At 43.7% G+C, this 1143244-nt stretch overlaps 6 protein-coding genes across 16 annotated transcripts; 3 read left to right on the top strand and 3 right to left on the bottom strand.

Moving 5' to 3' along the window:
• Positions 1–12206: 12206 nt before the first annotated feature.
• Positions 12207–165140, bottom strand: PTPRN (protein tyrosine phosphatase receptor type N). 4 transcript variants are annotated; one of them, XM_033946754.1, is made up of 23 exons: positions 165020–165140; positions 144099–144149; positions 129201–129314; positions 107407–107512; positions 105630–105939; positions 101896–102256; positions 96726–96842; positions 85336–85370; positions 84146–84513; positions 83504–83590; positions 75320–75399; positions 69551–69615; positions 62730–62942; positions 61009–61218; positions 60425–60572; positions 52945–53018; positions 52640–52717; positions 50057–50176; positions 49177–49343; positions 40121–40174; positions 38680–38744; positions 16733–16806; positions 12207–13863 (listed from the first exon to the last, which is right to left on the bottom strand). In XM_033946754.1, the coding sequence occupies exons 1-23, from the start codon at positions 165102–165104 to the stop codon at positions 13792–13794; spliced, it is 3054 nt and encodes a 1017-aa protein (XP_033802645.1). In that variant the 5' UTR covers positions 165105–165140; the 3' UTR covers positions 12207–13791. The 4 variants fall into 4 exon arrangements, with proteins under 4 accessions (XP_033802645.1, XP_033802647.1, XP_033802648.1 ...); XM_033946756.1 differs by lacking the exon at positions 144099–144149 and having other exon boundaries at positions 165020–165130; XM_033946757.1 differs by lacking the exons at positions 129201–129314; positions 144099–144149; positions 165020–165140 and adding an exon at positions 106133–106257.
• A 20862-nt stretch (positions 165141–186002) lies between these two features.
• Positions 186003–227646, bottom strand: DNPEP (aspartyl aminopeptidase). Its single transcript, XM_033946359.1, has 15 exons — positions 227512–227646; positions 225104–225185; positions 220892–220980; positions 220489–220602; positions 219890–220015; positions 217842–217966; positions 215084–215177; positions 214814–214921; positions 213699–213776; positions 213151–213234; positions 212826–212986; positions 208748–208787; positions 207429–207530; positions 186665–186832; positions 186003–186198 (listed from the first exon to the last, which is right to left on the bottom strand). The coding sequence occupies exons 1-15, from the start codon at positions 227515–227517 to the stop codon at positions 186148–186150; spliced, it is 1428 nt and encodes a 475-aa protein (XP_033802250.1). The 5' UTR covers positions 227518–227646; the 3' UTR covers positions 186003–186147.
• A 62787-nt stretch (positions 227647–290433) lies between these two features.
• DES (desmin) lies at positions 290434–325262 on the top strand. Its single transcript, XM_033945570.1, has 9 exons — positions 290434–291045; positions 300574–300634; positions 301001–301096; positions 304556–304717; positions 304821–304946; positions 305569–305789; positions 306958–307001; positions 308443–308525; positions 323786–325262. Exons 1-9 carry the CDS (start codon positions 290501–290503, stop codon positions 323825–323827), a joined length of 1380 nt encoding a protein of 459 aa, XP_033801461.1. The 5' UTR covers positions 290434–290500; the 3' UTR covers positions 323828–325262.
• Positions 325263–349748: 24486 nt separating this feature from the next.
• On the top strand, positions 349749–893458 carry SPEG (striated muscle enriched protein kinase). 4 transcript variants are annotated; one of them, XM_033947132.1, is made up of 42 exons: positions 401957–402117; positions 458918–458960; positions 475198–475281; positions 481401–481791; positions 496105–497702; positions 511014–511157; positions 524871–525053; positions 550812–551026; positions 551105–551193; positions 557366–557541; positions 587329–587589; positions 598190–598348; positions 602686–602875; positions 607253–607482; positions 617635–617754; positions 618211–618315; positions 618962–619168; positions 623575–623698; positions 628135–628307; positions 636340–636452; positions 636531–636699; positions 657587–657689; positions 665465–665665; positions 682043–682103; positions 686783–686860; positions 696213–696385; positions 712782–712808; positions 713527–713679; positions 715915–715957; positions 733800–733868; positions 741097–743719; positions 744749–744901; positions 760707–760823; positions 784131–784298; positions 790017–790139; positions 800120–800284; positions 800843–801857; positions 831056–831295; positions 837756–837979; positions 856417–856492; positions 873683–873832; positions 892657–893458. In XM_033947132.1, the coding sequence occupies exons 1-42, from the start codon at positions 402085–402087 to the stop codon at positions 892874–892876; spliced, it is 10989 nt and encodes a 3662-aa protein (XP_033803023.1). In that variant the 5' UTR covers positions 401957–402084; the 3' UTR covers positions 892877–893458. The 4 variants fall into 4 exon arrangements, with proteins under 4 accessions (XP_033803022.1, XP_033803021.1, XP_033803020.1 ...); XM_033947131.1 differs by lacking the exons at positions 401957–402117; positions 458918–458960 and adding an exon at positions 349749–350436 and having other exon boundaries at positions 481401–481605; XM_033947130.1 differs by lacking the exons at positions 401957–402117; positions 458918–458960 and adding an exon at positions 349749–350436 and having other exon boundaries at positions 511044–511157.
• Positions 893459–924813: 31355 nt separating this feature from the next.
• Positions 924814–962094, top strand: GMPPA (GDP-mannose pyrophosphorylase A). Its single transcript, XM_033945390.1, has 13 exons — positions 924814–925014; positions 930054–930107; positions 934837–934934; positions 935410–935513; positions 945601–945793; positions 945973–946032; positions 946158–946288; positions 950380–950514; positions 952488–952585; positions 952662–952708; positions 960102–960194; positions 961154–961322; positions 961704–962094. Exons 2-13 carry the CDS (start codon positions 930068–930070, stop codon positions 961802–961804), a joined length of 1269 nt encoding a protein of 422 aa, XP_033801281.1. The 5' UTR covers positions 924814–925014; positions 930054–930067; the 3' UTR covers positions 961805–962094.
• A 102-nt stretch (positions 962095–962196) lies between these two features.
• Positions 962197–1078689, bottom strand: LOC117360863 (rac GTPase-activating protein 1-like). Of its 5 annotated transcripts, none has more exons than XM_033945388.1 (17): positions 1078516–1078689; positions 1073963–1074048; positions 1073606–1073808; positions 1072615–1072724; positions 1068752–1068827; positions 1046022–1046075; positions 1021168–1021251; positions 1015051–1015165; positions 1012872–1013044; positions 1006058–1006228; positions 1004071–1004169; positions 971208–971406; positions 970554–970659; positions 970324–970456; positions 963745–963868; positions 963026–963140; positions 962197–962592 (listed from the first exon to the last, which is right to left on the bottom strand). In XM_033945388.1, exons 2-17 carry the CDS (start codon positions 1074045–1074047, stop codon positions 962523–962525), a joined length of 1917 nt encoding a protein of 638 aa, XP_033801279.1. In that variant the 5' UTR covers position 1074048; positions 1078516–1078689; the 3' UTR covers positions 962197–962522. The 5 variants fall into 5 exon arrangements, with proteins under 5 accessions (XP_033801279.1, XP_033801276.1, XP_033801278.1 ...); XM_033945385.1 differs by having other exon boundaries at positions 1021150–1021251; positions 1078516–1078688; XM_033945387.1 differs by having other exon boundaries at positions 1004071–1004166; positions 1021150–1021251; positions 1078516–1078688.
• Positions 1078690–1143244: the final 64555 nt, after the last annotated feature.

The raw sequence follows: 1143244 nt of genomic DNA, 5'->3' as shown, positions 1-1143244 counted from the left end.
AAAGTTTACATTTGCCTGCTTCTGCTTCAAAGCACTACACGGACTTTCCCCTAAATATATAACTGACCTTTTCGTCTTCTCAGCCAACAGACACAAGAGAAGCTCACATTCCAACTTTGTTTCCCCCCCAGTGAGAGGTTGTAAACTGAAAAAACACCATGAACATCTTCTCTCAAACCAAGCAGCATCATGGGGTAAAGACCTAGAACAATTGCTTTCGCCCACTACTTATGAGGAATTTAGGAAACGTCTGAAAGCACACCTGTTCCTAAAGTATCTAGACAACTGATCCTCTCTTCTCTCTCCCATCTATAGCGATTAACTTGTTCTATTGATCACTCTCTCCTCAAAAATGGATTTCCTGTCCTATTAACCCTCTTTCTTCCTCCTCAATTTGTACCTTTGCTTAATCTTTGTAAACAGCATCAAACTTCACGGTATTGCGGTATATAAGCTGTTATTATTATTATTATTATCAGCTGACAGGCCTTGAGGACGTGCAAAGACTCAGGCTCTGTCCACGTGTTAATCAGGCCCTTGTCTAAGTGCTGAGTTGGAGGATGATCACGAGGCAAAAGCACGAGGTAAAGGGAGGGTGATCACGATGTATAAGCATGTACCTATCTTTGTATCCACCAACGTAAAACCATGTACCTTTGTACCCACCAATCATGAGATGTGTAACGAGGGAGTTACTATGATGTCATTAGCTTAGAAGCATAATAAAAGGGACTCGGAGCTAGCCCCTGCTAGCGCCTGCTTCCGACTCTAAGACTGCGGGTGTGTGTTTCCTTTGTGTAACATTCCTGCAGTGCTGGGACTGATTCTGATACCGCACTTGGAGTATTGTGTTCAGTTTTGGAGGCTTTATCTGGTGAAGGATATAAAAAGACTTGAGGGAGTCTAAAGGAAGGCAAGGAAAATTTTAAGGGGTTTAAAAAAAAAAGTGTGAGAAGAGACAGGAAGACCTAAATATGTATACTCTGGAGGAGAGGAGGGACAGAGGAGATATGATACAGACAGTTAAATACTTGAAAGGTATTAATATAGAACCAAATATTTTCCAGAGAAGAGAAAATGGTAAAACTAGAGGGCATAATTTGAGGTTGCAGGGAAGACGACTTAGGAGCAATGTTAGGAAATTGTTCTTCATGAAGAGGATAGTAGATATCTGGAATACCCTCCCAAGGGAAGTGGTGGAGAGGAAAACAGTAATAATAATAATTCATTTTTTTGTATGCCGCTATACCAAAAAAGGTTCAAAGCGGCTCACAACAGAAGAAAAATTCATACAGTCAGTGTAGTTAAAATAACATAATGAACAATCAATTAAAATTGGAATACATCAATTAAGAAACAAGGATGAATTTAAACAGTAACAGCTAAGATATAAACATGTCAAACAGACGTGTCTTTATTGATTTTCTAAAATCAGAATAGGAAGTAGCCTCTAACATTGGTTTTCCAAGCCACGTATTCAATTTAGCAGCCTGGAATGAAAAAATTCTGTCAAAGAACTTCTTATATTGACAGGATTTTCCAGAGGGATAATTGAATAGATTTATTGTACATGTACTTTTGTTGGAATAGTTCAAAGAAAAGTGAGAAGCAAGTAATGGAATTCAACAAAGTGTGGGATAAACATAGAGGATCTCTAATTAGAAAACAAAGGATGTAAATTAAAGAACTAAAGCCAGTTTTGGACAGACTTGCACTGTCTGTATCCCATATATGGTGATCCAGTGTAGGAAGGGCTGGGCATCAATGAGAACTCCATTAATTTGGAACACGAGGATAGGCTGGAGTGAGCTTGGACGGCAACTTCAACATTTCGAACCTAGGGCAATACCAAGTGTCTATGGCCCAGAAATATCAAAGAAGAGACAAGTTAATCATATTTTTAATGAGTATAACTAATGGGCAAACTGAATGGGACCATTCAGGTCTTTATCTGCTGTCATTTACTATGGTGCAATTGGTTAATAGGTTAATAATGGGAGTTGACAGGATGGCACATATTACCCCAACTCTGAAGCAATTACATTGGTTACCAGTTGTATTTTGGGTACAACATAAAGTTGTTTCTCTGGTCCATCAGACTATTTACCAATAAACACCATGGTACTTTCGGCAAGTTGTGGCACTCTATAGGCCAAATACTGTAGATCTTTACGATCTGAAAATCAAAAGCTATTCCAATAATGCAGGGAAATTATGCAGACACTAGAGTGATGACTTTCTGTATTGCTGATGTTAAAATGTGGAACGCTGTGGTGGGCCAATTGCGACTGTGAAAACCTGTTTCAATTTAAGACAGTTAAAAACTCGGGGCTAAATTCTCAAAAATTCACGTTAAAAACTGATGAATCACTGTTGCAGCCGTTATTGTAGCGATTTTTCTTAAAAAGCAAGACATTTTCCAAAAAAACGCTCATACAAAAGAGGTTGGCAGAGAGTAGCGAAGGTTTGCTAAATTTGCATGTGCCCAAAATGGCAGATGATATTTAATGTGAGCTAGTGCAAATTGATACATGTTTTTAAGAGGAACCCAAACTATAGGTACATGATGCAAGGTTCTAAGTTAGGAGCCACTGCCCAGGAAAAGGATCTGGGTGTCGTCATTAAGGATACTTCAAAACGCTCAGCTCAATATGCGGTGGCAGCTAAGAAAGCAAATAGAATGTTAGGAATGATCAGGAAAGGAATGGAAAACAAAGATGTGTTATAATACCCTTGGATCGCTATATGGTACGGCTTCAAAAAGATATAAAAAGGATGGAGTCGGTCCAGAGGAAGGCTACTATAATGGTATGTGGTCTTCATGATAAGGCTTACGGGGACAGACTTAAAGGTCTCAATCTGTATATTTTGAAGGAAAGGCAGGAGAGGGAAGATATAGAGGCGTTTAAATACTTATGTAATGTAAATGCGCATGAGTCGAGTCTCATTTGAAAGGAAGCTCTGGAATGAGAGGATATAGGATAAAGTTAAGAGGTGATGGACTTAGGAGTAATCTGAGGAAATACTTTTTTACAGAAAGGATGATCGATGCGTGGAACAGTCTCCCGGAAGATGTGGTGGAAACAGAGACTGTGTCTGAATTCAATAGGGCCTGGGATAGGCATATGGGATCTCTCGGAGAGAGAAAGAGATAATGGTTACTGCGGATGGGCAGACTAGATGGGCCATTTGACCATTATCTGCCGTCATGTTTCACCTTGAATACTGTGTGCAATTCTGGTCGCTTTTGTAAAAATTAGAAAAGGTATAGAGAAGGGTGACAAAAATGATTAAAGGGATGAGATGGCTTCCCTAGGAGGAAAGGTTAAAGCAGCTAGTGCTCTTCAGTTTGGAAAAGAGACGACTCGGGTGATATGATAGAGGTCTAAAATACTGAGTGGAATGAAAAGGGTAGATGTGAATCACTTGTTTACTCTTTTCAAAAATACTAGGACTAGGGGGCATGTGATGAAGCTACTAAGTAGTAGATTTAAAACAAACCAGAGAAAATAATTAAACTCTGGAAATTGTATCCAATCCAATCCTTAGGTTTATGTACCGAATCATCCCCAAGTACTGGGGCTCAACTTGATTTACATTATTGGAGAATGTGGTGAAATCAGTTAACTTAGCAGGGTTTAAAAAGAGTTTGGATAATTTCCTAAAAGAGAAGTCCATAGGCCATTATTGAGATGGCTTGGGGAAATCCACTGCTTATTCCTAGGATAAGCAGCATAAAATCTGTTTTGCTACTTGGGACCTGAGTTGGCCACTGTTAGAGACAGGATACTAGGCTTGATGGACCACGCTTATGTTCTTAACCTCCTATTCAGGTCTGTTTATAGTTCAGTATATATAGTAATTCTTGTCCAGTGTTTGATGTGCCCATCCAATATTATACACATTTCTAGCTTTGATCATGTAGTAGAAGAATGCATTTTCCATAGAATGAAGTGTGGAGGGAGGGGAGATGTTCAAAAGGAATATGAGGTCAGTAGCCACTAGGACAGACATGGGCAAACTACGGCCCACAGTCCATATCCGGCCCGTTTACTTTTTTAATCCAGCCTGATGATCACAAGCCCTACATACAGTGGTGTACCTATCATATGTGACACCCGGGACCCATCATTTTTTGACACACACCCCCATCTGTATGAAAAACATGATTTTTTTGTAACAATCCACATGTCACACATGAGTACCTAGGAAAAGGCAGCATCTTACATACTGCAGTGAGAAGTACATCAATACACCCATGGTAAAACTAAACAAGCCAGACTAGTACAGATCAATCCTGCAGTCAATCCTAACAAAAAAACATGTCTTTCGAATACACAGAAAACACCTTCGCCTAGTATGGAATATGTCATCACAAACTAACCCCTCCCTTTTTTACAAAACTGTAGTGTGGATTTTAGCTATGGAGGTAACAGCTCTGACGCTCATAGAATTCTGAGCATCAGAGCTGCTACCACCACGGCTGGCGCTAAAAAAACGCTCCACAGTTTTGTAAAAGGGGGGATAAAATAGAAATACATAGACAAAGGTTAAATTGAACCAGCAAGAAGCTGGACTCTGCATACACCATACAATGCAACATCACAGAAATAGTGACACATGTCTCCTAAAGCAATAAATAAATAAATAGAAAATTTTTGTTCTACCTTTATCTTCTCTGGTTTCATCTTCTTGTTACTCTCTTCCTGCCATCCACTGTCTGCCGTCTCTCTGCCCCTATATGGCATCTTCTCTCCTTCTATGCCCCTTCCAGAAACTGTATACCTCCCCCTTCCATCTCTCTCCTCTGGCATCTCTCTCCTCTCCTTCCCTCTCTCACACCTCTCCTCTGCAATCCCTTTCCCTTTTTCCACTCATTTTCCTTTTCAATGTATTTTCTGCGTCCATCTAGATTACGTTCTTACTACCCTCTCATCAATTTCCTTTTTTACTGTAAAGCATCACCCTTCCATACCACCCTTCCCCCGTCTCTCCCTTCACCACTCTTCCATTCCAGCAGTCCTGCTCCTTTCCCGCGATGACTGTAGCTGCCGGTCCTCCCCACTCCGACGTACTTGCTCTGGAGCAGAGTTGGCAGCCGCATACTGGAAGGTCCTGTGATGACTTGTCTGCAGGATTTGCTCCGGAAGAAGTTACATCAGAGGGGGTGGACGTGGCAGACACAGGGAGTTGTGGCAAGGTCCCGCGCTGACTGCGTCTGCTGGGTCCACCCCCTCTGATGTAACTTATTTCTTCCGAAGCAGCCAGCAGATGAGTCATCGGGGGACCTTCCTGCACCTCAGCGCGGCTGCCGACTCTGCTCCAGAGCAAGTACGTCAGAGGGGGTCCACTGGCAGCTGCGCTGAGGTACAGGTCCTATTGCACAGTAGGGCAGAACGACCTGGACCTGGCCGGCTGTGCATCCTCCCTAAGGCATGTACCCAGAGCAAACCTCCCCCCCCCTTGATATACCACTGCCTACATACCTCTTTCCAGAGCAGCATTGGGCCGTCAGCACTCTAAACAGGCTGCTTTGTGGCCTTCTCTTGTCGGGGCCTTCCATGTGCCACATTAATGATGACATCATCAGTGATGCAGCCTGTTTAAAGTGCTGCTGGCCCGTCGCTCTGGAGGGAGGTATGTAGGACTCACAGTTGGCAGGATTCAGATGGGAGGGAAGGATGATCAGAAGGGGTTCAGCTGCATGGCGGGTGCTCAAGGGTTCTGTTCCACAAGGGATGGAAGGGATAGAACGATGCTGCAGCGGGAAGGCACAAGGGGATGGGTGAGAGGGGAGGAAAGATGCTGCACATCTGGGGGAGAGAAAGGAAAGGAAGAATTGGGTGAAGGAGAGGGAGGGAGAGATGATCGTGTACATTCATGTACAATAAGCCTTACCTTTTCATGCTTTGCTAAGACGTTTACATTTAATTTATATTAGTTCACACAAACTCTCCATCCATCTGCTCTCAGTCCAATTTAAGTACCCATTGTGGCCCATAAGTCACTAGGAACAGATTTTGAATGGAGACAATAAGAGCCGGAATGGTGGCAGAAGAGACCTTATTGGTCCACTGCTTGTCAAAAATGAACGAGTGGTAGTTTCTCTTTGGGCTCATTTTCATGTCTGGAATTGCACTGGTGCATACCTGCTCTTTCTTATGGCGGCCTGTGAAAAGAGAATCGTGTATAGCTTTCCTAATGCCTACACTCACCTCTGCGGAATCGGAAAGAAGTAGGGAGATTGTGGATGCCTTTCAAGAGGCTCTGCTCAGACAAATGGTGACGGAACCCACAAGGGAAAAAGCGATATTGGATCTGGTCCTCACAAATGGAGAGAGTATCTCTAATGTTCGAGTGGGTGCTCACCTGGGTAATAGCGATCATCAAACGGTTTGGTTTGATATAACGGCTAAAGTGGAGAGCGGCCGCACGATACTTAAAGTCCTAGACTTCAAACGTACGGACTTTAATGCAATGGGAAAGTACCTGAAGAAAGAGCTGTTAGGATGGGAGGACATAAGAGAAGTGGAAAGACAGTGGTCTAAGCTGAAAGGAGCGATAAAAATGGCTACGGACCTTTATGTGAAGAAAATCAATATAAACAAGAGAAAAAGGAAGCCGATATGGTTCTCCAACCTATTGGCTGAGAAAATAAAGGCGAAAGAGTTGGCGTTCATGAAATATAAAAAAACCCAAGAAGAGGAGAGCAGAAAGGACTACAGGGTGAAACTGAAAGAAGCCAAGAGAGAGCTACGTTTGGCGAAGGCACAGGCGGAAGAACAAATGGCTAAAAATGTAAAACAGGGAGATAAAAATTTTTTCAGATATATTAGTGAAAGGAGGAAGATAAAAAATGGAATTGCTAGGCTAAAAGATGCTGGGAACAAATATGTGGAGAGTGATGAGGAGAAAGCAAATGTGCTAAACAAATACTTCTGTTCTGTGTTCACAGAAGAAAATCCTGGAGAAGGACCGAGATTGTCCGGCAAAGTTACACGAGAAAATGGAGTAGATTCTGCGCCGTTCACGGAGGAGGGTGTTTATGAGCAACTTGAAAAACTGAAGGTGGACAAAGCGATGGGACCAGACGGGATCCATCCCAGGATACTAAGGGAACTCAGAGAGGTTCTGGCGAGTCCTATTAAAGACTTGTTCAACAAATCTCTGGAGACGGGAGTGATTCCTGGGGATTGGAGGAGAGCGGATGTGGTCCCTATTCATAAAAGTGGTCACAGGGATGAAGCAGGAAACTACAGGCCGGTGAGCCTCACTTCAGTTGTTGGAAAAATAATGGAAGTGTTGCTGAAAGAAAGGATAGTGTATTTCCTTGAATCTAATGGGTTACAGGATCCGAGGCAACATGGCTTTACAAAAGGTAAATCGTGCCAAACGAACCTGATTGAATTTTTTGATTGGGTGACCAGAGAGCTGGATCGAGGACATATGCTAGATGTAATTTATTTGGATTTCAGCAAAGCCTTTGATACAGTTCCTCATAGGAGGCTGTTGAACAAACTTGAAGGGCTGAAGTTAGGACCCAAAGTGGTGAACTGGGTCAGAAACTGGCTGTCGGACAGACGCCAGAGGGTGGTAGTTAATGGAAGTCGCTCAAAGGAAGGAAAGGTGACTAGTGGAGTCTCTCAGGGTTCGGTGCTGGGGCCAATCCTGTTCAATATGTATGTAAGTGACATTGCTGAAGGGTTAGAAGGAAAAGTGTGCCTTTTTGCAGATGATACCAAGATTTGTAACAGAGTAGACACCGAAGAGGGAGTGGAAAATATGAAAAAGGATCTGCAAAAGTTAGAGGAATGGTCTAATGCCTGGCAACTAAAATTCAATGCAAAGAAATGCAGAGTAATGCATTTGGGGATTAATAATAGGAAGGAACCGTATATGCTGGGAGGAGAGAAGCTGATATGCACAGACGGGGAGAGGCACCTTGGGGTGATAGTGTCCGAAGATCTAAAGGCGATAAAACAGTGTGACAAGGCAGTGGCTGCTGCCAGAAGGATTCTGGGCTGTATAAAGAGAGGCGTAGTCAGTAGAAGGAAGAAGGTGTTGATGCCCCTGTACAGGTCATTGGTGAGGCCCCATTTGGAGTATTGTGTTCAGTTTTGGAGACCGTATCTGGCGAAAGACGTAAGAAGACTTGAGGCGGTCCAGAGGAGGGCGACGAAAATGATAGGAGGTTTGCGCCAGAAGACGTATGAGGAGAGACTGGAAGCCCTGAATATGTATACCCTAGAGGAAAGGAGAGACAGGGGAGATATGATTCAGACGTTCAAATACTTAAAGGGTATTAACGTAGAACAAAATCTTTTCCAGAGAAAGGAAAATGGTAAAACCAGAGGACATAATTTGAGGTTGAGGGGTGGTAGATTCAGGGGCAATGTTAGGAAATTCTACTTTACGGAGAGGGTGGTGGATGCCTGGAATGCGCTCCCGAGAGAGGTGGTGGAGAGTAAAACTGTGACTGAGTTCAAAGAAGCGTGGGATGAACACAGAAGATTTAGAATCAGAAAATAATATTAAAGATTGAACTAGGCCAGTTACTGGGCAGACTTGTACGGTCTGTGTCTGTGTATGGCCGTTTGGAGGAGGATGGGTAGGGGAGGGCTTCAATGGCTGGGAGGGTGTAGATGGGCTGGAGTAAGTCTTAACAGAGATTTCGGCAGTTGGAACCCAAGCACAGCACCGGGTAAAGCTTTGGATTCTCGCCCAGAAATAGCTAAGAAGAAAAAAAAAATAAATAAATAAAAATAATTTAAATTGAATCAGATTGGGCAGACTGGATGGACCATTCGGGTCTTTATCTGCCGTCATCTACTATGTTACTATGTTACTCTTTGATTGTTCTCTGTTCAGCTGTAACCAAATCTCAGAGAAGCAATTTCCGGCAAAGAAATTCTCTGTGAGGAAATGGGACAGCTTTCAAAGCTATGCAATTCTTTTGTTTGTCAATAATATTCCTTTAAAAAATTAAGTTAAGTTTCAGTGTTTGGTTTAGAGGATCATTCTAGATCAGTGGGGTCAAACTTGTGGCCCCCCAGATACTATTTTGAGGCCCTCGGTATATTTATCATCACAAAAGTAAAATAAAAGTTTTGTGATCACATGTCTCTTTAGCTATAAATGACAATATTATTATTAAGACTTAGCCAAAAGGAAAGATTTATAAACTATGCAAAATTGTCATTTCTTTAATAAGACATTAACTATTTTTTCTTCGGCCCTCTAAGTACCTACAAATCCAAAATGTGGCCCTGCAAAGGGTTTGAGTTCAAGACCACTGTTCTAGATGTGTAAGATATGTCCAGTGATGCTGTGAAATTGGACTTCCTTCATTTTTTTAAAATCCTCCATATTTAGAGGGCCTTTTACAAAGCCATGGTACCAATGCGGCCATAGTAAATGCACCAAAACCCTAGAAATTGAATTGGCTTTGGTGCATTTAACTGTGGCAACATCCCAACTGCGGCTTTGTCAAAGGGGCCCTTGAGTAGGTAACTCATGTCTTCAACTGCTCTAAGCCTAGCTTGAAAACCTTACCTGCACTGCTAGGCTGGGCAGAGGAGTTTGACAATTCAGTCTATGGTTAATGGATCTAATGAAATGTATACACAACTGCAGCTCTTAAAAGATAAAGAGTAGAGAATTGGTAGGATACCTATTAAAGATTAGCTGTGGATGGGATCTACTCTTAAAGGTGTTTGGAAAACCGCTTAGATAAACCTTGATAGGCAGTATATAATCAGGTGCTCAAGTATTTTCCCTATCTATCTACCGTACCTGGGGCGATGGAGGACTGAGTGACGTGCCCAGGGGGCTGAGGCTGTAGCTCTAACCACCGCACCACACCACACCACACACTCTTGTGTACTTCCCTAGACTACATCCCCTGCTGGTTGGGGTGAATGGCATGAGTGGTTCACATGTACAGCATGAGATCCATGGGACATAAACCATCTCTTGTGTCCTAAGTTCACATTAACTTATGCTACTGAAAAGGCAGAAAATGGGAATTGTGATGTGTTCATGTCTACACCCTTCACTCGAAATGTAACTCACCCATCCAAAAGAACCCAGAGACAGCAAGACTTGCAGCACAAACCACACAATGACTTTATTAACATCAATATAGAAAATTAAATATTTTCTCTAGAAACTTTTGTTTTCTGCATGATAGGAGCACATAAAAACTGGACATTAGGGTATGCAAAAGTGGTGTTAAGAGCCTGGCAGACTCCAGAAAACCAGACTCTCTGCACACTGCTGGTTTGGGTGATGGGTGACAGCTTGGGTATGAAGATCACTGGGTGCCCTCAGATTCACATGAGTGACAATAGACAGGACCACTTGGGGGGTGGGAGCAAAGGGTAATTGGAACCTATTATACCATCTAAAAAAAGGCTCTGCTAAAGCTGTAGTGATCTAAAAACAAAAAGAAGTGAACATTTAGGGAAGGGTAGCAATGAAACCAGATCTGTGCCCCCTCTCCCCCCATTTGCACCCTTAGTGGTCTGGGTTTTCTTTTTTTTAAAATGGCAGCAGCTGGTTTTTTAATGCTCAGATATTCAGCACTGGGTACAAAATGGCGGTTGGCACTTATGTGGATGCCAGCAATATTCAGACTGGCATGTGGATAAACTTAAGACATTAACCCTATTCTGTACAGAATGAGACGGAACCCCTTGCCTCAGCAGAAATCCTGCAGGAAGATGAAAAGTAGAACTAGGATGCTGCTGCTTAATCATATGAAAAAGAAGATTCAGATTCTGGGGTCGCAGAAGTACAGAAACTCTGTGAAGTAACGTCATCCTACAAAAAAAAATTGGGCCTAGAAAAAAAGGCAGCACTGCAAATATCACAATGGTTGCTTCTCGTATATGAAAAATACAGGGAGGGAGGCCTTTGTAAGATTGCTGCATTTCTGGATGTTTTCTTATCCCCTGTTAGCATAGAAACTACAGAGGCCTTTTTGAAAATGCCGCACAGCATTGCAAGCCCTGAGTTTAGAATGAGGCGTTCTCGTAGTTTATACATGAATCCACAGTAGCTCCAAAGCAAATCTGTAATCTGGGCTACCACATGTTGCTTAATTTGGGGAAGGAGCATAGACAGGTCACAGGCAGGGCTCCTACTTAGGAACATAATTTACAGAATGCAGTAAAGACCTTGGAGGTCCGTTCCGTCATGGCAGTTAAAGGAGGTATAGAAAGTACTGAGAAATAAATGTCCTTGCCACATTTAGACATCTGCATTTACATCAGCTCTGTGGCTTTTGTAACTGCAGGCACGCTGATACTGGGTTAAGCTAGTTCCAGATGGGCACCGTAGCCTCACACAGATAAGGAGGTTGCTCTTCCTGCATGCTGGGTATTTTGCAATGTACACATGGTAGGCGTAAAAAGTTTTGAGGATAATGAGTGCCATGCTTAGAAATTGCAGTTTAATAAAGAAACAGCAGCCATCTTCTGCATGGAAAGCATGCTGCAGAAAAGACAAACTGTACGAGGTCATGACACTTAACAGAGCAGGAGGTGGAAGAAAAGCGGCAGAGAAAATCCAGCTGCAAAGTAGAAGCCTCAGCAGAGCGATTAAGCTTGGAGTCGGAGATGGATGGCCATCAAACCATTCCTCTAGTGGCATCTGAGGCATAGGAGACCTGCCTTTGGTTGTACTGTAGACCTTACTTTCCACCCAATGTGTGGCAGCCAAAAAAGCAAACGATGCTAGGAATTCTTAGAAAAGGGATGGTATACAAGACTAAGGGCTCCTTTTACTAAGGTGCGCTAATGTTTTTAGCGCATGCTAACCACGCACTAAACGAAAAATACACAAGCTCTATGGAGGCGTTTGCGTTTAGAATGCGTGGCATTGTAGCATGCACTAAGTGTGCGCTAAAACCGCTAACACACCTTAGTAAAAGGAGCCCTAAGATATTAAGTCAATTTGAAGAGTAACCAGAGATTGTATGATATTCTGTAATACCTCTGTATCGCTTCATGGTGCGACCTCACCTGGAATATTATGTTCAATTCTGGTCTTCTTATCTCAAGAGAGATAGAGCAGCACTTGAAAAAGTTCAAAGAAGAGCGACCAAGATGATAAAGGGGATGGAACTCCTCTCGTATGAGGAAAGACATAAAAGGTTAGGGCTCTTCAGCTTGGAAAAGGGGGAGATAGGATTGAAGTCTAGAAAATCCTGAGTGGAATAGAACGGGTACAAGTTGATCGATTTTTTTACTCCATCAAAAATTACAAAAAAACTTGAAGGGAAATACTTTCAAAATCAATAGGAGATAATATTTTTTCACTCAGAGACTAGCGGAGCACACTGCCAGAGGATGGGGTAAGAGCGGCTAATATAGCTTGTTTTTAAAAAAGGTTTGGACAAGTTCCTGGAGGAAAAGTCCATAGTCTGCTATTGAGACAGACATGAGGGAAGCCCCTGCTTGCCCTGGATCAGTAGCATGGAATGTGGCTATTTGGGTTTTTGCCAGGAACTTGTGACCTGGATTGACCACTGTTGGAAGCTGGATACTGGTTTACAAAGAAATAGATGGAGAGAACTCCAACAGCCTAATATCAGATATTAAGTAGAGAATGACACAGGGACAAATTACCCCATTCCTGTAAGCTCTGCCTTAACTGCATAAGCCTCGAACACTAGGAGAGATGCAGAGCTTGAGCAGTGAATAACTGGGCAGACTAGATATAGTCCACTAGTTAGAGCAGCAGACTGAGAACCAGGGTTCAAATCTCAGCCAGACTCCTTGACCAAGTCCCGTCACCCTCCATTTCCTCAGCTAGAAATGCAGACGAAGCTCAAAGTTTTATGCTGTATATTGATGTTTGGGTTTTAGTTCTGTTTCCATTTGCATTTTAATGATGACATAGATTACTTTGAGTGGTCTATAACTATTAAAATGAAACGAAAAATAAATTTCTATATCTGTCACGACTTACTACTCATGAAAAGGCTTCAACTAAATCCCAACTAAATAAAAATAAATAATCTGACAAAAAAAATAAGACCAACTGCTACACAGCAAGAGGAGGAAACACAAAAGAAAAAGCACTAAGACAGAATGGAGAGTTGGAGATGTATCCAAAGAAGTTGAGAATGCAATGCTCGGGATGACACCTTTCATTTCCTCAAAGGCCAGCACAACTTGAGTCCCTGACAGGTGTGGGATGGCTCAACTTGCAAAGATTGTGGGATTGGCATTTGAACTGAGCTGCAAGTGGTGTGAATGTTCTATCATCCTAAGACTCCCCTGAAAGCTCTTAAGTGTTCCCATGATAAGTACTGAAATTTGTGCTATGTTTTAATAGGGCTCACTAGCCATGTGTGGCACATGCAGACATGAACATCAGAAACAGCTTTAGCATGCCTGCTATACCAGCCCTGTGTGAGTCTCCTCTCATGCAAGCTCACAGATGCCATGCATGGTACTGACGTTTGCCAAGGAAGCAATCATTTTGTGATGGGCTGGCCTAAGCCTTCAGTCATGTTGCATTTGCCACTATGTAAAGTGATGGTCAAGATCCCAAAAGTATAGGACAGTGAGGAAGGCCCCTGTATATGATATGGGAATGAAGTGGGCCAAAGCTCAGGCTTAAAGAACCAAAGAAATAGTCTGGAATACTCTTAACACTTGATTGCATCTCATGCTCTTCCCAGACCTAAGTGGGGGGAGCTGTAGAGAGCGCAGGTGCTTGACAAGACACCACAGGGTGGATGAAGCAATATGTGGGCACAGGATGAGAAGTAGGGGCCAGGAATCACTGAGGCAATGCCTTCAAGATTGCATTCACTTCTTCAGCCACAGCCGTCAGTGCAAACTCAAACTGATCCTGCAAAAACAAGGGAGAGAGGAGAAACATAATTAATATCAAAGAAAGCAAACAGGGAGACAGACAATGCTATGACACCTACAGGACCAAATTCCAATCCCACTGGTGACAACTGAAGTCCTGGAACAGTTCTATCATGGGACTCCAAAAATATGAGGTTTGGGATCATGACCTTCATATCTTTTGCACATTTCACATGGCAAGGTTGGACTACTGCAATGGAATATCTAACACAAAATGCAAGGCATTGCATTGGTTCAAAATGCTGCAGCATGGCTGGTTACGAGTACCACATGAGCTGGTTTTGAGACAGTTGCATTGGTTACCAGTGTTGTATAGAGTACAATACAACATGACATCTTGAATTCAAGCAATTTTTGTGTGTATATAGTACCATTTGGGTAGATAACTGAGAACTGAGATTGAGCAAGTAAAGGCACATTATGCTGATACCAGGGCTTCCATTTTTTCGACTACGGCTGTAAAATTGTGGAATGCTCTTGCTGGTCAGTTTCGTTTATGTTCAGATAGTTTTAGATTTAAGAAATTATTTAAGATGCAACTTTTTGTGACTGCTTTTTTAAGATATATTTCATTGGGTTTTCTGGATCACTGCTTTTCTCCATAGCTCTTTTAAATCGGCAACTTTGTATTCCTCTTTGTTTAGAAACATGATGGCAGATAAAGGCTAAATGGTCCATCCAGTCTGCCCATCCGCAGCATCCATCTCCTCCTCTCCCTAAGGGATCCCACAAACCTGATTGTAGCAGGTTTCCGGGTCTCGTTGTGTCTGTGTAGAAAGAACTGACGTTTCAGCCACTGACGTTTCTTCAGGGTATGCTGTGAGGTCTACAGTGTCTTTATATATAGTGGGTTCACGGACCTGATTGAGATAGGGCAGTCTGTTGGTCATGAAATTTGAATTTTGGCAGGAAAGTTTGAAATCCAGGATGATTGTAAGAGGCAGGGACTTGTGAGATGAGGGGAAAAGGCGTTTGTCTTCAGCCTCAGTCCTTCACTATTAAAATAGCTCATTCCTTAACTTCAGAAAGTGAATCTTCAGGAATTGCTGTAAGGTTTTGTAATTTATTCTCAAGAGTCCCATTTTCACTTAAAGGTACATTCCCTGTCTCAAATTTTTTATTCTTAGAAACCAGGAAATAGTAGGCTTTATTTATAGGTGGTATACTACCCTGAGGAAAATTCAAATTTTCTAATAAAAATTTTGTAAAGACTTCAACAGGAGACATAGCCAAAATTTTCAGACAATTTAGCACTCTGAGGTTTAATCATCTATTAAAGTTCTCTATTTGCTCAATCTTACGTGAAACAAAAACGATCTTTAATAACTGTAGAAATTGAGGCTTTCAAAGTAGTAGTCTGACTGAATTTTTTCCATCCAGTCTTGTCTTACCTTATCACTATTTAAGGAGAAATCATCCACATTAGCTATTTTCCCCACCATCAAAATCCAACTTCTTTATGGCCACAAGAAGTGTCTCTAAAGTAACTGCAGGTACTGCCGTCGACTATCCAACTCCCTCGGCATTCTCTCAAACCTGCAGTGCTCCAGCAGGCGAGGCTCCACCCGGGGTCTCTTCCTCCTCTCTCCCAGGGCTACTCAACACTCTGCGCTTCTGCTGGACAAGGAGGCGCAGAGATCATCGGAGGTGACAAGGAGATATTCTGCTCCAGGAAATTGAGCTCTCCCACGCTTGACTCCTTGGCAGAGCCTGGCCCCCAATGTTCTAGTTGGTGGGCATCTGGCATTTAAACATCTGTGGGATCATCAGCTGAATTGGGGAGGATGAAAGAACCGGCAACATCATGGCCATCATCTCACCATTCCCTTCCTCTTTGAATGCGGCATCATCAATGCAAGAAAAAAAGTCTTCCTAAAGGAACCGAAGAATTGTTTAGAGCATTCACAGCACCGTCAGAGACCATCCGCCATCTTGACTCCTCCCAGGGCCTGCCTGTCACCTCTTAACTTCATCCTATGGCCTCTCATCCCAGAGCTTCCTTTCAAATAAAAGAGATTCGCCTCATGCAAATTCATACCACATAGGTATTTAAATTTCTCTATCATATCTCCCCTTTCCTCCAAAGTATACAGATTGAGATCTTTAAGCCTGTCCCCATATGCCTTATGATGATGACCACTCACCATTTTAGTAGCCTTCCTCTGGACCAACTCCATCCTTTTGATATCTTTTTGAAAGTGCGGTTTCCAGACTTGTACACACTATTCAAAATGAGGTCTCACCAGAGTCTTATACAGGGGCATCAATACCTCCTTTTCCTTCTGGCCATACCTCTCCCTATCCACCCTAAAATCCTTCAAACTTTCACCATCACCTGCAGACATCCAGCTGGCCTGGTCTCTGCTTTTTTAATTTTTTGTTTGTTTTGCAGGAGTGACAAGTTTGGTGGGCCATCACTTCCCTGGATTTATGTCCTAGCAAAGTAGAGGTGGGGCAGTACTTCATCTGCGTGAGACACTGGAAGCCATTGGTGACACGTTAGCTAGTTCCAGCAGAGATCAAGAGCTAGATTTCTGACATTCCTATCCTGATGCATTTTCACCAGCACATTTTTGTCAGTTAATTGATTTAATTGGTTAATTGCTTTATGCATAAGTTTTACTGTATGTCTGTGTAAAGTATATGTTTCATTAAAGTACGTTTTAGTTGACCCACTTTATAAATTTAATAAAATGAATTTCATTAAAGTAATGCAGTCTAAGACCTGCAGCATTGACTTCAATGGGGAGAATCAGAAGTCCAAGTACCAGCATGCAGTGGATAAAAGCTATAAACCAGTCTCTCGCCTGAACTGGGAGCTCTATAGAGCTTTTGGTGCACTTTACCTTTGTACAAACCATTCCAGACCTTTGGTCTCGGATGTGCTCCAGGGTGGCGGCAATATCAATTTCCTTCACTCCTACAAGAACAACAAAAATATTGTGAAGGTGACTGGAAAGGCAGACACACAGAAGACACAAAGCTCACCTCTGCCAGATGTGATCATGTTCTAGTTGTCCCTCAGCATGCCATGCCTGAGCTTCCAAGACATAGGCCAGAGCAGCTGAGAGATCACTGGGCCTCACGCTGATAAGGACACTCAGGGCCCCCCAAAAATCAGTTGGCGCATTCTACAGGATGCATGTACATTTTATAGAATCGCACCAAGTGCCAGTGTTTGCATAACTTTTAGGCACACTCATATAGGCCAGCAAAAACCAGGCCTAAATGGCTGTGCCTAAGTTGTGCACAGATCAGGCATATTCTACAACAATGTGCATAGCTTTTAGGAAAGCCCACGATCCATCAATGCCCATCCTCTGACCATTCCCCCTTTTCAAATTCGCATACTAGAACTGGTGCATATTTTTCTTTATAAAATCACACTTTCTGAGTCGCACCACGAGGGGAGAGGGCCTACATTAGAGGAGCACTTCTGTTTTCCTCTGATACTATGGCTGGCCTATGAAGCTGCTTCCTGCTAGGACCAGGTATTAGAATCAGCAAAGGGAGGAGGGAACTGGCCAAGGGAGGGGTCATAGACCAAGACACCGTAATCTCTTGAGTCAGTCCTGTATATAACATAGCAACCTACGCATTGCCTTACTGGGACAGACCAAAGGTCCATCAAGCCCAGTGTCCAGTTTCCAATCCAGGCCACAAGTACCTAGCAAGCTCTCAAAACAGTAAAGCAGATTTTATGCTGCTTATCCTAAGCAGTGGATTTTCCCAAGTACATCTTAATTATGGCTGATGGACTTTTCCTTTAGAAAACAGAGTAGGTCAATATTCTCAATGGAGAAGGGTAAATAGTTTGAGTCAGGGAGCACTGGGATTGGACAGCTCAAGCTGTAGGCGGGTCTATGATGTCAGATACTGTCAAGTTCAAAATCTGACTTGAAGGTTTCCATGTTTGCTAGCCTTTTGAGCACAGAGTTAAGTGCCGATCTAAGTTTAATTCATTTGCTTCACTAACTGAAGGGAATGTAGTTTTATGTTTATAAGGTAGATCTTTTGTAATATGTCTGCTTTGATTGTATTGCAGACGCAGCATAGTGAAATGCTGGCAGGTCATCGTCGGCTTTTGGCTGATGGGCTTAACAGACTTGCTGTTTTTTTTAATGAGTGTGGCATGCTGATGGTATCTTGAACTGCAAGACATAGCGATAAGTATTGTAGATCACAGTTCTTCAACCGCCGGTCCGCAGGAAATTTTTGCCGGTCCGCACAGGGCCGGCAAGACTGACTGACTTCAACTTCCTGCCGGTCCGCGCAGGGCCGGCAAGATCAACATCTGAGGTCTGCGCTGGGACGGAGAGATCTTGGGGAGCCTCCGACAGTGGCTTTCTCCCCTCTCTGCAGCTCTCCTTTACTTCCCAGCGCAGCGATTCACGAAGGCAGCCTCGGGGCTTTTGCTGAGTCGCGGCTGCCTCTGATGATGCAACTTCCTCTTTCCTCAGAGGCGGTGCGACCCAACAAAGGACCCGAGGCTGCCTTCCTGAATCGCTGCGCTGGGAAGTAAGAAGAGCTGCTGGGAGGGGAGAAGCCACTATCAGAAGCTTCTAGGCAAGGGAAAAAAAGGGACAGCTGCTACTGCAGAGGGAGAAGGAGAAGGAGAGATGCTTCTGGGAGGGGAGGAGGGAAAGGGATCTGGGAAGCTGCTGGGCAAGGGAAAAAAAGGGACAGCTGCTACTGCAGAAGGAGAAGGAGAGATGCTTTTGGGAGGGGAGGAGGGAAAGGGATCTGGGAAGCTGCTGGGCAAGGAAAAATAAGGGACAGCTGCTACTGCAAAAGGAGAAGGAGAGATGCTTCTGGGAGGGGAGGAGGGAAAGGGATCTGGGAAGCTGCTGGGCAAGGAAAAAAAGGGACAGCTGCTACTGCAGAAGGAGAAGGAGAGATACTTCTGGGAGGGGAGGAGGGAAAGGGATCTGGGAAGCTGCTGGGCAAGGAAAAAAAGGGACAGCTGCTACTGCAGAGGGAGAAGGAGAAGGAGAGTTACTTCTGGGAGGGGAGGAGGGAAAGGAATCTGGGAAGCTGCTGGGCAAGGAAAAATAGGGACAAATGCTATTGCATAGGGAGAAGGAGAAGGAGAGATGCTTCTGGGAGGGGAGGAGGGAAAGGGATCTGGGAAGCTGCTGGGCAAGGAGAAAAAGGGACAGCTGCTACTGCAGAGAGAGAAGGAGAAGGAGAGATACTTCTGGGAGGGGAGGAGGGAAAAGAATCTGGGAAGCTGCTGGGCAAGGAAAAAAAGGGACAGCTGCTACTGCAGAGAGAGAAGGAGAAGGAGAGATGCTTCTGGGAGGGGAGGAGGGAAAGGGATCTGGGAAGCTGCTGGGCAAGGAAAAAAAGGGACAGCTGCTACTGCAGAGAGAGAAGGAGAAGGAGAGATGCTTCTGGGAGGGGAGGAGGGAAAAGGATCTGGGAAGCTGCTGGCCAAGAAAAAAAAAGGGACAGCTGCTACTGTAGAGGGAGAAGGAGAAGGAGAGATGCTTCTGGGAGGGGAGGAGGGAAAGGAATCTGGGAAGCTCCTGGGCAAGGGAAAAAAAAGGGACAGCTGCTACTGGAGAGGGAGAAGGAGAGATGCTGCTGGGAGGGGAGGAAAGGAAGAGAGTTACTGCTGGACAGGAGGAAGAGGGAAGGGAGAATGAAAAAAGGAAGGAAACAGCTGGCAGAGAGATTAGAGGAGGGGAAGGGGAGACACAGGCATGAGAAAATAGAGAGATTAATGATAGGAAGGGGTCAGCAGAAAAATAAGCAGAGGGGGACAACAATGATAGATCTGGTGTAGGAGAGATAAAAATGAAGAGAGCAGTGAAGCTGGAATGAATCATGTAAAAAGGAGAGAGGGGGCACAAGCTGGATGGAAAGGGGAGAGGGGCATAGAAAGAAGACAGATACCATATGGAAGGGGGAGAGGACAGACAGTGGATGGAAGGGGCAGATGCTGGCTTGAAGAGACAGAGAGGGCAGACGCTGGAAGGAAGAGAGTGAAAAGAAGATTGAAAGCAGAAACCAGAGACGACAAAAGGTAGAAAAAAATCATTTTATTTCTATTTTGTGATTAGAATATATCAGATTTGAAATATATATCCTGCTAGAGCTGGTGTTAGACATAACTGGGGACTGCAAAACCCAGGCAGTGCTTCTTTAGCTTCCAGCTGGCTTAGGGCGCTCTCTGACCAGGGGGCAGTTGCCCTAGTTGCACTCCCCTAAAACTATTCCTGTCATGTGTGACTGCAGTATTCTGTTAGCATGATATTTCTGTGTAGCATTCTGTAATAATTTGGCTTCTTCAGTTTTCTTGATAGTAGAGGGGATATATATGTGAAGAGGAGGGGAGACAGGGGTTTTGTTGATCCTTGCTCTGAATTATTTGTATTTATAAAATGACAATTGTACAGAATATTGTTTCTTTTTATACTTTAATAAAATACATTCAATATAAAATCATAACTGAGGCTTGTGTGGATGAGATCAGATGATTTGTGGGGACCAAGCTCGCGGAGATGGGGCAGAAACGGGGTTTTTAAATTTTAGTCCTAGTAGTTTGCCAGTCCACAAAATAATTCTTTTTTTTCTGCCGGTCCACGGGTGTAAAAAGGTTGAAGAACACTGTTGTAGATTAAGGCTTTTGTGCATACACTTCCCCCTCCCTATTTTGCGGTTTCGATATTTGCGGTTTCGATTATCCGTGTTTTTTTCCCCAGGCCCCCCCTGAGAAAAAATGGCCCTGGGATTTGGAGGGGGGTGATCAGAGGCGGAGGGAGACGATCAGAGGCGGCGGAGGGAGACAATCAGAGGCGGCAGGGGATTGATCGGAGGTGGTGTGGGGGCGACTGGAGGTGGCATGGGGGTGATTGGAGGTGGCATGGTGATGATCGGAGGTGGCGTGGGGGTGTGGACCTTACCTGGTGGTCTAGCGGTGACGTGGGGCAGTGGTGATCTTCCTACACTCCTGCTGTGAGTCTCATAAGACTATAACAGGGAGTTCCTGTGGTAGTCTCGTGAGATCACAGGAACTCAGCAGCACGGCTCTGCACGGGGCAGGAGTGTAGGAAGATTGCTCCTGCCCCGCATCATTCGCTAGACCACCAGGGTCAGAGCCGGCCAAAAGTTTTTCACGATTTTTCCCTATTCGCAGGCTGGCTCTGCCCCTAACCCCCGCGAATAGTGAAGAAGTGTATTTTATGTTAGCACTCATCCGATCGCAGTTCTAACACACTAGTGGGAAGTGATTTTATGGTCACTCCCAAGTACCTCTGTTAGGCCCCCTCCAGCTTAAGAAAGTAAGGCTGGAATGTAGTGTTTAGCTCTGAGGAAGTTTTTTTAATATAACTTTTTAAAAAGTATAAAATGATTTATTACTAAATTAAAAATTATGAAATTATAAAATTGATAGGGAGTTATAAAATTAACAAAGAAACATAAGGAGGAGGAGCTTTTTGAGCCAATGAGGTAGCTCATGAATACAGCCTGCGAGTCGGAGGCTCTTTCCTTGTGGTATCCTTTGAGCTGAATACATTATGATAGCATAACACTAGATTGAAAGTTAATCCCTTTTAATTAGGGAACAAGTGAATATATCCCTTAGGTGTTTGGAGTATTAAATAGTGGGGTTCCCCAGGGGTCTGTGCTGGGAACGCTGTTTTTTAACATATCAATGATCTAGAGATGGAAATAATTAGTGAGATAATTAAATCTGTTGATGACACAAAGTTGTTAAATCGCAAGAGGATTGTGAAAAATTGCAAGAGGACCTTGCGAGACTGGAAAACTGGGTGTCAAAATGGCAGATGACGCATGTGGGAAAGAGGAACCCGAACTATAGCTACGTGATGCTAGATTCTGTGTTAGGACTCACTGCCCAGGAAAAGGATCTAGGAGTGGCGTAGTGGTTAGAGCTACAACCTCAGCACCCTGAGGTTGTGGGTTCATATCCCACGCTGCTCCTTAAGATCCTGGGCAAGTCACTAAGTCCTCCATTACCCCGGCTTGTGAGTATCTGATTGCAAACTGCTTAGGTAACTTTGATAGATAACTTGTTGAGGATACGTTGAAGCCCTCAGCTCAATGTGTGGCAGCAGCTAAGAAAGCAAATAGAATGTTAGGAATTATCAGTTAAGGAATGGAAAACAAAGAGGAAAATGTTATAATGCCCTTGGATCACTCTATGATATAGCCATACCTTGAATACTGTGTGAAGTTCTGGTTGCCGTACCTCAAAAAAGATAAAGAGGAATTAGAAAAGGTACAGAGAAGGGCGACAAAAATGATAAAAGAGATGGGATAACTTCCCTATGAGGAAAGACTAAAGCAGCTAGTGCTCTTCAGCTTGGAGAAGAGATAGCTCGGGGGTGCTATGATAGAGGTCTATACAATACTGAGTGGAATGAAAAGGGTAGATGTGAATCGCTTGTTTACTCTTTCTAAAAATACTTGGACTAGGGGGCATGCGATGAAGCTACTAAGTAGTAGATTTAAAACTGGAGAAAATATTTCTTCACTCAACGTGTAAACTCTGAAATTTGTTGCTAGAGAATGTGGGGAAAGCAGCTAGCTTAGCAGGGTTTAAAAAAGATTTGCATAACTTCCTGAAAGCCATTGTTAAGATGGTTATGGAGAAATCCACTGCTTATTCCTAGGATAAATAGCATAACATACATTTTAGAAGGGATAACTCCGCTGCCAGTTGTGGAATGTGCTGGTGAGGAACATTGGAAGGGAGGAGTGGCTGAGATGGTAGAATGTAGGGAAGGAAATTGAGAAAATATCCATGAGAGACCATGCTGAGAACCCATTGGTCTGTTGTGATGGCCTGCCAAGCTGAAAAGAAATGGGTTAGCCGCCCTCCCACTGACAAACTATGGGTAGGCTTATGAGTTAGTAGTTGAGTAGCCGAAGATTGCTTACAGTCTCTTGCACGCTGTTTTAGGGACTAAGATGAAGACTGCAACCTTTGTAGGTTGGATCTATTGTAATGAGTGAATCTTTGGTGAGGATAATATTGTTGAGAAAATTATTGGTGGTATGCTCTACGATAAGAGAGGGTAGAGGAAAGGCGACAGTACTAGGGTAATACTTTTTAAAACAATGCAGTGAAGCTATTAAGTAGTAAATTAAAAACAAATCGGAGAAAATATTTCTTCACTCAATATAATTTGTAGAAATGAAAATAAATAAAAAGAATTCAGAAGTATTCATGAGGAAGCTGAATTTAAATAGGCAGAAGAATCATCAGCAATCTGAGATATGCAGATACTACCCTGCTGGCAGAGAGTGAGAAGGCCCTCAAGAAGTTGATCCTGAAGCTGAAAGAAGAAAGCGAGAAGATGGGACTTTACCTGAACATCAAGAAGACCAAAATCATGACTAGCGCCAACAAGAAAGTCCACATAAAAATCAACAATGAAGAAATAGAAGTGGTTGGCAACTTTGTTTTCCTTGGGTCCCTCATTATCACAGTGGCGGTTTGACAGCAGAGATCAAGCGTCGATTAGCACTAGGACGTGCAGCCATAGTGAACATGGACCAAATATGGAAGTGCAAGGGTATCTCAGTCACCATCAAAGACTGATCACTGCCATTGTGTTCCCAATCATGACATATGACTGTGAGACCAATGTTCCCTCTAATTTTTCATAGGCTGTGTGCGCAAAAAATTTCATCTGTGCGCATTTTAAAGAAAAACTAAATTTGTGTGCGCTATAAAAATGATTGCCAGAGGGCCCGGAGTTCAGTTATGGGCATTTATGGGCAGGTCTTTGAGTTTAGTCTGAATTAACGAAAATACAATGTAATTTTAGTTACACTTTATGTTAGTTACACTTTATGTAACATAAAGTCTCATTTCAATAAACAAATTATGTTTCATTGAAATGTTTCATTGAGCGCTACCTATAAATAAGGTATCATTGTACTTTATACTTAAAATTTGGAAAATAACAGCAATTTAGTTTTCAAAGTTTTTGCCTGCGATCTTTCATATTTATCCAGTCCGAATAAATTCTGTCAAGATCTATTGAGCCTCCATCTTGAAGGTGACTCTTAACACGCATCAGCATTTTCAAATGCTCTAAATGTAAATGATACCTTTGTTTAGTCTTCAAATTGTTCATTAGACTAATACCACGCTCACAATCTGAACTAGATGCTAAGAATGTGGCACCAATGTCCATCAATTTGCTAAATCTGCAAATTAATCATTCTGAAATGCAAATTTTGTCATATCTGGAAAGCTGTTTATCAGATTGCTTTTGATTTTTTCTGCAACAAGGAATTTAAAGTCATTGTATTGCTGAATAATAACACTTTCCTCTAGAAGAAATTGTTTATACTTTAAACAAAGAAACATAGAAAATGACGGCAGAAAAGGGCCACGGCCCATCTAGTCTGCCCACACCAATGACCCACCCTCTAACTATCCACCCTCTAACTATGCCCACACCAATGACCCACCCTCTAACTACTCCCATGAAGTGATCCCACATGCCAATCCCATCTTTTCTTAAAGTCTGGCACGCTGCTGGCCTCAATTACCTGTTGTGGAAGATTATTCCAGCGATCAACCACCCTTTCGGTGAAGAAATATTTTCTGGTGTCACCATGGAATTTCCCTCCCCTGATTTTCAACAGATGCCCTCTGGTTACCGTGGGTCCTTTAAGAAAAAAGAGATCTTCTTCTGCTTTGATACAGCCCGTGACATATTTGAATGTCTCAATCATGTCTCCTCTCTCTCTGTGTTCCTCAAGTGAGTATAGCTGTAACTTGACCAGCCGTTCCTCATACGGAAGGTCCTTGAGTCCTGCGACCATCCTGGTGGCCATACGCTGAACCGACTCAACTCTCAGCACATCCTTTTGGTAATGTGGTCTCCAGAATTGTACACAGTATTCTAGATGGGGTCTTACCATGGATCTGTACAGCGGCATTATCACCTCGGGCTGACGAAACTTCTACGGATACAGCCCATGATTTGTCTGGCCCTGGATGAAGCTTTCTCCACTTGATTGGCAGACTTCAAGTGGAGAAAGCTTCATCCAGGGCCAGACAAATCATGGGCTGTATCCGTAGAAATTTCCGAAGTCAAAGTCACATTGTGATATTGCTGTACAGTCAAAAGCAGACCATTCCTCAACTTCATTTTCAGAAAATCTTTCTCCCAGATGCAAACATAGGATGTTGATGAAGGTTAATATGGAATTAGTATCCACTGAAACTTTTTCTCCAGACCTCATCCTGTTGTCAAGAAGACTGTTGACTTTATCACTCCACTTAATCTTGTCGCCTAAGTATTGCATTCGAAGTTGTTCAATTTACCCTGTGCAAGCTTCCAATGATGTCAAACCACATTTTTGAAATGCCATGGTTAAGGAAGCCAGTTCTGATAAGACATCATTCAAAACTTCAAGTGTAATATGAAATTGTTCACTGTTCAGCTTCTTATAGCAGTACTTTGCAATAGGATCATTATCTTTGTCTTCAAAATATTTTAACAGGGGATCATAATTTCGAATAATTGCTTTAAGTGCAAAGTGTCTAGATAACCAGCGCACTTCATTCAGAGGTCTGAAAGCAATTGATTCACATTCAGATGCATCTGCTATTTCTTGAAATTTGCATCGTTTAGTAGAAGACCGACAGAACACCGTATACACAGTTCTCATTACAGTTTCTACTTCTTTCATCAATTTTACTTCTTTCCATGAATCAGAAAGTCCCAAATCTTCCCGATGTGCAACACAATGTTGCTGCACTAAATGTGGAATGTGTTTTCTCAGCTGTGCTGCAACACCATCTATTTTGCCCAACATAACAGAGGCACCATCAGAGGTGAACATAACAATTTTATTCAGGTCAAGTTCATGTTTCCTATAGAATTCCCTAATTGCTGTTACTATTGATGTAGCATCACATGCTTCCAACTGTAGCATCCCACCAAATGATGTCCTATACTTATTTGAATTGACTGGCCGATACTTAAAGTAGAGTATTAAGTACTTGTTGACAGAAATGTCTGTGTTTTCATCAACAGTTAACGTATGATACGTTGCTAATTTAATGTCTGCCATACGATCATCTTGCACGATGCCATTGATAATTCCAAGAAATTCAAATGCATAGTTTTTGCTTCTCCAGCTATCAGGTATACTAACATACTTCGCCATGTGCTCATTGATATCTTGAACAGAGAGCATTGAGATATTCATCTTAATGGCCAGCACAACACTGTCGACAAGAACCTTAATTTCATCAGGACTGGAACGCTTCCATTCATTAGTAATTTGCCTGTTTTCTTTTTTGGTTGGGCTTTCAAGCAACATGTTAACCAGTCCCCCTCTTAAATTTGGATTTTTACTTCTGAGTTTCCTAATACTGTCGGTATGAGATTTGCTTGATAGATGGCGTTTCAGAAAGTCCAGTTTCCAAACATCATCCCATATTTTTCCAGTAGAGAATTTTCCAGTTGCTTTGGCATCTTGACAATAACAACACACAACTCCATCGTCTTCGTCATAGGTAAATATTTCACACAGTCGAACACGCATTGTATTTCGAGATTCTGGTGTCTCCGTTCCAACAATTTCTTCAAGCCATTCAAACCTAAAAGCTGTTGCACCTCTCTTGCGTTTTACACTTTTCACCATTCACAGTTTAGACATTTTAAGAGTTATATCTGGTTGCAATTTAATAAACGAATACAGTTATAGAACCGCAGTACCACGCTGCACACTACGATTCCACGAAATAAACAATATGGCGGAACTTCAGGAAATCAAAGAATCGGAAGTGTTTCATATCCTATGGGCCATAGGCTATGGCCCTATGGGGCACGTGACGTGTCAAGTTCAACTGCTAAAGATAACGTAATCACATAAATGACTTAAAATTTATATTATAGCGCTTCAATAAATGTGATAAATGGGAAATCGGAACAGCTGGTCTTCTGCAACATTTCATTTTAGCAGTGAAAATCATTTTAGGCAAAAATTTATTTTTTTGTGCGCGCTATTTTAATTTGTGTGCGCGGGTTTGGCAAGTTGTGTGTGCGCGCACAAGTGCACAGATTAGAGGGAACAGTGTGTGAGACATGGACACTCACAAAAGCAGATAGAAGAAAAATTGACGCCTTCAAGCTGTGGTGTTGGAGAAGACTTCCATGAATCCCATGGAGAGCTAGGATCACCAACAAAGATGTTCTGAGTTGTCCCTGGAAGGCAAGATTACCAGACAGAAACTGACCTATTTTGGACATGTGATGAGGGCGAGCTCACTAGAAAAGGAGCTGCTACTCGGAATGGTCAGTGATAAAAGGAAGCAGGGAAGACCAAAGGCCTGTTGGCTAACTACATTACATTACATTAGGGATTTCTATTCTGCCATTACCTTGAGGTTCAAGGCGGATTACAAAAGAGTTAAAGAGGGTGTTTTACAAAAAGATTTCTGGTCCTTTTGGGGGGAAAAAGAGTAGAGCAGGTTGATTTGGGGGTTCGGAGGGTTAGAGGGATGAAAGAAGGAAGCTTGAGAGGTTAGGACTTTTTCAGGGATTTTTTGAAAAGTATAGTCTACCATCAAGAATGACACTGGAAAAACATCAAGCAATTCAAAGAAGCCATGGAAAACAGGGAAGTCTCCAAGGGTCGGACACAACTGAATGAATAGTAGTGGTAGTAGTATCCCCAAATAGTTTGAACAAAACTGAAACTGAGAAACAGACTGCAACTCTTTCAGAATCAGCGACTCACTTGATTTTTAAAGCAAAGATTGGATTGCTCCACTTTTGCGTCGATTGCACTGGCTAATGACCGAAGGAGCTAATTTTAAGATGATAATAGTGATATATAAATTATGATATGACTTGTTATCTGTCTTTTCCAATTTTAAAGCTTGTTCATCTGAAGTCTTTAATAAATAATTCTTTTATGCAAACGGCTCTAAACTTTCCAACTTAGCTGACAAAAATTCCTTTGTATTATGTTTTTTGCAAGCTTGTAAAGACTTTTTATTTTTAGTTGTTATTTTATTTCTATTTTGTGGCTTGATGTGAGGTTTCTGTGGACTTTTGAGATTAGTGTGGGTTGTACGTGCTGAACAGAATAGAATAGAATCATTTTGGTTATAGAAGCAGTAACTAAAACGTGAACCCTGAAAATGAAGTGTTTGTAGATGGCTCCTGGATATGCAGCACCATTGACTGTAGTCAGGAACATACAAGCTGTGAAACTTGCGGTCCTGAATTGAAAATATTTACACTGGTTCTCGCTATCCATTATTCTGGTAGAATCTAGAAGCTCAGATGCTATTTGATCTCTACTGATCTCAACTATTTTCACTAGTGGGTATATAGGCTACTCTATTGAGTCTTATATTGTGTGCTTTAGTGTATGATTCTTCGAAAATAATGAAATGCAATAAGAGCCTGTAATAAACACTCCTCCTGTTATCCTAATTAGAATGGACTATAAATTAAGACTATTAGTGAAGAAATGTGCTTGGGATGGTCGGGAGTTGGGGAGGGAGAGCTAAGGCCTGCCAGAGGCTCTCTCTTAATGCTATAGGCTGTGTCAGTAAAGTTTCTATCTCTGGAAACTAGCTAATAAGTAAGGTTTACTCTTTTAAGATTTAAACTGTCTAAATAAAGGAATCTGCAATTATCAAAGTAGAGAGCAAAATAATGTTCACTTCCCCAGAGAAATGCCCTTTCCTTTCCAATTGACATGAAGGAGGAAGAGGAATGGGGGCATAATGGGGGCATGATGAGGGCGAAGTGGAGCCTGGATCTTGCACTTGGTATGTGCTCTTTCCCGAGAGATACCGCTGAGTTTGCAGTGAGTTATCTATGAACAAATTCTTTGCAGGTTTGTGATTGAATGCTGGCCTTCTCGGATATATTTCTTGTGATTTCTTTCTTTCTTTCATTTCCTATCCCGTCTTCCCCATAGAGCTCAGCACGGGTTACAGCTTAACATACATAATATACAGTTAACAGGTTACGATTTGCACTGGATTTATCCTAATTTGACACAGTTTACAGGGCAAGATTTATCAATATAAGTTTTTATCCTAAAGTGGCACTTATCGATATTTCTTTGTAATCTGTCGGCCTTAGACAGGGGAGTTAGGTGAAGAGTTGTGTGTTTATTACTTTTCTAAAGTTGAGGAGTCCTTTAAGGGATTTGATCTGTAGGGGCTCGGTATGAAGTGGGAGTAGGAACGTCTGGTGGTTTGCAGTTGAAAGCAACAACCATTGGCCATTTTCAGGCATATCTCATAGAGGAAGCTTAGCTGTCACATAGCCGGTGCCATGTCATAGAAGGATTTGAATGCTAGCATCAGGCCCTTGAAGGTCGGTGAGCTGACGATAGAGCCTGGGAGACAGGGTTGCAGGCACAGAGGGTTTTTAGAAGTCTGATTGCCCCATTGAGTTTAAGAATGAACCAAAATTCAGCAGCTTTTCATAGATTACATTGAGTAATTCTTTCAGTACAACATGGAGTTGCTATTAAATTTGGTTTTAGAATGGTTTATGGAACATTGTGTGGTTTATATTTTGAGAAAGTTCTTAGTGCATTGATTCAGTAACTGACCAGCATTTTTGTTGGCTTTAAAGCCACTCAGTTATATAAAGTTTGAATACTTGTCATATACTTTTAGAGATCTGGTTTTTGTGATCCTTTTGGTGAATTGATTACAAGTGCACACTTATCTGCTTATGCACATATACAGAGAAACATGAAGGCAGATAAAGACCAAATGGCCCATCCTCAGCATCCACTATCTCCTCCTCTCCCTAACAGATCCCACCTGCCTGTCTCGCGCTTTCTTGAATTCAGACTCACATTCTGTCTCCACCAACTCTACTATTCCACACATCTACTCCCTTTCTATAAAAATGTATTTCCTTAGACACCTGAGCCTATCACCTCTTAACATCACCCTCTCACTCTGGAGTTTCCTTTCGACTGAAAGACTCACCTCATATGTATTTATGCCACGTAAGTATTTAAACATCTCTATCATATCTCCCCTCTCCAACCTTTCCTCCAAAGTCTACAGATTGAGATCTTAAAGTCTGTCCCCATATACCTTATCACGAAGACCACACACCATTTTAGTAGCCTTCCTCTGGACCGACTCCATCCTTTTTATATCTTTTTGAAGGTGCGGCCTCCAGAATTGTACACAATATTCTAAAGTCTTATATAGGGGCATCAATACCTCCTTTTTCCTACTGGCCATACCTCTCCCTATGCACCCTAGAATCCTTCTAGCTTTTGCCATCGCCTGTTCAACTTGTTTGGTCACCTTAAGATCATCACATACAATCACAAAAACTGTACTGTTCCCCTGGATTTTTACAGCCCAATTGCATGACTCTGTTATCCTGCATACGGCAGATCCAACTGTGGCTTCTTCAGCACAGTGAGGGGAAAGGAGCCCAGTTGTTCCCCTCACTGCATCAAGCAGAGCACAGTGGGCCCATCAAAACTTTTTCTTTGGTGGGAAGCCCTGCCCCTTTCTTGCCAGGAGCCAGCCATCTTCAGCCCTCTAAAGGGCTCTGTTACCCTGCGTGCAGCTGATCTAACTGCGGCTTCTTCGGCACAGTGAGGGGAAAGGAGCCCAGTCATTCCCCTCACTGCACCAAGCAGAGCAGAACGGAACCATTGGAAACTTTGTTCAGCGGGAAGCCCTGCACTTTTCTTGTCAGGAGCAAGCACCAAGCAGATCAATCGGAAACTTCTTTCTTTGGCGTGAAGCCCCGCCCTTTCTTCCTAGAGCCAGCCATCTTTTCCAGCCTTAAAGGGCTGCTAAGCAAGGGCCCTTGGTGCATTCCTTTCAGGCGGGCCAAGCAAGACAAGGCCCAAACCATGCCGGAACCCCTCAAGACCCCTAGCCAATCAAATACACCGAGCCCTATCTCAGCTATCACACTTATACTTCCCATAATGGCTCTCCACATCGCTGTCATCACAGGCCAGGGACGCTATGGAGACCTGACAAACCACTCTCACATAAGGCAAATGACAGTCAGAACCCCCAACCTCATAAAAATCTCAACAAATACAGAATTATCCAAAGCAAACTCCATCGCATCAGCTCTAGTAAACACCAGATTTGTTAACGGCAAAGACCTCATCCTTCTAGATGCCATAACAGACAACAGATGGGATCTCCTTCTAGTGACTGAAACATGGCTAAAAGACGACGACGGGGCCACCCAGGGTGCACTATGCCCTCAAGGCTACCAAGCACTGGCATGTTCCCGACCCCCCCAAAAAGGGGGTGGGGTTGCAGCTATCGCAAAATCCAATCTAAACCCAAGACACATAAACTCCATCTCACTAGAAGGCCTGGACGCCCTCATTTTCTCTATAGGCCATGACAATAAAACCATATTCGTATTAATCTACAGAGCACCCTCCTCCCCTATGTCTGTACTAAACGAACTAATAACAATTATAAGTGACCTCTCAGTCAACCACAAACAAATTGTCATCTTAGGAGACTTTAACTTTGCTGAATACCCAGGCATCACTGGTGCACCAAGGGAATTCACAAAGACACTGTCTGACCTAGGTTTCATCCAAATCACCTCCTCCACCCACTCCTCTGGGAACACTCTAGATCTCATCTTCATCTCCAAAGGTCTGCTACTCAACAACAAACCAACCCAGCTAACCAACACTCAGGCCCCCTGGACTGACCACCATGTAATCTCGTTCAACCTACACGTCAAGACCAAAGGGCCCACAGAAAATCCACCGTCACAAACAGCAACCACACTTGACCCAAAGTCAGTCAATCTTCATGATTTTTCCATTGGCATCTCCAAAATAGATCTACTCACAAGTTCCATGACCAACTCACTAGAGGAAAAGGAACAGGCATGGCATTCTGGCATAAAGTCACTATACGAGAAATTAGCAAGAGTCAAAAAACTCGAAACACACACAAGATCTTTCTCATCACCCTGGTTCACAGATAGCCTTAGAGAACAGAAAAGGAAAGTAAGGAAAGCGGAAAAAACTTGGTGCAAAACTCAAAATGCCAAGGACAAATCCACATGGAAAAGCCTCTTGAAAGATTACAAACTAGCAACACTCGAAACAAAAAAGGCATACTTCACAAAACTAATATCCAAAATCCCCAACAGATCAAAGGCCATCTTTTCACTGTCAAAAACCTTTTCAACTCCTCCCAAGGACCTCACCACATCCAAAAATCAAACTTAGATAGTGAATCCCTTTCAAATTTCTTCCATGACAAGATATCAAAGATGCAAGAATCCTTAGACCTAGAAGCCAAGCATCCCAAAGACTATACCAAATAATAACCTACACACGATAGACTCTCTAGACATCTTCATACCAATTTCCATTGACGTTTCCTACACCCCACAACATCAGTCCTGGACCCATGCCCATCCACCACACTTCCAGCTACCAGCGAATCCTTCCTGAACTTCATCTTACCTCTAATTAACGACGGAGTGCCTCAGGGTGCACTACTATTCCCACTCCTCTTGAACATATATGTCAAACCAGTACTTGACATCGCAGAAAAACACCAAATCAAAATACACTCATATGCAGACGACATACAGCTCTACCTTCCCCTAGGTCAGTGGTAGGCAAACTCATTAGTCAAAAGAGCCAAAGATCAGCAGTACAACGATTAAGATTTCTTTTGAGAGCCATACCCCACGCCCACTTGCGTTACGATGGCTACGTCAATCCAACTGACACCCCACTCGCCCGCACGTGGTCGAAATCGATTCGTGGCAGAGCCTAGAGAATGACACAGGGAAAAAATTTGTCTCCATCCCCGCCCCGTCTCCGCGAGCTCAGTCCCCCATTCTGATCCCTACACACAAGCCTCGAATAGTTTTATACTGAACTTATTATATTAAAGTATAAAAAGAAACAATATTCTGTACAATTTATAAATCAGCGTCTTCTCCCCACTCTCTCTTCCCCATTTCCCTTCAGCGTCCTCAGCCCACTCTCTCTCAACTTCCCTTCAGTGCATGCACATAAAAACAAGCAAGCAATTTTATATCATTTTCATTCTATTCATTCATAGAAATTAAAGTCTAAATAATGCCAGTCACATAACAAAACATGATTTTACAAAAATAATTCCCTGCAGTCAAGCCTGCAAGGATTACTAGATGTCTTTCAGCAGCTCCCTCCCTCCCTCTCCCTTACTTTCGTGGCCAAGTCAAAATGATCTATCAACAATAAAAAAATTTAAAAAAACCACAAAGCATACTGTACATAGAGAAAATGTTAATTATCATTTATATTCCACAGGGTTTTCAAAGAGGTCAAGGCAGATGACTTTATGCAATGTCACCTCAGTAACAACTATACAAAAATAGACAAATATACCCCCTCCCTTTTTACTAAACCGCAATAACGGTTTTTAGTGCAGGGAGCTGTGCTGAATGCACTGCGGTGCTCTCGATGCTCATAGGCTCCCTGCACTAAAAACCGCTATTGCGGTTTAGTAAAACGGGACCCTAGTGCAAAATATAGACAGCAGATATAAATTCTCAAAATGGACACATTTTGATCACTAAATTGAAAATAAAATCATTTTTCCTACCTTTGCTGTCTGGTGATTTCATGAGTCTCTGGTTGCGTTTCCTTCTGACTGTGCATCCTTTCTTTCATTTCTTTCTGCACTCAAGCCCAACAATTGTCCCTTTCTATTCCCTCCCTCCTTCCTTCCTATGTCCTTAGTGCCCCCGGTACCTCCTTCCTATGTCCTTAGTGCCCCTTCTTATATCTTTAGTGCCCCAGTGCCTCCTTCCCATGTACTTAGTGCCCTCAGTGCCCCTTCCTATGTCCTTAGTGCCCTCAGTGCCTCCTTCCCATGTCCTTAGGACTCCCAGTGCCTCCTTATGTCCTTAGTGCCCCCAGTGCCTCCTTCCCATGTCCTTAGTGCCCCTTCCTATGTCCTTAGTGCCCCCAGTGCCTCCTTCCCATGTCCTTAGTGCCTCCATTGCCCCTTCCAATGTCCTTAGTGCCCCCAGTTCCTCCTTCCTATACCCTCAGTGCTCCTTCCTATGTGCTTAGTGCCCTCAGCACCTCCTTCCAATGTCCTCAGTGCCCCTTCCTATGTCCTTAGTGCTCCCAGTGCCTCCTTCCTATCTCTTTAGTGCTCCTTCTTATGTCCTTAGTGCCCCTTCCTATGTCCTTAGTGCCCCCAGTGCCTCCTTCCCATGTCCTTAGTGCCCTCAGTGCCCCTTCCTATGTCCTTAGTGCCCTTTCCTATATCCTTAGTGTCCCCAGTGCCTCCTTCCCATGTCCTTAGTGCCCCTTCATATGTCCTTAGTGCACCCAGTGCCTCCTTCCTATGTCCCCTCACTGCCTTCCAGCCTTTGTTCTACCCCCTCCCCCGAAGCTAACCAGCCTACCTCCCTCCCTGCCACGCTAAAGCAAGCCTGCCTGCCTGCCTGCCTCCTTCCCTCCAGCCAGCCTGCCTGCCCCCCCCCCGGACCAGCCTCCGCTACTGCTGCCTACCGCTGCTTCAAACACTCCCCCCGGTCCGCTGCCGACTGCTGTGTGCCACAACTAAAGCAAAGGAAGGGTGCCTGCCCACAAACTTCCTCTCCGACATCAGAATTGACATCGGGAAGAAGGTTTGTGGGTCGGCGCCTGAACCTTCCTTCTCTTTAGTTGCAGCGGTCGGCGATCGGCAGCGGCAGAGTCTATGTTTCACTAAAGGTTGTTTCTATGTTACCCATACTATTAATATATTCCTGTAACCTGTTCTGGGCTCCTTTGGGAGGACGGGCTTGCATTTCTTAACATTAAAACTTAGCTGCCAAATTTCAAAGCATTCTTCAGGCTTCGCTAGGTCCTTCCTCATATTATCCACACCATCAGAGCTGTCTACTCTATTGCAGATTTTGGTATCATCCATAAAGAGGCAGTCAGCCCTTCAGCAATATCACTTACAAAAATGTTAAAAAGTACCCAAAACCCAAACCTTGAGGCACATTACAGGTAACATTCATTTCCTCAGAGCGATCTCCATTGACCACTACCCTCTGTCACCTTCAACTCAACCAGTTCTTGACCCAGTTCATCACTTTGGGCCCATACCGAGAACAATTAGTTTATCAGACGCCTCTGTGGAACACTGTCAAAGCCTTTGCTAAAATCTAACTACACCACATCTAGCATACTCCCTCTATTCAATTCTGTGGTCATCCAAAGAAATTGATCAGATTTGTCTGACAAGACCTCTAGTGAATCTCACTGCCTTGGGTCCTACAATCAATCCATTAGATTCCAAAAATGTCACTATTTTCTGTTTTAATTTACATACCACAGAGGTCAGACTTCCCAGTCTGTAATTCCCTACTTCTTCCTTACTTTCATTTTTGTGGAGAGGGACCATAAGAACATAAGAATTGCCACTGCTGGGTCATTCCAGTGGTCCATCGTGCCCAGCAGTCCACTCACGCAGCGGCCCTTAGGTCAAAGACCAATGCCCTATTTGAGTCTAGCATTACCTGCAAACATGCTGGTTCTTGAATCCCTGAAGGGTGCTTTCCCCTATAACAGCCTTTGGAAGAGCGTTCCAGATTTCTACCATTCTCTGGGTGAAGAAGAACTTCCTTATGTTTGTATGGAATCTATCCCCTTTTAACTTTAGAGAGTGCCCTCTCATTCTCTCCACCTCGGAGAGGGTGATTGCTTCCAGAACGGTGATTGCTTCCAGCTTTCCCTGAGAGCCCCGCACCCCTCCGACGTTGGAACTCAGAGCACTGCCTTAAAAGGGGCGGAGCCAACGGTGCTCAGCCATTCGGCATGCGTCGAAGGTGAGCATTAAAGGCGCTCACCTTAGCGAGAGCACCTTTGCGAAGGGCCTTAAGAAGGGGCGAGTCACTGCACAAACAGCAGAAGAACAAACGCAGCAGTCACAGAGGAAAGCCACAGCAGATGCAGAGGAAAGCCACAGCAGACACAGAGGACAGTCACAGCAGACCGGCAAGTGGGCAGGAATGGAAGCAGCAGACAGAAGCAGGAAGTTGAGCTACTCAATTTTCTTCATCATCTGCCATATGTATGACTGGAAGGTGGTCTTATGTATGCACTTGGTGAGGGGAACTGGAGAGCCTGAAGAAACAAGTCAGACTCCTGAAGGGCAGAATACTGGAACTGGAAGCACTTTGAGCAGTGGAGGAGGAGGACAGGGATGCAGAGAACGTCAAGACAGAGGAAACCATCAAGGAAGAAGTCCAGGAGTTAGAGAAGTTCATTGAGGAGGCATACAGGGAGGCTGTGGAAAATCACCAGCAACAGTGGAACTGCCGAGATATACTTACAGAGAGTGAGGACCATCTGGAGGACAACCACAAGGAAGAAATGGGTGACACAGCGGCGAGATCTGGAAACAGCGGAGGGAACCCACAAGAAGATGAGTCTGGTGCAAGCCAATGCCAGGATGAGGGAAGATGGAAGTACACAGAGAACATGGACCTACGGCTGGAGAGATATTCATACACCAGGGACACGGACCTGCGTCTAGAGAGGCAAGAGAAGATAGAGAGGACAGCAATAGTCGTGGGGGACTCTATCATCAGACAAGTCGACAGCCACATAGCGGGAGGATGACAGGATCGGCTGGTGACCTGCCTACTGGGAGCCAAGGTAGAAGACATAGTGAGCCGCATCGACAGGATCATCAAAAGCGTGGAAGAGGAAGATACGGTGGTGGTGATCCATGTGGGGACAAACAACGTTTCGATCATGTCCCCTCTCAGTCTCCTCTTTTCAAGGGAAAAGAGACCCAGTTTCTCTAGTCTCTCATTGTACAGCAACACCTCCAGTCCCTTAACCATTTTTGTTGCTCTTCTCTGGACTCTTTCGAGTAGTACTATGTCCTTTTTCATGTACGGCGAACAGTGTTGGATGCAGTATTCCAAGTGGGGGCGCAACATGGCCTGGTACAGCGGCATGATAATCTTCTCAGATCTGTTTGTGATCCCCTTCTTAATCATTCCTAGCATTCTGTTCGCCCTTTTCGCCACCGCCACACATTGGCGGACAGCTTGATTGACTTGTCTACAAGTACTCCCAAGTCTCTTTCCTGAGGGCTCTCTCTGAGTACAGCACCGGACATCCTGTTTTCATGCATATGATTTTTGTTACTGACATGCATCACCTTGCACTTATCCACGTTGAACCTCATTTGCCATTTCGCGGCCCATTCCTCGAGTGCGTTTATGTCTTGTTGTAGGTCTTCTCAATCCTTGTGTGTCCTCACTACTCTGAACAACTTTGTATCATCCGCAAATGTAATCACATCACTCGTCGTATCAATTTACAGGTCGTTTATAAATATGTTGAAGAGCACAGGCCCGAGCACCGAACCATGCAGTACTCCACTCGTGACGCTTTTCCAGTCCGAGTATTGTCCATTTACCTCCAATCTCTGTTTCCTATCTGCCAACCTGTTTTTAATCCACATGAGTATATCACTCTCGATTCCATGGCTCGAAATTTTCTGAAATAGACGTTCATGCAGGACCTTGTTGAACGCCTTCTGAAAATCCCAATATACAATATCAATTGGGTCACCCTTGTCTATCTGCCTGTTTACTCCCTCAAAGAAGTGCAGTAAGTTTGTCAAGCAAGATCTTCCTTTGCTGAAGCCTTACTGGCTGGTCTTCATCAGATTGTGTCCGTCAAGGTGATCAATGATGCATTCCTATATCAGCACTTCTACCATCTTTCCCGGTACCGAAGTCAGACTTACTGGTCTCTAGTTTCCCAAATCTCCCCTCGAACCTTTCTTGAAGATCGGCGTAACATTCGCTACTTTCCAGTCTTCCAGAATCCTTCCTGATTTGATCAACAGATTGGCTATTAGTTGAAGCAGTTCAGCTATACCCCTTTCAGTCCCTTGATTACCCTCGGGTGGACACCGTCCGGTCCTGGGGATTTATCATTTTTAAGTCTATCAATCTGCCTCCATACCTCTTCTAGACTGACCCTGTCAGTTTCCCGTCTTCATTTCCTGCAGGATAGGCAATTTTCCTGCGTATTCAGAACCCCGAAGAAACAATAATCATATCGTGAAATGTTGGCTATCGACAAAGTGGAGTTTTTGGCAAGAGAACACAGCATAACTGGAGGTTTTTGTCAGTTGTATGTTTTATTCTACCCCAGTTCCTCTATTGTTGAAGGTAGTTTGTAAACTTCTTTTAATACATAAAACATTGATTTATGCAAGTAAAAGGCTTTTAAAGAATACATGCCATGTAAGCAGTAGTGGCAAGTTATAAAGCTTTCTTTAGATATACAGTACAGCAAGTGAAAAGGCAGTTTAGTAAGAATCAAATGGGAGATTAGTGAAGAGGGGGATTTCCCGAATTATTTCTCTTGTAAAGATTTGAGTATTTCTCTACATCTACATGGTCTAGTAGTTGACATGTTCCAATTTTAATTTAGTAGATATAGCCATCACCACTACTCACTCAAGTTTCAAGTTTAGTTTTGGTTGTTATAACCCCCAGAGGCAATGCCATCTTTGAATGGCTTCATCGTGTCTATAACCTCTCTACTTCTCTCTTCCCCTTGTAATGGTTGCCTATAGACAGCAATGGTAGTGTGGCAGTAACTAGGTGTTCAGGATGTCTAGAAACCTATTTGTGCATCTATCCAGAATAAAAACGAGGCAAAAAAGAGAGATGTGCTGAAGAAAGGGTTGAGGTAAGGAGACATTTCAGTGTGGTCTCTCATATAGCCATCCTGTGAGGCCAGCAACACTTCTCACCTTTTGCCATTCGGTTTAAGACCATGTCGATTAACAAATAGGTTCCTGTCCTTCCAGCGCCTTCACTGCAAAACACAAGAAGAGGAACATGAGAAATGTGGTTTAAACAGTCTCTTGAAAATGAGCCAGTTGTACAAAGATGTCCATCAAGCGCTATGCTTTTTGCACCTTCTGAGGTCCAGAAGAGTGTTGGTAAAAACCTTGAGCATGTAGACTTAGCATGGGCTGTTGTGTCTAAGAAGGCTCCCATATCACCAGATCTTTTAATTCCTACCTCTGTTTCCAGATTTCTCCCCCTCTCACTCTGTTCAATTTTTCTTTCCCCATCCCATCTTTCTCTCTCATTCTATCTCCAAATCACTCATCTCCACTTCAGCTCCCCCATGAGTCTCATCTCCATTTCCTTGGTCAGTCCCTCAAACTTGGTCTTTCATTTATGAGAACAATAGTATGAAGCCCTCCTTCCTGTCTCCATGGCTTATGCACTTATATGCTGAGGAGGAAGAGGAGGAAAAAATGTAGCTGAAGGGGGAGGAGGAGGAGGAGAATGAAGTGACTCAAGGTGTGGGAAGTGGGGATGATGAGCAAAAGTGCAGAAGGAAGAAAATGAGATGGTATGAGTGAAAGCTAAAGAAAGAAATCAGTCTACTCTATTAGAAAGGAACTTATAAACTGGGAAAAAAAGAGACCTGCTCTCGATTCTTACAACAATCTTGAACACTACGGGCTTTCAAGTTTGCACTGCTTAATTGATGTGAAGTGAACTAAATTCTACTTGTTTAGGGTATAGGACAAAAGTCACAAGCATAAAGCACCCTAAAGTGCATTGCAAGGTCACCCACAAACATCATGCGATACCATCCTCTAGCTCCAAAACCTTTTTTATGCTTGATAAGCCCTGGTGAACTTGTGACTTTTGTCAAAAAAAAGTTCTGATGAGGGAAAGCTAACCATGATGAGAAGAGGCAGGCATGGGGCTAAGAGGAGGAGTGAAGGGAGAGCAGACATGGAGGAGTGGGGAGAGAAGATGCAGGGGCATCTTCAGAGACAGAGGTAACAAGGAAAGATCAGGAAGTGACATAACTGGGGGAGATAAATGGGATAAGGGAAGCACAGGAGGGAAAAAGGAATGAGGAGGAGCTAGAAGGAGAGGAAGAGGCGTGGCAGCAATAGTGAAAGGAGGAAGAAGAAGAACTGAAAGAGAGGGAGTGCAGAGGAACAGCAGCAGAGGAAGAAGTAGCGAGAGAAGGGAGTGAAGGGGCAGCAATACAGGAAGAGGAGGAGAAAGCTAAATGAAAGGCTGCGTGGAGACTGCCACTGTGGCTAGAGCCAGGCCTGGAGACTGAACTGGGAAGAACAAGCCGAGAAATCATGAATCTCCTGGGAGATATGGACAACTTGGTCTAGCTCCAGCAGTGAGGAAGTCTAGAACCTTCTTTACCTGCAGTGGATTATAATAGGGCAGGAACGGCCACGGTAACACTTGTTCACTTTCCTGGAAGTAAAGAAAAAAAGAGATAATGAGGTAAACTTGGAACAATCTACAGCTTGATGTAGAAGAGAGGAATCTTATAACTAACATATTCACCCAAAGGAGAACCCTAATCCTGACATGGGACTGAACACCAGAGCAATGTTCGGGGTTTTGAATTATTATAGTGCGCTATTTCTGAGGGAATGCTTTAATTTGGCAGATAAAAACCCACACAGTCCAGGCAGACAGTGGTACTTTACAAAAGGCTCTCCTGAACACGTAGCCTTTTGTAAATATGTATACGAATTCGGAGGAGTACATGTGCATTTGCCTGCACATGAAGCAGGACAGCCATTTTGCAAAATATACATGTGGGGGAAAATAAGTGGCAGGAACCAAGCAGCAGTTGTGGTTTTGCAGTTCCATAGGTACAGGACACCACTTTCCACATGTAAATGTTCCATTTTACTAGGTCAGACGTGTAGATGGCAACAATTAGATAGTGAAGCGGCAACTTTTATTTATTTAATTCCTCATGAGAGAAATCTGCGCCTCAATGGGGATTTTTTCCTCATATGCATGTAGATATTTGGTCTGCCCGAACCACACCCTCTAGACACCTCTGTGTGGTGTGTATCTACACATGTAACTAGTGGCTTTCTGAAATGGACATTTACACGTTTGTGTGATCTATGAATGTCAATGCTGCTATTTACACGAGGAAATGCTTGTAAAATACACACCACAGTGTGCAAACAATCTGGCTTTGACACACTCTAGTGCTGTATTCCTGTGGTAATGCTCTGCACATGGTAAGCTGTACTGTGTGGGTATGAGAAGGGGCTCCGCATCAGCCGGCTTCTCAATAGAGTTTTATTAAAAAAAAGGCCTGTTTCACCACCATCACAAGACCTCTGCTTTCTACAAGAGATAACATGGAAACCAACCAGCCATTCCTCACAGAACAAAGGTTACTGTGAACACTCACCACTTCCCCAGAATAGCTGAAACTAAAGCTGAGAAAGGGTATCCAGCCCCTGCCCCTCAGATGCCAGCAGGAGACAGAGCGCGTGCGTCGCATGGCGATGCGTGCAGCAGGCACACCTGCCAGTGATCACTTTTATGACTATGCAACTGACCCATGATTACTAGCTGCAAATCACAAAAATGACACTGACAGCTGAGAGAGGAAGCGTGACAAGCTGGAGAGACAACTGTTGAGATACAGTCAGAAAAATAGCCACAGAGAGAGAGAGTTGCATTTAGTCAGAGAGACAGCCATGGAGTACAGTCAAAGTCTCTGAAAGAGACAGCAGCAGGGAAGTATCTACTGAAGGACAGCTCTAGAGGCCCAGCCACAGATGTAGAATCAGAGAGTTCATATAAGAGACATGCACAGAGACAAAGCTAGAGATACATCTGTAATATCATCAGACCGCTGTCACAAGAGAGATGTCCTTGGAGCTACTAGAGGGCTCAATTCACAAAGCTTCAGCCAAAGTCCTAGCCAGTAAAAGGCCTCTTAGCTGAGAATTGCATCTGGAAAGATGTTCTGCAGCCAGAAAGATACAACCAGAACTTTCCAGCTGGAGACTCACTAATCAGTCTTTACATGCAAAGCACAACTGAGTTCAACATGCAGTAAAAATATTTAGCTATGTCACATGCAAATGAACCCAAAGCTTGTGATTATGCAAATGAATTAGTCTGCTTGCCAAATCCTGTTATTTCAGGAAAGTTCACTTTCTCTATGGGAGCATGTGCTCAAGGTCATCTTAAAGGGGACCCAAGTGTCCTGGATAAAAGGAAAGCCACCCCCACTTCCCCTGAGCAATCTTCTTCTCTATGCTGTGCAGCGGGGGCCAGTGCTTCAATATGATGTTTTCAATCGCTAAGGACAGGCAGATCTTCTGGAGTCCGATAGAACTAGTTAAAATGTGATATTGAAATAGCACCTCACTCCTGCACAGCTTGAGAAACAACATTGCTCTTCTGAGATAAGTCTGAAGAAAGCATGCCCTAAGGTCTGCAGTGTATGGAGACATATCTCGATATGTTTATGTTGAATAACATTTGCTAAAATCATTTTTAAAGTAAAAGCAATGTACAACAAATATAACTTCACATTGAGAAAATGAACTCCATAAAAATATAGGAAAGCAGATATTCACTCAAAAAGGTCGTCATCCATCTTAAACAGCAACCACAGTAGTTGTCAATCATGTTGCCAGAGAATGTGGTGAAAGCAGTTGGCTAAGCAGGATTTAAAAAATTTCCTCACAGTTCAAAATCCATGATTAAGATGGATGTGTTAAAATCCATTGCTTATATCTAGGATAAGCAGCATAAAATCTGTTTTACTCTTGGGATCTTGCAACCTGGATTGGCCACTGGGCTTGATGAACCTTTAGTCTGTTCCAGTATGGCAACTCGAATGTTCTTATTCAAGCAAAAGTGGACCTCATGACTCATGTAGATAGAATATCAGGGAAGGCCATAGAAAAAACAAAAAGGTGTCTCTTAAGTCTACTTTTGATATTTTTTTGTGACTTCTAAACGAAGAGCAAAAGGTACCGGGGCAAAGAAACAGAAGAGACTCTCTTTGGTTGAGTCCCAATAAGCCTGTTTAGGATTACGTAAGATGAGCCTCAGATTATTCAACAAGTGAAGACAACAAGTTGGTATATAAGAAATTGTGAGCCTAGCAAGATAAACTGGCTTTAGAAGTCAGAGTGAGAATTTTAAATTGGATCCTACGGTATATTCCATAGGAAGCTGAAAAGGGGAGAGACCGGAGCTAAAAACCGCATTATGGTTTTGAAATGGGGGGGGGGGGGGATTTGTAGTCTCAGAGAATCTATATCGTAATGACAGATCTTGATTTGTATATCTTGCTCGTAAATAAGCTTTCCTTATGACCACCTCTTGATAACATTGTGCTCAAAACTTCTTCCAAAGAACAGTCGCATGATTCTTGAAATCCTCTAATGCAGTGATTCCCAACCCTGTCCTGGAGGAACACCAGGCCAATCGGGTTTTCAGGCTAGCCCTAATGAATATGCATGAGAGAGATTTGCATATGATGGAAGTGATAGGCATGCAAATTTGCTTCATGCATATTCATTAGGGCTAGCCTGAAAACCCAATTGGCCTGGTGTTCCTCCAGGACAGGGTTGGGAACCACTGCTCTAATGAAGAACAAATCTTTCTCAACCGAATGAACTGGCTAATAGGAAGACTTTTCTTTAATTATTGTAGTTCTCCCCTTTTTTCCACTTGTATCCGTTTGTCTAATCGTGTATGTTTATTTTGTTAAAGTTATGTATAATTGTATTATTTGTTTTTACCCTATTTTAAAATGTATAACCACCTTGAAATAAATGATAAGGTGGTATATCAAATTTTTAATTAACTTGAAACTAGATTTAAGACCATATGGATGAAAACATCCAAAGTGGCAATAAGAATTTTGATATAAAGATACTGATGAGCACATCCAGAAACTCAATCTTGACATATGAAACTGCATTGTGAACTGACGATTAGGACCCAACATATTCAACCAATTCATAAATTCCATGAGTCGTGATTCCATGTCATTCCAAAACATTTTCTAAATGAAATAACTGAAAACCAATCTGCCATATAGAGAGTGGCTGCTGACGGGAGCCAGAACTGTGCCCATAGCCACCTCCTGTTATGTGATGGTGGTGAAACAGGCCTCTGTTTAATGTGCTTTCTCTTCATAAATCCCCTGACACCAAAATTTTCTGCTAACTGCTAGTGAAGCCTAGCACATATATTGCAGAATATTTCAGGTAGGGAAGCAACTACCCATACAATTAGTTTAAACCTTTCATGGGAAGGAAGAATAATGCAGTGAACAAAGAAAGGGAAGGGAGAAGGAGAACTCAGACTCCTCTGAGTGTCCTTCAGATCAAATTCAATTTTCTGTGTGTCTTTTTTTTTTCTCCTTAAAATCTCATGTGAAGTAACCCTCTAAACTGACACCCAGCACCCAGTTCTCCAACTGGGCTAGGAGATGTTTCTGTCTTCAGTAAACAGACCAGGGTCTGCCCATCATCATCCACAAAAATAGTGAGCATTAAAGGCTGCACAATGCCCTTACTGGGTGAAACATATAGGACTGACTTTTTTCTTTACAATCGCTCTTCATCTGCTGATCATCGGGAACAACCCACAGGTTCTGGACAGATCTGGTGAGGACACTAAGGAATCAGACGTTTACAGATCATCCAAAATGCTTCAATTAAACTCATAATGAAAGCTAAGAAATTCGACCTTGTGACACCTCTCCTTCCAGTTGCTCAGCACACAACATATAAATTAAGTCTGCTGACTCTCAAATCTCTTCTTTATAAAACTCCTGCCTTCATTCATAGATTATTGATTCCCCATACTTCTACAAGATTACTCAGGTCTAACGGCCAACATCTTTTCTGTCACAGCCCCCCAAATATGGAATTCCCTCCCTATTTATTTAAGGGAAGAACGCAATCTAGACAGATTCAAGAGCAAGTTAAAATGCTTTCTTTTTGTAATTCTTTATTCATTTTTACAACTTGCAAGTGTAAACGGAAATAACATAAGCCAGAACTCTGTACAGGGGTTCAAGGAAGGTTTGGATAGGTTCCTGGAGGATAAGGGGATAGAGGGGTACAGATAGAACTTGAGGTAGGTTATAGAAGTGGTCAGTAACCACTTCACAGGTCGCGGACCAGATGGGCCGCCGCGGGAGCAGACCGCTGGGCAGGATGGACCTCGGGTCTGACCCAGTGGAGGCAACTTCTTATGTTCTTATGTTCTTACAAACATCACTTGAATTTCTGTTACAATCATCTTAACTTTATGAAAATTATCCCCCCTCCCACCCTTACCATATCATATATAATCACGTATATCATATAATATATTCTTCTCTACTATTCCAAACGATTAGCATAAGATCAGAACCCCCCCACCCCCACCCTCTCCTTTGCACTTGTATAATTAAGGGAAAGATGCTATTTACTTGTTACAATAATCTGTTAATGGTCCCCAAAAATCCTTAAATTTATTAAAATGTCCTTTCTTTATGGCTAAAATTTTTTCCATCTTATATATATGACACAAAGAGTTCCACCAGAAATTAAAGTTTAATCTACTCCAATTCTTCCAATTAAATGTAATTTGTTGAATGGCGACTCCAGTCATTAGCAAGAGCTTATTATTTTTTGAGGATATTTGACTCTTTGCCCTCATTGACATGCCAAATAAAATAGTATCGTATGATAAGGCCACGGGATTCTCCAAACAACTATTTATTTGGCCCCATATTGATTTCCAGAAATCCAAAATAAATGGGCAATAGAATAATAGATGATCTAGTCCCAGCTTCGAGATTGCAGTGCCAACATCTATCAGACTTAGAGCTATCGAATTGATGTAAACGAACAAAGATGCATTTGACAGCTAGAAAGCTCGATTAGGAGCCTCAATTGAATCTTTTTTCGAAGCCCACTCCTATTGTTTTTTCCCCTTACTCGTCTTATCTACTATCAACAACTTGTATTTCTTTCCCCATTTTTTCCTTTTGTATTATATGTTCTGCCAAGTTAGTCATATTTATTTGGTTTGTTTCCCCCAGCAATTTGTAATTTTACTGTTTTGTACATCGCTTAGAATTTTGAATAAGCGATTAATCAAATCTATAATAAACTTGAAAGACACACTGCTGGAGAGGTAAAGCAGAGCTTTGCCGCTAAAGTCACACTATCACAGAGGTACAAACAACAATGTCCGACTGGAGCCCACAGCCCGGAATGAACAGTTGGAATGTTACAGGTAGTGACACAAACACGAAAAAATAACCAATGCATTGCAGCTGGAGCTAGAGTTAGAGACACACAACCGGCTAGAGATACAGGCAGGAAGAAGATGACAATGGCAAAACTAATCCCATTTGATGCCAGATCTCAACACAGAGAAAATCCTTTGGAAATACAGCAGGAATTTATAACTGGAGAAAAAGCCAGAGTTACAAGCTAAAGAGCTAGAAAGAGCCCACCATCATGATTCACAAGCACAAAATCAGAATAATAGGAGTAAAGTCACAGTAAATACGTGGCCAAAATTCCATGGCTAAGAGGCACAGCTGTAAGACGCCATCCAGAGACATTAAAAATGATCAGTTCAGTTAGCAAAAAAAGAAAGACAGTCAGAGGAAAACATATCAGGAAAATAAGAACAAGAACTGCCATACTTGGACAGACTAAAGGTCCATGAAGCCCAGTGTCCTGTTTCCAACAGTGGCCAACCCAGGTCCCAAGTAATAAAACAGATTTTATGCTTCTTATCCTAGGAATAAGTAGTGGATTTCCCCAAGCCATCTCAATAATGGCCTATGGACTTCTCTTTTAGCACATTATCCATACCTTTTTTAAACCCCGCTAAGCTAACTGATTTCACCACATTCTCCAGCAACAAATTCCAGAGATTACCATATATACACTTGATTATAAACTGAGATTTTTGATCCAAAAAAATGGCCCAAAAATAGGGGACTTGGTTTATATTTGAGCCACCTTTCAATGATTGTGCTTTATTCCTCCCTTCCCCACCTGATGGCCAACACTGTTATCTCTCCCCCACCCTGCCCTTGATGTCCGGCACTGTTATCCTCCACCCTCCCCCAATGAGTGGCACCATTATCCTCCACCCCCTTCCGATGACCAGCACATGATTAACATTGCTATCTCTCTCACCCCCACCCCAGATAACTGGCACTCCGCCCCAGACCAACATTGCACTTACATGCCCGATGCTCTGGAAACCATCGCTGATGCTTTGTGCTGGTGAGGTGAAGGGCCTTGAGCGTCTGCGCATGCTTCGGGATTCTCAGAGTCCAGCAAGCCTTGAGCATGTGCAGACGCTCAAGGCCCTTCACCTCACCAGTACAGAGCGAGAGCGATGGTTTCAGGAGCATTGCGCCTGTAAGTGCGATGTCGGTCTGGGGCAGGGAGGGAGCAAGTAGTGGAGGATAGGATTGCCTAAGCCACTGTTCTTTGATTTTCCAGTACTGCCGGTGGCCTCCTCTGTACTTCCTGTTTCCACTTGGGTGGAAAGGAATGGTGCAGAGGAGACCAGTGGCCAGTGCAAGATAATTTGTCCCATGCCAGTGACTTCTTTGTAGCTTTTGTGGTGAGGGGGACTTCATAACCGGGTGGAAGAACATTTAGTAGAAGCGGGGGAGGAAGAAAGAAAGATAGGAGAGATGCTGAATGGGAGGGGCAGAGAGAAGAGGAATGGGGACACATGGATGGAGGGAAGAGGAAGGAGATGGTGCATATGGAGGCAGAAAAATGGAAGAAAACTGAATATGAAAATCAGTGTCAAAGAAGGATGTAGTGCAAAAAGAGAAGGAGAGGAAAGAAACAGCAAATGCTTAAGGAGGCCTTGGAAACAGAGTTAAGAGCAAAGATGGAACAAGATGACTAGAAAACCAAAATCGCCAGATAACAAAGGGAGGACAATGGTTTTTATTTTCAATTTAGTGATTGAAATATGTCAACTTTGAACATTTACATCTGTTGTTTTATATTTTCTTCCTATTTCTCTTGTGCAGAGTCTGGCATATTAGGGTTTCATTTGTGTACAATAGTACTTTTAGTTTGTGGGTTTGTATTTGAAAAGGGGGTTTTCCCCCCCTGTTTTCTGCATGTGTGACTGAGGCCAGGTGTTCTGGTGGGGATAAAAGTCCAGAAACTTTGGTAGGAGTCGAGGCCCCAAGTAGGAAAATACTTGGCTCTCCTTCAGCTTTTTTGGACTTGAAACAGCCCCAACTGAAAAATTAATGATTACTTTTGGCATGATCCCTTACAAACGATGCTCATGTACCCAGATTTCGAACCTCAGTTTATATTTGAGTCAACCATTTTTCCTCCTTTTTTGGGGGGGAAAAGGTTACCTCGGTTTATATTTGAGTATATACAGTAATTAAACATTGTGTGAAGAAATATTTTCTACAGTTTGTTTTAAATCTACTACTTAGTAGCTTCATCGCATGTTCCCTAGGCCTAGTATTTTTGGAAAGAGTGAACAAGTGATTCACATCTACCCTTTCTATGCCTCAGCATTTTATAGACCTCTATCATATCACCCCTGAGCTGTTTCTTCTTCAAGCTGAAGAGCCATAGTCATCCCATCCCTTTTATCATTTTCGTCACTCTTCTCTGTACCTTTTCTAATACCACTTTATCTTTTTTGAGATATGGTGACCAGAATTGTGCACAGTATTTGAGGTGCAGCCATAATGACATTTTCATTCCTTTCCTGATCATTTCTTAGCCACCGCCACACATTGAACTGAGGGTTTCAACGTATCCTCATCAATGACACCTAGATCCTTTTCCTGGGCAGTGACCCAGCATCACGTAGCTATAGTCTGCTGTTGACACAGACATGGGGAAAGCCAATGCTTGCCCTGGATTGGTAACATGGAATGTTGCTACTGGCTAGATGGACCATTGATCTGACCCAGTAAGGCTAGTCTCGATGTTCTTATAATGTTGGTAGTGCTACAGGGGAATGTGTGAATCTCTTCCTAAAGGTAGAGCTGAGGAAGAAAGACTGAGGATGGGGCACAGACAATGCTTTGCAGGGGTAGAGGCCAGAGGATGTGGTGCATATGGAGAAGGAGAGGGGTTAATGGACTCAAGCAGGAGTCTAGGATCAGGGATTAGGGCTTTCTCCAAAGAGTCAGGTTTCTTTGGCCTTTCAGAAACTAAAACTTGAATTTAAAAAAATTGCAGTATATTTTCAAAGCAAGCTCTCATTTTGGTTTCAGAGCATCTGAGATTTAGGGGGGAAGTTATCAATGCGGACTACCATTAACAGCTACTTGCTAATACAGTAATTGGTGTTAACAGTAAAATAACACATCCCATATTGAAAAGCTCCCCCCTGAACACCAATTCTGGACCTCCATTCACCATCATAGTGGTCGATGGCGGATTATGTCTCACCTGCGAAAATCTAGCAGGGGTTGCGTGGTTGTGGGGATGCCTTCGGCTGGCCAGCTCAGGAAGTGGAATTGTGTCAGAGTGCGTGTCTCCTGCGACTGTACATTCTTCAGATAGAAACTGCGTACCAGGAAATCTTCACACCAGATGTGCTCCGAGACCAAGTTCACCTGCTCAACAGAAACAGCAAGAATCAGTTCCCAAGAGCTGCCATCTGGGGTCAGCCCAATGGTCCATCTATTCCAGTCTCCTCTTTTCACATTGGCCAATCCAGGTCACAAGTACCTGGCAGAAACCCAAAGAGTACCAACATTTCATGCTACTAATCCCAGGACAAGTTGATTGAGAACTTCTATACTGCTACTGATGACTGGGGAGTCAATGCAGAGTGGTTTACATGAGCTGCTGTAGAGATGCTATCAGACCGAGTTATAAAGAGCTCCTGCGAGTGGCTTCCCCTATGTCTGTCTCAGTGGCAGACTATGGACTTTTCCTCCAGGAACTTGTCCAAACCTTTCTTAAAACCAGCTACGCTATCCGCTCTTACCACAACCTCTGGCAATGTGTTCCAGAGCTTAACTATTCTCTGAGTGAAAAAATATTTCCTCCTATTGGTTTTAAAAATATTTCCCTGTAACTTCATCGAGTGTCCCCTAGTCTTTGTCATTTTTGATGGAGTTAAAAAAATCGATCCACTTGTACCCATTCTACTCCACTCTGGATTTTGTAGACTTCAATCATATCTCCCCTCGGCCGTCTCTTTTCCAAGCTGAAGAGCCCTAACCATTTTAGTCTTTCCTCATATGAGAGGTGTTCCATCCCCTTTACCATCTTGGTCGCTCTTCTTTGATCCCTTTATCTTTTTTAAGGTACCCTGACGTACCTCATAGATGTGGTAAAGAGAGGATCCTTCATCTGGCCAGTAGCGGTCACATTGCTTTACAGCATCCTCCACCAGTGGGCTCAGCATCACTATGACTGTACAGCCATTCTCCCACACCATCTGGCAACAGATAGATCAAGATATTAGCTCTAGCGTCCACAATTTTCTAAACATTAGGGGCACCCGGATTCTGTTCTAGAACACTGCCCTAACTTAGCATTGACACACCTTGCATTCTTGCACTCACAGTAACAGCAGCCATAGATCTGGCACTGTAGTTGTGTACATGTGGCAAGGGCACATGCCATACTACCGTCACCATCTTTGACTGTGCTTAGAGTTATAGTTTATTAAAATCTTAATATCACCATTACAAACATTGAACACAGCAGTGTACGATAAAAGTCAACAAACAACAACATAAAATGAAAGAAATACCATTAATACATTCACAGAGTCAAGAAGAGTGGGGAGTGAGAGGGTGAGGCAACAGACACTGAGAGGGAGGGCAAAGGTAAAGACGATGCTGAAACGGCAGCTGGACCGATGAGGCAGAGAAGCCAAATGCCAAAGTTTTAAAAACGGGGTTTTAACAAGGACTTGAATTTGGAAAATGAACTTTCAGATCTAATTGAGGGAGGGAGGTCAGCCTAAAATTTTGGGGTAGTGGAGAAGACTGCCAAAGATCTGATACTCTTGTGGTGTGCCTTCCTAGGAGATGGTCAGGGAAGAAAGATAGGAAGGGGAGCCTAGTTGGAGGGATTTATGAGCACGAGAGAGCATTTTGAATACAGAATGGAACTGAACAGGAAGGGAGAGGCTGCACTGCATAGAGGGAAATTCCCGATAGAGTACCTACATTCAGGTGCCGGGATGAATTGTTTTGTTGTCTAAGCTGATGTGTTTGTCATAACCACTTTGGTAAAAGACAGAATACAGTAGAAGTAATAAAGTATAATTGCACACACAATAATGCCAGATAAAGACCAAGATAAACTCCTAACTCTAGCTGCAAGCATCTACACCAGCTCAATGGCCACTGAAAATGTATAAATATATAGCTAACCGTAGATTTTTAATACCCACTAAACCAAAGAACAGCATAATAAGATTTTTCTTATATATTTTTTTGTGTATATAAGTCTTCAGAACTTGCCATCCACTAGCCAAACTATTCTTAGGCTTGTTTTTCTGGGTTGTATCTCTTCATCAGACTTAAATACTATTAAAAACATCTTAGCTAACTACAAAGTTTTAACAAAATTTATAGATATTTGAATTAGTACAAAGATTTGGAAGATGTTTTTATAAGATGAATTACACATATGAATTGCACAGAGCACTTTATAAGAAAAATAGTATTTAAATCTGATGAAGAGATACAAGCAAAAAAAACCAGGCCTAACACTGAAGACTTATATACACACAAAAAATGCACACTTAAATGTAGGCACTTAGAGGAACGCCATTAAAAAAAAATGCGAATAAAAACTCGCCTAAAACGGCACTTGGACGATCAAAATGACAGGTTAAAAACATAAGGATTGCCGCTGCTGGGTCAGACCAGTGGTCCATCGTGCCCGGCAGTGCCCTAACTGAGACTGGTTCAGCAGGAACTTGTCTAACTGTGTCTTGAATCCCTGGAGGGTGTTTTCCCCTATGACAGACTCCGGAAGAGCGTTTCAGAGTTCTACCACTCTCTGGGTGAAGAAGAATTTCCTTACGTTTGTACGGAATCTATCCCCTTTCAACTTTAGAGAGTGCTCTCTCGTTTTCCCTACCTTGGAGAGGGTGAACAACCTGTCTTTATCTACTAAGTCTATTCCCTTCAGTACCGTGAATGTTTCGATCATGTCCCCTCTCAGTCTCATCTTTTCAAGGGAGTAGAGGCCCAGTTTCTCTAATCTCTCGCTGTACGGCAACTCCTCCAGCCCCTTAACTATTTTAGTCACTCTTCTCTGGACCCTTTTAAATAATACCGTGTCTTTCTTCATGTACAGCGACCAGTGCTGGACGCAGTATTCCAGGTGAGGGCGTACTATGGCCTGGTACAGCGGCATGATAACCTTCTCCGATCTGTTCGTGATCCCCTTCTTAATCATTCCTAGCATTCTGTTCACCCTTTTCACCGCCGCCGCGCATTGCGCGGATGGCTTCATTGACTTGTCGACCAGTACTCCCAAGACTCAGGTTTCACCAGTCAAAGATGGTGACGGTAGTATGGCATGTTGACCACCTTAAACTCTAAGGAGGGCACCTACTAACCTTTTTGGTGATTTGAAATGTCCTATATGGCACTTCTCTTGAAATGTGTGGGAAGCCCTGACCTTTGGGCACTCATCCCTCTAATAGTGAAGGGGGAATGGTGCTCTCTACCCAACATGATGCTGTCATCCTCTGTGACACAGCTGATTTGTGATGACAGTTGCTGATATCTGAGAACCCACAAAAGTGCTAAGTGTACCTCTTGTGTATTCTTCTAGCCTTGGGGTCATTTATTTGGAAGAAAAGCAACACAGAAGCAAGCTGATAAACCCTTATTAAATATCACTGGATCATTTGAAAGATATAAGCCCAGCTCACCTGCCAGAAATCTGCAATGGTGTGAGAGAGGGGGCCCTGGGTAGCAATGTAAGCTGGCATCCGTGGGTCATGATCGATCTGAAATAGAAGAAACCAAAGAAATGAGAGTGACGTTAGCAAACACTGCAGTCACGTCTACATGAAACATGAAGGTAGCATTAAAACCCATGCCTAAGAGAGGCGTGAGAACTCTTAAGAGCCATATCCACATGTGATATGGTCTGAACTCCATCCACAACATAGGCAACATGGGAGGCCTTACAGAGGAGACTTTATCTCCACACAAATGACATGGGAGGACTTACAATGGGGCTCGCATTGATGAAATCACTTCTTGAAGGGTTGTTATCCACTTTCAGTTTAATCCTTGTATGATCATCTGAAAGAGAGTTGCACACTGCAAGATGTAACACTCTTTTACATGTAATATGAACAAGGTCTCAGTATATATACAATAAATCATTCTGAATAGTGCAGTGAAAATTAATAGCAGGAAAATCTTAGAAAGAAGCCTGCAAGCAAAGGAGGAAAATAATTTCTCCTTGGAACAACTTATGTTGCAATATCTGTATTAGTGTATCATTACTGCTTGAAAACCAGCTGAATAACATATTCCAAAATATTGATCATTTGACTATGGATATCATTAAGTCTGACAGTAGTGGCACCACATAAATCTTTTATTGATGCCTCTGTATAAGACTCTGGTGAGATCTCATTTAAAATATTGTGTACAATTCTAGAGGCTGCACCTTCAAAAATATATAAAAAGGATGGAGTCGGTCCAGAGGATGGCTACTAAAATGGTGCGTGGTCTTCGTGATAAGGCACATGGTGACAGACTTAAAGATCTCAATCTGTATACTATGGAGGAAAGGTGGAAGAGGGGAGATATGATAGAGACGTTCAAATACCTACGTGGCATAAATGTGTATGAGTCGAGTCGCTTTCATTTGAAAGGAAACTCTGCAATGAGAGGGCATAGGATGAAGTTAAGAGGTGATAGGCTCCGGAGAAATCTAGGAAATACTTTTTTATGGAAAGGGTGGTAGAAGCGTGGAACAGTCTCCCAGAAGAGGTGGTGGAGACAGAGACTGTGTCTGAATTCAAGAGGGCCTGGGATAGGCACGTGGGATCTCTCGGAGAGACAAAGAGATAATGGTTACTGCAGATGGGCAGACTAGATGGGCCATTTGGCCTTTATTTGCCATCATGTTTCTAGTCTGCTCAAGCTACCCTCCGAAGATGACTATGGCTATGTTTATTTAGACTTTAGAAACCACCATTACTGGCTTTGCAGATCAAGGCAGTGTAGAATATGGAAAGGAACTCCATAAATAGGAGGAAAAGAGACTCATACAAGAGAGACAAAAGAATATAAAAGTAGAAACGAACACCAGCAACAAAAAACAAACATTCTGTATTTGTGGCAGAAGATTCTGAACTACAACCTAAAGTAGCAAGTTTTTAATATCGCCTTAAAGATGTAAGGGTAGTTTCTGATCTACCCAGAGAGGCCAAAGAAGGACATACCTACTTCAATGACCCTATATGTACCACTGTGTCTTCCGCATGTGGGGAAACTTATTAAATGCATTGACAGAACGTCAAGTTCACCAGAACAAGCATGATATGCAGTCCTCATAAGCTAGTGCTATCATGACAGAGCCCAGGCCACAGAGCTTCCTGAACTGTGACATTTCCCACCTAAGGCCCAGTTTTTCTGTGGAGCTCACCAAATATGAATTCTCATCTCCAAAGCCCTTTAAAAACTTTTTCCTTTGCTTTGGTCATCTCAGTTTTCCAGTACCTCCTCCCCATTTCTTAAGGATTTCTATTGCTAATAAAAGTTTACTTAATTTTTGATACAATTGCGATTTGCACAATGGCTATTTTGCTCCCAATGCTCCAGAAGAAGAAGGCATCAACAGCTTCAAAATGCTTTTATCTGTACTCTTCTCCTCCACTGGCAGTTCCAGACTTCATTCCTTTCATCTAGCTGCCCCCTATGCCTGGAATAAACTACCTGAGTTGGTCCATCATGCCCCTTTCCTTACCTTGTTTAAAAGTAGGCTGAACCCCCCACCATAACCTTACTTCCCACTGCCCACTGATCACCACCCTAGCCAGCACATTAACCATCCCCTCTAACTGTATTCCCCACCTGGTATTCTGTTTGTCTGTTTAGATTGTAAGCTCTTTCGAGCAGAGACTGTCTCCTTCATCACTCTGTACAGCCCTGTGTATGTCTGATAGCCCTGATGTCTGACAGAAAAAAATTAATAGTTGTACTAGATACATATCCGTAGCTGTGCTGCATGTCAAAAGGTGACACCTGGATGGATTTGTGTCCATCAGTAGAGCAAGGAGAAGCTCTTTGGTTCATCACAGTCTGATCCAAGTGCATCAGCATAGTGGCACTGTCTCGCAAGGATCCTGAAGCTGAAGATATATCAAGAGCAGTGGCAGTTGCATTAGCTGGATATTAGGAGGGTGCTATGGGAATATATTCATAGGATGGAGGAATTTTGTTGCTCAGGCTGTTTATCTTATTAGGTGGTCAGAAACGGGTCTCCAGCTTGTGAATGGTGCAGGGCTCCAGAAAAAGGAGAGACTGGGGCGAGGAAAAGTTTGTGCAATGCCATATTCTAGGCTCACTTAGAAATGTGACTAAAGAACTTCCTCTTGTATGAGGAAAGACTAAATAGGATAGGACTTTTCAGCTTGGAAAAGAGACGGCTGAGGGGATATATGACTGGTTTACAAAATCCCAAGTTGTATAGAACGAGCCAACCAATTGAAGAAGATCACTGTTCATACCTGTACTGAAGAAAGGTGATGCCAAGGACTGTCATAACTACAGAATGATTGCATGAATTCCATATGCCAGCAAAATATCTCTGAAAATAATTCAACGAAGGCTACAATCATATGTTGAGCAAAAACTACCTGAGGTTCAGGCTGGTTTCAGAAAAGGTTGAGGAACAAGAGATTATAGTCAATGTTAGATGGATACTGGAAAAAAGCAAAAAAATACCAAAAACCTCTATACTTTTGGTTCATCGACTACAGCAAAGCTGTTAACTTTGCGGATAACGATAAACGATCACATTACACCTTACTACCACAAACTTCATTGGCTGAAAATTGAGAGTTGAATACTTTTCAAATTCAGCTGCCTCTTTTATAAAGTTCTATACAGTGTATTGCCCAACTATCTCACCAATCAATTCTCATTTTCCCAATCCAGACGATCCACTCGACTTCAATCATTCTTTGCCTTCCCTTCAACTAAAGGCTGCACCCACAAGAGATTCATCAACAGACTCCTATCCTATCAAGCAGCCTCCAAAGATCAACCTCTTACATTTATTTTAGAAAGCTCCTAAAAATGCACCTCTTCCCCAAACAGGACAACCCAGCTTAAAGTAACACTCTATTCTAGCTGTTGCTGTAAAGCTATGATCTTTACTATTTAACATTATCTCCCTCCTTATAAAACCCTGTTTAACCTCCCTCTATGTGTTTCTGTACTTTTTCGATTGTTGTAGATCACCAACTCTCTTCAGCCACTTTTCCTGTAAACCATATTGAACTGAAAGGCTTTCGCAGTATATAAATAAAGATTTATGTTATGTTATGTAAACTATGGAGAACTCTATCACAAATAGGAATACCAAAGCACATAACTCAGCTGATAAATACAGTGGCGTACCAAGGGAGGGGCAGTCTGCCCCGGGTGCATGCCCCAAGGGGGTGCACAGCTGGCCACCCACCAGGGAATAGGCTGCCACCAGGGAAATGCTGCCACTGACGCCATCGGGAACAGGCCGGCATCGAGTTCTCCCTCCCTGCTTTTCTTCCCCGCGGGGCCGACCAACTCTCGCTACCCGACGTCAATTCTGACGTCGGAGAGGACGTTCTAGGCCAGCCAATCGCAGCCTGGCTGGCCCGGAATGTCTTCTCCGATGTTAGAATTGATGTTGGGCGGCGAGAGTTGGTCGGCCCCACGGGGAAGAAAAGCAGGGAGGGAGAACTCGGCGCCGGCCTATTCCCAATGGCGGCAGTGGCAGCCTTTCCCCGGTGGCGGTGGCAGCAGCATATTTCCCAATGGCGGTGGCATGGGGGGAGGGCAGGGAGAAAGAAAGAAAGAAAGGGGGGGATAGGGAGCCAGAAAAAAAGGGGGCAGTATGAAACAAAAAAAAGAAATGGGGCACGGAGAGAGAGAAAGGCAGACATAGAGAAAGAAAGGGAGCATGGAGAGAGAAAGAAAGAAGGGGGCAGGGTGAAAGAAAGAAAGAAATGGAGCACGGAGAGAGAGAGAGAGAGAGAAAGACATACAGAAAGAAAGGGGGCATAGAGAGAGAAAGAAAGAAGGGGGCAGGTTGAAAGAAAGAAAGAAAGAAAAAAATGGGGCACGAAGGGAAAGCGAGAGAGAAAGACAGACATGGAGAAAGAAAGAAGGGGGCAGGGTGAAAGAAAGAAATTAATGGGGCACGAAGAGAGAGAGAGAAAGACAGATATACAGAAAAAAAGGGGACATGGAGAGAGAAAGAAAGAAGGGGGCAGGATGAAACAAAGAAAAAGTTGGGGGAGGGAATGAGTTCTGGAGGAGAGGAAGCATACAGGATGCTGAAAGAAGGGAAGAAATATTGGATGCACAGTCAGAAGAATAAAGTGCAACCAGAGACTGATGAAATTACCAAACAAAGGTAGGAAAAATGATTTTATTTTCAATTTATTGATCAAAATGTGTCCGTTTTGAGAATTTATATATGCTGTCTATATTTTGCACTATGGCCCTCTTTTACTAAACCGCAATAGTGGTTTTGACCGCTATCGCGGTTTAGTAAAAAGGGAGGGGGTATATTTGTCTATTTTTGTATAGTTGTTACTGAGGTGACATTGCATAAAGTCATCTGCCTTGACCTCTTTGAAAACCCGCGGAATATAAATGATAATTAACATTTTCTCTGCATACAGTGTGCTTTGTGTTTTTAAAATTTTATTGTTGGTAGATCATTTTGACTTGGCCACGAAGGCAAGGGGGAGGGAATGAGGGGAGCTGCTGAAAGACATCTAGTAATACTTGCAGGCTTGACTGTGCAGGGAATTATTTTTGTAAAATCATGTTTTGTTATGTGACTGGCATTATTTAGACTTTAATTTCTATGAATGAATAGAATGAAAATGATATAAAATTACTTGCTTGTTTTTTGTGCGTGTGCTGAAGGAAAGTGGAGAGAGAGTGGGCTGAGGACGTTGAAGGGAAATGGGGAAGAGAGAGTGGGGAGAAGACGCTGATTTATAAATTGACAATTGTACAGAATATTGTTTCCTTTTTATACTTTAATATAATAAGTTCAATATAAAACAATTCAAGGCTTGTGTGGATGGAATCTGATGGTTTGCGGGGATGGGGACCGAGCTTACGGGGATTAGTCCAATAAAATGGTATTTTCTTATTTCTCATTATTTGTTTTATTTTTATTTGTTAATTTGTTATGTATCAGATTGTTATGTATCAGTTTTTTCAAATTTACATCTACTGTCTTTATATTTTGCACAGTATTAGAGGACATGCATTACTGTTTTTGTGGTGTTGTGGTGTTGCATTGTATGCAGAGTCTGGTTTCTTGGCGGTTCAGTTTAACTTTTGTCTACATATTTCTATTTTTAGTTTGTGATTATTCCATATTGGGCGAGTGTGTATCTGTTCTGTGTCTATGAAAAGGACATGGCTTTCTGATAGCATCGACTGTACAGGATCAATTGACTGTGCAGGATCTGGCTTGTTTAGTTTTACAATGTATGTGTTGGTGTTCTAGTTCTCACTGCAGTATTTAAGATGCTGCCTTTTCCTAGGTACACTCTTGTTGTGCGATATGTGGATTGTTACTAAAAATCATATTTTTCATATAGATGGGGGTGTCAAAGAATGATGGGCCCCGGGTGTCACATATGCTAGGTATGCCACTGGATAAATAGCCTCTATGAAAATCAAGAAGCTGTAGTGAGAACAGAATATGGCAACATTGATTGGTTTTCAATCAAGCATGGCGTTAGGCAAGGATGCATCTTGTCATCTTACCTATTTAAACTTAACGGCAAAGCCATCTTCAGAACAAATTTGGAAGAAGAAAGCATTGGTTTCAAAGTTGATGGCCAAAATATAAACAACCTATGCTATGCAGATGATACAACACTTATCACCAGCAGCAAAGAAGACATGCCAAATCTACTGAGAAAAGTCAAAGCCAAAAAGTCATAAATGGGATCATAACTGAACACAAATAAGACGAAGACCATAAACTCAGAAAATGATGAAGATTACGAGCTTGAAGGTGATAGAATAGAAGTTGTAAAGGATTTCAATCTCCTGGGCTCTTTTGTAAACAAAGAAACAACTAGCAGGGAAGAAATACTCCACAAAATAGCACTTGGTCACTCTTCAATGAAGGCTCTCAGCAAAAGTATTCAAAGGCAAGGAAATAACACTCGAAACGAAGATCAGACTTGTCCATGCACTGATTTTCTCAGTGATAATTACGGATGCGAAAGCTGGACATTACTGAAACAAGACAGAAAAAAGATTGACTCATTTGAACTTTGGTGTTGGAAAAGGATTTTATGCATGCCATGGACTGCCAGAAGAACTAACAAATTGATTCTGGAAGATATCAAATCAGTTATGTCACTAGAAGCCTAAATGATGAAGTTATGATTGTCTTAATTTGGTCATTCTGTCAGAAGAGAAAGATCATTGGAGAAGAACATCGTGTTTGGGAAGATCGAAGGAACCAGGCGAAGAGAGCGACCTGAAATCAGATGGCTGGACACAATGAAAACAACTATGGGGATGACACTGGAGGACCTTACTGAACTAGCAGAAAACTGATTTATTTTTAGATCTATAATTCATCAAGTCACTACTATAGAATGGGTACAAGTGAATCTATTTTTTTTTTACTCCATCAAAAATTACAAAGACTAGGGGACATTCAAAAATACAGGAATTAAAAAATGGAACTCCCTTGTAGGCCAAATACGAAACTGTAGTCAAAAGGGCATGTTTAGAAAATTACTCAAGACGCAATTATTTGTAGATGCCTTTTTTTAGCCAATAATTTTCCTCTCTGCACAGTTGATGAATTATTCATGATTCTCATTATATAAGCTATAGTATTAGTTTGTAGATATGATTTCTGAAGATTGTTTGTTTTTGTGTCTTTTACAAAATTATGTATGTAAATTATGTAAACCATTTAGTTTTAAGCGGTATAGAAATTTTTTAAATAAAATAAATAATAAAACCAATGGGAGGAAATATTTTTTCACTCGGAGAATAGTTAAACTATGGAACGCATTGCCAGAGGATGTGGTAAGAGCGGTTAATGTAGCTGGTTTAAATAAAGACTTGTACAAGTTCCTGGAGGAAAAGTTCATAGTCTGCTATTGAGGCAAACAAAGGGGAAGCCATTGCTTGCCCTAGATCGGTAGCATGGAATGCTGCTACTCTTTGGGGATTCCACATAGAATGCTTCTACTATTTGGGGTTATGGAATCTTGCTACTCTGTGAGATTCTGAAATGTTGCTACTATTTGGGTTTCTGCCAGGTACTTGTGACCTGGATTGGCCATCGTGAGGACAGGCTACTGGGCTAGATGGACCATTAGTCTGACCCATTGTGGTGTATTTTTATGTTCTAGCGTATGGGTTCTGCTGATAAAGGCTCAGATGCTAGAATTTGGCAACAGACCTGAAGATAGGAGTTGGATACTCACATGGCACATAATCTGGATTCCGATTCTTCTTCAGGTTGCTCTCTCCCTTTGCTAAAGCACAGCTGTTGGGCTCAGCCTGGTATTGACAGAGAGCATGCCACTCTTTAGCCAGTCGATCCCTATTCCTTAAATGATCTTCCATGTACGCCTATATGAATGAATAGAACAGTATTATTCAAAGCCTCTGACTCCAGGATATCTCATCTACTCATGGTCTCTATCTTTGCTCTTTTGCTACTCCATCTACTCACTTCAGTATACTCTATCTATTCACTGCCTCTCTCGCCAATGCATTCATCTACTCTTGGCCTTGGTCTTTGGTACACACGTACTATTTCCTCATAGCCTGTATTTCTGCTTCAGCCATATTTACTCACTCATTATAAATTACACATATGAGAATATGCTGCCTGCTTGACCTAAGATAAGCTCCTTTCCTCCATAATCTTTGATACTGCTCTGCTTCCATATCCTGTTTCCTCCCCACCCCTCTCTTCCATCAGTAACTCTTCCCTCTCCCTATTTCCTTTTGCCCAGTCCCTTTCATTGTGTCTTTCCTTCCTTGACTAATCCCTGAAACTCACCAAGATCATGTGACCAGTGGAAATATCCATGTTTGACTGGACTGGCTCCTCGCACCAGGAAGGGGTGCTACTGTGGGAACTAGGACTGGCCTGGGGTAGATCACTGAACTGTGAGGAGACACTGCTGATGCGGGAATTCTCTGCTGTCGCTGCAGATGCTTCAGAGCGACTGAAGAGTGACTTTGCTGCCATGTGCTGTCTGCAGAGTTTCTGTGAGGAAGTAACAAAAAGAGTTCAACCAAGAGCCGTTGTCCTGAGACCAGATACTCCTTTGCCATAATGCTGTGCTTCCAGCAACTCCAGTACAGGAGATAAAAAGATCAAGTACTCCTTCCACACTGTAGAGGGGAAAAAGAAACCAAGTACCCCATTCATAACCCTATGGGGCTCATAATCAAAACATAAAGACATCTAAAAACCTTCTAAGTCAGCACTTGGAAATCCTAATAACCAGGACATCCAAATGCTAATTTTCAAAGCCATTTTTCCAGACACCTATTGAAACGTTTTGCCCACTGCTCATCCAGATTCTAGGGGGCATATTGGAAGGCATGTTATGGGTGGGCTTAACTTGGACATCTTGTGGCGATAATTGAACCTTCCACCAAAACATCCTGGATACTTCTAAAACAGTTCTAGCTCAGAACATCTAAGTGTCACAAAGGGACCCAAACTAGCCAGATGACCACTGGATACATGAAGGCATGACACCCCCGTCCCAAAAATCAGAATGAAAGAATATATGCCTGTCTCTAGACAGCAGTACTTAGTATGGGAAAGCCTAGAACAGCATCATGTAGGTGTCTTAAGTAACCTGGTGGGTGGAAGACCCAGGCCCATGAGCCACTCTAACCACTACATTTATGGTGGAAAGTGTGAGACCATCAAAACCCACCAAAACTCTACTCTACTGCTATATAGGTACCTCCTGCAGCCATAAGGGCTATTGGGGTAGTAGACAGTTGGGTCTAGTAAGGTTTGGGGGAGTTTTGGAGGGCTCACCATACATTATAAGCGGGTTATGGTGAGATGTACATCTGGTACCCTTTACATGAAGTTGATAGAAGTGCCTTCTAAGGGTATGTCTGTGTGGCAGGACCATCACAATGATTGCCACTCCCACATCCAAATGATCTGGATTTGAACATTTCCAACTTGACCAATTTTGTGGTTAAAAATGGGGTAAAAAGTTAGGCATCCTAAGTGTTGGACATCCTGTCGGCCAAGATGTCCAAGTAGGCGATTTTCAAAAGGAAAATATTTTTGGATGTCTAGCGGTTTGGCTTTCAAAAATAGACATTTCTATACTTCTGACTTTGGATGTCTTGCGTGAAACATCCAAGTCTGTTTCGAAAATGGCCCTCCACACCTCTAGAAATCCACACTGTACAGGAGAAAGACAGACCTATAACCCTTCCTTAGTCCAGTGCTCCTAGTGACCCTTACTGTACAGGAGAGAGATCAGATGCCCCATTCGTAACCCATTGCCCTCAGCATTGTGTACTCTACAAACCCTTCAAAATCACAAGGACCTCCAGGACCTGTTCTATTATATTGTTTGTTAGTGTCTGATGGGGAGTCCGAGTCCCTCAGTACGTGCTACTGCCCCATAGGAAAAGGGGACCCTTGGTCTTACACCTTCAGTTTCTGCATATTTTTTCCTGATGAATGGACTAAGATGGTTTCTTCTAGATCCCTTACCATTGTGTTCTGCCCCATACCTGATACTCCAAACTGGAGTCGACAGCTCCCTCGGGGACCAGTGCTGCCAGCCGCTCCTTCTCACGCTGCTTGGCATGCTGACGTAGGCAGAAGATGACAGTTGCAGCAATAACAATCCCAGCAATACAGGCCACGGCAATGAAGGTAAGCAGCACGAAACGGAAAGTGTCCCCAAAATGTGCTGAATGTGGAAACAGTTTGGCAGCATTCCTCTGCCAGGGAAGCAACAAGAAGGATTAATTCATGAGTACACACATCAGGTGCCCCCTCCCCACAATAAGAGATTTTGCATGGTGACTAAGCCCCCTCCCCAGTCCAGAAATAGTTTGCTGGGAGGAACTTAGCACAGAAATGGAGCCCCCTTCTGACATCATTCAGCGACAACTCACTCCATGGTAGGGCTGGGGAAAGACTCAGCATTGGAAATGGAGCCCTCTTCCCAACTGAGAGGCAGCTTGCTCAGTGCTGAAGCTGAGTTGAGGTTTTAAGCATTGAGCCGGAGCCCCCTCCTCAATCCAGACCTTTAGGCACAGGGCACATGAGAAGTTCAGCATCATTTCTCTCTCTGCACCCCAACCCTCCCTGGCATTACCGAGTTTCATTTTGTTGGTGGTGGCTCCCTGTCTATATGTCTGTGTTGCTCTGTGCCAGTTTGTGGCTCCTCCTGAGCTTTGGAATAACCTTCCTACCCAGCTGTGGAATCTGGGCTCCTTCCAATTATTCTGAAAACATCTGAAAACTTGGCTATTCTCAAAAATGTAAACTTGGCTGCTCTCTTCATAGGCACTAATTCTTATTGTGTATTTTTCCTTATTTTAATGTTCATGTAAACCGTGCCAAGCTTTATCTTTATAGAGAGGATGTGGTATAGAAGCGTAAGGTTTAGTTTAGTTTGTATGTTCCTTGTGCCCTGTCCCCATGTGTCCCTATGACTGTCCGATGATGGTATCTGTTTCGATTTTGAGCCCACCGGGACAGACAGGGAAAATGCTTACGTACCTGAATAAATTACTGTATACCATTCTGAGCTCCCCTGGAAGAATGGTATAGAAAATTGAATAAATAAATGCACTTCTGGATCACCTCCTGGTAGATCCCAGGTTTCAAATTCTTAAATGGCTCCCATCCAGTAATTTCCTGTCCTCTTCAGAATTTAGACCCCCTCCACCCAAGAAAATCCAAACAGCTGCCAGAAGAAATGAAGAGTTAGAAGGTAAGGCACCCCGTTACCCTCCTTCCGCAGGTGACTTGATGACAGCAGTACGTCCGGCCTTTGTCACGTCTACTTAATCTGCCAGTATGATGACCATGGACCCCAAGAGCAAAGCAACAGAGCAATGGAAAAGCACCACACCTTGAATCATAAGCTTGAATGAGCTTGAACAGGGTCTGGATTCACCACAGCAACCTGCCACTTCCTCTAAACTCAATCAAAATGAATATTTCGTTATAGGAGGGTGCAGTGCTATATCCTGGAAAGATAACAGGAAACTCTGGCAGAAAAAAAGGACAGATCTAAAGAAGCTCCCAGCACCCAAAGGTTGATGCTAGCAGACAGCAAAGCTAGTGCAGGATACACAGCCCACCGAGCCCTGCACCTTTCTAGGGGCTGAGAGACTAATTGAAAGGGAGAAAGGGCTCTTGGATTTGATATACCACCTTTCTGTGGTACAACCACAGCTATTTACATTTATATGAAGGTACTTTCATTGTCCCTAGTGGGCTCACAATCGAAGCAGTTAAGTCGCTTGCCCGAGTCACACAGAATTAAACCCAGGTTCTCAGCCCACTGCCCTTATTTTTACCCCATGCGGTCATCCTGGATTTCTCTCCATGCCACCATGAAGCTATGTCACCCACTTCCACACCACCAAATATCGCTCAGCCTCTGTCGCACCCCCATGGGGTACTCTGCTTACACTCACTGTACCATCACCAAACCTCTGTCACACTCTACACTCCCGACAAACCTCTTCCCGCTTCTATTTCATGCTCCCAGCACTATCTGCATGTGCTTCCTATGCTACCAGCCTATATGTCACCCACTCCCAGAATTCTCTGCTCCACCATCAAACTCTGTATCACATAATTCTTAATGGTGCAATGCAAACGCTTCACTTGATGTTTTACTTTCCTTTATAACTAGTAATCCTCTGTGCTTATTCTGGTCTTTCTTGAAGCCTTCTTTGGCTTTGTGTCTCCATTGTTTCCACTAGGAAGCCATCCAATGAATCCAACACCCTTTCCAGAAGGAAATATTTTCTGGTAAGGTTCTCTGAGTCCACTACCCTGGAACTTTATACCGTGACCTTTCATTCTGGACAATTTTTACTTATAAATACATATAAATTTAACATTTATTAATGACATGCAGTATTTCCAGCTCTTGGATAGACTCAAAGGGTGATGTGGCCTTGGTCAAAAATGTTTATGCACTGTTCTAGAATGCTCTCTCCTCTTATCAAGATTTATAGACACATAGAAAAATAACATATGAACTTAAGAACTGTCATACTGGGTAATTGGACCAGAAGTCTGTCAGGCCCAGTATTCTGTTTCCAACAGCGGCTACACATCAAAGTCGCGAGTACTTGGCAGTATCCAAAGAGGTAGATTCCATGCTACTGACCCCTCAGGGATTATTAGTGGCTTCCCCCAAGTCTTGTTTAACAATGATTTGAGGATTTCTCTGCCAGGATCTTGTCCAATCTTTTCTAAACACAGCTTGGCTAAATGGCTTCACCACATTCTCCAGAAACAAATCCAAGAGATTAATTATGTATTGCATGATGACATATTTTCTCCTATTTGTTGTAAGTATATTGATTAGAAACTTCATAGCATGTCCCCTGGTAAACTATCAATTTGAATTGACTCTGTCTACCCCACTCAGTATTTTATGTTTAAATGATTTTTATTGAGCCAAGATAGATATACAAATCAACCAATCCTTCTGTTAAACAGAGTTCAAATAATTTTTAAATATACAAACACCCAGCCACCTCCACCCCTGTCCGGAGTCCACTACTTAAATAACAAAGAACCAAACAATGTACTAAAAACAGTAAAACAAAGGGGAAGCACTAATATGGAGAACCACCCAATCAACAATTCAAAATCTGACTCTTGGCCACAGGAGTCATAGTGTTCCAGAAGGGTTCCCAGGTAGCAGTAAAGCAACGACCACGGGCAGAAGAGAGGTCCAGGATACTCCCACTCAGTATTTTATATACTTCTCTCTTCTGTCCCTCAGCTATCTCTTCTGTCCTAACCTCTAACTTTTCCCCATAATCATTTTCTTAAAGACCACCTCAACCTATCCAATTTGCCCATCCACACCAACCACTAAGCTCTACAATCCCTTCCTCTCCCTTAACAATCCTCTATGCTTGTCCCTTCCTTTCTTGAATTTAGAAACACTTCAAAAAAGAAACTATGAATCAAGGACCTTGTCTGATATATTCAGTGATTCCTGAACTCAAACTTACGAACAAAGACCTTTACAGGCAAATTCATTTAAGCTGCATATGAGTACACCATAAAGGACTAAAATTCAATTACCATCTATTAATCTTGATATACTGCTTAGTTTGCCACATGTAAAAACAACTAAATAAAACAGAAAACAAGACCAACTATAGAAACTCTATGAGACCCTCAGTCACACAAGAAAACAGTAACGGTACATCAGTCACATTAATATAAGCTCTGTGTAATAAAGGTCAAACAAGACAGGTGGCATTTAATATGGTCTACTCTCCCTCTTATACGAAAGAATCACCATATAGGTATCACTGGCATTATTAATCAACTATTGAGAAAAACTTGTCTGCTGCGAATGAGCGATTCGGCTGCTTCAATTCAGATTCAGCCCTCATCTCTTCCTCATATCCACCACCCTTTTGTGAAGAACTATTTCCTTAGGTTAGTCTTGAGTCTATCCCAGTGGTCTTCACTAATTCTTATGCTGGCCACCAAATATCTTCCCATGGGTGTCCATTGCTTCCAGCCTGCCTTCAAACTTTTATTGGGGGTGGGGGGTTTCCAAATGCGCTCTCTTCTTCTCTTGAGAAATGTCCTTCCAGCCACTTTCCCCTTTCTGACCTACGCTTGCATAGAGAAGCAGCGAGTATTGGGGGCCACCATTGGCTCCTGGGGCCTTGCATTGAAGACCACTGGTCTATCCCTTTTCACCGTCTTCCTCTGCCTCCTTATCCTAGAGCTTTCTTTCCTACTGAAAGGGTTTTTGATTGCCTGTCTTCATTCAATGTGTTGTGTTCGCTTGTTTTTATGCAGATGAGATTCAACTAATTGTTTCTACTTCAGTTATCACAGAGATACCTCACATTACTGGACAAAATCGCAAACTGGCTATAGGAGAATGCTTCTAAGACCATGGCTATTCTTTTTTAACTCATGCCTCATCTAATTTCCCATACCATTTCTTCCTACCATCCTGGGTAAACAAATAGCACTTGTAAACTTTGTTAAAATCCCGATAGTCGATTATCTTTTTCTCCTCATATCTCCATGTTGGCTCAGAAATCATTTTTGTTACTTTAAGGCAACTCCACTCTGTTCATTCCCTTCTTTCCATCTTCTAGTACATCTCTGTACCAATTACATCAATTACAAACTGTATAAAACACAGCCTTACAATTGCTTCATGAATATGCATGAGAGAGATTTGCATATAATGGAAGTGACAGGTATGCAAATCTCTCTCATGCATATTCATTATATAATTAATACAAAAAGTTAGATAAATACATTCACCATAGACTCTATATAATAATTTCACTTCAATACTTTATTTACCAATTCATAAATAATTCACACATAATACATTCAACAATTTCATTTACACATCCAGAGCCATTTCAGCCCTATCAAAGTAATTTCTCTTAAAAACATAAAATCTGTGAAGTGAGGTTTGTTGTGTCAATGCAAGTTCATATAACTAAAGGTGGAAATGTTCCTTTCTCAACAATACTTCAGTTACAACGGATGATTTACACATGGGGCACAGTTGAACCTAGGGGATTGAATAAGGAGGTTGAATGGCATTTATTGTGAACCAATTACAGGGGTGTATAAAAGGGAAATAGGAAGTGGTATTGGTTACGTCACTTCCTTCTGAATCAGAGTGGAGAATGGGATCCTATTTTGGACTCTCCAACCGTATGAGCTGCATGATATGTATTAGTATTATAAATCGATAAGGTAATGTGAAATTTGAGTATTTTTGATAGTATATTAGTGCTTTTTATGAGAATGGGATAGTTTAAGGTATGATATTGGGTATTATAGTTTATTGAATGCGAGTGGAACCGTGACCAGTACATGCTCCTGAAGATGCCGGTGGGCGAAACACAAAATCGTGTCAAGCTATGTGTATGAGAAATGGACATCATTTATTGTTAAAAGATCAAGTACACGTATGCAAATGGAGTGATTTATGAACTTTGCTATATGGCTGTAGTTATCGATAAGATTTGGTTGCTGCTTTTAAGAGAAATGACTATGATTGGGACTGAAATGGCTCTGGATGTGTAAATGAAATTATTGAATGTATTATGTGTGAATTATTTATGAATTGGTAGATAAAGTAGTGAAGTGAAATTATTCTATAGAGCAGGGGTGTCAAAGTCCCTCCTCGAGGGCCGTAATCCAGTCGGGTTTTCAGGATTTCCCCAATGAATATGCATTGAAAGCAGTGCATGCACATAGATCTCATGCATATTCATTGGGGAAATCCTGAAAACCCGACTGGATTCTGGCCTTCGAGGACCGACTTTGACACCTGTGCTATAGAGTCTATGGTGAATGTATTTATCTAGCTTTTTGTATTAATTATATTTTAGAAGTATAAGCTATTTAAAGTTTTTGAGAAGCCCCATTGGTGGTATATTTGCATATTCATTCGGGATATCCTGAAAACCTGACTGGCTGGTGGTCCCCCAGGTCAGGGTTGGGAATCACTGATCTAGAGTTTCCTCGTTTTCCCCCTCTTTCCCTTATTTTGAATTTTAGAAACAGAAACATGACGGCAGAGAAAGGCCAAATGGCCCATCCGCAGTAACCCTTATCTCTTCCTCTCTCTGAGAGATCCCAGGGGACCATCCAAGGCTTTCTTGAATTCCAGGAGACTCTTTCACGCATCTACCAACCTTCTGTAAATTGCTTACTTACTATTGTTATTTGCAGCATATCGAATATAGATGAAATGTGTATCTAGGGTCAGCCGCAGACTGAACTAACCCTGGGCATGAACGGCTTCCCCCATGACTGGCTGATATTCAGACTGGTGCTTGGTTAACCAGCTGGTTTGCTGTCCTAAATTTGTGCAATTATTTAACTGGTTAGTGCACTGAAAATCTCCACTGACTAAGCTAACACACTGTCCGCTGTCCTCCCCCTGCCCTAGCTGGGTAGGGGATGGTTGGTTAATGGCCATATTCAACAGAACGGACTGAATTAAGAACACAGGACCCTCGAGGACCTTTTCCATGTGGGTAATAGGCTGGGCCAAGTAGGGGATGATTGTTTAATGGCCATATTCAACAGCACTGACTGGATGTTGAGTTGCTCAGCAAGGTTTAAACCCTTTTGAATATCAACCCATTAGGGTCTTAAGGGTTTAGCTATCAATGTTACCTGATCACTAACTCATACTATTTTAGCCCAGGCCCCATTTTAGACAATGAGATCTAGTTACTAATAACCCGGTTAAAGAGTAAAATAACATACTTGATGCATGTTATTTCACTCATAGCACACCCTGGGTGAGGACAATGACAAAATCCTTCCAGGTTTTTACCTGTCCGACTCCAGTTTGTATGATTTTTAGTCCCGTCTCAGTTTCCAGATCAGCTTTCACTGCCGCTGTAGATAGAAAAAAAGACCTATTTTTTAGTGAAAACATATTTAGCGACAGCACAGTGCAAGACACCCATACACTGAGCAAGAAGCAGGGGTACCCAACCAACCTGAGCAGACAACATAACACTGGACATCTCTTACCCCAAGAGCCCAAGCTGTGACATTTCTGACTCCAAAGATGTTGTTCAGTGGGCAATAACCGGAGAGATTCTGACTTGACTGGCTCAGTGATGGGAAAACAAGTAACCTGACTTGAAATCCTATTAGTGTCACTTTGATAGATTTTGGATTTAGCTTAAAACTTCCGTAATTTTATTCTTTACAATAATTTCCACTATCTTGCCTGGAACTGAAGTCAAACTTACTGATCTGTAATTTACATAAGAACATAAGAATAGACTTACTGGGTCAGACCAATGGTCCATCAAGCCCAATAGCCCGTTATCATGGTGGTCAATCCAGCTCTCTAGTACCTAGCCAAAACCCAAGGAGTAGCAACATTCCATGCTAATGATCCAGGTCAAGCAGTGGCTTCCCCCTGTTTTCTCAATAACAGACTATGGACTTTTCCTCCAGGAATTTGTCCAAACCTTTCTTAAAACCAGCTACGCTATCCGCTCTTACCACAACCTCTGGCAATGCGTTCCAGAGCTTAACTATTCTCTGAGTGAAAAAATACTTCCTCCTATTGGTTTTAAAAGTATTTCCCTGTAACTTCAACGAGTGTCCCCTAGTCTCTGTAATTTTTGAGATTGAAAAATCGATCCACTTGTACTCAGGATTTCGTAGACTTCAATCTTTTTTTTTATAGATCTTTATTGAATTTCCAAACATTGGCAGTGCATTACAGATAATATAACATTAAAAGTTTGAATAAAATGCACCTTAACATACAATTAAAAAAGAAATAATCATTTTCCCCCTCTTTCTCTTATTATAACATGTTAACTCATATTAATTATTACCAATATTATACTTATATAGTTTAATTCCTCAAAATATCCCACCCTGGATGTGTAAGGAGATCTACAAAAGAAAAACAATCATTGTATTATTCTTATTGTTTGTTAACAAATGCAGTCAATGGGCTTCATATTTTATTAAATACATTACTAAAACCTAAGCATTCTGCGTTTATTCTTTCATACTTATATGTATTACACACAATCGCCCACCAGAATGAGTAATTAAGTCTGTCATGACATTTCCAATTTTTAGTGATCATTTGGACTGCTATTGCTGATCCTTTTCTTGGGCGCTAACCCCCAAGGTGGACACTAGCATCCGGTAACTGTGATTTGGGTTATTTTTCCCAATATGCATCACTTTGCATTTGTCCACATTAAATTTCATCTGCCACTTGAACGCCCAGTCTTCCAATTTCCTAAGATCCACTATGTAATATAGTAAGTGAATGCAGTTTACAGAATTATATGGCGCAGGACCTGCTTACATTGGAAAGTTGGTCCTCAACCTGGTAGCTAGGCTTCAATGCTAAGAAATGTAAGGTCATGCACCTCGGAAGCAGAAATCCATGCAGGACATACTTCTTGAAAGGAAAAACTTTAACTAGGACTTCAGCAGAACGAGTTTTAGGAGTAATCATCAGTGCAGACATGAAAACTGCCAATCAAGTGGAGAAGGCTTTATCTAAGGCAAGGCAGATATTGGGTTGTATCAATAGAAGTTTTGTCAGCCGAAAGCCTGAAGTTATAATGCCGTTCCTCGTATTCCAGTTTCTCCATACCTTTTACTAGCTTCGTTGCTCGTCTCTGCACTCTCTCCAGCAGTTTTATATCCTTCTTTAGGATGTGTGGTCTGACCATTGCTCTATAAAGCGGCATTATGACCCTCTCCGATCTACTCGTGATTCCCTTCTTTATCATGCCTAACATTCTGTTTGCTTTCTTAGCCGCTGCCGCACATTGTGCCGACGGTTTCCGGGTCCTATCTAACACTACGCCCAGGTCCTTTTCTTGTTCGCTCTTACCCAGAGTTGCTCCTGACATTCTATACTTGTGTTCCTTGTTCTTTCTGCCTAAATGTATTACTTTGCACTTTTCCACATTAAACTTCATCTGCCATTTCTCTGCCCATTTCTCTAACTGACACAAGTCACTCTGGAGTTCCTCGCTATCCTTCTGTGATCTGATTGCCCAGCACAGCTTTGTGTCGTCTGCAAATTTGATGATCTCACTGGACGTTCCTTCCTCTAGGTCGGGGGTCGGCAACCCGCGGCTCCAGAGCCGCATGCGGCTCTTTTCCACCTTTGCCGCGGCTCCGGTAGTGTGTCACGCAGGCATGCAGCTTACAAGTCCGGCGTCGCGGCAGGAAATAGCCATGCTGAGCAGTGAGCTCAGCACGTACACAGATGAAAGCCTTGCTTGCTGATTGGTCCGGCGGCCCCGCCCTGCCGTGCCGCCGGACCAATCAGCAAGCAAGGCTTTCATCTGTGTACGTGCTGAGCTCACTGCTCAGCATGGCTATTTCCCGCCGCGACGCCGGACTTGTAAGCTGCATGCCTGCATCGCCAGAATTTAGGTAGGCTGTTTTCATCCCCGTGGGAGTCCCGTGGGCCAGGGGGCGTCCCCGTGGGAGTCCCGTGGGTCAGGGGGGCATCCCCGTGGGAGTCCCGTGGGCCAGGGGGAACAGGGAGACAGAAAGAAAAAGTTGGGGGAGAGAATGAGGTCTGGAGGAGAGGAAACATACAGGAGGCTGAAAGAAAGGAAGATATAGTGAGATGGACACAAAGAAGGGTGATGCTGGAAAATAGGTGGAATGGTAATTCTGACAAACACAGAAGGGAAATGCTGGATCAAGGAGAGATGGGGCTCAGGTTGGATGGAATGAGGAGAAATGCCTTGTTGGCCCGGAACTTCCTCTCCTACGTCAGAATTGACGTCAGGGAGCGGAATGCTGGTCAGAGCGACGCTTCTGCAGGGAAAGCTTGGGACGGCGGTGGCTTGGGGGCTATTCCCCGATGGCGGTGGCAGCAAACCGAGTGGCTTGGGGGAGGGCACGGAGAAAGAAAGAAAGGGGGCAGACAGAGACAGAAAGAAGGGGGAACAGGGAGACAGAAAGAAAAAGTTGGGGGAGAGAATGAGGTCTGGAGGAGAGGAAACATACAGGAGACTGAAAGAAAGGAAGAAAGATTGGATGCACAGTCAGAAGAAGAAAGTGCAACCAGAGACTCATGAAATCACCAAACAGCAAAGGTAGGAAAAATGATTTTATTTTCAATTTAGTGATCAAAATGTGTCTGTTTTGAGAATTTATATCTGCTGTCTATATTTTGCACTATGGCTCCCTTTTACTAAACCGCAATATCGTTTTTTAGCGCAGGGAGCCTATGAGCTAACTGCATGATCCTGTATATAGCATTAAGATAAGAAACAATATATGCAGTGTTAGATTTGTTTTATAATGGTTTTGCGGCTCCAAGTTTTTTTTTCTTTTCGAAAACGGGTCCAAGTGGCTCTTTATGTCTTAAAGGTTGCAGACCCCTGCTCTAGGTCATTGATGAGCCTTGGGGCACACCGCTAGTCACTTTCTCCCAGTCTGAGAATTTCCCATTTATGCCCACTCTCTGCTTTCTGTTCTCCAGCCATTTGCCTATCCATCTTTGTATATCCCCCTCTATTCCATGGCTTTGTAGCTTCCTGAGAAGTCTTTCATGTGGAACCTTGTTGAACGCTTTCTGGAAGTCCAAGTATATTATGTCCACTGGTTCTCCACTATCAATTTGTTTGTTCACAGTCTCAAAAAATTGAAATAAATTTGTTAAACATGATTTCCCTTTCCTGAAACCATGTTGACTAGCTCTCATCAGGTCGTGTGTATCCAAGTGCCGGACTATGCTATCTTTAATCGGTGCTTCAACCATCTTTCCAGGGACAGATGTAAGACTCACAGGTCTGTAGTTGCCCGGTTCTCCTCTTGATCCTTTTCTGAAAATTGGCATGACATTCGCTATCTTCCAGTTGTCCGGTATCTGTCCAGTTCTAATTGACAGGCTGGCAAGTTTTTGCGGTAGTTTCAGTACATATCCCTGCAGCACTCCACTGTTTACCCTCCTCCATTGAGAGAAATGACTATTTAACCCTACCCTCTGTTTTCTATTCGATAACCAATTCCTAATCCACAACTAAACTTTGCCACCTATTCCATGACTCTTTAACTTTCTCAGGAGCCTCTCATGAGGAACTTTGTCAAAAGCTTTCTGAAAATCTAGATAAACTACATCAATCAACTTACCTTTATCCACATTTATTCACACCTTCAAAGAAGTCAAGCAAATTGGAGAGGCAAGATCTCCCTCGGCTGAACCTGTCTCATTAAATCATGTTTGTCCACGTGGTCCACAATTTTATTTTTTATAATTGTTTCCACCATTTTGCCCGGCACTGAAGTCAGGCTTGCCAGTATGTAAATTACAGAACACGTAGACAAATATGGTTTAATGGGTCAGAATCAGCATCGGTTCAGCCAAGGGAAGTCTTGCTTCACCATTTTGCTTGAACATTTTGAAGTTGCAGTTGTTCTCAATAGTGACTCGTGTGCTGGAATGCCCTACCTAAGGAATTACGGGTGGAAATGATGCCAAACAATTCAAAAGAAAGCTGAAGATACTACCATTCACTGAATACTTTTGCTGACATGTCTATACAAGCAGATGTGAAATGATTGGGGTTGGGAATGTGGGTATATTAATCAAGGTATGTTAGTGCCTAAAAGTTACTGTTACTATATTTGTTCATGGTATCTGTACACTCCTAAGGTAATTGTAACTTTGACAATTCATTGTAAACCACTTTGAATTGAATATCTATATTCATTTAAGCGGTATAGAAATGTTAATAAAGAGAAAAGGTAAAGAAAGTCACAGGTGATCCCCAGCAAATGTGAGAGACCTTGAAATGATTTACCCAGAAGAAGCGGCAAATAAAGCAGCGTCTTGCCCAAAGTTGGAAGATGTGTATCCTAAATCACTCATGGTTGTTGGTTCTGCAAAGGGACCTCCACCGAATATTGAGCCAATGGATGTGAAGACTTACCATATCAAGACATTTTGGTTACACATTCTTAATTACTTTATTAATATTTCTATAATTGTTCTTTCATATTGAAAGTGTAGATTGTGTTGTGAAGATTAGTGAAATGGCCTCATATTTTAATGCATTCTGAACTGTAGCAGAATGTGAAAAATGTACAAGTGTTTAACTACTCAACTCTCCAAAAACAAGCTCAAAGCAACAGACATTTGAGGCTCATTAGCTATTTTCTTGGACCTGGAGCCCGTACCAAGTTGTAGCTAAATGAAGGGAAGGGCATATTACTTATCCAACACCATAAGAGGCATCAGTGGGAGAAGCGGGCCTAGTGCTTTCCCTCTTTCACTACAGCGTCTGGTTTTCATACATCACGTGTTGTTATGATGGGAATGGGAACGACACAGGTGCTCATAATTTCATTCATTCCCACAAAGCTATCGGTCACAATAGCCATGTTTTCTGAAAAATATTACAGCTCTTTTGAGGTTTTCCCCTCATTAGTGTTTTATTTCACAGAGAACCCCCACCAATATGCCTCCCTGTCATACCCCCAAAATAAATGCTGAAATAACTTTGAAAAATAATGAAACAGTTTGCTTAGGGAGAGCATGTTTCTAGTCACAGCATTGAACATCCTTCACCTCACCCACACACACCTGCCTGATTGGTCACATCTGTCAGGGACAGGTTCTGGTTGTTCGGTCGGATCCGGAAGGTCAGTGCAGATCCAACAATGCTGTATGGACACACAAACAGACAGACAGATGTAAGGTTCAGAGTATGCAGTGCCTACAGCTATAACGCATTCATAGAGTGATCCAGCAGTACATAGTATTGCACTCAGGAGACTCATCAGCCAACACCATTGCACTCAGACATACTTGTGAGAACTTCAAGTCCTGTATTCCTACTATCATTCACCCAAAGACAATGCACTGCCATCAAGTTTCAAGTTTGATAAAAATGTGATTAATTGCCTATCATGGATTCTAGGCTTGACTACAAGCACTTCCGTGCAACACACAGCCAGTCTTGCCATCTCGAACACATCTGACATTTCTGGGAGCAATGCTACCTCCCAGTGTCACAGCAGAGGAACACTGCAGCACAGAATGAGTTAGAACTAGTCATATGCAGGAAAGCAGTGTGGTGACATCTTCTGTGTAAAAGGACAATGCAGTGTCATGCAGGGAGATGACAGCCATGTTTACAATGTGGGGTACACTGAGAACGGCAATGCAGTGTGGTGAAGTTTCCTGTATAGAGGAAGTCAGTTGAAGTAAGATGAAACATTTTCTGTGCAGAGAAGCAATGATTCCTGAGTGCTCTACTATGTATTGGAGTGGGATTACTTCACTGAACCACACATTTACGTCATATGGAAATGGTTTTCAACAAGTCCTTCACTGATTTTCTCATCTGTACAGGATCCTACAGCAAGTTGGAGATTTAGACTTAGGTCATCCTTTTCCTCATATGTTGCAATCAGAACAGGAATTATTAGGAAAGAGATGGTGAATAAGACCAAGCATATGTAATGCCTCTGTATTGCTCCAGGATGTGACCTTTAGTTCCGGTCACCTTATCTCAAAAAAGATATAGCGGAATTAGAAATGGTTCAAAGAAGGGCGCCACAAATGATAAAGGGGTTGGAACTCCTCTCAAATGAGGAAAGATTAAAGAGGTGGTGGCTCTTCAGCTTGGAAAAGAGACGGCTGAGAGGGGATATGATGGAGATCTTGTCTGTGCCATGTCCCTTCCCTTGTTCAAAAGTAGGCAGAAAGCGCACCTTTTTCAGAGCCTTCAACAATGTCCTCTGCTTACCACCCAAGCCAGCAGTTTAACCATCCTCACTAATTGTAACCCTGACCCTGGCATCCTGATCATCAGTCTAGATTGATTAGATTGTGACTCTGTATACCGTGGCATATGTCTGGTAGCACTCTAAAAATAATAGTAGTAGTTGTAGGTCTACAAAATGCTGAGTGGTACAGAATGGGTATGACTGAGTGAAGACTAGGGGATAGTCAACAAAATACTTTATAAAACAAACAAAAATGATTTATTTATTCCTTTTGACACCCAGTCTTCCACTCTCACAAGGTCCTCTTGCAATTTTTCACTATCCTCTTATGATTTAACTTTGTGTCATCAGCAAATTTAATTCTCTCACTAGTTATTCCCATCTCTAGATAAGAATATAAGAATATAAGAATCGCCTCTGCTGAGTCAGACCATAGGTCAATCGTGCCCAGCAGCCTGCTCCCGCGGCGGCCCTCCAGGTCAAAGACTTGTTAGTGATCTTATACATACAACATTTTGCCCTGTATAGTATCCCTTTAACCATACCCCTCAATTCCCCTTTCCTTCAGGAATTCGTCCAATCCCTTTTTGAACCCCAAAATCGTACTCTGCTCTACCACCTCCTCTGGAAGCACGTTCCAGGTGTCCATCACCCTCTGAGTGAAGAAGAACTTTCTAGCATTTGTTCTGAATCTGTCTCCCTTCAATTTCCTCGAGTGCCCTCTTGATATTGTTACCCCTGCAAGTCTGAAGAATCTGTCCCTCTCTACCTTGTCTATACCCTTCATGATCTTGTAAGTTTCTATCATGTCCCCTCTAAGTCTCCGCTTTTCCAAGGAAAAAAGCCCCAGCCTCTCCGCATATGAAAGGTTTTCCATGCCTTTTATCATTTTTGTTGCCCTTCTTTGTACCCTCTCGAGTATCGCCATATCTTTCTTGAGATACGGCGACCAGTATTGAGTGCAGTACTCCAGGTGCGGGCGCACCATCGCCCGATACAGCGGCAGGATAACTTCTTTGGTTCTGGTAGTGATACCTTTTTTGATAATGCCCAACATTCTGTTCGCCTTCTTGGAGGCTGCTGCGCATTGTGCCGCCGGCTTCATTGTTTTATCCACCACGACCCCCAAGTCCTTTTCAAGGTTGCCTTCCCCCAATGCCTTCCCCCCCATCGTGTAGTTGTACATCAGGTTTCCTTTCCCTATGTGCAAGACCTTACATTTCTCTACATTGAAGCTCATCTGCCATCTATTTGCCCAATCACTCAGCCCTTTGCAGTTCTTTACATTCCTCAACAGTTCTAACCCTACTGGAGAGTTTCATATCATCCGCGAATTTTATAACTTCGCACTTCGCCCCTGTTTCCAGGTCATTAATAAATATATTGAACAGCAGCGGTCCCAGCACTGACCCCTGTGGGACGCCACTCGTGACTCCTTTTCAGTCAGAGTAGTGTCCCTTTACTCCTACCCTCTGCTTCCTGTCCGCCAGCCAATTTCTGATCCATCTGTGCACGTCCCCTTCCACCCCGTAGTTCCACAGTTTCCTTAGTAGGCGCTCGTGGGGTACCTTGTTGAAGGCTTTTTGGAAGTCCAGATATATGATGTCTGTGGGGTCACCTTTGTCCAATTGTTTGTTTATCCCCTCAAAGAAGTGCAGTAGGTTTGTTTGGCATGATCTTCCTTTACAGAAACCATGCTGGCTGGTTCTCATCAGATTATTTCTTTCTATATGCTCACTGATACTGTCCTTGATTAGTGATTCAGCCATCTTCCCTGGCACTGAGGTTAAGCTCACCGTTCTGTAGTTCCCCGGGTCGCCTCTGGATCCTTTTTTGAAGATGGGTGTGACATTCGCTATCCTCCAGTCCTCCGGGACTACCCCTGTTTGCAAGGATAGGTTGCATATCTGTTGTAGGAACTCCGCTATTTCATCTCTGAGCTCTTTCAGTGTTCTCGGGTGGATTCCGTCTGGGCCAGGAGACTTGTCAGATTTTAATCTATCTATCTGTTTGAGTACGTCTCCGAGGCTTACCTCCACTGACGATAACTTTTCCCCTTGATCCCCCTTGAAGAATTTTTCCGGTTCCGGCATATTGGAAGTGTCCTTTTTTATGAAGACTGACGAGAAGAACGTGTTTAATCTGTCTGCCACCTCCGTTTCCTCCTTTACCACTCCCTTTATGTCTCCCTCATCCAGGGGTCCCTCGCCGGTTGTTTCCCTTTCACATATCGAAAGAATGGTTTAAAATTCCATGCCTCCTTGGCAAGTCTCTCTTCATACTCTTTTTTTGCTGTTCTTACCACGCGGTGACATTCTTTTTGATGCTTCCTGTGCTCTTTCCAATTTTCCTCGGTTTTATCCTTTTTCCAATTCCTGAATGATTTTTTCTTGTCAGCTATCACATAAGAACATAAGAACATAAGAAGTTGCCACCACTGGGTCAGACCATTGGTCCATCGCGCCCAGCGGTCCGCTCTCGCGGCGGCCCGTCAGGTCCATGACCTGTAATGTGGTTCCTGTCCGTTTCTGTAACCTACCTCTTCTTTTTTATCTGTAACCCTCAATCCCCTTTTCTTTTAGGAACTTGTCTAAACCTTCCTTGAAACCCTGCAATATGCTCTGGGCTATCACAACCTCCGGAAGCGCGTTCCATGTGTCCACCACCCTCTGGGTAAAAAAGAACCTCCTAACTTCATTGGATATCCATGCTGGGTCTTTTGTTTGATTCTTTTTGTCCCCTTTTCTAAATCTAGGTATATACAGGTTTTGCGCTTTGTTTACCGTGTCCTTGAATGTGGTCCAGGCTTGCTCCACAGACCGTGTTTTCCTGGAGCAGTTCTTGAGTTTTCTCCTTACCATTCGTTTCATGGCTTCATAATTCCCTTTCTTGAAGTTAAACGTTGTTGTTATGGTTCTCTTCCCCTTTGGCATTTCTAATTTCACTTTGAATTTGATCATGTTGTGGTCACTATTGCCTAATGGTCCCACTATTTCCACTTCTTGGGCAGGTCCTTTCAGCCCGCTGAGGATTAAATCCAGAATAGCTGTCCCTCTTGTTGTTTCCCTGACAAGCTGCTCCAGGAAGCAGTCCTGTACTGCCTCCAGAATCTCTGTTTCCTTCAAACATTTTGAAGCTCCATGGCTCCAGTCTATCCCGAGATAGTTGAAATCTCCCATAACTATGGTGTTTGCGTTTTTACCTTTTCACCTCAACTCATAGTAACATAGTAACATAGTAGATGACGGCAGATAAAGACCCGAATGGTCCATCCAGTCTGCCCAACCTGATTCAATTAAAAAAATTTTTTTATTTTTCTTCTTAGTTATTTCTGGGCAAGAATCCAAAGCTTTACCCTGTACTGTGCTTGGGTTCCAACTGCCAAAATCTCTGTTAAGACTTACTCCAGCCCATCTACACCCTCCCAGCCATTGAAGCCCTCCCCAGCCCATCCTCCACCAAACGGCCATACACAGACACAGACCATGCAAGTCTGCCCAGTAACTGGCCTTAGTTCAATATTTAATATTATTTTCTGATTCTAAATCCTCTGTGTTCATCCCACGCTTCTTTGAACTCAGTCACAGTTTTACTCTCCACCACCTCTCTCGGGAGCGCATTCCAGGCATCCACTACTCGGCTCTCAGTTCTTCGTCCTTTGCTTCTGTTTGCCCAGGTGGGTGATAGTACAGTCCCATCTTTATCTCGGTTCCCTTTCTTCCTGGTATTTTAACCCATATTGATTCCAGCTGGTCATTTGTCCCTGTTGCGTCCATTCTGGTTGAGTGAATGGTTTCCTTTATGTAAAGTGCTACTCCTCCTCCTTTCTGATGTGTCCTGTCTCTTCGGTAGAGCTTGTACCCTGGCAGTACTATGTCCCATTTGTTTTCCTCATTCCACCAAGTTTCCGTGATCGCTATGATGTCTAGGTCCTCATCTTTGGCCATGATTTCTAGTTCCCCCTTTTTGTTCTTCATTAATAAATATGTGAAAAAGCAGCGGTCCCAGCAAAGACCACTGGGGAACCCCACCATTTACCCTTTTCCATTGAGAATATCGACCATTTAAACCCATTCTCTGTTTTCTGTCTTTCAACCAGTTCTTAACCCATAATAAGACATTACCTCCTATCCCTTGACTCTCTAATTTCCTCAGATGTCTTTCATGAGGTACTTTGCCAAATGCCTTTTGAAAATCCAAATACACAATATCGACTGGTTCACATTTATCCACATATTCATTCACCTCTTCAAAGAAATGCAGTAGATTGGTGAGGCAAGATTTCCCTTGACTAAATCCATGTTGGCATTCTCTCGTTAACCATGCTTACGTATAGGGTCTGTCATTTTGTTCTTTATAATAGTCTCTACCATTTTGCCACACAGAATAAAGCCAACAAGCAAGGACAAAACCAGGTCCACGCTGAACCCCCCCTCCCCCAGTATGGTCACCAAGGGCAAAAGTAGAGGCAAGGAAAGATGCACAAAAAGCTGGCTACAGGCAGAGATCAGAATTCTAAGAACTGGGAACTGGTGTAGAGTAATTAGCAGCAGGAGCCAGGAACTGAAGAGGACATCCTGTCTATTTAACAATCAGGGCCGTCTCCTGCCAGTCCAGTTCAGAGAAGAAGTTACCTTGTGTTTTGGGCAGCAGGCTGAGACCCATAGAAGACAGATTCAAATCTCACTGTTGCTCCTTTATATCTTGGGCAAGTCACTTAACTCTTTTGTCTCAAGTAGAAACTTAGGGCTGGATTATACGAATGGCACCATTATTGGCGGCCACCGATTTCATCATACATTGGCGCCATTTGTAGAATCACGGCTATATGGAAGGTAGGCGCAGGAAATGTAGGCCAGGCTAAGTTCTGTTCAGGATGTCTTGGGAAAGGTTCAATTAATTATTGTCACAAGGTGTCCAAGTCTAAGCTCATCCAAAGCCCGCCCATAACATGCCTCCAACATGTCCCCTTTGAATTTTGGATGCCTTGCAAGACATCCAGATAGACGGTTTTGGAAATTGGCATTTGGATGTCCCAGTGATTAGGACGTCCAGTACCGGTTTATATCATTTTTTGGACGTCTTTAGTTTTTGAACATGAGCCCCAAAACCTTTTTGGCTTTGAAGTCTCATGAAATAGCAATAGGGGCAACTTTTTTCCTTAAGTAACCTTGTAAATGTCTAATCACCTTTAAAGGAAAGGATTTAATTTTTTGGAAAATTTCTTAAAAGGTTGTGAGAACTGTCTTATTTTGGTTTACATTAGGAGTTTTAGGTGTATTAAGCGATATTAAGTGGATATTATATTCTCGTTTTTCTTGACACTACAATCTTTCATACATCCCCTAGATGAGGGCTAGGAAGCAATGGTTCTTGTAATGATTTATCCTTTTCTTTTATTTGATTGGAAGAAATGAAGAATTTATCAATTTAAAAAATAATCAACTTCACTCAGAATTTTGTAGATTCCTATAATAACTTACTTCAGTCACCTTTTTTTCCAAGCTGAAGGGCCTTTCCCGATATGAGAGGAGTTCCATCCCCATAATCATCTTATTAATTTTTCTTCTCTAATTCTGCTAGATATTTTTTGAGATACAGCAACCAGAACTGCACACAATACTCAAGGTGAGGTCGTACCATGGAGTGATACAGAGGCGTTATTCTATTCTTTGTCTTATTTTCTATCCATTTCCTAATAATTCCTAGCATCCTCTTTACTTTCTTAGCCACCGCTGCCACCGCACACTGGGCAGAAGATTTCAGTACATTGTCCACGATGGCACCTAGATCTTTTTCTTGGGTGGTTACACCTAAAACGGAACCTAGCATCAAGTTACTATGAGTCAAGTGTTTATGGAGCCATTTGTGATGGGCCTTCCCACTGATGTTCACAGTTTAAATACCGACGTTGTTTCAACTTCTATATATCTATGCTGAAGCCTGTTCTTGGACTGCGAAGCTTCACCTTCACCTCAACTGGTGATCCAAGGGAAGGGAGAATCCATTCTGGGATAATCCAAAGCTGTTTTCATTGTCTTAGACTAGGAAATGTACTTGCTGGAAAAGCAAATGCGAGAACCACTAGGTAATAACCATCCTCCTGATTTTATAAGACACTTGTACTGTGCACATCCTCAGAAACCAACTGCCAAAGCTTTAGGATGTACTCATCGCAGGTAATCCATATATTCTCCAATGGATATCTTACTCAGTGAATCTGTTCATTGTGATCTTCCAGTCTGCAGTAAAATGGGAGACAGCCCCGACTGGTTGGTAGGCAGCACCTGGTTCTGCTGGTGACAATCCTGCCTGGATCTGCTCGGATGATCCAGTTCGCAGCCCTTGATTGTTTCTGCATCTTTCCTGTCCAGCATTTGTCTGCTTTTCCTGAGATGGTCTTCTCAACTTCTTGAGATGGTCTTCTACACATAGTATATTGTGCTTCCTTGCTCATCTCATCATTGTTAGTTTCAAATGCTGCCCTCTGCTTGCCAATTTATCTTCAAGACTCTGCCACACCCAACCACATTCAGCTTGGCCACTACACAAGAGGGCAGTACATGGTGAAGAAAGGTGTCACTCCCTGTGTGAAGGTATATAATGTGTTGAGGATTCCTTGGTGCAGAAAGGCAGTCTGGTAAGCCTCTTCCATATACAGCAGTGTGGCAAAGATTGAGGGCAGTGTGATACAGTGCAGTGCACCATGGAGAGAGCTATTTTCAAAGCTGTCTATGCAAGCAGTAATTTAGCTGGGTAGAATAGTTTGACTGAAATTACATGTCTAAGTCAAGAAAGGAAAATCACACAACTATACAACAGCTGGAGTAGTGCACAGGCTATATACCTCCCCCTCCCCCACTCTACAGCAAATGCAAGTCGGTTTTCAAATGAACTACATACAGAGATTCCCTTTGATAATCTGCAGATACCTTTCCCTAGAACGTTTCAAAATGGTCCCCTCGCAGTCTTGGAAGGCATGTAGTGTGCAAAAGGACCAAGTAATGCAGAGACAGGATACATCTATAATCCTCACCTGATGTTAATGAAACTGTCAGTAGAAAGGTGGATCCGTTCAGCCAGGACTTCCAGCAGTTGAACACCAGATGCCAGGCTCAGAGGTCTAAAAGAGAGAGAATTCGATATCTAGTACCAGAACAAGCATGATAGGAGCGGAATGTAACTTGCTTTGAATTACTATCAGAAAGATGTGTTAAACTCAAATCCAATCCAAGTTCAGCCTAGTCTTGCTTCTGGGCCTCAAAATGGACCTTTTTTTAAACTGAATCTTGCCCCTGTATCAGAACTTGTCCCTCTCTGCCCCTCAAATGTTCCACCCAACTTTTCGAACCCAAGCCCTCCTCATTGGCTTAATTCATGTTATTCAAGCTCATCCAACTCTACAGATACCATCCCTCACCCTACAAGCTCAGCATGCTCCCCCTGGGCTTGAATTGTATACCCCCAATCTTGGTTCTTTTCATGAGTCAAACAGCTTTCCTGTAACAAGCTTAACCTCCTCCTCTAGGTAACCCTCGTGTTCAAGCTAGGTTTCCTCCTGCTTCAGACCTCTCCAGACTTGGCTTCCTTCCTTGTCCTAACCTGGGATCTCTTGCCTCCCTCTCATTTGAGTCTTCTCTACCCCCTTCTGTCTTAAGATACAGTTTAAGATTCTCACTTATCCTCTGTGATTATGTATCCGTACTCCTCTGCAGTGTGCGAGTGAGGGTGACCTGGCTTCATATTCAGCTCCTTGCTCTCTGAGTAGCGTTTCTTCTGCAGGAAGACAGGCATGCTTGTGGCGGTTACCCCTTGTAGTGTTTGTGGAGCGACTCTGCCCCATGTCTCGGCAGTAGAAGGAGTGGTCTGGAGTTGGGCATTCTGTTCACCACTCTCTGGTGAAGTTTCCAAGGCTGCTGGCCATGCTGGCATCCTCTGCCCCACAGTACTCTGTGTTCCCATGGTATCTAACACCCCCTCGGTGACTGGATAATTGGAGGGTGGATGCAAAGTTCCTGGTCCATGCTGCATCTCGCCCTCTGAAACCTGCCAGAGTCAAGAGTGGAACAGAGGTACAAACAGAGAGGTAAGTCTGTGCCCTGCAGTACCCGCTGCTATTCCACACCGCTCTACCAATACCACCACTACCACTTTGTGTCTCTGCTTGTTAGTCCAGTAATGAGACCCCTCAAGCCACCTCACCCCTGCCCTGCCCACAACTCTTGAATGTGCATCATTCCTGCTTTGTGCCCCTACCTATTAGGCCGATAGTGAGACCCTTATATACAGCTCTGCCATTGCATCTCACCCCAGCCCTGCAACACCCCTTTACCAGTATGGAGACACCCCAACTCAGCTCATACTTACCTCCTGTCCTGCAGCACCCTCTGCTAAGGCTCCCACTGCATTCCACAACTAAACCTCCCTCACACAGCTGCCAGTGTACCTCACTGTCATCCTGGAGCTCCCCGTGTCACTTCAGGAGTGACCCCCCTTACCCCCAGATTTGCAAATATACCTCACTGTTGTCCTGTAGCTCATCCCAACCAACAGGTCTGCTATTGCACCTTTAGTCCCAGAACTAAAATTTACACACTTCTGCCATTGTACCTTACTCGTGTTCTGTAGCACCCCCTCCTATTTCAGTACTGACCCCTCCCCCACCTCATAGTCCTGCAGTGCCTTGCTGTTTGAGAATTAAATAGCACAGCTCTGCCAGTGTACCTCACTCCTGCCCCACAACACATCTTGCTTTGTTATGCCAGTGCTGAGACACTCCCACCCCCATTCAAGCTCCCTATTAAAACATTTCAACAGCTGCAATGCCAAGACATGCCACTGAAAATCTCTCCGTCCGACTGTACTCACCAATCTTGGGATCAGGTCTTCATACTTCAGCACCCCTGAGGAAGAGAAAAATAAAGAAAAAGCCCCTCATGTCAGGCTGTAGGCTACTATGACGTGGAGTTTATTACCGCCCAAACTGGCCAAAGACCACATTTCTTGCTCAATGGAATACAGCTTTTTTGCATTTGGAATCATCTTCTTGTTCTACTTAGATCAGAAGGCTTTTAAAAACATTTTTGTTTAAGAAGTTTCTATCTTCTTTGAATTTTATAAGCTGAATGAACATTTGTCATTACGCTATGTTTGACTGGGTTTGTTTCCAGTAGCTGATACTTATTCTAAGGGCTTTGGCAGAATACAAATTGAAATGTAATGTAATGTCATGAAGTTAATAACTGGTGCATGCAGTTTCACTCACCCTGCGTGCACAGAAAAGCAGCAGTTATACGTGTGACAAAAACAAAATACCGGCAAAGTGCAGTTGATGAACTCCAAACTCCCAGGTTTATTAACAGCGTAAAATAGACGACATGAGACAATAAAAAAACAAATTAATAGAAACACTTTAAAAACAGAGAATGGTGAAGTTTCTGGAATCCTGTGGATTGCAGGACCAGAGGTAACAAGGATTCACTAGAGGTAGATCTTGTCAGACAAATCTGATCAATTTCTTTGACTGGGTGACCAGAGAATTGGATAGAGCAGGCAAGATGGCGGCAAAGGCGGTTCAGTGAGAGGACGCTCTGACTAGCGCCAGACACCGTCAAAGAATAACATGGTGAAGAGGAAAGGAAAGCCGCGTTTGTTCCTAGTCGAACCGGCTCCCTCCCCGGTGTTGATACAACAGACGCTGGAGAACTTTCTCTTACTGGTTAAGCCTGAAAGTCCACGGGGAGGAGGTGAGCAGCAGACAGGAGATTTTGCCCACAGCATGGCAGAAGCCACACTGAGCCCTGAGGACTGCAAGACTCCACTTCAACCTGGAAGTGAAGCTGAGAAGTCGATGGGAAGCCCCACGGATACCAGAGAGATTGCCGACGGAAGCTTTGTTCCTGGGACATCTTTTCCTCCTTCTATTTCCCAAGAGGTGGCACAATCAGCCGGGGAAATCTGTGAAGGAGCAGTAGGAGGATGGTCGTGGGGATTGCTCCCGAGGTCAACACTGCAGATGCTGGGATTAAGAGCTCCACCAAATTGAAGAAAAGACCGGAGAAAATAACTTTGGAGGAGATATGGGAGGCTGTTACGGTTATGGAGGAAAGATTGACAGAGTGTTTTCCAACTCTCAGAGGTGGTACAAACTTTATACTAAACAAATTGGGGACTTCACTATAGAAGGGGTGAAGAAAGTTCAAACAGCTTTGGTAAAGGATAATTTGAATATTCACCAGAGAATGGAAAGACTGGAAAATTATGAGTGACATTTGAATTTAAGGTTTTTGAATTTTCCACAATCTTATATTTTACAAACAATTGAGATATTAAAGAAATACTTTAAAAAGGTCTTGAAAATCCCTGCTGAATCTATGCCCCCAATAACAAAAGCATATTATATTTCCTTGGGTAGCCCACTGGGAAAATTACCTTCATTGCAAAACCAGCAGGCCAGTTTAGATATTACTGGCTTACTGGAGAGCTCTGAATTAGAGAATGACATGGTGGCGGTTTACCCGCGGCCACCGCATTTTAGCCGCGGGTCACCCGCCGAAAACGGGGAAGAAAACTAGCAGTCGCTGCGGCGACGGGGACAAGGCCATTCACCGCCCGCGGGGCGGTGAATGGTCTTGTCCCCGCAGTGAGGCATGAAGAATCGCGCGGTCCCCGCAGCTCACACCCGCCTGCCCAATCGATTCTAGTGTTTAGCCAGCTCTCTCCCTTCTCCTCACCTTAGTTTGTAGATTTTCTTTTTCGGCGACCCGCACGCTATCAGAGAGCTGCGCACCCGCTGCTGCTCAGTTTCGATCTTCTGCTCTGACGCAACCGGAAACAGGAAGTTGCAGCAGAGCAGAAGATTGAACACTGAGCAGCCGCGCGTGCGCGGCTCTTTGGGAAAGCGTGCAAGTCGCCGAAAAAGAAAACCTATAAACTAATTTGAGGAGAAGGGAGAGAGCTGGCTAAACACTAGGATCGATTGGGCAGGCAGGTAGTGGCTGCGGGGACCGTGCGATCGCTAGTGTTCCCGGCTCAAATTGGAAGGAGGGAGTGAAAGGGAAAAGGATTCTGGGCCAAGGGGATGAAGTCGGAAAGAAAAACCCACAGCAGGAAAGAAAGGGAAGGACTGGCAGGTGAGCCAGATGCTAGAAGCAGGGGGGGGGAAGAAAGAGGGAAAAAAGCTAGATGGGGTTGAAAAGAAGAGACACACTGGTATGGAAGAGGAAGATAGGGGAAATCTGGACACAGGAAGGTAACAGAAAGAGGGGAAATTATGTGCATGGGGCATAGGGACAGAGACATAAAGGGGACATGCCATGGGGATGGTATATGGACACAGGGGGGGCAATGACAGATACATAGGGGAGATATTAGAAATGGAGAAAATAGGAGCACAGAAGCGAGATGGTTTGTGGGGATGGGACAGGGACCGAGCTCGCAGGCTCCAGTGGCTTGCACAAATTACATTGTAACGTGCCATGAAAATAAGAGGAAGGAAGGTAGATAGGCCACGCGAGAGGAGCTGAAGGGTAGTAGAAAGGAACAGATGGTAAAGGAGGGAGGGAAGGGTGGTGGTGGAAAGGAATAGAACAGACATTGAAGGAGGGTGGAGAGGAACAGACCCCCAAGGGAAATGTGGAAGACAGAGTGGGAAGAAGACAGATGCCAGACTATGCGGGAGCGGAGGGAAGAAGATGGGTGCTAGACCAATTGGGGGGGGGGGGTTAAGGGAGAGGCACAGTAACAGCAAATGGAAGACGCAGAGAGAAGACACACAGTGGATGGAAGGAATTCAATGAGAAGATGTGGAAAGCAGAAACCAGACAACAAAGGTAGAAAAAAAAATTATATTTATTTATTTATTTTTTGCTTTAGGATAAAATAGTATATTAGTTATGTTGATAAAAATTTATAAACAAAGCCCTGCCAGCTGAACATCTCTTTCTCTAGTTCAGCAGCAGGAACTTTGATTTATAAGAAAGGAATAAGCTAAATATTACAGTACTAAGGCTTATATGGATGCAGCGGGGACGGTGACGGGGCGGTGAATGGGATGGCAGTGGCGGTGACGGGGCGGTGAAAGGGATGGCGGTGACGGTGATGGGGCGGTGAAGGGAACGGCGGTGACGGGGCGGTGCAGAGGATGGTGGGCCGGTGACGGGGACAGATTTTTTCCCCGTGTCATTATCTACTCTGAATCTATTTCAAATAACAGCAACCCTAATTGCTACGTTTGCATTAGAATATGATAGGAATTGGATATTTCGAATGTATTTCAGATATAAAGATGAAAAATTTACGAATAATTCAGTTTTGATATTTCCTGATGTTTGTAAGTCCACTCAACAGAGGAGAAAGGCCTTTTTTGGCACCTCAAAGGGACTTTTTTCCTGCAGTTCCCATGTAAATGCATTGTTAAAATGGAGGAGAAATCCTTTGCATTCTTTAATTCTGAACACTTGAAAAATTTCTTGAAAGCAAGGAAACCTCCAGCCCCAATAGCTATCTCTACCCCTTCAAATATGAATTAAGTTAGAATTTAAGAGGTTTAACATCCGCTTATTGTAATCTAGTCTTTCTTGATAGTATTTTTGAATTATTTCCTGTTTAATAGAGTTATTAAATGCTAATTTTGGTTGGTATTGATTCTTATTATAATTTCTTTTAATTTTTAACTCTATTTTCATTGTCAAGATATATGCTTGTAAAAATTGAAAATATTGATAAATAAAATAAAATAAAGAATTGGATAGAGGATGTGCGCTAGATGTGGTGTACTTAGATTTTAGCAAAGCCTTTGGCAGTGTTCCACACAGACATCTAATAAATAAACTGAGTGGCCTCGGGATGGGTCCCAAAGTGACGGGCTGGGTCAAGAACTGGTTGAACAGAGGGTAGTGATCATTGGAGATTGCTCTGCGGAAAGGGATGTTACCAGTGGTGTGCCTCAAGGTTTTCTTCTTGGGCCTATTCTTTTTAACATTTTTATGTCTCACATGAAATTAATGGACATATGGAGATTGCTGCATTCCCAAGATAAAGAGTATACCTTCTACTCACCACCACATTCTACGTACTCTAGAATTGATTACTTTTTGCTTAGTTTTTCCCTAACTACAATGGTAGACTCGGCATATATACATCCTATCTCAGTTTCAGATCACGCTTCCATTATCATCACCTTTAAGGGCATTACTAAACCAATGCCTAAAGGTCTATGGAGTTTTAATTCAACTTTACTCTCTGATCCAAAATTTGTGGACAGCACTAAGACTCACATCACTGAATTTTTTGAATGAAATAAAGTATCTGATACCTCTTGGCAAAATACATGGGATGCTTTTAAGGCAGGAAGTGATCAGGCAGAGTACGGTACAGGGATTCAAACAGGGATTGGACGGATTCCTGAGGGATAAAGGGATTGTGGGATACTGAGAGAGGTGCTGGGATGTAATACAAGTATAGAAAGCTAACCAGGTAATAAGTATGGAAACCCAACCAAGTCGTGAATGTGCAAGACCGGAGGGTTAGGACTTCGATGGGAAGATAGGACTTAAATGGGAAACCAAGGTGGCAAGGGGGCCCCTTCTGGTTATTCAGACAGGTCGAGACCTGTTTGGGCCGCCGCGGGAGCGGACTGCTGGGCGGGATGGACCTGTGGTCTGACCCGGCGGAGGCACTGCTTATGTTCTTATGTTCTTATATGAGGCACCATCATAGCCTACGTTGCTAAGGCCAATAAAATGAACAGAGCTTCCATACAACAATTGGAGCAAAGAAAACAAGACCTGGAAAGGCTGCATTTGCTGGACACAACTAATCAAGATACATGCACAGCTCTTCAGAAATCAAAATATGAATATAATATGGCACTCAGCATGAAAGCAGCTAAAGAACTCTTTCTAAAATCCGCAACATACTACTCTAGTATGAACAAATGTGGGCACTTTCTGGCAAATTATCTGAAACTTTGCTCAGAAAAAACGCTGATCCCAGCTATCAAGACCTCATCAGATATGAAAGTAACATCTCCTGCTGAAATTCCATACATTTTATATGGATTTATATTCTACCGAAAGACCAGCTCAGGAACTTTTTGACCCATTTCTTCAACAATTACCACACCCTATGTTACCAAAGGTGGAAATAGACTCTCTATATGTACCAATTACGTTGTCTCAAATTGAATTTGCCTTGTTAGATATGTCAAAACATAAATCTCCAGGACCAGATGGATTGACTGTGGAATTTTATACTGCATTTTTGGATAGCCTTCTTCCCTTTTTGACAGGATATTTTTCTCATTTTGCCGACTCTGGAACAGCTGGAGGAACATTTACCAGACAAAGATCCCCTGCTGGTACAAAACTATAGACCACTTTCATTAATTAATGTCGATGCCAAAATCTACGCCAAACTATTGGTAAACCGTCTGAATAACGCCCTACCTACATAGGGACCAAAATGGATTTATGAAAGGTAGAATCTCCAGTGTTAATACTAGACTCTTTGCCAATGTGATTAACCAAGCTTCGCAATTTCCGGATCCTCTGGTGGCTATTGCGTTGGATGCGGAGAAGGCATTTGACCGTGTGGAGTGGTCCTTTCTTTTCAAAGTGATAGAATGGTTTGGTTTCCCAGCAGGCTTCATTAAAATGGTTAGAGTCTTCTACTCAAATCTTTCTACAAAGCTTTGCATCAATGATATATTTTCAGCCTCCTTCAATCTGTTAAGAGGGACAAGACAAGGATGTCTGTTATCTCCTCTACAATTTAACATAGCACTGGAGCCTCTTCTCATAGCATTGAGGACTAACCATAACATTATTGGTATACAAATGGAAGACTTAGCGATCAAACTTTCATCTTATGCTGATGATGTCTTGATATATTCCACTCTGGACTCAATTCCACATGTCCTCAGTACTATTGCTTCTTATGCTTGATTGTCGGGATACAAACTAAACAGCACAAAAACGGAAGTAATGCCCCTCAATGCTATTCCATGTGGAGATATCATTTCACAACATGGTCTTAAATACTCGCCGAACAAGCTGAAATACTTTGGAATCTTCTTTGGTAACACTATTGAGGAGACTGCCTCTTTTGTTGAAGATCATATTCTCCATATAATCAAGGCTACAGCTTTGCAATGGTCACCATTAAAGCTCTCATGGTGGGGGAGACTGGACTCTATTAAAATGGTCTTGGTTCCTAAAATCACTTATATCCTATTACCTTTCTTACTTCCGCTTATAGCCTATTTCAAGATGGAATCCTTGCTATCAAAATTTCTATGGAACAACAGAACCCCTCGCATTGCTCTCAAGAAGTTGAAGTGCACAAAAAACAACGGAGGGGTGAACTTTCCCAGCATGTATGACTATCACATTGCATTCTTGGGAAGATAGGGTTCCCAATGGTTATTAGCCCCCGGGGATCACCTGCTCCCTACCTGGTTGTGATTAGAACACAAGATCCAAGATAAAGACTTTTTACGTCTGCTATCTTTTGTATCTCCTATAGAATCTGTTCGAAGCAATGCTATTATACTCTCTACGGCAACTGCACTCAAATAAATAGATGCACTTGCAGACAATAAATGGAACTCAACTACATCCTTTTATCATATGGCTTAACCCACAAGTACAAATCCAAGCAAAACACATTGAATAGAAATCGTGGATCAAGTCTGGTATGTGGTCTATATCTCAATTATTACAAGATAATAAGTTAATGGACTTTGCTACCATAGCTGATAAATTTCATATACTTCCTACTCAATTTTTTCAATGGCTTCAATTACAAAAATCAATTAAATCTTTTATGAAAAAAGATCTCATCTCGAATGAAATCCCAACCATTTTACTTTGGTGTGCTCTGTTCAGGCTCAAACAAGGGGAAGCATCTGCCTGGTATAAATTATTAAAGAAAGATAAATTCCCCTACCCTTCTGCTCTATACGATGTGTGGTCAAAGGATCTCTCCATATCATTACCATACTCAACATGGGAATCTATTTGGCTCAATTCATTTAGTTCATTGCGAGCTGCTGTTCACAAACAAACAGTGACAGGGCGTATTGGACACCATACAAGTTATCAAAGTTATCTTCACAGAGCTCAAATTTGTGCTGGTCTTGCTCTGCCCACACTAGTACACTAGATCATATGTTATATCATTGTACTCTGTTGCACCGTTTTGGAGTGAAGTCTGGTCCACTGTTTGTCAAATATTGTCGATTCATGAACCACTATCTCTTAACATCATAGTTTTGTGTGGCTCAGTATTGCTCTCAAAATTGAATAAACATGATGATAAACTGTTGATAGCCCTCCTCTTGATAGCGGTGAAACTGATACTTTCCCACTGGAAGGATTTCACTACCTTAAATTATAACGAATGGTGGAATTCTGTCTCTCTTTATTCCAAATATGAAAAATCTGTAGCTCTGACGTTGAATACTATCTCTTCTTTTGAAAAGACTTGGGGTAAAGTTTTGGAATACTGCATAGATCATCATTTATAGTATAGTATGATCATGTTAATTGTTATTCACAGTCATCCTGGGGTATATTTTTGTCTTTTGCTTTTATGATCAGTAATCTTTCCTACCCTTATATCTGTATTTTAAATATTGCAAGAAAGTGTATGTTGTTCTTTGCTCATTGTTTTTCCTTTATTGTAATATGCTTCTTGAAAAGTTTAATAAACAATATTGAATAACAAAAAAAACCCCACATTTTTATAAATGATATTAGTGAAGGGTTGTCGGGTAAGATTTGCCTCTTTGTGGATGATACCAAAATCTGCAATAGAGTAGACACACTGGATTGTGTGAAGAAAATGAAGAAAAACCTTCAAGTGAAGCTTAAAGAATAGTCTGAAATTCATCTATGAGAATAAAAAGTCAAATTTCATCAGATAATAACAAACTTTTATTAATAATGACAGGAGTTGCCATTCAGCATATCACCAGCAATTGGAAAGATTACACCAGACTTAATTATACCTTTTGGTGGAACTCACTGTGCCATATATATAAAATGGAAAGAATAATTGCCATACAAAAAGGGAACTATAATAATTTTAAAAAGATTTGGGGGCCATTGACAACATTTTGTAATGATTAGACACCGTTTTTGCACAAAAAGTATGTTATATGAATGGAAAAGGGGGGGGATGTATAGTTATATTATTGGTTTTTCAGTATCTTTGAATATAATATATGTATAATATACTTGAATTATATTATTGGTGGAAGGGGAGGGTGGGGGAGGGACTTAAATCTATGTATTTATGATGATAATAGAAAAGATTTTCAAGTGATCTATATGAATCAATTGTTATATTATTGTACACTTGTTGTGAGATGTAAAAATGAATAAAGATTTGGGGGAAAAAAGAAATGCAAGGTCATGCATTTGGGCTGCAAAAACCCGAAAGAACGGTACAGTTTTAGGGGGTGAAGAACTTATGTGCATGACAGAAGAGCAGGACTTGGGTGTGATTGTATGTGATGATCTTAAGGTGGCCAAACAGGTTGAAAAGGTGACGGCAAAAGCTAGAAGGATGCTAGGGTGCATAGGAAGATGTATGGCCAGTAGGAAAAGGAGGTATTGATGCCTCTGTATAAGACTCTGATGAGACCTCATTTACAATATTGTGTACAATTCTGGAGGCCACACCTTCAAAAAGATATAAAAAGGATGGAGTCGGTCCAGAGGAAGGCTACTAGAATAGTATGTGATCTTCATCATAAGGTGTATGAGGACAGACTTTAAGATCTCAATCTGTATACTTTGGAGGAAAGGCAGGAGAGGGGACATATGATAGAGACATTTAAATACCTACGTAATGTAAATACGCATTAGTTGAGTCTCTTTCATCTGAAAGGAAACTGCAATGAGATGGAATAGGATGAAGTTAAGAGGTGATAGGCTCACGAGTAATCTGAGGAAATACTTTTTTACAGAAAGTGTAGTAGATGCGTGGAACAGTCTCCCGGAAGAGGTGGTGGAGACAGAGACTGTGTCTGAATTCAAGAAAGCCTGGGATAGGTACATGCGATCTCTTAGAGAGAGGAAGAGATAATGGTTACTGGATGGGCCATTTGGCCTTTATCTGCCGTCACGTTTCTAAATACAGCTGGCAATGAAGGCCAATAATCCCAGGCAAATAACAGTCTGTAAAGGGAAGTGAAAGTCTGTGTGCTGATGATTTCACTTAATCATCTGTCTATCGATGCTTCCACATATTTCCCTTTTCATATTTCTATATACATATAGTTTACACATGGTTTTCTCACTATCAACATATGCTGGGAGGTGGTCTCTCTCACATTGAATATATGTTATCACTAGCATTTTTTTAACACTTTCACTTTCCCATTTACATACATCTTCACAGGACCTCTGATAAAGACATTTCTACATGCCAAAAAACGGACCGATACATCTATTTGGTCACCTACTTGCTACATCATTTGTTTATGGAAATAATTGTCTGATATAATTTCAGATGATTAAATGAAATCAGCGGGTATTTACCTGGGACTATTGGCCTTCAGTGGCAGCTGTATTTCTTTTATTGTCTCATGTATTCTATTGTATGCTGTTAATAGACCTGGGAGTTTCGAGTTCATCAACTCCACTTTGCCGGTTTTGTTTTGTGGTTCTCCTTTGTGCTGTGGAGTATCGAGGTCCCCGTTTCATGTGACAGAAACAATATTTATGTGTATATGGAAGGAGCCCATGTGTGTTGAATGGTGCTAATGCAGGTTTACACAAGGATACCATCATGGAAAAGGGCTTTCATTTCACTCACTCTTTTTCTCAAATCCAAGATGCACAGTAACATCGTAAATGGCAGCAGATACAGACCTGCACAGTCTGTCCAGCAAAGGGGCCAGAGTTGAGTCTGGCAATCTGCACAGGTTCCACTTCTTCATAATTTAACACTGGTGTACTTTATGTCCATCTCTTGCTGCCAACTCTGGGGCACAGACCGTAGAAGTCTGTCCAACCCTGGTCCTACTTCCCAACTATTTGGGACAGTCGCTAAGCTGCAGCTCTAAGAAGGCTCTTTTTTCTTTTAATTTCATGACTTTTTACACCAAGACCATGACACAAGCAAGGTTTGTATTCCACTTCCTACCTCTGTGCCTTTCCCCACGGCGAGGCAGATGTCTATCTGGGCTTTGGCAGATTAAATTTTCCTCATCTTTACAAATGTCAAAGTGCCCAATTGGCTGAAGTGGTGCGTATTATAACACAACTTGCTCCATCCATTTAGGTTGCAAGACTTAATTTGTGTCATGCTAAACCCTATTATAAGATCTACTCATAGGGCGCTTGTTGAAATTGACTCTCAGTTGGATGTTCCTTTTGGAAAATCTAATTTGTGCCCTCTTTGGGGAAATGGGAATATTTGCATTGATGGAACGCACATTATATGGAAAGAATGGATGAAACTGGGCATATACACAATGTCAGATATATTACAATCAGATAAGTTGAAATCATTTTCAGAACTGCGTGCAAGCCATCATGTCAGTTTTTCACACAGCTTCAAGTGGTTACAACTACATCATGCAACTGTTTGTTCAAAAATCCCAGTGAAATCATCTAAACCAAGTATTTATTTCTAAAATTTCTTGCGGTTAACAAAATAGAACATTCACAATGGTTCAGAGGACAACATAAGCACATTAAAGACTACATTACCCGACTAAAAATAACAAAGAACCTGCAAGAAATGACATATCATCAGTCTTCAATGGTTCATAATTCAAGTTCCTCATTAGGCATCTCTCGCCAACATAACCTTAAAAGAAGGCCTCCACATACAGTTGGGTTTTTAACGTTTTCTTAAACTGTAACAGGTTCTCAGGATGCTGGAGAGAAGATTCTTGCAATATGTAAAGGGATTATGGGATCAGGTCATGAAGCATCAAACTGGTACAAATTATTAGTATAAATGGAACAAAAGCTAAAAATAGATGGCTTTCTGATAATCAATGGAGATTCATATTCCTCAAGTGCCAAGGGGAGACGTGAGAAGAGGTCTACAAAATCCTGAGGGGAGAGGTAAATATGGTGAGAAGAGCTGGGGCAATTCTATTTGGTCCACCGGGAACCAGGATCTCCTACACATGCTCAATAGATCAACCCAAGTTGCAACAGATGGCATCATCCTACTGTGGTTGAACTGCATCTCTCCTCTCCTGCCAGTAAGAAGTGAGACGTAAGCCAACATACCTGACCTCTGTAGGAGCTGAGCCAGAGCTGAGAGGCTCTTCAACTGTTGCTCATTCAGATCACTGAGTTTGACCCCATACTCTGCCAGTAGCCCCAGCAGAGGCTGTACAGCAACATCTGTGGACAAATAAATAAATAATAATTTTATTCTTCTATACTGCCAACAATTAAACAACTTCTAGGTGGTTTATACAGAAGAGAAGCTGGACAATCAGCAAAGTACAAAGTACTGAGAATAAAAGTACAGCATGTTATCTAAAGTATAGATAGATTAAAAATATTGTTGTTAAGAAATGAATATATCAAATAGTACAGTCTTAATCCCTTTTCGAAATGCGCTGTAAGATTGCATGGTTCAACCAGGACTGTTGTTTACTTGCTTGAAATGCTAGCATCCTGTCCAAAAAAGATCTGTATCTACAGCCAATGATCCTAGGGTAGGGAACCCATGATCATAAGTGGACAAGAGAATTACTACGCAAGCAGGGAGGCAGGAAAAGGTGCAGAAGAGGAGAAAGCAAGAGAAGGGCAAGCTCTGCACAAGACAGCGAGCATAAGCAGGGACAGGAGAACACACACACCCTATAGTCTCAACTATCCAATGGAAAAAGGGACCAACCCATTGTTGGATAAGATTATATGGAAAACAATGGTAACCCCTTAAAAATGCACAGAAAGCATACTTTATACATAAAGAATAGGCCTAGGGTTTCTGTATTTAAAATAGAAACCCTAATCAACAGAAAAATTGTATATAGCAGGCAATTTGAACACAAATAAAATAGCTATTGTACAGAGGCAACGCAAACAGAAATACAGAACCAAGCAAAGGAACCGTATTTATTGCATGTTCAGCCTCACTTGAGTTGTCTTCTACAGAAGGCAACATAAACAGAAATACAGAACTGAACAGGACATTCCAAAATGTAAAAATTGTACAGAGCTAGGGAAATGGGAACAGAAGAATTGCCGTTGCTGGTCCATCGTTTCCAGCAGTCCGCTCCGGCGGCGGCCCTTAGGTCAAAGCTCATTGCTTTGGTCTTTTCCAGTCAGTAAGAGTGTGAAAGAGCAAACGGAAACGGGAAACTTTCCACACTTTAAGTTCACAGGCAAAATAGATATAAGAATGTGAGTAAGAAAGTGCTGTGAATAGAAACGAACAAAGAGGAATAGGAGCTCATGCCAGATCAATGGTCCATTTAGCCCAGTATTCCTGTTTCCAACAGTGGCCAATCAAGGTCATAAATACCTGGTAAAAATACAGACTTATTGGGCAAAAGAATCTTACCATAGTAACATAGTAGATGACGGCAGATAAAGACCCGAATGGTCCATCCAGTCTGCCCAACCTGATTCAATTTAAATTTTTTTTTTTTTTTTAATTTTTCTTATTATCTATTTCTGGGCAAGAATCCAAAGCTTTACCCGGTACTGTGCTTGGGTTCCAACTGCCAAAATCTCTGTTAAGACTTACTCCAGCCCATCTACACCCTCCCAGCCATTGAAGCCCTCCCCTGCCCATCCTCCACCAAACGGCCATACACAGACACAGACCGTGCAAGTCTGCCAGTAACTGGCCTAGTTCAATCTTTAATATTATTTTCTGATTCTAAATCTTCTGTGTTCATCCCACGCTTCTTTGAACTCAGTCACAGTTTTACTCTCCACCACCTCTCTCGGGAGCGCACTCCAGGCATCCACTACCCTCTCCGTAAAGTAGAATTTCCTAACATTGCCCTTGAATCTACCACCCCTCAACCTCAAATTATGTCCTCTGGTTTTACCATTTTCCTTTCTCTGGAAAAGATTTTGTTCTACGTTAATACCCTTTAAGTATTTGAACGTCTGAATCATATCTCCCCTGTCTCTCCTTTCCTCTAGGGTATACATATTCAGGGCTTCCAGTCTCTCCTCATACGTCTTCTGGCGCAAGCCTCCTATCATTTTCGTCGCCCTCCTCTGGACCGCCTCAAGTCTTCTTACATCTTTCGCCAGATACGGTCTCCAAAACTGAACACAATACTCCAAGTGGGGCCTCACCAATGACCTGTACAGGGGCATCAACACCTTCTTCCTTCTACTGACTACGCCTCTCTTTATACAGCCCAGAATCCTTCTGGCAGCAGCCACTGCCTTGTCACACTGTTTTTTCGCCTTTAGATTTTTGGACACCATCACCCCAAGGTCCTTCTCCCCGTCCGTGCATATCAGCTTCTCTCCTCCCAGCATATACGGTTCCTTCCTATTATTAATCCCCAAATGCATTACTCTGCATTTCTTTGCATTGAATTTTAGTTGCCAGGCATTAGACCATTCCTCTAACTTTTGCAGATCCTTTTTCATATTTTCCACTCCCTCTTCGGTGTCTACTCTGTTACAAATCTTGGTATCATCTGCAAAAAGGCACACTTTTCCTTCTAACCCTTCAGCAATGTCACTCACAAACATATTGAACAGGACTGGCCCCATAGCTGCCTTGTTGAAAAAGCACGGTCTCTGATCAACAACGGACATGGAGTTACTAAACCAGGTTTGTATAGAAATATGTCAAAGGAGAGAGAATGCTTCCAGTGAATCAGGGAGTTAATCAATTCAAGTTTATTTAAGTTTGATATACCATTTTACTTACCAAAGCAGTGTACATTGTACAGAATTTATAATACAGTGATACCTTAGAATCTGAACGCCCCAGTACTCGAACAACTTTGAATCCGGAATCCAAACTCTGCTTTGGAATATTTGTTAATATTTTACCTTAAAATCTAGTGTATTTACTGTTAAAATTTGCGTTTGTGGGACCTAGGAACGGATTAATCCAATGGGAAAAATTGTCTTGGAACTCGAACGGGGTTCTAGAACGGATTAAGTTCGGATTCCAAGGTATCACTGTAAAAGAAAAAGTTTAAAATATAAGTAAAATGGGGAAAAGACAACATAAAATACAAGAAATAACTGATGATACAAGCTGCAAAAGGGAAATGGATGGGATCCATTTCATAGAAATAAAAGGAGGAACGACTGGGAAAGACTTGTGGCCATCGTCTGAGTCTCCTTTGCATTTAGTCCTAGCTATCTTGAAAAAGAAGAGTTTTAAGGCTCGATTTGAACTTGCTAGGATTTTTCTCCTGTCTCAAGTCACTGAATAAATAAAGCAGTCTGGAAGCTCAATTCTGCAGGCACTAGATGGAGTGAAACCTCCTACAAACTGCAACAGTTCAATCAGGACAATAACAGGATCATTTTTGAAGTCATTTCCGTGCATAAATCCCTTGGGGTAATTTTCAGTGCTGACCTATTTGAATTGTAGTTTTAAAAATCCGCCTATACCTGCACAAGGGAACGTATGGATGTACTCTTTGCATACACAGTCAGTTATACATTTATAGCAATCGAGAGCACCTAGCAGTCTTCGCTTTCCCAGATGCGTTGATAGATAGATCATTTATCTTTACATTGATACTATAGTCAAAACAGAAGTGATTCATTAAGTTAAACGCAGATATGAGTCCCTGACCTGAAGTGTTTCTTAATAGATAAATGAGACAACATGCATTTGTTGGAGAAACAAGATCTCAGCCTAAGTTTCCTATTTCCCAGCCTCTTGCTCCTAAATATTAGTTAGACAGATAGATGAACACAGAAAAGGAGAATAAAATTGCAAAAAACCAAACACAAATGATACGAAAGTCAATAACTTAAAAATTTGAACGCGACATACCGGTGGCAAAAAGGGCAAACAGAATGCTAGGAATGATAAAGAAGGGGATCACGAACAGATTGGAGAAGGTTATCATGCCGCTATACCGGGCCATGGTGCGCCCTCACCTGGAGTACTGCGTCCAACAATAGTCGCTGTACATGAAGAAGGACATGGTACTACTCGAAAGGGTCCAGAGAAGATCGACTAAGATGGTTAAGGGGCTGGAGGACTTGTCGTACAGTGAAAGATTAGAGAAACTGAGCCTCTTCTCCCTCGAGCAGAGGAGATTGAGAGGGGACATGATTGAAACATTCAAGGTACTGAAGGGAATAGACTTAGTAGATAAGGACAGGTTGTTCACCCTCTCCAAGGTAGAGAGAAAGAGAGGACACTCTCTAAAATTGAAAGGGGATAGATTCCGTATGAATGTAAGGAAGTTCTTCTTCACTCAGAGAGTGGTAAAAAACTGGAACGCTCTTCCAGAGGCTGTTATAGGGGAAAACACCCTCCAGGGATTCAAGACGAAGTTAGACAAGTTCCTGCTGAACCAGAACGTACGTAGGTAAGGCTAGACTCAGTTAGGGTGCTGGTCTTTGACCAAGGGTCGCCGCGTGAGCAGACTGCTGGGCACGATGGACCACTGCTCTGACCCATCAGCAGCAATTCTTATATTCTTATGTTCTCTGTGAAAATCAATGCGTGAGATAATATGAAGCAGGTAGCACAATGAACAATATAAATTCCATATAGTACAGTAAATATAAATATGTGAACATGCCAGTTTCTAAAGAATAAAATCAGTTTGGAAATGATTGTGCCACAGAAATGGTAATCAAGAAGCATCGCTTTTCACACAGGTATGTCAAATTTCAATTTTAAGTGATTGGCTTTCTTGCCTTTCATGTACATTCAGATATGTAACATCACTTATAATTTGTGTGTGCTTTATATCTTTATATTTTGTTTGTATCTCTTTTGTTATAATCTTTTCTGGATGATGGTGGACCCCTGACCAGGCAGACATGCCATAATAGGGCCACGTCAGGTCCTTTCTTCATAAATTTTCTGTACAGTATATGTTTTGATCCAATAAACATTGCTGAATCACATTGAACCCTCTTCTTTGAGGGATGTTTGGTTGGTCATCTCTGTTCCTTTTCACTCTATTGGATAACTACATAAAGGCTCAATGGTTGCATGCAGCAAGGGATGACCAGATGATGGACAGTGGATGGACAGATGAAGGAATAATGGCTGCATGCAGGAAAGATGACCAGATGGATGGGTAGTTGATGGCATGATGACTCGATATTGATTGACCAGATAAAAGCATGATGGCAGTATTCAGTAAGGGATAAGTAGATGACTGGATGTGTGACAGACCAATTAACAGATGAATAATGGCTAGATGGCAAGTGAGTGGGTAAAGAACGGGTGAGGATACAGCAGTTTGGTTGACAATAACTTTACCTGTGACCGAGTTGGCAGATCTATATTCCAAATTTTGGGGTTGTTCTTTCTTTCCCAAGTAACCAAGACTGTAGTCATCCAAACTATTGCGATGTTTGACAGTCTCTTCTCTACCATTGCCCTTCCAGCTGCTTCTCTCTTTGGGCAGGTACAGCGATGCTAAGCTCTGTAACAGCTGCCCATTAAAGCTCTGCTGTTGAACAGAGGAAGGAATATTGGCCCAAATTAACTTTTTGGACTCTTGAGTGCTGGTTCGGCTGGCAGTGGAAGCAGATTCTTCCATTGGATCATGTGGAATAGCAGTGAGAATAGGCTCATTGTTTGCAGAGTTCACTTGCTTGATGTACTCTGGATACCCAAACTGAAAATAGCTCAAGATTCAAAATATTTTCTTGAAAAATACACATAAATCATATGAAATGCATTTTAGTTAACTTTTATCACAAGCACAAAGATATCTGCTTGAAAATAAAAACCTTGGCGTCAATGTTATTTGAAATGTTCACATACTATGCTGTATATACTGTATATCTATGTTTATGTTTATTTAAAAACTAAACAGATGAGCTGTATTTTGAACCCTAGTCTCTATGTTATGTGGCAGGTTTCATCAATGGTAGGCTAGGCCATACCTTCAAGAGATGGGAGTCTCTGGGTTTGGACACACTAGGCCAATTAATTGAAGAGGTTCATGTAGTTGAATTCTCAGAGTTGGTGGAGGATTCTGACATCAGATTATTCCCACCACCACCAACTGGGAGACTTTGTCATGAGAAAGGTCCTCAAGGAATTGACTGCAGAGGATACTATGAGATAGCTCTGAGAGGGGTTATGTTTCAAGGAAGTGTATCTAGAATATACAAATCATTACTAACACAGGGAGCTTCTCCTATTACTGTCTTGGAGGGACAGTATCAGGTTCTATAATACAGTACTAAAAAAAGCTAGAAAATTTTTTTATGGTGACAAAATTACCAGATCCAATAATCAAAATATACTTTATTTAACATCTGGCGCTCTTTAGCTTCTAACAATAATTCATCCATACAGCCTTCCTCACCAGTAGCGGATGATCTAGCAAAATTTTTTAATGACAAGGTTGCTACTATAAGAAACTCTTTTCCATCATTGGTTTCTTTCGACTCTCTGGTGCTCAGCGACACTACTTCTACTCCAGTAGACAGATCCTGGACTACCTTCGAGTATGTATCTGAAGCTCAGGTTTCAAAACTGTGTCACAAATTAAGATCTTGTAAATCTTGTAAGTCATGGATCAATTTCCCTCATACCTATATGAGAAAATTCCCACTCAGGCTGTCTCATTATTCACCAGACTTATAAATTCTGCCTTACTGTCATGTCTATTTTCTGAAGAGATGGGTCACATTGCTCTGTCCCCACTACTGAAAAAAAGTTGACCTAGACCCTTCCTCACCATCTAGCTACCAACCCATAGTGAACATTCCTCTCCTGACCAAAATGTTAGAGTCTTACATATCTACTCAACTTTTATCATATTTAGAGAGATTTTCCATTCTGTTACCTTGCCAATATGGTTTCTCAGACCTAACTTCAGTACCGAATCTCTATTGGTCTCACTAATCTCAAAAGTTCAGCAACTACACTCTTGCAATAAGTTTGCTATTCTATTACAATTTGACCTATCCGTGGCCTTTGAAGTCGATCTACCAATTTGCTGAGATAGGTATTGATTCTACTGTCTTAGACTGGTTCTCAAAATTTTTACAATCTTTTCATATACTGTTAATATGAATGACACCAGATCATCACCCTGGAAGCCATTATGCAGAGTCCAGCAGGGATCACCTCTGTCCCCTATTCTTTTCAATATCTATATTTCCACCTTGAAGCTTTTCCATCTCTCCCCTTTGAAACAATGTATACATATGCAGATGACATCTTCATCCTTTTCGAGATAGATTCAAATCTTACTAACCTCACCAAGAATATCATAGAATGCATAACGAAACTTCAATCTTGGGCCCTTACTGTACAAATGAAGCTAAATGAGTCCAAAACAAAACTACTTTGGCTTGGCCCAAAGTTAGATCAGCTATCTCCATTCATTCCACTGCCTTCTGGACATTCACTGCAGATTGAATTCTCAAGCAAAGTTTTGGGCGTCATTATAGACTCAACACTTTCATTTACTGATCATCTTAACTCTCTAGTAACAAAATGCTTTTTTAGCCTCCATAGGTTGAGGAAAGTGAGATCCTGTTTCCTCCAACAACATTTTGCTGTTCTTGTTTAATCAATCATTCTTTTGAGGCTGGACTACTGCAACTCGGCCTATTTAAGTCTGACCAAGAAAAGTCTTCAAAGACTTCAGCAGATCCAGAATACTGCAGCTAGGCTGATCTTCGCAAAGAGCAAATTTTACCATGTTTCGCCGCTCTTGCTACAACTCCACTAGCTCTCAGTAATTTCCAGGGTCTGCTTTAAATGTGCCTGCCTAACTTTCAAGATCCTCCCTGGCATTCTTCTCCCTTTAATTCCTCTGTATTGGAATACTGCGAGACCTGACATCATCAGATCTATCCAAAAGCTCAAATTATCTTTCCCCTCACTAAAATTAAGGAATTCTCTTCACTTCAAAACTACAGAGCTTTGGAATAACTTCCCTGCCCAGCTGCACAACCTGGGCTCTTTCCAATTATTCCAAAGACACCTGAAAACCTGGCTATTTTCAAAAATGTAAATTTCTGCCTCCCCCTACCACCAATTCCCACTGTACTTCCCTTTTCATTTTTGTAAACTGTGTCGAGCTCTATATTTATAGAGAAGATGCGGTATATAAGCTTAAGGTTTAGTTTAGTCTAGCAATATGGGAACAATTCCTTGGGCAATCCAGTTGAGTTTTCTGGATTTCCCTAATGAATATGCATGAGATCTATTTGCATGCACTGCCTCCACTGTATCTCATGCATATTCATTGGAGAAATCCTGAAAATCCGACTGGATTGCGGCCCTCGTTTCCCACCCCTGCCTAAGGCAACATCCAACTTACTCCTGGGCAGGGAAAAGAGAGACAGAGATCCTATTCCCAACCAACAGAAGATGGAAGAAAGGAGAGCGAGATCTGCGTTCTAGTCAACAGAAAGTGCTGCATGCAAAGGAGGGAAGGAATACCGAGGGGTCAAGAGGAGGGTAAAAGATCTGTGTACTAACCAGCAGGAAGTGCTCCAGGTAATGGTATAGTGAGACAAATAAATTTTACATAAATTCTTCCCCTGTTTCTAAGTAGGTCATTTTCCACCACATTTGCATTCCTGAAGATTTTAGTATCTTTAGGTACACTGGATGCTGGAAGTTAAGTTGGATCTCGCCTACATAATGAGTGTGAGATATGGATGCCCAGAAAAAAGAAATTTAAGATGACAAAGTCCAGAGAGAAGGAGAGAGAAGGAAAATGTAGAAAGGAAAATTACAGGAGAAAACAGCACAGGAAACAAAGTATAGACCCATTAAACTCTTCCAACTAATTCTGGTTCCTAAAGATCCATCCACAGAAAGCAGCAACAGGGACCCTAAACACTTATTCAACTAAATTTCTCAACCTGTCTTGGGATTTATGTTCTCTTTGTGGAGGTAGAAATTATCCAGTTACATACATGCCAATCAATATTTTCAACCCTTTTTTGTATGAATAACAGCCCTAACACATTATGCATCCCCAATCTCCTTTTTTAAAAAAGTCAAATCTCATTCACCTTGTAATAGGGAAAAGGCTGCTGTACGGATTCCAACAGTTTGTTGAGGTGGTTCATGCCTGCTTGTGAGGAGGAAAGATGCTGCTGAACAAGGGAAGGAGCGAGCTGCTGTGACTGCTGTCCAGGGTACTGAAATGTCTCTCCCATCTGCTTTCCAGGATACTGGAGTCGCTGTCCAGGGTACTGAACCAGGCCACCTGTACCCATCTGGAATGTCTGTCCCAAATACTGACTCTTCTGCAAGGCACCAGTCTGGACTTGCTCATCTGGATACTGAGGTCTCTTGATAGAGGAAGGAGGATTGAATAATCTAAAACAGAAATAAACCACATGCTTATTTGGAGTGTTCATTTGTGTTTTAGAATCTAAAGAAAGTTCAACAGTAAGAACGTGATATTTACTTTCGCAGTTAGCCTGAACTTATATCGGGGGCACCCTACTTTCTGCAATGGAACACTATTTCATCCCCAACCACGATTGGTTCTCAGCAGGGAGTTACTTACAGGAGGGTTTACTTTGCTCCACGAACCAGATGAGAGCAGCAGAATAACTTGGAAGAGAGATACCTGTTCTGTGATAAAAGTGAAGCTTTTCTGCAATGCTGAAGTATAAATGGAATGATCCTGATCTGTTTAAGAAAAACTGACTGAAATTAAGATACTGAATATTTTTGATAGACCACATCAATCTTGGCATAGACAATCTTTATTTGTATCAATAAATTCACAATGATAATACAAATAAATTAACTTCAAAGCACACATAAAAAAGTCCAACTGTCTATCCCACTCCCCACTTGTTTTTCCTCTTAGTTAACATGAATTAGTAGGGGGAAGTGAAGTGGCTACTTTGTATGCACCTCATATAAAATACACAGTGAGCTCTCTTTCTTAAGTCTGTCATAGAGCCTGAGGGCAGGAAAATCCAACCTGGCTGTGTGATCCATACCCCAGAATCGATCTCTGCTTGAGCTGTGAGAAAAGCTGCCTGTGCACTGTTAAAAAGTCTGCACACATGTCCCTACATGATATGAGGTGATGAACCCTCCCCCTTTCAGCCTTCCCTCTCTCCCCTAAACCTAGCACCTCACCCCCTTTCAGATCTTTTTTTCTCTCCTCTCTACTATCAGTCTTCCGTTATTTCTCAAATTCATCCCCAACATCCTTTCCCTCTGTCTTCCTGGGAAAGTCTGCTTTTCAATTCTGAACCAAAGAGGCAGGTAATAAAAGAAAAACTTGCAACTCAACATTGGCTATTATATATTCATACAAAACCTACATTTTAATAAAGATAGGGAGCAGACAAATGATTAGAATAATGGGAGCACTGCTGCAAAAAGCTTTCACCCACACACAAAAAAATGACTGAAGAGCTTGTCAGTGACCTTTCTGGAGTATTCCATATGCATAAGTATTTGTGCTCTTTCAGATCTACTGGGCATCGTTAATCTCGTCAGTGTTTTGGCGTTTTTGTTTTAAGAATTCCATGCCATGGAAGGTCTCTATTTCTCCTTAATATGCCCACTGTGAAGGGGAGTGAGGACAGACAATGATGCACAGGACCTGCAGCCAAAAACAACTGATGCACAGCGCATGCTCCAAGGTCCACAATCAGAAAGTGACACACAGCAAATGCGCCAGGAACCTATGCTACAATCATCAGTTAGCAGCCAGTGAGAATGATACCCAGTGCGTGCTTCATCACCGAAACCAACAATCTATTTTTTCAAGAATAGATGAGATCCAATGTAATCAATGTTTGGGAAATGGGACACTACCTGTCTCCTGTGACTGGCTTCAGTGGCTGCTGTGGGTGGAGCATCAGGATCCTGTCCATTTCCTGTGAGATTATGTGCTGTGTGATATCATCCCTCCAGGATAATCCTGAAATAGACAGCCAGGAAGGGAATGGTGACAGCTACTTTCCAGTTTTCTTGGACAACAATACAATTATACACCTTCAAGTTTATAAAAGAAGTCCTCATAAGAAAACAAAAAGCAGTCTACATGTTTTAACTTCTCAGAAGTCCAGAATCCACTCACACCCCAGCCTCTGTGGGAATCCTGTGACCTCTGAGGCAATATAAAATCATACCAGGAACTTTTCACATCAGAATTAATGCTTTCCCAAGCTCAAGGCAAATAGAGAAATGCTTCTGTCAGGTTGCATTGATTAGATCCTGGAGCAAGGTGACCCTCTCCACACTGTACAAAGTGATGTGGCTTCACTCCCTTATCTTTCTCTCTTTCTACAGTGTCTATGCCTAAGATCAGACAAATCTTTGACCCAAAGCATGAACTGATTGTTGTGTCTGGCAAAACTATACATGAGAATAGAGTGGATAATGCACCGTTCATGGAAGAAAGTGTTTATGAGCAACTTGAAAAATTGAAGGTTGACAAAGCAATGGGACCAGATGGGATCCATTCTAGGATATTGAGGGAGCTCAGAAAAGTTCTGGCATCTCTTCTTGTTCAATAACTCTTTGGAGATGGGAGAGCTTCTGTGGGACTGTGACGAGTTGATGGGATCCCTCTTCACATAAGTGGTCGCAGATATGAAGCGGGAAACTACAGGCATGTAAGCCTCACTTTGGTAACTGGGAAAATAATAGAAGGGGGGGGGGAATAAACATGTTGATAAAGGTGAGCCGGTTGATAAGTGTATCTAGATTTTTAGAAAGCTTTTGATAAAGTTCCTCACGAGAGGCTCCTGAGAAAATGAAAGTGTCATGGGATAGGTGGCAAAGTTCAGTTGTGGTTAGGAATTGGTTATCGGATAGAAAACAGAGGGTAGGGTTAAATGGTCATTTTTTCTCAATGGAGGAGAGTAAACAGTGGAGTGCCACAGGGGTCTGTACTGGGACCGGTGCTATTTAACTGATTTATAAATGATCTGGAAATTGGAACGAATGAGGTGATTAAATTTTCAGATGTCACTAAACTGTTCAAAGTTGTTAAAAGGCATGCAGATTATGAAAAATTGCAGGCGGACCTTAGGAAATTGCAAGACTGGGCGTCCAAATGGCAGATGAAATTTAATGTGGACAAATGCAAAGTGATACACATTGGGAAGAATAACCTGAATCGCAGTTACTGGATGCTAAGGTCCACCTTGGGGATTAGCGCCCAAGAAAAGGATCTAGGTATCATTGTAGACAATACGATGAAACCTTCTGCCCAATGTGTGGCGGTGGCCAAAAAAGCAAACAGGATGCTAGGAATTATTTAAAAAGAGATGATTAACAAGACTAAGAATGTTATAATGCCCCTGTATCGATCCATGGTGTGACCTCATCTGGGGTTTTGTGTTCAAAAAACGCTTTTTTGGCACCACTCTGTTCGAATTACGCTTATTTGGAGAGTTGTTTAAAGACAATCATTCGGTTTTTAGTCTACATTTATTTTCTGAGATCTGTGTACACAACCGGACCCCTGAGGAAGGCGGGTTCGCTGAAACACAGACCGTGTAGGGTCTGGTAGGACTACATATGTGGACTATTATACTTGTATTCATTTGTGTTTATCTTTTGGAAGAAGTGATTAATAAATCATCTTTTAGAACATCATTTTCCACAGTTTTCTGTTTTTTATTGCATGAAAAAAATAAGACATCCCCAAAAATAAGCCCTAGAGTGTTTTTTGGACCCAAAATTAATATAAGACACTGTCTCATTTTCAGGGAAACATGGTATTTCACTAGCTCTCTAATATCCCCGAGTATCCTCTTTCTAATAAGTTATTTCCCAGTTCTTTAGCCTGTGTTTCCTAAACGGTCTGTTCTGAGTACCAAGTGCTTGATTCTCAAGAACCAACTTAAGGGAGCTTTTGTTGAAGAGCTGTTCCGTAAGAGCTCTCAAATGTAACTGTTTACTGATATCAGTGGGTTTCCTATAGGCGTTAGTAGTTACCTTCCCCTTATTTTTCTGAATAAGAAAAGCGATCTCCGATTTTACATTTGGAACATAAGTTTTAGTGGTTTGATCTTAAGTTCTTCTTCTTACCAGGCCTTTAGAAGATTGTTAAAAAAAACTTATCTGTTTGATAAATATGTATAATCTAGATAAGTTAATCATTTCTTAATGTTATATTTGATATATAATGTACCGTGTTTTGTGGTGTAAATTTGCTGTTTTTCACAGCAAGAAGAAAATCCTGGAGAAGGACTGAGATTGTCTGGCAAAGTTACACGAGAAAATGGAGTAGTTTCTGCGCCGTTCACGGAGGAGAGTGTTTATGAGCAACTTGAAAAACTGAAGGTGGACAAAGCAATGGGACCAGACGGGATCCATCCCAGGATAATAAGGGAGCTCAGAGAGGTTCTGGCGAGTCCTATTAAAGACTTGTTCAACAAATCTCTGGAGACGGGAGTGATTCCTGGGGATTGGAGGAGAGCGGATGTGGTCCCTATTCATAAAAGTGGTCACAGGGATGAAGCAGGAAACTACAGGCTGGTGAGCCTCACTTCAGTTGTTGGAAAAATAATGGAAGTGTTGCTGAAAGAAAAGATAGTGTACTTCCTTGAATCTAATGGGTTACAGGATCCGAGGCAACATGGTTTTACAAAAGGTAAATCGTGCCAAACGAACCTGATTGAATTTTTTGATTGGGTGACCAGAGAGCTGGATCGAGGACATATGCTAGATGTAATTTACTTGGATTTCAGCAAAGCCTTTGATACAGTTCTTCATAGGAGGCTGTTGAACAAACTTGAAGGGCTGAAGTTAGGACCCAAAGTGGTGAACTGGGTCAGAAACTGGCTGTCGGATAGACGCCAGAGGGTGGTGGTTAGTGGAAGTCACTCGAAGGCAGGAAAGGTGACTAGTGGAGTCCCTCAGGGTTCGGTGCTGGGGCCAATCCTGTTCAATATGTTTGTGAGTGACATTGCTGAAGGGTTAGAAGGAAAAGTGTGCCTTTTTGCAGATGATACCAAGATTTGTAACAGAGTAGACACCGAAGAGGGAGTGGAAAATATGAAAAAGGATCTGCAAAAGTTAGAGGAATGGTCTAATGCCTGGCAACTAAAATTCAATGCAAAGAAATGCAGAGTAATTCATTTGGGGATTAATAATAGGAAGGAACCGTATATGCTGGGAGGAGAGAAGCTGATATGCACGGACGGGGACAGGGACCTTGGGGTTATAGTGTCCGAAGATCTAAAGGCGAAAAAACAGTGTGACAAGGCAGTGGCTGCTGCCAGAAGGATGCTGGGCTGTATAAAGAGAGGCGTAGTCAGTAGAAGAAAGAAGGTGTTGACGCCCCTGTACAGGTCATTGGTGAGGCCCCACTTGGAGTATTGTGTTCAGTTTTGGAGACCGTATCTGGCGAAAGACGTAAGAAGACTTGAGGCGGTCCAGAGGAGGGCGACGAAAATGATAGGAGGCTTGCGCCAGAAGACGTATGAGGAGAGATTGGAAGCCCTGAATATGTATACCCTAGAGGAAAGGAGAGACAGGGGAGATATGATTCAGACGTTCAAATACTTGAAGGGTATTAACGTAGAACAAAATCTTTTCCAGAGAAAGGAAATGGTAAAACCAGAGGACATAATTTGAGGTTGAGGGGTGGTAGATTCAGGGGCAATGTTAGGAAATTCTACTTTACGGAGAGGGTAGTGGATGCCTGGAATGCGCTCCCGAGAGAGGTGGTGGAGAGGAACACGGTGACTGAGTTCAAAGAAGTGTGGGATGAACACAGAGGATCTAGGAATCAGAAAATAATATTAAAAATTGAACTAAGGCCAGTTCTGCGCAGACCTGCATGGTCTGTGTCTGTATATGGCCTTTTGGTGGAGGATGGGCTGGGGAGGGCTTCAATGGCTGAGAGGGTTTAGATGGGCTGGAGTAGGTTTTAACGGAGATTTTGGCAGTTGGAACCCAAGCACAGTACTGGGTAAAGCTTTGGATTCTTGCCCAGAAATAGCTAAGAAGAAAAAATTAAAAAAAAAAAAAATTTAAATTGAATCAGGTTGGGCAGACTGGATGGACCATTCAGGTCATTATATGCCGTCATCTACTATGTTACTATGTTACAGTTCTTCTTATTGTAAACTGCACTGAATGGTGAGATATTGTGGTATATAAATAAAATTATTATTATTATTACAGTCATTGTTTATATACCGCAAAGTTCATTGCGGTTTACAAATATTAAAAGATGGAGACATATTTCAGAATTACATCCAAAATAAATGAAATACCTAAATTAAAATTAATTCATTTTGACACGTCTTTGGAATACTCAGATCCAAGATGGCAATTGAGGCAGAAGCGTGAAGCGCAGCTCCGTGCTTCACTGGCTATATTATCTTACATAAGAACATAAGAACATAAGAACTGCCATCACCGGATCAGACCTTCGGTCCATCAAGTCCGGCGATCCGCACACGCGGAGGCCCCGCCAGGTGTACACCTGGCGTAATTTATAGTCCACCATATCTTTATATGCCTCTCTTAAGGAGATATGCATCTAGTTTGCTCTTGAAGCCTAGGACGGTCGATTCCGCAATAATCTCCTCTGGGAGGGCATTCCAGGTGTCAACCACTCTCTGAGTGAAGCAGAACTTCCTGATATTAGTCCTGAACCTGTCCCCCCTCAGCTTCATTCCATGTCCTCTAGTCCGTGTCAAATTGGACAGTGTAAATAATCTTCTCTGCTCTATTTTGTCGATTCCTTTCAGTATTTTGAAGGTCTCGATCATATCCCCACGCATTCTCCTTTTCTCAAGGGAGAACAATCCCAGTGTTATAAGTCTATCCTCATATTCCAGTCTCTCCATACCCTTCACCAGTTTTGTTGCTCGTCTCTGCACCCTCTCCAGCAGTTTTATATCCTTCTTTAGGTAGGGAGACCAATGTTGGACGCAGTATTCCAAGTGTGGTCTGACCATTGCCCTATAAAGCGGCATTATAACTTTCTCCGATCTACTCGAGATTCCTTTCTTTATCATGCCCAACATTCTATTTGCCTTCTTTGCCGCTGCCGCGCATTGTGCCGACGGCTTCAGGGTCTTATCTATCAGTACACCCAGGTCCCTTTCTTGTTCACTCTTCCCCAGAGTTGCACCTGACATTGTATACTCGTATTCCTTATTCTTATTGCCTAAATGCATTACCTTGCATTTCTCCACATTGAACTTCATCTGCCATTTCTCCGCCCATGTTTCTAACCGACACAAGTCGCTCTGGAGTTTCTCTCTATCCTCCTGCGATCTGATTGCCCGGCATAGTTTTGTATCGTCTGCAAACTTGATGATCTCACTGGATGTTCCTTCCTCCAGGTCATTGATATAAATATTAAAAAGGATCGGCCCAAGTACCGAGCCCTGGGGTACACCACTAGTCACTTTCTCCCAGTCGGAGAACTTCCCATTTATGCCCACTCTCTGCTTTCGGTTTTCCAGCCATTTGCCTATCCATCTTTGTATATCTCCCTCTATGCCATGGCTTTGTAGTTTCCTGAGAAGTCTTTCGTGTGGAACTTTGTCGAACGCTTTCTGGAAGTCCAAGTATATTATGTCCACAGGCTTCCCACTATCAATTTGCTCGTTTACGGTCTCAAAAAATTGGAGTAAATTCGTCAAACATGATTTCCCTTTCCTGAATCCATGTTGACTGGGTTTCATCAAGTCGTGTGCGTCCAAGTGCCGGACTATGCTATCCTTGATCAGTGCTTCAACCATCTTGCCGGGGACCGACGTAAGACTCACAGGCCTATAGTTGCCCGGTTCCCCTCTCGATCCTTTTTTGAAAATTGGCGTGACGTTCGCTATCCTCCAGTCGTCCGGTATCTGTCCAGTTCTGATTGTCAGGTTTGCAAGTTTGTGCAATAACTCTCCGATTTCAACCTTCAATTCCTTTAAGACTCTCGGGTGAATTCCATCCGGTCCAGGGGATTTGTCACTTTTAAGTTTGTCGATCTGATAGTATATCTGGTCTAAGTCCACTTCAACTGTGGTGAGGCTGTCCTCTATTTCTCCTGGAAACACTTTCTCTGCTTCAGGTATTGTTGAGGTGTCTTCCTTCGTAAAGACAGACGCAAAGAAGGAATTTAGTTTGTCTGCGATTTGTTTATCTTCCTTGATGTACCCTTTTCTTCCCTGGTCGTCCAGGGGTCCCACTGCCTCTTTTGCAGGTTTTTTCCCTTTCACGTATCTAAAGAAGGGCTTGAAGTTTTTGGCCTCCTGGGCTATTTTTTCCTCATAATCCTGTTTGGCATCCCTCACCGCCTTGTGACATTTCTTCTGATCATCTTTATGTTTGTTCCAGGCTTCGGTTGTCTTTATGCATTTCCATTTTTTGAAAGAGTCCTTCTTTTCTTTTATGGCTTCCTTCACCTGTATGGTAAGCCATGCCGGTTCTCTTTTGCTCTTTGTTCTCCGATCTTTGGAAATCCTCGGAATGTAGAGATCTTGTGCTTCTGTGATAGTATTTTTCAGTAGGGACCATGCCTGATCTACCGTTTCAAGTTTGTCCACCATCTTCTCTAGTCGTTTTTCTACCATGGCCCTCATGCGATCGTATTTACCCTTTTTAAAGTTTAAGGTGGTGGTTAAGGTTTTGGCATGTTTCCCTTTCCCGATGTCAAGTTTAAAGTTGATTACATTGTGATCACTCGTTCCCAGTGGAACCACGACTTCCACTTCTGTTATCGGTCCCGTGAGGCCATTTAGCTACATGTTCATTTGGACACGTTTTTGTTTTGCTTAAGAAAGCTTACGTATTCTCCCTTGCTGTTACGCAATGGGGAAAAGAAAGGGAGCCTCGCAACTGGGACCTCCGGCGGTCGGCAACTCCAGAGCTATTATACAGACGACATTGGATGCCGGAATTTCATGTCAGACTTCAGGGACGACCCAGGCTTTGGGAGGAGTGCCAATTTCATTGGCAAACCTTAGCTCTGATCAGGCTTCTTTGAACTCGATCTCAAGGCAGCCTCCTCCCCAACCTGAAGGAGGTGTTACAGCGGTGGAACAGGCAACTGAGGATCCTATGAAGGTGGTCAACTGATGAGACCCGGAGGAGAGGTGGGAGAAATGTCTCTTTAGAGACAGTTCCTCACTGAAGACAGTGCAACATCGATGTCTTCCACTCCCCAAGTTGGTGAGAACAGTTTATCTTTACCGGTTCAATTTGGGGAGTTAACTAAGCCTAACCAAGTCAATTTAGACGATCCGTGGAAGGCAATAGTGACTATGAACTCTAACCTTAAAAAGGCTTTAACTTTAGTACACTTCTCCCTCCGTATTCGCGATGATTAGGGGATTGACTAACCCGCAAATATGGAAAAACCGCAAATAACAGCTAGCAGGCTCCAGAGGGCAGAAAGACTCACATAGAGTGCCGGGATTGAGCTGAAAGGGAGAAGTGGGCAGATCGGAAGCAGCTGCAGGCTCGCACTTGAAAGCCTTACCTGCTGCACGCTGAGGCTCACTCCTGGAGGCACTGGCTCTATGCAGTGCTCCTGTTGCACCACGCTGACAACCCCTCCCTCTTTCCACTTTAAATTCCCAGCGATGAGAGGAGCCCAACTTCTGTCTCATCGCAGTCCGCACTCCAGCTGTGCTGCCATTAAACTGCTACACCAAGGCGCATACTGCCTGACCCGGAACCTAAACCCCGGACCCACAGCGCCCACCCAAGCACCGCATCCCAGTACTCCCATTGGCCAGATGGGATTTTTGGAAACCCTCTGCCTCTCCCATTGGGCAAGGGCCCCGACTGTCAAACCGGCTTTGGTGCTTCCATTTCTCAAGCTTGGTACGTGAGTTTGGGATTTGCAAAATTTTTATATCGGTGATTGGATGATTTAAAATGGGGGGCGGAGCCAGCCAATGAAAAATCATGAATAAGCGAAACCGCGAGTGCTGGATCCGCGAATACGGAGGGAGAAGTGTACGTGTTGATTGAGGTACTATTAGTACTCAGGTTAACGCACAAGGGATTATTTTAAAAGAGCAGAGTGAAACATCAAGAACAAATAAATCAAATAAAAACTTTGGAGACAGAGATTGTTAAGGAAAGACAGTCCTGTAGTTTCATGATGTATTATGTTTTCTTGGTGATGACTGTTGTTCTCTTCCTCTGATTGCCATTGTTTGCCTATTTTTACCCTGTGTTCTGCTTGTTTCTCTTGTTGACTCTCTAATAAAAATGATTTAAAAAAAAAGAAAAAATTGGAATATCTAGAAAATAATCTAAGAATATTAAACTTCCCAAAGTCATCATTAATTGCTCCATTAGCAATGATTCGGAAGTACTTAAAAGAAATTCTCTTAATTCCAGAAGAAAATTTACCTCCAATAATTAGGGCTCAGTACTTGTCTTGAGTGGGAAGAAACAGCTTGTCTCTACTTCAGGATGAGAGACAGAACAAGCCAAAAGTGACTTAAACGACAAATTTTTGGGAGGACTCACTTGAAATAATAACAGAAAGAACTACCCTTATTGTGACTTTTGCCCTAGAGTTTGATAGGGATTTAATCTTACGAACATACTTTAGTCACTTGAATGATAAGTTTCTTGGTTCCACTGTACGTGTTTTTCCTGATCTCTAAAGATACACAAAAAAGGAGAAAGGAATTTCTAAGTTATAGACCCAGAGTCTTGGCCCTGGGTGCTCAGTTTCTTTTAAAATTTCCTGTGAAATGTTGTATTTCTTTAGAGGGAAATAATTTCTTATTTTTTGAACTCAAAACAGAGTTCAAAGAAGCGTGGGATGAACACAGAGGATCTAGAATCAGAAAATAATAGTAAATATTGAAGAACTAAGGCCAGACTTGCAGGGTCTGTGTCTGTATATGGGCGTTTGGTGAAGGATGGGCTGGGAAGGGCGTCTATGGCTGGGAGGGTGTAGATGGGCTGGAGTAAGTCTTAATAGAGATTTCGGCAGTTGGAGCCCAAGCACAGTATCAGGTAGAGCTTGATTCTTGCCCAGAAATAGCTATGAAGAAAAAAATTAAAAAAAAAAATTAAATTGAATCAGGTTGGGCAGACTGGACCATTCGGGTCTTTATTAGCCGTTATCTATTTTGTATATAAGTTGGGGCATTTCCATAATAAATTTTGAACAACTGACAATAAAACTTAAACCATATTCTGGCTTCCAAAAGAAGCCACTGGACGTTTAACAAGGTGAGATTCTATCTCCCTTTCTTAGACCAAAAATCAATCGAATTGCTGTGTTTTGTAAAGTTTGCAATTTATGTAATAAGAATTTTCAACAGTCTAAGTAGATAATGTTACAATAATCTGTCAAAGACAACAATAAAGATTGCATTAATTGAAAATGGTAAAATCAATTTGAAATGTGAAATTGAGGTTTCCAAGCTATTAATCCATTTATGAAAATCAAGACGTTCAGTCGCTGTCCCTTTCCACACAATAAAAAAAATATCTATGTACCTCTTCCTCTAGGCTAATAATTGTCTATTATCTGCATGATTAGTCAAAAATCATCTCTCAGAGATAGCTAGAAACATGCCAAGGAGAGGAGAAGAGCAGTGTCGGGGTTCCCTTACTCGGTGCCGAAGAGAGGAGCAGCATCGGGCCGAGCACAGGAGGAAGCAGAAGGCAGGAGGAAGCAGAAGGCTCGGGGAAGCGGCGAGAGTTCGCTCTGCCCACCCCCACCGCATCACAGACAGCGCCGGACTCCCTCTTAAAAGGGGAGGAGCCAATGGCGCGCAGCCGTTCAGCGTGTGGCGAAGGCGAGCGGCAAAGGCGCTCGTCTTAGCGAGAGCGCCTTTGCGAAGGGCCTCAAGAAGGGCCAAGTCAATACACCCAAGAGCACCAGGGAAGGACTGAAAGGTAAGGAAGAAGCAGGCGCAGAAGAAACGAACACGCACAAGCAACAGTAAGGTAAGGTAGAGCAAAGACAGCACACACAAGAAGAAGGTAGGAAGCAGGCGCAGAAGGAAGCAGGCACTAAAGGAAGCAGGCACACAAGCAACAGTAAGGTAAGGTAGAGCAAAGACAGCACACACAAGAAGAGGGCAGGAAGCAGGCACTGAAGGAAGCAGGCACAGAAGGAACACGTAATCTTAACTGTTATCTTAAAGTAGGAACGACAATGGAAGCAGAGAGAAACCAGAAGATGAGCTTTCCAGTGTTCTGCACAGACTGTCATATGTATGACTACCTCCCCTCGGGAAGACAGTCATATGTATGCAGTCAGTGTCAGGAGCTGAAAAGCTTGAAGAAGGAAGTCAAGCGACTAGAGGACAAGATACAGGAACTAGAAGGACTCTACACCACGGAAGACCCAATCAAGACAACTGAAGACTTCATGAGTGAGAGACATATCAAGGAGGAAGTCAGGGAACTCAAAAATTCATTGAGGAAGCATACAGGAGGAGGGTGGAAGAGAACGAACTTCAGATGAAAGATGAAGTTATACCAACACCAACATGGAAGGGAGAACAAGAAGCAGACAACCTCAAAGAAAACACCCACAGAGGAATACCGCACGAGGGGGAGGAATTGGCTAGTCGATGCCCAGAAGAAGAAAGAGCGAAGCACACCAAGGACATTGACCTGAGACCAAAGCGAACATTGAAGAAGGGAAAGTCAGCGATCCTAGTGGGAGACTCGATCCTGAGGCTTGTGGACAGCCACATAGCAGGAGGAAGAGAAGATCGGCTGGTGACCTGCCTCCCAGGAGCAAGGAAATGAAGACAACAAAATACCAGGATCTAAATTGCATATATACTAATGCAAGGAGCCTAAGAAACAAAATGGGGGAATTAGAGGCCATGGCCACTGCAGAGGACATAGACCTCATTGGAATCTCTGAAACATGGTGGAATGAGGAAAACAAATGGGATACAGCACTGCCGGGCTACAAACTATATCGCCAGGATAGGTCAGGACAGAAAGGATGTGGAATAGCACTGTACATAAAAGAAAGCATACAATCGACAAGAATGGATACAGCAGAGACGACCAACAAGCTGGAATCGCTATGGGTTAAAATACCAGGAAGGAAAGGGCCTGAAATAAAGATGGGCCTATACTATCGTCCACCTGGGCAAACCGGAGATATCGATGAAGAAATGGAAGCCGAGATGAAGCGAGAATGCAAAAGCGGTAACACAGTTATTATGGGAGACTTCAACTACCCCGGGATAGACTGGAGTCTTGGAAGCTCAAGATGTGCTAAGGAGACAGAATTTCTGGAGGCTACACAAGATTCCTTTATGGAGCAGCTTGTTAGAGAACCGACGAGAGGACATGCCACTCTGGATCTAATCCTAAATGGGTTAAGGGGATCTGCAAAGGAAGTGGAAGTAGTGGGACAGTTGGGAAACAGCGATCATAATATGATCAAGTTCAAGGTTGAGATAGGAATACCAAAAGGAAAGAGAACCATAGTGACAACTTTTAACTTCAGGAAAGGAAACTACGAAGCAATGAGGGGAATGGTAAGTAAGAAACTTAGGAACATTTCCAAAAAATGGCAAACAGTAGAACATGCCTGGTCTTTTTCCAAGGACACGGTGAGCGAAGCGCAAAATCTGTATATCCCCAGATTCAGAAAGGGGTGCAAAATGAGTCAAACAAAAGACCCAGCATGGATAACTAATATAGTGAAGGAAGCGATAGGCAATAAGAAAAATTCATTCAGAAAATGGAAAAAGGACAAAACTGAGGGGAACTGGAAAGAGCACAGGAAGTATCAAAAAGAATGTCACCGTGTGGTCCGAAAAGATAAAAGAGAGTATGAAGAGAGGCTAGCCAGGGAAGCACGAAATTTCAAACCGTTCTTTAGATATGTTAAAGGTAAGCAGCCGGCTAGGGAGGAGGTGTGACCGCTGGACGACAGAGACAGGAAGGGAGTGGTGAAGGAGGAGAAAGAGGTCACGGAAAGACTTAACATGTTCTTTTCATCTGTATTTACAAACGAAGACACAACCAACATACTGGAACCTGAGCAATTCTTCAATGGAAATCAAGCAGAAAAATTAACATCCATGGAAGTGAACCTTGAAGATGTACGCAGGCAGATAGAAAAACTAAAAACTGACAAATCCCCGGGTCTGGACGGAATCCATCCAAGGGTTCTGAAGGAATTAAAGGAGGAGATAGCGGAACTACTGCTGCAAATTTGCAACCTATCCCTGAAAACAGGAGTGATCCCGGAGGATTGGAAGATAGCCAATGTTACGCCCATCTTTAAAAAGGGATCAAGAGGTGACCTGGGAAACTACAGACGAGTCTGACCTCAGTTCCGAGGAAAATGGTGGAAGCACTGATAAAAGAAAACATCGATGAACATTTTGAAAGAAACGAACTTCTGATAACCAGCCAACATGGTTTCTGCAGGGGGAGATTGTGCCTAACTAACTTATTGCACTTCTTCGAAGGAATTAACAAACAGATGGACCAAGGAGACCCCATAGACATCATATACCTAGATTTCCAAAAAGCCTTTGACAAGGTGCCTCATGAAAGTCTACTCCGGAAACTGAAGAACTATGGGGTGGATGGAGACGTACACAGATGTATCAGAAACTGGTTGGCGGGTAGGAAACAGAGGGTAGGGGTGAAGGGCCACTTCGCGGACTGGAGAAGGGTCACGAGTGGTGTTCCGCAGGGCTTGGTGCTTGGGCCACTGCTATTTAATATATTCATAAATGATCTAGAAACAGGGACGAAGTGCGAGATAATAAAATTTGCGGACGACACCAAACTATTTAGTGGAGCTCAGACTAAGGAGGACTGCGAAGAATTGCAAAGAGACTTGAACTAGGGGAATGGGCGACGAGATGGCAGATGAAGTTCAATGTTGAGAAATGTAAAGTATTGCATGTGGGAAGCAGAAACCTGAGATACAACTATACGATGGGAGGGATGTTATTGAATGAGAGTACCCAAGAAAGGGACTTGGGGGTAATGGTGGACATGACAATGAAGCCGACGGCACAGTGCGCAGCGGCCGCTAAAAGAGTGAACAGAATGCTAGGTATAATCAAGAAGGGTATTACTACCAGAACGAAAGAAGTTATCCTGCCATTGTATCGTGCAATGGTGTGTCCGCATTTGGAGTACTGCGTCCAATATTGGTCGCCGTACCTTAAGAAGGATATGGCGTTACTCAAAAGAGTTCAGAGGAGAGCGACACGTCTGATAAAAGGGATGGAAAACCTTTCATATGCTGAGAGATTGGAGAAACTGGGTCTCTTTTCCCTGGAAAAGAGGAGACTTAGAGGGGATATGATAGAGACTTACAAGATCATGAAGGGCATAGAGAGAGTAGAGAGGGACAGATTCTTCAAACTTTCAAAAAATGTAAGAACAAGAGGGCATTCGGAAAAGTTGAAATGGGATAGGTTCAAAACAAATGCCAGGAAGTTCTTCTTTACCCAACGTGTGGTGGACACCTGGAATGCGCTTCCAGAGGACGTAATAGGGCAGAGTACAGTACTGGGGTTTAAGAAAGGATTGGACAATTTCCTGCTGGAGAAGGGGTAGAAGGGTATGGATAGAGGATTACTGCACAGGTCCTGGACATGTTGGGCCGCCGCATAAGCGGGCTGCTGGGCGCAATGGACCACAGGTCTGACCCAGCGGAGGCATTGCTTATGTTCTTATGTTGATGGTGCCATTGTGCAGCTTGTGGTCGAATGTGCTTCAAAAACTTATTGTCAAAGTAAAAATAATTCTAAATGTAATTTCTGGTAATGTCATCATGAACTGCAGTGGAATTTTCCTGCAATGATCATTCTTTAGAACAGTGTATTGTAAGCAGATTCCAGGTGTGCCACAAAATGCTGGTGAGGAGGGGAGGTGCCAGTGCTTACAGGACTGGCATCTCACGGCAAGAGGCGCGTCCTGTAGTCAATCAGCCTGCCTTTCCTCCTCACTGGAACCTCTGCTCCTTCTCCTCACCTCTCATTCTGCAGCCCCCCCCCCCACCACAGATGGTAATAGGAGGCTCAGGGCTGTGGCTGGAGGGTATCCACACATGCACGGACGTCAACGTGATGATATCACATGTTTACGACACCATCGTGTCAATGTCCATGCATTTCCAGGTGCCCTCCAGTCTTGGCCCCAAGATTAGCCACATATGGGTGACTCCCTAGCCGAGGAATGTACCGACTGGACCTGCGCCTTAGCGCTTTGTGCATCCCTCGCCTGGCTGTGGAGGCCGAGCCGGGCAGGGTAATCAGGCAAAGCAGGTAAAGTTGCTATGTAACATCTTCTGTGATATTGAATGTATTGTAATTCTTCACTATTACCTGTAATTAACTCTTCTCCTGTAATGTAATACTACTGGAAATGCCCAGATATCTTCTTTATTGTAATCTGTTGCTATGTTACATCTTCGGTGATATTGAATGTATTGTAACTCTTCACTGTTACTTGTAATCTACTCTTCTCCTGTAATGTAATTCTATTGGAAATGCCCAGATATCTTCTTTATTGTAATCCGCCTAGAACCGCAAGGCACAGGCGGAATAGAAATCCCTAATGTAATGTAATGTAATTAGTGTGCCACAGCTTAAATTGTTTGCGACATAATGCTTTAGAAGAACCTCTTTGATGATGTTTAAAGTTTCTGACTGAACGATATTCATAAATAGAGACTTGACATCCATAGTTGGGAAGAATGGGTCTTAAAAATTTATCAATAAACATGTAGAACAGCTCAAAAAGAGAGTCAAAGGCGGACATAATGAGTCTTCCTGGAGATGCATTTAAAGATTATGTAAATTACTGCCAATAGCTGGTCTTCTAGGGGAGTCTACATCAAGGAAATCACATTCCTTTCTGTGATATAGTAACATAGCAAATGATGGCAGATAAAGACCTAAACTGCTCATTAGTTATTCTCATTAAAAAAAATATGTGATTAAATTAACTTCTCTTCTTTGATATTTTTGGGCAATAGACCAAAGTCCTAGGTTCCAACTGCTGAAGTTGCCATCAAAGCTCACTTCAGCCTATCCAACCATCCTGTTTGCACTACTACAAAGCTGGCCAGAAACATTCTCATGTTCCAAGTTAGTGGAGTTCCCATTGATGCCCTCCCTAGCCCATTCTACACCATATATGGTAAAGAAACCATACATTAGTTCGTTAATTGATATCATTTGTTTTCTAATTAGAGATCCTCACCAATTTTCCTCGGGAGGGCATTCCAGGCATCCACCACCTCTCTGTGAAAAAGAATTTCCTAACATTGCTCCTAAGTCTTCCTCTCTGTAACCTCAACTTATGCCCTCTAGTTTTACCATTTTTTCTTCTCTGGAAAAGATTTGGTTCTATATTAATGCCTTTCAAATATTTAAACATCTGTATCATATCTCCCCTGTCCCTCCTCTCTTCTAGGTCTTCCAGTCTCTTCTCATACTTCTTTTGATTCAAACCTCTTACCATTTTCATCGCCTTCCTCTGGACTACTGCAAGTCTTTTTATATCCTTCGCCAGATACAGCTTCCAAAACTGAACACAAATCTCCAAGTGTGGCCTCACCAATGGCCTTTACAGGGGCATCAACACCTCCTTTCTTCTTCTGGTTACTTCTCTTTCTATACAGCCTAGCATCCTTCTGGCTACAACCACCACCTTATCACACTGTTTAGATGCCTTTAGATCCTCAGAAACAATCACCCCAAAGTCCCTCTCTCCATCTGTGCTTATCAGCCTCTCACCTCCCAGCACATACGGTTCCCTCAGATTTCTACCCCTCAAATGCATCACTTTGCACTTCTTCGCATTGAATTTTAGTTGCCAGATGTTAGACCATTCTTACAACTTTTGAAGATCCTTTTTCATGTTTTCCACTCCCTCCGGGATGTCCACTCTATTACAAATCTTGGTATCCTAACCCTTCAGCAAGGTCACTCACAAATATATTGAACAGAATCGGTCCCAGCACCGATCCTTGTGGAAAGGGACAGATTCTTCAGCCTATTGGGAACTACAAGAACCAGGGGGGCACTTGGAGAAATTGAAAGGGGCAGGTTTAGAACAAATGCTAGGAAATTTTTCTTCACTCAGAGGGTGGTAGACACCTGGAATGCACTTCCAGAGGATGTGATAGGACAGAGTACATTAAGAGGATTCAAAGAGGGATTGGACAAGTTCCTGAAGGATACGGGGATTGAGGGATATAGATAGAGGTAGAGATAGGATTAGGATAGAGGTAGAGATAGGTTTATGAAAGGGTATTGAAAAAGGAACAATGGGGATTGAAAGGCTTTTAGACAAAGGATCACTTACAGGTCATGGACATGATGGGCCACCGCATGAGCGGACTGCTGGGCGCGATGGACCCCTGGTCTGGACCCAGCAGAGGCAACTTCTTATATTCTTATGTTCACTCCAGTACTCACTTTTCCCTCCTCCTAGCAAATTCCATTAACCACCATCCTCTGGTGTCTGTCCATTAACCAGTTTCTAATTCAGTTCATCACTTTGGGCCCTAACTTCAGCCAAGGCACCCCCTCATAGCGTTGTTCCACTATCCTTAACTATAGCCTCCTCCTAATCCTATTTTCAAAACTGAATCGATTTTAGATTTGATCTGCAGTGTACAGACATCTTCAACTCTTCTGTAAAATTTATGATCTTCCAGTTGTCTGTCTGTTTCTTTAATGTAAACAACGGGATACATAATATAGAAACATAGAAACATAGAAGATGACGGCAGAAAAGGGCTACAGCCCATCAAGTCTGCCCACTTTGCTTACCCACCCCCTGTCTATGCCCTAATGACCCAATTTTCTTATCTTGACCCTCGTAGGGATCCCACATGGGTATCCCATTTATTCTTAAAGTCTGGCACGCTGTCTGCCTCGATCACCTGCACTGGAAGCTTGTTCCAATGATCAACCACTCTCTCTGTGAAGAAATACTTTCTGGTGTCGCCATGAAATTTTCCGCCCCTGAGTTTGAGCGGGTGCCCTCTTGTGGCCGAGGGTCCCTTGAGAAAGAAAATATCATCTTCCACTTCGACACGTCCCGTGAGGTACTTAAATGTTTCGATCATGTCTCCCCTCTTCCTATGTTCCTCAAGAGTGTAGAGCTGCAATTTGTTCAGTCTCTCTTCGTACGAGAGACCCTTGAGCCCCGAGATCATCCTGGTGGCCGTCCGTTGAACCGATTCAATTCTGCGCACATCTTTACTGTAATGTGGCCTCCAGAATTGCACACAGTACTCCAGATGAGGTCTCACCATGGCCCTGTACAACGGCATTATGACTTCAGGCTTTCGGCTGACGAAACTTCTATTGATACAACCCAATATCTGCCTTGCCTTAGATGAAGCCTTCTCCACTTGATTGGCAGTTTTCATGTCTGCACTGATGATTACTCCTAAATCTTGTTCTGCTGAAGTCCTAGTTAAAGTTTCTCCATTCAAGAAGTACGTCCTGCATGGATTTCCGCTTCCGAGGTGCATGACCTTACATTTCTTAGCATTGAAACCTAGCTGCCAGGTTGAGGACCAACTTTCCAATGTAAGCAGGTCCTGCGCCATATAATTCTGTAAACTGCATTCACTTACTATATTACATAGTTTGGCGTCATCGGCGAATAGTGTTATTTTACCTTGAAGCCCTTGAGTCAGATCCCCTATGAATATGTTGAAAAGGAGTGGACCCAGGACCGAGCCCTGCGGCACTCCACTGGTCACCTCCGATGTTTTAGAGAGGGTACCATAAACCACCACCCTCTGAAGTCTGCCACTCAGCCAATCATTGATCCATGCAGTTAGTGTCTCTCCTAACCCCATCGATTCCATCTTGCTTAGCAGCCTGCGGTGTGGGACACTGTCAAAAGCTTTCCTGAAGTCCAGGTACACGACGTCCAAAGACTCTCCCAAGTCCAACTTTCTTGTTACCCAGTCAAAGAAGCTGATGAGATTGGATTGGCAGGACCTACCCTTGGTGAATCAATGCTGACTGGGATCCCGAAGATTCCCTTCATTCAAGATCATGTCCAATTTGCTTTTAATTAGTGTTTCCATGAGTTTGCACACTATTGATGTGAGACTCACCGGTCTATAATTCGCAGCCTCTACCCTGCAACCCTTTTTATGCAGAGGAACGACATTAGCTAATTTCCAGTCCAGGGGAACTTTCCCCTTACTTAGGGAGAGATTGAATAGCTCAGTCAACGGTTTCACCAGGACATCGCTCAATTCTCTGAGCACTCTTGGGTGCAAATTGTCTGGTCCCATGGCTTTGTTCACCTTGAGTCTTGCCAGTTCACTGTAAACTTCACCTGGTGTGAACTCAAAATTCTGAAATAATAATAATAATAATAACTTTATTCTTTTATACTGCTATAACCAAAAGTTCTAGGTGGTTTACACTAAAAAGAGCTGGACAATCAGTGAAATACAATAATACATTTGCAAAATAAAATTTCAATAATAAAACTCACTAAGTAATAAACTTATCAAACAAAGTGGTCTTAATTAATTTCCAAAAACAGCAATAGGATAACATAGTTTGCTGAATACATTTACCTAACCAAGATTGTTGCCTACTAGCTTGAAATGCTAAGAAGGTCTTATATCTACACCCATTAATTTTGGGATAAGCAAATAAGTAGAAGTTTCTAGTTTCTCTTGATGGTCTATGCAACACAAAATGAAAAAGGTAAATGACCTTGTCCCCTCCTTTATCAACACAGGGTTATAAAATTATGATCTTAACATTAGCATTCACATTCTGTCACCTGCATATATATATATATATAACATAATCAACAACCAATAAACACACTTGCACTAATTTGTGGAACAAGTATTAGGGAAGAAAAAATACTTGATAGGTTCAAAGGACTTCTAAAACGCTGGCTCTACAAAGACGCCTAAAATTCGGTTCTTCAGATTCCTCATCATTATAAAAGACAATTAATGGGTAACAATTCCCCACCCTACTGTTCCAACCCAACTTCTTTCTGTTTTTCTTTAATACATTGTAGTTGAACCTGTCCTATGTTTGTCACGTATTGTCAGAGTCTAATTTATACTATGTTCTATTGATACCCCAATTTTATAGTTGTAAATCACTTTGAAATATGATATTGTGATTGAATCAAATTTTTAAATAAACTTGAAACGTACAGCTTTATTAACGATTCACATCTCAACTCACAATTCAATCCAAATAAAACATCAAATACCCCAAAGCAGCTTCACAATTCCAGACAGCTATTTAGTGATGAAACTTGCTCCTTTTAATTTTATACTTTTAAAACATCATACAAGCATGACCTACGATAACGCCAGGTCAGGCACCCCCTCATAGCGTTGTTGCCTACGACTGCTACATTATTTATGAACTTTTCATCTCCCAGCCGCATCTGAGACCAGTGCCCCAATTTTCTGCCCTCATTCCACAGCTGCGACCTCTGTACCCTACCCCAAACCCCTGCTAACTCTCCACCCCAAAGCCTAAGTGCCACCCCAAGAACCACCAAATCCACCATAACAAACAGTGTGTGTGAAATTACAATAGGTGCCATCTCTCCTTCCCTGTTCCTCACAGACTAAAGCCCGCCAAAAGTTTCCACCAATCCCACTGTTTGTTTATTTTGCTCCACCAATAGAGAATTCTGTTACATCTCCACCTCCACTCTTCCACAGTCCTTCATAGCCTTCACTGCCCACTAGTACTGCCCGATTCAGGAAAAAAAATTTTGATTCGATTTGATTCAGCCTATTGATTTGGTTTTTCAATTTGATTCGATTTTCCTGCCCAGTTGGGTGTTTTTTTTCAAACATCCTGGTGGGTTTATTTTATAGCTTCTTCACCACCTTTGGCTTCTCCTAACCACACTGGCGCTGTGATGTAAATAAAATAAAGAAACAAAAAGGACTTTTCCTCTCTCTGTTAAATCCTAGCTCACATTTGCGGTCTAACACCAGCTCTGGCAGGATACACATTTCAAATCTGACATATTGTAATTTCAAAACAGAAAATAAAATTAGTTTTTCTACCTTTTGTTGTCTGGTCAATATTCAAATCTTGTTGGTCCCAGGCTCTGGTTGTCTTCTGATAACTTGCTTGCCAGGGTCTCCTTCTTTCTTCTTTCTCCTTGCTAACCAACCATCTGCCATCTCTGTCCTCCCTTTCCATTTCCCTTCCCTCCCCCGTAGGTCTGGCATCTTTCCTTTTTTTGGTCTCCATCCACAGATTCACCTTTTCTCAACTACCCTTTCATCCAGCATCTCTCCCTCCTTCCCACCACCTTAGGGTCCACCATCTCTCCCTTTCTTTTCCCAACTACCCTTCTATCCAGTATCTCTATCCCCCTCTCCACACCATCCCTTGTGTCTAACTTCTCCCCCTTTCTGATTCTTCCCTCCCTAAATCCCATTGTCCACCATCTCTCTCCCTCTCCTCTATTTTTAGACCCATTATTTCTTCCCCCCCAAAGTCCGGCATACGCATGTCTCTTTGAACCCGCTCTTCCCTCCCTCCATGTACTTCTACACCAAGGCCACCCTCCCCTGAAAGTCTGTCCCCCCCTGAAGACCTGTGACACCATCCCTGAAGGCCTGTTTCCCCCTTGAAGGCCTGTCCCCTCCTTGAAGGCCTGTCTCGCCCCCCCTTGAAGGCTTGTCCCCCCACTTAAAGGCCTGCCAGTCCCCCCTTGAAGGCTTGTCCCCCCCCTTGAAGGCCTGTCCCCCCCCCTTGAAGGCCTGTCCCCCCCCTTGAAGGCCTGTCCCCCCTTGAAGGCCTGCCTCCCTCCCTTCAAGGTTTGTCCCCCCTTAAAGGCCTGCATCCCACCCCTGAAGGCCTGCCTGCCTGTACCCCCTGAAGGCTTGTCCCACCCCTCACCTCAAAGGACTGCTCACATCCTCCCCCCCCCCCCCCCGGAAGGCCTGCATGTTCCCCCTGGCCTCCCACTGGTGTCCGGCTTCCCCCCGGCCTCCCCGCACCGTTTACCTTATAGGAGCAGCCTGCAGACAAGATCACGGTGCTAGCAATCTTTGCACTGCTTCGGAGCTGTTTCCTCTGCCGTGGTCCCACCCCCTCCTCTGACGTCAGAGGCAGGATCGCGGTGGATGAAAAAGCTCTGAAGCAGTGCAAAGATCGCTAGCACCGTGATCTTGTCTGCAGGCTGCTCCTATAAGGTAAACAGTGCGGGGAGGCCAGGGGGGGGAAGCGGGAGGCCAGGTGGGGAAACTGGATATCAGGGGGAGGGGGAACCGGACAGCAGCACTTCCCGACTGACCCTCCCCCCTCGCCCTCTAAAGTAGGTGTGGCAGTGGCCGGCCAGCAAGAGCAGTGCTGCCGCTCCTGCTTTAGGAGGCGAGGGGAGAGGGTTAGCCGAATCGGGAAGCCAGTTTTTTTGAGTTTTAAATCGATTTGAATCGATTCACCCAAAGTGAATTGGGCAACACTACTGCCCTCCTCACCTCCCTTTATTCCTCCCCCACCCTCAACCCATTTACACAAATTCCACCTGCAAGTACTCAGCTAATGTTATTAACACACACACCGGGTTAGTTTGGAAAACAAGAGTCATGCATCCCAGAATATTTTAAGCTAGGAATCTGACATCCATCCCTGTCAGGAGAGAGTCTGCACGGACAAAGACAGAGCTCATACCTTCTGCCAGCAGCTGATATAGCAAATCCTGTAGTCTCTGGAGAGTGCCAGGCGTGACCTCAAAGAAGGTTTTCTCTTGCAATGACCTCCCCTGACAGTGGCCAAACAAACCATCTAAAAGGAAAGCCAGAACAGCACAAAGTAAGACGATGAAATTGTGTGTGACAGAGAGGAATGAGAATTGTGCAAATCCACATGTGGTGTGTGACAGCAGGGGTGAGAATACCTGTATGTGTCTAACAGTATGATTGAAAATTCGCAGGGGGTGGTGTGTGTGTGACTTAGAGTAAGTGGCAGTATGAGCTGATATTTTCTGTGGCTTTTAGAGGGATGGCTAATTTTTAAAAGGCTGGAAAAAAGTGGTTTTCAGAAACTGTGCACCCAGTCTTTGTGCAAACATTGGAGCATTTTCACCGATGAATTCTCAACAGAGGGACAGGCCCAGAGAGGCAACACCATATGCAGCTTTGCATTTTCAAAACTAGACACATTCTGGCAAAAAAGTACATTATCCATTGTCCTTATCCATTCTCTGCCCAAAGTAGGATTGGGCAGAGAATGGATAAGGGCAATCCCTTACAGTGAGTGTTAATCCAGTGGCGTACCTGGGGGAGGAGGTGCGGGGGGGGAGGGCAGTCCGCCCCGGGTGCACGGCTTGGGGGGGTGCACAGCCGGCCAGGTCCGGGTCTTCTTGCCCTTCCTTTCCCCTGGCCGCGCTACTACGATCCTACCTCCCCCCGCCAACAAGAAGCTTTTCCGACGTCAATTATGACATCGGAGAGGATGTTCCGAGCCAGCCAGGCAGTGATTGGCTGGCCTGGAACATCCTCTCCGACGTCAGAATTGACGTCAGAAAGACTTCTTGTCGGCGGGGGGAGGTAGGTTCGTAGCGGCGTGGGACGGGGAAAGGAAGGGGAGAGGCGCTTTTTTTTTCCGCGGCAGGGAGGGTAGGATGTAGGCAGGCAAGCTGGCTGGCTTTAGCGCAGCAGCAGGGAGGGAGGAGATAGGTAGACAGGCAGGCTGGCTTTGGGGTGGCCAAAATCTAGAAGGTAGTGGGGGGGACATAAGGAGGCACTGGGGGCACTATGGACACAGGAAGGAGGCACTGGGGGCACTATGGACACGGGAAGAAGGCACTGGGGGAACTATGGACACAAAATGGAGGCACTGGGGGCCTTATGGATACAGGAAGGAGGCACTGGGGGCACTATGGACACAGGACGGAGGCACTGGGGGGCACTAAGGACACGGGAAGGGGGCACTGGGAGCCTTATGGATACAGGAAGGAGGCACTGGGGGCACTATGGACACAGGACGGAGGCACTGGGGGGCACTAAGGACATGGAAAGGAAGGAGGGAAGGAATAGAAAGGGACAATTGTTGGGCCTGAGTGCAGAAAGAAAGAAATGAAAGAAAGGATACACAGTCAATTAATAGATGTCCCCTTTTGATGAAAAAAATAAATGGTCACGTTACCTCTGACTTACTTTCTCTGCAGCAGAGTTGGCAGCCGTGCTGAGGTGCGGGAAGGTCCCGCGCTGACTCGTCTGCTGGCTCTGCTCCAGAAGAAGTAAGTTACGTCAGAGGGGGTGGACCCGGCAGACGCAGTCATTGCGGGACTTTGCCACAACTCCCTGCGTCTGCCGGGTCCACCCCCTCCGACGTAACTTACTTCTGGAGGTTTGGATCAGAGTCAGCAGACGAGTCATCGCGGGACCTTCCAGCATGCGGATGCTGAGTCCGCTCCAGAACAAGTACGTCGGAATGGGGTGGACTGGCAGCCGGCAGCTACAATCATCGTGGGACCTTGCTGCATGAACGGAGAGAAAGGAGCAGGTTTGCTGGAATGGAAGAGTAGTGGAAGGAAAGAAAGGGGGCAGGGTGGTATGGAAGGGTGGTGCTGATAGAAATGATATACAGAGAAAGGGGAGAGACATAAGGGGGAAGGATATTGGAGAGAGAGAAAGGGGGCAGATGCTGATTGAAGAGGGGTGGATGGCGAGAGAAAGGGCAGACATTGGATGGTAGTGGGGAGCCTATGCTGGATGGAAGTGCAGATGGGAGAATTAAGGGAGCAAATGCAGGAAGGAAATGGGAGGAGAGAAAGAGGGGAGCAGATGCTGGATGGAAGTGGACAGAGAGAGGAGAAGGTACTAGATGGAAAGGTTGGAGAAAGAGGGTACATGATAGGAGGGGATAAATAAAAGGAGGGCACATGATGGAGAGAAAAGGATTGAGTTAGGGAAACACTGGAGGGATGAGGGAAAGAGGTGGCAAGCTTTAGGTGGACAGTAAAAAAGGACATTGATGAGAGGGTAGTAAGAATGTAATCTAGACAGATGCAGAAAAAAAATTGAAAAGGAAAATGAGGGGGAAAAAGGGAAAGGGATTGCAGAGGAAAGGTGTGGGAGAGGGAAGGAGAGCAGAGAGATGCCAGACCAATGGGGGTGAAAGGACAGATGGAAGAGGAAGGCATACAGTTTCTGGAAGGGGCATAGAAGGAGAGAAGATGCCATATAGGGGAAGAGAGACGGCAGACAGTGGATGGAAGGAAGAGAGTTACAAGAAGATGAGGAAAGCAGAAACCACAGAAGACAAAGGTAGAAAAAAATTTTGTATTTATTTATTGCTTTAGCAGACGTGTCACTGTTTCTGTGGTGAACTGTATGCAGAGTCCAGCTTCTTACTGGTTCAATTTAACCTTTGTCTATGTATTTCTATTTTATCCCCCCTTTTTACAAAACTATGGAGTGTTTTTTAGCGCCAGCTGTGGTGGTAGCAGCTCTGATGCTCAGAATTCTATGATCGTCAGAGCTGTTACCACCGTGGCTAAAATTCACACTACAATTTTGTAAAAGGGGGAGGGGTTAGTTTGTAATGACATATTTCATACTAGGCGAAGGTGTTTTCTGTGTTCTGTGTGTTCGAAAGACATGGTATTCTGTTAGGATTGACGATGTAGGATTGATCTGTACTAGTCTGGCTTGTTTAGTTTTACAATGGGTGTATTGATGTACTGCTCACTGCAGTATGTAAGATGCTGCCTTTTCCTAGGTACTCATGTGTGACATGTGGCTTGTTACTAAAAATCATGTTTTTCTTATAGATGGGGGGAGTGCCAAAAAATGATGGGCCCCAGGTGTCACATATGTTAGGTACTAGCTATGAAAACACAGATATATTGAAAAACCAATGTATGTTAACCAACACTTTCAATTGTCGACTGCTGTAATGTTAGGACATGAAAAGATAACGTTTTGCTGAAACACAGTGGAGCAGGTGTCACCTCGCTTTTCAATCAAAAAGAAGGAAAAAGCCTCAGAAAAGGCCCTCCCACCACCACAAAACGTGGATGTCAAGGTGGTTAGACGGTAACCTCACAGGCAAAACCTTCAAAAGTCAATTGATGCGAGCAAAGAAACTTATGCTTCACACGTGTGTTAGTATAGATAGAGGAATAAAGCCACTTATCTTTAACTGATCGGCACACCGACGGAGGCCAGCGTTTCACCGACTAGCTGCATCAGGGTGTGACCCGACCAATCAGTCTTAGAAGAGCGGAAAAATCCGCTTCTGCTGAGTCCAAAAAGATGGCCACGTGGGTTCTCTTAGGGAGAGGAGGAGAGGAGGAGATAGTGGATACAGTGGATGGGCAGACTGGAAGGGCCATTTGGCTTTTATCTGCCGTCATGTTTCTAAAACTCCCCTTAGCCACTTTAACCTTTCCTCATAGGGAAGTCTTCCTGTTCCTTTTATCATTTTCATTGCCCTTCTCTATACCTTTTCTAATTCCACGTATGATGGGAAGGAATATAAAGGTAGGACAGACGAAGAAATGTTTACAGAGATTAGGAAAGCTGGAAAATATAGTATACTAATGGGTGACTTCAATTATCCACATACAAAAGAATCATTTGGATCAGTGGCGTACTAAGGGGGGGGGGGGGCGTTCCGCCCCAGGTGCATGCTCCAAGGGGGTGCACAGCTGGCCAGATCCGGAACCTCCCGCGCTGCTTCAACCGGCACTTCAGCGTGGCTACCGTACTTAGAGCAGAGTCGGCAGCCGCGCTGAAGTGAAGAAGGTCCCGCGATAACTGCGCCGTTTACCTCCTCTGTTTCGGAAGAGGTAAGTGACGTCGGGGGTGTGGGGGGGGGGGTGTGGACCGGCAGCCTCAGTCATCGCGAGATCTTGCCGCAACTAACTGCGTCTGCCGGCCCAGCCCCCTCCGAACCTCACTTAACTCTGCCATCGGAGCAGAAGCAGTCATCGCGGCATCTTTGAGATGGAGACAGAAAGGAGGTCAGGGTGGCATGAAAGGGTGTGGAGGGTGGCAAAGGGGGGTCAGGGTGTTATGGAATCATGCTGAAGGGTGACAAAGGGGGGTCAGGGTACAATGAAGTCATGCTGAAGGGTGACAAAGGAGGGTCAGGGTGGTAGGGAATCATGCTGAAGGGTGACAAAAGGGGGTCAGGATGCTATGGAATCATGCTGAAGGCTGACAAAGGGGGGTCAGGGTGGTATGGAGTCATGCTGAAGGGTGACAAAGGGGTCAGGGTGGTATGGAGTTATGCTGAAGGGTGACAAAGGGGGGTCAGGGTGGTATGGAGTCATGCTGAAGGGTGACAAAGGGGGGGGTCGGGTGGTATGGAATCATGCTGAAGGGTGACAAAGGGGGGTCAGGGTGGTATGGAATCATGGTGAAGGGTGAGAAAGGGGGTCAGGGTGGTATGGAAGCGTGGTGGATGGAGAGAAAGGGGCAGATGCTGATGGAATTGCAGGGAAAGAGACATAAGGGGGAACGATACTGCATGGAATTGGGTTGTAGGGAGAGAAAGGGGGCAGATGCTGATGGAAGTAGTGGGAAAGAGAGAGAAGGGGCAGATGATGGAAGCGGGGAGAGAGAAGAGGGCAGATGATGGAAGGAGGGGGGATGAGAGAAGGGGCAGATGATGGAAGTGGGGAGAAGGGGCAGATGATGGAAGTGCGGAGAGAGAAGAGGGCAGATGATGGAAGTGGGGAGAGAGAAGAGGGCAGATGATGGAAGGAGGGGATAAAAAAAAAGGAGGGCACATGATGGGGGAAAAGGATTGAGTTAGGGAAATACTGGAGGGGGTGAGGGAAAGAGGTGGGGAGCTGTAGGTAGACAGTAAAAAAGGAAATTGATGAGAGGGTAGCAAGAACATAATCTAGATGGATGCAGAAAATAAATTGAAAAAGGAAAATGAGGGAAGAAAGGGATTGCAGAAGAGAGGTGTGGGAGAGGGGAGAAGAAGAGAGAGATGCCAGACCAATGGGGGTGAAAGGAGAGATGGGGCATCAAAGGAGAGAAGATGCCATTTAGGGGCAGAGAGATGGCAGACAGTGGATGGAAGGAAGAGAGTAACAAGAAGATGAGGAAAGCAGAAACCACAGAAGACAAAGGTAGAAAAAAATTTCTATTTATTTATTGCTTTAGGAGACATGTGTCACTGTTTCTGTGGTGTTGCATTGTATGCAGAGTCCAGCTTCTTGCTGGTTCGATTTAACCTTTGTCTATGTATTTCTATTTTATCCCCCCTTTTACAAAACTGTGGAGCGTTTTTTAGCGCCAGTCGTGGTGGTAGCAGCTCTGATGCTCAGAATTCTATGAGCATCAGAGTTGTTACCACCGTGGCTAAAATCCACACTACAGTTTTGTAAAAGAGTGGGGGGTTAGTTTGTGATGACATATTCCATACTAGGCGAAGGTGTTTTCTGTGTTCTGTGTGTTCGAAAGACATGATTTTCTGTTAGGATTGACGGTGTAGGATTGATCTGTGCTGGTCTGGCTTGTTTAGTTTTACAATGGGTGTATTGATGTACTGCTCACTGCAATATGTAAGATGCTGCCTTTTCCTAGGTACTCATGTGTGACGTGTGGCTTGTTACTAAAAATCATGTTTTTCTTACAGATGGGGGGAGGTGTCAAAAAATGATGGGCCCCGGGTGTTACATATGCTAGGTACGCCACTGATTTGGATATCACCCAAAGCATAGCACCGCTGCCCTCAGCTAGAGCAGTAAATTAATGCAAAAGGCATATGGAAAAACATATAAAAAGCAGGGTCCAATGCACAAAAGACTTGCATTCTATCATTAGAAGAAAAAAATCCAGAGGAAATGCTGTTACTTTAGCACATAAATGAAGTGTCCAGTTCATTCAAAAATACAGTGCCTTAATACATAGTCCCAAAATTCCTAACAATCATCTGGCAGACTTAAAAATATCGCTGCTTCAGAGGAAATCTCTTGGCTTTTGTGCGTTGACTGGTGCAGTTGAAGGCGGTTTGGGCTGTTCCTCGGCACACCTGGAATTCCGCAGAACTTGCACTTCTTTACTCCCCAATATTGACTGGATAAATGTTACATCAGGGAGTGCTAGGCAGGTAAAACTTCTAGACGTCATAAATGACTGCTTCTTGGAGCAAGTGGTCCAGGAACCGACAAGAGGGGGAGCTAGTTTAGACTTAGTCCTTAGTGGAATGCAGGACATAGTACAAGAGGTAATGGTGTTGAGTCCTTTGGGAAACAGTAATCATAACATGATCAAATCTGGAGTGAAATCACTAAAAAAATCTACTTACTGTAGCAGCATTTAATTTTCAAAAGGGCGATTACAAAAATGGTTAAAAAGAAGCTATAAGGATCAGTTGCAAAGGTTAGGACTGTAAACCAGGCGTGGATGTTATTTAAAAATGCCATCCTGGAAGCCCAGTGTGTGGCACAGTGGTTAAAAGCTACAGCCTCAGCACCCTGAGGTTGTGGGTTCAAACCCATGCTGCTCCTTGTGACCCTGGGCAAGTCACTTAATCCCCCCATTGTCCCAGATACATTAGACAGATTGGGAAAAATGCTCGAATACCTGAATAAATTCATGGAAAGCATTCTGAGCTCCCCTGGGAGAATGGGATAGAAAACCGAATGAATAAATAGTGTACATTACAGGGCTTCAAAGCAGGTTTGGATAGGTTCCTAGAGGATAAGGGGATTGAGGTAGGTTATAGGAATAGTCAGGGACCATTGCACAGGTGATGGGCCTGGAGGGCCGCCGCGGGAGCGAACCGCTGGGTGGGATGGACCTCTGGTCTGACCCAGCGGAGGCAAATTCTTATGTTCTCTGATAACCAGAGCTGGTATTGTGACATCACAATGCTTCACTCCACCTATAAGAGCCAACCTCATCAGTGACGTCACAATGGCTGGATTGTCCTAGACTTGGCTCACTTTTGCTACATTTTGATTTCTAGAGCGTAACAAAGCGGGGTTATAGCTACGGCCTCTGCACCCTGAGGTTGAGGGTTCAATCCCATGCTGCTCCTCATGACCCTGGGCAAATACCCTTAATCCCCCCTTTGCCCCAGCTACATTAGAAAAACTTCAGCAACCAAGTCCTCAATACCATCGCCCCCCTAAAACTTCGCAAGAAAACCCCTCGGCCCACAAATAAATGGTTTGATGCGGATCTCTCAGCCTTAAAACGTGAAGTAAGGAAACTAGAAAGAACATGGCGTAAATCAGGGACCGACAATGACAGACTTATCTGGCGACGAAAAGTCAACGAATACAAAAAATTAATTGCCGAAAAACGCAGCAAATATTACTCCCAACTCATCAACACCCCTTCTCTAAACAGTAAAGCACTTTTCAGATTAGTCAACTCCCTTCTAGACACCGATTCATACAAACGGTCCAGCTCAGAACTCCCGCCCCCCGCAACAATCCTAGCTGACCACTTTGCCAACAAAATCCAAACTTTAAAATCATCTCTTACAACTCCCAACACCGAGACAATATTCAACCTTCCAACAATAGACACAACAAGTTCAAGGGACGACATGACCTGGAGCTCCTTTGAAAGCCCAGACTGGAGCCTTTTTCTCAAACTCTTCTCAAAATACGCCAACTCCAACTGCCTGTTAGACAACTGCCCACCTGCCATCATTAAATCCGCCCCCCCCAATTCAAAGTGGAACTCTTCAATTGGGTCACACTATGCCTGTCCACTGGTCTCTTCCCGACTGAACTCGGACACATTCTCGTATCCCCCCGCCTCAAAAACAACAAAGAACCAATCTCCTCCGCTGCTAACTATAGACCCATCGCTAGCATACCACTCTTCCAGAAACTCATGGAAGGCCTCATTAACCATGACCTCATGAACTACCTAGAAAAGTTCAACATCCTTCATGATTCTCAACCCGGCTTCCGCTCAAACCACAGCACAGAAACGGTCATAGCTGCTCTAACCAATTACCTCCTCCACCTATTCTCACTGGGCAAAAGCGCCCTCGTACTCCAATTCGACCTAAGCAGTGCTTTCGACCTGGTCGATCACGACATCATGCTCCGCTGCCTCGACTCCATCGGCATCTCCGGCCAAGTACTTAACTGGTTCTCAAGCTTCCTAACCAACCGCACTTATCAGGTCCACAGCAAAGGAACCTTCTCCCATCAATGGCGTAACTCCTGCAGAGTCCCACAAGGCTCCCCATTATCCCCCACCCTTTTCAACATTTACTTGGCCCCTCTAGCACGGATACTAGCCGACCTAAACCTTAAATCATTCATATACGCTGATGACATCACCATTATCATCCCCCTAACTTAATTCACTCAACAGACGGAACAACTCACCTCCTCTATCCTCACCAAGCTAGAACAATGGACCTCACAATTTAAACTAAAATTAAACACAGAAAATCTTCCTGGCAAGCCCTACACATAAAATAACAAACACTTCCTTGAAACTGAACGGCCTAGAATACCCCATCAACCCCACCATAAAAATACTCGGAGTCCTCCTAGATAGAAGCTTGACCTTCGAAGCCCACACCAGTGCCCAGGTCAAAAAATGCTTCTGTTCCCTCTGGAAACTTCGCACCATCAAACACCACTTCGACCACCTCTCCTTCTGTTTACTGGTCCAATCACTAATCCTAAGCATACTGGACTACTGTAATAGCATATACCTGGGAGCCTATAAAAACACCATCAAACGTCTTAGAATAGTACAAAATGCCGCTGTCTGCCTCATTTTCGGCCTCAAAAAATATGACCACGTCAGCCCCTATTACACCAAACTCCACTGGCTGCCGGTGGAGGCAAGAATCTTCTTTAAATTCGCCTGCCTCTGCTTCAAAACCTTAGCAGGCTCTTCACCAATTTACCTATCTGAGCACCTCGAAATTGCAGGCCCTTCTCGTACTCAAAATACCTACCTGTTTTCTTTTCCCTCCCTGAAGGGCTGCCTCTACAAAAAATTCCTCGACCGATCCCTAGCATTCCAAGCGGGCAAATGGAACAAATGCCTCTCAACTCTCATCTCCAATTCCCCCCCCCCCCCCTATCAAACTTTCAGGAAGTTAACTAAAACCTACCTTTTTGACAAATTCCTCTGAACGTTCTCCTCTCCTCCCTCCTCCTCCTCTGACCTCGACTCTCCCCCAGACTCTTTACCGCTGTATGTAACACTTCTATTTGTAACTCTGCTGTATGTAACTCATAGCAAACATAACTACTCCGAATATATTACCTACCTGCAAAAATTAACTTCTCCGTAAATGTATCGTCTAAAATGTAAATTTAACTTGATTGAAAAATGCATTGTCTAAAATGTTAATGTAACATTAACGAACTTGTAACTTCGCTGTAATTGTACAGTCTCTTCTTCTGTTAACCGCATAGAACTTCCATGGTAATGCGGTATACAAGAATAAAGTTATTATTATTATTATTAGATAGATTGTGAGACCTCCAGGACAGACAGGGAAAAATGCTAGAGTACCTGAATAAAATCTGAGCTCCCCTGGGAAAATGGTAGAGAAAATTGAATAAATAAAGATATATTCCACGTATCAACAAAGGTATAAAGAAGAGAAAACGAGAGCCGACATGGTTAAAAGGTGAAGTAAAAGAGGCTATTAGAACCAAAAAGCATCCTTTAAAGCAGGGGTAGGCAATTCCAGTCCTCGAGAGCTGGAGCCAGGTCAGGTTTTCAGGATATCCACAATAAATATGCATGAGATAGATTTGCATTTCAAGGAGGCAGTGCATGCAAATCCATATCATACATATTCATTGTGAATATCCTGAAAACCTGACCTCGCTCCGGCTCTCGAGGACCGGAATTGCCTACCCCTGATTTAAAGAACGGAAAAAGAATCCAAATGAAGAAAATAAGAAGAGACATAAGCACTGGCAAGTTAGATGCAAAGCATTGATAAAGAAAGCTAAGAAAGAATATGAAGAGAAATTTGCCAAAAAGACAAAAACTCAGAGCAACAACTTTTTCTGGTACATCAGAAGCAGAAACCCAGTGAGGGAATCCATTGGACCGGTGGATCATCAAGGAGCAAAAAGGGCACTCAAAGAGGATAAGGCCATAGCGGAGAGACTGAATTAATTCTTTGCTTCAGTCTTTACAGAAGAAGATGTAAGAGATCTACCTGAACCAGAAGTGGTTTTCAAGCGTAGTGATGCAGAAGAAATAAAAGAAATGTTAGTGAACATGGAAGACATACAGAGCCAAAATGAAAAGTTAAAGGATGATAAATCACCTGGACAGGATGGTACTCAAAGAACTGAACCATAAAATTGCTGATCTGCCTTTATTGATCTGCAACCTGTCACTAAAATTGTCTGTAGTACCGGAAGATTGGAGGGTGGCAAGATTACGCCAATTTTTAAAGAGAGTTCCAGGTGTGATCTGTAAAATTACAGATCAGTAAGCCTGATTCAGACAAAATAGTGGAAACTATTATTTAAAAAAATTATGGAACATGTAGACAAACATGTTTAATGGGACAGAGTCAGCACCGGTTCAGTCAAGGGAGGTCTTACCTCACCAATTTGCTTGATTTCTTTGAAGGTGTGAATAAACGTGAATAAAAGGTTGATGTAGTGTATCTAGATTTTTAGATCACTTTTGACAAAGTTCCTCATGAGAGGCTCCTGAGAAAATAAGAGAGTCATGGGACAGGAACATAGATACATAGAAACATGATGGCAGATAAAGGCCAAATAGCCCATCCAGTCGGCCCACCTGTAGAATCCACCATCTCCTCCTCTCCCTAGGAGATCTCACATGCCTATCCCACACTTTCTTAAATTCAGACACAGTCTCTGTCTCCACCACCTCTACTGAGAGACTCTTCCACGCATCACCTTAGATTACTCCGGAGCCTATCACCTCTTAACTTCATCCTAAGCCCTCTCATTGCAGAGTTTCCTTTCACTTGAAAGAGACTCAGCTCATGTGTATTTACATTACGTATCATATCTCCCCTCTCATGCATTTCCTCCAAACTATACAGATTGAGATCTCCAACTCTGTCCCCATACGCCTTATGACGAAGACCACACACCATTTTAGGAGCCTTCCTCTGGACCGACTCCATCCTTTTTATATCTTTTTGAAGGTTTGGCCTCCAGAATTGTACATAATATCCTAAATGAGGTCTCACCAGAGTCTTATACAGAGGCGTCAATACCTCCTTTTTCCTACTGGTCATACCTCTCCCTATGCAACCTAGCATCCTTCTAGCTGTGGACATTTACAGTGGCTCAGGAACCAGTGCATACGTAGGATAATCATTGATGGCATGTACAGTAAAACTTTGGATTGCGAGTTGCTTGGTGTGCGAATGTTTCGCAAGATGAGCAAAATGTTTTATAAAATTGTAATTTGATCAACGAGTGTTGCCTTGCAATACAAGTATGTATAAGCACGTCGCATCGCTGAATGCAGCACAAGCAACACAACTGAGCATAATACAAGCATGCACAGCATACGTGCAGTTTACAAGTGTGCAAAATATACATGCTATGCAGGTACGCACAATTTACGTGCAATACAAGTGCACACAATATACATGTGCCACATCAAAACTGAATGCAATACAAGTACGTACTACAGTATAGTATTTTCTATTAAAATTCTGGGGTTGTGGAACGAATCGTCTGAGTTTCCATTATTTCCTATTGGGAAATTCGCTTTGATATACGAGTGCTTTGGATTACAAGTATCCTTCTGGAATGAATTATGCTTGTAAACCAAGGTTTTACTGTATTATGTTTACAAATGTGCATATTTGAGATTCAGCCCAAACACCAGTCCAGAAAACATGTACACCACCTAAAAATACAGGTTGTTTCAACTGGGTTCATTTTATAATACATATGAAAGCACCGACTCCTACATTCCTGTAACTTTACACAAAACCGTCAGCAAACACAAAGTTACATTCAACAACATGCTGACACACACACATCTAAGAAAAACACATGTAAATCACACAAATGTTGTGCTGCCACCCCCTCCCCCCCAAATAAAAAAGAATCCCATCAGTATAAATACAGAGGGACACACTAAAATAGTGTTTCTCAACCTGTGGTACACATACCCTAGGGGGTACGCGGGCCGCCTGTTAAGGGTATGTGGGCTGCCCGCCGATTCCTCCCTGCCATCCCCTGCCCGCCCCCTGACAACTCCATTTAATTATCCCCCGTTGCTGCCGCAACTCCGGGCAGGGAAGGGCTAGGCACGTGCAACGATTGCACGCCTTCAGCCCACAAGTCTTACCCCCGATGTCAATTTTGATGTTGGAGAGAAAGTTCTGGGCCAGCCAATCGCTGCTTGGCTGGCCCGTACCTTCTCTCTGATGTCAGAATTGACGTTGGGGGGAAGGCTTGTGGGCTGTAGGCGTGTAATCGCTGATTGTGCCTGGCCCTTCTCTTCCCAGAGTTGTGGCGGTGGCGATGAATAATTAAATGGAGCTGATGGGTGGCGGGGAGCAGCGGTGGACTGGGGGAGAGGAGGAATCGGTGGCGGGTCAGCTGGGGGGCAGGCAGGCTTCAGCGCAGGTCGGCTTCGGGGGAGGGGGCATTAATAAGACAGAAGGAAGGGAGGGAGCATTAATAGGGAGGCAGTGAGGGGGAGGGGACATGAACTCTGGTCACTGAAGGAAGGGAAGGGGCATTAATAGGGAAAACAGTAAATGCTGCCCTTTTACACAAGGGAAGGAGGGAGGAAGGAGGCATTAACTTGGGACATAGGAGGGAGGGAGGTAGGGAATAGAAAGGGACAATTGTTGGGCCTGAGTGTGAGTCAGAGGGAAAGAGATGGTGCACATGGGGAAAGGAAGAGGAAAATTGGGCATAGAGTAAGGTAGAGATGCATTGGGAATAGAAGGATGAGAGAGAGAAATGTTGGATATGGTAGTGGAGAAGGAACAGAGGGATAGATTGAAGGGGATGCAAGGGAGAGGAATGTTGGGCATAGTGATGGAGGGAGAGAAGTGGAATGATGTTGGTTGAGGAATGGCATGAGGTCTGGAGGAGAGGAAGCATGCATGCATGAAGAAGAAAGAAGGAAATATTGGACGCACAGTCAGAAGGAAGTGCAACCAGAGACTCATGAAACCAGACCACAAAGGTAGGAAAAATGATTTTATTTTCAATTTAGTGATCAAAATGTGTCAGTTTTGAGAATTTATATCACCTGTATATATTTTGCACTATATTTGTCTATTTTTCTATAGTTGTTACTGAGGTGACATTGCATATTTTAAAGTCTTCTGCCTTATTCTAGCCTATTTTCGGTGTTCTATGGTTGAGATGTTTCTTTTTGGGGAGGGGTTTGTTGTGGGGTTTATAATCTAAAGTATTAGGCATATCCTGACCTCTTGCACTCTGTACTTTGCTGTATTCTTGCTTTGTATTATTAGCCTGCCTTGGTTGGGCGGGGGTTCCTGATATGGGGGTGTGATTTTGTTATTTCTTGTTTGGTTTTGCCTAATAAAGAAAAATTATACATAAAAAAATAAAGTCATCTGCCTTGAAACCCCCCCAAATATAAATGATAATTAACATTTTCTCTGCATACAGTGTGCTTTGTGTTTTTTTAAATTTTGTGGTTACCATTTTGTATTAACTAGTCTTTAAGCCCGTTACATTAACGGGTGCTAGAATAGATGTGTCTGTCTGTCTTTCTTTCTGTCTCTCTCTCTCCTTGGCCGCTGTCTGTCTTTCTGTCTCTCTCTCTCCTCGGCTGTCCACCATCACTCCTTGCCTGCTCCCCCTTTCCAGCAGTAGCGCTTTCTTTCTCTCTCTCTCCCCTTGGCTACTGTCTGTCTGTCTTTGATTCTTTCTGTCTCTCTCTCTCCTTGGCCCCTGTGTCTGTCTGTCTGTTTTTCTTTCTTTCTATCTCTCTCCTTGGCCCCTGAGTCTGTCTGTCTTTCTTTCTTTCTGTCTCTCTCCTTGGCCGCTGTCTGTCTCTCTGGCCCCTGTCTGTCTATCATTCTTTCTGTCTGTGTCTCTCCCTGGCCCCTCGTCTGTCTGTCTCTCTCTGTTGCGCCATGCCTGCCTGTCTCTCCGAAGCCCCCTTCTGTCTCCCCCCCAGAGCAAACCAAGATTCTGCCTGCTCCCCAGCACACCCCTCCCCCCAAAGCAGCCCCCTTTCCCTTTCCCCCTCCACTTCCCTATGTAGCAGTAGCAGCCGGACGCCTCACAACACCCGCACCCTGTCCGCCTCATCCAGGCCGAAGGACACCCTCCTGCTGTTGCTCTCGCCACCACCTATCACCGCCGCACGCGTTGCAAGCCACTGCACGTGCCGCAAATCTAACACAGCCACGAAGGCAAAAATCACGGAGGCAGGGATCACGCCATTGTAAGTGTGTATGCGTGCTTAGGGTTTTATTATGGAGGATAAGGTTTTATTGCATGTAAATGAAAAATGGATGGAAGAAATTGCATTACAATTAGTATTATTATTATGGGATGGAGTCAGGGGCGGATTTTGGGTGGGGGTACTCGGCTTGAAAAGGTTGAAAAACACTGCACTAAAACACTGTCACACCAGTCCCTGAAAAAGCTCTTACCTTGTACACACACCTCCTGCTGAGAGCAAAGTCTCCGGTCAAATAAGCAACCTGGAAAGAGGAGGGGAGGGAGAGAAAGAAAGAAAGAGGGAGAAGACAGAAATGGAAGAGGAGGATAGGAAAAGAAAGAAAGGGAATGAAGAGGAAATTAAAAAGAGAAAGGGAAGACAACAGGAAAAAGGAGAGATGAGAGACAAGGCACAGACAAACGGATAAAGAGGAGGAAAGGAAGAACAAAGGGAGAGAAGATGGGAGAGAAAGGAAAGAGGAACGAGGACAAAAAGAGGAAAAGGCAACAGTGAAGGAGGAAAGAAGACAGAGCAAAGAAAAGGAAAAAGTAGAAAAAGCGAGAGCAGGAGGGAGATTGGAAATGGAGGAAGTAAAGAGAAGATGGATGGGGGAGGGAAAGAGCAGAGACATGTTAGTTACTGTATGCCTAGTTTAGGTCACAAAAATAAAAGAGAATAATTAAGGAAAGCCGCAAGAGAGAAAGAAGGGCATAATCAAAAAAAGTCTAAGTCCTCTTTTGGCCTAAGGCTCTAAACGTTGAAAGTAGAAGCAGTGAAAATGTCCATTATCAAAAAAAATGTCCAAAAGGAAGGTTTTTTTTGAAAATGGCCTGACTCTATGTTCAGCTGTTTAAACGCCCAGACCACCACTATGTCTACACTTACTACATATAATGAACCCCAAAAAAGCCTAAGTCCAAAGCGCCCAATACAAGAGCTTTTAGGCGAAGAAGGAGCCAGTCCTTCGCCTAAAAGCTGGATTCTGTAACTGGTGTCTGTCAAAGAGAACACCAGTTACAGAATTCACCCCCACCCCCACCCCAGCAACGATGGCGGCAGGAGAGACGGTTCATCTCCCCTGCCGCAATAACGATCCCGAAGTGCTGTCAACCGTGGCACTTCGGATCACAATTGCGGCAGGAGAGATAGCCAATCTCTCCTGCCGAGATCCATCACTTCTCGACACGACCAGGGCAGGAGGGAGCCCAAGCCCTCCTGCCCAAAGAACCGCCACCACGCCGACGCTTCTCCTCTTTTGGCACTAATGACAGTACACCAAGTAAGAATTGTCGGTTGATCTTGTGTTATAAATCCGTTTTTCAGAAGTGCCTTGATACAATGTTGTAATTGGAACCAACAAAAGAACTGAGTTGGGAGGAGCTCATATAGTTCTGATAGGGTAGCGAAATCTGTAATCTGCTTGTCGGTTATTAACTGTGATAAGGACCATATTCCAGCTTTGATCCGGGATTTCCATCTAATATAATAAAGCCCTAGCCGCGCATGCGCACTCCCACCTGCGTGCTCCTGCTTTCTGTGAGCTATAGGTCTCTTGCAGGTAGGAGTGTGCATGCGCGCCTAGCTGTGCCAGTGGCTTGCCTACTCTCCACCTCGTGCAGTCCGAAAATAATGCCCTACAGCCCGAAGTTTATTTTAAACTTAGAACACGCCACGACGGCTCTTCCCACGAGCCACTCCTGTGACGGAGAAGGCTTCCGACACAGGCGCGATCGTGAGAGAAGCCAGCCGGCACCCTCGAACCCAAAACTGTGTCAACGGGACCGCGGGAAGGGGGGGCGGCAAGGGACTAAGGGAGCCACGGCACTATCCTGTCGGCTCCCAGACACAACCTACTCCTCCTGCGGCCCGGACAACGAACTCCACAGATGCAGTGTGGGCAAAACCAGCTCCCTGCGGCCCAGCAGAGGCCCCGCGCCAGAGTGCGTCTGCAAACTATGCAGAAGTCAGCTCCCAAATACCACCAGCACCAGACGGAAATAGATATGGTAAAGGGGAAATGGGATCTTGAATATGGTTAGATAAAAGCAAGGGAGAAGGGCTACTGCTGGACAGAGGGAGCAGGGAAAGGGTACTACTGGACAGGGGGGAGGTAAAAGCAAGGGAGAAGGGCTACTGCTGGACAGGGGGAGCATGGAAAGGGTACTACTGGACGGGGAGGAGGTAAAAGCAAGGGAGAAGGGCTATTCCTGGACAGGGGGAGTATGGAAAGGGTACTACTGGACAGGGGGGGGGGTAAAAGAAAGGGAGAAGGGCTACTGCTGGACAGGGAGAGCAGGGAAAGGGTACTACTGGACAGGGGGGAGGTAAAAGCAAGGGAGAAGGGCTACTGCTGGACAGGGGGAGCATGGAAAGGGTACTACTGGACAGGGGGGAGGTAAAAGCAAGGGAGAAGGGCAACTGCTGGACAGGGGGAGCATGGAAGGGTACTATTGGACAGGGGGGAGGTAAAAGCAAGGGAGAAGGGCTACTGCTGGACAGGGGGAGCAGGGAAAGGGTACTACTGGATGGGGGGGAGATAAAAGCAAGTGAGAAGGGCTATTGCTGGACAGGGGGAGCATGGAAAGGGTACTGCTGGACAGGGGGGAGGTAAAAGCAAGGGAGAAGGGCTACTGCTGGACAGGGGGAGCATGGAAAGGGTACTACTGGACAGGGGGGAGGTAAAAGCAAGGGAGAAGGGCTACTGCTGGACAGGGGGAGCATGGAAAGGGTACTACTGGACAGGGGGAAGAGATAAAAGCAAGTGAGAAGGGCTACTGCTGGACAGGGGGAGCATGGAAAGGGTACTGCTGGACAGGGGGAGGTAAAAGCAAGGGAGAAGGGCTACTGCTGGACAGGGAGAGCAGGGAAAGGATACTACTGGACAGGGGGGGAGGTAAAAGCAAAGGAGAAGGGCTACTGCTGGACAGGGGGAGCATGGAAAGGATACTACTGGACAGGGGGGGAGGTAAAAGCAAAGGAGAAGGGCTACTGCTGGACAGGGGGAGCATGGAAAGGATACTACTGGACAGGGGGGAGGTAAAAGCAAGGGAGAAGGGCTACTGCTGGACAGGGGGAGCATGGAAAGGGTACTACTGGACAGGGGGAAGAGATAAAAGCAAGTGAGAAGGGCTACTGCTGGACAGGGGGAGCATGGAAAGGGTACTGCTGGACAGGGGGAGGTAAAAGCAAGGGAGAAGGGCTACTGCTGGACAGGGGGAGCATGGAAAGGATACTGCTGGACAGGGGGGAGGTAAAAGCAAGGGAGAAGGGCTACTGCTGGACAGGGGGAGCATGGAAGGGTACTACTGGACAGGGGGGAGGTAAAAGCAAGTGAGAAGGGCTACTGCTGGACAGGGGGAGCATGGAAAGGGTACTACTGGACAGGGGAAGAGATAAAAGCAAGTGAGAAGGGCTACTGCTGGACAGGGGGAGCATGGAAAGGGTACTGCTGGACAGGGGGGAGGTAAAAGCAAGGGAGAAGGGCTACTGCTGGACAGGGGGAGCGTGGAAAGGATACTACTGGACAGGGGGGAAGGTAAAAGCAAAGGAGAAGGGTTACTGCTGGACAGGGGGAGCATGGAAGGGTACTACTGGACAGGGGGGAGGTAAAAGCAAGGGAGAAGGGCTACTGCTGGACAGGGGGAGCATGGAATGGGTACTACTGGACAGGGGGAGAGATAAAGGCAAGGGCGAAGGGCTACTGCTGGACAGGGAGAGCAGGGAAAGGGTACTACTGGACAGGGGGGGAGGTAAAAGCAAGGGAGAAGGGCTACTGCTGGACAGGGGGAGCATGGAAAGGGTACTACTGGACAGAAGGGGAGGTAAAAGCAAGGGAGAAGAGTTATTGCTGGACAGGGGGCACATGGAAAGGGTTCTACTGGACAGAGGGGAGGTAAAAGCAAGGGAGAAGGGCTACTGCTGGACAGGGAGAGCAGGGAAAGGGTACTACTGGACAGGGGGGGAGGTAAAAGAAAGGGAGAACGGGAGCAGGGAAAGAGTACTACTGGACAGGGATGAGGTAAAAGCAAGAGAGAAGGGCTACTGCTGGACAGTGGGAGCAGGGAAGTGGTACCGCTGGACAGGGGGATAGAAAGGAAAAAAAAGAAAGAAAAGAAAAGCCTAAGTCTGCACATATATTCTAGCACCCGTTAATCTAACGGGCTTAAAGTTCTATATATTTTCCTTGAATTATCACTATGGGATTGAGCCATATGGATGAGTGAGTAGTGGAATTCCATTTGATGTCTGTTAAGTTGTCAAATTTGCTTATGGCCGATGCTGTGGGTTTCAGAATTGGGTTTTCTGATCTATTTCTAGGAGTCTGTATATAAGAGATTAATTTCAGACAGTTTTTATTATACAGCTTTTGTTCTTATTGCAACCATGTGGGAGAACACCATCGGTCAATATCCATTATCCATTGAGAGCCTTGTCTACTTAATAAAGCAATGTGACAGTCATACATGCTGGGAAAATTCACTCCACCATTGTTTTTAGAACATTTCAATTTCTTTAAGGCAATATGTGGTACCTTATGATTCCATAAAAAGTCCGTCAACAGTGATTCAATCTTTGTGTAAGTTTGGGGAAGAAGTAAGAAGGGAAGCATAGATAAAATATAGGTAATTTTAGGAGATAAGACCATCTTGACAGAGTCCAATTTACCCCACCAAGTGAGTTTCAAGGGGGACCACTGTGACGTTATGTGTTTAATTAAATTGGGAATATGTTTTTCATTGTAAGATCTAGTTTCCTCAATAGAGTTACCAAAGTAGATACCCAAATATTTCAAACGTGAAGGTGAGTATTTGAGACCTAAATCAGAGATACTAGCTCTAGCTGAAATAGAATTTAGGGGCATGACTTCCGTTTTGGTAGTATTGAGCTTATAACCTGATAGACTTGCATAATTCTCAATGGTTTTTAATATGCATGGTATGGAATTCAAAGTGGAATATATTAGGACATCGTCAGCATATGCGGATAGTTTAATAGACAGATCTTCAGCTTGAAGTCCATTGATGTTGGGATTAGAACGCATCGCAATTAATAACGGTTCCAATGCTATATTAAATAATAAAGGTGACAGTGGACAACCTTGGCGAGTCCCTCTGGTCGGATAAAAAGCTGCTGAGAACGTGTCATTAATGTGGAGTTTGGTAGAAGGATTCGAGTATAGCACTTGTATCATTTTAATGAAGGTCTCTGGAAATCCGAACCAGCTCATAACTTTGAAAAGAAAGGACCATTCTACTCGATCAAATGCCTTTTTAGCATCTAAGGCTATGGCCAAGAGTGGGTCAGACACTCTTTGTGCTTGGAGGAGAACATGAGCAAAAAGTCTCGTGTTATCACTGTTTTTTATAAAACCATTTTGATCCGCATATATGATTTTGTTTAAAGCTGGTTCAAACGTGTGGCTAGTATTTTCACATAAATTTTTTGCATTCACATTTATTAATGAGAGTGGTCTGTAATTTTGTACTTGGAGAGGGTCCTTATCTGGTTTGGGGAGAAGGCCAAGGCTTCCGTAAATGTTTCTGTAGCTGTACCATCGATAGATGACAGAAGTATTGTGTCAGAAAGGGAAGAATATGATCTTGAAAAGCAACATAGAATTCTACTGGCAAACCATCAGGGCCCGGTGATTTGTGCTTCGCCATGGTATGAAGAGCCTATTCAACTTGTGATATTGTAATCCGACCAACCATTCTTCCAGCTTCCTCCTCTGTGAGAACAGGGTGAGGTAAATGTTGTAGAAAAGGGTCAAATAGGGCTGTGTTTGGACATTCTGTTGAATATAGGTCCTTGTAGAAAGCTTGGAATTGAGAACAAATATCTTTAGTGTTCAGTAGAATTTCCGCATTTGAGTCTTTTATGGCTGGAATTGTAGTTTTTTCCGAACGTAATTTTAAATATGAGGCAAGTTACATTACATTACATTGCATTACATTAGGGATTTCTATTCCGCCATTACCTTGCAGTTCAAGGCGGATTACAAAATAATTATCCAAGATGTATTACAACAAGAACTTACAAAAAAAAAAAAAATTGGTCATTTTCAAAAAGAGTAAGAAATGGGTAAGGTTATTTGTTTGGGGTAGTTGGCTTTAGTGAAAGGTGGAGTTTGAGACTTGCGGTATTATTTCTTTTTTCAGAGTTTTCTTGAGGAGTATGGTCTTTATTTCTTTTCTAAAAGTCTTGTAGTCGAGGGGTGCTGTCAGTAGATTGGCGATTTGGTTGTCTAGTTTGGCTGCTTGAGTGGCCAGGAGGCCATCATATAGTTTTTTCCGTTTGACCTCCTTAATTGGGGGGTATGAAAATGGGGTGTGAGTTTTCCTATGTCTGGTTGCGGTGTTGTGGATGAGGTGGTTATTCAGGTAGTTTGGACTGTCTCCGTATAAAGTCTTAAATAGTAGGCAGTAGAATTTAAATTGTATTCTTGCTGGGATCGGAAGCCAGTGCGATTGGAGATATGCTTCTGTAATGTGATCATGTTTCTTTAATGAGTAGATGAGTCTTAGTGCTGTGTTTTGGATAGTTTGTAGTTGTTTTGTTATGGTTGTAGGGCATGGGAGGTAGAGGATATTACAGTAGTCAAGTAGGCCTAGTATTAAGGACTGAACTATGAGCTGGAATTGAGTTTTCTCAAAGAATTTCCGAACTTGTCTTAAGTTTCTCATGACTAAGAATGACTTTTGTATTGTTTTATTGATTTGCGGTTGCATGGTGCAGCATCTGTTGATAGTTATTCCTAGCAGTTTTAGGGTGGTTTGTATGGGGTAGTTGATTGCGTTGATTTCAATGTTGGTTATGGTTGGTATTTTGTTGTTTTCTAGGAGGATGAATTTCATTTTATCTGGGTTCAATTTCAGTTTGTGATCTTTCATCCAGGTTGCTATTGATTTTAGTGTTTGGTATATTGTGTTCGTCATGGAGAGTTCAGGTTGATCGAAGGGTATGAGAATGGTAATGTCATCGGCATAGCTGTAGGAGGTTATGCCTTGTTTGTCCAGGTGAGAGCTGAGGGAGGCTGTATAGAGATTGAAGAGAGTCGGGGATAGAGGGGATCCTTGGGGAACTCCGCAGGGGTTTGACCAAGGTTCAGATTTTTGTTTGTCTGATTTTACTCTATAGGTTCTTGAATTAAGGAATCCTTCAAACCATGTGTATACTTTATCTGTGATATCTATTGTATTCAGGATTTGTAGTAGAATGTTATGGTCCACCAAGTCGAATGCAGCGGTAAGGTCTAGTTGTATGAGCATCATTTTTTTTCCTGTGCTGAGATGTTGTCTGGCTGTGTCCAAGAGAGATCCTAGTAGTGTTTCCGTGCTGAAGTTGTTTCTGAAGCCGGATTGTGTGGGATGGAGTATGTTACGGTTTTCTAGGCAATTGGAGAGGAATTTGGCAACTAGTCCTTCTATTATTTTGACGTAGAGTGGAATAGAGGCAATGGGTCTGTAGTTGGCTGTTTGGTCTATCGGTCCTTTGGGGTCTTTGAGGATCGGGGTGATGATGATTTCGCTGAGGTTGGTAGGGTAGTGACTGTTTATTAGCGAGATTTGTATCCAGTTTAGAAGAAGAGCGCGGAATTTTGTGCTGGATGTTTTTAGGCGATATGGTGGACAGTTGTTGAGGTCACAGGATGCATGGCTGTATTTTTTGTAGTATTTGTTGAATTCGGGCCATTGTATGTTGGGGAATTGAGACCATATTCTATCTGCTGCAGTAGAATCTCTATCTATGGGAAGAATTGTGAATTTGTTAGGATGGGTAGAGGTGTCATTGAGGGTAGCTCTTGCATTGGTAATTTTATTTTGGAAGTGTTCTGCTAATAGAGTGGCTGAGGGGGGGGGTAGTATTGTTAGTGGTCAGGTAGGGTTTGGTGTCGGTTAGGGTTTTTAGAATTTGGAATAGTTTTTTGGTGTCTTGGATTTCAGTGCCTATTAGGTTGGTGTAGTGTGCTTTTCTCTTGTAGGTGACCGCATTTATTCATAGTTGAATAGTAAGATGTAGATTTCATGAAGACCTCTTTAGAAGCCTCTCTGCTTAGAGTGAGATTATATTCAAATCTCAATTTATGTAGATCCGACTGTAGTGCAATGTTGGGTAAGTCCTGAAGATGAGCTGTTCCGCATTTCTTATTTTGTCTTCTAGTATATTCAACTCAGCTCGGTTTGATTTGTTTTTAGCAGCTACATATGCTAATATCGTTCCACAAATATAAGCTTTAAAAGCATCCCATGTGATTTGCCAGGAGGTATCAGAAGGCTTGTTCAATTCGAAATAGTCTATGATATGCTTTTTGGTGGATTCTATAAAGGCTTTATCAGAAAGTAATGATGAATTAAACTGCCACAGGCCTTTATTGTACACTGGACCCAAGTCTGTGAATTTTAACAGTATAGAGGCATGATCTGAGATCGATATGGGGTGTATTTCGGCTGAGTCCAACTTCAAATATAAGGAGTAACTAGATAGAAAATAATCAATTCTGGAGTAGGAAGAATGTGGTAGAGAATAAAAGGTATATGTACTGTCGTTTGGATGTAATAGTCTCCACATATCTAGCATTTTAGTTTGACTGTTCCAGGATTTGGTTGGCTGGTATGTGGCCTTAGATTTTCTGTCCATATTCACATCAAGGATTTGGTTAAAGTCACCCCCTAGAATACATGGAACTTCACCTGAGGCTGATATTAAATCAGTTATTGTGTGAAAGAAAGTAGGGTCATGAAAATTAGGTGCATAAATATTAATATCTGAAATTCTTGATGCAACAATAGTCAGGTCCAGCTTAATTCATCTCCCTGTAGTGTCAGTAGAATGCAAAAGGATCTTAATGTCATGTCGGCGTCTTAGCAGTATAACAACTCCATTTTTCTTACTCACAGCAGGTGAGTATACAGGTGGATAAGACCAGTTAGGAGATATCTTTTTCGATTCACTCTCTGACAAATGAGTTTCTTGGTAAAATACTATGTCTGGATGGAATTGCTCAGTGTATTGGAGTATTTTGCATGTTTTAATCGGATTATTAAATCCTTTCGCATTTAATGAAAAGCAGATAAGAGACATATTATCCTCTGATTGTGATGTACTCGGATGCAAGGATAAGCAGATGGGTATAAAAATTGAGAATATTGCAGACCTGTTGCAAATGTATCATAGAATTCATAATGTGATATACTCTGGTGCCAGAAATACACAGTTGGGTAGAGAGCAACATAAATACGGGCTACCAACCAGAATACAAATATCCACATGTGTGATGTACTCTGGTGCACCAGGAGACAGCCTGGGTAGAACCGGAGCAGCTACCCTCAGAAAAGATAAAGTGAACTCCCTTAATAGCTGATGGATTAATTATTAGAAGACATATCAGTATGACCAGTATGACATATGATCAAAAATACAGAATGTCGAGCACAGCAGCCTAACAATCTGGAAGTAACACAGAAGTGGCGTAGAAACAGGAGTTTGTGTCTTCAATAAGCTGCTATATTGTATTTGGGCATTATAGATTAGATCAGACTATCATGGCAATGAAAATGATGATATACTGCAGCTGTAACAAAACCATGACAGAAAAATAGCATCATTAAATATAGATATAGGCTTAAGGTAATTAATATAAGAAGTAGACTTAATAAAACCGTTGACAAATACAGCATAACAGAAACAATCTTTGTCACTAGCACATGTGCTGGGCAAACGAACAGCATAGAAGAGTGAAAATATAATAATAATAGTGTGCTCATGTGCAAATAGTGATGGTGCTGCCATTTGAACTCTGTAAATAAGAAGTACCGAAGGTAAACAGAAAGAATAATACACTTATATATAACATGTGAAATCGTATACTTCAGGATGCATAGGACACCTGTAAGAATGAAAATGTTAGTAAGGTGAGAAATCCACCTTCTCTCCATGGGTTAGTAGTAGAAAGAGTAGAACACAAGGTTAATTGAAACCAGCATATTTTAGGATAACTAGAAAACATCAGTTTAGAACCAGAATGTAATACAAGCTACACAGTTACACCATTTGCAGCTAAATTTACCAGAAACGGGAGCACGTTAGAAAATGAGCAACGACTCAGTGAACGATCACTCGTGAGGTTCTAAAATATGCTTGTAAAGTCAGGTTTTGTCAATAGAAGTCAATGAATTCAGCAAGGTCTGCAGGGTTGGTGTAATCCTTAGTTGAATTGTTGTAAGTGACCCGCATACGTGCAGGGTAGAGGATCCCGTGCTTGGCGCCCATCGCTGTTAATTTAGGCCTGAAGGCGAAGAGTTGTTTTCTCTACTTTGCAGATTCCTTTGATAGATCTGGAACCAAAATCAACTTATTGCCTTCAAAAGTTATAAGCGAGTAGGTTTTTGCTTTCTGTAAAATCAATTGCACGTGGGATTGTCGCAGCAGAGTGACTTCAATGGAGCGCCACGTGTTGAGGAACTCTGTATGCAGTATCAAAGACAAGCTTCGTATCTGCAGATATTTTAAGGAGCTCAGGAAGCAGCGCCGCCAAAAAAAAGAAAGTAAGATCGCAAGCCTCTCTCCCTTCCGGAAGGCCTAAAAGTCGAAAACTGTTCCTCTTCGCCCTATTTTTCACATGTTCCAGGGCCAGCTCCAGTTAAGAAATACGCTGCATCTGCTTAAAAAGTAATTTTATGGAATCTTCTGAGGTTTGCATTTTTGCCTCAATGTTTCCGTGCGCAGTTTAACGTTGCTGAATTCCTCTCTTAAAGTGGTGAGTTCACCCTTCATTTCTGTTATATCTTGTTTGGTATCCAGTAATAGATTACGGATGGAACGGAATTCCTCAATAATGGAGGCCGAGGAAACTTCTTCATTTTTGTCATCGCCATTTTTTTGCGGTGTAGAGGGTTCTGCATTTTTAGGCTTACCGGGTTTTGTGCCAGACATAATCTGGTGCTGGATAATATTTGTAAGGTCGATGAAAGAATGAATGAAATTGATGTTTTCTTGGGTTATATATATTTTAGCACTGGAGTTCAATCACCATGCGTCCATTCTAGTTGATGGTCACTAGCGCCCCCCAATTTCTACCATACATCTAAGAACATAAGAACACAAGAATAGCCTTACTGGTTCAGACCAATGGTCCATCAATCGCAGTAGTCCGTTCTCACGGTGGCCAATCCAAGTCACTAGTACCTGGCCAAAACCTAAGGTGTAGAAATATTCCATGCTACCAATCCAGGGTGGCTTCCCCATGTCTTTCTCAATTACAGACTGTGGACTTTTCCTCCAAGAATATGTCCAAACCTTTCTTAAAATCAGCTTCACTATCCGTTCTTACCACAACCTCTGACAACGCATTCCAGAGCTTAACTATTCTATGAGTGAAAAAAATTTCCTCCTATTGGTTTTAAAAGTATTTCCCTGTAACTTCATCAAGTGTCTCCTAGTCTTTGTCATTTTTGACGGAGTGAAAAATCGATCCACTTGTACCCGTTCTACTCCACTCGGGATTTTGTAGACTTCAATCCTATCTCCCCTCAGCCGTCTCTTTTCCAAGCTGAAGAGTCCTAACCGTTTCTTCCTATTTCCTCTTAGAGCAATTAAACCTATCGTGGGCATATCATAACTATAAAGACGTCAGTCCTTGGAACCTCTTAGGATATATATATCTGCCACCCCATAGAGATACCATGAACTTCACACCCCAGAATCACTGCACCCCACACACAAGAGACACCCTGAAATTCACACCGTCTGGCATATCTTTATAATCATTTATGTCCTCCACCACCTATCCATTCCCTATTATATCTTTATTTTTAATTCTTCAACTTATCTTTTATATAATAACATCCATAAATATTACTTTTAAAAACTTTTGCATTTTCTTTTTTTTAAATTTTTGTGAATCATGTGACAAAAAAACCTTCTAATACTAACTGAAAGGCAACACTTATCTTAGGAATCGGTGGATCCTTTCACCATCAAAAGCTCACAACACCCTTTGTTTATGGCGTTTCAACCCCAAATAGGTCTTCCTCAGGGCCTGTTAAATATAAGCTGCCTCTCTGAAATTTATGTAGCGTTCCTTCAATCTCAACATTCAAATGTTTATCCCATTGTTAGCAATAACTACCGAACAAACGGTTTATCCTACAATATTTGTTTATGGCTCAAAGATTTCAATGAAAAAAGAGATATCTTAAGGCTTTCTTCTATAGTAAAAACCCAAATAGTAGCAGCATTCCATGCCACCAATCCAGGGCAAGCAGTGGCATCCCCCATGTACAACTCAACAGCAGACGATGTACTTTTCCTCCAGGAACTTATCCAAACCTTTTTTAAAACCAGTTACATTAACCACTCTCAACACATTATCTGGCAACACATTCTAAAGCTTAACTATTCTGAGTGAAAAAATATTTCCTCCTATTGCTTATAAAAGTGTTACTCTGCAACTTCATATCGAGATACCCTGAAATTAATACCCCTGAATCACAGCAAACCTAAGAGACACCCTAAAATTCACACCCCAGAATAACTGTACCCCCCACAGACAAGAGATTCCTTGAAATTCATATCCTTGATTCACAGGCACCCTATAAACCAGGGCCCAAAAATTCATTCCCCTGAATCACAATCACCCCATAAACCAGAGAAGCCCTGAAATTCATACCCCTGAATCACAACCACCGCATAGACATACACGCATACATATACCATGAAATTCACACCCCAGAATGACTGCACTCCATAAACAAGAGACGCCTTGAAATTCAGCCCCCTGAATCACAATCACCCTATAGACACCCTGAAATTCACACCCCAGAATCACTGCACCCCACAGACTAAAGACACCCTGAAATTCACACCCCAGAATCACAGCACCCAACACACAAGAGATGCCCTGAAATTCATCCCCCTGAATCACAGCCACCCCATAAACCAGAGAAGCCCTGAAATTCACACCAAAGAATCACTGCACCCAACAGATAAGAGACGCCCTAAAATCTATCACCCTGACTCACAGCCACCTCATAAACCAGAGTAACCCTGAAATTCATCCCCCTAAATCACAGCCACCCCATAGACACACCCTGAAATTCACACCCCAGAAGCACTGCACCCCACAGACAAAGACAACCTGAAATTACACCCCAGAATCACTGCACCCAACAGACAAGAGACGCCCTGAAATTCATCCCCCTGAATCACAACCACCCCATAAACCATAGAAACCCTAATTTTAATTCTCCTGAATCATAGCTACCCCATAAACCAGAGAAGCCCTGAAATTAACACCAAACAATCACTGCACCCAACATATATGAGACGCCCTAAAATCCATCCCCCTGAATCACAGCCACCCCATAGAGATAACCTGAAATTCACACACCAAAATCACTGCACCCCACAGACAAAAGACACCCTGAAAATTACACCACAGAATCACTGCACCCAACAGACAAGATAAGCCCTGAAATTCATCCCCCTGAATCATAACCACCCCATAAACCATAGAAGCCCTAAAATCCATCCCCCTGAATCACAGCCACCCCATAGAGATAACCTGAAATTCATACACCAAAATCACTGCACCCCACAGACAAAAGACACCCTGAAATTCACACCCCAGAATCACAGCACCCAACACACAAGAGATGCCCTGAAATTCATCCCCCTGAATCACAGCCACCCCATAAACCAGAGTAGTCCTGAAATTCATTCCCTTGAATCACAGCCACCCAACAGAAATACCATGAAATTCACACCCCAAAATCACTGCACCCCACAGGCAAAAGACACCCTGAAATTCACACCCCAGAATCACAGCACCCAACACACAAGAGATGCCCTGAAATTCATCCCCCTGAATCACAGACACCCCATAAACCAGAGTAGCCCTGAAATTTATCCCCCTGAATCACAGCCACCCCATAAATCAGAGTAGCCCTGAAATTCATTCCCTGAATCACAGGCACCCCATAAACCAGAGTAGCCCTGAAATTCATCCCCCTGAATCACATTCACCCCATATACCAGAGAAGCCCTGAAATTCATCACACTGAATCACTAACCCAGAGACAACCCCATAGAAACAGCCCAATAGAGACATCCTGAAATTCACAATCCAGAATCACTGCCTGAAATTCATCCCCCTGAATCACAGCCACCCCATAGAGATACAATGAACTTCACACCCCAGAATCACTGCACCACACACACAAGAGATGCCCTGAAATTTATTGCCCTGAATCACAGCCACCCCATAAACCAGAGAAGCCCTGAAATTCACACCAAAGAATCACTGCTCCCAACAGATAAGAGACGCCCTAAAATCTATCGCCCTGACTCACAGCCACCTCATAAACCAGAGTAGCCCTGAAATTCATCCCCCTGAATCACAGCCACCCCATAGACACACCCTGAAATTCACACCCCAGAAACACTGCACCCCACAGTCAAAGACACCTTGAAATGACACCCCAGAATCACTGCACCCAACAGACAAGAGATGCCCTGAAATTCATCCCCCTGAATCACAAACACCCCATAAACCATAGAAACCCTAAAATCCATTCTCCTGAATCACAGCCACCCCATAAACCAGAGAAGCCCTGAAATTCATACCCCAGAATCACTGCACCCAACACACAAGAGATGCCCTGAAATTCATCCCCCTGAATCACAACCACCCCATAAACCAGAGTAGTCCTGAAATTCATTCCCCTAAATCACAGCCACCCCACAGAAATACCATGAAATTCACATCCCAGAATCACTGCACCCCACAGACAAGAGACACCCTAAATTCATCCCCCCTGAATCACAGGCACCCCATAAACCAGAGTAGCCCTGAAATTCATTTCCCTGAATCACAGCCACCCCATATACCAGAGAAGCCCTGAAATTCATCACACTGAATCACTAACCCAGAGACAGCCCAATCGAGACATCCTGAAATTCACACCCCAGAATCACTGCCTGAAATTCATCCCCCTGAATCACAGCCACCTCATAGAGATACCATGAAATTCACACTCCAGAATCACTGCACCCTACACACAAGAGACGCCCTGAAATTCATCCCCCTGAATCACAACCACCCCATAAACCATAGAAACCCTAATTTCCATTCTCCTGAATCATAGCTACCCCATAAACCAGAGAAGCCCTGAAATTAACACCAAACAATCACTGCACCCAACATATATGAGACGCCCTAAAATCCATCCCCCTGAATCACAGCCACCCCATAGAGATAACCTGAAATTCACACACCAAAATCACTGCACCCCACAAACAAAAGACACCCTGAAATTCACACCCCAGAATCACAGCACCCAACACACAAGAGATGCCCTGAAATTCATCCCTCTGAATCACAGCCACCCCATAAACCAGAGTAGTCCTGAAATTCATTCCCTTGAATCACAGCCACCCCATAAATCAGAGTAGCCCTGAAATTTATCCCCCTGAATCACAGCCACCTCATAAATCAGAGTAGCCCTGAAATTCATTTCCCTGAATCACAGGCACCCCATAAACCAGAGTAGCCCTGAAATTCATCCCCCTGAATCACATTCACCCCATATACCAGAGAAGCCCTGAAATTCATCACACTGAATCACTAACCCAGAGACAACCCCATAGAAACAGCCCAATAGAGACATCCTGAAATTCACACCCCAGAATCACTGCCTGAAATTCATCCCCCTGAATCACAGCCACCCCATAGAGATACAATGAACTTCACACCCCAGAATCACTGCACCACACACACAAGAGATGCCCTGAAATTTATCACCCTGAATCACAGCCACCCCATAAACCAGAGAAGCCCTGAAATTCACACCAAAGAATCACTGCTCCCAACAGATAAGAGACGCCCTAAAATCTATCGCCCTGACTCACAGCCACCTCATAAACCAGAGTAGCCCTGAAATTCATCCCCCTGAATCACAGCCACCCCATAGACACACCCTGAAATTCACACCCCAGAAACACTGCACCCCACAGACAAAGACACCCTGAAATGACACCCCAGAATCACTGCACCCAACAGACAAGAGATGCCCTGAAATTCATCCCCCTGAATCACAGCCACCCCATAGACACACCCTGAAATTCACACCCCAGAAACACTGCACCCCACAGACAAAGACACCCTGAAATTACACCCCAGAAACACTGCACCCCACAGACAAAGACACCCTGAAATTACACCCCAGAATCACTGCACCCAACAGACAAGAGATGCCCTGAAATTCATCCCCCTGAATCACAAACACCCCATAAACCATAGAAACCCTAAAATCCATTCTCCTGAATCACAGCCACCCCATAAACCAGAGAAGCCCTGAAATTCATACCCCAGAATCACTGCACCCAACACACAAGAGATGCCCTGAAATTCATCCCCCTGAATCACAGCTACTCCATAAACCAGAGTAGTCCTGAAATTCATTCCCCTAAATCACAGCCACCCCACAGAAATACCATGAAATTCACATCCCAGAATCACTGCACCCCACAGCCAAGAGACACCCTAAATTCATCCCCCCTGAATCACAGGCACCCCATAAACCAGAGTAGCCCTGAAATTCATTTCCCTGAATCACAGCCACTCCATATACCAGAGAAGCCCTGAAATTCATCACACTGAATCACTAACCCAGAGACAGCCCAATCGAGACATCCTGAAATTCACACCCCAGAATCACTGCCTGAAATTCATCCCCCTGAATCACAACCACCCCATAAACCATAGAAACCCTAATTTCCATTCTCCTGAATCACAGCCACCTCATAAACTAGAGAAGCCCTGAAATTCACACCCCAGAATCACTGCACCCCACAGACAAAGACACCCTGAAATTATACCCCAGAATCACTGCACCCAACAGACAAGAGACGCCCTGAAATTCATCCCCCTGAATCACAACCACCCCATAAACCATGGAAACCCTGAAATTCACACCAATCACTGCACCCAACATATATGAGACGCCCTAAAATCCATCCCCCTGAATCACAGCCACCCCACAGAGATAACCTGAAATTCACACACCAAAATCACTGCACCCCACAGACAAAAGACACCCTGAAAATTACACCACAGAATCACTGCACCCAACAGACAAGATACGCCCTGAAATTCATCCCCCTGAATCATAACCATCCCATAAACCATAGAAGCCCTAAAATCCATCCCCCTGAATCACAGCCACCCCATAGAGATAACCTGAAATTCACACACCAAAATCACTGCACCCCACAGACAAAAGACACCCTGAAATTCACACCCCAGAATCACTGCACCCCACAGACAAGAGACACCTTAAATTCATCCCCCTGAATCACAGGCACCTCATAAACCAGAGTAGCCCTGAAATTCATCCCCCTGAATCACTGCCACCCCATATACCAGAGAAGCCCTGAAATTCATCACACTGAATCACTAACCCAGAGACAACCCCATAGAGACAGCCCAATAGAGACATCCCGAAATTCACACCCCAGAATCACTGCCTGAAATTCATCTGCCTGAATCACAGCCACCCCATAGAGATACCATGAACTCCACACCCCAGAATCACTGCACCACACACACAAGAGATGCCCTGAAATTTATCCCCCTGAATCACAGCCACCCCATAGAGACATTATGAAATTCACACTCCTGAATCACAACCACCCCACAAACAAGAGACACCCGGAAATTCATACCCCTGAATCACAGCTACCCCACAAACCAGAGAAGCCCTGAAATTCATTCCCCTGAATCACAGCCACCCAAGAAAAATCCTTAAATTCACACCCCTGAATCACTGCACCCCATAGAAACACTATGAAATTCACACACCATATTCTCTGCACCCCACAGACAAGAGACACCCTGAAATTCATCTCTCTGAAACACAGCAACCCCATAAACCAGAGACCTGAAATTCATTCCACTGAATCACAGCCACCCAATAGAGACATTCTGAAAATCACACCCCAGAATCACTGTACCCCACAGAAATGAGATGCCCTAAAATCCATCCCCCTGAATCACAGGCACCCCATAGAGATACCATAAAATTCACACCACAGAATCACTGCACCCCAGATACAAGAGACACCCTGAAATCCATCCCCTTGAATCACAGCCACTCCATAGAGACACCCTGAAATTCACACCCCAGAATCACTGCATCCAAAAGACAAGAGACGCCCTAAAATCCATCCCCCTGATTCACAGCCACTCCATAGAGACATCTCAATAGAGACATCCTAAAATTCACACCCCAGAATCGCTGTCTGAAATTCATCCCCATGATTCACAGCCACCCAATAAATCGGAGAAGCCCTGATATTCATCACCCTGAATCACGGCCACCCCAGAGATACCATGAAATTCACACCCCAGAATCACTGCACCCCACACTCAAGAGATGCACTGATATTCATCCCCCTGAATCACAGCCACCCCATAAACCAGAGAAGCCCTGAAACCCATCTCCTTGAATCACAGCCACCCCATAAACCTGAGTATCCCTAAAATCCATCCTCCTGAATCACAGCCACCCCATAAACCAGAGGTGCCCTAAAATCCATTCCCCTGAATAACAGCCACCCCACAAACCTGAGTATTCCTAAAATCCATCCCCCTGAATCACAGCCACCCCATAAACCAGAGAAGCCCTGAAACCCATCTCCTTGAATCACAGCCACCCCATAAACCTGAGTATCCCTAAAATCCATCCTCCTGAATCACAGCCACCCCATAAACCAGAGGTGCCCTAAAATCCATTCCCCTGAATAACAGCCACCCCACAAACCTGAGTATTCCTAAAATCCATCCCCCTGAATCACAGCCACCCCAAAAACCAGAAAAGCCCTGAAATCCAACCTACTGAATCACAGCCACCCCATAAACCAGAGAAGCCCTGAAATCCATCCCCCTTAATCACAGCCACCCCAAAAACCAAAGAAGCCCTTAAATCCATCCCCCTGAATCACAGCCACCCCATAAACCAGAAAAGCCCTGAAATCCATCCCCCTGAATAACAGCCACCCCATAAACCAGAGAAGCCTTGAAATCCATCCCCCTGAATCACAGCCACCCCAAAAACCAAAGAAGCCCTTAAATCCATCCCCCTGAATCACAGCCACCCCATAAACCAGAGAAGCCCTTAAATCCATCCCCCTGAATCACAGCCACCCCAAAAACCAAAGAAGCCCTTAAATCCATCCCCCTGAATCACAGCCACCCCATAAACCAGAGAAGCCCTTAAATCCATCCCCCTGAATCACAGCCACCCCATAAACCAGAGAAGCCCTGAAATCCATCCCCCTGAATCACAGCCACCCCAAAAACCAAAGAAGCCCTTAAATCCATCCCCCTGAATCACAGCCACCCCATAAACCAGAGAAGCCCTTAAATCCATCCCCCTGAATCACAGCCACCCCATAAACCAGAGAAGCCCTGAAATCCATCCCCCTGAATCACAGCCACCCCATAAACCAGAGAAGCCCTGAAATCCATCCCCCTGAATCACAGCCACCCCATAAACCAGAGAAGCCCTTAAATCCATCCCCCTGAATCACAGCCACCCCATAAACCAGAAAAGCCCTGAAATCCATCCCCCTGAATCACAGCCACCCCATAAACCAGAGAAGCCCTGAAATCCATCCCCCTGAATCACAGCCACCCCAAAAACCAAAGAAGCCCTTAAATCCATCCCCCTGAATCACAGCCACCCCATAAACCAGAGAAGCCCTGAAATCCATCCCCCTTAATCACAGCCACCCCAAAAACCAAAGAAGCCCTTAAATCCATCCCCCTGAATCACAGCCACCCCATAAACCAGAAAAGCCCTGAAATCCATCCCCCTGAATCACAGCCACCCCATAAACCAGAGAAGCCTTGAAATCCATCCCCCTGAATCACAGCCACCCCAAAAACCAAAGAGGCCCTTAAATCCATCCCCCTGAATCACAGCCACCCCATAAACCAGAGAAGCCCTTAAATCCATTCCCCTGAATCACAGCCACCCCATAAACCAGAGAAGCCCTTAAATCCATCCCCCTGAATCACAGCCACCCCATAAACCAGAGAAGCCCTGAAATCCATCCCCCTGAATCACAGCCACCCCATAAACCAGAGAAGCCCTTAAATCCATCCCCCTGAATCACAGCCACCCCATAAACCAGAAAAGCCCTGAAATCCATCCCCCTGAATCACAGCCACCCCAAAAACCAAAGAAGCCCTTAAATCCATCCCCCTGAATCACAGCCACCCCATAAACCAGAGAAGCCCTGAAATCCATCCCCCTTAATCACAGCCACCCCAAAAACCAAAGAAGCCCTTAAATCCATCCCCCTGAATCACAGCCACCCCATAAACCAGAGAAGCCCTGAAATCCATCCCCCTTAATCACAGCCACCCCAAAAACCAAAGAAGCCCTTAAATCCATCCCCCTGAATCACAGCCACCCCATAAACCAGAAAAGCCCTGAAATCCATCCCCCTGAATCACAGCCACCCCATAAACCAGAGAAGCCTTGAAATCCATCCCCCTGAATCACAGCCACCCCAAAAACCAAAGAGGCCCTTAAATCCATCCCCCTGAATCACAGCCACCCCATAAACCAGAGAAGCCCTTAAATCCATTCCCCTGAATCACAGCCACCCCATAAACCAGAGAAGCCCTTAAATCCATCCCCCTGAATCACAGCCACCCCATAAACCAGAGAAGCCCTGAAATCCATCCCCCTGAATCACAGCCACCCCATAAACCAGAGAAGCCCTTAAATCCATCCCCCTGAATCACAGCCACCCCATAAACCAGAAAAGCCCTGAAATCCATCCCCCTGAATCACAGCCACCCCAAAAACCAAAGAAGCCCTTAAATCCATCCCCCTGAATCACAGCCACCCCAAAAACCAGAGACCCCCTGAAATTCACACCCCAGAATCACTGTCGCCAGAGGTGCCCTAAAATCCCCCCCCCCTGTCTCTCTTCCAGTCCATGGAGCAAAGTCGATGCCCCCGAATCTCTGCTCCCCATTGCCTGATCTCTTGCGCCCCGTCCTTCAGCTCCGAAGCCGACCCCGTCCTCTCCTGCCGAGCCCGGAGGCCGCCCAGGTCTTACCGTGTGTCCGGGTCGAGGCTCCCCCCTGCCAGGAGAGGACGAGGAGAGCGAGCCCGAGCGCCGCCCGCAGCCGCTTCAAGCGCATCCTGCAGCCTCCGCTCCGCTGCTCGCACCGATGGAGCGACAGACCGCTCCCTGCCCCCTGCCGGAGGCTGAGCGCAGCGCCCAGGCACCGCCCACGCAGAGACTCCGCCCGCTATGGAAATGACAGCGGCGGGCTCCGCCCCTGAGCCGAAACTCCAGCTCCCTTAGCCACGCCCCCTGGCGTTCCGGCCACGCTTGCAATGTAAGCTCTGCGGGGCAGGGACCCATCTCTCCCCTCTTCTGAGCCTCACTGTCTTTCTTCCATCTATTTCTCCAGGCTAGTGTTACCTTATGGCTCTAGACTCGCCGGGATCTCCAAGTCCCTCCAGTCGTGTTTTCAGGATTTCCTCCATGAATATGGATTGAAAGCATATTCATTGGGGAGATCCTGAAAACCCGACTGGATCGTGGCCCTCAAGGAGGGACTTTGACACCCCTGCTCCAGAGAAAGGAGGACAGGGTTGCTTTCAATGTCTCAATCCGTTCTCCTGTCAATTATTCTCTTTTTTTAGGCATTTTAACATTCATGCGAATGAACTCTCTGACTTTTATGCCTCCAAGCTGGAAACCTGCCCAGTAGAGCTCATATCCCCCCCCCCCCCCCCCCCCAGAGCTCGCTGCAGCCCTGCCTCTAAGCTTCTGACTTTCACATCCTCCTTCCATCAACCTGGTCCTCTGATCCTGATCTAGTCAGCACTCTCTTTCCTCCTGTTCTCCCTCATTCACTTTCCACTGCTACACTTGGTGCTGAGGCAGCAGATACTGAGTCTAGGGCTTAATTTCTCTCCCTTCATCACTTTCAAATTGTTAGCCTCACAATGCTTTAGTGATACCACGATTAGACCACTGGAACATTGTCTTCTCAAGCCTCCCTCAGCATCTTATCCACCATCTGCAGACCATCTAGAACCCAGCCAGACGAGGACCAGCCAGCACGGCTTCAGCAAAGGAAGATCTCGCTTGACGAACTTGCTGCACTTCTTCGAGGGAGTAAACAGGTGGATAGACAAGGCTGACCCGGTTGACATTGTATATTTGCATTTTCAGAAGGCGTTCAACAAGGTTCCGTATGAACGACTACTTCGAAAAATTGCGAGCCATGGAATCAAGGGTGAAATACGTGGATTAAAAACTGGCTGGTGGGTAGGAAACAGAGAGTGATGGTGAATGGACAATACTCAGTTTCAGTCTTAACAACATATGCATGTATTTGTCCCACCTATTTTTTTCAAAACCTCCTTAGTCTTCCCCCACCTGTTGACTGGCAAATACCAACAGCTCATTCACTGTAAAACAAAGATGAAAATGTTATAACGCCCTTGTATCGCTCTATGGTACGGCCACACCTCAAATACTGTTACAGTTCTGGTCAGCATATCTCAAGAAAGATATAGTGGAATTATAAAAGACACAGAGAAGGGCGACAAACATGATAAAAGGGATGGGATGACTTATCTATGACAAAAGGCTACAGCAGGTGGGGCTCTTCAGCTTGGAGAAGAGACGGCTCAGGGGTGATACAATAGAGGTCTATAAAATACTGAGTGGAGTGGAAAGGGTAGATGTGAATCACTTGTTCACCCTTTCCAAAAATATTACATTACATTAGAGATTTCTATTCCGCCATTACCATTACGGATTACAAAAGATATAAAAATGGGGGTAACAAAAGATATTAAAAAAATGGGGGTTACAATGGAAGAACAATTGTCATTTCTAGAGTTGTTAAGAGTAAGAGAGGTTAGGACTGTCTCAGGAATTTCTTGAAGAGTATAGTTTTTATTTCTTTTCTGAAAATCTTGTAGTCTGGGGTGGTTAACAGTAGGTTGGAGATTTGGTTATCTAGTTTTGCGGCTCGAGTGGCTAGGAGGCCATCGTATTGTTTTGCCTAGGGGTCATGCAATGAAGCTACTAAGTAGTAGATTTAAAACAAATCAGAGCAAATATTTCTTCACACAGTGTATAATTAAACTCTGGAATTTGTTCCTGGAGAATGTGGTGAAATCAGTTAGCTTAGCAGGGTTTTAAAAAGGCTTGCATAATTTGCCTGAAAGAGAAGTCCATAGGCCATTATCGAGATGAACTTGGGGAAATCCACTGCTTATTCCTAGGATAAGCAGCATAAAATCTGTTTTACTACTTGGGATCTAGCTAGGTATTTGGGACCCGAGTTGGCCACTGTTGGAAACAGGATCCTGGGCTAGATGGGCCATTGGTCTGACCCAGTATGACCATTCTTATCTGAGCCAAGTATAGGACAATCAAGCCATTGTGACATCACTGATGAGGTTGGCTCTTAGGCATTGGTGGACTGAGGCATTATGACATCACAATCTCAAATCTGGAATGTTGCTACTCTTTGGGCTTCTGCCAGGGACTTGGGAACCGGGTTGGCCATTGTTGGAAACAGGAGACTGGGCTTGATGGACCTTTGGTCTGTCCCAGTATGGCAGCGTTTATGTTCTTTTTCATCATAATTCACATTTGTTATATAACTTATATGTCACACAGTAACATCCTCTCCTGGTTTTACTTGGGAAAAGAACTGCACATCATCCAAATACAGTACATATATCATCTGAAAGATCTGATAATGATAATATATATAGGTTAAATAGCAAAGGTGACTAGGAAGAACAAAAGAATAGCCTTACTGGGTCAGACCAATGATCCGTCAAGCCTAGTAGCCTGTTCTCATGGTGGCCAATCCAGGTCCCTAGTACCTGGCCAAAACCCAAGGAGTAGCAATATTCCAGGCTACCAATCCAGGGCAAGCAGTGGCTTCCCCCATGTCTTTCTCAATAACAGACTATGGACTTTTCCTCCAGGAACTTGTCCAAACCTTTCTTAAAACCAGCTACACCATTCGCTCTTATCATATCCTCTGGCAACATGTTCCAGAGCTTAACTATTGTCTGAGTGAAAAAAAATTCCTCCTGTTGGTTTTAAGAGCACTTCCCTGTAACTTCATTGAGTGTCCCCTAGTCTTTGTCTAAAAATCGATCCACTTGTACCTGTTCTACTCCACTCAGGATTTTGTAGACTTCAGTCCTATCTCCCCTCAGCCGTCTCTTTTCTAAGCTGAAGATCCCTAACCGTTTTAATCTTTCCTCATACGAGAGGAGTTCCATCCCATTTACCATCTTGGTCGCTTTTCTTTGAACCTTTTCTAGCACCACTATACCACCACTATATCTTTCTTGAGATAAGGAGACCAGAACTGAACGCAATACTCCAGATGAGGTCACACCATGAAGAGATACAGGGGCATTATAACATTCTTAGTTTTGTTAACCATCCCTTTTTTAATAATGCCTAGCATCCTGTTTGCTTTTTTGGCCGCCGCCACACATTGGGCAGCAGGTATCATCGTATTGTCTATGATGACACCCAGATCCATTTCTTGGGCGCTAACCCCCAAGGTGGACCCTAGCATCCGGTAACTGTGATTCAGGTTATTCTTCCCAATGTGCATCACTTTGCATTTGCTCACATTAAATTTCATCTGCCATTTGGACGCCCAGTCTTCCAATTTCCTAAAGTCCGCCTGCAATTTTTCACAATCCACAAGTGTTTTAACAACTTTGAACAGTTTAGTGTCATCTGCAAATTTAATCACCTCACTCGTCGTTCCAATTTCCAGATCATTTATAAATAAGTTAAATAGCACTGGTCCCAGTATAGACCACTGCGGCACTCCACTGTTTACTCTCCTCCATTGAGAAAAATGACCTCTGTTTTCTATCCGATAACCAATTCCTAATCCACAACTGAACTTTGTCTCCTATCTCATGACTCTAATTTTCTCAGGAGCCTCTCCTGAGGAACTTTATCAAAAGCTTTCTGAAAATCTAGATACACTATATCAACCGGCTCACCTTTATCCACGTTTATTCACACCTTCACAGAAGTCAAACAAATTGGTGAGGCAAGATCTCCCTGAGCTGAACCCATGCTGACTCTGTCTCATTAAATCATGTTTGTCTAGCTTTTCGTTCCTTGCTTCCGGGAGCTCGATGGCTGTGTCGTAAGGTGTGTCTCCTGGCCCGGCGTTGTATCATGCAGCAGTGGACTTCCTAGAGTCCTCCGTCTTTTTGGCATTTGAGGGCTCTTCTCCATGAGTTGGTTCTTTGTGAGGCCCGGGAGGTGGGGGTTTCCCTTAAGCGGCGGCGGAGCTTTTTGCTGATCTGGGACCCATATGTCAACTCCTTGTCTCCTAGGGGGCGTGGCCTGCTCCTGAACACCTTGACTTGAAGCGGCTTTCACCTGGCCAGCTCTGGATCTCGACGTCTCTCTGCTCTGGGGTTTGGGGGGGGGGTTTGAGGGGGGGAGGGGGGTTGTAGAGGGCTGGAGGGGCTCTGCTTAGAGGGAGGGGGATGCCTAGTTGGGTTTGTCGCCCTAGGGTCATCAGAGTTCAGACCCTGGGGGGGGGAATTGGGTTTGTGCTTTTCTATGTCCGGTGTTCCACTCCCTTAGGAGGGTCGGGGGGGGGGGGTGTTGATGGGGGGTAGGTTTGGGGGGAGGCGGGACCTTGAGATGGTGGGAGATTTTCTGGGTTGGTGTTTGTGACATGCTTTGGTATGATTGTCTTGGTGTATGCAGCCGATGTATCTTTTTCTCTGAGCTGGCGGTTGTTGTTGCTGTATTCACTAATGCGTGCCTTATATTTTTTCATGTCAATAAAAAAAATTGTTACAACCTAAATCATGTTTGTCTATGTGGCCCACAATTTTATTTTTTATAATCGTTTCTACCATTTTGCCCGGCACCGAAGTGAGGCTTACCAGTCTGTAATTTTCCGGATCTCCCCTGGAGCCCTTTTTAAAAATCAGTGTAACATTGGCCACCCTCCAATCTTCAGGTACTACAGACAATTTTAGTTCCCTGGAATGTATACCATCTGGTCCAGGCGATTTATTACATTTTAGCTTGTTGATTTGGCACAGTACATCTTCCAGATTCACCAAGATTTCTTTCAGTTCCTCTGCATCATCACCCTTGAAAACCCTGTGGCACTTCCATTTGCAATGAATATCGAGATGAATCTTGAACCCCAATCTACAACTTCCATTTCTCTTTCCAAAACAGACCCAATTATGAATCAACAAGGAACCGAGCATTTTTCTGGCTTACCCCCTCCCTTTGGACTTGTCTCTCTTTAACTGATTAAAGACAGCATCTGTGAGCACATAGAAAAAAATGGGCAGCTAAAACCGAGTCAACATGGCTTCTGTAAGGGTAGGTCATGCCTCACAAACTTATTGTACTTCTTTGAGGGAGTGAACAGCCAGGTGGATAAAGGGGAATCTATAGACATCATTTACCTTGACTTCCAAAAAGCCTTCGACAAGGTGCCACACGAGAGACTGCTTAAAAAGATATGGAACCACGGGGTACAAGGGGAGGTCCACCGATGGATCAAAAACTGGCTGTCAAACAGGAAGCAGAGGGTTGGCGTAAAGGGCCACTACTCAGACTGGAAAGGGGTCACGAGCGGAGTTCCGCAGGGGTCGGTGCTGGGACCGCTCTTGTTCAATATCTACATAAATGACCTAGAGGCGGGAACTAAGTGTGAAGTCATTAAATTTGCAGATGACACCAAACTATACAGCAGGGCTCAAACCAAGGAAGACTGCGAAGATCTCCAAAAGGATCTAACGCAACTGGAAAAGTGGGCCGAAAAATGGCAGATGAGCTTCAACGTGGGGAAATGCAAGGTCATGCACGTGGGGAAAAAGAACCCGATGTTCACATACAAAATGGGGGGAACACCACTAGGGGTTAGTAACCTGGAGAGAGACCTGGGAGTGATGGTAGACGCAACACTGAAGGCATCGGCGCAATGCGCCACAGCCTCTAGGAAAGGAAACAGAATGCTGGGTATCATTAAGAAGGGTATTACGACCAGGACGAAGGAAGTTATCATGCCGCTGTACCGTGCAATGGTACGGCCGCATCTGGAGTACTGTGTCCAGTACTGGTCGCCGTACCTCAAGAAAGACATGGCGGTACTTGAGGGAGTACAAAGAAGAGCAACCAAACTGATAAAGGGAATGGAAAATCTCCCATATACCGACAGATTGAAGCAGTTGGGACTTTTCTCCCTGGAGAAGCGAAGACTTAGAGGAGACATGATAGAAACCTTCAAGATCATGAAGGGCATAGAAAAAGTAGACAGGGACAGATTTTTCAAATTAAGGGGCACCACAAGCACAAGGGGGCATTGGGGGAAATTGAAAGGGGACAGGTTTAGAACAAACGCTAGGAAGTACTTTTTCACTCAGAGGGTGGTAGATACATGGAACGCGCTTCCAGAGGCTGTTGTAGACAAGAAAACACTAAATGGTTTCAAAGAAGGTTTGGATAGATTCCTAGAAGAAAAAGGGATTGGGGGGTACAGATAGGTATAGACCATTGCTCAGGCAATGGGCCTGATGGGCCGCCGCGGGAGCGGACCGCTGAGCAGGATGGACCTATGGTCTGCCTCAGCGGAGGCAACTTCTTATGTTCTTATGTTCTTAACCCCATGTCTAGACTCTTCCTACGGTTCATTCTGATCTCTCCTAAAAAATTTTCTTTTTTACCCTTCAGGAATAGGCTTCCCTTTTGAGGGTGCCAAAGGTACCAAAAGTTTAAGTGGGTTAATCAACGTGTGGCTTTGAAGCACATTTGGGAGCATTTTTTTGGGGGGGAAACAGTGGGGGAGGATGACTGGGTGACTTTTTGGACAAGGGTCTGGAGGCCTCCCCTCTCGGCTTCAGTGGCACAATCCTTCAGGCCCTTTGGACATCCTATAAAGTGTCACAGTTGTCAAAGAGGGGGCTGGGTGTTTGTTGGTCCTGTTGCCTGGAGGCAAATAACACATGTTATTTGCCTGTTCTTGTGTGAAATTCTTTTGGAAATCAGTACAGGAAAGAGTTTTAGCTATTTTTAAATTTCATGTTCCACTAACTTACAGACTGGTTTTTCTGTGGTCTGGGGCCGTGGTTGCAGTGTTAAATAAAGCAGAGGCTAAGTTATTTGATGTATTAATGGGTTGAGCGATTCAGCAAATTTTAACCTGTTGGAAGAATAGTTCTGAACTTTCAGATTGTGCCTACTGGAATGCTGTTTGTTTAGTACGAAAGTATGAGGAAGTGGCTGCAGTAAAAGAGAAACGTTTACCCTATTTTTAAATGTATTTGGCGTTCCTTTCCTTCTTCAGGTTAATCTATTATGTTTTAAAAGTACGGTACACAGCTTGCTACCTTCGAGAGGTGAGGTGGTAATGAAATAAAATATACACATTGCATGCATGAAAGGGGATGGGATTATAATCAAAGTGGTTTACATATTATATACAGGGGCAATGGAGAATTATGAGACTTGCCCAGGGTCCCATGGAGCTGCAGTGAGAGCTGAATCCAGTGGACTGGTGGTGGTCCATGAGGTGAGGATACGCCAGACATTGAGAGGGGTTAGACCAGGGGTCCCCAAAGTCCCTCCTTGAGAGCCGAATCCAGTTGAATTTTCAGGATTTTCCCAATGAATATGCATTGAAAGCAGTGCATGCACATAGATCTCATGCATATTCATTGGGAAAATCCTGAAAACCCGACTGGATTCGGCCCTCAAGGAGGGACTTTGGGGACCCCTGGAGTTATGTAGCACACATAGTGGAAAAGAGGATTGGGCAAGGTCTTTGAGGATAGAAGACTCCCAGGCAATGAGGGGAGCTATGTACCATACAGGGTAAAGGAGAGGCCTGGAGGTGGTGAGACTCCCCGCCATTGGGTGCATTAAATAACGCCCTCATTGCTCTGACAGGGTTCTGCGCTGCATGTGGTGAGGGGCTGGACGTGACCTACAAAGCTTCAGTCATTTAAGTGTAAGCTTCTTTTTTTTTCAGATGAAAGGGGTAACTTTATCAAGTGTATTTTCCATGTTTAGAACACGGTTTACAAACAGAAACTGTGTCTTTTAGAATATAGTGAAGGAAAAAACAAGATAGAAAGGGGCAGAGTTGGAATGGAGTTGGGATATATTTGCATACTTTCTCAAATAAATAGGTACATGCTAAGTGCTCATTTTCAAGGCAGATGGGCATCTTAAAATGCCTAAAAAAAGGTCATTCTGCCAAAAAGTCCAAATCCTGATTTTGGAAAGTCTGAATTTGGATGTTTCACACTGCAGTTCTTCCAAATAACAAGTAGGTCATTTTCAGATAGGAACAAATGTCCATGTCTAAAAAGGATGTGTTTATATAGACCTGTTTCACTCACATCCAAGTAATAAAAGGTTTCTCTAATTTAGCAGCCAACTGCTGGCTGGATGAAGGCATGACCCCAGTAGTTGATGTCCCTCTCCCTCTACCCTGGAACTGGAAAAGGAAAACCAGGCTGTTTGTCAGATACAGGCATTATGGTCATTCAAAGCAAAGCAATAAGTAGGTCAAAGAAGTAGCCTAGTGCTTAGTGCAGTGGTTTTTGACCCAAGGGGCACTCAGAGAGGATAAGGCCATGGTAGAGAGACTGAATGAATTCTTTGCTTCGGTCTCTATGGAAGAAGATGTAAGAAATCTACCAGAACTGGAATGGTATTCAAGGATGATGATGCGGAGAAACTGAAAGAAATCTCATTGAATCTGGAAGATGTACTAAGCCAAATCGATAAATTAAAAAGTGATAAATCGCCAGGACCGGATGGTATACAGCCCAGGATACTAAAGGAACTCAAATATGAAATTGCTGACTTGCTGTTAGTGATCTGTAACCTGTTGCTAAAATCATCTGTAGTACCTGAAGATTGGAGGGTGGCCAATGTTAGGCTGATTTTTAAAAAGGACTCCAGGGGAGATCTGGGAAATTACAGACTGGTAAGACTGACTTCAGTACTGGACAAAATGGTGGAAACAATTATTTAAAAAAAAAAAAATTGTGGAACACGTAGACAAACATGATTTAATGAGACGGAGTCAGCATGGGTTCAGCCGAGGGAGATCTTGCCTCACAAATTTGCTTGACTTCTTTGAAGGTGTAAATAAACGTGGATAAAGGTGAGCCGGTTGATATAGTGTATCTAGATTTTCAGAAAGTTTTTGACAAAGTTCATCATGAGAGGCTCCTGAGAAAATTAAAGTGTCATGGGATAGGTGTCAAAGTTCGGTTGTGGATTAGGAATTGGTTATCGGATAGAAAACAGAGGGTAGGGTTAAATGTTCATTTTTCCCAATGGAGGAGAGTAAACAGTGGAGTGCCACAGGGGTCTGTACTGGGACCGGTGCTATTTAACTTATTTATAAATGATCTGGAAATTGGAACAAGTGAGGTGATTAAATTTGCAGATGACACTAAATTGTTCAAAGTTGTTAAAACGCATGCAGATTGTGAAAAATTGCAGGCGGACCTTAGGAAATTGGAAGAATGGGTGTCCAAATGGCAGATGAAATTTAATATGTACATATGCAAAGTGATGCACATTGGGAAGAATAACCTGAATCACAGTTACCGGATGCTAGGGTCCACCGTGGGGGTTAGTGCCCAAGAAAGGGATCTGGGTGACATTGTAGACGATGAAACCTTCTACCCAATGTGTGGTAGTGGCAGCCAAAAAAGCAAACAATGCAAGGAATTATTTTAAAAAAGGGATGGTTAACAAGACTAAAGATATTATAATGTCTCTGTATCGCTCCATGGTACAACCTCATCTGGAGTATTACATTCAATTCTGGTCTCCTTATCTTAAGAATGATATAGTGGCGCTAGAAAAGGTTCAAAAACGACCAAGATGATAAAGGGGATGGAACTCCTCTCGTATGAGGAAAGACTACAAAGGTTAGGGCTCTTCAGCTTGGAAAAGAGACAGCTGAGGTGAGATATGATTGAAGTCTACAAAATCCTAAGAGGAGTAGAACGGGTACAAGTGGATCGATTTTTTACTTCATCAAAAATTACAAAGACTGGGAATATTTTTTCACTCAGAGAATAGTTAAGCTCTGGAGCGCGTTGCCAGAGGGTGTGGTAAGAGCGGATAGCGTAGCTGGTTTTAAGAAAGGTTTGGACAAATTCCCAGAGGAAAAGTCCATAGTCTGTTATTAAGATATGGGGGAAGCCTCTGCTACTCTTTGGGTTTTGGCCAGGTGCTAGTGACCTGGATTGGCCACCATGAGAATGGGCTACTGAGCTTGATGGACCATTGGTCTGACCCAGTAAGGCTACTTCAGCTTTTTTTTTTTTTTCTTTTAAATAATTCTGAGCCTTCCAGAAAGCCACCTGCAAGCCTGAAGGCTATTGTTGAAGTGCTGTACATTCAGGTAGAGTAGACATTTTTCAGGGTCTGTTTCCCTTGGTTAACATCCACTGCATTAAGCACTAGGCAGGGACACCTGTGTGGTCGTATTTTTGAAAATGATGCCAGATGTTCATGTCCCCGATTTTTTTTTTTTTTTTTTTTGGATGGACATTTCACTTTGGAAAATGGCTATTAATTTTGGACATTTTCAGTGTGCAAATGTTCATCTCTCAGCCATAATTGAATAGGAAATCTAGATGCTTTTTGTTTGATTAAGGCTGTTAGATGGACTTTTCATTGGATGTTATGAGTGAGTAGGATGGGGGGGGGTGGACTTTTTTTAAACTTCTTTGACTCAAGTGCAGTATTCAGCTTAACATTGTGAACTGGTTGAGATAAGAATCTTAGGTTTAATTTTTCAGGTGTGGTAATCTGAATGCATAACTTTAAATGTAGCTGTTCTTGTGTTTCAGACCTTTTCAGTCATTTGTGTGCAATGTTTTCTTCTAGCATATGACATGATGAGGGGGGGGGCAGGAGGATGAGAGTGCTTGTGAGGGGGGGCAGGAGGATGAGAGTGCTTGTGAGGGGGGGGCAGGAGGATGAGAGTGCTTGTGAGGGGGGGGCAGGAGGATGAGAGTGCTTGTGAGGGGGGGGCAGGAGGATGAGAGTGCTTGTGAGGAGGGGCAGGAGGATGAGAGTGCTTGTGAGGGGGGGGGCAGGAGGATGAGAGTGCTTGTGAGGGGGGGGGGCAGGAGGATGAGAGTGCTTGTGAGGGGGGGGCAGGAGGATGAGAGTGCTTGTGAGGGGGGGGCAGGAGGATGAGAGTGCTTGTGAGGAGGGGCAGGAGGATGAGAGTGCTTGTGAGGGGGGGGGCAGGAGGATGAGAGTGCTTGTGAGGGGGGGGGGCAGGAGGATGAAAGTGCTTGTGAGGGGGGGCAGGAGGATGAGAGTGCTTGTGAGGGGGGGGGGCAGGAGGATGAGAGTGCTTGTGAGGGGGGGGCAGGAGGATGAGAGTGCTTGTACAGGCAGCCTAGAGAAAGCACTGAATCAGGCTGGACAAAATTTGACATCAAAAAGATGCCTGTTTTATAAAAAGTCTATCCAAAATGTATAACCAGAGGGAAGCACTGTATGAAGCAAAAGGGAAATTATTTTGGAGCAGACCAGTGATGTGTCCTGTCACCTTGTTAGGTCCCTAAGCCCACGTCCTCCTGCTCTGGAGTAAGACCTGAGAACAATTGCGCTCTAGAAAACTGAAGCCCCCAGCCTAGAATGAGGCCAGTCTAATGGCTCGTACAGCTGTAGGGGAAAAGAGTAAGCACTGCATTTCCCCTAGGGTTAAGGACAGATCGAGACATCCTGCTTTCAATGGAAGTAAAACCTGGATGTCTCAATTCATCTTCCTCAGTGGCACAGTAAGGGGGTGGGGGTGGTCCACCCTCGCCACCGTCACCTCTCCACTCCCACATTTAAAGAGTGGGTATGGGGGTGGGGCCCTCTGGTCCACTGATCTCAAGGGAAGTAAAACCCGGCTGTCTCACTCTATCCTTCTTTGTCTGAATCCCTAGCAGAAGGGTCTCGGCTGCTCTTGTGGCACAGCTCTGACGCCTGAGCTGCGTGCATGCACAACCCTGGCCCTGCGTCATCCTCTGGGTGAGATGAATCACTGCCCAGCATCTCTGAACAGTAAATGCCAAGGTGGTCTCACGTCACAAAGGCAGCTTCTCTCTTTAACCCTCTGCATGCCAACCGCTGAACAAGCTTGCATTTGTGGACAGTCCTGGCTCTCCCTGTGTGTCAGTCACACAAACCGGAAGAGAGAGCAGTTCTAAAGGATCCTCTACATCTATGAACATAAGAATAGCCCTACTGGGTCAGACCAATGGTCCATCAAGCTCAGTAGCCCCTTCTCACGGTGGCTGTTTTGGCCTACGTGAACTGCAAGCAATGTGGATTATGAAATGTAATACTTGGCACAGTACAGTAAAGGCTATGCACTGCCTTTTTGAAGAAATTCACCGAGTCAGACGCAGGCAAGAAACCGTTACAGCAGTAAAAGTATTCATATAACTGTACAGAATGCTTTTTACAAGGTCAACACAATAGACATTAAAACACCTTCAAAGAAATAGAGAATATTAAGTTATGGGAAATGTCTTTGATGTCAGAAAGGTGCATCAAAAGGATTCCAAACAGAACCTGAAGTCTCAGACGCTAGTCTCAGTTAGGGCGCTGGTCTTTGAGCGGACCACTGGTCTGCCCCAGTAGCGGCAATTCTTATGTTCTTATGCTAAGCAGCAGTATAGGAGAGTCTATGCACGTTTGTAAGGCTCCATCCACCCCACAGGAAAGAGCTGCAGGAGTCCCCTATCCCAGTGTATTCACTTGCAGTCCTTCAGGGCCATATTAATTAGGGGTAAAAGAGAACTCAACCCATTTGCAACTCACTGAATATACATGGAATACATTGGCATTTTGGGGAAACATTCAGGATCCTGAACTTTGAGCATGAAATGGTGAAGGGGCAGCAGGATGACAGTGTTTCCAAGGCAGCTTAGAGAAAGCAGAGGCAGAAGAACGGAAGAAAGGGTGGAAGGTGAGCAGAGAAAAAGCAGAAAGCACCAAAGGGATTTAGTCCACAGAGCATTTCTCAGCCAGTCATGTTTTCAGCATATCCCCAATGAAGATAGATTTACATGCAAATTTCACTCCTGTTTTCAAATAGTTCTTCATGCAACATGGAATTAAATTGCCAGAGAATGTGGTCAATGCTCTAACCACTACGCCACACTCTCCTCCTTACTAGCTGTGGCATATCCCAGATTTTCTGCTCAATCCAGAAAAATGATGCTTCAATTTGATACATCTGTAACGTTGAGTGCTGTGGGAGTGGGTGGTAAGGTTTTGATTTCTTGGCTAAAAGAAGATATTGTGTTAAAGGAGCCAATTCAAATTCTGATTTGGGATTGGCAGATTGTGGGATTCCACAGGGCTCATCAATTTTGCCCTTACTTTTTAATTTGTATAGGAGCCCTTTAGGGGAACGGCCAATTAGTTTAGGAATATTTGCCTTATCTTATGCAGATGATGGTTTTATTTGGAGTCCACCTTTAGAAAATTTTGAGGCTTTTAGATTTATCCAGAATGCAATGGGACCCATAATCAAAAAGCATCCTAAATTGGCACTTGGACGTCCTAATCGCCTATCACCTCTTAACTTCATCCTATGTCCTTTCACTCTGGCGTTTCCTTTCAATTGAGACATGCTGACTGTCGGATTTAAAGGACATTGGCCATTAATGCCTCAGCCCTGGAAGAAAGGCCCAGACCTGAACCCTGTCTAGTAGGATTCCTATGAATTCCGAGTGGGAAGGATTTAGAACTAGTAGCTCCAACACCTGAATGGTTTTCTACATGAAATCCTGAGCTCCTTCCTTGGATATGCTCTTGCCCAGCCATCTGTCCAGATAGAACACATGTAGCCCGAGGCTGTATGGATATGCTGTGACTACAATGAGGAATTTGGTGAAGACTGGGGGAGTGGACATGAGACCAAAAGGCAGGAGGCAATACTGTTTCCCTGCTCAAAATCTGAGAAACAGACACATCCCAGTCCCCGGAAGTGTATATAAGCTTCTTTTAAGACCAGAGAGCATTGCCAGTCATTTAGCAGAAGCATGTGAATCAGTGTGCCCAGTGAAACGATGCTGAACTTTTCTTTGATCAGTATTTGTTCATGGCCCCTAGCTCTAGGATGGAACAAAATCCACTCCCTGTACTTCTGGGCACTAGAAAGTACTTGAAATACAATCCCTTCTCAACCATATGGGCCTGTAGAAGGGAAAATTCCTCTGCAAGCACAGCCTGGTGCCAACAGCTGTAATCTGATGCTCGTGGTGTGCAATTTGGAAGACCATTACACCAGTTTAAGGCATGACTCCCCTCCCCTCCAAGGACTATTTGAAGAACCCACTGGTTGGAGCTTATAAGGGTCCATCTTGCATGGAAAAAATGTCAGCCTTCCTGCTAGTGGTAGTCCATCAGGACTGTCACTTTTATTACCGTTATGCTCTATTGGAGCAAGTCAAAAGCTTATCTCTTGTTTTGACTGGGGAGATGGCTGGGGCCTCTGCTGCCTAGGCCTCGAGCAGGGTCCCTGATAAAGTCAGTGTCCTCCTCCACCTTGTTCCCTCAAAAGATTGGCACCTTGGTAAGGGACGTCCACAAATTTTCCTGAACTGTTAAGACATGGGCTACAGTGACTCCATTTGTTCTTCCTTGTATTTTGTACTCCTGAGTTAATTTTTGTTTATTTTAATCTTTGATCAGAATGAGACTGTGATCTCTCCTAGACTGACAATTGAAGATTGGAGGGTGGCCAATGTTGCGCTGATTTTATCTCCAGGGGAGATCCGGGAAATTACCGCCGGTAAGCCTCACTTCAGTGCTGGGCAAAATGGTAGAAACGATTATAAAAATAAAATTGTGGAACACATAGACAAGCATGATTTAATGAGATGGAGTCAGCATGGGTTCAGCCGAGGGAGACCAAGGAACAAAAGAGGTGCTCAGGGACAATAAGGCCATAGAGGAAAGACTGAATGAATTCTTTGCTTCAGTCTTTATGGAAGAAGATGTAAGAGATCTACCTGAGCCGGAAATGGTTTTCAAGGGTGATGATGCGGAAGAACTGAAAGAAATCTTGGTGAATCTGAACGATGTACTGAGCCAAATCAACAAGTTAAAAAGTGATAAATCGCCAGGACCGGATGGTATACATCCCTGGGTACTAAAAGGACTCAAACATGAAATTGCTGACCTGATGTTAGTGATCTGTAACCTGTCGCTAAAATCGTCTATAGTACCTTAAGACTGGAGGGTGGACAATGTTATGCTGATTTTTAAAAAGGGCTCCAGGGGAGATCCAGGAAATTACAGACTGGTAAGCCTCACTTTGGTGCCGGGGAAATGGTAGAAACGATTATAAAAAATAAAATTGTGAACCACGTTGACAAACATGATTTAATGAGACGGAGTCAGCATGGGTTCAGCTCAGGGAGATCTTGCCTCACCAATTTGTTTGACTTCTGTGAAGGTGTGAATAAACGTGGATAAAGGTGAGCCGGTTGATATAGTGTATCTAGATTTTCAGAAAGCTTTTGATAAAGTTCCTCAGGAGAGGCCCCTGAAAAAAATTAGAGTTACGAGATAAGTGACAAAGTTCAGTTGTGGATTAGGAATTGGTTATCAGATAGAAAACAGAGGTCATTTTTCTCAATGGAGGAGAGTAAACAGTGGAGTGCCTCAGGGGTCTGAACTGGGACTGGTGCTATTTAACTTATTTATAAATGATCTGGAAATTGGAACAAGTGAGGTGATTAAATTTGCAGATGACACTAAACTGTTCAAAGTTGTTAAAACGCATGTGGATTGTGAAAAATTGCAGGCAGACCTTAGGAAATTGGAAGACTGGGTGTCCAAATGGCAGATGAAATTTAATGTGGACAAATGCAAACTGATGCACATTGGGAAGAATAACCTGAATCACAGTTACTGGATGCTAGGATCCACCTTGGGGGTTAGCGCCCAAGAAATGGATCTGGGTGTCATCGTAGACAATACGAGAAAATCTTCCGCCCAATGTGTGGCGGCGACCAAAAAAGCAAAGAGGATACTAGGAATTATTAAAAATGGGATGGTTAACCAGATTAAGAATGTTATAATGCCCCTGTATCGCTCCATGGCGTGACCTCATCTGGAGTATTGCATTCAATTCTGGTCTCCTTATCTCAAGAAAGATATAGTGGCGAAAACAAGACCACATTAGCCCATATTACAAAAAACTGCACTGGCTACCAATGGAAGCGCAAATACAGTTCAAATTTGCATGCTTCTGCTTCAAGCAAATCTGGGGCCTAGCACCTTCCTACCTGCAAACTTTACTCTACACAACCCCACACGAACAACCAGAAACAAAAATATCTTCGCCTATCCTAAAATTACTGGCTGCAAATACAAATCCTACCTTGACAGAACCTTCATGTTCCAAGCTAACAGACAACAATCCTGGCTGGGAAACTACATAAATAAAACCAGACAGACCTTCAGTGCATTCCGAAAATCTATCAAAACCACTCTGACAAATTCATCACCTAAACAGACCAATCTGCGCTCACTACGCTTTTTCCCCCTACAAACCCGAAGCAATCTTCAGGCAATTCCTACCCCTCTCACTTTCCCTCCCCCTTACAACCCTTTTCTTCTGTAACATTCCCCTCATGCATTTGTAATTCGCTGAATGTCCAGCCTTCTTTCGATGTGAACCGCCTAGAAGTCGTCTGACTATGGCGGTATAGAAAAATAGTTATTATTATTATTAGAAAAGATTCAGAGAAGAACGACCAAGATGGTAAAGGGGATGAACTCCTCTCGTATGAGGAGACTAAAACAGTTAGAGCTCTTCAGCTTGGAAAAGAGACGGCTGAGGGGAGATAGGATCGAAGTCTACAAAATCCTGAGTGAAGTAGAACAGGTACAAGTGGATCGATTTTTCGCTCTGTCAAAAATCACAAAAAGACTAGGGGACACTCGATGAAGTTACAGGGAAATACTTTTAAAACCAATAGGAGGAGATATTTTTTCACTCAGAGAATAGTTAAGCTCTGGAACGCGTTGCTAGAGGATGTGATAAGAGCGGATAGCGTAGCTGGTTTTAAGAAAGGTTTGGACAAGTTCCTGGAGGAAAAGTCCATAGTCTGTTATCATCCTGAGAATTGGCCAACAGCGACTGAGTCGATATTTGTAGTGAATCTAGCCCTTTGTGCCTTATTTCTTCATATAAATGGTTCTATTAATTTCCATTGTTAAAACTTTTTTCTTATGTTGTACCTACTTTTCTGTAACAGCATCAAACCGAAAGACATTTTGCAGTATATAAATAAATACTTATGTTATGTCAATGTGAAACTGTGGGATGCCACATCTAAAGCATCATCATTTGTTTAAGCCTAGGCTTTGATACTCCTTCTGCAGCCTTTTCTGCAAACTCTGTTCCACAAGTACATGCTTATGTAGAGGTGGTAGGACTTTATGAAGAATTCAAGGATAGAGGCCTGGTAAAACTTTCTCCCAAAGACTCGTAAAGCTCCACAATCTCACCCCAGGGGAACCGAGGCATGGGTTTTAGCTCTTAGACCTTTCTGAGAGCAGATTTGACCATCATGGAAATGGGGAGGTAACTGAAGAGAGGGTGGTGGAGTCCAAAACTGTAAACGGATTGAAAAAATGCCTGGGATAGACATAGGGGATGCTTAAACAGAAAGAATATGGAAAAACAAGGCTGTTGAGGTGTTACCTTGGGAAAGAATAGTGGGAGCCGAGGCTGAGGCCGGACAGTCTGTCTCACAAACAGTGAGAGACAAAGAAGTGTTGCCAAATCCAGCATGGTGAAACAATGGCTGATGCTGGACAGACTTATATGGGCTGTGTCCTGCCCAAGCTGAGACAGCTCCAGTGTATTGATAATTTTATTGTCACATGTTATACATGGGGGAACTATGCAGCTTGAGAAAGGGTAGGTTGAATATGGTCAGCAATAAACCATATATCACCCCCATCATATTTGGCTGCCTATATACCATGTTTACCGAAAAATAAGCCCTAGTCACTGGAAGCAGCAGCAGCAGCGCTTCCCCCCCATCTCTCCCTCCCATCTGAACCATGAGACAGAAATAAATACCTTATAACAACCGGCAGCAATCTAGACAGGCTGCTTCGCAGCCTTCTAAAGCCCAGCCGTTCCTCTGCCATGTTGCTGATGATGTCATCCACAACGCAGCAGAGGAAAGCGATAGAAGGCCACAAAGCAGCCTGACTAAATTGCTGCCCATTTGTTATAAGGTATTATTTCTGTCTCGTGGTTCGGATGAGAGGGAGACATAGGTTGGCGGGGGGAAGGGGGCGCGCTGCGGCGGTGGGGGGATAGAAAGATGCTACACGGGGGACAGGAGGGAGGGATAGGAGCTGCAAGAGTTCTGCTGCACAAGGGATGGGACGGAGGAATAGAAAGATACTGCACAAGGGGATGGGTGAGAGGGGAGGAAAGATGCTGCACATATGGGGGAGAGAAAGCAAATAGGAAGAATTGGGGTGGAGAGGAAGGGAGAGATGATCATTGTACATGAAAAAAATTAGACATCCCCGAAAATAAGACCTAGTGCCATTTTTAGGCCCCAAATTAATATAAGACAGTGTCTTATTTTTGGGCAAACACGGTAGTTGTCATTGTGGTGATTTCAGAAGCAGCAATTAAACATGAGTGACTGAGCCTACGTGGAGTGGTGGACGAGGCTCTGGTCACCTTGTTGGGCAGGCTAGATGGACTGTGGTTTTTTGTGTTTTTGATGAGAAATGTACACAGAGTACAAACGCTCACATTCACCTAGAAAATAAAATAAGGATGTCAATTACTGTGTTAATGTGTGTGATGCTTTTTTAATCTGGGAGCTTTCTGAATTCTGTACATGAAGTTCATCTGAAAGGTGAGGGGGTCTCTCATCTGCATCTACCACACTAGCACTGTCTCTGCCAACTTAGGATCGTCAAAGTCACATCCAATTTGTGTGAGGAGAGTGAAAGATTAGGTTTCTTACCTCTGCTAATCTTCCTTCTTGTAAATCTCCTCTGGAGGCTGAACTCGTGGGATCTTGAATCCTCTTTAGCCTCGGCTGCAGGGCTAATAAACTTGTTCCCTCTCCTCTAGGCTATCTTGAAGTGCAATCGGGCCCTGCGTGAGTAACCTCCGATGGCAAGGAAGATGCAGACCCCTCTCCGACCTCGACCTTACAAGATCTGCGTACCAAGGTCTTCTGGGCCAGACCGGAGCCACAAGGATCACCGGACCCCTGTGAGAGAATACCCGGCGCAGCACGTGCCCTATCATGGACCACGGGGAAAAGACGTACAGTAGTTCCCCTTCGGGCCAAGGTTAAACCAGAGCGTCAATTCCTTCTCCGCCGATCTCCCGTCGGCAGCTGAAGAAACTGATTTCACCCATGCAGCGAGGCTGCAGGAACAAACTGAGCATGACAGGAAGCTACCAGGCGATAGCCTAGAGGGGAGGGAACAAGTTTTATTAGCCCTGCAGCCGAGGCTAAAGAGGATACAAGATCCCATGAGTTCAGCCTCCAGAGGGATTGTACAAGAAGATGCTGTTGGCATCATATGAAAGGTCTCCAACATATCCTGTTTCCTGGGTGAATGTGACATTTTTTAGTCTATGCACATTTGTCATCCAAAAATACAAAAAATAAATCACAAGGTAGCAGCAGGAGTCACTGATGTACCAGATCCCAGTGTTCTGTTGGGAAACCTCAGATGTACCACAGAGTGAAGACGGTGGGGAATCACAGCTACCGCTGTCAATGGTGAAGTCGTCGTCTTCTCTAATCTACTCCATTATCCTGCTTCCTGTGCCATGGTTTCTCTTGCCTGCTGCTCTCTCCTCACCCCTGGCTTCCTTTTAAAATCAGAATAGGGTAGAACACAAGAGGGCATCCGCTTAAACTCAGGGGCGGGAAATTTCATGGGGACACCAGAAAGTATTTCTTCACCGAAAGAGTGGTTGATCATTGGAACGAGCTTCCAATACAGGTAATCGAGGCCAACAGCGTGCCAGATTTTAAGGGTAAATGGGATGCCCATGTGGGATCCTTAAGAGGGTGGAGTTAAGGATGGGTCATTAGGAGAGGGACCTCCAGGAGAGCAGACTCAGGGGGGTGGGTCTGTGAAGTGGGCAGACTTGATGGGCTATGGCCCTTATCTGCCGTCATGTTTCTATGTTTCGAACCAGTACTGCTTTACCAATTCTTCTTTCCACTGGAAAGCCATCCAGACCAGAAGCTTAAAGGGAAGGCAGTGATGGCAAAGGGTAGAGGGTGAGAAAAAGATGATGCCGAGGACATTTACCGAAGGTGTGTTCTGACACCGTGAACGTAGAACTAGGAGAGCTATGACATTAAATAGGACTAGGAGTGACTTTCCAGCCGCCTCTCCTCCCTAATTTCCTATTTGGTGCAATTGCCAGCAAGGAACATTTTCCCATCACCATCTTATCTTTTCTCTCCTCAAAAGAGGTTGGCAGTTTTCACTTGGTATTTTAAAATTGATCAGTGTTTTCATCTGCTAAATTAGTTATGGGCCTTTCTGAACATGTGCTTGCAGGGTACAGCTTTCTTCTGAAGCTACAGAAATTAGGAGAGTTCTTCTTCTGTTTAAAAATGCATGTGAGCTAGGAGCATGATTTTATGCTGTTCGAGCGTGCTGGTTCTGCACAGAGTTCTTTGTTTTAATCCACAAGTTCATTAGGACCAACCGGGACTCCTGAAGAAGACAATTGGGTTGAAACATGGACCGTGTAGGGTCCCATATGTTTCTAGAGGTTCCGGCCCTAGATGTATTTATGTGGATGATATATTTACTTCAATAAAACTATCAACTTGGACATCATCTCTCCACAAGTTCTTTGTTTCTTCTAAAAATGTAGGGAAGTAACAATAGGTCCAGAAACATTGAGAAACATTTCTTCCCCATCCCGCAAACCCTGCAAGGATTCTAATAAGAAAGTAAAGGCAGAGAGAAAAACATTTTAATAGAAGTAGAGAAGATGCCCCTGAGGGACACTCCAAACCCTTAGGATCTTTCAAAGGCTGCTTAGGAGAGCAGCACGAAACAGAGTTAGCGGTTCTTTCTGTCTTTGCATCGGTGTAGCTCACTCAGTCCACAACCAGATTACTGTTCACCACAGGGAAATGCTTGAAGAAAGCCTGCAGAGAAAGAGAAAAAGGGAAGATGTTCAGACCATCAGTGCAGCAGAAACATAGAATAAGCTGACTCCAGCTGAACCTCAATTAAGAACAGTGCATCTTACAAAGAATACAGGCATTTGGCATGGGGCAATTGAAACCAAATCCAGAATGCAGAGATCATGCCAGTTTTGAGTCACTCTTGGGACATGTTGTCTACCTTGTATGACAGCAGAGAGGCTTCACAGGGAGATGAATAGCTGGGTGGGCAGGAGTCAGAGGCCTGGATTATAATCACTAGGAATGTATTGGTAAGTGTATCAGGCATCCCAAAATAAATAAGGCACCATTCCCCCTTTTAAAAGCCCCACCAATGGGTGGGTAGGCCCAGCCCAGCCCTAGTCTATACCCTTCCCCCCAAGAATCACACAAAAGGGTTGCTAAGTGTCTGACAGGCACAGTCCTGGTAGAACCCCAGGTCCCCTACCTTGAAGAGATGGATGGTCTGTAGCACTCCAGATGTGCAGCAGGTCTCTCGGATGGAGTGCATCGCTAGCTGTGGGCAGCCCACATCCACAACTCGTAGTCCCAGCCTGGAGGCCAGGATGGGCCCAATAGTTGTGCCACAGGGCATATCATTCTTCACCATGAAATCCTGCAGGAGAGAGGGGGGCAGAGTGTGGAAGAAGTCAGAGAAAGAATGAAGGCAGAGAAATACCTTATGGCCTATTCATCCCATCTACTACCCCTTTCTTTCCCTTAGAGATTCAATGTACTTGTCCCCAACTTTCTTGAATTCAAATATTTTTTTCTTCTCCACCACCTTCACTGGAGGCCATTTCATGCATTTACCACCCTTTCTATGAAAAGGTAGTTTCTGAGATTATTTCTGATTCTAGTCCCTTTTACCTTCATACCCTCTCATTCCAGAGATTCCTTTCAAGTAACAGACTCACCTCCTGTGCATTTATGCCACATAGATATCTAAACATCTCTATCAGGGCTCTATTTTATCAAGAACATTATTTATTACTGGTACAATCCACTGAGTTGGCCCAGTTGGACTATTGTAATTCTATTTATTTGGGTATTAAACAGGGCAGCTTAGATCGTCTCCAGTTAATACAGAATACAGCGGCCAAACTTATTTTTGGAACGAGAAAGTTTGACCATGTTTCCCCATTGGCTTCCGGTCCATCATAGGATCCAGTTCAAGTGTGCATGTGTGGTTTTCAAACTCCTTTATGGAATATTTGACTCTTTGATTCCCCTTAGTGGGAATTCCTTTAGATCCTGCTATTCAAGAATTACAACAATTCACAAATTAGCACTTCCTTCTCTGAAAGGTATTAAAAGCACTGGGCAGCTTAGTAAATCTTTTACTTTAAATTGGTGAGAATTTGGAATGGCCTTCCGGATTCTTTAAGACTGGTAGATCAATTATTTCAATTCCAAAAAAGTTTAAAAATCTGGTTGTTTTCACAATAAATTTGATTCTAGCAATTTTAAGCAATTCAACATACTTTTTTCTAACTTTTTCATCCATCTAATCTAACCAATTTCTGTTTTTATCCCACAGATTTTACTTATGTTTCATTTTTTAACGAATTGTAAACCGAGTTGAGCTTAGAAATTTGATTAAGCGGTATAAATTTTTTTTAATAAACTTGAAACTCGTATATAAAATGAAGATTAGATTAGATCATATCTCCCCTCTCCCACCTTTTCTTCAAAATATACAGTAATTTTGTAACTTTTTCCTCACCTTTGCCCTTTCCTTATGTATCCAAGTTCCTCTGTATTGCCAGTTTGTTTTTTATCCCCCTTTTAAGGCTGTACATCATATTTTTTTAATGTTACTCGCTTAGTATGTAATAAGCGATTTATCAAATTTAATTAAACTTGAAACTTGAACTTGATTGAGATCTTTTAAGTCTGTCCCCATATGCCTCATGACAAAGACCAAGCACCATTTTAGGAGCCTTCCTCTGGACCGACTCCATCCTTTTTATATGTTTTTGAAGATGTGGCCTCCAGAATTGTACACAATATTCTAAATGAGGTCTCACCAAAGTCTTATAAAGGGGCATCAACCCCTTCTTTTTCCTAATGGCTATTCCTCACTCACAGAATAGTTAAGCTAAGAGCGGATAGCGTAGCTGGTTTTAAGAAAGGTTTGGACAAGTTCCTGGAGGAAAAGTCCATAGTCTGTAATTAAGACATGGGGAAAGCCTCTGCTTGCGTATGGAATATTGCTACACCTTGGGTTTTAGCCAGGTACTAGTGACCTGGATTGCCCACCGTGAGGATTGGTTACTGGGCTTGATGGACCATTGGTCTGACCCAGTAAGACTATTCTTATGTTCCTCTCCCTATGCACCCTAGCATCCTTCTAGCTTTCGCCACTGACTTCTCAATCTAGGAGGAAGAGTGTGGCACAGTGGTCAAAGCTACAGCCTTAGCGTCCCAAGGTTATGGGTTCAAACCCACGCTGCTCCTTGTGACCCTGGACAAGTCACTTAATCCCCCATTTCCCCCAAACCTCCATTGGCCAATCAGACCTTAGACTTAGTGGGGATGGGCGGATCCGCTATGCCTAAGGCCTGATTGGTCCAGGCTTCTAGAGCCTGGGCCAATCAGGCCTTAGGCTTCGGCGGGATGGGCCGGGAAGGGGCGGGCCCGCCTCATTTCGACCAGGCTTGCCTGCCGGCTGGACGTGCAAAACCCATCTCGCCGTAAGAACAGGTTTGATGGAGTGGAGGTTTGGGGGTTGTTAGCGCCGGGGGGGGGGGGGGGTGCGTCTTCGGGCAGGAGGGATTGGGCACCCTTCCTGCCAGCGATCGGACAGGCCACGGCCCGCTATACTTATCGTGGCAGAGAGATCCCTTGCCGCGATAAGTGTAGCGGGCCGTGTCTAATCTAACCCAATTCTCTAACCCGCGTCTGTAACATGGACGCCGGTTTACAGAATCAGGGTTTAGTTTAGGCCGATTCTGAATAGGACGCCTCTCCCGGGTGTCCTATACAGAATCAGGGCCTAGGTGGCTTGCGGGCCTCGCTTTCAATATAGGCGGCCTGCCTGGGGAGCATTTTTTTTAAAAAAACGTGCATCCCGATTGGCTGATTAAACAGCTGTAAGACGCCTACAGCTGCCTAAAATCGGGACGCACTTTTGGAGAATCAGGGCCTCAGTATTTATTAGACACATGGAATAGTGTCAAAGGCTTTACAAAAATCTAAATACACCACATCTAGTGCTCTCCCAGTCAAAGAAATTGACCAGATTTGTCTACAACCATGTTGTTGCTGGTCTCGCAAATTTCACAATTCTCTGTTTTAAAATCATTTCCATTAATTTACAAAGCACAGATGTCAGTCTTACTGGCCTGTAGTTCCCTACCTCTTTCACTTTTATGGAGAGGGACCACATCCGCCCTTCTCCAGTCTTCCAGTACCCACTCCTGACTCTAGAGACACAATCTCTTATCTTAGAGTTCACCTCACCATAACCAGTGCTGGACCAAGTTCTGATCCACTCAGTCATACTATGTGATGATCTTAAAGTAGCCAAACAGGTTGAAAAGGTGACGGTGAAAACTAGAAGGAAATGAATGGCCAGTAGGAAAAAGGAGGTATTGATGCTCCTGTATAAGACTCTGGTGAGATCTCATTTAAAATATTGTGTACAATTCTGGAGGTTGCACCTTCAAAAAGATATAAAAAGGATGGAGTCGGTCCAGAGGACGGTTACTAAAATGGTTGTTGGTTGGGAGTTGCCATTCAGCAAATAACATATAACTGGAAAGATTGCACAAGATTAAATTATTGTTTTTGGTGGAACTCGGTGTGTCATGTATAAAATGGAAAGAGCGCTTGCAGTTCAAAATGGATATTTTAATAAATTTAAGGATTTGGGGGGGCCATTAATAAGGTATTATAATGAATAATTGGCATTTTTCCCTACTTACTTAAAATATATTGTTTTGTGGGTGGGGGGTGGGTTTTGTGGTTTTCATTATCAAAGTGTAAAACAAATGATCTATTTTTTTTTTTCCATTATATTTTTATTTTCAAATTTTGCAAAAAGTGTACATAATAATAAAATACATTTGATATATGCATGGTATCACTTTTATATATAACACAATGTATGTCTGAATTTGATTTTCCCCTACACCCTCCCCCCACCCTTTTATTGCCTTAATATAATATTTTCAAATTTTATAAAAGTATACAACATATTGGAATACAATTGATAATTATTCAATAACATATTTATATCTACTACAATATATTCTAGATAAATTTCCCTCCCCCCACCCTTCTATTATTTTTTAATCATTTATTACCTTTTGTATCATATATTATAATATATTATATATAAATTGTTTTCCTTATCCCCCCTATATGTGTGTCATAAAAAAAAAAAAAATCTCTAATAGAAGAAAAGAAGAAAAAGTATTCTATTATTTAATCATTGCAGTATTTTGTCAATGGCCCCCATATTTTTATAAATTTATTATATGTCCCCTTTTGTACTGCTATTGTTCTTTCCATTTTAAAAACATGGCATATTGTATTCCACCAAAATGTGTAGTTTAGGTTGTTGTAATTTTTCCAATTATTAGTTATATGTTGAATGGCAACCCCTGTCATAATTAATAAAAGTTTATTATTTTCTGGTGAAATTTGACTTTTTTTTCTCATCATTGTTCCAAATAAAATTGTATCATATGATATTGCAATATGATTTTCCATTAATTTATTAATTTGTGGCCAAATTGAATTCCAAAATATTTTAATATAAGGACAATGATATAATAAATGATCTAATGTCCCTGGTTCTAGATTACAGTGCCAGCATCTATTAGACTTAGAACTGTCTAGTTTTTGTAAACGAGTAGGGGTCCAAAAAGCTCTATGTAATAAAAAGAACCATGTTTGTCTCATAGACGCTGACACTGTACATCCCATTCTCCAAGACCAAATTAGTGGCCATTGAGATGCATTAATTTGATGTCCAATCTCAATGCTCCAAATGTCTCTTAGACCATTTTTTGGTTTTTTATTTAAATATCCAGATATTAATTTATACCACAATGCGGCTTGATGTCCTAGGAAGTCTGCTTTAAAGCATAAGAACTTTAAACTATATTGATTGTTTAATGATTTCCATTCAGGGAACCCAACCTGAATGGCCTGCTTCAATTGCAACCATTTAAAACTTTGTGTTTTATTAAGACCAAATCTATGTTGCAATTGTGAAAAATCCAGCAGTTTACCTTCTGAAATAATATCATCTAGAGATCTAATTCCTGCAATAATCCAGTTCTTCCAAAGGATTTGAGCTCCGCCAATTTTGATCTTGGAGTTTATCCATATGGATTGATTAGTTGATTTATATATTGGGATGGGTGTTAATTTATCAATAAATCTCAATGTTTTCCAAGTGTCCATTATTATTTTATTTTCTCTGTATCTTTTAGGTATATTAATACTTGGTAAATGAACTAAATTTAGGGGAAACATAAGGCGCCATTCCAAATATAACCAATCTGGTGCATTATCTATAAGTTCTGGGAGGATCCAATACATACCCTGACGTAGAATATAGGCTTGATGGTACCTATAGAAATTTGGAAAATTTACCCCTCCCTCCTTAATTGATTTTTGTAAGGTTACTAAAGCTATTCTAGGTGTTTTACCAAGCCAAAGAAATTTTGTTAAAATTCTATTAAGCTTCTTATAAAAGGACCCCTGAAAATAAATAGGTATCATACTCATTTGGTAGCAAACCACAGGCAACATCATCATTTTAATAGTTTGAACTCTGCCCCACCAAGATATATGTAATGGGTTCCATTGTTCACATAACTCCGTTACTTTTTTTAATACATATTTTTCATTTTCTTTTACAGTATCTTCAATTGTTTTTTTAACTTGAATGCCTAGATATTTAAATCCTTCTTCTTTCCATATGAATGGAAAAATATCAAATAATCCTTTTACACAGTAAACATTCAAGGGTATAATTTCAGATTTATTCCAATTAATTTTATAACCTGAAAATTTGCCAAACTTATCAATTAATTCCAATAAAGAAGATAAGGTAGACTCTGGATTTTTCAAATAAAGCAAAATATCATCAGCATAAGCCGAAATTTTATATTCCATATCTGAATATGGAATTCCTTGTATCTCCCTCGTTTGCTGTATTGCTAACAATAAGGGTTCTAATACAACATCAAATAACAAAGGAGATAAAGGACAACCTTGTCTAACTCCCCTCTGCAATTGAAAACCATCAGATATCTTATTATTAATATTTAATCTTGCAATCGGGAAGCTATACAATGTTTTTACCATTTGTATAAATCCAGAACCTATACCAAACCATTCTAAAGCCTGATACATAAAATTCCATTCTACCCTATCAAATGCTTTCTCAGCATCTAATGAGACTGTAAATGCCGGTTCATCCATTTTTTTTGACAAGTTTAGCATGTGAAATAATAGTCTAGAGTTATTGGAGGAATGTCTTTTAGCAACGAAACCCGTTTGATGCATATCTATAATATGTGGGAGAGCTTTGGCTAATCTCAAAGCCAAAATTTTCGCCAATAGTTTATTATCAACATTTATCAAAGATATAGGCCTGTAGTTTGAAACCAAAGTAGGATCTTTATTTGGCTTAGGCAAAACAATTATTATTGATTCAGCCATAGTACCTTTTATATTACCTTTTATAAGTTGTGTCTGATATAATTTTAGTAAATGTGGGGAGAGGATATTTTGAAATGTTTTATAAAATTCTACTGTGTAACCATCACCACCTGGAGCGGATCCAACTCTAAGAGATCTCAATGCTGTTTCTAATTCTTTTAATGATATAGGTTCTTCTAAACTTCGTTTCATATGATCAGGAATCTTAGGTCCATTTATTAAATCTAAAAATTTTTTCCCATCTTTTTGTTTCTCCAAATAAGGTTCGGAAGAATATAGATCCTTATAAAAATTTAAAAATTGTTTTAATATTATATTTGTTTGATTTGTTATTATACCATTATCATCTTTTATTCCATTAATATTAGTTCTCCTTTTTTTTGCCTTAAGATAATTTGCTAATAATTTTCCCGCCTTATTAGAATTTCCATAATACATCGTTTGTTTGGAAAACAAATCTTTTCTTATCATTTTTGAAGTTAATTCATTATATTTACCTTTTACTTTCAAAAGAGCTTGCAAAACTTCATATTCCCATTTACTTATCAATTTAGCTTCTAATATTTTTATTTCTTTTTCTAATTCTATATATTGTTTTTTAATTTGTTTCCTAATAAAAGCTGAATATGATATGATATTACCCCTCATAGTTGCTTTAAATGCATCCCATACATTCTCTATAGATGTATCTTCCACTAAATTTATTTGAAAAAATTCATTAATTTGTGTTTTAAAATTTTCCAAAAATTTGTCATCCACAAGCAATGCATTATCAAATCTCCAAAGAGGTCTATCATTTTCTAATTGATCTAATTGTAATTCTATCCATACACCAGCGTGATCCGAAATAATTATAGGATCAATGGAAGCTTTATTCACCTGTTGCACTTTATTTGTTGAAACAAAAATATAATCTATTCTTGAAAATGATTTATGGACCTGTGAACAGAATGAATATTCCTGATCATTAAAATGAAGAATACGCCATATATCTTTCAAATCACATGACTGAACCAAATTATCTAGACCTAAAGATTTAATATTTTTACCTGGTTTTTTATCCAATAATGGATCCATTACAGCATTAAAATCTCCAGCCACCACTAAATTAGAGGCAGCCAGTGGTAATAACATATTTTGTAACTTTTTGAAAAATTCTGATTGATTCGAATTAGGGGCATATATATTAAATAACGTCAGGGTATCTTTTCCCATACCTATATCGATATGTATCCATCTACCATGTGGATCTGAATTTTTAACCTTTATATTGGCCATACATTTTTTGTTTATAAGGATTGCAACCCCTGCTTTTTTGCCCACTGCTGGAGCAAAAAAACATTCTTTTATCCATCCACCTGATAATTTCTGTGATTCCTTCATATTAAGATGGGTCTCTTGCAGACAGTAAATATCTGCATTTTGTTTTTTTAAAAATGTTAATATTTTTTTCCTTTTAATTACGTGATTCAGGCCATTGACATTTATAGAATATATTTTAAAAGACATTATATATTTTAATACTTTTCATTATCTTATTCTTCCTCTCCTCTTTCATATTTAATATCCAAAAAATTTTCTTCGTGACACACATATTTAACCCTAATGTATCTCCCTTAATTATTCTAATAAATATTCTCCTTATCCTTCCCTTTCCCACCCAATATATTGGCTGCTTACGGATACACATTGGAACTGTAATCCTAACATTCTCCCCATTCCAGGCAATCAATATTCAATTGTTTAAACAAATTTCCCTTCTATCTATCTATATTAATCTTTTATATATATTTAATCATTTTCCATAACATTTTATTAATGTATCATTTTCCTTTTAACAATATGTTAATTTGTATTTCCTTAGTATTATGATTTCAACATATAATTATTTTAAACATATATGCAGTGTATTATTTAATAATTTTCCTATATTCTGTTCTTTCTTTCATATAATTATTATTGTCTTTTCTTTGTATTGTTTTCCTCCATTTTTTCAAATATTTCGATATGTTATATTTTCTAATTTTTCATAGAGTCTTCAAAACCATCTTAATATATTATGTTAATATATCATAGGTTCTGGTTTAGAGAGAAACTCTTTTAGTTTTTCGGGATCCTCAAAATATAAGGACTTGTCTCCTGATGACACTCTCATTTTCGCCGGATAGTATAGACCATATTTAAATCCTTTTTCTTTGAGTAGAGGTCTCATGTCTAGTAGTTTTTTCCTTTTAGTTGCTGTGTTTTTGGCGAAGTCTGGTAAAAACCATAATCTTGATCCTTTATAATTTAAGTTTTTATCTTTTTTTGCAGCATTTAGTATCTCTAGTGCTTGTTGGTATCTCAACATTTTGAAAATGATTGGTCTTGGTCTGTTTTTATTTTCTAGATTTTTTATTGGGATTCTATGCGCCCTTTCAATTTCAATTGGTTGTTTCAAGTCTAATTGTAGAATTTTTGGAATTAAATTTTCAAGGAAAAGGATAGTATTTTTTCCCTCTAGATTTTCTTGTATTCCAAAGAGTTTGATGTTCTTTCTTCTTCCTCTATTCTCGTAATCCTCCAGTTGATCTTTTAATTTATTTAGTTCCAGGCTGTCGTTTTTACATCTTTTTGATTCACATTCTATATTTTCCATTTTTGATTCTAGTTCAGTTGTTCTTTTGTTGTTAACTTCCATTTGTCTATGTATATTTAAAATTTCCTCTTTCATTTCAGACATATTTGTTATAGTTTCTTTAAGCATTTGTTTGATTTGTTTTAATTCTTCCATGACTTCAGCTTTGCTTAATGTGTCTGATTCTTCGATAGGAAGTGGTATTTTGCTTGGTGTTATTTGTTCTTGTTTCTGTCTTTTTGCAGATGTACCAGCCTCATTTTTGTTTTGTCTGGTAGTTGCCATGTTGTTGTTTCTATCACAATTCTCAGTATTTACTAAGATTTTTGGAATTTTTTAAGTCCTTTCCTTCAGGTTATCAGTTTAATTTATTTGGAGAGGAGTTTCAATTGATAATATTTTCACAAATTTTTCCCTTGACACTATATAATAGGAGAAATCAGCTCCTTATCCTCAGGATTTCTCATCAAAATTTGCAGAGAAGGGCTTTTTTTTTAGATTAATAGGCACTTTTCTTCTTACCAGAATCAGTTTTTAATTTAAAGAGTTTTATCTTTTCCTTTTTTCTTTAACAGGCAGTAGTCTTTTATCAATGTAAGTAAGAATTTTTTTTTTTTTTTTTTTTTACTAATATATTTTTAATAAACTGCCTTCATTCTTTTCAGTATCTTCAGGCATTTAGTTGATCTCTCAGGGCTGATTTAATTGTTTGTCTTCATAAAAAGGAATCAGCAAAGGGCAAATTAGTCTCCTCCGTTCTCCACACTTAGGGCTCCAAATCAGCACCGGCAGGAGAATTCAAACCGTCACTTAAGTCAGTTAATAGCAGTCTCAGAACAAGATCAGCGTTTCTTCTCCTTACTGTTAGTCAACTTTCAACACGAAGGAATTGTTTAGGCACAGCAAGCACAATATTAGGCTGGTATCATTCACCATAAGTTTTTATTGTCGCTCCAGCAAACCCTCTCTTCAATCTCCTTTTGTTTCAGTGAAAAGTAAAAAGAAATTCTCCGACTCTTTGCCTTCAGGGTTCAGCGTCTGCCTCAAACCGCCGCTGCTTTGCCCCTCTCTAGCTTCCCTTCTTTTCGGTTTCTTTCAGGCACGGCAGGTCAGATATTCCTCAGACCCGTCTCACCAGCTCTGTCAGTCACTTATTTTCAATATCGCGCCGTTTCAGCGCCAAATAAAAATCGGCAGTCCTTTCTTCTGGCTCTCCTCTCACAAGCCCAATCGCAGCTACGATAGAGGAGAGCCACAACTCACTTTAATAATCTTCTTCTATTTCAATAGTCTCTTAAGCAAATGACTTTTATATTTATTTATTTATTTATTTAGCGTCTCACAATTCAATTTGCCGGTATTCCTCTCTCAGCCTTTTCTCAAGCCCTTCAGTTTCGTTAAATGTTGGCAACATTCAACTGTTTATTTTTTTAGTTATGTTAATCCACATCAGGACACAATTCTCCTCTAAAAACTGTCCCACAAGATTTGCCTTTTATTTACTCACACGTTTCACTATATCAACGCTGCAGTTCAAGTCTCATGAAACCGTTGAAGAAAAAAAACGGCACTCTGCCTTTTCAGCTCCTATTACCTCAGACTTCGCTTTAACTTCAGCAAAAAATAATATTTTCATTTATCATATGTTCCGCTTATTTAGTTTTTATTTCTTGATGAAAATTATCTAGAAGGGAATAATTTTTTTTATATTCTGTGCCTAGATGAAGGGGAGCTTAGCGATTACCCGTCCATTCGTGTTCGCGTTAAGCCACGCCCCTCTAAAACAAATGATCTAAATTATTATTATATTTGAATATAAGTTTTGGGAGGGTGGGGTGGGATATAATCTTTTTCTTGAGAAATTGTAGAGTTTCAAGTGATGTTGTATATTAAATGATGATTTTATTGTACACTTGTTGAAAGATTTAAAATGAATAAAGATTTATTAAAAAAAAAAAAAATAATAAAATGTTTTTTTGGTGTACAGGGACAGTCTTAAAAATCTCAATATGTATACTTTAGAGGAAAGGTGGGAGAGGGGAGATATGAAAGAGACATTTAAATACTTATATGACATAAATGCACAAGAGACGAGTCTCTTCATTTGAAAGGAAGCTCCAGATTAAGAGGGCATAGGATGACATTAAGAAGAGTAATCTAAGGAAATATTTTTTTTTATAGAAAGGGTAGTAGATGCGTGGAATAGTTTCCCGGAAGAGGTGGTGGAGACAGAGACTGTGGGACAGGCACGTGGGATCTCTTAGGGAGAGGAGCACATAGTGGATGCCAAAAAATACGATCATATCACGCCCTTAATGATTGACTCCCATTGGCTCCCAATCAGTCATCGTATCACCTTCAAGGTGATACTTCTAAACATAGAAACATAGAAAGATGACGGCAGAAAAGGGCTACAGCCCACCAAGTCTGCCCACTCTACTGACCCACCCCATCAAGTCTGAGTGCCTTACTAGGCCTCTGTAGGGATCCCACGTAGATGTCGCATTTATTCTTAAAGTCAACCATGCTGGTGGCCTTGGCCACCTGCTCTGGAAGCTTGTTCTAGTGACCCACCACTCTTTCCGTGAAGAAATACTTCCTGGTGTCACCCTTAAAACATTAACCTTCAATGAGCCCCAATTTATAAGCAGAATGCTAATCCCTCATAATACCTCCCGACCTCTTCGGTCGACCTCCCAGAATCTCTTAGCTATCCCTTCTTTGAAAATAGTAGGCACCAGAAGACATGATATGTTTTCCATAATGGGTCCTCAATGGTGGAACTCATTACTTTAATACATTAAAGATGAAAGGGACCTTACTCTTTTAAAAAATCCTTAAAAACTTATCTTTTTAAAGATGCTTTTAATATTTAAATTTTTAGACATGACTTAACGCTCCAGGTTTTTAATTATCTCCCCTCCTTTATGTTCTGCCCTTCTTTGTTTATTCCCTCTAAGAAAGAATTGTAACTTTTCCCTCTTTCCACCCCAATTCATGTTTGTTTTATTAGGCAGGCAGGGAGTCTAAGTAAGCCCTAAATGGATGGCCTTCATCTGACTTCTGGACGGCCTGCAGAATGCCTTTATATATCCTAAAGCTAATGGTGACAGAGAGCAGAGCCAGGACAACGTATGCAGACACGCTCACAATGCTGAACACAGTGAAGGAAAGGAGCAAGAAGAGGTTGGCCCCAAACACTATACTTGTACAGCAGGTCAACAACTGCGGATCCGGATGGGCCCCTGCAACGAGGCAGGGTGGGCGGGGCACCGGGGGTTTGATGTGTGGCTCTGGGCTCCAGTCGGGGATTTTTATGCTCAGAGGCTCAGGGCTCCTCTCAGGACTCTTCTCCGGGAGCTTCACGGCTTCTGTCAGAGAATTTCTCAGCTCCCTCTGATCTCGGGAGCTGGGCTGAGAAGGGCGAGTGGGAATGATCTCCAGTGCCTCGCCATCATCGTCTTGCTCCCAGAAGCACGGCTTGCTTTCCTCTTCCTCCCTCAAAGCAGAGCGGTTCCTTGCGTATTTTGTATTGCAGGGCCACTGCAGCTTGTCTTCCATCCTACTGCCCAGTCTGTAAGTGCGCTCCAAATGGACCTGGCCAGTGGGCAACAGCAGCTCTGCCTGCAACTAAATCTCTAATGTGGACATAAGACGTGCATCAGATAGCGTTTCGGGGAGGCCGATAAGACAAAGGTTATCCCTCGGGGGGGGGGGGGGAGGGGGGGTTATATTTGCTTCATAAGACGCACCCTTATTTCCACCCACTTTTTGGAGGAAAAAAAGTGCATCGTATGGAGTGAAAAATATGGTAAATATAAAGTTAAATAAATAATTTAGTGAGAAGACCTCAGCGTGGATTGATAAGTCAAACGAACTTAAAAAAACGTTCAATCTTACAACACTATTTATTTGATTTTCACCACAAACATGAAGATGGTGTGGTGCGCTGGGTTGTAGGATTGGATGGTTTTTACATTCGTTTGACTTATCAATCCACACTGAGGTCTTCTCACCAAGTTATTTAACTTTATATTTATCACAGTTTATTTGCTTCACAGTGACACTTTAGAACTCTTATGGGGGGGGCGTGGCTTAGCGCACACACAAAATGGTCGTGTGATCGCAGCGCTCCTCTTACCTGGGCAACCGTTGAATAAATAAAGATTTCCTTTTAAACTGTTTTCGGCTGAAAACATCGGAGAGGACAGCGGGAGCATGGCGAGCACCCGACAGAGTAAGAGTGAAACCGGAGGGGCTGTGAAAAGGCAGAAGCAGGATCAAATTACCCCGAGTAAGGTTCCGCTTCCTGCTGATGTATCAGAGGAGTTAAGCAAAGCTGAAGTTATGGGGGAACTGAGGCAAATCAAACAAATGCTGACAGAGACTGTGAGTAATATGGCAGAACTGAAGGAAGAAATCCTGAATATACACAGACAAATGGAAGTAGCTAATAAAAGAACAACAGAGTTAGAAGTTAAAATGGAGAGAAAAAGATGCAAAAATGGCAGTTTGGAAATAATTCAATTGAAAAGTCAGCTGGAAGATTACGAAAACCGTGGAAGAAGAAAGAATATAAAACTTTTTGGAATACAGGAAAATTTGGAAGGGAAAAATGCAATACAGTTTTTAGAAAATTTAATTCCTAGATTATTGCAGTTGGATTTCAAACAGCCTTTGGAAATAGAACGGGCGCACAGGATTCCAATAAAGAGTCTGGAAAATCAAGGGAGACCAAGACCATTAATATTCAAGATGTTAAGATACCAGCAAGCAATAGAAAAGATAAAAACTTAAACTATAAAGGATCCAAAATATGGTTTTTACCAGACTTTGCTAAAAATACAGCAAATATTAGGAAGAAATTCCTTGAGCTGAGATCTCAATTAAAGGAAAAAGGATATAAGTATGGGTTATATTACCCAGCAAAAATGAGGGTATCTTGTGGGGATAAATCTTTGTATTTTGTGGATCCGGAAAAACTAAAGACCTTTCTTTCAAAATCAGAACCTATGTCATTTTAGCACAATGGGTGTTGAAATGAAGGGATAAATACTAAGATTGGATTGGTGGATATTGAACAAAAAATTAAATATAAAGAACTATGGGACTTTAGTTTGTTGGAAAAAGAAGAATATGCAACAAAGAACAGGAAATAAAAATGGACAAGTGAAAAAGAAAATAAAAGAATGTAAAGAAGAAAGAAGGATAGACTGGAAAGACATTAAAGTGAAGTTATTAGACTGAAAGATGGATGGTTGGAGTAAAGAATGAACAAGAAGGATTAAAGGACTGGACAAATTAACACAAAAGGAAAAGTGAAGACTGAATAGGAAAATAAATAGATGTGAAGAAGAAGAAAGCAGGACTGATAGACTAAAAGGATATTATAAAAAAAAAAAAATGAATGACAATGGGCAGTCAAAAGTCTTTAAGAGTGGATGGATGGAGATAAGAAATAAATATGAAAGTTCAGTTTATTTAATAAGTCAGAAAAGGAGAAAGTAAAGAATGAAAGGACAATAAGGAAAAGATTGCAGAATGGACTAATGATAGAAAGGACAAGTTATATGATATTTAAATGCAAGTAAAGGAAAGGAAAATGAATAATATAAAAGAAAGATACATAAGAATTTATTGGTAGCTGAAGGAATGTAAAGATTGATGTTGTGATAATATAGTTTTAAAAAGATTGGATTTAATTTGGAGAAGAGGAAATATAAAAAGGGGGGGAAAAATTATTTTGAAAATGAAATACAAATGTTTAAATACAAATAGAGGATAAAAACTTATAAAATTGAAATTTTTTTTAACAGAAATATATGAAGAGATGGCTATTTGTTGTTGGATATTTAAAGGAGGATAGGAGAAGATGGATTAGATAATATAAGATATAGGAAAATGATACTTTTTATTAAATATATGACTATGATAGAATTTTCTTGAATGAAATAAAATGTTGGGGGAATGAATTAGAGATTGGTGAAATGATAAAAATGCATTAATGGAATGTTAGGAAATAAATATGGTTATGTGACTAAAGGTTAAATAATAGATAGAGAAATTAATTACTTTAAAATGGAAAAAGAAGAGAGATATAATTAGATATATTGTGGAGAGGTAGTGAGTTTGTCTCAATAAAGGATAAAGGGGTTATTAATAAATATTGGTTGCCTGGGGGGGAGGGGGAAGTTGGGATTACTGTCCAATGTGTGTCCTTAAGCAGTCATTATATTGGGGAGGGAGGGGTGGGAAGAAGGTGGGTATTAAAGATATTACTAGGATGATTAAGGAAAAGATTAATAAGGGATTGGGTAATTTGGAGGTAAGAATGTGTGCCATGGGGAGAAGTTTTTTAGATCTTAGTTATGGAAGAAGGGAAGAGGAAGATTATGATAAGGAGTATAAAATATATTATGTCTTTTAAGATATTTTCTATTAATGTCAATGGCCTGAATCATGTAATCAAAAGGAAAAAGGTACTATCATTTTTAAAGAAGCAAAACGCGGATGTTTATTGTCTGCAGGAGACCCATCTTAATATAAAGGAATCACAGAAACTAACGGGTGGGTGGGTGAAAGAATGTTTTTTTGCTCCAACAGAGGATAAAAAAGCAGGAGTAGCAGTTCTTATAAATAAAAAGTGTATGGCCAATTTTAAGATAGTAAATTCGGACCCACATGGAAGATGGCTACATGTTGATATAAGTATGGGAAATAATGCCCTGACGTTGTTCAATATATATGCCCCTAATTCGAATCAATCAGAATTCTTTAAAAAATTGCAGAGTATGTTGTTACCACTGGCTGCTTCTAATTTAGTGGTGGCTGGAGATTTTAATGCTGTAATGGATCCATTAATGGATAAAAAACCAGGTAAAAGTATAAAATTTTTAGGTTTAGATAATTTGGTTCAATCATGTGATTTGAAGGATATATGGCGTATTCTTCATTTTAATGATCAGGAATTTTCATTTTGTTCACAGGTTCATAAATCATTTTCAAGAATAGATTATATTTTTATTTCATCACATAAGGTGCAGCAAGTGATTAAGGCTTCCATTGATCCCATTATCATTTCGGATCATGCGGGAGTATGGATAGATTTACAATTAGATCAATTAGAAAATAGAAGACCTCTTTGGAGATTTGATAATGCATTGCTTGTGGATGAAAAATTTTTGGAAAATTTTAAAACACAAATTAGTGATTTCTTTCAAATTAATTTAGTGGAAGATACATTTATTGAAAATGTATGGGACGCTTTTAAAGCGACTATGAGAGGTCATATTATATCATATTCGGCTTTTGTTAGGAAACAGATTAAAAAACAGTATATAGAGTTAGAAAAAGAAATTAAAATACTAGAAACTAAATTGGTAAGCAAATGGGAACATGATGTATTACAAGCTCTTTTGAAAGCAAAAGGTAAATATAACGAATTAGCTTCAAAAATGATAAGAAGAGACTTGTTTTCCAAACAGACAATGTATTATGGACATTCTAATAAGGCGGGAAGATTATTGGCAAATTATCTTAAAGCAAAAAAAAGAAGAACTAACATTAATGGGATAAAAGATGATAATGGTATAATAACCAATCAAACGGATATAATTTTAAAGCAATTTCTAAAATTTTATAAGGACCTGTATTCTTCCGAGCCTTATTTGGAGAGGCAAAAAGATGGTAAAAATGTTTTAGATTTAATTATTGGACCTAAGGTTCCTGATCATATAAAACGGAGTTTAGATGAACCTATATCATTAAAAGAATTAGAAACAGCGTTGAGATCTCTTAGAGTTGGATCCGCTCCAGGTGGTGATGGTTATACAGTAGAATTTTATAAAACATTTCAAAATGTCCTTTCCCCATATTTACTAAATTTATATCAGACACAACTTATAAAAGGTGATATTAAAGGTACTATTGCTGAATCAATAGTAATTGTTTTGCCTAAGCCAAATAAAGATCCTACTTTGGTTTCGAACTACAGGCCTATATCTTTAATAAATGTGGATAATAAACTTTTGGCGAAAATTTTGGCTTTGAGATTAGCCAAAGCTCTCCCACATATTATAGATACGCACCAGACTGGGTTTGTTGCTAAAAGACATTCCTCTAATAACTCTAGATTATTGTTTCATATGTTAAATTTATCAAAAAAAATGGATGAACCGGCTTTTACAGTTTCCTTGGATGCAGAAAAAGCGTTTGATAGGGTAGAATGGAATTTTATATATCAGGCTTTAGATTGGTTTGGTATAGGTTCTGGATTTATACAAATGATAAAAACATTGTATAGCTTCCCGGTTGCAAGATTAAATATCAATAATATGTTATCTGAGGGTTTCCAATTGCAGAGGGGAGTTAGACAAGGTTGTCCTTTATCTCCTTTGTTATTTGATGTTGTATTAGAACCCTTATTGTTAGCAATACAGCAAGCAAGGGGGATACAGGGTATTCCATATTCTGATATGGAATATAAAATTTCGGCATATGCGGATGATATTCTACTTTATTTGAGGAATCCAGAGTCTACCTTAACTTGTCTATTGGAATTAATTGATATATTTGGCAAATTTTCAGGTTATAAAATTAACTGGAGTAAGTCTGAACTTATACCTTTAAATGTTCATTGTGTAAAAGGATTATTTGACGCTTTTCCGTTCATATGGAAAGAAGAAGGATTTAAATATCTTGGTATTCAAGTTAAAAATGCAATTGAGGATACAGGAAAGTAAACTGCTGGAATTTTCACAATTGCAACATAGATTTGGTCTTAGTAAAAAACAAAGTTTTAAATGGTTGCAATTGAAGCAGGCCATTCAGCTTGGGTTCCCTGAATGGAAAACATTGAATAATCAATATACCGTATTTTCACGCATATAACGCGCGCGTTATACGTGTTTTTACCTACCGCGCATACCCCTCGCGCGTTATACAAAATTTTTTTTACATAGTTCCCACCCCGCCCGCCCCCCGATTCACCCCCCCCCCCCCCAGCAGGACCGCTCGCACCCCCACCCCGAATGACCGCTCGCACGCGCTCCCACCCGCACCCGCATCCACGATTGGAGCAAGAGGGAGCCCAAGCCCTCTTGCCCAGCCGACTCCCCAACTCCCCGACAATATCGGGCCAGGAGGGAGCCCAAACCCTCCTGGCCACGGCGACCCCCTACCCCCACCCCGCACTACATTACGGGCAGGAGGGATCCCAGGCCCTCCTGCCCTCGACGCAAACCCCCCTCCCTCCAACGACCGCCCCCCCCCAAGAACCTCCGACCGCCCCCCCAGCCGACCCGCGACCCCCCTGGTCGACCCCCACGACACCCCCACCCTCCTTCCCCGTACCTTTGGTAGTTGGCCGGACAGACGGGAGCCAAACCCGCCTGTCCGGCAGGCAGCCAACGACGGAATGAGGTCGGATTGGCCCATCCGTCCCAAAGCTCCACCTACTGGTGGGGCCTAAGGTGCGTGGGCCAATCAGAATAGGCCCTGGAGCCTTAGGTCCCACCTGGGGGCGCGGCCTGAGGCACATGGGCCCAACCCGACCCAGATAGAGGGGGGCCACAGCCACGTGGTGAAAAGCACACCACCAGAAAAACAGCCTTGGTGAAAACTAAGCGGCAAGCATGCTCAGACCATTGCGCATGCTTACAGAGCTGGGAGCAGGGCAGGGCGGGCGAAAGGAGAGTCGGGACAGCGCACGGAGAGGCGGGGCAGTGCACGGAAAGTCAGGGCGGGTGAACGGAGAGTCGGGACAGCGCACAGAGAGTCGGGGCAGTGCACGGAAAGTCAGGGAGGGTGAACGGAGAGTCGGGACAGCGCACGGAGAGGCGGGGCAGTGCACGGAAAGTCAGGGAGGGTGAACGGATAGTCGGGACAGCACACGGAGAGTCGGGGCGGGCGAAAGGACAGTCGGGCTGCATGCGCGGTATACCCGTGATCGCGGTATACAAAAGTTTTTGTACATAAAATCGTGGTTTCTGCGCGCTATACCCGTGTGCGCATTTTACACGGGTGCGCGTTATCTGCGTGAAAATACGGTAGTTTAGAGTTCTTATGCTTCCAAGCAGACTTCCTAGGGCATCAAGCCGCATTGTGGTATAAATTAATATCTGGATATTTGAATAAAAAAACAAAAAATGGTCTAAGAGACATTTGGAGCATTGAGATTAAGCATCAAATTACTGCATCTCAATGGCCACTAATTTGGTCTTGGAGAATGAGATGTACAGTGTCAGCATCTATGAGACAAACTTGGTTCTTTTTATTACATAGAGCTTTTTGGACCCCTACACGTTTGCAAAAATTAGATAGTTCTAAGTCCAATAAATGCTGGCACTGTAATCTGGAACCTGGGACGTTGGATCATTTACTGTATCATTGTCCCTACATTAAAAGTTTTTGGAATGCAATTTGGCCACAAATTAATAAATTGATGGAAAATCATGTAGCAATATCATATGATACATTGTTATTTGGAATGATGATGAGAAAAAAAAGTCAAATTTCACCAGAAAATAACAAGCTTTTACTAGTCATGACAGGGGTTGCCATTCAGCATATAACCAATAACTGGAAGAATCATAGTAACCTTAATTATACATTTTGGTGGAATACAATTTGTCATATATTCAAAATGGAAAGAGTAATAGCAATACAAAGAGGGACATATCCTAAATTTATAAAAATATGGGGGCCATTGACAAAGTATTGTACTGAATGAATAATAGGATTTATCTTCTTCTTTTCTTCTTTTTCTTGTCTTCTTTATGGCACACATGGAGGGGGGGTAGTGAAAATAATTTTACATAACATGTTATAATATGGTATACAATATGTATAAGGTGATTGGAAAGTACTTGAAGGGTGGGGGGTGGGAGAGGGGATAAAAAATTTGTTCAGAATATTATGTAATAGATATAAAAGTGATATTGTGTATTCATTAGTTGTAACTCAATATTTTGTACACTTCATGTAAAATATGAAAATGAATAAAGAATTATAAAAAAAAAGAACTATTAGGCCCAGATTCTCTAAAAGTGCGTCTCTAAAAGTGCGGGTCCGCCCATCCCCACTTAATCTAAGGCCTGATTGGCCAATCAGACCTTAGACTTAGTAGGGATGGGCGGACCCGCTATTCCTAAGGCCTGATTGGTCCAGGCTTCTAGAGCCTGGGCCAATCAGACCTTAGGCTTCGGCGGGATGGGCCGGGAAGGGGCGAGCCCACCTCATTTCGACAAGGCGTGCCTGCTTGCTCGACGTGCAAGACCCATCTGTAAGAACAGGTTTGGTGGAGTGGGGGTTGTTAGTGCCGGGGGGGGGTGCGTCTTCGGGCAGGAGGGATTGGGCACCCTCTGCCAGCGACCGATATTGTCGGGGAGGGGGGTGCGTCTTCGGGCAGGAGGGTTTGGGCACCCTCCTGCCAGTGATCGGTCAGGGGGCCACTATAGAGAGATCCCTTGCCGCGATAAGTGTAGCGGGCCGTGTCTAATCTAACCCGATTCTCTAACCCGCGTCTGTAACATGGACGCCGGTTACAGAATCGGGGTTTAGTTTAGGCCGATTCTGAATAGGACACCTCTCCTGGGCGTCCTATACAGAATCAGGGCCTAGGTGTCTTGCGGGCCTCGCCTTCAATATAGGCGGCCTGCCTGGGGAGCATTTTTTTTAAAAAAACGTGCATCCCGATTGGCTGATTAGACAGCTGAAGGACGCCTACAGCTGCCTAAAATCGGGACGCACTTTTAGAGAATCTGGGCCTTATTGCCATTGTTTTGAGTTGTACTATCACTATTGGGTTTTGCTTTTCTGTTAATTCCCAGTGAAACAGAAGAGAGCTATGAGGTGCAATCCTGTGTCTATCCAGGGTTAAAGGTCGCAGAGGACAGAACGGCAAGGCCCTTACCTGCAGCGGCACCTGGACACGACTGGCGATCTCCCGAAGGACAGCTTCGCTGACAGCTGTGGAAGCATAGCGTTGGTTACTGTTCACTTTTAGCACCGGACCCTGCGACAGAAACAGGAAACTATGTGAACAATCGGCAAGCAGGTGAGAAGGGAGGTCACGGCCCCTGGGGCTCCCTCAGGACATCCCTAGTCACTTTTTCAAGGGACAAATGATGAAATGCTTTTTTCCTGCAACTGCTCCAAAACGCACATCAGTGAAAACCCAGCTCGATGCCCAACCTTTAATGGAAGCAACTAGCTAATCACACCCACAAGGACTAACACCAGCAGGACCCATTTACCCAGTCCTGCCCGGGGATTGTTCAGGCATTATATTGCTGTGTTATCCCTATCTATGTGTTTCACATCTTCCTCCCCCCATGCTGTCTAGGAAGGTGTGTTGATGTTGTACCAGTGTCTACTTTTACTGTTCTAACTGTTTTATTCTTGCTGTTCATCACCCTGGGTGAATTTCTTCAAAAGAAAGAGAAAGCCTAGTAAACAAATGTGGTGTCAGAAAGGGGATCTTAGGTGTTTTGGCTGTTTAGCCTGTATTAGTGGCACATCCGCCTTCAGGGTCAGGGGACTGGTCTTGGTGAGAGATCAACAGATCACAACTCCTTTCAACAGAGCTACTCAAAATATGCAGGTACTTTCTCGGTTCCTGGCGGGCTCACAATCGAAGTTTTTTGTAGCTGGGGCACTGGAGGTCACAAGGAGCTGGGAACTGAACCCAGTATGCCAGGATCAAAGCCCCCGGCACTAACCATTAGGCTACCCTTCCCACTAATCAGATGTCTTTCAAAGAATGAAAACAAACATTTGAATGGATTTCCTCTGCACTACGAATTAGACACTGAAGCTTTTAAGGCGACCAGCCTTGCAATACACAGTTCCTTTAGAAGATCAGATCAATGCAGAGCAGACCCGGAGGGAAAGGGTCCTTAATCCTATGGTAGCTTGGCTGTAACCAGGCCCTCAGGAGCTAAGCTGCACTGGAGAGTGCAGGGGGCAAGAGATGCAGCTGCCAGATTTTTTTCCCTCTGGAGCAAAGCTTAGCCATGTTGCCATCAACCTGGAACTTGGGAGAGTTAGGATAAAGCTTCTGTCAGAACGCCACAATGACCTGAGATGGGAGAGGATAATGGAAGAGAAAAGAGGAGGCGAGAGACCCCGTCCCTGCAGGCATCACAGTCGCTCTCCTGGTAAGACGATCAAGACGTGCTAGTCCACTATAAGAAGCCCACCAGGATGAAGCGGAGAAAGGCAGTCAGTCACCTTGTGAAAAGCTGGTCTGTGGTTCTCCTCATGCTTGTCACTAAGCAAAAGAGAGAGACACGTTTCATAATCCTAAAAACAAACAGTTTCTGACACCAATGCCCCTCAAGTGAGCTCCCACCCCCCGTAACCCCTCAAAGCTCCTCCTTCAGGACTGGTACAATGAAAGTCACAGAGGACAGAGCTGGCTCTGGGGCCAACTGCATGAGATTCCCAGTGGACCTCATTTCCATCTGCTCTTAGCCTCGCTTCATCTTTTTTCTCCAGACTTCATTCCTCCTTGGCCTCTTCTTCCTTCTCTTACCAGCTTCTCATTTACTACTGAAACTTCACCCAGTCCTTTCCACCTGTCCTCATTACTTCCCCAGACTCCTACGCCCCTTCACCCACATTCTAGTCCCCTTTTTCCACCGTGTCCTTATCCCTTCGCCTGCCTTGGCTCCTTCCTTGTCTGTCTCTTACTTCTCACCCCTTTCTTATACTGTATCCATCATCCAGTTTCACAGTTTATATAGGATTTACTATCCGCTTATCAAGTAAAGTCTAAAATTTTAGGGCAGAGTGTGTGCAAATAGGACAAGACAGTGAGGAAAGATGGGGAGGACAATCCATAGTGAAGGTCTCTGCCACCTGGCCATCAGGAAATGCTGGTCAAGAGATAACAGAGGTGAACTAAAGTGCAGACATCAGAGAAGAGTTTAAGTCTTTAGGCAGAAAAGTTTGGAGAGTGGGATCTTGGACAGAAAAAGGGCTACGAGTAGTGTCAAGAATTCGCTCGCGGAAAGAAGAGACAGTGCGACAATTCTGGCGATGGAATCTGGTGAGTTCTGGAGAGGAGTCGATGGAGTGGAATTTAAAAATGAGACTAGAAGCCAGAGAGCTGCTTCGGCATTTTGAATGATCTTTGGCTTTAATTCCCCTACAGAGGGAATTACAGTAATTGACAGTGCTGATTACTAGAGTGTGGAGAAGGACATTCAAAGCCACCATTTATAGATCATCCTGTCCTTCCCAACTTCTCCAATCCATCTCCCCTTCCCAAATTTCTGTACAGTATCACAGCCCTACTTACCCCTCACAGTCAACACCCAACCATTCTTAGAGTCCTCTAGAGCAGTGTTTTCAACCTTTTTACACCTATGGACCGGCAGAAATAAAATAATTATTCTGTGGACCGGCATCAGTCCGTGGACCGGCAGTTGAGAAAAACTGGGCTAAGTCGTGGGCCAGACCCCACCCATCTCTACCCAATCTCCACCCCAGACCCTGCCCCCATAATAGTACTAACTGCACCTTGCACGTCCCGTGCCTCATCTGAAAGCCTTCCCTCTGACGTTGCAATGTCAGAGAGAAGGCTTCCGGTTCAGGCTCAGGATGCCCGTAGGAGCCACTGCCCGTGGCTTTGTGCACTGAATCAGGAATAGGGAGCTGGCTCGAAGATAATGCCGCATCGATCGCACCATGGACTGGCGGTTGAAGAACACTGTGTTGGGCCTGTGGACCGGCAGGAAATTTCTGTGGACTGGCACTGGTCCATGGACCGGTGGTTGAAGAACACTGCTGTAGAGCCAACCCTATAGCCTCTGCCTACATCGAATCCTCACTTGTCTGAATCCCCAGGTCCCCGCTATCTGCTCTTGCCTCTTCTTTCCACCTCTCCTAAGCATATGTTGCTCTGGCCTTTCCCCTGTGTGTCTCTTCCTAGGGTCAGCCTCTGCATATCCCACTGCTTCTGCCATCATCAGCCTCCAGCCCTTCTCCCCCATTCCCCAGCCCAATTGACCTCCAACTCAGGCTCAATCTCCAACTCCAGCATTTCGACGATAGATATGGTGGCAGAGGCTTGTTCCTTTGCTCCCACCACAGGCCAGTTTGGAACAGAAGGTGCAGGAAGAGCAGAGCAGCGAGAGGAAAGGCTGAACTGGTGGGGAAAGAACAAGGGATGGATGGAATTTCCTATATGGCCTTTCTGTGCTACTGTTAAGTGACTTGAATTGAACCCAGTGCGCCTGGTTGTTTGGCCACTGCAGTAACCCTTCAGGACACAGGATCGTCTCTCCCCTTACAGAATGGAGATTCAAGGTAAGGTTCAGGGGACTCCAGAGGGTCAAGATTTGGGGCTTCTGCTCTTATAGGTGCAGGGTTATAGGCAAGAACAGCTGGTGGTGATTAAAACAGTGGGGAAGGAGACAATCTACTACAATTTATCAAAACAGGCAAAACATAAGAACAATCTATTGAGTTCAAATGTTGAAACCATTCTATCTTGCAGACTACAGAATGACACGGGGACAAATCTGTCCCTGTCCCCGCAGGAACTCAATTTCCCCCATCGGTTTTGTTGCTGTGCCTGTCCCTGCCCCATTCCTGTAAGCTTTGCCTTAACCGCACAAGCCTCGAACATTTATGATTTTAAAGTGTCTGAGGCTTGTGCAGATGAGGACGGAGCTTAGGCATTGGTGGAATGAGGCGTTATGACATCACGATCTGAGCTCTGGAATGTCGCCACTTGTGCAGAAGAGGGCTGAATAGGGTAGGAATGGGGTAGGGGACGGGAAAGTGAATTCCTGTGGGGACAGGGAAAAATTTGTCCCTGTGTCATTCTCTTTTGCAGACCTGCTTCAGGGGTACAATAGATATCTGAAGAACAATTTTCAAAATCATTAGGTACTGACTGAGAAACCACGAATAAATACACAACATACCGTAAAAACATAAGGCTGGATTAGTAATAACATATTGGAATATAAAATGTAATAGAAACTAAAACATGAATAAAATTGTTTTGCGACTTCAATGTTTAGTCATAAGAACATAAGAATTGCCGCAGCTGGGTCAGACCAGTGGTCCCAGATCGTGTCCCCTAGGTCAAAGACCAGCGCCCTAACTGAGACCAGCCCTACCTGCGTTCGTTCCGGTTCAGCAAGAACTTGTCTAGCTTCGTCTTGAATCCCTGGAGGGTGTTTCCCCCTATAATAGCCTCCGGAAGAACGTTCCAGTTTTCCACCACTCTCTGGGTGAAGAAGAACCTCCTTACGTTTGTACAGAATCTATCCCCTCTCATTCTTTCTACCTTGGAGAGGGTGAACAGTCTGTCTTTATCTGCTAAGTCTATTCCCTTCAGTATCTCGAATGTTTCGATCATGTCCGATCTCAGTCTTTCTACTTTCAACTGGTTCACCGACATCTTCCCAATCAGGTACTTACATTTCATTATAATTTCATTTGAAATATTATCTTTTGTCTTTAGTTCCTTCCCCACTGTTGCTCTGCATACTGTGGGGGTTTTGCTGAAACGTGATTAATGGCTCAGCATCTGAATCATGTAGGGTAGAGACTGGCGAGAAAGAGGGTGAGATCTAGTAGCTCAGGATGACCTGTACTGGCCACTGTTGGAAGGAGGATACTGGGCTTGATGGACCTTTGAGACAGAACTGAGGTCTTTGTTTTGTATTTGGCCAACTATAAGTTTTTGGGCAGGAGTGGTCAGTTTTCTTTAGCAAAAATTGTGTTTCCTGTCAAACTTAAAAATCCATTAAGCCAGCCCAGGAAAGCCTATGAGTTTCTGTTGTTCTCCAAACAAAAGTTCTTCATTTGATGTTTTAAGTTAGGGGAAAAGGAATAGTACCTTTTTCCAGATTGTTTACTACTTGGAAGGAGGAGACTGGGCCAAATGGACCATTGGTCTGACCCAGGATGGTTAGAGATATTAAAGGGCAAAGGGGAGGGTCACAGAGAAGAAAAGGCGATTAGAAATCATTCTGTAGATACTAAAAGCAGACAAATGAATGAGCAGCTGGGGGCACTGCGTAAACCGGTGTGGTCTGTTGCGAGACTGAGCTGGTACAGTTACCCTGAGGGTAGAGTTACCATATGGTGCCAGAAAAAGGAGTCATCCGGGTTTTTAACAGAAGTAAAACCCGGATGTCTCAATCCGTCCTCCTTTTCCTGGAGCCATATGGTAACCCTAGACTGGTGTGGCTCATAATCCTTGAGCAGCCCCTGTAGGGCCTCTCAGGCACAGCTTCGATCCTTCAAACATTCAGCGTGGAGAGGCTGCTACCAACCTAGTACTTACACGTAATTTGGGTGCACGGCATGGGCCATGTCGGCACTGATCATATAAGACTTGGCCACAGACTCCTCAAATGCTGTAAGATTCTGTGGGGTTGATGATATTCGACGAAGAATGATCTCTGTTAGCAATGACTGCGCCCCCTGCGCACTCTCAGAGCCCACCTAACAGGACAGAGGATGGATTAGCAGTATGAGAAACAAAGATCAGAGCAAAGAATGAATCAACTGCTCGGAAAAGCTAAAAATCACAAAGCAATAATGAACCTAGAGCAATCTGCCTCCCTTGCCCCAAATTCCTCTGCAGGTAAGAATGACAGTGGCTTTACCTCCTCGTTATCGTACAAGGTGATCATTCGAACGTTGGGATCTCTGGAGAGCGAATCTGGGGGGTCACAAGATCCAATCAGAGCCTGGAGATTCAGAGAACAGCCCAGTCACACCTTCGGTTTTATTCTCAGCTAAGCATCTGATGTATCACAGTGTTCTTCGTTATCCACAGATTTTCAAAATGTGGCATCTCCTCCCTCATTGAGGGATGCTCTGTAGCCCATCCACCCCCTCCATAGCACCTCCCCAGACAGGCCTCGGCACACCTTCATCAGAGAACAGGCATTTAGTGATACAATAATTACCAAAACACTGCAAAAGCAGGACTTCCAGTACTTGGGGTGACAAAGTCATTTACATGGCTTCCTATCTCTGCCACTCATGTGACCCACACACAAGCAAAGAGCAGGATGAAAGAGGGTATCCACTGCACAACCACACAGCTACAGCATCACAAGCAGCTCTCGCAGACCCAGGAGAACACGCAATAGCACTGCTGAAAGGCACGGAGGCAGTGGCAGAGCAGGGCGCTGGACATTTAGCTCACCTGAAGGGCACAGTAACAGCTGTGCAGATTATCCAGCCGCGGGCCAAAGATAAACTCTTCAAAAGCTCCGCCAAGCACCTTAGGACAGAAAAGCAGTGATCAGGATAAAAGCGTTCCTTCCTTGCAGCCACCCTCTCCAGCTTTACATTTCAGATCGCTGGACCATGGCAGAGATCCGACACCACTCCCAGAGATTTCCTTCTATTTAATAGTCCCTCCCAGCTCAATAAATACAGTCACTGCAGCGAGTCCTTCACCAGAGCTCCTTCCAGAACACTACCACTAGATGTCACTGTTGCACAACTGACTCCTTCCCAGAGGGTAGCAGAGGCATCAAATCAAAAACCACAGGCATAATTAAAGAGCTTTCCTGATTCTTCAGATTAAATGGTTTTGAAGACCAGTTTTAAAGGCTGTTAAGAGCAGCTAAATTACTGTCATATGGACAACATTTTAGGAAACAGAAGTCTGGCTTTACTGAGGGTGGGGGGGAGGTGAGAGGCGGCAAGATCCAGCACCCCACAGGATAATGTCACAGATTTGATATACTGCCTTTCTGTGGGTACAATCAAAGCTAGCACTTTTGCTGTCCCTAATGGGCCCACAATCTAAGTTATGTACCTGGGGCAACAGAGGATTAAGTGAATTGCCCAGGGTCACAGGTTCTTCAGGGGGAGGGGGATCCTGGTTACTTGCAGGGTGGGGTGAAGGGTTGGGAAAAACAGGGAGGGAAGACTGGAGGAGGGAGAGATGGAGGGAGTGTCATGCTTACTCTCAGCAGAAGGGAGGGGAAGGGAAGGAGAGGAGATGGTGTTGGAACCTGGGTGAGAGGCAAACTTAAGGGTCCTGCTCAGGAGAGGGAGGAGAGTTGGAGAGGCTCTTCTCTATTCCTAAGAGCTGCAGCTGCAGATAAGGGCTTCAGCTCCTTCACTACAGGTTAAATTGTTATGGGTGATGTTTAATCTCATTAATTGCTTTGAACAAAGGTCTTGTTCAGGAAGGAAGAGGTGGCCATAAGAACACGTGTCTGTATTGGGAGGGCAGAAGGAAATGGAATCGCTGTGAGAGTGGGGGAAACTTTTCAATGAAAAGGTCTTGGGAAGGACCCTGCTTACCGCAGGTTGGGTGTCTGCCAGACACAGCTCCATTGCCATGATTTGCTCGGGTTGGATTCCCAGCTGGGAGCAGAGCAGGCTGCTCAGCACACTCTGATGTCTCTCTGGCTGCAAACAAAGGGGCAAAGATGAGAGCACCGAGACAGGCATTTCCTGAGACCACCGTCTCCTCCTAAATCTACTTAGAATCGCCATCATGCTAACCAACGAGAGCTGGTTACTAGTCCACCCCCCCTGCCCTATCCTGGGTTCTCTCATTCTACCTCTTACCGAAGAGTTACCGACACTAGACATGTCAGTAGCATCCACATCCAGCGCTTCTCTGTCCAGTTCCTCTTGGACGGATGTGGCAAGAATGGGAAGGCTGCAAGGAGAAAAGACAAAGAAGAGATGAAGAATGCACGAGGCCACCTCCGTCTTGGCTCTGGAGCTCAAGGAGGCAGAATGGTCCTTAACATCCAAACTTCTTCTCTAGAAATGAAAGTTCATCCATCACCATCTTATCCTAAGCTCTGTAGAGACTATTCAATTTTCTAGACCGTTCTCCCAAATAAGCTCCGAACGGTTTACATGAATTTATTCAGATACTTGAGCATTTTTCCCTTTCTGTCTCGGTGGGCTCTCTATCATTAAGTGACTTATGCCCAGGAGCAACGTGGGTTTGAACCCACAACCCCAGGGTACTGAGGCTGCATCACACACACATGTCCCATGATCCTTTGGCGACTGCTACAAATGTCTTGCAGTTACTCAGTCTAACCCAGTGGTCCCAAACTCCAACCCTTTGCAGAGCCACATTTTGGATTTGTAGGTCCTTGGAGGGCCTCAGAAAAAAGAGTTAATGTCTTATTAAAGAAATGAGGTAAAACTCTTTATAGTTTATAAATCTTTCCTTTTGGCTAAGTCTTAATAATAATTTATAGCTAAAGAGACAAATGATCTAGAAACGGTTCTACTGTGATTATGATAAACATACTGAGGGCCTCAAAATAATAATAATAACTTTATTCTTGTATACCGCCATACCCAGGGAGTTCTAGGCGGTTCACATCAATTAATCCAAGTTACAAACAACAATGACGTTGAGGTTAGCAGGAGGAGGGATATACAAGTCTTTGAGGCAGGCCGCGAGTTTGAGACCACTGGTCTAACACTTCTGTCATGGTCCCATTCAGTTTCCTGCAGAGACGATGACTTTCTCGCCAGCCTGGCAACAGAGCCAGGACTTTAACCCTTCCCTCATTTCAGCAACGCTACAGGAAGACATGGGCTCAGAGGTCAAAGGCAGAAGATGAGTCACTGAAGGGAGGGTGGCATTGCAAGGGATGGCGTAGTTTCAATCTGTAGTGGAGGAGGGGTAAAGTCTCAGAGAACCGTCTGCTTCAGGGGCCAAGTATTAAATCAGGATCCAAATCCTGCTACACTTTCTGGGTTTTATCACATGATCAGTGGAGGAGGGGAGAGGGACAGGGGTTACACCATAACCGTCCTAAACATGTTTCTCCAGGTAAGAAACATTTTACTGTAAATACTATATTTAATATTCATTTTCAATCTATCAGATGGATCCAATATAAACATAACAAATGTTTCTTCTAATTCTACAAAATAAGAACATAAGAACTGCCATACTGGGACAGGCCGAAGGTCCATCAAGCCCAGTATCCTGGTGCCACTGCTTACCCTGCTACTATTTGGGTTTTTGCCAGGTACTTGCAACTTTGATTGACCACAGTGAAGACGGGATACTGGGATAGATGGACCCAGTAAGGTTATTTTTATGTCCCAAGCACCTCCCTACATCCCAATTAGTAAACCAGACTCTATGCTGCTTATCCTAGGAACAAGCAGTGGATTTCCTCAAGCCATTCTCTTTTAGGAAATGATCCAGACCATTTTTAAACCCCGCTAAGCTAACTGATTTCAGCACATTCTCCAGCAACAAATTCCAGAGTTTAATTACCCATTGTTTGTGTGAAGAAATATTTTCAATCTACTCCTTAATAACTTCTTTGCATGGGGCAGCTTAAGAGTCTATGAAGCTACGTATAATGGACCAGTTCCCTGCATTTCTGTGCCTTTATGAGTACCCGTGTTCTGCTCTCAATACATTTGGAGCTTTGCTGTTTTGCCTGCCTCTAGGTATGCAGGGAGCAGCAAAATCCCCCCTCCCACCCCACCCCCGATATGCTAGCTGTTCCTAGGTCATAGATCCAGCATCTAGAGGGCTTAATCTCTCCATGCTGAGGCAGTAAATTGCTTCTGGGTTTTTCCTCTCAGGGTAGTAATCCATAGTGACTTTTCACTTGTTGCAGCTGCTGCTAATATAGCGACCAAAGAGGTTATTGCTGGTTTTTTTTTTATTTGCTTACTTTGATTTATATCCCCTCCTCCCAGAAAGCTCAGGGTGGGTTACAGTGGGGCCAAGGTACAATACTACATGTGGAAGGGAACCTAATCGGTCTTATCATTCCCTCCAATTCCCCCACCTGATCACCTTCTTGACTAGATTGTAAGCTCTTGTGAGCAGAGACTGTCTCTTCTGTGTTTTGATGTACAGTATGTCCAGTATATGATTAGGAGTAGTAGCATGGAATGTTGCTACTCTAAGATTCTGGAATCTCGACATTCCAAATAATAGCAACAATTCCAGAATCTCAAAGAACAATAACATTCCGGAATCCGAGAGTACTGGAATCCAGACTCAAAGCCCACTTCTTTGAAGCTGCTTCAATTCCAAACTCCAACCCACCTTCTAAGCACCATCTTGTCCAGTTTGTCTGTCTTGACTAGATTGTAAGCTCTTTGGAGCAGGAACTGTGTTTTGATGTACGGTGCTGTGTATGTCTAGTAGCACTATAGAAATGACAGGAGGACATCCTCGCCTTGCCTCTTCTAGAAGAGCGCATCCCCTCCCTGTACACATTTCAGGCCTGGCTTGCTCTTTTGAGACTGCTCTATGCTAGGGACAGTCCAGCCCTCCTTCTACCCTCCCCCAGCACCCAGCCAAACCCTTGTGAGCACTTACAGGTGCTGCTCTGTGTTGGGTCCAAAGTTCTCATTAATGGTTCTCTGGAGGTGGATGGCCAAGTGAGGGATCCTGAGAATGGGACGATCCACTTTGACCAGCCGCTGCAGTAGCTTTGTTCCATCCTAAATATAAAGCAGAGAGAGGATCTGGCGATCACTTATGAAAATATCACAGACTTAGTAAAGCACATTATACAATTCATGACCATGTCACCTTCAGTTTACAAAACTGATTTTACTGAGAAAAGCAAGAATGAATTTCAGCCAGAGCTGGAAGACAAACAGGGTGAGAAATCACAAAAAGAACAGAACTCAGAGGGGCTTAAAGCAATCTGTCCTAGTAATGGAAGGAGTCCAGAGGCTTTTACCAGCAGGAGCTCATACAACCACTGCTGAGGCTGAACCTTCTTTAAGTACAGTGAGAAGAGACTTAAGGAATGAATTCATAAAATCATGCAACAGAAATCCTACAAAGAGAGAAACTTAAGAGTTTAAAGTATATGTGCTGGAGGAGAAAAGTGTTTCTGGAGTTATAATGGCTGATCATTTGGCATCCATCTTAGGCAGCTAAGATTTAATGCTAAAAAAATGCAAAGTCATATATTTAGGCTGCAAAAACGCAAAGAAATAGTACAGTTTAGGGGATGAAGAACTTTTGTGCATGAAAGAGGAGCGTGACTTGGGTGTGATGATCTTAAGGTGGCCAAACAGGTTGAAAAGGTGACGGTGAAAGCTAGAAGGAAGCTAGGTTGCCTAGGGAGAGGAATGGCCAAGACGAAAAAGGAGGAAAAAGACTTTGGTGAGACCTCATTTAGAATATTGTGTACAATTCTGGAGGCCGCACCTTCAAAAAGATATAAAAAGGATGGAGTCGGTCCAGAGGAAGGCTCCTAAAATGGTGTGTGGTCTTCGTCATAAGGCTTATGGGGACAGAGTTAAAGATCTCAATCTGTAGACTTTGGAGAGGGGAGATAATAATAATAATAATAACAGCTCATATACCGCAATACCGTGAAGTTCTATGCAGTTTACAGAAGATTAAGCAAAGGTAACAAATTGAATTGACTTTAAGAGGGGATATATGATAGAGACGTTTAAATTAATGTAAATGTGCTTGAGTTGAGTCTCTTTCATTTGAAAGAAAGTTCTGGAATGAGGAGATATAGGATGAAAGCGATAGATTTAGAAGTAACCTCAGAAAGTATTTTTTCCCGAGAAAGGGTGGTGAATGCATGGAACAGCCTCCTGGTGGAGGTGATGGAGATGAACAGTGTATCTGAATTCAAGGGAGAGGAGAAGAGAGTGGATGGCATGATTAGGCAGACTAGAAAGGCCATAAGCTCTTTTTAAAGTTTCTCTGATATTCAGAATCTATGTGAATTTGGAGGAAGGCCAAGAAGAAAATATTTCTGCATTGAGGCAGTGGTAAAGTCCTTGAAGAGCCACCAGTAAAATCACAGGATCTAAACACAGCCTGAATAAAACGAGAGGGAGGGAGCTGCAGGGTGTGCAAGTGTCACTGGAGCAGATTCAGGAAGGCTAAAGTGGAGTAGCCTAGTGGCTAGTGCAGTGGCCTGTGAACCTGGGTTTGATTCCCGCTGCAGCGCCTTGTGACTCTGGCCAAGTCACTTAAACTGCTTGGATTGTAACTGCAGAAAAGCGGCCTGTCAAATCTTATCTCCTTTTCATGCAATAGGACCCATTTGAATAGAAAATCCATATGACCTCATGTTGCATCAGTCACCCCAGGAGGAGGGAGGGAGCAGGGCTGAATCACAGGGCGCAGTGGGGGTGGAGGAGCTACTTTGCCAAATCAATACGTGGAAGGCTTCTAGGGACAGAAGGGTTAAGTGGCTTGTCCAAGGTCACAAAAAGTGGGAAAAGCAGGATTTGGTCCCTGGGCTTCACACGTACTTAACGTACTGCTTTTACAACCAAGGATCTGGATGTCTATGGGGAGGAATTCAGGGAACCGAAGCAGAGACCGGGAGAGGGTGCTACAAAGCAGGGGGTAGTTACAGGGCTGCAGGATCTTGCCATGCTTACCTTAATGATCACTCTGCCAGCGATGGTGAGATCTCGATCGAACCAAGTGTTCCAAATGCCGCCACCATAACACTCTACTCCCACCTGCACATACCCCGCCTGTCCCCTCTTCGATTTGCGCTTCACCTGCAAGAGATCCAAAGTTCACCTCGTACCTAGTTAGAGCACATTAAAACCAAGGGATTCCCATCCCACCAGCCTGTCATTTCACTGTTTGACCTGTAGAAGGCACCATAATTCTCCTGGCTCCGCTGGCCTTACAGTTAGAACGTAGCTTACTAAGATGTGGAAATAAGAGCTGTGACACACTTCCTTGAATGTGTCATACTATTAGGGAAAGGGATTGTACAACCACACTGAAAGCGGTTTACATACAGGTGGGCTGACAATCCATCTAATGTACCTGGGGCCGTGGAGGATTAAGCGACTTGCCCAGGGTCACAGGGTGTGAACCCACAACCACAGGGAGCTGTGCCACATGAGTGATGGGCCCATTCCTCATACTGCTTGCACGCGTCTACTTTTCCTTAAAGCTGTATACTTGCAGTCCTGCCCCCGACCATGCATATGTGTTGGGGGGGGGTCTGGAAGCTCCTTACCCTTAGGCAGGGACTGTCTGTATGAGCTCCAATTAAGCTGAATCCATTCCCGGGTTTATACTCTCCCCCAACAGCAAAAGCCACAATAGTGGAGTAATTTCTGGTCACGAAGTACTGAAAAAGAAGGAAATGATTATTATAATGGTTAATATCTAAACCGCATGATCCAGTGAGGGACAACTCAAGTCGATTGTACTAGAAAGAAGAAGGTGCAAGTTTCACACTGAAAAGGTTCAGGGTAACAGGAATCGAACTTCCTGTCCAGGTAGAAAATAGCAGCCAATGTGCATCCCCCTCCCCCCATTAGAGCTTTTTAAGCCTGTTGCAAGGCAACCTATGCCCCCCCCACCCCCACCCCACCAACCCTGAGAGGAACAAAGCCCATTTCCCATCATACTATTACCTTTCGGTCCGGTTTGATATCCCAGTGATCCGTCTCCTTCAGCTCCTGGAATCCAGCCTGTTGAAGGCGGCTTTTACACTCTTCCACCACTACAACAGGAAAAATGTCAGACAGCATTACAGCCCCTCATTACAACTAAAATCCAAGTTGTAAGTACCCAATCTATCCCACAGTCCATAGATCGCTCATTGTTCAGACCCAGAAATAAGATATGCCCTTCCCAAGTCTCCCCGTCTCGGAGCTGGACGAAGCCCATTACAAATCCAAGTGTGCTATAAAAAGATAAGAGCTGCTATACTGGGACAGACCAAAGGTCCATCAAGCCCAGTATCTGTTTCCAACAGTGGCCAACCCAGGTCCAAGTACCCGGCAGAAACCCAAAGAGCAGCAACACTCCAGAGCTGAGATTGTGATGTCATAATGCCTCATTCCACCAATGGCTAAGAGCCAACCTCAGCAGTGATGTCACAATGGCTTCATTGTCCTATACATAAGAACATAAGAATTGCCAACTGGGACAGACCGAAGGTCCATCAAGCCCAGTCTCCTGTTTCCAACAGTGGCCAACCCAGGTCCAAGTACCCGGCAGAAACCCAAAGAGTAGCAACATTCCAGAGCTGAGATTGTGATGTCATAATGTCTCATTCCACTAATGCCTAAGAGCCAACCTCACCAGTGATGTCACAATGGCTTGATTGTCCTAGACTTGGCTCGCATAAGAGTTGCCGGACTGGGACAGACCGAAGGTCCATCAAGCCCAGTATCTTGTTTCCAACAGTGGCCAACCCAATTACCCGGCAAGATCCCAAAAGAGTAAAACAGATTTTATGCTGCTTATCCTAAGTCCCAAGTACCTGGCAAGATGAACTGCTTTAATCGCAATGTGACAACACATTTCACAGAGTAATTGTGACCTGAGCAAAAATCCTTGTCTCCAAAATACTCTTATTAGTTCCATAGGGTATCCCTCATATTTGACGATAACCATTCCCTAGCTTTTCCTTTTCTCTCAATCATATCCTCTCTCTTTTTCCCTGGAACCCCTTTTTAAAACCTGGCATAACATTGGCCGCCCTCCAATCTTCAGATACTACAGACAATTGCAGCGACAGGTTACAGATCACTAACAGCAGGTCAGCAATTTCTTGTTTAAGTTCTTTTAGTACCTTGGGAAGCAGAAACCCAAGGTAGAACTACACAATGGGAGGGATGTTATTAAATGAGAATACCCAAGAAAAGGACTTGGGGGTAATGGTGGACAAGTCAATGAAGCCGTCGGCACAGTGCGTAGCAGCCGCTAAGAGAGCGAATAGAATGCTAGGTATAATTAAGAAGGGTATTACAACCAGAACGAAAGAAGTTATCCTGCCGTTGTATCGGGCGATGGTGCTTCCGCATCTGGAGTACTGCATCCAATATTGGTCGCCGTACCTTAAGAAGAATATGGCGTTACTCGAGAGGGTTCAGAGGAGAGCGACAAAAACCTTTCATACACTGAGAGACTGGAGAAACTGGGATTCTTTTCCCTGGAGAAGAGGAGACTTAGAGGGGATATGATAGAGACTTACAAGATCATGAAGGGCATAGAGAGAGTAGAGAGGGACAGAAAAAGAGAGAGAAAGGGAGACAGAGAGAGAGCTAGAAAGAAAGAAAGAGAGAAATGGAGAGAGATAGAGATAAAGATTGGAGAAACTGGGATTCTTTTCCCTGGAGAAGAGGAGACTTAGAGGGGATATGATAGAGACTTATAAGATCATGAAGGGCATAGAGAGAGTAGAGAGGGACAGAAAAAGAGAGAGAAAGGGAGACAGAAAGAAATATAGAGAGAGAGCTAGAAAGAAAGAAAGAGAGAGAGAAATGGAGAGAGATAGAGATAGAGAAAGATTGGAGAAACTGGGACTCTTTCCCCTGGAGAAGAGGAGACTTAGAGGGGATATGATAGAGACTTACAAGATCATGAAGGGCATAGAGAGAGTAGAGAGGGACAGAAAGAGAGAGAGATACAGAGAGAGAGAAAGGGAGAGAAACAGAGAGAGAAAGGGAAAGACACAGAAATAGAGAGAGAGAGAGAGAGAGAGATAGACAGAGAAAGATTGGAGGAACTGGGACTTTTATCCCTGGAGAAGAGGAGACTTAGAGGGGATATGATAGAGACTTATAAGATCATGAAGGGCATAGAGAGAGTAGAGAGGGACAGAAAAAGAGAGAGAAAGGGAGATAGAGAGAAATAGAGAGAGAGAGCTAGAAAGAAAGAAAGAGAGAAATGGAGAGAGATAGAGATAGAGAAAGATTGGAGAAACTGGGACTCTTTCCCCTGGAGAAGAGGAGACTTAGAGGGGATATGATAGAGACTTATAAGATCATGAAGGGCATAGAGAGAGTAGAGAGGGACAGATTCTTCAAACTTTCAAAACATAAAAGAACAAGAGAGCATTCAGAAAAGTTGAAAGGGGACAGATTCAAAACGAATGCTAGGAAGTTCTTCTTTACCCAACGTGTGGCGGACACCTGGAATGCGCTTCCAGAGGGCATAATAGGGCAGAGTACGGTACTGGGGTTCAAGAAAGAATTGGACAATTTCCTGCTGGAAAAGGGGATAGAGGGGTATAGATAGAGGATTACTGCACAGGTCCTGGACCTGTTGGGCTGCTGCGTGAGCGGACTGCTGGGCACGATGGACCTCAGGTCTGACCCAGCGGAGGCTTTGCTTATGTTCTTTTGTTCTTATGTATACCATCCGGTCCAGGCGATTTATCACTTTTTAACTTGTCGATTTAGCTTAGTACATCTCCCAGATCACCGAGATTTCTTTCAGTTCCTCCGCATCATCATCCTTGAAAACCATTTCTGGTTCAGGTAGATCTCTTACATCTTCTTCCATAAAGACCAAAACAAAGAATTCATTCAGTCTCCCCTTATCCCCCCTGAGCACCCCTTTTACTCCTTGATCATCCAACAGTTCCACAGATTCCCTCACAGGTTTTCTGCTTCTGATGTACCTAAAAAAATTGCTATGAGTTTTTTCCTCTTTTGCAAGTTTCTCTTCATATTCTCTCTTAGCTGTCTTTATCAATGCTTTGCATCTAACTTGTCTGCTATTGAGACAGACATAGGGGAAGCCACTGCTTGCCCTGGATTGGTAGCATGGAATGTTGTTACTCTTTGGGGATTCCGCATGGAATTCTGCTACAATTTGGGGCTTTGGAATCTTGCTACTCTTTGAGATTTGGGAATGTCACTACTGTTTGGGGTTCTGCCAGGTACTTGTGAACTGGATTTGCCACTGTTGGAATCCGGATACTGGGCTAGAGGGACCACTGTTGCTTCTTATTTTCTTCATTTGGTTCCTTTTACCATTCTTTGAAGGAAGGCTTGAAAAATGGTCAGTGATCTCAGTATGTATACTTTGATGAAAAGGCAGGAGAGGGGAGATACGATAGAGATGTTAAAATACCTACATGGCAAACATGCGCAAGACACGAGTCTCTTTTGATTGAAAGGAATGATGGGGCTTAGGATGAAGGTGAAAGAGGATAAATTCAGAAGGAACCTCAGAAAATACTTTATCAAGGAAAGGATGGTGAATGCTCCAAATGGCCTCCCATTGGAGATGATGGAGGTAAAAAGTGTATCTGAATTCAAATGAGCTTGGGCTAAGTAAGTTGGATTTCTAAGAGAGAAGAAGCGCTAGTAGATGGTTTGGTAAGCAGAAGTATTTTAACAGTCTCTGGCTTCTTCTCCATTCTTTTCTTAATAATGTCTAACTTTCTCTTTGCAATTATCTTGGGGTAGTAACTCTAAATGCAACCTAATGTCATATACTTGTAGCACAGATATTGCCCCAATGGCAGTGCTGACACTTCTTCTCAGAGGCAAACTTCCTGCCTTCCCTTTCTCACTATTCCGTAGTGTAAAAATTGCTTGTCTGATCTCCCTCCCAAGCAGCAGAACCAGCACCACTGAAGCCAGACTTGACCTCGTGCTCTTCTGCCAACCCCTTTACAAGACCGCCCACATCAGCCAGGCTTAGGGGCAGAGCTCTGGCTCTTAGAGAAAGGTGCATCGGGGTAGAGCCAGGAGACAGTGGTGAGCTTGCTGCTCACACCTGGAGTCAGAAGTTCAAGTTAGAGGGTCGCCTGGGGAGGTGTGGAGGAGGGAGAAAACAAGGGCAGGGGAAGCAAGAGAGCAGCACAGGGTCAGGCTCGCACATACCATGGTAGGGAGATACTCCGCGGTTCAGGAACTTCAGGAACTCCTTGGCGGCACCATAAACCGCATCCTTGGTCACAACAGCCTTTGGAACAGAACAAAACACAAATATCCACCAGGCTCCAATTCTACAATGTAAAGCAGAGACCCTTCCAGACCAGAGGCAGCCCAGACCCCAGGTGACACCGCTGTCCACCAGAGACAGCCAAGACCCTTCACCACCAGAGCAGCTGAGACCCCAGAAGAGACCCTTCCCCACCAGAGCAGCCAATATCCATCTCTACAAACGAAAGACCAGGCCAGAGGCACCCAAGACCTTTCCCCACCAGAGCAGCTGAGACCCCAGAAGAGATCCTTCCTCACCAGAGCAGCCGAGATCCCTGGCAAGAACCTTCCCCACCAGAACAGCCTAGACCTCTGATGAGATCCTTCCCCCACCAGAGGCAGGCAAGACCCTTCACCACCAGAGCAGCTGAGACCCCAGAAGAGACCCTTCCCTACCAGAGCAGCCAATATCCTTCTCTACAAATGAAAGACCCGGCCAGAGGCACCCAAGACCCTTCCCCACCAGAGCAGCTGAGACCCCAGGAGATATCCTTCCCACAAGAGCAGCCGAGTTCCCTGGCAAGAACCTTCCCCACCAGAACAGCCCAGACCTCTGATGAGATCCTTCCCCCACCAGAGGCAGGCAAGACCCTTCACCACCAGAGCAGCTGAGACCCCAGAAGAGACCCTTCCCTACCAGAGCAGCCAATATCCTTCTCTACAAATGAAAGACCCGGCCAGAGGCACCCAAGACCCTTCCCCACCAGAGCAGCTGAGACCCCAGCAGATATCCTTCCCACAAGAGCAGCCGAGTTCCCTGGTGAGATCATTCCCCACCAGAGGCAACAAACACCCTTCCCCAACAGAGGCAGCTGAGATCCCAGGTGAGATCCTTCTCTACAAGCGAAAGACCCGGCCAGGGGCACCTGAGACCCTTCCCACCAGAGGCAGCTGAGATCCCAGGTGAGATCCTTCTTTAAAAACGAAAGACCCAGCTAGAACCACCCGAGTCCCTTCCCCACCTAAGATCCCTGGTGAGATCCTTCTCTACAAGTGAAAGATCCGGCCAGAGGCACTCGAGACCCTTCCCTACTAGAGCTGCTGAGACCATTTCCTACCAGAGGCAGTTGAGATCCCAGGTGAGATCCTTCTCCACAAGCGAAAGACCCGGCCAGAGGCACCCAAGACCCTTCCCCATCAGAGCAGCTAAGACCCCAGGAGAGATCCTTCCCCACCAGAACAGCCGAGATCCCTTGTGAGATCCTTCCCTACAAGCGAAAGACCCTGCCTGAAGCAGCCAAGACCCTTCCCCACCAGAGCAGCTGAGACCCCAGGAGAGACCCTTCCTACCAGAGACAGCTGAGATCCCAGGTGAGATCCTTCTCTACAAGCGAAAGACCGGGCCAGAGCCACACGAGACCCTTCCCCACCAGAGCAGCTGAGACCTCAGGAGAGACCCTTCCCCAGCAGAGCAGCTGAGACCTCAGGAAAGACCCTTCCCCACCAGAGCAGCTGAGACCCTTCCCCACCAAAGCATCTGAGCCCTCAGGAGAGACCCTTCCCCACCAGAGCAGCTGAGACCCTTCCCCACCAGAGCAGCTGAGACCTCAGGAAAGACCCTTCCCCACCAGAGCAGCTGAGACCCTTCCCCACCAGAGCAGCTGAGACCTGAGGAAAGACCCTTCCCCACCAGAGACAGCTGAGATCCCAGGTGAGATCCTTCTCTACAAGCGAAAGACCGGGCCAGAGCCACACGAGACCCTTCCCCACCAGAGCAGCTGAGACCTCAGGAGAGACCCTTCCCCAGCAGAGCAGCTGAGACCTCAGGAAAGACCCTTCCCCACCAGAGCAGCTGAGACCCTTCCCCACCAAAGCATCTGAGCCCTCAGGAGAGACCCTTCCCCACCAGAGCAGCTGAGACCTGAGGAAAGACCCTTCCCCACCAGAGACAGCTGAGATCCCAGGTGAGATCCTTCTCTACAAGCGAAAGACCGGGCCAGAGCCACACGAGACCCTTCCCCACCAGAGCAGCTGAGACCTCAGGAAAGACCCTTCCCCACCAGAGCAGCTGAGACCCCAAGAGAGACCCTTCCCCACCAGAGCAGCTGAGACCTCAGGAGAGACCCTTCCCCACCAGAGGCAGCTGAGACCCCAGGAGAGACCCTTCCCCACCAGAGCAGCCGAGATCCCTGGTGAGATCCTTCTCTACAACCCGAGACCCTTCCCCAACTGCGGAGAAGCCCTGGTGCCATCGGAGGGCTCTTGTTAGGAGATCGCCCTGCCCCCACCCCTCATGCCGGTGGCCTTAAGCTTCCCCTCCCCCCTCGCCCTCCCCTTGGGTCGCGCGGTGTGGAAAGGACGGTCACCTGCATCCCGAGCGGCCTCCGAGTGCCCAGCCTACGACGACAAACGCGCTCAGGCCTCAACCGGCGGCGAAACGAAAGGAAAACGGAGCAAAGCAAGCTGCACCCAGAACCCGCCTCCTCTTCTCAGCTCCGCCCCTGTCCACTCCCCTCCCCTGCCGCTTCGCCCAGATCTGCTCCTTCTCCTCTCAGCTCCGCCCCTGCCGCTCCGCCCAGCTCTCCTCCTCCTTCGCTCAGTTCCGCCCCCGTCTCCTCCCCTCCAGCTTCAATACCCGCCCAGTCCCGTCAGCTCCGCCCCTGTCCACTCCCCTCCCCTGCCGCTTCGCCCAGATCTGCTCCTTCTCCTCTCAGCTCCGCCCCTTTCCACTCCCCTCCCCTGCCGCTCCGACCAGGTCTCCTCCTCCGCTCAGCTCCGCCCCTTTCCACTCCCCTCCCCTGCCGCTCCGCCCAGATCTGCTCCTTCTCCTCTCAGCTCCGCCCCTGCCGCTCCGCCCAGCTCTCCTCCTCCTTCGCTCAGTTCCGCCCCCGTCTCCTCCCCTCCAGCTTCAATACCCGCCCAGTCCCGTCAGCTCCGCCCCTGTCGCTCCGACCAGGTCTCCTCCTCCGCTCAGCTCCGCCCCTTTCCACTCCCCTTCCCTGCCGCTCCGCCCAGATCTGCTCCTTCTCCTCTCAGCTCCGCCCCTGTCCACTCCCCTCTCCTGCCGCTCCGCCCAGATCTGCTCCTTATCCTCTCAGCTCCGCCCCTGTCCACTCCCCTCTCCTGCCGCCCCGCCCAGATCTGCTCCTTCTCCTCTCAGCTCCGCCCCTGCCGCTCCGCCCAGGTCTCCTCCTCCTTCGCTCAGTTCCGCCCCCGTCTCCTCCAGCTTCAATACCCGCCCAGTCCCGTCAGCCCCGCCCCGCCGCCTCCTCCTTTCGGCCCGGGGCAGCCTGAGGCCAAATACTCCTGTGCTGGCGAACGGGTTGCGCTTAGCAGGGAACCTCTAAGGCCACTCCCGATTGTAAGCTCTCCGGAGCAGGGACTGTTTGCTAGCGCTATAGAAATGAAAGAAACCCAGCGTAAGAGATTTAGTGCTACCTTTTGATTGGACATTGAAATTCTTGATGTCCCTTTATGCTGACCACCAAAGCCTTCCTTTCCACCAGGGGTGTCAAAGTCCCTCCTTGAGGGCCGCAATCCAGTCGGGTTTTCAGGATTTCATGAGATCTATGTGCATGCACTGCTTTCAAAGCATATTCGTTGGGGAAATCCTGAAACCCCGACTGGATTGCGGCCCTCAAGGAGGGACTTTGAGATCCCTGCTTTCCACGAAGAAATCCTTTCTCAATGACACTCCCCCCTCCCCCCCAAAAAGAAGATCCCCCCTTGCCATCTCTGGGCCTTACTGGGTCAGCCCTGTAGCCCGTGCTCACAATGGCCAATCCAGGTCACTAGTACCTGGCCAAAACCCAAGGAGTCGCAATATTGCATGCTACCAATCCAGGGTAGACTCGATCAAATAAACAAAAATAGGGCAAAAAACCTCTCTAAATAATAAAGAGTGAAGTGATTAGAGAAATGATGTCTGAAGCCACTAAGGAGTAATCACTCAGGTGTTCAGAATTACATACTTTCAACTATATACAACTGTCAGAGAAATGGAGGTGATAACAGGGGAGACCCCAACACTACCACCTCACCGCCCAATCATGGCATAATCAAAAATTAGTTGTAAAACTTATTACTCTTGTAAATGCTTTAGTGCTCAAGGCTACATTTTTGTAATCTTTTTTAAAACTTATGAACGTTATGTTATTGGTCTGGACAGCAAACCTATCTTATAGCTTGCAGGTTCCAACGTGACACGTTTCGTTCCTGCCTCAGGGAACCAATAAAGAGTTTGAAAATTTTCAAAGCATATGGGCGCGAAAAAACTCAAACTAAATGCTTCTAACATGTATCAGCTTATTTGTGAACCTATGAGGACAGATTTATTTTTTCAATAAACCAGCGAGTCCCAAACCCATTGACAGGTGCTCCAGCCAATCAGGTTTTCAGGATATCCCCATTAAATATACTCCCTTCTTGGTATTCATGTCCTGAAATCCTATCTGGTCGGAGCTCCCCAAAACACCGTCAGAACAGGGGAGGCCACAGGGGCCATGGGCTCCCCAAAAAATGGTGCCCGCTCACCCAGCTCCCGGCATTGTACCTTAAATCTTTGGGCAGCCGCCACGCAGCATCAACGAGCAGGCCTTCCTTCTACTTCCGGGAACAGGCCTGCTCCTTGACGCTGCGAAGCAGCTGCCCCAAGACTTAAAACTACAGCACGGGAAGTCGGAAGTACCGCAGGATTCCGCTGGGGCCAGGGCAGAGCTTCTGGGCCCCCCCAAACAGGACAGCGTTCTGGTCCTGGTCCACGTTGCCTGTGCTGCTCAGGTCACATTTCTTATCTGGTGGCAGGATATGACATAGTTTGTTACAGCTGTTGTCTCTTCCTTCCTGCTAGTTTTGGAAAGTGTCAGTTTCTCTTTCTTCAGTCCCGCTTCTTGAAGTTTCCAGTTCGGTTTGTGACTGCCTCTTGCCGTTGTGGTCACTAATTCTGTATTTGGTGAGGGCCTGTCTGTATTCCACATGTGGCACTGAGGTGAGGGGATTTGCTAGCCTGGATGTTTGTGTGGCGATCTGTAGCTCTCTGGTTTGATCTGTGTTCCAGCCTTCTCAAATCTGTGTATTTTGGGACAATTCTGCTAAAGGTGCCCTGAAGACTTGGGGTGGAAGCCTATCCAGCTGCCCAGATTCCGTTGTGGAATACTAGCATACACGCCTAACATAGATGCAGTAGGGACACAGATACCTTCCACAAATCTATGCTACTCATGTAAGTGGGAACCCTGCCCAGGCTTCACCCAGTAGGGTTTCATCTTCCTGTCACTCACACAGCACTGACGCATCTTGCAGCCACTTCCATGGGCAAGTTTACATTTAAGGGTATACGGTCAAACTTTTTATATATGTACATGTCCCTGCTTATAGAAATGTGTCTAGAATAAGTATGGTATTGCCCTTCCTGTCTTTTCGTAAGAGGAAGTGAATCAAGGCCTAAACTTCTGTGGAACCTACCTGAAACTGTTCCTGCAATTTCTTCTACAATGGCACAGTACAACCACAAGAGGGCAGCGCTGTGTGAAGGAAGCAAAGTTGCTGCAAAACCCAGGTGTTCATTGGTGCAGAGATTTCACCAGTACTGATCCCCTCCCCAGCACCCCATTCTATTCTCCCAACACAGTTCTGCCTAGATTCCTCACTCTTATCATGCACCATCATTGCTATTAACATAGAAGCATGATGGCCCATCCAGCCTGACCATCGCAGTAACCATTATCTCTTCTTCTCTCCATGAGATCTCACATGCCTAGGGTTACCAGATGTCTGGATTTCACCTAATATGTCTTCCTTTTTGAGGACATGTCCAGGGGTATGGATGGCTTTTCAAAACCTGTCACTTTGTCCAGGTTTTGAAAAGCTTCCTCGAAATTGTGTCAGGGGAAGGACATCTGCACATATCCGAATGCAGGCAGCGGGGGTGGGGCTAGGGTGGGATCAGGGGGCAGGACTGGGGCATAATGGAGAGGGGATGGGTGGAACTATGCAGGCCTGGAGGCTGCATCTAGGGTCCAGATTTTACTAAAGTAAAATCTGGTAACCCTACACATGCCAATCCCAGGCTTTCTTGAATTCAGACATAGTCTCTGTCTCCACCACCTCTTCCAGGAAACTGTTCCACGCGTCTACCACTCTTTCTGTAAAAAAGTATTTCCTCAGATTACACCTGAGCCTATCACCTCTTCACTTCATCCTATGCTAGAGCTTCCTTTCAAATGGAAGAGGCTCAACTCATGCACATTTACACCACATAGGTATTTAAATGTCTCTACCATATCTCTCCTCTCCTGCCTTCTTCCAAAGTATACATATTGAGATCTTTAAGTGTGTCTCCATACGTCTTATGACGAAGACCATACACCATTTTAGTACCCTTCTTCTAGATCAACTCCATCCTTATACAATGGCATCCTTTTTCCTCCTTTTTCCTACTGGCCATACCTCTCCCTATGCAACCTAGCATCCTTCTAGCTTTCGCCGTTACCTTTTCAACCTCTTTGGCCACCTTAAGAGACGGAAATGAGGAACGCCAACCTAGATGTGGTGGCGATATCCGAGACCTGGCTCACGGACTCCCATGGCTGGGACATGGTCATACCGGGTTATAACTTGCTTCGCCGAGACAGGGAGGGCAAATTGGGAGGAGGGGTAGCACTATATACCAAAGATGACATTAAAGTCACCAGAATCGCAGATGTCAGGTACACAGGGGAATCCCTTTGGGTGAATCTGGCTAGGGGGAAGGACAAATGCCTGTATCTTGGTGTAGTATACAGACCCCCAAGACAGCAGGATGACCTGGATATGAAATTAATCGAGGATATAGAGAATATCACCTTGCGTGGGGACACTGTATTGTTAGGTGACTTCAATATGCCTGATGTGGACTGGACCACACTTTCCTCTGTGTCCAACAGCAGCAGAAGGCTATTAAACTCTATTCAGGGAGCACGACTCAGGCAACTGGTATTGGAGCCAACAAGGGATCGGGCAATACTGGACCTGATACTTACCAATGGAGAAAGTGTCACAGAGGTCTCGGTGGGCGACAGGTTGGCCTCCAGTGACCACGACATGGTATGGTTCAATCTCAGGAAAGGTTTCACAAAATCTAACACATTAACCAAGGTCCTCAGCTTCAAGGACGCTAACTTCGAGGGCATGGGGGATTTCATCCATCAGGCGCTGCATAACCGAGCAGAAACAGATAATGTGGAAGTATTGTGGTCAACTCTAAAAGCTACCATACTAGAAGCAACCAACCGCTTTATTAAATTTGTAAGTAAACGGCGAAGAAACAATAAGCCACAGTGGTTCTCTGCAGAGATCTCAGACCTCATAAAAGAAAAGAAAAGAGCGTTCATATCTTATAAACAATCAGGGAAGCAGGACTCTAGGGAAGACTATCTGGCCAAGTCAAGAGCAGTCAAAACAAAGGTCAAAGAGGCCAAATTTAGAATGGAGGAGAATCTAGCGAAGAACATCAAGAAGGGCAATAAACCCCTCTTCAGGTATATTAGTGATAGAAACAGAAACACAGGCGGGATAGTACGCCTTAAGAAACCAGACGGGAACTATGTAGAATCGGACTCTGAAAAGGCTGAACTATTAAATGAATACTTCTGCTCAGTCTTCACCCGTGAGGCGCCGGTATCCGGCCCTCAGCTGCAGACAAGGGATAGCTCTGCAGACCCATTTCGAAATTTCGAGTTTACACCCAGCACTGTCCACTTTGAACTATCTAATCTCAAGGTTAACAAAGCAATGGGGCCAGACAACCTACACCCCAGGGTACTCAGGGAATTAAGTGACGTCTTGGTGGAACCGCTATCCGCGCTCTTCAATCTCTCCCTTAGTACAGGTACAGTCCCATTGGACTGGAAAACGGCTAACGTCATTCCACTCCACAAAAAAGGATGCAGGACGGAGGCTGCTAACTACAGACTAGTGAGTCTCACATCAATAGTGAGCAAGCTAATGGAAATTCTAATCAAACGCCAATTGGATACGATCTTAGACGAGGAGAATCTACGAGATACACATCAACATGGATTTACTAAGGGGAGGTCCTGCCAATCTAACCTAATCAGCTTCTTTGACTGGGTGACAGGGAAGCTGGATGTTGGGGAGTCCCTAGACATCGTATACTTGGATTTCAGCAAAGCATTCGATAGCGTGCCACACCGCAGGTTGTTGAACAAGATGAGCTCTATAGGATTAGGAGACACATTGACAGCATGGGTTAGGGACTGGCTTGGAGGTAGGCTTCAGAGGGTGATGGTGAACGGCATCTCCTCCGAAAAGACGGAGGTGATCAGTGGAGTGCCGCAGGGCTTGGTCTTGGGCCCGATCCTATTCAACATCTTCATAAGGGACTTGGCTGAGGGACTTCAAGGTAAAATAGCGCTATTCGCCGATGACGCCAAACTATGCAATGTAGTAGGCAGGAACACGTCAGACCAAAGCACAGGGCCAGACGGAAACTCAATGCCTGACAGTATGGTGCACGACCTACTCCTGCTGGAGCACTGGTCCAGGACCTGGCAACTCAGTTTCAATACCGAAAAATGTAAAGTCATGCATCTGGGCAGCCAAAATCCATGCAAGACGTACACCTTTAATGGTAAAATCCTACAAAGGACTGTAGCAGAACGTGACTTAGGGGTGATCATCAGTGAGGACATGAAGACTGCCAAGCAAGTGGAGAAAGCTTCATCTAAGGCTAGACAAATCATAGGTTGTATACGTAGGGGTTTCGTCAGCCCAAAGCCCGAAGTCATTATGCCATTGTACAGATCCATGGTGAGACCCCATCTGGAGTACTGTGTACAATTTTGGAGGCCGCATTACTGCAAAGATGTGCTGAGACTTGAGTCGGTCCAGCGTATGGCCACCCGGATGGTCTCGGGGCTCAAGGATCTCCCGTATGAGGAAAGGCTGAAAAAATTGCAGCTATACTCACTCGAGGAACGCAGAGAGAGGGGGGACATGATCGAGACGTTCAAATATCTCACGGGCCGTATAGAGGTGGAGGAGGATATCTTCTTTTACAAAGGCCCCACGGCAACAAGAGGGCATCCGTGAAAAATCAGGGGCGGGAAACTACACGGTGACACCAGGAAATACTTCTTCACCGAGAGGGTGGTTGATCACTGGAATAATCTTCCACTGCAGGTGGTCGAGGCCAAGAGCGTGCCTGATTTTAAGTCAAAATGGGATCTCTTCACAGAGAAAGGTAGGGGAGGGTTATTGGGGTGGGCAGACTTGGTGGGCCGTGGCCCTTATCTGCCGTCTATTTCTATGTTTCTATGTTTCTATCATATACAATCACACCCAAGCCTGCTCTTCTGTCTTGCACATACGTTCTTTACCCCCTAAACCAGGGGTGTCAAAGTCCCTCCTCGATGGCCACAATCCAGTTGGGTTTTCAGGATTTCCCCAATGAATATGCATGAGATGTATTTGCATGCACTGCTTTCATTGTATGCTAATAGACCTCATGCATATTCATTGGGGAAATCCTGAAAACCCAACTGGACTGCGGCCCTTGAGGAGGGACTTTGACACCCCTGCCCTAAACTGTACTGTTCCCTCTGGTTTTTGCAGCCCAAAAGCATGATCTTGCATTTCTTAGCATTAATTTTTAGCTGCCAAATTTCAGACCATTCTTCAAGCTTCGCCAGGTTTTTCGTCATGTTATTCACATCATCTGGCGTATCTACTCTATTGCAGATTTTGGTATCATCCACAAAGAGACAAATCTTACCTGACAGAAAATAATTTGAAGAACATTGAGAGGGAAAAAACAATGTTAGACAGATGTAGTAGTGGAGGTGATGAAGAAGACAGGAAGCAAGAGAAAAATGACAAATGGACACAAAAACCTGTCATGAGGGTTGAGAAGACAAAGGAAAGCAGAAAGCAGAGATTGGGACCAACATGATTATAAAAATTAGAGGACTAGATGACAGAGGTAGAAAAAGAATTGTATTTTAATTTTGAATAAAGTACAAAACTTACAATTGAAAGAACATAAGAAATGCCTTCACCGGATCAGACCGAGGTCCATCAAGTCCGGCGATCCGCACACGCGGAGGCCCATTTAGGTACTCCTTTTTGGAGACCCTAAATTACCGTATCCCTCAATATGATTTGCAAGAAGGTGTGCATCAAACTTGCGCTTGAAACCCAGAACAGTAGTCTCCGCTACAACATCCTCCGGAAGAGAATTCCAAGCGCCCAACACTCGTTGTGCGATACAGTATATCATGGGAGTGAGGGTAGGGGCAGTGCAAGAAAGGATGGGGGGTGGGGTGCCATGGAGGTCAGCGATGGCTGGGATAGTTAAGATGGGCTGGAGTGAGCTCTGATATAGACTTCAGTAGATAGAACCTAAGCACACTAGCGGGCAGGGCTCTGGGTTTCTGGCCCAAAAATATCTAAGAAAAAGGACCATTTCAATTAAATGATTAATTTATGGCACATATATGGTTGGGCAGACTGGATGGACCATTCGGGTCTTTATCTGCCGTCATTTACTAGGTTACTATGGTACTCCAGAAATGTCTACTGGAATCCAGGCCCAAATCTCAGCCTGTCTATCCGACATTGCTGCCTGGATGACTCACTGCCATATAAACTGAACATGACCAGGACTTTCCTCCTAAACCCTCCTCTCCTCTTCCCCCATTCTCTGTTTCTCTCATCCTCCTTGTCTCATCTTTTACTGCTTTCTCTGCACAAATCCAACAGAACTCTAAACCCAACCTTTCCTTTCTGAGCACAATACCAAAACCTTTCTCACCTCTTGCCTAAATTACTGAAACTTGCTTCTCTCGGGTCTTCCGCTAAACCACCTCTCTCCCCTTCAATCCATTCAAAATTCTGATAGTGTCGCTATGCTCTCCTTCATTGGCTCCCTGTCCATTTCCGCATACAGTTCAAACTCTTCTTCTTAACTTCAAAGTACATTCGCTCTCTTATCTTTCCCTATACTCATCCCCAGAACACTCTTCTCCTCTGATGCCAGCTCCAGACTCCAGACATTAAGCTCTATCTCTGGCAATGTTCAAATCTAGGCTAAAAGCCCACTTTTTCCAAGGTTGCTTTTAACTCCTAACTCTTACCAGTATCTGCTTTATTGTTCCCTCTGTGAAAAATTCCCTAAGCCCTATTTGTTTTGATTAGATTTTAAGCTCCATTGAGCAGAGTCAGTCCTGGAGCTCCCCCATGCCAGTCAGGTTTTCAGGATATCCACAATGACTATGCAAGAAAGACATTTACATATAATGGAGGCAGTGTATGTAAATCAAGTTTATGCATAGTCATTGTGGATATCCTGAATACCTGACTGGCAAGGGGGAACTCCAGGACCGACTTGCGAAACACTGGTTGCTATAAAGGTTCCTTTACTCCTCCTGCTTGGTGTGTATAGGGTTACCAGACTTCTTCTTGAAAAAGCAGAGGATTCATGGCCCCGCCCCATTCTGCCCCCACACAATCCTTGCCTCTTATTCCCTGAATCCAGGCCACAACTGGAGGGCCTCTGAGCATGAGTGGATGCAATGTAATGTCTCCTTTACAGAGAGGGTGGTGGATGCCTGGAATGTGCTCCCAAGAGAGGTGGTGGAGAGTAAAACTGTGACTGAGTTAAAAAAAGCGTGGGATGAACACAGAGGATTTAGAATCAGAAAATAATATTAAATATTGAACTAAGGCCAGTACTGGGCAGACTTGCACGGTCTGTGTCTGTATATGGTCGTTTAGTGGAGGATGGGCTGGGGAGGGCTTCAATGGCTGGGAGGGTTTAGATGTGCTGGAGTAAGTCTTAATAGAGATTTCAGCAGTTGGAACCCAAGCACAGTACCGGGTAAAGCATTGGATTCTTGCCCAGAAATAGCTAAGAAGAAAAAATTAAAAAAATTAAAATTGAATCAGGTTGGGCAGACTGGATGGACCATTCGGGTCTTTATCTGCTGTCATCTACTATGTTACATCATCACATCACATCTATGCATGCTCTGAGGTCCTGCAGACGTGGCCCCGAGTTTAGGGCCTTCCACAGCCCAGATAAACTGCTGGGTTTTGAAAGTTCATCTGAGCCCTGGACAGTACTCTAAAAAGAAGACATGTCCGAGTTTTCCCAGATATCTGGTAACCCAAGACGTGTAAGGTATAGTCTAGGAGGATTCCTCCATCCCTCCTGCTAGATCAGCAAGGTATCGTCTTTGAAGATTCCTCTACTGAGGGCTACCATATGGCTCCAGAAAAAGGAGGACAGACTCTGGTGAGACCTCATTTAGAATACTGTGTACAATTCTGGAGACCTCACCTTCAAAAAGATCTAAACAAGATGGAGTTGGTCCAGAGCAAGGCTAATAAAATAATTAGTGGTCTATGTCATAAGGTATATGGAACAGACTCAAAGATCTCAATATGTATAGTTTGGAGGAAACGTGGAAGAGGGGAGATATGATAGAGACGTTTATATACCTATGTAACATAAATGCACATGAGGTGAGTGTCTTTCAAATGACAGGAAACTCCAGAATGAGAGTGCATGGGATGAAGTTAATAATAATAATAGCTTTATTTATATCCCGTCATACCTTTTCAGTTCAAGACGGTATACAACAAGAGATGCTGTATGAACAGCAAGGTAACATCAATTAGAATATGGGATATGGGTGACTGAAACTACATCAGGTGTACACCTGACTGGGCCTCCGCGTGTGCGGATCACCGGACTCGACGGACCACGGGTCTGATCCGGAGATGGCAGTTCTTATGTTCTTAGAATTGGGGAGGGGTAGAAAGACAGAAGTGTGATGAGGTAGTATAGGGTAGGAGGAAGACGAGGTAGGTGATAGGCTCAGGAGCAATCTAAGGAAGTTCTTTTTTACAGAAAGGGTGGTAGATGCATGGAATAGTCTCTCGGTAGAGGTGCTTGAGACAAAGACTTGTTTGAATTCAAGAAAGCATGGGACAGGCACATGGGATCTCTTAGGGAAAGGAGGAGATAATGGATGCTACAGATGGGTAGACTAGATGGGCCATTTGGCCTTTATCTGCCATCATGTTTCTATGTGTATGTGCTTGTCCTTGGAGAAAGCAAAGATACTTTCCTGTAGTAGGTATTCTCCGAGGACAGCAGGTATATATTCTCACAACCTGCCCACCTCCCCTAATTGGCTACTTAGCTTTGTTATTGACCTGCAGTTTCTGCAAACCAACATTGGTCAGAAAGGCACAGGCATGCATGCAGTAAAGGCATTACCTCAAAAATTTAAAGTGACATTGCACTTGGTATGTGCCCATATCAGGTTCCGTGATGTCACTTCATGTGAGAATATATACTTGCTGTCCTCAGAGAACACCTGCTACAGGTAAGTGTCATCGCTTTATTTTATGATTAATTAATTATCTTTTACTCCCCCAGACTAACATCCAGTCTGGGGTGGGAGTGCACTATATATTTTCACTGCTTAGGGCCAGGGCCAGATTAACCAATAGGCCCAGTAGGCACGTGCCTAGGACCCAAAATGGTCAGGGGGGCCTGATGAAGGAGAGCATCAACATTCTTTTTCCAAATGGCGATAGGCCCCTCCAGCATTGATCGGCAACACAGGCCCCCCTCCCCCGATCGGCAACGTGGCCCTCCCTATTGACGGAAAGTAAAACAAACAAGCAACATGGGTAAGAAAGGTAACAGGAACTGTAATTTTGCAAGTGGTGCTGCTTGCTCAAAGCTTCCCTCTGACGCAGCTTCCTGTTTCCGCCTGGGCGCGTCAGAGGGAAGCTTTGGGCAAGCAGCACTGCTTGCAAAATTACAGTTCCCATTTTCTTTATTACCCACTTTGCTTGTTTGTTTTACTTTCCATTGATGGGGGGCTGCGTTGCCGATTGGGGGAGGGGGGCCCACGTTGCCAATCGCTTTTGGGGGGGCGTCGCCATTCAAAAAAAAAAAATCAGAGTGAAAGGTGAGTGGTGAGATGGGCCTGGCGTGGAGGGTGAGAGAGAGAAGGGGGCAAGGCGGAGCAGGGCAGATGATGGATGTGGGAAGAAAGGGGCAGGGCAGGACAGATGATGGCAGTGGGGAGAAGGGAGACAGAAGGGAGCAGGGCAGATCATGGATGTGGGAAGAAAGGGGCAGGGCAGATGATGGAAGTGGGGAGAAGGGAGCAGGGTAGATCATGGATGTGGGAAGAAAGGGGCAGGGCAGGACAGATGATGGAAGTGGGGAGAAGGGAAACAGAAGGGAGCAGGGCAGATGATGGAAGTGGAGAGAAGGGAGACAGAAGGGAGCAGGGCAGATGATGGATGTGGGAAGAAAGGGGCAGGGTAGGACAGATGATGGACGTGGGGAGAACTTGTGCCCAGCCCTCACCTCCTCACCACTGCTACTACTTCCCCACATGCTGGATAGGGAGAAGAAGATAGTTAGTGAGATAGTGGAGGGGTGAAGGAAAAGGGTGGCAAGCTGTGAGTAGACACAGTGAAAAGAGGGAATCTGAGGGCTGAATAGTAAGAAATAATTTAATTTAGACAGAGGCAGAGAAGGAAGACCAGAGAAGAAAAGGAAAGGGGAGAGAGATGCCAAAGAACGGGAAGGACGCAGAGATATCTCATTCGAGTGAAGGAAATGAGAAAAGAGATGCTAAAAACCACAGGGGGGGGGAGAGAAGGAGAGACTATGAGGGGAACAGAGGGAAGGTGACAGATGCCAGATCAAGGGGGGAGGAGGCAGGAGCAGAGATAGCAGAGAGACAAATATTTTCTGGAAGGGGCAGACAGTGGATGGAAGGAAGAGAATGATGAGAAGATAAGGAAAGCAGAAACCAGACAACAAAGGTAGAAAAAATTTTCTATTTATTTATTTTTGCTTTAGGATAAGGTATTATTGTAGCTGTGTTGATATTCGTTTATTAATAGAAAATGGAAATAAGATGATACTGTTTATTGAACTAATTTTAATACATTTTTTTACTAATTCAGAGACCATAACTCCTTTCCTCAGGTCAGGACAAGGATACTGTAACAACAGTATAGTTTACTGATCTGAAGAAAGGTTTTAACCTCTGAAAGCTAAGTAAGAAATGTATTAGTCCAATAAAATGATGGGCACTAAATTTTCTTCCTGCTATGCCCCTTGCCTCCTACCCAAATGCAAAATATAAATTGGTGGGCTTCCGAAAGCCCTGCCAGCTGACGATTTCTTCCTCTAGGAAGGAAGGGGAGTTTTGTTCAGAGATGTTTGGAGGTCGCATAGAAGAAAAACTGTACACTGGCACTGGTAAAGTCATCTTTGTTTGTTTTGAATTTTAAAATAAAAGAAATAAAGTGGAAATAAAGAAGTAAATACATGGGGGCAGGGCAGGGGGGTGGGGCATGGTGTGGTAGGGCGGGGCAGGGGGCCCAGTGTACTTGTGTGCCTAGGGGCCCTTGACAAATTAATCCTGCTTAGGGCATCAGAAGGTCTTAATCTGGCCCCGCCTATCACATTGCAGTTTGATTTATCGGTAACTTTCAATACATTAGATCATGGACTTCTGCCAGTGAGTTTGGCATCTCAAGGACAATTCTGAAATGGTTTGGAGAATTTCTTTGTAACAGGTAGTAGAGGGTAAAAGCTGAGGTGATATAGAAAGCCTCTCCTAGCCAGTTATATTGCTCATATGGGCTATCTACCGATATTCAGCGCCACTTTACCAGTTAATGCAAACTAGCTATTTTATGGGCTGTGTAGGGGCAGAGTCTGCATTAATGCAGTTAAGTGCCGATACTGAGCACTTAACTACAACGTTAAGCAGACATCATTGGAGTATCCGAAACATGGTGGAATGAAGAAAACAAATGGGACATAACACTGCCAGGGTGCAAACTCTATCGCGAAGACAGGTCAGGTCAGAAAGGAGGAGCAATAGCCCTATACATAAAAGAAAGCATATACTCGACCAGAGTGGACACAGCAGCAACGATCAACAAATTGGAATCGCTATGGGTTAAAATACCGGGAAGGAAAGGGCCCTAGATAAAGATGGACCTGTACTATCATCTGCCTGGGCAAACCGAAGCTACCGATGAAGAAATGTAAGCCGAGATGAAACGAGAATGCAAAAGTGGCACACAATTATTATGGGAGACTTCAACTATCCCGGGATAGATTGGAGTCTTGGAAACTCAAAATGCGTTAGGGAGACCAGATTCCTGGAGGCTATACAGGACTGCTTCATGGATCAGCTTGTCAGAGAACCGACAAGAGGGAATGACACTCTGGATCTAATCCTTAATGGGCTAAGAGGACCTGCAAAGGAAGTGGAAATAGTGGGCCCGTTGGGAAACAGCGATCACAATATGATCAAGTTCAAAGTTGAAGTAGGAATATCGAAGGGAAAGAGAATCACAGCGACAACTTTCAACTTCAAAAAAGGAAACTATGAAGCGATGAGGGTAATGGTAAGGAAGAAACTTAGGAACAGCTCAAAGAATTGGCAGACTGTAGAGCAAGCCTGGTCTCTATTCAAGGACACGGTGAGCGAGGCGCAAAATCTGTATATCCCTAGATTCAGAAAAGGGTGCAAAAAGAGCCCAACAAAAGACCCGACGTGGATAACTAAAGAAGTGAAGAAAGCGATAGGTGATAAAAAGATTTCATTCAAGAAATGGAAAAAGGGTAAAACCGAGAACTGGAAAGAACACAGGAAGTATCAAAAAGAATGTCACCTCGTGGTTAGAAAAGCAAAAAGAGAATATGAGAAGCTAGCCAGGGAAGCACGGAATTTCAAACCGTTCTTCAGATACGTTAAAGGGAAGCAGCAGGCCAGGGAGGAGGTGGGACCGTTGGATGACAGAGATAGGAAGGGTGTGGTGAAGGAGGAGAAAGAAGTGGCAGAAAGACTAAACACGTTCTTTTCGTCAGTATTTACAAATGAGGACACATCCAACATACCGGAACCTGAACAAATCTTCAAAGGAGAACAAGCAGAAAAATTAACATCCATGGAAGTAAATCTTGAAGACGTACACAGGCAGTTAGAAAAACTAAAAACTGACAAATCACCGGGCCCGGATGGAATCTACCCTAGGGTACTGAAAGAGCTTAAGGAGGAAATAGCAGAACTACTACAACAAGTTTGTAATCTATCCCTGAAAACAGGTGTGATCCCAGAAGATTGGAAGATAGCAAACGTTACACCCATCTTTAAAAAGGGATCAAGAGGTGACCCAGGGAACTACAGACCAGTAAGTCTGACCTCGGTTCCGGGGAAAATGGCGGAAGCACTGATAAAAGATAGCATCGAGGAGCATCTAGAAAGAAATAAACTTATGACAAGAAGCCAACATGGCTTCTGCAAGGGAAGATCGTGCCTAACGAACTTATTTGAAGGAATTAACAAACGGATGGAGAAAGGGGACCCATAGACATCGTATACTTAGACTTCCAAAAAGCCTTTGACAAGGTACCTCATGAACGCCTACTTTGGAAACTGAAGACCATGGGGTGGAAGGAGACATACACAGATGGATCAGGAATTGGTTGGCGGGTAGGAAGCAGAGGGTAGGAGTGAAGGGCCACAACTCGGACTGGAGGAGGGTCACGAGTGGTGTTCCGCAGGGGTCGGTGCTTGGACCGCTGCTGTTCAATGTATTTATAAATGATCTAGAAACAGGGATGAAGTGCGAAGTAATCAAATTTGCAGACGACACCTAACTATTTAGTGGGGCTAGGACTATAGAGGAATGCGAAGATTTACAAAGGGACCTGAACAGACTTGGGGAATGGGCGACGAGATGGCAGATGAAGTTCAATGTAGAGAAATGCAAAGTCTTGCACATAGGAAACAGAAACCCGAGATACAGCTACACAATGGGAGGGCTGTTATTAAGTGAGAGTACCCAAGAAAGGGACTTGGGGGTAATAGTTGACCATCGGCACAGTGCGCAGCGGCCACTATAAAAGCGAATAGAATGCTAGTTATAATAAAGAAGAGTATTAAGTTCAAGTTTCAAGTTTATTAGGTTTTTATATACCGCCTAGAACAACCAGAACGAAAGAAGTTATCCTGCCGTTGTATCGGGCGATGGAGCGCCCGCATCTGGAGTACTGCATCCAATACTGGTCGCTGTACCTAAAGAAGGATATGGTAATACTTGAGAGGGTCCAGAAGAGAGCGACACGTTTGATAAAAGGTATGGAAAACCTTTCATATGGTGAAAGACTGGAGAAACTGGGGCTCTTTTCCATGGAGAAGTGGAGACTTAGAGGGGATATGATAGAGACTTACAAGATCATGAAGGGCATAGAGAGAGTAGAGAGGGACAGATTCTTCAAACTTTCGAAATCTGAAAGAACGAGAGGGCATTCGGCAAAATTAAAAGGGGACAGATTTAGAACCAACGCTAGGAAGTTCTTTTTCACCCAACGGGTGGTGGACACCTGGAATGCGCTTCCAGAGGGGTGATAGGACAAGGTACGGTATTGGAGTTCAAGAAGGGATTGGACAATTTTCTGAAGGAAAAGGGGATAGGAGGGTATAGATAGAGGATTACTATACAGGTCTTGGACCTGGTGGGCTGCCGCGTGAGCAGGCTGCTGGGCAGGATGGATCTCTGGTCTGACCCAGAAGAGGCACTTCTTATGTTCTTAAATGGGACCACACAAAACATAGTCCTATCTTTATCTGGTTTCACTCAGGCAGTTAAGTGCTGAAAATTGCACTTAACCACATAGGAACTAGCTGGCCATTTAAACCTGGACATCGAAGGTTAGTGCCCAGAAATGGCATGGTGTTGAATATCCAATCATAATGCCACTGGTGCCGCCAGCCAAAAAATGCAGCTTGCCACTGGCTGAATATTTACCACATTATCGTCTTGTAAGGCGCAACATGGAGTGCCACAGGGACCCCTCACTTCAGTTTTGTCAAGGACTACAGGATTTAGGGATGCAATATTAATTTCTACAGTTGGCGATTTTATGAATAAATGTGGAAAGTTGGAGCTGAATAAGAGAAACCCAGTCCTTTTGTGGCTGTGTAATTCCTGATGTGTGTAGATCCCCTTTCCTTTGTGGGTCCTGCACTGTGACGGCTGTCATTCTTGTAGTGTCATTAGAAGTTTATAATATGCTATGAATGTATATATCACAGCAGTGCAAGAACAAGGGAGTAGCAAAGCCAGCCTTGCATTGGTCTATTGGCATGCTTATGCACCTGGACAGTGACTTGATTTTATTTGGCTCTGTTTGCCCAGTTGCTACTTGCTGTGCTTGTATTGGCTACAAATTAAAAAAAACACATTATAGTGTGGACTAATAAGAGAGAATGTCTGCGGTAAGTCTGGAAGAACAAGTGCTGAGCTTTGTCCCGAAGAATGATAGAGAAAAGCCTGCTTTATATAGCTTAGGAAGAAGTGCAAAGTGGTGTTCCAGAGAAAGAGAGAGGCACTTCATGAACTTCCCAAAACGACTGCCGAACTGAGCAAAATATTTTGGCACTGAAGACAGAGTAGGACTGTGAGTGAGCGGGACGGACGGATGCCATCAGTCTGTTCTGACCTTCTGCCTGGGCTGTGCTCCAACTCAGATACACACTTCTTTGGCTGTTTAGACAAAATTAGGAAAGCGATGAAGGGAATGAAAGCAGCAAAGATGTGTTTCCAACTTTGGACAAAGGCTGCCTGCTATAGGTTGTCTGTAAAAGGAAAGAACTGATTACTGAAGACACTCAGGGAGGCAGGGATATGAATCTTTCAGAGAACAGGACCCAGAATAAGCTGCAGATCTCCTCCATCCCATTAACTGCACCTCCTCTCTTTCTAGACACAGATAACTCCTGATCCTGCATCTCCCGCATTTCCTGGGTTTGCCCATGGGTCCCCCTCCCCCATCACAGTCCCTGTGGTGCCTCCTAGTGGCTGAAAGAAGTTTGCTCTCTTGAGCTCTGTCTGCAAGTGATAGTGTGGAGCTAGGGAGATACACAGGAATAAACAGGTTTCTGCCTGGATCACCAGGGCAGTACAGAGGTTAGTAATGTAGGGTTCAGTATTCAGCCTCCTATTAGGGACATTGGAGCAACCCTCCTCTGATCCTTTTCCTCACCCCCCCCAGCCCCTATGAGACAAAATCCTCCCCTCCCAGGTCCATGCACAAACCCTCATTCACAATAGGTCCCCACTTGAGTCAGCCTAAAGTTCCTGGTGATCCAGTGAGGTTCAAGGAGGCAGGAGTGAACCACATATGCTCCTGCCCCTAGTAGCTGCCTCTCGTGACGAATTGTGGCAACTATTTTCCAAAGGCAGAGCAGGTAGAGTTCACTCCTGCCCTATCACCTCCTCTGGGCCCTCAGGGACTTTAGGTAAGCCCATGAGTGGGGGTTATAGGCTAGGAAGGGTGAATGTTACCTCATGGGGAGGTGAGAAGGATGGAGGGGGATCGATCTTATTCCAGGCTTAGGAAGATTGGAGGAGAATCAATTTATCAGCAGGGTGGGAGGGAGGTATTTATTAGGGGGGTATGATATGCTTCTAAGGGGTAGGAGGGAGGGAGGATCACAGGTGAGCTTCAAGATGTTCCAGAGGGTAAGAGATGGGGGGGGGGGGGATTAATGACACTTCAGGCCTGCATCTGGAAAAAAACCGAGCACCAGCCAATATTCAGATCGATGCTTGATTAACTATGCACAAAGTTAGTTAGTTAGCTGCCATCGACTCACATTTGACTCATAGGAACTTAAGAATAGCCTTACTGGGTCAGACCAAAGGTCCATCAAACCCAGTAGCCTGTTCTCACGGTGGCCAATCCAGGTCACTAGTACCTGGCCAAAATCCAGAGTAGCAACATTCCATGCTACCGATCCAGTGCAAGCAGTGGCTTCCCCATGTCTTTCTCAATAACAGACTATGGACTTTTCTCCAGGAAATTGTCCAAAACTTTCTTAAAACCAGTTACGCTATCCGCTCTTACTACAACCTCTGGCAACGCGTTCCAGAGCTTAACTATTCTCTGAGTGAAACAATATTTTCTACTGTTGGTTTTAAAAGTATTTCCCTGTAACTTCATTGAGTGTCCCCTCATCTTTGTAATTTTTGACAGTGTGAAAATCGATCCACTTCTACTCCACTCAGGATTTTGTATCTCCGCTCAGCCATCTCTTTTCCCACTGAAGAGCCCTAACCATTGTAGTCTTTCCTCATACGAGAGGAGCTCCATCCCCTTTATCATCTTGGTTGCTCTTCTTTGAACCTTTTCTAGTGCCGCTATATCTTTCTTGAGATAAGGAGACCAGAATTGAACGCAATACTCCAAATGAGGTCTCACCATGGAGTGATACAGGGGCATTATGACATTCTTAGTCTTGTTAACCACCCCTTTAAAAAAATAATTCCAGCATCTTATTTGCCTTTTTGGCTGCCGACGCAGCACATTGGGCGGAAATTTTCATTGTATTGTCTACAATGACACCCATATCCTTTACTTGGACCCTAACATCCGGTAACTGTGATTTGGATTATTCTTCCCAATGTGCATCACTTTGCATTTGTCCACATTAAATTTCATCTGCCACTTGGACGCCCAGTCTTCCAATTTACTAAGGTCTGCCTGCAATTTTTCACAATCCGCATGCGTTTTAACAACTTTGAACAGTTTGGTGTGATCCCTCTGATGCCACGACTCCCTCCCTACCCATGCTGAGCCACACTCTCTGCAAGACTCCTTCCCTGCACTTCAATAAAAATCAGCAAGAGGGATACTCAGTCCCTCCTCGCCAAATCCCCCTCTGAACTGACCCCCCTGCCAGACCCCCCTGAACCAACTCCTTCCATCCCCTTCCCCATTTTACCAAAAATCAGTAAGAGGGAGGGCCATTACCTCCTGCCACCAGATCCCTCCTGGTCCTCACTTGAGCCACCGCCTACACTCCCCAAATCTCCCTGTACCTCTAAATTACAATGACAGCAGGAGGGATGTCCAGTCCCTCCTGCTCGCAGGCCCACCACTCCAAAATGGCAGGGCTTCCCTTTTCCAGTCTAGGCCTGTCGTTTTTTGGGGTCAGTATTACCGAATTGATTATGGCATGTAATGTTAGGCCATCGATTGGATGGCTGGCTTTTAATATTATGTTGAAATCTATTTTATTAAACAACAGTAAGTACAACTACAATAATAACCATGGTATGCATTTTCAGCAAACACCCGCGGAGGACTGGACTCTTATGTCCTCCCCGGACCTACCTGACCCCCATCCCCAACAAAGAAAACCCTACCCCCCACCCACCCCTCCCCATCCCCCCACAGAGACATAAACACTCGTAAGCAGGGAACAGCAGAGACATCTAGAAGCACAGATTCAGAGGTGGAGTCTATTCAAGACCCGGCTACGACTCTCAGGAGGCAAAATGTTCAAATATGGAGTCCAAGTGTGAACAAAGTCTCTGCTCCGGCGTCGGGCCAAAGACCTCCCAAACGGGCCTCCCAACCCATAAGTTCATGGAGGCGATTCCTCCAATACCAGAATGAAGGTGGTTCAGGAGACAACCAACAACACAAGATACATTTCTTCCCCAAAATAAAACATTTACTAAGAAATAATTTTTCATAGGAATTGTACATGTACAAGAATGAAAAATTGGCAAACAGCATAGACTGCACGGATACAGGCACAGGGGTCCGCAACAAGCCCTGTAAAAAGGAGGCCAGCTCCGTCCAGAAGGTCTGAATCCCCTCACAACTCCAAAGACCATGAAAGTAAGAATTGATCTCCACCGAGCAGCGAATACATAACTGAGTATCAACACAACCCATATGGTAAGCCTGACTTTGGGAAGCATAGGCCCGCAGGACAGTTCGAAAATGACATTCACGGAGCTCAGCACTATGTACCAAGCCCGCAGTTCGAGTCAAGGTGTTCAACAAGAAAGTGTCCCCCAAGTCCCTACCCAAGTCCCGCTGCCATGCCTCCAAAATACCAGGGAAAACCCTAGGCGGGCAGAGAGCCAGAATCCGGCCATGCAGAGCAGATACAGAGACCCTAGTCTCAGGATCCGCAGCCAAAAAAGAACAGAGCTGGGTCCCAAAATCCCCCCGCAAGGAAGGCCCCTGAAGAGAAGCCACATAGTGACTTAGTTGGCAATAAGCAAATGGAAGGCCAATCTCAGGGACCCCCCTCCCTGCCAACTCAGCAGAAGGTAAGAGAGACCCATCATCCCGCAGAACATGCCGCAACTGTTCCACCCCCCGCGCCCTCCACCGACCAAACACGGAAGGTCCAACCCCCGGAGGGAAAGCTAAATTCCCCGCCAACGGTAGAAATACACTAGAATGAGCGTCCTGATTCCACAACCGAAGGATTTGATTCCACACTGTCCACAAGGACCGAAACAAGATACTACGCTTACAGGGTCGCGGCAATTTAGACAACGGGGCATGAAGGAGATACAAGAGATGAAGAGGATAGAAATGATCCCGCTCCAGAGAGAGATCAGTATAAAAAGAGGTACCCAACACCCAATCACTTAGATGACGAAGCAAACAAGCTTGGTTATAAACCCTGATGTCAGGCACCCCCAAACCACCCCCGTGGGCAGGCCCCACCAACAGGGACCATTTCAGTTTAGGTCTACGGCCACCCCAACAAAACCGGATCAATAGGGAGGTAAGGGAACGAATATCCCGCTGCAACAAAGAAAGGGGAAGAGTCTGAAGAACGTAAAGCCACCTCGGGAATACAACCATACGGAATAAATGAATACGCCCCAACAGAGACAACGGCAACGCCTGCCATTTGGCTAGCAACAGTTTAGTATCCGCCAGGAGTTTATCAATGTTAAGACGGTACAATTGGGTCACATCCATCGTCATCCTAATCCCCAGATATCTAAAAGAGGTGTCAGCCCAGCGCAGCGGGAAACCAGCCCCCCACGTCCGCTGAAGTTGAACCGAGGAAGCCAGCGCCTCAGATTTCGCATAATTCAAGGCGAAGCCAGAGAAATCTCCGTATTCCCGAAGACTTTCCAACAATACGGGCAAGGAATGCTGCGATTCCGTTAAAAAGACCAAGAGATCATCTGCAAACGCCGCCAGTTTAAAATGTGTATCACCCAGGACCAATCCCCGAATCTCCGCATTAGCCTGAAGCTCCCGAAGTAGAGGATCTAAAGATAGCACAAAAAGGAGCGGAGACAAGGGGCAGCCCTGTCGAGTCCCCCGGCCAATAGGAAAAAAACCCGAGCAAGTCCCGTTAACCGAAATCCGCGCCTCCGGATCACTATATAATGCCCGGATTGCACCGAAGAAGAAGGGGCCCAAACCGTACGTCCTCAGCACCGCAAAAAGGTAACCCCACCGCACCCTATCGAATGCCTTCTCCGCTTCAAAACTGATAAGCATGGCGGGGCTACCGTCCTGTCCCACCCGTTCTAGCGCTAACAAGATGCGCCGGATATTCTTAGCCACCGGCCTATCCCGCACAAACCCCACCTGAGATTCGGAAATCACCGACGGCAAAACACGCGCCAGGCGGTTAGCCAAAAGTTTAGCCAAAAGCTTCGCCTCATAATTTAACAAGGAGATAGGACGATACGATTCCGGCAAAAGAGGGTCCTTACCAGGCTTCGGGAGAACTATAATGGACGCTAGATTTACGTAGCGAGGAAGGAAGCCCTTAGCAACACTCAGATTATAAACCTCAGCCAGCACTGGCGCTACGTCCGTCACCAACAACTTATAGAACTCACTCCGAAACCCATCCGGGCCTGGCGCCTTGCCCAACGAACTGACCCCAATCGCCCCTTCCACCTCCTCTGCAGTGATAGGAAGATCTAAAACTGCAGCATCCCGCTGAGATAAACAAGGCAAATCGAGGCTGTCAAGATAAACTTGCCCATCCAAAAGCTCGGTGCCTGGATCTGTATATACCTCCGCAAAGAACTCCCGAAATAATTCACATATCTCCTCCGACCGATGATACAGCACCCCAGAGGAGCCCCGAAGAGTCGTTATGCTCTCAGGTCCCCCCCTCGGACGCGCCAAGCGGGCCAACAATCGACTGCTCTTATTCGCAAACCGAAATAAAGAAAACTTAAAGTACTCCCTCGTCCGCAGAGCCCGAAGGTGCAGCAGTTCATTCAGTTCCTGCTGGACCTCCAAAAGCTGCGCCCGAAGCTGGAGGGAGGTCGCCCTGCCATACTGGCGTCTCAATCCAGTCGCCTTCCGCTCCAAAGCCAGAATGTGCCTATGCTTCCGCTTCGCCTCCCTAGCCACATAAGAGATGACATCCCCCCGTAAGACAGCTTTAGCCGTCTCCCAGTAAAGAATGGGATCATCCCGATGCTGCTGATTATTAACCTTAAAATCACGCCAACACTGTGTCAAAAACTCGTGAAAACGGGTATCCCTATACAGGTAGCAGGGAAACCGCCAGGACCCTCTAGTGCTCAAAGAGTCTCCCCAAGTCCACCGAAATCCCACCCAAGCGTGGTCAGATATTTCAATGGGGCCCATGTCAACCCCCATTACCCGTGGCAGCAGCACTCGAGAAATGAGAAGAAAATCAATTCGTGAAAACGTCCCGTGCGCCCTGGACAAGTGGGAGTAGTCCCTCTCCAACGGGTGCAACACCCGCCACACGTCCAGCAACCCCAAGGTAGATTCCAACAGTTGGCCACCTGTATAAAGCTTAGAGGTCTCTCTACCCGACGAAGCAGAGCGATCCAGCTTCGGGTCCGGAACCTCATTAAAGTCCCCACCCACCAGCATCGGAACATCTCCAAACTGTAGGAGATGATTGCGGAGCCCCTTAAAGAACCTGGCCGAAGGATTATTAGGAGGGTAAACATTGCAAAGCAAAAGAGGCCGATTATCAAGTAACACCAATGCAGCGATATAACGCCCCTTAGGGTCGCAGAACACCCTCTGGGTGCGTATACGCAGGCCCTTACGGAACAAAATAATAACACCTCCCTTTCCCCCCACCGCGGGCGCCTCCAAATAGGAACCCACCCACCAGGTACAGAGCTTGGCATTTTCCACGGAGGATAAACGGGTCTCCTGTAGAAAGGCAATAGAGGTTTTAGAACGATTTAAACGCTGCAGTATTTTAGAACGCTTAATAGGGGAGTGAATCCCCCCTACATTCCAAGATGTTAGAGTGTATTCCAGAGTAAACCTCTCAATAGCCCAGTCACACAAGAAGAAAGAGCCAGTATGGTGCCAGAGAAGCGTCCCAGCCACCGCTTCCCCAGCTTCTCGCCCCCACTTGCCCCAAGAATCAAACCATACCCCTGCCTCCGAGTCAAACCCCTAAAACAGCGACCCCCAACCCACCCACCCCAAAATTCCACCCAATCCCCGGCCCCCGACGAGCCCCACCCCCGCCCCCCAACACCCCCCCACCCCTCCCCACAAACCCCCCTCCACCACCAACCCTCCCCCGATCTACACCCAAGATACCCCAAAAAGGGCATCACTTCCAGGAAACTAGGTACACCCTCCCACGGGATAAGGACCAGTACCCCCCAACCCACCGCCCCAAAACTCCGTAAACAGTAAGAGACAGCCACCAACATCCAAACCCCCAAGAACACGCAACCCACCCCTCCCCTCCCCGAACACCAAAGCCACTACAACAACCCTCGAAGCCCACTCACCAATCCCAACACCCAATGCTCAAACCAGGTAGAGCAGGAACAACCCAATCTAACAGAGAACAACCAGGTCAACCCCCCTCCAGCCACCCACACACCCACCAGGCAGTCCCTTTAAAAAACACAGGGACCCCACACAAGGGAATAAGAATGAAACCCTCAGTCCAAACTTAATTCACAGATCCGTCCGCCAAAAATGAGTCTCCTCAGTCCACCGCAGCTCCTGGAGGTGGGTCCTCAGGCATCATCTCTGTCACAAAACGCTGAGCGGCCTCCAAGGTGTCGAAATGATGCGTGTTACCCAGATGTGTCAGTCTCAGGCGCGCCGGGTATTGCAGAGAAAAAGCAATGTGACGCTGGATGAGACGGGTGCAGAGAGGTGAAAACTTGCGCCGGGCCTGAGAGACCTCTGCCGAATAATCCTGAAAGCAGAGAATCGGCTTGTTGTCATACGAAAGCTTCTTACCCTGCCGCAGCGCACGCAGGACCTCCATCTTGTGATGATAATTAAGGACACGGCAAATGACCACTCTAGGTCTGTCAGCATTCTCTCTCCGCTGCCCCAAGCGATGTGCCCTCTCCACTCTCAGGGGGCCCGAAGAAGATGGTAAAGACAAGGACTCAGGCAACCAGCGTTCCAATAACGCCCCCAGCTCCACTTCACGCACCGATTCAGGCAGGCCCACAAACCGAAGATTATTACGGCGGGACCTATTCTCCAGGTCATCCACCTTGGCCCGCAACGCCGCCAACGCTGTAGTGTGGGCTGACTGCTCCTGAGCAAGCTGCTGGACGTGATCCTCAGCCGCACTCACCCGCTGCTGAGTCTCCTTGACCTCTGATGTAAGAGAGGCAAAGCGCTGGTCCAATGTGTCCAGTTTATCTAGGATGCGCTGAAGTTTGTCCCCCAGAGAGCTCTCCAGGGCAGCCTGAACCTCTGCCGTGACAGCTGCAACCCAGGAAGAGTGAGGAGCCTCCGGCGACGGGGGCGCCCCGGGATCCGCCATCTTGGCCTCAGGCATCTTGCTTCGCTCCCGATCCTTCCGGACTGCCTTGGCTGCCATGATGACCCCTCCTAGGCTCCCAGCTCCTGGCACACCACCAAGAAACGTCGCAGTACCAGAAGGAAACCAGGCCCAAAATCAGTCCTGCCTTGGAAAACCACGCTGCGCACCGACAAGCAGCGACCCAGCCACACGCCTCCCGCGGCGCCATGTGACCGCCTGGAATCCCGGGATCAGCACAGCAGGGCCGCCAAAGGAATCGGGGCGCTGCTCCTCTAACGATCTCCCCAGCACAGGGAGATCCCCGCACTCAATTCCAGCCTGCAATGAGGAGCTGCACCGCGTGTCAGCAAGCAGAGTCACGGCCGCTCCCGGCGGCGTCGCCACGTGGCCCCCGGGCGTCCCGCGACCGCAACCTCAGGGCAGCGACGAAGTTTCAATTATAGGGATTTGAGTCTCACCGCGTCCTCCCCTCACTGCTCAGCGCCGCGGGAGACCCGAACCAGAAGGAGAAATGCAGGTAATATGCCTCGCCGAGGTCGGGTGCATCGGAGCTGTAGAAACACGCTGTCTACAGCTCCATGTTTCCGCCGGAAGTTCGCTGGCTTTTAATATTAATGACCTCATTTTAATAGCAATGAGGTCATTTGCATGCCCGAATTGGAGAATGTACAACTGCATGGAAAATCACGCAGTGAGTCATTTTCAACATGTGCTCAGCAAATTCCAATAGTCGAATAGTTTAGCAACCTTTGATACTCAATAAGAGTGTTTAGTGCATTTAGGCCAGGGCCAGAATCCAGTTGGGTTTTCAGGATTTCCCCAATGAATATGCATTGAAAGCAGTGCATGCAAATAGATCTCATACATATTCATTGAGGAAATCCTGAAAACCCGACTGGATTGCGGCCCTCGAGGACCGACTTTGACACCTCTGATCTAGGCCAAGGACATGAGGAGAGCCAGATAGGAAGAGACTTTTCTTCACATTGGCTCAGAAGGAGCCATTTAGTGCTATTAGATGATGGGTCACCTTACCCTGAGGGAAAAGGAATGACCACAGATAATTGCGGTCACATAAACTAGTTCCCCTGGTTCTTTTGAAACTCTGGCATTTCCTGACCTCTGTCTATTTTCTGCCTTGTTCCAAGATCCAGAACCCCAGTGTCCCTTCAACTCTGTCCCTCGAGCGGTGAATAATTCCCATACAGAGGTTGCATTTTGGGAGAGCAGCTGCAGTGTGGGTGCTAGGACAGAGCGCAGGCAGGTTCACAAAGAGTTCGGCCTAAGGCTGAGAGCCAGCAGCATTTCAGAGTCTCAACGCCGAGAGGTTGGATAGGCTGGGGCTCTTCTCTCTGGAAAAAAGGAGGCTCAGGGGAGATATGATAGAGACCTTCAAGATCATGAGGGGCATAGAGAGGGTGGATAGGGACAGATTCTTCAGGCTGAAGGGGACAACAGGTACGAGGGGGCATTCGGAGAAACTGAAGGGAGATAGGTTCAAAACAAATGCAAGGAAGTTTTTTTTCACACAAAGGGTCGTGGACACTTGGAATGCGCTACCGGAGGAAGTGATCAGGCAGAGTACGGTACAGGGATTGGATGGATTTCTGAGGGATAAAGGGATCGTGGGATACTGAGAGAGGTGCTGGGATGTAACACAAGTATAGAAAGCTAACCAGGTAATAAGTATAGAAACCAAATCAGGTCGTGCATGTGCAAGACCGGAGGGTTAGGACTTCGATGGGAAGATAGGACTTCAATGAGAAACCAAGGTGGCAAGGGAGCCCCTTCTGGTGATTCAGACAGGTCGTGACCTGTTTGGGCCGCCGCGGGAGCGGACTGCCGGGCAGGATGGACCTATGGTCTGACCCGGCGGAGGCACTGCTTATGTTCTTATGTTTATGTTCTTATGTTAACTGTTCTTTCCTATGCAGGCAGGTAGATTTTATACACTTAGTTGGTCTATGGTCACTCGTTTCAAGTTCCTGAACTGATGGTGCAATATTTGCTTGGAACAGAGAGAGAAAGGTTTATGTCTTTGGGTCTCAAGGGCAGAGAGCTCCACACACAGGAACATTGCTTGCTTTTATGATGCCCTGCTCCATTTATCTTCCTCAGACTCCTTGCTCAGTTGGGGAAATACCTTCCCTTTTACAGAGATGCTGTTGTCTCAGACAGGCAGCCCTGAAAGAGCGAAGTGGAATGTCAGCTTGCCCTGGACTCTCGGCTTCCATTGAGAACAGCCAACGCCAGCATGTAGAACCTTCCTGCATTCAGATCATTTTACTGGTATGACAAGTCCACATGTATTGGCAAATGGTTCTAATACAAAGGAAAAAAAACTAACATGGCACAGAAAGGAATGTAACACACAATTCTGGTCTGCTTTTGAAGCGACAGTTCTCTCCTTCCTCTCCTTGTAAAACTGTTAATCTGCTCCATTTAATTTCTGGTAGTTCTGCTCCTGGAACTACCCTTAGTTTGGAAGAAGAAAGATCCTTTAAGAAAACCATCAAATGTTTGAGAGTCATCCAGAATGCTGCCGTCTGCCTCATCTACGGTCTCAAAAAGTCGGATCATGTAAGCACATATTATAGAAAACTGCATTGGCTGCCGATGGAGGAAAGGATTAGTGCTGCCCGATTCACGATTCAAATCGATTCACCTATTCAAATCGATTCAATAAAAAAAAAAAAATTGGCCTCCCGATTCAATGGCCGTGCCTTCCTAAAGCAGGAACTGCAGCGCTGCCTCTTGCTGGCTGTCCGCTGCTGCTCCTGCTTAAGGGGGGAGGGTCAGTCATAAAGGCCTCCCCCAGCTTGCCCGCTCTTGCATCCACCCAGCTTGCCCGCTCTTGCATCCACCCAGCTTGCCCGCTCTTACCTCCCCCAGCTTGCCCGCTCTTGCATCCACCCAGCTTTCCCGCTCTTACCTCCTTACTGCTAATAGGGCAGCTTGCAGGCTTACTGGTGTTATAGCAATCCCTGCAGCTGCCCATGTTCCTCAGCGGCACATTCTCTCTGCTGCGATCCTGCCCTTGACGTCAGAGCAGGGGCAGGATCACAGCAGAGAGAATGTGCCGTTGAGGACCACGGGCAGTTGCAAGGATCGCTATAACACCAGTGAGCTTGCAAGCTGCCCTATTAGCGGTAAGAGGTAAGAGCAGGGAAGGTGCAGGCTGCGGGGGGAGCAGGCGTTCGTTCGCGGCGGAGAGGAGGAAAAGAGTGCCTTCGCGGCGGGGGAGCAGGCCTTCGTGGGGGGAGCTGGCATTCGCGGCAAAGAGGAGGAAAAGAGTGCTTGCGGCGTGGGGGGGAAGCAGGCCTTGGTGGGGGGGAGCTGGTATTCATGGCAGAGAGGAGGAAAAGAGTGCTTGCGGCAGGGGGAGAGCAGGCCTTGGTGGGGGGAGCTGGCATTCGCGGCAGAGAGGAGGAAAAGAGTGCTTGTGGGTGGGGGGGGGAGCAGGCCTTCGTGGAGGGGGAAGAAGAGAGAAAGTGCCTTCGTGGGGGGAGCAGGCCTTCGTGGGGGGAACAGGTCTTCGCAGCGGGGAGCAGGCCTTCAGGGCAGGGAGGCAGGGCTGTGCAGAGGGAGGAGGAGAAAGAGTTCCTTTGGCAGTGGGGAGGCAGGCCTGTGCAGAGGGAGGAGGAGGAAGGAGTAAGAGAGGGGAGGGGAGATGCCAGACCTGGGGTGAAGTGAAGGGAAGAAAGAGACCAAACCAAAAAGAGGGGGAGGTGCTGGACTAATAGGGAGAAAGGGAGAGAGAAATGCAAGACCACAAGAGGAAGGGTACAAGAGGGACAAATAGTGCTCCAAAGTAGGTGGGCAGGGTGTAGGATGGCAGGAGAGATAGTAGGAGAAAGCCTGTCCTGGGGAAGGGGATACAGGAGGTAAGGAAGAGAGAAAGAAGAAGCTGGATATGAGATAAGATGCTGGGCATGGAGGGAGCATAGGAGAGGAGAATAGGGACACAGAAGAGAGATGCTGGATGAAATGGTAGATGAGAAAAGGAGAGATGGTGAATCTGTGGATGGTGGGGTCCATCGCTGCAGCTGCGGGGGGGAGGGAAATGAAAAAAAGGAAAGATGCCAGACCTCTGGGGCAGGAAAGGAAAACAGAAGGGGAGGACAGAGATGGAAAATGGATGGTTAGCACGGAGAAAGAAGAAAGAAGGAGAGCCTGATCAGAAGACAACCAGACCAACATGGGACCAACAAGATTTGAAAAATGACCAGACAACTAAAGGTAGGAAAAATTATTTTATTTTCTATTTTGTGATTACAATATGTCAGATTTGAAATGTGTATCCTTCCAGAGCTAGTGTTGGACCGCAAACGTGAGCTAGGATTTAATAGAGAGAGGAAAAGTATTTTTTGTTTGTTTATTTTGTTTACACCACAGGACCAGTGTGGGTAGGAGAGGGCAAAGGAGGTGAAGAGGCTATAAAATAAACCCACCAGGATGTTTGGAAAAAACCACCCAATTGGGCAGGAAAAACGAATCGAATCGAATTGAAAAATCGATTCAATAGGCTGAATCGAATCGAATTGAATTTTTTTCCCCTGAATCGGGCAGCACTAGCAAGGATCATCTTCAAGTTAACATAGTAACATAGTAGATGACAGCAGACAAAGACCCGAATGGTCCATCCAGTCTGCCCAACCTGATTCAATTTAAATTTTTTTATTTTTTTTCTTAGCTATTTTTGGGCAAGAATCCAAAGCTCTACCCGGTACTGTGCTTGGGTTCCAACTGCCGAAATCTCCGTTAAAACCTACTCCAGCCCATCTACACCCTCCCAGCCACTGAAGCCCTCCCCAGCCCATCCCCCACCAAATGGCCATACACAGACACAGACCGTGCAAGTCTGCCCAGTACTGGCCTTAGTTCAATATTTAATATTATTTTCTGATTCTAAATCCTCTGTGTTCATCCCACGCTTCTTTGAACTCAGTCACAGTTTTACTCTCCACCACCTCTCTCGGGAGCGCATTCCAGGCAACCACCACCCTCTCCTTAAAGTAGAATTTCCTAACATTGCCCCTGAATCTACCACCCCTCAACCTCAAATTATGTCCTCTGGTTTTACCATTTTCCTTTCTGTGGAAAAGATTTTGTTCTACGTTAATACCCTTCAAGTATTTGAACGTCTGAATCATATCTCCCCTGTCTCTCCTTTCCTCTAGGGCAGTGTTTTTCAACCTTTTTTGGGCAAAGGCACACTTGTTTCATGAAAAAAATCACGAGGCACACCACCATTAGAGAATGTTAAAAAATTTAACTCTGTGCCTATATTGACTATATATAAAGTAATTCTCTTGAATAGGAATCAAATAAACACAAAGAAAGTATTTTATAATGCTGCCACCGCCAACAACACCGTTGGCGGCGGTGGCACTCAATGGCTACAGAGCCGCAGTTTGCCGGCCTAGGGACAACACTGGAGGGTGGCCAGCTGTGCACCCCCTTGGGACGTAAACCCGGGGTGGGGCAGACCGCCCCCCCCACCCTGGTATGCCACTATCTGTACCTCACTCCCTCCCTATGACCAAAAGTTCTCCTTTCTTCTATTCCCCGTGTACACAACCATCTCTTTCCCTCCCTTCCTCTCTCCAAAGTCCATGCCTTCTGTGTCCAAACACTCATTCCCTCCCCCACCTCAGCATCTCTTTCCCTCCCTTCCTCTCTCCCAAGTCCATTTCTTCTGTGTCCAAAAACGCATTCCCTCCCCCACCTCAGCATCTCTTTCCCTCCCTTCCTCTCTCCCAAGTCCATTTCTTCTGTGTCCAAAAACGCATTCCCTCCCCCACCTCAGCATCTCTTTCCCTCCCTTCCTCTCTCCCAAGTCCATTTCTTCTGTGTCCAAAAACCCATTCCCTCCCCCACCTCAGCATCTCTTTCCCTCCCTTCCTCTCTCCCAAGTTCATGCCTTGTGTCCAAAACGCACTCCCTCCCCCCTTTTGTGTTCCGTGTTTGCCTCCCAGCTCATCTTTGCAACTTTCTCAGCAAAACGAAGTTCAAGCCGCGAGGCTTGTCTTCTGCTTCCTGCCTGCCCTGCCGCGCACAAATAGCCGAACGGAAGTATTCTCCGACGTCAGCGCTGACGTCGGAGGGCAGGCTTTGCTTAAGCCCTCCCTCCGACGTCAGCGCTGACATCGGGGAACGCTTGCGATCGGCTATATGTTAGCTGCAGGGCAGGTAGGAACAGAAGACGAGCCTCGCGGCTCGAGATGTATTGAACTCCGCGGGTCCCCCGTCCAGCTCTCTCCTGTCCACGTGGGGCGGACCGCCCCTCTCCCTAGACTGGTGGTACTGCCCTGATGGCGGCCCTGACAGTACGGCACACCAGGCAACATCTCGCGGCACACTAGTGTGCCGCGGAACAGCGGTTGAAAAACACTGCTCTAGGGTATACATATTCAGGGCTTCCAGTCTCTCCTCATATGTCTTCTGGCGCAAGCCTCCTATCATTTTCATCGCCCTCCTCTGGACCGTTTCAAGTCTTCTTATGTCCTTCGCCAGATACGGTCTCCAAAACTGAACACAATACTCCAAGTGGGGCCTTACCAATGACCTGTACAGGGGCATCAACACCTTCTTCCTTCTACTGGCTACGCCTCTCTTTATACAGCCCAGCATCCTTCTGGCAGCAGCCACTGGCTTGTCACACTGGTTTTTCACCTTTAGATCTTCGGACACTATCACTATAAGTTTGCTTGCCTCTGTTTCAAAACCTTAACAGGTTCATCCCCAATCTACCTGTTGCACCATTTTGAATTTCTAGGCCCCACCCGCACACGTAGCGCCTACCTGTTTGCCTTCCCGTCCTTAAAGGGATGTATCTACAAGAGATTCCTTAATAGATCTCTGTCATTCCAAGCAGGCAAATGGAATAAATGTCTAACCACCCTCATTTCAAATGCACCCTCCTACCAAAACTTTAGGAAATCAATCAAAACCTATCTGCTTGATAAATTTCTCTGACTCCCTTCCTGCCTTGTATCTCTAATATGCCTCCGGATATACCTGACTACTCTTGACTTGCTAAGGCAACCTGAAAGTCTTTCTGTATCATCACTGTCTTTGTACAGTCTCTTCCTCTGTAAACCGTTCTGAACTGTTGTGGTACTGCAGTATACAAAAATAAAATTATTATTATATTAAAGGAAGAATCAGGAATGGACTGCTCAAGCCCCCACCCACCCCACCCCAGGCAGCCAGTCTCTCTATACCAGCTTAAATAGAAGCTTGAATATGGTGAAGACTTACCACCCAAACATAAAAAAATCCTCCAGATGTTTGTTTCTTCAGGCTCAGTCAATCCGTAAATGGAGAAACCTAATCAACAGTATATATATATATATATATATATATATACTCTCTTTTTGAATCACTTCTCTATTTGAACTTCAAAAGCTATTTCAAATAGATTTAATATTTCTTGTAATTCATATTTTCAAAAACGATATGTGCTCAAAGACTTGAAGACAAAAACAAGGGGTTAACCCCAAGAATCGCAAAGATAAGTGTTTTGTTACCTAAGCATTTGATTAATATGAAATAAGTTGACTGTTATGCAGCAAATGCAAACTTTTTGACGCTATTTAAACAATTCCTACTGTTGGTACAATCCCTTATCCTTGGACTAATAGACTACTGCAACATACTTTATCTCCCAAGTAAAGCGACCAAGCGATAAAACAATTACAAACTATACAAAATACAGCCCTAAAACTCATCTACTCGTTGAAAAACTATGACCACATCACAGAAGCATACCATGACTCTCACTGGCCCCCAATACAGGCAAGAGTACACTTCAAATTCTACTGCCTACTATTCAAAGCCATTAACGGAGAAAGCCCAACCTACTGGAATAACCGACTAACTCAATTCTCCTCATCCAGGCACAGGAGAACCCACTCACTTTTCACACATCTAAAAATGTCAAACGAAAAAAACTATATGACAACCTAATAGCCACCAAAGCAGCTAAACTGGACAGACAAATCACCATTCTGTTGTCATCGGCCACAGACTACAAAACCTTCAAGAAAGATACTAAAATCCTACTCTTCAAAAAATACATAAAATCTATCTAACACGACCAGTTCCTACCTAAACCCCACTTCTAATTACCCAACTAATGCTAAAATGCCTTTATTTACCCATCACTTACCACTGTAAGATCTCGACAACTCTATGGTAATTCTTATGTAACTCTTATGATATCTCTTATGCTATTCCTGTAAATTTTTATGTAAACTTTTTATGTAATCTCTGAAAATTTTTATGTAATCCGCCTTGAACCGCAAGGTATTGGCGGAATAGAAATCACTAAAGTAATGTAATGTAATATGCGATGATTGGGTGGTGAGGCGATATTCTTGGGGTTCGCTCCTTGTTTTTGCCTTCAAGTCTCTGAGCATATATCATTTTTGAAAATAGGAGTTACAAGAAATATTAAAGCTATGTGAAATAGCTTTTGAAGTCCAAATAGAGAAGTGACTCTCTTTTATTTATATATCATATTGTTTCTTCAGGCTGCCAGTCAGACTGTGTTACAGCCAGACCCTCACAGCAACTTGCACCTCTTTTGGGGAGGAGTGGGAGGAATGTAGCTGGCAACTGATAAAGTCCCAGGGACCGAAATGGATGCCAAACATCCTGCACTCAAGTTTCGGTATTGACCAGAGCGAGCACCTCTACAAGGGGAACAGTCCCCAAGCCACAAAAGTGTTAGTGCAGGCTGGCTAGTAGTGTCCCTCCCAGCTAAAGACCTCAGACACCGAGAGTCTGTGTCGCCACCCAGGCACCGAAAAGCCTTTGAAAGTGGATATCAAAATATCTGAAAATAATAAACCCAAAACAGAGCAGATCAAAAAGGCACCTTCAACTCGAATGTAGAAGGAGAAACTGAGGAGCACAGAGCAGTGTCAGAGGAGGCGGAGCTGGAAAATGTAGATGACGTCTTCTAAACAAACTCACGACTGGAAGTGAATAACCCACTAGGCCAAGACTCATTTGCCTTTTGCACTAAAAGAATGCTTATGCACCGCCATGCTGAACCACAGGTCTGACCCAGCAGCGGCAATTCTTATGTTCTTATGAGCTTTGGCTAGTTGCAAAATCTGTAGGATGAGGTACAGTAGGTATTTAGATTGTACCTAGAGCCTGCACAATTCCAGGAGCAATACGGACCAGCACCAGAACCGGAGAATTTTCTTTGTATTTTCTGCTTTATGTGCTACTTTAGAACAGGATAGTTTTCTGGGGCTGATTGATATCACATGATCTGTGCAGGGTAGTGAAGCAGTGCAGAAACACAGGTCTCAAAAAGCCAACAATCCCCTAATATTAGTTCAGCCAGAAGGACAGCTGGGAAACAGCTGGACACCTTAAGGCCACATCCACACCTGTGCATGGGTCAGATGGCTGAGGTTTTATTTTAGCTGGAGGGCTTTTTTATTAGCAGGGATAACAGCTGTGTGGACCACGCTCTTCTCCATTAATGCGCAGTCACTGCCTAATTCTGGACTCCAGCAGGCTCCAGGCTGCTGTCACAGGGTCATGTTCTAATTTTAAGGAGTCAGGTGGGACTTGAGCCAGGGAGAATGGATGCTGTGCTTCAGAAAGAAGGACCAGCAAAGATAGAAGGCAACTGACGCTATTTTTTCTTTAAAAACGCTTTCAATGTGACCCATCTTGCAGAGAGTAATCAAGATTTCTACTTGTTTGCCATGAGTAGGAGGGTATTGGATGGTGGCTGTCCTCTCATACTCTGTGACGCATTGTATAACTCTCATAAGAACATAAGAATAGCCTTACTGGGTCAGACCAATAGTCCATCTAGCCTGTTCTCATGGTGGCCAATCCAGGTCCCTAGTACCTGGCCAAAACCTAAGGAGTAGCAACATTCCATGCTACCGATCCAGGGCAAGCAGTGTCTTCCCCCATGTCTTTCTCATTAACAGACTATGGACTTTTCCTCCAGGAAATTGTCCAGACCTTTACAACCAGCTAATCTCTGTTACAGAGATGTTTGCTTGCTGGTTTTACTCCGATTCCTCTTTTGGAAAAGAGAGCACAGTTACCATGTCATAGGAAAGAGGGATACTCATGTCTTAGAAGGAAATTTATAAAAAGAGTTATACTTCAACGCATATGATCTAGCTCTGTTGGTACCCCCAATAACAAATAAACTCATTGACTGTGTCAAGGGAGAGGTACTTTCCCCAGCAATTCTGAAAAGTTGGCTCCTGTGTTTCAATATTTATGTTGGTGACGATATCAGGAACTGGGATATCACTGTTTAAGTGGAACAGACCAGAAATTATTGGTATTGAAAGAAAGACTTCACCAAAAGTAAACCTTATGAGAAGTGAATTGGGATCTACTGATCCACCCTGTCATTTGAATGTCTTTCCTACCAAAGGGCACCAGTATTTACCACTGAGGGAGTGTGTATAAGAAAGAAGCGGTTGGGCAGCTTGATCTTGGTAGTAGAAGGTGATGTGAGCAAGTGGAGCATGAAATCAAAGTAGAGGGAGGCAGTGTGCCACACTCTGTCTCTGTCCCTGCAGGGTAAGGCCACTGGCTCCCTTCTTCACTTCCTGAATCCCTCCCCTTCAATCCAAACCCTTCTGCCCACCAACCCAGCCAACAGATTAACCACTCTCCTTAACTGTATCCATGGCATCCTTTTTGTCTGTCTTGTTTGTTTAGATTGTAAGCTCTTTGGAGCAGGGACTGTCTTTGTGACTCTATGCAGCATTGGTAGTGCTATAGAAATAATTCATAGTAGTACCACAGACTTTAACAACTTGTGCTTTGATTCAAAGATTGCTCTGAACAGTGGGCTTTGAGGATGGCCTGTGTAGAGCATTAAGGGTAGCCTTCCCCCCCCCTTGAAGGCCTGCACCCCACCAAAGGCCTGTCCCCCCTGAAGGCCTACACCCCACCCCTGAAAGCCTGCCTGTCCCCCCTTGCAGGCCTGTTCCAGCACCCCCAAAGGTCTGCACCCCATCCCTGGAAGGCCTGCGTGTTCCCTCTGACCTCCCGCACATTCATTTACCTAATTTCAGCAGCCTGCAAAGAGGATGGCTTGTGCTATCGATCTCTGCAAGCTGCTATAGGCCTTGGGAGCTGTCTTCCCTCTGCCGCAGTCCTGCCCCTCCTCTGACGTCAGAGGCATCGCGGCAGAGGAAACAGCTCCAAAGGCCTATAGCAGCTTGCAGAGATCGCTAGCACAAGCCATCCTCTTTGCAGGCTGCTGAAATTAGGTAAATGGATGTGTGGGAGGCCAGGAGGAAGCCGGACACCAGCAAGAGGCCAGGGGGGAAGCCAGACACCAGCACTTCCCAACTGATCCTCCCCCCTAGCCCTCTAAAGCAGGAGCGGCAGGCCAGCAAGAGGCAGCGCTGCTGCTCCTGCTTTAGGGGGCGAGAGGGGAGGGTCAGTCACCGAATTGGGAGGCCGATTTTTTTTTTGTTTTAAATCAATTCGAATCGATTCAAATCGTGAATCGGGCAGCACTAGTGTGTACATACAAAGTTGCAACTTCATTGGAACAATTCCTTTCTGACCTCATCTGCAACTTTCTTTAAATGATTCCCGTTAGGAAAGGGGTGGGGGGAGAGGTAAGAAAAAGAGGACTTTGGATGGGGAAGAGAGGAATCCAGGGAAATAAAGGAAGAGAAAGAGAGGAGGGAAGCAGAGAAAATATAAAAATATCCACTCTTAGGGTAGGAAGCAAATAAGGGAGGATGAGACTAGAATGAATGAGAAGCCAGAGGTAGAAATAGAGATATAGACCCCTCCCCCAATTTAAGCATGAATTTCCTGTCCCCCCCCCTCAGCCAGGTAATAGCACAGATAAAGGAAAGAGCTCTCATCTGTCCTCATTCATCCTTAAAAACTGACAGTGTGCCTTGACCATTTTTGCATATTGCAAGAGATGGAAAAGGTTGAAAATCACCGAGTCCAGACTAATCAGTTCTGCCATCACTGCAGGGTTCGGATAAAGATTCTGAGCCGTTCTTTATCTGCGTCATTCATTAGGCTCAGTCAGCAGTTGCTACAGCTCAACAATTTGCTCCAGGTCCTTTATAGTCTTTTCCAATTTGTTTAGTGAAACCATGTGATGAAAAATGATTATTTTCTAGATGAACTTTTCTTGGACAAATTAGTGGCTCATCATAATTTTTTACAAACTGTTGTAAATATTTTTTGACAATGAGATTTTGCACTGTGACAATTTATCAGACACTTGTATGATTTGAGACATTATCAGATAGTCCCTTTAGATAAACATTAAGGGGCTCATAATCGAAAGAGAAAAACGTCCAAAAACCAGTCTAAGTCGTCACTTGGATGGACATTGTCAATAATGAAAACCGGGTTTGGGATGTATTTCTAAACGACCTAGGTCTTTATAGTGCCGCTCAACGGGGCGTTTCGGGAGGCGTGTCGAGGGCGGGAGTTGGGCGGGACGTGGGCTGGCTTAGACTTAGTTGTGCAGCATGTATAACCGAAAGTTTTACAACAGAGCTTAGACAGAACTTGGACGTTGTGACTTAGACCATGTGAAACGTGGTCTAAGTCACAAAAACCCACCTAAAGTCACCAGATAAGCACTTCAAACACATAACACAGACCCCCACACACTACCCCAGTGATCACCAACCCCCCCCCAACCCCATAAAAATATTAATCACACCTTTAAAATTCAGCCTCCAGACCATCATCACCTGGCAGTCTGGCATAGGAAAGCCTAGTTGTCCAGCACGGAGGAGGCTTAAGCCGTCTTGGGGGTGGGTAAGGGACCCATAGAGAGGAGGACCCATGCCCATAAGCCCCTGTAATCACTGCATTGATACTGAAACATGTGCACTCCCCTATACACCCCCAAAACCCTTTTGTACTGCCATATAAGTGGCTCCTGCAGCCATAAGGGCTATTGGGGTGGTAGATAAGTGGGTCTAGGGGATTCTGGAGGTGGTTTGGGGGGCTCATCATGACCTATAAGGGAGCTGTAGTGAGAAGAAGACACAGCACCCTTTTTGTGAAGTTCACAGCAGTGCCCTGTAAGGTACCCCACTATTTAGGTGGCATGTCTGGGTGTTCAGTCCATCACTTAGCAGACTCCTCCCACGTCCAACAGGGCTTGTTCTAGGCGTTTTTGACGGACGAAAAGTAGGATGAAAATGTGGTATAAAGATGGATGATTTAGCAACTTGGATGATCAGATCGTCAGGACGTATAGTTAACCGATTTTCGAAACAAAAAAAATTTTGTACGTGTTTTTCGAAAATGTGTCCTAGGGTTTACTTTGGACGACTTGCGACTTAGACAAAAACGGACTTAGACATTCCTTTTGATTATGCCCCTCCATGGATCAAATGGGAAACTGTACAGTAGTTTTTTTTTAAATAGACTTTTTTTTAAAACTTTTCATGTGGCAGCCTCTTATGTAAAACAAAATTTAATAGATAGATATCACTATACAGGTCCTGGACCTGATGGGCCGCCGCATGAGCGGACTGCTGGGCACGATGGACCTATGGTACTGCTTATGTTCTTAAATGATAATGTCCAATTGTACTTTTTATAGGATTGTTTCAAGCAGGGTAGTGCTAGGGTTGGTTTACTTATCAAAATCTTAAGGAGGGGAGAGTTCCTGAAAGTTAATTGATAGAGACATGAAGCTGATTACCCTTGCACATGCTATGGAATCGAACCACTTCTTGTTGCTATAAATCTCCCGGAAGCTATCCAACCACACGCATGAATAATTCAGCATTTCATCTCAGGAACTTGGAATACCTTACTTTCTAACTATTCTTTTACCTCTGCCACAAAGCTTCTGTTCTTCAAATCTTCATCTCAAAAATCTACCAACTGTGAGTAAATCTACTACATTTATTCAATAAAGTATATTTCAGAAAATTATAAGGACTTCCCAAGTGTGCGTTGGTGTGCTAAGGTTTAGCTGTCTGGAAAGTATAGCCTATGTCTGCTTAGATAGTCCTGGATGGCAGCAGAGTAGAATTCTCTCCCCAAAGGTGTTAGATCGGGAAGAGTGAGTAAAGAAAAGCACCAGGGCCTCGGAGATGGGAATGATTAAATACTTTATTGAAAGACCCGACACAGATTGCCTGCATCAGAGGTCCAAACTGTGCCACAATGTTACAGAGCCAGCCAGGTCAATGAAGTACAACTGTGAGAAGCTCTGAAGTCAGCAATATCAGATTTGTGATATCTGACCTATCCTAATGCAATCATTTGTAAGACATCTACACCCCTGTATTATTTCTAATATTCTGTAAGCCGCAATGATTCCTAGCTGATACTTGCTGGATACAAGAATCAATATGGTATATCAAATTTGTGATATCTCACTGCTGCTGACAACGAACAAAAATTCTCTTCCTCACTTCCTCCTTGCTTCTACAATCAGCTCCTGTTTGAGATCTGGAAAAGATACAGAGGAGAGCAAGACCTTTGGCTGGAGCATCCCTTTGGTGGCATCAGAAAAACGAGGTTCCACGACTTCCCTGCCCTGTATTCTGTTACTGGCTTACAAAGCTCTTATCCTAGTGTAAGAGGAAGGGTGGTGAGTTTTGGTTTCATAGGCTGGCTGTGAGAAGAATTATTTTTGGTTGAGTGTTGCTTGTCCCTGTTGCTCTGGAGTCCAAGCTTTGGCATTCAGAAAATTTAACAGGGATAATATTAGTAACTTCAACCTTCAGCAGCTGTCTTAGTCTTAATGCAGACCAAGAAGCCAAAGTTAGCATGTGACTTTAGAAGAGATGGTCTGATAATGCCCATAATTTGAATTTATGTCACTACCAACCTGCTTTTTAGGGGGAGGGAATGCAGAGTGCAGAAGTTGGGGGAACAAGCACGATTGCAAATTGGAAAAAAAGAGGGACAGTGGAAGATTCATGAATGATTAAAACCAGAGAAACTAAGCGTCCTTTGTAAGCATTATCTTCTCCATGTTGGGGCTTGTGATTTACATTAAACGATTGGAACTGTGGTAACTGGAGATTATTAACAGCTATGTCTATTTCATTGCACTTCTCATTACAGTAGGGGCTCATCTAGATCGCCTTGATAGAAAAGGTAATATAAGAATATGTGAACAGCACTTTTAATTTCTACAGTTCCTAAGATGTATCATAAGAAATTAGCACTACCACTCTCTCCAAAACACCACAGCATACATCCACTCATGATCAGCAATACTGGGTTTCCCAGATGTGCGGATAAAACTAAATTCATCTTCCTAGAAAACAAAATACCAACCATAACCAACATTGAAATCAGCACAATAACTACCCCATACAAGCCACCCTAAAATTACTAGGAATAACAATTGATAGATGCAACCGCAAATCAATAAAACAATACAAAAGTCATTCTTAGTCATGAGAAACTTAAGACAAGTTCGGAAATTCTTCGAGAAAACTCAATTCCAGCTCATAGTTCAGTCCTTAATACTAGACCTACTTGACTACTGTAATATCCTCTATCTCCCCTGCCCTGCAACAATAACAAAACAACTACAAACAATCCAAAACACAGCACTAAGACTCATCTACTCATTGAAGAAACATGACCAGGAACACACCGGAGACCATCACCAGAGACTTTGGAGCACTGGGTGAGAGGCTGAAGCGGACAGGAGCGCAGGTGGTTTTCTCATCGATCCTCCCAGTTAGAGGCAAGGGAAGAGCCAGAGATGAACGTATCCTGAGGACGAACGAGTGGCTACAGGGATGGTGCCGGGATATGAACTTCGGATTCCTAAACCATGGGGAAGCGCTACAAGGACTTCAGGGACCAGACGGACTCCATCTGACCAGTAGGGGTAAGAACGTCTTCGGACACCGACTAGCCCGCCTGCTTCACAGGGCTTTAAACTAGGTAAGTCGGGGGAGGGTACCCATTCACATATTAGTGCAGAAAGGAATTATCCTGATGAGGTGAGTCGAAACTCCGCTTCCATGTCCAAGGTAAGTACCCACATTGCAAACAGTTCTTTGGGAGTCACACCTACTCGGGTAGGATACGCTTCACAGGGACTTAGCAAACACAAGATATGGAGGGCCATGTATGTCAATGCACACAGGTTAGGTAACAAAATTCTAGAATTGAAGGCTGAAATAAGGAATGCCGACCTAGATGTGGTGGCAATATCTGAAACTTGGTTCACGGACTCACATGGGTGGGATATGGCTATACTTCATCAGGACAGAGAGAGCAGGTTAGGAGGGGGGGTAGCTCTATACATTAAAGAGGACATCAAAACCACCAGGATCACAGATGTCAAGTACACCGGGGAATCCCTCTGGGTAAACCTGGCAAGAGGCAGAGAAAAATGCCTGTATCTAGGTGTGGTATACAGACCCCCAAGACAACTGGAAGACATGGACGCAGAATTAATTGAAGACATAGAGAATATCACTCTACGAGGAGAAGCTGTACTGCTAGGGGACTTCAATATGCCTGATGCAGACTGGAACTCATTTTCAGCGACAACCAGCGTTAGCAGGAGGCTCTTAACCTCCATAAAGGGAGCACGTCTCAAACAAATGGTAACGGAGCCCACTAGGGCCCAGGCGATCCTCGACCTGGTACTCACCAACGGGGAAAGCGTCTCAGAGGTCTCAGTAGGAGATACGCTAGCCTCCAGCGACCACAACATAGTATGGTTCAACCTTAGGAAAGGCTTCCCTAGATCAAACATGAAAACAAAGGTACTCAATTTCCGGGGCACAGACTTCGCACGCATGGGAGATTTCGTCCATCAGACGCTGCAGGACCAAGCGGAGACCGATGATGTAGAAGCTAAGTGGTTAACACTGAAATCAACCATACATGAAGCAACTAGCCGCTTCATAAAATCAATAAATAAACGACAAAGAAACACCAATGGTTCACAGCGGAGATCTCGCACCTCATTAAGGAGAAGAAAAAAGCGTTTCTCTCCTACAAGCGCACGGAGAAAAGAGAGGCAAAAGTAGAATATAGGACCAGGTCTACAGCGGTCAAAATGGCAGTTAGGGAGGCAAAACTTCGAGTGGAAGAAATTCTGGCAAAAAACATTAAAAAGGGGGACAAATCCTTCTTCAGGTATATTAGTGACAGAAAAAGGAACACAGGCGGGATAGTACGCCTTAGATGACCGGACGGAAGTTACGTGGAAGCAGATTCCGATAAAGCCGAACTACTGAATGAATACTTCTGCTCAGTCTTCACCTGTGAGGTACCGGGACACGGTCCGCAGTTGAAGGCAACACAAAGCACAGAAGACCCGTTTCAGAATTTTGAGTTCACACCAGGTGAAGTTTACAGTGAACTGGCAAGACTCAAGGTGAACAAAGCCATGGGACCAGACAATTTGCACCCAAGAGTGCTCAGAGAATTGAGCGATGTCCTGGCGAAACCGTTGACTGAGCTATTCAATCTCTCCCTAAGTAAGGGGAAAGTTCCCCTGGACTGGAAATTAGCTAATGTCATTCCTCTGCATAAAAAGGGTTGCAGGGCAGAGGCTGCGAATTATAGACCGGTGAGTCTCACATCAATAGTGTGCAAACTCATGGAAACACTAATTAAAAGCAAATTGGACACGATCTTGAATGAAGGGAATCTTCGGGATACCAGTCAGCATGGATTCACCAAGGGTAGGTCCTGCCAATCCAATCTCATCAGCTTCTTTGACTGGGTAACAAGAAAGTTGGACTTGGGAGAGTCTTTGGACGTCGTGTACCTGGACTTCAGTAAAGCTTTTGACAGTGTCCCACACCGCAGGCTGCTAAGCAAGATGGAATCGATGGGGTTAGGTGAGACACTAACTGCATGGGTCAATGATTGGCTGAGTGGCAGACTTCAGAGGGTGGTGGTTAATGGTACCCTCTCTAAAACATCAGAGGTGACCAGTGGAGTGCCGCAGGGCTCGGTCCTGGGTCCACTCCTTTTCAACATATTCATAGGGGATCTGACTCAAGGGCTTCAAGGTAAAATAACACTATTCGCCGATGACGCCAAACTATGTAATATAGTAAGTGAATGCAGTTTACAGAATTATATGGCGCAGGACCTGCTTACATTGGAAAGTTGGTCCTCAACCTGGCAGCTAGGCTTCAATGCTAAGAAATGTAAGGTCATGCACCTCGGAAGCGGAAATCCATGCAGGACGTACTTCTTGAACGGAGAAACTTTAATTAGGACTTCAGCAGAACGAGATTTAGGAGTAATCATCAGTGCAGATATGAAAACTGCCAATCAAGTGGAGAAGGCTTCATCTAAGTCATAATACCGTTGTATAGGGCCATGGTGAGACCTCATCTGGAGTACTGTGTGCAATTCTGGAGGCCACATTACAGTAAAGATGTGCGCAGAATTGAATCGGTTCAACGGACGGCCACCAGGATGATCTCGGGGCTCAAGGGTCTCTCATACGAAGAGAGACTGAACAAATTGCAGCTCTACACTCTTGAGGAACGTAGGGAGAGGGGAGACATGATCGAAACATTTAAGTACCTCACGGGACGTGTCAAAGTGGAAGATGATATTTTCTTTCTCAAGGGACCCTCGGCCACAAGAGGGCACCCGCTCAAACTCAGGGGCAGAAAATTTCATGGCGACACCAGAAAGTATTTCTTCACAGAGAGAGTGGTTGATCATTGGAACAAGCTTCCAGTGCAGGTGATCGAGGCAGACAGCGTGCCAAACTTTAAGAATAAATGGGATACCCATGTGGGATCCCTACGAGGGTCAAGATAAGGAAATTGGGTCATTAGGGCATAGACAGGGGGTGGGTAAGCAGAGTGGGCAGACTTGATGGGCTGTAGCCCTTTTCTGCCGTCATCTTCTATGTTTCTATGTTTCTATGACCACATTACAGAAGCATATCTCAAATTGCACTGGCTTCCAATCCCAGCAAGAATACAATTTAAATTCTACTGTTGACTATTTAAGACTTTATACAGGGACAGTCCAAACTACCTGAATAACCGCCTCATCCACAACACCTCAACCAGACATAGGCAATCTCACACCCCATTCTCATACCCCCCAATTAAGTAGGTCAAATGTAAAAAACTATATGATGGCCTCCTGGCCACTCAAGCAGCCAAACTAGACAACCAAATTGCCAATCTACTGACGGCATCCCTAGATTACAAGACTTTTAGAAAAGAAATAAAGACCATACTCTTCAAGAAAGCCCTGAAAAAAGAAATTACACCGCAAGTTTCAAACACCACCTCTCTCTAAAGCCAACTACCCCAAACAAATAACCATACTCACTTCTTACTCTCTTTGAAAATGACCAAACTCCTTTTTTTTTTCTTTTCCTTTTTTAGTAAGTTCTTGTAATACTTCCTTGATAATTCTTTTGTAATCCGCCTTGAACTGCAAGGTAATGGCGGAATAGAAATCCTTAATGTAATGTAATATAATGTAATACTAGATAAGTACTTCTCTGTCTTCAATTGTTCAATACCAGAATCTCGGCATTGCACAAGGCCTTTTTTCAAGTTTAAATAACCACTTCAAGAGGTTTTTTTTATGCCCCGTGCAGTTTATAGTTGTATTATTGGCTGGTGGGGGAGGGGTTCTGGGGCTTTTTCCATGGCCTAGGTTCTAGTTCTCTGGTTTCTGCATATTTCCTCTGGGAAACCCAGTATTGCTTATCATTAGTGGATGTATGCTGTGGTGTGTGTTTGTTGTACGAACCTCATATACTTGTTTTGTTGGTACCAGTCAAGAAATATTTATAAGTATGCTCAGAGACGTGGAGGGGCATAATCGAAAGGGACGTCTAAGTCCGTGTACGTCCATCTCGCAAGTCGTCCAAAGTTAAAAAGAGCATAAGACACATTTTCGAAAGATATGTCTAACTTTTTTTTACTTTCGAAAATTGTCTAATTATACGTTCTGCCGATCTGATCGTCCAAGCTGCTAAATCGTCCATCTTTATACCACATTTCCGTCCAACTTTCCGTCCAAGTCCAAAACGCCTAGAACAAGCCCTGTTGTGGATGTGAGAGGGGTCTGCAAAGTGATGGACTGCACACCCAGACATGCCACCTAAATAGTGGGGTACCTTACAGGGCACTGCTATGAACTTCACAAAAAGGGTGCCATGGCTTCTCCTCACTACAGCTCCCTTATAGGTGACGGTGAGCCCCCCAAACCACCTCCACAATCCCCTAGACCAGGGATCTCAAAGTCCCTCCTTGAGGGTCGCAATCCGGTCGGGTTTTCAGGATTTCCCCAATGAATATGCATTGAAAGCAGTGCATGCACATAGATCTCATGCATATTCATTGGGGAAATCCTGAAAACCCAACTGGATTGCGGCCCTCAAGGAGGGATTTTGAGACCCCTGCCCTAGACCCACTTATCTACCACCCCAATAGCCCTTATGGCAGCAGGAGCCACTTATATGCCAGTAAAAAAGGGTTTGGGGATGTATAGGGGAGTGCACATGTTTCAGTATCAATGCAGTGATTACAGGGGCTTATGGGTATGGGTCCTTCTCTCTATGGGTCCCTAACCCACCCCCAAGACGACTTCAGCTGCCTCTGGGCTGGATGACTAGGCTTTCCTATGCCAGGTGGCCAGGTGATGATGGTCTGGAGGCTGAAATTTAAAGTTGTGAATAACATTTTTATGGAGGTGGGGGGGTTGGTGATCACTGGGGTAGTGTGTGGGGGTCTGTTTTATGTGTTTGCAGTGCTTATCTGGTGAGTTTAGGTGGGTGTTTGTGACTTACACCATGTTTTACATGGTCTAAGTCACAATGTCCAAGTTCCGTCTAGGCTCTGTTATTAAACTTTCGGTTATATATGTTGTACGACTAAGTCTAAGCCGGCCCACGTCTGGCCCAACTCACGCCCTCGACACGCCCCGTTTAGCTTTGGACGTTGAGCGGCACTATGAAGGCCTAGGTTTTTTAAAAATACGTCCAAAACCCGGTTTTATTATCGGCGCTTGGACGTTTTTGAGAAATGTTTCGTCCAAGTGCCGACTTAGGCCGGTTTTTGGACATTTTTCTCTTTCGACAGCAAAAGTGTTACCAGTTTCAGCTTTAGGCTCAAGATATAAACATTGCACACAAGGTTTTCTTAAATCTCCAAAACATGAATAATGTAAAAAAAAATATATGAAAGAGCTCTTTGTACTTAACCTAGCAATATCAGGGTTCCAACACGAACCATGTTTCGACACCTACTTCAGGGAACCCAATGCAAGGATTTAGCCAAAATGCAAACGCCAGTCTTTAAAATATATCTCTGTGAAATGAAAACATAAAAACATAAATCACACGATTTGATCATATTTTATCAATGTACATTTTTATTTCACTTCATTATTGTGATCAGGTTTCAACTATGAGACACTGCCTCTTGAAGGGTCTTTAAAAACAGCTGAATTGTTTCTATATGTCCTTATATGTGGTTTAGTGTTGGTAAGTGCTTGAAATAATAATGATGATCCAGAAATCCATTTTTAGGTGCCTTTGAAGGCATTACTGGTAATACACCAGGAGAAAACCCTCACTCATTGGCCTTTGATCTTGCATTTTGGGATGGATCACCATAAACATCGCTTCCCTCCCTTTCTCTGGTCCAGGACTTCCTTACTTCCAGTAAAAAACATAGAAATGCCATCAAAGATTGGGAATCCAAATGGCAGATGAAATTTACTAAGCTGTGGTAGAAGCTTCTACTGGGGCCCAGAGCACTAAATGTTCCAATGAAGCTATGATGTTCATAGGAATTCTATGCATGGTAGAGCAGTGTCGGAGCATGAGCCTTCAATTCTAAGCTTAAGGTGACCAAGAGCAGGTTAAGATAATTATGATAAAACTTCATGTAAATTATGGAAAACCATGTCTGATTTCTTAGAACTGAAAAGTATAGAGGTAGAGGGAAATTTCAGTGGTATGACACCCATATAACTCTGTAGAGAACTTATCCATATAAAGAGATGTCTATATTCAGCAGAGGAAAAAGCAGTGGCATGCCATAGCTAGGACTGAATGGGCCCTGGGTATAAAAATTAAGATGGGCCCTTATAATGTCATCTTTCCCAAGGCAGTAGGGAGCAGGGGGGAGGAATGATGGGAAGAAGAGGAGGAGGAAGAATCATTTAAGAGCTCCAGAAGATAGACACCAGAGGGTGGTGGTTAATGGAATTCACTCAGAGGAGGAAAAGGTGAGTAGTGGAGTGCCTCAGGGATCGGTACTGGGACCAATTCTGTTCAATATGTTTGTGAACCTCATTGCTGAAGGGTTATAAGGTAAGGTTAACCTATTTGCAGATGATATCAAGATTTGTAACAGAGTGGCCATACCTCTCCCTATGCACTCTAGCATCTTTCTAGCTTTCACCGTCACCTTTTCAACCTGTTTGGCCACCTTAAGATCATCACATACAATCACACCCAAGTTCTGCTCTTCCGTCATGCACATAAGTTCTTCAGGAGTGATTCCTGGGGATTGGAGGAGAGCGGATGTGGTCCCTATTCATAAAAGTGGTCACAGGGATGAAGCAGGAAACTACAGGCCGGTGAGCCTCACTTCAGTTATTGGAAAAATAATGGAAGTGTTGCTGAAAGAAAGGATAGTGTACTTCCTTGAATCTAATGGGTTACAGGATCCGAGGCAACATGGCTTTACAAAAGATAAATCGTGCCAAACGAACCTGATTGAATTTTTTGATTGGGTGACCAGAGAGCTGGATCGAGGACATATGCTAGATGTAATTTACTTGGATTTCAGCAAAGCCTTTGATACAGTTCCTCATAGGAGGCTGTTGAACAAACTTGAAGGGCTGAAGTTAGGACCCAAAGTGGTGAACTGGGTCAGAAACTGGCTGTCGGACAGACGCCAGAGGGTGGTGGTTAATGGAAGTCGCTCGAAGGAAGGAAAGGTGACTAGTGGAGTCCCTCAGGGTTCGGTGCTGGGGCCAATCCTGTTCAATATGTATGTAAGTGACATTGCTGAAGGGTTAGAAGGAAAAGTGTGCCTTTTTGCAGATGATACCAAGATTTGTAACAGAGTAGACACCGAAGAGGGAGTGGAAAATATGAAAAAGGATCTGCAAAAGTTAGAGGAATGGTCTAATGCCTGGCAACTAAAATTCAATGCAAAGAAATGCAGAGTAATGCATTTGGGGATTAATAATAGGAAGGAACCGTATATGCTGGGAGGAGAGAAGCTGATATGCACGGACGGGGAGAAGGACCTTGGGGTGATAGTGTCCGAAGATCTAAAGGCGAAAAAACAGTGTGACAAGGCAGTGGCTGCTGCCAGAAGGATTCTGGGCTGTATAAAGAGAGGCGTAGTCAGTAGAAGGAAGAAGGTGTTGATGCCCCTGTACAGGTCATTGGTGAGGCCCCACTTGGAGTATTGTGTTCAGTTTTGGAGACCGTATCTGGCGAAAGACGTAAGAAGACTTGAGGCGGTCCAGAGGAGGGCGACGAAAATGATAGGAGGCTTGCGCCAGAAGACGTATGAGGAGAGACTGGAAGCCCTGAATATGTATACCCTAGAGGAAAGGAGAGACAGGGGAGATATGATTCAGACGTTCAAATACTTAAAGGGTATTAACGTAGAACAAAATCTTTTCCAGAGAAAGGAAAATGGTAAAACCAGAGGACATAATTTGAGGTTGAGGGGTGGTAGATTCAGGCGCAATGTTAGGAAATTCTACTTTACGGAGAGGGTAGTGGATGCCTGGAATGCGCTCCCGAGAGAGGTGGTGGAGAGTAAAACTGTGACTGAGTTCAAAGAAGCGTGGGATGAACACAGAAGATTTAGAATCAGAAAATAATATTAAAGATTGAACTAGGCCAGTTACTGGGCAGACTTGTACGGTCTGTGTCTGTGTATGGCCGTTTGGTGGAGGATGGGCAGGGGAGGGCTTCAATGGCTGGGAGGGTGTAGATGGGCTGGAGTAAGTCTTAACAGAGATTTCGGCAGTTGGAACCCAAGCACAGTACCGGGTAAAGCTTTGGATTCTTGCCCAGAAATAGCTAAGAAGAAAAAAAAAAAAAAAAATTTAAATTGAATCAGGTTGGGCAGACTGGATGGACCATTCGGGTCTTTATCTGCCGTCATCTACTATATTACTATGTTACCCCCAAAACTGTACCGTTCACTTGGGTTTTTGTAGCCCAAATACATGACCTTGCATTTCTTAGCATTAAATTTTAGCTGCCAAATTTCAGACCATTCTTCAAGCTTCACCAGGTCTTTCTTTATGCTATTCACACCATCCTGGGTGTCTACTCTACTGCAGATTTTGGTATCATCCACAAAGAGATAAATCTTACCCAACAGCCCTTCAGCAATATCATTTATAAAAATGTTAAGAACAGGCCCAAGAACAGAACCTTGAGGCACACCACTGGTAACATCCCTTTCCTCAGAGCAATCCCCATTGATCACTATCCTCTTTCGCGTTTATTTATTAGACATTTGTGTGGAACACTGCCAAAGGCTTTGCAAAAATCTAAATACACCACATCTAGCGCACTCCCTCTATCCAATTCTCTGGTCACGAAGTCAAAGAAATTGATCAGATTTGTCTGACAAGACCTACCTCTAGTGAATCCATGTTGCCTCTGGTCCTGTAATCCACAGGATTCCAGAAATTTCACCATTCTCTGTTTTAAAAGCGTTTCCATTAATTTGCTTACCACAGAAGTCAGACTTACTGGCCTGTAATTCCCTACTTCCTACTTAAGAACATAAGAACATTTAGAGCACTGGTCTTTAACCTAGGGGCTGCCACGTGAGCTGACCCAGCAGCGGCAATTCTTATGTTAACCTCTTATTCCTTACCTTCTCTGCTACTACTTTTGAGAAACAAAGTGGCCTTCTTTTCCTATTACTTTTACTTACTTGCCTTACAAAAAGGTTTGTGCCCTTACAATCTCTCCTTTCTGTTTTGCCCACCGCATTTCCACTCCTTCCAGGCGTTCCCATCCAGACAACAATTCCTTGACGTAAACCCCTATCCTAACAAAGTTAGTTTTTTAAAAGTCTAGAACCTTTGCTTTTGAATGAGCCCTCTCTATACTCATCTTAATATTAAACCGTACCATGCAGTGATCACTGGATGCCAGATGATCACTCACTGTAACATCAGAAACACTTTCCCCATTTGTAAGCCACTAAGTCGAGTATGACCCCATCCCGTGTGGAACAGTTCTCCTTGTAGAGAATTCAGGATCTCTCTACTTCTAGAAGACCTTGCAATAAGGGTACCCCAATCAACATCCAGCATGCTAAAATCACCTGTTAGCAAGACTTCCCCTTTTTTAGATATATTCTGAATGTCTACTATTAAATCTCTATCTACTTCTGTCTGTGACGGAGGCCTGTATATCACACCAATGTAAATATATTCACCATTCCCTCTTTCCAAATTGATCCACAGTGCCTCTTCCTTGCCCTGCAGATCCCGCAATTGTGTGGCTTTAATATGATCTTTAACATATAACATTACTCCCCCTCCTTATCTTCCTACCCTGTCTTTCCTGAACAGATTATAGCCTGGTATAACTACATCCCATCATGGTTCTCTGTGAACTATATCTCTGTGATTGCCTCTATATCCAACTCCTCTTCCTCCATCACAGCTTCTAGATTCAGAATCTTGTTTCCCATACTTCAAGCATTAGTATACATACTGCTTTCCAGACATTGCCCCCTTTTCCCATCCATGTAGAGCAGTGGTCTCAAACTCAAACCCTTTGCGGGGCCACATTTTGGATTTGTAGGTACTTGGAGGGCCGCAGAAAAAATAATTAATGCCTTATTAAAGAAATGACAATTTTGCATGAGGTAAAACTCTTTATAGTTTATAAAACTTTCCTTTAACAGTTAAAAGGAAAGATATATAAATTATAAAGAGTTTTACCTCATGCAAAATTGTCATTTCTTTAATAAGACATTAACTATTTTTTTCTGCGGCCCTCCAAGTACTCTATTTTTTTCTGCAGCACTCACATTTAAAGTTCAATATCTTTTCTTTCTCAAAACTGGCACATTTCAATCACTAAATTGAAAATAAAATCATTTTCCTACCTTTGTTTGGTAATTTCATCAGTCTCTGGTTGCACTTTATTCTTCTGACTGTGCATCCAATACTTCTTCCCTTCTTTCAGCCTCCTGTATGCTTCCTCTCTTCCAGACCTCATTCCCTCCCCCAACTTTTTCTTTCTTTCTCTGTCTGTCTTTCTCTGATTCCGTGCCCCATTTTTTGCTTTGTTTCTGGTTCCCTGTCCCCCCTCCTTCTTTCTTCCTTCCTCCTTGCCCCATTTTTTGCTTTTTTTCTGGCTCCCTATCCCCACCCCACCTTCTTTCTTTCTTTCTTCCTTCCTTCCTGCCCTCCCCCATGCCACCGCCACCGCGGAATAGGCTGCTGCTGCTGCCGCTATCGGGAACAGGCCATCTCCCTGCTTCTCTTCTGCACGGGGCTGACCAACTCTCGCTGCCCGATGTCAATTCTAACCTCGGAAAGGATGTTCCGGGCAGACAGGCAGCGATTGGCTAGCCAGAACGTCCTCTCGACGTCAGAATTGACGTCGGGCCGCCAGAGTTGGTCGGCCCTGCAGGGAAGAGAACAGTGGACGGCCCCCCCCCCCTTGGTACGCCACTGGAGCAGCAGCGTGTCTGGCCGGCTCGTTCATTCAAAGCTGCGGGTGGCGGCTCCTTGCGAGATCCACGCCTGCGTCTGAAGCCTCTCTGATGTTGTGACATCAGAGAGGCTTCCGATGCAGGAGTGGATAGCACAAGGAGCCGCCAATCCGCGGCTTTGAGCGAACGAGCCGGCTGCTGCTCCAAAAGGAAGAGAATGATGGCCTCCAGACCGCAGGCCGCAAATAAAACCTGGAGAGCCACATGCGGCCCGCGGGCCGCGTGTTTGAGACCGCTGATGTAGAGGTATTCAGTTATTTGCTTTCCCGAGGGCTTATACTCACCCTGGGGCTTTGATCACCCGTCTCCATCACTTCTAGTTTAAAGCCCTCTTCAGTAGATTAGCCAGCCTGCTAGAAAAGACACTTCTTCCCTTCTTTGATAGATGCACACCATCCCTGCTCAGCAGTCCTTGGAAGATCATCCCATGGTCCAGGTAGCCAAAACTCTCTTGATGACACCATACAAGTAGCTATGCATTCATCTCCAGGATGCGAGCTTCTCTGCCCTGGCCTTTACCCTCGATAGAGAGGATGGATAAGAATACCCCTTCACACCTGTCTGCTTCACCTTCTCTCCCAGAGCCACAAAGTTGCTTTTGATACGTTTGCAGGGGTACATGGCAGTATTGTTAGTGCCAATGTGTTTGAGCAGTATCGGATAGTAGTCTTCAGGCTTGATGAGTCTCAGCAAGCTCTCTGTAACATCTTGGATTTTGGTACCAGGCAGACAGCATACCTTAAGAACATAAGAATTGCTGCTGCTGGGTCAGACCAGTGGTCCATCGTGCCCAGCAGTCCGCTCACGCGGCGGCCCTCTGGTCACAGACCAGCACCCTAACTGAGACTAGCCCTATCTGCGTATGTTCCGGTTCAGCAGGAACTTATCTAACTTTGTCTTGAATCCCTGGAGGGTGATTTCCCCTATGACAGACTCCGGAAGAGCTTTCCAGTTTTCTACCACTCTCTGGGTAAAGAAGACCTTCCTTACGTTCATATGGAATCTATCCCCTTTCAATTTTAGAGAGTGCCCTCTCGTTCTCCCTACCTTGGATAGGTTGAACAACCTGTCCTTATTTACTAAGTCTATTCCCTTCAGTACCTTGAATGTTCGATCATGTCCCCTCTCAAACTCCTCTGCTCGAGGGAGAAGAGGCCCAGTTTCTCTAATCTTTCGCTATACGGCAACTCCTCCAGCCCCTTAACCATCTTAGTCGCCCTTCTCTGGACCCTTTCGAGTAGTACCGTGTCCTTCTTCATGTACGGTGACCAGTGCTGGACGCAGTACTCCAGGTGAGGGCGCACTATGGCCCGATACAACGGCATGATAACCTTCTCCGATCTGTTCGTGATCCCCTTCTTTATCATTTCTAGTATTTTGTTCGCCCTTTTTGCCACCACCACACATTGTGTGGATAGCTTCATCGACTTATCGATTACGCCTCCTAGTGGTCACAGATCCAGTAACTTTTGGGATTTCAAGCTTTGGTCCTTCCTCTCCTTGAGATGCTCTTATCTGCTCCACTTCTAGGACAGCATACCGGTTCTTCAGTTCAAGGGTGGGGGGAGTCACAGTACCAATCTTGCAGTGTTCCGTAATCTGAGTCCAGCTGTCTTCCCTCAGCACAGCCTCTTCTTCCCCACTGTTGGAAATCTTTGATGTCTCATGAACCATTTCATTGATGTACCTCTCATTCTCATGGATGCTTTTCAGTCTTGCCACCTCCTCTCTCTCAGTTCCTTTACTTCCTTCATGAGAGAGTCAAGCTGAAGCCAGCTTGCACATGGAACCACTCCCTCTGCCTGGGTAACATTTTCTGTGGTGCAGAAGTACTTCCACCTGGAAGAATAAAGAAAGGATAGACAAAACCTACCAAAGTAATGCCCTGTTCCTGTTTGGTTGAAGAATCTATAAATCAAAAAAGCTCTGCTTTGGGGTGGGTGAGAGTGAATTAACACCAAAGCCTTTTCTCAACAGCAGTGGTCTCAAACATGCGGCCTGGGGGCCACATGAGGCCCTTGGTATGTTTATCCTAATCACAAAAGTAAAACAAAACAGTATCTTGATCATATGTCTCTTTAATTATAAATTACAATATTATGATTAAGACTTGGCCAAAAGGAAAGATTTATAAACTATAAAGAGTTTTACCTCATTTCTTGAATAAGATATTAACTATTTTTTCCTGAGGCCTTCCAAGTACCTACAAGTCCCAAAATGTGGACCTGCAAAGGGATTGAGTCGGAGACCACTGCTCAACAGCCATTTGTGCTCCCCTCTGTTATTATGCCCTGAAACGCAACCTAAAACACTAATCTAGGCTAAAGCACTGTTTTGTATTAAAAAGTACACTATTGCCTAACTGAAACACAAGTTTGCCTTTCTCAGACAGTAGTTTACAGGTTGCTGAGCCTCTGCAACCTCCCTCTTCCTGAAGGTTAGGCACTAGGCCAGCATTCGTCCCCTCAAGGGTCACCTGTGGAGTCTGATCTCTTAAAAAAGTCCTCAGAGGTGATAGGCTCAGTGGTATTCTAAGGTGGTGGAGACAAAGACTGTGTGAAAATTCAAGAAAGTGTGGGAGATGAGGAGATAGTGGATGCTGTGGATGGGCCATTTGGCCATTAGGTTTCTATGTTTCACTGGTGACCTTTCTTTCTCTTTCCCTTTCCTGTATATTCAACTGGCTTCTAGAGAAGCAGGCTGCTAATGTGTTCCTCTCATAATCTTTCTCTCTATTTTTGCTTTTTTGTTCTTATGTACTATCGACTCATGTTCGAGTCCTAGCGACTTGTTGAAAATCATCAAGATTTTGTGGCAGTGCCTTTTTAGTGGAAAATGACTTCAAGACTGCGCCAGATAAAACCCTTCAGATACAAGTTGGTAATACGTAGGGTTTGCCACATTGGGTATTTCGGGCTATAGGCTCGGTGAAGGAGTAGGAATGGTTTTGTCCAAAAGCTGAAACTTCCATTACCAGGGTGCAGCTGAAAGCACCTGTTGCCCCATCACTAAATCACTGAAAAAAGCTCCAGGGATTTCAGTTCAGTTACAGAGTTATGCAGTAAGGAAGTGTCTCTGCTCATGCATTCCTTCAATTCCCAAGCTCTATAAATAGACTGAGATCAGCCCCTGAATGTTATTCCAGCCCCGTCATCTTCTCTAGAATGTGTTGCTGGTGGCTCCCCAGTCTTTCCAGCTCTGAGGATAGAGGACAGAAGGAAGAGAATGACTCACAGGTTTCTGAGAAATTAAAGAGTCTTGTCCTAGAGGCAATCGCAGGCATTAAGAATTCCTCTGGTGATGTCCTATTTTCATAGTTACTATGGGATCAATATTCAGTGATTTTGAGGCTTATTTGAGGCTAAGCAGACATATTCAGTGGCACTTCTGGATACTGCTCTTAATATACCTGGTTAGCACCCAGACCAAAACTGGCTAGTTTGTGGATAATCCAGAGTGGAGTAATTTGAGTTAGTACCAATATTTGGCAATTAATTGGACAAATTAAGCAGATAAATAGGAGCAAATCAAAAGTGACAGAATTTCAGTTTCAGTATGGCAACACCTTATATTCATACAAGGAGAAAAGAAAGGAAGAGTCATGAGTGAACATACAGGAAGGGAGGAGAGGAAGAGACAGAAGGTCATAAGCAAATAAACAGGAAGGGAGGGGAAGAGAAAGGAAGAGTCTCAAATGAAGTAAAAAAAAGAGGACATATGACTCCGCCCCCTCCTCCCAACAGTCTTGCCCCTGCCCCGCCCCTCATATTTCACCCATTTCCTTAGTCCCATCTTCTGCACCCTTTCAAGATATGACAGTGCTAGGTAATGTTAAGATACAATAATTTAACCATTTTGCACTCAGCCCTCTTCACGAGAATATAGGAAAACAAGTCCCATTCCCTTTCTCTCTTTCCCTCCCTCCAACCCTCCCCCTGCGGGTGCTAGTCTTTCTCTCCCTCCCTCTAGCTCCACCCCCCCCCCTCCGCCGCCATGGGTGTTTTTCTCTCTCTCTTACCACAACCCCCTACCTGGGTGTTCTTCTCACTCTCCTTCCCTCCCTTCCACCCCCCTGCGGGACAGTGCTTATGTCTCTCCCCTGTCCCCTGCCTACCTCCTCACCAAAACTGAATCTTTGAGCCAGATGGCAGCAGCAGCAGCAGTCCTTATGTTCTTATTAGGATTTTCTCTTCCACTAGAATCCAACTTCAGGAACTTCTAGGTTAAAGCTCATGCTAGACCTAGACAAGAGCTTCTCAACTTCTTCAAGCCAAGTACCCCCTAAGTTTAACAAATACCAGCTGATTACACCCGCCCAAGCTCTGTCCCAGACCCGCCCAAACTCCACCCCTGACCCCACCCCCAGTACTAATTGTAATGCAATGTTTTCCATAAGAACATAAGAATTGCCATTGCTGGGTCAGACCAGTGGTCCATTGTGCCCAGCAGTCCGCTTCCGCGGCAGCCCCTAGGTCAAAGACCAGAGCCCTGAGACCAGCTCTACCTGCGTACGTTCTGGTTCAGCAGGAACTTGTCTAACTTTGTCTTGAATCCCTGGAGGGTGTTTTCCCTTATAATAGCCTCCAGAAAAGCGTTCCAGTTTTCCACCACTCTCTGGGTGAAGAAAAACTTCCTTACGTTTGTATGGAATCTAACCCCTTTTAACTTTATAGAGTGTCCTCTCGTTCTCCCTACCTTGGAGAGGGTGAACAACCTGTCGTTATCTGCTAAGTCTATTCATAAGAACATAAGCATTGCCTCTGCCGGGTCAGACCAGGGTCCATCGTGTCCAACAGTCCACTCCCACGGCGGACCCCCAGGTCCGTGACCTGTAAGTGGTCTTTACCTAAATTGTTTATTCCCTGTTCATTTAGTACCTGTACCTATACCCTTCAGCTGGAAAAGTGGGCCGAAAAGTGGCAGATGAGCTTCAACGTGGGGAAATGCAAGGTCATGCACGTGGGGAAAAAGAACCCAATGTTCACATACAAAATGGGGGGAACACCACTAGGGGTTAGTAACCTGGAGAGAGACCTGGGAGTGATGGTAGACGCAACACTGAAGGCATCGGTGCAATGCGCCACAGCCTCTAGGAAAGCAAACAGAATGCTGGGTATCATTAAGAAGGGTATTACGACCAGGACGAAGGAAGTCATCATGCCGCTGTATCGTGCAATGGTACGGCCGCATCTGGAGTACTGTGTCCAGTACTGGTCGCCGTACCTCAAAAAAGACATGGCGGTACTTGAGGGAGTACAAAGAAGAGCAACCAAACTGATAAAGGGAATGGAAAATCTCCCATATACCGACAGATTGAAGCAGTTGGGACTTTTCTCCCTGGAGAAGCGAAGACTTAGAGGAGACATGATAGAAACCTTCAAGATCCTGAAGGGCATAGAAAAAATAGACAGGGGCAGATTTTTCAAATTAAGGGGCGCCACAAGTACAAGGGGGCACTCGGAGAAATTGAAAGGGGACAGGTTTAGAACAAACGCTAGGAAGTTCTTTTTCACTCAGAGGGTGGTGGATACATGGAACGCGCTTCCAGAGGCTGTTGTAGACAAGAAAACATTAAATGGTTTCAAAGAAGGTTTGGATAGATTCCTAGAAGAAAAAGAGATTGGGGGGTATAGATAGGTATAGACCATTGCTCAGGCAATGGGCCTGATGGGCCGCCGCGGGTGCGGACCGCTGAGCAGGATGGACCTATGGTCTGCCTCAGCGGAGGCAACTTCTTATGTTCTTATGTTCTTATCCCCTTCTCCTTCAGGAAGTCATCCAGTCCTTTTTTGAAGCCCAATATTGTACTCTGCCCTATCACCTCTTCTGGGAGCGCATTCCAGGTGTCCACCACCCTCTGAGTTTTGAATCTGTCTCCTTTCAATTTTTCTGAATGCCCCCTTGTTTTTGTTGGCCCGGTTAGCCTGAAGAATCTGTTCTTCTCCACCTTCTCTATTCCTTTCATGATTTTATAAGTCTCTATCATGTCCCCTCTAAGTCTCCGCTTTTCCAGGGTAAAGTGCCCGAGGTTCTCCAACCTTTCAGTATCTTGAATGTCTCGATCATGTCCCTTCTCAGTCTCCTGTTTTCAAGGGAGAAGAGGCCCAGTTTCTCTAATCTCTCACTGTATGGCAACTCCTCCAGCCCCTTAACCATTTTAGTTGTTCTTCTCTGGACCCTTTCGAGTAGTACTGTTTCCTTCTTCATGTACGGCGATCAGTGCTGGACATAGTATTCCAGATGAGGGTGTACCATGGCCCGGTACAGTGGCATGATAACCTTCTCCAATCTGTTCGTGATCCCCTTCTTAATCATTCCTAGCATTCTGTTCGCCCTTTTCGCTGCCACCGCACATTGCGCTTTCAGCTCATCGACTTGTCGACCAGTCTCTTTCCTGGGGGGTTTCTCCAAGGGCCACTACGGACATCCTGTATTCATGTATAAGATTTTTGTTTCTGACATGCATCACCTTACACTTATCCACGTTGAACCTCATTTGCCATGTTGCGGCCCATTTCTCGAGCGTGTTTATGTCACGTTGCAGATCTTCGCAATCCTCCTGCATCTTCACTACTCTGAATAACTTAGTATCGTCTGCAAATATATAAATATGTTGAAGAGCACGGGTCCAAGCACCGAACTCTGCGGCACTCCACTGGTGACGCTTTTCCAGTCCGAGTATTGTCCATTTACCCCCACTCTCTGCTTCCTATCCGCCAGCCAGTTTTTAATCCACATGAGTATTTCATCCTCGATTCCATGGCTCGCAATTTTTCGAAGTAGTCGTTCATGCGGATCCTTGTCGAACGCCTTTGTCTATCTGCCTGTTTACTCCCTCGAAGAAGTGTAGCAAGTTCGTCAAGCAAGATCTTGCTTTGCTGAAGCCGTGCTGGCTGGTTTTCATCAGATTGCATCCATCAAGGTGCTCAATGATGTGGTCCTTTATCAGCGGATCTACCACCTTTCTCGGTACCGAGGTCAGACTCACCGGTCTGTAGTTTCCCGGATCACTCTTCGAACCTTTCTTGAAGATTGGCGTAACATTCGCCATCTTTCAGTCTTCCGGAATCCTTCCTGATTTGATCGACAGATTGGCTATTAGTTGAAGCAGTTCAGCTATAGCCCCTTTCAGTTCCTTGATTACCCTTGGATGGATGCCATCTGGTCCCGGGGATTTATCATTTTTAAGCCTATCAATATGCCTGCATACCTCTTCTAGACTGACTATCAACCCTGTCAGTTTCCCATCTTCATTTCCCGCTATAGCCTGTTGACTTCCGGTATGTTGTTTATATCCTCTTCGGTAAACACAGAAGCAAAAAATGTGTTTGGTTTGCCGGCGATGGCTTTGTCCTTCTTTAGCACTCCCTTTATTCCATGGTCCATCTATTTTTCATATACACACAATATAATCTTATTAATACATAATGGTAACCACAAAATTTAAAAAACACAAAGCACACTGTATGCAGAAAAAATGTTAATTATCTTTTATATTCATTTATTTTTCAAAGAGGTCAAGGCAGATGACTTTAAAATATGCAATGTCACCTCAGTAACAACTATAGAAAAATAGACAAATATAGTGCAAAATATAGACAGCAGATATCAATTCTCAAAACAGACACATTTTGATCACTAAATTGAAAATAATATAATTTTTCCTCTCTTTGTTGTCTGGTGATTTCATGAGTCTCTGGTTGCACTTCCTTCTGATTATGCATCCAATATTTCTTTCTGCCTCCTGCACGCATCCTCTCCTCCAGATCTCATTCCATTCCCCAACCAACATCTCTCTCTGTCCTTCCATGAGTCCAACTTTTCTTCCTCTTTCCTCCACCCCTATTGGCAACGGGATCCGGAAGGTTCGCCCCCCACATTTCGCCCCCAGCAATTCGCCCCTCACATTTCGCCCCCCACATTTCGCCCCCAGGTACATTTCGCCCCCACACATTTCGCCCCCACACATTTCGCCCCCCGGATGTTTTGCCCCCACACATTTCGCCCCCGCACATTTCGCCCCTGAGCGTTGGATTATGACCCCCATCTTCTTTCTTCCTCCCTCCCCCCCCCAACGCGGGGACCCTGTGGCACCATCAGCTCTTACTCCCTCTAACGCCGGCCCTGCAGCTCCGGACTTCCCCACACCTGCTCTTCCCCCCCCCCCCCGATCACTATTATTTTAAATGTTATGGCAGCCACGGCGCTGTATCCATCGGAGGAGACTTCTAACCTCGGCCTGCCCCGGAACTCTTCCTGCAACAGCAACTTCATGGCCGAGGTTAGAAGTCTCCTCCGATGGATACAGCGCCGTGGCTGCCATAACATTTAAAATAATAGTGATCGGGGGGGGGGGGGGGAGAGAGCAGGTGTGGGGAAGTCCGGAGCTGCAGGGCCGACATTAGAGGCAGTGAGAACAGCCAGCTGTGCACTTTGAATTTGTAGCCTGCCGTCGTGTCGGCAAAGAAATCGCCTGCGAGAGGAATAGTCTGACACTCAGGGGCGAAATGTGCGGGGGCGAAATGTGTGGGGGCGAAACATCCGGGGGGCGAAATGTGTGGGGGCGAAACTTCCGGGGGCGAAACATACCTGGGGGCGAAATGTGGGGGGCGAAATGTGAGGGGCGAATTGCTGGGGGCGAAATGTTGGGGGCGAAACTTCCACAAACCATTGGCAACATGTCTCCCACGCTCTCTCACTGTGCTCTCATTCCCTCCCTTGAGGCAAAGGATGTGGGTAAAGAGAGAGAGATCCAGGGTGCATCTCTCCCAGTCCCTCTACTGCCATATCCAACAATTCTCCATCTCTCATCCCCTGGATCATGTGCAGCATTTTTCACCACTGCCCACCAGTCCCATGCCCATTTCTCCTTTTATCACCCCTCTCCAGCACAATACCACATCTCTCCCTCCATCACTATGTCCAACATTCCTCCCCTTTGCATCCCCTTCAATCTGTCCCTCTGTTCCCTCTCCATCACCCTCTCCACCATTTCTTCCTCTCATCCATCTATTCCCCATGCAGCTCTACCTCACTCATCTCTCTCTCTATGCCCAATTTTTCTCTTTCTTCCTTTCCCCATGTGCACCATCTCTTTCCCTCTCACTCACACACTCATGCCCAACAATTCTCCCTTTCTATTCCCTCCCTCCTATGTCCCAAGTTAGTGCCCCCGTCCTCCTTCCCTTCTGTGTCTCATGTTCATGCCCCCTCCCTTCCTTCTGTGTCCTGAGTTCGTGCTCCCCTGCCTTCCAGCCTTTGTCCCAAAATCATGCCTCTCCTAGGTCCCAACGCGCTCCTCCCCCTTCTTCTTTTGTCCCAGATCATGTCCCCTCTCTCCCTTACTTGCTCGAGCCACACTCGATTCCTTCAGGGCCGTCTAGCTGGGCTGCTCCTTCTGTCTTCAGCGGCAGTTGTTGCAGGGATGCAGAGGCAGCGGTTCACATGCTGCACATAGTTGACCCACAAGCCTTCCCTCTGACCTCAGCGAGAAGGTTTCCAGGTCAGCTACGTGCAACGTGGAAGAGCCGCTGATCTGTCCTTCCAACAAGTGCCGCTGAAGGCAGGAAGGAGGTAACTGGGATCCCCTGCTGCCCCAAAGACTTTCATCTGACGTCAGGGGGGTAGGTAGGAAGGAGGGATCACTGCTGGTGGCTTTGGCAGAGAGGTAGTGGGCAGGAAGGAGGGATCCCCGACGGCAACTTCGGCGGAGGGAGGCGGGTGGGCAGGCAATATCCTCAGCGGCAGCCACTGATGCATACCCCCAACAAGCAGCTTGCATACCCCTAAGAATTCATACCCCACGCTGCTCCTTGTGACCCTGGGCAAGTCACTTAATCCCCTGTTGCCCCAGGTACATTAGATAGAGTGTGAGGGAAAAATGCTTGAGTACCTGAATGTAAACCACTTAGGCTACAAGTGGTATATAAATACTATAATAATTAAAATAAAAATATATACATGTGGGAAAGGGGGGGGGGGAAACATCCTTCTGCTTACTCTAGGTTCCAATGCCCCCTCCCTTGCCCCAACATTTCTATGCTCAGGGTTCGAGGTGTTGAGAGCCAGGCTTTATTTCTAAATGCTGCTGACTGACCCTGGCAGAGTGGGGAGAGATGAGGGAGGAGGAAGCAGAAGGGGATGTATTTATTTATTTATTTCTTCCATTTGTGCGTCGCACAAGCTCTAAGCGACATTACAGAGGAAGGGGTTAGAAGAGGGTAGGGAGGACTATGGAGGGCAGGAAGGAGTGGAGAGGAGAGAAGCATGGGGAATATTTACAGATAGGAGCAGCATCTATGTAAATGATATCTAAATGAATTAAAGGAATATGTACAAAGGAATAGAAGGGAGGAACCGTTAGAATTCAGTTAATAAAATAAAAAGAATCGGGTAAAAACACTGGAATATTTAGAAGGTAGAGCTGCCTCTTCTGGCATGTGTAGTTGGGGGAGTGAATCTCTTCAGAGTTAATAAGGCCCAATAAATAAATAGCAGAATGGACCCCTACACTCCCCTGGGGGAAGCAGCTCACAAGCAGAGCCCAAATGAACCTTCTCTGCCCCCTCCCAGATAGCACTCTCCACCATTTTATCCTCATCTGGAACACCCCCTCCCCAAAAAGGCCTTTTGTACCCAGTTTGCATTGCCTTAATGCAGCCCTGGTGATACAGAGAAAGGAGGCTGGAGAGGGTGCTTTTGGTTTTGACATCCCTGAACTATGTCACTGCCATGCTCTCCTTCCCTATTTTTCTGTCTCGGAGAAATCCCCCAGCTGTTGAAACAATCAGATGTTATGCCTGACTGAGGCTGAAGGAATTTGGGCCTGAGAAAAGCTGGAAACTAGGGGAGGGCAGAGAAGGGAGGAGGGGTGTTGGATGTCAGAATCTCTTCAAATAGCCCTTTAAAGTGCTCAGCTCTTTCTCACTTCACTCTAGCTCCGAGTCACTCAGCAGCTGCAACTCCTTCTCAGAACCAGAACCATGAGCCAGTCCTACTCATCCAGCCAACGGGTCTCCTCCTACAGCAGAACCTTTGGTGGAGGCTCTCCTTCTTTCTCCAGAACTTCATATGTGCCCAAAGGAGGTTCTGGAAGCTCCCGGTCTAGGGTCTACCAAGTCTCCAGGACCTCCACAGTCCCCACCCTGTCAAGTTTCAGGAGCACTAGAGTTGCCCCACTGAGAGCGTATGCTGGGGGGTATTCAGGGGAGGTGCTGGACTTCAGCCTGGCTGATGCCATGAACCAGGAATTCTTACAAACCAGGACCAATGAGAAGGTGGAGTTACAGGAGCTGAATGACAGATTTGCCAACTACATTGAGAAGGTGCGCTTCTTGGAGCAGCAGAACCAGATCCTGGTGGCTGAGGTGAACCGCTTGAAGGGCAAGGAACCCACCCGCATTGCTGAAATCTACGAAGATGAGATGAGAGAGCTGAGAAGGCAGGTGGACATACTGACTAACCAGAGGGCCCGGGTGGAAGTGGAGAGGGACAATCTGGTTGATGACCTTCAAAAGCTGAAACAGAGGTGAGGGGGTGTGGCAGATACCTGGACACACTCTGCTTATGCCCCATTTTTGTCGTGTCTTTCTGACTTATACCCTTTCCCCTTCCCTGTTTTCTCTTCTAATGTCCCTCTGCCTCACTCTTTGCTGTTGGTTTTCATTGCCCCCTCTTTCCCCTCACACACATATTCTCCCTCCTTCATGCCGTCTTCTTGTGACCTCTTTCTGCTTCTCCTTCTCTCCATCATTTCCTCTTTTCTTCTCTTGTTGTCAGCTTTTCCTGTCCAAAGTTCTGAATAAAATATATAGGCTGCTGCCATAGGAATTAGAGAGTGTAAAGTCTGCTCTGGGGCATGTTTTCAGCTCTTCCCCCTGTTGTAAGTTAGGAGATAGGAGTAGCTGAGTTGGTGACATGGACACCAAGGGTGAAAATCAATCACATGAGGGAACAGCAATGATCCCGGCTTCATAGGAGTGCTAATTCAGTGCTGCATCTCAGCTAATTACTAAGCAGTGGCTCTTATAAAATAGTGTGGCCTACTCCGGGGACAGAGTTATGAGGTGGCATATATTCTATATAATTCACTTGCACATGCATAGGGTTACCGGATTTTACTTTAGTAAAATCCAGCCCCCAGACCCGCCCAGTTCCACCCCCTGCTGCCTACCCAACGCGATTTAGAGGAAGCTTTTCAAAACCTAGACAAAGTGCCGGACCCCTGGACATGTCTTCCAAAAGGAGGATGTCTGGTAACCCTACATATACACAGAGTGCGTGCAGGTGAAAATTAGTGTATCTAAGTTGTTTTTAGAAACAGGTACCCCATGATAAGTAAACCCCCTAAACTCCCGGCCTACAGTGTTCTTGGAGAAGCAGAAATGGGCATCATGGCACAGTTACGAAAGAGTTGGTTGAGAGTGGTCAGGACCGACCTGGGTCTTTCATATTCTCAAAACTCAAGACCTCAGTTTCACAACTGATTGTTCAGGGCCTGTAATTCCAGCCTCCCCCCTTCTCCTGACTTTCATTCCTCGCAGCTGTTTTGTTAGTTCACTTTAAAGGTAATAAAAGAAGGCAACACCTTTTTAGTGGACCAATTTCATAACAGTTTTTGCCTTCAAAACCTTGTCCTTGTAGTGGTACCAGCAACGGGCCTAGCTGCTTCTGTGTCCCTTCCGCCTTCACAAAAAACGCACAAAATTCAGTGATCACTTTTGGGAAGTCTTGCTATCTACTCGTGTTATGAATGTTTGGGCACTTGTGTGGGACGACAAACAACTGAATATTTTGAAATGAAAAGGCCATCCTATGAGCTGGGGCGTGAATTTATGTGCCAAGACTGCGCCCAGCTTATAGGATAGTAATACTTACACGCATGATTGGCACCCGCTCCGGAAGCACCAGGTGTGTCTAAGGGGGTGGATGTGTGGGCAGAGTTTGAGTGTGTCGCTATACAATTAAGAACATAGAAACCTAAGAATAGCCTTCCATCAAGCCCAGTAACCCGTCCTCACGGTGGCCAATCCAGGTCCCTAGTACTTGGCCAAAATCCAAGGTACCGATCCAGGGCAAGCAGTGGCTTCCCCCATGTCTTCCTCAATAACAGACTATAGCAGCTTCTAGAATAGTGTCATGGCGCAGCCACTAACGCCAGCCATTGACCTGCATAACGTTTATTCTGTAAGAGAATTGGTGCTAAGCACAGCCTTTTAAATGAGCTGTCAGTTTCTGCCCTTGTCCCCTAAGTGACAGCCCCTGCTTCCTAGAGCTTACAATCTAGTTAAGGCAGACATTCACTTTTTATATGCCACCTACAAGCCATCAAAGCAGTGCACAGGTGGTATTTCTCTGTCCCTGGAGGACTCACCATCTGTTTCTACTTGAGGCCATAAAGGGTTAAGTGACTTATCCAAGCTAAAAGGGAGCAGCACTGGAATTTGAACTGAGCTCCGCTGGTTCGAAGTCTGCCATACTAACCATGAGGCTATTCACCCAGTTGCTCATCTGTCTGTCTGCCTTAACTAGATTGTAAGCTCTGAGGGGAGGGGGAGATGTCAAACCCAGGGACACCCCTCTCGCCTGTTTTAACTAGCTCTGCTGGCTCCCATCATCAATCCTGTCATCAGTGGTTGGTACCAATTCAGCTGCTTCTTCCATCCATTCCATTCTGCCGGGATATTTTTAGCTGAGTTCTGATGCCTGTTTTATTCCAGGACCAGCATATGGGCTCACTGACCAACTTGCTTTTTCTAGTACATGACAAGAGATCCAGCGCTTTCTTGGCTGAGAATTTGTGTACGTGTTACTGAAAGTCATACACAAAGAGGCTGATATTCAAATCATGGGAGGCAGCCTGGCTCTTTCTCGTGGTTGGCGGTGAACCTGGATATTCAATGATAGAGCCGTATCCAACCACCAGCATTGAATTTCCAGGTTAAATGCAGCCACCATAGACTTAGCCACCCAATTGATATTCATCGGCTGGCCGGCTAAGGCATAACGACCAAAGGAAGCAGAACCCACGGTGGGAGGCGTTAGAGCTGAAAGCAGTTTCGAACAGGCTTTTAAATGGGCCTTCAACAGTGCCAGAAATTAAGCCTGCCAAAGGGATTTGAGCCGCGTGTTCCAAGCATATGGCACAGCAAGGTAAAAGAATCCTATCATCCCTTCCCCCAAAGACCCATGACATATTTTGTAGCATAGAAGAGTTTGCCACCCCCCCCCCCCCCCCCACTGCTCAGGTGGTACCCTATACATCACATGTGTCAAACACAAGGCCTGTGGGGCGAATCTGGCCCACCTGGCCTTTTTATGTGGCCTGTGGCAATGCTCCCGTACTTCCCCTTCTCAGAGCCCAGCATGTCCTCCCTCCCGTGCCAGTCCAACATCGCCGTCATGCCAGAAAGTGATTCGGCAGTGTTTGTGGCTCCCCTTCCTGTCTTCCGTCTGTTGCGGTCCACCCGGGCAGAAACAGGAAGTTGCGCGTCTTTGGAGACAGACTGCAGCAGGTGAAAAGCAGGAGGAGGAGCCATGTACAACACTCCCGAATCATTGAGGCTGGCAGATTCCTCGGTTCGGCGGCGATATCGGACCGACGCTGGAGGGAAAGACACTTACATTGATTTATTGGGGACTGTCACACACATACATTTCCAATAAACAGGGTCATTCTATATGTTGGCAATATTTATCCATAAGGTGATGATATTCAGCCACTGTGCAGATAAATGTGTCCTTTGAGGGATGGCCACACAGAAAGCAGTCCTATATTTCCCTGGATTTGATCTGTATTTATCAGTCCTGCCCAAATGAAGAGGAGTGCTAAATAAGGAGCTTGAAATGACATGGATAAGTGTTTCTGTAGCAGCTGTGTCTGAACACTCACTCTTATAAAACCCTTTGAAGAGAGAACAGCTGGAGGTCTGGCCTAGAGCTTGAATGACAGGACAGACTGCACATTTCTCCCTCTGGGGCTCCTGGACACAGACTACAAACTGGAAAGGACTGGACTCGCTTTACTGCCCACCCCGGGTACTGTAGCCCAGGTCTCTCCTGTTTGACAAAGCTTGGGTGCCTCTCAGAGGCATGAGCCCTACTTGTGATTCAAGGCGGATTACATACGAATTGTCATGATAATACAGAATACATACCGTGGGTTACATATCAATTATCATGATAATATAGATACATAAGGCGGATTATATGAGAATTGTCATGATATTTGGAGATACATAGGTGGGTTACATGAGAATTGTCTTGATGTTAGGGGGTACATAAGGAGTGGTTGAGTCTTTTTGATTTGTTAAGGAGTAGATCATATTGTAGGTGGAGCTTGGGACAGATTTGGTTTTGTTATATAGGTTTTATGTATTTTTTTGAAGAGTAGGGTTTTTGTTTCTTTTTTGAAGGTTTTGTAGTTTGTGGTCGAAGACAGCAGATTGGTGAGCTGTCTGTCCAGTTTTGCTGCTCTGGTGGCCAGTAGATTGTCATACATTTTTCTTCATTTGACATTTTTGGTTGGTGGGTTCTCCTGTGTCTGGTAGAGGTGGATTGAGTTAGTAGGTTGTTCCAGTAGGATGGGCTGTCTCCGTTTATAGCTTTAAATAGTAGGCAGTGCTGTGCTAGATGTGGTGTATTTAGATTTTAGCAAAGCCTTTGACAGTGTTCCACACAGACGTCTAATAAATAAACTGAGTGCCCTGAGTGCCCAAAGTGATGGGCTGGGTCAGGAACTGGTTGAGTGGAAGACGATAGAGGGTAGTGATCAATGGAGATTGCTCTGAGGATAGGGATGTTACCAGTGGTGTTCCTTAAGGTTCTGTTCTTGGGCCTGTTCTTTTTAACATTTTTATAAACAATATTGCTACAAGGCTGTCGAGTAAGATTTGCCTCTTTGTGGATGACACCAAAATCTGCAATAAAGTAGACCCCTAGGATGGTGTGAATAACATGAAGAAAGACCTAGCGAAGCTTGAAGAATGGTCTGAAATTTGGCAGCTAAAATTTAATGCAAAGAAATGCAAGGTCATGCATTTGGGCTGCAAAAACCAAAGGGAACAGTACAGTTTAGGGGGTGAAGAACTTATGGGCATGACTTGGGTGTGATTGTATGTGATGATCTTAAGGTGGCCAAACAGATTGAAAAGATGACTGCGAAAGCTAGAAGGTTGCTAGGTTGCATAGTGAGAGGTATGGCCAATAGGAATAAGGTGTGTTTTTTGTGATAAGGCGTATGGGGACAAACTTAAAGATCTCAATCTGTATACTTTGGAAGAAAGGCGGGAAAGGGGAGATATGATAGACGTTTGAAAGGAAACTCTGCAATGCGAGGGTATTGGATAAAGTTAAGAGTAATCTGAGGAAATACTTTTTTACGGAAAGGGTGGTAGATGCGTGGAACAGTCTTCCGGAAGAGGTGATGGAAACAGAGACTGTGTCTGAATTCAAGAGGGCCTGGGATAGGCACGTGGGATCTCTCGGAGAGAGAAAGAGATAATGGTTATTGTGGATGGGCAGACTAGATGGGCCATTTGGCCTTTATCTGCTGTCATGTTTATATTTTGACAGCAGGATGTTTACAATATAAAACAAAACTGAAGGGCTGAGGCACCGAGCTTGTCTTATAAAGTGCAACCAAGTATGCTAATGGACAGTACCTTTCATTCAAAAAACACCCCCCAAAAGCTTTATAGTAAACTAGTCTTTAAGCCCGTTACATTAACGGGTGCTAGAATATGTGTGTGTGTGTGTGTGTGTCTGTATTTCTTTCTTTCTGTCTTTCTTTTTCCTCGGCTGTCCACCACCACCCCTTGTCTGCTCCCCCTGTCCATTCTCCCTTCCTTTTTCTTCCCCTGGGTCCACCACCACCCCTTATCCAGCAGGAGCCCTTCTCCCTTTGTTTTAACACCCCCCTGTCCAGAAGCACCTCTTCCCTGCTCCCCCTGTCCAGAAGTAGGCTTCTCTTGCTTTTTCAGCCCCCCCCGTCCAGCAGCACCTCTTTTCTGCTCCCCCTGTCCAGCAGTAGGCCTCCCTTCCTTTTTTTGCCCCCCCCCGTCCATCAGCACCTTTTCCCCTGTCCAGCAGTACCTCTTTTCTGTTCCCCCTGTCCAGCAGTAGGCCTCCCTTCCTTTTTCTGCCCCCCCTGTCCATCAGCACCTCTTCCCCTGTCCAGCAGTAGGCCTCCCTTCCTCTCTTTGCCCCCTCCCTTCCTTTTTTTGCCCCCCCCCCCGTCCATCAGCACCTTTTCCCCTGTCCAGCAGCACCTCTTTTCTGTTCCCCCTGTCCAGCAGTAGGCCTCCCTTCCTTTTTCTGCCCCCCCTGTCCAGCAGCACCTCTTTTTTGCTCACCCTGTCCAGAATTAGGCCTCCCTTCCTTTTTTTGCCCCCCATCCATCAGCACCTTTTCCCCTGTCCAGCAGTACCTCTTTTCTGTTCCCCCTGTTCAGAAGTAGGCCTCCCTTCCTTTTTTTGCCTCCCCCATCCATCAGCACCTTTTCCCCTGTCCAGCAGTACCTCTTTTTTGCTCCCCCTGTCCAGCAGTAGGTCTCCCTTCCTTTTTCCCCCGTCCATCAGCACTTTTCCCCTGTCCAGCAGCACCTCTTTTTTGCTCCCCCTGTCCAGCAGTAGGCCTCCCTTCTTTTTTTTGCCCCCCCCCTCGTCCATCTGCACCTCTTCCCCTGTCCAGCAGTACCTCTTTTCTGTTCCCCCTGTCCAGCAGTAGGCCTCCCTTCCTTTTTTTTGCACCCCCCGTCCATCAGCACCTCTTCCCATGTCCAGCAGCAACCCTTACCTCCTTTATTTTTTGTCTGCCCTCCACCGACATCTGCCTAAAGCCGCCGCGGCCTGCAGGCACCGACAGCCTCTGTGGCCTGCTCCCTCTCCCTTCTCGCCATCGCTTGCCCCCCTCCCCAGGAATCTTCGTTTCCGGCTTTGGCAGCCTCCTGTCTGCGGGCCGCCCGCCCGTCTGTGTTTCAATTCAAAGCCGCCGCCGCAGTTCCTTTCTCGATCCCCGTCTGGTGCGGTTCGAGAAAGGAGCCACGGCGGGCAGGTGAGGAGGGTGAGAAGATGCTTTTCCGGTGCGCCTGTGCCCCCCCTCCCCCTCAAAATCAGCGGCAGCAGTGAGGCGGCAATCTGGCGGTGAGGGGGGAGTTGCTCCATGTTCTGGCCTGCCTCCGTGTTCGAAAATCGAATTCAGCACGGAGGCACACCTCACGGAGCCAAGAATCACAAAACTCTAAGTGCACATGCGCGCTTAGAGTTTTATTATATAGGATTATATAGAGAGTCAGCTTTACTCTGACAGCTCAAAGCAGTCAAGCTTGAGGAAAGGGCTTCTCACTTTAACTGGGAATAGCTCCAGATGAATTCCATTCAGGTATAGCAGAGGTTTCTCTATTCCTGAAGAACTTACTATCTCATTTTGCACCTGAGGCATCAGAGGGTTAAGTGGCTTGCCCAAGATCACCAGGAGTTGCAGTGGGATTTGAACCTCTATCTGCTGTTTTATCAGTTAAGTTACTCCTCCATTCAACAAAGAGAATTTAAATGGAAGCAGAAATCCTTAGTGTACCTGAAAGCATGGCCCATACACTGGACCGCTATAGTAGCTCTCAGGCACTCAGGGCTGAAGTTGGCTCTCGTAGAGCAACTGAAAGAGTCTGGCCAGTCTAACAGCTAAAGTCCTCTACCATAGCTACACCACATCTCACACTGATGGAATAACCTGCACCTCTCTGTACAGCCCCCTCCCTTATATACCCTGTGTATCTATCACCCAAGTAAACAGCCCCTCCCTCAAATTCCCTGAGCATCTATCACCCCTATATATAGCCCTTCCCTCCTACATCCTCTGCATCCTATTACCTCTAAATACAGCCCCCTCCCCACACCTTCTGCATCCTGTGTCTGTCACCTCTAAATACAGCCCCTCCCTCACATTCCCTGAGCATCTATCACCCCTATATACAGCTCTCTCTCCTAAATCCTCTGCATCCTATTACCTCTACATACAGCCCCATCCTCACACACCCTTTGCATTTATCACCTCTTACAGCCCCTCATTCACACACCCTGTGCATCTACCACCCCTATATACAGCCCTCCCTCCTACCTCCTCTGCATCCTATTACTTCTAAATACAGCCCCCTCCCCACACCTGCATCCTGTGTGTCTGTCACCTCTAAATACAGCTCCATCCTCACACACCCTTTGCATCTATCACCCCGGTATACAGCACTTCCCTCCTACATCCTCTGCATCCTATTACCTCTAAATACAGCCCCTCCCTCACATTCCCTGATGCATGAAGAAGGGGCAGAATATCCTTCATGCATCTCGCATCACTGCTGTGGACAGCACTTTTGCCAAAGCAGTTTTCTTTGTTCCGATATCTGAAAACTTGGAAGCCCCCATTTGCTTCCTGCCCCTATAAGGGCATCCAGATGCATATAATGTGTCCTGAGACAGGGGCTCTGAGCATTGCCGGGCAGTGATATCATACAGAGCGGCGTGTGTGGCTGGTGATGATCATGACTTGACTATAATAGGAATAGAGGAAGAGACCTCCCTCATACAAAGAGACAGAAGCCTGGTCTGGCATACAGATGAAACAAGAGCAAAGATTACTTCTTCACTTTTACATTCTTTGACTCTGCATGGTATGAGTTGATTTTATGATTTGCTTGCACTAGCCATTCTTTCTCTGTGCTGTGCGATGACTCCATCTGGCAACAGGTCATTCATACTGGCTGTGGTTCTGCTTCACTTTCAGCTGCCAACACTGTCGGTCCTGCCTGCCAGTCTGCAGCCTTATCAAGCCTTTCCTAAGAGACCTCCATAGTCACTACCCAGCATTCAGCTTTCTTAAATCCTTCTTTGTTTGCAAAACATCAAACCTTCCCTGCATTATGCTCATTAAAGCAAAAATCCTCAGGTCCCAGTGCTCAAAAGCTTTTCGTGGCAGAAAGACTCAAAAGGATTCTCCATGGCTGCTACCAATTCTTGGAACAACCACCGAGAATCCGATGCAACTGCATTACAAGGAGCTCATTAGTATTTAAATGAGTTCTTCTTGTGATGAACAAAAGGGAACTCCCCCCTTTTATGGGGCAACAAATTCCGCTGTCCTCCATGAGTTGTGTGAGGTACAGCTGTGCCTATTTTTTTTAACCCAGCAGCCCATGCTCTCCCTGGAAGCCCCAATCTCCTGAGCCACTCAGCGTTCTGGGATTCCCCTGTCGCTCAAATGATCATGACTCCGGCGCCATGATCGAGCCAGAAGGAGGGAGAGCAGCAGCGGCGGCAGGAGTGAAAAGGAGCTGTGCCTAATGACGTGCTACTCGAAAGGGTCCAGAGAAGAGCGACTAAAATGGTTAAAAGGCAGGAGGAGTTGCCATACAGCGAGAGGCTAGAGAAACTGGGCTTCTTCTCCCTTGCAAAGAGGAGACTGAGAGGGGACGTGATCGAAACATTCACGGTACTGAAGGGAATAGACTTAGTAGATAAAGACAGCTGAAAAGGGATAGATTCCGTACAAACATAAGGAAGTTCTTCTTCACCCAGAGAGTGGTGGAAAACTGGAACACGCTTCCGGAGTGTGTCGTAGGGGAAAACACCCTCCAGGGATTCAAGACGAAGTAAGACTAGTTCCTGCTGAACCAGAACGTACGCAGGTAAGGCTAGACTCAGTCAGGGCACTGGTCAGTGACCTATGTGCTGCCGCATGAGTGGACTGTTGGTCTGACCCAGCAGCGGCAATTCTTATGCTCTTCTGAGCAGGCACCAGGCACAGTTCCTCCCCCTTTTATCGGGGCTGCACTGCACAAATAGCGTGCATAGAATTTGCCTGCTATTGTGCTGTGCATCACCCAAGAGAGAAAAATCGCTCTGCTTTGTGCATCAGGGCCTTAGTCTCCCCACTCTCTTCCCCAATTAGCTTCCTTCCGACTCTCCACCTGACTTTTTAAATGTACTTCCTCCCCTCTTTCTTCATTTCGTTCTTTCATGCTCATTTCTCTCATGGATGCAGTTTGGATAAATCTCTTCTCTTTCAGGCTCCAAGAGGAGATCCAGTTGAAGGAAGATGCTGAGAATAATCTCTCTGCCTTCAGAGCGGTCAGTATCTCTGCCCATCATTCCTCTCAATTCCACTGACAAGATGTATCTAGAGCTCAGGAAAAGTCCCAAAAACAAGATAAATCATGTCAAATAACAGCAGAATAATTTTGTAGTAGCAATGTGTCAGAAATCATAGCACTTAGATTTGGACACAGAATATTTGGGAAATTTTGGAAGGAAAAATGACAAAAGACATTCATGATGCCAGAGAGAAGGGCAGGGATTCTACCTGTGTAGGAGATTTAAATCACATTTCACTTTTGGGGGCATAAGGGAAACTTTCTGGGTAGAAGCTTAGAGAAGAGGAAGATTCATATAGTGACCAGTCTGAACCAATCTTTCATGCTCTTATTTCATCCCCAGGATGTAGATGCTGCCACCCTGGCCCGTATTGACCTAGAGAGGCGAATTGAATCTCTGCAGGAAGAGATTGCTTTTCTAAAGAAGATCCATGAGGAGGTACATCAGTGCTGTATTTCATGCCATCCAAAGCAATGACCGGACAGAGCCAGCAGAGTAATCACTGTAATTAAACTCTGGAATTCGTTGCCAGAGAATGTGGTAAAATCAGTTAGCATACCAGGGTTTAAAAAAGGTTTGGATAATTTCCTTAAAGAAAAGTCTATAAGCCATTATTAAGATGGGTGTGGGAAAATCTACTGTTTATTTCTAGGATAAATAGCATAAAATAAGTTTACCTTGTGGGATCTAGCTAGGTACTTATGACCTGAGTTGGCCACTGTTGGAAACAGGATACTGGGCTTGATGGAACTTTGGTCTGTTCCAGTATAGCAGCTCTTATGTTCTAAGAAACTGGAGAAAATATTTCTAAATTCAACGTGTAATTAAACTCTGGAATTCATTACCAGAAAATGTGCTAAATGCAGTTAGCTTAGCAGGATTTATAAAAGGTTTGGATAATTTCCTATAAAAAAATTCCATAAGCCGTAATTAAGATGGACTTGTGAAAATCCATTACCTATTCCTGTTTTACTCTTGTTTTATTGCCAGGTACTTATAACCTGGAAACAGAATACTGGACTTGATGGACCTTTGGTCTGTCCCACTATGGCAGTGCTTTTCTTCTTAAGAACATAAGAAGTTGCCTCCGCTGGGGCAGACCAGAGGTCCATCACGCCCAGCAGTCTGCTCCCGCGGCAGCCCATCAGGTCCATGACCTGTAAGCTGATCCTTGTCTAAAACCCTTTATTCCCCTTTATGCTTCTATCTATATCCTTTCATAATCCTATCTCTACCTCTATCTGTATCCCTCAATCTCCATATCCTTCAGGAATTTATCCAATCCTTCTTTATAACCCGGTAGTGTACTCTGTCCTCTCACAACCTCCAGAAGCGCATTCCAGGTGCCCACCATTCTCTGAGTGAAAAAGAACTTCTTAGCATTGGTTCTAAACCTGTCCCCTTTCAATTTCTTCGAGTGCCCCCTTGTTCTTGTGGTTCCCAATAGGCTGAAGAATCTGTCCCTCTCTACCTTCTCTATGCCTTTCATGATCTTGAAAGTCTCTATCATGTCTCCTCTGAGTCTCCGCTTTTCCAGGGAGAAGAGCCCCAGCCTTTCTAACCTGTCTGCATATGAAAGGTTTCCCATACCTTTTATCATTTTCGTCACTCTTCTCTGAACCCTCTCAAGTATCGCCATGTCCTTCTTAAGGTACGGTGACCAATATTGGACACAGTACTCCAGATGCGGGTGCACCATCGCACGATACAGCGGCATGATGACTTCCTTCGTCCTGGTTGTAATACCCTTCTTAATAATACCCAACATTCTTATGTATCCTCTTACTGTACCAAAGACTCTACCAGCCAGGGACTAAACCCAAGCAATCTGTAATTGTCTTAGGGATTATACAAGCTAGGGATAGATGTCAAGCTTCTTCTTAATATCTTATAGAAACATTATGGCAGATAAAGCCAAATGGCCCATCCCCATGTAGTCTGCCCTTCTGCAGCATCCACTATCTTCACCTCTCCCTATGAAACCCCACATACCTGTCCCATGCTTTCTTGAATTCAGAAACAGTCCATCCTCTCTATGGAGAGACTATTCCACCTTTTCTGTAAAAATGTATTTCCTTATATTTCTCCTGAGCCTATAACTCTTAACTTCATCCCTCTCACTCTGGTGGTGTTTCCTTTCATTTGACAGAGACTCGCCTCATGCATATTTATGCCACATAGGTATTTATATGTCTCTATCATATCTCCCCTCTCCCGCCTTTCCTCCAAAGTATACAGATTGAGATCTTTAAGTCTGTCCCCATACGCCTTATCACGAAGACCACACACCATTTTAGTAGCCTTCCTCTGGACCGACTCCATCCTTTTTATATCTTTCTGAAGGTGCAGCCTCCAGAATTGTACACAATACAAATGCATCAATACCTCCTTTTCCTACTGGCCATACCTCTCCCTATGCAACCTAGCATCCTTCTAGCTTTCGCCGTCACCTTTTCAACCTGTTTGGCCACTTTTAGATCATCACATAGAATCACACCCAAGTCCTGCTCTTCTGTCATGCACAAAAGTTCTTCATCCCCTAAACTACCGGTCCTTTGGGTTTTTGCAGCCCAAATACATGACTGCAAATTTTTGGCATTAAATCTTAGCTGCCACATTTCAGTCCATTCTTCAAGTTTCACTAGGTCCTTCCACATGTTATCCACCTCATCACGAGTATCTAGTCTAATGTAGTTTTTGTTATCATCCACAAAGAGACAAATCTTACCAGATAGCCCTTCAGCAATATCACTTACAAAAATGTTAAAAAGAATAGGCCAAAGAGCCAAACCTTGAGATACACCACTGGTAATATCCCTTTCCTCTACCACTACCACTATCCTCTGTTGCCTTCCATTCAACCAGTTCATGACCTGGTCCGTCACATAAGGGCCCATCCTGTGGACACTTAATTAATTTATTAGACGTCTGTGTAGAACAGTGAAAGGCTTTGCTAAAATCTAAATACTCCACATCTAATGTACTCCCTCTATTCAATTATCTGGTCACACAATCAAAGAAATTGGTCAGATTTGTCTGACAAGCCCTGCCTCTTCTGAATCCATGTTGCCACTGTATCCCAGAAACATCACTATTCTCTTTTAAAAGCATTTCCATTAGACTTTCCTGAGTTGCAATCTAAAATACCAATCTAGACTAAAACATTTTTTATAGAAAAACCCTAAAAGAGACTCTAAAGGCTACATTCTTTGCTAAGCTGACTTTGCTGAACTAAAAAACTAAAAGAGAAAGACAATGAACTGACCTACTGAACCTCAAATCTACCTTTCCTGAAGTCTGGATGCTCCTTAGCAGTCAGGGGAGAGTTTAGAGAACATAAGAACATAAGCATCGCCTCTGCCGAGTCAGACCACAGGTCCATCGCGCCCAGCAGTCCGCTCTCGCGGCGGCCCCCCAGATCAGTGACCTGCAAATGATCCTCTTCTGAAGACATTTTGTCCTGTATAGTACCCCCTCTATCTATATCCCTCAATCCCCTTTTCCTTCAGGAACCTGTCCAACCCCTTCTTGAAACCCGAAATCGTACTCTGCTCCACCACTCTGCTCCTCTTACATAAGAAACCACATATAGAACATACCATACAGTGTCTTATATCTCACAATTCTCTGCAAGGAATCTAAGTGGTTTAGAATAAGAATTGAATCTAGTTCTTTAAGCTACATTTTTAAGTCAGATCTTGAGGTGAAAGATAGGAGGCTGGCTATAGAGGGAAGAGGTATGTCTTTAGTTTCTTCTGGAAGTCCTAGGGATGTTGGTAGAAATCCCTCATTTCTTAAAAACCTAACATAAAATCAACCCATCTTTGAGCTTGTTCACTTGCAGAATAATTGGATTTCGACAAAGCTCTAAACAAGATCAAATCATTGTTCCCATAGGAAATCCGAGACCTACAGTCTCAGCTGCAGGAGCAGCAGATTCAAGTGGAAATGGATGTATCCAAACCAGATCTGACAGCTGCCCTGCGAGATATTCGCGCTCAGTATGAGACTATCGCGGCTAAGAACATCACCGAGGCGGAGGAGTGGTATAAATCCAAGGTACATTCCAGGAGAATAATCCCAGTAGCCACCTCAACTGCTTCTTGGAATATGTGTGTTTATGGTGATCTGACTGACACTTTCACATCCGCCTTCCCCACAGGTATCAGACCTTACACAAGCCGCAAACAAAAATAACGATGCCCTACGCCAGTCCAAGCAGGAGCTTATGGAATACCGCCACCAGATTCAGTCATATACTTGTGAGATTGACGCCTTGAAGGGAACAGTAAGTGGCGGGGGTGGGGAGCGGGTGGAGGGTGGAGGGAGCACAACAAATGTCACTGCCCTTAAACAGAAGGGCACTAAAAGTGATGCAGTTTTTAAACAGAGGGGCATAATGAGTGACACCATCCTAACAGAGGCACCATAAGGGATACAGGGAATGCACCATCCTTAAACATTATATGCAACTCTGGAGCTACCACTCATCCCTGTCCTAGCCTCCCTCAACTGTCCCAGCACCGGGTATTTTGTGCTGATGTTGGCAATATCCTCCACCAGTAGGGGGTGGTGCTTGTGTGAATATTGTGTTTTCAGTTTCTAGGGACAGGCTGGTTTCCTGGAGTTCTGCAGAGCTTGCCTGTCCCTCACTATTGAAAATGTGATAGTGAAACGGCACCCCCCCTGGCAGGACTATAGATAGAGGGAACAGTGGATGTATGGATGCAGGTGAATCATGAATTCTCAGTTCAACCGAACCACTAGATACGGGAATGTTTTTACTCCATGTGCTTGATTTTATCATAAATAACAATTTATATCAAGGAGATATGGAGGATATATGATGTAATTTGGTAGAGAAACCTTGTATGCCAGTCCATTCATCCAGTTTCCTTCTCTTCTATCAGAATGACTCCCTGATGCGCCAGATGAGGGAGCTGGAGGAGCGCTTTGCTGGAGAAGCCAATGGTTACCAGGACACCATCACTCGTTTGGAGGATGAGATTAGGAACCTGAAGGATGAGATGGCCAGGCATCTCCGCGAGTACCAGGACCTTCTCAATGTCAAGATGGCCCTAGATGTGGAGATTGCTACATACCGTAAACTGCTGGAGGGAGAGGAAAGCAGGTGAGACAGCAAATGCTCACATCTCCAACTCGTAATAGAACATCTCCAATGCCAACAACTGAGCTGTCATAAAGGATTCAGGACCTTTCCTGACAGCATCAAGTGATGGCTACTAGATGGGCACTTTGTTGCTAAAGAATAGTTTACTCATAATGCTTCCTTCTTGTGAAGAGTCTCTACACCTCATGATGCTCTGGAAGTGGATATTAGCTGTAGCTGACATCTCTTCAGCGCAGATTCTCACTCCAGTCCTCGAGACCCACCCAGCTAGTCAGGTTTTCAGGATACCCCACAATAAATATATATGAGATAAATGTCCGTGCACTGTCTCCATTGTATACAGATCTATCTTGTGCTTCAGAGTATCCTATGATGTCCCAGTGTTCTCTGGACAGGACAGAGGTTGATGAGTTTAGTGCAGAGGCTCTTAATCCAGTCCTCGAGAAACATTCAGCCAGTCAGATTTTCAGTATACCCATGATCAATATGCATAAGATACACTTCCACTGTATACAAATCTCTCTCATGCATATTTACTGCAGGTTCCTTGAAAACCTTACTGGCTAGGTTTATCCTAAGGTTGGGGATGAGAACCCCTGGTTTAGTGAAAATCCACAAAGGCATCAGCGATGCTAAGGAAAAACTGATTATACTTCTCTTGTGATGAGACAGTGATAATATGATGGACTAACCCAAAGGATCAGATGGAGGCCGAGAATGGCGAGTCCGAGGCTCTACAAGTGTATCAAGAGGAAAATCGAGTTTACAAAGCCCAGCAAGAGAGAGTTAAGATCCTGAATGCTGTCTGCAGGGTTCTTTCTTTCTCTGTTCTCCATCCACTATCTCCAGATGCCAGCAGAGAGACTTATATGCTTCTCTCTTCTGTGACTGTATACAAGATCTTCTTTTTGAAGTCTGTGATTGAGGCATGTCTTATCAATTAACAGAAGAAAGAAGGAGAGAAAGGGATAGTGGATGGCATAATTGGCCATATGGTCTTTATCTGCCTTCATTTTTCTATGTTAACAGTAGGCTCTTTTTAAATGCATCCTTTCACCAGAAGTTTCTGGTCTCTAAGTCCCCATTTAGCTGTTCTCATGAAATGATTTTGTGTATCTGCTAGGATTTGTAATCTGAAGTTTTCTTTTCTCTCTGTTTTGGGCTTTAGGATCACGCTTCCCATTCAGTCGTTTTCTGCACTAAGCTTCCGAGGTTAGTACTTCGTTGTGCTAGAAGTGATTTGGTTTGTACCATGGCCTGATAAGGGAAATTATCCACTGAAGGACTGTCACCTATTTCTCAGCTTTCATAGCTAGGAAACACTAGAATTCCTTCTGGAGAAAAGTGAAGACAGTAGCAGATTAAGCACATGGGGCTGTACCCAGACTTCATTGTAGATATTCAGGTGCATTTCTTCCTAGTAGTTCAGGTAGGAGGAGCAGAGAAATGTTGTTTTTGTGGCCTTTTCTTCCATGGTCAGACAAGGTGTTACACGTTTGGGTTCTCCTTCCCCCTTCCCCCCTGAAGCTGTGGGCTTTGCGATGGTGTGCAAAAAAAGAAAATTTTTGCAAGAAAGGGCCAAGAAATGTATTTACCAGAAGGAATAACACAGACACGAATCTTGGTTCTTAAGGTCCCCATTAAACATTCAGCACTTTGGTTTCTCTCTTCATAGCTGTGGAGAGGCTGAAAGTGACTTTACTGCACACGGATGTAAACAACTGGGACTGGAGGTTTAGCAGTAGAATTTGGAGGTGGGGGGGGGGGGGGGTGATTCCAGTATGGCAGGTGTTGTCAGTGCTATGGTGGACCTTTCAGTACAGGCTTGAGCTCAAGTGCCATCATGTCCTCCCCCTCCCAACAGGAAGTGTGCACTGGATGGGGCAGGATGCAGTAACACTTGAACACAGACCTGTACTGAAAGGCCTCTGCCATGCTAAGTGGCATTGAGTATTCAGTCCCAGAGGATGTGGAGTGGGGGTGGTAGCAGATCCGGCAGGAGGTTGGGGATAGAGAAAGGGAATAAGATGCTTGACACAGGGGGAGGATGGGAAGGGGAGATTTGGACTACAAAGGGTGAGGGGAAGTGGAGGGCCTTGAGCTGGCTCTAAGAAGATAAATATGGTTGAAGGTTCACCTAAGCCAGTTGTTCCCAATCCAATTGCTCGGGGTGACAGAAAAACAAGACATACATACATAATGGGGAGAGCTGGGGGTAGAAATACAGTTTCTAATAGGAAAGAATCTAATCTAATCTAAGGCTTGGCTTTATATACCGAGACATGATTCCAAGAAAGCTCGACTTGGTTTACAATAGTTAACTTTGTTCCATAACACACAGAACATTGATGTCTTAGTCGAATCATAAACTATGTGACGGGTTGAAGGGATTTCTAATAAGTGCCGCTTGGGGAAATCTTAGCCCTCTGTTAAGCACGCTAGATAGAATGATATTCACTGCCTGCAGTTGCTTAAGGGCTCCTCTCTGGGGCACCTCTGATGCCCAGAAATACATTCCCATAGATCATGGGAGCCAGGAATATAGCGCTGTTGTATCTGGCATGGCCCTGGCACTTCTCTCCTAGGGGCTGGTGGTGAGATTGGATTTGAATGATTAAATGTTGTGTTTCCTCTCATTCTTCTTCCTACACAGAGAGCAGTCCAGAACAGCGTGCTGCCGAGGTGCACACCAAGAAAACTGTGATGATTAAGACTATTGAAACACGTGACGGGGAGGTAAGGGCAGTGCTTCAGAGAGGCATTTGGGATTAGGGTGCTCCTCTCCCAGTGCATTCCTCATTACTGAACTGCTTCATGAAAGGTAAGATCCCTTAGGACACTCCCATGGAGGGTGGCCTATGGGATCTGGCCAATCAGAGTCTTAGGCCACTCCCAGTGCATCCCAGAATGCATTGAGAGGGAGGCTTTAGATTCTGGTTGGCCCAGGCACCTTAGGATCCTCCTATGGGAGGGTCGTTAAGTGCCTGGGCCAATCAGGGCTTTAGACCCCTCCCCGGTGCATCCCAGAATGCAACAGGAAGGGGAAGGCCTGCAATTCGGTGGAGGCGGGCCTGCTGGCCAGTGAGAGTAAGCATTCCTCCAGCCTGCCTACAAAAAAAAGATATGTGGGGAGGGGACCTGGGTGGGCTTGGGGGTGTCGGGTGGGGGCAGGTTCTGGCAGGAGGGAGTGAGAATCTCTACTGCTGATGAATGGGCAATGGTGGCAGGAGGAATTGGGCACTCCTCCTGCCATGGATATTTGGGGTGGGGGGGGGCTTCGGGGGTTCTGGCATTTTTCTGGCCTACATTTCAGGTGCTTTCACAGCCCTAGTGAGACGAGTAGTGCTGCCTAAGCTCACCTAAGGCCACTTCCAGGTGAAAGCACTTTAGAACTCAATTGAAAATTCATCTTTTTTCAAAATATTTAGCAAACTAATTTAAATCATCCTTAGGTTATGTTATTTTTAATCTTTTGTTCACCGCATTGAACTTACGGCTATGCAGTTTATAAGTAAAATGCTATGTTATGTTAAGTCTAGCCTTGGGCGAGCTTAGGCGGCCCAACACATCTCCCTAGGCTTGCAAAAATGCCTACAATGTAGGCTGCCTGCTTCGGGGTGGTTTTTAAAAAAGCATGCATCCTGATTGGCTGGTTAGACAGCGGTAGGATGCCTACTGCCACCTACAATCGGGACACCATTTATAGAATTTGCCCCTTGGTGCCTATTTGGCAATTCCACCCTTGTTTCTTTTCATCTGTTTGATGCCCTTCCTGCACAGCTCTTTTCACTGAATTGCATAACTACTTCATGAGATAACCCTGATCCAGTGGCGTACCAAGGGGGGGCGTGGGGGGCGGTCCGCCCCGGGTGCCAAGCCCTGAGGGGGTGCTCCCGATCCTGTTCCCCCCCCCCTGCGCCGGGTGTCGCGTCTCGAAACAGCCTGCAGCAAGATCGCGATGCCAGCAATCTTTGCCTGATTCGGCTGTTTCCTCCGCCACGGTCCCGCCCCTCCTCTGACGTCAGAAGAGGGGCGGGACCGTGGCGGAGGAAACAGCCGAAGCAAGCAAAGATCACTGGCATCGCGCGATCTTGCTGCAGGCTGTTTCCCCAGGGAAATGAAGCGGGGAGGCCAGGGGAATGAGCAGTGCTTCGTGGTGGTGGTGGTGGGGCCGAGCGGTCCTTTGAGGTAGTGGGGGGGGGCAGCAGGCCTTCAGGGGGACAGGTCTTCAAGGGGGACAGGCAGGCCTTCGGAGGGGGGTGACAGGCCATCGGGGGGAGTGCAGGCCTTTGGGGAGGGACAGGCCTTCAAGGGAGGGCACAGGCCTTCAAGGGGGGGACAGGCCTTCAAGGGGGGGAAAGGCAGGCAGGCCTTCAAGGGGGGGGACAGGCCTTCGAGGGGGGTGTAGGCCTTCGGGGGGATGCAAGCCTTCGGGGGGGGTGCAGGCCTTCAAGGGAGGGGGACAGGCCTTCAAGGGGAACAGGCAGGCAGGCCTTCAAGGGGGGGACAGGCCTTCAGGGGGGGTGCAGGCCTTCAGGGGGGGTGCAGGCCTTCAAGGGGGGGACAGGCCTTCAGGGGGGCAGGCCTTCAAGGGGAGCAGGCAGGCAGGCCTTCAAGGGGGGGACAGGCCTTCAGGGGAGAGGGGGCCCTGGTGTAGAAGTACACGGAGGGAAGGGGGAGGGGTTCAAAGAGACGTACATATGCTGGACTTTGGGTGGGAAGAAATAATGGGTCTGAAAATAGAGGAGAGAGAGAGAGGTGATGGACATGGGTTTTAGGGAGGGCAGGAACAGAAAGGGAGAGAAGTTGGACACAAGGGATGGTGTGGAGGGGGGATAGAGGTACTGATTAGGAGGGTAGTTGGAAAAAGAAAGGGAGAGATGGTGGACCCTGGGGTGGTGGGGAAGGAGGGAGAGCTGCTGGATGAAAGAGTAGTTAAGAAAAGGTGGATCTGTGGAGGGAGACAAAAAAAGGAAAGATGCCAGACATCCGGGGGAGGGAAGGGAAACGGAAGGGGAGGACAGAGATGGCAGATGGATGGTTAGCACGGAGAAAGAAGAAAGAAGGAGACCCTGGCAAGCAAGTTATCAGAAGACAACCAGAGCCTTGGACCAACAAGATTTGAAAAATAACCAGACAACAAAAAGGTAGAAAAACTAATTTTATTTTCTGTTTTGTGATTACAATATGTCAGATTTGAAATGTGTATCCTGCCAGAGCTGGTGTTAGACCGCAAACATGAGCTAGGATTTAACAGAGAGAGGAAAAGTCCTTTTTGTTTCTTTATTTTATTTACACCACAGCGCCAGTGTGGTTAGGAGAAGCCAAAGGGGGGTGAAAAAGCTATAAAATAAACCCACCAGGATGTTTGAAAAAAACACCCAATTGGGCAGGAAAATCGAATCGATAAACCAATTCAATAGGCTGAATTGAATCGAAATTTTTTTTTCCTGAATCAGGCAGCACTAGTTTGTGCTACTGTCTTAGACTTTAGGACCTGGGATTGGGGAGAGATGGCATCCTCAGTACTTTATAATGCAAGTGAAATGAGGATTTGGTCAGATTTTTGAAGGGTCTGTACTCTGCAGAAGAAAAATATTGTATAGGCTGGGGACATGAGACAGCAGGAAATGGGAACTTTTTCTTCCTTCTATTTTTGTGAATGGCAAGGCTGAGGATGTCAGAGAGTTCAGTTAAAATATGTGCTTTATAAGAAAATATAATAATGTGTTTTATAAAGTTTATAACATTGCTGGCCTACCCGGTGAGGTGTTCCTAGTGGTGGTGGTGGCAGCGTGTCAATGTGTTGAGAGGAAGAGGTGATCTGGGAAATTCTGCTGAGCAAACTCTGGGCCCATTTCCACCCCCCAGTTAGTCCACGCCACTCAACTGGTTCACACACTGAGTGGATCTTTGGGTGTTGTTCCTGGGTAGTTGTTTTGGGATCTCTTCCAGTGGTTTATCAGTATCTCCTTCTGGTCCAAGGAAGGAAACTTTGTTATCCTTAGCATTGACCTACAGAATATGTTTATAACAGCGCTGCTTGTTTGGCATTAGGCTATGTAGTGATCGAAAGAAAAAAACAGACCTTTGCACATTTTTGCACTATATGGTGGGTGTATGAGGAGATTCACATTTCCTGCACAGCTAAGTCCATGTGAAGTTACCTTGTGCTGTATTTGACATCTAGCAAGGTCTCTGTTTGAAAGGAAAGATCTAAACTTAAAAATGAAGTGGCCAGAAGTTATGGTAAAAGCAGATAGTGTAGCTGGTTTTAAGAAAGATTTGGACAAATTCCTGGAGGAAAAGTCCATAGTCTGTTATTAAGACATGGGGAAGATGGAATGTTGCTACTCTTTGGGTTTTGACCAGGTACTAGTGACCTGGATTGGCTACCATGAGAATGGGCTACTGGGCATAATGGACCATTGGTCTGACCCAGTTAGGCTATTCTTATGTTATGTTCTCATCTGTAGGGGCCTTTGTTTTCACTTCTTATTTTAATGTATTTTTTTTCTGGGAACTTATCAGTGTTTTTTATAATGGGAACAAAAATGGAAGAGAATTAATGTGTGTGGGATGAGGGGGTAACTAATTTCTTCAGCTAAATAATTCAATCCACCTCAACCAGACATAGGAGAACTCACGCACCATTCACACACCCTCCAACCAAAAACGTCAAAAGAAAAAAACTGTTCGACAACCTCCTAGCCATTCGAGCTGCAACACTCGACCCCCAACTCTACAACCAATTGATATCAACCACAGACTGCAAAACCTTCAAAAAGAAATAAAAACCCTTCTATTCAAAAAACACATAAAACCGAACTAACACAATCAGAACTGTCCCAAGCATCACCTGCAACTACTCCATATATACTTCTGATGTTATGACAATTCAGACATAATTTATGTTATGTTATGTTTGGAATATAAGAAAATTTTCACTGCCTGTTTCTATTATGACCATTTATTTTTCATGGTTATTACAAAAAATATTTTTTTACATGGGGGGTGTCAAAAAATTATGGGCCCCGGGTGCCACATACCCTAGGTACGCCACTGCCCTGATCCCACCATCATCTCTGGGAACCTTACACAGACTGCCGGCTGAACATTCAGATGTACTGGTTCTATTGTTACTGGTGATGGATGTGGTACTACGATACCAATTACTAATTAATTCCATTTTTGAATTGATCTCCTGTATTGCCGATGAATTTTCAGGGTCTAATACATGAACCAATTGAATATCATCTGCATAGGTGAAGATAGAGAAACCGATTGATTGTCCTAATGTAAACTACAGCTGAATGCCTCCAAGACTGAACTTTTATGGATCAGGAAAAAAAAATACCAAATACACATGCCCAACACTATTATGGGACTCCACCTTACTAACAGCAACAGATCAAGTACACAGCCTAGGAGTAACATTAGATGGCCCTGGCCGCCCACATATCTCAAGTACCTACCTCAATTTTAGAAAATCTGTAAAAAACAAATCTGTTTAATCGAATTGTAACCTAAGAATTTTTATAAACTTTCCTTTTCTTCCTTTCTGTAAGCTTGTATGTGATGTCTTTGTATTGTGACCACTTCATTGTTTGTTCAGCTCCTTACGTTGTAAACTGCCTCAAATCATCATGGCTTACTTGTGCAATCCTCCATCTTAAGTCTACTTGACTACTGCAATATCATTTACCTGGGATCTTTCAAAAAAACCACTCAAAGACTGCGAATCATCCAAAACATGGCAATCCGACTGATCTTCGGCCTACAATTATACGATGGGAGGGATGTTATTGAATGAGAGTACCCAGGAAAGGGACTTGGGGGTAATGGTGGACATGACAATGAAGCCGACAGCACAGTACGCAGCGGCCGCTAAGAGAGCAAATAGAATGCTAGGTATAATCAAGAAGGGTATCACAACCAGAACGAAAGAAGTTATCCTGCCGCTGTACCGGGCAATGGTGCGTCCGCATCTATAGTACTACGTTCAATATTGGTCACCGTACCTTAAGAAGGATATGGCGTTACTCGAGAGAGTACAGAGGAGAGCGACACGTCTGATTAACGGGATGGAAAACCTTTCATACGCTGAGAGATTGGAAAAACTGGGTCTCTTTTCCCTGGAGAAGAGAAGACTTAGAGGGGATATGATAGAGACTTACAAGATCATGAAGGGCATAGAGAGAGTAGAGAGGGACAGATTCTTCAAACTTTCAGAAAATAAAAAAACAAGAGGGCATTCAGAAAAGTTGAAAGGGGACAGATTCAAAACGAATGTTAGGAAGTTCTTCTTTACCCAACGTGTGGTGGACACCTGGAATGCGCTTCCAGAGGGCGTAATAGGGCAGAGTACAGTACTGGGGTTTAAGAAAGGATTGGACAATTTCCTGCTGGAAAAGGGGATAGAGGGGTATAGATAGAGGATTACTGCACAGGTCCTGGACCTGTTGGGCTGCTGCGTGAGCAGACTGCTGGGCACGATGAACCTCAGGTCTGACCCAGCAGAGGCATTGCTTATGTTCTTATGTTCTCCCTACTACCAAAAACTTCACTGGCTACCCTTGGAAGCAAGAGTGCAATTCAAGTTCGCCTGTTTCTGTTTCAAATCCATCCTTGGCTCGGCCCCCCTATACTTGGTACCCCATTTTATCCTAGACCGCCCATCCAAACACACTCGCAGAACCCACCTGTTTAGCTATCCTACTCTAAAGGCCTGCCGCTACAAAAGATATCTAAATAGAACTCTCGCCTTTCAAGCAGGTCATCTCAATAACTGGCTGGCCCACATCATCTCATGCGCCTCATCCTACCTAAACTTCAGGAAACTACTAAAATCTAATCTATTTACCAGATTTACAACCTAAATGCCTATATCCACTGTATGAACCCCCTTTGTTATACCTACATTTTTTTAGATTTATCCTTATGCAGATGGTCCTGACCTTCTTTACTGTACTTTTTTGCTCTGATTGTACCTTTTTTGCTCTGATTACTCCATCTTTCGCCGATTGTACAATTTTCGCTGATTGTACCATTTTCTCTGGCACCTAGTTTCTCTGATTGTACCATTGTAACCTTTCGCTGATTGCCCAGCCCTTCTTCACTGTAAACCGCCTCAAACTACTATGGCTTTGGTGGTATATAAGAAATAAATTATTATTATTATTATTAAACTCGTCGTTGATTGTCCAGCACATCTTGTTCTAAACCGCCTCGAACTTTCATGGCTTTGGCGGTATATAAGAATAAAATTATTATTATTATTATTATTAAGTAGTCTCTACCTCCTTCTACTATCTCCGCCAACTGAGAAGGATCAAACCCTATATCTCCACACCTGACCTAGCCCAACTCCTCTATGCCTATGTCCTCTCCAGGATGGATTACTGTAACTCCCTATTTAATGGAGTAGCCAAAAAAGATCTTAAGAGCCTCCAGTGGGTACAAAATGCAGCAATCCGCCTCCTACACAGCCTCAACTACCACAATCTCATCTCCCTAGTCCTGCCGTTGTATTGTGCAATGGTGTGCCTGCATCTGGAGTACTGCATCCAATATTGGTCGCCGTACCTTAAGAAGGATATGGCTATACGTGAGAGAGTTCAGAGGAGAGCGACACGTTTGATAAAAGGTATGGAAAACTTTTCATACACTGAGATTGGAGAAACTGGGGCTCTTTTCCCTGGAGAAGAGGAGACTTAGAGGGGATATGATAGAGACTTACAAGATCATGAAGGGCATGGAGACAGAAGAGAGGGACAGGTTCTTCAAACTTTCGAAAACTACAAGAAAGAGAGGGCATTCGGAAAAGTTGAAAGGGGACAGATTCAAAACCAATGCTAGGAAGTTTTTCTTCACCCAGGTGGTGGACACCTGGAATGCGCTTCCAGAGGGCGTGATAGGACAGAATACGGTATTGGGGTTCAAGAAGGGATTGGACAATTTTCTGAAGGAAAAGGGGATAGAGAGGTATAGATAGAGAATTACTACACAGGTCCTGGACCTGTTGGGCCACTGCGTGATCGGACTGCTGGGCACGATGGACCTCTGGTCTGACCCAGCAGAGGCACTGATTATATTTTTATGAGCTATTGGGAGGACGGGATAGAAATCTAAATAAATAAACAGCGGCACAAGAAAGATATTAAATAACAGGGGGGATTTTTAAATTGCTTAGATGATGATTTGTTGAAGGTAACTATTGAGTAACGGTCGTCAAGATAAGAAGTAAACCAATCCAGAATCTATTCTATTATGCCTATTGATTGCAGGCAACGCAAAAGCAAATTGTGATCAATTGTATCAAATGCTGCTGAGATTAAGATAACCGACTTATGATGGTCCAGGTGATACAGAATAGAAGTTGTCAAACCTATGAGGGAATATTCAGTTGAATAGTGTTTTCTAAAACCGGTTTGGTTGGGGTGTAGTACCTTCGTGTGCTCTACAAAATCTGAAATCTGATTGAAGACTATTTTTTCTGCGAGTTTGGCCAGAAACGGAATGTTGGATATTGGACGATAATTAGTTATATCTGATGAGCTTACTGCAAAATCCTTTATAGTTGGATAAATTGTTGCTTTCTTCCAAGCTTTGGGTACTGTGGCAGTGGACAAATATGTTTTAACCAAATTATGAATATAAGTACCGAAAATGGAAAAGAATCGCTTTAATATTAAATGGGGTATAATTTTGGATGAAGAACTTTTAAGATTCATAGTCATTATTGAGCATTGGATATCGACAAGTGTTGGAATAGAAAAACGAACATGTGGAGAAAGGAAGGTTTGCAATTACTTCATTATTAAGGGGAGTTATACTAGTAGTTTGCTGAAGAAGAGTTGATCTTATTTTTTGTATCTAATATAATAAAACGGTAAGCCACGCATGCGCACTTCCTATGCATGCGTCCGTTTTCCGTGAGCTGTAGCTAGGAAGTGCGCATACGCGGCTTACGGTCTGGCCTCACGCGAGGCATGACAAGTTCGCATGTGCGCCCTTCCCTGTTCTCCACCTGTGGAGCGGCAGCTGCCGGCCGCTAGCACCCCCTGACCTCTCCGTCGCCTCCCGGCTCCAGCGGCGTAGGCAGCACTATAAACACACTGCTTCGCGCCCTTCTCTGCCGATTTCCTCTGCTGCGTCTCTGATGACATCATCGGAGACAGATGCGGCAGAGGAAATCGCCAGTAGAAGGCCGCGAAGCAGCGTGTTTAAAGTGCTGCCTACGCGGCTGGAGCCCCGAGGTTTGTTGGCAGTGGGAGGGTCAGGAGCAGGCCGGATCGACAATGGCAGTAAAAGAAGGGGGAGGGGCCGAACGGAGCAGGGAAGAGAAGGTAAGAGAAGGGAAAGGGGGAGTGGGGGAAAATGCTGCTACTGCTTCTACACAGGAAAGGGGGGATAGGAGGGAAATTCTGTTGCTGCTGCATAGGCAAGTGGGATGGAAATGCTGCTGCACAGGGAAATGGGGATAAATGACAGACAGACAGCGGGAGGGAGGGAGACAGAAAGAAAGAAAGACACAGGGGCAGGGAGAGGGACAGAAAGACAGACAGAGAAAGGGAGCCAGAGAGAGAGTCAGCGGGAGAGGGAAAGGGAGCTGTTTTGGGGGGAGGGGTGTGCTTTGGGCAAACAACTTTGCTCTGGGGGGGGAAGACAGAAGGGACCATGGAGAGATAGGGAAAGGGGGCTGCTTTGGGGGGAGGTGTGCTGGGGACAGACAGCTTTGCTCTGGGGGGGGGGGGAAGACAGAAGAAGGCCATGGAGAGACATTTGGGGGGAGGTGGAGACAGAAGGATACAGACAGCGACCAAGGAGAGAGAGATAAAGAAACACAGACAGACAGACACATCTATTCTAGCACCCGTTAATGTAACGGGCTTAAAGACTAGTTTTTCCAATAAAGTACAGTGGTGCCTCACATAACGAACGCCTCGCACAACGAACGCTGCACACAACGAACTTCATGTCTTGATTCACACAACGAACTTCGTTTCACACAACGAACTTCGTTTCACACAACGAACTTCGTTTCACACAACGAACTTCGTTTCACACAACGAAGTCGCCCGAGCTGCCGATGTATTGCATCCTTCCGCGCAGGCACTGCAGGCAGTCGTTAGTCACTGCGCTTAACTGCCCTCTCTCACTGTATACAGTCGACCTTTTAAGATAAACTCAATATTTTTTATATATCATGGCTTCTAAAAAAAGCAGGAAGGTGATTTCTGTTGAAATGAAACGGGAAATAATTAGAAGGAGTGAATGTGGGGTAAAACAGTGTGACCTCGTCAAAGAGTTTGGCCTCAGCAAGACCACCATTTTCACCATTTTGACAAATTTATCTTTTTTTATGTCATCTTAGCATATTTTATGCTGCAGAACGAATTATTTTTTTTAACATGTATTGTTATGGGAAAACGCGTTTCACATAACGAACTTTTCGCATAACAAACTTGCTCCTGGAACGAATTAAGTTCGTTGTGTGAGGCACCACTGTAGTTTGCCAATTCGTGGGCAGATGGAGAGTTTTTTTTAAAGCGAGAGAATGATTTTTTCTTATTGTCTGCAGAAAGATTTAGCAATAGCATATAAAGTTGAAGTGTTTTTGTTTTTAAAATATGATTTGAGTAATATGCTTTCTTTGCTTTGTTAATTTTGTAATATTGTACATGTGTTTTATATTTGTTTAGGTAATAGAGTTATGTTTACACCATTTTCTTTCTAATCCACGCATTTGTTTTTTCAGTAGGGCTATTTCTGCAGTATACCATGGATTTTTACCTTTTTTAGATGAAAATTGTACGGGACTGGAAAGGGACTAGAATATCAAGTAATGATTTAATTCATTCCAAGTTGAGACCATCTCATCTATGGATAGATCAGTGCTTTCAATCTTCTTTAGGTTAAATAATGTTTGAATATCATTGGCCTGCAGTTTATTATAGTCACGGAATGAGATTGTTTTGGGGGCATTTCTCAATTAGCTTTCAGAGCTTGTTACAGTATCCCAGTCCTGACCTGAGGAAAGGAGTTATGGTCTCTGAATTAGTAAAAAATGTATTAAAATTAGTCCAATAAACAGGATCACCTTATTTCCATTTTCTATTAAACGATCATCAACACAGCTACAATAATACTTTATCCTACAGCACAAATAAATAAAACAGACTTTTTTCTACCTTTGTTATCTGATTTCTGCTTTCCTCATCTTCTCATCATTCTCTTCCTTCCATCCACTGTCTGCCCTCTCTTTGCCTCTTCCATATGGCATCTGTTCTCTTTCTATGCCTCTTCCAGAAACTGTCTGCCTCTCACTTCCATCTCTCCCTCCCCCCCCATTGGTGTGGCATCCATCTACTTCTCTCTGCTCCCCTCATGGTGTGGCATCCGTCTTCTTCCCTTCCATCTCTCCCTCCCTCCCAGCAGATTTTAGCATCTCTCGCTCTCTCTCCTTCTTTCCTCCCCTCAGATCTGGTCACTTCCTTTCAGCATCTCTCTACCCCTTCCATGTCCACCCTCTCTCGTGCCCTTTCCATCCAATGTCCGCCCTCTCTCTCTTCCATATGGCATCTTCCCTCTTTCTATGCCCTTTCAATAAACTATCTGTCCTGTGCCCCTTCTCTCCTTTGTACATAATTCATTTCAGATTTACTCCCTCTCCATTTTTTGTCTCCACCCCTTCCCCTATGTCCTGGCATCTCTCTCTTCCCTTTCCTTCTTTCCTTCCCACTCAACCCCATGGTCTGGCATCTTTCTCTTTTCCTTCTATCTTTCCCTCCCCCTCCATGCTCTGGCATCTCCTCTCCTTCCTTTTCCTCTGATCTGGCATCTATCTCCTTAGTTTCTATTCCCTCCTCCATGACCTGGCATCTTTCTGCTCTCCTTCTATCTCTCCCTCCCTTATCTGGCATTTTCTCTCCTTCCTTTCTCTTCCTCCCTCCTTCCTTGCCCCTGGTCTGGCATCTGTCTCCTTTCCTTCCCTCCCCCTCCATGGTCTTGTATCTCCTTTCCTTCCCCTCCCTCCCATGATCTTGGCATCTTTCTTCTTCTCTCCCTTCCCTGGTCTTCCTTCTCCCTCCTTTCCTCTCTCTCACTCCAATTGGGTGCAGCAGCATTTCTCCCCAATTGGGTGCAGCCCAATGCCCACAAGCGAACTGAACCTAGGCTGTGGGGCTCTAACACTGTGCGCACCAGTTTTCCTTCTTGTCCAAAACATTCCTGTTTTGGACGAGAAGCGAAGCTGGTGTGTGCAGTGTTAGAGACACCCCTCTCCCCCGCCTGGGTTCAGTTTGCTCTAACATTGTGTGCGCCAGCTTGCCTTCTCCTCTCTCCCTCTCATGATGTAACGAGAAGGGAAGTCAGAGTGTGCAGTGTTAGAGTGAACTGAACCCAGGTGGTGGGGCTTTAACACTGTATGCGCCGGCTTCCCTTCTCGTCTAAAACAGGAATGACATACTTCCTATTTCGGACGAGAAGGGAAGCCGGCGCGTGCAGTGTTAGAGCCCTGTGGCCTGGGTTCAGTTTGCTTGGGGGCGGTAGGCAAGAGGGCAGTGAGGGAGTGGAAGGGAGGGAAACTGACCTCACAAGGCAGTCGGGGGCCCCCTGCCCTCTATGCTCCCACCCTAACGCCAGCCCTGGGACCCCCCAGTTATTTCCGGGCCTGAGGCACGTGCTTACTGGGCCAACCCTTTAATCCGGCTCTGGAGAGACCACATATGCCCTTCTCCAGAACTCTGATACCACTCCCAACTCTAGAGAAACATTGAAAAGGTCAGCCAGTGAAGCCGCCAGAACATCTCTAAGGGCCCCTTTTATCAAGCTGCGCTAGAGTTTATTTTAGCATGAGCCAACGTGGTAAATGCTCTGATGCTCATAGAATTCCTATGAGCATTGGAACACTTACTCGCTAAAAACCTCTAGCACAGCTTGATAAAGGGGGGTAAGTTCCTTCAGTACCCTTGGATGTTCACCATTGTTTTGTTCACCTTTAGCTTAGCTAGTTCCTCATGAACACAGTCTTCTTAAAATCATTCAAGGTCTGCCTTACCTCCATCCCTACTTGCTTATGTCTTCTGCGGTCCTGATTCCAGTGCTTCAGCTGTGAATACAGAATAGAAATATTTGTTAAGTAATTCAGCCTTATCTTTAACTTGCTACATATTTCTCCCCTTCATCTTTGAGACACACAATGCCACTTTTGCTCTTCCTCCTATCACTAAAATAGTTAAAATATGTCTTCTCTCCCATTTTAGTGTCAGCTATTTTTTCTTCCATTTGCATCTTTGCTTTCCTGACTGCTCGACCAGCCTCTCTTAACTTTTCCAGATTCTTTTGCCTGTCTTCCTCTTTCTGCGATCTTTTGTAGTTTATGAAAGCTAACCTCTTATTCCTTACCTTTTCAGCTACTACTTTTGAGAACCAAAGCGACCTCCTTTTCCTCTTCCTTTTTTCCTCACTTTCTTCATAATAGTAAGAAATATGTACCAACAACTTCAATCTCGTAATAAGTTTGCTTTCCTACTACAATTCGATCTATCTGCGGCCTTTGATGTTGTCCACCACGATATCCTAATTTACCAACTTTCTGAGATAGGCATTGATTCCACAGTCTTAGGGTGGTTCTTGAAATTTTTACGATCCTGCTCTTACACTGTTAACATGAATGGAACCATGTCTTCTCCTTGGAGTCCGCTATGTGGTGTTCCCCAGGGATCACCTCTGTCCCCTATTCTTTTCAACATCTATATGTCTTCTTTGAAATTTTTCCATCTATCTCCCTTTGAAACTCTATTTACATATGCAGATGACATCCTTGTCCTTCTCGAGATAGATTCGAACCTCACCGAAAATATAACAGCTTGCATAACGAAACTCCAATCCTGGGCCTTCTCTGTACAAATGAAGCTGAATGAGTCCAAAACAAAATTACTCTGGCTTGGCTCAAAATTAGATCAATTACCCACACTCATTCCACTACCTTCTGGTCCCTCACTGCAGATCAAATTCTCAAGCAAAGTTTTGGGCATCATTATTGACTCTACACTTTCCTTTAATGATCATCTCAACTCTCTGGTGAAAAAATGTTTTTCAGTCTTCACATGTTGAGGAAAGTGAGATCCTGCTTCCGCCAACAACATTTTGCTGTCCTTGTACAATCAATCATTCTTTCCAGACTGGATTATTATAATTCCATCTATCTAAGTCTAACCAAGAAAAATCTTGAAAGACTTCAGCGGATCCAGAACACTGCGGCTAGCTTGATCTTCGCAAAAAGCAAATTTGACCATGTTTCCCCGCTTCTGTCAAAACTTCACTGGCTTCCGGTGATTTCTAGGATTCACTTTAAATGTACCTGCCTAATATTCAAGATCCTACATGGCATTCTTCCTCACCTAATTCCACTATCCTGGAATTCTTCAAGACCCGACACTACCAGAACCGCCCACAAACTCAAACTATCGCCTCGTTAAAAGGCGTCATGTATGCAGGTAAATTAGGGAAATCCCTTTTCTTGAAATTCATTGAGATTTGGAATAATCTCCCTGCCCTGCTACTTAACCTAGGCTCATTTCAATTATTCCAAAAGCATCTGAAAACCTGGCTTTTGTCCAAAACGTCAAGCTATCTATTTAAAATGTAAAGCTAGCTATCCTCTTCATAACCTCGAATTTCTTATTATGTCCTTCCCTCATTTATTGAATTTACCTGTAAACCGTGCCGAGCTCTATCTTTATGGAGATGTTGCAGTATACAAACTTAAGGTGTTGTTTAGTTTCTTTATAAAATGGCTTGTTGCCCTTATAATAACTACTTTCAATTTTGCCCATTGCTTTCCTACTTCTTGATGTTCCCAACCAGACAACTTCTTGACGTAATCCCCCATCTGAACAAAGTTAGTTTTTTTAAGTCTAGAACCTTCACTTTTAAATGAGCTCTCTCTACACTTGTCCTAATATTAAACCACACCATGTGGTGATCACTGGATGCCAAATGATCACTCACTATAACATCAGACATACTTTCCCCGTTTGTAAGTATTAAGTCCAGTAGGGCCCATCCCTTGTGGGTTCCATTACCAACTTCTGGAACAGTTCTTCATGTAGAGAATCCAGGATCTCCCTACTTCTAGAAGACCCCGCAATAGGGATACCCCAATTAACATCTGGCATGTTAAAATCACCTATTCCCATTTTCCAGCTATATTTTGAATGACTACTATTAAATCTCTGTCCACTTCTTCCGTCTGTGAAGGTGGCCAATATATCACACCAATGTAAACATATTTTCCATTCCCTCTTTCCAGTTTGACCCACAGTGCCTCTTCCTTGCTCTGTAGATCCTGCAATTGGGTGGCTTTAATATGATCCTTAACATCTAACGTGCAGTTGCTTATCCATTACAGGAGTTCTCCGTAGACAACAGGGAAATAGTCATACTTCCCCTCCCTCCTTCCCCTCTAAGAGTATTAAGGAGAGGGACCACTGAAGGCAGGAATCCCTGTACATTCTCAGTAAGCCAAAGGCTTACTTTTGCTATGGGAGAGCATCAACACACAGGATCGGTCTAAGGACTTCAGCAACAGGCGTGACTACATCTCCCCTTCTTTTCTTCCTAGACTGTCTTTTATGATAAGATTATAGCCCAGTATAACTATATCCCAGTCAAGATTCTCTTTTAACCTCATCTCTGTGATCTTCACTAAATCCAAATCAGCCTCTTCCATCACAGCCAATAGATCAAGAACCTTATTTCCCATACTACAGTCATGAGTATATACCGTATTCCAGACACTGTCCCTTTTCCCCATGTGTGTAAAGATATGTAATGATTCACTTAGCTGAGGGCTTATAATGATGTTTTTTGTGTTTACTTCTGATAGTCTCATGGACCACAGGTCTAGGAGTTTCCAGGTGGACTTTTGTAGATGTCTCTCTCTGTATTCATAAAATCTCTCCATTCATAACCTCTCTCCTTCTCTCCAGGTTGTCTCTGAGGCCTCTCAACAGCATCATGAGGTGTTATAAATGCAGAGTGGACAGACGGACAGATCAGCAGCAAGAAAGATGCACAGCTCAGCAGAATTTCATGATATTTCCCACCTGTTCAGAACTGCCAGCATGATTAGTTTTCTTATGTGAAAGAATGTCAGGGGCCGTGGGCAGCCACTGATTTCTACACTTTTATTATACACTGTTGCTGTTTTCTGTCAAGCACAAACCACAAATGGCTACCATTGTATCCGTACTATGATATGCACACTTGTAATACACCTTCCCTGCATTTCCTCCTCTGCTCACTCACTTCTGAACATCTATGCCTCCTGCTCCATGGGGATGTGCAGGAAAAACTGTGCACTCAGTGCTCACCGTGGAAGGGGAGAAGATCGAGGGAAGTAATATTGCTACCACCAGCTAGACACACTGCCTATCTAGTGAAATCCAAACTCTTAAGTCAAAGTTTATTTATTAAAATTGTTTTACATAAAATGCGAACACAAAGAATTTGAGAAAATGAACTATGCATATTAAATACAGACTTATCACAGTAAACATACATGAATAATCAAAGATATTTACAGCTTTGATGTATTTGATTATTCATGTTAGCTTACTGTGAAATCCAAACTCTTTAACACAATCATAGAAATTAGAGGGCTGTAGCTGTCCAAAGCCACACATTAACCTTCTGAGTGCTAGTGCTAGTGCTCCTTGATTTTAGTGTACAAAGGAAACTGAGGTTAGGAAGAGGTCATAGTGGACTGTCCTATACCAGGGCTGTCTCTACTTTGGAGTATGGCTTGGTGGTAATGAAATACGGTCTATTTACAGGCCCAATTGCTCACTGACAGTGGCCTGAAAATGTGCTTTCCAAGTAGCTGAGCCCATGAGGGACCTCAACAGCTTCTCCTGCTTTGGGAAAGGGATGTGTGCTCACTCACCCAACCTAGCACCTTCTTCCTACTGTCAGTGCATGCTACAGGGCCACCCATAGACCTATGTGATATGACCACAATGGAGCCCCTTCAACTACAAGAATTATTGAGATTGCCCATTTAGGAACTGCCAAAGGATGGCCGCACCCAAAGATCCAGCTTTCTCTGTAGGCACATGACCACCTCTAAGAGGACAACATGTGAGAATAAGCCTTAAACTCCCACAAAGTGACAGTCCTTCATCAGCCAAGCACTTGATGGGTTAATGCTCTCTGGATCAAAGGAAGGCTCGGATGGGTATCTGGTTGAACTGGTAAAGAGTAGGTACAGTACATGACGGAATCCAGGAGGGGGGGGTGTAATGAGATAGAGTAAAAGAGGAGGGTTAGAACAAAGGAGTTGGGGAGGTGAAGTGCACGCTTGACACACAATTTTCTGTTAGCGCCCAGCATGCGCAGTCTCTTGTCTTGTCTTGGCGCCTACGGAGAACGGGTGCTCTGAAAGGGTAATAAACTGAGCAGCAGCAATGGTGGCCTTCTCATTTCTTCCATCCACAGGTGGGAATTACTTGCTGGCTAAAAACCATACTATGTATAAATTACTTTCTAGTTCATTGAATCCCCCTTACCCTGCATCAAACTCCCAGTTATTCCAGTCTACAGGCTGCAGCCTTACCGAGCTAATACCACTTTGTCAATCATCAAAGCCTAATGCAAGCAGCATACTTAAAGTATGAATACAGCCCAGAGAGCTGAAGAGCAGACCTTCCCCAGAATACTTGGATTCTTGGCTACCCAGAGTGGAGCACCCCCTTCCTCTTCCACTGGGGTGTGTGATGAGGTTATGGGGCAATGGTCCACATGTGCCCAGCCATCAGCTCTGCCATTCCCCCGCCCTGCAACAAGAAGCTGGCGCCATAGGGGGTGGAGGTTGGCCCTGCCCCTACTGCCCTGCCTTGGTACACTAGAGCAATACAGATACCATATGTCGTACACAAAGCATGAACCCAGCATGGAAAGCTGAAGAGCAGCTCTTCATGAGAGTAGAGGAATATGCTGTGCTTAGTGCAGTGGCCTAAGAGCCAGGGAAACTGGGTTCAGTTCTCAGTGCAGCTCCATGTAATACTGGGCACATCACTTAGCTCAGAACTAAACAAGTAAACTGCTTGGATTATAACCAGAGAAAGGAGGTGTATGAAATCCCATTACTCTGCATTTATGTTCTCAAATACACACAGCATCATGTGGGAGTGTCTGAGGGAGAGAAAGCACAAGCACGTCCTCATACACCAGAGCAGATCTTCAGCAGAAGGTTATCCAGACATCCATTGAATCTTTGTTAAAGCCCTCTGCATAGTTCTTGCATTTCCTATCAGCCCGCAGCTGCCCTCTAACCACACATGGTCTCACATATCTGTACACCCTCTCCCCCCCCCCCCCCCCCCCGTTACATTCACTTTCTCCATTTCTCTCAGACATACCCACATACATGAGTCTTTGTTTCTACTTAATTACATTAAGTTCTTCTCAATGAATGGCAATAAAGCATTGACAATTAAAAATATAGAGAGATAACCTAGACCTAGACCTGGCAAAAAACATTAAAAAGGGGGACAAATCCTTCTTCAGGTATATTAGTGACAGAAAAAGGAACACAGGCGGGATAGTACGCCTTAGAAGACCGGACGGAAGTTACGTGGAAGCAGATTCCGATAAAGCCGAACTACTGAATGAATACTTCTGCTCAGTCTTCACCTGTGAGGCACCGGGACACGATCCGCAGTTGAAGGCAACACAAAGCACAGAAGACCCGTTTCAGAATTTTGAGTTCACACCAGGTGAAGTTTACAGTGAACTGGCAAAACTCAAGGTGAACAAAGCCATGGGACCAGACAATTTGCACCCAAGAGTGCTCAGAGAATTGAGGGATGTCCTGGCGAAACCATTGGCTGAGCTATTCAATCTCTCCCTAAGTAAGGGGAAAGTTCCCCTGGACTGGAAATTAGCTAATGTCGTTCCTCTGCATAAAAAGGGGTTGCAGGGCAGAGGCTGCGAATTATAGATCGGTGAGTCTCACATCAATAGTGTGCAAACTCATGGAAACACTAATTAAAAGCAAATTGGACACGATCTTGAATGAAGGGAATCTTCGGGATCCCAGTCAGCATGAATTCACCAAGGGTAGGTCCTGCCAATCCAATCTCATCAGCTTCTTTGACTGGGTAACAAGAAAGTTGGACTTGGGAGAGTCTTTGGACGTTGTGTACCTGGACTTCAGTAAAGCTTTTGACAGTGTCCCACACCGCAGGCTGCTAAGCAAGATGGAATCGATGGAGTTAGGAGAGACACTAACTGCATGGGTCAATGATTGGCTGAGTGGCAGACTTCAGAGGGTGGTGGTTAATGGTACCCTCTCTAAAACATCGGAGGTGACCAGTGGAGTGCCGCAGGGCTCGGTCCTGGGTCCACTCTTTTTCAACATATTCATAGGGGATCTGACTCAAGGGCTTCAAGGTAAAATAACACTATTCGCCGATGATGCCAAACTATGTAATATAGTAAGTGAATGCAGTTTACAGAATTATATGGCGCAGGACCTGCTTACATTGGAAAGTTGGTCCTCAACCTGGCAACTAGGCTTCAATGCTAAGAAATGTAAGGTCATGCACCTCGGAAGCGGAAATCCATGCAGGACGTACTTCTTGAACGGAGAAACTTTAACTAGGACTTCAGCAGAATGAGATTTAGGAGTAATCATCAGTGCAGACATGAAAACTGCCAATCAAGTGGAGAAGGCTTCATCTAAGGCAAGGTAGATATTGGGTTGTATCAATAGAAGTTTCGTCAGCCGAAAGCCTGAAGTTATAATGCCGTTGTACAGGGCCATGGTGAGACCTCATCTGGAGTACTGTGTGCAATTCTGGAGGCCACATTACAGTAAAGATGTGCGCAGAATTGAATCGGTTCAGCGGATGGCCACCAGGATGATCTCGGGGCTCAAGGGTCTCTCATACGAAGAGAGACTGAACAAATTGCAGCTCTATACTCTCGAGGAACGTAGGGAGAGGGGAGACATGATCGAAACATTTAAGTACCTCACGGGACTTGTCGAAGTGGAAGATGCTATTTTCTTTCTCAAGGGACCCTCGGCCACAAGAGGGCACCCGCTCAAACTCAGGGGCGGAAAATTTCATGGCGACACCAGAAAGTATTTCTTCACAGAGAGAGTGGTTGATCATTGGAACAAGCTTCCAGTGCAGGTGATCGAGGCAGACAGCGTGCCAGACTTTAAGAATAAATGGGATACCCATGTGGGATCCCTACGAGGGTCAAGATAAGGAAATTGGGTCATTAGGGCATAGACAGGGGGTGGGTAAGCAGAGTGGGCAGACTTGATGGGCTGTAGCCTTTTTCTGCCATCATCTTCTATGTTTCTATGTTTCTAGACAAACACATAAACAGTTATTTGCTGTCATTTGATTAGGGCAAGATCAAGTGTATTCAGTTATATCAAACACTTTAGCTTTTTTTGAAATTTCAGAATGTCAAGTTCCCATCTAATCTCAGGTGGCAGCAGATTCCTCATCTGGAGACCAAGCAACCATGATTCTGTGAATGAAGGGCCCTATTAGAACAGTAGTACATCGGAGAGGCCAATGACAGTGATAAGAACAAATGCCGAGTTCAGTAGCAGTTCTGTGCACTGTTTCGTGAAGGGTCTTGCATTCGATGCCTGGATGTGCTCTTCCACCCTCCCGTCCAACTACAGCAATGCATGTAGCAGAGGCAGCACACAAAACCCCTGAGGGAGGCTGTCCCAGTCAAGTACAATGGCAACAGCTAGTGCCCAGGTTTAAGGCCTACATCTTTTTTTAACGATAAAATCATTTTTTTATTGATGCAAAAACAAATATAATCACCAATGGCAAATTTAGGAATATAGCTAACACAAAGAATATCTAAAGTCCTGCATCAATTTCAAATTGTAACAGAAGACAAAATACAGAAATATTGACACTGCAAGAATGAAAATACAATAGTGAAAAGTACATAATATAACAACATTCCTACCCCTCCACCCCCCACAACCTCAAGAGATGTGAACAATAAAGAGATTAGGCCATGACTATACAAAAAGAATAAATAACTCTTCGACAAGCCCAACAGAGGAATAACCCAAAGGAACATTATAACACACCAGGACCCTGGATTATGAACCCCATTGAGACCCCTTCTTAGACCATTAATTTCCGGCCCTCCCAAACCCCCCTCCCCCTAGTCATGCAGTGAAAAAGAAAGAGAGAAGCATGAAAGTGTGTGTGCGTGCACCAGTCAGTAGCATCATATCAAATCCCCCCAATAGGAGGAACTGCCGCAGCCTCAAGCGATTGAGGCGAGAGCTGCACACACGATGAGGCAACAATTGTATATAGGGGCCCCATACAGAATAAAAAAAAGTTTTGATTTCCTAAAAGTCAAACGAAGGTCCCGGAATTCCCATAACAATAACTAATGAAGATGATTGCGCCAATGCCAGAAGGAAGGAGATGTCTCCTGCGTCCAATGTTGTAAGATGCACTTTTTCCCTACAATACAATATTGGCAGGCTCTTTTTCATTATCTTGCGGATATCCTCCAGCAACCACTTCAGCTACATCTCTTAGGTGTTCTTCTGGGGCAAGTTTCTCTGTTAGGGGTCTGGGGTAAGGGTCTTTGTCTATGGGTTCTCAAATCCAAAACTTTTTTAACCACATTCTCTGGCAACATCCTAATCACTGGGACATCCAAGTGCCAATAAATTGAAACCATTTTCCTGGATATCTAGAAGACATTTCATTCACTGTGCATCCAGAGTTCAACGGGGTGGGTCAAGAGGCGTGTTATGGGCGTACTTTGGGCATGCCAGACTTGGATGTTTTGCAGAGATAATCAAACCTTTCCCAAGATGTCTTGGATGGAACTTAGATGTTTGGGGCTAGACCTCTTTTAGAAGTGTCTAAGTGCCAAAAAGGTACACAAACTGACCAGATGACCACTGGAGGGATTAAGTAATGACCCCCCATATTCCCCCGTGGACATACCTGTCTCTGGAACAGCAGCATCTGATATGGAAAATCCTAGTAGAGCATCACAAAGGTGTTTTTAAGTAGCCAGGTGGATGGGCTAGTGAACCATAGAAAAGAGAAGCCAGACCCATAAGGTACTCTAACCACATGCATGGTGTTAACTATGAGCCCACCAAAACCCTACTATATTGCCATATAGGTGCCACCTACAGCTATAAGGGCTATTGGGGTGGTAGACAGGTGGAAATAGCAGGTTTTGGAGGGCTCACCATAAATTATAAGGTGGTCATGAGATGTATATTTGGCACTCTTAATGTGAAGTTCACTGCAGTGCTCTCGAAGGTGCCCTACTGCTCTGTTGCAATGTCTATGTGGCCAGTCCATTAGAATGATGGCCCTGCCAACATCCAAATGGTGCTAATTTGGACATTTTTGTGGTTGAAAATGTCCAAAATAAAGTTTGATATCCTGGCAATCTAAACGTGTTGGTGGTCATAACATCCAAATAGGTGATTAAAAAAAAAAAAATTATTTTGACATCCTGTTCGAAAATAGATGTTTCTGTTCTTCTGACTTTGGATATTTGGTGGGAAACGTCCAAGTCGGACTTAAATGTCATTTTCAAAAAATGGCCTTCCACATTATTTTTGAGATAGAGTGACCAGAAATGAAAGCAGTACTTAGGCGAGGTTACACCATGGAGTGGTCCATAATCATTCTAATCTTCTTGGTCTTATTTACCATCCCTTTCCCAATCAATCCCAGCATCTTGGCTGCTGCTGCACATTGGGGGGTAGGTTTCAGCATACTGTCTATAATGGCACCTAGATCTTTTTCTTGGGTGCTGACCCCTAAGATGGAGCTGAGCATCAGATGACTATGATTTGTATTATTCTTCTCAATGTACATCACTCTGGATCTATCACATTAAATTTCAGCTGCCACTCAGATGCCCAGTTTTTCAATTTCCTAAGGACTTCCTACAATTTTTCACAGTCCTCCTGTGTTTGAACAACTTTGAATAGTTTTGTGTTATCTGCAAATTAAATCACCTCACTTGTTCCAATTTCCAGATCATTTATAAATATGTTAAATAGCACCAGTCCCAGTATAGAATCCTGTAGCACTCAGCTGTTCAAATTTGTTAAAATGCTTGCGGATTGTGCAAAATTGTAGGCAGACCTTAGGAAATTGGAAGACTGGGCGTCCCAATGGCAGATGAAATTTAATGTGGACAAATGCAAAGTGATGCACACTGGGAAGAAAAACCTGAAGATGATAAACAGGATGGAACTCCTCTCATATGAGAAAAGACTAAACGGTTAGGGCTCTTCAGCTTGGAAAAGAGGTGCTGAGGGGAGATATCATTGAAGTCTACAAAATCCTGAGTGGAGTAGAATGGGTACAAGTGGATCGATTTTTCACTCTGTCAAAAATGACAATGACTAGGGGACACTCGATGAAGTTACAGAGAAATACTTTTAAAATCAATAGGGGGAAATATTTTTTCACTTGGAGAATAGTTAAGCTCTGGAACGCATTGCCAGAGGTTATGGAAGTGTAGCTGTTTTAAGAAAGATTTGGACAAGTTTCTGGAGGAAAAGTCCATAATCTTTTATTGAGAAAGATATGGGGGAAACCAATGTTTGCCCTGGATCGGTAGCATGAAATATTGCTACTTCTTGGGTTTTGGCCAAGTACTAGTGACCTGGATTGGCCACCGTGAGAATGGGCTACTGGGCTTGATGGACCATTGGTCTGACTAATGTCAGGAAGTTCTGCTTCACTCAGAGAGTGGTTGACACCTGGAATGCCCTCCCAGAGGAGATTATTGCGGAATCGACCGTCCTAGGCTTCAAGAGCAAACTAGATGCATATCTCCTTAAGAGAGGCATATAAGGATATGGTGGACTATAAATTACGCCAGGTGTACACCTGGCGGGGCCTCCGCGTGTGCGGATCGCCGGACTTGATGGACCGAAGGTCTGATCCGGAGATGGCAGTTCTTATGTTCTTATGAATTGACTCCCCAGTCGTAAGTAGCAGCAGAGAAGCTTCCAATAAACAATAAACAGCAATTCACATTCCTCCATTGAGAAAAATGTCCATTTAGCCCTACCCTCTGTTTTCTGTCCAGTAACCAATTCCTGATCCACAACAGAACATTGCCTCCTGTCCTATGACTCTCATTTTCTCAGAAGTCTCTCCTGAATAACTCTATTGAAAGCTTACTGAAAACGTTAACTGGCCCATCTTTATTCACATGTTTATTTACACACCTTCATGCTAGAAATGAAATCAGGCTTACTAGTCTAATTTCCCGGATCACCCCTGGAACCCTGTTTAAAAATTAATTGCCACCCTGCAATCTTCAGGTCCTACAGATGATTTTAATGATCACTAACAGCAGAATACTAATTTCATGTTCGAGTTCTTTCAGTACCCTGGGATGAATACCATCCATACCAGGTGATTTATCACTCCTTAATTTGTCAATTTGGCTCAGTATGTCTTCCAGGATCACCAATATTTCTTTCAGTTCCTTCACATCATCACCCTTAAAAATAATTTTTGGTTCAGGTAGATCTCTTAAAGATCTTCTGTAAAGATTGAAGCATAAAAACCCCCACCCCAAAACGATTCAGTCTTTCTGCTATGGCCTTCCTTCTCTCAGTGCCTCTTAGTGTATATCCTTCGGCTAAGGACTGGTACTGCAATAAGTGCCCTTAATGTAAGGCAGAAGGGATTAGAAAATAGGGAGGAAAAGTATCATCAGGCTGTCAGGAATGAAGGCTCTTGGCTCCATTGTTAAAAAAAGAGGGCACATCCTAATGAGCTGAAAATGTGGAAGAGCAGAATATTGATGAAGGAACAGTGGCAATTTCATATGGATTTTTTAAGTGGCAAAGCTGATAGATTCATTCAAACCGGAAAATGTGCAGCAAATCCACATCAAAATGGTCAGACATTCACCAGTCAAACTTCTGCCCTACATCTAAAAATTAATTTGAAAGTCTTTTCTATAGTAAACAAACATAATAGAACACTAGTCTTTAAGCCCGTTACATTAACGGGTGCTAGAATAGATGTGTGTGTCTGTCTTTCTTTCTTTCTCTCCCCTTGGCCGCTGTCTGTCTGTCTATGTTTATTTGTTTTTCTCTCCTTGGACACTGGCTGTCTCTCTGGCCCCGTGTGTGTCATTCTTTATGTCTGTGTCCTTGTGTCATTCCCCCGCCCCCCCAGAGCAAAGCTGTCTGCCCCCAGCATACCTCTTTCCCTCTCCCTAACCCCCTTGTGTCTTCCCCCTCCCCCCGCGAGCAAAGCTGTCTACCCCCAGCACACCTCTGCAACAAAAGCATCCGGGGAGCAGGGCCTGCAGCTTCTTCGGCGTCGGTGAGGAAGGAGAGGTTGGCCCAACTCTCCGCAGGGGCTTTGGGGACAGTCTTGTGTGGCTCGAAGCCCTCCTCCCAGCAGCACTCCATACTGCCTTCCTCCCGCCGCCCAGAATAGATGTCTGTATGTCTGGGTTTTTTTTATTTGTCTCTCTCTCCTTGGACGCTGTCTGTCTGTCATTATTTGTGTCTGTGTCTCTCCCTGGTCCCCTGTCTGTCCGTCTTTCTTTCTGTCTGTCTCCCTGGCCCCCCTGCTTGCCAAAGCAGCCTCCTTTCCCTCTCCCCCTGTTCTGCAATGCCTGCTCCATGGCCCCTTTCTGTTCCGCCCCCCCCCCCCATGATTGCTATCTGAACAACCCTCCCACCAAAACAGCCCCCTTTCTTGCCTGCTCCATGGCCCTTCTTTTTCCTCTTCCCCTCCCTCCAGTCACCGCTGCCATTCCTATTTAAAACGGCCTGCTGAGGTTCGCGACCGGCTGTAGCGAACCTCGCAGGCCGCTGTTCACGCGATCGCGTCAGAGGGAACGTGCTACCATGTGGAAAGCGGCCTGCGAGGTTCGCTACAGCCGGCCGCGAACCTCAGCAGGCCGTTTTAAATAGGAATGGCAGCGGTGACTGGAGGGAGGGGAAGAACAGGAGCGGTAGCGGTTGTTGCGGGAGGGGGGGAGTCGGCGATGTGCAGGCCGCTGTAAACAGGAGCGGTAGCGGCGGCAGGACCATGAGCCCTCCTCCCGCCATCCGCTGCGAGAGTCGCTCCTGTGGCCCGATGCAGCTAACTGGCGCATACGCCATTTGGCTGTGAGTTCGGGCGTGCAATGTAAGTCTGCATGTGGTTCAAGTTGTGCGCATCGTCGGTCTGGAGGAGTGGATCGAGCTGGGGCTCCCGTGCGATATTGCAAGTTCGGCTGCGTGGGAGTTTTGGTTTTGTGAGGAGCCGGCATAGTGTTTCGGGTGGGGAAGAGTCGCGGTTCCTTTTTTGTTTTGGGCCCGTGCAGGAGGAGCTGAAAACAGGGCTGGGGGCTCAGTAGGTGGTGGAAGAAGGCTGGGGAGCCGCTCGATGGATCGCAAAAAAAGGAGGAGGGGGTGAGCACTCGGAGAAGGGAGCCGTTTTCAAAGGCGCCCCCGCGGCTCCTCTCATGAGCTGCAGTTGCGTCGGAAGATGAGAGAGGAGTCGCGGTGGTGGTTTTGTGGGTCCGTAGTCAGAGAGAAGTAAAGCTGGGGAACTCGCGCATGCGCAGTCCTGCGGCCACAGACCTACAGCGCACGGAACACGCAAATAGGACTGCGCATGCGCGGCTAGCTCTTTATTATATTAGATTGGTATAAATGTGAAGCTTTTCTGCCCCCTGCTGCCCAAAGAGATAAACTGCAGTGAAATTTGCAGATTGGAGGGATGGAGGGGGTGAGTTGTCATGCTAAAAAGTACAGAACCGTGCACAAATCCAGCAGTTACATGTTATTCAGAAGGACAAGTCTGAAAACTGCTGAAGAATTAGAAGAGTTTGAAGAAAGTGATTAAAAATGGGTGGGAGGTGGGGAAGATGAAGAAGTGAGGAAAAATGAAATCTTCCACAAATATAAACGGACACTCACTTCCGAGTGGATTAACAACAGAAGACGGGCAAATTTTTATAATATATAAGTCCCAAGGGTTAATATTTAGTTGTAAAAACCCTTTATGACAGCACCTCCTGGATGTTATGCAAAAATTCTTACTGTTATTCCTTAACTTTATAATTAAATTCAATCAAACATGATCTCAGTAAGCTTCGTCACTTATCTTTATTGTGCAGTCTTACTAGCCAGCCTGACGGGACCCATTTTGCCATAAATTGGCTTTATCAAGGGTTCAGTAGCCCAAAAGAGAGAATGGACACTGTACAACAAGCCATGCTGAACCCTTGATAAATCCGATTTATGGTGAAATGGGTCCCTTCAGGCTGGCTAGTAAGACTGCACAATAAAGATAAGTGACGAAACTTACTGAGATCATGTTTGATTGAATTTAATTTTAAAGTTAAGGAATAACAGTAAGAATTTTTGTATAACATCCAGGAGGTGCTGGCATAAAGAGTTTTTACAACTAAATATTACCCCTTAGGACTTATATATTATAAAAATTTGCCTGCCTTCTGTTGTTAATCCACTCAAAAGTGAGTCTGTTTATATTTGTGGAAGATTTTTAAATTGCCCCTGTAATTATCTATATATTTTTGAAATAGAAAACTTGGATATCATCAATAAAATATTTCTAAAATTAAAAACTAATCCTATTTAGCGGAAATAGAAAAGGTTAAACCAAGATGATAAAGGGGATGAAACTCCTCTCAAATGAGAAAAGACTAAAAAGGTTAGGGCTCTTCAGCTTGGAAAAGAGACAGCTGAGGGGAGATATTATTGAAGTCTACAAAAACCTGAGTGGAGTAGAACGGGTACAAGTGGATCGATTTTTCACTTTGTCAAAAATTACAAAGACTAGGGGACACTCGATGAAGTTACAGGGAAATACTCTTAAAACCAATAGGAGGAAATATTTTTTCACTCGGAGAATAGTTAAGCTCTGGAACGCATTGCCAGAGGTTGTAGTAAGAGCGGATAGCGTAGCTGGTTTTAAGAAAGGTTTGGACAAGTTCCTGGAGGAAAAGTCCATAGTCAGCTACAGTATTGAGACAGACATGGGGAAGCCACTGCTTGCCCTGGAATTGCTAGCATGGAATGTTGCTACTCTGAGTTTTTTCCAGGTACTAGTAACCTGGATTTGCCACCAAGGATGGGCTACTGGGCTGGATGGACCATTGTTCTGACCCACTAAGGCTATTCTTCTGTTCAGAGTTGTGGAAGCTAATTTTAAAGAGCGATGGGCATATGCTGAAGTCCCTTTTTTCTTATGATGGGTTGGGAGGTATATTAATTGGGGCAATGCCATGCACTTAGGGTTAATGGTGTGTTGGCACCGACTCCATAAGTCAGCATTAGTGCGTCCTTTTACACCAAGTCAATGGCGGGCATAAGTTGGCGTACCAGCAGCAAGTGACATGCAGAATTGATTGTAGTCAATAGATCGGTGAGGACAAATGGAGATTAAACAGGTCAGCACTTGGTTTAAATGCTAACCACACTGTTTTGATTAATCCGTGATATTTAGCTGCACATGGCACCGTACACAGAGCTGGTAAGCTATTCAGATACACACACAAGATTTACAGATAATTACAGATTTATTTAATTTGATATACCACCATATTACAATAGCAATCTAAGCAGTTAACAATCAAAAGAAAAATCACATATTGACAAGAACTCCATTAAAGACCTTCCCCCTAGAGCTGACTCTAGTGTCACTGTGTAGAGAGCTGCATCCTGTCTATCCAGATGTATGTAGGAAGCTTTATCTGCCCAGGGACTGCCACTGTCTAGATAAGGCACTATTCGAATACTGCCATTAAAATCCACAGATGATGTCAGATAGCAGAAGTGTCGGAGTCCGGCAGCCAAAATCTGGACATTTCAAGTTGCATATCAGGGCCAAAGGTCAACAGAAAAATGAAGGCAGATAAAGACCATATGGCCTATCTGCAATTTAGTGGACAGAAACAAATGATGGTAAACAGTGTCAAACTCAGCTGATATACAAAGAAGTTGTCAGATTACATCCACAGTCCACACTGAAAAGAGTCTACGAGAGACATGCTTCACTCAAGCTATTAATCTCTGCTTTCCCCTGCTAAATGAGCTTGAATTTTGAAGGGTATGGGACTGCAAGGGGCACCCCGTGGCATTTTCTTCGGAGGAGCGGAGAATCGGGAATTCCTGCTAAAACCTTGAAATCAACTCGTGAAAAGGGAAAACTATTATGAAAATGGTGCAGGGCTCTCTTCCTATCGGTGAAGGACAAAGATCTGTATCGGTTCTTTCACTTCTGGCTCTCTGAGCGGCTGGGCCTAGCAGGTCGTTCCGCCGGTTTAATCTGTGAATGCACTCATTGCATCAGCCCGCAAAGAGAGGGAGATATGGGCAACAGACCTGCTATTGCCTGATGTCTGAACTGGAGTGATAAAGAGCAGATCTTGCATGCATATCGAAAAGTGGAGGCATTGGAATATGCTATTCCAGAAAAACAGCTTCTGCGGTGAGAGATGGCTTTGATTTGCACATCCTTCCACAAGAAAGGAATTCATTTTGCATTTGTATATCCTGCTAAACTTCAGGTCTGGAGGGAAGGAAAGATGACCCTGCTTCGCAGCCACAATCCTGCACAAAAATTCCTGGACGTCAATGCAACTCCCACTCAATCTTCCACTCAGTGCAGGATCAAAGGAGGCCTAGAACTCTGTGGGACGGTATTGGCCCAGCCCCTGCATGGTCCGGATTCCTTCTATGCACTCTAGGATCCTGACCATTGATTTTTGGGTCTGCATATCCTATTACATGGTACTGATTAGAAGACCTGAGGGATTTCTCTCTTCATTATACCCTTTGTGCATCCTTTGGGACAATGGGATTGGGGATGTTCAACTGTGGAGATGTGACCTTCTCTAATAACAGCTGTTATCAGCGCAGACCCTTTTGGGGTCCCTCTCCATGGACTCCCCCCTTTCTACATTCCCTCAGGCCAGTGCCTCTCCTCCTTCGATGGAGAGGTCCAATGGAGCCCACTCCATACCTGATTTGTTGCTATTTCATATGTATGGTATTATTTGGGGTTTTGGGGGCTGGGGGAGGGGAACTGGAGTGTATGTCTGGTGGAGAGTATGGAGTATGTGGTGTGCCGGGGGGGGGGGGAAATGGGAGGGAGGGATAGGATAGGATACAATTCATGATCTTTCTCGGTAATTGGGGACCATGGGGACTTATTGATTGGGTAGGCAAAGCTGGGGGACCTCCCGAATCAGTCCAAAATGAGGTTATCACTGGTTTTACCATCTTCCAGCTGGATTATGGTTAAATTTAAGGTGGCTACCTTGAATGTGGATGGTATCCATTCTCCAGTAAAAAGGAAAAAGATATTAAATTGGTTTAAAAAAACAAAAAAAAGTGGACATTGCATTCCTGCAAGAGACCCACCTTAGTAATTTGGAATATGGCACGTTATAATGTGAATGGGTGGGAGAGGTGGGTTTTTCTACCTACAATACCCGGAAGAGGGGGTTAGCTATATTAATGCACAAACAACGGCCATTTAACACCCATAAAACTCTGACGAAGGAGGAGGAAGTGACGTCAGACTGAGAGATGGCCGAGCTTGAGTATTTATGAGCTGGATCGGCTTCCCGAGAGCGGTTTAGCTGCCTTTTGGGTTTTTTCCATGCTGTTCAATGGATGGCGAATCGCAAACGACTGGACAAAGTGAAAGTTGCGAGCGGGGTAAGCGAGAAAGTCAGTGTTGGCTCTCCCGGCTCCCTGTCAGACAAGAACAAGATGGCGACACGGTCAGGGCCCGCGTGTTTGGCCTCCACTACAATAACAACGGGTTCGGAGATGTCTAAATTCCAATCTAAAATAGAAGCCTGGTTTGCGGACTTGAAAGCCTAGATAGTGGGGGTGCGAGATGATGTTAAGACAGCTCTGGCCGAACTCTGGACGGAGGTAGGGGAGCTGGGTGGCCAGCTTGCCGCATCAGAGGAGCACGTGTCCAGATTGGCAACCACGGTGGAAGAAACTCCGGCAGCAAATGAGAAAATAGCATCAAGTCTGATTGAGGTGCAGAATCAACTGGAGGACTTAGAGAACAGATCGAGACGGTGCAATTTGAGATTTAAAGGAATTCCTGATTCTGATTGTTATAAGGATTGTAAACAGGCAGTTCAAGACCTTTGTAGCATGCTTTTGGGGGCGGCGAATCCGGTGGAACCTTCCAGTATAATATTGCTAAGGGTGCACCGAAGCCTTGGCTCGACCAGATCCAATGGACCTCGAGATATTATTGCATGTTTTGGAGACTACTTGCTTAAGGAACATATTTTGCAAGAAGCCAGTTGTCAACAGCAGTTTGAATGGAATGGTGCTATAGTTGGAATCTATCAAGACCTGGCCTTGGTAACGCTGCAAAAGCGGAGAGCTTTTCGTGAAGTTACCCAGGTGCTTCGACAAGAAGGGCATCGTTATCACTGGATGTTCCCCTTTGAACTATGGATTACAGTGAATGGGAGGACCAGAAAAGTGGAAGAAGTGGCGGATGCGTGGCTGGCGCTTAAAGACTTAGGCTGTGGGGGGCTGTCAACACCAGAACCTCCTAGTCCTTCTTCGAGTGGAGTGGCAAAGCTGGCTCTGTGGCAGCTGATTATCCGAGGAGGGAAGAAGCATACCAAATCTGGCAACTGAAAAGAGCTCTCACTTGGGATATAGACTCTTATTGAGTTCCTAGCTGTTAGACAAATGGGGATAGATCTCGTATGCCTTTTAGTTCTATATTGGATGGTGTGGTTTGAATGTTGTGATGGGTGATGGGGTGGAGGTATGATGCTCTGTTGTTTTGCTTGGGGACCAGGAGTTTGGTATTGTGAGCTAAATTGTGCTGGGAAGGGATATTTTGCTACACTGGGAAAGTAGGAGGTTGGGAGTTGCTTCAGGTGGGACGTTGGGTAATTTTACATTACATTACATTAGTGATTTCTATTCCGCCTGTGCCTTGCGGTTCTAAGCGGATTACAAAATTAGAAGAAATCTGGACATTTCCAGGAAGTTTACATATCAAGTACATATCAAGTTTACATATCAGGTAAGAATAGCAATACATTCAGGTTATAGAAGAGTATTACATAATGTTGAGGGAAGAAATATTCTGGTTACAGATGGAGGTTGCTTGTTTAGGTTTTTGAATATAATTTTGGGGATATGGTTTGAAGAATTGGCTAGGAGATACTATAGGGGTGGTATTCATGTAGGAGAATGCGTGTGCGAGTAGGATGGAGGTTAGAATGATGGGAGGTGTTTTTTGAATAGAAGAGTTTTGATTTTAATTTTAGTGGGGAGGATGTTTTTGCACTGTGTTGAACTTTTTGATGATGTTAAGGGGAGTGGAGGGATGCACTACCTTCTGGGACTGACTTCATTTTTACTCTGTCTGATCCTGCTAGTGGGGGGATCAGCTTGCTAGGGGGGAGGGGGGAGGCGGGGGGGTCGGGCATGGGTGCTCCTTGGCATAGCGCACAGCATGGTGAGAATCGGGCAGATGAGAATCCTATATTGCGGGTGGGTTCATGGAGCGTGAATGGGTTGAATAGCCCAGCTAAGAGAAGTGTGGTGTTCTGGGAATTAAGAAGGATGAAGTGGGACATTGGATTGCTACAAGAAACCCACTTGAGACCTCATGATGCAGCCTTCTTACGATCTCCTTATTTTGATCAGATTTGGATGCATCAGGCAGAAGCTTCACAAAAAAAAGTGCTGTAGTGGTGAGGAAGGGGCTGGGGCTCACTATTGACCATATGTATCGAGATGGTCAGGGCCGGTGTATAGTACTCAAGGGGCTTCTTCAGGGAAGAGTGATGACCATTTATGGACCCAACAGCAACCAGGATAGCTTCTATCCTCAACTTCAGCAATGTCTACATAGTAACATAGTAGATGACAGCAGATAAAGACCCGAATGGTCCATCCAGTCTGCCCAACCTGATTCAATTTAAATTTTTTTAATTTTTTCTTCTTAACTATTTCTGGGCAAGAATCCAAAGCTTTACCCTGTACTGTGCTTGGGTTCCAACTGCCGAAATCTCTGTTAAGACTTACTCCAGCCCATCTACACCCTCCCAGCCGTTGAAGCCCTCCCCAGCCCATCCTCCACCAAATGGCCATATACAGACACAGACCATGCAAGTCTGCCCAGTAACTGGCCTAGTTCAATATTTAATATTATTTTCTGATTCTAAATCTTCTGTGTTCATCCCACGCTTCTTTGAACTCAGTCACAGTTTTACTCTCCACCACCTCTCTCGGAAGCGCATTCCAGGCATCCACCACCCTCTCCGTAAAGTAGAATTTCCTAACATTGCCTTTGAATCTACCACCCCTCAACCTCAAATTACAGGGTTTCCTCATGGGGTTGATATTTATTGGTGGAGACTTCAATGTTATCGCTGATCTTCAACTAGATCACTTTAAAGGGGGCAGAGGGACACAAACATTCCACTTGCGCTTTTCAATCTTTCATGCGGTCTCTGGGAATGGAAGATTGTTGGCACCTGCTCAATGGCACACAGCGGAATTATTCTTTCTAGTCTCATGCTCAAAAGACCTATACTCGTCTGGATGGGGTTTGGGTCCATAGGAATTTATGGGATACTATTAAGGAGGTGGATATTGGGGTGATTCAGGTGTCTGATCATGTTCCAGTGATGGTACAGAGTGTGGGAGTATTGCAGAGTGGAGGCACCCGATATTGGAGGCTTAATGAATCGTTGCTGGGAATACCAGAGGTGTTGGATGAGATTCGGAAGGAGATCAGAGACTATATGGCCCTTAATGATAATGGAGAGGTGTCCAATGGGGTACTGTAGGATGCTATGGAGTCCATGGTGAGAGGGGTGCTTATTAAATAGGGAACTAGGGTCAAGCAGAGACGTAGTCACAAATCTTTGCGCTTGTGGGAACAGCTAATTTCTTTGGAGTTGGAACATAAGCGTACGCATGATTCTAGGACCTTGGGGAACTTGCAGTTGGTTCGATTTGAACTGCGTCAACTTCAATTAGCGGATTATGAATATGCGAGAACACGACTTAAAATACATGTCTATGAACACAGCAATAAAGCTAGTGCTTCTCTATCTCGCTATATTCATATTAAGCAAGCTAAAACGGTTATTATGAGAGTAAAAGATGCTAAGGGAGAATTGCAGTTCACTGATGTTGCATTTGGTAAAACTTTTTTGCAGTATTACTTAGAATTATATGGTCGGGAGGGGTTGGGGAGTTTGGAGGAGATGCGGGGCTTTCTCAAGGATATTCCATTGCCCACCCTGACACCGGAGGATAGAAGTTTTCTTGATGAACCTATATCCCTCTCTGAGATGATGGGTGCTATTAAATTGGCAAAACTCGGCAAATCACCTGGCCTTGATGGTTATAAAGCTAAATTTTATAAACAATTTGGAGACCTCTTGGGCCCTCTTTTGGTTCGTGTGGCGAATGGTGTCAGGGAGGGCAGGGAGTTACCTGGAACTATGGGGGAGGCTGGCATCTCCTTGTTGCTGAAGCCGGGCCGAGATCAGTTGAGCTGTGGGTCTTATAGACCGATTTCTCTGCTGAATGTTGATGCTAAACTCATTGCAAAAGTTTTGGCGCTCCAGTTGGGGAAGGTACTCCCCGGTTTAATTCATCAAGATCAGGCCGGTTTTATCCAAGGTAGACGAGTTGGTGACCATATTAGACGTACTTTGCATTTGATGTGGCAGATCCAGCAGCAACACGAGCTGGCAGTATTGATGGTGGTAGATGTGGAGAAAGCATTTGATCGAGTTTCATGGGATTTCTTAAGGGAGGTTATGGAGTATATGGGCTAGGGGGGGGGGGGTCTTTCTGTGGCTGGGTCCAGGCATTCTATCGATCTTCGCGAGCTTGTCTTAGGTTAATGATAGTTATACTGATTTCTTTTCTATTGAGAGGGGGACACGGCAGGGGTGTCCCCTTTCCCCACTACTTTTTGCTATATCTAAGTACATTCAACAACATGCAGCCCTTCAGGGCATTTGATTTGCGGGATATGCGCTTTTCGCAGATGATATTTTATTACATATCACTGAACCTCATGCTTCCATCCCGCTTTTGTTATCCATTTTCGAGGCCTACGGAAAGCTATCTGGGTTTAAAATCAATCTAGATAAAGCAGAGCTTTTGAACCTTACGTTGAAGGAGGCGGATCTTAGCTAGTTCCGAGAGCGGTTTCCTTTTCGGTGGGTTAGCCGAGCATTGCGGTATTTGGGGATTCATATCCCGAGTGATCTATCTCGGCTGTATGATGCCAACTATGACCCCATATTTAGTACCATGCGAATGGACCTTCAAAGATGGCATGGGTTCTGGCTTTCTTGGTGGGGGAGAATTGCAGTGATGAAAATGAACGTTTTAACTCGATTATTATTTCTTTTCCAATCATTACCAGTGATGGTGCCGGCTGTTGCTCTTCGCAAACTGCATGGAATGATTAGAAGCTTTATTTGGCAACGGTGGCCACCATGCATCTCACAGGGGGCGATGTGGAGAGATAGGAGGATAAGGGAAGAGGGGTTCCTAATTTATTTTGGTATTTTAGTGCGGCCCAATTGTGCATGGTACTGGACTGGGAGTTGGGTACCCAGAAATGGGGGGTACAAATGGAACAGCACATGGGAGGGGGGATGCCGCTTTGAGGTATTTTGTGGTCCTCCTTGGACGACTAACCCCTTCTTGTTACATCTTCTCAGAGTATGGGATTATGCTAGGAGAGAACTCAGTGGGGGAGTGGAGGTATCTTCTATGGCCTCCATTCAGGGGGAACCTCAATTTCCAGCAGGAGCTACCAACTTAGTATTTGAGCATTGGGAACAAGTGGGACTGAGAACTTGGAGATTTTTTTTTACTCCAATTGGCATTATGTCTTTCCAGATTTTACAAACTAAATATGGGCTTCCTGTGGGTGACTATTTGGCTTATTTACAAGTGCGACATTATTTGGGATCAGGGATAAGTCCTCACCTTTAGGAGGGGGAACACCTAGAAAAATTGTGGCTTACATTACAGACGGTGCCCCGGCCTATATCTATTATGTATCAGTATTGGAGGGGAAGTGTTCTTCACGAATTTAAGTTTCAATCACAATGGGAGCGGGATTTGGGTAGGAATTTTACTTCCCGGGAATGGAGGGCTATTTGTGCTGAGGTGGGTAGGGCATCGATCTGTGCATTAGTGCAGGAAAATGCCCATAAAGTCCTCATCCGCTGGTATTATACACCTGAACGATTACATGTCATGTACCCTGCAGCATCAGATAGGTGCTGGCGTTGTCAGCGAGGTTTGGGCACCTTTTTGCACATATGGTGGGATTGCCCGGTGCTGCAGCCCTTTTGGAGAATGGTAGTAGAGGAATTGTCTTGTTTGCTGGGCATTCGGGTAGGGATTACATCCTTGGGTTGTTTACTGCGGCTCTATAATGCTAACTATTCAAAGTGGCAAACTAAGTTATTGAGATGGGTCTAGCAGCTGCTAAATGCCTGATTGCTGGTTCTTGGAAAACCGCTGGGTCACCCAGTCGGGAGGCCTGGTGCTTGAAACTGAAACAATTGGGGTATATAGAAGAGAGGATAGCTCGATATAGAGGATTTTCAGTGGGAACCTGGACATTTATTACTGATAAATTGGGGTCTTTGTAAATGATTTAAATGTATTTTCATTGATGTATGGAACTTTCAGAGGGGTTGGGGGTTGTGCTTGTCTAGGAGACCTTCATTGGGATAGCTTGCTGAATAGCGGACTAGGCCAAAGATTTCAGGCTTGCTGTCTGTTTGCGGAGTACACTTTGAAATCTATTTTATATTTTTTCTGGGGATCTTGTATGGGTTTGTTAGTTGTATTGTGTAGTGGATTTATGATCTGCAATTGTATTTTTTTTTTGTCTAATATGAAAAGTTTAATAAAACATTTTAAAATTGAAAACTCTGACGGACCCTGAGGGCAGGTATGTTATGATGCTGGGGGAAATGTGGGGGACAGATATTGTTCTTGTGCAGATTTTTCTCCACTTTGATTTCCAAAATAGCATTATATCCTGACTATAAGCTCATCTTGGGGGGGGGGACTTCAATATCATGGCTAACCCCACTGTGGACTGTAATTCAGCCAAGCGTAGCCCTAAAGAAGCATAAATTTCCTTATGGAGCAACTGGAGGTAGTAGATACTGTATATGGAAGACCTTTCACCCCCTCCGAACGTTTATGCCAGACTGGATTATCTGCTACTAGTGAAATCCTTGTTTTCTATGGTGGCGGATGTCGAAATTATGGAGGCCGTGCTTTCGGATCCCTCCCCAGTGGTAGCTGCGGAACCGATGGAGAGAGTGTGGCACTTTCCTAGGTGCCTGGATTTCCACAAATGTTTGCGAGCACAGTAGCTGGATTACTGCTGTAATAATGCCACGCTGGGGGCAGGGAGGAAGGGGTGGGATGAATGTTGTGCTTTGGAATGGAGCAATGCTAGAGGTGAGAGAGTATGGATGAGGAGTGTGCCTAGAATAGGTTTTTCTTTTGGGGTCTTAGTAAAACATAAAACTGTACCAGTCACTGTCCTTTTCTGCTTTACTCTATTCATGAGTTGGGATCTTCTGGGCCTTTCTGTTGACTCTGTATATTTTCAGGAATTACTCTGTGCTATGTTTTCCTGAGTTGTTACTGTTCCTTGCATAGTTATGAAGCTTTAATAAAGAAAAAGATGTCACCTATATCCAGAAAGTCATAGAAACAGGTCAAGGCTACCTTGCTATTATTAATCACTTTTAATGTTTGGCAATTTTTGATCATCAGGAAATTGGCCAGACTGGAGAGAAGGGTTTACTATTTGCATGAAGGGAAAGGGAACGGGGACTTGTGTTGCTTTGGCTTTTTAAAGCAATGGGTCACGAGGATTTGATCTCACAACCTCTGGGTGCAGAGCCACATCCTTTCCTTAGATACTGTCTATAGCTATAGCTGTTCATGACTAGGCCTGTGTACATAGTGTAAATAAAATGTCTATAATTTATTAGTCAACCTTGTTCAGACTCTTTTTGATTTTCCTGAGTGGAGAAGAGGGTGAACCCACTTGCTAACACCAAGCACCAAACGAGTGACTGCCTTTGGGGGTCTCCAGACACAGAGTCACCCTGAAGGTAGAGGTTGCTAGATTTTCTGGCACAAAAATCCAGACCCATGTCCTCACTTCCAGGCCCGCCCAGTTCTGCCCTGCCTGGTTCCATTTCGCCCCCCTCAACCTGTTCGCTTGATGGGGTGGCATCTGTGCATGCACTGGTATGACACGATGACATCACATGCATGCACACACGTGACCTCACTGCGTTGCCATCCCGACATCGTTGCTAGCTGGAAGCTTTTCCAAAGTGGCAGTTGGGTTTTGAAAAGCCGTCCGGACCCCTGAACATGTCCAGGAAAATATGGACGTCTAGTAACCCTGCCTGAAGGGGGCGTTGATCGAGATGTTCAAGTATCTTACGGGCCGCATCGAGGCGGAGGAAGATATCTTCTTTTTCAAGGGTCCCACGACAACAAGAGGGCATCCATTGAAAATCAGGGGCGGGAAACTACGAGGTGACACCAGGAAATTCTTTTTCACTGAAAGAGTGGTTGATCGCTGGAATAGTCTTCCACTACAGGTGATTGAGGCCAGCAGCGTGCCTGATTTTAAGGCCAAATGGGATCGGCACATGGGATCTCTTCACAGGGCAAAGGTAAGGGAAGGGACATTAAGGTGGGCAGACTGGATGGGCCGTGGACCCTTATCTGCCGTCTATTGTTTCTATGTTTCTATGTTACATAAAATGACCTTTCTACTGCTGCAAAGCTAACAATGAACAAGAATTGAGGGAAGTCTATGTAGATCTCAAAGTATTGAAGCTGTTTTTCTCTCAATCCGCTTCTTATCTTGCTTTCTCTCTCACAGTCTTTACTTTATCCCCATTAGTCTCTCTAGCACTGTCCTGCTTTCTCTATCAGTCTCCTCCTCATTTCCAGAAGTCTCTTTCAGTCTTTTCCTCATCCCCAGCTGTCTCTTGCTTTCTGTCTAGTGTTTTCCCTCTCTCAGACCCACCCCTTATTCTCAGCATTCTCCCATTTACTTAGGCATAAGAACATAAGAGCTGCCATACTGGGACAGACCGAAGGTCTGCCAAGCCCAGTATCCTGTTCCCAACAGTGGCCAACCCAGGTCCCAAGTAGTGAAACAGATTTCATGCTGCTTATCCTACATTTCCTCTCATCCCCAACACACTCTCTCTTTGTCTCGTCTCTAATCCACACTCAAATAGAGCAGTTACTCTCTCTATTAATAATTCCTCAGAAACAGAAGACACTTCCAGTTCAGCATTTCAGCATCACAAGCTGGATGATGCCCTCTTTATGCTGGGTTAGGGGTTGCTTCTCTTGTTGCACAGAGCCAGAGATAGTGGCTTCTTCCCCCAGGGCTGAAGACAAAGCCTCTTTCACTGGAAAGCCCACATGGTGGGGAAACAGGCTTCCTTCCTCTAGTGCCATGGCTAGATTCTGGGTATGCTGTGAGAAATAGGCCATGCATGTGTCACTGTCACTGCTGCCACCGGCTCCAGTGCCTCGCTTCCTCTCTGTCCCCTTGATGTACCATAATTTTAGGGTTACCTGATGGAAGGATTTCCAAAACCTGGGAATTTGTCAGGGGAGGGGGGGAGGTCTGGAATGCTTCTGAGCATGTGCAGATGTCAACATGATGACATCACGCACAAGCATATGATGATATTGGTCAACATTTGCGCATGCTTGGAGGCCCTCTAGATGCGGCTTTGAGTTTAGTGTGCTATGGTAAAAAAAAGGTTTGCGAGACACTGCTATATATGAGTCATCAGATAGGGGAAAGTTAAGAATGAAAGTTAGAATGCAACTTGTACATGAAGCTGACATATTCATGAGTTTTTGCCAGGTACTTGTGACTTGAATTGGCCTCCGTGAAGACGGGATACTGGGCTAGATATACCATTGGTCTGACCCAGTAAGAAACAGAAACATGATGGCAGATAAAGGCCAAATGGACCATCTAGTCTGCCCATCCACAGTAACCATTATTGATTTCTCTCTCTGAGAGATCCCGCATGCCTATCCCAGGCCCTCTTGAATTCACAGTCTCTGTTTCCACCACCTCTATTGGGAGACTCTTCCACACATCTACCACCCTTTCCGTAAAAAAGTATTTCCTCAGATTACTCCGGAGTCTATTATTTCTTAACTTCATCCTATGCTCTCTCATTGCAGAGTTTCCTTTCAAATGAAAGAGACTCGACTCCTGCACATTTATATTACATAGGTATTTAAACATCTCTATCATATCTCCCCTCTCCTGCCTTTCCTCCAAAGTGTACAGATTGAGATCTTTAAGTCTGTCCCTATACGCCTTATCACGAAGACCACACACCATTTTTATATCTTTTTGAAGGTGTGGCCTCCAGAATTGTACACAATATTCTAAATGAGGTTTCACCAGAGTCTTACACAGAGGCATCATTACCTCCTTTTCCTACTGGCCATACCTCTCCCTATGCAACCTAGCATCCTTCTAGCTTTCGCCATCACCTTTTCAACCTGTTTGGCCACCTTAAGATCATCACATACAATCACACCCAAGTTCCACTCCTCCATCATGCACATAAGTTCTTCACCATTCCCTTGGGCTTTTGCAGCCCAAATGCATGACCTTGCATTTCTTAGCATTAAGTTTTAGCTGCCAAATTTCAGGCCATTCTTCAAGCTTTGCAAGGTCTTTCTTCATGTTATTCACACCATCCGGCGTGTCTACTCTATTGCAGATTTTAGAATCATCTGCAGAGAGGCAAATCCTACCTAATAACCCTTCAGGTTATTCTTTTGTTCTTATGAGATCAGCAGCTGTCTCATTCTACTGGAAAGACCGCATGGCTTGTTTTCCTCTTTGGTGCTGGCACCATACAAGGGAACCTGAAGGAACTGTTAGGAGGTGCACATTGTGCCTGTGCTTAGGGCCCCCCAAAGTGCTATTCCTGCCCTGATGTTGGTACAAAGATAGAGGGAGATTGCTCAGGGTTTTCGCACTTTTCAGAGATTTCTTTAGAGTCTCCAGTATTAAAGAGAGGTTGTCTTTCTAGTCTATCATCTTCACCATGAGCTATATCCTACATCTTAAAACACAGCAGCGGCTGACTGTGGCATTTAGAGTTTGGTGCAGGGCCGGCGCAGCTGTCCCTTCGTCTGAAATTAGCTGCTGATTTATTTGTTGTTCTGAAATGTAAGAAGGTACCACTGAAGTATGTTTAGATGGTAGGGGGCATGCGTGTGGCTTCTATGAACTGTAGTGGCCCCAAGAATACTCTGCACTGTGTCACGCTTGTGATGCCATAACAAGCAAGGAACCAGGAGAGCTGCTGATCGTGTCATCATGTTAGGTCAGAGCCTAGAAAGAAAGAGGCAATAAATGATGTAGTCTTGAAATGAGCAGCCTGAGGTTCTGGAGACTTGAAAAGGATGGCTGAGCAATGTTTGACAGGCACAGCTGGTGAGCGTGTTTGAAATCTTGCCCGTGCTAGGGTGGGCAGAGCCTGCTTTCATGCTGATTGAGTCAGGGAAACCTGGAGTTAACCTGCAGCCACAATAACAAGGTCCAAACACTGGCATGAGGAATAATTGTGGGAAGGGTTGCAGAGGAGGCAACAGGACAGGTTGCTCTTCCTGAGGACCCCCCCCTCCCTCTTTTTGCCATCACAGAGCCTTTCTGGTAGGCTGCCTCTAGGACCTTAGGGAGATGGATCTACTTTGAGCTCGGTGCTATCTTTGCACAAGGAGCTGGCCAAGGAATGTGACACTTCAGAAGAGAGACAGCTGCCAGTGCCAGTTCAGAGAAGCAGGACTGGGGGGCAGACCAGAGAGCTCAGCACAGACAGAAACAGCAGGGCCACACACCAGGACACCTCCAGGACCTCCTGCCACCCTCAGCCCTATTTGGGCTTCCACTGACCAAAGAGAAATAGTCTCAGGAGCAGCAGCTGAACTGTGGTGTGCCCTGCGGAACTGCAACATCAAGGTACAGCTGCAGGATCAGAGAGCCAGTTACAAGCACAGACCCAGACTGTGGGACTTATCACCGGCCTTTGCAGCCAGCTTTTCATCTTCTACCTGCAGGAGCCATGCACAGAGCCAGAGGGCAAGCTGTGGAGACACCCCCCAGTCCTGGCATTCCCCCCAAATGTGCCAAAGTAACAACAGAACATAGGGGACCTCAGGAGGTTGCAGCGGTTGCCAAGATGGCACCTGTATTTATACGCAAGCTGAAGAATGCGGCCATAGGGACAGGCTGTGACATCAGTCTAAAGGTGACCGTGACAGGCCACCCTCAACCTGTTCTCACTTGGTATAAAAATGAGACCCTCATTAGCTCTAAGGGGCAGGAGCATGGCACATTGTGGATTCGGGATAGTAGCATGGAAGATGCAGGCGTATACACGTGTGTCGCCCATAATGAACTGGGAGAAGCCATGACCAGCGCTGTCCTCGCAATCATTGAACTGGAAGGTAAGGGATGGGGCAGGGAGATTCCCATGTGCTACTGTGGCAGCTGCCTGTGAGTAGCCTATACTTTTCCACGTTTATCTGCTTTTCCTGCACTCATGCCATTTGGAAAACCTTAGTGACCTCAATCTCCCCTGGGGCATATTGAAGGCAATTTCCACTACAGGCTGCCTAGGGTAAGAGGGCAAGCAGGGACCTAGTTCAAGCTTGCTTTTCTTTCCAAAAAAAACAACCTAGCGCAAGTGGCAGAAAACAGAAAGGTGGGATCAGTTCCACTGTTGCAAATGCCTTCTAAATTCTAGCATTTGTGTGCTCCGCCCTTGCACACACCCACCAGCATACGCTTCAGTGACTGCAATATGCCATTCGTATGTGTTCCTGCTGCCTAAGATTGGGCAGCTCCTTAGGGAATTACCCCAATTGCACCACTTCAAAGTAAATATTTTTTATTGCACATCAAATGCATGTTATAGCCCTTCTGCCTCATCATCACCTGCTGCACTATAAGGCTCTCAGTTTGGATTAGAACTGTTTAATATGACCTAGCAAACGTCAGATTTATATGAAATAATTCAGAGGAATACAAATGGGTTCCTAAGTCAGGAGAGCGGAAGTTAATCATTCTGATATGTAAGTACCTGGTAAAGGAGAGGGTGGGTTATGTGGCAGCACAATTTGGGGCTGAATGAAACACATCCTAGAATACTCAGGGACCTCAGAGAGGTTTTCATCTGTCTGCTGAAAGATCCGTCTTTGGAGATATTACGTTATGTGCAATCTTATATCTCGCCGAAATGTCGAGACACAGAATTCTGTAGATGTTGTCCCTGGAAACTACAAGCGTTGAGGAAACTAATGGAGAGGGTAGTGACAGATTGGAGGAAGCCAAACAAATCTGCTGAATTTCACTGATATGGTGATCCGAAAATTAGATTACGACTGTGCGTTCAATGTGGTTTATCTGGACTTCAGTGACACGTTTGAAAAGTTTGATAGGATTAGCAATTCATTTCTTTGACTAGTTTGTGGAAATAAAATTTCCTGGTTCATTGAATCCAAACAAAATGAGCAGGTTCCAAGCAAAAGATGATCGATTTATTGATTGATTGAGGTATTTATTTCCCTTCCTCCCCAACCTACTGCTACTAAAAATGCCCAGGGTGGGTTACACAAAAGCACTCATAAAATGTGTGATGTTTCTTGAATATACAAGTGAATGATCAGAATGAGAGCAGAATTATGTCAGATAGGGAGTTAAAAATCCTACTTTAGAAGCCAACAGATTAACTGGGCTCCAGCCTAGTGGACTGGATTAGAAATTGGATGAGTGAGACAGTCAGAGGCAGGTGCTGCACAGAAAAGTGACTAGTGCAGTGTCTGGGTTAGGGATGGGCCTTAGGACCCTCCTAGTGCATCCCAGGATGCATTGGGAAGGGGGAGGCCCACCATTTTGAAGAGGCGGACCTGCTGGATGGAGGAAGTGGGCATCCCTCCAGCAGTCCTTCAACTTAAAGGTACAGGGGGACAAGAGGTTGTTGGAGGACCCTGGCGGTCTGCCGGCAGAAGGGAATGGGCATCTCTCCTGCCGTCCTTCAGTTTAAAGATATGACGGTAGGGGTCTGTTGGGAGGTTGCCGGGAGGGGGGGGGGCAGTGGATCCTGGCAATATGATGGAGTAGGCATAACCTCTGCCAAGGCACAGGGATGTGGGGGGTGTGTGGGGGGTGTCAGGGCAGGTCCAGGCAGCGGCTACCGAGACAGAAAGGATTGGGCCTCCCTCCTGCTGATCTTGTACATAATGTGGTGGGGGCCGGGCAGTGGCAAGTGTGGAGGGATGTTGGCAAGGGTTAATCAGCTGAGCTGGCAGGATTCGGGGAGATCTGCAGCTCAGTTGATCGGGGCAGGAAGAGCAACCTCGACAGGAGGGAGGAGTTGTACCTAGCAATTACTCTTTTGAGCAAGCGCCAGGCACAGTTCCTTCCCCCCTTTACCGCACAAATAGCGTGCATATAATTTACATACTATTATGCTGAGAATCACCCGTTACGGCCATTACATCGACTCACCGGATTTTAGTGGCGAGTTTTGAGAACCTGGCTCAGTGTGGACAAGCTAAAAATTCCAGCATAACTGTTCTTGCAAACAGCCATATCACGTTAAAAGATAAGTGCTTAGTTAAGGATTCAATGCAGCTATCTTATAAATGATTTTGCCTTTTTGCACAGCTATTTTTGCACATATGATAATGCTATTTGCACTGTTCTGATAAAAAAATTATTTAATAAGTTAAAAAATTTATAAAATTGAAAAAAAGTCATTGAGTAGTAGGATTACCCACTCTGGCAATATAACGAATTAAGTTACAATAAAGAAAATTTTTTATAATTTTGAAAGAATGACAAATTAAGTTATATGAATAAAAATATGAAGGTTTTTGATCAATGAAAGATATCCACGCCACAATTCCTTATATGGATGATAGTATTATGATCCTTGGAGTGGCAATTCTGAGATCTTTTCTTCATTTGATATTATTTAATATAGAGTTTTTTTCTCTTAACCAAATTAACCTTTTGTGGATCTATATTCAAGAGTGACCAAGATGATAAAGGGGATGAAACTCCTTTCATATGAGGAAAGACTAAAGAGCTTAGGGCTCTTCAACTAGGAAAAGAGATGACTGAGGAGAGATAAAGTCCACAAAATCCTGAGTGGTGTAGAACTGGTATATTTTTATTTTATTATTTAAATTTCATTTAAGTTTCCCCAGAATTCTATAGTTTCAACAGTTCTCCCTTCTGCTTCTATTTCCTATCTCCCCTCTTTTCAACCTTTCAAAGTCCTTCAGATCATTGTAGTCTTATTAAAATGTTTATTTTCTTATTTTTCTCATCTATCTCTATTTTTACTTCTTCATTACTCTACTAATTGTCATTTTTCCAGGTACTTTAGTTAGATTGTGAGCCTTCGGGACAGTAAGGGAATTTCTAAGTACCTATATTACTTATAATTTTAATGCACCCTATTGTCTATTTTCTGTAAACCGCTTAGAATCCTAACGGAATTTAGCGGTATATAAGAAATAAATTACAATTACATTACATTACGTATAAATGAATCAATTTTTTAGTCTTTGAAAAAGTACAATTACATGGAAAGATTTTTTAAACCAATAGGAGGAAATAGTTTTTCACTCAAAGAATAGTTAAGCTCTTAAACATTTTGCCAGTAAGAGCAGTTCATGTAGCTGGTTTAAAAAAGGTTTGGCCAAGTTCCTGGAGGAAAAGTCCATAGACATGAGGGAAGTCACTGCTTGCCCTGGATCGGTGGCATGGAATGCTGCTACTATTTGGTTTTTTGCCAGGTACTTGTGACTTGGACTGGCCTCCATGAAGATGTCTGACCCAGTAAGGCTATTTTTATGTTCTTAAGTTCTACTGAATATTAAGATAAAGTTATCCATATCTCTCATCCTAATGTTACCTGAATGTATTCAGAACGATAATCTTATCTGGATAACTTTCCTGCTCAGTAGCTTTTTGAATGTAGACTTTGGAAATAAAAGTATGGAGGGAGTAAAAGGAAAAATTTGCCTTTTGGCAGATAATGCTAAGATCTGCAACGAAATGCTCCCCCCTTCCCCAGTAGACAGAATGAAAAGGGATGTAAAGTGTCACATACCAAACGACAAAAGAATACAGTACAAACGGGAGGCCTAAGGCTGAGGCTGGGAAAAGTGGCTTGTGTAACAATCCCTCCTAGGATTCAGTCTCACCCCAAAGGGTTCTCTCTGCGTACACACATTACATGTGAACCCTGTAGGGGACATTTCCACACCGATCATGACCTAATGCTCTACCCGTCTCCCATGTTATAAGAGCTCTTTTACAATAAATTCGTCCCTTAGGATACAAACAAGATGGGGTTCATCGTGTGGGCTGTCAGGTAGGAGCAGAACCTCAGGGCCGATTATCTCAAGGTATCAGTGGCCAGGGCAGGTTTTTCTATTCATTTATAAAGGTTTATTGACCAGTTTTTGACAATTACAGCGATATATGACCGTAATAAAATGCTCAAATTAACTTACAGTAATAATAGTATGATACAGTGTCAGCACAAGAAGAGTCCAACATTCATATGCACAGATGAGAAGCACAATCTACACAGAAACATCTTAACAGCCAATCAAAGGGACAGCTCTAATTCCAAACAGGTAAGTTTTGTGCAAAATGTTTGATTATCGCCGCAAGACCTGCCCTTGAGACCACCCAAAGGCTCTACTAGCTCTGAATGTACAGAGGCTGGAACTAGAGAATGATGTCCCCCGCCTCTGCCCCGTCCCGTCCCTGCAAACCATCTGATCCCATCCACACAAACCACTTCCCTTCTCTGCTCCTATTGTCGCCATTTCTAATATCTCCCCTCTGTATCTGTATTCTCCCTCCTGTGTCCGGAATTGCCCCCCCCCCCATGTATTTCCCCTTTAGGTCTCTGTCCCTATGCCCCCATGCACATCATTTCTCCATTTGTTTCTGTTATCTTCCTGTGTCCAGATTTCCCCTCTCTTCCTCTTCCACCAATGTGTCTCTCTCTTCTCCAACCCCATCTAGCTTCTTTCCCTCTTTCTGCTCCCGCTTCCAGCATCTGGCTCACCTGCCTGTCCTTCCCTTTCTCTTTCCTGCTTTAGGTTCAATATTTGTCTCCCTCTTAATCCATTTGGCTCAGCATCTCTTTCCCTTTCACTCCCTCCTTCCTACTGTGAGGGAACACGCACGGTCAAAGATCGTACGGTCCAGCAGCCCCCTCCTGCCTGATCGCCGTGTCCCACCATCTCCCTCCCTCACCCTCACCTTATGTGGCAAATTTAATTTTTCTTCTCCCAGCAGCACGCTTTCAACAAGTCGTGCACACGGGGCTGCTTCAGTTGAATCTTCTCCTCTGACGCAACTTCTGTTTCTGGTCACGTCAGAGGAGAAGATTAAAATGAAGCAGCCACTTGCGCGACTTGTTGAAAGTGTGCCGCTGGGAGAAGAAAAATTAAATTCGCCACATGAGGGGAGGGAGAGGGCTGCTGGACCGTGCGATCCGTGACCGCACGTGTTCCCTTCACTGCGGAGACAAGACCATTCACCACTCCATGGGGCAGTGAATGGCCTTGTCCCTGTCCCCATGGCGACCACTATTTTTTCACTTCCCATTTTGGCGGGTTACCTGTGGCTCCCCAAGACTCACCGCAGGTAACAGCCACCGTGTCATTCGCTAGCTGGAACAACTCGCTAGACATACAGAAAGCTGGTTTCAATTATCAACACGTGGATGTCCTGGTGATTAGGACATTGAAGTGCCAATTTAGGATGCTTTTTGGATGCCTCTGTTTTTTGGTTATGAGCCTGATACTGTGTGTATACACAGCTTTGGGACAACGGGACAGGCTTCCCCTCCTTCCTACCGTGGGTCAAGTTAGGCAAGACCTCCCTTGGCTGAAGTAATGCTGACTCTGTCCTAATAGCATGGGACATGTTAGAGAGAGGAGGAGGCAGTAGATGTGGGTGGGCAGACTGGATGGGCCATTTGTCCTTTTTCTATGAAACCATATTTACTACTACTACTACTACTACTGCTTATCACTTATATAGCACTGAAAGGCATACACAGCGCAGTACATTTTGATGGTCCTTGCTCAGAAGAGCTTACAATCTAACTTGGACAGACAGACATTCATTTTGCCTGGCACTGAAGTCAGGCATACTGGTCTGTAATTTCCCATATTACCCTGGAACCCTTTTTAAAAATTGGGATAACATTGGCCACCCTCCAATCTTCAGGTACTATGAATGATTTTAGCAACATGTTTGACTTCTTTCAGTACCCGTCCTAAATTCTTTCACCAGCACGTAAAAACATTTCTGTTCTGATTCTGCCTTCCAGCTGGGACTGTTTTGTTCTCTCTCTCAAATTTTGCCCAGATTCCTGGTTTCACCGCTGTTATTCTCTCTGAAGGCAGTTTTACACAGGCCGCTAGCTTCCATGTTGTCTATTCTCAGTGGACTTTTACATACTAGCCTCTGTTTATTACTGTGTGTTTTCCTGCGCATGACCGTGGCTTGTTACTAAGGCTCCTTGCTCAGGCATCCATTTTCTCAGCAGGGAACAGATGAGAGAAAGTTGAAGCATCATAAGGGAGCAGTGACTTAAAATGGAGTGATCGCATGTCTGAGTGCTCTTTTCCCAGCCCTCTCTCAGTCACATTCATGAAACTTTCTTTACCTGACAATTTGTCCATGAGTTGCCACAAAGAAAAGAACAAAAGCAGTTCCCAGATTGATATTAGGTTCAAAGAAATGGAGTTCTGCAGATAGCTTTGTTGAATGTGTGTTGTTATGGTATTTGAAGGCCTGCTGTTAGAACAAAAGCAGAACCTTTCTCTGGTTTTCCAGATCTTTTGAAAACACGCACCACCTGTTCTGGGAGGTTCACCACACTTCCTCTTGCAGATGTTGATCTTGAAGGAAAGTAACCATATGCTTATTGGCTACTTTTTGGAGATCTTCAGGGTAAGGTCATAACTACGTACTATATAATGTACCTTGGATAGGTGAATAAAATCATTCCAAAGTTTTATCTTCCTCGAGCAGTTTTGGTCTGTCTGGTGAAGTGAGAAACCTGATCAATGGTGGGGTGGCTTGGCTGGAATTCTGTTGGTTTGTCAAAGAGTTGATAGTCAACAACAAGCATTCAAGAGTTCACTTGGTTTCGAAATATTCACCAGAGTTACATGCTAGAAATTTAGGCTGTTTAGAGAAACGAAAAGGAAATTCTGAAGCCAGAAAAGGATGAGGTGAGTAGGCGATTAAAGAATTGTGAATGAAAGTTGCCTGGTCTTCAGAGAGCTCTGGGTCTTGGCCATATAGAAAACAAAAGCCCTGCTCCTCCCATGGAGGAAGGGAATCAATTTAAGTGACCCTTTTATTCTAAATAACATTCACCTGAAACTACTAACTTCATTAAAAATTCTCAGAGTGATCATCGACGATAAACTTTCCTACCACAATTACATATGTAGTATAGTTAAATCCTGTTTCTATAGGCTGCAAATGATCTGCTCAATTTCTAAATTTCTGGAGCCAAAATCATTAAATATATTAATAGACTCATTAATCATCGCAAAACCCTTCAGATAATTCAGAACACTGCTGTCAAACTGATCCATAATGGTAAAAAAATATGACCATGTGATACCCTTTCTGGTTAAATCTCATTGGTTTCCAATCAACCATCGAATCACTTTCAGAATTGTACTTTTAACATTCAAAACCCTTTCTACAAATGAACCACAATCCCTGTACTAAATGGTGAGACCTTGGTTAGGACCACGGCGGAACGCGACCTAGGGGTGATCATTAGTGAGGACATGAAGGTTGCCAATCAAGTGGAAAAGGCTTCCTCCAGGGCAAGACAAATGATGGGGTGTATCCGCAGAGGTTTCGTCAGCAGGAGACCTGAAGTTATGATGCCGTTGTACAAAGTCATGGTGAGGCCTCACTTGGAGTACTGTGTTCAGTTTTGGAGACCACACTACCGAAAGGACGTGCTGAGGATCGAGTCGGTTCAGCAAACGGCCACCAGGATGGTCTTGGGGCTCAAGGATCTCACGTATGAAGAAAGATTTAAAAAATTGCGGCTGTACTCACTTGAGGAAAGAAGAGAACGGGGAGATATGATTGAAACATATAAGTACATCACGGGACGCATCGAGTCAGAAGATGATAACTTCTGGCTCATGGGACCCTCGACCACCAGAGGCATCCGCTGAAAATCAGGGGAGGGAAGTTTCATGGCGACTCCAGGAAGTACTTCTTCACCGAAAGAGTAGTGGATCATTGGAACAGACTCCCACTCCAGGTGATAAAGGCCAGCAGCGTGGCGGATTTTAAGAGAAAATGGGATACTCACGTGGGATCTTTAAGGGAGTAAATTCAGGGGAGGGGATACTTGGAATGGGCAGATTTGGTGGGTTATAGCCCTTTTCTGCTGCTTTTTTCTATGTTTCTATGTTACAGTACTTCACGTTCACTTTGGTCTATTAATCAAAAGCTCATAACAGTCCCCTCTTTGAAAGTTATCGGGACACGATGACATAATATGTTCTCAGTGATGGTGCCACAGCTTTGGAATGCTATGCCACAATATTTAAGAGAGGAAAACAATTTGGTCCATTTTAAAAGTAATTTAAAAAGCTTCCTTTTTAAAGATGCTTTTAACCTTTAAATTACGTTCGGTTCTTATATAAAATTCCTTCTCTAATTGAACTTTTTTTTTTTCTTTATTTTCCCCGTCCTATTGTTTTTTTTACCATATATGTCTCTCCTCTGAACTTTAATTGTAGTTCTGTTCCCTCTCACCTTCCGTGTTAGTTGGTCTGTCTACCCCATTACTTTAAATTTTAAATTATGTGTAAAAATATGTTTATATTTTATCAATTTTTGTATCTTGCTTAGTAAAACTAAATAAGCGATTCATCAAAGTCGAATAAAACTTGAAACTTAGAATTCCAGGTTCTCTGGGCTTAGACTTAGCATGAAGAGAAAAGTCATGGTCTAAACCAGGGGTGCCCACACTTTTGGGCTTGCGAGCTACTTTTAAAATGATCAAGTCAAAATGATCTACCAACAGTAAAATAAAATAAAAAAAACCAACAACCCACAAAGCACACTGTACACAGAGAAAATGTGAATTATCATTTATATTCTGGGTTTTTTCCAAAGACGTCAAGGCAGATGACTCTATGCACTGTCACCTCAGTAACAACTAAACAAAAATAAACAAATATACCCCCTCCCTTTTAACTAAATTGCGATAGTGGTTTTTAGTGCAGGGAGCTGCGCTGAATGCCCCGCACTGCTCTTGACACTCATAGGCTCCTTGCGCTAAAAACCGCTATTGTGGTTTAATAAAAGGGGGGCCATAGTGCAAAATATAGACAGCAGATATAAATTCTCAAAACAGACACATTTTGATCACTAAATTGAAAATAAAATCATTTTTCCTACCTTTGTTGTCTGGTGATTTCATGAGCTTTTGGTTACACTTCCTTCTTCTGTAAAGCCAATATTTCTTTCTGCCTTTCTTTCTCCCCCCTGGCCCCCCTCTTTCTTTCTGCCTTTCTTTCTCTCTCCCCTTGCCCCCCTCTTTATTTCTGCCTTTCTTTCTCTCTCCCCCTGCCTGCCTGTCTTTCTTTTTTTCTCTCTCCCCCTGACCCCCTAAGCCATCATGCCGATTTCTCCACTTCCACGATTCTTTCCCTACCCCCACCCCCAGGCCAACATGCTGATCTCCCTGCTCCTTCCCCGAGCCAGGCCTGGCACGTACAAGTGCCGGGCCCACAAGACTTCACCTCCGGCGTCAATTCTAATGTTGGGGAGGAAGTTCCGGGCCAGCCAGGCAGCGATTGGCTGGCCCAGAATTTCCTCTCCGATGTTAGAATTGACGCCGGAGATGAAGTCTTGTGGGCACTGCACTTTTTCCCCCACCCACCAGCCCACCTCACATTTTGCCTCCGCCTACCAAGTAGCGGGCCGGCAAAGCGCAACCAATGAGAGGAGACTTAGCTCGCTCACCCACAAGTGAGCCCGCGCGATGGATTGAAGTCGTGTTGCTGGCTGGGTTAAGTTCGCCCTGGGGTTTGGAGACCACCTCGCTGGAGTGACTCTGTGGGGGAGCCAGTGCAGGGATGTGGTGGTTAGACAGAGTGTTGTTTCGGAAGGGAAGTGAAGTCTTGTGAGTCGGGAAAGCAGCAGGGAGAAAAAGATCGCAAAGGCAACGCGATCGACTCGCGTTGCCTTTGCAATCTACTGGTCGATCGTGATCGACCATTTGGGCACCCCTGGTCTATATGGTTATTTCACCATTATTTGTGTTATGTTATATGAATCAGGTTTTCTATTCTACCTTTATCTATTCAGCTCAAGGTCAGATCACATTACAAGAGGTTGAATCAGTTACCCAGGAACATAAGAACATAAGAAACGCCTTCGCCGGATCAGACCGAGATCCATCTAGTCCAGCGATCCGCACCCACGGCGGCCCATTTAAGTACTCCTTTTTGGAGACCCAGAATTACCGTATCCCTCAATATGATATGCAAGAAGGTGTGTATCCAACTTGTGCTTGAATCCCAGTACAGTAGTCTCCTCCACAACCTCCCCGGGGAGTGCATTCCAAGCACCCACCACGCGCTGCGCGAAACAGAACTTCCCAACATTTGTCCTGAACCTACTGCCACTCAGTTTCAGGCTATGACCTCTAGTCCGTGTCACATTTGAAAATGTTAGTAATGCTGTTTCTTGGTCCATTTTATCAAATCCTTTTAATATTTTAAAAGTCTCTATCATATCCCCCCTCAGTCTTCTCTTCTCGAGGGTAAATAGTCCCAGTTTCCTGAGTCGATCTTTGTAATCCAAATGCTCCATCCCTTTGACAAGTTTCGTGGCTCGCCTCTGCACTCTCTCCAGCAGAGTTATATCTTTCTTAAGGTATGGAGACCAGTGTTGAACACAGTATTCTAAATGCGGTCTGACCATTGTTCTGTAAAGCGGCATTATGACCTCTTCCGATCTACTCGTAATCCCCTTCTTAATTATGCCCAACATCCTGTTTGCTTTCTTTGCCGCCTCCGCACATTGCACCGATGGTTTTAAGGGTACTGTCAATCAGTACCCCCAAATCCCTTTCTTGTGTGCATTTTGCTAACTTCACCCCCATCATCATATACTCATGTTCTTTATTTTTCTTTCCTAGGTGCATCACCTTGCATTTGTTTATGTTAAAGTTCATCTGTCACTTGTTCGCCCAAGTTTCCAGCTGGTTCAGATCCTTTTGGAGGTCCTCGCAGTCCCTTTGAGTGCCAACCGCCCAACATAGTTTTGTATCATCAGCAAACTTAATTATATTGGATGATGTTTCCTCCTCCAGGTCGTTTACAGGAAATTACAATGGTCAATTTAACACGGACATTCAGTAGGGTTGCTAGCACAACTATTAAAACATTTAGACCAGTGTCTTGCAAACTTCCTGAAGCCGTGGCACACTGAACTCTGTGCCTTGGCTGGAGGGCATTTGGAAATGTGATGTCATCACATCGACGTCTGCGCATGCACAAAAGCCCTGCAGATATGGCTCTGAGACGCCAGTGGGGAGGAGAAGCACACAGAGAAGGAGAGGAGAGTGCCAGCGCTGACTGCCTACAGAATGTTTCTATCACCACGAGACGCAAGTCTTGTAGACAATCGGCTACTATTAAATCTCTATCTATGTCTTCCGTCTGTGAAGGAGGTCTGTATATCACACCAATGTAAATATATTCACCATTCCCTCTTTCCAAATTGATCCACAGTGCCTCTTCCTTGTCCTGCAGATCCTGCAATTGTGTGGCTTTAATATGTTATTTATTCCGGAACTTGGAGGCGAGGAGGATGGCAGTTTGAATGCAGAGCTCCTCTCCCTGGACAATCTGCCTGCTTTTAAATATCAGCAGCAGTGGGAGATCAATTGCTTTTACACCTAAGCAGCAACGGGACCAACCCACCAAAATCCCACAGTCCCGGTCCTGCAAAAATATGAGCTCCACCCTCCCTGCAGTTCGCTAGGAAAATCAACTGCTTTTACACCTAAGCAGCAGCAGGACCAGCCACCACTACCAAGAGCCCTTTGCCCCGATCCAGCCAGGCATGTGAGCTCCTCCCTCTGCAGTCCATTGGAGAGATCAATCTACCTGCTTTTAAATATCAGCAACAGTGGGAAATCAACTGCTTTTACACCTCAGCAGCAGCGGAACTATCCGCAACTACCAAGAGCACACAGACCCGATCCAGCCAAACAAGTAAGCTCTTCCCCCAGCATTCCGTTGGAAAAATCAATATGCTTGCTTTTAAATATTATCAGAAGTAGGAGATCAACTGCTTTTACACCTAAGCAGCCTATAATAGGAGCCCTTGCCCCGATCCAACCAGGCATGTGAGCTCCTCCCCCTATATCCCATTTAAGAGATCAATCTACCTGCTTTAAATATCAGCAGCAGTAGAAAAACAACTGCTTTTACATACAAGCAGCAGCGAGACCTACCGCAACCACCAAGAGCCCACAGACCCGATCCTGCCAGGAGTGTGAACTCCTCCCCCTGCAGTCCATTGGAGAGATCAATCTGCCTGCTTTTAAATATCAGCAGCAGTGGAGATCAACTGCTTTTACACCTAAGCAGCAACGAGACCAGCCACAACCACCGAGAGCACACAGACCCGATCCTACCAAGAGTGTGAACTCTTCCCCCCATGCAATCCGCTAAGAAGATCGACTGTCGGCTCCGGGCGGCTTTCCCGCAGAGGAGAGAATCCTGCATTCACCGTGGGCCTCATCTGGGGCAGCCTCCTTGGAGCGGCTGGGGCACGGGCAGTGTGTCTGGGAGGGAATGCATGGACGGGAGAACATCGCAGGGGAGGAGACATAGGCATCCTGGGACTGTCTGCCAAGTCTCTTCCCTGAAGAAGCCCTTTCTGGAAACGTCAATCGCTCCTCCTAAACTTACTTGCTCCACTTCATCACTGACGCTGAAACCGTGGATTGAAGACAAAGTTTTATTTTATTTTTCTTTCCAGCTTATGATTTATCTTTAATCTTATCTATTGTTTTGCCTTTTGTCTTTGTTTTGTTCTATTTCTATCATTTAAATTTCTCCATAATTCTACTGTTCAACGGCTCCCCCTTCTGCTTCTATTCCTTTCTCTCCTCTCTTCTACCTTCCAAAGTATTTAGATCAATGCTGTCTTGTTAAAATGTTTATTTTATTTTTATTTTTCCTCTAACTCTACTTTTCACTTCTCTATTACCCTCCAGGTACTTTAGTTAGATTGTGAGCCTTCGGGACAGTAAGGGAATTTTCCAAGTACCTTTCTTATTTCTAATCTTAATGTATATTTTCTGTAAACCGCTTAGAACCTAACGGATGTAGCGGTATATAAGAAATAAATTACATTACATTACATTACTCCTCCTCCTTTTCTTCCTAGCCCGGTATAACTACATCCCAGTCATGGTTCTCAATGAACCATGTCTCTGTGATCGCAACTATATCCAATTCATCTTCTTCCATCACAACTTCTAGATCCAGAATCTTGTTTCCCATACTTCTGAGCATTAGTATATCCTGCTTTCCAGACATTGTTCCCTTTTCCCATCCGTATAGAGGTATTCAGTGATTTATTTACCTGAGGGCTTATACTCATCCGGGAGCTTAGATCACCATGCCCCATCACTTCTAGTGTAAAGCCCTCTTCAAACTAGAAGTGATGGGGCAGGGTGATGAAAGCAGCACTCTGCTCCTTGTGACCCTGGGCAAGTCACTTAATGGCCCAGGTGGGAGCCCACCGGGACAGTTAAGGAAAAATGCTTAAGTACCTGAATAACTTGTAGGATTAAGAAAATGACATATGGTCAGGAGATCCTTGGAAAGAGTTAAATGAAGACAGGAAAGACTAGGAGCTACAGAATCAGAAAAATGAAATGGCCAGAAAGCAGAAGTCAAAAAAAGACTTTTCTTTTTCCATTTAGGATGAAGTAATGTGGTAGCTGTGTTAGTCCACTTTCAGGATGGAACAGTACGCTGCTGTGAACGTATTCTTAACTAGTCATAAGATGTAATAAATTAGTCCTTGTTTTCCTTTTTTGTTTTGTTACTGGGTTGTGCAGCAATTGGAATATATCTTGTTTTTTGAAACATTTACATCTGTTCTCTTTATATTGTGTCACCTATTTCTAGTTTTAGTTTGCGATTACTTATTCTGTACTAATGCGGTAACTGCTCCAACGATCCTAGAATGTGGGTCTACCTGTGTGAAAAACGCCAGGTCTTCTGTTTGAACTATTCCAGCTTGTTTACAATGTTGTTTTTTTCTAGGAAGGAATTGGTGGGACCCGTGGCATGATAGAATTGCTTTATTAGTCCAGGATGATTTTCGTGGCTATTACTTCTCAGTATGTCTGGTACAGGTGCAAGATCCATTATCCAAAATTTCCAAAACCGAAAAGCTCCGAAAACGGAAATTTTATGCGAACCAGAGGTAGTCCATTTCTCCGAAGTGACATATGCTGAAACCAATGCAGGTGCGTGTGTTTCTCCTGTTCTCGGTGAAATTCAAAAAGAGATCGTAGATTCCAGTCAGCGTGGCAATTTTACTATCTTAACATTATCATTGGTGCCAAGAATTTCGGATAAAGGATCTTGTACTGGATTTTGGATATGGGTTTAGTTCATGCCTTTTTCAACTGAAGCGCAGTGAGAGTTATATTAAGCTATAGCAGATATTTTCTTGCTTACAAATCTGTACTAAATACTTGTATACGGTATATTTTCAGAATATTACAAATATTGTTTTACTTAATAAGTTGTTTTATTTTGAAGCATATTCCGTGTGCATATTACAGAGGCACTAGGGAGTCAACTAATACAGCTGCATTAGAGCCACACCATGATGGATTCCTTCTGTTCCACTCTGCCGTATAACCTCCCTCACTGAGCGCCTATGTATCTAGCCCAAATGCCAGCATCCAGTATCTGTCTTATTACCACAAATAGGCCCTACTTAGTACCAGTTCTATATAATAATAATTATTTATTTATTATATACCGCTATACCGTGAAGTTCGAAGCGGATTACAATAAAGATACATTTGACAGTACATGGGATAGAAACGGTTTTCAATAAAGATACATTTAGCCAGTACATGGGATACAAGTGGTTTACATTAAAGATTCATTTTGTCAGTACATGGGATACAAGTGGGTTACAGTAAAGATATATTTTGTCAGTACATGGGATGCAAGTGGGTTACAATACAAGTGGTTTACTATGAAGGTGCATTTTGTCAGTGTAAGGGAAACAAGTGGGTTACCCTAAAGATACATTTAGTCAGTACATGGGTTACAATAAAGATACGTTTTGTCAGTACATGGGGTGCAGGTGGGTTACAATAAAGATACATTATGTCAGTACATGAGATTCAAGGTGGAAAGTATAATTAGTTTCGGGCCTTGGAATTAGGGGGTGAGGTGGAAGGGTCATGGCGAGGAAGAGTTGGGTATGGGAATTTAGAATTTGTTAAACAGTCGAGTTTTCAGGGATTTTCTAAAGTCTGCGTATGTAGTGGCCTCAAGTATGGGCTTTCCAAGCCATGTGTTCAGCCTTAAGTCCTGGAATTGTAGTATCAATGCATTTTGGCACAGTCACTTATGCTATGTCAATGACAGGTGTGAGTGAGCTCTGAGTGTGTGAGTGTAGTGTGTGCAGCTAGCCAACCCGCTCACGCTCCTTCCACATTACCAGCAGTTGAACAGCACCTATGCTCAGGAAGCAATTGTCTGCTTTGACTTTAGCAGACGGAAGTCCCAGAACCCTGATTCTAGGTACTGGAGGGCCCTGAAACCTGCAGTGTACCAGAACTGCCTCCTGCAGGGCATAAGCAGCCACAGGATGGACAGAGCAGACCCTAGGATTACACAAGCCAGAGGAAAGCTGTCTTCTGTTCTCTGCCTTTTAGGTTCACATCATAGGCCTGATTTTCAGACCATGGAAGGCAGCCCATGCCGGCATTAAATTTCAGGTCTATGTTAAACCACATTTTACATAGCCAGCTAAGCCAGTATTCATTGGCTGGCTAAAGATAGACCAGCTATATGTCGCTCCACATAGCCAGTGACCAAGATATTCAGAGGGATAGCTGGCTATCTCCTGCTAAATACCGGTGGCTAGCCAGCTTAGCACGATTTAGCCAGCCAGGAGCTAAGTAGTGCTGAGTATCAAGTTTCAGGTTTAATTAAATTTTGATATACTGACCATCGACATGCACCTGGCCGGTTTACAAAGCTAAAAATAATGATAAAATAAATTTTAGAAAGGGGTAGGAGGAAAAAAAATGTGAACATTAAATAGACAAATTACAAATATGAACATGAGCTGAGGGTAAAGAGGGAGGAAAGTTAATAATTACATCATTAAAATAAATTAATTAGGGGAAGAGGGGGTGTGGAATAAAACACCAGGAAAGCGGTTCGTTTAATATACTGCTGTACTGTTGAAAAAGAAGATATTTAGACGCTATGGTATATGTCTTGGAATAAGAACGCTTTTATATTTTTGTTGAGTGAATTTTCGTGGCGGAGTTGAGGTGGCATAACATTCCTTAAAGTTGGAGCTACAACGGAAAAATTAGTATTTCTGGTTTAGTAGAATTCCTTGATAGAAGGGTCTGGGGAGAGCAATAGGTGATGATGAGTCTGTCAAGAAAGGGTGGGAGGCGCAAAAGTTTGATTTTAAAGACCAGCAGTAAAGTTTTGTAAATGATACGATGGATTATGAGTAGCCAATGTGATCATATTTTCCTACTTTAAAGATGAGTTTAATTGCTGTATTTTGAATGAGCTGCAGATGACGTAGGTCTTTTGTGTTCGGGGAGCAGCCCATCTCTTCCACATTTTCTTTCTTGCACTCTTATCAGGAGAGTTGCCTCCCTCTAATCATTGTACATAGTTGTCTCTTCCTGCACTCGCTCTGGCTGCTGGGTACATATTGTAACCGGCTGCCTCAGGGCAATGAGTCCTAGGGCACCAGCGGCAAGAGAAAACTCTTGTGAGCCACTGCAGGCAACACAAGGAAAAAAAAAGGTTAGCAGAAGTGAACACCACCACACCAGGTAGGTATTGTATCAAGCAATAACTGGGTTTATTCTTCAAAACAAAATATTCAAACCAGCTTGCTTGTTTCAAGTTCAATCAGTTTCATATTGAAAAAAAAACACAATCTTGTCGGGATGTTCTAGATATAAAATAGTCCCAAAACAAATACACTGCTAAACAGTCTTTGGGTTAATGTCAGTCAGATAAAGTTCAAAAACACATAATTCCAGCTTTTCCAATGCTGCTGCTGGCTCTCCAGCTGATTAATAGTACAAACTTTCAAACATTTAAAAAAACCCAGTCTTTTGGGCTGATTTCCCTCAGCCTGTGCTAGTGCTACGGCACTAGGCCCCAGCAGTTGACTTGCTGGCCAGGGAGTGTGCTCTGTGAGGTCGTAATTTGCCAATCATAGGCCCTCAATCCCACCACAGAAAATGCAGACCATTCCCCACTGCCTGGGACTGGTAACAGCCCTTCCCCCACCCAGAGGAAAAAGGACCCCCCCAAAAAAAATCTCAAAACAAGTCTTTTAAAGTTCTTAGAGGTTCCTCCAAGCACCACACCTTCTTCAGAGCTACCACAAAAACATTTAATCAGCTTAGTTAAGCAGTGTTCAAGTAACGCATTTAGGCAATCTGAATTACTTGCCTTCAGTCCAGCAAACCTCCATTGGCAGGATTCCATTCCGTGGCTCAGCATATGGCTCTAGCTCCATGTCCTGGAAATCTTCAGGCATGAAGTTAGGTGGCTCCAAACTAGCCTCAGTCAGCTCCATACTTTCCAGCTGTTCACTGCCATTCAGAGCGCTCAACCCTGAGTCACCCTGCCTTTCCTCTTGCTGCTGCTGCTGCTTCTCCTTCTGTCTCTCTGTCTGTTCAGCTCTCTGGTGTAATAGCCTGCAGCCATGCCCCAAACCTTCAGGTGAAAAGGTTTTCCTGATGTTTCTACTTCCAGCCTGCAGGTGACTGCTAGGAACTAACCTAGAGTTGTGTGGGGGTTGGGAAACCTGCAACTCTGCTCTCCCGCTCCCTCTAGGGGTCAAAGAAGGAAAGTCATCAAAATGCTCAGTTTGGGGTTTAAATTGAGCTGTTTGTGGAGTGTCTGCTCTTGAGCTGTGCACTGCTCTGGGGACACTCCTAACAGGCATAGGCTGAATACCACAATATTGTGCGCTTAGCCTCCTAGAGGATAGCTACTTCCTTGTGCTCTCTGCACTCCACCCCCACCCCACAAACAATGTCCAGGGGAGAATTGCCTCCTGCTGTCATGAGGTTGCCAGAGAAGAGCTTTCTCTATCCCTTCTCCACCCTAAGCCCTATGGCTTTCTACAGGCAGTCCCTTCCCTGCTGGAGGTTTATTTTCTGCTCAGGAATGTACCAACTCCTCAGATTCTGGTCTTGGGTTACAGTGGCATTCTCTTGGATGGCAAAAATAGATCAGTTCCCACCCCGGATGGTGAAATGCTGCTGCCACTTGCACTTTTGTTTGGGTTCTTGTAACAGGTTCAGAGTTTTCCTCTCCAACATCAAAACCCCCCCAGCAAAGTATTCAACATTGTAGGGGCCCAATTTGTTGAACTTTAGCAAGGCTGAACCTGCTACTGGGTGACTATTTATCAAATATGGCCCTGTTTTTCTGTTCTGCTTTTCAACCCCTAGTAACTTACTCCAACAAGGCCCCACATTAGATTTCTGCACATGGCCCTATGTTCTTCCTGCAGACTGACCTTTTGCTTAGTCTGTGTGTGTGTGTGTGTGTGTGTGGGGGGGGGGGGGGTGTCAATATTTAAAGCAGTTTAATAGGGCTGGGTTGTTGACCAGTTAAATTGCTCATGTGGGACTATGCATAAGAATAGTCCTTACAGGGTCAGACCAATGGTCCATTTAGCTCAGTATCCTGTTTCCACAGTGGCCAATCCAGGTCACAAGTACTTAACATAAGAACATAAGAATTGCCGCTACTGAGTCAGACCAGTGGTCCATTGGGCCCAGCAGTCCGCTCCCGTGGCTGCTCTTAGGTCAAAGACCAGTGCTCCGAGTCTAGCCTTACCTGTGTATGTTCTGGTTCAGCAGGATCAGACCAGTGGTCCATCATGCCCAGCATCTGCTCCTGCGGCGGCCTTTGGGTCAAAGACCAGTTTCCTGAGCCTAGCCTTGCCTGCCTATGTTCTGGTTCAGCAGGAACTTGTCTAACTTTGTCTTGAATCCCTGGAGGGTGTTTTCCCCTATAATAGACTCCGGAGGAGCATTCCAGTTGTCTACCACTTTCTGGGTGAAGAAGAACTTCCTTACGCTTGTATGGAATCTATCCCCTTTCAACTTTAGAGAGTGCCCTCTCGTTCTCCCTACCTTGGAGAGGGTGAACAACCTATCTTTATCCCAATTAATAGCAACATTCTATAAGCTCAAAGAGTGGCAAGATTCTGGAACCCCAAAGAGTAGCAACATTCCAGAATCTCAAACAGTAGCAAGCATGGGCATTGGAACAGGGGAGATTTAAAAGTACAGCACTGGGAGGGAGATGGGTGGGGGGGGGGGGGAGCTGGCGAAAGGCTATGTTGCAGAATTCTGCTGGCTAGGATAGAGCCTTTGCCCCCCCCAAACAAAATGGTGTTCCGCTGCCTATGGTAGAAAGATTTCAGAACCCCAAATAGTAGCAGTATTCCATGCGCAATCCCCAAAGAGTAGTATGATTCCATGCTATCAATCCAGGGAAAGCAGTGGCTTCCCCCATAAGACCATAGTCTCAATAACAGACTATGGACTTTTTCTCCAGGAACTTGTCCAAACCTTCTTTAAAACCAGCTTCGTTAACCAATTCATGCTGCTGAATATCACCACTAACTGCTAAACTGAAAACCTAGATACTCAGACATGGCTCAGAATTGCTTATCCACCACTGACCATAAAAACCGCTAACTGATACCAGCTGAATATTTATCCCTGTGCTTATACAGAGCTTGTTCAGGCTTCCCTCCTCACTCCTTTGTGTCATTTGCTGCCATTCATTTCATGCACAACTCATGTTGAGCCTTAAACTTACTTCAAGATGACATTAGGAGCTGTGTTCACCTGAAAGTTGTCCAGTGAAGCACAAAAGTGTGGATGGTGATGACAAAAGGTGAGAGGGAGGGAGATACAGCTCCTCCATACCCTTCAATAATTTTGGGCAGTGACTTGGGTAACAAAGGCCTCCTCAAGTTCTTCTCAACTGAAGGAATGGAGTTCCCCTGTAGGACCTGACAGCAGTATACATGACCAACAATATGGGCAGACTGGATGGGCTATTTGGCCTTCATTTGCCGTTATATTTCTAAGTTTCTATTATTATTATTATTCAGAGGAATTTCTGAGCCAAACCCTTTTAGAATGCTTAAGTATAAGGACCAAAACTTGTTACTGCCATTTCAGTAGGAAGACCGCACGGGCAGGAGTGTAGGGAGATCATCATAAGATTATGGTAAAAATTCAACCTTATCAGAACAAGCCTCCTCAAGTCTGAATGTGTTCTACCTCATGTAAGAACATAAGAATAGCCTTACTGGGTCAGCCCAATGGCCAATCAAGCCCTGTAGCCCGTTCTCACGGTGGCCAATCCAGGTCCCTAGTACCTGGCCAAAACTCAAGGTGTGGCAATATTCCATGCTATCAATACAGGGCAAGCAGTGGCTTCCCCCGTGTCTTTCTCAATAACAGACTATGGACTTTTCCTCCAGGAACTTGTCCAAACCTTTCTTAAAACCAACTAAGCTATCCGCTCTTACCACATCCTCTGGCAATGCGTTCCAAAGCTTAACTATTGTTTGAGTGGTTAAAATCTGAAATAGTTTGAGACAAATTTAGAGGTTGCTTATGGTCCCACGATATCCTCATAATGCAGCTGGCTATTCATAACAATGATGTTCCCTTTGCTAGCCTCATTTGTCCTGGGACCTCTTCTTTTCTTCATCTACACTTCCTCTCTTGATGATGTAATCTCCTCCCATGGCTTCCAGTATCACCTCTATGCTGATGATTCACAAATCTACCTCTCTATACCTGAAATTTCTATAGGACTCTAGGTTTGAGTCTCAGTCTGTCTGTCTGACATTGCTACCTGGATGTTTTCCTGCCATCTAAAATGAAACTTGGCCAAGACTGAACTCCTTATCTTTCCTCCTAAACCCATATCTCCCCTTCCTCCATTCTCTATTTCAATGGATAACACTCTCATCCTCCCTGTCTCATCAACTTGCAACCTCAGTGTCTTCTTTGACTCTTTCCTTCTTTAACAAATTCAACAGACGCTAAAATCCTGGACTGCAACTTGTTTCTCACGGGTCTTTCCCCTTCTATCTGTTCAGAATTCTGCTGCATGCCTCGTATTCCACCAGTGTCATTCTGCTCACGTTACCCCTTTCCTCAAGTCACTTCACTGGCTCCCTGTCCTTTTCCACATACAATACAATTTCCTCTTATTGACCTACAAGTGTATTCACTCTGCAGCCCTCAGTATCTCTCCTGTCTCGCCCTATTCTCCACCCTGGGAACTCCATTCATCGGATAAGACTTTCTTGTCTCTACCCTTCTCCTCTATTGTCATCTTCCGACTCCGCCCCTTCTACCTTGCTGCGCCATATGCCTGGAACAACCTGCCTGACTTGATACATTGGGCTCTGTCTCTTGTGATATTCAAATCCTTGCTGAAAACCCACTTTTTTGAAGCTGCATTTATGTCCTAACCCAATCAACTTGGAAAGCATCCATATCTATTTGTCATTCCCTATCCACCTCATCATTCCCCTTGTAAGTCCCTACTTGAGTAGCATGTAAAGATTCACTTTTTTGTCCTATGTGTCTGTCATAACTAGACTATAAGCTCTTTTGAGCAGGGACTATCTCTTGCAGATATAATGTACAGCGCGGCTATAGAAATAATAAATAGTAGCAGTAGTAGTCATCTATACATCCACTACTGGCATGAAGCACCTCGTCTTATAAAAGCACCACACAATGACTTGCTTCAAGAGAAACACCTTCACAAAATGAAAAGCAGCACAAAACACAGTGAAGATGACCAAAGGTGCTCCAGATGTTTATTATCTCAAAAGACTTGACATATATATATATATATATATATATAATATAATATAATATACTGTATATTAACTAAAATAAGAACATAAGAATTGCCACTGCTGGGTCAGACCAGTGGTCCATCGTGCCCAGCAGGTCCGGTCCCGTAGTGGCCCATATGTCAAAGACCAGTGCCCTGACTGAGTCTAGCCTTACCTGGGTATGTTCTGGTTCAGCAGGAACTTGTCTAACTTTGTCTTGAATCCCTGGAGGGTGTTTCCCCCTATGACAGACTCCGGAAGAGCGTTCCAGATTTCTACCACTCTCTAGGTGAAGAAGAACTTCCTTATGTTTGTATGGAATCTATCCCCTTTCAACTTTAGAGAGTGCCCTCTCGTTCTCCCTACCTTGGAGAGGATGAACAACCTGCCCTTATCTACTAAGTCTATCCCTTTCAGTACCTTAAATGTTTCGATCATGTCCCCTCTCAGTCTCCTCTTTTCAAGGGAGAAGAGGCCCAGTTTCTCTAATCTCTCACTGTATGGCAACTTCTCCAGCCCCTTAACCATTTTAGTCGCTCTTCTCTGGACCCTGTCGAGTAATACTGTATCCTTCTTCATGTACAGCGACCAGTGCTGGATGCAGTATTCCAAGTGGGGGTGTACCATGGTCTGGTACAGCGGCATGATAACCTTCTCCGATCTCTTTGTGATCCCCTTCTTAATCATTCCTAGCATTCTTTTGGCCCTTTTTGCCACTGCCGCGCATTGTGCAGATGGCTTCATTGACTTCTTGACCAGTACTCCCAAATCTCTTTCCTGGGGGGTCTCTCCGAGTACTGCACTGGACATCCTGTATTCGGGTATAAGATTTTTGTTACCGACATGCATCACCTTACACTTATTCACATTAAACCTCATTTGCCATGTCGCACCCCATTTCTCGAGTGTGTTTATCTCACGTTGCAGGTCTTGGCAATTCTTCTGTGTCTTCAGTACTCTGAATAACTTTGTATCATCTGCAAATTGAGCAGAGTTTTGATTCTACCCTGCCCATAGGTGCAATGACATGATGATAATTGTACAAATATTTCAGATAAAATATTATTTTATTAAAATTTAACAGACAGTCCTGTTTCAAGGCATTCATTTGTACAATGGAGGAATATTACAAGTCAGAGGGTGTAAATGCAACTTCCCTGACATAATGCCCTCAAAATTCTGTTCTGCTACGTTCACTTAAATATACCTAATACATGATGACATTTTACTGCCTGCATCTAATTGGTCATGAATACTTGATACCATATAAAGCGCTTGTATGCATATTGGGGGAGTGTCATACAAGAATTCCTAAAAGTTACATTTTAATGCTAGTTTATCTAATAAAGAAAAGGTACAGAAGAAACCAGGAAAAAGTATTACAGAGGAAAAATTATCCATTCACACAGCTTTAAATCATTTCTCTTTAAGAGTCAAACTACTGCTCCCATGTTACTGAATCATTTAAGAGCATGCACTGAAAATCCTGTGTATCAGTGAAAGAAAAGGGGAGTGGCTAATCCACTCCCACAAACCCTATATTTTCCTATATGCATCCTCCAGTACAATTGTTAGAGATAATTATATTTCAATCTGAACCCTTAAATATGAAAGTTCTTACGTTATTAGTTCACTAAAATTTAATTCATCATATATGCATTTTGTATATTTGATTAGAATTACCCTGCAAAAAAGAAGAGGGAACCCCCCTCCCCTGGAATGTAATCTCCGTAGTAAGAAGAAAAGTCCATCTCCGTAGCAACCAGGTCAAAAGCCAACCCTTATCTCTCTTGCAGGTCTCTGGAGACCAGACTGAACACACATTGAAACAATGGGACTTCATAAAACTAAGCTACAGCCTGTGTGTATCTTCTCTGGCCTTCAACAAAGCTTATATATTAATTCTAATGACATGAGAGGCCTACTCCTGTTTCCAGTGACCTCAGCACAAAACACATATTTAGGTTAATATATTATCTCCTGTTTGTCTTATCTGGTTTATGTTCTGGCTTCTCCAATTGTAATTTTATCTAGCCATTTAAACCCTCCTCCTTTGCCCTTGGATAGGTCCTTATCTTATAAACAAACCCTGACTAGTAAATCCAGAGCAATGGAAGGAAAATATAATGGCTATTTTATTTTTCATGCTTGCCTATTCCACCACATAGCTGTCCATTTTTAATAGGCTGCCCCGCCCAGGTTCAAAAGAGCTTCATCAAAATTTAATCACCTCGCTCGTCGTACCAATTTCCAGGTTGTTTATAAATATGTTGAAGAGCACGGGTCCCAGCACCGAACCCTGCGACACTCCACTCGTGACGCTTTTCCAGTCCAAGTATTATCCATTTACCCCTCACTCTCTGTTTCCTATCCGCCAACCAATTTTTAATCCATGTGAGTATTTCACCCTCGATTCTATGGCTCACAATTTTTCGAAGTAGTTGTTCATGCAGGACCTTGTCAAACGCCTTCTGAAAATCCAGATATACAATGTCTACCGGGTCACCTTTGTCTAACTGCCTGTTTATTCCCTCGAAGAAGTGCAGCAAGTTCATCAAGCAAGATCTTCCTTTGCTGAAGCCAAGGTGATCAATGATGCAGTCCTTTATCAACGCCTCTACCATCTTTCCTTGTACCGAGGTCAGACTCACCAGTCTGTAGTTTCCCGGATCTCCCCTCGAACCTTTCTTGAAGATCGGCGAAACATTCGCCACTTTCCATTGTGCAACTACACCTCGTGTATTGTGTATAATTCTGGTCACAATATTTCAGAACAGATACAGTAGAATTAGACAATGAACATAGAAGGGTGACCATAATGATAAAGGGGGAGAATGACTCATAAGAACATAAGAGTAGCCATACTGGGTCAGACCAATGATCCTTCTAGCCCGGTATCCTGTTTCCATATTAGCCAATCCAGGACATAAGTACTTGGCAAAACCCTAAATAGTGACAACATTCCATGCTACCGATCCAGGGCAAGCAGTGGCTTCTCCTATGTCTCCAGGAATTTGTCCAAATCTGTTTTTAAAACCAGCTACGCTGTCCACTCTTACCACATCCTCTGGCAACATGTTCCAGAGCTTAACTATTCTCTGAGTGAAAAAATATTTCCTCCTATTGGTTTTAAAAGTATTTCCCTGTAACTTCATTGAGTGCCCCTAGTCTTTGTAATTTTTGATGGAATTAAAAAATCAATCCACTTGTACCCGTTCTATTCCACTCAGGATTTTGTAGACTTCAATCATATCTCCCATCAGCCATCTCTTTTCCAAGCTGAAGAGTTCCAACCTCTTTAGTCTTTCTACACATGAGAGGAGTTCCATCCTCTTCGTCATCTTGGTCGCTCTTCTTTGAACCTTTTTTAACTCTGCTATATCTTTTTTGAGATACAGCGACCAGAACTGAATGCAATACTTAAGGTGAAGTTTTTCACCGTGGAGTGATACAGGGGCATTATGACATTCTTAGTTTTGTTAACTATCCCTTTTCTAATAATTCCTAGCATCTGGTGTGCTTTTTTAACTGCCACTGCATATTGGACAGAAGGTTTCAGCGTATTGTCTATGATGCCACCTAGATCTTTTTCTAACATGGACCCTAGCATCTGGTAACTATGATTTGGATTATTCCTCCCAATGTGCATCACTTTGCATTTGTCCCCATTAAATTTCATCTGCCATTTGGATGCCCAGCCTTCCAATTTCCTATGGTCTGCCTGCAATTTTTACAGTCCTCATGTGTTTTAACACCTTTGAACAGTTTGGTGTCATCTGCAGATTTAATCACCTTATTTTTTGTTCCAGTTTCCAGATAATTTATAAATAAGTTAAATAGCATCAGTTCCAGTACAGATACCTGCGATAATCTGCTATTTACCCACTTCCTTTTTTTTTATTCTTTATTTAATAATTTTAATGCAATAATCAATACAGCACACAATTAATATTAAATATAATTCATAAGCTTAATAAACTAAAAAATCATGTTTCTTATAAATACTACGAATATAGCAACCCCATTCTTTGTCTCCCCTCCCCCCCCCCCACCAAAAGACCTGGTTCCATAACCACAGGAATAAGCTAATTCTTTTATAGAGCTTCTTTTTCCAATTCAATATAACTCTCCCATAAATCATTAAATTTCGCCCATTGGTTAGTTAAAAGGGCCGAAAGTCTATATTTTTCACACACTATTCCTAAACGTTCCCTCACATCTCTTAAGGTAGGTACATTTAGCGTATGCCACTGCTCAGCTAGTGTGAGTCTAGCAGCTATAAATGCCAAGTCCAAAAGTTTAGATTGAGAAAGTGTTAAACCTTCTATTCTTATTCCCAGCAATGCCCTTTCAGCATTCATCTTAAGTGGAGTCTAAATTAATCTGCTTACATACTCAAGTACTTGCTCCCAAAACTTCTGGAGCCTTTGACATTCCCACCATATATCATAAAATGTACCCCTTGCACCTCATCCTTTCCAACAAGTAGGATCACTCTGCTTGGTACATTTACTAATTAAAACCGGGGTTATTTACCCACTTCCATTGAGAAAAATGGCCATTTAATCCTATCCTCTGTTTTCTACCCATAGGCTATTATGGTACTTTGTGTGTCTAAGTGCTTTTAAAATGTGCCTCACTTTCTCCTATCCAATGACTCTTTAATTTTCTCGGGAGCCTCTTGTGAGGAACTTTGTCAAAAGCTTTTTGAAAATCTAGATACACTACATCAACCTGTATCCATGTGTTTATTCACACCATCAAAGAAGTCAAGCAAATTGGTGAGGCAAGACTTCTCTTGGCAGAACCCATACTGACTCCCATTAAACTATGTTTGTCTATGTGTTCCATAATTTTATTTTTTTTTATAATGGTTTCAACTATTTTTCCCAGCACTAAAGTCAGGCTCGCTGGTCTGTAATTTCCCAGATCACCCCTAGATCCCTTTTTAAAAATTGGTGTAACGTTAGCCACCTTCCATTCTTCAGGAACTATAGATGATTTTAACAATAGGTTACAGATCACTAACAGCAGGTCAGCAATAGCATGTTTGAGGGCTTTCAGTACCCTGGGATGCACGAGAATACTATTTGGTCCAGGTGATTTATCACTTTTTAACGTGTCGATTTGGCTCAATACAGCTTCCAGCTTCACAGAGATTTCTTTCAGTTCCACCGCATTATTACCCTTGGACAACATTTCCAGTTTAGATAGATCTCTTACATCTTTTTCTGTAAAGACTGAAGTAAAGAATTCTTTCAGTCTTTCTGCAATGGCCTTATCCTTCCTCAGTGCCAGTTTTGCTCTTTGATGATCTAACACGGCGGCCCATCAGGCCTAGTGCCTGAACAGTGGTCCCTGATTAATTTTGTAACTTACCTCTAATCCCATCCCTATAATCTACCTTTACTCTTATCTGTACCCCTCAATCCAGCTTTGGATAGGTACTTGGAAGACAAAGGGATTGAGGGGTACAGATAAGAGTAAAGGTAGATTATAGGGATGGGATTAGAGGTAAGTTACAAAATTAATCAGGGACCACTGTTCAGGCACTAGGCCTGATGGGCCGCCGCGGGAGAGGACCGCTGAGCAAGATGGACCTCTGGTTTGACTCAGCGGGGGCAACTTCTTATGTTCTTATTAACAGTTCCATGGATTCCCTCACATTCTTTCTGCTTTTGATATACCGGAAAATTGAGGAAGCATACAGGAGGAGGGTGGAAGAGAACGAACTCCAGATGAGAGATGATGCAACACCAACTTGGAAGGGGGAGCAAGAAGCAGATGACCTCAAAGAAGACACCCACAGAAGAATACCACACGAGGGGGAAGAATTGGCTAGTCGATGCCCAGAAGAAGAGAGAGCTAAGCACACCGAGGACATTGACCTGAGACCGATAAGAAAATTGAAGAAGGGAAAGTCAGCGATCCTGGTGGGAGACTCGATATTGAGGCATGTGGACAGCCACATAGCAGGAGGAAGAGAGGATCGACTGGTGACCTGCCTCCCAGGAGCGAGAACCAAGGACATCGTGGACAAAATTGGGAAGGTCCTGGAAGGAGCGGAGACGGAAGAGACCGCAGTAATGATCCACATCGGGACGAATGATGTCAGCAGGAGAGACTACAGAAGAGGCACGCTGATAGAACAGTTCAAGATTCTAGGAAGGAAACTGAAGATGAGGACCCAGAAGATAGCATTCTCAGAGATCCTACCGGTACCGAGGGCAGATGTGAAAAGGCAGGAAGAACTACAATCAATAAATGCATGGATGAGGAGATGGTGTGAGGAAGAAGGGTTCCACTTCGTGAGGAACTGGACAACGTTCTGGGGCAAGAGCAAGCTCTACAGGAGAGATGGACTGCACCTGAGCGTGGCGGGAACAAGACTTCTAGCAAACAACGTCAAGAGAGGAATAGAACAGGCTTTAAACTAAGAGAAAGGGGAAAGCCGACAGTCGACCTAGCGTCGATGATTCGGAAAAAGGTATCCCGTGAAGATACTAAGGGGAAAAAAGGCAGGGAAGAAACAAGAGACAAATTACAGGAGTCAACTAACCCAGAAGAGGAGGTTAGAAAGATTGTAGCAAAAGAGAAGACACCAAAGACTGAAGCACAGGGAAAAGAAATGAAGACGACAAAATGCCAGGATCTAAACTGCATATATACTAATGCAAGGAGTTTAAGAAACAAAATGGGGGAGCTAGAAGCCATGGCCAATGCAGAGGACATAGACATCATTGGAATCTCTGAAACGTGGTGGAATGAGGAAAACAAATGGGATACAGCACTGCCGGGGTACAAGCTCTATCGCCGGGATAGGTCAGGTCAGAAAGGAGGAGGAATAGCCCTATACGTAAAAGAAAGCATACAATCGACAAGAATGGACACAGCGGAGATGATCAACAAACTGGAATCGCTATGGGTTAAAATACCGGGTAGGAAAGGGCATGAAATAAAGATGGGCCTATACTATCGTCCACCCGGGCAAACTGGAGATAGCGATAAAGAAATGGATGCCGAGATGAAGCGAGAATGCAAAAGTGGTTACACAGTTGTTATGGGAGACTTCAACTATCCTGGGATAGACTGGAGTCTTGGAAGCTCAAGATGCGCTAGGGAGACAGAATTCCTGGAGGCTATACAAGATTGCTTCATGGAGCAGCTTGTTAGAGAACCGACGAGAGGAAATGCCACTCTGGATTTAATCCTAAATGGACTAAGGGGACCTGCAAAGGAAGTGGAAGTAGTGGGACCGTTGGGAAACAGTGATCATAATATGATCAAGTTCAAGGTTGAAGTAGGCATACCGAACGGAAAGAGAACCATAGCGACATCTTTCAACTTCAGGAAAGGAAACTATGAAGCAATGAGGGAAATGGTAAGGAAGAAACTTAGGAACACTTCCAAAAAATGGCAAACAGTAGAACATGCCTGGTCTTTTTTCAAAGACACAGTGAGCGAGGCACAAAATCTGCACATCCCCAGATTCAGAAAGGGGTGCAAAAAGGGTCGAACAAAAGACCCAGTATGGATGACTAAAATAGTGAAGGAAGCGATAGGCAATAAGAAAAATTCATTCAGGGAATGGAAAAAGGACAAAACTGAAGGGAACCAGAAGGAGCACAGGAAGTATCAAAAAGAATGTCACCGTGTGGTTCGAAAAGCCAAAAGAGAGTATGAAGAGAGGCTAGCCAGGGAGGCACGAAATTTCAAACCGTTCTTCAGATATGTTAAAGGGAAACAGCCAGCTAGGGAGGAGGTAGGACCGCTGGACGAAGGAGACAGGAAGGGAGCGGTGAAGGAGGAGAAAGAAGTCGCAGAAAGACTCAACATGTTCTTCTCGTCTGTATTTACAAACGAAGACACAACCAACATACCGGAACCTGAACAAATATTCAATGGAAATCAAGCAGAAAAATTAACATCCATGGAAGTGAGCCTTGATGATGTACACAGGCAGATAGAAAAACTTAAAACTGACAAATCCCCGGGTCCGGACGGAATCCATCCCAGGGTTCTGAAGGAATTAAAGGAGGAGATAGCGGAACTACTGCAGCAAATTTGCAACCTATCCTTGAAAACAGGCATGATCCCGGAGGATTGGAAGATAGCCAATGTCACGCCCATCTTTAAAAAGGGATCAAGAGGTGACCCGGGAAACTACAGACCAGTGAGTTTGACTTCGGTTCCGGGGAAACTGACGGAAGCACTGATTAAAGAACACATCGATGAACATCTGGAAAGAAACGAACTTTTGAAAACAACCCAACATGGTTTCTGCAGGGGGAGATCGTGCCTAACGAACTTATTGCACTTCTTCGAAGGAATTAACAAACGGATGGACAGAGGAGACCCCATAGACATCATATACCTTGATTTCCAAAAAGCCTTTGACAAGGTGCCTCACGAACGTCTACTCCGGAAACTGAAGAACCATGGAGTGGACGGAGACGTACATAGATGGATCAGAAACTGGTTGGCGGGTAGGAAACAGAGGGTAGGGGTGAAGGGCCACTACTCGGACTGGATGGGGGTCACGAGTGGTGTTCCGCAGGGCTCAGTGCTCGGGCCGCTGCTATTTAATATATTCATAAATGATCTAGAAACAGGCACGAAGTGTGAGATAATAAAATTTGCGGACGATACAAAACTATTTAGTGGAGCTGGGACTAAAGAGGAATGCGAAGAATTGCAAAGGGACTTGAACAAATTGGGGGAATGGGCGGCGAGATGGCAGATGAAGTTCAACGTTGAGAAATGTAAAGTATTGCATGTTGGAAACAGAAACCCGAGGTACAACTATACGATGGGAGGGATATTATTGAATGAGAGCAACCAAGAAAGGGACTTGGGGGTAATGGTGGACATGGCAATGAAGCCGACGGCACAGTGCGCAACAGCCGCTAAGAAAGCAAATAGAATGCTAGGCATAATCAAGAAGGGTATTACAACAAGGACAAAAGAAGTTATCCTGCCATTGTATCGGGCGATGGTGCGCCCGCATCTGGAATACTGCGTCCAATATTGGTCTCCGTACCTTAGGAAGGATATGGCGTTACTCGAGAGGGTTCAGAGGAGAGCGACACGCTTGATAAAAGGGATGGAAAACCTCTCATACGCTGAGAGATTGGAGAAACTGGGTCTCTTTTCCCTGGAGAAGAGGAGACTTAGAGGGGATATGATAGAGACTTATAAGATCATGAAGGGCATAGAGAGAGTAGAGAAGGACAGATTCTTCAAACTTTCGAAAAATAAAAGAACAAGAGGACACTTGGAAAAGTTGAAAGGGGACAGATTTAAAACGAATGCTAGGAAGTTCTTCTTTACCCAACGAGTGGTGGACACCTGGAATGCGCTTCCAGAGGGAGTAATAGGGCAGAGTACAGTACAGGGGTTTAAGAAAGGATTGGACAATTTCCTGCTGGAAAAGGGGATAGAGGGGTATAAATAGAGGATTACTGCACAGGTCCTGGACCTGTTGGGCCGCCGCGTGAGCGGACTGCTGGGCATGATGGACCTCAGGTCTGACCCAGCAGAGGCATTGCTTATGTTCTTATGTTCTTATGAAAATGCTGTGAGTTTTTCTTCATATTCTTTTTTTAGCCTTCTTTATCAATGCTTTGCATCTACGTAACTTGCCAGTGCCTAAGTGGTTTATTATTTCCTTCATTCGGATCCTTTTCCCATTCTATGAAGGATGTTATGTTTGCTCTAATAGCTTCTTTCACTTCACCTTTTAACCTTCCGGTTCTAGTTTGCTCTTCTTTCCAACTTTGTTAATAAGCAGAATATATCTGGTCTGGGCTTTCACGATGATATTTTTAAAGATTGTCTAGCAAAGTTACACGATAAAATGGAGTAGATTCTGCGCCGTTCACGGAGGAGGGTGTTTATGAGCAACTTGAAAAACTGAAGGTGGGCAAAGCGATGGGACCAGACGGGATCCATCCCAGGATACTAAGGGAGCTCAGAGAGGTTCTGGTGAGTCCTATTAAAGACTTGTTCAACAAATCTCTGGAGACGGGAGTGATTCCTGGGGATTGGAGGAGAGCGGATGTGGTCCCTATTCATAAAAGTGGTTAGCCTCACTTCAGTTGTTGGAAAAATAATGGAAGTTTTGCTGAAAGAAAGGATAGTGTACTTCCTTGAATCTAATGGGTTACAGGATCCGAGGCAACATGGCTTTACAAAAGGTAAATCGTGCCAAACGAACCTGATTGGATTTTTTGATTGGGTGACCAGAGAGCTGGATCGAGGACATATGCTAGATGTAATTTACTTGGATTTCAGCAAAGCCTTTGATACAGTTCCTCATAGGAGGCTGTTGAACAAACTTGAAGGGCTGAAGTTAGGACCCAAAGTGGTGAACTGGGTCAGAAACTGGCTGTCGGACAGACGCCAGAGGGTGGTAGTTAATGGAAGTCGCTCGAAGGAAGGAAAGGTGAGTAGTGGAGTCCCTCAGGGATCAGTGCTGGGGCCAATCCTGTTCAATATGTTTGTGAGTGACATTGCTGAAGGGATAGAAGGAAAAGTGTGCCTTTTTGCAGATGATACCAAGATTTGTAACAGAGTAGACATTGAAGAGGGAGTGGAAAAGATGAAAAAGGATCTGCAAAAATTAGAGGAATGGTCTAATGCCTGGCAACTAAAATTCAATGCAAAGAAATGCAGAGTAATGCATTTGGGGATTAATAATAGGAAGGAACCGTATATGCTGGGAGGAGAGAAGCTGATATACACGGACAGGGAGAGGGACCTTGGGGTGATAGTGTCCGAAGATCTAAAGGTGAAAAAACAGTGTGACAAGGCAGTGGCTGCTGCCAGAAGGATGCTGGGCTGTATAAAGAGAGGCGTAGTCAGTAGAAGGAAGAAGGTGTTGATGCCCCTGTACAGGTCATTGGTAAGGCCCCACTTGGAGTATTGTGTTCAATTTTGGAGACCGTATCTGGCGAAGGATGTAAGAAGACTTGAGGTGGTCCAGAGGAGAAAATGATAGGAGACTTGCGCCAGAAGACGTATGAGGAGAGACTGGAAGCCCTGAATATGTATACCCTAGAGGAAAGGAGAGACAGGAGAGATATGATTCAGACGTTCAAATACTTGAAGGGTATTAACGTAGAACAAAATCTTTTTCAGAAGAAAGGAAAATGGTAAAACCAGAGGACATAATTTGAGGTTGAGGGGTGGTAGATTCAAGAGCAATGTTAGGAAATTCTACTTTACGGAGAGGGTGGTGGATGCCTAGAATGCGCTCCCGAGAGAGGTGGTGGAGAGTAAAACTGTGACTGAGTTCAAAGAAGCGTAGGATGAACACAAAGGGTCTAGAATCAGAAAATAAGATTAAATATTGAACTAAGGTCAGTACTGGGCAGACTTGCATGGTCTGTGTCTGTATATGGCCGTTTGGTGGAGGATGGGCTGGGGAGGGCTTCAATGACTGGGAGGGTGTAGATGGGCTGGAGTAAGTCTTAACAGAGATTTCGGCAGTTGGAACCCAAGCACAGTACAGGGTAAAGCTTTGGATTCTTGCCCAGAAATAGCTAAGAAGAAAAAATTAAAAAATTTAAATTGAATCAGGTTGGGCAGACTGGATGGACCATTCGGGTCTTTATCTGCCGTCATCTACTATGTTACTATGTTACTATGCCCATGCCTGATTTAAAGTTCCAACCCTAGCTTTGAAAATCATTTTAGCTTCTTTGTAACTAATTTCTTCATTTTATTGTAGTCAGCCTTTCAAAAATTAAATGCCAGTACAGCAGATTTCTGTAGCGAAGTCACTCCAGATAGCTCAAATTTGAGCATGGTATGATCATTGCTTTCCAGTAGACCAACACCATTATTTCTTGTACTATACCCTGCACTCCATTAAGGACTAAATCTAAAGTAGCTCTCCCTCTTTTCAGTTCCTAGACTAGTTGTTCCAAAAAGCAGTCGTTTATTACATCTAGAAATTTTAACTCTCTAGCACTCCCTGATGTAACATTTATCCAGTCAATATTGGGGTAATTGAAGTCACCTATTATTATACTGTTGCCCAGTTTGCCAGCTTCCCTAATCTCTAAACATTTCTTCATCAGTTTGCTCATTCTGTTCTGGAGGGTGGTAGTACAGCCCTACCTGCATATTCCTTCCCTTCACACATGGAATTTCTATCCATATGGATTTCACTCTGCTATGAGGAGTGTTCAATAATTTATCTACCTGTGTATGAAAGAAAGTAGCAAGTGAGTTGAAACAAGTCTGTGCATGTTGTGACATGTCTCAAGGTTACTCATGCACAGTTGCGGCTCAGTGCAAGTCTAACATTCCAAGAGACAGGATGTCAGGAGAGTCCTCGTGCGAATCAAGTAAGAAACTGCTAGATTGGGAGCACCGTCAGTGATAAAATTTCTCACAAAATAAGGGAAAAAGCCAAAGGAGATCTATGAACACATGACTGCAGTTTATGGTGAGTCTGCCCCATCATTCTACAAAGTAGGAGCAAGCAGTTTAAGTGGGGTAGAGAGTGCATTGAAGATGACCCTCATACTGAATGGCCTGTAGAAGCCCTTTCCACAGAAATGTGCAAGAAAGTCGAGGATTTAATTTTGTTAGACAGACGAATTAAGGTATCCCGAATAGATGAAGAAATGGGCATCTCAGTAGGTACAGTTTGGGAAATAATTAATGAAGTTGGGCATGTCCAAGATTAGTGCAAGATGGGTTCCAAGAATGCTGATGCCATGCCAAAAGGCCACGAGTCTCCAGTGCTGTCAGGAGAACTTGGAGATGCTCCGTGAGGACCAAGTGAATTTTTTTTTTCATTGTTTGGTGACTGGAGATGAGACTTGGATTATCACAGAGATCCTGAGTCTAAAGTGGAAGCATAAGTCATCCCCCACCCCAAGAAAGTTCAAGACAGAAAAATCTACAGGTAAAGTCATGGCAACTGTCTTCTGAGATGAAGGACTTTGCTTATGGAGTTCATGCCACATAAGACAACCATAATTGGGGAGTCAATCAAGGAGAAAAGAGGAGGAAAACTCGCAGCAAGCATGCTGCTTCATCACGACAATGCATCGGTGCACAAGTCACGACAATCTCAGGCTGCCATCTGAGAATGTGGGTTTCAGCAGCTGAACCATCCACCCTATAGTCCTGACCTGGCTCCCTCAGATTATTTCCTGTTCCAAGTTTTGAACAAATCTCTCCATGGACAGCGGTTTTCAAGTGATGAAGGAAGCTGTGACGTCCTGCTTTGATGGTCAAACAGAAGAATATTTTTCAAAGGGATTAAAGTCATTGCAGGAAAAATGAATGAAGTGTATGGAGCTTTCAGGGGACTATATTGAAAAATAAAACTAAATATTTGAAAAGTCTTTTCTTTCCTACTGAGGTAGATACATTATTGAACACCCCTCGTATCTATGCCATGCAGAATGTTTATTTTGTTTGATTGAATTCTCTCTTTAATATATAGCACAACCCCCTGTCCAATTTGATCTATATACTTGTACCATGGTAACACACTGTCCCATTGGTTATCTTCCTTCTACGAGGTCTCAGAGATGCCTATTATATCTATCCTTTTACTTAATGCAATATATTCTAACTCTTCCGGCATTTGCATATAGACATTTCAAACTATGGAAATGCTAAAGTTTGGAGATGAGATGGCTGAGGGAGATATGATAGAGGTCAATAAAATCATGTGTGTGGGGGGGAAGGGTAAATGCAAATTGCTAAATGAAAAAATACAAAAACTAGGGGATATATCATGAAGTTAAGTAGTACATTTAAAACAGATTAGAGGGAAAAAAACTCTGGAATTCACTGCCAGAGGATGTGGTAAAAGCAGTTAGAGCAGCTGGGTTTAAAAAAAGGTTTGCATAAGCTATTGTTAAGGTAGACTTAGGGAAAGTAGTATGGAATCTTGTTTAGGATTCTGCCAGGTACTTGTGACCTAGTCTGGCTACTTTACTGGTCTTCATGGACCTTTGATGTGACACTAAAGACTATGACAGTTCTTACACCCTGAGCAGTAGAAGTCAATGTTGCTTCTCTTGCAGTGCCACTACATTTGTGCTCAGGAGTGGCACTCGAATTTATGGTTTTTAAAAAGTGAGTACTACTGTAGATCAAGTGATTCCTTTTGTTCTTTCCCTGTCCTCCTCACTCGCATCTCACCATAAAACAGACAAATTGGGGGTCAGTTAGGAGTGTGCAGGACTTTATTCTTCGCTTCAGAAAACATTTGTTCCCACAGAGCTTCTATCAACAGCTCATAGAGCAGAAGAGCAGTTGCTGAAGTCATGCCATGAGTGCGTGGACAGTACTAAGGTTACAGTCACAAGATAGATCAGCTTGCTATCCATGCAAACTCCCGTGGCAGCATGCCACGGCACAGAAGGGCAGATTGCTCTCTTCCTATCTGCTTAATATGACTTGGTCTATGTTAAATCTGAAGTGAAATTACCTGAACAGAGCCCACTAAGTCTAGCCATTTAGAAACCTTGTGACAGATGATGTCAACTTCTGATCTTTCAATGTCTTCTTCTGTCCTTGAAAATTGCTTCTGGATCTGAAATCTGACAGGGCGTGAAAGAGTCACTCTGAACACCATATTCAATTACTCTGGTGCTGGAAATGTGATCTGCAAAGCCAGTCAAGTCCTGGTAGAGGAGGGAAGATGTTTGCCAGCCTTAGAATATTGCATGTGGCACTCAAGGCTCTTTATAACAAGCTTGTATGCATCTCAAGTGTGTACATTTTTCTCCACATGTGACAATGCTGAGTGCGTCTTTCTATGGTTGGTCAGAGGAAATTTCTCTTTTTGTCATGTTAGGGGTTAGGATAAAGGACACTTTCTAGTTGATAAGGGGGTTAAATAGAAATTAGAATTACAACAGCATTTATATTCTGCCACATACCAAACAATATTGGATCAGTGTGGATGAACAATATCAAGCTAGTCAGATACCAGCAAATTTACTCTGCTTTTTACCAAGCTGCGGTAGAGGTTTCTATCATGGCCCGGAGCACTAAATGCTCTGACGCTCATAGAATTCCTTTGAATATCGGAGCATGTAGTGCCCCGGGCTATGCTAGGAGGTGAGAGACTGATAAGCACAGATGGAGAGAGGGACCCTGGGGTCAAATGGTCATTTAACTCAATGCAGGAGAGTGAATGTGGAGTGCTGCAAGGATATGTACTGGGACCGGTGCTATTTCACTTATTTATAAATGATCTGGAAATTGGAATGAGTGAGGTGATTAAATTTGCAGATGACACTAAACTGTTCAAACGCATGCAGATTGTGAAAAATTGCAGGCAGACCTTAGGAAATTGGAAGACTGGACATCCAAGTGGCAGTTGAAATTTAATGTGGACAAATGCAAAGTGATACACATTGGGAAGAATAACCTGAATCAGTTACCGGATGCTAGGGTCCACCTTGGGGGTTAGCGCCCAAGAAAAGGATCTGGGTGTCATTGTAGACAATACGATGAAACCTTACGCCCAATGTGCAGCGGCGGCCAAAAAAGCAAACAGGATGCTTGGAATTATTTAAAAAGGGATGGTTAACAGGACTAAGAATGTCATAATGCCCCTGTATCGCTCCATGGTGAGACCTCATTTGGAGTATTGCGTTCAATTCTGGTCTTCTTATCTCGAGAAAGATATAACAACAGTAGAAAAGGTTCAAATAAGAGAAACCAAGATGATAAAGGGGATGGAACTCCTCTCATATAAGGAAAGATTAAGGCTCGTCAGCTTGTAAAAGAGACAGCTCAGGGGAGATATGATTGAAGCCTACAAAATCCTGAGTAGAGTGGATCAATTTTTCACTCCATCAAAAATTACAAAGACTAGGGTACACTTAGAGTTACAAGGAAAAACTTTTAAAACAATAGGATAAAGAATAGTTAAGCTCTGGAACGCATTGACAGAGGTTTTAAGAAGGGTTTGGACAATTTCCTGGAGGAAAATCCCATAGTATGTTATTGAGAAAGACATGGGGGAAGCTACTGCTTGCCCTAGATCAGTAGCCTGGAATGTTGCTACTCTTTGGGTTTTGGCCAGGTACTAGTGACCTAGATTGGCCACAAAGAGAACGGGCTACTGAGCTTGATGGACCTTTTGGTCTGATCCATTAAGGCTATTCTTATGTCTGAGGATCTAAAGGTATCTAAACAGTGGATGCTAAGCTGTATAGAAAGAGGAATAACCAGCCGAAGAAGAGAAGTGTTGATGTCCCTGTATAGGTCATTGGTGAGGCCACACTTGGAGTATTGTGATCAGTTTTGGAGGTCATATCTGGGGAAGGATATAAAAAGACTTGAAGCGGTCCATTGGAAGGCAAATGGTAAGGGGTTTGAACCAAAAGAAGTACGAGAAGAGACTAAAAGACCTAAACATGTATACTCTAGAGGAGAGGAGGGACAGGGGAGATATGATACAGACATTTAAATACTTGAAAGATATTAATATAGAACCAAGTCTTTTCCAGAGAAGGGAAAATGTTATAACTAGAGGGCATAACTTGAGGTTGCAGGGAGGAAGACTTAGGAGTAATATTAAGAACATAAGAACATAAGAAGGAGCCTCCGCTGGGACAGACCAGAGGTCCATCCTGCCCAGCGGTCTGCCCACGCGGCAGCCCATCAGGCCTATCGCCTGAACAGTGGTCCCAGACTAATTTTGTAACTTATCTTTAATCCTCTAATCCTATCCTTATAACCTACCTCTACTCCTATCTGTACCCCTCAATCCCTTTGTCCTCTAGGTACCTATCCAAACCTTCTTTGAAGCCCTGTAGCGTGCTCCTGCTTATCACTTCTTCTGGTAGCGCGTTCCATGTATCCACCACCCTCTGTGTGAAAAAGAACTTCCTGACGTTTGTTCTAAACCTATCCCCTTTCAATTTCTCCGAGTGCCCCCTTGTACTTGTAGTTCCCCATAATTTGAAAAATCTGTCCCTATCTACTTTTTCTACACCCTTCATGATTTTGAAGGTTTCTATCATGTCCCCTCTAAGTCTCCGCTTTTCCAGGGAGAAAAGCCCCAGCCTTTTCAGTCTGTCAGTATATGAGAGGTCCTCCATACCCTTTATTAGCTTAGTTGCTCTTCTCTAGACTCTCTCAAGTACTGCCATGTCCTTCTTGAGGTACGGCGACCAGTACTGGACACAGTACTCCAGGTGCGGGCGAACCATTGCATGATACAGTGGCAGGATGACTTCCTTCGTCCTGGTCGTGATACCTTTCTTAATGATACCCAACATTTTGTTTGCTTTCTTTGAGGCTGCCGCACACTGTGCCGACGCCTTCAAGGTTGTGTCTACCATCACTCCCAGATCTCTTTCAAGGTTGCTCACCCCTAGTGGTGAGTTTCCCATTTTGTAAGTGAACATCGGGGTTTTTTTCCCTACATGCATGACCTTGCATTTCCCTATGTTGAAGCTCATTTGCCACTTTTTGGCCCACTCTTCCAGCGTTGTTAGATCTTTTTGGCGATCTTCGCAGTCCTCCATGTTATTTACCCTGCTGTATAGTTTGGTGTCATCCGCAAACTTAAAAACCTCACATTTGTTCCTGCCTCCAGGTCGTTAATAAATATATTGAACAGGAGCGGTCCCAGCACCGACCCCTACGGAACTCCGCTCGTGACCCATTGCCAGTCCGAGTAGTGGCCCTTTACTCTAACCCTCTGTTTCCTGTCCGCCAGCCAGTTTTTAATCCATCGGTGGACCTCCCCTTGCACCCCGTAGTTCCATAGCTTCCTTAGCAGCCTTTCGTGTGGTACCTTGTCGAAGGCTTTTTGGAAGTCAAGGTGAATGATATCTATGGATTCCCCTTTATCCACCTGGCTGTTGATCCCCTCAAAGAAGTATAATAAGTTTGTGAGGCATGACCTGCCCTTGCAGAAGCCATGCTGGCTCGACTTTAGTAGCCCATTTTCTTCGATGTGTTCCCAGATGCTGTCTTTAATCAGCGCTTCCATCATCTTACCCAGGACCGAGGTCAAGCTCACCTGCCTGTAGTTTCCTGGGTCTCCCCTTGAGCCTTTCTTGAAGATGGGCGTGAAATTTGCTAGTTTCCAGTCTTCTGGAATCTCTCCAGTTTTTAAGGATAGGTTGCATATTTGTCGAAGTGGCTCAGCTATTTCGTTCCTTAGTTCCTTGAGTACCCATGGGTGAATGCCATTCGGCCCTGGCGATTTGTCGCTCTTTAGCCTGTCTATCTGCTTGAGGACATCCACCTTGCTCACCTCCAGTTGGACCAGATTTTCATCCTGTTTTCTCTTTGCGATCTCCTCGGGTTCCGGAATGTTGGTTTTGTCCTCCCTTGTGAAGACTGACGTGAAGAACTCGTTTAACCTGTCAGCTATCTCCTTTTCCTCTTTTACCACTCCCTTTCTGTCTCCATCAAACAAGGGTCCCACTTCCTCCCTTGCCGGTTGCTTTCCCTTGACGTACCTGAAGAATGATTTGAAGTTTGTTGCTTCCCCCGCCAGTCTCTCTTCATTGTTCTTCAACCACCAATCTGCAGAAAATTCCTGCCAGTCCGCGCAGGGCCGGCGAGATCATGGGGAGCTTCCGACAGTGGCTTTATCCCCTCCCAGAAGCTCTCGGTACTTGCCAGCGCAGTGATTCACTTTGGCAGCCTTGAGACTTTTGCTGAGTCGTGATCCACCTCTGATGATGCAACTTCCTCTTTCCTCAGGGGTGGCATGACCCAGCAAAGGACCCAAGGCTGCTGAAGTGAATCGCTGCTGCAGGCAAGTACTGAGCTACTGGGAGGGAAGTGGAGGAAGCCACTGTTGGAAGCTGGGAAGCTGCTGGATAAAGGAGGAGCTGCTACTGGAGAAGGAGAGATGCTGCTGGGAGGGGAGGATGGAAAGGGAAGGGAAGAGAGTTACTGTTGGATAGGGGAAGGAGGGAAGGGAGAAGGTAGAAGGAATAAAGGAAGGAAACAGCTGGCAGGGAGATTAGAGGAGGGGAAGGGGTCAGGCTGGAATGGAGTGAGGGAATGGGAAATGAGGGAAAGGGGGAGAGACAGAAGAATGAGAAAGTTGAGAGAGATTGATGCTGGAAAGGGGGTCAGCAGAGAAATGAGAGAGGGACAAAGATGCTAGATCTGATGTAGGAGAGATAAAAATGAAGAGAGCAGTGAAGCTGGAATGAATGTGAAAAGGAGAGAGCTGGCACAGGCTGGATGGAAAGGGGAGAGGGGCATAGAAAGAATGCAGATACCATATGGAAGGTGCACATTCTGGATTGAGGAGACAGGGCAGACACTGGAAGGAAGAGAGTGAAAAGAAGATGAAAGCAGAAATCAGAGACAACAAAAGTAGAATAAAATTATTTTATTTCTATTTTGTGATTAGAATATATCAGATTTGAAATATATATTCTGCTAGAGCTGGTATTAGACATAACTGGGGACTGCAAAGCCCAGGCAGTGATTCTTTAGCTTCCAGCTGGCTTAGGGTTCTCTCTGACTAGGGGGCAATTGCCCTAGTTGCACTCCCATAATACTATTCCTGTCATGTGTGACTGTGGTATTCTGTTAGCATGATATTTCTGTGTAGCATTCTGTAATAATTTGGCTTATTCAGTTTTCTTGATAGTAGAGGGGATATATGTGAAGCGGAAGGGAGATAGGGATTTTGTTGATCCTTGCTCTGTATTATTTATATTTATAAAATGACAATTGTACAGAATATTGTTTCTTTTTATACATGAAGCTTGTGCAGGTGGGATCAGATGGTTTGCGGGGACCAAGCTCGCAGAGACAGGGTGGAAACGGATTTTTTAATTTCAGTCTTAGTAGTTTGCCGGTCCACAAAATAATTCTTTTATTTCCGTCGGCCCACTGGTGTAAAAATGTTGAAGAACACTGACCTAGGGTACTACCAGGTAGACTTTGTTCTATGGCCCAGAAATATCAAAGAAGAGACAAGTTAACGTAATCAGATATTTCTAATGAGAATAACTAATAGGCAGACTGGATGGATCATTCAGGGCTTTATCTGCTGTAATTTACTATGCTACTCTAATGCAGTATAGTAAAGGAGGACCTTACATAATAATTATCTCTTCCTTCCAAGAAAGGGATAAAAGGAGTCAAGATTTTTACTCAATCTCTGATTTTTAAGCTTTCTCAACTTTGGAATGATCTTCCACTCCTTTTAAGGAGTTCCGGTTTACTCCAAGTTTTTCGTAAATCTTTAAAAACTATTTTATTTGCTAAACATTTTGAAAATTAATCTTCCGAAACTTAGTCTTATTCTTTATGGTTTTTATTTGTTAAGTTAATTATTGTAAACTAAGACGAGTTTTCTTGGACTGATATCTCGGTATATAAAGTCAAGCATTAGATTAGATTAGAATAATTGAAAATTAACAAAATTATATCAAATATTCTTGAAACAAATGTACCTTTAAGTTTGTGAAATTTCAAATAACAAGAAATCTTTCTTAGTTCAACTGGAAGAGAATTCCAGTATTGTAGTGACTGAAAAACAAAACTAACTGAGAGGCTGATTCTATAAACAGCGCCTAGAAAAATGGTTCCTGACGTACATCAATCACACTTAGGTGGCATTTACAGAATCGTGGCTAGCAGCGCCTATGTAAAAACTGAGGCACCTGAAGCATAGGCCAGGGCTTTAAAGACCTACATTTCAGGCACCTAAGTTTTTGGAGAATTGCACTAAGTCAATCTCCGCCCATATTTCGTTTTTTAGCCCGTTGTCCCCAAAGAGCCCAGAACGGGTTACAGGCTTAACTTACCTAATTTCTGTAAAAGTTTACGATACAAGTTTTTATCCTAACTTGATACATGCTAGGGGCTAATGATAATATACAGTTTGCTGGTTAGAATTTGCTATGATGGTCCTTATGATGCAAGGTTTTCAGTACATGTTATACCTAATTTGACACACAAGGTTACAGTTATCCTTATGTGACACATACTGGATCTGGTACCAATATACATCTCTTTGTAGTCTATTGGTCAAGGGTAGGTGTTTAGGTGAAGATATGTTTTTATTGCTTTCTTAACGCTGAAGAGTCCTTCAAGGGATCTGATCTGCAGGGGCAGTCGATTCCAGTGACTCAGTTTGAAGTGGGAGTAGGACTGTCGCTTTGCAGTTAAAGGGCATGACCAGGGGGTGTTTTGAGGCGTATTTTGTCATGGGAGTGAAGGGACTGGTTTAGCACATACGGAGGAAGCTTACATTACATTACATTACATTACATTAGGGACTTCTATTCCGCCTATACCTTGCAGTTCAAGGCGGATTACAAAAGAGCTAACTGGACATTTCCAGTGAAGTTATAACAGTTTTGGGGTTTTTTGTTTTTTTTTGGTTACAAGGGAGGAGAGGTACCTGGATTAATTCTGGAAGAACTTGCATCACATAGGCCGGTGCCATGTCATGCAAGGATTTAAACACTAGCATCAGGCATTAGGTGCTGCTAAATGCCATGCGATAGGCACCTGTCTTTTATAGAATCAGATAGGTTTTTTTTAACCAACTATTGAGGTTATTAAGGGTATTTTGCCAACTAAGTTAGGCACTCTTATAGAATCAGCCCCTGAATGAATAGATTTAAATTTGACACCATTGAATGATGGCTATTGTAAAACACAAGAATCTTTTGATCTAAGGGAAGGTTAGAAGGTTTAGTTAATATAAGATTAATCATACTGCATATTTTGGAAATAACCATATAACATTTTATGACCCAAAGTGCATAATTTAAATTGACCATGTGCTTGTATTGGGAGCCAGAGTAACTCTATCATTTTTATGCCATTAATCAACTTCACTAGGTGTCCAGTTTAACTTGTAAGTGTCAAAGAGCAGTCTTAGGGCAGCAAGTGTATAACGAGTTACAGTAATCAAACTGCGACAGCACCAGTATGTGGACCATTAATTGAAAATGATCTTGATTCAAAAACTTCACATGCTAAAGCTATTGCAGTCTGAGAACTTCAAATCAATTGCTTAACTTGCTCATTCAAAATTGATAATCTAATAATATCCCCAGAACTCAGTTTTACTCTGAATAGTAATCGTTTTATTTGATAGATACTGTAACTACATAAAGATGACACCTGCAGACCATAAAGGCTATTGTTTTGGTGTACAGGTGGGCTTTGGAGGGTTCACCTTGTGCGAACCTGGGACTTTTTAATGTGCCCCTCTGATCTGCTCTGCTAAGTGTGGCCAGTTTGCTAAGAATGCTGACTGCTTGGATGGCCAATGGCTTGTTTTTGTGCGATTTTCATTTGGATGTTTTCATATTTGATGCACTAAGGGCCAACGAATTAAGATGCACTAAAGGCCAATTCGTCTAGATAGGACATTAAAAAAAAAGATTTATTGGATGTCTTTCCCAAAACCTCTAAACTTAGACTTAGATGTCCTATCGAAAATGCCCCTCTGTAGGTCCTATTCCTCAAAAATCCTGCAAACCATTGTAAAACTAATCCTCCTAGTGCAAAATTCTCCAAAATACTCAAAAAGGCAATATGGTCCACCAGATCAAATGCTGAAGGCAAGTCAAATTCAATAGAATGACTTGATAACCCTGGGACAGAAAAAATCTAGCTCATGCTAGTAAGGAATTCAAAAGCATCTCTGTACTAAAACCTTGCCTAAATCCTGATTGAGTTCTTAAAAGTAAGTCATGTTAGTCCAAGTAATCTTCTAATTGTATAACTACAAAACTCTCCATAATTTTTATAAACAACGGGATATTGGCTATAGGCTGATAATTACATACTCGAGTTGCATCTAAAGATTGGTTTTAAAATAATGTCCTCCATAATATTAGGGGACAGACCTACAGACAAAGGGCTCCTTTTATCAAGCCGCGCTAGCGGTTTAACGCGCGTAATAGCCGCGCTAGTCGCTACCGCTTCCTCTCGAGCAGGCGGTAGTTTTGGGCCAGCGCAGGGGTTAACGCGTGATGAAAAGTCACATGCATTAACCCCGCTAGCGCGGCTTAATAAAAGGAGCCCAAAGTTTCCACTATTAAAGTAAGTCAGATTTTAAAAGCTGAAGAGGTTGTTGCTAAAGAAGCCAGAGGAAGGATATCTAATTTAGAACATTTTTTATAGAGTAAATCAAACTCATTCATACTAGATTTATTGTCTATTTTACCCTATATTGTTGTAAAGATGTGGAACGATCTACCTATGGCAGTTTCAGAAATGGCTCAAAACGTTGAATGATGTAAACATTTTGTAATTTCCCTAGATATGACTAGATTACTCCATAGTATTGTTATCCCCATTGAACTTATCAAGTTATATGCAGGTTATAAGCACTGTATTGGTATTTGAACTGGAATGAGAGAAATTTTTATCCTCCGTCTATTATCGATGGCAACCTTTATGTTCTTATGATCATGTCTGGTGCTACAATCTGAGTTCAGTAGAATGAAATGCTATGGTAAACAAATGTGTTCTTAAATTAATTTTAAATTGTTTGTAAGTGGTCTCTGAGTATAAACCCGAAGTAGAGTACTAAGAAAAATAAGGCACTGTTTTCTTGTTGACTCCCAATGGATCTGCGAAGGATGGGGAAGAGCTAATCTATGATCCAATGAGCAGGGACATAGGGTTCAGTTAAACAGGATAGATAATCTGGAATCCCATCACGAAGAGCCTTGAAGGACTGATCTCTTTTTCTGCATCTACAGTACATTGGACCCCCAATCTATTTAGAATTTGGCTTAAATCTTGGCTCTTCATGATGGGATTCCAGATTATCTATCCTGTTTAACTGAACCCTATGTCCCTGCTCATTGGATCATAGATTAGTTTTGCCCCATCCTTCGCAGATCCATTTACCATGGCATTTAATGGCATGGTCATAATGCTGAACCCTGCAAAGAAAACAAGGATTGTAATATTTAAAAAGATTGGTCTACAAAAAACTGGCATAAACCTTCCTTTTGTTTTATTCCCTATATGTTTTCTTTCTACTTGATTATTGTAGTTCTTGCCCTTTTCTCTTTTGTTCCCATTTGTCTTTGGTTTTAAATGTTTTTAATAATTATTGTTTTTAATGATGCTCTGTCATCATAAATATGTTTGGTTTTGTTTTTAGTCAATACACGTTTTTATGACTTTGTACACCGCCTAGAAAGTTGATTGGACAGTATAAGAAATTTTAAATAAACTTGAAACTACAGTAGTTTATACAGGAGCTTAACATGGGCATAGTAGAAGGTAGGTAGACCTTCCCACTATATAGAAAATTACAGATATACATAAAATCCAAAATATAAAACCATGGAGATTTGCTAGGCAAAAAATTAGGTGGGAGTCAAAAATGGCCTTCAAATAATGAAAGGAACTACCTGGAGGTTATGATTTCCAAAAAATAATTGGGACAACAGATGGAGGGGTGATGTACTCTGTGACAATATTAAGAAGTAGTCAGTTTTCTATTAACTAATTAGCACCTCTGTCAAGACACAATTATAGAGGATGAAGATTAATAGTTATAGGGTCATAAGAAATACTAAAGGACTGAAAAAGATATTAAATAAAGAGGTGAGAGAATAGACCCTTGGGTAACAGCAGGGGACAATAAATAAACAGCTGATAGGCCTGATTTAGTAATTGAAGAAATGTGGTTTTGAAGACATGAAGAAAACCAATTAAAGACAGTACCTGATATACCTATTGGAGACAACCTAAACAAAAGAAGAGTGTGGTGCATCTAATCAAATGAAAGAGCTGCTGTCAAGATGACTATGAATCTCATTAATCAAAGATGTTATTATGGTTTCTGTATTGTGGCCAGTGTGAAAACCCAATTGTCTTGGGTGTAAAATGTGGGCTGATTGTGCCATAGAAAGGCAGTATATCAAAGGCCAGGATTCACTAACCTGCCTGATCCCACGAATTCAGGAAACTCTAGCATGCAGATGAGGGCGATCAGAGGAACGCTCCCATCTGCAGGCAAGGATCACACTATAGCGATCCCCGCGCATGTGTAGACCATCTGTAGATGGTCTGAGCATGTGTGGGACCTCCAGGCCGTCGGAGGTTTTTCCCCCCCTTTTTCTTCTATTAGCGCAGCCAGGGAACCTGAAAGAGCTCTAAATTCACCGAAGCTCTCGAAAAAGACAGCCATCCACTTCCTTACCTGCTTTAGCTGAATGCTTCCTTGCCTATGAAGCATCTCTCCAGCGCCAGTCTCAAATTACCCAGATGAAGTCCCTGTTCTTTCCCCCTGACGATAGGGTTTGCTTTGTTCCTCTTGTCCCTTTTAGATCCCTCAAACTGATACGCCACCTTTGAATCTCTTAGCAGAGGAGCTTTCGCTGAAATGAAGCTTTCACACCTGACTACAACTCGCCCGAGACCTCAGATTTTTGGGGGGCAATCGAGCTAATCGAGCGGGTTAAAACCACGGGCTTGCAGTGCGGAGAAGGGTGGGAGAGTTGGGGCAGGCAGGCAGGGTGTTCGGGTTTGGGGCAGGCAGGCAGGCATGTTCGGGGCTGCAGGAGGCATTCGGGGCAGCAGGAGATCGGGGCTAACAGAGCAGACAGTAGGGCTGCAGAAGGCAGGGCAGTCGCAAAGGGCTTCAGCGACTGGTCCTCAGAAGTTGCTATTTTTTGATTGGCCAGCCCAGTCGGTCTTGCAGGGTTTTGTTTAGTGAATCGTATCCCAGCCTACATTTGCATGCCATTGCCCTCATTTGCATGCGCGGATCAGAGGATGGTCAGAAGACAGGTAAGTGAATCGGGACGGGGTCGCTAAGGAGTCGCAAACCGATCAGTACACAATCGGTTTGCCCATTGTCTCTTCTTCTCTTTGGCTTTTACCTTTGAAGTTGAACATAGCCGTGCTCACTCGGAGTCTGTAAGCTTTTTATCTCAGCAAGGCAAATATTCTGAAGCATCCTCTGGTTTCACAGTTCCAAGAGGGGGGGTTAAATCCACCTCAGTCCTGACTCACAGTGTGTCTAAGTAGCACATTGACCCTCCCACACTGCTTAGAAACAAAAATCTCAAACAAAACCTTGCTCTTTAGATGACAGTCTTAAAAGTGCACAAACTTTGTGCCGAGGGCTCTGGCTCAGCAGGAGGAATGCTCTCAAAGCTTTCAGAGATTCCTCTGTGGAAATTTTTTCCTCCTTGCTCCACCTAACCTACTAAGCAAGTGAAACATTTTCTTCCTTGGCAGTCTGCCTCTGCACAGTGTGTCCTAGGATGTACCACAAGGGGGCAGGTGCTGCTATTTCCAACATAGTGATGGACAAGTAAGAGCAAGTGCATATCACATGGGTGGGCATGAGACCTCTCATCCAAGCTCTCCCTCCTCTCCACCCCTCTGTACTTTTTCAAAGCCTTCATTTCTGTGCTGTTCTCTTGAGAAAGCATTGAGTTTTTATAAATGCGGATGAACGCTTGTCTAGTCTACCCAATATCTTGTCCTCATCGGAACTTTTCAGACAGTACAACTGGATGTTTTCAACAAAGAAAAATAGCTGATCCCAGATCATGCATGTCAGTGGTAGTATGAAAATATTAAACAATAATGCTGCGCCCTGAAGCACTGGGGCACTCCACATGTCATTTGATACAGAGAAGATAAACTATTCCCTCTCATTGCACAACATTTTCTCTCCTGTCCAGGACTTCTCTCCTACCCCATCCTCTGACAAACCGGGGAGCATGAGGTTATGGTCAATTGTGCTGAACACATGATTCCCTCCCTGACAGCTGTAGGTTGTCAATCACAGAAAACAGGGCTGACTCAATTCTATAATTACCTAGCAAACCAGTATCTTCACTGAACTACAGCTTTTCGTATAACTTGAAATAGGGGGATCGACTCTGGGTGATGTTTAATTCTCTGGCTCCCTATCTTCCCACTTTGGCTTTTTCACTAGAGGTCTTATTGAAGCTCTCTGAAAGGAATAAGGATAGTCAGTTATAATTGACGCTACACAACCTTTTCCTCATCTGGATCTGATCTGACAGACATACAGCAGATCTTAGCCTACTAACCTAGGGTGAGCAACCACAGTCCTTGATGGCTACTCCCAGTGGGGTTTGCAAGACTTCCACAATGACTATGTATCAGATGCAAACAGATCTCATGCATGCTTGCTGTGGAACTGTCTTGAAAACCCAACTGGATTGTGGTGTTCAAGGCTTGGGGTTGTCCACCTCTGATTTAACCTACCTACACTAATAATGTTGACAGTTTTCTGTCCACCATTCCAGGTATTTGCAGATTTAATGTTTTTAGTTGAGCAGAAGAGGCAACTTCCAGACACATTAGTTTGCCAGGTAAAACAGTCTTCTCCAAGAACTGTATTATCTTCCTTGAGCAGTGTCTCAAGATCAAACGTACCTGAAGATCTGTTATCTATATGGAAAGTTAAAACTATGAAAATTTCGCAGATTGTTCAGATATGATGGTTATAAAAGGTACAACTTTTCATATAGGGCACCCGTCCGTGAAAAAGTAAAGGTCATTAACTGAAGCAGGAAATACAATATTTAAACATTCAGGTATTTCTACCAGTAATGATCTGGGGGGGGGGGGGGTTTGGGGGGGAAGGTGGATTTCACCTGCATGCCATTGAATAGAATTTGAAAATATGGAATTCAGCCACTGTTCAAATGAACTTTATGTAGGATAGAACGATCTTTAGTCCAATTTATTGCAGCATGATAGGATTGATCCTGCCTGCACGTCCTACACAATCAGATTATATGTAATTTCACTGAGGTTTAACGATTTATGGATTTCCGTTATCCTGTGGATGCTAATTCCAATAGCTAATGATATTGTTTTAAGGATAATGTTATTGCTACATTTGCATCCTGATTGCTGATATGTGATAGCATAGCAAAGACTATTCTATGTTTTTTGTAATCCACATTGAACCTTATTGATAAATAACATAATATAAATCCCTCTAGATTAGATTAAATTAGATTAGGCTAGATAGATAGGAGGGAGCTCCAGGATGAATTGCATAAGACTGTAGATAGGAGACAAGGGAAAAGGGTCAGTGACCATCACACAGAGAGGAAGATAAGAGGAAGCTCTGGGGTGGAGTATGTAAGACTAGAGATAAGACAAGGGGACAGGAATGTAAGACTGGAGATAAGGAGACCAGGGGAAAGGGTTAATGTGCATCACACACAGAGGCCGATGCTGTAAAGTATACTAGGCTTTGCTCACTGCTTGACTTTAATGCAGAGTTTTGAATAGACCCCAATGCACAGTACCTTTGAATCCATGCTAATGAAGTTATTAAGTCCCCAAGACCACAAGGCTGAGTTCAATACTTGAGACTATAATACAAGGTCTGAGGAGGAATAACAAGTCAGTGTTACTGAGGATTTCATGCCTGATCTCTGTCTTTACTGTGAGCATCGAAACCTGCATGTTTTCTCTGGCTTCCATAAAGGACTGCTGCAAGAGGATGCAGTAGTCATTTTGAAAAGGCTCTGCAAATGGCAGAAGTGAGGGGGCTGACCTCCTGCCCCCTGCCCCCAATGACTCACTGGACCACTAGGGGGTCTACTTGCCACGAGTAATAAAGGGTCAAGAGTAATGGATTTGATACACTGCCAAAGCACTTTACATATATTATACTGTATACAGGTCCTTTTTCTTCTCTAGTAGATTCACAATCTTACGTTTTGTACTTGGGAGGGAACGAGGGGGCATTGTTAGATGGAGGTGGAAGGAGACTGGGGATCTGATATTTAACTGGGGTGCATAGTTCTTATGTGGGCCCAGCCCACACACATTTAGTTCCCAGATATTCAGTGCCAGTTAATGGACATGGCCTGGCACTGATTACTGGGGACTAATTCAGCCAGTGACTGTATGCTTTATAAAGATACAGACCATTGCCAGCTGGTGCATGCCTGTTTTCACCCTGATCTGGTTATTTAGTTCCTGAAACAACTATTTGGCTAAATTGGGCTCTGTGTTCAAAACATTCCACTCTTCTTGTATAATATAAGTGTTTTTGGTATTTTGTACTTCTGAAATTTTTGTGGCCTGCTCACAATTTCCTTCAATGCTCAGCCATAGTGCGGGAAGAAAGTGAAAAGGGGGTGGAGGGAGGGAACTGGAGGTGGAGGCACCTTGAGGAGAGACTTCACTGTAACAAAGAGGGTTTGTGAAATGGATGTAGCAATCAAATCTTTCCCACTCCCTTAAGGGTCCAGGAGAGGGCACTTCTTTCCCTGCCCTTTACCAAACCTAGAGATTCTCAGGAAGAGGCACAAACATCCCCCCCCTATGAAAGCCTGAACTACGGAAGAGGGGTGATGTTTCCCATCCAGAGCCCAAAGGGCATCGGCTCTCTCATCATGTCCCTCAGCACATAGAAAAGCAAACAGCTAGTAAAGAAAGGCTGAAACAATAACACACCATAGGGCAGAAAAAGCACAGGCTGTCTCTCTTTAACTCACACAACACAGTAACAGAAACCAAATCACATGGCCGAAAGCACTGGCTAATCCCCAGCATCTCAGGTCTGGTCCCAGTTTTTCCTGCGTGCTGGCTCCCTCCTTGCGCATCCAGGCCATGCTGTGGGCTGCCAGTTGGTGCCCTGTCATTGTGCTTCTAGGAGGGAGGGGTGAGGAGAGTTTCGTCAGCTGGGCACACAGCATCTCCATCACTCTCTCCCCTCCCATTGTTCTCTCTCCTCCGCTCTCTGGGAGAAGCCTGCCTGTTCAAGTTGCAGAAGGTCTCAGCCGATTTCTTCCACTGGGAAGGCATTCCTGGATGTTTCCTGCCTTGTTTTCTCTCTGGAGTTGAAGAGCCTGGAGACAGATATGAAGAAGATCTGGGTCAGGAAACACTTCCAGGTAAGAGGCCCCCACCGAGCTCACATTTAGCTTTGCTGGGGCAGAATCCAAATACAGAAATGCAGCTCCCACCATCTCTGTGCCATCCTTAACTGGAGGACGAAAGCCAGTGATGTCTTTTATGTGTGCATGCATTGCATTCACTTGTGCTGGCGGGTGTGTATATGTATGCAGGGATGAATACACTGCTAAGGCTAGGGATATATGTGCTGATAGGTTGAGGGTTGTGTGTATTTATGAATGCTGGTATTTCTGTTGACATGTGTCTTTGTGAGCAGGGCTGTGTTACACTGGTGTGTGTGTGCATGCTGGTCTTTTATAAGGAATGTAAGAATGGCTGGATCTATATTCAGTGTTGTAGAACTACCTAGCTCTTGGACTGCTATTGCATTCCCTGACATTATTTGTGGTTTTGTAGGGGAAGTTTTGCCCCACTTGAGCCAGCCACATAACTCTCTAATGAAACCTTGTGCTTAGAAAAATGATTTAATTTTCTTCTATCTTAACTCAGTGACATGCCCCAGGGCTTCTTCCAGAACTGCTCAATCTTGCATCCTCTATTCAACCACTAGGGGTCCTAATTGTGCAACGAGCCTGATCTCCTCCCCCAGAGGCCTGGTTGATTTTCCTAATGGCAATGGAGAATACTGGCTTGTGCCACTTTCTTGTAATTTCCTAACAGTTTTCCATGGAATAAACCAGGAGCAGAGAATGAACTACTCAGCACCTGTAGGCAGTTTTGCAAATGTGGCAAACTACAGCTTCCTTACCCTGAATCTGGTGGTCTGTTCTATGGGGCTTTTTGGTTTCATTTCATGTTCATTTCAGGATCTGCAGAAAATAAACCAAATCAAACTATTAAGTATTGTAGGGTCTAGAAAAAGGAGGACGGATTCAGACATGGAAGTAAAAACCCAGATGTCTCAATCTGTCCTCCTTTTTCTGGAGCCATATGGCAACCCTAAAGCGTTGTGCACAGTATCTCCAAAAAGATATAGTGGAAATAGAAAAGGTTTAAAGATGATAAAGGGGCTGGAACTCCTCTCGCATGAGGTTAGGACTCTTCAGCTTGGAAAAGAGAAGGTTGAGGAGGATATGATTAAGGTCTACAAATGTGTCGAATGGGTAAGAATCAATTTTTGACCCTTTCAAAAAGTACAAAAACTTGTGACCTGGATTGGCCACTTTGGAAACAGGAGAGTGGCCCAGTATGGCTACTTTTATGTTCTTGTGCTGCCTTTCCCTTCCAAGCTCCTGTGTAGAGATGCAAGTGTTTCAGTCTGTATGTAGCTGGGACCCTCACGACGCTACATGTATTCCAGTAGGCCAAATTATTACCCCATTCTTATAAGCCAATTGCACTGGTTGTACAGTATTATCTTTAGCACAGAGATGCTAAGTGCTCTCTAGAAGAGCCATGGGCTTAATTTGCAGATAACAAGGAAGTGGAACTGTGGAGCCAAGAATGGCTTGGGTGGGCCAGGAGCAAGAGGGATTACAGTGACTCTCCAGGAAGGGAGGGGCCCTTGTCTCCAGGCTGCTCCCCCACCAATCAAACCCTGCAACTGGCAGAGAAACCAACAAGCCAAGGGTAAAAATTAAATTGCAAAAACACCAGATCCTTGTGAGATCTAAACTAAGATATCAATGATGTCTGTGGCCAAAGAACTGATTAATTCTGAGGAAAACTTTCCAAAAATAATGAAAGGGAGAGAAGGAAAAAGCCTCAAACTGACCTGCTGTATATAATTTCTTTAGCTAGCAGATTGTTATTATATATCCAGTTGATATTCAAAATGAGTTGAGTTACAGGGAGAGGCTCCTGCTGCTTAAATTGCATTCCCGACGCTTAACTAAGCAGAACTGCTGGATATTGGCTCTGACTGGCCATTCTTGAAGTGGGCTGGAGAGTTGGGTTCTGAGGGTAGAGTCAGGGAGGAGCTGACAGCTATTCAGAACCAATGGCTGCTTAGCTAAGTCACCAAATAGGAACACATAAACAGCAGTCCTAACTATGGTCATTTAGCAATGGATGTAAACTGGAATGTGCATTGGGTTCTCTCCTCCTTTCCACCCCACAAATCCAGAAATCCCACCCCCCAGGATCCCTTCTCCCTCCCACCCCTTGGAAGAACCCATTATGAAGAGGTAGCCACAACAGGCAAGAGAAAGTGGCCATCACTCTTACCCATTTCCCACTAGAATGCCAGGAATCAGGCAGGTAGGCCTATGGTGATATTGGGGTTGGAAGTAAATACCTGAACCTGGAAATGTCCAGCTCACCTCTTTTAGTAATCTGCCTAGAACTGTGAGGTTAAGGCGGAATAAAAGTCACTAATGTAATGTAAGGTGTGTGTGTGGGGGGGGGGGGGGGGGGGGAGGATTGGAAGGAAGGCTTCAAGTTCTTTTAGGGGGTGGGAGGGGGAAGAATTCAGTACCAGGCCAGATATCCTTATGCAGGTCCCAGCTGATATTCACCTGGGATTCTCATAAGTGTGTTATGTGAGTCCCCACTGAAGATTGGCTGGAACTCATATAAGACCCAGAGGCTAGCACAGGGGTGGGCAACGAGGGCCCCAATCCAGTCAGGTTTTCCCCAATGAATATATGCATGGGATTTATTTGTATACAATAGAGACAGTGCATGCAAATAGATCTCATGCATATTCATTGAGGAAATCCTGAAAACCCAACTGGATTGCCGCCCTCAAGGACCGAAGTTGTCCACCCCTGGGCTAGCACATAACGAATTCCTCCTGGATATTCAGTGCTGCTACACAGACATGGCCTGGTATTTGAATATCTAGGGCTAATTCTGACCACCATGGGCTTAATATTGACCAGTCTATTTAGTGTGATCTGCCGAGAGAGTGGTGGATCATTGGAATAGACTCCCACTACAGGTGACTGAGGACAGCAGCGTGACGGATTTTAAGAGGACATGGGATACTCACGTGGGATCTCTAAGGGAGTGAACTCTGGGGGGGGGTGGATACTTGGAATGGGCAGACTTGGTGGGCTATAGCCCTTTTCTGCCGTCATTTTCTATGTTTCTATGTTTCTATTCCAAAGCGGAATACAAATTAATCATCGTGCAAAAATATTCTGATGCCATCCTTAGTAACCTCATCACAAAATCTCCATTACCAGCACACTGTGGAGAAATACAAAACCCTATAAAAAGACAGTCCAAACCTACTTAGCAAATCTGCCCATATCCAAACAGCACCAGAGGGGCTAATTCTATAACTGTGGCATCTGTTACTCATAGGCCCCTACTTTCCTTTATAGGCGATAGACATATATATATATATATATATATATATGCTTTCAGGCACGAACATTTACGCCAGCTGTAGAGCTGGTGTGTTTGCGCCTAAATGCCAGAGATACTTATATAACTTGTAGCATTCTATAAGTCATGTGTGTGAGACTTTACAGGATTGGAGATGAGCAGACGTGGTAACAGAGAAAAAATGGGAAACTACAGGACTCTTGAAGGAATCCAATGGTGGAAAATCATGCCAGACAAATCTGATTGATTTCTTTAACTGGATGAACCGAGAACTGGATCCAAGAGATGAAGGTTTCAGAGAAGGTTCATGAATAAACGGAGTGGCTGAAGTTAGGAGCCAGAGTGGTTAGAAACATAGAAACATAGAAAAATGATGGCAGATAAGGGCCATAGCCCATCAAGTCTGCCCACTCTGTTGACCCTCCTCCTTAGTCTACTTTCCTAGAGATCCCACTCCTAATGACCCATCTCCTTAACTCTACCCTCTTAGGGATCCCACATGGGCATCCCATTTACTCTTAAAATCTTGCACGCTGTTGGCCTCGATTACCTGTACCGGAAGCTCGTTCCAATGATCAACCACTCTTTCAGTGAAGAAATACTTCCTGGTGTCGCCATGAAATTTTCCGCCCCTGAGTTTGAGCAGATGCTCTCTTGTGGCTGAGGGTCCAGGAAGGCGAGTGGTGGGGGCTGATTTGTAAGCAGCATTGCGAAATGGTTAAAAGAAAAAATGAATAATATGAGAAGTGATCCAGAGGCCAACCAAATTTCGGTTTCAATTACACAGATGGAACTGGCCTCAAATCCTTTTCCTGCCTGGTTTCAGTTTTGGTTTCAATTTCAGCCAAACTAAAAATTTGTGTTTTGTTTGTTTATTTTCGAAAATTGTTTCCCGCTTAACACCTAGGCAGGTTACAACCAACCAAACATAATCCATCAACAAACAGAAAAAAAAAAAGAAAGAAAGAGAAAACCAGTATCACACCCCCCCTTCTATTGTGAAAAACTCAGCAGCAAAACTCACTGACAAACAAATGAGCTCTGAATTGCTCAATGTTTTTACATCGTCGTAATCTACCCGGCAATGGATCCCTGGAGTGATCCCCAGTTGCTCCTGTCCATGCTGGTTCTGCTTTCAAAATGTTTGCCCCAACTACACCACTAGACTACCAGGCATTGTAAGATAATGTGGGGGAGGCATTTTCTTTTTTGCATGTAATGTGGTTGGAAGATCATAACTGCATTACTTTCTTGATAGTTTATAGGATAAATACAGAGCTTCAAATACATGCAAAAGTTTAGTAGGAATTTGTCTGTAAATTTGGGATGATAAACTCCATAGGATATGACTTCAACTGTCACTCCAAATGTGGAGTAAAGTCAGCCATTGTACTCGTAAAAGCACAGTGGCTTTTAACTTATTTTCATTAGCTGAGGTCTGTGTGTGCAGATGCTATTTTGTTTGGAAGAAAATATGGTCTTTCATTACTTAAATGATATATATTCTGACTTGGATACTATGTCATGTTATGTCTCTAAAAAATGGAGAAACCCATCAGGCGTTCCACAGGGGTCCTCTCTATCCCCACTACTCTTCAACGTCTATATATCTTCACTAGGCATGCAGCTGGCCCAACAGGGTATAAAAGTATTCAGCTACGCGGATGACTTCACAATCATTATCCCATTCAATACGTCTCCCTCCGAAATCACCCCCACAGCAACACAAGCACTAAACCTGATGGAACAATGGACCTCAGAATTTAAACTGAAACTCAATTCAGATAAAACTAAATTCTTCATAGCCTCGCCACTCTCAAATATCACGACAAAATCACTACGCATAAACAATCTTAACTACCCCATTCAACCAACAATGAAGGTTCTGGGGGTAATACTAGACCAAGGTCTAACTATGAAAGACCATGTGGACTCCCTAGTCAAAAAAGGGTTCTTCACTCTCTGGAAACTTAGGTCCATAAGAGCATACTTCGACGCTTCAGCATTCAGAATACTGGTACAATCCCTAATATTAAGCCACCTTGATTATTGTAACATCACCCACCTGGCAATTTCCCAGAAGCAAATGCAGAGACTACAACTGATACAAAATGCAGCAGTCAGGCTGATTTTCGGGCTGAAGAAGTCCGATCATATAACCCCTTCCTACCGACTCCTGCACTGGCTACCAATGGAGGCACGTACGAAGTTCAAGCTGGGATGTCTATGCTTCAAAGTACTATCAGGTCTAGCCCCTAAATACATAACAGACATCTTCTCATACCCAACCAACAGACATGAGAGAAGAATACACCTGAAATTCGTCTCCCCACCAGCCAGAGGATGCAAATATAAGAGATACCATCAACAACTTCTATCCTATCAAGCAGCCTTATGGGGCAAAGACTTAGATAAACTAATTACACACACAAACAACTATGGAGAATTCAGGAAACACCTGAAAACATACCTGTTCACAAAATACCTAGGCAACGAACAAGGACAATAACCCCCTTCGTAATCACTCCCCAAATCTGTTCTTGTAAACTGTTAACCCCAATCACTAACTTCCAACCCTGTGCAAACCGCAAGGTACTTCACGACCCTACAGTACATAAACTGTTGTTATTATCATTAATGCTGTTACTATCAGATGTACACTGCAATATTCTGTTAAGTCGCCGTCTGTACAATTTCTCTTTACTGTAAACCGCCTAGAAGTCGCAAGATTGTTGGCGGTATATAAGAATAAAGTTATTATTGTACTCGTAAAAGCACAGGGGCTTTTAACTTATTTTCATTAGCTGAGGTCTGTGTGTGCAGATGCTATTTTGTTTGGAAGAAAATATGGTCTTTCATTACTTAAATGATATATATTCTGACTTGGATACTATGTCATGTTATGTTACACTGGGCTGACATTCCACAACTATCTTAAAAGTTCTGAGGATACTATTTTGGTGATTCTAAAGTAATATAAAGAAATAAAACATACTGTGAAACCTTTTTTATTGTTTTAACTCAATGCCTTTTATGATGAGCTTTTGAAGGTAACTCTTCTTCTTCAGATCAGGAAAAGCAAATGTGGACAAATATCAGAAAAACATGAAAGTATTTTAAGGATAGAAAGAGGGAGGGGTGATTGGGTGGGCAGGAGACAGAAAGCTGGCAGAGCAGTTTTAAATAGCTTTATATTGGGAAACAAAGCCCAGATCTTGGTTAAGTCCTGTCTGGTAGGTGTCAAAATACCTTAACATTTTGATTTCAAAGGTTTTAGGTTCTTGGATTGTCTTAAAGTTCCTTTTTAGTATTCTCACCATAAAATCATTGGTACAGTGGTCAGTGTTGTCCGACAGAGGTGACATCCTGGCTGGTATTGCAATTCTTAATATGAGATCTATGTAGATTGATTCTGGTCTATAGCATTTGGCTTCTTTCACCAATGTAGCTTGCCTCTTTGCACTTTACGATGTCTACCACATTAGAAACATAGAAACATAGAAATAGACGGCAGATAAGGGCCACGGCCCATCTAGTCTGCCAACCGCAATGACCCTTCCCCACCTAACTCAGTGAATAGATCCCACGTGTCTATCCCATTTGGCCTTAAAATCAGGCACGCTGCTGGCCTCGGTGACCTGAAGTGGAAGATTATTCCAGCGGTCAACCACTCTTTCAGTGAAAAAGAATTTCCTGGTGTCACTGTGCAGTTTCCCTCCCCTGATTTTCCACGGGTGCCCCCTGGTTGCCGTGGGACCCTTTAGAAGGAAGATATCTTCTTCCACTTCGATGCGACCCGTGAGATACTTGAACGTCTCGATCATGTCTCCCCTCTCTCTGCGTTCCTCGAGTGAGTAGAGCTGTAACTTATCCAGCCTTTCCTCGTACGGGAGATCCTTGAGACCCGCGATCATCTGGGTGGCCATTCTCTGGACCGACTCTAGTCTCAGCACATCTTTTCGGTAATGCGGCCTCCAAAATTGCACACAGTACATGGTGTGGTCTCACCATGGATCTATACAATGGCATAATGACTTCAGGCTTACGGCTGACGAAACTCCTGCGTATGCAACCTATGATTTGCCTTGCTTTGGAGGAAGCTTGCTCCACTTGATTGGCAGCCTTCATGTCCTCACTGACGATCACCCCTAGGTCACGCTCTGCTTCATTTCTTGTTAGGATCTCGCCATTTAGGGTGTAAGTCTTGCAAGGATTTTGGCTGCCCAGGTGCATGACTTTGCATTTTTTGGCATTGAAGCTGAGTTGCCAGGACCTAGACCAGCGCTCCAGTAGTAGTAGGTCATGCATCATGTTGTCGGGCATTGAATTTTTGTCTGTTGTACTCTTGGCCACTACATTGCTTAGGTTGGCGTCATCAGCGAATAATGTTATTTTACCTCGGAGCCCTTCTGCCAAGTCTCATATGTAGATGTTGAACAGGATCGGGCCCAGGACGGAGCCCTGTGGCATTCCAATGATCACCTCCGTCGTTTCGGAGGGGGTGCCATTCACCACTACCCTCTGAAGCCTACCCTCAAGCCAGTTCCCAATCCATTTCGTCAACGTGTCGCCCAATCCTATAGAACTCATCTTGCTCAGCAACCTGCGGTGTGGTACGCTATCGAATGCTTTGCTGAAGTCCAGGTATACGATGTCCAGGGACTCCCCAACATCCAGCTTTCTCGTCATTAGACGATGAACATGTGAAGGATCCCTTTATGCTGAATGTTTTTCCCATATGAGTGACTGTTGGGTCCTTCGAGATGTGCTTGCATAGTTTGCAGTTCGTCACACCACGAGGATGTGTGCCATTCTCTTCTTCATGGGTTTATGTGGGGAGCTTGCTTTTCACCAATTTTTGTTTCAAATTAGGTGGTTGTTGGAAGCCAGCACAGTGGGAGCTGGGAATATTTCTTTTAGTAATTCATCTTCCTGGAGTAGTGGTTGTAGATTTCTTGCCCATTATCAGTAGCATGGAATATTGCTACTCTGTGGATTTTGGTCAGGTACTAGTGACCTGGATTGGCCACCGTGAGAACGGGCTACTGGGTTTCTTGGACCATTGGTCTGACCCAGTAAGCACAGGTGTCAAACTCAAGGCCCGCGGGGCAAATCCGGCCCTCCTGGTCATTTTATGCGGCCTGCGGTCTGATGCCCCTAGTGTTACCTTGTGGCCGGCTCCCTCCTCCTCACAGCCGTAGTGTTCATGGAGCCGCATGCAGTGGCTCCTCGCACGTCCCACACGTTGCGACATCAGAGAGAAGGCTTCCAGTTTAGGATGCATGAGGAGCCACTGCACGCGGCTCCGTGCACACTTCGGCTGTGAGGAGGAGGGAGCCAGCCACAAGGTGGTGGCATCGGACCGCGAGCCACATAAAATGATCAGGTTGGAGTCGGCCAGAAGGTTAGACACCCACCGGAGGGAGGCACAACATGGAGGGAGGGAGACAACAAAGATAGGGGGAATGATTTTATTTTCAAGTTACTGTTTGAATTGTGTCAATTGTGAGCATTTTAATCTGCTGTCTATCTTTTGCACTGCTCAGGAAGAAATACATTTGTTTCTTTTTCTCTGGGAGTTGTACTGCATGCAGAATCTTAAATCTTAGGGTGGGATTTTTTATTTTTTATTTTTTGCAATTCTTTATTGGTTTTCAATTTGCATATAAAGTGCAAAAGTTTACAAACAAGTAATATAATGAATAGCACTTACTTCCAATCAAATAATACAATACAAAACATATTCTCCCCCCCTCCCTCCCCGGATGTGTGCAAAAAACACATAGGAATTAAAAACTTAGACAATTAATCTGATTTAACGAACTCTGTTAATGGACCCCATGCGTCCCAATATTTCCGAATTCCTTTTCTTTATATTTATAACATTGACACAAAGATCTCCACCATAAGGAAAAAGTTCTTCCAATTCCTGGTGATCACTTGTATGGCAACCCCTGTCATAATTATAAGAAGTCTGCTTTTATACCTATCTAATGGATTTTTCACCTTCAACAATATTCCACATATGACCACATCGTAGGACAATGTTTTTTTTTAAATATATTAGTACTTTTAGTTTTTGGTCCCGTATTTGCATAGGGGTTATCTATGTTCTGGTGTGTTTTGTGGTTAACCATTACCATTATATTGTGTGTGTGTATATGAAAAATGAATGGAGAAATGGTGTTATAATTAGTATTATTTTGGGGGTGGGGGTCTGGCCCGCGACTTAGCCTGTGTTTTGGATTTCAGCCCCTTAATGTGATTAAGGCTATTCTTATGTTCCTAGGGCTCCTTTTACAAAGGCGTGTTAGGGCCTTAACGCGCAGAATAGCACACGCTAAAATGCCACGCGCACTAGCCGCTACTGCCTCCTCTTGAGTAGGTGGTAGTTTTTCCAGCTCTGGATTCTATGCAACTATTGTTTTTATTTACCCATTTTAACAGTTTTCTACAATCTTTTTATATCAAAAGTAAAGAAACTTGAAACTTCCAAGGGGGTCCTGACTGTGGCTTTCTTGTCCTTGCAGTGTAATAAGTTTTCTTTGGCTGTTTTAGGTATTCTTAGAGATTATTTCTGTCTCTTCCGGAGTCTGTTGTAGGGGAAAACACCCTCCAGGGTTTCAAGACTAAGCTGGGACGTAAGCTGGACTCATTTAGAGCACTGGTCTTTGACCTGAGGGCCCCCGCTTGAGCAGACTGCTGGGCAGGATGAACCACTGGTCTGACCCGGCAGCGACAACTCTTATGTTCTTAAAGAATTTCCAGGCTCTGTTAGGCATGATGAAGATGTGCAGAATCTAGATTCTCTGAGAAAGGAGCCTGTTAGTAGGGAAATAAGGGTTACCAGATGGCTCCAGAAAAAGGAGAATGGATTGAGGCATCCGGGTTTTACTCTGCTAGGTCAGACCAGAGGTCCATTGTGCCCAACAGTCCGCTCACGCGGTGGCCCATTAGGTCGAGGCTATCTATACCCTTCCATTCCCTTTTCCTTCAGGAAATCATCCAACCCCTTCTTGAACCCCAATACCGTACTCTGTCCTATCACACCCTTCCAGGCGTCCACCACCCTCTGGGTGAAGAAGAACTCCAGCCTCCTTTCTCTGGAGCCATATGGTAACTTTACGGGAAATGATATTACAATGAAATGAAGTTCACAGATTAGAAAATAATTTTAGAATATGTTGTTTTGATTTTAATTTTTCAGAGGATGTAGTCCTCGCATTCAGTAACTTCAATTGACATTTTTGTTTTTTTAATATTCTGGATTGTGCATCAGGCTGGTATTATGTCCACAGGGTACTGCAGTGGTCTCCAACTCAAACCTTTGCAGGGCCAGATTTTGGATTTGTAGGTACTTGGAGGGTCTCAGAAAAAAGAGTTAATGTCTTATTAAAGAAAATACAATTTTGCATAGTTTATAAATCTTTCCTTTTGGCTAAGTCTTAATCATGATATTGTCATTTATAGCTAAAGAGACATGATCAAGAAACTGTTTTATTTTACTTTTCTGATTATGATAAACATACCGAGGATTTCAAAATAGTACCTGGCGGGCCGCGAGTTTCAGACCACTGAGGTAGAGGAATGTCTGGACTCTTTTACCCCATTTTAGTAAGAACCTGTAGGGCTCATTTTCAAAGCAACTAGACTTACACAGTTCCATAGTAACGTATCTTAACTTTCCCCCCTTTTACAAAACCGCAAACTCTCTGGGCTGCTCATAAAACTCTGAGTGTTGGGAGCAGCATAGAGCATTCAGTGATCCGGCCTTTGCTAGAAACCACTACCGTGGTTTTGTAAAAGGTGTATATGTTGGGGGGGGAGGGGAGGGTTGTAAGTCTAGGTGCTCTGAAAATGAGCCTCTCTCTCCCGCTTGTCCTTAATTAGTTTTATAACTAGATACAAAATGGAAAATATCTCAAAGCTTGTTTCTCTTGATATTTCTGCATAAAAAGCTGGTAATCATGAGTTTTGGTTGTTTTTTTACATGTTCTCACAAAGTTCCTGTCGCAGAATTTATTTAACTAAAACATACCAGATGTTGAGAAGTCCTTATTAAAATGGCTTTCCCAGTTGTCAACCTGTGCTTCCAATTCCTGGGATTGGAGGGTAATAACCTCCTGTGGGTTTACTAGACAGCTGCTGACTGCAAGCTCTGAAAATCTCCAGTAGGCCCCATCGATTCAATTCACACAAGTGATAAGTTTCAGCCTCTAAAGCGATCTATAAAAATGAGCAGAATGGTCTAATGTTTGGCACTTAAAATTGAATGCAAAGAGTAGAAACTCAAAGGAGCTGAGAGGCTTATATGCACAGACCCAGAGAGGGACCTTAGGGTATAGGACTTAATTGACTTAAGTTGCTCTATAGTCTTCTACTGTCCAAAATGTTTTCCATTGTGAATGTTGACTTGTAACCCGTTCTGAGCTACTGGGAGGACAGGATAGAAATCGAAACAAATAAATAGTGTTTGATGATCTTAAGGTGACAAAATAATGTGACAAGGCAGTGGCTAAACCCAGGAGGCTGCATGGAGAGAGGCATAACCGATCTTCAAAAAAGGTTCGAGGGAAGATCCAGAAAACTACAGACCGCTGAGTCTGACCTCGGTACCGGGAAAGACGGTAGAGGCGCGCTGATAAAGGACCGCATCATTGATCACCTTGATGGACACAGGCTGATGAGGACCAGCCAGCACGGTTTCAGCAAAGGCAGATCTTGTTTGACAAACTTGCTGCACTTCTTCGAGGGAGTAAATAGGCAGATAGACAAGGGTGACCCGGTCGACATTGTATATCTGGATTTTCAAAAGGCGTTTGACAAGGTTCCGCATGAACGACTACTTCGGAAAACAGCGAGCCATGGAATCGAGGGTGAAATACTCACGTGGAGTAAAAACTAGCTGGAGCATAGGAAACAGAGAGTGGGGGTAAATGGACAATACTCGGACTGGAAGAACATCACTAGTGGGGTGCCACAGGGCTTGGTGCTTGGACCCGTGCTCTTCAACATCTTTATAAACAATCTGGACATAGGTACGACGAGTGAGGTGATTAAATTTGCGGATGATACAAAGTTATTCAGAGTAGTGAAGACACAAGGAGCCTCTTCTCCCTTGAAAAGAGGAGAATGAGAGGGGACATGATCGAAACATTCAAAATACTGAAGGGAATAGACTTAGCAGATAAAGACAGATTGTTCACCCTCTCCAAGGTAGAGAGAACGAGAGAACACACTCTAAAGTTAAAAGGGGATAAATTCCGTACAAACGTAAGGAAGTTCTTCTTCACCCAGAGAGTGGTAGAAAACTGGAACGCTCTTCCGGACTCTGTTATAGGGGAAAACAACCTCCAGGGATTCAAGACAAAGTTGGACAAGTTTCTGCTAAACTGGAACGTAGGTGAGGCTGGACTCATTTAGAGCACTGGTCTTTGATCTGTGGGCTGCCACGTGAGCGGACTGCTGGGTAAGATGGACCACTGGTCTGATCCAGCAGCGACAGATTACTCTGGAGCCTATCACCTCTTAACTTCATCGCCCTCGCATTGCAGAGTTTCCTTTCAAATGAAAGAGACTCAACTCATGGGCATTTACATTACGTAGGTATTTAAACGTCTCTATCATATCTCCCCTCTCCCGCCTTTCCTCCAAAGTATACAGATTGAGATCTTAAAGTCTGTCCCCATACGCCATATGATGAAGACTACATACCATTTTAGTAGCCTTCCTCTGGACCGACTCCAACCTTTTAAAATCTTTTTGAAGGTGCGGCCTCCAGAATTGTATACAATATTCTAAATGAAGTCTCACCAGAGTCTAATACAGGGGCATCAATACCTCCTTTTTCTACTGGCTATACCTCTTCCTATACAACCTAACATCCTTCTCGCTTCCGCCGTCACCTTTTCAACCTGTTTGGCCACCTTAAGATCATCACATACAATCACACCCAAGTCCCGCTCTTCCGTCATGCAGACACTGACATACAATGATAAAACATTCCCAGTGTTCAGACCAGCTTCTAAACTAGAAAACAAAGTAGCCTATATTCCTTGGCCTAGGAAGTCTGCTAGTAAGCTGAACTCCACTAGGAACAAGGTTTTGGGGAGGGAGAGGAATGAGAGAGGTTATAGAGAACTAAGGCCCAGATTCTCAAAACTTTAACCCCGTCACTAAACTGTTTTCCGGTGGTTTAGCCTGTACGCAGTTTAGCGGTGGATTATCAAAAGGGATTATCTCTGTCTTTAACGAGGTTTCTAGCAGTCTCAGACACCGACATGCAAATGGGCTCTTCAACATTGAAATGAGCTCTGTGGTGGATTCTTAAAAAATGCCGAGCCATTTTCAAAAAGCGGCATTGGCTTTTGGCAACAAAAAAACTGGCAACTGGTCCAGGGGTGTCGGACAGTGTCAGAGACTGCTAGAAAGCCCTGTGTTGGGATGCAGAGGGAGAGATGGCCATTCTTTCTACTGCATCACAACACCCCTTCCCTGCAGCGGTGGCGAACACAACCCCCCCTCCCCAGAATGATGGTGATACCCCCTTGCAGCAGGAGGGATACCCACTCTCTCTCCTACTGCACGAAACTCTCCGCAGCAGGAGAGATGCCCACTGGCCTGACTGCCCCCCCGCGGCAGATGCCCACTGACCTGACCGCCCCCCCGCAGCAGGAGAGATGCCCATTGACCTGACTGCCCCCTCCCCCCGCGGCAGGAGAGATGGCCACTGACCTGACCGCTCCCTCCCCCAGCAGCAGAGATGCCCACTCTCTCCTGCTGCACTAAACTCAAAGCCACGACCTGACCCTACCGCCCCCCCCCCCCCCCCCCCACCGCAGCAGGAGAGATGACATTTCCCTGCTGCCTCCTTTGTGCACCTAGGGACTTAGGCTAAAAGGGGACTTAGATGTTGTTTTTGATTCTGCCCTTCCACGTGGTTTTCAGCTGGATTGAGTTTGTAGATTACACATCTCTAAAATTCCATGTTGTATCCAGTAGTCCTGCAATACTACTTAGTTATATTATTTGCACAGAATTATTTTGTTAAGCCCCTCTCATTCCTTAATATGTTGCAGTTTTCGGGAGGAAGCACACTTTATTATAACTGTACTGGTAGCAGCGAGTGCTCACGCTGATATGATGATATCTTTTACAAAAAAACTATTGCCTTAAGATATTTTAGATTTGTTCTTTATTTCCTGCTTATACATGGTTTTATTTGATATTTTTGCACTCATTTTATTCAGTAATTTTAGTGAGTATATACTGTTAATTTTAATGTTCACTATCTTTTTGTAGAGTGTTTTGAGCCCTGAGGCAGGCTTATCGGCATCGAAACACGGTGCTCTGTTAGGTCTTCTGCTTTTTTCTGTGGACTAAAGTAACAATTTTTTCACATTGGGTGCTCTCCTTGGTTTGTTGGGTACCCCTTGTTCAATTTTGGAGGCCATATTTTGCTCAAGACATAAAAAGAATTTAAGTGGTTTACAGAAAGGCAACAAAAATAATATAGGCTTTCTGCCAAAAGATGTATGAGATGAATTTGAGGACCTGAATATGTATACCCTAGAGCAGGAATGGGCAACTCCAGTCTTCGACCACCATAGATAGTCCAGGTTAGGTTTTGGGGATATCTACAAGGAATATGCATACCACAGATCTGCATACAATGAAGATACTGCATGCAAACTTATCACATGCATATTCCTTGTAGATATACTGAAATCCTGACCTCTCGCGGCAGCTGAGGACTGGAGTTGCCTATCCCTGCTTTAGAAAGGTATCAATATATAAACAAGTATTTTCCAGAGATGGGAAAATGGTAGAACTAGAGAACATCAGTTGAGGTTGCAGAGTGTAGACTTAGGAGTAATACTAGGAAATATTTTAACGGAGAAGGTGGTGGATTCCTGGAATAGCCTTCTAGAGCAGTGTTCTTCAACCACTGGTCCATGGACCAGTGCTGGTCAACAGAAATTTCCTACCGGTCCACAGGGCTAACATGTGCATCAGGCCCAAAACAGCGTTCTTCAACTGCCGGTCCACGGTGCGATCGATGCGGCATTATCTTTGAGCCAGCTCTCTCTTCCTAACTGATTCAGTGCACAAAGCCACAGGCAGTGGCTCCTACGGGCATCCTGCCCCTGAACCGGAAGCCTTCTCTCTGATGTTGCAACATCAGAGGGAAGGCTTCCAGATGAGGCAAGGGATGTGCAAGGTGCAATTAGTACTATTATGGGGGCAGGGGCTGGGGTGGACATTGGGTAGAGATGGGCAGGGTCTGGCCCACGACTTAGCACAGTGTTCTTCAACTGCTGGTCCATGAACCAATGCCGGTCCACAGAATAATTTTTTTATTTCTGCCGGTCCATAGGTGTAAAAAGGTTGAAAAACACTGTTCTAGAGCACTGTTCTTAAACCGCCGGTCCGCAGGAAATTTCTGCCGGTCCGCGCAGGGCCGGCAAAATCAACGAGATATTTTCAGCTGGTCCGCGCTGGGCCGGAAAGATCATGGGGAGCCTCCGACAGTGGCTTTCTCCCCTCTCTACAGCTCTCCTTACTTACCAGTGCAGCGATTCACGAAGGCAGCCTTGGGGCTTTTGCTGAGTTGCGGCCATCTCTGATGATGCAACTTCCTCTTTCCTCAGAGGTGGCACGACCCAACAAAAGACCCAAGGCTGCCTTCCTGAATCGCTGTGCTGGTAAGTAAGGAGAGCTGCTGGGAGGGGAAAAAGCCACTGTTGGAGGCTGGGAAGCTGCTGGGCAAGGGAAAATAAAGGGACAGCTGCTACTGGACCTGGAGAGGGAGAAGGAGAGATGCTGCTGGGAGGGGAGGAGGGAAAGGAGTCTGGGAAACTTCTGGACAAGGAAAAAAAGGGACAGCTGCTACTGGACCTGGAGGGAAGGATAAGGAGAGATGCTGCTGGGAGGGCTGCCATCAGAAATTTCTGGGCCCCTTACTGAGCAATCCTATTGGGCCCCCCCACGCACCCCTTCCCCCCCGACTCCCCCTTCTTCCATGGGTCGAATACACACATACTTTTCTCTGTCGCCGCACTCTTTGACCAAAAGATTTGTAAGCCTGCAACCACGTCAAGGTAGACTCTTTCAGCAGGGCCCTAACCTAACCTAAACTAAACTAATCTATATCAATCTATTCTAAACTAACATATGTCTAATACTGAACTAATAACAAACTAACAAACATCTGCATAATAAATAACTAATAAATAATAGTGCTAGTAGCTATAATTCACTTTTGAATGTAAAATCTGAGTTAAGGATTTCTTTTGACCTTTGTAGGCCAGAAGTAGATCACAATAGCACAATATTTTTTGTAACAAGTATTAAATGTGTTTTTATAAATACTGTAAGCTTAATAAATATATCAGAAAAAAACTACATATCTGAGCGCATATCTGAACATGCACATCTGTATGATCCCATCCTCCTCAGCTTGCCTATAGCTGCATCATGCATGTTAAAAATGTACGATATGTTGATATGTGCACCTTCCTTCCTTCCCATCCATCCTCCTCAGCCTGTCCTTACACATCCACAGCTGCATGTTAATGATGATGTATATGTTATGATGATAAATAAGTGCATATGAGCACATCATTAACATGCAGCTATAGATGAATATATAATGATGTTATGAGTGTGCACCTCTTCCTTCCCATCCTCCTCAGCATGTCACATACAGCATGTTACATTACACAGACTCATAACATCATTATATATTCATGAATCAATCTGATAATCATCACCACAAGGCTGTGTGTGTTATGGGATGGAGGAAGAAAGGTGCATGGGATGGAGGAAGAAAGGTGCATGTTTAAATTGATCACTGCCTTACTAGTTCTGCAGCTCCTCGTGCTGCTCCTCTCGTCCTGTCCTCCTAGAGACGTGGTGACGTCATCCGGCCGACCCGCTCTCGCAGATTCAGTGGCAGGCAAGTGATGTGTCTCCTGATTGGCTAGGCACCCTAAGCCCAAGCCAATCGGAGTGGAGACAGGGCAAGCCTTGGTGAAGGAGTCAGGAGACGAGAGGCACGCACCGGCCATGGGCCATGGGCCAGGTAGACGGATCCACTTTTGTCCGGGGGGGGGGGGGGGGGGCTATCAGGAAATCGGCAGGGGACAAAAAAAGTATAATAGCAGTGTTTATTGTTTATTGTTGTGCACAGCAGAAGCATAATACAGGAATTTGTGCTATGCACACTGTTCTTCCACCTTTTTACACCCGTGGACTGGCAGAAAAAAAAGAATTATTTTGTGGACCGGCAAATTACTAGGACTAAAATTTAAAAACCCCGTTTCCGCCCCATCTCTGCGAGCTCGGTCCCCACAAATCATCTGATCCCATCCACACAAGCCTCAGTTATGATTTTATATTGAATGTATTTTATTAAAGTATACAAAGAAACAATATTCTGTACAATTGTCATTTTATAAATACAAATAATTCAGAGCAAGGATCAACAAAACCCCTATCTCGCCTCCCCTTCACATATATCCCCTCTACTATCAAGAAAACTGAACAAGCCAAATTATTACAGAATGCTACACAGAAATATCATGCTAACAGAATACTGCAGTCACACATGACAGGAATAGTTTTAGGGGAGTGCAACTAGGGCACCTGCCCCCTGGTCAGAGAGCGCCCTAAGCCAGCTGGAAGCTAAAGAAGCACTGCCTGGGTTTTGCAGTCCCCAGTTATGCCTAACACCAGCTCTAGCAGGATATATATTTCAAATCTGATATATTCTAATCACAAAATAGAAATAAAATTATTTTTTTCTAGCTTTTGTCGTCTCTGGTTTCTGCTGTCAATCTTCTTTTCACTCTCTTCCTTCCAGCGCCTGCCCTCTCTGTCTCTTCAGTCCAGCATCTGCCCCTTCCATCCACTGTCTGTCCTCTCCCCCTTCCATATGGTATCTGTCTTCTTTCTATGCCCCTCTCCCCTTTCCATCCAGCTTGTGCTCCCTCTCTCCTTTTTACATGATTCATTCCAGCTTCACTGCTCTCTTCATTTTTATCTCTTCTACACCAGATCTATCATCATTGTCCCTCTCTGCTTATTTTTCTGCTGATCCCTTCCTAACATCAATCTCTCTACTTTCTCATGCCTGGGTCTCCCCTTCCCCTCCTCTAATCTCTCTGCCAGCTGTTTCCTTCCTTTTTTTCATTCTCCCTTCCCTCCTCCTCCTGTCCAGCAGTAACTCTCTTCCCTTCCTCCCCTCCCAGCAGCATCTCTCCTTCTCCCTCTCCAGTAGCAGCTGTCCCTTTTTTTTCCCTTGCCCACAAGCTTCCCTCCAGGTCCAGTAGCAGCTGTCCCTTTTTTTTCCTTGCCTAGCAGCTTCCCAGATTCCTTTCCCTCCTCCCCTCCCAGCAGCATCTTTCCTTCTCCCTCTCCAGTAGCAGCTGTCCCTGTTTCCCCTTGCCCAGCAGCTTCCCAGACTCCAGTAGGGGCTTTCTCCCCTCCCAGCAGCTCTCCTTACTTCCCAGCGCAGCGATTCAGGAAGGCAGTCTCGGGTCCTTTGTTGGGTCGCGCCTCCTCTGAGGAAAGAGGAAGTTGCATCATCAGAGGCAGCCATGACTCAGCAAAAGCCCCGAGGCTGCCTTCGTGAATCGCTGCGCTGGGAAGTAAAGGAGAGCTGCAGAGAGGGGAGAAAGCCACTGTCGGAGGCTCCCCAAGATCTCTCCGGCCCAGCGCAGACTTCAGCTGTTGATCTTTCTGGCCCTGCGCGGACTGGCAGGAAATTGAAGGGAGTCAATCTTGCCAGCCCTGCGCGGACCGTTAGAAATTTCCTGCAGACCGACACCGGTCCGCGGACCGGCGGTTGAAGAACTGTGGCCTAGGACCCTGGGGGAGCCCGGGCCCCCTGTCAGCTCCGGGCCCCTGAATGCAGGACTGGTAGTACTGCCCTGATTGCGGCCCTGGGAAGAGAGTTACTGCTGGACAGGAGGAAGAGGGAAGGGAGAAGGAAAAAAAGGAAGGAAACAGCTGGCAGGGAGATTAGAGGAGGGGAAGGGGAGAGACAGGCATGAGAAAGTAGAGATTGATGATGGGAAGGGGTCAGCAGAGAAATAAGCAGAGAGGGACAACGATGCTAGATCTGGTGTAAGAGAGATAAAAATGAAGAGAGCAATGAAGCTGGAATGAATCATGTAAAAAAGAGAGAGGGGGCACAGGCTGGATGGAAAGGGGAGAGGGGCATAGAAAGAAGACAGATACCATATGGAAGGGGGAGAGGGCAGACAGTGGATGGAAGGTGCATATTCTGGATTGAGTAGACAGGGCAGACGCTGGAAGGAAGAGAGTGAAAAGAAGATGAAAGCAGAAACCAGAGACGACAAAAGATAGAAAAAAATAATTTTATTTCTATTTTGTGATTAGAATATATCAGATTTGAAATATATATCCTGCTAAAGCTGGTGTTAGACATAACTGGGGACTGCAAAGCCCAGGCAGTGATTCTTTAGCTTCCAGCTGGCTTAGGGTGCTCTCTGACCAGGGGGCAGTTGCCCTAGTTGCACTCCCCTAACACTATTCCTGTCATGTGTGACTGCAGTATTCTGTTAGCATGATATTTCTGTGTAGCATGGCTTATTCAGTTTGTAGTAGATATGTGAAGGGGATGGGAGACAGGGGTTTTGTTGATCCTTGCTCTGAATTATTTGTATTTATAAAATGACAATTGTACAGAATATTGTTTCTTTTTAAACTTTAATAAAATATATTCAATATAAAATCATAACTGAGGCTTCTGCGGATGGGATCAGATGATTTGTGGGGACTGAGTTCACGGAGATGGGGTGGAAACAGTGTTTTTAAATTTTAGTCCTAGAAGTTTGCCGGTCCACAAAAGAATTATTTTATTTCTGCCGGTCCACGGGTGTAAAAAGGTTGAAAAACACTGTTTAGAGGATATGACAGTGACGTTATTTTAAAAAGCATGGGAGGAGCATGAAAGAAAAACAAAACTTAAATGACTTCATGGATGATATGTAATGATGGGTAGATGAGTGGTTAAAGCTACAGCCTCCATACCCTGAGGTTGTGGGTTCCAAGCCCATACTGCTCCTTGTGACCCTGGGAAATTCACCTAATCCCCCATTGCCCCAGGGACATTAGATAGATTGTGAGCCCACCAGGACAGACAGGGAAAAATGCTTGAGTACCCAAATAAATTCATATAAACCATTCTGAGCTCTCTTGGGAGAACGGTATAGAAAATGTCATAAATTAGACAGCGACTCTAAATTGGGATTCTAAAGTCAGTTTAGGAAAGACAGGTCAGGATCAAGTATGTGTATTTGATATCATTTTGATATGATAAGCTCTGAGTGTGTTATATATTTCTAGATGGGAGGGAAAGTTGAAATGAGCCAAATGCAGTTAGTTAGCCATATGGTTTCAGTGCTGTTTGAATCATTAACACCACTCTGCAGACTGTTGCTTCCATGTGACAGGCAAGGTAACAACTTGCCAATTGCACTTGTTGTGATGGAAATGTTTAGTCATGAAGGAGTGTGGATGGACCTGTTAACTCCATGCTATGTAGGATACATGTGTATTACTCAGGTCCCAGAAACCTGCATGTCAATATTAGCAAAGGCCTAAACTACGAGACATCCTAGATCATTGCAACACCCCCTATTAGAAAAGTGCAACCAATTTCTATACAGTAATGATACACTCGAATAATTCTTTCTCTGGGTAATACATGCTCAACATAGGCAGACCCTCACCTAATACAGAATAATGAACCACATATTAGAAATAAATGAACAGACAAACCTGAAACAGAAAGGGAAAGAGATTCAGGAGGACAGAAGGGGGAGGGAGAGATATGGACAAAAGAAGTAAGAGAGGCAGAGATGGACATGAGATTTGTGCCGGTGGGCCAGAAGGGGTGCTGCTGGACAGTTGGAGCAGGGAAGAGGTGCTGCTGGACAGGGGGGGAGGTAAAAGGAAGGGAGAAGGTCTACTGCGGGACAGGAGGAGCAGGGAAGAGGTGCTGCTGGACAAGGGGGGAGGTAAAACGAAGGGAGAAGGACTGCTGCTGGACAGGGGGAGCAGTGAAGGGGTGCTGCTGGACACTGGAGATGTAAAACAAAGGGATAAGGGCTGCTGCTGGACAGGGGGAGCAGGGAAGGGGTGTTTCAGGACAGGGGGAGCAGGGTAGAGGTGCTGATAGACAGGGGGGAGGTAAAAGGAAGGAAGAAGATCTACTGCTGGACAGGGGGAGCAGGGAAGGGGTGTTGCTGGACAGAGGAGATGTAAAACGAAGGGAGAAGGGCTGCTGCTGGACAGGGGGAGCAGGGAAGGGGTGTTGCTGGACAGGGAGGGAGGTAAAAGGAAGGGAGAAGGGCTTCTGCTGGACAGGGGGAACAGGCAAGGGGTGCTGCTGGGTAGGGGGGAGGTAAAACAAAGGAAGAAGGGCTGCTGCTGGACAGGGGGAGCAGGGAAGGGGTGCTGCTGGACAGGGGGAGCAAGGAAGAGGTGCTGCTAGATGGGGGAGGTAAAAGGAAGGGAGAAGGCCTACTGCTGGACAGGGGGAACAGGGAAGAGGTACTGTTAGACAGTGTGGGGGGGAGGTAAAATGAAGGGAGTAGGGCTGCTGCTGGACAGGGGGAGCAGGTAAGGGGTGGTGGTGGACACCCGAGGAAAGAGAGAGACAGAAAGAAAGAAAGACAAACAAAGGAGAGAGAGAGAGAGAGAGAGAGAGACAGAAAGACAGTCACACACATCTATTCTAGCATCCGTTAATGTAAGAGGCTTAAAGACTAGTTTTAAGTAAAGCTTCCTTCTCTTTTTTAATATTCAAATTGGATTGGTCCTAGTCTCCTTTCCATTTCTTTTCTCCTTCTGTCATCTCTACATCTAGTTGACACTGAGTTTTCCTTTCATCTTTTTTTCTCTATTTCTCTCACAGGTAGAATTTACTCCTTCTTCTGCCCTTCTTTCTCCTTCCATTCTCCCTATTTTTGTACTTCTCACCTTCCTACCAACTTTCCACTATTGCCCTCGGACTCTTTCATTCCCCAGCTTTCTGTTCCTCCTCTTTCACCTACACCCTAAACCACCATTTCCACCACCTCCTTCCTAGTTCCATGACCTCACTTGCCCCAACCTCGAACCTGCTCATCATCCATTCCTAGCTTCTTCTTTGTTTCTCTTTTATCCCTATCCATCTTCGGTCTCCTTTCCATGCACTCTCACCCCTTGTACCATCCTCTGCTTCCTCTCAAACCTTGTAGATCCTTCACATCCTCTCTCTACCCCTCCTTCTATCTTCTTGCTCCTCACCTCTTCTTTCCACCTTTGCCTTTTTCCTCTTCAGTTTTGTCCTTCTTTACCTATTCTTCAATTCTCTCTTTCTTCTCATTCTCACCCTTCTTTCATGCTGACCTCCTCTCTTTTCTTTCCTCTTTCCTCTATACTGATCCTCTTCTCAATCTTTTACTTCTCTCTCCTCCATTCCTTCAATCTGACCCATTTTCACTCTTTGCCATCTTCACTCTCTCCCTCCACTTTTCACTCCCTTTGCAACTCTTTCATACCAGAGAACAATAACATGATTACAGGGATGGAACAACTCACATATGAGGAAAGCCTAAAAAGGTTAGGGCTCTTCATCTTGGAAAATAGATGGCTGAGGGGAGATATTCTGAATGGAATGGAGCAAGGAAATGTGAATTGATTTTTCACTCTTTTAAAAGACAGGGGGACATGCTATGAAGGTACAAACTAACACATTTAAAGGAAGAAAACATTATTTTCACTAAATATGTAGTTAAGCTCTGGAACTCTGGTAAAAAGCAGTTAGTTGTAGCTTTAACAAGGATTTGGACAAATTCATGAGGTTGGCAGTATGGAATCTTGTTACCTTTTGGGACTCTATGAAGTACTGGACTGGCCACTGGTGTAAACGGATACTGGGCTAGACAGATCCTTGAGGGGGGGGGGGGCATAATCAAAACTTTGAAAAGTCCAAAAACCACCCAAGTCGGCACTTGGATGTCCAAGTGCCAATATCAAAACCAACTTCCTGGACGTTCAGCAGCATTTCTAAGTCGCTGTGCATCCAGAGCTCAAAGAGGTGTGTTATCGGGCAGGCTTAGACCTGAACTTAAGACGCAGGGAGTTAGACCTAAGCTCTCCAAAGGTACCCAAACTGACAAGAAGACCACTGGAGGGTTTAAGGCATGACCCTCCCTTACTCCCCCAGTGGTCACAACCCCCTCCCACCACTCAAATAGGACATCCCCGTACCTTCGGATGACAAATCGGCAGGAGGGAAGTTCACTCACTCCTGCCTATAGGGCCTTGAACTCAGAATGATGGGAAAAGGGTCAGTTCAACACTACTTCATAGTCAAATCAAAACCCCATATGGATACCAACACCCTCCTCTGCAACACTACCAGGCTTAAATCATACACACCAACCACTCATACAACATAGAGCCACAGGGACAGAAAAAGAAAAAGAAAGAAAGGTGGAGAAAAAGCCTCAGTTCAGCTTCATCTGGCAAAAAACTCCACCCTTCACAGCAAACCCTGCACTCATATCAACAGTCTCAAGAAGATGTAGAAAAAAGCACTATGGTCACCTGCAGAGTGATGTTAAATAACACGCCAGGGCACAAAGCCCCTAAATATGAAAAAGTGAATAAATGAGCACTCTAGCACTACAGTCCAAATTCTTGTGTCGAAACCAGAGAAAAAAATATCAACCACTTAGCTGCTTCGGCGTCCAGGGTGTAACTCAGTCCAACCTCCACTTCCTGGGCCATGCAGCCACTAAACCCGACGGGGAACCCTCCGTTTCGCGTTGGTCGCTGCGTCAGGGGTTTTACTTGCACTGGTTCTCCAAGACGCATTCCAGGCCCACCATGCTGTACTGGCTCTCACAGCACTTCACAAATTAATGCTGGATGCTGAAGCAGCTAAGTGGTTGATATTTTTTTCTCTGGTTTCGACACAAGAATCTGGACTGTAGTGCTAGAGTGCTCATTTATTCACTTTTTCATATTTAGGGGCTTTGTGCCCTGGCGTGTTATTTAACATCACTCTGCAGGCAACCATAGTGCTTTTTTCTACATCTTCTTGAGACTGTTGATATGAGTGCAGGGTTTGCTGTGAAGGGTGGAGTTTTTTGCCACATGAAGCTGAACTGAGGCTTTTTTTCCACCTTTCTTTCTTTTTCCTTCCCCTATACCCCAGATTTTATTGTAACTAATCCACATTTTTTCCCCTCATGTTTTGTAGGGTTCCTATTTGTTTATTGTTTGTGTTTGTTCCCCTCCCTTAGATTTTAACCCTGGTTTTATATTTACAGTATATAAAATAAATTGAAAGTGGACTCTGTTTTTACCACATAAAACTTTCCCTTTAGTTCAATAATATTTTTATTCATTATAGCATTTATATACCACTAATAACCTAAGTGGTTTATATTCAGATACTCAAGCATTTTTCCCCTATCTGTCCTTGTGGGCTCACACTCTACCTAATGTACTTGGGGCAAATGGGGGATTAAGTGACTTACCCAGGGTCACAGGGAAAATCATGGGATTTGAACCCACAACCTCAGGGTGCTCAGGCTGTAGCTCTAACCACTATCCTACACACTCCCCTTTTAATCACAAATGTCAAACTTTCTTTTTCCCAGTCCTTTAAATATCACCCTTTTGAAGCTCCTCTGCAATAAATCAACTAGTCCATGTAGCTGTAATATTCTTTGCTTGTCAGTAGCTGTGAATTTCCATTACAAAGATTCTTGCCCTGCATCACCCCATGGTGCAAGCTCACCTTGAGTATTGCATTTAATTCTGGTCTCCTTATCTCAAAAAAGATACAGCAGAACTAGAAAAGGTTCAAAGAAGAGCAACCAAGATGATAAAGGGGATGGAATTCCTCTCGTATGAGGAAAAATAATGAGGTTAGGGCTCTTCAGCTTGGGAAAAAGACGGCTGAAGGGAGATATGATTGAAGTCTCCAAATCCTGAGTGGAGCAGAACGGGTTCAAGTGGATCGATTTTTCACAAAGACTAGGGGACACTCGATAAAGTTACAGGGAAATACTTTTACAGTACAATACAGTGTCTTATATACCGCAATTCTCTACAAGGAATCTATGCGGTTTACAAATAAGAATTAAAAAGAATTAAATCAAATTTTTGACGTTATATTTTTCAGCCCGATCTTGTGGTTGATAGAGGGAAGAGTTGAATGATAGGAGGTTGGCTATAGAGAAAAGAGATATGTCTTAAGTTTCTTCCAGAATTCAAGGCAACATAACAACATTAAAAGCATAAGAAATAAAATCATCATTAGAAACAAGATAGCAATACTAATTTGTACTACAACCTAAGAATACAAACTCTCATCAAACTTATAAAAGCAAGAACTATAGAAAGCAAGTTATAAAGAAAACACTCGCTCAAATAGCCTAGTTTTAACCATTTTCATGAACTGTAAAATACCTGACGCCTGCCTTATCTCCACCACATTGGCCGCTGAACCGCCAGCATAGCTTTGTGGTTGCCCGAAAGTTTCACCACACACAAAGATGGTACTTTCAAACACATCCTATCCGTAGACCTTAACACTCGTGATGGGCTATAAAAGTGCAGTGAAGACCTCATGACCATTCACAAGCTTAAAGATTAAGCTTCTACCACTGAACTTGTTGAGGTGATAGGAAGGATAGTTTTCAGTTCAACCATTTTTATTGACATTTTAAAGTATACAATAAACAGCAACGATGATCAATATACGAGGAAGGATAGTTTGAAGTGTTGCGATGCTTGTAAATTGAAGGAATGTGGGACTTTAATATCAGAAGTTAGTCCATCCAGGTTTTCTACATAGATCGCTATATAGGCTATTTTGAATTGGATTTGCTTTTTCATCCAGTGCAGTTGTTCTAATAGCGGACTTGCCCTCTCATACTGATTCTTTTTGAAAATGAGTCAGGCATCAGTGTTTTCTAATAGTTGTAGTCTGTTGAGTTCTTTTTCTGAAATGCCACAGTATGAGTTACAGTAGTTCAGGTGTGGTATTAGGACAAATTGTATTACTGTCCTGAAACTGGCCTGGGTAAGAAATGGTCTTATTGTCCTCAGCTGTCTTATCTTAAAGAGAGGTGATAAGCCAGATTGGGTAGATTTTACTAAACTTTTTTGCAGATATTCTAAATCTTACTGCATGTTGGATTCCTGTCCTGCCAATCTTATGTCCTGTGCACCTCCAGGATTCAAACTAAAAGTGTTAGAATGGATAACCGATTCCTTAGATAATGGCATTTTCCCTCAAGAAGAGGGCAATATATTCATCACCCCAATCATGAAAAATAATAAGGAATCAATTACCGACCGATAGCGTCCATCCCTTTTTTTGTAAAGATCATGGAGGGGCTGGTGCAAATGCAATTAACAAAATATCTGTAACATGATTCTCAATCAGGTTTCAGGTCTCACTTTAATACAGAGACGGTGTTAGCTACTCTGCTTGATCATTTGAACAGCCTTCTGAGCTTTAGCACTCCAATTTCATTTAAGTAGTGCCTTCGATCTTGTAGACCATCTTAAATTGTTGGAATCGCTAGATGCCTTGGGAATTCAGGGCAAAGTCCTTACATTGTTCAAAGGGTTTCTCGAATCATCAGGTTAGATTTAACGATACATCTTCTACTATCTGGAAAACCCCCTGCAGAGTCCCAAAGGGCTCCCCACTCTCTCCTACACTATTGACCATGTCTCCTTCTTCACTGGGCCACTCATTGAGTAACCTGGGTTTAAAGCTCTTCAGCTATGTGGATGATATCACAATAGTCACCCCATGCTGTGGAGCTTTATCCAACAGCATCCAACTTATTGAGCCAGCATTGCTTCTGATGGAGTCCTGGATGTGGGAATTTAAACTGAAATTAAATCAAGTTTCAAGTTTATTAAAATTTTGATAAAGCACTAATCATGAATTCTAAGAGGGGCATAATAAAAAAAAAAACACAACACACGTCTAAGTCCCCTTTTGGCCTAAGGCCCTAAAAGTTGAAAGTAGAAGCAGGGAAAATCTCCATTCTCAAAAAAAAAAACAATGGCCTGCCTCTACATTCAGCTGTTTAAACGCCCAGACCACCACTATGTCTAAATTTACACCATATAATCAACCTACAAAAAGCCTAAATCCCAAATGTCCAAAACAAGGGCTTTTAGGCAAAGGAGGGGACAGTCCTTTGCCTAAAAGCTGGATTCTGTAATCTGTGTCTGTCAAAAAGAACACTGGTTACAGAATCCCCCCCCCAGCAAGGATCAGGGCAGGAGGGAGCCCAAGCCCTCCTGTCCTCAGTGCCCCCCATGATTGCCCCCCTGAACTACTGATTGGCTCCCCACCCGCCTATCCCGTGACCTCCTGCTGCCCCCTCGACCCCACCCCTCACCGTACCTTCAGAAAGTTGGCCAGATGGACGGGTCCCAAGCCCATCCATCCCGCAGGCCTGTCATCCATCGAATGGTGGGCCTTAGGACCTGATTGGCCCAGGTGCCTCATACCTCGCCCACAGGTGGGGCCTGAGGTGCCTGGGCCAACCGGAATTGGCCCAGTAGCCTTAGGCCCCGTCCTGTGGACAGGGCCTTAGGCACATGAGCTGGTTTGGGCCCATGTGCCTAAGGCCCCACCCACAGGAGGGGCCTACCGCTACTGGGTCAATTCTGGTTGGCCCAGGCGCCTCAGGCCCCACCTGTGGGCGGGGTTTGAGAAGCCTGTGCCAATCAGGCCCTAAGGCCCACCATTCGACGGATAGCAGGCCTGCCAGATGGACGGGCTTGGGACCCATCCGTCCATCCAGTTTTCTGAAGGTATGGGGGGTGGGGAGGGGGGTCGAGGGGTCAGCAGGGGGGTCGGTGGGTGGGGTGACGATCGGGGGTTGGGGGCGATCATGGGGGGTGCGCTGAGGGTAGGAGGGCCTGGGATCCCTCCTGCCCATATCTTAGTGGGAGTGGGGGGTAGGGGGTTTCGCCGGAGCAGGAAGGCTTGGGCTCCCTCCTGCCCCGATCGTTGTCAGGGGTGTCAGCCTTCGCCGGGGCAGGAGGGATCGTTGTTGGGGTGGGGGTTTAGGTAGTTACCGGGGCAGGAGGGCTTAGGCTTCCTTCTGCTTCGATCATTGGTGGTGGTGGTGGTAGGCAGGTTGCCGGGGCCGCTGAGCTCATCTCGGCAGTACGATCAGCTCAGTGTCCCCTTTTTCGGCACTTATACCTGTTTTGACTTGGTCTAAGTCAAATGTATAAGTGCCGACTAGGCAACCTGCCTAAATCTTTGGTTATACCTGCTGTACAACTAAGTGTAGGTCGGCCCACCTCCCGCCCTTTCCCCTCCTCTAAAAGCGCCTCTTTTCGCTCTATGCATTTAGAGGCAGGGGAAAGGCCTAAGCTGGTTTTAGATACGTCTAAAACCAGCTTTGGTTATGGGTATTTGGACGATCAGGCTTTTTGATTGTACATAGTATGCATTTAGGCCACTTTTTAGATTATTTTTTGTTTTTATTATGAGCCCCTAAGCGTTTACAATTTGTATTATTAAAAAAATTAAAAAAAAATCAATATTAATTCAGCATCATACACACTAAGTCCAACCACTAAAATACTGGGAGTTGTTCTTGATCAATGCCTGACTATGAAGAATCAGAATGCTACAGTGGTCTAAAAAGGATATTATACTTTATGAAAATTACGCACCATTAGACCCTATTATGAGGTTGCTGCTTTTAGAATCCTTGTTCAGTCACTACTTTTGGGCCTATTGGACTATTGTAATATAGTATATCTGAAAAGCACCAAGAAAAATATGGCTAGACTGATCTTGGTGCAGAATACTGAGGAAGTTTGATCATGTGACATCTTGCTACCGTGAATTGCATTGGCTTTCAGTGGAGGCTCGGGCAATTTTTAAGTTGGGATGTTTATGTTATAAAGTAGCCTTTGGACTTTCCCCACAAAATCTTGTTGACTGGTTTGATATTTTATCGCAGAAGAATAGTAAGAAATCACTTGCTCTGTAGAACATAAGAACATAAGCCGTGTCTCTGCTGGGTCAGACCTGAGGTCCATCATGCCCAGCAGTCTGCTCATGCGGCGGCCCATCAGGTCCAGGACCTATATACTAGCCGTCTATCTATCCCCTTCTATCCCCTTTTCCTTCAGTACGAAATATCACGAACACACTCTCGCTTATGATCATGATTTCTGACTAATGTTAGTTAGATCTATTTCATAGGAACATTTTAGAAAGTTGTTGAAACCTTTCTCTTTTCTACATTTTTGATTAGATACCCTTCTATTTTCCTTCGTATAATCTTTTGTTAACCGCATTGACCTCATGGCTATGTGGTCTAGAAATCTTCTGTTATGTTATGTGTTGAAGGTTAAGTTCAAGTCTAGTGTAACTCCCAGTACTTTACTTTCTTGCCTGTGGATAGTTCTAGTTCTGTGCTCCTTTTACAAAGCCACGCCAGGGCCTTAACGTGCGGAATAGTACACACTAGCCGCTACCATCTCCTTTTGAGCAGGCGGTAGATTTTCGGCTAGCGCGTGCTATAGCATGGCTTTGTAAAAGGAGCCCTTAGTCTTTGATTTTTTTAGTTTGAGGAAGTTTCTCATCATCCATGCACTTAGATTGTTTATAATATTTTTTAAGTAACTTAGGGTATTATCAAAGGATTCTTTGGCTATGAAGATATCATCTGTGTAAGAGAAGATGTCATCCTGGATCAAGGGCAGATTATTTCCCAGAGCTCTCAAATAGATGTTCAACATCACAGGTGGCACCATTGCTGGCCTTCCATTGCAGGGATTTTTTGTCATCTTTCCACACTTCATATGTTCTAATTTTAAAAATTGTGAAAACCACACCCTGTATTCCAAGTTCATTTAATTTGAGAAGTAAGAGTGAGTGGTCCACTGCTGAGATGTCAAATTGTAGTAGTATAGATTGCTTGCCTTTGCTGAGTTGATATCTTACTTTAGATGTTGATTCAAATAATAGGGATTCAGTCTTGTGATTTGTGGAATCCATCTGTTTGCTCTATGAATTTAGCTAGTTGCCTACTAACAGAGAATTCTAATAATTAGTTTGACAGGCCATGGAATCCCTACTACTGATCTGAAATTTTCTACTTTAGTCAGGTTGAGGTTTGAGGTTTTAGGACACGATAGCTAATATTGTTTTGGGATAGAGTACGTTTTTAAGCGTGTGTTTACTACATTTGTCAACCATTGCAGAAAGTTGGGGGGGGGGGGGGAGGGGGGCATGAGTTAGCAGACTAGCTGGGCATATATCTAGGTAACAATGCTTTCTGCATATTCTCTTCTAAGTGAATTTTGACCAGCATCTGTCAGTTAGAATCCCTTCATTCTCATTATATTTGTCAGGGAATAGATCTGTGTTGTCTCCCTTTTTAACCTGCCTGGCTATTTTTTCCTCCATCCGGAGTTTGGCCTCTCTGACTGATGTTTTAACTTTCCTAGATATGTTGAAATCTAGGAAAGTTAAAACGTCAGTCAGAGAGGCCAAACTCCGGATGGAAGAAAATATAGCCAGGCAGGTTAAAAAGGGAGATAAATCCTTTTTCAAGTACGTCTGGATTTCCAAAAAATCTTTTGACAAGGTACCCCACAAGCGCCTACTAAGGAAGCTGTGGAGCCACGGGGTGGAAGGTGACGTGCACAGATGGGTCAAAAATTGGCTGGCGGACAGGAAGCAGAGGGTAGGAGTAAAGGGACACTACTCTGACTGGAAAGGGGTCACGACTAGTGGTGTCCCACAGGGATCAGTGCTGGGACCGTTGCTGTTCAATATATTCATTAATGATCTGGAAACAGGGACGAAGTGCGAAGTTATAAAATTCGCAGATGACACAAAACTCTCCAGTAGGGTCAGAACGGTTGAGGAATGCAAAGATCTACAAAGTGACCTGAACAAACTGGGTGAGTGGGCAAATAGATAGAAACATAGAAAATGATGGCAGAAAAGGGCTATAGCCCACCAAGTCTGCCCATTCCAAGTTATCCGCCCCCCTGAATTCCCTCCCTTAAAGATCCCATGGTGAGCATCCCATTTGCTCTTAAAATCTGTCACGCTGCTGGCCTCAATCACCTGCAGTGGGAGTCTGTTCCACTGATCCACCACTCTTTCGGTGAAGAAGTACTTTCTGGAGTCGCTATGAAACTTCCCTCCCCTGATTTTCAGTGGATGCCCTCTGGTGGTCGAGGGTCCCCTGAGACAGAAGATATCATCTTCTGACTCGATGCGACCCGTGATGTACTTAAACGTTTCAATCATGTCTCCCCTCTCTCTTCGTTCCTCAAGTGAGTACAGCCGCAACTTCTTTAGTCTTTCTTCATACGTGAGATCCTTTAGCTCCAAGACCATCCTGGTGGCCATTCGCTGAACCGACTCGATCCTCAGCACGTCCTTACGGTAGTGTGGTCTCCAGAATTGAACACAGTACTCCATGTGAGGCCTCACCATGTATCTGTACAGCGGCATAATGACTTCAGGTCTCCTGCTGACAAAACCTCTACGGATACAACCCATCATTTGTCTTGCCTTGGAGGAAGCCTTCTCCACTTGATTGGCAGCCTTCATGTCTTCACTAATGATCACCCCTAGATCACGTTCCGCCGTGGTCCTAACCAAGGTCTCACCATTTAGTGTATAAGTTCTGCGTGGGTTTCTCTTACCCAGGTGCATTACCTTGCATTTTTTAGCATTGAAGCCTAGCTGCCAAGTCGTTGACCATCGTTCCAGCAGCAGTAGGTCCTGTGTCATATTATCATGTAACAAGCTTTTGCTTACTATATTGCAAATTTTGGCGTCATCGGCGAACAGTGATACCTTTCCCCTAAGTCCTTGCGTCATGTCTCTTATGAATAAGTTGAATAGAATCGGGCCCAAGACTGAGCCCTGCGGCACTCCACTGAGCACGCTCGACGCTTCTGACGGGGTACCGTTCACCACCACCCTCTGTAGTCTACTGCTCAGCCAGTCCCCAACCCATGTAGTTAGAGTGTCTCCCAATCCTATTGATTTCAGCTTGTTCAATAACCTTCGGTGTGGGACGCTATCAAAGGCTTTACTGAAGTCCAAATATACCACGTCCAGTGACTCTCCAGCATCCAGTTGTCTAGTAACCCAGTCAAAAAAGCTAATAAGATTGGATTGGCAGGATCTACCCTGGGTGAACCCGTGTTGGTGGGGTGATGAGATGAGCAGATGAGCTTCAATGTAGAGAAATGTAAAGTCTTGTACACAGGGAAAGGGAACCCGATGTACAGCTATACGATGGGAAGGAAGGTATTGGGGGAAGGCAACCTTGAAAAAGACTTCGGGGTATTGGTGGATACAACGATGAAGCCAGCGGCACAATGTGCAGCGGCCTCAAAAAAGGCGAACAGAATGTTGGGCATTATCAAAAAAGGTATCACTACCAGAACGAAGGAAGTTATCCTGCCGCTGTATCGAGCGATTGTGCGCCCGCATCTGGAGTACTGCGTGCAATACTGGTCACCGCACCTTAAGAAGGATATGGTGATGCTCGAGAGGGTCCAGAGGAGAGCAACAAAAATGATTAAGGGCATGGAAAACCTTGCTAATACCGAAAGGCTGGAGAAGTTGGGGCTTTTAGCCTGGAAAATCGGAGACTTAGAGGGGACATGATTGAGACATATAAAATCATGAAAGGTAGAGAGGGACAGATTCTTCAGGCTAGCAGGGACATCAAAAACAAGAGGGCAGTCAGAAAAACTGAAAGGAGACAGATTCAAGACAAATGCTCGGAAGTACTTCTTCACTCAGAGGGTGGTGGACACCTGGAATGCGCTTCCAGGAGAGGTGATAGGACAGAGTACAATAATGGGTTCCAAAAAGGGCTTGGATGACTTCTTGAAGGAGAAAGGGATTACAGGGTATAGATAGAGGGGTACTATACAAGGTACTTCAGGATTAGGGCATAAACAATTCAGTGGTGAGAACTTACAGGTCAAGGACCTGGAGGGCCGCTGCGGGAGCGGGCTGCTGGGTGCGATGGACCCCTGGTCTGACCCAGCAGAGGCAATACTTATGTTCTTATGTCAGCGACAGGAAGAAGAACACAAGCGGTATCGGGCGCATAAAAAAACCCGACGGTAACTTTGCAGACTCGGATGCAGACAAAGCAGAACTGCTAAATAACTACTTCTGCTCAGCATTCACTTGTGAAGCACCGGGATCTGGACCTCAGCTACAGACAATGGGGAGCTTGAAGGATCCATTTCGGGACTTTGAATTTACCTCGGGCAGTGTCTACCGAGAACTGACAAAATTAAAGATCAATAAAGCTTTGGGTCCGGATAATTTACACCCCAGAGTGCTTTGAAAATTGAGAGATATCCTGGCGGAGCCGTTAGCCAAGATTTTCAATTTATCCCTTAGCAAGGGATAATCACCAACGTTATTCCTCTTCACAAAAAGGGATGCAGGTCAGAGGCTGAGAATTACAGACCGGTAAGTCTCACTTCAATAGTGTGTAAACTAATGGAGACAATGATCAAAAACAGATTAGACAAAAATTTAAGGGACCCCCACCAACATGGTTTTACGAAAGGAAGGTCTTGCCAATCCAACCTGATAAGCTTTTTTGACTGGGTAACAAAAAAGCTGGACGGGGGGAGTCTCTTGACATTGTGTACTTGGACTTTAGTAAAGCTTTTGATAGTGTTCCACACAATATGTTATTGAACAAGATGAACGCGATAGGACTAGGAGGAACGCTGACTGCATGGGTAGAAGACTGGCTTAGCGACAGACTTCAAAGGGTGATGGTAAATGGTACTCTCTCAAAATCATCAAAAGTGACCAGTGGAGTGCCGCAGGGCTCGGTCTTGGGCCCAATGCTATTTAATATCTTTGTAAGGGATCTGACTCAAGGACTTCAAGGCAAAATTGCGTTATTTGCCGACGATGCTAAACTATACAATGTTGTGGGCAGGGCAACTGAACCTAACAGCGCAACCGCGCAAAACACTATGGAACAAGACCTACTTTTGCTAGAACAATGGTCCAGTACTTGGCAACTAAACTTTAATGCCAAAAAATGTAAGGTGATGCATCTTGGCAGCGGGAATCCTTGCACTACATACACCCTAAATGGAGAAAACTTAACAAAGACTGAAGTAGAAAGGGACTTGGGAGTAATCATCCGTGAAGACATGAAGGCTGCAAATCAGGTGGAGAAAGCCTCAGCAAAGACTAGACAAATGCTTGGCTGCATCAGAAGAAGCTTTATCAGCCGAGAGCCCGAAGTTATAATGCCATTATCCAGATCCATGGTGAGACCGCACCTGGAGTACTGTGTCCAGTTTTGGAGGCCACATTACCAAAAGGATGTGAAGAGAATTGAGTCAGTTCAGAGAATGGCCACAAGGATGGTCTCAGGACTTAAAGATCTTTCATATGAAGATCGTCTGAGCAGTCTGCACTTATACTCGCTCGAGGAGTGCAGAGAAAGGGGGGACATGATAGAAACGGGCCACATCGAGGAGGAGGAGGAAATCTTCATTCTTACGGGTCCCACGGTGACAAGAGGACATCCGCTAAAACTTAGGGGAGGAAGATTTCATGGGGACACCAGGAAATACTTCTTTACCGAGAGGGTGATTGATATATGGAATGGTCTTCCACATCAGGTAGTCGAGGCTAGTAGCACGCTCGACTTCAAGAGACGATGGGACAAACATGTGGGGTCGCTACAGAGGTATGGTAGAGGATAGTTTCTCAAGGGTGGAAGGGATCATGATTGGGCAGACTTGGGCCGTCAGCCCTTTTCTGCTGTCATTCTATGTTTCTATGTGTGAATGATGAACTTACGGCTCTGATTTTTTCTTGAAAGTAATTTGCCAGATTGTCTGTCTGAATCTGGTTGTTGTGAGGCTGGACCTTCTGTTATATCTTTGGTGGAGATCAGTGAGTTATATATGCTAAAGAGACATATGGCGGAATTTTAGATTGGGCAATCAGGTTATCATAGAATGATCTTTTTGCTTCAGCTACTGCTAGTTTATATTGTTTTATTTCTTTCTTCCAGTTTGGTCTTTGTTCTTTTCTCCAGATCCTTTCTACTCTCCTTACTTCTTTTCTCATGACATTTAGCTATTCTGTGAACCATAGGTTATTTTGATGTTTCAGTCTTCTTGTTTTTCTTGGTGCAATTCTATCTAGATTTTGACAGGCTCTAATGTCTTCATTCATTGGCTCTAGTTTTTCAGCAATTTCCTTCCAGATTTCCTCTGAGAATTTTACCACATTTTTTAATATACAAGGTCTGACAATTAAGTTTGCAAACTGGCTTCTATACACTGTACAAACAACTTGGAAAGGTTTCATAACCTTGGTATATCAGTGTCTCACAGCTGTATTCATGTCATAGAAACATAGAAACATAGAAAATGACGGCAGAAAAGGGCCATAGCCCATCAAGTCTGCCCACCCCAACAACCCTCCCCTAATCTACACTCTATCACTCGTCCCCAAGCTGCCCTCCTCTATGCTACCCTCGTAGGGATTCGACGTGGGCATCCCATTTATTCTTAAAATCTTGTATGCTGCTGGCCATGATCACCTGCTCCGGGAGCTTGTTCCAATGGTCCACCACTCTTTCAGTGAAGAAGTACTTCCTGGTATCCCCATGAAATTTCCCCCCCCTGATTTTCAACGGATGTCCCCTTGTGGATGAGGGTCCTTTTAGAAGGAAAATGTTGTCTTCCACCTCTATTCGACCAGTGATGTACTTAAACGTCTCTATCATATCTCCCCTCTCCCTATGTTCCTCGAGAGAGTATAGTCGCAACTTGTGCAGCCTGTCTTCATACGAGAGATCCTTGAGCCCCAGGATCATCCTGGTGGCCATTCGCTGAACCGACTCAACTCTCAGCACATCCTTACGGTAGTGCGGTCTCCAGAATTGCACACAGTACTCCAGATGAGATCTCACCATGCTTCTGTACAGCGGCATAATGACCTCTGGCTTCCGGCTAATGAAGCCTCTACGGATACATCCCAGCATTTGTCTAGCCTTAGATGAAGCCTTCTCCACTTGATTGGCTGATTTCATGTCTCCACTAATGATTACCCCCAAATCCCGCTCTGCTGTAGTCCTGGACAAGTCCTGGACATGTCGACATGTGGCGGTGTCTTGCCGAGTGGTATTCATTATTGTTGTTGTGTGTTTTTGTGTGCCGTCACAAGAATGCCGGAGCTTGAATTAGAGCAATGGATAAACATTAAATTTCTTGTTAAATTTAGCAAGAGTGGGTATGAAATCAGGGCAGTGTACAAATGGCTTAAATGTTTTTCTGAGAGGAGAGAAAGTGTCACTGATGAAAGTTCAAGGCAGCCAATAACAAGCAGAACTGAAGAAAACATTGGAAAAATTTGTCAAATTGTGCGTCAAAACCGTTGGCTGACTGTGAGAAGCATAGCAGATTAAGTAAACATCAATAGAGAAACAGGAAAATCTGAACTGAAAATCTTCACATGAGAAAGGTGTGTGCAAAAATGGTCCTGAAGGAACCCACTGATGAACAAAAGCAAAGAAGAGTTGAAGTTTGTCAAGACCTTTTGGAGAGGCAAGACAATGTTTTGGGCCGTGTTATCACTGGTGATGAAACATGAGTGTACCAATACGACCCCGAAACAAAGCGTCAAAGTGCCCAATGGAAGTCAGCTCATTTTCCATGACAAAAAAGTTCCGCCAGTCCAATTCAAGAGTCAAAACGATGTTGCAACCTTTTTTGATATCAGACGGATTGTTTATTATGAATTTGTAAAAACTAGCAAACAAGGTTTACAATTTGGAAGTGTTGAAAAGGTTGCGTGAAAAAGTTAGATGAAAACGACTTGAACTTTTCGCCAACAACTCATGGCTCTTGCATTACAATTCACCAGCTCACAGAAAACAAATAACTATTGGAACACCCTCTCTACTCGCCTAATCTGGCCCTTAATGACATTTTTTTATTTCCACGAAGATAAAGGAAATATGGAGAGGAAGACATTTTGATGACATTCAGGACATTAAGGGTAAGATGGGCATTCCAAAAAAAGAGTTCCAAAATTGCTTTGAAGGTTGGACTAGGCGCTGGCATCAGTGCATAGCTTCTCAAGTGGAGTACTTAGAAGGTGACCATAGTGATATTCAGCAATGAGGTATGTAGCACTTTTTCTAGGATGAGTTCACAAACTTAATTGTCAGACCTCGTATTTTGTTTCTTTTGTTGTCTGTACTGTTGTTCCAGGTATTTGTAGGCATAAATTCAGGAGTTGATGATCTGACCTCCCACTCTAAATGGTCAACCAACTTGTGATTTGGTCTAAAGACAGTCCCTGGGTTAAGAAAAAGTTCCATTTTTTAAACCATTATTATGTTGAATTTTTAAGTACACAGTCTATAAAAACATTAGAGAAACAGTCCTCAAAGTAAAGAACTGTAGTTTAAATAGAAAGAAAAGATAGGTTTTCACTTACTTTCATTCTTCATTTGTCCCCACTGTTTCCTCTCCACCACCACATCCAACATTTCTCCCTCTCATCTCTCTCTTTCCTATGCATTTGTACCTCACACCTCTACCACCATGTCCAAAATTTATCTCTCCCTATGCCTAACAATTCTCATCTTCTACTCTTTTTTCATTTCCTCATGTGCACCCTCTCTCTTTCCCTCTCATTCAGACTAGAGAATGACACGGGGAAAAAATCTGTCCCCGTCCCCGGCCCACCATTACCTTCACCGCCCCGTCACCGTCACTGCCATCCCCTTCACCGCCCCGTCACTGTCACTGCCATCCCATTCACCGCCCCGTCACTGTCACTGCCATCCCCTTCACCGCCCCGTCACTGTCACTGCCATCCCCTTCACCGCCCCGTCACTGTCACTGCCATCCCCTTCACCGCCCCGTCACTGTCACTGCCATCCCATTCACCGCCCCGTCACTGTCACTGCCATCCCCTTCACCGCCCCGTCACTGTCACTGCCATCCCATTCACCGCCCCGTCACTGTCACTGCCATCCCCTTCACCGCCCCGTCACTGTCACTGCCATCCCATTCACCGCCCCGTCACTGTCACTGCCATCCCCTTCACCGCCCCGTCACTGTCACTGCCATCCCATTCACCGCCCCGTCACTGTCACTGCCATCCCATTCACCGCCCCGTCACTGTCACTGCCATCCCCTTCACCGCCCCGTCACTGTCACTGCCATCCCCTTCACCGCCCCGTCACTGTCACTGCCATCCCATTCACCGCCCCGTCACTGTCACTGCCATCCCCTTCACCGCCCCGTCACTGTCACTGCCATCCCATTCACCGCCCCGTCACTGTCACTGCCATCCCCTTCACCGCCCCGTCACTGTCACTGCCATCCCATTCACCGCCCCGTCACTGTCACTGCCATCCCATTCACCGCCCCGTCACTGTCACTGCCATCCCCTTCACCGCCCCGTCACTGTCACTGCCATCCCCTTCACCGCCCCGTCACTGTCACTGCCATCCCATTCACCGCCCCGTCACTGTCACTGCCATCCCCTTCACCGCCCCGTCACTGTCACTGCCATCCCATTCACCGCCCCGTCACTGTCACTGCCATCCCCTTCACCGCCCCGTCACTGTCACTGCCATCCCATTCACCGCCCCGTCACTGTCACTGCCATCCCATTCACCGCCCCGTCACTGTCACTGCCATCCCATTCACCGCCCCGTCACTGTCCCCGCAGCATCCATATAAGCCTCAGTACTGCAATATTTAGCTTATTCCTTCCTTATAATCAAAGTTCTGGCTGCTGAACTAGAGAAAGAGATGTTCAGCTGGCAGGGCTTTGTTTATAAATTTTTATCAACACACCTAATATACTACTTTATCCTAAAGCAAAAAAAAATAAATAAATATAATTTTTTTTTTTTCTACCTTTGTTGTCTGGTTTCTGGTTCCTCATCTTCTCATTCAATTCCTTCCATCCACTGTGTGTCTTCTCTCTGCGTCTTCAATTTGCTCTGTTACTGTGCCTCTCCCTTCACCTCCCCCCCAATTGGTATGGCAGCCATCTTCTTCCCTCCACTCCCCCATAGTCTGGCATCTGTCTTCTTCTCTTCCAGCGTCTTCTCCCCACTCTGTCTTCCACATTTCCCTTCAGGGTCTGTTCCTCTCCACCCTCCTTCAATGTCTGTTCTATTCCTTTCCACCACCACCCTTCCCTCCCTCCTTCACCATCTGTTCCTTTCTGCCACCCTTCAGCCCCTCTCATGCGGTCTATCTATCTACCTCCCTCCCTCTTACTTTCGTGGCACGTTACAATGTAATTTGTGCAAGCCGCTGGAGCCTGCGAGCTCGGGCCCCAAACAATCTCGCTTCTGTGTTCCTATTTTCCCCATTTCTAATATCTTCCCTATGTATCTGGCATTGCCCCCCCCCCCCCCGTGTCCATATACCATCCCCATGGCATGTATGTCCCCTTTATGTCTCTGTTCCTATGCCCCCATGCACATAATTTCCCCTCTGTTTCTGTTACTTTCCTGTGTCCAGATTTCCCCTCTCTTCCTCTTCCACACCAATGTGTCTCTTCTCTTCAACCCCATCTAGCTTCTTTCCCTCTTTCTTCCCCCCCCCCCACTCTTTCAAGCATCTGGCTCACCTGCCTGTCCTCCCCTTTCTTTCCTGCTGTGGGTTTCTTTCTCTCCCTCTTCATCCCCTTGACCCAGAATCTCTTTCCCTTTCACTCCCTCCTTCCTAGTGTGAGCCGGGAACATGCGCGATTGCACAGTCCAGCAGCCCCCTCCTGCCCGATTGCAGTGTTCCGTCAGCTCCCTCCCTCCACCTCACCTTAGATGCCGAGTTTTCCGGCTTTCTTTTTAACCCAGCAGCATGCGCGACTGCTCAGTTGTTCAATTTTCTCCTCTGACGCAACCGGAAACAGGAAGTTGCAGCAAAGGAGAAGATTGAACAACTCGAGCAGCAGCGCGTGCGGCTGGGTGAAAAAGAAAGCCAGAAAACTCTGCATCTAAGGTGAGGTGGAGGGAGGGAGATGGCGGAATGCTGCAATCTGACGGGTGGGGCTTCTGGACCGCGTGATCCTTGATTGCCTCACTGCAGAGACAAGACCATTCACCACTCCACAGGGCGGTGAATGGCCTTGTCCCCCATCCCCACAGCGACCACTATTTTTTTCTTTCCCTGTTTCGGCGGGTTACCCGCGGCTACTCTCGGCTAGCCGAGGGTAACAACCACCGTGTCATTCTCTAATTCAGACATCCATGCTCAACAATTCTCCCTTTCTATTCCCTCCCCCACCTCAGCATCTCTTTCCCTCATTTCCTCCATTTTTCCATCCTATGTCTCAAGTTCATGCTCCCCTCCCTCCCTCCATTCTGTATCCCAAGTTCATGCACCCTCCCTCTTTCCTTCCTTCCATCCTTTGTCCATAGTTTGTGCTCCATTCCTTCCTTCTGTGTCCCAACACAACCCTGCTTCTCACTTCCTGTGCCAACACACCCATCTTCCTCCCTTTCTGTCCCAACATGACCATCTTCCTCCTTTCTGTGTCCCAATATGACCCTTGTCATCCTTCCCTCCCTCTGTGTTGCGTCCCAAATTTGTGCGTCCCTCCCTTTCACAGGTGTTTACCTTGTCTGGCCAGCTCTCTCCTCCCAGCTTGTCTTCACAAAGCCACGACTGTGGTTCCTACACGTGGCCCAAGACTGACCCTGAAGCCTTCCCTCTAACATACCTGGGCCATCCATGGGCAGGAGCTGCTACTTGCGGCTAAGTGAAGACAAGTGCAGCTTCGAGGAGGGAGCCGGCCAGAAGTAAACACTCGCGGGAGGGAGGCACAAATTTGGGACACAGCACAGAGGGAGGAAAGAAAGGACGAGGAGGTGCATGTTGGGACACAAAAGAGAGGAAGAGGCTCATGGTGGGAGAGGAAGGGAGGAAGAGGGGCACAGGAAGGGAGAAGCAGATCCTGGTTTGTAAGTACGAGTCCGACGTAAGTCAGACGTTCTTAACCTGGGGACTGCTTGTATTTGAGTGTGATATGAAATCTAGACTGCGTCTGCCTTTGTGAATAGGGACCTGTGGGGAACTGGTGAGTTCTAGTTCTTTCATTAAGCTTTGGAAGGTATGCACTTTGGATCATCTTATATTTCTAAATGTAGGTTTAAGTCTCCTATGACTACCTGATTAGGGTTGTTAGTTGCATAATGAAAGAACAGGTTAGTGATTTTATCTTCCATTATGTTCCAGTTACTTGATGGTCTATATATTAATAGCAGTTTTATGTCTTTCCCTCCTTCTTGGTTTTTCAGGTTGCAGACCATGTATTCCAATCCACGGTCATTGCAGCTGTCTAGTTTTTGTAACAAAAAGAACGGATAGGAGGAAATATTTTTTAATTCAGAGAATAGTTAAGTTCTGGAACAAATTGCCAGAGGCTGTGGTAACAGTGGTTAACATAGATGGGCTTAAAAAGTTGCTTTGGACAAGTTCTTGAAGGAAAAGTCCATAGTCTGCTATTGAGACAGGTATTGAGCCTGGGATTGGTAGCATGCCTTGTTGCTTCTACTTGGGCTTCTGCCAGGTACTTGTGACCTGGATTGGCCACTGCTAGAAACAGGACACTGGGCTGATGGACCATTGGTCTGACCCAGGATGGCTTCTTTTTTTCTTTATTAAATTTCACAATATTCGCAAGCATAAATCTTGTTCCATATAATACAGAGAAAGAGACAATTCAAAACAAAATTTTCAACATAAACTATATAGATTTTACCTCTTCCTTAGACCACAATATAGGGGAGTGGTAATCACAATATAACGGAAGTAAGCAAAGGTATCAAACATTCAAAAGGAAAAGGCTTAATGTGCTATCAATTGCAATATTCTGACTTAAAATCCATTCCTTAATCAATCCATAATGATCTTTTTAACTTTTAGAAACTCCCTCAAATGGTCTGGAGAATAAAAAGTATATTTTATTCCCAAATACCTAACCAGGCATTTATGCTAGAAGAAACATAGCCACAAGTTTAAGCGTCTCTTCACGTAGGGAAAGAAAATCTTTTCTTCTCTTGCATAACTTTTGAAACATCTGGATATATCCAAAGTCTTTGATCTCCAAATAGTTTTGGGGAGTTTTTGCAGTATAATTTTAAGATCATGTTTAAATCTTGCTCAAAAATGAAAGACACTAAGAGAGTAGCTCTTTCAGTATCTGCAGACAAAGTTTGTTCCAAAAGAGCAGAAATATTTCCAAAATCAATCTGTTTGTCTTCTCCATCTTCTTTTCCCTCCTCTTTTTGAGGAATCTTTTTATTTGGTAAATAGTAGATTTTATTCAATGGAGGAATATTGTTAGGGGAATTTTTAAATTCTCAGTTAAATATCTTTTAAAAAGATCTGTAGGTGGAATTCCAGGTAATAGTGGAAAATTCAAGATACGGAGATTCAATCTTCAATTATAATTTTCAAATTGTTCTAATTTACGATGTATTGAGGAATTATCTTTAATCATTGCTACCTTGAATTGTTGTAACTGTTGTATATCGTCCTATGTTTGTCTAGCTTGGTCTGAAATATCTTTTTTTACTGAGTTGACAGTTTGAGTTAAATTATCAAGTTTAGAAGTAAGTTTAGAATCTCAAAAAGTATATATTTTATAAATGTATGTAGAAAATTACAATATAAAAATTAAATAATCTGAAAAAAAAAAAAAAAGGAGTAATACTTGTTATCTCTTCAGTAGTTTGAGTCAATTTAGTCTCCAGCCATTGAAGCAGTGTCCAAATGTCTCCTAAGGAAGCCTCCGTGGGAGTGGGAAAAGATCCCTTTCTCTATGCTTGATTCTTCAGCTCCACTGTCTGTACTGGCTCTGCACCCTCGCCGGGAGACCCCACAGGTCCACTTCCAGGATTACGAGTCTCCTGCAGCAAAGCCCTGGCAGTAGCTGGACACGAAGGATTGGAAGAAGCCGGAGGGGTTCACGATGTCTCAAGTCCCGAAAGGTAGAGAGGCTCTCCAATGTCTAAAACACAAATGGCTCTTCTCAAACAAGCACCAGAATCACATACCTGTGTCTTGTGGCAGAGTACCTCCCTTGGGTCATCTCTGGTACTGTCGTGTAATCCAGGCTTTTATGCCAAGGTGCTGCCAGGGCTTCTTCAGATGGATTTGGATGTTCTTGGGCTATATTTTCCATGACCTTTAGGCTATAGGGTCCTTCCTTCACTCTAGAACAGGGGTGCCCACACTTTTTGGGCTTGCAAGCTACTTTTTAAATGACCAAGTCAAAATGATCTACCAACAATAAAATAAAAACAAAAAACACAAAGCACACTGTACGCATAGAAAATGTTAATTATCATTCCTATTCCAGGGTTTTTCAAAGAGGTCAAAGTAGATGACTCTATGCACTATCACCTCAGTAACAACCATACAAAAATAGACAAATATACCCCCCTCCCTTTTTACTAAGCCACGATAGCAGTTTTTAGCGCAGGGAGCTGCGCTGAATGCCCAGCGCTGCTCTCGACATTCATAGGCTTCCTGCGCTAAAAACCTCTATTGCGGTTTAGTAAAAGGGGACCTTAGTGTAAAATATAGACAGCAGATATAAATTCAGACACATTTTGATCACTAAATTTAAAATAAAATCATTTTTCCTACCTTGTCTGGTGATTTCATGAGTCTCTGGTTGCACTTTCTTCTTCTGACTGTGCATACAATCTTTTTTCCCTTCTTTTAGCCTGTATGCTTCCTCTCCTCCAGACCTCATCCCTTCCCCAAACTTTTCCTTCCTCTTCCCTGCCCTTTCTTTCTCTCTGCCTCCCTTTCTTTTTTTCTGTTTCTCTTCTTTCCTTCTGTCTCCCTGCCTGCCCATTTTCTTTCTTTCTCCCTGCCCTCCCCCAAGCCACTGCCACTGCCATTGCCATCGGGGACCAGGACCCAAACGCCACCAATAACAGGCCCCAAGCTCTCCCTGCTTCGGCCAACCAGCATTCCTCTGCCCGACGTCAATTCTGCCGTCGGGAAGAGGAAGGCTGATCAGCCCAAGATCGTGATCAACCTATTGGGGGAAATGCTGCCGGGTCCTGCCTTCGCGGAAACAGAAAGTAGGCAGGACCCGGCAGGAAGAAGAACAAATGCTTCACTAACCTGTCTCCCGCATTAGCCCGTAGCGAACGCTTGCTTCAGGGCTCTCAACATGTGCGTGCCGGCTTCCCTTCTCCACCCCCCCCCCCGGACATAACTTCCGGTTTCGGAGGGAAGAGAAGAGAAGCCGGCACGCACACGTTAGAGCCCTGAGCATAAGTTCGATATGGGCTGAAATCTCCAAGCCGGTTTTTTTTTATGTTCAGCAGCGGCAGATGACAGCTGGGCGGACCGCCCAACTAAAAGGCCCTAGGGAGAACACTGGAGAGGAAGGCTGATCGGCCCGTAGATCAGGACGGCAACACGAGTCTATCACGGAGCCCGGGATGGGCTCCGCGATCGACTCACGTTGCCTTCCTGAGCTACTGGTTGATCGCGATCGACGCATTGGGCACCCCTGCTCTAGAAGAATGCTCACAAACTCTTAATGGCTAATAGTTTTTCCATAGCTACACACAAATGCAGTAGAAAAACTCATGCTCTGTTCAATTTCCTTTCTGTAAAAGGTTGTATAAGCAAGAAATTCCTAAATCACTCTTTAGCATCTCAGGCAGCTTCTCATGAAGAAGAATTTCGATCATTGTTGCTCACAGCTGTTTCTAATAGACATTTTAGAAAACAGCTAAAATCCTATCTTTTCTCTAAACACCTGACTAGCTGACTCATTCAAATATACGATTATGTTTGTTTATAATCTTTTGTAAACCGCGTAGAACTTTTTGGTAACGCGGTCTATAAGAATATAGAGTAAAAACAAATGACCTTTGGGGAAACAAAAGTGGTGCTTTTATTTTCTTCATTTTGCTCTTTTCCTTTCAGAAACAAGTCTTCAGCCTTTCCACAACAGTCCTTTTTCTTTTTCTGAATTTCCTTTTTAAAGCCCATAAAACTTTCTGGACCTCTGCCACTTCTCACAGGGTTCCTTCACCTCCAGTTATGTAATATACTTTGGAAGATTCATGCTGGCTTTAAATCATTTGAGATTTAATCCCCTCCCCCAGGAAGCTTGCTGGGGCAATAATACAAAACTACGATGAAGCAGACAGTCCCAGCAGCACTCCATGGCTGCTTGCATACAAAGACCATCTAGAACAGGGGTGCCCACATTTTTTGGGCTTGCAAGCTACTTTTAAAATGACCAAGTCAAAATGATCTACCAACAATAAAATTTTAAATAACAAAGCATACTGTACACAGAGAAAATGTTAATTATCATTTGTATTCGGGGTTTTTTTTTCCAGAGGTCAAGGCTAAAATATGCAATGTCACCTCAGTAACAACCATACAAAAATAGACAAATATACCCCCTCCCTTTTTTCTGAACCACGATAGCAGTTTTTAGCGCAGGGAGCTGCGCTGAATCCCCCGTGCTGCTCTCGACACTCATAGGCTCCCTGCGCTATAGCAGATATAAATTCTCAAAACGGACACATTTTGATTACTAAATTGAAGATAAAATAATTTTTCATACCTTTTGTCTGGTGATTTCATGAGTCTCTAGTTGCACTTCCTTCTTCTGTAAATCCAATATTTATTTCTTTCTGTCTTTCTTTCTTTCTGCCCCCTCCCCTTTTCTTTCTGTCTCTCTTTCTTTCTCTCTCCCCCGCCCCCTCTTTATTTCTGTCTTTCTCTCTCCCCTGCCCCCTCCCCAAGCTATTGCGCCGATTTCTCCACTTCCCCGATTCTTTTTCTTTCTCCCTCCCCCTCAGCCACCACATCGATTTCTCCTTGTTTCCCCGAGCCAGGCCTGGTGCATACAAGCACCAGGCCCACAAGCATTCGCCTCCGACATCAATTCAGATGTCCGAGAGGAAGCTTCAGGCTAGCTAGGCAGCAATTGGCTGGCCCAGAACTTCCTCTCCAACATCTGAATTGATGTCGGAGGTGAAGTCTTTTGGGGCCGGTGCTTGTACGCGCCTGGTATGGCTTGGGAAGGCAGGACAAACAAGATCGCAAAGGCAACGCGATTGACTCACGTTGCCTTTGCGATCTACTGGTTGATCGCGATCGACCATTTGGGCACCTCTGATCTACAACAAGCTTTTAAGTGCACCTTGTTGTGTTCCAGCAGAGGCTTAGCCACTCCCCATTTTTTCCTTCCTGCTCTATTCATACTAGGGCTTCTTTCAGTCTCGGCTTGCTCAGAGCAGAAAGGAAGCAGCAGGGAGTGGTGGCACTTTAGTAATTTGGCTGGCGGGGCTGACATCTCCGCCAGTAAAGATTAGGAACTTACCTTGATAATTTTTCTAGTAGAAATGCATGAGTCTTGACCCCTACTCACGAGTTTGTGTGGAAGGCATCAACCACAGTTTTTTGGCTCTGCCTCCTCTGACACTGCTCTGTGTTCCTCAGTTCATCCTTCTACATGTGAGTTGAAGATGTCATTTGCTCTGCTCTGTTTTTTCAGGTTTTATTTTTTAAATATATTTTTGACCACTTTAGAGGCTTTTTGGTACCTTTAGAACAGCTCGGGTTCTCTGAAGCAGCTCTGCCTTGGTGGAGACAGAGATGCTCTCAATTAGTGTCTGTAGCTGGGAGGGCCACCCTGCACTAACATTGGAATAGCTCAGGGACCATCCCTCTTGTATCAGCGCTTATCCCTCATGACCTGCGGTTGTTCTTGGGGCTGAGATAATTTTTGAGTCTGCCAATTCCATCCCAGACTGCCCCGGCAGTAACTAGGTAATGCTGCTGCCGTCTACCCAAATATTCAGTGGCACTCTCTGGGTAAGTGCTATGTAATGTCCCGTTTTGACTGGCCAGCAAAGAAAACAGTGGGAATGGACAATGAACAATCCACAAGCGCCAGTGGTGTGAAGTAAAATCTTGTTTATTTCAGTCTGGGATGTACAGTTTTGACTGGTCAGCAGAATCTAGGGCTTCAACTTTATTGGGCTACTTCACCAGAACAGACCATAGGCTATTCTTTCATTAGCCTTGTCTGGTGCTATTCTGGAGCAGAGCAGAGCTCCCTCCCGTGGCATCCCTTAGGTCAAAGACCAATGCCCTGAAACTAGCCTTACCTGCATATGTTCTGGTTCAGCAGGAACTTGTCTAACTTTGTCTTGAATCTTGGAGGGTGTTTTCCCCTATAACAGCCTCCGCAAGACCGTTCCAGCTCTCCACCACTCTTTGGGTGAAGAAGAACTTCCTTACGTTTGTACATAATCTATCCCCTTTCAACTTTAGAGAGTGCCCTCTCGTTCTCCCTATCTTGGAGAGGGTGAACAATCTGTCTTTATCTACTAAGTCTATTCCCTTCAGTATCTTGAATGTTTCGATCATGTCCCCTCTCAGTCTCCTCTTTTCAAGGGAGAAGAGGCCCAGTTTCTCTAATTTCTCACTGTATGGCAACTCCTCCAGCTTTTTAACCATTTTAGTCACTCTTCTCTGGACCCTTTCAAGTAGTACCACGTCCTTCTTCATGTATGGTGACCAGTGCTGGACGCAGTATTCGAGGTGAGGGCCAACCATGGCCCAGTACAGCGGCATGATAACCTTCTCCAATCTGTTTGTGATCCCCTTCTTAATCATTCCTAGCATTCTGTTCACCCTTTTCCTCCTGCACCATCCATATTCTTCTCTTTCTCCTCCTCTCAGTCCTTAGTAATTCTCACCCATCTGTGCACATGAAAGCATTTCTCCTCACGTTTCATCCCTAACCCCCTCCTCCCTTCTTCTTTTCTTGCTTTCTCATGTTCCCTGTGCTCTCTTGCCTACGTTCATGACCTTTCAATTCATCTCTTTCCCTTGACTTGGACTTGGCTGTCCCTTCAGGATTCTGCTTCAGCTGCTTCTCTCTGACACATGGGTTCCCTTTTCTCTGTAGAGCAGAGAAAATGACATCTTCAACTCACAAGTAGAAGGATGAACTGAGGAACACAGAGCAGTGATATTGGTCTGCTCTTCTAGATTTCAAACTCCTTCTCTGAGGACCATTTCATCTGTCCATTCATCCAACCACTTCTCCAGGTAGCTGTATATAGATTGATTCTGGATAAATTTATTTATTTTGTTCATTTTATATCCTGTCCTCCCCAATGAGCTCAGAATGGGTTACAAGGTTGACATAAATAGTGCATAGACAACGGATTATGAGTTTACATGTGTACGGTTATCTTAGGCTGACACACATAGAGAGTCAAGTTTAGCAGAGAATATCTGCCTGTTGTCCCTGGATAACACCTGTTACGGTAAGTAACTGTGCTATATTGCTACACCTTGGATTTTGGCCAGGCACTAGTGGCCTGGATTGGCCACAGTGAGAACGGGCTACTGGGCTTGATGGATCATTGGGCTGACCCAGTAAGGCTATTCTTATGTTCTTAACCTTGTAAGGTCTATTAATGTGGGTTGTTTGATTAATGTACACGCGGGTTCTTTATAAAGTTTCCGCACTTTCATAGTTTTGCGGGAGAAGTGATAAGAGGGCAAGTTGTAGAATGTCACATGACTAGTCAGGCAGGCAGGTCAGCTCACCTTGCAAGTAGTGATGTAATTTGCTTTTGAGATATTTAATAAATAGTGTTTAAAAAAATGAAAGTGCGGAATCTTTATGAAGATACCTCGTCTTTGTAGAAAGAGTTCCCATCATCATTCATCTGTCGAAGTGGAAGATGATATTTTCTTTCTCAAGGGACCTTCGGCAACAAGAGGGCACCCGCTCAAACTCAGGGGCGGAAAATTTCATGGCGACACCAGAAAGTATTTCTTCACAGAGAGAGTGGTTGATCATTGGAACAAGCTTCCAGTGCAGGTGATCGAGGCAGACAGCGTGCCAGACTTTAAGAATAAATGGGATACCCATGTGGGATCCCTACGAGGGTCATTAGGGCATAGACAGGGGGTGGGTAAGCAGAGTGGGCAGACTTGATGGGCTGTAGCCCTTTTCTGGCGTCATCTTCTGTTTCTATGTTTCTATTTTGGGGCAGGCTGTAACGAGCTCCATCTTTCACAGAAAGAGTCTGACCTCCAGATAGTCTCAACACCTGTCATACCATTAAAGCAAACTATCTGGTAATCAATGGATAACAGATGACCACTCAGTATAACATCAGAAACACTGGCCCCGTTTGTATGCAGATCCAGCATGGGTTCCATTGCCAACTGCTGGAATAGGTCTCCTTGTAGCGAATCCAGGATCTCCCGCAATAGGGATACCCCAATCAACATTTGGCATATTAAAATCACCTATTCGTAAAACTGCCTCTTTCATAGCTATATTTTAGATATCTTCTGTTAAATCTCTGTCCATTTCTTCCGTTTGTGAGGGAAATCTATTTACTACACCAATGTAAAAGGATTTTCTACTCCCTCTTCGCAGATTTTTATAAAAAATTATTTATTAAATTTTTCACAAAATTCACAAGAATAAATCTTGCTTTATGTAATACAGAGAAAGAAACAATTCAAAACAAATTTTCCAAAATAAACAATATAATTTTACCCCTTCCTTCGATCACTATATAGGGGAGTGGTAATCACAATATAATGGAGATAAGTTAAGGTATCAAAAACTCAAAAAAAAGAAAAGGCATAGTGCGCTATTGGTTGCAATATTCTAACTTAAAAGTCCATACCTTAATCAATCCTTAATGATTTTTTTAACTTCTAGTGATCTGGAGAATAAAAAGTATAGTTAATTCCCAAATAGCTAACCCGGCATTTACAGGGGTATACTAGAAGGAATGTAAGGAAAGAAAATCGTTTCTTCTCTCTTGAGTAACTTTTGAGACTTCTGGGTATATCCAAAGTCTTTGATCTCCAAATAACTTTGGGGAATTTTTGAAATATAATTGTAAGATCATATTTAGGTCTTGCTTAAAGATGAATGATACTAAGAGAGTAGCTCTTTCAGTATCTGCAGAGAAAGTTTGTTCCAATAAAGCAGAGATAATTCTGAAATCAATCTATTTATCTCCTCCATAATTTTTTCCCACATCTTTTTGAGGAATCTTTTTATTTGGAAGATAGTAGATTTTATTCAATGGAGGAATATTGTTAGAGGAAATTTTTTAATTCTCAGTTAAGTATCTTTTAAATAAATCTGTAGGCGGGATTCCTGGAGATAATGGAAAATTCAAGATACGAAGATTTAATCTTTATTTGTAGTTTTCAATTTGTTCTAATTTACGATGTATAGAGGAATTATCTTTAATCATTGCCACCTTAAACTGTTGCAACTGCTGTATATCTGCCTGTGTTTGTCTGGCTTGGTCTGAGAGGTCTTTTTTCACTGAGTCAACAGTTTTGGTTAAATTATCAAGCTTAAAAGTAATACTTGTTACCTCTTCAGTAGTTTTAATCATTTTAGTCTCCAGCCGTTGAAGAAGTGACCAAATGTCTCCTAAGGTTCAAGGTTTATTAACATTTGATTTATCGCTAAATCTGTTTACAAAGCGATGTACAATATAAAACATAAAATATAGATATACAAAGTTAAAACTCAATAACATTAGTTTAAGACAGGACAAACTTGAGGTGGAGGGAAAGAAAGGGAAAAGATTACATCTGTCTTAGTTAGGAAAACAAATAGGGAAAAAAACATAAGGGAAAGGGTTAGATTAAAAATTAAAATGCTAAGAAAAAATTAAAAATATTAAGAATTAAAAGCGTCTTTAAAAAGGTGTGTTTTCAAAGATTTTTTAAAAGAATGTAAATCTCTTTCGATTGCAATAAATTGTGGAAGAGAATTCCACCATTGTGGGCCCGTGACAGAGAACATATCTGCTCTTCTTGTTCCTATTGTTTTCAAGGAGGGTATGACTAATAAATTTTGGGAGGATGATCTTAAAGAGCGAATGGGATTGTACGGAATTAACATTCTTGATATAAACTGAGGCTCATTGTAAATTAAAGTTTTAAATATAAGCAGTAAAACCTTGTATAAAATACGATGGCTTATAGGAAGTCAATGAGCATCAATCAATAGTAACGTGATCAAATTTCTTTGCATTGTAAATCAATTTAATAGCGGTATTTTGAATAATTTGAAGACGTCGTTTTTCTTTTTGAGTGATGTTAATTAATAGAGAATTACAGTAATCGATCTTTGTTATGACTAAAGAATGGATGAGAATGTTACGAGATTTAGATTCCAAAAATTTAGTGATAGATCTTATTAGTCGCAGTTTGTAGAAACAAGATTTAACTATATTATTGATATGTTCATGGAAAATCAGTTTATCATCGATTATGACTCCCAAAATTTTTAGATTATGAACAATCTCTATGGGATTATTGTTTAGGATAAATGGGGATTTGAGAGTTAAGTCGTTTTTCCAATTAAAGATCATAATTTTTGTTTTATTGATATTTAACGCCAATTTATTCAAGTTTAGCCAATTATGTACTAGATCAAGTTTTTTATTTATAGACAATATGTCTTCCTGGTTTTCGGGATCAAAAGGGAACATTAATTGGATATCATCAGCGTAAGAAAAGGAGGTAAAACCAATTGATTGACAGAGACTCAACAATGGGGAGAGAAAAATGTTAAATAGAAGTGGTGATAAAATAGATCCTTGAGGGATGCCGAAGGATGTAGAGTAAGGATTGGAATATTCATTATTAGACTTAACTGAAGAGACTCGATTAGAAAGGTATGAAGTGAACCAGTCAAGGACTTGATCGCAAATGCCTATTGATTCGAGTCGACTGAGTAAAAGATCGTGATCGACTGTATCGAAAGCGGCAGATATATCCAATGAAAATAGAGCAACTGACTTATGATGATCTAGAAAATATTGGATGTTATTTGTTAAGCCGATCATGGAATATTCAGTATTATGATATTTACGGAAGCCTGTTTGGTTAGGGTGCAGAACATTTGTTGTTTCAATGAAGTCAGATACTTGGGTAAATATTACTTTTCTGTCAGTTTAGCTAAGAAAGGGATATTTGCAATGGTCGATAGTTAGTAGGGTGGTTATTGTTGATTTTATAATCTTTAAGAAGAGGCGTAATGATAGCAGTTTTCCATGATGAAGGGACTGAAGAAGTAGCCAAGCTCTTTAGAATGATTGAGTGGATAATTGGCCCTAACTGTTTGAAAAAATTTTTTATGTAAAAAGGAGGAAAAATTTCAGATCCAGAGCTTTTTAAATTCGTTTAGAAAGAAGTATTTCAATGTCTTTCAGTGATGGAATTTTAAAGGTTGAGCATTTAGCTGTGGGAACAAGTTCAGGGCGGTGTATACTGGTGGCACTACTAGTTGTATTCAGGAGAAATGTGTTCCTGATGTTATTGATTTTTAGATTGAGGGCATCGGCTATATCTTGTGCATTCAGAGAAGTTATTTTAGGAGTTGTCAAATTTTTGTTTTTATTCTGTGGTGAGATGGATTTTAATATGGTGTACAAGGTTGCGGGGTTTTTTGCTTTAGCAATTTTATCAGAGTAAAATTGAGATTTTGCCTGGTTAATTTTTGTATTGTAGGTAGCTGCCTTTTCTTTAAAATTCCGGAGGCTTATTGCAGATTTAGTGTGTCGCCTGTGGGAGCGGGATGAATTCCCTTTCTCTCTGATTGAATCTTCAGCTCTCCTGCCTGTACTGGCTCTGCGCCTTTGCCGGGAGACCCCATAGGTCCACTTCCAGGATCACAAGTCTCATGCAGTGGCTGGACACGTAGAGTTGGAAGGGGATAACGATGAAAGGTGGAGAGACTCTCCAAAACCTCTCCCCAGTGCCGGGTCACATCCTCTGGAATCTTGTGCAACCGAGGGCAAAGCCGCAAAGAAGTGGTCAACAGTTTGCTGAATGGGTGTAGAAGCAAGAGCCAGCGAAGGTTCGGCCCTAATCACCCCCTTCCACTTTGAATGTGGCATGTCCAAGGGGAAAAAATAACTGTTAAACAACAGCAAAAAAGGTAAAAAAATTAAAATGGAAAGCACCAGCAATCGTGATTTTCCTCCGTCTCTCTAGCGGTTTCACACACCGCCGCCATGTTGCCACTCCCCTCGGCCTCTCAATTCCCAGATTAATCCACAATTCCTCACCTTTACCCTGTAAGTCCTTCAATTGTTGCTTTATCTAACATATAATGCCACTTCTGTTCCCTTTTTTATATCCCCAAATTCATCTCTTAATATGCACAGAGGAAACAGGACAAAGTAGCAAATAATTCATATTTCTCTCTCATACATGTGACCACTATAGAAAACCAGACCTAGTGCAAAAAAGAGAAAAGCCTCTGAGACAGGGACTTCAGCAGATACTATCACAGCCTCACTCCCTGCCACCGACAGAAAATATAATGCAGGTGAAGAAAAAAAGGAAAGCGGCGTAAACCACCCCCCCAGCACAAAAATGAGAAGAGCCTTAGTATGTCAACAAAGAGAGTCAGAAGACACAAAGAACAACAGCACCCCTGATGCAGCTTTGGCGAAACAAGAGCCCTCTTGTTGGGTTTTTCAGGCATTGAAGACTTTTCAGCAACTTCTATTTGTTTTACTTTCTTTGTCTCTTGCATTCACACTAGCCTGTAGTGACTGTAGGTTTTTGAACTAATACTAGCATGTGGGGGCACTCCGCAATTTAAAATTAATTTGAGAAAGTATTTTTTTGTTAATTTGTTGCCAGAGAACCATTCCAAGGTTAATATTAGTGTTCATGTTCAAGAAAGGTTTGACAAATTTCTGAAGATCAGGTCCCTTCACACTTATTGTCCAGACAGGTTGAAGGGTAGCATCTCCCCATTAGGACATGTTGGATACTGGCAAGAGAGCCAGACTGTCCATTGCTAGAGTCTGGCTGCTGACCTCAACAGATCATTGGCCTGACCGGGAGAAGCAAGTGAAGAGCAAACAGATGTGGAAGAAATGAGGAAAAAACCCCAAAAGAATCTTTTGACTCATGCAGCAAAGCGCATTTATTCAAAGAAATATTTAAAGCTAGGCTTTAAAATATAAATTCAGTTTTATGCACACTGAGTCATGGGTAAATTTATGCAAATATGCTACTGAATTTTTGAAGCCTTGCTGCTGAATCCTGGCTCAGAGCTGCCACAGGGAATTGGGGGCTCTGGATTATAATCACATTAAAGGCCCTGGACCCTGCTGTCTCTAAGCATAAATGGAATCTCTTGTGATTCAGTCTCTGGCCCAGGTTGCCTTAAACCAGAGCTTGTTTGCCACCTGAAGGCTTGCATTTCCACCTCCCCTCTGAGTCATGCAGGTCCTGGGTTAACAGCATGAAATTGCCTTTTCAGATTTTAATAGCAGAGACCTCTGACAACACTGCAGTTAATGTGGTTATAAATCTTTCCCTGTCAGGAAGCCTCACCTGCTAGACGGCAGCTTGTAACAGTCTGGCTTCCGTCTGGCTGCTATAGACAAGGTCTCTGTCACTATCACAGGTACAGGGCTGTAGCTCTGGTGGTATCACCAATCCCACGTCTCCAATGGATTCTTCCAACTGCCTTATTTTACTTTCAAAACATTTCAGAGAATGGCAACTGGTCTTAGCAAGGAATATTGGGAGAAACCACATACCCGGTGGGTAGCACAGGGAGGTAGAACATAAGAATAGCCTTACTGGGTCAGACCAGTTGTCCATCAAGCCCTGTTCTTACGGTGGCCAATCCAGGTCATTAGTACCTGGCCCAAACCCTAGGTGTAGCAATATTCCATGCTACCAATCCAGGGCAAGCAGTGGCTTCCCCCATGTCTTTTTCAATAACAGACTATGGACTTTTCCTCCAGGAACTTGTCCAAACCGTTCTTAAAACCAGCCACGCTATCTGCTCGTACCACAACCTCTAGCAACGCGTTCCAGAGCTTAACTATTATCTGAGTGAAAAAAAATTTCCTCCTATTGGTTTTAAAAGTATTTCCCTGTAACTTCATCGAGTGTCCCCTAGACTTCCTGAGTAGGGCAAGGACCCAGCGGAAGATGTTGGGAAGAATCAGAAGTTCCTAGTAGGGGATAGCAAAATTCATTTAATAATACAAACACGATTCTTGGCTCAGATATATTACTGTTCAACACACAGGAGTTTGTGATTTCAGTACAGGAGCAGTAAGTGCTTTGTGTGTGACTGTGTTGGAGTGCTTCTACAAAATACCTTCTGTGTGTGTGCAGGACACATTAGGAGCTGAGTGGGTACCTTCCGTTTGCACATGCACTTATTACTCCTGGAGGAATTCTGCACAAAAGGTTTGAAAATTCTGCAAAGTTTTGTGTGGAATTTTCCGATGCTGAGGCTTGAAATTTCTTCCTGTCTTTTCCTCTCTCAGGTTCCAGCCTCCTCAGTTCCCTCCTTGGCCCTCAGAGTCTGACATCTCTCTCACTCCCTGGCTAAGAATCTCTTCTTCTCGTCTCATCCTATTTTTGGTCTTGGTACCCACTTCCACTTGCTGGTCCAGCATCCATGTCCCCTCACCCCATTTGCACTTTGAAACCCTTCCCTATGGTCTGACATCTCTCTTTCTCTCCTCTTTCTCTCTACAATCAAGCATTTCTTCCTTCTTACCCCTTTCTAGCCTGGGGTTTCTTCTCATCCTCTTTCCCTTTTACTTACTGGGCCATCATCCATGCCCCCTCCCCTCCCCTCCTCTCCCGCAGGGCCAGCCACAACACTGCCACTGCTGTTTCTTTGGGAGGCTGTAGGTATGTCAGATCTCATGGTGGGGGGAGGGGGGTTGGGGGTCAGTCAGAGAAAGAGAGGCAGAATTTTGCACGGATGGGAAATTTGGTTCAAATTCTGCACTGCACAGTTGCACAGAATTCTGCCAGGAGAAATTTACGCAGGCTGCATTAGTATCTCAGTGTGTAATCTCCTGAGTTGCTTGTATGCTTGTGCAGGATGTATTAGCTGCTTAGTATGTACCTTTTGTGTGTATGTGTTCCTGCAGGAAGCACAAGAGCTGAGTGTATAGCTTCTGAATATTTGTGTGTACACTTGCTTGCGCAGGATGCATTAATAGCTCAATGTGTGTGTGAGAAAGAAAATCAAGAGGCGGAATCAAAATGATGAAAACTTCACGGCACTCTCCACTATAAATAGTTAAGCTGTCCTGGCACGAAAAAGCCTCAGATTGCTGGTGAGCTGCAATTCTGCTTTACCTCTGCCAAAACATCACATTTAATGATGAACAATAGTGAAATGCCACAAAAACACACAAAGGCCTCGCCTCACTAGTTCAGTTGGTATTTTATGCATGCGTTGCTTCACTGCCTTCACATTGCTGTTCTTTTGCTTTCAGACACTAGGCCAAGCCTGAGCAGTGTAAACTCTCTAACCCCGTCTTCTTCTATTTGCAGAAAGGAGGGCATCCGCGGAAGTCCTTTGGACGTTTGGCTTCTGGTGCGTTGCTTTCACATGTAGCCTCTCAATAGCATCCTTTCCCTACTTCCTTATTCCACCTTCTAGTGCCTGTGAGCCTTGGGCAGTGTAAACTGTTCACTGGCTTTCAGAATAAAGCCCCCTTTATTTTTCTTTTGTTCATTCCTGGAGCAGAGGCCTATTATTAAGTAACCCAGATGTGGGGCTCAGAATGTAGATGTACCTTCATTTCCACCTGTGAAGGTCAGAGTCTGGAATGCAAATATAACCTTACCCCTCCTGCAGTATGCTGCATGTAAGACCCCCCTTTCTCAGAGCTTTCCCCATAAGTGGTAAGGGACCATACACAAGTCCAACAGTACCCTGGCAAACTTGCAGATCTCAAGATTCCTGTTCTAGGGAGCAGAATGTGCTGTGGGACACAAGGGGTCATTTACTAAACTTCAAAAAAGCCTTCTCACGTTTGTTGTCCCAAACAAATAACATTTTTCTAAAGTAAAAAAGCTGATGTTTTGACAATAGGAATTAGCAGAGACAGGTATTAGAGAACGACAATCTGAAATGTGAATTTCCTTGGACTTCTCCCAAAATCTCTGTCTCTTAGAGCTATGCTAGAAACCAGAAGCAAATTTAAAACCTATCTGGTTGGCAGACTGTTTCTCCAGGATGAGTCTCTCTGGGTCTTAGAGCTTAGAAGAACACTCTTTGGTCCTTCCTGGTGACACCTCAGCCTCTCAGTCCCTACACCTGAGTGAAAATCCTCTGTTACTGGGGAAGAAATACAGGGTGCCCTGGAGAACCAGAGCCTCTTGCTTCTCTCGACGAGGCTGATCCATCCACTGACTCAAGGAGTCACCTAAACAGATGTAGGCATCCTCTCATGTTAAGGTGAGAGTTGCCTCAAGGGCTGCAATTGATGGGGGAGGCAGAATGCCCCAAGACTTATACTAGATCACACACATCAATTTCCAAAATCATTGAAGAGCCCTAAACAAAAGTTAAGTCCAAACAAGAAGGAACTTCTGTATAAAACACCTTTTAAGCATATTATCAAGGAGTAGTTGTGCAATAATCAATCACTAGAACCAACATGCTGTGATTTCAGAAAAGTATATGTTAGGAAGTTCTTTTTCACAAGAGAGGGTGGTGGATGCCTGGAATGTCCTCCGAATGGAGGTGGTGGAGAGGAAAACAGTGACAGAATTTAAAAATGGGTGGGATGAACAAAGGATCGCCAATTAGAATATGAATGGGCAAACTTTCACATCTGAATCCCGCAAAGGAGATGGTTGGGATAGGCTGGAGTGAGCTTCAACTGCAACTCCAGTAGCTGGAACATAAGAACAGTACTGGGTGGACTTCTAAGGTTTGTGGCCCAGAAGAAACAAAAGACAATTTAGTCATGAAATTGTAATGCATGTAATTGTGGGGCAGACTGGATGGACCGTTCAGGTCTTTATCTGCCCTGTTAACTATGTATGTACACCTGTAATCTGCCTAGAAATAAATAAATATCCCCAAACTGAAGTGTATATAAAGGACAAAAAGCAAAGGAGAAAAGAGAAATACCATTGGAAATTCTCAACAGCACACTTCTTCCAAGTTCCTGGGACTGACCAAGTTCTTCTCCCTGTGTCCTCTATAATCTTCTTATGGTGTCCTCCCTCTCTTTTTTAGGTGGCCTTTTACTCCTCAAGACACATCCTACAAAATGAGTCTCCAAAAATCCAAGTTCACCCTACAGAACTAAAACCACCTCATTTAGTGTCAGTGACTCTGGCCCTTTAATAAGAAAACAGTCCCAAAACACTTCTCAGTAGAACCCCCCCACTCCCAGGAATTCCTTACAGCAACATTTCACAGTAATTTCCTGTGCGCTTGGCATCCACCAAGATTTATATTCCCTTACTGTCTGAACTGGACTTCCCAGGGGTCAAGAGGGGAGGCACCTCCTGAGGGATACTCCAAAACTTTCACAGAAGGATTTTCACAGATACCTACCCAATCATTAGGTACCTGCAAGCCAAAACAGCCAAAAACAAGGAATTTCTCAGGTCATCTTTTTTTTTTTTAGATCATATCCCTAGGTCTAACTGATCATGAATAGAGACAATTATCTGTTGTTTCTGAACAATGTTAAGCCCTGAAGGGCTCCCTCAGTTTCTCCCTATCCATGTATATTTCCCTCCAGAATGTAGAATGATGCTGCCACCAACTACTGATAGCAATGTAAGCTCATTATCTATTACCTCCACCCACCTACAACAAAAATTAGGGGCAAAGGCTCCAGAAACTTCTCATACTAACAAACAGGGGAAGATTTTGGTGTTCTGCTACACATACTTGGACTAGAAGGAGCTACCCTGTAAGGATGGGCAATAGACATCACTCACAAAAACTCAACACTTGCTGGACTTTTTCTCAGTTTACTTGATGAAGCTTGTGATGAGACTGGGTGATGTCTTGGGTTGTTTTGCCATCTAGTGGCCATTCCTAATATTGATACTGGGTCTTTTGTGTATTACTGCGGAAGTTGTTTAAATAAGGTTTTGTTGAAAGGCAGAAGCTTGCATCACAGTTTGAGAAATAGAAGCCACTAAACTGCATTCCCATAGTATGAAGGAAGTAAATAAAGAATATGCAAAAGGAGAAGATGTTAACAGTCAGGAACTTCCCTGTTCCATTCCCTAAGGATTCTAACTGGATAATGTTTCAAGTTTCATCACTGTTTGATATAACGCTCATTCTATTAGACTTTCTAAGCACATTACAAAAAGCAATACCTTTAAAAGTGGAGCTAAGGAAAGAACAGAGTGATGGGTGATATCACTGATGCGTAATCCTTCATCACAGGCATCTTTAAAGAATGTTCTAGCTGGCCCCTAATGCTAACATGAGACATGAAAGTTAGGAATAACAAGATAATCCTGGAGTATAGTGCTCCACCACATTTTGCCTCAGCCAGGTCCCACCAAACCAGGGTAAGCCAGAAGAAACTCCCTACCCCAAACTGAAGGCTCTTTTTGATGTACTGGGCTGTAACTGAAGCTTATGGTCTCCATTCTAACGGGAGCTTTCAACAATGTCCTCATGTTAGAAATCAGAAGTTCACTGGCAGCAGATTTCAAAACAGAAGAACTTGGTCAGAGGATGCAGATAGAGTACTCACCTCATACGTGTTGGAGGAAGCTGAAAAAACTGGAGTACTTTAATTTGGCTTCCCTTACTGAGAGAGCAGACAGTAGTCTTAGATGGGAAGGGCTAAGAAAAGGCTGCTTCTGAAAGCCACATTTTTGATTTCTCCCTAATGAAATTTAAAAGACTGTGCCTGCTGGTTTCCTGATGAGAGCCAAATGGTGAATTCGGTGAGGGGAATGTTTCATCCTGCCATACTGGTAGGGGTTCACCTTTCCTTACAGTAATAATGAAATTAGACCCTAGTGCAACCTTGTGCAGGTCTCTTAAGGCTGATTTTGTAACTATGATGAATTTCAGAAGAGTTTCAGCAACTGATCTTCAGCTCTTCATCACAGAAATACAGAACGGTGTAAGTCTGAAAACTGAAGCCACTGTTTTATTCCCTGGGACTGCCTACCCCAATAGAAATGCACATCTGCATGAATCTTTTAACCCTGTTCATCCTGTGGCTCTCTGTAGACTCCTCCTTACTCCCCGAGGAGTTTCTCTCACATTCATGGAAGCCTCCAGATTGTTAGCTCCCTCTCACACTGTCCATTTCAATAGTTCTGGTACAGTCTGCTCCCTTAACAGTCTTTTGATCTTTCTCTCTTTTTTGCTGCTCCGATGGAAGCGAAGTTTTCCGCTCCTGCAGAAAGCAAAGTAACGGTAGGAAGCATCTGTTTGTCTGTTTGTTTCTGTCTCTGTTTCCAGCTGTCTTTGCATCTATGATTCAAGAAACTTTGATTGGAACATTTACAGTATATATGTGTTGGAAAAGATTTCAAAAGAAGGAATTACAAGTTGCAGAATAGGTCATAACAAAGAGACTTCTGAGGTTCTGACAGGGCCGCCATCAGAAATTTCTGGGCCCTTTACTGAGCAATCCTATTGGGCCCCCCACGCACCCCTTCCCCCCCTGATCCCCCCTTCTTCCATGGGCCGAATACACACATACTTTTCTCTGTCGCCGCACTCTTTGACCAAAATATTTGTAAGCCTGCAACCACGTCAAGGTAGACTCTTTCAGCAGCTCCCCTCCCTCCCCCTTATCTTTGTGGCCAAGTCAAAATGATCTACTAACAATAAAATTTTAAAAACACAAAGCACGCTGTACGCAGAGAAAATATTAATTATCATTTATGTTCCGCGGGTTTTCAAAGAGGTCAAGGCAGATGACTTTATGCAATGTCACCTCAGTAACAACTATACAAAAATAGACAAATATTCCCCCTCCCTTTTTACTAAACCGCAATAGCGTTTTTTAGCGCAGGGACCTGCGCTGAATGTCCCACGCTGCTCTTGAAGCTCATAGGCTCCCTGCGCTAAAAAACGCTATTGCGGTTTAGTAAAAGGGGGCCATAGTGCAAAATATAGACAGCATATATAAATTCTCAAAACGGACACATTTTGATCACTAAATTGAAAATAAAATCATTTTCCTACCTTTGGTAATTTCATCAGTCTCTGGTTGCACTTTATTCTTCTGACTGTGCATCCAATATTTCTTCCCTTCTTTCAGCCTCCTGTATGCTTCCTCTCCTTCAGACCTCATTCCCTCCCCAAACTTTTTCTTTGTTTCACCCTGCCCCCTTCTTTCTTTTTCTCTCTCTCCATACCCCCTTTCATTCTGTATGTCTGTCTTTCTCTCTCTCTCCGTGCCCCATTTTTCTTTGTTTCACCCAGCCCCCTTTCTTTTTTTTTTTTTTCTGGCTCCCTGTCCCCCCCTTTCTTTCTTTCTCCTTGCCCTCCCCTATGCCACCACTATTGGGAAAATGCTGCCACCGCCACTGGGGAATAGGCTGCCACTGCCGCTATCGGGAACAGGCCGGCACCGAGTTCGCCCTGCTTCTCTTCCCCGCGGGGCCGACCAAATCTTGCCACTCGACGTCAATTCTAACGTCGGAGAGGATGTTCTGGGCCAGCCAGGCAGCGATTGGCTGGCCCAGAACGTCCTCTCCGACGTCAGAATTGACACGGGTGGCGAGAGTTGGTCGGCCCCACAGGGAAAGCAGGGAGAACTTGGCACCGGCCTGTTCCCAATGGCGGTGGTGGCACTCAAGTGGCTAAAGAGACGCAGTTTGCCAGCCTAGGGAGAACACTGGAGGGTGGCCAGCTGTGCACCCCCTTGGGGCGTAAACCCGGGGCAAACCGCCCCCACCCCCACCTTGGTATGCCACTGTCTATACCTCACTCCCTCCCTATGACCAAAAATTATCCTTTATTCTATTCCCCGTGTACACAACCATCTCTTTCCCTCCCTTCCTCTCTCCCAAGTCCTTGCCTTCTATGTCCAAAAACACATTCCCTCCCCCACCTCAGCATCTCTTTCCTTCCCTTCCTCTCTCCCAACTCCATGCCTTCTGTGTCCAAAAATGCATTCCCTCCCCCATCTCAGCATCTCTTTCCCTCCCTTCCTCTCTCCCAAGTCCATGCCTTCTGTGTCCAAAAACCCATTCCCTCCCCCACCTCCGCATCTATTTCCCTCCCTTCCTCTCTCCCAAGTCCATGCCTTCTGTGTCCAAAAACCCATTCTCTCCCCCACCTCAGCATCTCTTTCCCTCCCTTCCTCTCCCCCAAGTTCATGCCTTCTGTGTCCAAAAATGCATTCCCTCCCCCACCTCAGCATCTCTTTCCCTCCCTTCCTCTCTCCCAAGTTCATGCCTTGTGTCCAAAACGCACTCCCTCCCCCTTTTGTGTTCCTCGTTTGTCTCCCAGCCCATCTTAGCAACTTTCTCAGCAAAATGTAGCTCGAGCCGCGTAGCCTTGTCTTCTATTTCCTGCCTGTCCCGCCGCGCACACATAGCCGACCAGAAGTCTTCCCCGACTTCAGCGCTGACGTCGGGGAAGACTTCTGATCGGCTGTGTGAGCGGCAGGGCAGTCGGAGTAGAAGACGAGCCTCGCGGCTCGAGTTATATTTAACCCCGCGGGTCCCCCATCGTCCCCGTTCAGCTCTCTCCTGTGAACCCCCTTGGGGCATGCACCCGGGGCGCACCGCCCCCCCTAAGTACGCTACTGGCCCGGGCCCCCTGTCAGCTCCGGGCCCCTGAATGCAGGACTGGTAGTACTGCCCTGATGGTGGCCCTGGGTTCTGAGGCTGGCCAGTATTGTCTTGGGTCTAGATCTCCAAAGGGATTAAGCTGCTTAACAATGGAGTTGGGGTTAGGTAATAAGGTGGATGGTGGTGGTGGTGAGTCTCCTCTTGCAAGAGGTGTTCTGTAAGTTAGCTGTAAGCCTCTTGTTTTTCATATTTCTGGCTCTGAAGAGTGTTTCATCTGAAGTACATTCAACAGTCCAAATAAACCCCTTTATAAAACAGGGTAGCTAGAGGGTCACACAGTTAATTTTGGGACTATAAAAAACATTTGCTATTAAATCCAGATCTTTTGCTTAGCTCATTGGGAAGCAGGAAGCAGTAAAGTTTGTCAAGATAGGTGAACAAAGGATTAAGGTATTAGCTAGAGAAATCTGAAGTATGGGGGAGGAAGGAAGGAAATGGATATTTATTTAAAAGATTTAAAACCCACACTACCATTCAAAGTAGGGTTCAGTTTTGCACTGAAACCTTAATTAAAAATATATAAAGTGATGTCATTTTATTGGACTTAGGGGAAAATTCTCTAATATTGTTGGTAAAACCTGACTAGCTGCTGTTGTAGCCGTAAATGTAATGATTTAAAAAAGCCAAGCGATTCTCGAAAAACCGCACATGCAAATGAGGTTCGCGGAGGGTCACTGAATTTTCATGAGATGAGTCACTGGTGATAGCAATCAGCACATGCACAGAATAGACCACGGAAAGAGGCAAAAATGTGTGCATGTTACGGGAAATGCTACGTCATAGGTATGCAATGCTATTGGATGGAAGGGGAGGGAAAGTGCAAGCGTCAGATTTCAACACCCGCATATACGACACGCCTTTAATATATGCGCTCGAGGAGCGTGCTTTTGAGATCTTTTTTTCTCCAAAAACTACTATTATTTATGTTTCTAATTTATGGCTAACCTACTTAAGAGGGCTTTAAACTAGAATTGTTGGGGCAGGGTGATCAGGTAAGTAAATCACTAAATACCTCTACACCAGGGGTCTCAAAGTCCTTCCTTGAGGGCCACAATCCAGTCGGGTTTTCAGGATTTCCCCAATGAATATGCATGAGATCTATGTGCATGCACTGCTTTCAATGCATATTCGTTGGGGAAATCCTGAAAACCCGACTGGATTGTGGCCCTCAAGGAGGGACTTTGAGATCCCTGCTCTACACAAATGGGGGGAAAGCAGGATATACTAAGTAGGGAAAACAAGATTCTGGATCTAGGAACTGTGATGGTAGAAGCTGAGTTGGATTTAGGGGCAATCACAGCATTGTGGATCATGGAGAACCATGACTGGGATATAGTTGTACCAGGCAATAATCTGTTCAGGTAAGATAGGGTAGGAAGGGGAGTGGCAATATATGTTAAAGATCATATGTAGCCACACAATTGCAGAATGTACAGGGTAAGGAAGAGGCACTGTGGGACAATCTGAAAAGAGGGAATGGAAAATACATTTACATTGGTGCGATATATAGGCCTCTTTCACAGATGGAAAAAGTGGACAGAGGTTTAATAATAGACATTTAAAATATAGCTGGAAAAGGGGAAGTATTACTAATAGGTGATTTTAATGTGCCAGATGTTGATTGGAGTATCCCTATTGCAGGGTCTTCTAGAAGATGGGAGATCCTAGATTCTCTACAAGGAGAACTATTCCAGCAGTTGGTAATGGAACCCATGCGGGATGAGGCCATACTGGACTTAGTGCTTACAAATGGGGAAAATGTTTCTGACAACCAGTGATCGCTGTATGGTATTGTTTAATATTAAGACAGGTGTAGAGAGGACTCATTCAAAAGTAAAGGCTCTATACTTCTTAAAAAACTAACTGTTCAGATGGGGGATTATGTCAAGGAATTGTCTAGATGGGGACATCTAGAAGAAGTAGGAAAGCAGTGGGCAAAACTGAAAGGAGCTATTATAGGAGCAACAAACCATTTTGCAAGAAAAGTAAGAAGAAAAGAAGGCCGCTTTAGTTCTCAAAAGTAGTAGCTCAGAAGGTAAAGAAAAAGAGATTAGCTTTCATAAACAACAAAAGATTACAGAAAGAGGAAGACAGGCTAAAATATCTGGAAAAGTTAAAAGAGGCTGGTCGAATAGTTGGGAAAGCAAAGATGTCGGTAACAAAAATCATATGTACGAATACAGGATGTCCGGTGCTATACTTAGAAAGAGTCCCAGGAAAGAGACTTGGGAATACTTGTAGACAAGTCAATGAAACCATCTGCGCAATGGGTGGCTGCGGCATTGAAAAGGGCAAACATGCTGCTGTACCGGGCCGTGGTACACCCCCACCTGGAATACTGTGTCCAACACTGGTTGCCATACATGAAAAAGGACATAGTACTACTTGAAAGAGTCCAGAGAAGAGTGACAAAAATGGTTAAGGGATTAGAGGAGTTGCCGTACAATGAGAGGCTAGAGAAACTGGGCCTCTTCTCCCTTGAAAAGAGGAGACTGAGAGGGGACATGATTGAAACATTCAAGATATTGAAGGGAATTGACTTAGTAGAGAAAGAGAGATTGTTCACCCTCTCCAAGGTGAAGAGAATGAGAGGGCACTCAAAGTTAAAAGGGGATAGATTCCGTAAAAACCTAAGGAAGTTCTTCTTCACACAGAGAGTGGTAGAAATCTGGAATGCTCTTCCAGAGGCTGTTATAGGGGAAAACACCCTTCAGGGATTCAAGAAAAGGTTAGATAAGTTCCTGCTGGACCAGAACATACGCAGGTAAGGCTAGACTCAGTGGCTGGGAGGGTGTAGATGGACCGGAGTAGGTTTTAACAGAGATTTCGGCAGTTGGAACCCAAGCACAGTACCGGGTAGAGCTTTGGATTCTTGCCCAGAAATAGCTAAGAAAAAAATTAAAAAATTAAAATTGAATCAGGTTGGGCAGACTGGATGGACCATTCAGGTCTTTATCTGCTGTCATCTACTATATTACTATGTAGAGCACTGGTCTTTGACCTAGGGGCCGCCGCGTGAGTGGATTGCTGGGCACAATGGACCACTGGTCTGACCCAGCAGCGGCAATTCTTATGTTCTTATGTACATCCCTGTAATAAAAGCTTATTTGCCTTCAGGTGAGAAACCTGTGAATCTGCAGTTAATTTCAAAGCCTTCTCCTCATAAAGGGAAAACTCAGAGAAGTGGTGGGGTGGAAACAATTACACCTAAGAACACACCAGGGAAAGCTTTACTCAAAGCAGGCAGGCTAGTTAAGGAACAGCCATTGAGAACTCTAGCTGTCCCTGCAGGTGTAAATAAGCAGATGAGAGAACTGAAGCTAGGGAAGAATGGCTCCATTCTCAACCAAAGCTTCATTCCTAATACAGCATAGAAACCACAGGGCAAAAGCCTATTATATTCAGGAGGTCAAGCTAGTGGAAGAACCAAAGCTAACCAAGGACTTCTGGCAAGGGAACTTTCCAAACCCAGCTCTAAAGAAATGTCTGACCAGGATTTAACCCAAGTAGCAGGTGGGCAAGAGGTAGACCTAGTTTCTTTATCTGGAAAGAGTGATATTCAGCAAGGGTGTGACGTGTATATGAGTGAAGGGGAATGTGTTACAATAAGCTTGTTAGGAGATGAAGAAATGCAGTGGGAGCCAGGGGACTAAAACATAAGGAATGAGTGTGGTGGTGTTTGAATGTGTGTTACAGTGAGAAATACTGAAGAGTAAAGCAGTTTCAGTTCCCATAAGATTTACTGTGGGGGAAGGCAATCCATAACTCTATCCCTCTTTAATTGAAAAGCACGGCTACAGCAGTACTAAAGCCTAAAGTTAAAGCCCTAATCTTAACTGAAGCTCACCAAAGAGTTTTGTAAAACGTGAGGGATACATCCGGGCAGGCTTGCCCTCTCTCTGAGTCCAGGCAATTCTAGTAAAGGACCGGTGACCAGTTCTTTAGCAAGATTAGGAGATCTTTAATGCAAAGGCAAAATGCTGTAAGCATGTTTCAAGCATAACTAGCAAAGCCTATAATGAAATGAACAGCACCAATGCATAAAGTTTGCCAAAAATCCACCATATTTGATGGACCTAAGACTCATGGGAGTTGTAGTCAAGTTGCTGAATTGAAAGTGGAATCAAGAGCAAAAGTAATCCTGTGTTTGTAGCAACGTACCTTTCATTTGTGACAAGAAGTTTATGCTTTGTTTTGACACTGTTGTTTTGAATAAATCAGTGCATGGTGGAAGCACTGAACTGAACTTGGTTACACTTACTTCCACACCCCAGAGTTTGGGCAATAAAAGTCTTTAAGCTTTTGCACATGTGTGTTTTGCTTTTCCTTTTTGAGTTTGCAATCCACTTGGCTACTCCAGTAAACCGCTCGGCTGGTGCAGTGCTAAGGATTAGGGTCCAGCCACCTACTGTCTCTACTCCCCACCACAGTATGACTCTATGAGTACATTCTCTCCAAAGAGAACATGTTATAATGTTTGGTAAATTCATGATAGCCTGACTAACATCTGTGTCCCCCCAATCCTTCATGCCATTTATGTACCAACCAGTCATAAGATTGAGCAGGCAGAATTCCCCATACAATATGATGTAAGTGGGAAACAGGCAAAGGTAGCGCCTCATCTTATTGAAAAGAGCCTGCAATCTCTTAGTGAGTTCTTCAATCCACAGGGTAGCTAAATAATGTGTTAGCTGAATGTAACCATAAAGATCCCCAGGCCCTAAGAACTGGAAGAGATTGAAGGGATCTATCCTCACCCAATACTTGAACTATGGAATTAATTCCTTGTGCCTTCCAGCTGCGAAGGACTATAGAGGTCATGCCAGATAGAAAATCAGAATTCCCCTGCAATGGTAATAGATTTGTGGCATTAGGGTTATAATGTAAAACCCTCATCAAACAACACCAAGCTACTCTCAGAGGGCTCAATAAGGAATTATTATGAGCCATTACTGCAATTTATGTCATGGTGCACGAAGTAAACATGTAAAGTGTACAGGAAGGAAAAACGCCCATTCAAATTGTCGGGGGGTAAAGATCTAAAGAACTACGTGGCATAAATGTGCATGAGGCGAGTCTCTTTCAATTGAAAGGAAACTCCAGAATGAGAGGGCTCAGGTATAATCTAAGGAAATACTTTTTTTCAGAAAAGGTGGTAGATGTGGGAAATAGTCTCCCGGTAGAGGTGGTGGAGACAAACACTGTGTCTGAATTCAAGAAAGCATGGGATCTCTTATGGAGAGGAGAGGATAGTGGATGGGAAGACTGGATGGGCCTTTTGGCCTTTATCTGCCAACATGTATCCATCTATTCAAAGATCTCATGACAACTGTCAGATTGGATTGCTATTATATATTCTAACCATCTCCTTATTACTTCACAACCATCTTTTACAGCATCTCCTTTAGAAACACTTGCATTCCACATTGCAGGTCAGGTTAACTTGGACTTTCTTCTCATCTATCTTCCTCCTCCTGTAATGGTTTCTATATTATTTACTTTACAGTCTACCTTATCTGATCTCTAACAATCCAATTATACTAGGAGATTTTAATATCCATTTTGATGATCCACACAACTCCATCACTCAGGATCTCCTTAATAATCTTAAAGAGTTATCACTCCATCCTCTTTTTTCATCTCCAATGCACAAATGCGGTCACAATATTGACATGATTATAACTCCTCACATACCCGAATGATTTCCCTTCTGATGTGGGAGCGGAGGGATGTGACTAATATGTCTTCTCGCCAGGGCCGCCTTTTCCATACTACTTGGGAACCTTTTTGGTCTACTTTGACCCCTCTGGCTCGTAGCCGAATACTCAATTGATGCTCTTGTTTGTATTTACCCTTTTGTTTCGCTTGGTGTATTCATTTCTTTTCTCATGTTCTTTGATACATTGCATCTGAAAGAGGACCCAGGGGTGGGATTGGGGGGGGGGGGGGGTTGCTTTGGTTGGTTTTGGGGGGGGATTCTTTTGGGGTCACTTTATACTCTATTGAGCTGGATTTGTATTTTGTTGTGTTGCCTGTTGCTTTCTTGATTGCTCAATAAAAATATATTTGACCATAACTCCTCACAAACATCGAACAAACCACCCAATGGGAAACTAATCTCCAGACCTTATTAGAAAATAGTAGTTTCAAAATCTTTTACTAGAACATCTGAGCCCTGGTATAATCATAGTCATCGTTTATTAAGACAACAGCTTAGATCTTTGGAACGTAGTTTGCCTAAGAACAAAATTCTAATGAGTCTTAATCTTTACAAAAATAAGGAAACATCAAAGAAACAATATTATACTGATTGAATTACAAAAGCTAAAAAATTCAGCTACTCTCAACATTATTTTGAAAACGTTAACTACGCAACCCAACCAACTCCTGCTAATTTTACCTTGCAACCTACAGCTGAAACTATTGCAAAAACATTCAAGTCTGAAATTGAACAGATTCATGCTTCATTTAGTAGCGCATTCGACCTGGTAGATCATGATATTATACTTGAATGTCTAGATGCCATAAGGATTTCTGGCCATGTACTATATTGGTTTAAGGGTTTTCTAAAAAAAAAAAAAAAATTGCTCTTACCAAATCTTCAGTGATGAAGTTATGAACATAAGAATTGCCGCTGCTGAGTCAGACCAGTGGTCCATCGTGCCCAGCAGTCTGCTCATGCGGCGGCCCGCAGGTCAAAGACCTGTGCCCTAACCAAGACCCGCCCTACCTGCATTCGTTCTGGTTCAGCAGGAACTTGTCCAACCTTGTCTTGAATCCCTGGAGGGTGTTTTCCCCTATAACATACTCCGGAAGAGCATTCCAGTTCTCTACCACTCTCTGGGTTAAGAAGAACTTCCTTACGTTTGTATGGAATCTATCCCCTTTTAACTTTAGAGAGTGCCCTCTCGTTCGCTCTACCTCGGAGAGGGTGAACACCCTGTCTTTATCTACCGAGTCTAGTCCCTTCATTATCATGAATGTTTCGATCATATCCCCTCTCAGTCTCCTCTTTTCAAGGGAGAAGAGGCCCAGTTTCTCTAATCTCACGCTGTACGGCAACTCCTCCAGTCCCTTAACCATTTTAGTCGCTCTTCTCTGGACCCTTTCGAGTAGTACCGTGTCCTTCTTCATGTACGGTGACCAGTGCTGGATGCAGTATTCCAGGTGAGGGCGTACCATGGCCCAGTGTAGCGACATGATAACCTTTTCATTCCTCAACTTGGAGTAATACCTGTGGAGTCCCTCAGAGATTTCCATTATCCCCATCTCTTTTCAATCTTTACATGGCTTCTTTGGGTTCAGAATTATCTAAACTGAACATACAATCATATATTTATGCAGGTGATATTTCCATTGTCATACCTAAAAAATTATATTTGACCTTGTGGAAAATTGGGCCAGAAATTTTAAATTTAAGCTGAATTCTGAAAAAACTAAAGTTTTTGAATTCTCAGAAATCTAAAGCTATGCTTTTTTGTACAAAAGAAAATCAGACACTTTCTTCACCATTATCTAATACCCCAATTCAATTATCTATATAATTCTCTATATTATGGCATCAGATGTAAAAGACATTCATAATTTACAACTAGTTTAAAATACTTCTATAAAATTAATAACTGGGAAAAAGAAATTTGATCACGTCACTCCACTTTTAAAGTCTGCTCATTGGTTACCTGTTAATCATCGATTAACATATAATATTTTGCTTTTGGCCTTCAAGGCACATTCTGCACGATCAGCGCCTTTTCTCGATAATTACCTGATACCATATATACCTTCTCGTATACTTTGTTCACTTCAACAAAACATACGCTTCTACTAGAGAGTGTTTTTTTTTCGGTTAATAGTCCACAACTCTGGAATGCCTTCCCTGATCACATTAGGCCCGAAAACAATTTAGAACGTTTCAAATCTCTTTTAAAATCTTTTTTCAAATTTTCAGATGCATTTAACTAGTAGCTTCTATTCAATCGGCATAATTTTATATTTCAGGCAGGTCTCAGTGAGCATCAATATGGAATTAGAAGTGCACATTTAAAATTAAATTTAAATTGCATTTACCGTAAATTTAAATTTTATCATACTTTATCTTTTATTTGTTTATAATGTAACTTTCAATTCTCATTCTATTTTAACTTTTTTATATTAAATGTAAACCACATAGATGCATTTGCCAATGCGGTATATCAAATACTACATAAACTTGTAAACTTAGACCACTTCCTTTTTATAAGCACATAAGTGTTGTCAGATCAAAGGTTCATCAAGCCCAGTATCCTGTTTCCTACGGTGGCCAATTCAGGTCACATCTGCCTGGTAAGATCCTAAAGAGTGAAGCAAAAAGAAAACTGCAGACTAGTATGTACAAGATGCAGGCTCTGTTTATTATACCAAATATTTAATGCAGTTAAATGTTACCACCTTATTACAAACCAAGAGACCCGACAAGGTCCGTGTTTCGGAGAACACGCCTTCTTAGAAGGGGTATGATAGAGACTTACAAGATCATGAAGGGCATAGAGAAAGTGGAGAGGGACAGATTCTTCAAACTTTCAAGAACTACAAGAACGAGAGGGCATTTGGAAAAACTAAGAGGGGACAGATTCAAAACCAATGCTAGGAAGTTCTTCTTCACCCAGAGGGTGGTGGACACCTGGAATGCGCTTCCAGAGGGTGTGATAGGACAGAGTATGGTTTTGGGGTTCAAGAAGGGATTGGATGATTTCCTGAAGGAAAAGGGGATAGAAGGGTACAGATAGAGGATTACTATACAGGTCCTGGACCTGATGGGCCGCCGCGTGAGTGGACTGCTGGGCATGATGGACCTGTGGTCTGACCCAGCAGAGGCAATGCTTATGTTCTTAGGTTCAGGGGTCCATGGTTGACAAGGTTTGTAAAAAACCGCAATAAAATGGTATTTAGCGCTGCACTGCTGGCCGGTGACCTTCTTTTAAACAGGAAATTGTCTAATACCATTTTATTGTGATTTTTTACAAACCTTGTCAACCATGGACCCCTGAAGAAGGCGTGTTCTCCAAAACACGGACCGTGTCGGGTCTCTTGGTTTGTAATAAGGTGGTAACATTTAACTGCATTAAATATTTGGTATAATAAACAGAGCCTGCATCTTGTACATACTAGTCTGGCATTTTGGTTGGGTTTTATTTAATAGGATTTATCTTTATGAAGAGATTAATCCAAGGTGGAGTATTGCAGGTACAATTTAACATAAGATAAAAGTTACTATTTTTTAATAAATAAAATCAATGAGGTAAACTTTTAAACAGCAAATTAAACCTAAGAATAGGACTAACATGAAACAGTATCAGAAATGTACATATTTAATATTATGGTCTGAGTTTCTGTAACAAATGTTGTTACTTGTATAAAAATTTTTTTTGCAATAAATAAAAAAAATATATATACAGATTTAACACCATTGCAGAACAATCATATGATAGAAATACAAACAAAACCATAATAGACAGCATTGGACATTCAAATAACATACATATTAGGAGTGTGTGGTGCATTTGTTAGAGCTACAGCCTTGGCATCCTGAAGTTGTGGGTTCAAATCCTGCACTGCTCCTTGTGACCTTGGGCAAGTCACTTAATTCCCATTGCCCCAGGTACATTAGAAAGAGTGGGAGCCCACCGGGACAATTAGGGAATAATGCTGAATAATTTGTGCACATAGAATTATAGGATATGCTGAGACTAAATGATTAAAAAAAAAAAAATGATACACTTTCAACATAATGCCAATGAAACATTCAATAAGCAAATGCTAGAATATTCAAATAACATAGGGAGTTGAGGGCCAAGTGCAGATGTTTGTATCGTGTGCATGTTTGAAAGATTTCTGGGGTTGGAATTGATTCCTTTTGCTTCTGAACTAAGTTCAATTAGATATTTGTCTTTTTACATGGGTAGATGCCCAGTAAGAGTTCTGTTGTTCTATCCCCTCTTTCTGTATTATCTAGCTTTAATCTTTCCATCTTTCTCTTTCAGACTCAGAAAAGGAGGAAGAAGATGGTGTCGACCCCCAGGTAACTCGTGGAATGGATGCACATGACTCTCTCAGCACCCCTTCAGGTTAGTTGTGGGAGCCTCCACAGCTCCTCTTTCTTTGGTGCTCCAGAATATGCTGCACCCCACGAGCCTTTTACCTCACTGACCTGCACACCATGAGATCAGAACTCATTGTTCCTCCACACACCACTCCAATTCTCACCCTGTCTCAGACCAAACTGCTCCCCAACACATAACATCACCCTGCAGATCCATGAGGCTTATTTTTCACTGTTTACCAACATACCGCCCTGCCCTGCAGATCCCCAAGATCCACAGCTTGCTGCTCTCTGGCCAACGCCAGTCTCTGAGAATTACAACTTACCACTCTAGCACAGTGTTTCCCAAGTCCATCCTGCAGTCACCCCTTGCCAGTCAGGGTTTCAGGATATCCACAATGAATATGCTTGGAAAAGATTTGCATGCAATGGAGACGATGTATGCAAACCAATCTCATGCCTATTCATTGGGGATCTCCTGAAACCGTGACTGGCAAGGGGGGACTACAGGACAACAAGTAGAATATGCTAGTAGTAGAGCTCTGGCTATTTGGTGGCAGGGGTGAAGGTTTGCAATAATCTGGTTGGACAATTGAGAATGAAGAACAACATTCAGAGTTTAAAAAAATGATGACATCTCTTTTTATAGACGCTTAAGAATCATTGACTGAAGGGATAAAGTGAATAATGGATTTGTTATCTGTATATTGATTTCTTTTATTATGTGTTACATTGGTTATTTTTGTAATCTGCTTAGGTATAAGTGGAATATAAGCTTTATAAATTGCTGCCCATCCAAACATATTGCATATTCCTGAGCCTTACACTTCATACAGTGAGGCTGGACATAGAATAGCTGCATTTCTCTCAGCATGATTTGCCCTGTGCCCTTCCTTTAGATAAGTTTACTTACAGATTTCTAGAAGAATGGTGTTCTCTGCCTTTGCTCCAATACTTTGGAATAGTCTCCTCTTAAAGATTTGATGTTTGTTTCCAGATTAAGGTGTGGTTTTTTTTAACATATGGCTTATAGGGAGAATACAGGAATTTGTTAGTTCTGTTTAGTAATGTTGGCCACTTATAAGTTTAGCTCTGAAGAAGATGGGAGAAGGGTGAGAGGAGCATTTGTAAATCCACTTTTGAAGCAATGCATGAAATCAGTGTAAAATATGCATTCAAATACAGTTTTAAACCTATACCCGATTTTATTTTTGGTTTTATTTTTTTAATATTGTAATTTAAGATCCCCTCTTCCCTAATGTTTTAATGTTAATTAGCAATATATGTGATATTTGTGGATTTTATTATTTTATATTTTTATCTGATGTAAATCGTATTGAAATAAGATTTTGCGATCTAATCAAAGAATTTATTAAACTTGAAACTTAAGTTTGTTGTCAAATGCCTTCAGAGATTTTCTAGAGATATTCTTAGAAATTAAAATAAATGATACACTGCACCAGGGGTGCCCAATAGGTCGATCGCGATCCTCGCCAAGGCAAAGTGAGTCGATCACCCAGGACTCACTTTGCCTTGGCGATCTATCGGGCCGATCAGTCTTCCTCTCCCCGACGTCAATTCTGCCGTCGGAGAGGAAGTTCGGGACAGCCAATCGCTGCCTGGCTGGGCGGAATTTCCTCTCCGACGGCAGAATTGACGTCGGGGAGAGGAATGCTGGTCGGCCCGAAGCAGGGAGAGCATGGGGCGGCTTTGGGGCCTGTTATCCATTGGTGGCAGTTTGGGTCCTGTTCCCCGATGGCAGCGGCAGTGGCAGTGGCTTGGGGAAGGGCAGGGAGAAAGAAAGAAAGGGGGCAGGCAGGGAGACAGAAGGAAAGAAGAGAAACAGAAAAAAAAGGGGGGCATGAAGAGAGAAAGAAAGAAAGGTCAGGGAGAGAGGAAGAAAAAGTTGGGGGAGGGAATGAGGTGTGGAGGAGAGGAAGCATAAAGGCTGAAAGAAAGATTGGATGCACAGTCAGAAGAAGAAAGTGCAACCAGCGACTCATGAAATCACCAGACAAGGTAGGAAAAATGATTTTATTTTAAATTTAGTGATCAAAATGTGTCTGAATTTATATCTGCTGTCTATATTTTACAATATGGTTCCCTTTTACTAAACCGCAATAGTGTTTTTTAGCGCAGGGAGCCTATGAGCGTCAAGAGCAGCGCTGGGCATTCAGCGCAGCTCCCTGCACTAAAAACTGCTATTGTGGTTTAGTAAAAAGGGAGGGGGGTGGGTATTTGTCTATTTTTGTATGGTTGTTACTGAGGTGACAGTGCATAGAGTCATTTGCTTTGACCTCTTTGAAAAAACCCCGGAATAGGAACGATAATTAATAATTCTATGCGTACAGTGTTCGTTGTGTTTTTTAAAAAATTTTATTGTTGGTAGATCATTTTGACTTGGTCATTTTAAAAGTAGCTCACGAGTCAAAAAAGTGTGGGCACCCCTGCACTGCACTGTATCTTCCTAAGCTAGAGATGTCACTGTTCCCACCACCCTGCATCTTCATTAGCTTCCCAACATATAGCACCTCCCACAGCTGCACATCTCACTGCATGTGACCGCTGATAGTTTGGCTGGAACTGCTGAAGTGTTTCCTTTTAGTTGATTTAGGGTTACCATATGGCTCCAGAAAAAGGAGGACGGATTAAGACATCCAGGTTTTACTAGTAGGACAGATTGAGACATCTGAGTTTTACTTCTGTTGAAAGCAATGGAAGTAAAACCTGGATGACTCAATCTGTCCTCCTTTTTATGGAGCCATATGGTAACCCTAAGTCGATTGATCAAAATAAGTGGTCACATGACCGCTGATGTAAGCATTCTTCTGGTGAAGACCTCTTATTACAGACTGAGCTGCTTGGGGCAAGCTCTAGGGATGTGAGTTATGGTATCTGCAGGTCTTTGGGTCAATGGAGTTTTGGAGGGTAAGTCAAGGGTTGCTTTTGAATTTTGTGGAGCTAATTCGGTTAATGGCTATGGGATTTTTGATTGATTATTGTACTCCTATACCGGTGTTTAGGGTTGTATTTGATATCGTGAGTTAAGGATCTGCCACAGCAATTGCTGGAATGTTCTGTAGGCTGGGTGTTGGATCTTTGATATACATGGTTAGTATTAAGTTAGGGTTGGTGAATTGTTGGTCTGTGAGGCATAAGGAAGTTTGTATTGCTGCTATGATTGTAGATCTGTAATTACATATCTTGTTTTTGACAGGGACGTGGATTTGCAAGAGGGAGGAAGCATATTTATTACAATGTGCTCCTTTAGGGTTTGTGGTTTATTCCTGGGCTAGGTTGGTAGGGATGGGGGTATTGATATCTCACTCAGTTTTATGTATGGAGGATTCAATGGAATCGTTATTGATATTAAAGTTTCCCCCCCCCCCTTTTTCTACTTAGCATGCTTTTTGTTTTATTGCCCTCTGGCTTTATCAGAACCAGGTTGGGAGATGGTATTTCAGGTGATAGCAAACCTGATAGTCTGCTATCCTGAGACAGTTATTCTGGGAGATTTTAATATGCATGCGGATGTGGTGAGTGAAAGACGGGTACAGTGGTTCTTGTATGTTTTTAGAAGATCTTGGGTTGGTGAGGCAAGTTTTTGGACCGACACGAATGGTCATTCATTGGATTTGTTGTTTTAAGGTCATAGGAGTAGATAGAAACATAGAAATAGACGGCAGATAAGGGCCCACGGCCCATCTAGTCTGCCCACCTTAATGTCCCTCCCACTACCTTTGCCCTGTGAATAGATCCCATGTGCCGATCTCATTTGGCCTTAAAATCAGGCACGCTGCTGGCCTCAATCACCTGTAGTGGAAGACTATTCCAGCGATCAGATTAGAGGCTATCTTGTTGTTATCTAGGCCTCTCCCAAGGACAGACCATTTTGTACTTGCATTCTTCTTGCAGGGTTTACAGGGGGAAGAGAAGAGGAATTTACCCATGTCAGATATGGTTTTTAGAGATTATTCGGTAGTGGATATGGAGGCTAGACCTTCCTTGGATTCATGCCTTCTTGATAATTTTAGAGAATGTCCTTGGCGGAGCAGATAGATAGCTAGGTTAAGGGTTTAAATAGTGTGGTTGAAGAATGGGTCCCCCTGAAGGTGATTTATGGTCAACAGTGAAAGTGAAACCCTTGGGTTGCAGTTGTTGAAGCAACAACTAAGGAAGGCTGAAAGGGGTTAGAGAAAGTTTTGTGATGCTGATAGTTTTATTTACAAAAGGTGAAGCAGTCTAAGAGAATGTTTTATTAGAAGGTGGTGAGGGAGGTCCTTAATCCAGCTTGTAGGATGTATGGTCTACTGCATTCTCTTAAACTAGAGGTGGGAGTGGCTTTACTCTTTACCTGTTCTTCCATTGGAGGAGTTGGCTATTTAGGAGGAAGGGCTGTGGTTCAGTGGTTGAGCTGCTGTCTCTGTACCCAGAGGTAATGAGATCAAATCCTAGTGCTGCTCCTTGTGACCCTGGGCAAGTCACTTAATCCTCCAGTGCCCAGTGTTTTGAATGTCAGTTTTGAAATGTCAAAGCAGCAAAAAGGCAGAATACATCCCCATTCATTTTACTTTAAGAAGGAATTGAAGAGAGAGACTAGTATTTTATCCATAAGGGAGGAGCTTTGTTGGAATGAATAGAATGTGTTCGTTGTAGTAAACTTGATTATGGAAATGTTATTTATATGGGGTTGCTACTGCAAATATCTTTTTCGGAGTCTCCATACTTTGCAAAACATAGGGCTTCTTTTGTTAGAGGGATTCAACTTTATGGTTCAGTTTTGCCAACGTTTGTGCATTTTCACTGGTTGCCTTTGGAATTTTGCCCAATGTATAAATTTTTAGTCGTAATTTATAGGGATTTGTATGATCATCAGCCCTCTTATTTGGCTTCTTTGTTAAGAGAATATTCCCCAGTTAGGTCGTTATGGTCTGCAGGCTCTCAGTTGTTGATGCTGCTTCCAGCACAGAATGCCTGCTTGGTTATTACATTACATTAGTGATTTCTATTCTGCCTTTACCTTGCGGTACAAGGCGGATTACATAAGAATTGTTGTGAAAATAAGAGGTACAAATTGTTAAGATATTAAGAAGTACTTAAGGAATAGGTTGAACATTTTCTAATTTGCTAAGGAATAGTTGGAATTGCAGGAGGTGTTCGGAACATGTTTGATTGTGTTATATTGGTTTTATGTATTTTTTGAAGAGTAGGTTTTTGTTTCTTTTTTGAAGGTTTTGTAGTCTGTGGTCGAAGTCAGCAGATTGATGAGTTGTTGGTCCATTTTCGCTGCTCTGGGGGCCAGTAGGTTATCATACATTTTTCTTCGTTTGGACATTTTTGGTTGGTGGGTGTGTGGGTTCTCCTGTGTCTGGTTGAGGTGGATTGAGTAAGTCGATTGTTCCAGTAGGTAGGGCTGTCTCCGTTTATAGCCTTGAATAGTAGGCACTGGAATCGAAGTGTACTCAGACTTATCACAAGAGTGCAAGCATTTTGGGGGGAAGACTCCTGTGACAATGTGGACAAAATGCTCTTTGGTAAGTTTAAAAAAATTTAAAGACTTACCTTTTTGAAAAGGCAATTGATAGGGAACACTGAAGTGGAATCAGCCACTCTCATTCTCCTTTTTGTTAAGTGATTATAATTGGTATTGATGAGGTATTTCTTAATGTGCTGTAATTTTTCATGTATTGTTTTAGTTTTTTTGTATAAATTGTTTTATATATTGTAAACCACTGACATTATTTGAAGTGTGGTGGTGTGTCAAATAGTTTAACCTATGAAACCTCTAAGAACTGTACTTCTCAAAACCTTGACCCTTCCTGAGCTTTACACTTCAGAAATGTCCAAGTCCCTGCCCCCGCCGAATGTCAGAGCCCCTTACACATTACACTGAGAACGAGGGAGTGGTTCAGATGAGTGGCTAAATAAGGTCTGGACTGAATCATGGATGATTTGAATGAATTATTGTGTTCAAGGAATGAATGCTAGTTCGAGGGGTTAATGGAATTAAATAATGCTTAATTTTGTATCACGGTTTCTAGGATGCGAATGGATATGTTTTTTAAGGCTGTTCACTCTGTCCTGCTCTGTGCCTGAGTCTGTTCAGTTTCTTTCTGCATTTTCATATCTTGGTTCTTGTCTCAGGAGGGTCTGACACTATTGTGGGGAGCTCTCTGAACACCACTCCGAGCACACTGATTGGCACATCCCAGATGGAGGATCACTCTGACTGGTCCGGGAGTCAGCAGACCATAGTGGAGAAGGACATTTGTGAGAGTGTACCAGCTCGAGGACCTTACTTCTATTCTGCTACAGGCCGGCCACTGGATATCCTGGCCAGGAACCCAAGGCAAGCGATCCTGCTGAACACCAGTGGGGTGGAAATCAGGCACCTAGGGGTGGAACCGCTGATACGGGCATCTCGTGCTAATCTGGTGGGCACGAGCTGGGGGTCAGAGGATAATCTCTCACTGGCCAGTGATGTATATGACAGTGCATTCAGCCTGTACAGAGGCAGAGCATATTCCTTTCATATGTAAGTACCCAAATCCTTCCAAAGCACTCCTCATCCCATCACTGCCATCCTCAGCTTCAATCACTTTCCTTTTTGGCAAGAAATTATTTTTCACATTCTTAATTTATTATTCTATTTTGGCCAAAAGTGCTCTTTCAGTACTGAGATCTGATAGCCCGGATCAGTAAATGCATGAGAGGAACAGAGAGAAACAAGACACTAACGGGGAAAGGGACAAGGGAGGGGCAGAGAGCAGATAAAAAGAGAATGGGGGGTGGCAAGAGTGACAGAATTAAATCACATAAATCATGTATATTTCACATATTGAGGTCTTAAAGAAGCTTCCCATATGTATCTCAGACTGAGCAAGTGCCGCTCCCAAATTCTGCTCACTATGTGTCTCTGGCTCTTACACTCTTCTACAAAAGATCATATATTAAATCAATGAGAAAAGAAAATACTCTATTTATCTAAGCACTATTCATAAATCAAAACATGGAGGAATCATGGCATAAGCATAAGAAAGTAGATACTCTACAAGATTTTGTCTGCTGTCTTCTACATTGTTGCTTATGAATGCAAAATGTAAATTAGTCAAAACTGTTGCTTTCTAGATAACCTCATTGCCAACTGGATATAATTAATACATACAAAAATTGATTTTGGAAATATAATCTGGAATAAAATAAACAGCACAGTGAATCATTCCAAAAAAACAACATCTGCTTTACATAAGGACGGCCATACTGGGTCAGACCAATGGTCCATCTAGCCCAGTATCCTGTTTCTAACAGCGGCCAATTCAGACCACAGGTACTTGGCAGAAACCCAAAGAGTAGCAGCATTCCATGCTAGAAATCCCAGTGCAAGCAGTTCCTTCCCCCAGGTCTATCTCAATATCATAAGATGGTCAGGCCAGTGGTCCATCTAGCCCAGTATCCTGTTTCAACAGTAGTCAATCCAGGTCACAAATACCTGGCAGAAACCCAATAGTAACAACATTCCATACTAGTGATCCCAGGACAAGCAGTGGCTTTCCCCATGTCTATCTCAATGGCATAAGAACAGTCATATTGGGTCAGACCAATGGTCCATCTAGCCCAGTATCCTGTTTCTAACAGCGGCCAATTCAGACCACAGGTACTTGGCAGAAACCCAAAGAGTAGCAGCATTCCATGCTAGAAATCCCAGTGCAAGCAGTTCCTTCCCCCAGGTCTATCTCAATATCATAAGATGGTCAGGCCAGTGGTCCATCTAGCCCAGTATCCTGTTTCAACAGTAGTCAATCCAGGTCACAAATACCTGGCAGAAACCCAATAGTAACAACATTCCATACTAGTGATCCCAGGACAAGCAGTGGCTTTCCCCATGTCTATCTCAATGGCATAAGAACAGTCATATTGGGTCAGACCAATGGTCCATCTAGCCCAGTATCCTGCTTCCAACCATGGTCAATCCAGGTCACAAATACCTGGCAGAAACCCGAATAGTAGCAACATTCCAGAATCTCAAAGAGTAGCAAGATTTTGGAACCCCAAATAGTAGCATTCCATGTGGAATCCCCAAAGAGTAGCAAGATTTTGGAACCCCAAATAGTAGCATTCCATGTGGAATCCCCAAAGAGTAGCAAGATTCTATGCTAGAGGCCCAGGGCAAGCAGTGGCTTCCCCCTATGTCTATCTCAATAGCATAAGAACATAAGAATAGCTATACTGGGTCAAACCAATGGTCCATCTAGCCCAATATCCTGTTTCCATAGTGGCCAATCCAGGTCACAAGTACTTGGCAGAAACTCAAAGAGTTTGCAGATAATATTTGTATCAAGACCTCAAATACCCAAGACACTACTTAATTGATTTCATGTCCTTGCTGGAATAATAATAAAGAAGAGCACTTATCTTATAGCCCAACATTTCCTCAGGGGCTAATGCTCTCCACTTTCATGCTGTTTTGTTTGAAATTACTATGGAGGCTCTCCTTGCACCACTTCTATTTAGAACTGAAACAGTCTGCAGTGTGACTTTGTAAATAATGGGTTCACTGGCCTGATTGGGAACAGGGCAGTCCACCACTGCAGACTTCAGAGCATACCCTGAAGAAAGCCATAGCATGGTGGCTGAAACGTCAGTTTCTACCTGACAAGACGCAACAAGACCCAGAAACCTGCAACTAGCAGATATTAAGCTTTTGCACTATCTGTGAGATAGGAGCGACACTATCTCTCCCTCTTTCAAAACCTTAAGTCATCTGATAGTTAACACTATTTAACTAGCCAGGAACAGCTCTTGGCCGGCTAAATGGCACAATTCAGTGCAGAATTGATAGCTGGCTCTGTCATGCAGCTTAGCTAAGTCGAGCAGCCAAATCAGGCTGCTTAAATAGCTGGTCACTATAAACTTATCTGAATATCGGCAGAGCTGGCTAAGGTTTTAGCAGCCCAAATTGCCGGTTATCAAAATCAGCCCGGGATTGAATATCTGGGCTCAGCGCCAACCATGGAAGTCAGCCCGGCTAACTCCTGCAGTCTGAATATCAGGCCCAAAGTCTCTTAGGCAACCACCCATGCACCCGTGTCTTCTGGTATCAGTAAATTATATTACTCAGAGCTCTGGTGTCCAGGGATATGTGAGCAGTGGGATCCAGGCATGTGCACCACCTCCTCAGTACTGACAGAGACTCTCCTTAATCCTTTGCTTTCCATTTCTACAAATCACTTGCTACCTGACTTTCCTTTGACCTCCATCTCATCCATTTTGTTGGAAATGTTGTGTTCCACCAGATTAATGGTTATTTTTAAATGCGTTATTTCTTTATTTGTACTAAGTGTATACAGTATGTAAAAGACTTACAAAGAATCTACCAATCAGGGATAGAGCTCAGGCATCTTGTTATTGTTTCAGAGACTTTACTAGCTAGGAATATAACCCAGATCTTCTACCAGCCCAGGACAGAACCCAAACCCCTCAGTCATTGTGCTAGAGAATCTACCAGCCCAGGATAGTACACAAACTCTCTGGTCACTGTCCAAGATACTCTACTAGCCCAGGATAGAACCCAGATTCTTGTCACAGTCCTTGAGAATTTACCAGCAAAGTTGCTGCACCACTGAATAGGATAAACCAAGATCTCCTGCTAGTGTCCCATGGACTCTACCAGCTAGGAATAAGTCCCAGAGCCCTGTCATTGTCTCAGAGATTCTATCAGTTGGGGTGAGAAATGAGGCCTCCTATCATGGTCCCAGAGACTTTAATAGCTGAGAAAAGAAGTTGCTGTCCCAGAGACTCTACCAGTCAAGGTTATAAATCAGGCTCCTTAAACTGTCCCTTCCAGCCACAATTAGAACCCAGGGTTCTCTTACTGTCCCATAGATTTTTATTTATTTAAAAATTTAAAACCTGCCTTATCATTTTTGATACTGCAAATGGGAAAAAAAATATCAAAACAGTATAAATACATGTGGGGAAAGTATGTGAAGCATTGCTCATGGAATTCTTTCCACCCCCTCTGCATTTCACATGTGTGTATGTGGCAGTTTGAATAAAGTAGTACCCAAGTATTTTTTTGGTTGAGAATTAACAAAGAAATGAAACCAAGTATGATAATATTTTGAAAAATTAGATGTCATTATCAATAGAAGTTTACAGTTTACCCAAAGGATGCCACTCCATGGCAAGGGAAGATTAGGTTCTTACCTTGATCTTCTTTCTAGTAGAAAGGCATATGAGTCTTGAACCAGTGGGCTATTTACCTCTACTCACAAGTTTATGTAGAAGACGTCATCTACATTTTTCGCTCTGCCTCCTCTGATACTGTTGTGTGCCACTCAGTTCATACCAAAGCAGTTGAGAAGAACAACAGAGAGAAAAATAAGTTTGTTCTGACTTCAAATTAAATGATTAGCAAACATGTCAAATAACAACTGAAAAAAACAAGGTGGAACCCAACACTTCACCTACTGAATGCAATCAGCACTAACAATGATGTGACTCCCATAACTTCCAGTGTGTTAACAGTTAAAAAAAAATAATCAGAAAAGAGTCAACCACGTGGTGCCTCCCCTTGAGGAGGCTCTTCCTTGGACATTGTGGGAAACTTCTGGGTATCATCACTCTTCAGATCTTTTAACAGCAGAAAGTCAAGAAAAAAATACACAAATATGTAAGACAGTAAGCTTGCAAAAATAACATCTGACAGGCAGGCCATCAAGACTCATATGCCTTTCTACTAGAAAGAAGATTATCTAGGTAAGAACCTAATCTTCCCTTCTAGTGTACAAAGCATATGAGTCTTGAACTAGTGGGACATACCAAAGCAGTCTCTCTAGCCTAGGGCGGGGCAGATGAGCCTGCTGCTAACACAGAGGAACCAAAGGCAGTGCCTATACATGCTATCACATCCACCCTGTAGAACTTCATGAAGGTATGCAGGGTGGATCAAGTGGCCACCCTACAAATCTCCTCGAGTGGCACTGCCTAGGACTCTGCCTACAAAGAAACCAAACCACTGGTAGAGTGTGCCCTCAATGTAATCGGTGACTGCTTATCACACCCAATGTATGCAAATCCATCATGCAATAGAAGCTTTAGAGGCTGACTTCCCCAGACAGCTAGAAATTGTTAACATAAAAAGATGATCTGATATTTGAAAATCATTTGTCACTTCAAGGTAATGGAGAAAAGCTCTTCAAACATTGAGCAATGCCAAGACGCCCTTTTTCTTTTACCTCGTGGAATTGAATGCCAGGAGCCAAACTTCCTGATTCACATGGAAAGTCGAGACTACCTTCGGCAAGAAAGAGAGAACTATGCGCAAGGAGACCTTGGCTTTCATGTACCTAAGGAAGGGTTCTCTGCATGACAGAGCCTGAAACTCTGAAACCCTTCTTGCCTAGACTGCCTTAACAGAATTTATATGTTGTGACTTAGCCGATCTAAAAACAGGTATAAGTGCCCAAAAGGTATTCAAAGTGACCAGATAACCAGTGCAGGGACAAAGTACAGACCCCCCACTCACTCCCCCAGTGATCACTGACCCCTCCACACCACCTAGTAGAGCTGCACAGAAGTGGCTTATGTAGTTTGGGGGCTGGGCTAGTGAACCATAGAGAGAAGGACCCAAGCCCATAAGTCACTCTAACCACTGCATTCATGGTGAAAAATGAGCCCACCAAACCCCCCCAAATCCTATTGTACTGCCATATAGATGGCACCTGTAGCCATAAGGGCTATTAGGGTGGTAGACAGGTGAGTATAGTAGATTTGGGGAGTGTTGTGGGGTTGGGGGTGCTCATCATGACCTGCAAGGGAATTGTGGTGAGATGTTAATGTGGAACCGTTTTTGTGAAGTTCACAGCAGTGCCTTGTAAGGAGCCCCACTACTTTGTTGCAATGTCTTGGTGGCCAGTCCATCACTTTGCTGGCCCCTCCCACGTCTAAAAGGTCTTGTTCTAGGCGTTTTGACTTGGACAAATTTTTGGATGAGAATGAGGTATAAAGATGGATGACAGTCGTCTGGACGATCAAACGGCTGGATGTACAAGTAGATGATTCTCAAAAAAAAATATTTTGGACGTATTTTTCGAGAATGGACTTTGGACATGTCCGACTTTGGGCGACTAGCGACTTAGGACCAAAACAGACTTAGATGTATTTTTTGATTATGCCCCTCTATGTGTGCGGAAAATCACCTGTAATGAGGGGTGGGGGGGGGCTTTGTTCAGAAGACAATTCATTAGCACAGCTCTTCCTCCTGCCTACCTGAAAACAACAAAAACCCAGTTCCTGCTCTCCCTGCCCGAACCGGCAAGCAGGGGCTGCTTTTTTATTAATGGGCACAGCACACACACAAGAGCTGCACCTATAAAAAAACAAAATAAGCCCCTCCCCCGACAGCCCCCACCACACCAAGCCTGGTGGTCTATCCTCCCTCCAACCCTCCCAATAACCCATTCCCCCCCCCATAGCCCTGCACCACACAATCCTGGGGAAGGGGAATGGAGACTTGTATACTGATTTTTGTGACTTTGGCATTTCAAAGCTGACATTCAAAGTGGTGGGCACTGGAGGATTAAGTCATTTGCCCAGGGGCACAAGGAGCAGCAATGGGATTTGATCACACAACCTCTGGGTCCAGAGACAGCAGCTCTACCAGTGAGCCACACCTTCCCACTCACCCCTCTTCAACCTCCCCCTTTGTACCTTTTGTAGACGATCAGCAAGAGGGATGTTCACTCCCTCTCACCAGCAGGCTCGCCTCTTCAATATGGTGGACCTTCCCTTTCCCTGATTGACCCAGGCTCCTAAAATCCCTCCTATGAGGGGGTGGATTGAGATCCAGTTTTCTATGATGTGGACACAGGTTTTGACAGTGTTGAGGGTGTTGACTAATGCATCCGTTACAGGTAGTATGATCGTTCTATCATCTGCATAGGTGAAATGTTTTATTCGTGCAAGATCTAGCTGGACTTCCAAGGATTGTATTAGAAGGTTGAACACTGATGGCAAAAGTGGGGATCCTTGGGGGACCCCGCTGGGAGGATGCCAGCTGTCAGAAAGTACAACATCTTACGTACAGCATAGTGCCGAGTGTAAGGTTACCAGGCTATTTTCTTGAGCTGGTAAAAAGAAGCTCTGGGGGTTCTCTTCTCCTTGCAGAGATGCCTTCCTGAATTGTTGCTGGTAGGCTTCAGGGCTCTGCATAGGTTGCTGTTCCTGTGGAGTTAACCTCCTGGAAAGCAGTTTGACTACTGCCAATTAAGATTCCTCAAATAGGCTGTCCAAGTACTTTCTGGCCTGGGTCATCTTCCAGTACCATTTTTTTCAGATGCTTGAGAGACTGAGGCTGCTTATTCTTGTACAGCCTGTTACAATTCTACAAACTTCTGCTGCTGCAAATGGGTCAACAAGACTTGCTGTTGTTGTGGCTGCCTGCTCCTCCATCACCACTTGAATCGGTTTCTCCAGGCTGGCCATTTCTTCAGTGCTTCTTTTCACAACCAACTTCTGGCCTTAGCCTGCAACCCACCTTAGGTGTAATCAGCAGCTTAATTAAGCCTGTTAGCACTCTCTAGTAGCTTAATCCAACCTCAGCTTGTAGCTTGTTTTTTTTTTCTTGTAGTAATACAGCATATATATAAAACCAAACAATCGCCTGCTTTGCTAAATAACTGTTTTAAGTTCCCTCTCTCTCTTCAGCCAGAGCTGATCTCCTAAAGCTGTTCTAAAAAAACCTCTCTGCATTGAGGTCCCCAAATTGTTCATGTCCTAAGTCCAGCTTCTTTCTGGTAGAAGCTAGTAACCAGGCACAAACACCAAATGTAACAGACTAGCCTGTTATGGCAGGCTGGCCTGGACTTCCAGGAGAGATTAGTAGATATAAATATGTTCAGGACACAGTTTCACATGAACAAAAATTTTTCTTTTTATTATGTTTGCCTCACACAAAAATACAAAAGGTGTTGGCTTACCTCAGCCAAGCTATTTCATACATAGGCACCCTTCTGATTCCCAAGGCTCTGCCTTAGCCTATCTCTAGGGAACATAAGAACCTAAGAATAGCCTTACTGGGTCAGACCAATGGTCCATCAAGCCCAGTAGCCTGTTCTCACGGTGGCCAATCCAGGTCACTAGTACTTGGCCAAAACCCCAAAAGTAGCAACCTTCCATGCTACCGATCCAGGGCAAGCAGTGGCTTTCCTCAAGTTTCAAGTTTATTATGAAATTTGATTAATCGCCTATTCCAAATTCTAGGCGATGTACAATTGATAAAAAGATTACAATAACAGGGGAAAAAGACATAACTAACAAGGGCAGATCGCACTGAACATATTATAAAATCAGCAAATACATAATTAACAAGGACAAATTTACTGAACATATTTAATAAATCAGCATATACATATAAAGTCAAACAAAAGGAAAAGTGAGAGAAGAAATACAATCTATTTATAAAAGAAACAATTAAGGAAAAAAACAGACTATGGACTTTTCCTCCAGGAAATTGTCCAAACCTTTCTTAAAACAGCTACGCTATCCGCTCTTACCACAACCTCTGGCAATACCTTCCAGAGTTTAACTATTCTCTGAGTGAAAAAATATTTTCTCCTATTGGTTTTAAAAGTATTTCCCTGTAACTTCATTGAGTGCCCCAGCTAATCCCATCTACTATTACTCTGACAACTGGACCCAGCTTCAACATTAAGAAAACCGCAAAATTACTGGGAGTCACTTTAGATAGCTCATTAAGTTTTGAAAATCATGTTAACAACTTAGTCCGAAAATCCTTTCTTACACTACAAAAACTAAGACGGGTAAGACTACTTCTTCCAACAATACTATAGGATAATTAGTGCAGGCAATTATATTGTCACTACTAGACTACTGCAATGCTCTATTCTCAGGTATCTCTGAAATTAATGAAAAAAATCCTCCAACTGATACAAAATACTGTCGCAAAACTCATATACTACAAAACAAGATTTGACCATGTCACACCACTGCTTATAGAACTACACTGGTTACTGATAGAAAACAGAATAGAATTCAAACTATGCTGTGTAGCATTTAAAACGCTATACGGTGATGTCCCTAATAGCTTCCCCAGATTTACTGAACTATCAGGTAGATCTGCTGATGAACATAACTCTAACAACCAGACCCTATTAACTCTGAAAGATATATAATACGAGACATCGCACATTAAATCATTCAACTACCAAATAGCAAAAGTGGGGAACTCACTTCCCATCGAAATTTGTACAACCACATTATACACATTGTTTTGCAAAAATCGAAAAATTTATTTAAGAAATCCAAAGAGAACATAAGAATAACCTTACTGGGTCAGACCAATGGTCCATCAAGCCCAGTAGCCCGTTCTCACGGTGGCCAATCCAGGTCACTAGTACCTGGCCAAAACCCAAGAAGTAGCAACATTCCATGCTACCGATCTAATAATACAAGTCACTCGAAACAAAGCCAATGTTGATGATCAGCTGCCCTTTATGATATATTATCTTAGACTGTATGTATAATTTGATAACAATTCGATAACTTTATGTAGCATGTATAATTCTTTGTAACATATTTAACTCTGTTCAAAATTTATATAACAATATGTTTCCTGTAACCTGCCTTGAACTCTAATTAATGATGATTTAGCAGGATTATATAATTGCACATAACATAACACCAATAAAGCTTTTCAGGAGTAGCCCCTATACTCTGAAACTTACTTCCAGAGGGACTACCTCTAATTCAGGAAGATGGTAAAAGCTTGGCTCCTCTTCCCTCACTCTGCATATAATTTGCCATTTGCCTTGAGTTTTTCCCCTATCTTGTCCCTATTGCATTTGGCCCCTTAGCTACATAGTCAGCATTAACATCAGATCTCTGTTATTTCTAATGCTCTAATGCGTGCTTCGTAGGTGTTTCATTGGTTTTGTAGGAATATCGTATTGTATTTATGTTATTTGAATGTTCTTCCATGCTGTCTACTATGGGATCATTTGTATTGTATGCCATTTTGTGTATATTTCTGTTCTATAATGTTTTACAGTGCTGTTAAATCTCTATTTTTCTGATACTCTTTGTTAGCCTTATTATTTCCAAGTTGACCCTATTGATTGTATTTAAGCTTATGTTTGGTCATTCTAGTATTGTTATGCTGTTAACAAAATTGTAAATTTTATGTTAAACTGTACCTGCTGTGCACCACCTTGGGTGAATCTCAGTTAATAAATCCCAATAAATCAATAAGGGGCCTTATTTGAGTCCCTCCCACACGCTAAGGCCAGTTTTAGCACACTAGTCAAATGACTGATTTATACAGTTTTGTACTAATGGCCACAAGACTAGTGTGTGAAACTTTACTTCTGCCTGTTTTGTAGGGCTCATGCGCTAATTGCTTACTGCAGAAATGCTCACACTCCAACCCTCCAGATACCCACCCTCGGTGAAAGAATAAAACATATTTTTACTATGTGGTTTGCATGCACACATTGCAAAATTATCTTGGAATGCCTCAGTATGCCCTGTGGAATGTCCTTTGACAGGTGCTAATGCTTACTGTAGCTTAGTATAATTGCCAGGCCCAGAGCACTCTTGATAGCCAACTCTTAGCCCAGTATCATTTTGCCCCTTCATCAGCTCAAAAACACAGCTGGAAATCTTCCTCAAGTAACTTCTTCCAAGTATTCTATCTGAGATGACGGCTCTCTCATAAGTTGTGAGTTCATCGATTAACAGTTTCTTCTTATTCACCATCATCATGGCTTTATTAAGCTGGTCCTGCGATGTACAAGGTCAATTATTCCAAAGCAACCCTCACTTGAGCTGAGTAGATAAAATCTCCAGCTCCATCAAAATTTCATTCTTGAAAAGTTCCAGTTGGGTCAGTTGTACTTGTTTCTGTGCCAGTTGGTCTTGCAATATTCATTAGTGCTGCCCAATTCAAGGAAAAATTTTTTGATTCAATTCAGTATACTGTCGACATGACACTGTTGCTTCATTTCAGCTCCTTCAGCCTCTGCGTGGGTATGATAGTCCTGGGCCTGGCCTGTCAGCAGTCATACAAGTCAAAAACTGTGGGGAGTGAAGTAATAGAACAACTATTACATCTAAATTTCAACAAAAAAACTTAACTAAAATATGTTCAGGATTTTATCAGTTAAGCAAAACGGTTTTTCAGAAAGAACCACCTCAGATGTAAACAAGAGTCAATAAACAAAACAGCACAAACTGGCCTGAAGAATAGGGACAAAGAAGACTTTAATGGGTGTGACCCAACATGACTCATGTTTCGGCATGAAGCCTGCATCAACAGGTCTATAGTTCTTACAATCCCTTCTTACTTCAAGTATTCAGATGGTAGCAAAGTCTCCCAAAACTGTTTGCTGAATTTAACTTCAACTGCTTTTGTTATTACAATACCAGTAGCGTCTGTACTACATCAACCTTTTTGAAAAACAAAAAACCCATCTGAATATTTGAAGTATGAAGGGACTGTAAGAACTATAGACCTCTGATTCAGACTTCATGTCGAAACATGAGCGGTGTTGACTTCTTTGAAGGTGTGAATAAACATGTGGATAAAGGTGAGCCGGTTGATGTAGTGTATCTAGATTTTCAGAAAGCTTTTGATAAAGTTTCTCATGAGAGGTTCCTGAGAAAATTAAAGAGTCATGGGATAGGTGGCAAAGTTCAGTTGTGGATTAGGAACTGGTTACTGGATAGAAAACAAAGGGTAGGGTTAAATGGTCATTTTTCTCAATGGAGGAGAGTAAACAGTGGAGTGCCACAGGGGTATGTACTGGGTCCGGTGCTATTTAATTTATTTATAAATGATCTAGAAATTGAAACGACGAGTGAGGTGATTAATTTGCAGATGACACTAAACTGTTCAAAGTTGATGAAACGCATGCAGATTGTGGAAAAATGCAGGCGGACCTTAGGAAATTGGAAGAGTGGGCTTCCAAGTGGCAGATGAAATTTAATGTGGACAAATGGAAAGTGATGCACATTGGGAAGAATAACCTGAATCACAGTTACCAGATGCTAGGGTCCATTTTAGGGATTAGCGCCCAAGAAAAGGATCTGGGTATCATTGTAGACAATACGATGAAACCTTCTGCCCAATGTGCAACAGTGGCCTAAAAAGCAAATAGGATGCTAGGAATTATTAAAAAAAGAGAAGGTTAATAAAACAAAGTATGTTATAATGGTCCTGTGTTGCTCCATGGTGCAACCTCATCTGGAATATTGCATTCAATTCTGGTCTCCTTATCTCAAGAAAGATATAGTGGCACTAGAAAAGATTCAAAGATGCGACCAAAATGGTAAAGGGGATGGAACTCCTCTCGTTTGAGGAAAGATTAAAAAGGTTAGGGCTCTTCAACTTGGAAAAGAGACGACTGAGGGGAGAGTAGAGTAGAACGGGTACAAGTGGATCAATTTTTCACTCTGTCAAAAATTACAAAGACTAGGGAACACTCGATGAAGTTACAGGGAAATACTTTTAAAACAAATTGGAGGAAATATTTTTTTCACTCAGAGAATAGTTAAGCTCTGGAATGCATTGCCAGATGTTGTGGGGTAAGAGTGAATAGCATAGCTGGTTTAAAGAAAGGTTTGTTATTGAGAAAGATATGGGGAAAGTCACTGCTTGCCCTGGATTGGTAGCATGGAATGTTGCTACTCCTTGGGTTTTGGCCAGGTACTAGGGACCTGGATTGGCCACAGTGAGAATGGGCTACTGGGCTTGATGGACCATTGGTCTGACCCAGTAAGGCTATTCTTGTGTTCTAATTTGAGAAAAGGCAGCAATAATAACATAACAGTGCTCCCTAGTGTGCCAGTGCACCTGCGGTTGAGGAAAAAGACAAAGCCAGACCACTAGTAGAATCCTAGAATGAAATTACAGACAACATATACAACTATGTCTTGTAGAACATATCTGGCCCCTGTGACTTTTTGGGCTGACCCATGAATAGAGTTCTTCATCTGGCTTACAAACCTGTAAATGCATTTCCTCCTGTACTGTGCTAGCAGAGATGCACAATTCCCAAAATTTAGCAAATAATCTGAGGAAAGAGGAAACGTAGCGGCTGTATACGCAAAATATGTTGTATCCTGTCACAAAGGATAGAACCATAATCTGACCAGGGACAACACAGACCAGCATCCAAATCTGGGAATTGTTTTTCTGTAGATCATATAATTCCTCTCTAATAATACCCTACCTCTCTGTTTCTTACCTTTTCTCAAGATTTTGAGGCTGGTTTGCTAGGGGGCCTTGAGCAGGTTCAAGTGCTTAAGGCCCTGTGGGGAGCAGGGTGGAGGAGAGAAATGGTGCCTCCATTAACAGACAACCCTAGACTTTAGAAAACACATTGGTTTGGAGTGCAGGAGTCACCTAGTGGTTAGTGCAGTGATTTGGGAATCTGGGCAAGTCATTTAACCCTACATTGCCCCAAGTACAAAATAAGTACCTATATATGATATGTAAACCTAGGGAGGAAACCTGGACCTGCAGTTTGTCTGCATTTTGGAAAGCCCCTAGCTTCAGCTGCGTCTGGAGGGCCTTCAACAAGCATGTGTGGATGACATCACATACAGAAGACCCTCCAGACATGGCCTGGAGGTCAGGAAAAAAAAGAGACTTGGCTTTATGGGGCAGGGCTGGAGGCGGAACAGGGCGGGGCCATGGGTCCGGATTTGTCCATTGTTAAATATGGTAACCGCTTTGACTGTAGCCACAGAAAGGCAGTACTTCAAGTCCCATCCCCTTTCTAACATTAGTCCAGGTGATTATTAAAGAGAAAAGAGTATTTTCATGTTTAAAAGCCATTTCTGTGAGTAAAGAACAGTTTACCTGGGGAAACAGCCTGCTCTTATGTGGATCAAATTACATGTTCTCTGGACACTGCACTGACAATGCTTAGATTTGGAGAAATAATGGAAAATTACCTAAACGAAGATTAGGCACAGATCTGTGCAGACATGTTTTCCTGTAATCAATAATCAAAGCACTTTGATTCCTGGTGTAAACCTTGGAGTTTGTTTTTGATTATTACTTTGGTATAACATAGTAAGTGTAAGGCCAAGAATGTTTCTAGAATCTGATGGAGTTGGCCACCCTTGAGGTATTGGTTCCAGGGAGTCTGCTTTGGAGATGGAATTACAATCCTTGTCAAGACCCCTGCCCTTCACTCTACTCCCAACCCACCCATATCTCCCCCAGTAGCAGTGATTCAGGAAACAATCATCAGTACAGCTCCAGCAAGAGACAGCCAGAGGCCTTATTCTGTACTCCATGGAGCAGGTTCTTCCTTAGGTGATACAACCACACCATTGAACCTTATCCCTGCCATCACCTGGAGCTGGAAGTTATAGGATATAGCCTCTTCCCAGTTTGCCATTTTAGGTAGGAATTCCTTCACTTGGGCAAAACTCTTCCCACATGTCTACTACTTCACTTCTTAAGGTACTCTACTTCCAAGGCATGTTTGAGGAAAGCTGACATCTCCTCACCTTCCTCCACTAACAGCACTCTGTAAGTTTCCAGAACCATGGCAGACATGCTGTACGTACAATAGTCATGCTCAGTACTCTGTACCTTTTCATGAAAAATTAATTTCAGAATATTAATTTATTCTTTATTTTAGAAATGTAGACATGCCAGATTTCTTTTCAAACAGCTTCTGAGCTCCCCTTTTTGCCAGTCAGTAGCAATGTTAATCTCCTGACATTAAAATGTGCTTTAAGTTCCTTTCTGACTGTGAATTAAAAAGTTTTTGCAACCTGTGAAAACCTTTCATTCTCTTCCTTCTCATTACAGCAGTGTCCCAGAGGGTGGGTTTAGGAAAGACAGTACAAATGGAAGTGCATCAGATGTCTCCCGAAACAGTGTGACTACTACTCCAATCTCTAGGCCATCTACTCATCTCCCATCTTCTAGAATTGGAAAACATCCATCTCAGAGTCCTGGAGGTGTCACCCAACCAATAAGTCAAGGCCATCTTGTCCCTTCATCAACCCCATTGACACCTCGGAGAAAGGTTCTGATGCCAGTAGACTATGAAGACACAGTTCCTGAAGAGTATGAAGAAAAAGTGAAAAAGGCAAAATCATCAACACATTCTCAGACCAGTGCACAAGATTCTCGTCCTCAGACTCCCATGAGTGAGACCTCTAGCCGCATGTCCATTCTCAGACCATCCCCCAAGTTGGTCCGTTCTGGCTCCAAGATTTTTGACAAATTAAAATACCTAGAGGAAAGAAGAAAGAGCCTGGACCAGACGGACAGTCCTTTCTCTGTGCACACTTGGCTTCCTCTCAGGAAAACACGCTCCTTTGATGAACCTGAATTGGACATCCAAGGTACCCTGGAGGCCTCAAGGGAGGATCTAAGGGATGGGGTAAGATCAGAGATTGGAGGCATAAACCCCAGGAGGACATCTTTCAGACAAAAAACTGCCTCATTTGATGAACGAGGAAAGTTTGCTAGCAGAGTCTATGATATAGAAAGCAAGTTCTCTGAAGAACTTTGTCGTATCAAGAGAACTGTATCCAAGCAGCAGCTTATGAGATCCCAAGAATCTATAAAAGTATGTCCCCAGCGAGAATCTTCTCCCATAATACCAAGTGACTCATCTGGCATTCAGGCAGTAGCAACTCATAAGATTCAGAACAGCATTGTTCAACCCACACCATTGGTTCCATCAGAGAGGATCCAATCTCTGAAGGAAGACATACAGGTCCTCCGACAAGTAGCCCCTTCTAAAGCCAAAGAAGTCACAGAGAGTGGAGTTCAGAAGTATTTAACATCAGGCACAGCAGCACAGAAGCCACTGACAAGGGCCTATGACACTACAAATCTCACAGGAGAACCAAGGGAGTCCAAAAGACATCTCAAGGAAAGCAAGGGGCAGGCTCCCCGCTGGCATGGGATTACTGAAGGAATTCAAGAGAAGGGATTACCACAAGACCCATCAAGTTTCAGAAAAACACCACGCTCCTATGTGCAAGAGGATTTTTCCTCAACACATGTGTCAAAGACAACACTTTGCCCATTATCCCAGCTGACACCATTACTGCGAGTCACCACTTCAGAAATCAGACCCCCGGAAGTAACTAAACACATGGACAGAATCCCCAGTGCTGCGAGTGAGCCCATTACAGCACAGGTACAAATCCCATCTTCCATGGCCATAGCACAGCGAGGGCTGGACAGAAGAAAAGTGGCACCTGGTGATACTCAATTATTTCCGTGGACCATGGAAATGAGTAGTAAAGAGAAAGATGTGACTCTGCGAGAGGCAGAACGAAGGTTACTGAAAGTGACTGGGAAGGAAAACGTCTTATTAGCACAGGAAGAGAAGAGCATAAAGCATAAAATGAAAGGCCGTCGGATGAGGCCCACCTCCCCAGAGTTAGGTACAGTAGAGACTTCTGTGCTGCTCTGTGCATGACACCTACCCCACAGTAATGCGATTCCATTATGTAATGTCTAATGTATTATACTCGTCAATAAAGTCATCATGTTAGTCCTCTTGGATCCATAGAAAGAAAGAAAAGTCAATAAACCAAGTTGTAGATGATACCCTTTTCTTGGAATAACTTTATACCTTTTTGAGTCCTGTCCTAACATGAGACGTTTGTACATGTGCTGTGCATTGTGCAAAGGTAGTACCCACTGCTTTTTCCTGAGTCTTGCCTGGGGCTCAGAATAGATCTGCTCTTAAGTAGTCTTCATGCTTTATGTGTATCAGTGCAATGCTTCCATGGAGCTCTGATGAAGGTCTGTACTGTATTCATGCTTCATACATACGTATATCTATGTGACCTCTGCATGGGCTCTGATGAAGGTCTTGCCTTCAGCTGTCTGCACTGTATTCATGCTTTGTATTTAGCAGTGTGGTGTGGACCTGGGGCTTTGGTGGGATCAGCACAACAGTGTTCTAAGAACTTTGGAAGACTTGCAACACAATATCTTCTAAAAAAAAAAAAAAATAATAAAGACTTAGGTGGGTGGAGCAATGATTACAGCAGTCCTTAACCAATCTAGCTCTTAGTACAAGGGGCACTGTGATGTCAGAGGTGGGTAGAGGCAGAGCTATGGGAATATGGTGGTACAGAAGCCAAAGAGTAGAACTGAACAAACACATTATGTAGAACAGACATAGCTGTGCTGCTTCAGAACTTGCTGATTAATATGGAAGCAAACTGTGCAAGTACTTTGCACCATTTGGATTTTCAAGCAGATTAACAAAGGGAAACTCCCTAAGGAGCTTTCCTTTCAATATATGTGGCCACCTAGTGTTGTGGGTACTGCACTTTATATCTGTTTTGGAGCTGGTACAAAGTCTGAACCATAAATGATATGCAGGGGTTTCAGAATTAAATCTCCAAATATCATGCTGGTTTCAGCTGCCTTGGCCCCAGAGAGCTGACTCAAGGCTAGGTGGCAGATGGGACATTTCTTTTCCCAGCCTTAAAGTCATAGGGTTAACTAAGATATTTTACTAAGGAAGAAAGGTTTCTGATGGCAGGCGGTGCCTGGGGCTGAAAATGGTACACTTGTTTTTACCTGCTATTTTCCTTTTGTCTTGCTAGACCAGTTCAGATAAGTGGATCATGCTTCCCAGACAGCAGCTGAAAGTGGAAAACACTGTATAAGGGTCAGTTCGGTACTGGAAATTGTCAGTATATTTTTGTGAAAGCTAATAATGAAACCCAAACAAAAATCACTGGCTCCAGATAAAGTGTCAAATTCTACTAAACTAATCGCAGAAACATTGAAGGGACTTGGAATAAGGGAATAGACTAACAATATTCCTGGTAAGGCCCTGGACTGGTCTAGCAGGACCCAAGGAAAGGAAATTAGTAAATCTTATAAGAACAAATTTTACCTTCCTTACCCTCCTGCAAGACCAATCCAGAAAAGTGAGACAATTCCACCTTGAGGAGGACTACTCTGCCCTTCCTCCTTCCTGGCCTGAATATCCAATCTGTAGCAGTTAAGAAATAAAGATAGTGATCAACAAACCAGTGACTTACAAATGTCCAGTGGAAACACCACACTTGCTTCTGCAGGAGCTCTCATGAATGACGCTCACAAACAAGCAGGAGTTCCTAGTTATGCAACCAGTAGGCCAAACTAATTGCTTCCTTGATTCAATATACAGTAGTCTTGAAGTCCACATCTTCCTTCTATGGACTGCTGAATAAAACAAATAGGTGATTTCTGTTAAATTAATCAACTCCACATTGCAAATCAGTAGCCTGAGGACATCTAAAGCATGGAAGATCTTATGCCCATTGTGATCTTCCCTAGAAAAGTCCGGAAGACAGACAGCTTAGTGAACATGAAGTGTAGAAATCACCTTAGGCAACAAGGAAGGCATAATACAAAAAACTCAAAGAGCAGAGCTACCAGTCACTTTAGGACCAAAACCAGATCCCCCTGGGGAATCACTATCCTGCAAGACAGATGTAGCTGTTCCCTTTCTAAACCCAGGCTGCTTCCAAGAAGTCTTCTGACCACAGTAACGTGCCAGCAGTAAAACTTTCACCTTAAGAGAATTGAAGGATATACTGTACTTGAAGCCCTCCTGAAGGAATGCCAAAATTAAGAGACCATCCACCTAACATGTGACTGATTCCCACCGTTCACAGAAGGACTCAAATACCCACCAGATTTGCATGTATGCCAGTAAGGTAGAAGTTTTAATACCTTCAAAAGCATAGAAACTGCAACCACAGAGTAACCCTTTTGTGTCAATTTGTGCCTCTCAAGTGCCAAACCATAAGCCAGTGGAAGTCTGGGTCAGATATGTGAACAGGCCTTTGCTGTAAAAGCCTGAGATCCTGAGGGAACCTGAGTGAATCCCCCACTAAGAACTTCACAAGATCAGCATACCATGGACTCCTTAGCCAATCCGTAACCACCAGAATTACCAGGATGGGATGCTTCGCAGTCTGTGCAATACTTGACCAAAACACATACAGAGATTTTTTTTAGGCCACTCTTGTATTAACATCAGTGCTCCTGGACTATTGCTCCTTTCATCAACTAAAGAACTTGTGGGGCTTGGTGTTCTGCCAAAATACCATCAGATTAAAGGCTGGTTGCCCCTACCAGGACACCAGCATTTGGAAGGCATGAATCCTGGCTTCCATTTGCTTGGATCCAAAAAAAACATTATTGCTGATGAGGAAATCTGACCATATGTTTTCTATGCTTGCAATGTTTGATGCCAAGATGGCCAAGAGATGCCTCTCTGCCTACTGGCAGAGCAAGACAATCTTCAACCACACTTCTGGTGCATTCCAGTTTGTTGATGTAAGCCACTATTGTTGCATTGTCTAACATAATCCAAACATCTTCCCTCACCACCAGGGGACAGAGGGTTTCCAGTGCTGCCAAAAAGCACAGTTACTTACTGTAACAGATGTCATCCGGGGACAGCAGGCAGATATTCTCACATATACATATGGTGACATCATCCATGGAGCCCCATACGGACAGTTTGACAAGTGAACTATCACTTTAAGTTGAAAAACTTTGCAACTGCCGACACAGTGCATGCCTTCCTGCCCGATGCCAGCTCGTGCCCCTCAGTTCCATAAGCAAGCTAAGAATTCAACCAGGGGAAGTGGATGGGATGTGAGAATATCTGCCTGCTGTCCTCGTATAACACCTGTTACGGTAAGTAAATGTGCTTTATCCTAGGACAAGCAGCCAGCATATCCCCACATATGGGACTCCCTAGCTTACTGTAATGGGATGGAGGGAGAGTTGACCAAATAAGAGAATAAAAATTATAATACTGGTTGGCCGAAGAAACCATTGCGGCCAGAATTCCAGAGAATAGAGAGAAATGAATGTGTGAACTGAGGACCAAGTAGCTGCTTTGTAGCTTTCAGCAATGGAAGTGGAAAGCAACTAAAGCTGCATAGCCCAGATCCCATGAGTTGTTATTTCCAAATTGCAGCCCATTCTGAGCATAGCAAAAAGAAATACAGGCCGCAAGCCATGTGGAAATAGTTCTTTTGGTGGCAGACTGGCTCAATTTGTTAGCAAGAAAAGAGGTGACCAGTTGAAACGAGGCTTTATAAGAATGAGACCTTTGTAAGTAATAAGCTAAGGCTCATTTACAATAGAAGGTATGAAGAGCTGTCTGGCAGAATGAGAAATAGGTTTCAGAAAGAAAACTGGTGACACAATGGATTAATGGAAATGAAAATCCGAGACTACATCTGGAAAAGTGTGGAAAAACACCTTATCATGGTAAAAAAACGAAAAAGGTGTGTCTGACACCAAGGTGTGAAACTGTCACAGAAGTAAGTCAGAAGTGGAGAAAATTCCACTTCCTAAGAGAGGACGTTAAGAAGATCATTGGCCATTGGTTGAAAAGGAGGCTGTAGCAAACTGGAGAGAAGCACAGTCAGATTCCAAACCAGTAGAGAAGGTTTGACAAATGCTTTCATAAACTGTGAACAAGAAGATGAATAGTCAGAACTTTAACAGTAAAATAAACATGGAAAACACTAAAAACCATGAGGTAAAGTCTAACTGGAATGATTTTAACAGCAATCAAAAAATCCCCAGATAAAAGTCAAGAGAGGTGGGTAGCACTGCAAAATTACCAACTTCCCACCACATGAAGGGTTTAATAGAAATGTAATAGTTAAAGCTAAAGGTGCTCCAGGCTTAACCTGTTGTAGCCGGCCTGTTTCTCAAGCCCCGCTGTGCACAAATGAGTTGGATAAATGGAAAGAATATTCCAACACTGAAGATATGGAGGATGATAAAGCATCTTGATGATGAATACCATACTACGCAGAAAACCATATTTTGTTGAGAACACTGCCATGTAGAAAGAGCAGAAGATCAGTGTCAGATGAGACAACTGTAGAATGGGATGTACAAGATACTTCGACTCTGCATGAGAAGAGATGGCAAGATCTAGAAGGGAAAAACTCGGCTACCCTATCTGTAACTCTGGTGCTACTACAACCAGGCCTTGATGACCACTCTGGAAGAGGATGCAAGATCAAAGGCAGGACTCTATATTAATAATGGTGCTGCACTATCAGAAATCTGAGTAATTTCCAGATGTTCAGAAGCACTGGAATATGAGAAGAAAACTTATTTCCCGATCTAGGGAGCATAGTTAGTCATTGCGACCTGAGAGGGAATATAAAGTTATGCGAGGGAACATATGAAACTTGTTTTTCCCTTAGAAGAAATTTTGTCAGAGTCCCCTTTTGGAATGAGGAAATACTGGAAGTAAAAACCCCGGTTCCTCAGAAAAGGTGAAAACTCTTCTTTGAGAAGAAGAAATACCAGCCCCCAAATAAGAAGAGTCAATTTGAAAAGAGACTCTCTTGGAGATCTGGAGGCATAATAATTAAGTGAAAAGAAAAAGATTTGGGTGGGGTTTTTATTTTTTTTTTAAGTAGTGGCCTCATCCTCCGCTACAGCCACTCCCAAACCTCCGGGTATTTAGAATAAAAAAAGACGATGAAGTAAAAGTGTGGCAAATGTTCATTAAGGAACAGATGTAGGGGAAAAAACTTAAAGCAGCACTGAGAAAACAGTATTTTGTGCCCTGTTGGTGGGCTTAGTATTTGGTTTGGCAAGATTTTCAATCTTTTCCACATTTGCAAAGGGCTATATTTTAAACGTCCTGGATCCCTGTGGAAGGCGTGTTCAGCCGAAACACAGCCTGTGTTGGGTCCTTTAATGACAAATGTGGACAGCGTTTTTAATAAGGATTTACTGAATAAAAGAAGGTCCAAGAACATTGTGTTTCTACAGTTTCGTTTGTTTGGACTTGCTTTTCTTTTCCTGTGGAAATTTGGGTCTTCTCATTTTGGAACCTAGCACCACTTATCCCTGGCAATGAGTTAACGAGGTGCAAAGATTGGCATCCATAGTGATTACCATCCAATCAGGAGGCTCCAGATCTATCTCTTTGAGGAGATTCAGAGAGCACGTCCAGATCTAATCTAGTCTAAATTGATATTTATAAACCACTTTCTCCCTGCAAATAGTTTCAAAGCGGTTGACAATAAAAATTAGATTCCTACCTATTACAGGATAAAATTCATCACAAACATATAATCATCCAATTTCTAACTCATAACTTCTCAAATAAATATGTCTTCAGACCTTTCCAAAAGAGCATATATGAAGATTGATTTTTCAACAATTGAGATAAAACATTCCAAATTTGCAGACTGATAAGGTATTTTTTCAGTCTAATTCCTTTAAACAAAGGTGCAACTGTATATATTCTATGAGATGTTTGATGGAATTAGATCTAATTATAAAAGATATTAGTTGAAAAAACCTGTGGTAAGGTTAGTCCATAAAAAAAATCTTAAAAATAAAACAAGTTTTAAATGCTATTCATGCTAGGCACGAAAACTAATGGTGCTCTCTGAGTACAGGTGACATTTGAGTGAACTTACCCAGTCTCACTATGTAACACAATTTGTGTTCTGGGCAGTAAATGTGATTTCCTAATTGCTCATGTCTAAAAAGTATAGAAAATGTCTGTAATTTCCAAAAAACTTTGCTTTTATGACCAGGATAATCAAATTTTACATTTTACCCATTTAAAATGTGAAAACACCAAATTTTCACCTTTTCATTCTTATGGTACTGTACAGATCCATGGTGAGACCTCATTTGGAATATTGTGTTCAATTCTGGAGACCACATTACTGGAAAGATGTGCTGAGAATTGAATCAGTTCAGCGGATGGCCACCAGGATGGTCTTGGGGCTCAAGGATCTCCCGTATGAAGTAAGGCTGAACAAATTGCAGTTGAACTCACTTGAGGAACGAAGAGAGAGAGGGGACATGATTGAGACATTTAAATATATCACGGGCCGTATCGAGGTAGAAGAGGATATCTTCCGTCTTATAGGACCTTCGTCCACCAGAGGGCATCCGCTGAAAATTAGGGGAGGAAAATTTCATGGTGACTTCAGAAAGTATTTTTTCACCGAGAGGGTGGTCGATCATTGGAACGAATTCCCAATGCAGGTGATTGAGGCCAACAGCATGGCAGATTTTAAAAATAAATGAGATATTCACGTGGGATCTCTAATGATGTAAAGGCAGGGGGTGGTGAACAAATTCAAGGCAAAGGGTCACTAGAGTGGGCAGACTTGATGGGCTTTGGCCCTTTTCTGCCGTCATTTTTCTATGTTTCTATGGTATTGTAACACCTTTACTGAAGCTCATGCAAACCACCCTGAATTGAATCCCCAGTCATTAGTAGTGGTATAGAAGCTTCCAAGAAACATAAAGTCATAAAAAGCAACAAATGAATCACAATTAACATGTATTTATATTGAAGTTATACAAAGATGACCCCAGAAGATTTAGAAGTGAGTCGTATCTTGAGATTTGCAATTATATTGTAAGTCAATTTCACAAATCAGCCCCCAGACGTAGTCATCCATCATGGCGTTCCAAGTCCAGTATAGCCTGGTGGAAGCGCTCACCTTGCTTCTCCGACTATGCTCCCATATTCTCCTTGAATATCTCAAGATGAGCATCAAGGACACGGACTTTGAGAGACATCCTACACTCAACCAACATGTAGTGTTCAGCCTTGTGATTGCCCAGGAAGCCCAAACCACTGCTTCAAAGCTGTTCCAAGCCACTTTCTCCTTCCTAGTTAGCTTCTTGGGAAATTCCTTTATCTGTGGTCTGACATGACACCTTCCTTTATCTGTGGTCTGACATGACGCCAGCTTTGACCTTTGCCTCAGACAGATTAGGGAAGATGTCTTAAATTTACATGAAGGCTGCCGACTCCTTATCTAAAGCTTTGACAAATTGTTTCATTAGACCCAATTTGGTGTGCAGTGGTGGCATCAGCACCTTCTGGAGGTCCACTAGTGGTTCCCATTTGATGATATTTCCCTTCATAGAGAACTCGTTCCACTGTGGCCAGTTCCGCTTTTGCTAGTGCGCCTTTGTGTCCCTGCTGTCCCATAGGCAGAGATAGCAGGGAAACTTGGTAAAACCACCTTGGAGACCCATTAGGAATGAATCATTTTGAAGTCTCCGATGACCTCTCAGCTATACTTATCATACTTCAAGGCACTTAGTAAGGTCTTCATGCTGTTGTAATCCCGTGTGGGAATACCCTACCACCAGGGGCGACGTAAAATAACATAACATAGGTTTTTATTTATATACTGCGCAAATGCCTTTCGGTTCAAGGCGGTGTACAAAACAATACAACAAAAGAAAATTGTTAGCATTAAAGAAAATTAACTATATCATAGTAATAAGGCACATAGTTGTTCCCTATCTGTCCCAGATGGGATCACAATCTATGCTAGTAGCCTAAAAAGTGAATGGTAGGGACTATATGAATATAATAGAAAGAAGAAACAATATTAAATCACAATATAAGAGAAAAGAATGGGAAGGAAAAGCATAATGTAAGAAAAAATAAAAATGATGCAATATAAAAATTCAGATCGGCTCAGTTCAGCGTAAGGCAGTGGCAGATTACAATAGACGGGAGAGAAAGTAGGCCGCAGGTGATCCTTCAATGCCAATCTGTCGTTGGCCGAAGTTGGTCTCAGGATCCCAACTACAGGTGAACGACACACATCCATCTCCAGGCCTACAAGGGCAGGAGCCAATGCTCATAGCACCACAGCAGACCACTGTGCCAATATCGGAGCCCAATGACAGAGCCAACAACAGCACAGGCAGGCAGGGTCCCAGACAGATAACAGCTGCGTGACAGGGTGGGCCGCCCAGGCATATATCTTCCCAATCACTGCAGGGCCCTCTAGACGATTGGACTGAGCAAGAGGAAAAATAATTATGCCTTTCCAGGCGTGCTGGACGCTCCCTAAGGCCGCATCCTCCGTCAACGTGCATTTTCCTCGGCCATCAAGATGCTCCATTCTTACCCTAGTAAGCTGCTCCAAGGGAGCATTGATTTCCCTGCAGCTATCCTCCATCGCTGCAGCACTTCTCAAAACACCAGCAGACAAATGAACAAGATCACCTGGCAAAACCACTCTATCATTGCTCCGTGGTAGGTAGGATGCCCACTGCCGTTAAAATCGTTAGGCTACAATACCAATGGACATGGTAGATTAAGATGGAAATTAAAGCACAATAAATTCAGATTAGGTGAAAAATTATAAGATTAAAAAGTAAGTAAAGATATAGAAAAAAAAATTGGAAATAAATTCAGAATTAAAGAAATAAAGAATGGAGGCATCACCACCTATGACATATCCTAGTGCTATCTTGAAAAAAAAAAAGGGGGGGGGGTGGACCACCCTGGGCACCATCTTGATGGGGTCACTGGTACCTCTCCACCCTCAATGGCACACACCTGCCCCCCGTACCTCTTTAAATCTTCACCAGTGCAAGCAATTTCTCTAGCCTGTTGCTCCCCTCTGACATCAATACCAGGTCACGGGGCCAGGAAGTGATGTCAGAGGGAAAGCCAATGCTGGTGCGAGCAGCAGGCTGGAGAAACTTCTCGTGCTGGTGAAGATTTAAGGGGTATAGGGGGAAGGAAGGGAGCGAGTGTGGTATAGGAGATGGGGAAGAAGCGGGGGAGGAGTAGGGCATGGGGGAACCACCACCCTGGGCACCTCCTACCCTCGCTACACCACTGCCTACCACACTTTAGTACTCATAAAAGGGCCCCTAAGTTTACTCAGCTTGGAATCAACCTGGAAAGTTCTGGTCGCAAAAGCAAAGTTTAAGGGGAAAGACAGCCATTTCTATACTTTTGTGGCATAAGCAATTAAGAAATTATACAATAACCAGGGACAAAAAAAAAGTGTTATGTAGTGAAAATTTGAGCAACCTTATCCTACAATAGTTGTATGTTATGCTTCAGTTTGACAGTAATACTTGAATCTAAAATGCTATAATAATCTAACTGGGACAAAATCAGACTCTGAACAAGAATCCTAAAATGTTCATGGAAATAAGTTTAAGGAAAACTTTTTAAAACAAATAATCAATCTGTCAAAAGACAGGAGTCTAAGATAATCCCCAATACCTTAGAGAAACTGGGCCTCTTCTCCCTCGAACAGAGGAGATTGAGAGGGGACATGATCGAAACATTCAAGGTACTGAAGGGGATAGACTTAGTAGATAAGGACAGGTTGTTCACCCTCTCCAAGGTGGGGAGAACGAGAGGGCACTCTCTAAAGTTAAAAGGGGATATATTCTGTACAAATGTAAGGAAATTCTTCTTCACCTAGAGAGTGGTAGAAAGCTGGAACGCTCTTCTGGAGGCTGTTATAGGAGAAAACACCCTCCAAGGATTCAAGACAAAGTTGGACAAGTTCCTGCTGAAAAAGAACGTGCGCTGGTAGGGCTAGTCTCGGTTAGGGTGCTGGTCTTTGACCAGAGGGCCGCCGCGTGAGCGGATTGCTGGGCGCGATGGACCACTGGTCTGACCCAGCAGTGGCAATTCTTATGTTCTTATGACCTTTCAATTGATTAGAAAATCATAGGATCTTTGTTTTGGTTGCATATAACTTTAGCTTAAATGTTAAAGCCCACTGTTTCAACTTTCCTATATATCTTTTGACACTGGCACCAAAATGAAAATATTATCTACATATGAGCTGCAATATTCATCGTCCTCCAAAAGAAGATAATTTAAAGAACTCATAAACAGATTGAACAAGATTGGAGAGAGCTCAGTAACCTCTGCACCTTCAGCTACAGCAGGAGTTGAATGTTGTACTCCTGGAAAAGAGCCACATGTGAGCCACCACACATGGCACTGAATCCATGACCAGGCCCAGGATTGAGCAGAATGACCCTCTTTTCTTATCCTCTGCTCCTTCAGTGGTGCCTCTTCCAAGGAGGTCACATTCGCCATTCAGTCTTATTGTGTGGAAGAACCACAGTTTGAAGCCAAGATGTCTTCAGCTCCTACCCACAGTAAAATTATTCCATATTCAGCTATTAAAGCATGGACTTATCCACGGCTCCAGTAGCAATCTATTGCTCTGTCCAAGGCTTCCATGTCCCTATCATGGGTAGGGTAAAATTACTTAACTGCAGGGCTCACATGGCTGGTGCTTCAATCACTACCCTGATTCCCCCAGTCAGCCATGCTGTTTCAGAGCTGCTCCCTTCTCTTCCCCTCCCATCAGGCTTCCTAATTTCAGTCCCTGTGGGCTCTGTCTGCTGCTGGTACTCCAATCCCCAATTCCCTTATCAGCTGCACTTACTTAAAAAAATAACACACTCAGGAGTCCGCTAGGAGCACTCTGGTTGGAGAACTAGCTCATCAGGGGAGGACTGAAAGTGAGATCAATCAAGGGAAGGTGGAGCAATCTTGGGAGCTAGACCCCACATCCTGTCACTTCACCACTTCAGACTACTGGAGGCAGAGAATACTGACAAGTTCCAGGAGTGCATCAATCCTTATAGTTGCAATGATGCTATTGATAGTGATCTCTGCCTGGACTGGTCTAGGAGGAGAAGGAAATTCCTCTTAAAAATTGGTCTCTCTTAGTAGCTCCAGGATGGAAAAAGGCTATTATAGTCTGAGTTGGAAAAGTCATTCTCCCTGTTATATTCTGGAGGAGACAGCAACGGCAGACTTGGCATGATCATTGGGCTACATGGGTCCAAAGAAGTAGCACAGCAGCAGCAAGAAGTGGTGGCAGGAGAGCATGAGATTAGTTTGGAGTGGGCTAGATTTACAAAAGAAGCACAATCAGTTTATCGTGCCCTACCATGCATTAACCTACATTATTTACTATTTGCTAATGTGATAGCCCTGGTTCACTGGTTTATCTTCCAGATGAGCTACTACATTCGGGCTTCCCTCATTTATTAGAAAATACAAGAAGATGATGTGTGCTTTATTGGACTAACTAAATACATTTTTGATTAACTTCTTCAGATCAGAAATTAGTTAGGCCAATAAAAAAAAAAGATGTTGCCTTGTTTTCTTCTCAGTGTTTTGTTTTATTTCTTTTAAAACTGGACTAACACAGCTTCCTAACACCGTTCTGTCGCTTCCCTCCTGCTCCTGGATCCATTCATTCCTTTGCACTGGAGCAGTATCAGGCTGATCTGGCTCTCCCACTCAGCATGTGATCTCTCTAGGGTTTCCAGGCTGAGGACAGAAAGTACTATATTCAACTGTGGTCCTGGGGACATGGAGATGCTGATCCTTAAGCTGCCAAGTGGAAGGGTAGTTTGCACTTGCTGGCCTGGAATCTGAGATGAAGTTGAAGTGTTGCAGATGATAGGAAGGAAGGAGAATCCCAGATCAGAGAGATATGCCTGGGTACTAGGAGAAGAGACAAGAAAGTGATCCAAGTCTGTACAGGAGGGGAAATTACAAATTGAGAGGTGATAAGTAGAGACTTTCCTGTTCAAGAAGGAGGTGAAAGGTGGATGATCCTACCCTTCAAGAGAGGGAAGCTGTAAGGGGTGGGGGAATTGAAACTACTGGAGAGTGCAGGAGTGAGGAAAGTTGATGCAAGGGAATGTGAGGATTGCAAAGTAGGATAGAAGGCACAGAGGTATCAAACCTATTTCTTCTATTGTGCTTTTCTAGTGAAAATTAAAGAGAAGGTAAGAAAGGGATGGGGATGAAGGGGAGGGGCAGAAAGAAAACAAGTGAGAGGGAGTAAATGAGGTGGGGAGATCTGGCTGTAGGAGATTGCAGCATGCTATTGGGCTGGTTGAATGCAGGAGAGAATATGTTGTTGATGGGGTGGTTAAGAGAAGGAGGAAGAAGAGTGTAGGAATGAGTAGGTCTTGGGGTAGACGATAGACTGGAGGACTTCGAGTGCTTTTCTGGCTTGTCCCTTTTCTCTGCTCTAAATATTGAAATATAGGCTGGCCAGTACTGACATTGGCTTCTATTCAGCAGGAAGATTTTTGCTAAAAAGTCTATACAATGATTTTAAGATACATTTATGTGCCCCTAGTCTAGTCCAGACCAATTTTAGCCACTGCAGGGGTGGAGGCAGTGAAACACTTTACCTGCAGAAATCATTTTGAAAATTGTTCTCTTGCAGAACAATTTTCAATGCAAAGGCTGCCGGTCCTTTTGCAGTTTTCAAAGAGAAGGCTTGTGTGTACTGTCCCCTTGGAGAGTGGGTGGTGCAGTGGCCTGAGAACCAGCTTGAAATCCCCCTGCATCTCCTTGTGACTCTCCACAAAAGAAGTACCTGTATGTAATATGTAACCACAGAAAGGCAGAATATCAGATTTATATACAACTTGTAGCCTAAGTGGTTTACATTCAGGAAGTCGAGCACTTTTCTCTGTCTGTCCTGGTAGGCTCACACTCGACCTCCTTTCCCTTTGAAAAGCACCCTGGGAAAATCATCTGCAGAGATTTAGATCTGCCCTTCTGTAGGTACTTTTCCCATGAAAAATAAAGCTTGTGCTTATTTGTAGTCATTGCTTTTCTCTGCCCTGGGAAAACTATCTGCGTTGAAGAACAAGTCTTTTGCAACAGCTCTTTAATCTGTTTAAGATTTACTTTGTGACTCCTCTTCACTAGTTAGCTGTTATTTCGTGTCTCCTGCTCATTAGTATGTCTCTAGGTGTGTCCTGTTCACTAATGTCTTTCCCCTCCACTGACTCTTCACACTTGTGTTCTCTGGTGCAGTGTCTCCTCACTGATGTGCTCTGTCTATGTTTCTTTGCTCATGACTCCAGTTTTTTGCATTTCTCTTTCCATCCAGAGTCATCGGATGATTCTTATGTGTCAGCAGGTGAAGACCCGGTAGAAGCTCCCATCTTTGAGATTGCGGTGCAGAATGTTACTGTAATAGCAGGGTCTGAAGTGCTCTTCAAATGCATTGTAACAGCAAACCCATATCCAGAAGGTAAAGCAGGAGAAGATCAGTGTTTAGGGCTTGCAGGATTTCAGAACATAAACTGTCTATCAAATAATACTCATGGGAAACAAAGATTCTTATGTGCTGCTAACTGAATGAGTCTCTTAGAACAGTATAAAAAAGTGAACCTGCACAGAAGGCAGGAGGGAGGAGGGAGAAGGGACTCATGGGCCCAGTTCCAAATAGGAAGGGGTAATCTGCACACACCGGCACTTAGAATCCTACATTCATTTATTTACTTACGGTATTCACATTTTTAGCCCGTTCCCTCCAACATCCAGAATATAGGTTAGCTAAAGAAAGTTAGAGAAAGAGCGGATTACAAATCTTGCCTATATAATAAAGTATTACAAATTGTGTTTTCAATAAATGTGTGATTAAAATATTATTTAATATAACAAATCCCTTTCTATCACTAAAAGTCTCTTTATAGTTAATGTTTCATAAATACATTATTTTACATATAAACAGCAGGTTTGGCATCTTGGGGAGAAGACAGAGAGAGAGAGTCTACTTATAGTGAGGATAGAGATCTTGCAGTGGTGGGACAATTCCCATATATTAACGGAGAGATCTAAGAGTTGATTGGATGGTTTACATTAGCAAGACAGTCAAAACAATTACACCCAAATTTAACATAGGGAACAGATCTAATAATGGTGGTTGAACAAATGACAGTAGCAAGACATTTTGAACAATTATTCCGAAATCTAACCTGGGAGGTGGGGCTATCATAAGATGTGAACTTAGGATGCCCTACATGGAGAGCTTAGTTGGAATTGATTTAGGGTGTAGGGTAATCCTGGTGGACTGTACTAGATAAAAAGATGGGTTTTTACTACTTTCCTGAAATTAAATACTCCTCCCAGGAATCTGATGAGTAAGAAATGGGAGTAGACTTGCTTGTGGGCGTTTTCTAGCTGAAGGGAACGTGCTGGTGGAATGATAAATCTTTTTTCGCCTTGTGATCTTAGTGGCCAGTTGGGGATATAGGTTGATAGCTTTTCTGATATGTTGGCTGGGACCATATTATCAAAGAATCTGAAGGCTAGTGTCAGAGCTTTGAAGACACTGCGGTTTCAAACAGGTAGCCAGTGTACAGTGGCTAGCACTGGAGTAATGGGGTCTGAGATATTCAGATTTTTGAGTAGGTGAACTACTGCATTTTGTACTCATTGCAATCATTGTTGATTCTTAGAAGACAGCCCTATGAACAGTGAATTGCAGTAATCCATGCAGGAAAGGACATAGGAATAAGAAGTTGTGCAAATTCTGTTCCAAAGAAGTATACAGTATTTTTTGTAACTGGTGTAAGTAGTAGAAAGATGTTGATACTACCTGGGAGACATGGCTCGTAAGCAACAGGTCGTAGTCAAGTATAACTCCAAGGCAGCAGTCTTGGGCCTGGATGAACTAAAGATAGTTGGTAATACCAACTGGATCGCTGTTGGCCAATTCTCTGGCTGATTCTGAACTAGTGATCAATGCACTACCAAATTTGCAGGGTTTTTTTGCATAGCAATTGCTTGGCTACTTTGCATGGGGTTTTAGTTAATTTGCATGACTGGATCGGAAAATGGGTGATCGAGGGGAAAAACACACGGTGAGCCGTTTTATGAAATGGGTCGATAATAGCGATCATCGCTAAAGCTGTGAAAACAGGTTTAGTGACAATAACTGACTTTAATGCACCTAGCCCTTGGTCTTTGGCTATAACGGTAGTATTATCCCAAGTGAAGGGGGGTCAAGGGTGAGTGCAGTTTTACTTGCAGATCCATAGCAGTTCAGTTTTGGATGCATTTAACTGTAGCTTGTTGATAGTCATCCAGTCTTTGAGTTCAGATAGGCAGCATTGTAATTTATTGATGTGGGTAAAAATAAAATAAAGGCATAGATAGGACTAACCTACACAGAATACCAGTTACAATCCTAAAAAAGGCAGCAGTTACAATCCTAAATGAAGGCATGGTGAGGCAGTAATCTGCATGGAGTGGCATTTACAAAACTAAATGAAGGCATAGAGGTGAATAACCTATATGAAATGGCTGTTACAACCCTAAATGCATGTGTGTTGGGGGGAGGGGAGCGGGGGGTTGTTAACCTACATAGAGTGACAGTTACAGGTGTAAATGAACGTACAGGAGGGAATGAGTTGCATACAGCAGCATTTACAGCCCTAAATGAAGACATACAAAAAGAGAAAATGACAGCAGAAAAAGACCCTATGGCCTCTCCATCTGCCCATCTATACTAACTAATAAGATCTATTTGTCCTTTCTCTCCTGTACACATCCCCCTGTGCTTCTCTTATAATTTCTTGAATGATTGAGCTACACTCCTCGTCTCTACCACCTTCACTGGTAGGCTGAATTAGTTAAAAGATAGAAAACAGAAAATAGGGATAAAGGGTCAATTTTCATAGTAAATAAAGGTGAATAGTAGAGCACCCCAACAATCTAACCTGGAACTTGTGCTTTTTAATATATTTATAAATCATACACAATAATACACAGTAACACAATAAATAACAACAGATAAAGACCCACACGGTCCAACCAGTTTGCCCAACAAGGTGGTCAGAGTTGCATCCACCACTCTATGCAACCACAATCACTCGTGCTTAAACGCTGGTTGTCAAGTTTCCACCATGCCAACCATATATGCAGCCAAATATGATGGGGATGACAGGTGGGGATGACAGGTGGTTATAACCAAGACTCCAAGTATTGCTGACAGTATTCAATTTACAATCATGATGTCTTCCCTTCCCCCTTTGAGCTGCACAACACCCTCACTCGCAGCAACAGGAGTTGCCAAAGTTTCACCTATCTTTTGCCATTTAATGAACACAGACCATAGAAGTCCATCTGGCCTCAGTTCCTCCATGTTGGTTTTGGCTAATCTTTCAATCTTTTGTCATTTGCAGGACACAGACCATAGAAGTCTGTTTGTCATCAGCCTTGGTTCTCCAGAATCTTGAGTTGCCAAATCTTCTTTCAGTTTTTGTTAGAGTTCATAGGCTAGCATTTCAAGGGGCTATTTTAAAACTGTTATAGTTATCAGTATAAAGCATAGCTAACTGGTCCCACGGCGACAAGAGGGCATCTGCTAAAACTCAGGGAAGGAAGATTTCATGGGGACACCAGGAAATACTTCTTCACCGAAAGGGTAATTGATCGATGGAATGGTCTTCCGCGTCAGGTAATCGAGGTCAGTACCACACTCGACTTCAAGGGATGATGGGACAGACAGGTGGGGTCGCTCCAGAAGAATGCTTAAAAGATGGATTCTCGAGGGAGGGAGGGTTCTTGAGTGGGCAGACTTAGGCCACCGGCCCTTTTCTGCCGTCATACTCTATGTTTCTATGTTAATAGGCACAGGCAGCCTCAGTTTAGATTTTTATTCCCTCCTTCCCACCACAACTTCATCCCACCCCTGGCCTGATCTCTAATTTATAGGCCACTGAACCAATTGAAAGTCTAAAAAAACATAATTAGGCCATCTCTATTAGCAAGTAATTATGAGGGGCATTCAATAATTTATCGACCTGAGTATGAAGGAAAGTAGCAAGCATGTTGAAATAAGTCTGTGCATGTTGTAACATGTCTCAAGGTTACTCATGCACAGTTGCGGCTCAATGTGAGTCTAACATTTCAAGAGATAGGATGTCAGGAGAGTCCTCATGTGAATCAAGTAAGAAACTTCTAGATTGGGAGCACCGTCAGTGATAAAATTTCTCATAAAAGAAGGGAAAAGGCCAAAGAGGGTCCATGAACGCAAGTCTGCAGTTTATGACAAGTCTGCCTCATCATCCTACAGAGTAAAATTTTGGAACAAGCAGTTTAAGTGGGGTAGAGAGTCTTTTGAAAATGACCCTCACACTGGATGGGCTGTGGAAGCAACTTCCACAGAGATGTGCAAGAAAGTCAAGGATTTAATTTTGTCAGACAGATGAATTAAGGTTTCCCAAATAGCTGAAGAAATGGGCATCTCGGCAGGTACAGTTTGGAAAATAATTCATGAAAAGTTAGGCATGTCCAAGGTTAATGCAAGATAGTTTCCAAGAATGCTGATGCCATGTCAGAAGGCCACGAGGCTCCAGTGCTGTCAGGAGAACTTGGAGATGCTCCACGAAAACCATTCTTTTCATCGTTTGGTGACTGTAGCCTTCAGTCCATAACCCTACTTATCACTGCCCTAGCCAATAGATTACTGTATTTTCACACGTATAACGTGCACCCGTGTAAAACGCGCACACGGGTATAGCGCGCGGGAAAAATAAATTTATGTAAATAAATTAATATATAGCACGCACACGCGTATACCGCGCATGCTGCTCATTGAATTAAAACCTCCTTCTGACCCCCTTGAAGTCCTGTCCCCCCTTAAAGGTCTGCCTGTCCCCCCTTGAAGTCCTGTCCCCCCTTAAAGGTCTGCCTGTCCCCCCCTTGAAGTCCTGTCCCCACCCTGAAAGCCTGATGCCCCACCCCGAAGGACAGCTGGCCCCCCCACCCTGAAGGACTGCTCGCACCCCCCTCCCGACGTCCGATTCATCCCCTAGCCCTCCCCGCACCATTTGCGGTGGAGAAGCAGCCTACCGTGGGTTCGCAATGCCAGTGAGCCCTGCTGCTTCCTTTGCCGGCAGTCCCGCCCCTTCTCTGAGCCCTGCGCTGCTTCCTCTGCCGCAGTCCCGCCCTTTCTCTGATGTCAGAGAAGGGGCGGGACCGCGGCAGAGGAAGCAGCGCAGGGCTCAGAGAAGGGGCGGGACCGCTGGCAGAGGAAGCAGCAGGGCTCACTGGCATCGCAAACCCATGGTAGGCTGCTTCTCCACCGCAAACGGATCGGGGGGGGGGCTGGGGGATGAATCGGACGTCGGGAGGGGGGTGCGAGCGGTCCTTCGGGGTGGGGCATCAGGCTTTCAGGGCTGAATCGGACATCGGTGGGGGGGGGAACCAGCAATGTAAAAAAAAAATTGTAAAACGCGCTCACACATATAACGCGCATGGTTATGCTCGGTTTGTAAAATCGTGTATAACGCACGCGTTATATGCGTGAAAATACGGTAACTATTCCCTCTAACTGCATCCATGCCATCCTGTTTTTCTGTCTTATCTGTTTAGATTGTAAGCTCCTTCAAGCAGGGACTGTCTCCTTTCTGATTCTGTATAGCGCTTCATACTCCTGGTAGCGCTATAGAAATTAGAGTAGTAATAGTACTAGTCAACATTTTAAAAAGAGATAGAGCAGCTTTTCAACTAGAAGCTGGGGGAAAGCCAACAGTTGCTCTAAAGAGAATGGTTCAGAACAAGGAATCTTTAAAAGATAGCACTATAAAGGCATCCCAATAGTCAGGTTGCAACAGAGGCCACAGTAGACCAAATTTCCTTAAATACAGAGCAAACTGATTTTTAAAGACTGCAAATTATTCTGCCCAACTGCTCAGCAAACTGTAAATACATCTGACAAACATTGTTTGAAATGCAAATGCCTGAAGCCTAAGAAACAACATGGGTGAGTTAGAATATGTTGTACTAAACGAAAAGATAGATATAATAGACCTCTCTATTATATCATGGTGGAAGGAAGATAACCAATGGGACATTGTCATACCAGGGTAATAGGGTGGATCGGATTGGTGGAGGCAATCAAAACCCACCTTGGAATCCTTATGGATAGTGATAGGAGTGTCCTACCGTCCGTCTGACCAGGATGAACAGAAACGAAGGAGGCTAACAAACTGGGGATTTCAACTACTCAATAAACGAGGGCACATAAATCACTTATGCCCTATATGGAAAATGAAGGAGTCCGTCAACACTGCCACTCCCCCTTGAAGATCCTCACACAAACCCCGCTAGAGAGGTGGAGAAAAACCTCAGTTCAGCTTCATGCATCAAAAAACTCCACTTCTACTTCCGGTGACGTCATCCTGGTGATGGTAGCGTGAGAGGTGAGCTCCTCTCCACCCGACCTTTTATTGCTTATAATTAGCATTTTGGAGGGCCTTTTTGTATGACTTTTGGCACCCCTAATCGGCCCCAACCCCCTGGTATGCAAGCGGCGTCAAAGAAATCGAAGACCGATTTGCATACTTTTGGTTTTCAAGTCATGGCGCCTGGGGATGCGGCCTGTACTATGCGGAGCGTCGGCAATCCATCTAGTGCGCTGAATGTGGAGCGTCCGCCGATGGCTTTGGGAGTTGATATGGCAGATGGGCCAGCGACACGTACGGAGCTTCAAGGTTGGTTTACTGACTTAAAAAATACTATGATGGCGATGCAGAAGGAATTGCATACTGACGTCACTACTCTATGCAAGACAGTGGAGGATATGGGCCAGAAATTGTGCCAATTTGAGGAATGGGTCATAGACCATGATGGCGACATTCTGAATTTACAACAGCATTGTAAGGGAGTTGAGGATAAATATGAAGAGCTATTGTTAAAGACAGAGGATATGGAGAATAGAGAAGACGTACCAATTTGCGGGCTCGTGGTGTGCCAGAACGAGCAAGCTCTCAATCGTTGGAGGAGATCCTCCGTGCTATTTGTGTGAAGTTTCTACAGGCAGCAGATCCAAAAGTTGCTCTCCCTACCTTGGAGTTTGAGAGAGTTCATGGAGCAATCGGGGGGACCCTAATGATTCGTCCAAGAGATCTTATTGCTTGCTTTCATCGATTCTCGATAAAAGAACAGGTGTTGGCTGCGACAAGGCAAGTGGGTCATATTGAGTGGGAAGGCGCGAAAGTTGAGATGTATGCGGATATGTCTGCCCTTACTCTTCGAAAGCGGAGGGAGTTTCAGGACATTACCAAATGTTTAATGGCTCAACAGATCCGCTATAAGTGGACTTATCCTTTTGGACTTTCGTTTCCCCTACAGAATCAGGTGCATAAAGTATCAACGCCTGAGGAGGCCCGGTTGCTTTTGCAACATGCTCAGCTTTGGCCAGAATCAGAGGTCCCCCTCCTCGTTGCTCAACCTCAACGGAGTGGGGTAGTGAGTCAGTCCCGTTGGCGCAGGGAGGAGAAGAGTGGTCAGCGCTTACGACGCCAGTCTGATACCACTGCTGTAGCACACCCTATCTGAAGGATTTTGAACTTTTTGTGGATTAATGGTAGACTTGGGGGCGAGTTTTCGACTCAGTTCAGTATGGCTTGGTTTCTTCTGTGGAGATGGGGCCCTGTTTTGATTTTCAATAATTTTTTTTTTTCTTTTTTTTTCTTTAATGTGTGATGATTTGGGTAATGGGTGTGTGGTGATGGGAAGGTGGGAAGGTTGGAGTGCTATGTTTGATGGGGGTTGGTCTATGCTGTTGTGGGTATTATGTATTTTTTGGTATGGGCACTGTCCTTGGATATTTTGGGTGGGGGGTAGATGGAAGTACTGTTGGTAGGAGAGTTGGGGGGAGGGGGAGGAGGGATGGGTAGAGGGGATGGGGGAGGAGAAGGTTGGGGAGAGATTTTGGGGGTTCTGGATGCGGGTTTTGAGCTGTTCTGGCTATTATGAGTTTTGGGAAGGTTGATTGGTTCATTTTTTTGTGGGATAGTATATGCATATATTCTAGATTTTTAGTATGCTTCGTTGGATGACCTTTAATGTGCGGGGTCTAAATGTCCCCAAGAAGCATCAGTTGCTCTTCAAGGAAGCAACACGATTACGGGTGGGGATAGGTTTTATACAGGAGACTCATTTCAGACCGCAGCATGAACATTATCTTCATCATAAAAACTTTCCACATTTATATTTGGCTTCTAATACTTTTGTAGGGAGGAAAAATGGGGTAGGTATTTTTATAGCGTGTGATTTATCTCCTGAAGTGCATGAGGTTGTAAGGGATAAACGGGGGCGTTATTTGCTTGTGAAAGCTACTATTGCTCAAGAACTTTTTACGTGCATTAATATCTATGCTCCTAATAAGGAACAGGGACAGTTTTTTGAGGAGTTGGGAAGGATAATGCAGGATCATGTAGAGGGACATGTGCTTTTGGGGGGAGATTTTAATTTGTCCTGGGACCCATCTTTGGACAACTCAGCGGGTGGGGTTAGCTATGGTTACTAGGATAGGAAAAAACTTGTGGAACTTTTTGATCATTGGGGGTTGAAAGATCCTTGGCGCCATAGCAATCCTGGTGTCCGGGATTATTCTTTTTTTTTCAGATGTTCACCATTCTTATTCTCAGATAGATTTTTGGGGGGTTTCCGAGGAGGTTCTTTTGTGGGTAGATGAGGTGGAGATGGCATCTAGGGTGTGGTCCGATCATTCTCCAGTTTGGTTCTCTTTACATCCTAGGGAGGAACGTCATGGTAAGACATTTTGGCGTATGCCTGAGGGGCTATTGTTGGATCCGGCTAATATATCCCAGCTAACAGACAATCTTAAAGACTATATCCAGCTTAATCTTACCGAAGGAATTTCTCCCGTGACGTTCTGGGAGGGTTTGAAATGCGTTATGAGAGGCAGGATTATATCCCTGGGGGCTTTTCGTAGAAAAGAGCGTAGTGAACAGGTGGAGAGTCTCAGGGCCCAGTTATTGGGGCTGGAGGCTCAGCATAAGAGGGAGGGTGGGCGTTTGAAGGTATTATCTCAGATTCAGATAGTGAAGGGTGCTATTCAGGACCTTGAGTTGCAGGATATAGTGCAGCACTTTGAGCTTCTGAAGCAAACTTATTTTGAAATGGGTAATAGAGCAGGGTGCCTTTTGGCGCATAAACTTTGTAAGCAGCGTATGCAAAATTATATTCTCCAATTGAAGGGTCCGGATGGAGTGCTTTGTCGCCCCTCCGGTGATATTGGCAATATCCTTACCAAATATTATACTGAGTTATATACTGAGGAGGCTGTCACTTCAGAAAGGGAGGTAGTTGCTTATTTGGGACAGGTGATCCTTCCTAAGTTATCTTTGGAGGAGGCAAATTGGCTTTCCAGACCTATTGAGGAAGAGGAAACATTGCTGTCTATTAAGGCGCTTCCTTTAGGAAAAGCTCCAGGACTAGATGGATTTCCCAATAAATTTTATAAATGTTTTAGCTCTTTTTTGGTTAAACCTCTTACGGAATTTTTTAACAGCTTGAGGGAGGGGGGGGGGGGGCGAATTGCCTTGGTCCTGGAGGTTGGCTGGGGTTACTTTGTTGTTAAAACCTGGAAAACATCCAACTGATAGAGCTTCTTATCGTCCCATTTCATTGCTTGGAACGGATTATAAAACCTTTACGGGGATCTTGGCACGTCGCTTGCAACAATATCTGGGGCAGTTAGTACAGGACGATCAGGCAGGCTTTATCCAGGGTCGGCAAACCTTTGATAACCTATGCCGGGTGTTTCATATTATTCATTCTGCTCAGGCGCAGAAAGCACCAGCTCTGATTCTGGGAATTGACGCCAAGAAGGCTTTTGACAGGGTTTCTTGGCCTTTATTGTTTCAGACGTTATCTGTTATGGGCATCTCGGGTCAATTCCTGGAGTGGACTAAATCCCTATATGTCAAACCTTTGGCGACGCTTAAGGTGAATGGTGCTTTTTGTTCGGAATTTGAGCTGGCTAGAGGTACTCATCAGGGGTGCGCATTGTCTCCCCTTCTCTTTGCATTAGCAATGGAGCCTTTTGCGCAGAGAGTGAGGGAGTGCCCCCACATAATATGCATTCCTAGTGGAGGGTGGGAACAAAAGATATTTCTTTTTGCTGATGATATTCTTCTCACACTCAGGAATCAGGGGGAGTCCTTACACGGGATAGTTACAGCTTTGGCTGATTATGGGCGGGTTTCTGGGCTTCGAGTAAATATGTCCAAGTCTGAGATTCTTAATCTTATGATTGGGGGACAGGAGTGTTTAACCTTACAACAGCGTTTCGTTTTTCGTTGGGCGCCCCATACTTTAAAATATCTAGGAATATATCTTACGGCAGACTTCACCTCTTTATATGATGCTAATTATCCTAGCTTAATGCATCAGCTGAGGGAAGACTTGGATAGATGGGAGCAGTTGCATATTTCGTGGCTGGGGAGGGTGAATGTGATTAAAATGATGGTATTGCCTTGATTACTCTATCTGTTTACTGCTTTGATGATTCTCCTTCCTCGGGCTTTTTTTGAGCATTTACAGCGTCTTATTTTTTCGTATATATGGAGACGTAGGCCTCTGCGGGTTAGTCGTAAACTGTTGTTTCAATCGAGGGATAGGGGGGAGGGGATGGCGGTCCCCAACTTTTATTATTATTATATTGCGGCGCAGGTGCATTATTTGTTGGCATGGCAGCAGGAGTCCCATAAGACTTGGGTGCAAATGGATGATTGGCTTTTGGGTGATATTTCTCTCAGACATGTCCCATGGTATGACTTGGGTCGGATTTGAGCTATTGCTAGAAGGGTTACACCAGTATTGGGGTGGTTTTGCGTTTGTGGGTGTTATTTAGGGAGAAATTGTTTCCAGAGCAGGTTTATTTTCTTCAGATTCCAATGAGGGTGGCAGAGGGTTTCTTCCAGGTCAACTTGATGCTCGATATCAGGTCTGGGAAGCAGGGGGGTTGGTAACGTTGGGACAGTTTGTGGTAGAGGGAGCTTTGGTTTCGACTTCCCGTATGCAGGAGGAGTTTGGTTTACATGGGGCGGATCTTTTACAATATAATCAGGTGGTAGACTTTCTTAAACTTTCTTAAACTTTCTTTTAGATAATACTGTATGGGATAAGGTGTGAGAGGCCTCTAGTGGGCGGGGGTGCATTTCTAGACTTTATGGGTTGCTTCTAGTGCATGATACGCATCCGGTGCATTATTTTGTTTTTTGGGAGGCATTATTGGGTCGCACTTTTACGATGGCTCAGTGGAAGTCCATATTGGTGGAAAATGGATATAAGCTTTTATATCGTTGGTATTATACCCCCGAAAGACTTCATAGGATTAATTCTAGTATTTCTGATGAGTGTTGAAGAGGATGTGGGGAGCTAGGCACATTTGAACATATCTGGTGGACTAGTCCATAGGTGGGCCCTTATTGGGATATGATGTTCTCTTGCCTATCGGATATCAGTGGGTGCTTATAGTTAAAGATTTGGGTTGTGCCTTGTTGAATATGACTCTACTGGGAATCCCATCTAAGTTCTCCCATATTCTTGTGACTGGGGTCAAGGCAGCGTGCTTTTTGTTGGCGGCTGCCTGGTGCCAGGATACAATTCCGTCGCAAGCACAAGTGGTTAATAAAATGGATTATGTGTTTCATATGTCTAAATTGACAGCTTTAAAATATCATACTTAGGAGCATTTCTGAAACAGTGGAAGCCTTATATTGACTGGATGGCCAGGAGGGGTGGTTGATTTCTTATTTATATTTGATATTATTTTGCATCCAGAACATGGGGGTGGGTGGGAGGGGGGGAGATTCTGGTACTGTTTATTTGTATTGTAATTGCATTGTGGCACAGAGTTATGTTACGACAGTTTGGTTGGTATCTGTTGGTTTGTTTTATATTCTGTATGCTTTTCAATTTTCAATAAACATAAAAATTAAAAAAAAAATAACACTCCACTTCTCATAGATCACTTCATTCAAATTAGATCTTCTGGTCCTAGCCAACAAAGTCGAAGCAGTATAGCAGCCCGGAGGGAAGCCACTTCTTGTGCAAAATCTACATTCTCATTCAAACTATCTCAAGTCCCAGGGAATGTGTAAAACACTTAGCTGCAGTCGTCTTACAACCGGGGCTCCAAAGCAACAAAAACGCTGTATTCAGCAAACCCAGAGCGCTGCAGCTACAGACACCCGATGGTGAAATCGCCGTTTCGCAAAGCTGCGTCAGAGGTTGGATCCTACTATCACATATCCAAACTTTGGATACCAGTTTCCATGCAGATCACTCAAAGTACTCCAATTGACTGGAACTCAAGGCTCTTGAACCCACCTGATGAGTGAGCTTACAGAAGGGGGGGGGCGAAAAACAGCCGGCATCCTGCGAGATACTGCTGAGCCTCTTATGGGTGCCTAACAGCCTGTGCTCAAACCCCTGCTCAGAAGCAGGTGAGAAATAAACGTGGGGATGGCCCCAAATTGGAAAAAAATACATGTGCAGGCTGGCTAACAGCTGCAAACTGGAGTCTACTTCTTCTCTATGCAGGCAGAGCTGAAATCAAGGCAGAAGCTCCGGGCACAGAAAATACCAACTAGTGTCATACTAGGTTAGCCATGCTTTGTAATACTATGCTCCCCATGCCATGTCATGTCATATGTTCTAAAAATAAATTAATACAAGCTGAATATTTTAATAAATATGTAACCACAAAAAAATATTCATAAGATAAATCAACATCAGAGATTTCTGTAAAGCCAGTATCCAACCTAATACGGAGAAAAGACCTCAGTGTTTCCCAGGAATATACCCGGGAAACTTTCTATGCCAAATTTTCAGTTGTCATAAAGCAATACATCCTCAGTCTAAGATAAACTCCGTTTCAAAAACTATAATCAAAAAACTTTTTGCAAATGAAATTTCCAATTTAGCTATTCCCCTGATGCAGCAATTATGCGAAACAGGGCCTGTCGGGAAATCTAAAAGGGAAATCTAAATTATTCCCCTGTCCGTTGCAAGTATACAGCACTAGGGATCTGGGTACAACTGCGGCAATTTTTTCAATATCAGAGGATACAGAGTGATCACCTAAGATAAGTGCTGGTTTGCTATTGTTCAATGGAAATTTCATTTGAAAAAAGTTTTTGGATTATAGTTTACCTTAGACCAGTTGTCTCAAACTTGCGGCCCGGAGGCCACATGCGGCCCACCAGGTGCTATTTTGAGGCTCTTGGTATGTTTATCATAATCACAAAAGTAAAATAAAAGTTTCTTGATCATATGTTTCTTTAGCTATAAATTACATATTATTATTAAGTCTTAGCCAAAAGGAAAGATTTATAAACTATAAAGAGTTTTATCTCATGCAAAATTGTCATTTCTTTAATAAGACATTAACTATTTTTTCTGCGGCCCTCTGAGTACCGACAAATCCAAAATGTGGCCCTGCAAAGGGTTTGAATTTGAGATCACTGCCTTAGACCGAGGATGTATTGCTTTATGACAACTGAAAATTTGGCATAGAAAGTTTCCCGGGTATATTCCTGGGAAACACTGAGGTCTTTTCTCCGTATTAGGTTGGATACTGGCTTTACAGAAATCTCTGATGTTGATTTATCTTATGAATATTTTTTTGTGGTTACATATTTGTCATATGTTCTACCATGCTTTGTTAACTATGTTTTACCATACTATGTTTGCCATCATGTCATATATATATGTAAACTTGTAACCCATTCTGATTCTGAGCTTTTCTGGGAGGATGGCAAATAAAACCAAACAAATAAGTAAGTAAATAAATAAATAAAGGTCGAAAACACCAAATAAAATAAGAAAGAGAGAGAACAGAACAGAAACACTCCATCCAGCTTGCGTGCAGAAGGGAAAACCTATGGGTGGCAGAAGAGCTCACAGTGAAGTAGAAGGGACACAGAAAAAATTCTGGAGTGGATTTCTTCTGCAGATGGCTCGCGGCCATAGGGAGATAACCCGCTTGTGTAGAATGCACTGGAATGACCAGTTTCCAGTAAGGCAGATCATAGAGTGAGGGGAAGGGAGAGTATAACAGATAGGTATGAGTGAGGAAACAGATCCTGAGAGAGGGAAGCTGAGGAGTGACAGTCCTTCTCCTTCCTCCTTACAGTTTCATGGAAGAAAGATAATATACCCCTCCGGAGCAGCTCCACGCATGTTATCAAGGCTGAAGGAGAGCGCTACACTCTGCTCATTAGGCAGGCAAGAACAAGCGACGCTGGAGTGTACACAGTGACTGCGGTGAATGAGGTGGGAGAGTCCTGCAGTAGCGGCACCCTGACCATCAGAACTGGTAAGGAACATTTTCAATTGGGTTGGGAACTGTGTGACTTGCCAAAGACAACAATTAACTCATGTAGGCACTGCATCAAACAGGGAAAAGGTAAACCGCGGATCCAAAGCACATGGCCTTAAAAAGAAAGCAGCCATAGATTGTAAGCTTTTGGAAACATATTGTGTATGGATCGATAAATCCAGGAAGAAGATTGCTGCAGGAGCTTTCTCGATTGAGCCTTTTGGGCATCTTGTAAGGATCAAGATCCCAAGGAGATTGGAGTCCAGATATGTGCCCACGCCCCTCAGCCCCGGCCAGTTCCACCCCCCCCAAACCTTCTCGAGCTTTAAGCTGCGTTGGGGGGCCTTTGAGCATGCGCAGGTGAGACTTGAGGATGTCCCATGCATGCATAATGTCACCGCATTGCATCTGCGCATGTTCTCCAGATGCGACCCCAAGCTCAAAGCTTTTCAAAACAGGACAGTCCTCTAAAAAGAGGACATGCTGGAGGGCTGTTGGTTTGTACTATGTGGAGATCCCTGATGCATATTTCTATGAAGAAAGAATATTTTAGTCCCAGTTCTTTAGGCCTTTGTGTTGTGCATCATGTATAAGTTTATACCAGGAATTATTTTCCAGCTGTATCGCCTCCTCCTCCCTCTTCCAAAAAGGATTTGTGGTTGGTACAGTAAGACTCAGAATCTGATCCTGTACAAACTACAAAGTAATGCCTAAACCTTTTAAATGGCTATTAATAATCAGAGAACGATACAGCCACCACTATGGAAAGGAAACAAATTACTACGATATTCCCCATGTAACCTTTACTGCACGCTTTGATGTACTTTGGAAAACTGTGGACTTGGATACGTAGCCTAGAAAACTGGATATCAGAGAATAAGGTTTTGATAGCTTCCCATGGACCTCAAAGATTCTGGTTTTAACCCCTGCAGACCTCACGGATGTTGTCTTACACCCCTCTCGTGGACCCCACAGATCCAGCAGATCAGTAGCTGTGTCCGCAGGAGGGAAGTAAGATGAGGATCCGTGAGATATGTGGAAGTTAAAAGGAGGATCTCTGCTGCTGCTTTCTTTTTAAGGCTCCGTGGGATCCTCATTTTACCCTCTCCCCATCAAGCTTGCATTGTTTCCTTGAAAAGAATTCAGATGATGAAATATTTCCATCTCTCTAGCTCTCCCATCCCTGTGAGACTGTCATTAGAATATTTGGTGCTTTACTTATAGAGTCGGATATTATTAACTTTTTCTCATCCCTGACCTGAAAAAAAGAAAGTTCTGCTTCTGAAATTTAGTCAATAATGTATAAGTTAGTCCAGTTTAAAAAGGTGTCATCTTATTTACTTTTTTAAATACTTGTAAAATTTGCATGAGTCCAAACTATGAATGCTTTTTATGCAGGTAAACCTCTGCTGAAAAAATGAATGTGTTTTTCTAAACAACCCATTCAATGTGCTTTTCAGACAGCCAAAATGAAGGAGAGGACGACAGAGGTGAACTGTTCACATTCTGTCACTGAGGGATGAATGTACCTTTGCATGTCTGAAAAGAGCACTGGCCTGTCTAAAAGTACCAGAAAAGATTGATCTACAATATTACTATTTGCAACAGGGACCAGGTTAAAGCCTGTCTGGACAAATTACAGTCCACACCAACCCATGCCCAATTTTGTGATCAAATGAGAGCAGTTGCATCCATGATTTAATTGACATTCATTGACAGCAATTAGTACTTATGCAGGTAATTGCCCCTAGTCAGTATTCTATAAATTGAGTGCAGAAATTACAGATTATACAACTTCAAGGGGGGGGGGGGGATGACGACGACGTGAGAAGGCGTGTCTGGCAGTTGTACACATGGGTTATAGAATTAGAGGCTGACAGAAAAATTCTTTTTGGCCAAAACAGAAACTGCAGCCAAAACTTATCACCTGGTTTTGGCTGAAACCAAAACAGAAAATTAAAGTTTGGTTGTGCGAATTTGAACGAATGTTATGTGCAATCTTATATCCTACCAAATATACGATGTGTTACAGGGCAACACATTGTTACAAAAAATGTTGTATAAATATGTTACAAAGAATTATACATGCTACATAAAGATATCGAATTGTTATCAAATTATACATACAGTCTAAGATAATATATCATAAAGAGCAGCTGATCATCAACATTGGCTTTGTTTCGAGTGACTTGTATTATTAGATCGGTAGCATGGAATGTTGCTACTTCTTGGGTTTTGGCCAGGTACTAGTGACCTGGATTGGCCACCGTGAGAACGGGCTACTGGGCTTGATGGACCATTGGTCTGACCCAGTAAGGTTATTCTTATGTTCTCTTTGGATTTCTTAAATAAACTTTTTGATTTTTGCAAAACAGTGTGTATAATGTGGTTGTACAAATTTCGATGGGAAGTGAGTTCCCCACTTTTGCTATTTGGTAGTTGAATGATTTAATGTGCGATGTCTCGTATTATATATCTTTCAGAGTTGGAAATGATAGGGTCTGGTTGTTAGAGTTATGTTCATCAGCAGATCTACCCGATAGTTCAGTAAATCTGGGGAAGCTATTAAGGACATCACCATATAGCGTTTTAAATGCTACACAGCATAGTTTGAATTCTATTCTGGGTTTTTTTTTAAAGTTTTAACATTTTTTATTGAATTTTAAGAATACATAAGCAAAAGGCAATACATATTCTTGTATTCATATTACACAATCAACCCTCCAAACACAGAATACAAAACTGTATATAAATATGATCTACAACAGAGTTTCTCAACCTCTTCAAGCCTAACAAATATCAACTGAGTACCCCCCAAGCTCTGCCCCCTGACCCCATCCCTTAAGGTTCAAAGGAGAGCGACGCGACTGGTAAAAGGTATGGAAATCCTTTCATACGCTGAAAGATTAGAGAAACTGGGGCTCTTTTCCCTGGAAAAGCGGAGACTTAGACAGAAACTTACAAGATCATGAAGGGCATAGAGAAAGTGGAGAGGGACAGATTCTTCAAACTTTCGAAAACTACAAGAACGAGAGGGCATTCGGAAAAATTAAGAGGGGACAAATTCAGAACCAATGCTAGGAAGTTCTTCTTCACCCAAATAATAATAATAATAATAATAACAGTTTATATACCGCAATACCGTGAAGTTCTATGCAGTTTACAAAAGATTACAAGAGGTACAAAATGAGTGATCTGAAGAGAGAAGAGAGTGAGAAGTAGGTCAAGAAAACCGTTGTTGAGAGTGGTGTGTGGGTCAGTTGACTAGGCACTTCAGGAATAGGTATGTTTTTAGGCGCTTCCTGAATTCCTCGTATGTGGAGGGCGAAAACAATTGGTTTAGGTCTTTGCCCCATAATGCTGCTTGATGTGAGAGAAGGTGTTCGTGGTGGTTTTTTTTTTTGTTTGTTTTTTCTGGATGCACTTCCAGAGGGTGTGATAGGAGAGAGTACGGAATTGGGGTTCAAGAAGGGATTGGATGATTTCCTGAAGGAAAAGGGGATAGAAGGGTATAGATAGGGGATTACTATACAGGTCCTGGACCTGATGGGTCGCCGCATGAGTGGAATGCTGGGCATGATGGACCTTTGGTCTGACCCAGCAGAGGCACTGCTTATGTTCTTATGTACTAACTGTAATGCAATTTCTTCCATTCATCTTTCATATACACACAATATAACCTTAATACATAATGGTAACCACAAAATTAAAAAAAAAAACACAAAGCACACTGTATGCAGAGAAAATATTAATTATCATTTATATTCATTTCTTTTTCAGAGGTCAAGGCAGATGACTTTAAAATAAGCATTGCCACCTCAGTAACAACTATAGAAAAATATAGTACAAAATAGACAGCGGACATAAATTCTCCATTTTGATCACTAAATGGAAGATAAAATCTTTTTTCCTACCTTTGCTGTCTGGTGATTTCATGAGTCTCTGGTTGCACTTCCTTCTGACTGTGCATCCAATATTTCTTTCTTACTGCCTGCTGCATGCTTTCTCTCCTCCAGACATCATTCCATTCCACAACCAACATCTCTCTCTATCCCTCCATGAGTTCAACTTTTCTTCCTCTCTCCTCCATTCCTATTGGCAACAAATCTCTCTGCCTCTCTCTCTCTCTCACTATCCATCTGTCTTTCTCTCATTCCCTCACTTGCTGCAGAGGGAGTGGGGGAAAAAAGAGAGAAAGAGATCCAGGGTGCATCTCTCCCAGCCCCCTCTATTGCCAAATCCAACATTTCTCCCTCTCTCATCCCATGGATCATGTGCATTTTTCACCACTGCCCACCAACCCCATGCCCATTTGTCCTTCTATCACTCCTCTCCAGCACCATGCCACATCTCTCCCACCATCACTATGTACAACATTCCTCCCGCTTGCATCTCCTTCAATCTGTCCCTCTATTCTTTCTCCACCACCATATCCAACATTTCTCCCTCTCATCCTTCTATTCCCCATGCAGCTCTACCTCACTCCTCTCTCTCTATGCCGTTTTCCTCTTTCTTCCTTTCCCCATGTGTACCATCTCTTTCCCTCTCACTCACACACTCATGTTCAACAATTCTCCCTTTCTATTCCCTCCCTCCTATGTCCCAAGTTAGTGCCCCTTCCTCCCTCCTGTGTCCCATGTTCATGCCTCCTCCATTCCTTCTGTGTCCCGAGTTCGTGCCACCCTCCCTGACTATGGGCTAGATTCACTAAACCTACCGATCCTGTAACAACGATCGCAATACCAGTTTTACTGGTTTTGCAATCATTCCCCGACTCCGACCCGATTCACTAAACTGCTGCCCGATCAATCTCCTACCCGATCTGATCCACCCATGCAAATGAGTAAAACCCCATGCAAAATAGCCAAGCGATTGATTCACTAACAATTGCTTGGCTATTCTGAATCGGGTTGTACTATTGTCAAACCTGACTGTTGCAGACCAACAAGTCTGCATGATTAAAAAATAAATAAATAAAATTTTAATGGCATTGATATTTTGCGTATATTACACACAAAATATCTGCCCGACTAAAAATTTTTTTAAAAAGCCCCCCTCCTGACAAAGTGCCCCCTCCCCCCTCAAACAAACAAAAAAAAATGCCCCTCCCCATGCCTGATGCCGCCACCGCTTCAAAATTATGGCAGGAGGGTTGCCCGCCCGCATCAAACTAATATGGCAGAAGGTATGCCAACTCCCTCCTGCCGTCGGAACTGGAACCCCCTGTTGGAACCCCCCCAAATATGGCAAGAGGGATGCCAACTCCCTCCTGCCGTCAGAACTGAACCGGCCAACGCCCGTGGTACACCCCCCACCCCTCTCCCGATACCTGTAAGTTGGGAGCAGGAGAGTGCTCAGTCTCTCCTGCTCCTCCAGGCTCCAGCAATGCAATCAGGGCCTTAGGCCCTGATTGGCTCAGGCACCTTGGGCTCTTCCCTTTGTTTCGGCCAATCAGGGACTTCCTTAGGCTCCTCCCTAAGGAAGTCCCTGATTGGTTCAGGTGCCTCAAGCCCCTCCCAAGGGAGGAGCCCGAGGCACCTGAGCCAATCAGATCCTTAGGCCTCTCCCTGTGCATCACATGATGCACCAGGGCAGGGCCTAATGCACTGATTGCATTGCTGGAGCCCAGAGCAGGAGGGACTGAGCACCCCTCATGTTCGCAACTTATAGGTACCGAGGGGGTGGACTGGTTTGGTTCCAATGGCAGGAAGGAGTTGGCATCCCTCCTGCCATGTTCGGGGGTGGGGGGGTAGGGGGTTCTGGTTCCAATGGCAGGAGAGAGTTGGCATCCCTCCTGCTATATTAGTTTGATGTCGGTAGGCGGGGCGTCTGGTGGCAGGAGGGAGTTGGCATCCCTCCTGCCATTTTTTGGGGTTGGGGAGGGAGGCTATTTTTCTTCTTTTTTGGCAAGATATTTTGCATAATACACGCAAAATATCTGTTCCATTAAAAAAGAAAAAGAAAAGAAAATTGGCAGAAGCCCTGACAGCTGCTTCTCCTGTCACTAGTGTCAGGGCTGCCCGACTCAATCTCTCACTGAGCGATTGAGTCAGGAGTTTGCATGCAAATGATTTGCACATCCAATCACTGTTTTAAAATCGGCCAGGAATTGGTGAACAGTGATTGAATTGCTATCTTTAGTGAAGTCCAAAAATCATGCCCCTCCTATGTCCCAAGACGCTCCTCCCCCTCCCCTCCTTTCTCCCTTTCTACCTGATCATGTCCCCTCTCTCCCTTACTTGCTCTCTCTAGGGCTACACTCACTTCCTTCAGGGCCATCCAGCTGGGTTGCTCCTTCTTGCCTTCAGCGGCACTTGTTGCAGGGATGCTGGGAAGCGGCTCTTCCATGCTGCACGTGGCTGACATAAGAACATAAGAATAGCCTTACTGAGTCAGACCAATGGTCCATCAAGCCCAGTAGTCCGTTCTAACGGTGGCCAATCCAGGTCCCTAGTGCCTGGCCAAAACCCAAAGAATAGCAACATTCCATGCTACCGATCCAGGGCAAGCAGAGGTTTCCCCCATGTCTTTCTCAATAACAGACTATAGACTTTTCCGCCAGGAATTTTTCCAAACCTTTCTTAAAACCAGCTACGCTATCTGCTTTTACCACCACCCTGATTTCCTAGTGCTTCCCATTCTCCACCAACTTTGTGAATGAATCCCAGTACTGCTCTGTAGCACACCTTGCTATTCTAAAAATGACATCTCCCACATGCATATACAGTAGAGCCCTTGTATCACCGTTAGAACGGACTACTGGGCTTGATGGACCATTGGTCTGACTCAGTAAGGCTATTCTTATGTTCTTATGTCAGCCACGTGCAGCATGGAAGAGCCGCTTCCCAGCATCCCTGCAACAAGTGCCGCAGTGCACCTCGAATACTGTGTGCAGTTTTGGTTGCTTTATCTCAAAAAAGATATAGCAGAATTAGAAAAGGTATAGAGAAGGGTGAAAAAAATGATAAAAGGGATGGGTCGAGTTCCCTGTGAGGAGCGGCCTAAAGTGGCTAGGGTTCTTCAGCTTGGAGAAGAGACGTCTCAGGAGTGATATGATAGAGGTCTATAAAATAATGAGTGAAGTGGAAAAGGTAGATGCAAATCGCTTGTTCACTCTTTCCAAAAATTCTAGGACTAGGGGACATGCGTTGAAGCTACTAAGTAGTAGATTTAAAACAAACCGGAGAAAATATTTCTTCACACAATTAAACTCTGGAATTTTTCTGCCAGAGAATGTGGTGAAATCAGTTAGCTTAGTGGGGTTTAAAAAAGATTTGGCTAATTGAGAAGCCAATAAGCCATTATTGAGATAGCATGGGGAAATCCACTGCTTATTCCTAGGATGAACAGCATAAAATCTGTTTTACTACTTGGGATCTAGCTAGGTACTAGGGACCTGGGTTGGCCACTGTTGGAAACAGGATACTGGGCTTGATGGACCTTTGGTTCTTACCCTTACTCTGCGACCCCCCACACCACTCTCACAACTTTGTCAATCTATCTCAGAGCTTCTCTGCACCACCTCTGCTGTTTCATACACAACTCTGCCAATGCACCTTACTCCTGTCCTGCCTCCTATTCCAGTACTGAGCTACCCACATACATCTCTGGAGGGATTTGAGCTCAGATCTTTGCAGGAGTTGCATTCAAGTACAGTCAATATTTCTTCTTCAAGGAGAACTTTCAATCTACCGTAATTTAATTCTGCTAATACACCTCATCCCCATCTTGCAGCATACCCTGTGGATCCAGTACTGAGAGCACTTCAGTCCTCTATGTAGAACCCCTCAGTCTAAGTACTGATTGCTTTTGTCACCCCTCACGACACACACTTAAACTTTGTAGGAACCCTGCTTCCCTCCTATCAATGTACCTCATTCTTGTTTTGTAGATCCCCTTTCTCAGTACTAAACTCTTCTCCCTCCCCCCACCCAAACACAGAGTCCTATCAATGCACCTCAGTACTCTACAGCTTTGTATTATAATATGGGTTAGCTTGGATAATGTTCTACCAGAATACTTTTTAATCTGAAGAACATAATGGGGAAGCCTGGAATGTGTTACTGGGACAGTGGAAATGCTGATTGTGGGGCTGGTAATCAGGGAGTTCACTCACAGCAGACCGCTTGCAGCTCAGAGGAGAAAGCATAACTCATTACCCTACAAGGCACTGTCTGAAACAAAGTAGCTGGAATATGGCCAGGAGCGTGACTGAGCACAGAGAGTGGACTAAGTCAGAGCTGCATCTGGTTGCCCTGCTCTGACCAGAGTAATGTGTGGATATTACAACATTACAGGAGTGACAGACAGAATATGTTGAGTGTTTTAAAGATCCTCTATTCCTTCTTCCTTGTGGAAACTGCCTATTTCCTCCATGCAGCAGGTCAATATATCAGCTTTGAATTCACGGGAGCCAGTGAGGAAGCCACTCAGCACCGAGCAGCAGCACCAAAGTGTGCTCCTTCTCGGTGCTGCTCAGCAGCTGAAGAAAGCCAGAACTCGTGGCAGCCATCGACCGACTGGGTTAGCAGTGGGGCAGGAGCACCGAAAGCTCGCTCCTGCTCGCTGCATCTCTGGACCACGAGGGATCGACAGAGGAGGTACAACGGACAGGGCAGGGGGGACAGGGTGCAGAGCCTGGGAGGGAGGGGTCTGGGTGCAGAGCCTGATAGGGCAGGGAGGGAAAGGGGCTGGGTGCAGAGCCTGACAGGGGGAGGGAGGGAAGGGGGCTGAGTGCAGTGCCTGTCAGGGGAGGGAGGGAAGGAGGCTGGGTGCAGAGCCTGGCAAGAAAGGAGGCTGGGTGCAGAGCCTGACAGGGGGAGGGAGGGAAGGAGGCTGAGTGCAGTGCCTGGTAGGGAGGAGGCTGGGTGCAGAGCATGGCAAGAAAGGGGGCTGGGTGCAGAGCCTGACAGGGGATGGAGGGAAGGGGGCTGAGTGCAGAGCCTGGGAGGGAGGGGTCTGGGTGCACAGCCTGATAGGGCAGGGAGGGATAGGGGCTGGTTGCAGAGCCTGACATGGGGAGGGAGGGAAGGGGGCTGAGTGCAGTGCCTGGTAGGGAGGAGGCTGGGTGCAGAGCCTGGCAAGAAAGGGGGCTGGGTGCAGAGCCTGACAGGGGATGGAGGGAAGGGGGCTGAGTGCAGAGCCTGGGAGGGAGGGGTCTGGGTGCACAGCCTGATAGGGCAGGGAGGAAAAGGGGCTGGGTGCAGAGCCTGACATGGGGAGGGAGAGAAGGGGGCTGAGTGCAGTGCCTGGTAGGGAGGAGGCTGGGTGCAGAGCCTGGCAAGAAAGGGGGCTGGGTGCAGAGCCTGACAGGGGATGGAGGGAAGGGGGCTGAGTGCAGAGCCTGGGAGGGAGGGGTCTGGGTGCACAGCCTGATAGGGCAGGGAGGGATAGGGGCTGGTTGCAGAGCCTGACATGGGGAGGGAGGGAAGGGGGCTGAGTGCAGTGCCTGGTAGGGAGGAGGCTGGGTGCAGAGCCTGGCAAGAAAGGGGGCTGGGTGCAGAGCCTGACAGGGGATGGAGGGAAGGGGGCTGAGTGCAGAGCCTGACAGGGCAGGGCACTTGAATATTAAGCCGCCTGACTTATATTCGAGTCAACCATTTTTCCTCCTTTTGGGGGGGAAATGGGGGTCTTGACTTATATTTGAATTGACTTATATTCAAGTATATACAGTAGTCATACTTTGGGCACTATTTCTGATAAGTCAAAGGATCATTTTCTGTCACCTATTATATCAGAAATTAGGAAGATGCTAAAGCAATACTCAGTATCATATTGTGAGCTTGGCAGTTGTCCAGTACATTTGATTTTGAAAGCATCAGTGGTGTATTTAAATTTCGTACAACTATGGTTGATGAATAATCATAGCATAGGCACATTTCCAACATTGCATGGTGACATTAAAGGTACACATCTACCCAAAAATGCAAATTTAAACATTTGTGAAGTGACAAACTATTGACCATTTTCATCCATCCCTAAGGTAATAGAGGAAATAAATGCCAAGCAACTTACAGAGTACCTAGAACATTTTCATATTTTACTTTCATCATAATCAGGATTCAGTGTAGTATGGAAATTATTGTAGGATTACTGTTATCTGAGAGTGTGGTGCAGTGGTTAGAGCTACAGCCTCAACACCCTGAGGTTGTGGGTTCTAAGCCTGCACTGCTCCCTGTGACCCTGGGCAAGTCACTTAATCTTCCACTGCCCTAGGTACATTAGATAGATTGTGAGTCCTGTGGGACAGACAGGGAAAATGCTTGAAGTACCTGAGTGTGGTTGTAAAGTCTAGATAATGCAGTTCAATGTTTCTAATCCATTTGACTTGGTTGAAGGCAAAGTAACTACACTTCCCCCTCCGTATTCGCGGGGGTTAGGGGCAGATCCGGCCCATGAATATGGAAAAACCGCAAATAATATTCGGGCTGGTTCTGCCCTTATCCCTGGCTTCCCACGGCTATTTTTAGCCCTGTAAGCCCCCCTTAAGTCTTACCTGGTGATCTAGCGGGTTTTCAGGCAGGAGCGATCATCCCACGCTCTTGCCCCGTGTAGATCGCTCACAGGAAATGGCTGCCTAGAGCTCCCGTAGTCTCTCGAGCCATTTCCTGTGAGCGATGGGAAGATTGCTCCTGCCTGAAAACCCGCTAGGCCACCAGGTAAGACTTAAGGGGGGGAGGGGGACTTACAGGACTAAAAAAGGCTGAAAAATTAAAATTTATTTTTTGGTCAAAAATCACGAATAACCAAATCTGTAGATACGGAATTTGTGAATATGGAGGGGGAAGTGTAGCTATAAAGGATGCCTAAAAGTTTAGATGTCTGACATTACAACGCTCAGCACGATTCTTTTATGCATAGATGTACGATAGAGAATCACAGTCAGTGACATCCAGCGAATTGAAGCGTGTCTATAGAGTTAGGCGTCCCTTGTAGACTTGCCTTTTAAGCATCGCATAGACGTCCTGACTTCTATAACGTTATCGCATTTTAGCGTTATGATGTCATATGCTGGTTTTATAAATTGTATGCAGTAAAATGGCATTCAGGAGGCAGCCCAGTTTTACAGAGGGAGACTCCAGGCTGCTGGCCAGGCTCTTCCTCCCCAGGAAGCACCACCATTATATTTTATTTATATTCCACTTATATCCTAAGTGGCTTTTACATTTGGCTACTTTATCATATTTCCCTTCTGTCCCGGTGGGCTCAAACTCTTAATTAGGGTACCTGGGGCAATGAGGGGATTAAGTGACTTGCCCATGGTCACAAGAAGCAGTGAGGGATTTGAACCCACTGACTCAGGGTGCTCAGGCTGTAGCTCTAACCACTGCACCACACACTCAACTATTAAACCACATGTCAATTCAAAAGCCAAGCTCATATCCTCGATTCACATGTAGTCATTTCTCTAGGATAAATATCAAACATGTACCTTCAACACTTGTCCAGTTCCTCTGGACTCTGTGTTCCTCAATCAAAGCACATGAAAATATATATATATACATATTACATACTAAACCTTATGGGGGTAATAATAATAAAAAAAATAAACGTTTAAAAAGTGTCCTAAATGGCTACTTGAACAATCAAAAAGCCTGATCGTCCAAGTACCCATAACCAAAGCTGGTTTTTAGACGTATCTAAAAACAGCTTAGGCCTTTCCCCTGCCTCTAGACGCACAGAGAGAAAAGAGGCATGTTTAGAGGAGGGGAAAGGGCGGGCAGTGGGCGGGAGGTGGGCCGACCTACACCTAGGCGTACAACAGGTATAACCAAAACATTTACAGGTTGCTTAGTCGGCACTTAGACCTTTTGACTTAGACGTAGTCAAACCAGATCTAAGTGCAGAAAAAGGGGCCGCTGAGCTGATGGCTGCTGGCGCCATCAGTTCAGCAGCCCGGCAACCTACCCACCCTAACCATTGCGGCAGGAGAGATACCTCATCTCCCCTACCGCGATGCCATCACTCCTCTACCCGAACTGCCGCGACCCACAGCAGGAGAGATGCCCTATCTCACCTGCCGCGGGTCGCGGCAATTCCGGTAGAGGAGTGATGGCATCGCGGTAAGGGAGATGAGGCATCTCTCCTGCTGCAATCCATCACCCCCCACCCTCGCAATTAACATCGGGCCAGGAGGGAGCCCAAGCTCTCCTGGCCCGCAGCGACCCCCGACTCAAGTGGGCCAGTAGAGAGCCCAAGCTCTCCTGGCCCCGGCGACCCCCCCCCCCCCGAGTACGATCGGGCCAGGAGGGAGCCCAAACCCTCCTAGCCCTGGCGACTGCCCCTGTTTCTGGAATGGGCCAGGAGGGAGCAAAATCCCCCTGGCCTCGGTGACCCCCCTACCCCCCACTCCCCACTATAATACGGGCAGGAGGGATCCCAGGCCCTCCTGCCCTCGACGCAACCCCCCTCCCCCCAACAATCGCTCCCCAGAACCCCCGATCGCCCCCCCCCCCCGCTGACCCAGGACACCCCGGCTGACCTCACGACCCCCCCACCCCCCTTCCCCGTACCTTTCCAAAGTTGGCCGGACAGATGGGTGCCAAACCCGCCCATCCGGCAGGCAGCCGACTCCAGAATGGGGCCGGATTGGCCCAGCCGTCCCAAAGCCCCGCCCACAGGTGGGGCCTAAGGCGCCTGGGCCAATCAGAATAGGCCTGGGAGCCTTAGGCCCTTCCTGTGGGCGGGACCTTAGGCACATGGGCCCAACCGGCCTATTCTGATTGGCCCAGGTGCCTTAGGCCCCACCTGGGGGGGTTGCTGGGGCCAGGAGGGTTTGGGCTCCCTCCTGGCCCGATTGTACTCGGGGGGGGGGTCGCTGGGGCCAGGAGAGTTTGGGTTCCCTCCTGGCCCGATCGTACTCGGGGGAGGGGTCACCGGGGCCAGGAGGGTTTGGGCTCCCTTCTGGCCCGATCGTACTCGCCGGGGGGGGACACAATCGCCGGGGGTGCCGCGGCTGCCGCGGGGCAAGAGGGCTTGGGCTCCCTCTTGCCCCGATGTTGTCGGGGGGGGGGGTTGGCGGTTCGACATGGCAGGAGAGCTTGGGCACCCTCCTGCCTGGATCATTGTGTGGGGGGATTCTGTAACCGGTGTTGTTTTTCACAGACACCGGTTACAGAATCCAGCTTTTAGGCGAAGGCCTGGCTCCTCCTTCGCCTAAAAGCCCTTCTGTTGGATGTTTGGGGCTTAGGCGTTTTTTTATTTCATTATGGCTAAAAAGTGTAGACGTCATGTGGGTGTACTTTTAGACGTAGTGGTGATTGGGTGTTTAGGCAGAGGAAGTCCATAATCAAAACAATGACGTTTGGTTTGGTTATGGACACTTTCCCTCCTTCTGCTTGGAACGTTTAAGGACTTAGGCCAAAAGGGACTTAGACGGTTTTTTTGATTATGCCCCTCCACGTTTTTTTGGTGTACAGAGGACTCTTTGATAATAATGGAAAAAAGATGTTTAATAATGCATTACTCAATCACAGCACATGAAAAAAAATATTGCATATTAAACCTCATTCCCAAAGTTTAGGAAAATAAGAAGAGAAACCCTACTCACAATGGCTGTGGCTCAGAGTAAGTGGACATGTTTGACACACAATCTTGACATCATTGTGACATCATCAATATGCACCTAGATGGCAGATTGTCACTAAAAAATAGAAATATGTGCTGGGGTACATGACTAAACTAGAGATTTGAACCTACCACCTTGGGAAGATGGAAGAAGTGCCTTTAACCACTGTGCCACAGGAGCTTCCTTTTAAGCAAGTGTTCCTGCCATGTGAGATGATACCTTAGGACAGGGGTGTCAAACTCAAATCACATAAAGGGCCGAAATCTAAAACGCAGGCTAAGTCGTAGGCCGGATTTTTAAATTAAGATACTTGGCCCCTGCTTTGCTGACGCGCTGTGTGGGCCCCAGCGCCGGTGGCAGCTCCGATGCTCACAGGACTTTTGTGAGCGTCGGATCAATCGCCGGCATTGGTGCCAAAACCCACGCTGTGCGCCAGAAAAGGAGAGGGTTAGTCTTAGTAGAAATATAGGGATTCAACCTCTCCAACCCCATGCCGGCTACAAAATAAATAAAAGAGACTTTTCCTATCTTTTAGGTCCTAGTTCCTAGTTTCATAGTTTATTAAAAATTTTATGGAACGCTTCTCCTGGGATACAATGCGTTGTACATTAAAAAAAAATTAGTTCATGCTTGCTGTCTAACACCAGCTCTGGCAGGATACATATTTCAAATCTGACATATTGTAATCACAAAATAGAAATAAAATTATTTTTTATACCTTTTTGTTGTCTGGTCATTTTGCTTTTAGTCCCAGTTTTTCTTTCTGATTTTGTCTATCTTCTAATTCTCTTTCCATTGTCTGCTGTCCATTTTTTTCTCCTCTTCTCTCTTGCTCCAGTCTCTGTCTCCAACATATTGATTTTTCCTTTTCAACTTTTCTCCTTTTTGCTTTTCTTCCTCTGTCCACTCAAATCTTGCCCTCTTTCTCATCCTTCTCCTTTTAAAATTTTCAGCTACCTATCAATTTTCCATCTTCTCTTATTCTGTAGCTCTTCCATTTTCCATCTCACTCCTTTCCCAGCCTCCTATTTCCTTCTATCTCTCCTCTTAGTCCAACATTTTGCTCACTCTCTTTTCTGTTGTTGTTCTTCTTCCCTCCCCCCTTGATGCTGAACAATGAGATGGAAGAAAAAAAAAAAGAGATGCTGCATCTCTCTCTCCCTTCCACCCCCAGGCCTAACATTTCTCCCTCCCATCTCCAGATCCAACTTCTCTCCCTTTCTCTTCCCAACTGCCTCCCATCCCATCTCTCCCCCTGTCTGTCTGCCTCCCTCCCTCCCCCCAGGTCCACCATTTCTCTTTTTCTCTTCTCAACAGTTCTCCCTTCAAGTATCTTTTTCCCTCTTTCTCCATACTACCCCAGGTCCAACTTCTCTCTCTTCATCTCGCTCTTTTTACAGCCCGTCGTGCCTTTCCCTACGGCGCCGGTCCGATGTCGCTGGCGGACTGGGGAATCTGCCAGCCTCAGCGATTCGGGAGTGCTGTGCACGGCTCCTCCTCCTGCTTTTTTCCTGCCGCGGTCTGTCTCCAATGATGCGCAACTTCCTATTTCTGCTGGGTTGGACTGTGGTGGACGGAGGGCAGGAGGGGGAGCCACGAACAGCACTGCTGAGTCGCTGTTAAGGCCAGCGGACTTTCCGGCGTGGTGTTGTTGTCGGACCGGCGTGGAGGGGAGAACACGCTGGGTTCAGAAGGGGAAGATCAGGAACGTTGCCATGGGCCACATAAAAAGGCCAGGCGGGCCGGATTCGGCCCACGGGCCTTGTGTTTGACACATGTGCCTTAGGAGATCATAGCCATCTTAGGATAAAAATAACTTTCCCTCTGGACCCTAGAAACAACAGAATGCAAATGTAAATTGCAAAGTCCTCCTGATACCTGTCTATAACCCATACCCTCTTATGAGGCCAAAAAGAAGCTAAGTTACTTGGGGGGGGGGGTTGTGTGGGTTTGAACTGATGACCTGTGGAAGACAGAAGTGTCTTTAACCACTGAGCCGCTGGAGCTTTCTTTTAGACAGGGGTTCCTATTATTTTTTAGTGACATTCTGACATCTAGGTGCATATTGATGATGTCACAGTGATGTCAAAATTATGCATCAGACATGTCCACTTGCTCTGAACCACAGCCATTGTGAGTAGGGTTTATCTTCTTATTTTCTTAAACTTTGGGAATGAGGTTTAGTATGCAATACTTTTGTTCATGTGCTTTGTTTGAGTAATGCATCATTAAATATTTTGTTTATCTTAATATCAAACTGGAGTATTCTTTACCTCCCAAAACAAAACCCATACCACTATATTTGGAAACCTCCAGCATGCCTAAACCACACCTAACCCGTGCCTAGCTAGTGCTCAACTTACGCCCAAAAGTAAACCTGTTTTTTTAGGCGAGAATATAGATGCGTTAGAATGCTGAGCACCATATGATTTTGTAAATGGATGTCCATATTAAAACCAAGCCCAGGTCTATGACATTAGGCGCAGCTTTTTCCGATGGGCGTCTATGAAATTTTGTGAATTGAGTACAGCCTTTGGATGTCTAACTTTCAATTATTGGTTGTTAAAGTCATTAATTGTGCTGCTTATTCAGTATATTTGGACACCTAACTTTAGGCATCCTTTATAGAATTTAATGTCTAATAGAATAGACAGAGTTAAATTGATTGGTAATTTTTCAGCTTAGTGGAAGGCTGAATATGGAGCCTGTTTATGTTTATATAGCGCTCTTTGTTACAACATCAATTAAAAGGAAAAGAACGCCAATGTAAAGAAAAACCAATTGGTTTACAACTAGTGTAAAATTAGGCATTTGCACATCATAGGGAAAACCCAACGTTCTTAGTTGTAAGCAGTCCATTTAATTTGGACTTAGGGCTCCTTTTACAAAGGCACGCTAGCGGTTTAACTGCCGGACGCACTAGCTGCTACCGCCTCCTCTTGAGCAGGTGGTAGTTTTTGGCCAGCGCGGGGGTTAGTGCCTGATGAAAAGTCGTGCACATTAACCCCGCTAGCGCGCCTTTGTAAAAGGAGCCCTTAGATACACGCTGGAGTACTTTGGGGGGGGTCAATTTTGATACTCTTTTCATGTATGAAGCACAGGTACAAGTTATATCAAAGAAAGTTTTCGAGTGTTAAGGAAATTAAGGAGGATTAGGGGTTATTTGGAATCACTTCACATTCGTTTTCAAAAACCGATAAGAGTACAAAGTGAAACAGCAAGGTCCTGACCAATAAACATCACCATTTCCTATGCACTCTATATCCCAACCCTCAGTCCCCATGATCCCATTTCTCTCCCAGCTAAAGCAGCATATATTATAGATGTCCCATAAAAGACTAAGTGAAAAAACGTAACCCTATCCCTTCCCAATAACACTCCCATGCTGTGCTCCCAAAATAAACCAGACTTGTACATCCCCCTGAAGAGAAAAGAAAACAATGCAGCCTAATACCCCTTCCATCCCATTTCAGATTAATAGTAGACACCCTCATGGGGAATTCATCAAGAGACGATGTTAGCATGTGCGTTTAGTGTGAACTAAATTCATTATGGTACACTAATGAAGTTGGCGTCTCTTGATGAATTACCCCTTAGATTAATGCACTATAATCCGTGTAAAGGAAGCAGACATTGCAAAGAATAGCGGTGCAGTTATTGTTAGAGGCTTGGGTCATCTTTAAAAAAAGTCTTATATGGTCAGGCACCAGAATATGTGAATAATATTATTAACTCTCCATCTAAGAACTGTAATTGAACCTTTAGACCAGGGGTTTCTCAATCCAATCCCAGGGACACACTCAATCAGTCAGGTTTTTAGGATATCCACAATGAATAGACATAAAATAGATTTGCGTACCTGCAAATTTATCTCCCTGCTCTAGAACTGCGCTTCCGACCTTCTAAAAAGGGAACATACGAATAGACTTACTGGGTCAGACCAATGGTCCATCAAGCCCAGTAGCCCATTCTCATGGTGGCTATCCTGGTCACTAGCAATGTTCCCTTTAAGCTGAGTGCATGAGCGATCGCTCACTATTTTCAGTGGCGTCGCTCATACGTTTTTTCGTGTCGCTCAATTGAGGGCGAGCGGAGGTGAGAGGAAGCAGCGGTGGCGGTGGTCTGCCCTGCTCGCCTTAGTGTATTTTAAGTTGAAAGATGCAGCGGCTCCTCTCAAGATCCCCGACTGCATCAGACTTCCGACGCAGGTGGGGATTCGTGAGAGGAGCCGCTGCCACGTCTTCAGTGGTGTACCAAGGAGGGGGGGGGGGGCGGTCTGCCCCGGGTGCAGCCTGAGGGAGGGTGCACAGCCAGCCAGGTCCGGTTCTGGCCGGCTGTGCACCCCCTCTAAGGCTGCCATCGGAGAGGAAGTTCGGGCCAGCCAATCGCTGCCTGGCTGGGCGGAACTTCCTCTCCGACGGCAGAATTGACGTCGGGGGAATGCTGGTCGGCCCGATGGTGGGAAGCAGAGAAAGCTTGGGGCAGCCGCGGCGGTGGCTTTGGGGCCTGTTTCCCCCGATAGTAGCAGCAGTGGCTTTGTGGAGGGAGGGAGAAAGAAAGAAAGAAAGGGGGCAGGCAGGGAGACAGAAGGGAAACAGAAAAAAAGAAAGGGGGCATCAAAAGAGAAAAAAGAAACAAAGGGCAGGGAGAGATGAAGAAAAAGTTAGGGGAGGGAATGAGGTCTGGAGGAGAGGAAGCATACAGGCTGAAAGAAGGGAAGAAAGATTGGATGCACAGTCAGAAGAAGAAAGTGCAACCAGAGACTCATGAAATCACCAAAGGTAGGAAAAATGATTTTATTTTAAATTTAGCAAAGTGGAGGCAGTATTACCACAGTTTTCAAAGGAATTTGCCCAAATAACTTAATAGTTAACTGGGTAAATTCCCAGAGATGAAAACTTCCCTTCACTTACTATGCACAGTTCTGAATTTATATCTGCTGTCTATATTTTACAATATGGTCCCCTTTTACTAAACCGCAATAGTGGTTTTTAGCGCAGGGAGCCTATGAGCGTCAAGAGCAGCGCTGGGCATTCAGCGCAGCTCCCTGCGCTAAAAACTGCTATTGTGGTTTAATAAAAAGGATGGAGGGTATATTTGTCTATTTTTGTATGGTTGTTACTGAGGTGACAATGCATAGAGTCATCTGCCTTGACCTCTTTGAAAAAAAAACCAGAATAGGAATGATAATTAACATTTTCTCAGCGTATAGTGTGCTTTGAGTTTTTTAATTTTATTGTTGGTAGATCATTTTGACTTGGTCATTTTAAAGTAGCTCGCAAGCCCAAAAAGTTTGGGCATCTCTGAGCTAGAGCGTTGAAACTGTGTATTTCTATTTTTCCCCCCTTTTACAAAACTGTGGAACATTTTTTAGCGCCAGCCGTGGTGGTAGCAGCTCTGATGCTCAGAATTCTATGAGCGTCAGGGCTGTTACCACTGTGGCTAAAATCCACACTACAGTTTTGTAAAAGAGTGAGGGGTTAGTTTGTGATGACATATTCCATACTAGGCGAAGGTTTGACGGTGTAGGATTGATCTGTGCTGGTCTGGCATGTTTAGTTTTACAATGGGTGTATTGATGTACTGCTCACTGCAATAGCTGCCTTTTCCTAGGTACTCATGTGTGACGTGTGGCTTGTTACTAAAAATCATGTTTTTCATACAGATGGGGGTGTGTGCCAAAAAATGATGGGCCCCGGGTGTTACATATGCTACGTACGCCATTGTATGTAAAGATACCAGAAAGCTGGCGAAGCAAAAACTTTAAGTAAATTGTTATTCTTCTAAGTTTTGAGTATTTAACCCTCCCACAATCTCACAGGCACTCGTCCTCCGCGCCTGCTCATAAATTTGTGGAGTATGTAACTTGTCGCTCATGCATATTTTTTTTGCACACACCTCATCAATCCTTAGAGAGAACATTGGTCACTAGTACCTGGCCAAAACCCAAGGAGTAAAATATTCCATGCTACCGATCCAGGGCAAGCAGTGGCTTCACCCATATCTTCTCAATAACAGATTATGGACTTTTCCTCCAGGAACTTGTCCAAACTTTTCTTAAAACCAGCTATGCTATCTGCTCTTACCACATTATCTGGCAATGCGTTCCAGAGCTTAACTATTCTCTGAGTGAAAAAATTTTTCCTCCTATTGGTTTTAAAAATAATTCCCTGTAACTTCATCGAGTGTCATAAGAACATAAGAACTGCCGCTGCTGAGTCAGACCAGTGGTCCATCATGCCCAGCAGTCCGCTCACGCGGTGGCCCTATGATCAAAGACCAGCACCCTAACTGAGACTAGCCCTACCAGCGCACGTTCTTGTTCAGCAGGAATTTGTCTAACTTTGTCTTGAATCCCTGGAGGGTGTTTTCCCCTATGACAGACTCCGAAAGAGCATTCCAGTTTTCTACCACTCTCTGGGTGAAGAAGAACTTCCTTATGTTCGTACAGAATCTATCCCCTTTCAACTTTAGGGAGTGCCCTCTCGTTCTCCCTACCTTGGAGAGGGTGAACAACCTGTTCTTATCTACTAAGTCTATCCCCTTCAATACCTTGAATGTTTTGATCATGTCCCCTCTCAATCTTCTCTGTTTGAGGGAGAAGAGGCCCAGTTTCTTTAATCTTTCATTGTACGGCAGCTCCTCCAATCCCTTAACCATCTTAGTCGCTCTTCTCTGTACCCTTTCGACTAGTAACGTGTCATAGGGGAAAACACCTTCCAGGGATTCAAGACAAAGTTATACAGGTTCCTGTTGAACAAGGACGTATGCTGGTAGGGCTAATCTCAGTTAGGGCACTGGTCTTTGACCTAACTGTCAATAGTTGTGTTAGTCTTAGTTTTTTATTTATTGTATTATCCCCCTTACTTTGTAATTTTATTAACATGTACATCGCTTAGAATTTAGATTAATCAAATTATTATTAAACTTGAAACTTGAAACTTGCGTAAGCGGACTGCTGGGCATGATGAACCACTGATCTGACCCAGCAGCGGCAATTCTTATGTTCCCCTAATCTTTGTAATTTTTGACGGAGGGAAAAATCGATCCACTTGTACCCGTTCTACCCCACCCAGGATTTTGTAGACTTCAATCATATCTCCACTCAGCTGTCTCTTTTCCAAGCTGAAGAGCTCTAACCGTTTTAGTCTTTCCTCATATGAGAGGAGTTCCAGCCCCTTTATCATCTCGGTTGCTCTTTTATGAACCTTTTCTAGCACCACTATATCTTTCTTGAGATAAGGAGACCAGAATTGAACGCAATGCTCTAGATGAGGTCGCACCATAGAGCGAAACAGGGGCATTATAACATTCTTAGTTTTATTAACCATCTCTTTTTTAATAATTCCTAGCATCCTGTTTGCTTTTTGGCTGCCACCACACTTTGGGCGGAAGGTTTCATCGTATTCTCTACAATGATACCCAGATCCTTTACTTGGGCGCTAACCCCCAAGGTGGACCCTAGCATCCGATAACTGTGATTCAGGCTAACGTGCATCACTTTCTAATGTGCATCACTTTGCATTTGTCCACATTAAATTTCATCTGCCATTTGGACACCCAGTCTTCCAATTTCCTAAGGTCCGCCAGCAATTTTTCACAATCCGCATGCGTTTTAACAACTTTGAACAGTTTAGCGTCATCTGCAAATTTAATCACCTCACTCGTCGTTCCAATTTCCAGATCATTTCTAAATAAGTTAAATAGCACTGGTCCCAGTACAGACCCCTGCGGCACTCCACTGTTTACTCTCCTCCATTGAGAAAAATGATCATTTAACCCTACCCTCTGTTTTCTATCCAATAAACAAGTCCTAATCCACAACTGAACTTTGCCACCTATCCCATGACTCTTTAATTTTCTCAGGAACCTCTAGTGAGGAACTTTATCAAAAGCTTTCTGAAAATCTAGATACACTATATCAACCGGCTCACCTTTATCCACGTTTATTCACATCTTCAAAGAAGTCAAGCAAATTTGTGAGGCAAGATCTCCCTCGGCTGACCCATGCTGACTCCGTCTCATTAAATCATGTTTGTCTATGTGGTCCACAATTTTATTTTTTTATAATCATTTCTACCATTTTGCCCGGCACCAAAGTGAGGCTTAGCGGTCTGTAATTTCCCGGATCTCCCCTGGAGCCCTTTTTAAAAATCAGCGTAACATTGGCCACCCTCCAGTCTTAAGGTACTATAGACGATTATAGCAACAGGTTACAGATCATTAACAGCAGGTCAGCAATTTCATGTTTGAGTTCTTTTAGGGCTCCTTTTACTAAGCTGTGATAGCGTTTGTAACGTGCACTACATTGCCGCACCCGCTAGATACTAACGCCAGCATTGACCCTGGCTTTAGTTCTAGCCGCGTAGCGCGGGTTTAGCGCATGCGCTAAAATTCTGCACACGCTAAAAACGCTATCACAGCTTAGTTAAAGGAGCCCTTAGTACCCTGGGATATATACCTTCCAGTCCTGGCGATTTATCACTTTTTAACTTGTCATTTTGGTTCAGTACATCTTCTAGATTCACCGAGATTTCTTTCAGTTCCCCCACATCATCACCCTTGAAAACCATTTCCGGTTCAGGTAGATCTCTTACATCTATTGAATGAGAGTACCCAAGAAAGGGACTTGGGGGTAATGGTGGACATGACAATGAAGCCGACAGCACAGTGCGCAGCGGCCGCCAAGAGAGCGAATAAAATGCTGGGGATAATCAAGAAGGGTATTACAACAAGAACGAAAGAAGTTATCCTGCCGCTGTACCGGGCAATGGTGCGTCCGCATCTTGAGTACTGCGTCCAGTATTGGTCACCATACCTTAAGAAGGATATGGTGTTACTCGAGAGAGTTCAGAGGAGAGCGACACGACTGATAAAGGGGATGGAAAGCCTTTCATATGCTGAGAGATTGGAGAAACTGGGTCTCTTTTCCGTGGAGAAGAGAAGACTTAGAGGGGATATGATAGAGACTTACAAGATCATGAAGGGCAGAGAGAGAGTAGAGAGGGACAGATTCTTCAAACTTTCAGAACATAAAAAAACAAGAGGGCATTCGGAAAAGTTGAAAGGGGACAGATTCAAAACGAATGCTAGGAAGTTCTTCTTTACCCAACGTGTGGTGGACACCTGGAATGCGCTTCCAGAGGACGTTATAGGGCAGCGAACGGTACTGGGGTTTAAGAAAGGATTGGACAATTTCCTGCTGGAAAAGGGGATAGAGGGGTATAGATAAAAGATTACTGCACAGGTCCTGGACCTGATGGGCCGCCGCGTGAGCGGACTGCTGGGCGCGATGGACCTCAGGTCTGACCCAGCGGAGGCATTTCTTATGTTCTTATGTTCTTCCGTAAAAACTGAAGCAAAGAATTCATTCAGTCTATCTGCTATGGCCTTATCCTCCCTGAGCACCCCTTTTGCTTCTTGATCATCTAACGGTCCCACAGATTCCCTCACAGGTTTTCTGCTTCTGATATACCTAAAAAAAATGTTGAGTTTTTGCCTCTTTTGCAAGTTTCTCTTCATATTCTTTCTTGGCTGTCTTTATCAAAGCTTTGTATCTAACTTGCCAATGCTTGTGTTTCTTCTTATTTTCTTCATTTAGTTCCTTTTTCCATTCTTTAAAGGATTTTTTTTTTTTTTTGCTCTAATAGCCTCTTTCATTTCATCTTTTAATCATGCTGGATCTCATTTCCTCTTCTTTCCACCTTTGCCGATATGTGGAATACATCTGGTCTGGGCTTCCACGATGGTATTTTTAAATAACATCCACGCCTGGTTTACAGTCCTAACCTTTGCAAGCAATCCTTTTAACTTCTTTTTAACCATTTACCTCATTTTATCATAGTGGCCCTTTCGAAAATTAAACGCTCCTACAGTAGATTTCTTTTGCAAAGTTACTCCCGGTATCAGCTCAAATTTGATCACGTTATGATCACTGTTTCCTAGCAGACTCAACACAGTTAACTCCTGTACTATGCCTTGCATTCCACTAAGGACCAAATCTAAAATAGCTCCCCCTCTTGTTGGTTCCCAGACCAGTTGCTCCAAGAAGCATTCATTTATGACATCTAGGAATTTTACCTCCCTATCACTCCCCGATGTAACATTTAACCAGTCAATATTGGGGTAATTGAAATCACCCATTATTATTGTGATGCCCATTTCTCCAGCTTTCAGAATCTCTGAAAACATTTCTTCATCTGTCTCCTCATTTTGTCTCGGGGGATGGTAGTATAACCCAACCTTTATAGTCCTTCCCTTCACACATGGAATTTCTATCCATAAGGATTCCACACTGTCATGCAGAATGTTTATTTGATTTGATTCAATTCCCTCTTTAACATATAGCGCAACCACCTCCCCCCCTTCGCCAATTTGATCTACTCTATCCTTGCGTTATCATTTGTACCCAGGTAACACAGTGTCCCATTGCACTGCCTCCTTAAGATGCAAATCTATCTCATCCATATTTATTGTGGATATCCTGAAAACCTGACCTGCCTGTGGCTCTCGAGGACCGGAATTGCCTACCCCTGGGCTAGATAGGGCAATTCTTATGTTATCAAGCCTCTTGGTTCCTGCCACCTCTTGCCACCCTGTTCTTCTCCTAATCACATTGCCAAAGAACAGCAGGAGCTTTGGATCCAGTCCTGTAATGATAGATTTGGGGGATTACCTGAGCTTCTGATCTCTCTTCCAATAAGGAACTTGTCTCTCAGGCGTGGATGGAGTGATAAACGTCAGAGTCCAGGAATGAGAAGGGAGGAGGGTCTGGCTAAATACAGAGCAGTCTGTTTATCTCAGCGTCCCCTGAAGCCATGCCCACTGCTTTCCCTTGCTTGGGTACAGCTGAATCGCTGCCTCTAGATTTGGACAGTAGTAGAAAGACAGTTTGAATGTCAGATCCTTAGAGGCCCAAGGACTGCTTTTGCCCTGCAGCCCCAGGTAAGTTTTTTAATATTTTTTTATAAACAATAGAAACTTGGGAGGGCACTGCTAAGCTAAGCTTCTTTGGAAGGCATCCAGCTAATGAGAGGTCAATAGAGTGATAAACAGCCCCCCCCCCCCCCCCCCGGAGTAATCAGAGAACTGCTTGTCAGGGGCTCCTTCACCAGCTTCTGGATGCTGTACAAGGTTCTTACCTTCACCCCTGCTGCCCCTCTCCCCAAATTCTCCTGGTACTGAAGGGGCTTCCTCTACTAGTATGAGACAGCGGCCTGCAGAGAGCTTTCTAGAACTAGGGTTTGTGTGGGACTCTGTCCTGGAGCTGAGCCCATCTGGACCTGAAACATTCTGCTCTTCAGGGAAAAAGATCATGATTTTGAAAAATGATATCTGTAAAATGATAACCTGGGCTCGGGAGGTCTTCTACATTCACAGGACATTGGGGATTATTAGTCCTGAATGAACAAAGTAAGAGCTTTCATTTCTGCCGTTTCACAAGATATGGGGATTTATAGACTTCTTCAAGGTCAATATATTCAAGTACTCAGGTAAGAGCATTATTTAACCATCATAATTCAAAGGAAGCAAAATGTTTCACCAGTCTTGAGGCAGCCAGTGCACTTGTAACTGAATATAGAGTCTCGACACTTCTTCATCAGAAATTGTATAAGCAGTTACCCAGAGATATTTAAGATCAGAAGTGAGAATGAAAAACGTTATGCTGAGATGAGGCAGATCCTTCTCTGTGGAATCAGCTGCTAGGTTACTACATTGGGCAGTACAGTGGAGCAGTTTAAGAGGTTATATCGGTGTGAAGTTTTGGTAGTTTGATCTTGCTGTAATTGGTTGGTTAGGACAGATAGATGGAGTCAGAAACCCCTTTCATTTTTCAGATTCCATGCAAACAGATAAATGCCAATTTTAAACCCGTTGCACACAAGTTATTGTCAGAAATCCACCCAAATGGTGGTTTCACCCAGATCTTTAGATTTGCAGGGAAAAATATTAGGGGTGCTCAGTCACCCAGAGTATCCACAGGGTAACAGGCACAAAAACTTTGAAATCTGTAAGTAGTAGCACCAGTCATCGGGTCTTCAATTCCGGTGCTTTTCCAGGCATTGTCTGTCATTTTATCCTGATGAAGGCGCTAACAGCCTCAGCCTCTTTACAATTGGCTAGTACTCGCCTAGGGTCCTGTTTCATAGTTAGCACAGAACCATAACACTGCCTTTCTGCTTTTACAGCTCCTACAGCAGAACCCCACAGATATCCAGATCACCTGCTCAACCATGCCTGCACTGTTCTGTCAGATGACGAGTACCTGAGTCCTCCTGAGGAGCTAACAGAGTTTGGAACTCCTCTACATCAAGTGACCTCTACTATGAAACTTCAACATCCCAGCATATCGCAGATAAGGAGCACCATGCAAACACACCTCAAAACTCAGCCCACTTTTGAGGTGAGAGAAGAACAGTTTATAATCTATTTCTTGCATGTTATATTCTCTTTCTGATTGCTCATGTTCTGTCTCTCACAGGTCACTCTCTCAGACCAATCAGTGCTAGAAGGCGAGGATGTTACCATGAGTGTCCGGATTAAAAGTGACCCCAAGCCCATTGTCTATTGGTAAGTTTTCATGTTACTTCTTGGATGGAAGAGCAGAAGGGATGGGAGTCTGTGAGACATTTTTCTATGTATTGGAAATGTCCAGTGTGGTATTCATGGTTTACCATATAGTCTCGTACAGTATGTGAAAGAGCATGTTCTAGTGATCACAGCAGTATAACCCATATTTAACCCAAGCTGGGAAGGCTCCTTACGAGAATACACCATCTCAGGTATTGAGGGGCTTTTTTTCAAGAAGTCCAATATGCTCATTACATCCCAAAAACTCCCTGTCCATTTTAGAGCCATTTTCAAACAGGAAAAAACGTCAGGGTTTCCCTTTCAAAAGTGGCTCAAAGCTGGACGTTTTGCACTGACGACATCTAAAAAGAAGAACCATTTTCATACTGAAATGTCCAAGTTATCAATGCCAAAAAAACACAGCTTAGTAAAAGGACCCCTAAGGAAAGTATGAAACATTATGAGACATCTGATTATGATTTCAAGGCACTGAAGGAAACTTGGAAATAAGCTGAGCTGGTTTCCTGCCTGATTTAGGAAGACCCCTAGTGAATAAAACATGTAAATACAAGCATGAACCTGCCCCCCCCCCCCCCCAACAGATATTCAGACAGCGGCAGTCACCGTTTTTTTAAACGCTTACCATTGCCAGCTGAATTACTATGATTACTACTTATTATTTCTATAGCGCTGAAAGGCGTATGCAGCGCTGTACATTTAATGTACATTTAATATAAATGGTCCCTGCTCAGAAGAGCTTGCAATCTAATTTGGACAGACAGATAGGACATCTCAGGGTTGGGGAGGTTCTGGTAGAGGAAATGATACAATGGGTATTGGAATCTGACAGCAGTGAGTGGGAGTTAAGAGATGAAAGCAGTTAAAAAAAGTGGGCTTTTCGCTTGGATTTGAAGACTGTTAGAGACGAAGCATAACGTCTGATCCAGGCATACCGCGCAGCAAGAAAGAACAGATGGAGTCTGGACTCTCTGGAGTTGGCAGTAGAGAAGAAAGGTACAGATAAGAGGGACTTACTCGATGAATGGAGTTCACGGGGCGGAGCATAGGGCAAAATAAGTGGAGTGAGATATTGAGGGGCTACAAAGTGAAGAGGAGTTTGAACTGTATTCGGAAAAGGATGGGGAGCTAATGAAGTAACTTTTTTTTCCATATCTTTATTCATTTTTAAAACCCAACATCAAGTGCAACATATTATCAAACAATGTACAAAATAAACAGCACTTAATACCATCAAATGATATAATAAACACATATCCCTTTCCCCCCACCCTCCTGTACAGTATGAAGGCAATCAAAAGTAATACAAATGATCAAGACAAACAAAATTATGATCAAATAATATATTAAAGGCATAGGGGTAATGTGAGAATAGCAGCAGCATTTTGAACGAATTGAAGGGGTGAGAGATGGATGCGCGGGAGGCCTAAGCGTGAGGTGATGAGAACATAGATAAGGGTTTTGGTAATATTATAGAGGAGGAACATAAGAATATATGAATAGCCTTACTGGGTCCAGTAGCCTGTCCTCACGGTGGCCAATACAGGTCACCAGAACCTGGCTAAAAACCCAAAGCCTAGCAACGTTCCATGTAACTGATCCAGGGCAAGCAGTGGCTTCCCCATGTCGTTCTTAATAACAGCCTATGGACTTTTCCTCCAGGAAATTGTCAAAACCTTTCTTAAAACCAGCTACGCTATCTGCTCTTACCACAACCTCTGGCAATGCATTGCTAAGCTTAACTATTCTCTGAGTGAAAAAATATTTCCTCCTATTGGTTTTAAAATTATTTCCCTGTAACTTCATCAAGTGTCCCCTAGTCTTTGTAATTTTTGACAGAGTAAACATAGTAGATGATGGCAGATAAAGACCCGAATGGTCCATCTAATCTGCCCAACCTGATTAAATCTAAAAATTTGTTGGTTTATTTTCTTCTTCAAAGCTCTGCCTGGTACTGTGCTTAGGTTCCAACTACTGAAGTCTCCGTCAAAGCTCACTCCAATCCATCTACACCCTCCCAGCCATTGAAGCCCTCCCCAGCCCATCCTCTACCAAATGGCCATATACAGACACAGACCGTGCAAGTCTGCGCAGTTCTGGCCTTAGTTCTTCAATATTTACTATTATTTTATGATTCTAGATCCTTTGTGTTCATCCCTCGCTTTTTTGAACTCCGTCACCGTTTTTATTTCTACCACCTCTCTCAGGAGTGCATTCCAGCATCCACCACCTTCTCCGTAAAGAAGAATTTCCTTATATTTCTCTTGAATCTACCACCCCTCAACCTCAATTTATGTCCTCTGGTTTAACCATTTTCCTTTCTCTGGAAAAGATTTTGTTCTACGTTAAAACCCTTCAAATATTTGAACATCTGAATCGTATCTCCCTTGTCCCTCCTTGCCTCTAGGGTATACATATTCAGAGCTTCCAGTCTCCTATCCAGGAGTGCAAGCCTCCTATCATTTTTGTTGCCCTCCTCTGGACTATTTCAAGTCTTCTTATATCCTTCGCCAGATACGGTCTCCAAAACTGAACATAATACTCCAAGTGGGGCCTCACCAATGACCTGTACAGGGGCATCAACACCTTCTTCCTTCTACTGGCTACGCCTCTCTTTATACAGCGCAGCATCCTTCTGGCAGCAATCACCACCTTGTCACACTGTTTTTTCGCCTTTAGATCGGACACTATCACCCCAAGGTCCCTCTTCCCATCCGTGCATATCAGCTTCTCATCTCCCAGCATATTCGGTTCCTTCCGAGTATTAATCCCCAAATGCATTACTCTACATTTCTTTGCATTGAATTTTAGTTGCCAGATATTAGACCATTCCTCTAACTTTTGTAGATTCTTTTTCATGTTTTCCACTCCCTCCTCAGTGTCAAAATTGATCCACTTGTACCCATTCTATTCCACTCAGGATTTTGTAGACTTCAATCATATCTCCCCTCAGCCATCTCTTTTCCAATAATAGTAATAATATTAATAATAATAGCTTTATGTACTCTATCCTTGCAATATAATTTGTACCCAGGTAGCACAGTGTCCCATTGATTGTCCTCCTTCCACCAGGTCTCCGAGATGCCTATTATATCTACCTCATCATTCAGTGCTATTTACTCTAAATCTCCTGTTTTATTTTTTAGGCTTTTAGCATTTGCATACATACACTTCAAATTGTGTTTTTTCCTTGCAACTACAGGTTGCTGAGAAGACAGGAAAATTTGAGTCTTTTACTGTGCCTTCCTCTTAAACCCTCCTGGTTTTCTTTCACCATTATTGAAACCTCTCTACTAGGACTCCCTAAATATCCTGTTTCAATAGTATCCTTCAAGGATACCTCACATCAAACCATCCGCTCCTAGATGATTCTCGACTTCCCCGGCATATCAGTTTAAAAGCTCTATCTTCTTTTTATATGTTAATGCCAGCAGCCTGGTTCCATCCCAGTTAAGGTGGAGTTCATCCTTTTGGAACAAGCTCCCTCTTTCCCAGAAGGTTGCTCAGTTGCTAACAAATCTAAATCCCTCATCCCTACATTATCGTCTCAACCACGCATTGAGACTTTGGAGCGCTGCCCGCCTCTTGGGTTCTGCACGTAGAACAGGGAGCACTTCTGAAAATGCTACCCTGGAGGTTCTGAATTTTAACTTCCTTCCTAAGAGCCTAAATTTGGCTTCCAGAACCTCCCTACCACATTTCCTCAACTGCTATTTATTTCCTAATTGGATTTAATGCTCTGAAATGCAACCTAAAATACTAATCTAGACTAAAGCACTTTTTACATATAAACCCTAACAAACTCTAAAGGCACACTATTGTCTAAATTGACTTTAATGAAAAAGCAGAGTATTGAACTAAAAAAGAGAAGGACAATTAAATAACCTCCTGAAGCCCAAGTTTGAATGCTAGCAGGTAAGATATTCCAATGAAGTTTTTCTTACCCTTAGCAGATCTTCTCTCAGCTCTTACTCAGGACAAGCGACAGGTTTTGGTGGTTTTTTGGATCTGAGCAGAGAAGGAGAGAGAGGAGTCTAAGATCACCCTGAGATTGCAAACTGACGAGACAGGGAGGAGGAGAGTGTTATCCACAGAACTAGAGAACGGTGAGAGGGGGGAGATGAGTTTAGGTGAAAAGATAAGGAGTTCAGTTTTAGCCATATTTAATTTGAGATGGCGGCGAGACATCCAAGCGGCAATGTCGGAGAGGCAGGCTGAGATTTGGGCCTGAGTTTCTGTAGAGATATCTGGTTTGGAGAGGTAGATCTGACAATCATTGGCATAGAGGTGATATTGAAAACTATGGGAGGAGATCAGTGTACCGAGAGAGTATGTATATAAGGAAAAGAGGAGAGGGCGCAGGACGGAGCCTTGAGATACACTGATAGACAGTAGTATGGCAGTGGAGGAGGATCCAATGTAACATAAGCAGAAAGTATGATGGGAGAGATAGGAAGAAAACCAGGAGAGAACAGAACCCTGGAATCCAAGTGAGGACAGTGTGTTGAGAAGGAGGTGGTGATCAACAGTGTTGAAGGCAGCAGACAGATTGAGAAGGATGAGGATAGAGTAGAGGCCTGTTTGGCCAGGAACAGGTTGTTAGAGACTTTAGCAAGAGCAGTTTCTGTAGAATGGAGAGGGCGAAAACCTGATTGAAGTGGATCAAGAATATTCTGAGAAGAAAAGAAGTCCAGGCAATGGCGGTGAACAGCACGTTCAAGTAGTTTGGATAGGAAGAGGAGGAAGGAGATGGGGTTGTAATTGGAGGGGGATGTGGGGGGTCTAGTGAGGGCTTTTTGAGGAAGGGTGTAACTACAGCATGTTTGAAGACATCAGGAAGTAGAGAGCGAAAGGTTGAGGATGTGACAGATGGGAGGGATTACAGTTGGAGCGATAGCTCCGAGTAGCCAGGTAGGAATCGGATCAGAGAAACAGGTGGTGGGTTTGGATGAGGAAAGATGAACAATTTCCTCTTCTGTGACTTCAGAAAAGAAGGAAAGGGTGGTAGGGGATGTTGAAGGGAGGTTGGCAGAGTGGACAGCCGGATGGGGTGGTGGGGGAGGTGATATGGTTGAGAATTCAAGATGGATCTTGTGAATCTGGAAGAACTCTGCCATCATCTGGGGGGGGAAAGTGGGCGCACTTTGAGTAGAGAGTTGAGTATGGCAAAGAGACGGCGAGGGTTGGCACTAAGAGAGTTATAGTATTCTTGTTTAGCAAGAGAGAGGGTAGATTGGAAGGATGTCAGCATGAATTTGAAATGTATGAAGTCAGCATGTTTATGTTTATTAATATTTGATATCCCGCTCCAGCATATCACAGATACAATAAAATACAGGTACTTAAGACTTCCCTATCTGTCCCTAAGTTTCACAATCTAGCTAAAGTACCTGAGTAAACAATTATGAAAAATTATGAAAATAAAAAAATAAATAAACAAAAGCAGAATGCCAGGAAAAGCAAAGATGATGCAAAGGAAAAGTTCCGTGCAAGGCAGTAGCACCCTCTCCGCTCAGATGAGCTGGCTGCTTTCCTGATAGCGGTTCCCAATGGCTTCTTGGTCCTCTTCGGACTCTCCTTCACTCCGGTCGCTATGGCCTTTTTTGGTTTCCTCATGTGTACGGGATTTAAGCCAAAGACGTTCAGCAGCTCGGGCACAGGAGTGCAGGTAATGGATTTGGGGGGACAACCATGGCACGTCTTACAGGACGTGAAATGGGAGGGGCAAGGGTATCAATAGAAGAAGAGAGAATGGAGTTGTAGGAGAGGACATACTTGTTTGACATAGCACTATATATTGGAGGCTTCTCTTGCCCACTTAAATCCCTTTAAATATTGGCCCAAAAGAATATAAGGAAAGGTTACCGACATCATATGTGTTGTTTTTAAGCAGTGGAAGTGTTTGTTGAAGAGTGATCCTTCTAAAATAAGCATAAAAGAGGTGCCTTTTTGAAAATTTGTGGGCATCCTATAATGAAATTAGCCTCCATGTGACTAGCACTGGAGAACTAACAGCTGTGTCTGAATTCAAGAGGGCCTGGGATCTCTCAGAGAGAGAATGAGATAATGGTTACTGTGGATGGCCTTGATCTGCCTCTATGTTTCTCAGTCTCTCCTCTCTTTGCTTACCTCCTAACTGGTTCATCTCCTGCAGGCTGAAGAATCGAAGGCCAGTGAAACAGGACACCAGGTACCGGGTACTGGAGGAAGCGAGCGGGGCCTTCACACTGCTCATCTCAGCTGCAGAGAAATCCGATGCTGGATTCTATACCTGCAAAGCAATAAATGAATACGGAACCAAACAGTGTGAGGCAAGATTGGAAATCCAAGGTAATTCTCCACGCTCACTCTTCCTGCACTAAGGTCAAAATTCTGTCCCAAATCCCACTGTCTGCCTTCTGGGCCAAACTACGACTATTTATTATTTCTAAAGTGCTACCAGACGCACACAGCGCTGTACATTTTTAATTTCACCCTCAGTGTTCTCTGTACTGACGTAACATCCTACTGTCAGCATTCTCTGACAAATAATATTTCAGCTAATATTGTGGCTCATTTTCAAATCAGAAAGATATCCAAAAATGGGCATAAAGTGGCTCTTGGATGTTTTTCTTGGCAAAACAGTCACGTCGCCATTTTCAAAACCAACTTTCTAGATGTTTTGCTAGGCCTTTTCTCTGCAGTGTGTCTAAATCTCAAGAGGTCATGTCGGAGGCATGTTCTGGGTGGGCTTAGCATTGATAATCAAACTTGTTACAAAATGTCCAGGGCAAAATGTGGACGTTTGGGGCTAGACCTGTTTTAAAAATGAATAAAGGCCAGAAAGGTGCCCAAACTGTCCAGATGAGCACTGGAGAAATGAAGGCATGGCTCCCCACACTTTCCCAATGGTCACTGATCCCCCCCCCCCCCCCCCAAGATCTGCATGAAACAGTACATATTTGTCTCTAAGACAGATATGCAGATAGCATGGCCAGTCCTATATCCCATCCTAACTAGTACACTTGTGGGGGGCAGTGTGAGCCCACCAAAAAATGAACTGTACCTGCATATAGGTGATACTTGCAGCCATTAGGTTTATTGGGGTGGTAGACAGGTAGGTCCAATAGGTTTTGGGGGGCACAGCATACAATATAAGGGAATATGGTGAGATGTGTACCTGGCACTCTTTATATAAAGTTCACAGCAGGGTCCCCTAAGGTGCCCCCCTGCTCCGCTATCTGTCTGTGTGGCCAGTCTAGTATAGAATGTGGCCCTGCCTATGTCCAAATGGGTTGGTTTCGTATATTTTGCATTTGGATGTTTTCATATTTGAAAATGGCCAAAAAAGACAGATGTATTAAGGGCCAAAATGTCTAGATAGGTCATTAAAAAAAAAAAGATAAGATGTCTTAAGGTTTCCAAAATGGACATTTTCTCTGCCTGATTTTTTGACCTTTCTCAAAGTCAGGCTTAGACATTCTATTGAAAAGGCCTCTCGTTGTATCTTAAGTATTTCCTAATTCAAATATTATCCCACTCTCAGTGTTCTCAAGATAATGTCCCAGACTTCATGTTCTCTGCTCCCAGGTAACATCTGAGCCTCAGTATTTCATATTCCAAGAGTTACTGCACCCTTAGCTGATCCTGGCCTATTGTGTTGGAAGGAAATATTTCCATCAAGGTTATGAACTGGCAGATGACTATTGTATAGTTGGGATCATCTAGGCAATGTAAGCAGGAGAGTGGAAACATCTGGTGTACCCAAAGTGTTAGGCATAGGGACTTCATATGTTGTTTTGCTTCTTGGACCTTATGTCCCATGTAGAAGCTAGAGTGCTCATCTGCGTATCCTCTCCTTTCTTTAGCAGATAACGTCATCTTTTTATGCATGATTTGAGTCTCTTGAAGTAAAGGGTTGTGTTTGTTAGTGCCTCTCCCTAAGTACTGGTATCATGAATGTGTAAGACTCTCCTGCTTATGTTTTGTCCCATTAGCATTCTCTCTTAAGAGCTCACCATTCTGCCTGTCAATCTTACATTCATGACCAGGGAGTTTAAAAAGGAGTGATCTGGACTCATGTGGTAGTTCAATGGCAAATGTGCACTGCTATATGGATGGCCCCCAGTTCTGCCCCTAAGTTAGCTGCAGAGGCTTTGCAAGGATGACTTCTAGTGATTGGATTCAGGGTCTATAACCCCTGGTCTAAATTTTCTCTACAGTGAGAAGAATAGGTACAATTAGAAGTGAGAGTGATATATTAAACAGTGGGAAAATCCCCCGCTAGTTGCAAGTGAAACTCAGGGTCCCAACCCTGATTTTGATTGAGGAGGTGGTGATGTAAAATGGATGGTATCTCGCAGAAAATAGCTGAATGTTGTGCTGGTGGGGGAGGGATACTGACCACAGGAGATACTGGAGGTGCAGAATAAGAATGCTGTTATTTTACAGCTTTTTCTGGTATGAAAACATCTCTACACGATGAGGGGCAAAAGGGGCACTCAGAGAAGACAAGTCCATAGTGGAGAGACTAAATGAATTTTTGTTTTGGTCTTCACCAAGGAAGATGTAGGGGAAATACTAGTGCAAACTATAACCAACAACCTGCAGCCATAGAGCTTATTAGAGAAACTGGGCCTCTTCTCCCTTGAAAAGAGGGGACATGATTGAAACATTCAAGGTACTGAAGGGAATAGTCTTAGTAGATAAAGACAGGTTGTTCACTCTCTCCAAGGTAGAGAGGACGAGAGGGCACTCTCTAAAGTTAAAAGGGGATAGATTCCGTACAAATGTAAGTTCTTCTTCAAAACTGGAACGCTCTTCTGGAGGCTGTTATAGGGGAAAACAGCCTCCAGGGATTCAAGACAAGGTTGGAAAAGTTCCTACTGGAATAGGACATACGCAAGTAAGGCTAGACTCAAATAGGGCACTGGTCTTTGACCTAAGGGCCACCGCGGAAGCGGACTGCTGGGCACGATGGACCACTGGTCTGATTCAGCAGCGGCAATTCTTATGTTCTTACTAGTATGTTCACTTACAAAATGGGGGGATCACTACTAGGGGTCAGTAACCTTGAAAGAGACCTGGGAGTGATGGTAGACGAAACACTGAAGGCGTCGGCGCAGTGCGCCGCCGCCTCAAGGAAAGCAAACAAAATGTTGGATATCATTAAGAATGGTATCACGACCAGGACGAAGGAAGACATCCTGCCACTGTATCGTGCAATGGTGCGGCCGCATCTGGAGTACTGTGTCCAGTACTGGTCGCCGTACCTCAAGAAGGACATGGCAGTACTTGATGGAGTCCAGAGAAGAGCAACTAAGCTGATAAAGGGTATGGAAAATCTCTCATATACTAACAGATTGAAACAGCTAGGGCTTTTCTCCCTGGAGAAGCGGAGACTTAGAGGAGACATGATAGAAACCTTCAAGATCCTGAAGGGCATAGAAAAATTAGACAGGGACAGATTTTTCAAATTATGGGAAACCACAAGTACAAGGGGGCACTCGGAGAAATTGAAAGGGGACAGGTTTAGAACAAACGCTAGGAAGTTCTTTTTCACCCAGAGGGTGGTGGATACATGGAATGCACTTCCAGAGGCTGTGGTAGACAGGAGCACCTTACAGGGCTTCAAAGAAGGTTTGGATAGGTTCCTAGAGGACAAAGGGATTGAGGGGTATAGATAGGTGTAGAGGTAGGCTATAGGGATAGGAGAAGAAGCAAGTATAGGGATAGGAGTGGAGATAGGTTATAGAGCTAGTCAGGGACCACTGCTCAGGCAATGGGCCTGATAGGCCGCCGCAGGAGCGGACAGCTGGGCGAGATGGACCTCTGGTCTGTCTCAGCGGAGGCAACTTCTTATGTTCTTATGTGCTCAGAAAACTCAATGAGAGCCCAAAGAAAGGGTCAAGCTTGATGCTGTGATGTCTCACTAATCACTCAATCATCGCACACGTCATATTGCACCAACCTGGTAACCCCAAAGACAATTGTAAAATTGGGGTCACCAAGCTGGGGCAATATGAAATGATTGAGTGATTAGAGAGACATCACAGCATCAAGCTTGACCCTTTCTTTGGGCTCTCATTGAGTTTTCTGACACATTTTTTATACACAAGGGCTTATCTTCAAAGTATTTAGACACACACCAAAGTAACAGTTATACCACCAGGCCGCAGGGGGCGCCAACCAGAGAGGGGATGAACTACAGGTCCTAGGATGCACTGGGTTCAACAGCTCAGAACTGAGCTACCTTAGAGGAAGTGAGGCAATTATGCTGTCTCAGGGGCAAATCTCAGGCAGGAAGGAGTATATATGTTTTAGCCCGAGATCAGTTGGGATAGGTCCCTGAGAGAGAGAGACTCCCAGCTTCCCTAGACATGGGCCAAGGCAGAACTCTGGGAAGATGAGTAATGCCTATGAAAGCCAAATGGAGCAGAATGGCTGAAGTGAGTGAAACAGAGAGACTTTTATGTGAAAGGAGTGTTCTTTGTTTGTTGTGGACTGGGCTAAACTTGTGTGTGAGATAAATGTGGTAACACAGAAGGTTACTGTATTTCTGTTACTTCCTGACCTTGAGAAGAGAAAGGGTCAGGCTGGTATGAAAAATAAAACGTCTTTTGTCATATGCAAGTGTGTCTTGGCTGTATGTATGTTCTGACCTCTCGTAGAAATTCTGACCAGCTTTGTCACAGTTACTTTGTGCATCTAAGTGCTTTGAAAATGAGCCTGAAAGTAGTGAGGTAGTTTACTATCCAATAAGTTCTGTGGCTGTGGGTTATTGATTATACATTTGCAAAACAACTTATCCGTCAGCATTAGCAGTGGATTATTTTTCCCTATTGTTTGGGGGGGAAAGACCAGTGCCAGAAAGTCAGAGAAACTGAAAGAAATCTTTGTAAACCTGGAAGATGTAACAAGGCAATTTGATAAATTAAAGAGTAGCAAATTACCTGGACTGGATGGTATACATTCCAGAATAATGATAGTTCTGAAAAATGAACTCGCAGAGCTATTGTTAGTAATATGTAATTTATCAGGAAAGGAATGGAAAACAAAAATAAGAGTTTTATAATGCCTTTATATTGCTCTACGATACAATTGCACCTCAAATATTGTGTGTAGTTGTGGTCACCAGATCTCAAAAAAAGATATAGCGGAATTAGAAAAGGTACAGAGTGATGAAAATGATAATGCGATGGGATGACTTCCCTATGAGGAAAGTGTAAAGCAGCTAGGGCTCTTCAGCTTGGAGAAATGGCTAAGGGCAAATATGATAGAGGGCTCTAAAATGCTGAATGGAACAGTAATGTTAGACTTGAATTGTTTGTTTACTCTTTCCAAAAATACAAGGACTGGGGGGCACGCAATAAAGCTACCTCGTCTGTAGTAAATTTAGAACAAAAAGCAACAAACAAATGCCGGTGTTCAGAGAAACCAGCAAGTCCCAGGTTTATTAATACAGAATGCTAAAAACAATACACAAAGTAATAAGAAATATATATAATCCAATAAACTAAACTAAACTAAACTAAGCCTTAGGTTTATATACCACATCTTCTCCACTGAAGTGGAGCTCGACACGGTTTTAAAGGCAGCTAATAGCTTGCAATGAGGGAAGGCACTAGCTCTAAAATGTGAAACCTAGAGGCCCAAATGCTGATCCCAAACTGTCCCTGGATAACACCTGTTACGGTAAGTAACTGTGCTTTTTTCCAGGACAAGCAGGCAGGTATTCTCACATATGGGTGACCTCCAAGCTAACTAGAATAGGATGGTGGAAGTGTTGGTAATTTAGGAGAATAAATTTCGTAATACTGTTTGGCCAAACTGTCCATCTCGTCTGGAGAAAGTATCCAGACAATAGTGAGAAGTGAAGGTGTGAACCGAGGACCAAGTAGCAGCCTTGCAAATCTCCTCAATCGGTGTCGATCTGAGGAAAGCTACAGAAGCTGCCATTGCTCTGACTTTATGGGCTGTGACTTTACTGTGAAGTGATAATCCAGCCTGGGCATAGCAGAAAGAGATACAAGCCGCCATCCAATTAGAGATGGTGCGTTTAGAAATTGGATGTCCCAACTTACTTGGATCAAAAGAAACAAAAAGTTGAGGAGCAGTTCTGTGTGGTTTGGTGCGTTCCAAGAAGAAGGCCAAAGCACGTTTACAGTCCAGAGTATGAAGAGCGGATTCTCCAGGGTGAGAATGAGGCTTTTGAAAAAACACTGGCAGTACGATAGATTGTTGAGATGAAATTCTGAGACCACTTTAGGTAGGAATTTCGGATGAGTACGAAGAACCACCTTGTCATGATGGAACACAGTGAATGGTGGATCAGTAACCAAAGCTTGCAGCTAACTGACTCGTCGAGCAGAAGTGAGGGCAATGAGAAACACCACTTTCCAAGTGAGATACTTCAAATGAGCCTTATAAATTGGTTCAAATGGAGGCTTCATGAGTTGAGAAAGGATAACATTGAGATCCCAAACCACAGGAGGCGGTTTGAGAGGAGGTTTGGCATTGAAAAGTCCTTTCATAAATCTAGAAACTACCGGATGAGTAGAGAGGGGTTTCCCTGCAATAGGCTGATGAAAAGCTACAATTGTACTGAGATGGACTCAAATGGATGTAGACTTGAGTCCAGAGTTGGATAGGTGCAAAAGATAATCCAAAACAGATGATAAGGAGGAATGTTGAGGCTCCTTATGATGAGAGAAACACCATGTAGAAAATCTAGTCCATTTTTGGTGATAGCATTGTCTAGTTGTAAGCTTTCTAGAAGCTTCTAAAACATCTCTGACAGATTTGAGAAAACCGAAGAGGAGTTATGTTGAAAGGTACCAGGCTGTCAGGTGTAGAGACTGCAAGTTGGGATGAAGCAGAGATTCTTGACTCTGTGTAAGCAGAGAAGGAAAAACTGGTAGAAGGTATGGTTCCCTTCTGCTGAGTTGAAGTAGAAGGGAGTACCATGGTTGTCTCGGCCACCGAGGAGCAATTAGAATCATGGTGGCATGATCGTTCTTCAACTTGACTAGAGTCTTGAGAATGAGAGGGAATGGAGGAAATGCGTAGAGGAATAGATTCATCCATTGTAGGAGAAAAGCATCTGCCTCGAGGCGGTGAGGAGAGTATATCCTGGAGCAAAACTGAGGCAGTTTGAAATTGTGGGGAGCTGCAAAGAGGTCTATCTGAGGCGTTCCCCACTGTGAGAAAATGTGATGAAGAGACGATGAATGGAGAGTCCATTCGTGAGGTTGCAGAAGATGACTCAAGTTGTCCACCAAGGAATTCTGAGCCCCTTGAATGTAGACAGCTTTGAGGAAGGTGTTGTGACGGATTACCCAGTCACAAACTTCCAGAGCTTCTTGACAAAGGGAGGCAGACCCTGTCCCTCCCTGTTTGTTGACATAATACATGGCGACTTTGTTGTCCGTGCGGACGAGGACTACAGTGTCGTGAAGGAGATGCTGAAAAGCATGGAGAGCTTTGAGGATCTCTCTGAGTTCCAACTGATTGATATGACACCGACGATCCGTACTGGTCCAGAGGCCTGGAGTACAGAGACCATCGAGATGAGCGCCCCAAGCGTAGGTCGACGAGTCTGTCGTGAGGACCTTCTGATGAGGGGGCATGTGAAAAAGCAAGCCTCTGGAGAGATTGGAAGAGAGCACCCACCAATGGAGAGACTGCTTCAATAAAGGAGTGACTGTTATGTGTTGAGAAAGAGGGTCGGAAACCTACGTCCATTGAGATGCCAGCGTCCACTGAGGAATTCTGAGGTGAAGTCTGGCAAAAGGAGTCACGTGTACCGTGGAGGCCATGTGACCCAGAAGTACCATCATATGTCTCGCTGAGATGGAAGAGCGGGAAGACACTGTATGACAGAGTTGAAGAAGAGCTTCCAGACGTTGTTGTGGAAGGAATGCTCTGAGTTGGACAGTGTCCAGAACAGCTCCAATGAATTGTAGATTCTGAGAGGGTTGAAGTTGAGATTTGGGAAAGTTGATTTCGAATCCCAAACTTTGTAGAAACCAGGTAGTCCGTTGGGTCGCTACAATAACTCCTTGAGAGGTGGAATCTTTGATGAGCCAGTCGTCGAGGTAGGGAAATACCTGAAGACCATGATTACTCAGAGCTGCCGCTACCACAACCAGGCACTTGGTGAACACTCTGGGAGACGAGGCCAGGCCGAAGGGTAGTACTCTGTATTGAAAATGCAGATTCCCCACCCGAAATCTGAGATACTGACTGGAGGCCGGGTGAATGGGGATGTGAGTATAGGCCTCCATGAGATCCAGAGAACATAACCAATCGTTCTGCTTGAGAAGGGGATAGAGAGATGCCAGGGACAACATTCAAAACTTTTCTTTGACTAAAAATTTGTTGAGAGCCCTGAGATCCAAAATGGGTCGCAGATCGCCTGTCTTCTTCGGAACAAGGAAGTAACGGGAGTAAAACCCCCTATTCTGCTGTTCCAAGGGAACTGGTTCTATGGCATGGAGACGAAGCAGAGCTTGAGCTTCCTGAAGAAGAAGGGCGGTCTGGGACGGACTGGAAGGATACTCTCTTGGAGGAAGCTCTGGAGGAACTTGAGTGAAATGAAGAGAGTATCCTTCCCTGATGATGGAAAGGACCCAGAGGTCTGATGTTATGACCGTCCATCGGTTGTAAAAAAGATGGAGACAACCTCCTATAGGTGGAAAAGGAGTCAGAGACAGAACGATGGATGTTATGCTCTGGTGTAAACAGTCAAAAAGGCTGAGAAGCCTTAGGTGGAGCAGAAGGTTGAGGCTTCTGTTGCTTCTGAGGTAGTTGCTTCTTCAAAGGAGGGCGAGTGTAAGGCGCCGGCTTTGGAGGAAAAAGCCTCTGGTAGGTAAGAGGAGGACGTGTAGGTCTAGAATGAGCTGGCTTAGGCTTAGATCTGACTATAGAGGCAAAAGATTTAGCATGGTCAGACAATTTTTTGGTGGCAGCCTCGATGGACTCATCAAAAAGGTCATTGCCTTCACAAGGGATGTTCGCCAGGCGATCCTGGAGGTTAGAATCCATGTCTATGGTGCGAAGCCAGGCTAGACGACGCATGGCCACAGATCAAGCAGCTGCTCGGGCAGAGAACTCAAAGGCATCATAAGATGATTGCAAAAGATGGATATGCAACTGAGAGAAAGAAGCAATGACTTCTTAGAACTCAAAATGCATGCTATCATCTAAGTAACTCAAAAATTTCAGCAGAAGGGACAAAAGAAATTCAAAATAAGTAATAAAATGAAAGTTATAATTGAGGACCTTCGAAGACATCATAGTATTTTGGTAAATGCGGCATCCAAATTTATCCATGGTCTTCCCTTCCCTGCCAGGAGGAACGGTGGCATACACTCTGGAAGGATGGTTTCTCTTTAAAGAGGATTCCACAAGCAAGGATTGATGTGACAATTGGGAATTGTCAAAACCTTTATGATGCACTGTTTTATATCTGGCATCCAAGTTTCCTGGAACTGCTGGAATGGAAAAAGGAGTCTCCATGCATCTAGTAAAAGTCTGATCAAGAAGCTTGTGTAATGGCAGTTTGAGAGACTCAGCCGGAGGTTGAGGAAGATGCATGGTCTCGAGGTATTCTTTAGAGTACTTAGAGCCAGTGTCCAATGGAACGTTCAAGTCTACAGCCATCTGTCTCAAAAATGAGGAAAAAGATAACTGATCTGCAGTGGCACAGCTTCAAGAAGGACTCGAGGACGTCGAGGCAACTGGAGTCGTAGAAGAAGAAGCCTTGACAGGAAACCATGGTACGAAGGAACTGGGAGACTTGGATGAGGCACTGGACATCAGGATATCCTCCAGGGCCGGCATCGGAGACTTGGAACGAGGAGTTGGAGGTCTCGTCGAGGCTGGAGAAGACCGAGGCTTTGAGGAATGATGTCTCGAAGAATGCCTCGAAGCAGGTCTCGAGTGATGTCGAGAACTGTGTCTCGAACTGGATCTCGAAGATCGAGCAGAGGTTGCCTCAGAAGCAGTTGATCGAAGATCTATAGGCATGGAGGAGCCCTAAAGCAACTTCGAAGACTGGACTCCCTTGGTAGAATGGGAGGTATCCTGTTGATGCACTCGCACAGACTCTACTCTATGCGTTTCGTGCTTGGAAGGCCGACCAGACACTCGCAGAGACTCCGCTCCCTGCATCGAGTGTGGAGGATCAAACCGGGGCACAGGCGGCTCGACCTCGCTGGAGACTTCTGCATGCCCAGGATGAAGCAGATTAAGCAGTGTGGGTCCCATGTTAGTGAGGACCTTAATAATCTGCTCCTCCAAAGAGGGCTGGGGTGTAGCTGGCAAGGAGGGTACCACGTCTGAAACCGGCCCATCTGCCTTGGCTGGAGGTTCTCACACAGTGATGTGAGAGTGTTTCGACTTGGAAGGCTTCAAAACTTTAATCACCACTGGCGGAACCGAGTGCTGAGCTATCTGACCTGAGTAGACAGGAGAAGATATGGCAGCCGAGGACATGGAAGCAAGAGCCACTCCAAAAGACGAAGGTCTGAAGAGGCTCGAGGTGGAAGCAGTAGAAGGAGAGGCATCGCCTGGGGCTGATGCCGAAGACATCTTCGATGCTGAGAGAGTAGAAGACTCCATCTCGAAGAGGTTATCCACCAGAACGCAAACACGTGGTAGGATGATGTTTCGGCCCAAGGTACTTGAGGCAGCGACCGTGAGGATCCGTAAGGGATATCGTGCGCTTGCACTTGCGACACCGTTTGAAACCGGTGACAGGCCGGGGCATAGACAAAAAGACAGCCAACGCAAAGTCGAAGCCCGCGGGCTGTGGCCGAGCGGCCTGTACCGGACGAACGGATGGAAGTAAAAATTTTTTTTTTTTTTAAAGAAAGAAAAAGACTAACACAGCGATTCGTGAGAAAAAGAAACACAAACCGCGGTGAGAGAAGGCACGAATGATGAAGTTACCGGAGAGAGCCAAAAAGACGGACTTCTCGGCTCCACGGAAAACAAAGAACTGAGGAGACGCGCCCTGTGCACTGGGCGGGAAGGCACTCGCACATGTGTAGTGCGGGTGACTCAAAACTTCTAGTTTCTTCAAGCAAGTCTGCTTGTGAGGCGTCCGCATCGAGGCTCCGTCGGATGACATCACCCATATGTGAGAATACCTGCCTGCTTGTCCTGGGATAAATATTTTTACAGAAAGGGTGGTAGATGCATGGAACAGTCTCCCAGTAGAGGTGGTGGAATCAGAGACTGTGTCTGATTTCAAGAAAGCCTGGGATTGTCACATGGGATCTCTTAGAGAGAGGAAGAACATAAGAATACTGGGTCAGACCAATGGTCCATCAAGCCCAGAAGCTCGTTCTCATGGTGGCTAATCCAGGTCCCTAGTACCTGGCCAAACCCAGAAGAGATAATGGTTACTGTGGATAGGCAGACTGGATGGGCCATTTGTCCTTTATTTGCCATCATGTTTCTATGTTTCTATATGTATACTCTGGAGGAGAGGAGGGACAGGGGAGAAATGATAGAGACATTTAAATACTCTAAAGGTATTAATATAGTAACAAATCTTTTCCAGAGAAGAGAAAATGGTAAAAGAAGAGGGCATAATTTGAGGTTGTGGGGATGAAGACTCAGGAACAATGTTAAGAAATTCTTTCTCATGGAGAGGATAGTAGATGCCTGGAATGCCCTCCCGAGGGAGGTGGTAGAGAGGAAAACGGTGATGGAATTCATAAAAGCATAGGATAAACTCAAAGGATCTCTAATTAGAAAACAATCAAATGATATAAATTAAAGAACTAAGGCCAGTATTGGAGAAATTTGTACGGTTTGTGTCTCATATGTGGTGATTTGGGTAAGATGGGCTGGGGAGGGCATCAATGGAACACTAACTTGGAACATGAGGATGTTTATGGCAGATATCCTGCAAACAGGATGGTTGGATAGGCTGGAGTGAGCTTGGATGGCAACTTCAGCATTTGGAACCTAGGACACTAACAGGTGGACTTTACAGTCTACGACCCAGAAAAAATTAAAGAAGAGACAAGTTAATTTAATCATGAATTTTTAATGGACAGACTGGATGGACCATTCAGGTCTTTATCTGCCATCATTTACTGTGTTACTTTGTTACTATGTTACTATTTTTTTCCATAAAGACCAAAGCAAAGAATTTATTCAGTCTCTCCGCTATGGCCTTATCCTCTCTGAATGCCCCTTTTGCTCCTTGATCATCCAACAGTCCCATGGATTCCCTCACAGGTTGTCTGCTTCTGATGTACCTAAAAAAAAAATTGTCACTCTGAGTTTTTGCCTCTTTGGCAAGTTTCTCTTCATATCCTTTCTTAGCTTTCTTTATCAATGCTTTACATCTAATTGCCAGTGCTTGTGTTTCTTCTTATTTTCTTCATTTGGATCCTTTTTCTATTCTTTAAATGATTTTTTTTGGCTCTAATAGCCTCTTTCACATCACCTTTTAATCATGTTCAATATATTCTGTTTAGTCTTTCTATCTCATTTTAATATTTTGTACTACTTTATAGGGATTCTGTGTCTTGCAAGATGATTTAATCTAATCTAATCCTTGGGTTTATATACCAAGTCATCTTCTAGGTTAGAAGCTTGACTTGGTTTACATAAAGATACTTGATGATATAAAAGGGTCAGATCTAATTAATGGGTCTAAAAGTCATCGTAACATAATCTACATCCTCAGTAAGAATACACTTTTCCCTCCGTATTCGCAGGGGTTAGGGGCAGAGCTGGCCCGTGAATAAGGAAAATTCACGAATAACTTTTGGTCCGACGACTCTGACCCACGTCCATCTCCCTCCTCCCTCCCTCCTTCATACTGGACCTTACCTGATGGTCTAGCTGTGACTCGGGACAGGAGCGCTCTTCCTACATTCCTATCCCATGCAGAGCCGTCATCGAAAATGGCTGCCGTGAGTTCCCGTTGTAGTCTCGTGAGACCACAGGAACTCACAGCAGCCATTTTTGATGATGGCTCTGCAAGGGGCAGAAGTGTAGGAAGATCGTTCCCGCACCATGTCACCGCTAGATCGCCAGGTAAGGTCTGGGGAGGCCGGAGATGGAGTGATTCACAAGGGGGGGGGGGGTCCCGGGCCCAAAAACCACGAATACCTAATTCACAGGTACTGAAACCGCAGATTCAGAGAGGGAGTGTAATTTTGAAAACATGTTTTAAAAGATTTTCTGAAGATTGGGAGAAATGGAAGAATTCTAATCTCAGCAGGAAGTTCGTTTCAAATAGATGTAAAAACATATGCAAAAGATCGAGAGATATAAACCAGAGATTTTATTCTTTTAAGAGAAGGAAAAGACAGTTTGTACATTTGAGAAGTTATTGATTTTATAGACCGCAAATAATTCAAAGAAATGTATTAAACTCTGCAAGTCTGGAAATAGTTTGAAGGTTCATTACTTAGGTTTCTCATAACATTTAGAAAAAGAGCCCAATAAAAATGTAGGGAATCATGAGGAGCAAGATAGTACAGCCAAGGCAAAATTCAAGAGGTGAAAGCGAGGAAATAAAGTCCTCAGAGTCTGAGCAAGATACAGGTGATCACTGGAAAAGAGAGAACAAGTGAAAGAAACAAGAAAGATAAGAGAAAGAGGAGAGAGCCAGAGAAGATATGGGTGAGGAGAGAGAAGAAACCCAAACAAATCTACGTGTGGAACAAGAGGTGATGAGAAAGATGAAAATGATTGGAGAAGATAAATGAAGTGAGAGGAAGAGGCTCGAAATGAAACAGCATATGAGCTAGAAACAGATTTAGGAGTAACACAAGAGAGCATGGGAATAAGACAAGATAGGGTGAAAAAGAAGAGAGAGTGAGGAAAGATGATGGAGATGAGAGAAGAGAGTCTGGGAATTATAAAGGATGTGTGGAGAGAGATTCAGGAGGCCAGGAGAGAGCCTAAGAGCTGCACAGGAGGTGACAGAAGAGAATAGAGACTGAGATTCAGAAATCTTGGCACAACAGTTTCTACATGTTCAATAATACAAACAATTCTGCCTATTTTGTGAATCACACCATTGGCATGAAGTATAAAAAAGAGCCTTATATCAGGCCTTATATTGAAAGCTTTACAGGTTCATAATATGATCTTTCTTCAGTCTGGAAAAGGAATATTATAAGCATGCAAATTTTAATATGAGAATATAAGAATCTGAGGATCTTTTCTCCAGTTTTTTGTACTCCTTGGCAGTGGAATGGGTGTTGTTGGTATTGTTATATCTGATTGCTCTGCCAGATCTCTAATTTAAATTTACAAGAGAGTTTGTAGTTGTTGTCAAAATAATATCTTAAGGGGTCTAAGCAGTAAAATTTGTGCAAATGTTTTTTTAGTGTGTTCATACTAAATCTTTAACATGCTTGCTAATATTGTCTCTACATTCCTACAGATAAATGTGAAAATGCACCCTCCCCCCATGCTAAACTGTCTGTATTACCAGTTAAAAGGTCCGTCAGCAGGGAAGATTTCATCCTCACCATTCTCTTCTCTCCCTCGCCCTCCTCCCTGATCCCCTCCATCCAGTGATACTCAAGACCTCCTGTTCCTCTTGTCCTTTAAGCACATAAAGGAGTCCCATTGCCTCACAACAAAAAACCCCCCAGGTGACAGGGTTCTTCTCTTCCCCTTCGCATTTCTTTCTCATCTCCAACAGGTACTGTCTTTTTATTTATGCCTTCCAAATCCTTGGGCCAAGGATGGAACAGGGAATCCCACTTACTGTACCTTCTAATCTTATGCAATCAAACCCCCAAATGGTATTAGCTGATTTCACATGAAACAGTAATCCTTATAAATTCAGCCCAGGATCTTGTGGGGATGTGATGAGAGCTGGGAGGAAGCTTGGCAAAGATACAGGAGATGAGAGAAGATAGTCTGGCAATTAAATAAGATGTAGAGAGGGAGAGGAGAGTGCCTGCAAAGGGTAAGAGCCTAGAAGATAAAATAGAAGAGGAGTTCAGAGAAAGGCCTGAGAAAGTGTGAGCACTGATTTCATAAAGAATTTTACTAACCTAAGTTCATGTTAGCCTGGGAGCTGGATTTAGCCCTGGTGTGCTCCTTCATTCTAGCCCTTGGGTTTGCAGGGGGAATTCCGGATTGGTGTCTTTGTATTCTGTGCTGTACTAACTCTTCTGCTTGCTGACTTCGGTTTTTGTCTGTACACAGGGGGAGTGAGATAAGGTGGGACCATATGTGCTTTTACTGCCTGTCACATCTACAGTTTTCACGCTTTAGCTGGAGAACTCTTAGCCTCTGGACCCTGCCTTCTTCTAAACACAAAAGCAAGGAACCAACTGGCCAGGACTGGACATCTAGAGCCCTTCTCTACCTTTTCCTGGACACCGAGACACTAAAACACAACAAAAGGACATCACCTTGGAATGTTGTTTGAGCAAGTTCTGGCATGGAAAGACTCCGCTCAGGAAGGGGGAATGCTGGGACAACAATGGTAGTTCATAGCATAGGCGTAGGAGTCAGCCCATCCTCTGACTAGTGGTAGGAGCTACGAGGAGGCACAGATAGCTGCTGCTTTCAAGATACTGTATAAGGAAAGATGCTCAGTATACTGCACCTCTGCCCATCACTTACTCTGTCTGTCTCCCACCTCCATTTACACTGTCTCAGTCCATTTCTCTTGTCTCATTACATATTATTAGATGATGGAGTAACAAGTCCCTTATGACTAAGGTGTGTCCAGCATAAGCATAGTAAGAACTGCTCTGAGGAAAGCCAAGGCGCTAAGCACATCTAAGGACCGTCAGATCTGCATTCAGATTCATAACAGGAAGGACCTAACTCACATTCAGAGTATTTGGGTCATATGTTTTATCCTTAGGAGGCATTTTCAAACTGTCCGTACTGGTTCAAAGTCTTTTTGATTGTGGGTTTGCATCTGCTTTTGTCTGGGCACATTTCCCCTGTAGAGTAACAGGTAAACTCAGAGATGCAATCTGTTACGCTTAGTTCACTAAAAGTGGGCTTGTTGTGGGACCCTGTGTCTACGTTTAGCCAATTTATATGTATAAATGGGTTTACAAGTTGTCCTTCCTGAGTTTTCTTGGAAGAAGTTGGAGGTGGGGGAGAGATGTGAATAGGGAATGCTGAGCAGAGAGGGGCTTCTGTACTTGGTTGGGGAGTCTTTAAGCAAAGGGTTACTGTGGATACATTAGAGGCAGAATGGGAGGGGGAAGGGTTTAGGGATTTGTAGTGTATCTGTAGAGTTCTGGCCAAAAACTCTGTTTGTACACAACATCTGGTATGTGATTTGCCTTGCTTAGAAGGGTGTGCACAAGTGAAGTTGTAGTTTTTGGAGCCTCTTAAGTTTATATACATACAAAATAGATTGAAATATAGCTGCAAAAAAGGCACATATATTTTGTATTACATAGATATAGAATGTAGTAGATATTGTCTTTTGATCTCAAAATTTATTGGATAAGAAAACATAAAAATAGCCAGACTGGGTCAGACCAATGGTCCATCTAGCCCAGTGTCCTGTTTCCAACTAGTACCTAGCAGAAACCCGAATCGTAGCAGCATCCATGCTAGCGATCCCAGGGAGGTGGTTCAAATTTCTATTTCTCATCATTCAAAGGGAGGCTTTACTTCATTTATATTTTCATGGGAAGGACTTCAATGTAGTGTCAGGCAAAAGACAACATTATGGATATGGAATGCAGAAATCTATATGTTTTTCTGTTTGATGATTTTCTATTTTGCTTTATTTGGTATTTTTTTATTCTTTTATTTTAATCCATCTTGGGTATTTTTATTATGAGTTTAAGTTACTGTAATTTGAATTGTCTGACATGTATGTTCAAGATTTTATACTGTATATTATTAATTTGTCTTTGTTTTCTATTATGTTTATTTGAGATCATGTATGTGTTCACTGGAACCTGCCTAGACTAGAAGATAAAGCAGGATAAGAAATCTGTTAAATAAATCATGAAAATCCTACTTGCAAGTAAATAGTATTTTGCCCAGAGAAATCTGAGCTTGCATTATTGTCTTCTTTGTGAGTAACAAACTACAGTAATTTGTTCAACGATGTGTGCATTTTGCTCACAGAAGATAGAGGCAGGTCCTTGAACAATGCGCATAGATTTGTTGCCTCGGAGGGAAAACTATGCTTGCTTTGGTTACTGATGCAAATCCCCTGGGAAAAAGTACCTGTGGAGTTTAGACAGTTTGGATCGCTACCTTTTAAGAGGGCAATGAGTACTTATTGCAGTTACCCCCTAATTCTAGAATCTTCTGCACACAAATTTATGCATTAAAAAAATGAGTGCTCCTGAAAACACCGATGCTAAGGAACTCATTTTCAAAACAGAACGACAACCAAAAATGGGCCTAAAGTGGCTCTTGGATATTTTTCTCGCCAAAATATCCACGTCGCCATTTTCAAAACCAACTTTCTAGGCATGGGCGGGGCATGGGAGTGGCTTCAATTTGGACATCCATTTAGAGAATCACATGCCGCTCAACGCCCGAATGCGTCTACCTAACACCTAAATCCAGGTCTACTTTTGAGCGTGAGCTGGGTACTAGGTAGACGTGAGTTAGGTGGACGTCACTTAGGGATGCCATAGGTGGCCGTTTATAGGTGAATGGGGCTTTTAGTTTTGGGGTATATTAAGCTCAAAAGCACATGAATATATATTGCATACTAAAGCTCATTTCCAAAAGGTTAAGAACATAAAAGGAAATACACTACTCACACAAGGGCTGCAGTAGTTCAGAGCAAGTTGACGTGTCTGATGTACAATCTTGATATCATTAGGAGGAAATATTTAGTTACTCAAAGAAAAGTTAAGCTTTGGAACTTCTTGCCAGAGGGTGTGGTAACATGGTTAACATAGAAGGGTTTAAAAAAAGGTTTGGACAAGTTCCTGGAGGAAAGGTCCATAGTTTACTATTGAGACAGATATAGGGAAAACCAGAAAGCCACTGGTTTGCCCTTGGATCTGTAGAATGGAATGTTGCTACTATTTATGTTTCTGCCAGGTACTTGTGATTTGGGTTGGCCATTGTTGGAAACAAGATATTGGGCTAGATGGACTATTGATCTGACCCAGTATGGCTATTATGTTCTTAAAAAGATACCTTAACTATGCACTTTTAAGGATATAACATAGTAACATATGTTATATCCTTCAAAGTGCAACTCCTCCTAATTTCTAGCTTCATAATTGCTCTATGTCCTTTTTAAATGTTGATGCTAGCAGCCTGGTTCCACCCTGGTTAAGATGGAAGCCGTCTTGCTCAGAATGTTGCCCAGTTCTTCCTCCTTGCACTTGCCTCATCCAAGCATTGAGACTCTGGGGCTCTGCTTGTCTTTAGAGTCCTTTGGGTAGAACAGGGAACACTTCTGAAAATGCTCCTCTGGAGGTTTTGGATTTCAGCTTTCTACCTGAAAGCTGAAATTTGGCTTCCAGAACCTCCCTCCCACATTTTTTTAGGTAATTGCTATCCACATGTATCAAGTCAGCAGGTTCCTCACCAGTACTGTCTAAAATCTTATCTAGGTGACATGTGAGGTCTGCCACCTTCAACCAGGCAGGCAAGTGACCAAGTGATCCTCACATCTACCAGCCATCTAGCTATCTAAATGCCTAATGATTGAATCTCCAACTACAATGGCCATGCTAACCCTTCCCTCCTGGGTAGAAGCCCCTGGAGTAACATCTTCGGTGCAAGAGGATATTGCATCCTCTGGTGGGCAGGTCCTAGCTACAGGATTACATTCTACTTCTACTTTTAGGAGACCTCCCTCCTCCAAGCAGTACAGGGGCAGACTGGAGGTGGGACTTCTCTACAATGTCCCTAGAAGTCTCCTCTATGTATCTCTCTGTCTCCCTCAGCTCCTCCAAGTCTGCTGCTCTAGCTTCCAGAGATTGGACCTGTTCCAAGTGCTAGGAGTTCTTTGCACCAAGTACACATATATAACTTCTCACCAACTGGGAGATAATAAAGCATGTGACACTCATTGTAAAAGACTGAATAGACCCCCCCCCCCCCATGTCACTGCTGGACTGCTACCTGTACCTTATTATTGATGATTTCTTAATTAAATTGCTAATTGGTTGGGAATATCAATATTTTTAATGGTATGAATGCTCATTTTTATTTCCTAACCTACTGATATTGGAGTTCTTTTCTGTTTGTTTTTATTTTCGATTTGTAAACTGCTTTGTTATATATTAGGGACAGTGGAATATTAAATAAATTTAAATCTAAACTTAGTCAATAATGCCAGTTACATGTTTAGTATGAAGCATCCGGATATCTTTGGGTAAAACTGTAGAGAATTATCTTCTAGTTGCACTCCTTCCTGGCAATACACTCATGTGCAATGGTTCACGCATGCATGAAATAATCGTGAAAGAGTGAATAGTGCCTCCCTCATTCTATAAAAAATCATCTAAGATTAGTGCCAATTTGCCCACTTATGTTACAAAATATAAACACTCACCAGTGTGCAGTTCCAGTTAGACGTAATAGTGCTCATTGGGTGTTAACCTGTATTCTAGTGCAATGTGTCTAGTACTCCTGAAAGCATCTGAAACTGCACGTTGCTTGCAGAATGAAATCACTTATCTTTCAACTCTGCCTACTTCCCAGTAGACTTGCTCCTGCCCCTTCAGTTTCTCTTCTGCAAGCAAGTTGCTCAGATGTGTTTCAGCGGTTTTATTATTTTGGGGGTTTATCCTGTTGTTTTAAGTTTGAGGCTCAGTGCCCAGAAGTTTCCTCTTGTTAGGACCTCTGCCTGGGAGAAGACACAAACTTGTATTACAGAAGTCTTCTGCTAGCAGGATCAGTCTTCAGGGACACCTGTCTAGCTAACCTGCTATAATATTTTTAGAGTTTGGGGGCCCATCATTTCAGTAGCTGCTTGCATCCCTGATTTATCAGGAGCTCGAGGAGGAGTTTGGCTGCTTCCTGGTTTGGTCGGGATTAATAGAGTGCTGGCCACATGGTCCTCCCCCTCCTCCCCCCTCAGCCGCACACATTGAAGGAGTGGAGAATATTCAGACAGGCTCAGTCAGCAGACGCTCAACCCAGGGGAGTGGCAGCTGTCCCCATAAACATTCAATGCTGTTGTTTGGTGGTGAGGGGCCCACTGATGGCTCCCATGGCTTCAGCAGCAAACACAAAAGTGGATCACTTTTATAGCTGAAGATTCAAGCCAGAAACATAGGGATGGCCAAGCCATGGCTGAAGAAGCAACTCTTAAATGTGTTTTTCACATGGCCATGCTAGGTTGAGTCATTTGCAGGATCCAGGGCTGATTGTCCTAGTGGGCACGATTGCCCCACAGACCATGGTATGCAGACCTAGTTTATCTACAGAGAAATGAAGGTCTCAGGCTGTTAGTTCAGACAGATCTTTTGACTCAGGGCCTGATTCTCATAGAGAATCTGGAACACTTTGGGCTTATAGTATGGCTACCCTAGTAAGGAAGGGATACTTGGAAGTGGTTGTTTCCATTCTGCATAGAGACAAGAAGCCCTTGATAGTGGTGGCCTTTGCCAAGGCCTGGAAGACTTTCAAACAGTGGTGTGCTAAAATCGATGCAGAGTCTTTACAAATCCTGATCTCGGTAATCCTGGAATTTTTGCAAGAGGGACTTGAGAAGGGCTTGTTAGTTAGATCCCTGAAAGTGCACATAGCATGCCTTTTATTTTTCTGAACTCAGGGAGAAAGAAAATCTCTGGCCTCACACCCACATGTGGCAAGATTCTTTAAAGGGGCTCTCAGGTTGCACCCTTCAGTGTGTCTACCATTCCCATCCTGGAACCTTAATACCATTTTGCGAGGTCTCAGTAGACCTCCGTATGAGCCCTTAGATCTGATGGTCAAGTCAGTGTTTATGGTAGTGATTACATCGGCGAGACAAGTCTCTGAGTTACAGGCTCTTCCTCGCAGGGAACCGTTTCTTAAGATTATGGAAGCAGTGCTTTCCTTATGCATAGTGCTGTCCTTTCTATCAAAAATAGTCTCTGCCTTCCATGTCAATCAGGAAGTCTGTTTGCCCACCTTTCAATGTAAGGGGTTGAAGGAAAAGGACCAAATATTGCATTTGCTAGATGTCAAGAGAGTGCTCAAAGTTACCAATGAGTTTTGAGTCTGAACACCACAAGGTTCGGCCCTCTCGCCAATTATGTTCAACATATTTTTAAGTCCCCTTGCAAGACGAATTGAGGAAATGGGAATTAGAACATATATTGAAGCAGATGATATTTTATTGGTCTATAGACTATCTCCTTTAACACTAGATTTGGGCCCAAAAATATAGAAGAATGGATAGGAGAACATAAATTGATATTAAATATGTCAAAAACAGTAGCATGCTGTATCTCAGGAGATAAGGCAATGCCCCAATTAGACTTCTCTGTAGATCACCATTGTATTAAGATGGTAAATAGTTTTAGGTATGTTGGAATTATAATTGATTGTCATTTGAACTTTGAAGAACAGGTTTCTTCTGTAGTGGCTAAAGCATTTGGTGCATGAAGACAGCTTAGAGCAGTGGTCTCAAACTCAAACCCTTTGCGGGGCCACATTTTGGATTTGTAGGTACTTAGAGAGCCGCAGAAAAAATAGTTAATGTCTTATTAAAGAAATGACAATTTTGCATGAGGTAAAACTCTTCATAGTTTATAAAACTTTCCTTTAACAGTTAAAAGGAAAGATATATAAACTATAAAGAGTTTTACCTCATGCAAAATTGTCATTTCTTTAATAACTATTTTTTCTGCGGCCCTCCAAGTACTCTATTTTTTTCTGCAGCACTCACATTTAAAGTTCAATATCTTTTCTTTCTCAAAACTGGCACATTTCAATCACTAAATTGAAAATGAAATCATTTTCCTACCTTTGTTTGGTAATTTCATCAGTCTCTGGTTGCACTTTATTCTTCTAACTGTGCATCCAATACTTCTTCCCTTCTTTCAGCCTCCTGTATGCTTCCTCTCCTCCAGACCTCATTCCCTCCCCCAACTTTTTCTTTCTTTCTCTATGTCTGTCTTTCTCTGATTCCGTGCCCCATTTTTTGCTTTGTTTCTGGTTCCCTGTCCCCCCTCCTTCTTTCTTCCTTCCTTCCTTCCTCCGTGCCACATTTTTTGCTTTTTTTTCTGGCTCCCTGTCCCCACCTCACCTTCTTTCTTTCTTTCTTCCTTCCTTCCTGCCCTCCCCATGCCACCACCGCCACAGAATAGGCTGCTGCCGCTGCTGCTATCGGGAACAGGCCGAGATCTCCCTGCATCTCTTCTGCACGAGGCCGACCGACTCTCGCTGCCCAACACCAATTCTAACGTTGGAAAGGACGTTACGAGCAGCCAGGCAGCAATTGACTAGCCAGAACGTCCTCTCGAAGTCAGAATTGATGTCGGGCCACGAGAGTTGGTCGGCCCCGCAGGGAAGAGAAGCAGGTAGATCAAAGAGCACGGTGCCGGCCTGATCCCCGATGGCAGCAGTGAGAAGGGAAGGGAAGCAGGTTGGGCACCACTTCTCTAGACGAGCCGCGAGCCGCACTCTAGGGAGAACAGTGGACCGCCTCCCCCCTTGGTACGCCACTGGAGCAGCAGCGTGTCTGGCCGGCTCGTTTGTTCAAAGCTGCGGGTGGCGGCTCCTTGCGAGATCCGTGCCTGCGTCTGAAGCCTCTCTGATGTTGTGACATCAGAGAGGCTTTCGATGCAGGAGTGGATAGCGCAAGGAGCCGCCAACCCGCAGCTTTGAACGAACGAGCCGGCTGCTGCTCCAAAAGGAAGAGAATGATCGCCTCCAGACTGCGGGCCGCAAATAAAACCTGAAGAGCCACATGCAGCCCGCATGTTTGAGACCGCTGGCTTAGAGCTATTCGAAATTTTTCAGATGAGAAATCTTTACACACTTTAATTCATGCTTTTGTACTATCTAAAGAGGAATAACAACAGGGCAATTAAAACGTTTACAAAAGGTACAAAATGCTGCGATTCGGTTGTTAGGTTACGCACATATTCGAGATCATGTGACTCCTTTGTACTTGAAATTCCATTGGTTACCAATGGAATTTAGGATTAAATTTAAGATTTTGATGTTGGCACATAACATAACATAATGTCGTGCTTATTAACCGCGTAGCCGTAAGTTCAACAAAGAACATTATTGAACTACAACCTCCATATCTTTCTAACTTAGACTTATTCTACATGCCGAGGCGATTATTAAGATCATTGAATGATAGCAGAGTAGCTGTACCTCAAATTTTAAAGGCTCATCTTGCATCAACTAGAAATTGTGCATTTTTCTATTTGGTTCCAACCTTATGGAATAGTTTATCTACAGAATTGAGAAAGGAAGAATCTTTCCTAAATTTTAAAAGATATTTAAAGGCACATTATTTTCAATTGTCCTTCCCACACTGACGGGATGTGAATTTGGGACTTCAGTATCCATTAATTAATTCATTAATTTTAAAAATCATTTTAGATTTTTATGTATTAGAAATGTATATATATTTTTTTCTTTTTCTTTACTAGTTAAATGGAGTTCTTTCCATTACTTTGATTGAATTATGTTGTTAACCGCTTTGATCCTTTTTTTGGCTATTTAAGCGGTATATAAAGATTTTTAATAAACATATAGTTTTTGTTCTGACCAGTCATGCTAAGGAAAACGTGTGCGCCAAGGCCTCGATCTCCACATGGATTAAAATGGCAATTTCTGTTGTGTATGTGGGCTATGGTAAGTAGCCGCCAATCTTGTTGAAGGCACACTCCAACAGAGGATGGCTACCTCATGGGCAGAGGCTTGGAAACGAAGACGGGAAACTGACAGGGCTGATGGTCAGTCTAGAAGAGGTATACAGGCAGATTGATAGGCTAAACAGCGATAAATCCCCGGGACTGGATGGCATCCATCCAAGGGTCATCAAGGAACTGAAAGGGACTATAGCTGAACAGCTTCAACTAATAGCCAACCTGTCGATAAAATCGGGAAAGATTCTGGAAGACTGGAAAGTGGCGAATGTTACGCCGATCTTCACAAAGGGTTCGAGGTGAGATCCGGGAAACTACAGAGTCTAACCTTGGTACCGGGAAAGATGGTAGAGGCGCTGATAAAGGACCGCATCATTGATCACCTTGACGGACACAGTCTGATGAGGACCAGACAGCACGGTTTCAGCAAAGGCATATCTTGTCTGACGAACTTGCTGCACTTTTTCGAGGGAGTAAACAGGCAGATAGACAAGGGTTATCCAGTCGACATTGTATATCTGGATTTTCAGAAGGCGTTCGACAAGGTTCCGCATGAATGACTATTTCGGAAAATTGCGAGTCATGGAATCGAGGGTGAAATACTCACATGGATCAAAAACTGGCTGGAGCTTAGGAAAGAGAGAGTGGGGTTAAATGGACAATACTCGGACTGGAAGAGCGTCACCAGTGGGGTGCCGCAGGGCTCGGTGCTTGGACCTGTGCTCTTCAACATCTTTATAAACGATCTGGACATTGGTACGACGAGTGAGGTGATTAAATTTGTGGACGATATGAAGATATTCAGAGTAGTGAAGATGTAGGGGGATTGTGAAGATCTGCAACGTGACATAATCAAGCTTGAGAAATGGGCATCGACATGGCAAATGAGGTTCAACGTGGATAAGTGTAAAGTGATGCATGTCGGGAACAAAAACCTCATGCACGAATTCAGGATGTCCGGGGCGGTACTTGGAGAGACCTCCCAGGAAAGAGACTTGGGAGTTCTGATCGACGATGAAGCTATCTGCACAGAATGCTAGGAATGATTAAGAAGGGGATCACGAACAGATCGGAGAGGGTCATCATGCCGCTGTACCGGGCTATGGTATGCCCTCACCTGGAATACTGTGTCCAGCACTGGTCGCCGTACATGAAGAAGGACAAGGTACTACTTGAAAGGGTCCAGAGAAGAGCGACTAAAATGGTTAAGGGGCTGGAGGAGTTGCCGTACAGTGAGAGATTGGAGAAACTGGGCTTCTTCTCCCTTGAAATGAGGAGACTGAGAAGGGACTTGATAGAAACGTTCAAAATACTGAAGGGAATACACTTAGTAGAGAAAGACAGATTGTTCATCCTCTCCAAGGTAGGGAGAATGAGAGGGCACTCTCTAAAGTTGAAGGGAGATAGATTCCGTACAAACGTAAGGAAATTTTTCTTCACCCAGAGAGTGATGGAAAGCTGGAACCCCTCCAGGGTTTCAAGACAAAGATGGACAAGTTCCTGCTGGAACGTACGCAGGTGAGGCTGGACTCATTTAGAGCACTGGTCTTTGACCTGAGAGCTGCCATTTGAATGGACTGCTGGGCAGGATGGACCACTGGTCTGACCCAGCAGCGGCATTTCTTATGTTCTCCCCCATGGAGATATGTAGAGCAGTGACATGGTCTACACTTCATGCATTTACCAGGTTCTATAGAGTAGATGTGGTGGCCAGGAAGTATGCCACTTTTGGGTCCTCATGATTAAAGGCAGGCTTAGCAGTCCTGCCCTAGACTCAGGGGATTGCTTTGATACATTCCTACTACTAGATATATTGCACTAGAAAGAAAGATTAGGTTCTTACCTCGATAGTCTTGTTTCTTGTAAATGGGCTTTGCCTGCGTTTGGTTGTAATTTCAGTCTGTGTCTGACTGTGAAGAATTTCTCTGTCTCTCAGCTAAGTTGAAGAAAAAAAAAGAGATATCAAGTCTGAGTTTCTGCTTCTTTACAGGACATGCGAAGTTACAAGCTTTATAAATGTTAGTGCCTGTTGCTCATAGTTTTGTATAATTTTTATAATGTTATAATTATTTTAGAGCAGAAGTATAGTGTTGCCATCCTTCAGGTGATGTCTTCAATTACAGTGATTCTTGATTGTTTTTGTACAAACTGAGGGGGCAGGAACAAGCTTATCAGGAAGGAAGCAGAGTTGAAAGATGAGTGATTATATTCTGCAAGCAATTTGTGGATTCAGGTGCATAACCCTAATGTTCATGACTACTAGACACATCTACATGAAAAAAGATTAGCGAGATAAGAACCTAATCTTTCTTTCTATAACTTTAGCAAGCGACTTCCTTAGTTCATATATGCAAGGGGGAGATATATGGACAGGACATAGATATACTATATCTAATAGTTATGCACGTGATTTAGAGAATGCTGTGAGTTACATGCTAATGGGCCATATTTAGGTGTGCTATTGGTGTGACATAAGTGAGCATGTCTAGATATTGGTGATAATATTCTAGAACAGAATCTGGATGCTGAGGTGCCAGTATAGAATTCATGCTGCACCTTAGCACCTAACATTTGGCCCTCTTTAGAGAATTACCCCCTTTGTATAAATAACACACATGCTTCAAGAAAAGTGGGTGGCCAAAGGTAGGGGCTGCAATGATGCACACGAAGAGTAAATTCTATAAAAGCTGAAGTCATCATGCCTAACAACAAAAAAAGGGAGACAACAAATACATAAAAAGTCAATAACACCAAAAGAAAGTGTACAAACCTACAGAACTGGGACAGATTGATGAATGATGAACACAGATAGCAGTAGTATCTTGTTTGGGAGCAGTTTACTCTATACAAGAAAGTGTCATAAAGACCCCTGAAGCAGTAGTGTCGGTCTTTGTTTAATAAAGAACAATCTGTCCCAGTTCTGTAGGCTTGTACACTTTCTTTTGGCGTTATTAACTTTAAGTGTGAGCATTTATGCCTGCTAGACAGGTGTAAATGCTCGAACCTAAGTACAGAAAGGTGCCTAAATCATGGGACCACCTGTGTCCCACCCACATGAGATGAATTAGGTGCAGAGGTTGCAGAATAGGTGTGCAGAGCAGATACGTGTATAGCCAGTACTTACTGCCAATCGGTGCTTGTTAAACCACCAATTTAGCCAATTACTTTATCCACATAGCTATGATCTGGGCTCAAATTGTCTGCCCAACTTGGAGCAACCTATACAGAATTCCTCCCTATTCTATGTGTCAAACAACTTTTAGTCCAACCCAAAAAAGTACAATCAAACACACAAATAAACATTTCTGGGTGCCCAACATAGGTGTCTCACTTTTAGTAGGGTTACCAGACGTCTGGATTTCCCCAGATATGTCCTGGGGCGGGTCTAGGGGTCTGGATTTTCCAAATGGAAAATCTGGTAACCCTAACTTTTAGGGCCTTGAAATTAGTACAACTGTTTGCTTCCTGAGATGTTCATGGTATGGATCTAATCTAATCAGGATTTCTTAATTACACTTTTCCAGTACAGGTTCAAGATGATTACAGGAAAGAAGTCCCTGTAGCTTCATGGGGAAATAGATATATCACATTGAAGAAGGGAAGAATATACTGTTACAGAGGGGGGGGGGGAAGAGGTTACAATAGATTGTATAGGGAAGCAGTTATGTGCTTATATTGGAAAGACTGTGTGGTCTTTATATGCCATTTTCTATGCTTCTGTGTCTCAAACTAAGGCTCCCAAATCCGGCCTTCTATTTCTTATTCTAAATGTGAGCACCTAGATTAGGAAATCCCACTTGAGACACCCACACGTTACGGACCTAAATTTAAGCACCTTGTACACAGAGGAGCCTAGATTTGGGAGCCTAGTGGAGAGAATTCATCATAAACGTAGCTCTCGATGCTTAACTCTTGAGGTTACGTATCTAGATCTTTGGAATGTCGATTCCTAAAGATCCATTTCAGGCTCCTTTCTCCCCATACCATGTGTTTAGCTCTTCTTTTGTCTCTTTCTGATGTGGCAGAGGAAATGTTGAGGATTTGGAAACGGCATTGCTTGTATATTTGTTGCTGCATACGTTTGTAGAGGAAGACTTTTGGAGCTAGATTTCTTTGTAACCTGTTCACCTTACATTGCATCTGGCAGCTGGAAAAAAAAAGAGATGGAAGATTTTGTTCTGTTCCCGCAATCCCAAATATCCCTTCTATTTGCATTAATAATACAGAAATAGGGTCTTATCTATTAATCCAGAGACCCAGAACTGAGCTGGTGGATATTAAGAGAGCAGTGTACTAAGCAATTGTGCTAGTGAGGGTCAGATTCTCAAAACTTAAGGTTGCCTTTAATGCGGTCGCTAAACCAGTTCCAGCTGCTTTAGTGTGCATGTATTTTAGCAGCGGATTATCAAAACGGCGTACTGTGGTCTTTTCCGAGTTTTCTAGCAGTCTCCGATTCTGCCATGCAGTATTTAAAAGAGCACTTTGGTGGATTCTTCAACATCACCGAGTGATTATCCAGGTGTGGCATCGGTTTTTGGCAACCAAAAATCAACGACTGGTCCGAGGGTGCTGGTACTGTGAAAAGCACGTCTCTGGTGTATGTTTTGACTGTGGCTCATGAAAAAAATAAAAACTACATGATTCACATAAATTATAGTCTTTGGGGGGGTGGAGGGGTGACAAAAGCATAGCCATGTCATATGTTTCTGGCTGTGATTCATGATAAAATTTGACATTAAAAATAAATTGAAAGATTTACATGAATTATAGTAGTTTTGGGGGGAGAAAAGGCAGGTCTTACGCACTCTTGTTGAAAGCTGACACTGCAGCTCCTCTCCCTTCCCTTCCCGTCATCCAGTAGCTCTGGCATGCCACGATTGATACACCACTTTCGGTGTTGCTTTTCCTGGCACATGTGCACATTTACGCCTCTTTCGTGGTGCATTCTGCGCATGTACCGATCACTATCACCAGCAACTCATCTCATTTAAATTTAGCAAACCTTTGCTACTTTCTGCCAACCTCATTTGCATGTGTGCTTTTTTGAAATTGCTACAATAACGGCTGCGACAACAGCCCATCGGTTTTTACCACAAAGTTTTGAGAATCTGGTCCTGAGAGTGCAATGATTTCAGTATGCCTCTTCTTTAAGTGTTCAAAAATGTAATTGATCTCTTAAGAAGCAGCTGCTCTGGCTCTTTCCTGTCCAGTGACTGGTGCCCTGTAGTTGTTGCTGAGAAGGATCAGGCAGGATTAAGAGCAGCACTGAGCGAGATCAGAGAGCTAAAATATTTTCAAGTTCAGGAGGCCCCTAAGGCTACCACAAGTGATGTTTTCATGTCTTTTAACACATAATGAAATATAAGGATTGGATTTTACAACTCATTTAATCCTTGTATTGCTAGTATGAATCTGGACAAGTACCCTAAATTTAAGCCCTATTTGCAGAGAACTGTAGACTTGCACCTGTAAGCGTTAGGTGTGCTCTTAGCAGTGTTTTCATAAACGATGTGCTCGACTGATTTAATGTGTAAATGCAAGTGGGAGGCACATGTATTACACCTGTTATTGACATGGCGTATGTGGGTGCACCTAAATCTACTTACACTAGTCTTCTTTCAGGCCACTATAGAAATGTGCTTAGCGCACTGCATCCAGGAGCCGAATTTGTGGTGTCCAGCTATAGAATCGCCTCAGGAGCAGCCCCTAATGAGAGCATGCATTATCACAAACTCCATGCCATATATATTGGACTTCCAATGGGACCAAATAATGTTATGTGTTGGATGAAAGATTTGCACACTACTGCCGGCACTGAAGCCCAGGCTTTCTGAGCAGAACTCAGGGTCTGTTTGGTTACAGGTTCTCATAGCTAGTAGACAGACTCATTACCTGTGTACCAGGTGAACCTGAGATATTGTCCTGTTCTCTCTACTCATACAACATGTGAGATCCAGTCCTGTGGTTTGTAACTGTTCCTAATAAAGTCTCTTTCTGTAAAAGGATGGTGTGAGTGGCTCTTTCCTGCTCAGTCTTGTTTGCCTTTTTATGCAGAAGGTGTTAATGTTGGGAGCACAGTTCATGCATCAGGACTTCCCATCTTCTTAAACATACTCATATGCTTAAATAGCCTGTAAAGACAGGAAATGGAAGGGTGGCTTGGGCAGGAAAAGCAAAGGGGTCCCATTGGGCCTTTTCTCCTTTCCTGTGCTTCTAAGATGAATCAGGATCACTGATTGTTGACTTGTGATGTTACTCACCCTATTACGCTCTTTGCGCTATGTGTGGATGAGTTTTTAGACACATTTGTCCTGGTTTGGTCTGTGTTGGATTTCTGGTTTCTCTTACATCTTTTTCCTGTCAGCACATATGGACAGCCGGTCTCTAGCCATCCTGTCAACGGTGAGAGATGTCATTGTCAACGCTGGAGAGATGGCGCTCTTTGAGTGTCTGATTGCAAGCCCCCCAGATGTGGATGTGGACTGGCTCTCCCATGGGAAGCTCCTCCAGCCTGCCCTACTCAACTGTAAGATGCATTTTGATGGCAGAAAATGCAAACTGCTTCTCAACTCAGTCCATGAAGATGACAGTGGAGTATATACATGCAAACTGAGCACTGCCAAAGGTAGGCAACTCTCTTCAGCTATTGTCATGCATGCTAAGAGGAAGAGGAGCCCTGCTTACATTTCTACATAAGGGTTGTGTTGGCATAGCTCTTCTCTTGTTCTGTGACATAGTAGGATATCATAATACGTTCATCAATAAAACCACCAAAAGAATGTTCCTACTAGCCCCCCTGATTACAAAGTCTACAGATACTTTTTAGACAGAGAATAGATTTCTACTAGTTTTTCAAGTAAATATTCCTAATATAAAAATGCCCACATATACCCACCCCTCCTTTTTTAATGCAGGTTCAGTTTTGACTAAATCATTGCATATCCTGCTCTAACCCCACTGCTGTACTCACCTGTGGTTGCGTTATTGGGGTAATTGTATGGCATTCCACCTGCCAAAATTCTGATAAACATACTTGTTTCAAAATAGATATCAAAAGCAAATTCAAATCAGAAGAAAACAAATAACTCTATCAACTGAAACCTCTGTATGTGCATTCAGAACCAACATAATTAAAGCAGAGTACGGATACTATTAATCACTCTTGGTTGGAAGTTAAAATATATTGTTTAAACCAGATACATTTAACCTACTTTGTCTAATCCCCACAGCACTAAGGCCCTGATTCTATAAAGGGCGTCTAAGTCATGCCTAAAGTTAGGCATGCTTTAGGCGCCCAATCTAAGTGGTTAAAGAGCCAATTAAGGGTCTTAACAAATGATACCTAATTGGTACTTAAGCATCCAAAGGACGTAGACGCCACCTTGTAGATGCAGCCACAATTTCATGGACGCCCATGTTTAAAAATTGCACCTAACTCAATAGGCGTGGGCGTGGTTTGGGCAATGACTAAATTTGGGCATCCTTTGATTCATTTATATAACACTGAGCAACCTAGGGCGTCCATATGAAAACCAGGTCTACTTTAGATGCGTTTTGCAGAATCAGGACCTAAATGTTTAAATATGGGCAACAGGCAGATCATCGTCACCAGCAATTCATTGATCAGACAGGGCACAGATTCTCTCCCACAAATTTATACCTGCTTCAAGGTAGCTGTGAATGTGTTTGTGTGTGTACTCTAGGCAAGTCTGCACCCACTGAGCCCCCAGTGATGTTCAACTGCATCCAGATAAGACAGTGGCGATATTCAGTTGCTATCTGGATACACTTGGGACACCTTTTATGCTGTCAAAATATATAAGCTACTTGTCCACATTGTGACACTGAAAATCACTGCTACACAGATGATGCCGTTTTTGACACTGGCTCCAGCCTAGGTAGCAGGTGCTGCTATTCCTTTTAGCATAAGTCCTTTTAAATATCAACCACCTGTTCTACCCAAACTACCCCCTAGGAATACGTATGCACATATTATGTAAAAGCAGGCTTTCATCTTTTGAGCACTTACATTTTGTAGATATATATCCACTCACAATTATATAATAGTCATTTTCTATGTGTGAAACATGGCATACATGTGGAAAATGCTTTATAAAATTGTTACCTTTACCTGTGAATGGCATGACCAGTATTCAGAGAACTATTTTCCATAAATAAAACATTTTTTACCTATGGTAATTGCTTTTAAATTTGCCTTCTAGGGGGCTAATTATATGAGTCAATGTTCAAAGTGATTTAAACAGCTGGGAAAGGCTCCTGCCTCTTTAAATTGCTTGTCCAGACCTAATCGAGCATATTCAGTGGCTGTTGAATGGAAACCGGCTACTTTGTGGGTAGTCTGGGTGCAGAATTGGAAGTTATGCAATTAAGTGCACATAAGGTAACCTCATAAATATGATTACATTAAACATTTATTCCATGTCAAGTGGTCTAGGGCTAGGCCTCCCCACTTGACCATCTCAGAAGTTAATGAAATTTTTACTGGAAGAACAATAGGACATGCAATGAATATGTACAAAATCTTAGAGCAGGATCTCAGCTTCTTTCAAAGTTAGGAGGCCTCGTTATTGGGGCCACTTTTTTCATTCCATGGAAGACAGTGGAAAAAACGTCAAAATTTGGTTCAGGTTGTGGAAAGGATAGTTGTTCAATCAAGTTAAAAGTCATATTTCTAGTGCTGAATCCAAATATACCACTCCGATCATTGGTACATGCTTTGGTGTATCGGTGGGAGACCACAAAGTTGATGAAAAGTCTGTTGACACAACAAAGCTTCTGAAGCACAATAGGGCTCAGATTTTAGGAACTGGAAGAAATTACGGCCAATTACTTCCCCATAAACCTTAAGGCACACTACGCTTTTCTTTTATAAGATAAATCTCAATTAAGATTGTTGACAAAATGTATGCAAATTTTTACCTACATTTAATGTCACACTCGCATCACAACTGTACATCCTCCAATCTCTTGCTTTCTTGCACCATTTGAAAGAGCAATTTTTGGGCTACAAACCTTCCCCAGCCACATTTTGACCCGCTATTCCTAATAGCTTAAAATAGGCCTGAAAGTACACCAAAGTTTCAACTGCATTTAATATGTTGGAGATGTTGGCATCCCAAGTCCTCTAAATTTTCTTCACCTCTAACCCTCTGTTGTAGTTCCTTCCTATTTCTCCTACTGTAAACTGCGTCGAACTCTATGAACGTGGAGATGATGCGGTATACAAACCTAAGGATTAGATTAGATTAGATTAGACAGGCACTGGAATAATTAGAGAAACTTTGAATTGGAAATTTGTGGCTTTCTAATAACTATACACTTTTATTTGGAAGAAAAATTTAGTGATTAAAGAACAATATGGTGAGGAAAGATGAACAATTTCAAAAGGCAAATCATGCTTCACAATCACTTCAAATGCTGCTCATCATGCCTTGAATTTGTTCTGAATAGCTGTATTGCCTTCCTCTGAAACCCACACAGTATCTTTTTTAAAGGTCCTGTGGATGTTAATTTTGACTATATTCACTTGTAAACCACAGTACGTTGATATCGAATAAGCTGGCCAGTTAGGTTTTAGACCATGGGCTACTATGTCACTAATTTTATTAAAAGGAACGTTTATTGAACTTGCAATGAATCACCACCAACTTAAAATGTTCATTTTGATGTGAAAGCAAGGGTGTCGTAACCTGAGTTAGTATGGCAAGCCCAACAGGCTTAGCTACACCATGCAATTTCACACCTCTAGCTCTTTCGCATATTACACAATAGAATGTCAAAGATGCCCTTTTTTATCACTGAATGTAGACGTGTGTGAATGATGCATGCATTTAAAATCGAACATCTGGCCAAAGCAAGGCCAGGTCAAATATGAAACAGAATGGCTTTTGTAGCAAAAAAAGATGCTCTTTCAAGTGCTATTACAAAATTATAAAATGTATTATGTACAGTTGAGGTATTTGCACCCCCAAAAATCCAAAATTTGTATAAAGGACTAATATCATTTATTTGTGTAATTATACATTTACTTCCAACTGGCTGCAAAGCCTCTTAATGCAAATTCTATGGGGCTCATAATCGAAAGAGAAAAACGTCCAAAAATTGGCCTAAGTTGGCACTTGGACGAACATTTCTCAAAAACGTCCAAGCGCCGAGAATAAAACCGGGTTTTGGACGTATTTAAAAATGACCTAGGCCTTCATAGTGCCGCTCAATGTCCAAAGCTAAACAGGGCGTTTCGGGAGGCGTGTCAAGGGCGGGAGTTGGACGGGACGTGGGCCGGCTTAGACTTAGTTGTATAGCATTTATAACCGAAAGTTTAACAACAGAGTTAGTCGGAACTTGGACGTTGTGACTTAGACTATGTAAAACATGGTCTAAGTCACAAAAACCCACCTATATTCACCAGATAAGCACTGCAAACACATAACACAGACCCCCCTCCCACCCCCATAAAAATTTTATTCACAACTTTAAATTTCAGCCTCCAGACCATCATCACCTGGCCGCCTGGCATAGGAAAGCCTAGTCGTCCAGCCCAGAGGCAGCTTAAGTCATCTTGGGAGTGGGTTAGGGACCCATAGAGAGGAGAACCCATGCCCATAAGCCCCTGTAATCACTGCATTGATACTTAAACATGTGCACTGCTCTATACACCCCTAAAACCCCTTTGCACTGGCATATAAGTGGCTCCTGCAGCCATAAGGGCTATTGGGGTGGTAAATAAGTGGGTCTAGGGGATTCTGGAGGTGGTTTGGGGGACTCACCATGACCTATAAGGGAACTGTACTGAGGAGAAGCCATGGCACCCTTTTTGTGAAGTTCACAGCAGTGCCCTGTAAGGTACCCCACTATTTAGGTGGCATGTCTGGGTGTGCAGTCCATCACTTTGCAGACCCCTCTCACGTCCAACAGGGCTTGTTCTAGGCATTTTGGACTTGGACGGAAAGTTGGACGGAAACGTGGTATAAAGATGGATGATTTAGCAGCTTGGACGATCAGATCGGTAGGACATATAATTAGACGATTTTCGAAAGTAAAAAAAAGTTGGATGTCTCTTTCGAAAATGTGTCTTAGGCTTTTTTTAACTTTGGATGACTTGTAAGATGGACGTAAACGGATTTAGATGTCCCTTTCGATTATGCCCCTTCACGTGCTTGTCATGTGCCATGACTGTTGATACAGTTATGACTTGAATCGAAATACTAGTCAATGAGGAGTCAAAGTAGGCATTACATTTCTTTTATAACATTTTTTTGCACACCTATGTCTGGATATTCATTGCTGGCGCTTGGACATGGCCCAGCACTGAATATCTGGGAATCAAGTGGCAGCGGCACTGCTGTCTGAATATCTACCCCATAATACCTTTAACTGAGTAGATATGTAATTTTAATCGGAGAGAGAGAGGATAAAGAACCCAGAAAGCTTAACTTTTTTTGGTTCCCTCAAAGGAAATAGTGCCAGGCAGTTACTCTACTTACACTACACAGGCTACATTTCCATTTTGGGGAACCTTTTAAGCTTGGTTTTGGGTGGGTGCTAGACCTTTCCAAATCTTACCTACCCACCTGACTCCTGTTTGCCTTAAACTAAACTAAACCTTAAGCTTATAGACCACATCTTCTCTATAGGAATAGAGCTCGACATGGTTTACAATAAAATTAATAAAACACAAAGGAAAGAAATGATATTCAGTGAAATTCGAAGAGAATAGAGATAAAAGAGGATTTACAGTTTTGAAAATAACCAAGTTTTCAGATGTAATGTTCTCTAGACATCCACCACAATGTATTACAGAACCAAGGTAGACCTCTGGAACAATCAATACTAGCACCAGATTGTGACACAGACCTGTCCAAAGTGGGGTTATAAACTGAATTAAAATAGCCACCAATAATAAAATTATTCTGGTGACAGGGGAGCAGAACATCTATTTTACGGAAAAATCTATTAAATTTGGTAGGGCCATAAATATTATAAAGCACCAATAATAATATTAAATTTGGTAGGGCCATAAATATTATAAAGCACTTTTTGATCTAAACTAATCTGTACCATTATATATCTACCCTTAGAGGTCCTTGTATAACTTTATAAATTTTGTAGATTAAGACCTTTTAAAATATAATAAGAACCCCTGACTTTCAATGAACTGCTGGGGACTTCAAAGATCCCACCTACCATTTCTGAAATTTTGCATATTCATTTGAAAACAAATGGGTTTCTTGTAACGCTGCAATGTTAACTTAATAATAATAATAATAATGGTTTATATACTGCAGGACCGTGAAGTTCTATGCGGTTTACAATGATTATAAATGTTACAGATTGAGTAGAATTGACATAGTTAATATCTATTGATTAACAGCTCTAGAGATCAGTTATTATGGGAGAGATTGTGCGAATCAGTTTCCTATGTACTTTAAGAACAGATATGTTTTTAGGTGTCTCCTAAATTCCCCATATGTATTGGCAAGCGTAAGTAGTGTTTCAGATCATTGCCCCATAATGCTGCTTGATAAGAGAGAAGATATTGGTGTCTATTAAGGGTTTGTAGAACGAGGAGAAGGGAGGTATTCAGACTTGAAGCACTACTACTCGTCTGACAAGATCCCTCAGGGCTTTTTGATAAAATAAGAAAACATCCTTCCCTGTCCTATGGATACAAACTCCCAGCTGTTTCCATTGACCACAACTTCAGCCTGGTACAAATGCTGCAGAGTCTGAAGCTCTTCTAATGTTTTAAGTTGAGGAAACCCCTTCCAGGGGAAAAGAAGAAAACAGCGGTATACATGGGAGGGGGAGAACTCAAAGTATCATCCTTGCTCTAGGTTCAATTCAATTGCTTTAACTCCCATCTTTTTAAGCTTTCTTTTTATAATGAAGCTTAACTTGGCACCAAGACCAGGAACAACCTCCCGACTGCCATTAGGATGGAAACATTCTACAACAGATTCTGAAAAAAATTAAAAACTCTCTTCTTTGAGAGCATACATACTATAACTAACTCAATATACCTAGTATCATGAAATCCCATACTTAACGCAACTGTTATTCCAGTACAGTCCTTGAACCTCAATTCCTCCCTTCCCAATTACTCCACTGCTATAATGTAATGTAGCATATACATTCTATAATTTCTTATATTGTAAGTCACCTTGAATCTAATAAGGCATAGTGCAACTCAGAACATAAGAATTGCCGCTGCTGGGTCAGACCAGTGGTCCATCGCACCCAGCAGTCCGCTCTCGCAGCGGCCCTCTGGTCAAAGACCTGTGCCCTAACCGAGACCAGCCCTACCTGCGTTCGTTCCAGTTCAGCAGGAACTTCTCCAACCTTGTCTTAAATCCCTGGAGCGTGTTTTCTCTTATAACAGACTCCGGAAGAGCATTCCAGTTCTCCACCACTCTCTGGATGGAGAAGAACTTCCTTACGTTCGTACGGAGTCTATCCCCTTTTAACTTCAGAGAGTGCCCTCTCATTCTCTCTACCTTGGAGAGGGTGAACAATCTGTCTTTATCTACTAAGTCTATTCCCTTCATTATCTTGAATGTTTCGATCATGTCCCCTCGCAGTCTCCTCTTTTCAAGAGAGAACAGGCCCAGCTTCCCTAATCTCTCACTGTACGGCAACTCCTCCAACCCCTTAACCATTTTAGTCGCTCTTCTCTGGACCTTTTCAAGAAGTAACGTGTCCTTCTTCATGTACGGTGACCAGTGCTGGATGCAGTATTCCAGGTGAGGGCGTACCATAGCCCGGTACAGTGGCACGATAACCTTCTCCGATCTGTTCGTTATCCCCTTCTTAATCATTCCTAGCATTCTTTTCGCCCTTTTTGCCGCCACTGCGCATTGCGCAGATGGCTTCATTGACTTGTCGACCAGTACTCCCAAGTCTCTTTCCTGGGGGGTCTCTCCAAGTACTGCCCCAGACATCTTGTATTCGTGTATGGGATTTTTCATACTGACATGCATTACCTTACACTTATCCACGTTGAACCTCATTTGCCATGTCGCTGCCCATTTCTCGAGCGTGATTATGTCACGTTGCAGATCTTCACAATCCCCCTGCGTCTTCACTACTCTGAATAACTTCATATCGTCTTAAATTTAATCACCTCACTCGTCGTACCCATTTCCAGATCGTTTATGAATATGTTGAAGAGCACGGGTCCTGCGGCACCCCACTGGTGATGTTCTTCCAATCAGAGTATTGTCCATTTACCCCCACTCTCTGTTTCCTATCCACTAGCCAGTTTTTAATCCACGTGAGTATTTCACCCACTATTCCATGGCTCTCAATTTTTCGAAGTAGTCATTCATGCGGAACTTTGTTGAACGTCTTCTGTAAATCCATATATACAATGTCAACCGGGTCACCCTTGTCTATCTGCCTGTTTACCCTTTCGAAGAAGTGCAACAAGTTCGTCAAGCATCGTCCTTTGCTGAAGCCATACTCACTGGTCCTCAACAGATTGTGTCCTTTATCAGCGCCTCTACCATCTTTCCTGGTACCTAAGTCAGACTCACCGGTCTATAGTTTCCCGGATCTCCCCTCGAACCTTTTTTGAAGATCAGCGTAACATTTGCCACCTTCCAGTCTTCCGGAATCCTTCCCGATCTGATCGACAGATTGGCTATTAGTTGAAGCAGTTCAGCTATAGTCCCTTTCAGTTCCTTAATGACCCTCAGATGGATGCCATCCGGTCCCTGGGATTTGTCACCCTTAAGCCTATCAATCTGCCTGCATACTTCTTCTAGACTGACCGTCAACCATGTCAGTTTCCGGTCTTTGCCTCCAGCCTGTCGGGTATGTCCTCTTTGGTAAATACAGACGCAAAAAATGTGTTCAGTTTATCGACGATGGCTTTGTCCTCCTTTAGCATTCCCTTTATTCCATTAACATCCAACGGTCCCACCGCTTCCTTTGCAGGTCATTTCCCCTTAATATAGCGAAAGAATGGCTTGAAGTTTTTCGTCTCCTTGGCTATTTTTTCCTCATAGTCTCTTTTGGCCCCTTTTACCGCTTTATGGCACTTGCGTTGATGCTGTTTGTGCTTTTTCCAGTTTTCATCCGTTTTTGACCTTTTCCATTCCTTAAACGAAGTTTTCTTGTCTCTGATCACTTCCTTCACCTCTACAGTAAGCCATGCCAGTTCTTTTTCCTCTTGGATCCTCTGTTGATATGTGATATATATAGATTTTGCGCCTTGGTGACTGTGTCCTTAAAAAGGGACCAAGTCTGTTCTAGTGTTTTTACAGTGCTTATCCTCTTCTTGATCTTTTTCCCCACCATGAGTCTCATCCATTCGTAATTTCCATTTTGGAAGTTCAGTGCTTTGGCTGTCATTCTGGATCGATGTTTCGCCCCTGCATCTATGTCAAAGCGGATCATATTGTGATCACTGGATCCCAGCGTCCCCTCTACTTCTACATCTTGCACCTGTCCTCATAGTTCATTTAGAATTAAGTCCAGAATTGCATTTCCTCTCGTATTTTCCTTGACAAGTTGTTCCAGGAAGCAATCACCTACAGCATCCAGGAACTTGGTCTCCCTATCGCAGCCAGAGGTGCCTAGATTCCAGTCTATTCCCAGATAGTTGAAATCACCCATGATAACTGTGTTGCCTCCCTTGCAGTTGCGTTTGATCTCATCTATCATTGCTCCATCCATTTCTTTGGGCTGCCCTGGGGGGTCGATAGTAGATGCCGATCTTCATTTCCAATCCATTGGCTCCCGGAATTTTGACCCATAGAGACTCTAACATTCATACTTTCAGGCGTGTTCTCTCCAGTAGATTCGATTCCCTCTTTGACATATAGGGCAACACCCCCACCTTTGTGACCCACTCTGTCTCTGCGGTATAGTTTGTATCCCTGTAGCACAGTGTCCCAGAAGTTTCTTCGGACCACCATGTTTCCGTGATGCCGATGATGTCAAAGTTATCCTTTTGTGTCATAGCTGCTAATTCACCCATCTTGTTCCTTAGGCTCCTTGTGTTCGTGTATATATACTTGAGTATGTGGCCTGTTCCTTTCTTGCATTCTTGCATTTCCTTCCCTCTTGTGTCCCTTTAGATCTGTCTTGCCTGAGATCTGGTGGTCTTCCCCGCTATCTTTCTGCACGGTATCCTCCAGGTATACCAGTTCCCAAACCATCAACTCTCTCTCTCGGTCGGCTGTCGGCTTTCCCCTTCTTCCTAGTTTAAAAACTTTTCAACTCCTCTCTTGATGTTGCTTGCAAGTAGCCTCTGCTGAGGTGGAGTCTGTCCTTCCTGAATAGCTTGCTCTTCTCCTAGAACGTTGTCCAGTTGTGCACAAAGTGGAATCCTTCTTCCTCACACCAGCGCCTCATCAACATGTTGACTGCTTGCGGCTCCAGCTCATCAGCTCTGGGTACTGGCAGGATCTCCGAGAATGCTACCCTCGGTGTTCTGGTCTTCAGCTTCCTTCCTAGCATCCAGAACTGTTCCTTCAGTACTTCCCTGCTGTAATTCCTGTTCAAGTGAGGTACCCCTCTGCTTAAGTGACACCCAGTTTTCAGCTGGGCAGCAGCTGCCTTAGACAAACAGTACAGGAGCTGCAGAGACAAACTGTCGCTATCCACTGGTGACATAGAAATACAGAACAAACAGTAATTCCCAGGGCCAATACAGTTCTTGCCAGAAGATATCTTCAGAGACAGACCCATCTCTCAGTCACTGCTCTTCTGTCAGCGAGTATTATCTTTAGCAGAGAAGGCAGGAGAACAAACAGAAAATATAGTTCTAAAGTTAAAAGAACAAACCAGGAGCTGCTTGGTGTCTATTCACTACCTTTTAAACATACATGTATGTACCTGCACTGAGGGATGCAATTTTCAGAAATCATTTAAATGTACATAATTGTGTTCACCTGTGTCAGGACATCTGAAAATTGTCTTTAGCAATAAGGTCTCCCAACTACTCTCCTTGCTTCTCAAACAATCTGAGGCAGAAACTAAAATTAATTTCTACACAGATAACAAAGTACATGCAACAACTCTCATAGCTGCACTTACATGGGAAATTATATGCTGCATGTATAAACTTGAAATCATATATACATGCATAGACCAACACATGGATTTTAATATTGCTCACACACACTTACCAAAGCACTGACCCTTCAAAGTTCCTACAGCGGGACCCAATGAAGAAGTTATATTTGCTTGATATGTTGCAGATGAGTTGACCAGCAGTGGTAAACTGACTGTCAGGCCATCAGTCCATCCCTTATTTACCCGTAAAATGCAAGACCTTGATGTGATGGAAGGACGCACAGCTCGTCTGGACTGTAAAATCAGTGGCACTCCACCCCCTACAGTAACCTGGACTCACTTTGGTATGTATTCTAGAATCCCCTTTGTGACCTGTGCATCCCATAATCTCTTCTTTTTCACTAGGACTTGCTGTGGAAAATATTCCAGAATCCTCTTCCTCTTTTGTTAGGATTCATAGAAACAGAAAATGTCAGCAAAGACCATATGGCCTATCCAGTCGACCTATCCATACCAACTATTTAAGCTCTATAATTCCTCCGTGCTTGTTACATGATTTTTTTAATTCAGATACAGTCCTTGTCTCCACCATCTCCCCTGGGAGAATTGGAGAAGGACAGAAGTATGGAAGAGGTAGGGAACTAAAGGCTGGTTTTCCCCCTGAGAAGCCTTCTCAGCACAAGATCTGTCATCCATTCATTAACTCCCAGTGACCCTCTTGAGCTGATACATCACTTTACAAGGTGCTTAAAGGTTATACCATATATACTGGAATATAAACCAATCCAAAAATAAACCGAGGCAAAAAGGTTGACTCGAATATAAACTGGTGGTTTATATTCAAGGGCAGAAACGATCCCTCCTCCCTTCCCTGATATCCTGTCTGCCAGCTCTGCAGCCAAAAAGCCAGCCAATCCACCCCCCTTACCAGACCCGTCACGGGCCTGCAGTACTGCCCTGGTGGTCTAGTGGTACAAAGAGACAGACAATCAGTCTGCCCTGCTTCACGGATCACCATGAGCCTCCAGTGGAGTGGAGAACCGGAGCTGCCTTCAATTCCTCCCTCCTGGCAACTTTGTGCAAGTAGCCCACCACTCCCCTCCTCTCCCAGTCTCTCTGTAGGTCTACTTTAGGTCCCCAGTGGTCCAGTGATCCCTTTATGCTCCTGCCCGGTAGTCTTCATAGTGAAAAAATGACTGCCATGAGATCCTGGGGCAAACTTCGAGAGACTCCAGATCACTGAACTCCTTACTACCATGTCATTCACTTTTTGAATTCATCACCTCACCCTTCCTTTTGTCCTCCACCTTCTTCTCAGCCCTAAAGCTTCAACAGAGGATCTAGAATCAGAAAATAATATTAAAAATTAAACTAAGGCCAGTACTGGGCAGACTTGCACGGTCTGCGACTCTATATATATGGCCATTTGGTGGAGGATGGGCTAGGGTGGCCATTTGGTCTGTGTCTGTATATGGCCATTTGGTGGAGGATGGGCTGGGGAGGGCTTCAATGGCTGGGAGGGTGGAGATGGGCTGGAGTAGGTTTTAACGGAGATTTCGGCAGTAGGAACCCAAGCACAGTACCGGGTAGAGTTTTGGATTCTTGCCCAGAAATAGCTAAGAAGAAAAAATTTAAAAAATTTAAATTGAATCAGGTTGGGCAGACTGGATGGACCATTCGGGTCTTTATCTGCCGTCATCTACTATGTTACTATGTTAACACTTTCTCCCTCTCATTCACCCATCCCTACTCTTCCTGTGTGCATCTTGACCGCAGCATGGTCCTTCCTCATACCTCTCCTACACTTAATAACTTTATTTTCTATACCGCCAACACCCAAAGAGTTCTAGGCAGTTTACAGGTAAGAGGAACTGGACAATCAGTGATAAAATACAGTAAGCAAGAGGCACAGTTATATAGTTACATAGTTTTAGTCAGATTAGAATTTCTGAAACAAATAGGTCTTTACTAGATTCCTAAAAGAACATTATGATTCAGTTTGCCCATATTCTCTTGCTCTTTGCTGGGGACATCAATCCCAATCCTGGTCCTCCCAATCAACTCTCACCGTACTCATGCAGATCACACCACAATGTCACCAAACTTATTTCTGTTCCTCTCTCCCCCCCCCCCCCCCCCACACACACACTTCTCTGCCTTTCTTATATGCCCTGTGGAATGCCCGCTCTGTCTCCAACAAGCTCACGTACAACAATGACTTCTTTCTCTATCAAACTCTTCACCTGCTTGCACTAACTGAGACCTGGATCTGCCTTGAAGACTATGCTTCAGCTGCTGCCCTGTGTCACAGAGGCTACACCTCGCCCAGTTGGTCACGGAGGTGGTGTTGGGCTCTTACTCTCGCCATCTTATAGATTTCAACCCCTTCTCCCACCTTAGTCATACTGGGTTGTTTTTTTTTAAGTTCAATCTTTATTAAATTTTAACATCTTACAGAATAAACAAATAACCATATCGTATGTATACTTGCAATAAGAAATTCTAAACAATAACACTTCAATATCTTATCCACCCATCCCCCTTACACAAACCACCATCCTCCCACCCGTCCACCCTTATCCAACCCCCCACCATACCTCCCTTCCATTTGTATGACAGGTCTTTCATACAATCACACATACTGCTTGACAAAACCCTCTAAAGGGCTCCATACCTTTCAGCTAAGAACATAAAAACATAAGAATTGCCGCTGCTTGGTCAGACCAGTGGTCCATCGTACCCAGCAGTCCGCTCATGCGGCGGCCTTCTGGTCAAAGACCAGTGCCCTAACTGAGTCTAGCCCTACCTGCGTATGTTCTGGTTAAGCAGGAACTTGTCTAACTTTGTCTTGAATTCCTGAAGAGTGTTTTCCCCTATGATAGACTCCGGAAGAGCACCACTCTCTGGGTGAAGAAGAACTTCCTTACGTTTGTACGGAATCTATCCCCTTTCAATGGTTCCCAACCCTATCCTGGGGGACCACCAGCCAGTCAGGTTTTCAGGATAGCACTAATGAATATGCATGGGGAAGATTTGCATGCCTGTCACCTCCATTATATGCAAATCTTTCTCATGCATATGCATTAGGGCTATTCTTAAAACCCAGCTGCTGGTGGTCCTACAGGACAGAATTGGGAACCACTGTTTTAGTTCACATCCAGTAGATTAAAGTTACCCAGTACCATTGTCTCCCCTTTCCTTTTCACCTTTATGTTATCATTGGTCAGATCACAGAAGGATAGCGAGGAACTCTAGAGCGACTTATGTCAGTTAGAGAAATGGGCAGAGAAGTGGCAGATGAAGTTTAATGTGGAAAAGTGCAAAGTAATGCATCTGGGCAGAAAGAGCAAGGAGCACGAGTATAGAATGTCAGATGCAACTCTGGGTAAGAGCAAACAAGAAAAGGACTTGGGTGTACTGATAAATAGGACCCTGAAACAGTTGGCGCAATGCACAGCGGTGGCAAAGAAAGCAAATAGAATGTTAGGCATGAAAAAGAAAGGAATCACGAGTAGATCAAAGAAAGTTATAATGCCGCTTTATAGAGCAATGGTCAGACCACACTTGGAATACTGTGTCCAACATTGGTCTCCCAACCTAAAGAAGGATATAAAACTGCTGGAGAGGGTGCAGAGACGAGCAACGAAGCTAGTAAAAGGTTTGGAGGAATACGAGAAATGACTTAGGAGACTGGGATTGCTCTCCCTTGGGAGGAGACTGTGAGGGGATATGATCAAGACTTTCAAAATATTGAAAGGAATCGACAAAATAGAGCAGGAAAAAAGTTATTTACGATGTCCAATGTGACTCGGACAAGAGGTCATGGACTGAAGCTGAGGGGAGACAAGTCCAGGACAAATATCAGGAAGTTCTGCTTCACGCAGTGAGTGGTAGACACTTGGAATGCTGTCCCAGAGGAGGTTATTGCGAAATCCACCGTTCTAGGATTTAAAAGCAAACTAGACACACATCTCCTTACGAGAGGCTTAGAGGGATACGAGTGACTAAGATTATGCCAGGGTACACCTGGCTGGGCCTTCGCGTGTGCGGATCGCCGGACTTGATGGACCTAAGGTCTGTTCCGGAGATGGCAGTTCTTATGTTCTTATGTTTTTAACTACGTATACTTACAAAATGCTGTTCTCTTCGGAATTCCCTTTGAATAGCTTAGGTTCATGGGAAAAATTTAATATTTAGAGTGCCAAATCCAATTATGAGGATCTGGCAGGCAGTGTGAAACTGTAATAATAATAAATTTGTATTTCTTGGCCACTTTTTCAATTTTAGCTGAAGCTGGTTTTATAGAGCTGTACTGAATAATATATTTTACTATTCTGCCAAATACAAATAATGAAAAATATTATTCAGATGAATCCAAATCCGAAAAATGGGTATTGAGCTTTAACATAACAAATAATAAAAGAAGCAACATGAAATCAGAGATCCAAGTATTTATTTCAGTAGGATTCAGCACAGTAGAGCTCCGAATAATTTGTATTTGAATTTAAATCACAATACGACCAAATACGAATAATGTATTTGAGGTACTATTCACGGCCAAATCAAATCAAATATGCATATTTGGTACAGCCCTAGTTTACAACACTTTTTCAGATAACACGTTTTCTTTCATTGTGTTATAATATTATTTTCTTTCATGCTGCTCTTTCTTGTCCTGTAGGCCAGACTGTGGAGGAGAGTGAGACTGTGCGCATTATGAAGGAGAAAGGTCATCACTCACTAATCATCACACATGTTGGAAGTGAGAATGAGGGACAGTATATCATCTTTGCCAAGAATGAACATGGCACAGCTGAATGCTCCGCAGAGCTCTACGTAGAGGAGCCCCGCCCAATGACTGCCTCACATATGTAAGAAAGAACTTACGAGGCATCTTGCTTAGCTGTATGCTGATCACTAACACGTGTTGACAGGTGCCTAGTTCAATCTTGTGTATAGTGGCAAGTCTTAAAGTTGGGGATGTCTCCATTATCATGGGTTCTTGAAGAGTAGAATGAGGAAAAATGTACCAGGTGTGTCCACAATCTCATATCACTTAGTAGGAAAGTGTTTAACTTTGGGAGTGAGGGAGTATGGGGAGAAAGTGATGCTTCTCCATTCCTAGGCCTCAGGGCATTAATTGATTTAGGTGATGGAAATTGATACAACAAAATGAATTTTGGGTAATGACCCTGTCTACCAATCACTAAGGGGTCCTTTTACTAAGCCATTTCACGACGTGCTATATGCTAACGCATCCATTATATTAGAAACATAGAAACATAGAAAGGTGACGGCAGAAAAGGGCCATAGCCCACCAAGTCTGCCCACTCTACTGACCCGCCCTATCAAGTCTGAGTGTCTTACTAGGCCTCTGTAGGGATCCCACGTAGATGTCCCATTTATTCTTAAAGTCAAGCACGCTGTTCATGTTAGCGTTTAGCGTCTGCTAAAACGGCTAGTGTACCTTAGTAAGAGAAGGGGTAAATCCAGCACCTAAGAAGGAGCTAGGCCAGGTAAAGAATTAAAAACCAATACACAGAGCTTATGAATTATCCTGGCAGAAATGGGTAATCAATGGAATTGAACAAAATAAGGTGTAATCCTTTCATACTTGGGAATCGAGAATGTAACTCTAACTGCAGTATTTTGAACCGTTTGTAATCTCTTTAGGAGGAGTATGTTATAATAATCCAATTGCAAAATAATTAATGACTGGACCACTAGTGAACATGCTGAAATATCAAAACATTTTCTGACTAATCTTAATTTCCTTAAAAGCCCAAACACTAAATTAACCTGATATTCCATAGTTAACATATTAAGAACCTAAGAATAGCCTTACTGGGTCAGACCAAGTAGCCCATTCTCATGGTGGCCAATCCAGGTCACTAGAACCTGGCCAAAACCCAAGAAGAAGCAACATTCCATGCTACCAATACAGGGCAAGCAGTGGCTACCCCTGTGTCTTTCTCAATAACAGACTGTGGACTTTTTCTCCAGGAACTTGTCCAAACCTGTCTTAAAACCAGCTACGCTATCCGTTCTTACCACATCCTCTGGCAACTATTCTCTGAGTGAAAAAAAAAGTTTCTCCTATTGGTTTTAAAAGTATTTCCCCATAACTTCATTGAGTGTCCCCTAGTCTTTGTAATTTTTGACAGAGCGAAAAATCGATCCACTTGTATCCGTTCTACTCCACTCAGGATTTTGTAGACTCCCCTCAGCTGTCTCTTTTCCAAGTTGAAGAGCCCTAACCTTTTTAGTCTTTCCTCATACGAGAGGAGTTCTATCCCTTTTCTATCTTGGTCGCTTTTCTTTGAACCTTTTCTAGCGCCACTATATGCTATCTGTAACGCTGCTGTATCTAACTAACCTAGCCGCCAAAATAACTTCACAGGATATTTACTGTCAAAAATGTAAAGGTAACTTGACCGAATATGTATCTTCCAAAATGTAAATCTAATATTAACGAAATTGTAATATCGCTGTAAATGTACAGTCTCTTCTTCTGTTAACCGCATAGAACTTCCATGGTAATGCGGTATACAAGAATAAAGTTATTATTATTATTATTATATCTTTCTTGATAATTGAACACTGAGGGGCTTCGAGGTAAAATAATGTTATTCGCCAATGACGCCAAACTATGCAATATAGTAGGCAAGAGCACAACGGACAATATGATACACGACCTACTCCTATTGGAGCACTGGTCTAGGACCTGGCAACTGAGTTTCAATGCCAAAAAATGCAAAGTCATGCACCTTGGCAGCCAAAATCCATGCAAGACTTACATCCTTAATGGCGAGATCCTAGCAAGGACTGCAACAGAACGGGACTTAGGGGTAATCATCAGTGAAGACATGAAGACTGCCAATCAAATGAAGCAGGCTTCATCTAAGGCTAGACAGATCATAGGGTGTATACGTAGGAGTTTCGTCAGCCGTAAACCTGAAGTCATTATGCCATTATATAGATCCATGGTAAGACCCCATCTGGAATACTGTGTACAATTCTGGAGGCCTCATTACCGCAAGGATGTGCTGAGACTTGAATCAGTCCAGCGAATGGCCACCCGGATGGTCTCGGGACTCAAGGATCTCCCGTACGAGGAACGGCTGGATAAACTGCGGCTATACTCACTCGAGGAACGTAGAGAAAGGGGAGACATGATCGAGACGTTCAAATATCTCACAGGCTATATCGAGGTAGAAGAACATATCTTCTTTCTCAAAGGTCCAACGGCAACAAGAGGACATCCATGGAAAATCAGGGGTGGGAAATTGCACGGTGACACCAGGAAATACTTTTTCACCGAGAGAGTGGTTGATCACTGGAATAATCTTCCACTGCAGGTGATCGAGGCAAGCAGCGTGCCTGATTTTAAGAAGAAATGGGATCGTCACGTGGGATCTCTTCACAGAGTTAAGTAGGGGAGGGTCATTGAGGTGGGCAGACTAGTTGGGCCGTGGCCCTTATCTGCCGTCTATTTCTATGTTTCTATGTTTCTAATATTCCAAATGAGGTCACACCATGGAGCGATACAGTGGCATTATGACATTCGTAGTCTTGTTAACCATCCCTTTTTAAATAATTCCCAGCATCCTGTTTCTGTTTTTGGCCGCCGCCACACATTGGGTGGAAGGTTTCATCGTATTGCCTACGATGACACCCAGATCCTTTTCTTGGGCGCTAATCCTCAAGGTGGACCCTAGCATCTGGTAACTGTGATTCAGGTTATCACTTTGCATTTGTCCACATTAAATTTCATCTGCCATTTGGATGCCCAGTCTTCCAATTTCCTAAGGATCTGCCTGAAATTTTTCACAATCTGCATGCGTTTTAACAACTTTGAATAGTTTAGAGTCATCTGCAAATTTAATCACCTCACTCTTCATTCCAATTTCCAGATAATTAAAATGTTAAATAGCACTAGTCCCAGTACAGACCCCTGCGGCACTCCACTGTTTACTCTCCTCCATTAAGAAAAATGACCATTTAACCATACCCTCTGTTTTCTATCCGATAACCAATTCCTTATCCACAACTGAACTAGTTGAACTCCCAATACTCTGGTTTGCATTTCAAACTTAGAACCATTCTGACCGAAAGAGGACAAAAAATCTGATCTAGCCAAACTCGTCGGACCCAACCAAAGGAATTTGTTTTTTTTTCCTCTATTTATCTTCAATTTATGAGCAATAGTCCATTGTTCAACTGTAGTGAGCAAACGTTTCAACATCCTCCAATCAGAATCCTTACTATTGAAAGGTAAAAGATTGCCGATATCATCAGCATGAATATAACTGGAAACATTATATCTTTCAAGTTCTAAACCTAATGAGTGCATCATAATATTAAGCAATATTGGGGATAGGGGAGAGCCCTGCGGTACACCACAATCCAATGACCAGCTAGTCGATAAACAACCATTCATTTTAACCTTGTATGATCTATAGGATAAATACACTTTATTCCAATTTAATACTGTACCTTCCAAACCCCAAGCCTGTAGAATCTGTAATAATAGTTTGTGATCAACAAGATCAAATGTACTTGAAAGATCAAATTGAATAAGTATTGCATTTTGACCTAAACTCAAAATAGATCTGCCTCTAGCTACTAAAGAGCAAAGCAATGTTTACGTACTATAACCTGCTCTAAAGCCAGATTGGATGGGGTGGAGCAAGTTATAATATTCTAAATATTCAGTCAATTTGGTTGTAACCCAGCCTTCCATAAGTTTTTTAAACAAGGGAATAGTTGGAACAGGCCTATAATTTGTAGTACAGTATCCTGTACTTTCCCTATTCTATATGGGTGCATATTTGCATAAGTTCTGCATAATTGTTGGGGGTTTGAGGTACATAACATAGAATACTGTAAGCTGCTTGTTGCACCTAGATGTGATCATGTCCACATGCCATAAATCTGGTGTAAGTGGGGGCACCTACATTTAGGGGCACTGATGTGGGTTTACACTAGAATCCTATAACAGAATCTGGATGTCCAAATGCCATTAGAGAATAAGTGCTCCCCTGCTGCATCAGGTGTCCATATCTAAGTGTCCTAGCAATCTTGTCACTAAATCCTGTTCTAGATTTATGTCCTGAGGGTTACCTAGTGATGTCATGGTTCTAGATCAGCCTGACAAAAGAAATCTACATAGTTTCAAGGGAATAAAGCATATGGATATGGAAACAGAAAGTAAACAGATTTAAAAAGAAACTGTTCTTACATTTCAGTGGTAAGCTAGAAAAGATGCCATCGATCCCAGAGGAGCCTGAGACCCCAGAGAATGAGGTGGAACGTTTTACAATGCCTGACTTTCTAAAGCCCTTACATGACCTTGATGTGGTGGAGTCCAAGGAGGTGGTTTTAGAATGCCAGGTCACAGGTCTGCCGTATCCCACCATCACCTGGTTTCACAATGGGCAGAAGATAGAGAGCTCAGAGCATTGCAAAATGACACAATGTGAGTATCTTCAGAATAGTTTACAATTATACAGATGGTGTCTGTCCTGTCAATGTGCTCTTGCGTGCACGATGTTGATAAGTGACCAGAACGACCTATTCTTCCCACTTTATACTTGATTCATGGTACTATGTCCATACTGAGTTAATATCAGATGGTGAACTTCCACAGGTTTCACTCCTTCTGCTCAACAAAAGCAAACTACTGCATGTTGTTCTTTGATGGTACAATCTTGCAATGGAGCATCCATGTTTCTAACCTCGTGACTGCCACACGACTAAAGGCCGAATGCTGCACTGTATGTGGATAAACTATCCAACATATGTTGCATTTCGCTAGCTCTGTTCCAGTTATTGTGTAATTTAACAATTGCCTTTAATTTTTGATTCACCCTCGTACTTGGATGAAATCTACTGGATAAGTTGTCCAATAACTTTAAGACCTGTTTGTACAGTGCTAGCTCTAACTGGATAGAGCTGAATATCCAGTTAACATTTACTGCAACCTTGGCACATTGCAAGCTTCACTTCCTTTTAATTAGTTAACTTTTGTCTAGACAACACATTTATATATTTGTTTGTTGATTTTGAAAAAATTGACCAAAGGCAGTGTACAGCAGTAAATAATTACACCAGTAAAACATTAGAAACTGCTACTTAGAATGGCAACACAATACACCTTAAAACAATGGGGACAAACAATGGTAGAATACATAGATAAGACAGAGTAACAGGAGTTTAGATAGATGAGAAGGTTTACTAACTTAAGGAAAGATATATACAACTGATCTCAGCTAGAGTCCATGTGATAAGAGCTCCAGTATGTGCAGCTGATATTATTCTTTGCAAATTTAATTAGCTAGCTAGTTACATCTTCCATTAAAGGCTTCAGAAAAGAGTCATGATTTCACCTGCTTCCTGAAACAGAGTTAGTCTTGTGTTTTAGAGTATGGGGTCTATTCCTGAGAAGGCTTGGAAGGTTGGTGCCCTATCACATTATTTGCTTTTGGGAGGTTGTGGGTCTGTTTTTCAGTATCAGACATAAGATGAAGAGGTGGTGATCCCCACATTTATCTGGATAATAATTCTTTTGGACCCATCTTTAAAGAACTTGTTCAAACCTTTCTGTGTGTGTAGTGTATACTGAAATTACTGATCTTCACTATATCTGCCAACAAATTGCACTTAATTGTGTATTGACTGAAAACATACTGCTAAACTAAACTAACTAAACTAAACCTTAAGTTTCTATACCGCATCATCTCCACAGAAGTAGAGCTCAGCACGGTTTACAGTAATTGGTATAGAAAGAAACTACAATGAAAAGTAGAAGGGCTTAGAAAGAGAGGTTTAGAGGGAATTAGTAAATCGATGAGGGAGAGATCATTGCATTTTGGAGAAGAGCCAAATTTTCAGATGTTTTCGGAAGAGTTGGAGGGAGGACAGGCACCGAAGCGGGGTGGTAAAACTGTTCCAGAGTTCGGTGATCCTGAAGGAGAGGGAAGTCCCTAGTTTTCCTGTATGGGATATGCCTTTTAAAGAGGGGAAGGATAGTTTGAATTTTTGAGTAGATCTGGTGGTGTTGGGATTAGAGGAGTTCCAAGATAGTGGAAAAAGGGGAGGCAGGATACCGTGTAGAGACTTGAAGGTTAGGCAGGCGCATTTGTAGTGAACCCTAAGGATTACTGGGAGCCAGTGAAGCTTAGACAGAAGCGGGGAGACGTGGTCAAATTTGCTTTTTGCGAAGATTAGTTTAGCTGCAGTGTTCTGGATCCGCTGAAGTCTGTGAAGGCTTTTCTTTGTCAGGCTTAAGTAGATAGAGTTACAGTAATCCAGTCTGGAAAGAATGATGGATTGTATGAGGACAGCAAAGTGATGATGATGGAAGCAGGATCTCACTTTCCTTAGCATGTGAAGATTGAAAAAGCATTTTTTTTACTAAGGAATTAAGGTGGTCATTGAAGGACAGTGTGGAATCGAAGATGATGCCTAGTACTTTGCATGAGTGTTCAAGATGCAATGTGGTGCCAGAGGACAGAGGGATGAGGATGGGTAGCTTATCTAATTTTGGGCCGAGACAAAGTAGTTTTGTTTTGGTCTCATTTAGTTTCATTTGTACGGTGAGGGCCCAGGATTGGAGGTTCGATATACATGAAGAGATGTTCTCAGAGAGATTGGTGAGGTTAGAGTCGGTCTCGAGGAGGACAAGGATGTCATCGGCATAAGTGTAAAGTGTTTCCAAGGGGGACAATTGGAGGAGTTTCAGGGAGGACATATAAACATTGAAGAGAATCGGAGATAGAGGTGACCCCTGAGGAACTCCACAGATCGGTTTCCACAGGAGGGATGAGGAGCCATTCATGTTTTGAGTTCAATAAATTTTTATTGGTTTTGTGATAAAGCAAAAAGGTATACAACAAGATCAAGGAATGCATAGTACAAATGTAATGATTATACATATTATAACATAAGTTCATTCAAAGATCAAGAACAGAAAAAAGGGAAAGGGAAAAGGGAAGAAATCGTACAAAAAGTGAAACATGACTCATCAACCGACATATACTCTTGAAGAAACATAGCGAAGAGCCATGAGAGTAACAATAAATTGGTAGTCCATACTGAATGTCACTAGAAAAAGATAGCCAAGAAGTAATAGAAGAGAAAAGCAGTGAGAAGAAGGAAAGGAAGAAGATGACACATATATCGTATCATAATTCAAGCCTTATTAACCAATATTTTATATGGCAGTATCGAGTATTCCAGCAGTGGAGACCACATTTTGTTGAAACGGTCAAGTGCATGAGAGCGTTCAGCTGTTATTCGTTCGTATTTAGCTATCAAGCATACTGAGCTCCACCAACTAGCGCGCTCCGCATTAGCCAAACTTTTCCAGTTAGATAGAATTATTTTGATAGCTATCAAAAGCAGCAAATGGAGTAGATTGTTTGCATTATCCGAGAGACCCAGCTGGCCAAACTCGTCACCAAATATCAATATGGAGAAATTAAGTGGCGACGATATTGATAGAATTATACAGATGTCGTGTCAGACTGCTCTCCAAAAATCTTGTAATAATGGACATTCTAGCAACATATGACGTAGTGAGCCAGTATCTTGATTACAGGACCAGCATTTGTTCTCCATATTACTACCTAGTTTAGCTAATTTCTGAGGAGTCCAGTACGCTCTATGCATCAGGAAGAAAAACGTCTGTCTGTATGTGGAAGAACGACATATTTTCGAGCACCTGATCCAAATATTAGGCCACACATCAGTGTCGATGTTCACATCCACATCTCTCGACCAACTGGATTCGAGACCCGTTAATTGCTGAATTTTCTTTGATCTTATCCAGCAATACCACTGAGATGCTGCTTTGCGATGTTGTGATATAGTGGAACTAACTTGGAGACTATCAGGTGTTGCAGATAAGAAGGATTTGTTTTTTAGTACAGACTTTAATGAATGCTGTAATTGAAGCCATTGATAATGACATGAGTGTGGCAAATTGTAGCGCGATGCTAGCTCAGGGAAAGATATCCACTCATCTCCATCCAACAATTGGTGAATTCTCCAGATGCCCACCCTTTGCCAGTACTTCCATGCAATAGAGGTGTTCTGTATTTTAATTTCAGGATTGAGCCAAATTGGTGCATGTAGAGTTGACAGCACAGGAACTTGCAATGAACTTTCAATGATGTGGATGACTTGTTTCATAGAGGTAAGTATGTGATCATTAGCACATGTTATCTTGTCCATCTTCAGGGAGGACATATAAACTGAAGAGAATCGGAGATAGAGGTGACCCCTGAGGAACTCCACAGATCGGTTTCCATGGGAGGGATGAGGAGCCATTCATGTTAACGAAGTAGGAGCGGGAACGTAAGAATTTTGAGAACCAATCTAAGACTGTTAAGTTTAAGCCAATTTCAGAAAGTTGGAGAATTAGTATTTCATGATGGACCATGTCGAATGCTGCAGAGAGGTCGAATTGAAGAAGAACAGCGAACTTATTGCAAGAGTGAAGATGTTGGACCTTTGAGATTAATGAGGCCAATAGGGATTCGGTGCTGAAGTTGGGTCTGAAGCCATGTTGGTAGGATAGGAGAATGGAGAATCTTTCAAGATAGGATGAAAGTTGGGTGGAAATGATGGACTCCAGCAACTTGGTCAGGGGAGGGATATTTGCTATTGGGCGACAGTTGGATGGTATGGTGGGGTCTAGGTCAGCTTTTTTCAGTAGTGTGGATAGGGCAATGTGTCCCATTTCTGCAGAGAATAGGCCTGAAAGTAAGGCAGAGTTTATGAGTTTGGTGAGAGATGAGATGGTTTGTGTGGGAATTTTCTCGTATAGGTAGGAGGGGAAAGAGTGCAAGGTACAGTTGCAGGATTTCAACTTGAGGCAGAGTTTAGCGACCTGGGAATCAGAAACAGGCTCGAAGGCGGTCCAGGATCTGTCGGCTGGAATGTGGTTGGCGACGGTTAAAGTGGGGTTGGAGTCGGTGGATATCAGAGTGTTGAAGGAAGGTGCTGGTGGGAACGAGCCTCGTAAGGAAATGACTTTTTCATTGAAGAATTTTGCTAGATCGTCTGCAGTTGGAGAGGAGGGGAGTGTGGTGGTATCATGTTTGAAGGAAATGGAGCGCCAGATGTTGAACAAAGTATTACTTTGGTTGTTGGACCTGGAGATTTTGTTACCGTAGTCATTCTTCCTTGCTTTTTTTAGTTCAGTATTGTATGACTTAATATTAGCCCTCCAGGATTGTCTGTCTGTGGGGGATTTAGATTTTTTCCATTTGCGTTCCAGTAATCAACATTTCTGCTTCAGTTCTCTGTGGTATAGAAGGTACCAAGGGGCCTTGCAGGAGTAGGAGACCGTTTTAGTGGATAGTGGTGCGAGGGAGTGGTAGGTGATTTCAGAGAGGGTGATCCAGGTGTGCCAGTTGGATTCAGGGTTTGGAGGGTTAGGAATGGTGGGAATTAGGTTGAGGAATTTGATCAAGAACAGTTCGCTAGCGATTTTTTTTTTTGAAAGGTAATGGAGTTTGATGAACGAGGAGGGGGCCCAAGGTGAGATATGAAAATAGGGAGGCAAAAAGCCCCTAGGAAGTGGTTAGACCAAGGGACATGATCCCAGCGCGGGTCATCGACCGAAGTTTTGTAATCGGTGAGATTGAGGAAACTGATGATGTCTAGTGTGTTCCCCTTTTCATGGGTTGGAGAGAGAGCCGGTGGGGGGAAGCCTAAAGAAGTGAGGAAGTTAATGAAATCAGATGCATCCTTGTTGGTGGTATCGTTTAGGTGGAGATTAATGTCACCAATGATTAATAATCTATGAAATTTGAGGAAGGCGTTTGTAATGTCTCGAGGACTGGTTCAGAGGATTGGTTCCAGGGGAACGGTGGACGATATAATAGTAGGATACCCAATGGGTGAGGATGGAGCTCGTCGTTGACCGAGACTAGCATATATTCTAGAGAGGCATGGTTGCCCTTTTCGAGAAGCTGGACATCGAAGAATGATTTGTGAAGGAGTGCCAAGCCACCTCCTTTTCGGTTAATTCTGGGGGAGAAGAGGCCTTGGTAGCTGTGAGAACAAAGCTCGTTTTGTGTAAATATGTCGTCTTTTGCAATCCATGATTCTGTGATGAAAAGGAATCCGGGGTCAAGATCTTCAAGTAGGTCCTTCAAAATTTGGGTTTTGTTGCATGCGGATCTGGCATTGCAGTAGAGTGATGGGACTGGGGTGAGCGAGTCTAAGGCAAGGTTGGGAAGGTTGGCAGGGAGAATGGGCTTTAAGGAGGCATGATTAGTTCTTCGTGGGTTTTTTTTGAAAGAATGATTTCTGGTGCGCAGTAGCGTGGGGATTTTGATGCCTGGGCAAATAGTACTGACATTTATGAGGTCGGGTAAGTTGGGAGAGGGGGGTTTCAGGCAGAGGGTGATATTGGAGGATGAGCAGAGAAGGAGAAGAAGAATCCACGGGTGTGCCTTCATGATTGGGGTTGGGGGGGGGTCTGTGGGAGGGCTAGGAGGCAGGAATAGGGGAAATTCTTGGCAATTGGGTGGGACTTGAGCAATTAAAAAGAATCTGATGGACCTTAGCAATTGAGCAGAGCGTAAACAATTAGAGAGAATCTGGTGAATCCTAGAGATTGGCAGAACTTAAGCAATTAAATAGGTTTGGCACAATGGTCAGGACCAGAGCAATTAGATGGAGTCTGGTGAATCCATAGGAATTGGTTAGAGCTTAATACAATCAAATAAAATCTGGTGAACTTAGACAATTGAAAGAGACAAGAGCTCCTTAGCAGAATATAAGCAATTAGCAATTGGGCAGAACTGCTCAATATTCAAAAGGTTTAACCGGGCAGGAGAGGATCCTGCTTGATTAAACCCTGCTGAATGACCCAGCACCCGATATGCAGTGGCACTTAACTGATTAAGAACATAAGATCTTTAAGTCTGTCTTATCACGAAGACCACACACCGTTTTGGTAGCCTTCCTCTGGACCGACACATAAGAACATAAGAATTGCCACTGCTGGGTCAGCCCAGTGGTCCACTAAGCCCAGCAGTCCGCTTCCGCGGCGGCCCCTAGGTCAAAGACCAGTGTCCTAACTGAGACCAGCCCTATCTGCGTACGCTCCGGTTCAGCAGGAACTTGTCTAACTTTGTCTTGAATCCTTTTTATATCTTTTTGAACGTGCGGCCTCCAGAATTGTACACAATATTCTAAATGGGGTCTCACCAGAGTCTTATACCTCCATTTCCTACTGGCCATACCTCTCCCTATGCAACCTAGTATCCTTCTAGTTTTTGCTGTCATCTTTTCAACCTGTTTGGCCACCTTAAGATCATCATATACAATCACACCCCAAGTTACGCTCTTCCATCGTGCACATAAATTCTTCACCCCCTAAACTGTACCGTTCCCTCTGGTTTTTGCAGCCCAAATGCATGACCTTGCATTTCTTAGCATTAAATTTTAGCTGCCAAATTTCAGACCATTCTTCAAGTTTCGCCAGGTCTTTCTTTACGTTATTCACACCATCTGGCATGTCTACTCTAGTGTAAATTTTGGTATAATCCGCAAAGAGGCAAATTTTACTCAACAACCCTTCAGCAATATCGTTTATAAAAATGTTAAAAAGAACATGCCCAAGAACAAAACCTTGAGGCACACCACCCTTTCCTGAGAGCGATCTCCATTGAACACTACCCTCTGTCGCCTTCCACTCAACCAGTTCCTGACCCAGCCCGTCACTTTGGGACCCATCCCAAGGTCACTCAGTTTATTTATTAGACGTCTGTGTGGAACACTGTCAAAGACTTTGCTAAAATACAAATACGCCACATCTAGTGCACTCCCTCTATCCAATTCTCTGGTCACCCAGTTAAAGAAAGTGATTAGATTTGTCTGACAAGACCTACCTCTAGTGAATCCATGTTGCCTCCGGTCCTGTAATCCACAGGATTCCAGAAACTTGACCATTCTCTCTAGCCATTGAAAACACAATATTGAAATACCACCCCCCTCCTCTGGCAGCAATGCAGTTGGAGGACTCTTGCTCAGCTTAGAGGGAACAGTGGATGCCACTAACCCAAGTAATTACAGAGAGATATGTGTCATATGGGCCAGGAGAGGTATGAGTAGCGCTTAGAAATTAAAACCCAGTTATGAAGAAACCAGACAATATTCATAGCTAGGTGGGTGAATTTAGGACAGCTTAGCTATGTGGGTACTGGCACTGAGTAATGACAGCACCCACATAGCCCCAGCTCCTCCCCAATGCTGCCCCCTGACTTGCCTGCTGTTTGTTGGGCAGTCTATGGTGATATACAATGACACTATCCAGTTGCCACTGAATATCACCACTTAGGCAATGATAAGCGAATGAACCAGGCAAGAGCTTTTCCTGCCCAGTTAAATCACTTTGAATATTGGCCAGAATGTACGTATCCATCAACTGTAAGGTAAAAATGAACAACAGGCAAGAAAGGGGCGAGACAGGAATATAACCTGATTCCCTTTCTCTTCAATGATCTTCTCATAGTACTGGAGAGATCCTCAGCCCTAGGATTAAAACTGACTTAGAAATCATAAGAACATAAGCAATGCCTCTGCTGGGTCAGACCTAAGGTCCATCGTGCCCAGCAGTCCGCTCACGCAGCGGCCCAACAGGTCCAGGACCTGTGCAATGATCCTCTATCTATACTCCTCTATCCCCTTTTCCAGCAGGAAATTGTCCAATCCTTTCTTGAACCCAGTACCTTACTCTGCCCTATTACACCCTCTGGAAGCGCATTCCAGGTGTCCACCACACGTTGAGTAAAGAAGAACTTCCTAGCATTCGTTTTGAATCTGTCCCCTTTCAACTTTTCTGAATGCCCTCTTGTTCTTTTATTATTCGAAAGTTTGAAAAATCTGTCCCTCTCTACTTTCTCTATCCCCATCTCAGAAGGTCTACGACAGAATCTAAATCTACTAGAGATCTACTGCAAATCCTGTACCTTTCAAGTAAATCTGGAACATACAAATTTATAATATTCCAGAAAAGACCAAAAACCCTTCAACACAATTTCAAATTCTTCTTAAATGAATAAGAAGTAGAACACACTTTAGGATATTATTATTTATTTTTAAAATGTATATATCATCTACAACTAAACAGTTTCCATAAAAACATACACAAAGGTGCTTAATTTCTTAGCCTGACAAACAAATTTGGGAATTTTAACTGGGCTATAAATATACTAGAAGACAGAGCTCCCTATGTAATATAACACTTTCCAGCTTATCCTGATTGGAGGTCCACCTAGTCTTCTGCCTGGAGCTACATCTATCCTTCCAATCTTTAGGACCAGCTACTATTGCCTTGTTCTCCTGACTGAAGGTCCTTCTATCCCCCATCCATTGCACTCCTGATTGGGAAATAAAAGGGATCTGATTTGATAAACTGTCTTTCTGTGGGTACAATCAAAGTGGTCTATCCATTATATACAAGCATAGTCAAACCTTGGATAGCAAGTGACATGGTTTATAAGTCTTTTATAAGACGAGCAAAACATTTTCTTAAATTTTAACTCGATAAACGAGCGTTGTCTTGCAGTACGAGCACATATATGCGCGTCACCTCAAATACACACAATATATGCCTGGTGCGTCACTGATCACGTCTGAACGTAATACATGCACCTGCATTTCAAGCGCGCACAACATACGCACATCTCACGCTGAGTGCGGCTGAATGTACTAAAAGCATCACGCCCAATTCACCCGCAGTGCAGTGACTTTTGAAACGAGTGAAATCTTGCAATACAAGTACATATAGTACTCATTTTCTATTAAAGATTTTGGGATGTGGAACGAATCGTCCGAGTTAACATTATTTCCTATGGGGAAATTTGCTTTGATATACAAGCGCTTTGGATTACGAGCATGCTTCTGGAACGAATTATGCTCGCAAACCAAGGTACCACTGTACTTATTTTGTACCTGGGGTAATGAAGGGTTAAGTGACTTGTCCAGAGTCACAAGTAGTTACAGTGGGAATCAAATCCAGTTCCCCTGATTCTCAGGCTACTCTAATCATTAGGTTGCCACTCTATTCTCAGGCCTATTTACCTGCTCTATTCATTAGGGAACAGAACTATTCCCCTGCTTTCTTGGCTGGAGATACTCCTATCCTCATTCTCCCCTATCCTCCTGCTCTCCTGACTTGAGGTATCCCTATCCTTTTGCTCTCTTGACTGAAGTACACTTATCCCTTTTGTTCTCCAGATTGGGGAAGAGTCCTATCCCCCTGCTCTCCTGACTGAAAGTACACATCCCTCCCTGCTCTCCTGACCAAGGAATAGGACTATCCCCCTACTCTCTTGAGTGAAGATACTCCTACCTTCCAGTTTTCCTGAAAGTACACTTATCCTTTTTGTTCTCCTGATAGGGAAAGAGGCCTATCCCTGTGCTCTCCTGACTAGAGGTACCCTCCTTACTCGGGGTATGCCTACTCCCTGCTCTCCTTTGCCTGACTAGTTTACTGAACTTTGTTTGGTTGCCAAAAAGTGACAGTATTTTGTAATTTTTGAAATACTTCTGTTCACTGTTCTTGACTTTCTCTGCTGCTTTCTTTCTTTCCAATTTCTTCTCACAGATAAAGATGTCCATCGCTTGGTGTTCTCTTCTGTCAGTCATTCTCATGCTGGGGTTTATAAAAGTGTAATTTCAAACAAAGTGGGAAAGGCTGCCTGTTATGCTCATCTCTATGTAACTGGTAAGACTCCTTCATCTTTCCTTCCCTCTGTAACAGGTTAGAAAGGTTTTTGCATCTTGTCCTCCTCCTGCATCTTCTATTCCCTCTATCATAGGCATATATATAAATATAGAGGGGCATAATTCAAAAACCAAAGAAACATCTAAGTCCCTATGGAGGGTGGCCTAAGGGATCTGGCCAATCGGTATCTTAGGCCACTCCCAGTGCATCCCAGAATGCACTGGGAGATGAGCCTAAGATTCTGGTTGGCCCAGGTGCCTAAGGCCACTCCTTTCCAAGAATAGGGTATATGACAAGTTAGGAGCCTTCCCAGGTATCCATTAGTCTCCTTCTAAAAAGCCTTTATAATATTACATTTCTAAAAGGCATGACACAATCATTCTGGTTTTTATAAATGTGCTTCTACTTTCAATTTGGTCATCTGACATCTGTAATCTTCTTTTCAATATTTTACAGATGTTGTCCCAACACCTCCTGATGGACCCCCAACATTCTCATCTGTAACAGGGAAGGTTGTTTCGCTGATATGGAATAAACCCAAGAGACTGGACTCTGTTATAGGTAATACAGGGAAGGAACCTTAAACTTTCAAGGAAGACTCTTCCTCCAGGTATAAAGGTTTGCAAATATTGTGACACAGGGCACAACATATGATGTCAGGCAGGAGTATAGTTATTGGTGGACTGGCGGGCACATGTCCCTCCATTGCTCCTGGACAAAATTCTTGTGTTAAGGGATCCCAAACCTTGCCAGCCAATGGTACCTTTGCTGGACCAACTTCCTCCTCTATGAGCTCAGCTGCAGCAGCACTCAAAGTGCTGGAGGCCCGATGTACAGCTTATGCGGCTCTGTAGTGTCTGTAAACAAACAGTGTTGACACCTCAAGACCCATTCATGGTCATGCAAGATCATAAATGGGACTTGCAACTTTGAGGTTTCAATGCAACATGGTTACAGACACCACAAAGCCATGTGGGTTGTGCTGTTGCAGCTGTGGGCAGGTAGGCGAGAGTGATGGCATGAGGTTTGGGAGCAGTGGGTGTTTGAATGAGAAATGAATTATGCTGGATGAGGCCCCATCAAAAAATTAGTTCTGGCTACACCATTGTATAAGGGATAAGAGCAATTCCTGTCATAGATCATAAAACAAAGACAGCATTTCCATAACAGAGGACTGGAATACATACATTTATGTCTAATTCCACAGATCCAGCACAGGTGACATATATAGTCCAGCAGCAAGTGACTGGGAGCAATCAGTGGACCATCATTGCTACGAACCTAAAGGAAACCACATACACTGTCCATGTATTGCCTAAGGGTCTCCAGTATCTCTTCCGGGTCATCACTTCAACACCAAAGGCCAACAGCAAGCCATCTCCTCCCAGTGACCCTGTGCAGCTTCTTGATCGAGGTAAGAAATATAAATGGCTAATAGATGGCTAGAAACAACCTTCTTTATTCATTTAGACTGAGATAAGGAGAAAGGCCACTGAATTCAGAATGCAATATCGTAAGATAGAAAGGAAGGCAGCTTTTGCTTTCTAGGATATCAGTTAGAGATAGGAATCTTTCTTTCTGAGGTACAGCATCCATAAATCTTTCTCTCTGAGGTACAGTGTCTGAATAGACAGCTCTGTCTCAGGAGTACAGTGTCTGAATGTAAATAAGCAGGCAGCGCTCCCTCTGGGGTAAGCATCTGAACACACAGAGTCAGCTCCGGAGAATGCAGACATCTGAACACATAGACACAGGCAGCTCTCTTTCCCTCTGGGGAACAGCAGCTCTATCTGCCTGGGGTACAGTGTCAGAATCCACAGAGGTAGACAGCACTTTCTCAGGGGTACAACCACTGTTCCCTCTAAGCTGACTGCGAGTCCTCCATTTACACTCCTGCCAGTGGGGGTTGCTGTATCACCATCACATTTTCTATAGTGGGAGACAGGCATGTTCTGCAAGACTCTAAGGAACCTGCCTTTCCTTAGTGCTTGAAAACACAATATTGAACCCATAGGCATCGGAATGGAGGGGCCACAGGAGCCATGGCCTCCCCAAAAATTTCTGATGCTTCGGTTCCCCAAGCTTACCTCCTCTTCCTTCCATCCTCCCTCCCCCCCCAGCAGGACCCTGCGGCACCATTAGCTCCGGACTTCCCCACCCGCCCCCCCTAATCCCCCCATTTTGCTATTATTTTAAATGTTCCGGCAGCCAGGGCACAGCGTCTACCAGATGAGACTTCTGCTGTTGGCCTGTCCCGGAACTCTTCATTCAGCAGCAAATTTCTGTTCCCGCTTAGGCGGGCAACTGCTAAATGAAGAGTTCCAGGGCAGGCCGACGTTAGAAGTCTCATCTGGTGAATGCTGCGCTGCGGCTGCCAGAACATTTTAAATAATAGCGACCTGAGGGGCAGGTGTGGGGAAGTCTGGAGCTGCAGGGTCATCATTAGAGGGGTGTGAACAGGGCAGATAAGCATGCCGTCCAATGTCACCTTCAGCATTTTTGTTACAAAGGAATGCTGGCTGTGGCAGCGACTCTGAAATGCAGCCTGCGCCCTCCCTCCCCATGTTCCATGCCCCAAAGATGCAACTTCCTTTTACAGCATGGACAGACTGCGGCACAAGGAACGCAGTGAAGAAGGTCTCAGGATGCATCTCAGAGTCGCTGCTGCAACCGGCATTCCCCTGTAACAAAAATGTGAGCGGTGGTGAAGGGGGAGGACATGCCAGACCAGGAAGCCCCAGGACTGTTTTTTGTTTTTTTGTTTTTTAAAGTAGAATGGGGGATGGATTTCAAAGACATGCCAGTTGGGGCGTGAAGGGGAAGCACTTATAAGGTCAGAAACATGGGGGGAACTAGTGATATAGATGGTGGGCAATGGTCTGGAGGGATAGAAAAAGAGAGTAGTTGGATGTGGGGTGCTGTGAAGGAAAGGGGAATGAGATACTTAAGAACATAAGAACATAAGAAGTTGCCCCCGCTGAGTCAGACCAGAGGTCCATCTTGCACAGCGGACCGCTCCCGCGGCGGCCCATCAGGCCTAGTGCTTGAACAGTGGTCCCTGATTAATTTTGTAACTTACCTCTAATCCCATCCCTATAATCTACCTTTACTCTTATCTGTACCCCTCAATCCCTTTGTCTTCCAAGTACCTATCCAAAGCTTCTTTGAACCCCTGTAGCGTGCTCCTGTTTATCACATCCTCTGGTAGCGCGTTCCATGTATCCACCACCCTCTGTGTGAAAAAGAACTTCCTGGCGTTTGTTCTAAACCTCTCCCCTTTCAATTTCTCTGAGTGCCCCCTTGTACTTATTGATCCCCTTAATTTGAAAAATCTGTCCCTGTCTATTTTTTCTATGCCCTTCATGATCTTGAAGGTTTCTATCATGTCTCCTCTAAGTCTCCGCTTTTCCAGGGAGAAAAGCCCTAGCTTTTTCAGTCTGTCAGTATATGAGAGGTCCTCCATGCCCTTTATTAGCTTAGTTGCTCTTCTCTGGACCCTCTCAATTACCTCCATGTCCTTCTTGAGGTACGGCGACCAGAACTTAACACAGTGCTCCAGGTGCGGGTGCACCATAGCACGATACAGTGGCAGGATGACTTCCTTTGTCCTGGTCATGATACCCTTCTTAATGAAGGGTAGGTGGAAAGAGCAAGGCAGAGATGGTGGACCTGGGGGTGGTGTAGAGGGAGATGTATAGAATAGGTGGATGAAATATAAGCAACCTGTGCTATACAGATGTTACAATGCTCATCACCAGCAGCAAAGAAGACATGATGTATCTACTGAGAAAAGTCAAAGCCAAAAGTCATAACATGGAATTAGAAGTGAACACAAACAAGATGAAGATCACGAACAAAGAAAATTATTTTGAGCTTGAAGGCGATAGAATAGAAGCTGTAAAAGATTTCAATCACCTGGGCTAGCTTTGGTGCAGGAGAAGGATTTAATGCATGCCATGGACCGCCAAATGAACTAACGAATTGATTCTGGAAGAGATCAAACCGGCTATGTCACTCGAAGTCCAAATGATGAAATTACAACTGTCTTATTTTGGTCACACCATTAGAAGAGAGAGATCATTGGAGAAGGACAATATGTTGGGAAGAACGAAGGAACTAGGGAAAGAGGGTGACCTGCAATCAGATGGCTGGATATGTTGAAAACAACCATGGGGATGATGCTGGAGGACCTTAACGGACTAGCAGAAAACTGATTTCTTTTTAGATCTGTAATTCATCAAGTCACTAGGACTCTAACACGAGTTGATGGCACCTAACACACATAAAGTTATCAAATTATAAAGACAGTCTAAGGCAGGGGTGTCCAATGTCGGTCCTCGAGGGCCGCAGTCCAGTCGGGTTTTCAGGAGTTCCCCAATGAATATGCATGAGATCTATGTGCATGCACTGCTTTCAATGCATATTCATTGGGGAAATCCTGAAAACCCGACTGGACTGCGGCCCTCGAGGACCGACATTGGACACCCCTGGTCTAAGGTAATATATCATAAATAGCAGCTGAGCATTAACATTGTCTTTCTGTCGGGTATTATTAGGCTGATAGGGATTTCTTAAAAAGCCATGTCTTTAGATTTTTGCAAAACAGTGTGCATGCTGTGATTGTGCAAATTTTGATGGGAAGACTTTTGCTATTTGGCAGTTGAATGATTTGCAGTGAAATGTCTTGTATTTTATATCTTTCAGAGTTGGAAATGATAGGGTTTAGTTGTTAGAGTTATGTTGATCAGCAAATCTACCCAATAGTTCAGTAAATCTGGGAAAACTATAAGGGATATCACCATATAGCATTTAAAATGCTAAGCAGCATAGTTTAAACTTTTAGCACTATAATAAAAGAGTCCTGAATTATGTTGCTGGCCAGTACAGTCCTTGGGACAGTAATGTGTGACCTAGGTTCTACTTCTAGAGCCTCTAGGACAATAATGGGGCTCCTAGGTTCTATTGCTGACAGGCAGGCCAATCAATCAAAGGAATTGGCTAATTGCCCCAGGGCACCAGTATGCTGTTAGTGCTGCCATTTTAGAGATGCTCCAGACAGCAAGGCCCTGATTCTCCAAAGTGCGTCCCGATTTTAGGCAGCTGTAGGCGTCCTACAGCTGTCTAATCAGCCAATCGGGATGCACGTTTTTTTAAAAAGTGCTCCCCTCGGGATGAATGTTTTTTAAAAAAATGCTCCTCAGGCTAGGCACCTGGGCCAATCAGGCCTTAGGATTAGTGGGGATGGGCGAACCCGCTATGCCTAAGGCCTGATTGGTCCAGGCTTCTAGAGCCTGGGCCAATCGGGCCTTAGATTTAGCGGGGATGGGCCAGGAAGGGGCGGCCCATCTCATTTCCACGAGGCGGGCCCGTCGGCTGGACAGCAGCAAGATCCGTCCAGCCGACCAATATGTAAAGGTTAGTTGGGGGAGGGAGGGGTCGTCGGGTTTCCGGCAGGAGGATTGGGCATCCTCCTGCCGGCGATTACCAGTTTGGGGGGGAGGGGGGTTCCAGGGGGGTTCCGGCAGGAGGATTGGGCATCCTCCTGTTGGCGATGGGACAGGCGGCCGCGACTGCGGCCACTATACATATTGCAGCAGGGAGATTCCTTGCTGCCATAAGTATAGCGGCCGCGTCTAATTTAACCCGATTCTCTAACCGGCATCTGTACCATGGACGCCGGTTACAGAATCGTGGTTTAGTGTAGGACCGATTCTGTATAGGACACCTCTCCTGGGCGTCCTATACAGAATCAGGGCCCAAGTGTTTAGTGTTTTTATTTCTTGTTTATAGTGAAGATTTTACCATTTCTTTCCTTAACAGGTCCTTATCTGGAGGAGGCACCCATCATCTTTGACAAACCAGATTTGGTGTATTTGGTGGCAGATCAGCCAGTTTATATCATTGTGACATTGAACCATGTAGAAGCCAACATCTGCTGGAGAAGGTAACCAAAGTTTTCCTACCTCTCATGAGTTCATTTTCAAAAACTAGCTGAATGGCACAGAGAATCAGATAATATTAGTCAGTTATTTTTATCTGGATTTTCAGTCAAATCTTACAAGCTCGTTTATGGCTGAAAATCTGCCACTCTACATTTAGGACAATTAGGGAGTGAAGTGGAATTTGATGGTGACTCCAGTAACTGAATCCTTGGGAAGTAAGGTCAATGCTGAGCTGACTTCTATGGTCTGTTCTGAAAATTGCAAAAACAGGTCAGGATCAAGCATGCATATTTTATAACACATTTATCTAATATAATAAAACGGTAAGCCGCGCATGCGCACTTCCTATGCGTGCGCCGGTTTTCTGTGAGCTGTAGCGACCCATAGGAAGTGCGCATGCGCGGCTTACGGTCTGGCCTGCTCCCTGCCGTATTGCATTTTTTAGTTGAAAGACGCAGCGGTGGCTACTCTCACGATCCCCGCCTGCGTCAGACTTCCGACGCAGGTGGGGATCATGAGAGGAGCCACCGCCGCGTGTTTCAACTAAAAAAAAAAATACGCCAAGGCGAGCAGGCCAGACCAGACCGGCAAAAGTGAGAGGTAGAAGCCTAATAGCCCCGGCGGCTGTCGGCCACTGCAGCTGTAGACCGCGGTGGCTGTCGGCGGCTGCAGGTGGAGGGCAGACAAAAAATAAAGGAGGTAAGGGTTGCTGCTGGACAGGAGAAGAGGTGCTGATGGATGGGGGGCAAAAAAGGAGGGGGACAAAAAAAGGAAGGGAGGCCTACTGCTGGACAGGGGGAGCAAAAAATAGGTGCTGATGGACAGGGGAAGAGGTGCTGATGGACAGGGGGGCAGAAAAGGAAGGGAAGCCTACTGCTGGACAGGGGGAACAGAAAAGAGGTACTGCTGGACAGGGGAAAAGGTGCTGTTGGACGGGGGAGCAAAACAAGGAAGGGAGGCCTACTGCTGGACAGGGGGAGCAAAAAAGAGGTGCTGCTGGACAGGGGAAGAGGTGCTGATGGACAGGGGGGACAGAAAAAAGAAGGGAGGACTACTGCTCGACAGGGGGAACAGAAAAGAGGTACTGCTGGACAAGGGAAGAGGTGCTGAGGGACAGGGGGGCAGAAAAAGGAAGGGAGGCCTACTGCTGGACAGGGGGAGCAGAAAAGAGGTGCTGCTGGACGGAGGGGGGCAGAAAAAGGAAGAGAGGCCTCCTGCTGGACAGGGGGAGCAGGAAAGAGGTGCTGCTGGACAGGGGGGGAGTTAAAACAAAGGGAGAAGGGCTGCTGCTGGATAAGGGGACCAGTGAAGGGGTGGTGGTGGACACAGGGGAAGAAAAAGGAAGGGAGAATGGACAGGGGGAGCAGGCAAGGGGTGGTGGTGGACAGCCGAGGAAAAAGAAAGACAGAAAGAAAGAAATACAGAAACAGGCTAAGGAGAGAGAGAGAAATAAATAAATATAGACACACACACATATTCTAGCACCCGTTAATGTAACGGGCTTAAAGACTAGTATCATATAATATGAGTACAGGTGCTGTGTAGGAGAGGGAATAACATCTTAAGGTAGAAATTAGAGAGGAAAATGTTGTTAATTAACAATATGGTTGGATTGTTGGCTTAATCATGTATTGGAACAAAAACAGAAGGACAATACTTCACAATCCACACCAAGGACAAACAACAATGGAGATAACAAGAGCCAAGATTGGTATATTCCACAAATTATTTATTTATTTATTCAATTTTCTATACCATTCTTACAAGGGAGCTCAGAATGGTTTACATGAATTTATTCAGGTACTCAAGCATTTTTCCCTGTCTGTCCAATCTATCTAATGTACCTGGGGCAATGGGGGAATTAAGTGATTTGCTCAGGGTCACAAGGAGCAGTGTGGGTTTGAACCAACAACCTTAGGCTGCGGAGGCTGTGGCTTTAACCACCGCGTCACAATCTACCTTGACCCAGTCACCCAACATAGGCTGAGCTTCAGCTACAAAGCCTGCGTCAGGAGTCTAGAAAGAATGGCTCTCTTACACGCTGTGGTAGAGGTTTCTACTGTGGCTCAGAGTGCTAAATGCTCTTAGGAATTCTATGAGCATCAGAGCAGCGTTTAGCGCTCTGGGCCATGGTAGAAACCTCTACCACACCGTAGTAAAAGAGGGCCATTATTTCTAGACCCCTGATGGCTGCACATCTAATACAGTATGCAGTTCTAGTCGCCAAATCTCAAAAAAGATATAGCAGAATTAGAAAAGGTACAGCGAAAACACAGGAAAATATACTGTAATATTGAGCAAGCTCCTGATTGGTAAGGCCCGACTTTAGTACAGGAAGAGGCAGTCGGAGCATACAGTGAGTGATTTCCTTCACTCGCCAATGCTCCGGCTGCCCTCTCCTGTCTCCCCTGCCTAAAAACCGTATTCGCGGTTTTTTGAAATTCGCAGGGGTTCCTGGACCGGACCCCTTGTGAATTTTGGGGGAGTACTGTACTCTATTGTCATTTAAAGATTATATTGTGTGTATATGAAAAACAAATGGAAGAAATTGAATTTCAATTAGTACTATTATTATGGGGGTGGAGTCAGGGGCAGAGCTTGGGCAGGCGTACTCAGTTGATATTTGTTAGACTTAGGGGGTACTTGGCTTGAAGAAGTTGAGAAACTGTAGTCTAGGTCCCCTAACAGATGTCTGGAAAATAGGCTGAAACATTAGAACAGAGTTAAGAAGACCGCAGAAAGGGAAGAATATATTAAAAAGAAAGCCAGTGATGCCACCTCCAGTGGTTGACTGGTGGGAGGGACTATAACAACCACAGTAGAAGCAATCAGCATGTTTGGTGCAGACAGAGTCAGTGATGTCACTTCCAGGGGCTAAAACAGTTGTGTTTGTTGTTAAGGACACTTATCTTATTCCACTCTTCAGTCCAATACATTTTCACATAGGATAGAACATATGAAATGAATATTTTCACAGCATAATTTTGAAATAGTTGTAAGGTATGCAGTTTTCAAAGGGTCACTGCCTAGGTTTTATGTTTTTGAAATTTAGCTCCCTCGCTCTGGAATGCAATGCCATTCCATCTTTGCAATGAAAATTCCTTAAGTAAATTTAAAACTAATCTCGCAACATTTCTCTTTAAAGATGCCTACTGGGGGGGAAGCTTTTAAGAAGCGACATCCCTGTTTCCCTCTCTACCCTTCCTTATTTTCATTTATCATTGTAATTAAAACTTCTCTATCCCCTATCCCTATCCCCTTCCCTATCCCTATTCTAATCAGTCTTAATTCGTTATAGTTATAGGTTTGCCCTCTTTTTATTTTACCCCACCCAAATCACAAATAATATTAGATCTTTTTAATTTTTAACATTGTAAACCGCCCAGATACTTGTGATGGTCGGTATATCAAGCCATGAATAAACTTGAAACTTAGCTAAAAAAATGCATGATTCTTAAGAACATCAACTGCACTAAACTGCTCTATCTGCAGGCAGCTGAGTGAGGTAAATGTAGTGTGACCATATGGCTCCAGAAAAAAAGGGGACGGATTGAGACATCCGGGTTTTACTTCCATTGAAAGCAATGGAAGTAAGGAGAACAGAGTGAGACATCTTGGTTGCTTTCAATGGAAGTAAAACCCGGATGTCTCAATCCGTCCCCTTTTTTCTGGAGCCATATGGTCACACTAACCGTAAATGCCATCTTTGTGTACTGTTTTTTTTTGCCTCTCCTGACATAGCATGCCTCTGGAAATGCCTCTAGAGGCTGGAAGCGGGCTATGTGAGAGAGGGGAAGTCTAATGGTCCATGTTTCCTCAAATCAGAATCTGAACACACTATGTTTCGTCACCGAGATAGCCATGGGGAAGAGGAAGTCTAATACTAGGCTGTGTTTTCTTATCCTTCCTCTAACAGTCTTGATCTTTTCTCACAGAGATGGCCGTATGCTTGAGGTTGGCCACCAAGTGTGAACCAAAGAGAGCAGGGTTTACTACTCACAGGACACTGCTTGAGGCCTTGGGCAAGTCACTTAATCTTCCATTGCCTCAGGTACAAACTTAGATTATGAGCCCTCAGGGTATAGGAAAATACCTACTATACCAGATTGTAACTTGCCTTGAACAGTGTTCCATACTTCCTCAATCAAAGGCTGAAAGCACTTTATTGTGTATCTTTTCCCAGGGACACGTGGGGAAGGGAAGGTCTAGAAGAGACTGTTTTTCCTCAGATAGGCCTCTCTGATAGCACTCTGTGCTTCATCAGTGAAAATCCAATCATGTTCTATCCTATGTCTTTTCTTACAGAGATGGCAAAACTGACAGTGGAGCTTGGGTAGGGAATGGGAAGGTAATAATGGTCTGAATGACCTCACACAGGTCTGATTGTGCTTCCTAATTTGGTGTTTGAGAGTGCTTTGTCTTGAATTTTTGCTCCCAGGGATGGCCATGTCCTGGAGGCTAGCAATGGGAGGTGTGAGATGAGCATGCCTGACGATGACCAGCATTCCTTAAAGCTCTTTAAGGCAGGAGCCAGTGATATTGGAAGGCTGACATGTGAAGCCAGGAATGAGTATGGTCTAGATAGCTGTATTATCAGCCTGGAATTAGCAGGTAAATATATTTCTACTGTTAGAGCATTGTTTTATCTACACGTGTTTTTGAAGGATGGAAAGAAGTGGAGCTTCTTACAGGACAATAAAAATCTTTTTGAAAACTGAACTATATATCTCCCTCGTCTGTGTGTTTGAGACACGGTGTCCCTATACAGAATCCATGGTAAGTTCTTCCCTAATATATTATGCTAGTATATCATTTGCCATTTATTATGTTTGTTTGCCAGGAAAATCCACACAGTTTACAATATAATTAGAAACTGCCACAGAGGAAAAAATTCACATAACTTTTTTCAGGTATATCAAAAGCAGAAAACCTGTGAAGGAATCTGTGGGACCTTTAGATGATGAAGGAGCAAACCGGACACTCAGAGAGGATAAAGCCAGAGCAGAAAGACTGGATAAATTATTTGCTTTACGGAAGAACATAGAAACATGATGGCAGATAAAGGCCAAATGGCCCATCCAGTCTGCCCATCCGCAGTAACCATTATCAAGTTTCAAGTTTCAAGTTTATTAGGTTTTAATATACCGACCATCAAATAAATATCTGGCCGGTGTACAGTACAATAAAAATATAAATAAATAAGGAAGGGGAGTTAATATATCCAATATTTAGAGGTACAAACAGTGCATATTAAAACATGAACTAGACAAACTTGATTGTGAGGGAAGAGGTTTATGGAAGGGTAAAGTTACAATGTTGAGAGAAAAGGGAGAAAGAGGGGATGGGAAGAAAACATTTGGGTGGGGAAAAGTCTTTGAAATAAATTTTGAAGTTAAATAATTGAAAATAACTGAGGAATAGATACTAAACTGAAATAAATGCATCACGGAATAGAAAAGTCTTTAGGCCTATCTTAAATTTATCTAGTTGTTGTTCGTCACGAAGAGGTTGTGGTAAAGAGTTCCATAGCATTGGAGCAGTGACAGAGAAATTTATTTTCCGTGTGTAATAATAATTTTTAATAGAGGGGATCAGAAGAAGATTCTGATTTGTAGATCTCAGAGTACGAGATGAACATTGGGGGATGAGAAGTTTATGTAGAAATGAAGGCAGATGAGAGGATTTTATTTTGAAGGTCAAGAGAATAATTTTATATGTAATTCGGTGGGCCACAGGAAGCCAGTGGGCATCTTTCAGAATTGGAGTGACGTGATCATATTTACCTAGTTTATAAATGAATTTTATTGCTGTATTTTGAATCAATTGAAGACGTCGGATTTCTTTTTGTGGAAGACCGTTAAAAAGGGAATTACAATAGTCTAGGTGAGAAATGATCAAAGAATGAACCAGGATGGTAATTGATTCGGTCTGTAGGATTGAAGTCAGTGAACGAATGATACGGAGTTTATAGAAACAAGTTTTAATTATAGAACTGATGTGATCGTGGAATGATAAATCTTTATCAATAATAACCCCTAAAAGTTTTATTTTTGTTTCCATTTGGATTGGAACTGATTTAATAGCTATTTTTTCCGGTAAGGATTCGGTATTTTTGGTTGAGAATAAGAGTCCACGGGATTTGTTAACATTGAGGGAAAGTTTGTTAGAGTAGAGCCAGTCGTTTATGGAATCCAGTTTATTGTTAATATCTTTTATGTCAGAAGTATTAGAAGTGTCGATTGGATGAAGGAGTTGAATGTCATCTGCATAGGCGAAGATCGTAAATCCAATAGATTGTGCTAAAGTTAGAAGTGGAGATAGAAAGATATTAAATAGTAAAGGTGATAGAATGGAACCTTGAGGAACACCATAGATTTGAGCTAAAGAAATAGAAATTTCGTTCATTGCCTGAACTTTAAAACTGCGTTCTGTGAAGTAGGACTTGAACCATGAAAGTGCAGATCCAGTGATACCGCAGTCTTTGAGTCTATTTAGAAGGAGAGAATGGTCGATGGTATCAAAGGCTGCTGAGAGGTCGAGAGATATAAGAAGGACGGATTTTTGGTGTTCATGATAATAGTGTATAGTTGATATGAGGCCTAGCAGTGACAGTTCCGTTGAATGAGATGAGCGAAAACCGGTTTGACAGGGATGTAAGGCGTGAGTTTTTTCGATGAATTCTGACAGTTGAGTGTGGACAATTTTTTCCGTTAATTTCGATAATAGTGGAAGATTAGCAATTATCTCTTCCTCTCTCTCAAAGATCCCACATGCCTATCCCAGACTTTCTTGAATTCAGACACAGTCTCTGTCTCCACCACTTCTACCGGGAGACTGTTCCACACATCTACCACCCTTTCTGTAAAAAAGTATTTCCTTAGATTACTCCTGAGTTTATCACCTCTTAACTTCATCCTGTGCCCTCTCATTCCAGAGCTTCCTTTCAAATGAGACTCAACTCATGCGCATTTACATTATGTAGGTATTTAAAGGTCTCTATCATATCTCCCCTTTCTTGCCTTTCCTCCAAAGTATACAGATTAAGATCTTAAAGTCTGTACCCATATACCATATGATGAGGACCACACACCATTTTAGTAGCCTTCCTCTGAACTGACTCCATCCTTTTCACATCTTTTTGAAGGTGCGGCCTCCAGAATTGTACACAATGTTTTAAATGAGGTCTCACCAAAGTCTTATACAGGGGCATCAATACCTCCTTTTTCCTATTGGCCATACCTCTTCCTATGCACCCTAGCATCCTTCTAGCTTTCGCCGTCTCCCTTTCAACCTATTTGGCCACCTTAAGATCATCACATACAATCATACCCAAGTCCCACTCTTCTGTTATGCACATAAGTTCTTTACCCCCCTAAACAGTACCGTTCTCTTGGGTTTTGGTAGCCCAAATACATGACCATGCAGTTCTTAGCATTAAATTTTAGACTATTCTTTGAGCTTTGCCAGGTCTTTCTTAATGTCATTCAAACCATCATGTCTACTCTATTGCAGATTTTGGTATCATCCACAAAGAGGCAATTCTTACCCGACAGCCCTTCAGCAATATTGTTTCTAAAAATGTTAAAAAGAACTGGTAAATCTTACCCAACAGCCCTTCAATAATATTGTTTATAAAAATGTGAAAAAGAACTGGCCTAAGAACAGAACCTTGAGGCACACCACTGGTAACATCTCTTTCTTCAGAGTGATCTTCATTGATCACTACACTCTGTCATCTTCCACTCAACCAGTTCCTGACCCAGCCTGTTACTTTGGATCCTTTCCCTCCATCCTTGTTAGGAGTTCCTAAATACTTCTGTTCATCCTCTCTATGATCTATAATATCCTTAACACAAGCCCGATACCTCAAGGCAGTTATCTGGGTTGTCTTAAGCGACCAACTCTCAAAGCTTTTTTGGTCAAGAATTACAGGTCAATCTTCAATCTCTCATTTCCCTCAACATTGACCGAGAAGGTGTCTTTCTCCTAGGTTCTTCAGTATGTTGAAACTTCTAATACTCTCCATCCTTGAAAATCTGGCTTTAGACCTGGTCATTTGACAGAAACAATAATTACTGCTCTCCTTAATGACTTTCATGCTACTTTTTATCAAGGTAATGAGGTTCTGTTGGTTTTCTTGGACTTAACTGTGGCCTATGATTTCATAAACTGCTTTCCTCTTCTCTGAAGGCTTTCAGAAATTGGAATCTTTACAACAGTTCAATGGTAGCTTGGATCTTATGTCTCTGATAGAACCTTTTCAGTGGTAATTTCTTTCTCTCAGTCCTCCCCACATACTTTCACTTGTGGTGGTCCCTAAGGATCAGTCCTTGCCCTTTTACTCTTTAATATTTAGATCAGTCCTCTTCCTTGATTCAGGGGTACTCCATTTCTATGGAGATGATATACTATTTGTTTCAGTTCAAGATCCTTATAACACTGGCCTGTCCAATTTACAGTATTGTCTCAATTCCATTGAAAACTGGTTGACTTCTCATCACTTATTGCTTAACCCCCTCAAAATCCATTACCTCTTGAATAACAGGTCACCCACAGTTACCCCACTTTGCATGGTTCTCCTTTAACACTAGTGGACTCATGTAAATATTTAGGAATCATTATAGACTCTCAAATGTTTTTCCAATCTAGTTTTCTTACTCTGCCACACTACTGTACTCTAGTATGGATCGTTCAGGTGTTTATCTGCTGTCATCTACTATGTTAGTAGCTTTCAGGCTAGACTATTGCAACATTATCTATTCAGGATTCCCTTCTTCTGTTATTTTTTATTGGGATTTATTAACCTCCTTTATGAAGAGATTCACCCAAGGTGGTGCACAGCAAGTACAGTTCACCATAAATATACTATTTTGTTAACAGCATAAATACAGAAAAAAAGATTAAATATAAAACATAAATACAATGAGGTAAACTCAAAAAAATAAAAGATTACAGTCAGTCAAGAATATGTTCCATTAGATTCTTTACACAAATACATGGTTGTGACTATGTTAACCTTCTCTATGTATGTCACCATTAATTACTCATTCAACACAGGATTATGATCTTAACTCGTAAGGTTCTTTATAGAGCATCTCCATCATGTTTGCTCTTTTTAATATCTCTTTACACTCCATCTTGTGCCTTACATTCTTTTGCTTGACACCATCTTACTATCCTCCCAATTTTTTGTTCCCATCTTGAATCTATCAGACATTGTGTATTCTTTTGTGTCACCTTTCATCTATGGAACTCATGCCCTGCTTCCTTCTATTCCAAGTAATCTTAGAAGTTTGTCGTTTCCGGACTTTTCAGTATGCTAGTTGCTCTCTCAAATAGCACCCCTTTCTCCTTCCCCTTTTCCTCACTCAATCTTCTCTGTTAGCCCCTCATATTACCTTCCTACCTTGTTGGCCTTTCCTATGATTTTATGGAGTTCTGTTCTCTTTTTGCTTTTATATTGTTTGTAAATCGCTTTGATTTGTTGAGAAAGGTGGTATACCAAGAACTTAAGCATAAACATTTTATTTATTTATTTTTATTTATTTATTTAGATTTTTATCCCGTCCTCCCAGTAGCTCAGAATGGTCTAACAAGTGAACATACACAATGGAGCGAAATTAGACATATAAGATATACAATAGGTTTAAATATTTGGGCATACAAGACTGGCATACATTTATGCTGGATTGGGGGTTGGGGAGGGAGGGTCCTGCTGGGGGATCTTTATGTTAGATTTTATATTAGGGAAGGAGAGATCATTTCATTATGTCGGATTAGGGGGGTTGAGGGAGGACGTGATCTGTGCAAAGGGGGTCTTTATGACAAAACAGGGGATTTGAGAAGAGAGGATTCTGGAATGGGGGTTTAGAGGGAGGGCAAATTATGTATGAGACTTTCTCTATGTCAGGTTTGGGGGAGGGGTGTTAGAGGACTGAGGGATCGGTAGAGGGATGCTGTTGTGTTGGATTGGGGAGGGAAGGTTGGAGGGCCTGCACCTAAGCTGCTTTAAGGCATCTCATGTGACAGACCCCTTTCTCTGGATGGACAATTAGGCAAAGTTAGGACTGCTTTTTGTGCTGTCCTATTGCTATGTTTAAACTAAACTAAGCCTTAAGTTTATATACCGCATCATCTCCATGGAAGTGGAGCTCGACACGGTTTACAATGTTTAAAAATATAGGAAGAGAGAGGAGAGAGATTTACAAGACCATGTGAATAGAGGAGGATGTTGACAGGGGAAGAGATGTTAGATGTTAGAGAAAAGCCAGGTTTTCAGTTTTTTTTCGGAATAGTGGAGGGAGCCCAGGTTCCGCAGCGGAATAGTGAGATCATTCCAAAGGCCTGTGATTTTGGAGAGAAGGGATTTTCCCAGTTTGCCAGCGTGGAGGATGCCATGTAGAGAGGGGAAGGATAGTTTATATCTGTGAGCGGATCTGGTGGTAGCAGGCGTATAGACGAGGAAGGATAGAGGGATTAGGGGCGGAAGGATGCCGTGAATGATCTTGAAGGCCAGGAAGGAGCATTTGAAATGAATTCTGGAAAGTACTGGGAGCCAGTGGAGATTGGTAAGTAGAGGGGAGACATGATCAAATTTGCGTTTAGCAAAAATCAGCTTGGCTGCAGTATTCTGGATAAGTTGGAGTCTGCGAAGACTTTTTTTTGTTAGGCATAAATAAATGGCGTTACAGTAATTGAGTTTGGATAGGATGATGGATTGTACAAGGACGGTGAAATGTTGTTGGTGAAAATAGGATCTTACTTTCCTCAGCATGTGGAGGCTGAAAAAGCATGATTTTGCCAGGGAATTCAGGTGATCGTTGAGGGAGAGGGAGGAATCGATATGCCGAGGACCTTGCTTGAGAATTCAAGATGCAGAGCAGGGCCTGTGGGCAGTGTGAAGAGGGTGGGCAAGTGTAATAATTTTGGGCCGAGCCAGAGTAATTTTGTTTTTGATTCATTTAATTTCATCTGTACAGAGAGGGACCAGGCGTGAAGTCTCATTATGCATGAAGTGATATTCTCTTGGAGGTTTGTGAGGTTCTGGTCTGTTTCTAGGAGGATAAGTATGTCATCTGCGTATGTGTATATTGTTTCAAGGGGGTTAATTTGAGGAGCTTCAGGGAGGTCATGTACATGTTGAAGAGAATAGGGGATGGGGGGAGTCTTGTGGGACACCACAGGATGGTGACCACGGAGCAGAATTGGAGCCGTTTGTGTTGACAATGTAGGAACGTGCGCGAAGGAAGTTTGAGAACCACTTTCGGACAAAGGAGTCTATTCCTATCTCAGAAAGTTGGTAGATTAATATGTCATGGTGCACGACGTCGAAATCCGCGGAGAGATCGAACTGTAGAAGAACAGCAAATTTGTTTCGAGCGTGTAATTGTTGCACCTTTGAAATTAAGGAGACTAGGAGGGACTCGGTGCTGAAATTGGGTCTAAATCCGTATTGGTAGTGTTGGAGAATGGAGAATCTTTCTAGGTAAGAGGAAAGCTGAGTAGCGACTATGGTCTCTAGAAGTTTTGTTAAAAGAGGGATGTTTGCTATGGGGCAGTAGTTCGATGGTAAGGAAGGGTCGAGATCGGCTTTCTTTAGAAGAGGGGATAAGGCAATGTGTCCCATTTCTGTGGAGAACAGGCCCGATAGTAAAACTTTATTTATAAGGTTGGTAAGGGAAGAGATGGCCTGTACAGGGATGTTTTCATAAAGGTAGGATGGGAAAGGGTCTAAGATGCACTTGCAGGATTTAAGTTTGAAGCAGATTTACCTATCCAGATCCCGGTGAAAATCAGCTAATACCTGGATAAATGTCGACTCTGACCTTGGACCACCCCAACAAACAATCAAAACAATCCCCTCCCTCACTAGAACTTCCCCCCTGTAATCTCCTTTTCTTTCTCTCAAGAAGCTCCCTTCACGTATTAGGTATTCTCTACCCAGAGAACCCCAATTAATATGTTAGTACTAAAGTATTCAGATATTCATTACCCTTAGAACTCCAATTAGAACGTAAGTTTCCCATTTAGATTATTGTAAAGTATTTAGACTCATTGTATGGTATTGTACTTAGACTTATTGTATTCTATTGTATTGTATGGTATTCAGACTCATCGTATTGTATTGTATTGTACTGTATTCAGACCCATTGTATTGTATTGTATGCAGAATTATTGTATTGCATTAAGACCTCTTTTTATTCGCTGAATGTCCAGCCTTCTTACAATGTTAACCGCCTAGAAGTCGCCTGACTATGGCGGTATAGAAAAATAAAGTTATTATTATTATTATTATAACAATAGCTGGTTTGAGTTTAACCATTTAGAGGCGATATTTAGCAGTGCATTTTCATACTTTCTGAGGGCCCACGTAATACCAGTTAAGTACCTAGGAGGCTCTCATACCCATTAACTGGCTTTCATTATTGACCCCTTATGTGTCTGAGACTGCTGCCATTGAGCATGTATTTTCTAATTAAAACTGCTGTAAACCACATTGAGCGGTCCTTTAATGACTCAGAAATCCAAAAGATTACATTATGATTAGATTAGATAATGGATTTATTTGCTTCTTGATGCATTGTGCAAATGATCTTTTGTCCATATCAATTTTAAAGCCTTCTTTTTATCTTTCTGTCACTAGAGACCCCCTACTTTGAATCCATTATGGAGGATATTGACATTCAGATCAGCGAGACAGTGCGCTTTGCTGTGGTGGTGGAAGGGAAGCCGCTCCCTGACATCTTGTGGTACAAAGTAAGTTTCTGACATCTTTTGAGTGACCATAAAAGGTTGCTCTTTCCTTGTAAAAATGCCTATTTGTTTTCTATTAAGGATGAAGCTTTACTGGCAGAGAGCAGCCACTTCACATTTGTCTATGATGACAATGAGTGCTCCCTTGTAATCCTGAACACTACTGAGGAGGACAGTGGGGTTTATACCTGCATTGCTAAAAACTTGGCAGGAGAGGTCTCCTGCAAAGCAGAGTTGATGGTGCGATCGGGTAAGCAGATAGCCACATCCTTAACATCCTTGCAGATCGATGAGGTTTAACAAATTTCAGAAAAGCTATACATCGGCAGCGAGCTACAAAAATTAATCTTCACAGAAACTGTGCATATAAATAATCTTACAAAAACTTCGCCAATAGATAAGTTTTTAACAATTTCCTCAAATTCATATAAGAAGTAGAAATGGAAAGTCACCGGCGAAGGACAGAATCCCAAATAGTGCTTGAAATGACAGCAGTGAATTGTGATATCTTTTGTACTGGCAGTCCTTGGTCAATGGAAAGTCAAATAATGCTGAAATACATGAGGAACTTCTAGAAGAAATTTAAAATGTTCTATCAGACCATATAAAGCCTTATAACACAAACATCCTAACTTGAAAAACATTCTGGCCTCAACAGGGAGCCAGTGTAGTTCTCTGTAATAAGGTGTTATATTATCTGTCTTTTTCAGTCTAAAAATCAGACAAACTGCTGTGTTTTGTATCAAATTAAGTCGGTAAAGATTTTTTTTTCCAAATTCATTTTTATTGGTAGAGAAAAACCAAAAACGAACAGTATATCAAGAAGGCAAACAATACCAGGTAACCTTATCAAAGGCCTTTTCCATGTCTAAACTAGCAAGGATATCATCCCCAGCTGTACCACGATCCTCCCTTAACGCCACCAAAGCCTTCAGAATGTTAGAAGAGGAAAAGCAACCGGGCACAAAGCCCACCAGATACGTATATATCAGGGATGGAATTACCTTTGCTAATTGGCAGGTGAGAATCACAGTCAAGAGCTTCATATGCTGATTGAGCGAAGATATGGGCTGATATGAACCCACTAGCTCCGGGTCCTGGCCGGGCTTGGGCAGAACCATTATATGCACATGGTTTTGTTCCGGATGAAACACCCCCCTCCTCCTTCAGCAATTCCGCAAACATTGCAGCCATGGCAGTGTTCACTTGTCCGGACAAAAGTTTATAAAACTCAGGCCCCATGCCATCCGGCCTTGGGGCTTTGGCCAACTTTAGCCGTCTAATGGCCTGTTGATGCCGTGATGGGGGCATTGAGGAATTGCAATTGTGAGGCAGAAACGCGTGGTAATTTCAGGTGTTGAAAAAATTTATCCCTATGTGCAACATCAAAGGGACCCGCACTATACAAGTCTCTATAAAATCGCACAAACTGATCTTGTATGCCCTTCTTAGAGGAATGAGTAATCTGGCCCCCCTCCTTAATGTGAGACACCCGAGCCAGTTTCCAAGTGGGTCTCACTAGGTTGACCAGAAGTTTCCCGGCCTTAGCTCTCCACATATGAAGCCTGTATTTATACACCTGAATATGGGTCAGCGCCCGTTCTGTGAGTATACTATCAATCAATATACTCGTTCCGAACTGCATCAGAGGCAGAGCGGACCTGCAGCCTCCGACAGGTATGCAATCGTGTAGTAAGGGGGCCCAGTTCTAAATCCTGCTGTTTACACTTCCGTACAGTATATTCAATGACCCGACCCCACAGATAAGTCTTGGCTGCCTCCTGAAAAGCAACATCTGATACATTAGTCTTGTAGTAATCCTGCCAGGCCTCCGCCAGGTAGCAACAATATTTCCGATCAAGGTATAATGTGGGGTTCAGCTTCCAGGTTCTATCTTTCCTCTCCGCCTGCCAACTAATAGTCACTGTGACCGCAGAGTAATCTGCAAATGAGACATCCAAAATATAGGAGCGCAACACCTGTCCTATCCTAGCGTTTTTGTAGTTATAGTTAGTTTATTTGAAATACCGCTTTTCTTAACAATTGTTGTCAAATCAAGGCGGTTGACAAAGTTAAAAACGGGTTCAAAATAATAAAAACTACAAAAAACAGAAAGGAGGAAATACAGACAAACTTTAAAATAAGTAACACTAAGACCCTGATTCTGCAAAATGCGTCTAATGTTAGGTGCCTAAGTTAGGCGACCTTTGCAGAATGGCGCTCAGCAGAGTTCAGTGTCTAACTTTTTAGGCGTCCTTTAGAGATAAGCTTTAGATGTCCAAACAGTGTTCTTAATATTACAATATTTTATTATTATGATGGTGATTTTATGATGTTTTTCATTATAATTGTAATACTAGGAGTTGGATCTGTTTAATGCTTTTATTTATTTCTCTTCCATCAGACAGAGTAACTGGAATTCAAACCAGCAACATTAGGATAGAAGAGTATAGTTTAACCAGTGTACTACAGAGTGAGCTAGCAAGCTGCAGAGCAATTGTATAGGCATTGTAAGGAAGTCTACTTTGGAGCACAGTTTAGGCTTCAGATAGACCTGAGTTCTATGGACGGAACTTAGACACTCTTTGTACATTCTTTCGGAACTTAGGCACAGTTTGGATGTCCTTAATGTGATCTGCTATATAGCTCTCTAGGGTTTTATTTCTGCTTTATTAAGCTCAAAATACATTTAATAAGGTACCACATAAACGGGGCACATCAAAACAGATATTCTGCATGCAAAACCTTCTATGGAGACAAACGCCACCCTCTCCAACTTCCAATCGGGCTTCAGAAAACACCACAGCACAGAAACTGTGCTTTTGGACATCCTAGATGACTGCTGGAAAATCCTAGATGATGGAAATGATGCATTGCTGGTACTATTAGACCTCAGTGCCGCCTTCGACACCATAGACCACTCTCTCCTCTTGTCCAGGCTAAAGTCCATTGGAATCCGTGACAATGCACTTCAATGGTTCTCTTCATTCCTGAACGACAGATTGCAGAGAGTCCTACTAGGAAAATCCTTATCTGAACCCAAACCACTCCACTATGGAGTGCCTCAGGGAGCTTTACTTTCACCTCTCCTCTTCAACCTCTATGTCAAACCAGTACTGGACATAGCGGGTAAACATCGCATCAGAATCCACTCCTTCGCTGACGACCTACAACTCTATCTTCCCCTAGGCCGTCACTGAGACACACAAATCAAATATCTCCAGTCTTGCTTAACTGAAATAAAGTCTTGGATGACCGTAAACAAATTACAGTTAAATGAATCCAAGACAGAACTTCTCTGGATCCACAAAGATTTATGCGTATACCCCCGTCCGTCCTTTTTCTGGGCCACAAACACCCTTACACCCAAAGACAACGTCCGCAGCCTAGGAGTAACTCTTGACTCTAATTTATCAATGACAGATCACGTATCCAAACTAGTATCATCCTCCTTCTACTACCTCCGCCAGCTAAAAACCATACGTGCCTACTTCTCAGAATCTGAATTTGCCCGACTTTTGTTCTATCCCATATAGACTATTGTAACGCTCTACTAGTAGGCCTGCCTACCAAAACTCTCTCCCGCCTCCAAAGGGTGCAAAACGCTGCAATCCGCCTTCTGAAAAACCTAGGCATCCGCGACCATGTTACCCCTGCATTAGCTTCCATGCACTGGCTGCCCATTCAAAAACGCTGCACCTTCAAGGCCCTGCTCCTCGCTTTCAAAACCTTCCATGAAACGATTCTGTACTACATGAAAACTAAACTACAAATCTACTTCCCAAAACGACCACTGAGGTCCCAAGGAGAAAAACGACTGACCATACCTTCTGGCCGCTCCCTCAAAACTGAAACTGCCCGCAAATGCTCCTACTCACATTTCATACCCAAACTTTGGCACACAATCCCTCCATCTGTCAGATCACTAGATGGACTCTGGAACTTCAGGAAGGAACCTTCCTCTTTACTAACCCAGCGCCTTAAAGTCATTCACCCTGAAATGCCACCCAGTCAACGCACTATGTCACTTAATCTCACCAGATGCTACTTAGTACATATGTTTTATTGTCATGTCTATATTGTAATTTATGTAAAATGTCATCTCTGCTCTGTCTGGATTATTATGGATGTACTTTGTAACCCATTCTGGGCTCTTTTGGGAGGACGGGCTAAAAATCAAATAAATAAATAAATATTTTTATGGACAAACAGCAATGTTATTTGCTAATTAGAGGAAAAGATCCATTAACTGAAGCACAGCACATGAAAAACATAGCTTTAGTTTTCTTGTTAAAAAGCTACCCTTTTTTCTGACTAAACAGTGCTCTAATCAGCTCATTCTTGAAAGCAAAGAAAGCACATGACAAAAATATATAGATTGAATGCATAACTTCATTTGCAAAAGCTTAAAAACAGATACAGATCTTAGCATGGCTTCTACTTCATTGCAAATGGAGGTTTGCAGCTGCACAATGGTGACCTCATTGTGAGATCATCAAGGTGCACCTACAAGGTAGAATGCCACAATTAAAATACGTGCTGGGGAGCTGGTTGGGATTTGAACCCATGACCTCTGGAAGAGGAGCACAGGGCTTATACTTATTGAGCTATAGTAGTTTCCAGGCAGGTGTCTCTGACTGCCCTGTGATATGATAAATGAGCAGATCTCTAAGCTATCATATCACTGGGCAGTCAGGGATGGAAGCAATAGGTCTATAATTTGAAACGGAAGTGATAGATTCTTTCTGGTTTTTAATAATTGGAATAATTATTATATGTCCCCAGTTTGTTGGAAATTCTCCATTATCTTACATATAACCTAACCACTCAAGGAGATTTTTCTGGAAAGATATTGGAGGCACACTTAAAATTGTGGGGGAGCAAGTCTCTAAAGAACAGTAATAATAATAATAATAACTTTATTTTTATATACCGCCAACTATCTTGCGACTTCTAGGCGGTTTACAATAAAGAGAAGTGGTTTACAATATAGAGAAACTGTAGTTACAATATAGATAAACTGTAGTTACAATAAAGAGAGACTGTACATACAGCGGATTAAAGGGTATAACATTGTACATCTGGTAGTTCCAACATTAATAAATATTAACAGCAGTTTGTGTGCCGTGCTGCTTACACATGATTAGAAATGTTCCTTAAATTGAATATAGTGTTCATGGTTGGTGATTGGGTTGGGGTTTATAATTTAATGATTTGGGTATGTTGTGGTATTATAAAGGGGGCTGATGTTCTGGTTCGTTATCTAAGTATTTCAAGAACAGGTATGTTTTTAGGTGTTTCCTAAATTCACCATAGTTGGTTGTATGTGCAATTAGTTTTTCTAAGTCTTTGCCCCATGTGGCTGCTTGGTACGATAACAGTTGTTGATGGTATCTCTTATATTTACACCCTCTAGCCGGTGGGGAGACAAATTTCAGGTGTGTTTTTCTTTCATGTCTGTTGGTTGGGAATGAGAAGAGGTCTGTGATGTATTTAGGGGCTAGACCGTTTAATACCTTGAAACAGAGACATCCTAGCTTGAACTTCGTGCGTGCCTTCATCGGCAGCCAGTGTAGGAGTCTGTAGGAAGGGGTTATGTGGTCGTACTTCTTCAACCCAAAAATCATCCTGACTGCTGCGTTTTGTATGAGTTGTAGTCTTTGCATTTGCTTCTGGGGGATTGTCAGATGGGTGATGTTGCAATAATCCAGGTGGCTTAGTATAAGGGATTGTACTAGAATTCTGAAGGCTGAAGTGTGGAAGTAAGCCTTAATAGACCTAAGTTTCCAGAGGGTGAAAAACCCTTTTTTGATTAGGGAGTCTATATGGTCTTTCATGGTTAGACCTTGGTCCAGCATTACTCCCAGGATCTTCATCGTTGGTTGAATAGGGTAGTTAAGATTGTTAATGTGTAGTGATTTTGTCGTGTTATGTGCCTGTGGCGAGGCTATAAAGAATTTAGTTTTCTCTGAATTGAGCTTCAGTTTGAAGTCTGTGGTCCATTGTTCCATCATGTTTAGTGCTTCAGTTGCTGTTGGGGTGATTTCGGAGGGCGATGTATTAAACGGGATAATGATTGTGAAGTCGTCTGCATAACTAAATACTTTTACACCTCGCTGTGTCAGCTGCGTACCCAGTGAAGCTATGTAGACGTTGAAGAGTAGTGGGGATAGTGGGGACCCCTGTGGAACGCCTGATGGATTTCTCCATATTTTGGAGAGGTTACAATTGGAGCGCACTTGATAGGTGCGGGTCGTAAGGAATCCTCGAAACCAGTCCAGCACCTCGCCTCCGATGCCGATTGCATCTAGGCATTGTAGTAATTTTTTTCGTGGTCTACCAAGTCGAAGGCCGAGCTCATGTCGAATTGCATGACTAAGGCTTTGTGGCCTTTGCTGAATAGGTTGCGTATGTAATCTAGGATCGCTGCAATCACCGTCTCCGTGCTAAACAGCGGTCTGAAGCCTGATTGGGTTTCATGTAACAGCGAGAACTTATCTAGGTAGTTCATCAGTTGGATTTGTACTAAACCTTCCATTATTTTTACGAAAAATGGGATGGATGCTACTGGTCTATAGTTAGTTGCTGATGTTAGAGGTAGTTTGTGATTTTTTGGAATTGGGGTGATTATGATGTGACCATTTTTTGATGGGAATTTTCCGTTTTTGAAATTGTTAGATATGTGAGTCCATAGTGTTATTTTAAAGTCTAATGGGGCTGCTTTCATTATGTTGGGAGGACAGGGGTCTAGGATGCAGTTTGATTTAGTGTATTTGTGATAGAGTTTTGTGAAGTTATTCCATTCTGGGTCCTGAAAGGAGTTCCAAAACATGTCAACTGGTGTTTCATTTTCATGTAGGTTGGCTATTTGCTGTTCATCTGTGTTGTTTGTTGGGCAGTTGTTCCTTAGGTTCACAATTTTTGAGTCAAAGTGTTGTGCTAGATCGTCTGCTGTTGGGAGTTTGTTGTCGAGCGTGGATCGTCTGTGGCGTGTGGTGTCGAATAGATTTTTAACTAGATTGAACAATTCGTGAGTGTTAATTCCTTTTGGACTTGTGTTGGATATTTGTATTATGGATGAGTAGAATGTTTTCCTTTTTTCTTTTATCAGTTGTTTATATTCTTTTACGTTTGATCTCCAATTGTTCCTGTCAGTCTTATCGTTTGATTTTTTCCAGATCCGTTCTAGTCTTCGTGTTGATTGTTTCATTATTAGTAATTCCGAGTCGAACCAGTTATTGTATTTGTTTGATCGGTTTGTTCTGTTTCGTTTAGGGGCTATTTTGTCTAGGATGGTTGTGCTTGTTTTTGACCATTGTTCCCAGAATTCACCCTCTTCGTTTGTCTCCTCGAGCGCTTCATAGTGTGCCCAGTATTCTTCTGGGTTGATGTGGCCCCTTGTAAGATGTTCTTTTCTTATCTTTGGGTGAGGTTTTTCTTTTGGTTGGTTCCAGTTTAAATTGAAGTAATAGGTGAAATGGTCGGACCAGATGTCATGGTTCCAGATGCCGTTCGATATGGAAATAGCGGGGTTTGGGATTTCTTTTGAGGACATAGCTACCAAATCTAGCTGGTGACCTTTTTCATGGGTTTGTGTGGGTGAAGGGAGAATGTAGTTGAGTGAGGATAGGAAGTGTTTAAGCTCGTTTGCGTCAGGGTTGTCCTCATTCTCTAAGTGTAGGTTTACGTCTCCTGCTATAATATTATAGGATGGAGTGATTGAGTTATGTAGGATGAATTCAAAGAGGTCTTCTTTGGCCTTTGGCCAGCATTTTGGTGGTACATAAAATAGAATGCAGGAAAGGTACTCTTCTAGGTCTTTGTTGCTAATTTTGCATGTTAGTGTTTCCAGTTGGTTGGTTATCCTGGAGTCTACTAATTTAAGTTCGAGTTCTTCCTTGAGAATGACTGCTAGTCCTCCCCCTCTACGGTCTTCACGATTTAACATGTGGATTTTGTAGTTCTCCGGTATTAGGTCGTTTAGTATTGGATCTTCTTCGGACAGTAACCATGTTTCTGTTAGAAAGAGGCAGGCTAGCTTCTTGCGTTCGATCCAGTCTTTGATTAGGAAAGCTTTGTTCCTTACTGATCTAGTGTTGAGGTAGGCGCAGGGAATGGAGGTAGTTGTGATGGGTGTGGTGGGTGCAGTGCTTTTGATGAGTTTTATCTCTCTTGGTCTTTTTTTGAAGGTACGGCGGGGTCTATTATTGCTTGTGATTATATTAATATGATTTACTCTTTCATCCTGTTGGTTAATTAGGAGCCTAGTGGGTGTGTCAGGTTCGTGAGCAGAGTGAGGCTTTGGATAGAGTGATATAACATTTTTAACATTATTGCATAGCAAATATATCAGTAGGATTAGTAGGAGCTTCATGTTTGCTGGTTGTTGAAGTCCTTCTGGTGTTGATTTTGTTGGTTTTTGTACACGTAGGTTTCCTGTCTTTATCAATAATACATTTGCAGGGTTGCGAATATATTATAGTAGGACTGTGTATGGTTTGAGTGGTGTGGTGTTTTTCCGTGCTGTGAGGGGGGGGAGGAGCGGGTTTTTTCGCTCCTTACCTTGTATTGGTAGTCGGCAGGTGATCCAGTGGAGCGGTCTTTGGGGCGTAGGTGTTCCTCGCTAGTGCTTCCCTCGGTGCTTCACGAAGGCGCTCACTAAGGCGCAGGCGCCTTTGTCGTGCGCCTTCGTCGGCACGCCGAACGGCAGCGCGCCGTTGGCGCTGGCTTTTTTAAGGTAAAATGTCCTCCTGCTGGATCGGGGGGGGCGGAGCAGGGCTCCCACGCCGGCCCGATCTGGCTGGCTCGTGTTGGTGCTGTGCGCTGGCTTTTTTAAGGTAAAATGTCCTCCTGCTGGATCGGGGGGGGCCGAGCAGGGCTCCCACGCCGGCCCGATCTGGCTGGCTCGTGTTGGTGCTGTGCGCTGGCTTTTTTAAGGTAAAATGTCCTCCTGCTGGATCGGGGGGGGCCGAGCAGGGCTCCCACGCCGGCCCGATCTGGCTGGCTCGTGTTGGTGCTGTGCGCTGGCTTTTTTAAGGTAAAATGTCCTCCTGCTGGATCGGGGGGGGCGGAGCAGGGCTCCCACGCCGGCCCGATCTGGCTGGCTCGTGTTGGTGCTGTGCGCTGGCTTTTTTAAGGTAAAATGTCCTCCTGCTGGATCGGGGGGGGGCGGAGCAGGGCTCCCACGCCGGCCCGATCTGGCTGGCTCGTGTAAGAATCTCCATATTTTTATCTAAGGTCTTACTGATAGCAGCCCTCTGTTCATCCCTCCACCAAGGGGAAATAGGTTCATCCTATTTGTAGGTGTTAATCCCTCAGCCCATGCTGGAATAATTAAAAATAAGGGGGTGGGGGGCTCAAGTAGTTATCTAGCCCATGCCTTGGACGATGAGAATCTACGAGATCCCCATCAACATGGATTTACAAAGGGAAGGTCCTGCCAATCCAATCTAATCAGCTTCTTTGACAGGGTAACGAAAAAGCTGGATATGGGGGAGTCCCTGGTCGTCGTGTACTTGGAATTCAGTAAGGCTTTTGATAGTGTCCCACACCGCAGGTTATTAAGCAAGATGAGTTTGATGGGATTAGGAGGAACATTAACTGCATGGGTTAAAGACTGGCTCAGAAGTAGACTTCAGAGGGTAGTGGTGAACGGTACTCTCTCCGAAACGTTGGAAGTGATCAGTGGAGTGCCACAGGGCTCGGTCTTGGGTCCGATCCTATTTAATATCTTTGTAAGGAACCTGGCTCATGGGCTTCGAGGTAAAATTACATTATTCGCCGATGACGCCAAACTATGCAACATAGTAGGCAAATGCACAGTGCCCGACTGTATGATGCAGGACTTACTCTTACTGGAACAATGGTCCATAACTTGGCAACTAAGTTTTAATGCCAAAAAATGTAAGGTCATGCACCTTGATAGCAGAAATCCTTGCAGAACTTACACCCTAAATGGTGAGACCTTAGCAAGAACTGCAGCAGAACGAGACTTGGGAGTGATCATTAGTGAAGACATGAAGACTGCCAATCAAGTGGAGAAAGCTTCAACCAAGGTTAGACAAATGATGGGTTGTATCCGAAGAAGTTTCATCAGCCGGAAGCCCAAAGTTATAATGCCGTTGTACAGATCCATGGTGAGACCTCATCTGGAATATTGTGTACAATTCTGAGGCCACATTATCAAAAAGATGTATTGAGAGTTGAGTCGGTTTAGCGAATGGCCACTAGGATGGTCTCAGGACTCAAGGATCTCCCGTATGAGGAATGGCTGGTTAAATTGCAGCTATACTCACTCGAGGATCGCAGAGAGAGGGGAGACATGATTGAGATATTCAAATATGTCACGGGCCGTATTGAGGTAGAAGAAAATATCTTTTTTTCTTAAAGGATCTATGGCAACAAGAGGGCATCCGTTGAAAATCAGGAGTGGGAGATTTCATAGCGACACCAGGAAGTATTTCTTCACCGAAAGAGTCATTGATCATTGGAATGATCTTCCACTGCAGGTAATTGAGGCCAGCAGCGTGCTAGATTTTAAGAAAAAATGGGATAAGCATGTGAGATCACTTCAAGGAAGAAATTAGGGGGGGTGGGTCATTAGTGTGGGCAGACTTGTTGGGCCGTGACCCTTTTCTGCCGTCATTTTCTACGTTTCTATGTAGGCAGGATTCTTTGTACCAGTGTTGGTAGAGTCAAATTTTTGTCTCACCTTCTAGTGCACATCACCTGTAATGGAAACTACACCATCTCCCATGCTTAGAAAGTTCTTCCTAATCTCTAACCTAAGTTTCCTCTCCTGAAACATAAGCCTATTGCATCTGTCTTATCTTTGGAGGAGATGGAAAACACCCAGTCATAGGCATCACTATAACTAGGATCATATCACTCAAATCCTCTCTTATCCAGTCTTTCCATTATTTCTCTAATTCTTTCATAGTACCGTTAGCATATAAGAACCTCATGGCTCACTCAGTCTGTCCATCACCACAGACCATATTCACTTTCTGGCTATCTCCTTCCCTTGTCTGGCAGATAACATTTAGGACTCCTTTTACGAAGCCGTGTTAGCGGCTTTATCATGCATGACTTTTAAACCGCTAACGTGCCTTCGTAAAAGGGGCCCTTAATGTTGCAAGTGCAAAATGATGCATGTGGGAAAAAGAAACTCACACCAAGGTACCACATTAGGAGTCACCACCCAGGGAAAAGATCTAGGAGTTATTGTTGATAATACATTGAAACTCTGCTCAGTGTGCAGTGGCGGCTAAAAAAGAAAAGGAAAGGAATGGAAAACAAAATGAGAATGTTATATAGCCTTTGTATCATTGCACTCGAAAACTGTGTGCAATTGTGGTCACCATATCTCAAAAAATATATAATAGAATTAGAAATGATACAGAGAAGAGTGATAAACATGATAAAAGGGATGGGATGACTTCACTAAGAGGAAAGGCTAAAGTAGAAAAGATGGCTCAGGGAAGATGTGATAGAGGTCTGTGGAGTGGAACAGGTAGAGGTGAATCACTCTTTCCCAAAACACTAGGACTAGGGTGTGTGCAATGAAGCTACTAAGTAATAAATTCAAAACAAACTGGAAAATATTTGTTCACTTAACTTATAATTAAACTCTGTAATTTGTTACCAAAGAGTGGTGAAAGCACTTAGTTTGTTGTTGTTAGCTGCCATCGACTCGTGCTCAAGTCCTAGTGACTTGATGAAATGAAATCTGTTGTATGCTAGTCCGGAAAGGTCCTCCAGCGCCATCCCCATGGATGTTTTCAACGTGTGCAGCCAGAGCTGGTTTGATCTCTTTCAGAATCAATTTGTTAGTTCTTCTGACAGTCCACAGCACGCTTAAAATTATTCTTCAGCACCAAAGCTCAAATGAGTCAATCTTCTTTCTGTCTTGTTTCTGTAGTGTCCAGCTTTCGTATCCATAACCAACCACTGAGAAAATAAGTGCGTGGACAAGTCTGATCTTCGTTTGGAGAGTTACCTCCTTGTCTTTGAATACTTTGACGAGAGCCTTCATTGAAGTTCGACCAAGTGCTAGTCTACGGAGTATTTCCTCCCTGCTAGTTGAACTTAGTTTAGCAGGATTTTAAAAAATGGTTGGATAATTGATTAATTCCATTATTTAGCCTGTCCCTCAACAGTACCCAGAATGGCTTACAAAATAAAATTCATAAATAATAAAACAATACAAGTAAGACAAATACAACGGTACTCAATAACAATTCCAGCCTGTCAGTTTTTCTTCTAAATATCAAAATGGTAATTTAAAATAAGTATGTTTTTACAGCTTTATGGAATTCCAGGAGGTCATTAATAGATCTCAAAACAAGAGACACCAGACCAAAAAATAAGAGTAAGCTTGAGATTGAGCACATTGCAATCGAAAGATCTGGTGGGGGAGAAGCCTTTCTGTGGAGAGTGTTTTGCTGTTGGCGACTCCCTACTTGGCGGTTACCTACCTGATTTCATTTGCCGATTTCCATTGAGCAAAGGAGAAGCCCTCTACATTTTCCTGCATAGGGGGGCCTTTTGGATCCCTATAAGAAAATCGCACTTCTGTGGTGCGTGGCTGAGGTGCACGCCCTGCCCCTTGGAGTACCAAGGAGTACTGAGGAATTTTGAGGACAAAATAGAGGTACAGTACTTTTAAAATTTAGGGCTCCTTTAATGAAGCCGTGTTAGCGGTTTAACACGGTTTACGAAGCTATTACGCATGGATTAACGCGCGTAATAGCTTCGTAAAAGGAGCCCTTAATTATTAGATGGGGGAAACTTAAGGCAAAAACAAAAGTTTCAACTCCCGTTCTGCTGGGCCCTATGGACCGTCATATTGTTTCTTTTGGTAACCAGGGTTCAGTATCATCAGAGATTTCACTATCTCCCCCAATAAATGTTCCACCTCCTCCATCAAGTTCTTGCATAACAGAGGCTTTATCTCAAAGCCCCACTTCAGAATTAACAGCTCAAAAACAACAAGTTACTTTGAAGGTAACCTTTGTTAAGATGCCGCAAGTAATCACGATATCAGAATCTCAGTTGTCTGTAGATAATGAAGACAAGCAAGATATAACTTTAAAAGATTTGTGGGACATTAATCGAAGAGTGAAGGGGATGTTAAATTTTGTCATTTCTCAAAATAAGGTCTTTTCTCAGGAAGTTGTAAATAAACTTGTTAATGTAGATGCCAATATTTCTTTGCTCAATACAATATCAGGTTTCAGCTCTTCAGGCTGTTTCGACTTCAGCTATTAAAGATTCTTGTAATGTTCACTTTAAAATAGACATAGAAACATAGAAACATAGAAGATGACGGCAGAAAAGGGCTACAGCCCATCAAGTCTGCCCACTCTGCTTACCCACCCCCTGTCTATGCCCTAATGACCCAATTTCCTTATCTTGACCCTCGTAGGGATCCCACATGGGTATCCCATTTATTCTTAAAGTCTGGCACGCTGTCTGCCTCGATCACCTGCACTGGAAGCTTGTTCCAATGATCAACCACTCTCTCTGTGAAGAAATACTTTCTGGTGTCTGCAGCAGCCACTCTCTCCTCCTCTCCCTATTGGCTAAGGCTCTTAACATTTGCATCTCCTCTTCCTATAGGCTAAGGCTCTTTACACCTGCATTGTGATGTCATAGAACTTTCTGATTATAGAAACATAGAAACATGATGGCAGATAAAGGCCAAATGACCCATCATAGAAACATAGAAGATGACGGCAGAAAAGGGCTACAGCCCATCAAGTCTGCCCACTCTGCTTACCCACCCCCTGTCTATGCCCTAATGACCCAATTTCCTTATCTTGACCCTCGTAGGGATCCCACATGGGTATCCCATTTATTCTTAAAGTCTGGCACGCTGTCTGCCTCGATCACCTGCACTGGAAGCTTGTTCCAATGATCAACCACTCTCTCTGTGAAGAAATACTTTCTGGTGTCGACATGAAATTTTCCGCCCCACACGAAAATGCAGATAGAGGTAGAAACCTGAGATTGGTTAATTTTCCTATGTTATATCTCTATGATATATCTCCTTTCCCCTAAGATCCTCTGGAGGAAATACCTCAGAGAGATTCTAGGGTTGGATAAAGAAGCTACTCTATTTTTCCTTAGTGTTATTATATTCCCTTAAAGAAAAAGCTCCCAGGAGAACAAGAGGTTGATCGGTCGACATCTACAGAAATAGAATTAACTACTTTTTTTGGAGGATTCACAGGATGTTATATCGTCCAGATCAACCCTTTTGATTTTTTTGTCTTTCTGAACAAGATAAATCACTATTAATGAGAATGTATTTCAAAAAGAAAGATGAGATGTTCTGTGGAGCTAAGGTGATGATGATTCCTGACATAGACTGGTGGGAGGTAACAGAAAACACCTCTCACCTTGAGAAAATAGGGGTCCTTTTACTAAGGCATGCTAAACGCTACCACGCCCATTATATTCTATGGACGCGTTAGCATTTAGTGTGTGCTAAATTGGCTAGTGTGCCTTAGTAAAAGAGGGGGATAATGACCACTCAGGAGCATAAAATGGTAGTTTCTTAGACACATATTTAGGTGACATATGAAATATTCTGAATGCCAGCACCAGTGCTTTAAAAATGCGCTTTTTTGACTGGAAGCCAATGCAAGGAATAATGAGCTGGTGAAATATGATCATGTAGACCCAAATTTTTCAAAAATCAAACCACTGCATTTTGAACATGCTGGAGTCTGGTAAGCAATTGGATAAAATCAGACAGTAAAGTATGCTTGAATCCTACATAATTGACAGTTGCAAGGAGATACTTTTAAAACCAAAAAGAGGAAATATTCTTTCACTCAGAAAAGCGCTAATAACATCTTGCGCGGTTTTGTTAAAAAAAAAAAAAGGGGGCGATTTAAAAACAATCTTAAAAACAGTCCACAAAGGGTATATACAGTCACAAGTGACCCGCAGAATAAAAATCAAATAATGTATAAAATAAAAATGACCCAACATGGGCCGTGTTTCAGCAAAATAAAAATGCTGGCTGTCTTAAATAGAAAAACATAAAAAGTCACAAAATATCCCAAAAAAGTTAAGAGGCTTCAAACAAGCAAAACAGCTCACATGACACCAGCTCATTTGGCATGGTTGGCAATCAACCACCAACGCACCTAGTGGCACCTAACTCAACTTAGGCCCCATAATGTTAGGTGGTATATTAAGCCAGGGTTTTCCTGGCCTAATTTAAGTTTCAAGTTTCAAGTTTATTTACATTTGATAAGAACATAAGAACATAAGCAGTGCCTCTGCCGGGTCAGACCACAGGTCCATCCTGCCCAGCAGTCCGCTCCCGCGGCGGCCCAAACAGGTCAAGACCTGTCTGAATCATCAGAAGGGGCTCCCTTGCCACCTTGGTTTCCCATTTAAGTCCTGCCTTCCTATCGAAGTCCTAGCCCTCCGGTCTTGCACATGCAGGACCTGGTTGGTTTGTACTCATTACCTGGGTAACTTCCTATACTTGTGTTACATCCCAGCTCCTCCCTCAGTATCCCACGATCCCTTTATCCCTCAGGAATCCATCCAATCCCTTTTTGAATCCTTGTACCGTACTCTGCCTGATCACTTCTTCCGGTAGCGCATTCCAAGTGTCCACTACCCTTTGGGTGAAAAAGAACTTCCTTGCATTTGTTTTGAACCTGTCTCCCTTCAGTTTCTCCGAATGCCCCCTCGTACTTGTTGCCCCCTTCAGTCTGAAGAATCTGTCCCTATCCACCCTCTCTATGCCCCTCATGATCTTGAAGGTCTCTATCATATCTCCCCTGAGCCTCCTTTTCTCCAGAGAGAAGAGCCCCAGCCTATCCAGCCTCTCGGCGTATGAGCAGTGTTCCAGCCCTCTTACCATTTTCGTTGCTCTCCTTTGGACTCTCTCAAGTACCGCCATGTCCTTCTTGAGGTGCGGCGACCAATATTGAACGCAGTATTCTAGATGTGGACGCACCATCGCTCGATACAATGGCATGATGACTTCCCGTGATCTGGATACTATGCCCTTCTTTATGATTCCCAGCATCCTGTTGGCTTTTTTAGAGGCTGCTGCGCACTGTGCAGATGGCTTCAGTGATGCATCTACCAGCACACCCAAGTCTCTCTCGAGTCTGCTGTCTCCCAACAATACCCCCCCCCAATTTGTAGTTGAACAATGGGTTCTTTTTCCCTATATGCATGACCTTGCATTTGTCCACGTTGAAGTGCATTTGCCATTTGTTTGCCCAGTCTTCCAGCTTGTCCAGGTCCCTTTGCATGTCCTCACACTCCTCCCTGGTCCTAACTCTGCCGCACAGTTTGGTATCGTCTGCAAATTTTATAACCTCACATTTTGCCTCCTTTTCCAGGTCATTGATGAATATGTTAAAGAGTAAAGGCCCTAGCACCGATCCCTGTGGCACACCGCTCGTGACTCCCCGCCAGTCAGAATATTGACCTTTTACTCCAACCCTCTGCAGTCTACCCGACAACCAGTGCTTGATCCATCTGTGCACATCCCCTCCCACCCCGTGGTTCCACAGCTTCTTAAGCAGCCTTTCATGTGGCACCTTGTCGAAAGCCTTTTGAAAGTCGAGGTAAATGATGTCTATGGGCTCCCCATTGTCCACCCGACTGCTTATTCCCTCAAAGAAGTACAGAAGGTTCGTTAGGCACGACCTTCCCTTACAGAATCCATGCTGGCTTGTTCTCAGTAGGCCATTCCTCTCGATGTGCTCGCAAATGTCGTCCTTGATCATAGCTTCCACCATCTTCCCTATAATTGAAGTCAGGCTCACCGGCCCGTAGTTCCCGGGGTCACCCCTCGATCCCTTCTTGAAGATGGGTGTGACATTTGCCAATTTCCAGTCCTCTGGTACCTCACCAGTTTTCAAGGATAGGTTGCAAACATGTTGGATTGTGCCCGCTATTTCCTGTCTTAGTTCTTTTAGAACCCTTGGGTGGATCTCGTCCGGGCCTGGTGATTTGCCACATTTTAACCTGTCTATCTGTTTGAGGACATCCTCCCTACTTACCTCTATGTGCTCTAATTTTTCGGCCTGTTCCCCACTCATGAGCTCCTCTGAGTCTGGTATATTAGATGTGTCTTCGCTCGTGAAGACTGACGAGAAGAACGTGTTCAACCTCTCAGCTACCTCTTTTTCCTCCTTAATCACTCCCTTCCTGTCCCCATCGTCCAACGGCCTATTACAATATCTAAGCGATGTACATATTAAAAACCAACAGATTTTGGTAATACATTTAATATTGTTGGACCAGACATTAGACAAAGGGATTGGACATACATGAGTTAGTGGGTAAGAGGGGAAAAGTTACAATTGTAATATTTAGTGAAATTACATAAAATGGAAAATACATTAGGTAAGAATGGGATAGAAATATAAAAGGTTTTTGTTGATTGTTATGAAAATACTGGAAATTAGAATATATTTGTTATAAATCAAATGCATCTTGAAATAAATATGTTTTTAAAATTTTTTTAAAAGTAGTGATATCTTTTTCAAGTTTAATAAAATTTGGGAGGGCATTCCACAAGGAAGGTGCTACAACTGAAAACATATCATTTCGTCTTGTGCCGATAACCCTCAAAGACGGGATTGAAAGTAGATTCATTGAAGACGATCGTAGGGAACGAGAAGAACTGTGAGGGATAATCATTTTTGATATGAATAGAGGCTCATTAAAGATTAATGTTTTACAAACCAAAAATAGTACTTTAAAAGTGATTCGATGGGAGATAGGGAGCCAGTGTGATTTAATAAAAAGAGGGGTTACATGATCGTATTTTTTTGCTTTATGAATTAGTTTGATTGCGGTATTTTGGATTATTTGGAGCCGTCTCTTTTCTTTTTGGGTTATATTAATCAAAAGGGAGTTACAATAATCTAGTTTTGAGATAATCAATGAGTGTACTAGTACAGTGGTGCCTCACACAACGAACTTAATTGGTTCCAGGAGCAAGTTTGTTATGTGAAACGTTCGTTATGTGAAACGCGTTTTCCCATAGGAATACATGTAAAAAAAAATAATTCGTTCTGCAGCATAAAATATGCTAAGATGACATAAAAAAGATAAATTTTTTGTTATTATTTTTATTTAGATACATCTAAAAACATACATCTCCCTGTCCTTTTACTTCCACTATCTTCCTATCCCATCTCTATTCCCTTTTGTCCCTCTCCCCATGATCAATCATCTCACCACCTCTCTCTGCCCTCACCCTCAGGGTTCAAGATTGCTTCCACTCTTTTTCCTGTTGTTCTCTCTGCCTGTCACCCTATGATTTAGCATCCCTTCTGCCCTTGTCCAATATTTCCCCTTCTCTCCCTCCCTCTCATCCCCTGCTCCAACATGTGCTTTCAGCGGCCTTCTCCCCCCTTAAGCGTCTTTTCTTCTCCACTCCACCTTTCCTCCCTCCCTGCCTCCACCTTTGTGGCGCTTTTGCACCCGACCGACAACAGAACAGGCCCGGTCGGACAAATCTCCCTGTCCTGTAGCCGCGAATCTAAATTACCTTCTTACAGCAGCTGGATTATTGAAGCTGCTGTAAGAGGTAATTTAGATTCGCGGCTACAGGGCAGGGAGGTTTGTCGGCCGGGCCTGTTGTCGGTCGATCGGGGGACCTGACCAGCTGTGCACATTCTTCGGGGCGGACCGCCCCCTCCCCCCTCTTTCGTTCGCCATTGCCTTCTTCCTACCTGCCCTGCCGCAGCCGCACACAGCCGAACGGAAGTCTTCCTGATGTCAGCGCTGACGTCGGAGGAAGGGAGGGCTTTGCTTAAGCCCTCCCTCCGACGTCAGCGCTGACATCGGGAAGATTTCCGTTCGGCTGTGTGCTGCGACAGGGCAGGTAAGGAGAAGGAGACTACCCTCGCGGCTCGACCAACCCCGCTGCGATCCAACCCCGCAGGAACCCCGGACTTCGTTGTGTGAAACAAAGTCCGTTGTACGAATCAAGACATAAAGTTCGTTGTGCGCAGCGTTCGCTGTGCGAGGCGTTCGCTGTGCGAGGCACCACTGTATATTGATTGATTTAGAATCTAGAAAGGAGGAAATAGATCGAAGAAGCCGCAATCTATAGAAGCAAGATTTAACTATTTCACTTATATGACTGTGAAATGAAAGATCTGTATCGATTAATATTCCTAGAATTTTCAATTGAGATACTGATTCAAGTGGAATATTATCTATTATGAATGGTATTTTTTGAATTATGTCTCCTTTCCAAGTAAAAAGCATTGTTTTTGTTTTTTGAGTATTTAGAGCCAGTTTATTATTATTTAACCAATTTTTTATTAGTTCAAGTTTGTCGTTGATAATTTTTATTTCATCTGAATTTTCCGGATTAAGAGGGTGGATTAGTTGGATGTCATCGGCATAAGAGAAGGCTGTGAAGCCCAATGACTGAGAAATAGTAATGAGAGGGGATAAGAAAATGTTAAATAATAAGGGAGATAGAATTGAGCCTTGTGGTACTCCATATGAGGAATTAAAATCAGCTGAATAAACATCATTAAATTTGACCCTAGAAGTACGGCCAGAAAGATAAGATGTTAACCAGTCAAGAACTTGGCCGTCTACGCCTAAAGATTGTAGTCGATCAAGTAGAAGTTGGTGATCGATTGTGTCGAATGCCGCCGATAGATCTAAAGAAAAGAGGGCTACAGATTTGTGATGATCAAGAAAATAGTGTATATTCGTAATGAGGCCGATCATGGAATGTTCAGTGCTATAATGCTTGCGAAAACCAGTTTGGTTAGGGTGTAATGCATTGGAGGATTCAATAAATTCTGAGAGTTGTTCAAATACAATTTTTTCTAAAAGTTTCATCAGGAATGGTATGTTGGAAATGGGGCGATAATTAGATATTTCGTCTTGACTAATTTTAGTGTTTTTTATGATGGGTGTAACAATTGAGTTTTTCCATGAAGAGGGAATAGTTACCGATGAGAAACTATTTTGAATAAGAGAAAGAATAAATGGGCCAAGGTAATGAAAGAATTTTTTTAAATAGAACGGCGGAAATAAATCTAAGGGGGAACCTTTTAAATTGATGGATTTTAGATGTCCTTCAAGTTCCTTAAGAGATGGTATTCTAAGGTTGATACATTTAGCTGTTGGAATGAAAGTTTTTGTGTTTGTATTATCGGATGTTGGGTTTATTAATGTGCAATTTTTGAAGTTTTGTCTAATTTTTATGATTTTTTGACAGAAGTAATTGGCTAGTTCTTGTGCTGATAATATAGATTTTTGGGAAGATAGGTCCTTTTTTTTATCTGGATTAAAAGATTTTAAGATGTTAAATAAAACCGACGTGTTGTTTGCTTTTTGAATCTTTTTATTGTAGTAGGATTTTTTCGCCATGACAATTTCGTTCTTATAGTGGGTTGCTTTCTCTTTAAATCTTTGAAGATTGATAGTAGTTTTGGAGGCTCGCCATTTCCTTTCTGTGGCCCTGAGTTGAGTTTTTAGTTGTGATAATTCTTTTGAGTACCATGGGTTATTATATATTCGAGTGGAGACTGTTCTAGTAATTAATGGAATTTTAGTATTTAAAATAGATTCTATTGTTGAGTTCCAATATTGAAGTTGTTCTTCGACTGTTTTAAATTTTTGATTATTTATAGAAGAATTGAAGTATGGTGAAATATCTGAATGTTCCAATTTAGAAAAGTCTCTGTAAGAAAATGTTTTTTTTTCTGAGCAAGAATTTGTAGTAAAAGAATCTGTAAAAAAGAGATTTACTGTAATTAGGTTATGATCAGACCACGCTCACTTTTCAGGTAGGTGCCTCAATGTAAGTGCCGAAAGTCATTGGTTTTCATTTTTTAAAATTAGCTTGTAATGGCGTGGTCAATTACCAGACCAATTAAACAATTTTGAGTTCCATAAAGAACTTGGTTAGGTGCTGCTAATCTAGCCACCATTTACAGAATCAAGGCTAAAGTTCTATGGTTTTAATTCACTGGATTTACTGCTTTGATACTATGGTTTTCTTACTCTGATTATGATAGTAACATTTGTTTCCCTGTTCTCCTTCTTTCCATTACTCCTGTCTCTTCCACCCTTATCCCAAGTCAGTTTCATTCCCTTGATTTTTGTTTCAGTGAAGTCTGATGCAGATGTTACTACAGAAGAAACAGAAGAATCCTTGTTACAGAAAATGAGGAGAATGATGGATTATTACGACATTCACAAAGAGATTGGGAGGTGAGAAGACACCGCTCCACTCTCTCCCCTATGGCATGTATGCTGTTGGGTGTAAATCAAAGATGACATTTTGTCCTATTGGCATTCCCCATTGTCAGTAATACTTGTATTAGACAGGCTGGCAGCAGTGAATTTATACTGTCAATTGCCCTTAGTAATACTGACAGCCAGTTGCCTTTCCTTTCCCTATCCCAAGATGTCATGATGCCACACAGCGGGACAACTGTCTAGAAGCTTTTGCTTTCTCTTTCTTTTGCAAGGTATCTGGCTTTTGAGACTTCTAAGCTGATCACATATCCTTTGGAAGCCAGATATTATAACCCATGATGCTTTTTGTACTTAGGAAGGATAGAATGATATCAGAAAACTATCATTGCCCCCGGGGTGACAGCCTGAGCAGCCATCAAGATTTCCATCTCCCACTCTCACAGTCATCTGTACCCAAGACTCCTCACTGTGTTTAATTAACGTGTGGAAATTCTTTATAGAGCACCAGGACTAGCGACAATGGCCTTGCTTTCGTGGCAGATTTGGGGTGGCTTCTATCGCAGTAATGTGGCAAATCAGATTACTAAATACACACAAAAGCACCCATTTTTCTTGAAACTCTTTCACATTGTTCTTAACCATGTTTAAATGGTATATTTAAGTGATGTACAAATATGAGTAATTTTTAAGCCACTGCAAAGACTGCATGTTGCTCTTTAAAACATGAACTTCACAGTAATTCTCATGTATTTTCTTCTAAAGTTGTCGTGGATACAAAGTTCATATGGCTGCAGAAAGGTTTTGTGTATAGAACAGTAAGGCATTGTGGTAAAAAAAAAAAAATTAGGTATATAAGGAGGGATTCATCAAAGTGCAGTAAAAGATTGCCTTTTGCCACACCTGGGGCCCTTTTACTAAACTGTGGTATGAATTAGCATGCTTACTGCGTGTTATAAAGGCTTACTGCAGGACACGCTGGAGAGTAGGCATAACAGCGCAAATGCATGAATAAATACAAAAACAGCACATGATTGGGAAAACTCTGGTCCTCGAGAGCCGTATTCCAGTCGGGTTTTCAGGATTTCCCAATGAATATGCATGAGATCTATTTGAATGCACTGCTTTCAATGCATATTCATTGGGGAAATCCTGAAAACCCGACTGGAATACGGTTCTCAAGGACCGGAGTTCCTTACCCCTGCTCTAGAGCAGTGGTTCCCAACCCTGTCCTGGAAGACCACCAGGCCAATCGGGTTTTCAGGCTAGCCCTAATGAATTTGCATGAGAGATTTGCATATAATGGAAGTGGCAGGCATGCAAATCTGCTCCATGCATATTGATTAGGGCTATCCTGAAAACCCGATTGGCCTGGTGGTCCTCCAGGACAGGGTTGGGAGCCACTGCTCGAGAGGAGAGGAGGGACAGGGGAGATATGATACAAACATTTAAATACTTGAATGATATTAATACAGGCAGTCTCTGGGTTAAGAATGAGTTCCATTTTTTAAAACCGTTCTTAAGTTGAATTTGTGTAACTTGGATCCTGTACAGTTCACAGTCTATAAAAACATTAAACGCAACAACAGAGGGAAGGCTTCCGAGTCAGTGGGCCACATGCATGACCTTTGCAAGACCAGGGGACCACGTGCTGGAGCCGCCGCTTGTGGCTTTGACAACAGAAGTGCAGCTGAGATGAAGCTGGCAAGAGGAAGTAAACGCAGGAGGCACAAATTTGGGACACAGAACGGAGGGGGACGATGATGGGCACATTGGGACATGGAAGGGAAGAGGTGGGTCACGTTTGGACAGGAAGGGAGAAAGAAGGGGGCACATTGGCACAGGAAGGGAGAGGCAATACCCCGGTTTGTAAGTACAAGTTAACTTAAGTTGAGCGTTCTTAAACCGGGAACTGCCTGTATAGATCAAATATTTTTCAGAGAAGGGAAAATAGTAAAACTAGAGGACATAAATTGAGGTTGTGGGGTGGTAGACTTAGGAGTAATTAGGAAATTATTTTTCATGGAGAGGGTGGTTGATGCCTGGAATGTCCTTCCGAAGGAACAGTGACAGAATTTTAAAAAAGCACGAGATGAACACAGAGGATCTTTAAATAGAACATGAATGCTATAAATTGAAGAACGAAGGTCAGAAATGGCTAGATGGCTAGACTTTCACAGTCTGTGTCCAGTATATGGCAATTCAGTTTAGGATGGGTTGGGAGGAGCTTCAGTGGGAACTCCAGTAATTTGGAACATGAGGACAGTGCTTGGCAGACTTTTACAGTCTGTATCCCATAAATGACGAGGTGGTTTGGATAGGCTGGAGTGAGCTTTGATGGCAACTCCAGTATTTGGAACCTAAGGACCATACCGGGTGGATTTCTAAGGGTCTATAGACCAGTGATATCAAAGAAAAAAAGAAAATTTAATTTAATCATGAATTTATAATGTGTATAACTAGAGAATGACACAAGGACAAATTTGTCCTCGTTCCCACAAGAACTCAATTTCCCTGTCTCGTACCCGCAGGTTTTGTCGCTGTCCTTTCCCCATTTCTGTAAGCTCTGCAGATGAGGACAGGAAAAGAACTCACCGGGACAGGATGGGAAAATGAGTTCCTGTGGTGATGGGGAAAAATTTGCCCAGTGTCATTCTCTACGCGTAACTATTAAGCGGACTGCATGGACCATTCATGTCTTTATCTGCTGTCATTTACTATGCTACTACGTTCGGCAATAGTAGAATGTGAATGTATAGACAGAGTAGACATACTTGATGGTGTGGATAACATTAGGAAGGCGTAATAATTAAGTATACTTACTACACTAAGGTATAGTCCCCTAATGGGAAAAATATCACAAAATATTAGTTCTCACAGTATTCCCATATATATATGAAAAAGTTGCCTAGCTTGTGAAATAGAGGCTGTCGCCATTTTCAGCTCCACGGAGACTGCTGTTAGAAAATGGCTTGGTACATGTAAAAATGGCCCTGAAGCAGTGGACATAAGTTGAGCTCCACGAAACGCTGGCCACGTTGGTATCTTTCTGATACACAAGCACTGTTAAAAGCTAAGTACTTTTTCCATTATCAAAGTGTTCAACGATAGCTAAACCAGATTTGTCTGAAATGTTTGTCAGTTCAGTCTCTATTGAATGCAATTAGATGAAAGAGTGTAGACATATTGTAAAAGAATAAAAAAAGTAAAAAAGATATTAGCATCAGGAAAGCGACAAAAAGATATTTATTTAGAGTATATTTATTATTGAGTAATTTTGGATAGAATACACGTATAAAAATAGGAAGAAGGCCAATGATTGGAGTTAGGGAGCAGCACAACCACGCCGAACATCTGTCTGTGAATACGACTGTGCGTGGGCTCCGGTACTGAGGCCTCTTCCTACACACACACTTTTTAGTATAACGAGTGATGTACACTTTTTCATATATATATGGGAATACTGTGAGAACTAAAATTAGGAAGGACCAAGTGAAGCTTGAGGAATGGTCTGAAATTTGACAGCTAAGATTTAATGCTAAGAAATGCAAGGTTATGCATTTGGGCTGCAAACACTTGATGGAATGGTACAGTTTGGGGGTGAAGAACTTCTGTGCATGAAAGAGGAGCAGGATTTGGATGTGACCTTTTTAATGCTTCTCTAGAATCGGGAATGATACCACAGGACTGGAGAAAGGCTGATATGGTCCCTCTCCACAAAAGTGGAAGGAAGAAGTAGGGAACTACAAGCTGGTAAGTCTGACATCTATGGCAAGTAAATTAATGGAAAAGCTTTAAAGCAGAGAATAGAAATGTTTCTGGAATCCTCAATCCCTATTCACGTTTGTCTTCTGCGGTCCAGCTTTCGGAGCTTCAGCCATGAACAGAAATATTTGTTAAGCAATTTGATCTTTTCTTTATCAACTTCTACATATTCCTCCCCTTCTCCTTTGAGTCTCACAATGCCACTTTTGCACTTCTTCCTATCACTAATATATCTAAAGAAGCATTAAAAAGAACCCGAGGCAACATGAATTCAGAAGAGGCAGGTCTTGTCAGACAAATCTGATCAATTTCTTTGACTGGGTAATGAGAGAATTGGATAGAGGGAGAACATAAGTACATAAGAACATAAGAATAGCCATACTGACAAGACCTGCCTCTTCTGAATCCATGTTGCCTCGGGTCCTCTAATCCACTGTATTCCAGAAATGTCACTATTCTCCGTTTTAAAAGCATGCCCATTAATTTACTTACCAAAGTCAGACTTACTAGCTTGTAATTCCTTACTTCTACCTATGTGGAGAGGGACCACATCTGCCGTTCTCCATTGTCATAGCACCCCCAAAATTTTCTTTCTTTCCTCTCCCGCAAGGTTGGTGGGGGTTTCTAAAATTTTTACTTCCTTACCTGAAAAAAGGAAACTATAACCAGCAGTACAAGAAAAGCATTATAGCCACCGGCTCAGAGGCTTGAGCATTGGCGAAAGCTTAAAGCCTGCTGGCTTATGTGCACAACAGAAGAGCGGGGCTTGGGTGTGATTGTATGTGATGATCTTAAGGTGGCCATGCCGGTTGAAAAGGTGATAGCGAAAGCTAGAAGGATGCTAGGTTGCATAGGGAGAGATATGGCCAGTAGGAAAAAGGAGGTATTGATGCCCCTGTATAAGACTTTGGTGAAACATCATTTAGAATATTGTGTACAGTTCTGGAGGCCGCACCTTCATAAAGATATAAAAAGGATGGAGTCAGTCCAGAGGAAGGTGGTCTTCGTCATAAGGCATATAGGGATAGACTTAAATATCTCAGTATGTATACTTCGGAGGAAAGGCGGGAGAGGGGAGATATGATAGACATTTAAATAATCAAAAACACCAAAAGTTACTAGCCAGTGGTGGGATAGCCTCAGGAGATCCACATTAGTCATCAAAAGTGGAGAAAAAGCCTCAAATATTCATACATATCGGCAACAATCCACCTGGATTTGAAGCTGCTCCTTTAATTTTCATTGGCATAAAAAACTCCATCGAGTATGGGTGGTTGACCACTAGTATTATTCTGCTTGAAGTTTACAACAACAACAATGCTGAGAGACGACGCATCCCATGCTCCTGTAGTTAAGTGAAAGCTTTTTATTTTGCATACCCTGTGCACAGTGGTGGGCTTTGCTCCGACGTGAGCTGTACTGTACATTTAATTTATGTGGAGTATTTTTATGCCTATGACAATTAAAGGAGCAGCTTGAAATCCAGGTGGATTGTTGTCAATATGTATGAGTATTTGAGGCTTTTTCTCTACTTTTGATGACTAATGTGAGTCTCCTGAGGCTATCCCACCGCTGGCTAGTAACTTTTGGTGTTTTTTGATTATTTGTTTTGTTACTATTTACGATATTTTTTGAGAGACATTTAAATACCTACGTGGCATAAATGCGCATGTGTCGAGTTTCCTTTATTTGAAAGGAAGCTCTGGAAAGAGAGGGGATAGGATGAAGTTAAGAGCTGATAGGCGCAGGAGTAATCTGCGGAAATACTTTTCTACAGAAAGGGTGGTAGATGTGTGGAACAGTCTCCTGCAACCATGCATCTCATGACCCTTCATCCTCTGAATGTCCCTCAGAAAGAGCCCCTAGATCCTGGCCAGCCGGAGCCAGTAAGGCAGACACACCCTGTCCCTTCCAAAGCGCTGCCAGACTTCCCTTTTTGAAGTTTGGCTGTCCTGAAAGGCTCTCCACATCAAATTAATAAATTCCAGAGAAAATGCCTTAATAGGCTCCAACTTCCATCTCTTGGGCTTTGCAGCCTCTGTTTTTAGGACAGCCACCATTCCGGAGCTCTGAAAGGACTATAGCCCCAGCCAATGGGCTTCCTGCCCATTCCTCGGCCCTAGAGAACAAAGGAGAGGCTAAGTTGACAGTTCCCGCCCCCTTCACATACTGTGAGGCATGTGGCGCAAAGGCGCTCTTCAGGCGCCCATCCAGCACAAACCTGATAACTCCAATCCTGCCTGTTTTTAGGCAAAATGGGGTAATTTAGAGCTTCTGGAGTACTCAAAAGTAAAAGACGGAGATCCAAGTTATCTGCCACAGCAGCATTTTGGCGCCCAAAAACTGCTCTAAAATGCTGAAATAAAACAAAACAACTAGCGATTTTAGGAGTTTAGAGGTGGGGGAACAGGCAGAAAACTTTAAATTGAATATTTACATACCCCCCCCCCCCCCCCCCACCATGCTGCAGCCTGTTTCAGCTGCAAAGGTAGTTGGATCTGGGAGAAGAAGTCACTGCCTCAAAACTGAATGTCCTTCCAGCACTGAATCTTTGGGCTGCCAGTCTGACTGGTGTCTGACTGAGCCTCCACACTGCGGACCCACAGACATGAAAATGGGGGAGGTGAAACACATCCAGCACCCTGCAAGACCTTGATGAACCCCCTACAAATGCCTAACAGCCTGCGCTAAAGCCCCTGCAACACAGTAGGTAAGCAGTGCTATAAGAGGAACAGCCCCAAGCTCCAAAAAGGCTTTTTGCAGGCTGGCTAATAGGTACCATGAGGGATTGGCCTGTCTGCTTCTCCTCTATGCAGGCAGAGCTAGACCCTTAACCAGGGGAGCTCTTAACACTGAAAAAGATGAAAAAATCATGAAAATACATTAAAAAAAAAATAATAATAAAGAAATAAGCAGAGCAGATCAGAAAGACTCCTTCCAGCTCGTGTGCAAAAGGAAAAACTGAAAGGGGAAGCAGAGCTCTCTGGTGAAGTAGGTGGGATTTAAAAACTGGAGTGGATTCCTTCTGTATGGCTCGCAGGCACTGTGATATTACCCATCCATCCAGAATGATACACTTATTGCACTAGAATATTTATGTAATTGTCAGACTATTCTATGTCTACATTTTACTTGCAGGCTTTGCACCAGTTTTCAATGCAAATGTTCATAATACGTGCATTCTGCAGGTTGTTGGTATGATGTCACTCACACCTGATTTTTATGAGAGCTGATATTTGCTGGAAAGGTGTTTCCAAAGATTTGAAAATGCTGTGTACATGACTTTTTCCCCTCCTGACAAATCACGCCCCTGGCATATGTGCACTTTAATGCAAGTAAAAGTGTGTGCATTGTGAACCATCATGCTGACCTTCATCTATGCTGAGGGATTGTGAATGTCTGACAGCCGATTAACATGATTAATCAGTAAAATGCTCTCTAGCCATGTGAAAGTTGTCATCAAAGATTTATTAATTCTATCCAGCTGAGGATGATTTTACTGTATATAGTACAGTGGTACCTTGAAATCCGAACTTAATCTGTTCCAGAACCCCGTTCGAGTTCCAAGACAAGTTTTCCCATTGAGAAGAATAGAAACTGGATTAATCCGTTCCTTGGGCCCACAAACTCTGCAAGATCGGGCCTACCTGGCGGAAACAGCAAGATCGGGATCCCCAGCAGCAAGACAGCATGATCGGCATTGGCAGCTGCAAGTGGTATTCAACCCAAAGCTTCCTTCCCAGGTGGAAAAAGGAAGCTGCGTCAGATGGGAAGCTTTGGGCTGAGCACTGCTTGCAGTTTGGATTCCAAAGCAGCGTTCGGATTTCAGGGCAAAAATGAAGAAAAAAAAAAGTTTGGATTCCAAATCGTTAGAGTTCTGGGGCATTCGGATTCCGAGGTACCACTGTATTTAGCAGGTGAGAGTCCGTTTTTAAAGGATCTTTATGTGATATGGTGGGATAAAGATGTTTGCATGTTCTGGAATCGCTGATATTTGAGACTTCCTGTTATGATCTTTATTTCAGGGGGGCCTTCTCTTACATCCGGGAGGTGACAGACAAAAGCAGCAAGCTGGACTATGCAGCCAAGTTCATTCCCTGTCGTGCAAAGACCAAACTTTCAGGCCATCGAGAGATGAACATCCTCTCTCAACTGGATCATGAACGCATCGTGTACTTTCACGATGCCTTTGAAAAGAAGAACGCTGTAATCATTATCATGGAACTGTATCCTTCGAAACAGCCGTCAGCATTAGATAAATAGGGAAATCATTGCTACAGAGTGCTGTGAAATGAAATCATATCCAGGGTTCAGAAAAGGGTCAGTAAATTTAGAGGATGGAAATGAATTGGATGTTTTTTAATGCTACTGAAGTGATTCCAAGTACAATAGACCAACTGAAACATGATAGGAGTGATGGGTCATGAAGACTATATATGGTTACTGCAGATGGGCAATTTGGCCATTATCTGCCATCATGGTTCTCATCCATGTCCACTAGGCCTCTGTTTTTCCACTGGGTGGGGTAGAAGGGATCCAGTTTGGCAATTCATTTTCTGTTATGGAGTGCTAAAATACTCTTTTAGGCTACTATACTCATTTGTTTGAAAAATCTTCTAACCCTACTAAGGGACTCATTTTCAAAAAATGTCAACTCCTAGAACCTTACCTTCCAAAAATATTCTGATTCCTAAATAAGCATCTACCTCACTATCCAACAAACTTCTTACATCATTGTTAGGTAATTTCCCGTCTGTAATCCGTATATACTGATATTCCCCAATGTATCCTGTTATCACTTGATTCTCTGCTATGTAATTCTTTCGGAAAAATCCAGATATCTTATAATTGAATCCTCTACCACACCATGTAAAGAACATGAATCACTGTTATGTAATTCTCTAGGTAATCATTGTTATGTAATTATCTCGGTAATGTCCAGATCTCTTCTAATTTGTAATCCGCCTAGAACCGCAAGGCACAGGCGGAATAGAAATCACTAATGTAATGTAATGTAAAAAAGATAGATGTCCAAAAGATGGCATAAACCAGCACTTGTCAAAACGTGCAAGTGAGTATTTTCAGAACTGACATTTAGACATCTTTCTGGTTGTTTTGCCTCCAGTACACCTAAATCTTAAGGCATTTTTGGGCGGGATTAAGGCAGGCTTAGCACTTAGCATTTTACAGTGATAATAATCAAACATTTTACAAAATGTCCAGGGCACAATTTGGATGTTTTGAGCTAGACATGCTTTTAAACATTTTACAAAATGTCCAGGGCACAATTTGGATGTTTTGAGCTAGACATGCTTTTAAAACAAACAAATAAGGGCTAAACTAAACTAAATCTTGGCCAAGAGGGATGAAAATATGGCCCCCACAATGGTCACTTACCCCTTCCCACTCCCCAAATATCTGCATGAAATAGTACATATCTGTCTTTGTGATAGCTGCTGATACTATGGCCAGTCATAGGAAAGCTGCAAGCAGGTCTTCGGAGTAGCTTGGTGGGCAGAGAAGCGGACTCAGGCCTATATGCCACCCTAACCAGTGCACTTGTGGTAGAAAGTGTGAGTCCATCAAAACCTACTGTACTGTCATATAGGTTATACCTACAGGCAAAAGAGTTATTGGGGTAGTAGGTTTTGGGGGAGTTTTGGAGGACTCCTCATATAATGTTATGGTGAGATACGTACCTAGCACCCTTAATATGAAGTTCACAGTAGTGCCCCCTAGGGTGCCTCACTGCTCTGCTGGCAAACTAACCCGCACCAGTGGAGAACAGGCATGCACCACCAAAGAGAATGCAATAAGTAGGTTGGAATTACAGGCACGTGCCATGAATGAGTGGCCATCACCACTCGGCTATCTGAGGATGCTAGAAAGTATATTTTGTATCTTAACAGCCTCCTGCAATCCTGAGAGCCCTGAACTTCACCCCCCATCACTAGGGAGGGCTGCGTGCTACAAAAACCTGCGCCACAGAAGAATCTACCTCAGCCTGTTCAGACCTGCCAAAAAACAGGATTCAGGTGATAAAGAAATAGACATAGCTTTAGCAGGTCGGTTGGATGATCAAGGAGCAAAAGGGGAGCTCAGGGAGGATAAGGCCATAGTGGAAAGACTGAATGAATTCTTTGCATCAGTCTTTAAGGAGGAAGATGTAAGAGATCTACCTGAACCGGAAATGGTTTTCAAGGGTGATGATGCGGGGGAACTGAAAGAAATCTAGGTGAATCTGGAAGATGTACTAAGCCAAATCGACAAGTTAAAAAGTGATAAATCGCCAGGACCGGATGGTATACATCCCCGGGTACTAAAAGGACTCATACATGAAATTCCCTTTTTTTTTTTTTTAGTTCAATAAATTTTTATTGAGTATTTTGAAAATTACAGGGAGCAATTCAAATACATTAAAATAATATGCAGCATTGTGTATACAGGATCTACAAATATATATTTAACTGTAGAGATTCATAGTAGTAAGAAAAGCTCAAAGTAATGGAATTGTTCGAGGAGACTGTATGAAGAAAAAATGAAGGAGAACAGAAATAGAGATTAAAAAGAAAGGAAAGAAAGAAAAAAAAAGTAAAGAGAAGGAAGGGAAGACAGGAGTGTCTACAAAGCTGAGCGTACATATGAATCCAAAAATGACCATGGTGATTTTTTGCTTTTCAAATTCATGGAGGTTCGGAGTGTAATTTTATTATCATGTGCATACGATTCAAATCTATGATACATACACAAAGAGTTCCACCAAAACGTATAGTCTAATAATGAAGATGATTTCCAATTTTTCAGAATGTGCATGAGAGCAGTCACAAACATGGTATCGATGAGTTTAGGAGGACAATTTGATTGCGCGAAACAGGGATGTTGAGATCGAAGTATTATAGTGTCCATAGAAATCTCTTCTGAGCAATTAATGATAGATTGTATGGTGTTCCAAACTTGGGTCCAAAAAGAGCGGACAAAAGTACAATGAAAAAACATATGATCAAGAGATCCCTCCTCTTTCAAACAATTCCAGCAAACAGAGTCTTGCTTTAAGTTGGCTTTCCACATGCGAAGTGGGGTCCATATTGCATTCCACATAACAAAGAACATTGACTGTGAAACTCTAGAGGATAAAAGCGGGCGGTTTGTTGAAGACCAAAAGAGTTCCCAATCAATGTCAGAAGTCGGAGTGGTGAGTATAATATCCCAGTGTTTCATAGATTGAGGTGAAAAAGTGAAGGAGTGATCTCTCAAAATATTATAGAAAAAAAGATATAGCCTTTCCTTTTGATAGAATCAATAAAGACTAATGGCGGATAGTATTTTTGGAAGTCATGAAGTCAAAGCGTATATGTACAGAAGATAGCACTTCAATGAGTGAGAGCCACTGTGAATAAACAGAAGAGGGAAGCAGATATGTGGAACAAAGTATATCAAAAGGAACTGACGCTGTAAGAGTAAACAACTGCTGGGCAAACCATATACCTGCCCGCTGCCACCGTTTCCATGAAAGGGATTTGCCTTGATTTTGAATTTTGGGATTGTTCCAAAGAGACATGAGTGGGCTAACACTAACTGAGATCTCAGCTATTTTGTTTAAATGATGAAGAGCATGCTGCGTTGAATTCAACAGAGAGTACCTTCTCAAATGTCTGGGTATTTATATCGTTAGTAAGCAGGAAATGTGTAAAGGTTTGCATAAAAAGCACTCCATTTCAAACCAAGCAGGAGGGTCTTGAGGAGATGAGTCAGTAACCCAGTAAGCTCCATATTTAGCTAGTGAAGCAATATAATATTGATAGAAATCTGGAAAGTTAAGGCCACCATTAATCTTAGAGGCCTTCAGCTTGGCTAAAGCAATTCGAGGTTTTTTCTTATTCCAAATAAATTCAGATAGTTTCCTATTTAGCCAATGGAAAAACGACTTCCGGCATAGAAGAGGAAGCATAGAGAGAATGTAATTAATTTGAGGTGCTAGAGTCATTTTGATGGATGATATTCTACCCCACCAAGATAAAAAAAAGTGGAGACCATCGAGATGTAGTATTAAGAACTAAATTTTTGACTTTAGATATATTGAGATCTTGAGCAAGAACCGGATCCTTGTGTATTAAAATTCCCAAGTATTTCACAGCTTCATGTGACCATGAGAATGGAAAATTAGCCAAATCTGATTGAAGAATGTTATCATTCAAAGGAAAGATTTCTGATTTCTCCCAATTGACAGAATATCCGGAGAGGGGGGAATATTGTTTGATAATATGTATAAGATGAGGAAGAGAGGATAGAGGATTTCTAAGAAAAATTAAAACATCATCGGCATATTCTGCTAATTTGAAGTCTCGATCAGATGAGGGGATACCGTTAATTAAGGGGTTTTGTCGAATAGCAGAAAGAAGAGGTTCCAACACTAAATTAAATAGCAGTGGTGAGAGAGGGCAGCCCTGTCTAGTGCCTCTGTTAAGGGAAAATTTATTGGATAAAGAATTATTAATCAAGATGCGGGCAGTGGGACAGTGATATAGTGTTTCTATCCATTTCATGAAGAATGAGCCAAAATTGTACCATTTCAAGACACAGAAAAGGAAAGGCCACTCCACTCGATCAAAGGCTTTTTCAGCATCTATAGCTAGGCCTATTATAGGGTCTGACATTGTTTTAGCGTGAGCGTTAATATGATGAAAGAGGCGCAGGTTATCTCCTATATATCTTTGTTTAATAAACCCTGTTTGATCTTTATGTATAAGAGATGGAATCACTTTGGTAAGTCTTAATGAAAGTAATTTTGCCATTATTTTGTAATCTAAATTAAGGAGGGAGATAGGGCAGAAGTTTTTAACCAAGGTGGCGTCCCTGTCAGGCTTAGGAATTACTACAATGGTGGCTTCAGTGAAATTGAATTGTTTATCTGGAGTGGAATGGAGGAAGTCATAATAATTAAGTAGATGAGGAGCTAAGATGGTGCGGAATTGTTTAAAGAATTTGTTAGTAAAGCCATCCGGGCCGGGGGCTTTTCCAGCCGGTAGGGAAGATATGGCAGCTTCTATTTCTGATATGGTTATCAGAGAATCTAGTTCCAATTTAACAGAATCTGATATGGTCGGGTGAGTTAAGGAGGAAAGAAAGGAGTCTATATCTGATTCAGGAGCAGCAAATTCGGATTGGTATAATGAAGCATAAAAATTTTCGAATTGAGAGGAAATTAAAGATCTGGTTTTGACTAATTGACCTGATGGATTTTGAATAGACGTGATATGTAGTCTTTTGGATTTAATTTTAAGGTATCTGGCCAAAGGCCGACCCATAAGATTATCTCCCATATAATGACCAGAATTGGAAATGAAGATATCACGCCTGGCTGTACATGAGACTAAAGTATTATATTCGTATTTAAGTTTTTGGATACTTTGGAGAGTAGTTGGGTCATGTAAGTGATTAGACATAAGTTGTAGTTCTAATGTTTTAATAGAATTTTCTAATTCTTTTTCCTTTATCATGGATTGTTTTTTTTTTCCAAGAGGCAATTTTTATCAATTCACCTCTAAGGGTTGCTTTGTATGCTTCCCATACAATGGAAGGACAAACTTCAGGGTCTTTAGAGTTATTTTCAAAAAATTCCACTGTGAAAGAATTAATTTTTTCAACAGTTTCCTCATCTAAGAGTAAGGTGTTGTTTAGCCGCCAAGAGGGAGATTCTTTGCGTGGAGCCGAGATAGAGATATATAAAGAGATGGCAGCATGATCCGTGAGAGAGATTGGATGTATAATAGCATTGCTAAGATCCTGAATGAGAGAAGAGGATAGGAGAAAGAAATCAATTCTCGAATAGGTATTATGTGGTGGTGAAAAATGTGTGTATTCTCTACCTTTCGGATGAAGTAATCGCCAAGGGTCCATAAGGGAGAAGGCATCATTTAGAGCATGAAGAGCTGTGAAAGACTTGGATTTGGAGGGTTTACAAGAAGAAGATCTATCAATATTGTCACCCCCACTCTCAGTGCTAGGAGTCCAGGAATGCGGGGACAAGATTTTGGGGCCTTTGTAAGCTGCGAGAGGCTGCCCCAAGAGTTGTCAGAATACTGGCTTAACTTAAAGGAAAAAATCAGAACAAAAATCTGGACTGGATTTATTGTATTCCACAGCAAAACAAGGCAAATAAACTTTGTTCCAGTTTCTTCAGATCAATCCAACAGTTCCCAAAAGTAAACTTAATGTTCATTCAAGATAGTCCAAAGAAAAATACCAAAACCTCAGTCCCTCTGAGTTTTATCTTTAGAGTTCTTTGCTTCAATCAGCAACAACACAAACAGTCCTTATCCATTCCAAGAAAAAAAAACAAAGAACAAAATTTGGCTCAAAAAACAAAGTGTAACTGCACTGCACTACTTTAGCAGATAGTAGTGCTGGCCAGGTGGTGGTGCTCCACGTGTTGACATGCGCTACATGAAGAGCCCTCTATCCCACCTCGAACGTGGGGCTAATTCCCCCCACCACACTGGTAAAACATACACCAGAAAAATACAAGACATTTTAGTGTCCTTAAAGTAAAATGGAATTATGATACCTTTAGTCAGGCAGGGTGGCAATTGCCTTGGAGACGCCGATATCCATGGCTTGATCGTCCCAGGTTGCTTCACCTTCCAATTCCATGTCTTGCAGACTGTCTGAGCACTCAGGAGACAGCACAGTTTCACTTTCCTCAATCTCCATACTTTCAGCACATTGAGGATCCTGGCAAACTCTTAGCCCTGAGCTAGCCTGAGGGAGCTGTGTTTGAACCTCATCTCCTGCTCTCCAGCCCTGCTTCTCCTTCCCTAGCCGTTCAGACCTTCGGTTAAGGAGCCTACAGCCCCGCCCAGCCTCCCCAGCTGAAGTGCATTTCCGGTTTGCAGCATTGGGAAGAGATGGGGGAGGGGAAGTCTGAACTTCTACCCCCAAGCTCCCTCTGCTGGATTTGGAAGAAATGTCAGGCAGAAGGTTACTTTGGGGTTTAACTTGAGTGGCTGGGCAATTACCTGTTCTAACCTGGGGGTTTAGATCAGGGTCAACCCTAGCAGGCATACTCCGCATATCACAATATACAAGTCTTGGGTTTGATTAAAATCCCCTCCCAATATCAGAGAACAAGAAGCAAATTCAATCAGCGCCAGCTGAATATCTTTAAAAAAATCCGGGTGATCTTTAACCGGGCCATATATATTGAGAAAAACAAAATCCACTGAGTGCAACACAGCATGTACCAGACACCATCTTCCCTCCGTATCTGTTTTTAATGAATGAATAATAGGAGAGAGTTTATCATTAAAAAATATTGAAACACCATTTTTCTTTTTATGAGTTGCAGAGGAATATAAGTGAGTGGAAAATCCCTTTAGTTGGAATTTCGTGGCGGCAGCGGATGGGAGATGAGTTTCTTGCAAGAAGACTATATCTGGGTGTTTGTTGGACACATAATTAGCAATCTTTTTTCTTTTAATGGGATGGTTCAGACCATTCACATTAAAGGAAAAAACATGTAAATCAACCATAGTGAATGATATGTATTGGTGAAACACAGAATATATCTCCTCTGTCGAGAAAAAATAGCTGATGTATTTGTAAGATCAAGTAGACACTCCTGTCTAAGAAGAAAAATAGAAAGAGCATGAAATTAAGAGAAAAGAAATCAGTAATGTCAGCATAATGTATGGTCATGAAAGGAATAAACCATACTATCATGCATATTTTAAAATATTTTAAGGGTGCTCCTGTGAGCACGGAAGAATAACACATGTGGAGCAACTAACAAAGTCCACACCTAATCAGTAATATAAAACATGAGATTAGTGTGCTTAACTTAGCAGATTATGCAATATATGTATTTCATTACATAGCATGGTGAGATAAGAGCTTATTGGCATAGTCTGAGATATCAAGTCTGGAATTGATTTGAGTAGACAGAGAACTCAGAGGAAACTGCACAGTTGATGTTAAGTAGAATTAAACCGCTGGATCCAACACTGGGGTACTGCTGGCCACAATCACAGGTATAGAGTCTATAAATAGTTGTGCGGCTACTTTGTCTGTGAAAGTATGTGGTTTCCCATCTCTCCATATGCGTAGAGACGCCGGGTAAACAAGTGCAAACCGCACTCCCCGACGGTGAAGCGTGGAACATAACGGCACCATCGCTTTGCGAAGAGTGGATACATGTAAGGAATAGTCATTAAATAATAGCAGTTTTTGACCTTCATATTCAAGTCGACCATATTTCTGAATGCCTTGCATGATGAGCTCTTTGTCTTTCCAGTTTATATATCTAGCAATTGCTGCTCGCGAGCGGTTGTTATCCTCCATACGTTGGCCCAAGCGGTGTGCCCGTTCACATAAAAATCCAGTCTCTGGGGTCACCAGACCAAGTTTTTTTGGGAGCCAGATCTGAAAAAAGTGGTAGAGATCTTGGTCAGCACGAAATTCAGGTAGTCCCACAACTCGTAGATTATTGCGGCGTTGACGGTTCTCCTGATTATCCAAACGTATTGTCAATGCTGCCACTTGATTCTGCAAAGCAATCACTTTTTCGCGAACTTGCAATGCTGCATCTTCATCTTCAGACACCCTCTGCTCCACTGCTGCAATACGACCAGCATGTGCTTCAAATCGATCATTAATACAGTCTACAGCCGCCTGTAATTTAAGAAGTTTATCTTCCAGGGCCGCGGTGACCATTTTCGAAATTTCCTGGGCCCATTCACCCCAGTGTGTTGATGTTAGAGCGGGAATCGGTGACGCCGCCATTTTGAGCACAGGGCAGGCTGATTTATGTTTAGGCGTTTTCGCCGATCTTACCGGCATTCCTGTCTGATGCGCACTTTTAAATGGCCCCACATATACACAGCCGTCGAGAGAGACCCACAGGTGAAGCAGAAACAGTTCAAATAAAGTTAAAGTTTATTCGTTAGGCAGGCTAGAGAGCTTCAGGAACACTTGTGACCTCAGGCCTCTTACTCTTGAGCAGCAGCGCTGAAGAGATTTTCTTTCTTTTTTCTTTTTTTTTTCCCCCCTATGTGCCGGTTTCGCCGATTTTGCTTATTGAAAGCTAAGATTTCGCACCGCCGGCGCACCTACGACCTCGCCATGATCCAGGACTTTTTAAGGACGGTGCAGGTAGAGTTGTGTTTCGGCGTTTTCGCCGATCTTACTGGCGTGCCTGATACTAATCGGAGGCTTCACACACAAATACTGCGAAAACCCCAGAGGGAGCAGAGATGGTCTGGGCAAATTTATGTGTTTTATCTGGGAAGGCGTGTGGAGGCCGTGGGTTAGAAAATTCAGAAGCGGTCGTTTTTTTCAAATCAGCTGCATCACATGACCGGGCCTCTTGTTGCTAGGCAGCGCGATTGAATACGGGCCGCTTTTCTTTCAGTTTTTGTTAGTTTCAGAGGCTGTAAGTCGATTTCGGCAGCGAAATATATCCGACAAAACAAAAACTGTAAAAATTAAAAGCACGATTCTGATTGTTATTAGGTGCGGATATGAGGAGCTGTCACTATATACGTGTAGTCTCCGCGGCGATCAGGCCACGCCCCTCAAACATGAAATTCCTGACCCGATGTTAGTGATCTGTAACCTGTTGCTAAAATCGACTGTAGTACCTGAAGATTGGAGGGTGGCCAATGTTACCACAATTTTTAAAAAGGCCTCCAGGGGAGATCTGGGAAATTACAGACTAGTAAGCCTCACTTCGGTGCCGGGCAAAATGGTAGAAACAATTATAAAAAATAAAATTGTGGAACACAGACAAACATGATTTAATGAGACAAGTCAACATGGGATTAGCCGAGGGAGATCTTGCCTCACAAATTTGCTTGACTTCTTTGAAGGTGTGAATAAACATGTGGATAAAGGTGAGCCAGTTGATATAGTCTATCTAGATTTTCAGAAAGCTTTTGATAAAATTGCAAGCCATGGAATTGAGGGTGAAATACGTGGATTAAAAACTGGCTGGAGCATAGGAAACAGAGAATGGTAGTAAATGGATAATACTCGGACTGGAAGAATGTCAGCAGCGGGGTGCCGCAGGGCTCAGTGTTTGGACCCGTGCTCTTCAACATCTTTATAAACAATCTGGACATTGGTACGATGAGTGAGGTGATTAAATTTGTGGACGATACGAAAACGCAGAGGGATTGCGAAGATCTACAAAGTAACATAATCAAGCTCGAGAAATGGGCATTCACATGGCAAATGAAGTTCAATGTGGATAAATGCAAAGTGATGCATGTCAGTAACAAATATCTCATGCACGAATACAGGATGTCCAGGGCATTACTTGGAGAGACCTCCCAGGAAAGAGACTTGGGCATTCTGATCAACAAGTCGATGAAGCTGTCTGCACAATGTGTGGCGGTGGCAAAACGGGGAAACAGAATGCTATGAATGATAAAGAAGGGGATCACGAACCGGGCCATGGTGCGCCCTTACCTGGAGTACTGTGTCCAGCACTGGTTGTCGTACATGAAGAAGGACACAGTACTACTCGAAAGGGTCCAGAGAAGAGCAACTAAAATGGTTAAGGGGCTGGAGGAGTTGCCATACAGTGAGAGATTGGAGAAACTGGGCTTCTTCTCCCTTGAAAAGAGGAGTCATGATCGAAACATTCAAAATACTGAAGGTAATAGACTTAATAGATAAAGACAGACTGCTCACACTCTCCAAGGTAGGGAGAACGAGAAGGAACTCTCTAAAATTGAAAGGGGATAGATTCCTTACAAACGTAAGGAAGTTCTTCTTCAGCCAGAGAGTGGTGGAGAGCTGGAGCAATCTTCCAGAGTCTGTTGTAGGGGAAAACACCCTCCAGGGTTTCAAGACTAAGCTGGACAAGTTCCTGCTAAACTGGGATGTACGCAGGTGAGGCTGGACTCATTTAGAGCACTGGTTTTGACCTGGGGGCCGCCGCATGAGCAGACTGCTAGGCAAGATGGACCACCAATCTGACCCAGCAGCGGCAACTCTTATGTTCTTATGATAAAGTTCCTCATGACAGGCTCCTGAGAAAATGAAAGTATCATGGGATAGGTGGCAAAGTTCAGTTGTGGATTAGGAATTGGTTATTGGATAGAAAACAGAGGGTAGGGTTAAATGGTCATTTTTCTCAATGGAGGAGAGTAAACAGTGGAGTGCCACAGGGGTCTGTACTGGGACCAGTGCTATTTAACTTATTTATAAATGATCTAGAAATTGGAATGATGAGTGAGGTGATTAAATTTGCAGATGACACTACACTGTTCAAAGTTGTTAAAACGCATGTGGATTGTGAAAAATTGCAGGCGGACCTTAGGAAATTGGAAGACTGGGCGTCCAAGTGGCAGATGAAATTTAATGTGGACAAATGCAAAGTGATGCACATTGGGAAGAATAATCTAGATTAGTTATTGAATGCTAGGGTCCACCTTGGAGGTTAGCGCCCAAGAAAAGGATCTAGGTGTCATAGTAGACAATACGATGAAACCTTCCACCCAGTGTGCAGCAGTTGCTACTGTTTCAAGTGTTCTGTGTATTGTGCCTGTCATGGTGGGTTCTAGGTGGTCAAAGGGGAGGAGAATAGTGATGTCATCTGCATAGCTGTATGAGGTTATGCCATATTTGTCTAGGTAGGAGCTGCGGGAGACTATGTATATATTGAATAGTGTGGGAGATAGGTGTAATCCCTGGGGAACTCTGCAGGGGTTGATCCATGGTTCTGATTTTTCTTGTTTTGTTTTAACCCTGTAGGTTCTGGATTGTAGGAAGCCTTTAAACCATGAGAGTACCTTGCCTGAGATTCCTATGGAATCTAGTGTTTGTAGGAAGATGTCATGGTCTACCAGGTCGAAGGCTGCAGAGAGGTCTAGTTGTATGAGCAGGATTTTCTTGCCTGTACAGAGGTGTTGTCTGGCAGTGTCCATTAGTGTTCCTAATAGGGTCTCAGTGCTGTAGTTTGCTCTGAAGCCAGACTGTGTGGGGTGGAGTAAGTTGTGGTTTTCTAGGTATGAGGTTAAGGTTTTGGCTACGAGGCCTTCCATCAGCTTGACGTACAGTGGGACTGAGGCTATGGGTCTGTAGTTGGATGGTTGGTCCGTTGCTCCTTTGGGGTCTTTTAGTATCGGAGTTAGGGGTCTTTTAGTATCGGAGTTATGATGATTTCGCTGAGTTCTTGTGGGAAATGACCCTCTATGAGTAAAGATTGTATCCATTGTAGAAGTAGGGAGCGGAATAGTGTACTTGAAGCTTTCAGTAGGTATGGGGTGTGGTGGTTATGGTCACAGGCTGCGTGGCTGTATTTATTATATAGATTGTTGAAGTCTGACCATTGTATGGATGAGAAATGGGACCAGGTTCTGTCTGCTGCGACTGGTTCTGGTCTGCTGCGACTGAGGTCTTTTCTATGTGAGTGGGGATTCCATTGAACGTGGCTCTGATGCTTGCGATTTTGTTTTTGAAATGTGTGGCTAAGAGGGTGGCTGAGGGAGGGGGGAGTTGTTGCTAGGTAGGGTGGCTAGGTAGGGAGTGGTGTCTAAGATCTTTTAGTAGCTGGAATAGCTTTTTTGTGTCTTGGGGTCCTTCTCCTATTTGCTTTGAGTAGTATGTCTTTCTTTTTTCTTTTAGTTTTTGTTTATATTTTTGGTTCATTATTCTCCATGCTGTTTTTGTGGATTCTTGGCTGTTTTTTCTCCATTTTCTTTCTAGTTGTCTGCATTGTCTTTTGAGTTGGAGTAGTTCGTTGTCGAACCACTTGTCTGATTTTCTGTGGATTTTGGTTTTGGGTTTTTCTGGGGCTAGTTCATCCAGGGTTGCAGTACTTAGATGATTCCATTGTGAGATGAAGTCTTTGGGTGTGTAGTATTGGATTATAGTGTCTGCTTTTGTCCAGAATGTGGTGAGATCGATATGTTTGCGTGAGTAGTAAGTTGTTTGTTGAGTAATTGGAATGCTTTTGTTATTGGTCCAATTGATTTCGAAGGAGTATGTGTAGTGATCAGACCAAAGGGATCAGTTCCATTTTCCGTTTGACGTTTGGATCTCTGGTTGTGTGGGTTGTTGGGACATGTAGGCTGCGATGTCGAGTTGGTGAACTTTTTCGTGTGTGGTTTGAGGATCTAGGATTTTATGTTAAGGCCTCGAGATGATAGGTTTCTACATGTTTACAGGATTGGTTTTCAAGGTGGAGGTTGAGGTCTCCTAAAATTAGGTTGTAGGTTGTCGTTAGTGAGTTTTGATATATAAATTCTTCAAATATTGGTTTAGCTGTGTTCCAGTTACTTGGGGTTATGTAGCAGAGTATGCATGTTAGTGTTCCTTTAAGAGATGTGCTTGAAAGTTGACAGGCTAGTAAATCCATGTATGGGTTGGTTATTTTGTCTTGTATTTTTAGGTTTATGGTGTTTTTGGCTATGATGGCAATTCCTCATCCCCTTTTATTTTCTCTGCAGACCATTGTTAATTTGTGGCTTTTTGGGCAAACTTTGGTTATTCTGGGGCCCGAGTCGGAGGTAAGACATGTCTCTGTGAGGAAAAGGCAGTCTAGGTTTTCTTCTATCCAGTTTTTTATACGTTCTGTTTTGGGGCCTATGGCTCTGATGTTCACATATGCGCACTTGAGAGTGGTGTAGTTTATTGGTATGTTGTGAGTTGTTTTCGGGTATATGAGTGATCTTTGATGGGGTTGTTTTTGGTCTTGTATGGGTTTGTCAGTTTTCTTCTTGTTAATTGTGGGGCGGGTTGGTGTGTGTAAAACTGATAGTTTGAGTTTCTGTCTATTGTGAGATGCCAGGTTGGTTGGGTAATTCCCTTGGAATTTGCTATAATTGGTATTGGAGAGATGTTTGCAGTTGCTTTCCAGTCAGTTAGGAGCAGGGTTATCAGTAGGATTGCTTGAGGATATTTTGGTGGTGTGGTTCTCGTGGTGGTGCTTAAGTGTGGCGACCATTGTAGTGGTGGGTAGAGGAGGAGTGCTCTCCAGCGTCTGAGTTTCATCTTGGTCTGTCGATGGAAGAGGGTTGCAGGGTTCGGAGAAGACTCGGCAACAAGCGACGGTGGGGAGGGGTGGAGAATTTTTCACGCTTGAGTCTCATTTCAGTCTGTCGATAGGATAGGGCTGCCAGGTCAGGAGAGGGCCAGAAGTGTTCAAAATTGAGTTGCTGGGCCTTCCAACTGGCTCAGTGACCGGCAGTGGTGGGGAGGGGCAGAGTGTTCTCCCACGCCCGAGTCCCGTTTCGGTTAGTCGATGAGAGAGGTGGCTGGGTCAGGAGAGGCAGGAAGGATCAAAATTGAGTCGTGAAGTCTTCAACTGGCTCAGCAACTAGTGGTGCTCAGTAGCTAGTGGTGGTAGGGATGGGTGGAGTGCTCTCCAATGCCCAAGTCCCATCTCGGTCTGTCGATGGAAGGGGTTGCAAGGTCAAGAGAAGACAAGAAGTGTTCAAACTTGTGTTGCTGGGGAGGGGCGGAGTGCTCTCCCATGCCCAAGTCCCATCTTGGCCAGTCAATGAGAGAAGGTGATAGGGTCAGGAGAGGCAGGAGGTTCGAAATTGAGTCGCTGAGCTTTCCAACTGGCTCAGTCACTATTAGTGGTGGGGAGGGGTGGAGTGCTCTCCCACGTCCGAGTCCCATTTCGGTCTGTCGATGGAAGAGGGTTGCAGGGTCAGAAGATGTGAAGAAGTGGTCAAGCTTTTGTTGCTGGGGAGGGGTGGAGTGCTTTCCCACGCCCGGGTCCCATCTTGGTCCGTCGATGGAGGATGGTAGCAGGCTCAGGAGGGGCAGGAAGGTTCAAGGTTGAGTCGCTGAGCCTTCTAACTGGTTCAGCAACCAGTGGTGGTGAGGAGGGGTGGAGTGCTCTCCCACGCCCCTGTCCCTTTCAGTCTGTCAATGGAAGAGGGCTGCAGGGTCAGAAGAAGTGAAGAAAGAAGTGGTTAAGCTTTTGTTGCTGGGGAGGGGCAGAGTGCTCTCCCACGCCCAGGTCCCATCTTAGTCTGTTGATGAAGAATGGTAGCAGGTATGATGAAGACCACACACCATTCTAGTAGCCTTCCTCAGGACCAACTCAATCCTTTTTATATCTTTTTGAAGATGTGATCTCCTTTTTCCTACTGGCCATACCTCTCCCTTTGCAACCTAGCATCCTTCTAGGTTTCACCATCACCTTTTCAACCTGTTTGGCCACCTTAAGCTCTGCAACTTCATTTTTTTAATTCTCTCAGCACTTTGGGATGTATACAATCTGGTCCAGGTGATTTGCTATTGTTTAGTTTGTTAAATTTACCCATTACATCTTCCAGTGTTACAGAGATTTGTTTGAGTTTCTCTGATTCATCAGAATTGAATGCTGTTTCTGGCACTAACTCCCCCACATCTTCCTCCGTGAAGACTGAAGCACAGAATTAAATTAATCTCTCCGCTATGGCCTTGTCTTCCCTGAGAGCCTGTTTTATCCCTTAGTCATCTAGCGCTCCAACCGGTTCTCTTCCTGGCTTCTTCTTAATATACCTAAAAAAGTTTTACTGTGTGTTTTTGCTTCCAGTGCAATCTTCTTTTCAAGGTCTTTCTTTGCCTTCTTTATTAGTGCCTTGCATTTGACTTGTGCTGTTTACAATTATTTTCAGTCATATCCTTCTTCCACTTGTTAACCAAGCCAATTGCCGTTTGGTCATTCTTCCTCTTTTTTTATGCATGGAATATATATAGTCAATGTAGCCTGGGCTTGCAGGCTGCCGAGACAGGGACTGGATTGTGTCTGTATGCTTCTTAATGAGATCAGCCACCTCCTCCAATTTGTCCCCAAATAAATTGTCTCCATGGCAGGGTATGTCCACATGCCTCTTTTGCACTTCTAGATTCAGATCAGAGACACAAAGCCATAAGAGAGTCTATGCATCCCTGTCCCCATTCTGGAAAATCTAGAAGCAAAGTCAAAAGTATCATAAGCATTCCTAGCCATATATTTCCTATAGTGCAGCTGTTTCTTGGCCAGCTGATAAAGTTCTTGACTCTGCTGCTCTGGAAGAGTGTCAGCCAAAAATTATATATTGTGTACCAGAAACTGCAAGTACATGCTCATGTAGAGCTGGTAGGGACTGGATGTGGGAAATTAGCCTTAAACATCTTCCCCTCTATCCAATCCAAGGTCCTGTCATCTCTGCCTGGGGGAGCCATGAATCCTAGTACTCTTGGCTTGCTTGAGAGTGGATTCTACCACTAAAGAGTGGAGAGGAAGCTGGGACAGCTCAAATCCAAGAGCCTTTTGGTACTGGGTATCTACCTTTTTGGGTGCAACCTGCACTGAAAATGGGTCTCCCAATTCCTTAATGATAGAGTGCAATGGTACTTAATAATAATAATAATAATAATAATACCTCTGGACAAAGAAACATTATTTCAAAACTGCACAAGCAAAGATCCTTTCCAAGTTGGTGAATATTTTTCTACCAAATTTGAAGAAGCCTGAAGGATAATTATTTACGACATTCTGATGGTGATTTGTATGCAGTATTCAAGTTGAAAGAAAGAGCAGAGATTGTGATAACAAATGAGTGGCACTAGTGGTATATCCAAGAGTCCAGATGGCTACTCTTCCTTGACTGGCCTCTCAGCTGTGCACAAGAGGAGCTCCTGGATAGAATGGCTAAGAAGTCCTTCATGTGTGAATCAGAGGTACGGAAACATTTCCTTCTAGCCATGAGGAAAGTAGAGGAACATTGTAGACAAAGAAATACAAGACTTCCTTTCCTAACATGCATAATAATAGTTTAGAGAATATCAATTATCAGAAAAAGAAAAGTAAACAGAAGAGAAAGGAGGTGACCAATTTGTTATTTATTTATTTTTAAAATTTATATACCATCTATATCTAGACGGTTTCCATAACATTACATAAAAGTTGAGTCTTCATGATATTTCTTGCCCACATCCATCTATTGCCTGTTCCCTCTTTAAAAATCATCGGTACTCGCCGTGACCTGATTTTTTCGGTTACAGCCCCTACCATTTGGAACTCACTCCCTCTTTATTTAAGACTTGAACAAGATTTGAAAAAATTCAAAAATAGTTTAAAGTGTTTTCTTTTTAAAGAAGCCTTTAACTAAAAGTTTATTTTCCGGTTGATTCCAATCTCATCATTTTGTATTAAACTCCGATTATATATCCCCTTTTTTTTAGATTTTCAAGTTTGCAAATTCTTTTCTCACATCATCCTTATGTTCTAACCTAATTTGATTAACACATTTTTTTTTTTTTTTTTATTGTATTTTTTCTTTTCCCTCCTTTCCTACTGTTCCATGTGTTTGTTATCCCAGTTCGTTTTTTAATTTTAAAGTTATTATTTTTATTAACGATGTATTTGTGATTTAAGAAATCCAATTTTATTTCTTTGTAAAACGCTTTGTATCCTGAAAAGCGTTTAATCAAATAATTTAATAAACTTGAAACTTGAAACTTACAAATAGAAATCTTTCCTTAAATGAAAGCAGATACATTTTCAATAGTTTTTTATATTCAAACAATTTTTATTGATGACAGTCAGTAAGCACAGAACAGTAAACATCAAAACATTAAACACAGCGTACAAGCTACGTGCAACACATGTTCTGAAAGCCCAGAATCTGTAGTCAAACAAACTTTTTAAAGAGGATATCACAGGTCTTCCCTCCTATTCCTCCTCCTCCCCCCCCCCCCTCCAACGTATTTGCCAGTGAACAGTAACAGACCTCTTCATATCCTCTCCAAACAAACCGTCCAAGGATCTGGATTCTTAAAGATCAGGCAAGCTAGCTAGTATCTGAAAAAGGATCATTATTGCATAGAATGAAGCAAGGTCTCTAAAAAAGACAGATTGATCCTACAACCCTATACCCCTCTTCTCTTATCTGAGGCCCAGAATTTGTGACAAAATTAAAATTTAAAACAAAAAAAGGGAGATCATGCCAAGAAACCAAAACCAAGATACACCAAGATACCATTATTACTTTCTCTCTCCGAGAGATTCCATGTGCCTATCCCAGGCCCTTTTCAATTCAGACACAGTCTCTGTCTCTACCACCTCTTCTGGGAGACTGTTCCATGCATCTACCACCCTTTCTGTAAAAAAGTATTTCCTTGGATTACTCAATAGCTTATCACCTCTTAACTTCATTCAATGTCCTCTCATTCCAGAGCTTCCTTTCAAATGAAAGAGATATGTCTCATGTGCATTTACACCATGTATATATTTAAATGTCTCTATCATATCTCCCCTTTCCCACCTTTCCTCCAAAGCATACAGATTGAGATCTTTAAGTCTGTCCCCATACGCCTTATCTCGAAGACCACACACATTTTAGTAGCCTTTCTCTGGACCAACTCCATCCTTTTTATATCTTTTTGAAGGTGCGGCCTCCAAAATTATACACAATATTCTAAATGAGGTCTCACCAGAATCTTCTACAGGAGAACCAATATCTCATTTTTCTTATACCTCTTCCTATGCAACCTAGCATCCTTCTAGCTTTCTCTGTCACCTTTTCAACTTGTTTGGCCACCTTAAGATCATCACATACAATCATACACAAGTTCCTCTCTGTTGTCGTGCACATAAGTTCTTCACGCCCTAAACTGTACCATTCCTTTGGGTTTTTGTAGCCGAAATGCTTGACTTTGCATTTATTAGCATTAAATTTTCGCTGCCAATTTTCAGACCATTCTTCAAGCTTCAGCAGGTGTTCTTCATGTTATTCACACAATCTTGGGTGTCTACTCTATTGCAGATTTTGGTATCATCTGAAAAGAGGCAAAACTTACCTGTCAGCCCTTCATTATAAAAATGTTAAAAAGATCAGGCCCAAGAACAGAACTCCGAGGCATATCACTGGTAACATCCCTTTCCTCAGAGCAATCTCTATTGATCACTACCCTCTGTCGTCTTCCACTCAACCAGTTTTTCACCCAGCCTGTCACTTTGGGGCCCTTCCCAAGGGCACTCAGTTTATTTATTAGACATCTGTGTGGAATACTGTCAAAGGCTTTGCTAAAATCTAAATACACTACATCTAGTGCACTTCCTCTACCCAATTCTCTGGTCACCAAGTCAAAGAAATTGATCAGATTTGTCTGACAAGAGCTACCTCTAGTGAATCCATGTTGCCTCTGGTCCTGTAATCCACCAGATTCCAGAAACTTCACCATTCTCTGTTTTAAAAGCATTTCCATTAATTTGCTTACCACAGAAGTCAGACATACTGGCCTGTAATTCCCTACTTCTTCTTTACTTCCACTTTTGTGGAGAGGGACCACATCCACCCTTCTCCAGTCCTCCGCTACTATTCCCGACTCTAGAGAAGCATTGAAAAGGTCTGTCAGCAGAGCCACAAGAACATCCCTAAGTTCCTTCAACACCCTCGGATGTACACCATCCAGCCCCATTACTTTGTCTACCTTAATTTTAACTAGCTCCTCATGAACACAACCTTCTGAAAATTGATAAAGATCTACTACTCCTACATCCCTATTCATATTTGTCTTCTGTGGTCCCACTCCCGGTGCTTCAGCCATGAACACAGAACAGAAATATTTGTTAAGCAATTCAGCCTTTTCTTTATCAGATTTTAGTTGTTTAATTAACCTCAAATTAAAAAAGCAACATCTGACCAACATAACTATTTGGGATTTAAGGTCTAAAGAACATATCTCCAGCCGGTAGAGTCTCAGGGACAGTGGGAGGGATCTTGTTTTCTATTCCTGGCTGCTAAGGTTTCTGGGACAGTGACAAAAGGCCTGGGTTCCATCGCTGGCTTTTAGAATCCCTGAAAATGGCCTAGGCCCTAACCCTGACCCTAACCAGGGTCCTGCATCTATTCCTGGATAGGGTTACCATATAGCTCCAGAAAAAGGAGGACAAATTGAGACATCTGGGTTTTACTTTCATTGAGAGCAATGGGAGCAAAACCTGGATATCTCAATCTCTCCTCCCTTTTCTGGATCCACATAGGGTTAATCAAAAAGGAGATTAAGTTAATTAAATGAAGGAAAGAATCTCAGAATTGCCACTCCAAGGATCATAGTTGCATTTTTCAATATGGAATTATGGCATGGGTATCTTTCATTGATCCAAAACCTTCATGTGTTAAAGGTGACTTAGTCAATTTAATAAATTTAATCTTTACTACTCAAACATTTATTTTTTCTTTTATGAATTTTTTTGAAAAGTTGTGCAAATAGCATCATAGAAAACACAATTTATATCTCCAACCAATATTAGCGGTTAATACTTCAAAATAATGTTCAATATGAGGAAAATTAATGTCTTTTCATATCGTTGTAAGACCACAACCAGCATTAAAGATTGTAAGCAAAAAACACTTATCTTTCAGCTTTAGCTTTGTGTCAACTGGTGTATACAAACTGCCGCTTTAGCCCCATTTAGCATGTCCCAGGATTTATACATCGGGCTATAATTATAACGTTAACACACTGTGACATAAAAGTGCATTGAAAAAATGGCGCTTCTAATAGCTATTAGTCTCCTCTTTTCAAGGGAGAAGAGGGCCAGTTTCTCTAATCTCTTACTGTACGGCAACTCCTCCAGCCCCTTAACCATTTTAGTCGCTCTTCTCTGGACCCTTTCGAGTAGTACCGTGTCCTTCTTCATATACGGCGACCAGTGCTGGATGCAGTACTCCAGGTGAGGGTGCACCATGGCCGATACAGCGGCATGATAACCTTCTCCGATCTGTTCGTGATCCCCTTCTTAATCATTCCTAGCATTCTGTTCGCCCTTTTCACTGCTGCCGCGCATTGCGCGGACAGCTTCATTGACTTGTCGACCAGTACTCCCAAGTATCTTTCCTGGGGGGGTCTCTCCAAGAACCACCCCTGACATCCTGTATTCGTGTATGAGATTTTTGTTATCGACATGCATCACCTTACACTCATCTACGTTGAACCTCATTTGCCATGTCACTGCCCATTTCTTGAGCGTGGTTATGTCACGTTGTAGATCTTCACAATCCCCGCGTCTTCACTACTCTGAATAACTTCGTATCATCTGTAAATTTAATCACCTCACTAGTCATACCAATTTCTAGATCATTTATAAATATGTTAAAGAGCAAGGGTCCAAGCACCGAGCCCTGCGGCACCCCGCTGGTGACGCTCTTCCAGTCCAAGTAAACCTGGATTCTCTCCCTGTCCACTCAAAGGTGCTGAACAGTGATGAAGACTAGATTTTAATCTTAGTGGGTAGAGTACCTGGGATTTTATTTTGATAATTTATTTATTTTAGTTGTAAATACACTGTTAACAGGTCTTTTTCTGCTTTAGATTCTACTTTGTCTTTTTTGCTCATTTTGATTTTCTTTCAGATCCGTTCATATGCACGACAAATCCTGGAAGGGGTACAATATCTGCATTGCAACAACATTCTTCACCTGGATCTAAAAGTGAGTAAAAGGCTGGGTGAAGCATGCAGAAAAGTCAATTCCATATACCGCATTCTGAATCTATTCCAAAACTGCTCCACACCACTTGAAGCATGCTCTAGAATGTGTTCTCCACTTTCCTTGAGTGCTCATGTTTTTTGGAATCCAACTGTCAAATTACAATCATTTCCTTCTCCTGACTTAGCTTTGGAAGCTTTCACTGCAATCTAGATTCCAAAAATGTGGAGTGGTGGTAAGAAAATTAATTAAATTGGTGCGAAAATAGAGGCCAGTGCAGTTTCTGGAATCCAGGATCTGGGGCAGCATGGTTCTACTAGAGATAAGTTTTTATAGACGACCAGAAAATTGGATTGTATGAAGCATCAGCTATGGTACATTTATATTTCAGCAGGCCATTGACATGGGGCCTTTGGTATGGACCCTAAAATGACTGGCAGAGTCAGAAACTAGTTGAATTGTGGTAAATGGAAGGCTGTTGGGGAATGTTTGCCTCTTTGTGGTAGACACTTTGGAAGGTGAGAAGGGATCTAGGAAAGTGTGATTTAATGCTAAAAAAATACAGGTTCTTCCTTTTGGACTACAAAATGCCAATGGAGCAGCAGTACAGTATAAAACCAATAACTGCGGTATGTTTATTATCATTTGTAATACCACATCACCATACTACAGACCTCAGCGGTTTGCATTCTGAATTATATTAAATAATAATAATAATGAGAACTTTGTACAAATAAGAGAGAAAAAAAGAGCAGAAAATCTTGACTTCAAATTGAAAGAGAGGAGAATAAGAGCAGAAAGAGAATCAGAACGTAAGGAAAGCACAGTTACTTACCGTAACAGATGTTATCCAGGGACAGCAGGCAGCTATTCTCACATATGGGTGACGTCATCGACGGAGCCCGGATGCGGATGCCTTGCAAGCAGACTTGCTTGAAGAAACTAGAAGTTTCGAGTCAACCGCACCACGCATGCGCAAGTGCCTTCCCGCCTAGCGTAGGGCACGTCTCCACAGTTCAGATAGCTAGCAGAGAAGCCAACCAGGGGAGGTGGGTGGATTGTGAGAATAGCTGCCTGCTATCCCTGGATAACACCTATTACGGTAAGTAATTGTGCTTTATCCCAGGACAAGCAGGCAGCCTATTCTCACATATAGGTGACCTCCAAGCTAACCAGAATGGGATGGTGGGAGTGTTGGCAATTTAGGAGAATAAATTTTTTAATACTGTCTGGCCAAACTGGCCATCCCGTCTGGAGAAAACATCCAGACAATAATGAGAAGTGAAAGTATGAACCGAGGACCAAGTAGCAGCCTTGCAAATTTCCTCAATAGGCGTAGATCAGAGGAAAGCTACTGAAGCTGCCATGGGCTGTGACTTTACTGTGTAGGGGTAATCCAGCCTGGGCATAGCAGAATGAGATACAAGCAGCCATCCAGTTGGAGATGGTATGCTTAGAGATGGGATGTCCCAACTTGTTTGGATCGAAGGAGCCAAAAAGTTGAGGAGCAGTTCTGTGTGGTTTGGTGCATTCCAAGTAGAAGGCTAAAGCATGTTTACAGTCTAGAGTATGAAGAGCTGATTCCCTAGGATGAGAATGAAGCTTAGGAAAAAACACTGGAAGAACAATGGATTGGTTGAGATGAAATTCTGAAACCACTTTAGGTAGGAATTTAGGATGAGTACGGAGAACCACCTTGTCATGATGGAAGACAGTGAAAGGTGGATCAGTAACTAAAGCTTGCAGCTCACTGACTCTTCGAGCAGAAGTGAGGGCAATGAGAAACACCACTTTCCAAGTGAGATACTTTAGATGAGCCAAATCTATTGGTTCAAAAGGAGGCTTCATCAATTGAGCAAGAACAACATTGAGGTCACAAACCACAGGAGGCGGTTTGAGAGGTTTGACATTGAAAAGTCCTTTCATGAATCTGTAAACTAGCGGATGATCAGAGAGTGGTTTCCCTTCAGTAGGCTGATGGAAAGCTGCAATTGCACTGAGATGGACTTGGATGGATGTAGACTTGAGGCCAGAAGTGGATAAGTGCAAAAGATAATCCAAAACAGAAGATAAGGAGGATTGTTGAGGTTCCTTATCGTGAGAAAAACACCACATAGAAAATCTAGTCCATTTTTGGTGATAGCATTGTCTAGTGGTAGGTTTCCTAGAAGCCTCTAAAACGTCTCTTACAGATTGAGAAAACTGAAGAGGAGTCATGTTGAGAAGTACCAAGCTGTCAGGTGTAGCGATTGCAGATTGGGATGAAGAAGAGACCCTTGACTCTGTGTAAGCAGAGAAGGAAAAACTGGTAGAAGGTATGGCTCCCTGCTGCTGAGTTGAAGTAGAAGGGAGTACCAAGGTTGTCTTGGCCACCAAGGAGCAATCAGAATCATGGTGGCATGATCGTTCTTCAACTTGACCAGAGTCTTGAGAATGAGAGGAAATGGAGGGAATGCATAGAGGAACAGATTCGTCCATTCCAGAAGAAAAGCATCTGCCTCGAGGCGGTGAGGAGATATATCCTAGAGCAGAACTGAGGCAGTTTGTAGTTGTGGGGAGCTGCAAAGAGGTCTATGAGGCGTTCCCCATTGTGAAAAAATGTGATGAAGAGACGAGGAATGGAGTATCCATTCGTGAGATTGCAGAAGACGACTCAAGTTGTCTGTCAAGCAATTCTTTGCCCCTTGTATGTAGACAGCTTTGAGGAAGGTATTGTGGCAGATTGCCCAATCCCAAACCTTCAGAGCTTCTTGACAAAGGGAGGCAGATCCTGTCCCTCCCTGTTTATTGACATAATACATGGTGACTTGGTTGTCCTTCCAAATGAGGACTACCTGGTCGTGAAGAAGATATTGAAAAGCGTGAAGAGCCTTGAGGATCGCTCTGATTTCCAACAGATTGATATGACACCGACGATCCATGCTGGTCCAGTGGCCTTGAGTACGGAGACCATCGAGATGAGCGCCCCAAGCGTAGGTCGAAGAATATGTCGTGAGGACCTTCTGATGGGGGGGGACATTTGAAACAGCAAGCCTCTGGAGAGATTGGAAGAGATCATCCACCAACGGAGAGACTGCTTCAATGAAGGAGTGACTAGTATGTGTCGAGAAAGCGGGTCGCAACCCTGCGTCCATTGAGATACCAGGGTCCACTGAGGAATTCTGAGGTGAAGTCTGGCAAAAGGTGTCACTTGTGGAGGCCATGTGACCTAGGAGTACCATCATGTGTCTTGCTGAGATGGAAGAGCGGGAAGACACTGACAGAGTTGAAGAAGAGCTTCCAGACATTGTTGTGGAAGAAATGCTCTGAGTTGGATAGTATCCAGAACAGCTCCGATGAATTGTAGATTCTGTGAGGGCTGAAGGTGGGATTTGGGAAAGTTGATTTCGAATCCCAAACTTTGTAGGAACCAGGTAGTCCATTGGGTCACTACAATAACCCCCTGAGATGTTGAATCTTTGATGAGCCAGTCCTCGAGGTAGAGAAATACCTGAAGACCATGGTTCCTAAGAGCTGCTGCTACCACTACCAGGCACTTGATGAACACTCTAGGAGATGAAGCCAGCCTGAAGGGCAGTACTCTGAATTGAAAATGCAGATTCCCCACCTGAAATCTGAGATATTGATGGAAGGCCGGATGGATGGGAATATGAGTGTAGGTCTCCTTGAGATCTAGAGAGCATAACCAGTCGTTCTGCTTGAGAAGGGGATAAAGGGATGCCAGGGACAACATTCAAAATTTTTCTTTGACCAAAAATTGGTTTAGAGCCCTGAGATCCAGAATGGGCCACAAATCGCCCATCTTCTTCGGAACAAGGAAGTAACGGGAGTAAAAACCCCTGTTTTGCTGTTCCAAAGGAACTGGTTCGATGGCATGGAGACGAAGCAGAGCTTGAGCTTCCTAAAGAAGAAGGGCGGTCTGGGATTGACTGGAAGGATACTCTCTTGGAGGAAGCTCTGGTGGAACCTGAGTGAAATGAAGAGAGTATCCTTCCTTGATGATGGTTAGCACCCAGAGGTCGGATGTAATTGTCATCCATCGGTGGTAAAAATGATGGAGATGACCTCCTATAGGGGCAAAAGAAGTCAAAGTCAGAACGGTGGAGATTATGCTCTGTTTTAAACAGTCAAAAAGGCTGAGTAGCCTTAGGTGCAGCAGAACATTGAGATTTTTGTTGCTTCTGAGGCTGCTGTTTCTTAGGAGGGCGATTGTAAGGAGCCGTCCTCGGAGCAAAACGCCTCTGATATATAGGAGGAGGGCGTGTAGGTTTGGCAGGAGCTGGCTTTGGCTTAGGTCTGACAATAGAAGCAAAGGATTTTTCATGTTCAGACAATTTCTTGGTAGCTGCCTCGATAGATTCATCAAAGAGGTCATTGCCTGCACAAGGAATATTAGCCAAGAGGTCCTGAAGATTAGGATCCATGTCAATAGTACGAAGAGAGGCAAGATGGCGCATTGCCACAGAACAAGCAGCCGCCCTGGCCGACAACTCAAAGGCATCATAAGATGACTAAAGGAGATGTAATCTGAGTTGTGATAGAGAAGCGATGATTTCTTGAAATTCAAAGTGTTTTTGAGTATCCAAATAACTCAAAAATTTAGGCAAAAGAGTAATGAGGAACTCAAAATAAGTAATAAAATTAAAATTATAATTAAGGACTTTAGAGGACATCATGGCATTTTGATAGATGCGACGTCCGAATTTGTCCATAGTTTTCCCTTCCCTTCCAGGAGGAACAGTGGCATAAACCTTGGAAAGATGGGACCTCTTTAAGGATGACTCCACAAGCAGGGATTGGTGAGATAACTGAGTTGTCAAATCCTTTGCGATGGAGAGCTTTATATCTAGAGTCCAATTTGCCTGGAACAGCTGGAATGGTATAAGGAGACTCCAGGCATCTGGCAAAACTCTGAGACAAGAGCTTGTGAAGAGGAAGTTTAAGTGACTCTGCCGGAGGTTGAGGAAGATGCATAACTTCAAGATACTCCTTAGAGTATTTGGAACCAGCATCTAATTGAAGATCCAAGTCAACAGCCATCTGACGAAGAAAAAATGAAAATATAGCTAATCCGCCAATGCTTTGCCTCGAGAAGGACTCGAGGTTGTCGAGGCAGCCTGGGTCGAAGATGAAGCTTCGGCCGGAAAAAAGGCATCAAAAGAATATGGAGACTTAAACGAAGCAATCGAAACCGCTGCATCCTCAAAGTGTGGAAGTGGAGACCTCGATTGAGGAGTCGGCGGTCTAGTAGAAGTAGGAGTAGATCAAGGCTTAGTTGAAGAAGGACGTTCTTTAGAAGCAGAACTATGCCTCGATGAAGGCCTCGATCGTCAGTGAGAACGGTGCTTGGAAGCAGATCTCGAAGATCGAGGAGACTTCGCCTCGGAGACAGAAGCAGCCGATGCTACCAAAGAATGGATAGGCTGGAGGCTGTGGATTGAAGCTCAAGAGGCTTGGTGGAGGAACCTCTATGCACTCCCAAAGACTCTGCTCCTTGGATAAAGTGTGAGGATTCCTGCCGAGGCACTTGCAAATATTCTGCTCCTTGCTTCACATGCTTAGATGCCAGACCAGACACTCGCAGAAACTCTGCTTCCTGCAAAGAGTGTGCAAGCTCAGACTGAGGCAAAGGAAAAGGCTCGACCTCACGGAAGTCTGCAGAATGCCCAGGCTGGATGAGAGGAAGAAGCTTCGGTCCCATATTAGTAAGGCACTGAATGAATTGCTTCTCCAACATGGTCTGGAAAGAAGCTGCGTCTGAAACCGGACCACCTGCTTTGGCTGGAGGTTCCACAGAGGCAGTGGAAATGTGCTTCGACTTGGAAGTCTTAGGCACCTTAAGCACCACTGCTGGAACTTTCTGATGAGCTATCTGGCCTGAATATACAGGGGAAGATACAGCAGGAGTCGTCGAGGAGAGAGCCGTTGCAAATGAAAAAGGTCTGATGAGGCTTGAGGTCAAAGCAGTAGAAGCAGGATGAATCTCGGTCGAAGGTGAGGTCGAGGCTGCCTTCGAATTTGATGGATCGGAGGAAGAATCCATCTCGAAGAGCTTCTGTACCAAAATGCGACAACGTTTAAGGGCTCGAGGTTGAAGAGTAGCACAGCGCTCGCATGACTTCGGTTGATGGTCCGGCCCAAGGCACTTGAAGCACCAACGGTGTGGGTCCATGAGGGAAATTGCACGCTGGCACGGGCTACACTTCTTGAAGCCCATTGTTGGCCAGGACATAGGAGGAAAAATAGCCACCGCAAAATCGAAGCCCTTGGGCTGCGGCCGAGCGGCCTGCCCCGGCAGCCGAAGAATGAAAGTAAATTTTTTTTAAAAAAAAGAAATAAAAGAAAAACAGCGATTCGTGAAGAAAATAACACAAACTGCAGTGTAGAGAAGGCACGAAGTAATAAAGTTAAACATAGAGAGTCAAAGACGGACTTCTCGGCTCCGTGGAAAACTGAGAACTGAGGAGATGCGCCCTACGCTGGGCGGGAAGGCACTCGCGCATGCACGGTGCGGTTGACTCAAAACTTCTAGTTTCTTCATGCAAGTCTGTTTGCGAGCTTCCGCATCCGGGCTCCGCTGATGACATCATCCATATGTGAGAATAGGCTGCCTGCTTGTCCTGGGATAAAAATATTTCCTCCTATTGGTTTTACCTCTCCATGATAGGGAGAACGAGAGGGCACTCTCTAAAATTGAAAGGGGATAGAATCCGTACGAATGTAATGAAAGTTCTTCTTCATTCAGAGAGTGGTAGAAAACAGGAACATTCTTCCGGAGTCTGTCGTAGGGGAAAACACCCTCCAGGGATTCAAGACAAAGTTAGACAAGTTCCTGCTGAACCAGAACATACGCAGGTAGGGCTAGTTTCAGGGCGCTGATCTTTGACCAAGGGCAGCCGCGTGAGCAGACTGCTGGTCACGATGGACCACTGGTCTGACCCAACAGCGGCAATTCTTATGTTCTTAAAATTATTTCCCTGCAGTTTCATTGAGTGTCCCCTAGTCTTTGTAATTTTTGACAGAGTGAAAAATCGATCCACTTGTACACATTCTACTCCACTCAGGATTTTGTAGACTACAATCATATCTCCCCTCAGCCTTTTTAGTCTTTCCTCATATGAGAGGAGATCCATCACCCTTTATTATCTTGGTCATTCTTCTTTGAACCTTTTCTAGTGCTGTTTTATCTTTCTTGTGATAAGGAGACCAGAATTGAACGCAATACTCCATGTGAGGTCACACCTTGGAGTGATACAGAGGCATTACATTATCTTTATTTTTGTTAACTATCCCTTTTTAAAATAATTCCTAGCATCTTGTTTGCTTTTTTGGCCGCTGCCGTACATTGGATGGAAGGTTTCATTGTACTGTCTACAATGACACCCAGATCCTTTTCTTGGGCGCTAACCCCCAAGGTGGACTGTGATTTGGATTATTCCTCCCAATATGCATCACTTTGCATTTGTCCACATTAAATTTCATCTGCCACATGGATGCCCAGTCTTCCAATTTCCTAAAGTCTGCCTGCAATTTTTCACAATCTGCATGCATTTTAACAACTTTGAACAGTTTAGTGTCATCTGCAAATTTATTCACCTCACTCATCGATTGGTAGAAGGGTAGCATTATATGTGAAAAAAGACCTTTATTAAAATTGACTAAACCTTCTACAGGACACAAAACATACCCTGGTCCCTATGCATAGTGATAGAAGGGTACTAGCATCCACCTGGCCAGAATGGACAGATGCAGAAATGTTACCAGAAACAAACTTCTGCAGTGCTCAGGTGTGTCACTCCAGCCCATAGTGTTGCTATGCTAAAGTGTGTCCTGCCATCTCATATGGTATTGAAATGTCAAGGGTGTCATTCTGTGCCTGAATGTTGTAAGGGCCAAAGGTGTCACTTTTTCCCTCAGGGATGAGATACTTAGTCTTGTGATTGGCCCTCAGTCACTGTTCTCTCTAAGTTGAGCAGGAGTCCTCCAAGTGCATTGCTGCCAGTTGGGGGATGGGGGTGCTTCAATATTGTGTTTTCAATTGCTAGGAACAGCCAGATTCCCTGAAGTCCTACATGGCTTGCCTGAAACAGCACCCCCCACTGGTAGTACCATAGGTAGAGGACTCGACTCAGCTTAGAACAGCGGTCTCAAACACGCGGCCCATGGGCCGCATGTGGCTCTCCAGATTTTATTTGCGGCCCGCGGTCTAAACTGGATCATTATCTTCCTTTTGGAGCAGCAGCGTGTCTGGCCGGCTCGTTCCGTTCAAAGCCGCGGGTTGGCGGCTCCTTGCGCTATCCATGGAAGAGCCAGCCAGACACTCTGCTGCTCCAGTGGCGTACAAAGGGGGGGGGGGCGGTCCCCTGTTCTCCCTAGAGTTTGGCTCGTCTAAAGCAGTGGTGCCCAACCTGCTTCCCTTCCTTTCTCAGGCCGTCACCGTGTTATTTGATCTCCCTGCTTCTCTTCGGGGCCGACCAACTCTCGCCGCCCGACGTCAATTCTGACGTCGAGAGGACGTTCTGGCTAGCCAATCGCTGCCTGGCTGCCCGGAACTTCCTTTCCGACGAGAGTTGGTCGGCCCCGTGGAGAAGAGAAAGAGGGAGATCTCGGCCTGTTCGCGATGGCAGCAGCCTATTCCCCGGCGGCGGTGGCATGGGGTAGGGCAGGAAGGAAGAAAGAAAGAAAGAAAGAAAGGGGGACAGGGAGCCAGAAACAAAGCAAAAAATGGGACACGGAATCAGAGAAAGACAGACAGAGAAAGAAAGGGGAGGGAATGAGGTCTGGAGGAGAGGAAGCATACAGGAGGCTGAAAGAAGAGAAGAAATATTGGATGCACAGTCAGAGACTGATGAAATTACCAAACAAAGGTAGGAAAATGATTTTATTTTCAATTTAGTGATTGAAATGTGCCAGTTTTGAGAAAGAAAAGATATTAAACTTTAAATGTGAGGGCTGCAGAAAAAATAGAGTACTTGGAGGGCCGCAGAAAAAATAGTTAATGTCTTATTAAAGAAATGACAATTTTGCATGAGGTAAAACTCTTTATAGTTTATATATATTTCCTTTTAACTGTTAAAGGAAAGTTTTATAAACTATAAAGAGTTTAACCTCATGCAAAATTGTCATTTCTTTAATAAGATATTAACTATTTTTTCTGCGGCCCTCCAAGTACCTACAAATCCAAAATGTGGCCCCGCAAAGGGTTTGAGTTTGAGACCACTGGCTTAGAAGGATCAGTGCCCTCAGTGCTGCAGTGCTCAGGTGTTTCATATTCTTTTCTATAGTACTGCAGAGTTTCAACTTCTAGGCAAAGTTTTCAAGCTATTATTGTGATAAATATTTTATTATTTTGTAGCCAGAAAACATCCTCATGGCTGACACAAGCAGTGAACAGATCCGCATCTGTGACTTTGGAAATGCACAAGAAATTATTCCAGGTGAAGCCCAATATTGCAAATATGGAACTCCAGAGTTTGTAGCTCCTGAAATTGTAAACCAGATGCCAGTTTCCACTGTTACAGACATCTGGTAAGTGTTTTAGAGCCTGAGAAGGATGGAGGAAGTTTATGATCTGTTCAAGGGTCTTGTAACCTTCAAATAAATATTTTTCACCAAACATGTTCTCAGTGTGCTTCAGAAGAGGTGGTAGCAGGATGGATTACTAGAGAGATGATGAGAAGACTGTTATTATCCTTCTCTGCTCTTTTCAAAGTTGTTCAGGTCCTGCATATCCTGAAAGAAACCTTTCTTGACCTTTCTGCTTCTTCTGATGTGAGCTGGTCTCTCTTCTCTCCTCCTTAGCCTTTAGCTGATAATGAACAGGGCTCACAGAAAAAAAACAAAAGCCCAAAAGAAAAACAACAAGCTATTCCCCCACAGGAAAGTACTCAGCATGGATTCTTACCAAACTGGAAGGAAAACTATGTTTTTGAGGCTCCCAAGTAACAATGTAGTTCTGCCAGGTTTGCCATCCTTCCTACTCTACATTCTAAACAACTTGGGGCAGTAAGAGCAATCAACCTTTCATGTAAAACATTAAAGAACAAGACAAGACAACAATTGTAACAGACAATACAGAAATAAAAGAGGAGGCAGTACTAGAGAAACTTTGAGCAGACAAAGGGTTATAATATGAGATTACTATTTTTAGTTTGGGAGTCTCAGACTCCATCTTGGGGGATTTGGTGGGATAAAAGACCACCAATAACATAACATATTTTCCAGTCTATGTTTAAGTCTAGAAATAACAAGGAAAGCTAAAAGAAGAAAACATTGACATGTTCATAGTGAATTGCATATGCAGAAGTAACCTGGCCAAATCTATGTACTAAACTGAGTTAATGTGCAATTTTAAACTAAACTAAACTAAACTAAGCCTTAAGTTTATATACCGCATCATCTCCACGGAAGTGGAGCTTGACACGGTTTACAAAGCTTAAAAATATAAGAAGAGAGAGGAGAAAGATTTACAGGAGCATATGGATAGAGGGGATGTAAACAGGAGAAGAAATGTTATATGTTAGAAAAAAGCCAGGTTTTCAGTTGTTTTCGGAATAGTTAGAGGGAGTCCAGGTTCCACAGCGGGATAGTGAGATCGTTCCAAAGGCCCGTGATTTTGGAGAGGAGGGATTTTAATGCAAGTGCTAACTAATGTTAATGTAGCTTTAAAGAAAACATTTGGGATCATACCACAGCAAGACAGTGAGCAATGCATCATGAAGACACAAAAGGAAGAACCAATCTTCACAGGCCACAGAGTCCCAGAAACTGCAGAAATGGCCAACAGATACATAGGAGTCACACTGGAGAACCCTTATTCAAGGACCCAACATGCCATGTTTCAGCATATGCCTACATCAGGGGTCCTTGAAAACTTTGTATAATGATTAAAATGAGTAACTAATATAGTATTCAGCGAAAGTCCTCCATTTATCGTGTCACTGAATACAAAAGCTGCTAAATATAAAAACCACCACTTCCCGTCAAAAATGAAACTGAGTGGTTCCTGTGTATCTGTTGCCCATCTCCTTGGCCATCACAATATGATCCGCTTCAACCTGGACACAGGAGCAAAACATCGATCCAGAACGACGTCCATGGCACTGAACTTCCGAAAAGGGAATTACGAAGGGATGAGACTCATGGGGAAGATTAAGAAGAGGATAAGCACTGTAAAAATGCTAGAGCAAGCATGGTCCCTTTTTAAGGACACATTCACCGAGGCGCAAAATCTATATATACTGTATATCAACAAGGGATCCAAGAGGAAAAAGAACCAGGAACCGGCGTGGCTCACTGTAGCAGTGAAGGAAGCAATCAGAGACAAGAAGACTTTGTTTAAGGAATGGAAAAGGTCAAAAACAGATGAAAACTGGAAAAAGCACAAACAACATCAAAGCAGGTGCCATAAGGCGGAAAGAGAAGACAAAAGAGACTACAAGAAAAAAATAGCCAAGGAGGTAAAAAACTTTCAATATATTAGGGGAAACGAAGCGGTGGGGCCATTGGATAACCATGGAATAAAGGGAGTGCTAAAGGAGGACAAAGCCATCGCTGACAAACTGTTGCATCTGTTTTTACCGAAGAGGATATACACAACATACCGGAAGCTGACAGGCTATAGGCAGGAAAAGAAGATGGGAAACTGACAGGGTTGATGGTCAGTCTAGAAGAGGTATGCAGGCAGATTCATAGGCTTAAAAATGATAAATTCCTGGGACCGGATGACATCCATCCGAAGATAATCAACGAACTGAAAGGAGCTATAGCTGTACTGCTTCAACTAATAGATAATCTGGTGATCAAATCGGGAAGGATTCTGGAAGACTGGAAAGTGGAGAATGTTATACCGATCTTGAAGAAAGGTTCAAGGGGAGATTCAGGAAACTACAGACCGGTGAGTCTGACCTTAGTACTGGGAAAGATGGTAGAGGCGCTGATAAAGGACCGTATCATTTTCAGAAGGCATTCAACAAGGTTCCGCATGAACGACTACTTTGAAAAATTGAGAGCCATGGAATCGAGGGTGAAATACTCATGTGGATTAAAAACTCGCTGGCGGATAGGAAATAGAGAGTGAGGGTAAATGGACAATACTCGGACTGGAAAAGCATCATGAATGGAGTGTCGCAGGGTTCAGTGCTTGGACCCATGCTCTTCAACATATTTATAAACGACCTGGAAATTGGTACAGTGAGTGAGGTGATTAAATTTGCAGACGATACGAAGTTATTCAGAGTAGTGAAGACGCGGGAGGATAACTTATGAAGAAAAACACCCCCAAAGCTCATATAAAAAAGCTCAAGATAAAAGAACTAGAATCAGTGAAGATAACTTGTGAAGAAAAGCATCTCCAAAGCACATATAAAAAAATCTCAAACCAGAAAAGTATTACATTACATTACATTACGAGATTTCTATTCCGCCATTACCTTGCGGTTCAAGGTGGATTACAAAAGAATTATAAATGGTGGGTTATAATGGAAGATCATTTGTCATTTCTAGAGAGGTAAAGAGTAGGTCGGGTAGTTTCTGTGTGGCGGGAAGAGGGAGGGAGGAAGGACGGTATATTTAATTTAATTTTAATTTAATTTAATTATTATATGCCGCTAATAACCGTGAGGTTTCGAAGCAGTTTACAGAAAATATACATTAAGGAATACAATAAAATAAAATAAGTAAGATAGGTACTTAGAAATTCCCTTACTGTCCCGAAGGCTCACAATCTAACTAAAGCACCTGAGAAGAACAATTAGTAAATAGTATAGAATTAAAAATAAAGTGGTAAAATAAGATTAGAAACATCCTAACAAGAATACATTGATCTCTCTTCAGCTACACTTTTAAAGCAAAATGTACATCCCTAACAATACAATGGAAAAAAACTAAAATTAAATAAAAATAAAAATATAAAAGTCCGTTAGACAATAGAATTCTAAAGAAATTTGAAATGAAGAAAATAAACTTTAGAATTTCTAACAAGAAGTGTATACGAAAGCTCTTTGTTAGTGTTTGTAACAGTGGACATGAGATTTAATTATAAGATTTGCGCTGAATGTTCTCTTGCTTTGAGTCTGAGTCACGATGTAAGACATTTTCCTCTCAGCCGCTGCCAGACAGGTGAAGGTGGTCAGAGACGGGTCTGATGCAGGTTCTGGAGCTTCTATTAATATTGAGGCAGTCGTCATGAGAGTTTCCAGAGCAATGAGACACCTGCCAAAAATAGGGACCCAGAATGTGACCTCCGAAGAGGGATGTCCGGATGAGGCCACTGAGGCCAAGTGGGCCCAAGACAGCAGGGCCAAAAGCCGGGATGACAAGAGGCTTGGTCATTGCAGACACAGGCACTGACTTCCATACAGGGTTCAGAAAAAGGAAGTGGGCTCAGAGGAACAACCAAACACAGAACCAGTGGAGGAGGCAATGACACACCAGGAGCAACACTCAGCACCCCAGTCCTCTCCCGTTTCCTCCATATGGCTCCCCGGTCCTGAAGCCAAACCAGCACTCCAGACCCTGCCATATCCAGGCTCACCGCCAGTTCCTCCTCCCGCTCCAGTACAATCCAGCAAGCACATCCGGATAGTGGATCTTGCGGAAAGCTCCCTCCAGCTCCTGCAACTGCAGGCTGTCGACAGTAGCGTGGCATCTGCGCTGCCCTAGCTTCAGGAGCCCGGCTCGATCGTAGCTTCCGGCTGCCCACCCAGGATCCGCCTCTTCCTTCTTCACTCCCAAATAGGGGCAAATTGCAGCATGCAGTCATCGGCACACAGGAGCAAAGGATTCAGACCAGGTCTTCCACAACCTCAACCAGGACAAGGTCTCAGTCCGGTCTCTCCCAGCCGCCACCATAAAGTGGTATATGTGATGCTAGGACTGTTTCAGGAATTTCTTGAAGAGTATAGTTTTTATTTATTTTCTGAACATCTTGTAGTCTGGGATAGTTATCAGTAGACTGGAGATCTGGTTATCTAGTTTTGCTGCTTGAGTGGCTAGGAGGCCATCGTATAGTTTTTTCCGTTTTACTTCTTTGATCGGGGAGTGTGTGAATGGGGTGTGTGCTTTTCTATGTCTGATTGAGGTGGTTTGGATGAGGCGGTTGTTCAGGTAGGTTGGGCTGTCTCCATTAAAGGTTTTAAATAACATACAGTAGAATTTAAATAGTATTCTTTATTGGATTGGTAGCCAGTGTGAGCTGATGTATGCTTCTGTAATATAGTCGTGTTTCCTCAATGAGTAGATGAGTCTCAGAGATGTATTTTGGATTGTTTGTAGTTGTTTAATCATCATAGCAGGGCAGGGGAGGTAGAGGATGTTGCAATAATCTAGTAGACCTAGGATTAGGGATTGTACTATAAGATGGAATTGTGTTCTTTCAAAGAAATTCCGGACTTGTCTTAGGTTTCTCATAACTCCGAAGGATTTCTGTATTGTTTTATTTATTTGCGGTTGCATGGTGCAGCATCTGTCTATAGTCATTCCTAGTAGTTTTATGGTGGTTTGAATGGGATAGTTGATTGAGTTGATTTCTATATTGGTTATGGTTGGGACTTTGTCATTTTCGAGGAGGATGAATTTAGTTTTGTCTGGATTGAGTTTCAGTTTGTGATCTTTCATCCAGATTGCTACTGTTTCTAGTGTTCGGTGTAGTGCGTTTGTCATGGCGGTCTTTGGTTGATCAAAAGGTATGAGAATGGTAATGTCATCTGCATAACTATAGGTGGTTATGCCTAGATTATCCAGGTATGTTCCGAGAGAGACAGTGTATAGGTTGAAGAGAGTAGGGGATAGTGGGGATCCTTGTGGTACGCCCCAGGGGTTGGACCAAGGTTCAGATTTTTTTTTATCTGATTTTACTCTGTATGTTCTGGATTTTAGGAAGCCTTCAAACCAAGAGTATACTTTATCCGAGATACCTTTGCGTCCAAAATTTGCAGTAGGATGTTATGGTCTACCAGGTCAAATGCTGCTGTCAGGTCCAGTTGTATGAGAAGCATTTTTTTTTTCCTGTGCTGAGGTGTTGTCTGGCTGTGTCAATAAGGGAGCCTAATAATGTCTCTGTGCTGAAGTTGGTTCTAAAGCCAGATTGCATGGGGTGAAGTATGTTATGGTCTTCTAGATAGTTGGTGAGGAGTTTGGCTACTAGTCCTTCTGTTAGTTCGACACATAGGAGGTATTGAGGCAATGGGTCTGTAGTTGGATGATTGGTCTGTTAGTCCTTTTGGATCTTTTTGGTTTGGGGTGATGATGATTTCGCTGAGGTCAGTTGGGAAAATGCTGTCTGTGAGCATGGTTTGTATCCATTGCAGAAGTAGAGTACGGAATTTTGCACTGGAGGTTGTAAGGAGATATGAAAGGCAGTGGTTGAGGTCACAGGATGCGTGGCTGTACTTTTTGTAATTTATTGAGTTCGTACCATTGTATGTTGGGGAATTGAGACCATGTTCTGTCTGCTGCAGTTGATCCTTTTTCTGTGAGATGAATTGTGAGTTCATTTGGGTGGGATGGGGTACAATTGAGGGTGGTGCTGGCATTTGTAATTTTGCTCTTGAAGTGTTCTGCTAAGAGGGTGGCTGAGGGGGGTGGGGTATTGTTAGTGGTCATCTAGGGTTTGGTGTCTGTTAGATCTTTTAATATTTGGAATAGTTTTTTGGTATCTTGGGTTTCTGTGCCTATTAGATTTGTGAAGTGTGTTTTTCTCTTGTCCTTTAGTAGTAATTTGTATTGTTTCTTAATTTTTTTCCAGGCGGTTTTCGTGTGATCTAGGTTAGTTTTTCTCCATTTTCTTTCTAGTCGTCTGCATTGTCTTTTAAATAGGAGTAGTTTGTTGTCAAACCATTGGTCTGATCTTCTGCTGGTTCTAGTTTTGGTTTGTAGTGGGGCTAGTTCATCAAGGAGATGAAGTCCTTGGGGTTGCAGTCCTGGATTGTTTCATCCATTTTTGTCCACTCTTTATGACTGAGAGCACTCAGGCTTTTTCTTCCGTGGGGATAGTGCTTTCAGTCATAAAGAGTGGAGTTTAAGTTTACTACTACTATTTATTACCCACTTTCACTTGATTTAATCTATTTTTGTCCAGTGAGCCTTGAAGATGTACGCAGGCAGCTAGAAAAATTAAAAACTGACAAATCCCCGGGTCCGGACAGAATCCATCCAAGGGTTCTGAAGGAACTAAAGGAGGAGATAGCGGAACTACTGCAGCAAATTTGCAATCTATCACTGAAAATAGGTGTGATCCCGGAGGATTGGAAGATAGCCAACGTTACGCCCATCTTTAAAAAGGGATCAAGAGGTGACCCGGGAAACTACAGACCAGTGAGTCTGACCTCCGTTCCAAGGAAAATGGTGGAAGCACTGATAAAAGACAACATTGATGAACATTTTGAAAGAAACAAACTTCTGATAACCAGCCAACATGGTTTCTGCAAGGGGAGATCGTGCCTAACGAACTTATTGAACTTCTTCGAAGGAATTAACAAACGGATGGACAGAGGAGACCCCATAGACATCATATATCTAGATTTCCAAAAAGCCTTTGACAAGGTGCCCCATGAACGCCTACTCCGGAAACTGAAGAATCATGGGGTGGAAGGAGACGTACATAGATGGATCGGAAACTAGTTGGCGGGTAGGAAAAAGAGGGTAGGAGTGAAGGGCCACTACTCGGACTGGAGGAGGGTCATGAGTGGTGTCCCACAGGGCTCGGTGCTTGGGCCGCTGCTATTTAATATATTTATAAATGATCTAGAAGCAGGGACGAAGTGTGAGATAATAAATTTGCGGACGACACAAAACTATTTAGTGGAGCTCGGACTAAAGAGGACTGCGAAGAATTGCAAAGGGACTTGAACAAACTAGGGGAATGGGCGACGAGATGGCAGATGAAGTTCAACGTTGAGAAATATAAAGTACTACATGTGGGAAGCAGAAACCCGAGGTACAGCTAAACGATGGGAGGGATGTTATTGAAGGAGAGTACCCAAGAAAGGGACTTGGGGGTAATGGTGGACATGACAATGAAGCCGACGGCACAGTGCGCAGCGGCCGCAAAGAGAGCGAATAGAATGCTAGGTATAATCAAGAAGGGTATTACTACCAGAACGAAAGAAGTTATCCTGCCGTTGTATCGGGTGATAGTGTGTCCTCATCTGGAGTACTGCGTCCAATATTGGTCGCCATACCTTAAGAAGGATATGGCGTTACTCGAGAGGGTTCAGAGGAGAGCGACACATCTGATAAAAGGTATGGAAAACCTTTTATATGCTGAGAGACTGGAGAAACTGGGACTCTTTTCCCTGGAGAAGAGGAGACTTAGAGGGGATATGATAGAGACTTACAAGATCATGAAGGGCATAGAGAGAGTAGAGAGGGACAGATTCTTCAAACTTTCGAAAAATAAGAGAACAAGAGGGCATTCGGAAAAGTTGAAAGGGGGCAGATTCAGAACGAATGCTAAGAAGTTTTTCTTTACCCAACGTGTGGTGGACACCTGGAATGCACTTCCAGAGGGCGTAATAGGGCAGAGTACGGTACTGGGGTTCAAGAAAGGATTGGACAATTTCCTGCTGGAAAAAGGGATACAGGGGTATAGATAGAGGATTACTGCACAGGTCCTGGACCTGTTGGGCCACCGCATGAGCGGACTGCTGGGCACGATGGATCTCAGGTCTGACCCAGTGGAGGCATTGCTTATGTTCTTATGTTCTATGTTCTTATGGATTTAGGAGTGGTTTTGTTCTTAGTCCAGTTGATGTTGAAGGTGTATGTGTAGTGGTCTGACTGCAGGACAGGGAACTCAAAGAAGTGAAAAGCCTTCCAGGATCCTTAGCTACCAGGAATGCCAGACAAATACTCACTATAATTAGGGAAGAAGCAAAGATTTTGAACCCTGATGCTATTATCCACCTCGGAACAAATGACCTAGCCAACAATAACCTACCTGCAGCACAGAAAGCTTTTTGGGAGTTGGGGGGGAGGGGTTAAAACCTTTTGTAAAGAATTGTAGCTTTTTCAGAAGTACTGCCTATTTATGGAAAGGGAGAGGAAAGAGTACAAAATACTGAGAACTTCAATAGGTGGCTCAAAGCCTGGTGTCTTCAAGAAGGCTTTAGGTACATAGGAGGATGGGGCAACGCATGGAAAAACAAGAGACTATATTGTAATGATGGGCTGCACCTTACCATGGCAGGAAAAAGAATCCTAGCTGAGAAATTTAGGCAATATGTTTTTAGGCATTTAAACTAGAAGGTGGGGGTGGCATATGTATGGAGATTACTTCCGGTGGCCACCCCCAACAAAAGACAAGATTTGATGATGATAAATATAGCAATGAAAACAACAATATTATTAATTCATTTCCGAGCAATGCAACAGGAAATGAGATGAATTAGAAACTATACAAAATATGAGATTGCTACGGAATAGTAGCTGGAAAGCAATAACCACAAATGCTCACAGTCTAAACAACAAAAATCAGGATCTGCAAGCCCTGATGTTAGAGGCAGGCTATCACAGAGACATGGTTCAGTGATTCCCATGGATTGGATCCCAACATACCGGCTATAATCTTTATAGGAAGGACAGAGATGGTTGAAAAGGTGGAGGAGTAGCTCTCTATGTATAGACAGATATCCAAGCAACTGAAATGCAGGGGGCCTGGGGAAAGAAAGAAATGATATGAATTGTTTTGTAAAGAGAAGATGGAACTTCTGTCCACTTGGGTGTTGTCTACAGACCTCTGACTCAATCACAGCAAATTAGGAAATAAAGGAGACATGCTGTTGCTGGGTGATTTCAACCTGCCGTATGCGGACTGGAAAGTTCCATCTGTGGAATTGTAAAGAAGGAGAGAGATCATAGATGTCTTTCAAGGGGCTCTGCTAAGAGAAATGGTGACGGAACCCACGAGGGAAAAAGCGATACTAGATCTGGTGATCTCAAATGGTGAAAGTGTCTCTAATGTCCGAGTGGGGGCCTACCTGGGAAGTTTCAAGTTTCAAGTTCAAGTTTATTTAGATTTGATAAATCGCTTATCTATAATTTACTAAGCGAGTTACAATAAAATATAAAATAAACATACAATTCAACATACTGCTTAAAATGAGTTCATCATACAGTTTGGTTTGATATAACAGCTGAAGAGGAGGATGACCACACAAAACTCAAAGTCCTGGATTTCAAATGTGTGGACTTTAGTAGAATGGGAGAATACCTGAAGAAAGCTGACTGGATGGGAAGACATAAGGGAAGTGGAAAAACAGAGATCCAAGTTGAAAAGTGCAGTAAATAGAGCTACTGACCTTTATGAGAATAAGGAAACCGATATGGTTCTCCAATCTAGAAGTGGAAAAAATAAAGGCAAAAGAATTGATGTTCATGAAATATTAAAAAAAACTCAAGAAGAGGAGTATAAAAAGGAATATCGTATCAAACTGAAAGAAGAGAGAGATAAATCTGGTGAAAGCACAAGTGGAAGAGCAAATAGCTATAAATATAAAAAACGGAGACAAAATTTTTTTCAGGTATATTAGTGAAAGGAGGAAGACAAAAAATGGAATTGCGAAACTGAAAGAAGGTACGAACCGCTATGTGGAAAGTGATGAGGAAAAAGCAAATGTGCAAACAAATACCTCTTTTCGGTGTTCAAAGAAGAAAAACATGAAGAAGGACCACAATTGGTCAGCAAAGTTACACCTGAGAATAGAGTCGATACTGTACCATTCACGGAAGAAAGTTTTTATGAACAACTTGAAAAACTGAAGGTGGACAAAGCTATGGGACTAGACGGGATCCATCCCAGAATACTGAGGGAGCTCAGAGAGGGCTTAAAGAGACGGGAGAGGTTCCACTGGACTGGAAAAAAGTGGATGTGATCCCTCTTCACAAAAGTGATTTCAGAGATGAAGCAGGAAACTACAGGCCAGTAAGCCTCACTCCAGTTATTGGAAATATAATGGAAATGTTGCTGAAGGAAAGGATAGTGAAATTCTTAGAATCTAAGGAATTACAAGATCCGAGGTAACATGGATTTACTACAGGTAAATCGTACCAAACAAATCTGATTGTATTCTTTGATTGGGTGACCAGAGAATTGGATCAAGGATGTGCACTAGATGTAATTTACTTAGATTTCAGCAAAGCCTTTGACATAGTTCCTCATAGGAGGCTCTTAAACAAACTCCATGGACTGAAGTTAGGGCCCAAAGTGGTGAACTGGATTAGAAACTGGTTGATGGACAGATGCCTGAGGGGAGTGGTAAATGGAATTCACTCAGTGGAGGGTCAGATGAGTAGTGGAGTGCCTCAAGGGTCAGTGCTGGAACCGATTTTGTTCAATATGTTTGTAAGCGACATTGCTGAAGAGTTAGAAGGTAAGGTTAGCCTTTTAGCGGATGATACTAAGATTTGTAACAGAATGGACACCCCGGAGGGAGTGGAAAACATGAAAAAGGATCTGCAAAAGTTAGAAGAATGGTCTAGCATCTGGCAACAAAAAATTCAATGCGAAGAAGTGCAGAGTGATGCACTTAGGGGGTAGAAACTCAAAGGAACTGTATGTGCTGGGAGGTGAGAGGCTGATAAGCACAGATGGAGAGAGGGACCTTGGGGTGATTGTGTCTGAGGATCTAAAGGAATCTAAACAGTGTGATAAGGTGGTGGCTGAAGCCAGAATGATGCTAGGCTGTATAGAAAGAGGAGTAACCAGCAGAAGAAGGAAGGTTTTGATGCCCCTGTAAAGGTCATTGGTGAGGCCACACTTGGATTATTGTGTTCAGTTTTGGAGGCCATATCTAGTGAAGGCTATAAAAAGTCTTGAAGCAGTTCAGAAAAAGGTGATGAAAATGGTAAGGGGTTTGAACATAAAGAAGTATGAGAAGAGACTGGAAGACTTAAATATGTATACTCTGGAGGAGAGGAGGGACAGGGGAGATATGATACAAACATTTAAATACTTGAAAGGTATTAATATAGAACCAAATCTTTTCCCAGAGAAGAAAAAATGGTAAAACTAGAGGGCATAATTTGAGGTTACAGGGAGGAAGACTTAGGAGCAATGTTAGCAAATTCTTCTTCACGGAGAGGGTGGTAGATGCCTGGAATGCCCTCCCAAGGGAAGTGGTGGAGAGGAAAACGGTGATGGAATTCAAAAAATAAAGAATAAAAATAGAGGATCGCTAATTAGAAAATGAAGGATGCAAATTAAAGAACTAAGGCCAGTATTGGACAGACCTGCCCGGTCTGTGTCCCATATATGGTGATTCGGTATAGGATGGGCTGGGGTGGGCATAAATAGGAACTCCCCTAATATGGAACATGAGTATGTTACTGGACAGACTTTACGGTAGATATCCTACAAACAAGGGGATGGTTGGATAGGCTGGAGTGAGCTTGGACAGCAACTTCAGCATTTGGAACCTAGGACAATACCAGACTTTACAGTCTATGGCCCATAAATATCAAAGAAGAGACAAGTTAATTTAATCATGTATTTTTTAATGGGTATAACTTATGGGCAGACTGGATGGATCGCCCAAGTCTTTATCTGCTGCAATTTACTATGTTACTACGTAGAACATGTGTAACCAACAAAGGTCATTCTGGTCACCCATCAACATCGTGCACACAAAAACACATTGACAGGAAGGATGCTTTGATTAGAGAAGACTGACAGATAAAAGTATCTCAATTGACTGCAAATTTGGATATCAGCTATGGATCTGCATTTACCATAATGCATGATGACTTGGGATACAGCAAAGTCTGCATATGATGTGCTCCCAAACAGCTTACTGATCTGCACAAGCAACAGCGTGTGGAAGTTGTGACCCAGTTCTGAGATGGTATGAAGAAGATCTGAGTATTCTTGAGAGAATTGTCATCGACAAAGAGACATTGGTGTATTGCTGCGATCCGGAGAGCAACAGACTAAGCATGATGAAGTAAAGGAAGCAGTGCTCACATGGCTTTGGGAGCAGCTGCAAAATTTATTTTCAGGAATGCAGAAGCTAGTTGTATGATACAACAAATGTGTCGTCTTGCATGGGGACTAGGTGGAAAAGTGGTATGTTCAGCATTCCTGCAGGGAGATCCCTCCAAATGAGTACAGAGTATAAAAGATCCTACAGCCAATTCCTACCTCATCTATGGAACTGACTACCCACACAGATCAGGTCGCTAGATTCACTAATGACCTTCCACAGAGCAGTAAAGACCTTCCTCTTCCGCCAATCGGGTCATTCAAAACTGCCTCCTGTCGCAACCCGGGCTCCTGGTAAGCGCAGAAAGCCTGGTTCACAGTGACTGATACTTCTCCCAGCGCGTTCCCTCCAACTAGGGGATCCTTCAGGCTCCCTAGGCAGCGGCCTAGGGTGAAAACATCAGGTAAACTGACCACAGTAAAAGCAGGCAAGGAAAATCACACACATCCAGAAAGGTCAAAAATAAAGATAAACTTATATTCCTGACCCTGAGTCAAGTTGCGCTGATATTATCAATATGCTGTAATACTTTCCAACACATTCTTTCAGAAACCAAAGCATGCACTGCTGGGCCAACCTGGCCACACTGGCTTCATAAACATTAGAATGATTCTTATTTCAAAAAGTCAAAAGGAAAAAAAACCCTACAAAACCAGAATGGTGGCTGGACTTCAGTCTCTGCAATTCAGTCCTCTTCACCAGCTTTAAAAGAGTAAAGATAAGTTCAGCAATACTCTCCTCATATGAAGGAGCAGTTGAGAAAAATACACAAAGTTCTTGTTGCATGAAAATAACACCTTTTCAAAACGAAAGTAAACTGCCAAAGTTGGAACTCCGACACAGACTGACTGCAGCTAGGGAACTTATACCAAACCTACATTCCCTGCAGTAGCTTATCACCAGATAATTAACCTCCAGCTGTGTGGAGAGGAGAGCAAGCAAAAGGCTCCGTAGTTTGCAAATGTTCAAACAGTTCAAGGCAACAAACAGTGTGAAAGAATTCTTCAGAGCCTAGCTCTGGTAAGTTAGACAATTCTGCTGTACACAAAATAAACTCAGCCCCCAAAGCTTTCACAAAAACAGGTAAGAAAAAGTATTATAACACTTCCAACCTTTCAGCTTGTGTCCATGGCTTCCAACCTCTCATTGGGAATACTTGGCATACCAATATCCATGGGTTCACAGCTTTCCAACTGTTTCTCACTGGTGGGTTCAGACATCTCTGACATGTCCACCATCTCATAGTCTGGTCCCAGTTCTGCAGCATTCAGCTGGGGAGTTGAGTTATGCTGCCTCTCAGGCTCACGTTCTCAGCCTTTCTGCTCCTCCTCCTCTCTGGGTCTCAGCTGCCTCATTTTAACTGGCTCCAAGCCACCCCCCCCCTGCTCTGAAGAGGGGGAAGGGAGAAAGCTCCCTCTGCAGCTGTGTCTGCTCACATAACAGAGTAGACACCGAAGAGGGAGTGGAAAATATGAAAAAGGATCTGCAAAAGTTAGAGGAATGGTCTAATGCCTGGCAACTAAAATTCAATGCAAAGAAATTCAGAGTAATGTATTTGGGGATTAATAATAGGAAGGAACCGTATATGCTGGGAGGAGAAAAGTGAAAAAACAGTGTGACAAGGCAGTGGCTGCTGCCAGAAGGATGCTGGGCTGTATAAAGAGAGGCGTAGTCAGTAGAAGGAAGAAGGTGTACAGGTCATTGGTAAGGCCCCCACTTGGAGTATTGTGTTCAATTTTGGAGACCGTATCTGGCGAAGGACATAAGAAGACTTGAGGCGGTCCAGAGGAGGGCGATGAAAATGATAGGAGGCTTGCACCAGAAGACATATGAGGAGAGACTGGAAGCCCTGAATATGTATACCCTAGAGGAAAGGAGAGACAGGGGAGATATGATTCAGACGTTCAAATACTTGATGGGTATTAACGTAAACAAAATCTTTTTCAGAGAAAGGAAAATGGTAAAACCAGAGGACATAATTTGAGGTTGAGGGGTGGTAGATTCAAAGACAATGTTAGGAAATTCTACTTTACGGAGAGGGTGGTGGATGCCTGGAATGCGCTCCCGAGAGAGGTGGTGGAGAGTAAAACTGTGACTGAGTTCAAAGAAGCGTGGAATAGAAACATAGAAACATAGAAAAAGCGGCAGAAAAGGGCTATAGCCCACCAAGTCTGCCCATTCCAAGTATCCCCCCCCTGAATTTACTCCCTTAAAGATCCCATGTGAGTATCCCATTTTTTCTTAAAATCCGTTACGCTACTGGCCTTTATCACCTGGGGTGGGAGTCTGTTCCAATGATCCACCACTCTTTCGGTGAAGAAGTACTTCCTGGGATCGCCATGAAACTTCCCTCCCCTGATTTTCAGCGGATGCCCTCTGGTGGTTGAGGGTCCCATGAGCCAGAAGATATCATCTTCTGACTCGATGCGTCCCGTGATGTACTTATACGTTTCAATCATATCTCCCCGTTCATAGAAACATAGAAAAAGCGGCAGAATGAACACAAAGGATCTAGAATCAGAAAATAAGATTAAATATTGAACTAAGGCCAGTACTGGGCAAACTTGCATGGTCTGTGTCTGTATATGGCCATTTGGTGGGGGATGGGCTGGGGAGGGCTTCAATGGCTGGGAGGGTGTAGATGGGCTGGAGTAAGTCTTAACAGAGATTTCGGCAGTTGGAACCCAAGCACAGTACAGGGTAAAGCTTTGGATTCTTGCCCAGAAATAGCTAAGAAGAAAAAATTAAAAATTTAAATTGAATCAGGTTGGGCAGACTGGATGGACCATTCGGGTATTTATCTGCCGTCATCTACTATGTTACTATGTTACTATGTAACAGCGTCCTGCTAGTTCTCTGCTTTCTGGGAGATGTAGTTTCCTGGCTCCTGAGGTCTTAAGAGATCTAACAGCAGGATTGGAAGAGTGACCTGCAGCTGGCCTGAACTCTCCCTGGCAGTCACTGTCTGTCTCAACCATCTTGGTGCAAGGGAGGTCAGCGCTATCATACTCAGCAGAACCAACCTTATGAGCTCTCCTGCATAGGGGCTTACTGCTCTTCCTAGTTAATCCTGTGACGAAGCTTCTCCTAGTACTCTTTGCTATGATCAGTCTGGTCTCTAGAATAAGCTCAGTTATTGTCTACTGTAACCTATTTGTTGTCATGACTAGTCTGTTTTCAAACGAATGTGAATGTCTACTTGTAACCCGTTCTGAGCTTCTGGGAGAACAGGATAGAAATCGAAATAAATAAATTGCTCACAGTTACTTCTATTAAAGGTATTAAATATATTTTGCCTTACCCTCGTTTTTCAGGAAGTTGAATCAGAGGATAAATCAGGCATGGAACAGGAAATGACTGGCAAGATCATAAGGCAATTCCCACTTCAGGGGCTGCACCAGCAAGTGTGTGTCCTTCTGACTTTGTTAAAACCTAAACAGGAACACATCCATTGCTGGTCCAGTGGGAAGTGGGAAGAAATGTATGCCTTATTGAAGCCCAGAATATAACTAAGCTCTGGTTTCTCCCTTGACTGTGCAGCAAATATAGCACTGTAGTAGGTCTCCAGCCTCACCTCCTAAGAGTTGTAGGTTCAATTCCCTTTAGCCCTGAGAGCCATTGTACTTTAGCGTGGCTTTGGAGAAATTATGCCAGTTGTTAAGAATGGTAATGTGGTCTCCAGACCCGGAAAAGATTTCTCTGCTGAGGGTCATATTAAATGTCAAACTGTGAAATGTGCACTGAGAATTGGACTCAACTTTAGCTACCAGCTGATTTCATACAGGCCTCCTTTGACAGAATCTGACAAGCTATGTGGGTAACATTTAGGTTGAGAGTCTCTGTCAGGTTATGTCAGCCTTGATCGGTTCCCTCTGCTCCCTAGTTTGTTATACATGAACATTTTTGGCCCCTTTTCTGTTTCTAACGTACTGTTCTTTTCTTTGCAGGCCAGTTGGTGTGATGGCTTATTTATGGTAAGGATGCATCCTAACTCAGATTGGGAAATCAACATACCTGACATAATTCATGCCAAAGAATGTTGCTCTAACAGTTTGTACGCCTGTTGTTATACTGGAGACAATATGTAAATTGCTCAAATGGATGCAAATATCATGGGAAGCTTTGTACCAACCATCAAAACCAAATTATATGGCACCTGCCATAGAGAATCTGCTCACAGAGATTTGTGCTTTTATCAGACACAACATGAGTAGTTTTGAAAATTCATTGTCACTGCCCAATTCAGGGAAAACATTTTCGATTCGATTTGGCCTACTGAATTGATTTTTCAATTCACTTTTCCCGCCTAATAGGGTGTTTTACCAAAATGTTCTGGCCTCTTCACCCACCCCAGCCCCATGCCGGTGCTGCAGTGTAAGCAAAAAATACTTCTCCTTTGTTAAGGCATAGCTCATGCTCGCTGTCTAACACCAGCTCTGGTAGGACACACATCACAAAACAGAAATTAAATTATTTTTTCTAAAAAAAAAGAAATCCTGTTTCCACCACCTCCCTCACAGTTGCCCAAGGCCAAATATTCAGCATATCTCAAAGAAGAGCAAACCCAGCTTTCTCCCTCAACTTGTCCCAGGTCCATGCTCTCCACAGAGCTTCCCATAACTACTTCAAGCAGACTATTTTGGGTGCACTAATTTCTCTGTTTCTATCCCACTCTTTTTTTTTCTCTGCTAGCCTGACTGGGGTCTCTCCATTTGTGGGTGAAAATGATAAGACCACCTTGTTAAACATTCGGAATTATAACGTGGCATTTGAGGAGAAGATGTTTGCTGGTCTGACCAGAGAGGCAAAAGGCTTTATCATCAAAGTGCTAGTGACTGACAGACTGTGAGTACTGATCTATCAAACAAGTGCTGAGGTTTGGTTGTTATTAGTAAATCTTCAGAAGATCAATAGGTTACAGATTATAAAAGTTTATGAAGATACAAATTAGTAACAGTAAGATAAAGTAATAAACACATTGGTCGATACTAATTTTAGATTAGCTCACATTTTTCATTTATAGCTCAAATTAAGTTCAAATCACTTACCTGTAGCTGGTGTTCTTCATGGACAGCACGATGAATTTTCTTACAATTGGGTGATGTCATTCAATTATTCAAAATGCTGCAGTAAGACTTATTTATGGCTTGAAAAAGTATGATCATGTACAGTATCTCATTTCTATCGAGACTTGCACTGGCTGCCAGTGGAGATACGGTTATCTTCAGACTGAGTACTAGCAAGGATTTGGGCCGTTTAAGAAGTGTCCATATGGTAGAATTGTATACTGAAAGACACAAGAACTGAAACCCAATGATATGGAATTCTATAAAATTGTGATATATAGAAATAAAATTGTAATAACCTGACTTGGAAGGTCAAAGAGTACATAGAGATATGGAAATGTAGTCATAGTGTTATAACAGAACATAACAACGGATTGCTAGACCGCATAGCTGTGAAGTTCAATGTGATTTACAAAAGATTAATAGGGAATCTAATTAGCTATAAACCTAGAAAACAGGAATGTTTTTAATTCTTTTCTAATAAGAGTGGGATGAAAATATAAGTTGTTGAAAATCCTTATTATAGGAAGAATGTTTATGTTTTTATATGCATTTATTCATAATTACATTCTGATTGGGTTTGTATGTATAATGTACTCTGCTATGAACATATGAACTGCCTATAGCAGCAGTGCAGGAGATTTTAAAATTGAATCACAACTCAGATTTTTCCCATTTCCTCCACAATTCTTTCTGTTCATTTGTTGATCTTCTTTTTCTATGGAAAATGTCTCTTTTGTTTGCTCAGCAGTCCCTAAGCTGAATTTCTATCCAATGACTGAGAGCTGGTCTCATCCATGTAGAGGCAAATGTAAAAGTCTGTGTAAAGCAAGCTCTTGGCCTCAGCAGGACAAGGGTAGTCAGTAATATTCAAGAGGAGAAGCTCACCTCAAATTGTCAAATGCATGGATTTCAAATGTTGATGCGACATGTGCTGCTTTGTCCAACCTTAAGTCCTCAAGGTGACAGATTGGTCTTGGGTTCCTCATCAACAATATGTTGTCTATTTTTTTATAAAAATTAGATTTTTGCAAATGCATCAAGATAACAAAGTCCCAGCATCAAAACAACATATTCCTTAAGAATACAATAATGCAACAGCCACTGTAAACAAACATAAGCAAAGATTGGTGTCTAACAACATTGGAAGAAACTCAGCTCTCATAAAGCATATCTTGGTGCATGGTATTTTCCAAATTTACTCACTCATCCATCTGCCCACTTATGCGATCCATTGTCACTTCTTACACACTTATACTCTCCTAAATCCCGGTCAAGCCTCCGAGCACATACAATAGCATTGCAAAGATGTATCATGTTTCCAACTTTATTTATAATTTGATATACCAAGTCCAGAAACTTTTTCCACAGCTGTTTAAACTTGTAACATTGTTTCTCTATCTTGTGACTATGTTATAGATCAGGGATGTCAAAGTCCCTCCTTGAGGGCCACAATCCAGTCGGGTTTTCAATGAATATGCATGAGATCTATTTGCATGCACTGCTTTCATTGTATGCTAATAGATCTCATGCATATTCATTGGGGAAATCCTGAAAAGCCGATTGGATTGCGGCCCTCGAGGAGGGACTTTGACACCCCTGTTATAGAGTGAAGTTTGTGTTGAATGCAGTACTGCCAGGGTGTGGTTTCTTCCTCAGTCCAGTATTTCAAAATTGCCTTTTTGACCATCAATGTGGAGATATATATATATATGAATTGGCATTGTGGTTTGGCCATATTTTGTTCCAAAAGCTAACTTTGATCTCCAAATAATAATCCCCCATAATCCCAATCCACTGAACATTTTATAACAGAGGACACTAATTGTAAGGCATCTCTCCAAAGAGTCTGTTTGGGAACATTTATGTTGTCTATTTGGTGTAGCCTAGTTGTTTCTACCCATGCCCTCCTATCATGAGCTGGGGTTTAGATATTCTCAACTCCTTACCTCGAGCCCTGTCCTGCTAGTTAGTGTCCCTTTCATTCAGAGTTTTCTCATTCTTTGATTTGCAGGAGACCCAGTGCAGAAGAGACACTGGAACACCCCTGGATGAAGGTGGGTTTGTCTGCCTGTCTAGGCATGTATGAAAGGAAACTCCAGCATGAGAAGGCATAGGATGAAGCTCAGGAATAAATCTAAGGAAATACTTTTTTACAGAAAGGATGGTAGTTGCATAGAATAGTCTCTCAGTAGAGGTGTCTGAATTCAAGAAAGCGTGGGGTAGGCACGTGGGATTTCTTAGGGAGAGGAGGCGATAGAGGATGCTGTGGATGGGCAGACTGAAAGGCCTTTATCTGCCATCATGTTTCTATGAAAGAACAGAGTACTGTACATCAGTTCTTAATTGTGCTTCATCAGGATATTGCCACTACTGTGTTGAGGAAGCTCTGCACAGAATTACCATGGGGGATATCCCATGCACCCATGACAGGGTTAGGATCTGGCAATGGAACACTATGTAGAGAGAAGCCCAGGATTTAACTAAAATTATGCATGATGACAAACTCCCCTCTTATGCCAGAAAATGATGATCTTTCTTTGCAAAGTTAAAGTTAACAGATAACTAAACAATAATAAATATGTTAGTGAGTGATATCAGTAGCTGAAAGAATGATATGCATTGGTGATGTGTGATATGTACGGAGTCCTCCATCTACATTCCTGCTAGCGAGGAATGCTGTTTCATAAAAACATAAGAATAGCCTTACTGGGTCAGACAGTAGCCTGTCCTCATGGTGGCCAATCCAGTTACTAGTACCTAACAAAATCCCAAATAGTAGCAACACTCCCTGCTAGTAACTGTAACACTTCCCCCCTCTTAGGCCTCTCACCTTCCCCCTTTACACCTAACTCTTTAATCTCTCCACTGTAGTTCCTCTCTCATCCTTCTTCCTGTAAACCGTGCCGAGCTCCGCATTCGTGGAGATGGTGCGGTATATAAACCCAAGGTTTAGTTTAGTTTAGTTTAGTATCTAGGGCAAGCAGTGGCTTCCCCCATGCCTGTCTCAATAACAGACTATGGACTTTTCCTCCAGGAAATTGTCCAAATCTTTCTTAAAATCAGCTACGCTAATACAATACAATACTATTTTTTATTTGTATACTGCCAATACCTCTTAAAAATTCATAAACAATAAAATATTAGGTGCTTGGAAAGTTCCCTAACTGTCTAACTGGCTCACAATCTAGCACCTGTACAATCAATAACAATAAGGATGAAAAAAGAGATCAAATAAATACATAATCAGAACCCCAGAAAGATAAAACTAAAAACAAATAACTAAGTTAGACCAAAATAAAGATAAACAAACAATTAAAACTAGCCACATTTCGAATCATTCAGTTCTAAGTCTGTAGAAATTTGTCTTTTCATCGTCTGAGATATGGAGTAAAAGTAATTTTCATGGCATATTGAAACAACACAGCAAGAGCAATGGTCTCCTCCAGATTCCCCCATAGACTCATCACTAGAACAGGCAGCTGCATCAGCATCGCAGGGAGATAATGTTCAACAGCCAAAAGCAGAGTAGGGCCCATCCACTGCCCAGACCTTGAAATCCTCAGCCATAATGCCAGAAATGCCACCAGTGAATCTCCATCACCCTTCAAAAATGGCACAAAAAAATGGCAAGAGGGGCTCAAACCAGGGCCCGGTCCAGGTGCTTGAAAACTGTAAACTCCACAGCAGGACCGACGACGAAGGTAATCTCCACAAAACAGCCAACAGGCAGTCGAAAGCATGAAATCAGCTCCAATTTCAGTCCCCAACCAGCAGGAGAGGAGAAAATCAACTGCGACTCCCTCCATGTCTCACTCTCACAGGCAGAACGGCCTCAGCTGAAAAAACGCTAGCGATCACCCTCTGGCAAAGTTCAAATGACCCAGAAAACAATAGTATTTTCTCAGACCATTACAGAAGGTAAAAATTATATCTTTAAAGCAAAAAAGGCTTAATAATAAAACAAATTAGAAAGCGAGGCCTACGCAGCAGACAGAAACTGGTCAGATTTCCTAGACACATGACCTAGACAAACTCTACAAACTGTCTCCCATACCTGTTATAAGCTGCCAGCATTAGATTCCGCACCCACCTCATGCGGTGGATTAGTTACATATTCACAGAGGGTCAATTTCCACAAGAACACACCAAAATCATCATAACCACTATTCTGAAAGACCAAAAGGGAGCAACAGATCAGCCATCCAATTACAGACCTATAGCCTCAATACTGCTATACGTCAAACTAATGGAAGGCCTCATAGCAAAACTTCTCACCAAATACTTAGAAAACCACAGCATACTTCACCCCTCACAATCAGGCTTCAGAGGCAACTACAGTACAGAAACACTACTAGTCTCTCTCCTAGACACAACCGAACAACATCTAAGCAAAGGCAAAAAAATGCTACTCATACAACTCGATCTCACAGCGGCATTCGACCTAGTAGATCACAACATCCTACTACAAAAACTGAAGACAATAGAAATCACAGGCAAAGTCTACAATTGGTTTGAAGGATTGCTCCGCTCAAGAAGATACAGAGTAAAAGCAAACAATGAACAATCAGAATCCTGGAATAACCCTTGCGGAGTCCTCCAAGGCTCCCCACTATCACCAACTTTTATATAGCCACACTTGGCACATGCTTAGACAAACTAGGCATAACGTCATACAGCTACAAAAACGATATCATCATCCTCCTGCCTTTTGACCAAACCACCCCCAACACAATGAATAAACTACACATTGCACTAGAAATGGATGAGAGACCAGAAATTAAAACTGAACCAAGAGAAAACCAAATTCTTACTTCTAGAAAGAAACAAAATCCCCAACCATAACAAACCTAGAAATAAACTCCATCACTTATCCCTTACAATGCAACCTAAAACTGCTGGGAATAATGATAGACAAAGGCTGCACCATGCAACTTTAAATCAGCAAAACGGTTCAGAAGGCATTTGCAACCATGCACAACTTAAGACAAATCCGAAAATACTTCAACAACGAACAATTCAAACTCATAGTACAAGCGCTAATCCTGGGACTCCTGGACTACTGTAACATACTTTACCTGTTATGCTCCGCCAACATGCTAAAACAATTACAAACAGTCCAAAATACAGCCCTAAGACTAATATACTCGCTGAAAAAATACGACCACATTACCTCAGCTTTCCAAGACTCACACTGGCTCCTAGTAGAAGCATGCATGCAACACAAATTCTACTGCACCCTATTCAAAGCCCTAAATGGAAATGGACCAAGCTATCTGAGCAACCGCCTAATCTGGAAAAACATATCCAGACCAAGGAGAACTCATGCACACTTTACCCACCCCCTAATCAAAGACACGCAAAGCAAAAAAAATATATGACGGTCTACACCAGAGCAGCAAAAATAGATCACCACCTCTCAAATCTGCTGACCACAATGCCCAGGAAAGAACTGAAAATCATACTATTCAAGAAATTTGTCAAATGATCCAAACAAACCATATCGACCTTTCCCAGATCCTGACGCTTACAATATCTATCAACCTTGTAATCTCCCTGGGAATGCCCTGGCCAATTCTTGTTGTAAACCATCTAGAACTGAAAGGTATTTGTGGGATAGAAGACACCGATGTAATGCAATATAATGTATAATTAGCAAAAATTAAGCTAAAAATTAAGTATAAAATCATAACAAAACTGAAAACTGACTAAGGGCTCCTTTTATCAAGCCGCGCTAGCGGTTTAACACACGTAATAGCCCTGGCTAAACCGCCAGCCACACTAGTCGTTACCACCTCCTCTTGAGCAGGCAGTAGTTTTTAGCCGGCGCAGGGGTTAATGCGTGATGACAAGTCGCGCGCATTAACCCTGCTAGCATGACTTGATAAAAGGAGCCCTAAATTCCATAGGCGCTGGTTTCATTCATATTTCACAGATCAATCCTCTAAGGTGAGATTCAACAACTCTATCAGAGAATTTCACTAACACTTACGATATCCCACAAGGGTTCATCCTGTCTCCGCTTCTCTTCAAAATCTTCCTCGCACCATTGGATGTCAATCTGTCAATCAATTGGATTTTCAACTCTTCCATCCTATCGACGTCGGAAATCCAAAAGATATAATAGACATCAACAAAAAGATAGAACAAGTTAGTCAGTAGCTGCATGACAATAAGCTGGCGCTAAATATTTCAAAAACAAAAACAATCCCCCTCTTTTACTAAGGCGTGCTAGTCGATTTAGTGTGCACTAAATTCTAACATCCCCTTCAATCTGTCCCTCTATTCCCTCTCCACTATCATATCCAACATCTCTACCTCTCTCCTGTCTCTCTGCCCAATTTTTCTCTTTCTTCCTTTCCCCATGTGCCACCATATCCCTCTCACTCACACATTCATGCCCAGCAATTCTCCCATTCTATTCCCTCCCTCCTATGTCCCAAGTTAGTGCCCCCTTCCTCCCTCCCTTGTGTCCCATGTTCATGCCACCTCCCTTCCTTCTGAGTCAAGTTCATGCCCTTTCCCCTTCCCCTCCCAGACTTTATCCCAGAATTATGCCCCTCCAATGCCCCAATGCGCTCCTTCCCCCCCCCCTTTCTCCCAGAAAGATCATGTTCCCTTACTTGTTCGAGCCACACTCGCTCCGTCTGCCTTCAGTGGCTTGTTGGGGGGATGCACAGGCAGTGATTCACATGCTGCACATGGCTGACCGAAAAGCCTTCCCTCTGACATCAGAGAGAAGGTTTCCGGGTCAGCTAAGTGCAACTTGTGAACCGCTGCTGGCTGTGCTGCCCCCAACAAACCACTGAAGGCAGAAGGACCGAGTGGGGCAAAGAGGTATCTGGGAACACCATCCCCCCCCAACCTGGAAGGCTTTCCTCTGACATCAGCTCTGATATCGGAGAGAAGCCCAGTGGGATGGCTTCGGGAGGGAGGGAGGAGGGCAGGCAGAGATCCCTGGCAGTGGCTTCAGCGGGTGGGTCAGGGAGCAAGGAGGGATCCCCGGTGGCGGCAGCGTGACAGGCAGGGACAGGCAGGCAGGGAATATTCTCCGCGGTGGCCATGCCACGTACCCCTAACAAGCAGCCCACGTATCCTCAAGGGTATGCGTACTGCGTTTTGAGAAACACTGGTCTACAATGACACCCAGATCTTTTTCTTTGGTACTAACTCCCCAAGGTGAACCCTAGCAACTATGATTTGGGTTGTTCTTCCCAATGTGCATCACTTTGCATTTGTCTACATTAAATTTCATCTGCCATTTGGATGCCCAGTCTTCCAATTTCCTATGGTCTGCATGCAAATTTTCACAATCTGCATGCATTTAACAACTTTGAACAGTTTAGTGCTCCTTTTTCGCTCCTTGTGATTTATATCAAAAGAAATCCAGTTAATTATAAATCTTCGAATATTCATAAAAGAATACTCATAAGGAAATACTTTGATACTCGATCCTCAGAGGGTTAATCTCCCGTTGGTTCTAGTGGACAGAGCCCACCGAACCCGATCTTCATAGGATCTCATCGGATCAAAATATAACGTTTTTTCTTTTTTTCTTTTTATATCAACAACTCAAATATAAATAGTAAGTGTAAAACTTTTACTTAGCTTATATAATTTATTTTAAAGACGGGAGCGCCTCCACCTAATATATCTGTAAAACATTAAATATGTTTAAATATCAAGCATTCACCCATCGCTATTTTTATAATGACCAATAATTAATAATTAATTTCATATGGCTAATCAAGCACCATGTCTTATATTATAATATTGTTAAATTTCAGCTTACTATTTTGCTCTGCAGAAATCGCTCCGTTCGATGTAATATCATTCTAGTTTAGAGCGTCTGTCATCATATCCGGGTTTATTAATTATTGGTCATTATAAAAATAGCGATGGGTGAATGCTTGATATTTAAACATATTTAATGTTTTACAGATATATTAGGTGGAGGCGCTCCCCTCTTTAAAATAAATTATATAAGCTAAGTAAAAGTTTTACACTTACTATTTATATTTGAGTTGTTGATATAAAAAGAAAAAAAGAAAAAACGTTATATTTTGATCCGATGAGATCCTATGAAGATCGGGTTCGGTGGGCTCTGTCCACTAGAACCAACAGGAGATTAACCCTCTGAGGATCGAGTATCAAAGTATTTATTTATGAGTATTCTTTTATGAATGTTCGAAGATTTATAATTAACTGGATTCCTTTTGATATAAATCACTTGGACGTATTCCAGTTATAAGTATAGCCACTAGAGTATCTTCCTTTTTCGCTCCTTGGCATGTTGTCTCTATGGACCTCTAATATCAGAACCTAATGTCTGACTGGGATTCATTTTATTTTTTTAATTATAATTTTTAATTTTAATTCAATTTAATTTTACCCATTGAATACTTGTTGGGATGTACATATCTTGTCTCTGTCTCTATCTTCATCTTTCCTATCTGAATATGTTGAATGGATTTCCTTTCAGTATTCAATTGTTACATTGTAAACCGCTTAAGTCAGTAAAATGCAGGCGCGATATATCAAAAATCTTAATAAACATTTGCAAATTGAATCACCTCATTCATCGTTCCAGTTTCAAGTTGGAGGCTGCCTATCCATAGCGATTAAAACACACACTGGCAGCGATACAGTTGGAGGACACCCATTCAGCTTAGAGGGAACAGTGGTGATTCCACAAGAATTAATATACTATTGCAGTAAGTAATTGCGATAGAAAAAGCAGAGGTGTCCCCTGTAATAATGAGTTATACAGATAGGGATGAGTACAGAAATATCAGTGAAATATCAGTGAATGATATAAATAATGAGATGAGCAAAGTTACTCACCTGTGAAAGGTGTTCTCTGAGGCCAGCAAGATAGGTGATGGAGCCAGGTGCAGCAAGTGCTCCTTCAGTGTTCTCTAGAAACCTTTGAAAGCAGCCTGCCATGCATGCGTGCATTTTCCTGCATGTGCCCAGCAGTCTAATACAGTAGCTGAAGAAGTGAGGAGAGCTGTCCTTGGAGAACACCTGCTACAAGGAGTAAATTCACTTTCTCGAAGAGCATATTCTTACTGATGAGAATCCCTAGCTACCAGGCCGTCTTAAAAGAAAAGGGGGAAACACAACTGAGGTAGACCTCAAATAAATTCTGAAGGACTGTCTGACCAACCCGGCTGTTGAATCTGGAATATTGCTCTAGATACTAGTGAGATATGGATATATAGACTGAAGTCCACTTTGAACCTTTGCATGTTTTCCTGTCCTGGTCATATTGCTAACCATTTTATTTTGAACCCCATTCTACTGGGGTAAACAAAAAATAAAAAGTCAAGTGGATTTTCTTTGGGCTTTTTTAAGGTACGCAGTGTATTTTCACCAAGAAGAGTATTGGCAGAAAATAAGAACATAAGAATTGCCATACTGGGACAGACTGAAGGCCCATTAAGCCCAACATCCTGTTTCCAATAGTGGCCAACCCAGGTCCCAAATATCTAGCTAGATCCCAAGTAGTAAAACAGATTTTATGCTGGATTTCCCCAAACCATCTCAATAATGGCCTATGGAATTTTCTTTTAGGAAATTATCCAAGCCTTTTTCAAAACCTGCTAAGCTAACTGATTTCACCACATTCTCTGGCAACGAATTCCAGAGTTTAATTACATGTTGTCTGCAGAAATATATTCTCTGGTCTGTTTTAAATATGCTACTTAGTAGCTTTATCACATGTGCCCTTGTCCTAGTATTTTTGGAAAGAATATACAAGCGATTCACATCTACCCTTTCCACTCCATTTAGTATTTTATAGACCTCTATAATATCACCCCTTAGACATCCCTTCTCCAAGCTGAAGAGCCCTTGGCACTTTAGCCTCTCCTCTTAGGGAAGTCATCCTAAACATGTTATCATTTTCATCGCACTTCTCTGTACCTTTTCTAAGTCCATTACAACTTTTTTGAAATACGACAACCAGAATTGCCCACGGTATTTGAGGTGCGGCCATACCATAGAGGCATAATGACATTTTCATTCCTTTCCTGATCATTCCTAACATTCTATTTGTTTTCTTAGCCACTGCCGCACATTGAGCTGAGGGTTTCAACGTATCCTCAATGATGACACCTAGATCCTTTTACTGAGCAGTGAATCTTAAAGTGGAACCCTGCATCACATAGCTATAGTTGGGGTTCCTCTTTCCCACATGCATCACTTTGCACTTGCTCACATTAAACGTCATTTGCCATTTTGACACCCAGTCTCGGTAATGAGACCTCGAACGCTATATACTGGTTTCAATAAGTATATATTTATTTAGTCAATCAGTAACAGCTTACAGGAATAAATCATTCAGCATATAGCGTAACAGAAGGTGATCTCCAGGCCTAGAGATCCTCTGATGTCTGTTCTGACCTCTCCCTTCTAAAGGCCTGGTTTTTATACATTTCTTAGTGGCCAACACCACGTTGGCCTAGATCACATGATACCTCCTTATTGGCTATTTTCCTATGCACTACTGCCTAACTACATTCATTTATTGGCTGGTTGACCTGCGTCATGTTATATGTTCATCCTGTTTCCCGTAAGACCTAACCTATTCCCCGAAATGCCTGTTTCTATACCATATATGCATTTCCGAGCAATAACCCTCCTCCCAACTGCAAATATCTCTGACACTTGCTATTAGATGATATTTCTTGTGAATTCTATCTTCTGAGAATTCTGTCTTCTGACCATGGTCTGTTTATCTCTTCATGATATCTGGCTGGGTGGGCCCTGATGTCAGACCGCAGCATCAGGACCTATTATTTTCTCTCAAGTTTCACTGACACAGTAGTTAACTTTGCTTAAAAACTGGGTATTTCTTCATCCTTGCATGCCTTCTGGTAAATTGTGTGCAATATCTTTTTACAGTTAATCTACTGTTTCCATCAGCTACAGAGATAGATAAGGTAAATGTCAGTTGCAGGGGGAGAGAGGAGTTTTCTGTAGAGAAAGCAGTTTCTGTGAACATATGGCTTTTCCTTATCCCACTTCACCTGGCTTAATAAAGTCAGGACTTACAGGGATCTTTCCATGCCAGTTTCCAAGATTTTCCTTCTTTCCATCTTCCTCCTCCTCTCAGGTCTTCTTGTGATTTATCAAACTTTGAACAACTTTGTGTCATCAGCAAATTTATTTATCTCACTAGTTATTCCCATCTCTAGATCATTGATAAATATATTAAACAGTAGCAATCCTAGCACAGACCCCTGGTGAATCCTTGTCCATTTTAACCTATTTTCTGTTTTACTGTATGTATTTCAACCAGTTCTTAATCCATAATAAGACATTACCTCCTATCCCATGACTTTCTAATATTGGGCATAGAGAGAAAGAGGAGAGAGGTAGAGATGCATGGGGAAGAGAAGGATGAGAGGGAGAAATGTTAGATATGGTAATGGAAAGGGAACAGAGGGACAGATTGAAGGGGATGCAAGAGGGAGGAATATTGGACATATGATTAAGGGAGAGATGTGGCATGGTGCTGGAGAGGTGGTGATAGAAGAAGAAATAGGCAAGAGGCTGGAGGGCAGTAATGAAAAATGCACATGATCCGGGGGATGAGAGAGGGAGAAATGTTGGACTCATGGAGGGACAGAGAGAGAGATGTTGGTTGGGGAAGGGAATGAGGTCTGGAGAAGAGGAAGCGTGCAGGAGGCAGAAAGAAATGTTGGATACACAGTCAGAAGGAAGTGCAACCAGAGACTCATGAAATCACCAGCCAACAAAGGTAGGCGAAATGATTTTATTTTCAATTTAGTGATCGAAGTGTGTCCGTTTTGAGAATTTATATCTGCTGTCTATATTTTGCACTATATTTTTCTGTTTTTCTATAGTTGTTATTGCGATGACATTGCATATTTTAAAGTCTTCTGCCTTGACTACTTTGAAAAAAAACCCTGAATATAAATAAACATTTTTTTCTGCATACAGTGTACTTTGTTTTTTAAAAAATTTTTGTGGTTACCATTATGTATTAATAAGATTATATTGTGTGTATATGAAAAATAGATGAAAGAAATTGCATTACAATTAGTATTATTATTATAAGGCTGGGGTCTGGGGCAGAGCTTGGGCGGGTCAGGGGTGGAGCTTGGGTGGGGGTACTTGGTTGATATTTGTTAGACTTAGGGGGTACTTGGCTTGAAGAAGTTGAGAAACACTGCATTAGAACATTCAAATAACATAGATATGATGTTAATTCTTTTCTACAATACAGCATATTATGTAGTTGAGGAGCAATGAGCAGATATATAGATGGGAACACAATGGGTGGTATATAGTCAGTTGGAATAAATAGATGGGTGGCAAAACTCAAGACAAATTTGTTGTACAATTAAACAAGATATAAGGAACTGATCTAAATTACAGTGTGTGTAGCAAGCTAGTCCAGGTACAGAATGATGCATAGTCAGTCACCCTGTGTATTAAAACCTTGGAAGAAGAGCCAGGCTTTCACTTGCTTCCTGAAGTAGAGGTGGTCTCAAGTTTGGTTTGATTTATTTATTTATATCCCGCCCTTATCCAGGACGGGTTACAAACTACATACAAAAATACAAAGTTACATCTAAAATACAAAACAAACAAAATACTAGACAATAAAACATTGGTGACCATAAGAACATAAGAATAGCCTTACTGGGTCAGACCAATGGTCCATCAAGCCCAGTAGTCCGTTCTCACGGTGGCCAATCCAGGTCACTAGTCCTGGCCAAAACCCAAGGAGTAGCAATATTCCATGCTACTGATCCAGGGCAAGCAGTGGCTTCCCCCATGGCTTAATAACAGACTATGGACTTTTCCTCCAGGAACTTGTCGAAACCTTTTTAAAACCAGCTATGCTGTCTGCTCTTACCACAACCTCTGGCAATGCATTCCAGAGCTTAACTATTCTCTGAGTGAAAAAAAATTCCCTCCTATTGGTTTTAAAAGTATTTCCCTGTAACTTCATCAAGTGTCCCCTAGTCTTTGTAATTTTTGACATAGGAATGTTAGGATTTTGGAGAAGAGGAACACGAGTACTAACCCCTGAAACCACTAAGGCCAGGATTCTCAAAAATCCGCATTAAAAGGCGACGGTCTGCTAAAGCAGCCATTTTGATAGTGAATCCAAAATACCGAGACATTCTCATAAAATTGTGCATGCAAATGAGGTCGGCGGACAACAGCGAAGATTCACAAAATTTGTATGTGCTCATCGCTGGTGATAGCAATGGACACGAGTAGAAAAAAATGCTGTCAAGGAAAAAACCCAAAATCAACAGCAAGAGAGATGCTCACACTCTTCCGTTGCCCTAAAATCCCTGCTGCGACCCCCCCCCCCCCCCCGCAGCAGGAGAGATGCTCACTCTCTCCTGCTGCCTTAAAATCCCTGCCGCAACCAACCATTGCAGCAGGAGAGATGCCCACTTCCTCCTGCTGCCCTAAAATCCTCACTGCGACCAGTCATTGCAGCAGGAAAGATGCCCACTCTCTCCTGCTGCCCTAAAATCTCTGCCTCAACCCCCCCCCCCCCCGCAGCGGTAGAGATGTCTACTCTCCCCTCCTTTCAAGTGACCCTCCTCCCCCATCTGCACCGCACCTTTCTGCTTACCTAAAAGCAGATGACCCGGAGGGGCATGGACACCCTCTTCCCAGCTGCTGAGTCATCTAAAATGGGCCTTCCCCAGGCTCTGATTGGCCCAGATTGTATAAGGCCTCTCCTATGGGAGGGGTCTTAAACAATTTGGGCTAATCAGAGCCTCAGGCCCTTCCCCGGATGCATCTGGAAGGGGCCTAAGGCTCTGATTTGCCTGGATGCCCCATAGGAGGGGCCTTAGGTGTCCAGACCAATCAGAGCCTTAGGCCCCCTCCTGGTGCATCCGAGGGGCCTGATGCTCTGATTGGCCCAGGTTGTATAAATCCCCTCCCTTTGGAGGGGCTTTAAACAATTTGGGCCAATTAGGGCCTCAGACCCCTTCCTGGTTGCATCACAAGATGCACCGGGAAGAGGAAGGCCCATTTTAGACGACACAGCAGGAGGACACATCCCTCCAGGTCATCTATTTTGAGGTAAGGGGGAGGGGGGTGGCAGAGACGGAGGAGGAGGTCACTTGAAAGCGGGGGAGAGTGGGTATCTCTCTCGCTGGAGGGGGATAGTTGGGTCTGGTATGGTAGGGATTTTAGGGCAGTAGACAAGAGTGGGAATCTCTCCTGCTGCAGAAGAGAGTGGGCATCTCTATTGCTGCAGGGGGGGGGGGTCACAGCCTGGATTTTAGGGCAGCGAGAGAGTGTGGGCATTTCTCCCGTTGTGGTGGAGTATCGCTGCCATTCCGAGGGGGGGGAGGTGTGTGTTTGCCACCGCTTCAGGGAACAGGTGCAGTGATACAGCAGAGAGAATGGGCATCTCTCCCACTGCATCACAACACAGGGCGTTCTAGTAGTCTCTGACACTGACCGGCACCCCTGGACCAGTCGCTTATTTTTGTCACCAAAAGCCGATGCCGCTTTTTTAAATTGGCTCGGCATTTTTTAAGAATCCTCTGGAGGGCTCATTTCAATGTTGAAGAGCCTATTTGCATATCAGTGTCAGAGACTGCTAGAAACCTCGCTAAAGACAGAGATAATCCCTTTTGATAATCCGCTGCTAAACTGCATACAGGCTAAACCGCCGATAGCATTAAACTTTGGAGAATCTTGCCCTAAGACTCTAAACTACAGACCCCCTTTGATGATCCTCATAGGGAATAATGGGAGTATTCACTCTGACTTTGGTTCCTGTTTGTCTGAATCAGCCTGGCTGCAGGAAAAGGATTTCTGCCTCAGAAATTGCTCAAATCTCAATCATCGAAGGAATTCTTCTGGCTGCCGATCGGACGGACCACAACCACTGACTCCCATCCCTGAGATTCTTCACGCACTAACAGGGGGAGAAATTATGCAGTCAGCTCCCTGATAACCGAGGATTCTTACTCAGGGACTACACAGTGCGCTCAAGCCTCTGAAAAGGGCAGCAGGTGAGCCATTCCCAGGATAACGGACCCTGAGCTCCTGAAGGGACCTAAAACTGCCTAGCTCAGCAGGTATTCTGTGAGATTGGTCTTGGAGCAGCAGTCCTCCCATGCAGGACTGTGTCTTTTCCCCAATGGAGTATGCCCATGCAAGGGATATCTAAGCACTTAAGCCATGAAGAATTTAAAAAACTGATGGAAAAAATTCCTGAAATTAACAAAGATAAGCAGAGCAGAGCAAGATACCTTCTGAGTTCGCTTTCAGAAGGGAAAACTGAGGAAGGTGCTGTTCTCCACTTAAGAAGGGGAGGAGTTAAGAGTTCTTAAAATGATACCCTTCTGCAGGTTGTGGGAAATGGGAATCAACAGCTCAAGTACAGATTCCTGTGTATCCACAACAGAACATAAGAATAGCCATACTTAACATAGAAACATAGAGTATGACGGCAGAATTGGGTCAACGGCCCAACATGTCTGCCCACTCATGAACCCTCCCTCCTTCGAGGATCCAACTTTTAAGCATTCCTCTGAAACGACCCCACCTGTCTGTCCCATCGTGGTATTAACCTCGATTACCTGACGTGGAAGACCATTCCATCGATCAATCACCCTTTCGGTGAAGAAATACTTTCTGGTCTCTCCATGAAATCTTCCCCCTCCCCTGAGTTTTAGCAGATGCCCTCTTGTCGTCGTGGGACCCGTAAGACAAAAGATTTCTTCCTCCACATCAATGCGGCCCGTGATGTATTTGAATGTTTCTATCATATTCTCCCTTTCTATGCACTCTTCGAGAGAATATAAGCACAGCCTGCTAAAACGTTCTTCATATGAGAGATTTTTTAGTCCTGAGCCCATCCTAGTAGCCATTCGCTGAATTGACTCCATTCTCTTCACATCCTTTTGATAATGCGGCCTCCAAAACTGAACACAGTACTCCAGGTGAGGTCTCACCATCGATCTGTATAACGGCAGTATAACTTCAGGCTTTCGACTGATAAAGCTCCTTCTGATGCAGCCCAGCATCTGTCTAGCTTTTGCTGTAGCTTTCTCCACCTCATTCGTAGCTTTCATATCTTCCCAGATGATTACTCCCAAGTCCCATTCTGCTACAGTTCTGGCTAGGTTTTCACCATTCAGGGTGTATGTTCTGCAAGGATTTCTGCTACCGAGGTGCATTACCTTACATTTTTTGGCATTAAAATTCAATTGCCAAGTACTGGACCATTGTTCTAGTAAAAGTAGGTCCTGCTCCATAGTGCCGGGCATGGTTGCGCTATCAGGTTCTGCTGCGCTGCCCACAATGTTGCATAGTTTAGCGTCATCAGCGAATAATGTAATTTTACCTTGAAGTCACTGAGGCAGGTCCCTTATAAAGATGTTGAATAGTATCGGGCCCAAGACCGAGCCCTGCGGTACTCCACTGGTTACTTCCGACGTTTTTGAGGGAATACCGTTTACCATTACCCTTTGAAGTCTGCCGCTAAGCCAGTCTTTTACCCATGCAGTCAGTGTTTCTCCTAGGCCCATCGCAATCATCTTGTTCAATAACTTACGGTATGGGACACTATCAAAAGCCTTACTGAAGTCTAAATACATGATGTCCAGGGACTCTCCCTTATCCAGTTTCTTTGTTACCCAGTCAAAGAAGTTTATCAGATTGAATTGAAAGGCCTTCCCTTTGTAAAGCCATGCTGGTGGGGATCCCTTAGTCCTTCATCATCCAGAATCGTGTCCAATCTGTTTTACATACTATTGATGTGAGATTCACTGGCCTGTAATTTTTGGCCTCTGACCTGCATCCCTTTTTGTGGCGCGGAATAACGTTGGCAGTTTTCCAGTCCAGGGGAACTTTTCCCTTATTTAGGGAAAGATTAAAAAGCTCAGCCAGCGGTTCTGCCAGAACATCTCTCAATTCCCGAAGTACTTAGTCAGACCAATAGTCCATCTAGTCCATTATCCTTCTCCCAATAATGGCCAATCCAGATCACAAGTAACTGGCAGAAACCTAAACAGTAGCAACATTCCATGCCACCAATCCCAGATCTAGCAGTGGATTCACCCACATCTGAACCACTAGCATAAGAACATAATAATAGCCAAGGCGGAAGTTGATCCAAGATGGCTGCTTCAAGCTAGACGCGCTGAGCTGTTTGTGTCGGGTTAACGACTCAACACAGAATTTTCTTCGAGCCGTATACTTACAATTACTCCAAAGAGAAGAGGCCTGAGCGCTGCTGCTGCCTCGCGGCATCCCGAAGTTCCCCCTCTTGGCAACATAGAGGAACTCCTGAGGCAAATGCAGGAGGTCTCTCGGACATCAGATGGCGGCCTGTTGAGGACACAGGGAGGGAAACCCGTAGTTATCCTCCAGGGCATGATGTTACGCTGAGTCCCGATGTAAGGGCAGCGCCCCCACAACCTCAGGTCACCAGTTCTCCCAGGGGTGTGGAAACCCCAGAGCCCGTGGTATTGTCTTCCTCAGAGGCAAGTTTGGATCCGGGAGAAGGTCTGGAGATAGGGGCTCACAGTCAAGGAGTCCTAATGGACATCCAACTTTACAAGGGGGCGATACCCAGGAGGCAGGCCCTGAAGAACTTCCACAGAATGGTAAGCACTCTACTATGTTACAAGCTTCAATTTCTTTTGTTAAACCTGCAGAGGTAACCTTAGATTCCTTATGGGATCTTATTGCTGGCTTTGCGAAGTCTATTACCCTTAAATTTCAATACTTGGAAAGGAAAATTATAAAACATACCAAAGAACTGAATAATTTAAGAAAGGAATTGACTAACTCAAATGCATCTATACAGAAATTTGAAAAGGAAATCTCCATGTCTAAACAACTTCAAGAGACTCTGATTTATGTATTTAATTTAAAATGTTTTATTATTTGTACACTTGATGTAAGATTAAAAAATGAATAAAGAATATAAAAAAAGAGACTCTGATTAAAGATAATACCAACTTGAGAAGGAAAGTTGAAATGCTTGAGAATAATTCTCGTAGTAACAACTTAAGATTAATAAACTTTCCTATGCTTGAGATGGTAACTCCAAGAGATATGCTTAAGAGATATTTAGTAGAAATTTTAGAAGTTTTGGAGGAAATGTTACCACCATTTTTACGTGTATATTATTTACCTGTTAAAGCTCGTGAAGAGCAGCAAAAAAATTTGGCTCAACAAACTTTAAATATTTCAGAACTATTAAAGACTTCCGATAAAGACTTAGCATTACCAGCAACTTTGATTATAACTGTTGCGCTTCCGTTAGATAAAACATGGTTGTTAAGACTTTTCTTTAAAAATAGACAGAAAGTTTTTCTTGGTTGTAAAGTACAGATGTTTTCTGATCTTACACGGGAGACGCAGAAGCGTCGCCGTGAATTTCTTCTTCTGAAACCTGGGGTTACATCTTTGGGGGCTACCTTTTATTTGAGACATCCATGTAAATGTATTGTGTGTTATCGCTCTGTCAAGTATGTGTTCTTTGAACCATCTCAATTGACAACTTTTGTGGCAATGTCTCGTCTGGATGGAGGAATATCTTGAATCCTATATGATAAATATGGGATCTCACCTTCAGTGCTATAGCTTCTAGCATCTTGCTATAATATACTTTATTTTTCCTTGTTTTTGTTATTTATTTGCTGCTTCTAACACTTAGATCTAGAGAGAGGACTTGAGCATAAATAGTTAATCAATGTTTTCTTTATTGGATGTATAATTAACTATATGTTACTATTATTGCTTTCTGTACAAGTGTTATGCTTGAATTTTAAATTTAAAATCAATAAAGATTTAATTACAATAATAGCCAAACTAGGTCAGAGTAATAGTCCATCTAGCCCAGTTTTCTGCTTCCAGCAGTGGCCAATCCAGGTTCTAAGACCTGGCAGAAACCCAAAGAGTAGCAACATTCCAGAATCTCAAAGAGTAGCAAGATTCCATGCTAGTGATCACAGGGAAAGCAGCAGCTTCCCCCACGTCGATCTCAATACCATAAGAACATCCATACTGGGTCAGACCAATGATCCATTTAGCCCAGTATCTTGTTTCCACAGTGGCCAATCCAGGTCACCTGGCAAAAACCCAAACAGTAGCAGCATTCCAGTATGTGATGTGGCTAGAGAGGCATGCAGTGATACCCTGTAGTGATGAGTGATATGGATAGAGCGAGGGTGTAGTGATAACAGATAACAGTGAATGAAATGGATAGCGAGGAGTGTTGTGATACGCTATCATGATAAATGATATCATACTGAGGCATGCAGTAGCATGCTATAACAGTAAGTAAAATGAATTGTGAGGCAGTGAGGTGATACACTGTAGCAGTGAATGAAATGGGTAGTGAGAATTCAATGATATCCTGAAGCTGTGAGTGGTATGAAAAGTGATGGAGTATGCTGATAAACTGTAACAGTGAATGATATTGATTTTAGGGCAGGGGTGTCAAAGTCCCTCCTCGAGGGCCACAATCCAGTCGGGTTTTCAGGATTTCCCCAATGAATATGCATGAGATCTATTAGCATACAATGAAAGCAGTGTATGCAAATAGATCTCATGCATATTATTCATTGGGGAAATCCTGAAAACCCGACTGGATTGCGGCCCTCGAGGAGGGACTTTGACACTCCTGTTCTAGGGGAATGCAGTAGCAATGAGTGATACCGATTGTACGGAAGTGGGAAGATAAGGTGTATCAGGAAATGCTATGGATAGTGAGGTATGCAGTGATACCGAGTAGCAGTGAGTAATATGGATAGATGAGGGAGGAGATGAGCAATGAGTGATGTGTGGAGCATAAGGAATGAAGTGCTATCCTGTAACAATGATTTGAAAGTTCACCATATTCTGCTTCTTTTTCCTTTTCAGACATTAGCAAAGGGTAAGAGAATTAGCACGGATCACCTGAAGCTTTTTCTTTCTCGCAGAAAGTGGCAGGTAGGTCGCAGTGATCCTCTTCTCTTTTTGTTTGGGTCCAAAGTAGTTTTTCAGTTCGATTGGAACTGGCCACCATTGAGCTATGGCCTCGTCTGACAAACACAAATGAGTTCATTTAGGGGTCTCAAAGTCCCTCCTTGAGGGCCGCAATCCAGTCGGGTTTTCAGGATTTCCCCAATGAATATGCATGAGATCTATGTGCATGCACTGCTTTCAATGCATATTCATTGGGGAAATCTTGAAAACCCGAATGGATTGCGGCCCTCAAGGAGGGACTTTGAGATCCCTCATTTAAATGGATTAAAGCAGGGGTAGGGAACTCCGGTCCTCGAGAGCCGAATTCCAGTCGGGTTTTCAGGAGTTCCCCAATGAATATGCATTGAAAGCACTGCATGCAAATAGATTTCATGCATATTCATTGGGGAAATCCTGGAAACCCAACTGGAATACGACTCTTAAGGACTGGAATTCCCTACCCTTGGATTAAAGGGTATCAATATAAGTATTGCTTTATATTATATATAAAAAAGACCAATGAGGAAGTGGGAATATATAGATCTCAGGGGTATAAGAAAAAGCAAACCAATGAGTATCACCATTGAAGTCCAAAAAAATTCATAGATATTTGAATGTTAAAGGGATTAGACTATTGGTATCAATGCATGAATACTGTATGAGCTACATACAGATATGGTAGATACAGTAGCTTTTGATTAAAGTCACAGAAAAGCAGATTATCTACTTACCCTGGTAAGCTCTTTTCCAGTAGATAGGTGAGACATTCTAGACCATAGGGCTATTTCCCACTATTCACATGATCTGCAGAAGAAATCCATTTCAGGTTTTTCACTCTGCCTCTAGTGTACTTCACAGGCTAGTTTAGCGCCCTCTAGCAGTCAGTACCCAAGCATAGAGAAACACACTCATCTGTGAAGTAGAGGCACCTGTAACGACAGGCTAAACTTTTGTTCTGCTCAAACTATTAAACAGTACCGTTAACTGCCAACAGAGGTGTCAAAGGAGTTAGAAATACTCCCACAACAGGTTATACATATGTATAAACTCTGCTTAACCCTAAAGGGTTGACCGGTCTCCAAGAAACAGATTGGATAAGCAGAAGGCGACTGAAACTGAAATCAGAATCTGAAACAGGCACCGCATAGGGCTTGAATTTTTACTTTTTTAATTTGAGCCCATAGTAACTAAATGTGGTTCCAGATAAGAAATGGTAGGGCTGCTCTCTACACCCAGAAAGCACAGTTACTTACCATAACAGGTGTTATCCAGGGACAGCAGGCAGATATTCTCACTAATGGGCGACGTCACCAATGGAGCCCTGATACGGACCACTTCAAAAGTGCATCGCCACTTTAAGTGTTTAGAAAGTTCGCGATAGTCCGCACCACACATTTGCGAGTGCCTTCCCGCCCGATGAAGGCATGTGGTCCCTTCAGTTAAGATAAAAGCCAGCTAAGAAGTCAACCCGGGGAGGTAGGTGGGTTATGAGAATATCTGCCTGCTGTCTCTGGATAACACCTGTTATGGTAAGTAACTGTGCTTTATCCCAGGACAAGCAGGCAGCATATTCTCACTAATGGGTGACCTCCAAGCTAACTAGAATGGGATGGTGGGAGAGCTGGCCTTTAGGAAAATAAATTTTGTAGTACCCATCCCATCTGGAGAAAGACTCCAGACAATAGTGAGAAGTAAATGTAGGAACTGAGGACAAGGTGGCAGCTATACAGATTTCCTTAATGGGAGTAGATCTAAGGAGCACAACAGAAGCTGCCATAGCTCTAATTTTGTGGGCTGTGACACAGCTCTCCAGTGGCAGTCCAGTCTTTGCATAGCAGAACGATATACATGCAGCTAGCCAGTTTGAAATCGTTCTTTTAGAAACAGGAAATCCCAACTTGTTAGGATCAAAAGAGATGAAGAGTTGTGGAGAAGGACGATGAGGCTTTGTCCTATCAATGTAATAGGCCAAAGCACGTTTACAGTCCAGAGTGTGCAAAGAGGTTTCTCCTGCATGAGAATGAGGCTTAGGAAAAAACACTGGCTGAACAATCGACTGATTGAGATGAAACTCTGACAACTTTCGGAAGAAACTTTGGGTGAGTATGCAGAACCACTTTGTCATGGTGAAAAACTGTGAAAGATGGATCTGCCACCAAGGCTTGTAACTCACTGACCCTCCTTGCAGAAGTAAGGGTGATGAGAAAGATCACTATCCAGGTGAGAAACTTGAGATGAGCTGTGGCCATTGGTTCAAGCGGAGGCTTCATCAGCCTGGAAAGAGCTATGTTAAGGTCCCAGACTACAGGAGGAGGTTGTTTGACATTAAAAAGCCCTTTCATAAATCTGGAGACCAAAGGATGAGCAGTAAGAGGCTTTCTTCCAACTGGCATGTGAAAAGCTGTAATAGCACTGAGATGAACTCTGATGGATGTAGATTTGAGCCCGGAGTCAGACAGAGAAAGAAGATAATCCAAAACCAACTCTACTGACAAGGAAGTTGGATCATGATGATGAAGGAGACACCAGGAATTAAACCTTGCCCACTTTTGTTGATAACATTGTTGAGAGCCTGGTTTCCTGGAAGCATCAATAATATTGCGTACAGGCTGAGAGAGATGTAAAGTAGATGGATTCAGCCCTAGAAAAACCAAGCTGTCAGGTGTAACAATTGCAGGTTGGGATGTAGAAGAGATCCTTGATTCTGAGTAAGCAGAGTAGGAAAGATTGGCAGAGGAATTTGCTCCCTGGTGCTGAGTTGAAGTAGAAGGGAGAACCAATGTTGCCTTGCCACCGAAGAGCAATGAGAATCATGGTGGCTGACTCTCGTTTGAGTTTGAAAAGAATCTTCAACATGAGAGGAGTTGGAGGGAATGCATACAGAAACAGGCCCGTCCAGTCCAACAGAAATGCATCGGCCTCTAGACAGTGAAGGGAATATAGTTTGGAGCAAAACTGGGGCAAATTGTGATTGTGGGGAGCTGCAAATAAGTCCACTTGTGGAGTGCCACATTGAGCACAGATGGGACAAAGACCTGTCGGTTGAGAGTCCATTCGTGAGGCTGAAGTATTCTGCTGAGGTTGTCTGCTTCTCCCTTTGAATGTAGACAGCCTTCAAGAAAAGGTTGCGAGCAGTTGCCCAAGTCCAAATTTTTGGGGCTTCCTTGCATAGCAGGAGAGAGCCCATGCCTCCTTTCTTGTTTATGTAATACATTGCTACTTGATTGTCCGTGTGAAGGAGGAGGACTTGAGGGCATAGGCGATGCTGAAAAGCTTTGAGGGCATAATACATCACTCTGAGCTCGAGAAGATTGATGTGAAACTTCTTCTCCATGGTAGACAAAAAACCCTGGGTCTGAAGACTGTCCAGGTGCGCCTTCCATGCATAAGGGGATGCGTACTTCGCTATTACCTGTTGATGAGAGGACAAATGGAACAAGAGACCTCTGGAGAGATTGGAAGATGTCAAGCGACTATAGAAGAGATGATGTCACAGAAATGTGTTTGGAGACGATCTGTCGCTTGAAACCACTGATAAACAAAGACCCATTGAGGAGTGCGAAGATGTAGCCTTGCTAAGGGTGTCACATGAACTGTAGATGCAATGTGGCTTAGAAGAACCATCATGCGTCTCGCTGAGATAGATTGAATTTGAAACATCTGCTGACAAAAGCGAAGTAGTGTGTTCATGCGATCTGGAGGAAGAAATGCTCTCATTAAGAGTGGTGTCCAGGATCGCCCCTATGAATTGTAGACGCTGAGTCAGAATAAGATGTGATTTGGGAGAGTTGACTTTGAATCCTAGAACCTGTAGGAAGGAGATGGTTCAAGATGTGTGAAGGAGTACTTCCTGAGAGGAGACAGCCTTGATCAATCAGTCGTCCAGATAAGGAAAGACTTGCATGCCGTGTGAATGAAGTGATGCAGCCACCACAATCAGGCACTTCGTAAAGACCCTGGGAGATGATGCCAGGCCGAAAGGAAGAACTTTGTACTGGTAATGGTGCTGATTGACTTGAAAACAAAGATATTTGCAGGATAGCATATAGATTGGTTTGTGGGTATAGGCTTCCTTGAAATCCAGAGGGTGGTGGAAAACTGGAACGCTCTTCCGGAATCTGTTATAGGGGAAAACACCCTCCAGGTATTCAAGACAAAGTTAGACAAGTTCCTGCTGAACCGGAACGTACACAGGTAAGGCTGGTCTCAGTTACGGCTTTGGTCTTTGACCTAGGGGCTGCCACGGGAGTGGACTGCTGGGCACAATGGACCACTGGTCTGACCCAGCAGCAGCAATTCTTATGTTTTTATAGCCAGTCATTCTGATCCAGAAGAGGATAAAGTAAGGCGAGGGAGAGCATCCGGAATTTCTCCTTGACTAGAAATTTGTTGAGATCTCTGAAATCCAGACTGGGTCACAGTCCTCCTGTCTTAGTTCTTGGGAATTAAGAAGTAACAGGAGTAGAATCCCTGAGTCCACTGAGAGGGAGGAACTTCCTCGATAGCATTCAGCAGAAGAAGGGATTGAACCTCTTGAAGAAGAGGAGATGACTGCGCAGGGTCCGAAATAGACTCTCTTGGAGGATGATCTGGAAGTAAGGTGTGAAAATGGAGAGTGTAACCCTGAAGAATGATGGTCAACACCCAGAGATCTGTAGTGATGAGCTCCCAATGAGTTACGTAATGCTAAAGACGTCCTCCGATCGGCTGAGGTAACTGTTGTAAAATGGGAACTGTGGTTATGCTCTTGAGGAACATGTCAAAAAAGCTGCGTGGTTTTTGTTGAGCAGCCTGTTGCTTAGGTTGTTGACGTTGCTGTTGCTTTTGCTTTCTAGGCTGAGCAGGAGTAGCAGACTTAGCAGAAAATTTGCATTGATAAGAAGGTGTAGGCCTGAAAGCACGAGGTGATGGAGGCTTTTCTTAGGTTTGACCAAAGTATCCCACCTGGTCTCATGGGTAGACAATTTTTGGGTAGCAGTATCCATGGATGGTCCAAAAAGTTCATCCCCAAGACACGGAGCATTAGCTAAACGATCTTGATGATTGACATCAAGGTCGGAAACACAGAGCCAGGCAAGACGTCTCATAGCCACCAACATGGCTGCCGCTCATGATGTAAGCTTGAACGTGTCATAGGTAGAGTGGACCATATATTTCCTCAATTGTAGAACTAAAACAATAAGATTTCGAGAAGCTTGAGTTTTGCGTGAGGGAATATATTTTTGAAAAGATGAAAACTGCTTAACTAGATGTTTCAGGTAAAATGAAAAGTGGAAATTATAGTTTCCAGCTCAGTTTGCCAGCATTGCATTTTGGTAAAGGCGTTTATCTAATTTGTCCATTGTTTTACCTTCTCTGCTAGATGGTACAGAAGCATAGACACTAGTGCCTGTAGACTTCTTCAAGGTCGATTCCACGACAAGAGGCTCATGAAGAAGCTGAGGTTTATTAAACCCAGGTATAGGAACCACTCTATACAATGAATCAAGCTTTTTAGGAGCTACAGAAATAGAAAGTGGAGTCTCCAGATTTTTATAGAAAGTTTCACGCAGAATGTCATGGAGGGGAAGCTTCGGCAGCTACTTTGGTGGCTAGTCATAGTCTAGAGCCTCCAAAAACTTCTTACTATATTTGGAGTCTGCCTCCAGTGGAATAGACAGGTCCTGAGACATCTTCCTAAGAAATCTGGAAAAAGAAGGTTTCTCAGAAAAAACAGCAGCAGGTTGAGAAAAACATTGAGGTGAATCTGAACTGGCCGAGTCCTCATCATCAGATGAGAGTGGTTCCTGCTCTGAGTCTCCAAATAAGTCTGAATCCTGAATGGAGTAAGGCCAGTGCTGAAGACTCAGTGTTGAAGGCTCAAGATGTTTCATCTTATGAGAGGCCTTCCAAAATCACACCGGAGTCACTTCTCCAGATGTCTGTGTAGAAGACGACTGGTGCCGTGGGACAGGATCAATCGACTTCCATTTCGATAGTATCAATGGCAGGTGCGGATGGTGCCATGTGCTCAGACTGAACCGTCACCTGGAGAGCTGGCGTCAACTCAGCTTTGACAACCCCTGTCGACATGGGCATGAGTTGGGTCAGTACCAGCATTTAAAAATGCTCACCCAATTCCTCTCCAAGCAAACAGTCAATTTTTTGTTTTAGTGAAAGCACTGGTACCATTTGCTTTTTAGCCAGTACCACTGGTGCTGCACTCCGGCCCGGCGATGAGGAGGCCAATATCGAGGTACTCACCGAGATCGGGACCGGGCGCTTATGGGACTTCTTGGAGGTCGGCATGATTTGGCTCAATGCCCTTTTGACCTGAGTCCCAGATAGGGTAGGGGAAGGCTTCTTAGCTGGCTTACCCACAGAAGGTTGCGACACCGGAGATGTTTCCACCGGTGTTGAAGGATGCGGTGTCGCTTTGGTCGGTGCCGTCAAAGTTGCTAATGATGTCGGGTCTCCCTCCATAGCAGCACCGAAAAGAAGTTGTTGCTGAAGAAAGCAGGTTTTTTAGAGTCCTCTTCTGAAGAGAAGAACACTGGGTACAAGTCTCTGGGCGGTGCTCAGGCCCCAAACACTGGAGGCACCAGCGATGTCGGTCAGTTATTGATATGGGCCGAGCATACCGTCTGTGGGACATCGACAGGAAGACCTCCATGGTAAGATCGAAATTGGAGGTCAAGGTGGTAGAAGAGGCCCTGCCGGTCGAACCTGCGAAAGAGAAAAAACAAAAATTGTTAAATCTTTTTTTTTTTTTTTTGAAACAAAGAAATAAAATAATGGAAAAAATGACTGAAAAATCATAAACTGCAAGAGCGGGAAGGCAGCGAAAAAGAAAAAATTTCTTCGGCCGTTGAAACGTGACTTCTTAGCTCCGCGGAAACTAAGAAACTGAAGGGACCGCATGCCATCGTTGGGCGGGAAGGCACTTGCGCATGTGCGGTGCGGGCTATCGCAAACTTTCTAAACATTTAAAGTGGTGATGCACTTTTGAAGTGGTTCATACCAGGGTTCCGTCGGTGACGTCACCCATTAGTGAGAATATGCTACCTGCTTGTCCTAGGATAAACTGGCTACTGCATTACAAAAAGTAGTAACACAGAATGCAGAAAACACTGAAACCAGCAGATATAAATTCATGTGTTACATCTTCTTAAACTGATCTAATGTTTTTAAAATGCAAATATCTTTTTATTTATTTTCCTATTCTTTGGTCTAGCGCTCCCTAATCAGTTACAAAGCCAATATGATAATGAGGTCCATTCCAGAACTCCTAGAAGATACATCCAACTACTTGTCCATTGCTGTTCCAAAACATCTCAAAGAATCTTCAGTTCTGTCTTCCTCCTCTGATTCAGATGACTTAGATGAGTTGCCTTTCATTCCTATGCCCCTACAAGTGGAGTTTTCCAGCTCCAGGATGTCCCTCAATGAGATCCCCACTGATGATGAGACCATAGGGCAGGTGAATGGCTCTCAGGAAGATACTAGCCCAAAGGATGTGACCTCCACAGAGTTCCAGAAAGAAGAAATGGTAGCAGCAGAACAGCCTGTTGAAACAAAAAAACAAGACACTGAATTACTGGGAAAGAGGCAAAAGGGATCTCTTCCCAGAAAAAGATCTTCAGAAGCTGAAGCCTCTGGGTCTTCAGATGAAGAAAATGTTGAGCTTCAGAAAAAGCCAGAATATCCCAGAAAATCTCAAAGGAAAGGCTCAAGCTTTGAATCACCAGAAACAACCCACAAGACAGCCATATCTTCACGGAAGTGGGAACTAAGGCGAGGGAGTTCTGCAGATAGTGCCCTTCTTCTTAACCTGCCTCTAGATGTAAAGCGGGATAAAGATCATATGGATGAGCCTGGAAAAATTAAAAATGTTCTAAAAAAAGCTGCATCAATGGAATTACCAAGGAGAAGCCCTAGCCCAGGTCAAATTGAAGAAAAGAGCTCATATCGCAGAAAGCTGGCATCTGTAGAAGAAGAATATGCACAAAGGTTGGAGATGATGAGGCAAAGGCTATTGAGAGGAGGATCTGCAGATAGTAAAGTTAGTGGACTTCGAGGGCCTCTCATGGAGACTCTAGTGGTGGGCTCTGACAAGAAACGAACTATCTCTGTAGACAGACAAATTCCTCGGCCTCCAAGATCAGAAAAGCAAGCTTCAGCATCAGTGTCTGCACATGTCTCTGCCACTAAATTGACTCGAGCAGCATCTAGTGAGACTGCTCCTTGTTATGAAGTTTCTGAAACGAGATCCTTACGCAAGGCCAGTTCCTTCTCCCATGGAGAAACTGAACCACTCATCCTGCACCGCCGTCAAGGAGCCCCATTGGAAATCCCTATTGCACATTTAGAGACCCAGAGACTAAAGGAATCACCTTCATTGTCAGCTCTGACAGATGAATTGAGGCTGGAATCCATACCATCAACATCAAGAGAAATATTCTCCAAATCACCTATACCAGAGATGGAAAAGCAAATGCCAGGAATGGAGGTGTCAAAAGCAATTGCAGGTAAAGCAGCAACCAAAGCACAGGTCAGTATGGAGCAAGAGTCAAGACCCTTAGAAGTCAGTGTTGGTATGTTACCTAAGACAGCCCTGAGAGAGAACTTAAGTATTACTCAACTCAATAAGGACATTATTTTGAAGGAAGTGGCATCAGTAACAGAATATGACAAAACTGCTGAGAAGCTCTATCAAGAAAAGAATCCTATGGAAAATCTACCATCTAACCCGTCAGGACCATTTCTTATTTCTGGGTCAAAGCTTACTCCCTATGCAGAGGTCATGCAGTCTGTACTGGTTCCAGCGCTCCCTGCAGACTTACAACAACCTAAGTTCCAGAAAGATAACCTACATACACCAGAAATACAGCCTATAAGAGCTATTCAAGATACACTCCCCAAACAGTCATTGAACCAAACAGAGCCTCATGCAGCCATTTTTGCAAAGGCTACTGTATTGTCACAGGGACCAAATGTCAAAGAAACCATTGAGGCTCCAAATGAAATTCCATCTAGATCTTCTAGTATGGAGCGATTCACGACTATTGATAATATAGACTCTGAAGAGATCTTTGAGGCCAAATTTAAGAGTGGCAGAAAATCATCACTCACTAGAGGATTGAAACGTTTAACAGGTTCCAAGGCTGAAGAGAGACATTTTGCTACTGGGCCAACTGTTTATGAGGAGGATATGTATCGCCCAAGCCCTGTAGGTGTGCCTCTAGAGTTTTTGCCACCTCTAGTACCCAGACGAATTGAGGAGAGGTCCAGGTCTGTCCAGGATCTTCATGAGGTAGAAAAGGATTTAGGCTTCATGAGGAGACTGTCACAGCGTTTTAAGCGTATCTCAACTATTGAAAGTAAAGAGAAACTTCAAGAGCAAGAACACAGCCAAGAAATAGTGGGACATGGACGGCGACTGTCCTGGAACTTGGGCTTTGGGAGCTCCAAGGAGAAAAAGGACTCACAAAGCTTGAAATCTGAGTCTGGAACAATTAAAGTAAGTTCTGAGACTCTAAACAAAGAGTCAAAGAAACCAAGTGGATCACCAGTAATAGCCATAAGGAAGAAACTTGGAAATACTGTGGACCGATTATCCATGAAACTACGCAGTCATTCAGAAGAGAGAAAAGGGGCAGAAAATAGAGAGATTAAAGATGAGAAGCCAGAAAAAAGAACACCTTTACTGTCACTACTCAGGAGATCCAGCTCTGAAGGAGAAAACCTAAGGAGAATGGGAATTCCACAGAACCAACTAGCTTCCCAGTCAGGCTCTGCCCCATCCAAAGAGTCGGTCCAGTCACAGCTTAGTATCCAGTCTGAGGTGGTGTTGAAAGGTAAGCAGGATAAAAAGCATTTTCATTCTTGGTTGTCAGTGAATTCAAGGTTGTGTGATATCTGAGAAAAATTATGTCTCTAGTATGATAGTTGTTCCATATCTATTGTTAGGAATCTTATCTGCCTCATCCTTTATGCAAAAGTTACAAACTAACATAGCTATTCATTTGGAACTGCAAAAATGACAAAAGAAACAGGTAGCACCTTATAGATTAACCAAATTATTGAGCCATGAGACTTTGTTGGATGCATCTGAGCTACTACTGTACCTGATGTAACTTGCCTTGAATTACTACTCAAAATGTGAGCTAAATCTAGGTAAATAAATATCTTGGTAAATTGGTTGGTGTATAAAATGCCACCAACCTCTTTGATATGTTTTACACAGTATATAAATCAGGAGAATGGATTTCATTCTCAGATATATCATTTTCATTGACCCCAGTGAAGCAGTTACAGTGTAAGTACATATGAGTGTAAGGGGTATCTCCATCTGTTGATCAGTATATGAGATGGAAGTATCCATAGTATAAGTTGTTTAACACAGTTGCAATTACTATGACATCAAAATATAAATGTTTTTATAATTGGGATCAAAATAATCTATTTTACACCATGATAACAACAATATTATACTTAACTGTTTAAAGTCACAACTTATAAAATTATGAACAGCTATGTGTTCCATGGAGAACTTTAAACATTGGTAGTTTGTGTGAAGGAGCCCTTGGGGATCTGTAAACTTCATAGACAAGTTTTAGGGAAGAACTCTGGGGTAGGAAGGGAGAGGAAGGCTGCTTTACCTCACAGACAGGCTTTAGTGGGTTTCTTGAGTGGGGGCTGTGTTTCCTCATAGAGGGGTTTTACTGGGAAAGATGCTGGCGTGTATATTGGGGGAGAAATGATTCACCTAACTGAAAAGATTCAATAAGAAAGATCCTGGAGAGGGAAAGTGTTTTAGCTCACAACATAATTCAGTAGAAAGGATTGTGACAAGATGAGACACTAAATGTTTTATTTCTTCAAAGCGGTTGATGATAACCAAAGACGATCCAGGTGGGACCGTTGGGGCTTGTCTCGGGGAAGAAAAGATAAAGTTGCATCCCAGCCTAACATTCCTGCCAGCCTGCTGAGGGAGGATGGTTCCATCGTGGGAAGGCAGTATGTACGCAATGAATCTGGTATGGGCTGCAAATGTGTGCATTATTTATTTTATTAGAATTGATATTCACTTAAACACAGTAGCGCATAAATGACAATTCGATAAAATAGGCACCCGTATTTACAAATCCTTGTATGCGTAAATGGAATATTAGCGCTTATACTTAAATGAATGGTTACCTGCAAAAGTGTCATCAAGGCACCTAAGTGCCATTTGTAACAACCTGGCCTTAATTACTTACATAGAAACATGATGGCAGATAAAGGCCAAATAGCCCATCTAGTCTACCCATCCGCAGTAACCATTATCTTTTTCTCTCTCCAAGAGATCCCACGTGCCTATCCCAGGCCCTCTTGAATTCAGACACAGTCTCTGTCTCCACCATCTCTTCCAGGAGACTGTTCCATGCATCTTACCACCCTTTCTGTAAAAAATTATTTCCTTAGATTACTCTGAAGCCTATCACCTCTTAACTTCATCTTATGCCTTCTCATTGCAGAGTTTCCTTTCAAATGAAAGAGACTCAACTAATGCGCATTTACATTACGTAGGTATTTAAACATTTCTATCATATCTCCGCTCTCCGCCTTTCTTCCAAAATATACAGATTGAGATATTTAAGTCTGTCCCTATGATGCAGACCACACACCATTTAATAGCCTTCCTCTGGACCAACCCCATCCTTTTTATATCTTTTTGAATATGCGGCCTCCAGGATTGTACACATTCTAAATGGGGTTTCACCAAAGTCTTATATAGGGGCATCAGTAGGTTAATGAAAGGGATGGGGGAAAAATAGATGAAGAATAGGAAGGACATGGACAAGGCTCCCACTTATATATTCAACTTACAGAATCATAAGAACATAAGAATAGCTTTACTGGTTCAGACCAATGGTCTATCAATCCCAGTAACCCATTCTCATGGTGGCCAATCCAGGTCACTAGTACCTGGCCAAAACCCAAGGTGTAGCAATATTCCATGCTACTGATACAGGGCAAGCAGTGGCTTCCCCCATGTCTTTCTCAATAACAGACTATGGACTTTTCCTCCAGGAATTTTCTTAAAACCAGCTACGCTATCCGAACATAAGAACATAAGAAACGCCTTCACCGGATCAGACCAAGGTCCATCTAGTCCGGTGATCCGCTCACGCGGAGGCCCATTTAGGTGCTCCTTTTTGGAGACCCGGATTTCCCGTATCCCTCAATATGATCTGCAAGAAGGTGTGCATCCAACTTTCGTTTGAAACCCAGCACAGTATTTTCTGCCACCACCTCCTCCGGAATAGCATTCCAAGCGCCCACCACTCTCTGTGTGAAACAGAACTTCCTGACATCTGTCCTGAACCTGCAGCCATTCAGTTTTAGGCTATGACCTCTTGTCCACGTCACATCTGAAAATGTCAGTAATGCTGCTTCCTGGTCAATTTGATCAAATCCCTTTAATATTTTAAAAGTCTCTATTAGATCCCCACGCAGTTTTCTCTTTTCGAGGGTGAACAGTCCCAGTTTTCCGAGGCGTTCCATGTAGCTTAAATTCTCCATGCCTTTGACTAATTTCGTGGCTCGCCTCTGTACCCTTTCCAACAGAATTTTATCCTTCTTAAGGTATCGAGACCAGTGTTGGACACAGTATTCTAAGTGTGGTCTGACCATTGTTCTGTAAAGTGGCATTATAACATCTTCCGACCTACTCGTGATCCCCTTCTTAATCATGCCAAACATCCTATTTGCTTTATTCGCCGCCGCCGCACATTGAGCCGATGGCTTTAGGGTTCTGTCTATCCCATCCCTTTCTTGTTCGCATTTGGCTCTTACCATATCCTCTGGCAATGTGTTCCAGAACTTAACTATTCTCTGAGTGAAAAAAAAATTCCTCCAATTGGTTTTAAAAGTATTTCTCTGTAACTTCATTGAGTGTCCCCTAGTCTTTGTAATTTTTGACAGAATGAAAAATCGATCCACTTGTACCCGTTCTACTCCACTCAGGATTTGTACTCATTCTACTCCAACACGTCTGCCCACTCAAAAGAACCCTCCCCTTAAAAGAACACTCCCTCTAAGCAATTCCCTGAAGTGAACCCACATGTTTATCCCATCGTTTCTTGAAGTCTAGCACGTTGCTGGCCTCAACTACCTGACGTGGAAGGCCATTCCAACGGTCAACCACCCTTTTGGTGACGAAGTACTTCCTGATGTCACCATGAAATCTCCCACCCTTGAGTTTGAGCGGATGCCCTCTTGTTGCCGTAGGACCCGTAAGAAATAGGATATCTTCCTCCACCTCAGTATGGCCTGTAAGATATTTGTAAAAGCACAAATATATTGGGCACTTGAATATATCTTTATAAGGCCAAAAAATCTAAGAAACATCAAAAACTAAGCCTCAATTAGAGTTAATACATTCGTTTATGACCTCAGCAGTACAAACTGTGAGAAAGACTTCATTCACAGTATAACTTGCACTAAAGTCTTCATCGGTCAGATTTTTTATCTCAAATCTTATTAATTAATTTATTTTTATTTAATTTTCAAAATAACTTAAGAGATAATACTCATCTCATTATCAGAGCATAGCAGGGGTTCTTCACCGACATAGGCTATGCTTCGCCATACAAGGCTTTGTCAAGGTAATCCCCTTTCTTATGCCGATTCCACATTCGCTGCCATTCGCTGTAGTTGAACTAAACTACAATGATGGCAGCGAATGTGGAATCGGCATAAGAAAGGGGATTACCTTGACAAAGCCTTGTATGGCGAAACATAGCCTATGTCGGTGAAGAACCCCTGCTATGCTCTGATAATGAGATGAGTATTATCTCTTAAGTTATTTTGAAAATTAAATAAAAATAAATAAATTAATAAGATTTGAGATAAAAAATCTGACCGATGAAGACTTTAGTGCAAGTTATACTGTGAATGAAGTCTTTCTCACAGTTTGTACTGCTGAGGTCATAAACGAATGTATTAACTCTAATTGAGGCTTAGTTTTTGATGTTTCTCTGTAAGATATTTGAACATCTCTATCATGTCTCCCCTCTCTCTGCGTTCTTCGAGATAATATAACTGTAGCCTGCTTAGACGTTCTTCATAAGGGAGATCCTTGAGTCCTGAGACCATCTTAGTGGCCATTCGCTGAACCGATTCCATTCTCTTCACATCCTTTTGATAATGTGGCCTCCAAAACTGAACACAATACTCCAGATGAGGTCTCACCATGGACCTGTACAATGGCATTATGACTTCAGGCTTTCAGCTGACAAAACTTCTTCGGATGCAACCCAGCATTTGTCTAGCCTTGGCCTAAGCTTTCTCCACTTGAGTGGCAGTCTTCATATCTTCGCTAATGATTACACCCAGGTCCTGTTCTGCGACAGTTCTTGTTAAGGTTTCACCATTTAGGGTATATGTTCTGCTGGGTTTACCGCTACCAAAGTACATAACCTTACACTTTATGACATTAAAACTCAGTTGCCAAGTATTAGACCATTGTTCCAGTAAAAGTAGGTCCTGCCTCATAGTGTCGGGCACAGTTGCGCTGTCAACCATGTCATCGGCGAATAGTGTAATTTTACCTCGAAGTCCCTGAGGCAGGTCTCGTAAGTTGCCTCCGCTGAGGCAGACCAGAGGTCCATCTCGCCCAGCAGTCCGCTCCCGCGGCGGCCCATCAGGCCCATTGCCTGATCAGTGGTCCCTGGTTATTCCTATACTTGCCTCTCACTCCTATCCCTGTACCTAACTCTACTCTTATCTATACCCCACAATCCCTTTGTCCTCTAGGAACCTATCTAAACAAAGATATTAAACAGTATCGGACCCAAGACCGAGCCCTGTGGCACTCTACTGGTCACTTCCGACGTTTCTGAGGGGGTACCATTTACCACCACCCTCTGAAGTCTACCACTGAGCCAGTCTTTAACCCATGCCGTCAATGTTTCTCCTAGTCCCATCGTTTTCATCTTATTCAATAACCTACGGTGTGGGACACTGTCAAAAGCCTTACTGAAGTCCAAATATACGATATCCAGAGACTCTGCCTTGTCCAGTTGTTTCGTTACCCAATCAAATAAGCTTATCATATTGAATTGACAAGACCTTCCCTTCATGAATCCATGCTGGTGGGGATCCCTCAGCCTCTCGTCATCCAGAATTGTATCCAATCTGTTTTTAATCAACGTTTCCATAAGTTTACACACTATTGATGTGAGATTCACCGGTTTGTAATTTTCAGCCTCTGACCTGCATTCCTTTTTGTGGAACGGAATGACATTAGCAGTTTTCCAGTCCAAGGGGACTTTTCCCTTGCTTAGGGAAAGATTGAAAAGCGCAGTTAACGGCTCTGCCAGGACATCTCTCAGTTCCCGAAGTACTCTGGGGTGTAGATTATCCGGTCCCATGGCTTTGTTCAAGTTTAGCCTCGATAGCTCATGGTATACATTGCTTGCGGTAAATTCAAAATCCCGGAATGGGTCCTCCAAGCACTCCCTTGTTTGCAGCTGCGGTCCGGATCCCGGCACCTCACAGGTAAAGACCGAGCAGAAGTATCCATTGAGTAGTTCAGCTTTGTCTGAGTCTGAGTCTGAGTCTACATAGTTACCGTCAGATTTCCTTAGGCGCACAATCCCGTCTGTGTTCTTTTTTCTATCGCTAACATACCTGAAAAAGGATTTATCCCCTCTGTTTGCTTGCCTAGCTATATTTTCTTCCATCCAGAGTTTGGCATTCCTGACTGCTATCTTAACTGTTCTAGATTTCACCAGATAGGCTTCTTTAGCTTCCAGTCATTGTGATTGTTTGTAGGATACAAATGCTCTTTTCTTTTGCTTTACTAGTTCCGAGATCTCTGTGGAGAACCATTGGGGTCTATTATTTCTCCGTCGTTTACTCACGGTCTTTATGTAGAGGTTGGTTGCTTCCTGCAGGGTAGATTTCAGAGCCGACCACAGTACCTCCACACTGTCCGTTGTATCCTGGTTTTGCAGCGCCTCATAGACAAAATCTCCCATGCTCTGGAAGTTAGCTCCCTTAAAGTTAAACTAAACTAAACTAAACCTTAGGTTTGTATACCGCATCATCTCTACATTTGCAAAGCTCGACACGGTTAACAGGAGTTAGGGTAGAAAGGAACTCCAGAGGAGGGAAGGATGAAGAGGAAATTTAGAGGACTAGAATAATCAGAGAGGGAGGAAGAGTTACATTTTTGAGAATAACCAGGTTTTCAGATCTTTACGGAAGAGTTGGAGGGAGCTCAGATTCCTAAGAGGGGAGGTAAGGTTGTTCCAGAGCTCAGTGATTCTAGGAGGGAGGAACCTAGTTTTCTACAAGGGAGATGCCTTTTAGAGAGGGAAAGGAGAGTTTCAGTTTTTGGGTGGATCTGATGGAATTGGGGTTAGAGGAATTCCAAGAAAGAGGAATAAAGGTGGGGAGGATGCCGTGTAGGATCTTGAAAGTAAGGCAGGCACATTTGAAGTGGACTCTGGAGATTATCGGAAGCCAGTGGAGCTTGGACAAAAGCAGTGAGACGTGGTCAAATTTGCTTTTTGCAAAGTTAAGGACCTTTGTCGATGTATTTGGCCTAGTGACTCCCTTACTGAGGTGAAACCACACCATGTTGTAGTCACTGGAGGCTAAAGCCTCACCTACCGAAACCTTTGTGACACTGTCTCCATTGGTGAGCAACAGGTCCAGAATCGCCTGATCCCTGGTGGGCTCCAGCACCATCTGTTTGAGGTGTGCTCCTCGTATGGAGGCTAGTAGCCTCCTGATGCTGCTGGTTGTAGCGGTTTGTTCCAGTCTACATCAGGCATATTGAAGTCCCCCAACAGCACAGTGTCTCCACGCAGAGTGATGGTCTCAATGTCTTCGATTAGTTCTTTGACAATGTTGTCTTGGAGGTCTGTACACAACACCAAGATACAGGCATTTGCCATAGCCTCTGGCAAGGTTCACCCAAAGGGATTCCCCTGTATACTTGATGTCTATGATCCTGGTAACTTTTATGTCCTCTCTGATGTATATTGCTACCCCTCCTCCGGTTTTACCTTCTCTGTCTCGACGTATAGCCATACCCCATCCATGGGACTCAGAGAACCAGGTTTCTGTTATCACCACCACATCTAGGTCGGCATTTCTCATCAATCATATTTCCCCTCAGCCATCTCTTTTCCAAGCTGAAGAGCCCTAACCGTTTTAGTCTTTCCTCATACGAGAGGAGTTCCATCCCCTTTACCATCTTGGTTGCTCTTCTTTGAACCTTTTCTAGCGCCACTATATCTGTCTTGAAATAAGACCAGAATTGAATGCAATACTCCAGATGAGGTCACACCATGGAGCGATACAGGGGCATTATAACATTCTTAGTCTTGTTAACCATCATTTTTTAAATAACTCCTAGCATCATATTTGCTTTTTTGGCTGTCACCACACATTGGGTGGAAGATTTCATTGTATTGTCTACGATGACACCCAGATCCTTTTCTTGGGCGCTAACCCCCAAGGTGGACCTTAGCATCCGGTAACTGCGATTCAGGTTATTTTTCCCAATGTGCATCACTTTGCATTTGTCCACATTAAATTTCATCTGCCATTTGGACGCCCAGTCTTCCAATTTCCTAAGATCCGCCTGCAATTTTTCACAATACGCATGCGTTTTAACAACTTTGAACAGTTTAGTGTCATCTGCTTATTTAATCACCTCACTTGAGGTTCCTGTCAGTTATGCACATCCCTGTCACATTTATGGGCCCACAATAACTCTGAGTCTATGGCTGCCATAGACTAGTATTACTAGTGTATTAGCTTACAATAGTATTCTTTAACGGATTGCAGGCATTCTCAGGGCATCTAAATTGAGGTACCTAGTTGTAGAATTACTACCAAAATGGATTTCATATAAATAATACATTATACGAATATATAAAAAAGTAAATATGTAGATAATATTCAAGGGACCACTGAAAAGTTCTCAGCAAACATTCCTTTGGACTATAATTGTCCTTTTAAAGATGTTTTACATGCATTTTAATGCCGCATTACTGCTGGTTATTTTGTTCTTCATCCCTTTTGTTCTTCCCTACTTCTTCCTTTCTCTATTCCCCTTAACCTTTCCTTTCAGTTCTGTCTGTGGATTACTGTGTTCTATTACTACTTGTGTCCTGTCCATTTGATTATGTATACTTTTATGTTTCCCTTTTTTATCTTTGTAAACTGCCTTGTAAGTTTGATTAGGCGGTATAACAAATTTTTATTAAACTTGAAGTCCAACCAAGAAGAAAACGATGTGGAGCCATGAAACTTACAAGTTATTCCACACTTTCTCTTGACAACTTTTCGTTTCAATTATATGACATGAAACAAAAAAGTCACTTTTTACTTTTATCACAGCTCTATAAATAGATTTAATAAAATTTAAATATAATTATAATTATTGTGAAGTGTTCAGACCAATACCCATAAATTCAGTGATCTCACCGAACTGGGGTATACTTGGGACCATCATATCACTTCTCTTGTCCCTTTGCCAGCCTCCTTCGTTTATACACTACAATGAATCTTATTATGTATGCTTATGAGAAGATAGATTTCACTTATCTTGAAGGTAACTTCAATGGGCTTGGCTCCAATTTCCTTAACTTCCAGCTGCAGTAAGATTAAAGTGCATAAACCTTAAAGTGCTTTGTGCTACTTGTGCTTGCCATTACAACCGTGCTTACTAAAATTAGTTGAAATTAAGCCCGGCCCCCCGACTCGAGTTTCGGGTCCTTCGTCAGGAGGGGTCCCTGTTAAAAACACAATTTTAATTAAAACTTAAATTTTAAAGCGGTACTAAGTCTCTATACATTTATATGACTCCCATTCTACTTGTCACATGGACCTAACTTTATAAATCACTCTTTTACATACCTGTGAGGCTTACTACTACTGGGCTACCATCGAAGAAAGAGCACGCTGAGAGTCTAACTACTTACATGCCTTATATGTACTCCATTTTGTTTTTAGTCACTCCCCCTATTTCTACTGAAATCTAACCGGAAATGACATATCTAGCTTACCGATGGAATTATAAGTTTAACCATTCGATTTCAGAATTAAGACCATATGGGTGCAAAGTATTTTTATTGAAGATGAGACGTTGTTCTTTTTGCAGCAAGCATTTTGTAATGTCCCCTTCATATAGGTCTATATGAATCAGAACCGTGTACTTTAATTCCTCCAGAGAGTGAGACTTTTGTAGCCAATGGGCTACCAGGGGGGCGGAGATTCTTTCTTTTCGTATATTACTTAGATGTTCTGTTATTCTTGTTTTTATTTTTCGACTGGTCTGACCAATATATGGGAGACCACAGGGGCACACTATATAGTACACCACTCCCTGAGACTCGCAGTTAGTGCCCGTTGATAACACAAATTTTTTCTCTCTGGAAGCTGGAAACGTTACTGATGATTGCTGCAAAACATAACTACATAGGCGGCAATGCCCACATGGTTTATGTGGAGGTAAGGAATAATTTCTAAACGACTTATTTCTTTTTTTATATTTCAACATCTCCCCCAGATTCTGGGACCTAGAAAAAACAAACTTCGGTTTTTCTAACAGAGCTGGATAATATTGGACAATGGGCCAATGTTTTAATATAATCTGTTTGATGGCATTACTGTTGTTTGAATATGGTAATACACAAACTGTATGTTGTTCTTTATTTTTAACTTTTGGTTGCATCAACCAAGACCTTTGACAAAATTTAGCCCTTTTCCAAGCTCTCTTAATTATTTTATTTGGATATCCTCGTTCTAAAAATTTTTTTATACATAATCTCTGCTTGCTTATCAAAATCTTGTGCATCTGAACAGATCCGTTTCAGTCACAAGAACTGTCCTATTGGTATGCTGTTCTTTAAGACCCGTGGGTGAAAACTTTGATATTGGAGGAGAGTATTACGATCCGATGGTTTTTTGTGTAGACTGGTGGATATCCTATTTTCTTGAATATAAATTTTTATGTCCAAAAATGACATCTGATGTTTATCTGTATTATATGTAAATTTAACATTCTGATCTTTATGATTTATTTCTTCTAAGAATTCTTTTAATTTATCTTGATCCCCAGTCCACACAAAAAACACATCGTCGATGAATCTCTTCCAACATTTTACAAAGCGGAAATGGTTGGATCTGTACACAAAGGTCTCCTCAAACTCTGTCATATACAGGCAGGCTAAGGTCGGGGCTACCGTAGCCCCCATAGCTACCCCTTTAATTTGGTGATAAACTGTGTCTTCAAATTGGAAATAATTATCAAAAATTACTATTTCTGCTAACTTCTCTAGCACCGTTTTTTTAGAGCTTGAAATTTGTAACTTGGGTAGTTGATCCTTCACTATAGCAAAAGCTCCAGATTGGGGGACGTTTGTGTACAGAGCCACCACATCCGCAGTGACAAGAGTAGTTCCTTCCTGGAGGGGATGTTGAAATATACTATCAATTGTTTGCAAAAAATGCATGGAATCCCTTATGCAAGATTTTGCCTTCGAAACATATTGTTTTAAATACCCGTCAAGGTATTTGGATAAGGGTTCCAAAATAGATCCTATCCCGGCTACTATTGGTCTGCCAGGCGGATTCGTACTGGATTTGTGTATCTTCGGGATGAAATATATTAGAGGGGTCTTAGGGAACTCATTGGTCAAAAACCTAAATTCTTTTAAACTGATAATATCATCTCCTTTTGCCTCCTGTAATATATTATCTATTCTCTGTTTTATATTGTTTGTTGGGTTTTGTGTTAAAATCTTGTAATACGTCTCATCTGTCAGTTGATGTAACGCTTCCTGTTGATATTTGACATAGTCCTGAATGACTATGCCGCCACCCTTATCGGCCCTGTGTATTATTATGGATTGATCGTTTTGTAAATTAGTTATTAAATTTTTTTGTTGATAGGTAAAATTAGATTTTATTTGCCGATTCTGGATTTCTAAGGCTTTTACATCCCTCATTACAAGGCGTTCAAAAGTTGTTACCAGAGGGTCCGGGGGACCCGGGGGTAACCAAGAAGATTTGTATGTTATTCCCTCTGGAAGAGATGTATCTCTTATATTGTCTTGAGAATCTTGGAAGAAAACCTTTAATCTTAGCGTTCTAAATAGTCTATTTAAATGTGTATACGTGTCAAATCCATCATACTTAGTGCTAGGGACGAATGACAGGCCCTTAGATAAGATTTCTTGCTCTTGTTTGTTTAACCTGCGTGATGACAGGTTAAAGATCCCCTCATTCATTGGGGAATCCCCTTCCTTGATTTGTTGGAACTTCTTGTGCTTATCTTGGGCGCTTCCTGTATGGATGGTTCCATAGACGGGATTCTTAAGAAAGAATCTGACAAGATGTTAACTTCTCCTTTCTTTGGGGGCATTTTGGCTGGTATATATGCAGTATTTTCATTCTCTGATGATGAATCGCTTGTAGAAAGATTAAATCCCACTTTTCTATTTGTGTTGTTTCTGCGTTGTCGCTTGGTCTTAGAATTACGATTCATCCAGGGGTACATGAATCCTTTTGTAAAATCATTCTCATCCCTGCGAAATTTTTTAATTTTAAATTGTCTCTGTTCTGATTTATATTTTTCCATAGCCAGTAAATGATCTTGATATGCTACCATAAATGCTTCCTCCGTTTCTTGCTGTCTCATTGATTCCACCTTATTCTGTAATTCTAAATGCTGTGCCTGAATAACAGGGTCCAATGCATCAATTGTTAAAAGCATGAGGTCGATCGAACATCTTGTTAAGGTTTCATTCCAGTTCTTGATATATTCAACATTTTCTTGGAATCTAGGTTCCTTATATAACCTCAGACCTTGAGGAACCCGTCTGGTATGGCAGTATTCTACCAATGTGGCCCATTGGCTACAAAAGTCTCACTCTCTGGAGGAATTAAAGTACACGGTTCTGATTCATATAGACCTATATGAAGGGGACATTACAAAATGCTTGCTGCAAAAAGAACAACGTCTCATCTTCAATAAAAATACTTTGCACCCATATGGTCTTAATTCTGAAATCGAATGGTTAAACTTATAATTCCATCGGTAAGCTAGATATGTCATTTCCGGTTAGATTTCAGTAGAAATAGGGGGAGTGACTAAAAACAAAATGGAGTACATATAAGGCATGTAAGTAGTTAGACTCTCAGCGTGCTCTTTCTTCGATGGTAGCCCAGTAGTAGTAAGCCTCACAGGTATGTAAAAGAGTGATTTATAAAGTTAGGTCCATGTGACAAGTAGAATGGGAGTCATATAAATGTATAGAGACTTAGTACCGCTTTAAAATTTAAGTTTTAATTAGGTTTTAATTAAAATTGTGTTTTTAACAGGGACCCCTCCTGACGAAGGACCTGAAACTCGAGTCGGGGGGCCGGGCTTAATTTCAACTAATTTTAGTAAGCACGGTTGTAATGGCAAGCACAAGTAGCACAAAGCACTTTAAGGTTTATGCACTTTAATCTCACCGCAGCTGGAAGTTAAGAAGATTGGAGCCAAGCCCATTGAAGTTACCTTCAAGATAAGTGAAATCTATCTTCTCATAAGCATACATAATAAGATTCATTGTATTGTATAAACGAAGGAGGCTGGCGAAGGGACAAGAGAAGTGATATGATGGTCCCAAGTATACCCCAGTTCGGTGAGATCACTGAATTTATGGGTATTGGTCTGAACACTTCACAATAATTATAATTATATTTAAATTTTATTAAATCTATTTATAGAGCTGTGATAAAAGTAAAAAGTGATTTAATAATCATCACAGAATAACATTGTATATCTCCCCAGTGGTTGGTGTATGAAACAAAAAGTGTCATGAAAAGTGTGGAATAACTTTTAAGTTTCATAGCTCTACATCATTCTCTTCTTGGTTGAATGGAGAACTTTTCAGTGGCCTCTCGTATAAAGGGGCTCATTTTCAAAAAACAAAAAGTGTCCAAAAAGTGGGGCAGATGGACATTTATCTTGCCAAGCCTTCCAATTTGCTATTTTCAAAACATATTTTGTAGACGGCTTTTTGTGGTGGTTGCCTGTAGTGTGTCTGAATCTGAAGAGAGTTGTATTGGAGGCATAGTTTGGGCGGAACTAGGGCATGCTTATGATTTGGACGTTTTTCTGCAATAATTGAACATTTAAGAAAATGTCTAGGGCACAATTTGGATGTTTGGGACCAGACCTGTTTTAACAATGAAGAAATGTGAAAAAGGTGCCCAAATTAACCAAATGACTAATGGAGATGAAGGCATGAACCTCCACACTCCCCTCAGTGGTCACTGCCCCCTCCCACCTGCCTGTATAATAGCTTCAGATGTTATGGCCAGTCCTAGTACAGTAGCAAGCAGGTTCCTGGAGTAGTCTAGTGGGCAGTGTAGAGAACTATAGAAATGAGGACTCATCCCACTCCAACTACTGCACTTAATGAAGCCCATCCAGATTCCACTGTACCTTCATATAGGTGACATCTGCAAGGCATAAGGGCTATTGGTGTGGTGTACAGTTGGGTCCAGTAGGTTTTGGCTGGGTTTTGGATGGCTCAACATACATTATAAGAGGTTTATGGTGAGATGCGTACCTGGACCTTTTTATGTGACATTCACTGCAGTGCCCACTAAGGTGCTCCAATGCTCTGCTAGGATGTCTACTCAAAATGCTGACCACCTCCTACATTCAGTGACTTGTTTTGGGCATTTTTGGGGGACGTTTTTTTCAAAAATGGTTCAAAAAGATTGATGCGCTGAGGACAAGCACATCTGAGAAATGGCCATTTTTTAAACAAAAAGATAGACGTTTTTCTGTTTCGAAAATTGTCAATGTTGGCTACTGGATTTTTGTGTGTGTTCCGTAAAATGTCCAAACTCGGATTTGGGCTTCATATCGAAAATGCCCCTCCAAGCCAAATAAAATATAGTGTAAATCTCATGAATTAAAAATACACTAAGACATTCAATCAGGAGAGCTATAACACACATCAAACTTAAATAACATGTAGTAATTTATTAATATCATTTGTTGTTTAAATGCACCAAAGTCCTGCTCAGGACACCCTCTAAAACAATATATATCACATATATCAAAGTTTAGACATATTTAGGAAACCCAAGCCCTGACCAGTTCATCAATTACACCCCTTCAAGTGCTCAGTCATTAATTTTCATCATCATAAACTCAAATCTCTATACAGTATTCCAAACCACCATCTCGGCGTGTTGCTAATCCCAAATCTTCTTGTAACAAAATATCACTTTTTTCTGTATCTGTTCAATTTGAGCTGCCAGTTGAAAGTCCAGCACAACACAGAACTGTGTTTCACTTTTCGCGTCTTCAGGAGCTGTAACAAGTCCAGACTCCCCTACCAGTCTAAACAGTATAAACATAAATCACATTTAATACAAAAAAACATTATAATCATATTCCTCATAAACATCATACATATAAATTATCAAAGTTACCTTTATTACTTCCATTAGCATCATAGTTTATGTTACACGACCGCAAGTGAAAATACCAGACCAGGATCCCACTATCCTGCTTCACCAAATGACGGAGACAGAGTGAACTTAATAAACACCATCCTTCCCTTCCAGATATTAACCCTAGGGGTAATTGCTCACAGCTGATACCATTCCACCTCTTTATTCAGGCCCCCAGGTTCTTTTGTAGCCCATTAACAACATAAGAATTTCCGCTGCTGGGTCAGACCAGTGGTCCATCGTACCCAGCAGTCCGTCACGCGGTGGCCCTTAGGTCAAAGACCAGTGCCCTGAGTCTAGCATTACCTATGTACGTTCTGGTTCAGTAGGAACTTGTCTAACTTTATCTTGAATCGCTGGAGGGTGTTTTCCCCTATAACAGCCTCCGGAAGAGCGTTCCAGTTTTCTACCACTCTCTGGGTGAAGAAGAACTTCCTTATGTTTGTATAGAATCTATCCCCTTTTAACTATAGAGAGTGCCCTCTCGTTCTCTCTACCTTGGAGAGGGTGAATAACCTGTCTTTATCTACTAAGTCTATTTCCTTCATTATCTTGACTGTTTCAATCATGTCCCCTCTCAGTCTCCTCTTTTCAAGGGAGAAGAGGCCAAATTGAACAGATACAGAAAAAAGTGATATTTTGTTACAAGAAGATTTGGGATTAGCAACACGCCGAGATGGTGGTCTGGAATACTGTATAGAGATTTGAGTTTATGATGATGAAAATTAATGACTGAGCACTTGAAGGGGTGTAATTGATGAACTGGTCAGGGCTTGGGTTTCCTAAATATGTCTAAACTTTGATATATGTGATATATATTGTTTTAGAGGGTGTCCTGAGCAGGATTTTGGTGCATTTAAACAACAAATGATATTAATACATTACTACATGTTATTTAAGTTTGATGTGTGTTATAGCTCTCCTGATTGAATGTCTTAGTGAATTGAGCTATTAGGAAATTTGGTGTAACCCTGAAATAGTGTGTTGGTTATCCAATGAATTAAAAATAGAGATTAAAATCCCCTTATACTGTTAAAAAAAACATAAGAATTGCCAGACTGGGACAGAGCAAAGGTCCATCAAACCCAGTATCCAGTTCCCAATAGTGGCCAACCCAGGTCAAATGTACCCAGCTAGATCCCAATTAGTAAAATAAATTCTATGTTGCTTATCCTAGGAATAGACAGTGGATTTCCCCAAGCCATCTCTATATGCCTGTAGTACACCCAAAGATATTTCTATACCTTGTGCCAATCTAAATCTAAAGCCCTCAGCCTAGTGTGAATGTACCTCTGTAACCCTCGCTCCACTTCCCCAGTTTATTAAGCCAATAAGGCCTTAGCCCCCTCCCACTGTATCCCAAGATGCATTGGGAGGGGAAGGTTCCTCATTCTCAGCACATGGCCCTTTGGGAAGGAGGGAATGAGCTTCTCTCCTGCTGATTTTGCATCGAATAGCATAGGAGTGTCGGGTGATGTGAGGGAGGTGTTGCCTCATGTCGGGTGGTGTTGGGTGAAATGGGGGGTGTTGCCTCATGTCGGGTGGTGTTGAATGATTGGTTGCCTGATGTTTGAGGGGTCAAGGAATGTTGGGGGATGTGGGTGGGATGTTTGGGGGGGGTCCAAGGATGTTGGGGGAGGAATGTAGGGCCCCAGCTGATCCTGGCAGGGGGAATCCCCATCAGCTGAGCCATCAGGAATCCCCTAAACCAGCTCAGCTGATGGGGATTTCTCTGCTGCAATCAGATGATGGCAAGCACTCAATGTGCTGGTTTTTTCCCTCCATCTCTGGGTGCTGGTAGGGGGTCATGACCACTGGGGAATAAGAGGGGGGTGGGGGGTTTCATGCCTTAAACCCGCCAGTGGTCATCTTGTCTGTTTGGTCTAAGTCCTGGCGTGTAAGTTCCGCCTAGGATGTCCTGGAAAAACTTTGATTATTGTTTCAGGATGGCCAGGAGGAAGCCCGCCCATAACACACCTCCAAATACGCCCCTTTGAGCTCTGAACGCCTAGCAGTTTAGAAATGCTGCTAAACGTCCAGAAAGTTTGTTTTGATTATTGGCAATTAGATGTCTCTGCTATTAGGATGTCCAAGTGCTGACTTATGCAGGTTTTTGAACATTTTAAAGTTTTGATTATGCCCTTCTAAGCCTTTGTGTAAGTGGACAAACAGTGACAATCTGTATTATGAGAAATCCCAAGCACAAAATGACTCTCAAACATTCCACTTTTTTACCTGCTTTTGCCAGATAATATAATGTGTCTGTTCTACTTAATGCAGTTAGAATTTCCTGACCAGTCTCTTTTATTCCAGACTTTCCTCCCGTTTTCCACATTAAATTAAAGGATCAAGTGTTACTGGAAGGAGACTCTGTGACACTCTGCTGCCTTCCTGCTGCAAGTCCAGCTCCCAAAATCTTCTGGCTGAAAGGTAAGGGAAAGAGAAAGGAACTTAATATCATGCCTTTCTTTGGTTACAATCAAAGTGTTTTACATAATACATATACTTTATATACTCAAATATAAGATGATCTGAACATAAGTCGAGGTACCCTTTCCCCCCAAAAAAGGAGGAAAAAAGGGCTCAACTATAAGCCGGGATGTGTGTGTGTGTGTGTGTGTGTTAATATTCATGTGCCCTTCCCTGCCAGGATCTGCACCCAGCCCCTCCCCCTCACTCCCTGCCAGGCTCTGCACCCTGTCCCACCTTCCTGCTCTGTACCCTCTCTCTCCTGATGTCCTGAAGGCCTCCACTGAGCCTGCCATATGACCTGGTGGTCTAGTGGTAGGCTGGGATAGGAGGGATCCCTCCCGTTTCTTGTCCTGGCTGACTCTGACAATTTTTTTACCTCCCGCCCGCATTCCCCCATGTACCTTTTTGAATCCCTGGTGGTCCAGCAGTGTACTGGGCAGGAGTGAGCCTTCTGCGCTCCTGCCCCGTGCTTAGCCCCTCCCTGAATGGTTGCCTTGAGTTCTATTGACCCAATGGTGTACTGGGCATGAATGAGCTATGTACCCTACGGTCAAGCCTTGAGTTTCTCCTTGGATGGCTGCTGCCTTTTCTCACAAGTCCCACAAGAACTGGTGGCAGCCATTCAGTGAGCAGCTCAGCGCTGGGCAGGAGCACTAAAAGCTCACTCCTGGACCATGAGAACTTGCAGCAGCCATTTAGAGAGGCTCAGCTTGGGGCAGGAGCACAGAAAGCTTGAATATAAGATGAGATTTTTGGGCTAAAAAAAGGCCCAAAAATGAGGGTTTCATTTTATATTCAGGTCAGCACTCACCCATCCCGCTCCCAGACTTGTTACAGGCCTCCACCGGCCTGCCGTATGACTTAGTGAGCCGGGACAGGAGGGATCCCTATTGTCCCAGCCGACTCTGACAATTTTTTTTACCTCCCTCCCGCCTTCCCCGCATACCTTTTGAATCGCTAGTGGTCCAGTGGTGTATCAGGCAGGAGTGAGCTTTCTGTGCTTCTGCCCCATGCTGAGCCTCTCTGAATGGCTGCTGCAAGTTCTAATGGTCCAGTAGTGTACCGAGCAGGTGTGAGCTTTTAGCGCTCCTGCCCGGTGCTGAACTGGTGGACCACCAGGGATTCAAAAAGATATGCAGGGGAGGCGGGAGGGAGGTAAAAATACTTGTCAGAGTTGGCCAGGAAAGGAGGGATCCCTACCGCGATGCCATCACTCTTCTACCCGAACTGCCGAGACCCGCAGCAGTTCGGGTAGAGGAGTGATGGCATCACGGTAGGGGAGATGAGGCATCGCGGTAGGGGAGATGAAGCATCTCTCCTGCCGTGATGCATCACTCCCCCCACACACACAACATCGGGGCAAGAGGGAGCCCAAGCCCTCTTGCCCCGTGGCAGCCGCAACCCCCCCCCCCCCCGATTCGATCGGGGCAAGAGGGAGCCCAAGCCCTCTTGCCCCGGCCAACCGCGGCACCCTCGACTCGTTCGGGCCAGGAGGGAGCCCAAGCCCTCCTGGCCCAGGCGACTCTCTACCCCCCCCCGACTCGATCGGGCCAGGAGGGAGCCCAAGCCCTCCTGGCCCAGGCGACTCTCTACCCCTACCCCCCACTAAATTACGGGCAGGACGGATCCCAGGCCCTCCTGCCCTTGACGAACCCCCTCCCCCCAATGTCCGCCCCCCCCAGAACCCCCGACCGCCCCCCCATCAGACCCGTGACCCCCGGCCGACCCCCCCACCCCCACCCCCCTTCACCGTACCTGTTTTGCAGTTGGCTTGGCAGACGGGTGCCCAAACCCGCCTGTCCGGCAGGCAGCTACCGGCAGAATGAGGCCGGATTGGCCCAGCCATCCCAAAGGCCCGCCCACAGGTGGGGCCTAAGGCGCCTGGGCCAATCAGAATAGGCCTGGGAGCCTTAGGCCCCTCCTAGGGGCGGGGCCTGAGGCACATGGGCCGGGTTGGGGCATGATTTTATATAGAGAATCAAGTTTTCTCAGAGCTACCGTGATAGTTAAAGATGTTTCCCAATTTTTTAGAATTGTCTCTTTAAGAATGCCATATAACAGTAACTTGAGGAGTTCTTTGGGAGGTTCATCATAGTCCAAGGCCTCCAAGTACTCCGCAGTATGCCCAATGTTAGCTTCTAATTTAACAGGTAGAGGTTTGCCTATATATTTTTATATACCGCCAAAGCCATGAAAAGTTTGAGGCAGTTTACAACAAGAAGCGCTGTACAATCAGCGAAGAGGTCAACAATTCAAAGACATCTATACAATCTTATATAATGGAAGAAGTAGAAAGCTATAAAGTTCTTAAGGTTAATGGTTGAATTTGTAGTGCTATAAAATTCTTAGTTTACAATTTAACAGGTAGAGGTTTGCCTAGCTACCTAATGTACCTAGTAAAAGAAAGTCCTTCTGAAGGAGAATTTCTTCCAGGAGGCATTTTTTGTGGTGACTGTTTCGAAGGAATGCCATAAGACTCAGGTGCAGATAAAGTAGGTGAACAGTCTGAGTCAGAACGTAAATCTGAATCATATAAAATGCTTGGAGAACTGTGCATCAAGGAGAATGTTGTCTACGAGAAGATTTTTGACTTCGATTTTTGGCACCGATCTGATGAAGACGAGGAAGAAGACCAATGGGTGTCTCTCTTAAGCCTTGAAGTGTGAGATCAACGCAATGAGAAGTGATGATATCTTGAAGTCAAACACCCTGAAGAGTGTTGATGCATCAAAGTAGATGATTGATGCTTCAATGAGGAGCGTCAGTGAGACGAGCGAGAACATCGGTGTGAAGATCGATGTCTGGAAGGTGAAAATCAACGAGAAGGGGAACAACGGTGTCTCACAGGAGATCCCTGATGAGTTTGATACTCCAATAGATAGTTGACAGCGGTACCTTGAGGCCCTGTAATGCTATGCTCAAGCTGGGCCAATATTGAGGGAGTCGATGCTAGCACCGGCATGCAGTGCGGTTTTTATATATTTTACCGAGCTCCCTCTGGAAGAACTCATCAAGTTTCTCCCTAAAAGAAGGCACCGGTACTGATGGCTCAAAAGCCAGTACCATCGGTGCAGCAGGTTGTCTCAGAGTGGGTGACCTCGATGAGGATGCATACCATGTAGGACAGGCAACCTGCGAAGCTGGAGAGCGGTGGCGTCCTTGTTTGATCTGCATCATGGGGCTCGATGCTTTAGAGACCTGCGATGCTTGTTTGGAAGCGGGTGGCTTCTTAGCTGGCTTCCCCAATGCCAGAATCTCTTGTGATGTTGATGTCAAAGCCGATGCCGGAGTTTTCAATGTTGATGCCTGTGAAGATTTGGTGATATCCATGGCAGCGCCGAACAATTGCTCCTGTTGAGTGCGACAGGCTTTAAGAGAGCACAACTTTAAAGATGAACACTGAAAACAAGTCTCAATTTTGTGTTCAGGGCCTAAACATTGCATACACCAATTACAAGAATCTGAAACAGAAATAGACTGCTGACACCTGCCACACTTTTTAAAACCCGTCAACAATTTCAACACAGACTGAAAAATTATTTCCGCAAGATTGAACTCAATTGTCGCTGAAATTTACAAGAGAAAAGAAAATTAAATTCTTCTCCCTTCCCTCGTTGTTTAAGAAAGAAAGAAAAAAGAATAAAAATTATGCAAAAGTGGGAAAGGAAAACTTAGGCTGAACGGAGTTCAACCAAAAAGTACTTGCTGCAAACCTCGGCGGGTGGGAAGGTAGTTGTGCATGCACAGTGTGGACAGTCGCAAAGTTTCTAAAAACTTAACATAGTAACATAACATAGTAGATGACGGCAGATAAAGACCCGAATGGTCCATCCAGTCTGCCCAACCTGATTCAATTTAAATTTTTTAATTTTTTCTTCTTAGCTATTTCTGGGCAAGAATTCAAAGCTTTACCTGGTACTGTGCTTGGGTTCCAACTGCCGAAATCTCTGTTAAGACTTACTCCAGCCCATCTACACCCTCCCAGCCATTGAAGCCTTCCCCAGCCCATCCTCCACCAAACGGCCATACGCAGACATAGACCATGCAAGTCTGCCCAGTACTGGCCTTAGTTCAATATTTAATATTATTTTCTGATTCTAAATCTTCTGTGTTCATCCCACGCTTCTTTGAACTCAGTCACAGTTTTACTCTCCACCACCTCTCTCGGGAGCACATTCCAGGCATCCACTACCCTCTCCGTAAAGTAGAATTTCCTAACATTGCCCCTGAATCTACCATCCCTCAACCTCAAATTATGTCCTCTGATTTTACCATTTTCCTTTCTCTGGAAAAGATTTTGTTCTACGTTAATACCCTTCAAGTATTTGAACGTCTGAATCATATCTCCCCTGTCCTCTAGGGTATATATATTCAGGGCTTCCAGTCTCTCCTCACATGTCTTCTGGCGCAAGCCTCCTATCATTTTCGTTGCCCTCCTCTGGACCGCCTCGTCTTCTTACGTCCTTCGCCAGATACGGTCTCCAAAATTGAACACAGTACTCCAAGTGGGGCCTTACCAATGACCTGTACAGGGGCATCAACACCTTCTTCCTTCTACTGACTACACCTCTCTTTATACAGCCCAGCATCCTTCTGGCAGCATCCTTCTGACTTATCACACTGTTTTTTCGCCTTTAGATCGTCAGACATTGTCACCCCAAGGTCCCTCTCCCTGTCCGTGCATATCAGCTTCTCTCCTCCCAGCATATACGGTTCCTTCCTATTATTAATTCCCAAATGTATTACTCTGCATCTCTTTGCATTGAATTTTAGATGCCAGTCATTAGACCATTCCTCTAACTTTTGCAGATCCTTTTTCATCTTTTCCACTCCCTCTTCGGTGTCTACTCTGTTACAAATCTTGGTATCATCTGCAAAAAGGCAAACTTTTCCTTCTAACCCTTCAGCAATGTCACTCACAAACATATTGAACAGAATTGGTCCCAGCACCAAACCCTGAGGGACTCCACTACTCACCTTTCCTTCCTTCGAGCGACTTCCATCAACCACCATTAAAGTGATAGTTCACTTGTCAAACTGTCTGTACCGGGCTCTGTGGATGACATCACCCATATGTGAGAATATGCTGCCTACTTGTCCTAGGATAATGGTAGAGCCCCTGTGGAAAACTGAAGGCCGTCTTAGGCTTAGCTGCTTCTGTCAGGGGTATTTGCCAGTATCCCTTGGTAAGATCTAGCGTAGTGAGGTACTGGGCTTGCCCTAGCCTATCAAAGAGCTTTTCCACTCTGGGCATGAGGAAGGCACTGAACTGTGAAATCTCGCTGAACTGATGGAAATCAATACAGAATCTCGGAGATCCATCAGCTTTAGGGACTATTACAATTGGACTAGACCAAGGGCTTTGCGAGAGCTCAATAACCCCAAGGGCTAAGATCTCCTCTATCAGGTTATGCACTAGTTTCCTCTTCTCCTCTGATAAGCGATAGGGCTTGACCTCATTATTTTTCCTGGGGTCATCTTAATGTCATGGGATATCAATTCTTGAAACTCCTGGACCAGTGACTGCACTCCCTGGACCTGATCCAGGGTATGACCCTCGCTAATATTCATGCTGTCCTTAGAGAAAAAATCCCCAACCTGGGGACCAAATTCATCTTTCTCACCTTCCTAAGTCATCAGGGCCTATGTTTGGCACTCCTTCCAGGGTTTGAGAAGATTCATAAGGTATATCTGCTCTTGCACCTTACTATCCCGAACCTTGTAGTCTACACGGTTTACTTGTTGCACTACTTAGGTGGGACCCTTCCAAAGGGCTAACAACTTGTGAGGATCCATGGGAACCAAGATCAACACTTGGTCGCCAACCCTCAGCTGCCTTTCCTGAGCCTTCCGGTCATAATAAGTCTTATGCCTATTTATTTATTCATTCAGTTTTCTATACCATTCTCCTAGGTGAGCGGTTTACATGAATTTATTTAGGTACTCAAGCATTTTCCCTGTCTGTCCCAGTGGGCTCACAATCTATCTAATATACCTGGGGCAATGGGGGGATTAAGTGACTTGCCCAGGGTCACAAAGAGCAGCATGGGTTTGAACCAACCTCAGTGCTATCTTGACTCTGTGCAAGGTGGTCCCTTCCTTTTTCAGTGAGTGCGGATAGCTTTTGTCTCAAATCTCCTAAATAGGAAATTACATTCATCCTGGTTTTTGCAGAGGGATCCACTAGGCTTTCTACCGCATAACATTTCGTAGGAGCTTACCCCCAACGACACTTGGACCTTTTCCCGACAGGCATACAGTACCCAGGGAATCATTAGGTCCCAATCTGTCATGTCCTGCTTGGCAACTTTCTTAAGTAAACAGTGGAGTGCCACAGGGGTCTGTATTGGGACCGGTGCTATTTAACTTATTTATAAATGATCTGGAAATTGGAACGATGAGTGAGGTGATTAAATTCGCATCCTCCCTCCTCCTTGCAAATTTCCAGCTGACCTCCTACCCCTCTACTAATATCTCCTCAATGACTCTATCAATTAACCAACCCCAAACTGCATCTTCCCTACAAGTAAACCTCAATTCTCCACCCTTACTTCTATCTCTCACCAATGCCTCTACTATGTAACCGACCCTAAATTGTAACTTCCTGGAAATTTCAAGCTATCTTCTACTGTAATCCGCTTATAACTGCAAGATACAGGCGGAATAGAAGTCACTAATGTAATGTAAATTTGCAGATGACACTAAACTGTTCAAATTTGTTAAAATTGAAGTAGGCCGCTGTCCAGGCCTACCTCGAAATGGGGACCTCACACACTATATACTGATTTCAATAAGTATGTATTTATTTAGCAAATCAATAACAGCTTACAGAAATAAATCATTCAGCATATAGAGTAACAGAATGTGATCTTCAGGCCTGAGGATCCTCTGATGTCTGTTCTGCTTACTTCCTCCTAAAGGCCTGTTTTTATACATTTCTTGGTGGCCAACACCACGTTGGCCTAAATCACCTGATACATCTCTATTGGCTATTTTCTTATACGTTATCACCTAACTAACTTCATTTATTGGCTTATACATTTGTGTCATGTTATACGTTTGCTCTGTTTACCATAAGACCTAACCTTTTCCCGTAAATTCCCCTTCCCTATACCATATAAGCAATTCCGAGCATCAAACCCCTCCCTGCTGTGGTGTCCTAACACATTTCTGGCATATGTTGTTAGATGATAATTCTTGAGAATTCTATCTTCTGACCATGGGCTGTGTTCATCTTTGCATGATAATAATAATAATAATTTTATTTCTTATATACCGCTATACCCTAAGTTCGAAGCGGTTTACAGTGAAAGTCGTGTCTGGAGAGAGTACAGTGTTAACAGTAGGATACAGGATAATACAAAGTGAGTAGGTACTGGGGTGTTTACAATGGTACAAGATGTTAACAAGAGAACAGTTACAGGATGTTTACGATACGATACAGGATACTACAAAGAGAGCCGGTACAGGGGTGTTACAATAAGGTACAAGATAGAAACAAGAGAACAGTTACCGGATGTTTACAATAAGGTACAGGGTGTTTACAATAAGGTACATGATGTTAAACTGAGTTATAGGATGATACAATATGAACAGTTACAAGAGATCAATGCTGTTTACAGTTAGATATCTATAATGTGCGTAAGAGAGGTGTACAGCATAAGCATTGGGGGAAGGGAAAAGGGAGGGAAGGACTTTCGGGGAGGATTATAACTGGTGAGGGGGGAGAGATTGGGTGGTGTTGAAGAGACGGGTCTTCAGAGATTTTCTGAAGTCAGCGTATGATGTGGCTTCAAGTATCTGGTTAGGTGCCGCCCTGGTACCAAGCCTTAGAATTAGGACCTGTTATTTCTCTTAAGTTTCACTTACACAGTAGCTAACTTAAAAACAGGGTATTTCCCCATCCTTGTATGCCTTCTGGTAAGTGGTTTGTGAAATATCTTTTTACAGTCAATCTACTTTTTTTTATCAGTTGCAGAAAGAGATATCAGTTGCAGAAGGAGAAGGGAGGGGGGTTCTGTGAGCTCTGGTTTTCTTCTTATCCTGTTTCACCTGTTTTATATCAGGACTAACAAGGATTTTCATACCAGAACTTTCCATGATTTTCCTTCTTCTTTCCATCTTCCTCTTCCTCTCAAAATGCATGCGGATTGTGAAAAATTACAGGCAGACCTTAGGAAATTGGAAGACTGGGCGTCCAAGTGGCAGACAAAATTTAATGTGGACAAATGCAAAGTGATGCACATTGGGAAGAATAGTCCGAATCACAGTTACCGGATGCTAGGGTCCACCTTGGGGGTTAGCACCCAAGAAAAGGATATGGGTGTCATCATAGACAATATGATGAAACCTTACACCCAATGTGCAGCGGTGGCCAAAAAATCAAACAGGATGCTAGGAATCATTAAAAAAGGGATGATTAACAAGACTAAGAATGTTATACTGACCCTGTATCGCTCCATGGTGCAGCCTCATCTGGAGTATTGCATTCAATTCTGGTCTCCTTATCTCAAGAAGGATATAGAGACGCTAGAAAAGGTTCAAAGAAGAGCAACCATAGTGATAAGGGGATGTAACTCCTCTCACTTGATGAAAGACTGAAAAGGTTAGGGCTCTTCAGCTTGGAAAAGAGATGGCTGATGGGAGATAGGATTGAAGTCAACAAAATCCTGAATGGAGTAGAATGGGTACAAGTGGATTGATTTTTCACTCCATCAAAAATTGCAAAGACTAGGGGACACTCGATGAAGTTATAAGGAAATACTTTTAAAAGGAGGATTTTCTTTCACTCAGAGAATAGTTAAGCTCTGGGAGGCGTTGCCAGAGGTTGTGATAAGAACAGATAGCTTAGCTGGTTTTATGAAAGGTTTGGACAATTTCCTGGAGGAAAAGTCCATAGTCTGTTATTGATAAAGACATGGGGGAAGCCACTGCTTGCCCTGGATCGGTAGCATGGAATGTTTCTACTCCTTATGTTTCGGCCAGGTACTAGTAAGCTGGATTGGCCACCGTGAGAAGGGACTACTGGGCTTGATGAACCATTGGCAGTATATAAATACTTAAATAAATACATTTTTAAAATGTTCTTATTTTCTCTGCCACAAGTTTAAAGAACCATTTTGGTTTCCATTTTTATTGTTCCTCTCAGCCTTGACCACTGTTTTTCCACTTCCCTTATGTCCTACCATCCTAACAGCTCTTTCTTCAGGTATGCTCCCTCTTTGCTAAAGTTTGTACGTTTGAAATCTATGACTTTGAGTTATGACTTCCACTATGACTTCCACTTTAGCTGTTATATCAAACCAAACTGTTTGATGATCGTTATTTCCCAGGTGGGCACCCACTCGAACATTAGAGATACTCTCCCCATTTGTGAGGTCCAGATCTAGTATCGCTTTTTCCCTCTTGTCACCATGTGTCTTAGTAGAGCCTCCTGAAAGAAATCCAAAATTTCCCTACTTCTTTCTGATTCCCCAAATGGAATGTTCCAGTCCACATCTGGCAGATTGAAGTCACCCAACAGCAGCACCTCTTCTTTCTTTTCGGACTTTTGGATATCTGCAATCAGATCTTTATCAATTTGCTGTGATTGATTCAGAGGTCTGTAGACTACACCCACATAGAAAGAAGTTTCATCTTTTCTTTTCAAAATGATCCATATTGCTTCTTCCTCTCCCCAGGTCCCCTGCATTTCAGTCACTTGGATATCAATTTTTACAGAGAGCTACTCCTCCACCTCTTTGACCATCTCTGTCCTTCCTAAAAAAATTATATCCCAGTACATTTGCATCCCATCCATGGGAATCACTGAACCATGTCTCAGTGATAGCAACAATATCCAGGTCTGCCTCTAACATCAGGGCTTGCAGGTTACTGCCCGTCCGCAGTGTTATCTCTTTCTCTCTCCAAGAGATTCCACATGCCTATCCCAGGCCCTTTTGAATTCAGATACAGTTTCTGTCTCCACCACCTCTTCTGGGAGACTGTTCCATGCATCCACCACCCTTTCTGTGAAAAAATATTTCCCTAGTTTACTCCGAAGTCTATCACCTCTTAACTTCATCCTATGCCCTCTCATTGCAGAGTTTCCTTTCAAATGAGACTCGACTCATGCGCATTTACATTACGTAGGTATTTAAACATCTCTATCATATCTCCCCTCTCCCGCCTTTCCTCCAAAGTATACAGATTGAGATCTTTAAGTCTGTCCCCATATGCCTTATGATGAAGAACACATACCATTTTATCAGCCTTCCTCTGGACTGACTCCATCCTTTTATATCTTTTTGAAGGTGCGGCCTCCAGAATTGTACACAATATTCTAAATGAGGCATCACCAAAGTCTTATACAGTTGCATCAATACCTCATTTTTCCTACTGGCCATACCTCTCCCTATGCAGCCTAACATCCTTCTAGCTTTCACAGTCACCTTTTCAACCTGTTTGGCTACCTTAAGATTATCACATACAATCACACCCACATCCCGCTCTTCTGTCATGCACATAAGTTCTTCACCTCCTAAACTGTACCGTTCCCTCAGGTTTTTGCAGCCCAAAAGCATAACCTTGCATTTCTTAGCATTAAATTTAGCTGCCAAATTTCAGACCATTCTTCAAGCTTCACCAGGTCTTTCTTCATGTTATTCACACCATCCGGCGTGCCTACTCTATTGCAGATTTTGCTATCATCTGCACAGAGGCAAATCTTACCGGACAACCCTTTAGCAATATCGTTCACAAAAATGTTAAAAGGAACAGGCCCAAGAACAGAACCTTGAGGCACACCAGTGATAACATTCCTTTCCTCAGAGCGATCTCCATTGATGTCTACCCTCTGTCGCCTTCCACTCAACCAGTTCCTGACCCAGCCCGTCACTTTGGGACCCATCCCAAGGGCACTCAGTTTATTTATTAGATGTCTGTGTGGAACACTGTCAAAGGCTTTGCTAAAATCTAAATACACCACATCTAGCGCACAGATCATGAACTTTGTTTCTTGGACTGCGAGCGTTTGTGGTCATTGTTTTCCAGCTATGTTTGTCTAATTCTTCTGAATTTCAGCCCTCCTTTTTTCAATGATCAAAAGCATTAAAACAAATGAACATTTATTCAAAATCTTATTCCATTTGTTGAGAAACTCTGAATCATTTTTAAAGTTCTGTGGTTCTTTATTTATTCTAAGACCCCCTTAGAATTCTTTCAGTGCTGGTATCATTTAAATGTGTGTGCTATCTTGAATGTAAAGCAATTTATCACATAAAATGATATTGCACCATGAAGTTCTTTGACCAGTGATCGAGACATGACCTGCCACATTCAGGAATCTGATGCAGTGGTGTTGCTTTAAAGGTTTCAGAGGTCTTTTTCTCCCTAAGTTGTGTACTAAAATGAGTTGTGCTATTTAAACGGGTGTTGTTTGATTTTCACTATTTTAATAGTTACACCTGAAGTTGCTATATAGAATTATGGTGCTGAAAAGTTCTCAGCCCAACCACGAAGAGAATGATGTGGATATGGTTCTTCAATATTAATCTAACTTGGAATCACATATATCTCATAAATATTTCTTATTCCAAGTAATAAGTGTCCGTTGTAATATATGATTCAACGACTCTTAATAGCTATAAGTTTCATAATTTTACTGAAGCTTCGGACCTCAGAAACACCACTTATCGTTCAAATATTTATCATAGCAATAAGCTTGACGTGTTGTTTCCTCACTGGCCCACTATTTTATCCTAATTGGATTTCATTATTTAAAGTGCAGATTTTAAAGTGCAATAGTTTCAAAGTGCTTAAAAAATGCCTTAAAATGCTAGGATATGGCGATACTTGAGAGGGTCCAGAGAAGAGCGACGAAAATGATAAAAGGCATGGAAAACCTTTCATATGCAGATAGGTTAGAAAGGCTGGGGCTCTTCTCCCTGGAAAAGCGGAGACTCAGAGGAGACATGATAGTGACTTTCAAGATCATGAGAGGTATCGAGAAGGTAGACAGAGATAAATTCTTCAGACTAATGGGGCCCACAAGTACAAGGGGACACTCGGAGAAACTGAAAGGGGACAGGTTTAGAACCAATGCTAGGAAGTTCTTTTTCACTCAGAGGGTAGTGGACACATGGAACACACTGCCGGAGGCTGTGATAGGACAGAGTACACTCCAGGGTTTTAAAGAAGGATTAGATAAATTCCTGAAAGATAGGGGGATTGAGGGATACAGATAGAGGTAGAGATGGGATATAGAGAGAGTTTAGATAGAGACCAAGGGGATTTAAGGGTTCAGACAATGATCACCGTACAGGTCAGGGGCCTGATGGGCCGCCGCGGGTGCGGACTGCTGGGCGCGATGGACCTCTGGTCTGACTCAGCAGAGGCAACTTCTTATGTTCTTATGTTCTTATATTAGTCAAATACTTTTACATATGTACTAGAAGCTTATAACTTATCTCTGTTTTTATGATCGGGGAAACTCAGATCCAACATGTTTTGCGTACTCAACGCTTTATCAAGGATTGTTTCCCACAATCACTCCGGCAGGATAAGGGAGATATGATAGAGACGTTTAAATGCCTATGTGGCATAAATGCGCATGAGGCGAGTTTCTTTCAATTGAGAGTGAGAGGGCATAGAATGAGGTTAAGAGGTGATAGGCTCAGGAGTAATCTGAGGAAATACTGTTTTACAGGAAGGGTGGTAGATGTATGGAAAAGTCTCCCAGTGGAGGTGGTGGAGACAAGGACTGTGTCTGAATTAAAAAAAAAGCATGGGACAGGCACGTGGGCTCCCTTTGGGAGAGGAGGAGATAGTGGATACTGCGAATGGGCAAATTAGATGGGCCATTGACCTTTTTCTGCCATCATGTTTCTATGTTCTCTGTTTTTCTTTGCCTCATACTAAGGAAAGATCTGCCCTCAGACAGAATAGCATGCAGGGCTGTTGAAGTATTGTAATATTTACAAAGTATGTGATGAACACAGAGAATCTAGAATCAGAAAATAATAGTAAATATTGAAGAACTAAGGCCATTACTGGGCAGACTTGCACGGTCTGTGTCTGTATATGTGTAGATGGACTGGAGTGAGCTTTGACGGAGACTTCAGTAGTTGGAACCTAAGAACAGTACTGGGCAGAGCTTTGGATTCTTGCCCAGAAATAGCTAAGAAGAAGATAAAGGGAACCCCCCCCCCAACAAATTTTTAGATTGAATTAGGTTGGGCAGACTGGATGGACCATTTGGGTCTTTATCTGACATCATCTACTATGTATGTTATGCTAAATGAGGGATGTGATACTGATCTAATTATGATTGCAATTCATTAGTTACTAGTTCTTCCAAAATACAGTACTGTAATAGTAAGCAGTGAAATTGAGGCCACTGACTAAACCAACAATGAAAATAATTGATAATTATTTGTCTGTCTCTCCAAGTTAGATTGTAGACTCTTCCGAGCAGGGACCTTCTTTAAATGTCAGAATGTACTATGCTGTGTATGTTTTTCAGCGCTATATATGTGATAAATAGTAGTGGTAGTACCAGACGTACACAGCACTGTACAGCGTCACAAAGGTGACCGTCCCTGCCCGAATGAGCTTACAATCTAAACAATCAAGACAGATAAACAGGATACTAGTGTAGTGGTTACAGTATGAGAGGATGGTTAAACTGCTGGCTAGGTTGATGAGCAGAAGGAAGAGGGGAGTATAACTTGAAAGCTGTCTCAATAAGGTGAGTTTTCAGCCTACTTTTGAACAAGGGAAGGGAATGGGCATGGCAGACAGACTCAGGTAGTTTATTCCAGTCATGTGGGGCAGCTAGATGAAAGGAATAAAGTTTGGAATCAGAAGTGGAGAAGAGGGTACAGATAAAAGCAATTTGTCTGAGGAATGGAGTTCTCAGGGAGATGTATAAGGAGAGACAGGACCAAGAGATAGAGCAAACAGGATCAGAAGAGCTTACAATGAACTACTATACTAACTGGCTACATGAGGAATGAGGCCTTTCAGAACAGAGGCCAAGTTTGAAAAGGGGCTCCACCCTGAGAAAGCTTTGTTTAAATATGTAGCAAAGTTTGTGAGGTCACCTGAGTGCTTGATTGGGAGGGGCTAGAGCCAGTCAATAGTTAGGCACCAATCAGAGGCTGCAAGAGGCAGTGTTGCAGGTAGCAAGAAAGGAGGGGGAAGAGTTTGGTTTGTAGTCACTTCTGGGTGCTTGATTGGGAAGGTCTACAGGATTGAGAGACTTCCAGCTTTCCCTAGCTGAGGGCTGAGACAGAGCCCTGGGGAGCACAGTGGATCAAGTGAGTCTATTAAGTGAAAGTAGTGTTCTTTGCATGGCTGAGGTAAGTCACTGATATATTGAAGTTGTTGGCTTTATTTCAGGTCTGGCTAGAGCTAGACCATGGGCTAAATGGATTGTGCTAAACTTGTGTTTGAGGCAGCTGTGAATCAAGAAGGATAAGTGTGGTAACACAGAAGTTTACTTTATTTCTATTCCTTGAAAAGTATAACTTGCTTCCTGCACCTGTGATCAGGCAAAATAAAACTTCCTTTGTTCATATGCAAAGTGTGTACTGGCTGTGTGTGTGCAGACCTCTCCTGAAAATCCTACCCAGCCTTGTTATATAAAAGTCTGCCTGACACTGTTCTTATGTTCCAGCTATTGGAGCTGCTGTCGAAGCCCACTCCAGCCCATCCTAAATCGGATTGTTATATACAGGATACAAACCATACAAGGCTGCCTAGCACCAGCCTTAGATCTTCACAGCTGAGGTCATTTTAATTGCTACATTTCCATTTTATAACATGAACAAATCCAATACATGACTGACATTTCTTAAACAAATGTATCGAATAGATAAGTCCTCACAAATTTTCTAAGTGCTTGATAAGAAAATGAGTTCAGGAGCAAATCACAGATTTTATGCTACTTATCCTAGAAAAAAAAAAGTAGATTTTCTTGTCCATCTTAATAATGACTTATGGACTTTTCTTTTAGGAAATGTTCCAAACCTTTTATAAACCTGCTAAGCTAACTGCTTTCATTACTTTCTCCAGCAAAAAATTCCAGAATTTAATTACAAGCTGCATGAAGAAATATTTGTTTTATTGAGAGGTTTTTGATCAATGAAAGACAACGGAACCCATGTCATGCAAACTCATTTATCCTATTGGGATTGTTTTGCAGGGTTGCTGAGATCTTTTCCTCTCTGATTAAAACGATATATATTTTGGACTGTTTTATGAGATCATTTACTTCCTTTTTAGCTACCCAGGCCATAGGCTGTATGGATTAATTTCAAATTGCAATGGAGGCCCAAAGTGACAAAGGTGCCAAACACAATATAAATTATCCCTCCCTAGATACTTGCTCAATATTATGGTTTTAAAAACTTTTTATACTAAATATACTGACAGGTAGATCTAAGTGGTGTACAGTCTGGCATTCTTTTTTGCTTTTATATATCTATATAGTATTTGGAGAATGGCTTCCTGTCTCTGTGGTTTCCATAGGGCAGGATTGAGGCATAGGCAAGCTGAGCACACCTGTTGATTAGTGTTAACCAGTTTGTCTGCTCTTGGTTTTTTGTTGTTAGGTTTCCTATTTTAAAACTGACATTTTTTTTTGCTTGCTCAATATTATGGTTTTTAAAACTGTTTGTACTAAATATACTGACACATAGATCTAAGTGGTGTATAGTCTGGCATTCTTTTCTGCTTATATGTTTCCCGTCTCTGTGATTTTTATATTTTTATATATATATATAATCTGGCATTCTTTAGAATATATATGCCAGATTGTACACCACTTAGATCTATTACCTGGTATAGTCCTATGGAAATCACAGAGACGGGAAACCATTTCCTAAATATTCTAACCAAAAGTTAAGACTGTCTCCCAGTACATAACCTTGGGAAAGCACATAGACCAGGGATTAGACCTACATATTCTGGCCAGAACATGGCCTGAGAAAAGTATAGAGACCAACGGTGACTGAAATTTAAGACTGTGTCCTGGTGCTTAAAGCAAGGTCAGGTATTATTTCCACATGATGTGTTATGTGCTCTGAGGACTGTATAGAGCAGTGGTCTCAAACTCGCGGCCCGCCAAGTACTATTTTGAGGCCTTCGGTATGTTTATCATAATCACAAAAGTAAAATAAAACAGTGACTTGATCATATGTCTCTTTAGCTATAAATGACAATATTATTATTAAGACTTAGCCAAAAGGAAAGATTTATAAACTATAAAGCAGGGGTGCCCACACTTTTTGGGCTTGCGAGCTACTTTTTAAATGACCAAGTCAAAATGATCTACCAACAATAAAATAAAAAAAAAACACAAAGCACACTGTACGCATACAAAATGTGTACACTTGGAATGCGCTACCGGAGGAAGTGATCAGGCAGAGTACGGTACAAGGATTCAAACAGGGATTGGATGGATTCCTGAGGGATAAAGGGATCGTGGGATACTGAGGGAAAAGGAGATAGAGGGGTATAGATGAGGATTACTGCGCAGGTCCTGGACCTGTTGGGCCGCCGCGTGAGCGGACTGCTGGGCACGATGGACCTCAGGTCTGACCCAGTGGAGGCATTGCTTATGTTCTTATGTTCTTATGTTAATCATCATTCCTATTCCAGGGTTTTTCAAAGAGGTCAAAGCAGATGACTCTATGCACTATCACCTCAGTAACAACCATACAAAAATAGACAAATATACCTCCCTCCCTTTCTATTAAACCACGATAGCAGTTTTTAGTGCAGGGAGCTGCGCTGAATGCCCAGCGCTGCTCTCGACACTCATAGGCTCCCTGCGCTAAAAACCTCTATTGCGGTTTAGTAAAAGGGGACCTTAGTGTAAAATATAGACAGCAGATATAAATTCAGACACATTTTGATCACTAAATTTAAAATAAAATCATTTTTCCTACCTTGTCTGGTGATTTCATGAGTCTCTGGTTGCACTTTCTTCTTCTGACTGTGCATACAATCTTTCTTCCCTTCTTTTAGCCTGTATGCTTCCTCTCCTCCAGACCTCATTCCTTCCCCCAACTTTTCCTTCCTCTTCCCTGCCCTTTCTTTCTCTCTGCCTCCCTTTCTTTTTTTTTCTGTTTCTCTTCTTTCCTTCTGTCTCCCTGCCTGCCCTTTTTCTTTCTTTCTCCCTGCCCTCCCCCAAGCCACTGCCATTGCCATCGGGGACCAGGACCCAAACGCCACCAATAACAGGCCCCAAGCTCTCCCTGCTTCGGCCAGCCAGCATTCCTCTCCCCGACGTCAATTCTGCCATCGGGAAGAGGAAGGCTGATCAGCCCAAGATCGTGATCAACCTATTGGGGAAATGCTGCCGGGTCCTGCCTTCGCGGAAACTGAAAGTAGGCAGGACCCGGCAGCAAGAAGAGGAAATGCTTCAATTACTTGTCTCCCGCCTTAGCCCTTAGCGAACGCTTGCTTCAGGGCTCTCAATATGTGCGTGCCGGCTTCCCTTCTCCCCTCCCCCCCCGGACATAACTTCCGGTTTTGGAGGGAAGAGAAGAGAAGCCGGCACGCACACTTTAGAGCCCGGAGCATAAGTTCGCTACGGGCTGAAATCTCCAAGCCGGTTTTTGGGTTTTTTTTTTTTATGTTCAGCAGCGGCAGATGACAGCTGGGAGGACCGCCCAGCTAAAAGGCCCCAGGAAGAACACTGGAGAGGAAGGCTGATCGGCCCGTAGATCAGGATGGCAACACGAGTCTGCGATCGACTCACGTTGCCTTCCAGAGCTACTGGTCGATCGCGATCGACGTGTTGGGCACCCCTGCTATAAAGAGTTTTACCTCATGCAAAATTTCTTTAATAAGAAATTTCTTTAATAAGACATTAACTATTTTTTCTCCAGTACCTACAAATCCAAAATGTGGCCCTACAAAAGGTTTGAGTTTGAGACCACTGGTATAGTAACATAGTAGATGACGGCAGATAAAGACCCAAATGGTCCATCCAGTCTGCCCAACCTGATTCAATTTAAATTATTATTTTTTTTTTTTTTTCTTCTTAGCTATTTCTGGGCGAGAATCCAAAGCTTTACCCGGTACTGTGCTTGGGTTCCAACTGCTGAAATCTCTGTTAAGACTTACTCCAGCCCATCTACACCCTCCCAGCCATTGAAGTCCTCCCCTGCCCATCCTCCTCCAAACGGCCATGCACAGACACAGACCGTACAAGTCTGCCCAGTAACTGGCCTAGTTCAATCTTTAATATTATTTTCTGATTCTAAATCTTCTGTGTTCATCCCACGCTTCTTTGAACTCAGTCACAGTTTTACTCTCCACCACCTCTCTCGGGAGCGCATTCCAGGCATCCACCACCCTCTCCGTAAAGTAGAATTTCCTAACATTGCCCTTGAATCTACCACCCCTCAACCTCAAATTATGTCCTCTGGTTTTACCATTTTCCTTTCTCTGGAAAAGATTTTGTTCTACGTTAATACCCTTTAAGTATTTGAACGTCTGAATCATATCTCCCCTGTCCCTCCTTTCCTCTAGGGTATACATATTCAGGGCTTCCAGTCTCTCCTCATACGTCTTCTGGCGCAAGCCTCCTATCATTTTCGTCGCCCTCCTCTGGACCGCCTCAAGTCTTCTTACGTCTTTCGCCAGATACGGTCTCCAAAACTGAACACAATACTCCAAGTGGGGCCTCACCAATGACCTGTACAGGGGCATCAACACCTTCTTCCTTCTACTGACTACGCCTCTTTATACAGCCCAGAATCCTTCTGGCAGCAGCCACTGCCTTGTCACACTGTTTTTACGCCTTTAGATCTTCGGACACTATCACCCCAAGGTCCCTCTCCCCGTCCGTGCATATCAGCTTCTCTCCTCCCAGCATATACGGTTCCTTCCTATTATTAATCCCCAAATGCATTACTCTGCATTTCTTTGCATTGAATTTTAGTTGCCAGGCATTAGACCATTCCTCTAACTTTTGCAGATCCTTTTTCATATTTTCCACTCCCTCTTCGGTGTCTACTCTGTTACAAATCTTGGTATCATCTGCAAAAAGGCACACTTTTCCTTCTAACCCTTCAGCAATGTCACTTACATACATATTGAACAGGATTGGCCCCAGCACCGAACCCTGAGGGACTCCACTAGTCACCTTTCCTTCCTTCGAGCGACTTCCATTAACCACCACCCTCTGGCGTCTGTCCGACAGCCAGTTTCTGACCCAGTTCACCACTTTGGGTCCTAACTTCAGCCCTTCAAGTTTGTTCAACAGCCTCTTATGAGGAACTGTATCAAAGGCTTTGCTGAAATCCAAGTAAATTACATCTAGCATATGTCCTCGATCCAGCTCTCTGGTCACCCAATCAAAAAATTCAATCAGGTTCGTTTGGCACGATTTACCTTTTGTAAAGCCATGTTGCCTCGGATCCTGTAATCCATTAGATTCAAGGAAATACACTATCCTTTCTTTCAGCAACACTTCCATTATTTTTCCAACAACTGAAGTGAGGCTCACCGGCCTGTAGTTTCCTGCTTCATCCCTGTGACCACTTTTATGAATAGGGACCACATCCGCTCTCCTCCAATCCCCAGGAATCACTCCCGTCTCCAGAGATTTGTTGAACAAGTCTTTAATAGGACTCGCCAGAACCTCTCTGAGCTCCCTTAGTATCCTGGGATGGATCCCGTCTGGTCCCATCGCTTAGTCCACCTTCAGTTTTTCAAGTTGCTCATAAACACCCTCCTCCGTGAACGGCGCAGAATCTACTCCAATTTCTCGTGTAACTTTGCCAGACAATCTCGGTCCTTCTCCAGGATTTTCTTCTGTGAACACAGAACAGAAGTATTTGTTTAGCACATTTGCTTTCTCCTCATCACTCTCCACATATTTGTTCCCAGCATCTTTCAGCCTAGCAATTCCATTTTTTATCTTCCTCCTTTCACTAATATATCTGAAAAAATTTTTATCTCCTTGTTTTACATTTTTAGCCATTTGTTCTTCCGCCTGTGCCTTCGCCAAACGTATCTCTCTCTTGGCTTCTTTCAGTTTCACCCTGTAGTCCTTTCTGCTCTCCTCTTCTTGGGTTTTTTTATATTTTATGAACGCCAACTCTTTCGCCTTTATTTTCTCAGCCACTAGGTTGGAGAACCATATCGGCTTCCTTTTTCTCTTGTTTTTATTGATTTTCTTCACATAAAGGTCCTTAGCCATTTTTATCGCTCCTTTCAGCTTAGACCACTGTCTTTCCACTTCTCTTATGTCCTCCCATCCTAACAGCTCTTTCTTCAGGTACTTTCCCATTGCATTAAAGTCCGTACGTTTGAAATCTAGGACTTTAAGTATCGTGCGGCCGCTCTCCACTTTAGCCGTTATATTAAACCAAACCGTTTGATGATCGCTACTACCCAGGTGAGCACCCACTCGAACATTAGAGATACTCTCTCCATTTGTGAGGACCAGATCCAATATCGCTTTTTCCCTTGTGGGTTCCGTCACCATTTGTCTGAGCAGAGCCTCTTGAAAGGCATCCACAATCTCCCTACTTCTTTCCGATTCCACAGACGGAACATTCCAGTCCGCATCCGGCAGGTTGAAATCTCCCAACAGCAGAACCTCCTCTTTCCTTCCAAACTTTTGGATATCCACAATCAGATCCTTATCAATTTGCTGCGATTGAGTCGGAGGTCTGTAGACTACACCCACGTAGATAGAAGTTCCATCTTCTCTTTTCAGAGCAATCCATATCGCTTCTTCCTCTCCCCAGGTCCCTTGCATTTCGGTCGCTTGGATATTGATCTTTACATAGAGAGCTACTCTTCCACCTTTATGACCATCTCTGTCCTTCCTAAAAAGATTATATCCCGGTATGTTTGCATCCCATCCATGTGATTCACTGAACCATGTCTCTGTGATAGCAACAATATCTAGATCTGCCTCTAATATCAGGGCTTGCAGATCATGAACTTTGTTGCTTAGACTGCGAGCATTTGTGGTCATCGCTTTCCAGCTATTTTTCAGCGATAATCTCCTTTTTCGTATGGATTTTTGTGTCGTTTCACTTTCCGTTGCAATACTAAGAAATGAGTTGCTGATATTGCTTATGTTGCAGCCTTTACTACTATCACATCTTTTCTTTTGCCGGGGGTGGTCTCTATAATTGTCCTTCGTACATACACCACCCCCACCTTCTAGTTTAAATGCCTAGAAAAATATTGTCTAAATTTCTCTGCAAGGTTTCTTTTTCCTGCTGTAGTAATATGTAGCCCATCAGTGCAATATAGCTTCTTGTCCTTCCATGTATTTCCCCATCCTCCTATGTACCTGAAGCCTTCTTGATGACACCAGGCTCTGAGCCATCTATTAAAGTCCTCTGTGTTTTTCACTCTTTGCTCTCCTTTTCCATATGCAGGCAGTATTTCAGAAAAAGCTAAAGTCTTTACAAAAGGTTTCACGCCCTCACCAAGCTCCCGAAAAGCTTTCTGTGCTGCAAGTGTGGGGTTGTTGGCCAGGTCATTTGTTCCCAGATGGATAACAACATCAGTGTTAAAATCCTTAGTTTCTTCCTTAATTATAGTCAGTATTTGCCTGGAACTCCTGGTAGCTGAGGATCCTGGAAGACATTTCACTATTTTGGTCTCCTCACCCTGTGTTCCAAGGTTAATGCCTCTGATGATGGAATCCCCCAACAGTAATAGTTTTCTGTTTTTGGCTTTTTTATTTGTACTTAGGGTGCACTTGTTCTCTTGAGTTACCTTCATTGGTTCCAGTTCCACCTCCCTTCTGTTTTCTTGAGTATCGCAGTGCACTAGTGGTGCGAAGGAATTCTGTAGAGGTAATATTAGTGAAGGTGGATGTTTCTGTGTTACATGTCGCAGTCTTCCTGAGCCTACTGTGACCCATTTATTCCTGGGCTGTTTTATTCTTTGAGGTAGAGGTGGTAAGTTGGTATGATTTTGTGGAGTGTTGGAAGCTGCTTTAATTGTATTCAATTCCTGTTTAAGTTTGCAGAGCTCCTCCTTAATACTGGCAAGTTGAAGACAGATGGGGCAAGCCTTAAGCCTCCAAATAGTATGTCTTGGAATTAAAGCACCACAGTGATTGCATAGAATAAAGGTCATCTTGATTGGTTGTGAAGTGACCAGAAATATAGGCTCTATACCACCTAAAACACAGTATTTTAAACAAAAATGCAGGAAGAGGAAATAAGATTTAACAGAGGAAAGAGAAGGATTTATTTTTTGTGCTTTTTTATATTTTTTTTTTGTAAGAAACAGGGAGGAGAAGAGAAATTAAGCAGATATAATGCTGAAAACCAGTGAAAAGAGCAGAATATGAAATGTTGAGTAACTTAGCTTTTAGAAGTTCACAGGGCAGCCTTGTTTCAGCAATGTCCCAAAGATAATGCAATTAACCTTAGAAGTAAAACAGAGCCCCTCCCTTCTCCACCTAATCAGACACAATGGCTAAAAACTAGTGAGTCAGAAATATAGGCTCTATACCACCTAAAACACAGTATTTTAAACAAAAATGCAGGTTCTATCAGTGCTACCCTAAAACACAGGATTTATAACAGGATTTTCCCTACTTTAGTCACCCTGAGCCACAGGCACCAGAAATATAGGCTCTATACCACCTAAAACACAGTATTTTAAACAAAAATGCAGGAAGAGGAAATAAGATTTAACAGAGGAAAGAGAAGGATTTATTTTTTTGTGCTTTTTTATATTTTTTTTTAGTAAGAAACAGGGAGGAGAAGAGAAATTAAGCAGATATAATGCTGAAAACCAGTGAAAAGAGCAGAATATGAAATGTTGAGTAACTTAGCTTTTAGAAGTTCCTCTCATTGGATGCTGTGTGTTGTAGGGACAGGGCTTCTCACATGGGGTGCATGGGGAGCTAGGGTTTCTCACATGGGGTGCTTTGTACAGTGTGGACCGGGGGGCGGGAGCTGGAGTTCTTCCCACTGCAGTGTTGTAAGCTATAGAGAGAGTGTGAAGGACTGGAGTGCCTCTCATGGACAGTTTAGGAGCTGTGTTCCTCCCTTTCAATAACATGTGCTAAAAGGATAGTGTGGGAGAAAATAGTGCTCTTTCTTTGGTTAATTTATGGAGTATAGGGGCTACAGGGACAGTATGGGGGACTGGGATTCCTCTCAAGCTGTGCTCTGTTCTGTGGGGACAGTGCAGTAAGGCTGGGTTCCTCCCATGGGATGCTGTGGAGACAGTATAAGAGGCCGGAGTCCAATTCTTTGTACTCACTCCCTTTGTCCTGTTTTTCAGATAAACGAAGTGTGGTGCAAGATGAGAGGATAAATACCGTGTCCTGCCCGGATGGACGACAGTTACTGACCATCATAAAGACTGGCCTAAGTGATGTGGGCGTGTATGAGTGCTCAGCTTCCAATGTTCTTGGCAGTGCTACAAGTTCCTGCAGCCTGGCTGTGGCACGTAAGTATGGACTTAAGTATGGATTTAATTCTAAATGGGCTGCGAGGACCGGCACAGGAAGTAGAAGTAGAAGGGACGCTGGGAAACAGTGATCACAATATGATCCGCTTCAACCTGGAAACAGGGGCAAAACATCGGTCCAGATCGACGGCCACAGCGCTAAACTTCCAAAAAGGGAATTATGAAGGGATGAGACGCATGGTGGGGAAGAAGATTAAGAAGATGATAAACACTGTAAAGACACTAGAGCAAGCTTGGACTCTTTCTAAGGATACGGTCACCGAGTAACAACATCTATATCTACCGCGTATCAACAAGGGATCAAAGAAGAAAAAGAATAAAGAATCAGCGTGGCTCACTGTAGAGGTGAAGGAAGCAATCAGAGACAAAAAAAACCTCATTTAAGGAATGAAAAAAATCAAAAACGGCCGAAAACTGGAATAACCACAAACAACATCAACGTAGGTGTCATAAGGCGGTAAAAGGGGCCAAAAGAGACTATGAGGAAAAAATAGCCAAGGCGGCGAAAAACTTCAAGCCATTCTTTCAATATATTAAAGGGAAAAGACCCGCAAAGGAAGCAGTGGGACGGTTGGATGACCAAGGAATAAAGGGAGTGCTAAAGGAGGACAAAGCAATCGCCAACAAACTGAACACATTTTTTTTGTCTGTATTTACCGAAGAGGATATACACAGCATATCAGAACCCATCAGGCTATATGCTGGAAGTGAAAACGGGAAACTGACAGGATTAACGGTAAGTCTAGAAGAGGTATGCAGGCAGATTGATAGGCTCAAGAGCGATAAATCCCCGGGACTGAATGGCATCCATCTGAGGGTCATCAAGGAACTGAAAGGGACCATAGCTGAACTGCTTCAACTAATAGCCAGTGGCGTACCTAGGGTATGTGGCACGCGGGGCCCATCATTTTATGACACCCCCAATGTATTTTTTTGTACTAACCATGAAACGGAATAAATGGTCAGAATAGAAACAGGCAGTGAAAATTTTCTTTTATTGAACCTCATATATGTAACCATTATTCCAAACATAACATAAATTATGTCTGAATTGTCATGATATCAGAAGTACATATGGAGTAGTTGCAGGTGATGCTTGGGACAGTTCTGATTGTGTTAGTTCGGTTTTATGTGTTTTTTGAATAGAAGGGTTTATTTCTTTTTTGAAGGTTTTGTAGTCTGTGGTCAAGGTCAATAGGTTGTAGAGTTGGGGGTCGAGTGTTAGGAGGTTGACAAACAGTTTTTTTTCTTTTGACGATTTTGGTTGGAGGGTGTGTGAATGGTGCGTGAGTTCTCCTATGTCTGGTTGAGGTGGATTTAATTATTTAGCTGAAGAAATTAGTAACCCCCCTCCATTCCACACACATTAATTCTCTTCCATTTTTGTTCCCATTCTAAAAACACTGATAAGTTCCCAGAAAAAAATACATTAAAATAAGAAGTGAAAACAAGGCCCCTACAGATGAGAACATAACATAAGAATAGCCTAACTGGGTCATACCAATGGTCCATCATGCCCAGTAGCCCATTCTCATGGTAACCAATCCAGGTCACTAGTACCTGGTCAAAACCCAAAAAGTAGCAACATTCCATGCTACCGATCCAGGGCAAGCAGACACTTCCCCCTTGTCTTAATAACAGACTATGGACTTTTCCTCCAGGAATTTGTCCAAACCTTTCTTAAAATCAGCAACGCTATCTGCTTTTACCATAACTTCTGGCCACTTCATTTTTAAGCTTAGATCTTTCCTTCCAAACAGTGACCTTGCTACATGTCAAATACGGAAAGAACAAGGTAACTTCACAAGGACTTAGCTGTGCAGGAAATGTGAATCTCCTCATACACCCACCATATAGTGCAAAAATGTGCAAAGGTCTGGTTTTTTCTTTCGATCACTACATAGCCTAATGCTACACAAGCAGCGCTGTTACAAACATATTCTGAAGGTCAATGCTAAGGTTAACAAAGTTTCCTTCCTTGGACCACAAGGAGATACTGACAAACCACTGGAAGAGATCCCAAAACAACTACCCAGGCACAACACCCAAAGACCCATTCAGTGTGTGAACCAGTTGAGTGGAGTGGACTAACTGGGGGGTGGAAATGGGCCCGGAGTTTGCTCAGCAGAATTTCCCAGACCACCTCTTCCTCTCAACACATTGACACGCTGCCACCACCACCATTAGGAACACCTGCTAACCATCCATCTGCCATCTCTGTCCTCCCCGTTTCCCTTCCCTTTCCTTTTTTTGTCTCCCTCCACAGATCCATCTTTTCTTAACTACCCTTTCATCCAACATCTCTTCCTCCTTCCTCACCACCCCAGGGTCCACCATCTCTCCCTTTCTTTTCCCAACTATCCTCCTATCCATTATCTCTATCCCCCCTCTCCACACTATCCCTTGTGTCCAACTTCTCTCCCTTTCTGTTCTTTCCCTCCCTAAAAACCATGGCCCATCATCTCTCTCCCTCTCCTCTATTTTCAGACCCATTATTTCTTCCCACCCAAAGTCCGGCATATGCGCGCCTCTTTGAATCCCCCCCTTCCCTCCGTGTACTTCTATACCAGGGCCCCCCTCCCTGAAGGCCTGGGCCCCCCTCCCTGAAGGCCTTTCCCCCCCTTAAAGGTCTGCATCCCACCCCTGAAGGCCTGCCTGCCTGTCCCCCTTGAAGGCCTGTCCCCCCCTTGAAGGATTGCCTGCCTGATCCCCTTGAAGGCCTGTCCCCCCCTTGAAGGCCTGCCTGCCTGTTCACCCCCTTGAAGGCCTGTCCCCCCCCTTGAAGACCTGCCTGCCTGTCCCCCCCTTGAAGGCCTGCACCCCCCCGAAGGTCTGTCCCCCCCCTTGAAGGCCTGTCCCCCCCCTTGAAGGCCTGCCTGATCCCCTTGAAGGCCTATCCCTCCCTTGACGGCCTGTCCCCCCCCCTTGAAGGCCTGCCTGCCTGTCCCCCTTGAAGGCCTGCCTGCCTGTCCCCCCCCCTTGAAGGCCTATCCCCCCATTTGAAGGCCTGCCTGCCCACCCCACCCTGAAGGCCTAATGCCCTGACCCACCCCGAAGGACCACTCGCCCCTCAACCCTGAAGGACCGCTCCCCGTACCACCTACATTAGAGAAGCAGCCCGCAGCGGGATCGCGATGCCAGCGATCCCTGTGCTGCTTCGGCGCTGCTTCCTCTGCCGCGGTCCCACCCCTCCTCTGACGTCAGGGGGGGCGTTGCTGTTCATGAATTGTGTTGCGGGGGGGCCGCAAATTCATCTTCCCCAGAGCAGCCTTGACAGTTACCTGATCCTTCAAATCTGCTCAACATCTACCTCATCTTTCATGTTCATTCCTCCTACTCTATGTCACCCTGCCACTTAACTTTCTATCTACCCCTTCCCAAATCTAATTGATGTTACCTCGCTGTTCTCCTTACAGCAGCTCTTGTTGTACACTATTTTGAACTGAAAAGGTATGACGGGATATAAATAAAGCTATTATTATTATTACTATTACAGGCATCTCACAATTTTTGAAAAGGATTTGTTTAAACAGTTCATGCAATGGCAATTTGAAGAGATCTTTTGAAGATCCTTGAAAGTTCAATATATTGTGGAATTCAGCATTAAGTGAAGCGTCAGCGTCCACTGAAAGAGACAAATCTGCATAATTAGTTAATATAAGTGGCAAAGTAGAATTCTTCAGGAGAAGATCTTTTCTGGGGGATAGCTGCACCAGCAGACTCAGGTTCAGAGAGGGAAAAACCATACTCCGAGTCGGACTTCGAGTCCGAGAAAACTTCTGGGAAAAAATGTCTAGAAGAAGTCCTGCAATGTTTTCGGTACTGGTCCGATGAAGAGGCAGAAGTGGATTGATGAAGTTCCTGATGCCTCTTCGAAAAAGGAGGTCGAGTAAAAGAGGAACTCTGATGTCTTCACAGAAGAGGACTTATGGCCCAAAGTAGTAGCTCTAAGTCTCGAAGAGGAGCATTATTGAGAAAAAGTAGAACTTCGATGCGAAGAAACATGCCTGGAGGAAGATCGGTGCTGAGACATAGAACTATGACACCTCATATAAGATCCCTGATCAGTGTTTCGATGCTCCAATGGATCGGTAGTATTAGTACCTTGATGCCTCATAGTGTTATGATCAGGTTGGGCCGGTACCAAGGGAGCTGAGTGTAGGAGATGCATGCAATGTGACCTAAAATCAGTGGCAATCCCCCTGTGAAAGAATTCATTGAGCTTCTCTTGAAAAGAGTGCACCAGTAGTGATTGTTCAACATTCGCTACTGTCGGTGCAGCAGGCTACTTCAGTATGGGAGAAACAACCTGCAGCTCAGCAGAACGATGATGACGTCTTTTGGCCTGCATCAAGAGGCTCGATGCTGTCAAGGCCTGTGACGCCTGCTGAGTAACATGCATCAGTACTGATGGCTCACCAGCCAGTACTATCGGTGCAGCAGGTTGTCTCAGAGAGGGTGATCTCAACGAGGATGCACACCTAGGAGAGGAGACAACCTGCAGATCCTTAGATCGATGGTGTTGATGTATGGTCTACAAGAGACTCGATGCTGTAGAGACCTGCAACGCTTGCAGGGAAGAGGATAGTTCAGAGACTGGCTTCCCTGATGCTAGATTTCCCGATGCCGATGTATTATGGAAATAGGTCTCTGGCATCTGCAGCATTTTTAAAACCCTGTCGTAGGTTTCAACATGGGAAAAATCTTGTTGGCGAGATTGAACTCAATGGTTGAATGAAGTCCCGCCAGTGAAATCCCCCCAAGGCTGAGGCCCATGGTTATGCAAAAGAAAAAGAAATATATTTTTATTATACATATTTTTAAAAACATATTTTTAAAAACTATACAAACAAAAGTAAAGCTAGACTAAAACTAGGAAAAAAGAAATGTGAAGCGGGAAGGCAACACCAGCAAACAGAGTTCAGTCAAAAATAGACTTCACTCCACGGAAAATGAACTGAGGTACCGTGAGCCGCAACAGGTGGAAAGGCACTCACATGTGTGGTGAGCACAGTCGCGAAGTTTCTTAAAACATAAAGTGACAGTTCACTTTTCATACTGTCCATACTGGGCTTCATGGATGACGTTACCCATATGTGAGAATATGTTGCTTGCTTGTTCTAGGATAACTCAAGTTACAGGTAAGCAACTGCGCTTTATCATTAAGTTTTAACATTTGGTAACCTGTCTAATTTCCCTTAGCTATTCACAGCATTGTTTCATCACACTGGTTGGGTAACAGTAAATCCCCACTGCTATACTCTCCCCCACTGTATATGGAATTTCTAGGCATAGGGATTCCAGAATGCAATGTTTATTGGTGTTTTACTATTTAGTTTTTGTGTGCTTCGGTTGTAATTTTTGTGTATGTAATGTAAGGAGCCTTGTGCAGCAATGGTGAGGAGAGTGAGAAATGTGAAGTAATTTAGTAAATCTAAGGATCATCTTAAAATTTAATCCAACCACAATCAATCTGAAAACTGCACGGCTTGAAATTGTCCTTACGTTGTTTGTATGTTTGGGGTGGTGTGGACAGCACCAAATGAAAGCTCCTGCTCCTTCCCATATTACTTTTGTTCTTTTATTTTTGATATTATTTGTTCTGTGTGTGGCCTGTCCCTGAGCAGAGCAGGGCACTTAAATGCCACTCTTGCACCTATTCTCTCCCTTTCCATTTATTCATCTCTCTTCTCCTAGGACTCCCAGGTAGGCCAGGCACACCAGAGATCCCACAGAAGTATAAGAACACAGTGTTGGTACTGTGGAAGCCAGCAACAAGCCTCGCTCCCTGCACGTACACTCTGGAGAGAAAAATGTCTGGTAAGACGTAGGTTGAGAGAAAGGGAGATAACTGTGCACCATGGAGAGTGTTCCCAGAAAGCTCTTTTAGGAAAGGGTATAGTGAATGTAGATGTATGTATTTATTTACATTTCTATGCCACTTACACCAAAGTGCCTTACAGTAAAACACACATAATCAGTCATCACAAGAGCAACCTACCTTACTGCAAGCATGAAACCTCCTATTGATAACAAAATTACAGCAACACATCTACACTCATATATCCTAAACAGAGCACATGTTATAACATGTACATCTCATGGATTAAACACAGGATACACTATAGAACATAGACCCCCATATACTAAACATTGCACATGCTGTGGGTGCACACATGCTAAACAATGTACACACTACAGAACATACACATCATAAACATATCACTGATAGCACTGAAGATTCCCTGCATACCAATTATACTCATAGACCTAGTTGAGTGGTTGGGGGCAATGTCCCCAAAATGAATTTAGAGTGTGCACTTGCATATCCTGTCAGCCACAGTCATCTATTGGCTTGGACTGACAAGTCTCTCAGACTCAGCTGTAACTGAGACTGAGACTGAGACTGAGCAACCTCAGGTACTTTTCCTAATATTTGTGGTAGAAGGCAGCAGCTTCACTTAGGGTTTTTTGGGTGAACAGGAGGAAGAGAGTCTATGGAACTGAGTGCTGGAGCTACATGTATAGCCTAACATTCTGAGACAGGATGGACCTTGTGCTACCCCATCCTCTTGGATAGGAGAGCTCATGCCACTTATCCCCCTCCCCTTCCTGGGAATGTGGATTCATACCATATCAAGTTGCTTCAATATCTTGGTGTAGGAGAAGAATGGATAGGAAGTGGTTGTGAATGGGGCTTGCTCCTGAGCCAATGCCAGCAAGAACTTCAGGCCATCAGAGGCTAAAGAGCATAACGGCTAGAGAACTGTGAGCACTGTGGGAGTTATAGATCCATGGCTGTACTGGAAGATGTATGATGATGGGGGGAGGGGGGAGTGAGACATGGTGACAGGAGGTGAAGAGAAGGGAAAGGGTGCAAAGAGGGAAGAGGAAAAGAGTGTCTGCTCAGAGGAGGTGAAAGTACATGGAGAAGAAGACAAACAGACAACAGCTAGGAAGAGGTGGGAGGATGAGGGAGACTGTGCTAGAAGGGAAAGGGAAAAAAAAGTCTGAAGGGAGAAAGCCAAAGAAGTGTCTATGGGACAGGAGTGAGGGGCACCATTGGGGGAGGGGGAGGGGGAAGTATATCTAGATTTCCCTGAACATGTCCTATTTTTGAGGACTCTGTCGTAAGTCTGGGCAGTTTTTCAATTTAACTTTTGTCTGGGGAAACCGGACATCTAGTAACCCTACAGCAGCTCAACCTATCTGGAGTCCTCCTCCTCCCTATGCACACCTATCTGGAGTCCTCCCCCTCCCACGTTCACCTATCCGGAGTCCTCTTACCTCTCCTCCCCTTCCCCACATGTCTATCCAGGGTCTTGTTGCCTCTCCAGACTCCCCCCCCCACCACGTACCTAACAGGAGTCCTCTCCCTCAGTATCCTGTGCTTGCTCACCTGGCGCTTTTGTAACTCTTCAGCCACCATTGGTGTCAGTGATGCCTTCAGCGACCTGGAACCTTTTGACAACAACTGAAGAGTTACAAAAGTGCCGAGTCAGCAAACACAGGCCCAGGGGAGGGGGGGGAGAAAGATGCTGGACCACAGGGATTGGGAGGAAAGATGCCCTAGACCTCCAGGGGAAGAAAGGGAAGGAGCATACAGAGATACTGGATAATGGTAGGAAGGGAAGGAAAGGAAAGAGATGTCAGACCATGGAAAGGAAGAAGGGAGGGGAAGAAGGGACAGAGATATGCCAGACCACAAAGGGGGGAGGAAGAAGGGACAGGAAGGAGGGGAGAGAGATGTCATAATATGGGAAGGAGAGGATAAAGATCCCAGACCATGAAAGATAAAGGGGGAAGATAGATGTGAGACCATAGGAGAGGGAAAGAGAGGGAGGGGATGGTACACAGGGATGGAGGGGAAGGGAAGAGAGAGGGAGGCCATGGTGCACAGGTATGTGAGGGGTGGGGAAGAAGGGGAGAGTGAGGTAGGACATAGTGCAAAGGGATGGGAAGAGTGTAGAAGAGAAGAAAATGGAAGAAATGTTGTTTATAGATAGATGGGAATAGGAGGAAAGAAAGAGGGAGAAGGCAGCACACATGCATAGATGGGAAGGGGAGACATGGAAAAGTAGATAGATTTCAGGAGGAAGCAGAAAAATGGAAGAAAGTTGAATGTTAAAAGTTAATGCCAAAGATGGATATAGAACAAAAAATAAACCCTACAATAATGGAGGTTGAAAAATCACAAAATAGAAAAAAACCTCCCAAACCCCAAGACTAGAAAATGGTTAGGGGAAAGAGACAAAGGCCAACTAAATAATAATAACCAAAGTTAATGAAGATTAATGAAAGCAGGAGAGCCCTCAGTCACACAGCCACCGCTGGAAAATCCAGTGTGTAGCTGTCGCGGGGTTACACCCAGAAGAGTGTTAACTGCGGAACATCCCTGGGCTCTCTCCGCGTGAGAAGTGATTAACTAATGCAACAAAAAGTGCAATGCGTGTAAAAAATAATAAAAAACACACACCTTCTTAAAGTTAAGTTGAAATTTGTCTCTATCCCCTAAACATGGGGCCAAAAGGAAAGAGAGTGTCCAAATCACACCAGGCAAAACACAAACTGGAAGAACTTAGCTCGCCATTTCTTACCTCGCTTTTTCAAGCTGTGTCGGATGAATTGAGAGACCCAGCGCAGTCAAGTTCCTGAAGAAGGGGGTGTGCACCCCCAAAATGGAGTCCCGTAGGACGAAGTCATCATTCGCGCACTGCTCACACACGGAGAAGCTAAGTTCTTCCAGTTTGTGTTTTGCCTGGTGTGATTTGGACACTCTCTTTCCTTTTGGCCCCATGTTTAGGGGATAGAGACAAATTTCAACTTAACTTTAAGAAGGTGTGTGTTTTTTATTATTTTTTACACGCATTGCACTTTTTGTTGCATTAGTTAATCACTTCTCACGCGGAGAGAGCCCAGGGATGTTCCGCAGTTAACACTCTTCTGGGTGTAACCCCGCGACAGCTACACACTGGATTTTCCAGCAGTGGCTGTGTGACTGAGGGCTCTCCTGCTTTCATTAATCTTCATTAACTTTGGTTATTATTATTTAGTTGGCCTTTGTCTCTTTCCCCTAACCATTTTCTAGTCTTGGGGTTTGGGAGGTTTTTTTCTATTTTTTAAAGATGGATATAGAGCAGAAAATGAAGGAAAGAAAAACAGCAGTTGGATAAAGTGGCTATTGAAATACAGTAAAGAGCACAGACAGAAAGGAACTGCAACCAGAGACTGAGAAAAGATGAGTAGAAAAATAAAATCACCAGACAACAAAGGTAGGAACAGTGATTTTATTTTCAATTTAGTGATTGAAATATGTCAGTTTTCAGAATTTACATCTGTTGTTTATATTTTGCACTGTTCAGGAAGAAATGTATTTCTTTCTATTTCTCTGGTGTTGTACTGCATGCAGAGCCTGGCATCTTAGGGTTTTGTTTGTGTATATTAGGACTTTTAATTTGTGATCCTGTATTTGCATAGGGTTTATCTATGTTCTGCATGTGTAACCAAGGCCAGGTATTCTGGTAGGAATGAATGTTGTGAAGCGTTATTGGTATCATGGCCCCAAGTAGGAAGATATTTGTCGGCAGTTTGACCAGGTTTTGGAAGGCCCCGTGCTTGGGGCTGCATCTGGGGGGGCCTCTGTGCATGTCGACATGATGACATCACATGCATGCATATCATCGCATCAATGTCCACGCATGCGTGGAGGCCCTCTAGTCTGAGATGTTGCCAAAGCCACGCCCTGAGTCGAAGGAGCTTTGATCAACCAGTTGTCCAGGTAAGGAAAGGCTTGAAGACTGTGGGATCAGAGAGATGTGGCCAGTACAATCAGGCACTTCGTGAGGACTCTGGGAGAAGATGCCATGCCAAACGGAAGGACTTTGTACTGATAGTGACGCTGATTCACTTGGAAGCGGAGATATTTTTAGGAAGCTTGATGAATTGGGATATGAATATAGGCTTCCTTGAGATCCAGAGCATAGCCAGTCATTCTGATCCAGCAGAGGATAAAGCAGGGTGAGAGAGAGCAATCATAATTTCTCGAGATCTCTGAGATTCAGAATGGGTCACGGTCCTCCCGTCTTTTGGGGAATCAAGAAGTAACAGAAGTAGAATCCCTGATGTTGTTGAGAGAGAGGAACTTTTTTGATGACATTTAGGAGGAAGAGGGATTGAATCTTATGAAGAAGAGAGGACTGTGCAGTATCTGAAATAGACTCTCTTGGAGGATGATCCGGAGGCAGGGTATGAAAATGAAGAACATACCCCTGTCGAATGATATCTAGAACCCAGAGATCTGTGGTGATGAGCTCCCAATGACTGATGAAATGTTGAAGCCGTCCTCCAATCGGCTGAGGGAGAAGACTGAGAATAGAAAGGTTGGTTATCCTCCTGAGGAACACATCAAAAAGGCTGTGTAGGTTTTTGCTGAGCCTGCTGCTGTTTAGGTTGTTGACGTGGTTGTTGCTTCTGTTTTCAAGGTTGAGGAGCAGGAGGAGTAGGTTTAGCAGTATACCTGTGTTGGTATAAAGCAGGAACAACAATCAAAACTGAAGACTAACATCAAGAGAAGTTCTTGCTCTTGTCGTAATACCGCTCTCAGAGACCTGTGATGGTTAAACACAGCTGTGTTTCAAAACCACTTTGACAGGTGATTGGTATCTTTCATTGAGCCGGTATATATGTTGTGTATTTTTTATTTTTTATGCACACTACTGCAAACAACTATAAAGCTATTATAAAGTGCAAAGTGTAATAAATATCTAAAACGTATATCAAAAACGTGTATCCAAAAAAATTTTCACTTAGAAATTGCACTTATCTTATAAAAGCTGGTTCGTAGTTAACAAATGGCTAAACGCCCTACGGGACCCGTTTCACCATATCTATTGGCTTCTTCAGGGGTCATATCATTGAAAAAGTGCGACATAGATTTCGTCTGCACATGAAAAAATGGCGCTGGCCCATTTTTTCATGTGCAGACGAAATCTATGTCGCACTTTTTCAATGATATGACCCCTGAAGAAGCCAATAGATATGGTGAAACGGGTCCCGTAGGGCGTTTAGCCATTTGTTAACTACGAACCAGCTTTTATAAGATAAGTGCAATTTCTAAGTGAAAATTTTTTTGGATACACGTTTTTGATATACGTTTTAGATATTTATTACACTTTGCACTTTATAATAGCTTTATAGTTGTTTGCAGTAGTGTGCATAAAAAATAAAAAATACACAACATATATACCGGCTCAATGAAAGATACCAATCACCTGTCAAAGTGGTTTTGAAACACAGCTGTGTTTAACCATCACAGGTCTCTGAGAGCGGTATTACGACAAGAGCAAGAACTTCTCTTGATGTTAGTCTTCAGTTTTGATTATTGTTCTTGATTTTGTAAAGAAGACTTTGCCTAATTTAGCTATTGGTATAAAGCAGGCCAGAAAGCTTTAGGAGATGGAGGCTTCTTTTTTGGCTTGACCAATGTGTCTCAACGGGTCTCATGGGTAGAAAGCTTCTAAGAGTCCATAGAAGGGTCAAAGAGCTCATCCCCCAGGCAGGGTGTATTGGCCAACCGATCCTGATGATTAACATCAAGCTCAGAAACACAAAGCCACGCCAAGTGTCTCATAGCCACTGACATGGCTGCTGCATGTGAAGTGAGCTCAAAGATGTCATACGTGGTGTGTACCATATATTTTTGCAGTTGGAAAGCAGAAGCAATAAGTTGTTGAAAAGCTGAAGACTTGCATGATGGAATGTATTTCTGAAAAGCTGAAAATTGTTTTATTAGGTGTTTTAAATAAAACGAAAAATAAAAATTTTAATTTCCAGCTCGGTTGGCCAACATGGCATTCTGATATAGGTGTTTGCCAAATTTGGCCATTGCCCTACCCTCTCTGCCAGGAGAGATAGAGGCATAGACACTAGCTCCTGTAGATTTCTTTAAGGTGGATTCCACCACCAATGATTAATGAAGGAGTTGAGGCTTGGCAAAGCCTGGGAGAGAAACCACTCTATACCGGGAGTCCAACTTTTTAAGAGCCACTGGAACAGAGAGAGGCGTTTCCAAATTATTACAGAAAGTCTCTCTCGAGATGTCATGTAGCAGAAATTTTAGCAGATCTTAAGGTGGCTGGTCATAATCTAAGGCCTCCAGGAACTGCTTAGAATATTTAGAGTCCGCTTCCAGAGGGATGGAAAGCTCTTCAGACATTTTTGCAAAGAAATTTGGAAAAAGAGCACTTCAAAGTAGGTCATTCTGGAGAATGTTGAAGCTGAAGAATCCTCATCCTCAGAAGAGAGTGATTCTTGCTCCGAGTTCCCAAACAAATCAGAATCATGAATGGAAAGGGGACGGTGTCGAAGACCAGTGTCAAAGCCTCCAGATGCTTGGTTTTACTAGTGGCTTTCGGGATCGCACCAGAGTCACCTCCCTAGATGTTTGTGTCAAGGACGACTGGTGCCGTGGAATGGGGTCAATTGACTCCCATGTTGATGGTCTCTGCACTGTTGGAGCATCAATTAGAGGTGCAGTGTCGCTATCTGCTCAGACTGAACCGCCTGGAGAGCATTGACTTGGCCTGTACAGTTGGTACCGATGCAGCCATAAGTTGGGCAGGCACTAGCATTTGAAAATGCTCACTCAATTCCTCAGGAACCAGTTTATCAAATTTTTGCTTAAGGGAGAGCACCGATACTGCTGGCTTTTTCGCCGGTACCCCTGATGCAACACTCCGGTCCGGTGATGAGGAAGCTAATGTCAAGGCACTCACCGAGTTCGGGACTGGGTGCTTATGGGACTTTTTCGAGGTCAGCATGACTCAACTCAATGCCATTTTGACCTGAGTCCCAGATAGGGTAGGGGAAGGCATCTTAGCCAGCTTACCCACAGGAGGATGTGACACCAGTTATGTTTCTATCAGTGTAAATGTATGCGGTGTCATCTTGGTTGGCACCATCAATGTCGGTAATGATGTCGGCTTCCCCTCCATAGCGACACCGAACAGTAATTTCTGTTGAAGAAGGCAGTTTTTCAAAATCCTCTTCTGAAGAGAAAACTGGGTACAGGTTTCCAGGTGGTGCTCTGGTCCCAAACACTGGAGACACCAGTGATGTGGGTCAATCAGAGATGGGCCGAGCACAGCGACTGCACTTCTTGACTCCTGTCTGCGGGCGTGAAATTGACGGGAAGACCGTCTTGGCAAAATCAAAGTCGGAGACCAAGGTGGTACAACAGGCCCTGCCGGGCCGAACCCGCAAGAGAGAAAAAAAAAGAGGGTTTTTTTAACCAAAGGTAACTAAATAAAATAATAAAGAAAAAATAACATGAAAATGACTGAAAAGTCACTGACGCGAGAGCGGGAAGGCATAAAGTTTTGAACGACTATTGAAATACGGCTTCTTAGCTCTGCGGAAACTAAGAAACTGAGGGACCATGCGCCTACGTTGGATGAGAAGGCACTCATGCATGCGCGGTGAGGGCTGATTGCGAACTTTCTAAAACTTAAAGTTGCGTTTCACTTTGCAAGTGTCCGTACCGGGGCTCCGTCGGTGACATCACCCATGTGTGAGAATATGCTGACTGCTTGTCCTGGGATAATTCACTATTTCTAGGATAAACAGTATAGTTTCAAGTTTTGTTAAAAATTTGATACAATTGCTTATCTGGACTTCTAAGCAAGTTACAAGTAAAAAATGGGGAACTAAAATAAACATCAATTAAAAAATACAGACTAAATGTAACAAAAATGTTAAAACAGTATTAAACGAATAAGGCTAGATTAATATGAGATGAAAGGTTAGGAGAGAACATTTAAGAGAAGAACAAGAGGTTCGAGGTTACTGAAAGTGTTTCTTATGAAAGTCAAAGACAGTGAAAATGGGCAGATATCATGTATTGAAAGCTTATTTAAATAAATGACTCTTAAGGTGGCCTTTAAAATGGTCAAGATTTTTTTCTTCTCTCAATAAGATGGGCAACATGTTCCAGAGCTGTTTTACTCTTTTGGGATCTTGCCAGCTACTTGTGACCTGGATTGACTACTATTGGAAACAGGATACTGGGTCTTTCCCAGTATGGCAGTGCTTATGTTCTTATTGGAGTGAGATTGAACAGCTAGTGCAAAGTGGTGAAAAAAAGACTAGGCTAAATAGGGGAAGGGAAAGAGAGGAAGAGGGAGAAAGTATTAGGGGAGGGGAGGGGAGGGGAATGAGGGACAGGATCAAAGGAGGGAGTATATATCAAGAGTGAAGGCAAATGAGAGCCTGGATGGGGGAGAGTGAGGGCCTGGGGTAGGAAGGGGAGTGAAAGAAGAAGATGAGAGAGAAGGAAGGATAAGTTGAGATTTAGGTGAAATGTACACATTTGTACCTGCCAGCCATCTGCTAAAACTTCCCCTATGATTTTTATATCTATGCTGGAGAATGTGGTGAAATCAGTTAGCTTAGCAGGGTTTAAAAAAGATTTGGGTAATTTCCTAAAAGAGAAGTTCATAGGTCATTTTTCACTCAGAGAATAGTTAAGCTCTGGAACGCATTGCCAGAGGATGTGGTAAGAGCGGTTAATGTAGCTGGTTTTAAAAAAGGTTTAGACAAGGTCCTGAAGGAAAAGTCCATAGTCTGCTGTTGAGACAGACATGGGGGAAGCCACTGCTTGTCCTGGATCGGTGGCATGGAATGCATCTACTATTTGGGTTTTTGCCAGGTATTTGTGACTTGGGTTGGCCTCCGTGAAGACGGGATACTGTGCTAGATGGACCTTTGGTCTGACCCAGTAAGGTTATTCTTATGTTCTTGAGATGGCTTGGGGAAATCCACTACTTATTCCTAAGATAAACAGCATAAAATCTGTTTCCTACTTGGGATCTAGTTAGGTACTTGGGACCTGGGTTGGCCACTGTTGGAAACAGGATACTGGGCTTGATGGACCTTCGGTCTGTCCCAGTAAGGCAATTCTTATGTTCTTATGATAATGCCTATCAGTACTACAGACATGAAATCTATGTGCAGATACTTTTTTCTAAATTCAAATATGTGCATATTTTAAAAAATTCAAAAAGTATATACAGGTCTGTTTAGGTATAGGCAACTGTCTAGAGCACTATATTCTGAAGACACAAAACATCTGCACAATGCAGAAGCCTAATTCCACTTACATTAAGAGAATGCACTATGATCTTTTCTGGAGGAAATTATCCTCCCCATAGCTCTTTGGTATTGTGGTGGTGGTGGGGGGGGGGGGGGAGCTGTCTTAAATTCAGCTCTAGTTAAGTACATATAGCTTCAAGCCCTGCCCTAGGAATGCCTTAGGATGCCCTTTATAGTGGAATATGAGCAACCAGTACTATGCATATACTTACCTGCACATAGGGTGTATAGTTGTATAAAATCTAATTTCTGCAGGAAGCACTTTTACCATGAAAAAAAACTTTGGAATTGCCCTGCAAGGGGGTAGTTTTATAAATGTTTTTCTGCATGTAAAGCTTGTATGTAGAGATTCACCCAATGATTGGGCAAGCAGATTTTAAGGGCCAGTAATGGCATATTAAAATTTGAGCCTAATTTATCAGACGTGCTCTTACCTAAGAGAACTTGAAAACTACTAAATTGAATGTGTACAAAACAGAATGTATTTGGTTGCATTTGTCTTTTGCTACAAATATTTTTTAAAACCCTAAAGACAGCACACACTCTTGAAATCCATTGTAAGTTATCACAGAAATACTGTCCAAGGTGCTTCATAACAGAGATCAGGAGATATAAAACTTCATGTCTTTGCACTTCCTCTTCTTCATCTCCAGGTGAACATGAGTGGAAAATAATTTCCTCAGGCATTGCAGATTGTTATTACAATGTGACGGAGCTGCCATCTGATGGCATTATTACGTTCCGTGTGGCCTGTGTGAATAAAGCAGGGCAAGGACCATACAGCAGCTCATCTAAGACAGTCAACATTGAGGAAGTAGGTGAGTGAGTCTCACTATGTCAAGGGAACTTCAAAGTAGGTCAGTTCTATTCCAGATAATATCATAGTCCATAGTCTCTACTACTTGAGGAAAGCACTCAGGTATCATGGTGCCAGTATCTTTATTATCAAGTTTCAAGTTTATTAAGTATTTGATTAATCGCTTACTGAAATATCTAAGCGATGAACAAATCATTCAATTTACAGATAATACAGGGGTCATAAAAGACAGATGGACACTGAACAAAACATATTAAATTAACGACTAACAGAATAAACAGAAAAGGAAAACAAAGGGAAAGGCAGGTAATGAAATACAATAATAATGATAGAAAGAAGGACGATTAGGGTAAAAAAACAATAGGAGGGAAATAAAAGAAGGAGCCTTCTGAGAATAGGCTGGGACTCCTAAATATCATCCAGAGAGATGGTAAGCAGAGAAGCCTTGTTGGGGAGGGCACCTGTCAACTTGGTTTGCCTTAATTGAGGGACATTCCCCTTGTTTAGGGATCCTAGTGAACAGATTAATAAATGGTTATCTACTGTCTTTCCTCTTTAGACCTCAAAAGAACTTCGGCTCCAGCAACATTAATGGAGAAAGGAGTAGCTGGGATCACTCCCACCGCCCAGTCCCAAATTCTCAGGCCAATAAGTAAAGGTCCCCCTCCTCCAACTCCCCCTAGAAAACCCAAAGGTATCAACCTCACACCACAGGCCACACCCAAAATGGTACCTCAGCCTACACTGCACACTGCAGCTGCACCTGTGCCCATCTCTTCCCAGCTCACCTCTGCTAAAAGGCAGCTGTCTGACGCAGTACACAAGGAAGAGCTCATCTCCAGTGCTGTGTCCACTCCAGTCACTGCTGGCAAACTTTCTCCAGCTCCTCCTCTCCTCAGCACATCTCCCACTGCACCCCCTATGTCCTCTACTACTGTGTCTATAAGCCCACTACAACCAATGCCACCCTTAAGAGCTCCTCCTCTACCTCCTTCCTTGCCAACTAAAAGCTATCCAGTTCCACTGAAACCATCAGTTAAAACCACCCCCACACCTTTTGTATCACCGACACCACCAAGTGTCAAAGACATAAACCCCATGTCAGTTCCTGCCCCTGGAAAAATTACATCTATACCCTCTAAATCTGTAACCACAATCCTTCCAGTTTCACCTACAGTTTCTCCAGCACCTGTTACTTCTACCTTGCTGGTGTCCCCTGGGTCTGCATCACCTGTATCTTCCTCCTCATCCCTGCCAGCTGTTTATAAAACAGCTCCCTCTGCCACACCCACATACATGGTCACCTCTTTTATTTCCATGCCACCTACTACAGCCAGAAAAGAAGGCACACCTACCATTCCATTGCCCTCTATCGGGCAAAGTCCTCCAGCTAAGACTCTGCCATCTCCTACAGTGCAAACCATACCCACCAGGTTTGTTGTTCAGAACCTTACTCCGGGTAAGGAATCCAGGTATACTCCAACAGAGCGAGCCAGTCCAGCAGGAAAAGATGGCACAGCACTGCGACAGGGTGTACCGCAAAAACCCTACACTTTCTTGGATGAGAAAACAAGGTGAGTACCAGAGGAGCACTGTTTGCTTTTTGCTGTTTCACCATATTTCTGCTCAACTGTGTCTAGGACAGCATGTCTGGGAGTATAGAATTATCCATCAGGCTGAAAGGAGTTCTCTATCCCAAGAGAAGCATCATCTGATACATTATAGCACAGAAAGTGCTGTACAAGCCCTAAGCCGACTTTCCTATAGATGATCTGTGAGTTTCATTTGTAAAATATTAAATAATCCAAAGTGAATACAAATGTCTACAAAAATGCAAACAAGTGATCATAGCAGTGATATCCCCCCAAATAATGAAACACCTTTACTCATTTTTACTACTACTAATCATTTCTACAGACATACACAGCACTGTACATTAAACATGTAAGAGTTAATCCCTGCTCAGTAGAATTTATAATCTAATTATTCACAAAGCAGTTCAGAAAGCAAGAAACAAAAGCTTAAAATATTTAACAAACTTATAGCCCACTTATACCTAAACAAGTTCCAAAGAAACACACACAATCATCAAAACAACTTTACAAAACAAATTTCAACTTATAATAGAATCACTTAAAGCTCTACATTTGCTATACAACATCAGGCCCCTTTTAACTCACCCAAACAGAAAAACTAAGCCAACAGATGAGTTTTTAAAAGTTTCTTGAATTTCTGTAGATTATCAACTAGTCTCAGATGTCCTGGGAGCAATATTCCCACTAAACATTTTTTGTGAGCACAGGACTGAGTTGAAGTGAGCAAAAATTTTCCATTACATTACCTGGATGGTATTATACACACTGCACATTACAAATTAAGAATTACAAATATCAACATCAATTAAAAAATAGAAAATAAGATGATCTTTTATTGAAAAGACTTAAAACATTTTTCAGTTAGCTCTCAGAGGCCAACACCTCCTTCCCCATATCAAGCTTAGTCTCTTTTTAAGGATACGGTCACTGAGGTGCAAAATCTATATATACAGCAAATCAACAAGGGATCAAAGAGGAAAAAGAATAAAGAACCAGCGTGGCTCACTGTAGAGGTAAAGGAAGCAATCAGAGACAAAAAAAAAACTCATTTAAGGAATGGAAAAGATCAAAAATGAATGAAAACTGAAATAAGCTCAAACAAAATCAACACAGGTGCCATAAGGCGGTAAAAGGGGCCAAAAGAGACTATGAGGAAAAAATAGCCAAGGAGGCAAAAAACTTCAAGCCGTTCTTTCGATTTAGTAAAGGGAAACGACCCGCAAAGGAAGCGGTGGGACCGTTTGATGACCAAGGAATAAAGGGAGCACTAAAGAAGGACAAAGCAATCGCTGACAGACTGAACACGTTTTTTGCGTCTGTATTTACCACAGAGTATATACACAGCATACCGGAACCCATTAGGCTATATGCTGGGAGTGAAAAAGCCCAAGAAAATCAATACCCACAACCTCATAAAGATCAAAACTGACACATATGCCCCCATTGCACAAAATGTCGCAGCAGCCCTAGTGAATGCCAGATCCGTAAATGACAAAAATCTCGTTCTCACAGATGCCATTACAGAGTACAACTGGGACCTCCTACTAGTGACGGAAACATGGCTCAAAGACAATGATGGAGCCACCTTGGGTGCGTTATGCCCGCAAGGCTACCAAGCACTGGCATGCTCCCGTCCCAACAAGAGAGGTGGCAGGGATCGCCAAATCCAAGTTAAACCCACGCCAAATACACTCCATAACACTACCAGACCTAGAATGCCTCGTTTTCTCAATAGGCCACGACAAAAAAATTACAATCATACTAGTCTACAGAGCACCCTCTTCTCCTATGTCTGCGCTCGATGAACTGCTAACCATTATAAGCAACCTATCCGTAATCCATAAACAAATCGTAGTCCTAGGCGATCTCAACTTCACGGACTACCCAGAAGTCACGGGCGCCCCATGAGATTTCATCAAAACACTGTCAGATCTGGGACTCACTCAACAAGTCACCTCTCCAACTCATTCCTCTGGAAACACACTGGACCTAATCTTTCTCCCAGATGGCCCACAAATTGACCAGAAAACATCCTCGCCGACAAACATCGTGGTCCCCTGGACCGATCACCATATAATCACGTTCAGCCTGCACACCAGAGTTAAAGAGGCAGCAGACCGAACAAATTCCCAAGAAACAATTACGTTCGACCCAAAATCAGTAAACCCAACCACATTTTCCCACGGCATCTCCAAACTACAACTAGGAACTAACTCCCTAGAAGAGAAGGCACTGACCTGGCACTCAGGCATTAAAGCACTCTATGAGAACCTAGCAAAAGTCAAGATGATTAAACCTAACTCACGACCATTCTCTTCACCCTGGTTTACAGAAAACCTGAGAGTACAAAAAAGGAGAGTTAGAAAAGCAGAAATACTTGGCGCAAAACTCTCAGTGACCAGGACAAATCCTCCTGGAAAAACTTGCTGCAAAACTACAAACTAGCCACACATGAAGCAAAGAAAGCTCATTTCACTGCTCTACTATCAAAGTACCCAAGCAGATCGAGGGCCATCTTCTCATTAACGAAAAACCTATTCTCCTTATCCCAAGGTTCAATGTATTCCCTGCAAACGAACAGACTGCGAATCCCTCTCCACCTTCTTCCATGACAAAATATCAAAGATACGCGCAAATCTGGACTCTGAGGCCAAAGCACTCCCATACATCCCAGAGACTGCTCAAGATGACAATCCACCCAAGATGGAAACCTTGAAAAGTTTAAAACCGATCTCCCACAATGACCTCAAAACAATAATCAACTCCGTACGGCCCGCAACCTCGATCCTGGACCCATGTCCCTCCACTACACTGCTGAACACAAATGAGGTATTCCTGGAATCCATCCTACCCCTAATAAATGAGTCCCTTATGACAGGTGTAGTTCCACGGAGCTGGAAATCAGCCATAGTAAAACCACTCCTGAAAAAAACAACCATGGACCCAGACAACCCAAGCAGCTTCAGATCTGTCTCAAATCTCCCATTCATCTCAAAAATATTGGAAAAGACTGTACTCACACAATTGCAAGACTTCATGGAGACAAACGCCACCCTCTCCAACTTCCAATCGGGCTTCAGGAAACACCACAGCACAGAAACTGTGCTTTTGGACATCCTAGATGACTGCTGGAAAATCCTAGATGATGGAAATGATGCATTGCTGTTACTATTAGACCTCAGTGCCGCCTTTGACACCATAGACCACTCTCTCCTCTTGTCCAGGCTAAAGTCCATTGGAATCCGTGACAATGCACTTCAATGGTTCTCTTCATTCCTGAACGACAGATCACAGAGAGTCCTACTAGGAAAATCCTTATCTGAACCCAAACCACTCCACTATGGAGTGCCTCAGGGAGTTTTACTTTCACCTCTCCTCTTCAACATCTATGTCAAACCAGTACTGGACATAGCGGTAAACACCGCATCAGAATCCACTCCTTCGCTGACGACCTACAACTCTATCTTCCCCTAGGCCGTCACCGAGACACACAAATTAAATATCTCCAGTCTTGCTTAACTGAAATAAAGTCTTGGATGACCGTAAATAAATTACAGTTAAATGAATCCAAGACAGAACTTCTCTGGATCCACAAAGATTTATGCGTATATACTCGTCCGTCCTTTTCCTGGGCCACAAACACCCTTACACCCAAAGACAACGTCCGCAGCCTAGGAGTAACTCTTGACTCTAATTTATCAATGACAGATCACGTATCCAAACTAGTATCATCCTCCTTCTACTACCTCCGCCAGCTAAAAACCATACGTGCCTACTTCTCAGAATCTGAATTTGCCCAACTACTCTATGCTTTTGTTCTATCCCGCGTAGACTATTGTAACGCTCTACTAGTGGGCCTGCCTACCAAAACTCTCTCCCGCCTCCAAAGTTGCAAAACGCTGCAATCCGCCTTCTGAAAAACCTAGGCATCCGCGACCATGTTACCCCTGCATTAGCTTCCATGCACTGGCTGCCCATTCAAAAACGCTGCACCTTCAAGGCCCTGCTCCTCGTTTTCAAAACCTTCCATGAAACGATTCCGTACTACATGAAAACTAAACTACAAATCTACTTCCCAAAACGATCACTAAGGTCCCAAGGAGAAAAACGACTGACCATACCTTCTGGCCGCTCCCTCAAAACTGAAACTGCCCGCAAACGCTCCTACTCACATTTCATACCCAAACTTTGGCACACAATCCCTCCATCTGTCAGATCACTAGATGGACTCTGGAACTTCAGGAAGGCCGTGAAAACCTTCCTCTTTACTAACCCAGAGCCTTAAAGTCATTCACCCTGAAATGCCACCCAGTCAACTCACCTTTGTCACTTAATTTCACCAGATGCTACTTAGTACATATGTTTTATTGTCATGTCTATATTGTAATTTATGTAAACTGTCATCTATATTGTAATTTATGTAAAATGTCATCTCTGCTCTGTCTGGATTATTATGGATGTACTTTGTAACCCGTTCTGGGCTCTTTTGGGAGGACGGGCTAAAAATCGAATAAATAAATAAATAAATAAAATCGGAAACTGACAGGGTTAACGGTCAGTCTAGAAGAGGTATGCAGGCAGATCGATAGGCTTAAGAGCGATAAATCCCCGGGACCGGATGGCATCCATCCAAGAGTCATCAAGGAACTGAAAGGGCCCATAGCTGAACTGCTTCAACTAATAGCCAATCTGTCGATCGTATCGGGAAAGATTCCGGAGGACTGGAAGGTGGCGAATGTTACACCGATCTTCAAAAAAGGTTCAAGGGGAGACCTGAGAAACTACAGACCAGTGAGTCTGACCTCGGTACTGGAAAAGATGGTAGAGGCGCTGATAAAAGACCGCATCATTGAGCTAATGAGGACCAGCCAGCATGGTTTTAGCAAAGGCAGATCTTGTTAGACAAACTTGCTGCACTTCTTCGAGGGAGTAAACAGGCAGATAGACAAGGGCGACCCGGTCGACATTGTATATCTGGACTTTCAGAAGGCGTTCGACAAGGCTCCACATGAATGACAAGCCATGAAATCGAGGGTGAAATACTCACTTGGATTAAAAACTGGCTGGAGCATAGGAAACAGAGAGGGGGGTAAATGGACAATACTCGGACTGGAAGAGGATCACCAGTGGAGTGCCGCATGGCTCGGTGCTTGGACCCGTGCTCTTCAACATCTTTATAAACGATCTGGACATAGGTACGATGAGCGAGGTAATTAAATTTGCAGACGATAGGAAGTTATTCAGAGTAGTGAAGATGCAGGGGATTGCGAAGTTCTGCAACATGACAATCAGGCTCGAGGAATGGGCATCGAGATGGTTCAACGTGGATAAGTGTAAAGTGATGCATATCGGTAACAAAAATAATAATAATAATAACAACAGATTATATACCGCAATACCGTGAAGTTCTATGTGGTTTACAAAGATTAAGCAAAGGTACAAATTGATTGACTTTAAGAGGGGAGGAAGAAAGAGGGTTAATAGGACAGGAAATCCATTTTTGAGGAGAGAGTGATCAATAGAACAAGTTGATGTCCGGGGCGGTACTTGGAAAAACCTCCCAGGAAAGGGACTTGGGAGTTCTGATCGATAAGTCAATGTAGCTATCCATGCAATGTGCAGCGGCAGTAAAATGGGCAAACAGAATGCTAGGAATGATAAAGAAGGGGATCATGAACAGATCAGAGAAGGTTATCATGCCGCTGTACCGGGTCATGGTGCGCCCTCACCTGGAGTACTGCGTACAGCACTGGTCGCCGTACATGAAGAAGGACATAGTACTACTCGAAAGGGTCCAGAGAAGAACGACTAAGATGGTTAAGGGGTTGGAGGAGCTGTTATACAGCAAAATATTAGAGAAACTGGGCCTCTTCTCTCTCGAACAGAGGAGATTGAGAGGGGACATGATTGAAACATTCAAGGTACTGAAGGGGATAGACTTAGTAGATAAGGACAGGTTGTTCACCCTCTCCAAGATAGGGAGAACGAGAGGGCACTCTCTAAAGTTAAAAGGGGATAGATTCCGTACAAACGTAAGGAAGTTCTTCTTCACCCAGAGAGTAGTGAAAAACTGGAACGCTCTTCCGGAGGCTGTTATAGGGGAAAACAGCCTCCAGGGATTCAAGACAAAGGTAGACAAGTTCCTGCTGAACAAGAACGTGTGCAGGTAGGGCTTGTTTCAATTAGGGTGCTGGTCTTTGACCGTTGGGCCGCCGCGTGAGCAGATTGCTGAGCACGATGGATCAGTGGTCTGACCCAGCAGCAGCAATTCTTATGTTCTTAATCTCTTTCCAGGATTCTTTTCTCCTCCTTTTCCTTTCAGCTTTCTTCAGTTTATTTTTATACCTCTATGTCCAGATTTAACTCATTCTTACTATCTATTCTTCAAGTTCCCTCTTATTTATGGTCTTCTGGCAGCTTTCCATCTCTTTCCCTCACCCTGGCTCTCCTATTTCACTTCTCTTTATTCCTAGTCTTTCACCAGCTCTGCCCTCTTTCTCTCCCCTTTCTATACACTGTCTGCCTCATCTCCCCTTTTCCATCCAGCATCTCCACACTCTCTCTCCCCTTCTCTCAGTATCTCCCTCCTCTGTCTCTTCCCCCTTCCATACTGTCTGCCCCCTCTCTCCCCTTTCATGTCCCCCTTCCATCATCTCTATCCTGTCTCCCCCCTCTTCCATCCAGGCTTCAATCTCCCTCCTTCTATACAGCTTTCTGTTACGTCCCTTCCAGATTCCATATGCTAGGTGTTCAATCCTAACCCTCAATCTAGGAGTTGCAGAAATCCAACACTTTTCTGAGCACATGCTCCTCCCCCTTAGACTGAGAGCTAGAAACATATCCAGTTTCAATTTCTGCAAGCAATCCATGCAGAAGTCTTTTGCAGTTGCTCTACTTCTTTTCTTCTTCTTTTTTTTGTTTAAAGTTTGTTTGGTGGCTTCAGTGCCTTGAAACCCTTTCCAGTGGTCCACTGTCAGAGGAAAGGATGCAGTCCCGCGGTGCTGAACTGCTGCTTCACAGAGAAACTCTAGTGGATCTGTGGAGCCAGCCTGCTGTGTGGCACCCTTCTTAAGACTTGGGGTACCTTCCCCTAGGACAGGGGTGTCCAATGTCGGTCCTCGAGGGCCGCAATCCAGTCGGGTTTTCAGGATTTCCCCAATGAATATGCATTGAAAGCAGTGCATGCACATAGATCTCATGCATATTCATTGGGGAAAACCTGAAAACCCGACTGGATTGCGGCCCTTGAGGACCGACATTGGACACCCCTGCCCTAGGAGTTCGCTTGCCCGCTGACCTTATCACGGGTTTTAAGTGCAGGCTGTGTGCATCTGGAGCAAATCCCTGGGTTTCAAGGTACAGGCTGCTTTTTCTGCCCCCGACCACATGAATGAGGATCCATGGGGGCGGAGGTCACACTCAGTATCGGCTAATTGACAGTCTAAAGATTTCAAGTCTGGTCTATTTGGAGCTGTTTGTGAAGCAGAAAATCCTTTTCCTCCACTCTAACGCTATTTAAAGCTGCTGACAGTCTGGCACTGCATAACTGTGAGTAAACCTCCATTATTTCCTATGGAAACTTTGGGGGTGGCTTCTAAAACGATTTTAAAGTTGTTTTTCACAATTTCTGAGGGTAGAGTTCAGGTCCCCCACTTCCCCAGACCTCAAATTGGTATTTTTTATTTTTTGGTTTATTTTTGCCGTTTTTGATGCAAATTCACTGACTGTGGCCATCTTGGATTTTAAACAAAGTTTTATTTCTGCCTCAATATCCCTCGATTTGCTTAAAAATAATTTGGGATGGACTTCCCAGCCCCTAATTTATTGAATGTGTGCATTGATTGCACCGGATCAGTGACCATGTACCACGTGCCATAGTGCGCTGGGGGAGGGGAAGGGAGCTTCGAACTTCACCTCCTCTGAGTACTCTAGGGCTGGGAAGCTGGCCTGGTTCTGTGACTTTGGGAAAAAATTCTCACTCAAAGGCAGTTCTGGAGTCCGTGGATCTCTCAGAGGCTTACCTCCATATTCCGACCTGGAGCATCTCAGATTTTTGCGTTTTCCGTGTTCTGCAACATCATTTCCAGTTAGCAGCTCTACCCATTTGCCTTGCGATGGTGCCCCTCACTTTCACCAAGGTGATGGTAGTTGTGGCAGCTTTTCTTCACTGGCAGGGGGTCCAGGCCCATCCTTTCTAGGACAACTGGTTGATCTGGGATCTGTCTCGTCAGGACTGCAAATGTGTGATGGAGACGGGGGTGTCTCTGCTGTAGGCATTGGTAACTTCAGGAAGAACCACTTGACGCCCTCCCAGTCCTTGGGGCCTTTTCTTCGACACTAGAGTCGTGTGATTCTCCCCGAGGCATGCAGACAAACTTCAACAGATCAGAGATCTGGAATGTCCGGCTCCCACAACCTGGCAGGTTCTTGGGTCAATGGCAGTCATGGAGGTGGTCCCCTGGGCCAGAGCACACATGCACCCTTTACAGGATCCCCTCCTCTCTCAGTGGCCTTCACAGTGTCAGCCCCGTTAGATGCCACTCCTCTGGATGATGCCAGCTCACAGCAGCTTGAGCTGTGGCTTTAGAGGGAGGCTCTCTGTTGGAGCTGACTTCTTCAGATTTCTGAGTGGATGACTCTTATGATGGATGCCAGCCTGTTGGGTTGAGTTGGGTTGGGTTGCGGGGACCACTCCATTCAGGGGCAGTGAACTCCTCATCTGAAACATTGGTTGATCAGTCGTCTGGAGCTTTGGGTGGTTCAGCTACCACTACTCACTCTCCATTCTCTTCTGGAAAGAAAAGCAGTGTGAGCATTCTCCGACAACTTCTCAGTAGTGGTGTATGGAAATCATCAAGGGGACACAAGAAGTGCTCCCTTGGGCCAGAAGGCTCGCTGGGTGGAAGTGCATCTTCTGTCTCTCTCGGCGGCCCATGTGGCCAGAGTCATCAATGTTCATGCTGACTTCTTCAGATGACAGATCTTGGTCACGGGAGAATGATCCCTCTCGTGAAAGGCATGCCATCTGATCATACGGTGCTGGGGTCAGCACCATATGGACTTGATGGCTTCAGCAGAGAACTCGAAGGCCAGGCACTTTTTCAGTTGTCGAACACAGCACAGATGCCTTGGTGCAGCCCTTGCTGGCTCACGAGCTCCTGTATGTGTTCCCTCAGTGGCTTCTGGTCGGGTCCTCTGCCGGATAGCAACACATCCTGGCCTGGTGATTCTAGTAGCTCTAGACTGGCCTCATCACCCATGGTATGTGGATCTCATATGAATTCAGCAGGATGAAAAACTCTAGCTCCCTCTTCATCGATATCTTCTCAGTCAGTGGCCAGTACCCATGGAGAACTCACAGCGCTTTGGTCTTACGGCATGGTCTTGAGTGCTCAGCCTTGATGAAGTACGTTTTTCAGATGTAGTTATCTCGACTCTTTTACACTCAAGGAAACCCTCTACTATGGCTTCTTATGTCAAAGCCTGGAAGGCTTTCCAACAGTGGTGTGCTAAAGATTAAGTGGAGCCTGAGAGGGCTCACATTTTGGTGGTCCTAGTTTTTCTTCAGGTGGGTCTAGAAAAAGGTTTAGCAGTGGTCTCCCAGGTTGCAGGCCTTTCATGTTTTAGAACGCGCAGAGGCACTAGTTTGCTTACTGCTCATCCAGATGTGTCCAGGTTTATGAGAGGGCACTTCATTTGCAACCTCCCTTGCATCTTCCTTTCCCTTTGTGGAATCTTAACATCATTCTGCAGGGCCTTGGAGAGGCCCCATTCAAACCACAAAGGATGCTTTTCTTCTGGATCTAATGGTCAAGACTGTCTTTCTGGTCGCCATTGTCTCAGCAAAGCGCATATTCAGGCTCTTTTGTGCAGGGAACCCTTTCTCTGTATTACTGTCGCAGGACTTGTTCTCCATACTGTACTTTCCTTTCTGGTGAGGGTGGTATCAGCCTTCCATGTCAACCAGGAGGTTCATTTGCCTGTGTTTCATTCCACAGGTTCGGAGTGCAAAGGTCAGATCTTATGCAAGTTGGATGTTTTGATATTTGGAGAGGACTAATGATTCAGGTTGTCTGCTCTCCTTTTTCTCCTGACTGCAGCACCTCGCCGTGGTCAGCCAGCGTCCAAGTCCTTGATCGCTTGATGGATTTGAATAGCCATTTCAGTGACTTACATCACCCATGGCAAGTGTAGCTGAATCGTGAGCAGAGTCTTACACGATCCATCCTGATGAAATTTGCAGGGCAGCTACTTGGTCCTCTCTTCATACTTTTACCCGATTTTACCGAGTACCTGTGGTGGCTCGTTCTGATGCCACTTTTGAAACCTTGGTATTGGTCCCTCCCTAGCTGTTACCATTGTCTTGATACGTCACCTAGCATATGGAATCTGGAAGGGACACAACAGAATGGAAGATTAGTTTTCTACCTCCGATAATCTTCTTTCTGTTAATCCCTGTAGGATTCCATATAACCTGTTCTCTCTGTATGCACTCAGTTGTTAAATAGCTTGCTTCTTTCTGCCTCGATTGTTCTCCTTGCAGGCTTGAAGTCTTTACAGCCAATTGACAGATCCTGTGAGCAGTTTTCCACTTCTGTGAGTATGATTTACTGAAGGCTGTCTCATGTGGATGCTTGTTGCATGCAGGTTAGTTCTACATTGTTCCTCAATGTTTTGCTGGATTGCCTTTGTGCCTGTTTATTACTTGTTTCATATTTTTCAGAGCAGACCAGTTCAGAAATTGTTTGTGTTGCTAGGGATCTTCCCCCATATCCCTTTGTCATGGATTTGTTCAGGTATGTTACTTGGCTTTGGGACTCAACTGAAACTGGATATGTTTCTAGTTCTCAGTCTAAAGGGGAGGAGCATGTGCTCAGAAAGGTGTTGAATTTCTTCAACTCCTGGACTGCGAGTTAGGATTGAATACCTAGTGCAGGGGTGTCCAACCTTTTGGCTTCCCTGGGCTGCATTGGCCAAAAAATTTTTTTCTGGGGCCGCACAAATGCGCAAACGTTGCTGTAAGACGGAGAAGGGAGCTCGCAAGACGGTAAACACCCAGGGGCAGCAGAGGAAAACATGCATTGCCCTCGACCGGCCCTGCACAAAATACTTCATGGGGCCGCAGGTATGTATGGGAAAGTCCTGCAGTCCTGTTTCAGTTTGCTGCTGCTGCTGCTTCAGAAAAGCAGCAGCAGTGGCACAAGATGGAAGAGTGGAACCAGAGGGGTGCCAGTTCCAACTCAACCAGCTGTGCAGTAGGGTTGAACAGCTGCGCGACCTCCTGATAAAAGATGTGCGGCTGCACAGCCACGCAGCTTAGAGGGAACATTGCCTGGGAGACCATTCCACTTACTCACTCCTGCCACTGAGATTGCTGTTGCCCTAGTCAACTCATATTTCACACATTATGCTTCATCTGTGGAAAGATGCATTACTGATTCTAATTTCAAAGAGCGTCGAGGATGGTAAACAATAAAAAACATAATTCAAAGTGATGGGCTGGGTCGAGAACAGAGGATAGTGATCAATTGAGATCGCTCTGAGGAAAGGAATGTTAACAATGGTGTGCCTCAAGGTTCTGCTCTTAGGCCTGTTCTTTTTAACATTTTTATAAACAATATTGCTGCAGGGCTTCTTTGCGGATGAAACCAAAATCTTGAATAGAGTAGACACACCGGATGGTATGAATAACACGAAGAAAGACCTGGAGAAGCATGAAAAATGGTCTGAAATTTGGCAGCTAAAATTTAATGTTAAGAAATGCAAGGTCATGCATTTGGGCTGTAAAAACCAGAGGGAGCGGTACAGTTTAGGGGGTGAAGAACTTATGTGCATGACAGAAGAGCGGGACTTGGGCATGATTGTATGTGACGATCTTAAGGTGGCCAAACTGGTTGAAAAGGTTGACAGCAAAACCTAGAAGGATGCTAGGTTGCATAGAGAGAGGTATGGCCAGTAGGAAAAAGGAGGTAAGACTTTGGTGAGATCTCATTTAGAATATTGTGTACAATTCTGGAGGCCGCACCTTCAAAAAGATATAAAATGGATGGAGTTGGTCCAGAGGAAGGCTACTAAAATGGTGTGTGGTTTTTGTCATAAGGTGTATGGGGACAGATTTAAGATCTCAATCTGTATATTTTGGAAGAAAGGCGGGAGAGGGAAAATATGATAGAGACCTTTAAATACCTACGTGATGTAAATGTACATGAGTTGAGTCTCTTTCATTTGAAAAGTAGCTCTGGAATGACAGGACATAGGATGAAATTAAGAGGTGATAGGCTCCGGAGTAATCTAAGGAAATACTTTTTTACAGAAAGGGTGGTAGATGCATGGAACAGTCTCCCGGAAGAGGTGGTGGAGACAGAGACTGTGTCTGAATTCATAAAAGCCTGGGATAGGCATGTGGGATCTTATTGCAGGTGGGCAGACTGGATGGGCCATTTAACCTTTATCTGCCATCATGTTTCTATGTCTGGATTTACCCAGACATGCCCTCTTTTTAGAGGACTGCCTGGGTGTCCGGATGGATTTTAAAAGCCCAGTGGTTTGTCTGGGTTTTGGAAGGCTTTGGCTCTGACAAGAACTTGGGGTCACTTCTGGAGGGCCTCTGAGCATGCGCAGATATGACACATCACACGTATGTGTGCATGCATGTGACATTGCATCACATCTGCACATGGCCCCAAGCTATTGACAGAGCCTGTGTCGAGATAAGGGAAGAAGAGACGAGGTTTGGGGGAGGAGCTGGGAGTGGGGTGGGGCAGGGCCACATGTTAGGGTTTTTTAAATCTTTGGTTTGTTGGGGGGAGCACAATACTGGCACAGATGATTTTTATCTTGATCAAGCCTTGGAGGTGGTTGACAGATGGGAGATCATTGGTCTGGAAGAGGATGCTGTCTTTTTTTTTCTTGATTGGATATTGCGCTGGGAAGGAGGGAGGATTATAGCATCATGGTAGCCAGCTTTTGCCTTAGACTACAGGGGTTAGAGGAGAGGGCTTTTTTAAAAAGGATCCACCCACATAATCTAAGTTATTCCCATAGTTCCCTGTCTAGTATGTTTCACCCACATGTAGTGTGTCATAGTGACTATCCCTGTAGGTTTCACTTCTACATTCTCCATCCCCAATATTTATTTATTTATTAGGTTTGGGGTTTTTTAAATATTTTTTTCACTTTAATTTTTCTATTAATTCAAATTTAATAGTCACTTAAATTTATCCATGATAAAGAAATCTCAGCAAACTAACTCAGTTAGTAATCAAAATTAGGAAAATAGAATCCTAAACAGTCTACAATATAGAAGAAATAGGATCCAAGATACATGAAAATATTCAATAAAGAAAAGTCTGGAAGCTTGCCACCCCACTTTCTAACAGTAACTACCCTATTCTAGAAAAGTTATACAGTCACTTTAAGGGCTCCTTTTACTAAGCTGCAATAGCATTTTTAGCACGCGCTAAACCCGCGCTATGCAGCTAGAACTAACGCCAGCTCTATGCTGGCATTAGCATCTAGCATGTGCGACAATTCAGCATGCGCTAAAACCACTATTGCAGCTTAGTAAAAGGAGCCCTAAGTTCCTCTTTAGCTAAAATAAAATCCAAACTTAGGCTTCTTCAGTCCAGATGAAACTTAACGTTGCGAAGTCTAAACTTTTGTGGTTTATCCCTAAATTGGATCTTTTACCTCCGTCGATGACTTGTTGTCTATTGAATTCTCGCCATGGATATTGGGTTTTGTGTTGGATTCTTCACTCTAGTTTCAAAGTCAGGTTAATAATCTTTTGAGAAAATGTTTTCTAAATCTTCGAATGTTAAGGAAAGTCCATAATTTATTTCATCAACAACATTTTGCTCTTTTGGCCCAGTCTATTGTATTGGCACAACTGGATTATTGCAACTCTCTTTACGCTTTCCTAAGGGCAGCTTGAAGAGGTTACAGTTGATCCAAAATACAGCAGCATTGGTTACCAATTCATCTTAGAATTCAGTTCAAGTGTGACTTATTTCTGCCATTGGTCCCTATCTCTCTTAATTCTTTACTAACTATAAGACCAAGAACCTCTCAACTGTATAAACTTTCTTTCCCTTCAATTAAGGGAATAAAGGCATTAAGTTATGTCTCTCGCTCCTTTGTATACATATTTACTTCTATTTGGAACGAACTACCAGATGAGATCAGATCTACTTTTTCCCTTTATGTCTTTAGAAAATATCTAAAGACTTTTCTCTTTCAAAAAATTTTATTTGAAGAAACTAATATAACCTCTTATTTTATTTGAAGAAACTAATACAACCTCTTATTGTGTAAACCAAGTCGAGCCTCTGTTGTTTGGAGGATGATCCAGTATATAAACCGAAAGATTGGATTGGCATTAGCTGTTTGGGGTCAAAGAAATTATAAGAAACACCTTCAAAAGAATAACAGAAATACAAGGAAATTTTAGTACAAAATTGGCCCTCAAAGCAGTCACCCTTGGTCTATAGGCCAAGAATACCTACTGCCTCTTCTGTGTATCACAAGATAAATCAGGAAATATACGAATATATGATCAAAAAAACTGCTGATTAATATTGCAGAAATACAAACGCAAAATATAATTGCGATCCAGTTCCAAAGCAAATGTTACAATTAAAGTCAGTTTTTGTGTTACTATTTTGAAGGAAGATCCAAGAAAGCCAGTTAAATCTACAATCGGAACAGATCTTCCAGAGGTCTCAGTCCTCCTAGATTCTCTCCCAAAAACATATTGAGCTTTTACAATCGGGGGAAGAACTTCTGGAATCTTGAGAACCTCTTTAAAATATCTTCTTACCAATTCCACTGAAGATATCAACTGGGGCTTGGGAAAAGTAAAAAAAAAACAAATTATTTCTCCTTAACTGGTTTTTCAGATAGTCAATCTTCCTTTGAACTAAGTTCTTATCTTTCACCTAAGCCACTCCAAGATTTTGTACTCCCTCAACCTTCTGCTCTAAAGATGATACTTTCTCTAACTGTTTAACTGAGTTTTGGGATTGAGAAGCAATTTTTTAGAAAAATATTTTAGTTCACCTTCCATTTTGTCCACAGTTCTCAAAAAACAGGAGCTTAGATTCTGTATGGCCTCCCAGAGTACTTCTAAAGTTATAATGGCTGGTTTCCCAATCCTAGCCACTACAATATCTTCAGAGGGAATATTACCCCCACATGCACCACTCACAATTCTAGATGGCAAGAGTTCTTCTGGAGTGGACACCTTTAATGTTATACCTCCTAGGAGGGAAAATTCTATTGGAGAGAAGTTCCAAGAAAGCAATGAAGAGGTACGAATTTTTCCTGAACTCCTTCGTTGCTGTTCTCCTTCCAGGTTGTTGGGGTGCTGTGCGATTCTCAGGACTCAGTGAGATCCCGTTCCCACTGCCACTGTTTGCCTGAGTTTGCAGCGCTTGAGCGTAAGAGACAGACGCCATGGGTCCAACCGATGTCCGAAAAGCCTCCAAAATGGGTTGTCTCATTGGCAGCATCTGGCTGGCCGCCGGAACTCAAGCTTTCGTTGTTCCCTTCCTCTTGCCCATAATACTGGTAAGAGAGAACCGATAGGCTCAGACTTCAGGGAATCGGACAGAACAAGCTCCTCAGTTAAGCACCATCTTGGATCCTATTAAGATGTATTAACTGCCTTTATGAAGAGAATAATTGTGATATTCCAGTCCGGGTTTTCCTGGACGCTGTGCACATACAGTTTATACACTCGTGGAAGGTATAGGAAAAGGCTTTTATTTATTCACTCTTCTGAACCTGTTCCCTCACAAGTTCAGTGGAAGCAGTTTCTCTATTCAAATAAACAGTCCCCAGTCAGACCCATGAACATATTCCACAGTCCTCAGTATAAGTTGGGCTTACCTTAGCCAACACCTTTAACATCCAAGTCTTCAATCCAAATAGCAGGCTTTTCATCCTGTCAGTCTCTCTCTCTCACATTCTCTCTGGAAACTCACCTTGGCACTCTCAGACACTTTCCTTTCTCTTCCAGGGCTCCCTTCCAACCCACAACTAGGAAAGGTTTCTCTGTGGAGCTCTCCTCCCTGGGACCTCTCTCCTACGGGAACCTCTCCTAACTGATCTCATGTTACAGCATATATTCAGTTTCCTGGCTGAGGACCGACCTTGTGACTCAACACGGTTGCTGAGCCCAGTGTTTCCTGGAACCTGTAGTTCATCTCCTCTTGGGTTAGTGCCTCCTGCTGCCCCGTGGTACAACTGCAGTCTCAATGAGGGAGAATCCCTGACTCCCTCACATTCATAAAAACTTCCAGTTTTGTTAACAGCATAACAATAATAAAATGACCAACTATAAACATATAAAACAATCAATGAGATAACCTTGGAAACAACAAATTGGAACCTAATAATAGGACTACCATGAAACAGTATAAAACAATTACACATATAACAAATATATGATAAGTGTCAGTACAATAAAAATATCATTAGACAGCATGGAAAAACATTCAAATAACACAGATATAATAAGATGCCAGAATAATACTAAACACCTAATAAGCACACATTAGAAACATGGTAACATAGAACATAGTAAATGACGGCAGATAAAGACCCAAATGGTCCATCCAGTCTATCCAACCTGATTCAATTTAAATTTTTTTAATTTTTTCTTAGCTATTTCTGGGCAAGAATCCAAAGCTCTATCCGGTACTGTGCTTGGGTTCCAACTTCCAAAATCTCTTTTAAATCTTACTCCAGCCCATCTACACCCTCCCAATCATTGAAGCCCTCCCCAGCCCATCCTCCACCAAACGGCCATATACAGACACAGACCGTGCAAGTCTGCCTAGTACTGGCCTTAGTTCAATTTTTAATATTATTTTCTGATTCTAGATCCTCTGTGTTCATCCCACGCTTCTTTGAACTCAGTCACAGTTTTACTCTCCACCACCTCTCTCGGGAGCGTATTCCAGGCATCCATCACCCTCACCGTAAAGTAGAATTTCCTAATATTGCCTTTGTATTTACCACCCCTCAACCTCAAATTATGTCCTCTGGTTTTACCATTTTCCTTTCTCTGGAAAAGATTTTGTTCTACGTTAATACCCTTCAAGTATTTGAACGTCTGAATCATATCTCCCCTGTCTCTCTTTTCCTCTAGGATATACATATTCAGGGCTTCCAGTCTCTCCTCATATGTCTCCTGGCGCAAGCCTCCTATCATTTTCGTCGTCCTCCTCTGGACCGCTTCAAGTCTTCTTACGTCCTTCGCCAGATACGGTCTCCAAAACTGAACACAATACTCCAAGATGGGCCTTACCAATGACCTGTACATTCAAATAAGAGCGTTATGATGCTAATGCTGTTCCTACAATACAATTTACCGTGCAGCCAAGGAGCCAGGTGTATATATATATAAATGGGAACAAGGGCAGTACAGAGTTAATTGGGATAAATAAATGGGTGGCTAAACTCAAGACAAGTTCTTTCTATAGTTAAAGATATAAGGAACTAATCTAGTCCAGGTCACCCTATGTATTAAAATCTTGGGAGAAAAGCCAGGCTTTCACCTGCTTCCTGAAGTAGATGTTAGACATAGCACCTCTGGGAGTAAGTTCCAAAGCATGTGGGCTGCTCTTGAGAAGGCTCCCTGGTGGGCATCGCATTGTACAACTTCTTTTGATGACGGTACAGATAGTGATGCTCCTTGAGAAGAGCTTAGAGGTGTCAAGTCTATCTACTCTGGCCCATTTTGTCTGAGGAACTTGAAAATCAAATCTTTAAATTCAGCCCTGTAAGGTACTGGTAGCCAGGGTAGTTTTTGCAGGAAGAATATGATGTGGTCAAATAACTTGCATCCTTCTATCAGTCATGCTGAGCATTCTGAATTAGTTGGAGCTGATGCAAACTCTCTTTGATTTTACCAGAGTACAGGGCATTATAATAGTCTAGTTGTGACATTATCATGGCATGGACTACTGTTGTCAGACTTGTCTTTTCAACAGATTGAGTTCAGACATTTTTAAAGGATGTTTGAATATGCGGGATCCGAGTGAGTGATAAGTCTTGAGGTATCCCAAGATTCCTGACTTGTACACTTTTCCTCCACTGCCAATTCAAGATTTTGTTCCTTACACTTTGCTGGGTGACGGGACAAAAGCGCGCGAGACTTCGACGTGCCAACATTGCAGCGCAGACAATTCAGCACAAGACCCAAGTGTGCCGCCTAAAAACTTACTTTTAAAGAGCTCCATCAGGAAAAAGTTTACTCTATAATGGAGGGTTCCAACCCCCCAATCCCCCCTCAACGGCAGCACGAAGAGTATGAAGTAAACTGGGGGATTACCCACTCACACCCCGCGTCGGAGCTCTTTAAAAGTAAGTTTTTAGGTGGCACGCTTGGGTCTTGCGCCAAATTGTCTGCGCTACAATGTCGGCACACCTAAGTCCTGCGCACCAATAACTATGAACCACTTTGCTGCCCTGTAAGCCTGAAATAGACTACCTGGGCCCTTGATCACACACCTTCCCTTGTTCAAAAGTAGGTTGAAAACCCACCTTTTCAAGATTGCCTTCAACTCATAACCCTCTCCCCTATGCTCACCACCTTAGCTAGCAGTTTAATCATCCCCTGCTAACTGTAACCCCTGCCCTGGCATCCTATCTGTCTTGATTGATTAGATTGTGAGCTCATTCGAACAGGGACTTCTCCTTCATGACCCTGTACAGAACTGTGTACGTCTAGTAGAAATAATAGTAGTAGTAGAGTTCATACTTATTAAAAGGTATTTTGAAGTCAGTTATTTATCCACTTGTGTTAGGCTGAATTTATTGTTTTTTGCTCATTCCTAAGTTGTGGTTAGGCAAGCAGTTTACTCAAATCTGTGGATAGATACTGTTCAGTGGATATGAGTAGTTGTACATCATGTACATAGATACAAAATTTTGTGTCCATCCACCAGAGCAGCTCAGAGGCTTAAAATAGATGTTAAATAAAATGGGAGACAGTATGGACCCCCCTGGTATCCCACAGTTCAGTGCCCAAGGTAATTATGTGTTGTTGCTAAACAGAACTGATTGTTGTCTATCTGACAAACAGGATTTGTACTATATAAATGCTGTGCCCCTGATACCTGCTTCTGCCAGCATTGTAAGCATATTATGATCCACTGTGTCGAAGACTGCTGAGAAGTCTAGAAACACTGTTTTCTTCTTCTTTGTGACTGTACAGTGCTGAGTATGTCTGGTAGTGCTATAGAAATAATGAGTATTAATAAACACTAGTAGCGAGGCAGATCATGTCAGTTTCTGTGCTGACCATCAAAAAGGAACACAAGAACAGTATCTGTTCCATACCTATGTCTGACGTCAGTTTAACATGGGCCTATCCAATTACTTTCATTTAGCTAGTCACTGAGTTGAATGCACTGTCTGTTCTATAAGTTTTGACCAGAACAGAGAGGGACAGAGCACACCAAATGTAATATAGCAAAAAAGAACAAAGGACCTCAATGAACAGGCCATATTTCAGCATACAACACTTGCATCAAGGGTCAGCCAATGGCAAAATGCATCTCTCAAATCTCAGGGATCAGAGTCAGTCCTTAAACCAGATTGTGTTACTACTAAGGTTATGGGTTCAGTGTTCTCCCCAGAAATTTTTTCCAGCTGGGTGGCATGAAAAAGTAGCCGGGTGGGGCGGGGCGGGGAAATTTGGTAGTGGGGAAAATTAAATGTATACTATTTTTATTAGTTAATTATTATTATTTTCCAATGCTCGATATGACTTCCTTTTTTAAGGTTTGTCACTTGTGCCAGAATATTTTTACTAAATTTAAGAAGTATCCAATTCTAGAAGTGAATAATTAGATATTCACCCTCTTTCAAACAGTATAGAAGTTTAAAAAAGGGAAATGAGTTAATGAAGTCATTAGGTTCAATCTAACCATTTATTTCTGCATGAATTTAAACAACTTAAAAAAAAAGATAAATATAGCTCATCCAGTCATACAATAAATGGCTGTACAACACCTCTAATAATGTTTTGATCACTAGGTTCCTTCCTGAGGTCTCACTGAGGATATGAAATAGATGCTATCCCCACTTCCAGACTTCTTCCACATAATTTATGGAGAGGTGTTACTGAGCCTTAAAGGACACCTGTGTGATTGATCTTTATCTGCTTCTTTTTTATTTTGCTGTAGGGCAAAGTAAGAGCTAGGGCAAAACAGTATAGGTAAAGATGCAGGTAATAATTAGCAATGTATTAAAAATATTTTATTTTTATTTGCTTATAATGTCATTTGAAAGCTGCTTGATGATAATACAACTTTAATTTAATTCTTTATAATGTGTGTGTCTGTGTGTTGGGGGGGGGGGGGGGACAACACCTACGTCAACAGTAAAGTTAGAATAGGGTCATTAAATCCAGTGGTGTACCTAGTATATATGACAGCCAGTGCTAATCATTTTTTTAACAACCCCCTCCTCTATATAAAAAAAGATATTTTTAGTAATAATCCATGAGTCACACAATAAGGGTGCATCTAGGAAAAGGCAGCATTTTAAACACTGCAGTGAGCATTAGAACACCAACACACGCATTGTAAAACTAAACAAACCAGATCCTACACAGTCAATTGATCCTGTAGTCGATGCTAACAGAAAGCCATGTCCTTTTCATACACACAGAACACAGATACACCCTTGCCCAATATGGAATATTCACAAACTAAAAATAGAAATATGTAGACAAAAGTTAAACTGAACCAAGAAACCAGAATCTGCATACAATGCAACACCACAGAAACAGTGATACATGTCCCCTAATACTGTGCAAAATATAAAGACAGTAAATGTAAATTTGAAAAAACACTTCTACATAACAGTCACCACTTTACAAATTAACAAATAGAAATAAAATAATGAGAAATATGAAAATTCAATTTTATTGGACTAATCCATTTTTCAATTAGCTTTCAGAGGCCAAATCTTTCTTCAAGACAGTACAGTATACAGCTGTTATGGTATCCTGTCCTGACCTGAGGAAAGTGTTTATTCCCCCCCAAAATTGCCTTATTTCCATTTCCTATTGATAAATTTTAATCAATACAGTTACAATACTACTTGATTCTACCTAAAGCAACAAAAATATTTTTTTTCTACCTTTTGTCATTTCTGCTTTAGTCATCTTCTCTTCACTCTCTTCTTTCTATTCAGCATTTGTCCTCGCTCCCTTCCATGTAACATCTGTCCTCTCTCTTTGCCCCTTCCACCCAGCCTCTACCCTCTCTCTACCCCTTCCATCTACTGTCCACCCTATCTCTGCCCCTTGCATCCACTGTCCACCCTTTCTGCCTTTTCCATCCAGTGTCTGCCCTCTCTCTGTTCCATATGGCATCTTCCCTCTTTTTATGTCCCTTCAATAAACTCTATATCCTGTGCCCTTTCTCTCCTTTGTACATGATTTATTTCAGCTTCAACCCCTCTCCATTTTTTGTCTCCACCCCTCCCCTATGCTCTGGCATCTCTCTCTTCTTTCCTTCCTTCCCACTCCACCCCATGGTCTGACATCTCTGTCTCCTTCCCTTCTCCCCCCCCCCCCCTCTCCAGTATCTGCCTCCTGTCTTTCCCCTTTGGTCCAGGCCTCTCTCTTTCTCTCCGTCTTTCTTCTGTGAGGTGATCATGTTGATCTTGAACACTGAATAATTCTTCCACATTCTCCATATCACTGTACTGTAGTCTGGTCCAGCAGACTGCTTTGGCACTATTACATGGGTAATAGTAAATTCATTATGCATCAGCTTTCCACACAGAATGCCACAAGTCTCTATTTCTTGTGCTGTGTTTACATCTGCCAGCAGCAGAAACTTGTTAGACAGATCCCTTGGCAATACTACACTTCGGAGCCCTTTGACCATCTGGTTCTGTATGGCTGCAGGCTTTAAAGTTCTGTTTAATGGAGGAGACTGTCCAGCATACATAGTTGCATCACTCTTAAGGATCTGATCAGAGATTACATTAGACAAGGTGGTATTTTTAGGCATAGAAAAACAGGACATGTTCTCTTCAATCTTCTCAGATGCCTTCAAATGCCCTTTAATGTTTGTCTGATCTCGGGCTAAATCTTGCCTCCTGAGCTGATCTTCAAAGGAGAGCGGAGTGAGAGCCATATCGGCAGTGAAATCCGTTTTTGGCCGCATGTTGTGTAGGGCTGGACTAAGGCAAGTTGTAAGCTTCCTTCCATCGCTGACCTATCTTCCATAAGTCAGCAACGGAGGGAAGCTTACAACTCGCTGCTCTTGCTTGCTTCGGGCCTTCCTCGTTGCCGGGTCCTGCCTTCATGGAAACAGAAAGTAGGCAGGACCCGGCAGTGAGGAAAGCCCGAAGCAAGCAAGAGCAAGTTGTAAGCTGACCTGTCTCCGATAGCGAACCCATGCTCCGGGGCGTGTGCATGCCCGATTTCCCTTCTCTTCCCCCCTCGGGACGTGACTTCCGGTTTCGGAGATAAGCGGCATGCACATGTTAGAGCCCCGGAGCATGGGTTCAAGTCGCTTGCTGGCGTTAAAAACTAAAAAAAAAAAAAAGTCAGGTTCCTGCGATTCAGGCTGTGCCGAGTCAGCCCGGTAAATCTCCAAGCCGGTGAGAAGGGTTTTTTTAAAATGTTGAGCAGAAGGCGGCAGCAGCAGCAGGATTGCGATCGAGATTACAGCCGGGCGCTCATCTAAATTAGCTGGGCGGAGCGCCCGGCTGAAAGGTCCTGGGGAGAACACTGCGGGTTTGAATCCTGCACTGCTCCTTGTGACCCTGGGCAAGTCACTTAATCCCCATTGCCCCAGGTACATTAGATAGAGTGGGAGCTCGCCGGGACAGTTAGGGAAAAATGCTTGAGTACCTGAATAATTTGTAATCCACATAGAATTGTAGGATATGCGGAATATAAATTATACAAAAAAAGAAAGCAAGCATCTTCAGAGAAGTGAGCTTTGAGTCTGTACTGCCAAAATCAGAGCCTGATGTATCGAGTCAGGCAGTTTGTTCCAGGCATGGTACTGCAAGTTAAAAGGGATGAAGTTTGGAGTTGGCTATAGAGAAGAAGGGTACAAATAAGTGAGAATTATCCGATGAACAGAGTGCCTGGGGGTGGGAGGGGGTTTGGGGAGAGATGAGAGAGAACAGATACTGAGATGCTGCGGAGCAAATACACTTGTAGGTCAGTAAGAAAGATGAGTTTGAATTGTAAGTGGAAATGGATAGGGAGCCAACGAAGTGACTTGAGGAGAATGTGGGCATAGCGTCATTACAATAGAATTCTGAACAGCTTGAAGGGGAGAGTGATAGTTTAAAGGAAGGCCATGCAAGATATGATGAGGGTATGGATGAGGGTCTTGGTAGAGTGCTCAGAAAGGAAAGGGGCTGGAGGAGTTGCCGTACATTGAGAGATTAGAGAAACTGGGCCTCTTCTCCCTTGAAAAGAGGAGACTGAGAGGGGACATGATCGAAACATTCAAGATAATGAAGGGAATAGACTTAGTAGATAAAGACAAGCTCTTCACCCTCTCCAAGGTAGGGAGAACGAGAGGGCACTCTCTAAAGTTAAAAGGGGATAGATTCCATACAAACGTAAGGTGGAAAACTGGAACGCTCTTCCAGAGGCTGTTATAGGGGAAAATACCCTCCAGGGATTCAAGACAAAGTTAGACAAGTTCCTGCTGAACCAGAATGTATGCAGTTAGGACATTGGTTTTTGACCCAAGAGCCGCCGCGTGAGTGGACTGCTGGGCACAATGGACCACTGGTCTGACCCAGCAGCAGCAATTCTTATGTTCTTATTTTAGCGATACTGTAGAGAGAGAAATGACAGGTTTTGGCAGTCTTTTGGATATGTGAATTGAAGGAGAGAGATGAGTCAAATACTACCCCAAGATTATGAGCCAATTAGATAGGGAGGATGAGGGTGTTTTTACAGAAATAGAGAACGAGAGAAGAGGAAACACAGGTTTAGGTGGAAAGATAAGGAGCTCAGTCTTGGTCATGTTTAATTTTAGATGGTGGTAAGCCATCCAGGTAGCGATGTCAGACAAGCAGGTTGAAACTTGGACTGAATGTCTGTCAAGATTTCAGGTGTAGAGAGATACATCTGCGAGTTGTTGGCATAGAGGTGATACTGAAAACCATGAGAGGAGATTAGAGTACCAAGGGAAGAAGTGTAGATGAAAAAAAGAAGTGGTCCCAAGGCAGAGCCCCAAGGTACACCGACCGACAACGGGATGGCAGTGGAGGTGGATCCACCATAGCATAGGCTAAAGGTGTGATTCAATTTAAGTCCTTTCGAATTCCAGGTGCCCAAAATATGGAACAGCCTACCATTATACTTGTGTCAACTCCACTCTTAATACAATTTCAGGAAAATGTTAAAGACATATCTTTTCCTTGTGTTCTTCATGATCTGTGCCCACTAATGTTCTTTGAATCTCAAAAATGTAAAGATAGATCTTGAAATCTTATTCTAAACCATAATGAATCCTTGCTGAAATTTTGCAGGATATAAGAAACTGTATGGTATTGCAGATTTTGGTATCATCCGCGAGAACTGAAGCCAAGCCAATCGCGGAGCGGGGCCAGGCAGGAAGCACAAAGCTGCCTTATGCGCCGCTCTGCAGAGAGAAAGGCAGCTGTCCAGCACTGACCACACCAGTTAAAAAAGGTACCCGGGGGTCTGCGGGCATTGGGCTTCCCAGCACCAGACGAACCTACAAGTAGAGGAAGAAAAACCAAGAAAAAAACCCCATCTGACCCCAAATATTTTTTTTCTTGGTTTTTCCTCCTCTACAGGTGGGTGCGTCTTATGGTCCGGTGCGTCTTATAGAGCAAAAAATACGGTACTTTCAATACACCATATTAGTCCACTAAAAATAGCAGAAAACCTGCAGGAAAATTGCATATCATTAATCTCCAGTGATTCTACTGGCCTGTAGTTCCCTAGCTCTTCCTTACTTCCACTTTTGTGAAGAGGAATCACATCCGCCCTTCTCCAGTCCTCCCGTACCACTCCTGACTCTAGAGAAGCATTGAAAAGGTCAGCCAGCAGAGCCACCAGAACTTCCCTAAGCTACTTTGGTACTTTCTGATGTACACCATCTGGCCCCATCTTTAGTTTAGCTAGCTCCTCATAAACACAATTCTTTCAAAATCAATCAGGGTCTTCCACACCTCCATCACTATTTGCATTTTGTTTTCTGTGGTCCCACTGTTGACACTTCAGCTGTGAACACAGAACAGACATATTTGTTAAGCTATTCAGCTTTATCTTTATCAGCTCCCTTTCACCTTTGAGTCTCAGAATGCCACTTTTGCACTTCTTCCTATCACTAATATATCTTTAAAAAAAGTCTTGTCCCTCATTTTACCATGTCAGCTATTTCTTCCATTTGCATCTTTGCTTTCCTGACTACTCAATCAGCCTCTCTTAACTTTTCCAGATGTTTTTGCCCATCTTTCTCTTTCTGTGATATTTTGTAGTTTATATAGCTGAGATTGCTTTCTGCACTCTAGCTTAAGAGCTGATTCTGATCCCCCAAGGTTTGGTAATTGCATTTTGCTCATTGGCCGAATCCTGATGCAGGCATTGTGTGTTGATACACGGCTTATGTTGGGTCAACAAAGACAAGTCTCTGTTCATTGAGGTCCTTTGTTCTGGGAAGAACTACGGGGAACATTTGTGTGTAGAGCACAGGATCTTCTTTAGAGGGGCCATTTTTTTCTAATGTCATTGCTAAGCATGCATTCAAGATATCAACCTGTTCTTACACTGTTATCTTTTTATCCAAATGAGAGTATGACAAAGCCTCTAAGAGTCATTAGCTGTCAGATTTCTCATGTCCCAAATTTCCTTTGGTTAGTTTTTAATATAAATTTTGATTAGAAAATGATCAGTCCATGATAGGGATGTTATCTCAATGTCACCAACCTTATGTTTGTAGATGTCGACCTCTTTGCAGAACACCAAGTATACCATATGGTCCTTTTTATGGGTTGACTGAATCCTAGTACTGCCATCATAACAAGGAAGACCACAGTGGTGGTGTCTGGAGTTTTGATGTGTAGGTTAAGTCTCCCATGATTCGTAACCTAGTGTAGCTCAGGGTTAACTCAGTCACCAGATTGAGCAGCTCTTGCACAGATGATGTATTGTTGTGAGGTGCTCTGTAGCCACATTGGTTCCTTGTCTCCCAGCTGGATTAGGAGGCATTCTAACTCAGGGCTGTATTCTCAAAACTCACCAGTAAAATCCAGTGAGTCGATGTAGTGGCCATAGTGGGATTTCTTTTTACTGGTGCTTCTCAGTAAAAAATGCACGCGATTTGTGCGGAGAATTACCAGTAAAAGGGAGGGGGGGGGATGGAGGAACTGTGCCTGGCATTTGCTCAGAAGAGTAATCACTAGGTACAGCAGCTCCTCCCTCCTGTCAAGGCTGCTCTCTCTGCCCTGATGGATTGAGCTACAGGTCTCCCTGAGTCCTTCCAAGTCAGCTGATTGACCGGCAGGAAGAGCACCACAAGTCCTCCTCCTGCCGACAACCCCTTCACCTGCTGTTGCCTGGCCCCCCAACACCCACTCCCTCCTGCCTCAGTCGCTGCTGCCCGAACCCATCTAGACCCCCCATACACACACTCCTATGCCTTGACAGGAGAAATACCCACTCCCTCCTGCTGCTGGGGTCCCCTGCCCTCTGACAACCCCTCACCCCTCCATACCTTTAAGTTGAAGGACAGGAGGGATGCTCACTCCCACCGGGAGTGTTATGAATAGGGTTACCATATTTGAAGAAGTAGAAACCCAGACGCATGGCTCCACCCCATTTCAGCCCTGCCCTGCCCCCAGTACTTTAAAAAAATTTTGGCAGCAGGGATGCCCACGCCCTCCTGCTGCCAGAAAACCCCCAACAACCCCTTATGGGCCTCCCCAACCTTTAAATTGAAGGACAGCAGGGGGGATGCCCACTCCTGTCAGCAGGACACCGAGGTCTCCCGACAACCTCCTGTCCCCCTGTGTCCCCTTTAAGTTGAAGAACAGGATAACCGCCTCTTCCAAATAGCGGGCCTTCCCCTTCCTGGTGCATCCTCGAATACACTAGGAGGGGTCTAAGGCCCTGATTGGCTCAGGCACTTAAGGCCCCTTCCTATCCTAGGATTCATTGGGAAGTGAAGGCCCACAATTTGGAAGAGGCGGGCCTGCCAGCTAAAGTGGGAGGGCATCCCTCCTGCTGTCCTTCAACTTAAAAGGTATGGGGGAGGCGTGAGGTTGTCAGGGGTTGAGAGACCTCAGTGATCTCCGACAGGAGTGGGCATCCCCCCTGCTGTCCTTCAATTTAAAGGTTGGGGAAGCCCATAAAGGATTGTTGGGGGTTTTCTGGCAACAGGAGGGCGTGGGCATCCCTGCTGCCAAAATTTTTTTAAAGTACTGGGGGCGGGTAGGGCTGAAATGGGGTGGAGCCATGCGTCTGGGTTTCTACTTCTTCAAATATGGTAACCCTATCCATAACACTCCCACAGTTCCCTATCTGTTCTGTATCACTCACCCATAAAACTCCCTCAAGCACGTCCCTGGTTGGTTTCACTCACACATTCACTCTCACTGATGTGTTTCTTTCAAAATACTACAGTGTGGTTTTATTCCCACAGTTACCATTTGTGATGTTTCTCATTTCCAAGGGCTAGATTCACTAAGCCCACCTTACCTTGCTGGTCCGTGTCTGATCCGTGTCCGGGTTCCCTATTCACAACGCATCCTTATGCTAATTAGGCCAATCGGAGGCACGCCCCCAATCAACCACATGAATCGCAGAAGAGTGATCCTGACGCATGCGCAGACCATCTTCTTTGCTTGCTAGAAGGATTCTTACTACCTGCTCCCTTCCCTATTGTTTTTTTCCCTTACATGTTTTCTTTCTCTTTACATATTTACAAACAGCCCTTCTTTCCCTTTTGTCTCTGTTTGTAAATTTTTTTTTTAAAGTCTTTTAAAAGTTAGTATTTTCCCTAGTGCTGTTGTGTGTTTTTAAACTGTATTTTAGTTATTAGATGGTTTTAACATTTTTGTACACCGCCTAGAAGGTTTGATTAGGCGTTATAAAAAATGTCAAATAAGCTTGAAACTTGTAGATGGTCTGCGCATGCGTCTAAGACCCCTCTGAGCCAAGAGTTTTTTTTTTAACTTTTACTTTTTTGTAGCCCAGCGAGCCTGTAGTTTTAACCCACTTTAAACCTGTGGGTTAAAACCACAGGCTCGCAGTACGGGGAAGGGCAGGAGAGATCCGGGGACGAGCAGGGCAGTGATTTGGGAGAGAGCAGGCAAGAGAGATCGGGGAAGAGCAGGGCGGCGATTCGGGGCAGAGCAGACAGGAAAGATCTGGGGAAGAGTATCGGGGCAGCAGGCAGGAGAGATTCGGGGCAGCAGAGAGCAGGACATGCAGAGAGCAGGGCTTCAATGGAGCTGGAGAGTTGGAAAGATGTTTGCGACTGGTCCCCAACAGTCGCTTCTTGGGTTGATTGGCCAGCCCAGTCGGTTTCAAAAATTTCTTTGGTGAATCATGTCCCTGTCTACTTTGCATGCGTTTCCCCTCATTTGCATGCATGGATTGAAAGCGGATCACAGGAGAGGTTAGTGAATCGGGGCCGGAGGGAAATCTGGTCGCAAAGGGATCACAAACCAATCGGTACACGATCGGTTTGCTTAGTGAATCTAGCCCTAAGTTGGGGCTTATGCAAATAAGGCACTTATCTAAAGTAGGTTCTAAAATCTACACCTGAATAAAATCTGTCTGAGGGTCTACATTAGCAGCTGCTTGTTTTCTAATAACCCACCATGACACCTCACTTCTGAACTTACACTAAGGGATTGCAGCAGAGACAGTGTTGAATATATGGAAGCCAAAGTCTCACAGTTCTATGCCACTGGATAGTTGTGTTGAGTTGGTTCAGAAATTTCTTCAGTCATCTTAATGATACTAGGAAAATGTTTTTTCCTGTTTATTTTTTTCCTTACATTAGCACTACCAATGCATGGCTAATGCACAGAGGGATGAATGAACTCATCCAGCTCCATAGAGGAGCATGTCACATGTATCATGATGCCTCCTGTATATAGAAATATGCTTATACTTTATGTATGTGTTCTTATCCTAGGGGCAGATTTGGTGTGATTCGAGAGTGCAAGGAGAATGCAACAGGGAAACATTTCATGGCAAAAATCATTCCATATGAAAAAGAAAACAAATTATGTGTACTGCAGGAATATGAAATTTTGAAATCACTACATCATGAGCGTATCATGGCACTGCATGAAGCTTACATCACTCCTCGCTACTTGGTACTGATCTCTGAGAACTGCACAGGCAAGGAAATCCTGTATAGTCTCATAGACAGGTAAGAGACATCAAAATGCATCTTATAGTGAGACAAAAGGAAAGATAATCACATACAGCCTCACAGATAGGAAACAGCCAAGGAATTCCTATACAGCCTGCAATAAAGATGAGCAGCAATGAAATCCCATACAACTAAAATTCCTGAGAGCACCAAGGAACTCTAGTACAGTCTAATAGGTGAAAGGCAAGAAAATCCTTTATAGTCTCATAGACAGAGCACCAAGGAAATCTTCTAAAGCCTCAGAAACAGGTGGAAGGTCAGGAAATCTGTACGGCCTCACAAATTGGTAAAAAAGTAAGGAAATCCTTTAAACCAGAGGATGAATACAGTCTAATCTCTCAGCATCACTGGCTTCCAATTTCTTTTCGTATTCAATTCAAAGTTCTTATTTTAACTTTTAAATCAATTAATTGCAATAGTCCAGCTTATCTTTCTTCTCTTATTGCATTCTTTGAACGATCAGTGTCTTCAAATTCCTTCTGTTCATGCAGTTCATTATGAATTAATTAGAGCGATAGTTTTATTTTGTATTTAACCATCTCTTTGGAATACTCTTTCAAATATACTGCGTCTTGTACCCATTTATTTGAAATTTAGAACTCTTTTGAAGAAATTCCTTCTGAGAAAGCTTTTTCCACCAAGTTAGACGATTCTGGTGCTGTGAGGGTTTATTAGTGAGACTGTCTGCAAAATATTTAAAAGTATTATATGTGTATGTATACATATATTTTTCCAAACTGTGCTATCCTTTGACTTTATGAATATAATAATAATAATTTTATTTTTATATGTCGCCATACCGGAAGAGTTCTAGGCGGCTCACAACAAAGGCAATGCATACAGTGCATATAAATACAACAGATAAGATAGTAAAACCAAGCAAATTAATACATCAGCTTAAAATAAGAAGAACATATTAAAATAACACCATACATTAAGATACCAGCCTATCGAATAATTGCGTATTTAACAATTTTCTAAAATCTAAATAAGAGGACGCCTCTAACATTATTTTTCCTAGCCATGAATTTAATTTAGCGGCCTGAAATGAAAAAGTTCTTCAAGGAACTTTTCGTAATGACAAATATGGAGTTTCTTTCTATTTTAATTGTAATTTTGTAAACTGCTCTGTTCTTGCCTAAGGAATGGCGGTATATTAAATAAAATTAAACCATAAACCACAAAGAAGAGGTATAGTAGAGGCAGAAAGGTTACATAGGACAGGAAAATCTGTGCTCCTAAGCAGGTGTCTGCTGAAGAGGTGGAAGAACGTAGACAAGTTTATTGGAGCTGATCTGACTATTCCTAATCCCATCCCTTTTATATTACATACCTGTTGTCAGATATATCACCTGCAAATGACTCAGATCAGTCTTTCTCCAAGTGAATGAATCCTGCACTGCTATCTGCTGGTGCTTGAATAGCAATAGTATGACATATTTTCTGGACTGATAGCAAATACAAACATGCCTGGTTAAAGGGTACAATACGCCCCAGACATAATTTCTGGATTATTCCTGATGTGAATTATGGGCAAGAGTAATTAACTGGGGGAAAGGCAATGAACCCCATGAATGGAAGATATTGGATTGGATTTATTATTTGATTTACCGCTATTAACATAAGTATTTAGAGGTGTACAATAAAAATCTTATTAAAATACAATATAGTCCCTTCACAAAATCTACAAAAAAACTAACAAACCAATAAAAGAATAAAACAATAGTTAAAATTAACAGAATTACATTACATTACATATTTCTATTCCACCATTACCTTATTTATAGGTTTGCCACAAAAAGAGCTTAGGCGTTTACAAATAATTCAGAACGCCTCCATTAAAATTATTTATAAAGCCAAAAAATTTGATCATGTTTCACCATTACTCAAGAAGGCACACTGGCTTCCGGTAGCACACCGCATTATATATAAACAATGCTTACTTACCTTTAAAGCTTTAGAATTCAAAACTCCTGCCTTTATTTTTAGAGTCTTAATACCTTATACTACCTCTAGATCTCTCAGATCACAAGATCAACATCTATTAGCTATCCCCTCATTAAAAGTTATTAACACAAGGCGCAATACAATCTTTTCTATAACAGCCCCTCAGTCCTGGAATGATCTCCCACTCTATTTAAGACAAGAAAAAAACTTAGAAAAATTTAAGACCAAACTTAAAAGTTTTCTATTTACAGATGCTTTTAATGACTAAAATCTTCTACATTGCCAATCTAATTTTCTTCGTTAATCGTCAGTGTCTCCCTTCCTAATGTACTTCCCTTGAATTATTGAACTTAACAATGAATGTAACCATTAAATAACTTCCCTTTTGTTTTATTATTATACGTAGAAATATCTCACCTAAATGTATTTATATCTATTTAAATAAGTTTACTTTTTTTACCCAAATTATTGTATGTTTAAATGATATGTTACCTAAATTTTTGAACAATTTGTACATCGCCTAGAATTTTGAATAGGCGATAAATCAAATTATTTAATAAACTTGGAAACTTACAAAAAGAGTTATGGAAGAAGGGTTACAACGTTAGATCAGAGAAGGTTTCCAAGAGAGGGAAAAGTAGGATCTGGGGTTAGGGAGGGGATGGTAAGAGGGGGGTTAAGCTTTATCATGGTATTAAGCTTTATTAAGGGATTTCTTGAAGAGTATAGTTTTTATTTCCTTTCTGAACATCTTGTAGTCTGGGGTTGTTGTCAATAGGTTGGAGACTTGGTTGTCTATCTTCGCTGCCTGAGTGGCCAGTAGTCTGTTGTATAGTTTTTTCTGTTTTACTTCTTTGATTGGGGGGTAAGTGAATGGGGTGTGTGTTTTTCTATGCCTGATAGAGGTGGTTTGGATGAGGCGGTCGTTTAGGTAGGTTGGGCTGTCTCCATTTATAGTTTTAAATAGTATACAGTAGAATTTAAATTGTATTCTTTCCTGGATTGGAAGCCAATGAGAATTGATGAATGCCTCAGTAATGTGATCATGTTTTTTCAATGAATAGACGAGTCTCAGAGCTGTATTCTGAATTGTCTGTAGTTGTTTAATCATTATTGCAGGGCAGGGGAGGTAGAGGATGTTGCAATAGTCTAGGATACTTAGGATTAGAGATTGTACTAGGAGCTGAAATTGTGTTTTTTCGAAGAATTTTCGGACTTGTCTAAGGTTTCTCATAACTGCGAAATATTTCTGTATTGTTTTGTTAATTTGTGGTTGCATGGTGCAGCCTCTGTCAATAGTCATACCTAGAAGTTTTAGGGTGGTTTGCAAAGGGTAGTTGATAGAGTTGATTTCTAAGTTGGTTAAGGTTGGGATTTTGTTATTTTCTAGGAGGATGAATTTAGTTTTGTCTGGGTTGAGTTTCAGTTTGTGGTCTTCCATCCAAGTCTTAACTGTAGCTAGAGTTCTGTGTAGAGTGTCTGACATTAAGAGCATTGGTTGGTCGAAAGGAATGAGGATGGTGATGTCCTCAGCATAGCTATAAGAGGATAGGCCTTGTTTGTTAAGGTAAACGCCAAGAGAGGCCGTATATAGGTTGAAGAGAATAGGGGACAGTGGGGACCCTTGTGGAACGCCGCAGGGGTTGGACCAAGGTTTGGATTTTTCTTTGTCTGATTTTACTTTGTATGTTCTGGATTTTAAGAAACCTTCAAACCATGAGTATACTTTATCTGAGATGCCTATTGAGTCCAAGATTTGCAGTAGGATGTTATGGTCTACCAGGTCAAATGCCGCCGTCAGGTCCAACTGTATGAGCAGCATTTTTTTTTCCAATGCTGAGGTGTTGTCTTGCTGTGTCGATAAGAGAGCCTAGTAGTGTCTCTGTGCTGAAGTTAGTTCTGAAGCCGGATTACGTGGGATGGAATAAGTTATGGTCCTCGAGATAGTTGGTGAGGAATTTGGCTACTAATCCTTCTGTTAGTTTGATATATAGAGGTATTGAGGCTATTGGGCTGTAGTTGGATGAGAGATCTGTTGGTCCTTTTGGGTCTTTTAAGATTGGGGTGATGATGATTTCGCTGAGGTCATTCGGGAAAATGCCATCTGTGAGCATGGTTTGTATCCAGTGTAGGAGTAAGGTACGGAACTTAGTGCTCGCTGATGACAGGAGATATGGCGGGCAGTGGTTGAGTTCACATGATGCGTGGCTGTACTTATTGTAGAGTTTGTTGAATCCGGTCCAATGTATCTTAGGGAATTGGGACCAAAATCTGTCTGCAGCACAAGATTCATTTTCTATGGGGAGTATTGTGACTTTGAGTAGGTGGGTTGGGTTACTAATGAGAGTAGCTCTGGTGTTTGTAATTTTATTCTTGAAGTGTTCAGCTAGGAGGGAGGCTGAAGGGGAGGAGTTATTGTTAGTGGTCAAATAGGGTATGGTGTTAGTTAGATCTTTTAATATTTGGAATCAAGTCAATTATTGCTAAATCCTATAGTCACAGTTGCTTCCATAATATAACTCTTGTGAAGAGAATAGTGTGCGTTTCACTTTGTAAGTGTCATTACTATTTTATTTAAAAACTTATATCCCACTTAAACCTAAGCGGTTCACAAAATACATACAGTTCAACAAATATTTTTAAAAATCTCTAACAGTATTATTAAAAGTAAGCAGCTTTCAAGAAAAAGCCTCTATAAACAGTCATTTTTAACACCTTTTTAAATCTCTGAATGTCAAAGAACATCCTAAGTGACCCTGTCAGATTATTCTATAGTAGCACCCCTGCCACTAAGATTACCGAAACCCTCATTTTTGTGTAATGTATGCTTGTCAGCTTTTCACTAACTACCCGTAATGTCTCCTCTGACCTTAGGGCTCGACCTGGTTGATATACTTCCAGCATCTGAGTCAGATACCAGGGGACATGAAAGTGTATCACTTTAAAAATCAACAAAAGAACTTTATAAACAATCCAATATTTCACTGATAACCAATGAAGTTGTTTCAGTAAAGGTGAAACAGGATCGAAACTGCTCCATCCACAAACCAAGCTGCTGCATTTTGAACAACTTACAAAACTTTACATCTGGCAGCTGTAATCCCCAGATACAATGCATTACAGTAATCTAATCATTCAATAATATTTTGCACAATGATCCTAAAATCATAATGTAGCAACATCACTTTTAATCTACTAAGCACTTGCATCTGGAAGAAAGCACACCTGATGACAGCCAACACCTGTGCCTGCATACTCAAGGTAGCATCTAACCAAACCCCCAGTATCTTAAGTTGTTTATAGAAACATGATGGCAGATCAAGGCCAAATAGCCCATCTAGTCTGCACATCTGCAGCACATCTTTCTCTCTTCGAGAGATCCCACGTGCCTATCCCAGGCCCTTCTGAATTCAGACACAGTCTCTGTCTCCACCACCTCTACTGGGAGACTGTTCTATGCATCTACCACCATTTCTGTAAAAAAAAAGTATTTCCTTAGATTACTCCTGAGCCTATCACCTCTTAACTTCATCCTATGTCCTCTCATTCCAGGGCTTCCTTTCAAATGAAAGAGACTCAACATATGCGCATTTATGCCATGTAGGTATTTAAACGTCTCTATCATATCTCCCCTCTCCCGCCTTTCCTCCAAAGTATACAGATTGAGATCTTTAAGTCTGTCTCCATTCGCCTTATGATGAAGACAACGCACCATTTTAGTAGCCTATCTCTGGACCGATTCCATCCTTTTTATATCTTTTTGAAGGTGCGGCCACCAGAATTGTACACAATATTCTAAATGAGGCCTTATACAGGGGCATCAATACCTCCTTTTTCCTACTGGCCATACCTCTCCCTATGCACCCTATCATCCTTCTAGCTTTCACCGTCTCCCTTTCAACCAGTTTGGCCACCTTAAGATCATCACATACAATCATACCCAAGTCCCTCTCTTCTGTCGTGCACATAAGTTCTTCACCCCCTAAACTATACCGTTACCCTTTTTCCTATGAGGAGGAAGAGGAAATAAGATATACAGAGGACAAAGAAGGGTTTTTTTGGGTGGGGGGGGGGGGTTAAAGTAAGAAACAGGGAGGAGGAGAAGAGAAATTAAGCAGATACAATGCTGAAAATCAGTGATAAGAGCAGAATGTGAAATTCTGAGTAACTTAGCTTTTAGAAGTTTTCAAGGCAGTCTTATTCCTAGCACTGAGTGTAGAAATGATGCCCTTTAGAGTCCAATATCAGTGAAAAGACCCTTTCTTTTGGAGGAAAACAAAACTGTCCTTTGTCACACTCCTCCTTGGGTATGGAAACCACTATACCCAAACACAACAGCTCCTCTAAGATGACCTGTACAGTGCTCAATGGCCTGGCTACTCATTTTCTGCTGTCATATACTGTGAAACTATGCTATATTAGTCATCTTGTTTCTGCAAACCTATCTCTGAAAAGAGCTCGTGGCTTTACCCATTCATCATACAGTTTTCACCTACTTATTTCCTGACAGGTTCCGTTACTCAGAAGATGATGTAGTGAATTACATCCTCCAGATCCTGCAGGGAATTGAGTACTTACATGAAAACCATGTTCTCCATCTGGACATCAAGCCCGATAATATCATTATATCTTACATGAATACAGTCAAAATCATTGACTTTGGTAGTGCCCAAAGCTTCAATCACTCAGCACGAAAGCAACTGGACCGCAGAGTGGGCACCCTGGAGTATATGTGTAAGTACTGGTCCATGGACAAATGCTACTTAATAGAAAGACATTTCTAAATAATAATTGTTTCTGATCAAGTCCCAACAGAAATTGGCTGCAGAGCATTGTTCCAGCTAAAAAACAGGAGTCCTTCATCTACAGTCCTGCCAACTGTTTCATTATCACATTTTCAACTGTGAAGAACAGGCAAGCTCTGCAGGACTCCTGAGAACCTGCCTATCCCCAGTGATTGAAAACACAATATTGAAGTACCCTCCCCCACTGACAGCAATAAAAGTGCACAAACTTCCACTCAGCTTAGAAGGAACAGTGCTACAGGAGATACATAATCCAAAGGGTAAACATGGCGCCCATACCTGCTAGAAGTTTCTTATAAGGAATGTGTGATGTCTTCACCAAAAAAGAGATTATGTTCTTACCTTGATAATATATTTTCTAGTAGATAGGTGTGTCATTCTGGACAAGTGGGTAATCTCCCCATTCCTGCTAGCTCTGCAGAAATAATCTACTCCAGATTTTTTTCTGTTACCCTCTTACTTCACTGAGAACTCTACTGCCACCTAAGTTAGTGACAAAGCATGCAAGAGCTCTTCTGAGAACAGGTGAAGTAAGGAAAAATGGGAAAACTTCCCAAGCTCATAAAAGTTCTGCTCCAACAAATAACAAATGAACAGGTAGAGAGTAACCAAACCCAATAAAAGCATTAAGGAGATGCCAAAAATAGACTATATACAATTCTTCATGGGCCAAATGGCTGACTGACATCCAAGATACATATTTGGAAAAGAACAAACAGTATGAAAGAGTAGGCAGGCACAGGAAGGACCGGGCGGAGGTCCAGAATGACACACCTATCTACCAGAAAAGATTATCAAGGTAAGCACATAATTTTTTATTCCAATGCAATAGGTGTGTCACTCTGGACAAGCGAAACGTACAAAAGCAGTTCCAGACATCTAGGGCAGGCTGACTATGCCAGCCCGTAACACTGAGGAGCCAAAGGCAGAGTCTTCTTTTGCTGCCATGTCCACCCTGTAAAACTTTGCAAATGTATATAGAGTTGACCAAGTGACAGCTTGGTCAATCTCTGCTGGTGAAACTCCGCCTTAACTGAAACAAGTGACTGTTTCTCATAAACAAATTAAATAAAGATATAAAAAACAGCAAAAATAGAGGCTTTGAGGAAGGGGAACTCAAGGGAACATGCAGAAACTCCCCAAAACAGCAATTTCAGACCTATCTACACCCACTGATTACTCACTGTGACCTGTACTGGAAATGTGCTGCAGCCTGCCTCAGCTGTTTTAAGTAGTTGGAAAAGGAGAAATCACTGCTTCGGGCAGGAAGTTCCTTTCTACTGCTGATCTTCGGGCTGCTAGTCAGACTTCATGTATGACTGTATCTCCAACCTCACAGACCGACGGATGTGCTAATGGAAGGGGGGAGGCAAAAATGCAGCCAGCATCCTGCAAGACACTGTTTAACCTCTTACGGATGCCTAACAGCCTGTGCTCAAACCCCTGCTACACAGTAGCAGTAGGTAAAAGTCTACAAAATCCTGAGTGGAGAAGAACGGGTACAAGTGGATCAATTTTTCACTCCATCAAAAATTACAAAGACTAAGGGACACTCAAAGTTAAAGGGAAATACTTTTAAAACCAAGAGGAGGCAATTTTTTTTCACTCAGAGAATAAACTCTGGAACGCATTGCCAGAGGTTGTGGTAAAAGTGGATAACGTAGCTGGTTTTAAGAAGGGTTTGGACAAGTTCCTGGAGGAAAAGTCCATAGTCTGTTATTGAGAAAGACATGGGGCAAGCCACTGCTTACCCTGGATTGGTAGCATGGAATGTTGCTACTCCTTGGGTTTTGGCCAGGTACTAAAAACCTGGATTTGCCACCGTGAGAATGGGCTACTGGGCTTGAAGGACCTTTGGTCTGACCCAGTAAGGTTATTCTTATGCTCTTATGACAGTAAGTGGGGACGGCCCAGAGTTCCAAAAATATTTTTGCAGGTTGTTCAGCAGGTACTACAAGGGATTGGCCTGTCAGCTGAAAACCTGTGTCTGCTTCTTCTCCAAGCAGGCAGAGCTGACCTGACACTGGTTAAAATAACTGAAAAATACTGAATAAAATAAAGAAAAAGGAAAGGACAACTGAAACATTCCTGCAGGCTAGCTAGAAGGAAAAAGCTATAGGTGGCAGTAAAGCTCTCAGTGAAATAAGAGGGTTACAGAACCCCCCTCCCCCCCGAATAGATTCCTTTTGCAGAGCTAGCGGAAATGGGGAGATAACCCACTTGTCCTGAATGACACAACTATTGCACTGGAAGAGTCTTTACCCTCCCACACCATCCCCAGCAGTTATAAACACTACCATTATTTTCACAAGATCTCATACCTACTATTTAGAAAAATGGAAGATTAGGTTTACACCTTCTTTTTTTTAATCTTTATTGATTTTCAAACTTTGATAGTGCAATACAATTAATAAATCAGAAATATTGCATAAAACGCACTATTAACTATACAATTATTTCATTAAGCAGTCATTTTCAACCATCCTCATCTCAATTATTAATACAATAATACATATGATATGAGTACAATATTATAATTAAATAATTTAACTCCTCAAAGTACATTTCCCTCCCCCCACCCACCCACCCTGGATGTGTAAGGAAATCTAATAAGAACATAAAAAATGCCTTCACCGAATCAGACCTTAGGTCCATCTAGTCCGGCGACCTGCATATGCGGAGGCTAAGCTAGGTGCTCCCTGATGAAGACCCTGTTTTACCCGTATCCCTCAATGTGATTTGCAAGAAGGTGTGCAACCAACTTGCCCTTGAATCCCAGAATGGTGGTTTTCGTCACAACCTCCTCCGGGAGAGCATTCAAAGCGTCCACCACTCGTTGTGTGAAACAGAACTTCCTCACATTTGTCCTGGGCCTGTTGCCCCTCAATTTCAGTCCACGACCTCTTGTCCGAGTCACATTTGACAACGTGAATAACGGTGTTTCTTGCTTTATTTTGTCGAATCCTTTTATTATTTTAAAAGTCTCTATCATATCCCCTCGCAGTCTTCTCTTCCCCAGGGTGAACAAGCCCAGTTTTCCGAGGCGTTCTTTGTAGCTCAAATTCTCCATACCCTTTACTAGCTTTGTGGCTCGTCTCTGCACTCTCTCCAGCAGGGTTATATCCTTCTTTAGGTAGGGAGACCAGTGTTGGATACAGTACTCCAAGTATGGTCTGACCATTGCTCTGTAAAGCGGCATTATGACATCCGCCGATCTACTTGTGATTCCCTTCTTTATCATGCCCAACATCCTGTTTGCTTTCTTTGCCGCCGCTGCGCATTGAGCCGACGGCTTCAGGGTCCTGTCTATCAGTATTCCTAGGTCCCTTTCTTGTTCGCTCTTGCCCAATGTCACACCTAACATTTTATATTCATGTTCCTTATTTTTCCTGCCCAGGTGCATCACTTTGCATTTTTCTATATTAAACTTCATCTGCCACTTTTCCGCCCACTTCTATAGCCGGTTCAAATCTCTCTGGAGTTCTTCGCTGTCCATATGTGACCCAACTGTCCAACATAGTTTAGTGTCATCTGCAAACTTGATTATATTACTTGTTGTTTCCTCTTCCAGGTCATTTATGAAGATATTGAATAAGATGGGCCCAAGAACCGAGCCCTGGGACACACCGCTTGTCACCTTTTCCCAGTCTGAAAGAAACATGACCCTTACTATAATGCAACAAAAGTAGCCAATGGACTCCATACATCATTAAAGGACTTACTAGTCCCCAAACGTTCCTTCGATAATCTTCTTTCTGTTAGTCCCTGGAGGATTCCATACACTAGGTGTTCAATCCCAACCCACAGTCTGGGTGTTGCAGAAATCCACATATTTTCTGAACATATGCTCTATCCCCTTAGCATGAGAGTTAGTAAACAATCCCAGTTAAGTCTCAAAGCCAAGTATATACCTGCAAATCCAGGACAAGGGGGTAGGGGGAGAATCCCCATCAACACAAGTAAAGCATGAACTGGCTTGCTCTGCAAAATATTACTAAATGATAAACAGGCACAAAGGCAACTCAGAAAAAACATTGAGGAACAATGTAGAACTAACCTGCTATGTGCAACAAGCACCCCAAGAAAGGCTTTTGGTAATGATCACTCACAGAAACTCCCCACAGGATCTGGCAACTGGCTAGAAAATCAAGCCTGTAAGGAGAGTAACTGAGGCAGAAAGGAGCAGGCTACATCAAAACAACTGAGTGTACATAGAGAGGGTCGTATAGAACCCTCCAGGAACTAACAGAAACAAGATTATCGAAAATATAAACATAATCTTCCATTATGTTACGTCCTTTGCGGATTCCATATGCTAGGTGATGTACCAAAGCCACGGTAACAAGAGGAGGACAGAAGAGCTTGCCCTCAAAACTGAGGTCCCAAAAATGGTATCGGAATGCACCGCCACATCCACTGGGTAAAACCAGGTAAAATTATGAAGACAGGACCAAGTAGCCGCCCTACAAATTTCATCAGGATGAATCGCATGAGATTCCACCCATGACACAGCCACACCGCTCTTTGATTGAGCTTTAAGCGAAAAAGGCGGCTGCTTGCTGTGGGCGATGTAAGTCACGGAAATGGTCATTTGAATCCATTGAGCAATCAAGGACTTGGACTCTGGCCTGCGCCGGCGAGGCGCAACAGTTAGAACAAAAAGGTGATCAGTCAGCCTGAACTCATTAGTCCTCTCCAGATAATGGAGCAAGACCCTCCTGACATCCAATCTGCATAAGATCTGGTCTTTGCGCTCTGAACCTGTTGGATGAAATGCAGGCAACTTCATATCTCCTAACAAACGCCACTCCTAAATTCAGAGCCAACCTCATGCAATGGACTCAAACCACATTCACGGAAGGTCAATTCCCACCTGAACTAGGTGAGATTATAATCACCCCTCTTTTGAAAGATATCAAAGGCCCAATAGACACCCCCTCTAACTACAGACCCATCGCCTCAATCCCACTATACGTTAAAATAATAGAAGGACTAGTAGCACAATACCTCACCAACTACCTAGAAGACCATAACATACTTCACCCCTCTCAATCAGGATTCAGATCCAGTTATAGTACAGAGACATCATTAGCAACGCTACTAGATACAGCTAGACAGCACCTTAGTAAAGGAAGAAGATCTGGTTGACCACACCATACTACTTCAGATACTTGACACTATAGGGATCTCAGGAGTAGTATACAACTGGTTCCAAGGATTCCTAAAAACAAGAACCTACAGAGTCAAGTCAAACAACCACAAATCAGACCCCTGGTCTAACCCCTGTGGAGTCCCACAAGGATCACCGCTGTCGCCTATGCTCTTCAACCTCTTCTTATCATCCCTTGGCATCACCTTAGATACCCTAAACGTAACATCTTTCAGCTACGCTGATGATATAACCATACTTCTCCCCTTCGACATCCAAGACCACCACCTCGTTAGGCAACCTAAAAACAATACTGGAAGCAGTGGAAGCATGGATGCTAGACCACAAACTGAAATTAAACTCTGACAAAACAAAATTCCTACTACTTGAAAAGGACAAAACCCCATCCATAACAGAACTAGAAATAAACGTCACCAAATACCCCATACAGTCCTCTTTCAAAATCCTTGGAGTGTCGATAGATAGATGCTGCACAATGCAGATCCAAATCAATAAAACCACTTAAAAAGCATTTTTCACCATGCGCAACCTATGAAAAATAAGAACATTTTTTGATAAAGATCATTACAGGATCATAGTCCAATCCCTTGTCCTAGGACTAGTGGACTATTGCAATATCCTCTACCTACCTTGCCCCACAATCTTGATAACCAACTACAGACCATTCAAAACACAGCCCTCAGGCTGATCTATTCACTCGGAAAATTTGACCATATCACCAATGCCTACCTAGACTCACACTGGCTACCGATACGAGCTCGAATCCAATTCAAATTCTATTGTCTCTTATTCAAAGCAACAAACGGAACTGCACCCACCATCTCAACAACCGTCTAAATCATAACCGCATATCCAGACCAAGAAGAACCCAGACCCTATTCTTCTACCCACCACTCAAGGGAACTCAGCGCAAAAAAATGTACGACGGCCTCCTAGCGACGCAGGCAGCAAAGCTGGACCCCTCCATCTCTAACCTGCTGACAACTAAAAGTGACTTTAAATCATTCCGAAAAGGAATCAAAACTCTGCTTTTCAAAAAACTATACAACCTTCCTATCCCCCCTCGCTTCCTCCCCCCTCCACGCAAACTACCAGCTAACCTCCTCCCTTCGACTATTATCTCCCCAGTGACCCTATCAAGTAACCAACCATAAACCTCTTCTTCCCTTCTAGTGATCCTAAACTCTCCCCTTTGCCTTACTATTCAACGCCCCTAATATGTAATTCCCCTGCATCCACTGTATAAGCGTCCCCTGCATCTACTGTGTAAGCATCCCCTAAATGGCAACTTCCTGGAAATGTCCAGCAATCTTATACTGTAAATTGTAACTTCCTGGAAATGTCCAGCAATCTTATACTGTAATCCGCTTAGAACTGCAAGGTACAGGCGGAATAGAAGTCACTAATGTAATGTAATGTAATGTAACCTAACCTCCTGGTTAGCATGAAAGGCCGAGACCACTTTCGGCAAGATGGAAAGCACAGAACGGAGGAAAACACCTGTGTCCGTAATCTGGAGAAAGGGTTCCCTGCACAAAAGAGCCTGAAACTCCAAAATATGTCTAGCCGAAACAATGGCGACCAGAAAAACAGTCTTGATCGTTAGATCCAGAAGAGAATCATCCTTCAGTGGTTCAAAAGGTGCCTCTCCAAGGCCCTGCAGAACGATGTTAAGATTTCATAAAGGGAAAGGAAGACATAAGGGAGGTCGCAAACGAAGTGATCCTTTCATAAACCTGGACACATCTGGATGAGTAGTAAGAGAACTAGTGCCTTTGCGCGCTCTAAAACATGATAAGTCTGCAACCTGAACTTTAAGGGAAACCACTACTAAACTTTTTTCTAGGTCCACCTGAAGAAAAAACGGGACCACCGAAATGGAAGCCCTCTCAGGCTCCACTTAAATCTTTAGCACACAAATGCTAGACAAACTTCCAGGCTTGGCATAAGAATCCATAGTAGAGGGTTTCTTTGACAAGCACAAGAGTCAAGAAAATAACCTCCGAATAACCACGCTTCATCAAGGCTGAGTGCTCAAGAGCCATACCATAGGACCAAAGCACCGTAGATTCTCCATGGGCACTGGACCATGACTGAGAAGATAATGATGAACAGGGAACCAGAGCTCTGAACATGTACGAGATCCGCATACCATGGACAGCCAGGCCAATCTGGAGCTACTAGAATCACCAGGCCGGGATGCATCACTATCCAGTGGATTACCCGACCAACCAGATGCCACGAAGGGAACACATACAGGAGCTTGTGAACTGGCCAGGGTGTCCAGCCCAAGACTTCAGAGCTGTGTTCTTCGATTGAAAAAGTGCCTGGCCTTCGAGTTCTCTGCTGAAGCCATCAAGTCCAGTTGAAGCTGACTCCAACGTTGAACAATCAGACTGAATGCCTTCTGCAAGATGGACCATTCTTCCGGATCCAGTATTTGTCGGCTGAGGAAATCTACCTGAACGCTGTCAACGCCAGCCACGTGGGCCATTGAGAGCGAAAAAAGATGAGTTTACGCCCAATGAAACAGCATGTGATCTTCTTGGCCAAAGGAAGTGCTTCTCTTGACGATTTATGTACTCTACCACTTTGGGAGAAGACTTGAACCGCTTTTCCTTCCAGAAGGGGCTGGAGAGCGAGAAGCGCCAGCCGAATTGCCCACAGCTCTAGATGATTGATCAACCAACATTTCTGACTAGAAGTCCACTGCTCCTGAATGGATTATTTCTTGCAGTGAGCACCCCAACCTGACAGGCTGGCATTCATCATGATAGTTATCTAATCTGATATCCGAAAAGCCTGGCCTAGTTGAGAGTCTCCCCTTGAAGCCACCAGCTCAGGCTGCTGTGAGCTGGCTCTGTCCAGGGGAGCGGCATCTGAAGGGAATGGTGCTGCGGAGACAACCGAGAGAGAAGGGACTCCTGTAACAGGCGCATGTGTGCTCGGGCTCAGGGAACGGCCTCCAAAGAGGCTGCTATGGACCCCATAACCTGAAGATACAACCAGGCCATGGGAGCTGGGCAGTCCAGAAGAGCTCTGATCTACTGTTGAAGTTTCTGTTTGCGTGCCTTGAAAAGGAAGAAACGCACGAGCCTTCTTGGTATTGAAAAGAAGCCCCAGATACTCCAAAGACTGGAAGGGCATCAAATTGCTCTTCTTGAAATTGACAATCCACCCCATCACTTGCAACTGAGACACTACTGTCTCCACCGCACTTTCAAACTCCAAACGAGATGGAGCCCGAATCAACCAGCTATCCAGGTAAGGATGAACCTGGATCCCCTGCCAGCGGTGAAAGGCTGCCACAACTACTATCACCTTGGTGAAAGTGCGGGGTGCCATCATAAGGCCAAAGGGTAGAGCAGTGAACTGAAAATGCTATTACACAACATGGAAATGCAGAAACCTTTGATGCTCCGGGTCGACTGGAATATGGAGGTAAGCCTCTGTGAGATCCAAGGATGCCAGAAACTCTCCTGGAGAGACAGCTGCTATGACTTTGTGCATGGTTTTCATCTGGAAATGGGGAATCTGCAAGAAGTGGTTGACTGACTTTAGATCTAGAATGGGCCTCCAGTCTTCCAAGCCTTTCTTTGGCACGATGAAGTATAAGAAGTATCTGTCTAAGCCTGATTCTTGTATTGGAACGGGTTCTATCGCTGCGATGTCTAACAGACGTTGCATGGTAGCGCAGACTCAGACCTCCTTTTCCGGCCAACCCACCAGAGGTAGAGGCAGGCAAAAGAAGTCTATCTTGTGCTCCTCCTGAATGATGTCCAGAACCCATTGATCCAATGAAACATGAATCCACTCCTGATAAAACTGAGACAGGCAACCTTCAATGCGAGGAAGCTCTGACTGACTCCTGGCATCATTGGGTCTTCTTAGGAGCAGCCACTGCTCAGGAGCTAGAGGCCTGAAGTTGCCTGGAATTGGAACTGTTGTAAAGAAGGCAGTAGCCCTGGGAATATCTCTGAGAGGAAGATCCTGCAGAACCCTGATGAAACCTGCGGGAGGATCAAAAATTACTACAATCCCCGCCCACTGGCCGACAAGACCTGCTCACAGGAAGAGACTTAGGATGACGCTCAGCCACACTGGACATAAGGTCATCCGGGCCTTTACTAAATAAAAGCTTGCCCTTGAAAGGAAGTCTGCTCAGAGTTCCCTGTCCAAATACGGATCCGAGACCTACGGAGATAGCAGAACTACTGCAGCAAATATGCAACCTATCCCTGGAAACAGGCGTGATCCCGGAGGATTGGAAGACGGCCAACATCACGCCCATCTTTAAAAAGGGATCAAGAGGTGACCCGGGAAACTACAGACCGGTGAGTCTGACCTCGGTTCCGGGAAAAATGGCGGAAGCACTGATAAAAGAAAACATCGATGATCACTTGGAAAGAAACAAACTTTTGATAACCAGCCAACATGGTTTCTGCAGGGGGAGATCGTGCCTAACCAACTTACTACACTTCTTCGAAGGAATTAACAAACAGATGGACAGAGGTGACCCCATAGACATCATATACCTTGATTTCCAAAAAGCCTTTGACAAGGTGCCTCATGAACGATTACTCCGGAAACTGAAGAACCATGGGGTGGACGGAGACGTACATAGATGGATCAGAAACTGGTTGGCAGGTAGGAAACAAAGGGTAGGGTTGAAGGGCCACTACTCTGACTGGAGGAGGGTCACGAGTGGTGTTCCGCAGGGCTCGGTGCTCGGGCCGCTGTTATTTAATATATTCATAAATGATCTAGAAACAGGGACGAAGTGTGAGATAATAAAATTTGCAGATGACACCAAACTATTTAGGGGAGCTCGGACTAAAGAGGACTGTGAGGAATTGCAAAGAGACTTGAACAAACTAGGGGAATGGGCGACAAAATGGCAAATGAAGTTCAACGTTGAGAAATGTAAAGTATTGCATATGGGAAGCAGAAACCCGAGGTACAACTATACGATGGGAGGGATGTTATTGAATGAGAGTACCCAAGAGAGGGACTTGGGGATAATGGTGGACAGGTCAATGAAGCCGACGGCACAGTGCGCAGCAGCTGCTAAGAGAGCGAATAGAATGCTAGGTATAATCAAGAAGGGTATTACAACCAGGACAAAAGAAGTTATCCTGCCGCTGTATCGGGCGATGGTGCGCCCACACCTGGAATACTGTGTCCAGTTTTGGTCGCCATACCTTAAGAAGGATATGGCGTTACTCGAGAGAGTTCAGAGAAGAGCGACACGTCTGATAAAAGGGATGGAAAACCTTTCATACGCTGAGAGATTGGAGAAACTGGGTCTCTTTTCCCTGGAGAAGAGGAGACTTAGAGGGGATATGATAGAGACTTATAAGATCATGAGGGGCATAGAGAGAGTAGAGAGGGAAAGATTCTTCAAACTTTCAAAAAATAAAAGAACAAGAGGGCATTCGGAAAAGTTGAAAGGGGACAGATTCAATAAGAATGCCAGGAAGTTCTTCTTTACCCAATGTGTGGTGGACACTTGGAATGCGCTTCCGGAGGACGTTATAGGGCAGAATACAGTACTGGGATTTAAGAGAGGATTGGACATTTTCCTGCTGGAAAAGGGAATAGAAGGGTATAAATAGAGGATTACTACTCAGGTCCTGGACCTGTTGGGCCGCCGCGTGAGCGGACTGCTGGGCAAGATGGACCTCAGGTCTGACCCAGCAGAGGCATTGCTTATGTTCTTATGACCTTGCCAAGAATTTGAATGAGATCATAAAGAGCATCAGATACATAAGAACATAAGAATAGCCTTACTGGGTCAGACCAATAGTCCATCAAACCCAGTAGCCTGTTCTAACGGTGGCCAACCCAGGTCACTAGTCCTGGCCAAAACCCAAGGTGTAGCAATATTCCATGCTACTGATCCAGGGCAAGCAGTGGCTTCCCCCATGTCTTTCTCAATAACAGACTATGGAATTTTCCTCTAGGAACTTGTCCAAACCTTTCTTAAAACCAGCTAAGTTATCTGCTCTTGCCACAACCTCTGGCAATGCGTTCCAGAGCTTAACCATTCTCTGAGTGAAAAAAAAATTGCCTCCTATTGGTTTAAAAATGATTTCCCTATAACTTCATCTACTGTCCCCTAGTCTTTGTAATTTTTGACAGAGTGAAAAATCGATCCACTTGTACCCGTTCTACTCCACTCAGGATTTTGTAGACTTCAGTCATATCTCCATCCCCTTTATCATCTTGATCACTCTTCTTTGAACCTTTTCTAGCGCCACTATATCTTTCTTGAGATAAGGAGACCAGAATTGAATGCAATACTCCAGATGAGGTCGCACCATGGAGTGATACAGGGGAACTATGACATTCTTAAGTCTGGTTAGCCATCCCTTTTTTAATAATTCTTAGCATCCTGTTAGCTTTTTTGGCTGCTGCCGCACATTGGGCAGAAGGTTTTATCGTATTATCTACAATGATACCCATATCCTTTTCTTGGGCACTAATCCCCAAGGTGGACCCTAGCATCCGGTAACTGATTTGGGTTATTCTTCCCAATGTGCATCACTTTGCATTTGTCCACATTAAATTTCATTTTCATTTTTAAAACTTTTTATTAAAGTTTTAGCTCAGCGATACAAACAACCAAAGAAATAACAGGTCTGGTATCAGATATGGAAAAGATGATTTTTCAAGACAGAAAAACCAGTACCCTATATCAAGGAGGAAAACATGTATATATATCAAGTACAGTTGGAGTTAACCAAAACCATTGGCTAAAGGAAACCAAATCTTTTCAACTTTAGATCTGATGGGCGAGTTAGTAGTTGCCAAATATTCATATTTATGTGTTAACATAACATTGACACACCAAAATGTAGTGTTAAGTAGATTAGTAGACTTCCAATTAGATAAAATCATATGGATTGATAAGGCGATTAATATATCGAACAGCAGAAGTCCTCCAATAGCAAAGAAAATGTATCAGAAATCCAATATCAGATACGAAAGTCTGGATTGAAAAGGATATAATAACTCAACATGAGCTATGTTTCGGCCACAAGGACCGCCTTGGGAATCATTGCACAATAATGCTGAAAAATAGGTTTTCATTATGTGCAATAATGAAGCACGTCAGCCACAACAATCATAACAAGGAATAACTTTCCAAAGCTAATAATAAGACGCTGTTATGAGAACTGTTACCTGCTTCTAATTGCTCCTCTGTACTTGCCCCCTGAAGAACATAAGAACATAAGAATTGCTGCTGCTGGGTCAGACCAGTGGTCCATCTTGCCCAGCAGTCCGATCACGCCTCAGCCTTTAGGTCAAAGACCAGTGCTCTAAATGAGTCCAGCCTCTCCTGCATATGTTCCAGTTTAGCAGGAACTTGTCCAACTTTCTCTTGAATCCCTGCAGGGTGTTTTCCCCTATAACAGACTCCGGAAGAGCGTTCCAGTTTTCTACCACTCTCTGGGTGAAGAAGAACTTCCTTACGTTTGTACGGAATCTATCCCCTTTCAACTTTAGAGAGTGCCCTCTCGTTCTCCCCTTAGAGAGGGTGAACAATCTGTCTTTATCTACTAAGTCTATTCCCTTCAGTATCTTCAACGTTTCGATCATGTCCTCTCTCAGTCTCCTCTTTTCAAGGGAGAAGAGGCCCTGTTTCTCCATTCTCTCACTGTACGGCAACTCTTCCAGCCCTTTAACCATTTTAGTTGCTCTTCTCTGGACCCTTTCAAGTAGTACCGTGTCCTTCTTCATGTACGGCAACCAGTGCTGGACGCAGTACTCCAGGTGAGGGTACACAATGGCCCAGTACAGCGGCATAATAACCTTCTCCGATCTGTTTGTGATCCCCTTCTTTTTCATTCCTAGCTTTCTGTTCACCCTTTTTGCCGCCACAGCACATTGCGCGAACGGCTTCATCGACTTGTCAATCAGAACTCCCAAGTCTCTTTCCTGGGAGGTCTAAGTACCGCCCCAGACATCCTGTATTCATGCATGAGATTTTTGTTACCGACATGCATCACTTTACACTTATCCACATTGAACCTCATTTACCATGTCGATGCCCATTTCTCGAGCTTGATCATGTCACGTTGTGTCTTCACTACTCTGAATAACTTTGTATCGTCCACAAATTTAATCACCTTACTCGTCATACCAATGTCCAGATCATTTATTAAGATGTTGAAAAGCACGGATCCAAGCACCGAGCCCTGCGGCACCCCACTGGTGACGCTCTTCCAGTCCGAGTACTGCCCATTTACCCGCAATCTCTGTTTCCTATGCTCCAGCCAGTTTTTAATCCACGTGAGTATTTCACCCTCGATTCCATGGCTCGCAATTTTCCGAAGTAGTCGTTCAGATGGAACCTTGTCGAATGCCTTCTGAAAATCCAGATATACAATGTCGACCGGGTCGCCCTTGTATATCTGCCTGTTTACAGCCCTTGCTGAATCTGTGCTGGCTGGTCTTCATCAGACCGTGTCCGTCAAGGTGATCAATGATGCAGTCCTTTATCAGCGCCTCTACCATCTTTCCCGGGACCGAGGTCAGACTCATTAGTCTGTAGTTTCCCGGATCTCCCCTCAAACCTTCTAGACTGACCACCAACCCTGTCAGTTACCCGTCTTCGTTTCCAGCATATAGTCATTTCTCCATCAATTTCTTCGGATTGCCCTGGGGGTCGGTAGTAGATGGCGATCTTCATTTCCAGTCCATTTGTTCCTGGAATTTTGAACCTTCAGAACTCAAACTTATCCATCTGTTGTGGCGTGTTCTCTCCAGTAGATTCAATTCCCTCTTTGACATATATGGCAATGCCCCCACCTTTTTGAGCCACTCTGTCTCTGCGGTATAGTTTGTATCCCAGTAGCAGTGTCCCAGACGTTTTCCTCAGTCCACCATGTTTCCGTGATGCCGATGATGTCCATGTTATCTTTTTGTGCCATAGCTTCTAATTCACCCATCTTATTCCTTAGGCTCCTTGCGTTCGTGTACATACACTTGAGTTTGCGGCCTGTTCCCTTCTTGCATTTCCTTCCCTCTTGTGTCCCTTTCGATCTATCTTGCCTGTGATCAGATGAGTCTTCCCCTCTATCTTCCTGCAAGGTATCCTCCGGGTATACTGGTTCCCGAACTATCGACTCTCTCTCGGTCGACTATCGGCTTTCCCCTTCTTCCTAGTTTAAAAACTTTTCAACTTCTCTCTTGATGTTGCTTACAAGTAGCCTCGGACTGCTGGGCATGATGGACCACTGGTCTGACTCAGCAGTGGCAATTCTTATGTTCTTCCTGAATAGCTTGCTCTTCCCACAGAATGTTGTCCTGTTGCGCACGAAGTGGAATCCTTCTTCCTCACACCAGCGCTACATCCACATGTTGACTGCTTGCAGCTCCATCTGCTTCTTCTCGACGGCCCTGGTTACCGGCAGGATCTCAGAGAATGCTATCCTGGTCTTCAGCTTCCTTCCTAGCATCCGGAACTGGTCCTTCAGTGCTTCCCTGTTGTAGTTCTTGTTGCTCACATTGTTCATCCACATATGGATCACCACCACCTTATCTTCTTCCACACTGTCGATGATCCTGTCGATGCAGCTTACTATATCTTCTACCTTGGCTCCCGGTAGGCAGGTCACCAGCCGATCCAGTCTTCCTCCCGCTATGTGACAGTCATCTGATGATGGAGTCCCCCACGATTGCTGAACTCTCTATCTTCTCTTGATTCTCCAGCCACAGCTCCATGTCCCTGGTGTATGTCCATCTCTCCAGCCATAGGTCTGTGTCCTTCGTTCCTATCCATTTTCTCTCATCCTGGCATTGGCTTGCACCAAACTCGTCTTCTTGTGGTTTCCCTCCACTGTTTCCAGATCTCGCTGCTGAGTCACCCATTTTTTCTTGGTGGTTGTCCATCGGGTGGTCCACACTCTCTGTAGGTGTATCTTGGCAGTTCCACTGCTGCTGGTGATTTTCCACAGCCTCCCTGTATGCATCTTCTATGAACTTCTCCAGCTCTCAGACTTCTTCCTTGATGGTGTCCTCTCTCTTGATGTTCTCTACATCCTCTGTCTTGATGTTCTCTGCATCTCTGTCTTCTTCCTCCACTGCTTAGAAAAAAAAAACATAGAAAATGACGGCAGAAAAGGGCCACGGCCCATCTAGTCTGCCCACACTTGTGACCCACCCCCTAACTTCCTCCATGAAGAGGTCCCACATGCCAATCCCATCTTTTCTTAAAATCTGGCATGCTGCTAGCCTCGATTACCTGTAGTGGAAGATTATTCCAGCGGTCAACCACCCTTTCGGTGAAGAAGTATTTTCTGGTGTCGCCATGAAATTTCCCACCCCTGATTTTCAGTGAATGCCCTCTTGTTGCCATGGGTCCTTTAAGAAAGAAGATATCTTCTTCCACCTCGATACGGCCCGTGATATATTGAACATCTCGATCGTGTCTCCCCTTTCTCTGCGTTCCTCGAGTGAGTAAAGCTGCAACTTACCCAGTCGTTCCTCATACAGGAGGAGATCCTTGAGTCCTGAGACCATCCTGGTGGCCATTCGCTGAACCGACTCAATTCTCTGCACATCCTTTTGGTAATGTGATCTCCAGAATTGTACACAGTATTCCAGATGGAGTCTCACCTTGGATCTGTACAACAGCATTATGACCTTGGGCTTACGGCTGACGAAACTTCTATGGATACAACCCATGATTTGTCTAGCCTTAGATGAAGCTTTCTCCACTTGATTGGCAGTCTTCATGTCTTCGCTAATGAAGTGCCTCCAGTTCCGGTATTCTGCCCTCCAGGAGTCTGATTTTTTTCTTCAGGCTCTCCAGTTCTCCACATCGAGCACATACGTAAGACCACCTCCCAGAGAGGAGGTAGTCATACATATGGCAGACGGTGCAGAAAACTGGGTAGCTCAACATCCTGCTTCTGTCTGCTGCTTCCATTGCTGCCCGCTTACCGGTCGAATGTGGATGTCTTCTATGTCTGTCCTTTGTGCCTGCTGTGTCCTCTGTCTGCCTGGTTTTGTGTCCTCTGCGCCTGCTGTGTCTGCCTGGTTGTGTGTCCTCTGTGTCATAGAAACATAGAAACATAGAAATTGACGGCAGAAAAGGGCTATAGCCCATCGAGTCTGCCCATACCAATGACCCACTCCCTGATTCTTACTCTCCTAGAGATCCCACATGAATATCCCATTTTCTCTTGAAATCTAACACGCTGCTGGCCTCAATCACCCTCTGAGGCAGCTCGTTCCAATGATCTACCACCCTTTCAGTGAAGAAGTACTTCCTCGCATCACCCTGAAATTTCCCTCCCCTGATTTTCAGCGAGTGTCCTCTGGTTACTGAGGGCCCTATAAGACTGAAGATATCATCTTTCACCTCTATACGCCCAGTAATATACTTAAAGGTCTCAATCATGTCCCCTCTCTCCCTTCGCTCCTCCAGTGAGTACATCCGCAGTTTTTTTAACCTTTCTTCATACGTGAGTTCCCTGAGCCCCAAAACCATCCTGGTAGCCATTCGCTGAACCGACTCAATTCTCAACACATCTTTTCGGTAGTGTGGTCTCCAGAATTGAACACAATACTCGAGATGAGGTCTCACCATGGATCTGTACAGCGGCGTTATGACTTCAGGTTTTCTGCTGACAAAACCCCTACGGATACAGCCCATCATTTGTCTTGCCTTGGACGATGCCTTCTCCACTTGATTGGCAGCCTTCATATCGTCGCTAATGATCACTCCTAAATCATGTTCCACTGTGGTCCTGGACAATGTTTCACCATTTAGTGTGTAAGTTCTGTGTGGATTTTTTTTGCCTAGGTGCATTACTTTACATTTTTTAGCATTGAAGCCCAGCTGCCAAGTTGATGACCACTGTTCAAGCTGTCTTAGGTCCTGCGTCATAAAGTCAGGCACACTGCTTTTGCCAACTATGTTGCATAGTTTGGCATCGTCGGCAAACAGTGATACTTTTCCTCTAAGTCCTTGGGTCAAATCTCCTATGAATAAATTGAATAGAATCTGCCCTAAGACGGAGCCCTGAGGTACTCCACTCATCACTGCTGACGTTTTGGAGGGGGTACCGTTTAACATCACCCTTTGAAGCCTACCATCTAGCCAATCCCTTACCCATGTTGTGAATGTATCCCCTAATCCCATCGATTTTAGTTTGTTCAACAGCCTGCGGTGTGGAACGCTATCAAAAGCTTTGCTGAAGTCTAAGTATATCACGTCAAGGGACTCACCGGCATCCATATGACTGGTCACCCAATCAAAGAAGTCAATCAGATTAGATTGGCAGGACCTTCCCCTGGTGAATCCGTGTTGCTGTGGATCACGTAGATTTTCTTCATCTAGAATTTTGTCAAGTTCCTGTTTGATCAGTGTTTCCATGAGTTTGCACACTATGGATGTAAGACTCACCGGTCTGTAATTTCCTGTCTCCGTTCTGCAGCCCTTTTTGTGGAGTGGTTGTGTGTCCTCTGCGCCTGCTGTGGCTATCCTCGGCACCTGCTGTGTCCTCTGTGTCTGTCTGGTTGTGTGTCCTCTGTACCTGCTGTGTCTGCCTGGTTGTGTGTCCTCTGCGCCTGCTGTGTCCTCTGTGTCTTCTTGGTTGTGTGTCCTCTGTACCTGCTGTGTCTGCCTGGTTGTGTGTCCTCTGCTCCTGCTGTGGCTGTCCTCTGGGCCTGCTGTGTCCTCTGTGTTTGCCTGGTTGTGTGTCCTCTGCGCCTGCTGTGGTCTCCTTCTGATCTCCTTTAGCGGTGGCTTGTCCCTTCTTAAGGCCCTTCTCAAGGCCCTTTCGCAAAGGCGCTCTTACTAAGGCGAGCGCCTTTAACACTCGCCTTCGATGCGCGCCAAACGGCTGAGCACTGTTGGCCCTTCCCCTTTTAAGGAGGAGCTCTGGTGGATGATGTAAGGGGGTGGGCGGAGCTACCTCTTGCCGATGCCCCTTGCTCTCTCCTGCCTTCTGTTGCTCCTTCTTTCCCTCTTCTGTTCTCTGCTCTGCTTTTCTCTCCTTCTCTTTTCCTGCCTCCTGCTCTCCGCTGTTTAGTTACACGTGTGCAAAACTAACCCATTTGGAGAAACTGCCCCCTCACACAGTCATATTACCAGTAGCTCCATCCCATCTTTTCCTCATAACCCCATACATTTTCTTGTTGATATGATTTGGATTTTGAAGTCTTTTCCTTCCTTCTTATAGCTCCTGAGATGGTGAAAGGGGATCCAATTGGTGCAGCTGCTGATATTTGGAGTATAGGAGTACTCACTTATATCATGTGAGTAATGACTTGCAGGGCCTTCTGTACAGTACTTCCTATATATTTAGGGAATCATTACCGAATGTGTTCTTACTGAGAATACATCTATCGCCATAGTTTATGCTGAATCAGCACTGCAGGATGTTAGTGCTGAGATTACACTTATCTCCATAGTTTAGGCTGAGTCAGTATTATGGGTGTTAGTACTAAGATTATACCTGTCGCCATATTTTATACAAAAGGACTGATTTAAAAAGACGTGTTAGAATTGTGCACTGAGTTTCAGCACAGTTTCTTAATACACTTGTTAAGAGCTTATGGCCAACGTAGAACACAAAGCCAAACAATTTAAAAGGGAAACAATGTATGCAAAATTGGAAAACGCAATAATGAGTAGTAGGTTGAATCAAGCTACATGCAAAAAACTCAAAAAAGAGCTTACCTATTATAGAGAACATCTAAAGAAAGCCCTCCAATTATTCAGAATTTCAATAGTTCAAAAAGCACAGTTACTTGCCATAACAGGTGTTATCTAGGGACAGCAGGCAGATATTCTCACATATGGGTGATGTCATCCATGGAGCACGGTACGGATAGTCTGAAAGTGAACTGTCCCTTTGCATTTTTTAAAGTGCTTGCGACTATCTGCACCGCGCATGCGCGACTGCTTTCCCATATGAAGAGGCTTATGGTACCTCAGTTCCATAAGCAAGCTAAGAAGCCAACCAGGGGAGGTGGATGGGTTGTAAGACTATCTGCCTGCTGTCCCCGGATAACAGCAAGTAACTGTGCTTTATCCTAGGACAAGCAGGAAGCATATACTCACATATGGGACTCCCTAGCTTACTGCAATGGGATGGAGGGAGAGTTCGCCACTAAGATAATAAATTTTGTAACACTGTTTGGCCAAAGTGACCATTCCGTCTGGAATAGGATTCCAGACAGTAATGAGAGGTGAACTGAAGACCAAGTAGCTGCTTTGCAGATTTCATCAAGGGGAGTGGAATGCAATAATGCAACTGAAGCTGCCATAGCTTGGACCTTATGTGCTGTTACACAACCCACAAGCTGCAGCTCAGCCTGAAAATGAAATACAGGCCACCAACCATGTGGAAATAGTTCTTTTGGATACAGGGCGGCCCAATCTGTTAGGGTCAAAGGAGATGAACAGTTGAGGAGATGTTCTTTGAGACTGAGTCCTTTGCAAGTAATAAGCCAAGGCTAGTTTGAAGAGTATGAAGAGTTGTTGCACTAGGATGAGGTTTTCGAAAGAAAACTGGAAGCACAATCTATTGATTGATGTGAAAATCTGTGACCACTTTTGGTAAGAATTTAGGATGGGTGCGTAGGACTACCTTAACATGGTGGAATACCGTAAAGCAGGGCTGCCCAATTCTGGTCCTTGAGATCTGGCAGGCCAGGTTTTCAGGATATCCACAATGAACATGCATGAGACAGGTTTGCATACCAAAAAGGCAGTGCAGGCAAATCTCTCTCATACATCTTCATTATGGATATCCTGAAAACCTGGCCTGCCAGAAGATCTCAAGGACCGTAATTGGGCAGCCCTGCCGTAAAGGGTCAGTCCCACACCAACATCTGAAGCTCACTCAAGCAATGTGCAGAAGTGATGGACATTAAAAATACCACTGTTGAAATGAGATATTTAAAATGAGCAGAAGACATTGGTTCAAATGGAGGCTACATCCAGCTAAAGAGAACAACTAAGATCTCAAACCACCCGAAGTGGCTTAAAAGGTGGTTTGATATTGTAAAGGCCTGCCATAAACCTGGAAAAAAGAGGATGCACAGCCAGAGATTTATTGTTGACCTGGACATGGAAAGCACTGATGGTACTCAGGTGGAGTTAAAACCTGAGTTGGCCCAAAAAGAAATACAACGTTTACAAATTATTCAGAACACAGTAATAAAAGTCATTACTAATTTAAAAAAGTTTGATCACATCACACCCCCTCCTAAAAAACGCCTACTGGCTGCCAATTCCACATAGGATAACCTACAAACTAGCGCTTCTGACATTTAAAATCCGGCAAACACAGCAATCTATCTTTCTTGACAGACTGCTGTTGCCTTCATGAACACTTAGATCAGCAGAACAAAATCTTTTAACAAGTCAGTCGTTGAAAATCATAAATACGAGAAGAGCGGAGATTTTCTCCATTACAGCCCCACAAATTTGGAATCGACTTCCATCTTTTTTGAGAAGGCAGTTAGATAAATTCAAAATTGTTCTTAAAACATTACTATTTAATGATGCTTTTCAGAATTAAGTTCTGAAATGGTTATTATCTATTAACAGGGATACATAGATAGACTCTCTAAAATACCAGAAACTAGCCTTATAAGGCTAAAAACCCTTCCCTCCCTTAATGTGTTTACCTTGAATGTTTCTTTACTTTTAAAAATTGTAGTTCTCCACCTTTTCTCCTGGTGTCTCTTGTAAGTCAGTATTAATATTAGTATTGTTTATATGTCTTCTTTGTAAATATAATTTTTAATGTAAATCGCTTAGAAATTATATAAGCATTTTATCAAATTTTTAATAAAACTTGGAAACTTGGATAAGTGAAGAAGAAATTCCAACACTAAAGATATGGAGGAGGATGAAGCATCAAGATGCTGAAGATCACACCATGCTGATAACCATATCCACTTCTGTTGGTAGCACTGCCGCATGGAAGGTTTTCTGGATGCAGCTAAAATGACTGTTGAGGTCAAGCTGAAAGGTAGCAATCTGAATGAGAAGAAGCAGAAAGATCTGCATGGTTATTGGATCTTTGACTGTGAGCTGAAGTAGAAAGGAGAACCATGGTTGTCTGGGCCACCAAGGAGCTACAAGGACCATGGTGGCTGATTCTTGAGTGAGCAGGATCAGCATTTTAAATATGAGAGGAACTGGAGGAAACAAATAGAGGAACTTGTCCCTCCCAAATTCAGAAGAAAAGCACCTGCCTCCAGACAATGATGGAACAGAATTGAGGCAGTCTGTGTTTGGGGGGGGGGGGGGGGGGGACGTAAAAGCAGTTACTTACCGTAACAGGTGTTATCCAGGGACAGCAGACAGATATTCTCATATGTGAGTGATGTCATCCACGGAGCTCTGGTACGGACAGCTTTAAAAGTGTATCGCCACTTTAAGAACTTAAGAAAGTTCACAAACTACACGCACAGTGCTTGCACAAGTGCCTTCCCGCCCGACGCAGGCTCACCGCTCCTCAATTCCATAATCAAGCTAAGAAGCCAACCAGGGGAGGTGGGTGGGTTGTGAGAATTATCTGCCTGTTGTCCCTGGATAACACCTGTTATGGTAAGTAACTGGGCTTTATCCCAGGACAAGCAGGCAGCATATTCTCACATGTGGGACTCCCTAGCTTACTAGAATGGAATGGAGGGAGTGTTGGCTATTAGGAAAATTAATTTTGTAATACTGCTTGGCTGAACTGACCGTCCCGTCTAAAATAAGATTCCAGACAGTAGTGAGATGTGAATGTATGAACTCGGGACCAAGTAGCAGCTTTACAGACCTCACCAATAGGAGTGGAACAAAGAAAAGCTACTTTGTACGCTGTGATGTGACTCTCCAGTTGCAGTCCAGCTGAGCATAACAGAAGGCGATACAAACTGGCAACCATGATTAAATAGTTCTTTTAGATACCATTTGGCCCAATTTGTTAGGATCAAAAGAGACGAACAATTGAGGAGATGTTCTTTGCGACTGAGTCCTTTGCAAGTAGTAAGTCAAGGCTCGTTTGCAGTCCAACGTATGAAGAGCCGCTTCTCCAGGATGAATGAGGCTTCGGGAAAAAAACCACCCGTTAGCACAATAGACTGATTGAGATGAAATTCAGTGACTACTTTTGGAAGAAACGTTGGATGTGTACAAAATACTACTTTCTCATGGTGGAACACTATAAAAGGTGGGTCCGCCACCAACACTTGAAGCTCACTCATTTGATAAGCAGATGTAAGGGAGATAAGAAAAAACACTTTCCAAGTGAGATATTTAAGATTAGCCGAAGACATTGGTTCAAAAGGAGGCTTCATAAGTTTAGCAAGAACTACATTAAGAACTCAAACCACTAGAGGCGGTTTAAGAGATGGCTTGACATTGAAAATTCCCTTCATAAATCTGCCTACGAGCAGTGAGAAGTTTTCCCTCGACTGGTCTGTGGAAAGCATTGATACTACTGAGTTGAACTCTAATAGAAGTAATCTTAAGGCCTGTGTTGGATAAATGTAGAAGGTAATCAAATACTGAAGGTATAGAGATGGAAGCAGCATCCATGATGATGAAGAGTACACAGTTGAAAACCGTGTCCATTTCTGTTGGTAGCATTCTGTGTAGACAGTTTTCTTGATGCTTCTAAGTATGACAGGATCTGAAAGATGACTGTCAGCTGCTATTATCCCGAAAGATATCAAGCTGTCAGGTGCAAAGACTGAAGATTGGGATGGAGAAGAGATCCTTGACTGTGTGAGAAGAGAAGGAAAAATTTGCAGGGGTACTGGATCCTTGACAGTGAGCTGAAGTAGAAGTGAGAACCAGGGTTGTCTGGGCCACCGAGGAGCTATGAGAATCATGGTGGCTGAGTTCCATTTGAGCTTGACTAGCATCTTGAGGATGAGAGGAATTGGTAGAAACACATAGAGGAACTTGTGCGTCCAATCCAGGAGGAAAGCATCTGCTTCCAGACGCCAGGAGGAGTACTGTCTGGAGCAAAATTGAGTCAGTTTATGATTGAGAGGAGACGCAAACAGGTCTATCTGATGTGTCCCCCAGAGAGAGAATATCTGATGCATGACTTGAGATGAGTGTCCATTCGTGTGACTGGAGAAACCCACTGAGCTTGTCTGCGAGAGAATTCTTTTCTCCGTGAATGTAAATCGCTTTGAGAAATATGTTGCAAGTAATTGTCCATTGCCAAATCCATTGAGTTTCTTGACAAAGGAGGAGAGAACCTGTTCCTCCTTGTTTGTTTATATAATACATTGCCACCTGATTGTCCGTACAAACTAACATAGAAACATGATGGCAGATAAAGTCCAAATGGCCCATCTAGTCTGCTCATCCGCAGTAACCATTATCTCTTTCTCTCTCCAAGAGATCCCACGTGCCTATCCCAGGCCCTTCTGAATTCAGACACAGTCTCTGTCTCCACCATCTCTTCTGGGAGATTGTTCCATGCATCTATCACCCTTTCTGTAAAAAAGTATTTCCTTAGATTACTCCATAGCCAATCACCTCTTTACTTCATCCTATGCCCTCTCATTGTAGAGTTTCTTTTCAAATGAAAGAGACTCGACTCATGGACATTTACATTATGTAGGCATTTAAACATCTCTATTATATCTCCCCTCTCCCGCCTTTCCTCCAAAGTATACATATTGAGATCTTTAAATCAATCCCCATTTCCCTTATGATGAAGACCATTTTAGTAGCCTTCCTTTGCACCAAGCCAATCCTTTTTATATCTTTTTGAAGGTGTGGCCTCCAGTATTGTATACAATATTCTAAATGAGGTCTCCTCCCATTAAAAGGCATATTCCATCCAGGAAAACTAGGGACATCCCTCTCCTTCAGAATCACAGAGCTCTGGAATAACCTTTCTACCCCACTTCGGAATCTGGGTGCCCTCCAACTTTTCCGAAAACATTTAAAAACTTGGCTATTCTCAAAAATGTAATATTTACTCCTCTTTGTTATACTAAGTCCCTCTAAACTTTCTTTATACTGTCCTGTAACCGTCATTGGAGTTCCTTCTCTATACCATTTCCTGTAAACCGTGTCGAGCTCTACAAGTGTGGAGATGATGCGGTATACAAACTTAAGATTTAGTTTAGTTTAGTTTACCAGAGTTTTATACAAAGGCATCAAAACCTCCTTTTTCCTACTGGCCATACCTCTCCCTATGCAACCTAACATCCTTCTAGATTTCGCTGTCACCTTTTCAACCTGTTTGGCCACCTTAAAGTCATCACATACAATCACACCCAAGTCCTGCTCTTCTATCATGCATATAAATTCCTCTACCCCCTAAACTGTACTGTTCCCTCTGGTTTTTCCAGGCCAAATGAATGACCTTGCAATTTTAGCATTAAATTTTAGCTGCCAACTTTCAGACCATTCTTCAAGCTTTGACAGGTCTTTCTTCATGTTATTCACACCATCCGGCGCGTCTACTCTAATGCCGATTTTGGTATCACCCACAAAGCGGCAAATCTTACCTGATAGCCCTTCAGTAATATCGTTTATAAAAATGTTAAAAAGGAAAGGCCCAAGAATAGAACCTTGAGGCACACCACTGGTAACATCACTTTCCTCTGTCGCCTTCACTCAACCAGTTCTTGACCCAGCCCATCACTAGGAGGACTTGGTTGTTTATAATATGTTGAAAAGTCTTGAGAGCACTGCATATAGCCCTGTTCTCCAAGATATTTATGTGAAGAGTCTGCTCCTGAGCCGACCAGCGACCTTCTGTGTGAAGACCGTCTAGATGAGCTCCCCAAGCATAGTTTGACGAGTCTAAACTAAACTAAACTAAACCTTAGGTTTGTATACCGCGCCATCTCCGCAAGCGCAGAGCTCGGCACGGTTTACAGAAGTTAAGAGGAAAGGAACTACAATGAAGGGATATAGGAGAGGGACTGAGAAGATAGAGAGGGACAGGGTACTAGAGAATGGGAGGTGATTAGATTTTTGAAAAGAGCCAAGTTTTCAAGTGTTTGCGGAAGGATTGTGGTTAAGACTTTCTGATGCAGAAGGGTTTGAAACAACCACCCTCTGGAAAGATTGGAAGAGTTCATCCACCACTGCAGAGATTGACGAAATGAAAATGTGACTGTAATCTGCTGAGAGAGTGGGTCGAGAGCTTAAGACCATTGAGAGGCGAGAGACCATTGAGGTGTCCTGAGTTGAAGTCTCGCAAAGGGGATAACGTGAACCGTGGAGGCCATGTGGCCCAGAAGCACCATCATCTGGCTGGCTGAGATTGCTGGAAGGCGATAAATCTGAATGCAAAGCTGAATCAAATTTTCTTGGGGAAGAAATGCTCTGAGATGAATGGTGTCGAGCAGGAGGTGTCCTGGGGAAGAAACGTTCTGAGATCAATGGTGTCGAGGAGAGCTCCAATAAACTGCAGAGGTTGAGGGTTGAATTTGAGATTTGGGAAAATTGATTTCAAACTACAACTGTTGAAGCAAGAGAATTGTCGATCGTGTTGCTGTCCACACACCTTGAGGAGTGGTATCTTTTATGAGCCAATCATCGAGATAAGGAGAAACTTGAAAACATTGAGTCTGCAGAGCCGCAGCCACTTGGTGAACACTCTGGGTGAGGATGCGAGGCCGAATGGCAGAACCTTGTATTGAAAGTGTTGCTTTGCTACCATGAAATCTGAGGAATTTCCTGTGGGCAGGATGAATTGGAATGTGTATATAAGCTTCTTTTAGATCCAGAGAACATAACCAATCGTTTTGATCTAAGAGGGGATATAACATTACCAAGGATAATATGCAAAACTTTTCCTTTACCAGAAACTTGTTCAGGGCCCCTGAGGTCTAAAATTGGACATAGACCTCCTGTCTTGTTCGGAATGAGAAAGTACCAGGAGTAAAACCCCCGATTTCTCTGAACAGGTGGAAACTTTTCTAAATGCATTCAGAAGAAGTAAAAATTATCTACTGAAGAAGAAGGGATGTCTGCTGAGGGTCGAAAAAGGACTCTCTTGGAGGATGATCTGGAGGAATAGTGAGGAAATGGAGATTATCCCCCTCAAATGACCTTTAGAACCCAGAGATTTGTTGTTATCAGATTCCATAACAACAGAATATGGAATCCCACAAGGCTCGAGTTTTGTCTCCCTTACTATTCAATATTTTCCTAGCCCCTCTTCTAACTTTAGGACAATCTATCGGTTTCACAACATTCGCTTATGCAGACAATGTTCAACTAGTTCATCTGATTGATTTAAATAATGCAAACAAAATAATTCTCATTAATCAAAAGCTAGAAAAAAATTAATGTTTGGCTTGACTCACATATGCTCTCTTTGAACATCGATAAGTCCAAACTAATGATTTTTCCCATCAAAGATGGACTCTCCCTTCAAACTTCCCTTAAGCTCAAAACTCAACTTATCAAAGTGGTATCTTCATTAAAGTTACTAGGAGTCACATTTAATAGTAAATTCACATATCATTTACATATCAGCATAGTAGTTCATCGTTGCTTTTATCGATTGCGCATGATAAGATCTTTATCTAAATTGTTAAGAGCCCGTTTCCCTGAACATTTTGATCCACTCTTTTGTGATTTCATGTATCGATTATTGTAATGCCCTCTTCAAAGGCACAACAAAAAAGGAAATAAGAAGACTCCAATTAGTAAAAAAACTGCAGTAAAAATTTTATTTAATGCAAAAAAATATGACCATGTCACCCCTCTTTTACATAATGCTCACTGGTTGCCAATACAACACAAAATCACCTATAAAATTATTATTATTTTTTTTTTTTTTTTTATTTATTCGAGTTTTATACCATTATTACATATACATAATAGTAAGGTAAGGAACATAAATAATATTAATACATCAATCATAAAGCTATCACATAAATTCCTCTAGTCCTCATAACTATGGGAGGGCAAGTACTATATATTCTAGAAAAAAGTCACATAAACATGATCATATAGACCAAACATATTAGTGTTTAGAAATTCAAAACTCCAAACAATTAATTATGTGGTAGCAGAGGAAATACTAATGGATTCTTGATGTTGCAAAAATTGTTCTAATTGAGTTGAGTCCCAATAAACATAATCATTTTCCTTAAATTTAATCAAGCATTTACAAGGAAATTTTAAATAAAATGTGGCTCCCAAAGCCAACACCCTAGATTTCAAAGCCAAAAATGATTTTCTTCTCAATTGTGTTGCCTGGGCCACATCTGGAAAAATCAATACGTTATCTCCGCAAAACTTAGTCTGCTTATTCTGAAAATAAGCTTTCATTATCAAGGATTTATCTATCTCTCTAGAACAAGTTATAAGAAGTGTAGATCTAGTTTGGATTATATCCTGTGAGTCTTCTAAAAATCCAGTTAAATCGAAATCAATTTGTTCCAACTGATCTATACCTGATTCTATGGGAACTTTTTTCCTCTGAGGGATATAATACAAATTTGTCAAAGGCAAATTTTCTACGTCCGTCATCCCCAAAATTTCCTTAAAATATTTTTTAACCAATATTTCTGGAGATAATAAATGTGTTTTGGGGAAATTAACTAGACGCAGATTTTTTGCTCTGTACAAGTTCTCCATTTTCTCAAATTTCATATGAGTGATATGAAAATCCTTAACAGCTGTTGTAGAAACTGCCTGTAATGTAACCACCTGAGACTCAGTTGTTCTAATCGATTTTTCCATAATTTTTAAGTTTGAATCAACGTTTGCAAACTTTTCAATCACCTCTTGCGAAAATTTTTCATTTTGTTGAACCACAGATTTTAATAACCCCTCCATACGAGTATTTATTTGCCAAAGATCTTTCAAAGTAACTTCCTGAGGTTCAGTCGGAGGCTCTCTGGCAAACAAAGCCTCACCTTGAAAGGATAAGGCTTTGGGCATCACTCCATAAACTAATGAAGGTGATCCCACCTGCCCAGAGGAATCTCCCGACTGACTACTGGAGCCTATCTTAGGTTCCAGAACATCAGGATAATTCGGTGGGGGGGGAGGAGTTCTACCTGGGGGGCTAAGGGATGCCCCCGATAGCGAATCCGCTCCCTGACTGTGGCCTAAGGTACTGGTTGGAATAAAGTGCCTATCAATGGGACCTAATAATATCGGTGTGGACACCTTTGCTTTACCTTTCCTTTTCCCCATAACGGTAAATATTAATACATACAGTTCCCCCCGTTCCTCCCAGTGTCTCCAAGGGGCTCCCAAGGGGCAAACGTGCCCCTTAGGGCACGCCCCTTTGGCCACGCCCTGCGGCCGCGCCCTGCGGCCGCACGCCGCAGTCGCGGCGTCCTTTTAGCCCCGCAGGAAGAAGGACCCGCGTGACGTCAGTGCCTCTGTCTCCGCGGGTGCCCGACTGAAACCTGGCTCCGACTCTCCAGCTCCAAGATGGTAAGGAAGCACTGCAGTCCAGGGCACACTCAAAGTCCACCAAGATGGTAACACCCGAAACAACCTGCCTCTCCGGTCTCCTGCAGTCGCGGCGTCCTTTTAGCCCCGCAGGAAGAAGGACCCGCGTGACGTCAGTGCCTCTGTCTCCGCGGGTGCCCGACTGAAACCTGGCTCCGACTCTCCAGCTCCAAGATGGTAAGGAAGCGCTGCAGTCCAGGGCACACTCAAAGTCCACCAAGATGGTAACACCCGAAACAACCTGCCTCTCCGGTCTCCTGCAGTCGCGGCGTCCTTTTAGCCCCGCAGGAAGAAGGACCCGCGTGACGTCAGTGCCTCTGTCTCCGCGGGTGCCCGACTGAAACCTGGCTCCGACTCTCCAGCTCCAAGATGGTAAGGAAGCGCTGCAGTCCAGGGCACACTCAAAGTCCACCAAGATGGTAACACCCGAAACAACCTGCCTCTCCGGTCTCCTGCAGTCGCGGCGTCCTTTTAGCCCCGCAGGAAGAAGGACCCGCGTGACGTCAGTGCCTCTGTCTCCGCGGGTGCCCGACTGAAACCTGGCTCCGACTCTCCAGCTCCAAGATGGTAAGGAAGCGCTGCAGTCCAGGGCACACTCAAAGTCCACCAAGATGGTAACACCCGAAACAACCTGCCTCTCCGGTCTCCTGCAGTCGCGGCGTCCTTTTAGCCCCGCAGGAAGAAGGACCCGCGTGACGTCAGTGCCTCTGTCTCCGCGGGTGCCCGACTGAAACCTTGCTCCGACTCTCCAGCTCCAAGATGGTAAGGAAGCGCTGCAGTCCAGGGCACACTCAAAGTCCACCAAGATGGTAACACCCGAAACAACCTGCCTCTCCGGTCTCCTGCAGTCGCGGCGTCCTTTTAGCCCCGCAGGAAGAAGGACCCGCGTGACGTCAGTGCCTCTGTCTCCGCGGGTGCCCGACTGAAACCTGGCTCCGACTCTCCAGCTCCAAGATGGTAAGGAAGCGCTGCAGTCCAGGGCACACTCAAAGTCCACCAAGATGGTAACACCCGAAACAACCTGCCTCTCCGGTCTCCTGCAGTCGCGGCGTCCTTTTAGCCCCGCAGGAAGAAGGACCCGCGTGACGTCAGTGCCTCTGTCTCCGCGGGTGCCCGACTGAAACCTTGCTCCGACTCTCCAGCTCCAAGATGGTAAGGAAGCGCTGCAGTCCAGGGCACACTCAAAGTCCACCAAGATGGTAACACCCGAAACAACCTGCCTCTCCGGTCTCCTGCAGTCGCGGTGTCCTTTTAGCCCCGCAGGAAGAAGGACCCGCGTGACGTCAGTGCCTCTGTCTCCGCGGGTGCCCGACTGAAACCTGGCTCCGACTCTCCAGCTCCAAGATGGTAAGGAAGCGCTGCAGTCCAGGGCACACTCAAAGTCCACCAAGATGGTAACACCCGAAACAACCTGCCTCTCCGGTCTCCTGCAGTCGCGGCGTCCTTTTAGCCCCGCAGGAAGAAGGACCCGCGTGACGTCAGTGCCTCTGTCTCCGCGGGTGCCCGACTGAAACCTGGCTCCGACTCTCCAGCTCCAAGATGGTAAGGAAGCGCTGCAGTCCAGGGCACACTCAAAGTCCACCAAGATGGTAACACCCGAAACAACCTGCCTCTCCGGTCTCCTGCAGTCGCGGCGTCCTTTTAGCCCCGCAGGAAGAAGGACCCGCGTGACGTCAGTGCCTCTGTCTCCGCGGGTGCCCGACTGAAACCTGGCTCCGACTCTCCAGCTCCAAGATGGTAAGGAAGCGCTGCAGTCCAGGGCACACTCAAAGTCCACCAAGATGGTAACACCCGAAACAACCTGCCTCTCCGGTCTCCTGCAGTCGCGGCATCCTTTTAGCCCCGCAGGAAGAAGGACCCGCGTGACGTCAGTGCCTCTGTCTCCGCGGGTGCCCGACTGAAACCTGGCTCCGACTCTCCAGCTCCAAGATGGTAAGGAAGCGCTGCAGTCCAGGGCACACTCAAAGTCCACCAAGATGGTAACACCCGAAACAACCTGCCTCTCCGGTCTCCTGCAGTCGCGGCGTCCTTTTAGCCCCGCAGGAAGAAGGACCCGCGTGACGTCAGTGCCTCTGTCTCCGCGGGTGCCCGACTGAAACCTGGCTCCGACTCTCCAGCTCCAAGATGGTAAGGAAGCGCTGCAGTCCAGGGCACACTCAAAGTCCACCAAGATGGTAACACCCTCCGGTCTCCTGCAGTCGCGGAGTCCTTTTAGCCCCGCAGGAAGAAGGACCCGCGTGACGTCAGTGCCTCTGTCTCCGCGGGTGCCCGACTGAAACCTGGCTCCGACTCTCCAGCTCCAAGATGGTAAGGAAGCGCTGCAGTCCAGGGCACACTCAAAGTCTACCAAGATGGTAACACCAGAAACAACCTGCCTCTCCGGTCTCCTGCAGTCGCGGCGTCCTTTTAGCCCCGCAGGAAGAAGGACCCGCGTGACGTCAGTGCCTCTGTCTCCGCGGGTGCCCGACTGAAACCTGGCTCCGACTCTCCAGCTCCAAGATGGTAAGGAAGCGCTGCAGTCCAGGGCACACTCAAAGTCCACCAAGATGGTAACACCCGAAACAACCTGCCTCTCCCTAAAATTATTTTATTAACATTTAAAACCAGAGAAAATAACCAGCCAGAATTCATTAATAACCTACTTATCCCTTACAACTTTACAAGGACTTTACAATCTACATCTCAAAACCTTCTCACGATCCCATCTCTGAAATCATATAAATACAATAAGGTCTACAATTTTTTCAGTTAACACCCCCTCTCTTTGGAACAGTATCCCAAACTACCTGTGCGGAAAAACTTACACTAACAGATTTTAAGTCAAAATTAAAGACATTTCTCTTCCTTGACGCTTTTGAAACCTAACTGTCATTTTAAGGACAACCTAGTACCTACAATGATCCTTGCTACCTGCTCCCTTCCCTATTGTTTTTTTCCCTTACATGTTTTCTTTCCCTTTACATATTGTAGTTCTAGCCTTTCTTTCCCTTTTGTCTCTGTTTGTAAATTTTTTTTATTTTTTTTTTTAGTCTTTTAAAAGTTGGTATTTTCCCTAGTGCTGTTGCGTGTTTTTAAACTGTATTTTAGTTATTAGATGGTTTTTAACATTTTTGTACACCGCCTAGAAGGTTTGAATATGCGGTATAAGAAATTTTAAATAGAAACATAGAAACATAGAAATAGACGGCAGATAAGGGCCACGGCCTATCCAGTCTGCCCACCCTAATGACCCTCCCCTACCTTTGCCCTGTGAATAGATCCCATGTGTCGATCCCATTTGGCCTTAAAATCAGGCACGCTGCTGGCCTCAATCACCTGCAGTAGAAGACTATTCCAGCGATCAACCACCCTTTCAGTGAAAAAGAATTTCCTGGTGTCACCTCGTAGTTTCCCGCCCCTGATTTTCCACGGATGCCCTCTTGTTGCCGTGGGACCCTTGAAAAAGAAGATATCTTCATCCGCCTCGATGCGGCCCGTGAGATACTAAACTTCCCAATGTGGATAATATAACTAGAGCCGACCTCCAATTAGCTGAGAAGGGGAAACAGCGGCTTTGTTCTCCATGAGTCTGTCAAAAAGACTGCAGGTTTCTGAGGAGCTGCTGGTTGAGACTTTTGCAGACACTCTTGCTTTTGCTTCTTCTGCTGATGAATACAAGATGCTTTGTTGAATAACGCCTCTGATATGAGGAAGAAGGCTTAAACGACTGAGAAGCTGAAGGAGGTTTAGACTTGGTTTTAACAGAAGTGTACCAACTCTTTTCATGGTCAGTGAGCTTTTGTGTAGCATTTTCAATAGAGTCCCCGAAGAGCTCATCTCCCAAACAGGGAATATTAACTATTCTGTATTGAAGATTGATGCCCATATCTGAGACTCTCAACCCTGCGAGACTTCTCATCGTCACTGACATACAGTACCTGAAGCTCTGGATGATAACTCAAAGGCATCAGAAGCAGATCTTGCTATATATCTTCTAGCAAGGGAGAGTGTATGAAAGATAGTACGAAATTCCTGGAGATGTTGAGAAGGAATATACTTATCAAAAGAAGGCAATTTCTTAAAAAGGTACTTTACATAGCAGGATATATAGAAATTGAAATTAAGGACCATGTTCGCCAACATGGAATTTTGATGTCCAAATTTGTCCATAGTGCATCCTTCACACCCCGGTGGCACTGAAATATAGACTTTTGATGGAAAACATTTTTTAAAAGTTGACTCCAAAACTATTGATTGGTGTTGAAGTTGTGGTTTATCAAAACCTGGGGAAGAAATTATTTCATAGAGAGAATCAGGTTTTCTGGGAGCCATTGTAATGGTCAAGGGCGTTTCCCAATTCTTGTGAAGAGTCTCTTTAACAATACCATGCAATGGTACTTTGAGAAGTTCCTTAGGAGGCACATCATAATCCAAAGCCTCAAGATATTCAGCACTATGGGCAGAGTCGGCTTCTAGTTTCAGGTAGTCCTTTGCCCAATTACCTAATGAATTTAGTGAAAGAAATCCTTTCAGGAGGAGATTGATGGAGATTTCTGAGGAGACTTCTCCGAAAGAGTATCATACGCCTCCATTGCAAAAGCAGAATAGTCCCCATCTGTAAGTCAGAGTCATAAAGAATCTTTGGTGATGGTGAGCGTTGAGAGAATCGATGCTTACGGCAACTTCGGTACCGATCTGAAGCAGAAGAAGAGGTACGATGTAAAGCTCTTTCTCTTAGAAGTACGGTGCTTTCTGGACTTGGAACATCGAGAGGAAGAAGAGGAGCATCGATGTCTCGATGAAATGGATCAATGCACTGATGGAAGAACTTGACCTTCGATGAGATGATCCATGTCGAGGCGTCGAGAAGAACAATGGTTACTGGATGAATATCCATGTCGATATTGTAGATGAGAGCCAATTGTGGTACCACAGGAGCTGGTGGCCATCTACTTAGGCTGGGTTGGTACCGAGGGAGTCGATGCTGGTGTATGTAGCTTGAAGAGATCACCCAACTTCCTTGAGAAAAACTGATTGAGCTTTTCACAGAAGGAAAGCACCGGTACCTGTGGCCTGTCTGCCGGTACCAACGGTGTAGCAGCTTGCCTCGGAGAGGATGACCTTGATGAGGATGCATACCTCGATGGAGAGGCAAGCCGTAAGAGGGAATGTCGCTACTTGTTCGGCACCTAGGGGTTCGATGCAATAATGACCTGCGACACTGTTTGGGAAGCTGGCGGCTTCTTAGCTGGCTTACCTGACGGTGCAAAATCACCTAATACCAATGCTGATGTCGATGTTTTTAATGCCAATGGTTCTGAGGTTTTGTTGATGCCCATGATGATCCCAAACAATTTTTCTTGTTGATGTTTATGGCTTTTAATGGAGCGCTTCTGCAAAGTAGAACACCAAGCACAGGACTCGACCTGGTGTTTAGGGCCAAGCCACTGCAAGCACCAACTATGCAGGTCGGTGATAGATATCGACCTTTGGCACCTGTAGCACTTTTTTAAGCCCATTAATGGCCTAGACATGGATGGAAAGACCATGTCAGCCAAATTAAACTCAGTGGCTGAAGAAAAAACATGAACACCTTGAAGGGCAAAGCCCATGAGGAAAAAAGGGTGAGAAAAACAAAATTTCTCCTTTTTAAAAAAAAACAGTAGGAAGAAAAGAAATATCGAACAGTTTGTGAAGCGGGAAGGCAAGGCGCAAAAATGAACGAGGTTCAAAAAACATGACTTGTTCGCTCTGCAATAAAGAGAGAACTGTACCCTGGAGGTTCTGGATTTTAACTTCCTACCTACGAACCTAAATTTGGCTACCAGAACCTCCCTACCACATTTTCCTATGTTATTGGTACCCACCTGTACCAAGACAGCAGGTTCCTCCCCAGCACTGTCTAAACCTTTATCTAGGTAATGTGAGGTCGCATCAGGCAGGCAAGTGACCAAGCGATCCTCATGTCCACCAGCCATCCATAGAAACATGACGGCAGATAAAGGCCAAATGGCTCATCTAGAAACATAGAAACATGATGACAGATAAAGGCCAAATGGCTCATCTAGTCTGCCCATCTGCAGTAACCATTATCTCTTTCTCTCTCTGAGAGATCCCACGTGCCTATCTCAGGCTCTCTTGAATTCATCCAGCTATCTATGCCTAATGATCAAATCTACCACTATAACATCTGTCCTAACCCTTTCTTCTTGGGCAGAAGCCCATGAGGAAACACCCTCAGTACGAGAGGATATTGCATCCCCTGGGGGGCAAGTCCTGGTTACCGGATTGCCTCTTATTTCACCAGGGTAATGCTCTCCTTTAAGAAGACCTCCCTCCTCCGAGGCAGCCAGACTGGAGGTGGGACTTTTCTACAACATCCTTGTAGATCTCCTCTATGTACCTCTCTGTCTCCCTTAGCTCCTCCAAGTCTGCTACTCTAGCCTCAAGAAATCATTGATAAATATGTTAAAAAAACAGTGGTCCAAGGCAAGCAGACTCTTGGGGAACTCCGCTATTTACCCTTTTTCATTCAGAATACTACCCATTTAACCCTACTCTTTTCTATCTTTTAACCAGTTCTTAATCCACTCATAGAGCATTACCTCCAATCCATGACTTTCTGATTTCCTCAGGAGACTTTCATGAGGTACTTTATCCACTATGAGGTACTTTAATACAATGTCCAAATTGCTTGCATCCAGCTTTTCATGTTTTGCGATGGGAATGTCTTCCAAGGGGTGTAACTAACAATGTTGTTTTTTTATGATATAATTGGGCTGCTAAGTGATTCCAGATGTTTAGAATACTGTAGTCCATCCAGCCTTGCATTTACTGCACTGCATATAGGTACCTGTAGGTCTGACTCTTTTTAACGTTCTCCATATAAATGCAAGACTACAAGTCTCTGTATGCAATGGGGTAGAACCAAAACTGGAGGTTTACAGATGTCTCTATAGCCTGGGCATGATCTTGTATGACTCATGGTACTCAGGGATGAGTAATCTATAACTCTGTTTTGACTCACTAACTTGCCTCTGGGTGTTGCCTTCTCTTAACAGGCTGAGCGGCCGGTCTCCCTTCTCTGAACTTGATCCTCTGGAGACTGAGAATAAGATCCAGTCAGGCCACTATGACATCTTCAAACTCTATCCCAACACGTCCCAGAGTGCATCCCTCTTCATAAGGAAGATTTTATCCATATATCCCTGGTAAGTGACCAAAGTATCAGACATAGTCTAGAGGTAATCTCTTACCCAAGTCACTTGAATTTGCTAAATAAGAAAAAAATATATTTTTCTATTACTCTATTAATTGTGCAGAGCTGAGGTGAAACCATCCATTGATTACACAGGCCCAAAAAAAGAAATGCCTTGTGTTTTTTTTTACCTGTTTCTGGGGTTATTTGGAGCACTGATTCAGAAAATTGAATTGGATATACTGCATCAGCTCTACTTTCTTAGATATGGATGAATTTATTACTTTTTTTTACCGCTATTTAAAAGAACTCTTCTGCAGAATTGTGATGTAATAACAAGCTTTCTTTTTTAAATAGGAAATTTATCTATTTAAATTACCCACATTTTTTTTATTTTGTGTATAATGACCTTTGTTTCACAACTATTAGTCTACTTGCTTTCCTATAATGCACACTGGCATAAAAATGTAAAGCTCAAATGACAAAATTGCCTTTGTTCTGTTACCGTATATACCCAAATATAAACTGAGATTTTGGGGCCAAAAAAATGAGGGTCTCAAGTTTATCAGCTAGCAGCTCTGCAGTTCACCGTTGGACCACAAGGGATTCTAAAGGTACACAGGAAGGAAGTAAAAATTCTTAGAAGCGGCCGGAACAGGAGGCGGGAGGGATCCCTGCTGTCCTGACCCATAGCTGGACCACCAGGACTTACGACAGGCAGGGTGGAGGCCTGCAAGGCATCAGGAGGAGGGACAGGGTAAAGAACCTGGCAGGGAAGGGATGGAGGCGGCTGGATGCAGAGCATGACAGAGCAGGGAGGGAGGGGGAACAGGGTGCAGAGCCTGGCAGGACAGAACAAGGCACTGCACTTGAATATTAACCCCCATTTATATTCAAGTCAACCTTTTTTCCTCCTTTTTTTGGGGAAAAAAGATTACCTTGGTTCAAGTGCATATTCAAGTACATACGGTATATTACATAATTATATGCAAAAAATTTAGATGGTAAACATAGTGTCCTTAGACTACATAAATTTGTATTTCAAAGGTTTCTCAACCTGATCTGTTTAAAACATGGATTTAAATTATAACGGATTTTTCAACTTTTGTCTTCTGTTACTGTTTTTTGTTTTTGCGTGCAAGTTAGATATAGTGAGAGTGTTTACATATTTCAACTGTAGTTTTACATCCAAAACATTGGATCATAAAAGGTAAGTAGCTTAACTGTATAATAGTTATGATTGTATAAGAGGTGTGCATATAGTCCCACTCACATAATTTCATTTTTGTAGATTGAACACCGTAGAGGTTATGGCTACTTCAAGATGGAGCTGCTTGAATCATCCTGACATATTTTGCTATATTTGTGGGGAGTACACACTGAAAGCAAGTAGGAACCTATTTCTAAGTTTGTAAAAAGAGTATATGTAGGTTATTTTGGTGTCAAGCTTGGAGATCAAGATAAGTCATGGGCTCCTCATATTGTATGCAAAACTTGTATGGAGTATTTGCGCCAGTGGACAATTGGAAAGAGAAGCTGCCTGAAATTTGGAGTATCAATGGTTTGGAAGGAACCAAATACTTTGATGACTGTTATTTTTGTACTGTTAATAGCATAGGCATCAATCAAAATAATCTTACCCTGATCTAACTTCAGCCAACAGACCAGGTCCGCACTCGGATCTTAGAAACATGACAGCAGATAAAGGCCAAATGGCCCATCTAGTCTGCCCATCTGCAATAAACATTATCTCTTTCTCTATCCGAGAGATCCCACGTGTATCTCTTATCATATATCTTATCCCTTGCGTCATAAGAGATATGATGCAAGGGCTTAGGGGAAAAGTATCACTGTTCGCCGATGACGCCAAAATTTGCAACATAGTAGGCAACAGCTTATTACCTGACAATATGACACAGGACTTACTGCTGCTGGAGCGATGGTCAACGACTTGGCAGTTAGGCTTCAATGCTAAAAAATGCAAGGTAATGCACCTGGGTAAGAGAAACCCGCACAGAACTTATGCACTAAGGCCCTGATTCTCCAAAAGTGCGTCCCGATTTTAGGCAGCTGTAGACGTCCTACAGCTGTCTAATCAGCCAATCGGGATGCACGTTTTTTTAAAAAAATGCTCCCCAGGCAGGCCTGAAGGCGCCTCCGGGAGCCTAGGGAGACCCGCAAGATGCCTAAGCTCGCCTACAGGCCTTAGGCGAACTTAGGAGGATGCCCAACTCCTCCTGCCAGAAAGCCCAACGACCCCCCGCCCCAACTAATCTCCCTCCCCCAACTAACCTTTCAATGTTGGTCAGCTGGACGGGTCTTGCTACCGTCCAGCCGACGGGTCTGCCTCGTGGAAATGAGACGGCACGCCCCTTCCCGGCCCATCCCCGCTAAATCTAAGGCCTGATTGGCCCAGGCTAGGCACCTTGGCCAATCAGGCCTTAGGATTAGTGGGGATGGGCGGACCCGCTATGCCTAAGGCCTGATTGGTCCAGGCTTCTACAGCCTGGGCCAATCAGGCCTTAGATTTAGCGGGGATGGGCCGGGAAGGGGCGTGCCGTCTCATTTCCACGAGGCAGACCCGTCGGCTGGACGGCAGCAAGACCCGTCCAGCTGACCAATATTGAAAGGTTAGTTGGGGGAGGGAGATTAGTTAGGGCGGTGGGTCGTTGGGCTTTCCGGCAGGAGGAGTTGGGCATCCTCCTGTCGGCGATTACGAGTTTGGGGGGGGAGGGGGTTCCGGGGTTCCGACAGGAGGAGTTGGGCATCCTCCTGTCGGCGATTACGAGTTTGGGGGGGAGGGGGGTCCGGGGTTCCGACAGGAGGAGTTGGGCATCCTCCTGTTGGCGATTACGAGTTTGGGGGGGAGGGGGATCGGGGTTCCGACAGGAGGAGTTAGGCATTCTCCTGTCGGTGATGGGACAGGTGGCCGCAACAACCGCGGCCGCTATACATATTGCAGCAGGGAGATCCCTTGCTGCCATAAGTATAGCGGCCGCGTCTAATTTAACCCGATTCTCTAAAGACGCCGGTTACAGAATCGGCGTTTAGTATAGGACGCCTCTCCCGGGCGGCCTGCCTGGGGAGCATTTTTTTTTTTAAAAACGTGCATCCCGATTGGCTGATTAGACAGCTGTAGGACGTCTACAGCTGCCTAAAATCGGGACGCACTTTTGGAGAATCAGGGCCTAAATGGAGAGACCTTGGTTAGGACCACGGCAGAACGTGATCTAGGAGTGATCATTAGTGAAGACATGAAGGCTGCCAATCAAGTGGAGAAGGCTTCCTCCAGGGCAAGATAAATGATGGGTTGTATCCGTAGAGGTTTTGTCAGCAGAAGACCTGAAGTCATTATGCCGTTGTACAGATCCATGGTGAGGCCTCACTTGGAGTACCGTGTTCAATTCTGGAGACCACACTACTGTAAGGACATGCTGAGGATCGAGTCGGTTCAGCGAATGGCCACCAAGATGGTCTCGGGGCTAAAGGTTCTAAAGTATGAAGAAAGACTAAAGAAGCTGCGGCTGTACTCACTTGAGGAACGAAGAGAGAGGGGAGACATGATTGAAACGTTTAAGTACATCACGGGTCGCATTGAGTCGGAAGATGATATCTTCTGTCTCATGGGTCCCTCGACCACCAGAGGGCATCCACTGAAAATCAGAGGAGGGAAGTTTCATGGAGACTCCAGAAAGTATTCTTCACCGAAAGAGTGGTGGATCAGTGGAACAGACTCCCACTGCAGGTTGTTGAGGCCAACAGCGTGAAGGATTTTAAGAGTAAATGGGATGCTCACGTGGGATCTTTAAGGGAGTAAATTCGGGAGCGAATACTCTGGAATGGGCAGACTTGGTGGGCTCTAGCCCTTTTCTGCCACTATGTTTCTACACAATCACACCCAAGTCCTGTTCTTCCATCGTGCACATAAGTTCTTCACCCCCTAAAATGTACCGTTCCCTCGGGTTTTTGCAGCCCAAATGCATGTCCTTGCTTTTCTTAGCATTATATTTAAGCTGCCAAATTTCAGATCATTCTTCAAGCTTCCCAGGCCCTCTTAAATTTAGACACAGTCTCCGTTTCCACCACCTCCTCCAGGAGAATGTTCCATGCATCTACCACCCTTTTCGTAAAAAAGTATTTACTCAGATTACTCCAGAGCCTATCCAGGAGCCCCAAAGAAAATCCTGAAAAAATTGAGGATAGTACAGAATACAGCTGTACGACTGATATTTGGGCTGAAGAAAAATGACCACATTAGTCCTTACTATTGACTGCTGCAATGGCTCCCGGTGGAAGCACGAGTGATGTTCAAACTTTCGTGCATTTGTTTTAGGTTGGTTTGGCGATCTGCCCCAAATTACCTTTTATCTCATTTTGTGTCCAACAAGGATAATAATAATAATAACTTTATTTTTATATACCGCCATACCACAAACAGTTCTAAGCGGTTTACAACCAATTAACTAGGAATTCCATTTATTTGCCTATCCAAAATTTACTAGCTGCAGATATAAGACCTTTTTGAACAGGACTCTCGCATTTCAAGCAAGTAAGCAGCAGTCCTGGTGGGGTAATTGTATTGGTGGAGTTGTGTTGTCTTATGATGCATTTTGAAAAGTAATCAAGTCAAAGTTGTTTGACAAATTTATTACCTAAATGAGGACTTTACTGTTAACTAAAATTTTATACTGAATTTTTTAGGAAAATTGCTGTATTTCAATTAATTGTATTTCGCTGATTGTCCAAACTTCTCCTGTGTAAACTGCCTAGAAATTGTTTGATTATGGCGGTATAGAAGAAAAAAGTTATGTTATGTTACGTTATCACCTCTTAGCTTCATCCTATGCCCTCTCATTGCAGTTTCCTTTCAAATGAAAGAGACTCGACTCATGCACATTTATATTACGTAGGTATTTAAACGTCTCTAACATATCTCCCCTCTCCCGTCTTTCCTCCAAAGTATATAGATTGAGATCTTTAAGTCTGTACCCATATGGCTTATCACAAAGACCACACATCATTTTAGTAGCCTTCCTCTGGACCGACTCCATCTTTTTAATATTTTTTTTGAAGGTGCGGCCTCCAGAATTGTACACAATATTCTAAATGAGGTCTCACCAGAGTCTTTTACAGAGACATCAATACCTCCTTTTCCTACTGGCCATACCTCTCCCTATGCAACCTAGCATCCTTCTAGCTTTCGCCGTCACCTTTTCAACCTGTTTAGCCACCTTAAGATCATCACAATCACACCCAAGTCCTGTTCTTCCATCGTGCACATAAGTTCTTCACCCCCTAAAATGTACCGTTCCCTCGGGTTTTTGCAGCCCAAATGCATGTCCTTGCTTTTCTTAGCATTATATTTAAGCTGCCAAATTTCAGATCATTCTTCAAGCTTCGCCAGTTCTTCCTTCATGTTATTCACACCATCTACTCTAGTGCAGATATTGGTATCATCCACAAAAAGGCAAATCTTACCTAACAACCCTTCAGCAATATCATTTATAAAAATATTAAAAAGAACAGCCCCAGAACAGAACCTCGAGGCACACCACTGGTAACATCCCTTTCCTCAGAGTGATCTCCATTGATCACTACCATCTGTCGCCTTTCACTCAACCAGTTCCTGACCCAGCCCATCACTTTGGGACCCATCCCAAGGGCACTCAGTTTATTTATTAGACGTCTATGTGGAACACTGTCAAAGGCTTTGCTAAAATCTAAACACACCACATCAAAGGCTTGTACCCGTTCCACCTTTCCGTGAACTACTGTAGTTCTCACAGGATGAGTCTTGCATGTTTGATATCGCACAAGGTAAAGAAAGTAGGGGCAGTGACAGGGATTCCCAAACAACTTCACATAGTGAATGTTTTGACCAGAATGAATTGAGTTATCTGATCAGGGACCTAAATTTTTTCAAGGAGTCTTCTGAATTGCTTGCCTCCAGACTAAAGGAAAAGAATATACTTCAGCCAGGAACAAAAATTACATTTTATTGAAAGAGCGAAAATAACTTGCTGCCATTCTTTACCAAAGACAAGAACTTAGTATTCTGCAATGAAATTGGAAACGTTCTGATAAAATGGGTCTTTCAGAATATAACCCAGGTGAGTAGCATCTTTTCATTGGCAGATCAAAACGTAATTTGAAATATGTTCTTTTAAATAACGACAACAAATATGTTTCTATTCCAATCGGTCATTCCACCAGGATGAAAGAAGAGTACAAGGCCATCTCTTTAGTCTTAGAAAAGATAAATTACCAAGAACATTAATGGGTGATTTGTATAGACTTGAAGATGGTTAATTTTCTTCTTGACCAACAAAGTGACTATACAAAATATCCTTGCTTTTTATGCCTTTGGGATAGTACAGCCAAACATGAACATTGGGCAAAAAAAAAAAGATTGGTCTCTGAGGGAAAGCAGTTACTTACCGTAACAGATATTATCCAGGGACAGCAGGCAGCTATTCTCACATGTGGGTGACATCATCCACGGAGCCCGGATGCGGTCAGCCTCACAAGCAGACTTGCTTGAAGAAACTCAGAAGTTTTGAGTCTGCTGCATCGCACATGCACGATTGCCTTCTCGCCCAGTACAGGGCGCGTCTTCTCAGTTCAGATAGCTAGCTGAGAAGCCAACCAGGGGCAGTGGATGGGTTGTGAGAATAGCTGCCTGCTGTCCCTGGATAACACCTGTTACAGTAAGTAACTGTGCTTTAGCCCAGGATAAGCAGGCAGCCTATTCTCACGTGTGGGTGACCTCTAAGATAACCAGAATGGGATGGCAATTCAGGAGAATAAATTTTTTAATGCCTGGCCAAAATGACCATCCTGTATGGAGAAAACATCCAGACAATAATGAGAGGTGAAAGTATGAACCGAAGACCAGGTGGTAGCTTTGCAAATTTCCTCAATAGGAGTGGATCTGTGGAAAGCCACTGAAGCTGCCATGGCTCTGACTTTGTGGGCTGTGACTCAACTCTGTAGATGCAGTCCAGCCTGAGCATAGCAAAAAGAGATACAAACAGCCATTCAGTTGGAAATCGGATAGAAACATAGAGTATGACGGCAGAAAAGGGCCGGCGGCCCAACAAGTCTGCCCACTCAAGAACCCTCCCTCCTTTGAGAGTCCATCTTTTAAGTATAACTCTGCAGTAACCCCACCCGTTGGTCCCATCGTCTCTTGAAGTCAAACAGGTTACTGGCCTCGACTACCTAGCATGGAAGACCATTCCATCTATCAATCACTCTTTCGGTGAAGAAGTATTTCCTGGTGTCACCATGAAATCTTCCCCCCTTAAGTTTTAGCGGATGCCCTCTTGTTGCCGTGGGACCCGTAAGAAAAAAGATTTCTTCCTCCACCTCAATGCGGGCCGTGATATATTTGAATGTTTCTATCATGTCCCCCTCTTTCTCTGCACTCTTCGAGAGAGTACAAGCGCAGTCTGCTCAGACATTCTTCATATGGGAGATCTTTAAGTCCCGAGATCATCCTAGTGGCCATTCTCTGGATCGACTCCATTCTCTTCACATCCTTTTGATAGTGTGGCCTCCAAAACTGGACACAGTACTCCAGGTGAGGTCTCACCAAGGATCAGTATAACGGCAGGATGACTTCAGGCTTTCGGCTGATAAAACTCCTGATGCAACCCAGCATTTGTCTAGCCTTGGCTGAAGCTTTCTCCACCTGATTGGCAGCTTTCATATCTTCCCGGATGATTACTCCCAAGTCCCTTTCTGCAACAGTTCTTGTTAAGTTCTCCCCGTTCAAGGTCGAGGAGAGGTCACCCTAAGCCTTGAAACGGGCAATACCTTATGTGAGGATATAGGGCTAGAAGCTGTAGATCCAAGTCCCATAGACTCTGTGGTCTGGATTGAGGTATTTCAAAGCACTCCTAAAGTCTCGGCTCCTTGTATGGAGTGTGAGGATTCCAGACGATACACTCGCAAAGACTCGACTCCTTGCATAGAGTGTGTAGATTCAGCTCGAGGCACAGGCAAGGACTCAACCTCTTGTAAGTCTGCTGAGTGCCCAGGCTGGACTGCAGGAAGCAGAGTCGAGGCAGAACTATATTTGGTCAGTAACTGAACAAATTCCCGCTCTAAAATGGTCTGGATGGTAGCCTGCAATTGTGGATCCGAGTCTGAAACTGGACCACTTGTTGAGGCTAAAGGCTCTAGGACGAAGAGGAAGAATGCTTCGACTTGGAGGAATGATGTTTAGGTAGCTTGAGGGCCACCGCTGGAACTGTCTGCTGAGGTATCTGACCTGAGGGAAGCTCAGGAGAAGATTTGGCAGATTTACTCGAGGTCGAGGACGTTCCAAACGAGGAAGGTCTGATGGGAGTCGAGGTCGAAGTCATGGAGTCAGGAGGACACCCCATAGCAGGTCTGACCAAATCGGAAGTTGAGGGTGTAGCAGAGGTTTCCATACCAAAAATCTTCTCCACTTGAACTCGACGACGTTTGAGGGCTCGAGGTTGAAGGGTAGCACAGCGAATGCACGACTCCGGGCAATGGTCAGGCCCCAGACACTGAAGGCAGCAACGGTGTGGGTCAGTGAGAGAGATCGCATGCTGGCACTGGCTACACTTCTTGAAGCCCATGACCAGCCGGGACATAGAAGGAAAGATAGCCGCCGCAAAGTCAAAGCCCGCAGGCTGAGGGCATGTGACAGGCCCCGCCAGTCACTCGACGAAAAATTCAACTTTTTTTTAAACAATGACCGAAAGAAAAGCACAGCGACACAGTAATAAGAAAATAAAACACGAGCTGCGGTGAGAGAAGGCACGAAGCGAACTAAGTTCAGCGCAGAGCGTCAAAGACAGACTTCTTGGCTCCGTGAAAAACTGAGAACTGAGAAGACATGCCCTGTGCTGGATGGGAAGGCACTCGCACATGCGCGGTGTGGCAGACTCGAAACTTCTGAGTTTCTTCAGGCAAGTGTGCTTGCGAGGCTGTCTGCATCCGGGCTCCGTGGATGATGTCACCCACATGTGAGAATAGGCTGCCTGCTTGTCCTGGGTTAATACAGTATATAATAATAATAATAATTTTATTCTTATATTGCCATACTGAAAAAGTTCTAGGCGGTTCACAACAAGATGAGCTAATACATGGGATACAGATAGAATACAAATTAGAATAATGGACTTAAAAACAGAAAGCATTTACAATATAATGCAGAAAATACTGGCATGGCAGGGAAAGAAGTAATATATAGAACAGATAAAATAGATCAAGTTGAATATAAGGAACTTGATTGAAAAAATGAAGCAGAATGCATTAAGATACCAGCCTATCAAAGAGTTGAGTCTTTAACAATTTTCTAAAATCAAGATAGGAAGAGACCTCTAACATAATTTTTCCAAGCCATACATTCAATTTAGCGGCTTGAAATGAGAGAGTTCTCTCAAGGAACTTCTTATAATGACAGGATTTTATGGAGAGATATGAAAACAAGTACACTCTATATGTGGTCTTTTTGGCATTACTCAAAGAAAAATGAGACACAAGATAACCTGGAAACAAACCTGAAACTGATTTATAATAAATACAGGAAAATTTGAACAGAATTCTTGACTCTATCGGCAACAATGGAGTTTCAAATAAAAAGGAGTGATATGCTCCCAATTTTTTAAACCAAAAATGAGGTGAACGGCAGTATTCTGAATCACTCTCAATTTTTTTTTTAATTTTCTTTTAAGCACCTAGATATATAATACTCGAAATACTTAAGCTAGAAGACTGTACCAGTAAATGAAAGGAAGTTTCATCAAAATACTTTTTAATGGTACAAAGCTTCCAAAGCACAGAGATACATTTCTTAAACAATAAATCTGTATGTTGTTCTAGTGCGAGATGTTTATCCAGAGTCACACCCAATATTTTTATGGATTGTTCTATATTATAGTCCTATCCATTCACGTGTATTGTTGTTTCTTTAATCTTATCATTGGGAATTGCTAAAAAAAATTTAGTTTCTTCCGCATTTAATTTCAATTTATAAGCAGTCATCCAAAGTTCAATCTGACTTAAAATAATCACTAAAAAATTATGAACTCCGGTGACAGACAAGTTAACGGGATGACTATAGTAATGTCATCCGCATAAATGTAGAACTTGAGCTTTAAACTTTGCAACAAATTTCCCAAGGAAGCAAGATAAATATTAAACAAAATGAGAGACAGAGGTGAACCCTGCGGGACCCCACAGGAGTTTTCCCAACGATAAGACAAGGTATCTTCTTTAAACACTTGGTACGATCTTTTACCCAGGAAGCCACAAAACCAGTTCAAGACATTACCTGCGACTCCAATGGATTCCAAACAATCCAACAAAATAGTATGATCTACCAGATCAAAAGCGCTGCTCAGATCTAGCTGCAGAATTAACGCACTTGAACCTTGACTGAATAATGAATACAAATAATCAAACAGAGAGGCCATGATTGTTTCGGTACTAAATCCTGACCGAAAACCAGATTGATTCTCATGCAATATGCTAAACTTATCCAAGTATGTAAATAATTCAGCGTTTACCAAACCTTCCTGTATCTTAATAACCAGAGGAATACTGGCAATAGGTCTAAAATTAGATGCAATGCTGGATGATTCTTTAGTGTTTTAAAAAATTGGTGTAATCACAATTTGACCCTGTTCCTCGGGAAACTTCCCTATGGATAATAAGAAATTAATCCACATCAACAATTTGGCCTTAAAGTTGACCAGGGCAACTTTCATAACATTTGGAAGACAGCTATCAAATCTACAGTATGAGTTAACACGGTGTTCTTCAATCTTTTTACACCTATGGACCGGCGGAAAAAAAAAATTATTTTGTGGACCAGCAAACTACTAGGACTGAAATTTAAAAACCCCATTTCCGCCCCGTCTCTGCGAGCTCGGTCCTCGCAAACCATCTGATTCCATCCGCACAAGCCTCAGTTATGATTTTATACTGAATGTATTTTATTAAAGTATAAAAAGAAACAATATTCTGTACAATTGTCATTTTATAAATACAAATAATACAGAGCAAGGATCAACAAAACCCCTGTCTCCCCTCCCCTTCACATATATCCCCTCTACTATCAAGAAAACCGAATGAGCCAAATTATTACTGAATGCTACACAGAAATATCATGATAACAGAATACCGCAGTCACACATAGCAGGAATAGGGTTAGGGGAGTGCAACTAGGGCAACTGCCCCCCTGGTCAGAAAGAGCCCTAAGCCACTGCCTGAACTTTGCAGTCTCCAGTTATGTCTAACACCAGCTCTAGCAGGATATATATTTCAAATCTGATATATTCTAATCACAAAATAGAAATAAAATTATTTGTTTCTACCTTTTTGTTGTCTCTGGTTTCTGCTTTCATCTTCTTTTCACTCTCTTCCTTCCAGCATCTGCCCTCTCTCTCTTCAATCCAGCATCTGCCCCTTCCATCTACTGTCTGACCTCTCCCCCTTCCATATGGTTATTTGTCTTCTTTCTATGCCCCTCTCCCCTTTCCATCTAGCCTATGCCCCCTCTCTCCTTTTTACATGATTCATTCCAGCTTCACTGCTCTCTTAATTTTTATCTCTCCTACACCAGATCTAGCATCTTTGTCCCTCTCAATTTCTCTGCTGACCCCCCTTCCCATCTCATTCCTGTCTCTCCCCTTCCCCTCCTCTAATCTCCCTGCCAGCTGTTTCCTTCCTTTTTTCTTCTTCCTTCCCTCCTCCCCCTGTCCAGCAGTAACTCTCTTCCCTTTCCTTTCCCTCCTCCCCTCCCAGCAGCATCTCTCCTTCTCCCTCCCTCCAGGTCCAGTAGCATCTGTCCCTTTTTCCCCTTGCCCAGCAGCTTCCCAGACTCCTTTCCCTCCTCCCCTCCCAGCAGCATCTCTCCTTCTCTCTCTCCAGGTCCAGTAGCAGCTGTCCCTTTTTCCCCTTGCCCAGCAGCTTCCCAGACTCCTTCCCTCCTCCCCTCCCAGCATGATATATCCTTCTCCCTCTCCAGATCCAGTAGCAGCTGTCCCTTTTTCCCTTTGCCCAGCAGCTTCCCAGACTCCTTCCCTCCCAGCATGATCTATCCTTCTCCCTCTCCAGGTCCAGTAGCAGCTGTCCCTTTTTCCCCTTGCCCAGCAGCTTCCCAGACTCCGTCCCTCCTCCCCTCCCAGCATGATCTATCCTTCTCCCTCTCCAGGTCCAGTAGCAGCTGTCCCTTTTTTTTCACCATGCCCAGCAGCTTCCCAGCTTCTAACAGTGGCTTTCTCCCCTCCTGCAACTCTTCCTACTTGCCAGCGCGGCGATTCTGTATGACAGCCTCGGGTCCTTTGTTGGGTTGCACCGCCTCTGAGGAAAGCGGAAGTTGCATCATCAGAGGTGGCCCGACTCAGCAAAAGTTCCAAGGCTTCCTTCCTGAATCGCTGCGCTTGTAAGGAGAGCCGCTGGGAGGGGAGAAAGTACGCTGTCGGAGGCTCCCCATTATCTCTCCAGCCCTGTGCGAACTACAGCTCTTTGATCTTACCGGTCCTGCGCGGACCGGCAGGAAATTAAAGATGTTGATCTCGCCGGTCCTGTGCGGACCGGCAGGAATTTTCTGCAGACTGGCACCGGTCCGTGGACCGGTGGTTGAAGAACTGTGAGTTAACATACTTATTGTAGAACTTACTAAAGGTTTGCCAGTCAATAGATGTAAAATTATTCCAACTCAGATCTACTCTGGATGCATCTGCCCCTTGGAGGATGGGAAAACACCAATTATGATTAATAGAAACAACTAACATAAGCCTCAGTTTTTGAATTTTGGTATTAAAAAAATCAGCCAAACTATCAGCAGATAAAATAGATTCTTCGACAGCAACAGTACATGCCTCTAAATCATAAAGATCATTGACTAATTTAAAAAGGCTACTACTATTGGATGATACATTGGCAATTTTTTGGGCGTAAAAATGTATTCGTTTTTCGTACGGTGGTTGGAGGACAAAATGTAATCAATGAACCTTTGATAGCACAAGATAGAATCATACTGCCACTACTACATATAAAGCTAGGCCTGATGAAACAATTTGTAAAGGCTTTGAATAAAGACTGTTCATGCATTGAATACATAACGCATATGTTACCTGGACTTACCATGGAAAAACTGAAGCAGGAATTTTCAGTGGTCCACAGATCAGACAACTTATAAATGACCCCCATTTCACAGCATCAATGAATGAAATCAAATCATGTGTCTGGTCTTCATTTGTTCTTGTCGTGAAAAACTTTATTGGCAACAAGAAGGAAGACAACTACACACAATCAGTAGAGGATATGCTCTTTCATTTCAACAGGCTTGGCTGTAACATGAGTGTTAAAGTCCATTATCTGCACAGTCACTTAGATCGCTTTCCAGAGAACTTTTGTGACTTAAGCGAAGAGCAAGGTGAAAAATTTCATCAATACATAAAAACATTGGAAGCCAGATACCAAGGAAGATGGGATGCACACATGATGGCAGACTATTGTTGGAATCTTATGCAGGATTGCCCTGGCAGATCCCACTCTCGGAAGTCTTACAAAAGGAGCTTCTTGTGTCGAATGACTGGAAAGTTTGTATCATAAACTTGTGCTTTTGGTATGAAATAAGTAGATTCAGCTGGCACTACTCCCTCTCCAGCCCCTTCTGAAAGCAACAGCAATGCGAGTTTCTCCAACGATGCCACAATGGTGGCGTACGTACCTCGCAAGGGGGCACAAGTACTCTCTCTCTCTTGGGGCACATCTTCTGTCTTTCTCGGTGGCACATGTGGCAAGAATCGACAGTGTTCAGGCAGACTTCCTCTGCTGACAGATCCTGGACCCAGGAGCATGGTCACTCTCACGGGAGGCATTCCGTCTGATCGTACAGCGCTGGGGTCAGCCCCAGATAGCCTTGTTGGCTTCAGCAGAGAACTCGAAGGCCAGGCGCTTTTCAGTCGACGAAAAGCAAGGAAGCTAGGGCCAGACGCCTTGGTTCGTCCCTGGCAGGCTCATGAGATTTTCATGTTGTCCACTTTTCTTTTAATTTTTAATGTTTCCTTCATGCTTAAAATATATTTTTTAATGAGTAAGCGGAGTGAAGAGTGGTACATTTTCTGTATCTCAAAAACTAAAGCTGATAGAAAAAAACTGGTGCCATTTTTAGAATCAGCAGATCAAATATACCCAGAAACAGATCTAACATTTGAGGCACCAAAATGAGTGTTGGCCAGTGTTATTGCTTTATTGTGTTAGTTATGATGGTAACGTGAGAAGTCATGCAAGGTATTTAAATGTGTAAATTCCCAACCGAACAAAAGTAAAAAAACAGCATCCACAAAAAAGGCATATGATATTTCCCCCTCCCCCCCCCCCCCCCTTTTACAAAACTGTGCAAGAGATTTTTAGTGCCGGTCGGTGCGCTGCTCCAGTGGTCAGAGTTCCTATGAGCGTCGGAACAGTGCAGATCATTCAGTGCACTGGCTAGTGCTAAAAACCTCTTGCAGTTTTGCAAAAGTGGGAGGGGGGTTAATCTATGTATATATAAAATCAGATGTACCTGTGTGTATATGAGTGTATGTATGTTCCAGCATAACTCTGAAACGCATGGACAGATTTCAACCAAACTTGGTATACATATCACTTACTATCTGGGAACAAATACTGTGGGGGTGGGAAGGGGGTGACATGTAAAATTTTTGAAAACAAAATATATTATTGTCTACGCCATAGTTTTTGGTAGTTCGCTGAGATGAATACTGACACTCCCGATGCCATTTAAGTCCAAGTTCAGCCCCATGGAGAGGGACATTCTTCTGGGAAGGGGGAGGGGGTGATGTAAAAATAATCAACAATGACAGATGTTAGTGTATAATCCATAGTTTTCGGGCTTACTGAGATGAATACTGACACTCCCAATGCTGTTTCAGTCCAAGTTCAGCCCCATAGAAAGGGACATTCCTGTGGGACCTATGGGGGGGTGGGACATGTGGGGGGTTGGACATTTTGGGATAAATAAATATCTGGGCAACGCCGGGTAATCAGCTAGTAACAAATAAATACATAAGCTGCAGAAACAGCCACTGAAATCCATCTCATAATGGTAGCCTTAGAGGCAGGCTTGCCCTTGCATGCAAGACCTACCAGGATAAACAGGTGGTCTGAGATACGAAACTCGTTGGTAACCTCCAAATACCACAGCAAAAACCTGCGCACATCCAGGGACTGCAGCACCCAGTCCTGGGTCTTCGAACCAGAAGGAACAAACGTCAGAAGTTGGACTTCCTGATTCACATGGAAGACAGAAACCACTTTCAGAAGGAAGGAACCGTACGTAAGAGCACCGCAGCATCAGTAATACGCAAGAAAGGATCCTGACATGAAAGAGCTTGAAGTTCCAAAACTCTTTGAGCTGAAGTAACAGCCATAAGGAATACCGTCTTGATAGTGAGATCCATCAAGGATGCCTGCTCCAAAGGCTCATAAGGTGGGCGAGCCAGGGAGTGGAAAACCAGATTCAGATTCCACGTTGGACAAGGGAGGCACAAAGGAGGCTTCAGACGAACCACGCCCCATAGAAAACGGAACACGTCCAGATGGACCGCCAAGGAGCCCCTCAAGGCAAGAGGGCCCAAGCAGGAGAGACCTGCAGTCTGAACCCATAGTGAAGCCACTGCAAGACCCCTTTTCAGACCATCCTGCAGAAACTCCAGCACTCGAGGAACCGAAGAAGAAGGATCCTCCTGTTGGCTGGTGTACCATGCTTGGTAGCACTGCCAAGCCTTCGCATAGGCCACCACCATGGACTTCCGTTTGCTGTGAAGCAACGTAGCTATCACCACAGAAGAATAGCCCCTGGTCGTCAAGGCCGCGCACTTAAGAGCCATGCCGTACGACCAAAGTGGTCTGGGTCCTGCAGAGCGATCGGCTCTTGCATGATGAGATGAGGGCGACAATGCAACCACAACCCTCAACCTTGCCGGAGCCGAACCAGGTCGGCATACCATAACTGCCTCGGCCAATCAGGAGCTATTAGGATCACTGCCCCCCCCCCCCCCCCGGTGCTCTGCTATTGGACGCAATAGAAGCCCTATCATGGGCCACGGAGGGAAGGCATAATGAAGACCCTCCTGGGGCCAGGGCTGAACCACAGCATCCAGGCTGTTGCTGCCAGCCTCTTGACAATTGTAAAACCGATCAGCGTTTTTGTTCAGTACAGTCACCATGAGATCAAACACTGGGGGCCCCCCATCAGTGTACTATGCACTCAAACGCTCTCAGGGAGAGAGACCACTCTCCAGGGTCCAGCTTCTGGCGACTGAGAAAGTCTGTCGGAACGTTGTCCACCTCTTCCACGGACAGTGCTACCAGGTGTCCTTCCACCCAGAAAAAGAGCAACTGAGCCTCCATGCTCAGGGAGGGACTCCTCGTGTCGCCCTGACAATTGACATAAGTCACCGCCATGGCACTGTCCAAGAACACTTAGACAGCTCGATGACAGAGACGACCCTGGAAATGCAGGAGGGCCAGCCGAATCGCCCTCAGTTCCAAGCAATTGATCGACCACTTGCACTCTGAAGGCGCCCACCAGTCCTGCACCAGAACAGACAATACAGACTGCCCTCCAGCTTGTAGAGACTCACCCAATCTGAAATCCAGAGTGGAAGACCCCTCGTGAACGATAGGTGATGTAATCACCACTCCATGCTGCTGCGCGCTGCCGCCATCCAGAGCAGGAGGGTAAGCAATCGGTCCCACTGCGGATTCTATTGGGACAACAGAGCATCCTGCAAAGGACATAGTTTGGCTCTAGCCCACAGAACTACATCAATTGTCGCCACCATGAGCCCCAGGACCTGGAGAAACTGACAGGCTGTTGGAGTGGCCATGCCTTTTTTTTTTTTTTTTTTTTAAATCTTTATTTTCATTTTATAGTATTGACATAATATTAGTCAAAACAAGAAAATAATACAAGTCAGTTCAAAGATTAAAATGAGACAATAGGTAATAATGAACATTTACAATTGAAATAGAGGAATCAAGGCAAAATTTTCCCTTTCTCATACGGCATAACATTAAAAACAAAATAAATTTTTTACTGGTTTGTATTGTTAGACCTCAATCCATGGGGGAGATAGCTTTAAAATTGCTAAAATCTTAATCAAATAGTACAAAGAAAGGAGTGGCCATGTCTCTGATGACTTTCCGAATCTTCTCTGGACGTGACATGGGGAGGAAAACTTTGTTCTGTCCCATGTAAAAGCGGACCCCCAGGTACTCCATATCTTGGATGGGCTCCAAGTGACTCTTCTGAAGGTTGATCATCCAGCCCAGACACTGCAGCAAGTAAACCACCTGCTGGACCGCCTGGATCCTCTCGGCCAGAGTTCTTCCATCTTGTTTCTTAGACTTCTGGCATTTGCATACAGACAATGTTTGTTACTCCTATTTACAATTTGCTCAGCAGTTGACATGGATAATTTGCATTCAAAAGGAGCATTCATCTATCATGATGAATCGAAAATTCCTTATGTGGTTGCAGAAATCACTTAGCACTAGCGACACACTCCCCCCAGGATTGGTGACTGCACGTTCCATTTGGTTCATAGACAAAATCGTGCGAGACAACAGCACGCCGACAACTGAGCGCAGACAATTGAGCGCAAGGTTGACGGCGCGCCGAAGAAAAGCACTATTTTAAAGGGTTCCGACGGGGGGGTGTTGGTGGGGAACCCCCCTATTTTACTTAACAGACATCGCGCTGGCGTTGTGGGGGGTTTGGGAGGTTGTAACCCCCCTCATTATACTTGAAACCAAACTTTTTGCCTGTTTTTTAGGGAAAAAGTTCAGTTTTAAGTATAATGTGGGGGGGTTACAACCCCCCAAACCCCCCACAATGCCAGCGCAATGTCTGTTAAGTAAAGTGGGGGGTTCCCCCCCACACCCCCCGTCGGAGCCCTTTAAAATAGTGCTTTTCTTCGGCGCGCCATCAACCTTGCGCTCAGTTGTCGGTGCTCAGTTGTCGGCGCGCCGTTATCTCGCGCGATTTAGTCCCGTCACCGTTCCATTTGGCCTTAACAATACTCTCTTTCTTTTCAAAGGAGCTCATGCCCTCTTATCAGTTTACCAGGCATGTACTATCTGCTAATTGATCAGTGAACTGACCTTAAGCTTCCTGGGCTGGTGTTCAACATTGTCATACACCATTTTAGTAGGCTACTGGTACATCACCAAGAAGGAAGTCTGCAATCCCTGTTCTGTTTAAGCTTCTTGGGCTGTACAAAGAAGTGACTACTGCCGAAATGGCCATTACATACTTGGCCAAGGTTGGTTGCACCAGGTAGCAAAGCCATAAATAATCTGAAGACTTGCATAGAATGAGTCCCTCAGCACTATCTTGCTCTGCAATACAAAGTAGGTGGTGGGTCATTACAGAAAGATTGGTTCCACTTTGTCAGAACAAGTCAAAGGCAGGAAAAAAAAAAAAAGAAGCCAGCTGGAAGTAACAGATGAGGAAAGAAGGAAGCCATAGCCCAAATAATGTTTACATAAAAGTTGTCTCATGTTGGCAATCTCTATTCTTTTCTTTCATGGCATTGTGCATTTAACAAATTTTGAAGGCTCACAGAAACACACTTTCAATCAAGTACTGTGATATGATTATTAGAGTTGAAAAGGTACCATGCAAAGCATGGTATTGTTGAGCAGTTAATACATGTAAATAAATAAATTAATTAGAAATATATATATTGGCCAGAACTTATACAGCAGAGTTATGTTGGCAGCCTGGAAATCCCTACGAATGAACTTCATTGGGTTAATGTGCTTTGTTTACTATAGGAGTCGTCCAACAATTCAGGAGTGTTTCTCAAACCCCTGGCTACAAGATGCCTACCTGATGAAGCTCCGCCGGCAAACGCTCACCTTCACCACCAACCGCTTGAAAGAGTTCCTAGTTGACCATCAGAGAAGGCGGACAGATATGGTCACCAAACATAAGGTTCTTCTGCGCTCCTATCATGGCACCAGTCAGCAGCCTGCCGCTCCTGTGACTCAGTGACCCCCACCTCTCTTCCCCTTCCAGAACTAGGGAAGGGATTGGAGAAGTCCAAGGAACACGATGTGGAGAAGTCCAGTGGTGCACGATGTGTCAGCAAATGGTGCAGATAGTATGATATCGCAGTTCGTGACAAGAAAGAAGGGGGATACCGAACCGGTCTGGAAGTGTGCAAATTTAAGAGAATTCCTCTAGCTGGGGATGTAGGCAAAACATTCAAGGTTAAAAATAGTCAATATACCTCAAGGACGGATGGAAAGGAGCATTACAAATAATTACTATGCATGATTGTCACAGCCAGCCAAGAGATTGTGACAATGACCGATTCCTGAACAGTCACTCTAAGCATTGCCTTTAGCCAAAGAAGCAGACACTAGTTCAGTTAAATATTAAAGGGACTTATTTATGGGAAAGAAAGTTATGGGGAGCAAATATTCCTTGTCATAGTTTTCATACTGGTAATCAAATGCTGAATATGTGGAAAAGTGGGTCATCCTAAGAATTGAACAATGTGTCAAGATAATGGGAAGTGATCGTGTAACACTGAATTATTTCCCCTCTTTATAAAATTTTGTTTGAATGTGTTATCATTCACATCTTGGGGAACATCTGCAGGCCAAGGGAAGAAAATGAGGGGAAAAAGAAGTACTGTTCAAGGAAGCCTTAATTTGAATAGTAGAAAAAGAGTAAAAGAGAAGATGTAAATGTTGTATGCCACATGTGGATGGGACATGTTTGGGAATGGGAACAACACAGTGGTGGCTTATCATGAAGGAACCTGTCAGAATTCTACTGAGCAGTGTCTGCAAGAAGTGTTTCTCACTCTTCTGTGGTTTGGTTTTTTTTTTTTTGGAATGGGTGGTACATATTAATCTCAACTAGTTAAAGAGGCATGAATGTTGGAAATGGAGCAAGGGACAATTGCAGTTCTTTAACTGAAGAATGCAGAAATTACAAATAAACTGAGAAAGGGATATTGGGCTGCACTGAGTGTGAAAGAGCTTATGTCTAGCAGGGGACATGCCGGATCAATTATTTCAAGAAGCTGTCCTTAGAAGTGGACTCTCTATATCATTTTGGCAATAATCCGCCTCTTCCTGAGTGTGTTGTGTTCTGCATCATTAAGCAAAGATGAAGCTATGCAGATTGTTCTTCTGAGGGTGGGGTGGGTTCTAGCTTGGCTAGCACGAATGTCATATCCTTACTAGTAAAAAGAAATTCATCAAAGCCAAAGAAACCAGAAAGCTACTATAGTGTGTCAGCATGCTCTCCATGTCAATTGTCATGTGCTCTCTCCATGCATGTCTCTTACTCCTGTGTTCTCTTTCTCTGCATATCTTATTCACATGTTCTGTCTCCACACATACCTCTCCCACAACTCTCCTGTCTCCCAGTATGCCTCTCTCTCATGTACTGTTGTTTTTTTCTCTTGCCTTTGATCAATTTTTCTGTGATCCTATGCTGTTTTTGTTTTCTGGTGCCCTCTCTTGTTCATTCTATGATTTGTAAGCCAGGAAATGCTGCTTTTATGGCCAGAAAAATACATAGGAAAAAAAATACAAGGGGTGAGGTATGCCCTGAAACACTGGTAGTAGTGGGCTGACTCCCATCTCCATGTGGTTTTTATTTCCATGTCCCTATGCTGAAAGTCACACTGCTTTACTACACCTGCAGTCACCTGACTTGACACAAGCTAAAAGCATGTGCTACTCTACTGCACCTGTGCATGTCACCTGATGTCTCTATGCTGAAAATATGTGCTACTTTGACAGTGCTAACAGCAGACTTGCCCTACACATACTGCTTTATTATGCAAGTACAGTCACATGTCCTAAGAGGCTGTGCTCCTATAATAGCATGAATCAATGACATGCGTACTTTTCTCAGAGTGTGATCAAGTGTCTTACACAGTTGGAAATATCCTCTCCATTGTTTTCTTCCTTATTTCCAGACTTTTCCATTTCCTGTCAAACTTAAAAATCCATCATGCCAGCCCAGGAGAATATATGACTCAGTTGTTCCCCAAACAAAAGTTCTTCTTTAAATCTTAATTTGATGTTTTAAATTAGGGGAAAAGGAATAGTACCTTTCTCCAGAATGTTTACTACTTGGGATCTAGCTAGGTACTTGGGACCTGGGTTGGCCACTGTTGGAAACAGGAGACTGGGCTTGATGGACCATCGGTCTGTCCCAGTACAGCAACTCTTATGTTCTTATGTGAGCTAAGTATAAGACAAACAAGCCATTGTGACCTCACTGCTGAGGTTGGCTCTTATGCATTGGTGAAATGAGGCATTATGACATCACAATCTCAGCTCTGGAATGTTGCTACACTTTGGGTTTCTGCCTGGTACTTGGGACCTGGGTTGGCCACTGTTGGAAACAGGAGACTGGGCTTGATGGACCTTCGGCCTGTCCCAGTATGGCAATTCTTATGTTCTTATAAGAGTGTTAGAACCAGAGCATCTGATTTTAGGTTTTAACCCATAACTATCAATAAAACATACCTGATGATCAGTAGAATAAGTATTTATTGCTTGAAAACTGAAAAACAATCACTCTTCTCTCTACACTATCCCCCTCTTCTATGAAATCACGCTTTTAGCCCAGAGAGCCACGCTGAATGGCCCGCGCTGCTTCCATCGCTCATAGAGTTCCTATGAGCGGTGGGAGCAGTGTGGGACATCCAGCGTAGCTCCCCGTGCTAGCGCAGTTTCGCAGAAGACGGGGTAAGCTTTGGATCTTCCACCTTGTTTTTGTGCCTTTTCTGCACTGATGGCTCCTCAGGTGCATAAATGTACATAGACTTGATTCTACCAGAAAAGGTACCTAGGAATAGTACCTGCACCATGAAAACACCAACAGTGATTTTTTTTGTACTCGTAAAGAACCCCTTATTATCTGGAGAATAAACACCTAAGAATAAAAGCTCTAGTTATAACTGATTCAGATAATTGGGGAAGCAGCAGCCCCCTTCCCAGTCTTAAATCTTAAAATGAATGTATGATGTTTTCTGATCCCAGAAATAGATTGATTGGGCTATCATGGGGAGCAGCAGGAGACATGGCAAATCCCCATACATTGTTTATACTGTAAATCTGCTAAACTACATGAGCTCACTTTCCTGCCAATTTTTCCTGTCAAATACTTTCCTAGCTATATTTATTTATTTATGACTACTGAGAAAAGGTTCCAGTTTTTCTTTCTCTTTGGGTTTCTTGAATTGATGATTTCATTTTGATGTGAAACAAGTGACAAACTCAGAGAAAAATAAACACAATAAGCATATGAGTATATGCAAGTGTGTGTGCTTGTGTGGGAGAGACTTGGATAGCATGTATGTGAGAGAGACACACACAAGCATTGTATGTGTGCATGAAACATGAAAAGAGACATGAACATAGGCGTGCATGTGCTGTTGATGGCTGAAGCAGTAAGGCTGAATCAGACATTCAATAAGGCTGATGTAACCCAAACGCAATGGAACAGCTGTTTCAGGCTCCCAATAAGACAGAGAAAACTGCATCAAGGTTTTGAGGCTACAGTAACCTGCAAAGAAGCTCAAATACAACTTGAGTATGAAAGAAAGTAGCAAGAATGTTGAAACTAGTCTGCATGTTGTGACATATCTTAAGGTTACTCATGCAGAGTTGCAACTCAGTGCAAGTCTAACATTCCAAGAGACAGGATGTCAGGAGAATCCTCGTACGAATCAAGTAAGAAATTGCTAGATTTGGAGCACCATTCAATAATAAAATTTCTCACAAAAGAAGAGAAAAAGTCAAACAAGATCCATGAACGCATGACTGCAGTTTATGGTGAGTCTACCTCAACATCCCACGAAGTAAAATTTTAAAGCAAGCAGTTTAAGTGGGGTAGAGAGTCCATTAAAGATTACCCTCACACTGGATAGCCTGTGGAAGCAACTTCCACAGAAATGTACAAGAAAGTCAAGGATTTAATTTTGTCATATAGATGAATTAAGGTTTCCCAAACAGGTGAAGAAATGGGCATCTCGGCAGGTACTGTTTGGAAAATAATTCATGAAAAACTGGGCAAGATTAGTGCAAGATGAGTTCCAAAAATGTTGACGCCATGTCTGTAGGCCACGAGGTTCCAGTGCTGTCAGGAGAACTTGGAGATGCTCTGTGAAGACCAAGTGAATGTTTTTCATCGTTTGGTGACTGGAGGTGAGACAGAGATCCTGAGTCCAAAATGGAATCAATGCAGTGGAAGCACAAGTCATCCCCCACCCAAAAAAAGTTCAAGAAAAATATGTAGGCAAAGTCATTGCAACTGTCTTCTGGGATAATGAAGCCTTTTGCTTCCGGAGCTCATGCTACACAAGACAACTAAAACCAGGGAAAGTCACGCCAACACAATGACTGTTTTGCGGGAGTCAATCAAGGAGTAAAGATGAGAAAAATTCACAGCAGGTATGCTGCTTCTTCACCACTATGCACCAGTGCACATGTCAGAACAATCACAAGCTACCATCCAAGAATGTGGGTTTCAGCAGCTGAACCTAGCTCCCGTCATTGCAGGAAAAGTGGATGAAGTGCATGAAGCTATCAGGGGACTATATTGAAAAATAAAACAAAAATTGTTTGAAAACTCTTTTCTTTCCTTCTGAGGTAGATAAATTAATTATGCCCCTCATATCACTAAACATGGGGAGCCGACAAATGTTGATGGCTAAGTGAATTTAAAAATCTTGATGGTAAGACATGGAAGGGGGCCTGGGTGATGGATTAAGTATTAGTTATGTAAGAATCAATGACAGGTGACAAAGCATGAAATGAACTGCCAGATGTAAATAATTTGTACATACTTGGGGAGAAGATGAGGGAAATAGTAGGACTAGGGTTGAGAAGACAAGTTAAAAATAGAGTGGAGAATAGCTGGTTTTTGGTTTAATTATGGGGATCTATATTCTTATCTATCCAAAGTAGTAGGAAACCAGAGGAGGAATCTCAACTGGGTAGACTATGTGGACTAATTGATCTTTATTTGCATTTATTTACTATGTTTAAAATCTGTGGATGAAGCAATATTGAAGGACATGATGATGATAGTACAATATGATGAAGTCTTATAAGATGATGTTGTGAAACAAACTTGATTAACATTTAATAGGTTAACATAACTTGATTAACAGTTAATAGGTCAGAAAGGTGCAGTACATGTAACCAGTCTGACTCTTCTTGTTATCATACTCATAGAACACAGAAACATAGAAACATGTCAGTTAAAGGCCAAGTCTACCCATCCGCAGTCTTCTCTCTAAGAGATCCCACATGCCTATCCCATGCTTTTTTGAATTCAGACACTGTCTCTCCACCACCTCATCCGGGAGACTGTTCCATGCATCTATCACCCTTTCTGTAAAAAAAATATTTCCTTAGATTACTCCTGAGCCTATCACCTCTTAACTTCATTCCAGAACTTCCTTTCAAATGAGACTCGAATCATGCACATTTACGCCACATTCCACTATTCAAGGGCTGAAGGTAAAAAAGATACCTCAATAAAACTCTCTCTTTTCAGACTGCTTTATGGGACAAAGATTTTAAGCGGCTCTTATTGTCATCCATTTCTTATCTTCACTACAGAAACATAGAAATAGACGGCAGATAAGGGCCATGGCCCATCTAGTCTGCCCACCCCAATGACCCTCCCCTACCTTTCTCTGTGAATAGAGCCCACGTGTCTATCCCATTTGGCCTTAAAATCAGGCACGCTGCTGGTCTCAATAACCTGAAGTGGAAGACTATTCCAGCGATCAACCACCCTTTCAGTGAAAAAGAATTTCCTGGTGTCCCCGTGCAGTTTCCCGCCCCTGATTTTCAACGGATGCCCCCTTGTTGCCACGGGATCCTTGAAAAAGAAGATATCTTCTTCCACCTCAATGAGGCCCGTGAGATACTTGAATGTCTCGATCATGTCACCTCTCTCTCTGCGTTCCTCGAGTGAATACAGCTGCAACTTATCCAGCCGTTCCTCGTACGGGAGATCCTTGAGTCCCGAACCATCCGGGTGGCCATTTTCTGGACCGACTCCAGTCTCAGCACATCCTTATGGTAATGCGGCCTCCAGAATTGCACACAGTATTCCAGGTGGGGCCTCACCATGGATCTATTCAATGGCATAATGACTTCAGGCTTACGGCTGACGAAACTCCTGCGTATGCAACCTATGATTTGCCTTGCCTTGGATGAAGCTTGCTCCACTTGATTGGCAGTCTTCATGTTCTCACTGACGATCACCCCTAAGTCTCGTTCTGCTTCAGTTCTTGTTAGGATCTCACCATTAAGGGTGTAAGTCTTGTATGGATTTTGGCTGCCCAGGTGCATGACTGCATTTTTTGGCATTGAAGCATAGTTGCCAGGACCTAGACAAGCGCTCCAGTAGGACTAGGTTGTGCATCATGTTGTCGGACATTGAATTTATGTCTGTTGTGCTTTTGCCAACTACATTGCTTAGTTTGGCGTCATCGGCAAATAATGTTATTTTACCTCGCAGTCCTTCTGCCAAGTCTCTTATAAAGATGTTGAATAGGATCGGGCCCAGGACCGAGCCCTGCGGCACTCCACTGATTACCTCCGTCATTTCGGAGGGGGTGCCGTTCACCACTACCCTCTGAAGCCTACCTCTAAGCCAGTTCCCAACCCATTTCGTCAATGTGTCGCCCAATCCTATAGAACTCATCTTGCTCAGCAACCTGTGGTGTGGTACGCTATCGAATGCTTTACTGAAGTCCAGTATACAATGTCCAGGGAATCCCCAACATCCAGCTTCCTCGTCACCCAGTCAAAGAAGCTGATCAGGTTGGATTGGCAGGATCTCCCCTTAGTAAATCAATGTTGACGGGGATCCCGTAGATTCTCCTTGTTCAGGATCGTATCCAATTGGCGTTTGATTAGAGTTTCCATTAGTTTGCACACTATTGATGTGAGACTCACCGGTCTGTAGTTTGCTGTCTCCATCTTGGAGCCTTTCTTGTGGAGTAGAATGACGTTAGCCGTATTCCAGTCCAACGGGACGTTACCCGTACTAAGGGAGAGATTGAAGAGCGCGGATAGCGGTTCCGCCAAGACATCACACAACTCCCTGAGCACCCTGGGGTGTAGGTTGTCAGGCCCCATTGCCTTGTTAACCTTAAGCTTTGACAGCTCGCAGTAGACACCGCTGGGTGTAAACTCGAAATTACTAAACGGGTCATCTTTGTCTGTAGCTGAGGGCCAAGTCCTGGCGCCTCGCGGGTGAAGACTGAGCAGAAGTATTCATTTAACAGTTGGGCTTTTTCCGAGTCCGCTTCTACATAGTCTCCATCTGGTTTCCTAAGATGTACTATCCTGCCTGAGTTCTTATTTCTGTCACTGATATACCTGAAGAAAGATTTATCTCCTTTCTGGATGTTCTTCGCTAGAGACTCCTCCATGCGGAATTTGGCCTCCCTAACTGCTGTTTTGATGGCTTTTGACTTGGCCAGATAGACTTCACTAGAGTCCTGTTTCCCTGATTGTTTGTAAGAGATGAATGCTTTTTTCTTCTCCTTGATGAGGGCTGAAATCTCCGCAGAGAACCACTGTGGCTTATTGTTCCTTCGCCGTTTACTTACTGATTTAACATAGTGGTTTGTTGCTTCTTGTATGGTGGCTTTCAAATTCGACCACATTTCTTCCATGTTATCGGTTTCTGCTTGGCTTTGTAGCGCCTGGTGAACGAAGTCTCCCATCTCTTTGAATTTGAGGACCTTGGTCTTGTGGTAGATTTAGTGAAACCTTTCCTGAGATTGAACCATACCATGTTGTGGTCACTGGAGGCCAATGTGTTGCCCACCGAGACCTCTGTGACACTTTCTCCATTGGTAAGTATCAGGTCCAGTATTGCCTGATCCCTTATTGGTTCCAACACCAGTTGCCTGAGTCTTGCTCCATTCATAGAGTTTAATAGCCTCCTGCTGCTGCCAGAAGCAGAGGAAAGCGTGTCCCAATCCATATCAGGCATGTTGAAGTCACCTAACAATACTGTGTCCCCACGCAAGGTGATATTCTCTATATCTCTGATTAATTCCATATCTTGGTCATCCTGTTGTCTTGGGGGTCTGTATACTACGCCAAGATACAGGCATTTGTCCTTCCCTCTGGCCAAATTTACCCAAAGGGATTCCCCAGTGTACCGTACACTGGTGACTTTAATGTCATCTTTAGTATATAATGCTACACCTCCTTCCATTTTGCCCTCCCTGTCCCGGCGAAGCAAGTTGTAACCCGGTATGACCATGTCCCACCCGTGGGAGTCTGTTGTTATGTGAAACCAGAAGCTGATTATTGCTACTATCAGCTCATGCTTGTTGGATGGTCACTTTGCTGCTACTGCTCTCTTTAATCTGGCCTAGAGGTTCCTCAATGGGGTTGAGATCTGGGCTGTTTTCTGACTAGAAACCAAAGAGAAACCAAACAGTTCCAAAGTGAAATAAAAGGACCAAAAACAAAAAAATACTGTGGAAGGAGATATTTGTGATTCAGGTATTTACTCAGTCAACAAAATGATGCAGTCAACAGTTCCAAGCAAAGTAATTCATATATGAAATAGATGTTGAAGACTCAAAACAGTCTGTGTTTCAACTTATTGCCTTCCTCAGGGGGTCCTGTGAAGTGTAAGTGATTGTGTAAGAAACTATATAATGTTGTAAGTATATCATGGTGAGATAAGGATAGCACATCAGTAAATGTATTTATTTGCAAAAATGTGCCATGCAAAATTAAAAAAAAGATATGATGTGTAAATGTGAAATATGACAGAAAATAGTCAATTGCAAAGACAGTGAAATGTGAAAAGCTAACAGAAAATTGAAGGCTACAGTAATGATTGGTGAAGAAGAATCCGTAAGAGGTGAAAAGTGACAAACTGATACATACCAAAGGTATACGTTTATGCAACAAAAAACAAGCTCCATAATACCTTCTTCCACTGCTCTGTGGTCCAGCTGGCATGCTCTTTAGCCCAGTTCAAACGTTTATGACACTGAACTGCATTGAGGAAGGGCTTTTTCCTGGGAATTCTTACTCACATGCCTACTTTCACCTCTAGCGAAGTGTCTGGCCTAACATTAACACCACTGCTTTGGCTAGTGACTTATTGATGTCAGCAGCAGTTAATTTCCGATTCTGTAGAGCCATTCTCACTATCCTTCTGAAGTGTTGTAATCTTTATCCAGCCCGTTCCAGCCTTGTTTTTGATGCTTCTAGTCTCTTCAAAGCACTTGCAGAGTTTCAATACCCTTGACCAATTTTGGCTGCAATCTCCTGGTAACTGTAGCCTTCTTTTCTTAAGGTTATGGCTGTTGCTCTCTTTTTAGGTGACCTGTCAAGTATCTTCTGCAAAATTTAGCATACAGAAGTAATTTTAGTGTATTTAGACAATTAATATTAATTGAATTCAATTAAATCACAATTAATGAAAAATAGCAATTCAAATTTTGTCATATTGCGTTTAGACAACACTCACAAGCTTTGACAACATCAGAGCATCAAAATGAAACACATAAACAACCTACTATAACCTACTATACTGTTTGGGCTCAAAATCTAAGCAATACTTATCAAAAGAAACATGACCAATTGCTTACCTTTTTGATATCAAATCACTAAAAGGAGATTATGTCTTTACTTTGATAATATCTTTTCCAGTAGATAGGTCAAGTGGGTTATCTCTCCATGACCGCGAACCATATGCAGAAGGAATCCACTCTGGATTTTTTTTCTGTAATCCTCCTACTTCACTGGGAGCTCTACTGCCATTTGCAGTTAGTACCCAAGCAAACAAGAGTTCCATCAAAATTAAATGAAGGACAAAAAAATGGGAAATTTCCCAAACAAATCAACTGTTCTGCTCAAACATAACAACTCTTGAACACTCAATGAATAAGTAATAGACAACAGAAGCATCAAAGGAGCTCAGGTAGTAGTCGTTTAGATGCTATATACCACATGTGTCAAACACAAGGCCCGCCCGGCCATTTTATATGGCCCGCAGTGACTGTGTGCCTGACACTATCACCTCCCCACTGCTGAAATTTAAAATCTTCAGGGTGGGCAGCCAACACAAAGCCAGCTTCCCGCCATCGTTCTGCCCCAGAAGTGTTCTATCTTCAATGTCCTGCCTACGCGGGAAGAGAAGTGCTGCAAAAAGAACATTTCTGGGGCAGGCCGACAGCAGGAGACTGGCTTCACGTCAGCTGCCCTAAGATTTTAGATTTCAGCGGCGGTGAGGTGGTAGGTGGGGGAGTCGAGAACTGGGGACAGGTCATAATGTAGGATCAGCTCTGAAAGGGGAGGGCTGGGGTTGGGAATGAGGGAAGGACATGCTGAACGAGCTGCGGGGGAAGGGGGTTGGGAAGGACAGAGGCTGTAAGGGCTGGGAAGGGAGGGAAAGAGAGATGCTGTCAGTAGGTGAGGGAAGAGAAAAAGAAATTCTTGGACAAGGGTGTGTGGAGTGGGAGGGAAAGAGAGATGGTATACATGGGGAAAAGCAGAAAGGGAAAATTGTTGGACATGATAGTGGTGGAAAGGAGGGAGAAATGTTACACTGGGAAGGAGGAGAGAGGACTCAAAGAAGGAAGAGATGTCAGATTCTGGAGAAGAATGATGGAAGCAGGGAAGAAAAAGATGTCAGACCACTGGAATGGGAAGGAGAGATGCCAGACCAGGGAAGGGAAGGAGAGAGGAGAGATGCCAAACTACAGGAAGGAGTGGAGAGATGCCAGATCACAGAAGAGAGGAGAGAGATGTTAGACCACAGGAAAAGGGAGAGAAGAAGAGAGAGATGCCACACCATGTGGAGAGGAGAAAGATGCCAGACCACATGGGTGGGGGGAAGTGGGAAGACAGATGTCTGACCCTGGGAGAGGGATGAGATAGTGCACAGGGATGGAAGGGAAGGGGAAATGGAGGGAGGATATGGTGCACAGCAATAGGTGTGGCAGGGAAGAGATAAGAAGAAAAGCACAGTTACTTACCGTAACAGTTGTTATCCAGGGACAGCAGGCAGATATTCTCAACATGTGGGTGACATCACCAACAGAGCCCTGTAGTGGACAGCCTCGTAGCAGACTTGCTTGAAGATTTTTTAAGAGCTTATGAGTGCTGCACCGCACATGCACGAGTGCCTTCCTGCCCGAGTTAGGGCGTGCGTCTCCTGTGAGGTACCTCAGTTCAGATAACTAGCTAAGAAACCAACCAGGGGAGGTGGGTGGGTTGTGAGAATATCTGCCAGCTATCCCTGGATAACAACTGTTACGGTAAGTAACTGTGCTTTATCCCAGGACAAGCAGGCAGCATATTCTCAACATGTGGGTGACCTCCAAGCTAAGCATAATGGGATGGAGGGAGAGTTGGCAAATTAAGAAAACAAATTTTGTAAAATGGACTAGCCAAAATGGCCGTCCCTTCTGGAGAAAGTATCCAGACAATAATGAGAGGTGAAAGTATGAACCGAGGACCAAGTGACAGCCTTGCAGATTTCCTCAATAGGAGTTGATCTGAGGAAAGCTACAGATGCTGCCATTGCTCTAACTTTGTGGCCCGTGACTCGACCCTGCAGAGGAAGACCAGCCTGAGCGTAGCAGAAAGAGATGCAAGCAGCCATCCTGTTGTATATGATTCGCTTCGAGACAGGATGCCCCAACTTATTTGGATCGATGGAGATGAAAAGTTGTGGGGCTGTTCTATGAAGTTGAGTGCGTTACAACTAGAAAGCCAAGGCACGTTTACAGTCCAAAGTATGAAGAGCAACTTCTCCAGGTTGAGAATGAGGCTTTGGAAAAAACACTGGAAGAATAATAGATTGATTAATATGAAATTCTGAGACAACTTTAGGCAAGAATTTTGGATGAGTGTGGATGACCAACTTGTCATGGTGGAAAACTGTGAAAGGTGGATCTGCAACCAAGGCTTGTAACTCATTGACTCTTCGAGCAGACGTGAGAACAATGAGAAAGACGACTTTCCAAGTGAGATACTTGAGATGAGTCTTATCAATTGGTTCAAATGGAGGCTTCATCAATTGAGCGAGGACGACATTGAGATTCCAGACCACTGGAGGCGGTTTGAGTGGTGGATTAACATTTAAAAGTCCTTTCATGAAGCGCGAAACCACAGGATGTGCAGGCAGAGGTTTCCCCTCAAGAGGCTGATGGAAAGCAGTAATTGCACTAAGATGGACTCGGATAGATGTAGACTTGAGGCCCGAGTGCGATAAGTGAAGTAAATAATCCAAAACTGAAGACAAAGAGGTAGATATTGGCTCCATGTTGCAAGTAGTACACCAAGTAGAAAATCTAGTCCATTTCTGATTGTAACACTGCCTAGTAGACGGCTTTCTGAAAGCCTCTAAAATGTCCTGTATAGAATGAGAAAACTGTAGAGAAGCAGTTAGTTTGAAAGGTACCAAGCTGTTAAGTGTAGAGACTGCAGGTTGGGATGCAGTAAGGACCCTCGACACTGAGTAAGCAGAGAGGGAAAAACTGGTACAAGGAGAGGCTCCCTGGTGCTGAGTTGAAGTATAAGGGAGTACCACAGTTGTCTGGGCCACCGAGGAGCTATCAGAATCATGGTGGCATGTTGGGTCTTGAGTTTGACAAGAGTCTTGAGAATCAGAGGGAATGGAGGGAAGGCATAGAGAAACCGATCTGTCCAATCCAGGAGGAAAGCATCTGCCTTGAGGCGATGAGGCAAGTATATCCGGGAGCAGAACTGAGGCAGCTTCTTGTTGAGGGGAGACGCAAAAAGATCTATCTGAGAGGTTTTCCATTGAGCAAACACCTGACGTAGAGGCGAGGAATTGAGTGTCCATCTGTACGACTCAATTTGTCCGCCAGACAGTTGTGCTGATCTTAAATGTATACAGCTCTGAGAAAGATGTTGTGATGAACTGCCCAATCCCACTGCTTTAGAGCTTCTTGACAAAGGGTTGAAATCCCATGCCTCCCTGTTTGTTGACATAGTACATGGCGACTTGGCTGTCCGTCTGGACAAGGACTACTTTGTCATGAAGAAGATGTTGAAAACCTTTGAGAGCATTGAAAATCGCTCTGAGTTCCAACAGATTGATATGACAGAGACGGTCTGTGGGGGACCAATGGCCTTGAGTACGGAGACCGTCGAGATGGGCTCCCCATGCGTAGGTTGACGAGTCTGTCGTGAGATCCTTCTGATGAGGAAGAGAGTGGAAAAGTAAATCTCTGGAAAGATTGGAAGAGAGCATCCACCAGTGGAGAGATTGTCTCAACAAAGGAGTTACTGTAATGTGTTGAGAGAGTGGGTCGGTAGCTTGCTGCCACTGAGATGCCAGGGTCCACTGAGGTATGCGAAGGTGAAGTCTGGCAAAAGGAGTCATGTGAACTGTAGAGGCCATGTGACCGAGTAGAATCATCATTTGTCTTGCTGAAATTGATGCGAGAGTAGACACTTGATGGCAAAGGCGAATGAGATCTTCAAGCAAGTCTGCTTGCGAGGCTGTCCGCTGCGGGGTTTCCATTGGTGACGTCACCCACATGTTGAGAATATGCTGCCTGCTTGACCTGGGATAACTGCGGGAAACCATCCTCATGTCATTCTTTAAGGAGAGAGGGAAGAAACAGAGTATGAATGAGCACAACCAATGACCCTCAAGCCATGCATTGAAGAATGTTGGTGAAGGACTGAGGCCAAGATAGACACTAAAGATTGACACAGTTTCCCACAGTTATCCACGGGGATGATGACAAATTCTGTCACTGTGTTATTCCCTCACCTTGAGTATTGCATTCAATACTCAAGATTCAAAGAAGAGTGACCAAGATGATAAAGGGGAAGGAACTCCTCTCGAATGAAGAAAGAATAAAAAGGTTAGGGCTCTTCAGCTTGGAAAAGAGAGAGCTGAGGGGAGATATGATTGAAGTCTACAAAATTCTGAGTGGTGTAGAACAGGTACAAGTGGATTGATTTTTTTACTCTGTCAAAAATTACAAAGACTAGGGGACACTTGATGAAGTTACAGGGAAATACTTTTAAAACCAATAGGAGGAAATATGTTTTTCACTCAGAGAATAGTTAAGCTCTGAAACACATTTCCACAGGTTGTGGTAAGAAAGGATAACGCAGCTGGTTTTAAGAAAGGTTTGGACAATTTCCTAGAGGAAAAGTCCATAGTCTGTTATTGAGACAGACCTGGGGGAAGCCATTGTTTGCCCTGGATTGGTAGCATAGAATATTGCTACTATTTGTGTTTTTGCCAGGTACTAGTGACCTGGATTAGCCATTATGAAGACATGCTACTCACCCAGTAAGACAGTAGTCTTCACTAATTTTTACGTCAGGGTCACTTTGGACTCAATGAGTTGAAGGAGAGCCATCAAATGTCTTCCTATGTGAGGTCATGACACTGCTGACCAGTGTGTGACAATGACACATACACCATCAGCCCACCTTCCAACTATTTATTTGGCCTATTCTTAGGAGGTGGCCATTTCCAAATTCATTCTCTTCACCTACTGAGAAATGCTTTGTCCTTCTTCTCATCTATTTCTCCTTTGTCATGAACTTGTCAGAGAGGCAGAAAGTATCATAAAAATAAAAGTCAGAAGGATGATGAGCGCCACCCCAGAGCCATCATTGGCCCTTGCATTGAAGAATACTGCAGTAAGGCATGTTCTTTTTGAACTGAATTTTAAAAGTTGCTCCATTCAAATGTCCAATCTCTCTCTCTTCCAAGTGAAAGACAGACAACACAGATATGAGCAAGCACAAATTAACAGAAAAATAAAAGAATTCAAGGATCTAAGATAGCAATGCTTAATATCTTATTTTTTATAGTACTACTAGAAATATGCAACCCTATTTAGGTGCAACACAAATCTGTACAAAGAGTTTACAATATATTACTCTCCACTTTGGGTGAATTTCTTTATTAATGTGGTTAATAAATCCCAATGAATAAATTAGATTAGTCCTGGGGGATTTCTACAATACAGAATATGTGCATAAGTTTCCACCTCCAGAGATGTGTAGTCTGCTGTTGGAAGCCAGGCATAGATGCTCCATTTTTAGTTGTCTCCCTGCAGATACAGCACTCCATTGTGTAAAGGAGTAGCTGCACATTAAGCTGCTTGTGCATTCTGTTGCCTTTGTCCCCAGCAGTTCCTTTGTTATGTAGCTGTAAGAAGGACCCATACAAGTCATAAGGAACAGTCAAGCCCAAAATGGCAGGAGGAAATAGGCTGATGTGCAACTGTCCTCATGCTGCAGTGGAGTGGTGTTTGTGTGGAGGGAGTAGAGGGCTGGAAAAAGATATTTGAGGGGTGTGCATAGGTGGCGGAAAGCTGCAGGAAGGTGGTTGGGCTGGTGTATACCTTGAGAGGGGGTTGCTGGAGCAAGATAGATGAGGTGTGTCTTACATGGGGGTTGTGGAGAAAGGTGAATGGGGGATGTGTGTGGCATTGAAGGCAGGAGGGTTTGGACAAAGTGAATGGAATTTATGTTGAATGAAGACTTGGCTAAAGGTGGGGGTTAGGTTCTGGAGGCTGAGAGAACAGGGGTCTTGATGAAACTGAAGTGGGGAGGGCAATAAAGGCTGAGGAATACAGAGAGCTCTATAAGGCAAAGTGCAGCTAGAGAGTAAAAAAACAAAACAAAACTCAAGTTGGAAAGGAGGGAGAAAAATTAAAGGTATTCACCCTGGCCGAGGGGTCTTGAAATCTAAAAACTGAGACGTGATGGAAGCTAAGAGAAGACCTGAAGAGGGAGAGACTGCTTGTGTACATTTCATTTGGAACCTTCTTGTGAAGAATTGCCCCGCCCAGAGCTGACTCCACTAGGGCCACAATCCAATCGAGTTTTCAGGATTTCCCCAATGAATGGTGACAGGACAAAAACGTGTGAGACTTTGGCATGCCAACATTTCAGCACAGACAATTCAGTGCAAGACTCCAGCGTGCTGTCGAAAAAGTTACTTTTAAAGAGCTCAGACTTTACTTCATACTTTTCGCACTGGCGTTGGGGGTGGGGTGGGGGTGCAACCCCCCACATTATAGAGAAAAATTAACTTTATCCTAAAAAAACAGGAAAAAGTTAAATTTTTTTTTCTGTTTTATAAATCTTTATTCATTTTTTTATGTTACAACAAGTGTTTTAAATAAATTCATTATAAACTTGAATAATCACACTTGATTAACTTACAGATTAATATCAAATTTAAAATTTCTTTAGAAAATCAATATTTTATAAAGTTATAATATTATGTAAGAAATTTAAATTAATATAATTATTATTGAATATAATAATTTCCCCTCCCTCCCTCCCTATCAATACTGAATGAGAAATCTTTATTCATTTTCATATGTTACATCAACAATATAAATTCATACTAATATTTCATAAAACTAAATTTATATAATTCTTAGTTAATATAATATCCCATCCCATCCCCCCTCCCTTCTATTCAGTAATACATGAATAAAATTTTTAAATGCTATTCTTTCCATATTTCATATTATAAATCAAGTATTAATATATTATATAATATTTAGAGATATGATCCCTTTTTCTTCTAATCAAATTCTATACATGGGAAAATTAATCATTCTTTACAATATTCAGTTAATGGTCTCCATATTTTTTGAAATTTATCTATATGTCCTTTTTGTGTTGCTATAGTGAGCTCCATTTTGTATATATGACATACAGAATTCCACCAGAATGTATAATTTAATCTGTCATGTTTTTTCCAATTGAATGTGATTTGTTGTATTGCTATTCCAGTTAAAATAAAAAGAAGTTTGTTATTACTTGATGATATTTGACTTCTTGCTCTCATAGTTGTTCCAAATAATATGGTATCATATGTCAAGGCTACCGGATTTTCTAACATCCTATTTATTTGGGGCCAGATTGATTTCCAGAATGTTAAGATGAATGGACAATAGAATAAAAGATGATCTAATGTCCCAATTTCAACATGACAGTGCCAGCATCTATTTGACCTAGAGCTATCTATTTTTTGTAATCGAACAGGGGTCCAGAAAGCTCTATGTAAAAGAAAAAACCAAGTTTGTTTCATAGATGCTGATACCGTACATTTTAGCCTCCAAGACCAAAGTCGTGGCCATTGAGATGCACTAATTTGGTGCTTTATCTCAATGCTCCAAATGTCTCTAAGACCATTTTTTGGTTTTTTAATTATATAACCGGATATTAATTTATACCACTGTGCAGCTTCATGACCTGTTGAATTAATCTGGAAACACAGGAATTCCAAACTGTGATAATTAGTAAGATTTTTCCATTCAGGGAACCCTACCTGAATGGATTGCTTCAATTGCAACCATTTAAAATATTGTGTTTTTTTAAGATCAAATTTATGTTGCAATTGTGAAAACTCCAGCAACTTTCCATTTTTTATTATATCATCTAAAATACGAATACCTGCTGTCATCCAGTTTTTCCAGATTATTTTGAAACCGCCTATTTTGATCTTGGGGTTTAACCAAATCGTTTGAGTTGTTGATTTACTAATTGGAATAGGAGTTAGATTACTTATATATCTTAAAGTTTTCCATGTATCCATGAATATTTTATGTTCTTTGTATAGCCTTGGCATTTTGATACTAACTACATGACTGAGACGTAAAGGAAACATGAGTCTCCATTCAAGCCAGAACCAATCTGGAATATTATCAGTGGGCTCTGGGAGGATCCAATACATACCTTGACGTAAAATATAGGCTTGATGATACCTATAGAAGTTGGGAAAATTTACCCCTCCCTCCGCAATTGGTCTTTGTAATGTCACTAAAGCAATTCTGGGATTTTTCCCAAGCCAAATAAATTTTGTCAATACCTTATTTAACTTTGTATAAAAAGATTCTTGAAAGAAAACTGGTATCATTCCCATTTGGTAACAAACTACAGGTAAGATCATCATTTTAACTGTTTGTACTCTTCCCCACCAAGATAAATGTAAAGGATTCCATTGTTCACACATCTCTGTCACTTTTTGTAATAAACATTTTTCATTAATTTTCATTGTGTCTTCTAAATCTTTTGAAATCCAAATTCCAAGATATTTAATAGTATCCTCCTTCCAAACAAAAGAGAATGTATTAAATAAACCTTTTGTACAGTGTACATTTAATGGAAGTATTTCTGATTTATTCCAATTTATCTTATACCCTGAAAACTTTCCGAATTTATCAATTAGTTCAAGCAATTGTGGAATGGTGGATTCTGGATTCCTCAAATATAATAATAAATCATCAGCATAAGCTGATATTTTGTATTCTCTATCTGAATGAGGTATACCTTGTATTTCCTTTACTTGTTGGATTGCTAATATTAAGGGTTCTAAAACTATATCAAACAGTAAAGGAGACAAGGGACATCCTTGTCTAACTCCTCTCTGTAGATTAAATTTTTCTGAAAATGTATTATTTATATATAATCTAGCAGAGGGGGAGCTATATAATGTTTGTATCATTTGTATGAATCCAGGACTTATACCAAACCATTCCATAGCCTGATACATAAATGTCCATTCTATTCTATCAAAAGCCTTTTCTGCATCTAAAGAAACAGCAAAAGTAGGCTCATTCATTTTCTTTGTTAAGTATAACATATGGAATGCTAATCTGGTATTATGAGATGAATGTCTTTGAGCAACGAATCCTGTTTGAGGCATACCTATAATATGGGGAAGAGCATTAGCCAATCTTAATGCAAGTATTTTTGCTAATATTTTTCCATCTACATTTATTAAAGATATTGGCCTATAGTTTGAAACCAATGTGGAATCTTTATTTGGCTTTGGTAAAACAATAATTAAAGATTCTGCTATAGTGCCATTTATACATCCTTTATTAAGTTGATATTGAAAAAGATTTAATAAATAGGGTAATAATAAATTTTGAAATGTTTTATAAAATTCCACTGTATATCCATCACCACCTGGAGCGGATCCAACTCTAAGGGATTTCAAAGCTGTTTCTAATTCTTTTAATGATATTGGCTCTTCCAAACTTCGTTTTATATGTTCAGGAACTTTTGGACCCTCTAACATTTTCAGAAATTCTAAACCATCTTTTTCTTTATTTAAATAAGTCTCGGAAGTATAAAGAGATTTATAAAATTTTAGAAATTGTTTTAAGATAGGTTCAATTTGTGTTAATGTGTCACCTTTTTCATCTTTTATAGCAATTATTTTTGATTTCTTTTTTTTCGCTTTGAGATAATTTGCCAATATTCTTCCCGACTTATTTGAGTTTCCATAATACAATGCCTGCTGGGAGAATAAATCTTTTCTTATTATCTTTGATGAGAATTCATTGTATTTTACTTTAAGTTTTAATAATTCTTGTTGTATAGAATATTCCCATTTTTCTATTAATTTTGATTCTAAAATTTTTATTTCTGTTTCCAAATTAGAAAATTGTTTTCTATTTTGTTTATTAAGATAAGCCGAATAAGAAATAATTTGTCCTCTTATTGATACCTTAAAAGCATCCCATAATATTTCCCTAGAGATTTCATCTTTATCATTTATTTGAAAATAATCTTTCATTTTTGTTTGAAAATTCTCACAGAATATTGGGTCAGCAAGCAATGTATTATCAAATTTCCATATTGGTCTATTTGTATTTTGATCTGTGAATTTAATTTCAATCCACACTCCACCATGATCAGATAATATGATTGGATCAATGGCAGCTTGTGTTACTTGATGTGCTAGGTGTTTTGATATAAATATATAATCTATTCTTGAAAAAGAATTATGAACATGAGAACAGAAAGAAAATTCCCGTCCATTAAAATGAAGTATTCGCCAAATATCTGTCAAATTACAAGTTTGTACCAAATTATCTAGTCCCATCGATTTCATATATCTACTTGGGTTTTTGTCTAATAAAGGATCCATAACAGCATTAAAATCCCCAGCTACTATTAGATTTGAAGTAGCCAGTGGTAAGATCAGTTGTTGAAGAGTCTTAAAAAATTCATTTTGTTTTGAATTAGGGGCATATATATTAAACAACGTCATGGTTGTATTTCCCATGCATATTTCCACTTTTACCCATCTGCCATGAACATCTGATTCTTTTAATTTAAATAAAGCTGAGCATTTTTTATTCACTAGAATAGCAACACCTGCTTTTTTCCCTATGGCTGGTGAATAAAAACAATGCTTTATCCAACCACCTGTCAACTTATTAGATTCAATGTTTGAAAGGTGGGTCTCTTGTATGCAACATATATCTGCATTTTGCCTTTTTAAGAACAGTAATGCTTTTTTCCTTTTTATAACATGATTTAGACCATTAACATTCAAAGATATTATTTTAAGAGACATTTATAATTATAATTTGTATAATATATTTTCTATATAATGATATATAATGTTTTTTATTAATATATTTTCCCAATATATTTAATAAATTATAATTTCCTTTTATTATTTCTATATCTCCTTTATATCTTTCTTTCCCATTCCCTCCCGTATCCCTATTTCCCTCCCTCCCCCCCCCCCCCCCCTCTTATTAAATACGATTACTTGGGTACGCAAGATGAGGTTAGGTTAAAATAACTCCCCCAAGCTAAATTAAAATATTCTTTATTTACTACTAATAATTTATCTCCCTTTATCTAATATATTTCCTATATATCTAGCAAATAAATATTTTTCTTATATAAATTTTATATAAAAAGTTAATGTATTTAAATCCATATAAGAAAATATTATCTTATCTTTTGATAAATCTATATAAGATTTATCAATGAGATTTACAATCTTGCATATATTTATCAAGAATCAACTTTACATTCATTATACTGATATCTAATAATATTATTATTTTAATAGTACTATGTGGATCATGAAGTGGAGTCTGTGTGTCTTAAAATGTCTTTATATAGGTATGTTTGTTGCAATCAGTCTATTTTTCAACCTTTACTCCAATTTGTGTTGTGAGGAAGAGATTTAGGTAAAATTCCCAGTTGTAAGACTCCTAGATTCTTTTCTTTCCCCCAATTTCTGTCTCCAAAAACGTTTTTGTGTTGCCTATTCAGTTCAACCTTGTAGGATTCAGTATTCCTCTCTCATTGTTTCTGCTAAATAGTCCAAGACATTCATCATTCCCTCAAGAGAGCAAGTAATGAAGATGTTTCCTGACTAGGGACTTGATTTTATTTTTGTCAGTATTGAGGACAGCCCGTCAGTCAAAGTGCCAGAGAAATAAAAGCGCTGAATAACTTCGAAGCTAGTTCAGTATTCGAGAAGGAGAAAATCAGTTACACCTTACATACAGCACAGTCTTTTTGGATTTATTCTGTGTTATTCCAGACTGAATCTCCTCTCTTTCATAACAAACTTAGCAACATTTTAGAATCAAAACGGAAGCACTTCCTTTTACAGGATATTCTCTCTGTCAACCAATCTCTTTTTGTTTTGTATTTTGTAACTCCCCAGCAGCGTGATTGGAGATTTTTCCTGTCCATCAACCACATTTTCTGTTTGTATATAACCGCTCCCATATTTAGTTACCATATTTACTTCTCTGTAAATTTTTCATTCGGATCTCCATTTAATCCACGTTTTCTTCTGTAAGTACATTTTCTTCAAAATGTTTATAAAACTTTCCTTTAAAAAGTATAAGTTTATGTACTTTTATAAAGTTTGTTTTATTTCTTTTATTTCCTTCATAGAATGTTGGTTTTGTATAGTTCCATGTGTGTGCTGTAGCATGTGTAGTTCCAGTCCGTTGTTTTTTGAATCCACTTCAAAGTTCTAAATTTTAACTGTAAGTCATATTATTAATAAAATCAATTCTTATATGGTGAATATTTTAGTAAAGTATTAACAGATCTATACATACTCATTTTTCTCATTAGGTTTTCCATTAAGATGTTTAGGATGTCATGGGTTGTTCATATTGGTCCAGAAATTCTTGTAGTTTTGTTGGATCTGTAAAATTCTGAGTTTTATTTGCAATAGTGATCTTCATTATTGCTGGATAAAGGAGCCCATATCTATCTAGCCCCTAAAGATTTCAGTTGTGGTCTCATATCTAAAAATTTTTTCCTTTTTAATGCGGTTTCCCTCGCAAAATCAGGGACAATATGTATTTTTGAATCTTGACATTTGAGATTTTTATTTTCTTTAGCTAATTGACAAATTTCCAGCGCTTGTTGATGTCTCAGTAGTTTGAATATTAATGTCCTTGGTCCAGTTTGTGAAGTTTTCCTTTGTGTTGGTATCCGGTGTGCCCTTTCGATTTCCAGTGGTGTTTTAAATTTTAATGGTAGCACTTTAGGTAGAAAGTGTTCCAAAAAAGTAATAGGATTATTTTTTTCTACCCCTTCCGGTATTCCTATTATTCTTAAATTATTTCTTCTTTCACGGTTCCGGCTGTCTTCAAGGTCTTTTTTAATTTCTTCTACCTCTTTCCATATGATTTTGTTTTGTCTTGCGTTCAGATTAAGTTGTTCAAAGTTATCCTCTATTAGGTTTATTCTGTTTTCCGTCACTTCCACTCTTTTAGTTAATGCTGCTGCATCTTCAATAGCTTTTTGTAGTTTTTTGTTGCTGTCCAGAACAATTTCTTTAATTTGTCTTAATTCTTCCATTACATCGAGGTTGTCATCTGATGGCAGTGGAGCTTTTGAAGGAGTGATGCTTGGCTCCGGTTTTGATCGTTTATTACTTCCTGTACCGGATCCTCCTGCTCCTAAATCGCTTTTGTTCTGTTTGCTAGACGTCATTGTCTTTCAATATTTAGATATTTTTCTTTTGAATTTTGATTTTTTTTGTAGTAATTTCAAAAATTATAGCTTTTGATCATGGAGCTATTCGTTTACCCGACCATCGGAATGCGCGTCCAAGCCACGCCCCTGAAAAAAAGTTAAATTTTATAATAATAATAATAATAACTTTATTTTTTGTATACCGCATTACCATGGAAGTTCTATGCGGTTAACAGATGAAGAGACTGTACATTACAGCAAAGTTACACTTTTTTTTTTTTTTTTTTGGCATAGCTACATTTACAGTGAAGTTATTTTTCAGGTCGGTTACTATTGCAGAGAAGTTACATTTGTTGTAAGTTGTATATTGTCACAATCCTATCCCTGAAATGCAGCTTTCGCCAGGGCAGGCTAATGTTAAACCTGGCCCTGTGATTCGGAGGGCGAATCATGGGGATAGGATTGTGACCAAGCCTAGGGGAAAACCCAGGTTTCCCTTGGTAGCAGACAGGTCTGATCTCCAGGCTGGAGAAGAGGAGAGTTGGGACAGCCCACAACAGCCCCTGAGAAACCTTTCTTTCCCTGGAGATCATCAGCTGCAGGGAATGATTAGGCTCCCAAAGCCAGCCAGGAAAGGTAGGCAGAAAACTCCTCCCCCTCAAAGGGCAGGGCAGTTTCCCTGGAGTACTTTTGGGGCTGCTTTGAGAGGGAGAAGGGCAGTCTGTCCTGAACCAGCTCAGGGAAGGATCTTCCCTCCTGAAGGCAACCCAGAGGCTGGGGACTGGGAAATGCAGGAGCCTGACACAGACCCTTTGGACAACCAGCTACCCGGGATAGAACCTATGGAGTTTGGTGAAAGCTCCAGTCTGCCTGAAGAAGTCCTTATGGAAATCAGCTAAGTGGCAGGGCTGGAGAATGTGTGGTTTATTTCCCTACTGGGGCTGGGGTTTGCACTGCTTTGGAGCAAAGGGGGTTTGTTAAGGGAAAACCCTGGGATGGACTTGTGCTGACAGTTCCAGCACTGCTTGAATTAAGAAAGAAAAAAAAAAAAAACGTTTTTTTTTTTGAAATGTGATTCAGTCAGCTGGAGTTAAGCTGACTGTATTTTGACAGGGATTGAGTGAAAGCCTGAGGGGAGTAAAGTTGGGGAGAATTCACTATCCATCCAGGTTGGGATAGTGGGGCCATTAGTGGCAAGTCTGTTTCACAGATTACTTAATTGGTGAATTCACTTGCTCCCCTCCCCCCTGCCAGCTCTTGTATAGTTGGCTGGGGAAGAAGCCAGAATACCTGAAGGCTTGAAGCACCTGGACTATTTCGCTGTGCTGTGACAATGAACTTTGTTTGCTAGTGAGGAGAACTGTTGGGTTTTGGTTCTCCTGATTTCATGAAAATAGTTTTTGGTTTTTGTTTATGTTCCTTACCTGAACAAAGGTCTGAGTTGGTCCCTTTTGCTTTTTGGAGACCGCCTCATCGTGAGTGCCTGATTTAAATATTTGCTTTATGACTTTGTGTTTGGGAACAAACTATTGGACAGAGCATATCACACTTTTCTCTGAATAAAGTGTATTACTGAGGATTAATGAAGAATTGACTTTTTTCTGTCTTTGTGCTTTATTGATAAGCCAGTGAATGGTAACCAGCAGGACCTCTCTCAGTTGGGGAGGCACGTCAGAGCGGCGTAACTGTGAGCGCGGGCCGGACCTCCTTGATTCACAGGTACCGGCTCCGCTACAATATATATAGTGGAGTTCATACAGTAGTTACATACGGCGGTGCTATATACTGCGGAGTTCAATAAAGCAGAGCAGAGGCATTTAGTAAGAGAGGTAACGAAGAAGGGGTGATAAGTTGGATAGGGTGATCCATTTTGTTAAGCCATTTGGTGGCTGACAGGAAAGGAGGAGTCGAGAGTCTGAGGTAAGTCAAGGTCCAAGGAGGAGGCAAGGAAGGGGGGGGGGGGAGAAGTTAGAGGAATTTATCAAAAAGGTAGGTTTTGATTGACTTCCTGAAATTTACTCTATAATGGAGGGTTCCAAACCCCCCCCCCCCAACAGCAGCACAAACAATATGAAGTAAATTAGGGGGTAGGGTTTCTCCACTCACACCCCGCATCACAGCTCTTTAAAGGTAACTTTTTAGGCAGCCCTGAAATGTCGTCGCGCGGATGACTATGAACCCCAACGAATATGCATGCGATCTATTTGCATGCACTGCTTTTGAAGGAGTCTGGGACTGGTTTTCCTAAGTGTTGAACTAAGTTTTCTCCTTAATAAATTGCTGAATTATGTTTAGCTGCAGACATAACTTATCTGATGTTCTAGCCTACCTGTACTGGGTGTTAGCTTGGACATTCTAACTTCTTATGGCTATCTCAGCATAAACGACATGTAACAGAAAGACTGCAGGGCCTAGATAAGTGACTTGCTAGTGTGAGCTTAGCACCAATGATTGTTAAGAAAAGTAACACGTGAAAAGTTTTTTCTAGAATTCAGTTGTATAGCCAGAATAAATATCTCTGTAACTCCCTGATTGCAGCACTTCTGAAGCCAGCTTGGAGCTCAGGAGTCGCATATATATGCTAATAAAACCTGTTGCTTTCTTCAAGTCTCTAGGTTTTTTGGCTGCCCAAAGTGACCTTTCACTTTCAATGCATATTCATTGGGGAAATCCTGAAAACCCGACTGGATTGCGGCCCTTTAACATCCCTGCTCTACGGACCACTTCGGCGAGGCCTCTCTCTCGCTCTCTCATAGATGCGTTAGAAGGCGGCGCCCAGGGGAGCCAACAGCCTCCTTCATCTTACAATTGTGCTCGACGATTACACTGTTTAAAAATATATATTATCCAAGGACAAGCAGGCAGCATATTCCCACACATGGGTGACGTCACCGACAGAGCCCCGCAACGGACAGCCTCGAAAGCAAACTTGCTTGAAGATCTCGATCTTTCGAGCACTGCACCGCGCATGCGCGCGTGCCTTCCCGCCCGAACTAGGGGGCGCATCTCCTGAGAGGATCCTCAGTTCGTTTAATTCCGCGGAGACAAGAAGACACGTTTTTCTACATCTCTGCAGCATTGCCTTCTCTTCACCGCGGCTGTTTCTTTTCTTTCAGTAAAGTTCGGTCGCTGTGTTCTCCTATTTCTTTTTTGTTTTCTTTTCTTAAAAAAAAAAAAAAAAATTTTCAATTGTTTCTTTTATTTCTTGTCCGGCCGGTGAGCCTTGGGCCTAGGCCCAATTGCTCCTTCCGTTCGACACAGACTTTATTTTTTCTATGTCCCGGCCTCTCACCGGGTTCAAACGTTGTCGTCAGTGTAATCGTGTGATTTCGGTCACCGATCCCCACTGCCGCTGTCTACAGTGCCTGGGTCCCACTCATTCCCCAGAAGATTGTCACCGTTGTTTTACTCTCACTCCACGGGCTTTTCGACGCCGGTGCGCTCAATTTTTTCAACTTTTCGGAGACATGGAGCAACCTTCGGATTCTACTTCGACCTCGGCGGCTGCCCCGGTCTCGAAGGCTTCGACTCCGACGACATCGACGACTACAGTCTCGAAGGCTTCGACCCAGGCTCCGGCTGGAGCTTCGGTCTCGAAGGCCTCGACCTTGCCTGCTTCGGTTCCCTCGAAGACGGTGTCATCTGCGAAGTCTTCTATGGGGGGTAAGTCTCCGGGTTCTCTTTCAGGTACCGTACCCAAGAAGCCACCAGAGTCCTCTGCACGTCCATCTTCCAAGCGTACCTCCAAGATAAGGGAATACTCACCTTCGGGGTCGCCCTCTTCGGAGCGTACTGCTGCACCTACGAGGTCAGAACCTTCTGTCTCGGTGCCGATGCTGGAGGACATGTTGAAATCTATACTCACCACTCAGATTTCCTCCTTAGTGGCTCAATTGGTCCCGTACTCGACCTTGCCTCGGACTGATCAGCCTGTCACCCAACCAGAGCTTCCAGTATCTCGAGGCCGATCCAGGACATCGAAGAAAATTTCTTCGTCTGATTCTTCTCCAGACTCACCTCTTCCGAAGCACCGGTCAAAGCATTCGAGACCTATTGCTTCCAAGCTTCGGAGGGAGTTTTCGGCATTGGATACCGAGACTTCTCTGCCTCATTCTTCGAAGCCGAAGCACAGATCTCGACACCATCGCACATCGACTCGAAGTCCTTCTCGACCGAAGACTCCACCGTCGAAGCCACCCCGTCGAGACAGTTCACCACAGACCTCGACTCATTCGGTACCACGTACACCTGGTACTTCTCCATCCAGGAGCCTTAAGAGAAAACATTCTCTTACTCCACCTCACAGTGCAGCTTCTTCTGTGACTCTACGTCTAGACTCAGAACCACTTTCACCATATTCCAGAGAGGCTTCTCCCTCATACTCAGCTCTTCCTAAATCTCGCAGTGTATCTCCTGAGGAAGCGTCTGATTCCAAATCCATTTCTTTTGCCAAATTTATATTTGATATGGGACAAGCTCTCAAACTGGATCTTCATTCAGATTCTAAGTATACTCCTGAATATTTAGCAGATATGGAGCTTCCTCATCCACCTAAAGAGTCCCTCAGATTACCTATGACTCCTGTTCTGAAACAAACCTTTGTTCGTAATATGGAGACTCCTTATTCCATCACTGCCATTCCATCTAAATTGGAATCCCGTTATCGAACAGTTCCATGTAAAAGTTATGAAAAGTCTCAACTATCTCATCAATCCCTGGTAGTAGAATCCTCTTTAAAGAAAGCACATCCTTCTAAAATCTATGCTTCAGTTCCTCCAGGTAGAGAAGGTCGTACCATGGATAAGTTTGGTCGCCGTTTATACCAGAACTCTATGATGGCAAATAGAGTTCTTAATTACAGCTACATTTTTACATCCTACTTCAACCATTTTTTGAAGATTTTACCATCTTTTTACCCTGATATCTCTACCACTCGTCTTTCAGAATTTAAACTCATCCTTAAGACTCTTTCTCAATTACAACTCTTCATGTTACAAGCCTCATATGACGCATTTGAACTCTCATCTCGAGTATCGGCCTTTGCTGTAGCCATGTGTCGTTTAGCATGGTTACGTATTGTGGACATGGATCCCAACCTTCAAGATCGATTGGCAAATCTATCTTGTCAGGGAAATGAATTATTTGATGACTCTATTGAAGCAGCTACCAAGCGTCTTTCAGAACATGAACGCTCTTTTGCTTCCCTCATTCGACCAAAACCTAAACCTGCACCAACTAGAGGTTTCAAACAGACTCCACGTCGTTATCTTCAGAAAACGACTCCTGCTTTTTCCAGACCTCCTCCTCGTCGTCCTCAACAACAGCGACAACAAAAGTCTCAAACTCCTGCTGCCACCAAACCTGCTCAGTCTTTTTGACAATCTCAACATGAGCATTCCAATTTCTCTGTTTCCAAATTCTCCCCTCCCCATAGGGGGTCGCCTGTCCACATTTTATCACCAGTGGGAGCTCATTACATCAGATCTCTGGGTGCTTACCATCCTACGAGAGGGATACTCTCTTTGGCTACTTCAGGTGCCTCCAGATCGCCATCCAAGAGAGTGTCCTTCCAATCAGTCACATCTTCCCCTTCTTCTTCAAGAAGCTCGAGCTCTGCTTCTCCTACAAGCTGTGGAGGAAGTTCCTCTTTCCCAAAGGAACTTGGGATTCTACTCCCGTTATTTTCTAGTTCCCAAAAAGACGGGGGATTTGCGACCGATCCTGGATCTCAGCGCTCTCAACAAATATCTAGTCAAAGAGAAATTTCGAATGCTCACTCTGCCAACTTTATATTCCTTAATGGATCAAGGGGATTGGATGTGTTCCCTCGATCTCAAAGAGGCGTATACTCATCCCTATTCATCCAGCATTTCACAAGTACCTCAGATTCCAAGTAGGAAGCCTTCATCTGCAATACCGTGTTCTCCCCTTCGGATTGGCTTCTTCTCCCAGGGTTTTCACAAAATGTCTCGTGGTGGTGGCTGCAGCTCTTCGCAACCAGAGTCTCCAAGTATTTCCATACCTAGACGACTGGCTCATCAAAGCTCCCTCTTTTTCAGGGGTTATTGCAGCGACCCAACAGACTATTCTTTTTCTACAAAGTTTGGGATTTCACATCAACTTTCCCAAATCTCACTTGACTCCTTCTCAGTCTCTCCAGTTCATAGGAGCAACTCTGGACACTATCAATCTGAAAGCATACCTTCCACAACCACGTCAGGCCGCCCTTCTTCAGATTTCTCAACAACTCTTCCAACTTTCAACTGTTCCAGCACGAAAGATGATGGTTCTGCTCGGTCACATGGCTTCTACAGTTCATGTGATTCCTTTTGCCAGACTTCACCTTTGTATTCCTCAATGGACACTGGCATCCCAATGGCAGCAATCCGTGGATCCACCAACTCGACTGATTTCCATAACTCCTTCATTGCGGAAGTCTCTCCGTTGATGGATGCACTCTTTGAATCTTTCAAGAGGCTTGCTGTTCCACCCTCTTCCTCATCAGAAAGTCCTCACAACCGACTCATCAATGTACGCATGGGGAGCTCATGTGGACGGTCTTCGCACTCAGAGTCTCTGGACTCAAGAAGACCGTCGGTGTCATATCAATCTGTTGGAACTCAGAGCGATATTCTATGCTCTCAAAGCTTTTCAACATCTCCTTCACGACATGGTGATTCTTGTACGTACCGACAACCAGGTAGCCATGTATTATGTCAACAAACAGGGAGGGACGGGATCTCACTCCCTCTGTCAAAAAGCCCTGAAATTGTGGCATTGGGCAATTCTTCACAACATCTTCCTCAGAGCTGTTTATATTCAGGGTCAACACAATTATTTGGCGGACAAATTGAGTCGTCTTTTACAGCAAATGGACACTCAATTCTCTTACTCTTCGCCAAATCTTTGCCCGTTGGGGAACTCCGCAGATAGATCTGTTTGCGTCACCTCTCAACTTCAAACTGCCTCAATTTTGCTCCCGCATCTATGCCCCTCAACGTCTCGAAGCGGATGCGTTTCTACTAGACTGGAGGAATCAGTTTTTTTATGCTTTTCCTCCGTTTCCTCTGATTCTCAAGACTCTAGTCAAACTGAAGTCAGAACATGCCACCATGATTCTGATAGCTCCTCGGTGGCCCAGACAACCTTGGTTCTCCCTTCTACTTCAACTCAGCACCAAGGAGCCTCTTCTTCTACCAGTATTTCCCTCTCTACTCACGCAGAGTCACGGATCCTTGCTTCATCCCAATCTGCAGTCTCTACATTTAACAGCTTGGTACCTTTCTGCATAACAGACTTTTCTCAATTTTCTCCGTCTGTTCAAGATATCTTACTTGCTTCCAGGAAGCCATCAACTAGACAATGTTATGGCCAGAAGTGGACTAGATTCTCTGCTTGGTGTTCTACACGTCACTTGCCACCCAGATCTTCCTCCTTGACATCCGTTCTGGACTACTTACTTCATTTGTCACAATCTGGACTTCAAACTACATCTATTCGAGTCCATCTTAGTGCTATAGCTGCTTTTCATCAGCCTCTGGATGGAAAACCCCTTTCTGCACATCCTATGGTTTCTCGCTTTATGAAAGGACTTCTCAATCTCCATCCACCGCTTAAACCACCACCAGTGGTTTGAGATCTCAATGTTGTTTTAGCTCAACTTATGAAACCTCCTTTTGAACCGCTTGACAAAGCCCACCTCAAGTATCTCACTTGGAAAGCTGTGTTTTTGATTGCCCTCACTTCTGCTCGAAGAGTCAGTGAGCTACAAGCTTTGGTTGCAGATCCACCCTTCACAGTTTTTCACCATGACAAAGTGGTCCTCCGTACTCATCCTAAATTCTTACCTAAAGTTGTTTCAGACTTTCACATCAATCAGTCTATTGTTCTACCTGTGTTTTTTTCCAAAGCCTCATTCTCATCCTGGAGAAGCCGCTCTTCATACCTTGGACTGTAAACGTGCTTTGGCTTTCTACCTCCAACGCACTCAACTTCACAGAACATCTCCTCAACTTTTCATCTCATTTGATCCAAACAAGTTGGGACGTCCTATATCAAAACGCACAATCTCCAACTGGATGGCTACTTGTATTTCTTTCTGCTACACTCAGGCTGGTCTTCCTCTGCAAGGTCGAGTGACGGGCCACAAAGTTAGAGCTAAGGCGGCATCTGTAGCTTTCCTTCGATCAACTCCTATTGAGGAAATCTGCAAGGCTGCCACTTGGTCCTCGGTTCATACTTTCACCTCTCATTATTGTCTGGATACATTATCCAGGAGGGATGGCCACTTTGGCCAATCTGTTTTGCAAAATCTTTTTTCGTAAATTGCCAACTTCCCTTCATCCCTTTTTACTTAGCTTGGAGGTCACCCATGTGTGGGAATATGCTGCCTGCTTGTCCTGGGATAAAGCACAGTTACTTACCGTAACAGTTGTTATCCAGGGACAGCAGGCAGATATTCCCACAACCCTCCCACTTCCCCTGGTTGGCTTCTTGGCTAAGTATCTGAACTGAGGATCCTCTCAGGAGATGCGCCCCCCTAGTTCGGGCGGGAAGGCACGCACGCATGCGCGGTGCAGTGCTCGAAAGATCGAGATCTTCAAGCAAGTTTGCTTTCAAGGCTGTCCGCTGCGGGGCTCCGTCGGTGACGTCACCCATGTGTGGGAATATCTGCCTGCTGTCCCTGGATAACAACTGTTACGGTAAGTAACTGTGTGCTTTTTCTTCGTAATAGAGAGAAATAAACCAAAAACAGGTAATAGCTTTTTCACTGGACTAACTGAGCTCATCATAAAGTGCATCAGGTGAGTCCCATAAGAAGGGATTATTACCCGGCTTTAGTTTCATTTCTATTTATTTCCTCAGTGAAGACTCCTTAAACTGACCGAGTGAACGCCAGCGCCCACCCAAGGGCTGGCGCGCATCCGTAGCCGAGGCTCAACATCGGCCTTTCCTCTCGCTACCACGTCCTTCTAGCTCTCCACCTCACACACAAAAAAAGGCGGCTTTAACAGTGCGCAGGCGCCGCGAGTTTCCTCACGCCGTCTCCAGGACTGCGTGTGCGCAGCGGGGCAGCCTGCGCGCGACGGTCTTGCTTCTGCGCGTGCGCACTGTTATTAGTAGGAGGCATGCGCGCTGTCTCCTTCCAGCGCACCTGTGCAGTGGGCGGTTTGCTCCCGTCGTCTCTAGCAGTACGCGTGCGCATTGCGACCTCCACGCGGCGGTTCTTTGTTTCCGCGCTTGCGTACAGCGTATTCCTCGTCGGTGTAGTGCGAGCATGCGCAGTGCGTCTTACCGTGTCGGTACCGGAAGGTGTTCGGGGGGGTCCTGGTTTTACTGAAGAAGCAGGAGGACGTCGCTCTCCGCCGGGTAAAGTGGCGTGGGCCGAATCAGTGTCAGCCTTATGGCTCCAGGAAAAGATCCGGGTTTTACTTCTACTGCTGTCAATGGAAGTAAAACCCGGATGTCCCAATCCGGCCTCCTTTTTCGGGAGCCATATGCTAAGCCAGGGTGGCAAAGTCCCTCCTCGAGGGCCGCAATCCAGTGGGGTTTTCAGGAGATCTATGTGCATACACTGCTTTCAATGCATATTCAAGGGGGAAATCCTGAAAACCCGACTGGATTGTGGCCCTCACGGAGGGACTTTGAAGACCCCTCTGCTAAGCCTACTGTCAGCCTCTTGCTCTCTTTCACTCTCCTCCTGCCTTGCTTTTAACCACTAACCCAGCGAATCATGTTTCTCTATTTCCACTGTTCATATCTTGTATCTTATTGTATTCACCCCAGTACCTGCTCACTTTGTATTATCCTGTTGTACTCTCTCTAGACAAGACTTCACTGTAAACCGCTTCGAACTTAGGGTATAGCGGTATATAAGAAATAAAATTATTATTATTATATAGCGAGTGTCACTTCTGGCGTTGGCGCCTCTCTATCCCCATATGAACCTCGTCTCACTTTGCCTGAGCTCGGGGCTCTGGTTGAAGGGACATCAACGTGATGACATTGTGCGCGTGTGTGTGACATCATCGCATTGGCATCCACACATGCTCAGAGGCCCTCCAGATATGGCCCCGCGCTCAGGGAAAACGAGACAAGGTTAGTGCGAGGATGGGCTGGAGGGTGGAGCAAAAAAATGTTTGCTGTCATTATTCTAACCCCCACTCGCTTGTAAAGCACCCATGCCTGACAAACCCCTTTTTTCTAGCGTCCTCCGGCTTCCCGGTCTCACCTTCAAAGCAGCCTGCAGAGTCGGCCTCCACAGCACGGTCCTGCCCCTTCTCTGACGTACGGAACCGCAGCAGAGGCCGACTGCAGCCTGCTAGGATCACTACAGCCAACCAGCGATCCTCTGCAGGCTGCTTTGATGGTGGACAATGGGATGGAGGGACGGAAGGAACAGAGGGTATTTTCTGGTGGGCTAAATCTAATTACACTGCGGGCCAGATTTTGACACCCCTGCTCTAGATGCAAGGCGAACATTTTTCACATTGACTACATGCTCTAGACCACAGTTCTTCAACCGCCAGTCTGCAAAAAAATCTTGCCAGTCCGCAAAGGATTCGGGTCCCCGCCGCAACGAAAGGTGCCGGTGTCAGCTGACTTGCAACTTCCTGTTGCCGTCGCTGTGCCGGGACTCCTGCCTTCGCCGGGACTTCTGCCGCGTATGCTTCCTGCCCTGTCTCCGCACCTCTAGACCAGCAGCGGCAGCTCTGTGTGCTTTTAACTTCGGCACAGAGCTGCCCCTAATCAATAGTTTAGCGCGGTTTCATGAGGCAGCCTCGGGGTCTTTGCTAGGCCAGCCCGCTTCAATGATGCGATGTGGGCCGGCCTAGCAAAGGCCCCGAGGCTTCCTCATGAAACCGTGCTAAACTACTGATTAGGGGCAGCTCTGTGCTGAAGTTAAAAGCACACAGAGCTGCCACTTGCCTAAAGACTCTTGGGCCGCTGAAGGAGGGCAAAGAGCAGCTGTCCTTGAGGTCTCCCTTTTTTCCACCTTTTTTTTTTTTCTTCAAACGGCAACGGGCCCCAGCATCGACATCAAGTAAGTTGCAAGGAACAGTGGAAGCGGTTCTGCTCGGCCAAAGCTTCCTCTCTGACATGAGCCACCCTCAGGGGAAAAAAAGTGACCCGCAAAGGTGAGGGGAAGAGGGGCAGATGATGGAAGTTGTGGGGGGGAGAGAGAGAAGGGGCAGATGATGGAATGGAGGAGATGAGTGAGAGAAGGGGACAGATGATGGAAATGAGAAGAAGGGAGAGAGAGCAGAAGGCAGATGGATGTCAGTTGAGAGGGGAGAGCAGATGCTGAATGGAAGTGGGGAAAGAACACATACTGAATGGAAGGAGGAGATAAATAAAGGGAGAAGAAAATAGTAAGATAATGGAAGGATGAGGGAAAGGGGTGACAAGCTGTGGGTAGACACAGTGAAAAGGGAAACAGGACTAAATAGTAAGAAATAATTTAATTTAGACGGAGGCAGAAAATAGAGAAGGAAGACCAGAGAAGAAAAGGGAAGAGAGAGCAGAGAACGATATTAGATCTGAGTGGAGGAAATGAGAAGAGAGAGATGCTAAAAACCACAGGGAGGAGGGAAGGACAGAGATGCCAGACCATGAGAGGAACAGAAGGAAGATGATGGATGTCAGACCAAATTGGGGGGGGGGGGCAGGAGGAGAGTTGGCAGGGAAAGACAGACAGTGAATGGAAGGGGCAGATGCTGGACTGAAGAGACAGAGAAGGTTATGGGCCATGGTACGCCCTCACCTGGAGTACTGCGTCCAGCACTGGTCACCGTACATGAAGAAGGACACGATACTACTCGAAAGGGTCAGAGAAGAGCGACTAAGATGGTTAAGGGGTTGGTGGAGCTGCCATACAGCGAAAGATTAGAGAAACTGGGCCTCTTCTCCCTCAAACAGAGGAGATTAAGAGGGGACATGATCGAAACATTCAAGATATTGAAGGGAATAGACTTAGTAGAGAAAGACACTATTCACCCTCTCCAAGGTAGGGAGAACGAGAGGGCACTCTCTAAAGTTAAAAGGGGATAGATTCCGTACAAATGTAAGGAAGTTCTTCTTCACCCAGAGAGTGGTAGAAAGCTGGAACGCTCTTCCAGAGGCTGTTATAGGGGAAAACACCCTCCAAGGATTCAAGACAAAGTTAGACAAGTTCCTGCTGAACAAGAACGTGCGCTGGTAAGGCTAGTCTCAGTTAGGGTGCTGGTCTTAGACCAGAGGGCCGCCGCGTGAGCGGACTGCTGGGCATGAAGGACCACTTGTCTGACCCAGCAGTGGCAATTCTTATGTTCTTAGGGCAGACGCTGGATGGAAGAGAATGAAAAGGCAATGAAAGCAGAAACCAGAGACGACAAAAGGTAGAAAAAAATAATTTTATTTCTATCTTGTGATTCAAATATATCAGATTTGAAATATGTATCTTGCTAGACATAACTGGGGAGTGCAAAGCCCAGGCAGTGCTTCTTTAGCTTCCAGCTAGCTTAGGGCTCTCTCTGACCAGGGGGCAGTTGCCCTAGTTCCACTCCCCTAACACCATTCCTGTCATGTGTGACTGTGGTATTCTGTTACATGATATTTGTGTAGCATTCTGTAATAATTTGGCTTATTCAGTTTTCTTGATAGTAGAGGAGATATATGTGAAGGGGAGGGGAAACAGGGTTTTTTTTATCTTTGCCCTGTATTATTGTATTTATAAAATGACAATTGTATAGAATATTGTTTCTTTTTATACTTTCATAAAATATGTTCAATATAAAATCATAACTATTTGAGGCTTGTGCGGATGGGATCAGATGGTTTGTGGGACCGAGCTTGCGGGGACGGGGTGGCAATGGTTTTTAAAAAAAATTTCAATTAAGGTTTATTCTTTTTCCTTAGGGGATAATTTGTAGAAATGGGGGTGGGCGGGGGGGATAGGATAATCCAATTAAATAGCGGTATATTTCAACTGATTAATGGATATAAGAAACATGGTATATATGTATGAATAGAAAAGGAAAGGGGGTAAAATTATTGGAAATATGTTGTTATGAAATATTAGGGGATATATGTAATATGATGAGATATATTTGTTGTGCATTAATATATATAATAAAATGAAAAAAGAGTTTGAGGAAGAAGGGTGGGGAGAGGGATAGGTTAAAGTATGATTAATTGTATTAAGGAAGAGGGATGTCTAAGTATGTATATGTTTGGATAGATTATTTTATTGATATGGGAAGGGATGGGAGGTGGGTGGGGGGGAATTAAAACATGTATAATAATATTGTGTAAGAATGTCAAGTGAGTTATGTGAATTAATTGTAATAATATTGTACACTTGTTGAGAGAAATAAAAAGGAATAAAGATTAAAAAAAAATAAAAAAAATTTCAGTCTTAGTAGTTTGCCGGTCCACAAAATAATTATTTTATTTCCGCCGGTCCATAGGTGTAAAAAGGTTGAAGAACACTGCTCTAGACCACTGTTCTTCGACTGCCGATCTCCAGAAATTTCCTGCCGCTCCACAGGGCCAGCAAGTGCATCGGGCCTCATTCAGTGCTCTTAAGCCGCTGGTCCATGATGCGATCAAGGCGGCATTGTTTTCAGGCCGGCTCCCTGTTCCTGAGTGCGGAAGTGCATAAAGCCGTGGGAAGAGGCTCCTATGCTTGTCCTGCACCTGAACTGGAAGCCTTTTCTCTGACGTCGCAAGGCTTCCAGATGAGGCATGGGATGCGCGTAGGAGCCTCTTCCCACAGCTTTGCACTGCAGCACTCAGGAAGAGGGAGCCGTCCGAAGATAACGGGGGGGAGGGGGAGGGGCAAGCCAAAAGGCAAGGCACAGCATGGAGGGTGGTAGACAACAACGGTAAGGGGAATAATTTAATTTTTTTATTTTAGTGTTTGATTTACATCTGCTGTCTGTTCAAGCAGAAATGCATTTGTTTCTTTTCCTCTGGGGTTGTACTGCTTGCAGAGTCTTGCATCTTAGGGTTTGTTTCTAAATATTAGTATTTTTAGTTTTTGGTCCTGCATTTGCATGGGGTTATCTGTTTTATGGTAGGAATGAATGTTGAGAAGCATACAGTGTGCTTTGTGTATTTTAATTTTGTGGTTAACCATTATGTGTTGTTAATACGATTATTGTGTGTGTGTATGAAAAATGAATGGAAAAAATGGTGGGGGTCTGGGGTGGAGGTTGGGTGGAGATAGGCGGGATCTGGCTCATGACTTAGCCCAATATTCTTCAAATGCCGGTCCTTGGACCGGTGCCGGTCCACAAAATAATTATTTTATTTCTGCCAGTCCATAGGTGTCAAAAGGTTGAAGAAAACTGCTCTCTAGACAGTGCTGGTATAGAAATAAGGGCTCAGCCACAGATCAGGAAACTTAACTGTATTTTTGGTTTCAGACAAACCTGTGAAGATGCTGAAGGCTGTGATCCTAATTGGTGGCCCCCAGAAAGGTAAGAGACTCCCCAGAATCCTCTATCCAAAACAAAGATTGTGTCATTGTCCCTACTAATTTCTGTCCTGCCTCCTCCCTCTCTCCCCCAAACCTCTCTGCGCCCCTTTACCATTTCCTCCACTTTTGCACAGAAAAACAGACTTGACAATGAGCAAGAGCCATTTCTGCCCATTTCCTCCTCTTCCTGGACCTCTCTTTATTTCTGGCTTGACCTACCTCACTAATAAGGATTGCTTCTGCCTTCATGACCCTCTCTGAGGAAAGGTTAGAGCTGAATATCAAGACCTTGTACTAGGACTTTGTCCTTTCTTGTTACTGGTGCATTCATTCTGCAGCTCTTCACTGTCTTGTTTTTTGTACATCACTCTTTATGACCTCTGCTCATTGGGCAACTCACTCTTCCAGCTCCTACCTCCATACATTTCTACCTTGCTGTGCCATACAGCTGGAATAGACATCCTACTCCCTCTTTGATCTTCTTTAAAACCAGTCTAAAATTATGTTTATCTTTTGGACTGTATGCTGTGTGTGTGTGTGATATGTTTCTTTGGTGCAGGCTCCAGAATTAGGCTGGATGCTCTGGTGATGTCTTGTAAATTACCTGTACAGAGCATGATCACTTCCTTTTCTCTGGTAATAGTTTGCTCTAGGTATCCATTGGTATTCTATGACTATCACCCCCTGGTCTTGAGTTGTGCACTAGGGGATTTAATCTTGGAAGATGCATGCAGCAATCTTAAATCAGTGCCAGTTAACTGCTCAATTAATATCAGTTTAATGCAGTTAATTAGCTCATAAGCCACTTAGAGATCCGTGCACAAATTTTGGTGCTGAAATCCCAGAACCACATATAGAATCTGGGGAACAGCGGAAGAGTGGCCCTGTGGTTAGGGCTGCAGGTTCAAGCCCAGCGCTGCTTCTTCTGACCCTGGGCAGGTCACTTAAGTGGTGTATAAATATTTACCCCCTTCTAATTTCCCCTAATGTTGTATATATGCCACACCCATTATTTTGTTGATTTGTTTCTTAAATAAATGGCTTTTGATCTTTAAACACAATGTAATATTAGACAAAAGGAACCCAAATAAACACGTAACACATCTTAAAATGTTATTCTTTAAAATAATTAAAGTAATAATTTATCTAACTTCTATTTTGTCATGTGAAAAAAAGAAACTGTCCCCTTAGTTACAGAACCAGTTGACAAAATATAATCAATTCAGCTGATTGAGCATGGCAATGACTAATTGCAGCCAGCCCTCTCTATATAATCAAACCTTAGCAGGAGTGACAAAGTCACCCCAAAGTTTCTACAAGAATGTGCCGAACAGGTCCCTCCAGTCCCAGGATGAAATATGCCTCAAAACGCCCCCTGGTCGTGCCCTTCAACTGCAAACCGCAAATCGATGATCCTATTCCCACTGGAATCAACTGCCCTCACAGATCAGATCCCTTAAAGGACTCCTCAACTTTAGGAAAGCAATAGACACACACCTCTCCACTAACTCCCCTGCCCATGACCAAAGATTATTTTTATTATTATTATTATTCTTTATTCTTATATACCGCCATACCCAGCGAGTTCTAGGCGGTTTACATCAATTAGCAAATGACCTGCATTGACAAGCAGATTTGCGATAAATTACAACGATTTACAGCAGTCAGCAATGGAATTACAGCGATTTACAACAGTCTGCAATGAGGGGAAGATTTACAACAATTTAACAGAAATTGCAGCTTTGATCGAACTAGACAAGGGAAGTAGAGTGGGAAAAAAGGGAGGGTCGGGTGAAGGAGGAAGGGGGCAGGGGTGGGGCAAGTGTTATGTGGGGTGAAGGGAAAATTGAGGTTCGTGTTTGCTGAATAGGTAAGTTTTTAGTAGTTTTCTGAAGGCAAGGTAAGTGGGGGCCTCGAGTATCATCTGGGCTAGCCATGGGTTCGACTTGGCTGCTTGGAAGGCGAAAGTTCTATTGAGGAATCTTTTGAGAGGACAGTGTTTTGGCGAAGGGAAGGCGAACAGTTGGAGTCTGCGTGATCTCCTGTTGTTGCAATAAAGGTTAAAGTGGGTGTTTATGTAACTTGGAGTAGAACCGTTAACCGATTTGTAGCAGAAGCATGCGAATTTAAAAAGAACTCTAGATTCAAATGGTAGCCAGTGTAGTTGGTGGTAGAAAGGGGTGACATGTGTACATGGGCACTAGATCCTGGTACGTGTCACGTTAGGATAAAAACTATAGACAGATAGTGGAACTTTTTGGACAGCACAGGGTCCCATTATATCTGGTGTAAAGCAGATACAGCATTCCACAGTAAGATTTGCTATAATCCCTGGAATATTTTATTTATATATTTAAAAAAATTTCTGTACCATTTAAAAAAAAATACTAAACGGTTTATATTACAGGGGTGTCCAACTTTTTGGCTTCACTGGGCTGCATTGGCCGAAAAAAATGTTTCTGGGGCTGCACAAACTTTCAAACGCTGCAGCAAGATACAGGAAGGAGTCGGCAAGATGGTAAACACCCGCGGGCAGCAGAGGAAAACACTGCATCGCCCTTGACCAGGGCCGCACAAAATACTTCACAGGGCTGCATGCGGCCCTCGGGCTGCAAGTTGGACACCCCTGGTTTATAACAATAAAAACATACATAAAAACACAGAGGATATAGAATCGGAAAATAATATTGAACTAAGGCAAGTACTGGGCAGATTTTCGCGGTCTGTATATGACCGTTTGCGGGAGGATGGACTGGGGAGGGTTTCAATGGCTGGTAGGGTGTAGATGGGCTGGAGTAGGTTTTAATGGAGATTTCAGCAGTTGGAACCCAAGCACAGTACTGGGTAGAGCTTTGGATTCTTGCACAGAAATAGCTAAGAAGAAAAAATTTAAATTGAATCAGGTTGGGTAGACCGGATGGACCATTCGGGTCTTTATCTGCCGTCATCTACTATGTTACATAAAGTGAAAAAACAGGAAATCCAATACACCAGCACTTAACTTTAAAAGAAGGAGACTATGATAACATGAGGAAAAAGGTAAAAAAAGAAATTTAGATTTGCAACTGCAAAGATCAAAAATATACATCAGGCCTGGATGTTATTAAAAGATACCTTCCTGGAAGCCCAGACTAGATATATTACAATGTTTTAAAAAAGGAGGAAGGAAGATCAAATGGCAACCAGTGTGGTTAATGAGTGAAGGAAGCTATTAGAGGTAAAAGAGAATCCTTCAGAAAGTGGAAGAAGGATCCAATTGAAAATAATTGTAACACCACAAGAGAGATCTTGAAAAGAAGATTGCGCTGGAAGCAAAAATGTTTTTAGATTTATTAAAATCAAAAAGCCGGGAAGAGAATCGGTTGGACCACTAGACAACTGAGGGATAAAAGGAGCGCTCAGGGAAGACAAGAACATAGTGGAGAGATGAATTAATCTTTGCTTTGGTCATTATCATGGAAGATATGAGGGAGCTACTGGTGCCAGAAATGCTATTCAATTCTGATGAATCAGAGAAACTCAAACAAATCTCTAATATTGGATGAAGTAATGGGTCAACTTGAGAAATTGAACAGTAGCAAATCTGGACGGGATGGTATACATCCCAGAGTGCTGATAGAATTGAAAAATGAACTTGCAGAACTATTGTTAGTAATTTTTCTTTAAAATCTGGCATAGTACCAGAAGACTGGAGGGTGACCAATGTGATGCCTGTTTTTTTAAAAGGGTTCCAGTGGTGATCCAGGAAATTATTTATTTGAAAAATTTTTGTACCGCCAAAAATCTCAGTGGTTTCCACAAACTTACACAGTGACCCAAATTGTCGTACTTATAGCTTACGACATAACAGAAGTGCACTTAAAAGTACATTCAGCAATTACTCAACTACGGTAAAGGAAAAGCAACACAATTTCAGAGGAATAATTCACATACCGTATTGTATAGACCAGGGTTGTCCAATGTCGGTCCTTGAGGGCCGCAATCCAGTCGGGTTTTTAGGATTTCCCCAATGAATATGCATGAGATCTATTAGCATATATAGAGATCTCATGCATATTTATTGGGGAAATCCTGAAAACCCGACTGGATTGCGGCCCTCGAGGACCGACATTGGACACCCCTGGTATAGACCGATGAATCCGACGTCAGTGCTGGACAAAATGGTAGAGAGTATTATAAAGAAGAAAAATGACAGAACATATACATAAGCATGGATTAATGAGAGAAAGCCAACATGAATTTAGTCAAGGGAAGTCTTGCCTCACCAATCTACTGTGAATGAACATGTGGATAAAGATGAACCGGTTGATTGTGTATTTGGATTTTCAAAAGTACCTCATAAAAGATTTCTGATGACATTAGGAAGTCATGGGATAGGAGGCACTGTCCTATTATGGATCAAGAAAACAGAGTAGGTTTAAATGGTCAATGGACCGCTGCTTTTTCACATATTCATCAATGATCTAGAGATGGGAATAACTAGTGAGAGAATTAAGGGCTCCTTTTACTAAGCTGGCATTAGCGTCTAGCGCGCGTTAATGCCCTAACGTGGCTTAGTAAAAGGAGCCCTAAATTTGCTGATGCAGGATTCCATGTTAGGATCTTGTAGTGCGGCATTCGAATTGAATGAGAGCCTGGCTTGCATTTGGGACTGCACGAGATAGCTAGTGGGGTGTGTCTGATGGATGAGTGCATTTCATCCGATTTTCTTTGTGCCTTCCCTCTACTAGGGACCCGGTTCCGCCCCCTATCTTTTGAGGTGCCAAAACCCCTCTTTCCAGTGGCTGGGGTCCCCATGATTCAACACCACATTGAGGCCTGCAGCCAGGTAACAGAAAGGGAAAAACCTACACTTCCTTATTTTACTATCTGCTCTTGGCCAAGAGGATCACTGGGAGTTGTTATACTTGGGGGAGGGAGGGGGGGGGGGCAGTAAAAAAATTGATTTCATGTGCTAATTACAGATTTTTCCAACTTTTCTAGTCTGTACTTGTCCTAGTAATCAGGATCTCATCTTTTTTGCAGGAGAGAAGGGTGGCTTTGCTGAGGGGAAAAGGGGTCCATTTGACAGCACTGTTCACTCATTATGAAGGAGAGTCAGGGGCTGTTACTTGCTTGTTATGATAGTGAGGAGGCAGTCATGTAACCCTCTTAGAGAGATCAATTCACTCATCAGGGGGGAGAGAGTAGGGGGCTGGCACTTGGTAGGGAAGGGAGAGATGTCAGCTCACTTGTATGTGATGATCTCTGTGATAATTATTTTCAAAATCGTGATGGATTTTGTGTTTGACATCTTTCCCCAGGTTCCAAACATGAAGGAAATATTACTAGTTGGATTTTACCAGCCAAATGAATCTTTGAACAAGTTTCTGGTTGCAGCACAGCAGGAGTTTAAAATCCCTGTAAGGTAAGATTGACGGATCCTATGCTCTGCAACACTGGGCCTCCAAAAGCAGAAGAAGATCATTCAGACTTCTTTGAAAGATTCAGGCCACCATTTTATTTATTTTCAAATTTATATCCTGTCAGAAATCTAAGTCCATGATCATCCTGGGACATTAACTGAGAATGTAACCTAGTGACAGAGTAGATGATGGGAAATAAAGACCAGCATAGCTCAGTTGTTGAGATTTACACCACTAAAAACCTTTCCCAGATACCAGCCATAGAGCTTGAGTACTTACAGGATAGCACTCCTTATCCAGAGCAATGTGTGTCATCTTCTTTGGTTGAGCATACCAGAAGCCTCCCTGTGGATATTGTGGCACTGTAGCACCCCTCCAGGCCACTAACAGTGGGGATGAACTCACCAGTGCCCTCTGCTCACCCCTCCAGCCAAATCTGAGAGTCCACACTTCCCCAACTTAAACTGGAGTAGCTTATTTCTTTTAGCACAGAGTGCATCACTCCGATCGGAAGCTTAACAATAAGAACATATCCCCCTCTCTCTTCTCACAGGGTTTCCACTTTCCTCCCAGCTCTACCTGTCTCAACTAGCTACTTACCAAGCTTTCAAAGCACAGCACTTAATTCTCATCCAGCCAGCTGCACAGCTTCTATCTCCCCCCCCGATTCCCAGGGAAGCTGTGGCTTCACCCTCCAGCTAGCTATCGGGGTCAGTCATTACCTTTCCCTAGAAATACCAACCTTCTGCGCTGCTGCAGGCCTCTCTGCCTCTCACAGCTCCTGTGGGTTAGGGCTCCACTTTGCTGGCGAACTCCTTCTTTCCTCCACCTCTGAGAACTGGCCTGCCTTCCACCAGGCTCCTTCTTTCCCTCTGGCCTCTGAGGAAACCAGCCCCTCCTATACTGGGGACTTCTTTACTCTGCTGGCTTCTTACTTTTAACCAGGGGTGCCCACACTTTTTGGGCTTGCGAGCTACTTTTTAAATGACCAAGTCATAATGATCTACCAACAATAAAATTAAAAAAAAAAACCACAAAGCACACTATACGCATAGAAAATGTTAATTATCATTCCTATTCCTATACATGATACTTAAAGTCCTAGATTTCAAACGTACGGACTTTAATGCAATGGGAAAGTACCTGAAGAAAGAGCTGTTAGGATGGGAGGACATAAGAGAAGTGGAAAGACAGTGGTCTAAGCTGAAAGGAGCAATAAAAATGGCTACGGACCTTTATGTGAAGAAAATCAATAAAAACAAGAGAAAAAGGAAGCCGATATGGTTCTCCAACCTAGTGGCTGAGAAAATAAAGGCGAAAGAGTTGGCGTTCATGAAATATAAAAAAACCCAAGAAGAGGAGAGCAGAAAGGACTACAGGGTGAAATTGAAAGAAGCCAAGAGAGAGATACGTTTGGCGAAGGCACAGGCGGAAGAACAAATGGCTAAAAATGTAAAAAAGGGAGATAAAAATTTTTTCAGATATATTAGTGAAAGGAGGAAGATAAAAAATGGAATTGCTAGGCTAAAAGATGCTGGGAACAAATATGTGGAGAGTGATGAGGAGAAAGCAAATGTGCTAAACAAATACTTCTGTTCTGTGTTCACAGAAGAAAATCCTGGAGAAGGACCGAGATTGTCCGGCAAAGTTACACGAGAAAATGGAGTAGATTCTGCGCCGTTCACGGAGGAGGGTGTTTATGAGCAACTTGAAAAACTGAAGGTGGACAAAGCGATGGGACCAGACGGGATCCATCCCAGGATACTAAGGGAACTCAGAGAGGTTCTGGCGAGTCCTATTAAAGACTTGTTCAACAAATCTCTGGAGACGGGAGTGATTCCTGGGGATTGGAGGAGAGCGGATGTGGTCCCTATTCATAAAAGTGGTCACAGGGATGAAGCAGGAAACTACAGGCCGGTGAGCCTCACTTCAGTTGTTGGAAAAATAATGGAAGTGTTGCTGAAAGAAAGGATAGTATATTTTCTTGAATCTAATGGGTTACAGGATCCGAGGCAACATGGCTTTACAAAAGGTAAATAGTGCCAAACGAACCTGATTGAATTTTTTGATTGGGTGACCAGAGAGCTGGATCGAGGACATATGCTAGATGTAATTTACTTGGATTTCAGCAAAGCCTTTGATACAGTTCCTCATAGGAGGCTGTTGAACAAACTTGAAGGGCTGAAGTTAGGACCCAAAGTGGTGAACTGGGTCAGAAACTGGCTGTCGGACAGACGCCAGAGGGTGGTGGTTAATGAAAGTCGCTCGAAGGAAGGAAAGGTGACTAGTGGAGTCCCTCAGGGTTCGGTGCTGGGGCCAATCCTGTTCAATATGTATGTAAGTGACATTGCTGAAGAGTTAGAAGGAAAAGTGTGCCTTTTTGCAGATGATACCAAGATTTGTAACAGAGTAGACACCGTAGAGGGAGTGGAAAATATGAAAAAGGATCTGCAAAAGTTAGAGGAATGGTCTAATGCCTGGCAACTAAAATTCAATGCAAAGAAATGCAGAGTAATGCATTTGGGGATTAATAATAGGAAGGAACCGTATATGCTGGGAGGAGAGAAGCTGATATGCACGGACGGGGAGAGGGACCTTGGGGTGATAGTGTCCGAAGATCTAAAGGCGAAAAAAACAGTGTGACAAGGCAGTGGCTGCTGCCAGAAGGATTCTGGGCTGTATAAAGAGAGGCGTAGTCAGTAGAAGGAAGAAGGTGTTGATGCCCCTGTACAGGTCATTGGTGAGGCCCCACTTGGAGTATTGTGTTCAGTTTTGGAGACCGTATCTGGCGAAAGACGTAAGAAGACTTGAGGCGGTCCAGAGGAGGGCGACGAAAATGATAGGAGGCTTGCGCCAGAAGACGTATGAGGAGAGACTGGAAGCCCTGAATATGTATACCCTAGAGGAAAGGAGAGACAGGGGAGATATGATTCAGACGTTCAAATACTTAAAGGGTATTAACGTAGAACAAAATCTTTTCCAGAGAAAGGAAAATGGTAAAACCAGAGGACATAATTTGAGGTTGAGGGGTGGTAGATTCAGGGGCAATGTTAGGAAATTCTACTTTACGGAGAGGGTGGTGGATGCCTGGAATGCGTTCCCGAGAGAGGTAGTGGAGAGTAAAACTGTGACTGAGTTCAAAGAAGCGTGGGATGAACACAGAAGATTTAGAATCAGAAAATAATATTAAAGATTGAACTAGGCCAGTTACTGGGCAGACTTGTACGGTCTGTGTCTGTGCATGGCCGTTTGGATGAGGATGGGCAGGGGAGGGCTTCAATGGCTGGGAGGGTGTAGATGGGCTGGAGTAAGTCTTAACAGAGATTTCGGCACTTGGAACCCAAGCACAGTACCGGGAAAAGCTTTGGATTCTCGCCCAGAAATAGCTAAGAAGAAAAAAAAAAAAAAAATTTAAATTGAATCAGGTTGGGCAGACTGGATGGACCATTCGGGTCTTTATCTGCCGTCATCTACTATGTTACTATGTTACTATGTTACTATTCCAGGGTTTTTCAAAGAGGTCAAAGCAGATGGCTCTATGCACTATCACCTCAGTAACAACCATACAAAAATAGACAAATATACCCCCCTCCCTTTTTACTAAACCACGATAGCACTTTTTAGCGCAGGGTGCTGCGCTGAATGCCCAGCGCTGCTCTCGACACTCATAGGCTCCCTGCACTAAAAACCTCTATTGCAGGTTTAGTAAAAGGGGACCTTAGTGTAAAACATAAGAACATAAGCAGTGCCTCCGCCGGGTCAGACCATAGGTCCATCCTGCCCAGCAGTCCGCTCCCGCGGCGGCCCAAACAGGTCACGACCTGTCTGAATCACCAGAAGGGGCCCCCTTGCCACCTTGGTTTCCCATTGAAGTCCTATCTTCCCATCGAAGTCCTAACCCTCCGGTCTTGCACATGCACAACCTGGTTGGGTTTCTATACTTATTACCTGGATACCTCTCTCAGTATCCCACGATCCCTTTATCCCTCAGGAATCCGTCCAATCCCTGTTTGAATCCCTGTACCGTACTCTGCTTGATCACTTCCTCCGGTAGCGCATTCCAAGTGTCCACGACCCTTTGCGTGAAAAAAAACTTCCTTGCATTTGTTTTGAACCTATCTCCCTTCAGTTTCTCCGAATGCCCCCTCGTACCTGTTGTCCCCTTCAGCCTGAAGAATCTGTCCCTATCCACCCTCTCTATGCCCCTCATGATCTTGAAGGTCTCTATCATATCTCCCCTGAGCCTCCTTTTTTCCAGAGAGAAGAGCCCCAGCCTATCCAACCTCTCAGCGTATGGGCAGTGTTCCAGCCCTCTTACCAGTTTCGTTTCTCTCCTTTGGACTCTCTCAAGTACCGCCATGTCCTTCTTGAGGTACGGCGACCAATACTGAACGCAGTATTCCAGATGTGGACGCACCATCGCTCAATACAATGGCATGATGACTTCCCGCGTCCTGGTTGTTATGCCCCTCTTTATGATGCCCAGCATCCTGTTGGCTTTTTTTGAGGCTGCAGCAGATATAAATTCAGACACATTTTGATCACTAAATTTAAAATAAAATCATTTTCCCTACCTTGTCTGGTGATTTCATGAGTCTCTGGTTGCACTTTCTTCTTCTGACTGTGCATACAATCTTTCTTCCCTTCTTTTAGCCTGTATGCTTCCTCTCCTCCAGACCTCATTCCTTCCCCCAACTTTTCCTTCCTCTTCCCTGCCCTTTCTTTCTCTCTGCCTCCCTTTCTTTTTTTTCTGTTTCTCTTCTTTCCTTCTGTCTCCCTGCCTGCCCTTTTTCTTTCTTTCTCCCTGCCCTCCTCCAAGCCACTACCATTGCCATCGGGGACCAGGACCCAAACGCCACCAATAACAGGCCCCAAGCTCTCCCTGTTTCGGCCAACCAGCATTCCTCTCCCCGACGTCAATTCTGACGGGAAGAGGAAGGCTGATCAGCCCAAGATTGTGATCAACCTATTGGGGGAAATGCTGCCGGGTCCTGCCTTCGCGGAAACAGAAAGTAGGCAGGACCCGGCAGGAAGAAGAACAAATACTTCACTAACCTGTCTCCCGTATTAGCCCGTAGCGAACGCTTGCTTCAGGGCTCTCAACATGTGCGTGCCGGCTTCCCTTCTCCCCCCCCCCGGACATAACTTCCGGTTTCGGAGGAAAGGGAAGAGAAGCCGGCACGCACACGTTAGAGCCCTGAGCATAAGTTTGCTACGGGCTGAAATCTCCAAGCCGGGTTTTGTTTTTGTTTTTTTAATGTTCAGCAGCGGCAGATGACAGCTGGGCGGATCGCCCAGCTAAAAGGCCCTAGGGAGAACACTGGAGAGGAAGGCTGATCGGCCCGTAGATCAGGACGGCAACACGAGTCTATCACGGAGCCCGGGATGGGCTCCGCGATCGACTCACGTTGCCTTCCTGAGCTACTGGTCGATCGCGATCGACATATTGGGCACCCCTGCTTTTAACAGTGAGACATTGTAGACCAGTGTTTCTCAACTCAGTCCTGGAGTACCCCCATGCCAGTCAGGTTTTCAGGATATCCACAATGAATATGCAGGAAAGACATTTGGAGGCAGTGTATGTAAATCAATTGTATTCATTGTGGATATCCTGAAAACCTGACTAGCAAGAGGGTATTCCAGGACCGAGTTGAGAAATACTATTCTAGACAAATGGGTAGTGTCCCATGTGTGCCATCTGCAGAAGGAATCCAGTTCATATTTTTCTCTCTGCCTCCTCTGTACTTCACTGAGCTCCTTAGCTCCACCTACAGCTTTTCCCTTCTGCGTGTGTTTTTAGTCCTTATCTCTTTGGGGTTTTTGTGCTCAGAGTGTTTCTTTCTCTTTGCTTGCATTGAGAACACACAGACTTATGTCTGTAGCTGACAGGTCAATCCCAGTGGGTACCTGTTAGCAACCCTGCTTAGTTTTCTGTGGAACTTGAGGCCGTTCCTGAAGTTCTCACAGGCTGTTAAATGCCCTTAGAAGGCTTGGCTGCATCTTCACACCTCCGCCCATGCCAGTGTGCATCCGTCGGTCCAGTATGAGGCAGAGATTCTCTAATCTAGCTACTGTGAAAGAGCTGAGGCAGACTGCGGCACAGATCCACAAACACAAGTAGGGACTGTTTTCTTCTTCTTTGTGACTCTGTGCAGCGCTGCATGCGTCTGGTAGCTCTATAGAAATAATTAACAGTAGCAATAGTAATCGTGGTAGGTCATAGCCTGTGAAATGGATCAGGGGAGGTCTAAAAAGATCCTCTTTGTTCCCCCACCTGAAAAATCCTAAAATCACCATTTTTTAAACTTTATTAAGTGTGGAAAATACAGCAGTTTTGTCACAAATTTCACAGCGGCGACCATCTTGGATTTTTAGCAATCTTTTTTTCAAAAGCTCCCTCCTTCTCCAAAACTGCCTTGTTGCCTAAACTCTTGTTGCAATGGAGCCATTAGGCTCTCCTAATGTGAATTTTTGCCAGGATTGTGCAAATTAGGCGCTACAGGAGCGTTCTTGTACCATGTGCTGCGTGGCACAGCCGGGAGGAGCGGCAACACAAAGTTTAGCCTCTCCCTTGGTCAAGCCTGGTGGGACAGCCTTCTTTATTTTTGGGGCCCGGCCCGGCTGCTAGATCCTTGTGCACGGCTGTGGTCCCTCCGCAGCCCATGAAATGGATGGTTAAGTCATCAAAGGGAGACTATGCTCCCCAGGAGCCGGAGACTCTCTCAGAGTTTCTTAAACAGTTGTGGAAAAAAAAAAGAAATTTTCAAAGCAGACATTCTTCCCCTGCACAATCCTGCTCCGCTGCGTTTCCCAGTGGCGTTGTTTCTTTGGGCATGTTCTGCCGGATTCTGATCTTTATGCCGGCTTGCTGACCCCCTTAGTGCTTCCATGGACCGGGGATTGTATGCTGGATCTTTGGATCCTTCAGGGGCTCTAGGACCTGCGCTTATTTCAGTCTGCGGCTTTGCTGGATCTTATTTTTGAGTCTTTGCAGGAATTACATTTGGTCACTCAGCCAGTTTCGTCCTCTTCTTCCTCCTGGCTTTTTGGTGTGCGCTCGCAGTCTTTCCCCTTTCCCTGGCATCCTGATATGAGCATTTTACTATCAGTGCAATGTGACTATCCGGATTGTGCTTTTATGTCTCGCTTGCACCCTCTGCAGGTTCTAGATCAGCCTAGAGTGCATTCTTTGGTTTCATGGGTGCCTGACTGCACCCCTCGGCCCAGGGGAAGTGATGTAGTGCTTACAGATATGCAGGACCGCCATGTGGACCTAATCCTTCAGAAGCTTTTTGATGCAGCTGCTTTGGCAGTGTCTGTCTGTTGTCACATGCACCTGTGTACCCTGGAGATTCTCTTCCTCAACTTCTTTTGGCTGGATCGGCCTATGTGCTCGATGCTTTATGTGCCTTATTCAAGTTTTGGCATTCTCCATTTCTGCCCACAGAATGCTCTGGCTTAGACATGGGCTGGTGATTCCACTTCCCAGGCTACTTTGGCGAGACTTCACTTTCAGCACAGTTGTTGTTGGGCAAGGGCCTGGTCAACCTTTTGGATTTTGTGGTGGTCAATCGCCCTATGATCCTGCCGGACTCTCTAGGATTTCTGGTCGCTCTTTTTGTGGCTCCAGACCTTACCAGAAGAAGGCATAATGATGTCAGGCTTAGGGTCCTCCCTCTATGGATAGGGGGACAGGCTGTCAGTGTTACTGCCAGCTTGGGTTTGCATTTCGTCCAGCCACTGGGTTCTGGACTTTATTGGGTCGGGCTGCATTTGGAATTCGCCCAGCCTTTGACCAGTTAGTTTGTGGAATCTCCCAGGCAAGGTGCTCCAAGTGCAGGCCACTATACATTGTTTACTGGATCTGCAAGTTCTAGAGTGGGTGCCGCCTGCCCTTTTGGGCTCCAGCAGATACTCCTTACACTTTATCGTGCCATTGAATGGTTCAGACAGCTGGAGGCCTATTCTGGAGCTGCAACGCGAACATGAGGCTCTCAAGATTCAGAGGTTTTTACATGGGGACAATGCAATGTGTCATAGCAGTGGTGGCCCCGGGAGAATCCCTTGCCTCTCTGGAGTCATAGGGATATACGTGCACATTTTGATCTTTCCAGCCCACCGCACATACTTGCAGTTTCACGTCTTGCACAACCATTCCCAGTTTTTGGCTCTGCCCTTTGAACTAGGGAGGGAAGAGTGTGGCGCAGTGGTTAAAGCTCCAGCCTCAGCACCCTGCTGCTCCTTATGACACTGGGCAAGTCACTTAATCCCCCCATTTCCCCAGGTACATTAGATAGATTGTGAGCCTATCAGGACAGGCGGGTAAAAATGCTTAAGTGCCTGAATAAATTAATGTATAGCATTCTGAGCTTTCCCGGGAGAACGGTATAGAATATTGAATAAATAAGTAAGCGATGGCCCCTTGTACCTTTTTTGAGGTGATGGTCATAGTGACCTACTTAAGCTGGGTCTGCAAGTACACCCTGTATTGGCTGACTGGCTAATCGGAGCTTCCTCGTTGGCCAAGGATCAACACATGGTGGATCAGGTGATGCAGGAACTAGCGATGTGGCAGTCTTTCACCCAATACTTGGGTGTTCTCTGTGATGTGGCTGCGGTTTGTGTCTAGCTTCCAGAAGACACGCAGATTGATTCTGCATCCACAGCTTTATTTATTCATTAAATTTTCTCTACCGTTCTCCCAGGATAGCTCAGAACGGTTTACATGAATTTATTCAGGTACTGAAGCATTTTTCCCTGTCTTTCCCGCTGGGCTCACCTGGGGCAATGGGAGGATGAAGTGACTTGCCCAGGGTCACAAGAAGCAGGGTGCTGAGGCTGTAGCTTTAATCACTGTGCCACACTCTCCCCCGCCACATTTCTTCCCTTCTCTAGCTCCTTCAGCAAGGGACTATTTTCAGGTCCTGGAATCCGCAGCTGCCATGTTGGATGTGGTTCCTTAGGCGAGAGCTCACGTGCATCCTTTCCAGCCTGTCTTACTCTCTCGCTGGGCTCCGTACAGGGATGAGTGTTTTTATACACTTTGGAAGTTAAGTACTATAAGATCTTATTTTGACTATCCCGCCTTCAAATTGCTGGTGCAATCTTTGATCCTCACTGCTCTGGATTATTGTAATATTATCTATTATGCTGGGCTTAAAGAGTAAACTCCACAGACTGCGACTGATCCAGAATAAGGCTGTAAGGCTGACTTTCAATTTGAAAAAATCGGATCATGTCACTCCTTTTTATCGTAGGCTGCACTGGCTTCCGATTGAGGCCAGGGTTATTTTTAAATTCAGTTTACTGTGCTACATGGGGACACTATCCACTTGTCTAGAATATCTTGCCTATGTCCTGGAAAAGAGCTTACGAGGGTAGGTACACAATCTTTTTCTCTGGGGTTGCTGAGAAACCTAAGGTCACACAGGCTTCCCTGATTAGGGATCTGAAACACACTGATGAATTCCTCCTGCCCAGCTCCTGTTAGGGTTTACCCTGCCTGTTTCCTACAAGGTAAGTATTGGGGATTTCTTTCTGGTTTGCATCATGTACAAACTGTAACATTACCAGCTATTCCAGTGGGAAAGGAATGTAAGGTTCCTACCTTCAGATTTTTCCTATTGTCCTGTCTTATTGTCTCTTCTTTTTTTTATATATATTCTTTATTCATTTTCAAATCTTGCAACAAGTGTACAATATTCAATCAATTAATTCGTACAAAATCACTTGACATTCTTAACATTATTATTGTCTTATTGTCTCTTCTAAAGACCTGTTTAAAAATAGGATTTTTTTGGCATGCTTGCCTTTTCCCCCCTGGGGAGTTGACAGCTTCAGCCTGTCACAATATTTCATTTCAACAGCTGTTAAAACTATGGTGAGGCTCTTGCCCAAACATCTGAATTCTTAGTTCCATGGCCTTGCTGGAATGCATCTTGCCACCACCATTACCAGATTGCCCAGTACCACCTCAGCCTGCCATGTTGCTAGCAAAGGATTTCTTCATTTGCCCTTTCTATTCTGCTTGTAACCTTCTAGCCTGCTGGAACACCCAACTGTGGAATAAACTTGCTGTCTCTGTTTCAGGTACTTGCAGGAGTATGCTGCCCTGGGCACAGGAGGTGGGATTTATCACTTCCGTGATCAGATTCTCTCTGGTGGGCCAGAAGCCTTCTTCGTCATGAATGCTGATGTCTGCTCTGAGTTTCCACTCCTTGAGATGCTGGATTTTCAGAAGCACCAAGGGGACACACACAGCTTCATTATGCTGGGGGCTACAGTAAGGAGGGCTTTGGAGTTTGCGGGGGTCTATGGGTCAAATTTAAGGTTTGTAGGGAGACCCAGAAAGGAAAGGGCTAAGGATCAAGGCTATTTGGTGGTTTCTGGTTAGGGTTGGGTAGTGTAAAGTGGTAGAGCTCATTCTGCTTAATGAACTTTAGTTCTCTCTGCATTCCACAGGCAAACAGGACCCAGTCACTGAACTACGGCTGCATTGTGGCCAAGGCTGACACCCAGGAGGTAAGATGGTCCAAGTACTACCACACACATCACTGCCAATTACTTTTATCCCTGTCCAGTCTTCTCCCAATTCAGATCAGTTCTGTCCCCTTGTTACTGCTTCTTCTGTGCAATGTTTCCCCAAGGTCCTGCATTATGTGGAGAAACCCAGCACCTTTGTCAGCAACATCATTAACTGTGGGATCTACCTGTTCACACCTGCCATCTTCCAGCACATCGGAGAGGTGTTTCAGCACAATCATCAACAGCTGTTCCTGTGAGTGCCTCTTTCCATTCCCCTCCCAGCCTCCTGTCAGCTCTTCAGACTGAATGTTGGCGTGTCGGCATTCTAGTCACCCGTCTCTGATGAATACCTTGCTCATTCTCTATGGGCTGGACCAGCTAACTGCCTCATTAGTACATGGAACATCTGATAAACAATATACACTAATGCAGTAGAACACTTCAGGAAATCTAGGCATAAACTATTTATTCCCATTCTGCACTCATTAGGGAGTCTTTATCCACAGCTGGTACAGGTTAAACTTCTGCTTGGCAATCGGATATAATTGTAAATGAGCACACAGCGCAGGAGTCCCTACGCTGAGCCACATAATCATCCCCTGGCCCCAGTGCATTCGCCAGGGTTTAGATACGGCTGTCTTTGATTATGCCAGCATCACCTCCCCTCCCCTTTGAACTATTGAGTTCATTTTTTTTTTATCCTGGGACATAATAGAGTTCCACTGAACACAAATCTGACGGAGCTATGGTTAGAAGATGAGATGAAGATGAAACATAGAAGATGATGGCAGAAAAGGGCTACAGCCCATCAAGTCTGCCCACTCTGCTTACCCACCCCCTGTCTATTCCCTAATGACCCAATTTTCTTATCTTGACCCTCGTAGGGATCCTACATGGGCATCCCATTTATTCTTAAAGTCTGGCACGCTGTCTGCCTCGATCACCTGCACTGGAAGCTTGTTCCAATGATCAACCACTCTCTCTGTGAAGAAATACTTTCTGGTGTCGCCATGAAATTTTCCATCCCTGAGTTTGAGCGGGTGCCCTCTTGTGGCCGAGGGTCCCTTGAGAAAGAAAATATCATCTTCCACTTCGACACGTCCCGTGAGGTACTTAAATGTTTCGATCATGTCTCCCCTCTCCCTACGTTCCTCGAGAGTGTAGAGCTGCAATTTGTTCAGTCTCTCTTCATACGAGAGACCCTTGAGCCCCGAGATCATCCTGGTGACCGCTGAACCTTCTGCGCACATCTTTACTGTAATGTGGCCTCCAGAATTGCACACAGTACTCCAGATGAGGTCTCACCATGGCCCTGTACAACGGCATTATGACTTCAGGCTTTCGGCTGACGAAACTTCTATTGATACAACCCAATATCTGCCTTGCCTTAGATGAAGCCTTCTCCACTTGATTGGCAGTTTTCATGTCTGCACTGATGATTACTCCTAAATCTCGTTCTGCTGAAGTCCTAGTTAAAGTTTCTCCGTTCAAGAAGTACGTCCTGCATGGATTTCCGCTTCCGTGGTGCATGACCTTACATTTCTTAGCATTGAAGCCTAGCTGCCAGGTTGAGGACCAACTTTCCAATGTAAGCAGGTCCTGTGCCATATAATTCTGTAAATTGCATTCACTTACTATATTACATAGTTTGGCGTCATCGGCGAATAGTGTTATTTTATCTTGAAGCCCTTGAGTCAGATCCCCTATGAATATGTTGAAAAGGAGTGGACCCAGGACCGAGCCCTGCGGCACTCCACTGGTCACCTCTGATGTTTTAGAGAGGGTACCATTAACCACCACCCTCTGAAGTCTGCCACTCAGCCAATCATTGACCCATGCAGTTAGTGTCTCTCCTAACCCCTTCAATTCCATCTTGCTTAGCAGCCTGCGGTGTGGGACACTGGTTCAATAGTATAAGACAGGTAGTTCTATTTGGGAAGGGTGGGACCTTCTGTTATGGTCCTTTCAGTTTGTCCTCATGTACTGTGAGCGAAGGTTGAGGGTGAGCTGGGAAAGGTTAAAGGAAGCACTTTAAAACCTGAGGTCTGTTACTTCACAGGGTCAGGAGCAAAAGGAGATAGTCTCTTACTGCAGTGGGAAAAGTCTTGAGATGGGCCTTTGGCTGACAGGACCCCAGACACTGTCTGTAGCCTGGGACTGCCACACCCCAAACACAGTCTAAAATCTCTCTGGGTTGCAAGGTCTGAACCCAGCCAAACCTCAGGACATGGCTCCCAAGTACTCAATAGAAAAAATTGGCTTACCGCAGCCAACTCGAATAGCTAAGTACACAAAGTCAAGGCATACAGGGGATCACTTCTTCCAACTCTGGCCCTGTCTTTTATACTTCCTGACTCCACCCCTCTCGTGTCACTTCCCCCTTGGGAGAGGCTATGGAATAGAGAATGACACGGTGACAAAATTCATCACCGTTCCCGTCCCCGTGGATAACCGCGGGAAATAATCTCATGTCATTTTCTAGTGTCTATTTCAACTTCAATCCTTCTACACCAGTATTCTTCAAAGCAAAGCTTGCGGGTCAGTGTTTGTGCCCAATTATACTCTGATTCTTCCCTCTCTCCTTAAAGAATGACATGAAGATGGTTTCCCGCGGGGTCGGGAACGGTGATGAATTTTGTCACCATGTCATTCTCTACTATGGAACTTAAGGTGGCTCTGATACTGAGGTCGAATCCAGCTGAGGAAGTGGTAACATCCTATAGACTCCATCACTGTCCTTATAAGAACAGAAAAACTTCCATACTGGAAATCTAGTATCTTCTTTGCAACAGTGGCCAATTCTGTCACAAGAAGCCGCCAGGATCCCCAAAAATACACTTCCCCCTCTGAATCTGCGATTTTAAAACAAAAAAATTTTTTTTTAATTTTTCTGGCTATTTTAAGTCCTGTAAGCCCCGCCTTAAGCCTTACCTGGTGGTCTAGTGGGTTTTCAAGGCAGGAGCGATCTTTCCACGCTCCTGCCCTGTGCAGATCGCTCATAGGAAATGACAGCCTTGAGCTCCCGTCGTAGTCTCGAGAGATTGTTCCTGCCCCAAAAACCCGCTAGACCACCAGGTAAGGCTTAAGGTGGGGCTTACAGGGCTTTAAATAGCCAGGGGGAAGCGGGGGTTAGGGGCAGAACCGGTCTGAATATTATACGCGGTTTTTTAATATTCGCAGGCTGGCTCTGCCGCTAACCCCCGTGGATACGGAGGGAGAAGTGTAGATTCCATGTAGCTTATCCTAAGATTGTCTGCTTTAATAATGGATTGTGGCTTTTTCCTCATTACACCCAGTTATGCTGTGCTTTCACCACATTCTCTAACAAATTCTGGAGCTTAATTATATGCCAAGTTAAAAATACATATACAGTAAAACCTTGGTTTGCGAGCATATTTCATTCCAGAAGGATGCTTGTAATCCAAAGCACTCGTATATCAAAACGAATTTCCCCATAGGAAATAATGGAAACTCAGACGATTCGTTCCACAACTCAAAAACTTTAATACAAAATGCTATATGTACTTGTATTGCAAGACCTCGCTCATTTAGAATAATCACTACACTCCTGCAACCAGGGCTGTGGAGTCGGTAGATAAATGTTCCGACTCCGACTCCTCAGTTTTTTGTACTTCAGACTCCGACTCCAGGTACCCAAAATTTCCTCCGACTCCTCGACTCCGACTCCACAGCACTGGTTAATTTTCAGATCGTTAAAATAAAATGTCAAGTTGAGAGAAATGAGCATTTTCGACACCACCTTCTTTTTGCTTTTAATCAAGGTTCTAAGGCCGCAGAAGCTGCTCGCAACATTTATGCTGTGTATATAGTGGATGCTATAGCTGAAAGAATCGCTCATGATTGGTATGCCAAGTTCAAAAATGGAGTCGGTAGATAAATGTTCCGACTCCAACTCCTCAGTTTTTTGTACTTCTGACTCCGACTCCGACTCCAGGTACCCGAAATTTCCTCCGACTCCGACTCCACAGCCCTGCCTGCAACATCAGAGAGAGAAGAACCATCGACTCAGTTGTGATGTGTGTATACTGTATGTACTTGTATTGCAAGACATTGCTTGCATATTAAGTTAAAATTTAATAAAATGTTTTGCTTGTCTTGCAAATCACTTGCAAACCAAATTACTTGTAATCCAAGGTTTTACTGAATATATATTTTCTCTGAATTAGTGTATTCCCTAATTTCAGAGATAACGAACTGAGGACCTCTTGCACCCAATGCAAACTCATTCCCTTAGATTCTTCATTGCTGGCCAGATGGTATCGTGCTAGTTGATTGAATGTAATTCTGTTTCTCTGCCTTTTTGTCTGATGCCTTATCTTGCAGTGAGGAGAATATCAATGGTTGGCAGCGTACAGAGGTGATCCGCCTGGAGCAGGATGTCTTCACAGCTTTGGCAGGGCACGGAAGGCTCTATGTCTTCAAAACTGATGGCTTCTGGAGTCAGATAAAATCAGCAGGGTGAGCATAGGGAGAAGAGGGAAGGAAGTGGGCAGAAGAGTAGGAGAAACTCCTGTCACTAAACCAGGGAGTCCGGAAATGAAATCTTTCAATTTCTACTCATTGTTCTTTATCTATTTAAGGGCTTATGACTCCCTGCCAGCAAATGGAGATGGGAGAACTACAAACTTTCAGCGACATCATTACTGTGAAATTGGAGTGGTGTACATAAAACACTTAAGCAGTATTCTGTCTCCAGCAGATAATGGCCCATTCAGACACTGATTCTTCCCGCTATCCTTAAAGAATGACACGGGGATGGTTTCCCACTGTTAACCATGGACCAATTCTGTCCCCGTACACACACATCCTAGGTTGTTCTTCCTAAAACATTATGCCCATCCTGGCAGAAGCACACTGCACACCTTGGAATGCAAGTGAGCCTTAACCTTTTATCTGGAGCCCATAGACAGTCCATCCAATTTTTTTGTTTCTTATAACATAGGGGCTACCCTGAGCCTGCATCTCCTTTACGTAACGCCCAGCCTGAGCTGACTCTAGTCAGTGGTTCCCAAATCTGTCCTGGAGGACCACCAGCCAGTTGGGTTCCTAATGAAGATGCACGGGTCAGATTTGCATGCCTGTCACCTCTGTTACATGCAAATTTCTCTTATGCATATTCCTTGAGATCCTCAAGGACAGGGTTGGGAACCACTGATCTAGCTTGTTTTGTCACAATGTCAGAAGCTCACTTGAAGTCAGCCTCTATTAAGGAGATATGGAAAGCTGTAAGGTGGTGGTGTTCAGTCCACACATTCCCATCTCACTACTACCTTGACCAGGAGTCCCAGTGAAGCAGGTGGTTCAGTTGGATAGTGCTGTAGACTTTGGTTTCTAGAATCCAACTCTGCCCTCACCGGCCCATTTTCCTCTGTCCCAATTCCTCAGTAGATGCTGTTTTTCAGTGAGCCTGGTAGCTAGGGATATGTCCTGCTTGTCCTTGGAGAAGTTCTCCAATCGCAGGGCTTGTATTATCGCCTACCCTCCCACATCCGCTAGGGGTTGTATTTTCTAAGCTTGTTAAAGTCAACTGCTGGTCCCATGCAAACAAGGCAGGCAGGGCGGCGTATGCGCATGTGGGGTTAAAAGCTCCCCAAATCTTCTAGACATAGAAGGTTGGGTCACATCAGTGCTGGGCTCACTTGGCTGAGATCACCTACAAGTGGTAATAAGCCCTGGAAAACACCTGCTCTCTTCACAGTATATGCAATTGTTCTCTTACTCTGTGCAGATGGCTGGTATTTACATTACATTTGTGATTTCTATTTCGCCTGTGCCTTGCGGTTCTAAGTGGATTACAGTTAAAAGAGATCAGGACATTACCGAGAGAATTACATTACAACGATTTAAGTAAATTACATGTTGTGGTATAGAAATATAAGTATAAGATATCTGGATTTATCGATAGAATAACTTGACAGGGTTCAAGTAGTTACGAGGTTCAGTGGGGAAAACAATATAGGCAACTGAAGAAAGATACCTAACTTTGAAGGAATTGGTTAAGTGGATACCTAAGGGAGATGCTTATTTAGGAGTTTGGATATTTTTGGTAAATGAGGTTCAAGGGGATGACTAGTGTGTTGTTTGCTGGGGAGAGAGCATGTGCGATTGGGGAGGGGAATATTAAGTATTTGTTGGAGCAATGTAACTTTGAGTATTTTGTGTGCATTGATGATATTCTGATTTTATGTGTTGTGGAGCATAGTAATGTCTGCTGCATATGATGTGGATGAATGCTAAAGGCCGATTGTCCTGTCTTCCCTAGATAGTGAAAGAGGCAGCAGCACATGAAGGTGTTGGGGGAGGAGGAAGAGCAGATGAGGCTTAAGGGAAGCAGTAATAAACGTCCCTGGTTCTCAGCTCACTGCTTGAACATTAGGCCAGGAGGACTAACAGCAGTATTTTAACAAGATTTCCAATTCTGGTTTTGGTAGGTCAGCTATTTATGCCAGCCGGCTGTATCTGGACCGATATAACAAATCTCACCCTGAGAGACTGGCCCATAATCAAACTGGGGGACCCATCATTAAAGGTAACCAGAAGCCTCTCCTGAGCAGTGAGTTTCCTCTGTATCTTTCTTTTCTGACACTTTCTTCTTTGTGTTACAGGGAATGTGTACATCCATCCAACGGCCACTGTCCATGAAACCGCTGTGGTGAGTACAGCACCCCCAAGTTCCTTTGTTGCTTGCTCTACCACCGATGGGATCACCTGCGTAGCAGTTCTTCATTCTCTCAGGCATTAGAATGGCTCTAATAAAAACTGATAGTATTCAGACACTTCTAGCCTCTTGCCATGGTCAAGGGGACCTAGGCCTTTTGTATTCTGCTTTTCGGAGTAGTCAGTTTACCTTACTTTTATTACGTTTGATTACAAACTCCCTCAAGAAGTTCAAAGTGTGCTTAAAAACAAACTCCTAAGTAGAGAATGACACGGGGACAAAATTTTCCCCATCCCCTCGGGAGCTCATTTTCCCAGCCTGTCCCATTCCTGCAAGCTCCGTCTTCATCTGCACAAACCTCAAACACTTTCAAATCATAAGTGGTTAAGGCAGAGCTTACAGGAATGGGAAAACTGAGTTCCTGTGGGGATGGGGCCAAATTTGGCTCTGTGTCATTCTCTAGTCCTAAGTAAGGCCAGTTGGTCTTTACCTGCCTTCATTATTTTTGTTTCTAATAAAGCCACCACATAATAAATATAAAAATTAGTTTAAAATATTGGGAAAAACCAAGTCTTCAACATTTTTTTTTAAAGTAGAATTACTGTTTCACCTGTGCTCTGAAAGAATACAATCTTTCTACAACCTAGGACCTATTCTTGAAAAGTATGGTGACAGGTCATTTGTAATGTCATTTTAGCCAGACTCTAAAGAGTGCAATGCTCCGATAGGTTCACACTCCTTCATGTAGACCAGGGGTGTCCAATGTTGGTCCTCGAGGGCCGCAATCCAGTCGGGTTTTCAGGATTTCCCCAATGAATATGCATGAGATCTATTTGCATGCACTGCTTTCAATGTATATTCATTGGGGAAATCCTGAAAACCCGACTGGATTGCGGCCCTCGAGGACCGACATTGGACACCCCTGATGTAGACCATTGCAAAACAAAGCTTCAGTAATCAAACACAATACTCTAAACCAGTGGTTCCCAACCCTGTCCTGGAGGACCACCAGGCCAGTCGGGTTTTCAGGATAGCCCTAATGAATATGCTAGGAGCAGATCTGCATGCCTGTCACTTCCATTATATGCAAATCTCTCTCATGCAAATTCATTAGGGCTAGCCTGAAAACCCGATTGGCCTGCTGGTCCTCTAGGACAGGGTTGGGAACCACTGCCCTAAGAGGTCCATGTTTTCTGGAAATCAAGTTCAGTCCTAGTTTCTACTGGGAGGTTGTTCACACATCCACTTCCCTCTTTCAATGAAGTATTTCCTTAGATTACTTTGAAGTCTATCCCCTTTCAGCTTCATCTTATGCCCTCTCAGTCCAGAGCTTCCTTTCAGTTGAAAGAAAACTACCTCCTGTGCATTTATGCCACAGAGATTTTTAAATGTCTCACTCACATCTGTTATGGAAGAAACCCTAAATTGTAACTCATAGCTGGACTATGTCTCCAGCAGAAGAACTACAGTGTGTACTGACACAGAACAGGTTGCTTTGAAAACAGAAGTTTGCATGTTACCTGTGGGTATCTTCCCACACATAGATCTCCTCCAATGTTTGAGAGGAGAACAAGTGTACACTCTGAGTCCTGTGAGTTTGAACAACTTGCAGCCTCTTTGGCTCTTGCTTTGAACTTTTTAGCCCCACTCTTCCTGGAGGACATGTGGGAGAAAAGTGTTAAGAAATCTTCTATTCCATAGCATCCCTCTAGATCGGCACAGATGGGTATTAAGCACTCGATAGAGACCGAGACCTACTGAGCTTCAATTCTACCTTTAAGTGGGCTGTGCAGTCCTTGAAAGCCAGTCTGTTCTCAGCAGATGGTGGCTCTGGTAAAGCTGTACACGCTGTCCCTGAGAGAACTGTTTTTAGCTTTCCCTTGTTTAGCTTAGTTTTTCCTCTTCTCTTGTAGAAAGTGGAAAAGAAAAGTCATTGCTGTGTTTTGTAGGCCTGAAAGCTGCCTTCCTGGTTACATGCAGAAGGCCTAAATAGGCTGTCTCGGAACATAGTGTATGGTTTTTAATAGCCACATCCAAGCTGGCAATCTAAAGTGGTAGTGTGGGAGGGGACTGGGCAAGTTGGTTGTGAAGCTGATCTACACGGACAGAGAGAGGGTCCTTGGCATGATAGTGTCCGAGATCTCAAGGTGACAAAACAATGGCAGTAGTCAGAAGGATGCTGGGCTGTATCAAGAAAAGAAGCACCAGCAGGAAAAGAGAAGTGTTGATGCCCCTGTACAAGTCATTGGGGGGGCCCCACTTGGAAGACCCATTAACAATACATGATTAATTTAACTTGTCTTTTCTTTGATATTGTTGGGTCATGCACTGTAAAGCCACCTGGTATTGTCCTAGGTTCCAAATGCTGAAGTTGCCTTCCAAGCTCACTTCAGCCTTTGTCACAGTGTTTGCCTCCACCAACTCTACAGGGAGGGCATTCCGGGCATCCACCACTCTCTCTGTGAAGCATTTCCTGACATTACTCCCAAGTCTACCAACCTACAACCTCATATTTTGTCTTCTAGTTTTACTACTTCTCCATCTCTGAAATAGGTTTGTAGCTTAATACCCTTCAAGTATTTAAACCTCTGTATCATATCTCCTCTATCCCTTCTTTTCTCCAAGTTAGGTATTCCAGCCTCTTCCTCTACATCTCTTGGTGCAATCCCAATATCATTTTCAGCGCCTTCCTCTGGACCATTTCAAGTCGTCTTACATCCTTAGCAAGTTACGTCTTCCAAGTGGGGCCGACCATTTTAGTAGCCTTCCTCTGGACCAATTCCATCCTATTTTTTTTTTAAGATGCGGTCTCCAGAATTGCACACAATATTCTAAATGAAGCCTCACCAGAGTCTTATTCAAGATCATCAATACCTCATTTTCCTACTGGCCGTTCCTCCCCCCTATTCATTCTAAATTTTGCCACCTTATATCAATCGCATACTATTGCACCAAAGTCCCAAACAGGCACAAAATTTTTTCACCCCCTAAACTGTACCATTCTCTTGGTATTTTGTAGCCCAAATGCATGACCTTGCATTTCTTAGCTTTAAATCTTAACTGCTAAATTTCAGACTATTCGTCAAGCTTCGCTAGGTCCTTCCTCATGTTATTCACACCATCCTGGGTATCAACTCTATTGCAGATTTTGATATCATCCACAAAGAGGAAATCTTACCTGACAGCCCTAATATTGCTTAGAAACTATTGAAAAGAATAGGTTCAAGAACTGGTAACATCCCTTTCCTCTGAGCCATCTCCATTGACCAGTTCCTGACCCAGTCAGTCACTTTGGGGCCCATCCCAAGCACACTCAGGTTATTTATTAGATGTCTGTGTGGAACACTGTCAAAGCCTTTGCTAAAATCTAAATACACCACATCTAGCGATTTCCCTCTATCCAATTTTCTGGTTACCCAGTCAAAGAAATTGATCAGATTTGTCAGACAAGGTCTGCCTCGAGCCCTGTAATCCACTGGATTCCAGAAATTTCACAATTCTATTTTAAAAGTATTTCCATTAATTTGCTTACCACAGAAGTCAGACTTACTGGCCTGTAGTTTCTTGCTTCTTACTTACTTACTTCTGCCATTCTCCAGTCCTCTAGTACCATTAACAACTCAAGAGAAGCATTGAAAAGGTCAGCCAGTGGAGCCTCCAGAACTTCCTTCACCACCCTTAGATGTCCACCATCCAGTCCTATCACTTTGATGGGTACATTGGATAGGCCATTTGGCCATTATCTGCAGTCATGTTTCTCTGTTTGTCCAGTTTTAGTTTAGCTCATGAACACAATCCTCTGAAAATTGATCCGGGTCTACCGCACGGCCAAACTTATTTGTGTTTGACCTTTGCAGTCCTGCTCCCAGCGTAGATGTGAATACAGAACAAAAATATTTGTTAAGCAATTCAGCCTTATCTTTTATCGTCTACATATTCCTCCCCTTCAACTTTTGAGTCTCACAATGCCACTTTTGCACTTCTTCCTACCACTAATATATCTTTTTTAAAAAACGTCCTTGTCCCCCTGTTTTATGGTGTTGGCTTTTTTTTCTTTTTTCTTCTATTTGCATCTTTGCTTTCCTGACTACTTGCTAGCCTCTCTTAACTTTTCTAGAAGTCTCTGGAAATTTCTAAGGGAAAGGAATATCTTGGGTACCTAACCAAAGCAGTTTGTTGTACCTCTTTTCTTTATATCAGCTTGGTGTATCAGCTACATGAGCTGATTTTCTTCAGTGCTCAACTTCCGAGCACCTTATGCTAAGACAAAGCCCAGAATAAGATGTTTTCTTCCTCGGGGCAGGATATTCAAATTGACAGAGAATAGGTAGCATAAGGAAATGCTAAGGAGACCTCTGGTATTCCTCTACAACTCAGAAACAGAAGGAAGATACCATTTCTTATCAACAAGGCATCATTGCGGCTTTTTTCCTCCCACCCCTAGAACCTTCTTACGCGGGTCACCAGATTGAAGTCTACAAACTGTGCTGTAATCACTTCTAAGAAGGACATCCCCCACACTCTCCCCAACCCACGAAAAAGGCCACACACTAGACCTCATCAGCTTTCTAGATCTTACTACTCATAAAACCTCAACTGACGACATTCGCTGGGAAATTGTCCCCTGGTCCGACCACTACCTAGGGGCCTTCTGTCTCCCCATTTTCATGTCACTTCTCGGGCCCCCATCCCGCACCTCAAATTCTATTACCTTCCGTAAAAAAATCTCGAGCAATCTGTTCTGGATCAATTTTCTCGACAAATTTTCCCCCATCTCTAAACCTGCAGAACCAGAATCTAACTGGCAAAACTGGGTCGCCCTCTCCGAGTCCACCTTCCATTCCCTTGCCCCTCTCTCCACTAAAACCATTTCCTACTCCCGTAAGGCCCCTTGGTACCTCCCATACCACAGAGAACTGAAACAGAAATGCCGTGCTCTGGAACGAAAATGGAAAAAATCTAAATCCACTACAGACAGACTCTCCTGGAGGGTCAACATTAAAATCTATAATACTGTTCTAAAAAAAGCAAGGAAAAACTTCTACGGTGACAAAATCTCCAAATCCAACAATCAGAGTAGCACATTATTTAACATCTGGCGTTCCTTAACCTCCAAAAATTACTACATACTTCCCTCCTCCCCCTCAGCCAATTCTCTAGCAAAGTTCTTCAATGATAAGGTCTCCACCTTGAGGCGCTCCTTCCCACCTGCAATCTCCTACAAATCTCTGATTCCAATTGACCCCAACCCTATCCCAACAGACAGATCCTGGTCTTCCTTCAAACTTGTTTCCAAATCCCTGGTCTATAATCTCTGCCTCAAATTGAAATCCTGCAACTGTACCTTGGATCCTTTACCCTCCTACCTCTACGAGAACACTCCCCCTCAGGCCATCTCAACTCTTACCATTCTCATAAACTCCGCCTTCCATTCGGGTCTCTTCTCCCCAGAAATGGGCCATATTTCCCTATCTCCACTACTGAAAAAACCTGAGCTTGATCCCTCTACACCATCCAGCTACCATCCAATAGCTAACATTCCCCTTCTTACCAAGATGCTAGAGTCCATCATATCCACTCAACTATCTTCCTACCTTGAGAAATTCACCATTCTTCAACCCTACCAATACGGCTTCTGTCCCAATTTCAGCACCGCATCCCTTCTGACCTCCTTAATCTCAAAAGTTCAATATCTCCATTCTCGCAACAAGTTCGCCGTCCTTCTTAATTCGACCGCTCTGCAGCTTTTGATATCGTCCATCATGATATTCTAATTTACCAACTCACCGAGATAGGCATAAATTCCACAGTCCTTGACTGGTTCTCGAAGTTCTTACGCTCCTGCTCCTACATAGTCAACATGAAGGGCACTTCTTCCTCTCCCTGGAACTCGATCTGTGGAGTCCCGCAAGGCTCACCTCTCTCTCCTATCCTCTTCAACATTTATATGTCCTCCCTTAAACTCCTCCATCTCTCCCCCCTTGAAACACTCTACACTTACGCAGACGACATCTTTGTCCTCGAGACCGACCGGAACCTCACCAACCTCTCGGCGAACATATCCTCATGTATATCGAACCTTCAATCCTGGGCCCACACTGTGCAGATGAAACTGAACGAATCTAAAACAAAACTTCTCTGGCTCGGCCCAAAATTGGACCAACTGCCCACCTCCATCCCACTGTCCTCTGGCCCCACTCTGCATCTTGAATATTCTAGTAAAGTTCTGGGAGTCATCATTGACTCTACACTTTCCTTCAACGACCACCTCAACTCCCTAGTAAAAAAATGTTTCTTCAGCCTTCACATGCTGAGAAAAGTGAGATCCTGTTTCCATCAAAATCACTTTGTCGTCCTTGTCCAATCCACCATCCTTTCCAGACTGGACTACTGCAACTCTGTCTACCTTAGCCTAACAAAGAAAAACCTTCAAAGACTCCAGCAAATTCAGAATACCGCTGCTAAGCTTATCTTCGCAAAAAGCAAATTCGACCACGTCTCACCGCTTTTATCCAAGCTCCACTGGCTTCCGATTATCTCCAGAGTCCACTTCAAATGTGCCTGCCTCACTTTCAAGATCCTACACGGTATCCTCCCTCCCTTCATTCCTCTTTCTTGGAACTCCTCTAACCTCAATTCTGCCAGATCCACCCAAAAACTGAAACTTTCCTTTCCCTCTCTAAAAGGCGTTTCACTTGTAGGAAAACTAGGTTCTTCCCTCCCTTTCAGAATCACTCAGCTCTGGAACAACCTTACCTCCCCTCTTAGGAATCTGAGCTCCCTCCAACTCTTCCGTAAACATCTGAAAACCTGGTTATTCTCAAAAATGTAACTCCTCCTCCCTCTCTGGTTATTCTAGTCCTCTAAATTTTCTCTTCATTTTGCCTCTTCCCTCCACTGGAGTTCCTTTCTACCCTAACTCTTGTTAACCGTGTCGAGCTTTACGAATGTAGAGATGATGCGGTATACAAACCTAAGGTTTAGATTAGATTAGATTTAGATCCATGCCAGATGTTCAACATATGCATTCCAGACTGGTCCTGACTGAAGTTCACAGTTGCCACTTCCTGGTAGGCATGCATAACCCATCAGTCTTGGCCAGTCTGGAGGGACTATAGAAAAGTAAATTAATAAGGGAGATCTAAATCCATTGTGGGCTATGGAAGAGCATGGAACCTGGTAAGCTAAGGTCTGTATGTTATTAATGCAAAAAATAGAAGGATCAGATCCAGAAGATGCATGAACTTGGATGCTACGATTAGTCTTGAAAAGAAAGAAAACGTGAAAAACAGGGAGAGGTTGCAAAAATGTAGTGTGAGGAAAGAGGGTTAGGCAAAGTTCTGTCGTCTCTCTCAGTAGCCGATTGTGTCTCTCTGTGTTCCCTCAGTTGGGTCCCAATGTGTCTATTGGGGAAGGTGTGACCATGGGAGCTGGCGTGAGAGTGCGAGAATCCATCATCCTGCATGGTGCTCTACTCCAGGTAAGAGACTGGCACGGATTGCACAGTGGAGCCAAAGGACAGCTATAGGAACAATTGGCCTGGGAAATAAGAGAAAGGCATAAAAATCTGTTTGTCAGACATGTTCACTTGCAAAGGCTGCCTTCAACCCTCCCCTGCACACTTTGCACTGAAATCAGGTGCAAGGCAGAATTGGTCAGCATACATTCTTTTCCTTCCCCAACCTGACTTTGCCCCCAAATGCACATGCAGGTCCACAGAGGAGAGGGGGAGAAAACAAGCAAAATGTGTTTTACTCAGGTAAAAAGCTCCGATTCCTTAAACAGCAGTGAGCGACTATTCCTAGTTCACCTCAAGTCATTGCAGGAGATTAAAATTTAAAAACCATTTGTCCAGGAAACCCCAGATAAAAACTGCTGGCTTTAAGATTCCTCGCCTTGCTGACTGCTAACATTTAAGTAGGGAAATGGAGGCGGCAAATCACTCATGCTGAGGTGCATTATAGTGTGATCCTGCTGTTTTGACATTTTAAAAACCTTCCAATTCTGCTCAGTTAAAGGGACACACAGATTACAGGTTTAAGTTAAATTGATAAGATCTGCAATTACCTTTAGCCAGCTAGAGTTAGCTGCTTCAACTTAACTGGATATGTGGCTAATATCAGACACAAATAGAAAAGATAGGCAAGTGCATAGTTGCAGAAGATGAAGATAAGAATTAAGATGCCAGAGGTAGGCTTCCTGCTTTAAAGAGCAGAGCCTGGGCTAGTGAATATGGCATTATGGTAGTCCACGTACATTGTAGAGAAATCGCAGGAAACCATCCCGTATCAATCTCAGTCCTTCTACACCAGCATTCTTCCGTGTAATGCTTGAGGGTCAATGGCTGGGCCCATAAAGAATGATATGGGAATGGTCTCCTGTGGTTTTTCTGTCACCGTGTCATTCTCTAAAGTTCCACCTCTCTTCTATTGTCTCTAGGATCATAGCTGTGTGTTGAACAGCATTGTGGGCTGGGATAGTACCATTGGTCGGTGGGCACGAGTGGAGGGAACGCCCAGTGATCCAAACCCCAATGATCCTCATGCAAAAATGGACAGTGAAACCCTCTTCAGAGATGGCAAACTTACCCCCTCTATCACCATCCTAGGTAAGTGTGTACCAGGTAAGAAGTAAGTGGAAAGAATTGGCTGGGGTTGGGGAGTGCAGTAAGATATTACATTAAATGCCTAGAAGGGTTTTAACAATGGTTTGGATAATTTACTGAACGAGAAGATCAAAAGCCATTATTAAGATGTGGGGAAATCTGCTGCTTATTCCTAGAATTAGCAGCAGAAAATCTGTTTTACTCTTTGGGATCTTGCCAGGGTTAGCCACTGTTGGAACAGGATCCTGGGCTTGAAGGACCTTCGCTGTGTCCAAGCACGCCAACTCTATGTTTAGATTGCAAGTGCCAACTTTATCAACTGCTTCTGTATGGACAGCTGATGGCATATGCATTGCTCATGCTCTTGTTTTCTCTCTTCTGTAGGATGTAATGTTTCTATACCTCCAGAGGTCGTCATTCTCAATTCTATTGTACTTCCTCACAAAGAACTGACTCGCAGCTTCAAAAACCAGATTATCCTTTAGGAGGAAGTAGCTGTGCAAAAAGATATCGGAACTTGAAGGATATTTATATCTTCAGAGAATCCTTGTGCGCTATTTGCACTTGCAGGGTGTAGATGACTACTGAAGTGGCTTTTCTACCTCCACGTTGATGAAGTGTTCTAGAGTTGGGTGGGGTGGGGTTAGCTTGTTCAAAAAGTCTCAGTATCTCCTACTTTCTACTCTCTCCTGTAAACCACCAACTTGGTCCTGTGTATAACTGGAAATTGAATGGAATACAAGCATTGCTGAATAATTCCTTCAGCTTGGAGAAGAGGAGAAAGTCTACGTAAATTAACTGGAATATTCATTAAAAGGTGGAAGAGCCACAGACTTATGAAAAGTGTCAAGTAACTCAGGACAGACTCACTCCCAAGTTCTGCTACATCAATTTAATTTAAACCACTCAAAAGTTCATGTTTACACTATTTTCACTTATCAGATATAAACTGCCAGTAATTATGACACCCCTCCCCAAACACAGATCTAAACAGCCAGCAAATAGAAAATAAATCAGGACATGAATACACATACATGCTAGCATCACGGAGGAACACGTCCCAGCAATTTGAAGTGTGTTAGCTCCTGTGGCAGGTTCTACGGGTTGGACCAGGCTCTTCTGCCTTTTAATGCAGGAACTTTCCTCCTAGCTGCTCACTGTCCAAACTTCCCGACCACCATGTGTGCTTGAATCTGAAGCTCCTCATGCATTTGGGGAGGTAAAAAACCTGCTAGTCTTCTTAGTCTGACTACTTTTTGTTTGTGAAGTAGCTCTGGAAACAAGGGAAAATATAAAATGAAGAATCTATACTCGGCACCCCAGGGCAGAAAGAAGAGTTAGACTAAAGTGTTGGAAGGTCTTCTGCGAGTGGATTCATAATATTGGAAGGACTTGAGGTGAGGAGTGGCCTAGTGGCCCTGAAGGTGTGGGATCAAATCCCAGAGCTGCACCTTGTGACCCTGGGCAAGTCACTTAATCTTTCATTGTCCCAATTACAAAGTAAGTACCTGGAGACATGTAAACTGCTTTGAATGTGCAACCACAAAAAGGTGGTAGACAAGTCCCACCCCCTTATTAGAAAAGAGAAGAGCTCCAGGCCCAATATCGGTCTGCCGAGCTAAATCTGTACCTGTTACTCTAATCCTGCAAATAAAATGAAGGGACTAGTCTTACTAGGGCAGTATTCCAGTTTTATTAATACTTACATGTGGGTAAAAGGGGTCCCCAGGACATTCCTGATTTTGTTTGGTAGGCAGCAGCCGGATGAAGCCCCCTGAGCCACATTAATCTCTGGAGATGTTAGGGGTCGAAAAAAGCGATCTGTGCAGGAAATAGGCAGTGAGCAGAGGGTTATGGAGAGGAATAATTTGGCTTCCTAATGCAAACTAAGGCAGTGATGCGGCTGGGTTTGTCTTGTAGGCTGTGGTAGTAGAACAAGCTGAGTTGGCTTGTCAGGTAGGCTGCATGTGCTGTCCTAGAGGAAACACACTCATGTATAGTACAGCCCCTTCTTATCAACCAGATCAGTGTGAAAGGTTGATAGTAGCTGGATACTAGTCAGAAAGGCTAAGGGGGGGGGGGGGGGGGGGACCTAAGAGGCTGGAAATTAATGTAAAAGCCACCCTAGTAGCAGTAGCTATTTGCAGACTATGGAGGGGTGCTGGGGATAAACGAAATAAAGGGGGATCTTCCATGCTCTAACCAGTGAAGGAAAGGCTAAAGAAATGCCAAGAGAATACACACAGCACAGTGGTCTATCTGTCTAGGGCCTAAGCAGTGTGGTTGGTCTTTTCTTGCTGTCGTTTATTTTTATCAAATGCCTTCCTAAAGTCCTGATACATGTATCAGCTGGTCACCCTTATACACCCATTTTAGGAAGGTTTAGCTCTTCATTTTGCCAGTCACGAATGCTTTGGACACTCACTTGATTCATCTTTCCTCTCACCCTGCATCTCAGGGCCCAAGACTGAAGCCGGCAGATTCTCCTGGTCACTGGACAGGAACTGGTTCCAGAATGCTGCTGGCATTGAGAGTAGGGATGCCATTACCTGAGGAAAATGATATGGAAATAAGTGGGGATGCTGAGAGGCTTCTGATGACACTAAAAACAGCATTCTCTGGTACCCTATGTGCCCGAGTAGCTAATGATCGGGGCAGCAGGACAAGAACCAAGAAAACCCAGTTAGATCTCACTGTCACTCTTTGTAGGCTTGGACAGCTCACTTAACCCGCCATTCCCTCAGGTATAAACTTTTATCCCAGGACAAGCAGGCAGCATATTCTTAATGTACCGACGGAGCCCCGGTATGGACACTTTTTACTAGAAAGTTCTAGTTGGCCGCACCGCGCAAGCGCGAGTGCCTTCCCGCCCGACGGAGGAGTGCGTGGTCCCCAGTTTCTTCGTTTCCGCGGAGCGAAGAAGTCGCATGTGTTTCAACGGCTGTTGAAATCATTTAGTTTGCCTTCCCGCTCGTGTATTTTTTCGATTTTCTTCTTTTTTTCCCTTTGGATTCCTTTAATTTTCTTTTCAAAAAAAAAAAAACTCGTCGAGTTTTCTTTATTTTTTCGAGCCGGCCCCAGCGGGGCCTGTTGTCACCATACAGGCCTCCGGCTTTGATTTTGCGGAGGCCGTGTTTCCCTTCATGCCCCCTCAACTGGGCTTTAAGAAGTGCCAGCGGTGTGCACGCCCGATCTCTCTCACCGACCCGCACAATTGGTGCCTGCAGTGCTTGGGTCCAGAGCATCGGGCTGACACCTGCACCCGCTGTGCTACGCTTAAAAAGTGCACTCTGAAAAATAGGCAGATCCAACAAAATATTTTGTTCGGTACCGGATCTGCCATGGAATCTGCTGCAACGTTGACGGCACCCCAAAAGTCGGCACCGACGACGTTGACACCACCGGACCCTTCCTCGGGGTCGTTGGGCCCAGGTAAGCCGGCTAAGAAGCCTTCCACTTCCCTCGAGCGCCCTCCTGCCACGTTTGCGACACTGGCCCTCCCGGCACCGCACCGACCCCACAAATGCTCTGCTCCGATCTCGGTGAGTGCCTCATCATCGGCCTCCTCATCGCCGGAGCTTAGAGCGGCACCTTTGGTACCGAAGAAGAAAAAAGCGGTACCGGTGCCTCCCCTGGATGACCGCATCGCGGCCATACTCCAAACACAGTTACAGGAGCAGCTGCAGCAACAACTCCAACAACTGTTGCTGGCGCCGCACCTTCCGGTACAGGACCGGTCCGAGCCTCGCACTGTCCCATCGGTGTCGACCCCCTCGGTACCGATTAATACCTCCATGCCGGTGCTCTTGGCTGAAACACCTACAGCGCATACCCGTGCTGCTGCCGACCCTGCCCGGTCCCGGGAACGACATCGGTCTGCCTCACCCGGTACCGCCTCGGTGCGCTCAGGCAAATCTCTCTCAAAGACCCGCCATGCCGAGCCCTCTACACCAATGTCAAACGTGCACACCCCGACGTTAGAGACCCAGACTTGTGGGAAGACTCCCCGCACGGTACCGAAGAGGACGCTTCGTCCACCGACGAAGAACCCTCCATGACCGACACCGTCTCCAAACCAGAGCAATCCTCTTTCTCTAAATTCCTTAGGGAGATGTCAGCAGCTCTTTCCATCCCCTTAGAGTCCGACTCTAAAAAGTCTCAGGCTTTTCTTGATGCCCTAGACTTTGAGCAACCTCCCAAGGAATTTCTAAAGTTGCCCGTCCACGACATCTTATGGGAAACTTTCTATAAAAACTGGGAGACTCCCCTCACTGTTCCCGGGGCCCCTCGCAAATTGGAAAGCTTGTACCGGGTTATTCCAATCCCAGAGTTTGACAAACCTCAATTGCCCCACGAATCCCTCCTGGTGGAATCTACTTTGAAAAAATCTCAGGGTTCCAGTGTATATGCCTCCACCCCTCCTGGCAGAGAGGGAAAAACTATGGATAAATTTGGTAAGCGCCTTTTCCAAAATGCCTTGCTAGCCAATAGAGCCAACAACTACACCTTCCACTTCTCCTTCTACATGAAGCATCTGGTGCAACAGCTCTCCTCCTTACAGAAATATCTTCCAGCAACAAATTTCCAGCCTCCTCCAACTCAGGAAATTCATGGTTCGCTCCATCTACGACTCGTTTGAGCTGACCTCTCGCGCATCTGCCATGGCGGTGGCTATGCGCCGTTTGGCATGGCTGAGAGTCTCTGACCTAGACATTAACCACCAGGACCGCCTGGCTAACGCACCTTGTCTGGGTGATGAACTCTTCGGAGAGTCCCTGGACTCGACAACCCAGAAGCTCTCAGCACATGAGACCAGGTGGGACACTCTGATCAAACCTAAAAAGAAGACTCCACCTGCTCGCCCCTACAGACAACAGTCTTCTTACCAACGCAGGTTCTCGGCCAGACCTCTCAACCCGCCTCAACAACAGTCTCGCCATCCTCGCCACCAGCATCAGCCTCAGGCTCGCCCACAGACTCAACCTGCCAAGCCTCTTCCTTCATCAAAACCGTCTCAACCCTTTTGACTCCTTTCTCCAGAGCATAGCCAGTCTCCCCCCGTCGCTCCCTCTCCCTCAACCTATCGGAGGACGTCTTCAACTTTTCCTCAGCCGTTGGGAGGTCATCACTTCGGACCAGTGGGTCCTCAACATCATTCGCCACGGCTACTCTCTCAACTTCCAGACTCTTCCACCAGACCATCCTCCCGTAGAGTCTGCTTCTCACTCCTCCCAAACCCCCCTCCTCCTGAGGGAGGTCCAATCCCTCCTTCTTCTCAATGCCATCAAAGAGGTACCTCCGGACCAAAGGGGTCAGGGATTCTACTCCCGCTACTTCCTGGTTCCCAAAAAAACAGGAGACCTTCGTCCCATCCTCGATCTCAGGGACCTCAACAAGTGTCTGGTCAAAGAGAAGTTCAGAATGCTCTCCCTGGCCACGCTTTACCCTCTTCTCTCTCACCACGACTGCTCCCTAGACCTCAAGGAGGCCTACACTCACATCCCAATCCATCCGACTTCACGTCGCTATCTACGGTTTCAGATACAGCACCATCACTATCAGTACAAAGTGCTACCCTTTGGCCTCGCCTCATCACCCAGAGTGTTCACCAAGTGCCTTATTGTGGTGGCAGCCTTCCTCAGGTCTCACGACCTTCAGGTGTTCCCCTACTTGGACAATTGGCTGGTGAAAGCACCTACGTCTCCGCTTGTGCTACAAGCCACTCAACACACCATCTCGTTCCTCCATCTCCTGGGTTTCGAGATCAACTACCCCAAGTCGCATCTGCTTCCCACACAGCGACTTCAGTTCATTGGAGCAGTTCTCGACACCACTCTAATGAGGGCATTTCTCCCCTCCGACCGCCATCGAACTTTGCTTCACCTCTGCCGTCAGGTGCTCCTTCATCACTCCATTCCAGCTCGGCAGATGATGATCCTCCTGGGCCACATGGCCTTGACGGTCCATGTACTTCCTCTGGCGCAACTCCACCTCAGGACACCTCAGTGGACTCTAGCCAACCAATGGTCACAGACCACCGATCCTCTTTCTCATCCCATCTCTGTGACATCGTCTCTTCAGCAATCTCTTCAATGGTGGTTGAACTCCTCCAATCTTTCCAGGGGTCTACTCTTTCATCTACCCCCTCACTCCATGATCATAACCACAGATGCCTCCCCTTATGCGTGGGGAGCTCACCTGGGAGATCTTCACACCCAGGGACTCTGGACCCCTCAGGAGCGTCAACATCACATCAATTTCTTGGAACTCAGAGCCATGTTCTATGCTCTCAAAGCCTTCCAGCACCTTCTCTACCCTCAGGTCCTTCTCCTGTGCACAGACAACCAAGTCGCCATGTCGCCAAGTCGCCAAGCAAGGCGGCACCGGATCTCCCCTCCTCTATCAGGAGGCCATCCGCATCTGGACCTGGGCCACGGCCCACAGTCTCTTCCTCAAGGCTGTCTATATCCAGGGCGAACAGAACTCCCTGGCCGACAATCTCAGCCGCATCCTTCAACCTCACGAGTGGACTCTGGATCCTCCCACACTCTGCTCCATCTTTGCTCGCTGGAGCACTCCGCAGGTGGACCTCTTTGCAGCTCCTCACAACCATCAGCTGCCCCAGTTCTGTTCCAGACTCTTCTCTCCTCACCGTCTGGCCCCGGATGCATTCCTGCTCGACTGGACGGATCGGTTCCTCTATGCCTTTCCTCCACTACCTCTGATGTTGCGGACGTTATCCAAACTCCGCAGGGACAGGGCCACCATGATTCTCATCGCTCCTCGGTGGCCTCGCCAACACTGGTTCTCCCTCCAGCTCAGCTCCAGGGAGCCCATTCCTCTTCCTGTGTTTCCTACTCTACTTACACAGCAGCATCAGTCTCTACTACATCCCAATCTGTCCTCGCTCCACCTGACAGCTTGGTTTCTCTCGGGCTGACCTCTCCAGAGAATCTGTCTCAGCCTGTCCGTCGTATTTTGGATGCCTCCAGGAAACCGGCCACCCTCCAATGTTACCATCAGAAGTGGACCCGGTTCTCCTCTTGGTGTCTACTTCATCATCACGATCCCACCTCATTGGTGGTGGAAACTGTACTGGACTATTTGCTTTCTCTCTCCAACGCTGGCCTCAAGTCGACCTCAATCAGAGTCCACCTCAGTGCCATCACTGCGTTTCATGAGCCTATCCTCGGAAAACCTCTTACGGCTCATCCCCTGGTTTCCCGGTTCATGAGAGGCCTCTTCAATGTCAAACCACCTCTGAAGCCTCCTCCAGTCGTCTGGGACCTGAATGTGGTTCTATCAGCCCTCATGAATCCTCCGTTTGAGCCTCTTGCCACAACTTCACTCAAATTTCTTACATGGAAGGTGCTTTTCCTCATTGCCATCACCTCTGCCAGGAGGGTTAGTGAGCTGCATGCACTGGTTGCCGACCCACCTTTCACTGTTTTTCACCATGACAAGGTGGTTCTGCGTACCCATCCTAAATTCCTTCCCAAGGTGGTCTCGGAATTTCATTTTAACCAGTCCATTGTGTTGCCTGTCTTTTTCCCTAAACCCCATTCTCATCCTGGGGAACAGGCATTGCACACGCTGGACTGTAAGCGTGCCCTTGCTTACTACCTTGACCGTACCAGGGCTCACCGCTCGTCTCCTCAGCTCTTTTAGTCCTTCGACCCTAACCGTCTAGGTCGTCCTGTCTCCAAACAAACGCTTTCCAACTGGCTTGCTGCCTGCATTGCGTTCTGTTATGCTCGGGCCGGTCTCTCACTGGAAGGTGCTGTCACGGCCCACAGGCTGCTTCTGTGGCTTTCCTCCGTTCCACGCCCATCGAGGAAATCTGCAAGGCTGCCACTTGGTCCTCAGTTCACACATTCACTACTCACTACTGTCTGGATACCTTCTCCAGACGGGATGGGCACTTCGGCCAATCTGTGTTACACAATTTATTTTCCTAATGGACAACCATCCCTCCTCCCTCTCTGTTAGCTTGGAGGTCACCCATACGTTAAGAATATGCTGCCTGCTTGTCCTGGGATAAAGCACAGTTACTTACCGTAACAGGTGTTATCCAGGGACAGCAGGCAGATATTCTTACGTCCCACCCTCCTCCCCGGGTTGGCTTCTTAGCTGGCTTATCTTAACTGGGGACCACGCACTCCTCCGTCGGGCGGGAAGGCACTCGCGCATGCGCGGTGCGGCCAACTAGAACTTTCTAGTAAAAAGTGTCCGTACAGGGGCTCCGTCGGTGACGTCACCCATACGTTAAGAATATCTGCCTGCTGTCCCTGGATAACACCTGTTACGGTAAGTAACTGTGCTTTCTGATCCTAGAGAGCTCAAAATTTATCTCATTTAACTGAATGTACTTCGCCTTATGCAAGCTGGAAAAAAGGCATGGGCTAACTCCAGGTCAATATGCAAAGCAGAGGCTCCTGGCCACTTAAAACTCTTGTCCGGGGCTAACCAGGAATTTTCAGCGACACTTTACCTGATAGTGCCTAAGCCAAACTGGCTAATTGGTTGGCAGATCAGGACTGGAGTTGACACTTAAGCTATGAATATCGGCATGTAACCACAAACACAGGTGCTTACCTTTATGTGCTTCAGTGTTGCATATTGCACTTAACCACATAAATGGGAGGCAGCTGCCAGGGTCCCCGTTGAAGTGCAGGGGATATTGGCAGTGGATGAACATTTACCTACATCTAACTAAGCGCATTAAGAAGCTTCTTTAGCAAATAGCCTGCGCTCACATTTGTGTTATTCTCAGCCAGAATAATCATCTGAGCGCTTCTTTGTACATAAGGTATGAAGGTGATGCACTAACCCATTACGAGAGGAAGAAAGCTTTATAACATCTTACTGAGACCAATGTCTGAGCTGAGGTTTAGGTTTCTATGTTAGCACTCTTATTTTATGCAAACTAAAACCACAAACCAAATGCTTGTTTTGCTAAAGTGAGTTGCTTGGAGGACAGGCACTCTGTCCCCTCTGTTTGTACCCTGCACTGGCGAGGTGTGTCCTCCATGATTATCAGGGGACTTGGATCTGGTACACGGTGGCCAACAATTGTGGGTCCAAACACTCGAGCCAGGCTCATCTGGTCCATTTTACAGTCTGGGCTTTGCATTACCCTAGGAGAGAGACAAACAGAGCCACAGTACAAGACTAAATGCAGCTTATACAAGAGCCATCACTTGGGGAACGTGTGTGTGTGGGGGAGGGCTGTACCTGAGTAGGTGTAGAATGAGGAATGCAAGAGTGTCTCGATTTGCTGGAGGAAGTTTGCTCACGGCCTGGCACAGCTCTGCTCTACTGTCTCTGTCAATTAGCATATCTTTAAAATAAAAATAGCATTTTAACAAAGGATGACTGATCTTAGCTTCCTTAAAGCAAGTCTTGACCTGCTGCACACCACCAGCATGTTTTTAAGACAAATTATAATCTGCATTTCTTTACAATCCTAGATACATTATGCATTCTTTATCATTGTTCCAGACCGGATGGCTTTACGCTCCTCTGCCAGCAGGTGGAGACTGAGAATACATTGACTTTTGGCAGTAGTACAAGTGGGCTGTGCAGTCCCATCTACAGTCAGTCTGTTCTCAATCTCCACCTGCTGGCAGAGGAGCGTAAAGCCATCCATTCTGTGCCGGTCTGGAGGGACTAAAAAAATATATATATATTAGCAGGTAAGAACCTAATTTCTCCTTAACAAATGCTGCCTGCAACACATCTCTCAGTTTACCATTATAGGTTTTGCCACACCAAGGTCAGTGCATTCAGCCACCCAGTCTCATCCCACATGTAGCTGCGAATGTGTACACCATATACTTGAGTCTCTTTCCCGCCCCCACCAGTACCTCGTGCCAGCTCATAACATACCTGCTGCCTCCATGAACCGAGAATGCAACTGGAAGGTGACGAGTGGTTCTTGAAGGTTGCGTAAAAAGTCCTTCAGTACACCACATACCACATGAATGTCCTGCACTTTTCCCAAGTGCACTTCACCCTTGGCATGCAAGAGCTTCCGCTTCAACTCCTTTATCTCCCGGTCACAACCTGGCACACGATAAATTCCTCTCTGTCAATCCAAAGCACCAGATACACTTGAGAAACAAAGTAAGGCATTGGTGGTTCTGACTGGTTGAGCTATCATTATTCCCATTCCTAATTAGCCAGTTTTATCCAGCACTAGTATCTCATGTTTGCAGTGACAAAGGAGGGTTAATGCTCTATAGCCTTCCCCTCCCTCCTCTTCTGAACTAATGATGGAAGGTTTCATTTCTTATTCAGAAGGGAAATGGGTCTGTACTGGGTGAAAAGGAAGCGACCTCTGCCTCCATTTCCCTGGCTAGACTAGCTCCACCATTAAGTGGTATCTTCTGATGGAAAGTTCACCAAGACACAAACACAGGTTTATGTGGTTTTTTTTTTTTGGTTTTTTTTTTTTTTTGGGGGGGGGGGGTTTATTCATTTATTTAGCCCATCCTCCCAAAGGAGCCCAGAACGGTTTACTAGACTATATTCATATTATCCCAGGACAAGCAGGCAGCATATTCTTAACACATGGGTGACGTCACCGACGGAGCCCTCGGTACGGACCTTTTTAACTAGAAGTTTCTAGTTGGCCGCACCGCGCGTGCGCGAGTGCCTTCCCGCCCGACGGAGGAGTGCGTGGTCCCCAGTTTCTTCGTTTCCGCGGAGCGAAGAAGACGCGTGTGTTTTTTCAACGGCCGTTGAAACCACTTTTTGCCTTCCCGCTCGCGCTTTTTTTCCTTATTTTTCTTTCTTTACCTTCGGGTTTATTTTTACTTTGATTTGCCAAAAAAAAAAAAAAAAAAAAACTTTGCTTTTTTCCCCTTTTTTCGTTTTTGCCCCGGCGGGGCCTGTTGCCATTATACAGGCCTCGGGCTTCGATTTTGCGGAGGCTATCTTCCCCTTCATGCCCCCGCAGGTCGGTTTTAAGAAGTGCCAGCGGTGTGCACGCCCGATCTCCATCACTGACCCACACAATTGGTGCTTGCAGTGTCTGGGTCCGGAGCATCGGGCGGACTCCTGCACCCGCTGTGCCACTCTTCAAAAGAGAACCCTTAAAAACCGAAGAATTCAACAAACTCTTCTCTTCGGCACCGAGTCGGCGATGGACTCCTCGACTTCAACGGCGGTACCTCAAAAATCGGCACCGTCGACCTCGACACCGGCCGACCCCACATCGGCGTCGCTGGCGCCAGGTAAGCCGGCTAAGAAGCCTTCCTCTTCCCTCGAGCGCCCTCCAGCTACGGTGGCGACACCGTCCCTGCCGGTATCGCACCGGTCCCGCAAACGCTCCGCCCCGATCTCGGTGAGTGCCTCGTCATCGGCCTCCTCATCGCCGGGGCGTGGAGCGGCATCTAAGGAACCGAAGAAAAAGAAAGCGGTTCCGATGCCACCCCTAGATGACCGTATCTCGGCCATCTTAAAAGCTCAACTCCAGGAACAGTTACAGCAACAACTTGAACACCTGTTGCCCACTATCCTGGCACCGCTCCTTCCGGTACCAGACCGGCCCGAGCCCCGTACCGAGCCCCCGGTGTCTACCCCTTCGGTACCTGTAAACACCTCCATGCCGATCCTTTCGGCCGAACAACTCCATGTCGATCCGGTGGTTCATTCCCATGCCACATTGGATCCTCCTCGGCACCAGGCGGTACGGCATTCTTCCCGGGACCGGGATCGACGCTGGTCGTCCTCTCCTGGTACCGTTTCGGTGCGCTCTGGAAAGTCTTTGTCCAAGACTCGCCATACCGCGCCCTCCACCCCGGTGTCTCGACATGCACCAGAGGTTAGGGACCCTGACTTATGGGAGGAAACTCCTCTCGGTACCGAGGAGGATCCCTCCTCATCTGATGAGGAACCATCGGCACCCGATGCCACCTCTAAACCAGAGCAGTCCTCTTTTTCCAAATTTCTGAGAGAAATGTCTGCTGCCCTGTCCCTTCCTCTAGAATCTGACTCAAAAAAGTCTCAAGCCTTTCTAGAGGCTTTAGACTTTGAGCAACCTCCTAAGGAGTTCCTCAAACTTCCCGTGCATGACATCCTGCGGGAAACGTTTTACAAAAACTTGGAGAATCCCCTCACGGTACCGGGAGCCCCCCGTAAACTGGACAACCTTTACCGTGTCATCCCTATTCCTGGATTCGACAAATCTCAATTGCCCCATGAGTCCCTTCTGGTTGAATCCACCTTAAAAAAGACTCAGGGCTCCAGTGTCTATGCCTCTACCCCTCCTGGCAGAGAAGGTAAGACCATGGACAAGTTTGGCAAGAGGCTTTACCAGAATGCCATGCTCGCCAACAGGGCAAACAACTATTCCTTCCATTTTTCTTTCTATCTGAAACATTTGGTCCAACAACTGTCTGCCCTCCAGAAATACCTACCTGAGCGCAAGGTCCCACTGTTCCAACAACACATCTCTGGCCTTCTCCAATTGCGCAAGTATATGGTCCGCTCGATATACGACTCATTCGAGCTCACCTCCCGTGCCTCTGCCATGGCCGTAGCCATGCGCCGCCTGGCCTGGCTGAGAGTCTCCGACCTGGACATCAACCACCAGGATCGTCTAGCCAACGCCCCCTGTCTCGGGGATGAACTCTTTGGAGAGTCACTGGATTCCACCACCCAGAAACTCTCCGCCCATGAAACCAGGTGGGACACCCTGATCAAACCAAAGAAGAAGGCTCCGCCTGCCCGTCCTTATCGACCTCAGTCGTCTTATCAGCGCAGGTTCTCAGCCAGGCCACTCAATCCGCCTCCTCAACAACCTCGGCGGCCCCGTCAACAACAGCACCATACCCAGGCTCGTTCTCAGGCCACTCAACCCTCCAAGCCTCTTCAGCCTGCCAAGCAGTCTCAGCCCTTTTGACTCTTCTCTCCAGGGCATAGCCAGTCTTCCACCTTCGCTACCTCTTCCACAACCAATCGGAGGTCGTCTCACCATTTTCTCCAGCCGTTGGGAAGTCATCACGTCGGACCAGTGGGTCCTCCACATCATCCGCCACGGCTACTCTCTCAACTTCCAGACTCTTCCATCGGACAACCCTCCCGTAGAGTCTGCTTCACACTCCTCCCAAACCCCCCTCCTTCTGAGGGAGGTTCAATCCCTCCTCCTTCTCAATGCCATCGAAGAAGTACCTCAAGATCAAAGGGGTCAGGGATTCTACTCCCGCTACTTCCTGGTACCCAAAAAGACGGGAGACCTCCGTCCCATTCTCGATCTCAGGGACCTCAACAAATGTCTGGTCAAGGAGAAGTTCAAAATGCTCTCCCTTGCCACGCTCTACCCTCTTCTTTCTCACCAAGACTGGCTATGTTCCCTGGACCTCAAAGAGGCCTACACTCACATCTCCATCAATCAGAATTCTCGCCGCTACCTGCGGTTCCAGGTACTGCACCACCACTATCAATACAAGGTGCTACCGTTCGGCCTCGCTTCCTCACCCAGGGTCTTCACCAAGTGCCTTATAGTGGTAGCGGCCTTCCTCAGGTCTCACAACCTCCAGGTGTTCCCCTACTTGGACGATTGGTTGGTGAAAGCACCTTCGTCTCAACTTGTGCTACAAGCTACTCATCACACCATCTCTCTCCTCCACCTCCTGGGGTTCGAGATCAACTACCCCAAGTCGCATCTGCTTCCCACCCAGCGACTTCAATTCATTGGAGCAGTTCTAGACACCACGCTAATGAGGGCCTTTCTCCCCTCTGATCGCCAGCGGACCCTGCTCCATCTCTGCCGTCAGGTGCTCATGCATCCCTCCATTCCTGCCCGACAGATGATGGTCCTCCTGGGTCACATGGCCTCGACGGTGCATGTCCTTCCTCTGGCACGTCTCCACCTTCGTACGCCTCAGTGGACTCTCGCCAACCAATGGTCACAGACTACGGATCTTCTTTCTCATCCCATCTCTGTGACATCATCTCTTCAGCAATCTCTCCAATGGTGGTTGAACTCCTCAAATCTTTCCAGGGGTCTGCTTTTTCATCTGCCCCCTCACTCTATGATCATCACCACAGATGCGTCCCCCTATGCGTGGGGAGCTCACCTAGGAGATCTACGCACCCAGGGACTTTGGACCCCACAGGAACGTCGTCATCACATCAATTTCCTGGAACTCAGAGCCATGTTCTACGCCCTCAAGGCTTTCCAACATCTCCTCTGTCCTCAAGTCCTCCTCCTGTGCACAGACAATCAGGTCGCCATGTACTACATAAACAAGCAAGGCGGCACCGGATCTCGCCCCCTTTGTTTGGAGGCTCTGCGCATCTGGACCTGGGCAACGGACCGCAATCTCTTTCTCAGGGCGGTCTATATCCAGGGCGAACAGAACTCTCTGGCCGACAATCTCAGCCGCATCCTTCAACCTCACGAGTGGACATTGGACCCTCCGACTCTGCTCTCCATCTTTGCTCGATGGGGCACTCCGCAGGTGGACCTCTTTGCAGCACCTCACAATCATCAACTGCCCCTCTTCTGTTCCAGACTCTTCTCTCCTCACCGTCTGGCCCATGATGCATTCCTGCTCGATTGGAGGGATCGGTTCCTGTATGCCTTCCCTCCACTTCCTCTGATGTTGCGGACCTTGTCCAAACTCCGCAAGGACCACGCCACCATGATTCTTATCGCACCTCGGTGGCCTCGCCAACACTGGTTCTCACTCCTGCTCCAACTCAGCTCCAGGGAGCCCATTCCTCTTCCTGTGTTTCCTACTCTACTTACGCAGCGGCATCAGTCTCTACTGCATCCCAATCTGTCTTCGCTCCACCTGACAGCTTGGTTTCTCTCGGGCTGACCTCTCCAGAGAACCTATCTCAGCCGGTCCGCCTCATCTTGGACGCCTCCAGGAAGCCGGCCACCCTCCAATGTTACCATCAGAAATGGACCAGATTCTCCTCGTGGTGTCTCCGGCAACATCAGGAACCCACCTCCTTAGCGGTGGAAACTGTATTGGAATATTTGCTCTCGCTGTCCAATGCTGGCCTCAAAACTACCTCCATCAGAGTCCACCTCAGTGCCATCACTGCGTTTCACGAGCCCATTCTCGGAAAACCCCTCACGGCTCATCCTCTGGTTTCCAGATTTATGAGAGGGCTCTTCAATATCAAACCGCCCCTCAAGCCTCCTCCAGTCGTCTGGGACCTGAATGTGGTTCTCTCAGCTCTCATGAAACCTCCATTCGAGCCTCTTGCCACAACTTCGCTTAGGCTCCTTACCTGGAAGGTGCTTTTCCTGATTGCCATCACCTCTGCCAGGAGGGTTAGCGAACTGCATGCACTGGTTGCCGACCCACCGTTCACTGTTTTTCACCATGACAAGGTTGTTCTGCGTACCCACCCTAAATTCCTTCCCAAGGTGGTCTCAGCTTTTCACCTCAACCAGTCCATTGTGCTACCCGTCTTCTTCCCTAAGCCTCACTCGCACCCTGGAGAACAGGCGTTGCACACGCTGGACTGTAAGCGTGCCCTTGCTTACTACCTTGATCGTACCAGAGCTCACCGTACATCCCCTCAGCTATTTTTGTCTTTCGATCCCAACCGTTTGGGTCGTCCTGTCTCCAAACGGACACTTTCAAATTGGCTTGCTGCCTGTATTGCATTCTGCTATGCTCGGGCCGGTCTCTCACTGGAAGGTGCTGTCACGGCCCACAGAGTCCGAGCTATGGCTGCTTCTGTAGCTTTCCTCCGTTCCACGCCCATCGAGGAAATCTGCAAGGCGGCCACTTGGTCCTCAGTTCACACGTTCACTACTCACTACTGTCTGGATGCGTTCTCCAGACGGGATGGACACTTCGGCCAATCTGTGTTACAAAATTTATTTTCATAATGGCCAACCATCCCACCTCCCTCTTTGTTAGCTTGGAGGTCACCCATGTGTTAAGAATATGCTGCCTGCTTGTCCTGGGATAAAGCACAGTTACTTACCGTAACAGGTGTTATCCAGGGACAGCAGGCAGATATTCTTACGTCCCACCCACCTCCCCGGGTTGGCTTCTTAGCTGGCTTATCCTAACTGGGGACCACGCACTCCTCCGTCGGGCGGGAAGGCACTCGCGCACGCGCGGTGCGGCCAACTAGAAACTTCTAGTTAAAAAGGTCCGTACCGAGGGCTCCGTCGGTGACGTCACCCATGTGTTAAGAATATCTGCCTGCTGTCCCTGGATAACACCTGTTACGGTAAGTAACTGTGCTTTATGGTTAGGACATACTTGGGTGAGAAATACAGTTTCTACAGCATTTACAGTATAGACAAAGGGCTTAGCTTATAGTATAGACATAACATGCAGACATAAAATACTGACTTAGTGGGCATAGGGTGGATTTAATTTTAGCACATTCGGTGTAGATATCACTTGGAGGTAAGATAGCTTTCTTAGTAAGTGGGTGCATGTTTGTTGTCGGAGAATGTAGTAGTAATTCAGGTTATATTTGCGGTGGCATGCGCGTATTTGTGAGATTTCGTTTGGAGTTTTAGGTCATGTCTTTGAGATCCATCCGTCAAGGTGTAGACGTGGGTCTTCAAAGGTGCTTAATGGAACAATATTGTAATGATCATGAACTTCATACTTCTTTTTTAGTTTATGGCTAACGTACAAACGTAATTGTTTCTGTTACCTGTCACGTGTGGTCTGAGAAACCTTGAAAACTATTTTTACGTTCATTAACCTCGACATGGATTTAGGATTTTAAAACATGCTCATTTTGGTCAAAGCTTTACATGAGGGATTAAATTCTTAACCTTTTATTGTTTATTTCCAACTGCAAAATGAAGGGGGGGTGTTTATTTCCAATTTAACCTACTGCCTTTCATTCAAAACAATGCGGTGCAGAATCCAAAAGAGAAATTGTTGGAAAGGAACTCTATTTTACAAGACAGGAAGTGCGTGCAGGCCATCATGTCCCTCCCAAATAGAACTACCAAATGCCTGGGAGAAGAGGTAGGTTTTCAGGGCAACTTTAAACCTATGAAGTCTATCGCCAAGCCTACAATCGCGATACTAAAGACATTTCTCTTTCTAGACGCATTTGACTCCTAATTGTCCTTTTAAGGATTACTCAGTATTTAGAAGGAATCTTAATACCTGTTCCCCTTCCTTACATGTTCTCTTTTTCTTTACATACTGTAGTTCCAGCCCTCCTTTCCCGCTTATTTCTGTTCATTAATTTTTTTTGTTAGTTTATTAGTCCTTAAACGCTAATATTTGCCCTAGTGTTGTGTGTTTTTTAAACTGTATTTTAGTCAGTAGATGGTTTTAATACTTTTGTACACCGCCTAGAAGGTTTGATTAGGTGGTATAAGAAATTTTAAAGAAACTTGAAACTACAACCAGCCCCTAATTTCCTTAGGTAGGTCATTCCAAACATTTGATGCTAACCAGCAAAATATTCTCTAGTGGTAGCCCGATGGGCCATTTTAAAATATGGAGATGCAAGCCTTAAATCTTGCAAAGATCTTAGACATCTCCTGGGTGTACACAAAGTGGTCCATCTGTTCAGATAGTTTGGTTCATGTTCCCATAACATTTTGTGGAATAGACATAATTCTTCCAGGGTAATAGGTGGGACATTCTAGACAAATGGGTTATATCCCCATAGCCACATACTTCAGAAGGAACCCACTCTGGATTTTTCACTCTGCCTCTGTTGTACTTCACTGGGCTCTCTAGCTCACACGTGCATGCAGAAGTGTTTGTTCTGCTCTCCCCATATTATTTTATTCAGTATAATTTCATCCCTTTTTCAGGAATTCTTGTGCTTGGAGCAATTCACGGTTCTGACAGGCCGATCCCTCTGGGCACCTCTTAGCCAGCTTGCATAGTTTTCTCTGGAACTCAGGGCATCCCTGAAGTGGTCTCATCACTGTTAAATTAGGGGTCACACGCAGGCTGTTGGGTGCCCTTACGAGACTCAGCGGTGTCTTGCAGGATGCCAGCTGTATCCTCTCACATCCGCCCGTTCCATTGCGCATCCGTTGGTCCACAGGGGTGGAGGTATAGTCAGGCATAGGAGTCTTACTGGCAGCCTAAAGTTCAGCTTTGCAGAAGCATTCCCAGCATTGTGGCAGTGAATTTTCTCATCCAGCTACTGTAAGAGAGCCAAGGCAGGCTACAGCACAGATCTTCTGTCAGGTCACACTGAGTATAGGCTGACAGCCTGCGAGATGAGTCGGGGGAGGTTAGAAAAGTGGGGTTTTGAGTGTTGGTGAACATTCCCCTTTGTTCCCCCTCCTAAAAAGTCCTAAAATCACAGCTTTTGGAGTTTCGAAGTGTGAAAAATATCACTATTTTGGCACAAATGTTTTTACAGCGGCCATCTTGGATTTTTAGCACTCTTTTTTTTTTTCTAAAGCTTCTTGCTTCTTCAAAACTGCAAATTTTGCCTAGAAACTTGCTGGGATAGAGTCCTTGGGCTCTCCTTGTGGATTTAGTGCCTTTAGAGTGTCCTTGTGCCACAGCTGGGGGAGGCGGCGGCAGCGTCCAGCTTAACCTCTCCCCTGCTGAAGCAGGTGACCAAATGCTCAGCTAGCCCAGTGGGGCAGCTTTCGTTGCTTGGCATATCTGGTAGTTCTGTTCGCCCAGTTGCAACCCCCCCCCCCCCCCATACACACACAGTCTAATAAGTCATCTAAGGGTGACCACATTTTTTTCCAACTTTATGAAATTTTTGTGGTCTGAATTTCAGAACAGGTGTTCTCCCCCTGAGCAGTCCCAATCCACCTCTGCGGCGTCTTAGTGGTGTTGTTTCTTTGGATGCGTCTTTGCCTCAGCCTGCTGCTGCTTTCAAGCTACCTGACCCTGATGCAGATGTTTCGCTTGCTGATTCCTTGTTTCCCGGAGCTGGAGATCGGGGGCTGTGTGCTGGATCTGTGGATTCCTCTGGGAATGATCCCTCTGTCCTAGTTTGCGGCTCTGCCGGACCTTATTTCTGAGTCTTTGCAGGAGCTGAACTTAGTCACTCAGCCAACGTTGTTCACTTCCTCCTGGCTTTGTGCTGTGCGCTCACAGTTTGCTACCTTTCCCTGGCACCCTGATATGAGCATTCTGGTCTCAGAGCAGTTTGACTTTCCAGAGGGTTGTCTTAAAATTGCTAGAACTATGTCATGCTTGTATCCCCTGGCACAGGAGTGTCGGCAGCTTTTGGGTCAGCCCAGGGTGGATTCTTTGGTGGCGCAGGTGACTATTCGCACCTCTCTACCCAGTGAAGGTGGTGTGCTAAGGATATGCAGGACCGCCATGTGGATGTGGTCCTCAGGAAATTGACGCAGCTGCTTTAGGCATAAAAGCTGATTCAGCGATGTCTTTTGTCGCATATGCCTGTCTTCTTTCGACTGCACACACTGGAGAGAGGCAGTGGATCCCTCTTCTCATTTTCTTTTGGCTGGGACAGATTATATGCATGATGCCTTATATGAGTTTTGGCAAAGGTGTCGGCATATTCTATCTCTGCCTGCAGAATGCTATGGATCAGATAGTAGGCTGGTGATTCCACTTCCAAAGCTACTTTAACTAGATGCCTTTTAAGGGACAGTTACTGTTTGGCAAAAGTCTAGACAACCTCATGGATTCTATGATGGACCGTCACCACAAGACTCTGCCTGATAGCAAATCCTCCAGGGGTTCTGGTCATTCTAATTTTCATGGCTCACAGTGTTCAAGACCATAGTCAAATACTACGTCACAGAGATTTTCACAGGACTCCCGACGATGGTATGCTGGCTACAGGCATTCCCAGCCTTCCACCTCCCATTTTGTACCCTCTGCCAGAAAAGCACAATGACGCCAGACAGAAAGGCCCCTCTTCATATTGTGGGCCAGCTCTCAGCATTTCTTCCCTGTTAAAATTTTCCAACTGTTCAATTTTCCTTTGGAGAAAAAGTCTATCTTTTGCCACATTAGAAGACATACTTTGCAATGAGGAAATTTCTTTTTCAATCTTGTCAAATTTCATATTCGTTTCCGTTTTAATATTTTGAACTGAAGTAGTCAAGTCATCTAGTTTAGTCATTCCTTTGAAATGTCTCCTGCTGATTTAGTGGATGCAGCTTCAAGTTTTTGGAGCACTCTCCATATGTTGTAAAGAGTCGCCGCCGAGGAGTCAGTTCCCTCTGCTCCTTGATAGGTCATCAACTCGGCGTCCTGGATTCTGTGGGGTCTTCCTCTACGTGGTTGCATTGGGCTCATCGGCTCTTCGGCAATCGCACCTCCTATGCCTTCAGTTGCCGGATTAGGCGGCGATCGGGCTGCTGGAGGGGAAAGTGATGTTTCCAGCCCCATGGCTCCGGTGTCTCCTCCCAGCGGAGCAGCAGCAGGGATTACCCCTCCTATTACGGCCGGTGAGCTTGTCAGGAACTGGTCCATCTGCGTTTGGCCGGGTGTGGGAAGGTCTACCCGGATAACACCCTTGCGCTTACTGTGTGGCATCCTCCAGACACGCGAACGCAGTCAAATGGAAGAAAATATTCAGGAAAATGCAAGGTAAGACAGAGCTCTAGTCCCGAGTGCTATAACGCTGCAGCCCAGCATTTCTTCCCACCTGGATGCGCATTACGTCCGACTAATGGGTCTCAGACATTAGTCAGTCTGGCTAAAAGCTGGAACTTGCCCAGCCTCTAACAGATTGGTTTGTGGACTCTCCTACAGGTCACCCTGACAAAACGCTCAAGGTTCAAGCCACCATCAGCACTTGCTAGATATTCAAGCTATAGAGCCAGTGCTGCCCAACCACTGAGGCATATACTCTATGTACTTTATCGTGCCAAAGAAAAGCTCCGAAGATTGAAAGTCTATTCTGGATCTTCAGCACATGAATGCGGCTCTCAAGGTTCCATGCTTTCGCATGGAGTCCATGTGTTTGGTCATTGCAGCAGTGGGCCCAAAAAGAGTTTCTTGCCTCTCTGGATCTCATGGAGGCATACTTGCACTTTCCCATTTTTCCAGCCCACCGCAAATTTCAGCAGTTTCTTGTTCTGGAACAGCATTACCAATTCTTGCCTCTGCCTTTTGGGCTGGTATAGCGCCCTGGACCTTCACCAATGTGATGGTGGTCATGGTGGCTTATCTACAAAAGATGGGTCTCCAGGTTCACCCTTACTTGGACCACTGGCTGATCAGAGCTTTCTCATTAACCAAGGGATGGCGCACGGTGGAGTGGGTGCTTCAGGTGCTGGAGGACCTGGGCTGGATTGTCAACTTCATAAAGAGCCACTTGATGCCCATGCAATCGCTGAATACCTAGGAGTTCTCTTGGACACTGCTGCAGGCTGCATCGATCTGCCAAAAGCCCACAGGCTGAAGCTGTGTGCCCAGATTTCTTACCTGCAGGCTCCTTCGGCATGGGACTATCTTCAAGTTCTGGGTTCCATGGCTGCTACGATGGACATAACATCCTCTTCAGCATTCTTTGCTCTCTCGGGCTTCACACAGGGATGCCTTGCAGGTCTTTCTTCCTTGGAGTCTGGAAGCTTGAGCAAGCATGGCCTGATGGCTTCTACTGCAATCGCTCAGCAGGGACGTACCACTACACATTGCCTCCTGGATCGCAGTGATGACAGATTTCAGCCTTCAGGGCTGGGGAGCCCAATGTAATCAATGTCCTGTTCAGGGGTGTTGGTCCCCTCTCAGAGGCAATGGTCAATCAACCGTTTGGAGCTCAGAACCATTCGGCTGGCTCTGGTGCGATTGCAGAAGACTCTGGAGGGCCAAGTGGTCAGGATCTTCTCTGCGACAGCAGTAGCCTACATCAATCATAAGGGAGGGACCAAGAGCATTCCTCTGGCTTAGGAAGTCTGCCTGCTTTTACTTTGGGTGTAACGTTACCTCCTAGCGCTGACGGCAGTGCATGTGACGGGGGTTGACAATGTTCAAGCAGACTTCCTCAGCAGACAGAGACTCTGGAGCTGGGTGAGTGGGCCCTGTCCAGTGGCATTCCAAGCCATAGTGTGACGCTGGGGTTGGCTCCACTTCAACCTCATGCCCAAGGGAAGAAACAAAAAAGCAGATCACTTCTTTAGTCAAAGAGCCAAACCCAGAAGCAAGGAGCAAAGCGCTCTGGTGCAGATGTGGCCTCCGGAGATTCTCCTGTATATCTTTCCTCCTTGGCCAATGATCGGTCGGGTCATTCGGTGGTTTGCTGGTGGCTCCAGATTGGCCTCGCAGACCGTGGTACACAGATCTGATGCGTTTGCGCACCTATCCGGACTTCCTCACCCAGGGTCCAGTATACATGGAGGATCTGGGTCATTTTGCTCATACAGCATGGCTCTTGAGCGCACAGCCTTAGAGCACACAGGATATTCTGCAATAGTTGTCTATAGTTTTTGCTTATGCTAAGGCATTGGTGTGCCCAGAACTAGGTGGACCCTTATTCAGTTCCGATCTCGCTGATTATCACCTTTCTTCAGGCTGGCCTGGATAAAGGCCTCACTGTGGCATCTCTTCAAGTTCAGGGGCCAGACTCTCGTTTCAGATCCTAGGAGCATCAGTCCTTGTTGGCGTCTCATCCTGATGTTGCTAGATTTCTAAAGGGGGCTGTTCGTGTCAGACCATTAGTTAAGCAACCTTTCCCTTCCTGGGACCTTAACCTGGTACTATCTAGCTTTGCCAAGGCTCCTTTTGAGCCTCTTCAAGATGCTTCCCTCTTGGACTTGATGCTCAAGACTGTTTTTCTGGTTGCCATTACTTTGGCGCGACGTGTCTCTGAAATACAGACTCTGTCTTGCAGAGAATTGTTCCTTCATATTTCAGAGACTGCGGTTTCCCTTCAGACAGTTCCTTCCTTCCAAAGGTGGTTTCAGCTTTCCATGTTAATCAAGAAGTGCATTTTCCTGCCTTTCAGCCTACTGGTTTCAGGACACAAGATCGCCTGTTGAAGAAACAGGATGTGCGCTGAGTTCTGCGTTATTTGGAGTTCACTAACAAGTTTTGTCTCTGACCATTTGTTTGTGCTGACTCAGTTAAGTGAGGCGCTCCCGCTTCCAAGATCATGATTTCCAGATGGATCCTTAAGGCCAATTTCGTCAGCCTACATTCTTTCAGGGAAACAGTCCCCTGTTTCTTTCAAGGCACATTTTACCAGGAGTGTGGCTTCTTTGTGGGACAAAGCTAGAGCTGTCTCTCCTGAAGATTTGCAGGGCTGCAACATGATCTTCTTTTCACGTGTTTGCCAAGTTTTACAGAGTGGATGGGGCGGCAAGACAGGACTCTGCCTTTGGGTCCTCGGTCTTAAGGATCGGCGCAGCAAGCCTACCCTAGCTTTTTGGACACTGCTTTTGTACATCCTATCTGTTTAGCATGTCTCACCTATTGCACTGGAAAAAAAAGAGATTATGTACTTATTTATTTTTAAAATTTATATACCGTTTTGTTCCCAAAACGGTTTACAAATAGTTACATACATAAAATATTATAAAATTCAGAACAAGGTTAAAACAAGACAAACAGATTCAACCCTTATATAAAATCAATTTCTCTGAAAAATGCATCTACATATAATTGTGTTTTCAGCACTTTCCTAAATGAGTTCTTATCTCTACATTTTCGGATTGGACCAACCAGGCTATTCCACAACTTAACCCCTGCACATGTAAAAGTCATCCAGACTCAGCTGAGGGAAATTATCTCGCAGCTTTGCTCGACTTCATTCAACTAAATTTAAGACTTAATGTTCACTGGTCCTCAGCGGGCCACCACACACTCGAAAAGTCTCATTGTGCATGGCTTTACGCTCCCACTCGTCATTGGAACCAGCACGTATTTTCAATTTTATAATAATTTGCAAATAGCTAGTTATAAATACCAAAAGTACTTAGCTTTTAGTAAGACGCTGTGCAGGGGGGATTTTTTCTTTACACCGACATGTTTCGCCCGTGTGAATCGATGGGCTTTATCAAGGTTCCCACTCCCTGTGAAATATACAACCAGAAACCTGAGCTTCCACAATATATCGTGCTTACTAACAGTGATTATTCAGCTAAGCATTGTTCAGATAAAACATTCTCCCATATTTCCCCTCTCACCTCTTAGTAACATTCAGCCACCATTGCGTCAAAACGAAATGGCGGGCCGGCTCACTATCGCATGTTTTATAGGCTCCCGCCCCTGACGTCAGCATCCCCACAAAACACTGGGTGATGACGTCAGGCGCCGGAGTCAGTACATTTAAATAATAAAATTTAACTAGTAACTTTTAATAAACTGAATTAATGAATGACGTGGAGGGCTTAACCCATAGCCAGCAGATCTTATATCAACGAGGCCCACTCCAACTCGTTAAGTCCAGTAGGAACTACAGTATTTAATCGGTAGATCCACCGCTGTTCTAACATGTTAAGTCTCCGCTCCCAATCCCCTTCCTGCTCACTTGTATCGATACGACGAGTGGGAGCGTAAAGCCATGCACAATGAGACTTTTCGAGTGTGTGGTGGCCTGCTGAGGACCAGTGAACATTAAGTCTTAAATTTAGTTGAATGAAGTTGAGCAAAGCTGCGAGATAATTTCCCTCTGCTGAGTCTGGAAGTATACAGTGTCTTCATTCTAATATACTTTATCAGATCAGTGCTGGTGTCTACATTACATGTAAAAGTCATGGCATCCATTTCCACATATTTAGGGTTAGCCTTCGTTTTCAGCAATGCTGAACTTTCAGAGCGCAATAATCTTAATGGTTGATACTCCGACATCAAGCCTTTAAAAAATTCAGAGATCGGACCATATAAAAATTGGTGACATCATAATTGCTTTGTATTGAATTCTGAATGCAACTGGCAGCCAATGCAATTGTCGGAGATATGGAGTAATGTGCTCAGATCTTGATGTTCGGGTTATCATTCTAGCTGCAGCATTCTGTACCACCGGCAAAGCCCTACACCTGGTCTTAGTTATTCCCAGGTACAAGACATTGCAGTAGTCGAGGCGTGACAAGATTAATGCTTGTACAGCAGCACGGAAGTCAGATGGTATCAACATTGGTTTCAAACGATACAATAAATGTATGTGTGCAAAACATATTTGCACTGTCTTTACCACCTGATAACCCATTGTAAGTCCTGGATCCAATTTTACTCCAAGGACTGTCATAGACGTCCTCACCAGTAATACCTCGTCCATCACTTTCAACATTTTGGGCCAATTAACCGGATCAGTTTTCCCCATAAACATCACATCAGTCTTTCCTACATTCAATCTTAGACCCTGCCTTTCCATCTATCCAGTAATTTTACTCATATAATTACTCAGTAACTTTTCTAATCCATCGCCCCATACACACACTGGGAAGAAAAAATAATATCATCCGCCTACATGCGGTATTCGACCCCTAAAGATTGAAACAACTGACCAGTTGTGGCCATGTAAATATTAAATAATAATGATAAAAGCGCTGAGTCAAAATGATCTACCAACAATAAAATTTTTTTTAAAAAAAAGCACACTGCAGAGAAAATGTTTGTATTCCGGGGTTTTTTTTGTTTTGTTTTTTTAAAGAGGTCAAGGCAGATGACTTTATGCAATGTCACCTCAGTAACAACTATACAAAAATAGACAAATATACCCCCCTCCCTTTTTTCTGAACCACGATAGCAGTTTTTAGCACAGGGAGCTAAATCCCCCGTGCTGCTCTCGACACTCATAGGCTCCCTGCGCTAAAAAACACTATTGCGGTTTAGTAAAAGGGGGCCATAGTGCAAAATATAGATAGCAGATATAAATTCTCAAAACAGACACATTTTGATCACTAAATTGAAAATAAAATCATTTTTCCTACCTTTGTTGTCTGGTGATTTCATGAGTCTCTGGTTGCACTTCCTTCTGACTGAGCATCCAATATTTCTTCCCTTCTTTCTGCCTCCTGTATGCTTCCTCTCCTCCAGCCCTCATTCCCTCCCCCTATCTTTTTCTTCCTCTCTCCCTGCCCCCCTCCCCCCAGCCACTGCCGCTGAGTTCTTAGATCTCCCTGCTTCTTGACGCCGTAAACAGGACAGCAGAAGCACTGGGCCCACCAGCCTTCTCGCTGATGTCAATTCTGACATCGGAGAGGAAGTTCCGGGCCAGCCAGAATTGATGTTGGGGGCTTCTGCTGTCCTGTTTACGGCGTCGGGAAGCAGGGAGAACACGAAGGCAACGCGAGTCCATCACAAAGCCTGGGATGGGCTCCGCAATTGACTCGCGTTGCCTTCACGATCTACTGGTCGATCATGATTGGCCTTTTGGGCACCCCTGGTCTCACCTATCTATTGGAAAAGAGCTTACCAGGGTAAGTACATAATCTCTTGTAAATTTACATCTAAACCAAATGGGTAGGCATTGAAATCTCATATAGAGGCATAACATGATCATATAATCTGGCATTCCCTAGAAGCCTAATGCCAGCATTTTGAAGTATTGGCAATCTTTTTTGTAAGTTATGGGTTAAGCTCAAGTAAACCACGTTTGCATAATCTAGTCTTAATACCAATAATCTATGCAATAAAATTTGCAATGCAGATGCTTTAATATATTTTTTAATGGAGTGTAAGTAATTATCTGAGAATATATAAGCCTCTTTTAACTACTGCTGTTACCTGATTTTTGAAGGTTAAGGCTGAGTCAAGAAGCACTCCTAAATATTTGAAGCTCGCAACTAATTGAAGGGGCCCTCCTAGCAATGCAGGTGCTAAATTCTAGCGTCCATTAGATCTAAAAACACCCAGCACAGTGTTGATTTAGTAGTATTAAGAATTATTAAGTATTTCAAAGACCACCACAGGGAAGAATATCTGGAAGAACTTAAGATAGGAACATTTCTAACAGGAAAGAAATCCAAATGCAAAGGCGATAGCAGAAAAGATGGCAAAAAGAAAGCAAGGTGCTAAAATATCGACTATACCTGAAGGCAACTCTCCTTGATCTACTGAGAAATGCGCGAGATGAATTCAAATCCATAGGATTTTTAAGGTATGTTAAAAAGGAGAAGGCTGCAAGTGGAACTGTAAGACAAAGTTAATAAGCAGCAACGTATGGCAAGAGAAGAAAAGTAGAAATGCTAAATACTGAAGAGTTCTTCAGGTGGATGATCAGAGAATCAGATCAAGGATGTGCACTAAATATGATTTAGTTATATTTAAGCAAAGCTTTGCCACTGTCTTGCATGAGAGATTTATGAGTGACCTGAGCCTAGGTCACAAGGTGGCAGGCAGGCATTTAACTCTTCCGCTATAAAAGTTTGCCTTTTTACAGACCACATGATGTGGAGTCAATATATCTGAGGGTGTAGACAGAATGAAACTTTATTCTGAAAGAGTTCATGACATGTCCATGTTTTGTCAAGATTAATTGCAAATGTTCGAGTACAGATGTCTGAGGGGGGTGGGGAGGATTGGGAAGATGTTCCATCCAGATTGCATACCCTTTGGGTGATAATCTCTAAAGATCTCAAGGTAATGAAAAACAATTGTATATTAGAGTGCAGAGAAGCCTAAGCAAGGGGGTGATAATACTTATATACAGATCCACAAATGATTCATAATACTGTTGTTCATTCTGAGGGTCATATCTAAAAGGCTAGGAATTACCCAGAGGAAGGCAGGTCAGACTGGTGTTGGGACTGCACAAGGGTGATTAAGCCAAGAATCAGGATGAACCAAAACAAGTTCCCTTTTTTGTTTGGATCTGCACCAGAAGCCATATGAGGAGAAATGGAAGGACCTCTGAATATACCTGGGGGGAGGAGGAGGGTAATAAGAAAGGGTGCAGCCTTGGGTTGGCCTGGGCCCAAACTCTTTTGCCTGAGCCAAATTCAAACTGGTCGAGCCTGGGAATTCTTCTTGATAGCTATTTGCATTGCCTTCATTTCTTTGAAGGTATGGGGCCGGGATGTCACTGCTTGCATTGACAGACTCATCAAGCCCCGAGACCACTTCCCCATGGTTCTAATCCACGTCGGAACCAACGACACCGCAAGGAGCAGCCCGGACAGCATACCTGAAGACTTCAGGGCCCTGGGGGAGAAGCTGAGGAGGATGGATGCGCAGGTAGTCTTCTCCTCGATTCTCCAAGTGAGGGGCAAGGGCAGAGCCAGAGAGGATCGAATACAAAGGGCGAACGACTGGCTGCGAGTATGGTGCAAGGAGATGAACTTCGGGTTTCTGCACCATGGAGAAGCATTGCAAGGACTACAGGGACACGACGGGCTACACCTAACCAGAAGAGGGAAGAATGTCCTTGCACACCGCCTAGCCCGCCTACTCCACAGGGCTTTAAACTAGGTAAGTCGGGGGAGGGTACAGGCACAAACAACATACCAGGTGAACTAAAATGCCAATACATTTATGAGGCTGAGGAAAGTAGACACCAAAATTCTGGGTCAGGGGTGAGTGCACACACTTTTGAGTCGGGAGTAGGGTCACATCATATTTATGGGTCACATTGTAATTCCGGGTCTAGGGGGAGTACACACTGTAGTTCTGGGTATATGGGGAGTACACATTGTGGTTCTGAGCCTCAGGAAAGCACAAATAACACAAACAATGCTAAAAGTGTTCAAATAGCTCAAACAGGAATATCCCCACTGAGACATAACAAAAATATAACATGGAGGGCTATGTACGTCAACGCACACAGTTTAGGAAACAAGATCCTGGAATTGGAAACAGAAATAAGGAATGCCGACCTGGATGTGGTGGCGATATCCGAAACCTGGCTCACAGACTCCCACGGGTGGGACATGGTCATACCGGGTTACAACTTGCTTCGCCGGGACAGAGAGGGTAGGAAGGGAGGGGGTGTAGCATTATATACTAAAGATGACATTAAGGTCACGAGAATCTCAGATGTCCAGTATACTGGGGAATCCCTTTGGGTTAATTTGGCCAGAGGGAAGGACAAATGCTTGTATCTTGGTGTAATTTACAGACCCCCAAGACAACAGGATGACCTGGATATGGAAATAATCGAAGATATAGAAAATATCACTTTGCGTGGGGACACAGTATTGCTAGGTGACTTCAACATGCCTGATGTGGATTGGGTTACACTTACCTCTGCTTCCGGCAGCAGCAGGAGGCTATTAAACTCTATGAAAGGAGCAAGCCTCAGGCAACTGGTGTTGGAACCGACAAGGGATCAGGCAATACTGGACCTGATACTTACCAATGGAGAAAGTGTCACAGAGGTCTCGGTGGGCGACACATTGGCCTCCAGTGACCACAACATGGTATGGTTCAATATCAGGAAAGGTTTCACTAAATCTACTACACTAACCAAAGTCCTCAAATTCAAGGACACAAATTTCAAAGAAATGGGAGACTTCGTTCACCAGGCGCTACAAAGCCAAGAAGAAACCGATAACGTGGAAGACATGTGGTCGACTTTGAAAGCAACCATACAAGAAGCAACAAACCGCTATGTAAAATCAGTAAGTAAACGGCGAAGGAACAATAAGCCACAGTGGTTTACTGTGGAGATCTCAGACCTGATCAAGGAGAAGAAAAAAGCATTCATCTCTTACAAACAATCAGGGAAGCAGGACTCTAGAGCAGACTACCTGGCCAAATCAAAAGCCGTCAAAACAGCAGTCAGGGAGGCTAAATTCCACATGGAGGAGTCTCTGGCAAAGAACATCCAGAAGGGAGATAAATCCTTCTTCAGGTATATCAGTGATAGAAGAAAAAACTCAGGCGGGATTGTACGTCTTAGGAAACCAGACGGAGACTATGTGGAAAAGGATTCGGAAAAAGCCCAAATATTAAATGAATACTTCTGCTCAGTCTTCACCCGAGAAGCGCCAGGGCTCGGCCCTCAGCTACAGACAAGGGTTGGCTCAGTTGACCCGTTTAGTAACTTTGAGTTTACGCCCAGCAGTGTCTATGGTGAGCTGTCAAAGCTCAAGGTTAACAAAGCAATGGGGCCGGACAACCTGCACCCCAGGGTGCTTAGGGAGCTGAGTGATGTCTTGGCGGAGCCACTGTCCGCGCTCTTCAACCTCTCCCTTAGTACAGGCAGCGTCCCGTTGGACTGGAGGACGGCTAACGTCATTCCACTCCACAAGAAAGGCTCAAAGATGGAGACAGCAAACTACAGACCAGTGAGTCTAACATCGATAGTGAGCAAACTAATGGAAACTCTAATCAAACACCAATTAGATAAGATCCTGGATGAGGAGAATCTACGGGATCCCCGACAACATGGATTTACTAAGGGGAGATCCTGCCAATCCAACCTGATCAGCTTCTTTGACTGGGTAACGGGGAAGCTGGATATAGGGGAGTCCCTGGACATCGTGTACCTGGACTTTAGCAAAGCATTCGATAGCGTACCACACCGCAGGTTACTGAGCAAGATGAGTTCTATAGGATTAGGTAACACATTGACGAAATGGGTTGGGAGCTGGCTTGAAGGTAGGCTCCAAAGGGTGGTGGTGAACGGCACCCCCTCCGAAATGACGGAGGTGATTAGTGGAGTACCACAGGGCTCAGTCTTGGGCCCAATCCTATTCAACATCTTTATAAGAGACTTGGCAGAAGGGCTTCGAGGTAAAATAACATTATTCGCCGATGACGCCAAACTGAGTAATGTAGTGGGCAAATGCACAACAGACGAAGATTCAGTGCCCGACAACATGATGCACGACCTACTCCTACTGGAGCGATGGTCTAGGACATGGCAACTCAACTTCAATGCCAAAAAATGCAAAGTTATGCACCTGGGCAGCCAGAATCCATGCAAGTCTTATACCCTTAATGGCGAGATCCTAGCAAAAACGGTAGCAGAACGAGACTTGGGGGTAATCGTCAGTGAGGACATGAAGTCTGCCAATCAAGTGGAGCAGGCTTCGTCCAAGGCAAGACAAATCATGGGCTGCATACGAAGGGGTTTCGTCAGTCGTAAGGCGGAAGTCATTATGCCATTGTATAGATCCATGGTGAGGCCCCACCTGGAATACTGTGTGCAATTCTGGAGGCCGCATTATCGCAAGGATGTGCTGAGACTGGAGTCGGTGCAAAGAATGGCCACCCGGATGGTCTCGGGACTCAAGGATCTACCATACGAAAAACGGCTTGACAAATTACAGCTATACTTGCTCGAGGAGCGCAGAGAGAGGGGGGACATGATCGAGACGTTCAAGTATCTTACGGGCCGCATCGAGGCGGAGGAAGATATCTTCTTTTTCAAGGGTCCCACGACAACAAGAGGGCATCCGTTGAAAATCAGGGGCAGGAAACTACGAGGTGACACCAGGAAATTCTTTTTCACTGAAAGAGTGGTTGATCGCTGGAATAGTCTTCCACTACAGGTGATTGAGGCCAGCAGCGTGCCTGATTTTAAGGCCAAATGGAATCGGCACATGGGATCTATTCACAGGGCAAAGGTAGGGGAGGGACATTAAGGTGGGCAGACTAGATGGGCCGTGGGCCCTTATCTGCCGTCTATTTCTATGTTTCTATGTATGAACAAAATGTGGATAAAGGTGAGCCGGTTAACGTAGTGTTAAGAGTCATGGAATAGGAAGCAATGTTCTGATCATTGGACAAAAAATAGAGGGTAAAGTTAAGTGGCCATTTTCTAAATGGTGGAGGGTGAATAGTGGAGTGTCATAGGGATCTGTACTGGGACTGGTGCTATTTAACATTTCTAAAGGCTATGGAAACGAATGGCAAGTGAGACGTTTAAATTTGCAGATGGCATGAAGCTATTAAAAAGTTGTTGAAACACATGCAGACTGAAAAATTGTAGGAAGACCTTAGGAAGATTGAATGAAGTGCTGAAACACAACACCTATCTTGAAGTTCCTTTAAATTCAGTTCTACCTATCTCAGGGCTTCTTTTTTGTAATCACCTGAAGAAATTAAAATGGATCAAGAACATGGAGAAATTGTGTCAAGTCTTGCTCATGTTAACAACTGCCATTTTGGAACTCCAGCGACCTTTGTTGGCTTTGAATTCAGATTAAAACAAAAACACACAGTTGTAGCCATTAATAAAGTTAGAAATGTTCCTGGAAACAGAACAGAGTGCCCAAAGGGAGGACACAGTTTGGTCAGATAGAGGCTTTTTAACCTCTAGTTTCAAAAAGATTGAATATATTTGAGAGGAAAATTAAGGCAGATTCCTTTTGAGTTCAAAGAAGATCAACCTAGATTAACCCCCTATTTTACGAAGCCGTGCAGCAACGGCCCTGAAGCCCTTTAAATCTCTATGGGCTTCGGGGCTGTTATCACAACACAGCCGCTAGCGCGGCTTCATAAAACAGGCCCTAAGTGGCCAGCACCTTGCCAGGTCTCCAATTTCTGAATCCATATTCTACACAGGCTACAACAGGGATCTCAAAGTCCCTCCTTGAGGGCCACAATCCAGTCAGGTTTTCCCCAATGAATATGCATTGAAAGCAGTGCATCCAGATAGATCTCATGCATATTCATTGGGGAAATCCTGAAAACCCGACTGAATTGTGGCCCTCAATGAGGAACTTTGAGACCCCTGGGCTACAACAATGGTAATTTAATGAGGTGCAGCTTATGGGTTCCTTTTAAAATCTTGCTCATCTGTATGGTAGGTACCCCATTGAGTTCTGTCAATTGCCATTTGGAAGAAACAAATGCATTTTATAATTGCAAAATTGAATAATACATAAAGCAAGTCACTCATTTGTATATTTCAATCAGTTAAGAAACGGATGGCCCTTATTTTAGTATCTCGAGTCCTTTTCCAAGTGCTGCTTCACAATGCAACCAAGATTTTCTCAAATGGTGTGTTCTAGTCCCAAGTATGTTTTGAAATAAGTGTCATATGGCTTCTCCAATAATCTAAATTTAGTAAATTAAATTCAAAAATTCATTTTTAATCATGAACTCCACACTGTCCCAATATTAAGACCAACAACATTTAGATGAAAAGTCCAAAAAATAGTTCATGATCATTAAAAAGAAAGAAAGTTATCTGGGATCCCTGCCTCTCTTCCCCACCCCCTCCCCGACTCGAACTTTTTTTCTATCACACATCACCGCAAATCTGAAAAAAAAAACCCCTAGGATAACAATGTGTAAGGTAAGTGCCTGTAACTATGTAAAAACACATTTACAATGTTCTGCTAGTCTGTTCCTCGTGACAAGAAGATTGTCTAATAAATCTCTATCTCTAGATGGTATATTCATTTTAAAATGTTAATGCTGATTTTTAAGATTCTTTATGAACCGCCACCATTTTGTCCGGCTGCAACCCTTAAGGTTCAAGTAATCAGGCACCACTTGATATTCCAGATTTTAAGCATATTCGATTGGTTGTGGAACCTCAGTTTTGGAACTCCCAAAGGAATCGAGAAAGCTTCGAGTCCTTCAGTTCATTTAGAAAAATCTTTTAAAAGCACATCTGTTTTCTCAGGCATTTTTATGAATTAAAACAGAAATGTTAGACATTTTTCAGGATTTGAATACTTCATGTCTTGAAGAGTAGAATGTTTTAATGTTATATCTAGTCTGTGTACTTAGATTTGTAGATTTGCGTTATATGAAAATAAATAAATAGATGTATTTGATTTGTAGGCAAATTTCAGCCATCCTTTAGGTTCCAAAGCTGCAGTGTCCACAGGGATCATGTTTGATCCAGCAGATTTGCCCAACAAGAATATAAACAGCAGCCTAAAGGCTTTTTGGATTGAGGCTATTCATTGATTGCTAAAGCTGCTTACTGATGTACAGCTGCTCCCGATTAGCATAGAGCAGACAATATAGATCCACCAGTGAAGATAAAACACATAGGCCCAGATTCTGGAAATGGCGCCTCCAAAAACGGCACCAACTGCATGTCAATCACACGTAGGCGCTGTTACCCGATTCATGGCTTATGTCAAACTTAGGCACCGTTAACATAGGCCAGGGTTTTAAAAGAGCACATTAATGGCACTTAAGTTTGCTAGACAATCACGCCTAATGGCACCTAAGGTCATTTCTGGCCATACCCAATGCTTACTTTGACCTTAGCCACAATTCCGGTGCCTAGCAGGGAAGGCACTTTTTCTATGCTCAATTACTGTGCCGATGAAAGCGATTAAGTTAGGTGGCAGTAGAGTATCCACGCTGCCTAACTTATGGCGCCGTTTCCAGAATATAGCCCACAGTGTTCACATGAAGCAGGTGCTTTGGATCAGTCCTGGAGGACCACCAGGCCAGTCGGGTTTTGGGGATGGCCCTAATGAATATGCATGGGGAAGATTTGCATGCCTTTCACCTCCATTATATGCAAATCTCTCTCATGCATATTCATTAGGGCTATCCCCAAAACCCAACTGGCCTGGTGGTCCTCCAGGACAGGGTTGGGAACCACTGCTTTGGCTGGACTGATCCATATGTGTGTTGCCATGTCATAGTTTATTAAAATTTGATTGAACGTTTATCATAACATTCAAAGCGTTGTACAATAAAAATAGTTTCAATATAGATAGGGGAACAGATAATAAACATAATCCTTACATGACAGACAAGCGTGATTTAGGAAAGGGAGTGAAAACAAGAGGAGAACAGGGAAAGAAAACGGAAAAGGATAAAAACAATGGGATATGAAAAGGTAGGGATTAGTTACAGGATCAAAACATAAATCAATCGTAGGCATCTTTAAAAAGAAAGCATTTTAAACTACTCCAGTTTATCCAAATTTTGTTCTGCTCTAATCTATAATGGGAGGGAATTCCAAATTGCTTTTTTCAAGGTCATCCAATTATAGCCTACAATAAGTAGTCGTGATCCTATTGTATGAGCTAATTTGGCCCCTTGTTATAGACACCTAGGGCTCCTTTTCCTAAGGTGCGCTAGCGTTTTTAGCGCACGCATGAAATTACCGCGTGCTAAACTGCGCAGTACGCTCCTAGAATAACGCCAGCTCAATGCTGGCATTAAGGTCTAGCATGCGTGTTAAGGCCCCAACGCACCTTAGTAAAAGGAACCCCTACAGCAGGGGTCTTCAAAGTCCCTCCTTGAGGGCCGCAATCCAGTCGGGTTTTCAGGATTTCCCTAATGAATATGCATTGAATGCAGTGCATGTACATAGATCTCATGCATATTCATTGGGGAAATCCTGAAAACCCGACGATTTGAAGACCCCTGCCCTAGAGTTACACTTCAAAATCTTGAGTAAGGGAGAGAGGCAGAGTCCCCAGTTGACTTCTGAGTTATCATGAACAATTTTGGAGTTTTCATCTAAATGCCAATGCTCTTGTTGGTTTTGAGACTGAGTGGATTTCATTATTATAAACAATTTTTGGATTGAATTGATAACTCATTTTAGATTGGAGAAGTCATATGACACCATCCTTTCATTTCAGAGCACAATGGAACTAGAACATGCATTTGAGACGATGCCCAGAAGCAGCATTTTCAAAACATGGACCATGTCTTGATTGTTGAGAGATGATATGAGGATATAATGTGTAGGCAACTGGAAAAAGGGATTCATGCTAACTTTGTAATTGACACTCAAGCAAGGATGATTGTTTTCTCGACTAAGTGGACAGTAAGGGAATTTTTTAAGTACCTTCTTACTTCTCATTTCTAATCTTAATGTATATTTTCTTCAAACCGCTTAGAACCTAACGGATGTAGCGGTATATAAGAAATAAATTACATTACATTACATTACTTGTTTTATGTATTATTGAATTTTGTACTTGTGCACATATAGATATGATTGATATAAATATCAAGGTCTATAATGAATAGTCAAAGTCACGCTAACTCTAATTTATAAGTGCACATTTAAAAAGAGAGTATAGACCAAATGATGCCCTATAAATATTAATAAACTGGTGGTATGCTGGCATGGTAATTTGATTGATTGGTTTTGTCCTAGGTTTAAAAAAGCTTAAGTGTGATAAAGATTACGGAGGTGTTAACTTTCCAAGTTTTTATGAATATCACTTGGACAAAGTTCCAAATGGTTGTTTTCAGAATCGCAATCATTATCGCCTGCCTGGATTAAATTTGAAGAAGCAATGTTTGACGCGGCCTTATGGATGATACTATTTACTACTAACAAGTGTGATCCGAGAAGGAATTTGGTGATCGAAGCTACTAAAACAGCATTTCAAGAATTGGAAAAAAACCTGTCAATTTCAAATGGAATGAAACATTCTGGGCTCCAATATAGAATAATTCAATGTCCAACTGTTGATTGGAAAAGAGCTGGGACACTATGGACTCCTTTTACAAAGGTGCGTTAGGGCCTTAATGCAAGGAATAGCGCGTGCTTAAATTCCCCACGCGCTAGCCGCTACTGCCTCCTCTTGAGCAGGCAGTAGTTTTTTTTGTTAGCACGCACTATAGCGCGCGCTAAAAACGCTAGTGCACCTTTGTAAAAGGAGCCCTATATCAACAGGATTGGTTACCATTCTCTCTTCTAATAGAAAAATAAGGCTTGCCTAAGCAGCAGCATTAGAGGTGGCTTCAACTCTTCCATTGTATTAAGTCCGTGCATTCCCAGATTAAGATACAGGACGTGCAACCGGATTGCGGATCACTCTGTTCTTCTTTATCAAATTGTAAACGAGCAGCTTCCCAATGGTACAAGCGATTGAAACTTAACTTATGCAAACAGCCAAAGGGGATGCAGAGAAATTGGGAGTTTGACCTAGACAAAAGATTGGATGAAGCTCAATGGAAAGCAGTATGGATATTAATTACGACCTCACTTTATTCAGCAAGTTTAATGCAGTCTTCTTTTATATTACATAAGGCTTTGTGGACCCCATTAAAATTGTCAAAAATAGATGACTCAAAGAAAATTTTGCTGGACTTGTAAGGAGGCCATTGGAACTATGGAGCATATGCTATTTAAATGTCCATATGGAGAAAAGTTTGGTCAACTATTTCAACTTTGCTCTTCGTATCGGAACCATTAACTTATCCAATAATTGTTAGGGGGGTTCGGTCTAAAGTTTGAATTAAACACTTATAAAGTGCAACTATTGAAAAATCTAATAACAATTAAAATGATATCTAATTGGAAAGATTTCTCCAAACTGGATTTTAATATTTGATGGAGTAGTTATTCTTGTATAGTACATACGAGAAAATATATGCAGTTAAGAGTGGCAGTTTGAGAGAATTTAAGAAAATATTGGATTGTTTGTTTAAATTTAATGATTAAATGCGGATACTATATTGGATTGCATGTTAGCAGTGCTGCGCCACCCAAGGCCTAATTTTTGTAAATTACAATTTTAGTTTTTTCATGTTTATATTGTATTAATACTGTTTTTAATGTAGTGCTTTTCTTAAAAGTCAATAAAATATAGATGCATTTACCAAAAAAATACATGTTACTCCTGGCGGAATTCAGTGAAACTGCGCAACGCAGAGTCATTCAGAATCTCCACATGCTGCCTACTGCCAACACAGAACCCTCTCTGCTACAGCGAGGCTTCCGGGTTTGTGGCAGGCGGCAGGCAGGAATCGATGCTGTGAGTCTCAAGAAAGATGTCAATCTGGCTTGAGACCTGGTTTTATGTTTATTCTTCATAATCTGTGCAGAAAACAGGACAAGGATCTGCCTCGATACTAGTGTTGCCGGATTTCTCAGCAGCTTTTGACACGGTGGATCCGAATATGCTTACAAGACTGGCAGAAACAGGTACCAATGGCACAATATTTACATGGTTCAAATCCTATTTGTCAGTCAGACAACAATCCTTTCTCTTCAGCAATAGCACATCATTACCTTAGGCATTGAACTGTGGGGTACCACAGGGGTCCATACTTAAGCTGCATCGGTCAATGGACACAAACATAAGCATTGTTATACAGTGATAGACCAAAGGTCCATCAAGCCCAGAATCCTGTTTCCAACAGTGGCCAACCCAGGTCCCAAGTAGTAAAACAGATTTTATGCTGCTTAGCCTAGGAATAAGCAGTGGATTTCCTCAAGCCATCTCAATAATGGCATATGGACTTCACTTTCGGGAAATTATCCAAACCTTTTTTAAACCCTGCTACACTAACTAATTTCACCACACTCTCCAACAATGAATTCCAGAGTTTAAAATTACATGTTGTGTGAAGAAATATATCTTTGCTGGTTTGTTTTAAATCTATTATTTAATAGCTTCATTACATGCCTCCTAGTCCTAGTCATTTTGGAAAGAATGAGCAAGTGATTCACATCTACCCTTTCCACTCTACTCATTATTTTATAGACCTCTACCATATTCCCCCCCCCCCCCAAGCCAAGCTAAAGAGACCTAGCCACTTTAGCCTTTCCTCATCCTTTTTATCATTTCCGTCTCCTTTCCATGTACCTTTTCTAATTCTGCTCTTTTATTTTTTTTTTAGATACAGCGACCAGAACTACACACAGTATTCAAGGTGTGGTTGTATCATAGAGCAATACAAGAAAGAGCATTATAACATTTTAATCTTTGTTTTCCATTCCTTTCCTGATAATTCCTAATGTTCAATTTGCTTTCTTAGCTGCCGCCACATATTGAGCTGAGGGTTTCAACGTATCCTCAATAATGATACTTAGATCTTTTCCCTGAACTGTGACTCCTAACATAGAATTCAGCATCACCTAGCTATAGTTCAGGTTCCTCTTTCCCACATGCATCACTTTGCATTTGCTCACATTAAACCGTCATCTGTCATTTTGGCATCCAGTCTCAAGGTCCTCGTGAAATTTTTCACAATGCTGTTGAGATTTAACAAATTTGAATAACTTTGTGTAATCAGCAAATTTAATTATTTCACTAGTTAGTCAACTCGTCACAGAATCTTCTCACTCTACCAGCTTTCCTATTCAAGCTGGGAGTGTGTCCACACCTTGTGGAAATAACACTGTTCTCCAGACTTAGATCAAAAACTAAGCTGTGTTAGATTGTTAAAAACAAAGGCTGAAAAACCTGGTGGGAGAATAATGCTACACTCAGGATCTCTTATAGCCATGCAGTCTCAAATATGGCAACAGTTCTCTCACACACTAGAGAAGAAGGGTGGGACTTCAGCTCTGTGAATGTAGCCTAGCTCTCTGAGAGAAACAAGGCCCTCTGGGGAATTAAGTCCACAGAGCACACCTTACTCATACATTTAAACACTTAAAGTTGCTCTTGTATAAGAAACTGAGTAAATGCCCAAAGTGGGGGCAGAACAAAGGTGGTTAATAACTAGCTAAGTTAGCTATATTAGCTAAGTTTTGTAAGGATGAATTCAGAACTTCAGCACCCCTTTTACAAAGCTATGGTAGCGATTCCCAAGCGGCAAATGAGACACAGCCCGTTCAATTCATATGGTGCCGGGACTCAATACCATGGCTTTGTAAAAGGAGCCTTCAGTAAGCCAAGTTATAATTTGCACAGAAGCTGTTTCTAACAGATAAGGGCACGCATCCAAAGGTCATGGTTCGGTAACCAGCTTAAAGATTTTGCTAAATCCTAAGAAATTTTAGCTAGTTTTATGTGCTACAAGATGCAGCATGATTTTGATAATTATAGCTAACGGTTGGATATTTATTTTTTTGTTTTTAATGGAGGATACGTTACGCAGCTGAATTTAAAGAGTATGGACAAATTCCCAGAGGAAAAGTCCATGAACTATTATTAAGGTGGACTTAAAGAAATATATTACTTTTCCTGGAATAAGCAGTAGAGAATCTACCTTGTGGGATCCTTCCAGATTTTGTGTACCTGCATTGGTACTGTTGAGAAAATAGGATTCTGGGCTTGAAAGACCCTTGGTCTGATCCAATTTGGAAAAGCGGAGACTGAGAGGGGACACGATACAGACTTATAAAATCATGAAAGGCATAGAGAAGGTGGAGAGGGACAGATTCTTTAGACTAGCAGGGACAACTAAAACAAGAGGTCATTCAGAAAAACTGAGAGGAGACAGATTCATAACGAATGCAAGGAGGTTCTTCTTCACTCAGAGAGTGGTGGACACCTGGAACGCGCTTCCCGGAGAGGTGATAAGACAGAGTACAATTCTGGGGTTCAAAAAGGGACTGGATGACTTCCTGGAAGCGAAGGGGATAACAGGGTACAGATAGAGGTTTACCTTACAGGACATTGAGCGAATAGAGTATGGACATTTTAGGTTAGGTAGGGAACACTTTCAGGTCATGGACCTGGAGGGCCGCCGCGGGAGCGGACTGCCAGGCATGATGGACCCCTGGTCTGACCCGGCAGAGGCAATGCTTATGTTCTTATGTTATAAGAGAGAAGGCTTGTATGGTACATTAGTGAGCAGAGGTCAGCTGCAGAGAAAAGACTAGAAAACAAAGTGAAATTCAAGAGTCAGCAAAGGAAGTTGTGCAGGATTTCTCTATTAGGTGAAGGGATTCTGGGAGACCTTTTAAGAAGATTTTCAGTCATCTAGCACTGAAGACTTTTATGGGCTTTAAGCATCAAAATAGCAATTGTATGAGAGCAGCCACATTTAGGAGTATCTTGTGTGGAAATGTTCACCATATTAGCACTTAAAACTTGTGCATCAGGGCAGCTCAGAGTTATTCTGCAGACAGAAACCTAAACTTAGCTAGTACAGATTTCCAAGGGGAGCCAGATACTCCCCAGCTCACACTCTGCCCAAAGTTACATCCCTGCTAGATTTAGGCCCCTATGCTTATACCCAGTTTATGGCTGGCGTAACTCGGGGCAACGATCCCGGCCTAGATTTGTATTCTGTAGCAGAACCTGGACATCATCGGCATCTATGAGGTGTTTAAATGGAAGCATCCACTTGTAGAATTGCCCCACCTTGGCCAAGCAGTCTTGAATTCAGATACACTGTCGCCACCACCTCCACTAGGAGGCCGTTACAAGCATTCACCACCCTCTCTATGGAAAAAATATTTTCCAAGGTTACTTCTGAATCTACCCCCTTTCACTGTCATCCTATCCGCCCTCATTCCAGATCTTCCTCTTAATTGAAAATCGCACAGATAAAGGCCAAATGGCCCATCCAGTCTGCCCATCCTCAGGATCCACTATCTCCTCCTCTCAAAAGATCCCGGAGCCTGTTCCACGCTTTCTTGAATTCAGACACAGTCTTTGTCTCCACCACCTCTACCAGGAGACTATTCCATGCATCTACCATCCTTTCTGTAAAAAAGCATTTCCTTAGATTACTCCTGAGCCTATCACATCTTAATTGACCCTATTATATGCCCTCTCAGTCTGGAGTTTCAGTTGAAAGAGACTTGCCTTATGTGCATTTGTGCCACATAGGTATTTAAACATCTCTATCATATCTCCCCTCTCCCGCCTTTCCTCCAAACTATACAGATTGAGATCTTTAAGTCTGTCCCCATATGCCTTATCACGAAGACCACACACCATTTTAGTAGCCTTCCTCTAGACCGACTCCATCCTTTTTATATCTTTTTGAAGATGCGGCCTCCAGAATTGTACACAATATTCTAAATGAGGACTTACCAGAGTCTTATACAGAGGCATCGATACCTCCTTTTTCCTACTGTCCATACCTCTTCCTAAGCACCCTAGCATCCTTTTAGCTTTCGCTGTCACCTTTTCAACCTGTTTGGCCTCCTTTAGATCACCACTTACAATCACACCCAAGTCTCGCTCTGTCGTGCACATAAGTTTTCCACCCCCTAACTGTACTGTTCCCTCAGGTATCTGCAGCCTTGTATTTCTTAGTATTAAATCTTAGCTGCCACATTTCAGGCCATTCCTCAAGCTTCACTAAGATCTTCCTCATGTTTTCCACACCATCAGTGCTGTCTTCCGCCAAGAGGCAAATCTTACCTGACAGAAATGTACAAAAAGAACAGGCTGAAGAACCAAGACTTGAGGTAACATTCCTTTCGTCAGAGCGATCTCCATTGACCTTCCACTCAACCACTTCTTGACCCAGCCTGTCACTTTAGGGCCCATCCCGAGGTCATTCAATTTATTTATTAGACACCTTTGCTGAAAGCAAAATGCACCACATCTCACACTCTTCCTCTATACAATTCTCAAAAAGTAGTTAAGCTCTGGAACTTGTTGCCAGACGATGTGGTAACAACGGGTTTGGACAAGTTCCTGGAGGAAAAGTCCATAGTCTCCTATTGAGACAGATATTTATTTATTTATCCAATTTTGTATACTTTCCTCCCAGGGAAGCTTAGAACGGTTTACATGAATTTATTCAGGTACTCAAGCATTTTCCCTGTCTGTCCCAATGGGTTCACAATCTATCTAATGTACCTGGGGCAATGGGGGGATTAAGTGACTTGCCCAAGGTCACAAGGCAGTGTGGGTTTGAACCCATAACCTCAGGGTGCTGAGGCTGTAGCTTTAACCACTATGCCACACTCTCCACCGCTTCCCCTGTAATTGGTAGCATGGAATGTTGCTACCAGGTATTTTTGACCTGGATTGGCCACAGTGGAAACAGGATACTGGACTAGATGGGCCATTGGTGTGATCTAGTATGGCTATTCTTATCAGGAAGTAGGATACCTCCAGGGTACCAAGAGGAGCTCACACCCTTCATCATCCCTAGAAAGCAAAGATTGATTCATATGTGTTAACAAGAACCCTGAAAAATTCAGGTCAACAAGGTCGAAAGCATCTGAAAAGTGCAGCAAGACCAAAGCTATAGAGGAAGCCAGATAGATCACATGAAACTGGATATTAGATTTCCCTTGATAGCCATTTACATGTCACTGCTAATACACTAACCTTATTACAGTAATTACTTTGTATAACACTAGAGTGTGTTGGAATGGATGTCTAATCATTTGGCTATAAGACATTTCCTACCTCCTTCAGCCCTCGTAGTTCGATCTCGCTTACACACCGACGTACGAGGTCTGGAATCTGGGGAGCTGTTGAGGGAGCAAAGTCTGCTAGCACCCCCTGCTGAGAGAAAGGAGAAGAGCAATTCATTTGGTAGACTGCCTTTCTACGCTTCAACCAAAGTGCTTTACTTATATTCTCTCTGTCCCTAGTGGGCTCACAATTGAAAGGTTTTGGGGGGTTTTTTGTACCTTGGGCAATGGACTTACCCAGAGTCACAAGGAGCTGCAAAGAGAGATTTTGATTTACTCACCTTTTCAAACTCATATTTAGATGGAGTTATATTCAGGTCTGGCATATATTTCTCAGTCCTAAATTAGCTTGTTTGGAACTATACTAAGCCCCTTAGGCTCTAAAGTTAGCTGAAGATTGGCAAAAATTTAGAAGCACTTTTTTTTAAACTTATTAGGCTATTGTTGGAAGCAGAATAATGGTCTAGACCAGCAGTCTCCAACTCAAAGCCTTCGCAGGGCCACATTTTGGATTTGTAGGTACTTGGAGGACCTCAGAAAAAATAGTTCATGTCTTATTAAAGAAATGACAATTTTGCATGAGGTAAAACTCTTTATAGTGTATAAATCTTTTCTTTTGGCTAAGTCTTAATAATAATATTGTCATTTATAGCTAAAGAGACATATGATCAAAAAACGGTTTTATTTTACTTTTGAGATTACGATAAACATACCGAGGGCCTCAAAATAGTACCTGGCAGGCCGCATGTGGCTCCCGGGCAGTGAGTTTGAGACCACTGGTGTAGAATGACCATTGGTATGTCCCAAATCCTTCCCATGCATTTCTAAACAGTCTTCCTAGCATCTAAAGGGAAATCTTGCTTTTCTTGATTACCAATTTGGATTAAACAGTGGGAAAAGAAGTAACTTTCTGCACTAATTGAAACAAACATTGTGCCCTGGCAGGATGAAAGTCATAGGATACTCAGTTAACCGACTGTCAGCTTGAAGTGAATTAGAGATTCGGCCTTGTTCCTGCTGAAGCTGAAAAAACTCGGTGTGATGTGGATTACAAGCATGTTTTTGGAACGAATTATGCTCGTAAACCAAGGTTTTAGTGTACTAGTAACCTTCAAGATAAAATGAGTGATATTTAATTCTGCACTTTACACTTTAAATCAAAAATTATCTATTAAAATTAAATTATTCAACTGGATAGTTGAAGAACAGTTTATCTAGAACCTGCACGTCAAGCTTAAGGCAATGACTGCAAGGAGCCTGGAGGTTCTTAAGAAAACTGTAGTGGCTTGAATTTGTGAGTAATCACTAACGGTGTAATACTTGAGGTGACTATTGAGGATTGGCTCAAGCTAAAGGATAAAGTGAGCCGCATTGAGTACTGTATCTATCTCTGCCATCAAAATGGCTGCCACAAACCCCAATGGCAGTCTCACAAGGCTGCCACTGGAGGTCACGACAGCCATTGTCTGGGTGGGGGTGAAGAGAGTGGAGGAAGGAGGGCGTTCAAGTTGTGACTGATGTAGGAATGGGGCCAGTTTCGGCTTTCCCATTTTAAGTTTTGGCCTTTCTCTATGTTGAACACCTGGTAAAAGGAGAATACATATTCCAGGAATGGCAAAAGAGGGAGAGACGAGGCTGTGAACTGCTTTTTTTTTAAATGGAGATTTTTCCATTAATAGGAGGGGTGCAAAGAAAACCCATTAGAGTAAGACTGTCTGGGAATGGCCAATAGAAGCCAGGCAGGTCTCAGACAGGAAGGAATGGCCCACACGCCCACGTTTTATCTAGAACAGAGAGATTCTGGAGCAGACTTACGTGCTACAACTATAAACCCCCAGGATGTAGGGAGAGAAAACACTGCTCTAAGTCTAGGGAAAGGGAAAGTTACTGCCAAATCAAAACCCTCTCACATTAATGGGTCCATTCTGTAGCCGTGGAAAGGATGCTCCCCAGCTCTAAAAGACCTCTGCAGTTCTCACCATCACTGGTCTAGTTTTGCCTGTTGCCACCGGAACACGGGGGACGCACACATTAGTGAAATTCTCTCTGCATTCTGGGTGCACTACGAGCTGGCAGTCTTTGCATTTCAGGGACTGTTTCCCAAATCGGATCCTTTTACTACACACAGCACATGTTTCAACTCGGATCACCTGCGAACAGAAGAGAAGAGATCACTCTTAAGGTCCTACCTTCAAGGTTATAATTACAGGAGAACTCACCAGGGTTGACCTGCCCTCCATGAATTTGCATTAATTGCAGGACATTGGCCTGGAGCGAGGGGGGGAGGGGGGGGGGGAGAAGACCCCTGTAAGCTGAGTAGCTGATTCACCTTGCTTTCCATATTATCTATATCAAGGCCCTGAGCTCCTCAGATATGCATAAAAGTAGGATGATCAATGTACCGGTTACATAAGTAGGATGATTCATTATGGCATAACTATGCTGCATTAATAACTCTGTATTGTAACACCGCTACAGAAGCTCATGAAAACTGCTTTCGAGTTGACTCCCCAGCCATTAGTAGCGCTATAGAAGTTCTCAATAAACAATAACCACCTTTCCTAAATAAGCCTCATCGTAACCTGGGCTTAACTTAGGTGTTTAGAGCTTCTCGTTTGTACTCCAAAAATCTCCCCTTCCTCTGTTAGGACCCTTTCGTCTATTTTTGAAAAGCAAAAGTGTTATTCTGTACTTCCCAGATCTTCAGTTTGTGAACGGCTTCCCTGCTCTATTATTAAATACAAAATATATTTTCTTTACTATGTCCAATTGGACTGAATCCTGCTCATTTGAAGGTCATGAAGCTGCTTCCTAGCCTCTAAAAGACTTCCCCACAGCTCCTTGTCCTCAAGAACCACCCCGAGTTTCCCTTCCAGCTCCTCCAACAACTTCTCATAAGATGCCACACTTATTAATTTACCTCAGAGGATGGCCATGAGGATCTTCATTACTGAGGCTTCACCATGAGTTTTAAGAGGGAAATATTAGGGAGTCATTTAATAAGCTATCATTCATCCTCCAGTATCTGTCTCAAACTGTGAGGCCCTCAGTTAAGAGTTACACAACTAGGGGTATGGTTGGACCACACTATTGACTTACTATCACAGTCATGGGCCTTCAAAACTATATCCTGTGTTAGCATTAATATATCTATCCTTGAATACAAGTGATGAAACTTATGATAAGAATGTGTAAACTCTACATAGCAGATTTTTATGCCACCCTGTCTTTGCACCTCCCTTGGGCTCCAGAATTGGTGAGAAGAGCTAAAGAAAGGGGGTACTTAGGGATTTAAGCAAGAGTTGAATAGAGACAGGCAAGACACAGAGGTTAAGAACATAAGAGTTGCCATACTGGGACATACAGGATACTGGGTCCATCAAGCCCAGTATCCTGTTTCCAACAGTGGCCAACCTAGGTCCCAAGTACCAAAACAGATTTTATGCTGCTTATCCTAGGAATAAGCAGTGGATTTCCCCAAGCCATCTCAATAATGGCCTATGGACCTCTATTTAAAAAAATTATCCTAACCCTTTTTAAACCCTGCTAAGCTAACTGCTTTCACTGCATCTCTTTTGGATGGCACTGGGGATTAAAAACTGAATTAACACTGACCAAAGACTTTCCATTCCAGGAACACCTCCACTCCTGTGGTTTGGTGTAATTTTTTGCATACAGATCTAGTGGGGAAATATTTGAACATCTACCCCATCGTCTAAATAAAAGATTCCACAAAAGAAAATATATATAGAGAGAGAGCTAAAGACATGACAGACAAAAATGGTTTAAAGAACCCAGAGGAAATTCTAGTACCAATAGAAAAATGAACATGTAATGCTGAACAACTATTCAGTTTGCTAAATGTCAGGCAATATGAATTTATGCAGATGAAATACTGAAGAGGCTGGTAATTAATCTTGTGACAAGTGGGTACATTGAGGAGAGACTTCCATTGCAGCTGGCCCTAGTGCTAGAATGTTTCAAGAGACTCCTCAACTGTATGAACTTACATGGAAAATCAGGGGAGGGACATTGCATGGTGACACCAGGAAATACTTCTTCACCGAGAGGGTGGTGGATCGATGGAATGGTCTTCCGATGCAGGTGATTGAGGCCAGCAGTGTGCCTGATTTTAAAGCTAAATGGGATCGAAAGGTGGGATCTCTTCGCAAAGGGAGGTAGGGAGGGTCATTGGTGTGGGCAGACTTGATGGGCCTTGGCCCTTATCTGCCGTCACCTTCTATGTTTCTATGTTTCTATGCTAAAAGCCTGAGTGAACTGGAACTTGGATACCACCCAATACCAAAAGCTCCTATTAGAATTTACCCACTATCAAATACTTGCTTCAGTTCATATCTCAGGCCACCTATTAAGGCAAACCAAAGAGCAGGAAAAACCTCAGCAATGTATGGAGTCATCTAGAACAAACCAGAAGATCCTTCAAAACTCCCCGTTTCAGTCATTGGCATAAAAACCTCCCTCTGCTAATGATATTCTTTTACTTTTTTTATATCCTTCAATATTTACGCATTTTATTTATTTATTTATTTAAACCGCCTGCGGATAACAACGATACATACATAATAAAACAGAACATTGCAGATTAATAAAATAACAGCAAACAATAAACAACTTACACATATGCCTTAAAATAAAAAGCCAAGCAATTACAGGATTACAAAGTAACCAAACAGACTTTTAAACTTTTCCAAAATGCCCCAAAATCAGAGGTCAGACGGTTAGAATCTGCATGTCAGAATATCCCTATAAGATGAAATTACTTATATAATAATTTATTAGTTAAGCCTACCTCCTGTGGAAGTTCATTTGTTATTGCCCGGAAAAAAGTGGATCATTAGAAAAGTCCATGATTTGCCAGATGTTCTTATCGAAATACGACAGCAGATAAAGGCCAAATGGCCCATCTAGTCTGCCCACCCGCAGTAACCATGATCTCTTTTTCTCTCTGAGAGATCCCACGTGCCTATCCCAGGCCCTTTTGAATTCAGACACAGTCTCCGTCTCCACCACCTTTATTGGGAGACTGTTCCACGCATATACCACCCTTTCTGTAAAAAAGTATTTCCTCAGATTACTCCGGAGCCTGTCACCTCTTAACTTCATCCTATGCCCTCTCATTGGAGAGTTTTCTTTCAAATGAGAGAGACGACTCATGCGTATTTACATTACGTAGATATTTAAGCAACTCTATCATATAAGAACACTGCTGCTGCTGAGTCAAACCAGTGGTCCACCATGCCCAGCAGTCCGCTCCCACGGTGGCCCCTAGGTCAAAGACCAGTGCCCTAACTGAGATCAGCCCTACCTGCGTACCTTCCGGTTCAGCAGGAACTTGTCTAACTTTGTCTTGAATCCCTGGAGGGTGTTTTCTCCTATAACAGCCTTCGGAAGAGCGTTCCAGTTTTCCACCACTCTCTAGGTGAAGAAGAACTTCCTTATGTTTGTAAGGAATACATCCCCTTTTAACTTTAGAGAGTCCCCTCTTGTTCTCCCTACCTTGGAGAGGGTGAGCAACCTGTCTATCTACTAAGTCTATTCCCTTCATTATCTTGAATGTTTCGATCATGTCCCCTCTGTGTCCTCTTTTCAAGGGAGAAGAGGCCCAGTTTCTCTAATCTCTATCTCCCCTCTCCCACCTTTCCTCCATACTATACAGATTGAGATCTTTAAGTCTGTCCCCATACGCCTTATCACGAAGACTACACACCATTTTAGTAGCCTTCCTCTGGACCAACTCCATTCTTTTTGTCTTTTCAAAGGTGCAGCCTCCAGAACTGTACACAATATTCTAAATGTGGTCTCACCAAAGTCTTATACAGGGGCATCGATACCTCCTTTTTCCTACTGGCCATACCTCTCCCTATCCACCCTAGCATCCTTCCAGCTTTCGCCGTCATCTTTTCAACCTGTTTGGCCACCTTAAGTTCATCACATACAATCACACACAAGTCCCACTCTTTCGTCAAGCATATAAGTTCTTCATCCTCTAAGCTGTACCGCCCCCCCCCCCCCTAGGGTTTTTGCAGCCCAAATGCATGACCTTGCATTTCTTAGCATTAAATTTTAGCTGCCAAATTTCAGGCCATTCTTCAAGCTTCACCAGGTCTTTCTTCATTTTATTCACACTATCTGACATGTCTACTCTATTGCAGATTTTATGCATGTTTTTTTTTATTGTTTATTGCTATTAAAGTAGGGTTTGAAGATCAGGCTCACTCTGCTCTTTTCTATTGGATTTGTTTTAATATGTGGCACGTGATATGAACTGAATTAAGCAGATAATAGTAGGTAATGTCTGTATGAGCTTTCTGTATTGGGTGGTTTGACTTGACTTACTATCCCTATTAAAAACATTTTTGGATTAAATGACTGGGATTCAATACCACAGCCTCTGGGTGCAGAGGCAGCAGCTCTACTGCTAGGCCACTTCTCACCTTGCATTAACAATATCAGTAATGTATTGATGAATTATCCTTATGGGTTTGCTTGCTCTTCCTCCTTTCATCTCAGGAATAATCATGTAATCCTCTGGCCAACCTCATGCTACAGCAAGTTCAGCAGGTCCCTGCCAACCCTGGTTATACTAAAAACTTGCTCATTTCAATCTTCAGCAGTTAGGCTGAGTCGAACTTTCAATCGCCTTCAATCTGAGCTCTATTATATTCCACTTTCAACATAAGCAGAATAGTTTCTTATTTTTACAGAATAAACGTAAGACTTGCCGATCTGTGGTTTCCCCTCTCACCTTTTTAAAGGCTGCCGCTCCCATCCTCTGACACAAAGGAGATTTAGAGCTTGAGTGATGTGTGGTAAGGTGGCCATTACAAAAAGGCCAGGCCCTGGTTCACTGTGGTTTGCTTTAAGCAATGCAGTGCCCGATTATCTAAAAGCTAAATAAGCTACAGCTCATGGACGAAGGACATCCGGAAACGCGTGGACTTCAGCGAGATGATGTCACACGCATGCGCGAAGGCCCTCCAGATGGGGCCCTGAGCTACAACAGGAGAGGCACGTAGAGGAACAGAGGTGTTTACAGAATGCGCTTCTCGCCTTGAGACACATCCTCTCAGCCACAGAATCTCACCAGGCCACACAGTGTGCGATACACTGGCTTAGGGCCTGACAAAAGTTCAGATTTTTTTTTTTTGGGGGGGGGGGGGAGAAGAGACTATGAAAATTTTATGTGGCTTTTTAATCAAACTATTTAAATGTTTGAGAGCTGGAATTACTTCATAGGTAATGAATCTAGGGAATATTTTAAGCATAAATTTTCTGTTTTCAGGCTTATCAGTTTTCTGATTTTGCAAACAAGTTTGTTATTAGTTCCCCCCCCCCGCCCCCTTTTACAAAACCACAAGAGAGGTTTTTAGCGTCAGCCGTTACGCTGAATGCTCTGCGTTGCTCTTAGGAACTCTATGACCATCGGAGCAGCGCGGAGAATTCAGCACACCAGCCGGCGCTAAAAATCTCTCTCAGTTTTGTAAAAGGGAAGGTTATAGTAATTAAGGCCCCTGGGAGTGAAATAACCTTCCAAGATACATTCGCCAGCAGCAAAAAGTTCAGAACTTTAGGAAGCTGCTGAAAAGACGTCTGTTCTGCGAAATGAAATATAGGGTCTGAGTTTGGCTGAGGGTGAAGGAGTGATGACTCAAGTGCTGGTTGGTTTTATTTGGTTTAATGATGTCTGCTATTGAGGCATCTTGTATGACTTACGGAATCTTAAATTTTGATGCATGTGTGGGTTTGGCCAGTTTTGGCCTTACATGATATTCGTTGTTGATGCAACGTGTATGTTATATGTAATTTGCTTTGATATGTAAGTATGTAATTTGTTATAGTGTGTCTCTGAAATGTTTCATACAATAAATGTAAATCTTTTATTTTGTATGTTAAGGGCAGGTGAGAAATAAACAAACAAACAATTACTAATTTGTCAATGTATGCTGAAATTATTTTAAAAATTCCATTTACGTATTGTTTCTAGGGTATACGATATGGTGTAACTTATTAACAAGGAGCCTCCCTGCTTTACAGAGCTTAAGGCCTGACCAGGTCCAAATCTGGCACTGTGAGCAAGTCATTCAATCCTCCAGGAACAGAGAAACACCTACTAAACCCAAACGCAACTCACCCTGCATTACTACCAAAACAGGCAGAAGCCAAATCTTAATTTTACTGCTACTAATGCTACATGCAAATCTGTGGGAGTTACGAGGTGGGATGCGGTGGGATTTAGGAACCCAATTATAGTGGCAGATTTGAAGTTCCCATAGCATGCAAGAATTAGTCCAGAAAAGGGGAAATCGTGAGGCAAAGGATGTTGAACACTCAGCGATGGGTTATTCCCACAAGTGCTGTTCTCCAATAAAGTACCATACACTTTGGAATAACCCATCGCTGAGTGTTCGACATCCTTTGCCTCATGACATCCCCTTTCCTAGATTTGCCTTTGCCGTCATTGAGATCCATACCTGGCTCTTTTTTTGAGTGCATGGATCAGTGCCATTTTGGTCCTATTTACAACTTCATCTCATGATTTTTATTTAAAATGCATTCCTAAATTGCACATCTCAAACACATCATACAAAGCCTGTAGAACAGAAGGGACCTTTTTAGATTACTGGGATGTGTTAGGTACTTTCTAGGAATAAAAACAAGCAGAGCAGCTAAATAGTCTCCGTTTCCCCCCCCCCACCCACCCCCAGTTAGCAAACTCTATGTTAACCCTACCCCCATCAACACCTATTCCATCCTTCCCTGCTGCTTCCTCACCGTTTTTGAGGTGATTGTGTGCTGGGAAGCCCCTTTCTCCTGGGAACTGGTGGTCATAATCTTGGCTTGAGGTTGAGGTTCTACTTCTAGTCTCGTTTCTTGTTCTGGCTTCATCTCGTTAATCTGTGGAAGCATCTCCGAGTCATCACAACTGCTCCAAATTGTGGTCAGACCTGCTTCAGTGAAAACAGTAGAAACAAAGAAAATGACCCAAAGTTTCCTCAACCAAGCAAAACAAAAAGTGTGGAAACAGACCTTGTTCAAAAACAACTTTTTATTTCTTCAAAAGGAGCTAAAAGCACTAAACACACTATTTGTGTGTCATGGACCCAACACGGGCCGTGTTTCGGCAAGATACCTTCCTCGGGTCCAACCACAGAGGATGTGATATAAAATAGCGTTGCTAGCCTCTTTGGCTTGGTGCACCCATTGCAGGAGACAGACACCTGTTTCAGAACAAGGTAATGGCCTTCACTGAATACACAATAGGCATTAATGTATGGAGGAAATGACTCAACAAGAAAAGAAAAAGACGGTGGCCCCTCTTGTCTGCCCAGCCACGAGACATCACATCATTCCATTTACTTGCCAATCCTCCGAAATGTGCTCGATGCAGTAGAGCCACACAAGGGGCCGCTGAAAAGTTCTCAGCCAACCAAGAAGAGAATGATGTGGAGTCATAAAACTTACAAGGCATGCCTCACTTTCCTCGACACTTTTCATTTCTTTTTTTTTTTTCCAATTCTTTATTCATTTTCATATCTCATAACAAGTATACAATAATCATTCAATATTCATACAATTCACTTGTATACTTCATATAATATTAAATCTTATATTATCCCCCCTCCCCCCTTCCCTTCCACACATATCAACATTTTATTTGAATCTCACACATTATACCCTCCCAATCCCATATCATATTATTCGTCTATAAAAAAAAGTGTCTAATCATTCGAATATTCAATCAATGGCCCCCAAATTTTTTTAAACTTGTTATAATTTCCTTTTTGCATAGCAAGAATTCATTCCATTTTATAAATATAACATATAGAATTCCACCAAAAAGTAAGTCTTGTATAATCTTTCCAATTTCTAGTTATATTCTGAATGGCAACTCCTGTCATAATCATTAGTAATTTATTATTATTTGCTGATTATTTGACTCTTTGCTCTCATCATTGTTCCAAACAAAATTGTATCATATGACAGAGCAACTGGATTTTCTAGAAAATAATTAATTTGAGACCAAATTGACTTCCAGAAGGTGTTAATACAAAATTAATAAAAAATTAGATGATCCAAAGTCCCTGCTTCTAGATTACAGTGCCAACATTTATTAGATCTAGAGCTATCAAACTTTTGTAAACGTACTGGGGTCAAAAGAGCTCTATGCAAGTCTGTCTCGTAGATGCCGACACTGTACATCTAATTCTCCAAGACCAAATTCGTGGCCATTGAGAAGCAGAAATTTGATGCTTAATCTCAATGCTGCAAATGTCTCCGAGACCTGTTTTTTGTTTTTTATTTGTAAAACCATATATCAATTTATACCACTTAGCGGCTTGGTGACCCAAGAAATCCGCCTGGAAACATAGGATTTCCAAACTATATTGAGTATCAAGATCTTTCCATTCAGGGAACCCCTCCTGAATAGCCTGCTTCAGCTGCAACCATTTAAAACTTTGTGACTTATTAAAACCATATTTATGTTGCAGCTGTGAAAAACTAAGCAGCTTACCATTTGAAATAACATCATTTAAAGTTCTTATTCCTGCAATGATCCATTGTTTCCAGAGAATTTTATGACCACCTATTTTAATCTTGGAGTTTAGCCAAATGGATTGATTTAATGATTTAAAAATTGGAATAGGTGATAATTTAGTAACATATCTCAAAGTCTTCCAAGTATCAATCAACACTTTTCATTTCAATGATATGAAATGAAATGAAAAATGTCACAAGAGAACTTGTAGGCTTCATGGCTCCACATCATTCTCTTCTTGATTCGCCAAGATCTTTTCAGCCGCCCCTCGTATTCAATTGTGAATGGTCAGGGGTTGCTGAGGGATCTTTCTTCTAAAGAGGCATTAACAGGAGAGAAAGGGAACTATGGAGATCTGTCAGACAGGAGGTCCAGCTCCAGGGAGAGCTCTCTACAGCAAGAGGAAAGGGAGACCTGTCATCGTGGAGAGCCTGTTGCGGCAGGAGCGCCTGCGTGGAAGAGCTTCAATTGTTGATGCTGCAGCGGCTGGACCTCCATTTTCTGCTTTTGTCACCAGTGTCTCATTTATCTGTAAAGACAAAATGAAATAATCTAAGAGGCTCTGGTGATGGGCGGCCTAGAACTTCAGTTAGAACCCTCATTCTGGACAGTCATTCTGGTATCTATTCTCACACTGCTTTCCATAAGTTCTTTCACATCAAGAACACACCCCTTGTTACCTGTGGTACATAAGAACATAAGAATTGCCACTGTTGGGTCAGACCAGTGGTCCATCGTGCCCAGCAGTCCCGCTCACGCGGCGGCCCTTGGTCAAAGACCAGCACCCTAACTGAGAGTAGCCCTACCTGCGTACGTTCTGGTTCAGCAGGAACTTGTATAACTTTGTCTTGAATCCCTGGAGGGTGTTTTCCCCTATGACAGACTCCGGAAGAGCGTTCCAGTTTTCTACCACTCTCTGAGTGAAGAAGAACTTTCTTACATTCGTATGGAATCTATCCCCTTTCAATTTAGAGAGTGCCCTCTCGTTCTCCCTACCTTGGAGAGGGTGAACAACCTGTCCTTATCTACTAAGTTTATTCCCTTCAGTACCTTGCATGTTTCGATCATGTCCCCTCTCAATCTCCTCTGTTCGAGGGAGTAAAGGCCCAGTTTCTCTAATCTTTCACTATGCAGCAACTCCTCCAGCCCCTTAACCATCTTAGTCGTCCTTCTCTGGACCCTTTCAAGTAGCATCATGTCCTTCTTCATGTACGGTGACCAGTGCTGGACGCAGTACTCCAAGTGAGGGCGCACCATGACCCAGTACAGCGGCATGATAACCTCCGATCTGTTTGTGATCCCCTTCTTTATCATTCCTAGCATTCTGTTCGCCCTTTTTGCCGCCGCCGCACATTACATGGACGGCTTCATCGACTTGTTGATCATAACTCCCAAGTCTCTTTCCTGGGAGGTCTCTCCAAGTACCGCCCCGGATATCCTGTATTCGTGCATGACATTTTTGTTACCTACATGCATCACTTTACACTTATTCATGTTAAACCTCATCTGCCATGTTGATGCCCATTCCTCAAGTCTGATTATGTCACGTTGCAGATCTTCGCAATCCTCCTGTGTCTTCACTACTCTGAATAACTTTGTATCGTCCGCAAATTTAATCACCTCACTCATCATACCAATGTCTAGATCATTTATAAAGATGTTGAAGAGCACGGGTCCATGCACCGAGCCCACTAGTGACGCTCTTCCAGTCCGAGTCTCTGTTTCCTATGATCCAGCCAATTTTTAATCCACATATTTCACCCTCGATTCCATGGCTCACAATTTTCTAAAGTAGTTGTTCATATGGAACCTTGTCAAATGCCTTCTGAAAATCTAGATATACAATGTCGACCGGGTCGCCCTTGTCTATCTGTCTGTTTACTCCCTCAAAGAAGTGCAGCAAGTTCGTCAAACACAATCTGCCTTTGCTAAAACCGTGCTGACTTGTCCTCATCAGCCCATGTCCATCAAGGTGATCAATGATGCGGTTCTTTATCAGCGATTCTACCATCTTTCCCGGTCTGTAGTTTCCCGGATCTCCCCCTCGAACCCTTTTTGAAGATTAGCGTAACATTCGCCACCTTCCAGTCTTCCGGAATCTTTCCCGATTTGATCGACAGATTGGCTATTAGTTGAAGCAGTTCAGCTATGGACCCTTTCAGGTCCTTGATCACCCTCGAATGGATGCCGTCCGGTCCCGGGGATTTATCGTTCTTAAGCCTATCAATCTGCCTACACACCTCCTCTAGACTGACCATCAGTCCTGTCAGCTTTTCGTCTTCATTTCTAGCATATAGTCTGATGGGTTCCGGTATGCTGTGTACATCTTCTTCGGTAAATACAGACCCAAAAAATGTGTTCAGTTTGTCAGCAATTGTTTTGTCCTCCTTTAGCACTCCCTTTATTCCATGGTCATTCAACGGTCCCACCACTTCCTTCGCGGGTCGTTTCCCCTTAATATATCGAAAGAATGGCTTGAAGTTCTTTGCCTCCATGGCTATTTTTCCCCGTAGTCTTTTGGCCCCTTTTACCTCCTTATGGGACCTGCGTTGATATTGTTTGTGCTTGTTGCAGTTTTCGTCCATTTTTGACCTTTTCCATTCCTTAAACGAGGTTTTCATGTCTCTTATCGCTTCCTTCACTGGTTCTTTGTTCTTTTTCCTCTTAAAAATAGCCAAGAGTCCACAGGAGCAGATGGAGGCAGCAACTAGGTGCAAATGCTAGTTAGACCAGCAAAACAGAATTCCAACTGAGAAAAAGCACCAAGGTTGAAATCAGGAAGTTTAACACAAGGACAGACTAAATCCTTATGCACTATCTAGTTTGGGCTGAATCTCATGCCTAGGTTTACCTTCACTCCATAAGAACATATGTAATGCCTCTGCTGGGTCAGACCAGAGGTCCATCCTGCCCAGCAGTCCGCTCACGCAGCGGCCTATCAGGTCCAGGACCTGTATAGTAATCCTCTATCTATACCCTTCTATCCCCTTTTCCTTCAGGAAATCATCCAATCCCTTCTTGAACCCCAAAACCGTACTCTGTCCTATCATGCCCTCTGGAAACGCATTCCAAGTGTCCACCACCCTCTGGGTGAAGAACTTCCTAGCGTTGGTTCTAAATCTGTCCCCTTTTAATTTTTCCAAATGCCCTCGCGTTCTTGTAGTTTTCGAAAGTTTGATGAATCTGTCCCTCTCCACTTTCTCTATGCCCTTCATGATCTTGTAAGTCTCTATCATATCCCCTCTAAGTCTCTGCTTCTCCAGGGAAAAGAGCCCCAGTTTCTCCAATCTTTCAGTTTATGAAAGGTTTTTCCAATCTTTCAGTTTATGAAATGTTTTCCATACCTTTTATCAAGCGTGTCGTTCTCTTCTGAACCCTCTCGAGTATTGCCATATCCTTCTTTACGCAGTACTCCAGATGTGGACGCACCATCACCCGATACAACGGCAGGATAACTTCTTTCATTCTGGTTGTAATACCCTTCTTGATTATACCTAGCATTCTATTCACTTTCTTAGCGGCCGCTGCAGACTGTGCCGATGTCTTCAATGTCTTGTCCACTATTACCCCCAAGTCCCTTTCTTAGATACTCTCACTCAATGATAGCCCTCCCATCGTGTAGCTGTACCTCGGGTTTCTGTTTCCTACATGCAAGACTATACATTTCTCTACATTAAACTTCATCTGCCATCTTGTCGCCCACTCCCCTAGTTTGTTCAGGTACCTTTGTAAATCTTCACAGTCTTCTATAGTCCTAGCCCCATTAAATAGTTTGGTGTCGTCTGTGAATTTTATTACTTCGCACTTCATCCCTGTTTCTAGATCATTTATAAATACATTGAATGGCAGCGGTCCAAGCACCGACCCCTGTGGAACACCACTCGTGACCCTCCTCCAGTCCGAGTAGTGGCCCTTCACTCCTACTCTCTGCTTCCTACCTGCTAACCAATTCTTGATCCATCTGGGTACGTCTCCTTCCACCCCATGGTTATTCAGTTTCCGAAGTAGGCGTTCATGGGGTACCTTGTCAAAGGCTTTTTGGAAGTCTAAGTATACGATGTCTATGGGGTCCCCTTTGTCCATCCATTTGTTAATTCCTTCGAAGAAGTGCAATAAGTTCATCAGGCATGATCTTCCCTTGCAGAAGCCATGTTGGCTTGTTATCATAAGTTTATTCCTTTTTAGATGCTCCTCGATGCTATCTTTTATCAGTGCTTCCACCATTTTCACCCCTCCCCAACAGCTAAGGATCCTCAGTATTTATCCCAGGTGTTACTTTCTCATTCCCCCAAAGCTAAAAGCTCCTCTGTGCTTATCCCAGGCTTTACCCCTCATTATCCACCCTTCCCAGTCATGGTACATGGACTTGTCGTGCCACTGGGCTTCCACACATCTGAGAAGCTGAAGGCTATGCCGTCGATGGTTTCACCACCATCAGGGCCTCCCAGTGGAAATGTCAGACTAACGATGTACACCCATCTGGGCAGCAGCAGATGGGCAGAGGTGGAGGATTGTGTTTGATGAGACATTGGAGGAAGTAACAGGGCAGAGTACGGTACTGGGGAAAAGGGGATAGAGGGGTATAGACAGAGGATTACTGCACAGGTTCTGGACCTGTTGGGCCGCTTCATGAGCGGACTGCTGGGCACGATGGACCTCAGGTCTGACCCAGCGGAGGCATTGCTTATGTTCTTAAAGAAGAGTGACCAAGATAGTAAAGGGGATGGAACTTCTCTCGTATGAGGAAAGACTAAAACGATTAGGGGGTTAGGGCTCTTCAACTTGGAAAGAGACAGAAGATGGGAGATAGGATTGAAGTCTATAAAACCCTGAGTTGAGTAGAATGGGTACAAGTGGAACAATTTTTTTACTGCATCAAGATTTGCAAAGACTAGGGGACATTCAATGGCAGACAAACTAGAAGACAAGTCTTGGTAAAATGGAAACCAAGACTACAATGTGGCCATTTGTGGTTATGTCTTCAAAGAGAAAAGAGAGACAAAGTGAAGCTAAGAATGTCTTACATCTATTTCTTCTCTTCCCTTTTAATCTTGATAAGGAGCCACCAAGTATGTGGCAATCTATTTCTTCCAATGAATGCGAAGTATGGGGTAGTTATTCTACAAATATATAGTGAAATACCATGTATATCTGTGTCACATATACAAGAATTCAAATATTTAGGATAAAAACCTAGAAACAGAGAAATATGAAGGCAGATAAAGGCCAAATGGCCCAGCCACAACATCTGAATTCAAGAGGGCCTGGGATAGGCACGTGGGATCTCTCAGAGAGAGAAAGAGATAATGGTCACTGTGGGTGGGCAGACTAGATGGGCCATTTGGCCTTTATCTGCCGTCATGTTTCACGATAGCGATATATGAGATTTCAGGGGGGGGGGGTAGAGCACAGCTTATTTGAAGAATGTCTACAAGGGCACATACCACCGCATTCACTGAGATCCGACAGCTGTGTACTACTTCAGGACTTCCACTTTTAAAAGATGGTGAATGGCAACATCTAGAAGAACAAACTAAAGGAAGCAGGCCCTAAGGTCTCCTCGGAACTGTACAATAATGCACCGTTTTCAGTTTAGAAAAACTGGAAATTTTGGCTGCTCTAGCAGTGGTAAAGTCCAATTGTTACTGCTTGACAAGGAAGTCAAAGATGGAGTTATAATATGGGGAAGGAAGTGGTTTTATGTATATTACTTATTTTAATTTGTAATAAGGGAAGAAGCAGTGTGTAATCTTTTTAGGTACAGAAATCCCACATGTGAACACATGGTGGCAGCATTTCCACACTCAGGCTGCTTTTCAGAGATATCTTACACTGTTCCCTCTACCTCCTCCTGGTGCTTTGCCTTACACCATTAGTTTACCTCCACTATCCTCTCTCCCAGCCTCTCCTCCATCATTTTAACCTCCAAATTCTCATATCTGCCCTGTTCACGTGAGCAGTTTTCAATGTTCTGTTAATGTACTAGACCAAAGTAACCTTTCTACAACCTGGCAGGGTGTAATACAGAATCTCTCTGTCCAAGGGCCACCTCTCCCTTACATCACAAATAGGCTACCCAGTGTCTGTGGTAAAGGGACCTAAACTGCCCCAATTCCAGACTCCAGCGTGCAGTTTCTACATTTCAGCTTGTTTGATGGACAGCCCAGTAGCAGAAGTGGCGCCCCCTGCCTAGGGTTACCATATTTAGAGCTGTAAAATTCCAGAGGTGTGGCCCACCCTGCTCCACTCCCTCAGCCCCACCCTGATCCACCTCCATCCCCTCCCTCACAAAGCCTCATCTCCTTTTCTGTCCTCGTCTGGAGGGCCTCTGGAGCATACTCAGAGGCCCTTCAGATATGGTCGTAGCTCAGGACTTTCCAAAACTCCGACAAACTGCTGAGTTTTGAAAAGTCTGTCTGGGCACCCAGGCAATGCTCTACAGAGAGATGTGTCTGGGTTTTCCTGGATGTCTGCTGACTTTACCTGTGACTCTCAGTGCACACTCGCTCTCACCTCTCTGCCCACACTCACGCTCTCAGCTGTCGTGGTGACCGTGTTCGTCCTCACGCGTTTTGGAGCTACCGGGGGTCCAACAAGAGGAGCCAGAGAGAAACGCTAAAAAAAAAAAAAAGGGGGGGGAGAACATGACAAACACATGTGAAAAGGCAATTCTATCACTGTGTGTGTGTGTGTGCACACCATGCACACGTGAGTGCCCCGGAAAAAGCACACACTACACACTGTTCTACAAGATAGTATGTAATCGTGAGGGAAGTACACAAAGGCAGAGCATGGAGTGACGAAGGCCATCTCCAATTTACACTCAAGCTGCATTCTTCTCATGGTGCACCTGGATGTTCCTGCCATTGTCCGAGTATTCAAACATGGCATTTCTGTGCCAAGAATTGGTGCTCAGCCTGCGGCATACCAAACTGCCCCTTAAGAGACTCAAAGTACCACCTTCACCCACCAGCACTCACTGTACAGAGTGATGGAGCCAAAATATCACCCCCCCCACCCCCCAGTAATCATAATCTTGAAAGGACCCACAGACACTCCCCCTCCCACAAAACCCTGTCCCTAGCTAGGGGCCACCTCCACACCCTGGCCGTGCAGACAGCAGATACCCAGGTGCTGCTTTACTGCCAAAAGCCCTGGAGCCTCAGAGTTCACATTAATGACGCTTTTATTGATTTTAGGTTTGTTTGCTGATAAATGGAGCTTCTGTCCCAGGCTGGTCATTAATATGCTGAACTTTGAGTGAATGCGCTGGCTGCACGCAGGCATGACAGGCCAGGGGAGCGATGGAGATTTATTGCCATTAATTCATACAGTACATGTTTGATCAGTGTGATTTAAGAGGGGCCGTGAATGGGGAGCCCAGGCTGCCGGAGGATTATTAAACACATTACACCAGATCTCCTGCAGTGTGCCTTACTAAGGGTATTCTGTCCCCGATAGTACCTTTGTGATCTCATGGACAAAATCCTCACCACTTCCTCCCCCTAAAGCAAACCGTCTACTTTTCCTACAAAAGCAGGAATCCAAGCGGCCTTTTGTATAGAAAGTGCTTTGTAGGGAAAGATCAGACCGTGTTCCCGAGTCCCCTTATGTCTTGCCAGAGTCAATGAATAAAACTGGATCTGAAATGTCTTACTGCAGAAGAGGAACAGGTAAGGTCATCCCTCAGCCTTTCCCCTCTGCAAAACACATCTAGATAGAACCTAGATTCTGAAACGGAGCTGTGATGTTTGCAGGGGAGGTGGCATAGCCTTTGAACATGAATCACAGAAGTGGAACCGACAATGCTGAAGGTCAAAGTCTCCGGCGTCCATAAGGGCCGTTCCAGAACCCAGGTGCCCACAGGAGATGACGACAGATAAAGATCCACATGGTCCGTCCAGTCACCACATCAAGGTGGCCAGAGCTGCCCCTGCGTACAAATTCACTCCATCATGATCACATACCACGGAAGAATGGTTTTATCATTTTGGTTACAACACAGTCACATTCATTGCCAATACTCAATTAAACTATCAATCCTGCAACGTTGCAATTTGACACTTTACTTGTGTAACCCCTTCTTTACCCGGATGCTGGTAGAAGGGTCACACAAGGTTAACCAGGACCCGGCATGCTAGCTGAGGTCCTGTAGCAGGCAAGCACCAGACGCTCCTCTCACATCTAAAAATAGACCACACCAGGATGTAAAAATCCTAAACTCCAACTTACTCTTCCACTTTCTGAAAGGGCACTTGCTTGAACAATGAACAAATAGTTCTAACTAGATATCTCTCCTCTCTCCTTATACTCCTCCCAGAGAACGCCGTGCCTCAGATAAGCCACTCTTAGCTTTACCCTTCTCCTCCACTGCCAATTCCAGACTTTGTTCCTTTCATCTAGATGCCTGGAATAAATTACACTTCTCCCTCCGTATCCACAGAGCCGGCCTGTGAACATTTAAAAACTGCAAATAATAAACCTGGAATTCTCTCCCTTGTTATTTACAAGAAGAAATTCAAATGTAAACTGAAAACTTTCCTTTTTAACGACGCCTTCACAATTTAACACCAAGATTTTTCTCTCAACAAATTTAAAAAAAAGTCTCAGAATTAATCTTTTCTTCTTTAAACAATCTTATATTTATTCATCTTCATTTTTATCCCTTCCCTAAGTGTTTTCCTTTTTTGTCTCTCACTCTTATATTATAAATTGTAATTTCTTCCCCTACCTATCCTTATGTTTCCAGTTCTTGTCAAAATTGTTTTTGTCCTGTTAGTCTCTATTTATTTTAATATTTCTTTTATATTGTAATTTTAATTACTTGTACATCGCTTTGAATAACGACAAAGCGATTAATCAAATACATATTGAACTTGAAACTTGAACTTGATATTCAGGCTGGTTCTGCCCCTAACCCCCGCTTCTCGAGACTATGACGGGAGCTCAAGGCAGCTATTTCCTATGAGTGATCTGCAAGGGTTGGCCACTGTTGGAAACAGGATACTGGGCTTGATGGACCTCTAGACTGTCCCAGTATGACAGTTCTTAACTAGGGAACTTCTGTGGTATGTAAATTAATGGAAACAGAGAATAGTGATGTTTCTGGAATTCTGTAGATTAAGGACCGGAGGCAAAATGGATTCACTAGAGGCAGATCTTGTCTGACAATCTGATCAATTTCTTTGACTGGGTGACCAGAGAATTGGATAAAGGGAAAGCACTAGATGTGGTGTATTTAGATTTTAGCAAATAAACCAAGTGTCCAGAGAATGGGCCCCTATGTGATGGACCAGGTCATGAACTGCTTGAGTAGAAGGCAACCGAGATCTCTCGGAGGAAAAGGAGGTTACTAGTGGTGTGTCTCAAGGTTTCGTTCTTGGGCCTGTTCTTTTCAAGATTTTTGTAAACGATAGACAGTCGGGTAAAATTTGCTTCTTTATGAATGCTATCAAAATCGGCAATAAAGTAGACACCCCTGAGGGAGGACCTGGCGATGCATGAAGAATGGTCTGAAACTTGGCAGCTAAGATTTCATGCTAACAAATGCAAGGTTTTGCGTTTGGGCTGCAGAAACCCGAGGGAGGGAATGGTACAGTTTAGTGAGTGAAGAACATCTGTGCACAAAAGAGGAGCGGGTCATGGGTGGGATAGATCTAAAGGTGGCCAAACAGGTAGAAAAGGAGACGGCAAAAGCTAGAAGCCTTAAATCTTTGCTGCCAAATTTCAGACCATGCTTCAAGCTTCACCAGGTCTTTCTTAATGTTATTCACACCACTCTATTGTAGTTAAATCTTACCCGACAGCACTTCAGCAATATCGTTCACAAAAATGTTAAAAGGAACAGGCCCAAAAACAGAACCTTGAGGCACACCACTGGTAACATCCCTTTCCTCAGAGCGATCTCCATTGATCACTACCCTCTGTCGCCTTCCACTCAACCAGTCCCTGACCCAGCCCCTCACTTTGGGACCCATCCTGAGGGCACTCAGTTTATTTATTTATTGTGTGGAACACTGTCAAAGGCTTTGCTAAAATCTAAATACATCACATCTAGTGCACATCCTCTATCCAATTTTCTAGTCACCCAGTCAAAGAAATTGATCAGTTTGTCTGACAAGACCTCCCTCTAGTGATGCCATGTTGCCTCTGGATTCCAGAAACTTGACCTTTCTCTGTTTCATAAGCGTTTCCATTCATTTGCTTACCACAGAAGTCAGACTTACTGGTGATTGGCTCAGGAGTAATCTAAGAAAATACGTTTTTACAGAAAGGATGGTAGAGACGGTAGAGACAAAGACTGTGTCTGAATTCAAGACAACATGGGACAGGGAAGTGGGATCTGTTAGGGAGAGGAGGAAATAGTGGATGCTACGGATAGGCAGACTGGATGGGCTATTTGACTTATCTGCCATCATATTTCTGTGTTTCAATCTCCCTTTATGTTTCTCCGTTTCTAGGTTTTGGAGGTCAAATCAAGCTAAGGATGTAAAAAGACTTGAAGTGGGCCAGAGGAAAGTGACAAAAATGGTACCAAAAGACATGGGAGAAGAGATTGAAGACCTGAATGTGTATACTCTAGAGCAGGGGTGTCCAACCCGTGGCCCAAAGGCCACATGCAGCCCCAAGAAGTATTTTGTTCAGCCCCGCTAACACTCGAGGGTGATGCGGTGGAGGGCGCCGGCAAGACAGAAAACACCACATCACCGAGGCACCCAGCAAGATGGTAAACACCCTCGAGCGTGAGCGGGGCCGCATGCGTCTTGCAGAGAGAAGCCCATCCTGTGGTTTCTAGCCCCGAAGGGTGGCATGGAGTTCATTCATTCTCCCCACTACCTTCCCTCCCTCCCTCCCCTCCTTCTGTACAGCTCATAGATTTAAGGAAACTTCAGGACTAACCTCTCTCTTCTCCAGTCTCATAATGATCTAAGCTCTTCCCCTGTGCTAAAATAATCTTTAAAATCAACGGGCTTAGGAACTGGGAGTTACAGACAACAGCAGCAGTAGCCCTTCAGGAGAAGGCAGAGAGGGCTGGGGGCAGCAGTGAAGGAGACAGAATGAAGGGAAAGATAGAGGGGAGTATGAGCCATAAGATGGAAGAATGGAGGGAGTGAATGAAAGAGATGCAGAGGTGAGGGAGATAATAGAAAGGGAGAATTGGGTGTCTGAGAGAGGGAAATAGATGGTGCAATTGGGGAGAGAGAAGGGGGGGAGAACATACTGGGCCGAGGAAGCTTCCTGGACATTTTTTTTTAAGTACAGAGGGGGGGGGGGTATTGAAAGAAGTGCTAGATTGGATTTGGGGAGAGAGCTTATAGGGCCAGAAACAGGGCAGAGAGATGGTGGGCAATAGTCTTAAGGGAGAAAGTTGGACCTGGGTGGTGTGGAGGAAGAGGGAAAGAGATACTTGATGGGAGAACTGTTGGGAAGAGAAAGGGAGAAATGGTGGACCTGGGGAAGGCAGGCAGGCAGGCAGGGGGAGAGATGGGATGGGGGCAGTTGGAAAGAGAAAGGGAGAGAAGTTGGATTGTAGAGAGGAAGGGAGAAATGTTAGGAAGGCAGAGAGATGCAGCATCTCTCTTTTTTCCCCCCTCCATTTCATTGTTCAGCATCAAGGGGGGGGAGGGAAGAAGAAAAACAGAAAAGAGAGGGAGCAAAATGTTGGACCATGGGGATAGAGGAGCAGAGATGGACCCATAGGAGGGCAGGAGGGAAGAGAGCTGGGATAAGAAGATGCTAGGAGATGGAAAGAAAAGGACAGGGAATTATAGCCTGACCAGAGGATAGATGGAAGGGGATTCTTAAAGGGTGTCAGGTCAAAAGCGCACCAGGACAAAGGCGCGCCCAGACAATTGAGCGCAGTGTGCGCCGCCGCGCCACTCTAAATTACTGTTTTTAGGGCTCCGACGGGGGCTGTGGGGGGGAATCCCTACACTTTACTTAATAGACATCGCGCCGCGTTGTGGGGGCATTGTGGGGGGTTGTAACCCCCCACATTTTACTGAAAACTTTACTTTTTCCCTGTTTTTAGGGAAAAAGTTCAGTTTACAGTAAAATGTGGAGGGTTACAACCCCCCAAACCCCCCATAATGCCGGCGAAATGTCTATTAAGTAAACTGGGGGGGTTCCTCAACAAAATCCCCCATCGGAGCCCCTAAAAACTGTAATTTAGAGCGGTGCGGCGGCGCGCGCTGCGCTCAATTGTCGGCGCGTGCTTTTGTCTTTCGCGCCGTTGTCTATGAACCTTCTTAAAGTGGTGAGCCAGATGGATGAGATCAAAAGGGAGATGACAAGATGAGTGAGAGAGCAGTGAGTACAGTGGTAGAAATGTGGTAATGGGGAGTAGATAGAAGGAAATAGGAGGCTGGGAAAGGAGTGAGATGGGAAATGGGATTGCTAGAGACAGAGAAGATGGAGAATTGAGAGGTAGCTGAACATTGAAAAAGAAGAAGGGTGAGAAAGAAGGCAAGATTTGAGTGGGAAAGCAGTGAGATGGAAAATGGGAGAGCTAGAGATTGAGAGAAGATGGAGAATTGAGAGGTAGCTGAACATTGAAAAAGAAGAAGGGTGAGAAAGAAGGCAAGATTTGAGTGGGAAAGCAGTGAGATGGAAAATGGGAGAGCTAGAGAGTGAGAGAAGATGGAGAATTGAGAGGTAGCTGAACATTGAAAAAGAAGAAGGGTGAGAAAGAAGGCAAGATTTGAGTGGGAAAGCAGTGAGATGGAAAATGGGAGAGCTAGAGATTGAGAGAAGATGGAGAATTGAGAGGTAGCTGAACATTGAAAAAGAAGAAGGGTGAGAAAGAAGGCAAGATTTGAGTGGGAAAGCAGTGAGATGGAAAATGGGAGAGCTAGAGATTGAGAGAAGATGGAGAATTGAGAGGTAGCTGAACATTTAAAAAGAAGAAGGGTGAGAAAGAAGGCAAGATTTGAGTGGGAAAGCAGTGAGATGGAAAATGGGAGAGCTAGAGATTGAGAGAAGATGGAGAATTGAGAGGTAGCTGAACATTGAAAAAGAAGAAGGGTGAGAAAGAAGGCAAGATTTGAGTGGGAAAGCAGTGAGATGGAAAATGGGAGAGCTAGAGATTGAGAGAAGATGGAGAATTGAGAGGTAGCTGAACATTGAAAAAGAAGAAGGGTGAGAAAGAAGGCAAGATTTGAGTGGGAAAGCAGTGAGATGGAAAATGGGAGAGCTAGAGATTGAGAGAAGATGGAGAATTGAGAGGTAGCTGAACACTGAAAAAGAAGAAGGGTGAGAAAGAAGGCAAGATTTGAGTGGGAAAGCAGTGAGATGGAAAATGGGAGAGCTAGAGATTGAGAGAAGATGGAGAATTGAGAGGTAGCTGAACACTGAAAAAGAAGAAGGGTGAGAAAGAAGGCAAGATTTGAGTGGGAAAGCAGTGAGATGGAAAATGGGAGAGCTAGAGATTGAGAGAAGATGGAGAATTGAGAGGTAGCTGAACATTGAAAAAGAAGAAGGGTGAGAAAGAAGGCAAGATTTGAGTGGGAAAGCAGTGAGATGGAAAATGGGAGAGCTAGAGATTGAGAGAAGATGGAGAATTGAGAGGTAGCTGAACATTGAAAAAGAAGAAGGGAGAGAAAGAAGGCAAGATTTGAGTGGGAAAGCAGTGAGATGGAAAATGGGAGAGCTAGAGATTGAGAGAAGATGGAGAATTGAGAGGTAGCTGAACATTGAAAAAGAAGAAGGGTGAGAAAGAAGGCAAGATTTGAGTGGGAAAGCAGTGAGATGGAAAATGGGAGAGCTAGAGATTGAGAGAAGATGGAGAATTGAGAGGTAGCTGAACATTGAAAAAGAAGAAGGGTGAGAAAGAAGGCAAGATTTGAGTGGGAAAGCAGTGAGATGGAAAATGGGAGAGCTAGAGATTGAGAGAAGATGGAGAATTGAGAGGTAGCTGAACATTGAAAAAGAAGAAGGGTGAGAAAGAAGGCAAGATTTGAGTGGGAAAGCAGTGAGATGGAAAATGGGAGAGCTAGAGATTGAGAGAAGATGGAGAATTGAGAGGTAGCTGAACATTGAAAAAGAAGAAGGGTGAGAAAGAAGGCAAGATTTGAGTGGGAAAGCAGTGAGATGGAAAATGGGAGAGCTAGAGATTGAGAGAAGATGGAGAATTGAGAGGTAGCTGAACATTGAAAAAGAAGAAGGGTGAGAAAGAAGGCAAGATTTGAGTGGGAAAGCAGTGAGATGGAAAATGGGAGAGCTAGAGATTGAGAGAAGATGGAGAATTGAGAGGTAGCTGAACATTGAAAAAGAAGAAGGGTGAGAAAGAAGGCAAGATTTGAGTGGGAAAGCAGTGAGATGGAAAATGGGAGAGCTAGAGATTGAGAGAAGATGGAGAATTGAGAGGTAGCTGAACATTGAAAAAGAAGAAGGGTGAGAAAGAAGGCAAGATTTGAGTGGGAAAGCAGTGAGATGGAAAATGGGAGAGCTAGAGATTGAGAGAAGATGGAGAATTGAGAGGTAGCTGAACATTGAAAAAGAAGAAGGGTGAGAAAGAAGGCAAGATTTGAGTGGGAAAGCAGTGAGATGGAAAATGGGAGAGCTAGAGATTGAGAGAAGATGGAGAATTGAGAGGTAGCTGAACATTGAAAAAGAAGAAGGGTGAGAAAGAAGGCAAGATTTGAGTGGGAAAGCAGTGAGATGGAAAATGGGAGAGCTAGAGATTGAGAGAAGATGGAGAATTGAGAGGTAGCTGAACATTGAAAAAGAAGAAGGGTGAGAAAGAAGGCAAGATTTGAGTGGGAAAGCAGTGAGATGGAAAATGGGAGAGCTAGAGATTGAGAGAAGATGGAGAATTGAGAGGTAGCTGAACATTGAAAAAGAAGAAGGGTGAGAAAGAAGGCAAGATTTGAGTGGGAAAGCAGTGAGATGGAAAATGGGAGAGCTAGAGATTGAGAGAAGATGGAGAATTGAGAGGTAGCTGAACATTGAAAAAGAAGAAGGGTGAGAAAGAAGGCAAGATTTGAGTGGGAAAGCAGTGAGATGGAAAATGGGAGAGCTAGAGATTGAGAGAAGATGGAGAATTGAGAGGTAGCTGAACATTGAAAAAGAAGAAGGGTGAGAAAGAAGGCAAGATTTGAGTGGGAAAGCAGTGAGATGGAAAATGGGAGAGCTAGAGATTGAGAGAAGATGGAGAATTGAGAGGTAGCTGAACATTGAAAAAGAAGAAGGGTGAGAAAGAAGGCAAGATTTGAGTGGGAAAGCAGTGAGATGGAAAATGGGAGAGCTAGAGATTGAGAGAAGATGGAGAATTGAGAGGTAGCTGAACATTGAAAAAGAAGAAGGGTGAGAAAGAAGGCAAGATTTGAGTGGGAAAGCAGTGAGATGGAAAATGGGAGAGCTAGAGATTGAGAGAAGATGGAGAATTGAGAGGTAGCTGAACATTGAAAAAGAAGAAGGGTGAGAAAGAAGGCAAGATTTGAGTGGGAAAGCAGTGAGATGGAAAATGGGAGAGCTAGAGATTGAGAGAAGATGGAGAATTGAGAGGTAGCTGAACATTGAAAAAGAAGAAGGGTGAGAAAGAAGGCAAGATTTGAGTGGGAAAGCAGTGAGATGGAAAATGGGAGAGCTAGAGATTGAGAGAAGATGGAGAATTGAGAGGTAGCTGAACATTGAAAAAGAAGAAGGGTGAGAAAGAAGGCAAGATTTGAGTGGGAAAGCAGTGAGATGGAAAATGGGAGAGCTAGAGATTGAGAGAAGATGGAGAATTGAGAGGTAGCTGAACATTGAAAAAGAAGAAGGGTGAGAAAGAAGGCAAGATTTGAGTGGGAAAGCAGTGAGATGGAAAATGGGAGAGCTAGAGATTGAGAGAAGATGGAGAATTGAGAGGTAGCTGAACATTGAAAAAGAAGAAGGGTGAGAAAGAAGGCAAGATTTGAGTGGGAAAGCAGTGAGATGGAAAATGGGAGAGCTAGAGATTGAGAGAAGATGGAGAATTGAGAGGTAGCTGAACATTGAAAAAGAAGAAGGGAGAGAAAGAAGGCAAGATTTGAGTGGGAAAGCAGTGAGATGGAAAATGGGAGAGCTAGAGATTGAGAGAAGATGGAGAATTGAGAGGTAGCTGAACATTGAAAAAGAAGAAGGGTGAGAAAGAAGGCAAGATTTGAGTGGGAAAGCAGTGAGATGGAAAATGGGAGAGCTAGAGATTGAGAGAAGATGGAGAATTGAGAGGTAGCTGAACATTGAAAAAGAAGAAGGGTGAGAAAGAAGGCAAGATTTGAGTGGGAAAGCAGTGAGATGGAAAATGGGAGAGCTAGAGATTGAGAGAAGATGGAGAATTGAGAGGTAGCTGAACATTTAAAAAGAAGAAGGGTGAGAAAGAAGGCAAGATTTGAGTGGGAAAGCAGTGAGATGGAAAATGGGAGAGCTAAAGATTGAGAGAAGATGGAGAATTGAGAGGTAGCTGAACATTGAAAAAGAAGAAGGGTGAGAAAGAAGGCAAGATTTGAGTGGGAAAGCAGTGAGATGGAAAATGGGAGAGCTAGAGATTGAGAGAAGATGGAGAATTGAGAGGTAGCTGAACATTGAAAAAGAAGAAGGGTGAGAAAGAAGGCAAGATTTGAGTGGGAAAGCAGTGAGATGGAAAATGGGAGAGCTAGAGATTGAGAGAAGATGGAGAATTGAGAGGTAGCTGAACATTGAAAAAGAAGAAGGGTGAGAAAGAAGGCAAGATTTGAGTGGGAAAGCAGTGAGATGGAAAATGGGAGAGCTAGAGATTGAGAGAAGATGGAGAATTGAGAGGTAGCTGAACATTGAAAAAGAAGAAGGGTGAGAAAGAAGGCAAGATTTGAGTGGGAAAGCAGTGAGATGGAAAATGGGAGAGCTAGAGATTGAGAGAAGATGGAGAATTGAGAGGTAGCTGAACATTGAAAAAGAAGAAGGGTGAGAAAGAAGGCAAGATTTGAGTGGGAAAGCAGTGAGATGGAAAATGGGAGAGCTAGAGATTGAGAGAAGATGGAGAATTGAGAGGTAGCTGAACATTGAAAAAGAAGAAGGGTGAGAAAGAAGGCAAGATTTGAGTGGGAAAGCAGTGAGATGGAAAATGGGAGAGCTAGAGATTGAGAGAAGATGGAGAATTGAGAGGTAGCTGAACATTGAAAAAGAAGAAGGGTGAGAAAGAAGGCAAGATTTGAGTGGGAAAGCAGTGAGATGGAAAATGGGAGAGCTAGAGATTGAGAGAAGATGGAGAATTGAGAGGTAGCTGAACATTGAAAAAGAAGAAGGGTGAGAAAGAAGGCAAGATTTGAGTGGGAAAGCAGTGAGATGGAAAATGGGAGAGCTAGAGATTGAGAGAAGATGGAGAATTGAGAGGTAGCTGAACATTGAAAAAGAAGAAGGGTGAGAAAGAAGGCAAGATTTGAGTGGGAAAGCAGTGAGATGGAAAATGGGAGAGCTAGAGATTGAGAGAAGATGGAGAATTGAGAGGTAGCTGAACATTGAAAAAGAAGAAGGGTGAGAAAGAAGGCAAGATTTGAGTGGGAAAGCAGTGAGATGGAAAATGGGAGAGCTAGAGATTGAGAGAAGATGGAGAATTGAGAGGTAGCTGAACATTGAAAAAGAAGAAGGGTGAGAAAGAAGGCAAGATTTGAGTGGGAAAGCAGTGAGATGGAAAATGGGAGAGCTAGAGATTGAGAGAAGATGGAGAATTGAGAGGTAGCTGAACATTGAAAAAGAAGAAGGGTGAGAAAGAAGGCAAGATTTGAGTGGGAAAGCAGTGAGATGGAAAATGGGAGAGCTAGAGATTGAGAGAAGATGGAGAATTGAGAGGTAGCTGAACATTGAAAAAGAAGAAGGGTGAGAAAGAAGGCAAGATTTGAGTGGGAAAGCAGTGAGATGGAAAATGGGAGAGCTAGAGATTGAGAGAAGATGGAGAATTGAGAGGTAGCTGAACATTGAAAAAGAAGAAGGGTGAGAAAGAAGGCAAGATTTGAGTGGGAAAGCAGTGAGATGGAAAATGGGAGAGCTAGAGATTGAGAGAAGATGGAGAATTGAGAGGTAGCTGAACATTGAAAAAGAAGAAGGGTGAGAAAGAAGGCAAGATTTGAGTGGGAAAGCAGTGAGATGGAAAATGGGAGAGCTAGAGATTGAGAGAAGATGGAGAATTGAGAGGTAGCTGAACATTGAAAAAGAAGAAGGGTGAGAAAGAAGGCAAGATTTGAGTGGGAAAGCAGTGAGATGGAAAATGGGAGAGCTAGAGATTGAGAGAAGATGGAGAATTGAGAGGTAGCTGAACATTGAAAAAGAAGAAGGGTGAGAAAGAAGGCAAGATTTGAGTGGGAAAGCAGTGAGATGGAAAATGGGAGAGCTAGAGATTGAGAGAAGATGGAGAATTGAGAGGTAGCTGAACATTGAAAAAGAAGAAGGGTGAGAAAGAAGGCAAGATTTGAGTGGGAAAGCAGTGAGATGGAAAATGGGAGAGCTAGAGATTGAGAGAAGATGGAGAATTGAGAGGTAGCTGAACATTGAAAAAGAAGAAGGGTGAGAAAGAAGGCAAGATTTGAGTGGGAAAGCAGTGAGATGGAAAATGGGAGAGCTAGAGATTGAGAGAAGATGGAGAATTGAGAGGTAGCTGAACATTGAAAAAGAAGAAGGGTGAGAAAGAAGGCAAGATTTGAGTGGGAAAGCAGTGAGATGGAAAATGGGAGAGCTAGAGATTGAGAGAAGATGGAGAATTGAGAGGTAGCTGAACATTGAAAAAGAAGAAGGGTGAGAAAGAAGGCAAGATTTGAGTGGGAAAGCAGTGAGATGGAAAATGGGAGAGCTAGAGATTGAGAGAAGATGGAGAATTGAGAGGTAGCTGAACATTGAAAAAGAAGAAGGGTGAGAAAGAAGGCAAGATTTGAGTGGGAAAGCAGTGAGATGGAAAATGGGAGAGCTAGAGATTGAGAGAAGATGGAGAATTGAGAGGTAGCTGAACATTGAAAAAGAAGAAGGGTGAGAAAGAAGGCAAGATTTGAGTGGGAAAGCAGTGAGATGGAAAATGGGAGAGCTAGAGATTGAGAGAAGATGGAGAATTGAGAGGTAGCTGAACATTGAAAAAGAAGAAGGGTGAGAAAGAAGGCAAGATTTGAGTGGGAAAGCAGTGAGATGGAAAATGGGAGAGCTAGAGATTGAGAGAAGATGGAGAATTGAGAGGTAGCTGAACATTTAAAAAGAAGAAGGGTGAGAAAGAAGGCAAGATTTGAGTGGGAAAGCAGTGAGATGGAAAATGGGAGAGCTAGAGATTGAGAGAAGATGGAGAATTGAGAGGTAGCTGAACATTTAAAAAGAAGAAGGGTGAGAAAGAAGGCAAGATTTGAGTGGGAAAGCAGTGAGATGGAAAATGGGAGAGCTAGAGATTGAGAGAAGATGGAGAATTGAGAGGTAGCTGAACATTTAAAAAGAAGAAGGGTGAGAAAGAAGGCAAGATTTGAGTGGGAAAGCAGTGAGATGGAAAATGGGAGAGCTAGAGATTGAGAGAAGATGGAGAATTGAGAGGTAGCTGAACATTTAAAAAGAAGAAGGGTGAGAAAGAAGGCAAGATTTGAGTGGGAAAGCAGTGAGATGGAAAATGGGAGAGCTAGAGATTGAGAGAAGATGGAGAATTGAGAGGTAGCTGAACATTGAAAAAGAAGAAGGGTGAGAAAGAAGGCAAGATTTGAGTGGGAAAGCAGTGAGATGGAAAATGGGAGAGCTAGAGATTGAGAGAAGATGGAGAATTGAGAGGTAGCTGAACATTGAAAAAGAAGAAGGGTGAGAAAGAAGGCAAGATTTGAGTGGGAAAGCAGTGAGATGGAAAATGGGAGAGCTAGAGATTGAGAGAAGATGGAGAATTGAGAGGTAGCTGAACATTGAAAAAGAAGAAGGGTGAGAAAGAAGGCAAGATTTGAGTGGGAAAGCAGTGAGATGGAAAATGGGAGAGCTAGAGATTGAGAGAAGATGGAGAATTGAGAGGTAGCTGAACATTGAAAAAGAAGAAGGGTGAGAAAGAAGGCAAGATTTGAGTGGGAAAGCAGTGAGATGGAAAATGGGAGAGCTAGAGATTGAGAGAAGATGGAGAATTGAGAGGTAGCTGAACATTGAAAAAGAAGAAGGGTGAGAAAGAAGGCAAGATTTGAGTGGGAAAGCAGTGAGATGGAAAATGGGAGAGCTAGAGATTGAGAGAAGATGGAGAATTGAGAGGTAGCTGAACATTGAAAAAGAAGAAGGGTGAGAAAGAAGGCAAGATTTGAGTGGGAAAGCAGTGAGATGGAAAATGGGAGAGCTAGAGATTGAGAGAAGATGGAGAATTGAGAGGTAGCTGAACATTGAAAAAGAAGAAGGGTGAGAAAGAAGGCAAGATTTGAGTGGGAAAGCAGTGAGATGGAAAATGGGAGAGCTAGAGATTGAGAGAAGATGGAGAATTGAGAGGTAGCTGAACATTGAAAAAGAAGAAGGGAGAGAAAGAAGGCAAGATTTGAGTGGGAAAGCAGTGAGATGGAAAATGGGAGAGCTAGAGATTGAGAGAAGATGGAGAATTGAGAGGTAGCTGAACATTGAAAAAGAAGAAGGGTGAGAAAGAAGGCAAGATTTGAGTGGGAAAGCAGTGAGATGGAAAATGGGAGAGCTAGAGATTGAGAGAAGATGGAGAATTGAGAGGTAGCTGAACATTGAAAAAGAAGAAGGGTGAGAAAGAAGGCAAGATTTGAGTGGGAAAGCAGTGAGATGGAAAATGGGAGAGCTAGAGATTGAGAGAAGATGGAGAATTGAGAGGTAGCTGAACATTGAAAAAGAAGAAGGGTGAGAAAGAAGGCAAGATTTGAGTGGGAAAGCAGTGAGATGGAAAATGGGAGAGCTAGAGATTGAGAGAAGATGGAGAATTGAGAGGTAGCTGAACATTGAAAAAGAAGAAGGGTGAGAAAGAAGGCAAGATTTGAGTGGGAAAGCAGTGAGATGGAAAATGGGAGAGCTAGAGATTGAGAGAAGATGGAGAATTGAGAGGTAGCTGAACATTGAAAAAGAAGAAGGGTGAGAAAGAAGGCAAGATTTGAGTGGGAAAGCAGTGAGATGGAAAATGGGAGAGCTAGAGATTGAGAGAAGATGGAGAATTGAGAGGTAGCTGAACATTGAAAAAGAAGAAGGGTGAGAAAGAAGGCAAGATTTGAGTGGGAAAGCAGTGAGATGGAAAATGGGAGAGCTAGAGATTGAGAGAAGATGGAGAATTGAGAGGTAGCTGAACATTGAAAAAGAAGAAGGGTGAGAAAGAAGGCAAGATTTGAGTGGGAAAGCAGTGAGATGGAAAATGGGAGAGCTAGAGATTGAGAGAAGATGGAGAATTGAGAGGTAGCTGAACATTGAAAAAGAAGAAGGGTGAGAAAGAAGGCAAGATTTGAGTGGGAAAGCAGTGAGATGGAAAATGGGAGAGCTAGAGATTGAGAGAAGATGGAGAATTGAGAGGTAGCTGAACATTTAAAAAGAAGAAGGGTGAGAAAGAAGGCAAGATTTGAGTGGGAAAGCAGTGAGATGGAAAATGGGAGAGCTAGAGATTGAGAGAAGATGGAGAATTGAGAGGTAGCTGAACATTTAAAAAGAAGAAGGGTGAGAAAGAAGGCAAGATTTGAGTGGGAAAGCAGTGAGATGGAAAATGGGAGAGCTAGAGATTGAGAGAAGATGGAGAATTGAGAGGTAGCTGAACATTTAAAAAGAAGAAGGGTGAGAAAGAAGGCAAGATTTGAGTGGGAAAGCAGTGAGATGGAAAATGGGAGAGCTAGAGATTGAGAGAAGATGGAGAATTGAGAGGTAGCTGAACATTTAAAAAGAAGAAGGGTGAGAAAGAAGGCAAGATTTGAGTGGGAAAGCAGTGAGATGGAAAATGGGAGAGCTAGAGATTGAGAGAAGATGGAGAATTGAGAGGTAGCTGAACATTTAAAAAGAAGAAGGGTGAGAAAGAAGGCAAGATTTGAGTGGGAAAGCAGTGAGATGGAAAATGGGAGAGCTAGAGATTGAGAGAAGATGGAGAATTGAGAGGTAGCTGAACATTTAAAAAGAAGAAGGGTGAGAAAGAAGGCAAGATTTGAGTGGGAAAGCAGTGAGATGGAAAATGGGAGAGCTAGAGATTGAGAGAAGATGGAGAATTGAGAGGTAGCTGAACATTGAAAAAGAAGAAGGGTGAGAAAGAAGGCAAGATTTGAGTGGGAAAGCAGTGAGATGGAAAATGGGAGAGCTAGAGATTGAGAGAAGATGGAGAATTGAGAGGTAGCTGAACATTGAAAAAGAAGAAGGGTGAGAAAGAAGGCAAGATTTGAGTGGGAAAGCAGTGAGATGGAAAATGGGAGAGCTAGAGATTGAGAGAAGATGGAGAATTGAGAGGTAGCTGAACATTGAAAAAGAAGAAGGGTGAGAAAGAAGGCAAGATTTGAGTGGGAAAGCAGTGAGATGGAAAATGGGAGAGCTAGAGATTGAGAGAAGATGGAGAATTGAGAGGTAGCTGAACATTGAAAAAGAAGAAGGGTGAGAAAGAAGGCAAGATTTGAGTGGGAAAGCAGTGAGATGGAAAATGGGAGAGCTAGAGATTGAGAGAAGATGGAGAATTGAGAGGTAGCTGAACATTGAAAAAGAAGAAGGGTGAGAAAGAAGGCAAGATTTGAGTGGGAAAGCAGTGAGATGGAAAATGGGAGAGCTAGAGATTGAGAGAAGATGGAGAATTGAGAGGTAGCTGAACATTGAAAAAGAAGAAGGGTGAGAAAGAAGGCAAGATTTGAGTGGGAAAGCAGTGAGATGGAAAATGGGAGAGCTAGAGATTGAGAGAAGATGGAGAATTGAGAGGTAGCTGAACATTTAAAAAGAAGAAGGGTGAGAAAGAAGGCAAGATTTGAGTGGGAAAGCAGTGAGATGGAAAATGGGAGAGCTAGAGATTGAGAGAAGATGGAGAATTGAGAGGTAGCTGAACATTGAAAAAGAAGAAGGGTGAGAAAGAAGGCAAGATTTGAGTGGGAAAGCAGTGAGATGGAAAATGGGAGAGCTAGAGATTGAGAGAAGATGGAGAATTGAGAGGTAGCTGAACATTGAAAAAGAAGAAGGGTGAGAAAGAAGGCAAGATTTGAGTGGGAAAGCAGTGAGATGGAAAATGGGAGAGCTAGAGATTGAGAGAAGATGGAGAATTGAGAGGTAGCTGAACATTGAAAAAGAAGAAGGGTGAGAAAGAAGGCAAGATTTGAGTGGGAAAGCAGTGAGATGGAAAATGGGAGAGCTAGAGATTGAGAGAAGATGGAGAATTGAGAGGTAGCTGAACATTTAAAAAGAAGAAGGGTGAGAAAGAAGGCAAGATTTGAGTGGGAAAGCAGTGAGATGGAAAATGGGAGAGCTAGAGATTGAGAGAAGATGGAGAATTGAGAGGTAGCTGAACATTGAAAAAGAAGAAGGGTGAGAAAGAAGGCAAGATTTGAGTGGGAAAGCAGTGAGATGGAAAATGGGAGAGCTAGAGATTGAGAGAAGATGGAGAATTGAGAGGTAGCTGAACATTGAAAAAGAAGAAGGGTGAGAAAGAAGGCAAGATTTGAGTGGGAAAGCAGTGAGATGGAAAATGGGAGAGCTAGAGATTGAGAGAAGATGGAGAATTGAGAGGTAGCTGAACATTGAAAAAGAAGAAGGGTGAGAAAGAAGGCAAGATTTGAGTGGGAAAGCAGTGAGATGGAAAATGGGAGAGCTAGAGATTGAGAGAAGATGGAGAATTGAGAGGTAGCTGAACATTGAAAAAGAAGAAGGGTGAGAAAGAAGGCAAGATTTGAGTGGGAAAGCAGTGAGATGGAAAATGGGAGAGCTAGAGATTGAGAGAAGATGGAGAATTGAGAGGTAGCTGAACATTGAAAAAGAAGAAGGGTGAGAAAGAAGGCAAGATTTGAGTGGGAAAGCAGTGAGATGGAAAATGGGAGAGCTAGAGATTGAGAGAAGATGGAGAATTGAGAGGTAGCTGAACATTGAAAAAGAAGAAGGGAGAGAAAGAAGGCAAGATTTGAGTGGGAAAGCAGTGAGATGGAAAATGGGAGAGCTAGAGATTGAGAGAAGATGGAGAATTGAGAGGTAGCTGAACATTTAAAAAGAAGAAGGGTGAGAAAGAAGGCAAGATTTGAGTGGGAAAGCAGTGAGATGGAAAATGGGAGAGCTAGAGATTGAGAGAAGATGGAGAATTGAGAGGTAGCTGAACATTGAAAAAGAAGAAGGGTGAGAAAGAAGGCAAGATTTGAGTGGGAAAGCAGTGAGATGGAAAATGGGAGAGCTAGAGATTGAGAGAAGATGGAGAATTGAGAGGTAGCTGAACATTGAAAAAGAAGAAGGGTGAGAAAGAAGGCAAGATTTGAGTGGGAAAGCAGTGAGATGGAAAATGGGAGAGCTAGAGATTGAGAGAAGATGGAGAATTGAGAGGTAGCTGAACATTGAAAAAGAAGAAGGGTGAGAAAGAAGGCAAGATTTGAGTGGGAAAGCAGTGAGATGGAAAATGGGAGAGCTAGAGATTGAGAGAAGATGGAGAATTGAGAGGTAGCTGAACATTGAAAAAGAAGAAGGGTGAGAAAGAAGGCAAGATTTGAGTGGGAAAGCAGTGAGATGGAAAATGGGAGAGCTAGAGATTGAGAGAAGATGGAGAATTGAGAGGTAGCTGAACATTGAAAAAGAAGAAGGGTGAGAAAGAAGGCAAGATTTGAGTGGGAAAGCAGTGAGATGGAAAATGGGAGAGCTAGAGATTGAGAGAAGATGGAGAATTGAGAGGTAGCTGAACATTGAAAAAGAAGAAGGGTGAGAAAGAAGGCAAGATTTGAGTGGGAAAGCAGTGAGATGGAAAATGGGAGAGCTAGAGATTGAGAGAAGATGGAGAATTGAGAGGTAGCTGAACATTTAAAAAGAAGAAGGGTGAGAAAGAAGGCAAGATTTGAGTGGGAAAGCAGTGAGATGGAAAATGGGAGAGCTAGAGATTGAGAGAAGATGGAGAATTGAGAGGTAGCTGAACATTTAAAAAGAAGAAGGGTGAGAAAGAAGGCAAGATTTGAGTGGGAAAGCAGTGAGATGGAAAATGGGAGAGCTAGAGATTGAGAGAAGATGGAGAATTGAGAGGTAGCTGAACATTTAAAAAGAAGAAGGGTGAGAAAGAAGGCAAGATTTGAGTGGGAAAGCAGTGAGATGGAAAATGGGAGAGCTAGAGATTGAGAGAAGATGGAGAATTGAGAGGTAGCTGAACATTTAAAAAGAAGAAGGGTGAGAAAGAAGGCAAGATTTGAGTGGGAAAGCAGTGAGATGGAAAATGGGAGAGCTAGAGATTGAGAGAAGATGGAGAATTGAGAGGTAGCTGAACATTTAAAAAGAAGAAGGGTGAGAAAGAAGGCAAGATTTGAGTGGGAAAGCAGTGAGATGGAAAATGGGAGAGCTAGAGATTGAGAGAAGATGGAGAATTGAGAGGTAGCTGAACATTTAAAAAGAAGAAGGGTGAGAAAGAAGGCAAGATTTGAGTGGGAAAGCAGTGAGATGGAAAATGGGAGAGCTAGAGATTGAGAGAAGATGGAGAATTGAGAGGTAGCTGAACATTTAAAAAGAAGAAGGGTGAGAAAGAAGGCAAGATTTGAGTGGGAAAGCAGTGAGATGGAAAATGGGAGAGCTAGAGATTGAGAGAAGATGGAGAATTGAGAGGTAGCTGAACATTGAAAAAGAAGAAGGGTGAGAAAGAAGGCAAGATTTGAGTGGGAAAGCAGTGAGATGGAAAATGGGAGAGCTAGAGATTGAGAGAAGATGGAGAATTGAGAGGTAGCTGAACATTTAAAAAGAAGAAGGGTGAGAAAGAAGGCAAGATTTGAGTGGGAAAGCAGTGAGATGGAAAATGGGAGAGCTAGAGATTGAGAGAAGATGGAGAATTGAGAGGTAGCTGAACATTTAAAAAGAAGAAGGGTGAGAAAGAAGGCAAGATTTGAGTGGGAAAGCAGTGAGATGGAAAATGGGAGAGCTAGAGATTGAGAGAAGATGGAGAATTGAGAGGTAGCTGAACATTGAAAAAGAAGAAGGGTGAGAAAGAAGGCAAGATTTGAGTGGGAAAGCAGTGAGATGGAAAATGGGAGAGCTAGAGATTGAGAGAAGATGGAGAATTGAGAGGTAGCTGAACATTGAAAAAGAAGAAGGGTGAGAAAGAAGGCAAGATTTGAGTGGGAAAGCAGTGAGATGGAAAATGGGAGAGCTAGAGATTGAGAGAAGATGGAGAATTGAGAGGTAGCTGAACATTTAAAAAGAAGAAGGGTGAGAAAGAAGGCAAGATTTGAGTGGGAAAGCAGTGAGATGGAAAATGGGAGAGCTAGAGATTGAGAGAAGATGGAGAATTGAGAGGTAGCTGAACATTTAAAAAGAAGAAGGGTGAGAAAGAAGGCAAGATTTGAGTGGGAAAGCAGTGAGATGGAAAATGGGAGAGCTAGAGATTGAGAGAAGATGGAGAATTGAGAGGTAGCTGAACATTGAAAAAGAAGAAGGGTGAGAAAGAAGGCAAGATTTGAGTGGGAAAGCAGTGAGATGGAAAATGGGAGAGCTAGAGATTGAGAGAAGATGGAGAATTGAGAGGTAGCTGAACATTGAAAAAGAAGAAGGGTGAGAAAGAAGGCAAGATTTGAGTGGGAAAGCAGTGAGATGGAAAATGGGAGAGCTAGAGATTGAGAGAAGATGGAGAATTGAGAGGTAGCTGAACATTGAAAAAGAAGAAGGGAGAGAAAGAAGGCAAGATTTGAGTGGGAAAGCAGTGAGATGGAAAATGGGAGAGCTAGAGATTGAGAGAAGATGGAGAATTGAGAGGTAGCTGAACATTGAAAAAGAAGAAGGGTGAGAAAGAAGGCAAGATTTGAGTGGGAAAGCAGTGAGATGGAAAATGGGAGAGCTAGAGATTGAGAGAAGATGGAGAATTGAGAGGTAGCTGAACATTGAAAAAGAAGAAGGGTGAGAAAGAAGGCAAGATTTGAGTGGGAAAGCAGTGAGATGGAAAATGGGAGAGCTAGAGATTGAGAGAAGATGGAGAATTGAGAGGTAGCTGAACATTTAAAAAGAAGAAGGGTGAGAAAGAAGGCAAGATTTGAGTGGGAAAGCAGTGAGATGGAAAATGGGAGAGCTAGAGATTGAGAGAAGATGGAGAATTGAGAGGTAGCTGAACATTTAAAAAGAAGAAGGGTGAGAAAGAAGGCAAGATTTGAGTGGGAAAGCATTGAGATGGAAAATGGGAGAGCTAGAGATTGAGAGAAGATGGAGAATTGAGAGGTAGCTGAACATTTAAAAAGAAGAAGGGTGAGAAAGAAGGCAAGATTTGAGTGGGAAAGCAGTGAGATGGAAAATGGGAGAGCTAGAGATTGAGAGAAGATGGAGAATTGAGAGGTAGCTGAACATTTAAAAAGAAGAAGGGTGAGAAAGAAGGCAAGATTTGAGTGGGAAAGCAGTGAGATGGAAAATGGGAGAGCTAGAGATTGAGAGAAGATGGAGAATTGAGAGGTAGCTGAACATTTAAAAAGAAGAAGGGTGAGAAAGAAGGCAAGATTTGAGTGGGAAAGCAGTGAGATGGAAAATGGGAGAGCTAGAGATTGAGAGAAGATGGAGAATTGAGAGGTAGCTGAACATTGAAAAAGAAGAAGGGTGAGAAAGAAGGCAAGATTTGAGTGGGAAAGCAGTGAGATGGAAAATGGGAGAGCTAGAGATTGAGAGAAGATGGAGAATTGAGAGGTAGCTGAACATTTAAAAAGAAGAAGGGTGAGAAAGAAGGCAAGATTTGAGTGGGAAAGCAGTGAGATGGAAAATGGGAGAGCTAGAGATTGAGAGAAGATGGAGAATTGAGAGGTAGCTGAACATTTAAAAAGAAGAAGGGAGAGAAAGAAGGCAAGATTTGAGTGGGAAAGCAGTGAGATGGAAAATGGGAGAGCTAGAGATTGAGAGAAGATGGAGAATTGAGAGGTAGCTGAACATTTAAAAAGAAGAAGGGTGAGAAAGAAGGCAAGATTTGAGTAGACAGAGACAGAAAGGAAAAAGTTAAAAAAGCTGAAAGGGAAAAATCAATACATTGGAGACAGGCATAAGAAGGAAATGGAACGAGAGAAGAGGAGGAAAAATGGACAGCAGACACTGGAAAGAGAATTAGTTGAAGAGAGAGAAAAAGCAGAAAGAGAAACTGGGACCAAGATGATGGAAAAATAAAACATCCAGACAACAAGGTAGAAAAAAAAATTGTTTTATTTTGAATTTATTAACTGGAACATGTTAGCTTTGGGATATGTGCATCACAATTATTTTTGTATTCAGTGGCGTAGTCATATACAGCTGATTTAGGGGAGGGACTGGAGCCCATAATTAGTGGATGGGCACCAAAGTTTCTCCCTGCCTGAGTGCTATTTATAAATACTTGAGCTAGTGGGGATTCCCAAGCTCTGCCAACTCCAGTCTGGCAACTCAAAATCTCCAAGCTTTGCAGCCAATGGCAATATCCCCAAGCTGCCCCTGCTTTCGTGCATGCATGAAAGCCAAAGGGGGTCAGGGAGGAGGGAAGGCAGCAGCTCTGCAATATTGCTGCCAGCTGCAGAACTTGGGAAGTTGGAGGGGGAGGAGGTGGCCGTCAGTTGGTGAGGCTTGGAGATCCCTACTAGCTACAGCAGGGGAGATATTCATTTTGAGGGAGCCTAAGCTCAAAGTGGGAGGCCCAAAAAAGCACTAATATTTACCCTGATTAAACGATCATCCACATGCGCTCCTGACAGCTGATTCAGCATCCCCGCTCTGATGAGGCTCACATCTGAAGAGGCTCACCGTAGCTGTAATAGAAGTGAATGGGAAAACCATTGCGCACATCCCTGCTCATCAGAGTGGGGATGTGGAAGCCTGTGGCTGCTCCCACTGTCAGCGGTGCACGTGGAGGATCACTCAGCCAGGGTAAGCATTACTGCTTTTTTTGGGTTCCTCTCCACAGTGTTCCTTTAATGAAGGTTTATTATTAGATACGTACATCTTATATATTAGTGATTGCAAATTTGGGACCTGCTCAACCTTTTTTTTTTTTTTTTGCTCATCGGCTAGTGTTAATGTTTGTGTGGCCCAGAAAATTTTTTTTCGGCCAATGCGGCCCAGGGAAGCCAAAAAGTTGGACACCCCTGTTCTAGAGGAAAGGAGGGAAAGGGGAGAGATGATACAGACATTAAAATACTTGAAAGGCATTAATATAGAGATAGATAAGGGAAAATGGTAAAAACAAAAGGACATGAACTGAAGTTTCATGGAGAGGGTGGTTGATGCCTCTTATGTCCTCCAAAGGAGATGCTGGAGACAAAAATGGTAACGAAATTCAAACAGGTGCAAGATGAACACATAGGATCTCTAATTAGAAAATGAAGGGTATAAAACCCCCAGAACTTCAATGATTGCTTGTGTGTGATGTGCCGAGTGGCGCTTAGATGGTGACTCCAGGTGTGAAGTAGTAAGACCAGGACTGGCCAGACTTGCACGGTCTGGGTCCCTTATAGGAGGAGTGTGTGGCGCAGTGGTTGGAGCTACAGCCTCAGCACCGTGGGGTTGTGGGTTCAAATCCCGCACTGGTCCTTGTGACCCTGCATAAATCATTCAATCCTCCATAGCCTCAGCTATGTTAGATAGATTGTGAGCCCACCGGGACAGATAGGGAAAATGCTTGAGTACCTGATTGTAAAAACCGCTTAGATAACCTTGATAGGCGGTATATAAAATCCTAAATAAACTTGATATATGGCCATTCAGTTTGAGATGGGCTGGAGAGGACTTTGTCTTTGACATTTCTGGGACATAGACCATTGAAGTCTGTCCAGTCCTTTCCTTAGGTTCCAGCTACTGGCGTTTTCTGTCAGACAATTTAATCATGAATTAATAATGCATGTGACTGTTGGGAAGACTGGATGGACCGTTCAGATCTTTATCTGTTGTCACTTACTATGTTGCTGTATCTCACCGATACCATCGTAGTACTTGAGTTGGAGAAATCAATTATAAATGGAAGAGTCGATTCCTTGAACCTCTGGGAGTGGCCATGCTTGAGGATAAGTCATCCTAGCTGTTGGATGATGGTAACACAGTGAATGACCCAAAATCACTCATGCAAGGTGACATGTGTCCTGAAACATTGAGTATGCTATGCTCAGACATTCCTGGGATGCAACTCAGAAGGCAGGGGAAAAACGAAAGACATGTCATCGAGAAGCATGGGTAATAAGTTGCGACATTTACTGTCATCTAGCCAATGAGAGTCCTCATTTTTTGATAGATGTCCACGTTTCCAAAAAGCAACCCAACTCTTCTGCCTCCTTATTCTTACAGAAGCCCCAATTGTGTGACACCAGGGTTAAGTGTCTGCTTTTGACATGGACAGAGGAACATGAACAACTAGAGCTCTAAACTACAGGCCACCTCCTGGGTAAGTACCATACATACCATACTAAACCTCACCACATTTAGAGGTTCACACCTCTCCCCTTCCTCTTTGGTTCTAAAGAGAGGTCAAAGTTAACATCAAGTCCGTGATCATTGTATGTAGCATCTCAGAACATTACAGTAATGTGCAAGAAGTGCTCCTGTGGAAGTTAATTTTAAAAGGGACTTAGGGAAATACCAACACCAAATAGAAAAATGCTGCAGTGTAGAACTCCTATTAATAGATTCCAGCCCAGTTTGCAGATTTTCTACCATGAACATTCAGAATAAAAAAAACTTTGCATATATTTGGGCCCTATTTTTGGTATCTGAGGTGACATGTTTCTCATCCCACCTAGGGTGGGGGAAACAAAAATGCATTGCAAGTCAGTTCAAGGATATGGCGTTACTCGAGAGGGTTCAGAGGAGAGCGACACGCTTGATAAAAGGGATGGAAAACCTCTCATACGCTGAGAGATTGGAGAAACTGGGTCTCTTTTCCCTGGAGAAGAGGAGACTTAGAGGGGATATGATAGAGACTTATAAGATCATGAAGGGCATAGAGAGAGTAGAGAAGGACAGATTCTTCAAACTTTCGAAAAATAAAAGAACAAGAGGACACTTGGAAAAGTTGAAAGGGGACAGATTTAAAACGAATGCTAGGAAGTTCTTCTTTACCCAACGAGTGGTGGACACCTGGAATGCGCTTCCAGAGGGAGTAATAGGGCAGAGTACAGTACAGGGGTTTAAGAAAGGATTGGACAATTTCCTGCTGGAAAAGGGGATAGAGGGGTATAAATAGAGGATTACTGCACAGGTCCTGGACCTGTTGGGCCGCCGCGTGAGCGGACTGCTGGGCATGATGGACCTCAGGTCTGACCCAGCAGAGGCATTGCTTATGTTCTTATGTATGTTCTTATGAATTGTGTGTCATCAGGTCTATACTGCTGCCCCCTAGTGCCCAGAGCAGAAAGCAGCCTTACCTGCCTGTCCGGGTGTTTTGGTCTTGCAGGCTTCACAATTGTGCTGTCCAGTTCCTAGGGAAGACAAGCAGAAAAGTTAGAAATGGGGGGGAGGGCCTGTGATGGGTAAGGTCCCTGTGACTGGTCATTGGCCCTCACTCTTCTTTTTATGAAAGGGGTATTGCTGATGTTCATCATTGAGGCGACTTGTATGTTTTATGTCATTTTTTTTCGGCCAATGCGGCCCAGGGAAGCCAAAAAGTTGGACACCCCTGTTCTAGAGGAAAGGAGGGGGAAAAAAAAAAAAAAATCAAATTACCCACCTTAACACCTTCCAATTAAACAAATACCATAAATAGATTGTAACCTACCCTCTCTAACTGCATTCTTATGTATTTTTCATACAGTTCTTCACTGTCAGTTTAATTTCCATCCTATAAGTTCATATAGAATTTTTCTTTTTTCAACCATCTTTATTTTCTCTTCTTTATTAATTTCCAGGTACTTTAGTTAGACTGTGAGCCTTCGGGACAGTAAGGGAATTTTTTAAGTACCTTCTTACTTCTCATTTATAATCTTAATGTATATTTTCTACAAACCGCTTAGAACCTAACGGATGTAGCGGTATATAAGAAATAAATTACATTACATTACATTACATTACATTTTATATTTGGTGTGTTAGTGTGTTCATGTCAATGTGACTTGTAATTGTGTAACTCGCCCTGGATCAGGGCGGGGGATAAATAAACAACCAAACAATCTGTGGTTCTCTTACACTTTGTAGTGAAGTTTCTGCCTCACCACTTTCTGAGATTCTATCATGTATCCACCACCCTTTCTGCTGCTAATTCCTTGGGAGTTTCATCCCGTTTCCTCTGGTTCTCAATCAGGGTTTCCCACGCCTGACCTGCTGACCCTACAGACGGTTGGTTTTTCAGAAGACCCACCATGAATGTGCTCGATGAACCTTCGCTCGGTCCCAGTATGCCAATTCTTATGTCCTTATAAACCCATTTGGGTAGAACTGTTCTGTATTTCCTCTTCTGCAGTAGGTTTTACAATTCTGCGCTCACTCATGCAGAGCCAACCTTAGAGGGGCAGGGAATAAACTTAAGATATTTGTTCAATTTAACGAGGGGCTCTGAATTTCCACAGCGCAGACAATATTGCTGGATTCCCTTTCCAATTAAATGTTTTCAGTAGGAACGAATGGCGCAGGGATTAGAGCACTGTTGAAATCAACCAATCAAAAAACAGGATGAACAACCGTATAGACTCCTCCACAGAATCAGAAATTAAATAGACGCGCTGTTAAGCTGTTCTTGCAGAATCATACATTCATAACACATTGAAAATCATAAGCACAAGGTATTGGTTGGGTGGGGGTGGGGGGTTCCTTATCTTGCTGTGGGGATTTTGATTGATTATAAATGCATATGTGAATAATGTTGTTTGTGTAGATACTGTACTGCATTTTTGTTAACTTTGGAAAATTAATAAAGATTTAAACAAAAAAGAAAATCATAAGCACAAAACGAGGAGAAAACAGACTGCCAGGAGTACACTGTACCTTAAGCAGTCTGTATCATCACAGGTCTGAAATAAACTCTGCTCATAGATGAACAGTAAATTTGTCATACATTCAGTGGCGTACCTAGGGTATGTGGCACCCGGGGCCCATCATTTTTTGACACCCCCCCATCTATATGAAAAATATGATTTTTAGTAACAATCCACATATCGCACAACAAGAGTGTACCTAGGAAAAGGCAGCATCTTAAACACTGCAGTAAGCACTAGAACACCAACACATACATTGTAAAACTAAACAAGCCAGATCCCGCACAGTCAATTGATCCTGTAGTCAATGCCAACTGAAAACTATGTTCTTTTCATACATACAGAACAGAGATACACCCTCACCCAATATGGAATAATCACAAATTAAAAATAGAAATATGTAGACAAAAGTTAAACTGAACCGCGAAGAAACCAGACCCTGGATACAATGCAACACCACAAAAACAGTAACACATGTCCTCTAATACAGTGCAAAATATAAAGACAGTACTGTAGATGTAAATTTGAAAAAACTGATAGATAACAATCACCACTTTACAAATAAAAATAAAACAAATAATGAGAAATAAAAAAATACCATTTTATTGGACTAATCCCTGTAAGCTCGGTCCCCATCCCTGCAAACCACCCGATTCCATCCACACAAGCCTTGAATTGTTTATATTAAAGTATAAAAAGAAACAATATTCTGTACAATTGTCAATTTATAAATCAGCGTCTTCTCCCCACTCTCTCTTCCCCATTTCCCTACAGCGTCCTCAGCCCACTCTATCTCCACTTTCCTTCAGCGCACGCACATAAAAACAAGCAAGTAATTTTATATCATTTTCATTCTATTCATTCATAGAAATTAAAGTCTAAATAATGCCAGTCACATAACAAAACATGATTTTACTAAAATAATTCCCTGCAAGGATTACTAGATGTCTTTCAGCAGCTCCCCTCCCTCCCTCCCCCTTACCTTTGTGGCCAAGTCAAAATGATCTACCAACAATAAAATTTTAAAAACCCAAAGCACGCTGTACGCAGAGAAAATGTTAATTATCATTTATATTCCGCAGGTTTTCAAAGAGGTCAAGGCAGATGACTTTATGCAATGTCACCTCAGTAACAACTATACAAAAATAGACAAATATTCCCCCTCCCTTTTTACTAAACCGCGATAGTGGTTTTTAGCGCAGGGAGTTGCGCTGAATGCCCCACGCTGCTCTCGACGCTCATAGGCTCCCTGCGCTAAAAAACGCTATTGCGGTTTAGTAAAAGGGGGCCATAGTGCAAAATATAGAACGCATATATAAATTCTCAAAACGGACACATTTTGATCACTAAATTGAAAATAAAATAATTTTTCCTACCTTTGGTAATTTCATCAGTCTCTGGTTGCACTTTATTCTTCTGACTGTGCATCCAATATTTCTTCCCTTCTTTCAGCCTCCTGTATGCTTCCTCTCCTCCAGACCTCATTCCCTCCCCAAACGTTTTCTTTGTTTCACCCTGCCCCTTCTTTCTTTTTCTCTCTCTCCATACCCCCTTTCTTTCTGTATGTCTGTTTTTCTCTCTCTCTCACCCTGCCCCCTTTCTTTCTTTCTGGCTTCCTGTCCCCCCCTTTCTTTCTTTCTTTCTCCCTGCCCTCCCCTATGCCACCACCATTGGGAAAATGCTGCCACCGCCACTGGGGAATAGGCTGCCACTGCCGCCATCGGGAACAGGCCGGCGCCGAGTTCACTCTGCTTCTCTTCCCCGCGGGGCCAACCGACTCTCGCCACCCGACGTCAATTCTAACGTCGGAGAGGACGTTCTGGGCCAGCCAGGCAGCGATTGGCTGGCCCAGAACATCCTCTCTGATGTCAGAATTGACGCGGGTGGCGAGAGTTGGTCGGCCCCACAGGGAAAAGCAGGGAGAACTCGGCGCCGGCCTGTTTCCGATGACGGCGGTGGCAATCAAGTGGCTAAAGAGACGCAGTTTGCCGACCTAGGGAGAACACTGGAGGGTGGCCAGCTGTGCACCCCCTTGGGGCGTAAACCCGGGGCAGACCACCCCACCCCACCCTGGTATGCCACTGTCTGTACCTCACTCCCTCCCTATGACCAAAAATTCTCCTTTCTTCTATTCCCCATGTACACAACCATCTCTTTCCCTCTCCCAAGTCCATGCCTTCTATGTCCAAAAACACATTCCCTACCCCACCTCAGCATCTCTTTCCCTCCCTTCCTCTCTCCCAAGTCCATGCCTTCTGTGTCCAAAAATGCATTCCCTCCCCCACCTCAGCATCTCTTTCCCTCCCTTCCTCTCTCCCAAGTCCATGCCTTCTGTGTCCAAAAATGCATTCCCTCCCCCACCTCAGCATCTCTTTCCCTCCCTTCCTCTCTCCCAAGTTTATGCCTTCTGTGTCCAAAAACCCATTCCATCCCCCACCTCAGCATCTCTTTCCCTCCCTTCACTCCCAAGTCCATGCCTTCTGTGTCCAAAAACGCATTCCCTCCCCTACCTCAGCATCTCTTTCCCTCCCTTCCTCTCTCCCAAGTCCATGCCTTCTGTGTCCAAAAATGCATTCCCTCCCCCACCTCAACATCTCTTTCCCTCCCTTCCTCTCTCCCAAGTTCATGCCTTGTGACCAAAACGCACTCCCTCCCCCCTTTTGTGTTTTGCGTGTGCCTCCCAGCCCATCTTAGCAACTTAGCAAAATAGAGCTCGAGCCGCGAGGCTTGTCTTCTATTTCCTGCCTGTCCTGCCACGCACACAAAGCCGACCGGAAGTCTTCCCCGACGTCAGCGCTGACGTCGGAGGGCAGGCTTTGCTTAAGCCCTCCCTCCGACGTCAGCGCTGACATCGGGGAAGACTTCCGATCTGCTATATGTGAGCGGCAGGGCAGTAGGAGCAGAAGACGAGCCTCGCGACTCGAGTTATATTTAACCCCGCGGGTCCCCTGTCCAGCTCTCTCCTGTGCACCCCCTTGGGGCATGCACCCGGGGCGGACCTCCCCGCACCCCCCTAAGTACGCTACTGCATACAATGAAGACATGTGTTTCCACAGACTCGGATAAGTTTTTTTCACGCTTCTTAGAATTGTGTTAAAACAGTGTATTTCAAATTGGACTGTGATTTACCCAGCTGTACTTTGGGTTTTGTTTTTGAAGCTTTTTGCAGTAAAATACAATTTATCATCCTGTTTGGAATACATCGTTTGAAACTAAAGGTTTATGAATGTATGACAAATTTACTGTTCATCTATGTGTGGAGTTTATTTCAGACCTGTGATGATACAGACTGTCTTAGGGTACAGTGTACTCCTGGCAGTCTGTTTTCTCCTCATTTTGTGCTTATGATTTTCGATGTGTTATGATATGACTGGATGAATGTATGATTCTGCAAGAACAGCTTAACAGCGCGTCTATTTAATTTTTGATTTTGTGGAGCAATGGTTAGAGCTACAGAATCAGCACCTTGAGGTTGTGGGTTCAAACCCCTGACTTGCTCCTTGTGACCCTGGGCAACACCACCACTGAGTGTATTTCAGTATAGCCCATGTATTGTTAACACCTCACAGAGGCACTTTGTGGCAACATCTCTACAGAAGCTCATGTAGACCCTTCTGAATTGATTCCCCAGTCATTAGTAGCGGTATAGAAGCTCTCAAACAATAAGCCAACTTAAATCACCCCATTACCCCAGGTACTTTAGATAGACTGAGCCCACCGGGATAGGTAGGGAAAATGCTTGAATGCCTGATTTGGTGGAATGAGGCATTATAACATCACAATAGGATTTGAAAGTGTTTGAGGCTTGTGCAGATGAGGATGGAGTTTGTAGGAATGGGGCAGGGACAGGAAAAAATCTTGACTGGATGGGAAAATGACTACCTGCAGGAATGGGGAAAAATGTGTCCCAGTGTCATTGTCTACCCCCAACTACCTTGATCTTATCTTCCCACCAGCTGCTCATTTTGGGGAAGAGCGGTGTGATGGAGCTGGTGGTAGCAGAAGAACAGAAGCCCATCCGTTGCAAAAAATAAAAAGTAAACTCAGCTCAATATGGCTGCTATTGGTAATCATTTTGTTAAATCTGGTAGTATCCAGCTACATTTCTGCACTATCGTCCCTCACCTAAAGTACATGCTCCGTAAGCTTGAAGTCATTATGCCATTGTATAGATCCATGGTGAGACCCCCACCTGGAATACTGTGTGCAATTCTGGAGGCCGCATTACCGTAAGGATGTGCTGAGGCTGGAGTCGGTCCAGAAAATGGCCATCCGGATGGTTCGGGACTCAAGGATCTCCCGTACAAAGAACGGTTAGATAAATTACAGCTATACTCGCTCGAGGAGCGCAGAGAGAGGGGAGACATGATCGAGACGTTCAAGTATCTCACGGGCCGCATCGAGGTGGAAGAAGATATCTTCTTCCACGGCAACAAGAGGACATCCGTGGAAAATCAGAGGGAAACTGCGTGGTGACACCAGGAAATTCTTTTTCACCGAAAGAGTGGTTGATCGCTGGAATAGTCTTCCACTTCAGGTGATTGAGGCCAGCAGCGCGTCTGATTTTAAGGTCAAATGGGATCGACTCGTGTGATCTATTCGCAAAGTAAAGGCAGGGGAGGGTCATTAGGGTGGGTAGACTGGATGGGCCGTGGCCCTTATCTGCCGTCAATTTCTATGTTTCTATGTTATAGAACATAAGAATTGCCGCTGCTGGGTCAGACCAGTGGTCCATCATGCCCAGCAGTCCGCTCACGCGGCGGCCCTCTAGTCAAAGACCAGCGCCCTAACTGAGACTAGCCCTACCTGAGTACGTTCCGGTTCAACAGGAACTTGTCTAACTTTGTCTTGAATCTCTGGAGGGTGTTTTCTCCTATGACAGACTCCGGAAGAGTGTTCCAGTTTTCTACCACTTTCTGGGTGAAGAAGAACTTCCTTACGTTTATATGGAATCTATCCTCCTTCAACTTTAGAGAGTGCCCTCTCGTTCTCCCTACCTTGGAGAGGGTGAACAACCTGTCCTTATCTACTAAGTCTATCCCCTTCAGTACCTTGAATGTTTCGATCATGTCCCCTCTCAATCTCCTCTGCTCGAGGGAGAAAAGGCCCAGTTTCTCTAATCTTTCGCTGTATGGCATCTACTGCAGCCCCTTAACCATCTTAGTCGCTCTTCTCTGGACCCTTTCGAATAGTACCATGTCCTTCATGTATAGCGATCAGTGCTGGACGCAGTATTCCAGGTGAGGGCGTTCCATGGCCCGGTACAACGGCATGATAACCTTCTCCAATCTGTTTGTGATCCCCTTCTTTATCATTCCTAGCATTCTGTTCACCCTTTTCGCCGCACATTGCGCGGACGGCTTCATCGACTTGTCAATCAGAACTCCCAAGTCTCTTTCCTGAGAGGTCTCTCCAAGTACTGCCCCAGACATCCTGTATTCGTGCATGAGATTTTTGTTACCTACTTGCATCACTTTATAGGTATTCTTCCCTCTTACTCCTATCCAATCCTTCCCCCCTCCCCAATAAATTCAGAAATGTGTTCAGTGGACAGAGTCGCAGGGCAAGGGCTGGGCTCCCCCCCCTCTATCCCCCCTCTACCAGGAGCTCTCTGCTTTCCAAGCAGACACTTCAAGTGTCAGAAATTAGCATTTAAATTGGATTTAATTAGATTGTGTTTCTTTTCAATTAAATATGAATCAGCTATCACCAGTTTAAGAGAGCAGGGTGTACAGGGTGGCAAAGGAAGGCGGCTACCCTTCACCACGCTGCCAGTGTTTTTCTGACCGCTTTTTTTCGCACTCCTGGAGTGTCCTCCCCAATTCATTATTTTAAACATATTCCTCCTAAAGTCTCTGCAGTGCCATTAATAGAGATACTGAAGATTGCCCCTCTCATAGCAGGCCAGAGGATCCCATAAGTGGCCTTGGCTTTCCCATCCCAGTTTACTAATTCCCTGCTAATCCTTCAGGGGCCAGCATCAGATCAGGCCAGCATCGCTCCCCCCCCCTCTCCTGCTGCACGATTGCCATTCGATATCTCTCCTAAACGCAGTAGAGGGAGACATTGCTGGTACTGTCCAGATACAGAAATCCATCAGATAACCCTCTCCCCCATCTTACTTCTCCTTATGGAAAAAAAAGAGTGATTTTCCCTGTGTCATCTGCACTGAAGGATGAAAAACCAGTTTGGGCTGCTAATATTTGGGTTTAATTTAATTACGCTTTGCTCTGAAATTTTTGTAGTACAGTGATACCTTGGAATCCAAACTTAATCCGTTCCAGAACCCTGTTCGAGTTCCAAAGCGTTCGAGTTCCAAGACTATTTTTCCCATTGAAAATAATAGAAACTGGATTAATCCGTTCCTGGGTCCCACAAACTCAAATTTTAACAGGAAATACACTGGATTTTAAGGTACAATACTAACAAATATTCCAAAGCAGCATTCAAATTCTGGGGCACAAACACACACATACAATGTGCAGGGTGTTCGGATTCCAAGTCGTTCGAGTTCTGGGGCGTTCGGATTCCGAGGTACCACTGTATTTGTTTTGAACTTTCCTTCAGGCTCTTCAGTGCTTAAGAAGCAGTTGTGCATTTTGGCTCCCCTAAAGTACTGGTTCTTCCCACCCCAGAGCTCCCTGTGGGCACAGACCAATAGCTTGTGCTAGACACCAGTTTTTAAGTGCCAAAGTCACACCAAATTCAACCAGATCAGGACAAGCTGTGTTCCACCACAAAAGTTCCATCATCTTTCTCGAAAGCTCTTGTTTACTGTAGGTTTCTTCATTCTTTTAAGCCTCTTGTTCAAATACATTTCATTCTTCCCTTTCCGAGACAGATGTTTAAAATTTCCTGAGGTTTTGCACCAGTCACAGCCAGCAAATTCTTATTCAACTGGGAACCCAAACTAACCCAAGCAGCAGAGGGTTCAGGTAATGTGCCACCCCCACCAGGGGAAGAATCTACTATATTTACGTTATCTAGAGAACATTCAGAGTGCCTTCTCCCGTTCCCTCCCTCCAAAGCTAAGACTCCCAGAAGGAGAATTCAAAACCAGGAAAATTAACCAAGACTGCTCCGAGAGAGTGATAAAGCATCAGGGAAAGTTGACAGGATGCTCGAGTGGGTAAGGAAGTAATAGCACCCCTTTCAGAAGGCACTAGCAATATCTCAGGAAGTCAGCGAGTGTGATAAAAGTGCAGGGGCAGAAAAATGAATTGGTAACGTCCGTCTATCAGCAACTTTGACCCAGACAATCTGGCCTTCTTCAGGGACTGCTGTTATCTAGGCTCTCCTATTCCAATAGAGGCCCGTTTATCCTTAGCCGTCTCTAGCCAATGAAGTATCAGAAGAGGCCATAATTTCAGCTGGATATTTTCCTAATGCCACAGATGGGGCATTCCTCTAACCATAGGAGAAAACTTATCAAAATGATTGGGAGTGCTAACACAACACAACACAGCCAATGACTTCTTTCAAATACGGAGCTGGCTCCTAGGTCTCTAATGCAGAAGACACAGGAATGATCGGCCTTGAGCCTCAGAGGCTTCTGTAAAATTCACTTTACCTTTCAGTGTCTTCTCATTGACCCAAAGGTATTTGAGGGAGGACAACGTATGTCAAAGCTCAAGAGTCTCCACAAAATCTGCCCACTCTAGTGTTTGTTGGCGAGTCACCCTGAACCCCTCTTCTGGAATACCACATTGCTCAAAATGTTTTAGGAAATGAATGTCTTTGCACTTTTATCCACGTGTCTACTTTATTTATTTATTAAAAAATTTATAGACCGCATATAACTATGCGGTTGCCAAATGACATACATAGAATCTTGTTTCCCTCCGATTGTCACGTATAACAGACATATCAAGACAACATTGTCAATTATCCCTGTTATAATAGGGATAGAGCACAAATTCGATCAGTTCAGAAGTACAAACAAGCTTTAAATCATACATCGATGTCTGAAAATTTCTAGAAGGTGATTATCAACTGAAATATCCCTTAGCATTAGAAGGCATTGGCAACCAATTGAGTTTTCAGCATTTTCTTAAAATTCATCCTCCCCATACAAAACCGCAGAATACCAGGCAAGGCATTCCATAGTTCTATGCCAGCCACAGATATCATTGATGCTCCGATCCTACTTAATTTCATCCCATTTACATCTCTAAGCTCTCTTCTCGGTTTATAGATCTGAAAAAATTCTTGTAAGATCTTTGGGGAAGCAGGATACAATGTCTGCTGATAATCGCAACCATCTTAAACTGCACTCTTTGTTGCATAGGTAACCAGTGTAGTTTCTTCAACACAGGTGTTATATGGGTACTCCTAGGAGCCCCTGTGATTAATCTTGCAGCGGAGTTGATAAGCATTTGCAAAGCCCTCAACTTCCCTTTCACAACTCCTAGGTATAGTGAATTACAATAATCCACCTTACTCAGGAAACCACAGTACGGAAATTGTGTGTTGGTAATATTGGCGTCAATCGATAAAGCATTTGAAGTTGCATGTATCCCACCCTAATTAGTTTTAATATTTGGTTTTCCATTGTCTCTAAGCACACTCCCAGGACAGTCATCTCCTTTTTTACCAGCAAAGTAATTGCTCAAGTAGTCCACTAATCGTTCAACTGAAGAAGTTGAATACCTCCTATGTCATGGTCTAGCAGATGTTGGGTGATCTTTGGCACTGTCTAACTGGATCTTAGCAGATCCATAGCACATTTGGACAATGTTCTCAATTTCATGATTGATGGACTATTTATTTATAGTATTTATATACATTTATAGCCTAAGTGGTTTACATTCAGGCACTCAAGCATTTTTCCCTCACACTCTGTCTAATGTGGATCAAGTGACTTGCCTGGGGTCACAAGGAGTAGCATGAGATTTCAACCCACAACCTCAGGCTGCTGAGGCTGGAGCTCTAAATCCTGCGCCACACATTCCTCCTAGAAAAAGCACCTCTTTAGCATGTCCTCGACATTGTTAGCCTCAGCTCTTTTACAGATGGAATTTGCAGCTGCAATTGTTCTGCAGATCGAAGTGGACCAGACGGAACACGCGACAGAACGCACTCAACATGAGCCATTTTGTGCAAGCACATATAAACCGTTCGTAATAGCTTAAAATGAGCCCTAACCATCAACTTCAACCAATCCCAACTCACATAATATTCTGTCACGTGTTCTCACCTCTCCAACCTAAACAAAGTTCTGATCACTGAATTTTGGGCCACCTGAAACGCACACAATACTGATGCCGGTATACCCAGAAGTACCAAATGACAGTAATCAAATAGAGAAAGAACGATTGTCTGCAGGACTGTTTTAAACACATGGGCTGATAAGTAGGGTCTAAGTCCATTTACCATGCAAAGTTGAATAAACACTTTCCGTACCACTGCCTGCACCTGCCCCTTAAATGTGAGCCTTGGGTCCATGAGAACACCCAGATATTTCACCTCCACCACTATCAGTAAATTTTCAACCAGTAAATCAAGAGCAACTGTAACATCAAAGCCAAATGACCTCCCGATACACATTACCTTCATTTTCTGGATGCTTAACTTAAGCCTGTTGCAGTCCCTCCACTTCTTAATTACTGCTACAAACAATTGCATTTGCATTGATGCCACATTGAAATCTCCCTCCACCGGGAAAAAGAATTGAATATCGTCGGTGTAAAGTCGACATGAAACACCGAAGTTTAACAACAGTTTGCAAAGAAGTGTAAGATACAGATTAAATAGTGCTGCGGACAAAGCAGACCCTTGGGGAACCCCCGTCTTGACCTCTCTACAACAAGACAGACTTCCTCCTGCCAAAACTTCCTGCTGCATCCCAATATTCAGACCAAGTCAAATACCGTCCCACGAATTCCACAACTCCTCAGTCTAGTTAGCCATATTACATGGTCAACCATATTGAATGTCGCTGAGATATCCATGAAAACCACCAAAAACACTGACTCTGTTAATTCAATGTGAACATTACGAGGATCCAGGACACCCTGTTGCACACTGCAGTAGCTCCTAGAATATTTGGTTTATTCCATTTGGTGGTTTGATGTGACATAATTTTGTACCAGATAAAAACATTTGCGATTCATTTGACAAGATCTTAAAACTAAAGTGGATGGCGATAATGGTGATCCGATACTGTTAGGTCATTCAAAATGTAGGGATCTGATATTTCACAATCTAAGAAAAAGCATAGAGGGCTCCTCTAGGGACTTCCTCTCTGCCCAATTTTGTTTAGTATTTGAGATCACTGGGGTTCATATCACATTTGTAGATAACATCGAAGTCGTATTTCTGATTACAGATGGGATAAAGGCAGATTATAGTTATTAACAAATGCTTTGTAAAGGTCAGGCACTGGAGAAAAATTGCATGAAGATTAACCCAGAGGATAAATTTTTGTAGGTTGGAGAGTCCAGAATTCAGAGACCACTTATAAATTCAGTACTAGGCGATACAGCCATGACAGCCCTTGAAAACTGGGCCACTGAATATTTATTAAGGCTAAATAGAGAGAAAACTAAAACTTCTTTGGCCGAAACTGACAAGAGATGATCTATTAGCTAGAACATTGAATTTTAAAGGAGAAGATCTAAAAATACAGACATCACTTAAGATTAGACATTATGTTTGATTCATGTCTCTCTCTTGAACTTCATATAAGGCAACTGACAGAGAATTTTCTTTGAAATTACGTCTGCAGTATCATATTGGAAAATATCTCTCTCTGTTGATCGTTTTAGAATATTCAATACAAGCCCTGAGTTTCCTACAGGTCGATTATCGCAATGCTTTATATTTAGGCTGTTTGGAAAGATAACTACAGAAAGAGTTGAGTCACTGCAAAATAGGACGACTAGACAGACTAGTTCTGAATGCCAAAGTGTTTGATCATGTTACGTTGGCTGCCACTTCGAGCCCACATACATTTTAAATTGGGTGCATTGGCTCATAAAATTTTATTTAGGAATGCTCCTCAGTACATGTCCCTTTTAATTTGTAGAACATCTCGTTCTGCTGATTGTTTGGTATTGACTTTTCCGTCTATTTCAAGTGTTAAATATAAATCTATTCTTACATCTTCTTTTGTTTCCCTGGCTGTTGAATCATGGAATGCTTTACCCCTAAATATTAGATCCAAACCAATTATAGGTTGTCTTGTCGGAAATTGAAAACTTATTATTTAAAGAACATTCTATATCCCCCCCATAAAACTGTAGACTGTTCTGTAGCATCCCAGAAATGTCTTTTTTTGTTTGTTTTGTAAGGCTACATTGAGTAAGCCAAACTATTTCAGTAATTGTGGTATCAAAGTAATCTAAATGATATAAAAAAGGATGGAGTCGGTCCAGAGGAAGGTTACTAAAATGGTGCATGGTCTTCATCATAAGGCATATGAGGACAGACTTAAATATCTCAATCTGTATACTTTGGAGGAAAGGCGGGAAAGGGAAGATAAGATAGAGATGTTTAAATATCTACTTAATGTAAATGCGCATGAGTCAAGTCTTTCATTTGAAAGGAAACTCTGCAATGAGAGGGCATAGGATGATGTTAAGAGGTGAAAGGCTCCGGAGTAATCTGAGGAAATACTTTTTTACGGAGAGGGTGGTAGATGCATGGAACAGTCTCCCAGGAGTGGTGGTAGAGACAGAGACTGTGTCTGAATTCAAGAGGGCCTGGGATAGGCACATGGGATCTCAGCGAGAGAAAGAGATAATGGTTGCTGCGGATGGGCAGACTAGATGGGCCATTTGGCTTTTATCTGCCGTCATGTTTCTATGTTTCGACTATTCCATTATTCTCTTCTATTAGTAATCTAGGAGTCATCAACTATGGAGGGTTAAATTACTCAGGTTACGAAAGCTAAAACGATTAGATAGATGAATGTAATCTTTCTGTAGTTGATTTAAGAACAGCGATTCTGATGGTTCTTGTGGAATGTATGTAGTTGGGGATAGTAATTAGATTGGTATTCAGATTACAACTGATATGTTAACACTGCTGAATAAAGAATTTGACAGTACATGAAATCTGACCATTACTTAGAAGGGGTTTTGGCTCTCAATATTAAGGTAAACTGGTGAAAGTGTTGGGCCTAAAATGGGTATTATTTTTTGCAGATGTTTTACTTGAGCTTCTGTCTTCTGCAGATCCTCGGCCTCTCTCCTCCTACACTCCTTTCTGGGAACTCCATTATCTAGAAAGTCTCTTATTTATATCCTTCTCCACTGCTAACTCCAGACGTACTTTCATCTTGGCTGCACTCAGGCCCCCCTTGGGCCCAGCCTCCAGCCACAGAAGCTGTCCTCTTTCAGGAGCACAGGCATGAGTCACGTGACCATTTATTTCTTTCATCAAAACGGGACATCTATTAATTGTCAGCCCCGCCCTCAATCCTGCCCTAGCCCCACCCCCAATTTCTTCCATTCGGTTTTCATGTACACACAATATATTATTAATTCATAATGGTAAACATAAAATTTTTTTTAAAAAAAACCAAACCCAACAAACTCACAAAGCACATTATACGCAGAGAAAATGTTAATCATTTACGAGTTTTGGGCTTTTTTCAAAGATGTCAAGGCAGATGACTTTAGACTATGCAATGTCACCTCAGTACTATAGAAAAATAGACAAATATAGTGCAAAATATAGACAGCAGATATAAAATCTCAAAACAGACACATTTTGATCACTAAATTGAAAATAAAATCATTTTTCCTACCTTTGTTGTCTGGTGATTTCATGAGTCTCTGGTTGCACTTCCTTCCGACTGTGTGTTCAATATTTCTTTTTTTCTTTCACAATCCAGACCCATCCCCTTTGGATCCAGGTCTCTCTCTCTTTTCCCTCTGTTACCCTCCCCAGATCCAGTGTCAGTTCTCCTTTGTACCAGGTCTCCCTCTCTTTCCCTCCTCTGTTTTGATCTTGCTCTCTCTGCTCTTACTCAGGGATTCTCCCCCTCTGTCTGAACCTCCCATAGTCCTGCATCTGCCTCCTGTCTTTCCCCTTTGGTCCAGGCCTTTCTTTTCTAGTCTTTTTTCTGCTTACAACCCCCCCCTTTCTCTGCCTCTTTCTCTCCTTCCTTCCTCCATCCCTCCATTCTATGTCCCCCTCACTGCCTTCCAGCCTTTGTCCCACTCCCACCCCCTCCCCCAAAGCCAGCCAGCCTACCTCCCTCCTTGCCGTGCCAAAGCCAGCCTGCCTCCCTCCCTCCAAAGCCTACCTTAGATTCTTCTGCTCCTCCCACTCGGTCCGCCACTGCTGCTTCCTGCCTGCCGCCACTGCAACAACTGCAAGAAAGGAAGGTCCAGGCGCCAGCCCAGAAGCCTTCTCCACAATTTTGACGTCAGAAAGGAAGTTCTGGGCCAGCCAGGCAGCGATTGGCTGACCTGGAACTTCCTCTCCAACGTCAGAATTGACATCGGGGGAGAAGGCTTCTGGGCCAGCACCTGGACCTTCCATTCATGCGGTTGTTGCTGCGGCAGGGGGGGAACCAGGGAGAGAGCCCATTCTCCCATGATCGCCTGTCCCGTTGTCCCCACACACAGCTTGGGGACGCCATCTCTGAAAACAGGACATTTCGGCATCCCGAAGCTTTGCGTGGGAACAACGGGACAGGGGATCTGAAAACAGGACGTATGGTCACCTCAGGCATGAGTGGGCCTGGACCAAACCAGCAGCTGTACACCTGCAGGCTGGACTTTCTAGTACTGCATCTCCCTCCCCTCCTTCCCTTCCCGTTCTCTCATGGGATTACTTGCAGTTGCAACAGCATCTCACATGCTGTCTGTAGTTGACCCGGAAACCTTCCCTCTGCCACATTCCACCTCCTCTGATGCAGACTTCCAAGTCAGCTGCAGACAGTATGAGAGAGTCACTGTAGGTATCCCCTGGAGAGGAGAGGCTTGTGAAGGTAGATGGGGGTGGGTGAAGATTTGGACTCAGGGAGAGAAGATAAAGGGAGAAATGTTGGGCATGGGGCAGAGGGGTGGGAGAGAGAGAACTTTACTTTTGACTGACAGTGTGGTGCTGTGGAGCATAAGATTGTCTGCTCTGAGTCCAGCTTTGTTTCTCGGCAGCCCTGGCCACACTATATTCCTGGAATAGGCCTCAGAGTCAGTACATTTGGCTCCATCCTGCTCTATTCAAATCTAGGCTAAAAGGCCAACTTTTGGGGGACGCTTTTAACCTTTAATCCCCTATTCACTTGTTCAGTACCCCTGTTTGTTTTAATCATTCCCACAATAAATAACTCCTAATCCCTTGTTTGTCTTGAACAGATTGTAAACTCTGTGCATCAGGGATTCTCTCGTGTGTTTCATGTACAGTGCTGTGTACAGCCAACACTGCTATAGAAATATGTAGTAGTAAGAAGGAAACCGATTGGTATTAGTAACAGCACTGAGGTCTTCCCCCCCCCCCCCCCCCCAATATGTCTGGAAGACTATTAAAATTTACAAAGCTGGTTATAACACAAACTTAGCTGTTTGACCAGCGATTGGGATCAGATTAAATTTAGAGTATTACAAGGTTTTCTGATTGTGGAACCTGCCATGGCTAGAATTTTTTTTTTAAATAAATATTGTTATATTAAGAATTTGTGTTTTCATTGTAATATCTGAAATGAATGATTCATGAGGATAGTCGGGGAATACACAGTGACAAATCTAATACAGTAGAAATTTCCTTTAGCTTTTAATATGCTGGATGTAAAGCACCTCAAACCCCTACAGGGATCAAAGTGGGTTATAAATGCCATTTGGTTTATTTAAATTTAATCTCAAGAGATTCCCACAAGCAAGTTTCCCAAAACTCTGCAGGTCCAAAGGCAAAACTAATCATCCTGGGATAGAGGCGTCTGTCCAGTCCACACTGCATGCCAAAAGCAAAGAACAACAACAACAAAAAAAGGGCTAGAGATGTAAACCATGTGAAAAGGAGAGGAGGAAGTACAAGACTCAAAAGCTGCTGTAGGAAGTAACAAGGGAAAAATATGGAAATTCTCAAATACTTGTGACCTGTGTTCATGGAAGAAAAGCCTGGAGAAGGTCTGAAGATGATTGGCAACAGACACGTGGAAATAGGAGACACCATGCTGTTCACATAAGAATTGCTACTGCTGGGTCAGACCAGTGGTCCGCCGTGCGCAGCAGTCCACTCACGCGGCGGCCCTTAGGTCAAAAGACCAGTGCCCTGAGTCTAGCCTTACTTGCGTATGTTCTGGTTCAGCAGGGTCAGATCAGTGGTCCTTCGTGCCCAGCAATCCGCTCACATGGCGGCCCCCTAGGTCAAAGACCAGCCCTACCTGCGTACATTCTGGTTCAGCAGGAACTTGTCCAAATTTGTCATGAATCCCTGGAGGGTGTTTTCCCCTATAACAGCCTCCGGAAGAGCGTTCCAGTTTTCTACCACTCTCTGGGTGAAGAAGAACTTCCTTACATTTGTACAGAGCACAGCGTTTCTGAACTGGCAAAACTAAGTGGACAAAGCCATGAGACCCAGCGAGCAGGGCAGGATTAACCTAGGGCCCGAAATGGTCAGGGGGGCCCGATGAAGGAGGGCATCAACATTGTTTTTTCCAAACGGCGATTGGCCCCTCCAGCATCGATCAGCAAAGTGCCCCCCCAATTGGCAATGGAGCCTCCCCCAATTGATGGAAAGTAAGACGAACAAGCAACGCGGGTAAGAAAGGCAATGGGAATTATAATTGTGCAAGCAGTGCTGCTTGCCCAAAGCTTCCCTCTGACGCAGCTTCCTGTTTCCGCCTGGGTGCATGGTGGGGTAGGGCAGGGCAGGGGGCCCAGTGTACTTGTGTGCCTAGGGGCTCTCGACGAATTAATCCTGCCCTGCCAACGAGATTCATTTCTGTATACTGTGGGAGATTCTAGGAGATGCTTCATGGATCCTTTTATGGGAAAGGTTCTGCAGGATTGGTGATGGGCTAATAGGGTCCCCTCAAGAGGGAAGCAGAGGTGACAACTACAGGCTACAAAATCTCACTTCAGTGTGTTGGGGGAAGTAACAAAGATGCTGCTGATGGAAAGTGAAACGTTCTCCAGCCCAACAGGTTGCAAACTGAAGCGACAGATTGTGCCAAATGAGCCAATTGATCTCTTGGAGACAAGAGAATTGGATCAAAAGGCAAGCACCAATGTGGTGTATTTGGATTTCAGCTAAGCTTTCAATGCTGTTCCTCATAAAAGGCTCAGGAACAAATTGAGCAGCCTGAAGTTAGGACCCAAGGTGGTGAACTGAATTGAAACTGGTTGACAAACACAGAGTGGTGCGAAACAAAATTCACTTGGATAAAAGGGAGTGAGAAGTGGCTCATTACTGGTCCTGGGGTTGATTAAGAACATAAGAACATAAGAACTGCCGCTGCTGGGTCAGACCAGTGGTCCATCTTAGAGGTCTGCACGGGAACGGGGATCGCGGGAATCCCGTGGATCCCGCGGGGGTCCTGCGGGAATTCCCCCTAACCCACGGGATTCCCACGGGGACCCCCTTCTGGCCCACGGGACTCCCACGGGGACCCCCCTCTAGCCAACGGGACTCCCACGGGGATGGAAGGCTTTGGAAGCAGGGATCGTCCATATAATATAATGGACACGTCAGCCTTAGTAAAAGAGGGGGGTTTATAAGTTAATAACCTGAACAGAAAACAAAAAAAGGGTTCCACCAAAGAGATTCCACAAGGAAAACAGCAGCGCAAACACAAAAGAAACTGGAATTGATGATCCTGTCAGAAGTAATTGCTGCTTTTTATGGGGACAGGCGGGGATGGAGGTAATTCCTTGCAGGGATGGGTGGGGACGGAGAGGATCCTGGCGGGGATGGGTGGGATTTCTGTCCCCGTGCAACTCTCTAGTCCATCGTGCCCAGCAGTCTACTCCCAAGGTGGCCCTTTGGTCAAAGGCCAGTGCCCTAACTGAGACTAGGCTTACCTGCATACATTCTGGTTCAGCAGGAACTTGTCTAACTTTGTCTTAAATCCCTGGAAGGTGTTTTCCCCTATGACAGACTCTGGAAGCGCATTCCAGTTTTCTACCACTCTCTGGGTGAAGAAGAACTTCCTTAAGTTTGTATGGAATCTGTCCCCTTTCAATTTTAGAGAGTGCCCTCTCGTTCTCCCTACCTTGGAGAGGGTGAACAACCTGTCCTTATCTACTAAGTCTATCCCCTTCAGTACCTTGAATGTTTCGATCATATCCCCTCTCAATCTCCTCTGTTCGAGGGAGAAAAGGCCCAGTTTCTCTAATCTTTCGCTGTACAGCAACTCCTGCAGCCCATTAACCATCTTAGTCGCTCTTCTCCTAATCCTTTCGAGTAGTACTGCAGTTTAAAATTATATACTTTACAACTCAAAGTTTTACGAAATTTCTGTTCAGTCTGTGTTGACACACTGATCCTCAGTTCTACTTCGAGTTTTTCATTTGTTGTATAGAGAGAGACAGAGAAAGAAAGAAAACCTGAAGCTTCCCTGCTCATTACAAGCAACTCTTCATTTCTTTTGATTTAAGCTGGGTCTTTGTCTAACTTCCTCCTAAACAAAAGAAAAAGCCTACAGTGACCTAAATTAACTGGATCTGAAGCTGCAAAGTGAATAACTACAATCTGAATTAAAGTCCTCTATTTAGGTCTCAATTCTTGTTAAGATTCTGATTCTTTTATGTAATTAAATTCCTCCCCCCCCCCCCTACTCTGCTTTAAACCTCCAAAAAAAATTCATATAGGAATGTGAAGAACAACCATTCGATTTTTAAATTACTGAAAGCCTCCGATCTTGCAGGCGGGGTCTGAATTTACAGCTATGAAGATTTGTAGTTTCAGCCCTGTAGACTAAAGTCCTGCAGTACCAGTTGGTAAAATTGCTTTACTGCATCCAAGCCATTGACGGTTGCTGATCCAAGGAGCATCCAACAAGAACATGCCTTGACTGAATAAACTAAACCTTAAATTTATAGACTGGGTCATCTTCAAAAAAAATGAAGCTCAACTGTTAACAATCATAAGGTGAGCAAGTAATAAAAAAACTACAATCAGATAAACCTAAATATACAAGTAAACAAAAAGGTTTTTAGTGCTTTATGAAATAATTGAAGGGAGTTCAGGTCTCTTATCATAGATGGGATTGAATTCCAAACCTCCGTTAATTTAAACATGTAAGAATTCATCAGTTTTCCTTTAGATCTAATTCCCTTATAAGAAGGGAAAGAGTTTTAATCTTTGTATATTTTGCGAGAGACAAGATCTTTGAGCGTTCCAGATTAACGGAACCAAAGGAATGAAAATACCAAACAAGAGTTTAAAAACGATACAAGCACATTTAAATTGAATCCTGAAACAGACAGGCAGCCAGTGTAGTTTTTGCAGTAAAGGGGATATGTGGTCAAATTTCTGTTTCCCAAAAATCAGCTTGGCCGCGGTGTTTTGTATCAATTGCAATCTTTGAAAGTTGCCCTTAGTCAATCCTAGGTAAATAGCGTTGCAATAATCCAACCATGCTAGTGTAACAGACTGTACCAAAACTGTAAAGTGTTGATGATGAAAGAATGCCTTAACCCTCTTTAGCATACGCAAACTAAAAAACATTTGTTGACCAGAGAATTTATTTGATCTTTAAACGTAAGTGAAGAATCTAAGAGAATTCCCAAAACTTTAGAAGATTCAATTTGTAATTTAATTCCTGAGGTTAGTGTTATCATAGGAGGGAGGTAGTCAAGATTTGGCCATATCCACAGAAGTTTAGTTTTTGTTTCATTCAATTTCATTTGTACCGATAGTGCCCAATTCTGAAGCTTGGAAATACAATGATTTACATTGGCGATGAGGTTTGAAAGATTCGGGTCTACTTCAAGCAAAATGAAAATGTCAATGTCGTCAGCATAAGTAAAAAGAGTCTCCAGTGCTGACGGCTTAAAGTTCTTCATGTAGATGTTAAAAAGGATTGGCGACAAAGGGGATCACTGTGGGACCCCACAAGTAGATCTCCATGATGTTGACATTACGCCAGCCATATTTACTGTATAAGAGCGTAGTACTAAAAATTTATTAAACCAATCCAAAACTACCTGATCGAGATGTGTGGGACAGACAACCATAATCCATCAACCAAAGAGAAGATGAACAACCTCATCGCCATACCCAAGCAACTGCCAGACCATCCCTTTGAATGCATCAGTTATTAAGAAATCCTCAATGATCCATAATGTCAAACTCAAATCACATAAGGGGCCGAAATCTAAAAGACAGGCTAAGTCACAGGCCAAATTTTTATTAAGATGCTTAGGGGTCCTTTTAGTAAGGTGAGCTAGCCGTTTTAGTGCACGCTAAACGCTAACACGTCCATTATATTCTATGGATGAATTAGCATTTAGGGCACATTAAAACGGCTAGCGGGCCTTAAAAAAGTGGGGGCTAGTCTTAGTAGAAGTCTAGGGATACAACCTCTCCAACCCCACACCGGTTCTGTGGTATAAACAAAATAAATCAAAAAGACTTTTCCTTTCTCTGTTAGGTCCTAGTTCACGCTCGCTGTCTAACACCAGCTCTGGCTCTGACATATTGTATCACAAAATAGAAAATAAAATTATTTTTTATACCTTTTTGTTGTCTGGTCATTTTGCTTTTGGTCCCAGTTTCTCTTTCTGATTTTGTCTATCTTCTAATTCTCTTTCCAGCGTCTGCTGTCCATTTTATTCTCCTCTTCTCTCTTGCTCCAGTCTCTGTCTCCAACATATTGATTTTTCTCTTTCAACTTTTCTCCTTTTTGCTTTTCTTCCTCTGTCCACTCAAATCTTGCCCTTTTTCTCATCCTTCTCCTTTTAAAATTTTCATCTACCTATCAATTTTCCATCTTCTCTTATTCTGTAGCTCTCCCATTTCCCATCTCACTTCTTTCTCAGCCTCCTATTTCCTTCTATCTCTCCTCCTCTTTCCTCTTGGTCCAACATTTTGCTCCCTCTCTTTTCTATTGTTCTTCTTCCCTCTCCCCCTTCATGCTGAACAATAAGATGGAAGGGGAAAAAAAAAAAAAAAAAAAAAAAAAAGAGATGCTGCATCTCTCTCTTCCTTTCACCCCCAGGCCTAACATTTCTCCCTCCCTTCCATCGCCAGATCCAGCTTTTCTCCCTTTCTCTTCCCATCAGCCCCCCATCCCATCTCTCCCCCTATCTGCCTTCCTCCCTCCCCCCAGGTCCACCATTTCTCCCTTTCTCTTTCCAACAGTTCTCCCTTCAAGTATCTCTTTCCCTTTTCCCCAACACCACCCCAGGTCGAACTACTCTCCCTTTATCTCTCTCTCCTCACAGCCCAACATGGGTTCTCTCCCATACCAGTCCAATATTGCTGAAAAATCTGCAGGCATCGGCAGTGATTCAACAACGTTGTCCGCGGCTCCCCTTCCCGCTTTCCGTCTGCCATGATCTGACTCCAATGACGTGCAACTTCCTGTTTCTGCCCAGGTGGACCACGGCAGATGGAAAGCAAGAAGGGGAACCATGGACAACATTGTTGAATCGCTGCCAAGGCCGGCAGATTTTTCAGCTTGACAGCAACATTGGACTGGCACGGGAGAGAACCCATGCTAGGCTGTGAGGAGAGAGGGACTGGCACACACATAATTTAGGAAGTTGAGCTGAGAACTTTCCAGCACCCCCTCATATTCTGATTCCCCAAGTCCAAGAAACCTTCAGAAATTGCTTCTATCATAAGAACATAAGAATAGCCTTATTGGATCAGACCAATGGTCCATCTAGCTCAGTAGCCCATTCTCACTGTGGCCAATCCAGAAAGGAAATTAGTAAAAGGGCTAAAGGACATGAAATTAAGCTATAGGAAGGTAAAACTTAACACATCAGGAAATACTTTCCCTTCTCCAACACTCCCCACCCTCGAAAGTATGGCAGATGTTTGGAAAGCTCTTCTGTGGGTGGTGGGGATAAAAATATTGATGAAGTTCAAAACATGTGAAAAACACACATAGGATGGGATCAAAGTAACAGAAGGGTGTAATCTGCAGGAAGCGGCCAGGTTTCTGGACAGGATGGAGAGGCCACATTAGTGCTTACGTCTAGTCATTTACTATGATACTAAGTTATCCTCTTCCACACTTAAGTCTCCTACACTAGAAATATCCCCCTCCCCCTCAGTTCTCTCACCAGATCTTCAGTCTTGTCATAGCTGATGTCCGAGTGGGATATGAAGGAGGTACCAGACTCATCTATTACAGACAACCTGCAGACCAAGCAGAAGACAAGGAGATCTCAATGCAAAGGGGCAGAAAGATTGGGGGCTGCCTCACGACAGCTTTTTCACCTACTTAGAAATGGCAGAGCTGCCAGTTTACCCAGGGCAATAAAGTGTGTCCTGCATAGTTCTGAGCTGGCAGATGAAAATAGGTTTTGCGTGTACACTACCAAGAGTTGATGCCCTAAGGATACTTGCTATTCACGTCTTCCCCCTCCAAACCATCCTCTTCTCCAGCTAGCCCATGCTTGGTTCTGCTACCGCTATCTTGGGCACAAAGGAGGGGGGGGGGGCTATAGATCTGGATACAGCTCATTCTATAAGAGCATCCAAGAATCTTAGCATAAATCAGAATCTATGTGCCAACAAGATAGGTCCTCCGCCCCCAGGTATGCCATAAATGTACACCTAGGTGCATAAACGACAATATTCTGCAAGTTATACATGGAAGCCCCGTGAACGTCTCTGGCACTTTACAGGTCCTATCCCTGTGCCTAGGTTTTTAAGTCTGGCCTGGAAACCTTTGTGTCAGACGCATATAACGTAGCCAACGGCCTCTGCGTCTATCTGGGGGAAGCGAGTATAGCGCACTCTCTCTTTCCTAGATGCCGATGTATTTCCTTTCCATTTTCTTGCTAATTACAAGAAGTTATAACCTGCTCAAGTGCCATTATAATTGGAATTGTGTCCTATTATAGAATAATGCACACATGTGTACTAAAATTGTGGTGTTCTAGATATTTGCGCTTCCAGAGTTCATTATTACATGGTTCGTCTTCTTTATTAATATTTTTTTTTTCAGTCTGGTCATATTGCTCAAGGCTTTGACCTATTGCTGGCATGCCTAGACTTTATGTGGGGACTCTTCCAATTTGCTAACTCAATTTTTCTCCTATTCATTTTTTTCTTCATCTCAGATTTGGAAACCTTTGACATTTCTTCTGCCTGAGCTGTTTAACACATACATCGGTTTAATCAGACTCTTACGTTTATTACTATTTCTCTGTTTCTCTCTTCCTTTGGACAGAATTGGGTTCTCTTTCTTTCTGTAAGAAACTGAAGACTATTTGATAAGTTTCATTACTTTTTTTAGTCTAATTTTATACCCAACGTAAGCTTCCCCACTGTTCTTGTGGGTTCTGTAAATCGCCTTGAACCACTACTGGTATAAGAGCGATGCACACGTTTTCTATTAGATTATAAGTTATAGAATTGCCTTCACCTCTCTCAGGACACCCTATTCCCATGTCAAGCTCTTCCTCTGCACCAGCTGCCCTCCCCCCCCCCAGGAATTCTTATGCTAAGCTCTACCCATCTGCTTCCTCAGAACTCCCATCACCAATAGCTCCTCCTCTGCCTGCCCCCTCATGTACCTCCATGCTCTCCCCCCAGGTACCTTTGTCATCTTGAGATAGCTCCGTTTCTCCTTTCACTGAACCTTTTACCCCATGCACAGTTCCCCTTTTGCCTCTTCACTGCAGCCCAGTTTCCCCTGCGATCCCCACGCCTTGTGCTTTGCTCCCAGCATAGGTGTTGGAATGGGGGATGCCACAGGGGTCATGGCTTCCCCCCAAATTGGCAGTCAATGGTTGTTGCACGCCCTCCCATGCATTTCCTGATTTGTACTTTATATCTTCGAGGCAGCAGGACTGCCAAGGAACCCTTCATTCTTCTTCCAGGGGCGGGGTTACTTGTTGGCGCTGAATGGCAGCTGCCCCATAGATCTAAAGTACAACAGGAGGTGGAGTTGGGAACTGGTGATGGGCCGTGCCGCAGGATTCCGCTGGGGCTAGGGCAGAGCTCCTTGGTTCCTCCAAACCAAACAGCGTTCCGCTGCCTGTGGCTCCCAGGGATCCATACTTGATGCTCTAGGAAAAGTGGATTGTCAGACGGTGAGCTCAGAAAATTTTTTTTTTTTTTTACTAAAGGGAGGACTATTACTAATCCCTACTTCCAGTGATGAGGTATGTGAAAGAATTTATAGGACTTGGTTGGGATCCCCATGTGAACACTTTTCTTGCAGTGTGGTTTGAGTAGCCCAGAAATTTCATACTGTAGCTATATTGGTCCTGGAGAAATCTGGAATTCTTAGTTTCTGATCTTTTATTAAACAACCTCAGAATTATACAAACCTGATCGGATTTAAATCCTGCCTGAAAACCCTACAGCTGAATTGTCCACTCATGGCTCTTTTGGATGAAAACGCATATTCCACACCAAGATTTGGGGGATCAGTGGGGACACCCACTCCCTCATCGATCCTTTTATATATTATTTTCTTTTTTGGGGGAAAGTTATTGTACATTATTTCATCCCAAATGTTTTAAACCCAGTTTTGCACTTTTTAATGTTTATAATACGAGTAAAGACAACCTCCTGCCATGATCATGTTTCATTTTATCTGGATCAGGGAGAGGGTCTGGAAAAGAGAGAACTCTATGAAGATACTAAAAAAACTACCTGCTTAAGTATGATTTTTGCACTGTAAATCTATGTTAATCCACTCAGCCTCTAGAAATGACTCAGCACATTACCTATTTCAAAATGTCAGCAGTGGACTTCTCCCCATTTCCCAATGATGTCATACTAGCATCATCCATTTAAGCTCCTCATTTGGTGTAATGAGTTCAATGTATAAATCTTTGTTCTTTATAGTTCACCCTCGCTGTACCATATCCAAAATTTGCCATCAGATATCAGAACTTTTGATGGACAAGTCCATACCCTTAATGAACTTAAATCAAGGATCATTAAGACATAATTTAATAGGAAGAGATGTACGATCTATAGAGGTCAGATCATAAGGCCTGAAGTCACAAGTTATCACATATTTAGACCAGTATCTCCAGTTTGTTTGGGGATGAATTCAATCAATTCCTAATGGTAAATCTAAACTTGTGAATTTTCAGCAGGAAGAATAAATGGAGAATTTATAGCATGCATTTCCTGCAAAAATAGTTCTTCCTTTGATATAACATCCCATTTCAAGGCACCCGTGTGTTAATTCAATTCTGCGATCGGCTTCCAAAAGGGCGATAACAGCTCTTGTCTCGTCTCATTAAAAAGGTACGAACTCAGCAACATCGGTGACCCATTGGTTTTAAGAAAGGTTTGGATAATTTCCTGGAGGAAAAGTCCATAGTTTGTTATTGAGCAAGACATGGGGGAAAGCCTCTGCTTGCCCTGGATCGATAGCATGGAATATTGCTACTCCTTGGGTTGTGGCCAGGTACTAGTGACCTGGATTGGCCACCGTGAGAACGGGCTACTGGGCTTGACGGACCATTGGTTTGACCCTGTTCTTATAGTCTTAAATTTTCGGTATGGTACAGCAAGAGTGGTAATATGGCTTTCTTTATCTATACTATAAAGAACAAATATAGTTTAATTGAAGAGTTAAAATGGATCATGCTAGTTTGATATTGGGAAATTGATCAGCTGATATAACTAGGAGGGAAGAAGGAGGCCATTGTATATAGCAATTAAAGTTTAGGATCTTCATAAGACTGTTTTTATAGGAACCTCTCCCTAATAGAGATAAAATGAAACATGATCATGTCAGGAGGAGGTGGCCTTTTCTCATTCTGTCCAATACTGGGTTTTTAATATTTGGAATGAAGTAATGTACGAAGGCTATACAGAAAAAATGAGGAAGCAGCAATACTCTCTGTGCGGAGCTCACCATCTGAAGATACCAGAGGATAAAATGTAGGTTCTTATATTTAATTGATCTTTCCATCTAAATTAGAATAGGATCTCACCACTGTCTCCATACCTGCTTCTGCTATTCCTGTCACCAAAAACCGCCATCAGAGACTCATTTAGCAATTTACTGCCCAGACCATCGGACATCAGCAGATCACCAATGAGCTGTATCTGACGCTCCTAGACGGGACAGAAGATATGACAGTCACTAGTAAGGTCATATGTAAACTAAAGATCTTTTTCCAAGTGTCCCCGAGACCTCTCACGGCCACTGCCCGATTGTCCCGCCTGTTTGATCTACTCCTGTGATGTAGATTGCCCTTACACACTAGATAGGTGGTTTTCTGTGTATGTTCACTTGTCACAAGATAAAGAGAAAGAGAGATAGTATGATCACAAAGGATAGGATGTCAAAACAGCATGAGAGGTCATCAGAGCCACTTGGCAGAGTATGAAGTACCTCTCAGCTTAGGTCTCTTGCTTAGCAGAGATACCAACCCAATTAGGGTTTTCCTAATGAAAAGAAATCTTCATACTAACACATGGGATACTAATAAGTGCCCAGCAGAAAGTGGACCGCTATGAAGCCTGGTATCCCACACTCAGAGTATCAAACTCCAGCCTCCAAAGGCCATCACCAGGTCTACAGCATGCAAACTACCAGAAACATGAGTCCGTTAATGAAAATCAATCTCATGAGTAGTCATTGCACGAATCCTGTTAGGAGCCCTCAAGGATGGGCACAGGATCCCCCTGGGATTCTGGCCAGAGCACTAGCAAGGAGCAGAACACTCGCCACCTGCCTGCCACTTCAGGTATTGCAGCAGTTAAACATCCATCCTTGAAGTTTAAAGCAGACACAGCACAGGTGAGCATGACAGGGCCCTTCTAAAACGTATGCATGTAAACACACCCGAGATATTGGGCCTCGATGGTCTGCACAGATATGAATGTAGCTTTTCACAGACCAAATTTTCAGCTAGAGCTTATGTTTGGAAGTGTATTGAAAGCAAGTGCATGAGCTAGGCAACTTCCAATTAAAGCCTTGTCCTTCGCCTCACCATCTTCTCAAGCTGCGTCTCAGTCCTGTGCCGCTTGCGCATCTCCACTTCCACCTGATTGCGAGCGTGCTTCAGTTTCACCTGCAGCGCAGACCGGTCCATCTCACTCTTCAGCAGGGCTTCTCGGGCCTTCTGCAGTTCCTGTTCTGCCCATTGCCATCTTACACGGCAGGCTTCCAGGCTCCGGGCGAGGCCGAGAGATTCTGAGAACAGAAAAGTAAATCACACCCATACAATGGACAGAGGTTCACCCCCCATCCCCTTCTGAAGTCACAGCAGAGGGCGAGAAATCAGGGCCCTTCCTCTGCAGGAAGTGAGAAATGGGACAAGTGCCTTCTGGAAAACTCTGCGTCCTACCATATTCTTGTGAGGCATCCGAATCAATGAATTTCAGGAAACAATCCACAAAAGTTAGGAGTTTCTTCGTGGGGGGACCCGCCATCCTACAAGGGAAGGAAACAAGCTTTTTAGAAACAGTGGAATGGTGAGGCAGTGGGTGACACTGGGAAAGAAAAAGTCCATGCAAATGTCGTCCATACCCTAACAGAAAAGGAGAGGCAGGAGGATGTGGTGGTAGTGGTAGAGTTAACACCACCCTCCCACCAAGCACTATTAAGAAAATTAATTCAACCAAACTAGGGCCTATTGTCTATTATTGAGAGTGGCATGGGGGAAGCCACTGCTTGCCCTGGATCGGTAGCATGGAATGTTGCTACTCTTTGGGATTCTAGAATCTTGTTACTCTCTGGGATTCCGGAATCTTGCTATTCTTTGAGATGCTGAATGTTGCTACTCGTTGGGTTTTGGCCAGGTACTAGGGACCTGGATTGGCCACCAAATGAACAGGACCATTGGTCTGACTCAGGAAGGCCATTCTTACGTTCTTATAACTTTCAAGTATGCTTAAATCATGGAATAGCATCTTCTCTACCACCAGTACCTGCAGAACAAGGCTTTATTTCTCCTTTGGCCCCAGCATCCAAGAATGAGCTTCAGTCTACGATGGCAAGCAACACCAGGGATAGGAGGAGCAATTTAAGTCACGCATATAACTGACTATCTCCAAAGTGGCCTACAGGATAACTGAGCACTTGGAGGATTGTTTTATGAAGTTTTTTCCATACATGTACATATGTACAGAGCCGTCTCACATACAAGCACACACCAACAAGAAAGCATGCAATACTACATGACCTGAGCATGACTACATAACATGACCTGAGTTTTCAGGGGCATATTTCACAAGTGTACAGAGATCCTAAAATGTACCTGATTTTGGCTGCTTGTGAGCATCTATCAAAGAAGGGAAGAAGTGTCTTCAGCGGCAGGCTGGCTAACCTACTGAAGAGGGCTTTAAACTAGAAGTGATGGGGAAGGGTGATGAAAGCCCCGGGGTGAGTATAAGCCCTCGAGTAAGTAAATCACTGAATACCTTTACATGGATGGGAATAGAGGGTATGGGAAACAAGATTCTGGATCTAGAAGCTGTGATGGAAGAAGATGAATTGGATATAGTTACGATCACAGAGACATGGTTCATGGAGAACCATGACTGGGATGTAGTTATACCGGGCTAGGAAGAAAAGGAGGAGGAGTAGCGTTATATGTTAAAGAACATATTAAAGCCACACAACTGCAGGATCTGCAGAATAAGGAAGGGGCACTGTGGATCAATTTGGAAAGAGGGAATTGTAAATATATTTAACATTGGTGTGATATACAGGCCTCCTTCACAGACGGAAGAAGTAAACAGAGATTTAACAGTAGACATTCAGAATATATCTAAAAAAGGGGAAGTCTTGCTAACAGGTGATTTTAACATGCTGGATGTTGATTGGGGTATTCCTATTGCAGGGTCTTCTAGAAGTAGAGAGATCCTGAATTCTCTACAAGGAGAACTGTTCCACACGGGATGGGGTCATACTGGACTTAGTGCTTACAAAAGGGGAAAGTGTTTCTGATGTTACAGTGGGTGATCATCTGGCATCCAGTGATCACTGCATGGTACGGTTTAATATTAAGATGAGTATAGAGAGTGTTCATTCTAGACTTTTAAAAAAACTAACTTTGTTCAGATAGGGGTTTACGTCAAGGAATTGTTGACCAAGTGGAAATGTCTGGAAGGAGTGGAAATGCGGTGGGCAAAACTGAAAGGAGCGATTGTAAGGGAGTCAAACCTTTTTGGTGAGGCATGTAAGTAAAAGTAAGAGGAAAAGAAGGCCAACCCAAGTACCTTGCAAGATTCCAAGTAGTAAAACAGGTTTTATGCTGCTTATCCTAGGAAAAAGCAATAGATTTCCCCCAGCCATCTCAATAATGGCCTATGGACTTCTCTTTTAGAAAATTATCCAAACCTTTTTTAAACCCTGCTAAGCTAACTGATTTTACCACATTCTCTGGCAATGAATTCCACAGTTTAATTACACGTTATGTGCAGAAATATTTTCTCCGATTTGTTTTAAATCTACTACTTAGTAGCTTCATTGCATGCTATTACTTCCGGAAAGAGTGAACAAGTGATTCACATTTACCTTTTCAGTATTTTATAGATCTCTATCATATCTCCCCTGAGCCGGCTTTAGCCACTTTAGCCTTTCCTCATAGGGAAGGCATCCCATCCCTTTTATCATGCTTGTCTCCCTTCTCAGTACCCATTCTAATTTTCCTATATCTTTTTTGAGATTTGGCAACCAGAATTGCATATACAAAAATCTCATACATGAATACAGGATGTCAGGTGCAGTACTCGGAGAGACCCCCCCAGGAAAGAGACTTGTGAGTACTGGTTGACAAGTTGATGAAGCCGTCCGCTCAATGCGCGGTGGCAGTGAAAAGGGTGAACAGGATGCTAGGAATGATTAAGAAGGGGATCACGAACAGATCGGAGAAGGTTATCATGCCGCTGTACCGGGCCATGGTACGACCCCACTTGGAATACTGCGTCCAGCACTGGTCACCGTACTTGAAGAAGGACATAGTCCTACTCGAAAGGGTCCAGAGAAGAGTGACTAAAATGGTTAAGGGGCTGGAGGAGTTGTCGTACAGTGAGAGGTTAGAGAAACTGGGCCTCTACTCCTTTGAAAAGAGGAGACTGAGGGGACATGATCGAAACATTCAAGATAATGAAGGGAATAGGCTTAGTAGATAAAGAAAGGTTGTTCACCCTCTCCGAGGTAGAGAGAACAAGAGGGCACTCTCCAAAGTTAAAAGGGAATAGATTCTGTACAAATGTATGCAAGTTTTTCACCCAGAGAGTGGTGGAAACCTGGAACGTTCTTCCGGAAGCTGTTATAGGGGGAATCATCCTCCAGGGATTCAAGACAAAATTAGACAAGTTCTTGCTAAACCAGAATGTAAGCAGTAAGGCTTGACTCAGTTAGGGCGCTGGTCTTTGACCTAGGGGCTGCTGCGTGAGCGGACTGCTGGACACGATGGACCACTGGTCTGACCAGCAGCGGCAGTTCTTAGGTTCTTTTATAGTATTTAAGGTGTGGCTGTGGACAATCCACAATAGCAGCCTCTGAAATAGAATTAGGGAGTTTTTAGGAAGCTCAACCCTAAGCTAAGTTTTCTATGCCTCCGATTTCCATCTGCTTATTTGTTTAATAGCTGGGCTAATTTAACGACCTGCCCCCTTCCCATTTGATCGGTCAGTTGTTAACCTGCGATTTGTGCACTCAAGGACAACATTATTGCGCAAGAGTCTGCCTTGACTTCTTAGACGGAGCTACCAGTCCACAGACTCTGAAGGCAGAGAAAAAGGCTAAAGCAAATGTGAATTACAAATCACTGCCATACGTCCAATAGTATTCCATGAGTAATAGGAAGCCCAATACATTACATTAGTGATTTCTATTCCGCCTGTGCCTTGCGCTTCTAGGCGGATCACAATTTAGAAGATATCTGGGCATTTCCAGTAGAATTGCATAACAGGAAGTGAGTATATTACAGGTTACGGTAGAGAATAATAACACATTCAAGTTACAGAAGATGGTTCCATAACATTGAAGGAAGAAGTTTTCTAGTTACAGGTTTCTTAATATATGACATACCCTAGGTCTAGCAGCACACCTCAGTCTTGTTCTGCTGCAGCCCTCGTTACATTAGTGAGGGTTTAGCTTAAGGTTGCCAACTGGTTCTAGATTCACAGGACAAAGTTGATGCAATCCTGGGTTTACCCCAGAGCCTGCTTTGGTTTGTAGTTCCAATTTCCCCATTGCATTCTCTAAGCAAAGCAACATTACAGGTCCCTGCACACAGTGGGGTAAATCCAGGACTACAGCAACTCTGTCCTGTGAATCTGGATCCAGTTGGCAGCTTCCTCCTACAAGCCTGAGCTCCCAGATAGGGAAGAGCAGATTGCTTTGTCTGGGATCCAGCACCTAAACCGTTTCTCCTGTAGGCTCTCTTCACCTGACAGCGAGGGCTCGATCCAGAGCTACTGGGGGTGGGATGACGTGGGGACCTTAGCTACCCAGCCATGTGCTGTCTTTATAAAGATGGTTCATAAATCCCTCAAAATAAATAAATAAGAAAGAGCAATTTCACACTCCGACTTGCGTGGCTGATTTTCACTCACAGTTCATTTAAGCAAAACCATGCTTTAGCATTTTAGTAAGCACAAAGCTAAGAAAGCTGGAGTACTGGCAGCAGCCCAGCTACAAAGAGCATTTCTCCAGGTGCTTTACCAGACACAGTAATAGTTCAAAACACTTACAGATTAGAACAAAATGTATAGCTCAGCTATGCAGGGTTCTTGAAGTCACTCTTGCTCCTACACAATCATTCTCATTTACCACTTGAACCCTTCTCAATGCGGTTTGCCCCAGAACTTTGACCTTGAAGGGTATTTCTTCATTGTTAATCACACTGAGTGTCCCCATCTGACCAAATTCTACCTGTGCTCCTACCTGTCCCCTGCAGCCAGCAGTTGCTCTCAGCCTTCCTCAGCAACCTGTGAGGCCACTGATTAAAGGACCACACCCTCCATCAAGCCCTTCTCCTCATTCATATTCAGGCCCTGTTGTGGCTTTCTAGGATCTGCAGTTCAGAAGTTCTGGCCTGGACTCTGCAGCCTCTTGATATCCTCAGGTTTTCCAAGTGAGAGGCTCCAAAGAGCAGCCCAGGTGGCTGAGCTTGCACCCCGGTGCATTGTGGGAGTTGTAGTCCCAGCCTCCTCCACTGCCTGTGTGCCACATGCACCAGAAAGTTTCAAGATGGGAAAGTCAGAGATTCAAGGCTGCTCTGAGATGCACTCCACCCACTGTCCCCCTAACTTTTCCTGCTCATTCTTTCTTTGGGATGTCTCCTTAGTCATCATCTCATTCATGGCTCATGGATTTGATACACCGTCTTTCTGTGGTACAACCAAAAGCAGTTTCCACATTACACACAGGCACTTTCTTGGTCCCTTCTGGGCTCACATCTGTGCTTGGGTCTCTTAGCTTTCAGTTAATTGGAAGAAATAATTATTGTAGATACTTCTGAGGGGGGGCGATTGTAAGTGTCAGAGTGCCAACCCATAAGGGAACCTGATTCATGTCAGAGTGCTGGAAGCTGAATTAGCACCTGCAGACAAACAGGCTGAGTCATAGCATAGAGGGACTGGGGAATTCAGGAGACTGTGTTTGAGACTTCCATAATTTACCTTGATAAATAATGTGGAATTAAACAGAGACTCGCAGCCGGTAATGGCCTCTTACTAGTGATGTAGTGGGTCAGTATACGTAAATTTATCTCTTGTATATTCACTGTGGATGACCTGAATTACAAACAAGGTAAGGGTGTCGCATATTCCAGGACAGGCTTGACATTGATAGTCCCAGGCTTTTGGACGCTGTTCTGTGTACCGAGACCAGGGCCGGCTCAGGTGAGGATCTGGCCCAGGGTGCTGAAATCCCTGGCCCAAAGCTTTCTCCCCCTTCTCTCTCCAGCCCCTAGACTGGCATTGTTCCCCCTCCTCCTTCCCTCCCAGACCTCTACACTTACTTTGCTTGCTGGTAGCAAAACAGGCTGTTTTGGGCCAGCCCTGGGTCTTCCCTCTGCCATGTCCCACCAATAGAAAATTGCAGGCAAGAGAAAGCAGAGGGAAGACCCAGGGTTCGCCCAAAACAACCTGGTTTGCTACCAGCAAGCAAAGTAAGTTTAGAGGTCTGGGAGGGAGGGAGGGAGGGAGGGAGGAAAGGGAGCAATGCTGGACTAGGGGTTGGAGGACCTAGATTCAGCATCAATCAATGTGTGGGGGATTCCCACTATGGCTCCTTGTGACGCTGGGCAAATCACTTGACCCTCTCTTGCCCCATGGACAGAACTTAGATTGTGAGTCCATCAGGGAGAGAGAAAGTACCACCGAAAGGCAATCCATGGTCCTTTACTCTGACACCATTTCATCTTGCCCCCCCTCAGGCTCACTGGTTCCAGGGCATCGAGGCTGGTGACACAAACACCTGCTATAATGGAGCTCCTCAGTTCTCTCCCCAGCCCTTTTGATTTGGATCTAGCTGATGCCTTTTCAGTTACATTGGAGTACAGAAGATATTTTCCTGTCTGCCAGCTCTTTCAGGAGTCGGACTTGCTCAGGTTCAGGAAACTTTCTTGGCACGAGAATATGTACAGGCGTTTTTCAAAATAATACTTTGGAGGGAAAGCTCATCTCTGCTAACCGGCCGCAACGTGGCAAATGAGGTTTAACGTGGATAAGTGTAAGGTGTTGCATGTCGGTAATAAAAATCTTATACACGAATACAGGATGTCCGGGGCAGTACTTAGAGAGATCCCCCCAGGAAAGAAACTTGGGAGTACTGGTCGACAAGTCGATGAAGCCGTCTGCACAAAGGGTGAACAGAATGCTGGAAATGATTAAGAAGGGGATAACGAACAGATCGAAGAAGTTTATCATGCTGCTGTACCAGGCCATGGTACGCCCCCACCTGGAAGACTGCGTCCAGCACTGGTCGCCATACATGAAGGACACGGTACTACTCGAGAGGGTCCAGAGAAGAGCGACTAAAATGGTTAAGGGACTGGAGGAGTTGCCGTACAATGAAAGGCTAGAGAAACTGGGCTTCTTCTCCCTTGAAAAGAGGAGACTGAGAGGGGACATGATTGAAACATTCAAGATATTGAAGGGAATAGACTTAGTAAATAAAGACAGGTTGTTCACCCTCTCCAAAGTAGAGAGAATGAGAGGGCACTCTCTAAAGTTAAAAGGGGATAGATTCTGTACAAATGTAAGGAAGTTCTTCTTCACCCAGAGAGTGGTGGAAAACTGGAATGCTCTTCCGGAGGCTGTTATAGGGGAAAACACCCTCCAGGGAGTCTGTTATAGGGGAAAACACCCTCCAGGGATCCAAGACAAAGTTAGACAAGTTCCTGCTGAACAAGAACGTGCGCAGGTTAGACTTGTCTCAGTTAGGGCGCTGGTCTTTGACCAGAGGGCCACCGCGTGAGCGGACTGCTGGGCACGATGGACCATTGGTCTGACCCAGCAGTGTCAATTCTTATGTTCTTTTCCCTCACATGGAAAGAGATTGTAAGAGCAGATCCTTCTCTGCCACCTCCCTGTGCACTGATTAGCTTCTCTCCTGCCTCTTTCACTCACACAATGCCGAAAGTTTGCATTTTTTTTAGAAGATGTACTCAATGCTAAAATAGTTTCCTTTATTGAAATTTTTGCCCTGCAGACTCTGACTGGAGTGTGACCATCTGTTTTCCCACAGAGTTCAATTATACTGCAGAAGAGAGGGACTGCGGAGGGGGCACCAGTTGGCACAGATTGTTCTCTTGTAGCCAGGAGCACAACTAGAACCGTCACTGCTGACATAGGCAGACGTTGGCCAGAGCTCGCTGCAAAGGTCGGCATGGGGGGAGAGGATACTGTCCTCTTTCAGATGTCTGTCCTAGCTGGTAGGAAGTGTTGCAGGGAAAGATACAGGGCACATACTGTACATGGATAGAGAGGGAAAGGAATATGTGTGCAAAAAATGGAGGGAATAATATGGCAAAAGAGAGAGAGAGAGACATGTGTGTCACATACAGCAAGAGATGATGAGAGAATGCTTTAGGGTTTACTGAATGGGACAAATGCACACAATGAATGGGAGGTGACCTGTCAAATGTGTCCCGACGGTGGATACTATTTTGTCTTTTTGAGGGTTACAAAGGAACCCTCTTTTTTGAGGGGTGAAGGGGGATTCCCCCTCACTACACTTAAAAGATTCACTTGCTTTCTAGTATTAGGGTAAGGTTGACATCATGATTATGGGAACCCTTTATATACGTCGATATCTGGAAGGGGCCTGAGGAGTCTGAGCAAATCAGGGCCTTCCAGATATCCACTTATGGGAGAGTCAGTCACAGGGCACAATTGACGGGCCGCAATTGTCGTGCATACAATTGTCATGCGCAGATTTGTCGGTGTACCACTGTACACATATATGGGCAGAAAGAGGGCCCTGCAAAGCAAGCAATGGGAAGGGAGAACACAAGAACAAAGATCTGTGAGGAAATCAAGAAGATTTAGTGCAGAGAAAGAGACAGAGGCTAGTAGGAGAATGAAAGAGGGAATATGGGGAGAAGGAGACAGGGAATACAGTGGGAAATGCACAGGAAGAATGAGGAATAATGTAGGCAACTGCCTAAATGACAACTTGGCCGCAGCTTATCATGCCACAAATATTCACTCAATTAGGTACCTGAGCCAACTGCAAGCTCCACAGAGCTGACCAACAGGTTCAAGTCCACCACCTGAGCAATCTTCTCAACACAATCTCCAGAACTTCCCTATCATGCAGCAAGGGGTATTCAGCTTGATAAATTAGAACTACATTAGTAATCCAGGCTGAGGTACAATTGTCACCAGCTGGGGTAGTATCATTTGCCCCAGGCCAAATCCCCATTTGTTATGGTCAAAAACAAAATTTCTAACATGTCTTGCAGGTCGTTATTAAATAAGTCATTGCCAATATTGGAAAGATGAATGAAAGCTCGTCTGCCCATGTAATATCTGTAAGCTTACGAGCTGAAGGACCCAAGTTGCAATTTGCCTATGGAGTCTGAGTGAAATTTTGTGAAATGAAAGGCAAGCCATCTATGTCCTCACAATGCAGGTGTAAAGAGCCTTAGCCTATAGGAAGAGGAGATGCAAATGTTAAGAGCCTTAGCCAATAGGGAGAGGAGGAGATAGTGGATGCTCTGGATGGGCCATTTGCCCTTAATCTGCCATCAGGTTTCTATATAGGCTGCAAGTATTAACACAAGTAAATTTTTTGTTAATCTCAGAAGAATGTGCCTATCCATTCCAAATAACCACATTATAACCGCCTTGGTGGTTGGGGTTGACTGATGAGGACACTGGGACTTGACTGTTTGGATCTGGGGGCTAAAAAGTACCTGGTTGTAGGTAAAAGCTCAGCCATGCACCATACATTGTCATTCATGGGGGAGGGAGGCCCAACTAGCATGATAAGGCATTGGAGCAGTCGGCGGAAAAGAAGGCCACAGTCTAGGGTTTCCAGTCATGGAGGTTGCTGGCCATGGAAAATGTGTACTTGGCGTACCCCATCCAGCTGATTGGGGGATGTTCACTGTATGTTCAAGGGAGCCATGTTTTCACCGCCTCCTCCCCTCTCTCCCAGAGGTCTTGCTTGGTGTTGCTGTATCAGGGGTGGGAAATTTAATGGCGACACCAGAAAATATTTCTTCACCGAAAGGGTGGTTGATTGCTGGAATAATCTTCCACAACAGATAATTGAGGCAAGCAGCGGCCAGATTTTAAGAAAAGATGGGATTGGCATGTGGGATCTCTTCATGGAGGTAGTTAGGGGGTGGGCCATTAGTGTGGGCAGACTAGATGGGCCGTGGCCCTTTTCTGCCATCATGTTCTATGTTTCTATGTTTATCGTCTTTCTTTCTTGTATTCTATCTCTTAGGAGGCATGTTAATTGCACCTGGATGAATGCTCTTTTTAATTAACCCTTCCTTGTGTCCTTTCTTGAAAAGCTTGCCGCTACCCAAGTCTGATTCCTCTCGACTACTCCCTCCTTCTCAATGTCCATGGTCTGGGCAGCTAATGTCACCCCTTGGTCATGGGGTTTTGCTGTGGATGAGCACTTTCCCAGGTCTGTGTCCATACTGAGCTCCTCCTTCATGCTGTACAAGGTTTGGCCTAGGGGATGGATCAGATGATACATCATTTGGAGAACAAGCCGCCTAAGCGGGTCACAGTAAGTTCTAATGACAAAGTAAAACAAAGTAGAGTTGCTAGATGAGAAGGAAAAGAGAAATCCATGAATCAATCAGCTAAATGGTTATATGCCACATGGTACAAACAGCCATACTTTTATTGTAGGTATAAAAGATGTTTCCTCTTTTTTGGGAACTCACGATCTTTTAACCAGCTGTCCTAAACTCTAAGCCAGTGTTTTTCAACCTTTTTTGGGCAAAGGCACACTTGTTTCATGAAAAAAATCACGAGGCACACCACCATTAGAAAATGTTAAAAAATTTAACTCTGTGCCTATATTGACTATATATAAAGTAATTCTCTTGAATAGGAATCAAATAAACACAAAGAAAGTATTTTATAATTACTTTATTATGAAATATTAAGTAAACAGAATAGTGAAAAATCATAAAATACTTTATTCAGTGCGAAACCTGGGCCTGTTTGGCTGAACACTAAGCTGATATTCTGGCTGGAATGGAAGAAAGACACACACGTAGCTCTTCGTCAACAGCTCTCAGTCTCTCTCTGTATTTGGTTTTTATAGCATACAAAAATAGACAAATATACCCTCCATCCTTTTTATTAAACCACAATAGCAGTTTTTAGCGCAGGGAGCTGCGCTGAATGCCCAGCGCTGCTCTTGACGCTCATAGGCTCCCTGCGCTAAAAACCACTATTGCGGTTTAGTAAAAGAGGACCATATTGTAAAATATAGACAGCAGATATAAATTCAGAACTGTGCATAGTAAGTGAAGGGAAGTTTTCATCTCTGGGAATTTACCCAGTTAACTATTAAGTTATTTGGGCAAATTCCTTTGAAAACTGTGGTAATACTGCCTCCACTTTGCTAAATTTAAAATAAAATCATTTTTCCTACCTTGTCTGGTGATTTCTGGTTGCACTTTCTTCTTCTGACTGTGCATCCAATCTTTCTTCCCTTCTATCAGCCTGTATGCTTTCTCTCCTCCACACCTCATTCCCTCCCCCAACTTTTTCTTCCTCTCTCCCTGACCTTTCTTTCTTTTTTTCTGTTTCTCTTCTTTCCTTCTGTTTCCCTGCCTGCCCCCTTTCTTTCTTTCTCCCTGCCGTTCCCCAAGCCACTGCCACTGCCGCTGCCATCGGGGAACAGGACCCACCAATGGATAACAGGCCCCAAAGCCGACGCCGACGCATGCTCTCCCTGACGTCAATTCTGCAATCGGAGAGGAAGTTCCGCCCAGCCAGGCAGCGATTGGCTGGCCCGAACTTCCTCTCCGACTGCAGAATTGACGTCGGGGAGAAGAAGACTTATCGGCTCGATAGATTAGATCGCCAAGACAAAGTGAGTCCTGGGTGATCGACTCACTTTGCCTTGGCGAGCTACTGGCGCCCCTGCCTCGGGCCCCCTGTCAGCTCTGGGCCCCTGAATGCAGGACTGGTAGTACTGCCCTGATGGCCGCCCTGCGGCACACCAGGCAACATCTCTCGGCACACTAGTGTGCCGCGGAACAGCGGTTGAAAAACACTGCTCTAAGCTACTGCTGAAGCCGAAGCCTGGTCCTATCAGGAAGTCCCTGTAAGTCTTCGATTGCCCCAGAATGCAACCAGCCAACCACAAGATACCGGTAGGAGGTGGTGCAGGCAATGGAGGAGCACGAGGCTTTTGATTTTTAAAACTAATGATATCACAGTTGAATAAAGCACATTAATAGAAAGTTAATTGCTCTTTTTGAAATTCCTTATCGATTAGAATCAATGCTACAGATTATGGATTCTCATAGAAGCCACTGAAGAAATGGAAACCAGCAGAAGCGCTCCAGAGCCTCTGTTCTGAGTCTCCTCCTCGAGCTTTTTCTGAGCATCAGTCTCAAGAGGAAATTCACAAAACACACCACAATATCTCTTTTGAAGCTGATGATTCCAAACAGAACTAGAATGGAGAAATCAATGCTTCAGACAATGCACAAGAGGTTTTCTCATGGGACACTGGCGATTTCTTTATCTGAACAAACAGGTCTCTGACACCTCAGGCTTCAGGTATTTTACATACACTTTGGAAGAGACAGTCCATACCACAGCAGAGATTTATGCAGTGCTGGCTTTAAAAAAGGTTTGGACAAGTTCCTGGAGGAAAAGTCCATAAACTGCTGTTGAAGCAGACATGGCGGAAGCCACTGCTTGCCCTGAATCGGTGGCATGGAGTGCTGCTACTATTTGGGTTTCTGCCAGGTACTTGTGACTTGGATTGGCCTCGTGAAGACCATTGGTCGGACCCAGTAAGGCTATCCAGAATTTTCTTCATCTATTTCTAGTGTCTCTTTTCCTTCTAGAAAGATTGAAAACTGAGTACAGTCGTAAGCTGGTTTATGAGCGGCCCAGCTGTTCAGGTGAAACTCTGAGAAAGGGGAAGTTTTAATTGGAGGAGCCTAGTGTTCAGAGCAGTGGGTTGAGACCACTGCAGCTCCTTGTGACCTTGGGCATGTTATTTGTCCTTTATTATCTGCCCTCTGGAGACTGGAAAATACCTACTGTATCTCACCAGGAGCTGAATCTAAATAAATGCCTTCATTGAACAATGATTTCAAAGCAGAAGCTCTTTCCGAGAGATCTGTCACTTTTCCCTCATTAACTTTAAAGTATGATCCCCGGATGCAGACACTGTCCAGATGAAACGCTTCGGTGTCTTATGGATATGTTACCTGGTAATAGCTGTCTACTAGCTCTTCAGGTGCATCTCACACAGGGATCAAAGAGATGCTGTTCAATCAGTTTTTGTTATAGGGTTGACCGTTTTATAATTTCATGTGTATTTTGGATGATAAATTGTCTGTTTGCTTAGCTGCTGCCTTCTCTGCCGCTATAATCTGTTCCCTGCTTAGAAAATCTGGATGAATAAATAAATAAACAGATATATACACAGTGTGAACAGCACATTAAAATGTGAAATTTGTTGTCACGGCAGTGAGAACAGCTGTTCTTAAAATGGGTTTAGACCAGTTCCTGGAGGAAAAGTCCATAAATCATTCTTACTCTGGTAAATTTGAGAAAGTCACAGCTCATCACTGGGACTGAGGAGCAAGGATTGGATCAAGACTTGATACTCATTTGCTTCTTGCCAGTCCTTATATCAAGCAGATCTCAGAGGGTGTACACCAAACTATAATTACCATGATGGGGATGACGCTGGAGGACCTTTTCGGACCAGCACAAAACCGATTTCTTTTTAGTTCCACAATTCATGAAGTCACTAGGACTCAAGCACGAGTTACTTAGAACATTAAGGAAGAACTAGAATATTTTACAGAGTAGAAACATAGAAACATAGAAAGATGACGGCAGAAAAGGGCCATAGCCCATCAAGTCTGCCCACTCCACTAACCCACCCCGATAAGTCTAGATGCTAGTGATTCGTGCTATGTAGGGATCCCACGTACATGTCCCATTTACTTTTAAAGTCAAGCACGCCGGTGGCCTCGACCACCTGCACCGGAAGCTTATTCCAGTGATCTACCACCCTTTCCGTGAAAAAATATTTCCTGGTGTCACTACTAAACTTCCCTCCTCTGAGTTTAAGCGGATGCCCTCTTGTGGTCGAGGGTCCCCTGGGCAAGAGGATGACATCTTCCACCTCGACCCGTCCTGTGATGTATTTAAATGTCTCAATCATGTCCCCTCTCTCCCTGCGTTCCTCTAGAGTGTAGAGCCGCAGTCTGCTCAGTCTCTCTTCGTACGAGAGACCCTTGAACCCCAAGATCATCCTAGTGGCCATCCGCTGAACCGACTCGATTCTAATCACGTCTTTACGGTAATGTGGCCTCCAGAACTGCACACAGTACTCCAGATGAGGTCTCACCATGGTCCTGTACAGCGGCATTATGACTTCTGGTTTCCAACTGACGAAACTTCTTTTGATACATCCCATCATTTGCCTTGCCTTGGATGTGGCCTTCTCTACCTGCTTGGCAGCCTTCATGTCTGCACTGATGATTACTCCCAAATCTCGTTCTGCTGAGGTTGTGGCTAATGTTTCTCCATTTAGGGTGTAAGTTCTGCACGGATTTCTGCTACCGAGGTGCATGACCTTACATTTCATAGCATTGAAGCCTAGCTGCCATGTCGAGGACCAGTTTTCCAACGTACGAAGGTCCTGTGTCATACTATCCTGTAAAAAGCTTTCACTTACTATGTTGCACAGTTTTGCATCGTCGGCGAATAACGTTGCTTTACCCTGTAGCCCTCGTGTCAAGTCCCTTATGAATATGTTAAAAAGGAGAGGACCCAGGACCGAGCCCTGCGGCACTCCGCTGGTTACCTCTGATGTTTCAGAAAGGGTACCATTGACCATTACCCTCTGAAATCTACCACTCAGCCAATCATTGACCCATGCGGTTATCGTCTCGCCCAACCCCATTGATTTCATCTTATTTAGTAGCCTGCGGTGTGGGACGCTGTCAAAAGCTTTGCTGAAATCCAAGTATACTATGTCCAGAGACTCTCCTGAGTCCAACTTTCCTGTTACCCAATCAAAGAAGCTGATGAGGTTGGATTGACACAACCTACCCTTAGTGAATCCATGTTGATTAGGATCCCTAAGATTCCCCTCATCCAAGATCGTGTCCAACTTACGTTTAATTAGTGTTTCCATGATTTTACATACTATCGATGTGAGACTCACTGGTCGGTAATTCGCAGCCTCTGCCCTGCAACCCTTTTTATGCAGAGGAACAACATTCGCTGTTTTCCAATCCTGGGGGACCCTCCCCTTCTTTAGGGAGAGATTGAAGAGCATGGCTAACGGTTCCGCCAGGACCTCGCACAGCTCTCTGAGCACTCTTGGGTGCAATTCGTCTGGACCCATAGCTTTGCTCACCTGGAGTCTTGACAATTCGCTGTAGACATCAGCTGGTGTGAACTCAAAATTCTGAAATCGGTCTTCCGCGCTTGACATTGCTTCCAGATGTGGCCCTTGCCCTGGTGCCTCGCAGGTAAAAACCGAGCAGAAGTATTCATTCAGTAGTTTGGCTTTATCGGAATCTGTTTCCGCGTAATTCCCGTCCGGTGTTCTGAGGCGTGTTATTCCATTTGTGTTTTTTTTCCTGTCGCTAATGTACCTGAAGAAGGATTTGTCCCCTTTCTTAATGTTCTTTGCTAGAGTTTCTTCCACTGCAAGCTTGGCCTTCCTGACTGCTGTTTTGACTGCTGCAGACCTGGCCCTATATTCAGTGTTAGCTTCACTTGTTCCCGTACGTTTGTATGAAAGAAATGCTCTTTTTTTCTCCTTGACGAGGTGTGAGACCTCTTCAGTGAACCATCGGGGTTTTTTGTTTCTTTGTTGTTTATGTACCAATTTTATGTAGCGGATAGTTGACCACATGGCTTCCACATTATCAGTTGCTTTTTGATCCTGCAGCGTCTGCTGGACGAAATCTCCCATACGTGCGAAATTAGTGCCCCGGAAATTGAGTACCCTCGTTTTGGTTTGTGATTTAGGGAAACCTTTCCTGAGGTTGAACCATACCATGTTATGGTCACTGGTAGCTAGCGTTTCTCCCACTGAGACCTCCGAGACACTCTCGCCGTTTGTAAGTATGAGGTCTAGGATGGCCTCGGCCCTAGTGGGCTCTAGTACCATTTGTTTGAGCTGTACTCCCATCATGGACGTCAAAATCCTCCTGCTACCACAAGTTGTTGCTGAGAGTGTGTTCCAGTCTACATCGGGCATGTTGAAGTCCCCTAGCAGAACAGTGTCCCCCCGTAGAGTAATATTTTCAATGTCTTCAATCAATTCGTTATCCTTGTCCTCTGTTTGTTTTGGAGGTCTGTATACCACACCAAGGTACAAGTAAGTTTATTTACAATATTAAGAACATAAGAATAGCCTTACTGGGTCAGACCAATGGTCCATCAAGCCCAGTAGCTCATTCTCACAGTGGCCCATCCAGGTCCCTAGTACCTGGCCAAAACCCAAAGAGTAGCAACATTCCATACAGAACCTCAAAGAATAGCAAGATTCTGGAATCCCAGAGAGTAACAAGATTCTAGAACCCCAAAGAGTAGCAACATTCCATAGAGAATCTCAAAGAATAGCAAGATTTTGGAATCCCAGAGAACAGCAACATTCCATGCTATCGATCCAGGGCAAGCAGTGGCTTCCCTCATGTCTTTCTCAATAACAGTCTATGGACTTTTCCTCCAAGAAATTGTCCAAGCCTTTCTTAAAACCAGCTACGCTATCCGCTCTTACCACAACCTGTGGCAATGCGTTCCAGAGTTTAATTATTCTCTGAGGCCTAGATTCTTAAAAAAAAACGCATTTAAAAATGACGGGCTGCTATTGCAGCCGTTCTGGTAGCGAATTTAAAAAAGTGAGTCATTCTCCAAAATATGCTCATGCAAATATGGTTGGCGAAGACTCACTAAATTTGCATGTGCCCATCGCTGGTGATAGCGATGGGCACATGCGCAGAATAAATGCAAAAAGAAACAAAAACACAACAGTGAGAGAGATGTTCAATCTCTTCTGCTGCCAAGCAACACCCCTCCCCCCTTCCTAGCAGCAGGAGAGATGCCCATTCTTTTCTGCTGCTGCAAAGCACTCCTCTCCCCCTTGCCTTGAATTGGTTGGCTGACCAGGGGGATGGCTGCCCCTGCGGCCAGCTGGCCAGACTCTTCGGGGTGGGCCTTCTCCTCCCCGGTGCATCCTGGGATGCACTGAGGAGGGGCCTGAGGCTCTGCTTGGCCGAGGTTGTTTAAGGTCCTTTCAATGGGAGAAACTGGGCCTCTTCTCCCTTGAAAAGAGGAGACTGAGCGGGGACATGATCGAAACATTCAAGATAATGAAGGGAATAGACTTAGTAGATAAAGACAGGTTGTTCACCCTCTCCAAGGTAGAGAGAACAAGAGGGCACTCTCTAAAATTGAAAGGGGATAGATTCCGTACAAATGTAAGGAAGTTCTTCTTCACCCAGAGAGTGGTAGAAATCTGAAACGCTCTTCCAGAGGCTGTTATAGGAGAAAACACCGTTCAGGGATTCAAGACAAAGTGAGACAAGTTCCTGCTGAACCAGAACGTATGCAGCAGGTAGGGCTAGACTCAGGGCACTGGTCTTTGACCTAAGGGCCGTTGCGTTAGCGGACTGCTGGATATGATGGACCACTGGTCCGACCCAGCCGCGGCAATTTTTATGTTCTTAGTTGATAACGCATAACAAACAAAACAACTAGACAGTTAAAGAAACAATATCCTACCAGATACTAGAGCAATGTACAAAAAACCACAATTACCAAGAGTAACCAGACAGTTGAGGGAAAAAGGAAATAATATACAACCCGACATTAGAGCAGTGTATATCAAAGCATAACTACCATGAGTAACCAGTCAAAGAAACCCTGACTGAATCCTTCAAACAAAAAGGTTACAACCCTAAAATAATCTCCAAGACTATCGCCTCATCCCTTTTACACCCAGGGCTGGATTCTCAAATATTATCGGTAAAATCTGAAGGGCCGCTGTTGTGGCCATAAATGTAATGATTTCAAAAAGGCGACTCATTCTTGAAGAACTACACAAGCAAATGAGGTTCGCAGAAGTTCACGGAGCATCGCCAAATTTACATGAGATGAGTCACTGGGATAGCGATTGACACATGCGCAAAATAGTCCATGGAAAGAGGCGTAAATGTGTGCATGTTCCAGGAAAAAGCTACACAAATCGTGGGTGTGCCTTATTGGAGCACGTCATAGGTGGGCTGTTGTATCAATCATAGGTGTGCCAGCGCTATAAGATGGAGGGGATTTTCAGCAAGTGCACATAAGCCATGCCTCTCGTACATACACCCGAGATGTGTGCTTTTGAAACATTGTTTTCTCCCAAACTATTATATGTTAGTATAATTTATGTGAATGGTGAATTTATCATGAGCCACAGTCAGAAACAGAAGCCTCAGATGCGCTTCTCACAGTACTGGCACCTCAGGACCAGCTAGTAATTTTTGGTCGTTAAAAGCCAGCACCGCGCTTGGAGAATCGCCCGGAGAAAATGGGTCTTAAGATAGCGCCGGTTGGATGGATGAGAGAGCAGCAGAGCAGAGAGAAAATGGAAGGAAGAAGGGTTGAAGACGAGAACGGGATGGAGGAGAGGAATGGGGTGGAAGAAATGCAATTGCTGATGGACAAAGTGCGAGTGAAAGAGAGGGAAAGATGCTGGAGGGGAGGAGGATGAAGTCTTCAGCATTCTTCCACTAAATCAGAGGTGTCAAAGTCCCTCCTCGAGGGCCGCAATCCAGTCGGGTTTTCAGGATTTCTCCAATGAATATGCATGAGATCTATTTGCATGCACTGCTTTCATTGTATGCTAATAGATCTCATGCATATTCATTGAGGAAATGCTGAAAACCCAACTGGATTGCGGCCCTCAAGGAGGGACTTTGAGATCCCTGCTCTAAATGTATCTTCTTAGGGTGAACCCTGCAAAAAGCCAGCTCAATCCAGCATCTCCCATGGTTCTTCCAAATGCACGTGATGTCCTTATGTTGAAGGGATCCAGTTGGTGCCTCAGGGCTGTGTCTATAGGGCCAGTGCTGAGAATACAAACTGTAAAACAATCTTTAAAAAAATTGCAAGCATATGCGATGCTCGTAGAAAAGCCCAACAGGTACACAGAGGTCACCAAGCAGATCCTTTCAACATAAGGACATCACACTCATAGGACTTTCTTACATGAATTTATAGAAATAAAAGATGGTTTGTCTCAAGGGTGACGTCTTCTATCCCCCTCCCCACTTGGGCTCTTTTTCTTGGATTTTACGTGGGGTTTCTGTTCCCTTTACTCTGTTCTATAAACATAACATAACATAAAACTCACTTGAATACCGCAAATACCATGAAGTTCTATGTGGTTCACAGAGACTAGTAATACAAATGAATAAACATCCAATATCTAACTTCCAAAAGATTTCGTAAAAAGATGCATCCTTAATAATAATAATAATAACTTTATTTTTCTATACCGCCACAGTCGAAGAAGGCTGGACAATCAACGAATTACAGAATGCAAGAAGCAAGGGTACAACTTATTACATAAGAAATAGATAAAAGGAAAATATGAATCTTACATATATAATTAGGCACGTTGAAATTGTTGATACGAGTTTGAAAGTGTGAATATGTGAGTCAGATCCCTAATCCATGAGGTGGCCTGAAAAGGCAGCAATCGTTCCTGAATTTCTTATATTTACATCCCATTTTAGAGAAAGAAACGAAAATAATGAATAAGATTTTCTAGAATGTTTAGAATTTGTAATAATGAAAGATTCCTTAAGATACTCTGGAATTAAGCCTGTTAATACCTTAAAACAAATACAGCCAAACTTAAATTTAACCCGTGCCTCAATCAGAAGCCAGTGCAATCGACGATAGAAATCGGTGACATGGTCATACTTCTTTAAATCAAAAATCAGTCTAACTGCTGCATTCTGAATTATGCGCAGTCTTTGAAGATTTTTTGAGCACCAGCAAGATGAATGATGTTACAATAATCTAGCTGACCAAAGACCAATGACCGAACTAACAGTCGAAAGGAGTTAACATCAAAATATGCTCTAATACTTCTTAGTTTCCATAGAGTATAGAAACCCCTTTGAACCAACGAGTCAACCTGATTTGTTCTCCAAATGCACAACACATCACAAGCAGAGGTAGCGATAAAAATAGGCAGCCTCTAGACAACCTCACCAGAGCCATATCACATCTCATATCCTCTGATGTAATTTCCTGTGTTTGGGATGTGGCAGAGGAAAGGTTTTGCTTTCACTGATGTTTTTGGCAGTCACACACCTCATATTTGAATGGCCTTGGAGGGAGAGGGAATATGGACAGATGTTGAGGCTTTGCATGGGAGGCTGAACAGGAGGAAGACCAAAAAGGGAAGGAAGAGGGGATAAATGTTGACCTGGGGATGGAAGAGAGAGAGAGAGAGAGACTAAATTGGGGAAGAGAGGGGGATGCTGGACCAACAGAGGGAGAAAGAAAGATGCCAGATCATGGGATAGGGAAAGTCAGGATGTGAGAGAGAGAGATACTTACCACAGGAGGAAGGGAGAAGCTGGACATGGGGAGGGACATAAGAGAGCAAAGGGACAAGTAAACAGAGGGGAGATAGATGGTGGACCTAGTTGAAGAAGAAATGTCAAAAGGACAGGACATCCTGGAAAGAAAGTTAAGAACCCCACCTCCCGAGTAAAGCAGAGAAGAGACTCTGACATGCTCAGACAACAAAGGTAGAAAAATGTAAGTTTTTTCTGAATGTATTAATTGTAATACATCAGCTTTAGGTGATTTGACTAGGATTACCATATGGCTCCAGAAAAAGAAAGATGGATTGAGACATCCAGGTTTTACTTTCATTTAGATTCCAGGCAACTGGAGGTGGCTTGACAGGAGTTTTTGTGAGAAACAAGCCTTTCATGACACGTACCATTAAAAGATGAACAGTTAAAGGATTTTTAAAAAATAATAATAAAGTATGAATGGAAAGCACTGATAGAACTCAAATGAACTCTGACTGAATTTGTTTTTAAGAGAAACCAATACAAAAGAAAGCAGAAAAATACTGCAATAACTAAACATTTCTACTTGTCATCCATTTGGCACCACCTTCTACTTCTTTCCAACTCTATAATCAAATTCAAAAACAAAACAGATCCATCCATGTATCATTAATAGAGGGGTACTACAAGTGTCCAGAGAAGTAGAGCAACCGATAAAATGTCAAATGAGGAGGAAAAAGTCTCAGATCCCAACCTCCACCCTACAGAGACAGGTGAGAGGTGGAGCAGGGGATAGAAAACCTCCTTATATACTAATTAAATTGGTGATCTGTGCAAAGCAAGTAAATCCATTGAAATTTCAAAAATTAACAAATAAGAAGAGCCTTACTGGGTCAGACTAATGGTCCATCAAGCCCAGTAGCCCGTTCTCACGGTGGCCAATCAGGTTCACTAGTACCTAACCAAAACCCAAGGAGTAGCAATATTCCATGCTACCGATACAGGGCAAGCAGTGGCTTCCCCCATGTCTTAATAACAGACTATGGACTTTTCCTCCAGGAATTTGTCCAAACCTTTCTTAAAGATGTCTACTCTGTTACAAATCTTGGTTTCATCTGCAAAAAGGCACACTTTTCCTTCTTGGTTACTCTTCTTTGAACCTTTTCTAGCGCCACTATTTCTTTCTTGAGATAAGGAGACCAGAATTGAACGCAATACTCCAGATGAGATCACACCATGGAGCGATACAGGGGCATTATAACATTCTTAGTCTTGTTAATCATCCCTTTTTTTAATAATTCCTAGCATCCTAGCACATTAGATGGATGACTGCTCTTCTTGGATTACTGGTCTCTTATACACTGGTGACATGTGGTCTCTTCTTGCCATCAGTTATCTGCCCATCTCTTTCACGCTCTCATCAGATTGGTGACCACTCTCCTTGAATTAATGATCTCTTTCTGTCGCACGCTTGTGATGGGTGGTCTCTTTCTCACAATTATATCAGATGCATGACCACTCTCCTTGGTTTATATGTCTCATACTGGTTCCAGGCGGGATCTCTCTTTTCCTGGATTATCTGACCCTTTGTGACACCTGCCTCTGCTTTACTGGCCTCACTAATGCTGGAGAGGGTAAGTGAGCTCTGGCAGCATTTCTGGCATCAGCTGCTGATTTTCCTGGTTTGCTCTTTGACTTTTGCAGGAAGCCGGCTCCCCCTTGGACTCTCTCTCTCTTGCACATTATAAATAGCTCTTCTGCGTTCAGAAAGGAATTTATAGATCGTTGCAGTTTTGACAAGGAATAATAGTGTGCTGATGGGGTATAATGTGCTTGTTTCACATGTTCAATTTTATCATTTTTCTGAGGCTCCCGTCTCCATTTATACAGGAAGGAGCCGGGAGAATGTTAATGAGTCCTTCTGTGCAGGAGGCGCTCACTGCCTTTATCTGTTCTGCAATAATTTGGGTGAGAAATAGGAGTTGAGCTCCCCAGCACCCAGTACAGATAAAGCTGTCATTGCAGCAAGAAAATGCCAGCAATACACTCTCCATTAACCCTTCCCTGCCCTTGGTGCTTTCAGCATGCATGTGGCCTGAGTGTAGATGTGCCCATGCCTGCATGTCTAGCTTTGTAGATGTGTTTGTGTGTGATGGGCTATGGGTGTCTTCCTAGGCGTGTGAGAGCTGGTATGTAGTGTTGTTAATTTGGAAACTGTATGTGTAGCTGTGTGAGATTGTGCTTCTGTGTGTCTTTGCTGTGCTCCAGGGACCTGTGGAGTTCTACCTATGTATTTTGACTTTAGTGCTTTCTTTTGGGATGTAGTAGAGGACCTTCTGCATTTTCTGTACTAAGTGTGGGGAAAAGAAAGTCCAGGGTAAGGATGACATGAGGGACCTCCAGAATAAGTGATTGTTTCATGGAATACTTTCTATCCAAGTCTTGTCTAAACTGGACATGAATAGAACAAGATTTTAGGGTGAACCTGACAATGGGAAAAACAGAAAAATAGAAGAAGAAAGCAGGTAAAGACCATCCATTCTTCCCATCCACGCCAACTGCTGAGTTCTACCATCCCTTCCTCTCTCATCGAGATCCAATGAACTTGTCCCAAGCTTTCAGGAATTCAGATCCACTCCTTCCACCAGGAGGCTGTTCCATGTGTTCAGCATTCTATGAAGAAATAGTTCCCCTTACACCTTCACCCTTCACCCCCTTATTTCAGAGCTTCATTTCAAATGAAAGAGACTCAACTTGACTCATGCGCATTTATATTATGTAGGTATTTAAACATCTCTATCATATCTCCCCTCTCCCACCTTTCCTCCAAAGTGTACAGATTGAGATCTTTAAATCTGTCCCCATACACCTTATAATGAAGACCACACACCATTTTAGTAGCCTTCCTCTGGACGGACTCCATCCTTTTTATATCTTTTTGAAGATGCGGCCTCCAGAATTGTACACAATATTCTAAATGAGGTCTCACCAAAGTCTTATATAGGGACATCAATACCTCTTTTTTCTTACTGGCCATATCTCTCCCTATGCAACCTAGCATCCTTCTAGCTTTCGCCGTTACCTTTTCAACCTGTTTGGCCTCCTTAAGATCATCATATAAAATCACACCCAAGTTCCGCTGTTCATCCCCTAAACTGTACCGTTCCCTCGAGTTTTTGCAGCCCAAATGCATAACCTTGCATTTCCTTAGCATTCTTTAAACTTTGCCAGGTCTTTCTTCATGTTATTCACACCATCCGGCATGTTGTATCTAGTGCAGATTTTTGTATCATCCGCAAAGAGGCAAATCTTACCCAACAACCTTTCAGTAATATCACTTACTAGCTGATGGCCCGGCGTTGCACGGGTATTTAATTATAGCAATAACACTGTAAATGGATTCAAATAAACATACTTTATAGTGGTGAATGAAATTATACAGCTTTATAAAAAGTACAATATTCAAATTATAATGTGAAATATTTGACAAAATGAATACAATAAAACTAACACAAAACTTGATTATAAACAACATTTTTAGTTTCACCTCCAGGAGCAAGAACATATAAATTCTTGGGTGAAGAGACCCCCAGAACATCTCACCCCAGTTAGTGAGGGATCTGCATACCAAGTTTCGTTCAAATCGGTCAAGCCATTTTAGATTTACTGTGAAAATGGCAGCTGTTTACATTTTTTCCATTGACATGAATGGGTGAAATCTGATGTTCTGTTTGTAGCTCCGCCCATGTGTACAGGTGGGCCTCGAGACCCCCAGGACATATCACCCCAGGTAGTTGGAATTACTGTGAGAATGGCAGCTTTTTACATTTTTTCCATTGACATGAATGGGTGAAATCTGATTTTCTGTTTGTAGCTCCGCCCACATGTGCAGGTGGGCCGCGAGACCCCCAGAACATATCACCCCAGGTAGTGAGGGATCTGCATACCAAGTTTCGTTCAAATCGGTCAAGCCATTTTTGAATTACTGTGAGAATGGCAGCGTTTTACATTTTTTCCATTGACATGAATGGGTGAAATCTGATGTTCTGTTTGTAGCTCCACCCACGTGTGCAGGTGGGCCGCGAGACCCCCAGAACATATCACCCCAGGTAGTTGGAATTACTGTGAGAATGGCAGCTTTTTACATTTTTTCCATTGACATGAATGGGTGAAATCTGATTTTCTGTTTGTAGCTCCGCCCACATGTGCAGGTGGGCGGCGAGACCCCCAGAACATATCACCCCAGGTAGTGAGGGATCTGCATACCAAGTTTCGGTCAAATCGGTCAAGCCGTTTTTGAATTACTGTGAGAATGGCAGCTCTTTACATTTTTTCCATTGACATGAATGGGTGAAATCAGATTTTCTGTTTGTAGCTCCACCCACGTGTGCAGGTGGGCAGCGAGACCCCCAGAACATATCACCCCAGGTAGTGATGGATCTGCATATCAAGTTTCGTTCAAATCGGTCCCACAGCTTTTTACATTTTTCCCATTGACTTGAATGGGTGAAATCAGATTTTCTGTTTGTAGCTCCGCTCACGTGTGCAGGTGGACCGCGAGACCCCCAGAACATATCACCCCAGGTAGTGAGGAACTGCATACCAAGTTTCGTTCAAATCGGTCCCACAGCTTTTTACATTTTTTCCATTGACTTGAATGGGTGAAATCTGATTTTCTGTTTGTAGCTCCGCCCACGTGTGCAGGTGGGCCGCGAGACCCCCAGAACATATCACCCCAGGTAGTGAGGGATCTGCATAACAAGTTTCGTCCAAATTGGTCACAGTGAGAATGGCAGCTTTTTACATTATTTTCATTGACATGAATGGGTGAAATCTGATTTTCTGTTTGTAGCTCTGCCCACGTGTGCAGGAGTGCTGCGAGACTCCCAGAACATATCACCCCAGGTAGTGAGGGATCTGCATACCAAGTTTCGTTCAAATCGGTCAAGCCGTTTGTGAATTACTGTGAGAATGGCAGTTTTTACATTTTTTCCATTGACATGAATGGGTGAAATCTGATTTTCTGTTTGTAGCTCTGCCCACGTGTGCAGGAGTGCTGCGAGACTCCCAGAACATATCACCCCAGGTAGTGAGGGATCTGCATACCAAGTTTCGTTCAAATCGGTCAAGCCGTTTGTGAATTACTGTGAGAATGGCAGCTTTTTACATTTTTTCCATTGACATGAATGGGTGAAATCTGATTTTCTGTTTGTAGCTCCGCCCACATGTGCAGGTGGGCCGCGAGACCCCCAGAACATATCATCCCAGGTAGTGAGGGATCTGCATACCAAGTTTAGTTCAAATCGGTCCCATAGCTTTTTACATTTTCCCCATTGACTTGAAAGGGTGAAATCTGAAGTTATGTTTGTAGCTCCGCCCACGTGTGCAGTTGGGCCGCGAGACCCCCAGAACATATATATCATCCCGGGTAGTGAGGGATCCGCATACCAAATTTCGTTCAAATCGGGCAAGCCGGTTTTGCGTTGGCAGCTGTTTTACATTTTTTCCATTGACATGAATGGGTGAAATCTGATTTTATGTTTGTAGCTCCGCCCACATGTGCAGGTGGGCCGTGAGACCCCCAGAACATATCACCCCAGGTAGTGAGGGATCTGCATACCAAGTTTCGTTCAAATTGGTCAAGACGTTTTTGAATTACTGTGAGAATGGCAGCTTTTTACATTTTTTCCATTGACTTGAATGGGTGAAATCTGATTTTCTGTTTGTAGCTCCGCCCACATGTGCAGGTGGGCCGCGAGACCCCCAGAACATATCACCCCAGGTAGTGAGGGATCTGCATACCAAGTTTCGTCCAAATTGGTCACAGTGAGAATGGCAGCTTTTTACATTTTTTCCATTGACATGAATGGGTGAAATCTGATTTTCTGTTTGTAGCTCTGCCCACGTGTGCAGGAGGGCCACGAGACCCCCAGAACATATCACCCCAGGTAGTGAGGGATCTGCATACCAAGTTTCGTTCAAATCGGTCAAGCCGTTTGTGAATTACTGTGAGAATGGCAGCTTTTTACATTTTTTCCATTGACATGAATGGGTGAAATCTGATTTTCTGTTTGTAGCTCCGCCCACATGTGCAGGTGGGCCGCGAGACCCCCAGAACATATCATCCCAGGTAGTGAGGGATCTGCATACCAAGTTTCGTTCAAATCGGTCAAGCCGTTTGTGAATTACTGTGAGAATGGCAGCTTTTTACATTTTTTCCATTGACATGAATGGGTGAAATCAGATTTTCTGTTTGTAGCTCCGCCCACGTGTGCAGGGGGGTCGCGAGACCCCAAGAACATATCACCCCAGGTAGTGAGGGATCTGCATACCAAGTTTCGTTCAAATTGGTCAAGACGTTTTTGAATTACTGTGAGAATGGCAGCTTTTTACATTTTTTCCATTGACATGAATGGGTGAAATCTGATTTTCTTTTTGTTGCTCTGCTCACGTGTGCAGGAGGGCCGCGAGACCCCCAGAACATATCACCCCAGGTAGTGAGGGATCTGTATACCAAGTTTCTTTCAAATGGGTCAAGCCGTTTGTGAATTACTGTGAGAATGGCAGCTTTTTACATTTTTTCCATTGACATGAATGGGTGAAATCTGATTTTCTGTTTGTAGCTCCGCCCATGTGTGCAGGTGGGCCGCGAGACCCCCAGAACATATCACCCCAGGTCGTGAGGGATCAGCATACAAAGTTTAGTTCAAATCGGTCCCATAGCTTTTTACATTTTCCCCATTGACTTGAATGGGTGAAATCTGAAGTTATGTTTGTAGCTCCGCCCACGTGTGCAGTTGGGCCGCGAGACCCCCAGAACATATATATCATCCCGGGTAGTGAGGGATCCGCATACCAAATTTCGTTCAAATCGGGCAAGCCGGTTTTGCGTTGGCAGCTGTTTTACATTTTTTCCATTGACATGAATGGGTGAAATCTGATTTTATGTTTGTAGCTCCGCCCACATGTGCAGGTGGGCCGTGAGACCCCCAGAACATATCACCCCAGGTAGTGAGGGATCCGCATACCAAGTTTCGTTCAAATCGGGCAAGCCGGTTTTGCGGAGGCAGTTTTTACATTTTTTCCATTGACATGAATGGGTGAAATCTGATTTTCTGTTTGTAGCTCCGCCCAGGTGTGCAGGTTGGCCGCGATACCCCCAGAACATATCACCCCAGGTAGTGAGGGATCTGCATACCAAGTTTCGTTCAAATCGGGCAAGCCGTTTTTGCGTTGGCAGCTGTTTTACATTTTTTCCATTGACATGAATGGGTGAAATCTGATTTTATGTTTGTAGCTCCGCCCACATGTGCAGGTGGGCCGTGAGACCCCCAGAACATATCACCCCAGGTAGTGAGGGATCCGCATACCAAGTTTCGTTCAAATCGGGCAAGCCGGTTTTGCGGAGGCAGTTTTTACATTTTTTCCATTGACATGAATGGGTGAAATCTGATTTTCTGTTTGTAGCTCCGCCCAGGTGTGCAGGTTGGCCGCGATACCCCCAGAACATATCACCCCAGGTAGTGAGGGATCGGCATACCAAGTTTCGTTCAAATCGGGCAAGCCGTTTTTGCGTTGGCAGCTGTTTTACATTTTTTCCATTGACATGAATGGGTGAAATCTGATTTTATGTTTGTAGCTCCGCCCACATGTGCAGGTGGGCCGTGAGACCCCCAGAACATATCACCCCAGGTAGTGAGGGATTGGCATACCAAGTTTCGTTCAAATCGGGCAAGCCGTTTTTGCGTTGGCAGCTCTTTACATTTTTTCCATTGACATGAATGGGTGAAATCTGATTTTATGTTTGTAGCTCTGCCCACGTGTGCAGGAGGGCCACGAGACCCCCAGAACATATCACCCCAGGTAGTGAGGGATCTGCATACCAAGTTTCGTTCAAATCGGTCAAGCCGTTTGTGAATTACTGTGAGAATGGCAGCTTTTTACATTTTTTCCATTGACATGAATGGGTGAAATCTGATTTTCTGTTTGTAGCTCCGCCCACGTGTGCAGGTGGGCCGCGAGACCCCCAGAACATATCACCCCAGGTAGTGAGGGATCTGCATACCAAGTTTCGTCCAAATTGGTCACAGTGAGAATGGCAGCTTTTTACATTTTTTCCATTGACATGAATGGGTGAAATCTGATTTTCTGTTTGTAGCTCCGCCCACGTGTGCAGGTGGGCCGCGAGACCCCCAGAACATATCATCCCAGGTAGTGAGGGATCTGCATACCAAGTTTCGTTCAAATCGGTCAAGCCGTTTGTGAATTACTGTGAGAATGGCAGCTTTTTACATTTTTTCCATTGACATGAATGGGTGAAATCAGATTTTCTGTTTGTAGCTCCGCCCACGTGTGCAGGGGGGTCGCGAGACCCCAAGAACATATCACCCCAGGTAGTGAGGGATCTGCATACCAAGTTTCGTTCAAATTGGTCAAGACGTTTTTGAATTACTGTGAGAATGGCAGCTTTTTACATTTTTTCCATTGACATGAATGGGTGAAATCTGATTTTCTTTTTGTTGCTCTGCTCACGTGTGCAGGAGGGCCGCGAGACCCCCAGAACATATCACCCCAGGTAGTGAGGGATCTGTATACCAAGTTTCTTTCAAATGGGTCAAGCCGTTTGTGAATTACTGTGAGAATGGCAGCTTTTTACATTTTTTCCATTGACATGAATGGGTGAAATCTGATTTTCTGTTTGTAGCTCCGCCCATGTGTGCAGGTGGGCCGCGAGACCCCCAGAACATATCACCCCAGGTCGTGAGGGATCAGCATACAAAGTTTAGTTCAAATCGGTCCCATAGCTTTTTACATTTTCCCCATTGACTTGAATGGGTGAAATCTGAAGTTATGTTTGTAGCTCCGCCCACGTGTGCAGTTGGGCCGCGAGACCCCCAGAACATATATATCATCCCGGGTAGTGAGGGATCCGCATACCAAATTTCGTTCAAATCGGGCAAGCCGGTTTTGCGTTGGCAGCTGTTTTACATTTTTTCCATTGACATGAATGGGAGAAATCTGATTTTATGTTTGTAGCTCCGCCCACATGTGCAGGTGGGCCGTGAGACCCCCAGAACATATCACCCCAGGTAGTGAGGGATCCGCATACCAAGTTTCGTTCAAATCGGGCAAGCCGGTTTTGCGGAGGCAGTTTTTACATTTTTTCCATTGACATGAATGGGTGAAATCTGATTTTCTGTTTGTAGCTCCGCCCAGGTGTGCAGGTTGGCCGCGATACCCCCAGAACATATCACCCCAGGTAGTGAGGGATCTGCATACCAAGTTTCGTTCAAATCGGGCAAGCCGTTTTGCGTTGGCAGCTGTTTTACATTTTTTCCATTGACATGAATGGGTGAAATCTGATTTTATGTTTGTAGCTCCGCCCACATGTGCAGGTGGGCCGTGAGACCCCCAGAACATATCACCCCAGGTAGTGAGGGATCCGCATACCAAGTTTCGTTCAAATCGGGCAAGCCGGTTTTGCGGAGGCAGTTTTTACATTTTTTCCATTGACATGAATGGGTGAAATCTGATTTTCTGTTTGTAGCTCCGCCCAGGTGTGCAGGTTGGCCGCGATACCCCCAGAACATATCACCCCAGGTAGTGAGGGATCTGCATACCAAGTTTCGTTCAAATCGGGCAAGCCGTTTTTGCGTTGGCAGCTGTTTTACATTTTTTCCATTGACATGAATGGGTGAAATCTGATTTTATGTTTGTAGCTCCGCCCACATGTGCAGGTGGGCCGTGAGACCCCCAGAACATATCACCCCAGGTAGTGAGGGATCGGCATACCAAGTTTCGTTCAAATCGGGCAAGCCGTTTTTGCGTTGGCAGCTCTTTACATTTTTTCCATTGACATGAATGGGTGAAATCTGATTTTCTGTTTGTAGCTCTGCCCACGTGTGCAGGAGGGCCACGAGACCCCCAGAACATATCACCCCAGGTAGTGAGGGATCTGCATACCAAGTTTCGTTCAAATCGGTCAAGCCGTTTGTGAATTACTGTGAGAATGGCAGCTTTTTACATTTTTTCCATTGACATGAATGGGTGAAATCTGATTTTCTGTTTGTAGCTCCGCCCACATGTGCAGGTGGGCCGCGAGACCCCCAGAACATATCACCCCAGGTAGTGAGGGATCTGCATACCAAGTTTCGTTCAAATCGGTCAAGCCATTTTTGAATTACTGTGAGAATGGCAGCGTTTTACATTTTTTCCATTGACATGAATGGGTGAAATCTGATGTTCTGTTTGTAGCTCCGCCCATGTGTACAGGTGGGCCTCGAGACCCCCAGGACATATCACCCCAGGTAGTTGGAATTACTGTGAGAATGGCAGCTTTTTACATTTTTTCCATTGACATGAATGGGTGAAATCTGATTTTCTGTTTGTAGCTCCGCCCACATGTGCAGGTGGGCCGCGAGACCCCCAGAACATATCACCCCAGGTAGTGAGGGATCTGCATACCAAGTTTCGTTCAAATCGGTCAAGCCATTTTTGAATTACTGTGAGAATGGCAGCGTTTTACATTTTTTCCATTGACATGAATGGGTGAAATCTGATGTTCTGTTTGTAGCTCCACCCACGTGTGCAGGTGGGCCGCGAGACCCCCAGAACATATCACCCCAGGTAGTTGGAATTACTGTGAGAATGGCAGCTTTTTACATTTTTTCCATTGACATGAATGGGTGAAATCTGATTTTCTGTTTGTAGCTCCGCCCACATGTGCAGGTGGGCGGCGAGACCCCCAGAACATATCACCCCAGGTAGTGAGGGATCTGCATACCAAGTTTCGGTCAAATCGGTCAAGCCGTTTTTGAATTACTGTGAGAATGGCAGCTCTTTACATTTTTTCCATTGACATGAATGGGTGAAATCAGATTTTCTGTTTGTAGCTCCACCCACGTGTGCAGGTGGGCAGCGAGACCCCCAGAACATATCACCCCAGGTAGTGAGGGATCTGCATAACAAGTTTCGTCCAAATTGGTCACAGTGAGAATGGCAGCTTTTTACATTATTTTCATTGACATGAATGGGTGAAATCTGATTTTCTGTTTGTAGCTCTGCCCACGTGTGCAGGAGTGCTGCGAGACTCCCAGAACATATCACCCCAGGTAGTGAGGGATCTGCATACCAAGTTTCGTTCAAATCGGTCAAGCCGTTTGTGAATTACTGTGAGAATGGCAGTTTTTACATTTTTTCCATTGACATGAATGGGTGAAATCTGATTTTCTGTTTGTAGCTCTGCCCACGTGTGCAGGAGTGCTGCGAGACTCCCAGAACATATCACCCCAGGTAGTGAGGGATCTGCATACCAAGTTTCGGTCAAATCGGTCAAGCCGTTTTTGAATTACTGTGAGAATGGCAGCTCTTTACATTTTTTCCATTGACATGAATGGGTGAAATCAGATTTTCTGTTTGTAGCTCCACCCACGTTTGCAGGTGGGCAGCGAGACTCCCAGAACATATCACCCCAGGTAGTGATGGATCTGCATATCAAGTTTCGTTCAAATCGGTCCCACAGCTTTTTACATTTTTCCCATTGACTTGAATGGGTGAAATCAGATTTTCTGTTTGTAGCTCCGCTCACGTGTGCAGGTGGACCGCGAGACCCCCAGAACATATCACCCCAGGTAGTGAGGATCTGCATACCAAGTTTCGTTCAAATCGGTCCCACAGCTTTTTACATTTTTTCCATTGACTTGAATGGGTGAAATCTGATTTTCTGTTTGTAGCTCCGCCCACGTGTGCAGGTGGGCCGCGAGACCCCCAGAACATATCACCCCAGGTAGTGAGGGATCTGAATACCAAGTTTCGTCCAAATTGGTCACAGTGAGAATGGCAGCTTTTTACATTATTTTCATTGACATGAATGGGTGAAATCTGATTTTCTGTTTGTAGCTCCGCTCACATGTGCAGGTGGGCCGCGAGACCACCAGAACATATCATCCCAGGTAGTGAGGGATCTGCATACCAAGTTTCGTTCAAATCGGTCAAGCCGTTTGTGAATTACTGTGAGAATGGCAGCTTTTTACATTTTTTCCATTGACATGAATGGGTGAAATCAGATTTTCTGTTTGTAGCTCCGCCCACGTGTGCAGGGGGGTCGCGAGACCCCAAGAACATATCACCCCAGGTAGTGAGGGATCTGCATACCAAGTTTCGTTCAAATTGGTTTAGACGTTTTTGAATTACTGTGAGAATGGCAGCTTTTTACATTTTTTCCATTGACTTGAATGGGTGAAATCTGATTTTCTGTTTGTAGCTCCGCCCACGTGTGCAGGTGGGCCGCGAGACCCCCAGAACATATCACCCCAGGTAGTGAGGGATCTGCATACCAAGTTTCGTCCAAATTGGTCACAGTGAGAATGGCAGCTTTTTACATTTTTTCCATTGACATGTATGGGTGAAATCTGATTTTCTGTTTGTAGCTCTGCCCACGTGTGCAGGAGGGCCACGAGACCCCCAGAACATATCACCCCAGGTAGTGAGGGATCTGCATACCAAGTTTCGTTCAAATCGGTCAAGCCGTTTGTGAATTACTGTGAGAATGGCAGCTTTTTACATTTTTTCCATTGACATGAATGGGTGAAATCTGATTTTCTGTTTGTAGCTCCGCCCACATGTGCAGGTGGGCCGCGAGACCCCCAGAACATATCATCCCAGGTAGTGAGGGATCTGCATACCAAGTTTCGTTCAAATCGGTCAAGCCATTTGTGAATTACTGTGAGAATGGCAGCTTTTTACATTTTTTCCATTGACATGAATGGGTGAAATCAGATTTTCTGTTTGTAGCTCCGCCCACGTGTGCAGGGGGGTCGCGAGACCCCAAGAACATATCACCCCAGGTAGTGAGGGATCTGCATACCAAGTTTCGTTCAAATTGGTCAAGACGTTTTTGAATTACTGTGAGAATGGCAGCTTTTTACATTTTTTCCATTGACATGAATGGGTGAAATCTGATTTTCTTTTTGTTGCTCTGCCCACGTGTGCAGGAGGGCCGCGAGACCCCCAGAACATATCACCCCAGGTAGTGAGGGATCTGTATACCAAGTTTCGTTCAAATGGGTCAAGCCGTTTGTGAATTACTGTGAGAATGGCAGCTTTTTACATTTTTTCCATTGACATGAATGGGTGAAATCTGATTTTCTGTTTGTAGCTCCGCCCATGTGTGCAGGTGGGCCGCGAGACCCCCAGAACATATCACCCCAGGTCGTGAGGGATCAGCATACCAAGTTTAGTACAAATCGGTCCCATAGCTTTTTACATTTTCCCCATTGACTTGAATGGGTGAAATCAGATTTTCTGTTTGTAGCTCCGCTCACGTGTGCAGGTGGACCGCGAGACCCCCAGAACATATCACCCCAGGTAGTGAGGATCTGCATACCAAGTTTCGTTCAAATCGGTCCCACAGCTTTTTACATTTTTTCCATTGACTTGAATGGGTGAAATCTGATTTTCTGTTTGTAGCTCCGCCCACGTGTGCAGGTGGGCCGCGAGACCCCCAGAACATATCACCCCAGGTAGTGAGGGATCTGAATACCAAGTTTCGTCCAAATTGGTCACAGTGAGAATGGCAGCTTTTTACATTATTTTCATTGACATGAATGGGTGAAATCTGATTTTCTGTTTGTAGCTCCGCTCACATGTGCAGGTGGGCCGCGAGACCACCAGAACATATCATCCCAGGTAGTGAGGGATCTGCATACCAAGTTTCGTTCAAATCGGTCAAGCCGTTTGTGAATTACTGTGAGAATGGCAGCTTTTTACATTTTTTCCATTGACATGAATGGGTGAAATCAGATTTTCTGTTTGTAGCTCCGCCCACGTGTGCAGGGGGGTCGCGAGACCCCAAGAACATATCACCCCAGGTAGTGAGGGATCTGCATACCAAGTTTCGTTCAAATTGGTTTAGACGTTTTTGAATTACTGTGAGAATGGCAGCTTTTTACATTTTTTCCATTGACTTGAATGGGTGAAATCTGATTTTCTGTTTGTAGCTCCGCCCACATGTGCAGGTGGGCCGCGAGACCCCCAGAACATATCACCCCAGGTAGTGAGGGATCTGCATACCAAGTTTCGTCCAAATTGGTCACAGTGAGAATGGCAGCTTTTTACATTTTTTCCATTGACATGTATGGGTGAAATCTGATTTTCTGTTTGTAGCTCTGCCCACGTGTGCAGGAGGGCCACGAGACCCCCAGAACATATCACCCCAGGTAGTGAGGGATCTGCATACCAAGTTTCGTTCAAATCGGTCAAGCCGTTTGTGAATTACTGTGAGAATGGCAGCTTTTTACATTTTTTCCATTGACATGAATGGGTGAAATCTGATTTTCTGTTTGTAGCTCCGCCCACATGTGCAGGTGGGCCGCGAGACCCCCAGAACATATCATCCCAGGTAGTGAGGGATCTGCATACCAAGTTTCGTTCAAATCGGTCAAGCCGTTTGTGAATTACTGTGAGAATGGCAGCTTTTTACATTTTTTCCATTGACATGAATGGGTGAAATCAGATTTTCTGTTTGTAGCTCCGCCCACGTGTGCAGGGGGGTCGCGAGACCCCAAGAACATATCACCCCAGGTAGTGAGGGATCTGCATACCAAGTTTCGTTCAAATTGGTCAAGACGTTTTTGAATTACTGTGAGAATGGCAGCTTTTTACATTTTTTCCATTGACATGAATGGGTGAAATCTGATTTTCTTTTTGTTGCTCTGCCCACGTGTGCAGGAGGGCCGCGAGACCCCCAGAACATATCACCCCAGGTAGTGAGGGATCTGTATACCAAGTTTCGTTCAAATGGGTCAAGCCGTTTGTGAATTACTGTGAGAATGGCAGCTTTTTACATTTTTTCCATTGACATGAATGGGTGAAATCTGATTTTCTGTTTGTAGCTCCGCCCATGTGTGCAGGTGGGCCGCGAGACCCCCAGAACATATCACCCCAGGTCGTGAGGGATCAGCATACCAAGTTTAGTACAAATCGGTCCCATAGCTTTTTACATTTTCCCCATTGACTTGAATGGGTGAAATCTGAAGTTATGTTTGTAGCTCCGCCCACGTGTGCAGTTGGGCCGCGAGACCCCCAGAACATATATATCATCCCGGGTAGTGAGGGATCCGCATACCAAATTTCGTTCAAATCGGGCAAGCCGGTTTTGCGTTGGCAGCTGTTTTACATTTTTTCCATTGACATGAATGGGTGAAATCTGATTTTATGTTTGTAGCTCCGCCCACATGTGCAGGTGGGCCGTGAGACCCCCAGAACATATCACCCCAGGTAGTGAGGGATCCGCATACCAAGTTTTGTTCAAATCGGGCAAGCCGGTTTTGCGGAGGCAGTTTTTACATTTTTTCCATTGACATGAATGGGTGAAATCTGATTTTCTGTTTGTAGCTCCGCCCAGGTGTGCAGGTTGGCCGCAATACCCCCAGAACATATCACCCCAGGTAGTGAGGGATCTGCATACCAAGTTTCGTTCAAATCGGGCAAGCCGTTTTTGCGTTGGCAGCTGTTTTACATTTTTTCCATTGACATGAATGGGTGAAATCTGATTTTATGTTTGTAGCTCCGCCCACATGTGCAGGTGGGCCGTGAGACCCCCAGAACATATCACCCCAGGTAGTGAGGGATCTGCATACCAAGTTTCGTTCAAATTGGTCAAGACGTTTTTGAATTACTGTGAGAATGGCAGCTTTTTACATTTTTTCCATTGACTTGAATGGGTGAAATCTGATTTTCTGTTTGTAGCTCCGCCCACGTGTGCAGGTGGGCCGCGAGACCCCCAGAACATATCACCCCAGGTAGTGAGGGATCTGCATACCAAGTTTCGTCCAAATTGGTCACAGTGAGAATGGCAGCTTTTTACATTTTTTCCATTGACATGAATGGGTGAAATCTGATTTTCTGTTTGTAGCTCTGCCCACGTGTGCAGGAGGGCCACGAGACCCCCAGAACATATCACCCCAGGTAGTGAGGGATCTGCATACCAAGTTTCGTTCAAATCGGTCAAGCCGTTTGTGAATTACTGTGAGAATGGCAGCTTTTTACATTTTTTCCATTGACATGAATGGGTGAAATCTGATTTTCTGTTTGTAGCTCCGCCCACATGTGCAGGTGGGCCGCGAGACCCCCAGAACATATCATCCCAGGTAGTGAGGGATCTGCATACCAAGTTTCGTTCAAATCGGTCAAGCCGTTTGTGAATTACTGTGAGAATGGCAGCTTTTTACATTTTTTCCATTGACATGAATGGGTGAAATCAGATTTTCTGTTTGTAGCTCCGCCCACGTGTGCAGGGGGGTCGCGAGACCCCAAGAACATATCACCCCAGGTAGTGAGGGATCTGCATACCAAGTTTCGTTCAAATTGGTCAAGACGTTTTTGAATTACTGTGAGAATGGCAGCTTTTTACATTTTTTCCATTGACATGAATGGGTGAAATCTGATTTTCTTTTTGTTGCTCTGCCCACGTGTGCAGGAGGGCCGCGAGACCCCCAGAACATATCACCCCAGGTAGTGAGGGATCTGTATACCAAGTTTCGTTCAAATGGGTCAAGCCGTTTGTGAATTACTGTGAGAATGGCAGCTTTTTACATTTTTTCCATTGACATGAATGGGTGAAATCTGATTTTCTGTTTGTAGCTCCGCCCATGTGTGCAGGTGGGCCGCGAGACCCCCAGAACATATCACCCCAGGTCGTGAGGGATCAGCATACCAAGTTTAGTTCAAATCGGTCCCATAGCTTTTTACATTTTCCCCATTGACTTGAATGGGTGAAATCTGAAGTTATGTTTGTAGCTCCGCCCACGTGTGCAGTTGGGCCGCGAGACCCCCAGAACATATATATCATCCCGGGTAGTGAGGGATCCGCATACCAAATTTCGTTCAAATCGGGCAAGCCGGTTTTGCGTTGGCAGCTGTTTTACATTTTTTCCATTGACATGAATGGGTGAAATCTGATTTTATGTTTGTAGCTCCGCCCACATGTGCAGGTGGGCCGTGAGACCCCCAGAACATATCACCCCAGGTAGTGAGGGATCCGCATACCAAGTTTCGTTCAAATCGGGCAAGCCGGTTTTGCGGAGGCAGTTTTTACATTTTTTCCATTGACATGAATGGGTGAAATCTGATTTTCTGTTTGTAGCTCCGCCCAGGTGTGCAGGTTGGCCGCGATACCCCCAGAACATATCACCCCAGGTAGTGAGGGATCTGCATACCAAGTTTCGTTCAAATCGGGCAAGCCGTTTTTGCGTTGGCAGCTGTTTTACATTTTTTCCATTGACATGAATGGGTGAAATCTGATTTTATGTTTGTAGCTCCGCCCACATGTGCAGGTGGGCCGTGAGACCCCCAGAACATATCACCCCAGGTAGTGAGGGATCCGCATACCAAGTTTCGTTCAAATCGGGCAAGCCGGTTTTGCGGAGGCAGTTTTTACATTTTTTCCATTGACATGAATGGGTGAAATCTGATTTTCTGTTTGTAGCTCCGCCCAGGTGTGCAGGTTGGCCGCGATACCCCCAGAACATATCACCCCAGGTAGTGAGGGATCTGCATACCAAGTTTCGTTCAAATCGGGCAAGCCGTTTTTGCGTTGGCAGCTGTTTTACATTTTTTCCATTGACATGAATGGGTGAAATCTGATTTTATGTTTGTAGCTCCGCCCACATGTGCAGGTGGGCCGTGAGACCCCCAGAACATATCACCCCAGGTAGTGAGGGATCGGCATACCAAGTTTCGTTCAAATCGGGCAAGCCGTTTTTGCGTTGGCAGCTCTTTACATTTTTTCCATTGACATGAATGGGTGAAATCCGATTATCTGTTTGTAGCTCCGCCCACGTGTGCAGGTGGGCCGCGAGACCCCCAGAACATATCATCCCGGGTAGTGAGGGATCTGCATACCAAGTTTCGTTCAAATCGGTCAAGCCGTTTTTGCGTGATCACGACACATACATACATACATCCGATTTTATATATATAGATAAACATTTTCATTGTGGATATCCTGAAAACTTGACAGGTGGAGCAGTTTCCCTTACTTCCTATGGGGAATGAAGTTGGGGGAATGGAAGATGGAAGAGAGACCCTACATGAGGAGACCTTAGTTAAGAAAATTGCAAATGAGTTAGCAGAAGGCTGAGAAGAAATGGATGAAGAGGGGACATTATTTGTAAGTTGAGAAGCAGCAGAAAACAAAGTCTTACAGGGATTATTAGATTTAGTGAATTGATTAGTGAAATAGGTTTATTGGCCAGTTTAATTTTTAGAGAAATAATGACTACATAATTTTTTTTATAAATGATAAAAGATTCCTTAGTCTGGAGTTTTTGCCACCTGCTCTTGGAACAGTATGTCATGATGAAGAAGTAATAAACCATTATAATACCAATTGTACATCACCTTGAACTTATTTAGGCATAGAGCGACTCACAAATCATAGATTAGATTAGAGATAATTAGGTGAAATTCCAGCAGTTGACTGCATCATCCAAGTTCAGGTTGAAAAAGTTGTCCAGAAAGAAACTGAGCAATGGGGAGTAAGTTGTGGGATCATGAAAGGTGAAATATGGAAAAGGCTGATTGAGTATTGATGACTCTCTAGAAACAGACCAAAGTAAGGGAACAGAAAGCAAAGCTGTAACAAGAGATGATCAGTCCAAGGGAGAGATAGTGCACAAAGGTTTGTGATAGTGAGGGATGTGAGATGTTGGAGTAAGATTAGACCGAGAGTGGAACCTGCAGAGTGAGTGGGAAAATGAACAAGCTGTGACAGGTTCATGCCAGTCAGTAAAGAAAGAACAGCTGAAGAACATGGATTGTAAAAGAGCTTCCCAAGCTGACTGATAGTGGGAAGGGGGAAAGTAACAACAAAGGATGGTTAACAAGAATGGAGCTGAAATCCAAAGAGCTAGCATTTTGGGTAAATGAACTCAGATGAAGACAGTTCAGGTACAGCAAAGGACGATGGGAGGCAGATCACTAAGCCAACTCCCTTTCATGAAACATGAGCAGAGTGGTAGGTAATATGATTAAAAGGAAGACTTTGATAAAGATAAGTTTCTTCACCATCTCTAAGCCATGTCTTGATAAGGCATAAAATATATAAGTGATGAGTGGCAATAAGATTTTGATCAGAGCAGATTTCTTCTAAATTGACTGGCAATTCAGGAGACCAAGATGGAGGGAAGACAATGTGATCTGAGAAATGGATGAGACAGTAGGGGGAGTAGTTAAGGTTGAGAAAATGGATCTGGATTGAGGAAGTGTACCAAAAATGTCAAACCTCTTGTTTCATGGTTAGTTTCCCCAGTGAACTGAAATGGGATAGGTGACTCTCGGAAAGTTTGGGAAGGACCTAATGGAGATAACAATAGAACTGAGAAAAAATAATAGGAGGAATTAAGTAACATTGAATTAAATTATAAAAAGGGTCAAATGTTAGATGTCCCAAGGAGCTCATCCAAGGAGCATGATCTAATCCTTGGGTAAACTCCTTTGGCATGCACCCGTGGCACAAAATGCTATTGGCAGTTTATTTAAGTAGATACGCTCTATTTCCAGGAGCAGTTTACTTCTAGTCACATGACTGGGCTGGCGGATGCAGAGAATCGGGCCATATCAATTGGTGAAACACACTGAAAGTTAGTAAGTCTGCAGAGAAATAACAGTTACGGTAAGGACAGTACTAAGAACACAGGAAGCTAGTATAAGATAGAAAACAAAGAGTAGGTTTACATGGCCAGTTCTCTCAATGGAGAAAGGTAACTAGTGGAGTGCCATATGGTTGTGTATTGGGGCCGAGGCCTTTTAACATATTTATAAATGATCTGGAAATGTGAATGATGAGTAGGGTGCCGATGACATAAATTATTATTAAATTGCATGTGGACTATGAGAAATTCCAGGAGGCCCTTGAGAGGTTGGAAGACTTGGCATCCAAATGGCAGTTGAAATTTAATGTGGAAAAGTGCATGATGCACATTAGGAAGAAGAATCCAAATCATAGCTACACAATGCTAGGGTTCACATTAGAAGTCATGAATGATTTAGATGTTATCATGGACAATACGTTGAGATCTTTGGCTGAAGTGTGGAGTGGTGGTCAAAAATATTTATCTAAATCAGTAGGAAAGAAAAGAATTTTCAAAATAAGGTTTGTTTTATATTTCAAAATAGTCCTCTGATAGCTCCATACACTTCATCCACTTTTTCTGCAGGGATTTTAACCTCTTTGAAAAGAATTCTGTAGGACATTCAAACCAGGACATCACAGCTTCCTTGACGTCTTCATCACTTGAAAACCACAGTTAACGGAGAGATTTCTTCAAAACTAGAAACAGGAAATAATCCGAGGGAGCCAGGTCAGGACTGTAGGGTGGATGGTTCAGCTGCTGAAACCCACATTCTTGGATGACAGCTTGTGAATGTTGTGACATGCGCACCGATGCATTGTCATGAGGAAGCAGCACACCTGCTGTGAGTTTTCCTTGTCTTTTCTCCTTGATGGACTCCCACAAAGCGATCAATGTGTTGACATAACTCTCCATGGTTATGGTTGTCTTGTGCAGCATGAACTCCAGAAGCAAAATCCTTCATCATCCCAGAAGATAGTTGTCAAGACTTTGCCTGCAGATTTTTCTGTCTTGAACTTTTTGGGGGTGGGGGATGACTTATGCTTCAACTACACTGACTCCATTTTGGACTCAGGATCTCTGTGATAGACCCTAGTCTCATCTCCAGTCACCAAACAATGGAAAAAAATTCATGTGGTCTTCACGGAGCATCTCCAAGTTCTCCTGACAGCACTGGAGTCTTGTGGCCATGGCGTCAGTATTCTTGGAACCCATCTTGTACTAATCTTGGACATGCCCAACTTTTCATGAATTATTTCCAAACTTTACCTGCTGAGGCGCCCATTTCTTCAGCTATTCAGGAAACCTTAATTCATCTGTCTGACAAAATTAAATCCTTGACTTTCTTGTGCATTTCTGTGGAAGTTGCTTCCATAGGCTGTCCAGTGTGAGGGTCATCTTCAATGGACTCTCTACCCCACTTAAACTACCTGCTCCAAAATTTACTTTGTAGGATGATGGGGCAGATTCACCATAAACTACAGTCATGCGTTCATGGATCTCCATGGTCTTTTCTCCTTTTGTGAGAAATTTTATCACTGAACAGAGCTCCTAATCTAGTAGTTTCTTACTCGATTCACATGAGGACTCTCCGGACATCCTGTCTCTTGGAATGTTAGATTTGCACAGAGCCATAACTGTGAATAAGTAACTTTGTAACATGTCACAACATGCACAGACTTGTTTCAACATACTTGCTACTTTCTTTCATACTCCAGTGGTTAAATATGTATTAATGATTGGCAGTATATCAAATAACATTAACCATGAAACATGCCAGGAAATATTAGAAAAGAAACAGAGTAAAATGCTTCTGTTTCACAATGTCTCCGTATTGTTGCATAGGGAAAGCCATATCTTGAGTGTTGTGTGCAGTTCTGGTTGCTGCATTAAAAAAAAAAAAAAAGACAGAATTGGAAATGTCACAAAGAAGGGTGATCAAAATGACTGAGGGTTTGGAGAAAAGACGGCTTAGGGGGAGATATGACAGAGGGGTGAAAAGGGTAAATATGAATTGTTTTCACCTTCAAAAAGTACAAAAACTAAGGGCTCCTTTTACTAAGCTGCGGTAACGTTTTTAGCACTACACGGAAAAACTAAAGCCAGCTCAATGGAGGCATTAGCGTCTAGCGTGTGCGGCATTGCAGTGCGCACTAAGCGTGTGCTAGAACCACTAGCGCAGCTTGGTAAAAGGAGCCCTAAGAGACACTCCATGATCAGCAGGTTAGAGGTGATATTTTGTGGCATTTTAACCACTGAATATCTCTCTGACTGTCCTGGCAGTCTGTGGGTGGGGTCAGGGCAGACCGGGAAGACGTCAGTTTCAGCAAATGAAGTTACACAGTAGCACTTGAAAACAAATAGGAGAAAAAATGGTTTCATTCTACTCGTAGTAAACTCTGGGACTTGTTGCAAGAGAAGGTGACAAGAGCAGCCAATGTTTTGGAGAAATTCCTGGAAGAAAAAGTCCATAAATTGTTATTAATTTAAATCAAGAAAAGCCACAGGAGTCGATAGAGTAGAATCTTGCTACTTTTGGGGTCTCTGCCAGATTAGTCATTGCAGGGCTTTGATCTGACCCAATAAGGGAAGTATTATGCGGGTGCTGGTTAATATCGTACAATACAAAGGAAAATACACAACCCCACGGGCACACTATGAGAACATAGAAAGAAGTGAGGAAGGGACACTGGTCAGACCATTGTGTGGACAGATACGTTTATTTAAAATTCTACATTTCAGTTAAAAGAAATATACACATGAATAAAACAAAACATGGCAGGCATGTAAAGTCCCTTGTAATAAAACATATACTGGACCCCAACACGGTCTGTGTTTCAGCCACAGAGGTCTTCCTCAGGGGTTGCAATTTTGTCACAGCATCTTTCCACGATCACGTTTGTTTATCCACATTGTGTCAGGCGGGAGGAACCATGTAAGCAATGTCATTTGTGCTTGACTTTATGTCAGTTGGCGCCATCTACTGGGCTACTTTTTACAACCCCTGAGGAAGGCGTCTGTGGCCGAAACACGGACCGTGTTGGGGTCCAGTATATGTTTTATGCCTGCCACATCTTGTTTTATTCATGTGTATATTTGTTTTAACTGAAATGTAATATTTTAAATGTTCACGCCGTGGTCTGGCCAGTGTCCCTTCCCCACTTCTTTCTTTGTTCTAATATTATGCAGGTAACATATATCTAACCAGGCAAAGACCTGTCTGCTTTTTGTAAGTCCACACCAGCACTGAATATTGCTGAAACTAACGTCTTCCCGGTCTGCCCTGACCCCACCCACAGACTGCCAGGACAGTCAGAGAGATATTCAGTGGTTAAAATGCCACAAAATATCACCTCTAACCTGCTGATCAGTTTTAAGCAGTCAAGAGCCTCTGTTGCTCACTTAAAGCACTTAAACACCAGGAGTTTCAAGGCAATTTAACTGTAGCAGAGACAGAAAGGCTGACAGCGGGAAGGGAGCTGTCCTGGGTGCTGAAATTTTCCTGCCTGTGATTCAGTCTGAAAGCACAATTTGTGAAAAGGAGAAGTACAGTGTTGAGGACCTGATTTGTTTATTAAGGTTAGATATGTGAATGCATGTGTAAATTTAATTTCAGAGCAACCTGTGGCAATTAACTTGCTCTTAATCTGAATGTGGGTTGAGGGTGACTGAAGAAGAAACTGGAAAATAAGACAATTGGAAATGCAGTTAATGCAAATGCTGAAAAATGTCACAAAAAGAAACAGTAGCGGGAGAATTCTGACTAAGCTTTTTGCATATTTTTATCTTGCGGTCAGTTTTGAGCTGTGAATGTTTCTGATGAGGAGACATTATTGGTCAAAAATAAAATAGACACATTTAAGTATGTTTGAAATATAAAAGGAACTGAGGTTTGGTTAATAAAACCACACTGTTATTTAAACAATACCAAAACTTTCAGACGTTCTGATTACCATTACCCCATATCATAATAGCATCAAAAGGAGAGTGCATGTGTGCAAATATTTCTAAGAGGGACTAAAGGGATATATATATGTATGTGTGTGTGCATGTGTTTGCTTGCACGTGTAGGGTGTGCATGTGTTTGAATGTGCAAATTAGAAGAATTAGTTGCAGCCTAATTCTTGTTCTACAAAGAAGAGCAATTTATGATGGGGCTGGGAAGCTCCAATTGGGTCTCACAATCTGTAAAGCTAGAAAACATTCCAAAAGTAGGTTCAGATGACACAGGGGTAGGTAATTCTTAGAAATGTTTGGAATGGGAGGCTCAGTTAGTGACACAAGCCTTTTTCTTTCTTTGCTAGTGCTAAGTACACAAAGCCTTCTAGGTAGAGACCAAGTTGAGAAATAGTATAGAAACTGGAACTGAGATGTCTAAGTGGGACAGTCACAGTTCCAGCAGTATTTTAGAATGAATCTGCAGGAATGAACATCTACGTGGTGCCAAGTTCAGCACAAGCATCTATTTAACAACTATAAACATGGGAAAAAACAACAGAGGAAACTCAACAATTACATGTACAGTCAAACCTCGGTTTACGAGTGTTTTGCAAGACAAGCAAAACACTCCAGCAAGCTTTAACTCACAAGACAAGCGCCGTCCTGACAAACGAGCATGTACGCATGTGTCACGGGTAAGCACGCACATCAATGAAGCGCTCATCGACATTGTGTGTGTATATACATAACGCACATATACGTGATCATTTAGCGGGATGGCGCTCAGTTATGTGGGCTTGGGGGGTTCCAATGAAAAAAAAAGTTTCAGTTAGAATTTTCCAGCCCATGTTCTGTAATTTTCCTATGGCTTCATTCGGATGTGCAGCGTCGGCTGGAGACGCTTTATGGTTCCTGACGAAAAACGTACCAGGCTCTAATGAGGTGCTATTGACTGGGTATGCTGAATTTTAGGGCTGTGCTTTCAAGCATCAGCACCCAGGCATCATACAGGCAGGTACTCACCCCTAGGCCACCCCTCACTACTTCCTCCCAGCTCCTTATAGCACCCCTTTTGGGTTGTGGAAGGAATCATCTGAGTTGCCATTATTTTCTGTGGGGAAATTTGCTTTGATGTACGAGTGCTTTGGATTACGAGCATGCTTCTGGAATGAATGATGCTCATAAACCAAGGTACAACTGCATCTGCAAAATCGTATTTAAATGTCACACTTACACATATATTTGCCACATTTATACAAGTTACACACAGCAACACAATACCTTCAGCGAGAATAGTGAGAGCTGAGCCTGATGCTGGACAGACTTGTATGGTCTATGTCCCGTACATAGCAAGAGACCGAGAAGAGTTGTCAAATCCATCATAAGGGAACAGAGTCGTTTGAGCCATTGCGACATATTCATCAATAAAGTGACTTTTTGAACAATACACCCTTGGCTGATCTCTTGACATCCTGCCTTCACAACTTCCTCGCTTTGTGTGTTTTTGTCTCGTCATTAAAGCCTGTCCTTGGCTTCCGATTCAGTGGAACAGAATCAATGCCAAACAGACTTGTATAGTCTGTGCCCCACATGTGGTGAGAGAACAAGAAGAGTGGTGAACTCCATCATGAGGGAACAGAACGGATGCCAGACAGACTTGTGTGGTCTGTGTCTTGTATGTGACGAGGTTTAGCTGAAGGTTCAACAATTCCATTGTGTTCATCATTTTATTGTTACATACTGAGAGTTGGGGAAATGTACAGCTTTGGAGAGAGGGGAAGGCATCATGACTGATACATTCCATACTGTCAGCGATACACCACATATTATCCCCATCATGGTTGGCATGGTGGTGACTTCACAACCAGCATGGGTGACCCAAGAGGGCTTACCTAGAGTGGTGGGTGAGATTCTGGTCACCTTGTTTGACAGACTGGATGGATCATGAATGTCTTTTTTTCTGCCATCATTTACTTTGTTGATATTTTACAACTTACACATGCATGTGCTACACTTACCTTGTGAGGGCTAGATTCACTAATTTGCGACCCCTTTCGACCCGATTTACTAACCTTCCTCCTGATCTAATCCGCACCCGGTCCGATCCACACATGCAAGTGAGGGGAAATGGCATGCAAAGTAGGAAGGCAGCGATTCACTAAACTCAAGAAGGAACACCGATTGGGCTGGCAGACCAGTTGCTCACGTCCTTGCCGACTGTTCTGTTCTCTGCCACCATGAAATCTCAGTGCCCTGCAGCTCTAAAACCATCAAACATCTCCCTTGTGCAAAAAGCTCTCTGCCGCCCTGCCTCTCTGCCGCCCTGCGAGCCCGTGTTTTTAACCCGCAGTTTTAACCCGTGGGTTAAAAGCGGGGCTGCACTACAGCGTGTTGTGTTCACAAATAAGCAAGATTTCAAAGCTGAGCGTAGAGCTATTAAGCAATGTTTTACTCATTTTTTCCAATTAAAGCCCCCCTCCCTTCCTTCCTTAGTTTCAAGTTTTTTTTTTTTAGTTTCAAGTTTAATTTTATTTGATGTATCGCTTATTACAAACTAAGCGATTAACAAAGTATAACAATCATCGTTAAATTATATAATATTGAACTCTAAAGGGGTAAAATGACAGTATTATAATATTTCTTAAACTAAAGGGAATTTGACACACAAAACAATATTGACAGACTATGACACATATGGAATGAACATAAGGATTTAAAGTTACAAAAATATTTTCCCTAAAAAGGGAGAAAGAGAGGTCTGAAATGGGAGGGAAAAAACAATGGGGAGGGATTGAAGGTTCTCTGATAGAAATTGGCAATGAAGGGAGTTTAGAGATCAAAAGAAATTTTAAAAAGAAATGTTTTTAAATTAGTTTTGAATTGGTTTAAATTCTTATTTTTCCTGATATATAAAGGAAGAGAATTCCAAGTAAGAGGAGCCACTACAGAGAAAATATCGTGGCGTTTTGTCCCTACTATTTTTAGAGAGGGAACCATTAATAATTCTTGGGATTCGGAACGTAAAGAGCGATTTGAAGAATGGGGTATTAATAAACGATCTATGAATTGTGGTTCATTAGTATTTAGTGTTTTGAAAATCAGTAGAGCTATTTTATAAGTTATTCGGTTATTTATGGGCAGCCAATGTGATTTGATTAGCAGAGGTGTTACGTGGTCATATTTTTTACAATTGTGAATTATTTTGATTGCTATGTTCTGTATGATTTGTAAACGTTTTTTTTCTTTTTGAGTAATATTTTGTAGCAGAGAGTTACAGTAATCTAGTTTTGTTATAACAAGAGAGTGCATTAAAATATTTAAGGATTGTGGTTCTAAATATTTTGTCATTGAACGGATTAAACGAAGACGATAAAGACAGCATTTAATAATGTTGTTGACATGTTCTTGATAAGTAAACTTGTCATCTATGATTACACCTAAAATTTTGAGTGAAGTGACTGTTTCAATTATTAAATCATCTATCATGAAAGGAGAAGATAATTGTATTCCCTGTTTTGAAGGAAAAAGGAGGACCTTTGTTTTTGGTATGTTAAGCGCGAGTTTGTTGTGGGTGAGCCATTCTTTAATTTTGACTAATTTTTGGTTGACTTGAGCTATTTCAATAGGGTTTTCTAGGTTGCATGGATGTAATAATTGTATGTCGTCCGCATAAGCATATGCGGAGAAGCCTATAGACTGGCTAAGACTAAGTAAAGGTGAGAGAAAGATATTGAAGAGTAAGGGGGAAAGAATTGAACCCTGAGGAATTCCGAAAATAGGTGAGTATGGAGTAGATTTGGTTTCATTGAATTGGACACTGGAAGACCGTTCTGATAAGAAAGAATTGAACCATTGTAGGGCTATGTCATTGATACCAATTGATTGAAGTCTGTCTAGTAAAAGAGAGTGGTCAATGGTGTCAAATGCAGCGGAAAGATCAAGAGAAAACAAGATGACGGATTTGTGGTGATCTAGGTTATGTATAATGTTGGTAGTGAGACCTATTAATGAGTATTCTGTGCTATGATTTTTCCTAAAACCAGTTTGGTTGGGGTGTAGAACATTTGTGGATTCGACAAATTCTGATATTTGATTAAAAATTACCTTTTCTGTGATTTTTGCTAGGAAAGGAATATTTGCGATAGGCCGGTAATTCAGAGGATCTTCTGTACTTATTTTATGGTCTTTTATTATGGGAATTATAGTCGATGTTTTCCATGATTTGGGTACAATACCGGAGCTGAGGCTTTTTTTTACAAAGGACAGTATGTGTGGTCCAAAACAGGAGAAGAATTTCTTTAAAATGACAGGAGGCATGATCTCAGAGGGAGAACTTTTTAAGTTTAAATTTTGTAATATTAATTTAATTTGTGATAGGGAAGGAATGTTGAAGTTAGAGCATTTTGCGCAAGGAAGTTTATAGTCATTAGAAGTTTGGTTTGTAGGGGACTTATTATCTCTGATAGTAGCAAATTTCTTTCGTATATTTTCGATTTTAGTGCAAAAAGAGTCTGCTAAGTTTTGAGCTGAGAGTGTTGAGGAACGAGCTTGTTTGTGTGTATTTAAATTGAAAGATTTTACAATAGAGAATAGAATTGATGGATTTTTTGCCGTTTTGATTTTTTTGCTGTAGTAGGTTCTTTTTGCATCATTGATTTTATCTTTATAGAATAGGGATTGCTCTTTGAATAATGCCAAATTTTCCATTGATTTATTTTTACGCCATTTTCTCTCACAGGATCTAAGTTGTCTTTTGATCAGTGAAAGTTCTGGAGAGAACCTTGGGTTATGAGCTTTACGGTTATAAATAGTTTTATTGATCCAGGGGATCTCTTTGTCTAATAGAAGTTGCATTGAGAGTTTCCAAGTAGAAAGTTGATCTTCTAAGGAGTCTGACTCTGATATTGGGGGTCTAGAACTCAAGAAAGAGGAAATAGTTGAATGATCAAGTTTGTTGAAATCACGATAAACTATTTTTTTAGGTGGAGGAACAGATTCATTTTTCTTTATAGATAGTAAGTTAAATGAGATGATGTGATGGTCTGACCAGGGAACTGGTGTATTTTGAATTTTGGAAAATGAAAAGAGGTCGATATTGGGAGTAAAGATCATATCTAGCGTATGCCCTGCCTGATGGGTTGAATCGCGAATAAGGGGTAAGTAATTGAGCATTTTAGTGTAATCTAGTAGTTCTTTGGCTAAAGAGTTGGTACTATCGTCGAAATGAAAGTTGAAATCTCCTAAAATCAGTGGATGTTCAGTAGATGAACTAAAGTCGAAAATTAAATTTTGTAGGAGAGAAAGAGTATTCGAGATAACTGGTGGAGGTATATAGAGAAGTAAAAAATCTATTTTTGGAATGGTATTAATTTGGAATTGAAGAAATTCGATTGTCGTATTATTGTTTGAATGATCTGTAAACTTTATAGTATCGTTTAGGTAAATAATGGCTAAGCCACCTCCTTTACGTTTTTTACGATGGTTATATAGAAATGAATAATGTGGGGGGCAGCAATAAGACAGGTAGGCTTCTTCGCCATCTGTTAGCCATGTTTCTATTAAACATATAATGTGAAATCCTTCTGCGGTGATTCCTTGCATGGAGAGCATGCGCAGACCATCTACAGGCAAAGAAGATGGTCTGCGCATGCATCAGGATTGCTCTGCAGTGATCTGTGTGGTCAGTGTGGGGCGTGCCTTTGATCGTCGCAATTTGCATGAGGACGCATTGTGGATCAGTCGCCCAGGAAGACTCGGCCACGGATCGCACATGGATCGCCCAAAAAAAGGAGGTTAGTGAATCTAGCCCATAGTTCCTAACTTACACATGTATGTGCCAGTCGTTTTGCAAATTTACATATGTGAATGCTGCAATAATTATATATTTAATCTAAGCTAAAATACACAGTTGAGGGATTGCAAAGGATACCTCCCTTAATGATTTCTGTACAGGTCTGGCTGAATCAAATGAATGTTAAAATAATGTTCATCGAATATAGCAGCTGTAAATCTCAATGAAATATTTATATATTTAGAAGACTTACTATTCTGCCTAAAAACTAAGCAGATTACAACCATACATACATAAAATATTAAATACACATAGTAACATTAAAAGCAGAAACAAAATTTAAAATCATATTTTGCTGCTTGCCTCCCATTTCCTGCTATACAAATCTGATTATATGTTTAAAAAAACACATCCACATAAAGGGTTGTTTTCAGCAGCTTCCCTTTGTGGAATGGGAAATACACATGTGGATTATGGTTCTACAATATATAGAACCACCAAAATAAACCAAAATGACACTGGAGATAATTTATTTTCTCTTTTTTTCTCTATTTATAGACGGGAGCAGGCCTCAGAATATTGAGTATTAAATTTTCACCCATTCAGGACTGAGACTAGCAAGCAATGGTTCTGGCTATGAAGTTGAAAAGTTTACAGCACATTTGCACTTTATGAAATGGCACCTTTAAGCACTAGTACACTTTTGCACTAGTGCACTTTCTGTCGGTCCAGAGTCTCTGAAATGAACTGTGAGGTTTTAATAGTCTTTATTATGAATGAATTACACAGTCCTTTTAGTATCAAACAGCATTAAATAGTATTAAATAGCAATTTTAATGAAAATTATTGAAGAAATAAAATTTATACTTAATGTTAGAAACAGTGGCGTACTTAGCATATGTGACACCCGGGGCCCATCATTTTTTGGCACCCTCCCCCCATCTGTACGAAAAACATGATTTTTAGTAACAAGCCACACGTCACACATGAGTACCTAGGAAAAGGCAGCATCTTACATATTGCAGTGAGAAGTGCATCAATACATCCATTGTAAAACTAAACAAGCCAGACTAGTACAGATCAATCCTGCAGTCAATCCTAACAAAAAACCATGTCTTTCAAACACACAGAACACAGAAAACACCTTCGCCTAGTATGGAATATGTCATCACAAACTAACCCCTCCCTCTTTTACAAAACTATAGTGTGGATTTTAGCTACGGAGGTAACAGCTCTGACGCTCATAGAATTCTGAGCGTCAGGGCTGCTACCACCACGGCTGGCGCTAAGAAATGCTCCACAGTTTTGTAAAAGGGGGAATAAAATAGAAATACATAGACAAAGGTTAAATTGAACCAGTAACAAGCTGGACTCTGCATACAATGCAACACCACAGAAACAGTGACACATGTCTCCTAAAGCAACAAATAAATAGAAAATTTTTGTTCTACCTTTGTCTTCTCTGGTTTCTGCTTTCCTCATCTTCTTGTTAGTCTCTTCCTTCCATCCACTGTCTGCCATCTCTCTGCCCCTATATGGCATCTTCTCTCCTTCTATGCCCTTTCCAGAAACTGCATGCCTCCCCCTTCCATCTCTCCTTTCACCCCCATTGGTCTGGCATCTCTCTCCTCTCCTTCCCTCTCCCACACCTCTCTTCTGCAATCCCTTTCTTCCCTCATTTTCCTTTTCAATTTATTTTCTGCATCCATCTAGATTACGTTCTTACTACCCTCTCATCAATTTCCTTTTTTACTGTCTATCTACAGCTCACCACCTCTTTCCCTCACCCCCTCCAATATTTCCCTAACTCAATCCTTTTCCCCCCATCATGTGCCCTCCTTTTATTTATCCCCTCCTTCCATCATGTGCCCTCTTTCTCTACCCCTTCCATCTAGTACCTTCTCTCTCTGTCCACTTCCATCGTCTGCTCCCCTCTTTCTCTCCTCCCATTTCCTTCCTGCATTTGCTCCCTTATCTCTCCCATCTGCACTTCCATCCAGCATAGGCTCCCCCTCTACCCGCCACACTACCATCCAATGTCTGCCCTTTCTCTCTCCATCCACCCTTCTTCAATCAGCATCTGCCCCCTTTCTTTCCCTCCGATCCAATTCCATCCAGTATCCTTCCCCCTTATGTCTCTCTCCCCTTTCCCTGTACATCAATTCCATCAGCACTACCCTTCCATACCACCCTGCCCCCTTTCTCTCCCTGCACCCTCTTTCATTCCAGCAGTCCTGCTCCTTTCTCGCGATGACTGTAGCTGCCGGCTGCCGGTCCACCCCACTCCGACGTACTAGCTCTGGAGCAGAGTCGGCAGCCACGTGCAGGAAGGTCCCACGATGACTCCAGGCTTTGCTCCAGAAGAAGTAAGAAACGTTGCAGGGAGTTGCGGCAAGGACCCGCGATGACTGCGTCTGCCAGGTCTACCCCCTCCTACATAACTTACTTCTTCCGGATCAAAGCCGGCAAACGAGTCATCAGGGGACCTTCCTGCACCTCAGCGCAGCTGCTGACTCTGCTCTAGAGCAGTGTTTTTCAACCTTTTTACACCTGTGGACCGGCAGAAATAAAAGAATTATTTTGTGGACCACCAAACTATTAAGACTGAAATTTAAAAAACACATTTCCGCCCCGTCTCCGCAAGCTCAGTCCCCACAAACCATCTGATCCCATCCGCACAAGTCTCAGTTATGATTTTATATTGAACATATTTTATTAAAGTATAAAAAGAAACAATATTCTGTACAATTGTCATTTTATAAATATAAATATACAGAGCAAGGACCAACAAAACCCCTGTCTCCCCTCCCCTTCACATATATCCCCTCTACTATCAAGAAAACTGAACAAGCCAAATTATTATAGAATGCTACACAGAAATATCATAATAACAGAATATTGCCGTCACACATGACAGGAATAGTGTTAGGGGAGTGCAACTAGGGCAACTGCCCCCTGGTCCGAGAGAGCCCTAAGCCAGCTAGAAGCTAAGGAAGCAATGCCTGGGCTTTGCAGTCCCCAGTTATGGCTCTAGCAGGATATATATTTCAAATCTGATATATTCTAATGACAAAATAGAAATAAAATGATTTTTTTCTACCTTTTTGTTGTCTCTGGTTTCTGCTTTTATCTTCTTTTCACTATTTTCCTTCCAGCGTCTGCCCTGTCTCTTCAGTCCAACATCTGCCCATTCCATCCACTGTCTGCCCCTTCCAGAAACTGTCTCCCCCTGCCATCTCTCCTCTAGACCCCCCTTTGGTCTGGCATCTATCATCTTCCCTCTGTTCCCTCATGTTCTGTCATCTTTCTCCTTTCATCTCTCTTTCCCTCCCCCCTGTGGTTTTTGGCATCTCTCTCTTCTCATTTCCTCTGCTCAGATCTGATATCTCTGTCTCCTTCCCCGTTCTCTGGTATCTCTCTCTCTCTTTCTCCTCCCTCTCTTCCCTTCTCTGGTCTTCCTTCTTTATATTCTGCCTCTGTCTAAATTAAATTCTTTCTTACTATGCAGTCCTCAGTTTCCTTTTTTTCACTATGTCTACCCACAGCATGCCACCCCTTTCCTTCACCCCTCTACTATCTCACTAACTCTATCTTCTTCCCTCATCCAGCATATGTCCTTTTTCTTTATCCCTCCTTTCATCCAGTATGTGTTCTCTTTCTCCACTTCCATTCAGCATTTGCTCTCCTCTCTCCCCACTTCCATCATCTTCCCCTTCTCCCCACTTCCATCATCTGCCCCTTCTCTCTCTTTCTCCCCCACTTCCATCATCTGTCCCTTCTCTCTCTTTCCCCTCACTTCCATCATCTGCCCTCTTCTTTCTCCTTACTTCTATCATCTGCCCCTTCTCTCCACTTCCATCATCTGCCCTCTTCTCTCTCCCCACTTCCATCATCTTCCCCTTCTCCCCACTTCCATCATCTGCCCTCTTCTCTCTCCCCACTTCCATCATTTTCCCCTTCTTCCCACTTCCGTCATCTGCCCCTTCTCTCTCTTTCTCCCCCACTTCCATCATCTGTCCCTTCTCTCTCTTTCCCCCCACTTCTATCATCTGCCCTCTTCTTTCTCCTTACTTCTATCATCTGCCCCTTCTCTCCACTTCCATCATCTGCCCTCTTCTCTCTCCCCACTTCCATCATAGAAACATAGAAACATAGAAAAAGCGGCAGAAAAGGGCTATTGCCCACCAAGTCTGCCCATTCCAAGTATCCCCCCCCTGAGTTTACTCCCTTAAAGATCCCACGTGAGTATCCCATTTTTTCTTAAAATCTGTTACGCTACTGGCCTTTATCACCTGGGGTGGGAGTCTGTTCCAATGGTCCACCACTCTCTCGGTGAAGAAGTACTTCCTGGGATCGCCATGAAACTTCCCTCCCCTGATTTTCAGCGGATGCCCTCTGGTGGTTGAGGGTCCCATGAGCCAGAAGATATCATCTTCTGACTCGATGCGTCCCGTGATGTACTTATACGTTTCAATCATATCTCCCCGTTCTCTTCTTTCCTCAAGTGAGTACAGCCGCAACTTCTTTAGTCTTTCTTCATACGTGAGATCCTTGAGCCCCATGACCATCCTCTGCCCCCTTCTCTCAATCTCTCCATCCACCAAAGGCCCATCTTTCTCCCTTCCTCACCTTTCCGATTTTGGCAACAAGATCGGCAATGCCCCACCCCCACCCCCACGATGACACTTAAGATCGGCAATGGGCCTCCTTCTACCCCCGGCATCAACAGAACTTCAGATCGGCAACACGGTGCTCAGTCAAAAGCAGAAACAGGAAGCTGAGTCAGAGGGAAGCTTTTGACGTGATCACTAGAGAATGACACGGGGAAAAAATCTGTCCCCGTCACTGCACCGTCCCCTTCACCGCTCTGTCACCGCCATTCCCTACACCGCCCCGTCACCGTCCCCGCAGCATCCATACAAGCCTCAGTACTGCAATATTTAGCTTATTCCTTCCTTATAAATCAAAGTTCTGGTTGCTGAAATGGAGAAAGATGTTCATCTGGCAGGGTTTTGTTTATAAATTTTTATCAACACAACTAATATACTACTTTATCCTGAATCAAAAAAAAAAAAAAGAAATAGAATTTTTTTTCTACCTTTGTTATCTGGTTTCTGCTTTCCTCATCTTCTCATTCAATTCCTTCCATCCACTGTCTCTCTTCTCTTTGTGTCTTCCATTTGCTCTGTTACTGTGCCTCTCCCTTTCTCTCCCCTTCCAAATTGGTCTGGCACCCATCTTCTTCCCTCCTCTCCCCCCCTTAGTCTGGCATCTCTGTCTTCTTCCCTTCCAGCATCTTCTCCCCACTCTCTGTTCCCCATTTCTCTTCAGCGTCTTCTCCCCACTCTGTCATCACCATTTCCCTTCAGCGTCTTCTCCCCCTCTGTCTTCCCCATGTGCTTTCAGCATCCTTCTCCCCCTCTGTCTTCCCCATGTGCTTTCAGCGTCCTTCTACCCCCCTCTGTCTTCCCCATGTGCTTTCAGCGTCCTTCTCCCCCCTCTGTCTTCCCCATGTGCTTTCAGCGTCCTTCTCCCCCCCTATGTCTGCCTTAAACACGTAGTTTGGGCTCTTGTGAGACAGTTTGGTTTTCTATAATGGAATCCCATTGTAAGCGGATCCATTTAACTGGTTTTGTGTTTTTTTCTATTGTAGCTGCTATTTATCTATTTTTCATACTTTGGCTCTTCCTAAATTGTGGGACTGGAGCTTATTTTTTCATAATTTGTTTTCACTTTGTATTAAGTTTGTTTTTCACACTTTTATTTTTTGCTCATGGCTGTTCTCAATCTCCTCAGCCCTGTATTTTAAAAGTCATTCATTTGCTCTCACGAACTCTGTTTTCCAGGGTCTACTATACCTACCACTGTCACAAAGCCACAACACTGTTTGTTCTAAATAACTACAGGAACAGGCTACAAACCATCTCAGTTCTTATCTCTATCTCCAGAGGAGGCCAAGAAAAAACTACCAGACACAAAAGTGTAGTTGAAACATTCAAGGTCTTAGGAGCGTTTCTGTCATCCTACAACTGGTAGGACAGCATCCAGAAAGACTCGCCCAAAAATAAGTAACTGGCCATTTTATTGGGATAATGACATCATCAATTAATTCATTATTAAACATACGTAGTTGCTATATCTACACCCCATGATGGAATTGCTTCATTAAGCTCCAATGATAGCTTGCATACTCCAGCAGGAAAAGTCCATAGTCTGTTATTAAGAAAGGCACGGGGAAGCCACTGCTTGCCCTGTATGGGTTTTGGCCAGGTACTAGTGACCTGGATTGGCCCCCATGAGGATGGGCTACTGGGCTTAATGGACCATTGCTCTGACCCAGTAAGGCTATTCTTAGGTTCTTATGCCTGGCTTGTTGCCTACACTCCGTTGCATGAGATAATATCTGTTATTTTTCTGAACATTGACTTAGACAGCAGTGTTTTGTTTTGGTTTTTTTCTTTCTGAATAGTCAGTGTGCGGGGGGGGGGGGGGGAGGGCTTCTACTGTAACATTTAAAATGAGAATAGTGAGCAATTAAGGTCTGTTCTTCCTGTCAAAACATCTTTTTATCACTTGCCATTATTTGCCTTGGACATAAATGTGAAATTCAATTAAAACCTGCAATTAAGGAGAAACTGGATGGGATGGGGGTGAGGGGGTGACTTCATTTATCTGTCTGTAATTACTTGGAGACCTTCCCCCTCTCCTCCTGCAAAAACACGAGAGTAAAGGCACAGCACTGGCATTGGATGCTAGAATATGAAGCTTCTCTCCTTCTCTCAACCACTCCTGGCTCTGATTCTCAGCCGATCCTTGATTCTTGGAAGCTGTGAGCAGGCCCCACTGAAGGTCACATCACCTATTTGTAAAGCCTCCCAGAACCAGAAATGGGGCGGGTCATTCTTTCTTTAATTGCATTTTCTATAGTACAGCTCTTTGCAACTGTACTCCTTATTATCCTGGAAGTCATCAACGTTTACAACAAGAGAAGCCAAATTAACGTAATAGAACGAATAGGCAGTTGAACAACTGGCAATGACTGCAGTATACCTCCCCCATTTCTCATGAAGGTCCATGTCCTATTACTCGAGCAAATCCTCTAAACCAGTGCTATTCAACCCAGTCCTCAGAGACCACCTGGCCAGTCATGTTTTCAGGATATCCACAATGAATATGGATGACAGAGACTTTGAAAACCCGACTGGCCAGGTGAATCTGAGGACTGGGTTGAATGGCACTGCTCTAGACCACATATGTGTTGACAATCAGTAAACAAAGTTGGAATGATACTTTGTCCATCGTGCATGAAATTCCAACCAAGTCAAACTTCCAAATCAGTGTCTTGCAAACTTATGGAAGGGCATCCAGAAATGTGCAGATGTCAATGTAATTACATTACACGCATGCATGACCTCATTGTGTCAACATCTCCGTATGCACAAAGGCCCTCCAGATGGGGCCCTGAACAGTCAGTGGGGGGGAGGGGGGAGGTTACAACAATAAGAGTGGCGCCGGCAAGGAGGAGAGGTGCCAACGCCAGCTGACTGCCTTCAGATTGTGCCTCTCGCCGTGAGAGGCACATCCTTTAGGCAGTTAGTCGGTGCCTCTCCTCCTCGCCGGTGTCTCGTAGTACACCTGGAATCTGCTACTGCACACAGTTTGCGATACACTGTTCTAAATCATTTAATAAGGCTGATTGAACCCTCAATGTCAAGGTAGTCAAGTAAGGATCCCAAATGTTAAGAAATCAGTTGGTTTGTTTTAAATTTCTGACCCCTCCGTGCAAGTCATTTTTTTCCATTCTCAATAACTCATGCATCTGATTACACCATTGCACCAAGGTGGGTGGATCAGAACTATCCATCGTAAGAAAAGCATAGATATCTGTGTGGCTTTGAGAATATCTTCCCTAGAATCCAGAAGATAGGCACGTGGTACTTTTTGGAGAGAGAGAGTCTAAAATGGGAAACTTTAATCAGTATTTTGTAGATAAGGTTGATACTATCCAGAGATTTTTAGACTTGTGTCCTCTGGGAGAGGAAGATTTTCAGAAAATGTTTGGGAAACATTTTGGTAAAACTAGAGGGCATAAATTGAGGTTATGCGGCGGCAGACTTTAGAGCAATGTTAGGAAATTCTTTTTCACGGAGAGGGTAGTGGATGCCTAGAATGCTCTCCTGAGGGAGGTGGTGGAGAGGAAAAGAGTGACAGGATCCAAAAAAAGCATGGGACAAATAGGGAGGATCTCTAATTAGAAAGTGAAGGGTCTAAATTGAAGAACTAGGACTGGAACTGAGCAGACTTGCATGACTGTATGGTTGGGATGGGCTACAATATTTTGGGATGATTTGGAAAGGCTGGAGTGAGCTTGGACAGCAGCTCCAGTGGTTGGAACTTAATGATAGTGCCTGGCAGACTTCTATAGCAGAAATATTTTTATTTAAAAAGACTGGATGGACCATACGGATCTTTATCTGCTGCCTTTTAGTATGTTACTATGTTTACCCTAATATCTTGGGAGGAAGGACAATCTCAGCTTAGCCAGCTGAAGGCTGATTTTTATTCACTACTAGACCCTTCTCATTATGGGTTGGTAAAACAACTTTGATAATGAGATAGTGATTTACTTTAAATATGACATAGAAGTCAATGAGTGGTCAATGAGTGCCAAAAAGAAACACTTGGTAGCACAACCTACATTTCATAACAAGAGGTTAGATAGATCCTGCTGTAGTAATTACAGGACTTTAGCAAACCAATCTGTTTGGATACTTTGTTAAATCAGACAGTTAATGGCCAAATTTCTTCATTCTTGGAGGATTACTTTAAATTGGATAAGGGCCAGTCAGGGTTCTGGATGTGGCACAACACAGAGCTTGTGCTGATTCAATGACAAACACAGTTTGGGGGCAGAAAGAAGAAGATTTTGTGATGTCCATGTTCCTTGATCTTACTCCTGCCTTCAACCTGGTAGACCATCCACAGTGAAGGATTTTGTATGAAGGGGGTAGTGTTGGATTGGAGGTCCTTTTATCTGGAAAACAGTCCTTTGTGGTGAAAGTGAATTCAGAAGTGTCAGATCTAAGGGGTCAGTAGGGTTGCCTCAAGTTTACTTCCATTTTCCATATTTTTAAATGTTTATCTTCAGTCTTTAGGTGATTTTATTTGTAAGCTTGGCATTGAGGGGCATATCAATGCAGACATGTGACGTTGAAGAATTCTTTTTAAGATAAGGCAATTTGAAATGTTTATTTTTGAAGGAAGTATCACAATGGCTGTAATCATAAGAACAAAAGAATAGCCTTACTGGGTCAGACCAATGGTCCATCAAGCCCAGTAGCCCATGGTGGCCAATCCAGGTCCCTAATGCCTGGCCAAAACCCAAGGAGTAGCAACATTTCATACAGAATCTCAAAGAATAGCAAGATTCCAGAATCCCAGAGAGTAACAAGATTCTAGAATCTCAAAGAGTGGCAACATTCCATGCTACCGATCCAGGGCAAGCAGTGAGGTCATGAAGGTGAAAGTGATGGACTTTGATACATGTGACTTCCCTTTGGAGCTGGATTGGGTAGTTTGCCAGCCAAATGAAAACCAAAATTTACAGGTAGTATTAACTTGTATATTTAATTTAAGAACATAAGAATTGCCACTGCTAAGTCAGACCAGTGGTCCATCATGCCCAGCAGTCCGCTCACGCGGCGGCCCTCTGGTCTAAGAGCAGCACCCTAACTGAGACTAGCCCTACCAGCGCACGTTCTTGTTCAACAGAAACTTGTCTAACTTTGTCTTGAATCCTTGGAGGGTGTTTTCCCCTATAACAGCCTCTGGAAGGGCGTTCCAGCTTTCTACCACTCTCTGGGTGAAGAAGAACTTCCTTACATTTGTACGGAATCTATCCCCTTTCAACTTTAGAGAGTGCCCTCTTGTTCTCCCTACCTTGGAGAAGGTGAACAACCTGTCCTTATCTACTAAGTCTATCCCCTTCAGTACCTTGAATGTTTCGATCAGCTATGTGTCCCTGAAAAGTATCTGTTAAAAACAAGTCTGGGGCCTAGCACCTTCCTACCTGCAAACAAACTTCACTCTGCACAACCCCACATGCACAACCAGAAACAAAAACATCTTTGCATACCCAAAGATCACTGGCTACAAATACAAATCCTTCCTAGACAGAACTTTCAAGTTCCAAGCAAACAGACAGAAATCCTGGCTGGGAAACCACATAAATAAAGCCAGACAGACCTACAACACATTCCGAAAATCAATTAAAACCGCTTTATTTGACAAATTCCTTGCTTAATCAGATGACCTCTCTCAGGTATTCTTTCCCCTTATTACCCCAATGTATTATGTAACTTCTTTCTCTCATGTATTCCTTCCCTATGCTTCCCTAATCATCATGTAACTCCCTTCTTCTTGCATTGTGTAATTCGCTGATTGTCCAGCCTTCTTTCTATATGAACCGCCTAGAAGTCAGTTTGACTATGGCGGTATAGAAAAATAAAGTTATTATTATTATTATTAAGTAAAAAAGTATCTTATCTTAAAATGTGGTTGGTTATGGAAGTTAGGCCATATCTAATGCTGGAAGGATTGACAGGAATACTGAGAAGGAACATCCAGATGATGCAGAATGCTGCAGCTTGGTTAGTTTTAAGTGAGACCAAAAGGGAGTGATACAGCTCAATGATACCAGTATTAGCTCTGCTGGTGCCGACAATGAATATCATCTGGGTACATTCATAGCTTCCGGATACCGGCCTGTACCTTGCATCATTCTCCCCTCCCTCCCAAACCCTCCCAAAGGATCTTACACCTTGCTAGACCTCCCTCAACATGACCCAGTCCCTCTGAACTAGCTAAGCATTCCATTCATATAACTTAACTCCTCTCTCACTCCCCCAACCAGTCAAGCACCGACCTACATGATCTGATCCTCTTCCCCACCCCCAACCAGTCAAGTACTCCCCCACATGACATGATATCTCAATCAAATATGTCCCCATGTCCAGGAGGCCCCCTGACTTTCCATAAGCACTGGAAAAACCAGTGACGGTTACTTAGGCCTGAGGGAGGCCTGCTGGGAAGTGGGCGGATTGGAGGAGAATTGAGTCAAGTAAGAGGGTACATGACTGGTTTGGGGGGCTCAGGAGGAGGATTGGGTTGTGTTTAAAGGGGAACATATTCCCTAATGCGGGGCCCAACCAATATCTAGTTTAAATTATCGACACTTGCTTTTAAGGACTCCCATCCTTGCTCTTCTGCCTCCTTCTGTTATTCGTTTGACGATGACACGTGAGACTGCTTTCAGTTACATTGCCGCTAAACTATGGGTGTGGGTGTGGATTGGATAGTGCTTGAAGTTAGCATAGAGTACGTTACCATATGAGTCAAAGCTATAGAGAGCACAGATGCATTCATTACCTCCTGAAGCCAAAGCAATCAGCACATTTGCCCCATCTACAATAAAACTACTACATTGACATTCCTTAAAGAACTCCCAACCCATCATGACAGCCTCCCAACTTCAAACTGGCGATTTTGAGCCAATCAGGACCTTCAGCCCCTCCCACTGCATCCCAAGATGCATTGGGAAGGGGAAGCCCCATCATTTGCAGCACGCAGCCCTGTAGGAAAGAAGGAATGAGCTTCCCTCCTGACAGGGAAGGTTCTGGGAATGTGGGAGGGGGGCCCAGGAATGTGTGGGGAGTGTGTGTGTGGGGGGGGCTGAGATATCAGGAGAGGTATGGGATATCAGGGGGATGTCAGGATGTGAGGGAGGATATGGGGGATATCGGGATGTCAGGGGGATGGGTGTAAGGCTTCGTGGCTCAGCTGAACCTTGCAGGGGGAATCCCCATCAGCTGAGCCACCAGTAATCCCCAAAACTGACTCAGCTGATGGGAATTCCTTCTGCTGCGATCAGACAAGATAGTTGGTGGGTATGTCTTCAAAACTTGCTTTTGTACGTTTTTCACATAGACATTTTTATTTTTGGAAATGGGCAAATAAGGTAGACGTCCTAAGGACCAAAACTTACACCTAGCTCTTTTTCAAAAATAAAAGCTAGACGTTTGGCAGCTTTGAAAATGGACATTTTTCCTGCTAGGTTTGTGGACGTCTTGCACACAATGTACAACCTCAGATTTAGGCACATTTTTTGATAATGCCTCTCTACATATTCAATGCACAAACTGTCTTTAATCAAAGCCTTTACAAATTGTTTCATCAGGCCTAGCTTTATATGTAGTGGTGGCAGAAGGATTCTATCTTGTGCTACCAAAGGTTCATTGATTACATTTTTGTCCTCCAACCACCATCTATTCCATCGGAGGCCAATCTTTTAGCCCAATCTTCATGTTTGGCTCTTTTAAATAGCAGTACAAAAATTAATAAATTCAACCACATCTAAGAAACTAGAGCTGATGCAGTCTATCCAATGCAATTTTCTGAATCAGCGTTCCAAATAATCCCAGGAACAGGTTTACAAAAAAAAAAACCAAGGCACCAAGAATTTTTTGTTGTTGTTGTTGTTGGCCCAAAGAGTGGTCTGTGATGATGATGGTCTTTATCCCTTTCTTGAACTTTCTGGTGTCCTTATCTAGTTTTAATTCCTTTGGGAGTTCCACTACCTTGGAGCCATTACTGAGAACATTTTTGTCCAAACGCTTTTGTATTTGATGTCTCTGAAGGACAGTATAGCCAACATGTATTCTTGGCTCAAGCGTAGGGTGCGTGCTGGTGTATGGTTTTGTAGTCTGGCTGCTAGATATTGTGGTTCCGAGAGATGAATGATTTTGTGTGTCAGCAACAAGATCTTGAATTTTACCCTGCTTTCAAACGGGAGCCAGTGTAACTCTTTCAGTAGCAGGGTGGCACGTGTCTGCCTTGATTTTCCCAGCAGAAATCTTGCTGCTGCGTTTTGTACTATTTGAATCTGCCTGATCATGTACTTTGGAACACCCAGCAGGATTGCATTGCAGTAGTCAAAGATTGAGAGGACCAGGGCTATTATTACATGGGACATCGCTTGATGGATGAGGTAGGATTTAAGTCCTCTAACCCAATAGAGTTTGTCATAAGCATTTTTTGTGATGTGTTTATCTGCAGCGTAATGTCTAGGTTTGGATTCAGCCGTACTCCTAGGTACCTCACCCCTTCCGTGGATGATTTTATGGTATTGCCGTTGGTTGGCATCTCAGGCCATTTCTTAATTAGAAGTAGTTCTGTTTTATCCTTGTTAGCTACCTACCATTTCCCTCCTGTGATTGCGAGTTAGGCAGAGTGGGGAAAGGTTTGTAGCCACATGACAGATGGATGTCTAAGGGAGGGTTAACTGCACAGAGACTACCAGCTCAGTAGTGGGTAGGAGGAACAATAGTCAGTCATTCAGCACTAGCACACAAGGGAGGTGATGGCTGCTCACAAATGCAGAATCACTGGGCTAAATAATTAAAGTTCGGAGCGTTTCCTTCAGACATCTGGCAGAGCTGCGCTGGGACTCCGAAGGGCTGCGTTGGGCTTTCTCGGCTCAGTGCTGTACAGCTGCCGCACATCCAGGGCCTCCCTCCCTTCAAATGAAATGGGATTCAAAGAGACAAAATAAGGAAGTGAGCTATGAAGAAGACCCACTCCTCCCAATCCATGCAGGCCTGTCAGGTTCAGCAATGACCATGTGCTCCAGAAAAGACATTTATTAAAAGCATCCCACTGGCAGTGCCCTATCACTATTAGCTGGGACCCCAGCAGTGCTCTGTCAGCCCCAAACTAAAAAAAAAAAAAAAAAAAAAGAGTAAATCAGTGAGAAAAGCTGATGTTGTTCTTAAACGTCACGGCACAGATTTTCACAAGTTTCTCTCTTCTGAGAGCCCTATGATTACCCATCTCCGGGCTCTCTCCCTCCTGCCCTAAAAGCTCTGCCTTGGAGATGAACCTCTCCAGAAATGTTTTGCAATTATACTGCAGGATTTATGCATTAGGGTAGCCATGGCGTGCACTATAGGTCTAGCCCTAAAAATGGAGTAACATAGTAGATGACGGCAGATAAAGACCCGAATGGTCCATCCAGTCTGCCCAACCTGATTCAATTTAAATTTTTTTTTTTTTTCTTCTTAGCTATTTCTGGGCGAAAATCCAAAGATTTACCCGGTACTGTGCTTGGGTTCCAAGAGATGAGATGAGGGAGCACATTGAGAGACCTCCTCAGGATCAGTCCCTCTGCTCATCTGCTGAACTCTTCTGGGAAGGAAGAAACAACTCGTGGAAACTGAACACAAAATCCAATGTTGAACCATGTGGACAGAGTGGATTCGATGTCCAGGGACAGACTCCCCTTGGGTAAAGCAAGGAGCGTAAGACACAAGTCCGCTGGCTCTCAATCCCAGTGGTGTAGCTATGAGTGAGCCTTTGGACTGAGGTCAAGTTTCAAGTTTCAAGTTTATTGGTTTTTTATACCCCGATCATAAAACAAATATCTGACCGGTTAACAATAAAATTTAAATAGGCAAGCAAGAAATATTTAATTGTGTTTAGAGAGAGTAGTGAGAATAATAGAAACATATAAAACGTATAAACAGACCTGACAGTGAGGGTAAGTGGGAGGGTTAGGAAAAAGTTACATAGTCTTAGGAGAAATGAGATAGAGGGAAGGGATATAACATGGGGGGCGGGGGTGCCTGGTATGAGTGATATGCTCTGAGGAAGATAATTAGATTGAAAAAGAAATCAACGAATGGATGAGGAAAAGATTAAGAGTTGGCGTAGGCATCTTTAAATAGATAAGTTTTAAGAATAGTCTTAAATTTTGGTAATTGAATTTCGTCCCGGAGAAATTGGGGGAGAGAGTTCCATAATGTGGGTGCAGTTATGGCGAAATTAGTATTCCTGGTGTAAAAGGATTCTTTTAGAGAGGGAATGAAAAGGAGTATTTGATCGGATGATCTTAAGGAACGAGGAGAACTTTGGGGGATTAAAAGTTTATCAAGAAATAGAGGTAGATGTGAGTGTTTGATTTTGAATGTAAGTAATATAATTTTATAACGTATCCGATGAGAGATGGGGAGCCAATGAGCCTCTTTGAAAAGAGGAGTGACATGTTCGAACTTGCCGACATTGTAAATGAGTTTAATAGCAGTATTTTGAACGAGTTGCAGCCGTCGTAGTTCTTTTTGGGGGAGTCCATTGAGAAGAGAATTACTATAGTCTAAGTGTGAGATGACTAGGGAGTGAATTAGTATGTTAATCGAGTCGTTAGTTAAAATAGATCTGAGGGAACGAATAATACGTAGTTTGAAGAAACAAGTTTTTACAACGGAGCTGATGTGATCATGAAAAGTAAGTTCGCTATCTAGAAAGACGCCTAATAGTTTTATTTTAGTTTCCATACGTAAAGGTGTGGATTTAATGTAAATTGTACCAGGTATAGTTTCAGGTAAATTGTACCAGGTATAGGTCCACCCAAAATGATGGCTCTCTTGCTGGGGCTGGCGGGAATCTCCAAACTCTGCCAGCTGAAGACTTCCTCCCTCTCAGGGAGCCAACAGCACTTGCTTTGAGCTGATGCCGACAACCGCTCACTTTTCATGCATGTGCATCAACTGAGCTTGTATGGCCTGCTGACCTCAATGTCTTTAGCTGGTGGGGATTGGGGATTTTGGGTTTGTATGTATCCATGTGTGGGGAAGGGGGGAAGGGATTAGAACTTGTATACCACCTTTAGGTACTTTAAGAATCACACTCAAAGCGGTTTACATACGGGTACTTCAAGCATTTTGTAGAGAGTTGAGCTGGGGGGGGTGGGGGGACCAATTCTGTGCTCATCCACCTTGGGTTCAGGCCCACCTAAAATCAACCATCTGGCTGCCCCTCTTCTCCAACCTGTCTCATACTCTACTGATCTGCAAAAGTGCAGTCATAAGAGTCTCCCAACACACTGACCCTTACAGGGAAACACTGGGCTCAATAGTCATAAGAACATAAGACTAGCCTTACTGAGTCAGACCAATGGTCCATCAAGAACAGTAGCCTGTTCTCACGGTGGCCAATCCAGGTCACTAGTACCTGGCCAAAACCCAAGGAGTAGCAACATTCCATACAGAATCTCAAAGAATAGCAGGATTCCGGAATCCCAGAGAGTAACAAGATTCTAGAATCCCAAGGAGTAGCAACATTCCCCCATGTTTTTCTCAATAATAGACTATGGGCTTTTCCTTCAGGAATTTGTCCAAACCTTTCTTAAACCCAGCTACGTTATCCGCTCTTACCACAACCTCTGGCAACATGTTCCAGAGATTAACTGAGTGAAAAAATATTTCCTCAGATTAGTTTTAAAAGTATTTCCCTGTAACTTCATCGAGTGTCCCCTAGTCTTTGTCATTTTTGATGGAGTGAAAAATCGATCCACTTGTACCCGTTCTACTCCACTCAGGATTTTGTAGACTTCAATCCTATCTCCCCTCAGCCGTCTCTTTTCCAAGCTGAAGAGCCCTAACCGTTTTAGTCTTTCCTTATACGAGAGGAGTTCCATCCCCTTTACCATCTTGGTTGCTCTTCTTTGAACCTTTTCTAGTGCCACTATAACTTTCTTGAGATAAGGAGACCAGAATTGAACACAATACTCCAGATGAGGTCGCACCATGGAGCGATACAGGGGCATTATAACATTCTTAGTCTTGTTAACCAAAACCTTTTTTAATAATTCCTAGCATCCTATTTGCATTTTTGGCCACCGCCGCACATTGGGCAGAAGATTTCAACGTATTGTCTACGATGATACCCAGATCTTTTTCTTGGGCGTTAATCCCTAAGGTGGACCCTAGTATCCGATAACTGTGATTCAGGTTATTCTTCCCAATGTGCATCACTTTGCATTTGTCCATGTTAAATTTTATCTGCTACTTGGACACCCAGTCTTCCAATTTCCTAAGGTCCGCCTGCAATTTTTCACAATCCACATGCGTTTTAACAACTTTGAATAGTTTAGTGTCATCTGCAAAATTTAATCACTTCACTTGTCGTTCCAATTTCCAGATCGTTTATAAATAAATTAAATAGCACTGGTCCCAGTACATATCCCTGTGATACTCCACTGTCTACTCTCCTCCATTGAGTAAAATGACCATTTTACCCTACCCTCTGTTTTCTATCCGATAACCAATTCCTAATCCACAACTGAACTTTGCCACCTATCCCATGACTCTTTAATTTTCTCAGGAGCCTAACAATCATAGTTTACTCACCATCTATGACTTGTCAATAAAGAAGCAGCTCATCCTGCTCTTGCCCCACCCCCTAAAGTCCCTGAGGGCATTGCTCTGAATTTGATTGGTTGAGCAGACAACAGTCAGATGCTAATCAGTCAATCAAATTCGGATCAGTACTGTCAGGTCATTCAGGGAGTTCGGAGAATCCCCAGCCAAGAGCCCTGGTTTGTTTTTTTGTTTATACTTTTTCTTTGATGCAGTTGACTGGTTGAGCAGACTGCCTACTCAAAAACTGCATCAAATAAAAAATCAAGGCTGTAGAGCTGGAGATTCACTGAATCCCCTGAAAGCCCTCACTGCACGCCACTGTCTCTGCCCCTCTAGCCTCTACATGTTTCTTATATAGGATTGTCAACCGGTCAGTATTTGCTGATCTGGTGTCTTTTTTTATCATCATCAGCACCAGAAAACCAGCCTCGCATGTAGGAGGCATTTTTCTTCTTGATTGTCAGTTTCCAGACAAGCCCAACCTCCCCCATCCTCCCCTTTTGACTTACACAGTGAGAGGAGATCTATGGCAGGGATGCCCAAAAGGTCGATTGCGATCAGCCAGTAGATCACGAAGGCAATGCGAGTCGATCGCGGACCCATCCCGGGCTCCGTGATAGACTCACGTTCTACCTGCTCCCCGACGCCATGGAGAACTGCCGGGCCGAGCAGCCTTCCCCACCCAACGTCAATTCTCACATCGGAGAGGAAGTTCCGGGCCAGCCAATCACTACCTGGCTGGCCCAGAATTCCTTTCCAACATTAAAATTGATATTGGGCAGGGAAGGCTGCTTGGCCCGGTGCTCATGCATCTTCTTTACAGCGTCAGGAAGCAGGGAGAGCAGAACTCAGCAGCAGTGGCTTGGGGACCTGTTCCCCGATGGCGGTAGCTTGCGGGCAGGCAAGGAGAAAGAAAGGCAAAGAACAAAAGGGGGCAGGCAGGGAGACACAAAGAAAGTAGGGGGGCAGGGAGACACAAAGAAAGAAGGGAAACAGAAAGAAATGGGGGACAGAAAGACAGGGGGCATGGAGAGAGAAAGACAGACAAAAAGAAAGAAGGGGGCAGGGAGAAAGAAAGAAAGGGGAGGGGGCAGGGAGAGAGGAAGAAAAAGTTGGGGGAAGAAATGAGGTCTGGAGAAGAGGAAGCATGCAGGAGGCTGAGAGAAGGGAAGAAATATTGGATGCACAGTTAGAAGAAAAAAGTGCAACCAGAGACTCATGAAATCACCAGACAACAAAGGTAGGAAAAATGATTTTATTTTCAATTTAGTGATCAAAATGTGTCTGTTTTGAGAATTTATATCTGCTGTCTATATTTTGCATTATGGCCCCCTTTTACTAAACCGCAATAGCATTTTTTAGTGCAGGGAGCCTATAAGCATCAAGAGCAGCGCAGGGCATTTAGCGCAGCTCCCTGCGCTAAAAACCGCTATCGTGGTTTAATAAAAAGGGAGGGGGTATATTTGTCTATTTTTGTATAGTTGTTACTGAGGTGACATTGCATAAGGTCATCTGTCTTGACCTCTTTGGAAATAAACCCAGAATATAAATAATTCACATTTTTTCTGCGTACAGTGTGCTTTGTGTTTTTTAAAATTTTATTGTTGGTAGATCATTTTGACTTGGTCATTTTAAAAGTAGCTTGCAAGCCCAAAAAGTGTGGGCACCCCTGATCTAGGGTATCAAGATGTACACGTCTGGCCATAGACTTAGTCTGGGCTTGTCTCTGAGACTCTGCAGTGGCAGTGCCCTCTTCTGGCTGCATGGGAGAATAGCATGCAATGACGCCATCTGCTGACTAATAGGTCTTGATAATGTAAATCTGCTAGGGCCATTGTCATCAAGCCTCAGAGTGACCCTACTTGAAGATCAAATCAGTGCAGGAGGGTTGGGGTGGGTGTGGAGAAAGGGCATGTTTCTGAAAATTGGTCACCACACTTTCACATGCTGCCTAAATTCTCTCCCTCAGCTCCCTCTGGTTAAACATTTACATGCCACGTTTCTCAATTGATACAAAGCGGCATCACTGTCTGCAGAGAGCAGGAACACTTTCTGTTCATATACATCAAAGTTCAGAGAGAGCCTGTCATACATCTAAGCTTTATTACCCTCCCAGGTCCACTGGGAGTGATTGAATGCACTGGAAAACTCCCAGTGGTGATAAAGTTATGCAGAAGACGGGGGTGGCAGGAACTAATTAGTACATCTGATTAAACAGCAATCACAGGAGATTCCCACAAGATAGAAACAGGAAGAGATCTTATCAGCACTAAAGAGACAGGCAACGCAGAGGGTATGCAAAAGAGACAAATGGGAGAGTATACAAGCCAGGTGTATGAGGGTGTGGAAAAGCCAGAGGGTGTAGCAGCAGGTGAGATGCGAGTGTGCACTGATCCTTTGTATCACCAAAATGTGGATCAAGATGGACAAGTCTTCCTTGTTCAATCAGGCTTGCCCTTTGGGGTTTTCATATCTAACCCAAGAACAGATGAAGTGGTGGTATAGAATAATTATGCAGATTCAAAAAGAGGGAAAATGGAATGCCTTGACAATGTGGACCACCAGAGAGCCCTAAGGGTAAAGTTAATGACCCACACAGCTAGAAGCTAGAGAAGACATTGAAAACAAACTTTGCATTCTAGTGGAGCAGGAAACGGAAGGCTTCCAGTTTGCATTTCAATGGCGATTGAACTGTGAGGATTGTAGCATATGCTGAGGGCAGTAGAAGGGAATAGATAAAGAGTTCATGTACAGCGGGATCCCCATTATAGAAAGT

This window comes from Geotrypetes seraphini, chromosome 5 (genome assembly GCF_902459505.1).
Source record: "Geotrypetes seraphini chromosome 5, aGeoSer1.1, whole genome shotgun sequence".
Taxonomy (NCBI): Eukaryota; Metazoa; Chordata; class Amphibia; order Gymnophiona; family Dermophiidae; genus Geotrypetes; species Geotrypetes seraphini.
Note: the sequence above shows the minus strand (reverse complement) of the source record. Positions and strands in the feature narration are given on the sequence as shown.

Coding starts and splice junctions, on each gene's coding strand:
- LOC117360863 (XM_033945385.1), bottom strand. CDS start 1,074,047: ATGGCGGGTCCCCCCACGAAGAAACTCCTAACTTTTGTGGATTGTTTC. Junction 1,073,809..1,073,962: donor GGATGCCTCACAAGAATATG/GTAGGACGCAGA, acceptor TTCTGTTCTCAG/AATCTCTCGGCCTCGCCCGG. Junction 1,072,725..1,073,605: donor AGACGCAGCTTGAGAAGATG/GTGAGGCGAAGG, acceptor TGTCCCGTCTAG/GAGCGTCAGATACAGCTCAT.
- GMPPA (XM_033945390.1), top strand. CDS start 930,068: ATGCTGAAGGCTGTGATCCTAATTGGTGGCCCCCAGAAAG. Junction 934,935..935,409: donor ACATTGAGGCCTGCAGCCAG/GTAACAGAAAGG, acceptor ATCTTTCCCCAG/GTTCCAAACATGAAGGAAAT. Junction 961,323..961,703: donor CCCCTCTATCACCATCCTAG/GTAAGTGTGTAC, acceptor TCTCTTCTGTAG/GATGTAATGTTTCTATACCT.
- SPEG (XM_033947129.1), top strand. CDS start 350,052: ATGCACAGAGCCAGAGGGCAAGCTGTGGAGACACCCCCCAGTCCTGGC. Junction 686,861..696,212: donor TTCTTCACCTGGATCTAAAA/GTGAGTAAAAGG, acceptor ATTATTTTGTAG/CCAGAAAACATCCTCATGGC. Junction 856,493..873,682: donor GGAGTACTCACTTATATCAT/GTGAGTAATGAC, acceptor TTCTCTTAACAG/GCTGAGCGGCCGGTCTCCCT.
- DNPEP (XM_033946359.1), bottom strand. Junction 213,235..213,698: donor GCTGTTACTGTGCCCTTCAG/GTGAGCTAAATG, acceptor CTGAATCTCCAG/GCTCTGATTGGATCTTGTGA. Junction 186,833..207,428: donor GTGTCCAGGTGCCGCTGCAG/GTAAGGGCCTTG, acceptor TCTCTCCTGCAG/GATTTCATGGTGAAGAATGA.
- DES (XM_033945570.1), top strand. CDS start 290,501: ATGAGCCAGTCCTACTCATCCAGCCAACGGGTCTCCTCCTACAGCAGA. Junction 291,046..300,573: donor CTTCAAAAGCTGAAACAGAG/GTGAGGGGGTGT, acceptor CTTCTCTTTCAG/GCTCCAAGAGGAGATCCAGT. Junction 308,526..323,785: donor TTGAAACACGTGACGGGGAG/GTAAGGGCAGTG, acceptor CCTTCTCTCCAG/GTTGTCTCTGAGGCCTCTCA.
- PTPRN (XM_033946754.1), bottom strand. CDS start 165,104: ATGCGCTTGAAGCGGCTGCGGGCGGCGCTCGGGCTCGCTCTCCTCGTC. Junction 107,513..129,200: donor ATATCAGCTGCTGGCAGAAG/GTATGAGCTCTG, acceptor TGTCTATTTCAG/GATTATCCTGGAGGGATGAT. Junction 52,718..52,944: donor TCATCAATGCGAGCCCCATT/GTAAGTCCTCCC, acceptor CTTCTATTTCAG/ATCGATCATGACCCACGGAT.